Genomic DNA, 1,146,050 nt, shown 5'->3' on the forward strand with positions numbered 1-1,146,050 from the left:
CCCTTATAATAAAATATTTTTGGTAGGTTAAGACCTCAGGGTATGCCAAGGGATAATGTAGCGTAAGGGGTGGGATATCTTAGTTGCAAGTGTAACCAACTACCTAGCAGTAACTATGGGAAGAATATGCAAATCTGACTTCCATGATGTAATTAGGAAATCAGTGCCTCAGGCATGCACACCAATACAGGGCACTCACTGAGAATGTGCAAGTCTATCTTCCATGATGTAATTAGGAAGACAGAACCTCAGTCAAGCAAACCAATAGAGGGGGCTCCCTTTAACATCATGCCAACCTTCTCAGAGGCCTTTGTTTGCAATGATGTTGGGATTTTACCAGGTAGTCTCTCAGCCAAGGACAGCTGTTTCGATGTTATTGCATCTCGTCAGCTTGGCGCTGACCTGGTAGAGGTGAGAGGATTAGACAGGGTTGGGGGGATATTGTCACTCCATAGGGAGAAACCACCATTTAGGTGTGTGGAGTCTTATTAAGCCATGAGTGCTCCACTGTGCAAAGGAACATGGGAAGAATATGCAAATCTGACTTCCATGATGTAATTAGGAAGTCAGTGCCTCAGGCATGCACACCAACAGAGACTACCTGGTAAAATCCCAACATCATGGCAAACAGTGGTGTAACTACCACCATACCCCTGCCACAGGCCCGGGACATCAGGGGCCCGCTGACAGCTGCTACCGCTGCTATCATTATTGTCGGAGGTCTTTTCGGACCCCCGAGTATAATGATCAGGGCCCCCTGTTGGTGGAATACTTTCCACCAACAGGGGGCCCCGAAGCTGCAGCAATGCTGACACACAGGAGCTGCAGGTCTGGCTCCTCTCAGCGCTTCAGGATGCTCCCCTCTCCCCCCCCTCCCTTTCTTTGCCTGTCCTCTGCCCACCAATGAGAGGGCTGAGGAGAGCCCAGGAGGCGGGGCTTATCCCTGCCGAGCTCCTGCCGTCCTGCACTCAAGAGGAGAAGAAGAAGAAGCTGCTCCAGGAAAATGAAACTAAAGAAAGAAAACAGGTACACAGGTACATACTGGGGTTACTATACTTATTAATATCAGGTACACAGGTACATACTGGGGTTACTATACTTATTAATATCAGGTACACAGGTACATACTGGGGTTACTATACTTATTACTATCAGGTACACACTGGGGTTACTATACTTATTAATATCAGGTACACAGGTACATACTGGGGTTACTATACTTATTAATATCAGGCATTTGGGGTGATTACTTTTGTTTTAGTAACTCCATGTGCCTCATATTAATAGCAGTTAACCCTATCATGTCCCTTACATTAACCCCTGTGTGCCTCACCATAAGAGTTACTGATATGTGAGACATATGGGAGTAATAGTAATGAAAATGCTTTATTATTACCTCCATGTCTCTCACATATCAGTAACTCTTATGTGAGGTACACAGGGGTTAATGTGAGGGACATGATGGGGTTAACTGCTATTAATATGAGGCACATGGAGTTACTAAATTGTAATGCACATGAACATGACCAGATTTTTTATCCACAATTGTCCTGGTATAGCGGTCAGCGGGTGACGTGACAGTATTTAGTCCTGTAGGGGCCACTATGGGACATAATACTGTGTGCAGTGGCCACTATTGGGTATAATACTGTATACAGGGGCCACTATGGGACATAATACTGTGGGCAGGGGCCACTATGGGGCATAATACTGTGTGCAGGGGCCACTATGGGGCATAATACTGTGTGCAGGGGCTACTATGGGATATAATACTGTGTGCAGGGGCCACTATGGGGCATAATACTGTGTGCAGGGGCCACTATGGGGCATAATACTGTGTGCAGGGGCCACTATAGGTCATAATAGAGCGCGCAGGAATGCATAGGAGGGACTCGGTCGAGATCTTCGGTGTCGGGGGGGCCCCATGTCAAAAGTTCGCCACGGGGCCCCGCCATTCCTAGTTACGCCACTGATTGCAAACAAAGGCCTCTGAGAAGATCGGCATGATGTTAAAGGTTCTAAGGCTATTGCTGGACACCTCCTGCTTGGACTGAAGAAGACACCCACCCGGTGTCGAAACTCGTAGCTGTTTTAAGCTGTTGTTCATGCCCTTGGAGCAATAAAACAGAACCAATTCATCTAAACCTTGCACATCGTTATTTTTATTTTCAAGTTTATTTTCAAGTTTATTACGGAATTTGCTGCCATTAGCGCTCCGTCAGTTCCTGGTTTTTCTATATATCCTTTCCATATTGTATCACCACCCACTGTATGGGACGGTGTCCAGGTAAGAGCTGCGATTGGCCTGGTGGGCTCCTGACTGGAGTCTACTATTACCACCAGATGGGCGCCAGGTCACCATTTTTGAACTTCTCTCAACATCTCTGATGCAGCAGAGCTGAGTGTGCAGCAGGGTTCAGTGCACACTCAGCTCTGCTACATCTCCGGTGTAGCAGAGCTCAGCGCACGGCCAGCTCTGCTTCATCTTTTGTGTAGCAGAGCTGGATGTGCGCTGAGCTCGATCTCCGGTGTAGTTGAGCTGAGTGCACGGCCAGCTCTGCTTCATCTCCGGTGTAGCAATGCTGGCCGTGCACTCAGCTTGGCTGCATCTCCGAAGTAGCCGGGCTGAGCGCATGGCCAGCTCTGCTTCATCTCTGGTGTAGCAGTGCTGGCCATGCGCTCAGCTCGGCTGCATCTCCAGTGTAGAATAAGGCATAAGAATGCATTGACCAGCGTTGATTGGCCGAATGCCAGAGTACAGCATTCGGCCAATCAACGCTGGTTCTGCCTGAGGAGGCGGAGTCTAATATCGGTGCACAGCAGTCTCCATTCTGGTTCGATCTGAGACTCCGCCTCCTCACACATGAGCCTCCAGTAGAACCAGCGTTCATTGGCGGAATGCTGTACTCTGTATGGCATTCGGCCAATCAATGCTGGTCAATGAATTCCTATGGGAAAAAGTCAGCTCCCGCATATCGCAAGCTGACAGGGATCCCGACATAATACAGTGACTTGGGCATGTTAGATGCCCCCAGGCATGCTTTCCCTGCTGTCCCAATTTCATTCCAGGGTGTTGGCATCATTTGCTGAGGTGTCATAGTGAACTTGGTGGCTTGGTGAGTCGAAGTGTGGCTTCCCCTGAAACGAGCATTTTTTCCCAATAGACTATAATGGGTTCGATATTCGTTTGAATAGTCGAATATTGAGGGGCTATTCGAAACGGATATCGAATATTTTACTGTTCGCTCATCTCTATAAGAGATACCACTTTGACATAGGTTTGGTTTCATGCTGTGATACCAACTGGAGAATTATAGTTAGGTGTAGAACTATTAAACAGTGACACGACCTAAATGATTTGTGCTCTGCCTGCCACCATATTGGATTTTCAATGAAACAACTGAAATACAATTGAAATGTATACTTTCAGTTTAAACACTAGTGACCCAGTGCCACTGGAAGACATGCATGCCCATGCCATCACAGGGGTTCCCCATGTTTTACAGAGGATGTGGTATGCTTTGGATCATGCACCCGTTCCAAGCCTTCTTCATATTTTGTTCTTCCCATGATTTTGGTATAGTTTGCTCTTAGTTTTTCTCTCCAGAATAAGCTGTTCTAGAATTGGTCTGGCTTCTTTATATGTTTTTTTTTTTTTTTTTTTTTTGGCAAAGTCTGATCTGGCCCTTTTATTTTTGAGACTAATTAATGGTTTTCACCTTGTAGTGAGCCCTCTGTATTTGCTCTCATAGTCTTCGCATTATGGTAGGCTTACAGTCCAATGAAAAAGTTTGGGCACCCCTATTAATCTTAATCATTTTTAGTTCTAAATTTGTATCCTTCCCCTGAACAACTATGCTGAACAATCTTTGTTTTCAGATCATTTGAGAGTTGTTTTGAGTAGCCCATGATGCCACTCTTCAGAGGAGATTCAAATAGGAGAACAACTTGCAATTGGCCACCTTAAATACCTTTTCAGATGATTAGATACATCTGGCTATGAAGTTCAAAGCTCAGTGAGGTTACAAAACCAATTTTGTGCTTCAGTAAGTCAATAAAAAGTAGTTAGGAGTATTCAAATCAATAAAATGATAAGGGTACCAAAATTTTTGCAACGGTCAAATTTCGGTTTAATGCATATTGCACATTTTCTGTTAGTACAATAAACTTCATTTCAATCCATAAATATTACTGTGTCCATCAGTTATTAGATATATCAAACTGAAATGGCTGCTGCAAACACCAAAATATTTAGAACTAAAAATGATTAAGATTAATAGGGGTGCCCAAACTTTTTCATAGGACTGTATATACTGATACATCGACTTCCTGGAGAGTTTTCTTTATGGGTGGATGTTGGAAGGGCTTTTTGTTCACAATGGAAAGGATTCTGTGATCATACACCGCTGTTATCTTCCATGGATGTCTCGGCCTTTTTGAGTTTCCGAGCACACCAGTGTGCACTTTTTTTTTTACCAGAATGTACCACTTCTAACATATCTACTATGTCTCTGGTGGATTTCTTCTTTTTTTCAGTCTAATGATGGAGCTACAAATTAAACAAAATGAAAAAAGTGCAAAAACTGTGTGTCCCCTATAGTACTAATACCAAAAACAAAAAAGAAAAAAAGGAACTAAACCTTGACATTTAATAAATAAGATAGGATAAAATGTAGCAAATGTGTGAATGCAAACTAAACACATGAGACCAAAGTAGTGATGGATACAACTGAACAGGTAAGTACCCTTGTCTAATAGAGAACGTGCAGTGGTTAAAACAGAGCCTATACAAAACCTCCTGGATACTTAAACCTGAAAATATATCCCCATCACTACAATCTCACAAACAGGATATACCGCATAGTATCAGCATCCTAAAGATAGCTTCTGATTGTAACACCTTGTCCCTACTGATAAAACTACCTAGTAGGGGAGCTAACATAAAGTTGCATATGGGATCAGTATTAGTCCTATACCTGGCCCAGGTAGCAGCCAGTGTTAGTTAGGAAATATCACATATGCCAGCTACTGGTACTGTCTTACTCAGTCTCCTTCAGTAAGTGTTATCAGTCTCCCTCAACAAGTAATATCAGATGGTTAATATCGCAACTGTTTATGATAATAATTATGACTGATAACTCGCCAGTTGCTTGACATAACTGGGTAAAGACAGAACCAGCACTACCTGCCTCGCCTAACACCAGCCATAAACTGCCGATTTAAATACCTGTCTACTCTGAATCTCTGACAGTAGCATATGCTTTTGACATTTACTGTATAACTGATAGCTTAGAGCTCGTTCACATCTGCGCCCGATCTCCATCTGTCGGGTTTCCGTCTTCTGCAGACAGAAGACGGAAACCTTACAGACAGTGTTCGGCTGTGAGCGCCGGGGAGTGTTTTGTGCTCTCTGTGGCGAAACCTTTTTTTTTTTTAACCGGACACAAAGTCCTGTATGTCCGACTTTGTGTCTGGTTAAAAAAAAAAAAACGGTTTCGCCGCGGAGAGCACAAAACGCTCCCCGGCGCTCATGGCCGGACAGTTTCCAAACCCATTCAAATGAATGGGTTTGAAAACTGACTGCAGGTTTCCGTCTCCTGCCCAGTTTTTGGCAGGAAACGGAAACCTGCATAACGGAGATCCGGGGCGCAGATGTGAACCCAGCTTTACTTGGGATTGTAACAAAAAAAAAAAGGAGAGAACCCTCTGTCACCAAATCACATAATGCATACCGTAGTGCTGGAAATGATAAGTGCATCCCTAAGACGTGGGATCAGTAACACTGCTGGATATAATCCATAAGGGAATTATCTTGTAGGATGTCAGAAGAAAGCAAGACTGTGAGATAACTAAATTTAGAAATGGGGGAATAAACCATATTGATGTGGATAAGGTTGTCGCAAACTATTTGAATAGTTACTTTTGTTCAATATTTTCTGAAGAAATCTTTCAGATTTATAACTTGCATGAGGATGGTATTACTGCTATTCGAGAGGGCTCAACCTCAGTTATTTTGGAGGCCGATGTTATGGGTGGACTGGCACATTTGAAGTCAAACAAGTGAAGGGGCAAGATGGCATCCACCCCAGAGTCCTTAAAGAACTTTGTGGCTCCTCTAACTGATCCCTCCTAACTATGTCACAAAAGTATTGGCCAAAAGTGGTGCCATGGATATCGCGTACCTGGATTTTAGCAAAGGCTTTGCTGCAGTGCCATATAAAAATAATATACAGGTTATTGAAGATCTGGATAATTCAGTGCAAATAGATTTCAGAATATTGTTGGTAACGATGTGTATTCTGAGAACAAAAAAGTTACAAGTGGTGTATCTCAGGAGTCTCTCTGATTCTTTTTATATTTTACTTTAATATGTACCTGATTTCTGATGGCACAAAAGTATCTAATAGGATTGATACACCAGGCTGGATTATTAACATGAAAAAAGATCTACATTTACTAGATGAATGGTCCAAACAATGGAAACTGCTCAATGTTTCCAAATGTAAGATAATGCACTTGGGGAGAAGAAATCCTCTACTTCAGCATTGTATTGGCATATAGCCAAGAATTGGAGCAAACTTCACTTTATCTTACAAGGAAGTGACACGAGAAGATAAATTGTTGAAACTTTTTAAAACCGTCCACTTCTTCCATAGCCCATACCTTTTTATTTTTTTACTCACATAACATATGAGGACTTCATTTTTACAAGAAAATTCAATAAATGTATCAATTTTTCTGTAAATATATCAATTTTATTAATAAAAATGAAAAGAGAGAAGAAATGTAAGAGTTTATTACAGAGCAATTCATGACATGGCAGAGGTGTGGATCTTTGCAGATTATCTGTGATGTTTTAATGATATCATCCAGTGATATCAGGTCCTCACAGTGTCACAAAGCCTAGTGTGATGCCACTGCCATGTTGCCATGCTACAAGCCTATTGTAATGTCGCCAGCCTCTGCTCTTAAATTCAGTGCTCTATCTGAACTGCTTTGTGGGTTTTGTAGGAGAGAGAAAGAGGAGAGGAGAGAGTCTTGCTGAGGTACGAACTTCATTATTGCTGCTGGGCAGATTATCTGCAAATCAATAAACACCATAAACATCAACCTGCTCAATCCCAGGACTCTGGGAAGAAAAGTGGAAGATGGAACCTGTTTGGGCGCTGTAAGTCCAGAATTGAGGAATGTTCAACTGGGTCATCTAATTCTATCCCTGGCTCATCTTTTAAGGTTGCTTAAATCCCAGCAAAGACATTGATGTACGTCTGGAAACCGAAGAACAGAAGAAAGGTGGTCCCACTGAACACTACTCCTGAAAAAGGGAAAGATGTACTGACCAAAGATTCACCAACAGGATTGAAACAAATTATGGTGGATGGGAAGAACCTGCCCGTCTCAGTCAGGATGGGCAGGGTACAACTTCCAAAGAGGAGAGACCTAGAGATCACCTCACTTCACTGGAAAAAGCGAACTTCCCATCTTGTCACCTATAGAAACATCAATACCTAAAGAAGAGCCCTGCATCTCTAAGGGAGTGTTCATACTACCGTCGGTGTCCGACAGCTAGTTTTCAATGCTAATGACCGCGCAGTATCTTGTAGGTACATGTAGGTTTTTGCTGTTCGCTTGAAAAATCTGACATCTTTGTGAACGGACAGTTAAGGACACCCACAGACAGTAAAAGAACGCACCCGATGTCCATTTAAATCAATGCAAAATGTAACAGACACAGCTAGTGTCCGATGCTAATGTCCGCGCAAGATTTTGCGTGGACATTAGCATCGGACACTAGCTGTCAGACACCGACAGTAGTGTGAACGCTCCCTAAGCCGCTACCACAGATTAGAAGATGCCTCACTGTCATCAAAGAGGCTAAACCTTGTAACAAACTGGCAAGAGACTGAACGCTTAGAAGTGAAGAGCATCAGACTAGTGAGAACATCAGCATCAATCTATATTACCTTTTATTAGGATCTGAGGTCATAGATATCATATTAACCTTTTCGCTGCCAAGGGTCTCTGGAAATTTTGCACCTCCAGTAGCCAGAGCAATTTTCACAGTTTTGAGATGGACAAATCAAACCTAAATTTCAACATTAAAAAATCATCCAACCCCCCCCATACCTATATATTTTCTTAAAGTAGACACCTGCAGCATTGTCTCAATGCCACTTGGTACTGTATACGAACAGGCACCTTCATGCAATTTTGATTTAAATTGAATGTTTTATGAAAAAATGCAAATAAATGTGTATTAGTTGCAAAAAACGGAAATCAAACAAAAAATTAAATGAACCAAACCTCCTAAAAATAAGAGTTCAACATGTGCAGAGTTCATACATATCACTATGGCCTACACCCACATGCACAAGTCTTTAGAAAATCACCAGAACTGGAAGGAGGAAAAATCTGCTTTGAAGCTGGAAATGTTAAAAAAGTATCATCCTATAAAATATAGGGATTACACACGGTGAAAAGTAAGTGAACCCCTGAACCCTATACATTTTTTGAAAGTAGACAACCTGAAGATTACAAACGTCTCAATGGGTCATCAATAGCCACATCCACCTTCATGCAACTTTGTGACAAATACAAATAATTTTTTGAAAAATGCACTAAAACACATATTTGCACCTAAAACTCATGTTCAATCTCACGTTCATACACAAAATACATTTAAAATAATAGCTTAAGGTGTAGACAATATATATACTATATTTACCGTAGACATCAACTACAACAAGAGCTCAGACTCCAAAAAATACTAATATAGAAGAACAAAAATTCAAATTTGCCACTAAAATGCGGCTCAAGCAATCCCTTTTTGCAAACAAAATGTACTTTCTAAAAAAAACTGCAATATGTGAGGAGTTCATACATACCACACATGTATATATTTACAGGGGCGGGTGTTAATGAAACGCCAAAATCGCAGAAATGCGCCATCCCATTTTGTGTATGCAAATTAAATAGGACTTTACATAAAAATATTATTTTCCATCCCCCTACAAAAATTTTAGCAACCTATACGTTCATCTCTAGTGATAATCGTTATTACTATTATTTTAATGTGTAACGAGCATCGCAAGAGGCGTATTTCACTGTAGAAAGCTCAGGAATGGACAGGACAGGAATTGGGTGAAATGTTAACTTTATTCACGACTTTGTGTATGTGTTGTGTAAGTGTTTGTGTGCGACTTTTTGGTGCCCACCCCCAGTGCTGAGAGAGAACTCATTTGCATACCGACAAGAACTGGGATTCCTACAGAACGGCGGCGCGGAGAAGACAACGAAAAGTAGGAGAAGAATAGCCTTTCTTAAGGCTATTCTGATGTGTTACTCATAAAAAAAGGGTTTCTATGATAGGATCCCTTTAAACATTTTTGCAAATATAAGCAGTTTAAAATTCTCCAGTGTTTTAGAGATTTTCTCTATCTATCTTAGTGGTGATAGTCTGTTGTCTTGATCGGTTGCCATTGGATAAGACCACAAATGCAGAAACTATATATGATTGGGAACCCAGCTATGATTTTCTTATTGTAGGTGGGTTATCAGGCATGGACAATACATGTATCAGAAGATATCCCAGCTATAATAAGGAAATCATGGCTGATTTTCTGACCTTAGAAAGGTCCTGCATACATGGTCGTATCCACTGGCAATCGATCAAGACATCAACTTGTGATTACAAAATATTTAGAGAAAATCTTTAAGACTCTGCAAAACGTTTAATAACTTATATTTGTAAAAATGTTTAACTTTTATTATCTACAAATTTAAAAATGGTAATGTACATGGGAATACCCCTTTAAGCCAATGAAGGGCAGAATATCAGGAAACCACGTCTGTAACTGAATCTTCCTTCCTACTCCTACGGGGCAATTCCCTTAGTTGCCCCAGGTTCCAGGTTTGGTGGTGATGGCACAGCAGGAAGAAAGAGTCGTTTATCCAAGTACTGTATATATCAGGAAGGCCAAAGGTAACAAAGAATACAGGAAAGTGAAACAGATGGTGCAGGACCATGGCACTCCTTGTCTGCTGAACCTGTAGACACAAGGGGAAAGCACAGGTATAAGTGGGGTTATGTTGCTGTAACACCTATATGAATGATGCAAGACTGTCCTTTTATGCAGTGTAAGGTGGAAGAGATCTGGAAGTAACTGCTGCATTTTCTCTTGGAGTGAGGCCTCAATAGACTTGTACCATAGAAGTAAATGGGCAAAAAAGACATAGATCCAAGGATACTCCAAGACAATATCAAAAATACACTGCCAATACTGTTTGTTTAGCTCTATGTAAACTAGAATTGGACGTTTTTGCTGTGGGGCCATTTTTTGTAGGACCTCCCAATCACCACTGTGTTGGGCTAAATATGTTTTTTGATTGCACTCTTTTAAAAAATGTGCGTTAAGTCCCCTGAAGAGTGGTGTAAATACACCATGAAATGCGTAGGGCTGGTAGGGATCAACTTTTTGATTGAGGGTCCAGATTGGGACTGCTATTGTTAGGGCAGGAGTAATTGTGGGTTATTGAGGGACAGTACCCTAGGGCGAGCTCAGGGACTGTCTAGGACCCCTTACTCTGCATACCATCACATCCATAGTACTATGATTTGGGTAAGATCTGAACAATTTTTACCGTATAAGAACTTTATGTGAACCACAACTATCTGCTTATTTTGCTATTAGTTGACTAACCCTCAAATTGTCTATTTACTTGCTTATCTGGCAATGTCCTATATGTTTGTCTGTCTTGTTTTTAGGGGTTTAAAATAAACGCTATGTTTTAGAATTTATGCATCAGTGCTTTCATATGACCTCACTAGACTTGCACAAGCCAGCCGCTTTCGGCAAGTAGTGGTGGACGCCGCATAAGAAATCATATGGGTGTTTGGGGTCAGCTTGTCTGGGTTCAAGGGATCACATGAAAACAAATGCATGAATTTTATTGCACTTAATAAGGTATAAATGAGCAGCTTTCAAGGGATGCACATAAGAGATGTCTAAAAGAATTGTGGGAAAATGGAGCAAACTCTATTATCTAAATCCCATTTTACAGACTCCACTTAATACCTTGTACTGTGACAAATCTATGGAAAAATCAATCAGTTCTAGTATGATGGATTCCAGTGTTCCAGATCACACGGCAGTCCATGATACAATACATAAGACATCCCGCTTTGTGCTCAGCTGCTTGCATTAGATATGAGATGTACTTCTCACTACATTTTGTAGAAGCAATCATTCATTTCCTCTAGCTCTGAACAAGTGCGCTGGGTGAAGAGAGCTTGTCTTCAGGAGTCTTACTAATGTCATTTTTTATATCGTCTAGCAAGAGATATCATAAGCCAGAAAAAGGATTCAATTTTCTCTGCCTTCTGATGGAACCGCCACATTCTGAATTGATTCAATTTGTTACAGGGTCTGCTTGAAGAATTGGCAGTTCCTTACCCATTGGATAATGTTAATACTATACCTGGTGCCACCATATCATCACCCATGACATGATCAGCTGCTGGATGTGATGCTCTTCTACAATAGGTGAGACTATAACAACTCCCCTATTGATTCATTATGAGTAGAGATGGGCGAGCTGATTTATTTCGAGATGGGTTCAAACTGAATATTCCAAACAAAACTGAATAACTGGTGATTTGTCTTGGACAAACTAAAACAACTGCTGTCACATGTTTTGCGGTAAATTATTATACTCTGGGGTTCCTTCGGATACCAGTATAATAATGGGAGGCCCAGTGGAGGTGAAAAAAAAAAAATTATACCAATGTCCAGCTCTCTCTTGGTGATGTCATGCACCCAGAGTCACTGCTGAGACCTGTGATTGGCCCACATCGGTACATGGGCGCGCCCAGCATCATGGCGTTAGACACCAAAGTATAATTATTTCACTTCCTAATGTAGCTGTACTTGTTCAACCTGAAACGAATCAGGTACATGAGCCAACCAAAAGCAAAACAAATCTTGGGAGGTTCATGAACAGAATGCAGCAGCCACTAGTGCCGGTGTAATAAAACAGTTATACTCCCTGGGAACAACCACACATAACTGTAATGGCTGCTACTAGTGGTTGTCACATGACATCTGTTGCAGTGATCCACCCCTGTATAGGATGTTGCTTTTGATATAATATTGCCTGTACCTGGAACTTCTGAGACTCGAGACCAAATAATTACATTTTTTGCAGTGCTGGCACCCAATACCGGAGCCTGAAACAAATGGGAATGTTTAGCAAATCTTAGTTTGCTTTCATGATCAGAATCAAAGGTAAGCAACCAGCGACTTCCCAGCTGTTGTGAAGTTGTATGACCACGGGCGCTTTCCCAGTCTCACACTCACAGCTGCAAAACCACAGGTTGCCTATCTGTGCTTTTCTGGCATGCATATTATAGTAAATTCTCCCATTCTGATCATATTATATTTCATAGCAGACTTATCCTAAGATTTAAGGCAGCACCCCACGTACCCATTAACCCCTCCAGCCTTCACGCTTAGGCACCGCAGCCTTTACAAAATACATCACTTTTCATTTCCAGTTCACATAACCATATGAAGGCTTATTTCTGCCAGGTGAGTTGAGATTTCGAAGAGAACCATTTAATATTTCATATAGTGAATTGTGAAAGGGTAAAAAAAATGGGGGAGTTGTGTGGCCTGACTTGGTGATGTGATAATGCAAATTACTCAGCCCCGCTGAATTCCTTACCGAGTTTTGACTTTTAGGAAATTGTGTGGGTTATCTTACAAGAAGCTGGGTAACAAGGCTCAAGTCTAATTTTCCCTTCCTTTGGCCCACTAATGGTATCATATAACTTAGTGTAAAACTCTTCTCCAATTTAGCCAACAATTTCCTTTAAAATAAAATTTGCTTTCCGTTCCCATATTCTGAAACTAACTTTTTATATTTTGGTCTACCAAGTTGTGTAAAGCCTCATTTTTGTGAAAAGAGCTGTAGTTTTTATTAATACCATTTAGGGCTCGTTCACATCTGCGCCCGGTCTCCGTTCATGCGTTTAAAAAAAACGGCGTTTTGCGGCAGAGAGCATAAAACGCTCACCGGCGCTCACGGCCGGACCCGGTCTGACAGCTTTCCGTCTTCTGCATGCAGAACGGACTCCGGGCGCTAGTGTGAACCTAGCATTAGGGTACAGCATGTATAACTTTTTTTATCAAAAAAATTGCATAAAAAGTTTTTTTTGCATTGTGTGTTTTTGTCATGGTGTTCACAGTGTGGTATAATTTATATTTTAGTCAGACATTTTCAGACATGGTGATATCTAGTATGTACCTTTTGTGCGTTACAGTATATTGTGCAGAGATTAGAATTTAATTATGTGTTGCCTGAGGCAAGAGTAACAGATGCACAAAGATGGCGGCCTGGGGCTTCACTGTACAGTTTAGACTCTAGACTAATATGATATACCTGCACTAATGCATTGTACTCCATTCTCAGGAGTAAGATTCATGCTGCTAGTGTATCCCATAAAGTACTGCCTAAACTGGCTACAATTGTAACAAACCTGCAGCTGTAAGAAGCATTATATTGGTATGGGTGGTTAACTTCTGGATATAAGAAATGGCATGTATTTATTAATAGAAGACAGAATTCTGATATCAAAAAGAGTGCAAGCACAAGTTCTCTGCCACATTTATGTTTCACTCTAGACAGTCTTTATGTCTTGTCTGGACTTGGGGCTTACCATAAAAGGGGCTTGGACTATTGGTAAAAAGGGCATGGCTTAATATGTGACATCAAGCACAAGTTGTCCTTATAAATCAACAAGATGGAGGACAACACCCTCACTCATGAACATAAATGAGTGACAGACACACGTCTGTGTGGTCGTTGTCGTGGGTGGTGGTGGTCATCCATGGGGGAATCCATGGGGTATCTATGGCAGGTTTGCCTGCTATCTCTCTCTGTCATACTGGACAAGATGTCGTGACCATCCCAGAGTCCATCAACCAGATTATCAAGCATGAACCAAGCTGTAACTACAAGATATCCAGATGAAGAAACCTACCTATGAGCTTCTCCGATGATGTAAGCTAATGAGACATTGACTGATATTTCTGTTATTCTGGAAGTTTTCCCATAGAAGTGAATGGAAGCGGCCAGCACGCAGACTTTGCCGGCAGCCGGTTGCTTTTTGCCCTCTTCAATGACGTCACTACTGAGGCCCGAAGACAACATGGAGTTGCACCAATGCCCAGGAGGTAACTAACACTGGTTTTTATGATCGCTCACCTCTCCTGGGCCTCCGATCATTATACTCTGGGGTCTAAAGAGACCCATAAGTAATGATAGCAGTATTTGTTTGGGTTCGTCCCAACAAATACTCTTATTGTGAGGTCACGGCCTTATTTACCAATCTCTGCTCCTTCTCACATTCTACCCTCCAGAAAACATTGTGCATTCCATATCATATAGCTGGGACTCACGGGGTGTCCTAGAGCAGTGGTCCTCAACCTTTTTTGCACCAGGGACCAGCTTCAAGCAAGACCATTTTTTCATGGCCTGGCAGGGTGGGGTGGGGCAGAGGCAAGGCTTTGTTCAGATGGGGCAGGGTTATAGGTTGGATCCACTGGGATGCTTTGTGGGTCAGGCAGGCGTGACCCGAGCATCTGAGTGTACAGGGTGAATCACTAGACACTGAGGCTAGATACTTTGCGCTAGACCACATTACTATAGTAACGTGTAAACTATCGGGTAGCATGGTGTCCTTAGCAGCTACAGGACACCACTCTACCTGATAGTTTATACATTACCATAGCAACGTGGCCTAGCGCGAAGTATCCTGCTAAGACCAGCAAAAAACCCTCAACAGTCCGGTCATGGTCCGGGGACCAGTGGTTGAGAACCCCTGCCCTAGAGGACGGAAGGGGAAATAGAAGTCTGATAAACGGCTGCGCGCTTCGGGACTGCAACACGTCCCTTCTACTTGGCATGCCAAGTAGAAGGGACGTGTTGCAGTCCCGAAGCGCGCAACCGTTTATCATACTACTATATCTGCATGTCTCTTGGATGAACCTGTGATGGTATTTTAAATGAATCAATAAAGCTGGAATTTTAAGAATTTCGCCTGCTGGTTGCTGGATTTTCTTCAGTCTGGAATTGGTTGGCTTTTTGGGGACACCTCCATCCTCTATCCGTGCAACACAGGACAAAAACTAGTTATCATAGCAGGGTGAGCTGGAAATTTACATACTACTACTGGGAAATAGAAGTGGTGGATTACTCCAGCAGGTAACGGCCTATTTAAAAAAAAATCTGTAGGGGTACAGGGCCCCCTAGGGTCGCAGGCCCCACTGTAGTTGCAACCTTCCCTATGTCAGCTACTGTTTCCCCTGTAATGGGAGATTATACATGTAGCCCCAGTTACAGGAAGAATGCAGTCTCCTGTCCATAACTGCAGAGCTGATCTGGGTCCTTTAGGACCCAGCAGCTCTTTCAGTCTCTGGTCCCTGGTGGATCACATGACCGCCAGTTCAGAGAGGAGCCGCATCGTAGTGGCTCCCATACTGCATACACAGCGCTCGATGAGGGCTGTCTATTCAGTGATCGGGAAGACATGGATAACAATAAACTGTCCCTGCCTTCTCTAGAGGAGCTCCAGCTGTAGCAACAGCTGGCTTCCCAGTACTGAAATCGTGAAGCAGCATAACACTGCAAGAATGTACGGGAATATCCTTGCACGGTTAAGAGTGAAACACCTGGACATAAATGTGTGGTCCGGAACTGGTTAACTTGCTTTACAGATAATGAAAAGCCCTGCAACTTTCTAATATATGTTTGATGTGGCTTTCTGGCCATTTTAAGGTCTCTGCTGACTTTCAGGGCATTGAACCATTATTGTGTCCTGAGGATGAAAGCTCTTCCTTATCTACACAGCTTGTTAGAAGATAGATATTCCCGTGCACTGATAGCAAGCAGAGATACTAGAAATATAGTAGATTTAATATTGAAAAGGCAGTATAACTGGCATACATCAACATGTTTAGTCCATTGCATTTCCGACTTGCCTAGTACTCAGAGCTACTTTTCCTCCCAGACATCTGACATATCATCTGTCATAAGGGGCAGCCGGGACCTTCCTGGACATAAAAAGCAGCCGCTAGATCAGCTAATTAGTACTGAGAGGACTCTGCATATTTCATGAAACTACCACGTGAAATCCTCACTCCCTTCCATCATGGTGTAGAGATGAAGGTTCACAAAGCTTCAGTGAGCCAGAAGGACAACTGACATTTACTTACCTGTGAGACCTGACGGCAGGAAAAGAATGATGGAATATGGAAAGTAGATGGATCCTGAGAGAAGCCTGGCAGACAATGCGCCATAACAAATAGAGTCTAGGTCAGGTTTTGACCAAAATAAAAAAAATAAAAATACTTGTTGAAATACCTCTTAACAGCAAAATAATCACAAATTGAAAAAGTTATAGTCTCATATATACTATACTAGCTGGTACCCGCGACTTCGTCTGCAGTGATTGTAGAAGTGGGTATATACAGGCGCGGGAAAGGTTTTTGTACTGTGTATAAAGTATGGGGTATAAAATGTAACTTTGTATCTTGTTTTTGCTGTAATTCTGAGAATACGTGAGACTTTTGTGTTGAACGTAATTTGTAGTTCAGCTGCTATACGGTGTTCTGAGAAACTGAACATAGTGTCTTTGGGACAGAGGTATTTCAGGTTAATATACTTCGATATACGACATTGTATGATTTGTTATTTTGTGCCAGTACATGTAAGTTTTGGGCACAGGATACTCTTGAGCAAGCAACATAAAGTCTGGCCCTGTGCATGACAGTTTAGTAACTCCATGTGCCTCTTATTAATAGCAATTAACCTCATAATGTCCCTCACATTAACCCCTGTGTAAGAGTTACTGATAGAGATGAGCGAGTACTGTTCGGATCAGCCGATCCGAACAGCAAGCTCGCATAGAAATGAATGGACGTAGCCGGCACGCGGGGGGTTAAGCGCGCCGGCTACGTCCAAGCGGAAGTACCCGGTGCATCCATTCATTTCTATGGAGCGTGCTGTTCGGATCGGCTGATCCGAACAGTACTCGCTCATCTCTAGTTACTGATATGTGAGAGACTTGGAGGTAATAATTAAGTATCTTCATTATTGAGGTCTTTTATTAGTACCTCCATATGTCTCACATATTAGTAACCTTTATATGGGGCACACAGGGGTTAATATGAGGGACATGATGGGGTTTATTCCTATTAATGTGAGGCACATGGAGTTACTAGCAGGGCACTGAAGAGACTCGGACTTCATTTGCAGGTCCTGTGCTGCTGGCATGCCAGTGAAATATGGCAGGAGTGCCACAGGGGTTGCTGACCTCTGCTGTAGAGGGTAATATGAATTTTGTGGCTTGCTATGGTCCAAAGTGTGTGAGATTGCAGAGATAGTGATGTGAGTTTGGGTTTTGTGGGGGTCCTGGGAAAAACGTATGTGCACTATTGTGACGAAAAGTAGCCTATTGCGCAATCGAGTGTAATGACTATGTTTGTGGAAAATTTCAGCCAAATCGGTAGAGCGGTTTTTGTGTGATTGACCGCCAAACATCCGAACATCCAAAGTCACAAACCCACAAACTCACAAACATTTCACATTTATAATATTAATAGGATATATACTATTCAGCAAAGTCCTGAAACCACCTCTTATTTTTGGCCTTACTTGTACTTTTTATTTTTTTAAAAAATGAAGTTCTCTTGTCACTATTACTGTTGTGTGTGGCAAGGTAGGAAAAGGGACAAGAGAGCAGCAATGATGAAGGGTCACTGCTAATGATGAGGTCTCAGGATAGAGAGCAGTTCTAATGAGGAGGTCTTAGGTTAGAGAGCAGTGCTAGTGATGAGGTCTCAGGATAGAGAACAGAGCTAATGATAGAGAGCAGTGTTAGTGATGTGGTCTCAGGATAGACAGCGGAACTAATGATGAGGTCTCGGGATTGAAAGCAGTGCTAGTGATGAGGTCTCAGGATAGACAGCAGTGCTAGTATTGAGGTCTCAGGACAGAGAACAGAGCTAATGATTAAAGGGGCTCCATCATTGGGAAAAGTCATTTTTAACTAATCACATCCTTACACAGCCTTTAGAAAGTCTATTCCACACCTACCTTTAGTATGTAAATTGACTCAGTGGTTTCTGAATAAGTCTGTTTTTATTCATATGCTAATGAGCTTCCAGCCAGCACAGGAAATTCCCATCAGCCCTCGTCTCTGCTATTATCTCCTATGTGTGTGCAAACAGGAAGCTGAGTCATCATCAGCAGCAGCCTGTGGTGTATACACCCATAGGAAAGAATTGCACAGAGGGTGCACGATGAGAATTACAGGGTGCACCAAGAGGCTAATTAGCATATGAATAAAAACAGTCTCATTTAAAAACCACTAAGGTAATTTACATACAAAAGGTACATGTGGAATAGTCTTTCTAAAGGCTATGCACGGATGTGAGTAGTTAAAAATGACTTTTTCCGATGATAGAGCTCCTTTAAGTTATAATGATAGAGAGCAGTGCTAGTGATGAGGTATGGGAATAGAGAGCAAAGCCAGTGATAAGGTATCAGAATAGAGAACAGTGCTAATGATGAGGTCTCAGAATAGAGAGCAGTGCTAGTGATGAGGTCTCAGGAGAGAGAGCGGAGCTAATGATGAGGTATCAGAATAGAGAGCAATGCTAATGATAAGGTCTCAGGATAGAGAGCAGAGCTAGTGATGAGGTATGAGAATAGAGAGCAAAGCTAGTGATAAGGTCTCAGAATAGAGAGCAGTACTAATGATGAGGTCTCAGGATAGAGAGCAGTGCTAATGATGAGGTCTCAGAATAGAGAGCAGTGCTAGTGATGAGGTCTCAGAATAGAGAGCAGTGCTAATGATGAGGTCTCAGAATAGAGAGCAGTGCTAGTGATGAGGTCTCAGGATAGAGAGCAGTGCTAGTGATGAGGTCTCAGAATAGAGAGCAGTGCTAATGATGAGGTCTCAGAATAGAGAGCAGTGCTAATGATGAGGTCTCAGAATAGAGAGCAGTGCTAGTGATGAGGTCTCAGGATAGAGAGCAGTGCTAGTGATGAGGTCTCAGGATAGAGAACAGAGCTAATGATTGAGATATAATGATAGAGAGCCGTGATAATAATGAGGTCTCAGGATAGAGAGCAGTGCTAGTGATGAGGTCTCAGGATAGAGAACAGAGCTAATGATTGAGATATAATAATAGAGAGCTGTGCTAATGATGAGGTCTCAGAATAGAGAGCAGTGCTAATGATGAAGTCTCAGGATAGAGAGCAGTGCTAATGATGAAGTCTCAGGATAGAGAGCAGTGCTAATGATGAAGTCTCAGGATAGAGAGCAGTGCTAATGATGAGGTCTCAGAATAGAGAGCAGTGCTAATGATGAGGTCTCGGGATAGAGAGCAGTGCTAATGATGAAGTCTCAGGATAGAGAGCTGTGCTAATGATGAGGTCTCAGGATAGAGAGCAGTGCTAATGATGAGGTCTCAGGATAAAGAGCAGTGCTAATGATGAGGTCTCAGGATAGAGAGCAGTGCTAATGATGAGGTCTCAGGATAGAGAGCAGTGCTAATGATGAGGTCTCAGAATAGAGAGCAGTGCTAATGATGAAGTCTCAGGATAGAGAGCAGTGTTAATGATGAGGTCTCAGGATAGAGAACAGAGCTAATGATTGAGATATAATAATAGAGAGCTGTGCTAATGATGAGGTCTCAGAATACAGAGCAGTGCTAATGATGAAGTCTCAGGATAGAGAGCAGTGCTAATGATGAAGTCTCAGGATAGAGAGCAGTGCTAATGATGAAGTCTCAGGATAGAGAGCAGTGCTAATGATGAGGTCTCAGAATAGAGAGCAGTGCTAATGATGAGGTCTCAGGATAGAGAGCAGTGCTAATGATGAGGTCTCAGAATAGAGAGCAGTGCTAATGAAGTCTCAAGATAGAGAGCAGTGCTAATGATGAGGTCTCAGAATAGAGAGCAGTGCTAATGATGAAGTCTCAGGATAGAGAGCAGTGCTAATGATGAGGTCTCAGGATAGAGAGCAGTGCTAATGATGAGGTCTCAGGATAGAGAGCAGTGCTAATGATGAGGTCTCAGGATAGAGAGCAGTGCTAATGATGAGGTCTCAGGATAGAGAGCAGTGCTAATGATGAGGTCTCAGGATAGAGAGCAGTGCTAATGATGAGGTCTCAGGATAGAGAGCAGTGCTAATGATGAGGTCTCAGGATAGAGAGCAGTGCTAATGATGAGGTCTCAGGATAGAGAGCAGTGCTAATGATGAGGTCTCAGGATAGAGAGCAGTGCTAATGATGAGGTCTCAGGATAGAGAGCAGTGCTAATGATGAGGTCTCAGGATAGAGAGCAGTGCTAATGATGAGGTCTCAGGATAGAGAGCAGTGCTAATGATGAGGTCTCAGGATAGAGAGCAGTGCTAATGATGAGGTCTCAGGATAGAGAGCAGTGCTAATGATGAGGTCTCAGTGTAGTTCTAATGATGAGGCAACTGTATACATTGTAGTTCTAATAATGAGGTACAAGGATGCAGTATAGTTCTCACTGCTCTGCCTCCAGTGTCTGCCTGTGTCCTCCTGTCACATCGCATGTATGCGATGTAAGGAGGATACAGGAGGACACCGGAGGCAGATCAGGCCACGCAGACATCCGGAGTGGTGCTCTCCAATAAATAAAGTGAAGGGTGCTGTCTCCATGGCCTGGCCCGATATAGTCAATTGCGCTGCTCCGCATCACTTCGTCAGTCAGGTCACCATAGAAACGTGACCTGACGCAACCCAAATTACAGTGGGCAAAGCCACTGCTACAGTTTGCTGCCTTCCTGGATCCCAGACCCTACCTGTGACCCCTGAAGTAAGCACTATAATCTCTTTCTAGAGTATAAATAACACCTCAGGGGACGTACACACTTGTGCTCGGTGTCCTATGTGTGCATTCCGCCGGGTTTTCATCTTAAGCCCTGTCGAAACTGGACAGGGGACGGAAACCCGGTGGTCAGCTTTAATACCCATTTAAGTGAATGGGTTTGTAGAAGTGACCGCCGGTGTCCGTCTGTGGCAACTGTTTTTTTTAGCCGGACACAAAGTCAGACATGCAGGACTTTGTGTCCGATTAAAAAAATTGGTTTCCCCATGGACAGGCCACAGGCGGACACTGGCGGTCACCTTTACAAACCCATTCAATTAAATGGGTATTAAAGCTGACTGTCGGGTTTCCGTCCCCTGTCCAGTTTCACCAGGGCTGAAGACAGAAACCCGGCAGAATGCACACATAGGACACCGAGCACAAGTGTGAAGACCCCTTGAGATTGAAAATTGAGTGTCCCTCTTCACCCCACTGACGCAGAAAGTTAATCCACTTAAAATAGTATTTATCCTCTGAAATCCGCAGCCCCCATATAGAATATAATGAGGTCCGCCGGTTTTCTGCCCAAAAAGAGCAAAAAAATACGGTGAAAGAGAATTCCTGCTTGCAGGCTAAAAAGAAGGGGGTCATATACCGTGTGGGGAGCCAGAACAAGGGAATCATATACCGTGTGGTGGGCCAGGAAAAGGGTGTCATATACCATGTACGGGGCCAGAAAAAAGGGGGGGTCATTTATTGTGGGACGCGGGCAGATAAAGGGGGTCTTATTGGGTTGTGGGCCAAAAAAAAGGGGAGTTATTTATTGTGGGGGCAGAAAAAGGGTTGTTTTTGATCTGGCAATGGGAGGGGGAGTATCCAAGTTAGGGGAGCTATGATGTGGATGGGATGCCTTTCTATAGTTCACCTTAGGCAGGAGAGATGCTAGGTTCACACCTGCCTGCCAGTCCTGCTTAGTAGCTGTCTTGTCCCAGGCCTGTAGTGCGCATACACAGTAAGTAAGCGGACATTTTCTTGTGGCCGGCAGGCATGCACAGTAGGCTCTACCTGAGGCCTAGAAGTTTGAACCCAGCTCCGGAAGAAGACACGTGAAGAGCCCATTCCTGAAGAAGTTGGAGGCGGCACTGGAGAGTTCTCTCGCAGCATTGGGATGCCCCCAGTGCTGTTTGAGCGCTAAGGACCACCCCCAGTGCTGCGAAAGAACTCATTTGCATACAGACGGAAAGCAGGATTTCTACCGAACGGTGGCACGGAGGAGACATCTAAAGGTAGGAGAAGAATAGCTTTTCTTAAGGCTATTCCTACGTGTGATTGAGAAAAAATGTGATTTTAATGGTAGAATCCCTTTCAAACTAAATTTCGGCACTCCAGTGGTCTGAGGGACAGTGAACTGACCCCGTGTAAAGTTTGAGGACCCCTGCTCTAGGCTATGCCCTGTACACAGATCATCTGCACACCAACTGAAGAAACTTAGTAAGGTTTGCTCCTCACTATGTCTCAGCAACATCTCACTTTTAGGCTTCCTCCACAAAAACATGTGCCTTGTCATTGTGCTACCTGTGTAGTTAATGGCTAGAACACTGACCCATTATTTTCCTATGGCCTTATACACATGTCCATGTTTTATCACTGATCCATGTAGGGGCAAAACTTGGGAAAGGTCTTATTCCTGTCTAATTTTACATTGTCCAACATTTATCAGTATTAAACCTTCCAAATTGTACTCCGTAAATTTGGAGTAAATAACGGCAATGCAGACTCCAGCGAAACTGACTTTAAGAATTTCACTTGTGATATATATTTTTCCCCCACAGTAGATTAGAAACTAATAATGCTTAATGTAGATAAAACAACAGTCCACACGCTCGCCTGCAACAGTGCACATTCAAAATATTCAGTAGTAAAGTATTAACCCCTTGGGAACACAGGGTAAAAGTACCTTAAGGACCAGGCCTCATTTTTCAAAACTTACATGTGTCACTTTATATGGCAATATCTTTAAGGTGCTTTAACTTACACACGTGATTTTGCGATGACAAATTGTACTTCATGTTAGTGATAAACCTTGATCAATATTTTGTATTTATTTATTTATTTATTTAAAAAAAAACTAGGAAATTTGATGGAAATCTGGAAAATCACAATTTTAGGATAAGGTAGGGTTCACACTACCATTGGTGTCTGCTTAGAAGGTGTCCAGTTAAAAAAAAAAAAACAAACACCTATCATAATGGACACAAACGGACATTACCTGATGGCTATCAGTTACTGTCCATTATATGTCCGTTGCCCATAGACCTCAATGTTAAGAAAAAATGGACACTTACTGTCCGTTTTTTCAAACGGACAGAAAAGTCCTGCATGTAGGATTTTTTTGTCCGTTTGAAAAAACGGACAGGGGTGTAAATGGACACTAAAGGACAAAAACAGACACTAAAGGACACAAGATAAAATCCCATTGAAATGAATGGAAATTGCAAACGTAACAGCTAGTGTCCATTGGTAAAATCTTGTATGGACACTACCCACAGACACTGCTGAGTGGACACCAATAGTAGTGTGAATGCCCCCTAAAAGTGCCAAGCCTTGCGCCAGTACTAATGATGAGGTAGTAGAGCACTAGCATTGAGAGTGATAATAATACCTCCTATGAGTGTGGTATTGATACTGAGGTGACACCACATTATTTATGTGGAGGTGTAAGGACACAGCGCACAGCTGAAGCTCACAGGCTTGTCACAATGTCTCTGTATGGGCTGATAAATTCTCGCTCCATCACATCCTGGGATTCGTGCTTTTCATCACTAGTAAGCCGAGCCCCTGTGAGCTGCTGTCAGGCGGCCATGGAGAGCTTTCCAGGCTGCAATTGAACTGAGTCCAAACCTGTAATCTGATGGGAAATTGATTGCTGTTAAGAGGATGGGGACAGAAACGTGACAAGTGTCAGCGATATGTTCAACAACAGACACCATGCAGTGCCAACCCTAGATCCAGTTATATATTCATCCATCTCACAACTTGTTATATGCTAGAAACTCACAGTAGTCACATGTTTATTTATTACAGGCTCGGCCTGGTTTCTGACAGCCCTGCTTAGCGATCTTTCCCTGGGAAATTACAGTCTTCACTGACCATATGTGGGTACAACATCGCCTGTCTTGCAAATATACTGTACACACAGAGTACGGATGTATCAGGCTGACTTTTCCACTGTACTTTCCTTGCAGCACTGTTTGTCATCTGTGATAGCGGCAGATAATCCATCATGATGGTGTAGTGCATTGTGCCAAAAGATAGACTTTTTTGCTTTACCATGTTGCAAACAAAGCTCTGAACTTTCAAAGGATTTATCTGTTTTATCTTCTTTAACCATTATTACTTTAAAACGAGGTTCTGCAATTTCTAAAACACTTTGGGTGAAGATATATCACAAGTGAAATTTTTAAAGTCAGTTACGCTGGAGTCTGCATTGCCGTTATTTACACTAAATTTACCGAGTACAATTGGGAATGTGTTGCTAATACTGTCTAAATGTTAGATAATGTAAAAGACTTAAGTAAGACATTTTTAAAATGCGTCCAATTTATCAAGTGACGAAATCTGTTGCATTACTAAACTGCCCAGTCTACCTTTACACTTCCTCTAAGTTGGCTTAGTTTAAGCCAGACAATTGCACCAAATTTTCGGACTTTTCTCAATAAATCCCCCTTAGTGGTTGATAAATTTGGCGCTACTTTAATTCTAACACTTCTGTCTTGAGATGTTTCTGCACTTTCTATGCCTCCCATCTACTGGAGTAAGATAACATTTGTGACTTTTTAAAAAGTTGCATTTGATAAATCTAGCTTGACAAAGTAAGTTCAAGTGGAGGAATTTGGAGCTGATTTTAAGGCAGTTTCCCCCTCAAACTCAGTTCCACATTACAGCCACATTACAGCTGGATCAAAAAGTAGCGTCCTGTTTGATCCTCCCATGGATTCCATGGATTATTCAGCCATAGGATCGTGCCAGTTAGCTTCATTGTATCTGAGGCTCATCAGCAAGCAAAGCCACATCGGAAAGCGGAAGCATAAATATGAAAGACTAGCTGGTACCCGCGACTTCGTCTGCGGTGATTGTAGAAGTGGGTATATACAGGCGCGGGTAAGGTTTTTGTAGTGTGTATAAGGTATGGGATATGAAATGTAACTGTGTATCTTGTTTTTGCTGTAATTCTGAGAATACGTGAGACTTTTGTGTTGAAGCTAATTTGTATTTGAGCTGCTATACGGTGTTCTGAGAAACTTTACATAGTGTCTTTGGGACAGAGGTATTTGAAGTTAATATACCTCGTTATACGACATTGTATGCTTTGTTATTTTCTGCCAGTAGTGTGTTGACATTTTTTTGTTTGTAAAAGTTGCCATATTCTGACAGCAGTCACTTTTTTATTTGTCTGTGTTGGCGGATGTCTTTTTTTGCGGGGCCGGGTGTAGTTTTTAGTTGTTGCATTTTTGGGAAATGCTATTGGTTTGATCACTTTTGATTGATATTTGTATGATAATGAAAATAGTGAAAAAACAGCGGTTTTGGACTTTTCAGTATGTTTGCCGCTACGGCGTTAAGCGTCCAGGCAAAATATTTGTATAGCTTTGTAGAGCGGGCGATTTCGGACACAGGGATACCTAACATGTATGTGTTTCACAGTATTTAACTACTTTTATATGTGTTCTAGGGAAAGGGGGGGATTTGAATTTGTAATACTTTTTATTTTTCATTTTATTTTTTTTTCCTTTTTTTTGTGTTTGTTTTTGCATTTATTAGACTGCCTAGGGGTATTGACATGGGTGGGCGGTGTCGCGGATCGTCAGCGTGGTGGGGGGCGGCAAACATGGCTGCTCCGGAGCGTTAAAGAGAGCCTCCTGGAGTATCGTTAAGGTGAGGGGCAAAGTGGTAATGTATATGTATATGTGATTGTGTGGGGTTAGGGGCTAGACTATAGAGGGCAATATGAATTTTGGGGCTTGCTATGGTCCAAAGTGTGTGAGATTGCAGAGATGGTGGTGTGAGTTTGGGTTTTGTGGGGGTCCTGGCACAAACATATGTGCGCTATTGTGACGAAAAGTAGCCTATTGCGCAATCGGGTGTATTAACTATGTTTGTGGAAACTTTCAGCCAAATCGGTCGAGCGGGTTTTGCGTGATTGAGGAACAAACATCCAAACACACAAACCCACAAACTCACAAACTAGGATGTCACAAATTTTTTCAATAAATGAGTGCATACCACAAATCTGCGATGCAGGACCTTAGCTTTAAAATCTGTGGTCGCATATGTAAGACTGGTGTGGCTGAATACGTCACCAATCTTGCACATGTCACCACGGAGGCTAGTAATTAGTTGAAGCGGTCATGGGTTCCTCACCACTATCAGTCCAGCCAGGACCCGCTGCAAAGGGAATGAAGAACAAGACATCGGAGACCAGCACCAGGGGTAGTGAGTACCCTTCTGCTTTTACTTTACATCTCCCTAGAAAGCCCCATAAATTCAGACTGATACGTTTTACTTGCTCTAATACACTTTGCCATGCTAATTTTTAAAACCAGTGTCAGGAGGGGACCAAGAAGAGAGGTAAATTATACAGGGAAATTTTTAGGCCTCCTGCACACAACCGTACTGTTTTTTGCTGTCCGCAAAAAAACATGTCAGTATGACATCTGCAAACATGGATCCACAAAAAGACTCTATGATGATCCCCTACACTTGTCTGTGCCGCAAATACAGACATATATAGGAGATGCTTTATAATTTGTGGTCCTTGGATACGGCATGGATACGCGACCACAATAAATGTGGTTGCTTGTCTAGCCCCATACGAATGCATGTGTACAAACTTTTATCCGCAATCGTAAATCTGCCTTTGCAATTCAAAGGTATGGTTGTGTGAAGGAGGCCTTACTCCTCATTTTTAGAATCCCCTCCTAGCTTTTGCTTCATTAAACTGGTGGCAGATGAATGGGAACATTAAACTGGGGACAGATGGACATTAAACAGGATTGGCAGATGGAGGGTGATATTGTTGAGGGAGAACCCCCGTCAGAATACGGGTCACTTACAGTGGTCAGTCACCTGCTCCAAATTAATCATGCATGTGCACGCTGACAAAGATAAACACTGACATTGATGCAGTTTTAATCTCAGTCCATGCAATGAGCGTGATGCCTGTTCACACAGAACTGAGGTTTATTGAGGAAGTTACAGTTTTTATACAGGAATGCAAGAAAGATAAGAAAAAGGCAGGCTGTAAGCATATACGTCTTGTATCTGAATACACTGGCGATCAGTCATTGGCTGTTAAATTTCAACATCTCTTAGCTTTCGAGTTCCCAGGAAATGATACTGTCTTTCTTGTAAACCACATGACGATCATGTGCGTCAGCATCTGGGTGCGGTACTGGATACAGGCGCCATCTTAATGTATAAACGTTGCACAAAGAAAAATATAATTTCTTAAGCAGTATAAAGCATGTATAAAAATAAGAATGGACATGGTCTACCTTCACATTCCCCCCTAAATTATATTTTTCTTTCCCTGAAATTTCTACACAGTGTTATCGGGAATGTGAGTACAACATTCTTCACCAATCATGGAGCAGACTCCACCTCTTTCTGCTGTGATCATATCTATAGCTAGTCAGTTTTGGAGAGAGGAGGAGGGTGTGGTAGAGTTTTTCATGCAGAAGTCAGAGCCAAATATGCCTAGTTTGACTCCAGATGTTTCATTGGCAATAAAACAGGTATAGTTACCAGCATGTATATACACATGACCTTAATAGTCCCCCCTTGAAACAGCTCCAGACAAAGGGAATGCAGGGTGGGATGTCTGTCCCTATCTCTCACTACCGGACTGTAAGGAAATACCCTTCAGATCTTATAAAAAGCATATACATTGACTATTGTCAGACCTATAAACAATATGAATATAATAACTATAGAAACATAACAGGAATATAAGTTCAGATGGATCCAACAGTCTTCAAATTTTCTCTTCTCAAGGTCCATATCCTCTAACAGTTTATTGTCCCATTTATTTTTAAGAACATCATCAAGTGGGCAAAGGTTTAAGGTTTTCCTTGTACTCTCACAGCTGTACTGGCGATCAACAGGAACCGGAAGTGACCATTGAATCTCATACATCTCCTTATCACCATCCAATCCTTGGGTTTTAGTTTATAAGTTCCTTCCACTGACTTAGAATCTGGAGGGAAAAAGGGAAAAACTCGAGAATATACATTAATCATATGTCTTTGATGATTCGTCACATAGTCAGTCAGCACAACATATCACATCTGGAACATTTATAAAAAATACAATCCAAAGACAGGGCTAAATATCAATTTTCCTCTTTTCAACTTAGTGTGAAACACACCGTATACTTATGAACAATAGATTCAGGTAACCAATAATGACACGCGTAGACACGTCTGCCCCAGAACTAGTGGACTTTGTACACGGACTGTTTGTGATGGTTTTTCCTCACCAGATATGCCCCAAGCCATCCTGAAGGGAGACAACAACACACAAGCACGTACTCATACCGTCTCACTGTATATACTCAACCTGCAATCTCTGGAACAGGTACAAGGGCTTCAGGCCTGGCTCTCCGGCCTAGCACATGCCATGCAGGCTCACATATATATCTGACTATAGTGATGCTAAATCCTGCAGCTGCCCATCCTCCGCTTACCAGGTCACACATGGCTACTACTAAACAGTGCACTTAATAATAATAATCTGCTTATGCCATCAGTGGGAACAATGTTCTCAGTACATACTCTCTTACCACCAGACACCAGGACTTGTACATCCTCTTTCCAAGTCTCCTTTCCTCCTGGACCATCTTCGGTGCATCAGTGTCATAAAACCTGAAAAGAGAGCTAAAAGGTTTGGGTCTTACCAGTAAAACATGTCCCCTAGGCTTCCGCAGCTGGGCTAATGGCAGTGTCTGCCCACATGCTACCTCTACTTTCTTTCGTATCAGCCTTGGTGTGTGCCATGACTTCTGACTATACCACCCTATGAGCAGCTGCAGGGTCTCCATCACAAAAAAAGTCCTTGCCCTCCAGATCGGACCATAATTCTACTATATCCAACACCTACCCTCAGACATTGTACCATGTTCAAGCGATGGCTTCAAGTTCAGCTGAGACCCGTGGAGTCCCATAATAGGTCTCCTTACGCTTGGTTTACCTCATATACGGTGACTGTGGCATATCTGATGCAGGATTCACCATCTTTCCCAAATATAAGACCATCTATAATAGAGCTCAATCAAAAAAGTTATCAACAGATTCATATCAGCAAAGTTTTCTTAAGTTATCTTATGCTTCTTCACCCCCCCCCCCCTTTGAAGATATTGATAACATCACGGTTCGGTTGTGTCAATGCCCAAACAACCATATACTGAATGCTGCATGCACCTCTATGGGAATGGGGTAGGAAAACTCTCCCTGGCGCTACTGGCTGACTAGGCCCTGCCTGCGGGTCTTGGTCAGCTGTTCCCAAGCTAAGCTTGGCCCCGACAACTTCTGACTCTCTAAACACGAAGACCTAACAGACAGGTGGGGTGAGAGCTGAAAGAGGCTAGGGACTGGGATACTAAAGATGGTCACCCCTAATGAAAGAATAGGTGCAGCTGCCAACGGTAACAACTAGGATGGGGCGTGCAGGAAAACAAACAACAATTTCCCAAACAACTCAGATCCTGACAGTTAACCAGTTAAAAAGAACTTTTAGTGCAGAGTGGAAAGGCTACATTAGGAGACCTAAACACGACACACTTCAACAAGACTCATTCCCATCTTTACTTCCAATGTGAGATTTAATCAGTGTCTTCTTGTGCAAGCAGCTACACATCCCACACATGACTGTGCTGTCTTTCCCCCCTGGAAAAAAAAACAAAAAACAAAAAACAAACAAACAAAAACAAAACAAAAACCTTCTAATGCAGCAAGCAAATGTGACTTGTCAGAAAAATGAACTTTAACACAATCTTAATGTTACGTGGACTGGACCCTTTTTTTTTTTTTTTTTTTTTTTTTTTCCAAAAGTACTTCATGTTCTGTGAGAGAGATACATGTCTGACAGGGTGCAGGAGTCTCTGCAAGGTCAAAGCTAGACAATACAAGAAGAGCCAGTACTATCTTATCATGCTGCAGCTCACATAGCTGCTCATCCCACTCATAGCTGCGGCTGGGTATCCCCCCCTGTATCTCATAGCTGTGTCTTGTGTAGGACTACAGACTTCAGCAATCTCTCTTAAAGAAACAGAAACACATTTGTACAATCTCATAATATCAATACAATAAGGTTAGGCACATATTCAGAACATATATAGAACATATATATATATATATATATATATATATATATATATATATCAGCAGAGAAAGCAGAAACATTAACTGAGGGATCAAATCAATCTCCTGGTCACACAACAAAATCATACACACAGAATACTATACAACAGGTATGAGAGTGACTTCTAATTCTTTTTTTTTTTTTTTTTTTTTTTTTTTTTTTAGACACAAAGGAATTTTTCTCTCTCTTTCCTTTTTCCTAAAACCAAAACATCATTACAAAGATAATCTGTTCTACGTCTTTTTTTTTATCAACATACACATACACGTTTTCAAATTCGGACACCTTACTGAGTTTCTAAGTTTCAATAACAGTTTTCCTACAATGGGGGACGATCCTGGTTTCAATCAGCTTACATCAACCTACGTTCACTTTCTTGCGCAATCTTTCCACTTGCTTCACCCTAAAATCTGATACCCATCCTATTATGTGCATATTGTCACATCACTTTATGGTTCAACATTCCAAGTTCCATCTCTTTGACATCCTAAACTTAGGCAACATACTTAAACCTCCTGTTTCATGCCACTTTCTGGCACCTCTTCATTACATCAACATTTTTCAACCATTCATTTCATGATTCACATAATCTAACACATTGTGACCGCTCATTGACTAAAATACATGTTTAACACAATTTCACACTATATTCCGGATTATTGGATGGACGTCTCAAAATTCCAGATTATCAGAATTTACCTAGAATTTTACTTTTAAGATCAAAATGTTGCTAACAACACAGTCCTAACAAGAAAAACCTTCTACCGTACCCCTCTTATTGCACTATATGTTTTTCCAACTATCTTAAGGGGTTGGGTACGGCTTTAAAGAAGGCAACACCAAATGCTTTACTAAGACAATTCTATGTGGGATCAGTGACTACATAAAAAGAGAACGGAAGCTAGTGTGATATTGTGCACACTTCTGTATGATACAAATTATAAAGATTAATATACAAAGATTAAAATACGGCACAGACCAGATGAGTTACCTTTCCTCATAACCGTGATCTGAGTCAGCTCAGGAAAAGGATTTTGGTCTCTTATGGTAAATTTTTAGACAAGAAGAAGACACGTTAGAATAATTAGCATAACGGGATATAAAATTCCAACATAGGTTTCAACACAAAACTATGGGATAAGACACAAAGAAGAAGTTTCATCTCATTATTTCCCACTCCCATAAATAAAACATAAACACATAGATATATAACCAAACAAGTAAAAATCAGAATATTCTCTGTAATACATAGATGATACCACAAATTCAATCCCTGTATGCCGTGAACCTTTGCACAAAGATTTTAACTTGGGGTAAAACCCCAACTTGTAGGTTGGCGAGGCGACAGAGGGTGAGTGGCCGTCTCCCCCTCCGTGACCTCCCATACCCACGCTGTGAAGATTCAAAACTTTTCACTATCACCTTTTTGCTCTTTTGTGGATACAACAGTTTGAAAGACAATACCAGACAAACAATAATTCAAAACATAACCATTACATCATATGCTTGAATATCCCTATATACACATTGTCATTATACGTTACTCAGGTTAACCCTTTTTTTTTTTTTTTTTTTTACTAAATCACTCCTTTGGATATAATACATAGACTGTGGACTGTGGTGCTGGCACAAAGCCAAGTTTCATCTTCTCTGCGCGTCCTCCAGCATCTGGCAGTCTATGAGATAAAACGACCTTGAAGCTCTTGGCAGTCAATTGAAATGCTTTGATTGCCCTTTACAGAAATAAAATAGGAATAAAACTCAAACAGCAGTTAATATACTGACACCAAAATTACACATCAATATTTTTGCGCAATTTTTTTATTTTCATACCAAACCTCACTCTAGTAATTACCACAAGTGTTCAGAATCTCATAAAGTATACTTGATGTTAAGGGAAATTTCCTTCCTTCCCAATTTTCCTTTTCTTTACTAGATCCCAACCAAAGTTTTGAACGTATAATCCTCTAAACATCATAATAGTGGTATACAGTGAGGTCTTTTATAGCTGAACTGGGCATAGACACTCGGAAAGGGGGCTACCGGGGGTTTGACCTTCCGGGCTTGAGGGTTTGTGATAGGAACTGGATGTGGCTATCACTGGAATCACCGGATAAAGGGGGCGTGATCTGAGGGACGGTGGGGGCCGGAGATGTTGGTCTGGGTGTACTAACATGGCTGCCATTGGGAACAGCCATAACCTCACTTCCGCCATCCCTGGGCGTTGGTCCGGAAGATGAGACAACAGGGGCATGGGCGGGGAGATCCACAGGCTACACAGACATCTTGCAAATCAGGATTCAGCTGCCTACAGACGTCACAGATCCACCCATCTCCACTACTCTCGGCGCCATTTTAGGGCAGTGGCGCGCAAGCAATTATACTCGGCATATTCTTTTTATCATTAAGTTTCAGATAACCAAACAAAGAAACAAAGGTTCAGCATTTTCATATCCCTCACGTTCTAGAGTCCTTGCGACCCTGTATTGAGCTTGGGCAGCTTCCAGCAAACCTTTATCTTCTAACACTCCCCGTGACTCTTCTAACATTTTTCTCCACATACTAGGTTGCAATCGGTCCGTAGGAGGCACCTCAGCCAGTTTATACATTCTCAAAGCTTCTTTCACGTATTTCTTGCCCTCCCTGATTCGAACTAAATCAACGGCAGTCTGTGCTCCGTCAGGCAGAACATGTTCCCTCTTGAACAACCGCAACATTCTTACGGTCCCAATATTGCTTATCTGCGTGCGCACGGCAGATATGTGACCCCACAACCACCAACAAAAGTCACCTTTACCGGTCTCAGACTCTTGCTGACAGGTCCTCCGCTGACCAAAGGTTGCGGTCACTGGGCAATATCAGATAGGAAAGAATAAGCAGAAGCAATCCACCAGCTGACAGCCTTATGCTAGGGATCAATAAATAAGTAAATTACAGCACCCGTCCTCTTTACTGACGGCCCATGCCCAGACCAAATGCTGCAATCGTCCAAAAGGTCACATGCACTACTCTACATCAAAGAGGGCAAGAAATTCACTTCCTGGAATCTGCAGCACCACAGGTGACTGAACACTCGGTGATATATATATATACCAGTGAGGAAAAACAAGTTCAGACTACGGCTCTAGGACCCACCTATCTGTATCACTCAGACCGGACAATCGATCCAACTGGATCACCTGTCAGCCAGACAACGACACACCGACAGTCACAGGCAAATGACACATATTCATATGAATATGCATACACTTACCATGACTCTAATGAGGGTGATCAGGCCTCGGGTCGGTGAGACGTCGTCCGGCATCCAGGGTCCTGCGCGGGTCGGTCATCCGCGGTGGTCCCATGGCCGTGGTCCCGGGTTTCGGCACCACTTGTTGAGGGAGAACCCCCGTCAGAATACGGGTCACTTACAGTGGTCAGTCACCTGCTCCAAATTAATCATGCATGTGCACGCTGACAAAGATAAACACTGACATTGATGCAGTTTTAATCTCAGTCCATGCAATGAGCGTGATGCCTGTTCACACAGAACTGAGGTTTATTGAGGAAGTTACAGTTTTTATACAGGAATGCAAGAAAGATAAGAAAAAGGCAGGCTGTAAGCATATACGTCTTGTATCCGAATACACTGGCGATCAGTCATTGGCTGTTAAATTTCAACATCTCTTAGCTTTCGAGTTCCCAGGAAATGATACTGTCTTTCTTGTAAACCACATGACGATCATGTGCGTCAGCATCTGGGTGCGGTACTGGATACAGGCGCCATCTTAATGTATAAACGTTGCACAAAGAAAAATATAATTTCTTAAGCAGTATAAAGCATGTATAAAAATAAGAATGGACATGGTCTACCTTCACAATATTAAACTGGGGGAAACTTGATTTTAAACTAGGGGCAAATAGAAGGAGACATTAAACTAGAGTAGCTGGAGGGGGACATGTCTGCCTCTAGTTGCCCCCAATTTCATGTCCCCCTCTGTTTGTCCCTAGGTTAAACTGGGGCATGAGGAGAGGGACTTCATACTGTGAGGAAATTGGAGGGGAACATTATAGTGTGGGAGCATATAATGTTAGGGTAACTGTAGGAGCATGATACTATGTGGGGGCACAAAGGAAAATGGATGAAAATGGGTGGAGTCAATGTAGATGTGGGTGGAGCTAAATATGCCGTACCACACATTTTGTCCCTATTTTTGTCCTCTGAAAGTTGGGCGGTATGTGTCTAGTACAAGCACATGCCTATGACTAAGAAAAACAGTGATACCTAGGGTAGTTTAATGAAATGCCCTTCAGAGTGTTTTAACGTAGGGGGGCACATGGTGTCACTGCCCCCCAGGAATTATGAGTTTTAAATTAATATTATTAATGATTCACATTGATGGTTTATTTGGTTTAGTCTGATTTGAGTTCTCCCCTATTCTCTGAGGTACGCTATGAAGTGGTGCTTATCAAGGAGGTCAAGCTAGGTCAGCTGTGCCCAGCATGAGCAGGTTCTAGAGATTTCCAGATGTTCTGCCTGGCAACAGGCCATCAGCTGATTGGATGCCAGATGTTCTGCCCAGTAACCGGATCATCAGCTGATTGGACAGATGTTTACAAAGGTGGGAAATTCGGTCATAAAAAGCCGGCTCAGCTGTGAGAGACGCGGCAGTCCTGAAGAAAACATCTAGATATAGCCAGCGATGGAAGCCCTTCTCAAGCAGCTAATAGAGAAGGCAGAAGTGGCCGGCGGAGAAGAATGGTTGAAGCGGTGCCTATCACAGCCGGTAAACAGCGGAGGAGAAGAGAGCAGCGCAGCTGAGTTCCCTACCTTGGCGGTACCCGGAAGCAGTGGAACCGACCATCTGGAGCATCCGGCAGCTGAAGCATCACTGCTGGCGAAGAGAAGCAGAAAGACCCGCCCGGCATATACTCCGCCCCCCTGACGCCAGGCGGAGACAGAGCGCAGGAGACGCTGGCAGCTCGCAGCGAGGAGAGAGGCGGTCCAGGCCGGGGCATCGCTCTGACGATCCACACAGTGTCGCCGGCAGGAGGGAAGATCCGGAAGAAGCGCCGTGGAGAGGAAGCAACGGGAGACCGCAGCGGAAGAGCGCGCTGGGAGAAGGTGAGAGGGAATTGCGGGGCCCACATCGGCAGCTTACTTGCCCGCATCCCCCTGGGTACCCTTATCAGGGCGCTCATGTGTCGGCATGTGGGCGGAGCTATAACCTTGGGGCGCAGCAGCCTACTGGCCCCTTTCAGCTGCCGGATGTGGAGGCACCTGCCCCCTTGGTGCCTCTCTCGCCTACTCAAGAAGAGGGTGTCAGAATATTGGATGAAGAGGACGCTTGCTGTTCTGGTATGCCGACAACTCAGCTTTCCTCTGGCACTGCCCAGCAGGCATCATCTACGGGTGAGAACATCCATGTTTCGTTTGTCTTCTTAACTTAATTATTGCGTTTAGTTAATGACTTTGCTGGTGCTCCTAAAGCACAGAACGTGTCTGGGGCATGGGTCCTCCCTGCACAATCAGTTCTAATTCTTGTAATGTTAAAAGTGTTACTCCTGTCATTGAGAAAGATGTAGGTGTATCCGAGACCTCCGTGAAGGAAGCAATGACTTGCGAACTCTCTCCATTAGGCTTTCACTTGACAATGTCAGTGAAAGAAAAAATTTGGAATTTGTGGATTTGCTCTCATTGCTCCCTTCTGCAAAGGATACTTTATTGCGTAGTGAGAAAAAAGATGTTAAAGGCGATGATGAAAGGAAAAGGTCAGTGCCTAGGTCATTTCATAATTGGATTCAGGCTTTCTGTATCTATTCTGCTGTGTTAGGTGAAAGACATCCCCAGTTATGTTCGGGCCTTTTCCAACATTTAGATATTATCCTTGAGGCATACAAGAATTTTGGCAGGATGGCCTGGTTCACATACGACGAGCTATTCCGTCATAAAATTGCAGTGTACCCCTCACTTAAGTGGGGAGAAAAAGATGTAGGATTGTGGCTGAATCTTATGCTGCCACAAAGATCTACTCCAACTAGGCAACAGGTCCCGTCTCAAGGTACTTTGAGAAAAGGAGTCTGTTTTGCCTTTAATGAAGCCAACTGTAAGTGGCTTCAGCACTGTAGGTATAGGCACGAGTGCTCCTTTTGCGGGGGCGCCCACCCTATGTCACGGTGCTTTAAAAGGAACTCTCAGTCAGGCCAGCAGCAGCCCAGCACTAAAGAACAGGTGGCAAAGAGCATCGACGCCGGTGATATGGCAAAACATGCTGCACTGGTTAAGTCATTATCCAAACAGAGCGATGGCTAACTTGTTGCTGAACGGTTTTAGGTATGGTTTTGAGGTTCCCACTTTCCTAGGCCCGGGCTGCTATGGGCAGAAAATTTGAAATCGGTTTATCAATATAGAGAGGTAGTTGCTGAAAAAATTGGGAAAGAATTAGTAGCAGGTAGAGTTGCGGGTCCTTTTGTTGATCCCCCTTTTGTTGATTTTAGGATTTCACCATTAGGAATTGTTCCAAAAAAGGAGCAGGGAGAGTTTCGCTTAATTCATCACCTCTCTTATCCCAAACAGTATTCTTTAAATGATGAACTGAGTAAGGAAAAATGTACAGTGGTTTACGCATCATTTGAGGATGCATTATCGATTTTGAGGAGTTGTGGCCAAGGTGCCTTATTGGCAAAAGCTGATATAAAAGTGGCTTTTCGGTTATCACCAGTACATCCGTCAGGTTATAACTCACTGGGTTTCCAATTTGATGGAAATTATTATTTTGACATGTGCCTCCCTATAGGCTTTAGCAAGTCATGTAAATATTTTGAAGCCTTTTCTAAGTTCTTACAGTGGGTTGTTGAGAGTGAAGTTGGCGTTGGTAAATGTTTACATTATTTAGATGATTTTCTGTTTGTTAGTTCTGCTGGTTCTTCTGCATGTATGTTATTGTTAAATAAGTTTATGGGTATTTGTATATATTTTGGAGTACCGGTAGCTGAAGAAAAAACTGTTTATCCCTGTTCTTTAGAGATGAGCGAGTACTGTTCGGATCAGCCGATCCGAACAGCATGCTCCATAGAAATGAATGGATGCACCTGGTACTTCCGCGTGCCGGCTACGTCCATTCATTTCTATGCGAGCGTGCTGTTCGGATCGGCTGATCCGAACAGTACTCGCTCATCTCTACTGTTCTTCATTGGAGTTCTTAGGCATTATAATAGATTCTGAAAGAATGGAATTTCGGTTACCTGTTAAAGGATCACTAAAATGAGAGTATTAATAATCAATATGCTGGCTAGAGAGAAAGTCACTTTAAAAGAGATGCAGTCCCTGCTTGGCTTACTAAATTTTGCAGGCAGAGTGATTCCCATGGGGAGGGTCTTCTCAAAGCGCCTATATATGGCGACTAGCGGGTTAATTTCCCCATTCTCCCATATTCGTTTATCTAGAAGTTTGAAAGAAGACTTGGCATTATGGTTAGAGTTCTTGAGTAAGTTTAACAGCGCCAATTGTTGGCAGCACGAATTTGTAACTGCGGATGCTTTATAGTTATTCACGGATTCAGCGGGCAGCGTGGGTTATGGCGCTTTCTGGAATGGTTATTGGTCTGCTGAAAAATGGAAGGATTCCTGGGTAGTATTGGACTCTTTGTTGTGCTCTTTTTTGTACATTTATCTGTGTGTTACTCGCATCATATATTTTGTATAACTTTTTAATGTGATACTATTAAAGTTTGTATATTCCTATTACGAGTTTTGGTCTATTTTTGACCTCACTATTTTGAGTGTCTGTATACCTATTTCTTTGTTTTTTCTGTATTTCTGAACTAGTAGCGGAAAACAGCTGATGTACAGCTTTTTCATGACACTTTAATCATTCGCATTCGCAGCTCTAAAACGGACCAGCTAGCGAAGGGTTGTTTCATTCACTTGTTTGCTCTACCAGATAGTTTTATTTGCCCAATTGGGAACGTGGCGCAATGGTTTAAAATCAGACCACAAGTGTCAGGTAATTTTCTATTGCATGCTGATTTAAAACCGTTAACGAAATACCAATTTAATTCTGTTCTTAAGAAATGTTTATGTGAGCTGAACCTGCAAGATCTTAAGATTTCCTCCCATTCATTTAGAATTGGTACTGCCACTAAGGCAGCTTGTCTAGGTTTGGATGAGGCAATAATAAAAAGGATAGGAAGATGGGAGTCTAAGCGTTTCAAAGTGTATATAAGACCTGACCTGTTGCCTGTTTAATTAATTCTGCTTTATTTCTAGGTGGCCAATTAGTGATCTGGGTTATTGGCCATTCTTTCGTATACTGGGCCCAGAAGAGGGCTATTAGCAGAAGTTATGGTGACAATTTATCTTTTAATAAAAGTACTGTTACTGGTTTTTGGAAAGGTATAAGGGGTATGCTATGGAAATCATTAATTACAGAAGTTCAGAATCTTTCATTTTTGTGGCCTTGCCCTCAGATCCTCATTATCCATCTGGGTGGTAACGACTTAGGCAACATAAAAACATTGGATTTAATGGCCGCGGTCAAGAGAGATTTAGCAATGTTGAAATGTCTTTTTCCTGACACTGTCTTGATTTTTTCAGAAATCATTCCTAGGCTCACCTGGAATGAAGGTGTTAACTCATTTGTGAACAAAATCAGGAAGCGATTTAATAAGGCCATGGCAAAATTCTTGCCCTGCCTGGGTGGTTTTACTTACGTCATGTTGATTTGGAGGGCTTTGTTTCTGGCCTTTTTTAGAAAGGACGGCGTTCATTTCTCTGACGTAGGGAATGACATTTTCAATGTTGGGTTGCAAAACATGATTGAAAGAGGCTGTCGGTGTTTTTATGGGGGGGGGGGAGCCTTGACTAATTGGTCAAGGCTTATGGGGTTTTAGTTTGAATGGTCAAACTTTTGGTTACATGTTTTACAGTTGGTTTATTTGATTAATTGATTGATTAATTATTTAATGGTTATTTGTTCCTAACTATTTCATGGATTATTTGATTACCTATTTATTTAATTATTTATTTGCAATTATTATTTAACCCCGAAAATAAAACATCGCGGCCTATTTTATTCCACTAAACAGTTGTCATGTCTTTATTTATTTTTGGTAAGTTTTTAATTAAGTATGGTTATGAGTGGTATATTTTTGTGTTCCTGTGGGTCATGTGACACCATGGTACTGACTTGTGGTGAGTGTGTATGAGAAAGCTGAACACTAGTGCAACAGCATCTAGCATATTCAGCACAGGGTAGACTGAACCTTGAGATGGTGATTTTAAATGTGCCTGGTGTTTCCCATCTGATTCCCTTGGAGGTTCTGGGACACCTTCATTGCACTTGAATTGCATATATTGTCTACCAACTATCTGCTGCTTTGGATGTTCCCTGCAATGCACTGTGGCCAGATTGACATTGAGTTTCTTAGTGACCACCTCCACTTAGGGTAGAATTCTGGGACCCTTAGCTTAGTAAATCTATCCCAATGTTCTTTATACATCGAACACACTTGTAAATAGAAAACCCTTCATATTAATGTAACACTTTACAGCAGCATTTACTCACCTTTACATCAGACAGCAGAGGGTTCCTGTGGAAAAATAGTATGTGCCCCAGCCCTCCCCCAATGCCTACAAAGCCACATGAAGCTGTAAATTCATTCGTCTCACATATGACAAGTACATAAATAATTGATAAGTAACAGGACAGAGGTTGATATGAACACCCCCTGGGCGCCTGTAAAGCGGGACATGTAATATGTCTACTTCTGTCAGGTATCTACTTCCACATGTGATTTCAGCCTGTGATGTGATAAGATAAATATGACCCTTGCTTCAAAGCAGAACACATTGTAGGAAAGTGAGCCGCCCTGATGCGTGCTACCACTAATGAAACGTGTCGCTCTCATCTTCTTCATTGTGGGATGCCTTGTTCTACAGCACATACTGTTGCTTGGGTTTAAGATATAGACCTATAAGTATAGCAAAGCAGATTTTATCATTTAACTCTTTAAGGCTAAGGCCCCACATAGCAAGCCGCAACCAGAAAGTGCTGCGTCAGAAACGCATCACGTTTTTTCCCATGGCACTGTTCACAGTAAGCCCGCACAGTTTTCCTCAATGGAGTTTCTACTTTAATTATACCTATACGGAAAACAGCAGTGTTTTCATAGACATAATCGGCATGCTGCAATTTACAAAAACACAATGCGGATATTTTCTGCAATGTGTGGGATTAGCCAGAATCCTACCCACTTTGTAGATACTGTAAAATGTTCTTTGCAAAATCATGGGACATGAGGCCCCGGCCTAAGACTGTATAGTTTGTACAGTTTCTTTGTTATAAATTTCAGGGATTTTTTTTCACTAATGACCTATCCCCAGGATAGGCCATCAGTGTCTGATTGGTGAGGGTTTGACACTCAAGCCCCGCACTGATGAACTATTCCGGCTGTCTCTAAACTCAAGGAGCAACACAGGCGACGGTGCCAGAAGAAGAAGCTACTGATCTTTTTATAGCAGCTGTAATATAGTAGTATGGCAGATGAGGTTAGATAATGACACAAGCCCATCAACTCCGACCTATAAATTTAACAAATTTATCCAGTGAAAAGCAAAAGTCAACAAACACATGAGACTGACGCCAATTGCCACATCAGAGGAAAAAATGCCTTCCTAATTCCAAATATGGTAATTGGCCATAATCCCTGGATCAACAACCTAGCCCAAAAATTACTAGCTCACATAACCTATGGTATTAGTACTTTCAAGAAAGTCTTCCAGGCCCCTGTTGAACCCGCATAAGTTATTAGTCATCACCACATCATGTTCTTGTGAGATCCATAGGGAGCGTTCACACTACTGACGGTGTACGACAGCTAGTGTCCGCTGCTAATGTCTGTTCAAAAACTTGAGCGGACATTAGCAGCGGACACTAGCTGTGTCCGTGACATTTTGCATTCATTTAATTGGACATCGGTTGCGTTCTTTTACTGTCCGTGTCTATCCTTAACTGTCTGTTCCCAAAGATGTCCGACTTTTCAAGCGGACAGCAAAAACCTATATGTCGGGTTTTGCTGTCCGCTTGAAAAGTCGGACATCTTTGGGAACGGACAGTTAAGGACAGACACGGAGTGTAAAAAAACGCACCCGATGTCCATTTAAATGAATGCAAAATGTCACAGACACAGCTAGTGTCCGCTGCTAATGTCCACACAAGATTATGAACGGACATTAGCAGCAGACACTAGCTGTCGGACACCGACCGTAGTGTGAATGCTCCCTTAGTCTCAACACTTATGACTATTGAAAAGCCTTTTTTCCTCTAGACGTAGCCCACTTTCACAGTTATAAGCTTGGTTTAAAGTGATCATTGGAAAGAACTCTGTACTATCCATTCATATATTTTTACATTGTTATTAGGTGGCCCCTAAACTCTCTTTTTTCCTTCCTGAACAACCCCAAGTTTGATAACCTATCTTTATATATTCCCTACATTACTTTGCTCATCCTCCTCCACCCGCTTCAGTTCTGTTATATTCTTCCCATATACAGGTGTCCAGAATTGCGCATAGTATTCTATATGTGATCTGACCAGTGATTTGTATAAAGACATAACGATTAGAGATGAGCGAACAGTGAAATATTCGAGATTCGATATTCGTTTCGTTAGAGCCTCAATATTCGACTACTCGATCGAATATCGAATCCCATTATAGTCTATGGGAAAAAATGCTCGTTTCAGGGGAAACCACTATTCGATTAAAGGAGAGTCGCCAAGTCCACGAATAGCAGGAGGAGAGTGTTTAGGAGGAGTGCTGTGCAGTTAAAGCACACGGACCCTATTATAGTCTATGGAGTCCGTGCGCTTTAACTGCACAGCGCTTGCAGTTGCGCTGATAAAAAGTAAGGTCCCTCGTAACCACAAGCTGCCAACTCTCCCAACTAGCAAAGATGAGCAAATCAACGTTGGTTCTGCAGCAGGCTCGTCCTTGCTAGTCAGGAGAGCAGGCAGCTTGCTGTTACGAGGGAGCTGAATTTTTCTCATAGGAATTAATTGACCAGCGTTGATTGGCCAGTGTACAGCATTCGGCCAATCAACGTTGGTTCTGCCAGAGGCTCGTCTGTGAGGAGGCGGAGTCTAAAATCGGACCACAATGGAGACTGCTGTGGTCCGATCTTAGACTCCGCCTCCTCACAGACGAGCCTCCGGCAGAACCAGCGTTGATTGGCCGAATGCTGTACACTGGCCAATCAACGCTGGTCAATTCATTCCTATGAGAAAATGTCAGCTCCCTTGTAACAGCAAGCTGCCTGCTCCTAGCAAGGACGAGCCTGCTGCAGAACCAGCGTTGATTGGCCGAATGCTATACACTGTATAGCATTCGGCCAATCAACGCTGGTTCTGAATCGAATATTTACTGCAAATAGCTAGTAGTATTCGATAGAGTACGAATATTTCAAATACCGTAGTATTCGATCAAATACCTACTCGATCAAATACTACTCGCTCATCTCTAATAATGATATCCTTGTTATGAGCATTTGATCCTCTCGCCATGATTTTATTTGCTTTGGCAGCAGCCGCCTGGCACTAATTGTTAAAACTAAGTTTACTGTCCACCAATATCGCAAAGTCTTCTTCAGCATTATTTTTACCCAGTGTGTATTACAGTACTGTTAGAGTTGTCATTTACCTTAAATCAAAACAGCAATAGCCAAATCAAACAGATAACTCCTTCCTGCTGTCAAGACATGTTAATCAATCTACATAAAATAACTTCTAAACCACTTCTGATCAACATACAGTACATGCAACCACATTCCACAATAATATACAATGGTACCAACTATGTTACAGACAAACAGAGGACATAAAAGAATAAAAGAGACAGACAGAAAAGAAGATATACATCCGAGTATACAATCCACCTGGGGTGCATGCCTTGTAATCCCTCCAATGAACTGATAGGAGCAGTACTCTCTACCAAAGGAAAGCACAGTGGGGCATTGCCCTCACTTACCTAGGATATATGCATTCCCCTGACAGAAAAGCACCCCCCCAACATCCAGTCCACAAAAGGGTTAATTGGCATGCCCGCATTCTCCACCAAGTTGTTAGAGTTGTCATTTACCTTACCCCAGGACCGACCAGGTAGACCATATAATCAGATATTAAAGACAGACACACATGAGTTAGATTTCTGTGCGTCCGGACAGAGCTCTGCAAAGTTCCACCCAGAGTCAGTTTATTTTATAGTAAGTATTATCATTGAGAATTAACCAATACAAAAGTGTATCAGAAATTAACCAATCAGATTAGATCAAAATTCCACCAATACAGTTATTGTCAACAATCCTAAATTGTCCAATCATGTACTGACAATTACAAGAAATCCTAAAATAGTAATACATGTGACTGGTCAGGCGTCATGCATAACCTGGCCAAAAATACATTCTTTTAATATGACACTGAGGAAATTTGAGGGAATTCCACCAAGTATGGTTTCTATCATTCCTCTGCTTATTGTACTGAAAATGATAAACGTTGACAGTTCTTTCCTGATTTCCGAGAAACCCAAAAAATACAAATAACATCTGGTATTCTGTTGTTCACAATCTGGCTAACTAACCAGCATAAAGGTTCAGATGTGGGTTAGAAATGGATACTACAGACAAAATGGCTGCTGTGTGTACCAATAAGAATACACATCAATTGAACTACTCTAACAACTCCCCTCTTTTTATCATTTTCATACAAGGCCCATACTCCCTAACTACCTCCCTTTCTCTTATGGATAGCAAAACAGAACCACCCTACATACTCAAAGTGTGTGAATACTAATTCCACAGATTGAGGGATGCTAGCATCCATCCGGATGGTCCCACCACCTCTATCCTTCTAACTTGAATCAGATTTGATCCACAGGACCTTGTGTAAGAAAAGGACAAAAAGATACAGAACAGAGAGAGCATTCTCCTTTACTGCTGCCCTAACTGTAATAATGAGTATGCTATATAACTATATAAGGTATAAGATAAACAACATATATGTCCATATGGCGGAAAAGTTTCTTCTTAGCAGGCTGTGGCTGTTTCGAACTTTGTCCCACAATATATTCAGTCGGACAGGTCTTCTAGAGCCTCTTTTCCGCAATACGTACATGTACATTTTCGGATCATCAATATCATCATGGAATGGACGTTGGAGTCTTGTACAAAAGTTGGTCCAATCTTAACTTTATCTGAAAAACAATTAGACTTTAGTGCTCTATTTTAAATCATCAAGTCAAGTCTAAGCACAATCTACAATATAAATATCCTCCTTGTCCCCTGAACCAATTAACTGGATTTAACCAGAATAGCTATACTGGATGACTGTCTCTAAACTCTTCCTTCAATCTCCTTGTTTCTAGTAAATTATGGGCAACCCTGAGCCTACCTTGGGCATCAATGTAACGACAACAAGCTGGGCCCACAATCTGACATAAGTCTTCTTGAGCTGTAGTCAATTAATCTAATATCATAACATGCTGACTAGTGTCTAGAACTAACAGCTTTATATACCAAATACTAGTATTAGTGGATTACTTCATCTGCCTGTCATCATACGTTACAGATGTTCTGACCTAAAACATAAACAAACTGTAACACTTACATTTCTCCACCCTAAAGCTTATATGGCACTTTTCTGCCCAGGCTTCAAGATTCCTTTAATTCCACTGTAATATTTGACTATCGCCCTCTGTGTTGACAACTTTACAATACTTCTCCTCTAGCTGCCTAAACCCAACTACTGAACTTGCAAAACTACCAAACCCATTATTGCTACATATGGCAAACTTAAGTTAGGCACATCCGGCCATTTCGGTTCTGTAACATGCAATTTACCTAATGTTCTCTACGGAAACTGTATGGCTGCCTCTGATAAAATTACTTATGTAACACCCTGTAAATTCTGACTGGCCATATCTGGGAAACTCAGTTTAGAAAATAAAACTATCACAGCCTTGTTAACTCCAGCACATTTAACTCTGCTATATCTAAAACACATCCATCAACATCAGTCAAATGTATTTCTGCTTCATCTGACAATCCCGGCACTGCTGCACCCAACAAATCCAGATCTGTTCTGTCTAGCTAAGCGGGCTTGTGTCTACTCATCTCTAATTGCAGGGAAAAAATCATCCAGCACAATTGTGTATATGACAATACATGAGAAACAAAATAGCCGCCAGACTGCAGAGAAATGTCTCCACATTATGGCGGCATGGCGTTCCACCATTGTCATTCAGTCATCTATGCGTTAAAATATGACATAGTTTATCGCTTTCTATCAAGAGATTTTGTAAGTGAAATTATGGGGTTCAGAGAATGTTAGTGATACATCATAAGAGCGAGGGAATTTAGGATCCTCAGTGCAGAGGAATGAATGTGGATTGATTACATCCCAGCCCCCATTTACCTGTCAGAATGAAATAGCGCAATGATTTCACAGCCAGTTACATAGAGGAACTTTCTATGATTCCTCAGGGACTCCCCCTCCCCTACTGAGTACATCATCCTCTTCACAGCATATTGTAAAATAGAAAGTTATAGCGATTAATGAAATGCTCACATATAGACAGATATAGTTATTTAATATGAATGTAGTCCAAAATCTAATAGTCCAGAAAATGTAATGGTGTAGCACTTGGTTGTAATCTCTGTGCTAACTCATTTCTTAATGAGGAAAATTAGCGCATCCGAATGTACATGTACGTAATATGGTGATCACTTGGACTCAGAAGCAGAGCCTGTGGGATCATCGAACTAGCCGAGGACAGCCAGGCTCCCACTGCAACAGCTGGAACAGAAAAGGTGTGTTCACACAGTTTTTTGCAGGAAGATTTTGACGTGAAATCCGCCTGCAAAAATGTCTCCCATTCATTTCAATGGGAGTCCCTCGCTTTTTTTTACCCGCTAGCGATTTTTTTTCAGCTAGCAGGACAAAGAAGAGATATGCCCTATCTTCCCACAGATTCCGCAGCTGAGTCAGCTGTAGCGTTCGTGGCTTGAGACTCCCTCCTGATTATGCCCATCACTCATTCCGGCCTAATCAGGAGCGGGATGCATCGGCATCCTGTTGCGGTTAGCAGCACAGAGAAGTCACACGGCGGAAAAGGTTTCCATCATGTGAACATTACCTAATAATGTCAATCCCAGTTGTTTGACCCTTAAGATACCGTGGTCAACACCAGCCTGGCATCTTATGTTTCTGTCTGTGACACTGACAGTTCCTTTGGCCTCCAATTATACCAATGAAAATTTCTGAAACTTTCTGCCTCTATTATATCTATATGTAAAACGTCAGCATTTCCGTAGGTATAACTGACATGCAGCGATTTGCAAAACAGCTTGCATTTTTTAAATCGCAGCATTTTCGCTGGCAGTTTTGCGACATGGGGCCCTAACCTTATGCGGGATGGGGGGGCGAGGTTGAGGAAGGATGTTCTGAAGAAGTTTCACTTTTTCTCTGTTTTCATGGTTTATCTGTTTGCCTATAATGTGCACGAGGCCTTAGCTAAATACGTCAGCAGCAAATGGCCAAATAAGGTCTTCTAGCAGTCCACGGGTGACAGAGCTCCTACATGTGGGTCTTGTTCACTGACTTTCACACACCGACTGAGAATTTAGCAGTCTAGATTAAGTGTTGCATGAACTGCACTTAACTCACTTTCTTCATTATAACAGAAAATCCATATTTTACCTCCAGACTAGATGCTGTGATTGATTCATACGTCTCTGGTGTAAACTATGTTCTACACAAATCAATCCTCTGGAAAATGAATCCCTCCATTCAGATGCAGTCATCATTTTTGTAAACAAGTACCCAATATTTTTGCTTGAAGTCTGAGGTAGATTTTTGGTGAAGATTTTGGCATGGAAAACACCAAAATCCTTGACAAAATTGCAAAATGTTCCATGTGAATATACCCTTACCTGTGGAAACGGTTGTAACAGTAAAATGTAATCTGATAATCCAGAAATGTTGATAACTCAGAAAGTTCTAATATTTTTGCACTTGTTTCCATCATAGAACTTCAAATACAATGTGAAGTATGAAAAGACCGACACCACAAGACTGAGCAGAGGAAATTCATTATTCATTTTCCACTGTATTCGAGATTCTGTTTTTCCAAGTGAGTTTTATAGACTTTTCTGTTCTTGTTCAATGATAAAGAAAATCAGGCAAATTGGATCTATCAGGCCCCAGTGATGATAGATTAATGGAAATGTACTATGCTTTACCCCTTCCCGCACCATACTATTATGTCAGGCTGAGCGTATAGTTAAAGCTCAGCATTGTTATAGTATGGCACTTTCATGCCGCAGGCGCCGGAGCTATGTCTGTGGCATGACTGGCTGTCTTGGCTTTATTACTCTGACAATGAGTTTGCTGGGTCCGAGGGGTTCCCATGGCAGCCAGCAGGCCTCTTGCATGTCTATCCCCACTGTACATAGTAAATCTATGTGCAATGTATTGCAATAACAATGTATTGCAGTACATTGCACTGGGGATCAGCAGATGCCAGGGTCAAGTCCCATTGTGGGACAGGTAAAAACTATACAAAAAAAAAGCTTAAAATAAAAGTATGAAAAATAAATGAATAATAAAGGGTCCAAAAACCCACCTTATAATTTAAAAAAAACCATATAATTTATAGAAAATAAAGTAAACGACATGTTAGGTATCCCCATGTGTGTATAAGTCTGCCCTATTCAAAAATAGTGTTATTTATCCCATATAGTGAATGCCATAAAAATAAATACTGCAATGTGCAAATTTGGTATTTTGGTCACCTCGTTTCCCCCCCAAAAAATAGCAATATAGAAGTAATCAAAAAGTTATATACCAAACATTGGTATCGATAAAAACTACAACTTGCCCCAGCAAGAAAGAGCCCAAACATATCAGAATACAGTGACCCCAAGAGAATTGTTAATTTTTGAAAAGTGAAACTTTATTTATTAATGGCGGTAAAATCTAGAAAAAAAACTATATAAATACAGTCTTGGCCAAAAGTATTGGCACCCCTGCAATTCTGTCAGATAATACTCGTTTTCTTCCAGAAAATGATTGCAAGCACAAACTCTTTGGTAATATCTTCATTTATTTTGCTTGCAATGAAAAAACACAAAAGAGAATGAAAAAAAAAGTCAAATCATTGATCATTTTACACTAATACATTGATCATTTTCAGCCTAATACTTGGGAGCACAACCTTTAGACAAAATAACTGCGCACAACCGCTTCTGGTAACCATCAATGAGTTTCTTACAATGCTCTGCTGGAATTTTAGACCATTCTTCTTTGGCAAACTGTCCCTGAGATGTGAAGGGGGCCTTCTCCAAACTGCCATTTTGAGATCTTTCCACAGGTGTTCTATGGGATTCAGGTCTGGACTCATTGCTGGCCACTTTAGAAGTCTCCAGTGCTTTCTCTCAAACCATTTTCTAGTGCTTTTTGAAGTGTGTTTTGGGTCATTGTCCTGCTGGAAGACCCATGACCTCTGAGGGAGACCCAGCTTTCTCACACTGGGCCCTACATTATGCTGCAAAATTTGTTGGTAGTCTTCAGACTTCATAATGCCATGCACACAGTCAAGCAGTCCAGTGCCAGAGACAGCAAAGCAACCCCAAAACATCAGGGCACCTCCGCCATGTTTGACTGTAGGGACCGTGTTCTTTTCTTTGAAGGCCTCTATTTTTTCCCTGTAAACTCTATGTTGATGCCTTTTCTCAAAAAGCTCTACTTTTGTCTCATCTGACCAGAGAACATTCTTCCAAAACATTTTTGGCTTTCTCAGGTAAGTTTTGGCAAACTCCATCCTGGCTGTTTTATGTCTCTGGGTAAGAAGTGGGGTCTTCCTGGGTATCCTACTATACAGTCCCTTTTCATTCAGACGCTAACGGATAGTACGGGTTGACACTGTTGTACCCTCGGACTGCAGGGCAGCTTGAACTTGTTTGGAAGTTAGTCGAGGTTCTTTATCCACCATCCACACAATCTTGCGTTGAAATCTCTCGTCAATTTTTCTTTTCCGTCCACATCTAGGGAGGTTAGCCACAGTGCCATGGGCTTTAAACTTCTTGATGACACTGCGCACGGTGGACACAGGAACATTCAGGTCTTTGGAGATGGACTTGTAGCCTTGAGATTGCTCATGCTTCTCAAGTCCTCAGACAGTTCTTTGGTCTTCTTTCTTTTCTCCATGCTCAATGTGGTACACACAAGGACACAGGACAGAGGTTGAGTCAACTTTAATCCATTTCATCTGGCTGCAAGTGTGATTTAGTTATTGCCACCACCTGTTAGGTGCCTCAAGTAAGTAACAGGTGCTGTTAATTACACAAATTAGAGAAGCATCACATGATTTTTCAAACAGTCCCAATACTTTTGTCCACCCCCTTTTTTATGTTTGCTGTGGAATTATATCCAACTTGGCTTTTTGACAATTCTTTTTGTGGTTTTCCATTGAAGACAAATTAAATGAAGATACTAATACCAAAGAATTTGTGACTGCAATCATTTTCTGGAAGAAAATGAGTATTATCTGACAGAATTGCAGGGGTGCCAATACTTTTGGCCAACACTGTATCTATAGATGTTGCAGCAATAGCCGTCTCTACAAGCCTGAACTCTGGGGGGCCCCAAAGATCACTCTGTCACATATAACGTACCACTATTCTAAATGGCACAGTGTAGGAATGGGGCCCAAAATTTTGCACTGGGGCCCATGAGCTTCAAATTACGCCTCTGGGTGCACCTCATATGAACAAGGATAGTGTTACTGCAAAGTATTTTGATTATGGACAACTGATCTGTAACTGATGAGTAGCAGCAGATGAGCAGATTCATACAGAAGCAGCGATGGCAGGTTAGACAGTATGTCTTAGTTAAAAGGTACTTATCATTTTGAAACATTGCTGACATGTAGTAGTGACATATTAGAAGTTTTTATTGCTGTGGACGCCGAAGTTGAGACTCCCACCGATCACTGAAATGAAAGGTTAGACATGTTCTGTTGAGCACTGTGCCCATTTGTTTCTGATTAAACCTACTTTGTTGTCTCCAGTCAGTGGTGTGAACACTGCACAGGCTTATAGAAAGTCATTGGGAGAGATTTATCATAAGGGGAATTGTTAATGTCAGTTTTGTGCGAGTCTGCATTGCACACTTTGTGCCAGATTTATGAACTGATAAATCTGATACATTTTGGCATATCTATAAAGTCAAACACTTCTGTCCTGAGATTTTACTCCACCAAATTTGCGCCTCTGTAATAAGTCACAGTTCATAAATCTGGAGTACAGAGTGCTAGACAGGTTGTCCGCATTGACTTTTTAAAAGTGCCGTGAGTGGTGTAAAAGGCAAAATGTCTAAAATTTTTGTGCAAATGAGTTCAAAAAGTCTCGAATCTCTACTTTGCAACTTTTTTACCCTAGAATTTTGAGTTTAATAAATTCCACCCACTGAGTCCGTACACGCCTAACTTCACTTTCCAAGTACAGCCAAGCAGACCTGATCATAAACAGCTCAGTACTCAGCTACACTGAATAGTAGGAGACTCAGCACTGGGTCATTATCACAAAATAAAACTTTTTTGAAATGAATGTTGTACCTTTCCATCTATAGGTGTCCCAGACCCTACCTATCCGACTCCCACAATCCTTTTTTGTCCATCTGCAGTTAATCTTCTGCAGGTTCCTATGGGGCTTTGGCTGCAGTACACTCAAATTGATATTATGCATATGTGATGGTGGCCTCCCAGACTTTAAACTGTATTGTACCACCACAGTCTTGTTGAGACTGTTTGATTGGCTCTATAGGCAATAAGCAATGAGTGGCCATTGAGGTGGACTGTCTGGGACTCCGATGTCCGTAGAGCATCAGGTCCCCTGAGTCCTCTTTTTCACAACTCACTAAGCCCCTCTGCACACCGGTGTCTGATGTGGTTTGCTTGAGCTGGTATGCGACTGCATTAGGTTATCAAGAGTTTGATCCCCTGCCGACTGCGATAGATCCTTCCTATTGGCCCACAAACTATTCCTTGTAGTGCTCATTAGAAGAACTGTTGACCCGTTATCTAGATGTCCTCCACAACATTTACGTTGTGCGTTTGAGAGAGGGACCCTCCTGTATATTTGGTGGAACTTTGCAGCAATTAAATCCTTTTGGGGCACTCTTGTCCCTTCTCACCCGTAAGATATCTGTGAAAAAATTTTTCCAGTGACACTTGTTTACGGCTGCCATATTGGTTATTCCTAGACACTGGTGGAGTAAAAGCACCCCTACTCTGCTTGAATTGCCCATGTACATAAAATGAAAGCCCGAGTGGTGAGGATTCTCCTGACTCATCCAAAGTGGAGACGCTCTGGAAGTCATTGATCCTGTTTCAGGAATCCTATTGTGAGGGTAAACCATGTCCACTCTTATTTTTATACATTCTTTATACTGCTTGAGAAATTATATTTTACTATGAAGTTGTTAATGCCTTATATAATCTAAGATGGCGCCTGTATTCGGGACTGTGAGAACAAAAGAAATATTATGAAGTTATCATGAGGGGGGATGTGTTATGACCATGAAGAGACTTCACGAGGTGAACATGAGCCCATCATGCACTCCAGGGACCAATCTGAGACTGACAACGCACCCGGATACAAGACACATATGCTTACAGCCTGCCTACTACCTTATCTCTTGCATTCCTGTATAAGAACTGTAACTTCCTCAATAAACCTCAGTGGCGTGTGAATACCCACAGCGTCTAGTTGCATGGTCTGAGATTGAAACTGAACATTGTGTCAGAATCTTTCTTAGTGAGCGCGCTCATGCATGACTGATTTGGAGCAGGTGACTGACCACTAGAAGTGACCCGTACATTAGCGGAAGTCACGACCCCGTCACTATGAGTAAGCAAATCTCTTATTTTGAGAGGTTACTGGGTGAGGTCTCCAGGACTCTGTATAGGCAAGCAACACTTTTCTCTCCACATGTTTCGTGCGGAAACCACACGGACCCCATTATAGTCTATGGGGTCTGTGGGTTTTTTTTTAAGGTAACCGCTTTTTAATTCGTATAGGTTTCCATTCAGGGGGTCCCCAAGTTGACTCCCGAACATAAACCTGAACGCAGATGTGAATCCTGGCCTCAGAATCACCAGCTCATTATATTACACCATACTGCCTAAGGGTGCATTCACACGGAGTAAAATGGAGTGTAATTTGGAGTGTAATTTTTACACATGTAAAAAATTTACACGTGTATTTTGGAGTGTTTTTTTTACACGTGGCGTTTCAGTAGCGTTTTTTGGAGCATTTACACGTGTAAGGGTGCATTCACACTGAGTAAACGCTAGCTTATTTTGTAGAGTAAAATTACACTTGTAAATTTTGCTATCCCATTGACTTCAATGATATTTTTTTACAAGTGTAAAAATACGCCTGTAAAAAATACGCCTGTAAAAATACGCCTGTAAAATGTCATTGAAGTCAATGGGATAGCAAAATTTACAAGTGTAATTTTACTCTACAAAATAAGCTAGTGTTTACTCAGTGTGAATGCACCCTAAAAAAACAGCTTCAGTAAACGCTCCAAAAAACACTCCGTAAACGCTACTGAAACGCCACGTGTAAAAAAAACACTCCAAAATACACGTGTAAATTTTTTACACGTGTAAAAATTACACTCCAAATTACACTCCATTTTACTCCGTGTGAATGCACCCTTTAGGGCTAGTTCACACGTAGGCAAAGGGGCGGATTTTGACAGCGGATTTCGCTTCAAAATCCGCCCCTTTACAATGGTGATCTATGTAGACCACCGGGCTCTTTTTTTCCGCTAGCGGCGGGCTGCCGCTAGCGGAGAAAAGAAACGACATGTTTCCGCCCCCGGCAGCTCCCTCCTATGTCGGCTCATTCATTTGAGCCGACAGCGGAGGGGAAAGCCGCGACCGCGATAGTCGCGGCAGGCGGGTTTTGACAAGAGAGAGACGCGGCTCACCGTGTCTCTCTCGGTGTCAAAACCCGCGCGGGCAGTTCACGTGTGAACTGACCCTTTTACTAACTGTTCAATAGTAAGAGCCTACATACAACAGAAGCTTAGCTGACGCTGTCCAGCTTCCTTGGTGCTGAAACCAAGAACCACTTTACTTGCTTTGGCAATGCCAAATATCTATTCGGACGTGCCAATAAAGCTTATTTGATTTGATTTGATTTGAACCTATGAAGAAACAATTGCAGCAAACTTCCAGCTGTGAGAGTATTAGACTTAGATGGGTTTTCAGACTCAAGGTGTGAACTAAAATATTCTACATTCAGTAATAGCAAGCAGTGGATGGATCTGATCAGAGCAGTCCCTAAGTATACTTTTTGTGTCAGTAATGAATCATTGTCACTACTACTTTATAGCGGTCACAGTCAAAGGGTTTTTTAAACATTGACAATGGAGTTACAAAGTTATTGAAACTTTTCACTCAGCCGTAAGATCTAACTTGTCAAGTCACACTGACCTCATAAGAAGGGACATGAAAAGGAAGCAGGCTTCTCCAACAATGACAGGCAGGCACAGATCATTACATTTTATATTCTGTCTACTGTACAGTATAGCAGCATTAGTATGGGTGGTGGATTCCTGCAGGTGCTGTCTGTCATAATGAAGGACATTGTTTAATTAAAATCCTATAGTCGTGAAATTTCAGTCTTGCAACAAAGAAGGGTAAGGAGCAGAGGACAATGGAGCCCACATCATGAAATTTCATATAAGCAGCAGGCAGACCCAGGACCCTCCTCATAGGACATACACAAAGGACCTCATTGGTATTATTAAAATGTTAATTTCTCTGAAGTTATATTCTTGTATGTAGGCACAGTATTATAGCAGTTATATATATTTTTAGGAATAATATTATAGAACCTACATTCTTTTTCATAACTGGCAGTATAATGGCAGGTACAGTCCTATGAAAAAGTTTGGGCACCCCTATTAATCTTAATCATTTTTTGTTCTAAATATTTTGGTGTTTGCAACAGCCATTTCAGTTTGATATATCTAATAACTGATGGACACAGTAATATTTCAGGATTGAAATGAGGTTTATTGTACTAACAGAAAATGTGCAATATGCATTAAACCAAAATTTGACCGATGCAAAAGTATGGGCACCCTTATCATTTTATTGATTTGAATTCCCCTAACTACTTTTTACTGACTTACTGAAGCACAAAATTGGTTTTGTAACCTCAGTGAGCTTTGAACTTCATAGCCAGATGTATCCAATCATAAGAAAAGGTATTTAAGGTGGCCAATTGCAAGTTGATCTCCTATTTGAATCTCCTCTGAAGAGCGGCATCATGGGCTACTCAAAACAACTCTCAAATGATCTGAAAACAAAGATTGTTCAACATAGTTGTTCAGGGGAAGGATACAAAAAGTTGTCTCAGAGATTTAACCTGTCAGTTTCCACTGTGAGGAACATAGTAAGGAAATGGAAGACCACAGGGACAGTTCTTGTTAAGCCCAGAAGTGGCAGGCCAAGAAAAATATCAGAAAGGCAGAGAAGAAGAATGGTGAGAACAGTCAAGGACAATCCACAGACCACCTCCAAAGAGCTGCAGCATCATCTTGCTGCAGATGGTGTCACTGTGCATCGGTCAACTATACAGCGCACTTTGCACAAATAGAAGCTGTATGGGAGAGTGATGAGAAAGAAGCCGTTTCTGCACGTACGCCACAAATAGAGTTGCCTGAGGTATGAAAAAGCACATTTGGACAAGGCAGCTTCATTTTGGAAACAAAAATTGAGTTGTTTGGTTATAAAAAAAGGCGTTATGCATGGCGTCCAAAAAGAAACAGCATTCCAAGAAAAACACATGCTACCCACTGTAAAATTTGGTGGAGGTTCCATCATGCTTTGGGGCTGTGTGGCCAATGCCGGCACCGGGAATCTTGTTAAAGTTGAGAGTCGCATGGATTCCACTCAGTATCAGCAGATTCTTGAGAATAATGTTCAAGAATCAGTGACGAAGTTGAAGTTACGCCGGGGATGGATATTTCAGCAAGACAATGATCCAAAACACCAACTCCAAAACAACTCAGGCATTCATGCAGAGGAACAATTACAATGTTCTGGAATGGCCATCCCAGTCCCCAGACCTGAATATCATTGAACATCTGTGGGATGATTTGAAGCGGGCTGTCCATGCTCGGCGACCATCAAACTTAACTGAACTTGAATTGTTTGTCCAAAATACCTTTATCCAGGATCCAGGAACTGATTAAAAGCTACAGGAAGCGACTAGAGGCTGTTATCTTTGCAAAAGGAGGATCTACTAAATATTAATGTCACTTTTCTGTTGAGGTGCCCATACTTTTGCACCGGTCAAATTTTGGTTTAATGCATATTGCACATTTTCTGTTAGTACAATAAACCTCATTTCAATCCTGAAATATTACTGTGTCCATCAGTTATTAGATATATCAAACTGAAATGGCTGCTGCAAACACCAAAATATTTAGAACTAAAAATGATTAAGATTAATAGGGGTGCCCAAACTTTTTCATAGGACTGTATATTGTTCTCCATAGGGGCAGTATTATAGTATTTACATTCTTATTGATAAGGGGCAGCATTACAGTTTTTATAAGATAAGATAAGATATTCCTTTAATAGTCCCACAATGGGGAAATTTCAGTGATACAGTTTCATAGATGGTACAGTAGTATATAACAAGAGAGAAACACATACAAGCTCATGGCAGATAGAGAAATCCTAGGAATCATAGCAACTAAAAAAGAAAGAGACACAGACACACTGCAGGATCATTTAGTTCTCTGTGCGGATTGATGTTAATAATAATAATAATAATAATAATACAGCCGACTGTGGTTGTAGGACACGAGGAGGGGTCACAGTATGTGGATATAACAAGCAGAAATTTTTGCAGAGGTGGGGGACATAGTCAGCTATCATGATACATGTGGCAGTTCCTTATATTCCTTATATTCTTGTATACGTAGTAGGAAGCAGCATTAAAATTGTTATTTTATTGTACAGATTGGAAAGTGTTATAGTTCTCCATAGGGGAAGTATTATAGTAATTATAATGTTCTCAACAGTAGTATTCATTTATATAGCAGTATTATAGTAGTTACATTCTTGTGCATAAGGACTGTATTATATTAGCTATATTTTTGCACATTCAGGCAGTATTATACTAGTTATATCCTTGTACATGGGTTCAGTATTATAAGTAGTGATATAATTGTACACTCAAAGGAAGAAGATATATATCAGATTATTTTATAGTAGTTATATTGGTTTACCTAAGGAGCAGTATTAAAAGAGTTTACCTAGAACATAATTAAATTTAACTTTACATACAATTAAAGGTTAAAATTTTTTGCAAAACTAAACTTTTTACAGAGTTTTAGAAATCTTAGTGGTTACAATCTTCTGCGTGGCTACCAATGGATACAAACATGGATGCAGGAATTTTCTTTTTTTTTTAATGTATATTGTGAGACCTATATAGGGATCACAATGTACATTTTTTTTTTCCTATCAGTATGTCTTTGTAGAATGGGAGGAAATCCACGCAAACATGGGGAGAACATACAAACTCCTTACAGATATTGTTCCTGGTGGGATTCAAACCCAGGACTCCAGTGCTGCAAGGCTTCAGTGCTAACCACTGAGCCACCATGTTGCGCCAGTAGAATTTTCTATGATCTAGGACTTGTCAGAACCCCAGCTATGTTTTGCTTTTTGTGGACAGGTTATCAGGCAGGGACCTTGCATTAATGAGAAGATAAAAATGATGTATGTTTGAAAAGATATTTAATTTTCAATGGTGAAGAATTATAGTAGCTATATTCTTGTACTTAAGGGCCACTATTATAATAGTTATATTTAGGTCTACAGGGATTGTACAGACATTTAATTATGATATATATTCTTGACACCTCATGCAAAGAATATTGCACGGCAGGGGGCAATAATGAGCACAAGGGAAATATTATTCGAAGGTGAAGTGAATATAAAATTTATTCTCCATCCTGAGACATGCTGGAATATACAGAAAAAGGATTGGAGGTTTTACATCTCTAATTCACCCCAAAGGGCTTGGGAAATTTACCAAATATTTTAAACAATTCTTACAATGCAAGACACCCCACCTTCTGTTTATTCAAGACAAACTCTTTAATAACACAGCTTTTAAGAGTGTGTGCTTGCTCCCTCCTATAAAAAGTGCCCCCATCCTTAGAATGGAGAGTAACAAATACAGATGATAAAAAATTATCCACCTCGGCCTATAGGCCAACTACCACAAAAAGACAGAATAATCTCTCAAAAAATATATAAATTTATTGAAAATTACATAAAAATTAACAATATATTCAGAAGCAATGGTGCAACCAGCAATAGATGCAATGAACATACATACTAGTAGGTTTCCATGGTATACTCAATAAATAGTCAATGCAATGCTCCATGATATAACATTTTAAGAAAGTGAATGTCACTGGCTATATAAGAATAAATATAAGAACTTGGAATTACCAAAAGCATACTAGGTTACAAGGCCAATGATTTAACACTTAGTGTTGTAAGAGCAACATTGCAGACATGAGAAGATAGCATATGAACTACTAGGACATTACCTTTATGTATTTCATGCACCGATACGCGCCCCGACGCGCGTTTCACCACACAAGTGGCTTCGTCAGGGGGAGATAGCTATCTCCCCCTGACGAAGCCACTTGTGTGGTGAAACGCGCGTCGGGGCGCGTATCGGTGCATGAAATACATAAAGGTAATGTCCTAGTAGTTCATATGCTATCTTCTCATGTCTGCAATGTTGCTCTTACAACACTAAGTGTTAAATCATTGGCCTTGTAACCTAGTATGCTTTTGGTAATTCCAAGTTCTTATATTTATTCTTATATAGCCAGTGACATTCACTTTCTTAAAATGTTATATCATGGAGCATTGCATTGACTATTTATTGAGTATACCATGGAAACCTACTAGTATGTATGTTCATTGCATCTATTGCTGGTTGCACCATTGCTTCTGAATATATTGTTAATTTTTATGTAATTTTCAATAAATTTATATATTTTTTGAGAGATTATTCTGTCTTTTTGTGGTAGTTGGCCTATAGGCCGAGGTGGATAGTTCTTATAAATACTACCTAGATTTGCCCTATATTTTTTGTCTGACAGATGATAAAAAATGTATCTGGCTGGCAAGCTAAAGTAATAAAGCTGGGAGTATAGATGACATATCCACAGAACGTAATGAGAGTACATGGCAGGACTCGTAAGAAAGTTCATCATCTTATTGTGAAATGGCTGTTTTACTGGGAGGATCTGTACTCTGGGGAGCAATAAAAGTATAAATCAGAGCGAGTGAATGAGAGCCTTGGTTCATCTTGTACTGTATAACGCCATGCATAATGACTGCTAAATTCAATGTACATGTCTGCACCAGGAAAGCGACCACAACCTTCACAGTTTGTTTTCTCGGCCCAATTATAACCGGGAGAAACTATGGAAAAAAAACTTTATTACTTGACATTGTCAAATGATTTCTATATAACCGAGGTCAGAAGAAAACAAACAAAGTCTCCAGGTAGACTTCTCACTTCTAGGAGAGGAATCATTAAAAATACATCACTGCTGAGGGGCTCTGCTTCCTATGCTTATGCCATGTAACTGGTAGTAAGGGATTGTATTTCACATTGTTAGTGTAGAGTCAAGATTTCTTCAAAGAGCAACGTCCCCCTCCCCATAAAACATCTCTAATAAAGATTATTAGTAGATACCATGCAGCTCTTTAGAATTTTATTCAGCATGCTACTAATCTTTGTAAGTCCAAAAGGCCTCCTATTCTTTTTTATGCAGAGATCTCCTATGAAGCCTTGACAAGGAAACAAGGTAAAAAAAAGTATTTCTTTGCTCACTGGGTGGTCTTCTGTGATTACTGAATAGATAGAATTATTGCAGCAATAATATAATATTTGCATATTCTATTATAAAAAAAAAAAGAATAACTACAATAATATTGCCCCCTAAGCGTGAAAATATAATTACTATAAAACGCCATTATGGAAAAGAATAAAATCACTATAATACTGCCCATTATGCACCAGCATATATCTACTGTACTTAACTCTATGTGCAAGAATAGAAGTACTAATACGAGAATACAGAGCAATTAATTAATTCTAGTAAGGGCGGGTTCACATCTGCACCCGGTCTCCGCTTTTAGGTTTCCGAATTCTGCCCAAGAAACTAGGCAGGAGACGGAAACCGGCAGTCGCTTTTCAAACCCATTCATTTGAGTGGGTTTGCAAAGTGTCCACCCGTGAGCTTTTTGTGGTCTCCATGGTGAAACCGTTTTTTTTTTTTAGCCGGACTCAAAGTTGGATATGCAGGACTTTGTTTCTGGTTAAAAAAAACGGTTTCACCATGGAGACCACAAAACTCTCACACGCGCTCACGGGCGGACACTGTCTGCCGGGTTTCCATCTCCTGTCAGCAGAAGATGGAAACCTAAAAGCGGAGACCAGGGCACAGATGTGAACCTGCCCTGAATAGGTTTTCTAAAAGTCATCAATATCAGATCAGTGGAGTCTGAAACCAGGACTTTGCCTTGCCAGCATAAAATAATTAATGTCAAATATGTGTCATATACTGTATATTACACTGAGGCTAAGTTGTGTTGACAAAGACAATGGTTTTGTTTTTTCTTTATTATTAATAATCAAATTTATATTTTAATCAGATATCATAAGATGTACAGTATATTTCCATGTGGGCTTCCTTCCTCAACACAAGCTATGATGGCAGTTTTTTCTTAAAGTTTATCAGTAGGGTGGCAGAATCCAACCATTATATCCACTGGCAGGTTACTGAATATTTCTTTTTCGTTTTTAGTTTTATCAAAAAACAAGAGAATTGTGAATCTACCATTAGCTTATAAAAAGAAATCAAAATTTTACTTTAAACAAAATCACGCAGCCCTATATTACCTGTTAATATACACTTCATATAAAAATGAACACATACTTCAATAGAAAACAAAAATTGTTGGATAAATACAAAAAGTTTAGCTTGCTGCAGACACCAAAAATATTTAAAGAAAGGCTGACCAATCTGAAATTTTTCTCTAAAGACCAGCTGATCAATAATGTATAAGCCCTGTAATGCTGCAGAGCAGCTGCCCCAATGAAACTAAGAGGAACCTCTGTTGTTCATAAAACCATGAACAGGAATACAACTACTACACAACGGGCTCATATGTACAAGAACAGAATAGAATAATGTCCTTATGCACAAGAATATAACTACTAGAATACTGCCTGCCATGCACAAGAATATAATTAGAAGCATACAGCCTTGTATGTACAAGAATATAACTAGTAGAAGACTGCCCTATATGTACATGAAAATAACTAGTAGAATATTTTCCCCTAAGTACAGGAATATAACTAACATAATACTGCCCCCTATGTATAAGAATATAACTACTACACTACTGCCTCCTATGTACATGAATATAACTAGTAGAATACTGCCCCTATGTACATAAATATAGTGACCATAATATTGCCTCCTATGTACATGAATATAACTAGTAGAAGACTTCCCTCTATGTACAAGAAAATAACTGCTGTAATAGAATATTGCACCCTATATACAGGAATATAACTAGTAGAAGACTGCCTCCTATATATAGGAATATAACTACTGGAATACTGCCCTTATATACAAGAATATACTAGAATATTGCCCTCTATTTACAAGAATATAACCAGTAGAATACTGCTCTTATGTACTTACAAGAATATAACTACTAGAATACTGCCTGCTATGTACAAGAAAATAACTAGTAGAATATTTCCCCCCTAAGTACAGTAATATAACTAGCATAATACTGCCCCCTATGTATAAGAATATAACTACTACACTACTGCCTCCAATGTACAAGAATATAACTAGTAGAATGCTGCCCCCTATATATAGTAATATAACTACTGGAATACTGCCCCTATATACAAGAATATACTAGAATATTGCCCTCTATTTACAAGAATATAACCAGTAGAATACTGCTCTTATGTACTTACAAGAATATAACTACTAGACTACTGCCTTCAATGCAGAATGATATCACTAATTGAATATTGTCTCCTATGTACAAGAATATACTATAGAATTGACCCTATGTACAACAATAATAGCTAGTACAATGCTGTCCCCTATGTACAAAAATATAAATACTATTATACTGCCCCCTATGTACAATATATATATACAATACACCATGTATAATGCTGCTCTCTATATGCAAGAATATATTTACTGTAATTCTGTCTCCTATATGCAAGAAAATGACTACTATTATACTCACCCCTAACTACCGTAACCATACTTGGAAACTCTCCCAAACCTCCAGGAGGCTTCTGACAATAGAGGCGCCCTCCTGTACTCCTGGTAGAGTGGCCAAGTCTCCGGGGCCTGGTGGAATTCTCTCACATCCACAAGATAACTATATAGTGCCAAATAGCAGGTTTGTTTGAAATTCATTGCATGAATCATGAATCCAAACTACATCACCTTCCCAGAGGTTCCAGGTCATTCACTCCACTATCTGCACACAGAAGCAGCAGTCTAGATGTGTAGTTACTATAAAGAGAATAGAACAGAATGTATCTGACTGAATAGATGGCGGCTTGTGAGAATCTCCTGTTTCATACACCAGCTGGTGGATGGACCTGCACAGTGTGAACGGCATCCGGTGCTGGTCCTGAACATGTTGTATCACAGAGCTATGTGGGGTGGAAATACAATTGTCCAACTGCTTCAAGCTGTTTAGCCAAAAAATCTGGTTATTTGACTATAATTTAGCAATATTTTTATAACAGATTATCCATTTTGGCCACCAAAGCTCTGATGTGTATGGCCAGCCTAATGTTACTAGATGCCTGACAATAGAATTCCTAATCTGCTTACATGAAGCAGGCCCAGGTCCAAAGACAAATTTACCTATTAGGAGGTTTGATAACAACAACCATTGAATTTTTTTCATTTCTTTTAGGTGGGAGCTCTTTCATAGACAGCCTAATACAGTCACTACAACCAGACTTTGTTTTCCAGAGAGGCTATATACAGAATTGCTGTAAACCACCGGGACCAGCTGAGATTTTGTAGCCACAGTGTAGGAGTTTTACAATGCAGCAGATTAAAGCTATGGAAAACCTTCCCTAACACACTTTGCAGCTGACTGGTTAATTTGCCACTACATAAGACCATATGTAATATGACCATGAACTGACACATTACATCTCCATTCTTCCCATTTCATACATGTTTGCTTACTGTTATCTTTAAAGAGGTTTCCTTGTCTTGGTCATGTGGAAATATATAATTCTTCGGCCTGAGAGAAGAGATGAAGGTAGACATGACCTGACAATAAAAGGTTGTACTGAAGGCTGGGAAATTACCTTGTCAGTGAGACAGCACTTCAGACTGTCATTCTCAAGAAATGTAAACACGGCTGAAAAGAGAACCCATCACCATGCACTTTATGAGAGCCTGGCACCTCCTAGCTATATCTGTAGAGGTAGCAGTGGTAACCTGCGCCGCTACTCCAGATATTCATCAGTGAAGGCTTTATAACCTGGTTGGAGAAACCGTACACAATTCTCTAACCTATGAACCTCCCAGCATCCTATGGACTGCATTCAGTGACCGCTGCAGGTCCTGTATTTTGTACAACATCACCACCTTTGCCCATAGGTCTTGTCTGGTATTGCAACTCTTCCTCATTCACTGTCATTTAAGGTGACTTTTATAGAATAAGCTGCATGTATGCAATAAGCCATTATATGACTAGATTGAATTTTTCTCCAGCTTTCCTCTCTGCAGGCTCTATCTCTAATTATCATTTTTCTCTGAGCTGGTGAATGGAGACTAACTACTATGCTGTCTCCCATACACAGCAGGAGAAAGAGACCCTGCACCTCTGCCTGAGCTCATCCTCAAAATCTGCCATAGCACCAGGCAATCAACGACAGCAATATATGTAGGTATGTATCTACTCAAGGTGAGGGACAGAAATGGACTATACTCCATGAAGCATGTGGAACATGGAGACAATAGTCCAAGTTACATACAGTCCTATGAAAAAGTTTGGGCACCCCTATTAATCTTAATCATTTTTAGTTCTAAATATTTTGGTATTTGCAACAGCCATTTCAGTTTGATATATCTAATAACTGATGGACACAGTAATATTTCAGGATTGAAATGAGGTTTATTGTACTAACAGAAAATGTGCAATATGCATTAAACCAAAATTTGACCGGTACAAAAGTATGGGCACCTCAACAGAAAAGTGACATTAATATTTAGTAGATCCTCCTTTTGCAAAGATAACATCCTCTAGTCGCTTCCTGTAGCTTTTAATCAGTTCCTGGATCCTGGATAAAGGTATTTTGGACAAACAATTCAAGTTCAGTTAAGTTAGATGGTCGCCGAGCATGGACAGCCCGCTTCAAATCATCCCACAGATGTTCAATGATATTCAGGTCTGGGGACTGGGATGGCCATTCCAGAACATTGTAATTGTTCCTCTGCATGAATGCCTGAGTTGATTTGGAGCAGTGTTTTGGATCATTGTCTTGCTGAAATATCCATCCCCGGCGTAACTTCAACTTCGTCACTGATTCTTGAACATTATTCTCAAGAATCTGCTGATACTGAGTGGAATCCATGCGACCCTCAACTTTAACAAGATTCCGGGTGCCGGCATTGGCTACACAGCCCCAAAGCATGATGGAACCTCCACCAAATTTTACAGTGGGTAGCAAGTGTTTTTCTTGGAATGCTGTTTCTTTTTGGACGCCATGCATAACGCCTTTTTTTATAACCAAACAACTCAATCTTTGTTTCCAAAATGAAGTTGGCTTCTCCAAATGTGCTTTTGCATACCTCAGGCAACTCTATTTGTGGCGTACGTGCAGAAACGGCTTCTTTCTCATCACTCTCCCATACAGCTTCTCCTTGTGCAAAGTGCGCTGTATTGCTGACTGATGCACAGTGACACCATCTGCAGCAAGATGACGCTGCAGCTCTTTGGAGGTGGTCTGTGGATTGTCCTTGACTGTTCTCACCATTCTTCTTCTCTGCCTTTCTGATATTTTTCTTGGCCTGCCACTTCTGGGCTTAACAAGAACTGTCCCTGTGGTCTTCCATTTCCTTACTATGTTCCTCACAGTGGAAACTGACAGGTTAAATCTCTGAGACAACGTTTTGTATCCTTCCCCTGAACAACTATGTTGAACAATCTTTGTTTTCAGATCATTTGAGAGCGGGCTGTCCATGTTCGGCCACCATCAAACTTAACTGAACTTGAATTGTTTTGTAGAAAGAAATGGTCCAAAATACCTTCATCCAGGATCCAGGAACTGATTAAAAGCTACAGGAAGCGACTAGAGGCTGTTATCTTTGCAAAAGGAGGATGTACTAAATATTAATGTCACTTTTCTGTAGAGGTGCCCATAGTTTTGCACCGGTCAAATTTTGGTTTAATGCATATTGCACATTTTCTGTTAGTACAATAAACCTCATTTCAATCCTGAAATATTACTGTGTCCATCAGTTATTAGATATATCAAACTGAAATGGCTGTTGCAAACACCAAAATATTTAGAACTAAAAATGATTAAGATTAATAGGGGTGCCCAAACTTTTTCATAGGACTGTACCTCTTCATCTTTCTGCAATTTTCTTCAAAATAAAACAAAGGTAGAATTTTTGAAAATTTGGCACAAAAGGGGCATACATGGTTGTGTAGGTGTTCCTGGTCAGATTGCGGAAGGACTTAAATGTTCAGTGATTGGGGATTTTAAAATAGAAAAGTATGATGTTATGAAGGTTATAGAAAAGGGAATGGACCCCCAGAAAATGACCTATGTTATTATCTATATTTAAAATTTCTATAAATCCTACAGTTCTTAATCGAGCCACTAATCTAAATAATATGCTGGTAATTCCTGTTTGCTGTGGAATATTTTACAGCAACTATTTGATATTTAACTATTATGTATATGTAGATGAGACAGAATCCATCAGTCACAATAGGTGATTTCACAGCTTATCTGCTCCCTTCTCTACACAATGACCACTGCATAGGCCACAAGCATGCCTAGAAAACTCTCCCATAGAAATAAATAGGTTCTGATTCAGACCACTTCAGACTCAGTCAGAAGGGCGTTCCTGACATTCTAACTGGGAATGCCCATCCAGTCTGTCCGTAGCTCTCTACTGTCAGAAAGGGCGTTCCTTACCACCCAGCCATGACGCTAAGCGGAGAGGAATGTCCCCAGTACTAGTCTATGGACAAGTACTGTCAGGAGGGGGAGGGCGTTCCTCCCTGCTCAGCATCATGGCTGGGTGGTAAGGAATGCCCCCTCACAGTATAGCGCTACATACTGTCAGGAGGGGCGTTCCCAGTTTGACTGACAGGAACTCCCTTCTGACAGTGAAGAGCTACGGTAAATGGCTCCGATAACTATTCAGCAGGGGCATATAATGGGAAAGCTGATTACAGGGCACTGTCGGCTTTCTAGCGGTATATAAAGGTCCTCTTTAAGTAAGACAAATACAAGATTTATCAGTTGCAGAATTAGAGGAGAACGGATGTCATAAGAGGATCCAAATAGGACCCCTTGATGGTGGTTCATTTTTACCATGCCATCGACAGTACCGTTTGGTTGATACTCCAATATATCTCTTGGTCCTTAGGTGGATTTCCTTTTCCTCTAATGTGGAGGTTCACACAAAGAAATGTAACTAAAGAGGCTGCAGTGGGGGAGTTGAGTCAAAACACCAGTTTTATGAATGGTACATGGTAGATGGAGAGATCCTGTAACTCAATCTTCAAGTTTCGATTCTACAAATACCCCATGGAGAAGAAGTAAAGGGCAACTTGATTTGGTCACCTTTCCTTCAAGCAGCCCTTTGGCAGCTTTGTGACCCTCTAACTTCCTAATCCTTTGACTAATAAATGCCTGACTATAGCTCAGCCCAATATTGCTGTTCCTTGAAGGAACAATACAGTACGCAAGACGGGGAGCTAATTCCAGACTTAATGAACAGCAGGGTGATGTATATCTGCCAAGGAGTGGAGTGAACCTTCTATAAGAGCCTGGCTGTCTGCTGCCTCATTATAACAAATCAAATATTATCTGCAAAATCAAAGGGTAATTGTTATGTTAATAAGCCTCCACCGGGGCATGGGGGCTGTGGTATAATAGCTTGTGCTTTATGGGGTCTAATGCAAGAACAGAATATTCTTTAGAAATAAACTGTACATAATATATAATTAAAGATTGTATTGTACTAATTGTATTACATATACAATAAACTATACATACAAATAATATATCATTTAAGATTGCATTGTATTAATTGTTATATAGTTCAACACTAAAATGATGGGATGGAAAGGATGGGGCTATAATATATATATATATATATATATATATATATATATATATATATATATATATATATTAGTAAAGCCTATTATTGTGATATGAACAGAAATTGTCTGTTTGTAAAGACAGTCCTATTTTAACAGAAGCGCACCCTCTCCTGACCATACCAGGGAAAATGGGGTTAAAATACTTTTTTTTTCCCTTCCAAAGCTGATTTCCAGCTGATTGTGTCTGATATTTATAACTGAGCTCCTCTCTCTCTGTCGGAGAGGCTGTGCAGTGTGTGAATTGTGTGTGAGGCTCTTTGGCTGGGGGTGGATAGGAGGGAGGCATGGAGGAGGTGCGGTCCAGCACTGGAGATATTGGGAGGTGGTGTCTCTTCATTACTGAAGTGAGGTAGAGATTCAGGTTGTGAAGGAAACAGATGGGTTCAGACAGATAATAACTAGGCACTCAGACACAGTCACTGGGGGAAGTCATGCAGTTCTGCATATTGTAAAGTTGAATTGCATGGACTATGAGGAGACAGATGCCTATGGATATTACATTTCCTTCTTTTCACATTGGTCCCTGGCAGTCACCTTCTTCCACAGAGAAATGCCCAATCTACTGACCGCACCACTGGATACTATGCTGTCAACCTAGAGCTGGCTGTGGTGCTGAAATGGCCAGCACCCAGCAGACCTGGCATGTAAATGACTCCTGGAGAAGCAATGGAGGTACTGTAGCCTTACCAGGCAACTTTGCCTTCACCTGGACAGTGGTTTTGGCTGTGCTTATGGGAATCTTGATTGTGACTACCGTGTTGGGCAATGCATTGGTCATGTTGGCTTTTGTGGTGGACTCCAGTCTTAGGACACAAAATAACTACTTCCTCCTCAACCTGGCCATCTCTGACTTTCTAGTAGGTAAAGTATTCATCATCTTCTTCTGGGTAAGGCTGGCATAGATGGGGGTAATTGGGTAATGCCATCTGCTACTATATCAGTGGATATCCAGTGCAAGCCCATGCACAGCATACAAGTCTAAGGCAAGATATAAGAGTTTTGTAAGACCTACTGGATCCAGATATCAGCATTATATATACATGCAAGTTGCTCATCTCTTATACCAGGCAGTGTACGCTCTGTCAGAGCCAGTAATAGGATTTGTCTGTTGCTTCTTACAGGAGCTCTGTGCATCCCTCTCTATGTACCCTACGTGCTGACTGGAAGATGGAGCTTTGGCAGAAGTGTCTGCAAACTGTGGCTGGTACTTGACTACTTGCTGTGCACCTCATCAGTGTTCAATATCGTGCTTATTAGCTATGACAGGTTCATTTCAGTGACCAGAGCTGTGAGTACATCCCTATTACTAGGGCTGAATGGGTTAATATTAAATGTGCATGCGTCTTCTGATGCAAATATAGATATTTTAATGCAAATAACACTACAGGGACAAATAACGTACAATGCTTCATGTATAGCTAATGTGAAAGGCATTTATTTGTAGTGACAGACATTGCCTGAAATTACCTCCTTTACTATAAGAATGTAGCTTATCTATAAGAAAGGGTAAAATAGAGATGCATAGATTATTTTTGTTATTTTGGTGAACCTATTCAATTTCATATGGTTAAGTATAGAAAATATGTAGGAACACTCCAGATTATAGAGGAGATCATATTCCCATAGAGATTGAATGACTTGAAAATTAATTTTCCACCAACCTGTACTCCGGTATATGTAAAGAATACACTTTACATATCAATAGCATGAAGAAAAATCTCCTGAGAAAAAAATTCACATAAGCAGCTAAGAGCAATAACATGTTGAATATTCAGAGAGCATCAGTCTGAAGAGACACCATGCAAGGATCAACGTTTCCAGGCATAGTCACCTGGATGGACTCAGAATTGGTCACCAGGTTAAAAGATTAGAAAAGTGGCTTCCAATGCAACACTGCCATACTGTCCAAAGGCTTTGACTAGTATTGCAGCTCATCTCCATTCACATGGCTGCAATTCCATACAACTCCTGGTGATAAATGTGGTGCTGTAGAATGCAGATTCATTTTTCTAGCCTCAAATCACATAGTTTATACCAACTATACAATCACATAAATGGGATTGGACAAACAAACTGAGTGCAAATATTTGATTAAAATAATGTTTATTATAAAAGTCATATAGCACTAACATGTTCTACAGTCACATATTCAATGCTATTGAACATTGAAACATTATATTGAAACATTGCCACTTTCACCATAAGTCTATGACTGGTGTTTGCTTAAAGGGAGTCTGTCAGAAGCAAAATTGGTATCAGACTAATGACAGTACCTTGTAAGGTGTCTTCTACAATTTCCAAAGATGCCTTTCTTATTCTGCATTGCAGCTCCATTTTCATTCATCAGCTAATTTCCAGAAAAGGGCTCTAGGGGCGTGTCCTCTCCTGCAAGGGCTTCACTAACTGCTCTAGATAACCGCCTATAACAGTCCAGGCTCCTCCCCCATTGCTTGAGTGTCACTTTGTCACACTTTGTCTGCAGTTATTGGTGGTCGAGTGTAGATTGAAGCCCCAGCAGGACAAGAAACGCCCCTAAGCTATTTCAACTAATTTACATAAAAATAAAATATTGATTCTTCAATGCAGAATAAGAAAGACATCTTTGGAAACTGTAGAAGTAGCACTACATGGTACTGTCATTATTTTAATAATGATTTTCTTGCTGACAGACTCCCTTTAAGGTGGTCTGACCTGCAATACCAGATGCAGCACATGGTCAATGTATGGCATTGTTTCTAACATTTTTGATTCCCTTTAAGTGCCAAAAACAGTGTTTTATGTTGTTGAAAATCTGGGGAGTTTTACCTTCGAGTATGTTAAGATTATTGAAAAAATACAACAGCCTACATAATATAGAAGAAAATCAACTCAGCAATGAAATATAAATTTTCTGTGCTGATCACTATAAGGTTGCCCCCCCACGGTTTACACCTCTAGGCAGCTCCCTATGTCCTCCTGCGAAGGAGACCCCTACACAGTAGGTAAAACAACACGCGCAGGTTTATGTACACTGATCTCAAATTCTGCAGTATAATGTACTCTTCACACAGTGAGTAGAGGGACCTATCGGGGGAAGAAATCTACATTTGCAAAGGACATTGCCCTTGGATACCAGACAATTTCATTTTTTTGCTTTTTAACTAGTCTCAGAGTAAAGAAATGCTGCAGATCAGGGGTCCCTGTATCATCTGCTCATTATTTGCATGATATCTGCTTGCTATCAGTAAACAGGAACATTTTGGTTTACAAACAAAAGCTATAGACCCATATAAACCTAATACTTCTCACATAAAGGTTTATTATAATTGTGTACAGTCTGAGAACTTAACACATCAGCAGCACAAATCTCTTTTCTGTTCTGATAGCCTGGTACAATGTATAGTGCAGGTAACACGTATCAGCTTGGAGACTACACAGGCTAACCAGTGAGGCTAACCAGCGAGGAAATGAATGCTGTTTCAATATGAACTGTGATGTATCCACTTTATTAGTGACCGTGTCAGAAGTTATAGCAGCAGTCATTAAAGAAGCATTTTGTCCTCCCATTTGAAAAATAGTCTTATAGACTGATTTTATGGCAGCATTACTGTGAAGTTATATGCTTGCCTTCTTTATTGTAAATTTATGTGCTCTCCTCCTCTGATGCACACAGAGGAGGAGAGCACATAGGAGGTCAGACTATCAACGCAGGTCTATATGAGTCAGGTTGAGGCTTCAATAGACTTGCATTGTGAGTTTCAGCTCTTGTTCATATAGAAAACACTATGTGCTTCATTTGAGCAGAAAGGTCAGTGCTTTGGAGGGGAACACATAACTTCACAATATTGCTGTCAGTAGCATTAACACATGGTTTTCATAAACACATGGTAACACATGGTTTTCAGTCAGTCACAGTCTGACTGTGCCTAAGAAGCAATGAGAAAACTCATCAAAAAATTGTGACAATAAATAACAAAGTTAATTAAAATTAATTAAATTAAAAGTTACATAACATTTCATTATGATTAATGAAATCGAGTCACAAATCAATGTACCTAGAATCCTACTAAGTTTGTGTGTTTGGATGTTTGTGGGTTTGGATGTTTGTTCTTCAATCATGCAAAAACAGCTGAACGGATTTGCCTGAAATTTTCCACATACATAGATAGGAACCCCAATTGAAACATAGGCTACTTTTTATCCCGGTAAATGACATCCCTACACGACTGCTATGAAGGAATTTAGGTTCACACAACACTAAAGGACCTGTGATGATGTCATCACAGGTCCTTGAGCCATTCTCCGATAGGATCAGTCTATATGGTGGGTGGAGCTACACACTAATTTGTGGGCGGAACTATATTGGATGAAGCTGCACAGTGTGAAAGCTGAAGAAAATAGAGTCTCATGGATGATCAGGAGACTACAGAACATGCAGGCTGTGTCTGGGCAAAAAGAGTATATCGGGTGTAGAGTTTCAGTGAGTACGATGGGGAATGTGTTGTTCTGCCTCTGATGGGGGAGGGGGGAGAACTGTGTCAAAGTTCAGCAGCAATCGTTCAGCCGTTTGTAACACAGAAGCTGCTCAGACACTCTCACACAAGACAACCCCTGTAATCCAACTTGCCAGATGTAGCAGAGCTGAGGCAGCGCTGTAGCACAGCTTGCTCTTCTCTCCATAGGGATTTACATACAGCTGCGTCTGCTGCACATATGCACAGATGGAGCCGAGCCGAGCTGCGGATGCAGGCGGATCATCGCCAACCACATTTCACTAAATATAAATGGCTCATTGCCAAAAACAACCCGCAGACAAAGTCGAGGGCAGAAGCTAGTGAAAAATAAAACAAGCTTGTGCATCAAGTCCAACCTATAACCCTACAGGCTGATGCCAAGTGCCCTATGTCAGGGGCAACAGTCTTTCCTGACTTCAAGTACAATAACCAGTATAAAACCCTGGACCATATTCTGCAAAGATTGAAGTACTAGCTATAACAGAGCCTGACATATCACTATATAAAACTCAGTTGGGAATTTGATCTTTATATGCAGCAGTTCATTCTCCATATAAAATCAGATTCCCCAATGTGTTTTTCACTAGTGATACCTCTAATTCATAGTACAATAGATACAGCCATTTGAAGTGACCGTCCCCCTTTGGTAAATGCTTCAGCTCTACATGCTGCATTGAGTAGGAGAGTACAGACAGTGTCCGCCTGGAAATGCTTAGTTAAAGCTTGCAGCTTGTTTTCTATTAAAAGGAAGTTTGATAGGTTAATAAAGTATATTGCAAAAATGTTCACCACATCCTCTCTAGCACAATAGCAAAAAATTTAATTAAATGGAGTTACACTTTAAGTACGTAAACATATATTTTATTTCTTTGACCAAAATATAACCTTACATTTGCCAAGTCTCTGCCCAAGCCTCCAGCTTCCCTAGATCCCCCTGTAATATTCTACTATCCTCCTCATGTTTGATTACCTTTCAAAGTTTAGTATCATCCACAAATATGCACACCCTGCTTGGAAAACCTCTACCAGGTCATTAAGAAAGATATTAAACAGGAGAGGACCTAATACTGACCCCTGTGGCACCCCACTGGTGACTGTGACCCAGTCTGAATATTTACTATTAACAAGTACCCTCTGTTTCCTATCAGTGAGCCAGTTGCTAACCCAAATGCATATGTTTTCCCCCAGTCCCAACAATCTCATTTTGCATACCAACCGTTTCTGTGGAACAGTATCAAAAGCATTTGAAAAGTCCAGGTACACCACGTCCACTGCATTACCCATGTCCAGCCTTGAACTGACCTCCTCATAGAAGCTGATCAGATTAGTCTGACAGGACCGATTCCTCATAAACCCATGCTGATTGGGTGTTATAAGATTATTTACATTGAGATACTCCAGTATAACATCTCTTATTAGAAAACCTTCAAATGTTTTACCCAACGTTGAGACTTACTGGCCTGTAGTTTCCAGGATCTGGACCTGGTCATTACAGAAGCCATAAATATTTTAGATACGGGTCTGTCTATCACTCTGTATTAGTTCCTCAGAACACAGGGGTACTTGTACCTGGCGATTGTAAATAGTCTTACTTTAAAAAAAAAAAAAAAATCAATTTGTACGGCTCTTACGGAGGCCTATATATCTCCATGGTAGTGAATCATAAACAAGACCTATGTAACCTAATAATGCAGTCATACTCTATTCCGTTTCTTTCCTTCTATACAGTTGGAAGATTAAAACAATGTAGAAGATAGATGGAATGATGGATCACAACTAGAGATGAGCGAGTAGTATTCGAAACTCCCATTTCGAATAACACGCACCCATAGAAATGAATGGAAGCGCCCGGCACACAGACTTTGCCAGTGTCGGGCCGCTTAACCCCCTGCGTGACGGCTGCGTCCATTCATTCCTATGGGAGCGTGCTATTCAAAACGGGAGTTTCGAATAGTACTCGCTCATCTCTAATCTAGCTTGTAGTCTGTAGTCTGTTACTGTGGCAACACATAATTATGTATAGGAACTGTGGACACATAATTATAGGGGATTTCCAATAAAGACAGCATGGAAATATACAGAATTTTAGATGCATCAGAACTATTAAATAATTGGTTGTAAGGCGAACATTCACTTTAAGCTTTATTTAGGCAAGACTGGTAACTTCATTGAAATGCATTTGTTATAAACCAGAGTATCTTTAACTATTGCTACCACCTGTAGGTAGGGCCTTGTGGGCAGCCATTATGTATTAAAATATGTAATGGACTAATCCCAATCTGAGACATTGTCTATTAAATAGACTCTATGGAGAATGGGGTTGTGAGAATGGGGTTGTTTCAGGGTTACAAGGCAGTAGTATAGCAGGTTATCCTTAATACAGTCCTATGAAAAAGTTTGGGCACCCCTAGTAATCTTAAACATTTTTAGTTCTAAATATTTTGGTGTTTGCAACAGCCATTTCAGTTTGATATATCTAATAACTGATGGACACAGTAATATTTCAGGATTGAAATGAGGTTTATTGTACTAACAGAAAATGCGCAATATGCATTAAACCAAAATTTGACCGGTGCAAAAATATGGGCACCTCAACAGAAAAGTGACATTAATATTTAGTACATCCTCCTTTTGCAAAGATAACAGCCTCTAGTCGCTTCCTGTAGCTTTTAATCAGTTCCTGGATCCTGGATGAAGGTATTTTGGACCATTTCTTTCTACAAAACAATTCAAGTTCAGTTAAGTTTGATGGTCGCCGAACATGGACAGCCCGCTCTCAAATGATCTGAAAACAAAGATTGTTTAACATAGTTGTTCAGGGGAAGGATACAAAACATTGTCTCAGAGATTTAACCTGTCAGTTTCCACTGTGAGGAACATAGTAAGGAAATGGAAGACCACAGGGACAGTTCTTGTTAAGCCCAGAAGTGGCAGGCCAAGAAAAATATCAGAAAGGCAGAGAAGAAGAATGGTGAGAACAGTCAAGGACAATCCACAGACCACCTCCAAAGAGCTGCAGCATCATCTTGCTGCAGATGGTGTCACTGTGCATCAGTCAGCAATACAGCGCACTTTGCACAAGGAGAAGCTGTATGGGAGAGTGATGAGAAAGAAGCCGTTTCTGCACGTACGCCACAAATAGAGTTGCCTGAGGTATGCAAAAGCACATTTGGAGAAGCCAACTTCATTTTGGAAACAAAGATTGAGTTGTTTGGTTATAAAAAAAAGGCGTTATGCATGGCGTCCAAAAAGAAACAGCATTCCAAGAAAAACACTTGCTACCCACTGTAAAATTTGGTGGAGGTTCCATCATGCTTTGGGGCTGTGTGGCCAATGCCGGCACCGGGAATCTTGTTAAAGTTGAGGGTCTCATGGATTCCACTCAGTATCAGCAGATTCTTGAGAATAATGTTCAAGAATCAGTGACGAAGTTGAAGTTACGCCGGGGATGGATATTTCAGCAAGACAATGATCCAAAACACTGCTCCAAATCAACTCAGGCATTCATGCAGAGGAACAATTACAATGTTCTGGAATGGCCATCCCAGTCCCCAGACCTGAATATCATTGAACATCTGTGGGATGATTTGAAGCGGGCTGTCCATGCTCGGCGACCATCTAACTTAACTGAACTTGAATTGTTTGTCCAAAATACCTTTATCCAGGATCCAGGAACTGATTAAAAGCTACAGGAAGCGACTAGAGGCTGTTATCTTTGCAAAAGGAGGATCTACTAAATATTAATGTCACTTTTCTGTTGAGGTGCCCATACTTTTGGATCGGTCAAATTTTGGTTTAATGCATATTGCAAATTTTCTGTTAGTACAATAAACCTCATTTCAATCCTGAAATATTACTGTGTCCATCAGTTATTAGATATATCAAACTGAAATGGCTGTTGCAAATACCAAAATATTTAGAACTAAAAATGATTAAGATTAATAGGGGTGCCCAAACTTTTTCATAGGACTGTATATCAGAATTGTTATCGGATTTCTGCATATAAAATGAAATGCTCAGCAAGGGAAGAAAACCAGAATGATTACCTACAAACCTCTTTATCTTAGAAATGCTGCCATACAAAAAGTACTGAAGGTGTACAGTGACTGGCACTACATTGGCACTACTCACACTTCTGGCAGAATCAGTCACCCTCCACTTTTAGGGCTCATTCACAGGATTCCATGGGTGTGTGCTAGTTTTGGATTAATGGTCAGAACACGGCCCCATAGACTTTAATGGATCTATTCATACGACCATTATTTTAACGGACCATGTCAGCGATCTTAGCAAGAATAGTTATTTTACAACAAGATTTTATAGATTCCTCAATTAGATTCAAGTCTATGGGGGATCTTTAAAAACAGATCACTCGGCCGTGAAAGAAGAAGTACTATTTTCACGGACGAGTGCTCATCGCTGCAGTGTGAATGTAACCTTATAGAAAATGTTTACTCCCATGGCAACTGCTAATTGATTGACATGTAATGCTGCCCTTTTCTCTGAAGAAATTGTACAGCAGCTGTTATTTGTTTATACAGTATGGCGCCTCTGCTGTTGCAGCCCATAATTCATACTTCACTTACTGCCGAACATTAGAAGGCTAAGGCTATTCACAGAAACACTCTGCCCCTATTATATGGAAAATACCTGCATTTTTGTAGATATAGCTGACATGCTGGAAGTGTAGCATTTCCATTGCAGATTTTTTTTTGCAATGTTTGGATGTGATTAGCTAGAATTTTCTCTACTCTAAATTATAAGGAGTATTCAGAGTCCTCTTGGAGTTGCATGACCTGTATAAAGTACTCTGTCTGCAGCCTTTTGCTTTTACATGGTCAAGGAACTCTACAATCCCTACTAGTTAAGAGTCCTTTGGCAATAAGTAGATGACAAAGGCTCCCCCTAGTGGGAATCTCAGAGATTAATTAATATCTGTGGGAAATCCTAGCAGTAAGTGTTATTTCCTTGTAGCACCAGCATAGACGGAAATAAGCATTAGACAGAGCTGTGACATAAGCTTAGACCTGATAATCACTAACTCAATAAATGAAGGTGCATAAAGGGGGCAGTCGCTCATCTATCATGTTAGCTGAATCCAAACGGTTAACCTCATTTCACGAACAGGGTTCAGTCCATGTGCTGTTCTCCTCTTTCTAATGAACTGTTTCTTGGCTTTATCTGTTTGTAGGAAAGCTCGGTATAATCCACCATGGCAGCCATCATAGTTGATACAGGGGATGTTTTCCTAACCTTTCTGAGCCAATCACATGTTCTCTAGTTACAGCTTCCTCTTCCTTCTTTCATCATGCTATTTCACTGCAATACTGCATGAATGCTGCAGCTGCATCTCCCTCCTCCCATTCATCTAGGTTTTGGGGGGGTGTAAGAAAGTTTTAGAATATTTGCATACATCTAACATGTAAGGAAAGGTTTCTTTGGAGTTAATAGAGTAATAGTGTATTATATTATGTTTATTTTTGGATCCTGGCTGATACTTCATCCTTTCTGTTTAGGTTAGCTACAGGGCTCAGCAGACTAACAGCAAGCATGCAGTGTTGAAGATGACCATGGTCTGGCTCCTGGCCTTCCTACTGTATGGACCAGCCATCATCACATGGGAATACATTGCAGGAAAAACCATTATTCCTGAAGGAGAATGCTTTGCTGAATTCTTCTACAACTGGTACTTCCTAATCACTGCCTCCACCATTGAGTTCTTCACACCTTTCATAAGTGTGACTTTCTTCAATGTCTGTATCTACCTAAATATTCAGAAGAGGACCAGAGCCAGGTTAGACCTCATGCAAGAGGCTCACAGCCAAACCACCACTGACAATCCAAGGGTTATGGCCAAAACTATCAGGTCTAACTCTCTAAAATGTTGGAAATCTGCCCATAAGGGGTTGAAAGCTGGAGACGTCAGCCAAACCACCTTCAAGGCAACTGAGGCTGAGATCTTGGATAGGGTCAAAGGTGTCAAGAGAGCCTCTCTAAATGGGAGTTCACTGACTGTTCTTGAAAAATCCAGAAGTACCAGAAGAAGTTTTACAGAGTCTGGTTCTACTCCATCCCTAGAGAAACGTATGCGGATGGTTTCTCAAGGAATTGCCCAACGCTTTCGGTTATCAAGAGACAAAAAAATTGCTAAGTCTTTGGCTGTAATTGTCTGTGTATTTGGATTATGCTGGGCTCCTTACACATTACTCATGATAATAAGGGCAGCCTGCAGGGGGCACTGTATACCAGAGTATTGGTATGAAGCATCTTTTTGGCTGCTGTGGGTAAACTCAGCTGTGAATCCCATTTTATATCCCTTGTGTCATTACAGCTTTAAGAGGGCATTTCGGAAAATTTTGTGTCCTCAAAAGTTGAAAATCAAGCCGAGTAGCAAATTCCACCATTGTTGGAAGTGAGTACACTCAGGATAAAAGTAAGTTGGTTCCTATATGAAAGAAGAGAAGAAGAAAGTATGTGAAGAAGAAAAATTATGACAGCACAGTTCTTAAAGGAAGTTGGTCCTAGTAGACTGCATGGGGTTGAGAAGTCTATTAAAGATTCTAAAGGACAATCAAAAGAAAAGGGATTGAACTAGAGATGAGCGAACAGTGAAATATTCGAGATTCTATGTTCGTTTCCAGTAAAGCCTCAATATTCGACTACTCGATCGAATATCGAATCCCATGATGGTCTATGGGAAAAAATGCTCGTTTCAGGGGAAACCACTATTCGACTAAAGGAGAGTCACCAAGTCCACGAGTAGCAGGAGGAGAGTGTTTAGGAGGAGCGCTGTGCAGTTAAAGCGCACGGACCCCATTATAGTCTATGGGGTCCGTGCGCTTTAACTGCACAGCGCTTGCAGTTGCGCTGATAAAAAGTAAGCTCCCTTGTAACATCAAGCTGCCAGCTCTCCTGACTAGCAAGGACGAGCCTGCGGCAAATCAACGCTGATTCTGCAGCAGGTTCGCCCTTGCTAGTCAGGAGAGCTGGCAGCTTGCTGTTATAAGGGAGTTGACTTTTTCTCATAGGAATGAATTGACCAGCGTTGATTGGCCAGTGTACAGCATTTGGCCAATCAACGCTGGTCCTGCCGGAGGCTCGTCTGTGAGGAGGCGGAGTCTAAAATCGGACCGCAATGGAGACAGCTGAGGACCGATCTTAGACTCCACCTCCTCACAGACGAGCCTCTGGCAGGACCAGCGTTGATTGGCCGAATGCTGTACACTGGCCAATCAATGCTGGTCAATTCATTCCTATGAGAAAAGTAAGCTCGCTCGTACCAGCAAGTTGCCAGCTCTCCTGACTAGCAAAGACGAGCCTGCTGCAGAACCAGCTTTGATTTGCCGAATGCTTATCCACTGTATAGCATTCGGCCAATCAACGCTGGCTCTGAATCGATTATTTACTGCGAATAGCAGCAGTAGTATTCGATCGAGTACGAATATTTTGAATACCGTAGTATTCGATCGAATACTACTCCCTCATCTCTAGATTGAACCCATTACATGCAATGAGATGGTTTAAGGGAAAGCCACTTAACACTTAGTCCTTGTGAGGAACCACCCATTTCACAACTGCTTCATGTAATCAGTTATTTCTAGTACAAAGACATTATGGCTGGAGAGACGTACATTATGGATATAATACTAGTGTTTTGCTCTATTATTTTATAACTACTTACCTATAATGCATCAACATATTCTGCAGAGCTGTACAGAGAATGCCCCCATGCCCCCCAGGTACTTGCCCCCATGGTGTTCACAATTTAAGTTGCGGATACTCACACTGACCAATTCCACAGGCGGTCTCTACTTCTGGAGCATAGCAGGAGACTGTAGTAAGTATATGCAAAATCTATGCTACTGGTTGCATTCAATCCCTTAAAACCACAAAGCCAATGTGTAACCTACCATAGGGTTTATGCAAAGAAGAAAAATAGGCCTACCTTACAATTTACTATGGAGCTCTGTTTTCCTCCACAGGGTCCTCTGTCCCCATTCTTACCAACCGAGCCACAAGACCACAGCTAGGAGGACCTGAATGGAGTGGCTGCGGTGCATTTGCATTGCAGCTGTGTATGACTGCAGAGAATAGTGTCTGGCTATCTTTGGCAATGCCATAATTTGTCAAGGCGGCAGCAGGAAGCATGCTTGAAAGGAGCTCCATTCATCTTCTCCTAGCCAAACACAGGTTTGCATGTATTCAGAAATGGAGGACACAGGACCCTTGCACTGACAATAGCATAGGCAATAACATGTTATAATTGGATTACCCCTTTAAAAGATAACATGCTTTCAGTCTGAAGCCACCACTAAAGGGAACTTACAAAACAATGTGCCATTATTGAGTGTATGTATAAAGCGTACGCAGTTGGCTCCTAATCTCCCTCCAGTGGTGGCTACAGGCAGTCAGATTGTTATATTTTACATCTGTATTTTGTGAAGAGAACAGGGCTACAAGGTTTGGATCTTGCTTTTCTGGAATGCAGGATAATGATGACATGACCGAGCACTATCAAGAGGTTCCCTATAGAACTTAGTTATTCCCAACATTAAAGGGGTTGTCCCAAGATAGACGGCAAGTTTGTGATCAGTAGAGGCCTGACTACTGGAACCGCCACTGATTATGAGAACAGGGGTACAATGGACCCTCCATTTGAATGGAGTTATGGTTGAATGGAGTGGCAATGCACTTGCTGAACCTATTGACAGGTGGTAAGTTGTAATCTTTGGGCAAGACTGGTTGAATCTTGTACTGCACAGAGATGTGAATTGAAGTTCTTGGGCCCCAGTGCAAAGTCTGTAATGGAGCCCCAGCCTACCATATGCCATTTAGAATACTGTTATATTTTATGTGACAGAGGGACCTGTAGTGTGCCGTCAGGGTTCAGGGTCCTGTAGCGACTACTACTGCTGAACACCCTATAGCTACGCCCCTAGTAATCTAATGCATATGCTGCAAAGACACAAATACCACTTACGATTTTACAGCATTCTCTACTACACAAACCCTATCAGGTCATGGATATTTTACCTAGCTGCTTCCTGTAGTATCTTTTAGTACTACAACAAAAAGCTCTGACAACTCTGACCATGTTGTCCTGTGTATTAAAAGATGTAAATGTCATAGCCGTTTTCCCTGCACGTGGCAAAACACAACCCAGACAACGATTACTTTTAAAAAAAAAAATGCCATCTGGATGTGAAGTGTTGTGTTTCTGTGCTTAATGTCTGAACCAATAAAGGATATTTTCTTATGCTAAAAGTGACTGCTACACCCTCTGAAGTTTCCTATCAGTGTTCAACCCAGACTGGGAGAAATGAGCAGATTGCCAAAACCTTGATATAAAAGGGCCAGCGGGACTGACCTTTAGATATGCAAATTCCAGGTATGCAGACGAGTCTTCTAATTAAATAAAAGGCCAGTAATTGCATTAGGTTTTCATTGCCATAGAGAATATTTGCCAGAGATCCCAGATGTTTAAAAGATTCAAAATTACCCATCGTCTAACATGCTGATGGCCGAAAAATGTGGCTATGGGAGAAAGTTTAAGGTACTTCTAAACTGGTCATACAGTCCTATGAAAAAGTTTGGGCACCCCTATTAATCTTAATCATTTTTTGTTCTAAATATTTTGGTGTTTGCAACAGCCATTTCAGTTTGATATATCTAATAACTGATGGACACAGTAATATTTCAGGATTGAAATGAGGTTTATTGTACTAACAGAAAATGTGCAATATGCATTAAACCAAAATTTGACCGGTGCAAAAGTATGGGCACCCTTATCATTTTATTGATTTGAATTCCCCTAACTACTTTTTACTGACTTACTGAAGCACAAAATTGGTTTTGTAACCTCAGTGAGCTTTGAACTTCATAGCCAGATGTATCCAATCATAAGAAAAGGTATTTAAGGTGGCCAATTGCAAGTTGATCTCCTATTTGAATCTCCTCTGAAGAGTGGCATCATGGGCTACTCAAAACAACTCTCAAATGATCTGAAAACAAAGATTGTTCAACATAGTTGTTCAGGGGAAGGATACAAAAAGTTGTCTCAGAGATTTAACCTGTCAGTTTTCACTGTGAGGAACATAGTAAGGAAATGGAAGACCACAGGGACAGTTCTTGTTAAGCCCAGAAGTGGCAGGCCAAGAAAAATATCAGAAAGGCAGAGAAGAAGAATGGTGAGAACAGTCAAGGACAATCCACAGACCACCTCCAAAGAGCTGCAGCATCATCTTGCTGCAGATGGTGTCACTGTGCATCGGTCAACTATACAGCGCACTTTGCACAAGGAGAAGCTGTATGGGAGAGTGATGAGAAAGAAGCCGTTTCTGCACGTACGCCACAAATAGAGTTGCCTGAGGTATGAAAAAGCACATTTGGACAAGGCAGCTTCATTTTGGAAACAAAAATTGAGTTGTTTGGTTATAAAAAAAGGCGTTATGCATGGCGTCCAAAAAGAAACAGCATTCCAAGAAAAACACATGCTACCCACTGTAAAATTTGGTGGAGGTTCCATCATGCTTTGGGGCTGTGTGGCCAATGCCGGCATCGGGAATCTTGTTAAAGTTGAGAGTCGCATGGATTCCACTCAGTATCAGCAGATTCTTGAGAATAATGTTCAAGAATCAGTGACGAAGTTGAAGTTACGCCGGGGATGGATATTTCAGCAAGACAATGATCCAAAACACCGCTCCAAATCCTCAGGCATTCATGCAGAGGAACAATTACAATGTTCTGGAATGGCCATCCCAGTCCCCAGACCTGAATATCATTGAACATCTGTGGGATGATTTGAAGCGGGCTGTCCATGCTCGGCGACCATCTAACTTAACTGAACTTGAATTGTTTGTCCAAAATACCTTTATCCAGGATCCAGGAACTGATTAAAAGCTACAGGAAGCGACTAGAGGCTGTTATCTTTGCAAAAGGAGGATCTACTAAATATTAATGTCACTTTTCTGTTGAAGTGCCCATACTTTTGCACCGGTCAAATTTTGGTTTAATGCATATTGCACATTTTCTGTTAGTACAATAAACCTCATTTCAATCCTGAAATATTACTGTGTCCATCAGTTATTAGATATATCAAACTGAAATGGCTGTTATAAACACCAAAATATTTAGAACTAAAAATGATTAAGATTAATAGGGGTGCCCAAACTTTTTCATAGGACTGTATATATCAACAGGATCTTCCATGAGTCCCCTGCCACTTTCTCTAAAAGAGTGAAATGGAGAAAACATGTCTATTGGCATATAAATATAATCTGCACAGAAAGTGGGGTAAGTGTGTAAACACGCTGGGAGAGATTTACAAAGACTGGCAGTATTAACGCCAGTCTTTATAGCCCCTCAGCTGATGGAGCCTCATGTATGACAAAGTACTGGTCTCCCCATAAATGAGGCACATCCTCCTCTGGGCTGTGCGCCTGGTGGGAAATGTACGCCAGCTCAGCTCCTGCATCATTAATGCCAGATTTCTGGAGCAAACGATGATAAATTTGCTGCACGTCGTCTTTTCAGGAAAGTGGCAAAGGCGGAACAGAGTTAAACAAAAAGGTCACAATTGGTTTTGGTTTTTATGCCTTGTACACCAGAAAATGCAATACAAGGCATAATAAATCTGGACCTATATGTATTCTTTGCTAAATCTGAATTATGCTCCAGGGCTACACTTAGAATTTTGAACATGGAGACAGTGGGACAGGACTACTAAGGCTAGGTTCACATTTTCACTCACATAGTCCGTTGTTCTAAAAGGTAGTAAGATGGACAATGGACCGAAAAAGTCCAAAGTTACAGATGCACATTTTGTCTGCATCTGTCATTGATTTCAATGTTAAAGGGATTTTATCATTAAAATGCTCTTTTTTTTGTCCCTAACACGTAGGAATGGCCTTAGGAAAGAGTATTCTTCTCCTACCTTTAGATGTCTTCTCCTTGTCGCCATTCGGTAGAAATACCGTTTTTCGCTGGTATGCAAATGAGTTCTCTCGCAGAACTGGGGGCGATCCCCAGCGCTCAAACAGCACTGGGGGCGTCCCCAATGCTGCGAGAGACCTCTCCAGCGCCGCCTCTATTTTCGCCTGGAATGGCCTCTCCCTGCATCTTCTTCTGGCGCTGGCTTCAAACTGCTGGCCATGCGCAGTCAGCTCTGCTGTTGGGTACAGGCAGTGCCGACTGCGCATGCCCGCGGCCATTTTCTTGTAGCCACTTACCCCAGCTTACTGTGTAAGAGGCGTCACTGGAGAGTTCTCTGGCAGCATTGGGGACGTGCCCAGTGATGTTTGAGCACTAGGACCGCCCCCAGTGGTATTTCTATCAAACGGTGGCGAGGAGAAAACATCTGAAGGTAGAAGGATAGCCTTTCTGGAGGCTATTCCTACGTGCTAGGGGGAAAAAATGCATTTTAATGATTGACTTCCTTTAAAAACAAGACATTTTAACATGAAAGTCAATGATGTCTTGCATGTACAACAGTTTTTTGGCACAAACTACACCAAAATTCTGGTGCATTTTCAATAGTAAATCTGCCCAACTGTGCACATTACCTCTCCTGCAATAAGCCTCAGTTACATCTTATCTTGTCTTATCTTGTCTTGTCCTCCAGAGCTGCACTCGATCTTCTAACTGTTGGGGCAGATTTATTATACATTTCCCAATAGTTTCTCTAATAAATTGTATAGTAGTCAAACCAAAATTTGTGCCATTTGGTGCATTTGCATCCCCCTATGTCACTTACCTGAAAAATTCTCCTGCCTGGGCAAGGCTTCAAAATTTACATCAGAAGTTGGTGTAAATTTTAACAAATTTTTAATGATTTAGGTGCATCTTACTCCCACACTGCAAAGGCTGGTCTTAAGAAATCTCCCTCATTCCCTCATTAAGTACATACCATACGTTACTTATTTGTATAGCAGCTACTGGGATCGATGTCCAGGGGCGTAAATACTAGAGTAGCAGCATTTTGGTTTTTTGGGGGGGTTTTTAATAGCCCATTACCGGCTGGAGTAATTCCTGGCTCCAGGCAGGCTTTAGGCCTACTTGTGTGATGTGCATGATGTCACATGACCGGGGCCTACATCCTTATGTGTTATGACGCAGGCCCCAAGTCATGTGACGTCCAGTACGTCATCGAAGTTGGCCGACATCAGGGAGTGTAGCAGAGCCAGGGATAGGTAAGTAAGGGCTCGTTCACATCTGCGCCCGGTCTCCGTTCATGCAGGTTTCCGTTTCCTGCACAAAACTGAGCAGGAGACGGAAACCTGCAGGACTCTTTCATACCCATTCATTTGAATGGGTTTGAAAGATGTCCGGCCGTGAGCGCTGGTGAGCATTTTATGCTCTCCGCCGCGAAACCGTTTTTTTAAAATCGGACACACAGTCGGACATGCAGTACTCTGTGTCCAGTTTAAAAAAAACGGTTTCGTGGCACAGCACATAATACGCTCACCCGCGCACACAGCCGGACCCGGTCTGACAGCTTTCCGCCTTCTGCATGCAGAAGACGGAAAGCACAGAACAGACTCCGGGCGCAAGTGTGAACCTAGCGTAACAGTGTTTGTTCATGTTTGTAATTTCCTCCTCCCTTCCCGGGTCCACAATGAGTCATAATATAATACTGTGTGTGTAGGGGCCACTATAGGGCATCATACTGTGTGTGCAGGGGCTACTATGGGGCATCATACTGTGTGTGTAGGGGCCACTATAGGGCATCATACTGTGTGTACAGGGACCATTATGGGGCATCATACTGTGAGCTCAGGGGCCACTATGAGGCATCATACCATGTGCAGGGGCCACTATGGGGCATAATAGTGCGTGCAGGAATGGGGGGGGGGTCGGTTGGGGTCTTCAGCGTCGTTCAGGGGGGCCCTGACATTCCTAGTTACGCCACTGTCAAAATCAACATACATTTCACTACTAATCTTGTCCTGATCCTGTATTATGCAGCCTCTGCTGGTATTATCTTTCAGAGGTGCACTTGCTATACTATACTGGAAGCAGTCAGCAAGTTTGTCGTCACATACATTATTAACAATACATTTTCATTTTTCCTACTTCAGATAACAGTACAATGCCTGGTGTCAAGGCAACACTTCCCAGAGAACAAATCATCAGAATAACCTCTGTTCTGAGCAAGCAGGGAATGCCAGGATCAGCTTTGAAGTCTGTGATATAGTGAGTACAGCTCTGTAGTATAATACATGCTGTAACTCAAGTAACTTGCTTTGAGCTCTGTTCACATTTGCTTCAGAGGCTCAGCTCTGGGCATCCATTGCTGATTCTGTTCTCCTTGAAGGGCAGTATAGACTATCATTCAGCACCATTCTTTATTTTGAAGTGAATATCTGAAACCTTCCTGAAAGGTAAAGAACCTACAACAGAACTTGACATTTTTTCCTCTTTTCATGATTAAGAATTTTGGTTTCCAAAGCAGTGCGTTATGGAATATCATTCTTTTCCCAATGTGTGTACACTATTATTCACTGTATGTGCTGGAACAACTCCCAGAGTATAGGTTTAATGGATCCATAGGCTTGTACTAAACTGACAGAAGGCAAAAAGGCAAAAAAAAACAAAAAACCTGTTCTTTTGACCTTTGTCAGTATTCAATGGACTTAATATTTTTCTACTGTGTTATTCCATACAGTGGTGTCCAATAAAATTGTAAACACTATACTACTTTTAGCTGTGACACCTATGGGTGATGGAAAGCACTTAGTAGCTTCCATTCAATTTGTAGGTAACAGGTTTCCATCAGGACATTAGAACAGTTAGAATTCAGCAGACTATGCATTATAGGGAGTCTGTCAGCTCAAAAGTGGATATAAAGATAAAAATTTAGGGGCATGTAATCTGCAGTCTGGGAATTAGGGGCATGTAATTCTGCAGTCTGGGAATTAGGGGCAGGTAATCTGCAGTCTGGGAATTAGGGGCATGCAATCTGCAGTCTGGGCTTCATTCAGCGCTGCAGATTACAAACCCTAATTTCCTCCCAGGTATGCCCACCACTGGATGAAAGACAGCTCTGTCTCCTCTTGGCTTTCCATAGTGTTTGGCAAGCATAGTGCAGCCCAATGACATCACAGTACACCCAGAAGCGCTGCACTATGTACTGTGCAATACCAAACACTTTCAGAAATCCAAGAGATTAGAGAGAGCTGTCCTACATCCAGTGGTGAGCAGACCTCAAAGGAATTTAGGGACAGTAATCTGAAGTGCAAACTGCGTGCCCTGAAGCATTTTAATACATATTCATAAAACTCTGAATATCCCTGCAACGGAGCGGCGTTATGAAATAAGAAAGGCAGTTGGGACAACCTTATGACATTCCTACAAGGTACTGCGCTTATCTTTACAGTCAGTTCATATATTTCTCTGTTATAGACTGATTCTGAAGGGTTAAATTATATCTACTTCATAAATGTCTGGAGATGTTATCATTTAATTTGGTTTCCACATTATAAACAATACATTATCCTTACAGTATGTCATAAAGACATCTGACATTACACTGGATGTAATAATCCCTTTCAATATGTTCTCATTATCATATATATTAAATCCTTGAAAAAAATTCATTGTCGAAAATTTATAGGAACACTGAAGAAACAAAATTCCCAAGTTCTTTTTTTAATGAAGGGATTAAAGTGTACCTATCAATAAATAAAAAAAAACACTAACTCCAGTAAACCAAACAATAAAATACAGGAAAGAGGAGATGGATGCAGCTGCAGATTCTCCATCAGTGTGTGCTGCTGCATGCTGTGAGAGGGGAAGGGGAGGAGGAGCAGCAAACCCATACAACTGACTCCGAGCAGAGAGGTTACATCACACAGGAAGAGCCTGTCCACCCACAAGCATGGGAGGAAAAAAAAAAGTACATTTACAGAAATTATCAGAAGGAAAGAAAAAACAAACAAACTGTTAGGGAATAGCAGACGATAATTCCCCAGAAGCTGCTGGTGAACCCTGGAGGGAGGGGCACAAGGGACAGTGAGCCCTAAGCTGAAGCCCCCCACTTTCCCTTCCTATTGCCAGACCCTATCCTAGGTAATAGGCGACAACCACGAAGACAGTCCCTCCCTGAATACGTGAAACACAAAACGCAGACAAGACGAACAACAACAAAGGGAGGTCCGCTAGCCAGGGTTCGGTAACAGGAGAGCGATGCAGTGCCAAATCAGAGTCCAAAAGAATAATCAGTAGGGAAGCAGAGGTCAAGGATTAGAATGCAAGTAAATAAACAGCAAGAGATACCAGAAGCAAGAGGCAATAACCGGCACCAGTGTGACTGTGAGCCAAGACTAAATAGGGGAGGAAGAACCCGCCCTGAACCTGATAGGAAGGAAGGCTGTCAATCACAGGCAAGACAAAATCAAACCACTGAATGGACAGAGGGAACCAGGGCAGAAGACGGGTGTGGTTCAAATCCAATTACAGAACTAGAGCCGTGTTCACACAGTGCAACTAAAAACTCTAAGCAGATTATCAAACTGAACACGCCTCCTGCGCCACAGCACGTGAGCAGAGAGTGGCGCAGAGGCCCGAACAGGCAGAGATGTTACACAAACATATGCAGACAAGATTTCAGGTTGAATTACAACTTATGGCCAACTGATATTTGTTACAATAGCACTAATGGGTAAAGGGGTTTTCCCACCTCAGTGTCTCAGCACTCTGCCTGCAGTGTCTTCTGTTCACTTCCTGTACTTCTCTTCCCCCTCCTCCTTCTAGCTGAACAGGACACAGAGCACTTATGCAGATCAGATAATATGCAGATGCTTTCAATCCATTAACCTTTATGGGGAAGAAGGGCTTACTTTTGATATGTCATAAAGCAAATTATGGCCTATTTTGTGTTTATATTGCAAGTGTTTAGAATGGAAATAACCTTTTAATTTACCGTGTATGGATAGGTAAAGTCATTCACAGACAGTGAGGAGATGCAGAGAAGTGCCCTTATGGCTGCTTTCACACGGAGTAAACACTCCACTTATTCTGACACGTAAACACTTGTCAGAGTGTGTGATGTAAAACAGAATCCCATTGAGTTCAATGGGTTCGGTCTTACGTGCGCTACCCATTAAACTCAATGGGAGCCTTTTTTACCTATTGCTTTCAATGTGATATGAGCGTATCATATTCTGATTCTGTTTTACATTGTGCACTCTGACAAGTGTTTACATTTCAGAATGAGCGGAGTGTTTACTCTGTGTGAAAGTAGCCTTAGGCCAGGGCCCCACAGGACGTAAATGCCGCAATTTTCCCATGGAGGAAACGCTGCGGGAAAAATCGTGGCGTTTTACAGTGCAAGCAAAGGGGATGGGATTAATGGGAATCCCATGCCCACTTTGCGGAAAAAAACGCAGTGCGGACACGCTGCGGCTTTGCAAATCGCAGCATGTCAATTATATCTACAGAAACGCTGGTGGCTTTCCCGTAGATATAATGTTAAGAGAAAGTCCGCAGAGGAAGACTCCATGAACTTTCTCTTCAAAGCGCTGCGGAAAGAACTGCAATGCGATCATGCAGCGGTTCTTTCCGCAGCGCTTTAGCCCTGCGATTATGGCCCGTGGGGCCTTAGCCTTATGGGGTTTTTTCTCAGATGTCAAAAATATGCCGATTGGTAAATTCTGACCCCTGTGTGTGTTGGGGATGGGCGCCTGTATGACAGCTACTAACTCCCTTATTCCACTTTGAGACCCAGTCAGAAAATCGCATTAGAAATGTCATATCCATGTATACTGTACATGCCACAAAAGCCTCATTAATTGCTGACATAATATTATTTCATACAGATTGCCCAAACACACTCACATACCAGGATGTAAATTTTCCCACAATTTAATAAAGCCCCAGTGCAGCGGAAGACCGCGAATCCGATATACTCCCCCCTTCCTTCCCCTTTGTATAATGATGTTAGTTCAGGCTTGGCAGGTGACAGTATAAGGGATACGTGTAAGATAAAGAGATGAAAGACAGCTGATAGAAGCGAGCATGGATCCCGATCAATTTCACATAGACACGCTGGAACAATTGGGCACAGAAGCCTATTCATGTAATTGCTAATGAGAAAGGACATTGGCAGTAATAAACGTAGGAGAATAGCATCGGACTGAAGGGGCACATATGCCCTGATCGATGGTCTGTGCTGGCCTTCAACCTACCAAAAAAAAGCTCTATGTGGCAGTCTCTGGAGACAGTATTAATTTAACAAAGTTGATGGAAACTGCTGCTGCTGCATGGTGACATCCTCCCTAATGAAAGACACATACAAGAAGGAACCAGACAGCTCCACCGAGGCATCTAACAGACCTAACTGCACACACCGCCATAATAACTAGGAAAATATTACACTTCTGAAACTAACATATGTTGGATTTCAGTTTTCTGCTACATATAAGTTTTTATTTTTTTTGCTTGTGACATTAAATAGAATCTTTCTTACATTTGGAACTGATAAAACAAACTGAATGAGTTGCATAACCCAGTACAGTGCCTTGCAAAAGTATTCACATCCCTTGAACTTTTCCATATTTTGTCACCTTACGTCCTCAAACTTAAATGTATTTTATTGAGATTTTAAGTGACAGGCCAACACAAAGTAGCAGATAATTGTGAAGTGGAACGGAAATAATATGTGGTTTTCAAAACTTTAATCAAATAAAAACCTGAAAAGTGTGATGTGCAAAAGTATTCAGCCCCCCCATATCAATACTTTGTAGAGCCACCTTTCACTGCAATTACAACTGCAAGTCTTTTGGGGTATGTCTCACCCAGCTTTGTACATCTAGAGACTGAGATTATTATTATTGTTTATTTATATAGCACCATTAATTCCAATGTGTTGTACATTATTATATTAATTCCATGGTGCTTTACATACAGTACACAAAATATATAAACAAATATAATACTAATAATTACCAACTGGCACAGTGGGATAGAGGGCCCTGCCCGCAAGGACTTAGGCCCCGTTCACACGGGGCAAGAGGGGGCGGATTTTGGCATGTAATCCACGTCATAATCCGCCCCCTCACAATGGTGGTCTGTGTAGACCTCTAGCGTTCTTTTTTCCGCTAGCAGCATGTTGCCATTAACGGAAAAAAGAAACGAGCCGTTCTTTCTTCAGGCGGAATCCGCGGCAGCACGCTCCAGACTAGGCCCATTCATTTGGGCCTAATCCAGAGCAGAAAGCCGTGACGGGATATGTACACGCAGAATTGCGTGTGAACTAAGCCTTACACTCTATGAGGGAAGAGGGATAGAGACAGAAGGAGAGGGGAGAGACTGTTCAGATAGTGATGTGGTGACAGAAGTGTTATTGGAGGTTGTAGGCCTTCCTGAATAGGTGAGTCTTCAGGGCCTTCTTGAAGCCTGTGATTGTGGGGATCTGTCTTATGTGTCTTCGTAATGAGTTCCAGAGTATGGGGGATGCACAGTAGAAATCTTGGAGACGGTTGTGTGAGGAGCGGATGAGAGCAGAGCGGAGTAGGAGGTCTTTGGAGGATCAGAGGTTACGTGTGGGCAGGTAGTGGGAGATTAGGTCAGAGTCCAGGGCCGCACCTCTAATGAGGCGACGTGAGGCGGCCGCTTCAGGGCGGCAGTTTGGGAGGGGCGGCAGCCATGGGACTTTTTTTTTTTACCTAAACAGTATTAAAATTAAAAGGACCTTTGATGATGTCAGTGATGATGTCATCAAAAGTCCTGTTGCAATTCGACATCGATCCAGGGTCGGCGTTAGGAGGAGAGGCGGGGCAAACATCCTCAGGGGCCCCATACTTTCTCTTCCATCAGGATTACATCGGCAGCAGATAAATCACTGCCATTTGCAGGGGCTGCCCATCGCTATTTGTAAAAGTTTCCCTGCACACATGAGCTTGCTGTGCCGCCCCTCCCCCTCAGCATCGGAGTGTGAGAGGAGAAGTCTATTGCGATGTCACAGCCAGGCAGAGCTGCACAGGAGTTTCCTCCATGTCCTGTGCACACAGGTAAGTATATGTTCTTGGGTAAAATATGTGTATATGTGTTTACATTATGTGTCTTATATACTGTGTGAGTCCTGTATGTGTGTAGATAGGCGTGTGTGTATGTTGTATATGACTGTATGTGTGTGAGTAGATGGGTATATGTGTAAGTATGTACAACTATGTATCTCCTATCTATCTATCTCCCATCTATCTAGTAGAAAAAAATGCAGAAGCAGCACAGCATACAAACCGGGTGCAAAGCCAAACTGGAAGGTGGCTAATCTTCAACTTTATATAGAAAATGGGAAAAATGGCAGCACTCCAATATTTAGAAAAATATTCTTCTAAATATTGGAGTGCTGCCATTTTTTCCATTTTCTGTCTATCTATCTATCTATCTATATCATTTTATATATCATTTACATATCAGTTTTACTGGTATGTTTAAAAAAAAAAAAAAAAGAGTAGCAGCGTCCCACTGCAACCACTATTATGCCCCACAGCGGCTATGGAGCATAATAGAGTTGGGTGGGCAACTGTGGGGCATAATAGAGGTTTCAGGGGGCCACTGTGGGACATAATATAAATATATATATATATATATATATATATATATATATATATATATATATAAACGCACACCTTCCCCTGCTACATGATGCGGTCTTCAGCCCAGAGGGAGGGGGGGGGGCGTCTTTTGATTGACCGCCTCAGGCAGCAGAGGGGCTAGGTTCACCGCTGGGTCAGAGATATATGGAGGGGACAGGCTGTGGATGGCTTTGCATGTCAGCATATGTATTTTGAACTCTATTCATTGGGCAATGGAGCCTTTTAAGGGATTGGCAGAGGGGAGCGGCCAATAAAGAACAGGGGGCGAGGTGTATTAAGCGAACAGCACAGTTTAAGGCAGACTTTAGGGGGGCGAGGGTAATAGCTGGGAGGCCATGGAGAAGGGTGTTACAGTAATCTAAGCAGATTATGAGAGCATGGACTAGCATCTTTGCAGTTTCTATGATCTAGAAAGAAGTCTTTATTCTACTAAATTATTAGCTCAATTATCTGAAGAAAAAATATAATACTACTACAATGATAAATATTACGTTTATTTCCACATAATAGTCTGAAAATTATCTGTTTATACCACAACAATAACAACCGTGCCATCTAGAGGAGAGGGTCACATATTACAAAAAAAACAACTTACTTATCAGCTCTATTGCCCTCCTAAACTGGACTACTCTGGGGATTATGTTTAGGTCCTGTTCGCATAAAGTTTATAACTTACATTCAGTATGGAAGATTATGTAGATAATCTGTTTTCCCTTAGCCCAAACAGCAGCACAAGATGGGGTATTCCTGCCCCTGTGTACTGTTAGGACAGGTGGAACTTTTAATAAACTAACTAGTTACCCTCCCATAAAAGGTCCAGGAGACCTCCCCCTCTCTGTGTTAGTCTCCAAGTACCATACCGACTATAATAATTTATCCTTTAACAAGAAAGGGAGGGAGCTTTGTGCTGCTGTTTGGGCTAAGGGAAAACAGATTATCTACATAATCTTCCATTCCCCCTACGCCCAAACAGCAGCACAAGATGGGGATTTAACAAGTAATACCCCTTCTAGGGAGGGCGATCCTGACAAGCAGAGGTCAGGATAGAATAACCAAAAGATTTTGCCTTGGAAACATGCCAGTCTAACCTATAGTGTCTGGCGAACGTCAAGTGGGAAGACCAAGATGCAGCCGCACAGATTTGGTCTACTGAGAGGGACTGCCTCTCTGCCCATGATGCAGCCACCGACCTGGTAGCGTGGGCTCGCAAAAATTCCGGAACCTGCAGCCCTTGTGTCTGCAAAGCCACTGAGATGGCTTCTCTGATCCACCTTGACAGAGTAGGTTTGGACGCCTTAACCCCTCTGTTGTGACCAAAAAAATTGATGAGCAGGTTTTCTGACTTACGGAATGGGCCTGTTCGGTCCAGGTATATTTGCAATGTTCGCACAAGATCCAGACTGTGCATCTTCTCCTCCCACTCCGAGGAAGGAGAGGGGAAAAAGGTGGGCAAGGTTATAGTCTGGTTTATATTTTCCACTGACGGAACCTTGGGCAGAAAACCTTGAACAAACCTAAGCTGGACTCTGTCTGGAAAAAAGACTGTGTATGGCTCTGATGCCGCCAAGGCCTGGAGCTCACCCACTCGCTTGGCAGATGTGATTGCCAGCAAAAAGGTCACCTTCCAAGAGAGGTACTTGAAGTCCACTTCAGCTAAAGGTTCAAATGGAGGGCCACATAGCCCTTGCAGGACCGCAGCTAAGTCCCATTGGGGAGCCGGGGGCCGAACCGGGGGTCGGAGCCTGGAGGCCCCTTTCTGGAATTGCCTTATAAGAGGATTCTGAGACAGTCTAGTCCCCAATAGAGCGGATAACGCCGAGACATGTACTCTCAAGGTGGCTGGGGACAATCCCTTGTCCAACCCTTCTTGTAAAAACTCCAGGACTGATTCGATAGATGTTGTATCGCACTGCCTCCTGGCTCCCCAATCGTTAAATACTTGGGCGATCCTCTGGTAACTACGATTGGTTGAGTCCGCTCTAGAGTGGGCCAGTGTTCTTAAAACGGCCTGGGACAATCCTCTGTCTCCACGTACGGTGCGGTCAACCTCCAGGCAGTGAGGTTGAACCTGTCCAGATCCTGGCAGAGCTGACTGTTTAGAGTTACCAGGTTTTGGACACACGGAAGCCTCCAGTAGGTCCCTCGACTCATTAACATGAGGTGGGTAAACCATGCCCTTTTCGGCCAGAATGGCATGATGACAATGGCCGATGTCTGGTCCTGCCTGAGTTTTGCCAACACCCTGGGAATCATTGGAATGGGAGGAAAAACGTATACTAGTTTGAAGCTCCAGGGTATTGACAGGGCATCGATCGCCAAGGGATTGCCGTCCCGGTACAGGGAGCAAAACCGTCCCACCTTGGCGTTGTGTTGGGTGGCCATCAGATCCACCTCGGGGAGACCCCATATTCTGGTAAGCTGTTGGAAAATTTCCGGGGACAGGGACCATTCGGCTGTTGTCACTAGTCCCCTGCTTAGTTGATCTGCCAGGACGTTGAGGTGGCCTTTGATATGTACCGCTGACAGCCGGGACAAATTCTTCTCCGCCCATGAAAATATCAGGTCGGTCACCCGCATCAAGGAGGGGGACCTGGTGCCCCCTTGTTTGTTGATATATTGGACGGCTGTAGAATTGTCTGTTCTTACTCTGACAGCCTTCCCTTGGAGATGGGGAGTCAGAGTCTGTAGTGCCAGAAAAACTGCCGTAAGTTCTCGCCAATTGGAGGAGCGAGTTCTCTCCTGTGGGTTCCATGTTCCCCGTATTAGGGTCTCCCCCAGATGCGCTCCCCAGCCTGTTAGGGAGGCATCTGTGGTCAACAGGGTCCAGGAGGTCTGGACCGTGGACCTCCCGTCTTTGAGTTGGGACCACCATTGTAGTGATCGACGGGCACTGATGGAAAGCTGGATAGGCTTCTGAAGTCCCATGGGACTGTGGTTCCATACTCTCAGGATCTCGAGTTGTAACGGGCGCATATGCCATAGAGCCCAGGGAACTGCCTCGATGGTCGCGGACATGAGACCTAGGACCTTCATCGCTGTCCTGATTGTAACCTTCCTGGTTCGGGATAGGTAGTGAACCGCTCGACCAATCTTCTCCTTTCGAGGAGAGGGCAGGGAGATCGTCATACTGAGAGAATCCAGGTTGAACCCTAGGAATTGAATCCGGGTAGATGGAACCACTACTGACTTTTGCCAGTTTACTAGCCAGCCCAGTTCGCTTATGAATGCCACTGTGATGCTCAACTGCGTGGCGAGGAGCTCCCTTCGTAAATATTTTCTGTGTGGAGGATAGATAGGAATATGGAGGTATGCGTCCCTCAAATCCAAGGTGACGAATAGATCTCCTGGCTGCAGGAAAGGGAGAACCGACCTTATGGTCTCCATCCGGAACCGGACCTTGCGGATAAATTGATTTACATACCTTAGGTCGATAATCATGCGCCACCCTCCGGTTGATTTTGGCACTAGAAACACGGGTGAGTAGACGCCTTGCCCTTGTTCGTTTAGGGGGACGGGTTCCAATGCAGCCTTGTCGATATACTCCAGCACAGATCTTTGCAGATGAAGTTGTTTGGTGCCCTGAAGAGGGCGGGTCCTCCTGCATCTGTCTGGAGGAAGGGAAAGGAAGTTTATTTTGTAGCCTTCCCGTATAAGTTGGAGAACCCAAGGATCCTGGATATGATGGTGCCAGGCGGTTAAATGTAAGGAGAGACGACCCCCCACCTTGGCCCTGCAGGCAAGGGGGTCGTGACTGTCAGAAGGTGGATTTTTTCTCACCACCACGGGAGGAACCTCGACCGCCTCTTGGGCCCGAGGGGCGCCTACGGAACTGGCCTCTAGACATGCCTCTGGAGGGGGCGTAGCCCCGAAAGGATCGTTGCCTGGATCCTGTGGACTGGGGCAGGTTCTTACCCTTAGAATCGGCCAGACCCTCCATTATCCGGTCGAGTTCGGTGCCAAATAGCCTGCCGGGCTCGAATGGCAAGGCGCATAAATTAAACTTGGAGGCATTATCTGCCCTCCAGGGCTTAAGCCAGAGGGGGCGCCTTGCGGCGGTGGACAATGCCATGGATCTTGCGGCCAGCTTGACCTGGTAGAAGGCCGCCTCCGAGAGATAGTCAGACATGAGGGAAATATTTGTCATGGCCGACAGCAAGTCGTCCCGATGGACCCCGGAGTCAATATCTCTCTCCAGCTTAGAGATGTCTGACCGCAGTTTAGCGACCACCTCGCTAGCCGCAATGCCCACTGAGGCCTGTGCTGAGGAAGAGGCGTATACACGCCTCAGGGACCCCTCCGCCCTGCGATCCATCACATCTTGGAGGTTAGAGCCATCCTCCGCTGGTACTACCGTGCGCTTTGACAGTTTGGAGACGGCTATGTCAACCTTGGGCGGAGGGCCCCAGGAGCTGGATTGTGCCTCGGATAGGGGAAAAAGAGACCTAAAGCGTCTAGACGCAATGAATGGGCGTTCAGGGAACCGCCATTCAGCCTCCAGCCTTTTTACCAAGTCTGGGTCCGCCCTGAAGGCTCTGAGAGAGGTAGATGGAGCCTCCTCAGCCGCCTCCTCCAACTCCTTAGCCCGAACCACTCTTAGCAGTTTGGGCATCCTATCCACCGAGAATACCGGTTTAGATGGGTCCAGGTTGTCCTCTCCCGAGGATACCTCGTCCAAGATCTGGAGACCCTCCATCGGTGGGAGAGAAGGAGGCGAATCCAGCCGTGGTCTCTTGGCCAATTGAGAGATTGAGAATTTCATCTCTTTCATCGACTCCTCGACGAATTCCCTTACCCAACCGACCACGTCACGGACAGAAGTGTCTTCTGAGGGGGGACCCCGACACCCGCGACAACATTGATAGGCGTAGCCATCAGGCAAGGGGACTTCGCATTTGGCGCAGGCAAGGTGGCGACGCTTACTGGAAGCCTTCCTTTTAGGGTTATCCGCCACTGAAGAGGAGGATGACATCTAAGGAAAAACATATTACTCATTATTTCCCTTACCTTTGCAGCCTCTACCCTGAGGGCCCACCAGGGGGCATACATCACCTTTTGAAAGGAATTTCAGAGCACCTGTAAAGTCAGGAAATTTCTTCTACCTTCTGGTTGCCCAGGGAGAGTAGGAACCTGCAAGCTAAGCAGACAGGCAACCTACTCTGGGCAGACCAGGAAGAAATAGGGAGAAACGGGGGCGGGGCGAACCTTAGCTCCGCCCCCTTCCAGCGCCTCGGCTAGAGCCAGGCTTGGGGGCACCATTTTATTCCTAGCCTAAGCTGGCTAGGAGGATGGAGCGGAGGGGGACACTATCCCCTTAAATCCAGTTCAAAGCGGGGTGGGAGCGCTGCTCAAGCGCTCCCAAAGTCCGGCCGAGCGGGGACGACGGTCCGCGCATGCGCGAACCGGATTCCCGCGCATGCGCGGGAAGAGAGGAAGTCCGCGGAGCACCGCAAGTAGTGCCCGCGGCGAAACAAGGAACTGCATCTACAGTTCCTCCCCGGCAGCCGGACGAGTGGCGCCGCAGCGCCGAGAACAGATACGCTGCCTCACCATCTCCCCCCCCCCCGCAGTAGCACGAGATGGGGCCGCGCCAGACCGGAGAAGGGAGGAGGCGCCGTGAGGAAGGCAAAGAAAGCCCCAAACCCCCGGTAAGACCCTGACAGCAGCAGCACAGATGGGGGGAGGGGGGGGGGGCTAGAAAAGGGAGATTTCCTCCACAAAAAGAAAGAATGTGTGGGAGAGGAGGAGACCTCTCCCTCCACCTGTCCTGGTAACAGGACAGAAAAAAACACAGGGAGGGGGAGGTCTCCTGGACCTTTTATGGGAGGGTAACTAGTTAGTTTATTAAAAGTTCCACCTGTCCTAACAGTACACAGGGGCAGGAATACCCCATCTTGTGCTGCTGTTTGGGCGTAGGGGGAATGATATACTTTTCTTTTCTAACAAGGAAGCCAATGATAACGTGTGCTTGTTGACAAGGTGTGTGTACATGTGTGGTGACACCAACTGTCTCAAGACTTCTGAATCGAGAGAATCCACCCAATTCACGTAGTCAAAGATGTGCAAATAATTTGGCCATTAAACCCAAAAGAATGCTGAAAGCAAGAAACTCAGACACAGGTTATTTTCGTATTGTTTTTCATAGGAAAACAATACAAATACATGCTTTTAATGGGTTGTACAGAGTTGTAATAGTAAAACAAGGATGCAGTTTCCCATTATCAGCATGCTGTGTCTGACACTGCAGCTCAGCTCCACTAAAATCAATAGGGCTGAGCTGCAATAAAACCTACAAATCCTGTAGTTCTGTTTTATATGTTCATATATAATCCCAAGAAATACTCATAATATAAGGCTAGGCAGGAAATGGATGCGATATAACATCACCCCACTAATGACAGGGAGCTGTCTACCGCCAGAACAAGCTCCAATGAGAGACCACTGCACATGGGTCAGGCCCCCTCTGAGGTCCCGTCTTGCATTTGTGACTTCTACTTGGCCCTGTGGCTCTTAATTATGATGAATGTTTCTTGAAATGAACTTAATTCCAAATGCTGACAAATACAATTTGCGCCATTTAACTGTTTGGTACAGATGCCGGGGGAGGCAAGGGAAGGCTCACGATTAATTCATCAGTCTCAATTGAGACATTTTACTGTCTGGGAGAGTTAATTACTTAGAAATATTGGAACGAGAGGTGTTAACCCTGTGTGTGCTAAAAGATTGAAGATCCATCTCCAATATGAGAAATGTGTTATTTACTTTGGGAAACATTGTAATACAATTGGCTCATAAACCAGTAAAATGGATGAAATGGTAATCCTGGCATGTGGCTGTATAATTTCCATGCACCAAAACAGTACGTAATGTAACGCAGCATTTACAATTGATTGGCAACGTACGTACATTTTATGGTGGTCCTGAGCAGGGCCCTCTTCTTTTTTCATTTTCATTGTTGACATTTTCATTTTTTTCAATTTTCATAGACCCCCAATTGACAGCAGAACATGTGTACATCCAGCTCCCTCATTCTAGGGGTCAGGTCCTGTTTAATGATTGTTGGGATCAACCTTTGTGATCTCTCTCTCCCCTCCTTTATTAGTATTGAGCTATATGTTCTTTATCGTACAGCATGAGAAAAATTTTATAGACTAAAATGGTGTAAAGTCTGGGACTTCCTTGATGGGCAACTACATCTTAGGCCACCAATATGAGATTGTATTTCATTTATAGATGAATGTATAAAAACTGGATGTGTCGTCCATTACTATTTTTCTTCTAAAATAGTGGTGTACTATATTCCTGTCCCCTTAATTTTTTAATTTTTTTTGCTTTGCTCTGGTTATCAGCACATTCATATGCCCATGCATTTTACTTAACAGGAGACTGCATAAGGATCCACCTATGAGCTTTAAGTTCAGACTTTTTGAGATCTGTTCACAAAGTGCAGTACTGCACAGTAGCTGTCATTGTTGTGGTGGCGTGTTTGTACCCGTCCCTGACAAAAGTTCTGTTGCTTAGATTCATCTATTGGCTTAAAAAATGACTCATATGAAAGTTGAAACCCTCCCAAATGTGTTTTTTATAAAAAAAAAAAAAAAAAAAAAATTGGCTTCACTGGCAAAATATTGATCATTTAATGAACACAGAAAGATCAGATTTTGGCAAGACAAAAGTTTTGTTGCCTTGTCATGTGATGCCCCCAATCCTAATTTACAGCCTCACCTGTGCTCACTAATTGATCGGTTAATTAGTGGGTGTGTATAAAAAGAACTCCAGCACCCCAGACCTTCACTTGAACTGCAACTTCACCTCTGACAACATGCCAAAAATCAACCCTGCGACCAAAGCCTTGAGTATCAAAAGGCTGAAGACCAGGTCCACTGCAGAGGTGGCTGCACCTTTAATGTGTCTCAGCGTCAAGTACAAAGGGTTATAAAAAGATTTGACCAGACTGGAGATGTTTTTGACAAGCCCAGGTCCGGCAGACCCCACAAGACAACTGCTCAGAAGGAACGATTGTTGGTTAGAAAATCAAATCCAGCCCCTCTTCCACTGAAACAGAGCTCCAACAGGCCTGATCACCTGAAGTCCCTGTGTCAACTAGAACAGTTTGTAGGATTCTGCCTCGAAATGGCCTCCATGGTCGAATCAGTGCCCAGAAGCCAGCACTAAACAAAAGGAAATTAAAGACCCACAGCCTACTAAATGGATGGACAATGGAAAAGTGTCAGAAGGTGGATTTCCCAGATGAATCTTCAGTTGAATTACACCACAGCCGCCTCAAATACTGCAGGAGACCTACTGGAGCCCGTATGGATCCAAGATACACCCAGAAAACAGTTAAGTTTGGTGGTGGAAAGCTCATGGTCTGGGGTTACATTCAGTATGGGAGTGTGCGAAACATCGGCAAGGTGGAAGGCAATATCAATAGCCTAAAATATCAAGAAGTATTAGCTTCCTCTTACATTCCCAATCATAAAAGGGGTCAAATTTTGCAGCAGGATGGTGCTCCATCTCATACATCCATCTCTACATTAAAGTTCCTCAAGGCAAAGAAGATGAAGGTGCTCTAGCACTGGCCAGCCCAGTCACCAGACATGAACATCATTGAGCACGTTTGGGGTAGAATGAAAGAGGAAACGTGGTAGACAAAACCAAAGAGTCTAGATGAACTCTGGGAGGCATGTTAGACGGCATTCTGTGCTATTCCTGATGACTTCAATAAATTGCATGAATCATTGTCTAAACACATGGATGCCGTCCTTCAAGCTCATGGAAGTCACACAAAATATTACATGTGGCTCTAATAGCACCACAACTTCATTCACCAATGTTAGGAAACATATCTTTGTATTTGAACTGAATTATTGGTTTGATTTTCACATTACTTTATGTGAGTGACAAAACTTTTGTCTTGCCAAAATCTGACCTTTCTGTGTTCATTAAGTGATCGATATTTCAGCAGTGAAGCCAATTTACTTTCTTAACAAAATAAACATTTGGGAGGGTTTCAGTTTTCATATGAGTCATTTCTAAAACCAATGGATGAATTTAAAGTCAAGTTATAAGCTTTGGATTCCACAACATGGGTAAGCGACAGAACTTTTGTCAGGGACTGGAGAGTGGTGGGGCCCAGAGCCTGGGGGCTTAGGCTGGCATTAGGGGTGCTGTAAAGCTGCTGGGTCCTCTGTGGGTGCAGAGCTGCAGTGGTGGTTTGGGTTGCCAAGAAGTGCCACAAGCAACAGAATAGGGACCCACTACACAGAGGTAGCGGTGATGTGGCTAGTGGGCTTACGCACCTTGCTCAAAATGTGTACTCAGAATATTGATAATTTTTTTTGCAGATTTTGCTGAAAAGCATAAATCAATATATAATGCCAGGATTCTACATATTTTTTTTCTAAAACGTTGTCATAGATCACAAGTTACAAGGCATAGGCTTGACCGGATGTCTATAGGGTATGAATGGGGTAGGAGGGTAAAATGACTGTAACAGACTGACAGGGAGAATTGAATAAGGGAAGGTGAGGAGCCTACAGATGACAATGCAGAAAAGCAGCAGAACACAGGAACAGCAGCAACAGTCAGTGTATTTCCTTACAGGGTTATTATTGTGACACAAGAATTGTTGGACACGTCTGCCACTTAAAATCTTGCTACAAAAATTGTGGGAAGTGACAAGACAGCGTCATTACATACCCCTGCTGCACCCAGGTAACTATGTAGAGATTTAGAGATTTTACAGCTGAAAAAACAAGAATATCCATAAAACCATAATATTATGTGTCCTAAATTACCTTCAGGAAAACCTCCACCATTCAGATAGATGCTGTAATCTGCACTACAACAGGGAAAGGGACATACGAGTTATACATTTATATTGCTAGTATCGCCACCTAGTGGTTTATATAGGGTTTTTTTTTCCCCATTTGAATTTTTCCTTGCTCCACAGCTCCAAGTAGATCATTTAGCTATTGTGCACAAATATATAAGGTATTAGGTACAAGTTACAGGAATTCTGTAATACGGTAATACACAGGACTAAAGAAACAAACATCCAATACCACTCAGTAAATGTGGGGTGGAGCTGGTACAAAACAGACATCCATTCTGGACGCATTTTTTTTTAAAAAAATGCCTCACCTATAACCATGAAAAAGGTGAAATCCTGCTGAATGGAAGTTCATGAACAGGATTCCATATAGAGCTCTGGTTGCTATTTTTCTATCAGTCTTCCACCTAGCAACAAGGTATAGACCAGAGTTTCTCAAACTTATTTTGTCTACTGCCCACTTTGAGAATGAATTATTTTCTAGCGCCCCCTAAGGGCTAGTTCAAACGGGGCTAGGGACCACGTATTTTGGTCCTGATTTTGACGTGGGAAGCCGTCAGAATAGGACCAAAATGTGCCTGCCACGACTGTCACGGCTTCTGACAGTCGCGGCTTCCCGCTCCGGAGTAGGCCCAAATGAATAGGCCTAGTCCAGAGGGTGCTGTCATGAGGCAGACGCTGCGGAATCCGCCTGAAGAAAGGGCAGCTCACTTCTTTTTTTTTTTTTTTTTTTTGTTTCTACTCACGAAAAAAGGACGCTACCGTTTACATAGACCTCTATTGCCCCGTGTGAACGAGCCCTAAAATTTTTAACTTTACCACATCTTAAAAATCATAATCATTACTTTAATTTAATTATAGTGGCCATACAAGTCTTATTCTGTTCCTGAGATCAAACTTACATTTTAAATGAGACTGTTCTAATGAGACCAATAAAACACAGCTTTATAAATAAGATATAGAAAAACGTTTATTCAAATTAAAATAAACATTTCAATTTAAATTTTAAAACTAATCTAATGTGAAGGGTGAATCTGATGAGTTTTAACAAGTTTCTTAATATCAGTCTCGAATTTACTCAAAAACAGCCGTAAGTCACCGCATTCGGTAAAATGCAAATGATTTATCGTTTTAGTTAGCAGCATTGACACAGCACTAAATCCCTTTACAGCTCCCCTGTAGGCCTCCAGCGCCCACAAGAGGGCGTCATCGCCCACTTTGAGAAAGAATGTTATGGACAGTTTACTGCAAGACCCTTCTACGGACTACTGTTTTACCTTTATTTATAGGACTACTTGAAAATATTAGTGCACACCTGTAAATTTGTGCTGATTTTCCCCATTTTGCGTTAAATATTCTATACAAAATCAAGTCCTTTTTGTCTTTGTTGTTTTTTGTAGCCATGGTGTACCCCACATTTGTTCCTATATAAATCACAAGGTTCCCTCTGTAGCATTTCTTCACCAGCCCAGGTAAGGTTTAGCTCTCTTTCCTTCTGGTCGGTGTCCATCATACAGCTCTCGAAGATAAAGTATAAGCTCTTCAGCATTCTCCCCAGTCAAGGCTGACACAGCAATAATTCTCCCTTTTACCTTCTTCCCCAGACACTCCAGGGTCTTTCTGGCATTAGGAAGGTCCAATTTGTTTGCGACAATAACATGGGGACGAAGTGGAAGGCTTTCGTCAAACTGATTCAGTTCATACTCTAAAGAATTCAGCTGGGTCCACGGCTCTGGGTGTGTCAGGTCCAGCACATACATCAAAATCCGACACCTCTCAATGTGCCTGAGAAAAGAGAGGCCCAAACCCCGGTTCTGATGGGCTCCTTCTATAATGCCTGGAACGTCAGCCACTGAGATGCCAAGAAAAAAGAAGAGTTACTTGGGAAGGAGACATTTTTTTTCCCTAGACTTTAACAGCCATACCGCTTAAGATTATATATTTATGTTCAAAGAATGGGAAACTTTGACCATTACATCCACAAAAAAGCAAATAAAACTTTACAGCACCACCAAGCAATTAGGATTGCAAAAGGACAGTGCTGAATGTACTTGTGTAATGAGAGCTACTGTGTCTCCTTGTGGAGACTGCTTTTGGAGGTCTCTTTACAGGTGTATGAAGACTTAAAAGTCATTCATGCTCCTCTAGGAATTCAGGATATGCAAATACATTTTCTTGACTAAAGAAGAATAAGTGTAAGAACCCCAAAACAGCAGGAATATTGGTACAAATTATAGAAGCGTATTACTTGTTTAACCGAATTGATTACAATAAGTGCACAGAGTAAGTCGTATATCTGGCGCCACATATCTGTGGCGGGAAACAACAGATATTGGGACAGCACTAAAACAAGTCTAATGTACATGGTCAGCTGAACTTTCAAGAACCTTAAGTAATTCTGGTCTAGGGATGTGACCCTGTATTACCATATGAAAGGTGTTGTAACAGATAAGCAGAGCTTACCAGAAACTTTTCATTTTATTTTACTTTCAAGGGAAGCTTGATATGAAACCATATCATACCTTTAGGATAGATGCACCATTTCCTTGGAAAGGTCAAGTTTAGAAATATGCAAATGAGAGTCAAGTGCAACAAAAGCACGAAAGAGCCTCAGGTTTTCAAAAACCCTTGGCTCGCCCCATTGCACTTGAGCCTCATTTGCACATTTCCAAAAAAAGCTTTTTGAAAGAGATGGTATAACTAAAGACATACTGAGGGAATATAGAGACAGTGATTGACAATGTCTAAAAAGTGCTGCGGACCATGATTGTGCTATATAAGTAAGCAAGATAAAGAAAAGAACTACTGGACTAATTAAAGATATGATGGTTTTGTGGCTGTGTGTCCGGGCCAAATAGAAGAGCTGCAACTTATGGAGCAGTCCTATATGTGTCCTATACCTTTCCTATATGTGTCTGCATTTGCAGCCCTATCAATTCATTTTTAATGTAAAGATTGGTGATCAGTTAATGTAATTTTATTGGTATCTATTTTAATTTTCGAAATTTTCCAGTTGCTGCTGCATTTTCCCCCCTAGGCTTATACTCGAGTCGATAAGTTTTCCCAATTTTTTGTGGTAAAATTAGGGGCCTCGGCTTATATTCAGGTCGGCTTATACTTGAATATATACAGGGTATATTTAAATTTTTGAAAAATCTTGCAGTTCCAACTGTAGCTGCCGAGTCTAAACATCCTCCTGTTTTTTGGCATAGATACCATATAATATGTCCCGAGAAGACTCTACTTACTTCTATGGGACAGAATTCAAAGCATGCTTTGTGGCCTGTGTAGAAAAGGGAGTACACTGTAAAATCAGCTATTGCAGTTGGTGGATTCTGTGTCTTATCTACATATATATGGTAACTGTGATCAGGCTACTAGTGGCAATTGTGAATACTGCATGAATTTTAGGATTGTTTTTTTTTTTCTTTTTTTAGAAATACGATAATGACTTTAAAAAAAAATACATTCTCAAAATATATATTTAACATAAAGCTGAATATGAAAAAAATACATATATACAATATATATATATATATATATATATATATATATATATATATATATATATATATGTTATTTTTTTGGTTACACATTCCCTTTAAGACCATTACCATGAAAGAAAATTTTGCCAGGGTAACTCACCAGCTAACTGTTCATAATCTTGATAATGAATCACCCCAACGTGAGGATTGAGGGTGGTGAAGGGATAAGCAGCAACAGCAGGACGTGCGTTTGTAAGAAGGCGTAACAAAGATGACTTGCCAGCATTAGGAAATCCCACCTGGAAAACAGGAATATGGGTAAATTTTAACTTTACTTCTAACTATAATAAATAACCTGTCCCATGGAAAATAACTATTCTGTCTGCAAGCGGTACATTATAGAGCAGAAAGTGCTGTGAAAATTGATTTATAGGTTTGTAGGAAAACATTTGGTATAACCTGTCATTTATTCAATGAAATCTTTGCTCTATGTTTAGAAGTCAAGAGGGTGGTCCTATCAGTAACTGACTGTCCTCTATGAATATGCAAGATAGCTGTCTATCACTGCTACAAGGGAAATACAGTCCTGTTCCAATAACCGAAACAAATCCCTATCCACAGGTTCTAAGTGTTTGATCAGACCGGGTCCAACCGCTGGTGCTCCCATCAGCCACAAATACAGGATCACCTGTCACCCTGTTTGAATGGACCAGTGGCTGCAGATTCTTATCAATTACATACTGATCTCATACTGATAGACAAGCGACTAGAGAGATGTTCCCATAATCAAAATTTAAGAGAACTTTTCACCACTTCTACAAACCACAGCTATTTACATCTTTCAAGGGGCTCCGTTTCACTGATTCCAGCACCGCTGGATTTTTTTCTCATTCCTCCACCATTCCTGAGCAATAAGTGCAATTTGTTTTGGTGCCTGGTATGCCATTTAGACTCTGTACAGTCTGGTGGGTGGTGTCAGGTAGGAGAAGGCAAGAGAGTGTGATCACAGCTACCAATCAGAGATGGCCAGTGTCAGAGCTCTGAATCACACCCCTTGTCTGCTTCTTCCTGAGACCGCCCACCTGACAATACAGAGCCTAACTAGCATTTCAGGAATCAAAACCAACAGCACTTATTCCTCAAGATCAATGGAGCTACAGAAAAAAACATTCCAACAGTGCGAGAATCAGTGGCGCAGAGTCTATTAAAGGATAAAAAGTACAATTTGCACAAAGTTGTTAAGTAGCACAACAGGTAAAACCAATACTGTAAAGATAGATCCAAGTATCTAGAGATGCACCAAATTTATCATATAATGAATGAATCGCTGTGACATATTTTTAGATTGATTCCTTTGGTTAACAAAAGATTAGACAATATATATTGGTAAATGTATTAGGGCTGTGCAAAATCAAAATCACAATTTATTGAACATTTTACTTCATTTACAACTAATGAATGATTATTTTGGGACACCTCCCTCTTTATATGCAACACCCCACATTTATATGGCAGGATTGAGACATGGCCTGGATGTAACTGAGACATTCAATGCGAACAAGTTCACATCAATTACTTAAGCTGACTATCTTAGTGGCCGACCCTAAAATGTCTTCATCTATGTGCAGACAAAAACTCTCTGAAAAATTACACACAGAGAAGGCATATGTGGTATTAACACTCACCATGCCAACATGAGCCATAGTCTTCAGTTCTAGGTGTAGGCACCGCTCTTCTCCTGGATCACCCGGGGTGGCCAACACTGGAGCTCGGTTCTCATTGCTGAGAAAGAACCGGTTTCCTTTTCCTCCAACACCCCCATAGGCAGCAACAAATTCCTCCCCTGGTGTGGAGAGGTCAGCAATTATTACCCCATTCTCCTTTACGAGCGTTCCAACGGGCACCTGACAAATGTACAGAAGACATATTACTAGGTTTAATCAAGAGTTTATTGCGTAAAGAACAATGAAGATAACAAAAGCTGCACAGTAAAGAAATACATTGTTATTCTTTCTGCTAATTTGTATCAGTATATAGTGCATGTCAGCTCCTCACAAAGCAATAACTCATCTCAATGACCTACATACTAATAGCTATCAATTCACATTCAGGTAAATACAGACACCAGTGTGTGGTCAGGGGAACATGGTCCTTGTGATGGCTGCATTTCCTAGACCAGGGGTAGGGAACCTTTGGCTCTCCAGCTGCTGTGAAACTACATTTCCCATCATGCTCCATTCACTTCAATGGGAGTTCCAAGAACAGCAGAGCAAGTATGCATGCTGGGAATTGTAGTTTTGCAACAGCTGGAGAGCCGTACGTTCCCTACCCCTGTCCTAGACTGACCACACAGCTCTGCTAAAAATCACTGCTTGATAGTGATCTATGGGAAGAATATGCAAATCTGTCTCACAAGATGTAAACAGGGAGACAGTGCCTCTGTTTGCTGCCCTCTATAGCAAGCAACCCTGAACAACATGCCCGACTTCCCAGAAGCCTTTGCTGCATGATGTGAGGTTACAACCAAATCAGTTTCTCAGCTACGGACGGCACCGTTTCTGTCTCTTTGGACGTCATCAGCGCAGCCTAGAGAGAATTGATTTGGTTTAAGTGAGAGGCTGTGAGACCAGATTGTGGGGATAACGTCACTCCTTAGGGAGAGACCACCTTCTCAGGTGTGTGGAGACTTATACAGCCATAGTTGCTCCACTGCAAGGGAACATGGGAAGAATATGCAAATCTGTCTCCCAAGATGCTATAAGTCTCCACACACCTGAGAAGGTGGTCTCTCCCTAAGGAGTGACGTTATCCCCACACCTATCACACCTCAGACCTTTTTGAAAATCCATTTTTTGCCCAGAAAACCCCTTTAATATATTTTCTTGGGAGAAGAGGTATATAAATGATAAAGATATGAAAATTATATATCTACATTTATATCTAATTTACATATTTAACTACACATCTTATAGAAAAAAAAGCAGCACTCCAGCAGATATCAGCTAAGTGAACTTTTTATTGCATGCAAAATGTGTGACGTTTTGGTTCACTAGGACCCTTTATCAAGTTTGATTGAATGAATGAACTAAAGATTCGACTTTGCTGATACTGCTGAATTGCTGCTCATTTTTCTACTATTACTGGAGGGTTGCCAGTTGGACCTTGTGATGGCACCCTCTTTTGACGAAAACTGTGCTGCTTTCGACTTTTTTCTTTTACACATACATCTGTTTATTAGATCTGTTGCCTACATTTAACTACTTTCTGTTGCTCACCTTAACATACAGAATTTCACCGCCTTTTCCATAACAATTCTTGCTACGACCAGGCTCGCCTTGAAACCCTTGGTACACCGCAGCAATGGAGGAGAGAGACTTCACACAATTATCCACTATAAGCAAAACAGAAGATAATCTAGAAATGCCATTCCCAGCTTTTCGGCTGTTGCCCATAACAACACTGAATAAATATGCAATGATGAGAGTGATCATTCCTCTAAGGCTAAGTTCACATCTGCTGTTCAGGTTGTCCAGCAGATCCGAATGATGGAGAGACAAAAGCAGATGTGAATCTAGCCTTATAATGCAGTAGGTTTCCAGAGAGGGATCAGATAAAAGGGAGTCAAACATGGCTGCAGAACCAAAACACACAGGGTTTGTTTGTAGTTGAGAAAAAATGTGTAAACACATACAGTCCACAGCTCACCAACAATAAAGAGAGGCAGTGTATACCTTGAGTGCACGAAAAAATACACCGCCGGCTGGGGCAAATAATGTCCAAAACAAACAACAAAATTTTCAGCACAGAAGGTGTTAAAATAAAACTTATGGCATTGCCATGAGTAAGGGACGGACGTCCTGAAACGCGTAGGCCTGTCTGCTTTGTTTACACATGCACATTGATATATGGAATTGACTACGTGAGTTTTTTTCTTTTTTGACTCCTACATCAGGTACCCATTTTTTCATGCTCTCTTAAATAAAAGTTAAGTTTTATTTTAACACCTTCTGTGCTGAAAATTTCGTTGTTTGCTTTGTTTGTAGTCAGTTACCATGGAGACACATAGGTCTGCATAGTATAACTGCATGCATTTTTCTTTACTTTTTTGTTTAAAACACATAAGTGCACTAAAAAAAAAAAAAAAAGAACAATGGTTGCAAAAAATTCACAACGTATTTGCGGTCACGAGTTATCTCTGTTGGTATAACCCACAATTCTGATTGTCCATTACCTTTAAATATCACATGCCCTCCATTTCCACCATCACCTCCATCTGGCCCTCCAAACTCCTTCCTTGGCTCGCTATGGAAGCAGGAGGCTCCATCTCCTCCAGTTCCTCCCACCACTCGGACTTTCCGATGATCGACAAAATAACGGGTCTGGGATGTAATGAGAAATCAAACAATTTCCTACATAAACTACAAAATAGTGTGTGTATAAATATATATGGTTTTGAAGTTAGTTTGACAACTTACCAGTTTCTTCTCAGACACATCTCTCTTGCCCTTGGCTAAATTCCGGGGCTTAGCACATAGGTGAGATCCAGTAGAGACAAGGCGGAGATGTAACAAATGAAGGGGTGAAAACAAGCCTTGAGAAGATATAGTTTGGGAAGTAATAGCTCTGCAAAGATGGAGGCAGGACAGAGACTGCACCATCTGCATGGCTACCTGCAATACAATGCAAAGGGAAATTGTTAGATTTTGGGTTTACCTGTTTTGAATATAACCTTCGAAAAAGGTCGTCAAGGCAAAAATAGACAACCCATTTAAGTTTTAAATCGAACAGAGGCAGTGGGAAAAAAAATTAAAAAAAAGGTCATACTCCCCTTTTCCCAAAGCTCCAATGCATCCCAGTCTGGTCTTCTTGGTCCAATGATGACATGTGGTGGAAGTCCCTACCACACATGACCACTGTGGTCAGTTAGCGGTCTCAGCAAAGGGCTTGCAATGTCACTACCTGTGACATCACGAGTCTCTTCCTGAGATTTGCTGAAGCCACTGTTTGGTCTCAACAGTCAAGTGACTGCTGTCTCCATGTGTCTCAATCAGCGGCAGGGATCCATGACGTCATAGCCCGTGAGCAGTTTTACTTTGAGAAGCCACTAGAGCAGAAGGACCGAAATGCACTGGGTGTACACCATGTGAAATAGGAGACTCTTTCATATGACACTAACGTTGCAGTATTATCTAAATTATTTCCAGAGATCTCACTGGTTGAAAACACAGTCAGGATTAAGATATTTATATGAAGCTGTATAATATATATGTCATATAAAAATATGGGAGCCTTCACACGATGTAACGCTGCGCTCATTCTGATCATAAAAACACGTTCAGAACGGGTGTGTAAAACACAGCTCCCATTGACTTGAATGGGAGCCGGCATACATGCGCTCCCCATTGAAATCAATGGGAGGCTTTTTTCCCTATAGCTTTCAATGTATTACGCGCGTATCACATTGAAAGCAATGGGGGGGGGGGGGAGCCTCCCATTGATTTCAATAGGGAGCGCACATATGCTGGCTCCCATTCAAGTCAATGGGAGCTGCTTTTTACGCACTAAGGGCTCGTTCACATCTGCGCCCGGCACTCCGTTCCGCAGGTTTCCGTTTCCTGCATAAAACAGAGAAGGATACAGAAACCTGCAGGAGTCTCTCACCCATTCATTTGAATGGGTGAGAAAGCTGTCCGGCCATGAGCGGCAGTGAGTGTTTTACGCTCTCCGCCGCGAAACCGGGTTTTTTAATCCGGACACAGAGTCGGACATGCAGTACTCTGTGTCCGGATTAAAAAATCCGGTTTCGCGGCGGAGAGCATAAAACGTTCACCGCCGCTCACGGCCGGACCCGGTCTGTGCTTTCCGTCTTCTTGCAAGTAGAAGACGGAAAGCACAGAACGGAAAGAAGAACGCTGGTGTGAACCATATGGGGATCACAATGTACTTTTGGCTATAAAGCCTTTGTCAGCCTCTGTTGATCACAAGTGATATACAACATGATGTGAGTACAATTGTGACATAATCAAGATAAGACATTCATAACATATCTGGATATACATTATACAAAATTCTGTGATATTCAAAACATTTTTGGTATATAAAGTATTAAATACATATTGATACATTAGAACTTTACATCAGTGTTTTATAACCCAGATTTAAATTGTCATGATATAAGCTATCCTGGAGAGACTGTCATGGTAGCTATATGGACATACCGATATAAATGTATAGCACATGTCCATATTGCATACTGAGGGAAAATCATTCGGTAATTGTTATAAAATCGGTAATCCATAAATAGTCGTTAGACAATTCCAAGGAGACTTCCCTATGCTTATAGAGAAAATATAATCCTTTGCAATAAATTCCAGAATAATAATAAATAATAATAATACATTTTATTTATATAGCGCCTACATACTCCGCAGAATACAATGTCCTATGTTATGGATGTTACGTCCTGATGTGCAGGATACCATGACCGTGCTGTAGGTTCCTCTGGTTACATTCCGCAAACAGGTGTATAGGAAATAGAAGTAAAACATCAACTGGTGCAATTCCAATCTTTTAAGGGAAGTAATATTTATTTGTTGTTAATAGCACCCGACATGTTAGACATGTTAGAGTATTTCCATAACAGGTCCTGGCTAGATCATTTCAGCACACTCAGAATTCCCATAAGAAAAACCTCCTATTGCCTCCCTTATATGTGTTGTAATGCAGATTCTCTAGAAAGCTAAATCTGACCTTGTCAGGATCTCATATCCACATCAATGACTAGCAGCGTGTATAGGATGTGTGTTATAAGAAGTTCCCATCCGAAGGCAAATGGTATCTGAGGGGTTCCTTAGGAGATCAGTGGTGTCCAGGATATGCCGGGTAGTAGTGACTTACAGTAAGAACCTCACCACATGTATAAATGGTCGTGACTAGAATGGAGTTGCTCCTGGTAGGTATGATGTCACCGGAAGGGGCGTGGCCTCTCAGAGGAGGGCGGTGTTTCGGCCATCACTGCTCGGTGCTGTATAGAGGAAGCCGGAGCCGAGCACATGGAGCTGGAGAACAGGAAGCAGAGAGGATTGTAGCGTGGTAATGGAGGCTGGAAGGGGAGAGAGAGGTTTGTTTTACATGGGACTGCATGTTGGATGAGGCTGAGGGGAGAGAGTGATGTAGTTACATAGGCCTGCATGTTGGGTGAGGCTGAGGGGAGAGAGTGATGTAGTTACATAGGCCTGCATGTTCAATGAGGCTGAGGGGAGAGAGTGATGTAGTTACATGGGACAGCATGTTGGGTGAGGCTGAGGGGAGAGAGTGATGCAGTTACATGGGACTGCATGTTGGATGAGGCTGAGAGGAGAGAGTGATGTAGTTACATGGGACTGCACATTGGATGAGGCTGAGGGGAGCGAGTGATGCAGTTACATGGGACTGCATGTTGGATGAGGCTGAGGGGAGAGAGTGATGTAGTTACATGGGACTGCACATTGGATGAGGCTGAGGGGAGCGAGTGATGTTGTTACATAGGGCTGCATGTTGGATGAGGCTGAGGGGAGAGAGTGATGTAGTTACATGGGACTGCATGTTGGATGAGGCTGAGGGGAGCGAGTGATGCAGTTACATGGGACTGCATGTTGGATGAGGCTGAGGGGAGCGAGTGATGTTGTTACATAGGGCTGCATGTTGGATGAGGCTGAGGGGAGAGAGTAATGCAGTTACATGGGACTGTATGTTGGATGAGGCTGAGGGGAGAGAGTAATGTAGTTACATGGGACTGCATGTTGGATGAGGCTGAGGGGAGCGAGTGATGCAGTTACATGGGACTGCATGTTGGATGAGGCTGAGGGGAGCGAGTGATGTTGTTACATAGGGCTGCATGTTGGATGAGGCTGAGGGGAGAGAGTAATGCAGTTACATGGGACTGTATGTTGGATGAGGCTGAGAGGAGAGAGTAATGTAGTTACATGGGACTGCATGTTGGATGAGGGAAGGAGTAATGTAGTTACATGGGACTGCACATTGGATGAGGCTGAGGGGAGCGAGTGATGTTGTTACATAGGGCTGCATGTTGGATGAGGCTGAGGGGAGAGAGTGATGTAGTTACATGGGACTGTATGTTGGATGAGGCTGAGGGAGGAGTGATGTAGTTACATGGGACTGTATGTTGGATGAGGCTGAGGGGAGAGAGTGATGTAGTTACATGGGACTGTATGTTGGATGAGGCTGAGGGAGGAGTGATGTAGTTACATGGGACTGTATGTTGGATGAGGCTGAGGGGAGAGAGTGATGTAGTTACATGGGACTGTATGTTGGCTGAGGGGAGAGAGTGATGTAGTTACATGGGACTGTATGTTGGATGAGGCTGAGGGGAGAGAGTAATGTAGTTACATGGGACTGTATGTTGGCTGAGGGGAGAGAGTGATGTAGTTACATGGGACTGCATGTTGGGTGAAGCTGAGGGAAGGCGTGATGTAGTTACATGGGACTGCACGTTAAATGAGGCTGAAAAGAGAGTGATGTTTTACATCGGACTGTATCCTGGAGGGTCTGGGGGATTGGATTGATGTTTAGGGTGGTATAGGAGTCTGTTGGCATGGAGGGAGACAGGGTCCTTTGGGTGTTCCTGGCATTTAAGGGGGCGCAGGAGATCTTTGGGGGTACTGCTGGCATCTATGCTCAGCAGTGCCCCCCCCGCCACAGTATTATAGTATTACATGCCCAGCAGTGTCCTCCCCCCCAAACAGGATTATATGCCCATCAGCAGTGGCGTCACTACCGGGGTAGCTACCCCTGCCTTTTTTTTCTTTTTTTAATAGGCTGTTACCGGCAGCGGCCGGGATCGGTAAGTGACACCGCGGGGCCCCCAAGCACTATTATTATACTAGGTTTTTTTTTAATACTACTATTATACTATTTTCAGAGCCCCAAGTATAATGATCGGAGGCCCCGGAAAGGTAAGAGAACATAATAAACATCACACAACTAGGCCCGGGTCATGTGACGTCCGTACGTCATTAAAGGTGGCCGACGCCACTGAAGACTGCAGCGGAGCGGGAGATAGGTAAGTTACAGTGTTTTTTATGTTTGTATCACCCTTGGTCTCCGTTTATTATACTCTGGGGTCTGAAAAGACACCAGAGTATAATAATTGTTCATGGGTGGTCATTATGGGACATAATACTGTGTGCAGGGGCCACTATGGAACATAATACTGTGTGCAGGGGCCGCTATGGGGCATAATACTGTGTGCAGGGGCCGCTATGGGGCATAATACTGTGTGCAGGGGCCGCTATGGGACATAATACTGTGTGCAGGGGCCGCTATGGGACATAATACTGTGTGCAGGGGCCGCTATGGGGCATAATACTGTGTGCAGGGGCCGCTATGGGGCATAATACTGTGTGCAGGGGCCGCTATGGGGCATAATACTGTGTGCAGGGGCCGCTATGGGGCATAATACTGTGTGCAGGGGCCGCTATGGGGCATAATACTGTGTGCAGGGGCCGCTATGGGGCATAATACTGTGTGCAGGGGCCGCTATGGGGCATAATACTGTGTGCAGGGGCCGCTATGGGACATAATACTGTGTGCAGGGGCCGCTATGGGACATAATACTGTGTGCAGGGGCCGCTATGGGACATAATACTGTGTGCAGGGGCCACTATGGGACATAATACTGTGTGCAGGGGCCGCTATGGGGCATAATACTGTGTGCAGGGGCCACTATGGGGCATAATAGCGCGTGCAGGAATGCGGCGGGAGGTCTTCGGTGTCGGTCAGGAAAGGGGGGGGCATGTCAAAAGTTCGCCATGGGGCCCCGCCATTCCTAGGTACGCCACTGTCCAGCAGTGTCCCCCACCCCCAAACAGTATTACATGCCCAGCGGTGCCCCCCCCCCCCCCCCCCCCCCCCCCACAGTATTATATGCCCCGAAGTTCCCACCCCCACAGTATTACATGCCACACGGTGGCTCAGTGGTTAGCACTGCAGCCTTGCAGCGCTGGAGTCCTGGTGTTCAAATCCTGCCAAGGGCAAAAAAAACATCTGCAAGGAGTTTGTATGTTCTCCCCGTGTTTGCATGGATTTCCTCCCATATTCCAAAGCCATACTGATAGGCAAAAAAAATGTACATTGTGCGCTCTATGTGGGTATATCTCTATGTGGGGCTCACAATCTACATAGAAAAAAAGAAAAAGGGCCTGGCAACATGCCGGTGCCCCTTTTCATTTACAATATATATAGTGGTCGGGGAACCAGGCTTTCCTCGACCGCTGTCATAGTGGTACTGGACCCCGGCTATCTCTAGCTGGTCACTATAGTTACGCCCCTGGCAGGGGGTCTTTGAGGTACTGCTGGCATCTAAGGGGGACAGGGGGTCTTTGGGGTACGGCTTGCATCTGAAGGGGGAGTAAACATCCCTGGGGTGCTGCTTGCATGTAATGGTGGGCAGGGGACTTGCTGCATGCGTTTGTATGGGATCCCAGGGGTATTGAATTTGTGTGTTGGGTTCCTGGGGCACTGCTTGTGTGTGAGAGGGAGTTCTGGAGGTGGTCCCAGGGTGCTGCCACCTGTGTCCTTGTTTGGAGGTCCCTGGGATGCTACCTGTGTGTGTGAGGGGGTGCTGGTGGTGGCCCCTTGGGTACTTCCACCTGTGGGCATGTGGCGGAGGTTCCGAGGTACTGCTTTGTAGTGTTTAGGTCACTTGGGTGATGCCTTCATGTAAATGGGGGATTCCTGCAATGCTGCCTGTATGTGGGCGGGGGTTGTTGATGGGCTCTGAGATGCTACCACCTGTGTGCATGTGGGGATGCTACCTGTGTGTTGGAGGGGTCCGGCATCTGAGGTGCTGTCACCTATGTGTTAGGGTGCTTCTGCTGTATGCTGAGGGGGATGGGGGCTTCAGTCCCTGGGGGGGCTACCATCTGTATCCTGAGAGGGGCGCAGGGGCTGCCATCTGTATGCTAGGGGGATCCAGGACCTGGGGGCTGCCTCCTGTGTGCTGTTGTGATCTGGACCCTGGGGGGCTGCTGCTTGTGTGCTGGGTGATCCAGGCACTGGGGGGCTACCACTTGTGTATTGGGGGGAGGGTCCGGTCCATGGGCGGCTGCTGCCTGTATGCTAGGAGAGGGTGGTGGTCCGGTCCTTGGGGGGCTGCCACCTGTATGCTGGGGGAGGGAGGTGGTCCGGTCCTTGGGGGGGCTGCCACCTGTATGCTGGGGGCCTGCATCTGTGTGCTAGGATCTCCGGTACTTGGGAGACTGCTGTCTGTGAGCTGTTGTGATCTGGACCCTGGGGGGCTGCCTGTATGATACGGGTTCCAGTCCCTAGGGGCTGCCGTCTGTGCCTTGGGAAGGGGGATTCCTTAGAGGTTGCTGTCTGGTGTGGGGTGCTATCTTCATGTAAGTGTGGGGTGCTGCCTGTGTGTGAGGGGAGGCTGTGGGTGTCCCTGGGCAGGCTGCCACCTGTGTGCATGGGGTCAGGTCCCTGGTGGGTTGTCATCTGTGTGTTGGTGGAGGGGGTTCCTGGGGATTGCCGCTTTTCTAGTGTGTGTGGAGTCCCTGGGGTGTTTCTGCATGTGTGAAGTAGGTGGTTGGGGAAGGGGGCTGCTTGGGTGTAAGCAGAGTAAATCACGTATCTCTGGTTACATAGCGCAGGGACGCTGAAGTTATCACATACAGTAGTGCCCCTGTGTTATATATTCTCCCTCCTCCTGCATTATACATAGAATGGCCCCCACATCCTACTGTCCCAGCCTTTATATCCAGGGTGTGAGCTGTATGCATAAACATTCTGCACTGCTCAGTCTCCGCGGTGTATAAAGATGACCTTTCATCACTTGGGGCACATGCGGTTTTATACAGTGTGCTGAATTCAGCGCACCGTCGGCTTTCACGTTCTGTGCCCCGGTGAAGAGCTATCAGTGCCGGTACCGTAGCTCTTCATAGTCAGAAGGGCGTTTCTGATACTCTGTCAGGGACGCCCTTCCTCACAGCAGCGTCTATAGCGCTGTACTGTGCGAGCGGGAAGGAACGCCTCCTCCCTCTCCTAATAGTACTCGTCCATAGACTAGTACTGGGGGGGGGCGTTCCTCCCCGCTCTCACAGTACAGCACTCTAGGCACTGATGTGAGGGGAGGCTGTGGGCGTCCCTGGGCAGGCTGCCACCTGTCTGCATGGGGTCAGATCCCTGATGGGTTGTCATCTATGTGATGGTGGAGAAGGTTCCTGGGGATAATACTCGTCCATAGACTAGTAGTGGGGGGGGCGTTCCTGCTCGCTTTCGCAGTCCAGCGCTATAGGCGCTGATGGGAGGAAGGGCGTTCCTGACTGTCATAAACTCCCTTCTGACAGTGAAGAGCTACGGTACCGGCACTGATAGCTCTTCACCTGTGACACAGAACGGGAAAGCCGATAGAGCGCTAAATTCAGCACACTGTCGGCTTTCTAGTGGTGTATTACACCGCATGTGCCCCAGGAGGTGAAAGGTCCTCTTTAAACAACGTACAGCCTGGCGCACATGTGATCCTGTCTATACTCTAGTAACCCCATCACATGAGACGACAGTGGCTGGTTTATTCCATGACAGCAGGTAATACTAGACCAGGACAGGTAAGTGGGTGGAAGGGGGGGGGGGGGGGGGAGGTTGATAGACTACGTTGGTAACTAGTGGAGGTGGCTTTTTGTTTGTTTGTTTTTTGTTTTTTTTTTTAAATGGATGAGGATTGTGCGGATGGTTTTATTTCAATAAAATATATATTTTTTTAAAATGTATGTTTGTTTTATTAATATTACTGTAGGTGGAGCTTATAAGATATAGGTCCTATACTGACTAACCTATAGAGAATATACCCAGACCATGTACCTACCTGCAGCAACTCCATTCTAGCCAATTCTGTAGTGAGACAGCTAGAATGGAGTTGCTGTAAGGAGGACCTACCTATAGCAACTACAGAATATACCGAGACCATGGACCTACCTATAGTAACTACAGAATATATCCAGACCATGAACCTACCTGCAGCAACTACAGAATATACCCAGACCATGTACCTACCTGCAGCAACTCCATTCTAGTCAGTTCTGTAGTGAGACAGCTAGAAGGGAGTTGCTGTAAGGAGGACCTACCTATAGCAACTACAGAATATACCCAGACCATGGACCTACCTATAGCGACTACAGAATACCCTGAGACCATGAACCTACCTGCAGCAACTCCATTCTAGTCAGTTCTGTAGTGAGACAGCTAGAATGGAGTTGCTGTAAGGAGGACCTACCTAAAACAACTACAGAATATACCCAGACCATGAACCTACCTGCAGCAATTCCATTCTGGTCAGTTCTGTAGTGAGACAACTAGAAGGGAGTTGCTGTAGGGAGGACCTACCTATAATAACTACAGAATACCCTGAGACCATGAACCTACCGGCAGCAACTCCATTCTAGCCAGTTCTGTAGTGAGACAGCTAGAATGGAGTTGCTGTAAGGAGGACCTACCTATAGCAACTACAGAATATACTGAGACCATGAACCTCCCTGCAGCAACTCCATTCTAGTCAGTTCTGTAGTGAGACAGCTAGAATGGAGTTGCTGTAAGGAGGACCTACCTATAGCAACTACAGAATATACTGAGACCATGAACCTCCCTGCAGCAACTCCATTCTAGCCAGTTCTGTAGTGAGACAGCTAGAATGGAGTTGCTGTAAGGAGGACCTAACTATAGCAACTACAGAATATACTGAGACCATGAACCTACCTGCAGCAACTCCATTCTGGTCAGTTCTGTAGTGAGACAGCTAGAAGGGAGTTGCTGTAGGGAGGACCTACCTATAGCAACTACAGAATATACTGAGACCATGAACCTACCAGCAGCAACTCCATTCTAGTCAGCTCTGTAGTGAGACAGCTAGAATGGAGTTGCTGTAGGGAGGACCTACCTATAGCAACTACAGAATATACTGAGACCATGAACCTACCAGCAGCAACTCCATTCTAGCCAGTTCTGTAGTGAGACAGCTAGAATGGAGTTGCTGTAAGGAGGACCTACCTATAGCAACTACAGAATATACTGAGACCATGAACCTACCTGCAGCAACTCCATTCTAACCAGTTCTGTAGTGAGACAGCTAGAATGGAGTTGCTGTAGGGAGGACCTACCTATAGTAACTACAGAATATATCCAGACCATGAACCTACCTGCAGCAACTCCATTCTAGTCAGTTCTGTAGTGAGACAGCTAGAATGGAGTTGCTGTAAGGAGGACCTACCTATAGCAACTAGAGAATATACTGAGACCATCATGAACCTACCTGCAGTAACTATATACTGATAAATCAGGCGCACAGCGATACGTCAGAATTTAGCTCTATATCAGTTATTAATTGCCATATATTTCCATCATCACTTACAACAAGAAAGTGACGCAAGTTATAATAAAACACGTAAGGCTGCGGCGTCAACGCCCTGTTCAGACCATATGGCAAATATATATTTGTAAACTATATATGTAATATATATATAGGTATATCTATCTATATATATGTAATTATATATATACATATATATAAATATATATATACATATATATAAATATATATATACATATATATAAATATATATATACATATAAATATATATATACATATAAATATATATATATACATATAAATATATATATATATACATATAAATATATACATATAAATATATATATATATATATACACATATATATACATACATATATATATACATATATATACATACATATATATACATATGAGTGTCATATGTATATATGTCCAGGAATGTGATTTCCTATATTCTTATTGATATTATATACATATACAATGTCTGTCTTAGCCAGTTATGGCTCCTTCCTATAGACACTCCATTCTAGCCAATTCTGTAGTGAAGTGACTAGATTGGAGTTTCTGGCGGCAGCTCCTCTAAGCAACTCCATTCTAGTCACTTCAGTACTGAACAGTCTACATTGGAGTTGATTCTAGCAGGTCCCTGCCTCCAGCAACTCCAATCTAGTCACCTCACTAGTGAATTGTCTAGATTGGAGTTGCTCCTGGTAGGTCCTACCTACAGCAACTCCATTCTAGCCCGTTCACTAGTGAGGTGACTAGATTGGAGTTGCTGGAGGGAGGACCTACCTGGAGCAACTCCATTCTAGACGAAACCATGTATAAATAGCATGCTGATAAGTGTGTATATAAGGTGCTTCCTGCTCCACTCAGGACGGAAGTGCATCATTGGAAGGGCGGAAGTGGATCCTCGGCCATTAGAAAGACTGGCAAAACAAAGCCCGCTGCGTTCTTAAGGAATACAGAATCAATGGAGATGCATCATGGGAAGGGCGGAAGTGGAACCTCGGCCATGCGAAAGACTGGCAAAACACAGCCAGCAATGTTTCCATCTTGTCGCTAATGGGACAAGATGGAAAAAGAAATCCTCGTTTTAGATATTCATACCAATGACTATTTATTGGGTGGGATGTAGTATATAAAGAAGGGATCAGTAATAATAGAATAGGGAATAATAAGCTGTGAAGAGCAGGTAAAAAGGGAGATCTAGAAAATGGAATGGATGATAACATTGGGAAGAATGTGTGTCAGGAGAATAATGAAAGAGAATGTTGTATGAGTGATGGATAGGACAGGGATGTCATGAGGGATTGGATAAAGCGTAAAACTACAGGATATTCTAAGGGGGCAGGGAGCGATATATGGGGAAAGCAAACTAAATAACTAAATAATAAGTAAATAGAATGATAGGAACTAACTCAAAGGGGATGATGTGGCATGGGGACAGAGAAGATTAGGCAGGAAAGGGGGGGACTGGTACCTGTAATGTGATGATTACGAAGAGTGGTCATGTCTCTAAAGCAAAAATTCAAGGTTACAGAGCAGATCTAAAGGAAACTGTACAGTTCATATACTCAGGTATTGTTATACTTAGGGTATGTTCACACAGCGTTTTTTTGCAGGCAGATTTTGACGCAGAATCTGTCTCTAGCAACATGCCCTTTCTTCACGCGGATTCCGCAGCTGAGTCAGCCACCGCGTCCGCGGCTCGAGACTACCTCCTGATTAGGCCCTTTCATCCGGCCCTAATCAGGACCAGGATGCTGCAACTAAATGCCGATGCACTGCTTTCTGTCGCAGCTATCCGTGTGAAAAAACCACACAGTGGAAACCTTTTCCACTGTGTGAACTTACCCTTAGGCCTCTGTAGTTTACGGATTCAATGTGCTTCACAGTTTTTAAACAACTGTATACAATTGCCACCCCTACATAGTTTGGTACTGATTCCAGTGCTTGGAAACTGAGTTGTGAGACCCTGTGGTTATATCTGACGAAATGAGGAAAGGTTAGTAGCGTTTTCTTGCACTGTATGTTTGACGTGTCAGGGCTCGTTCACATCTGCGCCCAGGTGTCCGTTCTGCAGGTTTCCGTTTCCTGCATAAAACAGAGCAGGAGATGGAAACCTGCAGGAGTCTCTCACCCATTCATTTGAATGGGTGAAAAAGCTGTCCGGCCATGAGCGACAGTGAGCGTTTTGCGCTCTCCGCCGCGAAACCGGGTTTTTTAATCCGGACACAGAGTCGTACATGCAGTACTCTGTGTCCGGATTAAAAAATCCGGTTTCGCGGCGGAGAGCATAAAACGCTCACCGTCGCTCATGGCCGGACCCGGTCTGTGTTTTCCGTCTTCTGGCATGCAGAAGACGGAAAGCACAGAACGGAGTGCTGAACGCAGGTGTGAACCTAGCATCACTTTATGCAGTCTCGCACACATTGGGTGGACACTTAATGAGATACAAAGCATAATTGCTATTGCACTGCCGCCTTTTTTTCTTACATGCACCCACTGTAATAAAAGGTTGCCATACGGTCAGCCTGAGCCCTTGTGCTCTCTGTGCCTTCCATCTAAGCCAGCTCAGGATGCTACCAACCTCTCTCCAGTGGATCCTTCCCAGCCTGAGCAGTTTCCCTTACTTGGGGCATAGGTGGCCTTGCCAGACTTAACCAATCTGTGGTGGAATCTTTGGAACGGCTGCCTTATCAGAATACCTCTCTGAAAATTACTCTGGCTACCAGATGTGCAAACACTGGCAGCCAAAGAATTAAGCAAGGGTAAGAGCTTGCTGTTATGCTAAGCTGCCCCAGAACACTCCCCCAATGCACTACTACCTCATTTGCATAGGAATAAAAAGTTTTTTTTTTGTCAAAATTGACTATTCTACAAACAATTTATAGTACTGTGTTCACGGCTCTGAGCACTAAGGTGCTGACTGCGCATGCCTACCAGCCACAAGAAAATGGCCGCTTACAATACTGTGTAAGGAGCCATTTTCTTGTGGGCAGCAGGCATGCGCAGTTGGCTTTGCCCTAGTCCTAGAACAGGGATAGGGAACCTTCGGCTCTCCAGCTGCTGTGAAACTACAACTCCCATCATGCTCCATTCACTTTCATGGGAGTTCCAAGAACAGCAGAGCAAGTATGCATGCTGGGAGTTGTAGTTTTGCAACAGCTGGAGAGCCATACGTTCCCTACCCCTGGCCTAGAAGTTTGAAGCCACCACCAGAAGAAGACCCGTTCCTGAAGAATATGGAGGCAGCACTGGAGAGTTCTCTCGCATCATTGGGGATGCCCCCAGTGCTGCAAGAGAACTCATTTGCATATTAAAAAACGGGATTTTAACCGAACGGCAGCCAGGAGAAGACATCTAAAGGCTATTCCTACGTGATAGGCAGAAAAAAAATTGAGTTTTAATGATAGATCCTAGACAACTTTGAACGAGTTGTCTAGGATTTATTTTTTATGCCCTATTCTAAGCCTAGGCCATAAATATCTGATCATTGGGAGCTGGGATGCAGTAATGCCATCTAGCCACTATAAAGTATAAGTATACATATACTTCTGAGTCCGCACACTATATAGTATAGAGATTGAATGCAGCCACAAACACCTGCCTCCCCTCAAACGGAAACCCGAACGCAGGTGTGAACCTAGCGTTAGCGGATTCCAGCTAATGCTTTATCAGAAACCTACACACAGGACACACTGCAGTGTTTATTTGAAATATTTTTTTTTATATTCTTCATAAAAAGCAAACTTCAGAACATCAGGACAATTTTTCAAACCATACAGTTACAGAAAAAAAAAAAAAAATTACATTTACAATCTGACCACCCCTCTTAGAGCCACGGCTATACTACAAATGCAAAAAGTTATAACAAATGCAAACAACACTAGATTGATGCACAAAAGGCAATGGAAAAAAGAAGATGCTTGGTCATTGTCCCTTTAACAGCAGTGGTTAACTGTTACCAGTGAAGTAAATACTTGTAAGCAATAAAGAGATATTACGTGCCAAATCAATGTGATCAAAAGAAGTGAGTGAGCCGCTCACACACTAGTGGTTCATAATAGGGCAGAGAGAAGTGTCAATTATAGAGGCACAGTACTGCTTGGCCACTTAATGTGTTTTGAGTTTATACACAAAAATATTTTTACCCTTATTTAAGTGGTTGCTGTTTTATTTTTAAAAAAAATACCTTTCTTTTAATGCATATCAATAAAGGTTGTTTTCTTTTAATACGTCTATTGGTGAGCGGCTCACTCACTTCTTTTGGTTACCAGTGAAGTAAGCTTCAATAACTAGGTGGACTTGCCATTCAGGAAGCTGCCAAAACTTGATTGCCAAATTAAAAGTGAGTTGTAATAGTGACTGTCAAATACATTTTTCTATAAATTAAACAATGCTTTTTCTCCCCCCTCAAAAAAAATGTCACCACCCTCTATAGGTTCTTTGTGGTATTGCAGTTCAACTAACTTCAATATTGGCCATCTGCAATCCCACATGTAGCCTAGTGGGGCTATTTCAGGATGAAAGCTGCCATGTTTTTCTAATTCTAACAATCCTTTTCACAGCATATTTTATTACATAATGCTCTTTAACAATGATTGGGGCCACTTGATGGCTGTCAAGTAGAGTTTAGTATCATATAGTCCATTAGTAAGACTTTCCATATAATGAGGTGTAAATGAGAAGCCAAACTAAGGAGTGGATTGAGCAGAAGGTAGAAGATTAAGAACGTTTTATATATTCCTTTCCCACTCCTTTTGTTACCACTCTTGGCTTTGGCTCCAAAAAACAGCAAAATCTGCAACAAAAAAGCTGCATTTATGCAATGTGGGGCCTAAAGGAACACTTGTAAAAATGAGATAATGCAGCAGATTTACTAATGAAAATGCGCCCACATTCTGGCACATAATCTGTGAAAAAAATGGCTATACATTTTTTTTGTTTTTGTTTTAACCCGAGGCTGCTTTTTTGTTACAGAATGTGTAGCAGTTTTTGAGCCAAAGCCAGAAGTAGGTTGAGCAGTAGGTAGTAGTCATCAATAAAAATGTTTTTTTAAAAAAAGCGCATTCTTTATATTTATAATTTCTTTAGTAGCCACTCCTAGGTTTGGCTCAAAAATTGCAAAATCTGCAACGAAAAAAAAGCAACTTTTCCAAACAATGGGGCCTTCGCTTTAGGCTGGAGCCCCATGTGACGTAAATCCCATGACAAAAACCATTGTGTTTTTGGGGGCAACATGGTGGCTCAGTGGTTAGCACTGCAGCCTTGTAGCGCTGGAGTCCTGGGTTCCAATCCCGCCAGGAACAACATCTGCAAGGAGTTTGTTTGTTCTCCCCGTGTTTGTGTGGATTTCCTCCCATTCTACAAAGACATACTGATATGGAAAAAAGAAAACTAGGGATACGGGGCAAACTTTGCAGTCACCAATAGGGACGTCACTCGTTTTATCTAGATTTGTTGTGGTAGTTCTCAATTACATATCACCAAGTGGGTGGCAGCCTTGCATCGCACCTGTTGTACCAGTTGTAAAGCAATAAACATGGTTTGAGAGTTTACAATCTGATACAAGCCCACTGGTCCACCAGTGCCACCCCATATAATAGGCTCCATGCTGGGCACTAACAAGCATTTCTAAAATAACATTAGATTTAAAGGGGTAACAGGTAAGAGTGAGTGAGTGGAGAATGAGGGGGTCCTAGTACTTAGTAAATGGTCTGATTCACTTTATTCTGTGGTCAGACACTCTTATTCAGAAGTACCATTTGTTCCAGAAGTACCTTGTTGCGTAAGCATTTGACATATCCGGAGATATCTGAAGATTGAATATCCCCTAGATAGTTCTTATAGCATTCATCTGTTCTTGAACACCATAGCTATCTATAGAAACAATTAAATAAGGTTGGGGCAGTGTATTCATACATTACACAAATTCATACTGAAATAAAGTTGCGGCCTGTATTTTACTCCAGAGCCACATTCACAATGGGGGTTGTCATTGAAAACAGCAAGAGCAGTTATTTTATCCTGCACAAGACATCTGTACAATGTGTAGAGAAAACATGATATTTCTCAGAGTGCACCTGGCCATTGTAAGTGTGCAAAACACTGAACAAGCATGGAGCACCACCAGATTTTAACCTTGAAGCCTGCAGAATTGTGAGTGAAGCTTTAAAGTATAATACAAGCTGTACCTAGGATCAGTATGAGCAATATAATGTAGATGCATCATGACTCCACCAGCAGAACACAGTGCAGCTCTGGAGTACATCACAGGCTGCAAGTGACCGTGGCCTACCATGCCTGATGAAGAGACCTAAGGGTCCATTCACACGGTTGAAAATGGTGAGGAATTTCAGTGCTGAAAAAAAAAAAAAAAAAAAAAAAATAGCCTCCCATTGACTTCAATGGGATCCTTTTTCTACTAGAGGAACCCATTGAAGTCAATGGGAGGCTTTGCTTTCAGCGCTAAAATTCCACACCAAATTCCTCACCATTTTCCTCCGTGTGAATAGACCCTTGAGTAGTCTCCAAAGCTTACTATTTGTCATCGTCTTTCAGTTAGCCATTAAGGAGGTATCAACTACTGAAGACTCTCAATCTTTATTTTTTCACATGTACAGGCTAATATGGTACAAGGATATTTTTTTCCTTAAACATCAGTACAGGATAAATAATGTAATGTACGTACACAGTGGGGCAGATTTACTAAGCTAAATACACTAATTTATCACCATAAGTTGTGCCAAAAAAACATTGCTACATATTGTACACCACATTTGTTATGTGTTTTAGGCCAGGAAAAAATCGCGACGTCTTACAGTCACAGCAAAGTGCTTGGGATTCTAATGAATTCCAGGCTCATTTTGGGGTAAAAACCATGCTGCAGACTCGCGGCAATTTTCAAAACCGGTGTGGTTTTGGATATTGCAGCATGTCAAATCATACCTATCTATCCATAGATGTAATTGAAACAGAAAGTCCACAGAGGAAACCTCTGCTAACTTTCTGTCTAAAGCTCTGCAGGAAGAACCGCAATGCATTGCTGCGGGACGCCACGTGGGGCCTTAGATACCTTTTTTTTCACTTAGCTGTACAAGAGGGCAGGTTTAGCAAATATGGGATTTGGTTTGCAACAAGAAAGTCTACCAACTTCCCCCAGGCCTATTAAAGTGGTTGTCTCATTTAACTTACTTTCTCCATGCATTCATCCAAGCTGGACCTAAGGCCAGGTTCAGATGGGGTTTTTTGCTCTGGAATTTGATGCGGAGACCACTTCAGATTCCAGACCAAAAAATGGTTAGCCATGACTGGATGCCGGTGCAGTGCACAGACCTCCAGTCACGGCACTCTGCTCCGGATTAGGCCCAAATGAATGGGCCTAGTCAGGAGGGAGTGTCTTCAGGCGGATTATGCATCAAAATCCTGACCAAAAAACCCTGTCTGAACTCAGCCTTAAAACCTTAGGGGTTTTTTGGTACGGAATTTGATGCAGAGGCCGCCTCAAATTCTGGACCAAGAAACCGCTAGCTGCGATTAGATGCCGGTGCATGCCACTCTGGATTAGGCCCAAATGAATGAGCCTAGTAGGGAGGGAGTGTCTTCAGGTGGATGTCCGAGGCTGAATCGGCTGCAGAATCCGACTGAAGAAAGAGCGTCGCTTCCTTCTTCCACAAGCGGGAACAAACCGCTTGTGGAAAAAAGAAATGACTGGCTCCCACTGAATTCAATGCGATGTGTTTTTTGGGTCAGGATTTGGTCAGGGAACAAACCGCTCAGAGAAAAAAAGAAATGACAGACTTTTTTTGGTCAGGATTTTCCGCATCAAAATTCTGACTAAAAAAACCCCATCTGAACTCAGCCTTAGGGTTCTGTGCCAGTTCCAACCACGAGTTATGTGATTGAACCCCGACCTGCATCCCCCAAGTTGCTCTGCCTCTGGTCTCCTCTCCAATTTTCCTAGTCACCATACTTATGCTGTGGGGGCTGAAAGACTATAGTAGTCAGCCCCAGTAGCAGCCACATTGATAAAACTGGCACATTTTAAGACTGTCTACAAATTAGGTTGAGTAAATCTGCCCCAGTGATTCTATTAGAAAACTAGATAGTGCAGCTCTGGAGTAAAATACAGTGTGTAACTCAGGTAGTTGTATTGTATTTACATAGTGACAACACTTTATGTAGATTATTTATATACGTAAAAATGCGTTTATATGGGGGTTTTCTGTCACCCACCCAAATGTTCCTTAACTGATAAATACTCAGTAAAAAGAGCACATTCATTGAATTAAATATAAAATAAACAACAAATTTTTATATAAAAGCTAATATGTATTGCTGCTGCTCCTTTACTGGCCTGTCTGCTGCAACACTACATTTGTTTTCCACAAAAGCCAAAACATACAACATACATACTGTACAGTTCTTAAAGCAATGCTAAATAATATACAAAGGAAAAAGTATCCTGCTTCTTCAAAAGTGCTCCTTTGAAATATACTCCAAACATTAAATATACACACAGTCATCGGAGTTATTACTCATATAAATACAGACATAACTTCAAGATCAGCATGGAGGCATTGGATTACACCCGATTCTTGCCTCAGAAAGCAATTAAAAAAAAAAAAATACAATCTAGCATGTCGCCCGTCAGGTTAACCCACAAGAAAAACCATTGGGACAATAATTGCCACCAGCTTCTTCAATCCAGTGCCAGAGAGTGGGCACGATGGTCACTAGTCCCTAGGACTGAACCTCAAATAAATTAGTAAGTAGTATTTTTTACAGATGAAATGATCTAAAGCTTACAGGTGATGCTATATCGATCTTCCAGCCTGGTACTAGAGAGAGGGCAAGATGGCTGCTGCTCCATGGCACTGGAGTGAGGGCTTACTACAATACAGACAGGTTTGGAAATGCTTTAGTGACCTCACAATATTCCCTCCATATCACAGTATAGGTACCACTGCAGTAGCTGTACAGTGTGAGGACCCTTTAAACAGCTTCATATATCTTATCTTCCTGGACAGGTTTTTCAGGAATAAAATATTAAAGGGGTATTCCACTCTCCAGGATTCTATATATACTGCTAGCTTATGTAAATTCAATAGTTTTCCTAAATACTTTGCTTTAGTTCGGCTAATTGTAGTTTGGGGATAAAGGCTTGGACAGTGTAGGTTATCTCTATGTGTAAACACAAAGATAACACTGCAAGAACAATGTCTGGAAGCATGTGAGTGTTTTCTACAAACCTGTGTAATGTCATATACATTTACTGTGCATATTTGATCAGCATTAGTATAGATTTCTAGTAATCATCATAATAAATAATCTGAGATACTTCATTGTGTCCTGTCCATCAGTCAAAGCCACCCACCAGCTTGTGGAAGAATACAGGGAGCGAGAAGTAGAGAGCAGGCAAAGCTGCTCAGATAGGGAGAAGGAAAAACCCTTTTAGGCTAAAGCCCCATGTTGCGAAAACGCAGCTTTTTTTTGTTGCAGATTTTGTTGCATTTTATGGAGCCAAAGCCAAGAGTGGAATGAGCAGAAGGCAGAAGTATAATAATTAGCTTTGGCTCAAGAAAAAGAAGCAAAATTTGTACAAAAAAAAAAACAAACAAAAAAAACTGTTACCGTAACGTGGGGCCTTAGCCTAAAGTCCCATGAGGAGGAAACAGTTTTTTGTTGTTGCAGATTTTGTTGTGGTTTTTTGAGGCAAAGCCATTAGTGGATTGAGTAAAAGGTAGAACTATAAGAGCTTCCTATAGATTTATTTTTCTATTTGTAGCCAGTCTTGGCTTTGGCTATAAAAACCCACAACAAAATCTGCAACAAAAAAAAGCTACATTTTCCACAACATAGGGCCTTAGCCTTAGGCGCCAGGTTGCAGAAACATGAAAGAATGGCCACAAAAGGAATGGGAAATATATAGGAAGGACTTCTACTTCTACGTTTTTCTCAATCCACTCCTGGTTATGGCTTCAAAAAATACGACAAAATCTGCAACAACAAAAAAAAGGGGCATTTTTGCCACTTGTGACCTTTGCCTAAAAGGATTTTTTTCAGGCTTTAGCTTAATGGATAGATATTTTGAATTGGTAATCAATTGAAAATTGTCAGGTCTGACAACGAATAGGTCATCAATTTATAAGAGACTGGAATACCCCTTTAATGGTTGATCAGTGTTTACTCATTGGGGCTCTAACCATCAGGATTCCTGCTGATCATCAAAAAAATGGGCCCCAGCACAGAAATAGTTAAGGCAGCTTTACAGTGTGAGCCTCAGAAAACAGCTCCATATACCTCAGCTTCCTAGATCTCTGCAAGTATTGTGGAGTTTATGGGAACAGAGATCTCTGGAATCGAAACATTGATGGCCATCAATGGTCAATAAGTGGGTGTGCGACCTTTGGGCCTACCGCTGATCAGCAGAGTAACACCCCTTCCTTGCTAACAAAGACACAGTGCCATACATACAATTGTGGCTTTTCCTGGTACTTCAGTTCAATTGAGTGCACTGATGAGTCGCTGTGTCCGTGTTCCTTCATTCTGCGGATCAGCAGGGGCTCAGGGGTTGGAACTGACCAATCTAACTTAGCCTGAACTGTTGGAAATGATCCTAACTATTAAAAGGCATGCAGGGGCACATCACAGATGCAGAATGGATGGGTTGTCACAAAACATCTTCCTTGGTGTTTTATCCTTTCCTTAGAAAGAGTATTGGTGGCTCTATCACAGATCTTCCATCTTGGAATCAGTAGCTATAGCAGGCAACTCAGTCGGGTATCATACAAAGTTCTCCCAACATGTATTTATTGCTGGTAGTTTCCATACTGACCCTATGGGAAAAGAAATATAAAATACAACAGTTATTTCCATGAGTCTAGAAGAAGGAAAAGGAGAAAAACTGGCCAAGCAAAGCTTGTGTAAGAGCAAACACCTCAAAGTAGCACTGGGGGGGGGGGGTAGTGGGTGCTGCAAACAATCTAAAAATTCGATGGTTTATCCAATGGACTAGAAATCTTATGTTCAAGTCATAACTTACATAACTGTTATGGACAATAACATAATACAAGGTTACAATGGGCAGGCAAATCACTAGGATAAATCAATTAAAAAGAGACAGAGAAAAGGGAAAGTTGAAAAACTGGAGGAGGACAACCTTCATTGTTGTAGGCTCATGTAACCCCAGACTGACACTGGTCAGATCAGTTTAGTCATTGGCTAGGATAGCACCACCCCGATCGCTGTTCCCTTCAGTGTGCCACTGAGTATCTCTCAGCCTAAGTCCACCCCAAATTAAACATACATAAGATTACAACATAAACCACAGAACTTCTAAGCATACAATCATTTTTGTAAAGAAAACCGTCCCACTCCAAATATGATGCAAATAGAACTCACAATTTTATTGTAGCAACAATGGACAATTCATATGTATGCTTCATCCAAGTATCAAGGATGAAGGGTCGTATTGCACAGCATACTGTATATACTGAATGTGCACAAGACCTTCTTTCACATTTCCAGATGTGACTTGACAAAAGTTCAAATGGGACCCAAACATTGTGTTTAATAGATACTTGAATGAAGTATGCTTATGGATTGGTCATTATTACTATAATAATATTGAGATTTTCTATTTTCACCATATTAAGGGTATGTTCACACGGCGGTATTTGCATTCCACGTGTGAACATTACGTGCGGCTAGCCGCGACGGGATGCCAGTGCATTCTGCTTAGTGTTCCTTTTAAGAGTGGTGCTTTTTAAAGGAAACAAAGAGTTGTAGTTAGTGGCAGTGGTGAAAAGTCCTCTTTAAATGTCCCTTCAGTAGTCCTATGCTGTAAAATGGGGTACAGAATGAGTTCACAGTGTCAATGACAAGACAATGAGTATGAGATATTGGAGGGAAGGGGGTGACGACATATTTGTATAGATGTGTATACTACCTGTTCGTAGCCATAGGGCCTTTGTTGTGGGGCAGAAGACGCGGACTGTGCCCGATAGCTGGAGTAGGTTTGGCTCTGGCCTTGCTGGTAAGTTGAATACTGTGAGGACGAGCCCTGTGCTGGAACTGAAATGAATGACAAATTCCAATTTCAGCATCTTTGTTGGTAGTTGTAGTTTCCCAACAGCTTGGTTATTTTGTTTTGTGACACGGATCAGATTTGAAGCCCCGTCTTACCATATCCCTGTTGTTGCTGTCCTGGATAGTTCTGTTGATTGGAGTACTGCTGTTGCTGAGTGTATGCCTGTTGCTGACCTGTTCCTTGCTGATACCCACTCTGCTGTTGGCTGTACTGGGCATTTCCGGCTAAATAGTAAATAAATGAACAAACAAATAGGTGAATGGTGGACAAAGTGAATTACAATTACAGAAAAAGACCTGCATTTGTGACCCTGTCCCCTTAAACAGGGTCAGCACTACAGGGGAGTGCAGAGTTATCAATCACTATTAGGTCCTGGAGGGGGCCCAAAGGGGCCAAAATCCTCTCTACAATATAAGACGACACCAGTGCTATAGATAGCACATGGGGCCTTATTACAGATTTCCAAAGGGGCACAGGAGGTTTAAGTTACTCCTCTACCTCCACAGCTTGTCCATTCTTTTCCCCAGCTGTCCCTTCTCACCTGACTAAAATATTTAACCTCTCAGTCTCCTGGTCTCTTTCCTTGCTCCTTAAACATGCTGTCATGAAGCCACAAATAAAAGCTGACCTGGCCTGTGCTAATAATACCAAGCAGTCTCTAATCTCCATTTCTTCTCCAGACTTGGAACGCTTGGCCTGCTTTTGCCCAATTTGCTATGTCTCTCTATTGGAACTCCTTACTGTCTGACTTCCACATTCTATAGCCTACTGAACCTACTCTTACAGAAGTGTTCAATGATCTCCTGACAGCTAAATTTAATGGCAACTACTCACTACTTATTCTCTTGGATCTCTCTGCAGGTTTTGACACTGTAGGCCACCAACTCCTCCTCAGTATGCTTCATCTACTGGCTACAATGACAATCTTGGTCCTCTTATCTCTCTGACCGTTCATTTGGTTTATAAATTACCGGCTCTACCTCTTCTTCCATTCCCCTTGCTGTCGGCTCCTCAGGACTCAGTTGTGGGTTTCTAGCTCTTCTTTCTCTACACAGATAGTATTGGCTAAACCATCAGCAGATTTGGCTTTCAGTGCCATCTCTACATTGAGGACACCCAACGCACTACTACAAAATACCTGTAATGGTTTGTCTGTAACATCAAGTCTTCTCTCTATCTGAAACTTAAAGGGGTTGGCCATTTTCAGATCAATATTGGAGAAACAAATATTATTGTTTGCATAATAAAAAGATTTTTCCAATACACTTTCTGTATCAATTCCTCAGTTTTCTAGATCTCTGCTTGCTGTCATTCATTCTGTTACTTCTAGTGGATAAAACTCTGACCATGAATATGTGACAAATAATCCATGGTCATGTGACGGACATACAGGTGCACAAATTATTACCAAGCAGATGTCTGATTAGTGTGCTGTGACTTGATCATGGACTGTAAATCACATGACCATGGTCAGTAATTTATCCACCAGAAGTATGAATGGCAGCAAGCAGAGATCTAGAAAACCATGAGAAATTGCTACAGAAAGAATATTGGAAAATTGTACAACTTACTCTTATAAAAACAATAACATTTGTCTCTCAATATTGGTCTGAACGTGGCCAACCCCTTTAATCTCTCAAAGTGTGAATTTATTGTGTTTCCACCATCTACTAACATACCTAAACCTGGTACTTTCATTTCCATCCATGGCCTTAACTCAGATGCAGAATACCTACTGTCTTGGTGTTAATTTTGGATCCCTTGCACACGAGTCACCTGCACCTCAAAAACATTTCCAGATTCTGTCCACTTCTTTTCACAGAAACAACAAATAACCTTATTGTCGCTCTTACTCATTCTCATCTTGATTACCGTAAATCCCTACTAATCGGTTGGTCTAACACTTACTAAACTCATTCCTCTCCCATGTATCCTAAATGAATCAGCCAGACTCATCTTTCAGTACAGTTGCTACACTGATGCCTTCAGTCTGTGCCACTCACTACATTGGTTGTCTGTCCACTACACAATACAATTTAACCTTCTCATTCTCATCCACAAAGCTCTTCATAGCGTATATAGGTTACCTCCATTCTTCCAGCGATCTAATACTAACATGCTACATGATCTGAATCTTCCATTACCATCATCAAAACTTCTCTAGTTGTTCCAGTTCTCTGGAATGGGCTACCTTAACATTTCTGCTTAACTTGAATAGTTTCAAATGTGCCCTAAAAACATAATCTAAATTTTCTACACTTACTGTCTCTGAACTAACGCTTCTGTTTACTACTCCCTTCTACATTATTCCTCAGACCCTGATGCCTTTATCTAACAGTAATCCTGCATGCCAATGCACAGTATATGTACATATACAGATACTAGCTGGTGACAAAGTCATTCAGTTTTATTTGTGTTACCCAGATGGCTGGATCATTGTAAAAGCACATAGAAACATATTAAGCCCTCTCTTCTATATGAATCATTGTCTAATTTTGTCTGTGCAAGTTTTTAAAGTGCTGCTGAATATGTTTATTAAATGCATGTATGCTTTTTTCCTGACCTCCTTCATAGTAGTGCTGTGAGGAATCATCAAATGTCCGGTCATAGCTCTGTTCACCATAAGAGGACTGTTGGTATGAGTAGTCACCATGTCCTAAATTAGAGAACAACAGTAAATGGTTGTACAGCGCCCTCTATTTTATATAAAGAACACATCATCTTAAAGTGCAAATCTGTTCCTGAAGAATAAGACATTTTACATTTCTAGTAAACATATATAGAAGAGTTAAATGTGTTACATTGGCTAGCCAGGATTACAAAAGCATGGCTGCTATCGTACAGAAACAGCAGAGGGTGGTCCATGGTTTGTGTCAGGTATTGCAGCTTGGATACAACAAAGTGAATAGGGTTGCCATATCAGATTCAACACATGGACAGTTGTGTCACAGCCATGTTTTAACCTGTGTAACCCCTTTAAAGGGGTAATGAACCAATAAGACATAAAAAGCAGAATTATATACACCAAGACTAGTGCTGCAAGGCTACTTCAGCCATAACAATAGCAAGGTTAATCCCTTATGATACGCTGTGATCATCACCGCTAATGAAAGTGGATGTGGTGTGGTTGCACTACAACTTCATTTCAGACAAAATGACATGTCCTGACTATGAAATACATAAGAAAAGTTGGGAATAGATATTTCCTAATGTGGCATTATACTGTGTGGGGAGCAGTAAGGAGCAATATACTGTAAGTGGGGGCAGTAAGTATTATAATACTGTTTGTGGGGGCATTGAGAAGCATTATACTGAGGGGGGGGGCACCCAAACAATATTATGACGCCCCATTATCGTACCGCCTCATGTTATGCTCCTCTGTCGCCCCCCCCCAGTATATTTCCCCATTAGTGCCCCCACACATAATTAACATTACCAGCGGCCAGAAGGAACGTTCATCTCCCACCTGGCTCTCCTCAAGGCCTGACCCCTTACACTATGAAACAGCAGGGATCGGCAATTGTCCCTGCTGCGTGCACAACAAGGGATCAGGTGCAAGGGATCAGGACTTGGATGGTGACAGCAGGCGGGAGATTAAGGTTTCTCCTGGCCGTAGTCTGCCAGTGGAGTATCCCTACTGTATCATGTCGTTGCAGGAATAAAAGGTAAATATTGAATTCAACAGAATTTTGCGGCCTGGACTGTATATAATGTATTTTAGGGTGGGGAGAACTATTACCTTTGGGGGTCACCAGTATTTATGTGGTGGGACAAATAGGACAATATTACGTATGAGCGGGGACTGTTACCTGTAGAAAGGAGATAATTAGGACACCATTACCTATCTGTATTAACAATATGTTAACATCAGCCTCATGGTTGCCTTCAACAGCTATAATTGTAACTACACCTAACTACCTTTATATAGTCACCAAATTACTAATGGACCTTTGAAGACAACCATAAGGCTGATTTGGCCCTTGGCGAAAATGAGTTTCACTCCCCTGCTGTAAACAAAGTAGCCTTTATTAAGATAAACTCTTGATACCAGAAATCAACGTAGAAAGATGTGACACGTACCATCTGTGTAATACTGCTGGCTCATAGACTCAGAAGAACTCTGACTGTGTGCATACTGCTCGCTGTAGTACTCCTCTTGACCCAGATATTGCTGAGCAGAACCTTGACAAAGGGCATAAAGAAAAAAACACCTCAAAATTGGTTTGCAAAACAATGATATATATGGTGATATGGCATGGCATGTACAGTGAACCATGCCAATTCAATTCACCTCACCTTGTTGAGATGATCTGTATGGTCCCAAAGGCCTCTGACCCATCATGCTGCTTCCTTGGTTACTCTGGCTCATAATGGAGATTGAGGACTGTCCTTGGTAATGCTGACCTCCTCCTTGTGCTGTGGTGTAATGAGAGCTGGCAGCTTGCTGATGCATCATGGACACTGTTATACACAATAAAACAAAGTGAAAGAAGATAACATATAGTATGACAAAGTCATATATATATATATATATATATATATATATATATATATATATATATATATATATATATATATATATATATTATATGCATGCAGTGGCATAACAAAAGTCTTGTGGGCCCTGATGCAATCTTTTGTCTGGGGCCCCCTGCCTCAACCCTACAGCGAATTCTTGATAGTGATGGTTATGGGACCTAAGGAGTTTAATCAACCTCAGTGTGGTTAGGGGAATCTGTGGGTCTCCTTGGTTTATGGGCAAGATGGGAGCTGCTATCTCAATACTGATGCCAGTGGTTCCCTAAGGCTACTGGGCCCGTGTACGACTGCACCCTCTGCATCCCCTCAAGTTATGCCGTATGAACAAGGGCGTATCGATAGGAGTTGTCCTGATAGGGCACTACTTTAATCTAATGGGAATGCGTTAATGTTTTGACTAAAAACACTAGTCCAGTCATTACAGTAATACCAAATGTCTGTATTGAGAAAAAAAGGTCTCTAAATGAAGATTATATATATATATATATATATATATATATATATATATATATATATATATATATATATACATACATATACATACACATATATACACACACACACACACACACACACACACAGGCGGGTCCTAATAGAACTACACTAATCAAGTTGGCCATTGTTAGCCAATGGTTAATAACATTCATCCCCTGTCTACAGGATAGTGGATAATCATCTGACTGCTGGGGATCCAACCTCTGGGATGACCAGTGATCGCAAGAACAGGGGCCTGAAAGTTTCCCTGAAATCTCCAAGTGAATGGAGCAGTTGTATGCTTGGACATAGCTTCATTTTATGCATATGGGACTTCCGGAGATTGCTGTCCTGGCAGTCCAATAAGTGAATGGAGCAGAGACCATACATGTACACCATCGCTTCATTCGCATGTAGCATTCATGGGAAATATCGAGCCTCTGTTTTTGAGAGCACCAAGGGCTGACCTCTGAGACTCGTGTGGAAAGTGAATAAAGGTCTATATGGGAAAGCGGATTTGTCATAAAGTAGACTATTAGGCCACCATTCCACTTACCTGGGTTTGTAGGCATGTTCATATTAGCCCTTGACACATAGTTGCCTATGGTGCTTTGACTTTGCATTGGCATATTCTGAGAGCTGGGCACAGCATGACTATACCCAGGTGCTGTGCCATGAGAGCTGACTGCCATGCTCAAACTAGTGGTAGGCAAGGTGGTCTGTCCAGACTGCTGCATGGTCACATGGTTAGGGCCTATTCGAAAGAGAAAGGAAGGAGAAATAAATAATGTAGCCAAAAAGTAACAAAGAGTTAAGAGCATGCATACGCACTCCTTCAATAATTCTGCTAAACACATCTGGACAGTCATTAATCTATACAAGAATACATGAATGTGCTCATGACCCCTTCCAGGCGGCCATCAGATAACGCCATCAGATAGGGCCTCTCACCCCCTTAACAGTTGCATCAGTCTCTTGCTACACAATTGAAATATACCAGAGAGAGGCCTCACCATTACTGATCTGGCTCTGCATGAGGGAGGAGGGTGGTATGCTGGCACCCAGCGCGTCACTCAGATTGCCCTGGGAGTGAAGGCTCTGACTAGGGCCTGTTTGGCTCATCCCTCCTGGGCCCAGATTCATGCTTTGTGTCGGCGGCTGCAAAGAAAACTATGTCATTTCATAGGCAAATTCTACAGGCTGAAGAGAGGCGACACAAACGCAAAGGATTAGAGATACAGAAATGGCCCTGTTTATGCAAATAATTTTGGGCTGATTTATTAATAGTTGTGCTTCATGCCCCGGTCTTAATCCATTTGTATTCTGGCAGGAGATGTGCCAGAATTGAAATAAGTTTTCTGGTGTAATTTATAGTAAATTTGTTGGGTCGTCCCCCCCCCCATTTTTAAGATCTCTGCTTGCTGTCAGTGACCTCGGGCGCATGCACAGTGAAGCCATCAGACTCAGCTCTAGGCAAGTATAAATGACAAGTAGGTTTAGGATCCCAAATCAATGTGACAGGTCAGTGAATGGAAACATCATGAACACTGAATCCCCATGCAGATCTTCAAGGGAACCAGTCAGGACAATTTAGGACTAAACCACTCACAGGTCTTTACGGACTAGGGGTTTATACTTACCCAGTGGCCGTACTCCAGGACCTCGGGTGCATGCACAGTGAAGCCATCAGACTCATCTCTAGGTAAGTATAAAAGACCAGTGGGTGGTTTAGGATCCCAAATCAATGTGACAGGTTCCCTTTAAATGTACAAACATTTGTTCCCTACAAATGTAACAAACCCAACCCACAGCTGTGAGAAGCTTTAGGTCTTAACAGTGTTTTCATCTCCTGAGTGCACACAGAATCTTTCTATTTGATGACATCTAATCGAAATCTTGAAAATGGTCACAAGATAAAACATGAAGCATATTAGAAAGTTGCTGAATGTTTCATTATACGATGACTTTGCAAACTTTATTTGCATAGAGGTGGAAAAGCCCTTTTAAGACCGGACGCCTGCATGCAAATCAAACTGCAGGCCAGTCATAACAGCAAAACCAATAATCTGCAAAAAGCTAAATTCAATGATTAGACTAATAAATAAATGGAGCTTTAGGCAATAATACATAGACTTCATTATGTGAGCTTGGCCTTATGCTGGCCTAAGATGGCCCAATGCTATGGCTCAATATGATGACTAGGTCTATAATCGTCCTGTGCGGGGAAGGGACTAGAGACATGGAGGGAAATCTCTCTGCAATAAACTGAGGGATGATGCTGAACATTCTTGGAACAACTATACTTACCGCAGGGAGCAACGATTGCATATTCTGATTGGAATCAGCTATAGTTGCCAGATAGACCAGATTTCTGTGCAGGATCTGCTGGTATCTGCAAGAAATAGCAGGAGAGATGACATACAGCATTATGCAGAACGCTAAATGAGCATAATCCTACATTAAACATAGCAGAACATGTTCCAGCAATGGGAAAAACAATTTTCTGTCCCAAACTCCATCTCAGTGGAAACTTCTATTCCTTCAAGAATATGTCCATTGACCAGAGTTACATGTCAATATCACTCACCACCCTGGTAGAAGCACACTTTGTTCTCTGGACTGGCACTGCCATTTACTGACCAGCAGTCATCACATCCCAGGCACAAAAAAAATGGCATCTTTTTACAGATGAATGCAATGCAATGTTAGGGTACTGAGATGGTGTCAAATATCCTTAAGTTTACACACTGAAGCTTAAATCACAAGATACAATGTATAACCAGCTTGCAATGTTTGACAAACAACTGCAGACACTCTATAACAGTGACAACCACAGTGTCCCATAATACTGACAAAAACAGAGCCTCCATATTAATGAGATCAACAGGGCCCATAATATTATGAGGTCCCATAATAGTTACAGCCACCGAGCCCTCATAACAGTCTCGGCTACAGTGTCTCCAAATCAAAGACTGCCACTGATCCTCCATAATGGTTACAGAAAATGATACCCTATAACAGCAACAGCTAATGAGGAAGACAAAGACCCATCAAAGTGACAGCCACAAGTGTCCTCATAATAGTGACATCCAACGCGCCCCATAGCAGTAATAGAAACAGCATAGTTATAAGTAACAGCTTATTAGCTACCTATATATGGTTTTAACCTTAGTGCCAACCACAATGCCTCACAAGTAATCTTGTACAAACTCCTATAGCCACTAAGTTCTGTGTATAAGATTGCTTGTGCCAGGAACATAAAATCCAAATTTGGGGAATCTTTTCATGTATTTATTTTTATTTTGCTGTACTCACTGCGTGCATTCTGCTGTCTTCCCCTTGCTTTGATAATCCATAATACACTGTATCAGATGATGGTTCTCATCTAGCATCTATAAAAAAAAAATATCACAAAATAATTATTTGTAATTGTTCTTCATAGATATGACCACTCTTTCACTGCAGTAACCAATCAGATTTCCCCTTATAGGGAGTTTGTCAGCAGTAAATTGGCTATAAACCTAATCCCAGTACCTTGTAGAGGCGTTTCTACAGTTTCCAAATAGGTCTTTGTTATTCAGCTTTTGAGTCCAATTTTCATATACATTTGTCATGCAAATGAGGGTTATTGTGCTTTGGGATTGTGCCTTAGCCTGTCTGGGGTATGGTTTCAGCTTTAAATTGCCAAAGTATTCCCCCCTCCATTAAATAAGTGAGGCATAAGGTAAGATAAGGTTTAGAACCAAGTTACCGCCATCAAGCTCCTTTTACAGAGGTCCACCCTGGATTGTAAGTATGACCACCGCCAAGCTGTTCTCTCCATTCTCTGTAGTCAGTGCAGCTTTGCAGTGAACATCTCATTTATGTCTGATAGGCCAAACTGGCACATCAACTGGGCAAACACATTAGATGCATGTGCCTGCTGACAATTAAATGCCTATTGGAGCAGACCAATTCATCCATGACATTTGGGCTGAAGACATATATTAAAATTGTGTATTCAGCTCTAAATGCAAAAAAAAAAAAAAAAAATTCACATCCATATATTCTAATTCATAGAGATGTCACTCATCATTTACCATCCTTCTAAGGGTATTTTCACATGTATGAATTTGGAGCTGAATTTGAAGCAGATTCTGCCTCAAAATCAGCTCCAAATTCCAGCTGAAAATAGTCTCCATTCATTTCAATGGGAGGCAAATGCTGATTTTTACCTTCAGCTAGCAGAAACAAATTAAGCATCATGTTTTATTTTCGGGTGGATTACACTTAACTCCCATTGAAGTGAATGGGAGGCCGAATATTTCAGCTTGGTTGGTGTGGAATTTGCAAATTCAAACTAATTTGATATGGAATTCAAGTGTAAAAATTCAGTTTAAAATTCCTTGAAGAAAAATGAATCTGTGTGAACACACCCTTAGGATCAAGGATTGGCAATATTGAGATGAGCATTAGAAAATTGACATAGTATCAGTTTATGACCTAACCAAATCTGGTTGGTTGCTACAGGCAATGCTATTTTGTTCCTGGCAACTCCACACCTCACCACCATTCATGCAGCTACATGGCAAGCATTCTGTGGCAGTCAACCAATAGTGACTAGAGAAACATCATGGATTAAGCTCTGGTTACAGATATAGCTAGATAAGATCAATAATCACAGCTTGTCCAGACTTAGCAGCAGATTGTTTCTGTATTTTCAACAGGTGATTTCAGGCATATACATCCTTTACCAATGTATAAGCAGATACCAGTGGTGCAAATACTGAGTCTTCCCAACTGTTGTGAAACTACAACCCCCAGCATACTGTTTTCAATGAATGTTGGGAGTTGTAGCTTTACTATTACTGTAGGGACCTGTGTTGCAGAATACTGTAACAAAATGACAGTTTTATAGGAAATAATATTTTGCATTGAATTGAGTAAATGATTGCAATAGTTTACTAAAACATAATACATCTGAACCTTCATGGTGTATCATTTCAGAATCTGTACTACAGATACAGCCACCTAATTCATCCCCAATGCAAATAATACATCCAATGCAGGTAGCAACACATTATAATAGAATTATGCATCAAATGGTTACATGGCAGTAAGAGCAAGAGGAAACCTTAAGGAGCTGATAGACAATGGTGATTTATAGGCTCCTCTTCACACCCCTCCTCCCTAATCCAGAGATAAGAATGAAGGCACTCAAGGATGCATCTTGCTCATTCTATCATCATGGAGGCAAATGACATCTTAGAGGACAGCAGATTAGCACCATAGCACCACCTGCAAATCCCAACATTCCCTTGCAAATCTGGCTGAAATAAATAAATAGAAATCCCATAGAAATATACACACATTGCATCTGTCAATCATTTTGTGAGCTGGCACTCATACATCTCTCCCATGTTCTTAATACTATGCATGACACATGAGGAATTTATCTCCCTCCCCCTCCTTAGAATAAAACTGGTGCCATCAGACACCCCCCTTGCAGAGCATTTACCTTCTGTATAGTTTGCTGGGTGACCTCTCCTTTCCCTCTCGGTCTGGCTGAAGCAAAGGCCACAGACATGATTCCCCACTGTGCCACCGTGTGTGTCTGATCCTGGGTGACAGCAGTATAAATTATTACAGATATTCTTAATATCTGCACCCTATTACTAGCCAGAGGATTCTTATTCTATGCAGCAGACAGGGGGGCCGAGCACCAATGGAGCGACCCGTTTTTACTTGTATAAAATGTATACAGTCATTTCTTGCTCTCCTCCATAGTTTGGCCACTAACACGGCTACTAAAATAACAAATTTGATATTAGTGTATACAGCGCCTAGGTATGGGTAAGATTTGGTTTCAACTCCCCCTTAGAAAAAATGGTACATTCCACAAGCCGGGTTTCCTGTCTAAAGCACCGGGTAGCTTAGGTTCCCGGGGGTGGAGTTTAGCTACGCTGTTTACGTAGCGTACAGTAGCGGAATGACTCTACTCTTACGTTAGGCAGGGAGGCTAAGTACGCTTCTTGAATAGGAGGTGGATGAGTGCGCTGTTTTCAGGAGGTTTCAGTTTGTGAGCAGTCAGACCCCGTTGTGAACATGAGCTACGACCGGGCCATCACAGTTTTCTCCCCAGATGGGCACCTTTTCCAGGTGGAATATGCCCAGGAGGCCGTGAAGAAAGGATCAACCGCGGTAAGAAGTGGCCGTCACCTCAGCTAGGCAGTAACGTGGATTGTAGTGGGGGTAGGGGGCGATCTTCGGGTTACTTATGGGGAGAGAGGGGCTAGATGGCTGTATACTGCTCAAGTAATTCCTAATCTTAGGAATTTGGGGATCCCTTGTTATAAACTGACAGGAGAGGGGGCTCTAGGTTCATTTGGGTAGACCCCCTACAATTGGCTAGGCTTGTGTTACAATGGGGTGAGTGGTAAATGGTTCCATTTCTAATGAGTACCTATGACCTCTAGGGCCCCTGCAGCCTCCTAATACAGTCCTGTCCTGCTCAGTAGTGCCCGGGCCCTCCACTCTATAAGGAAATGCAGCTAAGGCCCATTTAAAGGGATTTTCCAGTCCAAAATGGAGTTTGTATAATACTGACCAATCCACAGGATAGGTCATTAGTACGTTATCCGTGGGGGTCTGAGACCCGGACCCCGCACAGATCAGCTACTCTGGTAACTCCAGGCACTGGTGCTGTGGTTGGGGAGCACATATAGACAGCTCCTACCGTGTTTCTCCGAAAATGAGACAGGGTCTTATTTTTCAGGCACCGAATTTTGTAAAATGGTTAAGGTTAGTAACCCTAACTTACTTTCCTAATTCATGGTGCAGGCTCAGCGGGTCATAAACTTACTGGCACGCTCTCTTCTTGAGTAGCATTGTGCCCTCTCTATCTCCGCTCCTTTATGGTCTCCTTTAAGCTAAGAGGGAGGGGCTGTAGTGGAGTGGTTGCATCTGTGGGAGCCAGCAAGGGTGACACCTGTCTGGTCACAGGGGTAGCCAAGCCCACAGCATAGAAGCTGCTGGGAGACAGGACTCTGAAGGGGAGAGTGGATTTTGCCCCGACATGGTCGGAGGTAGCGGGGCACTTATCCGGGCGATTGAGAGCTACGGTATGCCTATTGTCCTTCTCTCTGTGATGTCACATGACATAATCTAGCACTGATTGTAACTAGGGATTATATTTCAGTCTTACTTCAATAACCCTGCAAAAATTAAGCTATGGTTTATTTTCAGGGAAGGGATTATTTTCGGAGAAACAGGGTATTTGAGTAATTGGTTGAATAGGAGCTGCCTGCTCTTGGTGGACACTATATTCGCTTTTGGTCGCCAGATCAGCCCCCCACGATCACGTATTGATGACCTATCCTGTGAATAGGTTATCAGTTTGAATAATCAATTTAGGGCCAGGAAACCCCTTTAAATGAATAAGGCCATCTGCAGTTACCTGCATAGGTGGATGACCAAAGCGAAGGATCCACAACACTTGTGTTCTTTCATCCTCAAGATCAGCAAGGATTGCAGAGGTTGAACTGGAAGCAGTCATAAAATAGTGATGTATCATAGTAACATGCTATCACTTTACCCCTTTAAAGGGAACCTGTCATCAGGTTCATGCTGCTCAAACAATTTAGACATGATTGGGGCAGGTTTTCAGTATCTGGACATTTTTCCAAGAATATTTCCTTTGTTGAAAATAGGATTTTAAATAAAATTATCTAATAATGAACATTTATTTACCTAAACCCCCCATAAGCATTATAAATCCACCTTTGGGGCTGTTGAGTTAAATGTGACTTCTTGTTCCACCTGTATTAGGTTGGAGTGCGTGGTAAGGAGATTGTGGTCCTTGGTGTGGAGAAGAAATCTGTAGCCAAACTTCAGGATGAGAGGACAGTGCGAAAAATCTGTGCGCTGGATGACAACGTCTTCATGGCTTTTGCTGGTAAATTTGTGTTGATGGGAATGGTACTTCTTTTTTGCAGCTGTAATGCCGACCCTGAGGCTCAGACTCCACATCGACACTAGTTTCACATACGTGGTTAATTTGATACACTACACAATTGTGCACTATCCCAGTGCGGCATACAGTCTTGACTTGTAAGTGTCGCCAGGTTTCCAATTATTCCCTGTCACACACATCCCCACAGTATAGAATAAGTGTGGTCATAGCAGTCCATAATTTTAATTGCATTTTATGAAAAGAGAAACCTTAATCTGAAACGTGGCCATATGAAAAGCATCTGAAATGGCTCCAGATTTTAGGGAGGATTTTGCATTATTTGAAACGGTTTTGCAGAATTAGAAAAACATTGGTACTTTCTTACAAAGAATGGTGATGCACTTGCCCACAGGTTGTGTGCTGTATTGAAACTCAGCCCCATTTCACTTTCATGATTCTGAGCTGCAGTATTACACTTAAGCTCTATTCAGATTACAATTTTTATATCTGTTTAATAGATACAAAAAAGGACGCAAACAGATGGCCATCCATTTACATAGTTATCAAGGTTTAAAAAAAAAAAATGTAGAGAGAGAGATATAGATTTTTTTTTTTTTTTTTTTGACGTACATAAAAACGTAGTTCTGAATAAAGCCTTACGCTGTGGACAGGTGAGGCACTGTTTTCTCAAGAAAGTGACCATGGTTTTCTCATCCTGTACAACACAGTTATTAAACTAAAGAACTTGGAAGTTTAGCTGGATAACAAAACCCCTTTGTCTTTCACAGGACTCACGGCTGATGCTCGGATTGTAATAAATCGTGCCCGTGTGGAGTGTCAAAGCCACAGACTGACAGTAGAGGACCCAGTGACTGTTGAGTACATCACACGATACATTGCCAGCCTGAAGCAGGTAAGGAGCCAGCCGCAATTTTTTTTTAAACTCTTTTTATTGAAAAAGTGTACAACAGATTACACAACAGGAATACATAATGTAGAAGAAATGACAAAAGGAACATAATCTGGAAATGGTCATAAACCTAAAAAGATCTTGGCAAAAATATATCAAGGAACCAAAACAATTCTGCATAGTCCATGCTAGTAATAGATAACAAGCAAAAGTCATCCAGTAGAAAGTCCAGGCTCGAAAGCTTAAAAAAGGTATCGACCTCAATCCAACCTGCAGAGGGCGAGAGCATAAAACAGGAGAAACACATACAAATATATACTCCGCTCCAAATATAGCACAACTAAGGCCTGGGGTTACCCTCCTGGCATCTAAGCAATGAATGCACTGAGGGCAGAGTGAAAAGATGGGACTGTATACAGGGTTGGGGGAGAGTCACACCAAATTTTTGAGGGCAACCCCTGCCGTTATATACTATTTTATTATATGGGATAGTGGAATTTACCAGCTTCCTCCACATTGATAGGGAGGGGGGTTGGGGAGACCTCCATCGCTAAACAATAACCTTTCTAGCTAGGAAAAGGGACTACCGCAAAAAGATGCGAGATTGGTGTGATCACATCTCCTCATCCAGAATAGCAAACAAACATATTTCAGGTGAGAGTGGAATTGGGGCGTTTAGGAGGCCTGATAACAGGTTGAGCCAGCCACAATTTATCAAAGCCAACCAATCATAGTGCAGTATTCATTATTCCAGAGCAGATTAATACATGTAAACTGAGCTCTGATTGGTTGATCAATAAGGCTTAATATTACCCACAGCAAACATGACAACTGTGTTTTAAGGCAGTTTTGATGAAATAGACTTATTGTTGGCAGACCTTTTGTAAATCCTTAAATAATACATTCCTATAGTTTACAGCAGCTCTCATATAGAAGTAGCCAGACTTTTAGAAAATTTAGTTTATACAGTGTGAATGAGATCTAAGTGTTTGCGTATATGCCCCATAGCTTTAAGTTTTTTTCTTTTTTATCTCATAAACCTTCAGTCTTCACAGGTTGTCATGTACTTGCCTTATATACCTAGGGCACAATGCAACTTAGTACATTTGTTTTCTCCAGCGCTACACTCAGAGCAATGGCCGCCGGCCTTTTGGAATATCTGCCCTTATTGTGGGATTTGACTTTGATGGAACTCCTCGTCTCTACCAGACAGATCCTTCAGGGACTTACCATGCTTGGAAAGTAAGTGTACCAAACCATTCCTTGTGGGGGAGGTTGTAATTTAGGTAAACAGCAAAGACTTCACTATATTCTAATCTATTACTCAATAGGCCAATGCTATCGGCAGAGGAGCCAAGTCTGTCCGTGAGTTCCTGGAGAAGCACTACACTGATGAAGCCATTGAGACAGATGATTTGACCATTAAGCTGGTCATTAAAGCTCTGCTTGAAGTGAGTACCAGGTCTATGGTTTTCAGCAGGTGTTTAGGCTGCATTATACCCGGGGCTTCTGTCATTGTTATTTACTTCTTTAGGCTAAGCTCCCAAGTAGCAAATCGCAGCAAAAAAATGCGGCGGAAACATGATGCGTTTTTTTGTCCTCTGTTTTTCATTGCATTTATGCAGTTCTCTCCTCTTCAGGCTTTCTCTGCTATTATAATTATATGGAAAGTGCCAGCGTTTCCACAGGTATAATTGACATACTGCAATTTTCAAAAACGCAGCTTTTCTGCTTCAGATTTTTTTTTTTTTTTTTTTTTTTTTTTTTGCAATGTGTTGATGGGATTAGCAAGAATCCCATCCACTTTGCAGGTACTATAAAGTACAGCGTGTTTTGCCAAGCCCAAAATACTTAGTTTTTGCAATGTGAGGCCCCAGCCTTACACGGCGTCCTGTTCTGATTTGTCACAACACAAAAATGAGTAAATATGGTTCTAACCCTTGATTACCTGCACAATCCTGCTTTGTTAGCAAAGAATTATGCACGCTGTTATTTAGGCATTCTTGTGATGAACTCAAAAGTAGATTACAATTTACCAAAGCAAATCAAGAGGAAATCCCCTTTCAATTGTGTCACAGGGGTATCCTATGATATAATCAGTATCATATGCAAATATCCCAGGGTCCATTGAAGGAGTCTAAGTGTCTGTTTCTGATTATTGTTGTAATGGCATACTTGGGTGCAATCTGAATACTGGTACATTGGCTAATATGTAAATATGAAATATCATGAACAATTAATAACAAAGCCCAATCCAGAATTTAAAAAAATATCAATAAAATGAAATCCAGACCTTTTGCACCCACTAACCTTAAATTAAATACAGGAAAGTTAGTTGTGGTGAATGTGCAGAGAGACGACTATTGTGTACGTGTGACCACCATACTGCATTACTGCTGGTGGATATTAGCAGCAACTGAATATTTAAACCTGCTTTTTAACTTGATTATTGTCCCCTGTTTTTGTTGCTCTTGGAAGGTGGGAAGATGACTTTTTCTTTTTTTTTTTTTTTCTTTTTTTTTTTTTAAATATTTCTGTCAGTGTCACCAAGGGCAGAAGAGACCATATTTCCTAATGGTAGCATTTAATATTACATACTATGTACTGGAAATAATTCAGAGGTTTAATTGAGAAAAATTGCAGTAGGATCTTGTTACAGGTTTGTTTTTACAGTGTCTACTCTGTGGTAAATATTACACTTTACCTTTATGCCGTTTCAGACCGATATTAAGAGACAAATGTTATTCTTTGTAAAATGAAAATTTCTACAATTTTCAGATATACTTTCTGTATCAATTCCTTCTAATTTCTACATCTCTGCTGTCATTCATTCTGCTTACTCTCAGTGGATAAAAATCAGTCCATGGTCATGTGATCCACAGTCCATGGTCATGTGATGTACAGTCCATGGTCATGTGATAAGCACACAGGTGCACAGCTCGTTACCAGGCAGATGTCTGATTACTGTGCTATGACTATAATGAGCAGTGCACCTGTGTGCTCATCACATGACCAGGGACTGATTTTTATCCACTGGAAGTAAGCAAGATAAGAGACAGCAAGCAGAGATTGGAACATTGTAGAGGTGTTTTGTTTTGTTTGGTTTTTTTGTTTTAATTATATAAACAATAACATTTTTCTGAAACTGGACAATCTGTTTAAAGCCTTAGGAGGCTTCAACCTGCGATCATTAGAATAATTATATACCTATGACAAGCCCGGGAGCACTCAGTAGGCTTCTGACTGCCATAGTAACAAGACTTCTATGACAGAGACAAAAAAAAGAAGTCATTAAGGATAAATATTGGCTTGCTGCTCAAGGGGTTAAGACTCCACAAAAGTAGTTGCCTATGTTTCACTAATATTTTATCTTTTTCCTTCTACAGGTTGTTCAGTCTGGAGGTATAAATATAGAATTGGCCGTCATGAGGAGAGACCAACCTCTAAAGGTATGTGAGGTTACCACTTGAAAGCTGTAGAAAGAAATCCTGGCACTTTTTCTTTATTTTCTAGTGTTGCGTATATATATTGCCATAATAATGGCATCCACCATTACAAGCAATTATTCTAGAGCAGAATAATCTCCCTAATCTCTGATTAGAATTAGATGCATGTAAGATCAGATGTGCATTTGTACAGTGTGGCCCAACTAGAGATATATATATATATATATATATATATATATATATATATATATATATATATATATATATATATATATATATATATACACTAGAGGGAGGACCCGGCTTCGCACGGGTATATTACATTTTATGTTTGTGTAGTGGCCCCATAAGAATTGTCCAATTTTGCACTGGTGTATTATGTATGTGGTTTGTGTGTATGTACATAAGCGTCATGTGATTATGTGTATCTCATTTTGGATGTCCACGAAAAACCTGTGATCAGTTGTTATGGATACCTGGAGTAAAGCTGTATCTAATCCTTCCCCGTGTAGTACTGTGTTTAGATGCAAGTGTCTAATTCTTGTTGGTGTGGTACTTTGTGCAGATGCACATATCTAATCCTCCCCATGTGATATTGTGTGAAGAGGCGCGTATCTAATCCTCCAGTAAGTGAAACTGTGTGCAGACGCGCGTATCTAATGACTCTGGCGTGTGGTACTGTGTGCAGATGCGCGTATCTAATCCTCCCCCATGTGGAACTGTGTGCTGAGACGCGTATCTAATTCTCTGGCATGTGGTACTGTATGCAGAGGCCTGTATCTAATCCTCCCCTGTGTGGTATTGTGTGAAGAGGCGCGTATCTAATCCTCCCCCGTGTGATACTGTGTGCTGAGACGCGTATCTAATTCTCTGGCTTGTGGTACTGTGTGCAGAGGCATGTATCTAATCCTCCAAAGTGTGATACTGTGTGCACACACGTATCTAATCCTCCCCTGTGTGGTACTGTTTGAAGAGTCGCGTATCTAATCCTACTGCATGTGGTACTGTGTGCAGACGCGTGTATCTAATTCTATGGCGTGTACAACTGTGTGCAGTCGCGCGTATCTAATCCTCTGGAGTGTGGAACTGTGTGTAGACGTGTGTATCTAATCCTACGGCATGTGGTACTCTGTGCAGACGTGTGTATCTAATCCTATGGTGTGTACAACTGTGTGCAGACGCGCATATCTAATCCTCTGGAGTGTGGAACTGTGTGTAGACGCGCGTATCTAATTCTACGGCATGTGGTACTGTGTGCAGACGCGCGTATCTAATCCTCCTCCATGTGGTACTGTGTGTAGACGCGCGTATCTAATCCTACGGCATGTGGTACTGTGTGCAGACGCGTGTATCTAATCCTATGGCGTGTACAACTGTGTGAAGACACGTGTATCTAATCCTCCCCTGTGTGGTATTATGTGAAGAGGTGCGTATCTAATCCTACAGTGTGTGGAACTGTGTGTAGAAGCATGTATCCAATCCCCCGGCATGTGGTACTCTGTGCAGACGTGCGTATATAATCCTATGGCATGTGGTACTGTGTGTAGATGAGCGTATCTAATCCTCCCCCGTGTGATACTGTGTGCTGAGACGCGTATCTAATTCTCTGGCTTGTGGTACTGTGTGCAGAGGCATGTATCTAATCCTCCAAAGTGTGGTACTGTGTGCACACACACATATCTAATCCTCCCCTGTGTGGTATTGTGTGAAGAGGCGCGTATCTAATCCTTTGGCGTGTGGAACTGTGTGTAGACGCGCATATCTAATCCTACTGCATGTGGTACTGTGTGAAGACGCGTGTATCTAATCCTATGGCGTGTACAACTGTGTGAAGACACATGTATCTAATCCTCCCCTGTGTGGTATTGTGTGAAGAGGTGCGTATCTAATCCTACAGCGTGTGGAACTGTGTGTAGACGCATGTATCCAATCCCCCAGCATGTGGTACTGTGTGCAGACGCATGTATCCAATCCCCCAGCATGTGGTACTGTGTGCAGACGCGCGTATATAATCCTATGGCATGTGGTACTGTGTGTAGACGCACGTATCTAATCCTCCCCCATGTGGTACTGTGTGCTGAGACGCGTATCTAATTCTCTGGCTTGTGGTACTGTGTGCAGAGGCATGTATCTCATCCCCCAAAGTGTGGTACTGTGTGCACACACACGTATCTAATCTTTCCCTGTGTGGTATTGTGTGAAGAGGCACGTATCTAATCCTACTGCATGTGGTACTGTGTGAAGACGCGTGTATCTAATCCTATGGCGTGTACAACTGTGTGCAGACGCGCGTATCTAATCCTCTGGAGTGTGGAACTGTGTGAAGACGCGTGTATCTAATCCTATGGCGTGTACAAATGTGTGCAGACGCGCGTATCTAATCCTCTGGAGTGTGGAACTGTGTGAAGACGCGTGTATCTAATCCTATGGCGTGTACAAATGTGTGCAGACGCGCGTATCTAATCCTCTGGAGTGTGGAACTGTGTGTAGACGCCTGTATCTAATCCTTCGGTATGTGGAACCGTGTGCAGAAGCGCGTATTTAATTCTCTGGTTTGTGGGACTGTGCAGACCCGTGTATCTAATCCTCTGGTGTGTGATACTGTGTGCTGATCTGTGTATCTAATCCTCTGATGCGTGTATCTCAGTTTGGATATCAGTGTTGTATTGTGCATGTGGAGTGACCGTGTGTATTGCAGTTGGAATATGAGTGAAAGTCTTGCAGGTTTGTATTGGCTAAGGGGGGGGGGGGGGCATTGTGTTGGGAAAGCTGTATCTCAGCAACGGTACTTCCGAGCGAGTTGGAGTCTCGTCTTAAACCTTCCCGGATACCTGAAGTATCTCTGTACCAAATTTGGTGAAGATCGGTCCAGTCGTTTGGTTCGCATTAGAGCACAGACAGACAGACAGAAATTCATTTTTATAATATAGGGAGATAAATATAAAAAAAATTTTTTATCTATGTATTGGGTAAAACACGTGGCTTAAGCTACAAGTTTAAATGATCCTCGAGCTGTTGATGCTCAAATCTACCAGTCGTTGTACAACATTTAATAAACTTGGAACAAATTACAGCGACCCAGCTTTCCCCCATTCAACTTTTTCTGCTCTGTAGGCTTCTACTTAGGCTTTCTACCTAAGTGTTGCAGCTCATCTATTAATTTTAATGTATTTGTTCACACACTCTTTTCTTTCTCAGGCGACTTGGACCATGGGTCCGTTAAAAATGGGCGTGGATGCATCACGCCAATGCAAGTCTATGGGTTTGAGGGGAAAAAACAAAAAACATATAGTATCCATTTTATATGGAGCTAAAGACTTTGCAGACAGAAATAATTTTTTGGGGAAAAAATCCATTTTTCACAGGTGTGAAAAGTGATCAAGCAAGGAGCCTGTGCTTTCCAATATTAGCACAGATAACACACCTCCCCAAAATGCAGACCTGTTAAAGGGATTCTACCATTAAAAACTTTTTTTTGGCGTTGACACGTCGGAATAGCCTTAAGAGAGGCTATTCTTCTCCTACCTTTAGATATCTTCTTCGCCCCACCGTTCGGTTAAAATTCCGTTTTGTGTCGGTATGCAAATGAGTTCTCTCACAGCACTGGGGGCGGGCCCCAGCACTCAAACAACACTGGGTTTGTCCTCAGTGCTGCGAGAGAACTCTCCAGCGCCACTTTCATCTTCTGCAGGAATGCCCTCTTCATGCAGCTTCTTCCGACACAGGCGGTAAAACTTGTAGCCCTTGGGCAGAGCCGACTGTGCATGCCCGCAGCCACAAGAAAAATGGCCGCTTACACAGTAAGTAAGCGGCCATTTTCTTGTGGCCTGAGTTCTCTCGCAGCATTGGGCCCGTCCCCAGTGCTGCGATAGAGCTCATTTGCATACCGGCGGAAAATGTAGTTTTCAACTAAAGTTGCAAGTGTGTAGTGTGATGTCAGTAGCAGATGCACCTGCAGGAAAAAGTCAGCTTGTTTGTTCATCAGGTTTCACAGGTAGTTTCCCATGAGGCAAGCCCAGGTTTCAATCTTTATTGAAAATTGCCAAGGTTGTAATCTACAGACAAATTTGCAGCAATAATTGTCATCATACATATGTTCTGCAGTGCAATTTTTTTGTTTACTTGTAGTGTATGGGTGGAATGTGCAGGTGAACCCTAATTATTATACTCTGGGGTCTGAGGGGACCCCAGAGTATAATCATAGCACCAGCTCTGGGGGGGGGGGGGTGAAGGGAATGCTCTTGGGAGCATATAATGCTGTGTTGGGGACATTGTGGAGTGGCACTTAACAGTATCATTCCCTGTTCACAAAGTGGAATCTGGCACTGATTATGCAGCGGATTTTGCACCTAAATCAGCAGCAGATTCCTCTCTCATTATGTCTATTGAAACTAATTAATATAAAGTTGTTGTTTTTTTTTGTTTTTTTTTCTACTGCAGTGTGCATGAGTTACTCCAAAAAAATGCCCACTGAGGCTCTTTCACCCAAGGGCCCACACAAACCTGGAGCCGGCCCTGCATGTGAATGTGTGGTTAACTTTTTTTTTTTTTTTGTCTTGGCAGATCCTGAGCCCTGAAGAGATAGAAAGATATGTTGCAGAGATTGAAAAGGAGAAGGAAGAGAATGAGAAGAAGAAACAGAAGAAAACATAATACTCTTCTAGACCATATGGTGTAAATCAGTCTGATAATAAATGTTTTTCTTTTTTAAATTTCTTTAAGGGCTCAGTGTTAGTTTTATGTTTTTGTATATCACACACTGCAGGATCATCAACTTTCTCAACCCCTGTCTAGTACAATAACTGCCATCTGAGGGTCCATTCACATGGAGGAAAATGGTGTGGAATTTCAGCGCTGAAAAAAGAAGCCTCCCATTGACTTCATTGGGTTCATAGCAGAAAAAGGAGCCCATTGAAGTCAATAAACAGATTTTGTATCAGCACTGAAATTCCACACCAAATTCCTCACCATTTTCCTCCATGTGAATGGACCCTAAGACCAGGGGTCTTCAAACTGCAGCCCGCGGGCCACATGCGGCACGCCAAGCACTTCTGTCCGGCCTGCCGACAATGCCGGCAGGCGTGCATTTATAATGAAGCTACTGGGGAGATCAGGCCATGGAGCGCACTTCACCTATTGGAGGACACCGCTCCTGATTAGAGATGAGCGAGTACTGTTCGGATCAGCCGATCCGAACAGCACGCTCGCATAGAAATGAATGGACGTAGCCGGCACGCGGGGGGTTAAGCAGCCGGCCGACGTCAAAGCGGAAGTACCAGGTGCTTCCATTCATTTCTATGGAGCGTGCTGTTCGGATCAGCTGATCCGAACAGTACTCGCTCATCTCAACTCCTGATGTCTGTGCGACCTGCTGCTTCCAGTGTCCGCCTGTGTCCTCCTGCCACATCGCTTGTGTGCGATGTAAGGAGGATACAGGAGGCACCGCTCCTTATGTCTGCGTGGCCTGATCTGCCTCCGGTATCCTCCTTACATCGCATACATGCGATGTGACAGGCGGACATCGGAGGCAAAGCAGGTCGCACAGACATTGGGAGTGGTGCCTCCTGTATCCTCCTTACATCACATACAAGCGATGTGGCAGGAGGACACAGGCGGACACCGGAGGCAGCGCAGGTCGCACAGACATCAGGAGCGGTTCCCTCCAATAGGTAAAGTGAAGTGCGCTATCTCCATGGCCTGGCCCAATATAGTCAACTGTGCCCCTCCGTCACTTCGTCAGTAAGGTCACCCTAGCAACGTGACCTGACCTGACACAGCCCAAATTACAGTAAGCAAAGCCACTACCATACTACAGTTTGCTGTGCCGCTCAGCAGTGGTCTCCCTGGTCAGGTTTAGTGCCTGCTGCCTTCCTGGACGGACCCTACCTACCTGTGCCCCCTGAAGTAAGCAGTATAATATCTTACTGTAGGAGAAATAACACCTCAGAGGGCGTTCACACTTGTGCTCGGTGTCTGGTGTATAGCATTCCGTCGGGTTTCCATCTTCAGTCGCAGCTAAACTGGACAGGGGACGGAAACCCGGCAGTCACCTTTAAAGCCCATTCAATTGAATGGGTTTGTAAAGGTGACCACTAGTATCCGCCTGTGGCCTGTTTGCGGGGAAACTGTTTTTTTTTTGTTGTTTTTTTTTTAAGTCGGACATAAAGTCCTGCATGTCTGATTTTGTGTCCGGCTGAAAAATCAGTTTCCCCGCAGACAGGACACAGGCGGACACTGGTGGTCACCTTTACAAACCCATTCAATTGAATACATACACCAGACACTGAGCACAAGTGTGAACGCCCCCTGAGATTGAAAATGGAGTGTCCACCTCCACCCCACAGTTGCATTCATCTCCATTTTTTCTCAATAACATATAGGAATAGCCTTAAGAAAGACATCTAAAGGTAGGAGAAGAATAGTCTTTAAGTGTTATCGAGAAAAAATGTGATATTTATTGGTAGAATCCCTTTAAACTATATATCGGCTCTCCAATGGTCCGAGGGACAGTGAACTGGACCACTGTTTAAAAAGTTTGAGGACCCCTGCCTAAGACCATCCAAAGTCTTGCATAGCAGGCCTGCAGGGGAAAAAAAAAAAAGCGTGAAAAACAATGGCAACGCGTTGGGGTTTTTTTCCTAACATTTTTCACAGAAACTCCACTGATGTTTCTTCTGTGGACTTTCTACTTCCATTCTACCTACAGGGAATCCCCCAGCAGTTTCGTAGCTATAGCTGACATGCTATGATTGCCAAAAAAATGCATATTTACCTGCAGTGTGTGGATGAAATTTGCTAGAATCACATCCACTTTGCAGTGACTGTATAATACCATTGTTTTTTTCTGTGGCAGCCAAACTGCATCATTTATGCCATGTGGGGTCCTGACCTGAAAGTGGCTTTCCTGAATTATAATACTCATGAACTATGCTTATAATTAAATAAGAAATATAAATAATCACTCAGTATATCATTATTTCTGGATGACTAAGAAAGTAAAGTACTGTAGAGAGAACAAATCTCGGTTTATTTTTATAAATTACGGGCGCTAAATAACGCAGCGTATACGCTTGTAGCTCCCATTGAAATCAATGGGATCTTTTTGAGCGCGCAAAATGCTGACACGCGTATACGTGCCAGCTTGCGCTCCATTTTACATCGTGTGAACGCACCCTTTGCGATTCTGCCTAAATTCCTTGAAAAACTATTTTGAGACAGCTTGCCAGTGGTCAGTTTAATAACCCATTCATTTCAATGGGTTTTTAAAGCAAACCACCGATGTCTAAATTTGGGTCAAGCCTGGCTCGTGACAAAGCGGTTCACTTATCTCTACTAAAGAGTAAGGCTGCCTTCACACGATGTAAACGCGATCTGATTTTGTCAAAATATTCACGTGTATTTTGACAAAAACAACTTGCGTTTGCATTGTGTGAAGACAGCCTTAGGGTGCATTCACACGGAGTAAAATGGAGTGTAATTTGGAGCGTATATGGAGCGTTTACGGAGCATTTACGTAAACGCTCCAAATTACACTCCATTTTACTCCGTGTGAATGCAGCCTTAGACTGCGGTGAGATTTGTCTCCTATAGCCAATGACTATTTTTGAATTTTGGCTGCAAACTAAAAAGCCAAATCTTAAGAGGCCAATTTTACTTTTAGGCAATTTTTTTCTTTTAATATCGCACCAAATATGAACCAACACATTTTTTTCCCCAATAGGTTCTTGTTAAACTTGCCATCCATTTTTATTTTTCAGCATGCACTTCCTCATATGGTGCAGAATCCAGTGTCCAGTCAGAGTATTAAGGTTTTGGGACACCTTTTTTTTTTCTTATGTTAACACCTTTGTAGTCTCACAAGATAACCACAGTTTGGGAAATACCTCCATCCCCTTATCCAGTTCTACCACCAGTGGCAGTATGGGTGAATAGTCAAAATGGAGCTGATTGGGCACAACTCATAACATTACTTACCAGAACGTTTGCAACGTCATCCTTCATGTATACTGTGCTGGAGTAGGTTGCTCCTCTACTGCGCTGTGTGCTCATAGCCAGCATAGATTTCAGGCATCACATAAACACCAGTAAACTGGCAAAAATGACCACAAATCTGGCCCTGCCCATATCACAACCCCTTTTAGGAAAGTGGGGAAGGCAGCCTAAAATATTGTCACAAGAGGCATTTTGAAGGGTGCAAACCATTTGTACGTCACACTTGTGGCATAAAGTTGCAAACATCAACAAATGTACCCCATTGACTAGATGTTGTAATTAAACCCTTAAAGACCAAGCCCATTTTCATTTTTGGGTATCCGATTTTCCTCCCCACCTTCCAAGAGCTATAATTTCTGTATTTTCTGCAAACAACAAATGGATATTGTTTTGCAGAACAAATTGTACTTTCTAATGGCACCATTCAATATGCTATGCAATGTACTGGGAAGCTGGAAAAAAAACTGAATGAGGTGGAATTGGGGGAAAAAAGAAAAAAAAAAGCACTTGTGCCAGTTTCTTATGGGTTTGATTTTTACAGCATTCACTATGTGATAAAAACAACATTACCTATATTCTGTGGGTCAGTACGATCACAAATACCAAAATTATAAAGTATTTTTAATACCAATTAAAAACTTTGCAGGAAAAATTTTGTTTTCCTAAATTCTGATACCTGTAAGGTTTTCCCATTTACATGTACAGAGCTAAGTAAGGCTTAATTTTTTGCGGGATAAGGTATAGTTTTTATTGAAACCATTTTGAGGAATGTGACTTTTTTTTTTATCATCTTGCCTTCTTAAAAAAAACCAAACACACCTGTTGTCTAGATTGAACTGACTCAGAGCTGACTCACTCCCACCTCCCTCTCTCACTCTTAGGGCTAGTTCACATGGGGGCATAGAGGCGGATTTTGCCTCCATACAATGGTGGTCAATGGAGACCACTAGCGTTCTTTTTTCCGCTATTGGCATGTTGCCGATGTTGATCTGGGAGACAGATTTGCATATTCCTCCCATGAACCCTTACAGTAAAGCGACTGTGGCTGTATAAGTCTCCACACACCTAATAGGTGATCTCTTCTAATGGAGTGACATTATCCCCATAAGATGTAAATAGGGAGACAGTGCCTCTGTTATGCTGCCCTCTATAGGAAGCACCCTGAACATCATGCCCGACTTTCCCAGAAGCCTTTACTGCATAATGTGGGATTTTTACCAAGTCAGTTTCTCAGCTACGGACGGCTGTTTAGGTCTGGTTGGACCTCGTCAGCGCAGCGTAGAGTTATATCTCTATGATTGGCAGAAAAGTCTGTGTCTCTTACATTACACGCACAAACAGTTTTGGACTGAAGGACCTAGGGCCCACCAGTCCTGTGTGCAGACATAGTATACGGGGCTTCCAGCAGGAATTTTGAGCCCCACACAGAATGATACTGCACATGGTATATAATAAGCTTTACAGTGGCCTCAACACAGCATAATATGGATTGCACATGTGCTACATTACGGCACTTCCTCTTTTGACACCCCCCTCCTTCCCAGCCCTATTACGCTTACCTTTTCTTCCTTGCAGCTCTGGACCCAGTACACCAACAGATGTCACAAAGAGGAGGAGCCAGCCACTCTCTACATTGCACATATGTAAGTAGCAGGCACACGCAATGAAGAGGTGGCCTTCCAGTTATGACATCCACAGGAGGAACATGAACAGTGGCTTACAAAAGTATTCATACCCCTTGAACTTTTTCACATTTTGTCACCTTACAACCACAAACTTAAATGTATTTTATTGAGATTTTAAGTGCTAACGAACACAAAGTAACAGATAACTGCTGAAAATTTGGAAAACCATGTATTTTCCTTTCACATCACAAACCTTTTGCAGTGAAAGGTAGCTCTGCAATTACAGCTGCAAGTCTTTTGGGTTATGTCTATACCAGTTTTGCGCTTTTAGAGACTGAGGTTTTTGCCCGTTTTTCTTTGCAAAATAGCTCAATCTCAGCCAGATTGGATGGAGAGCGTCTGCGAACAGCAATTTGCAGGTCTTACCACAGATGCTCAATGGGATTTAGGTCTGGACTTAGAATGGCCCAGTCAAACACATGAATATTCTTTGATGTAAACCATTCCACTGTAGCTCTGGCTGTATGTTTAGGGTCATTGTCTTGCTGTTTTCTTCCCAGATTGCCCTGTATTTAGCTCCATCCATCTTCCCGTCACCTCTGACCAGCCTCCCTGTCCCTGCTGATGAAAAGCATCCCACAGCAAGATGCTGCCACCAACATGTTTCGCAGTAGGGATGGTGTGTTCAGTGTGATGAGCAGTGTTACTTTTCTGCCACACTTTGTGCTTTGCATTTAGGTCAAGAAGTTACTTTGGGCCTGTCTGTCCAGAGCAACTTCTTCCACTTTTGCAGTGTCCACTATATGGCTTGTGGCAAACTGCACTGGTCTTTCTTTCAACAATTGTTTTCTTCTGGTCACTTTTCCATAAAGGCCAGATTTGTGGAGTAAATTACTTATAGTTGTCCTGTGGACAGATTCTCTCACCTGAGCTGTGGATTTCTGCAGCTCCTCTAGAATGACCATGGGCTCTTGGTGGCTTCTCTGACCAGTGCTCTCCTTGCTCGATCTGTCAGTTTAGCCAGTTAGCCATGTCTGGTAAGTTTGCAGTTGTAGAATACTTTTTCCATTTTTGGGATGATGGATTAAACAGTGCTTCTTGGCATGCTCAAAGTTTGGGATACACTAGGGGCAGCACGGTGACCCAGTGGTTAGCCTTGCAGCGCTGGAGTCCTGGGTTTGAATCCCACCATGAACATCTACAAGGAGTTTGTATGTTCTCCCTGTGTTTGCGTGGATTTCCTCCCATTCTACAAAGACATACAAATAAATAAAAATAATGTACATTGTGATCCCTATATGGGGCTCACAATCTACATAAAAAAAAAAAGTTTGGGATATGCTTTTATAACCTAACCTTGCTTTAACCCCATCCTGACATTTGCCGTAATAGTATGGCGCTGCCGGGAAGGACTTCCCGCAAACCGCCGTAGTACTACGGCGGCTGCATGGTGCGCACATAGAACCTGTGTGCACACCATGCCCTGCGAGTGTCAGCCGTATGTTACGGCTGACAATGCCTTGTAACACCTGCGGTCGGAACTGAGTCCGATCGTGGGTGTTAACCCCTGAGATGGCGGTGGTAAACATGACCGCTGGCATCTCAGGGGTTTCAATATATAATGGTGCCGACCGGCACCCCCCGCGACAGTTTTGGGGGGTGCCGGTGTTGGTAATGGGCAGCCTGGGGTCTGATCAGTGACCACGGGTCTGCCCCATCACTTCCCCCTCCACGTACCTGGTTGATCCTGCCAAAATGGAAGCTGTCAGCCCCGTGCGTCTACACAGGCTGACAGCTTCCTATACACTGCAATACACAGATCACTGCTTCAATCCCCCATGGGGACAGAAAAAAAAAAAAAAAAAAGTTATAAAAAAAGTTTAAAATAAATTAGAAATAAATAAAGCCCCAAAAATCCTATTTTCCCATATAAAATGTTTTATTATGTAAAATAAAGAAAAATAGAAAAAAACATTACATATTTGGTATCACCGCATCCGTAATAACCCGAACAATAAAATTAAAACATTATTTAACCCGAACGGCGAATGTCATAAAAAAAATCGTAGGAAACCACACAAAATAATTATTATTCACCACCTTTGCCTTACAAAATGTTCAATAAAAAGTAATCAAATGGTCAGATGAAAACCAAAATGGTGCCAATAAAAAGAAGAGGTCTTCCCGCAAAAAATAAGCCCTCAACCAGCTGTCTACCAAAAAATATGAAAAAAAACAAAAAAACTTTAAGTCTTCAGTAGGTGATACCTTTTTTTAATGGCTAACTCATAATTTTCATAACCACTGGCTAAAACGGTACCAAAACAAACATTTTCCTTTTACCAAAAAATAAAAATGTTATGCCTTTCAGAAGATGGCGATGAAAAAATACATTTTTTCCCCTTAATTGAATTTTATTCTGCACAAATAGCAACGCATTAAAAAATAATATAAATGAGGTATCGCTGTAACCGTACCAACTCGCAGAATAAAGGTAACATGTTACTTATGCTGTACACTGCACGGGAAAAAAAAAATGCTAAAAAGCAATGGCAGAATTGATGTTTTCTTTTACATCCCACCCAGAAAGAGTTAATAAAATGTAGTCAATAAGTTACAGGCACCCCAAAATGGTGGCATTGAAAAGTACATCCAATACCGCAAACACCAAGCCCTCATATGGCCACATTGCCAGAAAATAAAAATCTAGCTTGTACAATGTGAAGACAAAAACCCCAAAAGTCACCAAATCATTAGAACATAAGTGGCTGCGACTAGAAGGAAATGTGTAAGCGGTGCGAACGTTTTCAGGGGACACCCCATATTTAGAGCTTATGAGAGAGAATACACCAGCGCTGATCCCCCAGAATGCCCCTCTTCCCCGTCCGCGTCATAGGAGCTGGTGGGAAAATAGAATGGGATTTGGTGTACCCAATTTACTTTGCACAGCTTACATATTCGCTTCAGGGTTACTAATGCTCACTACATGACTTGATAAATTCTTTGAGGGGTGCAGTTTTCAAAACGGGGTCACTTTCTAGAGGTTTCCACTGTTTTGACACCTCAAGGACTTTGTAAATGCGACATGGTGCCTGAAACTGATCACAGCCAGATCTGCCCTCTAAAAGCTCCTTGGCGCACCTTCCCTTCTACGTCCCGCTAAGCGTCCATATATTAGTTTACACCCACAAGTGGGGTACTATGGTAGTCCGGAGAACTTGCCTAACAAATTGTGGGATGTGTTTTCTCCTTTAACCCCTTGTGAATGTGCAAATTCTAGGGCTTAAAAATTAGTAAAATAAAATCAAATGTGTAAATTTCACCTCCATTTTGTATTAATTCCTGTTAAGCACTTATAGGGTTAAAATACTAGGTGTATGTTTTGGTTTATTTAAGGGGTGCAGTTTTGAAAATGGGGTGATTTATGGGGGGATTTATTACAAGGGTCTTTCAAAACCCCTTCATAACTGGATTAGTCCCTTAAAAAAATGGGTTTTAGACATTTCTTGAAAATTTTGAATATTGTTGTTTCACTTGTAAATCTTATAATGTTCGTAAAAAATAAAAGGGTGACTAAAGTTTGATGCCGACATAAAGCAGAGATCTGGGACATGAGATTTATGATATACTTTTGGCGGTCTGACTATCTGAATGCAATGCACATCATTTCAAACTTTATAAAATGCATATTTTTCAAAATTTCCACCAAATTTCCTATTTTTTCATAATTAAACAAAACAACCAAAATTTACTACTAACATGAAGTACAATGTGTTACAAAAAAAAAAAAAAAAAAAAATCTCAAAATCACTTTGGTAAGTTGAAGCATTCCAAAGTTTTTGCCACAAAGTGACACGTCAGTTTTGAAAGATTGAGCTGTCAGGAAGTCAAAACGTGCCATAGGCAGGAAGGGGTTAAACTTCGCCACAAATTTATCACTGACCTGTCTAGTGAGTTCCTTGGTCTCCATGATTGTGTTTGTTCACTAGTGTTCTCTAACAAACCTGAGGCCTTCACAGAACAGCTGTATTTATACTGACACTAAAGTACACACAACTGGCCTATTAACTAAGTGACTTCTGAGGGAAATTGATTGGACTGGATTTTATTTAGCGATTTGAGTACAGGGGGATGAACACTTTTGCACACCACACTTCAGATATTTGATAAAATTTTGAAAACATGTATATTTTTTCTTCCTCCATTTCACACTTATCTTCTACTTTGTGTTGGTCTATCACTTAAAATCTCAATAAGGGGGCATTCACACTACCGTCAGTGTCCGACAGGAGGTGTCCACTGCTAGTGTCCGCTCAAAATCTGTCACTGACATTAGGAGCGGACACTAGCTGTGTCTGTGACACCTGTCATTTATTGCAATGGGCATCGGGTGCGTGACAGATTCTGAGCGGACACTACCTGTCGGACACCGACGGTAGTGTGAACGCTCCCTTACATATTTTAATTTTGTGGTTGGAATGTGACAAAGTTGAAGGGGTATGAATACGATATGAATTTTGTAAGGAACTGTATGCATAGGGGGCTGGGGCAGGCTTCTTTCCCCTGATGTTCCAGGGTGCAGATATCAATTGGACCAAGACCCCGGAATGTATGCAGAAAGGCAAAAAAAAAAAAAAAAAAAAGTAGGTAATGTGATCCACATATTACAGAAAGCTAAGAATTGTAAACAATTTAGAAAGTTGGAGGGAGGTGCTTGTTTAAATTATTCACTTATCCTGGACAACCCCTTTAACAGTTTAGGTATTCCCCATCTCAAAAATGCATATAGATAGGGGGCAATTTGAGGGTTTTTTTCACTTATTTTCAGAATCCCTAAGGGGAGCTGATTGCCCATATAATACTGCAAGCAAGCCACTGACCTCTATTACACTTTGCATTTGGCAGAGAAATAGAGCTATAGTAATAGTCCTGGAAGGCTTCAATAGGCCCCCAGCTGGCATGGCAACTGATCGCCAAAGTCTGATGACCTTCTGGAGGGAAACATTTTGAGTGCCACTTCAAGACATCACATGATCTGTGTTTATCACCACATGGCCCAAGCTGCAACAATAAGCGCAGCAACAGAATAAATGCACAACACTGTCCTTGGCAAATTTCAGAGCTCACAGATTGCCAGGGGAACATCAGGTCAGTCTTATGTATGACCTATGCCAAGGACAATGCTTGGAAATTCCTATTTAAGTGGCACACCATTTACACAGCTTAAACAATTGGCAAGCAGTGCAAACAAGGTTAGGCCATTTTAATATCAACCATTTTGTCAAGCAAAGCAGAAACCCAAAAAGTTACATTAGTCAATGTGGCCAACAGCATCAGCCGATATGGTCAAGGCTTTTCCATTGAGTCCTGTAACAGAACAGGCGCACGTGAATCAGCCTTACATTTTAGAACTAAACTAGTGTTTAAAAAGTGTAACTAAACTTAGACAAGTTTTTTTTCTGCAGATTTCTGTAATTTGCTAATATACTTTAACAAATGTCTCCTTTGTGAAATTCTGCATGTTTTTCTTGCTTCTCAATTGAGTTAGTCACTGCTTTTCAATGTGTATGGTGTATGTGCTTGTGTAAGATTGATAAAGTGTGACCTCTAAGGTTGTTCACAATAGCATGATTGCTTGTAACAGCCATGACTGATCAGTGTTCAATGTTTTCAGTCTTCACAAGCCAATGGCTCTTCTAAACACCTGCCACTATTCACTACTCGGCCAAGCATCTATGAGTTTTTAATGGCCAGCAGAGTTACCCTCTGCCACTGGTGGCTTATGTATGACAAGGATCAGGTCCCTTTACCTGAAATCTGTGAAAATAGGCAAGTCCCATTGAAAACATCTGGTTTGGTCAACATCTCTCATATGTATAGAACTGCCTGTGTTGTCCGGGGAGTATTTTGATGGACACCACCTGAATCTGATCAGGGGCAGCCTATGGGTGCATTCACAACAGAGGAACATGGTGAGGAATGGGAGGCCTTTTTTAATGCTGAAATTCCACACCAAATTCCTCACCATTTTCCTCCGTGTGAATGCAACCTTTGGCTCCCTGGGTCTGTGCACTGCCCTCCCCCCCTTCCTTCATCTAATCACCTGTGCTATGGGAATAGCTTTACTATAGTTAAGATCAGGGAGGGGGCACAGAGCAATCCAGTGAGCTGAACACTACATCCAATCACATGACCTGCATCATGATGTTGCCAAAACCCCCAGATCCAGGCAAGTGGATAAATACTTCCTGGACAACCCTTTAACAGTTCAACCAATAATGGTCTATTTTAATCCAGAGGCCAAATAAATACAACAGAAGTCAAATGGTTGTAGATTTATTGGTAGATTACAATTCAAATCACATCCCCATGGGCTACTGGTTTTCAGCACCAGGATTCTACAAAAATAAAGACACTTTCTTAAATTAAATTTCTTATATAACTTAAAAATGGTCATTTGCAGAACGTTTAACAATACCGGGTTAAGTGCATCAATGTCAAAAAGAAAAGAAAAAGATTGATCTCATGCAAACTGTCATCTTGTGGTATTTTATCGCTAGAGTAGCTCTGAAGTCATGCTGTGTTTTGGCAGAACTTAGCAGAAGAGTTGCATGACCTGCGACTACAACCCCAAACCAGATCTCCATATGGAAGAGGTTTTGTATTTTAGGGCTGCAGGGCCAGTATACCTGATTAAACAGTGACGGCAGTTGGCTAGCAGTCGTGGCCAGCATTACAAGAACATCGGTCATTTATGCACACGCATAGCCTTCCTACCCGGCTAACATTGTGAGAACAGAGCAAAGTGCTTTGACAAAAAAAAAAAAAAACAAATAAAGAGTGAGGGGGTGAAGTTGTACCCATCACCTAGAAATGAAACTGCTTTGGTACACAGTTGAATACTCAAGTTATGTCCCAACATAAACACGTAAGGGGGTGGGTGAGCAGATCACTCATCTGAGCATGAAAAAGGCATTAAAACCCCCTCACTAAAAGGGAAGTCAGCGGCAAAAATACACATTAAAAGTACAGAACAAAAAAAGTCTCCCGTCTGAGGTCCAAAACATAACTGCTCACCTTAGCTGAAGTACCACATATCCCCTTATAAGATAAAGCACTGCAATGTCTCCTATACACACACACTTCTGTGCCAAGTCCAATCTGTAGCCTAAACAAACCAGTGTTACATGGATGAAAGCAATGCAGGGTCATATCCTGCCCAGTGCAGGGTTACAGAGATGCTACAACGCGTTTTGAGGGGAGGGGGCAGAACTTATGGAAGACTAGTCCAATTAAGGGACACGCAAACCCCTTTTTGTCCATCTTATGACAGAAGTCTTCACACTCTCCCAGTGCCAGCCCTCTGCATTGTCTGATTTCTTCGTGGAGCAGAACCACCCCTTCCTCCTCTGAATCCACCACGAAAGCTGCGGCCTCGGCGGAATCTTCCAGAGACTCCGAAAGTTTCTGTGTTCAGCTTTTTTTCCTCTGCCCACGTGGTACGTCTGCAGACAAGGCAAGTAGTCAGGTTTTTAATGGAGATGCATTTTACACACTAGAAACAACACATTTCTTGATATATTATGGGACCTAGCACCAATTTTGAGGTACATTTAATACTTCAGAATTGCACTCACTATTTTGCTGTTGAGTCACATGCATACTGCCCAAATGGACTAGAATTCTGGTGCCAAAAGACTGGTATATGTGGGGGCAGGGCTTACTATTTAACACTACAGGCAATTTAATACCAGCACATAATGTACTAGTCAATCTGGCACTTCTGCAAACACTGCACAAAACAGTTCAGCCTCTTAATTATGAGCCACCACAGGAGGGCGTGTGCACCAAAAATGAAATCTATGCCAGTCAGGAGCTGTCATATCTGGCATAATGCAAGTTTTCAGGCTTGAGTTAAAGTCAGATAGGTGAATGCATCTCTGCTGCAGTGTACCTTCATCTGCCCAGTATCTCACAAGGTGACATTGAGTCTTTGGTGCAAATATGGCCTTGCACCACATCTGCCAGTTTCCTGCCATAGATGAAGTGATAAATTGCTCCCCTGTGTACATATTACTTGTGTTACAATCTGTAATATGCTAATACTGCACTTTGAACTAGTATTGAGTGCCTGGAAATTTCAGATCTTAAGGCTACAGAATTCAGTGTCAGCACAGCTTTTTGATTTGTATTGTGGTCTGTCTCTCCACATACTATGGTAGTCATCTTAGAGGAAAACATGCAGAACAGGAGCTCAGGCTACTAGAGGTTTGTCTCAATTTGCTGGTTGACATAACCATGCAAAAGCTTAAGAGTGCTGCCCTTCTTTATAGTTCAGGGTGTGGACGACTATTAAGTGACTAATTGTGTTGCTTTATTTAAGAGTCTTATCCATATCTGCGTTTTCATTGTTAATATGGCATGCCATCCACTTTTTCAAAGACAGACTAGAAATAGGAGTAAATTGAGAACAAGATTTTAGCTCCATCAATAGCCGTCATCTGAGACTTCTGCATCTACCTGGATTTCATCTCTGAAGAAATATTATCGAAAAAAGACTTAGTGCGGTCATAGTATATATTAGGTCCCAGGGGATCTTCCTCTGGATTCCCATCACTATTCTGGGTTTCCACTCCAGAGTCTCCCTTCTCCTCACCGTCCTTCTCAGGCTTGTCATCTGCAATGGAGAAGCAATTGTGTAATCCAGCATGGCAGCATTATCAGAAGACCCCATATATAGCCGGTCACTACCTTTAAAGTTCAGCTTATCCTTGAATTCTTTATCCAGTTCTTCCCGGTTAAATTGAGCGTTTGCGCTCTCAAAATCAAAATCCCCATCAAATTTTATAGCATTTTCTTTGACTGTGGTTGGCCGGTTCTGTCCACGGGAGCGATTCCTGGCCCTTCTGTTCCCTGTACAATCACAGTAGGTTAGAGTAGTTAATGTAGAGCCCATAGTTCCTTTAAAAAGTTTGTAGGACTCAGAGAAAAGGAAGGGAGTTTAATAGAAGGCATTTACAATATATCTTATCAAGATCCACTTGCTGTCTGTAAAACACCCTGCTTTTCAAAAGCTGAAAACTGTCCCAAATTTGTTCAATTTTCAACACAGTTGTAGTTTGTTACACTATATTAGTGTAACGTAGCAAATTATTTCCTGTCTGGACAGGAATATTTTCAACTTCCAAATACGAGTAGGTATACTTTTCACTGAAAGCAAGCAGAGGTCTTGAAAAAGGGGCAATGAAACAGTATAATGGAGTGTATTATGTAATGGTTAAGTGTTTATATAGACTAGACTTCCCTCCCTTTAAGGATGTTAAGGGGAGATCCTGGTCAGGTACCCTGTCCTATGAGCTCGTCTTCCTTTTTGGCAGACTTGGCCAAGCAATGAACTATATGGTTGCCCACCTGTCTGAATTGGTGCAATATCATACTACATTCACCCTATAGGTGGCTGGCCTTAGCTTCCCTTGGGAATATCTGCTGAAGACCCAGGGAATATCGTTTAGGTCTCTGCACCCATGATCACCCCAAGTAAAGTTACCACCACACCCCATAATTTTACCTGACCTCCGTCTCTGGGGTCGTCTATTCTCATCATTGACCATATTCTGTGTCGGTGCAGCCTGAGGTGATACTGAAAGAAATCAAAAGTAGACTGAAGGGGTTCTACATAAATGACAAACCGGGTTATACAGTGCAGATGGCACTGCCTAGTATGAATACTAAGACTCCCTACAGAAAGACAATGGAAAACTACGTTTTAAGGGGGCTTGCCTTATTCATTTATACAAAGTGATCAGATTCAGAGATGCCACATCAGAGTGCCCCAAAATTGACCATTTACCACTTATTGGTGCAGGCTGGCTTGATGTCTGGGCCTGTCTGTTCCCCCGCTGGCTCACAGGTGGTCCCTTTGCTGGTTGCAGCTTCTTTTGAGCCATAGTCTCTATTGGTCCAGTCTGGACAGCTTGCTCTACCATTGGACTTTTCCTAACTGGGATCGATGGGAAACCAGCTGTGGGTAGGAAAGTGAAGATTTCAGTCAAAATTTGCAAAGAGCTGGCATAGGAAACCCTATCAGTAATCTCAGTATCTCTTTAGGAAGGTTTTAACAGAGGAAGTTGAGCTGCCCGCAATAGAAGTGCCATTTTAGGACAATTCTTACCAATGAAGATCGTTGGCTAAGATGAGAAGTCAACCAGTCAAGTGCTGAAGCTTTTCTGTTGGCTATTTACCTACTTAAAGGGATGGTCCTGGATTAGAGATTACTTTTCAGAGACCATGTCACACCTAGCCATGGGTTGTGAGTTAATGCCGCTCACCTCTACTGAAGTGAAACTGGCCAGTATTTCAGCCACACCACACAACCTTGACAATTGTGGCACACTTTCAAAAAGCATCAATTCTATTATCTTGTACAACCTCTCCAAAATATAAGGATTTCATGGTCTTCAGGCTTTGCCATAGACGCCACAATTCCTGGGTTACATCTGTATAACTAGGCGCCTGCGCCATCCACCATTACAGCTTTACCGCCTATGAAATTGAGTGTTTGAAGCTACTTGAAAGATCATTGACTGGTAGACATTGAGGGAATTGTGGTTTAGCTCCACTTGCAGGCAGCCAAGGCTTGCTCTCACATTAATATTGTTAGTCTAAACAGGTTAGTAACTAAACTTTAGCAAGACAGTAGACAGCCCATTGGTACAGCAAGTTTCTATAGGCGCTTGTATGAGTTCATACAACTGTCCTCATCACTACCGCCCGACTACTGAAAACAAGAGCTGGATATTGCAAACAGCACAGAACAAAAAGCAACAGATGCACCAAATCATAAAAAGAACACACTGTCGCAGGGATTAGTGTTCAAGGGGCCTTAATCGGAGCCTGTCACAAGGGGATTGCTACCCAAACTAGAACCAGTACCTGACCATTCATATATTCATGTCTCCTGTGGTGCCCTTCACATGCTTACTAAAAAAAACATTTACTGCGCATGTCATATGCAAGTGACATTTAAAGTCATTGATGTGAAGCTGCTGAGCAGTCATGTCAAAAGCCATCCTTAGATTTCAGGCAGACATTCAGCATTCTGATCAATCTGATTGACCAGCTCCTCCATTCAAGACTGGTGTGCAACACCTTAACTCCGAGATTGGTGACCAACTTGTCTTAAACGTAACCCCCCAAATTTGTGTGGATAAGGAATAACTTGTGGCTGGAGGGGTACAGGGAGTATATACAGATTGGCCAATTAGCTGGTTTGGTGATCACGTTTACAGATTTTCAGCCACACGAAAATTCAGCAGAGCCGACTAAGCAAACCAAGACCTTCCAACTGAATGGTCAGGTACCGGCATGTACTGGTAATATCCTTGTAACTTGTAATGAGTCTCACATGAAAATAGTGAAGTCAAAATTCAGCTGTCTTCAGCCACCACTAAGGGATTACAATGTACACAGATTTAGACTCTTCCATGTGGCAAAAAATCATGTAATTTTAATTCACCAATGACCTAAAGTTAAGGAGCAGGATGCACTCGGGCAGCAGCCTTTAGGGAAGCTTGGAGACAATCTGCCATGTTTAATTGTAAGATTTAAGAACCAGAGTGGGTTAGGGGTAGTTTTATGGCCAGCATTACACTTCCATTCACATTCAGTTTTTACTTTCCATCACAGGAATACATATACCTATAAACCTATTGACAGAACGCTTCAACATAACTCCTACAGAATTCCAAGGTATAGAAAAACCTATATTGCATAATATATGCTAGGTTTTCATATACAGGGAGGGAAGTTGGCACATACCAGCCTGGCACAAAAAAAAAAAAAATAAAAAAAAAAAATGATGAAGCCAGAGGCCATATGAACAAGTTAGTGCACCAGTAGACTTCACGTGGACCAATCAAACATGGTGTAAAGAAAATTCAAAGAGCAATTGGCTCTCCCAAAGAAGTGCTCTAGATCTCAGACATTAAGATATAAGGGGAAATTCATTGGCTAACTGAAGAAAAAACATACAATGCCTGGCTATCCAAATACAATACATAAAGGACAGATCTGTAATCCACAATGAGCAAAACTACTATAGAAGCCAGTGCAATTCATAATGGTCATTAACCCTTTGGTAAACTGCTAATATATTTAAAGAAGAATCGCCTTGCTCTGTAATTTAGGCATTTGACAAGCCAAGCAAGGTTTATGGGATCAAGGATACTTTAAACTATTAATCAGGAAAAAAAAAAAAAAAAAAAAAAAAAAAAAGTAGGTTTACTCTTAACCATTTATCGCATTTGAGGCATATGGACTTGCTGCAAAAAAAAAAAAAAAAAAAAAAAAGCAACAGAATGGACAGTTATGTGACTTCCAAAACGTTAAGCGCACAGATACATCCAGTTATTGTACAAACCATGCTCACTTTTCCTCCAGTAAGTACTACATGCCAGATTTCACAATGTAATGCAGATGCCAGCTGTTAAATTGCAGCAGCTCTCTGCTCTAGCTAACAAAGGTTTTATGGTTGACCCCACTACTATTACATGCATATGCCACTAAAGGACATTTAGTGTTAAATCTGATGAATACATTAAAGGGGTTAAACAGCTTCAACAGGAAACAATAGAATCTGCTGTAAAGTGTGACACTCCATACAAATGGCAATAACTAAACTGAGTACATACCAGAGTACTCCATAAATTGTTAAAATTGTTTCCTTGCAGAAATATGCTTGTAAACTCCTGTTCAAAACAGACAGATTTGTACATGCCTACTAGAATACAGTACAGCTTCTGATGCATCCTCAGTGAAAAAAGCAGTGATTATATTTAGATTGGAAACAAGTTTTTTTTTGCTTGGAAGAGTCCGGCATACACAGCAGCATATCTAAGACAATACTCATGCAGACTCCAGTCGGTGAGAAGCCATTTTATAAATGCAACCATTCCATGGTGGTGAAACAAACAAAAAAATCTACTATCCCCTGACAGCAGTGTGGAGTGGAGGTGCTAATCTAATGGCTTTATTCCTCACTTCTTGAAGTCTGTATAAGAATGGGGCTTCCGTTCATGGCCAACCTAAATGCCATCTCTACTTTCACTGAGTATACAACAGAAGTTGTACTGTATTCTACGTAGAATATATGACATCCTCACTAACATGCACAGACCTATACATTTTGAACACCTGGGAGTAGAAAATTGTTTCCTCACAAAAATATTGGAATTAATGCAAAGTTACTCAAATACATATACAGTTTACTTATTGCCATCTGAATTGATGGTACAACTACTCAAGTGTGAGTTCTGGCCAACATTGATCAGATCAACCCATAGCTTTACACAATAGTTCTTCCCAGCCCATATGGATATGCCTCAATGTCATGCACTGGACAATTGTGGCATTACATCCTTCTATCTTAGCCCATTGCTTTGCAGTCTGCAGACTTGTCCAGTATGAAGAGAGCAATGGTTTGACAATGACAAAAACAGTGTTAGTTGTTGACGGAACAAAATCTACTATTCTATCCATCCACAAGACCACTAAGACAATAGCATGCGAACAATACGCAACACATGCAGCCATGTTACCCTTGGAGAGGTGTGGGGGCTCTGCCAGTAAGTCAGGATCCGTTGCCACAGGCTGTGGAGATGGGGAGGATGAGGAGCTGGATGCTGCGGCTGATGCCGAAGGGCTTACCAGCTTCTCTGCATGGACAGTGCAACATGTTATGAACAGGTCACCATTACTGCAAGCTGCAGATCAGTTTCAAATTCAACTTCACCCAAAACAAAGATATCCTTTAGTAGGTTAGTGTCATCATTGTTAATTCCTGAAAATCTCTTATATTGCATTAGACAACATGCTGATTTAACTTATTCCTTCCCATAAATGAAACATGAATCTGAAGATATCTTCTATTTGCTGTATAGCTGACTCATCTATTGTCATCAGCCAACTTGGACTGGGGAAAGGCTTACTATAGAGTACATGACTAGGAAAGGAAAAGTGACTGTAGTCATTAGCAGAATCAGGTTTTTTGGAATCCATAAGATCAAACATGTGAACAGCCCCTCTTACTAGTAAATCGTGTTCCATAGAACTCCAATAGCACTGGGAAATTTGCTTCTTCCCTAGGGACAGGAAACAAAAACCTTCCTCCATAACTGTCCAGTTAGTCACAAACAAGGAAAGCTGCTCAAGTAATAAAATTAAAAAAAAAAATGCCATGGATACTTTCAACTAAGATCAGCATTTAGAGATCATCCACATTGTAGTTCTTAAAGGATTGACCAGTATCAGAAATACTGAGACTAATGTTATTTGCAGAATGAGAAGTTGTACAATTTTACACTACTTTCTGTATCTAAAAATCAGTCTATGGTCATGTGATGCACACAGCTCGTTATAGTCACAGCCCACTTATCACATCCGTCTAACGAGCTGAGCATGCATCACATGACCATGGACGAAGTCACATGACTGATTTTTTCCCACCGGGAGTAAGCAGAATCACAGCAAACAGATCTAGAAAACTGATGGAGATATAGAAAGTATATTGGAAGTGTAAAACATTTGCCTCCTTATATTGGTCTGAAACTGGAAATTCCTTTAAAGCGCAGGTTGCAGCTCTACAAATCTGCTCAAGCTATACAAATATATTGTTGTCACTGGAGGATGACACTGCCCTTGTAAAGTAGAGAAGTAGCATTTAGCCCACTGGAAGAAGCCATTTAGCCTTTTACAGAAGGAACCAAGAAGAAAGTTAACTTGCTGTCCCAAGCTTTGTTTTTTTCTCCATCAAGCTGGACACATCCTCAAAACTCTGGAAAGAACAGATGCAGGGTCCAAAATCAAGGGAGAAAAATTATTTCTGCGATGAAGTGTTCACAAAGATGATAACTACCTTCTGGTGGCAATGAAACTTAAACCGCTTCCAGAAAAGAGCTGAAGTCTCAGGATAACTCCGTGTTTGCGTAGGTTTCCTCCAGGTACTCTGGTTTTCTCCCACACTCCATATGACAAAAAAATGTAGATTGAGAGGCCTACATGGGACAGTGATTAATATCTGCAAAATGCTGCAGAATATGATGGCGCTATACACTCACCGGCCACTTTATTAGGTACACCTGTCCAACTGCTTGTTAACACTTAATTTCTAATCAGCCAATCACATGGCGGCAGCTCAATGCATTTAGGCATGTAGACATGGTCAAGACAATCTCCTCCAGTTCAAACCGAGCATCAGTATGGGGAAGAAAGGTGATTTGAGTGCCTTTGAACGTGGCATGGTTGTTGGTGCCAGAAGGGCTGGTCTGAGTATTTCAGAAACTGCTGATCTACTGGGATTTTCACACACAACCATCTCCAGGGTTTACAGAGAATGGTCCGAAAAAGAAAAAACATCCAGTGAGCGGCAGTTCTGTGGGCGGAAATGCGTTGTTGATGCCAGAGGCCAGAGGAGAATGGCCAGACTGGTTCGAGCTGATAGAAAGGCAACAGTGACTCAAATAGCCACCCGTTACAACCAAGGTAGCCAGAAGAGCATCTCTGAACGCACAGTACGTCGAACTTTGAGGCAGATGGGCTACAGCAGCAGAAGACCACACCGGGTGCCACTCCTTTCAGCTAAGAACAGGAAACTGAGGCTACAATTTGCACAAGCTCATCGAAATTGGACAATTGAAGATTGGAAAAACGTTGCCTGGTCTGATGAGTCTCGATTTCTGCTGCGACATTCGGATGGTAGGGTCAGAATTTGGCGTCAACATGAAAGCATGGATCCATCCTGCCTTGTATCAACGGTTCAGGCTGGTGGTGGTGGTGTCATGGTGTGGGGAATATTTTCTTGGCACTCTTTGGGCCCCTTGGTACCAATTGAGCATCGTTACAACGCCAAAGCCTACCTGAGTATTGTTGCTGACCATGTCCATCCCTTTATGACCACAATGTACCCAACATCTGATGGCTACTTTCAGCAGGATAATGCGCCATGTCATAAAGCTGGAATCATCTCAGACTGGTTTCTTGAACATGACAATGAGTTCACTGTACTCCAATGGCCTCCAGTCACCAGATCTCAATCCAATAGAGCATCTTTGGGATGTGGTGGAACGGGAGATTCGCATCATGGATGTGCAGCCGACAAATCTGCCGCAACTGTGTGATGCCATCATGTCAATATGGACCAAAATCTCTGAGGAATGCTTCCAGCACCTTGTTGAATCTATGCCATGAAGAATTGAGGCAGTTCTGAAGGCAAAAGGGGGTCCAACCCGTTACTAGCTTGGTGTACCTAATAAAGTGGCCGGTGAGTGTATAAGTAAACAGAATAAAATGAATCCAAAGTTAGCAAATAGGGTAGTCTGCAGAAGGCTTGAAGCTCCCAACTCTTGTCATAACCATGAGGAATGTCGCTTTAAGAGGACTTGTCACCAAGTACAACATGGTGAATTACATCAAGATTACTACTCTTCTATAAAAAAAAAAAAAAAAAAAAAAATTGGAGTCTCTTTATGGGCCATAAGCTTTGAACATCTTGATTGAGTTAAAAGTTGTATTGTAAGTTAGTGCTTATTGTCCAAGAGGGTGGTTACCGTTTTTTTTGTTTTTTTTAAAATCAGAAAAAAGTGTTGTCACTTAGAGAATCAGCACCAATTTACATATAACCTTGAACAGGTGGATGGACCTAAAAAAGACAAGTAGTTTCAGACTGCAGCAAAAAAGTCCACATGAGAAATTCTGGGATGAAAACCGCAGTCCGAACCCTTCTTGGAGAAAGTTAGAAAGGAATTTGAAATTCACAAGTTGATCTTTGAGGTTACTTGTTCCCAACTGTGAAGGAGACTATCACTGTATCAGAGGCATTCGATTTCTTAGCTGTTAGTATGAAGCTGCTGAATCTTCAGATGGAGAACCAGTTACTCTCTTGAAGACACCTGGGACAAGTGAAAGGATCCATGCTTGAGCAATGAACAAGAGGAAACCAAGATTTCCTTGAACGGTAGGGAGCAATCACAATAAGAGGCTTTGTCCTCCTGTATTTTCACCTGCACCCTTGAGATCAGGGCAGACTGAGGAGAAGCATACTGGAGACCAAACCTGAGAGAAGGTGTCCACTTCTACTGGACTGTCAAGGTTCACCACGTAAGCTTTTGTAGTCTCGGTTTGCACATGAGGTAAACAGATCTAGAACTGAGTGTCCCCTCTTGTGTATTTGGAGAAGCTCAGCTTGGCCAGGATTTGAACATGATCTGCACAATTGTGGTAATCAGTCATCTAAATGAGCAGACATATTGTGCAGAGCTGTGAAGACCTGGAAGAGCAGTAGTAACGGTAGACACTGAAAATTGAGCCTGTAATGACCCCTACATTGCTCCCCAACATCATAGAGCATGCCTTAGTCTTAGGCTACTTGAAAGACATCAAGATACAGAGTAGTATAAAATCCATTTGTTGTGTTGCATGTGAAACAGATCCTGCACTTCTATCCAGTCAGGAAGGACAGTACTAAGTTTACAGTTCTTGCACAGAGACATCAGGCCTAGAGCTGTTCTCTGCATGTAGATTCACTGGAAAAGGAGTAAGAAAAACATTTATATCCTGGATCTTCCAGCAGGATCTAGTCCATGCATCCCACAGGGATAGGAAACTGGAGGAGGGGGTTTATAATTTGTGTTCCATGCCCTTTTGTATCCCTAGGGAAGTGGGAGAATCTCCCATCAGTGCTATTATGGAGGTGCTAGGAGAAAAATAAATACATAAAATGGTAGTACGACCCCTTTAAATACTAGCGATTTTATCTGCAGTTTTTCAGTACACTTTTTGAAAACTAAACCTCCCTGTATCAAAACTAGCCACATAACAGTTAGGCTGCATTTTATACTGCAGGCAGTCACATGTGGCCAGAGCCACATCCACTTATATGAGAAGGCAGACCATGTGAATAGGATTTGGAAGTTAATACCACATCCCTCAAAGCTATGTGGCCATTAAAAGGAGTTTGTCTAGAAAGTTTCCAGAAGGGGAAGTGAAACAGTATACAAGCAGCATTTACCGATTTGCCCACTACTCAGTCCTCCACTGTGTCTTTACTTGGCTGCTGCAGTGAAGTAGCCATATATCCTATGTCACTGGCCTCAGTGGTATACAGAACAAGACAGACTGGTTAGTGTCAGCAGTTGTCACGTGGGGGGCATTGCCATGTTACCACAACACAAACAAGAACCAGAGCAATGAAGCACCAGGGGAACCAAAGTTTCTATTTTCCCCCTATTTTACATTTTATTGCCCGACCCCAAAACCCTTTAAAAGGGAGTTTACCACTTCTAGAATTGCGTCTAAACCACTTACTTGCTGTCATGGCAGGTTTGTAGCAACTTATTCCATATACAAGTGAACTGCTTGGTGTACTTGGGGCCACAACTGCGGGAGGACTGGTTTTCATTGTGGTCACCACCTAGTGCCACCCCAGAAGTAAAAGACTGGTATGTCCTATAGGCAGCAATTTGCAGCAACCAGTAAATGTGACCTGCCCTGAAAACACCAAACAGCTCATTTCTATATGAGAAAGCTGGAATCTCAGCAGACAGACTGCACTGACAAGAGTATGTTCAAAATGCCCCTAACAAGTGCACGTAAGTGGGTTAGAAGTGGTTTTGGTGGTCATAGGCTCCTTTAGCGGCTGAACAATATTGTTAGTAAAACCACAGTATGGCTGGCAAAATCATGACGCCATCACCATTTGTAAATGATGCCTACAGCATGTTCCTGCATTCCACCTGCAAGTCCCTGACCTTGACTTATGAGATGGCCATGTATGGTCCAAAAACAGTCCCCATGAAGGGAGACATCCTCCTGACAACTGTGGCCCATCTGGACTCACAGCAACAATGATTTATGAGGCTGCAGGTTTCCAAAATACCATGTCTGCACTCTAAGCATAATTTAAGCAAGAGGACAGCAGCCCCACAGTAGTTCAGGATCTCACAGCACTATAAGGGCTCGTTCACATGGGGCAAGAGGGGGCAGATTTTGGCACTGAAAGCACGTTAGAATCCGCCCCCTCACAATAGAGGTCTATGCAGACTGCTAGCTTCCTTTTTTCTGTGAGCAGTATGTTCCCGCTCACTGAAAAAAAAAAGTGAGCTGCCCTTTCTTCAGGCAGATCCCGTGGCTTTCAGCCACAGCGTCCACCTCATGGCAGCACCCTCCGGACTAGGTCTATTCATTTGGGACTACTCTGGACCGGGAAGCTGCGACTGTCGTGGCAGGTGCATTTTGGTCCTATTCTGACATGGCTTACCGCGTCTCAAAATCAGGACCAAAATAAGCCATCCAATGCCCCATGTGAACTAGCCCTAAAGTTACTCAAGCCTTTCTGAAAACTGCACCATGAAGGGACCCTGGCGCTGAGGCTACACCTGCACTTTTTGAAGCACTACACGATTTTACTATTAACAGTTGCAGTGCACACGACAGCATATGACTCAATGCGTTACTTTGGCCTGTAGTTGCAGCTCAATCATGAACAATTATTGATACAAAAAAGTGGTCTGGAGTAGCCAAGGCTTATACATGAATGCAGGCAGTTTAAATAGAAACGATGAAACTATTGACCAGAATTTTAGGACCATGACACACTTTAGCAGGTATTCAACTTCTGAATCTCCCAAACTAAGTGACATAGCATGCCAAAAGACCGAATCTCTAAGTTACAGCTCCTAAGCTCTCCTGCAGAGACACTTAGCTAATTCTGTCCCAGCGGAAAAGAGCAGAAACTAGTAATTCTGAGAGCTGGCCCCTCAGTTGGTGCATTGTTCAGTTACAGAAAAATCCAGCAATAAACCAAACTACATACCTAGACCCAAGGAGGCAGCATACTGCTGGTTGAGAAGAGAGGAGGCTGCTAGCTGGCCATATGACGGCATGCCTCGAAACGGGCTGTAAGGCACAGAAGGCTGGTAGGATGAGGAAGAGGCAGAGCCCAGGGATGACTACAAAGGAGATTAAGGAAAAAGTAATGTCATTGTACATACCGTAAAAATCCATTATGAGAATAATATCCATATGGAAATGTGAGGATAAAGGAGTCTTCCAGCATAAAAGGCGCTTTTAAACTGCAGATCATGTTGAAGAGGCATGTTCACTAAAGTGCAATCTTGCTGCCAAAGGGAATATTTTATTCCATAAGCCAGTGAGCTCTTTGGGTCACCAAGGGTGTAGTGATTTAGGAAGCCATGACAGGCTCTAAGAGGACCTGTCTGTTCAGGAGAGACATTGGTAGAAGCCATATATGAAGACAGCTGCCCTTAAAGGGGCTCTATCAGCAAAATCATGCTGATCGAGCCCCACATATGCATGCATAGCCTTTAAAAAGGCTATTCAGGCACCGTAAATGTTAAATTAAACTACCCCCCAGTTTTAAAATAACTTAAAAAAGAATGTTCTCTACTTACGGAACGTGCACCCTGGGCGGGCATTCAGGGTGCGCAGTCTTCTTCCCCACCTCTTCTTCCTCTGACGTCTTCGGGTCCCGTCCTCCTCCGGCGCTTGCTCGCGGACACTGATAAAAAAAAATAGCCCGGGCGCATGCGCAGTAGTCGTAGTAGAAGCCGCGTGCTACTGCGCATGCGCCCGGGCTATTTTTTTTTTATCAGTGTCCGCGAGCAAGCGCTGGAGGAGGACGGGACCCGAAGACGTCAGAGGAAGAAGAGGCGTGGAAGAAGATGAAGACACGCCCTGAATGCCCGCCCAGGGTGCACGTTCCGTAAGTAGAGCACATTCTTTTTTAAGTTATTATTTTAAAACTGGGAGGTAGTTTAATTTAACATTTACGGTGCCTGAATAGCCTTTTTAAAGGCTATGCACGCATATGTGGGGCTCTATCAGCATGATTTTGCTGATAGAGCCCCTTTAATATCATTTGCATCTGGAAAGTTTCTCAGTAACAGAGAACATGACCTTTTGTCTCAAACTAATGTTACTAACCTGATCTACACAACTTTTATGCTGTTTTGACAGTGGTTGACATCCCATAAGCAAACACCAGTTGTGGAAGACCCAAAGTTTGCCACCACTTCCTACAGCTAGAATACCCCTTTATGTGTAAAATAAACACTCTGCAACTTTCTTAAAGGGCTATTCCCCACATCCAACCATATTTAATTTTGTAGATAGAAGTTCTACATTTCATAAATACATATATTAACTTTGCAGAGTTAGCCATCTTAGTGGTGACATTCACTGTCATGATAAGTTGCCAGTGGACACAACCATGAATACTGGAACTTTCTATGTTTGGTACTTGTCCAACTTTTCCTTATTGTGATCAGGTTATCAGGCATTGACTACATACATGTGAAGATAAACAGACCACAATAAGGAAATCATGACAGTTTCTGACAACCAAACCATTGAAAGTTCCTACATTCATGGAAGTATCCATTGGCAACTGATCAAGAAAAAAGATTCACATTCAAGATAACTTGAGAATAAGTAAAACTCCATACATATTACTTATACTGTACTTTCAAAAAAGGTTTAACTTAATGGTGTACAAATTAAACATTTTATGCTCATGAGAAAATCCTTCTAGCATATAAGTGATGAAAAAAATGCAGCAAAGAGATATTTGAGTTAAGGGTTTTTGTTTGTTTGTTTTTTTACACACCAAGAACACAAGGATATTCTTTTACCTTTGTTTCTGATCCACGTTGTTGTTCCTGAGAAATTTCTTCTTATTTCTTCCATATGTAAATGAGTTCTCAGACAGCATAGGGGGCATCCCCTGTGCTATTCGAAAACTCTCCAGCAATACCTCCACCTTTACTGGCCACCTCTTCATCCAAAAGCACTGACTGCACATATCTGTTGGCCATTTTCCTGTGGCCTCTTACACAAGCACCAGTTCAGCCACAGGAAAATGGCCAAATATGCGCAGTCAGCACTTTTGGATGAAGATGCGGCATCGCTGGAGAGTTTTCAGACAGCACAGGGGACAACCCCCTGTGCTGTCTGAAAACTCATTTACATATGGAAGAAATAAGAAGTTTCTGAGGAACGGCAGCAAGGATCAGAAAAAGGTAAAAGAATAGGATTTCTTAAAAGCTATTCTGACATGTTAAAAAAAAGGATTCTAATGATGGTATCCCTTAAAATCGCAAAGTCAGAGCACCACTTTTAGACCCATTTACAAAGTACAAACCACGTGCAAAGGACCTGAGCCTTATGTATAAATTGGTCATACAAATACCCAGCTAAGATCTCTGCTTGTCATCAGTGACTGAAAACTGGTAAGGTTTAACAGATAACAGACAATACCAGATGGTCATCCATTGACAACATTAAAAAGAAATCCATTGCTGTCCCTTTTTGCACAGACAAGTTGGTATTACATATGTGCCCTTCAAATGAAAACAGACGCAATGGAACCTGTTCCCCTTTTTTAATTTTTTTAAACACTGCAGTCTATGTAAAGAGATGACCATCTTTTGCGTACTTTATTGCATCCATTAAACAGATGTAACAACGTGATCTAAATAGAGCTTAAGGCTGCTGACGTTTGTATCTCTGTAGGTAAAAGGCTAAAGCTCAGTTTAGGACATTTCACCATTCCAAAGACTGGAAACGATTTGACCAGTTGGGACTAAAGGTGCAGCAGTCCACCAGCATTCACTGCGCATAAGCAGAGATCTTAAAAATAAAGTTTATACAAAAAGTTTCAGTATTTTATGTTCTATAATATCCATTTAGATTAAGTTAGCCTTTAATAAAAGGTATCAACTACTGAAGACTTCTCCAAAATTTTTCTCATTTTTATTTCACTCCCATTTACAATAATTGAAACTGATATTACAAGAGCACTTTCCAGATTGTCTTATACGACACCTGTTAAACATGTTTCTAATCGTAACCCCCAACCCACCACCACAATAGAAGTGGAGAGCATGTGTACTCTGAAAGATCACAATGGCATTACGACTTTGCAGTTCTTCTAATTGGTTATCACTGGGGATTCTGGGCCAAGTTACGTAAATGAAAACTAAATCTAGCAAAGGCATTTTAAACAGCTTCTCTCACCCGCTGCACGTTTTATAACACATGAGCCGGGAGGAGCAGAAATTAACCATTTCAATGCCCACCACCTAAACGTCAGATCCATGTTCTGTCATGTCTAGAGCTGCATGCATGTAACCAGCTTTCCACTAGTGGCCCAGAAATGCTCTGCTGTTGAGTACTGAGGGATAGAGCCCTTCCTGAATGCAATGGATGAGCTCTACATCATACACTACAAAGCTTTCCAATTTTGAAATGACCAAATGTATAAAGGAGAAGGGTACACAAGATGCTGCAGAAAGGATCTAGAAAGTTTTTTATGGAAAATCTAGTGTGGCCACATTTAGAGCAGTAGAACAAATCCACCAGAATGTGCTTTATGTGACTAGACCTGGCTAACCAGTAGACAAGATGCTCCCCATCATAACTGCTCATTGGGCATCCCTCAGTCTCCCTACTGGCATGTTCTATATTGACCAAGTTACCCAGAAAACTTCTATTTATCACTTATGAGTCTCTGCATGTGAGTAGCAGTTATAGGATGGTCTTTCCACAGAATTATTATCACTCCCTTACTCTAAAGAACATTGTTGCAGAGTTACAATGTAGAGTAGGGAGAATGGATTGCCACAGTTTGCATATCTCTAGAAAGGAAGTGGAATCCGGCTCCAATACACATGTTGCCGCTAGGTTCACACATGCTCTCTGGGTCCGGAAAATTGGAAAGTCAATCCACTTAAAAAGCAGTTACCTGCAGAAACTCATGAACCTCAGACTATAATGGGTCAGCCAGGTTTCTCACCATATTTTTCAGGCAGAAAGGTTCCTTCACATTTTTCAATGGGGGATAGAATACCCAAATAGAAAGCAAGTGCTGGTGTGAATCCAGTGTTAGCTGATCTTAGCTGCATCTTTTTGGGACAGAACCCAAGAGCTAGCACTTCCTACAATAGTCTTTCAACTAGAATGATCCACTGCAGCTCAAGTCCCATTAGTGTTGCCATACCTGGACAATGGCTGGATCTTGGGGTAAAGCATGTTGGGCTTTTGGAGGTTCACACACCGTAATGTCTTTGATGTCACTACCCCTGAATATTATATACTCATACACCTCTTCACGGGGAGGCGCAGGGCGGTCAGTTGGACGGTCTTCAGTCCCAAAGGATCGCACTGTAAACACCATTAGGAGGGGGAAAAAAAAATAGTTATTACAGCAAGAACAGACTGTGGCTATATCCCTGTTTTGTCAATATGCAAGTGAGATTTGGAACAACGAGGAAGTTAAGGGTTAATTTTCATAATGACAAAAATAGCAAAGCATCTATTCATGAGGGGGAGACACCATATGAAGCAGGTAACTATGCCATCTATCTGCAGGGCTAGGTGACATGATGGTCTTTGGTAATAGACTTGTTCCATCATAGACAGAACCGTTAATTTAAGAGTCCCAGATGAGCTAGTTGTATGTCCATCTCCTATGACGTCACTCATTCCTCTGCAGTGCAAACAAGGAAAAGAAATGTACTATTACATGATGTTATTTGGGGAGGGGAATCCCTGTGTCAGCCTCCCCACATTAGTACATATGCATAGGGAAGGTCTTGATGGGGCAACCATTTAACCACAATATCACCATCAGGGTTCCATGATTAAGTAATTTGGCCGAAACCAAGTACAATTAAAAGAACTATAGTGGCAAGCTTCAATGACTTTCCAGCCACCTATAAGTATCTGCTGTTTGATCTCAGCAATATGAATTCCAGACTTAAGACATTGCACAGGAATCCTTATGCTGGAGATGCTCCTGACTGCAAGGAGAAACAACGTGGTCAGGGGGGGGGGGGGGAACAGCTGAGATTGGTCAAGAAAGTCTCCAACCCTAACAAAAGCATTAGGCCCCCATCCCCCACCCCTGATATCTAAGTGACAATAGGGAAAGGAAACATTGTGGTAAACAGCAGACAGGGCTACATTTAGGAATGGGAAGTGAACTGCTTACAGAGTGGCAAGACCTACATCATGTCTGGAAAACAGCAAGTCATCTCCTATAAATACAGTCACCCACTAAAATGGACCTGCCCCAACTAACTTGCATACACAGACATCAAAGAGCCAGTCACATATACTCTGGCTTACTAAGGGGGGGCAATACAAATTGTCACCGACATCTGGGACCCCTCCCCCACTGTGACCTAGGTAAACACAAAGCTGCCAGTTCTAAGAAGCCCTAGGGCCCCATGCACACCACACTACTGTACTGCAGACATTACAACCATGGCCGCCTTGTCACCAGTAAGGAGAACCAATAGGAGAGTCAGGCACCCCAATTCATGGACCCGAACCCTCAATACAGAGTAGGAACCAAAACATGGAGTACTACAGCAGCCCCGACCACTCCCATCGCCCCCTGAGGGTTGTCGGCGCTCCTCTACTGCCCCCTAGCGTGCACAGTTTGCTGAGGGTTTTCTGCCCTGCATTACGTCAGCTGTTTCCAAGATGCCATGCAACCCCAATGAAGGGCAACCTGCAGGGTGCGCTATGACGCATTTTAGGAGAATGCAGCCCCCGCACCCCTTCCTGACCGCCAGGCCCGGTGCTCCCTCTTTTTACCTTTGGCTAGGGCCACAGTAGAGTTCTCGGTGTCGATGGTGTAGAGGATCCCCTCATAGCGGATTTGAGCCTTGGAAATGAGGCTGATTTTGCTGCCGATGTACGGAGTTCCTGAACTCATCCTACCGGCTTCTATGCAACTCCTTTCGGGTCCGCACCTTTTCACCTGAGGAACCCCCCTGGACTGCCAGGCGCCGCCCACAGCCTCCCTTTATATACCACACATTCGGCCCCTCCCATTTACTCGCCAGGGGTGGGGTCTAGTCTTGTTTCTTACTGCGCACTCTTGTGCGTGCTTTTCCAGGCGGGTGACGTAGAGCGCTGGGATTGGCTGGCTGAGGCAGAATTTGCGTTAGACCTGGCAACTAATGACGATGGGAGACGGCTTCTGCTGCTCCACAGTGACGACGGCTGCGGGGGGCGGTAGCCATGTTGTAGGTGGGATTAGGTTATGCGATGGGGGATGCTTAGATGAACGCTACTGTCAGCTGTGTAGGGTTCATATACACTGCCTGCTGTCTGAGCTCAATGGTATTTCAGCCTCTTCTGTATAGTCCATAGGTTTATCACTAATATAGTGGAGGAGCTCCCTTAAAGAGGTTTTCCCGTCCCAGATCGTCTATAGAATAGCTCATCAGTATGTGGTCTGTGGTGCCTGCCACCTGGATCTGTTGCTGCAGCAGCCCCTGGGTGCAGGAATCTGCTAGTGTATGGTCTGGCATGCTGCACCGCTCCTACCCAAGTACTAAGGGCAGCAGTGCGGTGCAAGGACCCTCTTCAGAACCCCTTTAGGCGCAGGCCCCACATGGCATAAAGCGGCGTCTTACAGCCACAGCCAAGTGGGGATTCTAGCAAATCCCATCCCCACTTTGCGCTGCATTTTCCAAAACCGTCGCAGTGTTGGAAATTGCAGCATGTCAATTATACTTATAGAACCGCTGCCGGTTTTCCTATAGATATACTTGAAGCAGAGGAAAATGCTGCACCTTTTGCTGTGGGCTGCCACGTGGGGCTTTAACCTTAAAGGGATTCTCTGGGCAATAAAAAAAATATTTTTAAAAAAGGTCTGTTAGTGCTATTAATGGGTTAATAAGTGCACTCAAATATCTTTAGCAGTGTTTTGAGTGATTTCTGGCTTTCTCTGTGAACTCATGGTGCCCTCTGCATTTGTTTACATGGGTAGCTTCCTGCTATCTTAGCAGGAAGGGGGGGAATTAATGGAGTAAATTACAAATTAGGCTGGGGGGAGGGGAATTAGTTTAGTGGTAACATTTTAATTTATCCCGGACAACCCCTTTAACCTCTTCCTTCTGCAGGACATTATTTACTTTTCATCTTCAATTTTTCCTTTTTGTTCCAAAATCCTTCTATATTTCCATTCATAAAATTATGAGGGCTTGTTTTCTGTGTTACAGCTATTTACCTTCTATTGACACCATGTAATATTCCATATGATGTACTGGAAAGACAGAAAAAAATAGTAAAGGGGGTGGAATTGGTGGATCTTTCACATGACCAAGTCCTGTCTGTGGAAAATGGTCCATGTGTGGACTGTATTATTATTTTACTGGAGAAAAACGGCGTGCTTGCAGAACTTTTTCCGTTGTTCACAAAAAAAGGAGTGTGGTGCCTTAGTCTAGTGTTCCCACAGCACTTTTCACAGAAAGCACGCAGAGCTTTCCTCTGTGGACTTTCTGCTTCCTTTATACCTATTGGGGAACCGTCAGCATTTCTGTAGGTATAATTCACATGCTGCAATTTCTGAAACGGCCATGGTTTTGGAAATCGCAGCATGTCCACTGCATGTATTTTTCCGAAATGTGTGGATGGGATTTCCTAGACACTTCAGTTTGCAGGGTCTGTAAAACGCTGCATTTTTTCCTACGTTTTCCATATTAATCAATTTAATGTTTATTAATTACGTATAATGAACTGGACTGAAACGTTGCAATATGAGATAATGAAACTCCTCCACTGTTTTTCACTTTAAAAAAAATTGGTGTATTGCCTGCTTTTTTTGTAGTATTTGTGTAAAGATATTTCTAATTCCTTTGGGCTGGCACCTTTCTTTTATCTGGCGCAGTCTTTTTTTCCTTTTAGCATCATAGTCAGTTATCATATAGTGAACTCCCGATCACTACAGTAATGAACTGATAGCGTTATGTCAGTCCATTACTGTAGCGATTGGGCTGTTCGGGAGCTCACTGTATGATCACTGACTATGATACAGTGACTCCTATGCTCATGGCCGAGTTTAGTCCAGGTTTCCTCTGCAGACTTTCTGCTTTCATTATATCTATAGGGAAACCGCCTACATTTCTGTAGGTGTAATTGACATCTTGTGATTTCCAAAATGGCAAAATGCGTATTTTTCCACAATGCCTGGATGGGATTCGCTAGGCACTCCACTTTGCTATTTTGTTTTCCATGTTTTAGGCCCTCAAAATTTTTGGGAAGTGGGTACATGCTTTTCTTTGTATGAATACAGATGCCACTCACCCCCACATGGACCCTCTTTGGTTACCTACCCACTTGGGACCCACCTGGTCCTCCTCAGACCAAATGCCTATTTTATTATATGACAGCTGCCCTAAGCAAGGAGCTGGGTAAGTGCAGACAGAAGGGGTAGAAACGGCTCCAATAAAAAGAAGGTAACTTCTGTTTCTGTGCTTCTAAGCTAAGTTTCTAAGTTGATGATGAAAGGAAGTCAGTCTCAGAAATGGCAGCCCTAGCGGCTACTGCTCTCCCTAACACAAGGGAGTACAGTTCAACCAGTGGTCGGGGGAATAGTAGTGCAGTTAGGCCTTGGCAGTGGTTATAGGGGATTCTATAATCAGGAAGACAAATCATTTTTCGCCAAGACTGCCGCAATGGTTGTGTGGTAGAATTAATGGATAAATTATTGGGAGGGTCTGCAGAAGACCAAACTGTTGTAGCCCATGTGGGTGCCAATGACATAATGTGTGGTAGGTGGCAGGTCCTTAATAATAACTTTAGAGAATTAGACTCCCAGCTGAAGGGAAGGTTCTCCAAGCTGGTTTTCTTTGAACTCCTTTTTGTGCCCTGTGCTTAGGGAGTTAAATACATGGTTTAAAGGGGTTATCCCATCTCAAGGATCCTATCTAGAGATGAGTGAGTACAGTTCGAAACTGCCGTTTCGAATAGCACTCTCCCATAGGAATGAATGGACGCAGCCTGTGCTGGTGTCCAGCCGCTTAACCCCTTATCCACAATTTGCTACTGCAGATTAGAGTGGGTTAACTACTGATGAGTTTTTGGCATTGCGCTTCTCATGTTGATCCTTCACCATGTTGCCTGCCTGCAAAAAATGTCTGTACTAACCTTATGGGCAAAAAAACCCAGCACTGTAAAAAAGTGTGAATTCTTTGTAAAATGATATGTAGTTTTCCGTTCAGTACATGACCATGCTGCACACTGCTGGTATATTTATGGGCAGCCTGACAAAACAAAAATAAAACTAACACAGCCAAAAACAAATGTAATTGTATGTTTTTAATCCAAGACAATGCTACAAACACCTGGGCACCGATGCCATCTGCCTGCACATCTCTCACATGCTGTTTATACTCCTGCTTTCTCCTATTGGCAGGTTTTGATGTCGAGTTATTATGCCATTGGGTTTATGGTGTTCACTGTTGAATATATTATAATTATAGTTGATCGACAGTCAGGCCCCATGTTGCAGAAATGTAGCATTTTTTGTTGCAGAGTTTGCTGTGATTTTTTTAGCCAAAGTCAGGGGTGGCTTGAAAAGGAATGGAAAATATAAAGGAAACACTTAGACATTTCCTTTCCGTTAAATCCACTAACTTTAGTTAAAAAATGCTGCAAAATCTGCAACAAAAAATGCTGCTTTCCCACAACATGGGCTTTAAAGTTGTTTCCTGGATTAGAAAAAGAAAATCAACTTTTTTTTTTCCAGAAACAGCACCTCACCTATTCCTAGGCTGTGACTGGTGTTGCTGTGTTCAAGTGGGAGGAGCAGAAGTTCAAAACCAAATGTAACCTATATGGCGCTATTTCTGAAATAAAACAAAATGTTTGTTTTTGTACCGTGTTAGCCAGTGGTTATGAAATATAAAAAAACAAAAAACTTGTAAGGCTGGGAAGCCATATAATAAGTGTGTTGTTGGTGTTGATGATTCACCTGCTCCAGCGTTTTGGCAGTTGTCAAGCAGGCCTGCCGGTGAACTTGTTCTTTGCACCGTGCCTGTGATTGTTCTGGCATCTCAGCAGCTTGCTGGGACGCCATATAATGAGTGTGTTATTGGCGTTGATGATCCCCCTCAGCTCCGCTTGCAGAGAACTCTGTTGACTTCTGGCTACCTTCATAGCTATTGCTGTTTTATAATTTTGCAACAAATTAGATTTTCTTTTTCCCAGCATGTTTAAAATGAGCAAACTGCCAATTTGGATTAAAGGGGTTTTCACATACATTGTGTCAGCACTCTGCCTGGAGCAAATCAGATAATATACAAATGGACTGAGTGTTAGCTGTGTGTTTACACAGAGAGATAACAGCCCTGGCTTTATCAGAACCTGAGATAAGCTGCTGCAAGAGCTGCTTAATATAGTATCTTAACATAAATACATAACAGTCGTGAAGCCATGTCATTTACCGGGATAAAAAGCCTATGTGTTAATCGAGGTTACAAACTATCTATGTGCCAAATTTTATCCAAATCCGTTCAGCCGTTTTTGCGTGATTGAGTAACAATTGAGTAACATACAAACACACAAACTTTCACATTTATAATATTAGTAGGATACTATATTAAACCGCTCTTGCCAGCAGCTAATTGCAGCTTGCTGATAAAACTAGGTCTGCTATTTCTCTATGTAAACACACAGATAACCCTGAGTCCATTGTGAATATTATTTACAATTTTTACATATTATCTGATCTGCTCCAGGCAGTGCTGACACACTGGATGGGAAAATCCCTTTAATACAAATTGTCAGCTTGCTAATTTTAAACATACTGGGAAAAAGAAAATCTAGTTTGTCTCAAAATTCTAAAACAACGAGATCTATGAAGGTAGCCAGAAGTCAACAGAGTTCTTCTCAAGCGGAGTTGAAGAGGATTGAGCAACCTAGACGTCAAGCGGTTCTTAGAGCAGCTGAAACGCTGGAGCAGGTGAATCATCGACGCTAACAACACACTCATATGGCTTCCCAGCGAGCTGCTGAGATGCCGGAAAAATCCCAGGCATGGTGCGAGGAACAAGTTCAGAGGCAGGACAGCATGAGAGTAGCTGAAAAGCCAAAGCAGGCGAACCATCAACGGCAGCAAATTGCTGAATATATGGCAGATCATCAATACCTACAACATGTGGGCAGAGGCGCGTGTGTGTGTGTGTGTGTGTATACATATATATATATATATATATATATATATATATACACACACACACACACACAAACAATATACAGGGTGGCCATAATATAACCTCAGGAGTTTGGAGTCGTGTGCAGGCTGACCCAATGGACAGAATTGCCTGAAAATTTGTATGTGTGCTAATCAAGGCATGGGGAAATGGACGGCATGAAAAAAAAAATTATACAAAAACTCCCCACCAGGGGATTATGTGGCGCTGTACAGTGAACGTGTGGCGCAAAACCCATCTGTCAATACTTGGGGATGTCCCATTTGGACCACCGACTAGCATGACTGTTCAACGTGGCCACCATCATGCATGGTGAGCATGGTCATCCTATGCAGAACGTGCTCGACGCTTGCGTGTAACGTCTCTGGTGAGATGCTGCACACTTCCAACGTGATGCGGTCTTTAAGGTCAGGCAGGGTTTTGACATTCCCCCGATAAACACACTCCTTCAAGTGTCCCCACAACCAGAAATCACAAGGAGTGAGATCCGGAGAGCGCGGTGGCCTCTGTAGGGAATGAGCGGCTCAAAATCCTGTCATTGGGAAAATGTGCACGAAGAGCGTTTTTCACAGGATTTGTGAAGTGATGAGGGGCTCCATCCTGCTTGAAGGTGATCGTCTGCAGACACTGCCGCTGTTGGAGTTGGGGAACGACCACTGTTTCCAGTATTGTACGGTACCTCACTGCTGTGACGGAACAGGTGGCAACCCCAGTTGGGCCCAAATCTTCGAAAAAGAACAGTCCGATCATGAACGATGAGGTGAACCCGCACCAAACGGTCACCTTGGGTGAATGCAGCAGAACCCCTCTCAAGCGCACGCGGGTTTTCGGTGGCCCATATGCGACCGTTCTGTGTGTTGACCGTTCCATTCAGGTAAAAATGAGCTTCATCACTCCACAGGATATTCCATGGCCAATTGGTATCCACTTCCACTCTGGCTAGAAACATTAAAGCAAATGTCATGTGGGTGTCATTGTCACGAGGAAGCAGTTGGTGATGATTTTTAGGTCTTTTGTTTTTTTTTTCCGTCCATTTCCCCATGCCTTGATTAGCACACATACATATTTTCAGGCAATTCCGTCCATTGGGTCAGCCTGCACATGACTCCAAACACCTGAGGTTATATTATGGCCACCCTGTAATACTCCACAGCAGCCCACACACAGTATAATATACTGCACGGTGGCCCCTGTACAGTTTAATATATTCCATGGTGACTTCTGCATGGTATAATATGCTCCACAGTGGCTCCTGCACAATATAATATTAGCATCTGTCCGCGAATCGGTAATATTTAGGCATGTGCTGTTGGCTTGGATCCACCGTGCACCGCCATGTCCACCCCTGCGTGCCCCCGCCACATATGCTCCTCGCCTGGCCTCTCTATGTACCAGCTGCTCCCCGTGCTCATGCCGCTTCCCTCCCCGGCACCCCCGAGCCCTCTCTGTCCACCATGGCCCTGCCCCCCCCCTCCCCCATTCCATCCGTGGTGCCCCTGTCCCCGTCCCACTCCCAGGGGCCCCCGGGTCCACCGCCCCTTCCCGTGTCCCCCACCAGACCGGCAACCCCCGCACCCTGAACCCCTCTCTCTTCTCAAAGTCTCCTAACTCACCTGCCGTCAACCCCTCTCGCCAAATGACACGGCGGAGTGAGCACAGCTTGCAACTTGACACTGTGTGGGACCGCAGACATTGGCGACATCCTCGACGGACATGCAGAGTCCATAGGCTGCAGCCGCTGCGGAACAGCAGGCCGAACCGGCATTCCAGACAGCGGTGCAGGCGACCCCCTGTCTAGTTGCAGCAGAGCACTGCCGTCCCGTGGTGAGCCCACACAGGCGGGACAGCTTATGCACTTCTCACTGCCCCAGGGTACGGCCGATTGTTTCGGACGCTCCGGACCTCTCAGAGACGCCATGTTCTATGGCATGCTGGCTGGCCAATAGCTCGGCCCACAGAGAAGCATCAGCCAACAAAGGCTGAAAGGGTTGGGATGACGTCATCCCAGGTCCTACAGTGTCCCAGTTCCTGCAGCGAATTCAAAAGTGAAAATCACTGGTCACGGGAGTGACGGGAATACCATGTAGCTTATCTTTCAATGTGCGCAATTTCAATGAAATCCGTTCGCCCGTTTAGGTGTCATTGAGGAACAAACATCCAAACACACAAATATCCAAACACACAAACATCCAAACACACAAACTTTCACATTTATAATATTAGTAGGATGTTCCACGGTTGCCCCTGCACTGTATAGTATGTTCCATGGTGGCCTCTGCACAGTGTAATATGGATTGCGCATGAACAGTACATATTATCCTAGTGCCGACCAGCAGATTAAAATAAACGCCACATGAACAGCTTGAAGGACTCCGTAACAATTAAGCCTGTAAGAAATTCACACAAATGCACTTTTTCTTTTAATCCACCCCATTCTGAATTTTTTTTCCAGATTCCCAGTACATTCTACAGAATAATAAATGGTAGCATCATGAAGAAAAATTTCTCCCACAAACAGTAAAATCTCATATAGCTCTGACAATGGAAAAATAAAAAGGGAGTCAAAAACCAAAAGTGACAATCGAAAAATGGCCGCTGGAAGGGGTTAAATAAGGCATAGTTTTTTTTTGTTTTTTTTTTTTAATAGGACAAGATATTGTTTTTTTGTTTTTTTTTTATAATTTAAGACATGTTGGAGAATGGCCAATCTTTTTATCACATTTTAATCAATTTGAATTGTATATTTTTTTTTCTCTTTTTTTTTCAAATTTAAATTTTTATTGAGCTCCCGTCCTCTGTTGTGAGCCTCCAGCTCATGCTGGTTTGAAGGTGTCAACCTTGTTTGATTATTGTGCGCCTTGTTCATGTTTCTGAGGTTTAGGCTAAGTTCACACTGAGTTTTTTGGTCAGGGTTTTGGCATTGACAAAACCAGACCAGAAAACACGTGAGGAGTTTCCTGAGGGGTTTTTTGCCATTAGCAGAGTTTACTGAAGCGTTTTTGTGAGGCGTTTTTCGAAGCGTTTCCTGATCCGTTTCCTCTTGGGATGTGGTCATGAATGATATTTTTAAAAACCACCTAGCGTTTCCTGATCAGGTTTTTCCAAATACGCTTCAGGTTCCGCTTCAAGTTTTTGACCAAAAAACGTGAGCAGGAAAAATTGGCTCACAGTGACTTGCATTGAAGCCGTGAGCCGGAAAATGCTCAGGCTTAAAAAAAAGAATGAACATCTCGCTTCTTTTTTGCCGCTAGCAGAAAAAAACGCTGGCGGAAAAGACTCAGAAGCGTTTTGTATACTTTGAATGGTGAGGCGTTTTTTGGTTCAGGGTTTGGAGGCGGATTTCTGCCAAAACCATGACCAAAAAACTCTGTGTGAACTTAGCCTTACACTCCTCTATGTGCTTTGACTCATTGTTTTCCTTCCCAGTTATATATATATAAAAAAATTCAATATAAACTGATTACCGTATATACTCGAGTATAAGCCGACCAGAATATAAGCCAAGGCCCCTAATTTTACCACAAAAAACTGGGAAAACTTATTGACTCGAGTATAAGCCTAGGGGGGAAATGCAGCAGCTACTGAAAAATTCAGCTTATACTAGAGTATATATATAAACATAAATTTTTATTGAGAAAATATTTTGGACATTAGGAAAAGGAGAAAACAAGGAGCAAAAACAATCATGTACCAACGTTATATAGATATGTGGTGTAGCTACAGAGTGCAACAGCGGATACATCCCGCACTGTAACATAAGTGTTTATACATGTTATAGATGAAGGGGGTGAATATGCAATACAGTATGCCGACCGAAAAGAAGCAGACAAGCCTGGCTGTCAAGGCAACTGATCACTGGCCCCGGATCTCATTCCAGATGTTGTCAATCTCTAGAAAATGGTTGATGCCCATGTGCCTCCTCAAAAATAGCAACTTGATCAGCTTTGATCAAGATTAGAGATGAGCGAGTACTATTCGAAACGGCCGTTTCGAATAGCACACACCCATAGGAATGAATGGAAGCGTCCGGCACACAGACTTTGCCGTCGGCCGGCCACTTAACCCCCTGCGTGCCAGCTGCATCCATTCATTCCTATGGGTGCATGCTATTTGAAACAGAAGTTTCGAATAGTACTCGCTCATCTTTAATCAAGATGTCAGGTATATGCTATATAATACAAATCTGGAGGCTATGGCAGCTGCTCAGGAGTATTTAAATACCCAACATCCATCAGGAAGAGGTTAATTTCTATTCATAGATCTGTTTCGTATGTTTTGTACTTTCTAATGGCATCATTGAAAAGGTTATGTTATATAGTGTACTGACAGTACGCTTCTGTAGACTTGTGCTGTAAGGCACTGTTCCTACCACCCAGTGATCACGCTAAGCTGTGAGGTCAGCCACTCGGACAGTGTACTGAAATCTGTAGCCAAAATTAATGGCACTGATTTCCAGTGGCGTAACATGTGAATGGGAAGCGCTCACGAGTACGGCTCCGAATGAGCCGAGTGAGCCGTACACCCGAGCGCTTTCCATCCACTACAATGGGAGCGCTCGTAGAGAAAAAAGCAGCCCATTCATTTCAATGGGAAGCGCTCGTATGCCGGCTCCCATTGAAATGAATGGGAACTGCTTTTTACGCGCTGATTCTGAACGTGTTTTAACGTTCAGAATCAGTCAGCGTATCCGTAGTGTGAATGCACCCTAATAAAGATCAGTGGGAGCCCAACACCTGGAACCCTTGCTGATCAATTCTTTGTAGTTACTGTGGTGCTTTTGTTAGCGCCATGACTCCCTCTCTACTCACATTGCACAGAATCAGTTTTATAATCACCAAACAATGTTATTACAGCCTGTGATAGTAGTGCACAGCTGCTATAAAACAGATTGCGTGAGATATGAATAGTGAAGGGGCCCCACACAGTATTAAATGCTCCACTGTGGCTTCCACACAGTATTTATGCCTAGCAGTGTGTCCCCCCACAGTATGGGGAGAACAAATCCCACCCCATGTATGAGACCTTGATGGGACTTGGCAGCACTGTAAGTGACCGTCTGCTTCACCCCAAGTGTGAGAAGGAGTGCTATCGCAGGTCCTTCCGTCAATCCGCGACCAGGCTATATAATCTACATCAGACCAAGCGAAGATCACTCCGCACAGAGAACTAATGATTATGACTATGAAGTCTTCCTTCCTTCTTTTTCTGTTCCTTAGCTGCTATGGACTCCGAGTATATCTTCTCTTCTCAGCATATGTGTGTCTACGTCTGTAATATATTACTGTGTATTATCCTGTATCTGTATTACTATGCTGATGTAACATACTGAAATTTCCCCACTGTGGGACTAGTAAAGGATTATCTTATCTTAAGGCCTGTAATTGGTCTTCAGTGGTTACGTGGGGGCACACTGATGTCTTTACGCTGCTGCGCCCCATATCACCGCTGGGGCCTAATCACAGGCCTCAGTCACATAATAGAAGAGAGCACCAGAGAGGACGCTGAGCCCAGGAGAGGTGAGTATAAGTGTTTATTATTCTGTCACCTCCCCTGAGCTAGCATCTATTGAAAAGGGGCCCGGTGAACACAAACGCTTTGCAACTGCTGATTTCTCTGGAACTGGAGCAGATACTGCCAAAACCGAACGTGTGCTGAATTCAGTCACTTTTATGATGGTATATAACATTTCTTAGGATGCGGGCACACTAGCTTCATCCCCCATTCCACTTAAAATATGCAGAGATTCTGGGAAGAAGTCCCGGCAGACCCCACAGGTAACCACTTTTAAGTGGATAGAGTTTCCGTTTTTCGGGTCCATAAGCATGTTCCTTAGTGTGAACCAAGTCCGCTGTAGAGGGCTGGTGGCAGCATCTAGCAAACCTAGGCAGATGCTGGGGCCCAGTGTGAGAAGCACAGATGACACCAACAAGTAGCAAAACACCCTTTCGGGACAATGCAATGTTACAATGTGGGTAAAAATGGGATGAAAAAAACAAGGCAGTCAGATATAAAATGTGTACCTTTATTTTATGCAAATGAATAAAACAAACCATATCTGTTATATATTCCTTTAGAGAGAAATGACGCTATACATCAGGGGCAGTTAGAGATGACATTGCCAATGCTGAAAGATAATGAGCCGCTTGTTTACCAACAATAATCAGCTTCCATTTACATGCTTGAAAGATTCACAATAACATTTGTTTATGAGCTTTACTGCCAACTTTTGCAGCTGGCACGGAGCCTGTAAAAATGGACCAAGACGTCCACTGCATCGGGTTTTTTTTTCTTTCACGGGAAAAAAAAAATGTAAAATTGTGTTTTTAGAGGACATAAAATTAATCAGCCCAATACCTTATTCATACATCAGTGTTTAGTTCAGAATTTTGCATCTGTGTTTGAAAGCCGAAACCAGGTGTGGAGACCACACGAGGTATAATGAAAATATTGCTCCCAGTTCTGGCTTGCAAACACTGACACATGAATAAGGCCTGGAGGGAGATACTCACATGAGCAGCATAATAGAGCACTTACCTTATGTAGTAGGACCTTTCATCCCCTCCACCAACTCCAGCTTTTTGCATCTTTCATTAGGCACCTCTCCACTGAGTCCAGTTGTAGACTGTCAGGTGGGCGGTCCTGGGTTAAACCATTCGGTCTGAGACTGCCAACCTAATTAGCATATTAAGTAAAATATGAAATGTAGAACAAACTGTTCAGGGATAGTGGGAGTTAGAGAAAAACTACACAAGGAATCAGAGGAGCGACGCATATTGATGGATTGAAACAGTTTGGTGGTTGTGGTGAGAGGTTTCCTTTAAACCTTTTCAGGTGATATTTCAGGTGATATACATGGCTATTCCGTCCCTGTACCCTACACCCTTAAAAGGTACAGTGTACATACATTAATATGACATGTGTATTTTACACTACATTGTAGCTATCCTCCTCTCGGTGGCCATTTGTTTGTGAGTGGTAGGTAGATGAAGTGTGGTGATCTGATTGAAAATGCTCTATCAGGTTGTCGATAATCGAATTTGCAAACTCTCGTCTCTGGTCACTTATCTAAGTCTCCAAACAGTCAAGGCGGCAAATAACAGAGTACAAAAACATTCTCACTGTCTTGGCACTCTTATCTGGAACAACTATTGCTTCAATTCACTTGGAGAAATGATCACCAGAAATTGGGTTGTCATGACAGGCCTTCAGGATATTTGGCAGTTGGCTTTTAGTGAGACCTCTTCTTCCCCTTGGATTCATGTCCCCCCATCTCTGCCCTCAGTTTCATGTCACCCTTCCATCTGCTCCAAGTTTCATGTCCCCCCCTCCATCTCTGCCCCCAGTTTCATGTCCCCCCATCTCTGCCCCCAGTTTCATGTCCCCCCCATCTCTGCCCACAGCTTCATGTCCCCCCCTCCATCTCTGCCCACAGTTTCATGTCCCCATATCTGCCCCCAGTTTCATGTCACCTTTCAATCTGCCCCAGTTTCATGTCCCCCCTCCATCTCTGCCCACAGTTTCATGTCCCCCTCCATCTCTGCCCACAGTTTCATGTCCCCATATGTGCCCACAGTTTCATGTCCCCCCCATTTCTGCCCCCAGTTTCATGCCGTTCTCCCCCCCTTTATCTGCCCCCAGTTTCATGGGCCCCCTTCATTATGTTCTACCTCAATGTTTAACACACAAAAAACACTTATACTCACCCTTCCAACGCTCCCCCACTGCTCTTTCCGCAGTCTCACTCACAGAGTTGTAGGCGCGATGTGACGTCATCACATTGCGCCAACACATCCACTAGCTGGAGTGCAGTGGTAAAGCAGGAGCTGAGCTGTGACAGCTTCTGCTTTACTCTGGATGCAGATGAGTTGAAACCGGGACATACCTCCCGCCGACTGGTACTGTGGGACAGGACACCGAATCTGTGAATGTCCCGCGGAATCCGGGACGCTTGGGAGGTATGGGACAGTCTGTGGTCCAACGTGACGTTGGTGGATGGAGCGAGACATGATGTCCCAGATGTGCTCAATCGGATTCAGGTCTGGGGAACGGGTGGGACAGTCCATAACTTCAATGCCTTCATCTTGCAGGAACTGCTGACACACTCCAGCCACATGAGGTCTGGCATTGTCCAGCATTAGGAGGAACCCAGGGCCAACCGCACCAGCATATGGTCTCACAAGGGGTCTGATGATCTCATCTCAATACCTAATGGCAGTCAGGCTACCTCTGGCGAGCACATAGAGGGCTGTGTGGCCCTCCAAAGAAATGCCACCCCACACCATTACTGACCCACTGCCAAACCGGTTATGCTGATGTTGCAAGCAGCAGATCGCTCTCCACAGCGTCTCCAGACTCTGTCACGTGCTCAGTGTGAACCTGCTTTCATCTGTGATGAGCACAGGGCGCCAGTGGTGAAGGTGCCAATCCTGGTGTTCTGTGGCAAATGCCCAGCATCCTGCACAGTGTTGGGCTGTGAGCACAACCACCATCTGTGGAACGTCGGGCTCATACACATGCACATTTGTAGCCTGCAGGGCTCTGGCACTGCTCTTCCTGTTCCTCCTTGCACAAAGGCGGAGGTAGCGGTCTTGCTGCAGGGTTGTTGCCCTCCTACGGCCCCCTCCACACCTCCTGGTGTACTGGCCTGTCTCCTGGTAGCGCCTCCAGCCTCTGGACACTATGCTGACAGACACAGCAAACCTTCTTGCCACAGCTTGCATTGATGTGCCATCTTGGATGAGCTGCACTACCTGAGCCACTTGTGTGGGTTGTAGAGTCTGTCTCCTGCTACCACCAGAGTGAAAGTGACCAAAACATCAGCCAGAAAGCATTGGTACTGAGATGTGGTCTGTGGTCCTCACCTGCAGACCCCTCCTTTATTGAATGTCTCCATAATTGCCAATAATTTCCATCTTTTGTCTATTCCATTTGCACAACAGCAGATGAGAGCGATTATCAGTCAGTGCTGCTTGGAGTTATATTGTGTTGCTTCAGTGTGTATATATATATATATATATATATATATATATATATATATATATATATATATTCTCTGCTCCTCCAATTGTTCTTCACCATATTCTATTTATCTGTTGTCACCGTATCCCGCAGGTCACATGATCAGGTTTGTTCCGCCCCCTTCCTGCCTCTTAGTTTAATATTTTCATTATGTGATATATTTATTATCCATTATTTATTGATCCTCAGATATTGGATTTTATTCCCCGAGTATCTGCCCCATGTCCATAGTATTGTAAGCAGCCATTTTCTCGTGGCCGGCGGGCATGCGCAGTCGGCTTGCCCTCGGCCTAGAAGTTAGAAAACACTGCCGGAAGAAGACGCGGTGAAGACCTCGTTCCAGACAAAGATGGAGGCGGCGCTGGAGAGTTCACTCGCAGCATTGGGGCCACCCCCAGTGCTGTTTGAGCACTGGGGCCCGCCCCCAATGCTGCGAAAGAACCCATTTACATACCGACAAAAAACAGGATTTTAGACGAACGGCGGCGTGGAGAAGACAATGAAAGGTAGGAGACGAATAGCCTTTCTTAAGGCTATTCCGTTGTGTTAGTTAAAAAAAAAAAAGGGTTTAAAGTGCACCCAAATACCTTTAGCAGTGTTTTGAGTGATTTCTGGGTTTCTCTGGGAGCACCTAGCATCTTCTTCATTTGTTTTCAAGGTGTAGCTTCCTGCTGCCTTTGAAGATGCAATGTATTATGGTAGTTGTAGGCTCTCAAACTATCCTCCTCTCACTCATCCCTTTCTAACATCCGCTCTCTCTCCCTACATTCCCGACTAACTCAGCCCACCCTCCTTCCACATTATACTTACCTGTCTTCTTCCTGTCCAGACTTCCTTCTGCAGGGAACAGCTGCTCCTCCTCTTTGATTCTGCCAGTGCCTGTGCAGCAGTCCCTGCACTGTGCTGTAGCCTTAACGTCATCACTACTGCTCATTCAGGCTCCCACGCTTGCACAATAGAGATGGAGTGTTGGCTACAGTGCAAAAACGAGACTCTGGCTCTTTAGCATATGCGCAAGCAGACGTCATAGAAGGAAAAGCCGGTCCCCACAGGATGAAGTCAAGAAAGGTAAGTATGATGGGGTGAAGGGGGCGTAGTAGTGACATTCCATTTCCAGAAACAGAGAAATCCAGTGTGATTGTCACTGGATAATCTGAAAATGCCCCACGAATATGGGTAGAAAGTAGGTGGGAAGAGGGTGTTTAGATTAGTGTAGTGATTTCTATTTATCCTCAACAACCCCTTTTAATGAACCTTCGGTTGCTATGATATGTGAAAATACCAATACTTCCATGTCTCTGAAAAATGTTGTAACAGGTAGCTCTATCATTTTGTTTTCTATTGCTTGACAAGAGTTCATTCTAGCTCTAAGCATCTAACCTGTTCAACCTACACAGAGATCCTAGGGTAGTTGACATGTACCAGACTGTTGGGGTCCTTCAGACTTGCATGGAGTGACAGTATTCAGATGGCAGTTGCTGGACCCTGCTCTTATGATCAGTCCGGGACCCAGTGGTAGAACCCTTAGCAATTAGAGAAGGGTGAACCTCTCAAAATTAATTTTATCTTTGTGCGAGTGGCTTAGGTCCATTTAGATTCATTTCTGGCCAAACAAGTTTGGTAGAAACCAAAACTTAAATTGTCTAAATACATCGTGTATAACACAGACAAGGCTCCTAGGATCATATGTATCTGATTTTCAGACAACGGTCTTCAACCTTTTTTGCAAAAAGGACCACCTTCTTTCAAGACAATTTTTCTGTGGCCCAGTAGGGGTGGTGCTGGTTTGAGATGGGGTTGAGGCAGGGTTTGGATTGCAGCACCACTCCACAGGTAATAAAGGCCCACTCCCCCACATAAATAATGCTATTACCTGTGGGAGGCATTATTATTGCAATCATACCTCCCAACCGTCCTGGATTCTGCGGGACAGTGCCGGATTGTGGGTTGTGCCCCGCAGTCCCGGTCGGCGGCAGGTTTGTCCCAGATTCAACTCATCTGCGTCTGGAGGAATTTTTTCCCACAACATGGGACCATTGGCATCTTCCTTATGGGGTTTTTTCGCCTTCCCCTGGATCAACTCTGTCGGGGTTATAGGTTGTATTTGCTGGTCCTGTCTTCTTCCACCTTGCTCTATGTAACTGTGTATAATATAGACACACTACCCGTATTACTTTCTCAGTGGCTGGCAACTCTTGGGTAACTGGTCACTAAAAAATCTTGGTCATTTTTGTCACTGTATTATTGTGATAATTGAGGGGTTATCACTTTAACCCCTTAGTGACCAGCCTGTTTTGGACCTTAATGACCAAGCCAAATTTTGGAAATTTGCCCTGTGTGACTTTATTTTGAAAATTTTGAAAATTTTTCAATGTTTTCCATTTTTAGTTGCGATATCTCACATATACACAATAATACAGGGCAAAAAAGTTAGTAGTTATATATTTCCAAATGTTCCTTTTGTGTTTCAAGCATATTTGAAATAATTTTAACATATTTGAGTAACTTAGACAATTTACAAGTTTATCAAGTTTATAAGCAAATTTTGGAAATTTTGAGTTTGTCATTTTTTCCTGTACCAAGCTATGTTTGCAGACAGGAATAGGTGGCATAATGACAGAAACTCCCATTAAATGACCCAATTTGTAAAACTAGACCCCTTCAGGTATTCTTTGAGGGGTATAGTGAGCATTTTGATCAAACAAATATTGTTTTGCAAGAATTATTACAAATGATGAAAAAAATTACATTTTCATTTTCTTCAAATATATGTCACTAGCTGGTACCCGCGACTTCGTCTGCGGTGATTGTAGAAGTGGGTATATACAGGCGCGGGTAAGGTTTTTGTACTGTGTATAAGGGATGGGATATAAAATGTAACTGTGTATCTTGTTTTTGCTGTAATTCTGAGAGCACATGAGACTTTTGTGTTGAATGTAATTTGTATTTCAGCCGCTATACGGTGTTGGTATAAACTGTACATAGTGACTTTGGGACAGAGGTATTTCAGGTTAATATACTTCGATATACGACGTTGTATGATTTGTTATTTTGCGCCAGTACATGTAAGTTTTGGGCACAGGATACTCTTGAGCAAGCCACATAAAGTCTGGCCCTGTGCATGACAGTTTAGTAACTCCATGTGCCTCTTATTAATAGCAATTAACCCCATCATGTCCCTCACATTAACCCCTGTGTAAGAGTTACTGATAGAGATGAGCGAGTACTGTTGGGATCAGCCGATCCGAACAGCACGCTCGCATAGAAATGAATGGACGTAGCCGGCACGCGGGGGGTTAAGCGCGCTGGCTACGTCCAAGCGGAAGTACCAGGTGCATCCATTCATTTCTATGGAGCGTGCTGTTCGGATCGGCTGATCCCAACAGTACTCGCTCATCTCTAGTTGCTGATATGTGAGAGACTTGGAGGTAATAATTAAGTATCTTCATTACTGAGGTCTTTTATTAGTACCTCCATATGTCTCACATATTAGTAATCTTTATATGGGGCACACAGGGGTTAATATGAGGGACATGATGGATTTTATTCCTATTAATGTGAGGCACATGGAGTTACTAACACTAAACTAATAACCCCAAATGCCTGACATTAATGAGAATAGGAACTAAAGGAAGGGAGCTGTGTGTTTCTTACTTTCAGTTTGCTAGCAGCTGCGGCAGGAGCTATCACTATAGCAGGCAGGCAGAGACTTGAGCGATTAAGCTCCACCCCCTGGGTTTCCTGCTCCCCTCTCAAAGGGGAGTGTCCTTATGCCTCAGCTCTAGCAGAGCACAGACTTCCTGTGCTGCTGGCGTGCCAGTGAAATATGGCAGGAGTGCCACTCTTGGCACGTGTGCCAGGGATTGCTGACCTCTGCTGTAGGGGGTAATATGAATTTTGTGGCTTGCTATGGTCCAAAGTGTGTGAGATTGCAGAGATAGTGATGTGAGTTTGGGTTTTGTGGGGGTCCTGGGAAAAACGTATGTGCGCTATTGTGACGAAAAGTAGCCTATTGCGCAATTGAGTGTAGGGACTATGTTTGTGGAAAATTTCAGCCAAATCGGGGTCCAAAGTGTGTGAGATTGCAGAGATGGTGATGTGAGTTTGGATTTTGTGGGGGTCCTGAGAAAAACGTATGTGCGCTATTGTGACAAAAAGTAGCCTATTGCGCAATCGAGTGTAGTGACTATGTTTGTGGAAAATTTCAGCCAAATCGGTGGAGCGGTTTTTGCGTGATTGACCGCCAAACATCCGAACATCCAAAGTCACAAACTCACAAACATTTCACATTTATAATATTAATAGGATTTTAAAGCCAGTTTTTTTCCACACAACACATCAAAAAGAAGAAACACACCCCAAAATATATCACCCCACTTCTCCCGTGTTAAAAATGTTCACTTTGTGGCCTTAGTCCTATGTACGCACATACAGGAGGGCCCAAGAGGTAGGGAGGGCCAATTCGATTTCAAAACACAAATTTTGCTTGCAGATATTTTAGGCCCATTGCACATTCAAACAAGATTTGAGTTACCAAAGCAATTGAAAACCCCCATAAATGACCCCATTTTATAAACTAGACCCCTTAGGGTATTCATTGAGGGGTATAGAGAGTACTTTGACCCCATAAGTTTTGAGAAAATTTGCGTCAAACAAAAAAAATTTCATATTTTTTACACAAGTGTCATTTTTTTTTTTTTTTTGCACATAACACATGAAAATGAAGAAAAACACTCCAAAGTAGATTACTCCATTTCTCCCGTGGTCAAAAATGTACACTTTGTGGCCTTAATCCCATGTATGGACGCACAGTAGGGCCCAAAAAGAAGGGAGCACCAACTGGATTTCAAGACACAATTTTTACTTCTAAATGATCAGGCCCATTGCTCATTTAAACAAGATTTGAGTTACCAAAATAATTGAAAACCCCAATAAATTACCCCATTTTATAAACTAGACCCCTTAAGGTATTCATTGAGGGGTATAGTGAGCATTTTGACACCATAGGTTTTAAAAGAATTTGCGTCAAACAAAAAATTCTCATATTTTTTACACAAAAGAGTAATTTTAAAGGCAGTTTTTTTGCACATAACACATGAAAATGAAGAAAAACACCCCAAAATAGATGACCCCATTTCTCCTGTGTTCAAAAATGTACACTTTGTGGCCTTAATCCTATGTATGGACGCACAGCAGGGCCCAAAAAGATGGGAGCACCAACTGGATTTCAAGACACAAATTTTGCTTGCAGATATTTTAGGCCCATTGCACATTCAAACAAGATTTGAGTTACCAAAACAATTGAAAACCCCCATAAATGACCCCATTTTATAAACTAGACCCCTTAAGGTATTCATTGAGGGGTATAGTTAACATTTTGACCCTATAGCCGTTTCACAGATTTTACTAATTTAGGGATGTGTAGGTTAAAAATTACTAAAATGTCCCTTTATCCCCAAAGTTTTCATTTTCATAAGGGGTTAAAGGAGAGAAAGCCCCCCACAGTTTGTTACACAATTTCTCCTGAACACGGCAATACCCCATATGTGGCCATAATCTGCTGTATGGGGACATGGTGGGGGTCAGAATGGGCAGAGCACTATTTGGCTTTTGGAGGGCAGATGTGACTGGAATAGTTTTCAGGTGCCATGTCGTATTTGCAGAGCCCCTAAAGTACCAATACAATGGAAACCCCTCAAATGTATCAAGGGGTATTATCATTTTGAGCCTAAAAATGCTTCCCAAAAATTAATGTACAAAATGAAAATTGAAATTTTTAAAGAAATCTGCCATTTCGGTGCCCAATAAGTTGCCCCCACTTTGTGTTGTCAGAGACCTGCACTCCTAAAACTATTAAGGGGCCATCACGAGGGGCAAAAAATTATATATGTGGGTGTAAACTGCTGCTTGGGCACACAGCAGGGCGCAGAAGGGAAGGAGCACTGCGCTTTTTAGCTATTGGGGTACAGAGTTAGAGGGACTTTCGGGGCGCCATGTTGTTTTTGCAGAGCCCTGGAGTTGACAGTAAACTGGAATTCGCCAAGAAGAGACCCCATTTTGTAGGGGAAATTTTAGGGTCTCGGCAAATATGACATGGTGTCCAAACACCAACAATCTAAATCTGCACTCCAAAAGCACATAGCGCTCCTCCACATCTGCGCCCTGCTGTGTACCCAAATGGTGGTGTATGCCCACATGTATGACACTGGTGTACCCTGGATAACGTACTTAATGCCAGATGTGGGTAGAATCGGCTGTTTGAGCACAGCCGAGCACAGAAGAGAAGGAGCGCTATTTTGGTTTTTGGAGCACAGTTTGGTTTTTGGACGTCATGCCACTTTTGCAAAGCCCCTGAATTGCCAATAAAGTGGAATCTGCAGACATGTCAACCCATTTTGGACACTAGCCCACTGATGGGATTTATCAAGTGGCGTAACGAGCATTTTTAACCCTTGAGTGTTGCATTTATTTGGTTTCCAGAAATGAAATTGCGGCTGATAATGAGAAGTTAAAAATGAAGTTTTCCAGAGATTCGCCATTTCAGTATCTGATATGTTCCCGGGCACAACAGCTTTTAGATCGTTCATCTCTGATACAAGTCGGGCACAACATATTAGGCACGGAAATGATGGATTCCTGGAAAAATGGTCATTTTCACCTTTCACAATCAGCTGCGTATTCATTTATGGATAATAAGTTATAGCAACACTTGGGGGTTAAAAATGCTGTCTGTACCCCTGGAGAAATCCTTCAGGGGTGTAGTTTCCAAAATAAGGTCACATATCAGGGGATCCCACTTTACTGGCGCTTCAGCTCTGCAAATGTGTCATGGCATCCAAAAACCAAACCATCTGTGCTCCAAAAACCCAATGACCCTTCTTCCCTTCTGTGTTCGGCTGTGCCCTAATATCAGTTTATACCCACATATGACATTACGTACGTTATCCCGGGTACACCAGTGTCATACATGTGTCATACATGGGGCATAATCTTCAGTTGGGGTACACAGCAGGGAGCAGAATGGAAGGAGCGCTATGCGGCTTTTAGAGTACAGATTCAGATGTTTGGTAACCAGACGCTATGCCATGTTTTGCCTATAACGTACCAGAAAACTGGATTCCCCAAAGGAGTGACCCCATTTTGAAAACTGCACCCTTCAAAGAATGTATCAGGGGGTGTAGTGAGTATTAGTATCCCAGACGTGACTGCACAGCGGATGGTGAAGAGGGAATATGTAAGCGGTGTGGAGGACATTGCAGACACCAAATTCCCTACTATGTCCCATGATTGGGGGAGTTACTCTGGGGGTCACTTCTGGTGTCTTTTCCCTCATAAGCTGTAAATCTGGGGTGTCCCTTGATATCCGCTCGCACCGCTTATATATTCTCTTCCTGCCGCAGCCAGTTGTGTTCTAATGATTTGGCGATTTTGGGGTTGTTTGTCTTCACATTGCTAGATGTTATATTTTCTTTATTTTTCTGGTGACGTGGCCATATAAGGGCTTGTTGTTTGCGGGATGAGATTCATTTTGTAATGACACCATTTTTGGGTGCCTACAACTTATTGAATACATTTTATTAACTCTTTTTTGCTGGATTTTTTAAAGTAAAATCAATTCTGGCATTGCATTCTACCAAATATGTATTGTTTTTATTCACTTTTAGGTTTTTTTTTAATATAATTCATTTTCTATAGAAAAAAGGGAATTTTGGGAAGTTTATTCATTTTTATCAGACACTTTATTTATTTTTCACTTTCTATTTTTTACTTTTACAGTTTTTACTTTAGGACACTTGGATTAGTGATGCTTTGATAAAAGCATCACTAATTCTCTATTAGACGCTGCAGGACACAGCTGTCAGTGTCTTGCAGCGTCTGGAGGAAGTCAGACGCAGGGGCTGCCTGCGTCTGACTTCCTCTTAATCCGGGCAGGATCAACCAGGTATTGGGGGTCTCTTGGAGCTTGGGGTCACTGGCCAGACCCCAGGCTCCATGTTAGAGACATCTGCACCCCCCGATCTCGCCGCGGGAGGTGCCGATTTGGCTGGCACCGTCACGGAACCGCTTCAGTTCCGTGATCATGTTTGATCACGGAACTGAAGGGGTTAAAAAACCCCGATCGGAGACCCCTCCGATGGGGGGTTATGGAGCAAGGTCTTAGCTGTAAGATACAGCTAAGACTTGCTCCAATTACGTCGGCACTGACAGGGAATCCTTCCCTGACTGCCCGACGTAATTTTACTATAGGGCAGTCAGGAAGGACCTGCAAGTGCCGACGTAATTTTACTATGGGCCGGTCGTTAAGGGGTTAATACCTTGATAAGAATGACTCCCCCCCACATATATTCTTTAATATCCTTTAGTAAATGCTATTGTGATCATGTTGGTTTATAGAGAACCCTTCAGGGTTCCCTTCATGTCTTGCTGTCTTGAGAAGATCCGGGTAAGAATGTTGCTGTATTGAATGTTCTGCTCACAGTATGTCTATAATGCATAAGTTCTACCCTATGTCTGAAGATTGTTGGATTTCTTAAATGCTACATTAATCTCCTGCAGTTTCTGCATCACCACTAAGGGCTTGTTCACATCTGCGCCCAGTCTCCGTTCTGCAGGTTTCCGTTTCCTGCACAAAACAGAGGCAGGAGACGGAAACCTGCAGGACTCTTTCATACCCATTCATTTGAATGGGTTTGAAAGATGTCCGGCCATGAGCGGCAGTGAGCGTTTTATGCTCTCCGCCGCGAAACCGTTTTTTTTAAACCGTACACAAAGTCGGACATGCAGTACTCTGTGTCCGATTTAAAAAAAAACGGTTTCGCGGCGGAGAGCATAAAACGCTCACCGCCGCACCCGATCTGACAGGTTTCCGTCTTCTGCCTGCAGAACGGACTGCCGAACGCTAGTGTGAACCTAGCGTAAAATGGTTTTATAAGTGTCATATTTTCCACTTTTGTAGATGTGAAAGCTGAATCTACTACTAGAAGAATGTCAAATAACCCCACCTTACCATCATGCCACAAGATCGTAGGTAAGTTCCATTTGGCCTTTTTTTGTGTATTTTGCAGCTGTTGGGAGCAAGGATCAATATACAGTAAAGCTGGTGCCTAAGGGCTAGTTCACACGTGGGCAAAGGGGAGGTTTTTGACAGCGGAATTCGCTTCAAAAACCTCTCCTTTAACATGGTGGTCTATGTAGACCACTAGCTTTTTTTTTCCTCCTAGCGTTTTCCGCCTGAAGAAGCGACATGACCTTTCTTCAGGCGGAAAACGCCTGAAGAATTGCATAGAAGTGAATGGGAGGCGAAAACCGCGCGGTAAAAAACCGCGCGGTTTTTTGCACACAAAACCGCATGGTTTTTTGCAAAAAAACGCGCGGTTTTCGCCTGCAGTTTCTATAGCACATATAGGAAAAAAAAAACCTAGCGAAAACCGCTAGCGAAAACCGCGTCAAAAACCTCGTCAAAAACCGCGTGGAATGCAAAAAACAGCGTCAAAAAAACTCCTCGAGGTTTTTTACCTCGCACAAATAAGCTAGGCGGTTTTCACGTGTGAACTGACCCTAAAGCTGCTCTCCTCATTGGTACCTCGGAGGCCTATGGTTCATAAGTATCTCATTATGAATTCAAGTCTTCATGTGGTGATGGAGGGGGTGGTGGAAGGCATTAGTGGTAGATTACTATGTGCTTTTTAAGTTTTGCCTGTTTCCTTGAGAACTGACCTCTAATATATCTTTATATGACTTTTCTACTACTACTGTATACTACTGCTTGTATACTATTGTATAGTTAGTTGTTAGAAAGATAATGCGTTGCAGAGTGATGAAGGGGCAAGCGGATGTAGACTAGGTGTGGATAGCTGTCATGACTTGTCTAGTCCTACATCCGGCTAACATTGAGGGAACATGTAACAAGCTGCGTGGGATCTGTGATTCCCCCACTATGATGTTGTATGATCTGAGCAGTGTAGGTGCTCCCTACCAAGTGGAGATTGTGGGTAAGAGTTGGAGTCCAACTCAGGAGTTCCCTGAGGACGATGGCAGTGACTTCTGTGATATGCAGGAACAGGCAGCACATGTTTTTTTTTTAATACTTGTTGGGCACTGTGCTACAAGTGGTGATTTGCTTGTACTATAGAGCACTCGTGCTACATGCATGGTGGTAACACTTCTGGCCGGAGTGTATTCCTATGCTAGTCCACATCTCAGTGATATCACCACGAATGGTGGGCTGGAGATCATGTGCTGTTTGGTCCTGCACCTTACAGAAATCACTGCTTTTGTTCTTAGGAGTTGGAATTCCAGTTTTGTGCCAGATCTTTACCTGAGGGGTCTTGTCCGGTGCCTGCTATGTTTAGATTGTGCGATGTTGCATTGCGTCAGTGTTCTTGTAAGATCAGGCAGGTTATTGATGGGTGTCCATATGTGGTTTGCATTTGTGAGTCTCTCCAAAGCTCAATGGCACCTTGTCCTAGTCTGTAGTTCCCAAAACTGCCTTTTCCATTGTTGCGTCAGAGATGAGTGCTCATAAACCCCTCCTTATGAATCTGAGCCTTCGTGTAGTAATGGAGAGGGTGGTGGAGGGTATGGATAGACTACTATATTTAGTACATCTACTTGTAGCATCAACTTTTAGCGTGGGTCTATTTAACGGGATGAAGGCAAAACCTCTGTTGGTAATCAAAACTCTTCATACAATACAGGCAGTTTGCTGTGGAATTAATGATAAGGGGTGTGGTGAACCGAGTCATGGGTAACTGCCTAAGGTCCAAAAGGCTTTCTGGCAACCGGTATCAGAAGCTGGCCAGTGTAGCTGTGTTATTTTCTGCGGTGCTGTGTGGTGTGAGTGGCGTAGCTGCTTTGGTGAACCCCTTAAGTGGATGTCCTGTCTGGATAAGGCCTGGAGTCTCAACTCGCGGAGCTCCCTGAGGTAGGGACTACCGGAGTATATACTGTACATTTATAGTCTTGAGTCACTACTGGAGTATATACATTTATATTTTGTCTTAAGTGACTACTTGTAGTAATGTCACTTCTGGTCAGTATATACAACCCCATATGGTCTGTGGGATATAATACTACTGGCATATACATATATGTACCTGTGAGCTTATCTTCGCTATAAAGGGGAACTGGTCAGGGACTACATAACATCCTCGTAACTCAGAGACACCATTTCTTCCGAACTCTTTCTTTTTCTTTTTCATTGAGCCCAGACCACTGTAACAACTTTGAAAACCAAAATAAATAACCCAAAAATAACAATATCAGTCTCCAAACCAATAAAGCATATACCAAAAACAACTAGAGACACTAAATTAAAAATGTATGAACAATTTTATTAATAAATATACCAAATTTAAAACAATACACAGACAATACACAAAAAGGGGAGACAAGCAGGGGAAAATCCCCCAGTATATGGTGGTACAATACCGTAACCCTCCAACGGGTGGAAACCGAGACCCTTCCCCCAATGAATATAATATAACAGGATAGGAAAAATATCTGATGAAAAATATATATGTGGTCAAAAAAGGTATAAATCGATTATCTATCACTAAATAGCCTATGGTGAAATAATTTTAATGCAATGACCTAACAGACCATGATATAAATATAACCATGGTCACATAATTATCAAAGAGTATAAGGTGTTCCAAATGGGATCACACATACATACCCATAGATACAGACATGATTCCTATAGTCCAAATGAAACAATAAAAGAGGAGGGGGACGCTCAGTACATCACCGGTGGGACAATCTGAAACGCCTTTTTTGTGTATTGTATTGTCTGTGTATTGTTTTAAATTTGGTATATTTATTAATAAAATTGTTCATACATTTTTAACACTGTAACAACTTTTCCAGATAACTGCAAGATTTGTTTCCCAAAAAATTATTTCTCTCACCTCTCCACTCTATATAGCAGGAGTAGGCAACTTTAGGCACTCCAGCTGTTGTAAAACTACAACTCCCAGCATGCATACTTGCTCTGCTGTAATTGGAACTTCCATGGAAGTGAATGGAGCATGTTGTGAGTTGTGGTTTCATAACAGCTGGAGTGCCGAAGGTTGCTCACCCCTGCTATATAGCAACATGAAGCAACCATAGTGGAGGATCAGAGCAGTATTCAAGAGCAGATCCAGGTGTGCTTGATGCGGTGTTCGTTTTGTCTGGGATATTCACTGTTCAGGGAGGACATAGTAAGGACCTGATATTAGCAAGAAAGAGACAGAAGAGAATAAATAGCGCTCCTCAGCCTTTGCCATTATTACTTGACTTTGTATATACTGGTAATGCAGGTTTTATAATCCACAGTCAAGGATGATGCAGATTGTGACAATATATGGAAGTATAAAGACTGATGTGATGAAATGCCCCCAAGGTGGATATGACTTTCTTCCTGTTCTGCTGGTACTCGACCTGATCTGCTGATATTCCCTTTTCCAGTGGACCACATGGAAACATTGTCCACCCCAGATATGTACGAACCGCTAGTGGAGTTGGAGGCTGGTCTATGCAGAGTCCCTATACCTCCCCGTGTACTACTGCTGAATGCTGAATACTACTGCTGCATCAGCCTGACAGATTAAAGCACCTTCCCTGGATACCCCTGGAGTTTACAGCAATGGCGCAAATACCGGGGTAGCCGCAGTAGCGACTGCCACAGGGGCCCAGGCGTAACCCCAGTAGGTAATAGGCCCTATTTACTTACCGATCCCTGCTCCTACTCACTGCCTTCTGCGGAAGTGGATGTTGCTGTGATAAGGAGCAGGGATCGGTAAGTGAGTCTGGGGCCTGCGAACCCCAACAAACACTTATATCATTCTAGTTTTTTTCAGATCCTGAAGTATAATGATTGGAGGCTCAGGGAAGGGAAGGGAACATAAATACTATACAAAGAAGTGTGATGGCTTTTGGTGGATAAATGGTGGGATAGGGTCCCAATCCGTAATCAATATATCAAATGATCCCACCAGGAGGCAATAAATTTCTTAGTATTATTGCGTTTTTATTCACACGGTTTCTACAATGCTGGGTGAGATTTCAAAATAAACGTTTTCGGCCTGACCGGCCTTCATCAGACTCTACAAAACAAGTATAATGTACAAAACAAATTTGAAAAAAGTGAGTATCACACCATAGCATGTGTTTTATACATTAGGAGTGGGTGGAAAATACAGACTATACAAAATATACAATGTCATCACTGTTGCATTACACTGGAAACATAATAAATGTAACAAGACGATATCAACAGAAATAATCCTGGATAGTGCAAGCTGGTCATCATGAAAATACACAAGATAAGATGCGTCGTTCTCATCGTGTAGGTCCTTGGTCACTTGTGAGCGAATATGAAACATAGAATAATGTTGAAAGGTAATATCACCGTCACACTGAAAGTATATGTGATGATTACACAATCCTCTAAGCACCCCTATAAGATGTAAGTGGAGTAAAGAAAAGTGATTAGAGATAAATGTATAGTAGAACATACCGTTTCTGGTTTCAGCAAGGTTAAAGATAAGGGGATACCCACAGACGGGTATGTAGTCCTGTGGGTGAATGCATAAGAGCAGAGTGAGAAAGTGGCTTACCCCTTGTCACTGTCTGAAGTGTTAACTTTAGCTGTTGTTAACAAGATGCTGGTATCATCACAGTAGTGGTGTGGGGGTGCTATGGACAAAGACCGCAAGATTGTACTATGAGTAATGGAAGGACTATATATGGTTACAAACTACATACAGCGTAAAGTAAAGTGTAGCTTACCCCTTATAATGGTCTAAAGAGCTTGATGTCTGTGGTTCATGAACCAGAATACTGGTGTCAAAATTGAATAAAGGATCTGAATGCTGCAGATACAGGAAGTATGGTAATTAGGGCCAGAACTTATTAATGTGTATAAAAGGTGAAACAGCAAAGAATGTTACCTGGGTTGCTTGCCTCACAGTAACTGGCTAAAGCATTAGTGGTGCAGTGTGCCCTGTGGAAGAAAGATCACTGTGACACTGGTGCCATGCATTCTAACTGAATTGCCACTGAATGAGCACAATTCTATGGTGGTGGGGGTACCCCAAGAGTCTCCTTACCTGTGGAGACCGCGTTCGATGTGTCCTCTTTCATTGGTGGTGTGGCAGGGACTGCGAGAGGCTCGCGCTTTATCGCGCGCTGAGCCGGTCTCGCTATGACGTCACGACGCGCATGCGACATGGCGTTGAGCCCGGCGTGCATCCCTTCATTGCGGAAGGGAATGCAGCGCACGGGGAGATGCGGAGGTCACGTGGGCCGGCTTTCCCATGTGACCGCTGTTGCCAAGGAGACCCAGGACGCCCTGCCTGCTGCTAGCAGGCGTGTGTAGGCATTGAATCAGTACGGGCTTGAGCGCAGCTGTATCGGTCCTACGGTGTGTATACATGCATGTGAGATGTATGTAAATATCTATTGAGATAAATTCTGGGGGACCATCTGTATATGGAAAAGAAATGTGTATACCAAAGTAAAACCTGGGGGACAGAGATTGGGGAAAGAGAAAAGGAAAAAAGCATGATGTATAGATGTATGAATGTGTATAAAGATATAAAAGGGGTACACAAGTTTAGGGATTAGTAATAAACAGTAGAAACAAAAAGAAGGCAAAAATATTGGAATGGAAAAAAATACAAATATTAAAAATATTAAAGCAAAGATATTAATGGAAGATATGTTGTGAGCGAAAGGTCAGGTGAAGATGATACAGGAAATACAACAGATAGATAGTGCTGGGAAAAGAGAAAAGAAGGATGGGAAATTGGAACCCAGTGTTGCTCAAGGGATCAATGCCCGAAGTTGGCGGACCAAGGATACCTTTGTCACGATGTCACAAATTCTGAGTTAATAGACATCTAACGGCGGTTCTGAAAGAAATGAAAACCACATTAGTAATTCAGGTCCAGTATTATAGGAAAGCGGAAATGTCATATTCCCTATTCAATCCCAGAGGTTCCATGGTCTGGAGTGTATAGATCCAGTATGCTTCCCTTCGTTTTAGAAGGCACACTCTGTCGCCCCCTCTTCTTGGGGCCTCGACCTGTTCCAGCACCTGGAATCTTAGTTGCGCAATGTTGTGGCCCTGATCCATAAAGTGGGCTGGTATTGGTAAATGTGACAGTTGGCATCGAATATTCGATTTGTGTTGGCGTATGCGGTCTCGCACACACTGGGTGGTCTCCCCAACGTATGCGAGACCGCACGGGCACTTGATCAAGTAGACCACATATGTCGATTCACAGGTAAAATAACCTGGTGATGGAAAAACCCAACCTGACAGTGGATGGTAGATTTTATCACCCTTGAGAATATTCGAGCATTGAAAGCAGCCCAGGCACGGGAAAGTGCCCTTCCTGGGTGTATCAAAAGGAAAATGTTTGTTTTGGTACCATGTTAGCCAGTGGTTATAAAATATAAAAAACAAAAAAAACTTTGTAAGTCTTCAGTAGGTGATACCTTTTTTAATGGCTAACTCATAGTGATGACAGAATATGACGTTTCAAAGCTTCCTCTGAGCTTCTTCTTCAGATATAACTAAAAACACTTTCTAGAGGCTGCATATTTATGTACAACAGGACACATAGGGATAGGATTACAGGAGGGAGGGGGGAAGAGGCTTATTACTATATACTTATAACAACAAACAATCAATTGCCAGATCCCCAGTTCTTATCTTAATGGCTGTCTTAATGATGTGTATAAAAAGACATAAACCCACGTGAGATGTTCATCCCATTGTCCAACATCTGGAATAGGGTCATGGCCTTGTACTCATAAATCAGTCGCTGTTTCCTTGATTTAAAGTTCCCTTTTAAGATCAAGATTTTCATGTCATTGATGATGCTGTGGTCTTCCTGGCAAAAATGATTTGGCACGGGAAGATCAGTTCTCTGTTGTTTGATTGTATGGCAATGTGAATTAATTCTCATTCTGAGTTTCTGACCAGTCTCTCCAACATACAGATTTTCAGTGGAACATTTGGTGCAAATGATCAAATATACCACATTAGGTGTGTTACAGGTGAACGTACCTGGGATTTTATATTCCCTGTTAGAGTTTGGTATCTCTATCTTGTCAGTGGTCAGTATGTGCGGGCAGGTCTTGCACCTCTTCTGTCCACATGGGAATGTTCCTTTGTTAGTTGGAGGTGACAGTGAGCTGCTAATAATCATATTCCTGAGGTTTGGTGGCTGTCTGTAGCATAGGAGAGGGGGGTCAGAAAATATGGATTTTAGACGGTTGTCTTTTTGCAGTAGTGGATGTAATTTGCGTGTGATTCCTCTCAGCGTCTCCAGGTGGGGGTTGTATGTGACAACCAGGGGCACCCGATTGTTCTCCTGTTTGGTATTGTATTTTAATAACTCAGATCTTGGTATCCTGGTGGCTCTGGTGATTTGGTTATCAACTGTTCTTGGATGGTAACCCTGCCTCAAGAATGTGTTTTTGAGGCCCCCAAGGTGTTCGTCCCTATCTGCAGGGTTTGAACATATGCGATGGTATCTGATGGCCTGGCTGTATACAATGGAGTTCTTTATGTGTTTAGGATGAAAGCTATCCCATCTTAGGTACGTAGGGCGGTCAATTGGTTTCCGATACAGCGATGTCTCAATTTTGTTGTCATGTATCTTGATGACTGCATCCAGGAAGTTTATTTCGGAGAAGGACTGATTGAGCGTCAGGTTGATGGTGGGATGGAACTGGTTGAACTGTTCATGGAAGGTTTTCAGCTGTTCCTCAGACCAGGTCCAAATGATTAGGATATCATCAATGAAGCGATAGTAGGTCCGAGGCCTAATGGTGCAGGTGGATAGGAAGTCACTCTCAAGCTTGGCCATGAAGAGATTAGCGTACTGTGGCGCCATTTTGCTCCCCATTGCGGTGCCGGTCCGTTGTAAATAGATGCAGTTACCAAAGGAGAAGTAATTGTGAGTGAGGATGAATTTTGTCAGTTTCACCACCGATTCAGCGTTCATACCTCGCTTTTCCATGAAAAACTGGCAGGCGTTTATACCGTCCTGGTGTGGAATGTTGGAGTACAGGGATTCTACATCCATGGTGGCCAGGATGATTCCATCTGGAAGGGGACCTATAGTGGATAGTTTGTTTAATAGGTCTGTAGTATCCTGTAGGTAGCTGGCTGTATCCTTCACTAAAGGTTTGAGGATACCCTCCACCCATCCAGAGATTTGTTCAGTGAGAGTCCCAACACATGAGATGATCGGTCTCCCTGGGTTCCCAGGTTTGTGCAGTTTTGGAAGCATATAAAAAGTCCCTGTCCTTGGACTTGCTGGTATGAGGCTGCTTAGGCTTATTGCTCCATCAGATAGGCCGGAGATCACCTTTTTCAGTTTTTTGGAGTACTCCACTGTGGGGTCTGAATCCAACTTGGAGTAGTAGTGTGTGTCATTCAGTTGTCTGTGTGCCTCCTGTATGTAGTCGGATGTGTTCATCATGCCTATAGCGCCACCCTTGTCCGCTGGTTTAATGATGATGTCGTTATTATTTCTCAGAGATTTTATGGCCCTTCTTTCCTGGGCACTGATGTTAGATGGCAGTGCTTTATTTGTATCCAGTATAGTGGATTTGACCATGTGTCTGAAACAGTCTATGTAATTATCCAAATCAAAATTTCGTCCAGTTGGAGGTGTCCAATCAGATGTCTCCTTTTTTGCTAAGATTGGAATCTCTGAAGGGGTAGTTGAGTCTCCTCTGTGTCATCTGTGTCATGAAAATATTCTCTCAGGCGCAGTCTCCTGAAAAAATCCTCCATGTCGCTGCACAGTTCAATTTTATCCATGGTTTTAGAAGGACAAAATGAGAGTCCCCTGGAGAGTACCCCAAATTCTGCTTTGGTGGGTTCATAGGTGGAGAGATTGATAACACAGTTCTGTGTTTCCAAATCCACGTGTGAGTGGTCCCGGTTGTTGTTAGATATATATTTTGCTTTGTGTGTATTCTTGTAGAATCCTGCAGCAAGTCTCAGTCTGTGGAGTTTCTTTCGCTTATTGAGGATCAGAGATTTCTGCAGTTTATCATAGTATTGTAGTAATGTTATCCTGGAGCTCTCCTCGATATTGTTCCATTTTGTTTTAATCTCCATTTGGATTTTACTCTTGATGCTGTAGAAGTGATGTATGAGGTGATTCCGCAGTCTCTCTGAAGTTCTATAACACAAGTTTTGTGCATAGTGAGTATTGTATGTAGATGCGATGGGGTTTGTGAGCCTGAGTCCTTTAGTGTTTTTAGTTATATCTGAAGAAGCTCAGAGGAAGCTTCGAAATGTCATATTCTGTCATCACTATGAGTTAGCCATTAAAAAAGGTATCACCTACTGAAGACTTGCAAAGTTTTTTTTGTTTTTTATATTTTATAACCACTGGCTAACACGGTACCAAAACAAACATTTTCCTTTTACCAAATGGAGGATACCAGAATCTACCGGAAATTTAAGGACCTGAAAACACTTCTGAAGAAACGGGCACAGCTGGACAGCGATATCTTTTTCCTATCTAATTGCAGAAAAGAGAAATTAATTCCTAAAGGACTCAGGCTCACAAACCCCATCGCATCTACATACAATACTCACTATGCACAAAACTTGTGTTATAGAACTTCAGAGAGACTGCGGAATCACCTCATACATCACTTCTACAGCATCAAGAGTAAAATCCAAATGGAGATTAAAACAAAATGGAACAATATCGAGGAGAGCTCCAGGATAACATTACTACAATACTATGATAAACTGCAGAAATCTCTGATCCTCAATAAGCGAAAGAAACTCCACAGACTGAGACTTGCTGCAGGATTCTACAAGAATACACACAAAGCAAAATATATATCTAACAACAACCGGGACCACTCACACGTGGATTTGGAAACACAGAACTGTGTTATCAATCTCTCCACCTATGAACCCACCAAAGCAGAATTTGGGGTACTCTCCAGGGGACTCTCATTTTGTCCTTCTAAAACCATGGATAAAATTGAACTGTGCAGCGACATGGAGGATTTTTTCAGGAGACTGCGCCTGAGAGAATATTTTCATGACACAGATGACACAGAGGAGACTCAACCTACCCCTTCAGAGATTCCAATCTTAGCAAAAAAGGAGACATCTGATTGGACACCTCCAACTGGACGAAATTTTGATTTGGATAATTACATAGACTGTTTCAGACACATGGTCAAATCCACTATACTGGATACAAATAAAGCACTGCCATCTAACATCAGTGCCCAGGAAAGAAGGGCCATAAAATCTCTGAGAAATAATAACGACATCATCATTAAACCAGCGGACAAGGGTGGCGCTATAGGCATGATGAACACATCCGACTACATACAGGAGGCACACAGACAACTGAATGACACACACTACTACTCCAAGTTGGATTCAGACCCCACAGTGGAGTACTCTAAAAAACTGAAAAAGGTGATCTCCGGCCTATCTGATGGAGCAATAAGCCTAAGCAGCCTCATACCAGCAAGTCCAAGGACAGGGACTTTTTATATGCTTCCAAAACTGCACAAACCTGGGAACCCAGGGAGACCGATCATCTCATGTGTTGGGACTCTCACTGAACAAATCTCTGGATGGGTGGAGGGTATCCTCAAACCTTTAGTGAAGGATACAGCCAGCTACCTACAGGATACTACAGACCTATTAAACAAACTATCCACTATAGGTCCCCTTCCAGATGGAACCATCCTGGCCACCATGGATGTAGAATCCCTGTACTCCAACATTCCACACCAGGACGGTATAAATGCCTGCCAGTTTTTCATGGAAAAGCGAGGTATGAACGCTGAATCGGTGGTGAAACTGACAAAATTCATCCTCACTCACAATTACTTCTCCTTTGGTGACTGCATCTATTTACAACGGACCGGCACCGCAATGGGGAGCAAAATGGCGCCACAGTACGCTAATCTCTTCATGGCCAAGCTTGAGAGTGACTTCCTATCCACCTGCACCATTAGGCCTCGGGCCTACTATCGCTTCATTGATGATATCCTAATCATTTGGACCGGGTCTGAGGAACAGCTGAAAACCTTCCATGAACAGTTCAACCAGTTCCATCCCACCATCAACCTGACGCTCAATCACTCCTTCTCCGAAATAAACTTCCTGGATGCAGTCATCAAGATACATGACAACAAAATTGAGACATCGCTGTATCGGAAACCAATTGACCGCCCTACGTACCTAAGATGGGATAGCTTTCATCCTAAACACATAAAGAACTCCATTGTCTACAGCCAGGCCATCAGATACCATCGCATATGTTCAAACCCTGCAGATAGGGACGAACACCTTGGGGGCCTCAAAAACACATTCTTGAGGCAGGGTTACCATCCAAGAACAGTTGATAACCAAATCACCAGAGCCACCAGGATACCAAGATCTGAGTTATTAAAATACAATACCAAACAGGAGAACAATCGCGTGCCCCTGGTTGTCACATACAACCGCCACCTGGAGACGCTGAGAGGAATCACACGCAAATTACATTCACTACTGCAAAAAGACAACCGTCTAAAATCTATATTTTCTGACCCCCCTCTCCTATGCTACAGACAGCCACCAAACCTCAGGAATATGATTATTAGCAGCTCACTGTCACCTCCAACTAACAAAGGAACATTCCCATGTGGACAGAAGAGGTGCAAGACCTGCCCGCACATACTGACCACTGACAAGATAGAGATACCAAACTCTAACAGGGAATATAAAATCCCAGGTACGTTCACCTGTAACACACCTAATGTGGTGTATTTGATCATTTGCACCAAATGTTCCACTGAAAATCTGTATGTTGGAGAGACTGGTCAGAAACTCAGAATGAGAATTAATTCACATCGCCATACAATCAAACAACAGAGAACTGATCTTCCCGTGCCAAATCATTTTTGCCAGGAAGACCACAGCATCATCAATGACATGAAAATCTTGATCTTAAAAGGGAACTTTAAATCAAGGAAACAGCGACTGATTTATGAGTACAAGGCCATGACCCTATTCCAGACGTTGGACAATGGGATGAACATCTCACGTGGGTTTATGTCTTTTTATACACATCATTAAGACAGCCATTAAGATAAGAACTGGGGATCTGGCAATTGATTGTTTGTTGTTATAAGTATATAGTAATAAGCCTCTTCCCCCCTCCCTCCTGTAATCCTCCCCCTGTGTCCAGTTATAAATATGCAGCCTCTAGAAAGTGTTTTTAGTTATATCTGAAGAAGAAGCTCAGAGGAAGCTTCGAAACGTCATATTCTGTCATCACTATGAGTTAGCCATTAAAAAAGGTATCACCTACTGAAGACTTGCAAAGTTTTTTTTGTTTTTTATGGGTGTATCAAGGAATGTCTGTCTAGGTATTCTCAGGTTGGAACCGAGGTCAGCTTTCACTATCGTGTCCCGTATGTTCCTAGGACGCTTATAACATGGCATGAATCAATTTTGGAATTCCTCTACGTTAGGGAACGATCTTTTAAGTGTACCCCAGTGTTTACGAATGATGCAGTGTATTTTATAGTTGAAGGGATGATAGGTATGAATGAAAGGTATACGTTTTGACCTAACTCTATTGGTTGTTTGTGTGGTGTTTGGTCGAGATTCCTGTAGGATGGAATCTGGATATCCCCTCTCTCTAAATTTAGAGCGCATCTCCTCCAATCTAGAGGAGCGTTTTATGGGGTCCTCAACTATACATTCCACCCTTGTGAATTGGGACTTAGGGAGGGACTTTTTAGTTGCCATTGGATGGAAACTTGAAAAATGAAGAAGATTGTTTCTGTCAGTCCTCTTCACGAATAGATCAGTGGATAGGTTTCCTGCTTCGTCCTTGTTAACCAGTGTATCCAGAAAGCTGATAGACTCACTGCTATTTGTTAGTGTGAATTGAAGCTCTGGCCAAATGCTATTCAGGTAGTCCCTAAACGTTAGTAGTGTTTCTAATCCCCCTGTCCATAGACAGAATATGTCGTCTATGAATCTCTTCCATAATAGACAATGTGTTTGGAAGTGGGGGAACGGATAAACCCAAGTCTCCTCAAAGTCCGCCATGTACGCGTTGGCATATGGGGGGGGCCACATTGGACCCCATAGCGGTCCCTTGCCTCTGTTTATAGAAAGTATCTTGGAAGAGAAAATAATTCTCTTCCAATACAATCCTGAGGAGATCCACTGTCAGTGATATGACCTGTGGACTGAGGTTGGATTTCTCAAGCAACTTTCTTGTAGCCTGAATCCCCTTGTTGTGTGTAATGGAAGTGTATAGACTCACCACATCAAAAGTTACTAAGATGGTATCGATAGGTACTGTACTGTTTGTACGTATGAAGTTGAGGAACATAGACGTATCCAGTAAAAAAGAAGTTGTGTTTTTCGTGAAAGGAGTGATTATTTTTTCTAGAAAGATGGCTAATGGCGAAAGTATTGAGTCGGTTGAGGCTACTATTGGTCTGCCGGGGGTTTTTTGTAGTCTTTTGTGGATTTTAGGGAGGGTGTAGAAGACGGGTGTAACTGGTGTTGTATTGGTAAGGAACTGCATAGTGTCGTCATCTATCGTCCCCAACTGTCTATGGAGCTGCAGGGTCTCCTGTATTCTTTCCCTGATGGCAGATATAGGGTTCTGTCTAAGGGGCTCATAGACCTCCCGATTATTGAGTTGCCCCATGATCTCCTCTACATAGTCAACCCTGTCCATTATGACTGTCGCACCCCCTTTGTCAGCTGGCTTTATAATTAAAGATCTGTCCTCAGTGACTGATCTTAGAATTTGTCTCTGTTCATGGGTTAGGTTAGAGGCACATGAGAGTCTGTTACCCTCCACTTCCCTTCGTAGGGAGTTAACATCCCTTTGGATCAGATTGATCGTGGCCTCCACTGCCGGGATGTTCTTAGGGGGTTGGAAGGTGCTCTTATTCCTTAAGCCAAGTGACTTGGATGTAATAAACTCCGAGTTTCTAATGGTATTGGCCACAGTATTACTGGGTTGAGATGAAAAATAGGCTTTCAGGCGTATTGATCTAAAGAACCTCTGAAGGTCTAGATCGGTTTGAAACAGGTTGAACTTGTATGAGGGGCAAAATGATAGGCCCTTCTGTAACAAATCAATAAACATAGGGTCAAGGGTTTTAGAGCTTATATTAATCACTAGTGATTCTTGTCCTACCTGTGATCTAGTGGGAATGGTGACTCTGCCCCTGTTGTCACGAGTCGTATCACGTGGTCTTGTGTTGCCCCTCCTCCCAGGGTTGGTAGATGTTGGACCCCGTTCCCAGGAAAATGATCTCGTTGAATCAGAGTCCGAGGTCGTCGGTGATATTGATCTAGGGTGGTTGGGGGGACCTTCTCTTCGGAAGCCGTCCTGCCACTTGTATACCCTGCTGTTATTGTAGTCATCAAAGTCATGTTGGAATTTTTTCCTTTTTTGTGCTTCTACCTCCGTGCGATGTTCAGACAGAGTGGTCCGGAGGGTCTCTTTAGTGGTCTCGAACTCCATCTTTGAGCATGTGCTCCTAAGTTGTTGTTCCATGGCCTCAATCTGTGACTTTAGTGAATTAATCGCCTTTTGGAGAAAAGAAATCGTTAGTAGCATTAAATCGTATGAACATTTGTTAAGTATCATCTCGAATTGCTGCGTATATGAGTTATCATCCCTGAAAATTGTAGGGAAAGTGGTCATTCGTAATCCTCTCGGTATACGTTGGACCTTGACATATTCTGCCAGGGTGGCACAATGTAATTCCAGGTTAATGAGTTCCTTGAGTCCTTTTCCAGGTCTCTCTGTCGTAATTCTGCCGGTGCCGTCGCCAGGAAATCCCTGGATATCGTTACTTGAGCCAATGAAGGGATGCACGCCGGGCTCAACGTCATGACGCATGCGCGTCGTGACGTCATAGCGAGACCGGCTCAGCGCGCGATAAAGCGCGAGCCTCTCGCAGTCCCTGCCACACCACCAATGAAAGAGGACACATCGAACGCGGTCTCCACAGGTAAGGAGACTCTTGGGGTACCCCCACCACCATAGAATTGTGCTCATTCAGTGGCAATTCAGTTAGAATGCATGGCACCAGTGTCACAGTGATCTTTCTTCCACAGGGCACACTGCACCACCAATGCTTTAGCCAGTTACTGTGAGGCAAGCAATCCAGGTAACATTCTTTGCTGTTTCACCTTTTATACACATTAATAAGTTCTGGCCCTAATTACCATACTTCCTGTATCTGCAGCATTCAGATCCTTTATTCAATTTTGACACCAGTATTCTGATTCATGAACCACAGACATCAAGCTCTTTAGACCATTAAAAGGGGTAAGCTACACTTTACTTTACGCTGTATGTAGTTTGTAACCATATATAGTCCTTCCATTACTCATAGTACAATCTTGCGGTCTTTGTCCATAGCACCCCCACACCACTACTGTGATGATACCAGCATCTTGTTAACAACAGCTAAAGTTAACACTTCAGACAGTGACAAGGGGTAAGCCACTTTCTCACTCTGCTCTAATAGCTTTCTAACGACCTTACAATTCTAAACATTATGCATTCATCCACAGGACTACATACCCGTCTGTGGGTATCCCCTTATCTTTAACCTTGCTGAAACCAGAAACGGTATGTTCTACTATACATTTATCTCTAATCACTTTTCTTTACTCCACTTACATCTTATAGGGGTGCTTAGAGGATTGTGTAATCATCACATATACTTTCAGTGTGACGGTGATATTACCTTTCAACATTATTCTATGTTTCATATTCGCTCACAAGTGACCAAGGACCTACACGATGAGAACGACGCATCTTATCTTGTGTATTTTCATGATGACCAGCTTGCACTATCCAGGATTATTTCTGTTGATATCGTCTTGTTACATTTATTATGTTTCCAGTGTAATGCAACAGTGATGACATTGTATATTTTGTATAGTCTGTATTTTCCACCCACTCCTAATGTATAAAACACATGCTATGGTGTGATACTCACTTTTTTCAATTTTGTTTTGTGCATTATACTTGTTTTGTAGAGTCTGATGAAGGCCGGTCAGGCCGAAAACGTTTATTTTGAAATCTCACCCAGCATTGTAGAAACCGTGTGAATAAAAACGCAATAATACTAAGAAATTTATTGCCTCCTGGTGGGATCATTGGAACATAAATACTGTTACTTACCTCTCCTGTGCTCTGATAGTCTGCGGGCCTGTTTTGTGACGTTCCAGGCGTCATGCAGGCCAGGCCTGCATCATTATGTGTGACCGTGTTAGTGCGTGCAGGAGTGTGGTTTGTGCGGCGTGGGGGGCCCTCATGTCAAATGATCGCCTTGAGGCTACCCACATAAATGAAATGAGACCCAAATACCAGACCCAAGAATTCAGACACCACACCAGAGAGCTAAATAAATTCAGACCAGAACTTAAAGAGGTACAGACCCTAGAATTTCTGGAGATCCTGGATCAGACCCTAGAATTACTTCAGGCCCTGGACCAGACCATAGAATTACTCCAGACTCTGCACAAAAACTTTTAATAAATTCAGACCTCTCACTGGATGTAAAAGAAGTACAAATCCCAGATCACATCCTACAAGAAGTACAGATCTTAAAGCAGACCGACAAAAAGTAAGGACCCCAGAGTAGACCTTCAAGAAGTACAGACCCCAGAGTAGACCCTAGAATTAATTCAAACCTCACACCAGAACAGTAATGAGGTCAGACCTAGAAGAAACACTGACCCCAAACCAGACAACTTAAATTTAGACGATGGAACAGACTGAGAAAAATCTTTCAGACCCCAGACCAGATAAAGAAAATGGATTCTGACTCCACCACCCTTATCCTTTGGCTTCTTTTCAGCTTCCCTGTAGACAGGATGCAAATGCTGACTGGGTCAGGCCCTGAGCGCTCTGTCCTAACCCTGGATATAATCAGGACTTACTGTGGTGGTGAATAGGACATTATCAGCTGTACATTATTGGATTACTCAAACGGATGATTATAACTATATGGCACTTTATTTTAATCATTGTTGCAGTAGTAAAAATTTCTTTAGGTGTCTGGAAGCCGTCAGCAAGTAGGATCTCAGGGCTCTTCCTATGGCTTGTGTATGGGTTTCCCTCATACATGGACATCCAGCAGGTCTTTTTGTGATATTATTATTATCTCACATTGAGCTGTATCACCAGCTCATAAAAAGCAAACAAGCGATTAATTAGAAGCGCGGTATTAAAGTGTAATAGGAGTCCAGATCCGCAGCTTTTAGATGATAATGAGCGGCCTGACACTCTGACAACGGTAATTACAATTATTACACCAATTACTCTGTATGAGAATCACAATGGCTTCTCACAGATGATCCCTGTATATAGCCTCTTGCTGGAAAACAGCAGATAGGACCATCATAAATGTGGATATTGTGCGTAGCCTCTCAATTTCTAGGAAATTGAGAGGAAGTCTCTAGGAAGTCTTGAGATTACAGCAGCCTCTGCAGTGTGAGCTGGGTGTGATCACAGGATAACATAAAATATAAGTGGGAAGAAAAGAGCCAGGAATGATAAAAGTAATGGACTTTTCACTGGGATGTAGCTAAACTATAATCTCTATTTGTGGTTATACAAGGAATGGTTATTTGAGACCTGTATGTCGGTTTTATTTGGGTGCTGTTAAGTGGGATTATATGACACTGTCATTTGTGTGTTGTTTAGCAGTAGATAAGAATTGCATAGTCCTGCTACAGTATATGGATCCTAAACGATACTATTACAGTATACAGTGCCTACAAGTAGTATTCAACCCCCTGCAGATTTAGCAGGTTTACACATTCGGAATTAACTTGGCATTGTGACATTTGGACTGTAGATCAGCCTGGAAGTGTGAAATGCTCTGCAGCAAAAAAGAATGTTATTTCTTTGTTTAATTTTTTTTTAAATTGTGAAAAGTTTATTCAGAGGGTCATTTATTATTCAACCCCTCAAACCACCAGAATTCTGTTTGGTTCCCCTAAAGTATTAAGAAGTAGTTCAGGCACAAAGAACAATGAGCTTCACATGTTTGGATGAATTATCTCTTTTTCCAGCCTTTTCTGACTATTTAAGACCCTCCCCAAATTTGTGAACAGTACTCATACATGGTCAACATGGGAAAGACAAAGGAGCATTCCAAGGCCATCAGAGACAAGATCGTGGAGGGTCACAAGGCTGGCAAGGGGTACAAAACCCTTTCCAAGGAGTTGGGCCTACCTGTCTCCACTGTTGGGAGCATCATCCGGAAGTGGAAGGCTTATGGAACTACTGTTAGCCTTCCACGGCCTGGACAGCCTTTGAAAGTTTCCTCCCGTGCCGAGGCCAGGCTTGTCCGAAGAGTCAAGGCTAACCCAAGGACAAGAAGGAAGGAGCTCCGGGAAGATCTCATGGCAGTGGGGACATTGGTTTCAGTCAATACCATAAGTAACGTACTCCACCGCAATGGTCTCCGTTCCAGACGAGCCCGTAAGGTACTTTTACTTTCAAAGCGTCATGTCAAGGCTCGTCTACAGTTTGCTCATGATCACTTGGAGGACTCTGAGACAGACTGGTTCAAGGTTCTCTGGTCTGATGAGACCAAGATCGAGATCTTTGGTGCCAACCACACACGTGACGTTTGGAGACTGGATGGCACTGCATACGACCCCAAGAATACCATCCCTACAGTCAAGCATGGTGGTGGCAGCATCATGCTGTGGGGCTGCTTCTCAGCCAAGGGGCCTGGCCATCTGGTCCGCATCCATGGGAAGATGGATAGCACGGCCTACCTGGAGATTTTGGCCAAGAACCTCCGCTCCTCCATCAAGGATCTTAAGATGGATCATCATTTCATCTTCCAATAAGACAACGACCCAAAGCACACAGCCAAGAAAACCAAGGCCTGGTTCAAGAGGGAAAAAAATCAAGGTGTTGCAGTGGCCTAGTCAGTCTCCTGACCTTAACCCAATTGAAAACTTGTGGAAGGAGCTCAAGATTAAAGTCCACATGAGACACCCAAAGAACCTAGATAACTTGGAGAAAAACTGCATGGAGGAGTGGGCCAAGATAACTCCAGAGACGTGTGCCGGCCTGATCAGGTCTTATAAAAGACGATTATTAGCTGTAATTGCAAACAAGGATTATTCCACAAAATATTAAACCTAGGGGTTGAATAATAATTGACCCACACTTTTATGTTTAAAATTTATTAAAATTTAACTGAGCAACATAACTTTTTGGTTTGTAAGATTTATGCATCTGTTAATAAATCCTGCTCTTGTTTGAAGTTTGAAGGCTCTAACTTATTTGCATCTTATCAAACCTGCTAAATCTGCAGGGGGTTGAATACTACTTGTAGGCACTGTATGGGCCCTGTATGAAACTGTACAGTATGTGAGACCCTGTATGGCACTGTACGGTATGTGGTGCCCTGCATGGCACTGTATGGCATACCTCTAAATTTTGCCATATTATGCAGGAAAGTCCCAGATTGTGGGTCATATCCCACTGGAGGTATGTCCCGGATTCAACTCATCTGCATCAATACGAACCCTTACCAGCCAGACCAATAGGGAGCCACCAGAGCGGTAAAGGATTTCAAGAACATCCTGCACACCACAGCAGAACTAGCAGGCAGAAAACAGACCAAACCCATAAGACACACAAACAAACAGTCCCACAAATGGTTCGACAGCGACTACAGAGCATTATGCCACTCCCTAAGGATAGCCTCCAACTAGAGATGAGCGAGTATATTCGATTTAATACCTTCCCTGCATAGTTATTGTTGGAAAAAAAAGCGCCAGGGAAGGTGGGAGGGGAATCGAATATTTCCCACGTGGTATTCGACCAAGTACACCAATAACTATGGAGGGGGGTATTTGATTCAATACTACTATTCGATTGAATACTATTTGCTCATCTCTGTCTCCAACCAAAAACACAGAGACCCCAACAACAAGGAGGTGAGGGAAGCCTATGATAATCTGTGCAAGCGATACAAAGGCATCTTCACAGAGAAGAAACAGAGGTATCTCTCCCACAAAATGGAGCAACTGGAGGACTCCCTCCAGGACAGCTCATTCTGGGAGACCTGGCACCACATGGGCACAAAGCCCAAGAAAAACTCCCTCCACATCCAAAATGGCAATATCTGGCTCAACTACTTCAGAGGTCTCTACAAAAACATCCCAGAAGAAGACCTAACCCCAGAACAGCAATAGATAATCACCAAACCCTCTGGACTCACCAATCACCATATAAGTCATACAAGAAAGAATCGCCCTGCTGAAAAGCAGAAAAGCCAGTGGTCCCGGTGACATCCTACCAGAGATGATCAAGCACAGCCCCCCAGCAATACATGTGGCACTGGCAAAATTATTCAACACAGGACACTTCCTCCAAGTCTGGAACAAAGGCCTCATAACTCCCATCTACAAGAATGGAGACCAATACGACCCCAACAACTATAGAGGGATCTGCGTCAGCAGCACGCTGGGGAAACTGTTCAACAGCATCATCAATAACAGAATCCTCACCTTCCTCATACAACACAAGGCCCTCAGCAAGAGCCAAGCAGGGTTCATGCCAAACCACCGCACCATGGACCATAACTACACCCTACATAGCCTCATCAAGACGCACGTGCACAACACCAGAAGAGGCAAGATATTCACCTGCTTCGTGGACTTTAAGAAAGCGTTTGACTCAGCGTGGCACCCAGGCCTGCTCCTGCAACTTCTAGAGAGAAAACCAGCAGCTACAACTACCTGGGGCTAGAACTCAACCAATCAGGAAGTGTATAAATCAAGTGTATAAATTTCCTTCCACAATGGGCCATGCTTCAGGCCCATTGTGGAAGGAAATTTATACACTTGAGAAAGGGCTTCCTAGCCAGAAACGCATTGTGTATCTGTTCATAATAAAGAAGTTTTTCATCCATTACCACGGGCGAGCGCTGTGTGTCTTTGGCCGAATCCTGTGAGGAGGCTGGTCCGCTATTTCTTGCCTACCACAACCCAGACATCTATGAGGTCCTACAAAGGGAATCTGCCCAGTTCCAGTCCCAAGGCAGAGTGCTGATCTGTGGCGACCTAAACGCCAGGACTGGCACAGAGAAAGACTTCCTGTCCTCTGATGGAAACCTGCACATCCCAGTAGGCGAGGTCCACGACCTGGAGTCTGCACAGACAAGAAGAAATAGCTATGACATAGTCGTCAACAAGAGCGGGAGACAGCTGCTGAACCTGTGCCGGAGTCTGGGGCTGTACATGAACGGGCGTACCAGAGGGGACTCTCAAGGGCGCTTAACACTAAACTCCCACGTGGGCAACAGCGTGGTGGACTATGTCATCACAGACGCAGACCCAGCAGACATAGATGCTCTCATAGTCATCCCTGAGACACACCTGTCAGACCACAACCAGATCCTGCTGTACATGAGATCCACTGACAAGCCACTCACAAAGCAGCCCCACCAGATTGGTCTCTACAACCTGCCACCATCCTTTAAATGGGCCAGTCACCGGGCCACCAAATACACCAACGCGGCTAACCGACCCGAAATCAAGGAACTGCTCACAAACTTCTATATGAGCTCCTACCGGCCAGACCAACAAGGGGTCACCCGAGCAGTGAAGGACTTCAATAACATCTTGTACACAACAGCAGAACTAGCAGGCCTGAAACAGACAAAGCCCAAGAGACCTACTAACAAACAGTCTCACAAATGGTTTGACAGCAACTGCAAGGCTCTACGCCGTTCTCTAAGGGCAGTTTCCAACCAGAAGCACAGAGACCCCAACAACAGAGAGACGAGGGAAGCCTACAACAATCTATGCAAGCAATACAAAGGCATCTTCAGAGAGAAGAAACAGAGGTACCTCTCCCACAAAATAGAGCAACTAGAGGACTCCCTCCAGGACAGCTCATTCTTGGAGACCTGGCACCACATGGGCACAAAGCCCAAGAAAAACTCCCTCCACATCCAAAATGGCAATATCTAGCTCAACTACTTCAGAGATCTCTACAAAAACATCCCAGAAGAAGACCTAACCCCAGAACAGCAATAGATAATCACCAAACTGAGGGATATGCAGAAAGTCATCAAAGACTTCCAGAACCCTCTGGACTCGCCAATCACCATAAAAGATATACAGGAAAGAATTGACCTGCTGAAAGGCAAAAAGGCCTGCGGCCCAGACGGCGTCCTACCAGAGATGATCAAATACAGCCCTCCAGCAATACACGCGGCACTGGCAAAACTATTCACCCTTGTCCTCAACACCGGACACTTCCCCCAAGACTGGAACAAAGGCCTCATAACCCCCATGCTATTAATATTATAAATGTGAAAGTTTGTGAGTTTGTGGGTTTGTGTTTGGATGTTTGCATGTTCGGATGTTTGTTCCTCAATCACGGAAAAACCGCTCCACCGATTTGGCTGAAATTTTCCACAAACATAGTCACTACACCCGATTAAACAATAGGCTACTTTTCGTCACAATAGCGCACATACGTTTGTGCCAGGACCCCCACAAAACCCAAACTCACACCACCATCTCTGCAATCTCACACACTTTGGACCATAGCAAGCCACAAAATTCATATTGCCCTCTACAGCCTCGCCCCTAACCCCACACAATCACATATACTTTACCACTTTGCCCCTCACCTTAACGATACTCCAGGAGGCTGTCTTTAACGCTCCGGAGCAGCCATGTTTGCCGACCCCCACCGCTCTGACAATCCGCGACACCGCCCACCCATGTCAATACCCCTAGGCGGTCTAATAAATGCAAAAAAAAAAGTTTAAAAAAAGTAAAAAAATATTAAAAAAATAAATAAAAAAGATAAAAATTCAAATCACCCCCCTTTCCCTAGAACACATATAAAAGTAGTTAAAAACTGTGAAACACATACATGTTAGGTATCCCCACGTCCGAAATCGCCCGCTCTACAAAGCTATACAAATATTTTTCCTGTTCGGTAAACGCCGTAGCGGGAAAAATGGTCAAAAGTGCCAAACCGCCATTTTTTCACTGTTTTGATTCTGATAAAAATTTGCATAAAAAGTGATCAAAGCAATAACATTTCCCGAAAATGGTAGAAATACAAAGTACACCCAGTCCCGCAAAAAAAGACACCCTATACATCCCCGTACACGCACGTATAAAAAAGTTACGGCTGTCGGAATATGGCAACTTTTCAAAAAATAATTTTTTAACAGTTTGGATTTTTTTTAAGGGGTCAAAATGTAAATAAAACCTTATAAATTTGGTATCCCCAGCATCGTAATGAAACACAGAATACAGGGGACATGTCATATTGGCTGCACAGTGAACGCCATAAAACCAAAGCCCGTAAGAAAGTCGCAGAAATGCATTTTTTCTTCAAATCCACCCCATTCAGAATTTTTTCCCTGCTTCCCAGTACATTATATAGAATAATTAATGGTGGCATCATGAAGAAAAATTTGTCCCAGGAAAAATTAAGACCTCATATGGCTCTGGGAGCGGAGAAATACAAAAGTTATGGGGTTTAGAAGGAGGGGAGTCAAAAACGAAAATAAAAAAATGCCATCGGCGGGAAAGGGTTAACTTCAAATACTTCTGTCCCAAAGTCACTATGTAAAGTTTCTCATAACACCGTATAGGAGCTCAAATACAAATGAACTTCAACACAAAAGTCTCACGTATTCTCTGAATTATAGCAAAAACAAGATACAAACTTACATTTCATATCCCATACCTTATACACAGGACAAAAACCTTACCCACGCCTGTATATACCCACTTCTACAATCACCGCAGACGAAGTCGCGGGTACCAGCTAGTCTACAATAATGGGGACCAATACGACCCCAACAACTACAGAGGGATCTGCGTCAGCAGCACGCTGGGGAAACTGTTCAACAGCATAATCAATAACAGAATCCTCACCTTCCTCACACAACACGGGGTCCTCAGCAAGAGCCAAGCAGGGTTCATGCCAAACCACTGCACCACGGACCATATCTACACCCTGCACAGCCTTATCAAGACGCATGTGCACAACACCAGAAGAGGCAAGATATTCGCCTGCTTCGTGGACTTTAAGAAGGCGTTTGATTCAGTATGGCACCCAGGCCTGCTCCTGAAACTCCTAGAGAGTGGAATAGGAGGAAGAACGTATGATGTCATCAAGAGCTCCTACACCGGAAACCAGTGCAGTATGAAGGTGAATGGGAAAAGAACAGCATACTTCCAACAGGCCCGAGGGGTCAGACAAGGCTGTAGCCTGAGCCCAACGCTCTTCAACATCCACATCAATGAACTGGCTACAGCCCTGGAGGCTTCACCAACCCCAGGCCTCACCCTGAACAATCGGGAGGTGAAGTTCCTGCTATACGCTGACGACCTCCTACTCCTGTCCCCCACCGAGAAAGACCTCCAAGAAAACGTGTCAGTGCTGGAAAAATTCAGCACCACATGGGCCCTACCCATCAACCAGAAGAAGACCAAAGTCATGGAATTTCAGAAGAAGGGCCACAACAAAGCCCCCACTCCACAGTTCACACTGAACGGCTCAAATAAAAGGAGTCATTGAGAGAGACAAAGAGCGGTACATTGAGGAATGGAGAAGCGCAATAAATAACTCCAAGAAACTCACCGTGTACCAGTCATTGCAAAGAGACTACACCATGGCCACCTACCTGGAGAGAATATGCCACCCCAAACACAGATAGACCCTGAGCCTGTACAGACTGAGCGCCCACAACCTGGAGATGGAGACGGGGTGACACAGGCAGACGTACAAGCCACGGGAGAACAGACTGTGCCAGCACTGTGACCAGGGGGCCCTAGAAGACGAGGCCCATTTCCTGCTACACTGCACCAAATACTCAGCTGTGAGGGCCGTCTACTACCAAAGACTCTCTGCCCACATCTCAGACTTCATATCTGCAGACGAGAAGAGGAAACTCTACATCCTACTGGGAGAAGAAGAGGCCACTGTGGAGATCGCTGCCCAATACGTGTCCAGCTGTCACCAAACAAGAGGAAGATGAGACTCCACGGACTGTTATACCCCAAATCACCTGCCCCACCCCACCCCACCTCTCCATATAGCAGTCACCAACTAAGAGGAAGATGAGACTCCACGGACTGTTATACCCCAAATCAGCCCCCCCCCCCCATACTCTCCCCCTCGACTCCAACTCCCCCCCCCCCCTCCACTTTACTAGCTTTGTCAATGGCAAATATCCATTCGGACGTGCCAATAAAGCCTATTTGATTTGATTTGATACTGTGCAGGAGTAGAAATACTGTGCAGTACCCATATATACAGTACTGGAGAAGTGATACTGTGCAGTGTCCATATAGACAGTACAGGAGAAGTGATAACGTGCAGTGCCCATATACACAGTACAGGAGAAGTGATACTGTGCAGTGCCCATATATACAGTACAGGAGAAGTGATACTGTGCAGTGTCCATATATACAGTACAGGAGAAGTGATACTGTGCAGTGCCCATATATACAGTACAGGAGAAGTGATACTGTGCAGTGTCCATATATATGGTACAGAAGAAGTGATACTGTGCAGTGTCCATATATACAGTACAGGAGAAGTGATACTGTGCAGTGCCCATATATACAGTACAGGAGAAGTGATACTGTGCAGTGTCCATATATACAGTACAGGAGAAGTGATACTGTGCAGTGTCCATATATACAGTACAGGAGAAGTGATACTGTGCAGTGTCCATATATACAGTACAGGAGAAGTGATACTGTGCAGTGTCCATATATACGTTACAGGAGAAGTGATACTGTGCAGTGTCCATATATACAGTACAGGAGAAGTGATACTGTGCAGTGTCCATATATACAGTACAGGAGAAGTGATACTGTGCAGTGTCCATATATACAGTACAGGAGACGTGATACTGTGCAGTGTCCATATATACAGTACAGGAGAAGTGATACTGTGCAGTGTCCATATATACGTTACAGGAGAAGTGATACTGTGCAGTGTCCATATATAGAGTACAGGAGAAGTGATACTGTGCAGTGTCCATATATACGGTACAGAAGAAGTGATACTGTGCAGTGCCCATATATACAGTACAAGAGAAGTGATACTGTGCAGTGTCCATATATACAGTACAGGAGAAGTGATACTGTGCAGTGTCCATATATACAGTACAGGAGAAGTGATACTGTGCAGTGTCCATATATACAGTACAGGAGAAGTGATACTGTGCAGTGTCCATATATACAGTACAGGAGAAGTGATACTGTGCAGTGTCCAAATCCTGGACAACCCTTTTAAGAATAATAACCCGTAAAGTTCACAGTATAATGTCTCATAGTGGCCTGCATACAGTATATATGTTCACATAACATAATTTACAATATTGGCCCCTCCACACAGTATAATGTCTGACAGTGGCCTCAATACAGTATAATGTTCCATGGCAGCCCCTCCACATAACATAATATCCAATACTTTACCCTCCTCACAGTATGATGTCCCATAGTAGCCCCTCCCACAGTATAATATCCCATAGTGGCTCCTCCACACAATGCAATGACCCTAGTGGCACCTATGGTGTTCATTAAACATTTTTCCTAAGAATCGGGTTCAGGTTTATGCCGGCGTGACCGCTGAGGCCCAATCCTTTAAATAATTTGTTAATACCCTGCCATATGTCTTATGGAAAATGGTGAAAATTATTCTGGTAGCTTAAACAATAAGAAAGGGCCAATAAACCGCCACGTGCAGGGAAATGCTAGAAAAGTGTTTGGCCATTAAAGGGTTAACTTTACATCACTGGGCAGCAGCCAATGGGATCGCAGGACATGAATTTGAAAAAAAAACAACTGTCAGTTGTCCTCAGTATATTACAGGACAACGCCGAGTGAAGACGCCGGTAAGATCTGACATCTCATCATCTGATAGGACTGACTCTAAATTATTTCCCTTGAGGCCTCATTCACATTATCAGGATTTCAGCACTTTATAATACTGGACATGAGAAGTCAAATCTTCCAAAATGACAGTTGCAGCCACCACTAGGGGGAGCTAGATCTAATGTATTTCTATAGGTCCCTTTCTCTTTCCAATGAACAGTTTTGGATTTAGTGAGCTCCCCTAGTGGATGGTGCAGTACACTACAATGTTAATACTTAGTGCTTGTCTGGGGGCCACTGGGGAGCCGGATACTATGTGGGGGTCAGTAAGGGAGCATGGTGATGGTAAAAGAAGAATTTTGATATGTGCTGTGTGGGGATGGTTGGGTGGGAAACATAGGGCAGTGTAGCTTTGAGGATTTGTTCACATGGTGCAGTTTTACAACTGAAATAAACAACTTATAATGTATAAATTCAAGGACTGTTGTAATAGCTTCATAAAAATGATTGTCTTTTGGTAAAATAGTATTTGGTAGGGGTGCCCAAAGAGATGTTTTTTGTTCCAGGGGTGCCCCAAGTCTAAGAAGGTAGGAAAACACTGGTTTAGACATTGAACAGATACAACAGTTTGCAGTACACTGCTATGCTCCCCCTAGTGGTGGCTGCAAGTAACTAGAGTTTATAGTTTTATTCTGTGGCATTTCAGGGGATTTGGACCTCTGTGTGGGATAAACTGTCTGACTGCTATAAAGCTATATTGAAAAATTAAAGATGTAACACCCCCTTGGACAGTATATCAGTGTGTATATCACAGGGGGCAAAATCTGGATGTACACCCACTATTAGTACATGGGAAAGCTGAAGTGTTTGAGTCTTTATCACATCTGTGAATCTGTTTTTGGGTTTACAGATTTTGCAACGAATTCTACAGTTATGGACCGCAGATCTATGGAGGTCAGTGTCTTTATTATATCCTGATCCCTTGTCCTATAGGTCTCTGCTCTGTCCCTGATAAGTGACACTTACTGTATTCTCTTCTCCATAGCACATCTACCGCCGCCAGGAGAACCAGTATGGACTGACACCCTTCTTAAGTGAGTATTTTTAGCCCCATAATCTCATTGATGAAACAGAATTTTTTGTTAATTTATATGCTTTTTATGCCCATCCTATACTCCAGCATCTGTTAATCTAGCACTTAGTAGGTTACATTAATGAGGGATTGATGGTAGTAACATAAAGGTTAGTGTATATCTTATGACTGATCCCATTATCTGTTTGTTTTCTCTCTTCAGCTCATCCCAGCATCGTGGACGAAAGAAATCTTCAACTCCTCATCTACTCCGTCAAGTTCCTGCCATCACCTCTCTTCAAGATGGAGGTTAGTGATCATTCTGCCTACTATGTCATCATTAGATTCACACATGTCCTTACTATAGATGTATAAAAGTTGTTTAAACGGTTAAGGACCGCTGGCCGTAAAGTGATCCTGGTCTCTAAAGACCGGCCTATTGTAAAAATACGGCCGGTCTTCAGAGACCTCCTTGGCTGGGGGAGGGGTGCGGGGAGGACAGGGGTTAGGTGTTACTAACACCTAACCCCTTCCTCAATAACGTCCAGTCGGAACTGAGTCTGACTGGACGTTTTAACCCTTTCGATCGCGCCGTGAAACATCACGGCGCAATCGAAAGGCATCCGCCGACAATTTAATCAGATCGGCACCCCCCGCGGCGAGACCGGGGGGTGCCGATATCAGTGAAAGGTAGCCTGGGGTCTGGCCAGTGACCCCAGGCTGGTCGGAGCCCCCACATACCTGGTGATCCTGCCAGGACCTTCGGATGTCAGGCTGTGCGTCTGCACAGCCTGACATCCTGCTACGGAATGCCATGTGGGACACCTGCAGGCTGTGTCTCACATTGCATTCTATATCAGCAAAGTATTGCTGATTGAAGTGTCCTAAATGGACTCATGAAAAAGTAAAAAAAAATGAAAAATAAAAATAAAATGAAGTGTATGAAAAAAATTAATAAAGTTATAAAGCCCAAAAATCCCTTTTTCTCTATAGAAAATGAATTATATAAAAAAAGAACTAAAAAGTAATAAAAACAATGCATATTTGGTATTTTCGCATCCGTAACAATCAGTACAATAAAACTGAAATAATATTTAATGTACACGGCGAACGTCGGGAAAAAAAAACGGAAAAAACTCGCCGGAAGTAATGATTTTTCGCCATCTCACCATACAAAATATGCTATAAAAAGTGATCAAAAAGTCATATGCACCCGACAACAGTACTAATAAAAAGCGCAGGTTGTCCCGCAAAAAATAAGCCCTCAACCAACACTGTTAATCGAAAAATAAAAATGTTACGCCTCTTAGAAGATGGCGATGCAAAAAACATTGATTTATGTCCCCAAATGTGTTTTTCCTCTGCAGAATTAGTAACACATAAAAAAATACTATAAATGAGGTATCGCCGTAACCGTACCGACCCGCTGAATAAAGGCCACATGTTACTTATACTGTACGCTGCATGGTATAAAATTAAGGGTGAATTCACACTGAGTAAACGCTAGCTTATTCTGAACGTAAAACACGTTCAGAATAAGCGGCGTCTAAAGCAGCTCCATTCATTTCTATGGGAGCGGGGATACGAGCGCTCCCCATAGAAATGAATGGTCTGCTTCTTTCACTCCGTGCAGTCCCATTGAAGTGAATGGGGAGTGCCGGCGTGTACGCTCCGGCATGAGCAGAGCTTGCCGTATACGCCGGCACTCCCCATTCACTTCAATGGGACTGCACGGAGTGAAAGAAGCAGCCCATTCATTTCTATGGCGAGCGCTCGTATCCCCGCTCCCATAGAAATGAATGGAGCTGCTTTAGACGCCGCTTATTCTGAACGTGTTTTACGTTCAGAATAAGCTAGCGTTTACTCAGTGTGAATTCACCCTTAAAAAAGTAAAACTCAATGCCAGGATTGATTTTTTTTTTTAAATCCAGCAAAAAAGGGTTAATAAAATGTATTCAATAAGATGTAGACACCCCAAAACGGTGTCATTATGAAATGCATGTCATCCCGCAAACAACAAGCCCTTATATGGCCGCGTCACCAGAAAAATAAAGAAAATATAGCATCTAACAATGTGAAGACAAAAGTCCGCAAAAATCGCCAAATCGTTAGAATACAACTGGCTGCAGCAGGAAGGGAATATATAAGCTGTGCGAGCGAATATCAGGGGACTCCCCAGATTTACAGCTTATGAGGGAACAGACACCAGAAGTGACCCCCTAAGTGACCCCAGAGTGACTCCCCCAATCATAGGAGTTACTGGAATATAGTAGGGAATTTGGTGTTTGCAATGTCCTCCGCACAGCTTATATATTCCCTCTTCGCCATCCGCTGTGCAGTCACGTCTGGGATACTAATACTTACTACGCCCCCTGATAAATTCTTTGAGGGGTGCAGTTTTCAAAATGGGGTCACTCCTGGTACCCCATGGAATCCACTTTTCTGGTACCTTACAGGCTCTACAAACATGACATGGCGTCCAGATACCAAACATATGAATCTGTACTCCAAAAGCCGCATAGCGCTCCTTCCCTTCTGCGCCCTGCTGTGCACCCAAACTGCAGTTTATGCCACATGTATGACACTGGTGTACCCAGGATAACGGACATAATGTCATATGTGGGTATAAACTGATATTAGGGCACAGCCGGACACAGAAGGGAAGAAGGGTTATTGGGTTTTTGGAGCACAGACGGTTTGGTTTTTGGATGCCATGACACTTTTGCAGAGCTGAAACGCCAGTAAAGTGGAATCCCCTGATATGAGACATTATTTTGGAATCTACACCCCTGAAGGATTTATCCAGGGGTCCAGAGAGCATTTTTAACCCCCAAGTGTTGCTATAACTTATTATCCATAAATGAATATGAAGCTGATTGTGAGAGGTGAAAATGACCATTTTTCCAGGAATACGTCCTTTCAGTGCGTAATATGTTGTGCCCGCCTTGTATCAGAAATGAACACTCTGAAAGCTGTTGTGCCCAGGATACTCGCTTAACAGTTTTTGGAGTGTCTCTGCTGACATAAGTCGGGCACAACATGTTGCACACTGAAATGGCAAATCTCTGTAAAATTTTCATTTTTAACTTCTCTATCAGTTGCGATTTCATTTCTGGAAACTAAATAAATGCAACACTCAAGGGTTAAAAATTCTCGCTACACCACTTGATAAATCCCATCAGTGGGCTAGTGTCCAAAATGGGGTGACGTCTGAAGATTCTATTTTATTGACAATTCAGGGGCTTTGCAAAAGTGGCATGACGTCCAAAAACCAAACTGTGCTCCAAAAACCAAAATAGCGCTCCTTCCCTTCTGTCCCCGGCTGTGCCCAAACAGTCAATTCTACCCACATATGGCAGTACGTTATCCGGGGTACACCAGTGTCATACATGTGGGCATACACTGCTATTTGGGTACCCAGCAGGGCGCAGATGTGAAGGAGCAATATGTGCTTTTGGAGTGCAGATTTAGATTCTTCGTTTTTGGACACCATGTCACATTTGCAGAGACCCTAAAATTGCCCCTACAAAATGGGGTCACTTCTTGGTGAATTCCAGTTTACTGGCACCTCCAGGGCTCTGCAAAAACAACATGGCGCCTAGAAAGTCCCTCTAAATCTGTACCCCAAAAGCTAAAACGCACAGTGCTCCTTCCCTTCTGAGCCGTGCTGTGTACCCAAGCAGCAGTTTACACCCACATATATAATTTTTTGACCCCCGGGATGGCCCACTTAATAGTTTTAGGAGTGCAGGTCTCTGACAACACAAAGTGGGTGCAATGTATTGAGCACCGAAATGGCATATTAATTTCAATTTCAATTTTCATTTTGTGCATTAATTTTTGGGAAACATTTTAGGCTCAAAATGATAATACCCCTTGATACATTCCTTGACAGGTGTAGTTTCTAAAATGGGGTCACTTTTGAGAGGTTTCCATTGTATTGATACTTTAGGGGCTCAGCAAATACGACATGGCACCTGAAAACTATTCCAGCAACATCTGCCCTCCAAAATCCAAATAGCGCTCTTTCCATTCTGAGCCCCAACATGTACCCATACAGCAGATTTTGGCCACATATGGGGTATTGCCGTGTTCAGAAGAAATTGTGTAACAAACTGTGGGGGGCTTTTAATTCTTAAACTTTTTGCAAAATTAAAACTATGGCGCTAAATGGACGATTTATTGGGAAAAAAAGTAATTTTTCATTTTCATGTCCCAATGTTAATAAAATCTGTGAAACACCTGTGAGGCCAAAATACTCACTCTACCCCTAGATAAATTCTATGAGGGGTGTAGTTTCCAAAATGGGGTCACTTTTAGGGGGTTTCCACTGTATTGGTACCTTAGGGGCTCTGCAAATGCGACATGGGACCTGAAAAATATTCCAGCAAAATCTGCCCTTCAAAAGCCAAATAGAGCTCTTTCCATTCTGCGCCCCGCCATGTTCCCATACAGCAGATTATGACCACATATGGGGCATTTCTGTGTTCAGGAGAAATTGTGTAACAGACTTTAGGGAGCTTTTTCTCCTTTATCCTCTTGTGACAATGAAAAATTTGGGGCTAAATTGACAGTTTATTGGAAAAAAAGTAATTTTTCATTTTCATGGCCCAATGTTAATAAAATCTGTGAAACAGCTGTAGGGTCAAAATGCTCACTCTACCCTTTGATATGTTCTGTGGGGGGTGTAGTTTCGCAAATGGGGTCACTTTTAGGGGGTTTCCACTATATTGGTACTCTAGGGGCTCTGCTAATGCGACATGGCACCTAAAATAATTCCAGCAAAATCTGCCATCCAAAAGCAAAATAGCGCTCCTTCCATTCTGAGCCCCGCCATATACCCATACAGCATACTATGGCCACATATGGGGTATTTCCGTGTTCAGGAGAAATTGTTTATCAAACTGTGGGGGGCTTTTACTCCTTTAACCCCTTGTGAAAATGAAAACTTTGGAGATAAAGTGACATTTTAGTAATTTTTCATTTACACATCCCAATGTTAGTAAAATCTGTGAAACAACTGTAGGGTCAAAATGCTGACTATACCCCTTGATGAATTCTGTGAGGGGTGTGGATTCTAAAATGGGGTCACTTTTGGGGGGTTTCCATTGTTTTGGTACTCTAGGGTCTCTGCAAATGAGACATGGTGCCTGAAAATTATTCCAGCAAAATCTGCTGTTCAAACACCCAGTGTTGCTCCTTCCCTTCCATGCACTGCCTTGTGCCCAAAAATCAGTTTACACTCACATGTGGGGTATTTCTGTGCATGGGAGAAATTGCACAATACACTGTCAGATGCATTTTCTCCTTTAACCCTTTTTGAATGTGTTAATTTTAGGTCTAAATGAATGTATTAGTGAAAAAAAAATGAAATGTCTAAATTTCACTGCCATATTATTTTTATTCTTATGAAATGCTTAAAGGGTTAACAAACATCCCAAATGCTGTTTTGAATAATTTGAGGGGTGCAGTTTTGAAAATGGGGTGATTTATGGGGGTTTCTATTATATAGGCCTTTATAATTACTTTCAGAACTGAAGTGGTCCCTAAAAAATTGGTTTGGGGAATTTTCTTGTAAATCTGAAAAATCGCTGTTACACTTGTACGCCTTGTGACGTCCAAAATAAATTAAAAGACAATCAAAAGATGATGCCAATATAAAGCAGAGATATGGGAGATAATATTTATTTATGTATTTGGATGGTATGACTATCTGCCTGAAAAGCAGAGAATTTCACATTTTGAAAATTGCTATTTTTTTTCAAATTTCCATAAAATTTCCTAGTTTTTTTTTATAAATAAATACAAAAATATTGATTAGTGTTTACCACTAACATGAAGTATAATGTGTTACAAAAAAAAAACAATCTCAGAATCACTTGTGTAAGTTAAAGCGTCTCAAAGTTAATGCCATTTAAAGTGACACATGTCAGTTTTGAAAAAAGAGGCCTGGTCTTTAACATACTTTTGGGCCTGGTCCTTAACCGGTTAAGAAAGTCTCAATAGACAATTGACTGATTCCTTATTTTTTAGCGACTCATGCCAACCAACCCTGAAGCTCAGAAGAAATACCTGCCCTCTCCACTGCATGAGGAAGAAGCTGAGAATTGCCAAGAGGAGAAGAAAGAGACAAAGAAGATACGAGAAGAGACACTAAGGTTTTAGAGGAAGAGGAAGAAGAAGACCATTCGGAAGAAGCCCAGTAAAGATGAAGAGATGAAGAGGAAGAAGAAAAGGGAAGATGAAGAGACAAAGAAACCTCAAGGCCAGAGTCAGAAAAGAAGATCAGCGACTTACCAGTATTCCCACCTCCATTACATCTACAGGATGCTCGGAGGAAAGAAGAACATCATGTGCAACATTCTCCTCCATCCCTGGCGCAGGTAAAGTATTGGAGCTCCGAGCTGTAAGAACATCAGCAGCATCTATAATAATATTAATAATAATTATATTAATAGTCATAGAATAGTAATAATAGTATTCTAATAATAATCTTCAAAAATTAGTAATAGTATTATAATATTCTTCAAAAATAGTAAAAAAAAATATAATCTCATTATTAAGACTAATTAGCTATAATAAGTAATAAACTGTAATAGGATTCAGCAGGTTTGATCCGGGGTCCTCGGACTGATCGCCTTTTCCTGGGGTCAAGAAGGAATTTTCCCCCTGTGACACGAATTGGCCGAAAGTGTCCAGGGGTTTTCGCCTTCTTCTGGATCAACAGCTTTAGTGATAGGGATCTAGTTATAGAAATGTATCAATATAGTTATTAGTAATAATTAAAATACATATTTTTTTATAATAATCTACATAATAAATAATAATAATATTAATAATAGCAGTAATTAGGTTAATAGGTAATATATTTAGCATATTCTTAATAGATTTCAGCAGGTTTGATCCAGGGTCCTCGGACTGATCGCCTTTTCCCGGGGTCAAGAAGGAATTTTCCCCCTGTGACACGAATTGGCTGAATGTGTCCAGGGGTTTTCGCCTTCTTCTGGATCAACAGCTATAGGGATAGGGATCTAGTTTAGAGTTATATCAGATTTATCAAATAAATACTAGTAATAACAAAATAATAGTAGTAAATTTATACATGAGATAATAATAATAGAATAATAAAATTATTCATAGTAATAATATTTCAATAATAATAATAATAATAATAATAATAATATAGAATAAGCATAGAAATATTATATCAGTGTTTAGTATAATTAATTATAGTAATACATTATAATAGCAATCAGCAAGTTTGATCCAGAGTCCTCGGACTGATCGCCTTTTCCCGGGGTCAAGAAGGAATTTTCCCCCTGTGACACGAATTGGCCGAATGTGTCCAGGGGTTTTCGCCTTCTTCTGGATCAATAGCTTTAGGGATAGGGATCTAGTTATAGTTATAGCAATGTATCAATATAATTATTAGTAATAATTAAAATACATAATAATAATAATAATTACATAGAGCTTCATAATATTAGTAGTAGCAGTTAATAATAGCAATAATTAGGTTAATAGGTAGTATATTTAGCATAATCTTAATAGACTTCAGTAGGTTTGATCCGGGGTCCTCGGACTGATCGCCTTTTCCCGGGGTCAAGAAGGAATTTTCCCCCTGTGACACGAATTGGCTGAATGTGTCCAGGGGTTTTCGCCTTCTTCTGGATCAACAGCTATAGGAATAGGGATCTAGTTTAGTGACATAGTAAAATTAGGAATAGGGATATAGGTAAAAGTTATTTCCTAAATTAATTGTTAGAAATAAATAATTACTAGAGATGAGCGAACAGTGTTCTATCGAACACATGTTCGATCGGATATCAGGGTGTTCGCCATGTTCGAATCGAATAGAACACCGCGTGGTAAAGTGCGCCAAAATTCGATTCCCCTCCCACCTTCCCTGGCGCCTTTTTGCACCTGGGACAGGAACTACGACACTGGGGGCATTGAAAAAAATTGGAAAAAGTCATTGGCTGCCGAAATCAGGTGACCTCCATTTTAGACGAATAGTGGATTTCAAATCCGGGTCATATGAGAATGTGAACTTTGTGACTATGAGACAGGGATAGCTGTACAGGCAGGGATAGCTAGGGATAACCCTTATTTAGGGGGGAATGTTATTAAAAATAACTTTTTGGGGCTCTATCGGGTGTGTAATTGTGATTTTTGTGAGATAAACTTTTTCCCATAGGGATGCATTGGCCAGCGCTGATTGGCCGAATTCCGTACTCTGGCCAATCAGTGCTGGCCAATGCATTCTATTAGCTTGATGAAGCAGAGTGTGCACAAGGGTTCAAGCGCACCCTCGGCTCTGATGTAGCAGAGCTGAGGCTGCACAAGGGTTCAAGCGCACCCTCGGCTCTGATGTAGGAGAGCCGAGGGTGCACTTGAACCCTTGTGCACCCTCGGCTCTGCTACACCAGAGCCGAGGGTGCGCTTGAACCCTTGTGCACACTCTGCTTCATCAAGCTAATAGAATGCATTGGCCAGCGCTGATTGGCCAATGCATTCTATTAGCCCGATGAAGTAGAGCTGAATGTGTGTGCTAAGCACACACATTCAGCTCTACTTCATCGGGCTAATAGAATGCATTGGCCAGCGCTGATTGGCCAGAGTACGGAATTCGGCCAATCAGCGCTGGCTCTGCTGGAGGAGGCGGAGTCTAAGATCGCTCCACACCAGTCTCCATTCAGGTCCGACCTTAGACTCCGCCTCCTCCAGCAGAGCCAGCGCTGATTGGCCGAATTCCGTACTCTGGCCAATCAGCACTGGCTAATGCATTGTATTGGCGTGATGAAGCAGTGCTGAATGTGTGTGCTTAGCACACACATTCAGCTCTACTTCATCGGGCTAATAGAATGCATTGGCCAGCGCTGATTGGCCAGAGTACGGAATTCGGCCAATCAGCGCTGGCTCTGCTGGAGGAGGCGGAGTCTAAGATCGCTCCACACCAGTCTCCATTCAGGTCCGACCTTAGACTCTGCCTCCTCCAGCAGAGCCAGCGCTGATTGGCCGAATTCCGTACTCTGGCCAATCAGCACTGGCTAATGCATTGTATTGGCGTGATGAAGCAGTGCTGAATGTGTGTGCTTAACACACACATTCAGCTCTACTTCATCGGGCTAATAGAATGCATTGGCCAATTAGCGCTGGCCAATGCATTCTATTAGCGTGAACTGAGTTTGCACAGGGGTTCTAGTGCACCCTCGGCTCTGCTACATCAGATTGCTACATCTGATGTAGCAGTGCCGAGTGTGCATCAGATGTGTAGTTGAGCAAAACTGACTCAGCACTGCTAAGTCTCTGCATTCGCATAGGAATGCATTGGCCAGCCTTCGGCCAATCAGCGCTGGCTCTGCCGGAGGAGGCGGAGTCTAAGGTCGGACCTGAATGGAGACTGGTGTGGAGCGATCTTAGACTCCGCCTCCTCCAGCAGAGCCAGCACTGATTGGTCGAGTTCCGTACTCTGGCCAATCAGCACTGGCCAATGCATTTCTATGGGGAAAAGTTAGCTTGCGAAAATCGCAAACTGACAGGGATTTCCATGAAATAAAGTGACTTTTATGCCCCCAGACATGCTTCCCCTGCTGTCCCAGTGTCATTCCAGGGTGTTGGTATCATTTCCTGGGGTGTCATAGTGGACTTGGTGACCCTCCAGACACGAATTTGGGTTTCCCCCTTAACGAGTATATGTTCCCCATAGACTATAATGGGGTTCGAAACCCATTCGAACACTCGAACAGTGAGCGGCTGTTCGAATCGAATTTCGAACCTCGAACATTTTAGTGTTCGCTCATCTCTAATAATTACTTATTATAACTATGCCTCGTCTCCTTTATTTCTCTAGTAACAACAATTTGACATTCAGATATCCACATATATGTAATAATCCTCATTTTCGCAGTCTCTAGGGGCAGCATATTATGGGGGCAAGTCCTTATAATTTATGGGTCTGCTGTATATATGAGAGGCTCGCTCCTCCCCACCCTCCTGCAGTGATGGATGGGATGTTCTGTATGTAGATATACGGTCGCCAGCCATCAATCACCCCTAAGAGGGGCAGGAAAGCAGAGAAGGGAGTGTTCTCCTCATGTATATAACAGACTCATAAACTAGTAGTACTCATTCATCGCGTCTATCCATTGACCACCACAATATTTTTGTGACATTTTGGCTAATAGGAGATTGGACTTGTCCCCATACTGTGCTGTATAAGGCAGCCCTAGACCCGCTCTCAAGTTCCTAATAAACCCCTTTAGTCCACAATTCTGCGCTCACTTCATCATATATGTTTGTAGCGGCCAGAGCTGTGTTCTTCTGATCCAAAGCGTTGAACTCTGAACTCAGCCGTCTCCATCAATCCCATAGACAATGACTGGAGCTGCAGGACACCAGCTGGACCGCATCCGAAATTCACAACCCACTCTATAGGTTCAGTACCCCTGTTGTAATGATTCTTGGGGTCCCTGCCATAATGTGTGTCTGGAGTGTTCAGAGCGGAACATAGCCTGGATTAAAATTCATATGTACATTATATGGCGGTTTTATATGGAATATGCATATGGCTTAAAATGGAAAAAAGATTTAGGGGGAACTCTGGAGTAATAGCCGATTACCCCCCTGCTACCTCACAACCCCCCACCAGGGCCATGCGCATTCCTGAACACAGTATTATTCCCCATAGTGGCCCCTGCACACAAATTCACAACCCACTCTAGAGGTTCAGTACCCCTGTTGTAATGATTCTTGGGGTCCCTGCCACAATGTTTTGTTTTTTTTTATATGTAGATTGTGAGCCCCATATAGGGATCACAATGTACTTTTTTTTTTTTTAACCTATCAGTATATCTTTGTAGAATGGGAGGAAATCCATGCAAACACGGGGAGAACATACAAACTCCTTGCAGATGTTGTTTCTGGCGGGATTCCTGCCATAATGTGTGCCTGGAGTGTTCAGAGCGTAATATAGCCTGGATTAAAATTCTTATGGACATTATATGGCGGTTTTATCAGGGCACTATATAAGGAATATGCATAGTGCTTAAAGTGGAAAAAAAATTAAGGGGAACTTTGGAATAATGGTCACTTACCCCCTGCTACCGCACAACCTCCCCACCCGGGCCATGCGCATTCCTGAACACAGTGTTATGCCCCATAGTGGCCCCTCCATAAAGTATTATGCCCCTGCACAAAGCATTATGCTGCATAATACTTTGTGCAGGGGCCACTATGGGGCATAACGCTAATGTATGCATCTAATGTGTATGGGCTGCTGTAGATAAACCAGAGGCAGTTTTACAGCAGCCCATACACATTAGATGCCTTACATTAGCGTTATGCTCCATAGTGGCCCCTGCACAAAGTATCACAAATTTATGCCCCATTGTGGACACCCATGAACAATTATTATACTCTGGGGTCTTTTCAGACCCCATCGGAGACCCAGGGAGGATACAAACAAAATGTTACTTACCTTTCCCTGGCTCCGGCGCACTCCACGCAGATCATGTCGGCCATTTTCAATGTAGTATGGCAGGACTCCGGACGTCACGTGAGCAGGGGCTTGCGTCACGATGCATAAGGACGCAAGCCCCAGCCCATTATCCATATCCCCATCCAAATATTCAATGTCATCCACAATTTAGACTACAATACTGCATGCAGTGTCCACATATACAGTACAGGAGTAGAGATACTGTGCAGTGCCCATATATACAGTACAGGAGAAGTGACGTTGTGTAGTGTCCATATATACAGTCAGTGGTGTAACTAGGAATGGCGGGGCCCCATGGTGAACTTTTTACATGCCCTCCCCCCCCTTCCCGACCGACGCTGAAGACCCCAACTGACTCCCCAGCATTCCTATGCGCTCTATTATGCTTCATAGTGGCCCCTGCACACAGTATTATGCCCCATAGTGGCCCCTGCACATAGTATTATGCCCCATAGTGGCCCCTGCATACAGTATTATGTCCCATAGTGGCCCCTGCACACAGTATTATGTCCCATAGTGGCCCCTGCACACAGTATTATGTCCCATAGTGGCCCCTGCACACAGTATTATACCCCATAGTGGCCCCTGCACACAGTATTATCCCCCATAGTGGCCCCTGCATAGAGTATTATGCCCCACTGTGGACACCCATGAACAATTACTATACTCTGGGGTCCTTTCAGACCCCAGAGTATACTAATCGGAGACCGAGGGGGGATACCAACAGAAAAAAAACACTGTTACTTACCTATCCCTGGCTCGCTTCACTCCTCGGTGGTGTCGGCCATCTTCAATGACATTTGGGATGTCACATGACCTGGGACATCACTGAAGTCAGCCCGAGGCCTTTCTGGATCCCAGAGAGGTAAGTAACAGTGTTTTTATGTTTTCTTACCTCTCTAGAGCCTCTGATCATTATACTAGGGGGTCTGACTCCATGTATAATAATAGTGTTTGTGGGGCCCGCAGCGTCACTTACTGATCCCGACCCTTGCCACCCTGGATCAGTAAGTAAATAGGGCCCGTTACCGGCTGGAGTTACTCCAGCCGGTAACGGCCTATTAGGAAAAAAAACAAAAAACGCAGCGGTAGCGGCTGTCGCCTGGCCCCCTAATGTCCCGGGCCCTGTGGCAGCTGCTACCCCAGTAGTTACGCCTCTGAGACATTGCTTTCCAACCAGGCTTCAACAGAATTTAAAATAAATAAATAAATAAAACTCATGAAACAGGCCTGGACAGAAATGATGGTTCCCTTAACTTAATATTTTGTTGCACAACCTTTTGAGGCAATCACTGCAACCAAACGATTCCTGTAACTGTCAATGAGACTTTTGCACCTCTCATCAGGTATTTTGGCCCACTCCTCATGAGCAAACTGCTCCAGTTGTCTCGAGTTTGAAGGGTACCTTTTCCAGATGGTATGTTATAGGTCCTTCTAAAGATGCTCAATAGGATTTAGGTTAGGGCTCATAGAAGGCCACTTCTGAATGGTCCAATGTTTTACTCTTACTCATTCTTGGGTGTTTTTGTGTCTTTTGAGTCATTGTCCTGTTGCAAGACCCATGACCTGCAACTGAGACCAAGCTTTCTGACACTGGGCAGCACATTTCTCTCTAGAATCCCTTGATAGTCTTGAGATTTCATTGTACCCTGCACAGATTCAAGACACCCTATACCAGATGCAGCAAAGCAGCCCGAGAACATGACAGAGCCTCCTCCTCCTCACAGTAGGGACAGTGTTCTTTTCAAGATGTGCTTAATTTTTTCCATCTGTGAACATAGAGCCTTGCCAAAAAGTTTGATTTTTGTCTCATCTGTCCATAGGACATTCTACCAGAAGCTTTGTGGCTTGTCAACATGTAGTTTACTTAAGCCCCTATTTAAAATATGCATTTCACACAATTGGTTGGTGCATTTCTGAGATTTTGCCATTTCTTTAACACCTGCACCTGTAAATATATATTGTATATATATCAGATGTATGAATTCCACACATCTTCCAGTTATTTGGAAAGTAAATTCTGTTTGTAGATAGGGATTGTTTGAACTTGCATTTTAGTGGCAAATTAGAGTTTTTGTGCAACTTTTGCTTGTTAGGCCTGGTTCACATCTACATTCAGTATTCCGTTTGAGGAGTCTGCTTTGGGGAATCCTTCTGACTCCAACTCTGGTAATTAGTATATAACTCTGGATAAACTTGCTTTTATCAAAAATCCAAAACCCATAACCTGTAATATTTTTCTGTTGAAGAAAGGCATCCAGGCCCTTTTTTAACTTGCACAATGAATTCACCATCACCACTTCCCATGACAATAAGTTTCATAGCCTTACTGTTCTTAAAGTAAAGTAACCCCGTCTATGATAAATATATTTTGAATGGTGCTATGGACATGAAATTCTCACCAGATGTCGGTAACAACCCATCCAAACAACACAGGCAAAGAAATCAAACCACATAATGTGCATCAATTAAGTTATGTGAAATAATGAGAAATGACACAGGGAAAAATATGAACACATGAAGAAAGAGGTGCAAAAAGCCATGGAAAGTCCTTACACCAGCTAAGATCTATTATTAATTAGAAAGACATTGAATAATAATAGTAAGAAGAATAGTGAAAAATAATATCAGCTGGTTCAACCGATGGCCTATCTAAATGTGTCTCCATACTAAGGTGCCACTCAAGAAACATCTCAAAATAGGTCAAATCAGTAAGCTGTCGCAAGGGCTTTGCAACCTTATTATTGTAAAACAACCTGATGGTATTGGTTAGGGGGCATTCACACTTGCACCCCTGTCCAACTGCCATGTTTCCGCCCTAATCCCCAGTGAAACTGCATAGGGGGTGATTTGCCGGCAGTCAGTTTTAAAACCCATTCATTTGAATGGGTTTTTAAAGCAAACCGCCGATGTCCATATGCAGCCCCTCTACCTGGAAACGTTTTTTTTTTTTTTTTTTTTGCACAGACACCAAGTCGGACTTGCCAGACTTTCTGTCCGTCCAAAAAAAACGTATTCCAGGTGGAAAGGCTGGGGATTAGGACGGAAACCCCTGGGTGCACAGCAGGCGCTAGTGTGAACGCTGCATTGCAGAAAATAAAAAAGTAAACCACTAAAGAATCCAGTGAGCACTGTTGGTGCCATAATCTGGGAGTGGAAAGAACATCATTTCACCATAAAGCGGACACGACCAGGTGCACCCTACAAACAGACAGGGGGATGAAAAAGTTGTAGAGTTGTCCAAGAGCCAAGAACCAGCTGTGGAGAGCTCCAGAAAGACCTGCAATCAGCAGGTACAATTGTTTCAAAGAACAACCTCCATGGCCTGTATGCACGCTCACCACGCAAGACTCCACTGCTGAACAAAAAGCATATTCAAGCGTGTTTAAAGTTTGCTCAACAACATTTAGACAAGCCCATGAAATACTGAAATATATATAGTATAACCTCCTGACGAAGCCATTCATTGGCAAAACGCACTACGGGCGTGAGCACCATTCAGCTTCTGAGTTGTTTTGTTGAATTGGGCCCCCTGGTTATTCTACAAATGGCACTGAGTATGTATTACATTTATTGGCATGGTTGCATTGAGTTCCTTTGACTATTCTCTTTTATTGGCATGCTCGTGTCGATCAGTAGTATTTGGTACTTCAGTTGCTAGCTTAACATTTAATACTGAGTCCTCATATGTACTTTCCCATGGTAGATTTTAGGTATTTCACCTTCAGTTAGCTATTATGCAGCGCCTTATGGGATTTATACAATATTCAATTGCAAGACTGCAAATTTTGAGATTTTCCTTTTTTCTGTTTTGCTTATTCTGTACAATTACTATTAATACTCTAAGTATAATTATTCGTTTGTGGGTTGTAACCTCACATTAATTATAACTGTATGATATTTAAGCTATATACATGTATTTTATATTAATAAATTGCTATAAGATTTGTTTGATATATGGGTTGTTCTCAGAGTTTTTTCAGGTATAAATACTGAAATATAAATCAAAACCAACCAACTTCTACCCACAAATGAGAAAACTGGTCTCCAAGGGCCAATATGAATATATAAACAACAGGGACCAAAATTATATAAAAATGACAAAAATATTTATTAAATATCAAATAAATAAAAAAACATACAAGACATTGGAGGACAACAGAGGAGGGTCCGCTAAGATGACTGGCGGACAAATACTGCAACCCTCCCACTAATGACTAGCTGGAGATAGCCCCTGGACATATAGGGTATACATATTCACATGAATAATTATAAATAGAGATAATATAATATATACACTGTCCCAATAAAGTACAACATCTAAGTGGTGACGTACATATGACTAGCAAAGTAATAGCCGACCAGAATAGTGGCTAGTTAATCCATAAGTATCTATAAGGGTGCATTCACACTGAGTAAACGCTAGCTTATTCTGAACGTAAAACACGTTCAGAATAAGCGGCGTCTAAAGCAGCTCCATTCATTTCTATGGGAGCGGGGATACGAGCGCTCCCCATAGAAATGAATGGGCTGCTTCTTTCACTTCGTGCAGTCCCATTGAAGTGAATGGGGAGTGCCGGCGTATACGGCAAGCTCTGCTCATGCCGGAGCGTACACGCCGGCACTCCCCATTCACTTCAATGGGACTGCACGGAGTGAAAGAAGCAGCCCATTCATTTCTATGGGGAGCGCTCGTATCCCCGCTCCCATAGAAATGAATGGAGCTGCTTTAGACGCCGCTTATTCTGAACGTGTTTTACGTTCAGAATAAGCTAGCGTTTACTCAGTGTGAATTCACCCTAAGGGACACAAATAGTCAAATAGTATATGAAATCAAGTCGAAGTCAGCACTTAGTACATACCAATAGACATTCTGACAGTGTCAGTACACCACTCAGGGGGTAAACACCAGGCCGCCACCAGTGGGATAAAAAACCAGATGGCCGACAAGCGTTTCACCTTAACGTGGCTTCATCAGGAGCCTCCCATTGATTTCAATGTGTTACACGCACTAAACGGAACCCATTGAAGTCAAAGGGATTCTGTTTTGCAGCGTTGATTCTTACATGAGTTATCATGCCAGAATCAGAAGCGTGTTACATTGTGTGTATGCCCCCTTAGGATACCAATTAGATAGGACTTCTTAAGACTGCGCATTTTAATTACAAAGGAACAATACACAAAGGTCCCATCTCCCAACTACGCTCATGAATGAAAAAACAAAACCCTTATACCTATAGGAAAAGTCCTCCATAGACACATTACTCATGAAACGGTATAAAACACTGACAACTATGGGGTAACAGAGTAGCAATGTTTTGAACTTTTGACTTTCAGGTATCCATATCTCACCATCCTCTACAGTTTCGAACATGAGACTACCATCACGTTATAGACAATCATCTTGGCTATCTCATACATAAAATTGACTTGCAACTATGTAGCATATGATTAGTTATACATGTTCTTGTCATCTTGAAATCTTCTTCATGGCTGATCATATAGGTATAATTGAAGCAGAAAGTCCATAGATGAAAACTCTGCATACTTTCCGTGAAAAGCGCTGCGGGAAAAAACGCAATGAGTTTCTGCCATGGTTTTTCCTGAAGTGCTTTTTTTCTGCGGCCAGCTAAGTGGTATCTTAGCCTTAATATAGAATTTACCTTATTTCTAGTCATGTCCCCAGTCATTGTATTTTCCTGTGTAAAAACGATAGCGAAAACAGCACTTAATAGATTAGACTTTTCTTCATCCTCCTCCACCATTACTCCAGATTATTTTTTAAGAGGAGCCACCATCTCAGTTTTAAGTTTCTTGTTATTTATAGAACTGAAGAATATTTTGGGTTCAAAGCCACTTTTCGTGGCTTTGAACCTCTCTGTTTCAGTCTTGCCCACCTTAAGGGAGCCTTCACATGGAGTAGACGCGCGTGTATTTTTGCAAAATACACGTGTAAAAATACGCCTGTAAAAATATGCCTGTAAAAATACGCCTGTAAAATGTCATTGAAGTCAATGGGAGTCTTATTTTTACACATGTAATTTTACACAAATACACGTGCGTTTACTCCGTGTGAAGGCTCTCTTTATCTGTTTTTCACACATCTTATATTCCTCCTTATAATTCTTTAACACTTCATCACTTCCCTCCTGTTGTAATAGTTTAAATAGAGTCTATCATTAGAAAACACATTTTAAACTAATGGTTACTGGTAACCTGTTGGAGGAAAAGGAAAAAGCAATACTTCAAACAAAAATAAAGCTTAGCCACTAGAAGCATAACTATACCAAAAACAAAATCCTATCCTTATTAATATTATCCTACTAATCCTCCTATATCCTAGCCTGTCCTACTTGTATGTTTGTGTGCCAATCACGCAAAAACGGCTGAATGGATTTGAATGAAATTTGGCACATAGATAGACTGTAACCTCGATTAACATATAGGATACTTTTTATCCCTGTAAATGACATGGCTTCATGACTGTTATGAATTTTTGTTCACATACTATATTACACTGCTCTTATCTCACCTTCTGAGAAAGCCAGGGCTGTTATCTCTGTGTGTAAACACACTAACCCTCAGTGTGCATACACATTTGCATATTATCAGCTCAAGTGTACACAAAGTCACATGGGCAAACACCTTTAATCCAAATTGGCAGTTTGCCAATTTTCAACATGCCTAGAAAAAGAGAATCTAATTTCTTGCAAACAACGACAACTATGAAGGAAGTCAGAAGTCAACAGAGTTCTCCTCAAGAGCAGCTGAGGAGGATCATCAACGCCAACAACAAATGCATGATATGGCGTTGCAGCGAGCTGCTGAGATGCCAGAACAATCACGGCACAGCGTGAGGAACGCGTTCAGCGGCATGCCAGCTTGACAGCTGCAGAAACGCTGGAGCAGGCTTATCATCAACACCAACAACACACTCATTATATGACGTTCCAGCGAGGTGCTGAGATGCCGGAACAATCACAAGCACAGTGTAAAGAAACAAGCTCAGTGCCAGGCCAGCTTGAGAGCTGCCAAAACGCAGGAGCATGTGGATCATCAATGCCAACAACACGCTCATTATATGGCGTCCCAGCAAGATGCTGGAACAATCACAGGCACGGTGTGAAGAACAAGGTCAGCAGCAGGACAGCTTGCGAGCTGCCAAAATGCCACTGCAGGCAAACCATCGACGGCAGCAATTTACTGAATATAGGTGGATCATCAACGGCAACAACCCGCAGACGAAGTCGCGGGCAGAAGCTAGTAAATACTAAAAGCAAACACATGCCAAAAATATAAATACATTTATTAATATTGCAAAAAGATATAAAAATTGATCAAGGTGACAGTAAACAACAGTACAACATTGAAGACAATAGCCAAATATGTACCCCACATCTCTCCCCCCACACAGTACACCCAAGCACCCTACATCGCTCCCCCAACTTGTACACCCAAGCACCCCAAATCTCCCCCTCACACAGTACACCCTGCACCTCACATCTCTCTCCCCACAGTATACCCAAGCACTACACATCTCTGTCCCCACACACTACACTTAAGCACCCCACATCCCTGCCCCCACACAGTAAACCCAAGCCACCCCATATTCCTGCTCCCACACAGTACACCCAAGCACCCCACGTCTGCCCCCACACAGTACACATAAGCACCCCACACAGTACATCCAGCACCCCATAACCAAAACATTTCAGGGGCATATCGGGATAAGCGGTAAGCCATCCGGGACGGCGGGACAGCAGTCTAAAATTGGGACTGTCCCACAGTATCTGGGATGGTTGGGAGCTATGGCGTCGCTATGACACCAACACTATTATTATTTAACCAGTGTCACGCAGATAAGGAAGGACTGCCCTTCTATTGTCTGAACCTGGCCACCTTCTAGGCCTCTTTCAGCTCTAAGTGCAGCTGCACTTGATCCTGACTTCAGTGGCCACTGCCTGGAGTTGAGGAGGTAAACTCTCTAGTCCAGGGGTCAGGATCCCTTAAGTGAAGCACACAGGTTTTATATGAGGGACATGATGGTGCTAACTGCTATTAATGAGGCACATGGAGTTGGTAGATTGTAATGCACATGACTTTATATCCACAATTGTTCCTATTGAACTATTAGGCTAAGTTCACACGGCAGATTTTGGTCCGGAATTTGAGGTGGGATGGCACCTCAGATTCCGGACCAAAAAACGGCTAGCCGTGACTGGATGCCGGTGCCATGTATACAGAGCAACAGCATACAGTTGCGGAATTCCGCTCCGGATTAGGCCCACATTGATGGGGATAGTACGGAAGGAGTGATGCGCCTTGGAAAATAGGGCACGTTGTTGCCTTTTTCCGCGAGCGGAACAAACAAGCTCGTGGAAAAAACAAAATGCCCAGCTCCCATTGAATTCAATGGGAGGTGGTATTTTAATCTGGAATTTGACGTGGAATCCGCGCCAAATTTCAGACCAAAATCCGCCATGTGAACTTAGCCTTATATTTCAATGGGCCTATACACACAGCCGTCGTTTTTGAAGCTGTGTGTCTGGGCCAAATTGAAGAGCCTCAAACTATGAAACAAATCAATCAATCAATCAATCAAAGAAACTTTATTGGCACGTCCGAAAAGATATTTGGCATTACCAAAGCAAGTAAAGTGGGGGGAAGGATGGTGGGTATAGGGGGGCGGGGCAGGTGATTTGCGGTATAATAGTCTTTGTGGTCACATCTTCCCCTCAGTTGGTGGCAGGTGGACACATATTGGGCAGCGATTTCCACAGTCGACTTCTCTTCTCCCAGTAGGATGTAGAGTTTCCTCTCCTCTTCTGCAGATGTGAAGTCTGGGATGTTGGCGGAGAGAGTATTTGGTAGTAGACCACCCTCACCGCTGAGTATTTGGTGCAGTGTAGCAGGAAATGGGCCTCGTGGGCCCCCTGGTCACAATGTCGGCACAGTCTGTTCTCCCGTGGCTTGTACATCGACCTGTGTCACTCCATCTCCAGGCGCTTAGTCTGTACAGGCTCAGGGTCTGTCTGTGTTTGGGGTGGCGTATTCTCTCCAGGTAGGTGGCCATGGTGTAGTCCCTTTGCAGTGACTGGTACACGGTGAGTTTCTTGGAGTTATTTATTGCGCTTCTCCATTCCTCAATGTACCGCTCTTTGTTGCTTTCAATGGCCCCTTTTATTTGAGCCTTGTTCAAGGCATGTTGGGGGGTTTTGGCAGGCGGCTGATGCTTGTTTGGGGGGCGTCAGGTTTGCTCAGGTCTCGGTGGCGGTAAGAGGCGGGGATGCTGCCCTGTATGTGTGTCCAGAATAATAGTGGCCTCTTCTGCATGGTGAGCCCTAGGGGGAGCCTGCCTAGCTCTGCCCGGCATCCCATGTTGGAGGTGCTGCGATGGACATGGAGGAGGTACTTACAGAACTCTAGATGGAAGGTCTCTGTTGGGCTGGAATCTTATATCTATCTGCATTAGCGACCCTGCCAATTCATTTTTAATGTATATGTCAGTGAAAACCACATCCATGCCATTTGCGTGCCGGAGGCCTAAGGGGAACAGTACTGTCCGTAAGGACTCTTAGCAGTATAGTACAGTACACTACTGTCCTGTACTGTAATTGATATGGGACAGTATGTCACTGGGAGGCAGGGACTCCTAAGCATAGATAACTATACTGCTAGGAGTCCGGTTCCCAGCACGAAGATCAAGCCAGTAAATCTGGCTGACAAAAGGAATGTGTTTCAAGGGTGAAACGCAGTCATGTGCTGCTCTCCTAAGACTGAGGATCTTTTTTGTAGAAACGCAACTTTTTTATTGCAGGTTTTGCTGCGGTTTTTTGGAGCCAAAGCCAATGGCTATAAAAGGAATGGGAAATATCTAGGAAGCTTTGTATTAGTCTCCCTTCCACTCAATCCACTCCTGGCTTTAACTCTGAAAAATGCAGCAAAATCTGCAAAAAAAAAAAAAAAAAACTGAATTTTGAAACATGGGACCTCAGCCTTAGGCCGGGGCCCCACAGGACGTAAACGCCGCGATTTGCCTGCAGCGGAGACGCTGCGGGTAAAATCGGGGCGTTTTACAGTGCAAGCAAAGGGGATGGGATTCATGTGAATCCCATGCCCACTTTGTGGAAAAAAACGCAGCGTGGACACGCTGAGATTTGCAAAGCCGTTGCGGCTTTGCAAATCGCAGCCTGTCAATTACATCTACGGAAACGCCGGTGGTTTTCCCGTAGATAGAATGTTAAGAGAAAGTCCGCAAAGGAAAACTCTGTGAACTTTCTCTTAAAGCGCTGCGGAAAGAACCGCAATGGGTTCACGCAGCGGTTCTTTCCGCAGCGCTTTAGAGCTGCAATTACAGCCCGTGGGGCCTTAGGGTGTTTCTTTTGGGGGGGGGGGGGTGTGTGTGTGACACACTGTGTACTAGATGCAGCTATAGCCAAATTCAGATCCTGGGCACCAGTGTCATCACTTTGGTGTAAGTGAAATACCCATTAATTCCTGTCTGTGGTTTTGCTGTTACTGCACTGCCAGGAATTAAATGTGGCTGAAATTAATCCGCGTTTCACTTACACAAAAGTGAAAGTACCGGCGGTTGGGGACTATATGCAGCATCCAGGTTCAAAGTGTGTCACTGCTCTACAAGTGTTATCTCTCTGCTCCCAGTCACATGCATTTACCATAATTGTGGGTTACACATGTACTTACATTGCTTCTAATGGAAAAATACGGGTGTATTAAGGCAAATAGCAGAAACCGCATGTGGCTGGGAGCGCAGTATGACAGCACCCATATGGTATGGTTTATGGTATTTGACTTTAGTGTAGGTGTCATCAGCCTTAAAACTATTGACCAACACTCTGAAGACCTCATTTTTTAATTTTTTTTAGGGAAAAACAGCACTCCCCACCCCCACTATGGCATTTACCGTATGGGAAAAATGTTTTTATAGATTTGTAGACCGGCTGTTTTCAGAAAAAGGGATACCTAATGTGTATGTGTTTCACAGTATTTAAAGAGGACCTTTCATGTCCTCGGGGCACATGCAGTGTAATACACCACTGGAAAGCCGACAGTGCGCTGAATTCATATTCTGATAGTCAGGAACGCCTCACAGTAGCGTCTATTGCGCTGTAGTGTAAGAGGGGGTGTTCCTTAACGCACAACCAGGACGCTGAGCGGTGAGGAACGCCTCCCCTACTCCTGATAGTACTTGTCCATAGACGAGGACTGAGGGGCATTCCTCACCGCTCAGCGTCCTGGCTGGGCAGTAAGGAACGCCCACTCTCACAGTACCTAGTATCTATCTATCATTTTTTTTTGCATTAGACCCCCCCCCCAGCTCTTCTATTGCAGCCTGCAATAGAAATTAATGTTATGCTGTTATGGTAACAGGACACCTGCCCCATAGCTTGCTCAGATGCTGGTGATCCCAACAAAATGGCGCTTCAGTCAGCTTTGACTGAGGCGCCAGAGCGGTTTATGCCTACAAATCAGTGCAGGCCTTAGTACCGGGTCTCTGCTGTATAAAACACCTAACTAGTACGGTGGATGTTGGGATCGGGTTAACTATATTGTAATCACCTAAAATGATCCTGTGTGACTATATGATCTTTGTACAGTGAGTGGTGTATAATGCCTTAACACAGTCATTCGCTTGATACTAGTCCTTTATTTTCACACATACAAAGACCCTACAGCCCTGGCATTATAGATATACTTGTAGTCATATTCAGGGGTCTCTGGTCAGCGTCATCCACAAATGATACGCGGTCCCACACCTTCTCACCGTGTTTCACCTATTACTAGGCTTCCTGAATATGACTGCAGGTACATCACTCTTTCTCTAATTGATGTATTCCATCTCGTGGGTGTATGTCTATTATATGAGATCTGTGTACCCTGCTCCTATTTCTTTGATTTTCACATACATGGAGGTTATCCATTTGCATGCATCCTCTTTTGCTGTTGTGACCTTATATGGGCTTGGTTCACTATTTTAGATACTCACATTATTTGCTACCCACTTTCTGTACTATTATATATCCACATATTTTATGTGGTATATATGGAATTGCATATTTCATATGATTGATGTACAATAATTACTCTGTTCTACTCCCCTATCTTATGCCTCAGTGTATTCTTTTTGGTGTCTTTCATCTGCCCTGCTGCTATCCGTTTATTATTGTTATTTAATAAAAATTCTTTGGATTATTTTTACTATTAAGACTGTGTTATTGCCTGTTTTTTAGCCTTGTTTGCGGTTTCCTGGTACTTTGTTATGTATTTATGGCTACAGCCTTGACTTTGAGGAGTTTTTTTTTTCCGTTTGTTGCCTTTATAGATGACAATATCAGATTTATTACAGGAATGGGAAATTGAGTAAATGAATCAAACGTTTATTCAAGTTTACAGAATTCTGTGCACTATCTGGACTGTATTTTTCACGTGCAGGAATTCTTGCTACAAGCTAGTGTCTGTCTGGACTTTATCCTTAAAGTGGTATAATCATATCTACACTCACCGGCCACTTTATTAGGTACACCATGCTAGTAACGGGTTGGACCCCCTTTTGCCTTCAGAACTGCCTCAGTTCTTCGTGGCATAGATTCAACAAGGTGCTGGAAGCATTCCTCAGAGATTTTGGTCCATATTGACATGATGGCATCACACAGTTGCCGCAGATTTGTCGGCTGCACATCCATGATGCGAATCTCCCGTTCCACCACATCCCAAAGATGCTCTATTGGATTGAGATCTGGTGACTGTGGAGGCCATTGGAGTACAGTGAACTCATTGTCATGTTCAAGAAACCAGTCTGAGATGATTCCAGCTTTATGACATGGCGCATTATCCTGCTGAAAGTAGCCATCAGATGTTGGGTACATTGTGGTCATAAAGGGATGGACATGGTCAGCAACAATACTCAGGTAGGCTTTGGCGTTACAACGATGCTCAATTGGTACCAAGGGGCCCAAAGAGTGCCAAGAAAATATTCCCCACACCATGACACCACCACCACCAGCCTGAACCGTTGATACAAGGCAGGATGGATCCATGCTTTCATGTTGTTGACGCCAAATTCTGACCCTACCATCCGAATGTCGCAGCAGAAATCGAGACTCATCAGACCAGGCAACGTTTTTCCAATCTTCAATTGTCCAATTTCGATGAGCTTGTGCAAATTGTAGCCTCAGTTTCCTGTTCTTAGCTGAAAGGAGTGGCACCCGGTGTGGTCTTCTGCTGCTGTAGCCCATCTGCCTCAAAGTTCGACGTACTGTGCGTTCAGAGATGCTCTTCTGGCTACCTTGGTTGTAACGGGTGGCTATTTGAGTCACTGTTGCCTTTCTATCAGCTCGAACCAGTCTGGCCATTCTCCTCTGACCTCTGGCATCAACAACGCATTTCCGCCCACAGAACTGCCGCTCACTGGATGTTTTTTCTTTTTCGGACCATTCTCTGTAAACCCTAGAGATGGTTGTGCGTGAAAATCCCAGTAGATCAGCAGTTTCTGAAATACTCAGACCAGCCCTTCTGGCACCAACAACCATGCCACGTTCAAAGGCACTCAAATCACCTTTCTTCCCCATACTGATGCTCGGTTTGAACTGCAGGAGATTGTCTTGACCATGTCTACATGCCTAAATGCACTGAGTTGCCGCCATGTGATTGGCTGATTAGAAATGAAGTGTTAACGAGCAGTTGGACAGGTGTACCTAATAAAGTGGCCGGTGAGTGTATATTTGTAGATAATTAGAAGTTAAGTATTTTGCAAACATAAGTAGTTAAAAACTCTGCAGTTTTAAAGATTTTCTCTAACTTTCTTAGGCCTGGCTCACATCCGCGTTGGTAATCTGTTCAGGGGAACAAACGGAATACCAAATGCATTGGCAAGTGGTGTGCAGTGAAAGCACACGGACCCCATAGACTATAATGGGGTCCGTGTGCTTTCCACACAAGTCACGTGGACAGGAAAGTAGATTGTGAACTACTTTTCTGTCCGCATGTTTTGTGTGGGAAGCACACAGATCCCATTGTAGTCTATCGGGTCTGTGTGCTTTCACTGCTTGCCAATACGTTTGGTAGCTGGTTTGGGGGAGTCCCCAGGCAGACTCCCCCGAACAGATTACTGACACAGTTGTGAACCAGGCCTTAGTGGTGAGAGTCTGTCTTGATCAGTTGTCAATGGATACGACCACAAATGCAGAACCTTTCTAAGGTCTGGGACTTGTCAGGAAACCAGCCAGAATTTTCTTATTGTATCCGGGTTATCAGGCAGGGACACTACATGTATCAGAAGATATCCCTGCTATAATAAGGAAATCATGGCTGATTTTCTGACTTTAGAAAAGTCGTATCCAATCGATCAAGACAAGACTGCGATCACAAGATATTTAGAGAAAATCTTTAAAGCTTTGGCAAATGTTTCAATGCTTATATTTGCAAAGATGTTTAACTTAATTATCTACATTTTTTTAAATTATGTTTGTGGGAATACACGATTAAAAACAGGTTTTTTTTTATTGGAATGTGTTTTAATAGTTCTTGTAAAGCACCTGTTCCTGGCACATACATGAGAACCGCACACAGGCCACCTCTGTTATACAACTTACCAATTCTCACTCACTGACAACAAGCAGTGATATGGAGACTGGTAAAGATCAGACAGCTGCAAAACTTTTCTTTCTATGCCAGGCGCAAGTGGCGGTGATGGTGCCAGGCGTGACAGAGTGGGCACAGTACAGGAGGCCATTAGCAATGTGTATTGTCGGCGACAGTCAGAGGGGAGGGGCCTAGGTGCAGACCCTCCACCCCCAGAAATGCACGGCGCTTAATGTAAGCGGCCCCCAGCACCTGTATATGGGGCGAGTCAGGGCGCTATTACCTCATGTACCCGGAAACGCTCCATGACGGCTCCCCGAGCCCAAACTCCCCCTCCCGCCCCCGGTGTCCCGCGTCCTGCACATACCGCCTCCCTATCTCCGCCCCCGGAGGCTGGGTGTGTATGACAAGAGAGCGGGCTTCTATCTCCAGTCTACAGCGCTGTCAACCGGGGGTACTAGCAGCCTGCAGCCGGCGGCAGGTGTAACGCCCTTCAGTCGGGCGCTCACCCGCAGCCATTTTGAATTAGCACAGACAAAGAGACGAGCCCCCCCTCCCCCTGAGCTCTAGAAGGCGCTCTCAGTCCCATATTCTTGCCTCTAAACCCATCTCCGCTCTCAACTAAGTCCACCAGGTCCGCTGCTGGGTAATGTGACCGATGCCACCTCGGGAGCTCCGCTCCATTCCCTCCTGGAACACCAAATACCGCTCGCAGCCATTTGCCCACGCTTTATATAGGGCGGCGCCGGCCAATGGAGACGCTCATTTGGTGTGACGTGTTCGGCCTGCCGCGCAGGCGCAGAGCGCCGTTGCCCTCCTGGAGTTGAGCGGCGGAGTAAAGATGGCGGCTGGTTCGGATCTGCTGGATGATTTCTTCAACACGGACGTGGACGAGAAAGTGGTCAGTGATCTGGTGGGCTCATTGGAGTCCCAGTTGGCAGCCGCAGCCCACCACCACCATCACCACCACCACCCACAGCAGCCGCATCCGGGCCCCCCCGAGGTCCGCAGCCAGGCCCTAGCCAACCATGTTGCCAGCCCTGGGGTAGGGGCAGCAGCCAGTGCCGGGGTCCAGCCAGAAACGAAGATAGGAATCTCCCCAGAGATGCCCAAGACTGGTGAGCCAGGGGAGCAGCGTGGTGGAAGGCTTCCGGACACCTGGATGTGTATGGGGGTGATGTGGGCACACAGGGGGTGACTACGACATGCCTGCTGTCAGTGGTGGGGTGGAAACTCCTGCTGTGGCCTCGTGTCTGATCTGCCTCTTTATTTTGGGTGTTTGGTTGATCATTAGGGTGTGAATGAAGTACATGGGGTGTATGGTAGTCACCAGGTTTGCACAGAGTCAACATGGGGGTGATCTGAGGATTTTGGGGTTCCTCATTGAGTGCGGAAGCAACAAATGCACAAAATAAGGTCGGGGCTACACAGCTGTGGCTGCTACTATGTCGGCACAATAGGTGATCTGATACGTTTATGCAACTTTCCTTTTCTTCTGATAATAGGCAACAGAAATATCATGATGGCCATAATTATGTGGCAAGTAAATAACTTCTGTTGGGTTACAGTCACCAGTGACTTTTGGTGCTTTCATTACCAGGTCACCCAGTTTGTGGGTACCTGCTTCTTATCAGAGCCCCACAAAAGTTGCTGTCTAGGCTCCAGGTTTTCTTGGTGTCCCAGTAGATTGTCTTGATCAGGTAAGGCTGTTAGAGGGGTTAAGGCTGTAATCTTCTTGGTGGAGATGTTAAACTGTGATTGCCTGCCCCTTATGTAGCTTACAGATGGTACAGACTGTCTGGTACTAGAAGATCATGTCTTGTAGTTTATTCCTCTGTGGGTTTATTGTATCACGTTTTTCTTCTGTCCTGTAGGAGCTGCTGGACCTGGAGTTCAAGGAAGCGTCATCAACAACAGCCGACCACAGACTGTGGCCCAGCAGCCAGACGGTGTCCAGTCTACTGGATCTGAAACCCCAGGACCGCTGAGTCAGGCCAAAGCTGGGGTCCTTGGCACCATTGCAACTACTCTACCCAACCACGGCTCAGGGAACGGCAAGACTGCGGCCCTGCAGACCATGAACGGGAGTAATGTGGTAATAAATTCTCATGGACCTGGCGGGCACACAACCGCATTTCAGGGGAATAGTAACCCTACACCGGGTGTTAACTTGGTGAACAATGGCCCCGCTGCTGTCACCAAGGGTGGTGTAAACGCAGGGGCCAACACGGTGATTCAGACTTCGTATCTTGCAACAAGTAATGTTTCAGCTTCTGTCATCTCCTCTTCTTCTACATCGACTGCTGGGGCAGCTGCACAGCCTGCAGGCATGGCAGGTGTACCCACTACTGTAGCGCTGGTTAGACCTCTCGTGCATCAGGGAGTGCCAGCCACCCAGAATGGAAGCAATACTGTGATCAATTCCCCTTTGCCGGCTCCTGGCGGGGTTCCTTTGCAAATCAACAACCAGCCCAGCCCGGCCCCTAGCCAGGTGATCAAGTCCGAGTCCCCCAAAACCATTATTCAGACTCCTCAGCAGAGCCAACCTAACCCTGGAAACATGGTTATTGGACAGACTATGCAAGCAGGGCATCCGGGCCCTGGAGGGGCAGCTCCTGCACCTGGCACTCCTGCGGCAATGGGCAAAGCGACAGTCAGCACTGTGCCTCAAAGCTTGCCAAGGACTCCTACAGCAGTATCAGCTGGTGGCATCAGGGCAACTATTGCACCTCCTATGTTGGCGCCACGGGTACCGCAGCCTCCAAACCCAACCAACATCCAAAACTTTCAGCTACCCCCAGGTAAGAGACCTCTGTGTATTTTGTTTTGAGTCTTGCCGCCTGGCAGAAGTTTCCTATGTCCTTGTCGTCCTCTCCCCTCCAAGTTGTGTTGCTGCTGCTGCTGCATGTGATGCTGTGTCTGGGACCAATCACTCTGTCAGCTTGACAGAGCCGCAGCACATCCCTCTCTGTGCAGATTGGTACGGGGATCGGAGCTGTGAGAGTTCATAGATGGCTTGTCGGCTGCTAAACATTAGTGTAATGTACAGTGGGTTACCTACTGTGCCCTTGCTCGTCCTACATCCCTGTGTGCCCCCCCCCCATCTCTCTGTTTTGTGCAATAGGCTAACGGGGGTGCAGTGAGGGGTCTAACCTTTGGAAGCTTGTGTTTCTCATGCATCCTTCTCTTTGGTTAACCCTTTCCTCCTGTGAATGAGATAGCTTGATACATGATTTATTTGGAATATTAATGCTACAAGTGGTGGCTGAATCTGCTTCTGTAGAGTAAGACTAATAAAGCTACAGATTTCAAATGTCTATTGGTTGCCAAGAACGTTACTTAAACTTGCCCGTTGTAGTGCTAAATACCTAACCTCTGGATAGAGACTTGTGGCACAGCTTTTGATACAATATTTGTTATCCCCACAAGTTATCTACATTATTCTGTATTGTAGGATACAGTTGTTAGATTTGTTTCATTACAGTATTGTATATTTGGGTACTGACTATCTCCTCAATTGGTATTATGTACATACATGCTAAACGTATCAAAATTAGATGTGTAGTTTTCTACTGTATGTATAATGTGTATGTGATGTATGAATGTATATACTGTATGTATTTCTACTCTACTGTATATATAATTTCATCACCACTGTCTAAACCTCCAAACCTCTGGTTGCTGTATGGGGTTGGCATAGTTATGTATAGGAGGTGTGCAGTTTCAGAAATTAAGTTTTATTTTTAATTAGTTTTAATCATTTATTTTATTATTTGTACAATTTTCCAATAACTTTCTGTATTGATTCTTTGTGACTTTCTAGATCTCTGCTTGCTGTCTTTCTTTGTTTACTTCCAGTGGATAAAAATCTGTCCATGGTCCTATGATGGATGCAGAGGTGCACAGCTTGTTACAATACAGAACTCTGAGTACTGTACTGAGACAGAAACAAGCTGTGCACCTGTGTGTCCATCACATGACCCCTGATCGTCCATCACATGACCAGGGACTGATTTTTATCCACTGGAAGTAAACAAATGATGACCACAAGCAGAAAACTACAAGGAATTGATACAGAAAGTAAAGTTGGAAAATGGTAACACTTTTCATTATACAAACAATCAGTTCTATTTTCTGAAATTGGACAACTCCTTTAACTCCAGAGATTGTAGCCACGATTCTGCCAAGCAGGTTTGTTACAGTCAGTCTAGGCAATCCTCCTTGCTGACAGTTTGCGGCAATGTATCAATGCAGGTAACTCCCAATTACCTGTGTGGATTCCAGAGTGTTGAGCTCACAGATGACTGCCTGGACTGGAAGTAACTGTTGTGAATATGGCTGTGAGAAGCAATAAGGCAGGGCTCTAAGCCTAGGCATGTAAACAAGGATGTGACAATTCACTGACAGCAAGTGGAGGACTTTAAGTTGAGAATTTGATATACAGATTGGGGAATGCAGCAGGATTGTGGTGTTTTGTGTGTATAGTTTCATATAGTGATGCTTTCATATTTCAACCAAGAACTCCATAAACTTTACTCTGTGACCAAATTTTCATCAGTCAATGGAATAACAACTTTCAGCCCAAAATGTGTGACTTGTGTAAGATGTAGAGCCTTCTAAAATATTTCGGAAAATGATGGATCAATCTTATGTGAGCTAGCCAACTTACATTTCCAGACTAATACTATTCACATACACTGCAACAAACTATGAAGACATGAAAGATATGTATTATATTACGAGAGACTTGTCTAGATTTTTTGAGGCTGGAAGAAGGTTTTTGGTCAGGTTTTCAGGTTCTATATGTAAACAAGTGTGTTTCCATTCACTGACTTCCAGCATAGAGCTTGAAGCATGGGAGATGGCTATTGTAAGTCAAAATAAATTCGAAAGCTGCAAATCTTATGACACCATGAGAGACGGCGTGTAGTTCCAGTGTAGATACATGTCCATGTTCTTGCACGTTAGATACATGCGTGTAGATACATGTTCATGTTCTTACATGTTAAACAGCGTGGTTAGGTGTTTTAGGGTGCTTGCTGCTCTACACCTCCTTGTACATTTCTCAACCACAAGGAGGAATTTTAGCTATATGCCTATGTTCACATCTGTGTTGTGGGTCATGTAAGATGCCTCTGTTTATAGTCAGTGGGGATCATTGGCTTCAGTTGTTTCAGTGATTCCCCACTATCACCTCTCACAATGAGCACTTCAATCGTTTTGTGCAGTTGGAGCCCTCAGGGGCCCATTTCAGCACTTTTCCTTTGCACGGTTAAATGGAAAGATTACCTTCTATGACACCACTAATATCCTGGTGAAAACCAAACTGTAGATGCACTTAAAAGCTCCATATACCCATGTATGAAATAGAAAGCATATCGATTCTCGATGGGTGCTATATTACGGCTTTGTGCAACACTAAGCCATATGGCCATGAGTATGAGGTGTAATTGTCCAAATGTTTGGTTCTGTGTGCTGTTGTGATAAGAAGCTCTAGAAATTCGGCAGTCTGGTCTCGTAGCTGATAAGAACCATAATAGAAAGTGCTGCTGTTCTCCACTTGAACTGTTTAAGGCTGGATAAACACTAGCATTGGGGTCTCCGTTGCAGAATCCACCTAAAAACCGCTGCAAGGAGGACTTTTCTTTCCGCTAGCTTCAGTATAAAACTCTTGAGGACTCCATTATAGTCTATGGGGTATGCAGAATTCATCATGTACCCACTTATTAAGCAGACAAGGTCTCCATTCTTCGGTTCCACCTGCTGACCCAAAGGACGGAAACCTGAGCACTACTGTGAACCTAGTGTAAGGAAAAAAAAATTCTAAAGATCCTTAATTTCCAGCCCTCCTTATATATGTGGCTTGTTACACACCTACGACACAGCAGTGATATGTATTTAGCATGCCAACTCCTGCCCACTGCAGCTTCCTTTTGCCCAGGTGATCCAGTCAGGATTAGCGGCGGACATGGTGATGGTCTAGTCACACCTGCACAATACCACTAGAAAGTCGCAGTGCTCACAGCCTCTTCACTATTCTCTCTTCACGTAGCGGGGAAGGTAAGCTATATTCTCTCCACACACCTACAGATATCGCTAGTCTTTGTACTGTGTTGTATATTCAGCTCTGCTACATTTCTTCTGCATGTAAGATGGTATAGTATTAAGTCTGTTGACTCTCCTGTGTTTTTTACTTCAGTGACTAATGTCCGGTCTGTTAGTTATAAGCTATACTGTTTACATTGAGAGCCAGTTATTCTGGCAGTGCATGTGTAGCTTGCTGTAAACTTTGGAGATCACAGGATACTAATAAATATACCTGCAAGCTGCGGCGTATCAGCTGGGAGTTATAGTACGTTGTTACAGGTTGGAGATCACAAGGTAAACTTCATTTATGTCTGCGGGCGAGTGCTGTTTATTTAGTTTAAAGATGGATTCTGTCCAATCTTAAGACCATATAGTAAGCACCGAGCAGTATTGTGTGAATAAAGCCCTGGCTGTCCTAATAGGGCTGTGATGTGAAGTACAATATATTATTACTATGAGATAGAATATAACAGGATATGAAGTCAAAGCAGATGTTACTATATAACCACTGTATGTCACTGTGCGAGCTCACACTACTAACCTTACGTACTCCTAAAGGACCAGGCACTGACATTTTCATTTGTGGGGATACTGAGTAATCCGACCCCCATACCTCCTCCCCAATAACACCTGCATATGTTATACACTTTTATATATTTATATACACAATATTTCAGATGTCCTCTATAACTGGAGCATCAATGAAAGTCCCAGTTACAGGTGAATATGGCCTCCTGTAGTGATACTTATCACTGGCAGAGTCGATCTGGGACTTTGAAGACCCACAAGTCTTGCCATGCCACGTGGGGGGCATCAAACAATTACATAGGTCCAGTAGAGACAGCAACATTGCTTATGCCTCTCTTCAGTGTACTCAGAGCACTATGCAAGCTGCAATTGGGTGTAGTAACATTTGTAGTTAATAATGACATTTTCTATGGGATTTGTATGGAAGGACTATTATAGTATTGCACTTTGCAGTATAATTGTTTTCCTATATAACTAGACTTTGCTTATAACGGAACAACCACATTGGCTGGCAGAGAACTCGTGGCTGCTCATACCCATACATTATGTGACGGAGCTGCTGCTACCTTCTTTCCAGCAGCAGGGTGGCAGATGATTTAATGAAAGGAGATGTCTGACTAGACGGCCCCTTATCAGGAGGTTCTTAAGTAATCCATAGCATTATTATAAAAATCAAAGACTCTTGCCAAAATAAGCAGATCCACCACTGCACTGTGTGAACAAGGTTTAAAGGCCTTTTTTTTTCACTTTCCTATTATCAGGACAGTTTTTGGGAACAAATGTTCATGGCAATGCTTGACCTCAGTAGTTGGCCTGCTTAAAGCATTTGTACAGTTTCAGCAAATAAATGTTATTTAGTTTAAAAAACAAACAAACTACAATTTCTCAAAATATTTTCAGGTTTTTTTGTTCTTTTCTGATTTTCACGATTTTCTAGATCAGTGCTTGCTGTCATTCTTCTGGTAGGTAAAAATCCGTCTTCTGGTCATCTGATGTACAGTCCATGGTCATGTGGTGAACACACAGGTGCACAGCTCGTTACAAGACAGATTCATTACTGTGCTGTGATGAGCCGTGCACCTGTTTGTCCATCACATGACCATAGACTGATTGAGCTCTATATCCTCTGCCCTGCCTGAAGCCAGCGGCGGGGGGACGGAGGAGCGGAATAGCATCACTCCTCCCGCTGCTGGCTTCAGGCAGGGCAGAGGATCGTAGCGATGTCTCAGGCCCCGGCGTCTATCCCTCCCCGGCATCCGCCTCTCTATTACGGCGGGTGCCAGGCCAGGCACATTCAGACTATAAGACGCACCCTTCTTTTCCCCAAAAATTTTGGGGAAAAAAAGTGCGTCTTATAGTCCGAAAAGTACGGTATATATATATATATATATATATATATATATATATATACCGTACTTTTCGGACTATAAGACGCACTTTTTTTCCCCAAAATTTTTGGGGAAAAGAAGGGTGCGTCTTATAGTCTGAATGTGCCTGGCCTGGCACCCGCCGTAATAGAGAGGCGGATGCCGGGGAGGGATAGACGCCGGGGCCTGAGACATCGCTACGATCCTCTGCCCTGCCTGAAGCCAGCAGCGGGAGGAGTGATGCTATTCCGCTCCTCCGTCCCCCCGCCGCTGGCTTCAGGCAGGGCAGAGGATCGTAGCGATGTCTCAGGCCCCGGCGTCTATCCCTCCCCGGCATCCGCCTCTCTAGTACAGCGGATGCCGGGTCTGCAGTCTGTCAGCGGCCTCTTCTCCCCCGGGGCCGGTCCCCACCGGCCCCGTACCTGTAAAGTTGCAGGCCGGCTCCTGCGCGGCGATATCGCAGGAGCCGACCTGTTCGGGTGACAGCCGGGAGCCTAATGAGGCTCCCGGGCCTGTCACTGCTATATTAGTATTGCGGCTGGTCTCTATGACCAGCCGTAATACTAATACACAGAATGTCCCATAGACGGCAATACACTTGTATTGCCGTCTATGGGACTTGCAATCAAGTGACCGCAGGTTCAAGCCCCCGGGGGGGAATAAAATAGTAAAAAAAAAAACTTTAAAAATATGAAAAATAAAAGTTCTAAATCACCTCCTGTCCCTAGAATATATATATAAAAGTAGAAAATCATATGTCATAAACCACCGGGTTTTTTTTCAATACGAGGTGATCTAAGCAATAGATATTCCCCAAAATGGTATAACTAAAAAGTACTTCTGGCCCCACAAAAAAACCCACTCTATGCATCCCCGTACAGCTGCAGGGTCACCTGTCAATGTGGCCTTGCAGCTGTTGCAAAACTACAACTCCCATTATATTAAATATTTTACCATTTTTTGCTTCAAATTTTTTTTTCCCTATTTTCCTCCTCTAAAACCTAGGTGCGTCTTATAGTCCGAAAAATACGGTATATATATATTTTTTTTTAATTCACCAGATGTATGACCACAAAGAATAACAGCAAGCAGAGATGTAGAAAACCGCAAGGAATTGATGCAGAAAGCGTGTTGTAAAAACTCTTTATTATTCAAAAGATAACGTTTATTTTCTGAAACTGGACAATCCATTTAAATATCTTTGTCAGCTGACAATCCATCTTTTATGCAGTATTAAAGATGCAAGATTATTAGTGTAATCCGTATCAAATAGACCAATTTGTACCTTGTGTTGTGGTCATTTAATGGATAGATCATCAATATCTTAATCTGGAAAACTCCTTTTGGCCAAGGCCCAATGCAGTGAATTAGTGCAAAAAAAAAAAAAAAACTCTGAGGAAAAGACTGCGGCTAAAAAGAAAAAGGCCCCGTGTTTAGTTCCGCAGAGTTGTTTTTTTTTTTTGTTTTTTTTTTTACAGAAAATCTGCTTTTCCTCAGAGGACGCTATGCTTCTATTATACCTATACGGAAAATGCAGCATTTCCATAGGTATAATTGTCATTTTTTGATGTGCGCCCCCCCCCCCCAAAGGAAAAAAAAGAAAAAAAGTGAGCATTGTTTGTACTTCGTATTTTTTTTCGGCAATTTGTGGATGGGATTAGCCAGAATCATATCCATTTAGCAGGTAATATAAAATGCAGAACTTTTGCAATGTGAGGTTCCATCCTTAGGCCAAGGCTACATGTTGTAGATTTTGGTGCATTTTTTGAGCCAGATTCGGGAGTGGATTTAACAGAGGGGAAGCGTCTAAGTGTTTCCTTTATATTCCCATTCCTTTTCAGCAAAATTTGCAACAAAAAAGTGTTTCCATGGTAAACCACAGTTTTTTTGTTTTTTTTTAAAAACTGTAGAATAATTGCACTTTTATTTTAATCTGGTGTTATTTAATAGCGTTTTTGCTGCGTTCCCCCCTCCCCCGCTTATCAAATATGTGGGGAAAATGCTCTCATTTCCACAGGTAAAATTGACATGCTGTGTTTTTGTGGCTTTGCCTCATAAAGATGCAGCAAAATCTGCAACAGAAAAAAAATCTGCTTTTTAGCAATGGGCCTTAGCCTTAGATCCCTTACAGATAGCACACTGACCCATTCTTTTGTATGGGCCCATACACGACTGTGAATTTCATGGTCCCGTGTGCGGGCCAACAGTCCGGGCTGTAAAATATAGAACAGGTCCTATTCATTTAATGAAAGGAGCTGTGGAGACGCACGTGCTTTTAATTCACGGCCGGACAGTTGCAACCAGCTTTAGGGTGCTTTCACATGTAGGAAGTTGGTGCTGATTCTGGCGCGGACCCTGTGTCAGAATCAGCGCTGAAAACAAAGTCTCTCATTCACTTCAATGAGTTCCGTTTTCTGCGTGGAACCCATTGAAATCAATGGGAAAAAATCCTCCCATTGATTTCAATGGGTTCCGTCCGGAAAACAGAATGGAAGACTTTGTTTTCAGTGCTTATTCTGACTCGTAGTCCGCACCAGAATCCGCACCAACTTACTCCGTGTGAAAGCACCCTTAGGCTGAGGCCACGTATTGTGAAAATGTAGAATTTTTGGTTACTGTATTTACAGTTCAAGTAAAGTGAATCAGATTTTAACCACACATTGCTGAAGGAAGAAAACACTGTGTAAAATGAAATTGCAGCGTTTTCTGCATAGAATTACATGGGGGAGGCGCATATATATATATATATATATATATATATATATACACATATACACACACACACAAACATATATATGTATGTATATGCTTTTGGTGTCTTGCTGTTTTTTATTGCAAATTTTTGGCTGAAAGTCTGGAGTAAGTGACCCCTGCCTAGGGCCTCATGCGCACCGCAGTATTATGAATCCATAATACATTGCCCATAGTTTGCTATGAGATCAAACTGTACCTTCATGGGCCTCCGATTTTATACAGAGGCATCTAGAGAACTGTGCAGTGAAGCATTGCTTAGCATATTACATTGTTGGTAGGAGAGAATTTTGTATTTCATCACACAATGTACATTTTAGATTTGATTAAAAAAAATCTTATAATAGTGTACTTAAAGGGGCATTTTAGTATACAAGTATGTAATGAAATTTCCTGATGTTATACTAGACCAAAATGTGTTGTGTATAGCTCCCTTCCTAAGATTACGACCTGTTTGCTCAGTTGCAGGCGTAGTAGTAAGACATCAGGTAGGGGGGTCATGTATGTGGAGGTTGGGGAGTGTGCCATGAGCATCTTTTAGTATGAATTGTAATCCTGACTGTAGACTAAAGTGGAAATTGTGCCAATACTTAAGTAGTCTTGGAAGACCCAACGCAATGTGGAATAAATCAACCAATGTCAATGCTCAAAGGGTTATCTGATAAAGTCCATGTAGTAAATGAGTAGACTCTGTGGACTGTTTTATCTATAGTGTTATCATGTCAACCATTAGCTGAATAATGATTAGACAGTGTTGACGTCCAGCACAAGGGGTTAAAGTATGCCCTTGTTCACACCCCACCAACTTGCTGTATACCTTTTATTTTTTGGATAATCCATAGTTGAAACCTTGATTTCTGCCTTGGATTGACCAGCAGATCCATGTGTCTCTTAGCATGCATGACCTAGGATTGGGTGACTGTTAGATTTTTTGGGAATCCTCAGCATAGGAACATGACCAATGTGACCTATAATGTCAGGAGATGATGTCCTTTAATATAAGCGCTCTGGAGATGATACACTGTCTTATATAGTAAATCAATACTACATATTAATAATAATATGAGGAGTCTCTAGGTCACTAATTTTCTCCAGCCCGACTTTGACTCCTTCATAAATGGATGTCAATAATCTGGTTTGCTGGACTCCTCCAAGTGAGGATTGACTTCTGATTGTTGTAATATACTGTATAAGGTATGCCGCAGGGTCTTCATTCTGCTTAGTTGATTTCCTTCTGGCTTTATGCCATCAAATGCATGTTGGGAAAATTAGTTGAATAATCCACATTGATACAATTCCCTGTGTGGTTTGTCCATTAATGACTTGGTGTCATTATTTTTCCCCATACAAGGTGGCATTACGTTGCCCTAAGAAGCCATCTATTGGCGCAACCATACATCACTGTATCAGTCTATTCTGTATTCAATGACCCTGTGTAATAGGATGGCTGTATACAAATGAAGAGTGAACACACCGGTGGTGAGATATGGAAACCTCAGAGTGAGTAAGGGACACCAAGTATATTCCACTGGCTGCCTCGCCGCCTTTTCCCTGTTTTGCATGTGAAATATATCTCTTGGATTTTTATGAAAAACTCTGGTGACATGTCAACCTTCGCTGTCCACACTGTATCAAATTGCTAGATCTTTCCACATAGGAATCCTACATTTTATATACTGCACGCAATGCATGCTGGAATTATATGGTGAGTCTGTGAGACACGTGATTTCATCCAGGCCCCCCATTAAAGACATGTACATCGAAGTTCACCAGATGTCATATCACACGTCTGTGCCCAGTTCATTGTCATTTATAGAGGAAGGAGGATGGCATGGGGTGCAAAAATGAATGTATCTACATTCACATGCAAGTATCATTGTAACCAGATGATGCTATTGTCAACATGGTGGGTGAGCTCTGGTACACTCACTGTCAAAAAAAAAAATCTATATACCATATATACTCGAGTATAAGCCGAACCAAATATAAGCCAAGGCCCCTAATTTTACCACAAAAAAACCTGGGAAAACTTATTGACTCGAGTATAAGTCGAGGGGGGGAATGCAGCAGCTACTGGAAAATTTCAAAAATTTAAAATGCTGGAGTTTTTGGGTGCAGTAGATGCTGGGGAAGGGGAGGGGGTGCTTTGGTTGTCTGTCTGCCCCTTCCCTGAGCTTGAGGACTGTCCCCCTCCCCCCCCTGGCTGGATATAGGGTATCTGCAGTGCTCCTATTAACCCCCTTCCCGACGGAACAGGAGCACTGCAGATCCCCTATATTCAGTAGACCGGGCACTTTCAGACATAGGGATACCTAATGTGTATGTGTTTCACAGTCATTTTCTACTTTTATATGTACTCTAGGGAAAGGAGGGATTTAAAACTTTTATTTATTTTTTAATTTTTTAAAGCTTCTTTATTGTATTTTTTTTTTCTACTATTTTATGGGAAATTCTATACATTGATATTGCGGCTGGTCATAGACACCCCCCCTCCTAAAAAGAAAAAATTAAAAAAAATTAAAAAGGTTTGTTTTTTTTGCTGACTCGAGTATAAGCCGAGGGGGGCTTTTTCAGCACAAAAACTGTGCTGAAAAATTCGGCTAATACTCAAGTATATACGGTAGCTTGGTTTTGCATGTGTTATCTCTTCAAGAGGACCTTTCATCAGATCGGGCACATGCAGTTTTATATACTGCTGGAAAGCTGACAGTGCGCTGAATTCAGCGCACTATCGGCTTTCCCGATCTGTGCCCGGTGTAAAGCGCTATCGGTCCCAGTACCGTAGCGTCCCTGGCTAACTGTTAGAAACGCCCTTCTGACACTAAAGCGCTATGGTACCGGGACCAATAGCGCTTTATCTGGGACACAGATCGGGAAAGCCGACAGTGCGCTGAATTCAGTGCACTGTCAGCTTTCCAGCAGTATATAAAGCTGCATGTGCCCGATCTGATGAAAGGTCCTCTTTAAAGGGGTTGGCCACTTTCAGACCAATATTGACAAACAAATGTGCAATAAAAAGATGAACAATTTTCCAATATACTTTCTGTATCAATTCCTTACAGTTTTCTAGATTTTGGCTTGCTATCAATCATTCTGTTACTTCTAATAGATAAAACTCTGACCATGGTCATGTGATGAGTACACAGGTGTATAGCTCGTTACCAGGCAGATGTCTGTTTATTGTGCTGTGACTGTAATGAGCGGCACCTGTGTGCTCATCACATGACCATGGACTGTAAATCACATGACCATGGTCAGAGTTTTATCCATTAGAAGTAACAGAATGAATGACAGCAAGCAGAGATCTAGAAAACTGTGAGGAATTGATACAGAAAGTATATTGGAAAATTGTATATCTTTTTATTGTACATTTGTTTGTCAATATTGGTCTGAAAGTGGCCAACCCCTTTAAGGACAGGGCAGTTGAGTCGAAAGGCCAAACCACTGGTTCAAACTCCCCTATAGACTCGAATTCCTGCTGTTACTCTGATTCCTTCATAAATGGCTGACAGAAGCAGAAAAAAAATCTAATTATATACCTATAAAAGGAAATCTACAATAAACTTTCCATTTTATTAATTCTATAATAATACAAGTATAATCTAATTAAAAATCTATGATCCCTCTCCACCCAAAACTAATCCCAACTCTACATCGTTGTCTCCACCGGCCTGCTTATGGGGGGTGTTTTGCATTCTGGTGCACTTCAGAGCTATATATAACTAGAGGATGTATTTATTGGCTTCATAGTTATGTATATAAATGTGCAGTAGAACAAAACTACCAATTTCCTAATCCATTGTAATTTAGAGCACAGAATGTTAAAGGGAGCGCCTAGATTCCAGTGCTGACTCCCATGCGGCTCCTGACCGTACCACTAGGTGCTCATGTCACGTTACACTCACGTACAAAGCTGCAGATTTTCATTGTAGACAAAACTGCTGTGGAAATTTTTCATGTAACTCAATAGGGAAATAAATGCAGTCAGACATGGTGTTTAATTCTGTGGGGATTTTTTCTGCTGTGTACTTTATGCATGCTGCAGATATTGGATGTGTCATTTCTTCATAGACTACTCTGACTTCTTCTAGGGTTCTTTCCTAAAGGCTTGTATATGTACCATTAGTAAAAATGGCTAACTTGGGATGTCTGGTAGAGTTGGCTCGTGTTGCTTTTGTTTATCATCTTGAGCAGATTTGCCTTTTCTATCCTTTTCTTTGGCTACATTAATTTTTCATCAAATTTCTCTCTTCTGTCTAAATGACTATCATTGTGTGGCTTCTGTCTCTCACCAGTTTCAGAAACTCTGCTTGCTGTTAGTGAATGAGGGAATCTTGACATACAGATCTTCTTTCTACTCACAAAGGTCCAGGGCTTATAAATATGATGGTTGTCTGTAGGATTGCATCTGGACACATTTTACACCTTTATGCCAGTGTGCTAACTGGAAGCTGTAAATGAACATCACAGGCAGAGCGGGCGACACATGGTTTCATTCTTGTGCTCCCCATGTACCGGCTGTGCTTCCACGGCCCCTTTCATTCAAGAAACATTAGTTGCAGAAACCTGGCTGCAAAAATGAACAGGAATAGGACCTGTTCCATATTTTGGTGCCCCAGACCGTCTTGCCTGCACACGGGACTGTGTAATTCATGGTCGTGTGTATAGGCCCTGTGGTAGAAGCAGTGGTGTGGACCCAAAGAGTCAAGACGGGGGCACAAGATATGCAGCAAAAACTGGTTTATTTAAAAAACAGCAAACATAAATAAATAAACTGTTAACTAGCCCTTAAAGGTGTTGCCCACTTTCAGACCAATATTGAGAGGCAAATGTTATTGTTTGTATAATAAAAAGATATAAAATTTTGCAATATACTTTCTGTATAAATTCCTCAGTTTTCTAGATCTCTGCTTGTTGTCATTCACTCTGTTACTTCTAGTGAATAAAACTCTGACTATTGTCATGTGATATACAGTCTATGGTCATGTGATGAGGACACAGGTGCACAGCTCGTTACCAAGCAGATGTCTAATTATTGTGCTGTGACTATAACGAGCGGCACCTCTGTACTCATCACATGACCATGGTTCGAGTTTTATCCACTAAAAGAAACTGGCAGCAAGCAGAGATCTAGAGAACCATGAGGAATTGATACAGAAAGTATATTGGAAAATTATATAACTTATTATACAAACAATGACAATGTCTCTCAATATTGGTCTGAAAGTGGGCAACCCCTTTAACTTCAGGCAAATAAAAACCTGCACGGCTGAGCACTAACTAAACAGAAATTATCTGTACATGTGGCTTACTACCAACCACACGACCAAATCAAAATAGCACAGGGACTTTCAGCAGGCTCTGTGTGTCAGGACAGACCCAGGCACTTCTTCTCCTCTCAGGATCTGCCATGAGCTGCAGCCTCTGCAGTCTTTTATGGGTCAGCAAGGAGCTCAGGATCTACACCTGGGCTGAGGACTACTCCAGATTCGCCCTGGACCACACATATGTCATGAATCTGGGAAACCTATACTGTCACTCCAGCACTCTGCCTGCCACTTTCTCACAGCCCATAAAAATGAATGGGTCAGTGTGCTATCTGGGAAAAACACAGCTCACTGATGTCTGCAAGGGGCTTTAGTCTTATTCATGGGCAGCAAGCAAGAATCTGCTGAGGAAAACCACTTTTAGATGTCAGATATAGAGTTTATAGCTAATTGTATCTGTCATCATTTAACCTGGAAAGTACTGGAGTATCCATTGTAGTGGAGAATTACAGAAGATATCGGCCAGGTTTACTATTACTTAGACTGTGTGCACTGCCATTTACCAAAGACTGATGCTGGATGATAAATTTGGGGTATCTTTTGACTATAGTCTTTAGGTTTACACCATGTTTTAGTTAACTTACGTTGAACTAGAATTTTATGGCACGGTTTTGGTGCATTTAAGTAATGTCCCCTCTTCCTGTTAAGTCAAGCAGACATGTTTGGTAAGTTGGAAACCTCTTGGCTCAAACTAGATGCGCCAAAGATCAGCATCATTGTCTAGTTGCAACTTACGTGCAAAATTGGGGCTGTGGTACCTATCAGATTTTCTGTTTTAGTTTTGCTTTAGAGTCAAAGCAGTCTTTGGATGGGGTTCCTGTACAACTCCTATTGCTTGAATAGAAGCAGTGCCGTCCACTAGCAGCATCTGGGCCCCGCACGCTACTAGAAGATCTAATCTGTGCACGACAGATCATATTGTTGTCCAATGACCATTCAGGTTTATTTCCTTAAACTGCTGGCATTGGGTTCTGTGGACAGCAAGGTCAGCTATACACAAGCCTGGTTAAAGGGATGTGCCAAGAGTTAAAACACACATTACTCTCCTTATAAATGCCCTGTAGTTCCCGGATGGGATTTGTTCACATGCAGTATGTGCTGATGCTGTAACCAAACAGGAGTTTTAGGATTTTTATTTTTTCCCCCTAAACTAAAACTTTCAGTCCCCCCCCCCCCCCTTTTTTTTTTTTTTTTTTGTAATATTCACCCATCTGTGTCTCCAGAATGCAGCGCACCACTTCAGACAGACTTTTTAGGGTAAGAGCCCAGATTTACAGGTGCTGACCTCCTTGCTTGCCCCAGGCAGGCTTCAGCAGATGTGTAGGGTGTACATTGTGTCTACAATTTTTTGGTCTTAGTTATACATGGCAGTGATCTAGTATCACCTGGTGACATGACTGTAAATCCAGGTCTGCGTTTAACTTCTTGGGTACATGTCAGACAAATCTGGAGCCCTGTAATAAATCCTATTAATATTATAAATGTGAAAGTTTGTGGGTTTGTGTGTTTGTATGTTTGCATGTTCGGATGTTTGTTCCTCAATCACGGAAAAACCGCTCCACCGATTTGGCTGAAATTTTCCACAAACATAGTCACTACACCCGATTAAACAATAGGCTACTTTTCGTCACAATAGCGCACATACGTTTGTGCCAGGACCCCCACAAAACCCAAACTCACACCACCATCTTTGCAATCTCACACACTTTGGACCATAGCAAGCCACAAAATTCATATTGCCCTCTACAGCCTCGCCCCTAACCCCACACAATCACATATACTTTACCACTTTGCCCCTCACCTTAACGATACTCCAGGAGGCTGTCTTTAACGCTCCGGAGCAGCCATGTTTGCCGACCCCCACCGCTCTGACAATCCGCGACACCGCCCACCCATGTCAATACCCCTAGGCGGTCTAATAAATGCAAAAAAAAGTTTAAAAAAAGTAAAAAAAAAATATAAAAAAAATAAAAAGGATAAAAATTCAAATCACCCCCCTTTCCCTAGAACACATATAAAAGTAGTTAAAAATTGTGAAACACATACTTGTTAGGTATCCCCACGTCCGAAATCGCCCGCTCTACAAAGCTATACAAATATTTTTCCTGTTCGGTAAACGCCGTAGCGGGAAAAATGGTCAAAAGTGCCAAACCGCCATTTTTTCACTGTTTTGATTCTGATAAAAATTTGCATAAAAAGTGATCAAAGCAATAACATTTCCCGAAAATGGTAGAAATACAAAGTACACCCGGTCCCGCAAAAAAAGACGCCCTATACATCCCCGTACACGCACGTATAAAAAAGTTACGGCTGTCGGAATATGGCAACTTTTCAAAAAATAAATTTTTAACAGTTTTGGATTTTTTTTAAGGGGTCAAAATGTAAATAAAACCTTATAAATTTGGTATCCCCAGCATCGTAATGAAACACAGAATACAGGGGACATGTCATATTGGCTGCACAGTGAACGCCATAAAACCAAAGCCCGTAAGAAAGTCGCAGAAATGCATTTTTTCTTCAAATCCACCCCATTCAGAATTTTTTCCCTGCTTCCCAGTACATTATATAGAATAAATAATGGCGGCATCATGAAGAAAAATTTGTCCCAGGAAAAATTAAGACCTCATATGGCTCTGGGAGCGGAGAAATAAAAAAGTTATGGGGCTTAGAAGGAGGGGAGTCAAAAACGAAAATCAAAAAATGCCATCGGCGGGAAAGGGTTAACTTCAAATACTTCTGTCCCAAAGTCACTATGTAAAGTTTCTCACAACACCGTATAGCAGCTCTAATACAAATTACATCCAACACAAAAGTCTCACATATTCTCTGAATTACAGCAACAACAAGATACACAGTTACATTTCATATCCCATACCTTATACACCGTACGAAAACCCTACCCGCGCCTGTATATACCCACTTCTACAATCACCGCAGACGAAGTCGCGGGTACCAGCTAGTAAAATATATTATCATGTGACTGCATTTCTGTACTTGGCTTGTTCTTTACACAGGAGATCTACAAAAAGTGTTGTACACCCTCCTCGCCATCCCTCAGCAGGCTGAGCTGCATTAAAGATGGCTGCTCTTGTGCACGGCATCCTTTGCTTGGTGACAGAATGAGAGCAGTCTAGGTGGGAATATTGCATGCTCGACGCAGGGAGCCAGTCTGAGGATTCACATTGCCATGGTGATCAGTGTAGTGCTGGTTCGGGCAGTTACATATAATGTATAGGTGTGTAAAATGATGTCATACTACTAGGCAGTAAGTTTGGAGAATGCATTGCTTTAAATGCTTTCAGAAAGTTGTAACACTTTGCATTGTAGCTGTAGAGAGTTGTGTCTCTATTTTATCAGTATATGGAGCCGCTTTGGGCTGAATTCAGTGAAGACTTTTATTAATACTATTGTTTGTAGTAAAAATGCATATATGGAGTATTTACTTTGATAAATGCCTCCATGTTTGTGAATCCAGGCTTCAGGGAACCCAGAAAGTGAAGTTTTGAAAGTGTCCTCCATATTGTGTAGTGATTTTATTACATTATGGCGGGGATAAACTATATGACTTTTTTTTTGTAGCTTTACATATTGATTTAAATGTTCGAGCCACAGCTGCAGTTGGGAGGAATGCGTTGTGCGTTGTGCAGCTGTCACATAGTACTTAATGGGAACCTGTCACCATGAAAATCCTGCAAAATCTGCAGGCAGATTGGTTTATAGTTTTATAGCAAAATATTCAGTATAACTTGTCATTTATCCATTTATTTTTCTGCTTGGGAGGCTAGCGACTGACCGCTGTCTCTGCATACACAAAGGGGGGTGGCTGTTAGTACCACCCACCGGACTCCATTACAGTGAATTTGGGAATATCTTCACAAAGTAGTGGTATTCAAGGATTCAAGGATAACCATACACTTTAGAAGTTTGTTTTCCAAGAGATAAGTGGTGCCAGTTGTGTGCTATAGCCTCTGATCCCCATTGAAATAAACATGCACACTGAGCCAATGTAGCTTATATGAGCAATACAGTACTTGTCCAAAAGCTTTTGGACATCTTTCCTTTAAAACCACTTGTTATTACAGTAGAACCTGATAGACCACTGATAATAAGCCTTTTTACTGATGAAGATTTGAGGGTCCACAAGATCTAGCCTGTCCAACAACCCTGTGGATCTTGGGGCACGTTCAATGCTTTACCTGCATGGTAAGGTATGAATGTGCAGCTATAAATGACCAGCCTGCCGTTGTATTGTCTCACTTTCTTGATTCACATGTATACTATGGAATAAAAGCTTCCAACAAAAGCAGTCTATATATTGTCCCTTCTAGTGGCGATATACACTAAGATGTCCTCTGCACATTGTTTGTTTTTCTGATACCTATATTTAAGATAAGCCGTGTCAGAGCTGCCCTCCTCTAGAACAGTAGACATGCATGTTCCATGTTAATATGAGAAAATTGGGGATGAGAACTGCTAGCGGGTAGACCATGGAAAAATGTGAGGCTTTGCATTGAGTAATGCTGTTTGGCTATAGGGCTAGTGTTAAGCCTAGGGTGACTTGTGGACTATTGTGAACAAGGGTAAGATGGGCTCTGCTTAGCTGCCCCCAGGACTTGCCTGCCTTCATGGTTAACCCGCTAGAAGCCTATTAGACTGGTCGGAGGAAACTTGGCTTGTATGTGACTGAGTAGTAAATACTGTAGTAAGCAGCCGGCCCCGGACTCCGGAACAGATGAATGGAACGGCAGACAGTGAATGTCCTCAGCTCAACCCTGCAGACTAAGTGCCGGGTAAATACAATATTCTCCAGGACTGTGACAGGATCAAATCATTAGCCGGCATCTCTATCCAAAACACAAAGCGCCTCTCGCCGTATATACTAGTGATTGTCAGATAGAATGACAATACTAATAGCCATGGACCGGCTAGAACTGTATTAGAAAAGAGCCACATTTCCACCCTTTCTGCAGCAAATTACAGGCATTGCTGAGGAAACCGTGCGGGCGCTCTGAGATCTGTCTTTTGTTCTCTCTTGTAGGTTATACTGTAATAACAAACAGCCTGTCATATCATCCTAAACCTATGAAAGGGGGTGAGCTCATCAGCCCATCTCGCACCTTCTGCAGTTTGTACCCCATCCGTCATGGGTTCGGTGGTCCCCAAAATACCTATGTGAGTGGTGCAGTGACATGCCTCACTTCTGTGGGATTGCTGGAGATGGCCCCTTCAGATTCTCAGTAGTGAATAGGTCCGTGGTCACACTTGCATTCCATCATTCTAATGACACATGAGGCTCTGCTCTCCCGTTCTTGAGATCACTACAGTTCCCAGTTGTTGGATCCCTATTGAGCCCTTACAGGATAGGGGATATCTGTTGTGTGGGAAACCTCCGGTACGTACTGTAAAATCTATCTACCATTGTATCTGCTGTATAATACCGTCACATCACTTGGAATACCTCACTGCAAGAAATCCTAGAAACACTGGATAGTAGATGGCTTCATAAATGTCACTCGCTATGATGAACGTTCTGGTATATTTCACAAGGAGACATGCATCATTTTTCTTATTTACACTCCTTTGGTCTGCCTTGTAGCCGCTGCCCTCCATGGGGAGGTTTAGTCTCAGATTAATGTCTCTCCTGGTGCGGGAAGGAACTTGTAGGAAGTATTCATTAAGCTGTGATGTGTATCTCTTCTGTGTCATGTAACAATTGCTTTATATAAGGAAATGGCCTTTTACTGTCCGGGACCTATCTCAAGTATAAATAACAAATGTAATAATGAGGTAGTATAGCTATATGCCATATAGTACAAACATAACATAGCTGTGTATAAAAAAACCTGCTCCTTTAGGACGACTCTTCTGGGTAGACTTGTATACAGTCCAGTGATATCCTGCATGGGAAGACCTTTGGCTTTTCTTCATATGTGCAAAGAGAAGTATTTTATTACACAAGTACTGGTCAAGTTTTGTGACAAGGGACAATATTAAGATTTGTGATTTACCAAGCCTGTATTAATGGGGAGGAAGGGGGGTGTTCTGTGTATGTTTTACTTTTTAATAATCCAGGTGCCCTTCATATTCCGATCATTCACAGTTGGCAGAATGGCTATAATGGCACACATTTAACATTTTCTCGGTTAGAGTGTCTGGTTCCGAATATAATTTTTCTTTCTTTATTTCCAGGGATGGTCCTTGTTCGGAGTGAGAATGGTCAGTTGTTAATGATCCCCCAGCAGGCTCTGGCTCAGATGCAGGCTCAGGTTCAAGCACAGGCCCAGTCACAAGCCCAGAATGCAATGGCCCCTCGTCCAGCTACTCCTACCAGTGCCCCGCCGGTGCAGATCTCTACAGTGCAGGTATGTTCAGGAGCAGAACCTCATCTCCTCATCAGGCTATGGAGTGCAGTGTTATCCTAGTGCAGGCCAATGTAAAGTCTAGTACGATTCACACCTTGCTCAACTTATGGGATGACTGTATAAGTAGGAGTGTGGCAAAGCTGAGTAATATAAACCTAGTGTGTGTTACCCAGCTTTCCCAATACTCTCATTAAATAGCTGGCTGAACTTCATAAAAAATTCAACTTGCTCATTACACATAAACAATGTTCCTTCAAGGATATTCCACTGCCACCATCTTGTTTCAGAGCACATTACACTAGGTCTACACAGGAACCAGAACAACAGAGAATCAGACAGCTGTAATAGCGACTACACACGGAGCCTGGCTATACTGGGGTCCGTCAAATGTTGATTTCCAAAAATAGTTGGAAATCATCTGTGGGAGACTTTATCATCTGCCGATTTCAGGCGAACGTTGCGATATGAAAGTAACTTTTCACTGATAAACAACATGCCTTTTGTTCTGTATGTCACTTTTGGGGATCTGAAGAAAAACAACTTTGAAGTCTTGTGCAGATGAAGCAGTTGGCGCACTGGGGGCTGGTCTCCATCCCTGGGAGCATTGCTCTCACCACTTGGACCCCTACCATCTCCTGCCTGTGCCACCCTGTGAAAGTTGATCCTCCCATAACCAGTGCTATAACATTACCTGTTCTATCTGAGGCAGGAAAAGCAGTGCTGCTTTTTCTCCAAATCTGCAAAAGTGATTTACACCCATGATAAAATTATTACAATTCAGATATGTCTTTTGTAGTCTGACCCTGTATTTACTCTCTTCTTTGTGTCCCTACATATATTTGTGATCTCCAGCTGTGTGACCTGTAGTTTAGCTTCAGCTGAAAGGGTGTTATTGTACATCTTCAAGTGCTATTACATATCTGCGTTTCTACTCATAGTAATGCAAACTGTTTTTTTTTTTGAACCACACAAATGTTTTGCATTTTTGACTAAAACCAGCATGTGTAATAGCACCCTTACATCTATAAATCCCACCACCATGTAATTTCATTTAATTTTCATTCATGGGTGCCAGTTGGACAGAATATGACTGCCAAGATGGCTTAGGGACATATGTGATCTGTCATCTTTCGATGACACATCCACAGCAAGTGACAATCTTTGCTTCAATATACTTTACTGATTTACAGTCTCCTGGAGCACCTCTCCTGGCAAGGCAGGTAACACCAACTACCATCATCAAGCAAGTGTCTCAGACACCAACCACCGTGCAGCCCACCACCACACTACAGCGGCCCCCTGTCGTACAGGTAAGTCTTCTTCACACCTCTAACAGTGTTTTCCGATTCATGTAAGTTTCACACCTTGCATATGGGTCACGCTTTGCTCATTCATGTGTCTGTAGATCCTGGGAACAGTATTTTGATGTCATCTCTTTTTGGATCTCTACTGTCTTCTCTGGCGTCATTCTAAAATGTGATACATTGGGGCAGATTTATTATTGGTTTTACATAAAAAAATATCTGGTGTAAGAGTTCCCAACACTAGGTATATGACTTTTAAAGACCAGTTACCACAGTAATTGTCACAACTGGTGTTTTTGCCCCTCCTGTGCCACTTTCATGACACAAAAGTGATGTGGGAGTTGTGCTACATTTAAGGTAATTGATGCCAGTTTACTGGTGCAAATTCTCACTGAAATCTTAGCCAGGGACAAGTGCAAGACCTGATGGCGATGCTGCTGCTGCCTGTTCACTGCCTGTTTTATAAAGATTGGCAATCAGTTCTCCAGTCTTCATAAATATTCCCCTTTAACTCCAGTGTTGGTTATGCAAAGATTCTTCTTTTTTTCTTGTATTTCTTGCATTGTCTTGGCCAGGTTTAGACTGTACATCTTTATACTAGCAACAGAAATGCAGCCAAAGCCATAAGTGGGTCCAGTAAGATGAATCATAAATCCTTCCTTTTATAGTTCCCATTTCTTTTGAATCCACTCCTTGCTAAAAAGCTATATCAAAGCAGCACTGGTGTACCACCCTTTACCTGAGGCCACATGTTGCAAAAAAGCTGTGCTTTTTGTTGCAGATTTTGAGCCAAAAACAGAAGTATATTTGCAGAAGATAGAAGTATAAGTGCTTCATTTACATTCTTGGCTTTGACTTACAAAAAAAAATTGCATTAAAAATCTGCAATAAAAAAAAAACACCACTTTTCTGTGACACAGAGCCTCAATCACCCCCCCCCCCCCCCCACACACACACACACCCTTCCATGGGCCGCCTTTTTCAATTACTTGATAGTTTTTAACACCCAGAATTAACACTTGTGTGTTTTTTTGGTTTTTTTTGTTTGGTTGGGAGTTTTTTTTGTGTCTGGTATTGGTGTTGGTTTGGTGTGGTGGTGGTTGGGGTGGTGGCAGAATTAACACTTTCATCCCAGATGACATCACAATACTGTTGGCCATATTTGCAGCTGTTTTTATCTATTGATCATCTTCCCCTGATTTCTTTTTGTCGCAACAACCATCTTCTGGCATGGATTGCTCTGCATGATCATCCAGTGACATAAATCATTTAAAATTCAATGTGATGCTTCTTTTATCATTCTAGAAATATAAATGGGGTTAATTCCTTAGCAAATGAAATCAGATTGTGTTGTGTGTCTGCCACCTAGTGGTCTCCATGTGCCCGTGCAAATTCATAGAATTCACTGACATCTTTAATGTTGCTGATAGCTGCCATACTTAGGGGGAGAATACTGAGCTGCATTAAGTATACAGTTTGCTACTTATTTTGATATTTTGGGGTGTAGGTGTATGATGTAATATACACAGTAACAGCAGAAGTTATATACTGTAATATTGGCAGTGCGACCATTAGGGCCAGTACCAGCCAGTTTTGTCATACAGAGCTGGTGCTATAGTTTAATGCCATCACTGCCTGTTTTAGCACTTCTTAAGAAATCTTTTTTTGTAACTGGTTTTTGTGTGTGACTGGCTGAGTGGCGACATTATGCCTATTTGCCAGTTATAATGTGCATGTTGTTTCTTCTGCACAGAATCAGATAGTACTCGGCAGCACGGCACAAACTGCCACTTTGGGGACAGCAACGGCCGTACAGACTGGAACTCCTCAGAGACCGGTGCAAGGAGCTGCTACCCCTACGACAGCCACCACGGTACAAAGCCCAATGCCATAACCCAGCTAAGCCTCCATTAATTGTAGATCTGCACCATCTGAAATGATGGCGCTCTGTATAGGATCCCAGTTTGCTTTAAGGGTTTAAGAAAACATCTTAATTGTAAATTTCAGTCTATTGCACTGGTGAAGAGCACAGACTGTACGCCCATATTATGCTTCATTTATATACTTGCAGCTGACTGGGATGTTCATTTTTCTGTAGGGTCCAGACATGTGGTACAACTTTTGGTAGAAAATATTTTTCTGAATTGCCAAGGCCTGGACAATGTCCATGTACCATCAAGCCAACTTTCTAATAGCATTTTACAATAACGTATTGCAGTTTGTGATGCGTTGAGGATGTGTGCCCATGATTTGCAGGAAACTTGCCAAAAGTATTAGTAAAAGGCTTTGCATTTTATACATTTGGCATTATTTAAATAAAAATGATGGCTTAAAGTTACTAACCAAAAACTTGAGGCTGCACCGCTGAGGAATCTTGTTGACAACATGACTCCATATCATCTGTCCCATCAGTGTAGGATGTAAACATTGGTGTAGATGGCAATTGGAATCCAGACAAGTCCTACATGACATTACACCATCTGACTATAGGGGGCGCATTGTCAACAGAAAAGCAGTAATGCAGCCTTAGGTTTTGGGACTGTGAATTGAAGTGATTGTTTATAAATCTATAAGAACTGATCTCAGAATAATTGTACACCAATGGTACACTTATCTACTGCTAGGACTTTGCAGCTGTGTTCCAGATTACAGGATTGTTATAGAAAACTGGTGCACTACTGAACCATCTCAGCCATTCTGTGGTTAAAAAATATTACAGTTGAACCATTTATAATAAAGTATTTAAGCAAAGTTTTAGGTGGAAGTGATATAAGGGTAAGATCAATTAAAATAAAAAAGAGCATTTCCACAGTGTCCTGCAGATTTTGGCTGCAATATCCTTTCTGACCACAAGATGACAGCATACAGTTCCTATAGAATAGGCTTCCCACATTACAATGAATCTTGATCATCCTGTTTATGGCCTAATGTGTTCCTTGATAGGGCCCTGTAATAAGCTGCCCCAAGGATAGACAATACACTGGTTGCTAAAGTACAGTCAAAGTACTAACAGTGTCCCACTAATAAGAAACAGGAGGTTGATTATAGGGTTAAAAGGAATTAGAGAATGGGACGCATTGGGACTAATGGAAGATTTGTCACTATAACCTAACAGGGTTAAAGCATTGTGACTATCAGAAACGATGCATCTCACTTTCACTAAATTCTAATTCCCCGCTGGCCTTGAGTCTAAGGGTTGCTCATGATATAAAACTACAATAAAGGCGACTGATAATGATGGTAGCCATACACAAAAGGACTCCTTGATGGTATGTCAAGACACCAGAAATACTGAGTCCGACTTAACGATTCTTTTTCCCCTATAATCAATGTCCTGTTTATTAGTGGTATACTGTTAATACTTTGGATCAGTCTGATTGAGATATACATACATACTTACATACATACATACATATATACATACGCGCACGCTGTACTATATATTCCAGTAGTCATTTATAGTATAAATATCACAGTATACTATGGTATAAATACTGTAAATGACTACTTGCACAATGTGTGAACACAGACACAAACTGGTTAAACTAGCATTGGTTTTGCAGAGCATGGAGTTGCTAAAAGGGGAAATGTGAACAATAGATATTACATTGCAGAATGATGGTTACATAAAGAGAATTTCCTTTTGTATGGAAGTTTTCCTGCTTGTGATTTGGAAGCTTTAAAGGAAACCTATCAACATGAAATTTCTAGTCTCATCATGTTATAAAGCAGGAGGAACTGAGAAGATTTCTAGGTTTGTGGGAAAAGTTTGATTTAATACGGTTTTCTTTCTAGGCTTTGGAGTCTACTGGGTGGTCCTTATAAGTAAGTGACAGCCGTGTTCCTATGAGTGTCCCTGAGTAGGATCATCCACTAGATTCCTAAGCCCAGAATGGGCTGAAAATATAAATCCATACATTTCTTACCTTTTCCCATTAAATTACACATTAATCTTTTAAGCTCCTCCTGTTCTGTAAGGTGCTGGCAGACCAGATTTATATTCTTTTGCTCTTCTTGCAACCTTTAGCAAGACTGTGTTGAAAATATAACTTGTATTTGATGGTCATGGGATTATAGGCTGGAGGCTTGATTATTAGTTGTATACATTGTGTGTAGTATTCATTTACATCTCTTTCTTTCCACAGGAAACAATGGAAAATGTGAAGAAATGTAAGAATTTTTTATCTACGTTAATTAAGCTGGCTTCATCGGGTAAACAGTCCACTGAGACGGCAGCTAATGTAAAAGAGCTTGTGCAAAATCTGCTGGTAAGTGGTCTGATTCTGTCATCCTCGTACTGATCCGCCACGTTATGCGATCGCCAATAACCTTTACTTTATAGTCACATTCTGGGTAATACAGTTTTAACATAATAGGTGTAGCTGCACTTTTTAGATGACTACTTTTAGGCTGGTTTTGATCTGATGCAATATATACACACACACACACACACACACACACACACACACACACACATATATATATATATATATATATATATATATATATATATATATATATATATATATATATATATTTTTTTAAGCTTTGATAACTTTTTTTTAAGGCTTCTTTCACACACTTTTGTTGGGGAAACTTGTGAAGCCCTCCACTTTAGAATTCTGTCATCAAAAACAGCGTTTTATACAACTTCTTGGGCTTATTTGCACAAAAACTTTGCAATATTATAGATTTTTACAACCACTTTTCCTTCTGACTGAATTAAACCTATCTTGATATTTTGGGACACAGTCGGTGTTGTAAATGCTATGCAATTCCATTTGCTGTATTTTAAAGGGGATGGCCACTTTATAACTAACAGTCTGTAATCTGTAGCCCAAAGATAAATAATAAACTTACTCATAGGCATTCCTTTTCAACTCTGCTTCTGGCTCTTTATTTTTGAGGCCACGCCCCCAGCTGACCTGGCTCTGCCGGCTCTCTGACACTCCTCCTCTGACCACTGAGCTTGTGACATGGAGGGGCATGTGTCACAGCTTGACCATGTCACGTGTCTGCCTGCTCTGCTCTCCGCCTATCACTACTCAGCAAGGGCCTTCTGACGTCACATGACATTCTCTAGCCTTGTTACTGGATAGGTGTGTCTATGCTGCAGGAAGGTCCTTGAACATGTAGAAAAGTTGTATTCCCTGCAGTGGAAGAACATGAAGAAAAGTGAGGTGCCTGTTGTACTGTGGGGATGTGAAAGATTTGGGGTGTAGTGTGGGTGAGAGATGTAGGGTGCATGGTGTACTTTGGGGGGGGAGGACAAATTTGGGGGATAGATCTGGGGTGCATTGTGTAGTGGGGCTGAGAGATGTAGCTGCATGGTGTACTGTGGGGGGGGAGAGATCTCAGGTGCATGGTCTACTATGGGGTAAGAGTTGTAGGGTGCATGTTGCATTGTGGGGGTGAAGGATATGGGGTGAACTGTGGGGGGAAAAAGATCTAGGGTGCATTGCGCAGTGGGGGTGAGAGATGTATGGTGTAGTGGAGGAAGAGATGTGGGGTGCATGGTGTACTTTGGGGGGAGGAAAAAAATCTGGTGGATAGATCTGGGGTGCATTGTGTAGTGTGGGTGAGAGATGTAGGGTGCATGATTTACTGTAGGGAGGGAGATCTGGAGTATATTGTGTAGTGTGGGTGAGAGTTGTAGGGTCCATGGTGTACTTTGGGGGGGGGTGGACAAATCTGGTGGATAGATCTGGGCTGCATTGTGTAGTGGGGCTGAGAGATGTAGGTGCATGGTGTACTGTTTTGGAAATTGTAACATTTCCGCTACGGATATTTTTCTGCAATACCTGCATGGGATTCACTATCCACTTTGCAGGGAGCACGTTGGGCTTTGTCCATAAAAGACACATGGAGAGCTATGGGTGCTTTGAGTTTTGGAGTGCTTATTAACATTATGGGAGTGCACTACAGAGATATAGAATGCTTGTTTGGGGGTTCACAGGAAATATATGACTATTGTTGAAGTAATTGCTAGCAGTGCGGGGGTAGACTTACAGGGGCTATCTGCAACAAGTTAACCCCTCCCCTGTGGGTATCTTGCAAGGGGTCATAAGAATTTGACCTTTTCTCTGGAATTTGGACTGGCGAGGACCTGGTCCTTTTGGAGTAAGGAGGCGTTCACACTACTGTTGGTGACAGTCAGCAGTGTCCGTGGACTAGCTGAACTGTCAGAAGTCCATTAAAATCTCCATTAATTTCAATGGGATTTAATCTTGTGTCCATTAGAGTCCGTTTCCACTCATGCCCGTTTTTTTCCAGCGGACAAAAAAAGTCTTACATGCAAGACTTTTCTGTCCGTTAGAAAAAAATAGGCAACAAGTGTCTGTTTTGTATTTTGTTTTTTGTTTTTTTTACATTGAAGTCTATAGGAAACTGACATATAATGGACAGTAACTGATAGCCATCAGTTACTGTCCGTTTTTTGTCCCTTATGATAGGTGTCCGTTGTTTTGGGTTTTTTTAACGGACACTTTCATAATGGACTCCAATGGTAATGTGAACCTTTCCTAAGGGTTTTAGCCATTTCACTTTCATGACTACTAGGGGGCAAAAAGGTCCTGACCAGTAATGGGAAATAGATCACACTGAGGAGGCTATTTACTTTAAGTGATAAGGACCAGGTGCTTATGAAGTATAGAATTTACTTACAACCCTATTGTAATCGATTGTGTCTGTTGGCATTTTATTGATTAGTCCATTTGAATTTGGCACTAAAGAAGGTGTTTTGGCACTCCAGTCAAATTGGACAAATCATAGTGGCCCTCAACGGCTATTAGTTGTGCAGGACCCCCTAGGATTCAGCCCTGTGTTGTGACAGTGACGGCTATTGTGAGCGACACATTCTGCTAGCTAGATGTCCTGAGGTGAATGAAGCTGTGTGATTACGTCCTATGTGTGGGCAGCGCTGTGATGTGCATCAGCTCCAGCACTGGAATGCAGGCCAGGAGTTTCACTTTCAGTTTGTTGAAGTCCCACCCACACAAGCTGTCTGAGCTTCACTGCAAAATCTCATTTTAATGGGGAACAGATAAAATAAATTTTATTTTTACAGCACATTTTTCCTATAACCATCTTTCTGAGTTGACTGGGGCACTGATTTTTTTCAGCTTAATGGTGGCCAACCCCTTTACGTGGTTAGTATAGATCCAGATGATGAATAGTGTAAACAGCAGACAAGGCTTTGGGTAGGGTATGCATGAACTGCATAGATGGGGATTCTAGTCAAACCTTCATGTGTCTTCTGTGATCTTAATATGAATGATATTCAAACCTGTTCTGTTCTCACAGGATGGGAAAATCGAAGCTGAGGATTTCACTAGTAGATTATACAGAGAACTAAATTCTTCACCTCAACCTTACCTTGTGCCTTTTCTGAAGGTGAGCCTTTTGAGTTGTAGTAACAGAAGGTCTAAGCATAATAAAAATGATATGATATCTATATATCTATATAATCTTTTTTTGTGTTTAAACAGAGGAGCCTCCCTGCCTTGCGCCAGCTGACGCCGGACTCAGCAGCCTTCATTCAACAGAGTCAGCAGCAACAGCCCACCACGCAGGCCACCACCGCCCTCACTGCAGTGATGTTAAACAGCTCTGTGCAACGCACAGCCAGCAAGACCACTGCCACCGTCACAAACACGTTACAGCAGCCAGTCATCAGCCTTGCACAAACTGCACAGGCCAAACCTGGACAACCCACCCCACTGGTACATAAGCAATGTATTACACAGTAGAGTTCACGCTGATGGTAGACCACCCCTGCACCTTTGTTGCTGCAGAATGACTCCCGCATGGTAGGCTCGTGGGAGTTGTCCTGTTGTCCAGCAGCCTTTGGAAGGTTCCCAGTCTTGTTAGAAATTGTAGCTATTGAAACTTGCCTTAGCAGACCTCAATAACTATGTAGCGAATACCTACAGTTGTATTGTAGTCTGAGATAAGCTATGTAAAGATTTCAAGTTGAAGCCCCCGGGGGGCCTAATAAAACAGAAAAACTAAAGTTTAAAAAAAAAAAAAAATCAAACACTTAGCTGAACTGCTGTGTTTTTTCACCATTTTGACTTTGATAAAAACTTGAATAAAAGGTGATCAATAGGGCTTTATAGGATATATTACAAGGTTTCTTTTATGCACCTGAATCAGTCATTTATGGAAAGTTGTATATAACTGGAGGTACACTTTAAGATTTTAGTAACTAGTAATCCCATTGTAAATGTAAGAAAAGTTTAAGAGCTTAGCAATGAGAAAAGGCCAGGAAGCACAAAGTAGCACAATCTTCAGTTTCTACTCCTAAAAGTTGTTTGCTTTAGGTATGATACCAGGTGCTTTTTCAGATGGAGATCTTTGACATTCTCATTTTTCTTCCTTTTAGGTAATCCAGCAGGCACATAAAGCAGGAACAGTGGTACGCCCCCCACAGGTCACATTGACCCAGACGCCAATGGTAGCACTTAGACCACCTCAAAGCCGGTTAATGGTCACTACTCAACAACAAATACAGTTAAACCAGCTGCAGACAGGTGAGTGTAGACCACGCACACAAGTGGTTGTGGGATTTTTATGCTACAGAAAAGACTGCAGCATTTGAAATCCCACCTACCGTTTTGTGCCAATGTAGACTGGACTTATTGCACTGCTGTGTAGCTAATGTAATGGACTTTTGTGTTTTTTCTTCCTCTTAACAGTCCCAGTAGTGAAACCAACCATTGTAACCGGAAACAAAACCTTTCCCACAACTTCAGCGCAGGCTGCCGCAGCACAGAAAAATAAATTAAAAGAACCGGGGGGAGGGTCATTCAGGTGAGCAGGACCTAAAATGGCAGCTACTAATTACCCCTCCCATTTTCCCTGAGACAACAGTTTTTGTTAACCGTTTTTAATGTTCCTTCCACAGAGATGATGATGATATTAATGACGTAGCATCAATGGCTGGCGTGAACCTGTCAGAGGAGAGCGCAAGGATATTGGCCACAAATTCTGACTTGGTGGGCACGTTAACGCGATCCTGTAAAGACGAAACCTTCCTCTTACCTGCATTACTACAACGAAGGATACTGGAGATCGGTAAATCAAATTCTATGGAATTTCATGGTGCTTGCAAAGGTTAAATTAGTTGGCATTCAGATTAACACTGGTTGTGTTTGTACACATGATTTTGGCAATGGGTATCTGCTACTACCCAGAGCCCAGGTTGTGAGTGCATGGTAAGGGACCTGGTTATCCAATTGGAGGAGAGTACAGAGGGTTTGCAAAATGGGCTGCTTTCTTCCAAAGGAAAAGCTGTGCAGTCCAGGGGTCATGTCATGGGTACTTTCATTGAGCTGCAGTACCGTACATAATCTTTGGATAGGTGTGGCCTTGTTTTCAGACTAAAGCTAGCATGTTCTTCTGACCCTGTACCACTACTAGAAGTATTGTTTTAAAACCTATGACCGGTATCCATGAGAGCTGCTTTGCACCATTGCATTAAAAGATGTTTCATAATTTTGCCGGTTTGTTTTCCTCTAGGTAAAAAACACGGCATTACAGAAATTCACCCAGACGTGGTCGGCTATGTTTCTCATGCTACACAACAGCGACTTCAGAACATTGTAGAGAAAATATCAGAAACTGCTCAGCAGAAGAACATCTCTCACAAGGTGAATTGGCTAAAACAAGAGCTACTTCTGCTCCACAGGCAGGGCTTTATAATACACCAATAGGCTGCTCTCCAGACCTGGAAACGACAAAGTGAATTAGGGAGGGGCAGTCATGTAAAATGCAGCAAAAACTACTTCTATGAAAGATTTATGCAAAACTATCGGGCAGGTTTATTAAACGGTCTAAAAGAAAGTGATTGTTGTCCAAAGCAACCAATCACAGCGCAAAAAGAAAAATGAAAGCTGCCCTGTGGATATTATGGACAATGGAGAGACCCTTTTTATTCTATAATGTTTATTGAATATACCCCAATTGGGTTATCCTTTATTTAGTGTGCACAGCGTATAGCTTACCACACTGAGCCTTAGCACATTACTAGTGTTGCACAAGGTCCATAGGTGGCCAAAATACAGCTTAAAGGGATTGTCCTGTTACCGACACTTATTCCGTCTTGTGGATAGGAGATAAATGTCCGGTCACTGGGTCCCCAGGATTATGAGGGAATGAAAGTCTCCCTTTGTACTCCCATGTGAATAGAGCATGGAAGCTCTGTTCATGCAAGCACACTAGTTCTCCACTCACATTGAGGTTTTGGAGAACTTTTGGTCCTCCATCCCCTGATCACTGATCGGCTGACAATCTCATGTGTATGACTGGCCTAAACAGACCATGAAGAAGCCAGGTGCGCTGTATTTTGGGGGTGCAGTGTTTGGCACTGGTTGGCTTGACCCTATAAGTAGTGCTGTGGCTGCCAGGTTTGTATTCTTACTGGTCAAGCAGTACATTCTCTTTGCCCACTGTAATTCAGTAGGGGGCCAGCGCTGAAAAAAAATCCTTATGGAAGTGCATGCAATATATGAAATTTGTCATTAAATAAAAGATGACATTATCGTGTAGTTACTATATGACCCTAACATGGGGACAGTGCTGTGAGCGCCACTATCTACAACAAGCTGGGGGATGTACTTTACTTCAGTAGGTCTAGGGATAAACCCGAAAAGACCATTCTACAATGGCTTTTGAAGTCTGCAAAGGCTGATTTCAAAAGGGGTTACGGTAGGACATGTATTGGGAAAATTGTCTGTGTCTTGAGTGTACGCTGCTAGTATAAGCCACAGCGAGTGAAAGGACCTATAGAGTGCATACACGTCTTTACTCAAAAAAAGTCTCCAAAAACAGCTTAAAAATGGCAAAAAGTTCTAAGATTGATTTCAAAAGGAGTCAACTAGACTCTTTATTCAGCTCCATGTTTGTTTTCTTCCAGTAACTAAAAATGCTCCAAATCCCATTGAAATCATTGGAATACCTCAAAAACTGTTCAATGCTTCAAAATACATAGCTACTTTGTGACTCTCTTTTCTAGCTTGACAAAAGAAGCAATGTGAACCCACCCATACCCATATGGTGTATACTATGGTTTGCTGGTACTGATGTTGTGCTTGTTGTGTTTTTTTCTTTTTATGCAACATAACTGCAGGATGATGACCGGTACGAGCAGTCAAGTGATGTTCGGACGCAACTAAAGTTCTTTGAGCAGCTCGACCAAATAGAGAAGCAGAGGAAGGATGAACAGGAACGGGAAATTCTAATGCGAGCAGCAAAGGTCAGTGTACCATGCGATATAGAGCATAAAGGTGGAGTGTGTGTGTGTGTGTGTGTAAGTGTAAATGTGCTGTGGTCTAGAAATTATATACTGTAAACCCAACAAGCTCTTATCCTTTACCATGAGGATGGTTGATTCAGTGGAATCAGAAATGATAAATGCCAGTATTTTATTCTTGGACTCAGTGAAATCACAATTTGATCTTTTTCGTCTCAGTCTCGATCACGGCAGGAAGATCCTGAACAGTTACGACTAAAACAGAAAGCTAAGGAGGTATGTCAAGTATATTATAAAACATTCAGGTTGTGGGTTTTGTTTTTTGTTTTTTTCTGATAAAAGTAAAAATCTCATGTCTTTTTCTTCCTTTCTAGATGCAACAGCAGGAACTGGCACAAATGAGGCAGAGGGATGCAAATTTAACAGCGTTAGCAGCTATTGGTCCTCGAAAAAAGAGGAAAGTGGAATCACCGGGTCCTGGTTCAGGGTCAGAGGTAAGTGCTTTTAGGGACTGTAGAATCTCTTATTGAAACCATTCTCCAGAAAAAAACATGATTATGATGTGTTAAAGGTGTTGCCTACCAGCTACCTACCTAATAGATTTCCACGCTTCCTATCAGTGGAGGGGTCATTCCATGTCTGGCGGACCTAATCGATATAGATATATATATATATATATATATATATATATATATATATATATATATATATATATATATATATATATATATATGTGTATGTATGTATGTATGTATGTATATATATATATATATACACTCACCAGCCACTTTATTAGGTACACCTGTCCAACTGCTCATTAACACTTAATTTCTAATCAGCCAATCACATGGCGCAACTCAGTGCATTTAGGCATGTAGACATGGTCAAGACAATCTCCTGCAGTTCAAACCGAGCATCAGTATGGGGAAGAAAGGTGATTTGAGTGCCTTTGAACGTGGCATGGTTGTTGGTGCCAGAAGGGCTGGTCTGAGTATTTCAGAAACTGCTGATCTACTGGGATTTTCACGCACAACCATCTCTAGGGTTTACAGAGAATGGTCCGAAAAAGAAAAAACATCCAGTGAGCGGCAGTTCTGTGGGCAGAAATGCGTTGTTGATGCCAGAGGTCAGAGGAGAATGGCCAGACTGGTTCGAGCTGATAGAAAGGCAACAGTGACTCAAATAGCCACCCGTTACAACCAAGGTAGCCAGAAGAGCATCTCTGAACGCACAGTACGTCGAACTTTGAGGCAGATGGGCTACAGCAGCAGAAGACCACACCGGGTGCCACTCCTTTCAGCTAAGAACAGGAAACTGAGGCTACAATTTGCACAAGCTCATCGAAATTGGACAATTGAAGATTGGAAAAACGTTGCCTGGTCTGATGAGTCTCGATTTCTGCTGCGACATTCGGATGGTAGGGTCAGAATTTGGCGTCAACAACATGAAAGCATGGATCCATCCTGCCTTGTATCAACGGTTCAGGCTGGTGGTGGTGGTGTCATGATGTGGGGAATATTTTCTTGGCACTCTTTGGGCCCCTTGGTACCAATTGAGCATCGTTGCAACGCCAAAGCCTACCTGAGTATTGTTGCTGACCATGTCCATCCCTTTATGACCACAATGTACCCAACATCTGATGGCTACTTTCAGCAGGATAATGCGCCATGTCATAAAGCTGGAATCATCTCAGACTGGTTTCTTGAACATGACAATGAGTTCACTGTACTCCAATGGCCTCCACAGTCACCAGATCTCAATCCAATAGAGCATCTTTGGGATGTGGTGGAACGGGAGATTCGCATCATGGATGTGCAGCCGACAAATCTGCGGCAACTGTGTGATGCCATCATGTCAATATGGACCAAAATCTCTGAGGAATGCTTCCAGCACCTTGTTGTATCTATGCCACGAAGAATTGAGGCAGTTCTGAAGGCAAAAGGGGGTCCAACCCGTTACTAGCATGGTGTACCTAATAAAGTGGCCGGTGAGTGTATATATATATATATATATATATATATATATATATATATATATATATATATATATATATATATATATATATATATATATACACACATACTGTAGAAACATCCATTTATTTGAATGTTCACATGAGCTATCATTCACCCAGACGGAATACCTACGCAAATGTGAACGAGGCCTTACTGGTCAGGGCCCTGCTGTTTAAACCTTAAGTACTATCATGGTGTCTATCATAATGATATGTGTATGATAGACTCCATGATAGTACTTAAGGGTTAAGAAAAAAAACAAAAAATATGCAACGCTGGAGCCCATTCATTCTCAAATTAATTGTTCTGAGTGGTTGGACTTCCATTCATCACATATCTTATGAATATCCCACCATTGACTAAGAGTGGATAAAATCAGTTTGTGATGCCACTATTCTAACCAGGCCTTGTCCTCTTTTCTCCGCAGGCATCGAGCACAAGTACAACGCCCACCAGCAGTTCCGGGGCAGGTGGCAGCAGACAGTTTACAAGACAAAGGATAACACGAGTCAATCTCAGGGACCTCATATTTTGTTTGGAAAACGAGCGAGAGACAAGCCATTCACTATTGCTATATAAAGCATTCCTTAAGTGAAAACAAACAGAGAAAAAAAACTAAACAAAAATGGAAAAGATCAAGGTATTTTTGTTTTGTTTTTGCAGAGACTCCCCCCCCCCCTTCTGCTGGGACTATTTTATATTTGGCAATTTATTTTGCGCCCCACCTCCCATCTTGTTTGACATGTTAATCATCAGACCGACTAAATCCTTCCAGTTTTTTTTGTTTGTTTTTTAAAAAAAACAACAACAACAAAAAACCCTCCAATTTCTTCAATGGCACAGAGAGATGTAAGATGTGAAAATTCTTGGACGGACAACCCTACGTGGAGGAAAGCTGCCTTCTGCAAAACAAGCCATATAAGGAAGACCTGTTCCTTTTAATGAACGGATTCAAGTTTTTAAACATTTTTTTAAATTCGCCATTTCACACATGGATTTCTGCTTCTACCCTCAACTTACCCAATCTTTGCAGGTAATTTAAAAATTATGCATTAGTCCTTTTTTTTTTTTGCAGATGGCAGAGTCCCCCTTTACTACCCCATCGCTTCCTTACTTTTAATATTTATTGGTTTTATCTGCTTGGACACCTGCCGTGGGATGCACAGACCAGAATCCTCTCCTCGCCTCTGAAATTAACCATCTACAGTTTTTTTTATTTCTTTTTTTTTTTTTTTTTTTTTTTTGTGTGTGTATTTCATTATCCTATTGTTTAAAACAACCTCCATTTTTAAATAATTTTCCACAATAAAACTTTAAGAAGTGTTTTTTTTATCTGTAGGAAAAAAAATTAAACTTTGAAAAAAAAAAAAAACAATGCAATGCTGTTTTTGCTTTTTGTTTGTAAAAAAAAAAATAATGAAAAAAAAAAATAAAAACAAAAATGAATAAATGTACCCTGTGGGCAGTTGCAAAGATTATATGACAAAGGAAGGTAACATTTTATGACATAAATATATAAATATATATATTTTACTTGCACTGTTTTAATTTTTTTTTTTTTTAAGTTCTCATTTATGTTGAGCGTTTCACCCTGCCTGTACCTGAGGCGTCTGTGCTTAGTGCACGGGAAGGGTTAAATTAATAATAATTTTTTTTTAATTATTATTTCTAGCTCTGTGACACACGTGGTGAAGTCTTTACATGGCTTGCTGTATTTTTTGAGTAGTTTCTGTAGATAATTTCTGGCACATGATGGGGGTGGGGTAATATAACACAAATTCTCCCATTCTACTACAAATTACTATGTAAAAACCATAATTATTTTGTTAATAACAGTATGCAAGCTTTGGAGACAAGCTTTCGGTCGCCATGGCAATAGCCCCGTCTTTGTACCTATTTTTTTATTGCGGAAAAAATATACTAATTGGTTCTTTATATTTTCAGAGGTTACTGTATTAAACTGTTGATTGGTAATACTTTTATGAGTGTAAATAGTCTGGCTTTGTGTGTGTCCCTTATTACAGAAATCTCTGCCTTGTTCACAGAACTCTGATCAGTATTTGTATCTGACCGCTGTTACATCACGTCATCGTCTCTCTCCCCGCCTGCCGATCTTGTCTTTCCATTTTGTTTTCTTGTACATTTTGCACAGTTACTTGTTCATATGTAAATATATTACTTTCAAAATGAAGTTTTTAATTGCTATTGTTTTATATAGGATTGAAAGAAAATTAACTCCTTTATTAAAAACGAATTTATCTGTACCTAGTCTCTGTGTATTGGTTATTACATCATGTAGTATTGCTGACATATTGTGTATGAAAACGCGTGCAAAGAAACAATCGATTCCTCACAACTACCATATTCTTGTAGTAGTTTGTAATTGACTATAGGTTGCTATGATAACCCCATTTTAGCCATTTATATGATCACATTATACAATTCAATGCTCAAGATGTTAATGGAGCAAAATGAAACAAAGGACCAGGTCCACTTTTAGTCAGCCTTCACTTTAGATTGACCCAATTCAGGCTCCCATCTAAGTATATATTTGTTGGAAGCATGGAATCCATCTTTGGTTAGGTAAGAGTAAAGTGCTGAATCCCTAAGTTGCGAATATTAGGCTGTCTACTGATGGTTGTTTGTACATAAATCTATGAAAGACTGTCCCATTCAGCCGACCATCAACTAAAGTTAGTCACAATCAAAATCTGTTGTGTTGGATTTTTTTCTGCGATCTGTCTGAGGTAATCTGTTGTGTGTGGGCTCCACCGACAGTAGTACAAACACAGGGTACAGGTCTAACACATCTACAAGGTATCTGTCATTTCCTGTTTTCAGCACTTCATTAGCATAGAACCACCTAGAGGGAGTCTATCACCTTCCTTAACGCCTTCATGTTACCACCATAGTATTGTAGGTGCTGTGACATGATTACATGTCATACCTTCAATATGGTTCACAGTCCCATGGATGCCAAAAAAAACACATTTTCTTCATTATGCAAATTAAAGGGGTTGTCCCATCTCAAGGGATCCTATCTATACTTGTAGCTTATGTAAATTGAAGACTTTTCCTAAATATATTGCTTTAGAAATGCTGCTTTGTCTGCCTGATATGTGAATTTATTCCTTCCATTGTTTATGCAGCGTTGCTATAACAACGGACCTGGGAGATAGGACAAGTGATGTCACTCACTGTTCTTGCAGGCAGGACAATCAGCTCAGCTAATTGCAGTTTGCTGATAAGTCTGTTATCTCTCTATGTAAATACACAGATAACACTGAGTCAGTTCTGTACAAGCATCTGCATATTATCTGATCTGCATAAGTATTGTGATACTACTTCAGCATGAGGGAGGGGGAGAAATACAGGAAGTGAGAAGAGACTGTAGGCAGATTGCTGAAACAGTGAGATTGGAAAACTCCTTTAAGTGCTCAGAGCACAGGGAGTGTTCCTAATGATCTACAAGCACAGCTTTTTTTTAAATTGAAAATATGCCCCTGTATGCTTTGTTCCACCCCCTGGTAGATGAGCATTATGCCACAAGTGCTGGAGATGTGCGAGATTTAACCGAAAAGACAATGACATCACAGCAGTGGGACAATCATTCCCCACTAGCCATGGTGGAAACTGTATAGGAACATACAGCTCATATGTATGTATGCATTGTGGGGTTCATGGAACATACTGTGCATGTGCGAGACTTCACAGAACAGATGATGTATTCATATCTCCTTTGGAAGTTTTGTAGTTGTTCATGTGTTTGGAACACTTGGCCGTACGAACAACAAACCACAGTTCACTCCAGATGAGCGATGGCAGTCTCTGAAGTGCATTGTAGTTAGCAGGCAGGACTTTTACATTTTACGTACTTTAAAAAATCTGATATTACTAGGCCGATGTTTGGTGGCTACTCAGACAATGTTGTGCTGATGCCTAGCTTTATGTAAATAAAGCAGAATACATGTCTGATATAAGATTTTTCACCATTTTCAAGATCACTGTCTATAGTCAGTTTAGACCAGCAAACTAGTGTATACTGTATGTTGTACCGCATGTATTAAAGTTTCCCATGCCTGGTTGAACTTGAAACACAGCCCATTGGTAGGTAGGGCGCTTTCACACCTACACTAGTTGTCCAGTTTATGCAATTTGGCCGGTTTCCGTCTTCCGCCCCGCAAAACTGGACAGGAGACGGAAACCCCGCAGTCAGTTTTCAACTCCATTCACTGGAATGGGTTTGCAGAGGCTCATGTGCGTCTTTTGCCTGTCCGCGGGGAAAGTTTTTTTTTTTTTTTTTTTTTTTTGTTAACCGGACACCTAAGTCCTGCATGTCCGACTTTGTGTCCGGCTAAAAAAAAACGGGTTCCCCGCGGACAGGCAGAAGACGCGCATGAGCCTCTGCAAACCCATTCAAGTTTGAAAAGTGACCGCGGGATTTCAATCTCCTGTCCAGTTTCGCCGCAGTAACTGGCTGCATTGCACAAACTGGACAACGAGCGCAGGTGTGAAAGCGCCCTAAGATGCTGCTTGTGGAAGACACTGGTCGTATTTTTTGTTATCCTCTTACACTAGTTTCACACCTGCATTCAAGTTTCTGCTTGTGGGGTTCGCTTAGGGACCCTACAAACGGAAACCTAATTTGCTTAAAAAAAAGCATTTACCCACGAATCAAGCGGACCCCATAGATTATAATACTTGTAGGACTTTCTCTCTGCATTTTTAAAGGGAATGGGGAATGGAATAACTCAGCAGAGATCAGGCGCAGGTATGAACCTAGCTTTATGCTTCATTCACACATTTTTTTTTTATACGTGTTTTGCCATATTTTTTGTTTCGCTATAACACTCACAAATTGGGGAAGATTTATTATCATGTCTAAAAGAAAAACTGAATTGCCAATAGCAGCCAATCACAGCACAGCTTTCATTTTGAATTTTGCCTTTGTGATTTTTCTAACAAATGGCACCACACAGTTTGTTACACAATTTCTCCTGAATATGGCAATACCGCACATGTGGATGCACACTGCTGTTTAGATGGGGAAGGGAAATATTTTCAGGCGCCATGACAAATTTGCCGAGCCCCCGAGGTCCCGGAACGGTGGAACTTCTCAATAAATACCCCATTTTCAAAACTAAACGCCTGAAGGAATTATCAAGGGGTACAGAGATCATTGTGACCCTGCAACCCTATTAACCCGGGCTGTGAAAATGAAATATTACGTCTGTAATAGAACTTCTCTTTAAGGGGATTCTACCATTAAAACCCTTTTTTTTGTGGATAAGACGTCGGAATAGCCTTTAGAAAGGCTATTCGTCCCTTACCTTTAGATGTGGTCTGCGCTGCGCCGTTCCTTAGAAATACCGGTTTCTCTTGCAGCGATGGGGGCGGTCCCCAGCGCTCAAAAAAGCGATGGGGGCATACCCACCTCTGCCAGAGAAGTGTCTCCAAGCGCCACCTCCTTCGTCCGCCGCGTCATCTTCAATGTCTTCTTCCGGCGCAGGCTCGCCTTGCATAACCTTTAGAAAGGCTATTCCACACCTACCTTTTGTATGTAAATTACCTCAGTAGTTTTTGAATAAGTCTGTTTTTGTTCATATGCTAATCAGTCTTCTCTATGCACTCTGGAAGTGTCTCTGTGCACTGTCTGCTATTTTCTATGTGTATGAAAGCAGAGAGATGAGTCATCAGCAGCAGCCTATCTGCTCTCATACACATAGAGAATAGCAGACTGTGCTCACAGACACTTCCGGATGCACAGAGGAGGCTAATTAGCATATGAATAAAAATGGTCTTATTCAAAAACTACTGAGGCAATTTACATACTAAAGGTAGGTGTGGAATAGCCTTTCTAAAGACTATGCAAGTATGTGCTTAGCTAAAAATTACTTTTCCCAAAGAGGGACTTTCATGTACGCTGACACTAGAAACTTGACAATGTGCTGATCTCCCTCCCCCCCATAGTACCAGACTATGGAGAAAGAAAGATTATGAATGATAATCTGTTTTCCCTTAGCCCAAACAGCAGCACAACTGGGGTATTCCTGCCCCTATGAGCTGTTAGGACAGGTGGAATTTTTAATTACCTAACAGCTTTTGACCCCTATAAGAGGCCGGAAGACCTGCTCCTCCCTTGTGTTAGTAACAAGTATGATCTACAGAGCAATTCATAAAGGTGACACACACATATACATCACATATTGTACAATAGCACCTCCTAGGGAGGGAGCCTTGTGCTGCTGTATGGGCTAAGGGAAAACAGATTATCATTCATAATCTTTCTTTCCCCCTACGCCCAACAGCAGCACAACTGGGGATTTAGCAAGTATTATCTCCCCTAGGGCGGGACCTCCTGGCAGGCTGATGCCAAGACGGAGTGCCCAAATGCTGTAGCATCGGCCGTACGCCAGTCCAATCTGTAGTGTTTGGCAAAAGTCAGCTGTGAGCTCCAAGAGGCTGCAGCACATATCTGGTCTAGAGAGAGGAACCGTGTCTCTGCCCATGATGTCGCCACTGATCGGGTGGCATGGGCTCGTAGGAAATCTGGAACAGGAAGATTCTGAGCCCGTAGGGAACAGCTGATAGCTTCTCTGATCCATCTAGACAGGGTTATCTTTGATGCTTTAGAGCCTCTATTGTGGCTAAACACATTAACCAGAAGATTCTCTGATCTTCGGAACGGTGCTGTACGGTCCAGGTAGATACGTAGTGCTCTTACCAGATCCAGTGTGTGTAGCTTCTCCTCCTGCTCAGTGGCAGGGGAGGGAAAGAAACCCGGTAGGGTGATCACTTGATTGGTGTTCTAAAGTGTGGGTACCTTCGGCAAGAATCCTGGGACGAACCTTAGCTGTACTCTGTCAGGAAAGAAAGTTATGAAAGGTTCGGAGGCTGCTAGAGCCTGCAATTCGCCAACCCTCTTGGCGGAGGTTATTGCCAACAGAAAGGTCATTTTAAATGACAGGTACTTCCAGTCCACTTCAGATAATGGTTCGAAGGGGGGCGCACAGAGCCCTTGTAGAACTGCGGCCAGGTCCCACCTTGGGACAGGGGGCCGTACCTGGGGGCGGAGCCTGGCAGCCCCCCTAAGGAACTGTTTGACAAGAGGATCTTGTGATAACCGTGTCTCCAGAAGAGCAGATAGAGCTGACACTTGAACCTTGAGGGTGGCAGGTGCTAGTCCTCTTTCCAGACCGTTCTGTAAGAACTCCAGGACTGCATCTTTCAGGATCGCGGTGGCTGCCTGTACACCAATCTCGGAATATCCGGGCGATCCTCTGGTAGCTCTGATTAGTTGCCTCTGCTCTTGAGTGGGCTAAGGTACTTAGCACTCCCTGGGACAATCCTCTGTCTGCGCGTATGGCGCGGTTAACCTCCAGGCAGTGAGGTTGAATTTGTCTAGGCCCAGGCAAGGCCGACAGTTCAGTGACACCAGGTTCCTGACTGGTGGAAGCCTCCAGTAGTTCCCCCGAGTCATAAGGATAAGGTCGGTGAACCATGCCCTTTTTGGCCAGAACGGCATGATCACTATTGCCGAAGTCTGGTCCTGCCTGAGTTTCGCCAATACCTTCGGTATCATCGGGATGGGAGGGAACACGTATGCCAGTTCGAACCTCCATGGTATTGATAGGGCATCGCATCCACAGCCAAAGGGTTGTCTTCCCGGTACAGGGAGCAAAACCTTTGTACTTTGGCATTGTGTTGGGTGGCCATCAGATCCACCTCGGGGAGACCCCACCTCCTGGTCAGGTAGTGGAAGATGTCCTGATTCAGGGACCATTCGCCTGCGGTCGGCCGGCCTCTGCTGAGTTGATCCGCTAGGATGTTCAGGCGGCCCTGGATATGTACCGCGGCCAGCTGGGAGAGGTTTCGTTCTGCCCAGGAGAAGATCAGGTTTGTGACTTGCATGAGCGAGGGGGACCTGGTTCCTCCCTGCTTGTTGATATAGTGGACTGTCGTCAGATTGTCTGATCTTACTTTGACCGCTTTCCCTCGTGGAAGTGGTGCAAATGACAGAAGGGCTCGATGAACTGCGGTAAGCTCGCGCCAGTTGGATGAGTGCGTCCTCTCCCGCTGATTGCATGTACCTTGAACCGGGGTCTCCCCAGATGAGCTCCCCAGCCTGTGAGGGAGGCATCTGTAGTCAACAGGGTCCAGGCGGGCTGGACCGAGGACTTCCCATTTCGCAGATGGGTCCACCAGGGCAAGGCTTGCCGGGTGCTGATGGTTAACTGGATTGGCTTCTGTAAACCTGAAGGACCGTGATTCCAGACTCTCAAGATCTCGTTCTGTAGAGGGCGCATATGCCATAGGGCCCAAGGAACTGCATCAAGGGCAGCGGACATCAATCCAAGGACCTTCATAGCCGTCCTGATGGTGACCTTACGTGTGGAAGACAAATGATGTGCTGCCCGAGCAATTTTCCTTTTGCGAGGAGAGGGTAGAGAGACCGTCATGTTGAGAGAGTCTAGAATAAGTCCCAGGAACTGAACTCGTGTTGATGGCACCATCACTGACTTCTGCCAGTTTACCAGCCACCCCAGCTTGTCTAGTAGAGCTACGACGGTCTGCACCTGCGTGGTAAGAACCTCCTTTGAATGAGCCTTCAGAAGCCAGTCGTCCAGGTACGGGACTATGAATATGCCTTGAAGGCGCAGGGCGGCAGCGACCGGAGCTATAACCTTTGTGAAAGTGTGGGGGGCGGAGGATATGCCGAACGGGAGGGCTGCGAACTGGAAGTGCGCCTCTTTCCCTTGTATGTCTACGGCAATCCTTAGGAACTTTCGGTGTGCCAGAAAGATGGGTACGTGGAGGTAGGCGTCCTTCAGGTCCAGAGTGACGAAGTGATCTCTAGGATGCATGAAAGGTAGTACTGACCTCATGGTTTCCATGCGAAACCGCAGCCTGCGGATGAAGTGATTCAGATACCTGAGATCGATGATCATACGCCACTCGCCTGATGGCTTGGGGACCAAGAAGACTGGAGAGTAGACGCCTGTGCCTTGCTCTGCGCGAGGAACCACCTCTAGCGCGGCCTTGTCCACGTATTCCTGAATCAATCTCTCCAGATGAAGTTGTTTGGGGCCCTGAAGAGGGCGGGTTCTTATCTTCTCTGGCGGCTGGGAAACAAAATTAATTTTATAGCCTTCCTGGATCGTCTGGATGACCCAGGGGTCCCGAATATTCTGCCGCCAGGCTACCACATAGTGGGAAAGATGACCGCCCACCCCAGGGGAGGGGGGGGGGGGGGTAGGGAGGGGGGGTGTACTGAGAGGGAATTAGAAGGGGGCATTCTTACGGCCACGAGATGAGCCCCAACCTCTTCCTCTCCCGGATCGCCGCTGGCCTCTGGTGCCTCTCCGGGTGCCTCTTCCTCGAAAGGAGGTACTCTGACCTTCAAGGGGCTGTGGCAGGTTCTTGCCCTTGGAGTCGGCCCAGCCTTCCATGATGTGGTCGAGCTCCCTTCCGAACAGCCGTCCGGGCTCAAAGGGGAGACCACAGAGGCTATTTTTGGAAGTAAGGTCAGCCTTCCAGGGCTTCAGCCATAGGGGTCGGCGAGCCACAGTAGACAGTGCCATGGATCTAGCCGCCAGACGGGTCTGAAAATGGGTAGCTTCTGTCAGGTGATCCACCAACAGCGTGATGTCGGACTCTGCCGCGAGGAGATCATCACGATCCACGCCGGAATCGATGTCCCTGGCCAGGGATGACAGTTCTGCGCGTAAGCCAGTTGCTACCTCATTCGCGACCATGCCCAAAGAGGCCTGGGCAGAGGCGGATGAATAAACACGCCTCAAAGATCCTTCGACTCGGCGATCCATGGGGTCCCTGAGGCCCGAGCCATCCTCTGATGGAAGGATGGAGCGCCTTGATAACTTGGCCACGGCGACGTCCACCTTTGGTGGAGGACCCCACGCCTTTAGTTGACTTTCAGAGACGGGAAAAAGTGCCTTGAAGCGTGTGGATGGCGCAAAGGATCTCTCCGGGTGCCTCCATTCGCCCTCCATCAGGCGGAGCATCTCCAAAGAGGGCCTGAAGGTACGAGACCTACGGCTAGAGCCTTCCCCGCCTTCCCGGTCTCTGATTCTTAGGGTCTTGAATACTCTGGACATCTTGTCCAGGGGAAAAATCTCCTTCTCCTCCTTCGTACTAGAAGATGACTCCACATCCCTGAGGCGCAGCTTTTCCAGAGGCGGCAGGGACAATTCACAATCCAGCCGTGGCCTCTTGGCCAGGGAGACGGCTTCCATCCTTTTCATGGAGTCCTGGACGTACCCCTTCACCCAGGAAACCATCTCTCGCATGGGAGTTGTTTCAACAGAGGGGGCCCTGCACCCCTGACAGAACCGATATTGGGAGTCATCAGGCAGCGGCACTCTACAGGAAGCGCACGCCAGATGCTTCCTTTTGGAAGCAGCCTTCCTTCTAGGAGGAACAATGGAGGAAGAAGAAGACATTCTGAGGAGGAAGAAAAGGATACACTAACTACTTACTGCCCCCAAGGATGCAACTCCCCAACACCACCAACAAGGGAGGAGCAGGTCTTCCGGCCTCTTATAGGGGTCAAAAGCTGTTAGGTAATTAAAAATTCCAATTTAAATTTTAATTTCAAGGAATATGGTGTGCATTTTCCTCCATATTTTTCTACTTACCAGGAACTTGGGGTCCTGGTCTGGTATCCCCCTTCGGTTTCCTATCACCTTGGGGGGAAGACAGTTTTTTTTAGTCCGTTCCCCCCCAAGACGATAGGGGGAACGGACTAACGGGGAGGTTGCTAAGCTATGCTCCTCCCCTGATTTCTTGGCGCCCTATTTAAACTTGGATGGTGCCTTTGGTCAGTGCTTGCTCATTCATCTCATGACCAAGCTCCTGACCTTTTGATTTGCTTGTGTGTTCTTTGGACCCTTGGCAGGTGTCCTGTTGTTTCAGGCTTAACCTTCTTCTATCTTTTATCTAGATGTCGTCATCCTCCTCTGTTACTCAGGAGATTCCTAGGAGGAAAGCTACCTCCAAGCGCAGGCATCTAGCCTGCAGGGATTGCGATACCCCTCTGCCAGATGGTTATGAGTACCAGCGTTGCCATGGGTGTCGTGGCCCTCCCACTGAAGACACTTCTGTGCGTGACGTGGTAGGATGGTTCAAGGAATTTGTGGTCGAGTCCATGAGACAGGTTAAAGACTCCATCTCTCAGTTGGTTAAAAGACCTCGCCTTGAGTCCCGCCATCAGTCTCTTCCTCCATTAGAAGATCTTCAGATTATGGATGAGGTCTCCTCTATAGAGGAGACGGAAGTGTCGGGTAAGCTTCTCTTTCCCATTGATATGATGCCAAAATTATTGAAGGCGGTTCGGGCCGCGTATCACGATGCCAACTTCACAGATGCAGGCCGTTCCAGAGGTGTCAGGACCTTCAGGGTCAGCATGGATGTTGCAAGAGGAATAGAGGCTAAGTGGCGGTGTCTGGGAGAGCTTTTAATGTCTCCAGAAGGTTCAGGGCTCTCTTTCCTTTAGCTGAGTCCCAGTTTAGTGTTTGGGGTCATCCCCCATGTGTTGATATGGCAGTGGCCAAGTTATCAAAACGCACCGTGGTACTTCCTTCCTCATGGCCATTACTGAAGAATGAAGCCTGGTAAAAGGAAGGCTGAGGGTAAGTTCACACTGAGTTTTTTTGGGTCGGAACCTTAGGTGGCCTAGCTAGAGCCGGACAGGCTTAGGTTTTTTTTTGTTTGTTTTTGCTTGCTCAGTGTTTTTTTGTGTGAATAAAACACAACTGGATTTTAAACCCACTGCCTATCTGAACTGTGTCATTGCTGTTCCCCAACCGTGTGAGCTGGACCCCCTTACAGGGGATTTCTACTATGAAGGATTTTATAATTCCTTTCAGAACTGAAGTGGCCACTAAAAAATTAGTTTGGGGAATTTTCTTGCAAATCTGGAAAATCACTGTTAGGGCTAGTTCACACGTGAGTATAAGGGGAGGTTTTTGACAGCGGAATTCGCGTCCAAAACCTCCCCTTATAATGGTGGTCTATGGAGACCGCCGGGCTTCTGTTCTCCGCTAGCGGCGAGCTGCTGCTAGCGGAGAAAAGAAAGGACATGTCCTTTCTTCAGGCGGAAGCCGCGCTGTCTCAGTCGCGCGGCTTCCGCCCCCCGCAGCTCCCTCCTATGTCGGCTCATTCATTTGAGCCGACAGCAGAGGGTTAAGCCGCGACAGCGATTGTCGCGGCGGGCGGGTTTTGACAAGAGAGAGACGCGGCTCGCCGCGTCTCTCTCTGTGTCAAAACCCGCGCGGGCAGTTCACGTGTGAACTAGCCCTTAGGGCCCCTTCACACGGAGTATACGCTCACTGATTCTGAACGTGTAACACGTTCCGAATCAGCGGCGTTAAAACAGATCCCATTGCTTTCTATGGGAGCTGACATACGTGCGCTCCCCATAGAAATGAATGGGCTGCTTTTTTCCCTATTGCTTTCAATGTGATATGCGCGTGTCACGTTGAATGCAATAGGGAAAAAAAGCAGCCCATTCATTTCTTTTTTTTTTTTAAACTGTAATTTTTATTGAAAATTTTTTGAAATATACAAAACATCAATGCGTACAGAGCACAAAAAGAGGCCTGGTCCTTGATGTACTTATGGGCTGTGTCCTTAATGGGTTCAGACAGAGTATCCTGAAGCTGTCAAACAAAAGTATGTAATACTTTAGGTAATTTAAAACTAGAGATCTCTTGGTAGCGGAAAGGAAGGGGGAAGGGGTCTTATCTCAGGGTTTCCCCTTCTCTCTTTTCTCCGCTCACCTCCAATTGATGGTTTTCTACCAGAGTCCTCTATTTCATCCACATGTAAGACCTGTTGCAGAGGTGTAGCTTATGAGGGAGGGGTTTGGGGGGTGGCCCCAGGCTCACTGAGAACATGGGGCCCACTAACCATAAATTATGTACTGCTCAGTGTTTCGAAGCTGAGCTGGTTCCTTACTCGGCTGCTACCTGAGTAGGCCTTATTAGGGGTAGTTCACACGGGGCAAGTTGGCAGTGGATTTTGATGCGGAATCTATCCACAGGTTAGGTCATCAGTATCAGATCAGGTCTGGTGCCAAAACTGAACCCGCACTTTTTGACTGATGTGGGCCCCGAAAGGAGCTCTTTTCTTAGTCAAGTGGTCACACGGTTGCATTTCCAGGCGCCACCACTACAGTGTATGAATCCATGCGTCCCAACTTTCATAGGACAGAAAGGTGGACAGTACGTGTGGCGTGCCATGGAAAATTTAGCTCCATCCATTTCTATGTTGACTCTGCCTACTCTGATCCATTTTTCTATGTGTTCCCACACAGTATAGTGCTCCTACGATCACCCCTTATATGCCCCCTCATTATGATGTTCATCTCCTATTACCCCACAGTATGAATTCCCTCTCCTGGTACCCCGGTTTAAATTGGAGGAAACTAGAGGGGAACATTAAAATGGGGCATCTGGAGGGTGACATTAAGTTGTGGGGGTGGTTGGATGGGGACATTAAATTGAGGGTTACTGGAAGGGGACATTAAACTGGGGGCAACTAGAGAGAGGATATTAAACCGTGGGGGTAACTGGAGGGTGAAATTAAACTGGTAACTAGAGGCAGACATGTCCTCCTCCACCTACCTCCATGGTTTAACAGCTACCCTCCACAGTTTAATGTCCCCCTCCAGTTGCCCCCTGTTTAGTATCCTCTTCCAACTTGCCCCCAGTTTGATGTCGTGCTCTATCTCCCCCCTTCATCTGTTCCCAGTTTAATGCCCAACTCCATCTGCCCCAGTATAATGTCCCCCTTCATCTGCCCTAGTTTAATGTCCCCCTCCATCTGCCTCCAGTTTAATGTCCCCTCTTCATCTGCCTCCAGTTTAATGTCCCCTCTTCATCTGCCCCAGTTTAGTGTCCCTTTTTCATCTGCCCCCAGTTTAATGTCCCTCCCTCCATCTTCACCCAGTTTAGTGTCAACTTTTTTCATCTGCCCCAAGTTTATTCCCCCCCCCCTCCATTTGCCCCCACAGTTTATCGTAATGAAACACTTATACTTACCTGCTGCTCTGTTTGTTTTCTGCCTCTCCGGACTGTTGAGGGAGGTACAGGTGCGATGTGAGTCACGTCATTACATTACGTCTACAGCTCCCAGGGAAAGTGCATACAATCAATCAATCAAAAGAGCTTTATTGGCATGTCCGAATATACATTTGGCATTGCGTATGGGGGTGGATGGGTGATTAGGAGGGGGGGGAGGTTGGGTTGGGATATATGGGGGGTGGATGAGTGATTAGAGGGGGCAATAGTAGGGTATAAAAGTCCATGAGGTTTCACCTTTCCCCTCAGTTGGTGGCAGGTGGACACTTAGTGGGTGGCAATCTCCACAGTTAACTCCTCTTCTCCCAGTAGGATGAAGAGTTTTCTCTTCTCATCTACAGAGGTGAAATCCGGGATGTGGGCATCCTGGATTCTCTGCCTCATGATTATTTGCCTCCCCTGGACTCAGATGGAGAGTATGAGGTCTCCTGGATTGTTGACTCATAATTTTTGAGGGGAACCCTTCAGTATTTGGTGGCTTGGAGGGGGTATAGTGTGGAGGATAATTCCTGGGTTCGAGCCTCTGGGGTGTCTACGCCTAGGTTAATGGTTGCCTTCCACCGAAGGTATCCAGACAGGGCTCATCCTGGGAATCCGGGGGATTCCCATTGAAGGGGGGAGTACTACCTTGATTTGAACCGGGGTCTTGTGGTTTTCCTGGGTGATTCTCTGCCTTGTGACTATTTGCCTGTTTGTGTTTGGTCTCTGTCTTTCTGTTGCATGGGCTTCTTGATTGTCTGCTGAGTTTGGAGGTCCCAGGTGTGATCATTTGCATTATCCATGCCAGGCTCTATTTAAGGCGGACTGTCTGTTCACTTCTGGCCAGTTTTCATTGTTACCAACTAGGATTCTTGGCTCAGTAGGAGGAGTATTTTGTGAAAGTTGTTTGGTCTCAGAAGTTAATCTGGAAGTAGTGTGAGTCTGTTCTGTGTGAGAGTCTGTTTAACCCTCAACATTTCTTGGTCAACCCCTGTCCTGCATTTTCTGGGTGCCTGACACGGTTTTGGTGTTAGTGAGTTTTTGTTTAAGGGCTTCAGGTTTATTTTACCCCTGTCCAGTGATACCCTTTCCTCACTACTCCACTGTTCCTCTCCTCAATCTCCTGTTGTGTGTTTATGAAGTGAATGGGAGCGTGTCATGGTTGTATCAATACAACAAAAAAGAGGGGTACGGGGAAATAGGAAAAACACAGCCCACTCACTCTGTTCAGATGAAGGAGATGTCCATAGACTTGGTAAGGTGTGGTGTCCACAAACAACTGCGGATGCCCGGATCCAAAAACTCCAACGGTACGAGTGCTTGAACCAGTGCATACGAAATCCAGCACCAAACGCGTTGTTTATTTTTCTTAAAACTTAGCCTTTAATTTCAGTGGTTAAAAACCATACATCATGGAAAACGTTACAATTCTTGCTATCACATCAGGAGATGATAACTGACGCGTTTCGAGGACTTATGATCCTCTTAGTCGTAGCTACGACTAAGAGGATCATGGTTGTATCAATGCCCGAGCAACAGTATCCTGAATGCTGTTGCACCTCTATGGATCCTCTACTCCACTGTTCCTCTCCTAAATCTCCTGTTGTGTGTTTATGGTTGTGCTGCGTGTTTGTTTTCTAGCATGTCCCTTCCTAGTTGTTACTGTTTGCAGCTGCACCTATTCTTTCATTAGGGGGTGACCGCCTTTAGCATCCCAGTCCCTAGCCTCTTTCAGCTCTCTCCCCACCTGTCTTCGCGTTTAGAGAGCAGAAGTTGTTGGAACCAAGCTTAGCTTGGGTAGAGCTGACTGACACCCTTGGGTAGGGCCTAGTCAGCCGTTGTAGCTCCAGGGAAAGTTTTCCTACCCCTGTTCCATAGAGGTGCAAGCAGCATTCAGGATACTGTTGCTCGGGCATTGACACAACCGTGACACACTCCCATTCACTTCAATAGGAACAAAGCTCCTTTCAGGGGCTACATCAGTCCAAAAGTGGGGTTCAGTTTTGGGACCTGACCTATCTGATATTGATGAAGGATGACCTGTACTGTGGATTCTATCAAATATCATCAGATCTGGATGTCCCCTTTAATGTACAATGGATAAAGTATTTAACCTCTTCCTGCTCCGTGGATTACATGTAAGGTGCAGAGTGGGTCTTTAAAGGGATTGTGCCATTATACATGTTTATCCTCCTATCCACAGGAAAAGTGTCAGATTGCAGTGGGCCTGACCGCTTGTACCCCAGTGATCAGGAGAAGGGGGAACAGAAAGTCCCCCTGAATCTTCCCTGTGAACACAGTTGTTGGGCCGGAAATTCCATTCACCTCTATGGGGCTGCTAGGGACTACAATCCTGGAAAGCCTCATAGAAGTGAATGGAGTGACAGGCATGCAAGTGTCTCAGATTCATATATTACATTTTTTTTGAATAATACATTCATTTTGCCCTAATGTTATTATTATTGCGACGTGAATCTGAAAAAAAGACTCTTTTCTCAATACAATGTCACATTTTCATTTTACAAGGGGTTAAAGGAGAAAGTGAACTCCACAATTTTATATGCAATTTGGAGTATGGAAATACCCCACGTGTAGATAAAAACTACTGTTAGGTCACACTACAGTGCATAGAATGCAGGGAGCACTAATAGGCTTTAGGAGGGCAGAATCATTTTCAGGTGCCATGCCGCATTTGTAAAGCCCCTAAGGTACCAGTGTAATGGAGAGTACCAAGAAGTGATCTCATGTTGGAAACTTCGCCCCTCAAGAAGTTGTCAAGGGGTATAGTGATAATTTTGATTCTAGTTATGCTTTCCAAAAAGAAATGGATGGCGCTAAATGCAAATTGAAACGTTCCTAGATATATTCTATTTCTGTGGCAAATACGTCATGTCCAACTTGTGACAGACTGTTTCCTGACTTGTCACCCTAATCTTTAGCTTGGAAATATGACAGGGCTCAGAAGTGAATGAGCATCATGCCCATTTGAGGTGTAATTTGGTTATTTACACTGCATTGCTGGGCAATGACAGAGGCTCTGAATTAAATTTTAAAAATTAACCTTCAAAATGTGACCCCTGTTTTAGAAATTACAGCCCTTATGGAATTTATCAACAGGCATAGTGAGAATTTTGAGACCAAGAGTGTTTCCCGAAAATGAATGTGCAAAGTGAAAATCTAAATTTATAAAGAAAAATGGCATTTCAGTGCCCATTATGTCTATATTTTGTGTCAACAGAGACAAACACTCCTAGAATTTTAGGCGTGTTATCCTAATTCCAAAAAATTTGTATATGTGGATGTAAACTGCTATGATCTCCAATTGGGGATCAGGTACTTTAACCGCTTACGAACGCTATCTGTCATTGAGGAATAGAAACAGGACATTCACGTGCTCCAGCAGGATGTCGCCCATGATAGGACACCTAAACTGATCACATGCATGCATTGCCTTGCAATATGGAAATATGGATTTTAAATGGTTGTCTTTTTGCAAGACCTAAGGTGGGACAGTTTTCATCCCAAACACATAAAGAGCTCCATTGTCTACAACCAAGTTATCAGATACCATTGCATATGTTCAGACCCTGTGGATAGGGACAAACACCTTGGCAGCCTCAAAAACACATTCTTGAGGCAAGGTTATCATCCAAGAACAGTCGAAGACCAAATTACCAGAGCCACCAGAATACAAAAATTGGATTTATTGAAATACAATACCAAACAGGAAAACAATCGGGTACCCCTGGTCATCACGTACAACCCACACCTGGAGATGCTAAGAGGAATTGCATGCAAACTACATCCACTATTGCAAAAAGACAACCATCTAAAATCCATATTTCCAGACCTCCCTCTCCTGTGCTATAGACAACCACCAAATCTCAAGCATATGGTTATTAACAGCTCACTGTCACCTCCAACTAACACAACAGAAACGTTTCCCTGCAGACAGAAAAGGTGCAAAACCTGCCCTCACATACTGACCACCGACAAGGCAAAGATCCTCTAATGAGGACTACAAGATCCCAGGTACCTTCACTTGCACCACATCTAATGTGATGTATTTAATAATATGCACCAAATGCTCCACTGGGGGCCTGTATGTAGGCGAAACTGGTCAGAAACTTAGAATGTGGATGAATTCACACCGCCACACGATTACAGAGCAGAGAATGGACCGCACCGTTCCAGAACACTTTTGCAATCAAGATCATAATATCATCAATGACATGAAAATTTTGGTTTTAAGGGGAAACTTCAAATCCAAAAAGTATATGAATATAAGACGATGACTTTGACACACTCCAGGGTGGCTTGAATCTGTCACATGGGTTTATATCCTTCTACAGGAACAGGCCCTCACATCACTAATCAAAGCAGCCATAAAGCCACTCATTAAATTGATAAGGACCTTGTGAACTGATGATTTGTTTACTTGTGTGTACCAATTACCATCTACTCTTCCACTAAACATTCTATTCCTATGTGTCTCTTTTTGCATAAATATGCATCCTTCAGAAATTGTGTTTAAACTATGCCTGAGGAAGAGGCCTAGAGCGTCCAAAGCGTGTAATCTCTCATCATTTTAGTTAGCCATTAAAAAAACTTCAACTACTGAAGACTCTCAATTTTTTATATTTCTTATGCACTGGCTAACACGGTACAAAGAATCAAATTTTTTTAAAAATAGTTTTGAATTTTAAACCTTTCGTTTAAACTTGTACTGTGGTCCTACCAGGGAACCTGGACCAGTGATTGTGGAATTATTTACAACCCTTTACATGCTGCTCAGACTGTGGATGTCAGATGTATGTCACAGCTGTCATCTGTCCTCCATGACACCTTCTCAGCTCCACTGATAAACTGAGTTGGGCACAAAGCAAAGGGTTGTAGGAGTTCTGTTCCAAAGGTGGTGGTCTCCACCGTCGTGACCTACATACAGTATATAGAAGAAACCATGTTCCTGCCGAAGCTTTACCAGACAATCAGGTGGATTAAACAGCTCTAATTCAGGTAAGTGAAAGTTCTACAAGCACGGATGGTAAATAACAGCTGACCCCCTGAAAGACTTGAGAACATGAGAAAAACCAAAACAAATATACTAACAAGGAAGTAAAATAATATGGAGTTGAAGGTGAGGGGTCCGCTTTCCGTGTATCCACGGAAAAGAGGGGTTTTACATTTACACACATGGTAAGTTACTGAGGGAGGGTCAGTCTTTTCTGTTCTTAGCTCTATCCTTGTTTTATATATTGCACCATATAACATGTTGTCCAAAACAATTGTACAATTACTGTGTTATCAGGCCCGCCAAAGGGAAACGATTAGGGTTGAGCCGATCTTGAGATTTCAGGATTGTTTTTAAAATCGATTTCCGATCATTTTACATTCGAACCCGATCCCGATCCCAATTCCGATCCTAATGCAAGTCAATGGGATTTTTTCAATAATCGAAGATCGGATTTTAAAAACGATCCTATTCACTACACAGCATGGAGTCTAAAAATTGAACGCTTTAATTTTTAGACTCCACGCTGTGTAGTGATTAAAAAATCCCCTGGCTACTTAAGTCCCCCCTGCTGTCCACTTACCTGCACAGAAGCACTGAACCTGCCGCTCCACGCTGCTCTTGCTCCTCTTCTTTCTACTTCGCATGTCTGCAGAGCACCATATGTACCCCTGCCTCTCAGGCTAGTGTTACTGATGCTGGGAGTAGGCAGAGCTTGTTTTGGCTTAGGGCAGGGAAACGTGAGTGCATCACTCACGTCTCCCCTCCCAGTACCTGCCCACACTCTCCTAAGCCACAAGCCGCCTTCTTCCTAGGTCTGTAACACTAACCTGGGAGCTAGGGGCGCGCACGGACCGAGAACAATGGTGAGGAACAGCGGATCTGTGCAGGTAAGTGGACTATTCTGTTTCTAGTGGACTATACTATTTTGTTTCCTCTCTACTGTGCTGTATACTGGACTCTGCTACATCTTCTTCACGGGTTATCTTCAACCACTAATACAAAACACTTTCACAGCCTGGCTGACTGGTATCAAAACTAATGTAATTTAAAATGTAACTTTTATTTTTGCCACATAGGCTAAAAACGTCCACAAACAATATACATATACAACACCCGTGTAGGTTACAATTGCTGATTAGGATAGATAATTCCCTCCCTCAGCAAATGTATAGCTCTATATATGTGTTAGGGCAGGTTAGAGATGGAAACACTAACATGACAATATACACTCACCGGCCACTTTATTAGGTACACCTCTCCAACTGCTCGTTAACACTTAATTTCTAATCAGCCAATCACATGGCGGCAACTCAGTGCATTTAGGCATGTAGACATGGTCAAGACAATCTCCTGCAGTTCAAACCGAGCATCAGTATGGGGAAGAAAGGTGATTTGAGTGCCTTTGAACGTGGCATGGTTGTTGGTGCCAGAAGGGCTGGTCTGAGTATTTCAGAAACTGCTGATCTACTGGGATTTTCACGCACAACCATCTCTAGGGTTTACAGAGAATGGTCCGAAAAAGAAAAAACATCCAGTGAGCGGCAGTTCTGTGGGCGGAAATGCGTTGTTGATGCCAGAGGTCAGAGGAGAATGGCCAGACTGGTTCGAGCTGATAGAAAGGCAACAGTGACTCAAATAGCCACCCGTTACAACCAAGGTAGCCAGAAGAGCATCTCTGAACGCACAGTACGTCGAACTTTGAGGCAGATGGGCTACAGCAGCAGAAGACCACACCGGGTGCCACTCCTTTCAGCTAAGAACAGGAAACTGAGGCTACAATTTGCACAAGCTCATCGAAATTGGACAATTGAAGATTGGAAAAACGTTGCCTGGTCTGATGAGTCTCGATTTCTGCTGCAACATTCGGATGGTAGGGTCAGAATTTGGCATCAACAACATGAAAGCATGGATCCATCCTGCCTTGTATCAACGGTTCAGGCTGGTGGTGGTGGTGTCATGGTGTGGGGAATATTTTCTTGGCACTCTTTGGGCCCCTTGGTACCAATCGAGCATCGTTGCAACGCCAAAGCCTACCTGAGTATTGTTGCTGACCATGTCCATCCCTTTATGACCACAATGTACCCAACATCTGATGGCTACTTTCAGCAGGATAATACGCCATGTCATAAAGCTGGAATCATCTCAGACTGGTTTCTTGAACATGACAATGAGTTCACTGTACTCCAATGGCCTCCACAGTCACCAGATCTCAATCCAATAGAGCATCTTTGGGATGTGGTGGAACGGGAGATTCGCATCATGGATGTGCAGCCGACAAATCTGCGGCAACTGTGTGATGCCATCATGTCAATATGGACCAAAATCTCTGAGGAATGCTTCCAGCACCTTGTTGAATCTATGCCACGAAGAATTGAGGCAGTTCTGAAGGCAAAAGGGGGTCCAACCGTTACTAGCATGGTGTACCTATTAAAGTGGCCGGTGAGTGTATGTCATAAATCATAATTCTCTCTCTAATCAGCAATTGTAACCTACACGGGTGTTGTATATGTATATTGTTTGTGGATGTTTTTAGCCTAAGTGGCAAAAATAAAAGTTACATTTTAAATTACATTAGTTTTGATACCAGTCAGCCAGGCTGTGACAGTACTCTGCTACATCTGCATTACTTTACATTGACTTGTCTATCTAGTCTTCTGCTTCGTCCTTGAAGTAGAAGAGTAGATGGACAAGTCAATGTACAGTAATGCAGATGTAGTAGAGTCCAGTATACAGCACAGCAGAGAAGAAACAGAAGAGAAGATACTACCTACTCTTCTGTTTTCCCCCTGCTATGCCGTAGGAATGAATGGACGCAGCCGGCGCGCAGGAGATTAAGCCGCCAGACGCCAGCACAAGCTGTGTGCCGGCTGCATCCATTCATTCCTATGAGAGCATGCTATTCGAAACGGCAGTTTCGTATAGTACTCGCTCATCTCTAGTAGCTAACATTGTTAGCTTTTCCCACAATGCTTGGCCAGGGAAATAACCTCTGACCTCGTTCCTGCCTAAAAAGATTGGGTTTGGAATTCCGATCGTGATCGTAAAATTTACTCGATCGCCGATTGGAATCCGATCTTTTCTGATCCCGATCGCTCAACCCTAGAAACGATGCTTGAACTGATATTTTTAATGCAGGATTATTATTTTTCCACAAGATGGTGCTGTAGGCTCAGGAACAAAAAAGAGTTTGAGTAAAATTTCACAGAACAGCAACCTTTACTTTATAGCAATTTTGGCTGTATGTAAAGAATAAAAATGTACGCATTTGGCTGCGTCACAACACCTACACAGAAATATTCCTAAATATAGTATGAACAGTGCCCTAAGGCAAACAAAATACTTATGCAGTTACAGTTAGGATTGCCATGCATAGCCCAGAAAACACAGCTGGACCCTGTAAATACTGTATAAATATAGATTTAGTTTTGGTAGACAATAGTCAGACAATACAACTTCCATAGGCCTCAGCAGAAGACAGACTACACTTTGATGCAACGCAGCTTGGGGGGAACTCTTTTGCAGGTAAGGTCCTTAACCATGTTTTAAGGATTGTTCACAGAATGGAACATCACCGGAAAATCCGAAAAAGTGCCTGGGGCGGTCACATGATCTAGGTAAATATAGATTTTTGGCAACCTAAGTAATTTAGAAGGTAGGCGAGGAGAGGGGGGCTGTTTAGCTCAGATTAGAAAGAACAATTGGGGCACTCTGGCACAGATACATTTGGGGCCACTATGAGGCACCATAACAGGGAGAACTTACTTGTGAAGGAATTGTGGCAGGCAAAGTCACCTTTAGAAGATCACTTTTACTGTTTCTGTATTCTACTTTGCAAAATTAATTTTGGAAGTACTAGTCTGAGGAGCACTATTGTCCTGATTATTTTTAGGATACTTAGAGTGGCCATTACTGTTACCCTATTTGCTGGGCACAATTATATTTCAGGACACCATGAATGCCATTAATGCTGTACAAGGAGCTATTTCTGTTTTGCCATACCCAACTTTCAAAGGACAGAAAGGGGGACAGAATGTGCAGATTGCTATGTGTGTTGCATCAAATTTAGTTCCACCAGCTTCTCATCTATTTTTCTTTGTGCCCCCACACAGTATAATGCTACTACAGTCACCCTAACATTATATGCCCCTCCAATGCCCCACAGTATTAAGTTCCTCTCCTGGTGTCTGAGTTTAAACTTGGGGAAACTAGAGAGGGACATTAAACAGGGGTACCTGGAGGGTGACATTAAACTAGGGCACTGTAGGGTGACATTAAACCATGGGTGTAGCTGAAGGGTGACATTAAATTGGGGGCAACTAGAGGTAGACATATTCCCCTCCAGCTATTCTCATGGTTAAATGTCCTCCTCCAGTTTCCCCCCAGTTTAATGTCCATTTCCAGTTGCCCACAATTTAAAGTCCCTGTCCAGCAATGCCCTTCTTTATCTGGCCCCAGTTTCATATCCCCTCTTCATTTGCCACTAGTTTAACGTTTCTCCTCCATCTTCCCTGTTTTATGTACCCCTTCATCTGCCCTCAGTTTTATGTCCCTCCATCTGCCACCAGTTTAATTTTCCCCCCTTCATCTGCCACCAGTTTAATGTTTCTCTTCAATTTGCCCCCAAAGTTTAACATAAACACTGATACTCACCTCTCCTTGCTCCCCTGCTGAACAGTCTGCAGTCTCTTCTCCTATAGTGTTCAGGGAACTGTAGGTGCGATGTGAGTGACATCATCTCATCACTATGGGACATTATACCATGTGGAGGGGCCGCTATGGGACAATATTCTGTAGAGTGGTAGAGTGTAGAGAGTGGTGTGTTTGTGCAGAAAAAATGCAGACGGGGCAACATGGTGGCTCAGTGGTTAGCACTGCAGCCTTACAGCGCTGGGGTCCTGGGTTTGAATCCAGACAAGGACAACCTCTGCAAGGATTTTGTATGTTTTCCCTGTTTTTGCATGCATGGTGGTTCAGTGGTTAGCACTGCAAGGGTTCTGGGTTTGAATCCAGACAAGGACATCTGCAAGGAGTTTGCATGTTCTCCCTGTGTTTGCATGCATTTCCTCCCATACGCCAAAGACATACTGATAGTGAAATAAAATGTACATTGTGAGCCCTATATGGGTTCCACAATCTACATAAAAAAAGAAAAAAAATGCAGACAGTTTTCCAATAACCATGCATGCATTTTTGGGGAAAAAAGACACTAAGTGAACGCAGATTTACAGTGAAGTGACAGTATCCGTGGCCTAGGACTGGATGCAACTGTAGCTGCATCCAGGTACATAGTATGTCACTACCCTAAGGGTGCTGCCATACAATGCTCCTGGATGCAAATAGGGGGCTACACGTGTACTTTTATTGCTTCTAATGGGAAATTACAGTAAACGTGTTTCAGGAAATAACAGTAAACACATCTGTCCAGAAGCATCTTGTGGCAGCAATTCTGCGTTATGGTTTGTGGTATATGACCTTAGTATAGGGGTTAATGTATCTCTACGCACTGAGCTGATCTTAGACTGATGGTGGATGGTATTACCACTAAAGAGCTAGGTTCTTGGGAGCAGCAGTTCTACTCACTACCCCAAATGAGAGGAAGCGCAAAACAAAGAATACAACCAATGGGATTACACTTGGAACAAATTTAGATCCAAACTAAGAATCTGCGCTGAACCTGTATGTTTAATTTCAATGCTTTATTATAGACACTAGCATGACTAATAGACACATATTCGAGCATTGTAAGCCTGCCCATTTCTGGACCACAGGTCCAACATTGCTCTATACCTTTTATCACTTGAAAAAGAGGGCAGTAACCCCGAAACGCTGTGAATTAGCGTCGTGTGAATGATATAGTGTTTATAATAAAGCTTTGAAATTAGACATACAGGTTCAGCGCAGTTTCTTAGTTTGGATCTACATTTGTTCCAAGTGTAATCCCATTGGTTGTATTCTTAGTATAGGGGTTGTCAGCTTTACAATTATTGCGCGACAAGTACCACATCTTTAATTTTTTTTTTTTTTTTAAACTTGCCTACCCCTGCTCTATACTTTTCAGTTTTCAGTCTCTCCATCTAAAAACCTCTAGCAGATTTAGTATCATACTCCTATGTAAGCAAAATAAACGTAGCAGAAGGGTTTTAAATGGTTGTCTAGGAATTTATTTTATGGTCAATGTCCAGTCCCTGTACTATACAGCGTAAAATATACAATATTTGGTGAAATCCTTGCTCACTTGTAGAGAGGCCTTAAGAGAGAGGACTCAGCTTCTAAAAAAAAAATGTGGAGATTTATTAAAGACTTCAAGGATGAATCGTTACAGGGAAAACTTCCATAATGACAGAAATATCAGTCAATGTCTCATTAGCTTACATCATCAGAGAAGCTCATACTTAGGTTTCTTCATCTGGATATCTTGTAGTTCCAGCTTGGTTCATGCTTGTTCATCTGGTTGATGGATTCTGGGATGGACGCAACATCTTGTCCAGGGCGACAGAGAGGAGAGATAGCCGGCAGAACCCCCATTGATTCCCCATCGTTGACCCCGACGTGTGTCTGTCACTCATTTATGTCCATCAGAGAGGGTGTTGACCATCATCATAAAGTTCTTTCATTCTATATTATGAAAACTCTAAAATGGTGTACCCTAACCACACCTATGTACCATAAGATAGAAGAGTGTTGTCAGCAGACTAAAATTAACCCTATATGTCATGAATATTGTATTATCATAATATTTAACATACGAAATGCCTTTAGTTTTTTTTTCCATGGCTGTGATCTGCTTTTTTTTCTACAAAATTAAACAACTCAAGGAACATCCTCAGTGACTGGTGATTTCATAATTTTTGCCAGTGTTGTATACTGTATTTGGAGGGCATACTGTGGCTAGCTATATATATATGGCATACCGTGGCTAGCTATATATAGAGGACACAATGTGGAGCAGTTTTTATTTAGAAACACTGCTTGGAGCAATTTGTATTTAGGGAGCACTGCTTGCAATAATTTTTAAGAAGGCACATTTTGGAATATAGCATTCAGGTATAGTGACAGTCATTTTGGGACCCAAATTTCTCACTTGAAAAGTGTTGAAGAATTAGCTTTTATAAAAAAAAACAACAAAACATAAAAAACCCACAAAATATCCTGTGGTGGATGAGAAGATATAAAATCTTTTTTTTTTTTTTTTTTTTTATAACAACACTGTGTCACCAACAGTGGGCTAAATGGAATGTGATGATGGACCAGGCTGCAAGACAGTCATGCTAGCCATGGCAACATGTGTGCCAGTGCAGCAGGGCATAATATGATGGAAGAGGCCACAAGATATGTCTGTCTGAGTCATGGCAGTGGTGGTACTGGTAGCTAGTAAGGAGTAGCGTCAGTACCAGTATAGTAAATAGCCAAGAAATAGCGGACCAGCCTCCTCAAAGGATTCGACCAAAGACACACAGCGCTTGCCCGTGGTAATGGATGATAAAAAATTTTCCGGCTAGAGCTCCAGTATCAGGCACTGATAGGCAGCATCAGAAAGTCAGATTGTGGTGTCACGGCTCTGCAGTCTGGACCTGTTTCTAAGTGTTTGCCGTATCCATTGGAAATTGTTGTAAAGGAATATTTTATCTTCATCCATTGTGTTTTAACCTACCAGTGGGCTTTTGTTGGTGAAGAGGAAGAAAGCAGCATGTGACTTGTGATGAGAGTGTATATCTTATTGAGTGTATTCCATAGATATACTTGTGGTCAGGGGCGTAACTACCGTGGTCAGTAGTTACGCCCCTCGGTGGGTAGCGTCGGTGGGTAGCGGCTGCCACAGGGCCCAGGACATTAGAGCCCTGGCGACACCCACTACTGCTGCCTTTTTTTTTTTCTTAATAGATCGTTACTGACTGGAGTTACTCCAAGCCGGTAATGGACCCTATTTACTTACTGATCCTGGCAGGGGCCGGGACAAGTGTAAGTGACACTGTGGGCCTCACAAACACTATTATTATATTCGGAGGTCTTTTCAGACCCCCGAGTATAGTGATTGGAAGCCTGGGAGGGGTAAGGGAACATAAAAAATAGTGTTACTTACTTCTCCGGGCAGGCTTCGGGCCTAGTTGTGTGAAGTTCCGGGTCATGTGACATCCCAGACGTCATTGAAGATTGCCGACACCACCGAGGAGTGCAGCGGAGCTGGAGATAGGTAAGTGATTTTTATGTTGGTTCCCCCCCTGGTCTCCGATTATTATACTCTGGGGCCTGAAGAGACCTCAGAGTATAATAATTGTTCATGGCTTTTCACAATGGGGCAAAATACTGTGTATAGGGGCCGCTATGGGGCGTAATGGTGTGTGCAGGTGCCACTATGGAGCATAATTGTGTGTGTGCAGGGGCCACTATGGGGCATAATACTGTGTGCAGGGGCCACTATGGGGCATAATACTGTGTACAGGGGCCACTATGGGGCATAATACTTGGTGTAGGGGCCACTATGGGGCATGATAGAGCGTGAAGGAAAGTTGGAGGGGGGGGGGGCAGTCTTCGGGGTGGGGAGCCATGTTATAAGTTCGCCACGGGGCCTTGCCATTCCTAGTTACGCCACTGTTTGGGGTCTTACCTCTACACTAGTAGAAGCATATAAACATTTGGCCTTCTATTTCTCCATTGTTGGATATGGGTGGGCATGTAACTAAAAGCTGATAGATTTGGGGTTTACTTGAAAAGAAATGGCATATATTTGAAGTTTACCACCAATCCTAACATAGGCTTGGTACATTTTTTGGATATTATGCTGGGTGAGGTTGTTAGTAAATCTGCCTCATTGTGTTATATGCGGTACAGGGCTTGTAGTGGAGGTATTTGATGCTACTATTCAGAGAATTCCAAGGACCAGCACTAGGTATAACACTGTGGGGGGGACAAGGCGAGAAGTTATGAATTCTACTCCAATTTATTTGGCTTTAAAAACAGTAATTCTTGCGCAAACCTGCTTTTGCATAATGATTTGTAACTTTTTACTAATTTACATCATCTACACCATTTAGGTTTTTGGGACAAATTCAACATGGTATCAGCAACACTGGGTGTGCACCTAAAGGTCAAGATCCAAAGGATAATCCATTTGGCATATGGATAGTTTGACCCTCACTCTAGCGTCCAAGGGATCAAGACTGGTATATGAAATGTTGCTAGATAGAAAGTCCTTATTCCGTGGAAACATTCCAATGTCTTTCTAGGTTTACAAAACAAATTAAGCACAAAAAAACAACAAAGGAAGGAAAAACAACTTGTCCAGCCAATACAAGGCCTTTGCAGCAACACACTTGTGACACGCGTGGTAATGGCTGCGTGGTGGTCGAGCAGAGGCTGTGTAATTACTTCTGGAAGGAAACGATAATTACACTTAATAGTAGCTCATTTGATGAACTAAACAGCAAAGCATGTAATTGGTCAGAGGGACCCAGACAGGAGTAAGTAGTAATACTAACCCCTTTTAGCTACATGAATTACACATAATTAAACAAAACTCGTTTGTACTCTGGTAATTACAAAGGATTAGACAGTCATTATATTGCACTTAGGAGCACTTTCTGGAGAGACAAGGAGTTTTTAATCCCGTACAGATAATCAGACATCCCGCTGACTTATTAACCCTTTTTCTTTTTTTTGGGAGGCTCACCTGAGGAACAACAGTCAGGTAACAAGGGCCTGCTACCTGCTTATTTTCCACGATCATTCAATAATGGCTGACATGGAGCCTTTCATTATAACCATTTACAATTATATTGGTAATAGGAAACAAAAATGCTTATTAACCCTTTTAGGACACAAAAAGTTCTTGTTTTTTTCAACGTCCCCTTTTAAGAATCCTAACATTTTCATTTTTACATTAACATAGCTGTAAGCTAGTTGTATTTTCTAATGGAACCATTCAATGTACCATATAATGTGTAAGATGTGTGGATATACACCTTGAAAAGTTAATCTCTTACACAGGGAAGGGCTAAACCCCTGTTCCGACTGCACCTGGAAGGAGAGTAAGAGCGCAGTACTAGTAAGTTTGTGCACCTTAAGCTTAAGGCCCCCTGCCGCAAATCACTGCAAAAAATCGCTGCAGAAAAGACTGTGGCAGAAACAAATAGAATTTTTTTCCACAGCAGTTTTCACAGAAAGTCAGCAGTTTTTCTCTTTGGGCTTTCTGCTTCCGTTATACCTATATGGAACCCACCAGCGTTGCCATAAGTATAATTTACATGGTGGGATTTCCAAAAACATGACGATTTTGGACATTGCAACATTTCCGCTATGGGTATTTTAAAGCAATGTGTGAATGGGATTTGCTAGAATCCCAGGGACTATGCAGGTTCTGTAAAATGCAAATAGCCCCAAGTAGTGACCCGTGCCAAAAAGCACTGAAAGAAAAACCATGGTGGAAATGCATTGTGTTTTTTTTTCTGCAGCCCTTTTCACAGATGGCATCAGTAGACAGATCCATGTATCCACACTAACATTTGAGTGTGCCCTCCATGACCTTCCCCATTGGAAATGTCACCTTGTCATTGTTGAAGATTGTCTAGGCAAAATTTTTATATTTTAAATAGGCCGGAGAGGTGAAATAAATAAAAAAAAAAATCATACCTGTCCCCAGTGCTCTGGAGTCCTCAAAGTGCGGTCCAGCCATTCAGCTGGGCAGTCTTTTCGAAGTGAAACTGCTCGCTGGCTTTGACGTCCTGGATCCCTTCCACTGAAACTGCTGAGGCCAATCAGCGGCCTCATGGAGAGACCCTGGAATGTCACAAGTAGGTTCGTCATGTGCCCTTCGCTGAGGCCACGTGTTACATGTGACAATAACTTTCACCAGAATAGACAATGGACTGGGAGGACCAGAGCAGCGGAAAGGTGGTATGATTTTTTTTTTTCCAACTGTCCGACCTATTTAAAATATAAAAATTTTGCCTGGACAATCCCTTTAAGATTCATCGGGCAACCTTGTATAGTTCATAAAGTGAGCCCTTAATGCTCCTTATTTTAGTTATGCCTCTTAATGTTGCTAAAGTTCCTTCCTTAAATTTACAATGCCCCTAATTGTCCTCTTATATGTACTACCCCCATTAAAATGCTCAAAGTGTGTAAAAAAACCAACCAAACAAAAGAGTTATCATACTCGCCTACCGCCGATACTCCGAGGAGAATCCTCAGCTGCTGCTCACCCCTGGTGCAGGACAGTGACATCATCGCACAGACGTCTGTACCAAGGCACAGAAGTCTTAGGGCAGCTCGTAGTAGAGCAGGAAGTGAGAGACTTCCTCCTCTTCTATGAATTTAATCTGCACCAGTGTCATGCAGACGCCGATGCAGTTGATGTATAACTAGTGTTACGGCAGCTCTGAGGTGGCTTTGGTTGCAGTATGGCTTTGGCATCACTGTTGAGGCCAATGCCTGGTGAGTGAGATGAGGTAAGGAGGCCACTAGCATACTGCTTCAGAGTCTCATTTTCTTCTTGCAACCTGGTGATTAATGTCTTCTGCAGTGTTGCATGCGTGGACACTTCCCCATAGATTTCCTCCAACACCACCAATATCTTTTCAGTCAGGCTCCTGTGTAACATACCAGTTTTCCTCAGCTCCCCTTTCAACATTACACAGCTGGGTGGAAGATTGTAATCCATTCCTCCAGTCTTCTGACACTAACATCGGTAAATAAACTGTCCTTGAGAGCTTCATGGCATGGATTTCCATGGCAGAGCAGCTGTATGCAAGACTTAGGCCCCGTTCCCATGGAGTAACGCGCTGCTCATTCTGACACATAAACACATGTCAGAGCAAGGCGCTTCAAAACAGATCCCATTGACTTCAATGGGTGCCGTCTTACACGTGCTACACATTGAAATCAATGGGGTAAAAAGCCTCCCATTGATTTCAATGTGTAGCGTGCTTAAGCCAGCACCCATTGAAGTCAATGGGATCTCTTTTGAAGAGCCTCACTCTGACACGTGTTTACGTGACAGGATGAGCGGCGCGTTACTCTGTGGGAACGGGGCCTTAAATATGACCTTCCAATCTTCATAGATGTGTGGTAATATATACTGCTTTCCCTATATGCACCATGGTGCTGGAGATATGTGTGCTGTTAATTTCAGCACTGATATCTCTCCACTGTCAGAAAGAGGGGCCTTACAGCTCAGCATCATTGCTGGGCTGAGGAAGGCTCCCTCATCAGTATTACGCGAGCATGCGCAGTACACTCTGTATTCCATAGAACTACAGGAGCATACTGCGCATGCTCGTGTAAGCGGCCACACGAAAATGGCCACCGGCATGTGCACTCGGCTCTGCCTGCGGCCCGATGGCAGAGCCGACTGCCCAGGCGTACAAATGTGACCCCCCCCCCCAGTTCTCTTGCAGCATTGGGGACGCCCCCAGTGCTGATTGAGCATTGGGCCCTGCTCCCAGTGCTGTGAGAGAAACCATTTGCATACCAACGAAAAACTGATTTTTAACCGAACCGGGCGAAGAAGACATCTAAAGGTAGGAGAAGAATAACCTTTGTTAAGGCTATTCTGGCGTGTCAACTAGAAAAAAAGTTTTAAATGGTAGAATCCCTTTAAACCTAAAACTATACACTTCTGTTAGTTTTCCTGGATTTCATTTCAAATCCAATGTGGTGACATACAGAGCAAAATCATGGAGATTGTGTCATTGTCCAAATATTTCTGGACCTAACTGTTGGAAATCTAATGGATGAGTCTGGGTATGGAGATTGCTTTGGGGAAGGCTTTTTTCTGTTCCAATTGGACTATGCCTCATTGTACCAAGCAAAGTCCACAAAGGAATGGTTGGATAGATTTGGTTTGGAAGAACTCTACTGGCCCTCTTGTTTATCATCAGTGTCTGACCTCACAAAGGTTTCTCTCAATGAACGGGTTAAATTCTCACAGACTTATTCCAACTCCTTGTAGAAAGCCTTTTCAGTAAAGTGGGAGCTTTGGGGGTTGGGGGGGGGGGGCAACCCCATATTAATACCTATGGATTTAAAATGGGTAATCATAAAAGTTCCAGTAGGTGTAATGTGTAGGTGTTGAAATCCTTTTGTCCACTTAGTACTATAGAGTTTGCTCTGTTTCTACCGTTCACATAACTATCTGATCTTCCAGCATCAGTTTGTCTCACAGCATGAAAATATCCAGAAATAAAAAGCTTAACTTCTGTCATGGGAACTCTGCTGCTGTCACTTTCATGTAGACATTTTGCTGCCATTTGTACAGGTATTGTGAGGAAGCTATGTCTGATATTTATTGTAAGGGTGGCTAAAATTTATAATGGGTTCAGGGGTAAAATGCTCTGCTATAATCCATGTGTGCTTCGTTCACATCCTTCAGTCTCTTAGCAATTTCTCAGTTTTGGCAGAGGTAATGTTTGGCTTCCAGTCTTAGTGTATCATTTAGATTTTGCCTAACCAGATCCTGGCACACAAGTGACCTGTTGACTGTCATAGTGATGTGTAGCATCTGGTGGTATCTTCTTGGAGCTCCATGCTTGCATCCTATGTGTATGTACATGAGTGATAGAGGCATAAAGAAGATTATAGTGAGGTTTACTGCCCAACCATTCATGTCCTGATGAATAAATTAAACAGACAGATTCCCGCTTGCCTTGGCCTGCAAAATCTCTGGCTTGTTTGGTTTGTTGTAAGGCCTCGTTACCATGGAGTAAAGCGTCGCTCATTCTGACACGTAAACACGTGTCAAAGTGAGCGCTTCAAAACAGAATCTCATTGACTTCAATGGGTTCCGTTTTACGCGCGCTACACATTAAAATCAATGGGAGAATTTTTAACCCATTGATCTCAATACGCGCATTAAACAGAACCCATTGAAGTCAATGAGATTCTGTTTTGAAGCACTCATTCTGACACGTGTTTACGCGTTACTCCGTGGGAACGGGGCCTAAGATCTTTTTTGGTATGTTTTTAGATTGGCTTTGTGTGCCAATTTACATTGGACACCAGGTGGTAATATTTATAGTTGCATTGAGCAGCACAATTGAGATGGGAAATACAAGAATCAATTTTGGCAAAATTTAAACACAGTATTAACCCATTGAAGGGGGTTTGTCTGTGAATTTCGGAAATTTGACTAAGAGCAGGAAGTAGTAGTACTGAACATAACACAATAAATAGACCTGTACCAATGACTGCTGCAGTGGCTTCAGTGGTCATGTGTCATACATCAAACATCACCTCTGGGAACAGTGACTGACTGCCCCAGTCTCTTGAATGGTGTATGTGATGCCATCATTGCGTGACTGGCTAGAAGTGATTTCCCTGGAGCAGCAGTGGAGTGTAACTGGTAATGAGTAATGTATTTTTAAATTATGCCATTTACTGCTCTTAGACAAATTTCTGAAAATCCCAGACAACTGCTTGAAAACGACCCATCGGTATACAATAAAAATTTTATTGTCTGGTGCCCACCATTTTCTTAATCTTTCTGGTGCAGTTTCTTCAATTCCTACACCCTCTTCATTTCTGTAACTGCAGATGAATAGCTCTTCCTTTTGAAGAGTTCTTTGATTTGGCTAAAATCTCTGGTCATGTTTCAAGGATCTCTAAGGCCGGAGCCCCACGTGTCGGAAAGACAGCAATTTGCCCATGGCGGAAACGCCACGAGAAAAATATCAACATTATGCAGTAATACTAAGGCCCGACGGGACAATATGCAGTGGTAAGGTACAGCGGGAAAAATATGCGGGGGGGAGGGGAATTCATCACAGTTCTTCCCACAGCACTTTGGCATGCAGCGGCATGCTATTCCATTCGGTTTGCGTCTAGTTGGACCATCATTTATTTTTCAACAAGACGATGACCCCAAACACACCTCCAGGCTGTGTAAGGGCTATTTGACCAAGAAGGAGAGTGATGGGGTGCTACGCCAGATGACCTGGCCTCCACAGTCACCAGACCTGAACCCAATCGAGATGGCTTGGGGTGAGCTGGACCGCAGAGTGAAGGCAAAAGAGCCAACGAGTGCTAAGCATTAGAGATGAGCGAACAGTAAAATGTCCGAGGTTCGATATTCGTTTTGAGTAGCCCCTCAATATTCGACTACTCGAATCGAATATCGAACCCTATTATAGTCTATGGGGGGAAAATGCTCATTTCAGGGGTAGGCAACGTTTGATCAAATTATACTTACCAAGTCCACGAGTGAGGGTCGGGCTGGATCCTCCGTGCAGTCTTCTCCTTGCAGCGTCCCCGCGGCGTCTTCCGGCTCTTCATTCACTCTGCCAGGCATCGGGCCTGGGCAGAGCCGACTGAGCATGCCCGCACTACAAGCGGACATGTGCAGTCGGCTCTGCCCAGGCCCGATGCCTGGCAGAGTGAATGAAGAGCCGGAAGACGCCGCGGGGACGCTGCACGGAGAAGACTTCTAAAGGTAGGAGAAGAACCAGCGTTGATTGACCGACTGTATAGCACTCGGCCAATCAATGCTGGTTCTGCATCGAACTTTTACATTCGAACAGCGAGTGGTACTCGATCGAGTACGAGTATTTCGAATACCGTAGTATTCGATCGAATACCTACTCGATCGAGTACTACTCGCTCATCTCTACTAAGCATCTCTGGGAACTCCTTCAAGCCTGTTGGAAGACCATTTCCGGTAACTACCTCTTGAAGCTCATCAAGAGAATGCCAAGAGTGTGCAAAGCAGTAATCAGAGCAAAAGGTGGCTACTTTGAAGAACCTAGAATATAAGACATATTTTCAGTTGTTTCACACTTTTTTGTTAAGTATATAATTCCACATGTGGTAATTCATAGTTTTGATGCCTTCAGTGTGAATCATGAAAATACAGAAAACTCTTTGAATGAGAAGGTGTGTCCAAACTTTTGGTCTGTACTATATATATATATATATATATATATATATATATATATATATATATATATATATATATCATTGCTGATAATAAGGTGATTTTCATGGAAAAGCAATTGGCTTGGACATTTAAGGCTTTGCTGAACCCCAGTACAGAAATTTACATCTTGTCATCCTCTTCTAGTGAACAATGACTACTCCAGCAAGGCTCCTGTGTAAACAGAATCATCTCGTCAATCCTTTCCTAAAGTACAGTGACCACATATGTGACATTTTCAAAGTAAGTTTTATTGAACATATATTTAAGAGAAATGAAATTTTTTTTTTGAGTTTGATTTTCTCATGGCTGTCGGTGCAAATGTCCCCGGGATGATGAAAATCTGGAGTCTTGAGAAGTTCTTGTCGCAGCTAGAGAATTTAGAGAGATATGGAAGTTTAATGTATAAGGTAATAACGTGTATGCAGTCATTACAGTTGAACACTGCATGAGAAAATTATATATCATCCAGTTCATTATGTAATTGTTATTTTTCACACGTGTATCGCCACACAGAACAAACATATTTGGTTAGAGAAGCTTTGCTGTAATGCAGGTATCTTCAGGGAACATATTATCTGACATCTTGGCAGTCCTTCCAGAGCTAGTCCTGCCAACCCTGTACTTCATTCAGTACATACAATATATGACCGCAGTCACCTGCATGGATTACAACTGTATGCTGTGTAACCAGTCACTGTCTCATTCATGTCTGTCATAGAACAGGTACATTTTTGTCCATTTTTCTACTCTTTTGATCACTCGAAAGCAGGAGTGAGCCTAGCCTCTCAGCTGCCTGAGGTGAACTATAGAAAGATGCCCCCCCCACCCCCGTGCATCACCACATTAAATGACCCCTTTTATTGCCTCCCACTTATGGCACCCCTTCCATATGACTGCCCATCCATGCTCCTGAGCAAGCTGGCTTCGCTGCTGTCTTAATGGTGCACTTTAGCTGACGTTGAAGAGTACCAAGACGCTAGATGTAGTGTCCTGGTGTCCTTGAGCATCATGACGTAAATGCAGTGCCACCTTGAGATGGCAGCAGAGATGAACTGCACAGGAGCGTAGGTAAAAAGTATCGTCCAAAACTTTTTGTAATAATACAATTGTAAAAGTAGTGGCCAATAGGAAGAAGAAATACTGTCTCCCAGTTTATTCTATGAGGCACCGTCTGAGGCCATTGCCTCAGGTCATCTCATGGAAGGTGTGCCCTTACCTGACAGACCAGAAGAATAGAGAACAACACATAGATGTGAATGTAGCATAATGAAATAGCCCAACTTACAAGTTAGACTGACCCCTGCCGTTAAGTGTTGAAACTACAGATCCTTGTATGACAATGGTAAGGGTATACTGGGAGGTTTAGCTCCACAAACAAGCATGGTATGATACAATCCATCAACTCACTGCAGACCATACAAATGAGTTTTGTACTGGTGGGATGCAGTTAAAGGGATTCTATTATAGATGAGCGAATATACTCGATCGAATACCTCCGATGCATAGCTCCTGGCGCCAGGGAAGGTGGGAGGGGCAGTAAAAATTCAATGCCCCGGGAGTGTTTATGCACCGGGAGCTATGCGGCGGAGGTATTTGATAGAGTATATTCGCTCATCTCTAGATTCTATCATTTGGAAGACTCATTTTTAACTAAGCATATATTTGCATAGCCTTTAGAAAGGCTATTCCACACATACCTTTTCTATGTTAATCACCCCAGTCGTCTTTGAATGAGCCCGCTTTTATTCATATGCTAATTAGCCAGCAACGAGCACCAGAAGTCTCAGTGAGCACTGTCTGCTGTGTGTGAGAGCAGGGAGGCTGCTGCTTATGACTCATCATCATCAGCAACAGCAGGAACATTATGTCTGTCACAGGGATATTTGGTGCAAATGAGGGGCCTGTGCTTTTTGAACAGCCCAGGTCCCATGATACCCTTAATCTGCCACTGATTAGGACCTTAGAATTTCTATTAATACTTTAACCTCAACTACTATTTACTTTTATGCAGACATTATGGATACCACAGCATACCTGATCTCCCTTGAGAGGTCATTTTTGAGTAAATTGGTGCAGGCACTCCTTTAATTGAAGGCAAATGTTGTTGAGGTTCCTGAGATTTTAAATTAAATTTGAGGACTCCTGTAAGAGAATAATCAGAAGTGTAAATATAAAACTAAACCTTACACATTAATTTAGACTTACTCATATACCAGAAAAGGATAACCATATAAAAATATTGCAAAATTTGGTCAATTTTCTTCAAGTGTTATGTTTCCTTACTGGAGAGTCATTATAGGCACTTCTTGGGGCAGGGGCCCAGTACCCATGCCCCCAGCCTTTGGTGCCACAGCCTCTTCCACAGAATCTCTTGGCTATATGTTGCTGGACAACTGATATTTTTGCCATTAAACTGTTAATTTTCTCCTTTTAAAAAGTTGAAAACTGTGTGTAATAAATCTTTCCCCTCCAGGTCCCCAGAGGGTAAGGGTTATAGATTTATGACGCACTGTCTGCCACCCATCAAAGGTAATCCAAAAGTAGATCAGAGAAGTTTATCAATCCTTAGTGTGGTGATGGTGACTTTAAGGCCCCGTTGGCTTCTGTGGCAAGTTGCAGCTGTGACCACTGCGACACTCATAGTTATGCCAATTGCATAAGCTAAAATACACAGTCCAGTCATATAAATGTGACCACCGCCTACTTTTGACGTCAACGTTAAATAACCAATCACAGAAGGCACGTGTCATCAGCCATCTGGGTGCACTCATCATTGTGGAAGGCACAATGGATCAACACAAGTATGCATCTATCCTTGGGGACCATGTTCACCCCTACATAAAAATTGTTTTTCCTCAGGATGATGGCATCTACCTGCAGGACAATGTGACGTGTCATAAAGCTCACAGTGTATGTGCGTGGTTGGAGGAGCACCAGGATGAGTTTACCATACTCCCTTGGCCAGCAAATTCCCCAGACTTGAACCCAATCGAGAATCTGTGGGACCACCTCGATCGGGTTGTTCGCGCCATGGATGCTCAACCACGTAACCTAGCGCAGCTGGCCATGGTACTGGAGTCGGCATGGCTCAACATCCCAGTGAACATAAACACAACATCCCCTCTCTTTCTGCAAGTCTCGCAGTGGTCCGTTCTGGATTCTGACAGGACTGTGCAGTAGGATCTAAGAAACCCATAATACTCCCCAAGCCCTCATACCTTCTCTCTCTATCCTTTCACCCCTTTACTATCCTCATAAACCCGAGATAATACCACTACACTGTGTTGGCATTTATGTAACTGGCAGATGCTCTGTTATTATGTATGTGATAACAAATACTGTTTATAGAGGGCTAGCACTATTGGGGGGCTGGCAGTACTGTTAATAGAGGGTAGTTGGGTAATGCACTCAGTGTCTTTTATGTAGATGCAATCTGTATGCTGTATAGGAACAACTGTTATTTGCACAGTATGACAGCTGCATTTATGTGTACTATATGGTAGTATAGCAGCATTTGAAAGTTTGGCAGTCGGCAAACTTGTAAAATTGTTTTGTTTCTTCAGTAGAGACATAAATCCATTCAATTAGATGACAAACTATAGATGTATAGAAATAGATATGTAGACATAAAGAGTAAATGATAAAATATAGTCATAATACAATATGTAGGGTTAAAGATAGGATGGGATAGGACAGCATTTTCCACGGCTTACTTGTACATATAGAGAGACAATGAATGGGTAGCAGATACTCTCTTACCATTTTTAGATTTTTTTGTCGGTAAGTGGTGATCTTTACTGCCCTGATAGTTGCGCCCATCCTGGTCTAATACTGATACTTTGTCCTGTAATGGGAAGGTGGAATGGAGAAAAATATAAGGTCACATACACACTACTACATAGAGTACAATGCAAACTCCAGTGCAATGAAGATTTTTAACCCTAGTTCACATATTGTCATTCACACAAGATAGTTCACACAATGTAGAGTAGATTTTAGGATTTTGTGTGAATTTTCAGAAGTCCAGCATGGGGAAAAAGTGAAAGATTTTGCCCTTGTCATTGCAAGATTTGCTGCAAAAAAACACCCTGTGTCAATATAACCTAATGGTATAAAAGTAAGACATAAGTAAGATAATAATTATATCTTAGCTTATATTCCCACAAATCGCACTATATAGGATTGTGCACCCTGATGTTTAAGACTCTGACAAGAGGATTCATAGAAGCACTGCATTATAGAGATTGGAGAGGCTGCCAAATGACAACTGGACTATGAAGAATAAATAAGGACTGATGCTGAAACATTATATAGACTGTTCCCTGTCGTCCTCAACAGCGGCACAATGTGGGGTATTTCTGCCCCTGTGTGCTGGTAGGACAGGCGGATATTTAATTAGCCAATCAAATGCGTGGCAGGCCCTATAAGAGGGCACAAGAACCTCCCCTCTGCGTGTTTTTTTCTGTCCTGTGTGGACAGAGGACAGGTGGGAGGACTTGTGTCCTCTTTGAGAAGCTCAGCAGGATCACTCACCTCCTGAGCGGTTGTTTTCTTCTTGTCACCTTCTGTGCCCTGCGGGGAGAAGGTGCTTGTTAGCCATGTGTGGCTACCCCCCTCTATCCCCCCTGCCCCCCCTCTCCTCCGCTTCCCCTGCTCCTTGTGACTTACCTGACATTTTGGTGAGAGTCCGGGGACTCCGCATGCCGCCTCTGGTGGCCGCACGGACTGCCGGCGGGTGGAACCACACTGTTGTGTATCCTGTTCCCCGCCGGCCGCTGTAAGCGCGCACTTCCGGTTTCGCCGGAAGTATCATAGCGCCATGGCAACGGCCTGGCGCTGGCGGCCGCTCACTCAGGGAAGATTCAGGCCTTATTAAAGGCCGGAAAAGATGGGGAGATGTGGGGGTAAGTGCCCGTGTTAAGGGCCTCTTGGTGGGGGGGAATGTATATCTTTGCAGACCCCTGATTACAGGGTTAGTTGTCTGGGCAGGTTGCCTCACCTGCTTTGATTGTGGCTCCGCCCACTTCCAGCCGGCCAGAATTAAGAGGCTGGCTGGCCTGGTGTCAGAGACCTTCCTGCAGTATCTGCTGAAGGCGTGCGATTGTGGTGTTCATTGATCTTGAACTCTTTTCCAGTTTGCAAACTTTATTGGGAACCGGCTGTGATGGCCGAGTGGTTAAGGTTTTGGACTCGAAATCCAATGGGGTCTCCCCGCACAGGTTCAGATCCTGTTCACAGCGCCAGCCCGGCTAGCTCAGTCGGTAGAGCATGAGACTCTTAATCTCAAGGTCGTGGGTTCGAGTCGCACGTTGGGCGCCAAGTCACCTCTCTGTCCGGTCTACAGGACCTGGTAAGATTTACCCTTTTTTTAAAAGCTGGTATGATGTCATGGTGACAGTGTTGCATGGTCTATTATCTCTCTCTGTAGGATATGTCATCCTCTACTACCCCTCCTGGGGATGGTAGGAGGAAAACCTCTTCCAAGAGGAAACATCTTTCCTGCTTCGATTGCGACACACCGCTCCCTGATGGTAGGTAGCGGCTTGAAAGGTTGTGCCCTGCGGGGTACTACTGGTCCTATAACTTGCCTATTTTCAGGCTATGAGTGGGCCCGTTGTCGCGGGTGCAGAGGTCCTCCACCTGTGGAGCCCTCTCCCAGAGATATGATGGCATGGGTCAAGGAGATGGTGAGTTTGGGCATCGCTTGGGTAAATAGTTTTTCCCTTGCTTGTACTCTCCTTTTTGTTTTGCAGGATGATTCCCTCAAAGGGATCCATTGCACCTTGTCTCAGCTCACCAGGAGACCATGCTCTGAGCTCCGTTCCTCGTCTCTCCCCCCCCCCCTTGTAACACCTGCGGGTGGCAGAGGATGATTCCTCCGAGGACGACTCAGTTATTCCAGCAGAACTGCGTTCCATTATGAACAAACGGGCAGGCTGCTGAAGTCCATCCGGTCTACAGTGGGCTGAGATGTTGACGGGGAAGCCTCCACGTCTGCCTCTGGGGGACATATTGCCTTCCATGCGGACGCCACGCTGACCGACCTTATGGTGCAGCAGTGGAAACAGCCAGAGAAAGGACATTCGCTTTCCAGGATCTTCAAGTGGGATTCCTGGGGGCCTCCCCCGAAGGTGGATTTGGCCGTAGCAAAGCTGTCCCGCAGAACCCTGGTGCCCTTGGAAGATGGTTCAAATCTTCAGGACCCTCTGGATCGTAGGGCGGACTCCGTTCTGAAGAAGGTCTACTCAGCTTCCTCCGCGCAAGCCTCTGTGGCCATAGCCTCCTCTATGGTTGGTGACTTTTTCCGCAACCGCTTAGCCGCCTTGGAGCGGGATATAGACTTGGGCGTAGACAGAGATGAGATTCTGGCCTCTATGAAAAGAGTTCATAGGGCTGCAGATTATTTGGCGGAATCCTCCTGCCATCAATTTAAAATCTCCGCCAAATCTATGGCGTTGTCTACTGCGGCCCGTAGACCCCTTTGGCTAAAGCCTTGGCGGGCAGATTTTGCGTCTAAAGCAGCACTCTGTGCTCTCCCCTTTGAGCCGGGAAGGGTGTCTGGCCAAAGCTTAGACGCCATTATGGAGGGATTAGCTGAAGGTAGGGGAAGGTCCCTACCTCAAGCATCCAGGGGCAGACGTGCTCCCTCTAGAGGCAGAGGTTCTTCCTCTAATTATAGACGCCCTTCCCAACAACGGCGTTTTAGATATCGCCCTAGGGGAGCTGGTCGTGGCGCTTCCAAGGAGGACACCAAGAGGAAGCCTGAGTTTTGACGTGGGGCAGCTCCCTGTGGCCCCCCTTCCTGGGAGGACGTCTTTCCTCCTTTTCCAGAGCATGGTTCACCCATATCCAAGACCCATGGGTGTTGAAGATCATACAACACGGGTATCACATCGACTTTCATCTTCCACCTCCAGATCGGTTCGTTTCCACCCAAACTCTTCCACCTTCTCAGCAGGCCAGTCTAGAAGCCTTGGTTGCCGAATATGTTACCAAGGGCGCCCTGGAGAAGGTACCAGCCTCAGACCTCGGTCTGGGAGTCTACTCCCCCGTCTTTCTGGTCCCCAAGTTCACCGGGGGCTGGAGGATGATAATAGATCTGAGGTACCTCAATCGGTTTATCAGGAAGAGGTCATTTCGAATGGAAACCGTGGATTCCGTGGCTGTGTTTCTTCAGCCAGGAGAGGTGATGGTTACCCTCGATTTGAGGGACGCCTATCTACATGTCCCCATTGCTCATTTCCACAGGAAGTTCCTCAGGATTGCCGTCGCTATAGCCGGCCACAGGGAGCACTATCAATTCACAGCTCTGCCATTCGGCATCACATCCGCCCCACTGGTATTCACCAAGGTGATTTCTCCGGTCGCCGCGGCCCTCAGACTTCAGGGTCTTTTCATCGTCCCTTATCTAGACGACTGGCTACTGAAAGCTCAGTCTCCTGCTGCCCTCCTCCAGCAGCTCAACCTTGCCATCAACTTCCTACAGGAGTTAGGATTATCAATTGGGAGAAGTCCGAAATCGTTCCATCCACCTGAAGAAAATTCCTCGGATTTATAGTGGATTCAGAAGCGATGCAGATCTTCCTCTCCAGTCCAAGGAAGGAAAGAATCCAAGCCAGTGCACGATTCCTATTGCGCACTCGGCAGGTAACCATCCGGACCGCCATGAGAGTCCTGGGCCTGATGTCATCCTCGGCCAGGGCGGTGCCTTGGACTTTATGGCATTTGCGTCCCCTGCAGATGGAAGTGTTGAGAACCTGGAACAGGTCTCCACGGGGATTGCACAAGAAGATCTGCCTTTCTCCCGCTACCCGTCTTTCCCTCAGATGGTGGATACACCTGAAAGACGGAAGGTCCACGGTCCCGACAGTGTGGACCCTGTTGACAACAGATGCATCCCAGTGGGGATGGGGAGCCCATTGTCAAGACAAAACTGTACAAGGACGATGGAGATGTCCGGAGCTGGGGTCATCCAATCTCAAGGAACTCAGAGCAGTGTACCTGGCCCTAGTACACTTTGCCCCAGAATTGAAAGGCAAGTCTGTCAAAAACCGGTCAGACAATATGACGGTGGTAGTCTATATAAACAAACAAGGGGGCACCAGGTCACCAACCTTGCTGAGAGAGACGAATCTCATATTTGCCTAGGCGGAGAAGAATCTGGTCCAGTTATCCGCTGTTCACATAAAGGGCTCCCTGAACATAGTAGCGGATCAGCTGAGTCAGGGTATTACCGTATCAGGAGAATGGTCTCTCAATCCAGACGTATTTCAACAGATCGTCCAGAGATGGGGTCTCCCGGAGGTCGATCTTATGGCTACCTGACTCAACGCCAAGGTGGGGACCTTCTGCTCTCTGTACCAGGAGGACAATCCCTTGGCGGTGGATGCCCTGTCCATCCCATGGAGGTTCAGGCTGTTTTACATATTCCCTCCAATTCCAATCATACCGAAGGTATTGATAAAAATAAGACAGGACCAAGCCTCGGGAATAGCCATAATCCCGTTCTGGCCAAAAAGGGCTTGGTTTGCTCAGCTTATACAAATGAGTCAGGGCATATATTGGAGGCTTCCCCCACTCCCAGACCTGGTAACCCAAGGAGAGCTGAGATGCCAGGATCTGAGGAGACTCAACCTGACAGCCTGGAGGTTGACCAGTCCCTATTGAGAAATAGAGGACTGTCACAAGCCGTCTTGAAGACCCTATCCAGCGCCAGAGCAGATTCGACTAACAGGAACTACCGTCGAATAGGTAACATCTTTAATGCGTGGTGTCTGCAGCATCAAGTGGACTCCACCGATCCCCCTACGGAGGCGATCCTGGACTTCCTTCAAGACGGACTAGACAGAGGTCTTGCTGCGGCCACACTCAAGGTACACGTAGCGGCCCTGTCCGCCTATCTGGGGAGGCGTTTGTCTCAGGATCCTTTAGTGAGCACCTTTATTAAAGGGGCAACTAGGCTGAGACCGGTGGTAAACACCCCTGTCCACCAATGGGACCTTATTCCGGTCCTGAACGCCCTATGTGGCCAGCCATTTGAACCTCTGGAAGAGGTCTCCCTCAAGTCGCTAACCGGCAAAATGGCGCTGCTATTGGCAGTCACACCTGCCAAACGCGTTAGTGAACTACAAGCTTTGTCCGCTGAGGAGCCATATACCACCTTTTTCTCTGACCATGTACAGCTTAGGTTCCTCCCTGGGTTTCGTCCCAAGGTGCCATCTGCTGTAAACAGGAACCAACTGATTTCCCTTCCAGTATTTTTTCCGTTCCCTTCTTCTGCTGAAGAAGAAAGATGGCACAAGCTGGATGTGGTTAGATGCCTGCAGATCTACTTGCAGCGCACTCGCCCCTTTAGGTGGACTGAAAACCTGTTGGTCAGCTACACGGGGAAAAACAAGGGCGCCAAAGCCGCCAAAGCTACAATATCCCGGTGGGTTACCGAGACTATTAGAGTCGCCTATACCGCCCAAGGGCTGTCGGCTCCATCTTTCCTTCATGCCCATTCAACCAGGGCAGTGTCCACTTCACGGGCAGAAAGAAGTGCTTTGTCTGTGGACCAAATATATGCAGCTGCCTCTTGGGCATCTGAATCCACCTTCATTTGGCATTACCGCCTGAAGGACCAAGTGGCAGATTCCACTGCCTTTGCCCAGACCAGTTTAAGTTCGGTCATGGGTTTGTCCCACCCATCTTGGGGACCTGCTTGCTATATCCCCACATTGTGCCGCTGTTGAGGACGACAGGGAACGAGTGATTATGAAGATAATCTTGTTTCCCTTAGTCCTAACAGCGGCACAAGATTTCCCACCCTGGGAATCATATCTTATGTATAAAACTGTATATAAATGTAATGGAGGTACTTTTGTATTTACACGCAGAGGGGAGGTTCTTGTGCCCTCTTATAGGGCCTGCCACGCATTTGATTGGCTAATTAAATATCCGCCTGTCCTACCAGCACACAGGGGCAGAAATACCCCACATTGTGCCGCTGTTAGGACTAAGGGAAACAAGATTATCTTCATAATCACTCGTTAGCTCACTATAACATAAGTGCAATAGGCACCACTATGTTACCAGGTATTTGCCACAGAAGATACTGAAAGTTTTTACCAACTGGGAATTGTATAGATTACCATGACACTATATGCTAGCAATGGAGGATGTTTAGGGATTGGGTACAGTGTTCACCACTGTCTTCCAGAAGTATATTTCATACTATGATGAGGCATCAGGTACTGGGTATATCATTGAAGGACACCAAAAATCCCTAACATGGCCTTATAATAAAACTTTTGGACCAATTATTAGTTACTAATATTTAGACAATGCAAAATTAGACAGGCAGTCTGAAAATACAGCACATATATCACAATGGTTGATGCTGGATGATAAATCTGGTGTATCTTTAGACTGTGTAGTCTAAGACTAAAGTCACAGAGGTGAAAGAGATGCAAAATGGCCATCAGTGTATGGAGGGATCTGTATAAATGGCCAAAAATCGGATAAGACCTATATTTTGACAGTCTGTGACAATGGGCCATTAAAATAATGGTCATATGAACCCCCCCCCCCACTCGCTGACATTGAAATCACCAGACATTACAAGGCTATTATTCACTGTCGTGTGAATGTAGCCTGAGGCCCAGTCTTTGGCACATCGTGGCCCGTATAAGCTGTGCTCCTTTTTTCTGAGAATGTACACCCGCATATATAGCAAATTAAACATTTTCAGCCCAAACTAGATGTGCTAAGATGTGGCACATTGCTCACTAGGTAGGTCACATTTATGCCAGTGTCGCCAGGGTTGTAAGCACAATAGTAAATCTGGGCCTTTATATTGTGGCGTTCATGGCAATTACATCAATGATTTCACAGTTGGGTATTACTTTCCGCCTTATGAACATAGTGTGTCACAGTTTGTACAGCTTTCTACCCTTTAAGACTAAGGCCCCAAGTTGAGGAAACACAGCTTTTTTGTTGTTGTGGAAATGCAGTGTTTTCCCCATACACCTACAGTATATGGAAGAGGTAAAAAGTATTTTTGCTGTATTTTTTCTGCTGCAATTCTGCTGCTCTTTTGTTCTGCAGCATTTTTTTGTCACAATTTGTTATGTGGGATCTTAGCCTAATACAGGTAATAAATGTGGTCTTATTCATGTTTTCTCTCATTTTTTTCATTGAAAAGTTTGTTTCCCACCAGGGTCTCCATACTATTGTGTAGTCCGCAAATTTCGGGATATCAGCCAATTTCCTCCACCTCTTGTTGGTGACGAATCTCCTCCCCCACTAAGTGGTTTTTGTTGTCCTTCATTTTTCCTCATCAGACTTTGTCTTGTTTCCGCCTTCCTAGTGTTTTTCCCCCTTAGTGTAACAGTCCTTCCTCATCTCTCACTCCCTAGGACTTGGCTTTGGTTAACATTGCCTCGCTCATTGCTAGAGGGCTTAATGTTCGTCAGAAGAGGAACCAGATTATATACCAGATGCATAAGGGTCGCTCACATGTTCTCTTTTTACAGGAGAATCCAGGGAACAGCCTGCACCAGATATCCGCAATCGACATTACCCTTCCTGGTACCACAGTGTCAACCCAACCGCGAAATCTAAGGAAGTATCTATTGCTCTGCACAGATCTCTCCAGCACAAGGTACTGAACATGTTACTTGATATAGAAGCCGGTATGTCTTCCTGATACTGTGTGTTGGCATGGTGATTACTATTGCGGGATGCTACCTTCCTAATCAGCAGCAGATGGCCTACTCTACAACCTTATTACGTAAGCTAGGGGACTTTAGTGAAGGGGTCATGAATGATCCTTGCCCCCCCCCCCCCCCATCTAGTAGAGTGTGCAACTCCGCTTCTAATTGTGTTCCAGAGGGCTGATGCCATGACCATTCTTCCTTTTTCCTTGCCCTGTGATGTCACCTGCCCCCAGGCTTGGACTCCATATTGACCTTTGTGTTTTACCTTGCTATAATGTTGACTGCATGCTCGATATGATATGATCAACACTGTGTTTTTCCTGTCCTATGGCCCAATTTATTTCCCCTTTTCTTATTAGATGTTCTCTGTTACTTTTGTTGATTTTTTGAAAAACCATTAAAAAACTGAATAAACATACATTTGGTGTAAAGCATGGACAACAGTTTTTAGTGCAAATCCTGTCCCATCTGTGTATTGTACTGTATCCATAGAATCTGCAGAGGAGTCTAATTACAGCTCTGTATATAATATTATGGAAAGAATACAAACATACTGTGGTATCTGAGCTAAAAAAGCAGATAACACTATGGAACAGGAATAAGTTACATCAAAGCATAAGAGTGACAATTACAGGTTTGTCACTCTTGACTCTCACAATGTCTCCCCTGCTATATGTAGTATTCTTCTTCTTACCTTGAAGCCAGCCATAGTGGTATCTTTTTGCATGGAACTATATGGTGTATTGAATTTTATGTAAATTGTCTTTTGCTTAGGTCTTCCATAGTAATCCAGCGCTGGTAAATTATCACTAATGAAAATAAAGATAAGATCAGCCAGGTCCTCCCACTTCATGCAAGCTTACAATAAAAGCACTGACACCTAATACCCTACTTTATAACATGAGTGTCTAATTCAAAATAGGGATGCAAGTCAAGCCGCAATTGGTCAGATGCTCATATAGGGATCCACGCTGCGCACAATTTTATATATCAACTCAGTGCACCAAGGTTATTAAATTGGTGTGATCATCAAAGAAAGCAATCCAAACAGTCTGTGTAATGTTTTGGTCATCACAACGTGACCTTCTTTAGGACAGGGCCCCACAAATCAAGCATGTCAATTATACCTACGGAAACACTGGTGGTTTCCCTACAGGTCTTATGGAAGCAGCGACTTTCTGTGAAAAGGTTATGCAGACTGATGGATCAATAAGCACACAGATTTAATAACAAATGCCTTAGACTGCAGAGCTGATATGTAAAATTATAACATGAGTGGTCAGGTCACCAAATTGCTGCAGGTGACCCAGTTGCATTTGACCTCCTTCATCCCACTGTTAGAAACCTTATTACTTATACAAGAAAAATTTCAGCAATGACAAATTTTCCAGCCTGCCAATCTGACTCTAAACCCCAATATCTTATACTCACAGACTTTGGATGGAGTTGTAGTTTTTAGAGAACTTCCCCAGGGTCACACAATGGGCTTGCACAACATGACTGATGGTTTTCCTTGAGGCCTTATCTGAGCCTCCAAAGTGCAGTTGTACTCTTGCAATCTCCTGGCACAACTGGGCATGCATTCTGCGCAGGTGGTTGATGCTCATTTCTAGCTGGGAGGCCTCACATCTTGCCTGGTAAATTCTTGACTTTAATCTATTGATATAATAACATTTGAGTGGGATAACATCTTAGTTTAACTGCAATAAATGTAAAAGCTATGGCCATTGTCATATTAGATTATGTAAATATTAACATTTACATTGTTGTCCGTCCTTAAACAAGATGATGTGTCTGCCAGTGCTCTTAGGGTGAAATGGGCACAAATCACACATTTTCTGTGTTCTAGCGATTTTCTCACTGATAGAACACTCAAATCATTATTAAATATCCATGCTACATGAATGTCTCCATATTTAATGTCTGAGTGTCATCAGTTTTTCATTATTTTTCATTGAGCCCATGGACTTCATTGGGCCAAGTCTTAAGTGAAAAACAGACAAAAATGAAGTCTGCGGCATGAAGTATAAAAAACAGAAAGACACTCCTTTCAACTGATCCCCTCTGGAAAGGGAAAAATAGTCTGGTAGCTGGCTGTTCAGACTAGAAGCAAATAGGTCCATGCTAGGACCTAAAGGGCTAGTGGCAATATCAATGGGCTTACAAGGCTTGACTGAATCACATGAGCAAAAAAACATCTACAAAGCAGAAACACCAGCACAGGGTTATCAACTACAAGGCTTCTACAGACTAGGTAGCATCAGAGCAAACAACAAAAAAACCTCCTTTAATTTTTTTCAAATTTGAATTTGGAACCAAAAAACGTAAGCCTCAGCAAGCTCCAACACTTTCACCCACGCGGCTGCAACATTTAGTTGCTGTTCCATGTTCCGGGAGAGTAGGAGAACTGGTCCCAGCCCACTGAGGGAACCTCTCCCAAAGTGTACATACAAACCTTCCGATCTCTCCAACGGGAAAATAAGTCCAAGGCAGCCACAATCCCCAGACTTAAGCCACAGCCATCAACAGGGCCATCATTGCTGCCCGGGGTGCCTGCTCCCTGTACAGCCCTCCTAGGTCACTAGGGAGAGTTCAGGTTGTATGAAGACGCTGTGCACCAGCAGGATGGCTTCCATTCCTGAAAGGACAGAAACAACTGAAGAGGTTGGTGTTTTTACCAACTTCCAGTTGTTTCTTATTCCTGGGATTGTAGAAATCCTTCTACAGGTGCCGTTGTTAAGGTGTGGGGGAATTGAACAGAACAGTGACACAGGTACACAGGTCTTAAACATATGGTATAGCCAAGTTACAACTTCCAACACGCATAGACAGTCAAAACTGTGGCGTTGCATGTGTACGTCCCCAAGAACAGACCCCCAACAAGACACCTTAAGAAGTTCAAAAAAATCCTTCAAAAAAATAAGTCCTCATATGGCTCTCTGAGTGGTCAAATTACAAACGTTATGGCAGGCAGTAAAAAAAGAAAACAAAAAGGCTGTAGTGGGAGAGGGTTAGAAGGATTATCTGGAAAAAGACAATAGGTTTTTGCAATCAAAACACTTTTCTAATATACTGTCATTAGAAAATTCAACATCTTCATGACTTTTCCAGCCCTTCTTAACCTCTCTCTTAAGAAATGCTTTCCTTCCCTTTTGTGGGATACTGATATCTCTCAGCACTTCTTATAAAATGTCTCTAAACTATTTCAGGCAATTTGGTAATATGTATTTGCTTGGCTTTGAATCCAGGACCTCTAGTATGCATGTTAGCGGCATGGCGAGGTGAACCACATGCTCTCCTATTAGGGAAGGGAGGAATTTCTCAGCCTAAAAGTCTCAAAAGCAATGTTCTGTATAGACACAAACACTAGTATATAGAACTATATCTCTGTATGCCAGTACCTTAGACTTGTAAAAAGAAAAAGTACTTTGTGCCTGTAAGGAAAGACTTTGCTGTTGAGGCTTTTATGCTGAGAAAATCCTCTCTTCACTAAGAGGGGAGCATGTTGCTCGCCTCAATACATGGTTGCATTGCGCACTAGTGGTCCTTGGTTCACGACCCAATTATAATTGTAAACATCTCAAGAGCCGTGTGAGAACATGGAGCTGAAGTTAAAACCACATAGACTATTTTATAACCTGTGTGTTGCGGTTGTGGCAGTCGCTGTGCATCGGAAAACCCAGTAGAGTAGGGACCCACTATAAAGAGGTTGCCGTGAAGTGGCTAGTGGGCTTATACACCTTGATCAATATGTATACTAAGAACCTCATGTTCAGTATTGTAGAATTTGCTGAGAAGCACTAGATCAATTTATAAGACTGGGATGTGCGGGCCATGTCTTTTTCTCCTTTTGCATGTGTATTTTATAACCTGCCTCACCCACCTGCGACTCTGCTGACGAACGTTGTTGAGCTCAAACACAGTGTGTGGCCGGTTGGAATGATGTGCTTGTATCCCAGGAATCTTTGGGATAGTTAATATCTCCCTGACAGAAGAAAAAAAACAATTTTTAAAATATCCACATTCAAGTTATGTATATTCTCATTCTAAAAATGAAATATAGAAAAACACAAAACTTACGGGGCAGGTGCCATCAAATTCACGGGTCGGTTACAGGAGATGCATTGAAATCTTGTCAATAGCTGCCTGGATGAAAAAGAAAGATGTATATATAACCATTTAACCCTATAATATTGAAGTTTTAACACTATAATGTTTATACTTCAAAAATATTAAAGGATTGTCCATTATTAGGAAAAAAGTCAGCTCAAGTTGGGACTGTGTTTCTAGATTTACAAGGTTCACAATGCTAGATTTAGAATAAAGCCCAGGTCCCAAACCCAGACTGAAATATATAACTTCACACCGATGGCTGCAAAGGTTGGAAATTCTGGATAGAAGACCCAAAAAGGCTTGGGAAAGCTCTTTTATGGCTAAGGCCCCATGGGAAAAACTGCAGCAGGAGTGCATTGCGGTTCTTCCCGCAGCGCTTTAAACAGAGAGTTTGCAGAGTTTTCATCCGCGGACCTTCTGTTACAAGCTGCCGGCATTTCCGTAGATATAATTAACATGCTGCGGGACCGCTTAGACTTCTGGGTTGGGTCACAATTGCAACCATTCAGACTCCTATAGTTAAACCTGTGTACGCTGTGCGGGAAAAATAGTGGCGTTTTACAGTACTTGCAAAGTGGATGGGATTCATGTGAATCCCATGCCACTTTGCGGATAAAATTGCAGCGCTGACACACTGTGATTTCCAAAACCGTTGCCATTTTGAAAATCGCAGCATGTCAATTATATCTACGGAAACACCGGTGGCTTCCCGGAGATATAATTGTAACAGAAAGTCCACTGAGTAAAACCCCGTGAACTTTCTGTTCAAAGCGCTGAGGGAAGAACTGCGATGCGTTCTCGTCGCGGTTGTTCCCGCAGCGCTTTAGCGCGGTGTTTGTGGCCCGTGGAGCCTTAGCCTTAGGCCCCACATTGCAGAAACACAGCTATTTTTTGTTGCATATTCTGTTGTCGTTTTTTGGGCCAAAGTCAAGATTGGCTACAAAAGGAATGGGAACTCTTATACTTTTCCCTTCTGCTCAATCGACTTCTGGCTTCAGCTCAAAAAAACGCAGAAAAATCTGCAACAAAAAAAGCTGCATTTCTGCAATATGGGGCTTTATCCTAAGTGTAGCAATGGTAAAATCCATGGTGAATCTGCGGCAAAATCTGCATATAACATGATGATTTTACTGTGGATTCACTGAGAATTTGCAGACTTACGTTTCCACATATATGACAATTACTTACTTGCGAATACCAGCAGCCTCATCAGTCTCATACTGCAGAGGACGTTCCTGTAGCTGTCGGTGAAGATCGTTCCAGCGATCTTCCAAGATGTTCTTCATTGAATGAATTTCAATACGGTCTAGCTGTAGTGTTACATCATAAAAAAACGAAGGAGGGTATAGAATGTATTACACGGTACTGAACTAATCCACATAGCAAAGATGTCAAGGAAATGTGTAAAGGGCCATTCACATGATGGAATCTGGTGCTGATTTGAAGGGGAATCTATCCTCAAAATCAGTGGCAGAATCCGTCCAGATTCATAGCAGGACACTGAAATGATAAGCATATTGCTTGATCTGGATTCTCTCTTCAATCTCCTTGATTACGGTACAATGAACATGCTGCATTTTTGTAAATGCTGTGTTTTCCACAGTGTTCTTTTCCTCAATATTTTCCTCCACAGTTTCCTCAGTGTGGTGCTTTAGACTAAGGGTAAGTTCACACAGGGTTTTTTGGACCGAACGGTTCCAGTCTAGAAAACAGGTAGCTGCGACTGAATGCCGATGCAATGCGCCGTCATCAAGTTGCGCACTCCGCTCCGGATTAGGCCTAATGAATGGGCCTAGTCGGGAGGAGGGAGTGTCTTCAGGCCGAATCGCAAGGTGAATCGGCCTGAAAAATGAGCATCTTGCTTCTTCTGGCTCCCGGAAAAAACACCTGACCGACTCCCATTGATTTCAATGGAAGCCGTCTTTTTGGTCAGGATTTTGAGGCGAATACGTCCTCAAAATCCTGACCAAAAAAAGCCCTTGTGAACTTACCCTTAAGGTGCATTCACACTACGTATACTAAAGCTTATTCTGAACGTCAAACACGTTCAGAATAAGCGGCGTATAAAGCAGCTCCATTCATTTCTATAGGAGCGGGGATACGAGCGCTCCCCATAGAAATGAATGGGCTGCTTCTTTCACCACGAGCAGTCCCATTGAAGTGAATGGGAAGTGCCGGCGTATATAGCGGCTCGGCATGAGCAGAGCTTACCGTACACGCCGGCACTTCCCATTCACTTCAATGGGACTGTTCGTGGTGAAAGAAGCAGCCCATTCATTTCTATGGGGAGCGCTCGTATGCCGGCTCCCATAGAAATGAATGGAGCTGCTTTATACGCCGCTTATTCTGAACGTGTTTGACGTTCAGAATAAGCTTCAGTATACGTAGTGTGAATGCACCCTTCCTAGCAGATTTTGTACAATAGGTGAGCAGGCTTACCTAAAAGATGCAAAACCATGCACCAAAAATGCACCAAATTTTGTCACATTTTTTGTAGGGAATGAAGACAATTTTTAGCCAGCTTATAGGTGGTGTAAATTTATTCTAGGCCTTCTAACGATGACAGATTTATCACCCAGCATGTAATGTCCATTGTGATAAATATGCAGAGAGGTGAACTCAGGAGAGCCCTTCACAGGGTGATTTGTGAATTCTATATTTAACCAGGAGAGAATAAATGTATTTGACCACGTATAATAATATTGGATCCCCCATCTATTTATACTAAGTTTAATTATTTAATTTTAATAATTGTATTTTTTGTTAGGTGTGATATGGGTTTGGAACGCAGGATCACACCTCATGGTGATGTGTATAAGGCGGGCACACTACTGTTTGAGCTGCAGTCTCCATTTTTGTCAATGGGAGATTTTTCTTTTATCAAACGTCAGTAGTAAGCATACAGTGGTGAAGTTGTTTAGAGAAAAGACACCCATAAAGCTCAAAAAGCAGAGTGACTGCCTTCCTTACATTATCATTATCACCTATTGAAAAAAATAAATGAACTAAAACTTTAAATAAATGGGACACCTCTCATAAGTATTGACTTATATTCTCATAAGTGTGTACTGTAACGTCACAGTGCTGCGAATACTAATGAGCCAGCGGCCAGGTGAAAGTGAATGCTGATCAGGGGGACAGGGTGAAGGGTCTAAAAACCAGAAGACTCCTTGATATGTCAACTTTGGTGCATTTTAAAACTGTTTTTTGAAAGTTTTCAATACCCAAACACCCTAGTGTTACTATTTTAACAAGTCAGAATTTGATGCCAATTTTGAGATGAATTCCTCCTCAAAATCAGATTCTGCCATGAATAAACCACTCAATGTTTTCAATGGGAGGCAGAAATCGAAGCAGAATAACTTCATTAAAAAATGCATCCTGCTTATCTTGCTGTGGATTCTATAGCTTATGAGCCACAGAATCCACATTATGAGACACTTAGCTGATGAGCCTCATTCATCAAGTGCTAATCAGCGAGCGAAGGTCGTGGCCAGCCAGAAGCCAGAGAGGTGGAACATGAAGAGGAACTGATGTGCAAATACCATCCACATGCTGCATAAAAGACCTTCAGCACTCAGTGACTTGCAGCATGTCAGTCGTGTCCTTAAAAGGCAAGTGTGCGTATAGTTTCAGTTTAGGAAAACAGAAAGTTCTTTAATGCCTAACATCTAAGGAGGCGTTCACGCTACAGTTGGATTCCATCAGCAGTGTCCGTGGCTATTGTCCATATAAGATTTTAGCAACGGACACTAGCTGGTCCGTCTGAAATTTCCATTAATTTCAGTGGGGTTTTATCTTGTGTCTGTTAGTGTCCGCTTACATCCATGTCCGTTTTTTCAGGCGGACAAAAAAAATCCTACCTGCAAATATCCATTATTTTTTTAACATTGAAGTCTATGGGGAATGGACTTCTAACGAACAGTAACTGATAGCCATCAGTTACTGTCCATTTGTGTCCTTTATGATGTGTCTGTTTTTTCTTTCTAAATGGCCAACTTCTGAACGGAATCCAGCGGTAGTGTCAACCCTACCTAACACTACATGCTACATCCATACTATCTGTATACAGGTGTCGCTCTGTATATTAGAAAGCTTTATACCAATACCTCTCTCTCTCCGTATCAATGTTATAAGTGTTAATGGTGAATGAGGACAGTGTTGGACTAAATCTAATATTTACATAAATCTACTCACTTTATTTTGCATCTCCACATTGATTTTCTTTATTAGCCCCTGCCAGTCTCTCTCCTGGGCATTCACTTTGCCAATCAGATCTTGTATCATTCTGTTTAGGTGTTCTGTTGTAGCATCAAAATATATGCGACTTGCATTTCTTTCCATCGCAATCTTGTCTGCTTTCTGTCCATATAAAAGTGAAATGTTATAGATTATTACACACAGGTAGAAGAGAAGGATTGCATCCTCTAAATCGCTGTGACATTAAGATTCGAAGCACTGAAGAAATGGATTTTTTGTGGCCATGTTGTGTTGGCTTTGGGCAGCATCAGGGATTTTCAAATCTTGTTTTTCAACCTAAGGCTATGTTCACATTGGTGCTCTGGCGTCCAACAGAAAAAAAAGATTGCAGAATGTTTAAATGACTCTTGGAGCACAAAAATATCCCATTGACTGTAATGCTAATATTGTCTGTTGTGCGTCCCTTCAAGTGTCCGGTCCGTCTGTAGCCGCCCACCAGCCCCCTAGGAGGTGCAAGCCTTATCAATAGTGGTGAAAGACAACAAAGTCATCGGAGAGGAAGTCAGTGGAAGGTGTATTGAGAAAGACTGGCTTGGAAAGCCTTGCAAAAAGGGAGAACTGCAAAAGGAATGCTCACATGTAGAGACTATACTAAGAGAAAGTGGGAGTAATGTGTGCAGTCATCAAGATGTGTGGACAAACCCTAAATTAGAAGGCTGTAGTGGTCCATAGAGGGTTCTATGCAGAAAAGTATGCATGTATGTGGTAAGGAGGAATAGCTAACAACCAAAAGACATCTTTAGCCAACAGCTATAGAAGTATATAGCCTTGCTTTCTGGTGCATTGGGGGAGGATTATTCCTGTACTGAAATACTCTAGATAATGGGACTTGTATAGTATCAGGGGTAACAGCAATTTTAGTCTTACCAGATCAATTTCCAGCCCAATCATCTCTTTGTCTGCTTTCCTGCTCTCCAGTTTGTCCACTGCTTGATACAGGAACTGTATAAAGAACCAGAGAGGAAAAAGAGATGACTATTAGATACAGAGATGAGAATAAATTAAAAATGTCTATAATAATAAACGACTAAGCATAGTATATCATATTTTTCTCACATCAATGTGTTGCTGTTTTTGGTTATGGTCCTGAATTAGAGATTTGGTGGTTTTGTTCAGCTGCTCACATTCCTCCTGGAGCTGTACCATGGTGCTCTTGATGTAACCAATTACTTCTGTGCCCTAGAAATGGAAAGTGAAGTGTTAAAAGGGACATGAAAAACACAAAAGCAGAGGGCACCTTGCAACTTTGGTGTTCAAACATCTGACAAAAGTGTACAGCAAGTTTGTTATGCGGTGGGAGGTGCAAGGTCTCACTAACTACTTGGAACACAAAATCATTCCACGTGGACTACGCAATACAGTTCAACCCATCACATGAGTAAAATTGACCCAATTGTGTCCTCTTTGGGAGAAGGAGATAATAGAATCCTCCCTGCGCTTAAACTCCCTACTATTGGATGAGGAGAAAGAGAACCTCAATAAATTTTCGGTTTCCATAAAAGAAACAATCGATAAAATCAAGCTCTTTTCAAATGAAACTGACTTCTCTAAAAAAAAAGAGAGAGAACTACAGACAAATATAGAAAGATATGTGAGCTTCATTAAATAAAGGAAGCATTTTCAATGTCAGCGTGATCTGCAGGAGTCTACGAAAAACCGAGCATATCAGGGCCTGAATAAATCTCCCAGTGATTTATCATCATCTGAGTACGACACTTCAGACACTGAAAGATCCACTGTTCAGAAGGATAACGCCAGGAGGTTGAGAAGTAGAAATCTATCTGTCAATTCTAGGGATAGAGGTAGCCATGAGAGGGGAGGAGGCAGTGAAACTAACCCGAATCGTAATCAGGGTAAAACAGCAACAGGTTGTTTCATCCCAAGGAAAGGGGGCGCTATGCCAAGGGGGACAGGGTTCCAAGTCAAATGTTTGCTATTGGGCCCATTCTTTGCTAGTTACACCCCTGAGGATGTAGTGTGTGTTACATCTTGTACTTGCCCCCTCAATTATAGGCGAAACTAAGAGAGAATTTTCTATTCTAGACCACATTGGATATATCACACCCAGGGAGGACAGACCTATTACCACACATGTCGGGGGCTGCCTTGGCAGTGATCCATCCTCTATTTGGTTCCAGGACATTGAACCGATCCATAAATCACATCACCGGGTGATTGGGATCGCGTCAAAAAAGAAGCCCATAGGATATTTTGGTTGGACTCTGCAACCACGAATGAAAACATTGCTCAAGTTCACCAAATGATGCTAGAGAACTGTCGAATGAAGGTTAGAGAGATAGCAGAAACTCTCTAGCACCATTTGGTGAACTTGAGCAATGTTTTCGTTCGTGTTTGCAGTTTTTGGCTGTCCCGAACTTTCATCGTCAACCAAGCTGGTCCGGCCACGTTTAAATTCAGCTGCCCAAAATTTGATGGTGGTACATGATGGTGCAGAGTCCCCGTACACAGCGTCCAACTCGTCTTTAATTTGCAAAGGTGTATTGCCTTTCAAAAACAAATATCTAATGACAGCCCAATATTCGATTTTGTCTATTTTCACTAAATCACTCACATCGAAACACTACAATGACTGTTAAAGAAAAGACACTGGTGCAAAATGGCTGAAATTTTTGTGAGTACATTCCAACGCATGTGCAAACACATTCACTAACTTTGGTTGACAAGTGTTGCCATCTACATGTGGAGATCAGAAACTTTTCAGACTACCCTCGTATACATGTGTGATTGACTTCAATAGGAGCAGCTCGCTTCTTTTTTCCGCTAGCTAGTAGCAGAAAAAAGAAGCCTATTGCCCTATCTTGATGCGGATTCCGTGGATGAATCAGCCACAGCGCCCGTGGCGCGAGGCTCTGGCCTATTCATTTGGGCCTACTCTGGAGCGGAATGCCGCGATGGGATGCCAGTGCACTGCGGCTAGCTGTGACGGAATGTGTACACGCGGTTTTCATGTAACTCTGTGTGAACTAGCCCTTAGAGAACCCTTTTCTATACAACTTTTTATGGAAAAATTAGTATACGGGATCGGACCATATTTCTCTCTCTAAGGGGCCTGTCCTGCATCATACAAATAAACTATTATTTTTAATGGGCACTGTGATTGCTATTTTGTCCTTTGGAGGCGCTGTAGGAAATTTAAATATTTCCAGGTTTCATTACAGATTGCAGCTAATTGTTGGGAGTCTCAGCAGAGGGACACTTTGTCATTCATTTATTGTCAAGGAACTTTTCTAATAAAGTAGGGATAGTCCAAAGCAGAAAACCTCTTGAGTAAAAGCATTCTGTGTACTGCGCATATCAGCAGGGGACCCACCTATTTTGTCCAAATCCTGTAATGAATATAACCCCTTTAACCATTTAGTTACCTTAATGCAGTGATCAGATGCCTTCCTGCCTTCTTGGACATCTTTACCGACTGCCCCACCATTTGTATAATCTGTCACCAGTTTCTGCAGCTGTTCATATTGGCTGACTAGTTTGCTGACTTTCTTCCCTATATCAATGGTACAGGCTGGACAAGGGAGATGTTCCTCAGATGCTGTGGTGGTGACAGGAGATTGTGGCAGCTCAGTACTAGTAGCCTGTGCTGGCAGATCAGTCTCTGCAGTGACAGTCGATGCTGGTTTGCAGCTGTCAGATTGTTCAGGAATACTCATGGCTAGAAGGGTGGATGAGGAAGACGCCATAGTTGTTAATATCCCACGAAGTTTGTCTAACTGTGGAAGAAAAAGCAGATAAATAGTTTAATAATATAACAGCAAAGTCTTCCTGCTCTACTATTCACTATTAAATAAAATCTGAAATCTGTTTACAAATATGGCACACGCTGTTCTTAAAGGGGTCTACCACCAATAAAATCACTTCTAAGCACGTATGTGCCTCTATGGGGACTCTTGGCAGCAGACTTGCTCAAGCTTTACTCTGTATACAAATCTGTATCCATGCAGTCATGTTAGAAAGAACCAACCAGTGACTCCTATAACGCAACCAAACATTCCTGGACTTGACTGTAGTGTACAAAATAGATTTTCTCATATAAGACGTCACATTGCTCCACAACAGTGTCTAACTAGAGTTAATACACATCGAAGGCTGACGTCTATGGCTGACAATCTCACTACAGCAGCCTGCTTCCTGGACCAATGTTGCCTGGACAGGACCAACACTTGGAGGGACCTCCAAACTCCCAAAAAGAAGGAAGCATTCCACATATGTAGTGAGTTCTTCTCTCTGCTTAACTTTAAAATGTCCCACCACAACCAGTGATGGGTCTACCATGAGACATGCCAAATTTCTTCCCATTGTACAACACCTAGTTGCAACATAAGTTCCACCTCTCCATTACATTCTTTGCATTACACTAGCAATAGATAGCACTTCCAAACATTTACAATGATCACCCATCAGTCAGTAAAAAGAACACTGCACCAAATATACTTTGCTAAACAGGAGCTGATAACCATTCTTGGGTAGGAACACAGTGAATGGCCTGAACCACCACGTATGGTTGCCAACTGGAAAGACTGGCCTTCACCCCTGCACAATGCCATACCATGGTGATACCAGTTATCTTGGGAGTAACACTGCACTTTGGTACAAAAAAGTTATGTTTACTATGCAACTATTCCCCCGTAGAACAGCATATGAGAAGTGTATAAGTGATATTGGTAATGGAAGCCCCTTTAAGTTTGCAATTACTGTTAGAGTCTTCACAAAGATTAGAAAAGGTGGTTTGTATTGAGTTTTTGTCTAAAATACAGATGTCCTCAGAATGTTTCCCATAGTTATATAAATGTTGATGAACTGCCTATGAGAATGCTGACAATATAGTTCTCAAATCTGACGACAGGACTCCGATTACAAACAGAAAGCTTCTGCTTATGAAGGAGAAATTCACTTACCCAGGTCTTGAAGAAATGTTACCTTTATTGGAGTCCACAACACAACATTTTTGGGGGTGTAAGATCCCCTTTTCCAAGTGTACAGTTGGGTTACAGATGCCAAGATACCTATCCCATACCTATCCTTAAATACACACTGGGTTAAAATTATGCCTCCCAGTGGTAGGGAGTGTTGCACAGGTTCATACTACCCAATAACAAAGAGGATGGACCAACCATTGCCAAGTTATTCTTGGGGCACCCTAACATTGACATAGTCAGCTTCTATACTATCTGAGCTCTTAATTGGGTTGTTTCATGCCCAACAAGTGGTAACATCATTAGCTTGCAACATTTTATCATGTTATATTCAATATCTAAAATATTATGAAGCTTTATCAGTTTCATGTCTCACTGTAGTATTCTATTTGTACTAATATACACTTTGGTGCTCATTTGCTGAAATTGTCTAACCTGATCCTGTAGTTGTAGCGATTTATCAGCCACTGACTGCTCCATGATGGCTTTTTCCTGCTTCTGTTTATCATGCAGTTCCTTCAACTCTTTTTCAATGTCTTGTATGGCAGCACTTGGAGATAAAAAAAATAGTCATTTTACAGGAAACCATCAGCATGTGCCTTTCTTTACATGGGTTATCCCACTATAGCAACTTATCACCTATCCACAGGAGGGTTCTAAGATGGGGCACCCAATAATCACAAGAATAGCGTTCTTGTGTATCCTGTTTGACTGGGGCAACCCAAGTGTGATGGCACTGCATTCAATCTGTATGGGAATGACAGAGGTAGTCATGTACATCTGTGGTTATCTCTGTAGTTCTCATAGACTCATCACGTATCACATATACACAACCATTGCACCATTCAAACAAGGTACAAGGGTTCTTTTAAATAAAGTAGGCCTTTCTTTGCCATTCTAACTCTAGTCCCCTTTGCATCCAGTCTCCTCACCTACCTGAGGTACCCTAACTGCTGATGGATCTTACTAGAGTCCTCCAACCTCTGGTCCACATGCTGTGTTACTATTGGGTCCTTTGCTCTCTGCAGTTGCACCAGCTGAGAAAAACAAATGAATCAACCATTAAACAGATTGATTGAATGTAGGGGGAGGGGTGCACTCTGTATCTTCACTACAACTTGCTCTGGTTCTGCATTGCATTTTTTGGCCATTTGCAGTAATATCTCATATCAGCCAAGCCAGAGGTGCTCCAAAAGGAACAACCTTCTATAGACAGCTGTTGTAGGTATCCTGCGTCTCCTCAGTTCAAAGAAGATTGCTAGTTGGGTCACTCAAAGTTGTGTCAATGGCATAGCATCCGGCAGTGACAGATTATAATATAAGTGGTTAGGGTGGCTGTCCAGGGCATGTGTTACATAACCCTATGAAGGAATATGCACTCCAGCTCGGGTTCCATAATGCAGGAGCCATTGAAGGACCTTAAGGGTGTTATTCAAGGAGTGTGCCAACCAACACTTACTTCTAAGGTTCATTATGTACCAAACCTAGGGGTTCCTGACTAGTCCGACACTGATTCAGGTAGATTGCAACCAGAACCTGGCCCCTCAACTCACTCCAGCTCCTCCCTCCTCTCCCATGTTCAAAGGTAATTGTAACCTGTACTATGGGAACTGGCAGAATATGGTAAAGTCAGCCATAATACAGGCCACTACCTGTGAACATGGGAAAAGAGTGAGGAGCCACTCAGGAGCTGGGTGCTCATTCCAATTATGTGACCCATGGTTGGAACCAGGCCAAACTTTGGAAGAAGAAGCGACTACCTGGAAAACCCTGTCTATTTGTGTGTATGTCTGTGTGCATGCATATATCAGCTTTTCCCCATTACCCATTGAGGCCTATTTTCTGCCCGTTATGTGTATGCACAGCAGGGATGGTGGAGGGAGCGGCAATCCAGTGTGTCACACATGTACATTTTGGTAGATGTGATCTCACAGGAAGGGGCAGAGCTTCCTGGAAGTGCAGGAAAGTATAAATAAGAAGCAAAAATGTGCTTTCAGCCTGTCATCTAGTGATGCGAATTTTGTCTTTTCTCCAAATGGCTCCCTATTTAATGTTTCCTCCTGAGCTCTGTAGACAGCTAGTATCAGGTGAAAGAGGTCGGATATCTGTTTAGGGGTGTGATTAACTGTCTAGATGGTGGGGTTAGTGGGTTCTACAGCAATATATGCGTATTGTAAAGGGTTAAAATTACAATTACTGATGATTCTTCCATTTCAATTCTGACTCTTACAATATCTTAGTACCTACATGCAGCTTCTGGAAAGCTCTATACATTAAGAGAAAGGGCTGGATGGAACACTATAAAATATTGGGAATGTACTGTGCCAGTCAGCCCATTGCCCAAATATCTTCTTCGTTCTCATCATCTGTGATTTGCCTGTATGCCTTGGGATGTCAGCTACATTCAGTACACCCCAGGCTTGTAAATTTGCTTATATTTTTCTTGTAGCTTCATTGTACTTGTTGTGTCTTTCTAGTAAGTCACTTACATCAATGGTGTGTGGCATTCTTAATTCTCTGTGTCTCTAGGCTCTCGTCCAAGAGCAGACTCCCATTGTTCAGCTGACATTGTCAGTTCAAAGGAAGGTGGCTAGCACTATAGCCTTGCAGTGCTGAAGTCCCAGGTGTGAGCCCAACCAAGGACAAGGAGTTTGTATGTTCTCCTCGTGTTTGTGTGGGTTTCCTTTGGGTACTCTGGTTTCCTTCCACACTCCAAAGACATACTGATAAGGAATGTACATTGTGAGCCCTATATGGGACAATGACTGACAACAACTGTAAAGTGCTGCGGAATATGTTGGCGCTATACAAGTAAGCAGAATAAATAAATATGGGACTGTGTATTAGAGGAGGTAACTCTGGGCACCTTTGTTACTTGGAGAAAACAGCTAATATGTATCAACATACCTTTAAAAAGATACATAATCAAAATCTCTATATTGCATTAAAAACTAAAAACAGAGCTATACTAGTATGACAAATTATGCAAGAAAAGTTATGTTTCATTAAAGAGGACCTTTCATCAGATTGGGCACAGGCAGTTCTATAAACTGCTGGAAAGCCAACAATGTGCTGAATTCAGTGCACTGTCGGCTTTCCCGATCTGTGCCCCGGGTAAAGAACTAGCGGTGCCGATACCGTAGATCTTTACAGTCAGAAGGGCATTCCTGACACTCTGTCAGGAACATCCTTCTCCACAGCAGAGCCTATCGCGCTGTACAGTGTGAGCGGGGAGGAACGCTCACACTCGTCTATGGGCGAGCACCGTGAGCAGAGGGAGGGGGCGTTCCTCCCCACTCACACAGTACATCGTGATAGGCACTGCTGTGGAGAAGGACATTCCTGACAGAAACACCCTTCTGACTGTAAAGAGCTACGGTACCAGCACCGATAGCTCTTTACCCAGGGCACAGATTGGTTCAGCACACTGTCGGCTAGAACTGCCTGTGCCCAAAGCCAAGAAAGGTCCTCTTTAATTGGTGGTATGGAGTTGCAAATTGAGTTAGTCTTAAAGGGGGTTTGAAGACCCAAATGGATTCTTTATACTGATGATGGATCCACTGGGGCCAGAAGCTGTTGCAGAAGATTGGGGAGCTCCTATTGAAGTACCAGGAACAGAGCAGAATTCCTAATCAGGTGCCAGGGAAATGCAGCAGCTTTTGGCCCCTGGAGACTTCTGGAATAGGCGTAAAATGAGGTTCTTGTGCCCCTAACAGGCCCCTGTACTATATTGCATTGGTTATAGTAATGGTCTCTCCATACTGAGAAGAAACACCCTATGGGCCCACTAACGCTCCTGGGGCCAGGTACGATTGCACCCTCCTCAAGTTCCGCCCCTTTCCTGTGTGAAATCTAGGTGCTGGACCTCTACAGATCAGATACTGATAACTTATATGGTGGATAGGTCATCTGTATAAAAAATCCAATTGGGGCAATAAAGCCCCACGTTGCGAGCGGCAGCTAAAAAGTGCAGAGGAAAAGCATTGCATTTTTTACCACATAGTTTTTCACAGAAAATCTGCAGAGTTTTTTTCTGCAGATTTTCTGCTCCAGTTATATTAATACGGAAAACACCAGCGTTTCTGTAGGTACAAATTGACGTGCTGTGATTTACAAACACACAGCATGTCTGCTGCAGGTACTGTAAAACGCTGTGGTTTTTGCTGCAACATTTACGCCACAGCCACATAGCAACATTTATGCTATTTGTGGCTTCTGCCTAAGGGAGTATTCTAAGCCAAAATACCTCGCACATGCAACCGACAGTTATAGCCTGATTATACTGTATAATCATGTGGCCAGTCTCTTCTTATATTGTAGAGTCCATTAGGCCCGTTAATGATTGCTACCACTGCACCCCCTTAGCTACACCTCTGTTAACAAGTCATAATCCTTTGTGTGCTTGCCTAAGAATTACTCCAATGGCTTACTCAAAATTCACACTACTGTATGTCTAACATGTACACCCAAATTATCTCACCTTTTCTCTATCATCTCTCAGGTCTTGCATCTCTTTATTTAGGCAGGTTAGTTTCTCTTGCATTTCAGGTACTGTCTGAGTAAGGGCATCTAAAAAGAAGATGGCTGTCAGTGGTATAAATAAGTGGGGTATGCATACAGAAGCATTACTGAGAATGGAGGAAAATCAGTGAAGCCCTATAAGAGCTGGCAACATATCACAGTTTTGTAACAATGCCTTCCATACCATTCTCATCTATCACCATAGATAACTATATAACTTGGTATATTAAACTAATATACAGTATATGCTTAGCATAGCATTACCTGTGTTTCTCTGCAAAAGTCCAAGTTCAGTGCGGTCAGCCTTGTCTCTCTCCAGTGCATCCACTCTTGTATAAAGTATTGAATGGTCCATAGACATGGCTCCAGTTGGATGAGCAGTGGTCACTTCAGGTGACCCTGGAACAACAGCAGCATCTGTGCTTGTCACACAAAGGTTAATTCCAGTATTCTGAGGTATGGAGGCTTCTGGGTAAGTTAGGTCCATTTCATGCTGTTGTCCTAACACCTCTATCTTAGTGTCCTCCAATGTACTTGCTGTTATACCATCCTGAGTAACCAGTGGAGTATCCACAGGGTGAGCAGAGTCTTCAGCCTGACTAGACCCTTGAATCTGAGGCAGCATAGTTTGAGTGGTCAATATTGGTCCATCAGAAATTGAGATCTCAGTAACTTGCAGTGTCGTTTGAGAAGTGGTCAGTATTGGTCCATCAGAAATTGAGATCTCAGTAACTTGTGAAGGTCCAGACATAGGACTGTCATTGTCACTAGGTTCCAAACAATAGGAAGTCTGGGCATCCTGGTGTCAGAGGAAAATTACATAAGTTACTATAAGATGATCCCTGCATCCCTTGCCTTTTCTTCATACATATATAGTACAAAAATAATGAACATATTGGCTATGACAAAACGCAATAATACAGCATACTGTATATAGCAGTCCCTGGTGTATTCTCAAATATTGAGATAATGGGGGTCCGTGCATTGTTCAGTTCTCTCCATTGTATAATGTCACTACTCCCATAAACCGCACCGACTTTAGCTGCATGCATCACTTCCTCTACCTCCCTACCCCTATCTGGAGTGCCACACTGGTGTCAGGAGAACCCCATTCTGACAGTATATTGGGGTCTTAAAGATGGTCACACAGTACTCCATTAGTATTTACGTACCCCTACACCGTTCCACGTGCCTCACCTTTACCTGCCATAGAATAATCATGTGAGCAGCCACCAGACATGGACAAGCATGTCTGTGACCATATGGTTGGGGCCTACGTGGTACCTGGGTCGCTAGTTGTGCACCCCTACGTTATAGGATGGGAATACCTTAATGTCTTGGTTATTGCATACACCTCAGTGCTCAAAATAGGCAAGACATTTAATTCTTGACTGAACAAAAAGTATTTTACTCTAACTTTAGTAACTCCATTGGCCTAATTCTTATAGTAGATGAGGGTCTCAGTGAATTGTCAAACATCTAATATATGTGTATGTGCAGTCTCAATCACTGACAAATTGTTTGCTTCTGTTTTTACACTATATAAAATCATGAAACCTTAGGTAAACGAACATGATATTCTGCAATAAAACCTATCACAGTGAACAGTGGTCACTTCTTATCCAAAATGGTTACCTGAGTTGTTTGGTGTCTTCCCAAAGTCTCAAAGAAAATTTCCGACTTGTCTTCTAGATTCTTCTACAGTAAATTACAAAGAAGAAAGAAATACTTTAACACATAATAAAGTGATGTCTTAAGTCAAATGTTTGTAAAAGGTGAGGGCTCCTTGATAAGTGCTTTACATGACATGAACTGTGCAGGACTGACTGATAGGACGTTAGCATAAAACCTTTCAGTATCTTCACAACCATTATAGTTCCATTACATATAAAATGACACATTAAGGACATCTTCAATATACTTCAGTTTAAACAATACCAACTATTCTGTTTCTAATAACCCCTGTACAGTGTTCGTAGGGGCACCATTATAGATTTTGCACTGGGTCTAGGAGTCCAAAGTTACGCCTCTGCCTCTGTACTAATGTGTAGTGGCACCATGGCATTGGGTAGAAGCCTTTTCATAAAGGCCACTTTCTCAGGTATCTCTCAAGGAAACTTGGACAAGTTTCCCACCCTCACAAGAATTAAAGTAGAACAAGGCGGAATATATAACTCTTCTACAAACTTTATAGTATGTTGGCAAACTAGATGTGTTTCACCTATCTACTGTACCTACCAGTTGAATCTTCAAGAGTTCCATTTCTTTTTTTAAGTTTTCAATATCTTTTTCTGTTTCCATCTTTAGTGCCACCTGGCTCAGGTTCTCCTAGGTACAGATATCAGAATAAATTCAAACAAGAACCACTAGGAAATACCAACCTAAACAATAATCATGTGGCATCTAAGGGTACTCTTTATTTCAGCATAACAACCCCCGAAACTGCATCAAGGGGGTGACAATAGGGCGGGGGCCTACCGAAGGCCTCCGTGTCACCCTCATAAGTAAACATAGAAGACTCTAATAAAGACAATGTACAACGCAGAGGAAACAGACCATTGTGCCCTCCAATTTTTGGGGCCTTCTGCAGGGCCCACTGGAGGATCCACTGGGACTGGTGGGCAGCCCCACAATGCCAAAGAATGATTTCCACCTAACTCTCACTTACCAATTTTGCTGGTTCGGTAACTTTCTGTATCTGGTCTTGTACCTCACGATGTGATTTTTTCAGGGTGTTGATCTCCAGCATGAGATCCTGCAGTACTGTCATAGCCTAAAATTAGAAGATGGAGCATCAGGATGTGGGTAAAATAGTAACAAATATGTAGAAATCTATGTTTATGAAGGGAAAAAGGAATAATATGAATATATAATCGGTGTGGAGTAGTGGCATAAGTACCACCGCATTGGCTGCTACGTAGCCTGTGGCCACCGATGAGGCCACTATGGCATATACTACTGAGTGCAGGGGCCACTGTGGGATATAATTCTCTATGGAGGCTGCTATGGAACATTATACTGTGTGGAGGGGCCACTATATGACAATATACTGTGGACAGGGGCTGCTATGGGATATTATACTTTTAGGAGGGGCCACTATGGGACTTTGTTCTGTGTGGAGGCCACTTTGGGACATTATGGTGTGTTTAAATGCAGCCTTTTACTATGTGGGCACCCAGTCTTTGCTTGTTACATCCCAGGGGTGGAGCACTTGGAAATATAAGCAAAAGAGAAAACTTAACAGTACATGTAGAATTTTATTTTACATTTAAAAGCAAAAATAAATGAACAGTCTGACATAAAATCAAAAAATTAGCTGAGGTTTTTCTCTACCTCTCCACTCCTATCTGGAGTGCCAAATTGGGGTCAGGAGAACCCCATTCTGCCAGTATATTGGGGTCTTAAATATGGCCACACAGTACTCCATTAGTATTTACCTACCCCTACACTGTTCCATGTGCCTCATCTTTACCTGCCATAGAAAAATCATGCGAGAAGTCACCAGACATAGACAAGCATGTCTGTGACCATATGGTTGGGGCCTACGTGGTATCTGGGTCACTGGTTGTGCACCCCTACTTTATAGGATGGGAATACCTTAATGTCTTGGTTATTGCATACACCTCAATGCTCAAAATAGACAAGACATTTAAAGAGGACCTTTCATGATTTGGGGCTCAGGCAGTTATATATATATATCGCTGGAAAGCTGACAGTGCGCTGAATTTAGCGCACTGTCGGCTTTCACGATCTGTGCCCCAGGTGAAGAGCTATCGGTGCCGGTACCGTGTGAGCAGGGAGGAACGCCTCCTCCCTCTTCTCACAGTACTCATCCATAGACCAGTATTATCAAGAGGGGAGGAGGTGTTCCTCCCCGCTCACACTGTACAGCGCGATAGGCGCTGCTGTGAAGAAGGACGTTCCTGACAAACTGTCAGAAATGCCCTTCTGACTGTGAAGAGCTACGGTACCGGCACCAATACCTCTTCACCTGGGGCACAGATCATGAAAGCCGACAGTGCACTGAATTCAACGCACTGTCGGCTTTTCAGCAGTATATAAAACTGCCTGTGCCCCAACTCATGAAAGGTCCTCTTTAATTTTTGACTGAATAAAAAGTATTTTACTCTCACTTTAGTAACTCCATTGGCCAATTTCTTATAATAGATGAGGATCTCAGTAAATTGTCAAACATCTAATATATGTGTATGTGCAGTCTCAATCACTGACAAATTGCTTCTGTTTTTACAATATATAAAATCATGAAACCTTAGGTAAATGAACATGATATTCTACAATAAAACCTATCACAGCAGCAGTGGTCACTTCTCATCCAGAATGGCTACCTGAGTTTCTTGGTGTCTTCCCAAAGTCTCACAGAAAATTTCCAACTTGTCTTCTAGACTCTTCTACAGTAAATTACAAAGAAGAAAGAGATGCTTTAACACATAAGAAGTGATGTCCTAAGTCAAACCACATCACCCTCACATTTTGTATATGAAATGTAACGTATGTAAACTCCATTAGACTACAAGACACATCCAAACCGAATGAGCTGGATGCAGTAGAGTCCCTCCGGAGGGCCTGAGCTTACATCGCCACATCACCCGGCATGTGATGGAGCGGTGAGGAGGGGAGCGGGGTCTGGAGAGCAAGGGAGCGGAGGCTGAGTTCCGGGCCTGCTAGCAGAAGTACCGTAAGTACTTCTGCAGTTTGAAATTCCAGCGACCACCCACCTTGACTCGAGTATAAGCCGAGGCAGACTTTTTCAGCACAAAAACTGAGCTGAAAAACTCAGCTTATACTCAAGGCAGTTTGTTAATATTGTCGCAGCTATGGATGAAATGTTTGTAAAAGGTCAGGACTCCTTGATAAGTGCTTTACATGACATGAACTGTGCAGGACTGACTGATAGGACGTTAGCATAAAACCTTTCAGTATCTTCACAACCATTATAGTTCCATTGCATATAAAATAACACATTAAGCAAATTTGTAATATATTGCAATTTAAACAATGCCTACTATTCTGTTTCTAATAACCCCTGTATAGTATATGTAGGGCTCCATTACAGATTTTTCACTGGGTCCAGGGGTCCGAAGTTACGCCTATGCCCCTGTACTAATGTGTAGTGGCACCAGGGCATTGGGTAAAAGCCTTTTCACAAAGGCCAATTTCTCAGGTATCACTCAAGGAAACTTTGGATGAGTTTTCCACCCTCACAAGAATTATAGTAGAACAAGGAGGAATATATAACTCCACTACAAACTTTATAGTATGTTGGCAAACTAGATGTATTTCACCTATCTATTGTACCTACCAGTTGAGTCTTCAAGAGCTCCATTTCTTTTTTTAAGTTTTCAATATCTTTTTCTGTTTCCATCTTTAGTGCCACCTGGCTCAGGTTCTCCTAGGTACAAATGCCAGAATAAATTCCAACAAGAACCACTAGGAAATACCAACCTAAACAGTAATCATGTGGCATCTAAGGGTACTCTTTATTTCAGCATAACAACCCCCGATACTGCATCAAGGGGGTGCCAATTGGGCGGGGGCCTACCGAAGACCTCCATGTCACCTTCATAAGTAAACATAGAAGACTCTAATAAAGACAATGTACAACCCAGAGGAAACAGACCATTGTGCCCTTCAATTCTTGGTGCCTTCTGCAGGGCCCACTGGAGGATCCTCTGGGACTGGTGGGCAGCCCCACAATGCCAAAGAATGATTTCCACCTAACTCTCACTTACCAATTTTGCTGATTCGGTAACTTTCTGTATCTGGTCTTGTACCTCATGATGTGACTTTTTCAAGGTGTTGACCTCCAGCATGAGATCCTGCAGTACTGTCATAGCCTAAAATTAGAAAATGGAACATCAGGATGATGGTAAAATAGTAACAAATATATAGATAAATATAGCTTTATGAAGGGAAAAAGGAATAATATATGTATATAATCGGGGTGCAGTAGTGGCATAAGTACCACCATAGCAGTCGTATTAAGTGCTACAGGGCCTATGGCCATCATTGAGGCCACTATGGGACATACTACTATGTGCAGGGGTCACTATGGTACATAATATTGTGTGGAGGGGCCACTGTAGTACATAATACTCTATGGGGGCTGCTATGGAACATTATACTGTGTGCAGGGGCCACCATGGGACAAAATAATGTGTGAAGGGGCCACTATGGGACACAATACTGTGTGGAGGGGCCACTATGGAACATTGTACTGTGTGGCGGGTCTGCTATATGGCATTTTACTGTGTGGCGGGTCCGCTATATGCCATTATACTGTGTGGAGGATCTGCTGTGGGACATTATACTGTTAGGAGGGGCCACTATGGGACATTGGTCTGTGTGGAGGCCACTTTGGGACATTATGGTGTGTGTAAATGTGGCATTATACTGTGTAGGGACCCCCTCTTTGCTACTTACGCCCAGCGGTGGAGCACTTAGAAATATAATCAAGAGAAAAAAATTTAACAATATCCTTAGAATTTTATTTTAGATTAAGAAGCAAAAATAAATGAACAGTCTGACATACAATAAAAAAAATGAGCTGAAGTTTCTCTCTACCTCTCTACTCCCATCTGGAGTGCCACACTGGTGTCAGGAGAACCCCATTCTGTCAGAATATTAGGGTCTTAAAGATGGCCACACAGTACTCCATTATTATTTACCTACCCCTACACTGTTCCACGTGCCTCACCTTTACCTGCCATAGAATAATCATGTGAGCCGCCACTAGACAAGCATGTCTGTGACCATATGGTTGGGGCCTACGTGGTACCTGGGCTGCTGGTGTGCACCCCTACTCTATAGGATGGGAATACCTTGATGTCTTGGTTATTGCATACATCTCAGTGCTCAAAATAGGCAAGACATTTAATTCTTGACTTAACAAAAAGTATTTTACTCTAACTTTAGTAACTCCATTGGCCTATTTCTTATAATAGATGAGGATCTCAGTGAATTGTCAAACATCTACATTTACAATATATAAAATCATGAAACGTTAGGTAAATGAACATGATATTCTGCAATAAAACCTATCACAGTGAACAGTGGTCATTTCTCATCCAGAATGGCTACCTGAGTTTCTTGGTGTCTTCCCAAAGTCTCACAGACAATTTCCAACTTGTCTTCTAGATTCTTCTACAGTAAATTAAAAAGAAGAAAGAAATGCTTAACACATACAAAGTGATTACCTACGTTAAATATTTGTAAAAGGTCAGGACTCCTTGATAAGTGCTTTACATGACATGAACTGTGCAGGACTGACTGATAGGACCTTAGCATAAAACCTTTCAGTATCTTCACAACCATTATATTTCCATTACGTATAAAATGACACATTAAGCAAATTTGTAATATACTGTAAAATTAAACAATACCTACTATTCTGTTTCTAATAACCCCTGTACAGTGTACGTAGGGGCTCCATTACAGATTTTGCTCTGTTCACACGGAGTTACGTGCAGCGTGATGTGGCACGTGTACGACGCGTGACCCTTTGCGTGCCATACACGCTCCCATTCATTTCAATGGGAGCGGGGATCGTATGCGCCGCGCTAGTTTGCGGCCGTGAATAAATGCACGGCCGCAAACTAGCGCGGCGCATACGATCCCCGCTCCCATTGAAATCAATGGGAGCGTGTACGGCCCGCAAAGGGTCCCGCGGCTTCTACGTGCCACATCACGCGGCACGTAACTCCGTGTGAACTCCCCCTTAGGAGTCCAAAGTTACGCCTCTGCCTCTGTACTAATGTGTAGTGGCACCATGGCATTGGGTTGAAGCCTTTTCACAAAGGCCAGTTTCTCAGGTATCTCTCAAGGAAACTTGGACTAGTTTCCAACCTTCACAAGAATTACAGTAGAACAATGGGGAATATATAACTCCATTACAAACTTTATAGTATGTTGGCAAACTAGATGTATTTAACCTATCTACTGTACCTACCAGTTGGGTCTTCAAGAGTTCCATTTCTTTTTTTAAGTTTTCAACATCTTTTTCTGTTTCAATCTTTAGTGCCACCTGGCTCAGGTTCTCCTAGGTACAAATACCAGAATAAATTCAAACTGAACACACTTACCTACGGCCAAGAACCACTAGGAAATGCCTAAACAATAATCATGGTGGCATCTAAGGGTTTTCTTTGTTTCATATCAGCATGACAACATGACGGGGTGCCAATGGGGAGGCCTACTGAAGGCCTTCATGTCACCCTCACAGGTAAACATAGAAGTCTCTAAGGGCGGTTCTAGCGCCCAATCTCCGTTTTCAGGATTCCGTCTTCTGTCTGCAGAACCTGGCAGACCTGGCAGACTGTGTCTGGCCGTGAGTGCCTGTGAACGTTTTGTACTCTCTGTGGCGAAAACATTTTTTTTTAACTGGACACAAAGTCCTGCATGTCCGACTCTGTGTCTGTTAAAAAAAACTGTTTTGCCGCAGAGAGCACAAAACGCTCGCAGGCGCTCACGGCAGGACACTTTCCAAACCCATTCATTTGAATGGGTTTGCAAAATGCCTGCCGCTTTCCGTCTCCTGGCCAGTCTTGGGCAGGAAACGGAAACCTGCATAATGGAGGCCTGGGTGCAGATGTGAACCCGCCCTAACAAAGACAATGTACAACCCAGAGGAAACAGACCATAGTACCCTTCAATTCTTGGGGTCTTCTGCAGGGTCCACTGTAGGATCCTCTGGGACTGTTGGGCCAGTCCCACAATGCCAAAGAATGATTTCCACCTAACTCTCACTTACCAAACCTGCTATCTCAGTAACTTTCTGTATCTGGTCTTGTACCTCACGATGTGATTTTTTCAGGTTGGTGACCTCCAGCATGAGATCCTGCAGCACTGTCATAGCCTAAAATTAGAAGATGGAACATCAGGATGATGGTAAAATAGTAATAAATATATAGATAAATCTATAAGTAATAATATAAGTATAGAATCGGTGTGGAGTAGTGGTGTAAGTACCACCATAGAAGCCGCATTGTCTGCTACAGGAACTGTGGCCACCGTTGGGGTCACTATGGCATATACTACTGTGTGGAGGGGCCACTGTGGGACATAATACTCTATGAAGACTTCTATGGAACATTATAATGTGTTCAGCGGCCACTATGGGACTCAATACTGTGTGGAGGGGCCACTATGGGACACAATACTCTGTTGAGGGGCCACTATGGGGCACAATACAGTGTGGAGGGGCCACTATGGGACACAATACAGTGTGGAGGGGCCACTATGGGACACAATACTGTGTGGAGGGGCCACTATGGGACACAATACTGTGTGGAGGGGCCACTATGGGACACAATACTGTGTGGAGGGGCCACTATGGGACACAATACTCTGTTGAGGGGCCACTATGGGACACAATACTCTGTTGAGGGGCCACTATGGGGCACAATACAGTGTGGAGGGGCCACTATGGGACACAATACTGTGTGGAGGGGCCACTATGGGACACACTACTGTGTGGAGGGGCCACTATGGGACACAATACTGTGTGGAGGGGCCGCTATGGGACACAATACTATGTGGAGGGGCCACTATGTGACACAATACTGTGTGGAGGGGCCACAATACTGTGTGGAGGGGCCACTATGGGACACAATACTGTGTGGAGGGGCCACTATGGGACACAATACTCTGTTGAGGGGCCACTATGGGGCACAATACAGTGTGGAGGGGCCACTATGGGACACACTACTGTGTGGAGGGGCCACTATGGGACACAATACTGTGTGGAGGGGCCGCTATGGGACACAATACTATGTGGAGGGGCCACTATGGGACACAATACTGTGTGAAGGGGCCACTATGGGACACAATACTGTGTGGAGGGGCCACTATGGGACACAGTACTGTGTGGTGGATCTGCTATATGCCATTATACTGTGTGGAGGGGCCACAATATGACATTATACTGTGGACAGGGGCTGATATGGGACACTATACTATTAGGAGGGGCCGCTATGGGACACTGTTCTGTGTGGAGCCACTTTAGGACATTATGGTGTGTGTAAATGCGGCATTATACTGTGTGGGGACCCAGTCTTTGCTAGTTACTCCCCAGGGGTGCAGCACTTGGAAATATGCACAGAAGAGCAAATTTAACAGTACCCTTAGAATTTTATTTTATATGTAAATGCAAAAATAAATGAACAATCTCTCATAAAATTAAAAAAATTCAGCTGTATTTCTGTATGATGATAATTGAAAAGTACTGTATGTTCTTCTATTTGACCCAATGAACACGCTGAATAAATCATTTTATGGAAAGGGGAGGGCAGACAGGACATGCATCTATGTCTTCAGTGTCAAAGGGGCACCAACAAACCGTTCTGCCTTGACCAGAATATTTAGATACAGGGCCTGGGCAGTAAACTGAATCTGTGGCCTGGGTGAAGGAAACCCTAGTTATGACCATGGGCTCAGGTTATCCGCAGCGGTCATACAGATTTTCCTCTTCTAGTAACAATACTTTAGTAGTTCATTGCAGGATCAGTAAAGGAAAGTTCACACACAAACATTTCTGACTATAATTAGAGTTTTCCCATTAATTTACTATGGATTGTATCACTTCAAGCACAGCACAAACAGATCTAGCTGACTAAATCCTGCAAAACATGAGTGACATTTGGGTGATTATAGTGATAGAGGGCCCTGGTGAATCTGTGGACATGGCATATAGTGGTCTGTATGGTCATCTACCACCTTCATACAGAACCTGAACAGGGAGATGATAGTGGCTGTGCATTACCTTACAGACTCCTTCTTCATTCACCTCTAGTCTTCTTTTCAGCTTCATTGTCTGCCACATGTCTTCCACAGCATTGCTGCCGCCCTGCTGTTCAGATTTGCTCCTTTCAATAAGATCTGATCCGGAGGGCAGTGTGTTCAGTGCCTCCAGCTGCTTCTCTATGTGCAGAATCCTGTGCTCCATCCTGGCTACTTGCCCCTTCTCATCCGCTTTCACCAGGATACTTGCTGATGGTAAATACCGTGTGGTACCTCCTGGGAGCTCAGTGCTAACATCCTCAATATGGAAGTGCTTGAGGATGGCATGAAGGAGAGCATGCATAGCAGTGAAATTCACTGCCCCAATTTCTGGTGACCCAATGGCCAAATTGGCCAAATCATATAGACGGATGCCCTCCATGCCCAATAGTTTTACCACTGTTACCAATATCCACCAATCTGTGTGAGCTCTGACTGGTCAGAATATCATAACATGACAGTTATACGTGATGTCACTCAGAATGACTGCACTGTTGCTAGACAACCGCGCACATGCAGAAGAGCCCGCCCACTAGTGACAGTTGACCCCAGTCTATGAGAGAAGAGAAAGCATCTCCTTTTATATCTAATTTGCTACAGTATATACTCTTGTACATGTTTATACACCAAATATATATGTGATATGTATTATGTGTCTGATTGTGTGTTATTACAGATGTATGGCATGAGATTTTATCAGTTAGGAAGGCAAAATATGCAAAATGTATTGTTGTTTATTTATTTATTTTACTTTGATATAAAGAATATATTCCATAAATAAATTATATATGTTGTGAGAAGGTGACAGGCAGAGTGCTGGAGTCCCGGTATATCTCCACCAGGTTGTGGTCCAGGGCAGGTCTGAAGTAGGCCTCAGCCCAGGGGCTCGTACCTGGGCCATAAAATACTCCAGTCTCCACTTCAGGGCATATCCTGGGAGTGAGTGGAGGTGCCTGGGGCTGTCCGGAAACAAACAACCAAATTCCGCCGTGTGAACTTCCGTGCGGCTAGCCGCGACAGGATGCGAATACGGTGCACCAGCATTCAGTCATGGCATTCTACTCCTGATTAGGCCCGAATGAATGGGCCTAAACAGGAGCGTGTCTCGAGCCGTGGGCGTCGAGGCTGACTAAGCTGTGGAATCTGCGGCAAAATAGGACATGTTGCTTCTTTTTTTCACTACTAGCTAGCAGAAGAAAAAAGCGAGCGGCTCCCATTGAAGTCAATGGGAGCCATTTTTGCAGGCGGATTTTGATGTGGAATCCATGTCAAAATCCGCCTGCAAATAACTCCATATGAACATACTCTAATAATTAGAGCTTGGACGAGCAGACGTTTTGTTATGTCTTTTTCCTGAATTGAAGGCTGTATTTTATTTTGCTTATTTTTGTACCTGAAGTGAATATTTATTTATTTTGCTGTTTTTTTCTAAATAAACCTGTTTGCACCACATTTTGTGTCCCTGTTTCTGGCTGGTTGGGTCCGCACCATTGCTGCTACTGAGCTACCTTCCCCACATATGGTGCTTTGGATATGAACATCCCAATTTTAACAGTCGTAAAGAGACATACACCCATTTTTTTTCCTCTCCTATGTCCTGGGGGAAATCTGCATGAGAGATTGAAAAGAAGACCACCAGCATGGAGGACTTTGATAAGCAGTTTTGGCAGGTCATCCTAAAACAGGAGCAATCCCAGGCAAAGCAGCAGGAGATGAATTTGCTGCTTATGGAGAAGCTCACACTGCTGAGCCAGGCCTTGGTCGACCAGAGGACGGCAGGAGAGTGTACTGGTGCAAGAGAGATCCAGAGCATACAGACCGCTGCTTGAACTGCCGTGCAGATTTCCCTGCAAATGAGCTTTTGGGCTTTTGAGCGAGTGGTTGAGTGAGAGAAACTGCTGAGCTATCAGTGGGCCGATTTATTGGCACCTTTTCTGACAGGGGAACCTCACAAGGCCTACTTTGACCTGTGTGAACAGGAGGCTAAGGTCTACACCCAAACTGCAAGGTGAGATCTTGACACTAGATATGAGCGAACAGTAAAATGTTCGAGATTCGATATTCGTTTCGAATAGCCACTCAATATTCGACTATTCGATCGAATATCGAACCCCATTATAGTCTATGGGGGAAAATGCTTTGCTACAGGGGATCCTACCATTCGACTCAGGAGAGTCACCAAGTCCACTATCACACCCCAGGAAATGATGCCAACACCCTGGAAAGCAACTGGGACAGCAGGTGAAGCATGTCTGGGGGCATCAAGTACCTTTATTATGTCGGGAGCCCTGTCAGCTTGTGATATGCCGGAGCTGACTTTTTCGCATAGGAATGCATTGACCAGCGTTGATTGGCCAGTCTACAGGATTCGGCCAATCAATGCTGGTTCTGCCTGAGGAGGCGGAGTCTAAAATCAATCCACAGCAATTTTCATTCTGGTCCGATTTTAGACTCCGTCTCCTCCAGCTGAACCAGCGTTGATTGGCTGTAGACTGGCCAATCAACGCTGGTCAATGCATTTCTACAGCGAGATATAGCAGAGCTGGCCGTGCGGTTAGCCCGCCTACACAGATGAAAGAGCTCTGCACTACACCCAACCATCCCTCCAGCTACTCCTCCTGTACTAACACGACTAGCTCAGGTTGGCTATTCCTTAGTACTACTAACACGCTCAGCTCGGCTATTCCGTAGTGTAATAGCCCAGCTGAGCATGTTAGTAGTACTAAGGAATAGAGAAGCTGAGCGTGTTAGTCTGCTGCATATCTGCCAGCTCTCCTACACACTCAGCTTGCTATTCCTTAGTACTACTAACACGCTCAGCTCGGCTATTCCTTACTGTAATACCCAGCTGAGTGTGTTAGTAGGTACAAACCCCCCCAACCAACCCCAAACCCCCCAGTGTCCACTTACCTGCAGCTCCCTGTTCTTCGTCCACTTCGGTCCATGGTCCAGGTTTCAGAGCGCCCTGCCCCCCTCTCCCCGACTAGTATTATAGAGAAGGCGGGGCTTAGGAGAGTGTGGGCGGGGAGTCTCCCCACCCAGAACCCGGCCACACTCTCCTAAGCCCCACCTTCTCTATAATACTAGTCGGGGAGAGGGGGGCAGGGCGCTCTGAAATCCAGACCATGGACCAAAGTGGACCAAGAACAGGGTGCTGCAGGTAAGCGGACATCGGGGGTGTTTGGGGTTGGGGGGGTACACTAAGGAATAGGCGAGCTGAGCGTGTTAGTAGTACTAAGGAATAGCCAAGCTGAGCTCGTCGTGTTAGTACAGAAGGAGTAGCTGGAGGGATGGTTGGGTGTAGTGCAGAGCTCTTTCATCTCCGGTGTCTGGAGTAGCCAGGCTAACCGCACAGGCTCTGCTATATCTCGTATAGAAATGCATTGACCAGCGTTGATTGGCCAGTGTACGGGCATTCGGCCAATCAACGCTGGTCAATGCATTCCTAAGGGAAAAAGTCAGCTCGCGCATATCGCAAGCTGACAGGGATCCCGACAAGATAGAGTCCCAAAGAGCTAGGTGAGTGACATTCCCCTCTAAATAAAGGTTATCCCTAGCTAACCCTGCCTATAGATCTGTCCCTGTCTCACATTCATATAGTTCACAGTCCCAAATTAGTTGAATGGTAAATCCACCATTCGTCTAAATTGGAGGTTATTTGTTTCCGGCAGCCAATTCCTTTTTCCGATTTTTTTTCACTGCCTACGTTGTCGTAGTTCCTGTCCTACCTTCCCTGCGCAGTTATTGGTGCAAAAAACACACCAGGGAAGGTGGGAGGGGAATCGAATTTTTAGTGAGTTTGCCACCTGGTGTTCGATTGGAATCGAACACCTCGAACGGCCTGATACTCGATCGAATATCAATTCGATCGAACGCCGTTCGCTCATCTCTACTTGACATGTCTTGAGGTGAACATGCATGTATGTGCTGGGAGAGTGCAACACTGGACTTTCTCTAAGAATTTCCCACCCTGATTCCAGATGCATGATTTAGTGTATTTGGTGAAGAAATGGCTTCAGTCTCAGGAGTAAACTTCGGAACATATGGTGGATAGATTGGTACTGGATAAGTACACCAGATTGCTTCCACTACAGATTCGGCGCTGTGTTGGACACGCAGGATCTACAACGGCTGACCAGCTAGTATGTTTGGTGGAGTGGTACCGAGCCACTGAGGAGCTACTGCAGTCGTCTCTCAGACTGTTAACCCCAAGACAAGTAAGATTGTACCAACCAGGGCCAGCTCCAGATTTGTATGGGCCCTTGGGCGACAGAGCAAATTAAGCTCTGCCCACTTTTATGCTCACTACGCCCATTCTCATTCATTTTTCATGTGCTCCCACACAGTATAATCCTCCTACAGTCACCCATCAATTATATGCCCCCCTCCATCTCTCCCCCGTTTCATATACACCCTTCCTCTGCCCCAGTTTCATGTCCCCCCTCCATCTCTGTCCCCAGTTTCATGCCGTTCTTCCCCTTTCACCTGCCCCAGTCTCATGCCGTTCTCCCCCTTCATCTGCCCCAGTGTCATGCCGTTCTCCCCCCTTCATCTGCCCCAGTGTCATGCCGTTCTCCCCTCCCCCCTTCATCTGCCCCAGTGTCATGCTATTCTCCCCCCACTTGCTGAAATTGGGACAGGCAAGTGCTGGGGCGGGCAAGTGCCAGGGGGCCCCAGAGGCTCTGTGGGCCCCGGCACTTGCTCGACTATGCCGTGCGCTGACACCGGCCCTGGTACCAACCACTGTGGGGGTGAGGAAGGTTGTGATGGGAGGACGCTCAGAGGGGGAATAGGCAGCAGGGACTTCAATCTCTAAATCCAGGTCTCAAAATGGAGACCCATATTGCCTCAAATGTTGGCGGTGCCATGAACTGGGTAATGCTGCTGCCCACTGTCCCCTGACAACTGAGCTCATAGACTGTGGAAGTTCTAGGCGGGTATCCCTGTTTACTCAACCCACTTGTTCAGCAGAAACTGCAACTGAACCACAAATGTGCCCTGTGACTGTGGCAGGGTGTGCTGTACTGGCACTTCTGGACTCTGGGAGTCGGGTAACCCTGGTACGTCCATGATCTGGTCGACCCTGCACTGTACAGTGCACAAACTATTGGGGTCTTGTGCATACATGGTGAAACTATAGAGTATTCTATTGCAGAGGTCATCATAAAAATGAACGCTGGCCCCAGTGGGCGTCGTTAAGTCCCTGTTCTATAGTGGGATCATAAGGAGGGATTTTACTCTGTTTTGGGATATTTGGAAAAAGCTGAGGCTACCATGTCCTAAAAATGTTAATATTGGTGATGTCTTGCCTAAGGTTAACCCTGAGCCCTTTGATCCTGACAGGGAAACACCAATTGTAGGGGTGACCCAAGATGGTAACAATTTTCCCCTGTCTGTATAAGCTGGTGATGCTGAAGATCAGGAGGGAGTTCCTGAGATGCCTGAGCTCGAGGACTCCCATGACAATTTTGGGACCGCGCTAATTAGAGATCCTAATCTGGCTCATGCCAGGGACAATGTAAAGGTGGTAAATGGTGAACTCCAGTATCCAGGGGCTGACAAAGAATTCCCCTATATGTCAGTGAACCAGGATCTACTGTATAGGGTAAACCAAATACGAGGATAAATTGTTGAACAATTGGTGGTGTCCCGGCCCTATCAAAGGGTATTGTTAGATTTGGCACATAATCATATGTTAGGAGGACAGCTGGGCTACGAAAAGACCAAAGAGCACATTCTGCAACGTTTCTATTGGCCACTTCAGTAGTCTCTTGGTACCCCTACCCATTATACACTCACCGGCCACTTTATTAGGTACACCTGTCCAACTGCTCGTTAACACTTAATTTCTAATCAGCCAATCACATGGCGGCAACTCAGTGCATTTAGGCATGTAGACATGGTCAAGACAATCTCCTGCAGTTCAAACCGAGCATCAGTATGGGGAAGAAAGGTGATTTGAGTGCCTTTGAACGTGGCATGGTTGTTGGTGCCAGAAGGGCTGGTCTGAGTATTTCAGAAACTGCTGATCTACTGGGATTTTCACGCACAACCATTTCTAGGGTTTACAGAGAATGGTCCGAAAAAGAAAAAACATCCAGTGAGCGGCAGTTCTGTGGGCGGAAATGCGTTGTTGATGCCAGAGGTCAGAGGAGAATGGCCAGACTGGTTCGAGCTGATAGAAAGGCAACAGTGACTCAAATAGCAACCCATTACAACCAAGGTAGCCAGAAGAGCATCTCTGAACGCACAGTACGTCGAACTTTGAGGCAGATGGGCTACAGCAGCAGAAGACCACACCGGGTGCCACTCCTTTCAGCTAAGAACAGGAAACTGAGGCTACAATTTGCACAAGCTCATCGAAATTGGACAATTGAAGATTGGAAAAACGTTGCCTGGTCTGATGAGTCTCGATTTCTGCTGCGACATTCGCATGGTAGGGTCAGAATTTGGCGTCAACAACATGAAAGCATGGATCCATCCTGCCTTGTATCAACGGTTCAGGATGGTGGTGGTGGTGTCATGGTGTGGGGAATATTTTCTTGGCACTCTTTGGGCCCCTTGGTACCAATTGAGCATCGTTGCAACGCCAAAGCCTACCTGAGTATTGTTGCTGACCATGTCCATCCCTTTATGACCACAATGTACCCAACATCTGATGGCTACTTTCAGCAGGATAATGCGCCATGTCATAAAGCTGGAATCATCTCAGACTGGTTTCTTGAACATGACAATGAGTTCACTGTACTCCAATGGCCTCCACAGTCACCAGATCTCAATCCAATAGAGCATCTTTGGGATGTGGTGGAACGGGAGATTCGCATCATGGATGTGCAGCCGACAAATCTGCGGCAACTGTGTGATGCCATCATGTCAATATGGACCAAAATCTCTGAGGAATGCTTCCAGCACCTTGTTGAATCTATGCCACGAAGAATTGAGGCAGTTCTGGAGGCAAAAGGGGGTCCAACCCGTTACTAGAATGGTGTACCTAATAAAGTGGCCGGTGAGTGTAGAAGTACCATTTGAAAAAGTGGCCATGGACTTCTTAGGTGCTGTTGTAAAGTCTGCTAATGGTCATCAGTATCTACTAGTGGTGTTAGGTTATACTATACAATACCCTGAGGCCGTACCTTTTAGATATACTTTGGCTAAGTTAATTGCCAAGGAGCTCTTCTATACGTTCTCTCGGACAGGTATGCCCAAGGAGATCCTGACTGACCAAAGGACTTCTTTTATGTCCAAGGTAATGAAAGAAATGTGTAAGCTCCTGAAAATTAAATACCTGCGAAACTCTCTGTATCACCCCCAGACAGATGGCCTAGTGGAGAGGTTAAAAAAAAACGCTTAAGGGCATGTTAAAGAGGTTGGTTAGCAAAGACGGCAAAGATTAGGATTGGCTACTGCCCTTTTTAATATTTGCAATCTGGGGGGTACCCCAGTGTTCCACAGGTTGTTTTTCCATTTGAATTGGTATATGGTAGACACCCATGTGGTCTCGTAGACATAGCTAAGGAAATCTGGGAACAAGAGCAAACTCCTTAGCGGAGTGGAATTGGACATATTACCCTGATGCAGGACAGAGTTGTAGCGGTAATGCCTATTGTGAAGGAACATATAGAGCAGGCCCAAATGGCTTAGAACTGTGTGTATAACAGAACGGCTAAACTTAGGATGTTTTATCCAGGTGATCAGGTGTTGGTTTTGGTTCCCACAGTAGAAAGTAAATTTCTGGCCAAATGGCAAGGCCCATATGAAATTCTTGAAAGAGTGGGAGAAGTGAACTATAAGGTATACCAGCCGGGAAAGAGGAAGCCCAAAGAACTATACCATATAAATTTGCTAAAACTCTAGGACAAGGAAACGTTGACGTCAGTAGGTAGCCCTAGCATGGTTACTAACAAAAGGGTAAATACTCCCGGTAAGGCTTCACCCGAGATGCAAATATCAGAGTCCCTATCTAAGGAACAGAAACAGGAGACAGGGGGACCACACGGTGGCTCAGTGGTTAGCACTGCAGCCTTGCAGCGCTGGAGTCCTGGTGTTTAAATCACACTCAAGGGCAAAAAAAAACAAACATTTGCAAGGAGTTTGTATGTTCTCCCCGTGTTTGCATGGATTTCCATCCCATATTCCAAAAAGACATACTGATAGGGAAAAAAACCCCGTATATTGTGAGCTCTATGTGGGGCTCACAATCTACAAACAGGAGACAAAACAATTGGCATATACAAATAATGTGTTTTCTGAGTTGCCTGGATGCACTAAAAATAGTGACCTTGTACAGCTGCTGTGTTCTGATCAGACGTACCAGTAGGTCCTGTCAAAACAAGGCAACCACTTTCCGGAAGTATAAAGTCTATGGGCGGTCCAGAAGTGGTTAACCAACCTGAAAATTTTGTCAATATGTTGCTAATAAAAGACTGTGCCTCAGTCTTAAAGAAGTTGTCCAGACTAGAGTCCATTCACACAGAGGAAATCGGTGAGGAATTTGGTGTGGAATTTTAGCGCTGAAAAATTTTCAGCGTGGAAAATTCAACACCAAATAAAGCGCCATTTTCCTCCGTGTGAATGGACCCTAGTGCTCGAGAAGTTGAATAAAAATAAAAAATACCACACTCACCTGTTCCCAGGGCCGGCTCCAGGTTTTTATGGGCCCTTCGGCGACAGAGACTCAGTGGGGCCCCTTGTGGAGCAAAAAACCCTTTCTTGTAGGAGGTGGGAGTCGGGACACTGCGTGCTGCTGCGGCCGGACGAAGCAACTGACGTCACGCAGGAGCACGGCGTCATCTGCGCAGCCAGCCGGCGAAGACGCTCCGGAGTGATGAATGAGTCCGCACCTGCATTCTGTGCTGGAACAGGCAACATACCTCCCAACTTTCAAGGAACAGAAAGAGGGACAAAATGTGCGGTGCGCTATGTCACCAGTTTAATGTCCCTCTTAAACTCCCCTAGTTAATGTCCCCACCCCCTCCATTTGCCACCAGTTCAATAACACTCCTTCATCTGCTACCAGTTTAATGGTCCCCCCTCCGTCTGCCCCCAGTTTCATGTCCCCTGTATGTCTGCTCCCAGTTTTATGTCCCCCCTTTATCAGTCTCTAGTGTAATGTGCCCCCTTCATTTGTCCCTAGTTTCATGTCATCCCTCAATTTGCAGCCCCTCTCACACAATACACCATGCACCCCATATCTCTGCCCCCTCACACCATACACCCTGCACCCCACATCTTTGCACCTCTCACAAAGTACACCCTGCACCCCACATCTCTGCACCTCTCACACAGTACACCCTGCACCCCACATCTCTGCACCTCTCACACAGTATACCCTGCACCCCACATCTCTGCACCTCTCACATAGTACACCCTGCACCCCACATCTCTGCCCCCTCACACAGTACACCCTGCACCCCACATCTCTGCACCTCTCACATAGTACACCCTGCACCCCATATCTCTGCCCCCTCACACCATACACCCCACATCTTTGCACCTCTCACACAGTACACCCTGCACCCCACATCTCTGCACCTCTCACACAGTACACCCTGCACCCCACATCTCTGCACCTCTCACATAGTACACCCTGCACCCCACATCTCTGCCCCCTCACACAGTACACCCTGCACCCCACATCTCTGCACCTCTCACATAGTACACCCTGCACCCCACATCTCTGCCCCCTCACACAGTACACCCTGCACCCCACATCTCTGCACCTCTCACATAGTACCCCCTGCACCCCACATCTCTGCACCTCTCACATAGTACCCCCTGCACCCCACATCTCTGCCCCCTCACACCATACACCCTGCACCCCACATCTCTGCACCTCTCACATAGTACACCCTGCACCCCACATCTCTGCACCTCTCACATAGTACACCCTGCACCCCACATCTCTGCACCTCTCACATAGTACCCCCTGCACCCCACATCTCTGCACCTCTCACATAGTACCCCCTGCACCCCACATCTCTGCCCCCTCACACCATACACCCTGCACCCCACATCTCTGCACCTCTCACATAGTACACCCTGCACCCCACATCTCTGCACCTCTCACATAGTACCCCCTGCACCCCACATCTCTGCCCCCTCACACCATACACCCTGCACCCCACATCTCTGCACCTCTCACACAATACACCAGGCACTTGACGTTTCTTCTTTTTCCTCCACTGAAATCTCTTCTTCATGTGAAGGATCGTGTTACAAACATAGACACGCCCCCTACCTGTCATGTGATGTCTGATGTAATCAGCAGGTCCTTGCAGGAGTGTAGTATAAACTTTTACCCGGGGATAACAGCCGGATGGTGATCTCATAAAGTTTATTCATGAAGACACGTATCAGTGGCATAGCGGGACATGCAGTAAGCCATCTGGGACAGTCCCGGTATCATACTGCTGTCGGGACTCTTGGGAGCTATGCAGACATGTGCTAGGCGGGCAAGTGCCGGGGGGCCCCCAGAGGCTCTGTGGGCCCCGGCACTTGCCCGACTATGCCGTGTGCTGACGCCGGCCCTGCCTGTTCCCAATGCTCCGATCTCCTCCCAGCACAGTCCGGTCCTCTATTTGTCTTTTGGCTGTGACATCACGTGACTTCTGAGCTCAATCAGTGGCCTAAGGAAGGGACCCAGGGATATCCCGCAACCTTTGCTGAGGCTGCTGATTGAATTCAGCAGTCGCATGCTGCGGGGACTTGCGCTGAAAGAAAACAACAGACTTCCAAGACCAGGAGGACACCAAAGCACCAGGGAAAAGGTGAATGTGTTGTTTGTTTGTTTTGTTTTTTTTAAATAATTTCATCTTCACCGGCCTAATTAAAAAAATAAATTTTTTCCTGGACAACCCCTTTAAAGGGGTTATCCACATTCTAATATTGATATACCACCAATATTTAACTTGCAGGGGACCAGGGGGGAGGTAAGTGATGTAGCCAGGTTCTCCTAAGTTTTACAATGCACTTTTAACAATTGGATCACAAAACCAGGGAAAAGTGGCACCACTGACCCAGTGCTGCTACTAGTAGAGTAGAAAGCCACAGGCTTCCTGCTCTACCACTCACAGACTTGTAGGCCATATTGTAGGCCTACAAGTTAAGCCCCAATACTTACCTGACTGCTCTCCAACGCACATCAGTGCACCCAGAGCAAGAAGGAAAAGGAACGGAAAGCAGACAGGTAAGTAAAGACCCACTACTGCTATAGGGGGACCAATGAAGGGGCTACTATATGGCTCATACAGTGTCCCTTCACTATTCCCCCACCATATAGTAGCCACTTCACCTGCCCCCTACCCCCATACAGTGGCCCCTTCACTGGTTCCCTATACTGTATGGGATACATTGATGGGGCCATTACATTGTGTATGGTGGGAGGCAATAATGGAGGCTAATATTAACATTAAAAGAGCTGTGCAGGATAACATTTTTTTCTTTTTTTTTAATTAGACTTGGAGACATGAAAAAAAACCAAAAAACTCTCCAGTCCCCAGTGTTTCCCAGAGCAATCCAGTCCTCCATGTGACTTCCAGCAGAACTGTAGGACTGGACTGCACTAGGAGGATAAATGAGTATGTTTTTTTAGTTTGTTTTGCTTTTTTACCTTCCCTGGACTAACTATAAAAATAAATAAATATGTAATAATAATAATAATAATAATGATTATGCTGCACAACCTCTTTAAAGTGTGGGGCTTTGGGGGGGGGGGGGTGTATTAAAGGAGTTGTCCAGGCATCATTTTTTTATGGTCTACCCTCAGGTTAGGCCATAAATATCGGATCAGAAGGGGGCAGACATCCAAACCCCAGACCAATCAGCTGTACAGAGTCACTTCCAGTACCAGTCCTGTACACAATATGGGGCCGGAAGCATAAAGCTCTGTCCACTGTATATCAGCCGGCACCTTCACTTCAACTCAGTATATATTGAAGTCAATGGAAGCTGAGATGTAGTGAAGGTGCCAGGCATTTATACAGCGGATGGAGCTTTCTGCTTCTGGCACAATATTGTGTACAAAATGGGCACCGGAAATGGTTCTTTACAGCTGTGTCAGCCCCCTACCGATCAGGTATTTATGGCCTATCCTGAGGACAGGCCAGAAAAAAAAATTAAGCCTGGACAACCCCTTTAATATGCCCCACCCAATTTAATATCTCCCCACAGGATGTTACCCCTCATCAGTACCCCCACACAATATGATGGCCCATCACTGTTCTCCATACAGTATGGGGGACCAGCGAAGAGGCCACTGTATGAGGGGATCAGTAAAGTGGCCATAAAAAAAAATGGGTTGACTAGAAATTGGAGTGTCCCCTGTGGCAGCCAGGGAGGTGTTTAATAAAAACAAACAAACAAAAACACCATACTCACCTGTCCCCGCCTGTGTATGTTTGGTCTCATGTCGACGCTTCATTTCTGGAAATCCTGTACCTAATTGGTCTCAGCGGTCACAAAAGGTGCAGGACTCACAGCAAGAAGATGCCAGCATGGGACTGAATGGACACTGCTGGTGGACAATGGAGTGCAGGGAACAGGTGAATATGCTTTTTTTTAATTTTTTTTATTTTACTCCTCCCACTCACCACATGGGTTTCTCCCATTTCTGGACAACCTCATTAAAGGATTTATCCATCTTTCTAATATTGATGGCCTGGATCAACACTGTAGGGGGTTGTAGGGTTATAGATTGGACTTCATGGACTGATGTCTTCATTCAACCCCATCTACTATGTAACTATGTACTTGGTGTTGTCAACCGCTTGAAGATCGATGCACATTTCCCATATACCTGCAATGGGATCTCAATGTAGAACATCATTTTCACCAGAAAATCCGATCTGTAAGGCTTATTATGATGATCTTGGTATCATTGTAAAGATGAGATTCTCAATTTTAAAATGAATCCAAGGTCATCTTCATAGCCCTGCAATTGTCCTCACAGTTTGATGTCCCTCTCCTACCACACAAAAATAATAAAAAAACACTAATACTCACCTCTCCTTGCTCCCCTGCTGTCTCAGTCAAGAGTCTTCAGGGAGCTTCAGGTGCTATGTAAGTGATGTCATCACATTGTGCCTGCAGCTTCCATTTTTTTTATTTTAGAAAAGGAGTGAGATGATGAGCAGTTGTGCATGTATTCCACGCTCTGCACACAAGAAGGCTATTTATTGTGGCCATAACCAATGCCCATATCTCTTCCGCAAAAAAGTCTTGCAACTTGCAACTAGGGTTGGGTGATTTTTGTCTAAAAATAAAATCTCAATTTAATACAAGCTTATGGGTGAGTCTTGATTTTCAAGCTAACATTGATTTGACGATTCTGATGAAAATCAGAATCACAATTCTTTGAAATGGGGAATTATTGGAATTAATTCCAGTAATTGCATATACCTATTCACAACATATACATACAAACTTGAATAACGTTTACCAAATCTTTCGTATGCACCTGCTTTTGGTACCTTTTACATGCTACTGTAATAAGGATTATCACTGGAGAGTAATGTCTACTACGCTCATTGTTAAAAAAAAACAAATCACAACATACCACCTAAGAGTTGTTGGAACTGAATGAAACTTTCTATGTCTGAATGTAGTGATGATATATGTAAGTGATGACAATATTACAGCAAACGGAACGTTTATTGGGGAAAATTGTACAAGTGAAAGAACATTCTAATACCCTGTTGGGCCACCTCCAGCCTAGATACAAAATGAGAGACGGTTGGACATGGAGGCAAGCACGTTTCATATGGTATCCTGCTACACATTTGCCAATAGTTGCTGCTGCTGGGCCTGTAGATCCTGCACTCTAGTAGGTTGCCAAAGCTAGGGTCCCAGCTGGTCCCATAAATGCTCAATTGGTGATAAATCTGTGGACAGGGCAAGTCTAGGACGTGTAGCAATCTGGAGGAGAAATTTCTGGAAATCGTTTGCTTTGTGTGGACAAGTATTATCCTGCTGAAAAAAAAGATAGCTGAAAGCCCTGCTATGAGATACAACATATGTGACCACAGGATGTCTTGTTAATGTCCCTTCTATCACTACTGGAGGAGACCTACGGTTTTATGTGATGGCTCCCTCACTATTCACATCAGTAGTTGGGCAGTGGGTCACTCCTCAGCAAAGGTAAGATTCAAGCACTTACCACAAGGCCTCCGTACTCAAACGCGACCGCCTATGGATCCCAAACAAAAAACGGATTCTTCATGATAAACTGCAAACAAAATTAATGGTGGATAGCTGTCAATGGCAGGACACATAATGAGCTCTGTGACACCCATTCTTTCATCTGAGCGCCTTGAAAAGTAATGGGAAGAGACAGGTATGTAATGTAGGTGGACAAGGAAACTGTGGTAGTTGTTTGTGCTTCTTGGCAGATCAAATATTCCACTGCACTCTTGGTCTTTCTGGAGCCTTTTTGGTCCCAACAGCTAGGTCATAACAGTCTAGGTGGCAGACAATTCTCTGAAATGACCATCCTACTTCTATCAGTCTATCACCTTTTTTGCACTAGACTGCTACCACACGTGGTACTACACAGTACACAGAGCCAAAAGCAGATAACCCTGTAAATTGTATAGTGGCTTAACTGTGCTTTTACAGCACAGCTCTCATTTACTTGAATGGAAAGAAAGGCACAGTAAAGCTCCACAGCAATTATACAATGTATGGAACCATCTTCTTCTGGCTCCATACTCTGTATAGTACCTGGTGCAGCAGCAGTCCCAAACAGCTCATCAGTACGTTGGCCAGGTGTTGGGCTCCACCGATTAGATACTGATGGCCAATTCTAATGATAACTTACACTTAAAGAAGCACTTTGTTCCTTCCCTTTAGCCATCATCTGGTTATCTGTCACTTTCCAGGCTTTTTTCATGTATACTGCACTTATATACTCTGCATGATATTTCTCTTGGCTCTGCTATCAATCTCATGATGCATTAGCAAAGCATTGTATGGACAGCTTGGGGTTGTTCAGTATTAAGTTTTTTATGGTTTATCCTTATGAGAATAGGGTGACCCCTTTAAGAATGTGGTATTGCTGTGGGGCAATGACATTACCCTTCTCTCTATGTTATTCTAAAGAATCTAAGAGACTATAAGTATACAGTTAGGGAACCTGAACCGTGAGCTTCTCCATTATAGCTTTGTGACAGGAGTTGCCTGCTTGTCAGTAGTTTCTGCTCTCACAATGGAGAGTCTGTGTGGAACAGTCCGTCAGCCCAAGTATTAACCCCTGTGTATGTTATCAGGTCAGATATTCAGAAAGAAATAACTAGATAAGGTATTACTGGAAATATTATATATTGGGAGAATAGGTACATAATGAAAAAAATCGTCTAGAAATCCCTGGCAGTCAAAGGGTTAAGAGAGGCATATGAAATAGCAGTCTCAGTAAACTTCCTCCATTGTTCCCAAATATTGGCTTCATGAGAGAGTGCCATTACCAAAAATACATACCTCCCAACTTTTGAAGAACCGAAAGAGGGACAAAATGTGTGGCGCGCGTAGCCCGCACACAGTATAATCCTCCTACAGTCACCCGTAAATTATATGTCCCCCCTCTATCTCTCCCCCAGTTTCATATACCTCCTTCATCTGCCCCCAGATTCATGTCCCCCCATCTCTGCCCCCAGATTCATGTCCCCCCCATCTCTGCCCCCAGATTCATGTCCCTCCATCTCTGCCCCCAGATTCATGTCCCCTCCATCTCTGCCCCCAGATTCATGTCCCCTCCATCTCTGCCCCCAGATTCATGTCCTCTCCATCTCTGCCCCCAGATTCATGTCCTCTCCATCTCTGCCCCCAGTTTCATGTCCCCACATCTCTGCCCCCAGTGTCATGCCGTCCTCTCCATCTCTGCCCCCAGTGTCATGCCGTCCTCTCCATCTCTGCCCCCAGTGTCATGCCGTCCTCTCCATCTCTGCCCCCAGTGTCATGCCGTCCTCTCCATCTCTGCCCCCAGTGTCATGCCGTCCTCTCCTTCATCTGCCCCCAGTTTCACATTCCACCTCCACATTAAACTTACCATCTCCTCCGCTCCCTCGCCGCTCTCTGCGTGCCTCTGGACGCAGGTCTGAGTTGAAATCGGGACATACCTCCCTCCAACCTGGACCGCGGGACATATCACCCAAATCGTAAATGTCCCGCGGAAATCGGGACGGTTGGGAGGTATGAAAATATGTTTTAATGACTGTCAAAATCAATGGGAGACATTTACTAATGTGGCAACTCCAGTTTTCTGGCACAATTTTGGCATACAGCCATTTGTGTGAAAAAATGCACCAAAAAAGTACGTTTATGCGTCCATTTTCCCATCAGACCAATGCAGATTTTAGTTCACACTGTGCGCAGGTCTTAATAAATTCTACCCAATGACTGTTTACTGAGATTTTAGCTAAGCCATTTGGAGTAAACGCTTTATAGACTTCATATAGTCTGGGATCCATGTATCTCTAACATATTAAGTTAACTGGGCTAACCCTTAAAGGGTGCTTTCACATGCTGCAGATTTTGATGCAGAAATTGTAGTAGCACATGGATTTCTGCAAGCCTCAAATTTCTATCAAGGAACCTTTAACATTGTAGAAAATTCTGCTGTCCAAAACCATCTGAATAGGGTTATTTCTGAGGCCAGCACATCAACGTCTGTAAGCTGGATGGTCAATCCCTCAAACCACATGATAAACATAAGGAATAGGCAATGCCATTCACTGATGCACCACTGCTCCTTCACAGGGGTGAACCTGCCTTTTTCACCGCCTGAGGCGGACGACAGAAAGCCCCCGGGGAAGAGGGGTAGGAGCGGAGGGGTCGGGGCGGAGAGAAGGGGTGGGCAGAGAGAAGGGGGCGTGGAGGAGCTGCGTTAGCAGGCAGAGAGCAGGCATGGAGAGGACCTGCTCTCTGCCTGAGCATGAGGGGAAGCTCCAGCGGCCTCCCCAATCCACCGCTCGGTGACGTTAAGCCAGTCCAGGACAGCTTGTCCTGGACTGGCTTAGGTAAGCAAAAATGCCGCCCTCCCCGGGGCCTGGCATAGCACCGCCTGAAGTGGCCGCTTCAGGTCGCCTCATGGGAGGTGCAGCGCTGCTCCTTCACTACAGTACATGGCCCAGTGACTTCCATACTATGTGTGGATGTCATACTAGTGACATCCAACTATGGCGGTTCCTAATACTCCGGCCTAGCCAATACACGTGAACAAGCTGACTGGGGATGAACTACAGAACAAAGTCTGTATTGCTGCCCAACTGACCTGTTGTTCTGCTTAAACAGGTCCCAGGAGATGGACTTCACCAATCATACAATGGTCCTTCATAGTCTAGGATAAAATGTAGCTACACATCTTGTGACTGAACTGACTACACGGCATTCAGTGACGATACTTAAAGGGCTTGTCTCATGAAGATATTCCCTGTCCATGTGTCCAGCTAGAGGGGGGTCACTGAACTAAAATAAAGAGCTGCTTTATGAATTTGAGCTGTTCTTGTATTGCATGGACAGCAATTCATCAGCACAGCCATCTTGTAATACTATATTTCTCCTGCAATGTCTGCTACAGAGGAAATAGCTGTCTGGTTGTGGCTACTGTTGGCAAATACAGCGGTTTCCGAGGGTACCAGGCTGCCACAGTCTGAATATGGTTGACTATAACGTTAAAACCCCAGGATTGTCAGTTCACCTCAGGATTGTGGCATGCCTGGGCACATCAGTCACATACATATATACATAAATACATTCAGGCCTTTGTCTTACTCTAGTCTTGTCAGGTATTGAACCTCCAACAAAGGTATGTTTATTTAGTCAGTGAAACTAGTGCCAAACCTAAAAGAATACGTAACAAGTAGAAGAACAAGGTGGAACAAAAACACATCCACATGGGAGCATCTGGGATGTTTATTTCACTTGTTTATTTTTTTTAAATTCTTTTTATTTCTTTTTTCTTTTTTTTCTTACACCAGAGCAAGATGGCATGGATCCAATTCAGCATAAACACACAATTAACCAGAGTCATTTAAGAAATTGTAATATTAGGCAAACACACAGACACATGTACGGGTTTATGGTCCTCTTCACCCCTTTTTTTCTTAATTTTTTAAAGTTTTCTTTCAGTACAAAAAAAACCTACAAACAACAATATATAAAAAAGTTTTGTGCTGTTGACAGTTTTTACAAAAGAATTTTTTTCGGACAGATTTTGTCATACTCTGTTATTAGACTTTTGCCATGGTAGTGTGCCTGGCTTGCACTTATGGGCAGAAGCGCATATTTTATTTGGGGACCGCAAAACATTACATGCGGGGTGGGGTTAAATAGGGTGAAGGCGGGGGTGAACATTGTCAAATCAAAATCATGCAGGGAGGCATTAGCTAAAATGATGTCAGCCAGAGTGGAGTTGACGCTCACCTCTTCTAGCCATAAAGGCAATTAAACTAACCTATGCAATGGCTGAACATTCGCTAGCGCTGTCTGCTAGCACAGATAAGAAAATTCCCAGGTTCCTCGGAATAGATTTGGAAACCATACATGGGTTTAAAAGGCTGATTAGTGGGGTCCTGGATCACGCACCCAAAATACAACAAGCAGCTTTTGCTTAGCAGTGCACATATATATTTACACATGTATAAATTATATACATATGGTGCAGTGATCAGTGTTAGAGGCCTTGTCTCTCTGGAGTGACATACTTGTGTGACAGGTCATGGCTAACATGGTGACATCACTCTGTGGCAGTGAAGGGGGTAACTAAATACCATTATTATGCAGCTTGGGGTGTATGTGCAGTAACATATATTCGTACACTTTATACATAGCCAGTCTGCCTTTTTACCTGTTTCTGTATTGTAAATTTAGTATATTAAGGTCAAGGCATTTACATTGAATGAACTGAATCCTGCAAATTGCTTTAATGTTATGTTTCCTTTGGAAATGCAATTTATCAGGAGATGGCTAAACTGATGTAAATATATATATATATATATATATATATATATATATATGATATTCAGAGAACACAAACTTCCATTTTAAGACTAAATATTTCCTCCCAGTATCCAATCTTCCCATGATTGCATAGTACACTGAGAACCCAGCTGACCTGTCGGAGAAGGTTATTTAGTTATTTCTCTGTTCTCCTGGTTCTGGCCATGAACTGGGTTTCTCAGGAAGTCCACTCATAAAGCATGTCAGCCTTGATATTACATAATTGTTATACAGAAAAACAAGATCACCAAGTTGTTGTCTACAATATAGGTCACATGCAGAACGTCACATACTCCTTCAGCAATGCTTCAACTACTCTTTTCTACTCTCATTCTGAAACACTTGAAGCACATTGACAGTCTGATGGATGATACAAAGTGTGGAGTAATCTTAAGACCCTGTGTGTCCTTGCAGCTGAAGCAAGCTTAGAAATTGGTGAGAAAAAATGGAGTGGGTGATAAGATGTCAGGATGTAACACAAAGCACAAGCTGTAATCCAATAAGGCACTGCCCTTGGTGATTTCATTGTCGTAATGTAAAGTCTATAGAACATATATAACTTTGTCTAGATAGGGTTGCCCATAATATGTTACAATAGCTTAGAGTGTCTCTGCTAAAGTATATCATAATTCATTTATCTTTACTATCTGATCTTTTCTCATTATTTTTGCGTGAAGTCATTCACTGTAGACATATGTCTGTCTGAATGGATGAATGAACGATTGAAAAGAATAAGTAGCCCTCCATACCTCTTCTCTACCCTTAGTGGCAAGTTCATGGAGTAAGACAGACCGATTCCTAGGGACAGGCGACCAGACATGACTCAAGGTGGTATGAGATTACAAAAATAGGGTCTCTTCTAGTAATGGGTTGTGTCTAATATTCCCCTGTATTCAAGTGAAGGAGGCTACACTTCAATAACAGGTATAACCTATGGATATGAGGACCAGTTTCTGGGAGAAAAGCATTTTCTAATCTTCTACAATTCTGTCAATAATTCCTTTTTTAATATAAAAATAGGCATAGAATCTGTATAGCTCGCTTTCCCTTTTACCCCTTGTACCTTGTACTGTCTGAGCCATCTTTACCTGTGCTGTTAGCTCATGAAAGCTTTATTCTAGATACAACGTTCTCTTCTTTCTTTGTTATAATAATTTTCCACACATATAATTGTCTTATCTTTAACATTATACGCATGTTTATTATATACATTTTACTGTGCTTACTGTTGTATGACATTTATTTTTGTCATTAATGGAGTCCTTTGGGAATTGGGTACAAAATCTAAAAAAAAATTATTAGGGTACTTTTCCTAATAGGTTCCTGCATAACCTTAGTAAGATACAAGAACACATTTTGCCAATAGGGGTATGATTGTAAAAAAAAAAAAAAAAAAGGCCACCAGTGCTTTCCTCTGTGTAAAACCTCTTCTAGAAGTGGACTGCAGGACAGAGTTGGGTAAAAACTTAGGCCGGGTTCACATGGGATTTTTTGGTCCGGAGGTCGACTCATGCACTGGTCTAAAATACGGGTAGCTGTGACTGGATGCCGGTGCAGTGCACTGGTACCTAGTCGCACACTCCGCTCCAGAATTAGGCGCCAAATGAATAGGCCTAGTCGGGTGGAGGGAGTGTCTTCAGGCGGAGGCGAGGCGACTCCACCTGAAGAACGTGTATGTCCGTTCTTTTTTCCGGGAGCTGGAAAAACCAAACTGCTCCCAGAAATAAGAACTGACCGTCTTTTTGGTCAGGATTTTGAGGCGGATACCCTGTGTGAACTCAGCCTTAGTATGATCCTCTCTCTTCAGACTACGTAGCCAGATGGGATTCCTGAAGTGTACTGCTTGGTAATACATGTAGCTCTGTCTCATTCACTTGACAATAATATGCATGTATCTAGACAATGAAATCTAGACAATGAAATCATGAAATAAGAAAAATTTAGTTGAAAAAGTGGAAAATTGGACTTTTGTATTTGGTTTCTATGCATAGTTTTACTTGACTTTACTTTTCTGTAGAGTATGTGACTATTTGTAGTTGTAAGAGATATGTACATGTGCACTGGGTAAATGTATGACGTGAAATTGGTGTATTAAATATGGGGCAAATGTTTACAATGTTACAGGCGTCTTAGTCTTTCAGGGTAAAATTAGAGGGAATTATATATCATAGAGAGATATATTATTAATTTAGGGACAGGTTTACTTAACCATGATAGTACAGTAAGGATTCTTAGGTGAACCGGGACAAACACAGATATCATAGGGCCCCATAGCAAAATGCAGTCAGAACCCCCTCCCCCCCGGCCACAATGGCTTTTATAAAGTCTAAAAAAACATACTCTGCATCACTGGATGCTTTATTAATATGGCGCTCATTCTTAATAACATGAGGCCAATTTATTAAGACTAATTGAAATTTACAAGAGCTAGCGGCTAGCATAGGTTTTAGCCATTCAGTCATTATTTCTACTAGTAAGTTTTTTGGGGTGCAAACCCCCGCTCTCTCCCTTTCTGCTATTAAAAATATTGACAAGTGTGTCACAAATTTCTACATTTGTTCGAATCAACCACCATATTCTTCAATGCCATAAACATATACATTGATAAATATTCTTTATATAGCTTATTCAGTTACAGCGATAAAACTTGCTGCCTGCAACCACCACTAGGAGGCGCTCTCTGCATAGGAATTAATACAGCTGCCACTAAACCCCATGGTAGCTGTAAAAAAAAAAAAAAAAAAAAAAAAAAACTCCTTACACTGTGCTTCCCCTAGTGGCAGCTGTAGGAAAATGCAGTGAATTAGTCTCTGGAAGCAGGAAATCTGTGTTGGGCTTCCTATTCCCTCAGACTCCATAACAGCAGCATGGTCTCCCTATGTGGTAGACACGCCACTATAGGTAAAGATATTAAGATGATAGGGCAGATTTCTGAAGGCTAGCATTATCTGATGCACTGGCAGAAGGTGCGCTTGGCTGTGTGTCTGCACATTTGTAGCTGGCACAGATTTCAGGAATTATTTATGCCAGCAAACTGGTATAAGTGATTCCAAATCTGACGGTGTCTGTGACCCGCCCAAGCTACACCCCTCAACATGCCCTCCTCCGGGAAGGTGGTGTTTGTGGCACAAAACAGAAAAAAATGCTAATTTTTGCACAAAAACCTGATTTGCACAAAAAAATTGTAACTTTCTCATATCTTGTAAGCCAGAATATATCTGCCCCTGTGAATACATACAAAATACATTTACATCATGATTCAGGAAGGAGTGAAGTTTTTATATTCAGGTACTTGTGCTCATTGTTGGCCTATGCTAAGCAATGTTCTTTGTATTGTTGGCCTTTAACACTGGGTGGGGGTAGGTAACAACTACTCATATTTGTGATTCGGGGAAAGGGGTGTCACTCTACAGTTTATTCAACTACTGAGTTGACAAACTATAAATAGGTGATATTCTACACCAAAATATGCAAAGACTACATTAGGAGAATTTTCAATTTTTAACCATTTTCAAGATCTCTGATTGCTCACATCCATTCACATTACTAATGTCTGCCATACACTTGGGAGCTCACAACTACATTACAAAGTGGTTATAGTAGTTTTCCCAACCTTTTCAGACTCAGGTCACCCCTAGAGAAAAAAAAAATATTTTGTTAGGGCACCCCTACCAAATAATTTTTATCAAAAGGTCAAAAAGATTCTAAGAACGGAGATAATATTGCATGAAAGCATGCGGTCATCTTCCCAACCAGAGTGTCATGTCCCCCTGGCAGATTTCTAAGGTATCCTGTTGGGAATCACTGGGTTATAGCGAGAACAACAAAGAGAAAACTTAAAGGAGCAGCCAAGCCTTTGGTTTCCAAACAACAATATGGCCAAACATGCAGAATGGAGAGTAGGCATCAGCTGTCATCGCAACGCTCATTGCACATTAGCTTCAATCCTTACTACCTTGTTTTATCCAGGATCGTGGAGAGGTAAGTAACAGTGTTTTTTTTTTATGTTTCTTACCTCTCCCGGTTTGCCAATCATTATACTCGGGGGTCCGAAAAGACCCCCGAGTATAATGATAGCAGCGGTAGCGGGTAGCCCTAATGTCCCGGGCCCTGTGGCAGCTGCCTCTGCTGCTATGGCGGTAGTTACGCCACTGTCTGTGGGGGTTTGACAGCTCTGCAGGTCGGCTTTTACGAAACAATGTGGCTCCTGGTATGCTTTATGTGCCAGGACCTGCGCTGCTCACTCGCTGTACAAACCGTAGTTGAGGTTTTTGGTACTGAAGCGCTGCTCCATTGAAGTGTATGGAGCAATACTACAGTACCCATCACATCTTGCAACATACACCTTTATATGTTACTTTTAGGTCAGAAGTGAGCACCTGCATTTAAAAAACAAAAAATATATCAACACAGTCTCTACATAATATTGCACACCCTCTGCAGCTCGGTCTCATGTTCACTGTATTTCTATGGTCACCGATCACCTGATGGGCACCTGTCATACCTGTGCTTAATTTTGGGATAACTAATGGAGCCTTAGCTAAAAAAAAAAAATCAAAGGAGGCCCATCACTCTGAGAATTAACAACCTAGGTGTTGTCTACATATGGTGGCATAATGTGTAATGTTCATGGACAGCTATCGCAACGTGACTGAGTGTCAATGATATCACCAGTTCCTAAGGAATAGACAGAGACCTACTTTTCCAGAAACAGTTCCCCTTTTGTCCAATAGCTCCATCTTGTGTTGCAGCCTTTCACCTGACTAGCAGTAACCTGCAATGCCTGGTACAACCTAGGTACGAGGGTGGCGTTGTTTCTGGAAAAGAAGTCTGTCTTTTTGTCTAATCTCAGACAACCCCTTAAGCCATATATGCAAGGTTCTGGTGTAATGTGATATATGAGAGCCACAGCTTCTCCTGATCTTGTGTTATCAGACGTGATAGGTGAAGCTCCTTACACACAATGAAGAACATCATTTAAATAATACATGAGAAATCTGCATTCTTAACCCCTTCACTGCCAGAGAAACCAGTGGAGGTACTAACAGCAAAGCTCTACAAATCCCCAGTTCACCAGCATAACCTTCTCAAAGCCAGGATGGACTCCTACAGCAGCGTCTGGCTAACAATCTGTTCTGGCACCGGTCAGTCCCTCTTCCCTCCGCCGAATTCTCCTGAGACTTATATCACCTCACATAATGTACCGAAAAGGCACTTTTCAAAAAACATATTTTTTTTTTCAATATTTTTTTTTCTTTTTTTTTGATCATTTTGTTTTCTTTTGTAAAAACAGTGTTTTCTTAAAAAAAGTTTTATTTTTCAAGTTAAGACGATAGAGTGGCGTATCACTCAAGTCTTCAGGAAACCTCCCTGCTCACCTATGTACCTATGTACAGATGTGTATGTGTGAGGGTGTCTATGAGATCATAAATACATATATAGAGATCTATATATATCTATATCTTATATACACACGCACACAGAAAAGAAAGGGCGGGAAGCAGCAATAATGGAACGCAGACATGCCGGATTCCTAGTAGGTTCACAAAAAATGTGACGGAAATGCTTCATTCCAGTTAGGGAACCACTTCTTTCCAGCTGACAAGAAGCCCTGAATGGGGGGGATTTTTGTTACGCCAGCAGGGAAGGAGTAGCCATTGTTTGTCCTTTTCATATTTCAGATCTCACCAAGGTGTTAGAATATAATATATTATCGCATAGCGGCTATAGTTATCTCGCATGTCGATGTGTCCTAACCACGCAGCAGTCTCAGTCCTGATCACACTTCCATGAATCTTCCTATGTTAAACTAGAACTCCGAAATGACTGCCAGCTTTCCAACATGTTGTATCTATCGTATAACATAGCGTTAATGAAATCCTTTTTACCTGGTGCGGAGTGAAATATAAAAATGAAGATAAAAGGTATTTTTGCTTTAGACATTTGCCAAGCAGAACTGGAATGAAGCCGAGAAAGAAAGTTTGCCTAATTTAGCACTAAAAAGAACGCAGTCAGGAAGGGGGTATGAGTCGGGAGTTTAATAATAAAAAATGAAAGCTGCCACTGTACAACTGAGGAGGTTATGTTCTGATAAGATGCAGATGTCCCGTCAATCCTCCTCGCCACCACCGTACAAATCGGCCAGTTTTTTGAAACGAGGGCCCCAGTCATTCAAGTACTCAAAGTCCTGATCCTCAGAGCTAGAGGAATTGAGAGAACTAACAGAGCCGGCGGTGGAACCACTGCCTTCATAGTCGAAAACCAGGAGAGAGTCATAAGGTGGCGCTGTAGGATCATTGTCTGCTGCTCGCAGTCCCTGTGAGGGAAGAGAGAATGGAAAACGTTAGACGCTGGAGAGGACGAGGCAGATCAGTGATGTCAATGCTGAGACATAGGACATTGTCTCACACACTGAACATTTTCTACTTGCGTTCTAAACCAATGTCCTGATCTGTGGGCTCGCAGGAGGGAGTGAAAGATGAGTGCTCAGAAAAAGGGCTTCAGTAGCCAGACTTTCCAGCCTTTTTCCACAGAAATATGTTACCTGAATCTGAATTTGTAAGTTTTATGTGTCACATCTGCCCTTCCTTGACAGGGTGACTGACACAAGAGCAAGGACATCATGCATGTGCCATACATTTCCGCAAGGCAATGGATCAAATTATTGTAATTGACAGTGATTTTTTAGGAAGTCCAAGGCTAAGGCCCCATGTAGTGAGACACAGCAAAATAAAAAACGTGGAAAAGACGGCAGCAGATTAGCATTGTGTTTTTTCCGCAGTGTTTTTCATTGCAAATGCAGACTTTCTGCCCTTATTGTACCTATACAGAAAACACCAACATTTCCATAGGTATAATTGACATGCTGTGATTTTTTAAAAAAATTCATGCTTTTCTGCTGCATTTTTTTTTCTGCAATGTGTGGATGGGATAAGCCAGAATCCCATCCATTTTGCAGGTACGGTAATTTTTTGCAGCAGTGTTTCCACCATGGCTAAAATGCTGCATTTTGCAATGTGGTGCCCCAGCCTAAAGCGATTTAATCCATTTTGTGAAGCATCAAGGGTGAAAATGTAGCAGCCACACCAGGTCCTGGTGCCTGAGGAAACCCAAGGCCCCACAGAAGATACCACTACTATAAATAGTATATGCACTGGGGCCTAAAAACTTTGCCTCTGCTGAAAGGTCAGTTGACTCTTAAGCTAAGGCCTCACGAAGCATAAACGCAGCGATATGCCCGTGGCGGAAACACTGCAGTAAAAATCTCGGCGTTTTACAGTCAGGGCCAAATGGATGGGATTCTAGTGAATTCCATGCCCACTGTGCGGTAAAAACCATGCTGCAGACATGCCGTGCTTTTGAAAATTGCAGCATGTTAATTACATCTACGGAAATGCAAGTGGTTTTCCCATAGGTATAATGATGACAAAAAGTCCGCAGAGGAAACTTCTGTGAACTTTCTGACTAAAGCGCTGCAGGAAGAATCGCGATGCGTTGCCGCCGCGTTTTTTTCTGCAGCGCTTTTTTTCTGCAGGACACCCCGTAGAGCCTTAGCCTTAAAGGGGTTATCCTGGAATGGTTGATTTCTTCCGAGGATAGCACCGCAACTGTCCATGAGTTGTGTCTGGTATTGCAGCTAAATTCCATTAAAGTGCATGGGTCTGAGTTGCAATACTAGATACATTTGGATGAGAGTGGCACTGTTGGAAGAAAGCAGCTGTATTTTCAAATCCTGGACTAAGTTTTATTCCATCACCTTTATTCCATAAGCAGCTACAAGAAGAAATGATGTGGCTAGGCATATTTGCAGGGCAATTGTTCTCTTCAGTTCTCCCCCTGCTCGATAATACCCAGCATAGCCACTGTAAGTCATGTTTGCCTTCCAGTTAGTACAAGATACTGTGACTTTGTAATTAATTCCTTAACACTGAAATCTTGAGGCTCCTTGTTAGGTGGAGGATGTGATTTAATATGAGCCATTGCTTATAGAGGATGAACCTTGGATTAGTGGTCATTTAATTAGGATGCTGATTGTAAGATTGTCAGGCAGTAAAAAACCCAACACCCAGCCCCAGATTCCGTCATTTGCAGACTCGGCGAAGCTGTGTGGGCCTGAAGAGCAAAACACTGACAGATAAAAAGCCAGAACAATATGTTATTCTAATTAAAACATGGCTGCATTTAATATTCCTGACTTCTGCCAACTGTCTCCGAGGAAATAAAATCTCGATTTGATTAGAAAATAGGAAAGCACTTTCTTTAATAAAAGAGACCGTGCTCACAATGGAACATACAGACTCCTATATTACTGATTACAAATACTATGGTTTACTGAGCTCTTTGTGTCTAGAATTACAGGTCTATCCTTTTCGAAATGCTTATTGTATGGACTAGACCAAATAAATAGGTTTTTATGTTCAATTCTACATGACTTCAAATATGACTCAGATGTCACATTATAACTAAACAAGCAAGACTTAGTACATGACCGTGGTGCAACACAGCCATGATACACCCAAGGGATGGTTGCTTCATGGATCTCTCATACATTACAATGTATGGGGGGGATCAGTGAAAATGTACAAAGATTGAGCATGACCTAAATTATGACCACCAAAATATTGGTAATATGAATAGCCCCCATTCACAGACATTGAAGTTAGTGTGGCCACGAGACGACTGCTAAAAAAAATGACCATTAAATGGCCGATTCTTTATTGTTGTGTGAATACAGGGTAAGGCCCCTTGCAGACGACTGTGTCTATTTTGCGGTCCGCAAAATGCTGTTCAGTGTTCAGTTTTTGCGGACTATGTGTCATCAGTATGTCTTTGCAGATAGCACGCAGAAATAGCACACAGTCCTCTGCAAGGGGCCTTACTCTGCCAAATTGTCAGATTTCCCAAGCTAAAATACTGCCCTACATTTTATTTATTATGTGTTTTACGCTAAGGCCCCATGTTGTGAAAATGTTGCTTTTTTGTTGTAAATTTTGTTGCAGTTTTTGAGCCAAACACTGCTAATAAAGGGCTTAGCAGAAACGGGGCAGGCTTAAATGGCAACAGTGCAAGCCATAACTGGGCCAAAATTCTGGCAATAGTTTCTATCACAATCTAAGCCATCTGATCAGTGGCATGAACTTAAACTAAACAGTCTAAGGGTAAGTTCACACGGGGTTTTTTGGTCCGGAACATAAGGCGGAGGCCATCTCAGGTTCCGGACCAAAAAACGGGTAGCCGCAACTGAATGCCATTGCACTGCACTGGCATCCAGTCGCGCACTCCGCTCCGGATTAGGCCCAATGAATGGGCCTTGTCGGGAGGAGGGAGTGTCTTCAGGTGTAATCGCGAGGCGAATCGGCCTGAAGAATGAGCATGTTGCTTCTTTTTTTCCGGGACTGACCGGCTCCCATTGATTTCAATGGGAGCCGTCTTTTTGGTGAGGATTTTGAGGTGGATACAACCTCAAAATCCTCACCAAAAAACCCCATGTGAACTTACCCTAAGGCTAAGGCTACATGTAGTAAAATGCAGCTAAAAAAAACTCTGTGTAAAAAACGCTATGTTTCTAAAATGTGGGTCTTTAGCAGAGGCGCCACTTTGTGAACATGCAGAATTTTGGCCGCGGCAGAGTACCTGCAAAGTGGATGGGATTCTGGCTAATCCCATTCTTAGTTTGCAAAAAAAAATCCACAGCAGAACAGCTCTGCTTTCAAAAAAACTTGTGTTTTTGAAAATCGCAGTATGAATGTATACCTAAGGAAATGCTGGTGTTTTCTGTATAGGTATAATAGGGGAGAGAAGTTCGCAGAGGAAAACTGATTTCGAGGAAAACTCTTTTCCTCCATCTTGCTACGTGTGGCCGCTGCCTAAAGGTACATTTAAAGATTATCTCATTAACAGTGTATAATAATTGGACAGGATTAGTAAATCTACCCCAGCACAAGGTTTAAAGCGGTATTCTGGCCATTTAAAATTTATGGTGTATCCATAGGATGTATTATAAATATTTTATAGATGGGATATGTATCATAACCCCCAATCGACTATTCAATATGACTTGCAGCAGGCAGAAATCGGGGAAAGCAGGCTGGGCATGGGTGTTGTTCTCTTCACTCAAATTATAAACAGTTAAGCTCAATGACTATATGTGAAATATGTGACTGACATGATGTATTTAGTATATTGGCTTGTGGCTATTATATATGCTTATTAGGGAGCCGTCGAGTTTACGCTCCGCTCATTCTGAACGTAAACTCGTTCAGAGTGAGCGGTGTAAAAAACAGATCCCATTGACTTCAATGGGTGCCGGCATACGCGCGCTCCCCATTGAAATCAATGGGAGGCTTTTTTACCTATTGCTTTCAATGTGATACGCGCATATCACATTGCTAGCAATAGGTAAAAAAGCCTCCCATTGATTTCAATGGGTAGCGCGCGTATCACATTGAAAGCAATAGGTAAAAAAGACTCCCATTGATTTCAATGGGTAGCGTGCGTATGCCTGCACTCATTCAAGTCAATGGGATCCGTTTTTTACGCCTCTCACTCTGAACGATTTTTACGCTTAGAATGAGCGAGTGTAAACTCTGTGTAAAGTCACCTTATATTGTATATTTGAATGACTTTTGTAGCAGTGTGTAAAATAAATAAACATGGGACATTCATATAAAAAGAAGAATCTGCCATCATGACGTCCCCACTCTTCACAATAAATAAGAAATTCCTCTTACTGGGCCACATCATTTTCTTAATAGTTACCTCAGTGATAAAATCTCCAATATCCCCTGGGTGTGGAATGACAGGTCTTATTGGATATTGTGGCTCAGCACCTACAGGCCTCTCGTCCACCCGTCTGACGCCCGCCACTTTGTTCAAAACGTGATCGAGTGTCTCTGGCTGCTGCAGCTGACTCAAGTCATAGTCCTGGTGGGAAAACAGAAGATGTTGGTCCTGTATGGTGGAAAGCATCAGTTTTCAAAGTGCCATATCGCATAAAGATTACAGTCTCTCCCTATATCTGAAAGATCTGGTGATCTGGAAACGCAAAGCAGTGGAAACTGAAATGTTACTCTCACTATCATTCTTAGGCTGGGTTCATACGGGGTATTTTGGACCAGAATTTGAAGTCGAATCCGCCTTAAAATCCTGATAAAAAATTCAATGAATTCAATGGGTGCCGGTCAGTTCTTTTTTCCAGTAGCCGTTTGAGCGACATGCTAATTCTTCAGGCGGATTCACCTCACGAATCCGCCTGAAGACACTCCCTCCTCCCGGCTAGGCCCATTCATTTGATCGGAGTGCCGCGACTGGATGTCGGTGCACTACCTCGGTATCCAGTCGCAACTACCCGTATTTTGGACTGGAACCTGAGGCGGCCTTTGTGTCAATTTCCAGTCCAAAATACCCACTCTGAACGCAGCCTCACATTACTAAATGACTACGTACTTCTCTGTTTAATTCCTTCTTACTGGGTTGTCATCCTATTAATATTATAAATGTGAAAGTTTGTGAGTTTGGATGTTTGTGGGTTTGTGTGTTTGGATGTTTGGATGTTTGTTCCTCAATCACGCAAAACCCGCTCGACCGATTTGGCTGAAATTTTCCACAAACATCGTCACTACACTCGATTGCGCAATAGGCTACTTTTCGTCACAATAGCGCACATACGTTTGTGCCAGGACCCCCACAAAACCCAAACTCACACCACCATCTCTGCAATCTCACACACTTTGGACCATAGCAAGCCACAAAATTCCTATTGCCCTCTACAGCCTCGCCCCTAACCCCACACAATCTCATATACATAGACTTTACCACTTTGCCCCTCCCCTTAACGATACTCCAGGAGGCGCTCTTTAACGCTCCGGAGCAGCCATGTTTGCCGACCCCCACCGCTCTGACAATCCGCGACACCGCCCACCCATGTCAATACCCCATGTGGTCTAATAAATGCAAAAAAAAAGGTAAAAAAAAAGTAAAAAAAATATAAAAACAAATAAAAAGGATTAAAAATTCAAATCACCTCCCTTTCCCTAGAACACATATAAAAGTAGTTAAAAACTGTGAAACACATACATGTTAGGTATCCCCGCGTCCGAAATCGCCCGCTCTACAAAGCTATATAAATATTTTTCCTGTTCGGTAAACGCCGTAGCGGGAAAAATGGTCAAAAGTGCCAAACCGCTGTTTTTTCACTCTTTTGATTCTGATAAAAATTTGAATAAAAAGTGATCAAAGCAATAACATTTCCCGAAAATGGTAGAAATACAAAGTACACCCGGTCCCGCAAAAAAAGACGCCCTATACATCCCCGTACACGCACGTATAAAAAAGTTACGGCTGTCGGAATATGACGACTTTTCAAAAAAAAATGTTTTAACACAGTTTTGGATTTTTTTAAGGGGTCAAAATGTAAATAAAACCATATAAATTTGGTATCCCCGGAATCGTAACGAAACACAGAATACAGGGGACTTGTCATTTTGGTTGCACAGTGAACGCCGTAAAACCAAAGCCCCTAAGAAAGTCGCAGAAATGCATTTTTTTGTCAAATCCACCCCATTCAGAATTTTTTTTCCTGCTTCCCAGTACATTATAGAGAATAATTAATGGCGGCATCATGAAGAAAAAATTGTCCCAAGAAAAATTAAGACCTCATATGGCTCTGGGAGCGGAGAAATAAAAAAGTTATGGGGTTTAGAAGGAGGGGAGTCAAAAATGAAAAACCAAAATCAAAAAATGCCATCGACGGGAAGGGGTTAACTTCAAATACCTCTGTCCCAAAGTCACTGTGTAAAGTTTCTCACAACACCATATATATAGAGCAGCTCAAATACAAAGTAACTGCAACACAAAAGTCTCACGTATTCTCTGAATTACAGCAAAAACAAGATACAAACTTACATTTCATATCCCATCCCTTATACACAGTACGAAAACCTTACCCGCGCCTGTATATACCCACTTCTACAATCACCGCAGACGAAGTCGCGGGTACCAGCTAGTTGTATATAAAGAGAGTCTTTCAAAAGGAAACTTAATATGAAAACAGCCTCACAGAACATTATACAGAGCATCATCATACTATTACATCGTTCACAAGGTGCACCATTTCTTTTAAAAGGCAGTTTCTAAAATTATGCAAATGAGCCATTGGGACGAAGATCAAGTGCAATCAGGTGTGCAATGGCTCATAGCCTCAGGTTTGAAAACCTGAAGCTTTCATGCCCCATTACACTTTAGGCTAACGCATTGTGGTTTTTCCCGCAGCGCTTTTCACATAAAGTCCGCAAGGTATAATTGACATGCTGCGGTTCACTGCTCATATTTTTCTGTAAGGTGTTGATGGGATTTGCGAGAATCCCACCCACCTTGCAGTGACTGTAAATATCTGCAGTGGACATGATGCAATTTTAAAAAACGACTTTCTGTGAAAAGCGCTATAGGAAAAAACACACATGCCTCCAGGGGGCCACACGGTGGCTCAATGGTTAGCACTGCAGCCTTGCAGCGCTGGAGTCCTTGGTTTGAATCCCGCCAAGGGCAAAAAAAACATCTGCAAGGCATGTGTATGTTCTCCCTGTGTTTGCATGGATTTCCATCCCATACTCCAAAAACATACTGATAGGATGTGGGGCTCACAATCTACATAAAAAAAACAATGCGCATGCCTCTTCACCATGGTTTTTCCTGCAGTGAATTTTGGCTGTAGTTCGCATGTTGCAGAAACGCAGCTTTTTTTGTTGCAGATTGTGTTGAGTTTTTTTGAGCCAAAGCCAGGATTGAATTGAGAAGAAGGTAGAAGTAGAATCATTCTTGGCTTTGGCCCAAAAAACCACAGGAAAATCCACAAAAAAAAACGTGTTTTCACAAGGTGGGGCCTAAGGCGGAGACCCCAAGTGGCGTACAACACTGCAGAAAAAATTGTGGCATTTTACAGTCAGTGCAAGGTGGATGGGATTATAGTGAATCCGATGCCCACTTTGCAGTAAAAACCGCAGTGCAGACATGCGATGATTTCCAAAAACGATGCGGTTTTGGAAATCACAGCATGTAAATTATACGGAATTATGCGGAGATCTCTGCAAACTTTCTGTTTAAAGTGATGCAGGAAGAACCGCGATGCTTTGCCACTGCGGTTTTTCGTGCAGCGCATTTTTGTTGCAGGACGCCACATGGGGCCTTAAACTTAGGCTAAAGCCTCACGGGCCGTAATTGCAGCCCTAAAGCTCTTTACGCAGTGCTTTTAAGAGAAAGTTCACATAGTTTTCCTCTGCGGACTTCCTCTTAAAATTATATCTATGGGAAAGCTGCCGGCATTTCCTTAGATATAATTGACATGCTGCAATTTGCAAAGCCGCAATGGCTTTGCAAATCGCAGCGTGTCCGCACTGCGTTTTTTTCCAAAAAGTGGGCATGGGATTCGTATGAATCCCATCCCCTTTGCTTGCACTGTAAAACGCTGTGATTTTTCCCATAGCGTCTCCACTGCGGGCAAATCGCGGCGTTTACGTCCCGTGGGGCTCCGGCCTCAAAGAGGAAAAAAAAAGTTGCATATTTTTGCACAAAAACCTGACTTTCACAACTTTTCATGCCTTGTATGCCAGAAAACTGGTGAATAAGATACACTAAATGTTTCCCACTGTTTCAAGAATGGTGTCCAATCTAAATTCCTTATCAAAATATCTTTGGAGTTGGGGAGGACATCAAAATTACAAGAGGAAACTCATGCAAACACAAATAAAATACACATTCCATGCAGATGTCATCTTTGGTCAGATTCAGACTCAGGACCTCAGTGCTGCAAGGCCACTGTATTACCCAAAGAACATTAATCACTTTTCTGTACGGGTCCATGTGGGCAATACCTGGTCCTCCTCGCCACCTCCCTCTTCATCATACTTCAGAATGTTGTCTCTGACATCATCCTCCGGATCAATCAGCAGCTGCTTTGTATGTCGTTCCTTTTCTCTGCGCTTCATCCACATGACAAACAGCAGGACCATTGCTGAAAGGATAATGACAATTGGTTCCATTACCTTCCCCATTCTGAATTACACCATGCTGGTCAGAGAGGTCACACTTTAGAGAAAAGAGCATAAGGTCTTCCACTGTCTGCTGCTACATTTGCTTATAATGTTGCAAATTTAGGCACATGTCATTTTGTACAAAAATTTGTATTCTGGTGTGCTGCTCCTTAGCATGGTAGAGCATGGCCCCCTATGGTCAGACATATTCAATATAATTTAGGCCTGGCACTGGCATAGATTTGAATTTCTGCTGCATGGACTGGCAAAAGATGCCAAAAGATTTTTTACGAATGCTACACAGCAGCAAGGGAATGGGGGCTATTCACATGAACATTATCTGGATGGTCCATTGTAATGGACTGTCAAAATATAGGTCATGTCCTATTTTTGTCTGTTTTCACAAACCCCTCTGTACACTCAAATGTATGGCGGAGCTGTGAAAGTGGGTGCCCCTCGGATGTAAGACAGCTGTGAAAAATCAAATCATTCATATTTGGTCAGATGAATATAGCCTTAGTAAATTCCTCCATCTGTGTATACACATTACATTACCTAGCTTCTCACAAAAAGTGCGGATTGTGCAGTTAATCTCCTCTATTCTCCCACGTCCTCTGTGTCACCTCGACAGTATCAATGCAAAATCCACCTCACAAAGAATAAATCTAAATTTCTAGTCACAGGTAGCAGTTGAGGTGCAATAGAAAGCCACGTATAAAAAATTGTATGCAGTGTTACCATGGTTCTGTGATATGATAATTACCTGTGCAGATTTTAAGGTTCGATAAAACCAGGTTTGTTTCATAACGGGAGGGAAAGTATAAATGGTAGGAGATAATCCACCCTCTTTTTTTAAATCTAATCTTTGTTTTGGCTTTAAAAGCTGCACATAAAAGCCTGAGCATGTAAATGGAGCTTTACATGTAAAACATATAAAATAAATGGGGCAGGTGTATTAAGACTGGTGTTTCATATGCCAGTCTTAATAAAGGACTTAATTCAAACAACTTGAGACACAAAACGTAAAAAATATATACTTTTATTAATAAATATCACACAAAACAATACATAAAAAGACAGGGGAGACACATAGGGAAAAAGATAAATTTCCCCATTAAATAGCAGAGGAGTACCATAACCCTCCCACCGGTAACAAACCGAGTATGACCCCAGATATTTAAAATGATACAAAGATACAGGAAAAAGTCACAAGAAGAGGAATGTAATCCCCAGTTTAAGCTGAATGCCTAGTATTACACACCAAACTTAGGTAAGAGGACTTGAATGCAAATGTCCTCAAATCATAATAATATGACTAATATAGATAGAAGGTGGTAAACAAGTAAGGAAGTGTCCCAAATACGGTCACCTTAATACATACCCGTCTAGGCGTTTCTTATGGTCCTACCGGTCTCAGACTGAGTCCCCCCTGTTGTTTTCTTCATTGCTATATTTGTGATCACAGGAAATATGTCTGCACCTACGGGTATGTATTAAGGTGACCCTATTTGGGACACTTCCTTACTTGTTTACCACCTTCTATCTATATTAGTCATATTATTATGGTTTGAGGACATTTGCATTCAAGTCCTCTTACCTAGGTTTGGTGTGTAATACTAGGCATTCAGCTTAAACTGGGGATTATATTCCTCTTCTTGTGACTTTTTCCTGTATCTTTGTATCATCTTTAATATCTGGGGTCATACTCGGTTTGTTACCGGTGGGAGGGTTATGGTACTCCTCTGCTATTTAATGGGGAAATTTATCTTTTTCCCTATGTGTCTCCCCTGTCTTTTTCATGTATTGTTTTGTGTGATATTTATTAATAAAAGTATATATTTTTTACGTTTTGTGTCTCAAGTTGTTTGAATTATATTCTTATATTTGTTTTGAGACCAGTTTTTTTGTATTTTGTTGGGTTTTTGTTTTTGTTTTTCATTAATAAAGGACTTGACTGGTGCAAGGTGCATGCTTCAGCCGCTATATAAATCAGGTGCATGTCCATGCACCAGAATGAAAGTTTTAGACTGAGGCCCATGTCTTGCATAAAAAAAAGCACTGCGGGAAAAACTGCAGGGGCAACGCATCGTGGTTTTTCCCGCAGCGCTTTTCACAGAGTCCTGATTTAGCCATGGAGTCCGTGGCTGGAGACTCCCTGCTGATTAGTCCCATTCATCTGTAGTGGACAGTAGTGGAAAGCTTTGATGAATGCCAATACTTTGCATTTGCATACCATTGTGCGAAGCCATGGGCTGGAAATTTCCTCTTCATTTTCAATTGCATAAATGGCCCTTTATAGGCTAAGGCTCCACGTTGCAGAAATGCAGCTTTTTTTGTTGCAGATTTGCTGCTTTTTTTTGAGTCGAAGCCAAGAATGGCTACAAAAGGAATTGGAAATATATAGGAAGTTCTTCTACTTCTTCCTTCTGCTCAATCCACGCCTGGCTTTGGCTCAAATACCCACAGCAAAATCTGTAACAAAGAAATCTGCGTTTCCACAATGTGTGGCCTGAGCCTTAGTCAGTCAACAACAGGCATAGAATTCCTATATAACCCACACCAGAAATGAGTATGAGTTATATTAGAATATTGTAGACTGACTCACTCTATTCTAATTCTGCTCCAATTGGCCACATTTGTGACAAGTGGTGAGCGAGGCATAGAACGACAAAATGATAAAGATCCACCACACTATGACCCATGTAAGCCAGAAAACTGGTTGATATGTCAGAAAATAGGTTAATAAAGCCCCCCAATGTGTTTCATCTGTTAATGCGTGCCCATTTACAGCACAGCATAACCACAGACAGTTTAAGGGTCCATTCACACGAAGGAAAATGGTGAGGAATTTGGTGTGGAATTTCAGCGTTGAAAAAAAAGCCTCCCATTGACTTCATTGGGTTCCTTTTTCTGCTAGCAAAAGCTAGCTAGTAAAAAAGAGGTTTTTAATTTAATGACCTTTAGTTTTTAGATGAAATACTGGGCGTTGCTGCACTTAAAAAAAAAAAAAAAAAAAAAAAAAAAAAAGCATACAGTTTTTAATAAGAAAAAAACCCCCTACATGTGAACTCTACCTGAGGCTGGGTTCACACAGGGTTTTTGGGACCGGATTTTGACATGGAATCTGCCTCAGAATCTGTCTCAAAAAACTGCCTCCCATTGACTTCAATGAGAGCCGTCCTTTATTGCCACGGATTCCGTGACGAGACACTCCCTCCCGACTAGGCCCATTCATTTGGGCCTAATCCAGAAAGGCAAAAGGAGTTTTTTGGGCCGGATTCAGAGGCGGCTTCCCGCTTCAAAATACGGTCCAAAAAATCCCGTTTAAATTCACCTTTAAAGAAAGGGCCAGAGCTGAAGAATTTAGCATAGGCCCGCATGACAGGGATTTTTCAGGTCATGCTTTACAAGTAAAGTGTTGTACATCAGGGGTTAATATCCCATGATGAAGGGTACCTCTGCATGTCTTTGTTTATCACGATAATAAAGTTATTAATGTTTAAGGTGGAGTACAAGGCAGTACCAGGTTTTGTCCTCTCCCGTGTCGGCGCGTTGCGGCTGGGAGATTGCGGACGGGCTGCCCGTTTACTATGCTGACCCTGCTCGACCTTCCTCTAATAAAGTGTTGTTGTTCATGATATGTGTAATTAATCAATAAATTGGCTGTTGTGGCCGCTCTTATCCCATCGTACTTTGGTGTGTGCGTCCAGTTTATTTCCATTGGGTGGGATGTGTTTTACATGTTAATTCAATTCCAGTAACTTAATGACATGGGAATATCCCGGTCAAGTAAAATACACAGGATTCACCAGACAGCTGGTAGCAGATGCAGAAGAGTGAAGTCCATGCTTTCACGGATGACACCCCACCCTGCTTATTTGTGGGTGATGTGCTGTCCTTGGTTGATCTGCTTTTCACATCTGTGAAAAGCAAATCAACTTTTTTTCCTATCATTTTCTATACCTTGTATGTCTCTCGGTTCATAAAAAATGGACGACATATAGATGGCATATGATTTTTATTCACAGATTCATAGACTTTCACTAGTGTGATGCATCCATGATGAAACACTGATGTCTAGAAAAAAATTGACATGAATAGGTATGTATGGTGTCTGTGAAAAATGCAGATGCCTTTTGTATGTGATATGTGGATGTGTGACTAAGGCCTAAGTGATCACCCCAATTTCTCCATGTGTACGTGTGAATAAGGCCTACCTTGTGTAAACCTGAAAATTAGTACCCCAACAGGTACTTCATCTACTGTAACAGTCTGAATAGACATCAGTAGAATTCTGGTAGTAAAGGGCCGACATTGGAAGTGATTGTGTCTGATCATAAAACTATTTGTATAAAACAAATATAAATCCCTAAAGCAGAAAAATGACTGAATCAGTAAAAGCTTTCAAAAGAGCGGAACATCAGCTGATAATGAAAGGAGCGCTCTCTATTACCCTTCAAACAGAATTAACTTCATATGATCCTCGGCTGCTGCATTCAAACAAACATGAAAGTTAAACATATGCAGAAGTAACACAATGCAGGCGCGGTGATTGTTCTCGCTTGCACTCCATGCTAATGATCCCCCTTGATTGTGGTCACCTTGCTCCCAGGGCTGAGTGATTGGAATAATTTTGGGTGTAAACAGCAGCATGGTGACATTGTGAGCCCTAGCAAGGACACATGAGCTTATAGGGCACATATGTGCAGAAGTATAGCTGTGTGCCACACGTTTAGATTTATGGGATCTAAGTGTCTCATGTTATTGGGAAATAGTGTAGAGCAGAATATATGGATTCCTAAATGTAAGAATTGTCACCATTTAACAGCCAGTTCTGTATGGCTGCATACTGTAGGTCAAAGACAAATGGAAACAGGGCTTACGCTAGGTTCACACTAGCACTGATATCTCCGTCTTTTGGGTCATATGGAGACCCAAATGACCGAGAGTCCCTCCGCTAAAAAAATCAGGTTACCCGCTGGAGTATAATAGGGTCAGTTTAGAGAAAAGTCCTCCGTGGAATGGGAGCTGTCCTCTGCTTCTACCTTACTAGCACCTTCCCTTATGATGCCCATGTGCCCTAATATGCAGCACTGATACATTGTACATGCATTGATATCACAAACTTCACAAATCTTACCTTACCTTACCCAGAAAGCTCTTAGGTTTCCACCAAGATTCAGAGATTGATGGGTCCAACAGTAACCATCAGGAGGAAGAAAAGAGCCGGGCTTACCCAGGATGTCCATTATAAGTTGATCAGTTTATTGTGCAATTGTATCCAATTAATAAAGCAGTACCTATCACTTCAAAACACATTGTATTGGTGGGCAGCAATGAACATCAGCTTATATTGGACTACCTGGGTAAGTGCAGCTCTCGCTTCTTCCTCTTGATGAGTACTGATGACCCATGAGTCTTTGATCACCAGTTGTCACCATTGACCCCCCCCCACTTTAGCGTTGGAGATCCTGCAGCTTGAACCCATAACTACATGCTCTCACATTTGTTGTGACTTTTCACAACAATATCAGGTGAGATGACATCTATATTCCTACAGTGGTCTGCTCACTCTCCATTTCTTCTCCTCTCTATGGAGTTACATACACACGTGCCGCTTGGTGCCGTTTTTGTTTTTTCATTTTAGCATCTAGAAGATGTAATTTAGCTTAGAGCTTTCAAGGTGTTACAAGAGTATTCACAGGTCTATGATCTTACTAATATTCTGGTCATTCTATGATCCCGACATCTCAGAATGTTCATTTCATAGGGATGTTACTTCGTCAAGTCACCCCAGAAGAGAATAAAGTCTTACTATAACTAGAGCATATTGTTATTCATACACAGTGTTAGGGATTTTCACTTACATAGTAAGATAATGATGCAGATGAGGATGGCAATAATCGCTCCTGTGCCCAGTCTGGTTGCTGCCACTGCTCCAATAGTTGTACAGTCTCCATTTTCATCACAGGGACAGACCTTCACCCTAATGATGGATGTGTTGTACAAGGGAGGGTTCCCCGAGTCGGTCACAATGACAGGGACTTCATACACTCCTGATTCCAAATAACCAATCTGTAGACTGAGGCGTGCGTAGTTACCTGAAATGACCACAGGGTGGTAGCAGGACAACACAAAAGACAGTATAAGTGAAATTCTTGTACGTAGTTTGATCTTAAGGTTTCTTAAGATGTTCCAGTTGAAGTGCAGTTAAAAAAAAAAGTATCTGAAAAACACATTTACTATTTGTCGATGCTATAATTTATTAAAATTATAGCCTTACAGCATCTACAGCATCTACTTTTTTATTTTTTTTGATATTCAATATAGCATCTGTTCAGGATGCAAAAATGGAAATGGCAATAGAAAGAAAATGCAAGTCTTGAACGTGATTTGTGTGTATATATGTGTGTATATGGTCATGTTGTGGCTGGAATAGATTTTTGGCAACACATCTTGGTTTTCTTGGATTCTCCTCTAAATAATAAGAAAGTTGGTGCCTGTAATGGAGTCAGTCACTATGACTGTTTTCATCATCACACAATGTCTTGTGTTTTGTAATGTAGTAATTGTAAAACATAGGTAAAACATGTCAAATAAATGTTTTTCACCTACAAGGCTGGGTTCTAAATCTGGCGATAGTGCCGTCTCTGTTGGGGCTGCTGCTGCTGTCACTTAAAGGGGTTGTCCACTTTCAGACCAATATTGAGAGACAATTGTTATGGTTTGTATATTAAAAAGTTGTACCATTTTCCAATATACTTTCTGTATCAATTCCTCACAGTTTTCTAGATTTCGGCTTGCTGTCATTCATTCTGTTTACTCCCAGTGGATAAAAGTCTGACCATGGTCATGTGATTTACGGTCCATGGTCATGTGATGAGCACACAGGTGCACAGCTCGTTATAGTCACAGCACAGTAATCAGACATCTGCCTGGTAATCAGCTGTGCACCTGTGTCCTCATCACATGACCACGGATCGCAAATCACATGACCATGGACCGTAAATCACATGACCATGGACTGTAAATCACATGACCATGGTTAGAGTTTTATCCATTAGAAGTAACAGAATGAATGACAGCAAGCAGAGATCTAGAAAACTGTAAGGAATTGATACAGAAAGTATATTGGAAAATTGTATATCTTTTATTGTATAAACAATAACATTTGTTTCTCAATATTGGTCTGAAAGTGGGCAACCCCTTTAAGTGCTGAAATGGTACAAACAGTTTTGCTGTTACTCTGATACCAGTAAGGAGAACTAGCTTGGGATTAACTGGTGTTTAACTTACTTTAGTAAAAGCATTGGTGACCCCAGCATTGAATGTGGCTATGGCTGCATGTAGAACGCCATGAGCAGCTCCATTACAGGAGACTTTAATGCTAGGTGTCCCCTCCATGTAGATGCTTTGCAGATAATGCCTTTGCTAACCTCTATAACTCACCATTTATCCTGGTAATGGTCCAATTCCTCCTTATTGTGGAAGGAAGTGTTGGAAGCTCAAAAACAAATGGGTCTCCACTGGGTTTGCGATCAACGTCTGTAGCTGTGATGTTTATACCATTAGAATTGAGCCTTTCACAAATCTGGGCTTCTTTAGGGAGCAGCTCCGGAGCGTTGTCATTAATATCAATGAGTTGTATCTGCAATGTACCAGTACCGCTAGCTGGTGGGACTCCTATTAACAGTACAAAACACAAGCTTTATTTTTGCAGCCTGACTCATTCACAATATGAATGAAGTATTGTAGTTTTCTTGAGATATTGATGTGGAACTACCTCTTAATTAACAATCATTATATGTATTACACATTCAACAAAAAAAAGATTAAAAAAAACAAACAACTGTATTGCAAACATTTTAAACTAAAACTAAAGGGGTCCTTAGGATGAGTTCACTCAAATTCCTCCTCCAAAAAACACCTCACCATAGGACTGTATGGTGAGGCATTTTTTGGAGGAGGAATTTGAGTCAGTTTCCTGACCAAATTCCTGACCAAAAAACTGTGTGAATGCAGCCTTAGAGTTTCATAAAATGTTGCTTCATCAGAATACAAACAGTAAGGACAATGTGCAACCTATATACCCCATCCCCAATGGGGCATCAGTAGGAGAGTATATGATGGATGTCTCTTCTAAGAGATCTTTTCCTACTTAAAGAAGCATCTATTGCATAGCGCATGGGCAAGATGGCCTTGAATACCTCCTTTGCAGATTTTCATTATGTGCAGGGAGAAACAATCTGGATGGGTACATACTACACAGTCCAGTCATATTAATGTGACCATCGCCTACTTTTGACGTCAATATTAAATAAATAATCACAGAAGGAGTGTGTCATCAGCCATCTGGGTGCACTCGTCATTGTGGAAGGCACGATGGATCAACACAAGTATGCATCTATCCTTGCGGACCACGTTCACCCCTACATGCATATTGTTTTTCCTCAGGATGATGGCATCTACCAGCAGGACAATGCGACATGTCATAAAGCTCGCATTGTACGTGCATGGTTTGAGGAGCACCAGGATGAATTTACCGTACTCCCTTGGCCAGCAAATTCCCTGGACTTGAACCCAATCGAGAATCTTTGGGACCATCTCAATCGGGTTGTTCGTGCCATGGATGCTCAACCACAAAACCTAGCGCAGCTGGCCACAGCACTGGAGTCAGCATGGCTCAACATTCCAGTGAACATCACCACAACATCCCCTCTCTTTCTGCACTTCTTGCAGCGGTCTGCTCTGCGAAAGGTGGTTATTCTGGATTTTGACAGGTGGTCACATTAATGTGAGTGGACTGTGTAGAAAATAACACCCAGTAAGGGTTAAAGGTGTATGACACTTCTTTAAAGAATCTGACTTCATAGTCACAAGGATGACATATAAAGTGACCATATTCTGGATATTACCACCGTCACCCATACCTTGTCACCGCATTTTACTAGCAGTCACATCTGCAATTCCTATACCTATGCACTTTGGTCATTTTGGTCATTGGAAAACCTTTGAATAGCCATGTTGGTAAGTATTACGATCTAATACTGAGACCTATCAATTCTGTACTAGGGACATATTCAATATAATGTTCTGTCAGTCAAATATGGACAATGCAACCCATTTGGAATAGACAGCAGAAAAGATGCAAAAAACTCACCATTGTCAGTGGCCAGGAATTTAGCCTCATAGATATCATCTTTAACAAAGGGGGATTCACGATCTAAGATGGCAGTGGTAAAGACCTGTCCGTTTGTGGTATTGATAGTGAGCCAGTTTGCAGGATCATGCAGTTTGGTGTATCTGAAGAGAACATAAAATAAAGCACAATAAAGAAGACTATACAGATTACTTCTCCAGTCGGCAGGTCTACTGTCTTAAGTTTGAAAGGCTCCACTTAAACAACTTTGGCTGCCAGTTCTAAGTCGTGCATTCTGCCGCTGTGTGCCTAGGGAAAGACATTGGTCAATGCAAAGTGGTTTTTCTCCAGCTACAATTGAATCTGAGCATGGTTGGATGGTGCCCAAGATTTTATATTGAGATGGAGCCAGCCCGAGCGGCTCAGCTTTTAAAACTTCAGACAGTTTCACTATCGCAGTCTCCCAAACTCATTAAAACAAGTCGTGGTTACAGATGGAACCAATTTTCTTTTCGGATTGACCTGAACAGGTACACTTAAATCCTAAGATTCAGCATAAACAGGCTCTGGAGCTATGTGCAGTGTTCATTACCTGCCGTAGAGGCTAACAATGGAAACACTACAGCATTTTATCCATGTTTTCTACAATTACGTTACCTGATTCTCCTAGTATATTATACAGTGTATCATCTGCTTCTCGACGGGGTGTGACACTACTGTGCAGATGGACTGTCACCATACCAAGTAGATGCCATTAGGGCCATAGAAGTGAAGACTTCCTCCTTTCTGTTCTATTTTCTACCATGTTAAATATCCTCCCACTGCATTGTCGCCATGCATTGGTTAAATATATCAGTAGTGTCACAGGACGCACGCCAAAGAGTTAGGATCATTCACAATAATCTTTATCTTTCACCTCAGTAACGTCATGTAAGGCCAGGATCACACAGTACTTGTAGGCTAAGTGCCCACGTAGCGAGCTGCAGCTAAAAAGCACTGCAGGAAATGCTGCGACGGAAATGCGGCCTTTCTGCTTCCATTATACCAATATTGAAAACGCCAGCATTTCCATAGGTATAATTGACATACTGCGATTTACTAAACTGCGGTGGCTTTTGAAATTGGTGCAGATATTTTAGGACTGTGTGGATGGGTTTACCCAGAGTCCCATCCCTTTGCAGGTAATGTAAACACTATTGTGTGGAGAAGACCTAAAACTCAGGAAAAGTATAAAGGAAATCAATTGTATAGAGCCTACAGACATAACATCAAAATGTATTTTTGTTAAAGTGTACTTTCAGATGAAATTTTTCAGGGTAACCTGTGATATGTGCATACATAAGAAAATACATTATTTCCGGCCACTTTATGACTTTATCCTTCTCTCTTTCTCTAATTCTGTTCTCCCTGTGGTAGTGTTTGGAGACTAGATCCTATAATGTCTCCCATATATTGCACATACCGTACATCTCATCTGATCCCCTTGTGACCTGTCACCAATCTGGACTTCCTAATAGATTTAACAAAGTGAACAGCTTAGGGGGAATGGGGAAGACAAAAAAGTATTTTTTATACTTTATATTACAAAATTTCTTGTGTTCATTTGTGCTATCACGTTATACAAAGTTTGTGACGTACAATAACCAGTTAAGTGTAGGGATAACCTATGTAATTGAGAAAAGTGAATGGTTTTAACAAATGAAAATAATGTAAACTGAGTGTCCATTATGGCGGTGGAGCTTGGCATGTGAATGAGCCAGTAGTGTAAGGTAAGTGGCTGATGAATTTCATATAAGAATTGTTCACCTTAGGGTTGGGTGACTGGGTCAAAAAAAATATCTTGTTTTCAAGGTTTTGAACAATTTTAATCTCAATTTTCTTGTTTCTTTTGCCAAAAGACTAGTGAACCGGTGTCAGGTGAAGGAGTCTGATATATTTTATATGGTTGGTAGGATAAATATATATATATATATATATATATATATATATATATATATATAGTGGAAGATAACCTGGCCTACTGGGAGTAGATGTGGGCACTAGGTGGAGGTCCAGTTGTGTAGCTGTGCTGATCTATCAGAGGCCAGTATAGTCCAGTGGGCCTAGAGGCAGCTTGCTATTGTCATTGCAGTAGAGCTCTGGTTATTGTCAGGACTGAAAGATGAACTGCAGTGTATAGCAGGGCAGCAGTAATGTTACGCTCGCGGCCACAAAAAAATGACTGTGGGCATGTGCAGTCAGTTCTGCCCGATGGCAGAGCTGACTGCACATGCGTAGAAATTTGACCCCCAGTGCTGGAAGAAGACACAGAGAGAAGCCGTTCCAGACGAAGATGGAATTGGCTCTGAAGATTTCTCTCGCAGCATTGGGGACGCCCCCAGTGCTGTTTGAGCGCTGAGGACTGCCCCCAGTGCTGCAAGAGAACTCATTTGCATACTGAAGAAAACCGGGATTTCTACCAAACGGCAGCGCAGAGAAGACATCTAAAGGTAGGAGAAGAATAGCCTTTTTAAAGCTATTCCTATGTGTTAGGAACAAAAAAATGTCATTTTAATGATAGAATCCCTTTAATGATTTTGTAAAAGATACTGAATTATGAGGCACAAAAATGCAGCCTTACAGTAGTACACATTGTAGTAGTTCACGCGTAAAAGGACGGTGTGTAAGCTGCTGACTATACTGATAAAGGAAATATTGGATTGTCTTCCAGCCGAAATTGTTATGTGTCATTGCAGCAGAGGTAATGACAGTGACAGCAACAGAAAGAAAAGCAGAATAGGCCCAATGATGTATTCAGCTTAGGTGCTTACGCCTCATGCACACCTTCAAGTTTAATGGAGCTGTAATACTTTGTCCATAGATTTATATGGGGCCCTGCTATACTTCTCTAAGCCTTTGATGCCTTACATATATCTACAGTAGACAGATCCTCTATTATAGAGCTACATTAGGACCTCTGCATAGTCCTTGTTCCTCTGTGCAGCCTTATGCACGTCTCTGCCCTAGGTATTCTAAAATTTAGGATGAAGACCAGTGAACAGCATTGATCTCTCAATTTCTGATATAGTGAATTATTAATGATGACGACAGTGACTATGGTAGTGTGGACTTTCTTTGGTACGGGCTAAATCGTGCCATACACTTGCTGCGTTGCTTTACTCCCATAAGCTGCATAAAGTTAGGAATTTCCTTTTCAAGAAAACAATTTCCAGCTGTCAGTTTCACAAAAAAAACCCCCAAACATACGATAAGCAAAGGGGCAAGTGCGGTATTTCAAACCTAAAAAAAAAATAAAAAAATAAAATAACCACAAAGAGAACGAAACACCTTGTGACAGTTTCGGCGATACAACCTGGAACAAATAAGAAGAAATTGCCTCGTTAACTGGGAATGTCTTTCTAAAGGCTTCATTATATGTCCAGAAGCGATAGGAAGGAGCCTCCATGAGTCAATATAATCATTTTCTTTGTCAGCCGGCCAGGCCCCCGAGTGAAGTGTCTGAACCACGTAATGATTATAAAAATGTCACAAGTGAAGTGTGGGTAATTGGGCTCACACCAGCTGGACTCTGCTTTCTCTCGCAGTCATAATACCAGAAAGAAAAAAGGGAAAGTTATCACAAAACTGCATTCTGGGATAGCATCAACTCTCCCCTTGTGTCTTCCTGCAGTTGACCCTCTTTTATCTCTATCACCCCCTGGAGACTGGATTACAGCAGCGGGGGTTAGAAGAAGCTTGCTGATCACGTCTGTACCCTGACACAATTTAACAACATTCTGAAATCTACGACACCAGCCTGATGGGCTGCTCCAACTTGTCGTTGCAGCAGAAAGGTCGTCACTTTGAAGACTCAGAGGATGTCATTAGAACAAAGAGACACTGGGACAATGTCCGCTAATAAATGTAATAATGTGCAGGCCGAATTCCCTGCAACCTCACTACAATCGTTCAGGTGAGTTGTCGCAGCTAAAGAATTCCTTTGAGGAACTGGGATCTGATAAGTAAATTTCTTCGTTGAGCTAAGGCGAGTTTTGTTACATAATATATTGTACGTGTTACAGTTTAATTGTCACTTTGCTTTTTCTTTTAAGCTTGTAGGTGTAAATGTGTTTTTCAACTTTACATTTACAAAAAGTTCTCTTTGTTGTAAATGTAAAGTTTCTCCGCGACTTTTACACTGACAGCTGTGATCGCGGTCTGCACAACTCTCTTATCTTAAGTTTGTAAGTAAGTTTAGGAGACAGAAGGTTGTTGGATTGTTTTTTTTTTTCATCAGAGCTGAGAACTGTATAAAGGCGGATACAGAGAGATATAGACATGTAGCCTGCAGCATGGAGAACTCTACTTGTACATAAGAATGAGTCGAATTCTGCTAGTATAATGTAGACTGAATTCGGATTTTCCATAAGGAGCTAGTTTTCTATACAAGAGTTTACAAAACTCCCTAATATACTATAATACATAAATGTTGAAAAACACATCCTCTAGACAAAAAAACACATCCTTTACACATATTTTAAAAAACGGAAATGACAGTTACAATTTAATATATGGTTGATGCTAACAAGTTCCGATCACACTGCTATGGGGTGATTTTTAGGGTAAGTTCATACAGAGTTTTTTGGTCCAGAACCTGAGGCGGCCTCCGCTGGGTAGCCGCGACTGAAAGCCGATGCACTGCACCGGCATCCAGCCGTGCATTACGCTCCGCTCCTGATTAGGCCCAATGAATGGGCCTAGTTCGGAGGAGGGCGTGTCTTCAGGCCGAATCGCAAGGTGACTTGACTTGAAGAATGAGCACCTCGCTTCTTGACCTGAGCGGCTCCCATTGATTTCAATGGGAGCCATCTTTCTGGTCAGGATTTTGAGGTGGATACAGCCTCAAAATCCTGACCAAAAAATACATGTGAACTTACCCTTAGCATTCTAAGGGAGCCTGCACACTGAGTTTACGCTTGCTCATTCTGAACGTAAAACTCGTTCAGAGTGAACGGCCTAAAAAACAGATCCCATTGACTTGAATGGGTGCCAGCATTCGCACGCTCCCCATTGAAAGCAATGGGAGGCTTTTTTACCTATTGCTTTTAATGTGATACGCGCGTATCACATTGAAAGCAATAGTTAAAAAAGCCTTCCATTGATTTCAATGGGTAGCTGTTTTTATGCCGCTCACTCTGAACGAATTTACGTTCAGAATGAGCGGAGCGTAAACGCCGTGTGCAGCCTCCCTTACTATTTCCTTACAGTACACATCAGCTGCTGCAGAGTTTTTTTTTCAAAAACTAAGAGCATCATGTCAGGTTGGCGTTCTCCACACATAAGGTACACCAGCAGTTGATGTGTATATTAGGCTAAGGCCTCCAAGTTGTGTAAACACAATTTTTTGGCTGCTGCTGATACACAGTTTTCGTTTTCCAGAACACATGCTTTTTGGAAAAACACATGCTAATTTTAGCCGAAGAATTGCAAGTAGTTTCTCTACATATTTTATATGGGCAGAAAGAGCTCAAAGAAAATGTCAGCAAAACCTCAATGGGCTACATTTATTAAGCTACTTGCACCTTTTTATGGTGTAAATTGCGCCTTTCTGAAGCGCCTTTTTCTGCGCTACGCTTAATTTCTGAAGCATTTGCATCTTTTTTTTCCACACTGTTAGGCTCCATTCCTATGGAGTAACGAACCGCTCATTCTGACACGTAAACACTTGTCAGAGTGAGCACTGTAAAACAGAATCCCATTGACTTCATGCGTAAGACGGCACCCATTGAAGTCAATGGGATTCTGTTTTACAGCGCTCACTCTGATACGTGTTTACATGTCAGAATGAGCGGTGCGTTACTCCGTGGGAACAGAACCTAATGCTGCTCTTGCAACTTTTACTATTTTGTGAGAAAAAGGGCATGGCCTAAACGAAGATCCTTTTCACGCTGTATTTATGACTTCTGACTTTTTTAAAAAGGCGCAAAAAAAGGCACACCTCCTTATTAAATATTGTGCATGTGATCGTTAGTTTAGATGTGCCTTTTTAGGCCATGTGCACTGTTCCCCTTTTTTGGTCAGAAAGGCGCAAAAAAGTTGCAAATGCACTCCAGGCCATGGGCAGTGCAAAAGAGGCCGTCAGGTTAGAATGCAATAGAAAAGCATGACAATAAAACTAGTTTAAAAAAGGGAAAAATGTGGCTAAAAAAGGAGTAGATGATAAATAACCCCCCAATGTGTTTTCACTGTGTTTTCTTCTGCTGCAGTTTGTAGTTGTGTTTCTCTACGTGGGGCCTTGGCCTTAGGCCAGTTGCAGACGACCGTAGCCGTATTCAGTGTGCTATCCGTTTATTTCATGGATAGCACACTGACCCATTCATTTTTATGACCATGAATTACACAGTCCCGTGTGAGGGTCGACAGTCTGGGCCACAAAATATAGAACAGGTCCTATTCCTGTCTTTTTTTTTTTTAATGCAGATTGTGAACCCCATATGAGATCACAATGTACATTTTTTTTCCTATCAGTATGTCTTTGTAGAATGGGAGGAAATCCACGCAAACACAGGGAGAACATACAAACTCCTTGTAGGTGTTGTTGATTTGAACCCAGGATTACAACGCTGCAAGGCTAACCACTGAGCCACCGTGTTGCCCCTATTCCGGTCTTATTTTGCGGCCCAAGCTTCTGTGGCTCCTATATATTTCATGAAAGGGGCTGTGGAAGCATGGCCAGTGCATGGACAGCACAGGGGGAACATCCGCTTGTCTCCCGTGCGCCGCCCATTCCTTTAATTCATGGCCGGCCAGCAGAAGTTGTCTGTTGTATACTTACCCACCACCACATTTCTTACTACAATGTTCTCAAAATTGTGCTACACTAAGTCAATGACTCACTATTTAGGGCCGGAGTTGGGACAGGGAGGGGGGTTGGGCACTTTGGAATTGCCCAGGGTCTCCATCTTCAGAGGAAATACAAACCAGCAGACATTGGCATGGTGCCTCAGATCGTGGCATTCAGCATTTTATTATTTTCTAGAAGTTGGCCTGAAGTCAGAGAAGCAGATTTATTAAAACCGTCTAAAAGAAAAACGGTCTTAGTTGCCCATAGCAACCAATCATCACAGCTTTCATATTGGATTCTGCTCCTGAGAAATGAGAGCTGTGCGGTGATTGGTTGCTATGGGCAACTAAGCCAGTTTTTCTTTTAGACAGCTTAATAAATCGGAGCCAGAGCCTTCTCTCAGCTCAACGGCAGCAGTGTAATAGCTTATCCCAGAAGACAACGAAATCCAATAAAGAGCCATTGAAAAGTGTTTCATCAATGACTTTTCATTGGTTTGAGTGGTCTTCAGTGATAAGCTATCACACTGCTGCAATATAGCCACCTGCAGAAGTTTGGGGATCTCTGTCTGTATATAGGACATAGTATCCTGCAGAATTTCTAGATTTCCTATGTGTAAAGCTCTAGATCACAGACGAGCTCCCAAGGCTTTGAGCTCCATGTAGATTAGGAGGCCATTTACATGATGTTTCATTATCTCTTTAATGGATCAATTTTACAGAAACCAGTGGCCAACTGTTTATATATAGTCAATGTTAAACAAAAAATAATCGGTTTTTAAGACAGAAAAGTAGGATATACCATACTTTTGTGTCCTATAAAAAACCCCTCACAGAAACAGATTTGCATCTGTAAATCCAGGTCTGTTAACTGGATGCTCAAAACGTGAACCATGAACATGTGAACAGCCTCTAAGATGCAGTTACTTAGCTCTGTACCGCTGAATATTTCTAGGTCACCCACCTCAGAGCTTGCTGTAGTGAGCGGTCTGGATCCACTGCAGAGAATGTAGTCAGCAGTCTGCCCGCAGGCTCCCCCTCCAGCTGTCTGATGGGGTCATTTCTGTTGGGGAAGTAGGGTGGTTCATTGACATCCATAATGGAAATGGTCACTGCAGAGGTGGACTGTAGGGACATCTGGATTCCGCTGGCCAGAGGTGCTTGATTTGTCACCATGACATTTAGTAAAAAGGCCTTGTTCATTTCATAATCCACTGGCTGAAAAGGAAGAGACATGAGATACTAGTAGGCAGGGTTGTATGTAACTTATAAGAAAAGGGATGTGCTCTTTAGAAAGGGAGTACCATTAAAAGTTCTGAGTGTGCTTTAATACAGTCTATGACTCTGTTCACACTGTCATTATGTAGGTGTGAAGAGAATCTATTGCAATTAGTGACTAGATTTCGATTTTACAATTTACATAAATGTGCAGTCCTGGTACCAATGGCCTGAGGGCTAGAGATGAGCGAGTAGTATTCGATCGAATACCTCGCTGCCATAGATATGCGTGTAAGCGGCCGAATACCAAGGGGTTAAGCGCATCGAATATTTGATGCGTTTAACCCCTTAGTGTTCAGCCGCTTACATGCATACCTATGGCGGCGAGGTATTCGATCGAATACTACTCGCTCATCTCTACTGAGGGCCTGTAGTCTGGGGGAATGCTTATCAGCTCTAGTAAGACAATATAGTCCACATTCAATATGTCCACCTGCATAAACTCAGCTGCTATGTGACCTCTAGATTCCTGGGGAACTTTTAATGTCATACTCGGATTAGATGCAGCTTTGATGGTGTTTAGTGCATTTCTTATATTTTTCCAGACCATTTCAGTTAAACTAGGAGAACTCTAGAGTCTGTTATTCAGGCGCTCCATATTATGGGAGTAGCTGGAATAGTAGAATCCTATAGAGCGGCTTTTCACATGAGTGTTTTTCCCACTCCCCAGATGCTTCAGACAGGGTTGAAATAGCTGCCTGGCTCGTCTGCTGTTCATTTGACAGCAGCCGCCAATGAATTACAGTAGAAATTCAGCACAGTATAAAAAGCAGGTATGAGGAAGAAATTACATCACAGCATCATTTAATGAACATAAGCCATCTCTATACAGATTGAACAGTGCACAATGCAAACAGCATAGGCCACATTGACACACAAGGTCTCATTGACTAGAAGCATCTTTCTAATGACTCCTCTAGATGCTGGTAATAGGATTCCCAATACAGTACACAGTCCTCCCTGAAAGCTATCAATAAATCTTCATTTATTTCCAAGGGAGCTCAATGTGCACAAATATATAAATAAATACATAGGAAACATGAACCAATTCAGCGGCGGCCGAATGTTCTCTAGTAGATACACAATAACTCTTCTTAATCGTAACACGCTGACTAGTATATTGTATGGGGAGGGGGATAAGGGGACTTAGGTTCTGCTCATATCTGCTATGGACAGGTCCCAGCTGAAAAAGTCCAGACCAGCAAATGCCCAATAACAGTAGGCATAACCAACATATATTCTTGTAAACATAAGCAGCACCCATCCTCACCTTCACCACGGTGACAATACCCTCATTGGTAACTGGGTCTGTCTTCACAGTGAAGTGACCCGACGGATCGCCACTGATGATCTTATATATAGCATTCCAATTGGGAGTGTATGGTTGGTCTCGATCCACCACCGTTAGGTTGGCCACAACTACATCAATTCTGTTCTCCGGCACCTCACCAGTGAACTGTATGTAAAAAAAGAAATCATCAAGAATACTCTATACATTAAATATTATAAGTATAAGCATAAGTAGTTCTCAGTCTGCAACATAAAAAGGTAACTTTTGCAAGTTGGGGCCTTAGTCTTGATTTGTCTGACCGATAAAGCTGGAAGGATTTAATTGTGAGATGCCATCTAGTTATACATAATGCTTTTGCCATGGTAGTCCAGTAGCCCTGCACATGTAAAAGTGGCTTGCATTATTGTATATATTATCGCAATTTTTTTATATTATTTACAAATATGGTTGTTCATAAGAGAATCTAAAACAAATTTTAAAAACCAACATGGAGCTCAGAGACAGCCTGGAATAAAGCGGGCTTTGTCCTTCTGCTTACAGTGATATGATACCATCCTAACAAGTTATGTGCTATAGAGGTCAGATGTAAATAGGAAGCACTTGATATTACAAAAAAAAGAAGCTTGACTTTGGAAAGTTGAAAGCCAGCTGAGTGATTGCAGAATTGAATCCAGCTCTGACAGCACAAAAATCTTTAATCGGTTCCTTGCTCCTCTCGTACACTGAAATCCCTGATACCATCACCTTGTTAGGAAGACAAATTGGGAATTTATCCAGAATTGGATCTGCCATGCTCCCCTGTGACTGATGTAGCCAGCGTCAGACTGACCTTTAACATCTGTTGTGCTTCACAATACCTGATCGTATCACGAAGGAGCCGCGAGCGATAAGAAAAGAGGAGAACTCGTTACGTTCTGCCCGGGGTGTGTGATTACTCTCTCTGCTCTCTACTCCACTCTCAACATTTCCTGCGGCACAGCAAGAGTGGATTAGCAGTATAAGCACTGCAAAGCTCAACATCCTAAATCTATCTGTAGGAGGAGTCCAGGATGAAAAACTGAGTGCAAACTCTTTGGGCTAAGGTCCCTCATATCGGGCTGCTGCGAAAAAGCGCTGCAAGAAAAAACTCAGAAAATCAAAAAGTCTGCAGAGTTTTTCCTCTGCGGACTTTCTGCTTCATTTGTATCAAGTATACCTGACATGCTGCAATTTCCAAAATCCTGACGTTTTTGTAGCAATCCATATTTTTATGCAGTGTGTGGATGGGATTCGTTTTGCATGGACTGTAAAATGCTGCAGTTTTTGCTATGGCGTTTCCGCCGTGGCCAATCTGCAATTTTTAGGCCCGGCTTTAGGCTAAAGCTCAGCTTTGCTGGAAAGCTGCTTTTTTGTTGCAGATATACTGTGTTTTTTCAGCCGCAGCTTGGAGTGAATGTAACAGAAGGGAGAAGTATAAGAACTTCCTATGTACTTCTCATTCTTATTGACTTTGGCTCAAAAAAACAAAGCAAAATCTGCAACTGAAAAGGAGATTGCTGCAATGAGGGGCCTTAGACTTACAGTCCCAGCAAAACAATCCCCACATTGCAGAAATGGTGTGGAAAATACTATAAAAATGTTAATGTTAATTATACCTGAGAAAACACTACATCTTCCCCATAGACCTATATAAGGGAGCCTTCACACGGAGTAAACGCTCCGCTCATTCTGAACGTAAACTTGTTCAGAGTGAGCGGCGTTAAAACAGATCCCATTGATTTCTATGGGTGCCGGCATACGCGCGCTACCCATTGAAATCAATGGGAGGCTTTTTTACCTATTGCTTTCAATGTGATATTAACTGTTTTTGGCCAGTAAAATAGTTCACCACTCTGCATTTTAGCGGTCCTAACTTTTTCAGATAACATAGCTGTGCAAGAACTGTTTTTATTTTTCAATTAGTTTTTAATGTTTTATTTAGCATTGAATGCTAAATTAATCATAATCATTGTATTTTATACTTTAAAAAAAGTATCTTTTGATATCATTCTTTTAAGTACAGGCTCCCTCTAGTGGTGGTTGCTGGCAGCATTTTGATTCTATAAGATTTTTTCCCTAGATTGCAACTTGTCAAGCAAGGACTTAGCACCTATACATAGGATAGGTACTAAGTGTTTGCGTGGTAGGGGTCCGACTGTTGGGATGACCAATGATCATGAGAACATTGGTCATGTGCCCCTGTTTAAATGATGCAGCAGTCTGCATGTGTTGTGCCACACATTATTATTATTATTTATTTATATAGCACCATGTTATATTCAGCAATTTCTGGCAATCCCATGTACAGTACGTGGAATAAAGCAGCAATGGGTGCGCTTGTCTGTCTCTATTCAACAGGGAACATGACACGCACATTCTGTCCTAGTGGTTGTTTTCCCTCTCATTGGATAATATACTTATCACAAATGCATACATACATTACACTGCCTGTTTTGTTTCTTGGAGATTTTCCTAAGATTGCAACTTAGGTGTAGCATGATGGAGTTAAACAGGAGCTTTCTATAACAACCAAAGTACTTTATCCATCTGTACATGTCAGTACTTTACTATATATGTCCTGAATGATCCTACTTCTGAGTGAGGGAGATGGTCATGGAGCAGATTCTCCTCTACTTTCTGTAAGAAGGGCTCCACCCACCAGCTCAGAGAGAAATGCATGCTACAGATAGAGACTCCCAAAGACAAATGTGCTAACAAATGCAGAATACAAGTCATATAATGGCCAGAAATAGTGTTATTCCCCATGTAACACACTGTACTATATATTTATACAAAGTTTGATTAAAAGTCAGGAACACTTTAAAGCATGGGTGTCAAACACAAGGCCCGCAGGCCAAATCCAGCCCGCCACCTTGTGTTATCTGGCCTGACACTTGGGACTCAGGTAATGTTGCAACAATAAAGATGGCAGCCACTATCTCACACACACACACACACACACACACACACACTGAATTTTACCCCCAAATCTTTCAACTTCCCTAATGAAGACTACAACCCCCAGCAGCTGCAGATCCTCTACATCTGTTGAGAGTTGTAGCTTCACCCCCGGCCAATCAGTGTATTGTTGTGCTGGTGTCTGCTCTAAGGTGCCGCTAAGGAAGGGGGGCAGCGTTCACACTTGCTCCCCTGTCCACCCTATGGCTTTCCCTCCTAATTCCGGGAGAAAGTGCATAGGGACGGGTTGCCAGAGTTCATTTTAAAAACCCATTCATTTGAATGGGTTTTTTAAGCAAACCGCTGGTGTCCGTAGTTTTCCTATTTGCCCTCAAAGGGCTGATTGTAACAGTAGTAATGTACAATTGTAACTACTCCTTAATAGCTCGCTTAACTGTTAGGGGGCATTCACACAGAGTATTTTGGTGCGTATTCTGACACGGAATCCTCACGGAAAAAAACCCATTGACTTCAATGGGTTCCGTTTTCTGCGCGGAACCCATTGAAATCAATGGGAGGCTTTCTTTCCTATTGGATGCTGGCGTGAATTCCGCGTCAGAATCAGCGCACAAAAACTCCGTGTGAATATCCCTTTATGGAGAAGTTACTTTTATACACATCTAAAATAATCTTGCCCATTCAAGGTACCCCGTGAGGTTGAAGTGGACCCCAGTGAAAATGAGTTTGACACCCCTGCTTTAAAGGGTTAATCTGACCCATTTTCAAATACAGAGTTAATAGCTGGAAATACCAGAACTATCTATATCAGAAAGGAGAGGATCTTGCACATATTAAATTCCTGTACACCCCCTCTTTAAATGTCTGCCAGTTGGAGTTCTCCTTTAAACACAAAAATGAATCCCTGAATAATAAAGATTTTTTTATTTTACTTACATAACGCTGACAATTCTGCAGCACTTTACAGATATTGTCAACTGGAACCATAAATAACCTCAAATGACGGAAATATTTTCAGGTATATTGTGTAATTGTAATTCACTGAAGTATCAGTATGTATAAAGAAGAAATGTCAAATCAATAAGCAGACACTAATAAAGCCACAGCAGCAATGGAATCGATCCAGTTATAACTACAAGTGCAACTTCAGCATTTCACCATCCTGGCTACTAATTAGCAATAGAAAGATTGTGTTAATTAAACATCATCAATGTTCGGCACTATCACCCTCATCATCTGGATGACAGCTGTTGATGTGTGATGGGTGAAGTCAAGAGATCAGAAACTTGCACTTTTGAAATTTCCAGAATGCAATGATCTCTTTATGAAGTTGATTTACTTTAAAGAGCTCTTCTTAAAACTGCTCAGATCCCCTCAGTGAATTCACATCACATGATCATTCATGATCACATAGCCGATCATTGGCCAAAGAGGTGACCTACCACAGTGAATGACTGGCTGAGGGGGCAGGGGGATAGGTGAGAGGAATTTAACTTATTTTATGTTTTAACCTGTTTTGGGCTTGTTTAAAAAATAAAAAAATTCCTAGCTGCAAACTTTTGATGCCGATGTATCCATTGTTGTTCCTAGCAGCAAGTGCTTTATGTCCATAGAAGCAGGTTGAGTTGTGTTTCGATGAACCTTCATGGCCTACTGTTGTGTCAGAGCCTGGACCTACAATACTGGTCCTCTGGTGGCCCACTCCTATCCTGTACAAGTGTAAAAAACCTTTCAATTAGACATTAAGATCAGAACAGACGATGTCTGAGAACCAGGATTAGTTTTATGGGACATATTGCCAAACTACTTTCTTTTAACATCTTTTTACTCTTTTCCCCTATGTATTACTGTATATATCTAACCTACAACTGGGAGTATCTGCAGTTGTATTACTATTGGTTACTTTTAAAGTAGAAAATGTTCATTTCAGTCAGATCATCCATTTCTTATGCAGCTCAAGTTTATGCCCTCACATCTAGTTAGACACAGTACATATTTGTCATCTCTTGACTGTAATGTCTGCATATGGGAATGACTACAGAGTGTAACGCCAAGGATTGCCAGGGTGTTGTGTGGCTCCTACTTAGTGACTTGCTGGGTCCTTGCCATGTATATCAGCTAAGTCCTGTCAGCCAGTAATTAATAAGGAAATATAGGAAACAGATTGAAAGTCGCTGACGGAATATACCTTGTAGGAAAGAGAATTTCTATCCAAAAACCTCTAAATCTGTTGCTGTACTCATGTGAACTTCTTGGTTTTACTTGACAGCAAATGTTTTTTATAGTTGCTTTTATATATTACATTGTCTACATATAATATTTGAGATATGTATGTTTTACTGGTGTGAAATTAGGGCGATAAGTAATGATTATGTCACTTAAGCCACAAATGTTGGTTTCTGGTAGGTTTGGTCCATCATATTCCAGGTTACATTCACTTTAAAGACCCATGCCGCCCACACTTTCTATACAATATCTGATAACTGTACACATGTAACTCACCATTTTGGAGGTGAATTCAGGCGGATTGTCATTGACATCTGCAACAGTTATTATAGCAGTGGCGGTGTTTGATAGTCCGTGGTTTAAATTTCCTTCCATGTCTGTGGCTTGAATAACAACGGTGTACTGTTGGACTTTCTGTAGGAACAAATGCAGGAATATAGGTTATAGACAATATAGATATAAATCATGAGACAAATGACCATAGTTACATAGTTACATAGTAGATGAGGTTGGATACAGAAATTAGTCCATCAAGTCCAACCTATAACCCTACAATCCCTACAGTGTTGATCCAGGGGAAGGCAAAAATTCTTTTAATAGTAATAGTTACACAACATGACTCCAGTCCTATTTATTCATTCGATTTCTGTATAGTTGGCTGCAGCTTTCTTGGGTGACACCAGCAGATCTCTGGGGATTCTTAAAGTCAGCCCTAAGGTGATCAGTTATTGTTATGATTTATTTATATGGCGACCTTAATTCCATAGTGCAGTACATTGTGAAGGGTTTACATACATAGTACAACAAATAGATGACTAACCTGATACAAGTAGGAAAGAAGACCCTACCTGCAGGCAACCTATAGGGCAGCGGTTCTCAACCTGTGGGTCGCGACCCCGGCGGGGGTCGAACGACCAAAACACAGGGGTCGACTAAAGCCATCGGAAAATACATATTTCCGATGGCTTTAGCCGCTGAGAAGCCGCGCTACTGTCTGCAGCAGGGTAGATCCTAGTGGGCTGAAGGACCTGTGATGACGTCATGATCATGTGATCGGACTCTGGTGTGGGCGGAGCTATCCAGGACAGTGCCGAGTTACACAGGAAGAGAAGGCTGCAGTGAATGGAGACTGGAAGGTAAGATGGAGGGAGGAGACAGCAAGTGTAAGCAAGAGGGGGGAGGGGGTTCAGGCTGTGTGTGAGCATGATAGGGGGGTTCAGGCTGTGTGTGAGCAAGATGGGGGTTGGTTCAGGCTGTGTGTGAGTATGATAGAGGGGTTCAGGCTGTGTGTGAGCAAGATAGGGGGTGTTTCAGGCTGTGTGTGAGCATGATAGGGGGGTGCAGGCTGTGTGTAAGCATGATAGAGGGGTTCAGCAGATTTAGTGGAAGAGAGCTTTTGTGATTAATCACTATGTTTAAATTATGTTTGATTTGTAGCAATGAGAATAGATAATGCATATCAGGTATTTACATTCCGAATCATAACTGTAGCAAAATTAAGGCCTGTTCACACAGAGGGGGCAGATTAGGCCGCGAAATCCACGTCATAATCCGCCCCCTCACAATGGCGGTCTATTTAGACTGCCAGGCTTGTTTTTTGCGTGAGCAACATGCTGCCGCTCATGGAAAAAGAAAGCAGGCTGCCCTTTCTTCATGCGGATTCTGCGGCTCGGTGAGCCACGGTGTCCGCCTGGCAGCAGCAACCTCCAGAGTCGGCCCCTTAATTTGAGCCGACTCCGGGGGGGGGGGGGGAAGAAGCCGCGACAGTCGTGGCAAGCGTGTTTTGACCCGAGAGTGACGCGGCTCTCCACGTCACTCTCAGTGCCTGAATCCGCTATCAATCCGCTATACCGCCCCCTGTGTGAACTAGCCCTTACAGTTATGAAGTAGCCAACAACATTTTTTTTTGGTTTGGGGTCATGGCAACATGAGGAACTGTATTGCGGGGTCACGGCATTAGAAAGGTTGAGAACCACTGCTATAGGGGAATGGATGTGGCAATAGGTAAGGATAATAATTGCTCATATGGTAGCATGGTGGCAGTAGGGTTGCTGCTTGTTGCATGCTATTCTAAAGAGGTGGGTCTTATGATTGTGTTTCAAGGTTTTCATTACAGGGAATAGTCTTATGATTGTGAGTTCCAGAGTATAGGGGATGCACGTGAGAAACGCGTGGATGTGACTGTGTTTAAAGCAAATTATATCGCAAAGTGAGAATCAGCATTTACATGTGCGCTGACAGCAGGAGATTAGGTCAGAGACATAAAAAGTGGACAGCTTGTATGTCATAGTTGGAATAGTTGGGCTGTGGGTAGCCAGGAATTGGTAGAGGGGAGAGACAGATGACTACCATGGGGAAATGTGGATCAACCAGGCAGCGGAGTTACAGATCAATAGGAGGGGAGCAACAGTTAGCTTGTAAGCCAGAAAGAAGGCTGTTCAGTAGTCCAGACTGAAAATGGACTAGAAATTTTGTACACTCCAGGGTGATGAATGGGTGGGCTCTAAATTGAACACATATTGCCTGCTAGATGAGGACCCTCACTTATTGAGAGACCACAACCCCCTTTCCGCCAGGCGAGGCAGCTGTTAGTTCCAGGTGGAGTATGAATGTTGTTATAATGAAAAAGTAAATTATTACCTTAGTACATAAAATCTTTTTATATATTTATGTGTCCTATATTGGCCACCATGATCATTAGCTTTATAAAACTGCTGGAAATAAAATATGTGCGGAAAATGATGACACAGATTATTTTAGTTTGCTATCATACTGAAAAAGCGCGTACAACGTTACATATAGATCTATCTGTTCATTTCGATATGTTTTGCAGCTGCACAACATCTGTTCAAAGAAGTAATGAGTGTTTCAGCCTTAACATGAAGTATGGGACCCGGGAAGAGTAGTTTTTAATCACCAGTACATCCATATCATTGGTATAATTGTCCAGTGAAGACATACATCATTCTCTGTAGAATTCCTTCAATAATGTAATTAAGGATTAGATTGGAAAGTCAGTGTGGATGGATATTTATGCTGGAGCAGTCTGAGGAAACCGACAGAAGACTCTAAATAATTAGTCTGCACTTGGATTACCAAGAGAAGGAATCTCCAGGGCCCCGAATTAGCCTCTAATAGTGCTTATTGTAGGATTGCACTCTCAGCAAATGAATTCTGAATTGCTGTTTACTGAAGGGAGAGATTTGGGACATGCTGATGACATTAGAAAGTTAAGATGTTTCAAATGCCAAAACTGGTGTCTCTCGGGGGAGGTCTTAGCCCCTTGACTGCCAGCAAGAACATTGCATTTTATAATCAGTGTGCAGCATGCATGTATTAGGAATCCTCTAGGAAGGAAGAGCTAGCAATCGCTGACCCAGTCCTTCACTATCCTCCAGTTCCTCCAGATACAGAAGACTGATCACATGTAACATGCAGCGTCACCTCTGTATAAGTTGCATCATCTAACTAAAGTGTCTGAATTTTCATCAGTCCTGCATTTCTGAAATTGAGAAGCAGCTATAACTAAATCTCATTACACATGCATGTTACTAATCCATTTTCTAGGACGCTACACAAACTCTGCTGTTGTAATTGTACGTTTTATATTGTGGATAGACATGTGTAGACACCTACTGCATACAGTGGGCATATATAATTTCCTAATAGATGTAGCGGTTTGAGATGTAGCCTGCCCTACTACAACCAGATGGGTTGACAATGGATCAGTCTACAAGAATGCATGTAATAGTGCAAGCAGCTGACACACAAAAATGTTGTTGCATATCTCTTCCGCTAACAAAAGGGCTATACAGGAAAAACTATACCCTTACTTTGCTTGTGCTCTCAGCCAAGGGTTTACCAGGAACCATGAGATCACGTGAGAGTACCTGACAGTTTGAATTGGAGAGAAGAATTGTGCAAACTACTGCCTGATGTGAAGACCAATGCCACCTGAAGTTACAATGCAGTTGTACTCAGATGGCTGTATTGTGTCTTCAGTTTAGCTTCTGTATTTACAGCTGCAAATCCTGTCCCAAGAGGTGGGTAAGTCGCAGCCTCAAAGGGATTTATGGTGCTGTACGTTGGGGGTCATTAGATCTGTATTTGGATGGATATATAGCTTTAATAAAGATGCTAAAATGTGGATGTGGATGTGTAAATGTGGTTTTAGTTTTGAGACCAGGCAAATCTAGTAATCGGTCTAGACTCTAGAGTATGAAGTACGATACTGGAGAAGACATTCAGCTTTGGGCCACTTTCACAGTCACAATAGATGATGCCACAGCTTATCTACTCTCTTCCCTACTCTTTCCCTACTCTCTTCTGAGCTGCCTTTGGCCATGACTATACTGTAAAGCATATCACTAAATGTTAGCAGAGCAGAGAAGTTCAGGCAAGATGGAGGCCTCCATAATCTTGTGCAGAAAGTAGAATAAAAAGTAAAGAATAAAAACTGATTAGACAGTGATATATTTCAATATTGATTCTTAATAAATGCAGTTTTGCTACGGGTGAAATATATAAAACTGTTCTATCCTGGGGCCCAATGTGGCGTAACTGCTGCAGTTTGCCCATGGTGGAAACGCTGCAGAGAAAAAGTGACATTTTACAATCACAGCAAAGTGGATGGGATTTTAGCAAATTCCACCCCCACTTTGCGATAAAATATGCACAGCGGAAAGGCTACGGTTTCCAAAACCATTGCGGTTTTTATACCTATGGAAATACCAGCGATTTTTCCATAGGTGTAACTGAGGCAGAAAGTCCGCAGAGGAAAACTCTGCAAACTTTCTGTGCAAAGTGCTGCGGGAAGAACAGTGATATGATGCCGCCACTGTTTTTCCAGCAGTGCTTTTTCGTGTGGGTTCTTAGCCTTACATGCAAACTGCAATACAACCGAATGTGATTTTTGTTATACAGTTTCAACTACAACTCAATGGCAATGCCTGAATACACCCTTCTATGTTTATTTAATATTCACCATTGCCCAGATATGCTCTTTCTCCAGAACTACGACAGCTGAGTAAATTGTAGTATTGTCGTTCACAGATGGCGCATACTGAATTGTGCAGTGAATATGGAAAATTATCTGTGCCAATATGGATCAGCAAAATGCTCTGCTTGCCCCAAAATCTATGTTTCCATACATCAGTAAAATAGAGAGAATCTCACATTATCCTCTGCACCCCTTTTCTTAAGAGGAATTTACGTGTGACAAGCCATTAGAGGACAAGGCATCTTCAACCTGTGTTGTGACACCTCATGAAATGCTAACCTATATCAGAAAAGATTTAGGGAAACTGCAGGAAAAAATCCATAGCTGGGCAGAATCCAGTTTAAATCAATGTTCCTAATCCGAGCTGACTTTGCTTGGTTGTCTGCATGGATGAACTGTGAGTGAACTGCGTGATGCTTCCGTGCATAGAAGAGAGAGTTCAGTCTGAGTGTCTGAGTGTCTGAGGACGGAGGCGGCAAACAACTCATTGGCGCTAGACTGTTCTTTCACATCACTGTGTGCACTTAGTAACCTTACTACTATGAAGATTATACAATATAAAGCTAAACATGTAGAATAGAACTGAAGCATTGCTTAATCACATCAAGCTTTTTTGATAGGAAAACCTGCTAAATGATAATGTATCATATCACAGAGCATATTTTACGGTAGATTGACCTTGGCATACCTATTCTCTCTGGGGCTACACTATAGTTAAAGGGATTCTATCATTAGAATCCCTTTTTGACTTACCACCACATCGGAGTAGCCTTAAGAAAGGCTATTTTTCTCCTACCTTTATATTTCTGCTGCACGCCACCATTCCGTTTTCGCCATATGCAAATGAGTCATCAGACAGCACAGGGAGTAATCCCGTTTGCTCAAACAGCACAGGGAGTGTCCCCTGTGCTACCTGAAGACTATCCAGCAATGCCCTCCATTTTCTTCTCAAGACCACCTTTTCGCTGCACCTTCATCCGAAAACGCTGACTGCGTATGTCCATCAGCCATTTTCCAAGGCCGAACGGATGCTCATGTAAGAGGCCACAGGAAAATAGCCAACGGACATGCGCAGTCGGCGCTTTGGGATGAAGATGCGGCGAAGAGGCGGTCTCAAGAAGAAGCTGGATGGGCGTCGCTGGAGAGTCTTCAGGGGACCACCCCCTGTGCTGTCTTGAGATTCATTTGCATACAGTGAAAACTGGGAATATCAACGGAACGGCGGCGCAGAGCAGAATTATAAAGATAGGGGAAGAATAGCCTTTCAGAAGGCTATTCTGATGTGGTAGTAAGTCAAAAAGGGAATCTAATGATATAATCCCTTTAAGACCTTCTTATTTTTGGAGACATGCATACCAAAGACTAACCCCAAGCAATGTTATTTATATGGGAGCAAACACTAGGTCCAGATGAATCACAGTTTTTAGTAGATTTACAACTTGAGTTTTATAAGTCCCGATATTAATGGGCTTCAGGATAGGTCACGAATATCGGATCGTGTGGGACCTACACCTGACATCTGAACCAATCAGCTATTAGAGCAGATGGTTCAGAATACTGTATACTGACCATACTGCAGTGAAAGAGAGCTGAGCAGCAAAAGTGCAGCACATTCACTGTACAGTGTATGGACTCTTCTATATCTGGCTCTTTCAGTGTTTGGTGGGGTTACAATTAGAGATGAGCGAACAGTAAAATGTTCGAGGTTCGATATTCGTTTCGAGTAGCCCCTCAATATTCGACTACTCGAATCGAATATCGAACACTATTATAGTCTATGGGGGAAAATGCTCGTTTCAGGGGTAGGCAACATTCGATCAAATTATACTTACCAAGTCCACGAGTGAGGGTCGGGCTGGATCCTCCGAGAAGTCTTCTCCTTGCAGCGTCCCCGCGGCATCTTCCGGGTCTGAATTCACTCTACCAGGCATCGGGCCTGAGCAGAGCCGACTGCGCATGCCCGCACTACAAGCGGACATGCGCAGTTGGCTCTGCCCAGGCCCGATGCCTGGCAGAGTGAATTTAGAGCCGGAAGACGCCGCGGGGAAGCTGTACGGAGAAGACTTCTAAAGGTAGGAGAAGAACCAGCGTTGATTGGCCGACTGTATAGCAATGGCCAATCAATACTGGTTCTGCATCGAACTTTTACATTCGAATAGCGAGTGGTACTCGATCGAGTACGAGTATTTCGAATACTGTAGTATTCGATCGAATACCTACTCGATCGAGTACTACTCGATCGTACTAGTTACAATGTGTTGATTCCCCATCAATCCAATGTTAATAACCTTTCCCTTGTTAGAGACAAATTCTTCCATCTTTGTATTTTGTCAGCTATCTTGTAACCTTTCACATATAAACTGTATAAGTATGTCTGTTTACAGTCCAAGAGGCACCTCTGGGTGATAAGGAGTGTGGAATGTTAATGAATGACTTATGAATCCTTATCTCTCTGTTTTGCTTAAGGACCTCATCTTTTGAAGATGTATGGTGGAGGTCACTTTAGTACCAGCATGTCATCTTATCTCTCTTGCCATGATATATGCATCTAGACTTTGTTTCATGAGAAAGTCCATCCCAGTTTGGAAAGTAATAATGAGATTCAGATTACATGAGGCCTCAGCCAATAGTCATCCACCAGGTTTATGTTATAACTTTACAACCAATCATGTTATGCCAACCATGTTATGTTATTAGAATAGTTCAACCTGTGTATTGTTTTCAAACTACCTTTTTGCACCATTAAATTAGAACTCACTTGATACACCATCAGCTGTGTGTGTGTGACTTCTTCAGGCCTGATAATGGGTGTGATTTCTTCAGGCCTGATATTTAATTAGGAACTCTGCAACATACTCTATTATGAGGACCCCTTGATGTCCCTAACTCCCCTTTATCAATAAACAGTAAATTTCAACAATCTGTTAAAGAAAAATGGTAGTTATCAAAATCTAATCTTGGATCAGCCCTTTAATAGCACCACGGATTTGCGTGTAAGGATATATCCGCTGCAGCAGAAAATCCACAGTATATATGCCCCAAAATCTACAGCAGCAAAAACCACACCACATCATGTGGTCTTTGTAACTTTTGTGGATTGTTGCTGTGGATTTCATCCTACTCCTTGCAAAGGGTGTCATCCACAGTGAAAATCCACCTCATAAATTGACATATCAGAGATGTAAAATCTGTACAGATGGTCCTTTTACGCTGCACATTTTACCATAGTGTGTGGATTAAATTTGTTTATATCGCATCCGCTTTGCTGCTACTGTAAACACTGCAGATTTTCCGCCAGCAATCTTGTGGTAGATCTACAGCGTATATGTCCAGTGTGGATATTATAAAACCATATGGCTATTATAGAAAGCAATTAAGTGACAATCCATTTCTAATAATGTCATAAAACTGCAGTGACTTGCGGTTTGAAATCGCGGTGTGTGTTGGTGTCTAAAAGATGAGACTACACGGTGCATGTGAATGTACACAGCCAAATCGTGTACCTGTGTTGGCAAATGGCCAACTGAATTACCAGTAAAATGTTGTGGTCATTTGCTACTCCATATAGGTGTGTTGTCAGTGTGCATAGTATGGCTTCAACCTAATTCAAGGCTTCTGTACAGGAGTGCACGTCCACATCATAACCTCTGATGATATTGTTACACACAGCCATATATTCAATAAGGACTAGATCACACATGGTGAAACAATTGGATAGCGGTACTCAGATAACAACTGGGCATGCAGAACTAACTGGGCAGACAATGGCGGCATTGTGCCATCTTATTGCTAAATGACATTTAAAGATGAAGGGAAGGCGTTCATTATACATCAAGCAAATACTAATGCGTTTTCACACTTCAAGGTTCTTAATCTTAAAACTTAAATCTCAAAGTCCCTTTGAATGTGAAACACATTAGAATGTTCACCTGATCCATGAACCTATTATCTGTAACCAATCTCTGAATTGTTACCTGTCTCTCCATTGACTTTAAATGATTATGTTCTATGTGAATACAATCTGTACTAGGCAACAGCTACCAATGCCTGTCAAGCCGTGCTGGATCTTGTAGTTCCCTAGGTGTAAAATAATGTGTGTGTGTCCCCTAGTCTAGTTCCAGATGCAATTCACAGCACAGAGGAAGTGCTCACTCTTCACCACCGATGTCTACAGAAAATTCTATCTAGCACGACAGCTTTCATAAAGGATGTATCTGTTCAGCTTCATTGCGGTTAACAGAAAAGGGTAAATATAGTTTGATGCACACGTAATGTTTCCAATTTCCACTTATTTACTTGACGTGCCATCTGAGCCCACGAAAGGTTACACCAGCAGATAATTGTATGCGGTTCCAATCAAACTAAATACCCGCTCTGCAGCTACGAAAACAAAGACGTGTCTTCGTGGTGTTCACAGCATGAGCACTGCCACCCAAATCAGAATTTGATGAATAAATTAATTAAAGCAGATAATGGTCGATAATGATTTTCATTAGCAGGAGAAGCGAGTCCTAGTCCTCTGTACCTTTGTGATGATTAGGATCAGACACACAGCTTGCCACTGCTGAATACAAGTGTCATCCATGGGAGGTTGGGGGCAAAAAAAAAATCAGCAACGTGAAAACTTCACAACAATATCTTATTGCCTTTGTAATAATGGGAGGAAGCGTCCAGACAAGAAGCTGAGAGACCTGGATAATATGGTGTCGGCTGGTCCAGTCATTGTCCTGTACATAGACTGATGAGGTTGAAGAGGTGCTTGTACTCTAATAAGTGTCGGACTCTTTCCTCTCACTCTCTATGATAATTCATTATACCAGATCACAGTCTGCGCTGAACCTATCACCTTCCCGTGCAAATGTCCATCTCTCTTGGGCTTCTCAACACCTTTAATGTCAGTGGAAGACAAATCTGTAAGACTACCATCTCTTTTGGGGATTCTCTCTTTTATATGCAAAAGACCAAGCTGCTGTTTGAAAGAAGAGATCAATGTGTTGAACAGAACAGTGCCATTCTCTTAGGGTGAGAGAGGACATTGGTGGGGACAATTATAGGGGGATCACTACATCCTAATGGGTTGTTCTGATGCTACGGTGTTGGGGTAGCTTTATGGTATGATCACCCATGCCAATTGTGCTGCATATTTTACATCCATCTGCAGGTTGAAAATCAGCAGCATAGTACAGTAGGTGGAAACAGTGACAATGAACTGTGGTGCAGACAGTGAAATCCACAGCAAAATTTGGATTTGTAGTGGATTTTGCCATGGATTTGAGCAAAATCTGGGCCAGAACTTATGTTGTAGAACATTTGTCCATGTGAACATACTCTAAATGGGGGGCGGGGGAATGGGGGTGGGGGTGGAACTACCACCATAGAACTGTCGTCATCATGCTGATTAGTTGTGTAAGGCTGGGGTCTGGAGTCTGTGTTTCACCTCCCTCTTCCTCCCAAGCAGTCAACTAAGAGGGCCCGAGCCATTACATTGGTTGAACACCCAGCAATCTGACACAACCCCTTAAATACAATTCTAATGTCCACAGTTTCCCCTCTCCCCCCCTCTCCCCCATCTCCCACCTGACACTAATGGATAAGAGGAATAAAACATGTTTTATGATACATTATGGCACATACTGATTAGAGGAATGGCATAGTGCCACTGGTGCCAAGCTGGTTTTCCACTTTCTGCACAGTGCCATTCTAGCTGTCAGATTTATTGTCACAGCATATTTGACCATTTGGCTTCTAGAAAACTAACCAGTCTTTTCAGTGGGTCAACTGAATTATGCTTTACAAAATAACCGATCCCATGACAATGACGTCCCACCCGGACCACCTGTAATGAGCTATTATTGCAGGAAGAGGTGTCTAGTGGGTCTTGAATGGAAAATCAGCTAGTGGGTCCTAAAGGGATAATGATGCTAGAATAGGGTGTACAGATTACTGCTTGTGCTATTTTAACACTTTTGTCATCACAAATTTAGATGTAGAATCTGTTTAGATAATTGTTCTCAGCTAGATCACTGCCTGCAAATGGAATAGTTTCCATAGAAATATGCATATTAATATGTTGCCTATATGCATTTCTGTTACTCTGCCCCCCTGCTATATTAAATACTATGGTGACTGAAAACTGGCTTTTTTTAACTACTCTTTTTATAATGAACTTGTATCTGATACCACGTCAAGAACATTGGACAGATGCTTTTGGGAAGATAAGAAGAGAAAGCGCTGACTCGGGTAACACTACTGGTATACAAAATAAAGGTCAACCTAAATCCACAGTATACTGTATATACTCAAATTCTTAGGCTGTGTTTACAAGCCAACACATTTATGTTATGTGAGCACTGTAGGTGCTGTGCTTCTTCATGCCTCCCCTCTGGAATCCATATTTGGGCTGGTAGCAACAGAAAGCTGGGTAAAGCTGGTGTGCCACAGTCATTTTGTGGTGTGTTTTTTTTCACCACCATAAGTGGACAAGCACAAGAACATTATGTATGACATCAGCCTTATAATACTACATATGGATCAAAATTTTATAGAGGACAAATAGTTTTCAGGAAATGTTGAAATATATGCAGGGTCTTCCTGGCTAGTCTGGTCTATGACTGTATAAGCCTTCATGCATGATGTACTGTCAGGTTTTCAAATCCAATTATGGATGAAGCATATTTCACAATAATTTACAGACATGTCTGTACAGGCTGTGAGGAGAATCAGCCCTCCACACATTGTGTGAAGGGAAAATAGGATGGCCCCGTACACTCACTGAAATAAGCAAGACAGAATGGATTGTATCTAGGGACAGACTTACTTAGTAACAAAGGAGTGAACAGTAAATTAACTAGACACCTAGTGACAGAAACTTTAGAGAGGTTTTCCAAGCCATATTTTTAATTAAAGTACATTACATGTTTGTCCAGAACCACATGCTCTATGAAATGTGACTAAACTGTCTGAAAAGTTAGTGACCATTTAAGTAACATTCTGCTTTCAGGTTTCTGTCACACTTAGGCCCCATGCACACAAATGTGAAACATGAATATTTAATGGATTTGTTTTTAAGATCAATTAGTAGAACATTGAGAGGCAATGGAGACATGTAGATGGCTGTTTTTCATTGAGTGGACTATTAAGAAATGACATGTCTTATTTTTGTCTGTTTCACAGACAGATAGACCTATATAATCAATGGATAAAAATGGTAGGGTCAAAAAGATCATCAATTTTTTTAACTGACAGAAAACTGATGAAAAATAATTGACATACTTATAAAAAATATATCAAAAACTGACAGTTTTATCCATTTTTAATGTCCGTTTTTTTCACTGTCATGTGCATGTAGTCTTAGCTTTAGTCCTGGCATTTTATTGTTTGCAAAAATCCATACATAATAAACAATGCTGGTATCGCTAGTGTCTTTTTTTTCCCTAGTTGTTTTTAATTTTGGTGTTTTTTGGTCATATAATTGATCTTTACTTTTCTTTTGAGACTTTATATCCCAGCGGATCCCACATTGTGAAAAGAAGAAAGAAGCAAGAATATGTATGTAAGACAATTCATAATTTACTATTGCATAACTCACCATGGCATTTTTCCAGCAACAAAATGCTGTACAAAAAGACTCCAAAAATGTAAAAACCTTATACAGTAAGTTAGCCTCCAGTGTAAGGCTATATTCAGACTATTGAGGTGCAAAACGGCAGTGAAAAGCATCTATTTTTAATGGCTGACTTGCACCTGAGGGGCACTCGAAATTTGGGGAAAAGCTGCAAGACACATATGTTTTTGAAAGACACCGCATGATAATTTTAGTTGTGTTTTTCCTATATATTTGATAAGGGAATATAAATGGAGGGAATAACACAGTAAAAACTCAATGAAAGATGCTATGAAAATAAAACAACAGATTTTTGCTGTGTTTTTCCTCCCGCAGCATTTTTTAGCTGCACCACGTAGGGCTTTAGCCTTAGGCAGGGTTAACATGGTGATTTTTTTGCTGACGACCTGCGCACGGTTTTTAATTACAGTAATGAGTAGCTCATGTTACTTTACATCTCACCTGTTTGATAGCAGCCAATACACCAGAGGTTCTCTATTTACTTGTGTTGTTAGTATACAGATGAGATGTATAGTAAATGTGCTAATCATTACTGTAATTAAAAAAACACATACACTTCTTCAGCAAAAAAAGCACCATATAAACCCAGCCTCAGGTATTGAACACCAGTCTCCCTATTCCCATGTCACAGCTCTTCTGCTAGTGTAGGGTGTATAGGTGTAGGGCAACTCCCACGCTACTTCACTTATATGCCAGTGGCGCAGTTATTGTCGCAAATGGGGTTTAAAGGTCACAATCCTGAGCTTGGCGACTTTTTTACATCAGGAATCTGGCGTAAATATAATAATAAATATGCTCCAATGACTGCAAGATTTTCTAACTGTAGTTATGACTATTATATGTCGCTGGGAATTTTATCTGTAAGGTAATGGCCACCAAATTAAAAAGCCTAATGTGCTACTCAGATGAAATGCATAGTAAAATGTGCTACTCATTACTGCAATTAGAAAGGCATTGCAGTTATTGGGGGTCATTATCATCTGACCCTTTTTTGACATATTTCGCAGGTGCACCTTCTTTTAAGGTAGTTTTACTGTGGTGTCTATTTATCATGTCGGCACATCTGCTTGTTAAATGCTGTGAATGTGATAGTTAGTTTAGATGCGCCTTTGTAATCTATGTGCACTTTGCCCCTTTTTTGCTAAAAATTGCATAGCTGCCCCTTTTTAATAGTGTCTGACCTGACGGGCTATTTTACACTGCCCATGTACTGGAGTGCAGTCAGTTGCCCTCCCCATAAATGGAGCATGAAAAGGATTTCTATTTAGGCAATACTTCCTTTTTTCGATAAAAAAGCAGAAGTGGCGAGGGCAGCTAACATCTGGAAAAAGAGGTGCAATTGCTTCATGAATGAAATGCAGGGCAGAAAAAGACATAATGATTTTGTTTTCTAAACTACCTTCCTCTTCTGATGGGGCAGTTTAGTTCCTTATGTTGATGGTGGGCTCAGTCATCTACACCACCAACAATGGGATCAGCTACAATGTCAATAAGATTTTGACCAGCTTTATGAGGAGCAGACCCTCCTCTTATCGATGTGTATGAGAGACATCATAGCAGCTGGTCTCCCTCCACCCACTCTGGGGTAATCTTCAGGGACAAATGCCATTATTTATTTTATTTATTTATTATGCTTACTTATATAGTGCCATCATATTCCGCAGCACTTTACAGATATTGTCAGTCACTGTCCCATATAGGGCTCACAATCTACATTCCCTATCAGTATGTCTTTGAGAGAGAGAGCATGTAAATAAGTAAAGGTGGTGAGAAATGCAACGTACAAGTCATATACTGGTCAGACATAGTCTTATCCCTCATGTACACACACAATGGTTTCTTTCAGTCACTTAAAGAGGACCTTTCATGGTCCAGGACACAGGCAGTTCTATATACTGCTGGAAAGCTGACAGTGCGCTGAATTCAGCGCACTGTCGGCTTTCCCGATCTGTGCCCCAGGTAAAGTGCTATCGGACCCGGTACCGTAGCTCTTCACAGTCAGAAGGGCGTTCCTGACAGTCAGTCAGGGACGCCCTTCTGCCCAGCAGCGCCTATTGTGCTGTACAGTGTGTGCGGGGAGGAACGCCCCCTCCCTCTGCTCACAGTGCTCGTCCATAGACGAGTATTATCAGGAGGGGAGGGGGTGTTCCTCCCCGCTCACACTGTGCAGCGCGATAGGCGCTGCTGGGCAGAAGGGCGTCCCTGGCTAACTGTCAGAAATGCCCTTCTGACTGTAAAGAGATACGGTCCCGGGACAGATAGCGCTTTACCCGGGGCACAGATCAGGAAAGCCGACAGTGCGCTGAATTCAGCGCACTGTCAGCTTTCCAGCAGTATATAAAACTGCCTGTGCCCAATCTGATGAAAGGTCCTCTTTAAAACAACAGATACATTTTAATGGTTGTCCCTTTAACAATATAATATTCTTCATCATCCTGAGCCCAGTCTCTATAATGGCAGCCACATGTACTTACTCATTCCCAACTCAAGTATAAACCTGGAGGAACACACTAAGTATAGCTTTTTTTCCATCTTCCAGAGTGTCTCATTTATCTCCTGCCAATTAGTCCATAAATAACCCAATTAGTAAAGAACTTGAGATGAATAAGGCTGGGAGTGAGGACATCCAGGTCTACCAGAAGAGAGGCGCTGAAGACCTACACCACTAATTTAAGAGTCTCCTGACATTTGTAATTAAATACAAATGCTACATTTACATAGCTCTCCATAATTAACAATTATATAACAAGGTTGTTTTTCAGATTTTTTTTTTTTTTTTTTTAATTATTATTGTTTTTTCCTCCTCTTTTCTACTCATCACAGAAAAGGGACTGACAGAATTATACAACATTGAGGCATATGTAAACCTGTCTGTACCCTGGTGTCTGACAGATGCTAGTCACTTTTCTTCCATGTTTTGCTTCATCTGGTCACGTCTGAAGCTTTTCCACTGGAATATGTTTGGCCACTAGGAGCACTGTTATACAGCAAAAACATTAGGAACATAACCGCTGGCATTGCTCATATAAGTGTACGTAGCCTTGAAGCTGGCGGAGGGGGCACCTCATATATGACTCTCCTCTGGGTTGTGTGCATGGGGGGAGGGGGATGTATGCCATCTTGTAGCTAGCATTTATTTCCCCCATCATTTGTAAAAGTAGCGAAGGCAAACAATGTTTTGTGCAAAAAAAGCACACCTTTTTATGCCTTTTATACATTAGAAAACTGCTTTTGTAAAATCAAGCGCTCATAGGGTGATAATGTATTATGCTTTGGAGAGAATACCTATACCTATACAATGTATTTGTGGCTACTCTTTTTTTAACCAGAGGTTACAGACAAAATGCATCCATTGATGTCACTCATGAATGGTTGCAGCCATGTGTAATGATCACCAGATCCATGGCCCTTGCATACTGGTAATAGAAATAGAAACAGCTGGGATATATCCCAAAACATGGCTGAATTCGCTAAACCTAACATGGTGTATACCACGTAATGATGTTAACTGATTCCAATATGTTGAAAATCTTGGATTATTAGAAGTCTCAAAGAGAATGCATTTTGGGGTGAGTATATCCTTTGTCACTGTGTCATTCCGAATTAGAGTGTGTCAGAGATGCGCTCTTGAGTCCTCTCCAAACTCTTACTCGATATTATGACATAAATATAAAGCAAATGTTGGGAAGAGGTTGAAAGAGAATATCTCCATGTAAAACCGATACACTCTTTTATGCCTAGTGCAAAGGTTATGGAGACAGCAGGACACAGACATTGTCTATTCAGTGTTCTTTCTTTGCATCAAGATGGAGAATGAAACATTGTATTATATATATCTGTATTCACCTGTGGTTTATATTGTATTATATATCACCCTGGAAGATGATGGAGTTATAGATATATATAAATAACAGCAAGCTGAATATGCCTTTTCTATAAGCTTTGCATAAAATGCTACCTATGGGGAAGTTGGAAGCAACACAGAGGAAGGTGATAATATTTCTGGAATCCAAGAACAGAATTTTATATATGATGTATCATTTAATCAGGAAATGGTAATTTGTTGTGATGCGTCATTTAATCAGAAAATGTAAATTCCCAGTATCTGTGCCTATGAATTATGCAAGAATACAGAAAATTTGGCAAAATAAAGGTGATAAATGTTGAAAGGTTTTAACAGAAATCTACTGCACTGCTGCTGGCAATCTGATGTAGAGAAAAGCTGATGGTTACAGATATGTAATATGTATTGGATCATTTTCGTCTGTAAATAAAAACAGTCTAATATTTTGACTCATTTGTTCGATTTGGTTCTCTTTATCTACTTTTAGTACTTGAGTGAAAATCTGATGTAATGTTAGGTCAAATCTATGCAGAAATACAGGGAATTCCATAGGGCTCACAAACTGTCAAGCACCACTGTCTATGGATCCTGGTATGACATAGGCCATAGGCCATGGACTCTTTTCTGACAACTTTGTGTTTCATGGCCAATGCATAAGGAATGCAGATCTAAACTTGTGCACAGTCCTTTTATTCTTAGGATCTTAGGATCGGTGGGGGTCCCAGAAGCTGGACTCCCACTGATCATGAAACGGCATATCCTTGGATACACCATAACTTAAAAGGAGAAGAATATTAATAGAAAGAATAAGAATGTCTGCTCATAGATTAAAATTCTCCTCTTTGTGTATCCAGCTACTATTCAGATCTCCAGTTACTCTGTGGGTAAAGACTACAAGCCTTGTAGTCTGATCTTGATGTCTTCCTTCCATCTTTCTCCTACTTCTGGCTCACATCCATTTCTGTGCATCTCAAGAACTGGAGGAGAGATGGAAGGGAGTATGGCTGCAGGATCAGTATACACAGGTTTTTTTGAAGTCTGTAACCAGAGAGAAATACATGTTTACATAGGAACTGTACACACAAAACAGATAAAATATGTGATTTGTAACCAAGACTATTCCATTGTTGTGTAGATGCTGTCCAACAATAGAAACTAGGCTGCAAAGGGTACAGAGGCTTTGAGCTGTCAGCTTCAGCACCTCGGTCAGTTCCATCTATAATCCTAGGACATAGTTTGCTATAATAACAGTAAATAAAAATACAGAATATAAAAGCTAAATAAAAATAAAGCTATTGAGACATATACATAAGCAGATAAACAAGGAAAAGCAAGCTTTCTGTGACCTTGCTATGTTGCAGGATGACTTTGGGGAGCACGAAATGACCAGCAGGTAGGTGTCGTGAGTGGCAGGCTGTCTCTGAACAAAAAAAGGTACCATTCTGATCAATAAGGTAGATGCTTACTTCCCAAAGCAGAGAACCGTTTATCAGCTGGGGGTACAGACAATAATAGACATTCTATCTCACACGCACCACGTTCCCAGCTGAATGAGCATGACTCTTTGTTCAAAGTGACAGTTTGCAATTCTCTCTGCTCTAACAGGCCCCTTTTCCTTTGCAGTCTCCTGTGCATGATGTAATTTGGAGATTGGGATGTGCAAACCAGCGTCCCATTGGTCTTTCCTCCCGCTGTCATCTTGCTGAAGTCTTTGACAAGAGCGCTCTTCTCATTCTCCTGACAGTGCTACATACAATGATCTGATCAGAGAGACATCCTGGAGGAAAGTGTAATTCTGTTCTAGAGCTCTTCATATTTGTAATGTATCACACGCAATAATCTGCCTTATTACTGTACTAATATGCACTTATTGATCTCTAATGAAACAATTATCAGAGGACAATATATTTCTTTGCCCAATGGTGCAGTAAAACTATTTATTGTTCATGTCCATTTCTTCTGCTATATGTTCAGGACTTGGTTACAGCTGTGTGTGCACTAGGTTCTTAAAATATGCATCAGAACATAAGATGAAATATACAAACCAGGGGGAAAGATCTTCCAATGGGAAAATAAAAACAAAACAATATATGGTATAAAATGGCAACTGGACTACTGCTTTTTATCAGTTGCACGAGTCATAAGGCAGTTATCCTATAGAGGTATAAACTATAGGAGGTAAAGAGGTTATCCAGCCTTTAAAATTGATGGCCTATTCTTATCATAGGCCATCGGTGTGACATCAGTGGTGGACTGGCTCTTGACCCTTCTACTGATCAACTATTTGAAGGGGTTGTGACTCCAATATGTGTTGTTCATCCTCTGCATTGCTTACATCAGGATGGAGGCTAGTTTCTATTCGTTTCTATTTCTAAAATTATGATAGAATTGCGTGTGCGTGTAGGGGGGGGGGGGGTTCACATGGACCATGCAAAAACTTTAAAGGGGCTCTATCAGCAAAATCATGCTGATAGAGACCCACATATGCGTGAATAGCCTTTAAAAAGGCTATTCGGGCACCGTAAATGTTATATTAAACTACCCCCCCCCCATTTTAAAATAAACCCTAAAACAGAATGTGATCTACTTACCCATCGTGCACGGGGGGGGGGGGGGGGGGGGGGCATTCAGGGTCCACCGTCTTCTTCATCCACGCCTCCTCTTCCTGCGATGTTCTCGGGTCCCATCTTCCTCCAGCGCTCGCGAACTGACATTGCTAAAGAAAAATGGCCTGGGCGCATGCGCAGTAGCTGTAGTAGAGGCAGCATGCTACTGCACATGCGCCCAGGCCATTTTTTTTTAGCAATGTCAGTTCGCAAGCGCCGGAGGAAGACGGGACCGGAGGACATCGCAGGAAGAGGAGGCGTGGATGAAGAAGACGGCGGACCCTGAATGCCCGCCCCCCATGCACGATGGGTAAGTAGATCACATTCTGTTTTAGGGTTTTATTTAAAAATGGGGGGGTAGTTTAATATAACATTTACAGTGCCTGAATAGCCTTTTTAAAGGCTATTCACGCATATGTGGGGCTCTATCAGCATGATTTTGCTGATAGAGCCCCTTTAATAAAAGCTAACCAAAACATTACATGTACTCAAAAAGGTTCCAACTAAATTTACAGCTTGACTTGTAAAGAAAATTCTTTTAGGAGGACTCCGCAGACTTTCTGTGAAAAATTTCACAAACAGAGATTACTCTGGCACACCAAAATGATAAAAATTAACTTAGTCTCCACATGGCGGAAATGGCGCAATTTTTTTACAGTCACAACAAGTGAATCCCATCCCACTTTTCGGCAAAATACATAGTGCGGACATACGGTGATTTCCAAAACTGTTGCAGTTTTGGAAATGTCAGCATGTCAATTATATCTACGGAAATGCCAGCAGTTTCCCTATAGATAGAATTGAACCAGAAAGTTTGCAGAGGAAACCTCTGTGAACTTTCTTTGCAAAGCGCCGTGGAAAGAACCGCAATGCGTTGCCACTGCAGCTTTTCTCGTAGCGCTGTTTTTGCCGCAGGATGCTATGTGGGGCCTTAGCCTTATTGTGATTTAATTATTCCACTGACATTGGGGCTTATTTAGCGAAAAATAGCAGAATTAAAAAGCAAGGATGTTGCCATAATGCATAATGGATGGAGTGACCTGATTGGTTGGTTGTCTGTATTCTTCAATGGATGACAGGTACAAGTACAGACAATGCTCATACTGAGAGAATCAGCGCTCTTATTGTGTGCCTAATGTCCACATTCTCTGTCCAACAATCCTTTTAAAATGATATCATTAACCCACATAGTTAACCCCTTACAAGCACATAATGCGAATTGTTAAACGTGAGAGTTTCATGTTCAGCGACCAATTATATCAGTAAAAAACAGAGATTTGCTTTTGTTTCTGCCTTTTTTTAATTTATGATTTTGTTGACGCCAATTGTCGCTGAGGTGGCAGCGGTTGGATTTGCACTTGGCTTGGATTTATCAAACCCGGCCCACTGCACACATTCCCTCCAGATTTGCCACACGGCTTATAAGCTAATGAGCTTTGCATACATTACACAGGTAATTTGTAAATGCTGATTACTAGCGAGCATGGGTAAGGGATCTGGGTAGATTTCTGGGGAGATGGAAAGAAGAATTAAAAAGAGGAAAATCCTAATGCACAAGATACAGAGGATATCACTTGTATCACGCTCCAGGAAAAATATTTCTTTTCTATTCATTTATGCAATGTGGAAGGAAGATCAACATTATCTGGGCTCAGAGGCAGGGATTTCACTGGAGATCATTTCAGCAGACATTAAACACAGCACTATAGATAAAGCTTCATTGTTCTCTTTGGTTTTATGACAGTTCTTGCATCTCATCACAAAAGGCAGGTCTGTCAGTAAGCATCAACACTACGGGCACAATCTCCACTAAGTTATGAGAATGAGACTCATCAAAAGACACTTAAAGGGGTATTCTAGTAAAATCAACTTATAGCAGCCCCTTCCTCATGGCTTGAGGAAGGGGCTTGATGCCCTGAAACGCGTAGCTTCGATGTGATCTGAGACGAACCACAAGTTAAATTGTACCTTTTTTATTTTTATGTGAATAAAAGTTATACTTTACATATACATTGCTATTGGTGGATTTTGACAGACGCTGGACACTTTTTACTCCTTGTTTCAATTAATTGAGATTTAGGTCATAATTGTCCAGCCCTACATTGACTGGATGCTGCAGCTGCATATCAAGATAACATAACATTGCTGGAACTGGGTAAACAGACCAAGAAGTTTAATTTTATACCTGTGTCAGTTGTTTGTGAACACAAACTTAAAAATTGGGAAAATTCCTGAAAGGCTAAGGCCTCACGTAACAGGCCACAGCGAAAAAGCTAGCAGTCACTGTAAAACTGTGGCGTTTGTGCAATATGGGGCCCCAATTTAAACATTTAAAGAAACAAACCTGTACAGAATTTTTGCCCTACAAATGTGGTACATTACAAGATTCTTCTCAACCAGTCAGCAGATCTAAAATGGAATTTGTGTGGCCCTGTGTGATTCCTGAATAGTATCACTATTTCTTTCAACATTAACAGGAAATTGTTGATATTATCCAATATATAGACTCCTGTATGTGCAATAAATCTACTTACTTCTCGATCCAGACCCGCAGCTACTGTATTAATGGCTCCAGTTTCGCTGTGAATCACAAACATGTCCTGGGATGGGCTTTGTGGAGTCTGCGTCATGATACGATACATTACTATTCCATTTGATGTGTTGATATCATCTGCATCATGTGCTGTCACTGTCATTACATAGGTACCTAGGGGGTAAGGAGATAAAGATTGTGCAAATCAATAGGGTAATAATGGAAGAGATAAGTCATTGTGTAATTCAGACATGCTTCATTGCCATATATTACATGTATCAATTCTTCACTGTTTAACACCTCTGCTTGTGGTCCGTGAAAGTGAACCTTCTTTGTTTACCTACAGAGGATGGAAAGCTGTCCTGGACATATAATGCTCACAAAGGAACATATTCCCCAACTTTGAACGTGTTGAAAGAGGGTACTTGGTTCTGCACATCATGAGCCTGTATGTAGGTTCAGTTCAGAGAAACCTGGTGCCATGGCTTGTGAATTGGTGGTGCCTTTATGGGCCATGAAAGAGAAGTGGGTGCAACTTATGTATTGGCCTTAGACTAGTACTAATAGAGAGTCTGACTTGATAGCGAAGAGTTGGAGCAGGATCTTCAGGAAGAAGATTACAGAAATTGCTTCTGAAGCACTTGAAAGGACTCCTGCTGTATTAGTAGTGTAAGCCGATGGCTGGTTAATGGAGGTGTACATCTCACTCAGACTACTCAGGTGGGTGAGATGAGAAAACTCCCGAAGGAATGTTTTGGTAAATGCTCAGTATTGGACTGGATTTTTAGGAATGACAGGTAGGTTGGTAGTGGGACTTGTCATTCCACCCCCCTCCAGTCCACACTTTGGGGATGTTCCGGCAGCGACTCAGCTGTTGAGAGTCTCCTCGTCAAGGAAGCTTAAGAAGCCAGCTCCAGCAGCAACACTTTGGCAAAGCTTGGCTGGAGTGCCAAACAGAGAGGTAGTTTTTTGGAGCTGTGTCCTGAATTATTCAACTGGCTTTTTGATTTCTGTTATTCTAGGTGAGGTAACCTATTCTATGTTCAGTTAGAGCCTAGCCGGGCAGGGATTTATTTTTGTATTGTTTCCTCTTGTTGCTGCACTACCTTTTTTGAGTGATAATAAAACTTTACTTTTGTTTTGGACTAAAGAAACGACTTATGTGTCTATGCCACCCCACCTAGCAACCCCAGACCCTGACAGAAGTTAAATGCTTTGCTGTTAATATTGACTACCTTACATGCTTATATTCTCTGAATTGGATGCCTTAACATAAAACGTCAGTAGTGAATGACAATGTTGTTACACAGTTGGGCTAGTGGCAGCTGAGAAGTAAGAATGCTAGCCCTAGGGTCACCACTGATAGCCAATCACAGGCCTCAGCAATGACCCCTGGTGTATAACATTGGAGGAGACACTAGAAGGGGATGCAAATATCCAGGCCTGAAGACCAGATCTGGGGAAAGAAGAAAAGGTTCACCCATCACTTGTGAGAGTTAGGTCTTAGTGACCATAAAGTTTAGTCTTGAGGACTGTAGAGTTGTGTATAAAAGTTAACTGTTATGAACAGGTAATTCTATCTTTCTGTAGTGTAGAATAATGATTGTCAGGGACAATTGTTAATGGTGGGGGTATGTAAGATCATAGGGGCCACCACCTTTGAAAAAATGGCCTTTGGTTACTGACTACTCTATGTCCTTGCCCAAGATTGGTTTGTGCAATTGTTTTGTACATTTAGTACTTCATGCATCTTATTGTACATTTCATGACATACATTTTTCTGAATATAATGATGACTTATTGCCCTATATGATACATCTACCTTGGTCTGGAATTTTCTGGAAAGATAGTCGTACAATCTCTCACTAAACAGGGGACATGTTATGCCCATTGACTGTGCAGGAGGACGTGTCTCTTTGGTGTTACTTGACTTACAGTTTATGTATGCTACGGCTTGATGCCTTGTAATCCCTTCAGGCAGTTAGACTCATATAAAAGAAAGGGTTTCTGTGCCTTCGGGTTTCTGTTGGGACCTCCGTTGCTAATGGTCTGACTTTTCATCCTTCTAGTACAATTCTGAAGTTCAGAAGGTTGATGTTGGCGAATGAGCATGAGAATGTTGTGAGTGTTGACCGTAAACTCCTATAACCACTGGGAAATCGCTGTATGTGCCAAGGGACTGTTATTCTACTGATGTTGATCCTGAATGTTTATTCTCATTTTAATGTGGCTGTGTGACTAGAGTGTATTTCGTGGCAGCGACCTCAGTACAGTGTATAAGTATAAAGTCCAGCTGCCCTGTCCTCAGATAGGTCATAGAAGGAAGAGGTAATAGCCAAAAATGGACTAACTCTCAGTTGGTATAATTGGAGTGGGCTAAAGGCCCCTACACTGTAAGGGTAAGTTCACACAGGTGTTTTTTAGTCTGGAACCTGAGGCAGAGGCCGCCTCTGGTTCCGGACCAAAAAACGAGTAGCCACGACTGAATGCCGGTGCACTGCCGCCTCAGGTTCCGATCCAAAAACAGAGTAGCCGCGACTGAAAGCCGGTGCACTGCACCGGCATCCAGCCACGCATTCTACTCCGGATTAGGCCCAATGAATGGGCCTAGTCCGGAGGAGGGTCCGACTCGGCCTGAAGAATGAGCACCTCGCTTCTTTTTTCCGGTAGCCGGAAGAAACAGCTCCCGGAAAAAAGACCTGAGCAGCTCCCATTGATTTCAATGGGAGCCGTCTTTTTGGTCAGGGTTTTGAGGAGGATATGGCCTCAAAACCCTGACCAAAAAACGCTGTGTGAACTTACCCGAATAGTGGCTGAAATCTGTACTGTCAAATTAAATTCAAGATGGTTGGCAGTTACCCAAGCATCTGTTTGATCATCACATGTCTAGCCAGATTGTAATCCTCTGGAAATAAGCAATGAAGGTTTATTAATGGACAGCAAGAAAAAGGAATGGATCAACTTTGGGATTGTGCTGATTTAGTGTCTCGCAATGAATAACCCTGCTCTTGTATAAATGGGACTACAAGCCCATGTGTTATATACACACCTATACGCATGTACACATTCTAGCTGTTCTCCATAATAATCACGTAATAAGTGACTTCCTCTCAGCCTGGGAGAGATTTGCCTAGCCTCACACTTACACAGCCCCTGGAAGTCCGGTCATGTAATCACAGATCAACATTAAATCCTTCTCTCGGGGTGAGACGGTTCAACACCTCTTCATTAATTGTATTAAGAGTGAAGGAGCAAATGAAGGGACTCAGGATGCCAGCACTTGATACAAGCCTCAGCGTGTTTGCCACTGTGCGCTTTAAAGGATTAATTTCACAAGCCTCAAATTACAGCTTCATTTCAAAACGAACTCAGCCCCATAATTGGCTTTCTGTTCAAATCACCAAGGCTAAAGATTTAAATTCTTCATATGCAGATGACTTTCAAGTATCAGGCCCCATCTGTGCCGCGCTCGCTGGCATTCATCTCCCGGGGGAGAGTCAAGTCAAGCAGAAAGAGCTGGTCCTGGAACACAGGCACAGCCGGGCACACTGTCAGTCACAGGGCCCAGGAACCTGACATATGACTCAGGCTACAGCTATCTTATCCAGGCTAGTGCTTGCTGGGGCTTGTAGTCCTACTACATCTATCAGACTGAAAATGCTGAGCAGTAAAATTAATTTACAACTTGATAATCGATACAAATAATCCCTGCTAAAACTTGTCTTCTTAGATTTGTAATGCAAATATTTGTTTCTTGGGTAGAAGAAAACCAAGTAGTGCTGGGAATTGTCCACTGGAGGCAGAAATAGTGTAAGGTTATACAATATTACACTGTAAACTATAGGAAGCATATACAGTATATATTTTTTAAATGGACATCCTGTTTTACTCATGTAGGTTCACTGGCCCTGGCTAGTCACAGAAGAAGGAAAGATCCACATGACATGAGAATGCTCAATCTAAAATCTAAATTGTAAGGAAGGCTTTTTATTAAGTGCTAAGGCTATGGTGTTATATGAAGTTACTTCAAGCTAGTGGAAGAGCATGTAGGACTGCAGAGTTTGCAGTGGCTAATGGGAATCTCTCAATAATCATATTATATAAAGGTAATTCAGAGAGGGAGATGTCATTATGATGGTTGGATACCAGTATCCTATGGGATGGTATATGACATACAGTAATTGGTGCTGGAAGGGCCAATATTTGCACCAGGCAGAGAAGCCTAAAGTTGTGGCTCTTGATTCCATAGACACTTAGACAAGTACTAACACATATACTATTCCAACATTGTAACACCCAGCCTTGTTGTCACCACAGTTGTCTAATAGTGGCAGTGCTTTATGCAGGGTAAGGCAGAATGTTAGCTGAAGCTGAAGCATCTATACTTTCTATCTGAAACAATGGCAGTCAGGTGCAACAGGCAAATATCTGCCCCTTCCCTATATCTATCATACATCTAGACCCCAGCAATAAACCGTAATCTTGGAAAAAAAACATTAACCCAATGTTTGATTCCCTGCAGCACCTCCACACGGCAAAATAAGTATTACACTCTTTTACTTGATTTTCTTTTCAAGATGACATTACTGCTGGAGACATACACAGTATTTGATGCAGGTTGGCTGCAATATTGATGGTTCCAGCTGAAGAGAGGTTGGCTGAATACTGTTATACTTGGCGTGACCGTGCAGTGAGGCGTTCAGGGCTACAGGTGCACTTTAAGGCAAGGAGCAGCGTCAAGCCCAGGAAATGTTAAACCCCAGCGTAAAGCTTTAATTGTTACATATTTATTCACTCAGAGTCCTTGCAGAGAGCGGAGCCATAGAAACGATTCATTAATTAATCAATTCATTAGCTCAGAAGCTGACACTTGAGTCGCTTGCAGCCGGCTTCTGAATGAAATTCTGCGTCTGTGTCTGAGCCCGGCTCCTGAGTCGCACCATGTGACACGCAGCTCTGCTGATTAAGGCAGCCTGGTCAGTCAGGGGAATAGTGATATCAACTGTGAGCCGGCTCCTTAAAACCAGCAATATTCCCACAGAGATTGGCTTCAAAGCTCCTGAACATTATTCATTGCAGTGAGGAAAATCGCAGACTCTTATTAAGCACTTTGAAGCAACTATATACATTCAGGGCTGCAGAGAAGCGTAAGGGGGACACGCACACTAAACACCATACAATTCCTGAGAGACTCCCATCATTGTCTCGTACAAACATCTGATAATGATTATTTCCATTACTATTATATGGAGCAGTGTTGTCTAATGATGTATCAGCAGAAAAAGTTGTATGAGAAAGCAGAGCGGCGCCTGTGCACTCATTACAATAGCAGCATTGTTCATGTGCATACAGAAGGCCTGCTCTAAATATGCTACTATTACAGATGGCTGAAGTGTGAAGCACAAGACGCAAACACCTCACTGCCCACCGCAGTGACACCACCAGCAGCCTAGAAGGTGACACTTCATTTTGTTTTCCCACATGAGAGGTGCAGAGACACTGTATGATGCCTAGGTAAGTCTCCTGTACAGACCTTAGGGTTCATACACAATATAGAGTGCACAACCTGAGTGTGTTCCAATCCAGGAGCTCGATGTTCTGTTCTGAAATTTGTAGAGCAGTCCAATAAAATACTGGAAAGGACCAGACCATAGCTATTTTAGTAAATGTGTGTATTCTTCATGATATCAGAATTCTGGAATATCTTTTTCATCAGTCTGCATTGTACTGTAGCTCCGTTGCTCTTCCTAGAAGCCTATTATTATTATTGTTTATTTATGTAACACCATTAATTCCATGGTGCTTTACATTTGGGGGTTACATACAATACACAAATTATACAGGTAGAAATAATACTAATAATGACCGACTGGCACGGTGGGGTAGAGGGCCCTGCCCGCGAGAGCTTACAATATAAACATTGGATTTTGCAAGTTTGTCAGTGTACCCCTGCACATTGTATAATCTGACACTGTACAATAACTGCTGCCATTATTAGGCCGTCTATGGCAGGATGTCAACAACTTTCAGCCCATCAGTTGTTGTGACACTACAACCCCAAACATGTACATTTGCTAAGCTTTTCACAGAACTCCCATAGGAATGAATGGAACATGTAGGGATTTGTAGTTTCACAGCAGCTGAAATGCCCAAAAATTGCTGATCCCTTGAGGCAAATCCCCCCGAAAGGAATGGTAATGTCCAGTTGTCAATTTATTCAGATATTTTGTAGATGGAATAATAAAAGATTCAAACATCATGGAATAGATGCTCCAGGATTGTGGTTTCATAGGGAATACAAGTATCTACTGAAAAAAGACACTTCAGGAGATGTGTCGCTTTAAGAGTCCATCCACACGGAGTAAACGAGTGCACAAGTTTTTTGGTGCGTTTTTTACATGTGTAAAAAATGTCACTGAAGTCAATGGGATGGCATGCTGCAATTTCCAAAACCGCGTCGGTTCAGGAAATCATGGCGTGTCCGCACTGCGGTTTCTGCCACAAATTTGGCATGGGATTCGCTTGAATCCCATCCACTTTGCTTGTACTGTAAAACGTCACGATTTTTACTGCGGTGTTTCCGCTGTAGGAAAATCATGGCTTCCGGCCCGTGGGGCCCTGGCCTAAAGTGAACCTGTCTCCAGGTTTAGAATTCCTAAGCCAGTAACATGGTTTTATATTGCTGGGGTTTAAGGTCCCAAACCTGGTAATCTCATTCCCATTTGTGCTTCCGTTTAGTATTGTAACAACTCTAATACAAGGTGAGTCTGTGACTGTGACCAGTCTGATGGCTCCTAACATATATACATGTCCCCTGATGAAGCTGAGGACAGCACACCTTGCTTTACTGCACATGCTGTGCATAAGGACATACTAATATGTTAGAGGTTCCAACCTAGTGGCAGGTTACTTTTAGGATGGAACTGTGCTCAATAATGCCAAGTGGACCTGACAATATGTTACATTCACAAGGTATTCACATATTAACTATTAATACTACCTTATTTAACACCCATGTGACAAGAGAACTTAGTGCTTTGAATGTCATACCTGGCTTTGAAGCTTCATCCACTGAGCCGTTGAACACTGGGCTGGCGAATTCTGGTCTGTTATCATTCATATCGATGACATAGATTGACAAATCAATAGGGTTCTCCACCTTATTCCCATTCATATCTACAGCATGAGCCCTGAGCTGGAAGAAAGAAGAGCATTGCTGGTTATATATTGTTTGTACATGTATTATATTACAGGCATTGGTCAAAATTTTCTGTAACAATCCTGGCTAATTTGGCTTTTCCCAGGCCCAGAAATGCTGTTCCCAGATCTTATATTTTTATTATACTCTTTTATACAATTCTGGATACGATGCAGAGTGGATGAGCCAATGAAGGCACAACTTAGGGATGTCGGAAGAGACTGGTAACCATACCAATGTAGTGTGTTGCTTTTTTGGTAGGCTCTGGAGTTAATCCACAGATATACTAAATTGTATCCTCCGATCATAAAAGGAATAATGTCAGTGGGGGATGAGTGTAGTAACTTGGAAGTAGTGCACAGTAAGTGAGCATAAGGAGATAGACCATGTGATAGGGGCAAAGAGGAGGGAGTTATTTCTAGATATGGCCCCTGCAGAATAAAACATATGACGCCCTATGATGCATCCCGCAGATGATCCTATAGTTAATAAAGTAATAGTCCAGAGTGCAGCACACAGAGCACATAGGCCATTCAGTGGCAGATCGATGCATTGATATGGACATCTGACTGCACTTCTACAGCCAAGTTGGACAAACTTTTGCTGCTTACTGTAGCTCAGAGGGTCGGTGGTCCCATCACATTTACAAACACATGTGATGATGATCCTTCTGATTTAGAGAGGATTATTAGGACACAGAGTCATTCTGAGCACATAATCACTACAACACACAGCACATTCAGCTGCAATATTATGGCAAGTACAGCCAGCCATCTGCTGTCATACTGCCAAGTATCAGGCGTCCAGTTGCCATTCTGTCTATCAAAATGATTGTTAATAGCCTAGTAATTATTAATTCATTATATTATTATTGGCTTGTCCATATTCAACAGATCCACTACAGCGCATAACATTTGTATACAGTAGGCTGTTATTGAAATAGTCCAAAATCCTAAGAGCCTGTTCTCTCTGGCACAGACCTGCAAGTTCATCTGAAATCTTAGAAGACAGAATGGGCTAATTCTGAGCCTTTAGTTGCTTTTCTTTTTGATTTGGGACGTCTTCTTTACATACTTTATATTAATTCCTATAACTCTTAGATTCAAAGCTCCCAATATATTGGAAAATGCCAACCCCTTACCATGTTTGTTCTGAGTTAGGGTCCCTTTAAGGAAAATCTTTACCCACACTAACAAATCCTACTTTTATTTTGCTGGATGTAGATTGTCTTTTACAAATCAATCCAGCTGGCAGTTGTTACACCATGGAGGTGCGAGTGGCGGGCTCCTCACCAGATGTGATGATTGTGTGGGTTCACTGATCTGACACTGAAATGATGCTGTCATATTATGCAGAGCTCTCGCTGGGGATTTACTACAGAGTGTTATGTGAACGAGGAGGAATAAACCAGATAACGTTAACTCTTATGTTAACCAAATCTTTATATAGTTTGGTTTTACTTTCCTTTAACATTAGATATCAGAACCATATGTAAAGAGAAGATGCTTATGCAAATGAAACTCTTTGAGGTGTAAGACTTCTTAATTCCATCGCAGTCTTGTCCAATCACAAGCAAATATATAAAGAGACTATATATTAATAATATTAACAAATAATTTGTTAAAGGGCAGAATGGGTTAAAAATATACTGTAAACATTTCAGCATTATCGGCCTCACTGTACCCCCACCGCTGCCGTCCAGATGCTTATGTGGTGTCTACTTCCTTGTCCTATCCCAGCTCGCATATAATGGCAGGAAATGCCCACTCATTGGCTGAGATGGGTCACCACTGTGTCCCCTGATTGGCTGAGTGGGCATGTTCTGCTATTTCCTCTGTGTTTGGCTAAGGGTCCATTAACACTGAGTTTTTTGGCGAGGATTTTGGTGAGGAAAATATCTGATTGAGGAATTAGGAAATGTTTTTTGAAGCAGTTTTTGAAAGCTTTATTGAGGCTTTTTTATTTATTTTTTTTCCCTCCAGAACAGTGTATATGGACCCTGAAAAAACCGCTAGCGGTTTTTACACACGTTTTTTGCCAATTCTGCAGCATGGACTTTCCACCTCTCATTGACTGCATTGGTTTTTGCAGGTGGAATCTGCCTGAAAGAAGCTTTTTTTTTCCGCTAGCAGAAAAATTCAGCGAATGGAAAAGTAAAGCAAGCGGAACCCATAAAACTCTATGGTGAGGTGTTTTTTTCCCATGTGGATTCTGACGCGGATTCAGCGTAAAAATCAGCACCGAAATACTCTGTGTCAATGGACCCTAAGTAGAAACCAATGTGGAATTGATCAGCTACAAAACAGTAACAGTGCGGGATTCGTAAGGTGAGTAATGCTTTTTTAATTTACTATAACCCATCCTGTCTCTTTTATGAAACATTTATTGCTACCAAAATACAACCCTAGGAGTTGGAACCAAAGACTCAATCACTTGGGTCTGTCTTATTTGTCACATGGACTTGTGGGTCCACAACTTCCCAGTTTAAAAGATGCTACTGCTGTTGCATTGTATCCAATATAAAGAATGTATCAAACAGTTACTTATAGTCATCATAGTCACCAAAATGGAAATTTCAGTAGTGATACAAAAAAAAGAGAGTTGGCTCCATAGTAAAGATCAAAAGGGATCACACATTGTGGTGCCAAGTTTTGTCACTTACGGTTGTTTGCCCCCCAAGTACCTTGTTTGTTAACAGTAGAATCCTAACACTGGTTATTGCCACACAGTAGCAGAGGGAATAGGACCAAGACTGTACTGTGATGTGTTTATAACAAGGTGTCTCACTGCATGAATCCAAAGAAATCAGCAGTGGGCGGCCTTAGCTGTAAATGTAAAATTTCCCTGCAGTGCCATCAAAGGTAAAATGAAATATTACATAGTACTGATTGACATTAATGGCCTGTTTATGTAAAGCATGGATGCTGGCTTAAAGACTACCTTGCATCACCTCCCTCAAGTCCAGCTAATAGCTGCTGATCCACTGATTTTGGCACAGTTGAATTTTTTTGTCTAACCCCCAGCGTTCCTGAGCAATCAGTGCTGTTAGTTGTGGCGCCTGATATGCTGTTTAGCCTCTATACTGTCAGGAGGGCGGTGTCAGGCAGGAGCAGACAAGGGGTGTGATTCTGAGCTCTGACACTGGCTGCCTCTGATTGGAGCTCTGAGTCACACCCCCTGCCTGACATTGCCCTTCTGACATTACAGAGTTTAACTAGTCCACCAGTAAGGTTCATGCAGAAGAAAACCGAGAGCTCATAGGGTGATAACGTTATAAATATTTCATCAGTTACTCATTCACTATATGGATGGGTACTTACCTATAATAAAAGGTTTGTCAGGCAAAATAAATCTAATGATGTCTGATATAGATGGTTTTGTGCCAAGCGAATGTCCCACTTGGCACGCTGCCCATCTGTCCAGGTGGTGAAATAATCAAAGAAAACGGGAAGACTTTCCACTAAGGCTGTGGCGCATACCCAAGGTGGCAGAAAGCCAGTCCAATAAAAATAGATTTTGGATGTAATAGATAATCTTGGTTTATCGAGTCAACTCTATAGTAACGTGTTTCCCGTTACACAGACCCCTATCAAACAAACGGAGGACATATACTGGACACATAGGTAGGTATGTGTCCTTTGTTTGATAAAGGGGTCTGTGTACTCCAAAATGGGTTACTATGGAAATGACTCAATAAACCAAGATTATCTAATTATTATCTATTGTTATGTGAGTACCTTGTGCCTTTGTGGTATGCGCCATGGTGTATACTGGAAAATATTCCTGTTTTCTTCAAGAGCTTAAATAGCACATCAGGCACCAAACCTAACTGCACTTGTTGTTTCGAAATGGTGGTGGCTAGAGGAACCAGTGGAGCGGTGCCTATTAACAGATGGGATTAACTTGAATTGGTGGAGGTGGTCCTCTTTAACTGCTTCCCGCCGATGGCACTTTTTGACTTCCTGACCAAGCTCGATTTTTCAAAACTGACATGTGTCACTTTATGTGGCAATAACTTTGGAACGCTTTAACTTACCAAAGTGATTTTGTTTTTTCGTAACACATTGTACTTCATGTTAGTGGTAAATTTTGGTTGATATGTTTTGTGTTTAATTATGAAAAAATTGGAAATTTGGTGGAAATTTTGAAAATATGCATTTTATAAAGTTTGAAATGATGTGCATTGCATACAGATAGTCAGACCGCCAAAATTATATCATAAATCTCATGTCCCAGATCTCTGCTTTATGTCGGCATCAAACTTTAGGCGCCCTTTTAATTTTTACGGACATTATAAGATTTACAAGTGAATCAACAATATTCAAAATTTTCAAGAAATTTCCAAAACCCATTTTTTTAAGGGACTAATCCAGTTATGAAGGGGTTTTGAAAGACCCTTGTATTAAAATCCCCCATAAATCACCCCATTTTCAAAACTGCACCCCTTAAATAAGCCAAAACAACATATACCTAGTAATTTAACCCTATAAGTGCTTAACAGGAATTAATACAAAATGGAGGTGAAATTTTCAAATTTGAATTTATTTTACTAATATTTTCATTTAGCCCTAGAATTTGCACATTCACAAGGGGTTAAAGGAGACAACGCGTCCCACAATTTGTTAGGCAAGTTCTCCCGACTACCATAGTACCCCACTTGTGGGTGTAAACTAATATATGGACGCACAGCGAGACGCAGGAGGGAAGGCGCGCCAAAGAGCTTTTAGAGGGCAGATCTGGCTGTGATCAGTTTCAGGAACCATGTCGCATTTACAAAGCCCTTGAGGAGTCAAAACAGTGGAAACCTCTAGAAAGTGACCCCATTTTGAAAACCGCACCCCTCAAAGAATTTATCAAGTGATGTAGTGAGCATTAGTAACCCCGAAGTGAATGTGTAAGCTGTGCGGAGTAAATTGGGTACACCAAATCCCATTCTATTTTCCCACCAGCTCCTATGATGCGGACGGGGAAGAGGGGCATTCTGGGGGATCAGCGCTGCTGTATTATCTGTCATAAGCTCTAAATATGGGGTGTCCCCTGAAAACGCTCGCACCGCTTACACATTTCCTTCTAGTCGCAGCCACTTATGTCCTTATGATTTGGCGACTTTTGGGTTTTTTGTCTTAACATTGTACAAGGTAGATTTTTATTTTTATTTTCTGGCAATGTGGCCATATGAGGGCTTGGTGTTTGCGGTATTAGATGTACTTCTCAATGCCACCATTTTGGGCCCTGTAACTTATTGACTACATTTTATTAACTCTTTCTGGGTGGGATGTAAAAGGAAATGTTAGGGAATAGCCAGATGATATTTCCCCAGAAGCTGCTGGTGAACCCTGGAGGGAGGGGCACAAGGGACAGTGAGCCCTAAACTGAAGCCCCCCGCTTGCCCTTCCTATTGCCAGACCCTATCCTAGGTAATAGGCGACAACCACGAAGACAATCCCTCCCTGAATACGTGAAACACAAAACGCAGACAAGACGTACAACAACAAAGGGAGGTCAGGTAGCCAGGGTTCGGTAACAAGAGAGCGATGCAGTGCCAAATCGGAGTCAAGAGAATAGTCAGTAGGAAAGCCAGAGGTCAAGGTTTAGCATACAAGTAAATAACAGCAAGAGATACCAGAAAGCAAGGGCAATAACCGGCACCAGTGTGACTGTGAGCCAAGACTAAATAGGGAAGGAAGAACCCGCCCAGAACCTGATAGGAAGGAAAGCTGTCAATCACAGGCAAGACAGATTAACCACTTAATGAACAGAGGCAACCTTGGCAGAAGACGGGTGTGGTGCAAATCCAATTAAGGACTAGAGCCGTGTTCACACAGTGCAACTAAAAACCTTAAGCAGATTATCAAACTGCACACGCCTCCGGCGCCGCAGCATGCGAGCAGAGGGTGGCGCAGAGGCCCGAACAGGCAGAGATGTTACAGGAAACTTCAATTCTGGCATTACTTTTTAGCATTTATTTTTTTTCCCGTGCAGCGTACAGCATAAGTAACATGTTACCTTTATTCTGCGGGTTGGTACGGTTACGGCGATACCTCATTTATATGATTTTTTAATGCGTTGCTATTTGTGCAGAATAGAATTCAATTCAGGGAAAAAAATCAATTATTTTTGCATCGCCATCTTCTGAAAGGCATAACGTTTTTATTTTTCGCTAGACAGAGCTGGTTGAGGGCTTATTTTTTGCGGGAAGACCTCTTCTTTTTATTGGTACCATTTTGGTTTTCATCTGACCATTTGATTACTTTTTATTGAACATTTTGTAAGGGAAAGGTGGTGAATAATCATTATTTTGTGCGGTTTTCTACGGGGGTTTTTTACGACATTCGCCGTTCGGGTTAAATAATGTTTTAATTTTATTGTTCAGGTTATTACGGACACGGCAATACCAAATATGTAATGTTTTTTTCTATTTTTCTTTATTTTACATAATAAAACATTTTATATGGGGAAAATGGGATTTTTGGGGCTTTATTTATTTCTATTTTATTTTAAACTTATTTAAACTTTTTTATTTTTACTTTTGTCCAACTTTTTTTTTCTGTCTCCATGGGGGATTGAAGCAGTGATCGGCTGATCACTGCTTCAATAGAGGTACGCTGCAATACACGTGTTACACGTGTATTGCATTGTATAGGAAGCTGTCAGCCTGTGTAGACGCACAGGCTGACAGCTTCATTTACGGCAGGATCAGCCAGGTACGAGGACGGGGTAAGTGAAGGGGCAGACCCGGGGTCACTGATCAGACCCCGGGCTGCCCCCTACGAACACCGGCACCCCCCGAAACCGGCGCGGGGGGTGCCGATCGCCACCATTTTAGAACGGAACCCTGGAGGTGCCGGCGGTCATGTTGATCGCCGGCATATCAGGGGTTAACACCCGCGATCGGACCCGGTTCCGACCGCGGGTGTTACGGGGCAATGTCAGCCGTGTATTACGGCTGACACCCGCTGTGCATGGTGCGCACACAGTTTCTGTGTGCGCACCATGCATCCGCAGTAATAGTACGGCGGTTTGCGGGAAGCCCTTCCCTGCAGCGCCGTACTATTACGGCGAATGTCGGGAAGGGGTTAAGACATAAACCCTTTAAAAAGTTGCAGTTTGGAAGATGGGGGATTCATACATATCAGTTATTTGTTAAAAAAATGAATTATTTTCTTGCCATTGCTTGAGTGTATCCTCTTAGTAGACGTACAGCAAAGCCAAAGTGTTAGCGGGGGATGGATTAAAGCTTTTAATGCACAAAATGTCCTAATGAGCTTTGAAGTACATAGATCAGAACGCACCACCTGTAAGCCAGATTTTATTTATAGGTGTTTTATGGATATAACAACACTCTGACTTTATAACATAATGGAAAAGCGTATGGAGCAGGATATGCATGCCAAAACAGTGATGCAAGGAGGAAAAAAATCTGTTAGTATTTTTAGTATTATGCTATATCACTATTTGTGTTTATTCTCTGCAGACAAGCACAGAACAGGGAGTTGGAGAAACATATGTTCTGCTGACTGAAATTGATTGACAGCCTCCTAAAGATGGCGCATTCCTCACCTCTGGCTGCGAGACAGATGTTGTAGTACATCGTCCTTGCATCAAGAAGACAGATAACGAAAAATTAAGGAGCAATTGAAAGTCATTACCGCAATGCAGAGACAGGCAGTTGTTATGGAGGGTAATCCAGAGAACAGGGGAAGCTTGTCTGTATTTGTCAAGAGGAATGGAGGCCAGCTCCATGTACAAGCCTGTCAATGCCTCTTCTGGATGTAACCCATTAATCCTGCTCTGATTTATTGGAATGCATAGGGAGAAGAACAAGGTTCTGTTGCTCTTTGGGTAAATACAGATATGATACATTTTGAAAGTCTTCAGACCCTTTTTCAGATTTTGTTATCCTGAAATAACTAAAATATAAAAAAAACTAAGAATTTTTGCAATCAATGTGCATTCTTTACCCGGTAATGGGAATATGATTTTTTTTTTTTTTTACTTTTTTGTAAATGTAGTAAAAAGGAATAACTAAAATTTTGCATGTACTTTTAAGTATTCAGACCCTTTGCTATGTCACTTGAAATTTAGCTCTGGGAACTTCTTATTTCTCTTGATCATCTTTGAGATGTTTCTACACATTGATTGGAGTCCACCTATGGTAAACTCAGGTGATTGCACATCATTTGTAAAGAAAGGTGTCTATGTAAGATCTCACAACTGACAATGCATAACAGACCAAAAACCAACCCACAAAGAGGTAAGAACTACCTGTAGAGCTCAGGTACAGAATTGTGAGGAGGCACAGAACTGGGGAACGGTACAAAAATTTTCTGTTGCAAGAAAAATTCTTAAGAGCACAGTGGATTTCATAATTCTTAAACGGAAGAAGTTTGTAACAAGTCAGACTCTTCCTAGTAACAGCTGCTCCACCAAACTAAGTGCTTTCGTATGGGAGGTCACCAAGAACCCAAATGATCACTCTGATCTTGTGTGCAGATGGGAGAAACTTCCAGAAGGTCAACCATCACTGCAACAAGACATTACTCTCTAGTAAAAGACACACTGAAGCCAGCCTAGACTTTGCAAAGAATACCTTCTCAAATAAGAAGTCCCTGTAAACCCCTTTAATGAAAACCTGATTTAGGTTGGTAGGGACATCACACTGGGCTGAAGGTTCACTTTCCAACAAGACACTGACCATAAGCCTAAAGCCAAGACAACACTGTAATGGCTTATGGACAACTCTGTGAATGTCCATGTCCAATCAGACATCTCTGGAGAAACCTGAAAATGGCTGTCCCCATCCAATCGGACACAGCTTGAAGGGATCTGCAGAGAGGAATGGCAGAATATCCCAAAACTCTAGTGTGCAAATCTTGTGACATCATACCCAAGAAGACTGGAGGGGGTGATCGCTACCAAAGGTGCTTCAACTAAGAATTAAGTAGAGGGTCTGAATACTTATGACAATGCAATGTTTAGTTTTTCCTTTTCAATAAATTAACCTGAAGTTCCTGGATCCCAATGCTAAGTCTGTAATGGAAATGGAGTCAATTACCTTGTGCCTTTTAGTATAGTGTTATATTTTATGTGACATTGGCCCTTTTAGTGGCCCTCAGGGTCCAGGGCCCGGTAGTGACGGCTACCACCACACCCCCTAGCTATACCCCTGGATCGATCTATCGATTACTGCTCACCAGTTTTCTGACACTAAAGAACTCTACGACAAAAATAAAGCGTTTCCCTTTCATATTGACCTTTAACCAGTCAGAAAACTAAGAAAGAGTACATTAGAGCTTTTTCCTTTAGAATATAGACTGAAGTAAAGTCAGTGTCCCAGACACAGACAGTCAGAAAATCTGACAGGATTTCCATCTTCATTTCTACATTTTTAATGAGGATGATGAATGTTTGGTGCTTCTGGAGCCATTATAAAAGCATTGAACATATATATCAAATTTTGACAGACCTCAAGTTTTGTTTGCAAGGAAAGAACATTTCTGTGCATTTAAATTGGTTGCTAGCTAAGATCATGTGGAAAGGACTCAAAGAAATGAAGGTCTGTAACTGTAACACAGCTATGCAATGTGTTGAATATAAACCAGATATAAAGATCCCGTATACGTAATGCCTGGTTCACAACTGCATTTGGTAATCCGTTAGGGGAGTCCCCATGTGGAATACCAAATGGATTGGCAAATGGAGAGTTTATGAGAGCACACAGACCCCATAGACTATAATGGGGTCCGGGTGCTTTCCACGCAGTTTCTACTTCGTGATCTACTTTGATGTCTGCATGCCTCGTGCGGGGAGCGCGCGGAAAGCACACGGGCCCCATTATAGTCTATGGGGTCCGTTTGCTTTCACTGCTGACCGCTTGTTAATTCGTTCGGATTACCAAACTCAGATGTGAACCAGGCATAAGAGAAGAGGTAGCCAAACCACACAATTTTGGCAGGATTGGCCACCTATCTTGTGTATGGGAACCTCCTGGCTCTTTCCCAATGATGGCTGTGAAAGGAAGTATAGGGCACATTGAATGTGAATGCCTAACTTGCTGTCAGTGAGGTCTGGCGGCAGCTTTGTCCTCTCTCTTCAGTGGTAGCACGTGCATCTTTGGTGAAATCAAGTGTACACGTCTATGGGGACCAGGAAGAACAGCTGTCTGCTATATGACCATTTACCCTTTGGATAGGTGATAAAAGTGAGCCTTGCAATATATCTCGATGATTGATCAGCAATAGCCCTGTAAGCCTGCACTGAGCGTCGGAAAACCCTTCTTATTGCCGCCATCAGCTGCTGCTCCTGAGCGCAGGGTCGGTTTCTTCAGCTTCTACCATCCCTGCTCCTAATTGTGTAATGGTACAATGTAATTCCAATGATTTGTGTATAAGATGTGCCCGGCCGCAATTCTGCAGACAGAAGCCTGGTTGATTCTTGTCCAAGCACAAACACTACAGCTGCAGATTGCAAATGAAAAACTATTGTTTGTGAATGAGGTAATTTCTGAGCTGGCTGCTCTGTTCTAAGAGGCAGAGTATTTATCTTTCCCTCAGGGTGCGCTTATCACACAATTCCCAGGCTTTGTAATGGGCCTCTGTAGCGTCAGCGACGTTATGAATATTCCTTGCAATCATCTTTGGAACGTGTTAATGGCTGGTCGTCTGTGAGAGCATCACATGCACAGCTCAGTCTCACACATCCCCCAGAATACAGTGAAATCCAGGGTCGTATTTGCAGCTGATGCTGCCATCAGCATCGATTGCGGTAATTGGTAATCTGTACTGCATAGGATTATGGCTGTATCTAACACCTCTACCCTCACATAAACCTATAAATCAATAATTCCGAATTAATTGCAATCCAGTATATGAAACTTTCCGGACATAGAAGTGGCAGCAGATAGACACCCATGTGTATGTCCAAGTCATCATGGATATGATATCACAGGTCACTGCAGTCAACATCAAGGTTGCATTGCATCTGTTTAAAGATGTGTGTCATACAATGCAGAAGATGGCAATTTCGCTATGTGCATAAAGTTATGTGCTTATAGCTCAACATTGTCTCTAACGTTGACACTTGTGACATTGGTGCACTGGTGGGAAACCTGTTGTAAGCAGGGATATCATAGTCCATATTCAGCAGAGTACCCCAGATAGATGACTGAAGAAGGCAAAAATATGCAAATTATTCTCCAGGATATAATTAGGAGAAGAGTACCTCTGTATGCTGCCCTCTAGAGGGCAGCCCCCTTATCATCATGCATGACTCAGTTAATAAGCCTACTAACATGATGTGGAGTTTATTGCCAAATTAGTATTTCTATTCCAAAAGGAACAGATTCCCAAGGCAAGTCAGAAATGAAGAAGGCAAGTCAGAAATGGCATCACATAGCATATCCCTGCAGTGATAGGATATACTGTATGCCCTCTCAACTAGCTGCTGGTCAGTTACGATCACACATTTTTTTGTGAAGCTTCCATTTTTACTATGCAATAAGATATTACCTGTTTGAATACCTGTAAATGTATATGAAGTAATTCACATAAAGCATGACTTGTCATAATGGATTCCACACTGTTTATACTCACATGATACGAAGATCTCTCCTCTCTGTCCAGCGGTCTTGTCACATACATACGACCAGAGATGGGATCTATGTTAAAGATTTCCATGGGTGGCTGATCAGCACCGACACCAGTAATGCTGTAGCGAATCATACTCTCTCTGTCCTTGTCCGAGCGAATCTGAAATAGATGCATATAATAAGTTATATATGGCCAGAGAAATTATCAATTCTTAGATCACCTTATTTTTATATCATTAAAGCAGATGAATTTGGGATTTAATGTGGTTAATCATTCTATTGTGGTGTTTTACAATAGGGACTATGACGGCCTTGTTGAGCTGACATCATGTATTTGTCCGCACCAAGGAAAAGTTTGTATTCTTTCCAATATTCATATGTGCCAGTCTCCTATAATCTACTAATATAAAAAGGTCTATGAACTTTACATGCCATTGATCCATGTGGACTAGGCATACTAATAGCAAACCGATAACCACAATGGTGTCAATATAGTAAGATTGGTGTTTCATTAACTAGTCTGATGGAGTAATGTTCACCAAATTTATTAAGAGATGTACAGTTCGTAGTAAATCTGGCACATGTATGGCTCAACTTTGTGCTAAACACTGAAATGTATGTCGCCTTGAGGCTGGTGAAGATTTTATTAGTGTTATAGTGCACATTATAACAAGTTTGTGGGGCGCTGTGACCCTGCTGCCTGTGCAAAGTAGTCCAAAAAGTTATGACACACTTTTGAGATCTTTTAACATATGTTGTACAACAGATATTCCCCCGGTGGATTTGTAATAGTGATTAGAATCAGAAGCAGGCGATATACAACAGGGAGGGCAGAGTTCATGTTGTAATATAAAGGTTCGTAGGTTAGAGATATTACCCATAGAAATAATACCTGCATAGCAGTCCATCCAGCTGGGCACGCTACAATACCCTTTCCTACACTGCAAGTAGACATTGGTGACATTTATGCTAGTTTGTGAATGGGTTTGTCTTCCTACACAAATCACTGCTTCATTATTATAGTGCATATATATCCCATACCATGTGACATTGTCCTATGTACCAGTTTAACTTATTATTGGCCTGGTGTCAGATCCAAAAATCATTTCATGTAGCAGTAAGAGCAACAGTTTGTTTTCTTATGTGTGACAGTGAGACGACGGAAAATAATTACAATTAAATATATATATATATATATATATATATATATATATATATATGAAGGTCACTTTGTGAGATGTAGATTCCATCTGCCTTCATTTTCTAGACATTTCCTGAAAGCTAATGAGCACATCCATCGGTTAATCACGAGGCGTCATCTGCCTCTCTTTCATAATAGTCTTGTTCTCTTGTGATCCTTGCTATCATTTCTAAGCTCTCTCATCGATTCCTAGTGGACCTCTCGCTCTCAGACCTCAAGGTCACAGCTCGCAGGGAACCATCTGTCTCAAGAATGGACAGACTCAGCAAGCATGGGTCATTATTGGAGAAGAAAGATAATTGAACCCATAATGCAAAGAACACATGTGTGACAACCTTAAATAACGGTGCAGTTCCAGTGTTATCTCTTCACTGGAACATAGATTAATGAAGGTTTCTCATTAAAACCGTATAAAAGTTCCATACCTGGTGCAACGGGTAATAAGAACATTAGTCATTGGCTTACCAGACATGTCCCCATTAGAGATGCCTATATATGGCAGGCATTGGTCTTCTACACATTAAGACTGTCTTACAGTCAAAAGATAAAGGTTTTATATGGCAGAGAGCCCCCGAAGCTTATCTGATTTTCTAGTGACCTTGGATCGGCGGCTTGTCTTTGGCACTTTACAGCTTTTATAATACAAAGTATTTCTGCATGTAACAGTCCCTGAACTTCTGCAAAGCAGAAAAAGTTCCTCGGGAGGCTAATTATTTATGGTGGAAGTCGACAAGTTGTGTTATGTCAAGTTACTGTAAAGTCACTGGCCTATGTAAGAAGAATGCCAGCTGAATATCCATGTGCATCTGAAAAACAAGCAGGCTTTTCCAGGCTTTGATACTTATGACCTATCTTTCAATATTATCAATAATAAGTCAGTATTTGAGTGTGATGCCAAGCTTATTCAATTCATATGAATTAGCCAAATTGCACAAGACTACGAGCTAGCCACCTGTGCATGGGTGGTGCATGGCCTGTGCATGGATGGCACATGGTTGTTCAATGAATGGGAGCCACAGAAGCACATTCGTAAAATCGGACAAGAATAGGACCTGCTCCATATTTTGCAGCCCAGACTGTCAGTCTGAACACGGGACCGTGTTATTCAGGGTCATTTACACAGGTCCACAGAAATGAATGGGTCAATGTGCTGTCTGGGAAAAACCTGGATAGCACACGGTCATCTTAAGACTGAGCTGCAGTAACTGAGCAAGGCCACTAAACGATGTTTTGAGTTGTAGCCACAGCCATTCAATCTGCTGATCAGTGGGGTGTCACGACTTAGACCCTATAGATCTGATATTGATAACCTTTCCTACAGTCCAAAAAACCTGTTTAAGTTAATTTAATACTAAATGGGGCAAAAAGGTTATGCTATTGTTCAAAAATAGAGCCAAGCTGTCCATGGACTGTATCTTATATTGTACAACCCTTGTAATTACTTTTCATTCACGCTGTACCTGGGAGTCTCCAGTGGCACATGAACATTTTTTCCTTCATGAATTCTATTAAAATTCTGTAAAGAAAAAAAAAATGTTGCAAGCCTCTTCATGCCATTTTATGGGCTATTGCCCTCTAGAAGCACTCATGGCTGCACAATTTTTTTTATTTGTATTATGGTCTTTTGTGGAGGTCATGTGCTGTTATAGGGCATTCGTGTAGATCATATTGGTATTGTACTCTATCTCCCCACAATAACCAGTCACAATTCAGCTGTCACCTTCCTAACACAGAAACAAATGAAAACTGACATTTGTCAATTTTTCCTTTTGATAGTTTTGATAAATGATGTCCATTTTGCTTTCTTGTCTCCTGTCCGCAGCTGATACACAGCATTGTTAGGGCCCCTTCACACGGCGTAAGCGCTCGGCTCATTCCGAACCGTACAAGCGAGCGCTTCTAAACACTTCCCATTCACTTCAATGGGAGCGCGCATAAAGGCCGCTTTACGAGCGCTCCCATTGAAGTGAATGGGAAGTGTTTAGAAGCGCCTGCGTGTACGGCTCGGAATGAGCCGAGCGCTTACGCAGTGTGAAGGGGCCCTTACAGTGGCTATTGTAGTAATCTGTTGATGAGGCCTACAATATGCAGTAGGAACAGAATGTACTAGGCCTCATGTACAGTGTTTCTCACTGATAATGCATTTCCATGGGATTATGTATATCGACACATCAAATAGCGGCATATAACGCGCGTTGAGTCTGCTTAAAAAATAAAAAAAAAACAGCATTCTTCAATGGATGTTGTATTCGGAACGGAGTTCTATAAAAGCACTTAAGATATCTCTTTACGGGGAAATGGAAACTGAACCTCACCCAGCACTAAGCACCTGTAATGCCGTGCGTAACACCGTTCTCTGTTGAGCAGTCTTACATGTGTAAGATCTTAGCAATATATCCTCTAATCTTATACCTCTATCCATCAACAGAATACATGGTAACCACATGGTAGATAACAGGGAGTTTTCCTGTTTCCTAGTATCTTCTACAGCAAAGCTCCAAGGTGAAGTTGTACGTTAAGTAGTCTTGCTGACATCTTGCAGGTTCTCAGCCTCCTCTTCCTGCTCTGGCAGCTGTACGCACTGTACAAACTCTAGCTCATTATATTTTGCCACTGTATTAAAATAGTGGCGTTCCCTGGCATTTCTAAGCTGGCATAGTCTGTGACAAGGAAGCCCATTCTACAGCACGCACTTGTGAAAATGACACATCACAGAGCAAGAGAATATAAGGAAATGAACATTTAACCGTTTGATGTAGCAGCTGCGCCTTTTTCGGTTTTGTATGATGTTAAAAAAGCACAAATCAAGGATTTGCAGCTTCAAAACAGCAGGAACTTATTTAAATAGGTTTCATTTAGTTTTAATGTGAATTCATTTTATATTAATAATTCCTAATTAAAATGGATGAAAGAAGTTTCTCTTCTGCGCTCACGTTGTTCAAAGTCCTGTTTGGAATAAGAGAAGTTTAGAGATGAGTAAGGACTGCCTGGTGGGTTCAGAACAAGGAACCTGTCACATATCAATGGTGACATCTGCCAACAAAGGAGGTTATTACTGCTTAAGCTGACCATGTACATCATGTATTTCATCCTGACAATCCTTTAGTAATGGGATCTGCTTTTGACACACATAGAAAGGGATAGGCCCTATATCAAAGATCAAAATTTCATAATTACAGTACCAGGTCTTACCACCAAGAATAGATTGGCCTAGTGTATAATTACCCCTTCCCAATTCTTTCCCCTTTCCATTTCCAATTTCCCATTTGAAAGCAATAAGGACCAACCAGGAGTGGTCTTAGTCTAAGGGCAATATGGTCCGCATCCATTGTATAGTCAATCTGCCAACAATCTAAGGCTGTGCTCACATCTGCAGAGAGAAAAGTCCTGCACGGAATGGGGTCTGCCGGTTTCCATGCGTAACTGCTGTTTTCGCAGTCACGTTTTCCTAGCATAACCTCTATAGACTGACTTTAAAGGGTTTGTCTCAAAGACAATCCCTCTATCTATTGACCAAAAAACTTTCTTTAGCTGACACCTATTCCACTCAGCTTCCCCATACACAGTGCTTCCTCCTGCCTCGACAAACTTCTATGGGAAACATGTAAACCCATCCCTCATCTGATAATTCATCTCATCTCTCAAGATCAGATTTTGTAGTGAATCCAGAGTGAATGTCAGTCTAGAAGACAGGCTGCAGTTGGAAAAGAGCCGTATAAGTGGAGAAAGGTATTTTCTCTAATATGAATTCTACAAAGATCCAATATAATAATGCTCCATTGGCATTACATTCTGTGGTATAAAAATCACTTTTAATGGCCTTCTATAGGCCATAGACAGAAAATATGTTTTCCAGGTTGTGGATTCGCCAAGGTTGTGGTTGTCTATTGCATTGATTTAACAAGTGTATAGACCTCAAGAACTTGTTTCGCAAACATTTGTGGTGGGGACTTTGTGTTTGGTTTTTATGTGATTTGAAAGTTCTCTCATATTGTTCCCAAAATTGATTCTTGAAGTATGAGATACTGCATCGCTTTGGTGTGTAGAAGACTGCATGTATTGTGCAGTCACATAAATATTCATTGGGCAGCTGCTGAATAGCTGACCACTAATCCTTATTTATGAAGTGAGACCAGGAATAGACTGCAGGGAGTCTGGATTGTCTGTGAAGTAGCAGAGAAATGCTGCTTACATAGAGTTCAGAACTGTGTCACTGTATTGGTGGCTGACAGCCATGTGACAGGGGAGAGCTGGCCGAATAAGTCTAGCCGGCACGCACAAGTAAATAGCAGATGCTGCTGTCAGAATGACTACATTCTAATGTTACAAAATTACATTAAAAATCCGCCTCCTCTATTCCTTGAATGTGCCTGAGGAGTTTCTGCAGCAGGACCACAGTACCAAATAGCACTCAGGCTATATATACCTATACAGTACTTCAGTACATACAGGTTTTAATAAAGCAACTTTGCAAATAGTATTATTTGAAAATCAGCTACTTTCATGTATACAGCTCCTATACATAAGTATGTGTCTCCATGGTTACTGACTACCAAAACCCTGTATAGTCTAAAATAATAAAAATTGTGTATCCATGAAAACACCTACAGAAGGTCTCCATAGGTGCCGTATAAACCAATGTATGGATGCATTCACATGGAGTTTTGTGGCACTGTTTTTGTCTTAATAACTCTGAAAAACAGACTCCCATTGAGTTCAATGGGTTCTGTCTTCCGTGTGGACCACATTGAAATCAATGGGTAAAAAAAATGGCTAATTTGCTCTTTCGGCCACCCTGCAACATTTGACAGCTATGATGAAAAATCTTCTAACTTTACAAGATCTGAAGTGGTGCATAGTTTGGTGAAGAATTCTGGGTTCATTTACTGTAGGTGCAGAGTCTGACATTTCCCATAGTAAGCACATACAGGGTGTCTAATGTTAATGTTATTCTTCTCTAGCAGGAAACACACGAGTGCTATTTCATCTCCCTAGATGGTACCCCACTGCCAAACCATGAATATACTTTGTACAGGGCTTATTCTCTGCAATGAATGCCCAAATATTCAGCTTTACAGCTGTCTGAGCACAGGTCTCCCAGGAACCTGCCTGTGACCCTGGCATCCATATCCATGAACCTTGTCAATGTAGTCTGTACTGTCAGTCTGCACAGTGTATATACATTGCTCTCTATACAGAGTATCAAATAAATGTAACAAAGCCGACATACAGTAGCAGGAAAACAACGCGGAGTACTGTAATGTCCGTACTCTACAAATAAAATTGTACCACTACCCTTTACATTATTGCGCCAAGGATATGTCATGGATACAATCAATAGTAATGTGTTTAGAGCTCTCCTTACTGCTACATAATGGAATTTACTATCTATATAGACTATGACCTAATACATTACTTCGTAAGTTGAAAATACTAATGTAGAAATAACTAATGAACAGTCCTTATTTTAGTGCATGGTTGGGTTTGAACTCTATTCACATTTACCTTTAGAGTCTCAGTCGGGGTTTCCATCATATTGTCATGCATGTCTTACCATCAAAACTTGATAGGCATCACTAAGCACATTGTGGGCTTTTAAGATCATTACAGGGGTCGTGCCACTAAACATATTTATTCTCTATCCATTGTCTATTACCCCGCTATGAACTCGGCTATGAAAAAAGCAGCTGAACCCCAAGGTGGATGGAAATGCAGGCTCTCTCACATACATTTCAAGGGGGCAATAGTGAAAGTTGAGTCTCCTAGTGAAATGAATAGGAGCGTGGGCATGTCTCCTTTCACCAATTTCTCACAGTTTTGAAGATCTCTGCTTGCTGTCATTCAATAGGACCCTTTATTGCTTCTGTTTAAGTGAAAACAATCTATCCTGGAGATCTGATGATTAAAGACATATAATTTAGCAATCCATAGCGAAATCCATAGGTGCAGACAATTGTAAAATAATTGTAACACTTGCCCAGTTCTGCAACAATCTCTGTATTCTGGACTCCAGCAATGAAAGGGTGCTGAAAGCCAGGATACAGAGACTGGTGGGGTACTCAGCAAGTGTTATGCTTGTTTAACATCTGCGTTGGTATTCCGTCCAGGGGAGTCCACATGGGGACACCTCGAAGGGAATACCAAGCACATGGACCCCATAGATTATAATGGGGTCCGTGTGCTTGCTGCGTGCTGCGCGACGAATCATGCGGACAGGAAAGTGGATTGTGAACAACTTTCCTCTCCACATGATCCCTGCAGAGATCTGGCGGCAAGCACACGGACCCCATTACAGTCTATGGGGTCCGTGTGCTTTCACTAGCACACCGCTTGCAGTTGTGTTCGGTATTCCGTTCGGGGGGTCCTCATGTGGACTTCTCCGGATGGAATACCAAGGCAGATGTGAACGAGGCCTTATCGTAGGAGCAGTATGTGTGAAACTACCTGGAACACACGTCGCACCTGTGCAATTATGACGTGTCCAGGACATCAGAAGAGATTCATTTTAGCCATTCCACTTTTTCCAGACACTTTTCTACAGGATTTTGCTAAGTAAATCTTTTCTAATCCTAATACTCCAAAGTACTTCCATCACCGATTAATTATCATTTGTACAACTGCTTGCTGGAAGTCCCTGGCCCCCATGCTGAGGTCACATATGACACAAAACACCATAAGGACTAGCACATGCCTGTACTACCAGTGCACTATGAGAAGTAACATTCATTTATTAAACGTAACTAAGTGTCAGAGCATGGAGGAAAGAAAACAGGACACCCCCCGAACCAGTGGCTCTAGAGGAGGAGAAGTGACAGAACAGCAGTAGGTCAGCGCAATTAAAAAGATTAATTAATTACTTCTATTTTTCATCATTTCAAAAAGAATTGCCCCGAGGGAGGCCTCAGCGGTGGAAATTGACACCTTGAAAAATGTAAGCTATATAATGAATTTCCTTAATTGCACTCATTTGATTGCACTCGGGAAAGCGTACACCGATTCATTCTCGCATCAAAAAGCGGCTGCCTCTCACCTCATGTAACATGTGGAATGCATGCAGAATTACCATTCACTGCAAGAATTTCAAGGGTTTATACATTAGGCTACAGCTGCACCGCATACAAACTTTACCATGACTAATGGTCGCAGCACAATTCCAATTGTTCTCTCGTGACCTTGCAACTACCTCCAAATTTCTAAGGGTTGGTTTACACTATTGTATGTATTCCGTCCGGGGAGAGTTTGCATGGAGACCCCTCTGGATGGAATATAATCGCAATTGCAAGCACTGTGCTGTCAAAGTACACGGACCCCATAGACTATAACGGGGTCCGTGTGCTTGCCGCACACTACCTGCACGGATCAAGCATATGGACCCCATTATAGTCCATGGGGTCCGTGCACTTTGACAGCACAGTGCTTGCAATTGCGGGGGGGTCTCCATGCGGACTCTCCCCGAATGGAATACATACGCTAATGTGAACCAACCCTGACATGGTCAGGACTGCTTGGAATCAGGACACTGACACCTGAAGGCTCTTATGTTCATGCTCATGTAGAGTTTGGTCATTTCAGCCAACAGTCATTTAATAAAATAGCTGTAAATGACAGCAAGATGGCTGACGGCAGACTTCAGTGTGCCAAAAAAATCTGTCATGTTGGAAATTTTCAGCTATGGGCTGGGCAAAAATACAGTGTATATACAGTGTAAATAGTGTATGTACAAATGAGTTCATTATTTGCCGGTTTAAAGGGAACTCCAACATATTTTTAGTGCACACACAGCTAATGGGAAGTTAATGGGATTCTGTTTTACAGTGGTCACTCTGACACGTGTTTACGTGTCTGAATGAGTGGAGTGTTACTCCGCGTGAATGCACCCTTATATGATAGTTTACTTTTTACTTATCCATCATGGAGTATTTGCTAGTAACACTGGTTATCTCAATGAAAACTAAAGGAATAGACCTAGAATCCAAGCTAGTAAAATAATATACTTATCCCCAAGAATCCAACTCCTCTGGGTTTCTGACAGACATCAGATAGATGACAGATCCCATAGAAGTTTATAGGAATGGCTCCGAACAGTTACTCATGAGTGCCAGACACTGTTATAAAGCCTTCATCATCTTGCACTTCATTATCCATTTCTTTCTTAATCTGTAAAAAACAAAAAAACTTTGCAAGTCTTCAGTAGGTGATACCTTTTTTAATGGCTAACTCATAATGATGACAGAATATGACGTTTCGAAGCTTCCTCATATTCTGTCATCATTATGAGTTAGCCATTAAAAAAGGTATCACCTACTGAAGACTTGCAAAGTTTTTTTGTTTTTTATATTTTATAACCACTGGCTAACACGGTACCAAAACAAACATTTTCCTTTTTCTTAATCTGTGCAAGTAAAAGCTCTCATGATATCAGCACCAGTGGGAGAAACAGGGAGACACACAGGGCAGTTATAATGGAAGGGGCAGTTTCCGCTATTCTATTAAAGCCATTTTCTTTATTTATAACGTACCACTATATCTACATTGCCATTTTCCTTCCAGAACAGTTACTTGACAAGACACAAAGCTGTTCACTACTTAGTGTTAAAGAAGCAATGAAATATATTTGAATGTCATAATAATAAACCATAAATGACAAATTTCTCAGTGTTTCTGATGATACTGTGTAGATAGATAAATTCCCAACATCCTGACTCATCTCAGTACATACACGTGGCACACAAATATGTTGGCTGCTTAGCACAGCAAACCTCCATGACGAGAACGTGTGACTGGTGTGGCACAAGATGACTGGATGATTTGCATTGTACTCGACCAATGAAAAATTTTCATTATCAAGGAATGGTCTTCTCAGGCGATAAGAGTATGTAAACTAACATGAGACAGAAAGCCATGGGGTCTAGTAACATTACAATGTTTCAGGGCACAGATAATCATCTGCAGAAGAACAAGGTCTCAAGGCCAGCTTGTGTACATCATAGGGCAGAGTCTGCAGTGTTCTGGTGTATGAGTAGCTTCTGTTCTGAAGCAAATGGGTTTTTCTATCTGTAAATTTTAAAGGGAGTCAGTCAGCAGTAAATTGGTTCTAAATATAATCCCAGTAATGTATAGAGGTTTCTACACTTTCTCTATATATGAAACTTTGTATGACTCTACTGCTTTGGAGCCCTCTTTTTATAATAAATGATGGGAAAAGTTCATTGAAGGGAATTTAGAGCTGACACCAAAGCCCAGGCAAATCTGAATAACAGACACATTTGGAAACTGTAGAATCGCCTCTACAAGATACCAAGATTAGGTTTATAGTCAATTTACTGCTGACAGACTCCCTTTAATATCTGCAGATGTATTATTTCCGGTCCTCCACCTGTGCAGATTTTCTTGCACCTCCATCTGTGACATTTCTTCATTCTGTTTGTGGATTCCTCATCGTCACTCTGAGCATGTAATTTCTACTCTGTCATCTGTGCAGGAACAATCAATTCTTCCTACTCTGTCCCTCCTCTGTGCAGAAGTGCCCTCATTTGCTCTCTGCAGGTATTGTATGATCTATTTCCTTGGGTATAGATGTGAACCTTCTTCCTCCCTTCTATGTACAGGTGCAATCCCTTCCATTTCTCCCTTTGCTATACAGATGTAATATTTCCTGTGTATGAGTGTTCCCCACCATAGATAAGGTAACTTGTTTGATCACTACTCCTAGCTCTGTGATTTCCACCCCTGCCCTTGTCCATTCCTTCCCAGGCGATGTGACCACTCCTCCTCCAATTGCCCAATTGTATGTTCCTGCAGTTTTAATGAAATATTCCAAAGCTTGCTTTCCTATTTGCAGAAATCCTGCCAGCTGCAGAGACTTGCTCATCACAAGCTGAAATGACTTGCATTCACAACACCTTTTGTCTGTTCAAATAGGCAATTACCTCCAAATTAAAGGCTCCTTTAATGGAAAAATAGAAAAAGATCGCAGCCCAAATTGTTCTAAAGACAAGAAGCCACGGTGATTGAGTGTCGAGGCTTCTTTATTTCTATATATATATACTATTTTCCACAACCTGTTATCAGAAAGGGGCTAATTCATACCCAGATTTCCAAAATAAAAATCACTGAGTCCACCAAGCACAGAGAGGTAACAAATAGAGATGAGCGAACGGCGTTCGATCAAATTGGTATTCGATCGAATATCAGGCTGCTCGAGATATTCGATTCCAATCGAATACCACGCGGCAAACGCACTAAAAATTCGTATCCCCTCCCACCTTCTCTGGCTCTTTTTTGCACCAATAACTGTGCAGGGGAGGTGGGACAGGAACTACGACAACGTAGGCATCGAAAAAAAATCGGAAAAAGTAATTGGCTGGCTAAATCAGGTGACCTTTACTTTATATGAAGAGTGGATTTCAGATTTGGTTCATATGAGATTGCTACACCGCTATATCTCAGGTATAGCAGAGTTGACACAGCACTGCTACATCTCAGGTGTAGCAGAGTTCAGCGCACGGCCAGCTCTGCTTTATCTCAGGTGTAGCAGAGCTCAGTGCACAGCCAGTTCTGCTGCATCTCAGGTGTAGCAGAGTTCAGCGCACGGCCAGCACTGCTGCATCTCAGGTGTAGCAGTGTTCAGTGCATGGCCAGCTCTGCTGCATCTCAGGTGTAGCAGAGTTCAGCGCATGGCCAGCTCTGCTGCATCTCAGGTGTAGCAGAGTTCGCGCACAGCCAGTTCTGCTGCATCTCAGGTATAGCAGAGTTCAGCGCACGGCCACCTCTGCTGCATCTCAGGTGTAGCAGAGTTCAGCGCATGGCCAGCTCTGCTGCATATCAGGTGTAGCAGAGTTCAGCACACGGCCAGCTCTGCTGCATCTCAGGTGTAGCAGAGTTCAGCGCACGGCCAGCTCTGCTGCATCTCAGGTATAGCAGAACTCAGCACACAGCTCTGCTACACCTGAGATGTAGCAGAGTTGTGTCAACTCTGCTATACCTGAGATCAGACCACAATGGAGACTGCTGTGGACCAATCTCAGACTCCACCTCCTCACAGATGAGCCTCCGGCAGAACCAGCGTTGATTGGCCGAATGCTGTACTCTGTATGGCATTCGGCCAATCAACGTTGGTCAATGCATTCCTATGGGGAAAAAGTCAGTTCTCGCATTAATAGTGGCGTGCTAAACTAAATCTCTGCTGGTCAAAGGCTCAACTCACCCGAAGGGCCTAACATTCTGCTGGTGCAATGCTCAACTCAATTAAAGGTGCAATGTTTAGATGGCTTCTTTCCAAACCGAGGGTGATTCCTTTCGGTAAGATTTGATGGCTGTTTCCAGCCCTGATTATCCTGGTTGATCTTGTTCAGTAATGAGGCCAGCTCAGTATGAGGATCTTCTACGTTAGGTTGTCCATGCCCACTAATATGCATGAAGACTCAATCACAGTAAATGCTCTTATTTTTCTCCAGTTCAATCTCTGAATGAACCGCTCTGAAAGATGGGCTAGGCACTGCTGCAATGGCAATCACTGGCTTTTCCTGTTCTGGTTCCAAAGAATCTTGTGTCTTACTTGAAGAAGAGACAATCTTAGTCTGACTGCTGGTTGCTTGTGCTGCAGCATTTGGAGTTGGGTCTGTCAGCCTTGTGATGAATTCCACACACACACACACACACACACACACACACACACACACACACACACACACACAATGACAGTTAAGGGTAGGTACTGTTGGATTTCCCATTGCCTATTCCATCTGTGCTTGTTAAGGTTTCATTACCGTAACATTTTGGTTTCAGTCCATACAATTGGGGAGGAAAGAAGGTTTCCAGGTATTTTTCCACTATCCCTAGAGGTTTTTTTAAGTGTGGAAAGTATGTAGTTGATAGGCTGTGATAGTGGGGTAATACAGTGACTTGGGCATGTTAGATGCCCCCAGGCATGCTTCCCCTGCTGTCCCAGTTGCATTCCAGAGGTGTTGTCATCATTTGCTGAGGTGTCATAGTGGACTTGGTGACCCTCCTGAGTCGAAGAGTGTTTTCCCCTGAAAAGAGCATTTTTCCCCCATAGACTATAATGGGATTCGATATTCGTTCGAATAGTCGAATATTGAGGGGCTATTCAAAATGAATATTGAATATTTCACTGTTCGCTCATCTCTAATTGTGGGTAATAACACACGGCTCCTAGTGGTCAGTCCTAGGCATGGTACAGGTAATTTACTAGATAATGTCTCATGTATTACATACACGTCAGTGACCTATATATGTCCGCGACTTATTATGTAGATTAGTGTAAGCTACCCACTAACCTATCCTGACACATGACAATAGATGGCCCAGCAATTACTCCCACTGCTGGAGTGCTGGCCTTATACATACATAATAAATATACTGTACTTGTGTCTACATCCAGTTCACATCTGATAGGAGTTTGTTGAAGAAGCAGCATATGGTGCTTGAGCATTCCGCCAGAACAACTTGTCTTGCTAGTCTTCATGTGGGAAGCTGCAGGAGACGTCAGTGATGTGTGTGAAGTTAGAGATCTTGCGGTTTGAGCCTGACTGTCTGGGATTTTGTCTGCTGCTTCTCTCCTTTTCAGCAGCCCTCTGTAATCTCCCTGAATCCTGGCTGTCAGCATGAGCCGGGAGGGGGCACTTGCTTTTCACCCAGTACTTGCAGGAAAAGGGGTTAACGGCAGCGCTGTATCTCTTGGCGATCACCCTGGGCCAGATGCATCTGCAATGTATTCTTTATAGCACAGATAATTATAAAGGCGTAAGCTCAGTCTTCAAGAAGAGAAATGCTGAAATAACAAGTTGCTCGGTGGTTAGCGCTGTTCCCTGGCAGCACTGGGATCGTGGGTTCAAATCTGACCAGAGGCAGCATCTGCATGGCATTTATATGTTCTCTCTGTGTTACTCGTATCCTCCCACACTCAAAAACTAAGCTTCCTATAACATTTACTCTGTTGTGTTCTGATTATGGAGATAAATATATGAATCGTATTAAATATAGGAATGCTATGTACTTGTTGTTTCAGATGATTCTTTCAGAATGCGCTGTCATATACAGTAGGTGAACATGAGGAATAACTATTCTAACAATTGTATGATTTTATAAGGCATCTTCACCAGATGGTAGGTTTTCCCTAAGGTACTGAATTACCTGCTGAAATTTTGATTACACTCTGCTCATAGATAGGAGAAGATCCTTCTCTCCTATCCCACTGTAGTGCACACTCAGAGGCAGCAGCAGCATGGAGCCCATTATTCAGCAGTAATTAGCAGTATAGCTGTGAACCCAGTATGGCCATGAAGTCTCTGTGTCTGTTCCTCTGTCTCCCTCCACCTGCATAAGTTCTCCCCCCTTTTACCTAGACGTCAATGGTAAATAAGTAACCTAAGCCCTAAGGGCCCGTTCACACAGGCACAGAGGGGGCAGATTATGGTGCAGAATCCACGTCATAATCCACTCCCTCACAATGGTGGTCTATGGAGACCGCTAGCGTTCTTTTTTCCACTAGCGGAAACATGCGATCTGCCCTTTCTTCATGCAGATTACGCCTCGCAGCAGCACGCTCCAGACTAGGCCCAATCAATTGGGCCTACGCCGGACCGGAGTGCCACGACTGTCAGAAATCGCGGCAGGCTGATTTTGGCCATATTCTGATGCGGGAAGCCAAAATCCGCCCGTATGCCCCCTGTGTGAACTAAGCCTAAGAGAGATAATTGTCTATCTTATCTCCCCAGAAAGATTCTAATAGTGAAATGAAGGGAAATGATCTGTTCATGGGGTAGGTGCGGAATAAATAAAGTAATAGGCATTTTCTCTTAAAAGAAATACTAAAAGGTTTCTTCTAGTCAATCATACTATATATTTGTTGAAACAACATTGTCTATTAAAGCTATATAAACTATGAGATATGAAGAAAGTAATACATGTTACTACTGATCAAGATCATGAGACACACGCCATCAGCTCGCCGCAAATAAGGATAACCTTTCTGCAATTCTAACAAGATACAAATATACAGAAATAGAAATAATATATAATAATATAATAATAATAATAATTAATAATAATAATACAAATATAGTTTTACTGGGGGAGTTCGAATCATTATTAAAGGGATTTTCCCATTTAACAAGTTATTTCCTATCCATAGGATTAGTCTGCTTTATTTATTTCAATTGGACCACAGCACATAGCTAAGTACTTCCTCTATCGCTGGTGGTACCATTGAAATGAAATTACTCAGAACAGGAATCAAAACGCCCCACGTGACTAATTGGGGTAGTGGTTGGAGCTTATTCTCTATCTTATGAAGTTATTAAGATGGGAAACCCTGAAAAATTACATGGAGCTTGAGCACCATACTGTATATAACCCTTAAAACCCTAGGACAAACACTTGCAATACCCTAAATCATTGTTGACCTATTAGTCTAAGAGGCCTATAACGAAACCTATGAAATGATAAGACATATACTGTCCAGTCTATAATGGAGAAACATAATGTTTATGGCCATAAGGGGTGCAGAGGTAACAGTCATACCTTGTGCAAATGCTCTTTTGCCCCATAAGAGGAAGGGTCCTATTAAACAGTAGAATAAATGATGAGCGATTAAAAAGCATTGCATATGTTATTTGTTCCTATGGTTATTGCAAGTAGTTGTAAATAAACTTTTCCAGCATAGGAGGAATAACCTATAAACATCATTCAAGCCCAAACTCACATTAGACTAATCCAATCTTCCTGTGCAAGTAGAGTCTGAGGACGGAGGCTCGGTGCTCATTTCTATAACACATGTCCAATTTCTACTGGTTGACAGCTACACAAACCCTTAAATGTTTTTCCAAATGAGCAAATTTTCTGCCTAAAAAAACAACTAAAAAATGACAACACCAGATGCCGTTAACACAACATTTGGTGAACAGGCGAAACAGCTTCCTTCTGTAAATAAATCGCACAACCCACGTAGTATCAAATCCCAGATCTAGAAAATCGCTCATCAGCAAAGTGAGCTGACAGGACGATTAAACACGGGGGCAGATGCGAGAGGCGTCTTTAAAACATTAAATGCAGTAATAAAATGAAAGAGAGATGTGCAAGCACATCCTGTTGTTCCAGACAGCCGGAGGAGAGCGACTTATCTGCACGCCATCCAATCAACTCCAAGCTAAGCAGGAAATTAAATGCACAGACACCCAACAGGAGTTAATACAAAAAAATTGGATTTGCAGCAGTTATCTGTGGCCAGTACTGAGCAGGCTACTGAGTGTTGGGGAGATGTACAATTAGCAAGCCCAATGCTGGACAGCAACCATGGTGTCATTATTTCACTAGCGGCTCCTGCGCCTGGATCATTGACAGCAGCTTTTTTTTCACTTAAGTAAAGGGTGAAGCTTTTTTGTTCTTAAATTGGGATAAATATATCATTAACATATCTAGAAGTGGAGCCCGCTGAATAATTGTCTGGTCAAGCTATCTGCATAAAGGCCTTGTCATTGCTATGGGATTGTGCAGTAATCAGCGTCGATTCCCAATTCTGAAACTGGCATAAGAGGATCTGCAAATGCATCTGGTAATAAAGCCCAAGTACCACTACAGATCTCAATGGTAGGGTACTGAGTGGACGACAAAGTTATCATGGATGTTTTCTGCCGCGAAATTGTTGACAGCTTGTGACTTTCTATTTTTTTTATTGTTTATTTACGGTATATAGCACCATTAATCCCATGGTGCTTTACATTTGGGGGTTTACATACAATACACAAAATATACAGGTAGGTATAATACTAACAATGACGAACTGGCACAGTGGGGTAGAGGGTCCTGCCCGTGAGAGCTCACAATCTATAACTTGGTTGCCACTTTTGAAAAAATGGGCAGAACAGGTCAGAATCATGGTAGTCTCGGGAAGAGATGCCTAGGCCGGACAGATCTATAGATTGCACCAGAAAATTGGCATGAGTTATTGATGCAATCTACTTCAGTCCCTGACTAGTATAGATGTCCATTCTGGCACTGATGTGTCAGAAATATTAAGAGGCTGATGTGCTGGTCTTAATAAATCTCCCCCGCTGGATGTCACCTTTGCTAAGAAGGTCTCGGTCTATTCTGGGATATGTTGGAGTGAGTTCTGCGAAGGAGCTCTCTCTCTGGTGAATGTTGGTTACTGATTTTAAAGGGGTTGTCCCACAAAAAATATTGTTTCTATTTAAATTCAAGTCATAATTTGAAACACATTTCACACATTCTAGGGAAAGCCTTAGAATAGCACTCACGGCAGTTTCTGTTAAAAACTTTTGCTATATCCACACACATGGTCACACATGCTCAGTCTTGATTTCTTCTCCGCTGCACTGAATTTGTACATGGATCACTAGTGGTGAATGGTGAATGGCCGCCTCTGAAGCTGCAGCGTCTTCTCTGTCTGTCAGAGTCTGGTATGACTTCTCTGTCTGTCACCCTGATATCACTAGCTTAGCATCTCTTCTGGCAAACAGAGAAGACACTGCAGTTTCAGAGGCAGCCTGCATACCACATAAGGGATCCATCTGCATGTATGGTGGAATAAAGCAAGGCTGAACATGCCTGTCCACCTCACACAGTAAAGGCTATTCATACAGGCAGCAGATGGTGCTATTCTAACATTTTTCTTGGAATATCTGGGAATATAAGCAATTGTGTGAATACAAAAAATGTTTATATTCACAGCTCTCTGTTGCTACTAGTCATACATATGTGTCAGCTGAACACGACCAGTCTCCATGTGTATGAATGAAATAAAAAAAAAGTTTCCATTCAAGCAGAGATCTTAAAATGACGAGGAATAAAAATACATTGGGTAGATTTATGAAGACTGGAGTACTGTCTGAATAAGGCTCAGATTGGTATCCTCATAAGTCAGACGCACATTCCTGCGCAGAATAGAATCTAAACCAGTGAGAGCGTAATTTTCCACTATAATTCTTGAGTTACAATGACTATGTCTCGGCCCGCCGCAGCTTCGCACAATGTGGTGAGCCAAGTGTAGAAGGTGGGTTGTAAAGGACACATGTGCGGCACAATATCATCCCTCTACTACGGTATAACACTGGAGTAGAGGGATTGATAAATTCCCGACAATATATGTTCTAACCTTGCATTATGGTGTGAACTTGTCCATCTACTTCATCATAGAAACGTTAGCGATGATATTTCCTATATCCACATAAAGTGAACTTGTCTGACTGTGTGAGGAGCGTACAGGTGAACCTTTAATTGACATGACACAGCAATGAAAAGGTTAGTAACCTCATCCTGCTATTTGCACGTATGGCATTCAGCTATCGGGTGAATGACAGGTAGACACATCAAACAACACACTGCCCACACAACCCCTGGCTGCCTACCCCAGCACTAAATGAAATCTCCAGATATCAAATTAATGAGGGAAATCTAAAATATTAATATATTCTAATTGAATGTTCTCCAGCAAATTATCTAGGCATTCTACAGCGAGTCTCCGAGAACTGCCCTGCTGCATTAATACATAGATGAGGAGGTGGGGGAGGGGATCCGCCGGAGGGAGCGGCTGCAGCAGAGAAGGCAGTGAAATTGTCCCTGACACTAGAATAAAATAATCCCTATAAGTATGACCAAGATGAAGAGAGGGAAGTGAAAAGGAAATAGTCGATCTTAGCAATAAAAGTTTCCACATTTCCTCTGACTGATTTAATCGCATGGCATTAGACAGCTGGGACGCTAAATGACTGATTTCTTCCAGTCCTCCAGGCACCGGCAAGGACAGTATATATATTCCCCCAAGGCAGGATTCAGTATCAATACAATATGTATAATTACTGGGAAGGCCTCAATGCAGCGGGAAACCGAGTCAGAAATTATGCTGTGACTGCAGTTTACATTGTGCACCACAGAGCCGGGATTAGAAATGTCATGCACAGCCTTACAGAAGAGAACGGGTGAGGGGAATTGTATTCTGGAAGGATGGTATTACATTGTGGGTAATGGAGGCTCACTGCACAAGGGTTAATTCTTGTACGTGTGATCGCAACCTGAAGTCGTCAGCTTCTAAACATGCAGAGTTAGAAGACAGGGTGCTAATATAATTCACACCTATGTATGTAAATATCTCTGGAGCTTCTCAGTGCTGCTGGAAATATGTGGTGATGATGTGAGATGATTCTGGACATCCTGTCAGTCATCTTGTTTAAGAAACTACAGTCTATCTGATATGGCTGATAACAGAGAACTATGGTGTCCAGGCAAATCCACAGCACAGGTACATGCAATGATCATAGACGTTTGGTGTAAATTGGCAAGCCGACTAACTTTGGCATGATAAACTGCAATGTAACCCACTATACATGGGATATGATGCTAATAGGCTCCTATTGTATATATAAAAAAAACACATTTATTATATACCTTGTAATGGTATAGTGCAGTCGACTATGCTGTTGTAGACTACACAAGCACTGGCCCAACAAATAAGATGACGTCGGTTTTGTGTATAACTCATGCCGGAAAACTGTTGTGGGTTAAAATACGTATGTTGGGGTGAGACGTCCTTGCCCATCCCGCTCTCCGTCCCGCTCAGACCACATTGACGGAAAGTGGCGAGCAAGGCACTAAATGGGCAAAGAGTTGCATATTTGGAGTAAGGAAGGACTCTTTTTTGCTCCAAAGCTGTAAGACCTTATCATACATCTATGCCAGAAAACTGGAGTAGATGTGTTTATTAATTCCCCCAATTTCTTTTTCCTATAATATGGCATGGTAGGTTAGGCTGCAGGAGAATCCAGCCATCTTTCAGCGGTGGATTCCTTTATACTGCAGCTTTTTGCACTGCTTGTGTCCTTATTTGAGATCTGATATTTTAGCTGTACTTCTATTTAACACCCAGCAGTCAGCTACTGGCCATGTCAGACCCTCCCGCCTACCCTCTTTGTGTCAGTTGCTGGAATCTAGGTTTAAGATTAGGTGTTCGGGAATAGACATATTTTCTTGTCTTCTTTCCTCCCTTTCCAGACCATTAAAGAGCAGTCCGTGAACTGATTATATCTCAGCTCACACAGAGCTCTTCTTCCTGACCTCACCATGGGAGGCCACATGTGGGTCAAAGACCTGATGGGGTTGGTGACAAATAAGCCGGGTCCAAGAAAACATCAGAGTTAAGACGCTGCAGGTGGTTACCATAGCTGGCTGCTTAATATGTTCCGTTAGCAATAGGGGCTCCATACACTAACAGGTAGGCAGTGCCAGTAGGGTAACGTGCAGTGATTTGCAGCTCATCTCTGAGACTCTGTCATGGTCTTGTTGTTAAGAAAAAAGTGCAGGTAGATAATGACAGAAAATAAGGGATCTAGCACGGCCCATTCTGGATTATTAAAGTGCTCATTGCATGTAATGAACACAGTCACTCACGCAATGTCTAGGGTGTGATTCTGTCAAATCCTGTCCACTTATCATCCCTTCACTGATCGAGCATGAAAACCACTAACTGTTTCCTTGTGTTGCTTCTATTAACATGCTCTTCGATGCATCTGCCTGTGTATTTTACTTAGTTAACTACAGAACTTTTTCCTCCACCCCATAGAAATAATGCTTTGAACCCGTCTGGAGTGAGTCTGACTGTTTCTCCCCTGTCTTTGGGGCTCTAATAGTGACATAAACTCATAAATTATATCAACAAAGAGACAAGATGTTGACTGGTGTATTTAATAAGTAACTTATGCTATGTTATGTATGGTAGAACCCCTCATAGCTAGTAAGATATGGAAACTTAAATATGTTATCATTAATGTGCAGACACTGCCACACTATTCAGTATCCATTGGTTTGTAGCACTGGGGTCTTGGGTTTGAATGTGATCAGGTGCACATATGTATGGGTTCTTTTAACACATCGAGTGACTACCCTCTGTGACACTAAGATAGTTTGGTTCCAGACTACTCCTGAGAACATTGACTAAGTGATCCTCTGGCTTCCACTCCCATACAGGGATCTGGACTTTGTTGCAGGGAACCATCAGATGATTACCTCCTTGTTTTAGTGACAGCTGATCAGGCAGGTCAATCCTACAATCAGATCAGGGCAGGCTGAGTTTGTGCATACAGTAATTCAGGCAATAGGTCCAGGCAGGCGGCATAGGTCAGTGCACTAATCACGCAGAAGTCAGGACAGACAAGATCAGAGTCACTGTTACCAAGTGATAATGCACTAGGTGTAGCGCGGTGCTTTCTCTTTTTGTTTTTCTAAAGATCAGAGTCAGGTAACTGGTAATGGTTAAATACAGGTAGTCATAAAAAAAAAAATAAAATCTATACAACTGTGTATGATTTACGGCTCGTTCACATCAGCGTTGTGAACTCCGTACTTGAGGTTTCCGTTTCCTGCCTAAAACAGAGGCAGGATACGGAAACCTGCAGGAGTCTCTCTCACCCATTCATTTGAATGGGTGAGAGAGATGTCCGGCCGTGAGCGGCGGTGAGCGTTTTAGGCCCTCCGCCGCGAAACCGGGTTTTATAATCCGGACACAGAGTCGGACATGCAGTACTCTGTGTCCGGATAAAAAAATCCGGTTTCGCGGCGGAGAGCCTAAAACGCTCACCGCCGCTCACGGCCGGACCCGGTCTGTGCTTTCCGTCTTCTGGCATGCAGAAGACGCAAACCACAGAACGGACAGGAGAACGCTAGTGTGAACCTAGCATTAGTAAGCTAGGAACCAAATTTGCTACCCAAGAAGCACAGTGGATTGATTGAGGATAGTAAAGATGTTGTATGTGCTGGATCTTTAAGGGTAAGTTCAGATGGGGTTTTTTGGTTTGGAACTTGAGGCGGAGGCCGCCTCAGGTTCCGATCCAAAAACCGGGTAGCCCCGACTGAAAGCCGGTGCACAGCAACGGCATCCAGCCGCGTGCTCCGCTCCGGATTAGGCCCAATGAATGGGCCTAGTCCGGAGGAGGGAGTGTCTTCAGGCTGAATCGCAAGGCGACTCAGCCGGAAGAATGAGCATCTCACTTCTTTTTTCTGGGAGCCGGCTCCTGGAAAAAAAGACCTGAGCGTCTCTCATTGATTTCAATGGCAGCCGTATTTTTGGTCAGAATTTTGAGGTGGATACAGCCTCAAAATCCTGACCAAAAAACTCAGTGTGAATTTACCCTAATAGTGTGAGTATTCTGTTAGCCTTGACCACTGGGAGGCATTAGATGCTGGCGGTCACAGTCAGTTCTGTATATAAGGCTCAAGTCTTCTCTTCCACTCTAAAACTTCCTTAAGAAAGGCTATATTCACATCTGTGTTCTGAGCACTGAATACTTTCTGTACTATGTTGTCCATTAAAATGCTGGTCTCCATGACAAAGGCCCGACAGACCCCATTATAGTCATTGACACATCACGGGGTCTGACTGGTGTGACACTGATCAACTGAATGAGGTGGCGGCTGCACTTTTTTTTTGTAGACCATTAACTATAATATGACAGCCATTCAGCTTATGCCCCCTTCTGCTAGTGATCAATGTTTTGTGATAATGTGCTATGAATGTAACAGCCAGGGTAGCAGAAACAGCAGCTGCTATGGGGCACAACAACTAACGGGCTCCATTGTCACTGAGACGCAGGGTGCTCTTTGTCATAACTATGTATGATGGAAGAGGATGTGTAAAAACCAATGCACTTGCATTACTTTTTCCGGACATCATACTACCTGTATGTGACATCATTACTTTCTTTATATGCTTTATGTACTATGATGTCACAGTGTACATAGTGATCTTTGTGTGTGTGTGTATGTGAATTATCCCTGTGCTGTGATGTCATAGTTATGTCCCTGTAGTGTGACATCACTGTGTTTATTATCACTGCACTATGATATCAGTATGTACTGTAAAATTACTATGTGCAATATCCTTGTGTGTAAAGGGAACCAAAATAATTGTACAGTTGTCAAGTTCTGTACTTGCTGCTTAAGTTGGTCATGGTATAGTGGGGACTCATTATAATTTTAGCTGTCTGGCCCTGTGGTTAATTGTTACACCCCTTAATGTAATAGTCATGTTATATTATGGCGTAGAATACATCTACAGAATTTTAGTACAAGAGGAAACTATAGAGGATTAGTCAATGGAAATTGTTCTAACAACTGTGTTTCGCTGATATACTGCAGGCACTATGAGCTCATAAAAGTAACTTACGCAATACCTGTAGCACATACAGCAGAGATCTCTAGTCTCTAACTGTAACTATCCAGCCTAAAATATTCCACTTTAAAGGTTGGGTAGGTATTAAAACAACAAATATACTATGTGTTGCTATGTTCATTTATTGCCACTAGAGGGTGCAATATTACATCTTCCTAGGACAAAGCACAAACCTTTTCCTGGGAGTTGAGCAGAAAAGCATCTTTTAGCCGCTGTCGGCAATTTACCATAGTAGTACAGACCGCCATACACTTAAGCTGTATCTACTGACATTGGGAGAGTCAGGTACATAATAAAGCACTTTCTTGCTGACAGTCCAGCAAAAATATTTTTTTTCCATCACTACATGCACCTGAATGCCTATCACACTCAGCACTTCATCTATGTATACTGCATGGATTTACCTGTAGTTCACTATTCTTTCTGTCTCTAATCAGATACCATCCTGATTTTCAGAATTCTCTATCTCTGCTAGCAATGCCAAGGTGCCTCAGCACAGCATAACATAGACAATTAGAGACTGTACCATCTCTGCCTGCTGGGGGACAGGGCTACTACCATTCTATCTCCTGAGCCTGTGTGTTAGAGATCATGCAGTTATTATTATTATTATTATTATTATTATTATTATTGTTGTTGTTGATTTATATATAACCATTAATTCCATGGTGCTTTACATTTGGGGTTTCATCTTACAGGGCGCCTGGTGCATGAGGTGTTGACCTTCTCTGAGACAACAGACATATGTCATTTTCAAGGGGTTTCTGAGAGATCTCATAATCCAGCTGAAGATTCCATGAATTTTCAGATAGAAATCAATAACTAAATAATGTAATCCTAGCTGAACTGGGGAATTGGTACATAATGAAAGAACAAGCTACTGGAGTGTTTGGTCAGTTTCCAGATAGTTTTTTATATTTTATCTTCATTAGAGAGGACCTTTTACCACCTCCATCAAGTCCAGCTCTTGGCATTATTTTATAGGTGCGGCTCTTCTGATTCCAGCACAGTTGGATTTATCTTCCTCTATTTTTTCTTTAGCCCTCACCATTCCCAAGCGAATAAGTGCTGTTAGTACCTGATATGCTCTTTAGACTCTGTACGGTCACATAGACAGTGTCCTGCAGGAGGAACCAAGAGGAAGTGATCCTGAGCTCTGACACTGTCCACTACTGATTGTATCTTTGTAACGACACCCCCTAATCACACCCCCTATACTGCCTACCTGACAGTGTAGAGCCTAAGTAGCATATCAGATGCCAAAACTAACAGCTTTAATTGCTCAGAAAACCTGAGAGCTAGAGAAAAAGTTCCAACTGCACTGGAATCAATGGAGCAGCAACTATTAGCAGATGCTAAGAAATGGAGTTGGTGAAGGTGGTGAAAGGTCCCCTTTAATAGATACATTTATAAATATGACTAGTATACTTTAATAAATATGTGAACCTAAACTACAGTCTGATTGTTCTTACTTATACTATTACATTGGAACAAACTCTGAGGAGGCAGATTTGTGCTTATGCTACTTATCATATCTCATAAAACTGCCTTTATTGTAACATTGAAACAAACCCTCAGCGTTATGAGCAGTACTAGGACTGTCTTTTCTCTCAATAGGAAAAAACAATATCCACATTCACTGACAGCAAACTGAGATGTTTAAAATGGCATCAAAACTGGAACATTGGAAGGTTTCCAGAGACTGAATATCCCCTGACGTTTCTAAGCACTTTGATGGAAGTGTATCTTTGTAACGACAAATGAAGTTAGAATACTTTTTACTGATAACTGTGAACAAGATTGGAAAACTTATGCACATCTGGTTGTAACCAATGTAAAACTCTTTCAGTACAATATGGCAGGAATATACTTGCCATCTTCTAGTTTAGGGACATTTCTTGATTGGGATTTGTCCTAATTTTGTCATTTACATAGGTAATTGTGGACTCTATTACACGGCGGAGTATATTCCTGGTTTGTGTTCTGCTGCATTGAGACATGTAATGATCCAGTATTTGCTGGGAGTTTGGTGACACTTACTCGCACCAGCTGTTCAGGAAATGGCCCCCTCGAATTCTCTGGTACATTGACTGGAGGAATCACCCAGTCTCTCTTCTGTCTTCTCAGACCATTAGCATCACGATGTTGTCGCCATGGTAACAGAGTACCACTCTGGGTTGGAGGATGCTCGGATGGACGGTCCCGGTTGCCTCGCTGCTGCTGATGGGACTGTGGAGTTCATGTACATTTAGGGAGAGAGAAATAAGAAAGGAAATATATAGAATTAGAGCTGAGATAAGGAGATAACTATAACAAATAGATGTATCACCTCTTCTTTATCAAACTTATAAAAAACAACCACAGAAGAGAAGTACAATCAGAATGAGCCCCCCAATATGGGCCACAACATGCGCACAATTGCTGGATCACTTTGGACTGTTCTTTCTTGTTAGAAGGGTCCCCTGGCAATAAGTTGATCTCAGGGTGAACTCCCAGTAATCTACAGGGGAACCCAGCAACAATTGTTTAATATTTCTGGAGTGCCACCACATGGGAGAAGACGCATTACACAGTTCTCACTGAATTCAATGAGCTGTTCCTTTATTGCACAGATGCGCTGGGTCCTCCAGAGAGAGATACTCTGCATAGCCGCTCTCTGCTCCAGCTAATTAATGGAGGTCCCAAATGAGGGACCCCGCTCTATTATTTCACAATGCTCTAATAGGGTATTTGAAAATGGGATTTCTAAACCTGACAACTCTTTTAATCATTTCTTAGAGAACCCATCATGATCCTTATATCCCTAGGCTGTAGGAGACAATTAACTAACAGTCCGTCTGTGCTTTCCTGCTCTTCCAAGAGAAAGAACCCCGAGCAAAAACCAAAATGGGACCCAGGCATAGTAAACCTCTCAACCTCCTCTATTCCTCAGGCAAATCCTTGACAAGCTCTCCATACTAACCCTGCAGTGTAGTAATGCTGACATCCATATTCTCTGTTTGTACATGCAGAGTGCAGTGGCAGTGGTACAGAGAGCAACCGACTATGGAAACATTGTTCCTCCAGTTGCTGAATTTACATTAGGAATACAAAGCTTTGTGCCTCATGGTTATCAGTAGGGTCTGTCTTTAAGACTAGCACCCCCCTGTGCATCACGCTTATCCGATCACATGCGGTCATAGATGACCGGAGAGGTCACTGCCACTCACAAATGTAGCATACGTCTCTGTGTGATGCGTGGAAATCCTGCTCATGCCTAGATAACGCCTCATGCAACGTTCAAGCTGAAACACATAGCTTGGCTTTTTTGTAAAACGTCATGGATGCAGCTTCCTAAATTCTTGAACAACAGTATGCTGGAAACATACATTTCCATTACTGACAGCCCCACTGCTAAGTTGCCCCAAGCTCTTTATGGATTGTTAAAGTTGTAGTATATACAGCATTCAGTCTACTGGATATAAAACATGCCACATGAAGCTTTGCATCTTTTGCTCACAAGCCTAGAGCAAGAATGTAGCCATTAACAGTGGAAGCTGCTGATGCTGAAATTCAGTCATCCTATAATACAGACACCATGGATATCCTGGAAATATACATTTATTGAGTACCATTGTCCTTTGGAATGTTTGAAGATCTGCAATACATCCTCAACATATGTGTTGCTCATGAGTTTTGTCATAGAGTGGTCAGAGGAATATGGGTGACAAGTCTTGTTTGAGATGTAATAGCAGTTACAGAGCTTTCCTGGAAACAATGATGGCTTAGGCCGGGGCCCAACGTGGCATAAATGCTGCAGAAAAAAATGCAACGTTTTAAAGTCACTATGTAGAGGATGGGATTCTAGCAAATCCCATCCCCACAATGTGGTAAAATATGCGTAGCGGACATGCTGCGATTTCATAAACTGTTGCAATTTTGGAACTCGCAGCATGCCAATTATTATACCTATGGAAACGCATACGATTATAAGTATAATTGAACTGCATTGTGTTGCTGCAGTGGTTTTTCCCGCAGCGCTTTTGCTGTGGGACACTATGTGGGACCTTATCCTTAGGCTAAGGCCCCCACAGGACGATACGCAGCGCTAAAGCGATTCTTCCCGCAGCGCTTTGAACAGAAAGTTCACAGAGTTTTCCTCCGTGGACTTTCTGTTACCATTATATCTACAGGAAAGCCGCTGGCGTTTCCATAGATATAATTGACATGCTGTGATTTCCAAAAATATGCCCGTTACGTAAATCGTATTTTGTCTGTGCTGCGGTTTGAAACGCAAAGTTTGCATAGGATTCGCTGAATCCCATTCACTTTACAGATATGGTAAAACGTTGCAATTTTTTCCGTAGTGTTTCCGCTGTGGGCAACTCGCGGCGTTTCCGACCCGTGGGGCCTTGGCCTTAATAGACCTGCCAGTTTTGACGCTCGTCCGATACACAAGTGGAAGCAGATGGCTATGTGCCCTGTGTAGTGGCCAGGTGCTGGTCCTAATGGGAGCTGAGCTGCATATCAGTACCCAGTCATTGGAAACAAAAATAAAGCCCTATGTATTACCAAAAAAACCCGTAAAAATTATTTAAATGACCAAATGAAATAAACACATTATCGCTTACAAAACCAGCATGTACTGAAAAAGCGTGAACTGGCTAAATTCACCTCCTCTTAATCTGGTTACTAAAGAGAATGCACTTTAGATGAATATTAATAGAAATGAGCGAGTACTGTTCGGATCAGCCGATCCGAACAGCACGCACGCATTGAAATAAATGGACGTAGCCGGCACGTGGGGGGTTAAGCGGCCGGCCGGCGTCAAAGCGGAAGTACCAGGTGCTTTCATTCATTTCAATGCGTGAATGCTGTTCGGATCGGCTGATCCGAACAGTACTCACTCATCTCTAATTAATATTATTATTGCAAATTCAGATGGTGAAAAAATCCTGACTAATTGGAATATTTAACACGTAAGATCATGATGGGAGTTGTAGTTTTGCAACAACTGGGGAGCTACAAACTGCAAACCGCTAGCTGTTTATCGTTGTATCTGGGCATGAAGGATGCCCACAGCTTAACATCATTTCCAGGACTAACATGCTTTTAGGTATACTTCCTTCTCTTACTTGTCTGAAGGGTTAACCGCAGAGACGCAGAGAAGAAGCGTCTCTCCTTTTCAAGATTTCAACTTGTCAATAACAAACAAAAAGCCGCCGCACAATTGTATCTGCCATTGTTCCTAGCATATAATTTGGTGTTTCTTTATTAAACAAAAAAAAAGAGAGAGAGAGAAAAAAATATAAGAAAAGAAAATCATTTAAGGTAAAAAAAGAGTCCCCCCCCCCCCCTTGTCTATAGATAGAGCCGGAATAAACCATTACTGTCCTGAGCCGGGGGCGGGAGCCTTTTCTTAAAAGAGCTAAAAAGTTACACAATCTGTTTTCTTCAGATGGCAATCAGTCCTCGATTCTGGAACAAACCTCTCCCGGACGCAGCCCCGTGACTTGTTTTATTTCTTCATTGATTTTCTTTTTGAGCAGGGCTCCATGACACAGGCGCCACTTTATTGTTGTTTACGCCATTGACAGAGCTTGTAAAGTAACTACTAGCCATTGCTCTATAACAAAGCCCCTACCAAAATAAATCGTGTGTGAAATAAGTTTAGGAGGTTGTCTGGACCCTTCTATCACAAAAAAACAAAAATAATCTTTCGAGTTGGCGTTTCTCTAATTGAATCTCTTTGGAGAAGGATATGGTCTGGCCGTCTCCTAGGTAACGAGAGATGCTCCATCCTATACATAAGCATCACTCACAGTCAGGGTCAGCAGTGCTCATGTATAACAGGCTCCTATGACTAGCTTACTATTTTGGTGGGGCTGGACGTGATCACATTTTAGAGTGTGTGGGCGATATGATATAACCTACAGAGGGGCCTGGCTGTGATGTTACAAGGCTCCATTCACACTGTATTCTGCAGTGTTTTCCCAAAGTTTCTGTAGAGTGGATCACCCAGCAGGAACCTGGGACGTATTCATTAAATGGATGCCAGTGAGTGGCATCTATAAACCAGTGTAGAAGCAAGACTGCCCGTAGAAACCAATCACAATGCAGCATTCAATTTTCAATGAGACAAGTACACAATGAAATCTGCATTGTGTTTGGTTATATATGAAGTGAAGGAGCTGCGTCTTACCACTATCTGTGGCTTCTATGGAGGTGCAAGATCTTGCTTCCGGACCGGAGAGGAAATCAGCTGATGAAGATGAATGAAAAGAGATGATCTGCGGACACTCCTCGAGCCTTAAAACATTCGTAGCTTTATTCCATATAAGTTAAAAAATAGTATACACAAGGTGTCCAAAGGAAAATACACACAGTGCGTTAAAAGAAGACGCTTACGCGTTTCGGGGTTGCCCCCTTAATCATAGCATGTTCACTTTACAAAATCTTCGGACTTATAAATATAGTACACAGGTGTGATGCTTAATTGCCCTGTCACATGACAAAGTGTGATATATCGGAGTACAATAAAGTTATAATATTCAAACCATAGAGCTTTTACAGAGTGTTTATATTAAACTGCAACGCAAGTTTGTCTGATAATAAATAAAACCTCGTTATGACCACAAAAAGAGTGTCATAATTTTCTACTTATTTATAAAAGATTTATTTATTTCTATTTTTATATATTCAGATTTTAGACACTGTAGTCAATCATTTTATTTACAACTACAGTAGTCTTAATAGAATTAAAAAATTATTTAAATTTGAGTTACTTAGTAACATTCTTACAGTGTGTTATAACCATATTAGTCTATACAATCCAACGTCAAACTAGTGATGTGTCACCATATAAAGTAACAACATTCAAAAAATAGGACATTGTTCAGACCACCATTGTGTTTGGTTGCTCAGAGTAACACTGGGCTCATTCACATCTGCGCCCGTTCATACAGGTTTCCGTTTCCTGCACAAAATAGAGCAAGAGACGGAAACCTGCAGGACTCTTTCAAACCCATTCATTCGAATGGGTTTGAAAGGTGTCCAGCCGTGAGCGCCGGTGAGTGTTTTATGCTCTCCGCCGCGAAACCAGTTTTTTTTAAACCAGACACAGAGTCGGACATGCAGTACTCTGTGTCCGGTTTAAAAAAACGGTTTTGAGGCGGACAGCATAAAACGCTCACTGGCGCTCACGGCTGGACAACTTTCAAACCCATTCAAATTAATGGGTTTGAAAGAGTCCTGCAGGTTTCCGTCTCTTGCTCTATTTTGTGCAGGAAACGGAAACCTGTATGTCACGGCTGGACCCGGTCTGAGAGCTTTCCGTCTTCTGGCATGCAGAAGACGCAAAGCTCAGAACAGAGTCTGGGCGCTAGTGTGAACCCAGCATCAGTCAGTTTTGCTTTTGCACCACTTTAATAAATCTGCCCCAATAACCTCCTGCTAGGAACTATTTTGTATGGTTTGATATGCCAGCCTTTTGGCCCCTATTGATGATACGCTTGCTGGGCAAAATGGCAATAGCAATGGCATGAATTATTAGGACATTATTAGTGAATGCTAAGAGGTTCATGGATTAGTTCTGGGACCTTAATCCATCTTATGAGCCAAAGGAAACACAGGCCATTAGGGTCCATTCACACTGAGTTTTTTGGCGCTGATTTTGACGCTGAATCCACGTCAGAATCCACGTGGAAAAAAAGCCTTTCCATTGACTTCAATGGGTTCCTTCAAGCGGAAAAAGGAGCTCATTAAAGTCAAAATCAGCGCCAAAAAGCTCAGTGTCAATGGACCCTAAAGCCACCTTTCTGAATGAGAATCTGGTTAGGCTCAACCAAACATGGTAGAAAAAAACGGCGGAAAAGCTGCGTTTGAAAAAATGCATACATTTTTGAAGAACCTCACATGTTAATTTTAGCCACAGAATCATGTTTTTCTTATATATTTAATAGTGGAAGAAAAAAAACATGAAAAACACAGCAAAAATGCTGGAAAAAAAATAGTAATGTGTTTTCGATACATAGGGCCTTAGCGTCAAGCTTCCATGTAACAAAATAAACAACTTTGCTGTGTGTAGACCTGTGTATCGCCATGATACATATGCTAAATCAGTGTAAGATGATCCAAATGATTTACTTGGGATTGTATTGAATCTTATTGCAAATTGGGTGGCAAGGAGCATCACTGTGCAAGGAATAAGTCTCGCCTATTTTAGTGATATGCCATAACCTTATAACAGAAATACCCCATTAAAACAGGAAACAGATGAATGATGCATTAGTCTGCCATGTCTTATTCTGAACATCTATGGGCTGCTGGAATAAAATGAATCACAGGTTACATGACCTTCCGAGTCTGAACAGTGCTATATTTACAAGATATTCTTTCGCAAGGCTGGGGAGCTATTATTAATGTCTTTTCAGGAAGTCTCAGCTTTGAATGTTGGTTATGTTTTTTAATGCAGTTGTTAGAAATTTTCAATTTAATAATATAAAGTATATACATATAATAAAATATTTAACAGTACAATCCTGAGTAGCAATGGGAACTGACAGGTGCTAGATTCTGAGACATTATAGATTAATAGAGTATCATAAAATATCGATAACATTCACATGTAATATCTGTGATCTGTGAGTATAGGCAAAAAGAACATATTAATACAGAATCTGCTATCACAGTTTATTAGTTGGTGCTCTGAGTTTTCATGGAGTTTTCCTCCGCGGACTTTCTGTTACCATTATATCTACGGGGAAGCCGCCGGCAATTCTGTAGATATACTTGACATGCTGCAATTTCCAAAACCGCACTGGCTTTGGAAATCGCAGCGTGTCAGCACTGCAGTTTTAATCGCAAAGTGGGCATGGGATTTGCATGAATCCCACCCACTTTGCCTGTACTGCACAACACCAAAAATTTTCCCGCGGTGTTTCCACCTTGGGCAAATCGCGGCTTTCCGGCCCGTGGGGCCCCCAGCCTAAAAAAGTTTTTCCCCAGGATCGAAGCTAGAATGAAGGGGCTGGACACTCTTTGACTTTCCACACATTTCACCAATTCCATCCAGACCCCGCGCAGGTACTATAACTCGACTCATATGCTGCCACTTGCCAAATGGAAAAACCTCTTTAATGCTAAGGCCTCACGTATCAGGCTGCAGTAAACAAGTACTGTGGGTAAAACCACGACAGCAACACACTGCTGGCGTCTCCATAAGGTGTAACTGACATTTTCCGATTTCCAAAACTAGAATCCACTAGAATCCCATCCACCTTGCTGTGACTGTAAAACACTGTATTTTATTCTGCTTTTCTACTCACGCCATGTGGGGCCCTGGCCTAAGGCTAAACTCCAATACTGCGAAAACACAGTGTTTTAGCCGCTACAGAAACGCCTCAGCGTAAAACAGTACCTGTAAAGTGAATGAGAATGAGGCTAATCCCATTCACACATTGTAGAAAAAAATCCGCAGCGGAAAAGCTGCATTGTCAAAAACGCCTGTGTATGAAAATCACAGCGTATCAATTATGCTTGCGGAAACGCTGGTGTTGTCCCTATAGGATAAGCAAAGAAAATCTGCAAATAAAAACGGAACAAAAACATATTTTCACCATTACAATATTATGTATCTCCCAGCCAGAGGAGATGAGCAGATTGATACACAATTTTATGGAAAATGATTTCATTTAATGTAACTTGATAAATTATTGGTGGTAGAAAAACTGCCAGCCACGCGACAGAAGTGCAAAGGAAAACTGGCTTCATTTTTGATAAACACCAATTTGCGCCAACAATTGTACCAGTTTTGCAGTTTTTCTGCTGCTTATAGGAGGGTAGAGATTTGGTGTGGATAGGATAATAGTCTATTATCATTTACACTAGAAACAGGAGTATATTATAGCTGAAATGTGGCACAAACCCAAGATATGGTCTCTTAATAACTGTGGCACATCTGATGCCAGCACAGCAAATTACTGACATACTACATGCCAGTGTCATTACATCCGCCCCCCTGAAAGAAGAGGGATTTCTATCACTAAGTTACAAGTTATATGGAAACTTTTCCAACAACAACTGTGTATCTGTCTGCTCAACTTCTCCTGCCCAACTTCTGATAACATAGTGCTGGATGGATAGAATTTTCATGGTGAATGGTCAATGGTTTCCTATAACCTAAAATCTTTACTGTCCATTTGTGGAGTTCAGTGGTAACATCTGTGTTCTTCATGTTATAGCACTTCTACCTTCACTGACAGAAAGACACATACAATACATCTAAAACAGGTGACATGTAGCTTCTTCTTCTACTTTCAGAGATCGGTGCAGAGAATGACTGTCACCTAGATGCTACATATTATGAATTAGTAAAGTGTTACTGTCAACTTATCAACACAGTGCTTTATATATATTCTACTTTATCTGTGTATTGAATGGGTGCACAGGAAAATGCAACATCCAGGATGAGACTAGCCCCCTGCCCTCCATCCCCTGCACAAGCAATGCACAGGTCAGTACACTCATTGTACTCTACTACACCCCAGCTAGCTCAAGCATCCATATTATAACACTGGTGCATTTTTAGCAAACTATTTAATTTATTACTATATAGAAACATATGGTATCATAGATAACATCTATGCAGAGGCAAGCTGACTAATAGTAGTGTAGAGTCTGCTTTGGGGCCCACTGCCTATATTCCCTTGTCCACCCTCCAGCCTCACTACTTACTTGCCCATATGTATCTCTGCTATATTATGGAACTCGCTGAGCCGGACATATTTCCTGTCCTGGTACTTTCTAATACATCATGTGTCATGATAGGAATGTAGGGGTGCTACAATAGGGAATACGTATCAGATTGCTGAGGGTCCTCTTCACTGTAAAAGAGGAAAATGGGGATCCAAAAATCCCTGTAAAGTTTCCCAGCAATCTGACACAACTTTAATAAAATTCTTAAGTCCAGTAGCTGTAAGGGATGCAGAGATAGCAGGTTCTATCAGGCCCTGGAAACTGAAGGGACCCCAAAGGTCCCACATCTATCACGTACCACATTTAAATTATGCGTCTGCATGTAATTGTACATTAGACCCATAGAATGTACTTTACTGGTGGGCCATAAGTACCCTAGGGTGACAATGACAAGATCTATATAATAACCTTTATTCTCTAATCCTCTCTAGTCTTGACTTCACTTTTCTGATGCACTAATAATTAACTTTACATGTTCATCCTAAAACCGATTAAATGCAATTAATAAAATAAGAGGATAGTTTTGAGGGATGAGATTTCAGGTGACTGGTGAAGTTAGACACAATTAGACTAAGACTCCCCAGCGCCCACACATAGAAAGGAGTCTAATCCTATGTGGACCCTGTGGTGCTGGTACAGGTATTTAGGAAGAAGACATCTTAAGTATGGTAATCTGAATTGTGAGCTGATTCTCAGGGCAGGAAGGGTTGTCAGTGGTTTCCTATTTAGGTTGAATCTAGTTAGGTGGATATGAAAAGTTGGGGCAATAGTTTTGAGTGGTCAGAGCTTTCCATTCCAATTGAGTTGCAGAGCATAGTGTCTGACTTGCGGGAGGAAGGGAAGATTGTGGCCCCCAGCTTTCTCCACACGGGCATAATTAATGTCAGCTCGGAACAGGCAGATCTTGCTCTCGGTGTCTGAGAAATAGCGGCTGGCAGGTGGCTGGATCTTGTCCTGCTCACTTGTCACTGGTGATGAGACGGGTTCCTCTGCTTCCCAGTCAAACAGTGATATTAAGCATGACAGTTGTGCGCTGTGCCACATACTGGAAGGGCTTTGGCTTAACTCTGCATTGGAAAACACTTGTACTTTATCAGCTGAGATAGGTGGGAAATTTTCTATTCCCTCATTCTCATACGTGTCTTATTTTATGACTTGGTCTTTTAACTACATATTAGTTGTACAGAGGAAATGGTAATTGCAAACCGCATCCAAGAAAACTTCCAGATTCTTATGCTGAGTGGTGGTACAAGATGTTCTGGCACCCGGGGCAGAGATGTGCTAGAGCTGCTCTCCTCAGCATGTGAACAGATTAACAGTAAGGCTCAGCTCATAACTTACACGGATCTGTAAATATAGCACTAAGGTTAAGAAAAGGTTTTCCAAAAAACAAACTCCTGCGTGACTCACAATACAGGGAGCAATATGGAATCGTACCGCAGACTACTCGGATCAATGGGGGGAAAATGCGGTCTGATATACTGCATCACATAGAAGCTACTAATTTTTGTAAGGACTATGCATAAAAAAGACTTCTGTATACTTCCAAATTTATAAATTCAGTGGTCCTATTAAAATACATTACCAATGTATTCAGGATCAGAATGATACGCATCTGAAATGCAATTATTTGCATGACACCTAAAGAACTCCTTGCACATAAAAGAAAGTTAATAAAAGTTGTCCGTGCCTGCTGATTTGGGTAGTCAGTCAACTGTCTAATATGTATGAGAGTCTTCCTGGTAGAAAATGTCCATGGGCAGAAGGATCGGCCATATTGAATTTTAATATACCCAATAGTATGTTCCCCAAGGAGATCTGGCAGCTGCTTACTCTCTTTATTAAAACACATCCACCCTGGTCCTAACCAAATGTACATGTACATGAAGTGGGGTGGGGGTGGGGGGTGGGGGGTGGGAAAGGGGTCAGGAACACATATATGCCATGTTTCTACAAAAATAAGCCTTACCCCAAAATAAGCCCTAGGTTGATTTTGCAGTGTTTTGGAAGTAGGATTGAAATATAATCTGTACTCCAAAAAAAAGCCCTAGTTACAGTCAGCGCCTCCTGCACTAGGTTATGTCACATGACGTCACTGACATCACAGAGATGGAAAATAGACGTACCATAGCTCTCAACTGTCCTGGACAAGTGCTCGGCAGGGCAAAATTCACTCACCCATACCCAAGTCCCGCCACTTCCTGCGTTCCACTTTCCGGACGCTACTATGCTGTGGACCTGACTTCCTATGTGACGGTATGTAGGGAGGAATAGCTGTTGGCCAAGCTAGCATATGGCTGACAGATACTGAAGGTGTTTAGACACCTAAAGACACTTCTTTTCTTCTTGTTGAAGGAAGTGACAACACACTGGGGTTGACATTATACGTTTTATATTTAAAGGCAAATTCCTCCCTGATGATATAACATCCTGTTTCAGATATTGGCACCTGAATTATTTTTACTTTTATCAATAACAGCAAATACTTGACAACTGGCACTCAGTTAACCAGTTATGTTCTTGTGTGTCTTATGTATCTCAAGTTAGATGCAAATTCTCTTACATATACTATACCCATACATATTCCTTAAAGGGCAGCCAAATAAATGATTCCTCATGGTTTTTTAAACCACTGGATAAATGGACTTGATCCAAAAATATGCTCAAGTGTAGTTGTCACTTCCCTTCCCCCACTCCTCTTAACAGTAGATAACAAACCCTGTTGGTCCGCAGTGGTGGACAATCCTGATGCATGATGGCAGGACATACTCGCTTTCTATACAATGAGCGGCATAGAAATTATGACTGAATTTGCCTTCTACATGTGTCAATACTCTCATAGATTTCACCTGCAAACCACACATTGCGTATAGTATCCCAGCACACCGGATGAGCTGTCACACGCATTAATGGCAGTGACAGTGATGGCGCTATTTGTTACATGCACACTAACCTGTGTAATGACGATTAACTGCAAATCCGTTCTTTTCCTGGATAATTAACGGGTTGGAAGCAATGTTAATGATCTGTTTGTGGAAGTTTACTAGCCAGGTAAAGTAGCTGGTTGGGTGCCAGCCATTACAAAAGCTCCTCTTGAATAACTGTTTATCGGGTCACTCACGTAGTGCTAATGATCTGCAAATCGGTAATTATTGTTTAATGGACTCTCTGCAAGGTCACTGTTTATACACACGGAAGGTCTGCTGATCATTCACAGTGCATGTCAGTGAATCACACAATCTCTCTGGGAACTGGAAACAGCTCTACAGCTACGGACACAAAAGAGATAAATAAAAGATTTCATGGAGAAAATGAAACCCCTGAGACGCTGCTTATTTTCTTTTCATATCCACATTTCTGGATAATCTGGAAGAGGAATGATGGGGGAAGGGAATATTTGGCATATTGGAAAGCTGTATGACTGCTCATCTTGCATCACAACCACAGTCTCGCTACTTAGGAATGGAATAGGGGCAAATACATGCTAGAATTGTATCTATGGCTTATAGGATATGCCTCATATTTCATTTTAATTGTATAAGTTAAAGGTGTTAGGCTATGTTCACACTACCATTGTAAATATCTGTTGCCAGCATCCATCATATGATATTGGGTATTAGCTGTAGCAGAGTAATGGGCACAAATGGAACATCCTCTATTGGTGTCCATTTCTATTCACTCTGTCTTCCATCATGTTTGGTTAGTTTTGTAATAAAAGAAAAATTCCTGCACGCACAACTTTACTTCCATCAGAAGAGTAAAAGCCATTACAGAAGAAAGTTTCCATCATGTTATTTTACATTTGGCCATCCGACAGAGGAGGCTCCATCTGCATCTGCCATTAAATGTCTGTTGCTCTCCTCCTGAGACAGAAGAGAGGAAAGGAAAATTGCCGCGGGCATGCGCAGTTGGCTCTACCCGAGGCCCAACAGCAGAGCCGACTACGCATGCCTAGAAGTTTGAAGCCAGCGTCGGAAGAAGATGCGCAGAAAGGCCGTTCCAAGCGAAGATAGAGACGGAGATTTCTCTTGCAGCATTGGGGACACCCCCAGTGCTGTTTGAGTGCTGGAGACAGTCCCCAGTGCTGCGAGAGAACTCATTTGCATACAGAAGAAAACCGAGATTTCTACCGAACAGCGGCGCGGAGAAGACATCTAAAGGTAGGAGAAGAATAGCCTTTCTTAAGGCTATTGCTACGTTTTAAGGACAAAAAATGGCATTTTAATGATTGAATCCCTTTAAACCTTGTCGCTCTTGCCAATGCAGCCAGACTTGGCCTGATAAAAATTACTTTAATCAATATGTAACAAACCATTTGGCTCTATACAGTGACTGCAACTTCCCAATAAATAAATAGTAATTTAGTAATTATCATTGACAGCTTTTTCAAGGATGGACACTACAGATAAGACAAGTGTAGTCATCATGTATTTGTAACAATGGTAAACAGCTTAGTGTCCATGCCAGCACCATGTAATAAACAGCTCTCCATCAGATAAGGCCGCTGCAGCCAGTCGAGCCCTTATTTTCTGGGAAACGTGCCTAGCAAATTGGCTGATCAAAGTTTCAGACGATGTAGACCTGCAGTACATATGCTGCGTTGGGATGACATGTGCCCAATTTTGCTCACACATCCTTCGATTTTCATATTGGTAAAGCAATACTTACAAACATCTGCAAACATTAAGCATTGAGGTGCGTAGCTTTGTGCTTCGCTGACACAAGTGGATTAAGTAGACAAGAGCATTTAGTTTTAGTGTTGAAATGGAAAATGTAATTTTGCAGGACGGGATTATTGAAATAGACTGACAAGATGAGTTTGCATCTTCTGATGCTGAGTGATTGGATTAAGGTTTCCCTGACTAAATGTAACATCTGAGCCCTCCTAAATACTTTATATTGCATTAATACCTTTATTTGCAAGAATAATAATACCATACAAATATTACACATTGATCCAAAAAGATTTCGTAACATTACATGAACAATTTAAAGGTGAAGTGTAAAGATAAGATTAGTTGTGTCATTTTTCCTCCAGTGCCAGTTGTTCCCATTTGTCCTTCAATCAGCTGAAATTCTTCGAGACGGGTATGTGTGAGCAATATTCATATCCGTGACTCTTCATACGAGGGAATGTCTGTGTGCCCTCCACTTGCCCTTGAGGATGCTCAGTGTCCTCTTGGACAGCACTAGTCAGCCTGGGGCTATTCACTTACTCCTGCCAGCACACTGTTCAGCTATTGTTGCTCTGTGATCCATCAAATTAGCTTGGTCCGGGGCACAATCCCATTCTGTGAAGGTCTCACTCATGTCTCATAAAGCAATTAGCAGGTAATAGCCTCAAATAAAGCAACAACGACCATTTCCGAACCATGAAGCACCGGGTCAGCGGCATGTCTTTTTTGTATTGCTTAGCCAACAAAATGAGCCAGTATGAAATGACACTGCATATCACCGCTTGCTTAGGCTGACAGTGCCAAGGCTGCCCAGCTGGCATGCACTCTTGCATCTCACCAAACTGTCTTCCTCCCTTGCCCAGGCGTCAGGAACACCTGTAAGTGATTAGTCAGCTAGACGTGGGGATCAGGGTGGCACATCTTTCTTTAAAAATAAAACATAATAATAGAAGGTTGGTGACAATGAATGACAAAGGCAGATGTCAGTGAATATGGATGGCCTGAACCATTCTCATTTCCTTCACTGATAAATTAAGGGTTTTACTCTTTCCAGGAATTGGACAAACCATGGAAGATGACACAGTTATTTTGGCAGAGGTCAATTTTAAAGGGTTGTCCAGGAAATGGGCAAACTATGGAGGAGGCTGGTGGAGGTAGAACATAAAAAAAAAAATCATAATCATTTGTCCTTAGTGCTCCATTGTCCCACATTGTGGTGCTGATGGTACAGCGCTGGACTGAACATACAACACTGGAGCCCCAGGGACAGGTGAGTATCTTTATTTTTTAATCTTACACCTCCCCCAGCCTCCTCCATGGTTTGTCCAATTCCAGTTCAATTCCTTCTGCCAAGCAACTATGTCATCCAGAAGGAAAATGATCTGCGAATAAGAGCGCCTCTCCTGTCCATGGGCTGCATCTGGTATTTTAACATTCATTTGAATGGGGCATAACTGCAATAAGAGACAAGGTCCATGGACAAGAAGACCATTTGCAGCAACTTTACATCGCCTTGAAAGGGTTCCTATTGTTGACGTTCTGATCCCCTGCCAGCAGGTGGCAAGTATAGCGACAGATAAGCCATTACTTTTGCAGAGGCAGTAGTATGACTCCTAAAGATGGTGTCATGCAAGAGCTTTGTACCATTGTCCTGGTAACAATACTGCCCAATGTGCCAGCTATGTTCTCCACTGTCAGATTTAAGCTTCATACAAGAGTGGAATAGGTGGACAACATTGTACATACCTTACCTTGGATTATGTACTATCTTTGGAAATGTATTTTCACCTGTTTTTTTTCCATGTATTTATTCCTCTATGTAGATATTTTATATTTTACAACCAATTATATATCAAAACACATTTTCCTGTAAAATGCATCTTATGTAGCTACATGCAATTGTTCAATTCCTCTACAACAAAAAATAAACCACACTGTAATAACAGAGGAAGTTGCAGGGGGTGACCATTAAAGTCATCTCAAAGAGGATACACAGCTCAGCCGTATAGAGCCTGGAAGTGTATATTTTAATGTCATTAAAATACCTGCTGCAAATAATTGCTACAAATGTATCCAACTCTTTTCATCTGCGAGGCCTTCTTAACTAAAGCATCACAGCAGAAGAGATGACAGATTCCCCTTAATTATATGTATTTATTCCACAGAATGACTGTGCTCACATTTACAAGATATATTCACACAAAACAAATATTTCTTAAAGCTTCCATATTCATATCCCTTATACCTGAGAAACCTGACAGTCACCATCTAAAACGGATGATGTCATATTGTACGCTATCACTATAACCTGTTCTGTACTCTGACATCAGCTATTCTTCTATAATATCCCTACATGCTGCATTGTAGTATCACCTCTATTACCTAATCTATGACATCATAAACTCCTGTGTAATGTCCTCTTTTGCTACAACTTGCTCTGTGATGTCATACACTGCTGTGTAGCATCTCCTCTCACTATGGACTGCCCTGGCATTATATACTGTTGTCACTATTACCTGTTATGTGATATCATATCCCCTCTCATTGTTACCTGCTCTATGACATCATATACCACTGTGTGATGTCCTCTGTCACCATTGCTAGTTCTGTGATATTGTATACCGCGCTCTGTTATATCCTCTCTCAAGCTAGGTTCATATCTGCACCCAGTCTACATTTGAGGTTTCCATCCCCGAATCCGCTTAAATAAGCAGGATTTTTGCATTTTTCCAATTTTTTTCAGCGTAATCTGGGTGAAAACTCAATGGACCCCATTGTAGTCTGCTTTTTTAAGCGGATTGGGTTTCCATTTGTGGGGTTCCCAAGCAGTCCCCTCTTACGTAAACCCAAACACAGGTGTGAACCTAGGGTCACTATTACCTACTGTGTGACATTATAAACTGCTGCATCATAATACATTTAATAATAATACATTTTATTTATATAGCGCCAACATACTCCGCAGCGCTGTACAATTTATAGGGTTCAGATACAGACATACATAACAAAGAACGTCATTTCACACAATGGGACTGAGGGCCCTGCTCAAAAGAGCTTACAATCTATGAGGTAGAGAGGGTGACACAAGAGGTAGCAGGGGCGGCATTGCTTATACAGTGTTCAGACAATTTTGTGCATTAGGAATTGTGATAGGCCTGTCTGAAAAGATGCGTCTTTAGTTTGCGTTTTCATCATTTTCTCAGTCACTATTACCTGCCCTGTAATATCACATACTTCAATATATTATCCCCTCTGTTACATGATCCGTATCATCATACACTGTACCAGAAAACCACACAAACTTGTCAGTTTCTGAAATACTGGCCCAGCTACTCTAGAAGAGATGACCATGTTGGACGTCACTCAGATTGAACCATAGAAAACTAGCTCACTGGATTTTATGTCGCACTCCTGGGTTACAAGTCTAATTTACATACAGGAATATTCCAATTGTGAAAGTGGCCATTCAGTGTATATAACAGTTATAGGGTGCGTTCACACGATGTAACGTGCCACGTTATCTGGCACGTATACGGCGTGTGAGAGTTTGCGCAACTTATACGCTCCCATTGATTTCAATGGGAGTTAGGATCGTATACGCCGCGTTATTTTGTGGCCGTGATTTTGCGGCGCAAAGTAACGCGGCGTATATGATCCTAACTCCCATTGAAATCAATGGGAGCGTATACGGCGTGTGAGAGTTTGCGCGCTGTATACGCTCCCATTGATTTCAATGGGAGTTAGGATCGTATACGCCGCGTTACTTTGCGCCGCAAAATCACGGCCACAAAATAACGCGGCGTATACGATCCTAACTCCCATTGAAATCAATAGGAGCGTATACGTCGCGCAAACTCTCACACGCCGTATACGTGCCAGATCACGCGGCATGTTACATCGTGTGAACGCACCCTTAGTCTTAGCTAAGGCTCTACATGGTGGGCAGGGGAAAAAAATGCGGTGGTAACACATCATGGTCTTTCCTGTAGCGCTTTTCACATAAAGTCAACAGAGGTTTCCTGAAACTGCCTGCATTTCCGTAGGTATAATTGACATGCTGTGATTTCCAAAACTGCAATGGTTTTGGAAAACACAGTGTATTCTCAGCGCATATTTTGTCTCAGGGTGTGGAAGGGATTTGCTAAAATCCCATCCAACTTGCAGTGACTGTAAAACGTTGCGGTGGAGCCCCAGAAGACGTATCACAGTCCCATGAATGCATTCTTATCACTAGCTGACCTATTACCCCTTCCCCCATTGAACTTAAAAGACTCTCAAATACTCTGTTCTCTCCAAATTGTTTCCTTTGAGTCTTAAAAGTTTCAGCTTGTAAGAACATTTTAAATTTTCAAGGGAGGGCTCTACCCTGGTGAAGGTCAGTATGTGAAAATCTGGACAGTAAAGACAAACCTGCCTCACTGAAATATTATAAAAAAGAAAATCAAATATAGTTGGACTTGTGCCCCCAAGATGTCTAGATGTACCAAAGACACAATTCTCTTCTGCCTTTGCCTCAGCCTAAGTCTTGGATAGAATAAAATGAGTTGTGGATCTTACATTGGTATTTGCTGTTCTTCTTGTACTTTGCTGTTACTTCAGGTCTGACCCCTAATGGGTTTTACTTGTCTGCGTAAAATGTAAATTAAGGCCGGTCCTTGGTTTCAGGGGAAAAAATAATTGATGTCTAAACTCCAGACCCAGTTCTAATTATCAGGGGATAAACAAATCCAAAGCAAAGTTTAGAACATGCCGAGATTTTTATCACAGCGCAGAAAGAGAAAATGTTGTTAAACAGAAGCAATAAAATAATGTCAGCCAATTTAATGAGGAGGACCCCCTGGCTGCGCAAGGTTTATTCAGCCTCAAAGCAATGACTGTGGTCAGCAATTCGCTAGAAGGAGCCGGGATAATTAACTCTTTTCTGTGTCTACTTCTCTATGCACAGTAGATGTGCCAATGCAAGTGAACCAGTGTGCAACAGGGTGGCGGCCGCCATAGGTGATTCAATATTCTGGCTATCATTGTGTTAGGACATAGTATAAAGCCTGATGGAATTCCTGGGGCCATGGTGATGGAATTGGATATTCACCTTTTGTGCGCTAAATACATTTAAAGGTAATCTGTCACATGGTTCAATCCGTCGGCAGCATGTTATAGAGCAAAAGGAACAGAACAGATTGATGTATAGATCTGTGGTCTGTGTCACTTCACTGCTGAAATTTCTGTTCTTTCTATCCTGAGAAGTCAAGGAGGTGGTCCTATCATTGCCTGATTGACTGTCATCTCTCTGTGCACAGTCGTAGAGGAGAGGCTGTCAGTCACTGTTATGATCGTCTTCTTGCCTTCTCAACAGCAAAAGAGCAGAGCTTTCCATGGACAGGTTTATACTGCTCTGTTGGACAGCATTTTTCATGTGTCAGGTTCTCTGACAGTTTTGCCAATATAAAGTATAATAGACATAGTTAATGAAGAAAAGGAAGTGCATCTGTAAAGGGATGTTTTTTGTTCCTCATTCCTTTTAGAAAAGAAACTGGTCATTACACTTTGCTGCCTTTTTTGTCAATGGCAATGTTGTGCCACCTATGAAAAACAGAAGGTACATGAACCCGATCTGAGCTAACTTACCACATTGTCTTCACTATGGCCAACAAAGCCTTGTTTCAAAGAATTGCGAAAGACATGTATAAATGGCAACCCAAGGTTTATGGTTGGAACGTCCAGGCCAAGTATGGATCCATTTATAGACTGTTCTGGATGAGCTGTCAACTGGAATTTCTTAGGCTTCCCAAAAGAGGTGGTTCTGATGTCCTCCCTTCATCACAATACCACATATACATGTGTACAGTCAGTCATTGTAATCTTTGGTGTTATCACCGTTCAAGTCAGGAATAAAGTCTAATAATTTATTTGTGACTTACCCCTAATAGATAGACCTTAATGGCAAGTGATGACTCTAAAGTCATCTCTAACCAGAGTTGTAGCCCTATAGTTATAGCCCTATCGGAGGATCCTCTGGTGGGGTGGTCCTTGGACATGTATCATTAGCTCCATAGCACAAATATAACAACCGTCCTTTGCTGTGTGCACCCTCTGCTGAACAATAGACTTGGCATCCTACGAGTCTAAATAACCTGGTGGCAGTAAAGGTTTGTGCTGCTGTTCAGGATACATATAGCTCTGGGTTAAATAATCGCTTAAGAAACAAATAATGTCCTTTGTCTCGCAGGTGTCAATCCTGATCTGCGCCGCTACGGAGAATAATTACATTGTGTCTTTAAACAATACTGCTAAGCAAAGTGCTTTCTCAGACCTCATCAGTGCACCTTTGAAAAATGGTTTTGTGTCGTGCCTGCCAGCGTCATGTATATTTAAACTAGTTAATGAGGGTTCTGTCGGCGGCGATGCTCCCCGGTTTCCATAGCAGCGCAGCGAGGACATCACATGTGAATCAACTATAAGGGAATAAACACTAAACACATTCTCTGGCGTACAAATTGCACATAAAATCTCACTTCAGTACATTTGCACAGATTTGTGCACTACTGATATGGTGGGGCCAAATAGTGAAGCCCATTGACTTTTGCCCTTAGTGCCATTAATATTTGAGTACTGTATATCCATGCTATTGTCATCAGCTCATGGGAACCATGGACCCATTTCTTACATGGAGTTAAACAGCCACTTAGTAGAAATGGACCTAACATAACTCAAAGCCAATGGGGCAAGACTATTTTTTTTGGCCCAGAATCCATTAAAACTAATTATGTATTTGACTCTTGGTAGGAAACTGATATACCTAACCCTATGCAGTTCTTGAAATATATAAAAAATCCAGCAATGTTATCTTTTAATTAGTCATATAAAATTCCATAAAAGATTACATCAACAAGGATCCATGAAGTGAAACAACAAAAATCACTTACGTGTTTCAGGACATCCATTCCAAGCCCCTTACTCATAGCTGGCTAGTTATGCCGCTAGCTATGCAGTTCTTACCCTTTCTGGGCTTAACCCAGAAATAATCATCACACAGAAGTACAAATCTCGCTGCATCATATTGGAGGATCAGTTAGGACTAGAGATGAGCGAACACTGTTCGGATCAGCCTTTCCGAACAGTATGCTCCCATAGAAATGAATGGAAGCACCTGGCACGGCGACCGGCCGCCGGCAAAGTGTACGTGCCAGGTGCTTCCATTCATTTTTATGGGAGCGTGCTGTTCGGAACGGCTGATCCGAACAGTGTTCGCTCATCTCTAGTTAGGAACCTCTGCCCCCGGTTTTGTCAAAAATTCGGAACAAAATAGTCCAGTATAATGCCCAAAATGTACAACAAAATGCTGGACCCCTAATGATGGACCCACATTGCAGTCAATGGGGTTTGACAGGCAATGGATCCAGGGCTTCTGTAATAGTTTTGCACCCATAACAAAGCAGAACAACAGAACTGCTAGTGCAGATGCAAACAAAGCCTAGGACATATTTCTGGAGATATTGTAATGAGCGAAAGCAGGGAAACATTACACTGGATGAGATACTCTATAGCGTGAGGACGGTCAGGCAGTGACTGTACACTGTAGATTAATATGAATGCATCGGTTTTTCAATACACTCTCTATTTTTTCTATTAATGATAACACGGAAACAGACTGAAGAACATTATAAAATGGTTGCATTTGGTGCATTAGTCATTCAGTCCATCAACCACTGAGCCTAATGTTAAAGAAAGAGCGGATTTGACAGCAGACTGATAATGCAGTGCAGCATGCTGTGTTTTTCATTGGGTGAAATGTGGATCTTGATGGGTAAAATTTATATTGTTGGCATCTATTAAACAGTCAGGTCTTTTCATTCCATGCCAAGAAAACAAAGAAAAATGAGGAAATACTTTGGAACTTAGTAAAGCTGTAAGATGTAAGTGATTATTGACTTTAAGGAAGATACTGTATACCAATCCATATGTAATGGCTTCCCTAAAGCCGTGATTATAGATAGGTAGAATTTTATCATTTTATGTGAAGCAGAAAATTATACCTTGTATTACAGTTTTAGCCATTTAAAGGGTGTGTATAAACTTGTAAGGGCTCATTCACATCTGTGTTGTAGGGTCCTTATTGCAGGTTTCCGTTTCCTGCATAAAACAGATGCAGGAGACGGAAGCCTGCAGGAGACTTTCTCACCCATTCATTCACCCATCATGCACTACTCTGTGTCCGGATAAAAAATCCGGTTTCGCGGCGGAGAGCCTAAAACGCTCACCGCCGCGCACGGCCGGACCCGGTCTATGGTTTCCGTCTTCTGCCATGCAGAAGACGGAAACCATAGTACGGAGACCCTGAACGCAGGTGTGAACCCAGCGTAACCTATTTACAACAAATATAGAATGAAAGGGGCACTTTAAAGGGGTTGCCCGGAATGTTTTATGGCCTATTCTATCCCATTTATAATGGTCAAAGGCTTGGTTCACACAGGACTTTTCTCTCCACATTTTCCCGCATTTTTCAGGTGGAAACCCGGCAGACTCCATTATAGTCTATAAGGTCCGTGGATTTTCGCAGGTAATCGCTTTTTAATTAGGTTAGCTTTCAGTTTTTTGGGTCCCCATGCAGAAATCCAACTGCTATTGTGAACCTAGTGAAAGATAGATGTCAAAGGGAGTGTTCACTCTACTGCCGCAGTCCACCAAGGCGTTTCCGTCCTAAACCCCAGGGAAACTGGACAGGGGACAGCTTCCCGGTGGTCAGCTTTAAAACCTATTCATTTAAATGGGTTTTAAAGGTGACCACCAGCATCCCTATGCTGCCTCTCCACCTGGAAACCGGTTCTTTTGCATGGACACAAAGTTGTACATATAGGTTTCTAGGCGGAGAGGCTGCATACAGATGCCGATGGTCACCTTTAAAAACCCATCTAAATGAATGGTTTTTAAAGCTAACTGCTGACAAGCTGCCCCTATCTAGTTTCCCGGGGTTTAGGACAGAAACCCCTGTGTGGACAGCGGCAGTAGTGTGAACGCTTCTTTAATACAAGCAAAGAACGTAAAGCAATTAGATAAGCAGGAGAGTCTATGTCCAGCCTTAATAATACCCTGATTTTTTACTGAAGATGCAGCAGAAGCTACACTGTATTCTCCTGGATGTGCATGACTAACAGAGCTTCAGTAGAATAACATGCAGATTCCTAGACTGAACAGGAGGGGGTGCTATTACAAAGCCACAACTGTGATATTTCTGCGAGAATTTTTTTTTTTTTTTTTAATGGCAATACTTTAGGCATATTCAGTTTGCTTATTGCCATTTGTATTGATGGTATGCCCCCTTTAAGCTAGTTTGACAGCTGGCCCCAGTCAGTGTGCAGTTTGTTCTTGCCATGTCTTCAACATTCGCTGAATCTGCACGGCACAGAGGGGGTTGTGTGACCTTTATCTGGCTCTCCATATCCAGAAACACAGGCTTTGATTAACAGGCCATTAAATAAAATTACTGCTCCCTTTACAGAAACAATACAATTACACAACGGAGCAATTGTGTAATTAAATCAGCAAATCGAGGTAAAATACTGTACATTCCTCTTAGTTTAGTGCGTTATGAGCGTACAGGATGTGCCAGATGTAGCTGGAGAATTAAGGAGCGATAGATTGCTACTTTATTAAATGTCAGTAAACACAATCAGCCTCATACATCCTCCTCTCCGGTCTTCACCAGGAAATATTTCCTGCTATTAGAACACAGTGCGCCGCACGTCATCCTATACTATTTATACATGGATCATTCCCAACACAAAAAACACTGGTCGCTGACCATAGTGTTACACAGATCTATCAACACAAGTGTGGAACTATAACTCATGCCCTGGTCCCTGCTACAGCCAAAGGATCGCATTAAAGTCATATATTTCTCCATAGACACTTGCGCTGTAGGAAATATTGGCTTTTGCTCAAATTTAGGATTATTTGATAACAGACAAATAGAGTGGAGAGGTTGTAGACGCACTGGGGCCTGGTGAATGAAGAGTCTCTCTTTTTCATAAGGTGGCTACCACAGTTTCCAAATTTGGGTTTTTTATATTAACAAGAAAAACACACACACACACACACACACACACACACACACACATCGTAAAGAGGCTTTCATGTTACTCTAACATATTATACTCCCTATATATTACTTGTTACCTTTCAGTTTTGGCTGGCATTTGTAAGTTGAAAATGCCAAGTTGTGTAGGTTGAAATAGCTTGATATGGAACTTCCTGTCATTAGGGTGAAGCATATTAGAGGGGTTTTCCCATCTCTGCCATGCTGTATGCAGTGTCTGCTTCTCACTTCCTGTATTTCTCTCCCTCCCCCTCCCTCCTGCTGAACAGGACACACAACACTTCGGCAGGTCAGATAATCTGCAAATTCTTGCACAGAACGGACTCCGTGTTATCTGTGTGTTTACTTAGAGAGATAACAGACAGGACATTATCAGCAAAGTGCAATTAACTGAAGGATTGCCCTGCCGGCAGTGAGTAAGTGACGTCACTTGTCCTATCTCCCAGGCCCGTGGTTATAGCAACACAGTGTAAACATTGGGAGGAATAAGGTCACATAGCAGGCAAACAAAGCAGAATTTCTAAAGCAATATATTTAGGAAAATGGCTTCAATTTACATAAACTACCAGTATAGATAGGATCCTTGAGATGGGACAACCCCTTTAAGTCAGTAACAGAGTTACATATGTCAGGCTCACCTGAATGTAATACCTTTTTTTTCCCCATGAAAAGTCATGCCTCCATGGCCGAGTTATTTATTCCACAATATGCAAATGATCAGTCTGAAGCACTGACGGTAGCTCCATTGCTCCAAATATCTACTCTCCACACTGCACTTATAAACACCCCCACTCATCAGGGTCAAGGATCTAGACTGAAATCTCGCCTAGCCCTGTGTTCTCTGATCACATTAACATATTGGATCCGTGCACGGTATAGCAGTTTAGAGCAATTGAACTGACCTTGGTTAACCACACTGCTCATTTATACATTGTGAAATAAAGTAATGTCTCGGCAACGGATGCACACATTTTCATGGAGAAAAGCTGTTGCATTCAGGTGAGTCTGACCTATCTGTCTTGCTTGTTTAATGTGCTTCACACAGACTCCCATTAAGTGTTTTAATATGTTTAACCTCGGTGACAGACTCCTTTCAACCCAATATCCCAACCCAATCAATTTCCCAATATCTACTGTTATAGTATGGCAGAGGTCCGGTATTTAAATATGTCACCGAGTCTCGACTGTATTATACAGGGTAGACCCAACAACAATGCCCACAATCACAGTCATTAACCCACCTGAAGCCTTGGTCAAAGCTGACCAAGGCACTATTTTGGAGTGGATCGCCGGTCCCTGGAACAAGATCCAGGTTCGGCGATCCATTGCCATGACAGCCAGGAGCCTATTGAAGGCTCCCAGGCTTGTTTGGCATATATTTGCATTACATTACTCTATTCAGTCTGTAATAGAAGTACCCTTATTTTACAATGCATTGCAATACATTGTATTAGTGATCAGAACACCCAATGTTTAAGACCCCTAGGGGGTCTAAAAATTACAGTAACAAAACTTAAATAAAAATTCTAATCATCCCTTTTCCCTATAATACATATATAAATAAAGTGAAAAAGATTAGGTATCCATAATATCCTTGATCTATAATCTAAAAATATTTTTCCCACATGGTGAACATCATAGTTGTAAAAAAAAAAAAAAAAAAAATCAAAAGAGCCGAATTTCTGTTTTGTTACAGTTTTGCCTCCCTTAAAAATTTGATAAAAAGTGATCAAAGCACACAGAAATAGAAAAAAAAAAATTAGGGGAATAAGGCCTTTTTAATGACTTGTTTGCAAAAAAATAAAATAAAAATAAATAAAACAATATAAATTTGGTATCACCATAATCTTAAGCCCTCGTATGGCTCTGCAGCAACCATATTTCATTTTTCGATTTTCCCTGTTTACTCCCCTCCTTCCAACAGCCATAACTTTTTAGTTTTCCACTCACAGAGCTATATTAGGCCATTTAATATTCCATACTTTTTACTGGAAAAAAATTAAGGATAGGGTGGAATTAGAGGAAAACTGCATGTACGACACTTTCTTATGGGTTTCGTTTTTACGGTGTTCACTGTGCAGCCATGTTACATGTATTCTGCAGGTTGTTACAATGACGGCAATACCTAATATATATAACTTTTGTTACAACTTTGATACTTTTGTTTTGACACCTTAGCACTGTACTATTATGGCGGATGTCGGGTGTTTAAAAATGCTATAGCCTCCGGGTCTCCGCTGTATTATTAAGGAAATAACCACCTCTTTGGGGACTGCCTTTACAACAGAGCTTTTGAAGATGGAGCATTTGCTACCCCACACAACCACTCTGTTAGGACTGTGTATAGGAACACTGTGGAGATCAATGGAACCCGCACAGTCATAACCCCCTGAATGTTAATGCAGTGGCGATGTGGGGACGGGCTGCTAGACTTGACTTCAGGATTTTCAAACATCTGTAAAGGAAAGTTACTAAACGCGGAGATTTCCTTTCATTTCCAATGTGGCCCTAATTAAAAGGAATGAAAGCTTCACATCCTGAGCTGTCTTTGAAATGAGACATGCATGAATTGTGACTGATAGGAATCAGAAAGCGTCTTTCTCATAGTCTTAGTATTCTCTGCACTATCTCTGCATGGATCTGTAATATAAAAGTTTTACATAACTCTTTGGCTGAAGGCAGATAACTTAAATTATATACATCCATAGAATGAATTATGTACTAGTAGGATAAATGATGAATAAAAATCGCTACTTTCTTCTACAATGTACTAAAGTGAAGATAATATGGCTGAAAATGGTGCTACAAACAACATGCAAAATCTGGTCTTGTTAATGACAATTCAGCACGGTTAAAGAAACAATCCGAGGAGAATAAATGCACTGAAGCAAAGCATGGCCCAAAGGAGTGCTGCATCCCTGCACCATGCAATAGGTGGAAAACAGTGAATCAGATTTGCCTGGGCTGTTCATTTACATCCATTTTCCACTTCGTGGTACCAGATCAGAGATCACATTACCTCACCTTCACTTTTGTTGTTTTTCAGTGTAAGTAAAAGTACTGCAAAGTACCTGACATAGAGTACTGTCTAGTACCTGCTTTATACCTGCTATATACCATGTGAGCCAAAGTGTTGATTGTTTGTCACATAAGACAACCAGCAACATAAAGCAGGTGAAAAACCTAAACCAAGTCAAGATGAGATGAATCAAACCTAGTTAATCCAATACTATACTGCGGAAAGTGGCCTGATTCACATTTCCGTCGGTAATCCGTTCGGGGGAATCCGCATGTGGACCCCCAGAGCGGACTACCGAACACATTGACAAGCGGTGTGCAGTGAAAGCACTCGGACCTGACAGACTATAATGGGGTCCGTGTGCTTTCCGCATGGTCTCCGCACAAATCATGTGGACAGGAAAGTAGATTGTGAACTACTTTTCTGTCCGCATATTCCATGTGGAGACCATGCGGAAAGCACATTGACCCCATTATAGTCTTTTTACTATGTGGGGCCACATCCTAAAGGTCTTGTTTCTGGGACTTCTGGGATACAAATGGCCTAATCTTAGGATAAGCCATCAACTTCAGATTGGTGGGGGAATTTAATCGGAGTGATGGGTGTTTTATCATCTCATTTTTTAAACATATACAACTCTGTGAACTTTTTACTAACTGTCCCGTTTTAACAAATATGACAGAACAGTAATACAATATACAGCCACTCTGAATAAGCCAAATTTTCATCTTTTAACACTCTGTGTAACATACCAAAAACTTGTCTGATGCTTTGACTTTCGAATCGTCACATATCATGAATTGTGGTGTGAAATCCAAATTGCAATCTTATAGACTCTTCAGTGATGCATACATTGAGGAACTATGGATTTACTATCTTTGTGCAACTTAGTACAGTTCTATGGGATAGAGCATCAACATTAGAATTCCTTAGTATCTGAGCCTTCTGTGTGTAGTATTTTATATTCTATATCCATCCTTCACTGCCTGTTGCTATAGGGAAAGGATTATGGTTAAAGTTTTTTAGACAGACATTCTGATAACTGCATAATTAAAGGAATTTTACAAGATAATAATATTAACCATCTATAGAGAGGCCAACTGGGGGTCTAACTCTTGGCATCCCCACCAAACCCTAGTAGTAACTGTTTTGGGAGTTGCAGTTTAATGGCACTCATTTAACACAATGTAACTAGAAGTGTGCAGATTCATGCAGATTCTTTGTCTTTTTTAGAATGCAAATAGCAAGACAGATTTATTAAAACTGGCGTTTTGTTGTAATGGAAATCTATGCTAGTCAAGAACTGGCATAAACTTCCTGTATACCTCATGCCAGAAATAATAAATATGTTGGTCCGAGGTGTCCCTACCTTGGCGCACCCTGCTCCGTCCACAATCATGGAAAGTGCCAAGAGAGGTGCAGAGCGGAGGATGTGCTGCATCTTTAGCCTATGAACGGGACTTGCGCTGAAGATGCACCACATTATCACCTATCTAAGCGCTCATGGGAAGATAAATTCTTCTTTTCCTGCTTTCTAAGGAGGCAGGTTCTCCATTGTTTGACAAATATCACCACTGCTTTCCACCCATTGAAATACCAAGCATGAAATTGCAGCTCCATCTCCCTCCTCCCTGTATTCTAATTACATTCCTTACATTATAGAGATATTTTGATGACTTTGTAGGAATTAAAATGGGAACTACAGGCTATAAGAAGATGTTCTTCAGTGTTTCTTATATCAAAATATATTTCTGATGTCTACAAAATGAATGATAGACTTAAACATGTGAATCATTTTTCCTTTTACCAATGCTATATTTAGCTTTATATACCGCATACATGGCTCTCATAGGCAACCATTTACTAAATTTTGAAGAAGGAGGAAGAGCGTATCATGAATGAAGATGAAGTAGGGGGGATCTGTTCTCGACAAGATGGATCCGAGATGCCTCTGGGGATATAATGTACTCCTGTGGGGAACATTCAGCCTCATCTGCATATTCTAATTGAAATGCTTTCAGGTTTACCGCAAGAATGAACAACGCAGGCAAAGTTTCTGCTGATTCAAAGGCAAAAGTGTGTGCAGTGGGCAAAGTTTACTCGGCAAGAGGAGGTGTGCAGAATATCCCCAGGCCGCACTAAATGGAAAGCGCTCAGCCATGTAACACTGATGAATACACAATCAAAACCTAACCCAGTTTACAATTTGGCTTTCAATGTCTCTGTGAGTTTCTCACTTTCATTTCTAAAAACGCGTGAAGGGAGATATTTTTTCCAGTGAGTAAAAACACTGTCAGCATTAGTTGTGGTGTAGATGCTTATAGTCCATAGAAACGTGATCTTTGTAACAAATCTATGATACATGAATGGTCTCAGTATGTGTGTAAAATGCTGTGAAGGATGTCACTACCTTGTGCTTTCTGATGACAATGGTATGTCATTACAATGTGCTATCCTTCAAGGAATTGACATTTATGCTAGATCTTCCAAAAATAACTACTGCTTCTCTGCTTCATTGTTCTTTTAGCCACACTGCGATCACAACAAAACTTGCAGTAAAAGTCACAATGGTACAAGCAACTTTTTATTAAATTTACACTTTTTAATTGTAAGAAATCAGGAAAATGATCTACACCATAGGGGACTTAGCCAGGAATTTTTAATTTAACCTGGACAACCCTGTTAATGCTTCCCATAACTAAAATACTTGCCACTGAAATACAGTCAATTGGTTCTAAAGGAGCACAAATGCTCCCAAAAGCATGTTGCAACCAAAGGCCAATACCCTGCAAAGACGAGCAATGTCTGTGGATGGGGGACGTTTCCTTATGAAAATGTTTTTGGTCTGGCTTATAGCCATAGATTTATTGTAAGGTCTGTTAATGAGTAAGGCACTTATAGGGTAGTAACTCCCAATAGGTGACAGCAGACAAACATCCTTCGTCCTAGAAGAAGATACTTTGTATACCTTTTCCTTAGGGAACATTGCCCGTTCTATAAAACTTCCTATGCTGACTTGAAAGTCGCTGCAAGGAGGAACACTATTCTCTGACCCACCTAAGTGGTCTCAAAACTTGTACCCTTTACTACATTGATGATCCTGAAATGCGTTGTTTACTTACATCCTTAGTCTTGCCAATAGATTGAACATTGGCTTATAGGGTAGCTACCCCAGTAGTTGGCAATAAAGAAACAGTTTACCTTTCTCCTGGAGTAGAACTACTGTGACCGATGAGCGTAACATGGTCTGTAACTAAGATCCAAATAAAATGAATGGTGAATATAAAAGAAATGATCCATTACTATTCCATATATAACCACTGTGCTAAATAAACATGGTAAGAAATGACATGATGGGTATTTGGAAATAGATTTCTACCCCTTAGATAATGTGATACATTCAGTACTTCAACTCCTACATTTCTGAATGATCCCAACACTAACCCTGCTACATTCTTGACAGGAAACAGATCATCATCCTAAAAGCAGAAGTTTTGTAGTTGAACGTGGCAGAGTCCTGATGTGTCATTCGCACATAATAGACCCGGAGAAGTGATTCATTGTTACATAAACAGAGAACAGTAACAGCTGATGTATCACATTGCTTTATAATGTATTTTACATGCTGGGCTGTAATTACAGCTACCATTTACCTATCTACTGCTTGACAATAAATCTCAAATTAGTGATTTTGCATGTTACCTAAACACTTTCATCTATATTTTATGTATAGGAGGAAAATTGCAAAAAACACATTAAAGTTGAAAAAATTAGAATGATTTTTAGTTTTAAAAATAGAACTTTATTTGATGTAGATATCAAAAGAAATATGTATGTGTGGGGTGGAAGATTAGGAAGCAATTTTTGGGAAGCATTTTATTCAAGCTACAAACCCTGTCAATCTGCAAGGAACCTTAGAAAGTCCATTGGGAACATATTTAATTCACGGAGATACTCTTCAATCCTTTGGGACCCCCATTCATTTGTAGTATATTCATACTGAGAGTTCTTGCATCTTCTGGAAACTCTATCCCTTGAATCTGTAGGGAACCCTTCAAACCAGAATGGAACCCGTTTAATCAAGTGAAAGTCCCTGCAAATCCCCATTAGAACCATTTTGATCGTCACGGACAGCAAGTTATGGAGCGAGTGTACCCAAAAAAAACAAAAAAAAAAATTTGCTTGAATTTAGTCTCTCCCAAGGCAGTAGTATAAGCAAGACTTAATGCTCTCCCTTTAACCCCTGTATGGTAATCTGGACTTCACTGGGGGAAAATTACCAGGCTGCTAACAGACAATACATGAAGCAGCATTAAGCAAAACCATCAGAGTAAGTTCACACAAGGTTTTTTGGACCAGAACCTGAGGCGAAGGCCGCCTCAGGTTCTGGACCAATAAACGGGTAGCTGCGACTCCTCAGCTCCGGATTAGGCCCAATGAATGGACCTTGTTGGGAGGAGGGAATGTCTTCAGGCCGAATCGCAAGGCGAAACAGCCTGAACAATGAGTATCTTGCTTCTTTTTCCAAGAGCCAGAACAAGCCGACTCCCGGAAAAAAGAACTGACCGGCTCCCATTGATTTCAATGGAAGCCGTCTTTTTGGTTAGGATTTTAAGGTGGATATGGCCTCAAAATCCTGACAAAAAAAAGGGGTGTGAACTTACCGTCAGATAGAACCTAACTACTCAGGAACCTGTGAGGGGAATGGGTAAACCTAAATAGCCAAGAAGTCTTAGGGAACATTAAGGATGGGGCCCCACGTGGTGTAAATGAATCTGATCCACACCTTGTGAAAAAATAGATGCTGTGGACACAATGGGAAATATATAGGAAATCCTTATACTTCTCTTCTACTTCTAGCTTTTGCTCAATCCACTCCTGGCTTTGTCTCAAAAAACTCCAACAAAACCTGCAAAATAAAAAAGCTGTGTTTCCGCAATGTGGGGCATTAGCCTAAAGGTTGGAACACTTCACAGTAAGGCTGTGTTCACATAGTGCAGTTCTGCAGAAAAAAATCTTTTTATCAGAAAACCAAATACATAGTTTTTTTGTTAAATGTATAGGGTTTTTGAAACCCACTCATGCTTTTTAAAGCATTCAGTTTTCCTTGTAGGATGCTAATGATAAAACATTCACATCTTTCACACGTTGCTCATCTCCTGTGCATTTCCCTAATGCTGCCAGCCCATTAGTATCCATAAAACAATCTGACCACTCACAGAAGAATTTCTGTCTGATAGAGACAAAATAGAAGCTAGAAAAAAAAAAATACAAAAAAAAAAAATGCATTTTTCTACCTTTCTGCTTCTACTGCCTCTAATCACTACTGTGAATCAGATGCTGGCTTGTCTGGTGATCAGGATAAGCCCTCTTATGCTCCTGTCTGCTCTGGCAGTCACTAAAGTTAAGATAAATGCTGCTTTCATCATTGATGACATCACACATGGTGGGTGTGGCTCAAGTCATGTGCACAATGAACGGTACACAATCAGGACCAGTAAAGAAGTGATTGTAACAGAGATTGTGTTGGTCACACATTTGTGCAAATGGGTAGGAAATTTTTATTTGGTCTCAATCAGGAAAACGTATCTCAGCACATTTTTTGTCTACCTGTTAAAAAAAAAATCTTAGAAAACCCCTTTAAGAGATGTGCGCTGGCCTTTTAAGAGAACATGAAGGCCGACATATGCACCCTATGAGTGCAGCAGAAACAGGCAAAGTGTGTACCCAGTATGTGTGTGCACATGGGGGCATGCTGGCACTCTGAGCTGTCAGGGGCGAGGAAGAGGGGACTAGAGTGGAAGAAGTAAGTGCAGTGGCAGCCATAAACCATCAGTGTTACATTGATCTGCTGTAAATTCCTTCAATCAGGCTGTAAATCTTGAAGTGAAGGCCACAGCTCTAGTCTCCAAGCAGACGGATCTTCTGACTTGCGTGAAGAGGGCTTATACAAAGGGAATATGTAAACCAGACAAACCCTGTAATAATACCACAAAGGAATATTTCCTGTCTACAATAATATTTGGTGAAATCCTTCACTATCCACTTTATCATAAACAAGCACTATATATTCAGAGGCTAGATTTCTCTATAAGATCTGCTTGCGGGATCTCCTTTACTTTAATAAAACAACTGCTTAGTATTCAGAAAAAATTGTCATTTCTCAATTAAAATGAAGTTTGTGAGATTTGCAAACATGAATATAATTGTGCCCGGAGGGTAAAGTCACCTCCACACTTAAATAAAGAAAAAGGTATCGGAATAATTAGAAGATGAGCTGGTAAAACAGGAAAGCTTAACACAATTACAGTCATCATTATGACACATCACTCTACTCATGGAATAGAAAATATTACAATTTCCACGCAGCCGACTGCAGGTATTATTGCACATAGTCTTGTTTGTGGATTTGGAAAGAGACATTTGAAACATACATGACAGACAGGCTGACAGATTTATCTATTTGTCTAAAGGCACAGGAGGTCCATGACAACGATGAGGAAGTGTCTGTTGTGAGGATGGGGAGCAGTCTGGGGGGAGGGGGCATATGGGTGATAGAGGGGGGCCAGGCTGAGCAATCTGCCTGAAAAGGAAAGGTAAATGGGGAGCAACCTGCATCAATGAAAAGGGAACCACTCTGTTATAGTCTTTTCAAGCCTAGTGTAGACTTGTCTAATTTAAAGTGTAACTAAACTCACAGACTACGTTTCCAGCACTATTTCTCATTAAAAATACTTTATGCTTTATTAACAAATTTTGGCTCCTTTATGTGAAATCCTGCATCTCCTTGCTTCTGTATTGAGAGCTTTTCCCTGCTTCTCACAGTGTACTGCATATGGGTTTGCGTAAAATGATGAGTAAATGAGGGCAGGGTCACTTCAAGCAGGTAAACCTCAGGCATTATAAAGGTTAATCCTGTTCTTTCATATGACACTAAGACTACAGTGCTATCTATATTATTTCCAGAGATGTCTCTGGTTGAAAATACAGTCAGGATTAGGATATGTATATACAGCTGCATATAAATATCCCAATCCCGAATGTTTACAAGCAGTGATATCTCTAGAAATAATACAGGTAGAACCTTAGTCACATATGCAAGGAGAGAATCTGCTCTGTCATATGACACAGAAAGCATGTTGCTATGTTTTATAACGTTTCATAATACCGGTTTGATGTGACCCTCCCCATCTCTCATTTTACATAAGCATTTACACCATACACAGTGAAAAGCAGGATCTAGCTCTCAATACAGAACAAGGGAAAGGATAAAAAGACGTAGGGTTTCACTAGGAATTCACTCTGCCTAGGCATCCGGCCTAGGCAGAGCCGACTGCGCATGCGCATGCGCAGTCGGCTCTGCCTAGGCCCCGATGCCTAGGCAGAGTGAATTCCAGCCGGAAGACGCCGCGGGGACGCTGCGCGGAGAAGACTTCTAAAAGTAAGAGAAGAACCAACGTTGATTGGCAGAATGTAAAGCATTCTGCCAATCAACGCTGGTTCTGCATCGAACCTTAAACTTTGAACAGCTAGTAGTGTTCAAGCGAGTACGAGTATTTCGAATACCGTAGTATTCGATCGAACACCTACTCAATCGAACACTACTCACACTGTGTTGGGAGAAGACTTCAAGGAGAATCCAGCCCGACCGTCACTTGTGAACTAGATAAGTATAATTTTATCGAATTTTGCGTACCCTGAAATGAGCATTTCCCCCCACAGACTATAATGGGGTTCGAAATCCGTTCGAACAGTCGAACAGTGAGCAGCTGTTTGAATCGGATTTCGAACCTCGGACATTTTAGTGTTCGCTCATCTCTATTAATAAAGTATATTACAAAATGACACAAATACTGTCAGAAAATCTAGAGGGGAACATTTTGATGTTGGCCAAATAGGGAATATACTTTAAAATGATATATTTACAAAAGCATTATGTTATGTAGGACACAACTTTATGTCATAATTTTATATTAGGAACCCTGAAAGCAATATCTGTATGGAGCTATTTACAGATAGGCATTTTAGTAGAACCACAGTGTGAATGGTGCTATATAATCTACAAGGCTCTCAGGAGCACTGTATGTTTTTCACTATTATACTGGGGAACTATAATTCTAGCTGTATATTTCTGCAGTACAGTATTTGCCAGACACTAAATCTCTCATATCTATATCATATCTATAAAATCTATTTATCATTATTATGAGTAATCTTTCAGTAGTAGAGTGCCTGGGAGATGTTGAACAGTACAGCAGATTATTATTAGGTGATATCCATGATAAGATGGTTTTATTTGGTCATTGTATGGTGGTGTTGCTAAAGGGGTTGTCCACTTTCAGTCCAATTTTAAAAAACAAATGTTATTGTTTGCATAATGAAAAGTTGTACAATTTTCTAATATATTCTCTATATCAATTCATCTCAATTTTCTAGATCTCTGCTTGCTGTCATTCATTCTGCTTACTCCTAGTGGAAAAAATCAGTCCATGGTCATGTGATGGACAAACAGGTGCACAGCTCCTTATACTCACAGCATAGTAACCAGACATCTTTCTGGCAATGAGTATTGTATGTATCTAGCAATGTATTACTGAGGGCGGGTTCACACCTGTGCCAGGTCTCTGCTTCAGCCTATCCAGCGGGTTTCTGTCTTCTGCCCTGAGAAACTGGACAGGAGATGGAAACCCGGCAGTCAGTTTTCCAACCCAATCACTTGAATAGGTTTGCAAAGTGACCGCCCATGTGCATCTTCTGCCTCTCAGCGGCGAAACCTTTTTTTTTAACCGGACACAAAGTCGGACAAGCAGGACTTTGTGTCTGGTTAAAAAAAACGGTATTGCCGTGGAGACCACAAAACGCTCATGGGCAGTCACTTTGCAAACCCATTCAAGTGATTGGGTTGGAAAACTGACTGCCGGGTTTCCGTCCCCTGTCCAGTTTCTCGGGGCAGAAGACGGAAACCTGCTGGATTGGCTGAAGTGGAGATTGGGTGCAGGTGTGAACCCGCACTGTGTTGTTATGGAATGTTGGTGTTATCCTGTCATGGTATAATAGTAATACTTAGTTACTACATTTATTATACACAGATTCCATTATGTCTTGTGTTTCCCCAAAAAGCACATGGAGAATGCAGTGCACAATATTGGATGCCTTCCCATCTGCGCTTTCTGGTCATGGTGACCTGTACCTCCATCATATACACTGCCCTGTCCTGCAGTCAAGGCACAGCCCAAACAGGCTAACGTGAAAAATAAACCATATGGATATTGTAAATAAAACAATAGGGTGTAGAACAATGTTGTATCCTTAAATATTCATTTCATATCTGTTTATCGCATATATGTATATCATAATTATATCTATATCTCATATTTATATTGTTCTCATATATCTACACATCTACCTCCCATATCTATAGCTAATACCTATTTATCATTAATATTTATGGGGAATATTGAGCATCACAAGAGACACTTTATTAGAGGTAACAATATGGTGGCACTACTAAAGGGGGCAGTGGGAGTCAGGGTTTGTAAAGAGGGTAGGGATGTGCTGGGACACCAACAAAGTCTGCAGAGACAAGATTTTGATGGAAATTGTCATTCCAGCAGTCCAGGGCAGGTAGAGAACATGGTGCAAGTGAACAAGTCCAATTTCCAAATTCTGGTAAGGCATAGTGTTCGGTATTTCCCAATAAAGCACTTGAGTCTTCAGAAACGTGGTCCACAATACTGTACATCAGGACCTAGCTGGTAATGCCAAGTGTAACGTAACATTTACATATACAAAAAAAGATAGCAGCGCAATGTAAAGAGCAGTTGGGCAGTATTTGTACTGTCATTTACCAATGGTACACCCAGTTTGTCAAGTTTTTACTCCATGCTCATTACTGCTATGTAATTTATGGGGCTTATTACGGCTGTAATGTTCAGCTTAAATATTGCACTTTGGGTGAATACGACACATTTTTTTAAATTTTTCATTGAACTCTGACGTAATGTTTGCTTGCTGTTTTCTATCTATACCTACATATATTTACCACCTAAACGTATTACTTGTTTCACATATTGCCATAGTTTATCACAGTACCTGGTGCCGACTGTGGTTGAGTGGCTTGTCTTCTACTAGTAGACGGATAGCAGCTTCCCATTTTTCTGGAGTTTGGTGGTCCCAGGCTGCAACTACAAATACTGCTTGTTTGGAGGGGATCTGAACCTTTCGGGCTGTATACACCTCTCCATCTGTTCCGACTTTGAAATCTGGATTACTGGTCTCATACCAGATTCCCTGTGTTCTTGTATTACACACGTTAAATTTTACTGCAAAAAAGGGAAAGATCAGTGATTACTGCAAGTGGCACATAAATTTTCCAGAGAATTCATACTTCATAATAATATTTTACACCAATATTATAAACTGCACAAGGCAGACAGAAACCATTTTACAATCTCAACAATGCAAATAAACCTCTCAGAATGGTATAAACTACTGTGGGGCAACATGGTAGCTCAGTGGTTAGCACTGCAGCCTTGCAGCACTAGAGGCTATGATTAAGGTTTTTAACTGAAACGCGTCAGCCATGCTGTGGCTCGACTGTATACATGCTGGATTTTATGGAATAATTGAATAAAAGCTAAGTTTTACAATTTTTTCTGGCTGGATTCCGAAACTTGTTTTATGGATTTGCAGCACTAGAGTCCTGGGTTTCAATGCCGCCAGGAACAACATCTGTAAGGAGTTTGTATGTTTTCCCCGTGTTTGCGTGGATTTCCTCCCATTCTATAAAAACATACTGATAGGAAAAAATGTACATTGTGATCCCTATATGGGGTTCACAATCTATATAAGAACGTTATATCTCCCGCAGATTCCTGACATATGTATGGTCCAGGGCAGATCTTGAATAAGCTGCAGCTCAGGTGTGGGGTCATAGGCTCCTTACTGGGCCAGATCCTGCACTTCAGGGCGGATCCTGGGAGGAAAGGAAATGCCTGGGTCATGTCTTGAAACCTGACCTGGCTGGTAAGCCACATGTACAGTTTGTATTATCTGTTTAGTTAGTGCTCAGACGAGCAGGTTTTGTTTTGCCAGAAGTTAACGCTGTATTTTTTTTTTCTTATCCTGTGCCTGACGTAAAGGTTTATTTATTTTTACTGTTACTGTTACTTTAAATAAATTGTTTTTTGCTGCAAGATTTGTGTCCCTGTCTCTGACTGGTTGGGTCCGCACCACTGTTCTACCAAACTACCTTCATATATATATATATATATATATATATATATATATATATGAGAGGCATCACTGTCATATAAATATATAATCACAGTATGTCCAAGAATCAGGTGACGGGTGAAAAACACTGGGAATGACATGAGAAGTGACAGATTACCTCCAAATGTGTCTGTAATGCTCAGTAATTGCTGGCTGCTTTATATTATAACAATTAAGTTCTCACACATAATATTCTAAATAAATATGGACATTGGCAATACTGCATAATGTCCTGTGTCTGCGCTCTGCAATTGTCTGGATTCAGTCCTGTCATAGTGGTGCAATGTTCTGCAGTCTAATCCTTGACAAGCTGAACTAGCATCCAGAATTCTGTAATTAGCTTGTGGAAGAGGTAACATCTTTTAGGGTGGGGGAACGGAGGGCCAGGGATGAATATTTATTAGACCCACATTAGGATACTATCTGCATGTGCGGATGAAAGCGTCAGCAAATGCAGCACTAAATCACCCACCAGTGAGAACAAGTGACATCTCCCTCTGCAGAAAGCAATGGAGAAAGTTACCCAGCATTTAGGAAAACAGGGGAATGGAAGCAATTATGTTAGGAGGATTCATCTCTCAGCAATTGCTCTGTCAAGACGTGTATGATTTAATTACTATTTATTCAGAGGAAAGCCAACCAAAAAGCAGACTCCTTTCTCAATGCACCTCTCATCCTCTATTCACTCCACAATCACCTATATTTCTGGTTAGCTTTGTAATATACAGCTCCCCAGGCATCTTTCCCCAGGTCTGTACCATTTTCACCTCTGCAATTAAACTGTCATCTCCCGAAGGGGAGATGGAGGCTGCCTGCACATTGCAGCTGTGGCCTGATACCAATACCACCCACTGAAAACATTAAAGAGACACCGCCATACCAGTGCTGAACGCCTGTCATATTTGTTTTCAAATGATGTATATGAATGGTCAAAGGCATGATGTGAATTTTTAGACCTCTAGTGTAAAGAATGATCAAGTATAAGAGCTATAAAAATTACAGGGATCGTATTATATTAGACAAAAAGAAAGCACCGCTCTTATCTGTATTACAGCTCAGTCACAAAAAGTTGAATACTGTAATACCACACATAGCCTAAAGACAAAAGTGGTGCTGTTCTACAAATATCACCTCTCACTCTGGAGAACCTTCAGCACCCCAATGGGAGAGGCCAGAAGGCTGGGAGTAGTATTACTTGTAATGGTCACACTGGCTAGGAACTCGACCAAATCCTCCAGCTCTCCTCTGGGCTGGTGCAGTGCTGAGTATCCTGAAGAGTACCAGTTGGTGGTGGCAGCATTTCCCCCAGGTCATGTCCTAGCTATGTCAGCCTTCCTGAACCCAATGGAGGATGGAGTGTCTGTGATGGTCATATAGGAATAGCACTCATGAGAAAAGATGATTGCAGAAACAGGGTAACTCACAATCATTATTTAAGATGGCAGAAGGGAAACAGTATCCAAATTCTCAATGCCGAATGCTTATGGCGTTACTACTGGGTACACCTTTTTTTACAGTCCACATCTCTCACTTGGAATAGCATGCAATACTCTCTCACATAGTCTGTATAGGTTCCAACAGTGGGGTGTAAATTAGCAGGATTGTCCTGTCTGTCCTGAGGCACAGGCAGGGTTGTAGTTTTGAGGCCAATGTAACACTTATCTGAATTCTTATTGGCCACATTTCTCTCTGTATCACAAACTGTACATGGATTATTCCCATCTCCTGACTGCAGACTGATATGGGAATAGCCTATCTTCTCTAGGCTAGCTCAGTATTTCCTCAGTAGATCCTTTCACTTTACAGGACAGTGGCAGGGCCCTATAGTTGCAGGGCCCCTCGAGGCGAATCACCCTAGAGAATGAGCTCTTTTTTTCCAGGAGCCAGAACAAACGGCTCCCAGAAAAAAGACCTGACCAGCTCCCATTGATTTCAATGGGAACCGTCTTTTTGGTCAGGATTTTGAGGCGAATTCAGCCTGTGTGAAATCAGCCTTATTCTTTATTGTACTTCTGTGCTGGACACAAATACTGGATGACCAAATGGCAGTTTAAAGAATTTTCACTGTATGTTATAATTGTATTGCTTTTTAAGTGGCATTTTTTCACACTACGCATTTCATTACATATAACCTGAAATTTCTGAAATTTCCCCAAGGTGGGACTATTAAAGGATTATCTTATCTTAACCCCATCCCATGAACAGTTTTATGTACTTTAGGAATACTGTATGTATCACAGAGAAAAATAGTTTAGTTATTGACCTGGAAAATATGAGTTATCCAGGGGCAACAAAATCATTCCTGATCATATCAAAGAAATGACTAAAAGAGAAAGCGCGCCATGTATTAAGTAAGTCTGATGAGACGGCACCGCAAAGTCACCTGGAGGTGAAACGCCACCATGTAACTTTGTGTTTAGTCCGTGTCCAATCCTATGAAGCCTTTTTGTTTACATAGAATAAAATTACTTGATTCACGGTATCATTGTCCTTGAAATACACAGACATCTGTATCGATGCCTTAGAGGGAGTCTTGCCTACTGATCTAATATATTTTTCAAATATATTCCATTCCTTCCTTCTTTTATCTGCGCTCTCCAAACCTCCCTCATTGTAAATTCTGGGAAACGTGGAACCATTAAAATAAACAGTTTCAGCATGTAACACCTTGTCAAATCTCTTCAGATAAACGGCTCTGAGACGGATTTAAATTGCACCAAATCCCAGGTGAAATTTGCATTTGGCTCCGAGCCCTGCGGTAATTAGCGCGCCACATAAATAGCCACACCCCACATCTACATCTTATTTTAGGAGCGTACGCTAGGAAAAAGGTTTTCATATTATAAGTAAACAGGTTCTGGAAGGTGCGGAGTGTGCTGGCGGACTGGTGAAGAGTAGACAAGTAGCTGCGAGGGCCTCATTAGTCCGCTATTGGGCTTAAACCCTTAACCTCTTCAGTTTTAATTACCTGTAAAAATTGCTTTTCAGCAAACAAACACATGCGGAAAGAGACAACAAGAGCTTCACGTAGCCTGCTGACAGGTGCGAAATGAAAGGAGAAAACCTTCTTGGAACCTGGTCATAGGGTATAAGAAAGTAAATTAAAGAAGCCTTCATGTGAAGGGAAAAGGGAGAACACCTTATAAAGTATGAAAATGGAGGTGATACCATCAACGAGAATATTTCTGAGAGAAACCACTCTTTGACCCAGGGATTTGTATTCTTATGAGCTTTCATGTGAATGTATGAATATGCCGAACATAAGTGCAAGGTCAAGATGCATGTAAAGCCATTGGTACCATTCTTTGTGTACAGTAATTGCGTAGAAGTGTGTTCCCTAGTGTATAGAAGGCATGGATAATACGCTTATATAATAAACATGACTGGAACATTCCTGGTTATAACTTGGATGAAATTTCGTGATGAACAAGCACTTTAGCCAGCTAATAACGGACCATCATCATCTGGAAATTTTCTTCTTAAAGTTGGACCTACATGAACAATCTTTACTCAAAAATGTTTCCAGAAAGATCATTCAGCAGTAAACATTGAAAAACTGGACAGGTCAGTATAAACTAAAATATGTATTAGGCTAAGGCCTCAAGTGGCATCCCTCAGAAAAAAAGTGCTGTGGGAAAAACCGCGGTGGCAACGCATCGCGGTTCTTCCCGCAATGCTTTAGACAGAAACTTCGCAGAGGTTTCCTCTGCAGACTTTCTGTTACAATTATACCTATGGGTAAACCGCCGACCTTTCCGTGGGTTTAATTGACATGCTGCGATTTCCAAAACCACACCAGTTTTGGAAATCGCATCATGTCCACAGCACGGTTTTTACTGCAAAGTGAGCATGGGATTCACTTGAATTCCATCCACTTTACCCTAAGGCACATGGGCACCCTCCCGAACGGACTACTGAACGCATTGGCAAGCGGTGTGCAGTGGAAGCACACGGAGCCCATAGACTATAATGGCGTCTGCTTTCTTCCCACATGGTCTCCGCACGAGTCATGCAGACAGGAAACTAGATCATGAAGCACACGGACCCCATTATAGTCTATGGGGATCCATGTGCTTTCACTGCTCACCGCTTGCCAAAGCGTTCAGTACTCCCTTCAGTGGGGTCCCCATGTGGACTCCCTGAACAGATTACCGACGTGAATGAGGCCTGACTGTAAAACGCCGCAAATTTTCCCATGTTGAGCCTTAGGGTATGTTTTTTGCAGGCTGATTTTCAGGCAGAATCTGCCTAAAAAACACCTCCCATTCATTTCAATGAGAATTAGTAGCAGTTTTTTCCTATAGCTGATTTTTTCAGCTAGAGGACAAAAAAACCAACACAATCTATCTACAGGAGGATTCCGCCTTGAAAAACCCATTGACATACATCAAAAAAAGTTTCCTAATTCCTGAAGCAGATTTCTTCAGCTTGTAAAAAAACTCTGTGTGAATATACCCTTAGGCTAAGGCCCCACTGGCCGAAACTGCTGTGCTAAAGCGCTGCGGAAACAACCGCGGCGTGATCGCATTGCGGTTCTTCCTGCAGTGCTTTGAACAGAAAGTTCACAGAGTTTTCCTCAGCGGACTTTCTGTTACAATTATATCTATGGGAAAGCCACCGGCATTTCCGTAGATATAATTGACATGCTGTGATTTTCAAAACCGCAACGGTTATAGAAGTTGCTGTGTGTCCACACTGCAATTTTTCCCCCATGGGCATGGGATACACTTTGCAAGTACTGTAAAATGCCACGATTTTTACTGCGGCATTTCCATCCAGCCAGTGGGGCCCCGGCCTTAGACAGTTCTTCCAAAGTCATACAAAAATCTAATCCATGTGCCAGTCTCCTCATTCGGTGATATGGAAGGATCCTTCAATCCCTACTACTATGTCTGAAGCTCCCTTGGTCCTCCAGTGTTTTACAAATCATGAACTAATGTGGCCTTCTGTAGGATCCATTGTCAATATAGTGCTACATCTTCCCCACTTGCAGATGGATCCTACACCTTTGGAGGTCGAAGTTCATATATTACAATGGAACATACGTTATTATGGACAAATGGATTTGTGAGTGAGTAATGACTTCTCCTGAACCAATATGTTATTAGTCTCATATGCATATCACAGAAGACAAACTACAAGCTTTCAAGGCCAGTGCACCTCTACTCCATAGTAGATGCTCGGTGCTGAGAGCTCTCATTGCTCCTAGACTATGCTGCAGCACACAGTGCTTATAAATAAGATAATAAAGTGGAAAATGTACTTTTGTGGCGAGAGCAATTGCATTTTTAATAACTAGTTATTTTTAACCATGAAATACAGGCGCATTAAAGAAGCTCTCATCCTGGAACATAAATATCACAGAAGCTGCCGAATAATCCCAACTGCTACGTGAATTAGCAGGCAAAATATTTACCTCAACCGTCTATTTGCTCATGAGACGAGATGTGTTACTGGGGCCTTCTGGTCAAACGAAATGTTTTGGAGGGAGCTAATTAACTTCTCGGACGGAGCGCCCGTCAGCTAGCGCTGAGCGGTGATAAATTTCACCCCGCATACCAAATGCCATAAAATTTTGATGGCATTTTACTTTGCGTGTAAAATTAAACCTCCTGAAAAGGTCAGAAAATGTGCAGGGTCCCTGCGATTAACTGAAAGGAACAAATGGGAAGAGATGGCGACAATTGAGGAGCGGAAGGGGTCTTGGGAGGAGGGGGGCCAGAACTGAAACACGGCGCAATTGAGCTATTCTAATCTTCAGTAGGGACTTGAGACATAATTCTATAGCTGGGGAGAGATGTCAGGATAAAATATTAACTCTTCATTTCCTAAAGAGGTCGCAGAAAGGAAAATCGAGTCCCCTTTAGTTAGTTATTTACGAGCTTGCAGCGACAGATCCCCAAATCAAGACGTTACCATGTAAAACAGCAACCAATTTACTGCAAATTGCTTCTGCAACAGGGGAATAATTTCCAAATGGACCCATTATGGACATTTACATAAAATTAAAATTCGTAAAAATGAGCAGCATGTTGAGATCTCGGATTATCAACAGCATGAGAGAGGCATTGTGGGTAATAAGTGATAGGCTTTTGTTGTGTGTTGACAGCCTCTTGTTGTGTCTGTTCAGTATGAAAACGAGCTACTGGCTGTGCACCAATAAGACGAAGAACAACACAAGGAAAACGTGATCGCTCTATGCTGTTCCACATAATAACACTCATTATATTGTATTGTACAGTTGTTGCTAAAAAGGTGGATATTAAACTTATTCATTTACCAAAGTGGAGTTAATACTCAAGGAAAAAGACTCTCTGAAGCTGAGGCCACATGTTGCGGAAAACAGCAGAAAAAAAACAAAACGCAAGGCTTTAGACTAAGGCTGGGGTCCCACAGCCCAGAAACACTGCAATTTGGCCGTGGCGGAAACACCACGGTAAAAATCGTGGCATTTTACAGTACTTGTAAAGTGGATGGGATTCGTGCGAATCCTATGCCCACTTTGCAGAAAATATTGCAGCGCGGACAGGCTGTGATTTCCAAAACCGGCGTGGTTTTGAAAATCGCAGTAAGTCAATTATATCTACGGAAACGCCGGCGGCTTTCCCATAGATATAATTGTAACAGAAAGTCCGTGGAGGAAAACTCAGTGACCTTTCTGTTCAAAGCTCTGCAGGAAGAATCGCAATGCGTTCAAGCCGCGGTTGTTCCCGCAGCGCTTTAGCGTGGCGATTCCGGCCCGTGGGGCTTTAGCCTGAGGCCCCACATTGCGGAAACAATAGCATTTTTTCTGCTGCAGAAAAAAAAATGCTGCATTTTACAGTATTAGCATACTGAATGAGATTCTAGATAATCCCATCCACACATTGCAGGAAAAGAAATCGCTGCCCAGCACGTCAATTTTCCCTATAGATTTAATAGGGGAAGAAAAGCAGTAATAACAAAGCAAGCGTTTTTCCTGTGTATGTTCTGCTGCATTTTTTTCCGCAATATTTCTTAGCTGTGTTTTGTCACATGTTGCTTAACCTGAGCATTAAAGTGTATTAAGATTTTAGGAAACAAAGTTTACTCAGTCTACAATGAAAAGTCATAGAAATTTGCAATACACTTTCTATATTGAGGCCTTATAATTTTGAAATGTTTTCCTTACTGCCATTCAATGGAAACCTTCAGTGGATGTAAATTTGTCCAGATCCAGTGATGGGAACAAAGATGGATGGCTTGTTATAATATGTGTATCTAAGCTCTCATATCCAGGCCAGATTTTTAATAATGGTAAGCATTATTACTATGTGGAGGCACAGAGGTGGGCATTACCATGTGACGCATGTTGTGGTCACTTGGGATGTGGGGTGTAAAGGATGGCACTATTACTGTATGGTGCATTATTACCATATGCAGGACAACTAATTTTTTGGGCATGATATATGACACTATAGGAACCATAAAGAAGGGATATCTATCGCTGCACATTGGTAGTAACAGTATGGCGATATTATTAAAGGAGCTTAATGCGCTATTTATGGTCTTTCCTTAGGATAGGCCATAAATCACTTGATCAGTGAGGACCGACAGCTGACCTCCACCAACCCCTCCACAAACAGTTTCATGTGCCTGTTCTATACGGTATACAGGGCCATATAAAACAAACAGTATACAGGGCCAGAAACAGAGAGCTCCATCTCCTGTATAGTACATTGAAGTCAGTGGGCAGTGAAGTGAAGGTGCCTATTAGTTATAAATGAGTCTATTATTTAAAAGGGGGAACTATTTATAAGGGAAAAGTATTACTGAAAAAGGAGGACTATTATTTATAGTGAGGGCCAATTACTGGGAAGGGGCACTATTTATAAGCAGGGATCATTATTTATAAGGGGGGATTAAAAAAAAAAAATATATATATATATATATATATATATATATATATATATATATATATATTGTGGTAAAGTGTACGGTAAGGTGGTGGAGGGAGTGTATATCTCTCCTGGTTTCCTCAGCCAGGCGAGATAAAGGAAAGACAGAGCAATCATATTCTAGCAGAACATAGTCTGCTGGAACTCTTGTTCCGTATTATGGGCTGGCTTTTCTGGACTTGAGGGCAGGTTGGTAGTGGGAGCCTTCCAGTCCACACCCTTACTCCACCACGGGTTTTGCCCTGAGTCCGGGGCATTCACAGATGAGGCTTCCTTAGGGCTATTTACTGGGGAAGGAAGCTCAGTTAGGCGCCTGGTACACAGATGGAGAGTGTGAGCAAAACACTCCTGAGACAAGCAGGTATTGTGTGGAGGTGGACCTGCTCATATGGTGACTCAACCTGCTCTAGGTCAGAGAGGTAACCTGCTGTTTAGGTAGAGCCGGACAAGGCTTAGGTTTTCTTTGTTGTTTTGTTACTTTGCTGGCACCGTGTTTTATGCCGAAAACCCAAATAAAACACTGGACTTGTTTATCGTACTACCTGTCTGCATGGTGTCATTGCCGTTCCCAACCGGGTGAGCTGAACCCCTTACAATATATATATATATATATATATATATATTAATGCCCCCTTTTAAAATAATAGTCCCTGCTTATAAATAATGACCACCTTAAAAATATTACTGATAAGGGGGCAGTTAGCTGTGAACTAGTATTTATGAGGGGGACTACTATTTATAAGTACAGGGGCATGGCCACTTATATTGTATGGGGCCACTAAGAAGGAATTATACTATGTGGAGGCCATTATAATTTGGGTGGGTCACGTATGTCTAAATGGTGGTGATGCGGTTGGGGGACACTATGAAATCTTTGCACTGGGCCCACCAATGCATTAAAATGGTCCTGAATGGAGCAACAGAGCACATGTATCAATACTGCTCCATTCAACATGGTGTGTTCAGAACCCACATTCTAGTGATAGGTGGGGGTCTCACCAGTGGAGTCCCCATTAATCATACATTTGGATAGGTGTATTTTGGGGGGGTATAAGCCATTCAAATCTTATTTATCGTTTATCTATGGATACAATGAGACTCTAGAGGCTTAGCCCTCTCCCCATGTGACATTTGTAATACTGGAGTCTTATGTGGCAAAGGAGCTTTAGTCTCTCACAGGCAACAAGACCTAAAATATATCTATCTGCACATAACTACCTCTAATAGGGTAACCTTGGATTTTGCAATCTTTTCAGATCTAACTTTAGGGGAGATATTTTTTTCCATTTAAAGGAAATAGGATTTAGCTGTTTTAGTTATTTTTCTCCTTTTTACAAATAATGATAATTTTCAAAATTCCATGTTATTTTCCTCGGTACATTACTCTGTACAAGTTATCTTGCAAATCCACCATCTAAGTATTCAATGGTACCCTGTAGCTCCAATGTCTGCCTTTTCCTCAGCTAATCTCCCCCCTGCCACCTTGTGGTATAGCTGGACCTGTGTTTCTATACAAGCGACATATCACACAGTGAACTGCAGAACTGCAAACAAGTATATAGTCTGATAACTGGAAAGTCTATGAGATCAGGCTAAAATGTACCAATGTTCTCCACTGCTGCATAGAAGGGTTAAGATCCCCCATCTCGCCTAATAGGCAGCTCCCAGTTCACAAGGCACGGTCTGCCGGAAGGCATTACTAATTGCAGAACCTCAACGTTCCTCTCCCGCCTTCAAACTGCTCCGAGCCAAAACTGCTCCCGACAAATGGCATACGTATAATTAAGAGGAAACGTTCAGACTCTTCGTTAAGCTTTCAGAAATGATTTGCCAGAAATCAACATTTTGTGGGATCATGCAAGCAAAAAGGGGGCAGAAGAGGTTTCATGGGGAGTGTCTGCTGAGGAAACGTGCTTAAAGACAAGCAGAAAGAGAGAAACAAGGGCTAATGAGAAAAAGAGGCAGCGTGATGGAGGATATTAATTACAGGACAAACTATAATCAGCCAGATCCATATTGACTTCCACTCTCCAGAAATCAGAGCACCGAACTACGACCCCTAGCTTCTGCTTCCTTGATCCTGCACTGAATGCTGTTTTCATGTGTATACTCTATTCCTTCTTTGTCTGCCAATTTTGACATCAACAGGCTTATTGAACAAGGCTACAGAACAGCAAAATGCAAAAATAATCTCTTCTCACTTAGAGAAGATACAGCAGTTTACAAGATACTCGGATCGAAAATACGTCTATAAAATTGTAGAAATAAACAATTGTCTTTGGTTATATTTTCTAAATGTAGTTTTTGCATCTTAACAGACAATGTCCAAATATTTAAAGTGGAAATGTCACATTTCCTATCTGAGAGCAGCATATGATGGATGGGGAGTCACTGAGCTCTTCAGCACAGAATATAGCTTTTGGTGATGTGCTAGGGGATAGTTTACAGTAACTTGAATACCCATACAAGGGCGGACCCTTGTAGGAGAGACTGTAATGGATTTAACATCATCCCCTCCCTTATGTGAGACATGTCTTGGCCCCCTGAGCAGCTTCCAGTGACAGCATAGACAGTTCCCCCTTATTGTTGTAATGTTGTCTTTAATTGTGACGTCACACTTGTGTAGATATGTACCTTTTATTTATATAATGTATTGCTGGCGTGTCCTATTTCCACTTTTTACCTTACAAGCCAAGGTAGCAGCAGGGATGGTTAAGGGAACAAGCAGTTTCTAGAATATATGAGTGTGAGTGCAGTGGCCACATCCAGCCACTAGATGGTGATGTTGAATTACTCTAATAGGAAACTGTGCTGCTCTTTGGCAAAGTCCCAGTCCATGTGATTGGATCTTCAAAGGGGCCAAGACAATTGTTAAACATGGGAGTGGTTTCTTCATGTGAGTTGTTAGTGAGTGGTGCAGTAGTATTAGGGTCACCACGCACACCCTTGATTGTAGTGTGTAAAGCGAGAAGGCCAAAGAACCAGCTGTAGGATTCCATGGCCCATAAACAGCTAGGAGAGGCCCAAGGGATAAGCAGTGCCAGGTCCATTAGTCAGTTGTGAGACCTGAGCTGCGGCTGTGTGGCAGCAAAGGGCCAAAACCAGACCAGTGAGTCAGATTATTGTCAGTGAGGCCCAACAGGATGGGGTAACTAATAGGAACTGGAGGTGGAACAATACAGAGGTCCAAAAGCTTATATATATTTATATTATTATGGGCACCGAAGGGAAGGCCGCTGAGCTCCACCTAAATCTAGAGAGCCACTAGTCTTGCTGTCTTACAATATGGCTGCTTACCTATACTGTATATATGATTGGATGAAACCGAATTGTGCGTTTGATGAAATGGCAACTATAGTAAAAAAAATCTTGGTATCCACCATGTTTTCTAGGCCTCCTCCTTCCATCATTGTGACAAATGAACCTGTATTGCCAGTGGTGTAACTAAAGGCTCAAGGGCTCTGGTGCAAAAGTCCATCTTGGGCCCCCTAGAGCAGTGATTTTCAACTAGTGTGCCGTGACACATGGTCGGGTGTGCCGCGGGGAAAGTTCCCCAGACGCATGCCAAGATTGGCACGGGAGACCTATTTTGCTGGCACAGCAGCCAGTGCCCGTGTAAATGTAGACGGAGCGTCCCTTCACTGCTCTGCTAGCTAGAGCTGAGGTGTAGGACACGCCCCCTTCTCTCCCTGCCCACCAATCAGAGGTGAGCCTCTCACTGCACAGGATAAGGGCTCCCTGGACCTGCTGCTACATGTGAGGAGGAGCTCCTGCCGTCTGCAGCCCTGAATAGGAGAGGAGGAGAGGAAGCTGAACAAAGTGAAAGTAAAAGAAAACACCAGGTTAGTAACTATTCTCATTAATGTCAGGCATTTGGGGTTATTACTTTAGTTTTAGTAACTCCATGTGCCTCACATTAATAGCAATTAACCCCATCATGTCCCTCATATTAACTCCTGTGTGGCTCACATAAGAGTTAATAACATGTGTGACATATGGGGGTACTATATAATGAAGATATTTACTTAATTATCACCTCCATATGTCTCACATATCAGTATCCCTTATGTAAAGCACACAGGGGGTTAATGTGAGGGACATGATGGGGTTCACTGCTATTAATATGAGGCATATTGAGTTGTAACCTGCAATGCACATGACCAGACTTTTTATACACAACTGTGGATAAGAGTACAGACCTATACATTTCTAAGGACCCATATATACAGCCATTCTTTTTGTGGCTGTGTATCTGGGCCAAATTGAAGAGCTGACAATTATAGAGCAGGTCCTATATCTGTCCTATACCTACCCTATATCTGTCCTATATATACCCTATATCTGTCCTATACCTACCCTATATCTGTCCTATACATACCCTATATCTGTCTGCATTTGTGGCCCTGTTAATTAATTTTTAATGTTTATATCAGTGAAAACCACATGCGTGCCACTTGTATGCAGAAGGCGTAAGGCTGAGGCCCCACGTTGCATAAACGCAGCGTTTTTGTTGCAGATTTTGCGGCAGTTTATTTCAACCAAAGAATCAACCATTTAGAATCTATATTATTAACTATATGTATAATATGTACTGTTTTAGTGTCATTTTGTGCCATTTTGGTTGGTGGTGTGCCCCGGGATTTTTTAAGTGTAAAAAGTGTGCCGCGGCTCAAAAAAGGTTGAAAATCACTGCCCTAGAGCATTTATTTCTCCTTTCGTACTCCCCCCAGAATCTGGCCTTCACTATATTTTGACCATTTGCTCCTTTTGGCGCGAAAAGGTATTTTTTTTTCCCTTTTGTCAGTAGAAGTAATTTTACAATGCACTTATGGACCCTGTAGCAGGTAGGATCACTGTGAACCCTTTAGGTAATGCCAAATTACAGCCTCTGCACCCCCTTAAGTTACACTTGTTTGCTGCACTTGATCCTTCATAATCAGCACCACAACCGACATGAATAAATTGCAAGGCAATGGTTATACTAGTGTTCAAGGCCAATTTCAGGTTTCCAGTTGTTAAGTGTTCCTCTCTCTCTAGAGGGTTAATAAGGCAGTCCCTGGTGTTTACTTTGTGTAAAGTCCTAAATCCTTGATGTGCAGTCAGTGCATAGGTCTACCTGGACATTTTTGCCTTTTACATGGCATGTCTCGCACTGTTTTTTATGTGGTAAAAGGACCATCTGGGTCCCTTATGGTCCAGGCACAGCCTAAAGTACACCCTATAGTTATGCTCCTGAAGAAGTGGTAGTCTGGTCCCTGATACTCAGTGGAATAGTGATCAATTATACACAGCTTATTTATAAGTTTTTTCTCTGTTATGCACCAACTTTTGATGATAGATTGTAATTTAAGGGGTACAAAGCACATTTGAACAAAGTACTGTACAATGAAGGTCAAGAGCACGGCCATTGGTATTTTAAGCTTCTATTGGCTTTTACCAGAAAATAACTGCTGATTATATTTCTATAACTACTGATTATATAACTACTGATTAACCTAAGTACTCTGACATGAGGTGTAAGATATACAATTTGATTTTTAGAACAATCCCGAAAGCCCTGATAATTGTGAGTAAAACAGATGAAAAGAGAAATTTTTACACTTTGAGTTTTTAGAAATCTGGTCCTGGAAGGAGTAAAGGTTAAAGGTGTCTGATGCATTCAGAATAATTAGCCAGAACAGACCAGCTATACAGATGAAAACCAGCCCTCCGTCCCTGCACTGCGTCCTATTAAATACGGCACTCCTGGTAAAGTCGGGCACATTGTTAATAATTTTCTTTAATTTATAATGACCTGCTCTCCTGATTTACTTCTGACGCTGCCAGTGTTGGTCGGGCGATGGTTGTACCTCTGCTCACCTGATAATTAGCAAGTAATAAAGCATGTTATTAAAAAGTAATAAGTCGTTCTGACAAACACACAAGAGTATTTCATTCAGCTTGGCCCATTACACAATAATGAGTTACGGTATGTTAGTTCACAAAACCTATAGGCAAACATATACCTAGTACACTCAAGTCATACACCCAATTGGCAGGAATTATGATGGTTTGGCACTTATCAGAGCTTTCCAGTAATCTAGAGTGTGCAAATGACTAGACACAACCATGACAATGCCCATTAGTTACAAAAGTTACCTTGTCTTAAAGGGGTTTTCTTCAGTCAACTGCTATGACACTCGACAGTCGCCCTTCCATCATATCACTTTGTTTACGGTTTCCTATGACTATAAGGCCAAGGGCCTCTGTAGAATGCCAAGTGGAAATGACAAGTGACAAGGTGGGCCTTCTACTAGAGATGATAGTGAATCACAATAGATTCCCCAGCAATGACTTTATGATAGTTTCCATTGGACTAATGGGATATTTTTTCCAGATTTAATTGCGACTTTGATGCAGTTCCTCCAATTTGTTTACATTCTGTATCCAACTGGTTAGGGGTACACTCCAGGCAATACTTGTGTACTGTGCCGTGCCTAAGAGCTACATGACATTGAGAAGCAATAATAAAAATAGTGTTCAAAAATGTACATAATGGTACTTCCCAATATCTTGCATGAAACAGGCCTATAAGTTGCTTGGACTTACACAAATCTGCTCCAGAATGAGCATTTCTGTGCCATTTGTGGATGTTCCTGGACAGACTTGAGAGTAGGGCTTGAATTTTGTACAATTTGGCAGAGAACTTGAATTTTTTTTGTGCAAAGCTGTGGAATTGTCACAATATAACATTAATACAGTCTACTAGTAGGATTGCTATAGCTGTGGTAGAAGTTGTAGTGGTACCCCAACCTGATGGGACTGTGCCAACCTTACTGTGACATAAGATGACAGACATTTATGGAATATTAGGGTTGGGGGGACCGATTTTGCACCAGGACCTCTGAACCCACACAGCACCAATGTGGCCTACTTTTCATAGACATCTTTAGGTGATAGAGACAAGAAAATTGCCTTAGTCTAGGGAAAAGCAGTCATTTATCAATGTCACACTTCTGAATTAATACTCCCTACTTGGAGTATAAAAAAAAATGAAGTCTATTATTATTATGGATTTAATTACTTTTTTTTGGGCTCAATTAATCCACCGTTTAAAATATGTATTAAAATGCTGAGCTTCGGTGAATATATGACATGTTCCACAATAACGTGTAACTAAAGTCGTATTAATTTTTCATAACCGCCCCAATTATTTTTATCCCCACAAAACTATGAAAAGTCCCTGCTTTATAGTTGAGAAATCCCACATTTTTCTATTTTTTCTCTCATGCTGCTTCGAGTTTGATGGCGATAATGCTGATTTTGCAGCTGGGAGCTGAATAATAAAAATATCTCCCTCCAGTGACTAGAATTAAAATTAATTATTTATAATGCACCGACAATTTCCCTGGCTCTGTACAATGCACAACGCCATAGAATAGTTCAGCCCTGCGTGTGCGGCAGAGTCATTAGTGGGAATTCTGGGTAATGTTTTGTGACCTGCCCTCGTATATTATATGGCACTTTAAACGGATACATGGCCAGTTTATGGGGTAGTAAAGGAAAAACACAAAATCGTTAACTGTATAAATTTGCTAAAGTCTAAATTATATAGTATTGAATATGGCTTTCTTTTATAAGTGTGTTATTAATTATACATACTGTATTAGTCAATTATTCTAGGATCCAGGTGACATACAAGAGGTGCTATTGTATAACAAAGGTCCCATATGGGGGGGCCCATGTAGCAGTCTATGCGAGAAAGGGGGGAAGTCATTGCTTTGTACAATATGCACACTGATTTGGGAAGGCTTTATACTCCATGGCCACAAACAGTGACTGTAATAGTTACCTCTGACCTGAAGCAGAAATCTCTACTTGTCACTTGTGAACCCGCACAGCTCTGTGTGTTAAAGGAACAATAGCAGTATCACTAACATTAGGCAATCGTTTAACAACAAAACCCACAATAACCAGACAAAACAACAAACAGAAAATACCTATTAAAATAACCTAGTATGAGCCTCACTGCTATTATTGCATGGTGGCAAATTGAAAGTGCCTTTTCTTGATTATAACTTAAGCTCACTTAGTGCATTTACCGTGTCTGCTATCTGGGGAACAAGGAGGCGTTAATATTCCCTCTAATGCTATATAATTCTGCCAGCTTTATGTTCTGTAAAATGCATATACAAAAACAGGAAGTTATAAATGTGGGGAACAAGCGGCTCCATTATTATGACAATGATGGCGGCTGTCAGCTTGCACAGCAGGGGCCCCTATGTACAGCGCAGAACACGGCTCGCACTCTGAATAGAGGGAGGGGCGGGAGATGCTGGGAATGACTGACATATGTATAAAAGTGTCCCCACGACAGCCGCGCTCTCTGTGACAGCTGTAATTCTGGTGCTCTCTGGTCGAAAACGAGATAATGGAAATTATTGTTGTTCTTCCTGGTTTTTAATTGTCTCTTAATTACATGTTTTTTTCCCCATTTATAAACAAGGCTCTGTGTTAGTGTGATTGTTTAAAGAGTTTCTGTCATCTCCATACACACGCCTACACTGCCTACTCCATAGCCTAACACATTTATATGCTACCCAGAATCCAAAGCTGCAGTGAAAATGGTATACTATGTGATACTGTAGGGAGCCAAAAGAACGCAATGAACATAGTCAGACAACCACAGCAGGGAGCGTGTGGCCATTAGGTTCCCTCCTCTCTGCTACCCGGTTCACCTCTGCTTATATGGAGGTGGTCATAGTTGCAGGCTGCAGGAGTACTCGTGAGAACCCATGAGGAAACCAGAGATTGTAAGCCTCTCTGCTCCTGCCAGGAAGCATTTGTAAGCCTCTTGGTGCCTTTTGGTCAGAGGTCTGGGGAGAGTTGAGAACTTATTCTCTTTGGAGATGGGCTTTGCAATAGACGCAACCCGTACATGTTTTTTTTTCAGTGGTACTCCCTCTTTTTTGTGCACTGGGTGTAATGTTGGCACGGTTTTAGGGCCTTCAAGAAATATTTGTTCTTTGGTATCTAGAAGACATGAGGAGTTAGCCGTTACTTACCAATCAGCTCCCTTAGCTAGTTTGGACCTGTTAGTGGATGGATAGCCAGCTGTAAGACAGTGCAGACATGTTTGAAAGGACACTTTTAGCTCTCTAGGTTAGTTAGTGGTAGTTGGGTCAGAACAGACTGTCCCACATCATTGGACCCCATAGCTCATTGAAGAAATCTCCTTTTGCTAAACATCTCCATGGTCATATCACTGAGGAATCCTGGTATTCATGACCGCAATGTGTCCTGCATTACCCCACTAGTGGCTGACAAAGAGGACTGAGTCCCAGGGGTTGCCTCATATTAACCACAGCTGAAAGAGACAGAAGTAGAGTTACGTGCAGACACCACTTCTGTCGGTGTTTGTAGAATACCCAAAAGTGTGGATACTGGTAACTTAAAGAGATTTGAGAACCTCTTCACTTGCCTTTGAGTCTAATTTGCATCCACCATCATGGAATCCTAAAAGACCACCACTTAGGAGATCCACCACAGTGAGTGCCCTGGGGGACAGCTGTACCATCTTCACACAAGTACCTCAACCTCAACACTGTATTACCCCAAAGCCTGTAAGAGGAATTGTGCCAAAGCCACTATAAGAACAACAACAAGAACTACAATATCCAATATGACACCAGAAGCAAGTTTCTATGTTTTATAATGCCTAAGATGTTGGAAGTGACCCCCCCCCCATTTCTCATTTGCCCTACTATGCACTGTAGCTCAGTCCCTATATACTGATAGAAGTCTTTTTTCTCTCAACAGAGAAGCACAAAAAAGAATAAAGAAATGCAGGATTTCACATAAACAAGACAAAATTTGTTAATCAAGTTTATTACAAAATTAATCAAGCACACAAATACTATACACTTTAAGATGCGACAATGTTCAGAAGAAATGAGCCAGCTATCAGCTGCTGTAAACCTAGGCTAGACAGTCTATAGATGCAGCAACAGTCATTGTGAATTTGGCACATTTTTAGACCATGTAAGCTAAATTAGCATTGTCTAGAAATAAGACGAGATTAGTAAATATGCCCTTGTGCCTAGCGCCGAACCTGAGAGGGTGGTACAGGACAAAGCTGTGTGGTTTGTTCTTTGGTGTTCTCTGCATTGAATGTCTGTGTCATGTACTAAAAATGATAAAAGCATATATGTTTTGTGTTTAGTTAAAGAAGTTCTCTGTCAATTGTTTACATTCTTCAGCCATCTGCAATGAACTACTTATAGTCTGTAGCAGGGGTGCCCAATACGTTGATTGCGATCTACCGGTCGCTCGCAAAGGACGTATGGGTCGATCACGGGATGCAGCCAGGGATCCCCGGTGTCTGCTTGTTCACAGTGCAGGCTGAGAGTCGACTTTCAGCCTGCGCTGTGAACAAGCACTCCGGACACTTGCAGGCCGGGCAGCAGCAGTTCCAGGGGATGACGCGCTCCCTGCTCTTAGGGATGGAGGGAGCCGGGGTGCTGCTTGTTCACAGCACAGGCTGGGAGTCATCTCCGGACAGTGGCAGGCGGGGCCACAGAACACCGCTGTCTCCTGCTCTCATGCTCTGCCCGACCCAGCCCACATGCCCGGTCCCACCCACAGACATGCCCTGCCCCACCCACAGGTCCACCCCGGGCCCGCCCACAAGAAGTAGATGTTTTGCCTTGGTCAGTTTATAAAGTAGCTTACATGCTGAAAAAGTGTGAGCACCCCTGGTCTATAGTATTGTTACTTCACCTACTGGGTACTGCTTCTTGTATTACAGCCACCATTCAGGTGCCCTTTCAAGTCACTGCTCAGGAGTCTGCTTGCTGATTCATAAAACCACTATTGTATGGGCCAGAAGTCCTTTTCTCTATGAGAGCCTCCATATATAGTAGCGGTAGTTTGACAAACTCTTACTCTATACATCTGACCCCTCAAGAAAGGTCTGAGAGAGTAGAGCAGAGAGGCTGCAGAAGGTGCAGTTACCTCCGCTGTCTGCTTTCATAGGGGTCCTATAGAGGCTCCTGATAATAGTTAAAGGGCCCTAGCAGGACCATAGCAATATGAGTTACAGAAGTAAGGATTACACCTAGGCCTTTGTGCTTCAACGGATATGGGGGACCCTGTTAACTTTTGTGATAAGGCCCGGGAGCTTAAAATTTCACCTAAAATTTCTGTCTAAAAATAAACTGCAAGGAAATATAGTACCCAGTACGGATGAATGATGTCAAGCAATTACCCATAATCCTAATAGAAGCAATGCAAGGTGGCCATGTGATAAGAGCCTCCACATTCTGAATGTATAGAGTCCATAAATATGCTAATATAAATATGTGATTTCCATCAGCTATTTACACCAACATATTACATAGGTTGTCCATGTATAGGAATACTGATCCCCTTCCCTTTATGCACATCCTCTCCCATCGGTTGGTAATACGGGATGGACATTTGTGTTTTTTCAGCTGTACTATGACTATGACCTCCTGTGCCAGATTCAGTCCTACCATTTGCAAACAAGGACAGAGATATATTTCCAAAAGTCAGTGTTATCACACCCTATTTGAGAATGAGTCACTGTAATGTATAATAAGTGGTGATAATCAGATTGCAGATGGTTCTCAGTATCGACGTGCCGCACTGTGAAAAGCAGGACTTGCTATTTAGGGAAATAGGGCATGATTAATAAAGGAGAAATTTTACTTTATTCAATAATCCAGTATGTGGTCATGCAAAAGTGTTCTCCTTACAAAGCTGCTGCATTCTTACGGTATACATTGCACTGTAAAGCACTGTTGAGAGTGTTATTGTGATTGACATGCGATACTGCTCAATAGTGTACTGTATTTGTAATAATACACAACAGCAGGTAATATAATGGGATATTGTTAGCCAAGCCATTGTTGGCAAATACTGACTTAAAGTAAATGTAAAAGTCAATGATCTTTCTAGATACTTAGTACTTTACCTTGAACAATTCTCATAGTCTCTTGTATCCTACATGTAATAGGGTCAGAATTGGAGAACAGTAGCACTTTACTTAAAAAGAGGTAACCAGCTAGCAGGTTACAGTGTACTCAATAAGACAACAACTATGGTGGTTACAGAACAGTCTTACAGGAGGTGCAGTAAGAGCTAGCTGGAACTTCTAACACTTTACTGACACCTGCAACACTTGACTGACATCTGCAACACTGTGGACACTTTGTGACACAATGCTGATATTTGCTTCTTTATGATCACCATAGTGCAGAACAATCTCTATCAGAGCAGATCAGTGTTTTGTCATTTGTTCAGTATCTATATAATCTGGTCTCAGTCCCTCTACCTAGGTCAGTGATTCCCAACTGGGGGGCTGCGGCAATCTGGAGAAGAAATGGCTGCATGCCTCCTTTAATTACATTTGCATCCTTAGGATGCCAATGTAGCTGTATGGAAGATGTAGCAGGAAGGCTTTAGCTTCATGCTCGATGGTTCAGACATCAGCTAGCATTGCCTGCTACATTTACAGTATCTGCAGAGGAGGTGGATCTCAGAGATCTGGTGACCAAGGATCTGTAAGTGGTGCTTTTTTATTTACACAGCACAACTACAGTGTGGAGCCACTGGGGGGCATTATTAGTTGTCAGAGGGCCACTGGGGAATATTGCTACTTGTCTGGGGGCCACTGGGGGGACATTATTATTAGCTGTTATAGGAGCCACTAGGGGGACATTATTACTTGTTATTACTTTAGTTGTCTGAGGGCCACTAGGGAGCATGTACTACGTGTCGGGCCACTGGGGAGCATAGTACTATGTGGGGGTCATTAAGGGAGCTTGGTGAAGGTAAAAGGTGAATTTTTGTATGTGCTGGGTGGAAAGTATAGGATGGTGTAGACTTGAGGATGCATTCACAAGGTGCAGTTGTGATGTAGTTACAATTGCATCAAAACTGCAACGGAAAAATGCATGCAGTTTTGCTGTAGTTTAAAAAAAAACCACACATCCAAACTGTACAACTTGAAAGTTATCTGGAGCCATAGTTAGCTAGTGTGCACGGGGACTAATGTTGTGTTCAAATGTGCCATACATTACACTTTGGCTGCAATGGCAGGTATGTATTATGTGACAGACACACAACATACAGTACACTCTGTAACATAAATTTTATGATCCATGATGGAATTGACTGCTGTTATTTGATAACATCACATCCGTTTATGTGTTATATGGGTAAGGAGAGACATTGTGGCATCCTTGTGAGGCTGAATCCTGCTGCCTGCAGCAGCCAATCACAGCATGAATCTGCCGGTACCATTGAGATGTTATCTTCAACTCGTGCGTCATTTGCAACTGGGGATTGGGCTGGAACATGTTGATGTTCCCTAAATTGCAAAGCAGGACTCTTGTTTTCGTCCTGACCAGTAGGAAACAGCAACAAACATATTCCAGTATCACAATTATATACCTCAAACATAACAGGTATTTGCAAACTTTGTAATTAGATTTTCATGAGCACGGTCAGAAATTCCCCCAGTGAACAGGACGAAAGTTTCTTGCTGTCCCTGTGACGCGGACAGAGAGACATCGGAGCTATGTAATTACAAAGTGTTGTTTTACCCCACTGGTTAATTGCTACATTGCTAAATCAATGCCGGCCATGACTTTCATTTGCAGCAAAATAATTAATTGCAACAAGGAGATGTTTGGAGACGTGAAGCGGTGACACCCGTACTGATATGCATTCACAAAGGATTTGCTGTTGATACAGGAAAAGGCACGTCTGTAATTAAGAAAACCTTAAATTTGGAAGTAACCCTTTGTGGTTCTTGGCTTAATTAAAATTCATATAAAGAGTGCATGCGCTATTCCTCTATTGCTACTATAATACAAAAAAAAGCCAAGACACAACAATGCAGAAATAAACACTGTGAGGTAAGTCACCATTATTGAACAAAACATTAGCAAACTTGGCTGCTCCTGCTACCCAGAGACATATTTACCTTCATAAGGCTGAATTCACACAAGGTTTTTTGGACCGGATTTTGATGTGGAATGCGCCTCAAAAAACCGTCTCCCATTGTCTTCAATTAGAGCCATTCACCTCCTTTTTCCGCAAGCGGCTTCTTCCCACTCGCAGAAAAAAGAAGCGAGCTGCCCTTTCTTGTCGCGGATGTTCGTGGTGCGACACTCCCCTCCCAACTAGGCCCATTCATTTGGGCCTAATCCGGAGCAGTCGCTTATTGCAGCAGGAGGCGTTTTTTGGTCGGGATTCTGAGGCGGCTTCCTGCGTCAAAACCCAGTCCAAAAAACCCTGTGTAAATTCAGCCTTAGGTGGGTTACATCTGCCCCAACTAGACCTTTTATATATACTCTTGCATAATTTATAATAAGCCTTATACAAGGCAGAGGGACTATTTAAACTTTATGACTTTATTACTATTTGCTACTTTATACTACTGTCCCTTACACAGAAACCTTACACATGTGCCCCTTATGCAATAAAATATCTAAGGTATCACTACGAGTTACCAATATACTCTTGAAACCACCCAAATGGGGTCACAATTACCCCCTTTATATTTTTTCACCCTAAAATCCCTGTACTTGTTGCTGTTTTGCGTATCGGATAAAGCTGTGAGCTGTGTGAAACTGTTATATAAAGGGTTAACGCATAAAATCATAGCCTGGTTAATGGACAGACCTTTTCTGCATTAATTTCCATTAAAATCTAGATACATCATTGTGATGGCAGCAAGAACAATCCTCGTACAGGACTGATGGGCTTCCAGGCACCATAAAGAAAGATATATGGCCATTTGCTCGACACCTGCCTTGTTACTGGACATATTACGACTGCCCAATTTTTGGCATTTTTCAAAATTGGTCTTCTGTGTAGTGAAATTCAGTATGAGGATATCCGGACCTGGAATGGTGCCTGAAGCACCTTAACTATTTCAGGCAGTGAATAGTCTAATATATCCAGGGTGAATTATGTGCTTGGAAAGGTCAGCATTAGTGTGTTGCATTCTGACCTGTCAAGAACCCTATAATTGATTCAATGACTCAGAATGGTGTAAAATAATTTAAGACAAAATTAATTATCAATCCCGTTGCTTTGGTTCTGATTCTTCCCTCACTCATTTCTTTTTGCTGCTTCCCCTTAACACTTAGGAGATCACTGGCCTCAGAGGTCACCAGCTCAGCCATGTTCTGTGCATCCTGCTGGTCACCTGCATTGTTGAGTGAGTAGAGAATGGGAGCAGTAGTCCTCTGTCATGGTTAGGTTCACAGTGGCAGAACCTCTCACACTCCACATATCTGGGACAGTGATCTCTGTGTGGATTTTGGTGGTAGTAGTAGTGCCTCAGGACACTTCCTGAGTCGTTGTCTCTTCCTTTCTGGTGGTTGGTGTGCACTTCATAGTGAGGTCCACCATAAAGGAAACCACTAGAGAGTGGGTGACATCGCCAATAACTTATGGTTCTTTACTGCAGTTCAACAAGGGACTGCAAACTTCTCGAACAGTGTGAAAAGTTTTAGAGATGGTTCACCTGGGTAAGCTGGTTCTAGTTCTTGGACTGCATATGTCTCTCTGTTACGTCTCTCTGTTACATCTCTCAGTGTGCTTTGTCTTCCTATGTTCCACAAAAATTACCTACAGTGTCCAAGCTACAGGGTCCAGTTCACACTACAGTTGCTATGCCCAGCCAGAAGCTTCATAAACCTAATTGCAACAAGGAGGTCCAGTGAAAAGTCTGCTCAAAGTCTTGTCATCTGTACATAAAATCTGAGTAGGGATTGGTTCAAGCTCTTTCCATGTAATACTGTGACCTATTGCATCTTCTAGAGTGAGGGGTGGTCTTTGTAGCCACAAACAAATCAATTTGGGTTCTGAATGTGGATTTTGTCCAGAACTCTATTATATGATGTCATGACATCATCCAGAAGAGGACCTAGAGAAAGTGCCGGATGCTGTGAGGAGCCCCAGAAGAGGGGAGGAGACAGTGAGCATAACGGTTTGTTACCCTCTTGTCCAGCATCAGTGTTTGACCTCACAATGGCTCTTCTGGATGAATAGGCAAAAATTCCCAGACACCCTCCAACATTTTGTAGAAAGCCCTCCTAGAACATTGGATCAAAGTTAACTTTTGTCCATATAGTATATATTTGTGGAGATGTTAGTAGGACCCGACTTCAAGAAAACCTCTTGGCCGTGGTGAGTTGGTTATATCAGGCTGTACAAGTCATCACCGGCATTTCCAGTCTGACTCTCACTGAGTTTCCCATATTTCTCACCGCTAAAATAACCAAGACACTTAATTCACAAACGTCAAATGCCAATGTATTAACATTTTACTCATTCAATGTTTGCCTTCCTTCTATTAGAGATACAATTACCTTTTCCTCCAGGTTAACTGATGTGTGTGTTTTGTTCTTGCATAATACAGCCATTGCCCTCCTTTCTCTATCTTCCCCTGCAGCATGGAATGACTCCGAATGCAGCATGTTACTCTTCTCGCTATCACTGAGAGCTGGTATCTCTCCAGGACAGAGAGTCACAAATCTAAATGGGTGACATGTAGCATTACAAGTGGAATGTCTACACAACCACAGGGTGCAGCTCAGGACAATAGGCATCTTATCTGGCGTCCATTAAACAAATTGCACTTTGCTATCTGTCGTCCTCAGACTTCAGCATCTTTGTGTCACCCCGGCAACTTATCCCTGGCCCAATCGCATGGCTACAGCGGCAGGACTGTACTGGGACAACAAAATCCTTCTTTTTGTTCAACAAAAAGAAAAAATGCAGAATGTGTGTGTAAAAGACTCCCAGTGAATAGAGAAATCTGCTAATTTCTATCCTCCATCACTAATGCATGTAGTCTTTTATAAGTACAAAGCTCCTTGGCTACTAAGACGTCTTCTAAAACCCATTCATTTTTGTCTGTATGTATGGAATGTAATTGCCTTGCTTATTCTCTAGTTTTCTGGCTGTGTTTCCAAAGATTCAGGTTTGCATAAATAAAAGGCAAAAAAAAACAACAACTTTCTTCAGCAAAAATAAAGGTTTCGAGGCAGCCAGTACGTGCTGATACAGGAGCATCCCCTTAGGCACTTGGAAAAAGAGACATTTGAGGAAAGCAGGGGTTTTTCTTGCCCACTCCTATAGGATTCAACAAAGCAGCGAGCACATTACACCTGAAGTGACCAGATGGACATTTAAATTCATGCCGCAGACAGAAAATGCAAAGCGAGCATCTACGCCACAGTCAGTGCGCACAGAATGACTTCTCTGTAATGCACAATTATTAGGTAGAAGAAGTCGCACTAACCTCTGTATGTAGAACAAATGCTGAGATATAGCGTGTAAAAAAAGCACTAAGCGTTCTAAGACATTGTGCATTGACATCTATCTACCTTGTGTGTATGGAGCTCATGACAGGTAGTGCAATGTTCAGATGTTCTGGAGGAGAGAAGGGAACTTATGGACACAAACCTATAGGGGAAGGTTTGTGTAATTCCACATTCTCATGGTTGTACTATGGCTTCATACTAGTTTTTGATTATGACATTCAAAGAACTTTATGGGCCCATGCTGTATGTTGTAAGACTGATTTTGTATGTGTGTGACTATATACCATCAGAACCATGTATCGTAGAATAGACAAAGGTACAAAGGGTCCCAAAGGCTCTGTTCTATGGAGTCCTAGTGACTCTGTGTCCCATTTCATAGCACTCCATGCAACAGCACAATAGGATATGCCATTCGAGCCATGGGTAGAAGAATGTACAAAGGCGCACACAGTCTCTAGAGCTCCATACCATGCAGTCATAGTCACTCTGTGTGCTACCTCATGATGCTCCATGTGTCAGTACCAATGGATATGCCACATATTTGTCAGAAAACAATAGGAAATACCATTATATTACTCTAAATAAAACTGGTCCCATGTCTTTGGGTAGAATTTCACATCTTGGTAAAACTCAGATGGAATATGTTCATGTGCATAAGTTCTTGATCTAGAAAGTTAGTAGGCATATGCGAATCCAGGTTTGTTTCTTTTTTTTTTGAGATTTTTATTGAGATCACAAGGGCATATGCCAAATGGAACACAATCTGGCCAGAAGTAACATATATGATTTACTAGCTTTTACCCGCGACTTCGTCTGCGGTGATTTGAGAATTGGGCGGACACAGACGTGTGAAACTGTAAAAGTGCTTTAAAAAGTTTGGTGGGCTAGCAAATGTGATGTGATGTGATGTATTGTGTATGTCGTGATCCAGACAGTGTGATGTGTTGTATTGTGTATGTCGTGATCCAGACAATGTGATGTGTTATATTGTGTATGTCGTGATCCAGACAATGTGATGTGTTGTATTGTGTATGTCGTGATCCAGACAATGTGATGTGTTGTATTGTGTATGTCGTGATCCAGACAATGTGATGTGTTGTATTGTGTATGTCGTGATCCAGACAATGTGATGTGTTGTATTGTGTATGTAGTGATCCAGACAATGTGATGTGTTGTATTGTGTATGTCGTGATCCAGACAATGTGATGTGTTGTATTGTGTATGTCGTGATCCAGACAATGTGATGTGTTGTATTGTGTATGTCGTGATCCAGATAATGTGATGTGTTGTATTGTGTATGTCGTGATCCAGACAGTGTGATGTGTTGTATTGTGTATGTAGTGATCCAGACAATGTGATGTGTTGTATTGTGTATGTCGTGATCCAGACAATGTGATGTGTTGTATTGTGTATGTAGTGATCCAGACAATGTGATGTGTTGTATAGTGGAAAGCTATATGTAAATGTGAGTGAGTAGAGTGAGGGCTACTCCTGAGGTGACAGTAAGGAGTGTGCAGGCAGGTTGAGGCAGGAAATGCCAGGCAGTGTGTGTGAGTCTATGGCTGGGGCTAGGAGTCCTGCTTTTGTGAGTCTCCTGCTAGGAAGCCATGTTGTTTAGTGGCACCAAAAGTAGCCTGTGACTCAATCCTAAGGGAAAACTATGTTTGTGGAAAATTGCACGCAAATCCGTCCAGGCGTTTTAGCGTGATTGAGGAACAAACATCCAAACTCACAAACATCCAAACATCCAAACACACAAACTTTCACACTTATAATATTAGTAGGATCAAATGAGAAAAAATTGGGTATTAAACATCTGAGATAATATACTATATTAGAAAATAGTTGTGCAATGAAGCTACTCTCGTCATATAAGAATCGTAAGGATTAGATGTGTCAGAAAATGGGCAAATGTCTTGCCTAGATGCCACCAAGTACAGCTAGTGATATACCATAGTGTATAGCATGTTCTTTGGTATCTGGAACGTTTCCATTATGTGCCATATGTGTGCTTTGTTCTACAGGGGGCAGGGAATGTTTGTATTTATTCCTTGTATACATTAAGGAGTATAATACAGGCAGTCAAGCATATCCCTGGTCAAAGCGATTTGCCACTCATGATCCTACGATCTATCCTGCTGGCACAGGCTCTGTTGGTGCTAGGATCTGAGACTGACAGTGAAATATTTCTTTCTTACAAATCCTGGGCATATGGCATCAAGCAGGGTGTGAAAGATAAATTTTGTTCGGAAAGGTGCCGATAAAAGCGTCCAAGTTTCTATTTTTTTATTCACCCGCCTGTGTAGAAAGCTTGCAGCTGCTGTGATTTGGATATGAGCGCTTTTAACCTGTCTTTTGCTGGATTTAAATTGTAAATGCATTTCTAGCATGCTGAGAGCAAAGAAATGTGCTATTTATTAGGGTGAGAAGTGAGTGACAGAAGCTTATTAACCCCCTGGCAATTCTGCTTTCAGACAGCAGTGATGACAACCACAAGATATATTATATAGTTCTGGAAATGGATATATGGAAATTTACTGTCACAGGATCTGCTTTTTGCAAACCACATGTTGATTATTTTAAAATTAACCAGTTACATGCTTAGAATCAACCTGACCCTCTCCCCAATTTTGGAAATGGGGAAAGCTTGGAATGGGATGATGGGCTAGGTGCAGGAAATGCATCAAATTCAAGACATAGGTATATGTTTTTTTTTTTACTGGTACACAAAATGAACCATGCATAGGGCCTAGGGTTCGATCAAACCCCAGTTAAGAACCACTGATCTAGAGTCTAGATTCTAGACAGTATATTTCTTTGCAACTACAGAAACATCCTAAAGAGACTGCTACAGTGCATGTCAGGGACACAAAGAGGAAACTCTGCTTTGGAGTCACTATAATGAGATAATAGGGAAATGGATTTTGAGCAATTCCTCAATAGGATTACCTCTGTAGGTTTGCCAAGACAACAAATTCTCAGTGAGGACATTTAAAGTTAGTGCCCAGTGGCTCCTTGTTAGGCCGGCTTCACACAGGCATATTCAGCCTGTGAAGTACAGAACATATGTTGGCTCTATTTCCCAGGCCAAACACTGAACTAGACTTCCAATATCATAGTCATTCTACTCGCAGGACTACTGTTGCCACATTGAAAACATAATTCCAATATTAGGACTATGATGCTGGGCCTTTGGAGCTCTGCTTAGTGTTCGGTCCAGGAAATAGGGCCGACATACAGTCTGTATTCCATGTGAAGACGGCTTATGCTCCCAGCTGCAGAGCCCACAGGATTCTTATTGAAGTCACTTCTTTTAAATTAAGAAAGAGTTATGATGCAGTTAAAGTTGCCCCAAAAGTTGCAAATATTAAAAATTAGAGATGAGCGAGTAGTATTCCATCGAATACCTCCCTGCCATAAGTACTCGTGTAAGCGGTCGAACACCAAGGGTTTAAACGCAAATTTTCGATGCGCTAAACCCCTTGCGGGCTGAGACAGCCGTGGTGTCTGCGGCGCAAGACTCCCTCCTGATTAGGCCCATTCATTCGGGCCTAATCAGGAGCAGAATGCTGCGACTGAATACCGGTGCATTGCATCAGCATCCCGTTGGGACTAGCCGTGCGGAGAGTTCACATGGCGGAACTTGGTTTTCGCTTTGTGAACATACCCTTAGACTCCACCCATTGCGTATTCCATACCATAAGACAAACATTCTTTAAATGGAAGTACATCCATCTAGTTGCAGATTTTTTATCTGCATAGAATCAATACACTTGAGCATATATTAGAGATGACACTTTCTACAGCGTCTCCACAGAGAAGTAGTGAGTTTTCTCACCTTCTCGGTGTTTTGCCAGTCTTATTACTTCTTCCTGTAATCACCACATTGCAGTTGCTTAGATTGGAAATCCTGACAGCAGGTATTACACCGAAATGCAGCTGTATATTTACACAAACAAGTAATAAAAACACTAACAGCCATGAAAATGCTGGAGGACAGGATTATAATGTAAAACAGAGGTCGACAATCAGGTTTGATAGCAATGAGAACATAATCTGTAGCTATTTGGAAATAGGATTATGCTGACGTTCACAAGAGCCAGAACTATGGATATAAAATATCAAAAGGAATCCAAAACTAAATGGCATATAATACAAATGTTGTCAGGTTCACTAAAAGAGACAAACGCCTCAAAATGAATTCACATGAACATCAGGTGATTTCATGCCAAGTATTTTCTTTATATATACGAAAAACCTCATCGAAAGGGAACCTGTCATGTTAAACATGAGTCTAATCTGTTATGTTTCCAGGGGGAACAGTTTTGGGAAGTCCTTTTCGTGCACGAAGGTCCATATAAGCATGGTTGCGAGAGTTTGGTGTGGAAGGACTTGACAGGCCTGCATAGAGCCCTGATCTCAACTCGATCTAACACCTTTCGGATAAACTAGAATGGCGATTTCTAAGCAGACTATCAGTGTTTGATCTTTTGACCAGCACGTTGTATAGCAGGGCTGAGTGTCTGGTACCCTAATGGTACATTCACATCTGAGTTTGAGGCTGCATTCAGAGCCTCAGGCACAGAGTCCTTCTAAAATTGTGGACAAAAAGTCAAGCTACCACCTCTTTGTGGTCCGGCGATATGACAGCAAAAAAAAAAAAAATTAATGAAAGAAGGACCCCACTACAGTCAATAGGGTCACTCAGGATCCATTGCTGTCTGCCACTAGACAAATCTGTATTAATATTTAGTCCTATGACGGAACAGAAGAATGGAAGAAGAAAACTGACACAATTGTGAAAGCAGCCTAAATTAATTTATTGATGCATAATTATATTCATCCATTTATATTCTAAATTTGATATAGATTGTAGTGACACCTACTGGTCAACAAAGGGGAAAAACAGACTAAATATATTTGAAAGCCAGCTGCCAATACAGTCCATGTAAATGTTTCAGGAGATTATATAAGTGAGATTAATACAATTACAGGGCAGGGATTTTAATGTTGTCTCCTTCGTGAAATGGCTGATAACAGACAACAATAAATTGCATTCAGATAATATATGCAAGGTTTAGTAGGTTTCATGTCCCTCTAATGGGAGCACTATGGCATAAAATAAAAATGAACCATATTACATTATTAATTGATTTTTGCACAATGCCGAAAGTTACAGCTCTGACAGCCATCATCCTATAACTTCATCACTACAGCAGAAAACACTCAGCCGCACAAATATTTTATAGTTCAAAAAGTCTACCAAGATTTGCAACATTTCAACTGGGGCAAAACAGGGAGACGTATAAGAAGATCAAACTAAAGATAGATATTATCTGTATATTTGGTCTTTCCAATGGCTTAAAGAAATGAAAACTTGTAGAAAACATTGCGATCCTTCTGTCAGTATGAGGATGTAGCTTATAGCTCAGAAAGCAGATGCAGTGGAGGCTGAACAAAATATCAGAGATGCAGAAATCCCAGCAGGGGATCGGACTGTCACAAGATTCAGTAATAGTCTGTAAATCTACAGGAGTTATGGAGGAATTTGCATCATTATTAAAAGCTGTGAGAGTAAGGCGAGAAAGGCAACAGAGACACTGAAAGTCTTCGAAATAAACGTCCAGGCATTGCTTTTATAATAAATCATATGCAAGGCCATGTGAGTGCTATACGATGTCCCAGATCAATAGCAACAGAATAATTTGCCTTGTTAATCAGACACATTGGTATCAGTGCACACCAGGAGACACACTGTGGCAGATATCTAGCAGAAGTCAAATTTATCCGAACTAAATTTCTATGCCTGTATTAATAAATCTCAACCCATGTTTTAACAACCAAATTTAATGAGAACTCTATCCAAAAAATCCAAGTTTAGTTTCGAGAATATCATGTGGCATAGAGTGGTTCTGCTTCACACCCTTCCCAACCACACAACTCCTGTCTGTGACAAGATGCCTGATGGCCAGTGGTGGTATACTAAGCAGCCGAAACAAGAGCTGAACATCCTTTGCTCCACAGCTGAGTGATCAACAGATACTACTGATACCATGGGACTAGAAACCACTCTTATTAAGTGACTATATTCGGCATTAGTTGGACATTTTATGATGTGCACTGTGTAGAGATGCTGTTCCTGGAGGCCTACAGAAATTTATTTTTGCCTTGCTACTAAGATTTAATCTTGCTATATGTCTTAATGCATGGACTGTCACATGACCAGAACAGCAGAAGTTCGTATATTTGCCATAGAAGTTACCCATGTCATTGCTACTGGGACTTGCAAAACGAAGCCATCTACATGACACTTTAGCATTTGCAGCTGCTTGATCCCAATTTGGGGGCTTGCACTGTCATGCTGATCATGCTTCACAGATCTTGCAGGAAAGGCGACTCTAGAATACATCAAGAATGTCAACATCTAGAGCCTGCTTGTTAGAAATGCACTTTAACATGAATGGATGTGATTTTTATATATTAAGTGCTTTGTAGTAATAATACATAACATAAATTGCTAATGCATATTCTCTGGCCAAGCCATCAGGCAATGACCTAGTGGTTTCTAGGTCATATATACTCAATAGTCTATATCTTACAATGTAAATGTTTTCTATGAACAATATATAAAAAAAAAAAGAAATCCCCTGACCACCAGTCCACCTAATGTTGGCACAGCCTCCTCCGTAAATAAAAGTGTTGTCCATGACCTAGAAAAGTTGGACACTGATGATATTTCCACAGGATAGGTATAAAGTATCAGATCAGTCAGTGTCCAACACTCAATCCCCGCTCCAATCACCTGCTGTGGCCATCGGAAGCCTTATACAAGTTATACGCCTGGGAGCAGCTCTGCTTCATTTCATGTGAATAGGAGAGCTGCAGTTCCTGGTGCCACCATTGCAGTGTAGAGCGCTCCATACACAACTTACAGTATCTGTCCACCTGAATAGGAGCAGAGCTACTTCTGACCGTATACCTCGGTTTCTAGCAGCCAAAAAAGCTGATTGACACAGGGTCCGAGTGTTGCACCTCTACTAATTTGATACTGATGATCTATCCTGACATATAATGAAAAAATTCAATTGCTCATTAAATATAATTTTCTTACTATTAAGTCTTGTTGTTGCTGGGTTGCACCCACTGTTCAAATCATTGCATGGCAAAAAGTATTGTGGTCAGTGGTGACTACTGAGTACTCTAACTCCTTTGGGGAACAGTATTAGCATATACTACAGTTGAACAGTTCCTCTAGTGGTGAGTATTAGTTATACACTCATGTTACTATTAAGACCATGGCCACATTAATTATGAATACTGTGACCAGGTACAATAGGACTAACGGAAAGTGCAGATTATCTTGCCGGAGGTTTTTTAAGGGCAGCATGTTTTAACTTGCCAGGGCCCACCTAAGGCATCTGCTTTCATTATTCTGTCCTTGAGTGGAGGCATCTATGGCCCAATCCTCCTCAGCCTGCTTACAATTAGCATATTCATAAATAAGAAATCAGAACGACTTCCACTTAAATCAAATAGCAATTAATATTTTAATATTTATTATTAATTTACCAGCACAAGCCTGATGATTTTTTTTTTTTACAAAGTTCTAGTGTGCCATACAAGCACACCTACCTGCCAAATAAGATAATTTCTTGTTTATAACCTGGGACAGGTGAGCCTAGAAACCCTAATGTAGTCCATGTAGGAGAAGGTATAGGTGTGACCTTCAGTTAGTCCCCTTTGTATGTTCGCCTGCTCAGATCTCTGTAGTGAGTGCTGGGAAGTAATAGGAAGCTGAACACAATAAGCAGATTGTTCTTCAAGCATTCTACCACACTAGACCAGCAGGCATTCTGCATAGAACACCAGTGTAGCTGACATTTACCCCTTACTGCCCTAGACCACCAGGGATGCCTATGATTTCAGGGATGTTGGTTTTCACTTAGTGTATTCATTGGCTACACTACAATAGACCACCAGGGATGCTTACAAAAACTACTTCAAGGACCTAGAACAATGGGATTTTTGTATAATCCTTTCAGATGTTTTGATCCCAGGTACATAAGATAATAAAAAGCATTTTCTTGAAGCCATTCGCTTGAGATCACTTTCCTTTTCAGAGTCACCAGTATTTTTTATGTTAAATGTGGCACCTCTAAATACAATTAAATGGTTGTCCCGTTGGTACATACACTGTCTACCAATAAGTATTTGGACACCTGTGGTAGAATAGAAAATAACATTTATTCCTATTCAATAGTTGGTAGATCCTCCATGAGCGGCAATTACAGCCTCAACCCTCTGGGACATGCTTTCCACAAGTCCTTGTATGACGGCTAGTAGTATTTTATTCCATTTGGCTTGGAGAAGACAAGTAAGTTCTTGCTGCCGATTTTGAACGGCTGCAGTTTCGGGGGTCTGCCAACTCGGCGCACATTCTGACAATCACTGTTCACCGTCCACTTCGTAATCACATAGGCCACTATCAATTTTGGGTAATTTAGTTCAGTGCTATGTTCCTTAAGGATTGACCATTTCTGTGGTACCCCACAATTACACATTTCTGTGGTACCCCAGCAGTGTACACTGCTGCCAGTACATACTTATACAGCTACAAGTCCAGAAGGCAATAGACAGACAAAAGGCAAGGAACCTACCACAGGCTGGACATCTATTTCATCCAGCATATGCAGGGTGTACAAATTTGGAGCTGGAGATATTTGATATATATACATTGCACATTTTTACCATTACTTTTAATAGCCGCAACGGTGAAGTAGTTTCAGCTTACTGACGCTCTAATGTACCTCTAAGAACGACCAACTCGTTGAAACAGTCCATTAGCGCAGGGATAATTTATAAACAAGTAAATTAATGATCCTTGGGGGGTCCTGAACACAAATGACATTTTAATATGAGGATTAAGCACCAGGATTATCATTGCTATATGAGAATCAAAAGAATTTCAGATTCTGTTATATAAATACATGATAAGCATTTACCCGATAGACCCAAATGTTAGTTTAATTTTACAGAAGTTACCTTATGTATTATATCCCTTTAAGCCATATATACAAATATAGGAACAAAGTTATGCTTGGGTCACATCTGCGTTGGTATTCTGTCCGGAGGTGTCCACATGGGGACCCCTCCGAATGGAATATGAAATGCAATTACAAGAGCTGTGTAGTGAAAGCACCCAGACCCCATAGACTATAATGGGTTCCGCGTGGTTGCCGCGCACTTCCCACACGAATCATGCGGACAGGAAAAGTAGATTGTGAACTACTTTCCTGTCTGCATGATCCCTGCGGAGATCTGGCGGCAAGCACACAGACCCCATTATAGTCTATGGGGTCCGTGTGCTTTCACTGACACGTTGCTTGCAGTTGCGTTCAGTATTCCGTTCAGGGGGGTCCTCATGTGGACTCCCCCGGATGGAATGCCAAAGCAGATGTGAACCAAGCATAAGGGTTAATAGAAAGAACTATGACACATTCAGGATTAAGGATAAATTTTGTATGGAAAATTCCACAATAAAATTAAAATGGAGTTCCTCTTCTGACAGCTTATCCTCACAGCGTATAGTATATCAGTGGGAGCATTGGGAAAAGAATGGGTTATTATTACATTGTTTTATGTAAGGGGACGTTGACACTGCTGTCATTCAAGTCTGTTATAAGATCTAAGAAACAGACTGAACCGCAGACAGAATGACTGATAAAAATGTGCACAAACAAACAAAATGGAAGAAAGTTTTTTTTCTTGTTTTTCACATTACAATGAATGGAGGTGGATACAGCTGGAGGGTACTTCATCTGCTCAGTCATTCTCAGGCATTTTAGTCTGTTGTTCTGATCCTATGGTATATCAGAACAATAGAATGGCAACCATCTAAGCTTGTATGTAATTAGCACTCATTTGTTACTGTCGCTTTAAGACTTTTGTATACAGTGTATATGCTGCAAGTGACTTAGGCTGAGTTCACACAGAGTTTTTTGGTCAGGAATTTGGTCAGGAATCCACCTTAGGCTGAGATCACATGGTATTTTGGTAAGGATGTTGAGGCCAAATCCGCCTCAAAATCCTGACCAAAAAGATGGCTCCCATTGAAATCAAAGGGAGCCAGTCAGTTCTTTTTTCCGAACCCTGAAGCGACATACTCATTCTTCAGGCGGCCCATTCATTTGTGCTTAATCCAGTCGTGGCTACCTGTATTTTGGAAAGGAACCTGAGGCGGCCTCTGCGTCAGATTCCGGTCTAAAATACCCTGTGTGAATCTGGCCTTAAAATCAGAACTCTATTGGGAGGCTTTTTTTGGAGGCTGATATTGAGGCGGATTCCTGACCAATTTCCTGACCAAAAAACTCAGTGTGAACTCACCTTTAAGGGCTAATTCACACGGGGCACGGTATGGTGTATTTTGGTCCTGATTCTGACGCGGGAAGCCGCGTCAGAATAGGACCAAAATGCACCTGCCACGACTGTCGCGGCTTCCGACAGTTGCGGCTTCCGGCTCCGGAGTAGGCTCAAATGAATGGGCCTAGTGTTGCCGTGAGGTGGATGCCGGAGCTGAATCAGCCGCAGAATCCGCCTGAAAAAAGGGCAGCTCCCTTCTTTTTTTTCCGTGAGCGGTATCTTCCTGTTCACGGAAAAGAGGAAGCTAGAGGTCTACATAGACCTCCATTGTGAGGGGGTGGATTCTGAGGTGGATTCGGCGTCAGAATCTTCCCCCTTTCAAAGTCCCCTCCTGCTAAGGTTAAGTAACCTTATCACTCCACCTACCATCTCTTACATGACCTGATAACCCCCTTTTGTCCCATACTTTCTCCTCATCCTATTTCAGTCATTTACCCCCTTATCTACCTCTTTGGGTTTGTTCCATGGGTCTCTCTGTTCTTACTTATGTTAATTCCAACAATAACACGTGTGCACATTTCACAGCAAGAAAAGATCATATAAATCAATTTAAACATAAAGCTGGAAAAAGCTGAAAACACAGGACAGCGTTCCAGAAATGCTGCCTGCACCCCCGACCGTACAACTAATGCAGACTGTGTGGTTTGTGATTAGCGTAAGTAAAGGCAGAAAACAAGCAGCATTAATTACACATTACATTGTACATAACCAGGCATTGCTAGTGTAAAGAAGCAGTCACTACTAAGTATAAGCTCACAGCTCCTGTTCTAATGAACTCTAATTATACCATACAATGCGTAACTGCCAATTTTGGAAATAATTAGACAAGACTCGTTAGTAGTGTTTATAAAGAGACTCGCTGTCAAAGCGTGACTATTGTAAACAGACTGAGCGAGAATGGGAGACAGACAGAAGCAGACCTTGCCAAGGAAAGCATTAGATTCTTCTGCATTTCATACATCTATGCTGAGACTTGGTAGTCATTGTCAAATACACTTTCATTATTTCTGTTTACGAGGGACAGGCATTTTTTAACTTATATGGTTTTCTCAATATTAATTCAATGTGACATTAAAACTGTCCGTTGCTGTCATGCATCCGAGCAGTGGACATTAACAACAACAGAGTGACGGATGCAGACACAGACCTGGTGTGTGTTCTCATTCATGCTAATGTAAAAACATTACAGAATCTTTCTTCCATCATGTTTGTTTAATTTTGTAGACAATATCCTGCAGGTAGGACTTTTTCTTCCATCAGAACGGTAACAAACAAGACGGGAGAAAGCTTCCATCATTTTTTTTACATTAGAGTGACTGTAGACAGACGGTGCTCCATCTGCATCAGCCACTATTCCATTTAATGTCCTATGATGGATGAAAGCAATGAATGTTAAAAACTGTAGTGTGAACTTACCCTGAACTGTCTGAACTTACGTATATAAAGTCTTTTGGCTGATGTATAAATGAGAATGTATACATGAAGGGCATTCCTTTAAAATATATACATAATGCAGATCTTTCACCGCTTTCAATTCACTGCATAATGTGTGAGCATCCTATATATTCAGAGAACAGTTAGTTGAAGCTGAGAGAAGTGTAAGGGTCCATTCACACCAAGGATAATGGTGAGGAATTTGGTGTGGAATTTCAGCGCTGAAAAAAAAAGCCTCCCATTGACTTCAATGGGTTTCTTTTTCTGCTAGCAGAAGTCAATGGGAGTATTTTTTTCAGTGCTGAAACTCCACACCAAATTCCTCCGTGTGAATGGACCCTAAGACACTTTATGCCACCCACACTATTTGTGTCTATGGAGAGAGCTTTCAAGCCGAGTGAGACGCCTCCTCTAAAACGGTACGGTGGTTTAGAGTAAGGTTTGTATGTAGAGAAATCCCTTTCAGAGCTTTTTTAATTTTTTTTTTTTTTTAATGTAGATTGTGAGCTCCATATAGGGCTCACAATGTAAATTTTTCCCCTATCAGTATGTCTTTGGCATATGGGAGGAAATCCACGGAAACAAATACAAACTCCTTGCAGATGTTGTCCTTGGCAGGATTTGAACCCAGGACTCCAATGCTGCAAGACTTCACTGCTAACAACTGAGCCACCATGTTGCCCACACCATGAATCTTCTAATGGATTCCTTTGTACAATATGAACAAACTGAATACTTTTTACCTCTTATCATTTTACCTCTCTGCCTCTCAACATACAATGATACAGAAAACCTGATCCAGTAGTGTTATTGCACGGGATAAATGACTAGTTACTAAAACAGATATGTTACCTTTGACATGAAACATTATAGATTTGCAGATAAAATTTGAGTTTTAGTCCTAAAAGTACATGTATAGAATAGATATGCACTTTTATACACAAATAAATAAAGATATATAAATATCTTTACTGTAGTGTAACAGCCGGGCTTCATCTGTGCTAGAGCATCTAATTAAAATTTAAAAATTCACAGAAAATTCCCCACATGCATACCGGCAGGAACATGCTCTGTGAACCCTATTCCCAGCATTGGGAGCGCACACCAGCAGCTCGCTCTCTGCTCATGACTGCTGCTTTACAGACTGTGACTGACAGTAGCTTGTTTAACCTTTGCAAACCGAATTAGCCCAGTGTTCACATTACAAAGAGAGAGGTTGATGATAAATCTGATCGGCTGTGGGCCCCTGAGGAGCAGGAGAGGCGGCCGCTTCTGCTGTTCAGGGTTCACTTGGCAGTCTATGGGGATGAATACATATGAGGTGTAAAATCTTGGAAAGTTGCAGTATCTTATATGTATCATGTATCCCACAACCAATGTATTCTTACTACACTACCACATAGGTGCAGAGAAGATGTCATCATCAGAGATTGGAATGAGTAATAGGCCAAGTATCATAAAAGATATTATAAAACTTATTAAAAGACTACAGACATAGCAATAAAAGTAATAGGACTGACTTTATGTCTATAAAAATTTGGAACCAATTAGTTTTGTAATATATCTGTTTGTCAATCAGAGCTTTTAAGTGACAGTAATGTTATTTAGGGCACAAACCTTTCATATGGCCTTTCATTAAGTTGTTGGTGCACCAGTGGCGTGGCTGCACCTCCTTGTGCACTGGTTTTTACCTCCTCACACCAGGCACTGAATCATTATAGCTCAGGGGTCAATGCAGAGAGGAGAAGAATTGGGTGCACCAGAAGGTACAAATACACCCCTGGTGCTCCAATGGCCTAATTTGCATATATAATAAAGTAGTTTTTCAAAAAAATTACAGATCATTGATCCACATGAAAGAAATGTGTGGAAATCTATTAAATCATAGAGACGCCAAACCAAATTTTCACAAAGTTTTGGGTTTGACCCAAGCCCAAAGCTTTGGGGAGGTCTGTCACCTGCAAAATGAAAGTGAACGGATTATATTATGGGGTCTCTTCAGACCTTAGTGTATAAGGAGTTGAGGCCCAGGGGAGATGTGGAAGCATAATAAATGGTTATGCACACCTTCCCTCATCTCTCCTAGGCAACTTCACAGTATCTGGCATGCTCTCTTCTTGAGTGATGCCATGCTCCCTGGGGTCACCGCTAAGGTCTGAACACAGGAGAGGTGAGTATAACTGTTTATTATGTTTCTACACCTCCATTGGGCCATTACGTATTATATTATACAGTATAATCATTTCACTACAGGTTTGTGACATACATATTAGACACAAAAGGAAACTTTGGGCTGAACCATCCAAACCTGAAATTAAGTGAATCTTCAGAGGTTCTCCCATCTCTAATACCTCACCCTATACAGATAAATGTGGTGGTAGACTCCCTTTAATTTTCCATATGGTAATACTGCAGGGTGCTTTCTGTTATGTTCTTGTGAAGATTACAGGTATTAGCTTGGGTCACTGCCACTTTTTCTTGAGGAAATCTTTGTAACAAGTTGGGTTTTTCAATAGTGAACAACCCCATAAGGAAACATTGTGAATGCAATGGAAGAGACATCAATGTCTTTAAAATCTTGTCCTACAAGTCAGAGTTGGAATTCATCAATGTCTAACTACTAGGGCAGTGAACATTAAGGTGCCTTTCTATGGTTCACCTCTTACATTATCGCCCCTCTTCTTGTGGTTATACATGTTTTCTGAAACTGGAAGATAATGGAAATGATATAGCTGTTTCTGGTCATGGTTTGATAGCTTGGAGGTCATGGCTTACTGACAACTTCAAATCAGTCAATATTCAATAGGTAAAAATAGTAAGAGTTGATTTAAAGGAATGGCCTAGGTTTTCCAGGCCATCTGGTTTAAGAAAAGAAAGACTATAAAAGAATAATAGAAAGAATAGGTAGAAAAGTCAAACTTTTTGCAGCTAATGAATCCTCCATTTCCCTGAATAGCCTGAGGAAGTTAGTGAGACACTGCTGAAAACTCGCAACTAATGTCCTTCATTACTCTAATAAACGTATCAGTGCAGCACAGCCGATGAGTTTTACTATTAACAAATTGTATTTTACATAGAGAGAGGGTTATATCTGAAATAATTATGTTACTGCCATCGGCATAGCCATATTACTCCTTGTCCCACAGGATCCCTCCCAATCATAAATGCAGATCATCACCGGGTTCTAGATGAGGAAGCGTACCCAAAATAAAATAACCACAACTATTCTGAACCTGCGTCATCTATATGAATCCATAGATGGTGGTCCATATGGCAAAAACAGGGATACTTTGACTGAATACTTTGCTTTCTATAGACTGTTAATGCAATGTAGACAATCGCCATCTTCTATTCAATACAGTTGATTGGAATGTTAATAACCTTAAGTAGAATAAAGCTAATTTCTGTATTTCTATTCATATTATAAGACAAAGCCATCTATCCAACTGTGTTAATTGGTTTAGGAATATCATGACCATTTGCAAATCGACTTTATCATATCTTAACCCCTTCCCGCCGATGGCATTTTTTGATTTTCGTTTTTCGTTTTTGACTCCCCTCCTTCTAAACCCCATAACTTTTTTATTTCTCCGCTCCCAGAGTCATATGAGGTCTTAATTTTTGCGGGACAATTTTTTCTTCATGATGCCACCATTAATTATTCTATATAATGTACTGGAAAGCAGGAAAAAAATTCAGAATGGGGTGGATTTGAAGAAAAAATGCATTTCTGCGACTTTCTTACGGGCTTTGGTTTTACGGCGTTCACTGTGCAGCCAAAATGACATGTCCCCTATATTCTGTGTTTCGGTACGGTTCCAGGGATACCAAATTTATATGGTTTTATTTACATTTTGACCCCTAAAAAAATTTCCAAAACAGTGTTAAATTTTTTTTTTCTAAAAGTCGCCATATTCCGACGGCCGTAACTTTTTTATACATAGGTGTACGGGGATGTATAGGGCGTCTTTTTTTGCGGGGCAGGGTGTACTTTTTAGTTCTACCATTTTCGGGAAATGTTATTGCTTTGATCACTTTTTATTCAAATTTTTATCAGAATTAAAACAGTGAAAAAACGGCGGTTTGGCACTTTTGACTATTTTTCCTGCTACGGCGTTTACCGAACAGGAAAAATATTTTTATAGATTTGTAGAGCGGGCGATTTCGGACGCGGGGATACCTAACATGTATATGTTTCACAGTTTTTAACTACTTTTATATTTGTTCTAGGGAAAGGGGGGTGATTTGAACTTTTAATACTTTTTATATTTTTTTATATTTTTTTTACTTTTTTTTTTAATTTTTTTTTTACATTTATTAGACCCCCTAGGGGTGTTGAACCCCAGGGGGTCTGATCACTAATGCAATGCATTACAATGCTAATGCATTGCAATGCATTGCAAAAAAGCATCATCTCTTTTGCAGGCTGTATACACCAGCCTGCAAAAGAGAGAATTTGCAGACCGGCTGGGAGCCTTTAACAAGGCTCCCGGCTGTCACTGCAACATGACGTCGGCCCTGGAGCATGCTCCAGGAGCCGGCGATCCTTGCCAAAATGGCGGCGCCCATGCGCCGCCGGGAAAATGGCGCCTCCGGCGCCTTTGACAGCAGCGCCGGAGGGGTTAATGCCTCCGATCGGTCCGGGGACCGATCGGAGGCATTAGAGCCGGTTGTCTACTGCTTAAGACAGACCCGACACGCGCCGTACTATTACGGTGCATGTCGGGAAGGGGTTAAAGACAGCAGTCACCTCTTTGCTGTACAGTAGATTTATTAGTTTTTAAGTGAATTTTTCAGTTTAATATGCTGCCCTGTATAAGCGGAGGATGCTACAGCTAATTTTTAGTGCATATAAAAAATGCAACAAATATGCCATTCAACTATTAGCAGTGCTCAAAGAATACATCGGTCTCATAGGTAGAGTCTGGAGCACTAAGCTCACCTCTTACCACCATCCACTTATACACAAATGGTGTATCCAAACAGGTATTGTGGGCACCAGGTGAGCATGAAGCATGCTACCATGGGGGTGGGATACAGTGATAGGAAAACAGAAAAACAGGACCAATTCTGATCACCCTGCAAATTTTTATTCATGAGGGTGTCACTTATTGTTAGTGAGCGGTAGTAATCTAACACTCCCAACTCCCTTGGATTTAGGCTCCGTTCCCACTGAGTAACACACTGCTCATTCTGACACGTAAACACATGTCAGAGTGAGGCACTTCAAAACAGATCCCATTGATTTCAATGGGTGCTAGCTTACGCGAGCTACCCATTGAACTCAATGGGAGGCTTTTTTACCTATTAACGTATCACATTGAAAGCAATGGGTAAAAAATCCTCCCATTGTGTTCAATGGTTAGCGCGCGTAAGACCCAACCCATTGAAGTCAATGGGATCTGTTTTCAAGCGCCTCACTCTGACACGTGTTTATGTGTCAGAATGAGTGGCGTGTTACTCCGTGGGAACTGAGCCTTAAAGGACAAAAATTAAGAAAGCATGGGGGATAGGCTCACTGCACAAGTACCTTACACATATCCAGAAGAACTTTGTCAATTACATGCATAGATAATATTGGCAGCTATTATAACAGAGCGATCATACATCATACAGGATACTGCCCAACCAATGCCACTTTTTATGCAAATGTACATAAGCGCTTGTGTAAAAGCAATGATGTTGGTATTTCTGAGTACAGGCGCACAGTGCTAGGTATTTATTACTTTTAGGCTTTACATTGTGTAAGAGATTTAGAAGCTGCTTTGGAATTCATCATTTTTCAATGTACAAAAACCACCAAGCACAAACCATTTAGTACTTGTGTCCTTAATTTAAGTCTCGGAGCGGACCACCTCTGCAATTTACCGATATTACTTACAAACGCTGAACCAAGGAACCAGCGTGTGCAGTAAGTGAAAATGAATTGTTCGGTTTTTGACATCTGATCTTTCATTTTCCTCGCTTCTAATTTCCTTTGTTCAAGGTAATAAGAGAACAGTCCATCCCGCTGCTTCTGTTTGATACTAGCATTTAAAAGATTAGTCACAATTACAGATTGCCGCTTTCTTACATTTTTTTTCTTTCTTTTTTTTTTGAGAAAAAAATAAAAGCTGTCTCTTGATTACAACTCCACAGGTAAAACAATCCAACATCTGGGGAGACGAGTACATAAAATAAGGATCAGAAGTTTACTGTACACACGTCTAATGGAATTCTCTCTCTTTCTCTGAACATGGCACAACAAAGACTCCTTGATATAAGTTTGCAATCTGTTCTGTTCTGAGACGGAAATGAAAAAATGCAATACCAAATTATAGGAATGTTAGGGATCTCTATAGTAACAGCATTTTTTATTTAGGTATTGGTTTCTTCCTCTGGGATCACCACAAGATATGCAGAGTTAAAGGGGTTTTCCATTCCTTCCAATGTTTTCCATACTGATGACTCATCCATAGGATTGGTCATCAGTATTTGACTGGTGAAACCTCACATAGAGACTTAGCACTTATCATCCTCTGTGTATCAGAAGTTATAAAGATGAATGGAGCTTTGTTCCTGCTCAATTAATAGACGCAGAATCCCCTTACTTGAATAGAAGTAGAGCTGCCATTGGCTCCGTCCATCTCTAAAGCTTCTGGTGCCCAAAGGCAGCTACATTGGATGATTGGTACAGCGTCGGGGTGTCAGACTGCCATCAATCAGATAGTGTTGACCTATCCTGTAGATAGGTCATCAGTAGAGATGAGCGAACAGTGTTCTATCGAACTCATGTTCGATCGGATATTAGGCTGTTCGACATGTTCGAATCGAATCGAATCGAACACCGCGTGGTAAAGTGCGCCATTACTCGATTCCCCTCCCACCTTCCCTGGCGCCTTTTTTGCTCCAATAACAGCGCAGGGTAGGTGGGACAGGAACTACGACGTTGAGAAAAGTAGGCAAAACCCATTGGCTGCCGAAAACATGTGACCTCTAATTTAAAAGAACAGCGCCGCCCAGGTTCGCGTCATTCTGAGCTTGCAATTCACCGAGGACGGAGGTTTCCGTCCAGCTAGCTAGGGCTTAGATTCTGGGTAGGCAGGGACAGGCTAGGATAGGAAGGAGAAGACAACCACAACAGCTCTTGTAAGAGCTAAATTCCAGGGAGAAGCTTGTCAGTGTAACGTGGCACTGACGGGCTCAATCGCCGCAACCCAGCTTTCCCAGGATCCTGAATGGAATACACTGTCAGTGTATTCCCGTATACCCGATATATACCCCCGATACCCGTTCCAACGGTGTGCCCCCCCACCTTCACCCCAGAAATACCCTGCAAGTCCCCTAGCAATAGAATTGGGGCTATATACACCCACAATTTTTACTACTGGTATACAGTGCCATTGTCTGACTGGGAATTCAAAGAATATATTGGGGTTATAAATACCCTCATTTCTTGCTACTGCCATATAGTGCCAGTTTCTGACTGGTAATTCAAAGAATATATTGGGGTTACGTGCACCCACAATTTTTACTACTGGTATACAGTGCCATTGTCTGACTGGGAATTCAAAGAATATATTGGGAATACAAATACCCTCATTTCTTGCTACTGCCATATAGTGCCAGTTTCTGACTGGTAATTCAAAGAATATATTGGGGTTACGTGCACCCACAATTTTTACTACTGGTATACAGTGCCATTGTCTGACTGGGAATTCAAAGAATATATTGGGGTTATAAATACCCTCATTTCTTGCTACTGCCATATAGTGCCAGTTTCTGACTGGTAATTCAAAGAATATATTGGGGTTACGTGCACCCACAATTTTTACTACTGGTATACAGTGCCATTGTCTGACTGGGAATTCAAAGAATATATTGGGGTTACGTGCACCCACAATTTTTACTACTGGTATACAGTGCCATTGTCTGACTGGGAATTCAAAGAATATATTGGGAATACAAATACCCTCATTTCTTGCTACTGCCATATAGTGCCAGTTTCTGACTGGTAATTCAAAGAATATATTGGGGTTACGTGCACCCACAATTTTTACTACTGGTATACAGTGCCATTGTCTGACTGGGAATTCAAAGAATATATTGGGAATACAAATACCCTCATTTCTTGCTACTGCCATATAGTGCCAGTGTCTGACTGGGAATTCAAAGAATATATTGGGGTTACGTGCACCCACAATTTTTACTACTGGTATACAGTGCCATTGTCTGACTGGGAATTCAAAGAATATATTGGGGTTATAAATACCCTCATTTCTTGCTACTGCCATATAGTGCCAGTTTCTGACTGGCAATTCAAAGAATATATTGGGGTTACGTGCACCCACAATTTTTACTACTGGTATACAGTGCCATTGTCTGACTGGGAATTCAAAGAATATATTGGGAATACAAATACCCTCATTTCTTGCTACTGCCATATAGTGCCAGTTTCTGACTGGTAATTCAAAGAATATATTGGGGTTACGTGCACCCACAATTTTTACTACTGGTATACAGTGCCAATTTCTAACTAGGAATTCAAAATGCGCAAGGCTCCCGGAAAGGGACGTGGACGAGGCCGTGGGCGAGGTCGGGGGAATGGTTCTGGGGAGCAAGGTAGCAGTGAAGCCACAGGGCGTCCCGTGCCTACTCCTGTGGGGCAGCAAGCATTGCGCCACTCCACAGTGCCAGGGTTGCTTGCCACATTAACTAAACTGCAGGGTACAAACCTTAGTAGGCCCGAGAACCAGGAACAGGTCTTGCAATGGCTGTCAGAGAACGCTTACAGCACATTGTCCAGCAGCCAGTCAGACTCTGCCTCCTCTCCTCCTATTACCCAACAGTCTTGTCTTCCTTCCTCCCAAAATTCCGAAGCTTTACAGAACAATAACCCAAACTGTCCCTGCTCCCCAGAGCTGTTCTCCGCTCCTTTCATTGTCCCTCAACCTGCCTCTCCACGTCACGATTCCACGAACCTAACAGAGGAGCATCTGTGTCCAGATGCTCAAACACTAGAGTCTCCTCCATCTCCGTTCGATTTGGTGGTGGATGACCAGCAACCCACCCTCATCGACGATGATGTGACGCAGTTGCCGTCAGGGCATCCAGTTGACCGGCGCATTGTGCGGGAGGAGGAGATGAGACAGGAGTTGGAAGAGGAAGTGGTGGATGATGAGGACACTGACCCGACCTGGACAGGGGGGATGTCAAGCGGGGAAAGTAGTGTGGATGTTGAGGCAGGTGCAGCACCAAAAAGGGTAGCTAGAGGCAGAGGCAGAGGTCAGCAGCTTAGGCGAAGCCAGGCCACACCCGGAATCTCCCAAGATGTTCCAGTTCGTACCCAGCCCCGAAAAACTCCCACCTCGAGGGCACGTTTCTCGAAGGTGTGGAGTTTTTTCAAGGAATGCGCCGAGGACAGATATAGTGTTGTCTGCACAATTTGCCTCTCGAAATTGATTAGGGGCTCTGAGAAGAGCAACCTGTCCACCACTTCAATGCGCCGTCATTTGGAATCCAAGCACTGGAATCAGTGGCAGGCAGCAACGGCAGGACAAAGGCCGCCTGCCGTTCACGCCACTGCCACTGCCTCTGCCACTGCCACTGCTGACTGTGCTGGCGATGCACTCCAGAGGACGAGCCAGGACACCACTTCATCTGCCTCCGCCACTTTGTTGACTTCTACCTCATCCTCCCCTGGTCCTGTCTTATCTCCTTCTCCTGCACCATCAAAGGCACCATCAGGCGCTTCTTTACAACAACCCACCATCTCTCAGACATTGGAGCGGCGGCAGAAATACACTGCTAACCACCCACACGCGCAAGCCTTGAACGCCAACATCGCTAAACTGCTGGCCCAGGAGATGTTGGCGTTCCGGCTTGTTGAAACTCCCGCCTTCCTGGACCTGATGGCAACTGCGGCACCTCGCTATGCCGTCCCTAGCCGTCACTACTTCTCCCGGTGTGCCGTCCCCGCCTTGCACCAGCACGTGTCACTCAACATCAGGCGGGCCCTTAGTTCCGCGCTTTGCACAAAGGTCCACTTGACCACCGACGCGTGGACAAGTGCATGCGGACAGGGACGCTACATTTCACTGACGGCACACTGGGTGAATGTAGTTGAGGCTGGGACTGCTTCCCAAACTGGCCCGGTGTACCTCGTCTCCCCGCCTAACATTCCTGGCAGGGACACGAGAAGAACACCCCCCTCCTCCTCCTCCTCTACCGCCTCCTCCTCCGCCACCGCCTCCTCCTCCGCCACCGCCTCCTCCTCCGCTGTTAGATTGACCCCAGCTACGAGTTGGAAACGTTGCAGCACTGGCGTTGGTAGACGTCAGCAGGCTGTGCTGAAGCTGATCAGCTTGGGGGACAGACAGCACACTGCCTCCGAGGTGAGGGATGCCCTCCTCGATGAGACGGCAATATGGTTTGAGCCGCTGCACCTGGGCCCAGGCATGGTCGTTTGTGATAACGGCCGGAACCTGGTAGCAGCTCTGGAGCTTGCCGGACTCCAACATGTTCCATGCCTGGCCCACGTCTTCAACCTAGTGGTGCAACGTTTCCTAAAGAGCTACCCCAATGTTCCAGAGCTACTGGTGAAAGTGCGGCGCATGTGCGCCCACTTTCGCAAGTCGACAGTAGCCGCTGCTAGCTTAAAATCTCTCCAGCAACGCCTGCATGTGCCACAACACCGGCTTTTGTGCGACGTCCCCACACGCTGGAACTCAACGTTTCAGATGTTGAATAGAGTGGTTGAGCAGCAGAGACCTTTGATGGAATACCAGCTACAAAACCCTAGGGTGCCACAAAGTCAGCTGCCTCAGTTTCACATCCATGAGTGGCCATGGATGAGAGACCTTTGTGACATCCTACGGGTCTTTAAGGAGTCCACAAGGAGGGTGAGCTCTGAGGATGCGATGGTGAGCCTTACAATCCCGCTCTTGTGTGTTCTGAGAGAATCCCTGATTGACATCAGGGATAACTCAGATCACACAGAGGAGTTAGGGATAGCATCCGATCCGTCACAGCTGGAGAGTAGGTCCACACATCTGTCCGCTTCACTGCGTTTAATGGAGGAGGAGGAGGAGGAGGAGGAAGAAGAGTTGTCCGATGATGTGATGGTGATACAGGAGGCTTCCGGGCAACTTCGAATCGTCCCATTGTTGCAGCGCGGATGGGTAGACATGGAGGATGAGGAGGAAATGGAGATTGAACTTTCCGGTGGGGCCAGAGGAGTCATGCCAACTAACACTGTGGCAGACATGGCTGAGTTCATGTTGGGGTGCTTTACAACCGACAAGCGTATTGTCAAAATCATGGAGGACAACCAGTACTGGATCTTTGCTATCCTTGACCCCCGGTATAAAAACAACATCTCGTCTTTTATTCCGGTAGAGGGGAGGGCCAATCGCATCAATGCTTGCCACAGGCAATTGGTGCAGAATATGATGGAGATGTTTCCAGCATGTGACGTTGGCGGCAGGGAGGGCAGTTCCTCCAGTAGGCAACCAAGTTCTCACCGGTCCACACAAACGAGGGGCACACTGTCTAAGGTCTGGGACACCTTGATGGCACCCCCTCGCCAAAGTGCCGCCACGGAGGGTCCTAGTGTCACCAGGCGTGAGAAGTATAGGCGCATGTTGCGGGAATACCTTTCCGACCACAGCCCTGTCCTCTCCGACCCCTCTGCGCCCTACACGTATTGGGTGTCGAAGTTGGACCTGTGGCTTGAACTTGCCCTATATGCCTTGGAGGTGCTGTCCTGTCCTGCCGCCAGCGTCCTATCTGAGAGGGTGTTCAGTGCAGCCGGTGGCATCATCACTGACAAGCGCACCCGTCTGTCAGCTGAGAGTGCCGACCGGCTCACTTTGATAAAAATGAACCACCACTGGGTAGAGCCGTCATTTTTGTGCCCACCTGTGTAAAGCACCCCAACATGAAACTCCATGTCTGTACTCAACCTCTCCAATTCCTCCGCATCCTCATACTCATCCACCATAAGCGTTGCACAATTCTGCTAATACTAGGCTCCCTCCACCCTGATTTCCCCCAACTCTGCTGGTTAGAGGCTCCCTCCACCCTGATTTCCACCAACTCTGCTGGTTAGAGGCTCCCTCCACCATGAATTTGCCCAAACTGGGCTGTTTAGAGGCTCCCTCCACCATGAATTGGTCCAAACTGGGGTTTTTAGAGGCTCCCTCCACCATGAATTGGTCCAAACTGGGCTGTTTAGCGGCTCCCTCCACCATTAATTGGTCCAAACTGGGCTGGTTAGAGGCTCCCTCCACCATGAATTTGCCCAAACTGGGATGTTTAGAGGCTCCCTCCACCATGAATTTGCCCAAACTGGGCTGGTTAGAGGCTCCCTCCACCATGAATTGGTCCAAACTGGGGTTTTTAGAGGCTCCCTCCACCATGAATTGGTCCAAACTTGGCTGTTTAGAGGCTCCCTCCACCATTAATTGGTCCAAACTGGGCTGGTTAGAGGCTCCCTCCACCATGAATTGGTCCAAACTGGGTTTTTTAGAGGCTCCCTCCACCATGAATTTGCCCAAACTGGGCTGTTTAGAGGCTCCCTCCACCATGAATTGGTCCAAACTGGGCTGGTTAGAGGCTCCCTCCACCATGAATTTCCCAAAACTTGGCTGTTTAGAGGCTCCCTCCACCATTAATTGGTCCAAACTGGGCTGGTTAGAGGCTCCCTCCACCATGAATTTGCCCAAACTGGGCTGTTTAGAGGCTCCCTCCACCATGAATTGGTCCAAACTGGGCTGGTTAGAGGCTCCCTCCACCATGAATTTGCCCAAACTGGGCTGTTTAGAGGCTCCCTCCACCATGAATTGGTCCAAACTGGGTTTTTTAGAGGCTCCCTCCACCATGAATTGGTCCAAACTGGGCTGGTTAGAGGCTCCCTCCACCATGAATTTGCCCAAACTGTGCTGGTTAGAGGCTCCCTCCACCATGAATTGGTCCAAACTGGGCTGGTTAGAGGCTCCCTCCACCATGAATTTCCCAAAACTTGGCTGTTTAGAGGCTCCCTCCACCATTAATTGGTCCAAACTGGGCTGGTTAGAGGCTCCCTCCACCATGAATTTGCCCAAACTGGGCTGTTTAGAGGCTCCCTCCACCATGAATTTGCCCAAACTGGGCTGTTTAGAGGCTCCCTCCACCATGAATTGGTCCAAACTGGGTTTTTTAGAGGCTCCCTCCACCATGAATTGGTCCAAACTTGGCTGTTTAGAGGCTCCCTCCACCATGAATTGGTCCAAACTGGGCTGTTTAGAGGCTCCCTCCACCATGAATTTTCCCAAACTGGGCTGTTTAGAGGCTCCCTCCACCATGAATTGGTCCAAACTGGGTTTTTTTAGAGGCTCCCTCCACCATGAATTGGTCCAAACTGGGCTGTTTAGAGGCTCCCTCCACCATGAATTTGCCCAAACTGGGCTGGTTAGAGGCTCCCTCCACCATGAATTGGTCCAAACTGGGCTGGTTAGAGGCTCCCTCCACCATGAATTGGTCCAAACTGGGTTTTTTAGAGGCTCCCTCCACCATGAATTTGCCCAAACTGGGCTGGTTAGAGGCTCCCTCCACCATGAATTGGTCCAAACTGGGCTGGTTAGAGGCTCCCTCCACCATGAATTGGTCCAAACTGGGCTGGTTAGAGGCTCCCTCCACCATGAATTGGTCCAAACTGGATTTTTTAGAGGCTCCCTCCACCATGAATTTGCCCAAACTGGGCTGGTTAGAGGCTCCCTCCACCATGAATTGGTCCAAACTGGGGTTTTTAGAGGCTCCCTCCACCATGAATTGGTCCAAACTGGGCTGTTTAGCGGCTCCCTCCACCATTAATTGGTCCAAACTGGGCTGGTTAGAGGCTCCCTCCACCATGAATTTGCCCAAACTGGGCTGGTTAGAGGCTCCCTCCACCATGAATTTGCCCAAACTGGGCTGGTTAGAGGCTCCCTCCACCATGAATTGGTCCAAACTGGGGTTTTTAGAGGCTCCCTCCACCATGAATTGGTCCAAACTTGGCTGTTTAGAGGCTCCCTCCACCATTAATTGGTCCAAACTGGGCTGGTTAGAGGCTCCCTCCACCATGAATTTGCCCAAACTGGGCTGTTTAGAGGCTCCCTCCACCATGAATTTGCCCAAACTGGGCTGGTTAGAGGCTCCCTCCACCATGAATTGGTCCAAACTGGGGTTTTTAGAGGCTCCCTCCACCATGAATTGGTCCAAACTTGGCTGTTTAGAGGCTCCGTCCACCATTAATTGGTCCAAACTGGGCTGGTTAGAGGCTCCCTCCACCATGAATTTGCCCAAACTGGGCTGTTTAGAGGCTCCCTCCACCATGAATTTGCCCAAACTGGGCTGTTTAGAGGCTCCCTCCACCATGAATTTGCCCAAACTGGGCTGGTTAGAGGCTCCCTCCACCATGAATTGGTCCAAACTGGGCTGGTTAGAGGCTCCCTCCACCATGAATTTCCCAAAACTTGGCTGTTTAGAGGCTCCCTCCACCATTAATTGGTCCAAACTGGGCTGGTTAGAGGCTCCCTCCACCATGAATTTGCCCAAACTGGGCTGTTTAGAGGCTCCCTCCACCATGAATTTGCCCAAACTGGGCTGGTTAGAGGCTCCCTCCACCATGAATTGGTCCAAACTGGGTTTTTTAGAGGCTCCCTCCACCATGAATTTGCCCAAACTGGGCTGGTTAGAGGCTCCCTCCACCATGAATTGGTCCAAACTGGGTTTTTTAGAGGCTCCCTCCACCATGAATTTGCCCAAACTGGGGTGTTTAGAGGCTCCCTCCACCATGAATTTGCCCAAACTCTGCTGGTTAGAGGCTCAATCCACCCTGATTTTCAAAACAAATGTTGGTGCCAACCTCAACTTACTACAAGTGCCAAATTCACTGCTGGTGACAAGCTCTCCTCACTGCAAGTGCCAAATACACATGTTTCAAGGTGTTTTCCTACTGTCAGAGAGGTGGTATTGAGTGTGTAAAGTGTGTAGTTGTTAGGCTGTGATGTTGGGGTAATAGAGGGTCTTTGGTGTGTTAGATGCCCCCAGACATGCTTCCCCTGCTGTCCCAGTGTCATTCCAGAGGTGTTGGCATCATTTCCTGGGGTGTCATAGTGGACTTGGTGACCCTCCAGACACGGATTTGGGTTTCCCCCTTAACGAGTATCTGTTCCCCATAGACTATAATGGGGTTCGAAACCCATTCGAACACACGAACATTGAGCGGCTGTTCGAATCGAATTTCGAACCTCGAACATTTTAGTGTTCGCTCATCTCTAGTCATCAGTATGAAAATGCTGGGGGGAAACCCCCTATAAAAGAAACTCTAAACATAGAAAACACACTAAAATAAGAAAATATTCCAGATCTTCCTCCTTCTAATTCTTCCTTTCCTTCCGGCCCATTCTGTTATATATTAAAATGAAAACTGAGAAATATAGCTAATATAACTAATTATATAATATAATATTCGGTAACATAGCTACTGTAGGACCTTAGCCATATCTATCTACTCCTCACAATTCTTTGTAGTGCTATAAGACAAATTAGTGGAGCAGGAGCCCTTCTATGTCTGTAGTAAGACCTACAATAGTTCAGCCGTGCCCCTTATAATAAGACCAACCCCTTCTAGCCAGCCACCAGCGCAATATAGAAATGAATGGCAAGAAATTGGCCTTTGTGTTCACTGTAGACTGTGTCAAGATAATGACAAAAGTGCTGCAGACTAATATACAGTGAAGGCAACTATATTTCTTGTTTACTGCTATCATTTATTTATAAATTTAGTGTTCCTCTAAAGTCTGATATAAAAATTCACGGATCCTATGGGGGCAATATTACAATAGTTAATGCTGACCACCAGCAAAAGGTCTTGAAAAGTGATGACTGTCTTCCTCGTATAGATAAACGTCCACAGCAGTTGTCAGTTCATGTTACCTTTCTCATGGCAGCTCAAAATAAGTCAATTACTCAGTAGGGTATACATGAACACAGAGGAAAGCTCTTACCATGTAATTTACTATCAATGTTAAAGGGATTTTCCACTTTAGAAAATCCTTTTTTGTTAGAAACATCTCCTGGCGATAAACTGTACCTAGGGTGTCCTGCTGCTGGAACACCAAGTGATGAGCTGTTCATAGAGTAACCTGGCAGCAAATGTTCAGCAACACCGTAGAAGAATGAAAGCATTACTTGGTGTCTATCGAAACAATGGCTTGTAAGAGTGATCCATAGGTATACTAGATCATCCAGAGAGTGAGAGAGATACATTAGGGGGCGTTCACACTACCGGCGCTGTCTGCCTCAGGGTTTCCATCCTAAACCCTGGGGAAACTGGACAGGGGATGACTTGCCAGCCATCTCCATATGAGAGCCTCTTCGCCTGGAAACTGTTTTTTTTTTTTTTTTTTTTTTTTGCATGGACACAAAGTCCTGCATATACGATTTTGTGTTTGCAAAAAAAAAATAAATGGTTTCCAGGTAGACAGGTTGCATATGGACCCCGGTGGTTTACTTTAAAAACCCATTAAAATGAATGTCCAATTTCCCCAGGGTTTAGGACAAAAACCCCAGGACGGACAGTGACAGTAGTGTGAACGCCCCCTAAGTCCTGCACCATCCAGTGAGGAACTGCCTGTTGTTTATAGACCTGCTGTTTGCTTATCAGTATCATAGTGGTTGACTTCACTCTTACTTTTCATTTAACACACTACCACAATATGCAGCTCACTATAGAGAGTTGCATCCTTTTACATCAGCCTCTGTCCCAGTGGATCTTACCATCTAATTTACCAATTACAGGTATGAAAACACTAGGATGAATTTATTTAGAAGCCAATTATCATAGTGGTATTTTCTTAAAATGCAGGCTGACATATGGTAGTGTAATTAAAATACAGTGTAACTTCATTTTGTTCATCACTGTAGGGTGGCATTGTCTATTAATAGGATTGTAAGTGGTGTAATAGCACTACAGTCTAAGCTAGCTATCTAAAATCTCATTATATATTTTTATATCAAATATCCAGCTATATTAATAAAAAAGCATCCATCCATCCATCCATCTATCCATATATTATTAAATATCTATCTATCTATCTATCTATCTATCTATCTATCTATCTATCTATCCATCTTTATATTAAATATCCAGATACAGTCGACTCTCGACATAACGTATCGGTATATAACGTGTATCGGCTATAATGTATTTTTTCTCAGGTCCCGACTAATCTACATGTATTTTTATCCCATTATAATGTAATACGGTTTGCATATAACGTAGCTCTTTTTCGGAGCCCCGCAGCCAATTGCATGCACTTTTCGACGCATATAACGTAGTACGTGTCTATTCTCATCGATCAGGTTGAAATCATACGAGAGTTGGAAGGCAACTCTAGCTTCAGACAGACAGATCCCGCAAATCGCAATTCCGTTTCCGAAACAATCGTGCCAAAATATTCCGATGTTTTCGATTTGTTTCAAAAGGTGAAGACTTTCATTAGCGCTTTCGATGTCGGTGAACATATCATTAATCAGGTAGCAAACGTCGAGAGTGTGCTGTACGGGTTGTGCACGAAAGCTGTGCAAAAACAAACCCATATTGAGGACTTCTTCTGTCCTAAAAAGTGAATGATACGGACACACCTTGTACATATACAGTAAATAAATGTAAATATTTTTAATTTGGCTTTTAAAACGTGTCTAATGAATTTCCCCTGACATTCTGCGTTCTGCGCATGACGTACGCGCACGTACGTACTGTATTTTATAGGGCTGAAAAAGGTGCTATCGTGAATAATGTATTCGGTGTCCTGCACCATGAAATACGTTATATACGTTTAACGTATTCGCCTTATAATTCTTATTCTTATGGTAGAGTTGGAAGGGACCTCAAGGGCCTGCGAGTGCAGGTTTTCCTAAATCATCCCAGCTATATGTTTATCCAGATTCCGCTTGAAGATTTCCATTGATGGAGCGCCCACCACCTCCCGTGGCAGCCTATTCCACTCTCTCACTACCCTCACTGTCAGAAAGTTTTTCCTAATGTCTAATCTGTATCTCTTTCCCTTTAGTTTCATCCCATTGCTTCTTGTACTTCCTTGTGCTAATGAGAATAGGGTCGATCCCTCTGCACTGTGACTACCTTTCAGATATTTGTAGACTGCTATTAAATCTCCCCTCAGCCTTCTCTTCTGCAAACTAAACAATCCCAGTTCTTTTAGCCGCTCCTCATAGGACATGGTTTGCAGACCTTCCACCATTTTGGTTGCTCTTCTCTGGACTTGCTCCAATATATCGATGTCTTTCTTGAATTGAGGCGCCCAGAACTGTACACAGTATTCCAGGTGTGGTCTGACCAGGGAAGAGTAGAGCGGAATAATGACCTCTCTTGATCTAGATTCAATGCTTGTCTTAATACATCCCAGAATTTTATTAGCCTTTTTTGCAGCAGCACCGCACTGTTGGCTCATGTTGAATTTGTGATCTACTATTATGCCCAAGTCCTTTTCCCCTATGCTATCACTTAGTTCTATTCCTCCCATACTATATATGTTTTTTACATTTCTGTTACCCAGATGTAGAACTTTGCATTTGTCCCTGTTAAATACCATTTTGTTCGCCTCAGCCCATTGTTCCAGTGTGTCTAAGTCCTTTTGAATACACTCTCTCTCCTCTCTAGTGTTGGCTATTCCTCCTATCTTCGTATCATCTGCAAATTTTATGAGTTCCCCAATAATTCCATCGTCCAGATCATTTATAAAGATATTAAAAAGTACTGGGCCCAGAACAGAGCCCTGCGGCACCCCGCTTTTGACTTTCTTCCAGTTCGATGTGTAGCCATTTAGTATTACTCGTTGTGCCCGATCATTAAGCCAGTTGTGAATCCACCTAACTGATTTTTTGTCAAAGCCATACTTAATCATTTTTTCAATAAGAAGGTTATGTGATACTTTATCAAATGCCTTACTGAAGTCAAGATATACTATGTCCACGGCATTCCCTTGGTCCAACCATTCAGTGATTTTGTTGTAGAAGGAAATCAGGTTACTCTGACAAGATTTATTGGTCATAAAGCCGTGCTGGCTCTGGTTAATTAATGCCTTCCCATCCAGGTACTGAAGTAAATGTTCCTTGACAATTTGCTCAAAGATTTTTCCTGCTATCGAGGTCAGACTTACCGGCCTGTAATTTCCTGGATCGTCCCTTTTCCCCTTTTTGTAGATGGGGACAACATTTGCCCTTTTCCAATCTAAAGGGACCACTCCTGTTTCCCATGACTTACCGAAGATTATAGCAAGGGGTTCTGTTATTTCCTCTGCTATCTCTTTCAGGACTCTAGGGTGTAAATCATCTGGTCCTGGGGACTTGGTTTCCTGTAATTTGGCTAAGTGCTCTCTTACCAGACCTTCGCTTATAGTCAGCTTGGAGTCCTCCTTCCCCTCATCTCCATCACCATTAATGTCGATATTTCCATTAGTTTCTTGGGAGAAGACGGATACAAAATATGAATTTAGTAGCTCCACCTGCTGTTCCACCATGTTAACTGTTTCTCCTTTGTCATTCTTCAGGACTCCAATGGTCTCCTTCACTTTTCTTTTGCTTTTAACATATCCCCAAAATCCTTTTACCTTACTCTTTGCCTCTTTGGCAATTTATTTTCCCGGTCCCGACGATACATTATAGCGAGAGTTGATTGTATATTATTAAATATCTATCTATCTATCTATCTATCTATCTATCTATCTATCCATATATTATTATCTATCTATCTATCTCACTGAGTGATGCTAACATAATTCGGAGGCAGTAGCACTATGGCGCCTGAGTGTCCTAGAGTATATATTTAATAGTTTTTTCTACAGTGCCACAAAGATGTGACAAAAGTAAAAATCCAATTAATGCAAGAAGGATATGTAAGTCTTACTTTTTTCTATTACCACTGCAAGGAGGCTTACTTGCATTTACATAACTTGCATTATCTCTGTCCTTACAAAGTCATAAGCAAAATTCACTTATAGCTGTAAATCCAAAAGATTTACAATCCATTAAAATATAATTATTCAGAGGTTTTTTTTTTAAATATCAAGAAAACGGACTATACAAACAGAATGGCAGGGTGAAAAAATAAGAGCCCTCTGAAATGGTATCACTGTCCATGTGACCGATCGTTCTCATTATAAACTCTCATATTATGTTCCACATTCCAGTAATGAGGGATAGGACTTGATTTATGACCCACCAAAGAGTAGAATTAAACTTATTTCCATATTCCTTCAGGCTCCTGAGAAATATGGAAAAAGTGAGATTTAATTAACCATAAAGGTCAATTTTCAATAAATAAATCCTCACATAGGTCACAGCATGGCACAAAGATGTGTCACCCACCCATATATTACAATGCTGGAACTACTGCATATATATTATACTGCAGACATTAAGAGTAAACTGCGCCGTTCCATAATCTCTATGTTATTTCAACGGTTATTACAGTAAATTACACGGGTGATCTCAGGTTTGTAATTACATGGATTTGGGCAGTCATAGCCTTAACCCGCTCTTAGATTGGAAGCTGGGACTCAAAGAACATGCTACTCACAGCTCCTCGAAAATCATATTATCTCAGCTGTCCGTTTGTGCGAAGGGTTGAAAGTTACCCAGCTTTCCAATGACCTTAAATGGCACAATTTTGGTCTCTACTGTGTCTTACCTTCCTGTTTTTTGTGCCCGTGAAACCTGTGTTTAATTTCTTACTGGCACTCTTGCTTTCACTGTCCATCATCCAAAGCATCTCTGAGTGAAGATGGGCTATCCTGGTTGCCTGGTACTACAGCAACTGCTATTCTTGGTACCCAGGTAGTTATAACCACAACTACCCTCACAATTGTTAGTAGACTTTGACTTATACTCATTAACATTGATGGACTAAACTATATTACGTTGGTGTTCGGATCTTCACAAAGGGAACAACTTAACGCATACAAGAAGGGGGTGGGTACTGAAAAAGGGTTCATGGAAAAGGTCGCTCAGGTTGTTTAGGTTATGCCTGAAATAAGATCACCACAGTCCTAAATAACCGCAAAAAGGAGGTCCTAATACTTATATTTTTTTTCATGACATATATTCACAAATTCTTTTGTTGTAAGTATTGCAGCACATATAGACACTGTATAGGGGATCCTGAGTAAAACATAAATGTTGTAAATTGTCAGATTTTTGGAACTAAAAGCCTTAGCTTTAAGATAAGATAATCATTTAATTCGGTGTGTTATGGCAGCATAGATTTTACAACACTAATACAAGAAATACAACATACAAAAAGCTCAGAATAAAAGATAAAAAGATAGTTGGAGTCGTAACAAAAAAAATAATGAAAAAACTTCAGGATCATTTAGTTATCTGTGCAGAGTGATCTTCTCTTAGCCTGGTGGTAATTATACAGCATGACAGTGGTTGGGAGGAAGGGTCTTTGATAGCGCTCCTTCTCACTTTTGGGGTGAAGCAGTCGGTCACTGACAGTACCCCCAAGTGCTATCACGGTCTCATACATGGGATGGGAGTTATTCTCCAGCATGGAGCTCACCATGGACAGTATCCTTCTGTCACCCACCACCTACAGTGCCATCCTGACTCCATGGAGCTTTCAACATTCTATATTTCACCAAAGTAACTGTGAGTCTCTGAGGGTTACTCTCTACCAAATTTTTTTCTGCATATATGGACTCACTAGGGTACAATAATCAATTTGGAAGAGGATGCTTGTTACTACCATTTGCCAACCTCCCCATAACTTTGATTGAGCAACATAGTGAATGTATGATACCTACACTCTAACCAGGGTATGGTCCCAGTCCCAACAGGGCAATAACAGTTAAAGTGCACACAAAGCCGAGTAACACCTCTTTAAGAAAAGCACAGGCTTTCACTTAGATTGCAATTTAACATCAACATCACTATGACAATTTTACAAGGTTACAAACAGTAATTCTTTCATGCTTGGTTCCAGAGTCTCTGGTTCCTATTTCTGGAAGATCACTCACTTTGGGCATCTTCTAATAGGGCTCTTTGTATCTTTTCACAACATTCACAAACCAATCTCCTTTGTTTTGCTGATGTGATCAGTCGTCTCTTCCCTTCTCCTGACTCCTCCTAAATGGATCCCATTGCACCCCCCTCCTGACTAAGGGATGGAAGCCCACTGAACACAAAACCAAATAAAGTAAAAGATTTAATTAAACATTAAAATGCAAACAAGACCAACATGGGCTAGCCTCCAATAACCCCAGATCACCCACATGGTCTGCCTCCATGTTATACATGTACACACTTGGTTATCAAATCCAGATACTACAATTGTTATGTGATGGATTGTTGGTATTTTTCGGGCTAAAGTTTAGCCTGATCTCAAATGTACTGCCCGAAAAAATACCAACAATCCATCACATAACAATTGTAGTATCTGGATTTGATACATGAAAAGACTACAACACAATGATACATTTGGCTTTAGTCTACAATTGGTTGAACAAAAGCAAATTTACTCTAGCAAACAAAACTTACAATAAATCTGTGTATTGGCCTGAGACTCGGTGACATCCTCAATATAATCAAACTGCTTCTACAAATGTGTGGGAAGAGGCTCCCAGAAAACAGTCTGGCATGGTGTGCCAGTAATCTGATATACTAGGTATGTATCATGTGGGTGGACACATCATTTGCCAGATGGTTTATTGCTATGATAATATTGGGGCAACTGCAAAGCAAAATGTTTTTTCGCATTGTCTAGAGGGAAGAAGCGTGATTCTGTTTGTGACAATGGCCTCTGTCTTCTTACTATTCATACATAGACACGCTCAAAGAATCAGATCTAGTTTTCCAAAGGTGAAAATTACCATAGGGAAGATGGACGAAGTGTTTTATTCTTGCAGATCAATAAGAACTTGTGATTAACCTTGGATCTTCTCCTTCTATCCATCCTCATCAGGTCATCGATATCCCAAAGGTAGATGGTGAATTCAGCTCTGTTTATCAAAATGTCCAACTGTCCTCTGCGCTTTTAGGAGATCTCAGCCCCTTTTATTCAGCTGCAACTACCTTTCAGTAATCTTATATTCTCATTTAAAGCCTATCTTTCACATATTGTCTACAGCGGCACAATGAAAGGTGTCCCCTGACAGCCAGCAATGGCCTCATATACTGACAAAATTCAGCTGTTCGTCAAAGCTTATGGGTTGGCTGCATCCCATATATTAATGGGTGGTTAAATCTGTGCAGCTATCTTGTCTCTAAAAAAACAAACACGTGGGGAATGAACTCAATGGTGATGGAAATTAGATAACAACACCACCGTGTTACCCTGTTCCAAGTGCTTAGAGATTTGGTGGTATTAACCATTACCAGAAGAGTGCCTCATTTCAGTTTTTCTGGTACCCCCTTAAAAGTCATACAAATCTGCATTATTACATTGCTGTGGACGATGACTCTTTACCAAAGGAAATGTTGAGGCCTTCAGAAGTAAATAGAACATAGAGCCTTACTTTACATCTGAAACAGATGCTGAATTACCAAACAACCATAGAAATACTGCAGCTACAGAGAATACTCCTATAATGTAAAGTAATGCACTTTGGGCGACGTAATAAAATGTATGACTATGTACTAAATAGTAAATTACTGGGTAAGACTGACAATGAAAAAGACTTAGGGATTTTAGTGGACAGCAAGCTTACCTTTAATGACCAGTGCCAGGCAGCTGCTGCCAAGGCAAATAAAATTATGGGATGCATCAAAAGAGGTCTAGATTCTCATGACAAGGACATAGTTATGCCTCTATACAAATCACTGGTACAGCCACACTTAGAATATTGTGCACAATTTTGGTCCCCGATATACAAGAAAGACATAAGTGAACTTGAAAAAGTGCAAAGACGGGCAACCAAAATGATTAGGGGAATGGGTGGACTGGAGTACAACGATAGATTAACAAATTTAGGGTTATTCAGTTTAGAGAAAAGACGTCTACGGGGAGATCTAATAACAATGAACAAATACATGAAGGGACAATACAAAGAACTTTCTAAGGATATTTTTACTCCTAGGCCAGTGACAGTGACAAGAGGACATCCTCTACGTCTAGAGGAGAGAAGGTTTCACCAGAAACATAGAAGGGGATTCTTCACAGTAAGAACAGCGAGGCTATGGAACTCTCTGCCCCAGGAAGTGGTGATGGTGGGTTCATTAAACAAGTTCAAAGTGGGCCTGGATGCCTTTTTTGAAGAGAAAAACATAATGGGTTATGGTCTCTAGATTTTAAGGACACATTGATCCAGGGTTTTATACTGACTGCCAGATTTGGAGTCGGGAAGGAATTTTTTTCCCCTGAAATAGGGCAATTGGCATGAGCCTCATGGGGTTTTTTGCCTTCCCTTGGATCAACACTGTAGGGGATTGTAGGGTTATAGGTTGGACTTGATGGACTAATGTCTTTATCCAACGTCATCTACTATGTAACTATGTAACTATGTAATACAGCCCTGTGTTGAGCACTATATGGTAGCACCTGTATCTGTAGGGAATCTTTGTGCTCTGCCGTGCACATGAGGCCTTACGGTGGGAAAACCAAAAATCCCATACAAGTTCAATCTCCCTGTATTTGACTCTTTGAAACATTTATATTTTCCTTTCATTTTTCATGCAGAAGTGAAATTTGACATTGCAGTCTTTTCGTTCCCTCTCATGAATGATTTCAGACATTTAATCCTTTCACTTTCCTCCTGAAATATGTCGTGAGTTTAGCTGAATTTATCACTTTAATTGCCGCTAAGAGTCAGCGGACATCAGCACCATCTTAGCAGACAATATAAGGCCTGGTGAATGGGAATAATGTTGAGCTCCCCCGAAAAGGCATGTAGCCAAATATGTGATCTGGAAGTCTGTCTTTACCATGACCTTTCCTGGCCTGATTATTCCTAATATGAGCCATTTTATAGCTGTAAGCTTAGTATATAGTAGCTGAGTTTTTGGAAATTGACTAAATATATTCTCACCGCAGACCTCTCTTCAGCTTAATGTGCTGTTTTCTTAAACCTTGGCACAGTCACAGTGACTTTTATTAACATGTATGGAAGATTTTCTGTTCACCAATCCCCAGAAAATAAGCTTTTCCGCTCTGTAATAGGGAAAGGGACTGAGTGCGGCCTCAATATTCACCACCGCAAATTAAAACTGTTAAACAACCTCGGTGTCTGTTGCAGATACGGATCTTCTGCAAGGTGATATTGACTCATGTAGCCAGTTAAAACTAATTTGTTTTGGCGTCCTATTTTTCTACACCATATAATTGGCTTATGTGCCTCTGCTCGGACAAGTCCCATTATTTTTACTAAGAGACAATTACCCTGAGTGTTTTGCTTTGAACAACATGAAAAAAGAAAGGCCTCAGACTCAGTGACTGTCCAAACAGCCCAAAAGCTTTAAAGTCTGAACATTGCAATTCTCCTTGTAGGATAAAAGATTTACAAAGACATGAGTATATGAGCTGATGTGTTACTGCCATAAAATACAGATGGACTTAGCTGGAGGGGGTTAATTAGGCCGTTGGAAGGTGACAAAAATTAGAGAGGTAAGTGGGGGTAGAGTGAGGGGTACATAAGGAAAGAGCGGGACTTTGGCATCAGTCAGGACAAGGTGCCCACAACATTTAGGGAGGGTTCACATGCACATGGTGTAACGTGCCGCGTGATGTGGCACGTCTACGCCGCGGGACCCTTTGCGTGCCGTACACGCTCCCATTAATTTCAATGGGAGCAGGGATCGTATGCGCCGCGCTAGTTTGCGGCCGTGATTTTGCGGCAAAGTACCTGCAAAGTGGATGGGATTCAAGGCTAATCCCATCCACACATTGCATAAAAATCTCCGCAGCGGACATACTGAGAATTCAAAAATGTTATGATTTTGTAAATTACTGGTTATCAATTATACCTACGGAAATGCTGGCGTTTTCCATATTGGAAGGCCGGACTAAAAGACAATGCTTTAAAAGGGAGGCCTGCATGACAAGGATGTCAGGAAGAGGATAGGAGAGGGACAGAAGGGGGTTGGAAGGTTATGTAAAGTGGAGGGGGGAATGGGGGTATTGAAACATGGGGGGTACATAAGGAAAGAGTGGGATAAGGTTCCAACAGCATTAACAGCTTTTTACAGTACCTGCAAAGTGGATGGGATTCTTATCCCATTCCATAATGCAGAACAAAAACCTGTAGTGGAAAAGCTGCTTTTTCAAAAACTATATAAGTATAATAGGGGCAGAAAACTGTGGAAAAAAATGTTGTGCTACATGGGGCCTTAGCCTTTCAGCACTTTCTTTCAACTGTCAGCACCTTTTACAAAGCAAGATGACACATACTGACTGAATATCTGTAAGGCTGAGGCCCCACGTTGCAGAAATACTGCTATTTTTTGTTGCAGATTTAGCTGCGGTTTTTTGAGCCAAAGCCAGGAGTGGATTGAGCATAAACTAGAAATATAAGAACTTCCTATATATTTTCCATTCCATCTGTTGCCATTCTTGATTTTGGAAAAAAAAAAAAAAAAACCACAACAAAAAAGCAACATGGGGACTCAGCATTTTAAGGTGATCCGTTGTGATTTTTTGGTTCTACAGTCCATCAGTGGAAACCCAGACTAAGCCAATGATCGTGGTAGATAGAGAAGGATGTTGTCCACAATGGCACCTTTTAAAGTAAATCATGAATTAAAAGTTGTTCAAACAACTTCTGTCTGAGATGAGAGAGGGGCAGTAACTATCCAAACTATGAATCTGAAGTATAGCTTAAAAACTCTGGACTCTTATGCAAAAGCTAACTGGTCTCATAACTTGATGGCTTGTGCACTATATCACATTATATTATCCAGATATATTATACAAATTAAAATTATTACTGATATTCGCCTATACTAAAGGGATCTAAATCCATAGGACCCAGTTGTAATTGTTAGAGATGAGCGAACACTAAAATGTTCGGGGTTCGAAATCCAATTCGAACAGCCGCACACTGATCGACTGTTCGAACGGGTTTCGAACCCCATTATAGTCTATGGGGGGGGGGGGAATGCTTGTTTCAGGGGTACGCAACATTCGATCAAATTCTACTTACCAAGTCCATGAGTGAGGGTCGGGCTGGATTCTTCTCCCTGTGCAGCGTCCCCGCGTCCTCTTCCGGCCTTGAATTCACGCTTCTAGGCGGACATGCGCGACTAGCGGACATGCGCAGTCGGCTCTGCCCAGGCCCGATGCCTGGCAGAGTGAATTCAGAGCCGGAAGAGGACGCGGGGACGCTGCACAGGAAGAAGACTTCTAAAGGTAAGAGAAGAACCAGCGTTGATTGGCAATGTATAGCATTCTGCCAATCAACGCTGGTTCTGCATTGAATCTTAACTTCGAACAGCTAGTAGTATTCGATCGAATACGAGTATTTCGAATACCGTAGTATTCGATCGAACACCTACTCGATTGAGTACTACTCGCTCATCTCTAGTAATTGTACCTTTGCACTCCATGCGTCTTGTATGAATGTACAATATATGTACAGAATATACAGTATATATAGGAGAAAGGGAAATTATGTCCCTACAGACAGAGGCCATTATCTACAGCACAAAGTAATATATTGGTGCTATATAAATGACAGATAAATAATAAACAGCAAAAAATATTATATGTATAAACTGCCTTCTAATAAAGTACTGATCTGCGATTATCCGGAATTTTATAGTAAGTGGTCATTGTTATCTGTGCCACAGACTTTTAGAAACTTTTTATACAATTATCTGTTCAGGTTCTTTATCAGAAATTATGGACAAGACATTTAATGTTCTCAGTGAAAAATCAATTTTTGCTTATTCTACTTTTTTATCCCCTATTTGGACATCAATTAAACTGTCGGGGGTTTAAAATGTCCACGGAGCGCGGTCAATAATTCTGACTTCTCTTCCAATGAGTGTTGTATACTGTTTCATCTGTTATTAACCCCTCACCTGCTTACCGGGCCTCCCATCGCAGTAATCTTTTCAGCTCTGTATTATTAATTAAGAATTGATCAATGTCCGAAGATGAGTGTAAGGAATAGAAGTCTGTGTTCATTTCCTCTATCCAAAAATGTGAGGATGCCATATGATGATCAGACTCAGAATGGTGTATTGTAGTCACTACTGGTGCTGCCCATTGTCCATCAGCGAATACATTGTATAAAAGGGGAGGGTCAAACAATCCCTGCTTTGCAGTGCACCCTTTGACTTGATTGACAGGTTCAGCTTCTTCGCATTCTTGGTACAGGTACTGGATTGTGTAGGTCAAACTGAGCACTTGTAACGCAATGGGCAATTGTGGCTAAAAAGTAGATTTTCTTTTAAAGCCCTGGTTGCCATTAATAAAAGAAGGATTGCTATGGTGTTTCATACTTCTTTTTGGCAATGTAATAAGGTTAAAGCGGCAATAGCTCTGACATCCATTGAAATGTAACTTTTTTTTGTCTGCTCAGTCAGTGTTCCTTCATTTCACAATATATCTTTACAGGAGAGTAGAGATGAGCGAACAGTAAAATGTTCGAGATTCGATATTCGTTTCGAGTAGCCCCTCAATGTTTGACTACTCGAATTGAATATCGAACCCTATTATAGTCTATGGGGGGAAAATGCTCGTTTCAGGGGTAGGCAACATTCGATCAAATTATACTTACCAAGTCCACGAGTGAGGGTCGGGCTGGATCCTCCGAGAAGTCTTCTCTTTGCAGCGTCCTCACGGCATCTTCCGGCTCTGAATTCACTCTGCCAGGCATCGGGTCTGGGCAGAGCCGACTGCGCATGCCCGCCCTACAAGCGCAGTCGGCTCTGCCCAGGCCCGATGTCTGGCAGAGTGAATTCAGAGCTGGAAGACGCCGCGCGGAAGCTGCACGGAGAAGACTTCTAAAGGTAGGAGAAGAACCAGCATTGATTGGCCGACTGTATAGTATTCGGCCAGTCAATGCTGGTTCTGCATCGAACTTTTACATTCGAATAGCGAGTGGTACTCGATCGAGTATGAGTATTTCGAATACCGTAGTATTCGATCGAATACCTACTAGATTGAGTACTACTCGCTCATCTCTACAGGAGAGCTGTTTTCCTGATACAACTATATCTGGTTGGTGTCAGCCACCACTACGAGGTCTCACTGTACATATATGTGGATTTATAGGACTCACATTGAACTCAATAATAAATCTGCTTAAGGCTAAGGCTCCACGTAGCGGGCCACAGCAAAAAAGCGCTTTGGGAAAAACCGCGGTGGCAACACATCATGGTTCTTCCCACAATGCTTTCCACAGAAAGTCTGCAGAGGTTTTCTGTTTCAATTATAGATAAACCCCAGCATTTCCATAGCTATATTTGACATGCTGCAATTTCTAAAACCGCGACGGTTCGCTGTGCATATTTTTCCGAAACCTTTGTATGGGATTTGCTAAAATCCCATCCACATTACAGTGACTATAAAACACAGTGGTTTTCTATGCGGGGTTCGTGACGTGGCCAAACTGCAGCATTTAAGCCACATGGGGACCCGGCCTAAGGCTCAGGCCATATGTGGTGAAATGCAGCTAACAACAAATGCGTGGCATTTGAAATTGCTTGTCAGTCTTTTTTCTGCAATGTATGAATGAGATAAAAGAAATCTCGGTCACTTTAGTACTGTAAAATGTCGAATTTTTTTCTGTTGCGTTTCCACATCATTGGGCTTAGACAGTTAAATTTAATAATTTAACCTTATGTCTTTACAGGGCATTTGAATCAATGTATATAAAATTGAAAAAAATTAAAGGAAAGCTTTGACATAAAATATAATGGAACAAAGGTAGACATTCCTTTTCAACTGGCCACGGACATATAGGAAAACTTCCAAATTTCTGCGCCGATCCACTGTCTTCATGAACAGTGCTCTTGTGATCCATGCAATCTCCTACAGTATGCTCACTTCATGTACTGTACTCACTGCTGTCATCCTAAAGAGAGATTAGCTTTGTACCCCTTCAAATAAGTACAATATGTCTCTGCCACGATGGAGCAGCTATGCTGAGGAGACAGAAAGCACTGACAAGGTTAATGTCTGATCTAAACCGGAGACAAAGATTATGGATAAAACACCAAAAGAGCAGAGGGCATTTATAAGATGAAATATGCTTCTTCTCACCTTGGCTTACGGCCTTTCCTATATATAGTTTTGATAATACTTGGCTTAAACATAAATCCAGCATTATCACCTGACTTCCAGCAGACCACTTTTGAGCAAAATACTTAAATAAGTTAGCGGATCGAGAGTTTTGCTCGGGGTAAGCGGGAGATAAGGATGAGGAGGATGTGAATTATGCTCTCAGTTCTCTGCATGGTGCAGTCAATCAGTAACACCAGAGATTCAGGACATCGGTAAAATGTCCAGGCAGGGAACACACATACCTGGAGATATAAATTTCAACAAAACAATGACACTTGGTAACTGCGCTGTTATTTTTTTCACTGCTTCTCCAGAGATAAATCTTCCATCTGTCTGCACACACCTCTATGTAACTGCAGCTCAGGGACGCCAGTAGTGAATCAGAAGTAACACAGGCAGAGGGCACTTCTAAAGGCTTCATGTACACTAACCTACTTACACAACCTCTTGTCTTCAGTGCTATGGCGCCAAAACTGTAACCGTGGGCTCTACTGTTCCTCAATATGATTCTGTCATATTAGTAGCCCTGTAATACAGAGCAATATCCAGCACTATACAGCGGCACACTAAGTGTTGATCATAGGCAATTTGGGTGTCTCTATAGAGCCATCTGCATATGGCTCTGATATACATGAAACCATCAATAGGCTCTTGGCTATCATAGCGACAGTTTGCAGTGGCGATTTGGTTCAATATAGTAGCACCCATGTACCAGCACTAAGTTGTCTCCGTTACAATTTACTGAGACATATGAAATGTTAGCAGCCATAACTGGTATAGTACAGGTGGTACCCACTGAGAATAGAAGGGGCTCAGCTGCTGACATCATGACGTACTATTATGGCATATGTCAAGAAGGGGTTAATACACTATGGCATATCTCTACATCCCTAAGGTATTTCTGTACTTTACTATGGTTTGTCTCTACATTAATTTATTACACAGTTATTACAACCTCATTTCACTTTATTTAGAAATACTGAATCTTAAAGGGGACCAGTCTCTGGATGTGGGTTCCTTAAACCAACAGCATGTCCTTATGGTGTCGGGGTTTATGACTCCAAACTTGTTGACCTCAGTCCCATCTGTGGCAGTCTTTAGTTGAAACCTTTTTGTGCTGGAGATGAGCCATGACTCTTCTCCATCAATTCCTGGCACATGCACAGGAGAGTGTATATTCTGCATCACCGCACATTTACCCTGCATACACTGAAGTCTTATGATCATAGAGGACTGCAGACTGATACACTGTGACAACCCTATCCACTCTGAGCAGGACTAGACTGAGAGAGAGTTTCAGCTTCTGCATATAAACATGTATAGAAAAAACGTATAGATTTACTGGCAGCAAGCAGTGATTTTAGAAACACTAAGGATACAGTCTAGATTTTCCAAAATGCTATTTGAAAATTTGGTGAACTTTCAGGCTGAGGCGCCATGTTGTGGAAACACAGCTTTTTATTGAGTTTTTTTTTAAAGTCAAAGTCAAGAGTGTCTACAAAAGGAATGGGAAATATATAGGTAGTACTCAAGCTTCTACTTTCTTCTCAATCCACTCCTGGCTTTGGCTCAAAAAATTGCAACAATATCTGCAATAAATAAAAAAATACGTGGGGCTTAAACTGTAAAAAAAGTGGCAAAATATTGGTGCTTTTTTGAAACCCAGTTTTGCATATTATGCCCCTTCCCATTAACAAACCCTGCCCACTTGTTACAAATGGTGCAGAAAATGTTAGAAAGTGTTAAAACACCTTTTCTTGCACTAATTACATTTTCAGCCACTGCGTTTAGATGAAAAGATATGTATGAAGACATCATACGGCGGCATAAGGGACTCTTTCTGCCACCATAATAATCCAGGCACACATTGGGACTGTGGCCTTACTCTAGGATTGAAAGCAGAATTTGACTTAGTGCACTTGATGCTTCCACAGGCTGTTAAACACTGTTACAGTTCAATGACTAATAGCATTCAATCTACACACACATGTACTAATCTGTAAAAGCATGTGGTTATTTCACGCTTCAAACTCATTTTATCACACCTCAAAACAGAAGATGGATTGATAAAAAGAGAATCTGGGATCACGGAGCTTGTATATAACACCTAATAGGCAACATGCTAATTAACTATCCTATAAAACCTCCAAAAATCCACATTTCCTGATCTAGGATTTTGCACTTGTCAGGTCTTCCAGACTTGTCCAAAGTGAAATTTAATTAACACTTTCTTTAAATCAGAGATTTCGGCTTTTTTGTTCATACAAACCATTTATCCGAAATATTATTATTATTATTCATGCACAATGATTGAAATTGAGGTTGCTCTGTGGAGCATGGAGCCGCTAGGGCAGATTGTATAAGAAAGAGCGCAACATTCACCTGATCATAATGCAGGACAAAATTACCTTCATCCATCCAGAACATGGCCCCAGTTCAGCTAACATCTGATGCATTCTGGTTAATGGCTATAAAACGTGGATAATATAATATTTTATGGGTGAGCTGAGTTTGGGTCACATCACCCCGCACACGTGACTGCATGGTAACTTGGCATAGGTTAAAGGTGTTTTATGGTCATGTGATTAATTTACACCTAGAAACCAAAGTATGTTGGAAGAAATTGCACCAAATTTATTAGGAGTTGAAGGTCTCTTAATTTTGGTGCATCTTAGGCTGTCCTAAAGTAAGAACATGAAATCTAGCAGGCATAACTTTACTCTAAAATTGGTGCCTTATTCTGATTTTAAAAATGACTAAATTTGTTGTGTCCCTGTGGAACACTTGGTCACAACCTCACTTGTTTGCACTTTTGTAATGTTGTCTTGTGTGAGTTTGCACTTTAAGGCTAAGGCCCCACGTTGCGGAAACACTGCTTTTTTTTGTTGCAGATTTTGATAAGTTTTTGGAACCAAAGCCAACAATGGCTACAAAAAGAATAGGAAATAAATAGGAAGTACTTGTACTTCTACCTTCTGCTCAATTCACTCCTGCCTTTGGCTCATAAAACTACAGCAAAATATGAAACAAAAAAAAAATCAGCATTTTTGCATTGTGGGGCCTCAGCCTCATTTACATGCTGTTGCTGTATGAGCATAGTTGTAACTTTAAGGGTAAGTTCACACGGAGTAAAATGGAGTGTATTTTGGAGTGTAATTTTACACGTGTAAAAAATTTAGGCGTGTATTTTGGAGTGTTTTTTTACATGTGGCGTTTACGGAGCGTTTTTTGGAGTGTTTACAGAAGCGTGTTTTTCTACACGCGTAAACGCTCCCGAAAACGCTCCTTAAACGCCACATGTAAAAAAAACGCTCCAAAATACGCGCGGAAAATTTTTTACATGTGTAAAATTACACTCCAAAATACACTCCATTTTACTCCGTGTGAACTTACCCTAACTGTACATTTAACCACCATTTATGCTGCAGAATCTCTCCTCACTGCATGAGCCTTGAGGAGTCCTGGAGTGTTGGTAGACCCAAGTATAGCCTCCGTGAGCCCAATCATAAGTGACTACTACTCCCATCTTTCTTTTTTTTTCTTTTAAATGCAGATTGTGAGCCCACATAGAGTAATTTTTAAACCACCAGATTTGTTCAAAAGAAAGCAAAAGTGACACATGTACTGTCAGCTCATAATGGACTTCGGGCAGCCTATAACCCCTGAGATCAATCTAAGCAGCCCTATGGTTGAATTATGTTGCCTGTTCAATTATTCCACCATTTGTAACCATGATGACAACTTCCACCCTACTAGATTTCCATTTATGAATGGGTCAGGTCAAGCTCTGAGATGTTAATGTGGCAAGTGTGATATTGATGAGTCTATAATAGTGAAGAAGTGATGGATTGTTTTCCAACCAAAAAGAATTTAACAAAAGGGAACGCGAGACGGATCTTCAGCCAATCAATGACATCTTGATTGATGTGTCAAATTGTCTACAAATGAAATTGGATTCAGTTGCAGTTTGCAACTTTATTAAAAGCCTAGGCTCATTTCATAGATAACAGATAATCAACATAAAATAAGTGTAAATCTATTGCCTTTCTTTTATCCAATTCACACCATGCAGCAGCTGCAGACGGCTTCTATGACCCTAGTACTAGCTACGGTCTCTAGTACCAGCCACTTGCACAAGGCTGCCACAATACGGCTTGCAGTAAGTTGGAGGTTAATTTGTAATTTCCTTTTTCTGTGCCAGTTTGCATAGGGCAGCAATTCCCAATTGGGGTGACGCAACACCTAAGGGCCCCTTCAGACGGTGGATACGCTGTCTGATTTTGAACGTGTAGACGTTCCGAATCAGCAGCGTTTAAAGCCGGTCCCATTGCTTTCTATGGGAGCCGGCATACGTGCGCTCTTCATAGAAATGAATGGGCTGCTTTTTCCCATTCATTTCTATGGGGAGCGCGCATATGCCGGCTCCCATAGAAAGCAATGGGACCGGCTTTAAACGCTGCTGATTCGGAACGTCTACACGTTCAAAATCAGACAGCGTATCCTCCGTCTGAAGGGGCCCTAAGGGTGCCTTGGAAACCAGGTTGGGAAGATGACTGCATGCCTTCATTCAACATTATTTGCATCCTTAGGATGTTTTTTGTCTTTTGGTAAACATTATATGCTAGGGGTGCCCTAATGATTTTTTTTCCAGGAGTGCCTTGAGTCTGAAAAGGCTGGCAAACACTGGCATAGCTTATTGTGATATTATACACTCACCGGCCACTTTATTAGGTACACCTGTCCAACTGCTCGTTAACACTTAATTTCTAATTAGCCAATCACATGGCGGCAACTCAGTGCATTTAGGCATGTAGACATGGTCAAGACAATCTCCTGCAGTTCAAACCGAGCATCAGTATGGGGAAGAAAGGTGATTTGAGTGCCTTTGAACGTGGCATGGTTGTTGGTGCCAGAAGGGCTGGTCTGAGTATTTCAGAAACTGCTGATCTACTGGGATTTTCACGCACAACCATCTCTAGGGTTTACAGAGAATGGTCCGAAAAAGAAAAAACATCCAGTGAGCGGCAGTTCTGTGGGCGGAAATGCGTTGTTGATGCCAGAGGTCAGAGGAGAATGGCCAGACTGGTTCGAGCTGATAGAAAGACAACAGTGACTCAAATAGCCACCCATTACAACCAAGGTAGCCAGAAGAGCATCTCTGAACGCACAGTACGTCCAACTTTGAGGCAGATGGGCTACAGCAGCAGAAGACCACACCGGGTGCCACTCCTTTCAGCTAAGAACAGGAAACTGAGGCTACAATTTGCACAAGCTCATCGAAATTGGACAATTGAAGATTGGAAAAACGTTGCCTGGTCTGATGAGTCTCGATTTCTGCTGCGACATTCGGATGGTAGGGTCAGAATTTGGCGTCAACAACATGAAAGCATGGATCCATCCTGCCTTGTATCAACGGTTCAGGCTGGTGGTGGTGGTGTCATGGTGTGGGGGAATATTTTCTTGGCACTCTTTGGGCCCCTTGGTACCAATTGAGCATCGTTGTAACACCAAAGCCTACCTGAGTATTGTTGCTGACCATGTCCATCCCTTTATGACCACAATGTACCCAACATCTGATGGCTAATTTCAGCAGGATAATGCGCCATGTCATAAAGCTGGAATCATCTCAGACTGGTTTCTTGAACATGACAATGAGTTCACTGTACTCCAATGGCCTCCACAGTCACCAGATCTCAATCCAATAGAGCATCTTTGGGATGTGGTGGAACGGGAGATTCGCATCATGGATGTGCAGCCGACAAATCTGCGGCAACTGTGTGATGCCATCATGTCAATATGGAGCAAAATCTCTGAGGAATGCTTCCAGCACCTTGTTGAATCTATGCCACGAAGAATTGAGGCAGTTCTGAAGGCAAAAGGGGGTCCAACCCGTTACTAGCACGGTGTACCTAATAAAGTGGCCGGTGAGTGTAGATCTCTATTGCCAGTTCAGAAATGCCATGTCCCAGTACAGAAAGGCCCTCAAGTGTATAGAGTCTTTACAGCAGTACAATACTTCTTAATGGTTCTGAATTATGGAGTCATAGCCATCTTGGGGTAAATTTATTATGGTGGCTACACCTGAATTCTGGCAGAAATGAAATGAGGCTTTAGATGTGACAATATGTGCCCCAAATGTTCCAAAATTCTGGCACAAAACTCTTGCCAAAAGTAATTTAACTTATAGGTAGTATAAACTAGATGGTACCCCATAGTATAGTTATCATTCGGCATCAGTCCCTGTTATAAATCTAGTGTATTACCAGACTGGCTGTCTACAGTTTACTTTGTCTAACCATGTGTATTTCTTTGCTTATAGAAGTTAACACAAAATGGCCTCTAATGGAGTTTTTTTTTTTTTTTAAAGATAATGTATGAATGATGTGAAAACCTTGGTGTTCTTCCATATCAAAGGCATATTGAAGTACAGTACAGCCCCAAAGATATTACATCCAACATTCTGCATCCTTACCATGCACACCTATAATTCAGCTGTAAATGAAGTTGGTAATCCCATCATGTAATGTCATTAGGATATGCCATCACTCTAGTGGGGGTCCGACCTCTGAGATACTTGATCCCAGACACCCAGCTATGCAGGAAACTGCAGTCAGACACATCACATAAGTAAAGCTTTGCCGCAATTCAAGATGGCTGCGAGCACAGTGTGCCGAGAATGACAAGGCAGTACTTTAGCACTAACCCTCTAACAATGATAGGGGTCCTGGTGGTCAGATTCCCACAAATCTATGTAATACGCTATAATTTTATGAGATGAGGATGCCTCTTTAAAGAAAAAGAGGACAACGATTTTAGCCATTGCTATAAGACAAGGATCTTATCATTAAATGTCTGCAGCACTTTTTTATTATTATTGTCCTGGAGTCAGTATGGAAAACCAGTTAAACATGTAAGGATCCAACTGGTCACGATTCACGGCCTCTGATTTGAGATTCTCAGGCCAATACTCCAAACATTGAAACGGACTCAGTCATTTATTGTTTCACAACATAACATCTTGTCCAGATTACTGAATGTGATTTTCATGAGTAAAGAATGAACTGGCCGTCCACCGATGCCAAAGGAACTCCCAGCTGTTTGCAGCTAATCACCAGGCAGCATTACATTAGGCCAGCTGCTGCCATGGTTTGCGGTCTTTCTGCCAGTTGGAGTCTGCCAAGGACTGCCGTCTTTCAGAAAGGGATGGAGGGAGCGTGACAGATGCTCCCATCAAGAACTTTGCTACCCTGACTGGCAGGCGATTTTCTGGGCACCAAAACTTGTCCAAAACAATCACTATTATTGCTACACTCACACACAGATGGAACTTTAAATCTGAGCGCATTAAAGCACACATTAAGGCAAAACTTTTGTGAGCCTAATGAACTACAGCCACAGCCTTGGTTAGGAAAGAAATGGATATCATAATCTTTCACATGAGACCAAAGTTACTTGGCGTAAGCTGTAAAAATGGAAACAATGCAAAGATAAAAACAATGGAGATCCTCAAGAAAATGAGGAAAAGAGGGCAAGGATCTGGCGGAAAGTGGCACTCACTACAAAAACCAACATGAATAAATGATTATGTACAACCCTTGCTACAATATAGTCAGCTATAGGTAACCTAGTAAGGAATATCCTAAAATTGCTCCTTAAATTCATTTTCTGGGAACAAAAAGGTTCAAAGAGTAGAGGATGTTTATCCTTGTCTCTTGTTAGGTCACTCACCTTTACTACTATGGCTAAGTGCTAGGTATCTGTGACTTGTTAGAAAGTATATCTGGAATAACCATATACTACATCTGCTAGATGACTATTCTAGACTACAAATGGCTAATGTCAAGTTTGTTTCCTTCTTCTATATAAAGAATATTAGGTAACTCTGTGCATGAGGCCTAGGATCTATATCTGTGCTATCCTGGCAGTCTTCCGTGTCAATGGGTGTTGTTTAATAACCACAAGTGGCTGTCCTTCCAGTGCCCTGAATGGTTGCCTTCTCATTTATTCCAGATTATGGACAGAGTTTTGCAAACAAATTCTACACAGTAGTGTTGCAGTATATCTTACTCAGGAACAATGATTAATATTAACCCCTTCCCGACATGCGCCGTAATAGTACGGCGCGTGTCGGGTCTGTAACTATGGCGACCGCCCGGGAGCCGGGCGGCCGCCATAGCCGCCGGGTGTCTACTGCTTTAAGCAGTAGACAACCGGCTCTAATGCCTCCGATCGGTCCCCGGACCGATCGGAGGCATTAACCCCTCCGGCGCTGCTGTCAAAGGCGCCGGAGGCGCCATCTTCCCGGCGGCGCATGGGCGCCGCCATTTTGGCAGGGATCGCCGGCTCCTGGAGCATGCTCCAGGGCCGACCCCCCGTTGCCATGACAGCCGGGAGCCTTGTTAAGGGCTCCCAGCCAGTCTGCAAATTCTCTCTTTTGCAGGCTGGTCTATGCAGCCTGCAAAAGAGATGATGATTATTTGCAATGCATTGCAATGCATTAGCATTGTAATGCATTGCATTAGTGATCAGACCCCCTGGGGTTCAACACCCCTAGGGGGTCTAATAAATGCAAAAAAAAAATAAAAAAAAAGTAAAAAAAAATATAAAAAAATATAAAAAGTATTAAAAGTTCAAATCACCCCCCTTTCCCTAGAACAAATATAAAAGTAGTTAAAAACTGTGAAACATATACATGTTAGGTATCCCCGCGTCCGAAATCGCCTGCTCTACAAATCTATAAAAATATTTTTCCTGTTCGGTAAACGCCGTAGCAGGAAAAATAGTCAAAAGTGCCAAACTGCCGTTTTTATACTGTTTTAATTCTGATAAAAATTTTAATAAAAGTGATCAAAGCAATAACATTTCCCGAAAATGGTAGAACTAAAAAGTACACCCGGCCCCGCAAAAAAAGACGCCCTATGCATCCCCGTACACCTATGTATAAAAAAGTTACGGCCGTCGGAATATGGCGACTTTTAGAAAAAAAAAATTTTAACACCGTTTTGGAATTTTTTTTAGGGGTCAAAATGTAAATAAAACCATATAAATTTGGTATCCCTGGAACCGTACCGAAACACAGAATACAGGGGACATGTCATTTTGGCTGCACAGTGAACGCCGTAAAACCAAAGCCCGTAAGAAAGTCACAGAAATGCATTTTTTCTTCAAATCCACCCCATTCTGAATTTTTTTCCTGCTTCCCAGTACATTATATAGAATAATTAATGGTGGCATCATGAAGAAAAAATTGTCCCGCAAAAATTAAGACCTCATATGACTCTGGGAGCAGAGAAATAAAAAAGTTATGGGGTTTAGAAGGAGGGGAGTCAAAAACAAAAAACGAAAATCAAAAAATGCCATCGGCGGGAAGGGGTTAACATTTACTGCCTCCATTTCATACAAAGTAACCCCTCTCTTATCTGTGACTTGTGCCAGGTATTGCTCCTCACTGTCATTTGTCATTCATTTGATTCTGCAATTGCGGACACGGCCCATGGGCAACAGCGTTTCCGTTTTTTCTTATTCCAGGGAGACCTTTCATATTCATCTATAGCTAATACAGGAAGAGGGTACTTGGGGTGATTTACTACATTGGGGGTCATATTATTCAGCTCAGAAATTGATCTCTGCAGATGACCAATAATGGTTTTACTTTTCATTAAAAGAAGTGATAGAAGAAGATTAAAAATGGATTAACGGTGTGGTATAATATAGTAAGGATATCTCACTACTTCGAGACACCAGATGGCAATGATGGTGATGAATTAAGAACACAGCCTATGCTTGACATTTATTTAAATGAATGTAGTAATTTGCTGCGTGTGCATATATGCCATAGAAGCAAGTAATGGTGTGACTAAAGGCCTAACTATGAAATGTATTATATAAGATGACACAGATGGTTAAGAGAACTGAGCGAACAATAAAGACCAGTTAAAGTGGTAAGGTGGGTCTATTATCCTACAGAAACTAATTTATATGTCATATTAATCCAGTCCTTTACGGCCTGCTCTTCTTATTTGAGATGAAATACTTAAAATACTTGTCTTATTAAAGCATACCCTGTCCCTTTTAGGGCATATGGACTTTATATAGGGGGCACGCTGATAACATTCCTTGACTCTCACTCTTTGGGTCACCCGTGTGATACGTTCATCTGGATGGCTGACATACTGTAGCCAGTGAACGGATAATTATTAGTTCAGCTATTTGCTGCGATCAGCTGACCATCAGCGTCGCTCTCCAGTTAAAGGGGCGATCTGTGGTTAAACGACTCTTATCTCTCTGTATATTGAGTATGATCTTTACATTAGGAATTTAGAGATAATGATACATTGCCCTTGTCTGACTGCTTATACATGAAACATAATGGGGTTAACCGTTTACAAAAATTATCCCAAAAACAACAGGCAATAAAATTTATATAAGTAACTAAAATTCACAGGTAGGTCATATGACTGATGAGTCAGAGTCTTTCCAAGGGCAAACAATAGGATTTTAAAAGTAACTTTGCGGTTGAATAGATAAAGATGTGCGTCATACAATATTGGTATAGAATAAGTAAACTAAAGTTTGGGTAAACAGAAGTTACTTATTTCATTAAGTGACATTAAAACTTTTTAAAGTGTGAAAAAGGGAACTATGTATGCATTTAATGCAATGGAAAAAAAGAAGTACTTAAAAGAAAACAATCAGAAAGTGACAGGAAAATTGATCCCAGTGCCGATTTACTGTCATTTTAGGAGGTCAGGTTGTTGCATCTGTGTTCCATCTAGTAAAGAGATGAATCTACAAGTAAAGAAGAGGCTGTGTACACATACAGACACACTGCAGACACCAGTGATTCCAGGACTGCTTTGTACACATACAGACACACTGCAGACACCAGTGATTCCAGGATTTCTGTGTACACATACAGATATACTACAGACACCAGTGATTCCAGGACTGCTGTGTACACATACAGACACACTGCAGACATCAGTGATTCCAGGACCACTGTGTACACATACATACACACTGCAGACACCAGTGATTCCAGGACTGCTGTGTACACTTACAGATACACTACAGACACCAGTGATTCCAGGACTGCTGTATACACACACAGATATACTGCAGACACCAGTGATTCCAGGACTGCTGTATACACACACAGATATACTGCAGACACCAGTGATTCCAGGACTGCTGTGTACACATACAGACACACTACAGACACCAGTGATTCCAGGACTGCTGTGTACACATACAGACAAACTGCAGACATCAGTGATTCCAGGACCGCTGTGTACACATACAGACACACTGCAGACACCAGTGATTCCAGGACTTCTGTGTACACTTACAGATATACTACAGGCACCAGTGATTCCAGGACTGCTTTGTACACATACAGATACTGCAGACACCAATGATTCCAGGACTGCTGTGTACACATACAGATATACTGCAGACACCAGTGATTCCCGGACTGCTGTATACACACACAGATATACTGCAGACACTAGTGATTCCAGGACTGCTGTATACACACACAGATATACTGCAGACACCAGTGATTCCAGGACTGCTGTGTTCACATACAGATACTGCAGACAACTGTGATTTCAGGACTGCTGTGTACACATACAGATATACTACAGACACCAGTGATTCCAGGACTGCTGTGTACAAATACAGACACACTACAGACACCAGTGATTCCAGGACTGCTGTGTACACATACAGATATACTGCAGACACCAGGGATTCCAGGACTGCTGTGTACACATACAGATACTGCAGACAGCTGTGTTTTCAGGACTGCTGTGTACACATACAGATACTGCAGACAACTGTGATTTCAGGACTGCTGTGTACACATACAGATATACTACAGACACCAGTGATTCCAGGACTGCTGTGTACAAATACAGACACACTACAGACACCAGTGATTCCAGGACTGCTGTGTACACATACAGATATACTGCAGACACCAGGGATTCCAGGACTGCTGTGTACACATGCAGATACTGCAGACAACAGTGATTCCAGGACTGCTTTGTACACATACAGATATACTGCAGACACCAGTGATTCCAGGACTGCTGTGTACACATACAGATACTGCAGACAACTGTGTTTTCAGGACTGCTGTGTACACATGCAGATACTGCAGACAACAGTGATTCCAGGACTGCTTTGTACACATACAGATATACTGCAGACACCAGTGATTCCAGGACTGCTGTGTTCACATACAGATACTGCAGACAACTGTGATTTCAGGACTGCTGTGTACACATACATATATACTACAGACACCAGTGATTTCAGGACTGCTGTGTACACATACAGATATACTACAGACACCAGTGATTCCAGGACTGCTTTGTACACATACAGATACTGCAGACACCAGTGATTCCAGGACTGCTATGTACACATACAGATACTGCAGACACCAGTGATTCCAGGGCTCCTGGTCTAGTATCAGGGATTTCGGCACCATGGACAGCTCCCATGTAACCTGCACTGATTCTCTTTCTATTACTTTACCATTATGTGGTTGTAATAAATTGCTTGTATGAAATAATAGTTGCAGTGATACAAGTCTGCTGATATGTTCTATTACATACTCATAGCATAGCATATACTCTGACTGATAGAAATGGACATCCAGATCACTTAAGAGGGGCTGTCCATTTGGTCACTGTGTAAAATACTGTATGTAAATAGTATACAGTCATCTCATTTCATATTCATCTTTCACATGTCAGCTAAAGCCATTCACTATCCCAGCAATCTCATGTCCATGTACAGCATGTGAATGTTAAGGCCAGTAGTCATGTAAGCAATGAAAGTGACATCATCTTTACAAGAGAGATGGTACTGGAACAGCAGCACAATGGTTAGTATAGGCTATTTCTTCATTTTACCGAGTTTCTTTGGAGAATTTTTGATAAATCTCAGACAACCTCTTTATGCTTCCCAGTTGGTCCTGCAACAAAAGAAGGGAGTCCCACTCTGCTATAACCACCATCAATAGTGATTATGTTCATAGTCATCATGGCCATTATCTGTCCAGTGGGTCTTTATTACCCATTATTTTATTGGTGTATATTTCACTATATATTGACTCCACAATTATCTCTGAGACACCATTATTGATGTTGGGTACCCTTGGCTACTATGCCTGTTCTCCTGGTAATAACTATCAGGAAGAATACAGTACTTAATATGACTGGAACTTACTATTGAACATGGTTTGATGATGATATTGATCTGAATGCAGACATCTCATTATTATATTACTAGTACTGTGCATCATTTGCTAAGTACCGGAAGGCTCTCCAACTAACAATTATAGTAAGTGGTATGGTCCCCAATATGTTTGTTGCAAGAAGAAAAAATAAATAGGGTATTAATAGATCTTTGTTACATTGAACACAAACTGTGGAAGTGTCTACTGTGGCTGGGAATTGTAACTTCTTCACAGTTAGGTAGCCACAAGATTTTTGCCATAGAGAAATGCAAGAAACCTTGATATTGTGCTGAATATGTATTCAAAGTTGGCACTTGTCTTTATTGAGCTGTGGGACTTAGCAAACAATATAACATAAAAGAGATGGCTCTAAGGTGGCTATTTTAGTGACAAGGTCAGCTAAGGACATACAAAAAAAACAGTGTAACACTAAATATAACTGTGCTGAGGAATAAATCGGAGCTAGTTATCTGTTGCGATGCGGCAGCCGCAGCCTTGAGAAGGCAGAGAATAAGTGAACAGGTGAGTCTAATTAGAGCTGGAAACAGCCAGTAATTAGGGCTGAGGAGTACAAGGCGTCCCCGGGACCATAATGTGCAGCACTTATACAGAAATGATGCATCATGCCCACCGTGACAACACAGAACGCTCAACCCGACTCAATATGCAAGCATCTGCAAAATATTACATGGAACATTTCTACTAAGCAGTTATGTGTCAAAGATTGTTTCAAGTGTCAAAACACAATGGAACATGAAAATGAACCTATTGCTTCTCTGTTACTTCATACACCTAAGCATAAGTTCACACGGGATTTTGGACCAGAACCTGTGGTGGAGGCCGTCTCAGGTTCCGGTACAAAATATGGGTAGCTGCGATGGGATGCCGGTGCAGTGCATCCAGTCGCGCACTCTGCTCTGGATTAGGCCCAAATGAATGGGCCTGGTTGGGAGGGAGTATCTTCAGGGAGATGTCGTGAGGCGAATCTGCCTGAAAGAATGAGCAGGAACAACTGGCTCCCGGAAAAAAGAATTGACCTGCTCCCATTGATTTCAATGGGAGCTGTCTTTTTGGTCAGGATTTTGAGGCCCCGTGTGAACTTACCGTTATAGGTCCACGCAAGTGCAGGGTATCTCTGCAACTATTCTATGTCAGTTTATGCCTTTGTAGACTGAGACTCCCTCCTAATGCTCTTAGGTGGAGCAGGGAAGTGTTTAGGTCTACCAATGTAAGGAGTCACTGCTGTGTCTGAATAAAAGCTGTATTAGGGTTAGTTTTCATGGATGCCGTGACTGACTCAGCTATGGAATCCACCCAAAGATAGGACATGTCGCTTTTTTTTCCCGCTAGCTGAAAAAAAAATCGCTAGTGGCAAAAAACTGCTAGTGACTTCTATTGAAATGAATGGGAGGCAGTTTTTCAGGCGGATTTTGAGATGGATTCACAAGAACAGGAGTGTTTTGCTCCCCATTTTGAATGGAGCATCAGATCAGAAATGCCGGCCTCTATTCCATTCATTTCAATGGCAATTGCTAGAGATAGCCAAGGATTGTACTTTGGCTATGTCTGGCAGTTTTCTTGGAAGTGATTGGGGCGGCAGCATGCATTTCCAACCTATTGCTTCATTCAGATTGGGGGGGCAAAACTTTCCAGTTCTTGTGATTGTAGGGGTTCCCAGTGGTTGGACCCACAATGTTTAGAAAGTTACTCCTTATCTTGTGGATAGCAGGGAATTTGTAGTGTCCAGAACACCCCTTAGGGGCCACTCACATGGAGGAAAATGGTGAGGAATTTGGTGTGGAATTAGACTCCCTTAGAGTAAAATGGAGAAAGTTTCACATATGTGCATTCATCTTTCTTCCCCCTTGGGGTCACAGTAATCAATTAATATGTTAAACAAGGGGTGGTAGATGCTGTTTTCCTAATAGGAGGTCAAAATAAATATAGATACATAATTAAAGAGGTTGTAGAAAAACATCTTTGCTTTTTGCCAAATCAGTGATACTCCTTACCATGGATTGTGATTGGTATTGCAGTATACAAATATTGCCGAACAGCAATACTACACAAAGCCATGAACAGTAGTGGAGCTGTTTCTGGAATAAAAACATTTCTTTGTGTCTATCCTAGCCAACTTTAATAATGATACTGTATATTAATATTGTTCAGTGTCTTTAACAGTCAGTTTTATTTTTAGCAACATATATGCCACATTTCAGAAAAACCTAAAAACCCTGTGGTACACAAAGAAAGGTTGACAAGGTCAGACTGTGTACAATGTATGCAATGTGCTTTCATTTCCTAACAAGGAACACAGATTTATTTCAGTACTATCATATAAGCAATTTTACAGATTCAGATCACCAATGTAGTTTTATGAATTCTACATCTTTAAAACCATCCCCAGCGTCTTGCAATGTTCTGCAAATAAATCTGTTTATTAGTTTCTTACAATTTCTCAAGTATGACAAGTGTTTACGTTGATTTCCCTTACCTGCTACATTCCAGCAGATCTATTGCTATGCTTCATCACCTCTGGCAGCCAATGTACAAAGAATGTATGCTGATAGCTGGTTGCCAGGGTCACCAAGACATAGCAACAGAGCTGTCCAGGAATCTGCACAAAAAAATGATATCATCAACAAAACAATGCAATGATCATTTGGAAAACCTGGAGGAAGATAAACCTCAATCCCTCTTTGGGTCTTAGATGTTCAGTAATGTGATATTTCCATCCACCTGTCTTGTATTATATTTTTCCTTTTCAGATTTTTACAAGACTTAGCCTCACCAGCTATGCTGACTGTGCTGAAATACCATAGAACCTCAGTGTAATATATGTTTGGTGGATCCAAGTGTAATGTTTGTACAGGAAGATTCAGAAAGGATCAGGTGGCCTATAGTTTAAGTAATATCAGCGGTAAATGGCCAATGAATGAAAACCAAAGCAACAATGGCTTATTGCCCATAGAAAATAATCACAGTACCACTTTCATTTTTCAAGAGCCAGTTGTGAAATGTGCGTACATAGTGTGACATGAGATGGCGAAATTCATGTAAGAAAAGGCCTTTGGAATGAGGCATTTGTGACTGTGCAGATGAACCATGAGCAGAAACTGGGTGAAGCAATTCAAAACCACTGGATGTTTAGGTTATGGGAAGAGTCCAGGCCACCCAAAAACTCCAGAAGAGACAATGAATGGGATTTGAGCCATGTACAAGCATATTGTGACTTTTATAGAACTAATGCCATCACAAACCACAGTATCATCTGAAAACAACTACATTATAAGACACACAGATTACGTCATTTGAAGCCAGGCAAAAAACCAAAGCACAGTGACTTTTCCATTAACTATCAGGACCAATTGGAAGAGGACTAATATACTGGCAGCTTGATGTTCAATGATGAGGCTACCTTTCATCTCAGTGGGAAAGTCAATTGCCAAAATGTTAGAAATTGTGAAAAAACATGTACTTTTATGCAGCCAATGAGGGACTCACTGAAAGTAAACGTGTTCTGTGTAATAAGCCGGCATAAAGTCTTTGGTCTCTTCTTTTTTTGTTGAGGATATTGTCACTCACCACTCCTACCTGGACATGCTAAAGGAATAAATTATGCCATAGATAGAGGAAGATCTACCAAACTTAGTCTATTAGCAGGATGGTGCTCTTCCACGTTTCCATGCAGATATCCACTGATAACGAAATGAAACTGTATGGGAACCCTGGATCACCCATGCTGGAAACATTGCTTCATCAATGGTGAACAGGCCTCCACAATCACCAGATATCACCAGAGCAATGCTTGCGACTTCTTTCCATGGAGCTCCATCTATGACACAATGTATCTTTACTCAACCTGATTCTGAACAACCTCAGACAGTGCATCACTGAAACAGAATCTGGACAGGACTACAACCTAGAGAGCCATTGTATCACCAATGGAAATCACATTTGCTGTGTATAGAAAAGACAATGGATGGATAGTGTAATGTAGGCAGGAGATATGGAGATATATACAGGACCTGCATCTTATAGAAATGTGGATATGCTGAAAATGTGGAAATACCCCCATACATGAACAGATAAGTCCAGCAAACAATAACTTCTGTTAGCGGAAGCTCCCTGCTCTGGATCAGGTCCTAAGATGATCCACCTCTATGAAATCCAAATGACTTTCAGTTGTATTTAAGTAATTTTATATTGATATCCTATCCTAAAGATAGATAATCAATATGGGATTGGTAGCTGTGGTGCTTGGGTACGTGCTATGGACTCTTCACTGTATCCCAGGCACAGTGCTGAACACAACATGGTGGCTGAGCTGTAGAAAGTTCTAGTGATTGATGCACGTGACATCAGAAAAGCTTTGCCGCAGCCCCTTGAATTCTTGGTTGGATCATCACTGATCTCATATTGATGATCTATACTAAGGAGAGAAGTCCCAGAATACCCCTGTAATAAAGGTATATGGACAGAGGCTTATCTTTGTGTGACAACCCCTTCAAACTTTGTCATCCTCAAACTGTTCAGGTTAAAGTCTTTCAAACGAATATATAAAAGTTTCCCTCTAGTAGTCATAGTGCTGTTAAAATTCTAGTAGGGAGAGAATCAAAAATTTACACTGACAATGAAATGATTTCATTTTTTTATGTATTATTTATTTTGCTAGGATCACCTTTCAAGCCATGGAAGATTTATCCCACTTGTCAGTTTCTGGTGATATATTATATATTGTCAGAGCTCTTTTTTGCCTCGCAGGCTCATTACTCCATTGGTTTAAAAAAAATAAATAAAAATTGTCAAGCTGTAGGAAGTGAACAGCTCCTCCAACAGATCGCTTTCATTTTCAGACTTTAATTGTTTGTCCAAGACACTTGGCTAATTATAAATTATGCATGTTTTAATAATGTAAACTGTAAGTCGGCAAAAAAGAAAAAAAAAAGCAGAAAGAGAAAAACAAAGGAAAACAGATGAGCGTTAATGGTTCTGAAAAATCTCATCAGTCCTGCATATTGTGTGGCTGTTTTAATTACATTTTTGGAGGTACGTCTGTCTGCTGGAATGGCAGTTACCCTAGTGCTTGTACATGAAGAGCCTTGTGTGCTGGTTACATTGCATTCCATTTACATGGGCTGGATCATAACTTTCATCATGCCTTATCCTTATTTTTTCACACTTTTTCTGCTCAGGGGAGAGTCAGAAGACCTCCATACACCTAGCTGAATGATCTAGCCAAAATCATTAGCTTTGCTCAACCATCCCCTTGCATTTTTAGGCTAAGGCTCTGCATAGGGGGTCGCAATAAAAAGCACTGTGGGAGAAACCTCGGCAGCGACGTATTGCGGTTTTTCCCACAGGTTTCTGCTTCCACTATAGGGAAACCACTGGTGTTTCCATAGGTATAATTGACATGCTGCAATTTCCAAAAGTAAATCACAGCATTTCCGTTGTGCATATTTTCCCGCAATGTGTGGATGAGATTTGTCTTTAAAAAATAGAAGTAGTCCTGGTCAAGGTTGCTCTTTAAAGGGGTTGATATTTAATAGGGGCTGCTACACTAAATCTAGCACAGCTGGAATTTTTTCTCTAGCTCTCACCATTCCTGAACAATCAGTGTAGTTAGTTTTGGTATGTTATATGCTGCCTTTCTACTGTCAGGTGGTTGGAGTCAGGCAGAAGTGGGCAGGGGGCATGAGGCAAAGCTCTAATCTAAAGCAGGCAGTGTCAGAGTTCAGAATGACACTCTTTGGGTGCATGCACACTGAGTAACGCCGGGCGTGTATGAGAGCCGTACACGCCGGCATTACAGCAGACTGCCGAACACTTCCCATTCACTTCAATGGGAGCGCTCGTAACAGCGGCGTTTACGAGCGCTCCCATTGAAGTGAATGGGAAGTGTTCGGCAGCCCTGCTGTAACGCCGGCGTGTACGGCTCTCATACACGCCCGGCGTTACATAGTGTGCATGCACCCTTTGCCTGTTCCTGCCTGATACCACCCACTACAGACACTACAGAGTCTAAATAGTATACTTGGCAGAGATGGACTTGAGTAGTGAAAGGTCCTCTTCAAGACACAGATTGACAAAACTTGCATTGCATCATATAAAAAGGGCCCCTGTTAATTACACCCAACTGACATAAGTCCTAGCCCATATGTAATGTCTAGGATATACGCAGAGCAGTAACAGAACAAATAAAAACCACTCTCTTTGTCTAGTTGGTAAACATTTTAAAGTACCTGTATAGCAAAGTGGCATTCACTGGCACTGGAAGGAATGTGATATTCACACATCTTCGACACCTTTCCATTTTCAGACTTGAATGTCCTTTTGATCTGCAATCGGGGATCCAAATTTGTGAATAAAAGTGCGGACACATGTATTTTTTCTGGCCGTGTGCCGTGCAATATCCAAGGTACACAAATTATGATGAGTTCAGCAATCCAGGAGGAATCCAGTAATAAGATAAAACTTAACTTTTAATATTAATGCTTGAAAAAGCAAGGTTGTATGCAAACAACCATAATCAAAAGTCAGTCCATGGGTTAAGCTGAAGCATTTTGGAATAGAATATCATTAAGGAACTGAAAGGTTCCAAAATGCGTTAGTTTAACCCATGGACTCTTTTTTGATTATGGTTTTTGCATACAACTTTGTTTTTATCATGCATTAATATTAAAAGTTAAGTTTGAACTTATTACTGGATTCCTCCTGGATTGCTGGACCTATCTTGCCTTTTTTCGATGTAACATTGTCCCAAGCCGAGGGGGTCAGGATCCGTGCACTGGAGATTATCCTGGAATCATTGGAGACTGCCATATTGATGTGAGTTGGGCTGTGTTCACACTTTTTCTTTCTACGCAAATTATGAAGAATGTCCTATTTTTGTTCACATTTGCAGCACAGACAAGTGTAGGAGATGATACAAGTCTTTTTGTGGACCTGTGTGTGTGGATAGATACATTACATTATTGGATATTCTGTCCAGGCATGAAATGGTCCACAATAAAGCAGGTGGTTCAACAGCATATGGGCCATAGAGCCAGAGAAGGCCCCAACACAGTACACTTACTGTACTCCATACAGATAGCATGGTACAGTATTTCAGCCATTCTAGGCATCCATTTAGTAAACCTAATGTGAAATACACTAACAAGTATATTATTGTATAGTAGCTTTCAGTGGCTGAGAACTAGGCAGGAAGTTACTATGACAGCACGATTTTAGAAATTTGTGAAAGGTAATATATGCAAGTGGTTGTACAATATGTCTCCAGAATGAATTTTACTGCTATGTCTAGGCTCCTCAGTCTGACACTGCTTCTGTCCTATACCAAATGATGTCAATGGATCTCTACAAGAGCACATAGATATATGGGTGTCATTGACCTTATTCACATCTCAATGTTTTGGCCAAGGTTTTGCATTAGTATTTATAAGCCAAAATAAAAAAAAAATGGGAAGAAAATAGAGAACAGAAGCAACTCTATCCATTTACCTTATTTTTGTGTGGTTTCCACTACTGGATTTGACTGACAAACACTGATACAAAACAATTACATCTGAATAAGGGCTAAAAATAAAATTCAACTATAATATCATAAAGTGAGCAGAATAGGAGGAATGTCGAGTGTCTTCATGCACAGATACCTGATGTATTCTCCATATTTCTATCTGTACGATGACCTGCATCTCACCCCACGGTTTAAGCCTTGGACAGTGTATGACTGTGCTGCTCAGACACAGGGCATCTTTGTCTGGTAATCTATGCAAATGTATATAGGAAACCACACGTCACATCCATTAACACCATCTCGTTCCCTTTAACCCTTTGTCCAATGTAACCACACCAGAGATTATAGAGAAATCAGAAAGCACTCAATGAATAAAATCACATCTATTATGAATAACATTTTTGTAGAATTACCTCCCATTGATGACTGTTGACTCTTAAAGGGATACATAAGTGTTCAGTTCTTTTATATGCTATTCTAATTTGAGGCCATGGGCTTTATAAATAGCTACCACTCCCACAAAAATGTGCTAAGCACCTCCTTAGACCTCCTACCCACACCAGTGCTATCCTTCTCCGACGGACTACAATAAAAGATTGAAACAACATACCATATACAGTATGTTTTAGAAGGCAGAACTGTGCAACAAACAAACTAGGGAGTATTGGGGTTTAAAAACAAAACACAGCATGGTCAAACGTAGGCCTAAAATGGCATGATATTATAGCAAGATACAAGGAGAAAATCATAAAAATGCCCATTTCCCAACACTGCATGTGCCAACAGCAGAAACACTGCAAGACACCAATCGGAAACGCTCCTCCTGTGTTTTAGTACATACTTGTATTCCCCATGAAATAATAATGTTTCAGCATTTTTTTTTAGATCTTTACTTATTGTGAGATTCCTCATAAAAATGCATGAATAAATTAATAACTGGGCATCACCCTCACCATTTTGGCTGATGATCGTCCATGAAAATATTGCAAATGTTTGTTCGGCTGAAAATATCACTGTTTGGCATGTTCAGCGCTTTTGGCCAATCTTCAGCCACTTTGCTTAGACTCGCTGCACTGAATGGGCAGTTTAGTAGTTAGTTAAACCTAAATGAACGCCAACCAATCATGATTTTGGCCAGGGCCCCATGTGGTGTAAATGTCGTGGCAAAAAAACGTGTCGCTTTACAGCCTCTGCAAATTAGATGGGATTTTAGTGAATCCCATCTATATATTGCAGAAAAATAGGTGCAGCAGAAATACTGTGATTTCCGATTATTATTATCACTATAGATATAATTGAAGCAGAACGGTTTCCTCTGCTGACTTTCTGTGAAAAGTACTGCAGTACTGATTTATGATTTTATGCTTTTTCGCTGCGACCCTCAATGTGGGGCCTTAGCCTTAGGGTCCATTCACATGGCAGAAAATGGTGAGGAATTTGGTATGGAATTTCAGCGCTGAAAAAAAAGCCTCCTATTGACTTCAATGGGTTCCTTTTTCTGCTAGTCTCCCATTGACTTCAATGGATTCCTTTTTCTGCTAGTCTCCCATTGACTTCAATGGGCTCCTTTTTCTGCTAGTCTCCCATTGACTTCAATGGGTTCCTTTTTCTGCTAGCTTAAAGTCAATGGAAGGCTTTTTTTTTTCAGCACTGAAGTTCCACACCAAATTCCTCACCATTTTCCTCCGTGTGAATGGAGCCTAAAAGGTACTCCACCAACAATGTATATCCCCAAACAAAAATACTGGAGCTTTTATTGTAAATAATAAGATATATTTTTGTATTAAGTTGGATAAAATATCACATATATTTAATGAAAAGAAAAACACCCCATACATACAAGGATGAATAAACTAGATCGACACCTCAACAGACACCACCATACAGATAAAAATTACTTAGAATACATTAGGTCACATACAGATTTACCCTTTGCTTCTACTAAAGTCACTGCAATATATAAATATCCCAATCTGAATCCCTATCAGATGTACAAGGACAGTAAGGCTTTATTCGCATTTACGCATTTCACATATGTATGGCATCCATATTGTTTGCATTCATTTCATGTGATCAAAGACATACAAAATCTAGAAAATGAAAAGGTGATCTGATTCTCCTATACACTAAAAATAAAAACATTTCTTGTAGCCCCCATATTCTGACACTGTAACTTTTTATATTTCTATATATGGGGTTGTGTAAGGCATCTCTTTGTGGAACCACTTGTACATTTTACCGTTTTGGTTAATGTCTGATGCTTTTTATTCAATTTTTTTCTTTAAAGTGAAATGCAGAATAAAGGCAATGCAACAGATCACCATATGGGGAAAAAACTTTTATATGTTTTTAGTTCTGGCATTTTTGGATGCAGGGATACCTAATTTGTTTATGTTTATTTATGTAATATATATTTATTTATTTATTTTTTTACTTTTTGACAGCCCCATTGAAATAAGAAAATGTGGTTGACATTCACCAAATGTATACAGGCACTTAGATTTTTTTTTAAACACTTAAAAAAATAAAATCAAAGATCAATTACAGAACAGTGCTGCTACAGGAGCGGTGTCTGCTGTATGGCTTCTGGGTTATTATACAGATGTGACCTGGGGTTAGCTACAGGAGTAAGAAAATACTCCATTTCTGGCAGCTTAACCCCTCTATAGCGATCACAGCATCGGGGTGGTTAGCGGGTTCTCACAGTGAGATAGAGGGTTTATAGTGGGGCAGCACGGTGGCTCAGTGGTTAGCACTGCAGCCTTGCAGCACTGGAGTCCTAGGTTCAAATCCCGCCAAGGATAACATCTGCAAGGAGTTTGTATGTTCTCCCCGTGTTTGCGTGGGTTTCCTCTGCGTACTCCGGTTTCCTCCCACACACCAAAGACATACTGATAGGGAATGTAGATTATGAGCCCTATATGGGACAGTGACTGACAATATATATCTGTAAAGCACTGCGGAATATGATGGCGCTATATAAGTAAGCATAATAAATAAGGAATCACCCTGTTACACATAGGAAGCCTATATACCATATACTACAATATGCAAATTCATGTCAACATAAAAGTAAATAAGTTATGAATTTTGCAAGACAGAGGTGTAAAATATGAATAAAGTCACCAAGCTGTAATGACCAAACCACCCTGCAAAGGGTTAAAGGAAGGACATGTATGGGGATATTTATTTATAGGAGGCATCAGGCTTGATTATCCATTGCTACTTGTCACTTGTAGTGTGTACAGCTTTATCTATATTGTATAGTACAGAGGCCCACATTTCTGCAGGGTCACAACATGACATATATGTGTGCAAGGTTCCCAGCTGAGGATGAATAAATGCAGTGACAAAAAAGCCCTTACGCTGCTTATACCCCTGTTCTCTAAACAGCTTGATGCGCTTGTAATGAAATATTAACAGCTAATGCTGCACTTGTTATCTTGTAACATCAAGACTCACATTGCTCCAAGCATGTCTAACAAGCAAATTGGGGCTGGTGCAGATAACATGTATTAAAAGGAACGGAGTAATCAAAAATAAAGACGGGTCATGTATGGTGCAGCATCGAGATCACAAGGAACAACTTTGTAGTTTCAAGCAAACATTAGACTTTAATGGATGTTTACAGTGTTTCTCAGTTCTTCATTCTGACCATTCATCATCAATGTATACACTGTGTATGAAGAAAGGGCAGAACTGCACTAGTACATGTAGTGGAAAAAAGCCATTATAGGAACCGGAAGCTGAAAAACCTACCAACACGAAAAACAGTTTCTAATGCCACGACCCATTAATACAGTACCTCATGTTGTGGTGACCCCCCCCCCCCCCAACCATAAATGCTTTTCATTGCTACTCATAACTGTAGTGTAGTGTAATGTAAATATCTGATATACAAGATCCTATAGTACATCCTATAGTAGCCCCCTTATATATAATGGTCTCATAATATAATAGTGCTCTTTATATATAATAATTCCTCACTTATAATAGCGCGCTTTATATAAAACAGTTCCTCCATTAAACATAATAGCCCCCTTATATATGTCTCTCCCTTATATATAATTGTTCTTCCTTGTAATAGCCCACTTATTATATATAAGGGGGGGGGTAGTAAATATAAGTGGGCTATTTATATAAGGGGAAACAATTATACACATCAGACATGGCCACAAGTAATTGGTTTTAGAAGACTAGAACATGCAGTGTCCTGGGGCACCATGCATTGCCACATGTAGTGTCTAAGACTCCATGATACAGAACTATGAAGAATCAATGTCACCATGCCAGCTGTGAGCACAGACACTGTTGTACCTGACTCCTGACATTTCGACAATTGATAAAATCTCTGTAGGTGTTTGTGATGTTGTTATAAGTATGTTCTGTATGTTCTGTTCTTACTTATTCTGCTTTGTCTGCCTAGCAACAGTGAGGTAGTAATGGAGGAGGAGCTGAGCTTATGGGGAGGAGTTGTTAGACAGGGAGCCATGATGGAGCATGGAATAAAGTGTTCTGATCTACAAGAGTAACCATCTCATAGTGGACTTATTCCAGAAGACCTGCATCCTCACTACAACACTACAATTGGCGACAAGGATTAAGAATCATCAGCTAAAGGTATTTCACTGCTACAGAAACTGTTTACAAGACTGCAATCCTAGCACCAGCCATGGCCTGCTTACCTTCCTTTGCTGTATTTGATGTGCACCAGCCCCAAGCAAACTTAGCAGCATGCTGGAATAAATGGCTGAAACGCTTTGAGATATTCCTGCAAGCAATGAACATTACTGATAATGCAAGAAAGAAAGCCATGTTATTACACTATGCAGGGGAGCAAGTCTATGATATCTTCACAACTCTGCCCAATACAGGGGAGGACAGTGACTATGAGCTAAGCAAAGCAGCATTAACTAAGCATTTCTCTCCATACATAAATGCAGCTTTTGAAATTTTCAAGTTTAGACAGTCAAAACAGTCAGCAACAGAAACCATTGATGAATATCATGTCCGCTTAAGACAACTTGCAGCTTACTGTGAATTTGCAGATATAGACAAGGAAATTCTGATGCAAATCATACAAGGTTGTGTGTCCTCTAAGTTAAGGAGACAAGCACTCAGAGATCCCACCATGACTTTAGCAAAGCTACTGGACATTGCACGTATTCATGATGCAGCAGAGAATCAAGCTAAACTTATAGAGAACACAGACTATATACCAGAGCAGCCATCTTCTGTAGCAAAGCTCACTCAGAAGCCACATGTGCCTCACACACAGGCTGCAGCCTGCTACAACTGTGGAGGTCCTTATCCTCATCAGAAACCATGCCCAGCAAAGGGAGTAACTTGTCATAACTGTGGGAAACAAAATCACTTTGCAAAAGTCTGCAGATCAAAATCACAATCTTCTCTCTCTGCTAAACAAGCCTTGCCACAGAAAGTTCATGCAGTGCAGTCAGTGTCCCCTGCTGATGAGCCCAGCAGCACCTACTTATTCTCAGTGACTGAGGGGTCTCGCAATGTGCATGCAATGTCTAATCCCAAACAAGTCATCTTAATACATGGCAATCCGGTGGAGACACTGGTAGATACAGGGGCGTCTGTCAATGTTATTAGTCATGCCACTTATAACCAGCTAAAGAACAAACCTGCTTTGCAATGTACTAACCTGAAGATATATCCTTATGGTTCAGCTACTGCATTACCCCTATGTGGCAAATTTCAGGCATTACTAACGGCGGAAGGGAAATCCATCACGGACACTTTCTATGTAGTGGAGTGTTCTGCAGACACTCTTCTCAGCTGCAATAGTGCGGTATCTCTGGGCCTAGTGAAACTGGCAAACAGTGTAACACACTCTTCTGTCCAAACTATTATGCAGAAATATCCTCAACTCTTTCAAGGCATAGGAAAGCTGAAAGACTTTCAAGTGAAATTACACATTGACCAGTCAGTACAGCCGTCAGTTCAACCTCACAGGCGCATCCCATTCCATGTCCGCAAGCTGGTGGAGAAAGAGCTACAAGACCTGGAGACAGATGATGTTATTGAACGTGTCGAGGGCCCAACTCCCTGGGTCTCACCAATTGTTGTTGCGCCTAAACCTAAGCAGCCTGGTAAAATCAGGTTATGTGTGGATATGCGACATGCCAATCGAGCCATTCAAAGAGAAAGGCACATTACGCCTACCATTGATGACATTCTCACAGATCTAAATGGTGCAAAAGTATTCTCAAAAATTGATCTAAAATCTGGTTATCATCAGCTTGAATTGCATCCAGACTCCAGATATATCACAACTTTTAGCACTCATGTCGGTCTAAGAAGGTTCAAGAGGCTGAATTTTGGCATTTCATCGGCTGCAGAAATCTTTCAGAATGTTATCAGGCAGGTTCTTTCAGGAATACCTGGAGTCCTCAATGTTAGTGATGACATCCTTATCTTTGGCACAACCCAAGAGGAACATGACAATCACCTAGAACAAGTTTTTCAGAGACTGCAAACCTGCAATTTAACTGTTAATCCATCAAAATGCGAGTTCAACCAGACGTCATTGAACTTTTTTGGCTACATTTTTTCTGAAAATGGTGTTTCTGCAGACCCTGAGAAAGTAGCTGCCATAACCTCTGCTAGCCAGCCACAAAATGTCTCAGATGTTCGAAGTTTTCTTGGTCTGGTCACATACTGTGGACGATTCATACCTGATCTGGCTACTGTTTCTGAACCCCTACGACAGCTCACTAAAAAGGATACTCCTTGGTCATGGACAGTTGAACATCAATCAGCATTTGATACACTAAAGTCCAGTCTGACTAGTGACACAGTCATGGCCTATTTTGACCCACTAAAATCTACTGAGCTCATTGTGGATGCCAGTCCTGTAGGCCTTGGTGCAATTTTAACTCAGGTGTCCAAAACTGGCAGTATCTCCACAGTCTCCTATGCGAGCAAGGCTTTGACAGAAACGGAACAGCGCTATTCTCAAACCGAGAGGGAAGCTCTCGCAGTTGTATGGGGATGCCTTCATTTTCATCTTTACCTCTTTGGTCGTCCATTCACAGTGGTCAGTGATCATAAACCACTCATTCCAATATTCAATAAACATTCATCAAAGCCACCCCCACGACTTGAACGCTGGCTACTCCACTTGCAGAACTATCGCTTTCACTTGAGATATGAGGCAGGAGCTGGGAACCCTGCAGACTATTTTTCAAGACACCCTTCACCACAGTCTACCAAAGATGACTTGCCTGCCACTGTCTTAGCTGAGGAGCATGTAAACTTCATTGTTACACACTCTGTGCCAAGAGCAATGACCCTCGAAGAAATTAAACATGCGGTGGATTCTGATCCCCAACTTCAGTTGGTAATTGACACTGTTCGGTCTAAGAACTGGAACTCTTTTCTAGCTGAGACTCGTCTTCAACCGCAGGGCCAAACAGCATATTTGCAGGCCTTCTTTAATGCAAGACACTCTCTTTCTGTATCTGACTCAAACATACTACTACGTGACAACCGCCTGGTCATTCCTCAGAAACTTCAGAGTAGAGTGATCGATCTGGCCCATGAGGCCCATCAAGGTATAGTTAAAACAAAGCAGTTACTTAGGGAGAAAGTATGGTTTCCCGGACTAGATAAACAAGTGGAAGCACTTATTGCCACATGTATACCTTGCCAAGCAACTACGGTGGACCATAGCCGAGCACCAGTACAAATGTCACCTCTGCCAGACAATCCATGGACTGCTGTGAGTGTTGATTTCTGCACTCTGCCAGATCATTCCTATTTACTGGTTGTCATAGATGATTTTTCTAGGTTTCCAGTCATTGAACCCGTTTCCACCACCTCTGCAAGAGCTGTCATACCAAAACTGGACAAAATCTTTTCTGCATATGGCATACCTGAAACAGTGAAGACTGACAATGGGCCACCTTTCAATAGTGCAGATTTTCAGTCTTTTGCAACTTATCTTGGTTTTAACCACAGGAAAATAACTCCTTACTGGCCTCAAGCCAATGGTGAAGTGGAGCGCTTCATGCAATCAATCAACAAAACTCTTTGGATTGCTACCATGGAACACAAGGATTTGCAGCAAGAATTGTACAGATTCCTTAGACAGTACAGAGCCACCCCACACTCTACTACAGGAACTCCGCCAGCGACTGCGCTTTTCGGCAGGCCTTTGCGCATTAAGCTTCCAAACATCCCAGTAGTTCACGTCCAGACTCCATTGGTCCTCAATGATTCCCTTGCCAAAGGCAGGATGAAAAGATATGCAGATAAGAGAAGTTGTCGCTTCAAACAGCTGGATGTGGGAGACTGGGTCCTTGTTAAAAGGCTGAGACCCAGTGACAAGTTATCATCCCCTTATCATCCAGAACCCTTTCAAGTCACACACGTCAAAGGTACCATGGTTACTGCTCAACGCCAGGGTCATCAAGTGACACGAAATGTCTCCCATTTTAAAAAGCTTCATGACTACAACCCAGGAGCAAGTGCAGAGGAGACAGATGATGAGGAAATTTCACCAGGTACAACTGGTTCAGCAACACCAACAAGAGATACCTCCGAAAATTCACAGACTGTTTCTGATAACGAGATGTCTCAACGCTACCCGACAAGGATGAGTCGAAGGCCACCAACGCACCTCAGGGACTATGTTCTGCAGTAAAATTTTCTTTTCAGTTCGGACCTTTTATTTATTGTTCATTTATAATGTTTGCATTTTATTTTATTTTTTTTTTATAAGAAGGGGAGAGATGTGATGTTGTTATAAGTATGTTCTGTATGTTCTGTTCTTACTTATTCTGCTTTGTCTGCCTAGCAACAGTGAGGTAGTAATGGAGGAGGAGCTGAGCTTATGGGGAGGAGTTGTTAGACAGGGAGCCATGATGGAGCATGGAATAAAGTGTTCTGATCTACAAGAGTAACCATCTCATAGTGGACTTATTCCAGAAGACCTGCATCCTCACTACAACACTACAGTGTTTACATATCATTTCTATTACAGTTATCTGCAATCCTTCTTTTTAGTTCCTTTTAATTTGCGCATAATTAATAGCAAATGTCACAACAAAAAAATATTGAGTGCAGCATGTAGGTGGCATCTGCAGGTACTTAAGAATCTTAATATGTAAATACAGACTAATAATATCCTAAACTTGGTACAGTGCAAATGAATGAATGCACAAGTTACAGGTTTAGCCTGGTTAGACTTTTTGTCTTTGTTACTTTCTAGCTGTTTTGCCTAAGAAATAAGGCAATAAGAAATAAGAATCCCATTTTGGAGATAGGTCTTACCTGCACTTACCACCTATCTGTGTGCTAACCTGCTGTGTCTCTTAGCCCTCTTGCACACGACTGAGTTTTATTTGCTTGGATACTGAATAAAAGTGAATAAAAATCAGCCCATGGTCGGATGATATGCAGAATATGCAGACAGCAAACATCTAGACATCTAGAAAATCATGAGGAATGGATACAGAAAGTATATTGGAAAATCATCAAACTTTTCATTATATAAACCATAACATTTGTCTCACTATATTTAATCTGAAAATGGACAACCCCTTTAAGAACAGTGGTTGCCACCTATTAAGCTGCACATTGCCAGCTTCCTATCATTGGGTCATGTGGACACCTGTAACGTAACAATTCTTTGGCTGCAATGGAAGAAATTCCCTAATAAAAAACATGAAATACAAAACCTTAGACTGAATGTGGATGGAGCAGAATGATTTTGTCGATGTAGTAAAGAAGAGTTAGTTCCTTGGCACAACTCATGGCAGCACAATGTTGAGTCATCTATGGTTTTCTGTAGGACTGCTTTCTCAAAGCCCAGTGAGTCATTATCAGGACTAAAATATGAAATAAAATATTCAGCTCTGCTACATCTGCAGCTAGATTTATTTTTTCAGTAAATTAGAATAGAAATAGTATAAGATGTAGAGCACTGCTCGTATTATAAATAGGATATCAGTTGGGGGAGTCAGAATAAAGACTATCCAGGGAAATGGCGAACATTATACATTACATTTCCAACCACTATAAATCCAACATTTGTATGACAAGAGCCTAAATGTGATCATGTCACATCTGTGCATTACTCAGCCGCGCTGTATCATTAGGAGATTAAGACTTACTCCATAGCCCGCAATGGTGCTGAAACTCTGAAGAGCGGCATTAAATATTTAAAGCTCTGGTCCCAGCGTGATCCAGTTACTCATTGCTGGGATAATTTGTGGGAAGATCCACAGAGACAGAGGAAAAAACAGAGGAAAGGCCCAACTGAGAAATGTTCTTCCACAAGCGTGCATGAAGCCATTTATTGCAGAAACTGCTAAAAGATGATAATCAATCTCCGGCGGACCACCTCGTGTGTGGTAAATGAGAGAATAATAATAATAATAAAGGGGTTATCCGCTCTGGACAGCCCCTCCCATGACGGCGGTTAGCCAGGGAGGGGTGGGCAAACCCCCTTAGGGGACCTCTCAGTTTATCGGCAATACCAGGTCACTGACTTACAATAAGGTTATACCACTAATTTTCAGGTTTATTAGTGTAACTAAATAGAAGAGATTTATCCAAACTATTGAAAAGTAAAGCTGAAGGAGCCTCCCATAGCAGCCAGATATTGCCTCGCATTGGTAGCAAATCAAGACAGTCAAATGATAAAGAATCAAGGGGCCACACGGTGGCTCAGTGGTTAGCACTGCAGCCTTGCAGTGCTGGGGTCCTGGTGTTCAAATCCCGCCAAGGGCAAAAAAAATCATCTGCAAGGAGTTTGTATGTTCTCCCCGTGTTTGCATGGATTTCCATCCCATATTCCAAAGACATACTGATAGGGAAAAATGTACATTGTGAGCTCTATGTGGGGCTCACAATCTACATTAAAAAAAAATAAAAAAAAAAAATAAAGAAGCAAAGGATAAAGGGAACAAAAATGTTATTTTTTATTAAAGAGGCAGTGTGCTAAAAAGGCAATGACAGATAACATCTCGGGAGCCATATGTAGGGACTAAATGGTCCAAGACTTTAATGGGTGCCGTACTATAGCTATATGCAGAACCTGTGTACATGAGGCTTACTATCAATAACCTACAGACAACAGACATCAATCTGTCTCTCTCAGTTTCCAGGGCTGGGCTTTCATTGATGAAGTGAGGCAATATGAAGAGCCATTATGCCTACCATTTCTCAGTGTGCCCCATGGTGCACATCTTTTGTCTGATGCGAGCAACTTTCCGAATGCTGCCAACGACTGCACCTGGCAATAAACGAAACAATCTAATACGTCCAAATGAGACATCAAGCTCTTAAATGTCACTAAACAATGCCAAAAGTGGTCAAAATTGGTTGTTTGAAGTCCACAGTGTATGGCAAGTGTAACACATTCAATAGCTTCCCATTTTGGATGTTCTCTAGTGTCTGAATCATCCTAAAGTTGCTCTGGTTTAGCAATACAACATCTGGACTTGTCATACACACTTGGAGAACTAGAAAGCATGGCTCTATAGGGAAGATCAAGAAGATCCCAATATCAGCCCTATCAAAAGCATAACTCCTCATACATGCAAATAGATCAACATCTTGGAGGCAGAAAAAATGTTTACAGTATTTTCTTAAGAAATCCAATCATTCTATAGTGGAGTTACAAATGTCAAGATTCCAGCTGTTGTACTCAGACAGTGTTGATATAGAGCCTTGATGCAAATTAACAACTCGAGGAAATATTTTCCTTCACATCACGTTGGCCTCATAACACGTGCATATGGTTCTTCCTGAGATGTGCGCCGCTGCCTCTACTTTCTTCAGAGGAACAGTATGAAGTACAGCATTAAGCTATATTAACACTATAGTGAATAATGGTTGCATCAAATTCAATGTCTGTGAATGGGGGCCATTCACACGACCATTATTTTGATGGTCAACTTTGTCTGGACTGCTGAGAACTCCTGTAATAACAGATTCTGATGTTCTACCTTACCTTTCCTCAGGACATGATTTAACCATGATGTCTATGATATTTATTCAGGTTGAATGCGACCCTCTATCTGGGAATCATCCCATCATCTCCAACACTACCTGACCTATTGGTATACTTCCAACACTGAGGGATTCGGAGATTATTGTGGTCATTCCAATTGAAAATATCTAGAGATGAGCAAACACTATTCAAAACTCCCGTTTCGAATAGTACGCACCCATAGGAATGAATGGAAGCGGTCATTCGTTCCTATGGGTGCGTGCTATTCGAAATGGGAATTTCAAATAGTGTTCACTCATCTCTAAAAATATCCATTCCAGGAGTACGGTCCTTCTGTATATTTTACCGTCGGAGCTTTACCATATTTATTCAGGATTCCGTTTCCCCTCCCTGGTTTGTGACTGATGTATATTGTCTTGTTATGTTCTTTTTCTTTTTGAAAAAACAAAAAATAAAGTGAAAAAAATACTATATATTTACCTACTGTGAAAATTGCCCTGGCTGCAAAAGTGTAATAACATGCGACACAGGGAGTTACTAAAGCCCTGTTTGCCCTGTACATGAATATTGATAACTCACCCCAGACGTGTTTCTTATCTGTGAAATATCATGAGATTAATAATAATTTACTGGAATAAAGAATGAGATTTCAGAAAATTTCCTTTAGAACATTTCATTTTGAAGCAGGATCTTCACATGTCTGTTTCCTGCTTGACAGAATTTGCACATAGAATTCTTTCTGTCGTCTTACATGAATTCTCCTCGGCGTCTTCATTTGATAGTAGACAGAGAGTTGGTTGATCTTCATTGGGTGTGACAAAAAGTCAAAAAAATTTGGAAAAAAAAATATCCTGTTAAACTCTGATCAGGGGAGGAATGTGCAAATTATTATCCCCAATGCAAACAAAGATCTGCTGCAGACTGAAGAAAGGAGCGCCGGTAGATATGTACATAGCAAGAGATCCAACTTAAAATATCAAACCAGTTTGTTTCACTAAAGAACTTTATAGTCCAATAAATGCCAGACATCAAATGCTAAACAGTTCACACATGTTCTTTGCTCGCTGGGCACTGCAAGTCTTGTTTCATTACTATAACCCTTGGATAAAAACCATGTCTTTAATTCAATACACAGGATTGCTAAACAAAGGGACATCAAATATTGTCACTGTCTTTTATGTCTGGGACCAAAGCATGATGGGTAGAAAACAGCAGAGGGAGACATGTATTTGCATAGGCTGGTATTTCATGAAGATAATACATTAACTCTGTCACTCTGTGAAAAATATATCCGCTGACAGCTAGAAAAGACACCGCTGCAATGAATCTATCAGGGAAATATATATTTTGTGTTATGTACCATTAAACATATGACAGAGCAGCACGTTCCTGTATCAGTTTTATGAGTTTTACTGGTTTGAATTGTCAATTTTTTATATTGGTGTATTTTCTGCTTACATTTTGTTTGTGGCAACAAATCACGTAAGACATTGAAACCTACGTACATGATGGAGCTTCTACAGGTATATTATCACATAAGGCTTCAGTGACTGGTGCAATGCAAAATTTCCAAAAGACATTCTTGGGGAGAAAAGGAAGTTGCACCTTGTTATGGGGAGAACGGACATGATGTATATGATGCTACTATAGGCAAATTGCTTCAAATCTTAAATACTAAAAAGTCCACTACAAAAGTTACAGAGTAAGAAAACAGGAGAGAGGAAAATCTTTGAGGCTAAGGTCCCACGTAGGGACCAACAGCAAAAAAAGTGCTGCAGGAAAAACACAGGGATATAGGGAAACCTACAGAGAAACTGTAAATGTCTCTATAAGTGTAATTGACATGCTGCGATTTTGTAAAACATAACGGTTTTGAATATCACAGCGTCTGTTGTACATATTTTCCCATAACGTGTGGATGTAAAATGCTGCATTTTTTTTCTGCTGAGCTTAACAACACCTCTTTTGACCAGCACTCACCACTAGGGGAACTCCACCACTTACTGAATGAGGATCCATTCACACTGAGTAACGCTGGCATTTTTTGTGCTTATTTTGGCACGTAGCGCCGCATAAACGCGGCGTTTACGCGGCGCTACGTGCCAAAATAAGCACAAAAAACGCCAGCGTTACTCAGTGTGAATGGAGCCTAAAGTTGTATTATTTCATTCAGTATATCAGCAGTATGCAGCAAGCAATGTGTACAATCTTTATCCATGTGCATGCTGGCATCCACTCCAAACACGGACTGTAAGTGTGTTAGTGGTTGCTTTATTAGTATTTTACATCTGTGATGTTTTTATCACATACTGTATGGGCCTGTGTTCACCCTGCACAGATCCATGCTTCATCTGGTATGAGGTAAGCATGGCCTTTTCAGTGATAAGTATGCAGCAAACTCCTAAGCCTCCTCTTGTGGGCAGACAAGCAGATAAAATCTTATCATTTAAATGAGTTTTCAAGAGACTTTAAAGGGGTATTCCCAGCTCACATACTCACCAGTCTTCACTCCTGTAAAATCTTCTTTCTTCCTGGTTTCTTGCATCACTTGGTGGGTGGGGTTTCATGTGCAACCTGCCATTTAGCTCCGCCCCCAAATTAGCATGTAGCTCCGCCCACCCATATTGGACTATGAAGTACAGGCAGCAGCAACTCCATTCTGTGTTCCATACAGAGACTGCCTGTCTCTGCCATAATGAACACAATTGAATTAGCTAGCCTGATAACTGGGAGAACAGAAGAAATGAAAGCAGCTCCTCTCCTCTATCTGCTAACAGGAAGCTAGGTCAGATGGTGTAGACACAGGAATAGCTAGATACACAGGCTCGCTCCCGTGCACTTAGCCCCTCCTCCCTCCCCACTGAGAGCAGCAGATACATCACTTGACTTTTGAGCAGATAAGTCAAGGGCTGTGTCAACAATGAATTGAATAAAGTAAGATAGTGGACAAACAAAGCAGTTTTGCTGAAGCAATGTATTTAGGAAAAGTCTTACATCCACATTAACAAGCAGTATAGATAGGATCCTTGTGATGGGACAACCTGTTGTTTCAGTGGAGGTCTAAATACCCCTTGAATTCCAATAATCAAACACAGCTACAACATAATGTATATAGATCTTTGTTTCTGAAAAGCTCAATTCCCTTCAGTTATCCAACTGTATTCTATAGATATTCCATTTGTGTTTATTGTGCTATTACTCCTTTAAAGGGGTTAGCCAATAAATTAAGTAACACTGGTTACGCTTTGTTACTTATAAACTGGTGCCCTGAAATCCCAAAATTTGCCTTTGCAGAGAGCTGCTGGGGAGGCTATTTGAGGTTTGCTACAGGTCATACATAGGTGGGCTCTGTCATCCCCTCAGGTACACAGGAACCACTATAACTTATTTATTTCACCCACTATACATGAAGTCATATAGAAGTTTGAGTTAACTGGCAGTAACATCTATATACTGGGCATCCCTTCCTGTTAAAATGAATGTTTAATGAATGTATCAGCATGATGCCAGCCCCACCTCCTTATACTGAGTCTTATCAACTTTCCTCACCAAGGTTAAAGAAGTGGGGAGAGGTGAGAAAAGTCTGCAGAACAATTGATAAATTCTTCCCCTATGTCTATAAAGGGGACCTAGAGCTCTCTATCAGAAAAACAGAACTCTGACCGCTGTAAAGATAAACCCTTTAGACCCTTAGATTAAAAAAAAAGCACAATTGTATTCAAGTTCTTAGAGTTTCTTTAAAATGATGGCAAAAGTTTGCCTGTGAAAAGTTGCTTTATAGTGGGTCATGTCCTTTAATGAACCAACGAGTTCATCTGACCCAATATGAGCAGACATCTTTCAAGAAATGTCAACTTCGTTCTTAATATTAATAGTTCTTTTTATGTAATAGAAGAAAATGTAAAATGGAGTAAGGTATCTACACTTTTTACAAGAACTGGTTCTTGTGAAGCATGCTTGACTAAATGAGGATGTTAATGGGTTATATATCTTCTATCTTGCACAACTTTTATTAATTCTATAAAATGGGGGCCAGAATGCGAAGAAGTTCATTTTTCAGTGATAGTCAAAAATACAATTTGTGCTACCAAGTTGCTGTTAATCTTATTTTTATAGATTTCTCGACAAAGGAATTGGGGTAGGGGACTGTAATAACTAACGTTTGTCAGTGGATCACTCCAGTTCTTCTGTGTGTCTAATTTTAGCCAAACTAATCACCTCTGTGCAAGTGACTAACTTATCTAATTACAGGCCCGGGAGCAAAGTGAGCGAGATGGGGAGCCTCAGCTTTCCAGAGATTGAACGACAAACCTCATATGAGCAAGTGGCATCCAGCGTCTCTGTAGAGATGCAGAGAAAGGGCATTGTGGGAAGAGATAACCTGATTACACAATACTTATAAAACCACGTTGTCGTATTGCCTGGGAATGTCACTCTCATGCACGCTGGTGATGTTACAAAAGCATCTATATGAATCCATAAAGCCAGTCATGGAGTAATAGCCTAAGGCCGTTATGTACACCCAAGAAGATTTTCTATTTCTTGGAACTCAAACAACTGACCCAGGCTGCAGATAATATCAGTGACTCTTATAAAAATCCAGTCATTTATGTTGTGAAAATAGCTGCTACTTAGCAATTGGGGGTTAACTAATGCTTAGGCATTATGTATACATCCTTATAACAGGAGCCGTATTGGTGCATATGGGGCCTTTCCACATTGTATATCTCTGTTTATATATGGAAACTTTATCCATACATCAGAAATCACATGCTCTATTATGATAATGCTTTTCACAAGAAGTTCCTGGGAGCATATATATTATTGCTCTATGCCAGTTTTGTGGCATAAAAAAGTTGCAGACCTCAGGTTTGTGACTTTTTGAGGGTCACTTGTAACAAAAATTGATTTCAGTGGAAACCTTGTAGAGGCATTTTCTGATCTTCATTAGAGATGGGTGAATCAATTTGTAACAAGCCAGGTTTGCTAAAATAACTATTATACCCTGGGGTCTCTTCAGACCCCAGTGTAAAGTGGGAAAAATAGGTATTTGATACACTGGCGATTTTGCAAGTTTTCCCACCTACAAAGAATGGAAAGGCATGTAATTTTTATTGTAGGTACACTTCAACTGTGAGAGACAGAATCTAAAAAAATACCCAGAAAATCAAATATTTAAATAGCATTTCATTGCGTGAAATAAGTATTTGATCACCTACCAAGCAGCAAGAATTCTGTCTCTGACGGACCTGTTAGTTTTTCTTTAAGAAGCCCTCCTACTCTGTACTCGTTACCTGTCCACAGACTCAATCAATCACAGTCCGACCTCTCCACCATGGCCAAGGCTAAAAAGCTGTCTAAGGACACCAGGGACAAAATTGTAGACTTGCACAAGGCTGGGATGGGCTACAGGATTATAGGCAAGCAGCTTGGTGAGAAGGCAACAATTGTTGGCGCAATTATTAGAAAATGGAAGAAACACAAGATGACTGTCAATCTTCCTGGGTCTGGGGCTTCATGAAAGATCTCTGCATGTGGGGTAAGGATGATTCTGAGAAAGGTCAGTAATCAGCGCTGAACTACACGGGAGGGCCTGGTCTATGGCCTGAAGAGAGTTGGCACCACAGTCTCCAAGATTACCGTTAGTAACACACTACACCATAATTGATTAACCCCTTAAGGACCAGGCCATTTTTTGGTTTCGCATTTTCGTTTTTCCCTCCTCACATTTCAAGAGCCATAACTTTTTCATTTTTCAGTTCACAGAGTCACATGATGGCTTATTGTTTGCGGGACAAATTGTACTTTGTAATGGCATCATTCAATATGCTGTGCAATGTACTGGGAAGCTGGAAAAAAATTCAGAATGAGGTGCAATTGGAGAAAAAATGCATTTGCGCCATTTTCTTATGGGTTTAATTTTTACAGCGTTCACTGTTTGGTACAAATGACATGTTACCTGTGTTCTACGTGTCAGTACGAACGCGGTGATACCAAATTTATATAGTATTTGAAATGTTTTGATACTTTTAAAAAAATGATAAACTTTGCAAAATAGAAAAAAATTTTTGTGTCATCATGTTCTAACACCTGTAACTTTTTCATATTTCCATGTATGGAGCTGGTTGTGGTGTCTTTTTATGCGGGACAAGATGACGTTTCTATTGATACCATTTGGGGAAAGATCTGATGGTTTGATCACTTTTTATTCAATTTTTTATAGGAGGCAAAGTGTTGAAAAAAACGCTTTTTGGCTGTTTTTATTTTTTTTGCCGCTACGCCGTTCGCAGTACGGGATAAATGTTTTAATATTCTAATAGTTCGGGCATTTTGGAGCGCGGGGATACCTAATATGTTTATGTTTAATGTTCTTTAATTACTTTTATAGCTAATCTAGGGAAAGGGGGGTGATTTGAACTTTTATATTTTTTTTATTTTTTTAATACTTTTAAAAACTTTTTTTTTTCTTCTGTTACATTTATGATCAGACCCCTTAGGTACCTTGAAACCTAGGGGGTCTGATCGCTCATACTATTCACTGCAATACTACAGTACTGCAGTGAATAGCAGAATCCCAGCACTTCTATTAGACGATGCCTCTGGCATCGTCTAATAGATCTCGGGCAGAGACAAGCCTGGAAGCCTTCAATAGGCTTCCGGCTGTCATAGCAACCGATCACCGCCCTCATGTGACGTTCAGGAGGGCGGCGATCGGGGAAACATGGCGGCGCCCATGCCGCCTGCGCTGTTTACACGCTGCGGTCGCGTTTGACCGCAGTGTGTAAAGGGTTAACAGCAGCGATCGGCTCGGGCACCGACCGCTGCTGTTATTGGCAGGTCCTGGCTGTATTATACAGCCGGCATCTGCCGTGTATGGAGCGAGCTCAGCGTGTGAGCTCGCTCTATACATCCCCATGCGACCCATGACGTACAGTTACGTCAAGGGTCGCTAAGGGGTTAAAAACCTGCAGGGCATACAAGGTCCCCTGGCTCAACCCCAACAACACCGTCCCAACTGTGAAGCATGGGGGTAGAAACATCATACTTTGGCAGTGCTTTTCTGCAAAGGGGACAGGACAACTGCACCATATTGAAGGGAGGATGGATGGGGCCATGTATCACAATATTTTTGCCAACAACCACCTTCCCTCAGTAAGAGCATTGAAGATGGGTTGTCTTGTTCCAGCATGACAATGACCTGAAACACACAGCCAGGGCAACTAAGTAGTGGCTGCCTAAGAAGCATGTCCTGGAGTGGCCTGGCCAGTCCCCAGAACTAAACCAATTCTTTGGAGGGAGCTGAAACTCAATGTAGTCCAGCAACAGCCCAAAACCTGAAAGAGAAGAGAAAAGATCTGTATGGAGGAGTGGGCAAAATCCTTGCTTCAGTGTATGCAAATTTGGTCAAGAACTACAGGAAACATCTCAATTGTAATTGCAAACAAAGGTTTCTGTACCAAGTATTAAGTTCTGTTTTTCTATTGTATCAAATACTTATTTCATACAATAAAATGCAAATTAATTATTAAAAAATTGTACAGTTTGATTTTGTGCATTTTTTTACACTCTGTCTCTCACAGTTGAAGTGTACCTATGATAAAATTACAGACCTCTCCAATCTTTGTAGGCGGGAAAACTTGCAAAATCGCCAGTGTATCAAATAGTTATTTTCCCCACTATATAATAATCGGAGGCCCAGCAGAGGTGCAGAGAAATAATAATGACTCATGCTCGCCTTCTTTAACCTCTTTTGAGCTTCCTCGCAGCTCCTACAAACCTTGGAAGTCACCTGAGACTACTGTGATTTTCACGGAGACTGGAAGATGCCTAGCAAAGAACACTGGACACTGTGAGGAAGCCCAGAAAAGTTAATTTTGAGGCTGTATCCACCTCAAAATCCTGACCAAAAGGACGCTTCCCTTTGAAATCAATGGGAGCTGATCAGTTCTTTTTTCCGGGAGCCGGTTTGTTCCGACTCCCGGAAAAAGAAGCGGGATGCTCATTCTTTCAGGCAGATTCGCCTCGCAACATCTGCCTGAAGACACTCCCTCCCGACTAGCCCCATTCATTTGGCCCTAATCTGGAGCAGAGTGCGTGACTAGATGCCAGTGCAGTGCACTGGCATCCAGTCGCAGTGATCCGTATTTTTGGACCAGAACCTGAGGCAGCCTCCACGTCAGGTTCCGGTCCAAAAAACCCAGTGTGAACTTACCCTAAGGGTAATTTTCCCCTGATCCTGATGCTATACAACATCTATGTGCCACCATATAGTCACATGCCCAAGTTTAGACTTTCTGACCATAAACACATTACATTTAATTGCATTAAAAATGGCTAACCATTACAATAATCTATTACAAGCACAGGGTACAAGGCCTCACGTTCCAGCAGCTGGCGAACATCCCAATCCTCGCTCACCAGTGGTGCACAATGGTCATAGGATTTCCAGGGTAAATCCGCTGTTTTACTTGCAATAGTACATGGCCAGTTGCTATCATAGGTGGGCAAGGCTCCGGAAACACTATTTGCCACAATGTTTGTTCATACCCGCAATAAGCAATAATCACAATGGTTTTCCTGTCAAAGACCTGACTGTTTTATGGATATGTCCAGTCTATGTCTGGTAAGCCAGAGGTTGAATACAGGATGCTGTGAAAAGATAGCCTTTATCATGGTGACAGTCTCCCCAGTGGGGAGAAATTCCATTTTGATGTAGCAGGACTGAACCTGTACCTGTAGAAAAGCAGTTTCATCAGCAGTACAGCAGAGTTGAACCAGGGGTATAGCACAGCTGAGATTGTAATACTGTAGATCTGAGTCTGCATTAGTGAGTCAGTCACACAGCAGAGACATCAGCAAGGTCCGTCCAGGAGTAAAGCAAACTGGCCTGTAGGCAAAGCAGAAAAGTACGCAACACAGCAGACTGGTCCAGCAGACATACAAGGCGGTGAATGCTATCTGAGGCGGGGTTCTGTGGAAACCTGACACTCAGTAGAGCATATAGCGACTAGAAGAAGATGAGGCAGGACAGTGCTGGTCTGGAACAGGTCAGTAACACATTTCCATTAAGGACAGGTATAAACTTTGTCGCACTATTATTTGATTCTAACTCTGGAGCTAAACTTACAGTCCAAATGAATGCACTGAGTGGTCTGCAATCCTGTGGTTACAGGTGTCACTAAATAGTGGAAAAATCAATTAGTAGCACTACAAAAAGTCGTAGTGTAGCCTTGTCCTAAATGGAGTGATTACGTATAAGGGAATTGCTGTTTATGGAGCTTACTAATCTAGAAGTGTTTTTAAAGAGTATATAGTTGTATATACATAAGTGCACTGAATGTACTCTAAACCAATGGTCACCAACATGAAAACACCTGGTGTGAATTGCCTATTGTTGTTTCCAAGTAATGTCAGACATTGTTTCTACCATAATTATGAAGTTCTGACATAGACGTTGTACTAGACGAAGTTGGCTACATGTATCACAAGCAGTATACTAGACTCGCCATAGAGTTTGTGGTACATCTAACAGTCCTGGGAATCCTAAAGCTAAAATCTGTTGTGTTATTGTAAGGACTGTTGCTTGTCAGTATGAAACCATCTAGTGTGAAAGGGGGAAGATCAGATCTACTGAAGGACTTGAAGTCCAAGGGCCCCAGTCCAAAATCTGTAATGCTCCTTAGAATAATGTGGGGTCATCTTAGGGTCCAGGTCCAGTGCGACTGCTACCTCCTCACCCCTATAGCTACACCCCTGTGAAAGACTTGAAAATAAATGTGCTTGCACTACCTTTTTTTGTCTTTGACATTTCTAAAAGTGGCCACCTGTTCACAGCCAAGCCTCCATAATGTATAACAGTGTGAATATACAGTAGATTACATAATGGAGTGCTTTGTGCTGTTTGTATCTCGTATTCTCAGTAGAGACCATATTTACTGTAAGGAGATAGAGCACTAGTAAGTGAGTCAATTATGCTGACAGGTTATTGACACATATTTCTGTATTACCGTAAATGCAGACGTCGTCTTATAAAGAAAACATGGTTGTTCACTGAATCCCTATCATAGTGGTATGGCTCATTAAGCAAAGACAAGGCATCAGCCTAGGCTCGCGACGTCTGCTTAATTCCGACCCTTTATAGTCTATTCCAGACACAATATCATTTCCATATTAATCACCAGCATCCTGTGAAGAGTGAGTGTACAAGTGAACATTGCAATATTTACATGGCGTCAACAGATATGGATATGATAGCGTGGACAAAAGGGCAGTTGCACCATTCGGGAGTGTCCATCACACCACCCTCACCTTATAACATCTTCTATAAGCTTTCTCTTTGGCAGGTCATCTGAATTTCATGTTAAAGTGGTTGTCCAGGCAAAAATGGACAACTCCTTTATCTTTTAAATCAGCTGGGGTCAGTGAAAAAAAATTGTTAAAATTTCGTACTCACCTGTCCCAATGCTTCGGTGTCCTCTGAGCATGTTCCGGTCCTTCTGCATAGTGGGTCTCTTCTGGTGTTCCGCTGAAGCCTGTGACAAGATGTGTCTCTTCCCGAGGCCTGCTGAGGCCGCTGATTGCTGAGGTCACGTGACCGCTGAGGTCAATCAGCGGCTTCGGAAGAGACCCATGAGAAGATGCCAGAGAAAAGAATTGGGACGCCAGAGCATTAGACTCAGGTGAGTATGCATTTTTAAAAATTTTTTCACTACCCCCAGCTGATTTAAAAGTTAAAGGGGTTGCCCAATTTTGCCTGGACATCCCCTTTAATTTGATTACGTTTTCAAGTGAAAGCGTCCCCGTAAATGTTTTGTCCAGGGCTCTTGAGCAGCCTTGATCTGGCCTTGTATATGTATTACAGTTTTGTAAGAGTTAAAGATGAAGGCATATAACTCTGGAAGATGATATAAAGACTTGACTGAAAAACATACAAAAATTAAATAAAAAAAAAACTTTCTAAGATGTCTTGTATTTCAAGTTACACATAAGTGAACTCAATAACAAGCCAAGTTGTGCCGTTCTGTATGACGGAGCGCAGCAAAGTTTTCATGGGCCTCTGAAAGTCGCTCCAGAGCATTAAGTTTTAAAATGAGCCTTGTGTTAAGAGGATAGTTGTACTCTGTTATCTGTGCAGGACAGATGTTAGTCGTGGCACCCAGGAATGGTAGACTTAGCAAGCATTGCCCTCTCTCTGCCCTCCGCCAAAAGACATGGCATTCTTAAAGTGAAACATCTGCGGCCCCACTCCACAATTCATCGCATTTTTTTATCCTACTTTTTTCTATAAAGAGGGGACAGACCCGCCAAAGTTCAATCTTTTCCGCCAAATGCGCTCTCTGCGAGTTTAGCCGGCGAAATTAATCCACGCTGAACAATTCTACAGAGTACAATAATAACAAGCTGGTTACACAGACCGGAGATGTGTATAGAATTTAAATGAGCCTCAGTCCCCGATCCGTCTCTTGAAATCTCCACAATATGGAAAGAACTGTCTGCCTCTGACATCCGGCTGCAAGAGAGAAAAATCAATGACAGAACGGCCTCTCTGTTCCACTAGGCCTTGTGTATGCGGTGACAGGCAGTCTGCACTCTCATATGACAGGGTACGCTCACATCACGTGTCCCCCCCCCCCCCCCTCTTCGCACTGTTCAGGGGACAACAAGGGACGGCTTCTCTGATACTTGATGTCATGTTTTGGGAAGAAAATGTCTGCCACACAAAATCAATTTTGTCAAATGATGTTTCCCAGGTCATGTTTTCATTTTCAAGTCTCAAAGTTTCTTTTTTTGCCTTTGAATTTTTTGTTTCATTGGTTTCAATACTTTTATGTGAGAACAAAGTCAGTACACAGCAAACTACAGAATACAGAACTTTATAAAGTAATGAAAATCTGAGCTTTGTTATCGATTCTGTCTTCTGCCACTAATAATATACTAGGTCCTGGAGATGTTGTCCTTGTTAAAGGAGACATCTTATTTTACATAAGTAAAACTTAAAAGGGTTGTCCAACTCTAATTTATAAAAAAAAACAAAAAAAAACGTATGTTTGATAGTACTGTTGATTGTGCCAATAATATCAAAAATGTTTCCCTTTTTCTGGTCTGGTTTCCAGTGGCAACTTCTATATATGGCTTCCACAGTTGAAGTCAGCAGTGATGTCCTTTTTGTGCAAGGTAACCACTGAAGACAGTCACAGGTTTCTGCAGTGGCCTCTTCAAAAACAGCACATGTCTGCATTGACATGCCATTTGTGAAGAGGTCACTGCAGAGGCCTGTAATTGGCCACCGCATTCACCTAGTATGGTGAGGTCAGCTAGGGGACAAAAGTTGCAGATGGAAACTAAGGACCAGGGAAAGCCTTATCAGTGACACAATTATATGATTTATAATTGGAAGCAAGCAGGACATGACATAAAACAGTGAGCTAACCTGTGACATCACCACCGTCAGCTCCAGCACCACTACTCAGATGGTCCTGCCGTTGTTGCATCAATGGTGGGTAACCCCTTTAAATACTGTGAACATTACACATAAAGTGGTAGGCTACTTTGAATCTTACTCTTGGATATCATATGACCTTATGTGATCACTTGGTGCTTTAGGGGGCATTCACACGGAGTAACGCCAGGCGTGTATCACAGCTGTACACGCCGGCGTTATGGCAGACTGCTGAACACTTCCCATTCACTTCAATGGGAGCGCTCGTAACAGCGGCGTTTACGAGCGTTCCCATTGAAGTGAATGGGAAGTGTTCGGCAGTGTGCCGTAACACCGGCGTGTACAGCTGTGATACACTCCCGGCGTTTCTCCGTGTGAATGCCCCCTTATTGTGCTATAAAGGCTTTATATTGGCACAGATAGTCCCAACAGCTCTGTACTATGGAGCCTTTAAGGGGTTGTCCAAGACTCCCAGTTAATGACTGATCCTTAGGCCAATAAGATCAGTAAAGGTCCAACTCCCAGACCCAGCATTTATTGACTGTTTTTAAAACTGTATATGGGGTCACAAGCTGAGGGCTCCTTATATAGTGCCATCCATAGACTTCTGTAGGTGAAATAATATGGCTCTGAGCAATAATGTCTAAAAGACCTACAGAATGTCAAATATGTTGGATTCTATTAGAATAAGGATACAGTGCCGTTTTCATTGCAGCTGTGAAAAAGACATCTACCTGCAACTACACGTAGACATGTGGACCTCCAGGGGCTTAGTTGGGAGGGCAAATGGTAGGGAATGAGCTTGACACCAAAGTTTGGTACCGACAACTGATTATGCCCTGGCCAAAGTATTTATTCATAGGGCTAGCGCAGCAAACTGAATCTTCCTCCTGGATGTAGAGAGGTCAAGCTCCCAGACTTATAGTCTATTTAATATCTATGTAAGTGCACAAGTGGGAAACAAAGCTAACTAGGTTTATGCAGCAAATTATATCTTTTAATTTTCCCTTTTTTTTAGTTTCTCTAAATCGCGCTAGAAAATCACATTTTTAAATTGCTATGGAGCAGAACAAATTGTTAATATGTATTTATCAATTAGCTGCTTGGATAAAGATAATTATGTCTCACGCCAAGGGTGAAATGAGGTAGTCGTGCGGCTCCCTTTAAGATGAGGATAGGCGGAAGGTAAGGAAATGTAGGCTATATATGGAATGCTACTTTCAAGTGATAAATCATTTTTCTTCGCTTTTTTGATACAGACAGCTTACTAATGGAAAATGATAGATTAAAGGAACACTAAAACTACAAGATGCTTTACTTGAAAGTGATAAAAACAACATTGACAAGAATATATAGAACACAGGTTCTGGAATTTGTATTTATTGAAGGCCGTTTCCTGCAACCGTGAAGAGCTTATAGAGAAAAGCAGCCTATTAATGTTAGCATTTTATCACCTAAACAAGGATAGACAAGGTCTGAATTATTCTGCACTGGGTTATGAATGATAAGGCCATGTCTGCATATATACATGTATTTGAAAAAGTTTTATTTGCCCCTTAGCACTGACCCAGGATATCAAACGCTCTTTTATTTTAGTCCGAAAACAGTTGTGGTTATACTTTTAATGACCATCTTAAACTTAGCGGCTACCGTCTGACTTAAATTCAGCATTAACAGACTGGGTTTTGTGCCGAGGTGGATGAGGGTAAGCGTACAGAAAATGAGACATAGAAAAAAACAGGAAATAATGATCAAAAACAACTTCCAATTATAAAAACTGTAAAAAAAAAAAAAAGTTCCTCAAACATTATTCTATGCTTTCTTTATGGCATACCTCTTTTCATAAACACTATTACAACAGAACCAATACAATTTAAACTTGCACATGGCAGAGACATATAGAAGCACAACAGGGCTTCAAAGACTGCTGTATTATGTCCCCATGCAACTAGGAGCTCTCATGCTTAAGTGTGTTTTATGGTGCTGTATTTTTTGTCCTCTTGCCTTTAACTCCTTATAGGAGTTGTCCCATCTCAAGGATCCTATCTATACTGGTAGCTTATGTAAATTGAAGACTTTTCCTAAATATATTGCTTTAGAAATTCTGCTTTGTTTGCCTGCTGTGTGACCTTATTCCTCCCATTGTTTACACTGCATTGGTATAACCATGGACCTGTGATATAGGACAAGTGACGTCACTTACTCAGTGCCGACAGGACAACACTTCAATTAATTGCAGGTTGCTGTTAAAGCCCAGTCTATTATCACTCTATGTAAACATACAGATAACACTGCATCCCTTCTGTACATGAATCTGCAGGTTATCTGACCTGCAGAGGTGTTGTGAGACTTCTCCATCCCGTTTAGCAAGAGGAAGGGGGAGGGAGGAGAAATACAGGAAGTGAGAAGAAAAGACTTTAATCAGACTGCTGAAACACTGAGATGGGAAAACCCCTTTAAGTCCAGGACCTATTTATGCCTTAACAAGTATGTATTATTATTTAATAATTTTTAAATGTTTCTGTCAACACCTGTAAATGAACGCCTGTTTTTGGTGGAATGAGTTGTAGTTTCAGCAGCACCATTGTGATGTGCATATAACATTGGTTAATTTTAACTGTTTATGAACCGCCGATTGTGGAGCATATGCAACGTTTACTTTATTCTGTGGGATGGTACGATTACAGCTATATTTAATACTTATAGTTTTTTTTTATTGTTTTACTAGTTTTGCTCAAAATTACATAACATATTAACGTAACATAAATTTGTAATGACATATTCTAAACATTTATAGAACTGTGTAAGAGCTTGTTTCTTTTGAGTTGATGTTTCCATTGGTAACATTTTGGGATACATTTATTTTTTTGAAGTTTTATTCTTTTTGTCGAAAGCTGGGATAAGAAAAAAAATGCAATTTTGCTCTACGTGATGAGCTACATGCCTGGGGAAGATGAGGTATGCGCCATTTTGTTATGCGATTCCTCTCCTCCCTGTTTTTTGTCAAGGGCTACACTTATGTGGCTAATACTGTGAGGACATGAGTTTTCCCATTTTTATAGCAAAAGAAAGCAAAATAACATCAATGTTTCAACCTGTATGTGTCTGGTCACTTTGGCTGCCTCTAAGGATGTGCCACCACCACAGAACACAGTAATCCCATAGGGATTACATATAACCCAATACTGGAAATGAAAGTTACTGACAGATTACAGAGCTATATTCCCCAGTCACTTATAATAACCCAATATCTAATCCTCTAAAGCAAATAAATATAACAATGAGATCTGCTAACATTTAAAGCATCCAAGGAGTATTAATGGGAAAATGAAACAGATGTGTCTATTGTCACTTGTCCAATGAAAGCATTATTTAAGTGAAGGCTCAGATTCATCATGCTATCATCACGATTAGACAGTGAGAATGGACTGAAAGATGATGATGGCTCAGCACAAAACTTCATCTGATCAATATATTAGTATAGAGTTAATGCCTCTTACATGTTGTCAACACAAACTCTCTGTGTTCCTCCCATCCTCTCTGGATTGCTATTCCCTAGTCCTCTGGGACCTCGGAGACTTGCGTTTGAGATGCAGGGAAAACAGCTTCTTAAGTAAACAGTTCTAAGAGCTGTGTGTTTTCTGTACAATCCATTATTCATGCTGCACTGCACTTCCAGTGTGATGACTTCAGACTCCAAATCACATTAAAAACTAGAACTAAAAGAAAGAAATGGAGTGAAATGAGTCCTGAATGAAGACGTTGGAAGTTCTCAAGTGCCAAATTCCAGCATCTGGAAGGCTCTGGGAGTTTTTTTGTGGCGTATATCTACTAGGGCCATTTTACCTAGGGGTTTTGCATATGTCAATACGACAGTGTTGCAGAGTGCCTATGATTTAACTCTATATTCTCAGCAGAGTGGCAGATGAGCTCAGACATGGTGGACCCCTGATGTGCAGGAGATCAGTTTCTGCCTCTCTTCTTTTATTTGTCAGTCTCACTTGTCCTTGTCATTCAGACTGACATGCTCACACTAACGCATCTCAATCCTTCCCCTTAAAACACGTTTCAGTGACATGTACCCCTCGCTCAGGACTGTCTGTATTTGTGTCATTCTCCATTCATGTCGATAAAGTGCCATCCCTTTAAATCTCTGACATTTTGATTTTCTGCAACTTCTGAAAGCCCAGACTTCACTTATAAGCAGTTCCAAGCCTCTAGATTTTGTCCTTTATTCCATGTCTATTATTTCATGAAACGGAATACTGTTTATATATATGGACAGATGAGAGAATTATTATAGCAACAAAGAGTGCATGTATCATCTAGTCAACAAAGTGGCGCCAAACATGTTAAGGCCTTTTCTAATGTTATATTTTATGACTCCACTTAGGCGCTCCCTATTTCTAGATACTTTTCAAAACTGTATGGGGGTGGACGTAAATAACTAAAAACTCCATAATAATACCTACATTACTATTACTACTACTACTGATCCATTTTACCAGCTTCCATGTCAATGTCCTTCACTGTGTGACGCCACTTCAGGCCATATACAGCTTTCTTTCATCGTTGTGACCATTACCAATTTCTGTGATGATGAGACAGTTACATTTCAGTGGTCATGGTGTTTTTTGTTGCTTTATACCAGCCATTAAATGGTGTTATTGGTGTATGGATGCTAGGGTATCTTTAGCAAGACATAAACACTTTGCTTCTTACTGCTTGTATACAGAAGGACTTATAGAGAAAGATCCAGTGCTATGAATGCTGGCTTATGGTGTAGGCACTTGAAGAGTCTCATTCATTTTTAAATATAAGTGGTTACTACAGACAGAACTTCAGAAAACAGCTGAATGGTAAAAATGAATGAAATCACTATGTCTTTCCTATTATTTATCCTTGAATGTGCAGACACTCATCTATTCACACTATCTCCCGACTTGTATGTCCATCCATTTACTCTGGAAACAATCATGCATAACATATTATTTGGCTGAGTCTAGTGCAGTATGATAGTTATGACTAATGTTGCAGCAGTATATTATTGTGACCATATTGCATTCATGATACAGTATCACCTCTGCACTGCCCAAGTCTGTCTGTATTTAACCAACAGGGGAGTTTATAGCGTATACTTTGTATAGTAAATAGCAAGCAGTTAGCTCCAGTGCTCCCTCTATTGGTGACTACGCACAGCTAAAATGTTATGACTGTACCCTATGGCTAATTGAAAGGAAGCTGGGGATTTGGAGCTCTACATTACAACAGGAATCTGGGGATTTGGAGCTCTACATTACTAAAATGGGGCTCCAACTCCTATAAAGTTATGTTATAAAGTTAGCACAAGGATTTGGAACCTAAAAAAAATGACATGCTGTGTAATGGTGGACACTCACTTGAACCCAGCACCAAAGGTATGTGATAAATATCAGATTATAAAATATTCTGGATTATCAAGTGGTCACAGAGTAGTATGTTAAACACACTAAAGATAAGGCTAAGACTCAAGCCAACAATCAGGAGTTTCTAATTGGTTTTTTGTATTCCATATACTGTGCTGTAAGTGAGTGCCAGATTAGAATGTCTGGATTATTGAATAATGGATTAGAGGAATTTCACATTACTTTTACTATACAAATAAAACCAAATAAACACAAATTTGAGATAAGTTAAGAGTGGACACATCTGTGTATGTATATATAAAAAAGATTTAGGTCCACAATGACTACTGCTTTCCCCTGTAAGAATTTAGGCTTCCTCTGGGATAGAAATCACTGAACATCGGCCTTCTGCCACAATTTACTATCATATTGGTGTCCTCCAGACAGAACATCATTAATTTACTTTATCTCTTTTGTGCATGAATTTCAACTTCTGAGCCCTTAATATGCTCATTTCAAGACATTAAGGCAATCCAGCTATCTAATTGGTTTAATGCTCCAGGGCTCTTTATGTTTGTGAATAGACAGGGAGGTTTAATGGACTCTATTGCAAGCTATTCATTTAAAGGGATCACAGAGATATTTATTTTCCTTGTTGGTGTTTTATAGTCTCCTTTATATGGACAAGTGACCTGTATTAATATAATTATATTGTAGAACGATCGTAAACCCTAATTATTTCAGCCTCTCTTTCCCTGATAGGGCCGGAGATTGGTGTGAGGTCAATGCAGATGCTGCGTCTCCATATTACAAATCCTATTTCCAATGCCTTACTTGCTATTAACACGTCTAAGTGAAAATAAAAGGAGGTTCTAATGTTCTGTGAGAATACAAATTGCTGTCTATCTGACCGGCTCATGGAGGAAAGCTTAAAACATTTTGGATGTTCCGAGCAAGTAGCCTGTGGCGGATCTAAAGAAATGTAGAGAAATCTTATGCATTCATTTTTTTCTAAAAACAAACATTTAGGCCTTGTGCTCTGCTGTGAGGAGATATTTAGTCCCTGTGGCACATTACTATGGAGCAGTAGGTGCTCAATGTGCTATTGTACGGTACCCCTTCAGTTCTGTATTACAATCAATTCCCAAGTAGCAGGCTTCAAAAATTCCTGCCACCGCCCATTCATCTGAATAGGATTTCTAGAAAAACATGTGCACAAGGGTTCCAAAATAAATCAACAGATTTTCAGCTGCAAAAATTTCAGCAACAATGGGGTAATTCTCCCCACAAGAAATCAGTCACAAAATTCCCATGGAAGAATAGGTGTCACATTATGGCTTTATAAAGTTTGAAGGTTTTACAGAGCTGCAATGCAGACTTGTACAAAATGTTTTACATGTCACCATCATGCTCTTCTTTAATCGAGGGATGTGGTTAATTAACATACATGTACATGGCAGTGAATGTGGAGGTGCAACTGCAACTCACAGACAGGCTCCCAATGGGATTGGGGATACCAATGGGTTGCTATGTCAACCAGGGGCCATTTTCTGTTGACATAGCCCTTCTAGCCCTGTTTCAGTTCAGGAATTACATTGCAGTGAAAATGTACCAGCCTCCAGTGGTAAAGTACCCTAAAGCTAACACTGTAATGTCCCAAAGTGGCAGACAGCATACTCCAGATACAGTATAATGTCCCTTGACCCTTCTACATAGTATTAGGTCACATACTAGCCCCTCCACACAGTATAATGTCCCATAGTGGCCCTTCAGACAGTATAATCTTTCATAGTAGCCCCTCCACACAGTATAATGTCCCATAGTGGTCCTCCCACATGGTATAATGTGCCATAGTAGCCCATTCAGACAGTATAATCTGATATAGCAGCCCCTCCACACAGTATAATGTCCCATAGTGGCCCTTACACACTGTATAATATCCCATAGTGGCCCCTGCACACAGTATAATATTCCATAGCAACCCCTCCACACAGAATTATGTCCCATTGTGGCTCCTAGGGTGTCTGTTGCAAAAATTGCTAAAATTTGGGGTTCAGTAAATATTATTATACTCTGGGGTCTTTTTGTCCCTCTGCTGTCCTCATCCCTTTTCATTTATGTCACTACAGATGTTAAAAAACAGCATGGAGTTGTGATGATGCCCAGGAGAGGGGAGTAACACTGTTTTTTTAAGTTCGCGCACCTCACCTGGGGTCCGATCATTATACTCTGGGGTCTGAAATTCAAAAGTTTAGTTAGCCACATTGATTTTCTGATTTTACTTTTTTTTCTTTCTCCACTTTCCAAAAGCTATAACTTTTTACATTTTCTGTTCATATAGTCATATGAGTGCCTATTTTTTTGCGATACAAATTGTACTTCAAATCATTTAATTTTCTATACCCTGTGTTGGGAAGCTGGAAAAAAAATGGAGCAGAATTGGATAAAAAAATGCAATTGCACAATTTTCTTACTGATCACTAGTTGGGAAGAAGTGGTTACAGAGCTGAGCATATCTTAGCATATCTAAGTATCCAACATATTTAGATTTTTCTGCACAATTGTAAATCCAAAAGCATTCTTCCCAAAATTGCCATCGTGTTTCAAGATTTGTCTAAAATCTACTTCTTTTCAAGGAAAAGTCTAGTAAAAATAAGACAAGAGACACAGATAAGACCCAACCACAAGAATTTCCTCCATAACTTGCTCTGTAGCGTAAATGTCGTAAAGCAATGTACACAAAATAATAACAGATGAAAAACGTGATGTATTTCAATTCTAAAAAAATGGTTCTAAAAAATAAATAAAAATATGTCTTGCCCCCAAAACATAAAATCGCTCATATTGTATAGTAGAAAGCGAGAAGTTTATTTTATCAGTCAAAAACATTTGGGACACAAGTAGAGACTGAATCTCTGACAGAAGTATGGTGAAATACCTCTCATAAGAGCCGGAGTTTCATTATTCATTCATTGGCTCTATTCAACTGTACAGAGACATGATGTTGTCCTGAAAACAAGCTCTTAGTAAGGGAAATATGGATTTGGGGTGATTTACCTTTAAATCCATGGAACATATTATTAATTCACATAAAAGAGAAGGCAGATTCCAGTCTGCTCCCCAACAAAACACCTGGACAAGGGAGATGAAATGAAGCTACGTACAGATATTTCAGTATCCCATTTATATCATTTTGCGCAGACAATGGGCATATCTATGGGTCAGCATCTTGTTAAAGTCTGGGGTGATAAACCTTTGACTTCCCCGCCTCGTCCTGTCCTTCTCAGCACGGCTACATGAAGGCTGCTGCGGCTGGTGTATGATTGACAGCTGTGTGTACACAAATCAACACAGCAATAACCACAGGGCCTTCTGTGATCTCGCCGTGAGCCAAGTAAACAACGTTAGTATTGAACAGGAGGGTAAATGTTTGAATATAGTCCACTTCTGACACCAATTGATTTGTTCCTAACTGACTCTTCATTAAATATGAAGGATACGATACATATTGATAGCTTCCATTCATGTTATGCTGAAAACAACACCTGAGCCTTCTGTCAAATTGCCTTCTGAACATAACATGTAAAACTAGTAGAAAACCTGGAATTATAATTAGAAAATTAACTTTATATGGAGAATGTCAGTGGGTTGGCTAGAGCTGGTACAAGGGCCTTACAGTAATATCCTACATAGACAAAACTTACATAGAGAAAACAAGTTTGTCAGTTGCAGCGCCCTCAGGTCTTGTACACTGAATGTTAAGCACTGCATACATTACTTTTGGAAGGCAATGCATGTCTAGTGCTTTAGTATTTGAGCAACATTCACAAAATTACATAGACAGGGCTGATGCCGGCACCCAGAAAACCTATGTAAGTGCCAAGACCCAAAATCTCTGGAGCCTCACACTTAGCATCTAATTGGTAATGGCCCAGAAGTGAGTGGTGAGTACAGATAATTATTATTACTAAAATATTAAATATTATTAATATTAAATATTATTACTCACCAACTCTTAGCTCCCAGGACCCCTCACTCATTCCCTGCTCTGGTGTGTGTAGATGCAGGAGCAGAGAGTAATTATAAAATCTGTACTCACCGCTTGTTCTCTATGGAGGCATCATACATGGGCCAGTATACTGAGTGGAATCATAATAAGGGTGCTATTATACTGTGTGGCGTTATAAAGAGACTATTAAGCTGTGTGAGTTATTATAAGAGCGCCATTATACTGTTTGGGGGCATAATACTGTGTTGGAACTTAATAAGGGGGCTATTATATTGCAGCAGGGGCATAATAAGAGGGCCATTACACTATGTGGAGGTATAAGGAGGACATCCCAAGGACACTAATGGGGTATTATATGATGTGTGGCTGGAAAATAAGTAGTGCTGTCTAGCTTTTTCTTTTGAATATTTTATAATGTATCATACATTATAAAATATGTGCACTGAACACAGTGTCGATAATATAATGTAAACTCACCATCCGCTAACCCACTGCCAAATACAGTAGCAAAACTGTAGATAAGATTTTTACAAATCTTATCCTCATGCTAAGAACACTTTGATTTTAAACTTACAGCATGTTACTGCAGCTGCAGGTCTCACACACGCAAGCAAAGGTTGAAAGATATGGAAGACCTACAGTGATTCCAGCAGGCGTGCCTCAGCCAAAGGCAACACACTGCGGCCACATGAGTAGCGCCCCCAAGGGACCACACAAGCTACGTGCTGGCCCGGTCCATAGAAAAACTTTACCATAAATGGGCCTGGAAAAGTAACTGATTCCTCCAAATTCTACACTACACTAATAATACCAGTTGCATTATGAACACAAGAAAGTCGTGAAGTGTGATTGTCATAGCAGAATGCTGTGGGTGGATGTGTAAATGTAGTCACACCAATCCCAAATGGCTATAACAGATCGTCTGATCAAACTTTATGGTTACAGGATTTATTTGCAGTACTTCAATAAAACATAAAATATATTCCATTCTATGAACTAATCCTTTGTCTTTGAATCTCTCCATAATGAGCATGTTTTCTATCAGAATATACAGCAGTAAATATAGCACTACTAATAGTTTCCAATCATTCTATCTATGTAAAGGAAAGGCCGTGAGCGCCGGTGAGCGTTTTGTGCCCTCCGTGGGGAAACCATTTTTTTTTTAACCAGACACAGAGTCGAACATGCAGGACTTTGTGTCCGGGTTAAAAAAAAATTGTTTTGCCTCGGAGAGCATCAAACGCTCACTGGCGGTCATGGCCAGAGACTGTCTGACAGGTTTTCGTCTTCTGCCGATAGAAGACGGAAACCTGATACGGAGACCCGAACGCTGGTGTGAACCCAGCGTAAGTGTAATATTTTTGTCTCTTTTGTTTTACATGGATGTCTTTATCAACTTTAAAGATTTGTATGAAAAATCTGGTGTAGTTTTAGACCAAATTTATGCAGAAACCTAGAAAATTCACATATTTTGAAGTGCTATTGTACATCATAGTACTGTGCTACAATACAATGAAACATAACACACAGCACTACATGAAAATTGACTATTGGGCTATAGCATAGACTCCGTGTCCTTGAGAATGTCCTCATACCATTTTCCTCTTTTCCTATTTCACTCCTTTTTTGCCTATTAGTTTCTATTCGCTTCCATTTCCCTGCTCCTATAATCAAAAAAGGAAATAAAAATTCAAACTGACAAAAAAAGCACATACCTATAACATTACACCTATAATAACATAAAAATTCACAGTGAAGGATTCTGGGTGAATTTGTGTAAGTAGTTGTAGGGCGCAGTAGTTTATAAAAGCAGCTTAAATAGCTTTTCTATAACCAATGAATATGCCGCACTGTAAAAAAACATAATAATTTTAGCTTTGCAAGCAAATTGCACGGTGAATAAACCGCTGCCTGTCAAGCATTCTTGATCTACAGCTATGTTTAGCATGAAGGCTGCTATCACGGTGATAAATATTCACAAGATAAACTGTTATTGACAAGTCAAACATGGGATCTCAGACAGAACACTACATTTCTAAGAACCTTTTAATCAGAAAAATGTCTGCCTACCAGAGACTTCATGAAATGAGCCAGGCCACCTAAGGCAGCGGGACGTCAAGTAACCACAATTCTACCGGAATAAAGCGCTGACATTTTCATTCTTAGATGTGTTCAGCATAGTTTTTGAACTGCAAAATCTACATGGTAATGCGGGATGCTGGGGACACTTGCTGACATTACAAATGGGCATTTTTCCATTGTTTTATGTACTTATACTTAAATCAGAGAAGCCTCCATGACTAACCAGCCCTGTAAGCTTCAGATAGAAGCAGTTCTATGTTTAAGTGGTCTACTGAAAGGCTGCGGATCTGCATGCTATACAGAAGGGTAAACAACACATATGGACTGACTTGGGCTGGGGAAATTGGGCCGTGCTAGGGATTGGATAAGGAAGACGAAAATGCTCTATTCAAAAGCAGGTTGGATTGCCTTAAAGGAAGTAGATATGTCCATTAGAGTGAGTTCACATGGAGGAACTTGCCACGGATTTGGGGGCAGATTCTGCCCCGATTCCACCTCCCCAAAGATCACAGCAGGAAGCTACAAAACTAAGAGACCTGCTTCATCCTGCTGATTCAGTCCATTCATCTGGGCCTAATAAGTAGAAGCAAGTCATGACTGAGACTGAATTGCTCTACATCAGCATCCTATCATGGGTCGCCCATGGCCAGAAAACGGCGGTGGAAAATGAAGAGGAATTCCTTCCATGTGAACTTACCCTTAAAGGCTATCCTCTTTAAACACAGAAAATGAATTAAGGGCATTAGCAAATTGAGTAGGGTGGGATTTTCATAACTATACAATGTACGATATATATCTTCACATCAATCATCTCAATATGCATTAAAGGCAAGACAAGCAGCATAGCGAAAGGCATTTAAGGTTTGTGGCATACTTAGGGGACACATGGATCTAGTAAATACTATATGTAGACTAAAGCTCATGGGGATCGAATATAGGTCAGGAATTGGCCATCACCCCTGAACTACAGGAAAACATATGCTACCAAAGTCACATTACAATGAGGCCATGTGTGTGAAACATAGCTAACACATAGAGTAAAGCACAATCCCAAAATTGTTTGTGTTTTTCGCTACTTTACCACTGCGATTTGCATTTTTTGCCCCTCCCATGCAGTATTTTTACAGGTAAAATTGACATTCCACATTTCTCAAAAAAGCACGTTTTTGAAGATGCAGCATTTTCCTCAGTGTTTTTTCCGCAGTATCGGGAAGAGATTAATTAAAATCTCATTCACTTTGTTGGAACTGTATATCACAGCATTATTTTAAGCTTCCACAGCATATGCTAAGCTTCCAAGTATGGCTGCAGCCTTAATTTGAGCATAAACCTAAGATCAGTGTTGCCATACATCAGTTCTCTACTACAAGGGCGAACCTGCTATAACGTTAGACAAGCTACTATGGTATGTTTCCCCGCAAGAAGACAACAATATTCCTGCACCTATGTAGCCCCGCTGATCATCTGGTCCCATAGTGGTTGCTCTTTACGCTCACTTTGGCCTTGCATATATGTAACAACACATCATGTTAGATGCAAAATTATGGTATGTAATATTCCTGGATAGGCCATGTCAGTATACAAAAAGGCAACTTGGGCTAAGTTCACATCTGTGGGAGGACCATAGCAATGCACAGACGAACTGCTTAAGGAGCGGTTACATACGGAGACGACCAACCTCATTGAGTATAATAGGGTCCATCGGTTGTCGGGTTTTTAAACTGAAAGTGGTAAGCAAAAAATACTTTTTCGTCTGCTGAATTTAGCCAAATACTGTGATGGAGTCTCCTATGGAGATTTTGATGCAAATGTGAATGTAGCCTAAGCTATTGATCCCTGGACACTAAATTTATGAACAGTTATGAACAGTCTTCTTCAGTTCAGATGTAAGCCAATGGCACGCTATTGTAGTATTACTTTTGTTAGGGTACAGTAACTACAGAAGAAAACTGCTGTCCTACATTGTGTAGAACTGACAAACAACAGGCGCAAAGTGAAATATTGGCAAACCAATGCAGGTATGACTAATAGCATGAATAATTCATCCACAATAGCCACAGTCGTCATTATGGGTCCACGGATGCATTTTATGCTGTTAATGATTAAATGAATAATTAATTAAAAATAACCACTGTGGTTAATAGGCAGGCCATGTGTGCAGACTATGGTGTGACTTATAACAATGTCGATAGCAGCCGGAAACTAATTGGCCGGAGTTTAGTCCCGCTGACTCTCATGTGTTCATTTTGGCACTGGCTTCAGGACTCGATCAATCAATTGCCCATGAGGCAGGCGACCCCTAGGGCAGCAGCAATTAACAGAACTCCAGCATGCTGTAGAGGACGAATTAAGGGGAGAGATCTTGCCTGGTTTTATTTACTAGGGTGGAACAGTGGAGAGAAATGTCACAGTGCATTCACTTAAGTCCTAAACCTGGCCGGAATATAGAATAATCCATCCTGTGTACAAGGAAACCTTTCTAGGAAAAGTGAGAAGATAGATGACTAGTCTACAAGATGATCTTTTATTACCAATTGTACAGGGGGCCCAAAACATACTGCTGTTCTATAAGAGATCAGAACCCTAAATGACATGTTAGGGGGTGTTCACACCTCCGTCAGTGTCCGACAGGTAGTGTCCGCTGCTAATGTCCGTTCAAAATCTTGTGCGGACATTAGCAGCAGACACTATCTGTGTCCGTGACATTTTTCATTCATTTAAATGGAGATCGGGTGCATTGTTTTACACTCCGTGCCTGTCCTTAAGTGTCCGTTCCTAAAGATGTCCGACTTTTCAAGAAACCTACATGTCGAGTTTTTTTGTCCGCTTGAAAAGTCGGACATCTTTAGGAACGGACACTTAAGGACAGGCACGGAGTGTAAAACAATGCACCCGATCTCCATTTAAATGAATGAAAAATGTCACGGACACAGCTAGTGTCCACTGCTAATGTCCGTGCAAGATTTTGAATGGACATTAGCAGCGGACACTACCTGTCGGACACTGACGGTAGTATGAACGCTCCTTAAGTGGGTGACTTTTATACATTTTACATTAAGGTCACAGAGCATGAATTTTAACTCTATCATGAAGTATTATGTACATACTGTCTCCATTGAGCATTCAGTATCAGGTCATGAGTTACAGTATTAGTTTATGAAAATGATGAATTTCTAAGTGTTTCTATTCAGATGGGAACGAAGTAACACATTTTTTTCTATTCTTAGAACACAGTGTTAAAATTTCCTGTACATGTGATTTAAGCCTGTGTGAAATAACTGATACGACTGCGTTCACACGGCTGTAATAATATATTGAAATCATGCGGTTGTTTGAAATGGAATTACACAGGAACATTTCAGTTCACCAAAATAAATAGGGCCAAGAAATGTGAAATAGTCAAAGTCATTGTATCAGCTATAGATATTTGTGGTGTGCCTCTCATATGAGAGAATAACAGCATAACACCTCCATATTGAAAATCTAAGCTAAAGTCTCACTTTACATGGGCCCCCAAAAGGTGTCAGGTCTTCCTCTATCTATAGTATATTAGGAGCAAAATCTGCCTGCCCAGCAGGGGGCAGTATAATAGAAAGGACAAGCCAGGCTTCTTCCAAAGATCAGCTAATACAAGGAAACGCAGTGAGCAGTGGCAAGGAAAGACAAGAACTGAAAACTTTTGGATTCCTTTATGTCATGAGTGAGTTTACACCTGCAAATTGCTGCGCTGTTTTTCCTCCATGCACAAGATCACATCCAGCCTCTAAAGAGACGACTGTCACAACACTTGTGAAGCCTTTACTCCAGTTCAGAGCTCTGACAAGATAAACGTGAACTATTCGTTCCTTAAAGCTGCGTCAGATAAAGGAATACTATTAGCATGTACATTAGCTGCAAAATAAGACAGCGCCGATCCATCCAGAACCTGCACACTGAGGGAAAGAAGTTTCAGTCTGGAGAAGCCATTTGGGGAAAAGTAGAAATAATGACCAAATGATGCGCGGCAGAATGAGCAGACTGTGCGGTATACACCGAGCCGAGGTCTCAGTCACAGGCTGCGATATCCTATGTAGCTGACAGGGGAGACTGCTTAGAAGACTTAAGCATTGTCATATTAAGCCAGGGAATTCTTCTCTGTACTTCACTAAGGTCTAAGCAAGATATTGTATTGGGTCCTCATTGTCTGTTCCTTCGTGAAGAACTGAGTTTTGAAGTGGGCAGGATAAGAAGTTCTTGTAGAGAGTAAAATCCCTAACAGCAGCACAGAGGAGTTCAAGAACTCATGCCTGTCCACTGCATGATTATCCTAGTGAAGGTAGGGCAGCCTGTGAAAGGTTGCCAATACAAGGAAAGCATTGACAAGTAGGAGGTCATATACCTGAGAGCTACAGAGCAGAAGGAGCATAGTCTCACCCAACAGCACAGAGTATTTCAGGAGAGGTGTGCACTAGTCCACTCATATTCTCATGTTAGTGAGGACAGGGCTGCATGTGACAGGGGCAGTATAATTCAGAAGGGGAATGGAGACTTAGCTGACAGGTACATAATAACAGGGCTGAGGTAAACTGCAAACTCCAACACCTCTATTTTACCTCACTTCACTCCACTAACTCTGACTCCACTGCTCTGTGTAATGGGAGGAGCAGGACTAATATTTGTAAGGACACTATTCAATGGGCCAGAGTCATGATATGTGAAGAGGAATTTAGAACAGAGAGGACATTTTTTGAGAACATGTGACAAGGACAGTGACCTGATATGCAGACAAAACATCATATGCAGATGTGACAAAAAAGCGTCTGCTGCCATCTTGTTTCTGCTCGAGTGTTTCCTCAGACAAAGCATTACACAGCATAACAGTCAATATCCCTGTTGTATTACACAAGTGGGTCCTTGACCAAACTATTAAATATTGCAATCCAAAACCACAACAATTTAAGAGTATTATTTAACATACAATGACATTATTTGTGTGCCTTTTATGTGAACACCTGTCCTTCTCAATACCAGCTCTCAGGAAAAGTTGTATGTTAGAAGATTTTAGAATGTATTATGAGCTCCTGAATATACAGCTGCTGGTGGCTGAGAGAATTGTATGCTTAAGGATTGGGGGCTTGTACAATTCCACATGACTGCAAAAGCGGCTCTGTGCTCAGTAATAAAAATCCCACATCGCACCTCTAGATGAGTTAAAACTTAGGCCCGGTTCACATTTACATTTGGTATTCTGTTCGGGGAGTCCGCTGCAAGCTGCAGTTTTCTCTCTGCATGTTCTGTGAGGAAACTGAGCGGAAACCACATGGACCCCATTACAGTCTATGGGGTTCGTGTTGGTTTCTTAGCTAACCGCCTTTTTATACATATAAGTTTATGTTCAGGGGGGTCCCAAGTGGATTCCCCGAATGGAATACCGAACCCAGATGTGAACCGAGCCAAAGTTTTAACTCATCTAATGTTGCGATGTTTCAATTGCCACCATGCTTGAGAACAGCTCTGGTCGGTGCTGAAATATCGCAACAAATAAAAACTTTTGTTGTTTTTTACTGTATACAGTGCTGCCACTTTTCTTTTTATTGGACTGTACATAGGACCATTTGGTTGAGATCCTTTGTGACAAGCACTCATCTGAAACCTGTAGATATGATGTCTTTATAACATAATTTTGTAGTCTTATACTTCATTCCTGTATTTTCTGTGCAGACAATGCATTAGGGTATGTGTGCTTTATGGGGTATACTGAATACTGGAAGGGTTACTGGTCAGACCTGGCTATAGAAAGTTTCTGAGAATAGATGGAACACAGCCCCTCACATAGAGACCAGGGGATGGCAGTGAATAGTGTTGCTATCCTATCTAGGTGTCTAGTAATGCAATACATTAGTCAGATTCCTTCAAAGTCCCTGTCCTCTGCTGAGGCTCCAGTCTACACAGCAAAGCTTTAAGAAATGGAAACATTATTCCATTATCTGAACTGCAGCGGCAAGTGTGAAAACTGAAATATATATTTAATATATTGCACAAATTAAATTGTTGAGATTCCCATTGAAGTAAATTCCCCTTTAGCTAGAAAACCATGATTTACATGTTTTTTATGTATTGAATTTTATATTCTGCCAGTGGCTTGTTGCTAAGAAATTTAGCTTAAAATAATGGGCAACAAATCTCAGACAGCTGAACAGTTATCATCTGTTATACAGTATAGTGTTCCGGACTCAGTTTAAGAGTAGTGGTAGCCGATCAAACTAAGAAAGAGTTAAAATAAAAATACTAAAAGTTTGCTCTCTCAGCTTTCCCATCATGCTCTAGGCTTGAAGCCATAATTCTCCAACGCTTTATTGGTTTACTGGCAATGCGGCTGACAGCGTCCCTCCAGTAATTAGCACTAGACTTCAATCTAATGCTCTTTCAAGGAGCTTACGTACAGCTGACATTCAGCAGCAAATCACACGAACCCCCAATGCTTGAGACTGTAATGGGGATTTTAGGCGTAATGTTTGCTCTCGTCTCTCATTGCACTGTCTCCAATAATCAACTTTGATGTTCTTGGCACAAACAATATAAATAAAGCAATGTCATTCGTCGCCACACTTCAAAATGTTAAAGTGCACATGGAGGGAGCCAAGGAGCGGCAACAGATGGGGAGATGCATATTGCAAAGAGCCACTTAGCAATAGAACATATGCAGCACATGGGAGAGTTGGCATCAAGTCTTTGGAGATAAGATCCCCCCCTCCATACTACCTCCCAGCCCTCCAGGGAGGATGACAGCAAGTGCCAGCATAATGGAAAAGCAGCAGTGATGCCAGTGGGAAGTCGGGCAACAATATGGAGAAAAATGTCACCTCAACTGCCATCTCTTGCTGGTGACCAAGATTCATAGAGAATTCAACAGAATTCCTTTTCTTTTGCTCAGCATTTGCCATTCTGCTTGTTTATTAGCTAAAGCTATATAAGTACATTTTCACTAAACACTATGGACAGGGAATGTAGAAAATGTAGTTTGGCTGAGACTTTATGCTCATCTATGACAAGACGTTACCTAGATAAAACCTAAGGAGTTAAAAATTCATCCTTAAGGCTAAGGCCAAGTTGTAGAAATGCAGTGGTTGTTTTTGATCTAATGCAGGAACGCAGCACAAATAAACTATGTATTGTACTGTACCAGCAAAGTGAGTGAGATTTCATTTAATCTCATTCACATATTGCAAAAAAAAAGAAGAAAAACAAAGCATTTTAATTTTAGCTGTGAATTGCAAGTATTATCGCTATATCATAGAAACAGTGCCATGGGTTCTGGCACTGCTGTATTTCCTTTTAATTGACTAGGACTGAGCTGATATAATAGGCAAGGACAATGGACAATGGTCGTCTTAAAACAAAACAGACCATTTAGAGTAAGTTCACACAGAGTTTTTTGGCCAGGGTTTTAAGGTCGTTTCCACCTCAAAACCCTGAAAAAAAATATGGCCCCCATTGAAATCAATGGGAGCCGCTCAGGTCTTTTTTTCGGAAGAAACGGCTCCCAGAAAAAAGAAGCGAGGTGCTCATTCTTCAGGCCGAATCGCGAAGCTGAAGACACTCCCTCCTCTGGACTAGGCCCATTCATTGGGCCTAATCGGGAGCAGAGTGTGTGGCTGGATGCCGGTGTAGTGCATCGGTTTTCAGTCGTGGCTACCCGGTGTTTGGATCGGAACCTGAGGCGGCCTCCGCCTCAGGTTCCAATCCAAAAAACCCTGTGTGAACTTACCCTTATAGTCTTGGACAAAATCTTTAAAAGGGGTGTCCTATATTGCTTCTCTACCTGAGGAATCAGTGGTGCTCAGAGGAAAGCTACAAGTCAGCGGCCACTGCAGGAGGCTCGAGGTATTACATGCTAATCAAGTAACATATTCACACTATGCAGCATTCCATCAACATAGGCAAGAATGTCTCTTCCATCACTTTAGATATAACAGATTTGATTGGTAATCACTCTATGACAGTGAATTGGAGGAAACTCTGTACACTTTAATCTACAAACTGTTTTCAGGAATCATATTCTTATCAATCTGCCAAAGTCTGGTAAAGATTTGCTTTTTCTGCACTAGAAAGCAATTGTGAATATGACAAAACACTTCCGAAGGCCAACGTTAACGTCTTGGAAATGGCCTTCGGGGCTTTAATCTCCAAGTAAATTCCAAGACGCGCAGCTACACAAGGTTCGTCACTAACTTCTAAATCTCCCAGTGAGTGTCTCAAAGCTTATCTGAAGCATTAACAGCCTGGTCTTCTCACACATGAGTGGTTATTAAAAGGAATATTATTATTTTCTAATGGATACGGTGAATAGATATCATCTGTATAGCATAATTACATCTTTAGTTATTATGAGATTTCCAAAACCAAGCACAATAAAAATGAATAACCTAGTGTACAATTATATAGTGCCCGCAGTCACCATAGTTATATTGTTTCCTTTTCTTTATAACAGGGAAGTTAAAAAGATATATCAATATCTCTGATATATTAAAAATGCCATTAAAAGAGGATCCAATATAATTGTTTTCCCCACTGTTTTTCCCTCATGTATTTCAGCGATGTGAGATATTAAAGTACAGATTAAATTAAAGGGAAATACCACTGAGGATAAATAGTCAAAACTGCATATTCCTATGTAGGCAAAGACCCTAATGCAATGGAGGTCTCACGGCACCCCTGCCGCAGTCTATATACCCCAGACTTGAAGATTAAAAAGACAATGAAGATTTATCATGGGGGTATTTTTGAAGTCTGGTTTGCAGGAGTTTGCATTACATTTGATCCAGATTTATCTAGTACCATATATTTTGTGCATCTGTAAGTCTAACACTTCTGTCTTGAGACAGTACTCCACTTTCTATGCCATCCACTCTACTTGCACAATTTTTGTAAAATCATAAAATGTACATCAATTTAACTGGCTTTTCAAAACAATAGTGTGTCACATAAGACTGTAAACAGGTTGCAAAACTTTGCAAAACACTGTCTTGAGACTTCTGGGGTGCAGGGTGTGATAAATTCCCCTTTAATGTGTTTACTAGAGATGAGCAAACAGTAAAATGTTTCGAGGTTCGATATTCGTTTCGAGTAGCCCCTCAATATTCGACTACTCGAATCGAATATCGAACCCTATTATAGTCTATGGGGGGAAAATGCTCGTTTCAGGGGTAGGCAACGTTCGATCAAATTATATTTACCAAGCCCACGAGTGAGGGTCGGGCTGGATCCTCCGAGCAGTCCCCGCGGCATCTTCTGGCTCTGAATTCACTCTGCCAGGCATCGGGCCTGGGCAGAACCGACTGTACATGCCCGCACTACAAGAGGCCATGCCCAGTCGGCTCTGCCCAGGCCCGATGCCTGGCAGAATGAATGAAGACCCGGAAGACGCCGCGGGGGCGCTGCACGGAGAAGACTTCTAAAGGTAGGAGAAGAACCAGCATTGATTGGCCGACTGTATAGCATTTGGCCTATCAATGCTGGTTCTGCATCGAACTTTTACATTCGGATAGTGAGTGGTACTCGATCGAGTACGAGTATTTTGAATACCGTAGAATTCGATCGAATACCTACTCGATCGAGTACTACTCGCTCATCTCTAGTGTTTACCTGTCATAGGGCACCCCTCTTCCTGGAGGACCTAGCACATCAGTGCATTACATCAACAACTTATTGATCTTGATAAACAAAAAAGAAGCAAAAATAAAAACTGTGGCACCACTTCAGGTAAACTGATCACTTACTTCTAGACTTGTACACAGCTTGTAGCGATCCAAGTCACATGATGAGTAATTGACTGTCTAATACAGATGTAGCGATTATCTATAATTCTGGCATAAGCTCACATTTGGTTTTTACAATTTTACAATTTTTCTACACTGTCATCAGTAAAAGAGACCAGATTGTACTGGAAAAAAACTATTATCTGTAAAAGAAATGAATATAATGGATGTTTAACAAAAATTCTAGCTTTACAATTTAAAAGCCTACCCCTGTACTTTTATAGTATCTGCCACCTCCTACACTACATTTCCCTGGTAAGATAGCGCACTATTAAAAAACATGAGTTTAGGGGTCATGGGGTGATAGTGTTTCTTTTTACATAAGTGAATTACAATTCATATAGACACTGCAGTAAAAGGTATATTATTTATTGTACAATGATCTACTGACTGCTATCAGTATTGTATCACTAATGATGTTACCTATGATGTGACAAGTACAATTCAATAAATAATAATGGGTAGAGATGAGCGAGTAGTGAAATATTTGAGATTCGATATTCGTTTCGAGTAGAGCCTCAATATTCGACTACTCGATTGAATATCGAATCCCATTATAGTCTATGGGAAAAAATGATTGTTTCAGGGAAAACCACTATTCAACTAAAGAAGAGTCTCCAAGTCCACGAGTAGCAGGAGGAGAGTGTTTAGGAGGAGCGCTGTGCAGTTAAAGCGCACGGACCCCATTATAGTGTATGGGGTATGTGTGCTTTAACTGCACAGCGCTTTCAGTTGCACTGATATTCCGTTCCGGGGGGTCCTCTTGCGGACTCCTTCCGGATGGGAGGCAAGCGCTAATGTGAACTGGCCCTTACTCGTCCTGCAGAGCCAGCATTGATTGGCCGAATGCTATACACTGTATAGCATTCAGCAAATCAACACTGGTTCTGCAGTAGGCTCGTCTTTGCTAGTTGGGAGAGCTGGCAGCTTGCATTTCTGCGGGAGCTGACTTTTTCTCATAGGAATGCATTGACCAGCGTTGATTGGCCGAATGCTATACAGTGTACAGAATTTGGCCAATCAACACAGGTTCTGCCGGAGGCTCTTCTGTGAGGAGCCAGAGTCTAAGATCGGACCACAGCAGTCTCCATTGTGGTCTGATCTTAGACTCCGCCTCGTCACAGACGAGCCTCCTGCAGAAACAGCGTTGATTGGCCAAATGCTGTACACTGTATAGCATTCGACCAATCAATGCTGGTCAATGCATTCCTATGAGAAAAAGTCAGCTCCCGCAGAAATGCAAGCTGCCAGCTCTCCCGACTAGCAAAGACGAGCCTACTGCAGAACCAGTGTTGATTTGCTGAATGCTATACACTGTATAGCATTCAGACAATCAATGTTGGTTCTGAATCAAATCTTTACTGCGAATAGCGATAGTATTCAATCGAATACGAGTATTTTGAACACCGTAGTATTCTATTGAATACCTACTCGATCAAATACTACTCGCTCATCTCTAATAATGGGATAACATTCTATAGGATTCTCTCTTAAATTCACATGTCTCATATGGTGAAGAAACAAGTAAAAAATGGAAAATGTGAACATCTTAAATCCATACATGTTATTCTTGTTATATCTGTGAATAACCTCTACACTATAAATATATCCTCCTCTGTCTGCATAGGACACTATTAATATAACATCTCTTACACAATATATTCATATGACCTATTAGGTAATACAGATGTCATCCATAACTGTTCTCTATGAGCCACAGTAAAGGGACACCACAATCTAAAAAATCCATGGCCATATATTTGTATGGTCACATGTAACACTCCATTTCCTCAGTAATGGCTGCTGCAGTAGAAATGTACAGTCCAGCCCAACAAAATCAGCTGTTTGCTGCGGCTCTTGGGAGCTAGGTGCCTTTCTTCATGAGACAATCCCTTTAAGCACGGTAACATACAGCTATAATAAGCCTAATATAGGCTTTATTGCCTTTTTAACGAAAATATATTTGAAGAACATGGGAAAAATAAAACAATTTATCAGCTTGGTCCCTATGTGCAAGTCTAAAAGAAAACTTTATAAGGTGAAAATGTTACAATACATCATAAATCCAGCGGCGCATTTCCCCATCCAATAGTTCCTTCTAAACACAATTAGTTCCTCTGATTACCTGCAGCCACTCTGCATAATGGCAAGGGCAATTTTACATGAGATTGACCGGCTCTGGGTGCTAGGAGACTATACGGATAATTTGGCTGTCTTGCCGTACCTTGCCTCCTATCAGCATTCCAATCAGTGGCTGATGGGTTTTCATCTCCCTACCGGATTTCACCAGGACACCCCTGGGATATAGAGAAGTACTGACTGTCGACGGAGTTGTGAGGAGCAGATGGATGTTGATCTGCAATTAGAGCGGGTGTCTGTGACTGGTTAATGTGACTGCCAAGCTAGAGTGTCCCCAGGCTTTCAGTACAATGGTAAGAGAATTATCTAGGACTGAGAACTGCACAAGCAAAGCAAGCATGGCTGGGACAAACAGCTTACAATCAGATTTATATGCCAATCACTCAAATGTACCCCTGAGATCCTATATACCTCTTATATACCTATCACTGCAACTACTATAACGCACCAAGGACAGTAAGAGACAAGACTGGATCTGCCATAACATCCACTGTAATGCACTTAAAGAACATGTATATGCAAATATCTCTGCAATGTGGAGCACGCAATAAAAAATGTAATACAATAACTACATGCTATCCCGGTTTTTCTCCAACTGTCAGTGACCAGATTTAGTGTATAATCCATCTTGCCATCTTGAAATTGATCCAAATACTTAAGTAATCCAGCAGTGAAAAGACTATCTTCACTATAATCTATTATGGGTAAAAAATATGCAAATCTATTCTCCTGGATGGAATTAGGAGAACAGAGTGCACTCTGTACACCACCCTATAGAGAGCAGCATCCTTAACATCATGAACGACTCAGTTATAAAGTCTTTTAATCATGAAGTGGATTTAATTGCCAAATCAGTATTTCTGTCCCAAAAGGAACAGATTCCCAGCTATGGACAGCGCTGTTTCGGCCTATTGGGCCATCCTCAGCATAGCGTAGGGATACTGATTTGGCAGAGTGAGAGACTATAGACCAGGGTTAGGGGACACTCGTCCACCTCAGGGAGAGTGTGTGCCTACATAGGCAGTACGGAGACTTACAAGTCATTCCTGCTCCGCTAGGGATTATGGGTAAAAAATATGCAAATCTATTCTCCTGAATGGAATTAGGAGAACAGAGTGCACTCTGTACACCACCCTATAGAGGGCAGCATCCTATGTGGGGTGGTGTACAGAGTGCACTCTGTTCTCTCTGCATATCTGACTCTGTGTCCGGATTTAAAAAAACGGTTTCGCGGCGGAGAGCATAAAACGCTCACCGCCGCTCACGGCCGGACAGCTTTCTCACCCATTCAAATGAAAGAGTCCTGCAGGTTTCCGTCTCCTGCCTCTGTTTTATGCAGGAAACGGAAACCTGCAGAATGGAGACCGGGCGCAGATGTGAACGAGCCCTAAAAAGTACAGTCATGTGCATTATAGCTTAGTAACTCCTTGTGCCTCATATTAATAGCAGTTAACCCCATCATGTCCTTCACATTAACCCCCTGTGTTCCTCACATAAGAGTTACTGATATGTGAGAGACATGGAGGTAATAATGAAGTATCTTCATGATTAGTACCCCATATATCTCACACATCAGTAACCCTTATGGTGAAGTACACAGGGGGTTAATATGAGGGACATGATGGGGTTAACTGCAATTAATATGAGGCACATGTAGTTACTAAAACTAAATGAATAACTCCAAATGCCTGACATTACTAGGCATAGTAAGTGTAACCCCCCTCCCCCCTCCAGCCTGTACCTGTGTGTGTTCCTTCTTTACTTTCAGTTTGCTGAAGCTTCCTCTTCTCCCTCTCACGTGTGCAGGATGGCAGGGATCTTCTGTAGAGCGATAAGCTCCGCCTCCTGGTCTCTCCTCACCCTCTCATTGGTTGACAGAGGGCAGCCAGAGAAGGGGGTGAGGAGGAGCTTCCTGACAGCACTGAGTGGAGCTTCCCCTGTCCATAGCTGCAGGTCCCTGCGCTGGCTACTCTACTCTGTTAGCCGCTGCTGCAGTGCTGGGGCCCTCGGCAATTGCCCTGCCGACCGACCCAACCTGCATTTTGTTAGGTGCGGGCACTGCCGCGGGGCCCCGGGCGGTTGCCCGGCTCGCCCGGCCCTGGATCCGCCCCTGCGAAACAGCGCTGTCCATAGCTGGGAATCTGTTCCTTTTGGGACAGAAATACTGATTTGGCAATTAAATCCACATCATGATTAAAAGACTTTATAACTGAGTCGTTCATGATGTTAAGGATGCTGCCCTCTATAGGGTGGTGTACAGAGTGCACTCTGTTCTCCTAATTCCATCCAGGAGAATAGATTTGCATATTTTTTACCCATAATCCCTAGCGGAGCAGGAATGACTTGTAAGTCTCCGTACTGCCTATGTAGGCACACACTCTCCCTGATGTGGACGAGTGTCCCCTAACTATAATCTATTATACAGAGGTGGCAGTATAGCAGTCTGTTCAATGACATTACTGGTACTGGGTTTGGGAGTTCAGACACAAGTCCATCTGATCCATTTCAGAAAAGTGGTAGTTTTTCATCCTCAGGGATAGGCCACAGCAATCCCTGCTGCTGCTATTTTACATTAATATGCATATTGTGGTTCTTGGACAAGCGACCAATGTGTGCAACAGTGATTTTCTAGGTTCCATCCAATGTAGGTAAGCCTGTACCTACACAAGGGTATGCTATGAATTTAAGAAGGAATCATTGTCAATAGCATCATTTGTGGATTATTCTAAGGCATACAATAGTGTATTGCTTAGTAATACACATTACAACAATAAAGTTCCAGAGGTACCAGATCTTCTCTCGTAATGTTGCTTGCGCTGCCATCTTTACTTAGTCTATTACACTTTTCCATTTGGATCAAAATTCTAGAGTAAAAGACATTCACCGTAATCTTATCCTGTAGGCCACCTTTTTATCTAGGACCTATTTCAATACTAAGGTAATCATAGTCCATTTCTCCAGCTATTCCCCTATCCTGTTGGTTTCATTATCACTTAATATTCAGATGTATATTGCTAGTGCTCAGTTCATTAGAGATATGCAGAATACAATAGACTCTTATAGTTGGTACTATGTTTAATACCATCCAAGTAAATTAGAAGTGGCATGTAGACTAGTGGTGCAGTTATATAATGTGCAAAGGTCTTCTCCACAGGATATAATTAGGCTTATCGCTTTACCTTTGACTGACTGTGTCCTATGCTAACAATACTGCTGTCCAGAGTGCTAAACCACAAGTTACATTGAAGAGGATATCCACTCTCTACAATTGATGGCCTAGGATAGGCCATCACTATAACATAAGCTGGAGTCTGACAACTGTATCCCTCGCAGATCTCTGGTGCTGATGCAGTGCAGCTCTCGTCTCAGGCAGGCAATGTGTAGATACAATAGACATATTCATTAGTTTACTAGTTAATCTATTATGTACTTATATATATTGCACCAACATATTCACTGTGCTTTACAGATATTGCCAGCACTCACTACCTCACTCACTGCTACTTGTTCATAGGTATTTATATACTTTTGTTGACGTAACTAGTAAGGGCAAGTAGTGTAGGAGAGTAGAGTTCCTTTAAAACTGGGCCAGAGATACTGAGGTGTAACACAATAAAATAGCCTATACTTACCTGATAAATCACTCCAGCTTCAATATTCCAATGCTTCTCGATTTTCTGCATTTATTTAGCTGCCTGTGATGACATCCTCAACTATATGAGTGACAGTAGTTACATGTATCAAGGAGGATGTTATCACTGCAGCCAAGTATACAAAAAAAGGCACAGAGCACCAGAACAGGGACACTGGGGCAGAGGGCAGATGAACAGGTTGGTATACAGATGTGTCCTTTTTCAGTCTTGCCTTTGGCTGGACATACCCAGATATGTTTGTCATAAGCAGATTTTCAATACAAAATGATTTTGTTTTCTTGTGCCTCAAAACTATGTGTCTATGTGTGGTCACCCAGGGGTTGGACTGTGAGTTTCAACCTATCAAGGACTATGCTATCATGTCCCAATATTTTATGGAATGGATTCCATAACAAATTGTAGTCCTTAAAGGTAACCTGTCCCATGGAAAATGCTAATTAATCTGTAAGTGCAATATGAAGTCAGTGGAGCCGAGCAGATTCATATAGAATTTTGTGTGAAAAGATTCAGTCTTACCATTGAAACCTCTGCTCCTTCTATGCTGAGAAGTCAAGGGGGCGGTCCTATCAGGATGAATAACAAGTAATACTAAAATCCTTTCACACAAAAACTATGTATGAACCAGCTCAGCTCCTCCTGTTTTATAACCTAATACCTATAGGTTGAACAGTATTTTTCATGTGACAGGTTCTGTTAAAAATATATACTGATCTAATTTAAAGGGGTTGTGCCACAATGGACTTTCCCTTATCCGGAGTATAGGGGATAAATGTTCCATCGCTGGGGGCATGATCTCTCAGTTGTCCCAGTGATTAGGAGCCAGGGGTTCCAAAAGTCCCCCTAAGGCCTTCTTGTAAATGGTGCACGAGTGCCCTTACATGAATGGTGCTTGACTTCTACATAGCTGCATGTGATGACGGAGATTACAGTCCTGTTAGCCCCATAGCAGTGAATGGAGCACTGGTCATACAGGTGCACTGGCGCTCCATTCACAATGGGGACTCTTGCTGTCTTGTCCTCCTGGTCAATGGGGGACTGTGCAATCGGACCCCCAGCCATCAGACACTTTTCTCCTTTCCTATGGATAGGGATTAAGCGTCTATAATGGCGCAATCCTTTAACAGTGGACACATTTGTAGGTCGCTTTGCTATTTTACATTAACATTCGTATTGAGGTTACTGGACAAGTGTCCAACATGTGCAATAGTGATTTTCTAGGTTCCATCCAATGTAGGTAAGTCTGTACCTACAAAAGGGTATGTTCCGAGTTTAAGAAGGAATTATTGTCAACAGCATCATTTGTGGATTATTCTAAGGCATACAATATTATATTATATAATATTACAACAATAAAGTTCCTTCATCACAACCATTCACGTTTCATTGTTTCCAGTGCAGTTTATAAAAATATAAGTTATCCTGTGATTTTTTTCAATGCGCACTGGGTACCCCTATTATAATAAGTCACAAGAGGATATAGATGGACAGACATCTCACACTGCTGTATTGCTGAGGCTGCTATATCAGACCCCAGCGAGAACTGAATGTGACCCTTTGATCTGTATGCGGTCCATTGCTTGACAATTGCATGGATTTTTCAAGCAGAAAATATCAGTCTTACAAATAGTCTTGGTTCTTCTTGTAGTCCAAGTAAACATTTCATTATTGGTTATTTCTTGCACCCTTCATCCTCTGAATAGTTTTGCTTGCTTGTCATTATTTCAGGTGACACATCGGTAATATATTAAAAATACATTTACAGAATCAACTATGTGTTCAATGAGTAAGTTGCTTATAGCTCTCAGTAAAAAAGCTTTTGCTACATAGTGGAAAGAAGAATGGGGATCTGCATTATTTCAATGTCTTGAAGCCTTTTGGTACATATTACAGTCTCCAGGTAACAATTAAAGTATGTAGGTACAAGCAAAACTGCAACTTAATGCATAAGTTATGCCCCGATCTGCATATAATTCAAAGAAAGTGACTGCTCAGCAAAAAAAAAAAAAAGTGCATGAACACAGGAAACAAGTTGTGTAACAAAAAAAATTGTGTTCTCTGGTTCCGTGCCAGCTAGTATTCTTTCACAAATGAACCCTATTATTAACAAGAATATAGAAAGGCTCATTTATAACAAGATGGATGCAAAATGTTAATATATAGTAGCACTGGAGTCTGCGTGTCCATTTAGTAATACTAGAGGAAATGCTGGGTATAAAAGGAAGACTTTCTTCTGCTTTCAGTCGCAATACAATTTGAGAAGATTGTCTGCATTACATGTTCCTTTGTGTTTTTGAAGTTTCTCTTATATAGTCAAAAGCAAATAAAAATAGAACTTAGGACAAATCAGTTCCTGTTTGTATTATTTCTATTCTCCTGTTTAGTGGCGGGCATACAGCTACAGTGACCTGTGCAGCTGTACAGGGGCCCAGCAGGTCAGGGGCCCATATCACCTTAACAGCGGTTTTCTATTGTGCACTAGATTATGGGTGACAATTGAGGGCAGACAATTAATGGTAGATTGTTAAAGAGTCAATGGGGGTTGTTCTGTATTGAGATTTAGCAAAACAAGGGGCTCATAACTTAACAGAAGGACCCTTTGCACTCTATGTTTTCTTTTTTTTCTGTTGCTGATATAGCAATTTAAAGCAATTTAAAGGTGGAGGAAAGTGTGAAAAGATGTTCCAGATCATGTACTGCTGTAATATAATTGACTCCTGGTATTCACCCTTTAAACCATGTATGGGGATCTGGGCTTCACTGTGGGGACATTACTAGGTCACTACCTCTGTAAGTGCCATCAGCAGCAAAAGGATGTACACAGCTACATGGAGAAGCAGGGTCTGTACATAAAAAACAGGGTAACCAGGAGACAGCACCTACTAAGAGTAATAGCATGACGGAAGATTGCTGCCATTACATGGACCCATAGATTATCTGTGTGGCTCAATATGGAGTATCTTAAGTCACTGCATTCTTCCATAGATACAATGCTGCGAAGAATAGATCCATCTATGACAACTCCTAATCCATAATCCGTACAAAATCAGAGGCACGATATGAACCCATGCTAAATATTAGCACTGGGGAACCATACAGATGTATCCACCTTTAACCTAATCGGAATATGGTTAAGGACTCCAATTTCTCAGAAAGCCAATTCAATATAACATTGTGACATGCTAGGAAGACCCTCAGATAGCTGCACAATCTTGTGAAATCATTGTGTCTTGAAAAGCTAGTTATCTCGTGACATTCACATCTGGGTATTTGTAGCCAAATATAAAGGTAAGGGTGGATACATCTATAAATAATATCTATACATAGTATGGTCACGTGACTGAACTGACTATTAATCATAATCTGCCCAATCCTCTTCATTGGCAGGGATACGTTTTTGGCACCGGACATACATAGTCGTTTAGTTCTGAAGACTTCTGAGAAAGTGAGCAGATGCTGTCAAAATAGCTTTCTTCACTGTAAGTTCAGAGAATGCTAAGTAATAATAGGAAGCTATGAGAGTTGAATGCATACAGAACAATTCCCTGATGTCCAATCTGAAGCCAGAGGCTACGTGTAGCCCTCAAGTACTTTAGCAGCCTCCCCGGCAACTGAAAGAGTGACAGCATATTTAAACTGGGCTACAGGCTATGGTGCCCATTACTGCCGCAGCTTATTCTACGCCGACACATTGCAAAATGATATTTTAAATACGCTGAAAACAGAAGTTCCGGGTAAAATATTGTTGTCTGTATTAAAACTTTTCCAAGAATAAAAGTTTGATTTGTTATGTGAACATAGGCTTTTGGGAATTAATACTGCTTTTCTATGTTCAAGGTTGGTGAGAACTTGTGTGAATTGATAAAAAACCTCTTGCTTACTGTTTGTAGGAAAGTTTTGACTCTAATTACACGAGCTTTGTGTTGTGGCTCTATTGAAATGTAAAGTAACAAGGTCTTGCTGTGAATAAACCACAATATACCATGCTATTGCGCACCCACAACCCTTTTACATTACATATAATAAAAAAAAAACAACACGGAAATCTCAGGCTGTGGCTTTTGAACATTTAGATAAGTCAGAGAGTAGCAGCTGCTAGAACAAAAAGGAGGCAATATTGGTTATATACTATGTAAAGCACTTCAATATAATACAGCAAATAAACGTAGGCTGAGATTGGTTTTCATTAGTTCCCAGGTACAATAAGTCATTGATACCAAACCTAGCATTTTGTAATATCTAACACAATCCCAGTATACTGTACTTGCTATTGAGTGATGTGTCCTGTACATGATATACCTGAAGGCTTTTCTCATGCAGACCTGTTAAACTAACTTGTAATATCTAGAATAGACTTAATAAACATTGTGAAGATTTAATAACAAAACGTATTCTGGTGTAACATGCTGTGTGTCATATTTAACAAGAATTTTAGACATTTTTTAGAATTTTCCAATTTGGACGAAAAGGGGTGCAGTTTATGTGGAAAGAGGTTTAGGGTGTGCTTCCAAATCTGCGAAATATCTGCCAATAAGCTTTTCTGTAGGAAATTTTCAGGACAGAATGTGTACACAGTAATAACAAGAGCTTACTAGCCCACTGCCAGAAATATCTCTAATATGTAAGCTAATGCAATCCAAACACAACAGTGATCCGGCAATTCATTATAAGTCTATCATATTAATAGTAAAGCCATTAATATATATATATATATATATATATATATATATATATATATATATATATATATATACTGTATAAATACATTACAGTGGAAATACATCCCATTTTTTTTCCCACAGCATTTTTCCTTGCATCTTTGCTGCATTTTTGTCTGCATTTTTTTGTCCGTTGTTAAATCTATATGGAAAATAAGACCATTTCTGCAGGTAAAATTGCAATTTTTTCCAATAAAACATTCGCTTTGCTGGCACTGTAAAACACAAACCAAACAAATGTTATTGTACCCAATTAACTCCGTTGTACTGATGTGAATATGTCCTGTATCATGTACATCTATACCTTGTCTCCATAAATGCAACATTAAAAAAAATGAGGGTAGATTCTCTAAAAATGTGCCAGATTTGTCATCTCTCATCAGCCACTATTATAAAACTGTCTAGTCTAGGTTCACTCTGTGTAACTATTAGACAGAATGTGTAAATCTGCTCAATCTAAAGTAAAACACACTGTGCCCTGGAGGGAAAGATCTAAAATAGGCCCAACATATTGGGAATTGTTGTAGTGGCATCTATAACACCCCCAAATCCGCCAACTCAAGAATGATATACCAGTGAAGCTAACGTTCACTTAAAACTATGTGTTAAATACACATTTTCATGGATTTTGTTTTGTCATGATATTAAACTGTCAAGTTAAAGTTTGCTGTATCAGTATAATGCAGTGTGCTATGGATGTTCAGAAAGAATCCAGTCCTACAACAACGTATAGTGAGAGCTCAGCTGATATGCAGCACTATCTTGTTAATGCAACATCAAGAAGAAAATCGAGCCTAGAGCCCTCTCACTCATGTGGTGAGTGGAATGACCTGAAACATTGCCTCAGTGATGTGATCTCATTGCACGGAAACACTGCTGTACTGTGAAGACTGGCTCCATATGTACAGGCATCATTAGAAGGCTAGTAAACCCGTAAATACATCTACATATATTTAATGACGCACAAAATGTCATAGGAGTATCCAGTCAACTAAATATTCAAAGACCCTGGATACACACCAGAGAAGAGCGAACGGTTCAGATATTTGTTTTCAGAGGAGATAATGCTTATGATGTTATATAATCTACTAGGGACAAAAAATAAAACTTCCATGTTATTCAAGCTTATGGGCAATTCCTGAGTTTAATCTCGATGTTCTCCGCTGGGAAACCGTTTTTTTTTGGCTGGGCACAAAGTCGGACATGCAGGCACGGCGGGCAGACGCGGGGGAAGTGTGAACACCCCCTTACTTACTTTACTATACTGATATACTGTACAGTACTGGACTACAAGGAACTGTCCGTGGTGCTAAAAAAAACAGCAAGAAGATGAATGTGCTTTTCCCATCAAAACTTTACATGTTATAATATGCAGGGGATGAAAGGCTGGTGTATGATGTCAGGAGCCAAGATGGAATATCACTGTATCCTACACCCCTCCAGACTATGTGCTAGGCAGAACACAGTGTCTGGCTATGATGTTCTTTTAAGCAAGGACACAAACAGAGATATATGCACATCAAGCATCGTAATGCACTGAATATAACACTTAAATACAATGGTTGGGTAGCTGGTGCACATATGGACTATATAACCCAAGGATATACTTCAGAAATAATCGGATAAAAATAAACATCACCATATGTGACAAAGAAAAATGCCATAAATCAGAAGGCTTAAAACTTTTGTGCATTGTAGTAAGATAGGAAATAATAACCAAATCTGAAGCCCCTGAAAGATATCCTGCAATATGGAGAGCAATGTACTTTGGTGGTATGCGACACGGAGAGAAGATGAGGTAAGACAGGGTTCACATGTTGCATTTGGGATGTGGTTGAGATTCAGCTGTGCTGTGGCCAATACCACGCAGACATGTAAATCAGTGTGGTTTTCCAATTGTCAGCAGCTTACAGCAGTTTACTGTTAATGGCACGTGGTTTTGCAGCTAAACAGCAGCTTACCGCACAGCCATTAACAGTAAAACTGCTGGCAGCTAAAATCAATCTGAAGATTGCGCCAACCTGGTTTCTACATGTCACCGTCATCCCAGCCATATCATCAAAGGTAAAATGTAACTAGCTGAGAGAAGGACAATAACATGGGAGCACACTATATTATACACATTATATTACACACACTACACATATACACTGGTTAAGTGACATTGTTCTTTGTCCTTTTTACTACATTGCAAACGTTGGCCATCTTCATACCTGTTATGAATGTCAAATAACAAAAATGTATCACAAACATCCCCCTTTCCATCACTGGTAAGAGAACGGGTTGGCATAACCCTAATGCTAATGTATTTTTGAAAGAGAAATCTGAACAAGTATTCATTGATGTAGTGGACAAAGGGACGGACAGACTGCAAAATATGGATATGTGGGGACCGCCTGCAAAAGTCTGCATTGCCATTATGTGTAATGAGGTCCATGCCACTATGGGCAAGGGAAGACTCTAGCTACTTTTACATTGCCATAATGGTTAATGAGACCCATACCTTGCTAATATAGGGATACATGGTCACTGCACACTTCTAAAGTGCCACAATGGGCAGTGGGATACAGACATTGACGTTGTGGACTATGGTGAAGCCCTGCATAGTTTTATATTGCTATTTTGAGCACTGGTGCGAACTTACTTTGGGCACCATAACAGCTACACAAGCTAAGGATTTTATTGTTACTCCAATGTACGTTCATAACTTTGGCATCACCAGTTGATAGGATTGACATGACAGATCTGTATACGGAATTATCTGTAGGTGTTCTGATTGGTATTACAATAATTACAGGAATGTCTGACAATCTTTGATGTGTAGTATAAGCCGGAATATAACCCGAAGCCATGAATTCTGATCATGTTATATATCCTGCTGCATGGTGCTCTGCTGACTTCTAATCATGATGTTAAAGATTGAAACATCTGAGACTGAATTTTCAGGTAACCTGACTTTTACATTACTATCCAGGTTTCTTAGCAAAGCACTGGGAAATGTATATTGGCCCCCTGTTGTTTTATTTCACACTCATATATAGTTAGAAGATTCGACTGAGATCTTCTGTGCTATACTAAGGTGTTACGTCCAGCTGAGACCCCATAGATGGGTGGGTGGATTTCATTTATAAGTAGGCAATTGACAGAAAAAGGGTGTCTTAGTGCAAAATGCTGCGGAGATGCCACTTTGTTCTATCACACCCGGGCACATAAGTGTCATTTAGAGTGCAGAGGCCCATAGCAAATGCTTCTTCCATTTAAATAACCTTGGGTAATGGACACCTAATGCTGCTATGTTTATTGATCTTTGTGGCACTGAACTGATTCCTGGGGATTTTGTCACAAGGCGTCGTTCCTCTAGGAATTCTCTGAAGCTGTGATTCATCTGCCTCTTTTTGTCTTGTTTAATGATTTCATGCAGGGAATCTGCAGAGCCTTCAAAAGCAGGAGACTATTGTATAAGGCCCTGTGCGAATGCCTCACGTACAGATATATCTCCAGTCATATGCCCTGTTCTGCAGCTCTCCTTCAGCTCGATATTTCAGACAGGGTAACTTATCATATTCAAGGCTTGGCAGCCAGCGGGGAGTAAATCAGCTTCCCAGATCACATCCCATACACGTAATAACTTTTCTTTTCTCAGTCATAGCACAGCGAAAATGTTCAATTAGCTGTAAAAGGCTCCAATCAAAGAGGGGTGAGCTTGGCTGGACCGTGCTCGTGCTTAACCACTTCCCTGCCAGGCAGCAGGCAGCACTGTATCAGCAGCAGGGCTCTGGACAGAGCTGATAACAGTGGAGAGGACAGTTTCTAATTTCAGAGAACAAGAGTGTGAAATGCGATGGGAGGAAGAGACACTAGAATGTAACAGTAGGGGAAGGCAGATATGGGCAGGTAATCAAGACTGGGAAGGCAAGATTACTGTGTCAGTCACGCCTTCCCACAAAAAAATGGAACCTTCATTCAGGGGATGTGTCAGAGCTTTTGTGTGCAGATCCTGAGACATGCCAAATTCACAAAAGCCGTGTCAGGCACCTGATGCAACTGTCAATCCCCTAAGTCTCCAGACAATGGAGAATGACATTCAAACACAGGCCGAGCAAATTCTCCAGCCTTCCCGACATAGTCTAAGCAATCACCCCCTATCTGTAGCAAAATGTTGCTTTAAGAAAAAAATTGCAATAACAAGGACTATTGGAAAACTATTTATAACACTGTACTGTAGTCGTGTTTACCCTAGTCATGCCGATATCTGGATGGTGAACATATATAAGGGATACAGCAGGTGTCACATGAGCTGGCTCATAGAGTAGGCCTGAGCCCTAATAGTGGATATGGACAGCGATAGTTTTAATGAGGTAAACACAGGCATTATTAGGTGGTCCGTTCCCACAATTGCCCTCCTTAAAAGCGAAGTCCCATTAAAATGATCAGGTGATATGTCAAAGATCCATCAAAGTAGATGCCAATTGGTAAACTAAGTGATCCTGTACCGCCACAGGTTTCTAGAACGTCTGAAGAATACTCAGACACCTTTGGCACCACTCAAAGAATTCTGTTACTTGAAATCTGACATTGTTCCAAGCACAGATCCATACATGGATTAGATAAGATTAGAGTAACAGAAATCTTAGAGTAGTGCCAACTGAGATTAAGTTTTTTTTCCTTCTCCGGCTCACCACTGTAGGGGATTGTAGGGTTGTAGGTTGGATTTGATGGACTGATGTCTTTATCCAACCTCATCTACTATGTAACTATATAACTATGTAACATCACTTATCTTCTAGAAATCAGTAATGGTCCAAGGTCATAGACATCAATATGACAAATCATAAAATACTTTTGATTGGCTCTCTCCTTGAACATGTGACAACTCTTTACATTGGGTTCTCACTAGTGTCTGCTGTCCTGGTCATTAGTCAAACAGGTGGACTGCTAAAATAGTGGCTACATACGGATTGATCATAATGGTGTCTGTCTGGTGTCCATTGATCTTAAACTGAAAATGGCAAATTAAAAAGCCGTGCGTACAGGACTTCTTCGTCTGCCGAATACAGGTAGACACTGCAATGGAGTCTCCTACAGAGATTCTGATGCCAATGTGAACGTAGCCTTTGTCTTCAGCTTATTTACTGGCAGTATGTATATAATCATTTAACCAATATACAATTTAGTGTCCAGGATATGGGAGACTAACCAAATGATCATGGATTGTACCTAACCATAGACACAATACATAGCTTTCCATTATATAATACATAAGAATGGTTATCATTTTAGAATGATCTGCTTTTTGTGCTAACACAGCTGAACCCCAAGGTAAAAAATAGTAACTGTAAAAAGCTACTGTAGAAGGAATCACTCAATGGGTCAGTCAAATAAATTTCCTTTCACAAGAAAATGGAGGAAGATCTGGGGCACCAAGCTGTGATTAGTCTTGTCCTCAAGGAATGTCTGAATAGATGCCAATGTACAACTATGCAGCATGTTCCTCTTGGGATAAAGGCGGCTTTGTGTATTAAGGACATTCTCACATAACTGCACACACTGTGATCTCTTACTGACCCTATTACAACAGCCTTCCTCTATGTAACCCTGACGTGGTCACACGCTGGCTACCACAGCTTTCTACTGTAGTCAGGTGCCTTACTGGGAAGATAAGCGCTGCTGCTGGGTAATTATTGCAAGCAAAATCCCTCCATTGTCTGCATTTAAAACCCAATTAATCAGTGCCGACTCTGGCGCATCCCGCAGGACAGTGTCAGGAGCGCGGTGCCACACAGTCAGGCTTTTTATATGCTAATGTACACGACCAGTGACGAGTGAGAACGGCAATATACAAGCCAACGTATGCACCAGCATTACAAAAACCACAAACTCTCTCTCCAGAATTTGTGTAAGAATACATGGAATGCAACAAAATGTGAACATACTGTACTGATGCCATCATTTACTAGGCCTGCTACTGTTCTAAGGTCATGACAAATGAAAAAAATTTTTTTCCTACATTTGGCAAACTCAGCTCTGCTACATCTACTGCAAGTGAAGTTACTCTCAAGAATAATTTGTTCTCTATGGAAGCCATGTACCCGCCTATTAGCTGCATCCTGACTTTTATATATTAATTTCTGCTTAAAATGAATGATAAATTCCCCCACTGAGTAGAAGCTGCAATACCATACAAAGTCTTTTCAATAATCTCATAAGACCTTATTCACATGAGCAATATTTACAGGATTTTTTTTACTCTCTGTAGTACCTCTAGAAACCTTCTTTTTTTTTTTATGTGTTCCTACTGTGCGGTCCTATGAAATCTTGGACTATACATTGTGTCTTACTCTGATCTGGGAAAGTGGATAACAATACGGCATGCTCTACTTTTTTTGTTTTTCTAAGGCTGAGGTACGTATGGCTCCATTGGATGCACTGGGTCCGTGTGCAGTCCGGCCACCATACTACAGTACAACCAACTAGATTTAATAAAACTAGGATAGGCAGGCTAAAGACAGGTTCACATCTGCACCCTGGTCTCCGCTTTTAGGTTTCTGTCTTCTGCCGACAGGAGACGGAAACCCGGCAGACAGTGTCCTCCCGCGAGCGCCTGTGAGCATTTTGTGCTCTCCGTGGCGAAACCGTTTTTTTTCAACTGGACACACAGTCCTGCATGTCCGACTTTATGTCCGGTTAAAAAAAAAATGGTTTCACCGCGGAGACCACAAAACGCTCACGGGTGCTCACGAGCAGACACTTTGCAATCCCATTCAAATGAATGGGTTTGAAACGTGACTGCCAGCTTCCATCTCCTGTCCAGTTTCTCGGGCAGAAGAAAGAAACCTAAAAGCGGAGACCAGGGCGCAGGTCTGAACCCGCCCTAAAATGCATCACTTCCACTTCCATGAACTCTATATGAATGTGATAAATGGCAAGTCATATATTTTGGGTTTCACAAGTAGTTGTCTATAGAGGTGCATAAGAAGCGGACTGAACTGAGCTCTGGTACCCAAACCTGTACAAAGATCCCACTATCACATAAGAAGATGGCAATCCTATGAGTGACAGATGGGGTATAGTTACAGTTTTTGCACTGGGCTGCAGTAGCCTCTAGTTGCACTCCCCCCCCTCCCCCTGAGAGCCCTCAGTACGGATATATGGATATGTCATGTTTACGTGCTGTGTACTGAATGGCGGCACTCTTCTATCCCTGCCATATGACTAGTGTGTGGCCACAAAGATTGCTCTTAATATACTTAGCATTACTGTACAAGTTCCCAGTTACATTTCTTATGAATTTTTAGCAGAGAGAGTGAGAATGAGAGATTTAGCACAGAAATGTGTCTCCATCGAGTATTGTTTAAATGAATATTTAAAAAGGTCAGAGTACACGATGGATATTGCTTGTAAAATTGCAGCATGATTTAAAATGCAGTCTTTCATACTGAGATTTATGTGACTTTGGTTGTATTTTTGCTCCCTCTTGCTGGATGTTCAGCGGTATTTGACCCACCCCTAAATTTTATACCTTATTCTGCACAGTTCAGTCCCTATAAATCAAAGGCAGTGAACTGAGAACTGATCTCACTTTTAAAGTATATCTACGATGTGACGATGTCAGGCTACCTCCTGGACTGTAACTCTGACTTTCTAGTCAGGCTGGGTGATAAAAAGTTTTCTTTGGCACAAAAACGGTCATTTGGCTCCTTGTACTGGCTGGGACATTTGCTATAAAACAGTTACTCTTCATCATGGAGATATTGTAAGTCTTATTTAATAAGGCATTTGACTTGAGATGAGGAATGAAATGTCAGGGTAAAGGGTTTCCTTTGCAGATTATAAAGTTCACATTTTTGTAAGTAGACGCTGAATATATTTGGTTTTTCATGTGGTATGTGAATGCCATTTTGGGGTTATCAATGGGCATTGGGCTGTATCTTGCTTTTATAAGTGGTGAACCTGCTCTGGGGGTTCCCTTCTTCACAAGTGATGTAACATTAGCAAACTAGGGAAGGGAGAACACTGTCCCCTACAAGGGTGAGGAGTAAGTGAGGTTGGATGAAGACATCAGTCCATCAAGTCCAACCTATAATGCTACAATCCCCTGCAGTGTTGATCCAGGGGAAGGCAAAAAATCCCCATGAGGCTCATGCCAATTGCCCCATTTTATAGGGGTGTTCTGGAGGTCCCAGTGACATTTGGCCTTTTACCCTACTTATATTCTGGACCTACCTTCACTTCTTTCTAAATTCCTGTTTTGTTTGGCTGTCTCTAGGGAAAAGGGAGTAGTGATGGCTCCTAAGTGGTTTCATCTGTCAGCTCTCATTAATAACCAATAGATGAATTAGCCGGAGAAGTTGGGGTGTCCCGGCGGTTTATTAGAGATGATAACATTTAATCGGTTAATGAGTATGCTGTGAAATGATCAATTAACAGGGAAATTAATTTGATTAGACAGATCATAAACAATTAAGGGGATGATGAAGAGCCTTTGCTATGCATGTCACATCAAGTCAAACCAGGGGTCTCCATTGCTGCCCCTGCCAACTTGTCAGTGTATCAAGGACAGGTAGCAGGAGGAGGACTGTTTTCTTGCATTCAGTATGTGTGCACATTCCCTTCTAAATTCTGTCATTTGTGATTCCTGATTATGGATTTATGACATGGAAATAACAGGGATGTTATATGTCACCAGTAGTCTGTATATGTCAACTGTGGACAGCGCGACCAGATTTCTAATTAGTACATATCAAGTATACCATCTAAGGTGCATCAAGATTCATCTGAAGACAATGGAAGATAAAAAGAAAATTGTAGCGTTGGTATCGTAAGCAGTAATAAAAAAAAAAAACATAATTCCATATACTCAGAAATACGATGGCACTAACCTTCTGACTTTGAAGTCAGAAGGTTCTTAAACTGAATAAACAGTTGTGAAGTGCAACTAAAGCTGGAATCCCCTCTGAGCAGCTTGTAATAAAGTTATAAAATGTGTTATGTTCCTTGGTATTGATTGGGTAACTGCCCTGCAAAACATGAACATGCCTTAAAGTCAATGTTCACTCTCTGATGCAATATAAAATTTTAGGTTCTACATTCTGGTTTGATTAATGTTTCAGGGCTCCAAATCGCATGCACTGGCACAAACCTAAATGATAATATTCTTGCTGCCTGCAGCCACCACTAGAGGGAGTCTAAGACTGCAGGCAGCAGAAAGGTTGTAATTTAACTATGTCTATGGAGGGGATTTGTATCACAAAAATAAAGCTTCAACTTCTACAAAAATGTATCAACTCAGAATGTTGAATCTATTTCAATGGGCCGAAAAATTAAAATGATGATCATAGGTCGACATTCACTTTACAGGCACTAACTGTATAGGCAGTGTTCAAAGTACTGCCAAATGTATGCGGGTCCAGATTCGTAACAGATGCTTCCACATTTCAAGGCTCTTTAATGATCATGTTAAATTGCATTATAATTTCCACATTGGAACTATTGGATAATAAACTACAGGGTTGAGAGAAGTTGGAATTTCACTGCCCTTGGCCTGCAGGACACCGGTCCTGATATGCAGACATATTCTGCTACTCCTGATTTTTGCTGGCCTGTATGTCCTTCCCATTTACACTTAGGATCATATTGTGTTGAACATGGCCTCCAATAATACTGCATCATTGTGACCCAGACCTATTATTATCATGTCAGCTTCTATGCATGCAATGTTCTCAGATTTTGCAGTGATAATTCCTGGTTGTAATAATGATTGTGTTCCTTTAAGAAACATGTTCCTTTGGAGTGATAGAAGCTATAAAGGAAAATTATTAGGGAACTGTTGGGTCGCATAATGATCCCGCCTAAAGCTACCGTATATCTTACACATGGCCTCTGTGCCTCCATCTACACAGGTCATGTTGCTCTTATGTCCTGGAGTATTGATCTGTATTTTTACCTGCTGGTCACCTGCCCTTAACCCACGGCTTGCTCTGACAGTCAGAAAACCTGTTTGATGGCTTCAGGACTGAAGGCATTGCTGAAGAACGCTGCGGGAACCATATACGGTATATAACACCAGCAGGATTTTTCTTACCCATCCTTTCTCTTAGGCCTTTGGCATCTCTTTGCTGGCTGATAAATCTATGAAGAAAGGTTATATACATATTGGGCAATGTCTGAAAGGAGTGATCGGGCCAAATGGTTATATTTTACTGCATTAAACACACATATTGTACTTTTCTTTTAAATACGTACCTAATAAATCCTGGAAACTGACATACATATAGAGCAATCCAGATTCCAGATGGAACAAAAAGAGAAAGACAGGATAAAGATATAGGATCTCACTTATGTTAAGAACCATTTATTAAGACTGGCATACTGAAAACTGCAATCCAATACTGAGTGAGTTACGTGATGGCCATGTTCCTAAATGCGAAATAAAATAGCATCTGTATCCTTTGTCCAGGACTATATGGTGTTATGTTAAACCCCATTGAGACTGCTGGCTAACTGCATTATAAATTGTCCCAGAGGGGGTCCCAGATGTCATAAAGAGCTAAGAACCCCAAAAACGTTCATAACCCATTTATTTTATAGTGCATACAAATAAAAGAAGTTTAGTCTTTAGACAAAACAGACTGTCACAAATGGAACATTTGTAAAGAGAACAATTCCAATAGTTCTGTCTATATAACCTTAATAGCAACCAATCACAGTGTAGATTTTATTGTGTATCTTGCACTTGTATAAGGAATATGGAATACTGTGATTGGTCGCTAGTATATCCGTTAGACAGTGAATAATGGCCATGTCATGTCTGTTTATTAATAGACGTTACATGGCAGCATTACATTCAGTTCAAGTGAATGGAGTCTTTTAACATGACCATTGTGTTGACAGTCCATTGTAATGGACCATCAAAATATACGTCATGTCCTGTTTTTGTCCATTTTCACAGACCCCTCCATAGACTCAAATGTATGGGGGATCTATAAAAATGGATACCCCTCGGTTGCAAATAAAAATTCTCCATCAACTGTTACCTGGAAATAGGGATGGTTTACAGGTATTGAAACTTTTCCTTTAAAGCCATTATTAAAAAGGGTTATCTGATTTAGAAAACACATTTGTAGCATACAGTAATTTTGTTTTGCATGCAATTCATCAGTGCTGTAGCCCCTTTATTCTCATCACTGGGGTTCCAAAGGTTGATCCTATACTTATACTAAATATGGCATATGCTAATGATAATCACTTTATAATATGAGAATATCCCAGTAAGAGCCATCATCCATTAGCCAGGGTAGAGGGCAGACCCAAATAATGTCTATCTCACTTGGGAGGACCCGGATACGCCATTGATTTAAATGAAAATAGTTATAACTCTTCATTTCCCTATGGTGGCGCTGCAGGAGAAATGAGCATTTGCTACCAAGTTCAAAGAATACATAAGATAATCTCAGTGATCTTCCATTTACTATATTACCAAGAAGATATCTTAAATTGCTGTAATTGGATGAATTCTGATTGCAAATTGACGCATACTGTAAGTGTTCTGTTGGAGTAAAGAATATTATATCATTATTATATTACTACTTAAAAAAGGTGGGGGTTACACAGGAGCTCACACATTCACATTTCTTCACCATGTCTGACAGGTGAAGACATCCTATTTCCGAATAACAAACATTTCTGCAGTGAATACTATGTATTTCTTTCAGTATACTATCCCTTTAAGTAAAAGTAACGCAATGCAGGCTGACGAAGCTTTGATGAAGTCATAAAGTATATGTAGGTAACTTAATGAGCATCGACGTTAGAAGACATAGAGCTTCAGAGAGGGGTAAAAGATCTTCCTGGCGTTGACTCAAAGTCTTCTCTCCCGTGTGGGAATGTTCTGTCTGACACATGTGCCGCAGTGTTCTGCATAGTGTCACAGATACTGCACAATGAGGATGCTGGGAAATTATAACAATGTAGGACAACGCAGGAGCAGAACTTGAACCTCTGGGACAGGATAACAAGCCAAAATGACTTCCTGCTTGGCTAGAGATTAACACAGTAAAAGTCAATCAGCACCTCGGCTGCCTGACACAAACCCAAATTAGAAAGGACATCTGAGGTTCCAGCAATCACTTCAGTACTGAATACACAAGGGCTTGTCTTGTGACTGGAAAGAAGAAGAAGAAATGGTCTTCACTGGTTACATTATTCGATTCTTGAGCGCAAATAACAAATAAGTGTAAGGGTCAATGACTCCGGTTGAGCTCAAACCAAAGGAATGTTCCGATATGGCCAAGCTAACATTAAGAAAAGACTATTCAGATGAAATGGATCAAATACAAAACCAAAATGATTACAGAATATTAAAAATATCAGAGGAATGTTTGAGGCACATATAAATAATATGGTCTGTGTAGCCTGCATCACAGATACAATGGTGGTAGCGACTTTGCACCATATATTTTACAAGAATACACCAAGAGCTAAAATTCCCCTTGGTTTCTTTTCCAGCACATGCCTTGACCTTAGATAACAAAAATAGCAATCTGCATTCTGCAGACTTTCGTGCATTGTACTGGAAGGTTACCTAATGTCCTTTTTGCCCTGACAGCACATAAGCACGCAGCTACAGTACCTCACTTAAACTGGCCATACAAATTAGATGTTTCTTGGCCAAATGCTCAGATTTCATCTGGTTCATTCAATTGGTTAATGTGCATTAGGGGTCTCCTCCCTCATCGACAGTTTTGGGGGAGATAAGAATTGGTCACTGACATTTCAATTGCCTGATGCCAGATGTATCCGATAGGAGTTTTCTCCTCTCTCCATGTTCAGTACAAGACATGTACAGTACGTCTTGGCCAAAGCAATGAGATTGATCGAGAAGGTTGGGAGTTGATTGAGAAAGCTGTCAGATTAATGTAACCAGGCTTAGACCTATATAATGGAGTGATGTGATATTGGCTACAGTTTTAACAAATGGTTAGTTATTAGTAGGGTCACTTGACAATAATGATGAGCATGTTCAGGGGCAGAGATACCAATGGTACAAGCCGTGGAGATGAACTGGAGCCCAGAAGGTCAGAAAGCCCTTTCACCTCAACAGCCACTCTTTACCATCAATTAGATTACAGTCAATACCTAAAGTTAATGAATTTCAGGGTTTACAATTACTGCTGGATTGTTAGATAGCTGTGATGGGGGGGGGGGGGGCTCTACTCTGAGATATTAGAAAACAAGGGGCCATATAACTGGTCATGCACAGAGGCCCTCAGCTGTCTGTGGCCACCCCTCAAAATGTCTCACCTCTGATTCAATTTGCCTTCGGCACCACTACAGGGAGGATACAGTATTACACAGTTCTTATTGAAATCAATGGTCTGTCTGTGGATACACAAACATATCGGATCGTCCAATGGGAATGAGCTCAGAGTAATAGATGCGCCTCTTGACCAAGGGACTCCATCATTTAATGCACAATTCCCTAACAGACTATTCAATAATAATAAGCTATTTGATTTTATTCCTATATTTAAGTAAATTTAAATATCACATTATCGAGGCTACTTCAGAATAAGCTTCTGACACCTTGAAACCCCTAAACTCATTAACTTTAACTTTCTCTGCATAATCCATAATTGTTCTTATTGTTCTTAGAACGAGATGATCTTTTTTCACTTGGGTTTCCTTCCATTTAAATTTCCCCTCCCTGCTAGGCTGATCTGACATCAGGTACGACTATAAAATATATGTCTGGGACATGAAGTGTTATTTGCCTTCCTGCCACACACTTCCCCAAAAATACAGGGAAAAAAATAAGTATTTTCTACTAATGAGGGCTTCAGGGCCGGCTGTCAAGAATAACCTGTACAGTAAGCGATGCAGAGACTGACAGCTCTTTGAAAGCCGCAGCATTTTTCCATAAAAAATTCATACCCAGCAACCAAAGCAAAAGCGTATGTACTCTCTGGGCGCAAGATTGGTTCTGCTTCCCGAGATGAGTAATTGGGCTAAAAACTCGTCAATGGCTAATGTTGCAGTTTCTAAGGTGAGGATTCATTTGAATTTCACAGGCAGCCGGAGAGGCTCCTGCTGCCTTTTGGAATACAGACGGTATTTAGTTAACAAACAGCTGCTTCTGTCTAAACACAAGAGGGAAAGTCGGATGAAAGCCGTGAAATAGTAATATTTTTTTAGCAGGCAAAAAAAAATCTACACATGAAGACCAGAGTCGATAGAACCATGTTTGAGGACAGCATGGGAGAACTAAACCGTCTCATAAATATTCCAGTTCCTCATTTTATGTCTGTACTTTCTTAGGAAATTATTGCACAGACATTTAAGAAAGCTATTCAAAGCAAAAAAAAGAAAAAAAAAACATGTTCTACTGAATGGTGGATGTATCGCAGTAAAATGTCAGGAAACTATTTTTGACAGCGCTGCTTCATTAACCAAACTTTTAAAAATGAAGCTAAAAGAAGAAAACGGAGATAGTTGGATGGAGAGCGAAAAGGCCGGGATAAGAAGTACAAGTACACTAAGCGAGCGTTCAATGCACATGTACTCATACAAGCAGATTGGCAAAATCCAGTTTTCTTAGATTTTCCCAGGGGTAGACCAAAAACTTTTAAACAGTTGAACAACTCGGAAATACATACCAATATAGTGAGAATCTAGTTAGATACTGATAATCTGCTTGGACCTACATGGGCTCTTTTTCAAGGAAATGTTGCATCTACTGGATTATCTAATAGTATAAAGTGAGGGCCGTAGCTAAAAGAAGTGGGCGCAGGCCCGGCATGACTAGGATTGCCGAGTCCTGCAGGTGCCCAGCTCTGCAGCACTGCAAGGTTTAACCCCTTGTTAGTGCTGTTTACAGTTCATGGCCCGGTCTACGGGTGGTGACCAGGCCATGACCCTTTATAAACGAGTAATAATGGGTGTTTTGCTAAGCAGTATTCTGACTTATTGTCTGCTCCCGAGTCGGCGCGCTGCGGCTGGGAGCTGTTATCCTACTGCTTCCCTTTTGGTTGGCCCCGCCAGACCTCCCATTTGTAAAGTTGTTTTATTTACTTGTTTATCATTTGTCTAAATAAATTGGCTGTTTTGGCCGTTCTAATCCATCTGAATCTTGTGTCTGTTTGAGATATTTCATTATAAGTAACTATCTCCTCTTGCCAGAAAAGGGGTGTGGGGTTTATAATTTGTTTATCTAGAAGGACGTAGGAATATCCCAATCATGATACTAAGCATAATGCCCCTTACAATGTACTTTGGCTGGCCTGATATCAGGTATCCTGGTGACAGACTCCCTTTAAATTGAAAACCCGAGTACAGTAATTTTAACAGACCGGTTGCAGCACCTTAAGGGTATGTTCAAATGATGCAGTTGTGTTGCGTTTTTTGCTGCATGGTTATGAATTGTATGGCAATAATATGCTGTTTCATTGATATTGAATAACGGAAACCTTATCCGCAAGACTGTAAGGGGGTCCGTGGGTTTCAGCCTGAAATCGTCAGGGAACGCTAACATGATTGCAGCCTTACTTTGAGTCATCATTATACAACACAATTTTGGTGCATTTTTGGCGCTTGGTGATGCATGTAAGGCATGCCCCCTTTTTCTGAGAAGCCACACCCACATGTCTAGCAAGCCCAAACTAGATGCGCCAAAAATGTGCCAAGTTTACACCAGTGTCTAGTTGAACTACAATACTAAATCTGAGCCTATGTTCTATGCTCTGCCATGTTTGGAGACTTTGCTGGGTGTTCTTTTCCTTTTGACACCCCTGAAAGACAATGGAGTATACCAAGGCGGAGGGAAGGACCAGCCTTGCGGAGGACAGGCGGGAAATCAGCGCTCACCAATTTTGATAAATGGAAGTCAACTTTATTAGGCACCACGCGTTCCGGGCAAACAGCCCTTTTTCAAGTGCAATAATGATCTCTCCAATGCAGATAAGAAAATATTATGTGAAGTCATTTTCTCCAAAGTTCTGCTTTTTTTTCACACAAGTCTTTATCTTCACGTAGACTTGAAAGTGGGAGTCAAATTGTTATCTCATTTGGATGTAGCCTGGACTCCTGTCTCAGGGCTGTAGCTGATGGCTCACTCTCTTTCCCTCAGAGGTTGCAGTAGGCTCAGTGTATGGTCTTGCTTGCACAGCTGCAACCTCTGAGGGAAAGAGAGTGAGCCATCAGCTACAGCCCTGAGACAGGAGTCCAGGCTACATCCAAATGAGATAACAATTTGACTCCCACTTTCAAGTCTACGTGAAGATAAAGACTTGTGTGAAAAAAAAGCAGAACTTTGGAGAAAATGCCTTCACATAATATTTTCTTATCTGCATTGGAGAGATCATTATTGCACTTGAAAAAGGGCTGTTTGCCTGGAACGCGTGGTGCCTAATAAAGTTGACTTCCATTTATCAAAATTGGTGAGCGCTGATTTCCCGCCTGTCCTCCGCAAGGCTGGTCCTTCCCTCCACCTCAGTTTGACGTCCTTGTGACTGCCATCAGCAGCTGCCTTCCAGTTTTCCACTGGTTCTTGTCTATTGAGTTTATTGGTTGTTGTGCTCGAAACAACCAAACCAGGTGAGCGGACACCTGATTGTCTTTATTTATTTATTCATTAACATACCAAGGGTATCACACAAAGAACGGCTCGGTGCCGGGAACCTTGTTTTTTTCTCAATGGAGTATACCAGTCATCATGTGGCAAGATGAATCTGGTTCAGCAACATTGCTTATGTTCTAAAGATTAAACTATGACAGCAGTGTGAACAAAGGCTTATATTGTTTCATTTTCATAAATCTTGAAATGTTATTTATCATCTCTCCAGAAAACTACAGGGATGAGCCGTCCCCAGATGTTCTATAGGGATACTAACTTAGAATCAGCAGCTGAAGTACAGAACACAATAAAGTAGGGCGATTCCTAAATATAAATGACACATGCTCCTACAACTGAAGGGGGAAACGTTTCAATTGATGCAAATAAATTACCTTTTACAGAGTGAAATAAAAGCTAATACTAGGGAGATAGTCCTGTGCATTCTAGATTTATGCTAAATAGCGCTGTCTCATGTAGGATGAACACTTTAATGTCATATTAAAAGCTTGCTGAAATGAAGGTTTAATGAACAGTGAATATAGCGATGGATACGAGTTTACTGTGTGGGTGAGAGGCAAGGACGGCTGCTTTATCTTTAACCTGATTAGTAATAAATTACTGATAACACAGGGGCATGTAGGATGTGAGGGATATGACCATTGTCTCTATGTGGGAGGCTGAACACCTTCTTACTGCTGTCAACTGCCTTTCTGCACAATCCAAACTTGATTTTTTCCTCTATGTGCATCTACTACATCAGGCATGGTCCTGGGTCATCCCTCAGCAGCAAGTTCATTAGTATATTGATAAGTAGCGGATTCCTCTGCCAGAGAGCTGCCCATAACACTAGTACCATTTTAATGAATGTGGCGTGCCCTATAATGGTGTGTGGTTAGTTTACTATGGGTGATCCTGCCAATAGACTTTCTTTAGGTTTAATGAAGGTAATACTATTGACTGCCTTCAAAGTATCTCCAGTTGGATCGTACAGTGGTGCTTGAAAGCTTGTGGACCCATTTTTTATATTTCTTCATAAAGTTGACTTAAATTACATGACATTTTTACAAAATTCCTAAAAGATAACCAAATCAAAGAAACCAGACAAAATATTTGACTTGGCCCTTTATTTATAGAATACAATGGTGAAAATGTGAACTTAGAGTGAGGTGTTTTCTATCAATGGCATGAAAATCAGGTATGAGAGGGACGACCTGTTTTACTTAAAGAACAGGGATCTATCAAAGTCTGTACTTCACAGGGGCAATACGGTGGCTCAGTGGTTAGCACTGCACCTTCGCAGCGCTGGAGTCTTGGGTTTAAATCTTGCCAGGAACAACATCTGCAAAGAGTTTGTATGTTCTCATCCACTTTGCAGGTACTGTAATACACTGTGTTTTTTATATGAAATGTGGGCCCTGGCTTATACATTTTGGACCTCATTAATCCACAATCAGACAGACCTGAGGAGATTTATGTGCCAAAATTCTGGCATATTGTTGACCAAAAATTGTCAAAAACATGCTATGGACCAAATCTATCAAGTGTTTTTGACACTTTTTTAAACACTGTGTGCACCAAAATTGCGTCAAGAATTTGTAATTCATCTAATAAGCGGTGGAATGTTAGACTAGACAGTCTAAAAATATGTCTGATATATCGAAAAGCAACACTGTGACATTATTGATGGAACAAAGAATTCTGAGATTCTCAAGGAGAATGTCAGTACATTTGTCCATAAGCAGAATCTCAAGAGAATGTGAGTCATACAGCAAGACAAGAACCGTAAGCTCACAAGATGTTCTACTAAAGAATGGCTAAAGTAGAATAAAAAAGTTTTACTATAGCCAAGTCAAAGCTGTGACCTTATTCCAATAGAAATGTTGCGGATGGTCCTGAGGAAAGCAGTTCATGGGAGAAAACCCACCAACATAATAGAGCTGAAGCTGGTTTGTACAGAGGTATGGGCTAAAATATCTCAAAGCTAATGGGCAGGAGTGATCAAAAATTACTGGAAATGTTTTGTACAAAGGGTCACACCAGATACTGAAAGCAAAGGTTCAGATACTTTTGTCACTCACAGATATGTGATATTAGATAATTTTCTTTTATAAATAAATTACTACTTGATATCATTCTCTTTAGCTAATGATATAGCTTTTGGTCAAATTTATTTAGAAATATACAAAATTTTGAAGGGTTGTATGGGTTAAAAATTTGCATGACAGGTCAATGAATGCGGTAGATGTGGATGGGATTTGTTTAAAGAGGACCTTTTGTTGCCTCCACCAGCTCCAACTCTTTGCATCCTTCAATAGGTCCAGCACCAGTGGATTTTTTTGTCTACTCCCTATCCTTCCTGAGCAGTTAGTAGGTGGGCGGTCCTGGGTTGGAGCAAACTGACATGGACCACTCGCCTGTTGGAAGAGAGCCTAATTAGCATATTGAGTTCTGAAACTAAAGAAATGATTGCTCAGGAATGCCGGGGGCTAAAGAAAAATTCTATCCATGCTGGAAGGAGCAGTGACTATTGAAGTAAGAAGAGCTGGAGCTGGAGGAGGTGATGAAAGGTCCTTTATAAATCTCATTGTGCTGCTTGTGTAATATTTGCTAGATTTTCCTTTTCCAATTCCACAGCAGATAATTCACAGTGTATGCATCCGATGTGGATTTTCCACTGGCATATTTATGATATCGCTAGCGCTGTAATATAGGATATAAGATCAGTATCTATATCACGGAAGATAAGCTGACCTGAGTTCACACTGTGGTCACAATGGCCATAGTTTGCTCTCTACAAAGATGGGGAGATTAACCACGAGCTGCATGGCATTTCAATAGCTTATTTTAAATACTAGAGAAAAAGGTATTTTGAAGACATAGCAGTTTAAAAAAAATAGGTCATTACATACGAGTTGCTTTCCAGCAAAAAGTCAAATCCAATTATGTCCCATTTACTAGTAATTGCTTGTAATGATTTTTTTTTCTCTCTGTGGTGACAGAGAACGGAAGCTCAGTGACCTGTGGCAAGCTGGGGCTGAACCTTGGCTTGCAATCAAATCAATTGTTTCAGATATGTTTGCACAGATATTCCAGGAGGTAGGGGTCCTCACCTGTGCTCAGACAAGATTAGGTATACGTGAGGTGAGTCCCATAGTGGAGTACGACATGATGGTGAATGCTTTTATAGTCGTTTTATGAAGAGTCAGCACAAAGATCAGTGCAGACCCGAATATAACTAGTCGCTATTTATATAATGTCTAGGATTGGATAGACAAGACAAAAAACAGTGCCACACTCATCCAAAGGTTGTGTTTGGTATTGCAGCACTGTAAGACTAAAGTGCAGGTGGCTGAGCTATAATATCACACACAATCCTAGGATAAGTGTGGTGCTGAGTCAGGAAGAAAGCAGCCATGTTTCTTGAAATTCTTTGCTACCCTTTAAAGAGGACCGCTCTCCTGATATGTCTGTTTATATAAATGCATACATTTACAATTCTCCTTGCCAACAGACAAGGTGTTTATATAATTTTGGAAGGCAGGCCATACAGAGACCCTCGGTCAGAGGGGTGAGTTTAAGAGTTCCCCCCTCTTAATGTCACTTTGCTGATTAGTCCTTTGAACTCCAATTGGGAAGGTGTTTATTAGAGGAGAGCTTTTAGTCTAATGCAGTCTTGATACTTCTTGGGAGTGAGCAGAGTGTTAGAAGCAGAAGTCTTGCAGCCCACTTCGCTTTTCAACCTCCCAACCTCTAAAGAGGGATCCACAATTAGGATCAATCTCCCCGGGCACCTCTTGTGCTTTGTTGCTAATAACCCCTTTCATCTTTCACATAGTAAAGAGCATCCAGTGTCCTTAATAAGCTGGAAACAGGCAGCCGTCTCTCCCTTCTCTCGCTTCTTACACGGCTCCTCTTGAAAGGGGACTTTAGCGTCTTTAATGAATCTTCTGTGGTATATATTAAGCAATCAGAAGATTACAAAACACGCTTGTCTCTCCTATTTAGTCCATTTATCTCCATCTTACGTCCTACTTTCTGTCTCTTGAAAGACAGGCGGTGGCAGATCTGGGTCACCCTGCGAGCTGCTCTGTGATAATGTCTTTTAATGGACTCTGTTTTACTTAACCTTTCATAGTAGAGCGCCGCGGACACAATCAAGGCTATTACATGAATTGGGCTCTAAAAAATCATGACAGGTCGGTCAATTTAATTGATCTGGCCTCCCTCTGCCCCTAAAGACCTTCCACAGGCTATAGAATGGGGCAGAGTGATATGGAGCGAATGGACGCCATGCTGGCTTTACATATGCAGCAGTATAATTACATCCAGCAGGAACAGTCTTGGGAGAATTAGATTTTTTTTACTCAGTCATACGGTCTACTGGTTTTCCATAGTAAGTCTATCAATTTTCTAGTGAAATCACAAAGAATATATCCATTACAGAAACCACTAGCAATGGATGACATTACAAAGGGCAGGAATTAGTGAACTATTAATAACAATAAAATTACAGGAACATAAAATATACTTTGCCATACATTATTGAAATTAGGATTCATGAAGTGGTGGTTCATCAATTCAATATTTTTCTAAGAGTACCGCTTTAAAGTCATTCGGTCTAGGCGACTCATAGTATTGGCTGTGTGGGAATTTCCTATGTATTGAGACAGGACAGAAAAGTAGAAACCAGCAGATTTAAGGCTGCGGCTTCACGTTGTTAAAATGCCACAGCAAAGTGGATGGGATGCTGGCTAATCCCATCTTGAAGGACTCCTTTGGTTATTGGGTTCCAATTTTCTGATCTATCCAGAGTTAGGTTGAGGCCCCATGTTACGGAAGTGAATCCTATCCCCACTTTGCATTAAAAAATGCGTTGCAGACACGTGGGGATTTCCAAAACCGTTGCAGTTGTGGAAATTGCAGCATGTCAATTATATCTACGGAAATATTGGCAGTTTCCCTATAAATATAATCGAAGCAGAAAGTCTGCAGAGGAAACCTCTGCTAACTTTCTGTCCAAAGCGCTGCGGGAAGAACTGTGATGCATTGCCACCGTGTTTTTTCCCATAGCGCTTATTTGCTTTGGGGCTCCACATGGGGCCCTAAATCAATTTTTCTCACTGATCATCTATCCACAGGATAGATCATAAGTATGTGATATGTGGGGGTACGACACCTTGACCCTGCACAGATCATATGCTGCAGCTGCTTCTGGGAGTCAGGAGGTGCTAGTGGACAGGTAGCGGGTGCAGAACCGCTTCTTTCATGTAATAGGACTTAACACTTCTTCGGAAACTACCACTATACAGTGATGAGGCTGCTGCACCGCTCCAATTATTTGAATAGGAGCAGTGCTGCACGCTCTGCCCGTCCAGTCATAGGCTTCTGCAACAACTCATCTATGTGGGGTCCAAGACCCCCATAGGTCACACACTGATGATGACCTATCCTGTGAATAGTTTCCATCTATATGAATAATCAATTTGGAACCAGAAAAACCCTTTAAGAGATAAATCCTCAAAATAGTTTGGAGATATTCAGATTTTACAATAAGTAAGCATTCAAGTAAAATAAAACTTGAGCCTTTGTGGAATTCATGACCGCTGGTTTTATATACCATATATTAGTCTATATATCACTACAGGCAGTAAGGAAGACAGTTCTTAAGTATCTATTAGTCCTTCCCCACACAGAGACCTGATACAGACCTGGTAGAGATGGAATGACACATTGTGACCAGTGAATACACAGAAGGACCATAATGTACAGAAAGTTAATGGGTTTCTAAATGTATAATTAGAATGAATGTATTTGGGGAATTGTATATCTCTGCGCTAAGTGATTGCTAAGAGGATTAGGAGTATATAAACATTGATGCTTGAAGCTCAGGTGTCCTTAGCCACAGCTGAAGGAAAAACACATGGGCTGGTAGCAAATTGTGGAGGAAATGGATATATTTTGGATACGTTTGCTGCCAAGTCTTATGCCTCATATAGTTTTGTTCTAAAATATCTATAAAGTAATATGAAGACAAAAAAGAAAGATCTGATATTTTGAAAAGTAAAGTCTTTATAAGCATGTGCACTAACTAAAAATCTACAGTATAACCATATTTATGTAAATTCAAGTATTGCTTTTTTGGTCTAATATCTTAGACATCATAATCGGTATGGATTCTAATATTTTCCATACAATACTATACTTTCCAAAAATGTATGATCTTGGGGGCTGAACTGCTGAGACCCCCACTAATCATTAGAATGGGTCCCCAGTTCTCGGTGCGGAGTGATCTCCGCTTAGCCTGATGTAGATTATGTAGTCTGACTGCGGTTGGGTGGAAGGACCTCCAATAGCACTCTTCCTCACACTTGGGGTTAAGCAGTCGGTCACTGACAGTGCTGCCCAGTGCTGTCACGGTCTCATACAGGGGATGGGAGTTGTTCTCCAGCATGGAGCTCACCATGGACAGTATCCTTCTGTCACCCACCACCTGTACTGGGTCCAGGGGGCTCCCCAGGACAGAGCTGATCTTTCTAACCAGGCTGTCAAGTCTATTTCTATCCCTGGCTGGTATGCTACACCCCCAGCAGGTCACTCCAATATGCACAACCACTGTCCTATTCATTTTTATAGTATTAGCAGAGAGCTGTCTGTATTCTACTAATTCCATCAGGTAGACACACAGATAAGGATTAATATCTGAAGTTAATTGTAATCATTCATTCATTCATTCTATAGCATACATTGAATCTATATAAAAGGATGTGATTGAACAATTCACTTACAGCAAAGATCCTAAATACACCAAATGCAACCTATAGAGGTAGTGGCATTGGGGTGTCATGCTATACACAGTTAGTGGAGGATACATAAGGAGATGGTAGAATGTCACCTCTGTGTAACATACTTTGTGACTACATACTGTACCACAGAAGGTTGTACATTCAAAGTGCAGTGTCAAACTGAGGTTCCTTGTGACCCTAGAGGAAATAACGTAACCATAAAGGACATGTGTATGTCTACACTTTGTCACATTGTAATCTTCGTCATTATGGTACACACATCACATATTACCAATAAAGTGTTATAGGTTTATAAAGACCCTAGTGGCAAGTGGTTGCCGTCAGAATCAGTGCCAAATGGGGTTGTCTCCTGCTAGTCTTTTGGCCCATTACTTCCTGTCAGTGCTCCGGTGGGCCGCTGTGACCCTGTCGGAGTATGTTGTTAGATAAAGCATCAAGGACTCTAGGACAGCTCTAACCTCTACCAGACCTTGTCTCATTTTCTGCTCTCTAATGTTCTCATGAATAATTTGGGAACTAGATTTTATACGTGAAGGAGAGATATTTGATTTTCTTGTTAAGTTTGGCCATCCCGGTAGACAAGTGTCAGCACTGAAGAAAGAGCCATTTTCGCTTGGCTGCAGGCATCTTATCAGCTGCAATGAAGATACATTCCACATACTCATCATATCACAAATTCAGAGATGAGAGGTGAATAGCACCTTCCAGTCCACTGCCCCAAGGTCATGTGTTGTGTGGTGTTCACGTAGCAATGCAGGAATCCCCCTGAGTGCTTAGTGCATAACAATTAATGCAAGCGGCTGGAAGGATTTCTGTACCGGGAGCTGAGTACTGGAGCACTATATATAACTATATATATATACATATGAGATTAGGGTGTGATGCCTTCCTGCTTGCCTTCTATAGTGCTATTTTCTTATTACTGTGATGATTTGGGCACTGTGGTATGCAAATATTTTGCTAAACCTAATCCTTTCCTGTATTATGGATGCTAAAAACACAACTCATGCATCATTCAGCTAGCAATTTGGTAGCTATCTGAGCCAGTGGCTAGCCCTCGAGCCACGTCTTGTAATACAGCAAGCTGAAAGAGCGCAGTGCATTCTGGTCCAGTGAGAGCTCCTGCCATCAAACTAATGAATGGCCATATTAACAGAACAGGGATTAAAAGTCACAGGCCTACAGTTGCCAGTGTTAGACGGACAGCTAATAGGAATGACAGCAAGTAGTATTGTTTGGCAGTATAATGCAGGTAGCACTGTCTGTCATGTCTTCAGAGTACATCATTAACACATACAAGCCCAGATTTTGTTCAGGCTATACTAATATTAGTTGATTTTGTGTCCGCATCAGGTCTGATTTTTTTTTTTTTTACCATTTAAATATAGGTATTTCTTACAGAGAAGGAACATCCGCGACAACAGAAACACAACCATAGAGAAAAATCTGTGCTAAGCTGAATTTATATAATGTTTCCGCCATACATTTATAATGTATGCCAGGAAAGCACATCAGAGTTTTTCTATGGATAAATCACTGGCAGAGGAAACAGCTATTGCCTTTGTTGTAGGCAGGATGACTAAAAAGAGCAAGGAAATTAGTTTTTAGGGGGATGAGTTGCCAGCAAGAAGACACTGGACAGGGTGCCCGACTCGCCCAGCCACCATTAGATCACAAGCTGGAAAACTGTAAGGTGACAGTGGGAAGACGGGCAATACGTTATGGGGCAGCAGAGAAGCCTTGCAGGCTCTTGACTGGTGGTGGGAGCTTTATTGATGGATCCAGGATCGAGTGGACTTCTCCGTCTAAGGACAGTCGTGGTGAAGAGAGCTGCATATTTATACAGTGGGATATGCTGCAACCTATTGTCAACCATTGGGAGTTATCCTCAGATATAACTCTGACAAAGTGGCTCCAAAGGTGTTTGAGATCTCCTTCACACATATTATCCAATACCATTTGTTTCCTGTAGTGTTTATACGTTTTGGTGGCAATTTTTACTTTGTAACATATAAAACATGCATGTTCCTGGTGTTTTTCAAGTCTTATAGAGAAATCTATAGGAGAAATGCCAGAATAACTGATACCCAGAGCATCCTGTGTTTTAAGAAAATGCCACAAACCCAAATGTTTGTTATATAGAGCGTTTTATAATCCACCATAAACTTTAAAGTATCATTTGGCAACAGAATTTTAGAGCTAAAAAAAATATTGCAACGCTGCAAATCGCTGTGTGAATCAGATATCATCATGAGGTAGGGAACGCATGCCAGCTATTACAGAGTACGGCTATTGTTACAATTCAAGTCATTTTAAGTGAATGTAAAATAGGCAGAAAAAGCTCTGCTTATTCATTTTATGATACGCCATGCTCCAAGTTCCCTAAATGATAAAAGCAATAAATGATACAATTCTGTCTGCCTCTACCTACCACTAGATGGCGTTTAGGAGCCTACCGTATACAATTTATATATATGTATATAGTATATATGTATATAAAGATTAAGACTCCTGTTTTAAAAATGCTCAAAATTTCTTAGAACCAATACATTTTTGACATTAAATAAATTTTGGATTATGTACTTGTTTTTATTAAATTATTTTAGAATTTTAATAACAAGCTGACAACAGTGCAAAATGGAAGGGGGAGAGGCTTGGAAGAAGGAAGGGAGGCGAGGGGAGTAGGACCCTAACTTATCTTAAAAGACAATCCAGCCAGTGAAGGTCAGGTAACAAATTGCCCAAGAGTGGTTCAGAAATGAGTTGTTCCTGAGAATGTTGAAAGAGTAGTATTGCATTACTGCATGGTTGGTAAGTCCATGTTTTTGTTGGCTAGAGGGCTGATCTTAGGAAGGCCTGATGGGTTGATGGCCTGATCTTAGGAAGGAAAAGGGTGGAAAACGGGAGGACTAATAAGGGTTCGGTTGGGAAACGAGGTTGGGTAGACCCAGAACACCTCAGTTCTCATGAGGAAGCAAGATCAAATAGAGGGGAATCTCTATCTATCTATCTATCTATCTATCTATCTATCTATCTATCTATCTATCCATCTATCTATACTATTGGAGCATCATCAGCTAACATCTGTTTAAGAAACCAGACAATGGAAAACAGTCCTGAATTCTAATTTTAATGTGGACAAGCAAAATGTGGATGATGGTTTGTCAGGTGGTGATAAGGCCACGCACCCCTGACTCCTTCTGCAGGGAGGCATTCATCCATTCCATGCGTAATATAAAAATGAATTTTCCTAACAGGACATCTGGGCCCAGCCATGTTTTGTAAAATAGTTTTACGGCTGGCTGCAGAAAATGAGTCATTTAACTGGATGGGGAACAGAGGAAGTAATGTAAGGTAAGTGACCAGAAAGGACCCAACTGGAATCAACTGTTTTGTATGTGAGCAGAGAGTAGAACTGTGTTCCAAAATAACTGGGTGACCCCACATGATCATAGGCAGTGATACATGTCAGCTCTGCATTTAGAGAAAATTAAAGCCGATACTTCCATGTGTGAACCTTACATTAGTAAGCCAATATTTGGTTATGGGATTCTGGCTGGGCAATGAGCCAATGGCGGAAGTTGTCATCTCTGTCCTCCACCATCAAATTTTGTAAAAGACTTTATTAACAAATCTTGACTCATTTCTGTAAAATCCTGTACTTCTTTTCCTTCTTTTTAGTGACGGATAGGTGGGAGAGCCCCTAATGTAGAGAAGTTGAGTTTGGGGGGGAATCACCTGAAATAGTTACATCTTGAGCATTATCCAAAGTTGGTTGAAAGTTTAGTTATGCTTTAAATGTATGACAGTATGATGCTAAATAGTGTATTTAACAGTCTGTATCAGACTATGTGATGTATCATAGACGAAATAGACTTAAAATCTATTCAATGCTCATGACAAATTCAGAGAATCTGTAAAAGAGAATTGATTTTTTTTTCCTTTTAATGTATCACAAACAAGTCTGAACAAGTAAGTAATACAACTCCTACGTACAGTATATCTACATATCTATGTACAAATACAAAATTGATACAATCCAGTCCATTTAATCCTCTATTCTTTAATCAGATGTTATACTCCTGAGGCCATGTTTCCACAGCTGATAGTTATTGCTACTTTGGCGTGAATTCCCTGCCAAAATCTTTGTGAAAATGTCTGCATTCCACATCCCATTGGTTTCAGTGGGAATCCATGCTCTTGAGGAGGTTTCTGAGGCTATATATAAAAAAAAATATCCATTTGAACACTCCCTAAGTGTAATGTGGGGTTCACACTTGTGCCGCTGTCCGCCCTTTGTGATTACGCCTAAATTCCCAGGATAAATTGCTGGTGGTCAGTTTTAAATCCCATTCATTTCAATGGGTTATTGAAGAAAACCACCGGTGTTTGTATGCAGCCTCTTCGCCATGAAACCTTTTTTTTTTTTTGCACAGGCACAAAGTCTTGCATGTTCGACTTTGTGTCCGTGCAAAAAAAAAAACGGTTTCATGTCGGAGAGGCTGCATACGGACACTGGTGATCTGCTTCAGAAATCCATTGCAATGGATGGGGTTTTAAATTGGCCACCAAAACGCCATCCCTATCCAGATTTTTAGGGATGTAGGTGGAATCACAAAGCATGGACAGCGGCGCAAGTGTGAATGCCACATAAGGCCCCATGGGCCTCAACAAAAAAGTACTGTGTGAAAAAAAAACAACAGCGGAGGCACAGTGTGGTTTCACAGAAAGTCTGCAGAGGTTTCCTCTTTGGACTTTTTGTTAAAATTATCCCTATACGGCTACAGTGTAGGTATAACTGACATGCTGCGACTTCCAAAACCGCAACAGTCCACTGTACATATTTTCCCACAACTTGAGATTCTGCAATTCACAATTAGGCCAGGGCCTCATGTAACGTAAACGCTAATCCCTGTGGCTAAATCCATACACACATTGCAGAAAAAAAACGACAGCAGAAATGATACGATTTTAAAACGCTCACATTTTTGTAAATCGCTGCATGTCAGTTTTAACTATGGAAATGTTGGCAGTTTGTCTATGGGTATAATAGAAGCAGAAAGTCCAAAGGGAAAAACTGCAATGCGTTTCCACCGTGGTTTTTCCAGCAGTGCCTTTTGGCTATGTCTCGGTGCATGGGGTCTTAGGCTTAAAAGTCTTTCCTAGACCAGGGAATACAGCAATTCAAGAAACTTTGGAAAAAATGGCAAAAAAGTGGAATATGAACCAATAAAGCATGTTGTGATCTGCAAGAAAGAGGCATCTGTGACCACAGCCCACAGACCCTCTTGGAATTGGTCTTTAAACATCTCTTGATCTTGTTTAGTTTGATATATTATTTAGCTGAACAGAATCCCAGAAAGTGATGCGCGAGCAGTAGAAACAGGTATGACAGACGTATCAAAAGGATTCTCTGACCAGCAGAGCGCAATTCTCATAATACCACGTGCTGCTGGATCTTTCTGACAGGTAGACTGCATATTCCCAAAGAACAAAAGGTCTGATTTAATAGGGGTCTCACTTACACAGAAAACACAAAGCCCCTTATTTTGCACAGACAGAAATCAGGCTGCTCCTTTCAATGTCTCTGGTAACAAAGAGATTAAGGAGTTAGAAGGCGAGACAACCATTCAGGCAGTGGGCACTTGTCAAATTTTGTGGACCTGTTTAGAAGACCTGCAACAAGCCTGACAGCTGGCAGAAGGAAGTGTCAAAAGACGGGGTTAAGCTTAACGCATGATGGTTGAGCATGGAGAATAAAGAAAGGAAAAGACATCATTGCAAGCATCTGACAACTGCAAATTCCTGCAAGATCCTATTCCATCATTAGACAACCTGAGGCTCTACGGCTGGACCCATATGCTGTTATGCTGTACATGCTGGGACTATCAATTTAGCAAGAAAAACATATCTGTATTTGTTAATTTCAGGTACAGCAAAGCTTTACCCAGAACTGCCGCCTGTACTGTGAGACACACTGGAGCACCTGCTGGTACAAATGCATTGAAGCAGGGAAATAAATATTACTTTGGAACTGTAAGTTGTCTGATATTAGAGAAAAAAAGAGTCTTCTTTATTCAGAAATAGCGTTGCTTCTGTTCATAGCTAGTATTGCAGCTTATTCAAATTCATGTGACTATGAGCTGTATGAGCAGATATAACCTATACACAAGGATGAGCTTTAACATGACACAATAATATGTATTTTTTCTTCTATCAAGGTACGTACAGAGACATTATAGGATCCCATAATGAAATGCAGTAAGACCCCCTCCACATGACGTTTCCGTTAAGTCAAGGTACTGACACAGACTGTCACTGCCGGCACGTAGGATATATCTTCTATATAGGTAGTTCAATTACAGAAAATCACAGAATTATATTTCCTACAAATAAATGAAGGTATATAGCTCAGCAATACTACCCTGTTCAATGTCCACTATATATAAATAAAATATAATTAGCCCTACTTAAATATATGTATATCATGGCCATATCAAATACACAATAAGCCTTTTGGTTAAAGGCACTGTTGAATCGAGTAATCAATTGATAATACTCATGGATCTGTCCTGCAGATATGTACACCTTTAGTCACATAATATCACTGATATCACATAAAGGCTGATGTTATCTATTCTTTGGGATCACAGAAGACAGTCATATCCTCAGCCCTGTAGGCATTAATACATTGCTTAATCTCCCCTATACAGCTCTGAGAGAGGAAACTGGCTGCCTGCAGCCACCCCTAGGGGGAGCTCAGTGCACAGGAATACATACAGTGAACTTATTTAGCACCACGCTCCCCTTGTGGCAAATGCATTGCATGGTTTGATGTTGGGAATCAGAAGTTCAGGACAGCTATCTATCTATCTATCTATCTATCTATCTATCTATCTATCTATCTATCGATCCATTCATCTATCTATATTATGCTATTTTTTTTAAACAACTGTATGAATTATGAAATGAATTGTTATGTCACTGTGGGATTATATAAACCTTGTATGGATACAATATAGTTGTTTGACAGTTGTTTTTATCACAAAATCTGTTACCTGAATTGAGTTTAAAAATTATGTGCAGACTGATGCTTGAGTCATGTGCTACTACCTTCTTCCTTCCATTTCTTCCCCTGAACGGGTAGTATATGACTGTCACAAGGTTTGTTTGTAGTCTGTAACCATGGAGATACATAAGTGTGCATAGAAGAAGTAGAAGATTTTACATCAAGGCTTTTAACGTTCTATGAAAAGAACCAGAAGGGATCGTATCCTTTCAAGAAACTGTACAAGTTGTTGGATTCTCATTCAGTACTCTGCAGTAAATGATGATAAAATTATCTTTGTTAGTTTTTATCTTTCAGGACAACATTAGCCCCAGTTAGTATATTACGATGCACATCCAACAGTACTATAAGCCTTACCACTTGGCCTACAGCGACCCCTTACTAACTGGGCTAATTGGTATACATCAAGGGCATGCTGGAAACTCCAGTCCACAAATGACTTGCCCTACAGAAGACAGAGTTTTCTTAATGCCAATTTGTTTAAATTTGACTCCGTTCTCTTGCGACTGCTGCGCCTTCACATCCTGATCTCCTCACATTAGGTTAATGTATCGCAGAGAAGCGCTGGATACAAAAAAGGTAGCTTTCTTTATGCCGCTGCCTGCACGCTCTGTCAACTATAGATTACAAATGACACATTATCAGTGCGATAAATCAGACACAATCACCCCCAATATGCCAAGTGTCACCATCGTTCACGAGGAGCGGCAACAGAGAACAGACATGAAAATGTGAAAATCATTTAAGTAATGGAAATAGCCCTGGGTTACAGATCTTGAGCAAAATATTAAAATGTAACACAATGTGCAATCAGAAGAGGAGCACCTTCGAGAGAAACGCGCTAGAGCTCCTGCCTTGTTGTTTCATCTGCTCCTCTCACCATTAAATCAGACACTTGTTCTAAATCAAGCCTTCTGGGAGAAGTGATGAGAATAGCGTGTGTGAACAGGAAAAGTGGAGCATGTGTTTGCAAAGTAAAACTATTCAGAGATCAAGGGAAGTGTCAGGGCTTATAGCCATCAGGAAAGTATCAATGTAATTATGTCTGTAGCATCAATTGAGGTCATTATTCTAATGCATACAACTCAAGGACTGCAATTACAATCTGTATTTCTAGTAGGATTGTGTGAGAGCTATACAATAAGAGTGCAGGCATCTTGCCTGGGCTACCAGTACACGTCTCTGTATAATGTACACTATTGCTGATGCAGCTAGTCTGTACACAGGGAATATCTGGCTCTACTCATAAATCAAGGCTTGCGCAGAAACAACTTACTTTTATAGTGTTGTCTATATCCGCGCATCCTGCCGCAGTAAATTGTAATTTGTGTTAAACTTCCAAGAACCTGGACATATACTGCAAGAGTTTGCGTGTTTCTGGTTATACAACTATATTTCCTGAAAACATATGATGCTATAAAATGACTGGTCAGCCTTTGACATTAGTGTTCCTCTATTGCAGTCCAATGGACAGTTCTGACTCATTTGGTGAATATAGTTAATATATCCTAATAGTGACTGGGGCTTTGTTCCCCTGATACAAAGCTCCAAATCCCCTGCATGGACACAGAGTTAACCAATAAAATTCTGGTTGTCTGTAGTCTGCAGTATATACAGTGTGCATTAAATGAAGTTCTGAATAAGGCCGTGGAAATCGTGCTTAGCTATATTTGGAGCTCCTATAGAAATGTAACCAGCCACCAGTCCATTCACAGTGGCCAGGTACGAGACAGAACAAATGGTCGGGGATCCCCCATTCTGAAAATGAGGTCCTATACATGGATATCCAGTACAAATCATGTTTATCACTTATACCTGGAAAGCTCAAACATGTCTATGTTTTTCAGTTTTCAGATGGAGGTAGTAAAATACTAAATTGAAGGTATGGAATTACATAGTACATTATTCCATATCACAACATCCAGTAAATAAAAACATACATTTAATGGATGCCTATAGGTGCTTTGTGTTTATGGCTCACAATCAGAATTTCTGGTATTAATCCTTAGTGTTCCTTGTAGTGAAAGAAATAGACATACAGAGGCGGAACTTGAAGGTCCTTGGCCCCAGCACAAAATTGTAATGAGACCCCTGCATATCATGTGCTATAATGCTGGTGTCTTCTTGTTTTGCAGAGAGGCCTCAGGTTGCAGGGTCCTGTAGCCATTGCTACCTCTGCACCCCCTACTTTTCAATGCAAGCTATGGAAACCTGAGGTCTTGGGAGTGAAGCTGCATCGACAGTGTGTTTCTCATTACACATGCTCATCCCATAGAGTTGTCTCTAAGGATGAGCCATATTCGCTGAACTCCAAGTATACTGCTCATATAGAACTTATATAGAGAGAGACCTGCAAACTAAACCTATTGATCAATGCATGCAGCTGGTGTGTAGAGGAATCAGTAATAGGGGGAAGGTATACTATAATCTGTAAATTACTGTTATCCACCTAGTTCTGCTTGGCTGTGGGAACATGTATGTGTATTACATGTACTGTATATATATTACAAGCTTAAAGTTACATGTACTACTCTATTCCTGTTATGGTTCAGTGTCAGCATTTTCTTTTAAGCCTCACATTCTTAAGAAAATGGAGAAAATCTTTCCAGCTGGGAATAAGTAGGAAGGAAAAGCAACATGGGGCTTGTTGAAATCTATTCATGTAGACGAGGTCTTGCTCCTAAAGTGCACTTGGTGCTAGGGCCCTCTCTTTGCATTTAGTCTATGTGAAAGCTTATACACTGTGACAGCTCTAAATCAAGCTCACACTTTGGAGTAATCTGGGGCGACAGTCACTTGTAGCAGGGCCTCGATTCTGCGATTGGCAGCATTGACGGGATTGTCTTGCTGCACTGAGGGCACGACTTATGTCACACAAAGAGTGCCAGCAGCTAAAAGAACGCCAGTCAATCCGTCTGACTGTTCTAGCTAAGCCACAGCAGAAAGGAGGGATTAAAGGCCCCCCTCCTCACCTCTGTACATGGCTCCAGGGTCACGATAGAAGTGTGAATCTCTTAACCAACACATTGCCACTATCCTCCAACATCAAATAAACCTGTATATTGATAATATATTCTGATCCAGAGCGGAATGCATCCTAAGTCGATTCAGACCTTTGCTAAACGCGGTTGCATATCCTGCTCTTACATCTACATGTCACTGCCCTCCATTTGTGAAGAACACCATCAATCTCCATCATGAGAGTAGTCTGTGTTCAACAGAAGGTATGCACAGAGGTTAAAGTCATTTGGAAGGGAAGGGTGGTGTGATCCGACATGGAAGAAGTTTAATGCAATGAATCAATTGTTACCTGGAGTCTGTCAAAAGAAGCAAGTATCAACGCCGCAGATAGATAGGTTAGGGCCACCTGTATCAAAGGGCCTCTATTGACGAGATATCACTGCTTTTGTTATAGGCTTATTAGATCTTTGGAGCAATGAGGGTGTTGTTGTTACTCCAAAGAGAAAATTGCAAAAAATAAGGTATCGATAGATGTAAAAGAGTATGACTGCCAAAATGATACAGAGATAGCTTGTAATCTGAAGGCTTGGACATACGTAATGATATGTCTGCATAGAAAATGTTTGCAGAAAACTATAGGAGATATTTTTTTCGTAAAGACAGTTACTTTACGTAAATCACTTTTATGGATGCATCTGAGAAATAAAACAAATTGGTGGTAAAGTAGGACCCGTATATCCAAGGTGCTTACAGGAGCAAAGTTGAAGAAATTTGGCAAAATCTTATTCACATACTGCATAAAGATCCTGCAGTTCACATTATAAGTGCGCAGTTTGTCAATTAGGGCTGGAGCTACACAGGGTTGTGGCTGTGACTCCAGGGGTGCCACCAAAGATTGCCGTGTAACCTTGTGTGAATGGGGTCATATTGCGACCTTGATGTTTCAGCAACTGAGTCACAAACTAAGTGATTACCTACATTGCGTCACAGTCAATGAATCCGAGGGCTTCAGGGTTGCAATTCCACCACATGTATTTGTGGTAGTGCGGGTGTCCCAGGGTGACACAGCTATCTTTGGTTGTGCAACAGGAATCGCAGCCAATATCGATGTCTCGCTCCAGTCTAACACTGCAAATTCTCACTGCATTTGTCTTTCTTTGCCATTAAATCCATGAAAAAATAGCATTTAATATTTTGGTACTACAGATTTCCAGAATATATTAAGTATATAATATAATAAAGTACTATATAACATTTTCTTTGATCAGAAATCCATTGTATATTTGCCCCATGGAAACCTTGTAAACAGAATTTGAGGACATTTGGAGAGTTTTATGAAACATTCAGGTTTCCGTCCAAGTGCATTGCTTTTCTCTCCGTATTTTTATCCCTTATCGGGCGGAAACCAGCCGGAGTCCATTATAGTCTATGGGCTCTGTGGGTTTCTGCGGGTAACCGCTTTCTTAAGCAGATTAGGCTTCCGTTTGGGAGATCCCCATACGGACACTCCCCATGTAGTAAGCCGCAGCAAAAAATGCAAAAGTTTTTTTCTGCAGTGTTTTTCACAGGAAGTCCCTAGAGTTCTCCTCTGTGGACTTCCTGCCCTTATTATACTAATACAGAATACACCAGCATTTCTTTAGGTATAACTGATGTTGCGATTTTGAGAAATGTGAGTGGTTTTAAAAATGCAGATCTTCCGCAGCAGATTTTCTTCTGCAATGTGCAGATGGGATTAACCGGAATCCCATCCACTTTGCAGGTACTGTAAAATGTAGCGTTTTGTGAAAACCAAAATGCTGCGGCCAAAAAAACTGCATTTTCATGGGGCCCCGGCCTAAACCAATACTTAAGTTTCCAACAGCAAACATTCACAGTACAGCTTTCATTCCATATTCTGCTGACAAGTGTAAAAGTAAGTCGTGTTGTCATTGTTTGCTATGGGTAATAAAGACAGGGTTTTTTTAGACAATTTTCATAAGTCTGCCCCATTTTATGTGTTTTTTGTTGTTTGATGAAGCTTTATTTTCAGTTATTTTCACCATTAGATTAAGGAATTTTATTTTCAGCAATTCTACTATAGTATTGATTGACGTAATTGCTTTCTCTATGACCCAGTTAACACCACGGAGGAAAATCAAACTCTCTGTGGCTTCTGCAAGCACCTATTATCAGCAGCCTATAGTAAGTGAATGGAGCTAGACATATCAGCACAAAGTGGAAGCTGAGGTGCAGCTCCATTGCCCATAATATACATAGAAATAACACACACAAACAGGATTAAGACATCATGGTGGCATATGTTTCATAGACTCAATATGTTAAATGGACCCATAGGACCCCATTGGCCTCTGTTCTGCATTATTCATTCTGTTTCTATAACTATATGGAATAGCACAACAGACTGTACAATTTTTCATGGATCTCTGTGGGTGACAGATGCCAGTGTATGGTATCTGCCACAGCCATCCATTTAATGTTCGTGCCAGGAGCTTTAAACATGCAGGAGGGATGCAACGTGAAAAGACTCTTCTATACAGTGTTTTGTAACGGGGGTCCTGCAAAACATTTTTCCTTTGCATTTGCTTTAAAAATAACGTAACAACTTACTGGTCCGGATTGTAAGGTTGGATATAAACGCAAACATCCAGGCAAAAATATTTGCAAGCATAAAATTGCCAGTGAGGAGGAGAATCTTACATAAATTATTAATTTTACATACTTTTTCCTTAATTTCTTGAGGGTATGGTAAGCACATTAAATGTACTAAGTGCTTACAACTCCCTAGATATATGTGCAGGGAGGGGGTTACCATGTATTTGAAATGATATTCAGAATTTCCCCATCATTTACATCTCCTGCCAGCTCATTACAGCTTTAAGCGGAGACACCATAAGCTCTTTGGCACCAGAAGCAACAATATGCCAGCACGGAGTTGGCGGGAGCACTCTCGGGAAATGAATAAGTGCCAGAAACTCCCTTGCTGTTTAGGAGCTATCGCCCCTATTTAGGGTACCAATCTCTCTCGTCTTATATAGCACTGTGTGGGCTGGAGATAGGATAGGTGTTATAATAACAGAAGGGAGAACCAGGATGCAATGTAAGATGGTCCGAGATGTTATAGGATTTGTAAACCTGTACTGACTCATATGTAGGGCCATACAGCCAGTTAATAGGATTTGTTCAGTTCATGGCAAGGGCCCCCAAGTATCCTGAGACCAGAAGAGCAGGGATGGATGATTTTTATATATGATTTTATATGATGTTTTATATTGAAATGGCCCAATCCTTTGTATTAGTTCCTGATGTAATCCATACACATCATTAGGACTTCAATAGGATATATCTCTGAAATAAATGCAATATATTTCCATTACCTCTTTTATGTGCCTGGAATAGAAGAAATTCCCAATTTGTCCGAAGATAAAATAGTATCACTATTCTCCCACATCACTATACATTAATTGTAACATAACTTTTATTAAACAGCCCAGATTAAAAATGGCTTCCTTATGTCACAGTGAATTACTCTGTGTATGTGAGTGCCAGTCCCAATCTTAGGACCATATTATCTCTCAACTGTGCTATAGCAACGGTGATGTGAATGGAAGTATATGTGGTATGCTCCATTCATATCTTATTCATCTCATAGAAAATATGACATACTCCATCCTGCCTCTGCAGTATATACAGGCAATGGTGCTGCCAAGTACTGGATAAGCAATAACATGACCTTCTATTGATGTTAATGGAGAAATTCAGATAGTTAATCCAATCTAGAGACTTATAATGCTGTACTCCTACCATGTGACATGACAGAGGACTGGCGGTCAGTCAGTGAAAATATGTCTACATCATAGTCGCATGCGCCAATTTGAGATGCAAACACCAAACTTAAGATGCAATTGTTACAGAAACCAGAAGTTCCTACAGTGCATGCTCTGTTATTGGCCACCATGGAGGGAATTTATCAGCGCATCTATGCCAGTTTTTGCTTACAACTTTCCGCAAATGGGAAAAATGGGAGTTTTCTGGTTTGAGTTCAAAGGAATTCGATGCCAGTTCCTGACTGGTGTAGATTTCCATTCTGGTGTATGGATGGCAACTTGATTTATAAAGAGGCTGGAGTCTAATTTAGACGCATCTTATACCAGTCGAGGACTTTATGAAGACTGGCATAAGAAATGCCAGTCTTAATAAATCTGCCCCATTGTGTATATAACTGTGTAGGAAAAGGGTATCACTATTATTTCTTAAGGCAATTTGGGAATTAGCAGTAAACAATATCCCACCACATTCTGGGGTTGATACTGACCAGGTATAGAGAGAGCTCCCTGGAAGAAGAAAGTTCACACATTTTCAGAAATCCAAGAATCACTTACCTATAAAGACAAAACAGAAATACACAAATAAATTAGTATTAAAGGGAAATAAAAATAACATGAAATACATGCCATAGCTTTTTTATGTACTATAGATCCTGTCAAAATATTCTGTAACATTGTGCACCATATAAACGCATTTTACCCTAATCCTTGTCCCCTTGCTGGCCTCAAAATCAGACTTGTCTAATGCATGCTTTCCTTTACAGATCAAGCTTTCTGTCTTAGGATAGCCATACAGTGGGTGAGATTTATCAATGGCATTCTCACCAAATTCATCAGCAGTTAGTATGATGAATGAAACACTCGCTCACTGGACACCAAGGACACTTGTCCCTTCCTTATGTCACTGTCTGACTGACTTACATTTATGCTGATGTTTAACATAATATAAATTTGCCACATTTCTTTTCATTGCCCTTTTTTTTCATTGATTTGGACCACACCACATACTTCACTTTCTCAAGTACAATTTCTGCCCCAATGTGCTAACCACTGAGCCATTTTATATAGATATGCAAATGAAACTCTAGTGCAATGAAAGTGTAACAAACTTCAGGTTTTCAAACCTCAACACAGAGCCCTTGAAGGTTCTTACATGCCCCATTGCACTTGATCCTAATTTGCATATTTGTAAAAACTGTTGTGGGCTGAATTCCCAGGATCATGCTTGTTCTCAGTGCTGTTATCTCCTGTTCTTAGGTCTGGGTTAATAAGGTTAGAGAATTGCAGTTTGCTGATATAGGCTTGCTCAGTGCCTGTTATCTCTGTATGTAAACACAGAGATATGTGTTGAGATTACTACAAACTTACTGTTCATCCTGGCAGCATGTAATTTTTTTTCTCCAAACCAGTATAATGTAATGTACATTTACTGTGCATAGTTGATCCAAATTTATATTACATTTCTAGTAATCATAATATATATTATATATATTTTTTCATGAAAAAGTGAATGTCTATATTTGCTACGGAACTTCATAGTGTCTTGTCCATCAAACAGTCAAAGCCCACCCATCAGCTTGTTGAAGAAAATAGGAAGTTATTAGACTAGATAGCAGACAAGTTGGTGAAAGAGGGAGAAGGGAACGCCCCTTTAAAGTTTCAGCACACTGCTCCTTTAAGTCATATACCTTATAACTAGAGATGAGCGAACAGTGTTCTATCGAACACATGTTCGATCGGATATCAGGGTGTTCGCCATGTTCGAATCGAATCGAACACCGCGTGGTAAAGTGCGCCAAAATTCGATTCCCCTCCCACCTTCCCTGGCGCCTTTTTTGCACCAATAACAGCGCAGGGGAGGTGGGACAGGAACTACGACACCGGGGGCATTGAAAAAAATTGGAAAAAGTCATTGGCTGCCGAAATCAGGTGACCTCCATTTTAGACGAATAGTGGATTTCAAATCCGGGTCATATGAGAATGTGAACTTTGTGACTATGAGACAGGGATAGCTGTACAGGCAGGGATAGCTAGGGATAACCTTTATTTAGGGGGGAATGTTATTAAAAATAACTTTTTGGGGCTCTATCGTGTGTGTAATTGTGATTTTTGTGAGATAAACTTTTTCCCATAGGGATGCATTGGCCAGCGCTGATTGGCCAGAGTACGGAACTCGACCAATCAGCGCTGGCTCTGCTGGAGGAGGCGGAGTCTAAGAGCGCTCCACACCAGTCTCCATTCAGGTCCGACCTTAGACTCCGCCTCCTCCAGCAGAGCCAGCGCTGATTGGCCGAATTCCGTACTCTGGCCAATCAGCACTGGCTAATGCATTGTATTGGCGTGATGAAGCAGTGCTGAATGTGTGTGCTTAGCACACACATTCAGCTCTACTTCATCGGGCTAATAGAATGCATTGGCCAATCAGCGCTGGCCAATGCATTCTATTAGCTTGATGAAGCAGAGTGTGCACAAGGGTTCAAGCGCACCCTCGGCTCTGATGTAGCAGAGCCGAGGGTGCGCTTGAACCCTTGTGCAGCCTCGGCTCTGCTACATCAGAGCCGAGGGTGTGCTTGAACCCTTGTGCACACTCTGCTTCATCAAGCTAATAGAATGCATTGGCCAGCGCTGATTGGCCAATGCATTCTATTAGCCCGATGAAGTAGAGCTGAATGTGTGTGCTAAGCACACACATTCAGCTCTACTTCATCGGGCTAATAGAATGCATTGGCCAGCGCTGATTGGCCAGAGTACGGAACTCGACCAATCAGCGCTGGCTCTGCTGGAGGAGGCGGAGTCTAAGATCGCTCCACACCAGTCTCCATTCAGGTCCGACCTTAGACTCCGCCTCCTCCAGCAGAGCCAGCGCTGATTGGCCGAATTCCGTACTCTGGCCAATCAGCACTGGCTAATGCATTGTATTGTCGTGATGAAGCAGTGCTGAATGTGTGTGCTTAGCACACACATTCAGCTCTACTTCATCGGGCTAATAGAATGCATTGGCCAATCAGCGCTGGCCAATGCATTCTATTAGCGTGAACTGAGTTTGCACAGGGGTTCTAGTGCACCCTCGGCTCTGCTACATCAGATTGCTACATCTGATGTAGCAGTGCCGAGTGTGCATCAGATGTGTAGTTGAGCAAAACTGACTCAGCACTGCTAAGTCTCTGCATTCGTATAGGAATGCATTGGCCAGCCTTCGGCCAATCAGCGCTGGCTCTGCCGGAGGAGGCGGAGTCTAAGGTCGGACCTGAATGGAGACTGGTGTGGAGCGATCTTAGACTCCGCCTCCTCCAGCAGAGCCAGCGCTGATTGGTCGAGTTCCGTACTCTGGCCAATCAGCGCTGGCCAATGCATTCTATTAGCCCGATGAAGTAGAGCTGAATGTGTGTGCTTAGCACACACATTCAGCTCTACTTCATCGGGCTAATAGAATGCATTGGCCAATCAGCGCTGGCCAATGCATTCTATTAGCGTGAACTGAGTTTGCACAGGGGTTCTAGTGCACCCTCGGCTCTGCTACATCAGATTGCTACATCTGATGTAGCAGTGCCGAGTGTGCATCAGATGTGTAGTTGAGCAAAACTGACTCAGCACTGCTAAGTCTCTGCATTCGTATAGGAATGCATTGGCCAGCCTTCGGCCAATCAGCGCTGGCTCTGCCGGAGGAGGCGGAGTCTAAGGTCGGACCTGAATGGAGACTGGTGTGGAGCGATCTTAGACTCCGCCTCCTCCAGCAGAGCCAGCGCTGATTGGTCGAGTTCCGTACTCTGGCCAATCAGCGCTGGCCAATGCATTCTATTAGCCCGATGAAGTAGAGCTGAATGTGTGTGCTTAGCACACACATTCAGCTCTACTTCATCGGGCTAATAGAATGCATTGGCCAATCAGCGCTGGCCAATGCATTCTATTAGCGTGAACTGAGTTTGCACAGGGGTTCTAGTGCACCCTCGGCTCTGCTACATCAGATTGCTACATCTGATGTAGCAGTGCCGAGTGTGCATCAGATGTGTAGTTGAGCAAAACTGACTCAGCACTGCTAAGTCTCTGCATTCGTATAGGAATGCATTGGCCAGCCTTCGGCCAATCAGCGCTGGCTCTGCCGGAGGAGGCGGAGTCTAAGGTCGGACCTGAATGGAGACTGGTGTGGAGCGATCTTAGACTCCGCCTCCTCCAGCAGAGCCAGCGCTGATTGGTCGAGTTCCGTACTCTGGCCAATCAGCACTGGCCAATGCATTTCTATGGGGAAAAGTTAGCTTGCGAAAATCGCAAACTGACAGGGATTTCCATGAAATAAAGTGACTTTTATGCCCCCAAACATGCTTCCCCTGCTGTCCCAGTGTCATTCCAGGGTGTTGGTATCATTTCCTGGGGTGTCATAGTGGACTTGGTGACCCTCCAGACACGAATTTGGGTTTCCCCCTTAACGAGTTTATGTTCCCCATAGACTATAATGGGGTTCGAAACCCATTCGAACACTCGAACAGTGAGCGGCTGTTCGAATCGAATTTCGAACCTCGAACATTTTAGTGTTCGCTCATCTCTACTTATAACTATAAAGCCATGGAGTAAGCGTATTCACAATAAATAAAATGTGTCTATAACAATTAAAACTACATTCTGTTGCTTGTTAATCTTCATTTCATCAGAGGTTTGCCAGAATAGTAAAGATAATTGACGTACTCCTAAATATACCTTAATTTTAAGCCTGCTGTTTCTACTTTTTTCAATGAAAGCTTAAAATGAAAAAAAAAAATTATATACAAAGTAACAGGTGTGAGACGGCTGGTAAATCTGTTGATGAAAACACAATTCCACTACATCAGGCAGCGGAAGGATGGATTCAATGTGCAATGTTCTAATATTCCAAGATATCTTAAAGGGTGTTCGTCACCAGACATAACCATGGGAGAGTCTAAAGTGCTATGGCACCCTTTGAATGGTATCCCAAATTCATGTTCATTGCTCTGTCTCAAAGAGGACTTTGTATGGTTATACCTCTTTGCATTCACAATTCTGCAGACTGCATTCATAAAATCTTCAAAGATTCCTTGACTTCACAATATACATAACCAGTCTTAAACCTTTATACCATGGGCTTAACAACAACTATATTTCAGATGGAGGAAAAAACGAGTTTGTCTAGGGGAGAAGCTATTGACTGGTTACATTAACAACCTGCATAAATGTCAATTCAGTCTGGATACAATATAGTCTGTAACTCATAATTAGTACAAGATAAGTATTATACATATGTATGTATGTGTACAGTGAGTCTACCAGGAAAAAGAGTGCAGCTCTAGAACATATCACAGTATGTATGTGTTAGGATTGGGTCCCGCAGGGTCCACTCTCAGCGCACAGCGCCACCTGCGGGTCAATCTAACCCTCGCCCTCGGCCTCATGTAGTGAGGTGTCTGGAGTGTAAGTACAGATTTCGGCCCACTGAACATGCTCAGGCCTATTGGAGTCGCTCACAGGCTAAGTGCCACTTCTTGCCTACTGAGCATGAGCAGTGAGGTCATGGCCACCGCCCTGTTGGGTGGGGACTCCCCTTTAAAAAGTGTGAGCCGACGCCTGCCCGGCGCTCACACTTTGAATCAAATTACTGAAGGTTGTGCATGACAGTAGTACAGGGAAAGGCTCCAGTTTCCAGGCAGGTGTTCAGACTAGGCCTGTAGTTAGTACCCAGTAAGTCCTGAACTGTCAGCTCTATACCAGGGTTAGGAGCAGTAGACCCTGTTCCAGCCCATATAGTTGCAGCAGGCTTGGGCTCTCATTTAGCCTCTTTACTGTCCAAACTTCCTATACTCTCCTGGCTGTTGCAGGAGAATGTTTAGTTGCTGACCTGGGGTGAGTTAACCCTTGGCAGCCTTGTTTGCTGGTTCAGCTGTACTGAGCACCTGTCCAGTGAAGTTAACTGGCAGGGCTTTCCTGCAGCCTGTACACACTTAGTACTGCGTCTCGTGTCTGCCAGTGTAGTTAACTGGTAGGGCATTATTCAGACACTCAGCCGCCCATCATTGGGCCTGTGGACCTCGCTGCAGTGCCTTGCAGACTAGAGGTTCTGTTGTTTAAAAATATTATTTTTTAATTAATACACAAAACCGTAACAGTATGCATGTACACAGTGACACAGATTTATGAAGACCAGCATTTTACATGACAGTCATGAGTAAACATAGGCAATATTTACTAAGTTTATGCCTAGTAGACTAAATTATAGTGGCCACATCCTTCCCACTAAGCCTCACAGATTCATTTTTGCCAGGAAATCATGTACAATATATGATAAATGTGCCGCAGTGACACCACCATCAGAATAGAGAATGTAGCAGTGGCGTAACTAGGAATTGTGGGGCCCCATGGCAATCTTTTGACATGAGCCCTCCCCCCCAAAGACCCTGACCAAGTACCCCCCCACATTCCTGCACACAGTATTATGCCCCATAGTGGCCCCTGCACACAGTATTATTCCCCACAGTGGCTCCTGCACACAGTATTATTCCCCACAGTGGCTCCTGCACACAGTATTATTCCCCACAGTGGCCCCTGCACACAGTATTATTCCCCATAGTGGCCCCTGCACACAGTATTGTGCCCCATTGTGGACCACCCATGAACAATTATACTCTATAATAATCGGAGACCCAGGGGAGGATACAAACATAAAAAACACTGTTACTTACCTTTCCTGCGGTCTGGCACACTCCCCGCAGATGACGGCCATCTTCAATGATGGAAGAGACGTCATGTGAGCCGGGGCTTGCGTCATGACACATAAGGACGCAGGCCTCAACCCATGTGACATCCGTGGCACCAAGTAGGCCTGAAAGCCTGTTGGAGCCAGGAGAGGTAAGTAACAGTATTTTTTTATGTTCCCTCATCTCTCCTAGCCCTCCGATCATTATACTTGGGAGTCTAAAACCCCCCGAATATAATGATAATGTTTGTGAGGTTCGTGGCCCCACGGCCTTATTTACCAGTCCTGGCTCCTGTTCACAGTTGCCTCTACAGAAGAAGCAGCGCTGGTGGCCATGAGCAAGAGCCAGGATCAGTAAGTACATAGGGAGTTACTCCAGCAGGTAACGTAATATTAAAAAAATCCGCAGTGGTAGCGCCTGCCACCGGATCAGGATCAGTGCAGGATAAGTAATATAATGTATGTACACAGTATGTATACGTCACTAGCAAAACAGTGAGCGCAATTTTAGATCATATAATTTTATGTAAATTATGCTTTAAAAAATGTAGAAAGGAGAATATACTTTTCCGTTACAGCATTACAAGTTCATTGAAGTGTAAGACGCTGTGCTACTCAAGATCAGTCAAGGCATACACTCAAGATCAGTCAAGGCGTACAGTATTTTTTAAATTGCTCAACATTTTTAAGTAGATTCAAGGACTGTTTAGAAGAGAGATCTTCAGCCAGTGGCACTCCAGCTGTTGCAGAACTCCCAGTATGTTGTGGTAGCTTACAGCTTAGGAACTGTAGTAACAGTTGGAGGGCAACAGGTTCGAGACTTTGTTTGCAAGGGACCCAAGGCACAATGTTGTGTGACTGCGTGTAATTATTGCTCCCTGTTACTCACTCCTGACCTCCTGAAAACATCTATTACAGGGACAGCGAGCCGGCTATTTGAATTGTTCCTTTTTTTAGCTGAATGCTGCAGTGGCGGCACATCAGGGATATGAGGAATGGGCAGCAGCTAATACAGAAGGTCACAATAATGGAACAATGAGATTAGCCACTGTGCTGACATGGTATGACTCGCCATCACATGGCTATTAAAGTTAATTATTAGTGTCTGCTAGGTAAATATACATTAGTAGACATTGGGTTTTAAAAGCTTTTAGAGAGAATCTATCATTTCTGGAAAATCAGATTTTTTTTTGTACAGCATAATTTCGCAACACTGGGTCCTATGAAGAAGGTCTGACTAAGATTAAAATTACAGGGAAGATGTTATGGTTTTTTTTCCAGGGGTGACAGAGTTGCTTAAGACCTGCACCATACTGTACCCTCCATGTTACCTTTAGTAGATAAGTTTTTTGTGAAACTGATATAAACCTGTAAAACAGAACATTAGTACCTTGTCATTCACAAAGTAAATGGCTAAAAAATAAAATATGGTTGTGACTGCTGGTATAACTTATAGCGCATCTACTCTTAGAACACTTATGATAACAGGAAGGGGTATGAAGGTCCAGAACAGGTAAGGGGGGAAGGATGTGAGGGTATACGGCTGAAGACAGAAAGGGTTCCAGTTATCAAGATAAAGAGTACATAGGGCATCTCTCTCCGAATCCCGATGGGTCTTTAGTGTAAAACATCCCGATGGGTCTTTAGTAGAAAACATTAAAACAGTCCAAAAAGATCGTATTGGGAATTATAGTGAAAGGTAACATATATATTGAGGATACGCAGACCTCAATATCCCCCCCTTTCCTTTCTGCGCCACCAATCCCATCTGAGCATTGCTTTGTGTAGTTTTAGATTTTGATAGGAGGTTGTTGTTGGTTCTCCAAGTACCTTGTAGTGTATTGAAAACATATGTCATTTAAGTCTGAGTCTTCAAGACTTTAATAAGGTTCCCAAACAGAGAGGGCTTTTACCCTCATCTCCTCCTGTAGATCCGTATCTATCCATTCCATTTGGAAAACGTATATAAGAGTTTCGGAAGAGGTACAGAAGAGGTATGAATTTTTAAGAGTGAGCTGATATATATATATATATATATATATATATATATATATATATATATATATATACACTAGCTTCTGCCCGTGACTTCGTCTGCGGGTTGTTGTTGGCGGTGAGGTGCTAAGAATTAGCCAAATGTGGTTGGCGGTGATCTGCCTGCATCCACGGCTCTGCTACATCTGTGCATATGCACAGCAGCCCCAGCTGTGTGCACATCCGTATGGAGAGCAGAGCAAGCAGTGATACCGCGCTGCCTCAGCTCAGCTACATCGGGCAATTTCAATCACAGGGATTGTCTTCTCTGAGTGTCATAGCCGTGTCTGTGTTAGACACGGCTGAATGGCTGCTGGTGAAATTTGAGACATTTCGCCCTTCTCTTCCTCCAGCACAGTCTGAAGACCACATGCCCCCGTGTTACACACAAACTAGTAGTGCGCCTCAGCTCTGCTACATCTGCGAATTTGTGTGAGAGTGTCTGAGCAGCTTCTGTGTTAGACACAGCTGAACGGATGTTGCTGAAATGTACAATAGTTCTCCCCCCTCCCCTATCCGAGGCAGAACAACAGATTCCCCGTCCTACTTACTGAAACTCTACAGCCAATATTCTCCTCTTGGCCACACACAGCCTGTATGTTCTTTAGTGTCCTGATCGTGTATGAGAGTCCATTTTCTTCAGCTCTCAGACTGTCTGGCTCCCTCCTGTTTAGCTCCACCCCCAAATTTGTGTGTAGGTCCACCCACCAGATAGCATGATCCTATGGGACGGCTGAAGGGCCTGTGATGACGTCATCAGAGGTTCTCAAACGTAGCGTGCGTGTAAATTTGTGCTTAACGATCATGTAGTGACGTCATTTTCCGGGCTAAAAAGTAGCCTATATTTTAATCGGGGTTCCTATCTATGTATGTGGCAAGTTTCAGCCAAATCCGTTCAGCCATTTTTGCATGATTGAGTAACAAACATCCAAACTTGTTCCATAACAAATATAAAGGTTAATTCAAATATACTGTATGTAGCTTTGTAGAGTTTTGTGGTTATACATTTCTGTAAAAGATCTCTGACTCTGTGGCAGTGTTATGGCTCCACAGATGTAAAGAAAATGGCTGATGTAACTTATTTTCTTATAGGACTCAACTACAATAAGTAGGAACCATGTCTTTCTCTGGCTGACCCAGGAGGAAACACAACACAAAGAGATACAAAATAGGTTTACAGTCAGTACAACCAAATGTTGATGTTTCTAGGTTTTTACAATATTCAATGTTGTCCAGTAAATTAAAAGGTAAATCCAGCGAAACCCCCTTTTCCCCATCACTGCGCTCCCATCTGATTGTCTATCTCACTTTACACTTCCTCTATGTTTATTGCACTCATTTCCCTTCACTTTACTTTCATGTCTGCTCTGATCAGACTCCGCCATAACTTTCATATTTCTCTTGCTCTGTGCTCAGCCATCAATTCCATGGTGCTTTAGCAATGTGATTATCCTCTCTATATTCTTCTAAAAAGAAACCTAAGAGATCACCAGAGATCGCCAGAGAGCCCCTATAATATCTTCTAATGTGATAGGAGTTTGTTCCTGTGTGGAACAGTCCATGCAGTTTCATCATACAGGAAATGAGATTGTGACTTTTGGTGAGAACAGAAAGGCATGTAATTCTCAGCAGGTCAAAATGAGATCACATTACCCCACCGAAGGAGAGGATCCCATGAATTCTCAGATAGAAAGCAGTAGCTAAAATAACACGAGCTGAATTCTATAAATTTGTAGGAATAGGTATACAATAAGAAAAAAATTGTCATTTTAAAGGTAGTTTGTCACCAAAATCCAGCATATCAATCACCCAACAGATAGGTTAAGGTCACCAGAATCAAATAGTGCCTACGTTGCTGAGATTTCTTTGTTTGCCAAAATATACATGAGTTCTCTGGAGGGATTAGGGTGTTGCTATGGCTCCAAGGAGGCAAGCGACAACACCCTTGCTGCTCCAAAGAGATAATTTGCATATTGATAAAAATGGCAATATCTCAACAACATGGGCCCTGATTCACAAAGGGAAACACTGTTTGATTCTAGTGACTGTAACCTATCTGTAGGGCTGGTTTGGTTTGCTTACTTCTGGTGACAGACTCCCTTTAAGCGTTGTAGACACACTATAAAGATCTCTGACTAGTAGCTCACAATAGTTGACTTAGTAGGCACGCATGGTGATGACAAACTGCGCTATAAGAGGTCACTTGGGAACGATTGGTGGTGAGGCCTAATCACTTATAGCATTCATGATTGTCAGTCCAGGTTAGCAATAGCATAATGAGGTTCTAGGAGCAAAGCCAAAAATTTACAAAGAGAAGTAAAGTAGGAATGTTACTGAGGGACAAGACCAGGGTCAGAGCCACACAAAGCAGATCCAGGAGACAGAACAGAGGCAAGGCAGTGAGCACAAGCAACACCATGGCAAAAGAAATAGGTCAATGTCAGAAATAGCAGACATGAGGGACGAACACCAGGAACAAAGTAAAACCATCTCAGGGTCTGGGCCACGTCCAACACAATGGAAACAATGGTCCAGCAGGCTCAAAAAAGAATGGAACCAGTAACAGAGAAGTAGGGACATAGACAGGGGACAGAAGACAGGACACAAGTGTTACCAAGACAGCCTGGTGGAAAAGGTTCATGTGTTCAAAAAGGAGAGGACAACCTTCTAAGAAATCTTACATAAATAACAGAGAACTTTTATCATGAAGGGTTCACTTTGTTAATATTGGTTTCTTATCATGAAATCAAGCCAATCTATATCTGAGATACCTATGGCTACAAGGTAACCACTTCTATATAATACACGTCATAATACTATGACGTGATGCATTCACCTATGAATCTCACGCTAATAAAACAACCCTTTTATTCTCCTGGGTCTCACATCGAAAACAATCTTGTGGGATTATTCACATTTCTCCAGACAGAAGCAATTTCCGGCTGGGTGTTTGTTGTGATTCTTTTGTTCCTCATTTATCTGCAATTTTTGCTTTGTAGCTACTGCCAAGTGTGGAATGATTTGCATGAAAAGAAAATGAGGATGTAGAAGGAGCCCCAACCACGGCTCGCATCTGATTATGGCGTTGAAAGAAACATGAAATGCCGGCAGGTTGATAGAGGTTAAGAGGAGCAGGAACCATATTAACTTCTTCAATGCCAGGCATGGGACCCATTGGATGTCTTATTCAGAGACACACAGTTTTCAGAAGAATTAACATATTTAGTCTTATTTTGTAACAATTATTGGAGAGGCAAATCTTAGGATGGTCCTAGTTACTAGAACTCAAGGTGCTAAATAAGACAACCTGGATTTCTTGGCCTTAGTACCATTTTGTCTGCTTTAGAATGAGGACAATGGACAGATATAATTTTCACATACATAATGATTTTTGCCAACAATTTGGTTATTTGGTTTCGTAGAGGTACAAGCAATAATTTGGAATCTCTATGTCACATACTAATGGATAATAACCAGACTGGAGTGGTCAAATAAATGTTATCTTTGTTTCCGTATAATGTGGATAGAATTTGTGAACTACACTACTGACAAGCAAGCTCCGATAGCAAGTCACTCTATTTGTCTACATTTTTTGCTATGGTATGTGACATGATGTCATGCACACATAGGACACTATTCTTATCACAGTATAGTGGTAATACATTGCGGTGATCCTACTAATATTATAAATTGAAAGTTTGTGTGTTTGGATGTTTGTTCCTCAATCACGCAAAAACGGCTGAACAAATTTGAATGAAATTTGGCACATAGACAGATTGTAACTTCAATTAACACATAGGCTACTTTTTATCCCAGTAAATGACATGGCTTCGCGACTATTATGAATTTATGTTCATATACTATATTACACTGCTCTTATCTTAGCTTCTGAGAAAGCCAGGGCTGTTATCTATCTGTGTAAACACACGCTGACCCTCAGTGGTATGTGTTCCTGCATTTGCATATTATCTAATCTGCTTCAGGCACTGCTGACACACTTGATGGGAAAACACCTGTAATTCATTTAGGTAGTTTGCCAATTTTCAACATGACCGGAAAAAGAAAATAAAATTTTTCGCAAACAATGAGAGCAATGAAGGTAGTCAGAAGTTAACTGAGTTCTCCTCAAGCGGAGCTGAGCGGGATCATCAGCGCCAACAACACACTCATTATATGGTGCCCCAGCGAGCTGCTGAGATGCCGGAACAATCACAGGCACATTGTGAGGAACAAAGTCAGCAGCAGGACAGCTTACAAGCTGCCAAAATGCCAGAGCAGGCAAGCCATTGATGTCAGCAATTTGTAGAATATAGGCGGATCATCAACGCCAAAAACCCACAGACGAAGTCAACGATCACGGGCACAGCTCGAGGAATGAGTTCAGCGGCAGGCCAGCTTGACAGCTGCCGAAACACCGCAGCAGGCGGATCATCAACACCAACAACATGCTCATTATATGGCATCCCAGCGAGCTGCTGAGATGTCGGAACAATCACAGGCACAGTGTGAGGAACAAGGTCAGCAGCAGGGCAGCTTACAAGCTGCCAAAATGCCGGAGCAGGCAAGCCATCGATGGCAGCATTTTGTAGAATATAGGCGGATCATCAGCGCCAAAAACCCACATACGAAGTCAAGGGCAGAAGCTAGTATTTAATAAGATCCATGGCACCATACCCCTCTTTATCTCTTATAATTACCCCAAATGTTCTGTTTTATAGCCCATAAGAGCAAGTTGAAATTTCTAGCCCTAATAAATTTTTTTAATAGGCTCCCAATTCTAATTTATAGTACTAGTCTACATGTATAGCACAGAGACCTACAGGGCATGAATTTATTGGATAGCAAAGACTTCACTTTCTTGAAATACCACAAATGATATTTTTTTAATTACCATCAATAAGTATTCACACTCCCATTTTTTCCAGAATAAGACCTTAGATGCTTCTTCCCTCATTCCTGCTTGTGTCACATTTGTATATTTTAATCTTTTAATGACATTGCTATTTGCATACATATAAAACACTTTCCGGTAGAAAGTACATCCAGATGGTTCAAAAGCCATCCCATTGAAAGCAATGGCTGACTCTTAATCTTTGGCACTTGCAAAGATACACAAAATTATGATGTTCTGTCCTGGTGAAAAGACTCTGCAGCCACCTGCTAAACCAACAATGCCCCCTAGATTGAGCCTCCAGATGTGAAGATTGGGATAAGCAGTGCAGCACATTTAGAGACAGCAGCAGGTATGGCGGTATAACTAGAGTAAGTAAAATACTTCCTGATAGTCCGTTATCTCGCAATGAAGATATAAATGACATTTACATTCTTATCATGTATTAGTATGTTCTTAAAGGGATTGTTAAGGAGGTTAGACAAAAGAGTCTAGTTTCAGTTTTATTTGAGAAACAATACCACCCCTGTCTACTGGTTGTGACTGGCATTGCATCATTTACGACAATATGGTGCAGCCGCACTGCCATGTACAGCTGCTACATAGAGAAGAATGGGATGATTTGTGAGGAAAGTGAAGCCTATGTATTATAATAGTATTCACTATGGTTTGGGCATAAATCTGTAGGCATATGGGTGCAGATTTCTTAATGGTGTCTTAAGTATAGACAGATGCACCATATATATCATAGTGGCTCATGCTGGATAATATATTGTGCACATCTCTTGGTTGGCTTGCTTTGTACAACTTTGCTGCTGTGATATCTTTTAAGCCACCCCCCTTGCCACTCGGCCCTACATTCTTGTCTAACAAGGCATGTTACGTGTTTTAAACATCTAAAAAATATGGCATACAACTGCTCTGCTTGGTAGAATTCTGGTCAGTTTGATTAGAAAATCTGCCCCATATTTGTGGAAACCCCACTTTTCAAAACAGTTGCAACCTAAAAAATACACGTGTGTAGAGGAAGCAAAATTTCGGAGGTCGTGCGCTTCTTTTATACTAGACCATAGTGGATCTCCAGTTTTCCTCAGCACATGGAGATACTTCACTAACCCCAATCTGGGATGGGAATTTCAATCTAACTTGAGTTCAGACCATTCTGGTGCTTCATACAAATGCACACATTACATTGATATCTATGTAAGTTTTTTCTCATTATTTTTTGTATCGGGTGATTTCTTTTTTATGGATATTTATGGAAAATTTTAAGTTATATTTTACCTAACAAGGCTTTATTATGCCGAAATTTTATTATACTATTTTAACTTGAGTTCAAATGACGGTCGTTCTGGACTGGAAGCCCGGCAGTCAGGTAGACAAAAGCCGTTAGTAATGGATAATTGTGAATGGAACCTATAACTCCAAAGAAATAGCCAGGACATGCACTTCTCACCATCCAAAGAATTGGAATGCCAATGGGTAGGATAACTTTGGATTTATTAAGGATTACACGTTTCACGGTTCAACACATTCAGAAAAACGTACCCTTACGTCAGATCTATATAAATATTAAAATAAAAAAAAAACATGCATACAATTTTCTTAAACAAGACATAATTAACAAATATATACAGGATGTCATATCCATGACCTTGGGATGATCAAGATCAACAATTACAATGAATAAATATGTCTAGGAATGTACATATTATAAAAACGCCTAAAGCATATATAGTCAATGTTGGCTATGTGCAGATATGAAAATATCCTGTAATAGATTGTATTGATCTATACAACAGTATTTGCGTATTTCATAGTTACATAGCAGATGAGGTTGGATGAAGATATCAGTCTATCAAGTCCAACCTATAACCCTACAATCCTTACAGCATTGATCCAGAGGAACGCAAAAAAAAAAAACCCAATGAGGATTATGCCAATTGCCCCATTTCAGGGGAAAAATTCCTTCCTTACTCCAATCTGGTAGTCAGTATAAAAACCCTGGATCAATGTGTCCTTAAAATCTAGAATCTTCAAGAAAGGCATCCAGGCCCTCTTTGAACTTGCTCAATGAATCCGCCATCACCACTTCCTGGGACATAGAGTTGCATAGCCTCACTGATCTTACTGTAAAATAGATATAGTCAAACAATAGTTGGTTTTATTTTGACATTCCTTCTATTTAGGAACAAACATATGACATTTTTTATTTGACATTAAGTAATTAACTTTTGTTAAACCCCAAAACGCATAATCGTCAATAAATCTGGAGTTACCCTACCCATTATCATTCCTATTCTTTGATTGGTGAAGAGCGCATATCCTGGATATCTCTTTGGAGCTATAGGTTCCATTCACAATAACCTACAAGATACAGCCGCATTTAACTTCCACTTGTATTCCAGTCAGTCTCACAGTGCTTCTAAGAATAGGTTTGTCAGAATAGGTGGACACAGACAGAGCTACTAGGTATTAAGTGCTTTTTTCCTATAATTTGCCCTGCAGGTTTGTAACACCATGGCTCCTATTACACTCTGGATGAAGGCAGCAGAGAGCACTATATAATAACTATACACAAATATCTCCATGAATCAACAACCACCTTTCCATAGTTTGAAGACTGTGGCTTGGTGGATTGAGATTTCCTTGTTTAGATCAAGCCATGAAGAACATCGACAGACTAATCCTGGTGCTGTTCCCTACATCTGTTATGCCAACATTTCAGCTGGCAGCCTTTAATTATGGAATATTTTATCAGTGCTGAATGCTAGCCGTACAACGGGCAGCTTTGAAGCTCGATACCCGAGTCCCTGTTTGTCACTGGAAAGCTGTTTGAAGCTGGAGGGAGCTTAAAACACACAAAGGATCTCCCTCTGAAAACCAGAAAGCACACAAAGAACAAGCAGTTCTCTTGCGTTGGGCTGTTTTGATATTGTGTTAGTCTCAGCAAGTTCAGTGCCAACAATCGTTGCTCTTCACAGATCATCAGACAATCCCCAGAAGAAAAGTTCAAACTTGTATCTCGTTTCCTTCTGTTTATCGATGTGTAAAGCGGTAACATTTCATTAAGATAAAGAGTTAGAAGACCTCGCCGCACACACTTGGAAAATGAAGAACAAAATGACAGGGAGAGACAAGCACAGATAACAAATTTGTGTGACATTAAGTTCACGTTTTTAAAAAGTTGCCAAATAAGGTCTTTGAAACAATGTCGACTTCAACTTTTCCAGTAACCTTTTTGTAGAATGAAAGGAGAATTAAATGATGAATCTTGCGAGCTGTCTATAGACAACAATGGAATGGCACAGATATAGAATAAAGGACTGCGTGGAAATGTATTTGGAACTGCTCAGAAATTAAAGAGGTTCTCAGTCTTAATTTAAAGGGGTTGTGTGTGATCAACAAAAAGGGGCAACAATGGGAAATTATTGCACTTATGGCGCATTGCTTCTTCATTTATTTCCCAGCATAACCCAATATTTGTTGGCCATGTGGTAGAAATGGTGGAAATCAGATTAATAAGCAGAATACCATGAGTGTGACTGCTGCCAAGCTGCTATCCCATTTTCAGATAAACAGCTAGTGCACAGGCATAACTAAACACTCCTGGGCCCCAATGCAAAATCTGTAACAGGGCCTCCACTTCCCATGTGCTATGCATAATACTGGTGTCTTACTATGCTGTACTGCTACTTCTTCACCCCTTATAGCTATACCCCTGAGATAGAGTCATCTGGGACAGACAGCTTTCTATAGACATTGCCTTTCTTTAATAAGGTTGTCAGGCACGGACCCACAGCAACTAGTCTGTGTCAGATTACCTATTGTAGGTTTTAAGATCAAGATCCCATTGGCACGCGGCAGGACAACAAGGCTTGACAGCGCTTGCACCCCTCTCTGTATCTGTGGGCATTATTAACATTTTTTTGCACATTTGCTGCTTATAGGGGTTCACCAAAAATTTGTATAGACAGGATGAAGGGAAGCAACCAGACATTATACATTTTTTACTCATGTCTAGTATGCGCTGGTCTTGAACAGTACCACGCATTTCTCGGCTTCATCCCTCTTTTTACCAGCCTATGTAATGGAGTAGCAGGGTGAAACATTACACTAGTATCACACATGTAACTATCTCAGCATCTCACTGAAACAGAAGGTGGTCTGATACAGACAGACAGAAGCAGAATCTTCTCAATAAGTGCAGTGTTGTCATAGAAACAAAAAGGAATTAAAGGGATTAAAATGAAATAAACAAAAAAGGTAAGTATAACAAAGCTGCCCAATGCCGTAATACCTTGGCAGGTGGGTGCCAGTGGCATAGTAATATAGGGTGCAGGTATAGCTATTGCCCGATAATGTGTCTCTGTGACACAAAAGAAGACAAGTGTATTACATAACACATGTGGTAGGTAGGGGCCTATGTGCAGTGGGGCTAGTTCAGGGACTTTAACTGACGCCTGTGCTAGGTACCATTCTGGGGGTTGTAGGTAAAACCATAGCCCAGGAGCCAAGATTGCTCACGGCACAATGGGTAAAAAGTATAAAAGCCCAAGGTTGCTGACAATTATTGATACAATAATGCATGGAGCAATAAATCAATCATGAAGAGCCAGGTTTGATGTATGCATGAAGGCTATGTCTTTTCATAGGTAGCCTATTGTTTCCATCAGGCGTCATGTGCATGTTAGCTAGAATAATATACACATATACATGAAACACACATTTTACATTGAAGTGTTTTGTCTGGTTGGTGCCATTATTCCATCAATAAATGCTTCGAACCTTGGTTTTTCCATTACGTATCTGGAGGAATCTAGCACTGGTCTCTGTTATGGATGGATGAAAGAACAGCCAAAATGCTGCTCATCTGCACTAAAAAGAGACCACTGCCCAAATTTAGGTGCCCCAAGTGTGCTCTGGTTTCATAAATTGTGAATGGTGAACGTATATCTTAAATTAGAAACCAAGACAGTGCTTAGGAATATCAGAAAAGATTCTAAACACCCAATTCCTTCATCCAGCTACAACATCCAGTGCAAGGATTGTTCTTGTGGCTGCCATGTAACTTCCTATAGCGATAGAGATGACAACAATTTGTATCAAGCCGATTTTTCAGGAAACAGAAAGCAGTGGGGAACTTTTATGCACTTCATTTATATGGTCAAGGAAACATGGCATCCGCAGGGCATCAACATGAGTAGAAATATTACACCGTCGGAGAAATATACCTGGAAGGGAACAGTCTTTTCTTAAAGGAAAACTCCCAGTTTGAAAACTTTACCTTATCACATTACATGGCTTAATAGGACATATAAAAGTGGGTTATATTAGTGCTACAACCCATTGAGGAGAATTACAGACTCACAAGTATACTATACACTGTCATATGGTACCTCCCAGTCATGCCATACAAATGTATAATATGCAGCCTATAGGCTATACACCCTGTACTTTGGAACCATAAAATGAAAAAGTGCATATGACCTAAATGTATAAGAATTTTTTGTGTTTCTTTTTTTAAAGACCCTTTATAATCCTGCAGCACATTGCTTAATGAAATGCCCTGGACTAAGGTTCACTCAATGAGAAGTCCCACGCCAACTGTTTAATATATTGTCTTAGTAATGCACAAGATGACACCTCTTACACTGTGGTTGGAGGGATCAATACGATCTATATATGAAAGCCTGTATCCAAGGAGAGATATTGTCCTATCTGTCGCTGAAGATAACCATTTTATTTTTTATGCTAAAGATTTTGCATTAATCTAATGTGCAGAAGTCAACATATAGAAGGGGGTTATTATAAAACAGATCCAGTGTCACACAGCAAAATTGCTGGCAAACATACACATCATGGGTCAAGTGGTTGGCAAACATACACATCATGGGTCAAGTGGCTGCAAAAATATACATCATGGGTCATAACAGCTGTTCTTGACTCTGCAAAATGGCCATGAAAAACGTCCTTTTTTTAACCCCTTAAGGACCAGGCCATTTTTTGGTTTCGCATTTTCGTTTTTCCCTCCTCACATTTCAAGAGCCATAACTTTTTCATTTTTCAGTTCACAGAGTCACATGATAGCTTATTGTTTGCGGGACAAATTGTACTTTGTAATGGCACCATTCAATATGCTGTGCAATGTACTGGGAAGCTGGAAAAAAATTCAGAATGAGGCGCAATTGGAGAAAAAATGCATTTGCGCCATTTTCTTATGGGTTTAATTTTTACAGCATTCACTGTTTGGTACAAATGACATGTTACCTGTGTTCTACGTGTCAGTACGAACGCGGTGATACAAAATTTATATAGTATTTGAAATTTTTTGATACTTTTAAAAAAATGATAAACTTTGCAAAATAGAAAAAAAAATTTGTGTCATCATGTTCTAACACCTGTAACTTTTTCAAATTTCCATGTATGGAGCTGGTTGTGGTGTATTTTTATGCGGGACAAGATGACGTTTCTATTGATACCATTTGGGGAAAGATCCGATGGTTTGATCACTTTTTATTCAATTTTTTATAGGAGGCAAAGTGTTGAAAAAAACGCTTTTTGGCTGTTTTTATTTTTTTTGCCGCTACGCCGTTCGCAGTACGGGATAAATGTTTTAATATTCTAATAGTTCGGGCATTTTGGAGCGCAGGGATACCTAATATGTTTATGTTTAATGTTCTTTAATTACTTTTATAGCTGATCTAGGGAAAGGGGGGTGATTTGAACTTTTATATTTTTTTTTATTTTTTTAATACTTTTAAAAACTTTTTTTTTTCTTCTGTTACATTTATGATCAGACCCCTTAGGTACCTTGAAACCTAGGGAGTCTGATCGCTCATACTATTCACTGCAATACTACAGTATTGCAGTGAATAGGAAAATCGCAGCACTTCTATTAGACGATGCCTCGGCCATCGTCTAATAGATCTCATGCAGAGACAAGCCTGGAAGCCTTCAATAGGCTTCCGGCTGTCATAGCAACCGATCACCGCCCTCTTGTGACGTTCAGGAGGGCGGCGATCGGCAAAACATGGCGGCGCCCATGCCGCCGGCGCCGTTTACACACTGCGGTCACGTTTGACCGCAGTGTGTAAAGGGTTAACAGCAGCGATCGGCTCGGGCACCGACCGCTGCTGTTAGTGGCAGGTCCTGGCTGTATGATACAGCCGGCATCTGCCGTGTATGGAGCGAGCTCAGCGTGTGAGCTCGCTCCATACATCCCCATGCGACCCATGACGTACAGTTACGTCAAGGGTCACTAAGGGGTTAAGGGTGAAAATGGATAATAAAAGGAAATAATCTACACTCACCGGCCACTTTATTAGGTACACCATGCTAGTAACGGGTTGGACCCCCTTTTGCCTTCAGAACTGCCTCAATTCTTCGTGGCATAGATTAATTCCTCAGAGATTTTGGTCCATATTGACATGATGGCATCACACAGTTGCCGCAGATTTGTCGGCTGCACATCCATGATGCGAATCTCCCGTTCCACCACATCCCAAAGATGCTCTATTGGATTGAGATCTGGTGACTGTGGAGGCCATTGGAGTACAGTGAACTCATTGTCATGTTCAAGAAACCAGTCTGAGATGATTCCAGCTTTATGACATGGCGCATTATCCTGCTGAAAGTAGCCATCAGATGTTGGGTACATTGTGGTCATAAAGGGATGGACATGGTCAGCAACAATACTCAGGCAGGCTTTGGTGTTGCAACGATGCTCAATTGGTACCAAGGGGCCCAAAGAGTGCCAAGAAAATATTCCCCACACCATGACACCACCACCACCAGCCTGAACCGTTGATACAAGGCAGGATGGATCCATGCTTTCATGTTGTTGACGCCAAATTCTGACCCTACCATCCGAATGTCGCAGCAGAAATCGAGACTCATCAGACCAGGCAACGTTTTTCCAATCTTCAATTGTCCAATTTCGATGAGCTTGTGCAAATTGTAGCCTCAGTTTCCTGTTCTTAGCTGAAAGGAGTGGCACCCGGTGTGGTCTTCTGCTGCTGTAGCCCATCTGCCTCAAAGTTCGACGTACTGTGCGTTCAGAGATGCTCTTCTGGCTACCTTGGTTGTAACGGGTGGCTATTTGAGTCACTGTTGCCTTTCTATCAGCTCGAACCAGTCTGGCCATTCTCCTCTAACCTCTGGCATCAACAACGCATTTCCGCCCACAGAACTGCCGCTCACTGGATGTTTTTTCTTTTTCAGACCATTTTCTGTAAACCCTAGAGATGGTTGTGCGTGAAAATCCCAGTAGATCAGCAGTTTCTGAAATACTCAGACCAGCCCTTCTGGCACCAACAACCATGCCACGTTCAAAGGCACTCAAATCACCTTTCTTCCCCATACTGATGCTCGGTTTGAACTGCAGGAGATTGTCTTGACCATGTCTACATGCCTAAATGCACTGAGTTGCCGCCATGTGATTGGCTGATTAGAAATTAAGTGTTAACGAGCAGTTGGACAGGTGTACCTAATAAAGTGGCCGGTGAGTGTATATTTTGATGGTCCAATACAACAGACCATCAAAATAACAGTAATGTGAATAGCGTCATTCACTTGCATTGCATTTAATGCTGCCATATGACATCCTTTATAGTTCTGCTATGTCAGATGAGACAAACACAAAAGTCACATCTGATTGGTATCTTATCTAGACCTGTGGCTGAATTGTGAAACGCACATGGATCTTTGAAGGTATCATGGTATCAGGTAGTCCAAGATGTGTGATGAATCTAGGTCACTATACAGAAGCAGATCCCTACTAATATGCCATTTACTTTTAAGCAGAAGAAATAAAAAAAACCCCTTACATTATATTAGATTGGGAAGGAGCTGATTTTATGTGAGTGACACAGTGAGAAATGTGAAGCAACAATCCTCTAATGATGGGTTTACTTTGTCACATAGACTGAAATACTCACACAGCTCTTTTGGGAATTGGAATGGCAGACATGACACCGATCAAGCCCTTCAATGTAATTGATCTGAAAATATGAAAGTTTATGCCACACCTATTATTTATCTCAGGAACAGCAATATACACTGTAGCACCTCGGCGAGGCTTTAATGTCTACCCAGTCTAGGCTAGAACTGGACAAAATACATCTGAAGGCAAAATCACCTGGTTCCATGATCAGGATATAGACAGGACGACCAAAGGTTTAGCAATATACTATATACTTTGTACAATTTATGTACATGATACTAAAAATAAATGACTCAATCTATCTGAAGTCAAGTGAATGGGTTTGAAAATGACCGCTGGGTTTCTGTCCCCTGTCCAGTTTCTCGGGACAGAAGACGGAAACCGTCCAGATTGGCTAAACTGGAGACCGGGCGCAGATGTGAACCTGCCCTTAGAAGCAAGATTTACACCATACAGCATTTACGACATAGGGTTAGATGCCATATATATAGTCACTGAAGGTCTCCCACTGTGGATTCCCTCTGGAATATCCTGATACTCACCTGATATACACTGCATTTCTAAAATACACCTTTAATAGGTGCTAATATGACACTTGACTGAAAGCATATCTGGAGAAAATAGAGCAATCAGGTACATAAGACGGAAGGGAATAGTGACAGGCAGATGTCTGGGACACGAAACCTCACATAGCATACATAAATACAGTCACTTTTTTTTCTTTAGTAACTGCACGCAATAACTCCGTAAACCACTCACCGACATCAAAGAGTGTCAAATACCTTGACTTACTGTTGACAGGTGATGTTTTGCACAAATGTCTCTCTTTGGGTCAATTAACTATATACAGTCATGTAGGTTGTAAGATACCATTCCCGCGGACTACAGATAAGATGATATGGTTTCTCTATAAGAAATAGCCACAAATGTCTGCTTTCCTGATCTCAGTGGTGCTTATTATAATGCCTGCCGCTTTATAGGTCAACAGAGCCTTCCAAATGGATGAGACTCATAACCAGTGGCGTAACTAGGAGTGGCGGGGCCCTGTGGAAAACTTTTGAGTATTATCCCCCATAGTGGCCCCTGCACACAGTATTATGCCCCATAGTGGCCCCTGCACACAGTATTATCCCCCATAGTGGCCCCTGCACACAGTATTATCCCCCATAGTGGCCCCTGCACACAGTATTATCCCCCATAGTGGCCCCTGCACACAGTATTATCCCCCATAGTGGCCCCTGCACACAGTATTATGTCCCTTAGTGGCCCCTGCACACAGTATTATCTCCTATAGTGGCCCCTCCACACAGTATTATCCCCAATAGTGGCCCCTGCACACAGTATTATCCCAAATAGTGGCCCTGCACACAGTATTATCCCAAATAGTGGCCCCTGCATACAGCATTATCCCCCATAGTGGCCCCTGCACACAGTATTATCTCCCACTGTGGACACCCATAAACAATTATTATACTCTGGGGTCTTTTCAGACCCAATAGTATAATAATCGGAGACCCAGAGGAATAAAAACATAAAAAACTACTGTTACTTACCTGTCCCCCGACTACTACGCAGGCCGGGTTCATGTGACGTCAGACGACTAGGAAGGAGTCCTGGCAGGATCATGGAGAGGTAAGTAACAGTGTTTTTTTTTTGTTTCTTACCTCTCCCAGTCCGCCAATCATTATATTTGGGGGTCCGAAAAGACCCCCGAGTATAATGATAGCAGTGGTAGTGGCTGTCGCCCGGGCCCCTAATGTCCCGGGCCCTGTGGCAGCTGCCTCTGCTGCTATGCGGTAGTTACGCCACTGCTCATAACAACACTTTTTGCGCATTTCGCTTTTTTCACAGAAAGGGTGCATTCACACTGAGTAAACGCTAGCTTATTTTGTAGAGTAAAATTACACTTGTAAATTTTGCTATCCCATTGACTTCAATGATATTTTTTTACAAGTGTAAAAATACGCCTGTAAAAAATACGCCTGTAAAAATACGCCTGTAAAATGTCATTGAAGTCAATGGGATAGCAAAATTTACAAGTGTAATTTTACTCTACAAAATAAGCTAGCGTTTACTCAGTGTGAATGCACCCAAAGTCTGTAGAGTTTTCCTCTGCGGACTTTCCTCCTCTATTCCATAGGTATAACTAACATGCTGTGATTTTGAAGATGCAGCTTTTCTGCTGCAGATTTTTTTCTGTAATGTGTGGATTGGATTAGCCAGAACCCCATCCTCTTTGCAGATGAAGTAATGTGCAGCAATTTATACCGTGGCGGTTCCAAACGCTGCATTTTCACAGTGTGGGGCCCCAGCTTTAAGGGAAAAGAATATTCATTCCTTGATGCAAAACTTGCTTTTGAAGGTGGCTCACTTTAGATCACTACTGGTTTTCTGTAAAACCAAGTGACATTGACTGGGGTTGGACCGAACAAGTGAGTATGTTTTTTGTTATGTCTTACCTTCTCCGGCCTCCTGTCCTGGACAACCTATTTAAGGCATGCACCAAATACACTAGCTAATTTTTTTATACCATGGTATCTGCTAGTGAACCCCAGTACTAAGAAAAAGTCCATTAGTGACTAAGTCTTCCTGTGTCATACATTAAGGATATAACACAGAGGGCATCAACATGAATAATGGGACTAAACTATGCAATGTGCTGCATGGCAAGGTTTGGCACTTCAAGAAATTCTAGATGCGTCATTTGTATCATTCCAGCTTAGCTACATCTATACATGTGATGCCCTTTTATTATAGACAGTTGTGTTGTGTGATCACCAATTTGACTACTAGTCAAGACTGTGCTCTCCTATGGAGTCAGTCAGTAAGTCTCAACCAACCGCATGTATGACTTTATATTAACTTCAGGATTACATAAGCATCTATCAAACCCCTCCTAATAGCTCTCAGACATCTTCCCACCAAGCTTCATGCCTCATATCCTTCACGTATAAAGTGCCGCAGAACATATAAAGTCGGCCAATAATTAGCAGAGTTATAAAACTCCACTGACTCATGATGTCTTTCTATACTGTCTGTGAGTACTGTGTGCAGAATATCATGTGTATTTTCTATGAGATACAGCTTTACACCCTTCACCTCTGCCTTCATGTAGTAGCTGACACAAAGAAACCTATTATAAGCAGAAGGCAGAAGATAAAAGCTGAAGCTGCAACATATAAGAAAATACAGAGACTCTGCAGTGGGACTAAAGTTCTAAGCAACTTTTAGATAAGACTCACAGCAAAGAAAATGCAGTGTGGGGAAACTCTCTCAACCCCCCGCCATGTCTAAAGAGCCAGAGCCATAATAAGAAATGTAGACTGCACAGTTTTCACTATAAGAAAAACCATCTCAGTGGGCAATGGGAACCAAGATGTTGAACAATCCATGAAGAGCACATCAACTTAAATGGAGTTGTCAGGTCCAAAATGCCTCCTCAGCTAATAATTGTGCTGTACAGGGGCCAGAAACATAGCTTTATGACCACAGACTGATGAAGCAATGCAGAGAAAATCATCTTCAACACACCCAGCTTTCCCAGGAGTCTCTTGATTTTCAGGCCCTCAGCCAATCAATGTTCACTTTCACCCAACTCATTAGTATTCGCTGCACTGTGATGTCACCTCAGTGCAGTGAATAGTAATGAGGAGGTTGCCGGAGGATCCCCCATCTATTTAAAGTTTTATTCTCTTCATTTTTTCATTAGGTTTTGAGCCCAGGATCACACCTAACAATCTTGTATGCAAGATTGTCTATCTATTGCTTGAGCCACTGCCTCCATTATTCTAGGAGAGTAATAAGAGGCGTCTTACTAAACTTCTGTAGTATTTTCCCCCTGCTGAATGTACTGGTATATAGGAAAATATTTCTAGAAGCCAGTACATTGTGTGTGTATGTATATATATATATATATATATATATATATATATATATATATATATATATATATATTATATATATTTTATTTAAGCACACCAAGTACTGTGATAGAGACAATGTTATATGTTATAGAGACAGGCTAACAGAGAAGTTGATGTAGTGGTGCCTGTTTTCCCCATTTTCCTACAGGCACAGTCAAACTGAAAATGTAATTCACAGATTTGTTTGGTCTGTAGTTAAATATGGCAAGTCAGGCCCTAACAGTGTGCATTTGCCAGTTGATTTACATATCATAAAAAAAGTAATTTCTTTCAGCATTGTTTCACTGGTTTGTGGCCATCAGGTTCTTCCTGTCATTTCTGATAAAAACTGTTTCTTCTGTTATGCAAATTACGATCACGGGGCACCGGACGCGTTCTCCCTGTGCTCCGAGCACCCTTCACGTCATTACCTTCTGCCACTCATTAGCTAATTGTGTTCACTTCCCTATTCCTCTTCTCTGGATCTTCTGCCTTCCACAGGCATCAGAGGCAACACTATATGGATATCAAATCTCACGCATGGACAATCAGCTCTGCCACTTTGGGTTCTGGCAGGGCTGACTGTGCATGCCTGGGCCACCATTTTGCCGTGGTCTTCTACACAAGTGTACTGCACCTGCTCGTACTTATCTGGAAAACTAGGCATACTGAGCATACCGATGCCTGCGAAAGGCAGAGGATCTGGAGAAGTAGAAGAGGGGAGTGAACACAATCTGCTAAGGGGTAGTGGAAGGTTATGATGCAGGGGTGCTTGGAGCACAGGGGGACTGTCCCAGTGCTCCGTGTTCATAATTTTCATAACAGAAGAAATGGATTTTGTCAGAAATGGCGGGAGAAGACAAGAATGGAAGGTAAGAGTGGAATAGCATTTTTAAAGGCTATACCAATGTGTCATTAGTTAAATAGGTGTTTTTCCAATGATAGACTCCCTTTAACTTCCAGTATGTGCAAGTTTCAGTAAATGCTTAATTTAAAGCCAGAGATGTCTGGATGAATGATTCCATTTTCCCTGACCCTTCAGATTATACAAATTGTAGGCAAATTTAGGAAGTCCTTGAAAAGAGCAGTCGGAGTATAAAGTTTCTTTTTATTTGGTGCTGCTGATTAGGAAACACAGCTAAACTGTCTTATTGTGCCAGAAATAGAATTTGCAACTATAGCGTTCAGCTTGTTGCATGAAGATGTAAAAATATTTCACGTAACTATGCAATTAACAGAAAGTGTGACATGGGATTAAGCTTTAGCAATCTATCCGCAAACACAAGTGTTATGTGTAACATAACCCATACACATTTAACTCTTTACGCCACACTAACAAAAAATTCAGGCATGGCCAATGAAGATTTAGAACATGACGGTCATACATCAGGTATTTTATACAATATACAAAGTTCGAGGATTGCATGTTATGGTTAAAATTTCTACTTTCAGCAACTTTTGTAATTTGCAAGTGGGATACAACTGCTAAGAATAAAAAATATATATCTCTAAATAGAAAATGTATAAAGATCCTGATCTACAGCTTTGTAATATTAGGTTATAGCAAATATTTTTATATATACGGGTTAACTGACTTATTTATGTATTTCTCTTGTTTATTTAGTGCCAACATATTCCAATGGGGTTTATATACATAAATCTAAATTCCCTATCATTATGTCTTTGGACTGTGGGAGGAAATCCATGCAAACTCCATACAGATTTGAACCCAGAACCCCAACACTACAGGGTAACACTGCTAACCAAAGAGCTACCATATACCTTTCTTATTTTGGGCCAATATTACCATATGTACTGACATACTGAGCATAGGTCTTTGTATAGGCTCTTTAGACATGGCTCTATTATGTTCGCATGGATTGCTAGGCATTGATAAAAACAGTAACAGATGGTAACAGTGCAATAGTAGAAAACAGGCTGTTTGCACCCCAACAGCTTGCTGAGAACAAGCAACGACACTGCTCTTATGATGGCCTAGAAAATCTCACAACTTTTTGCTATGTAACTACTTATAAGTGTTTGTCCGTTGCTGGCCCTATACGGTCATACAATGCATAAATAACCATAATTTTGTACTGAAAACAAAGCCACATGTTGGCCAAATGGTATAGTTTTCCTTAACTATACACTGCAAAAATAATAAACAAGTTGTCGTGCCATACACTGTAAATAGTATACTTATGGCGCTCAAATAATTCCTACAGTTCTCAGGTCATACATAAAGTAGTCTAATAACGCTGCCATAAAATTGCTATATGGATGATATTAACATTTATGATGGCCACAAGTGCGAAGTGACAGATAATCTATGGCAATCCCTTCAGTGGGGAAAGCCTTACAGATATATTTATATCTCGTCTGCTTCAATAATATACTATGAAGATAATACAGAGATGCTGCATTATTGCTCCAGTTTTCAGACAATATTTGCAGACTTGCAATGCAGTGCACCAAATACCACGGGATCAGAAGTCATTAGAGATGAGCGAGTACTACTAGCTGTTCGAAGTTAAGATTCGATGCAGAACCAGCGTTGATTGGCAGAATACTATACATTGCCAATCAACGCTGGTTCTTCTCTTACCTTTCTCCCTGCGCAGCATCCTGCATCCTCTTCTGGCTCTGAATTCACTCTGCCAGGCATCGGGCCTGGGCAGAGCCGACTGCGCATGTCCGCTTGTAGTGCGGGCATACGCAGTCGGCTCTGCCCAGGCCCGATGCATAGCAGAGTGAATTCAAGGCCGGAAGAGGATGCGGGGACGCTGCGCAGGGAGAAGAATCCAGCCCGACCCTCACTCATGGACTTGGTAAGTAGAATTTGATCGAATGTTGCGTACCCCTGAAACGAGCATTTCCCCCCATAGACTATAATGGGGTTGGAAACCCGTTCGAACAATCGAACAGTGTGCGGCTGTTCGAATCGGATTTCAAACCCCGAACATTTTAGTGTTCGCTCATCTCTAGAAGTCATATTACTTTTAAGAAGTAACTGATCCTTTTAAATAAAGAAGCTTGGCACATGACTAGTGGCTGTCAATGGCTGTAGCTTTGCATTTCACTTTACTTTGGTACTGATGAGAAACCTGCCTTAAACATGGCGCTTTCCTAGGTGAATCAGCAGGTGATTTGTTATATTAAATGGCTCGCAGAGCAGGTAGGAGACATCAGAGACAATGTTATCGCTCAGCAGATGTTTAAATACCACCAGTGCTTACAATGCACCCTCAGCAGATATCGACACAAAAGTGCTACGCTGGGCAGCTTCACCCTGCGGCTGGAATGAAATCCTCTGAGATGTCATCTTGTTATCATTGTAACAAGTGTCTAATTAACACTGGGGACTGTCAGCGTGAGCGCGCCACGTACACCTTACTCTTCTAAAAATTCTCATATGTCCAGGGGGCAAATCGCAAGTGACTCTCATGTTTAGACGAAAATGAAAATATCAGCTTCTTCCTTATAACATTAGTTCAAGTCAGAAGAAAAGGTGTTTAAAAAAACAGCACCTGATGGATAACAGTAAAAGTCAAAAATGGCCATATGTACAAGAACTTGCCTGCAAGATCAAATATTCCAAAGGTTAACGTGTCAAGTAAGTGATTAAGGACACTATTCACATGTCAGTGTTTAGCATCAGTGTTTGTAAGCCACATAGGATATGAATAATAATGGAAAGGCATGCACCTCTTCTATGTTCTTCACCTGCTCCTGGTTTTGACTTACAAACACAGATACAAAACAGTGCGGGTGAAAAGTCACACTCATTTTCTCAAATAAAAAGACTACCCAGAAGAGATGAGCGAATATATTTGATCGAATACCTTCGTTGCATAGTTCCCGGCGCCAGGGAAGGTGGGAGGGGCAGTAAAAAATTTGAATCCCCGGAAATGTTTTTGCAATGGAAGCTGTGCGACGGAGGTATTCAATTGAGTATATTCGCTCATCTCTACTACCCAGCAGGGAGGAGAAATCATAGGGTCCCATAGATAGAGGCCTGCAGCCTTCAATAAGGGAACTACTGTAACTGCATGTGGGTTTATACCACTGAAAACAATGGAAGATGTAAATATTTGTGTACCTTAGACCTACCCCTAATAGCGTGACAAGACTGTGTACCAAGAACCAGTTGCAGACCAGACCTCCACCCACTTTGAGCCCCATAGCAGCAACACAGCCAACTCTCTGATGAAGACACCACTAGCATGATCATTGGTTGGCATTGTTGTAGTCTGTCTCTCTGGTGAAGGTGCCACTAGCATGAATAGTAGTTGGCATTGTTGCAGTCGGTTTCGCTGGAGAAGATGCCACTGGTATGGGTAGTGGTTGGCATTGTTGCAGTCGGTCTCTCTGGAGAAGATGCCACTGGCATGGGCAGTGGTTGGCACTGTTGTAGTCTGTCTCTCTGGTGAAGACTTCACTAGCATGGACAGTGGTTGGCATTGTTGTAATCTGTCTCTCTGGTGCAGTTGCCACTAGCATGGATAGTAGCTGGCATTGTTGCATTCAGTCTCTCTAGGGAAGATGCCACTGGCATGGGTAGTGGTTGGAATTGTTGCAGTCGGTCTCTCTGGAGAAGATGCCACTAGCATGGGCAATGGTTGGCACTGTTGTAGTCTGTCTCTCTGGTGAATATGTCACTAGCATGGGCAGTGGTTGGCATTGTTGTAATCTGACTCTCTGGTGAAGACGCCACTAGCATGGGTCATAGCTGGTATTGTTGTAGTCTGTCTCTCTGGTGAAGACCCCACTAGCATGATCAGTGGTTGGCATTGTTGTAGTCTGTCTCTTTGGTGAAGACATCAATAGCATGGGCAGTGTCTGGCATTGTTGTAATCTCTCTCTCTGGTGAAGACGCCACTATTATGGGCAGTGGTTGGCATTGTTGTAGTCTGTCTCTCTGGTGAAGACGCCACTAGCATGGGCAGTGTTTGGCATTTTTGTAGTCTTTCTCTCTGGTGAAGACACCATTCGCATGTTGTAATCTGTCTCTCTGGTAAAGATGCCACTAACATGAGCAGTGGTTGGCATTGTTGTAGTCTTTCTCTCTGGCGAAGATGCCACTGGCATGAACAGTAATTGGCATTGCTGTCTTCCAAAACCTTAGCCCTGGATTTTAACTAGAGTAATATCAGCAAGGAGTCTGAACGTTTCTTCTAGTTTTCTCTCATAGTTCATTGTGATTCTGGCCCTAGAGCTTTCATGTCTGACTTAGGGAGACTAAAGCAGCTTATGAGCTGCCTTGGGGACAGGGATCTAATTGAGCTCCCCATCTTCCTGGTCCTGTGTCCTAATTAACATTGTGTTTCTGTACAAATTAATTAGCAAAATCCTGGTCAGAGTATCCATACACACACATATAGGCGCTGGCCTGTATGTCCACATAATGAGTAGATAGGGGAGGTGCGGCTATGTATGCATATAATAAGAATACAATTATAATGTTGGAAGGCAATAATGGAAGTTTTCAGCTTACTTACCTACTGACACGATGGAACAATGAGCTTGGTTTATTCCTAATTTTGGATGCTATGTTTGAGAGGATTTGAAGTGTTTCTTTTTTTTTTTCTTTTTGTACCTGGAGATAAACACCAATTGTCCCATTAATTCTGCCCATTTAATTTTCCGCTTCGAGGGCTGCATTTATTCCTGTCCCACAGTCTGGTTCCAGGCGAGCTCGGATTCCACAGAATTGTCCTAACAGCTGGTGCTATAACCTTTCAAAAGGTAGCGACTAGCCCTTAACTGTGACCGGTCTGATATGTTACAGGAATCTGGGTTTAACCTTTTTACCACTGTCTTCATTTTTCTACATAGTTACAAAGCTCTTGAATTCTCAGAACTCACATGAAACCGGGAGTGCACATCTGTTTCAGCTGCACATAGGAATACAATGCAGAAACATGGCGGAACATTCTATACTAAGAGGATAACAATCTTTTCTTCAACTTGAACATGGTGACTTTTACCAATTCTTCAAGATCACTACTCTTAGGCCTTAGTCACATGACATAAACACTGGACATTTTAAAAACCATGAAAGTTTATGAGTGTATTCACATGTCTGGTTTTTTTTTGTTTTTTTTTATCAAACAGTGAAACCAGTTTGTCAAAAAAAATAAAAAATAACCATTAACCCCTTAAGAACCAGGCCATTTTTTGGTTTCGCATTTTCGTTTTTCCCTCCTCACATTTCAAGAGCCATAACTTTTTCATTTTTCAGTTCACAGAGTCACATGATGGCTTATTGTTTGCGGGACAAATTGTACTTTGTAATGGCACCATTCAATATGCTGTGCAATGTACTGTGAAGCTGGAAAAAAATTCAGAATGAGGTGCAATTGGAGAAAAAATGCATTTGCGCCATTTTCTTATGGGTTTAATTTTTACAGCGTTCACTGTTTGGTACAAATGACATGTTAACTGTGTTCTACGTGTCAGTACGAACGCGGTGATACCAAATTTATATAGTATTTGAAATGTTTTGATACTTTTAAAAAAATGATAAACTTTGCAAAATAGAAAAAAAAATGTGTCATAATGTTCTAACACCTGTAACTTTTTCATATTTCCATGTATGGAGCTGGTTGTGGTGTCTTTTTATGTTTAATGTTCTTTAATTACTTTTATAGCTAATCTAGGGAAAGGGGGGTGATTTGAACTTTTATATTTTTTTAATTTTTTTAATACTTTTAAAAACTTTTTCTTTTCTTCTGTTACATTTATGATCAGACCCCTTAGGTACCTTGAAACCTAGGGGGTCTGATCGCTCATACTATTCACTGCAATACTACAGTATTGCAGTGAATAGGAAAATCGCAGGACTTCTATTAGACGATGCCTCTGGCATCGTCTAATAGATCTCATGCAGAGACAAGCCTGGAAGCCTTCAATAGGCTTCCGGCTGTCATAGCAACCGATCACCGCCCTCATGTGACGTTCAGGAGGGCGGCGATCGGCGAAACATGGCGGCACCCATGCCGCCGGCGCCGTTTACACACTGCGGTCACGTTTGACCGCAGTGTGTAAAGGGTTAACAGCAGCGATCGGCTCGGGCACCGACCGCTGCTGTTATTGGCAGGTCCTGGCTGTATGATACAGCCGGCATCTGCCGTGTATGGAGCGAGCTCAGCGTGTGAGCTCGCTCCATACATCCCCATGCGACCCATGACGTACAGTTACGTCAAGGGTCACTAAGGGGTTAAATGTCCTACATTCATCAGCTTTGACAGTTTAAAAAACCCTGAATTCATGAATACATGAATACACCTATACACGTTGAGGGTTTTTTTAATGGCTGTACAAAAAATGGACGTCACCCTTTGAAGAAGGAGGTTTAGAAGTAATGAGTCTGTCTGGGATTACATGAAGAGACAGAAGGATTTGAGCAAGCCTACAACCATATAAGATCTGTTGTTAGTTCTCCAAGATGTCTGGAACAACCTCCACACTAAGCTTCTTCAAAAATGGTGGAAAAGTGTACCTAGAAGAATTGATGCTCTTTAGAAGGCAAAGGATGGTCACACCAAATAGTACTTTGATTCAGGGTAGGGTCACGTTGCCATTATTGATGCCTATTGCGCTCATCCCTCATAGAATAAGAGCAATGCACTTTAATGGTGTTAGGCTGCATTCACACAGAGTAACGCCAGGCGTCATTTGTGTGTAATTTGTGTGTCTTTTACGGCCGTCATAAAACGTTTACATAGAGTTCTATAGGAAAAGACGTCCGTAATTTACTGCCGTCATTTACGGCCGTCATTACAATGACGGCCGTAAATGACTGCCGTCTTTTCCTATAGAACTCTATGTAAACGTTTTATGACGGCCGTAAAAGACACACAAATGACGCCTGGCGTTACTCTGTGTGAATGCAGCCTTAGAGTGACTGATATAGTGATGGAGCCCTGCTAAATATATTCTATGGAAGATCGCCATCTTGTACATATTTCAGTTTCTGAATCGGTAACTTTAGTGAAATACGTTTAGCTCTGGCTTCCACCTTATGGGATCTCTAATATTATCCATATCCTCAGTCACTGATGATACTGGACAGAGTTTAGGGAATGGCTGTTAGCAGGCATACTCATACCTCCCAACGTTTGAAGAACCGAAAGAGGGACAAAATGTAGCCCCACCCACTTTTGTGTGGACTCCGCCCACTCGTTAATTTTTCATGTGCCCGCACACAGTATAATCCTCCTACAGTCACCTGTAAATTATATGTCCCCCCTCTAGCTCTCCCCCAGTTTCATATACACCCTTCATCTGCCCCCAGTTTCATTTACCTCTTCCATCTCTGCCCCCAAATTCATGTCCCTCCATCTCTGCCCCCAGATTCATGTCCCCTCCATCTCTGCCCCCAGATTCATGTCCCACATCTCTGCCCCCAGATTCATGTCCCTCCATCTCTGCCCCCAGATTCATGTCCCTCCATCTCTGCCCCCAGATTCATGTCCCTCCATCTCTGCCCCCAGATTCATGTCCCCTCCATCTCTGCCCCCAGATTCATGTCCCTCCATCTCTGCCCCCAGATTCATGTCCTCTCCATCTCTGCCCCCAGATTCCTGTCCCCCATCTCTGCCCCCAGATTCATGTCCCTCCATCTCTGCCCCCAGATTCATGTCCTCTCCATCTCTGCCCCCAGATTCATGTCCCCACATCTCTGCCCCCAGATTCTTCTCCCACATCTCTGCCCCCAGATTCATGTCCCTCCATCTCTGCCCCCAGATTCATGTCCCACATCTCTGCCCCCAGATTCATGTCCCACATCTCTGCCCCCAGATTCATGTCCCTCCATCTCTGCCCCCAAATTCATGTCCTCTCCATCTCTGCCCTCAGATTCATGTCCTCTCCATCTCTGCCCTCAGATTCATGTCCCCTCCATCTCTGCCCCCAGATTCATGTCCCTCCATCTCTGCCCCCAGTTTCATTTACCTCTTCCATCTCTGCCCCCAGATTCATGTCCCTCCATCTCTGTCCCCAGATTCATGTCCCACATCTCTGCCCCCAGATTCATGTCCCACATCTCTGCCCCCAGATTCATGTCCCTCCATCTCTGCCCCCAAATTCATGTCCTCTCCATCTCTGCCCTCAGATTCATGTCCTCTCCATCTCTGCCCCCAGATTCATGTCCCCTCCATCTCTGCCCCCAGATTCATGTCCCTCCATCTCTGCCCCCAGATTCATGTCCTCTCCATCTCTGCCCCCAGATTCCTGTCCCCCATCTCTGCCCCCAGATTCATGTCCCTCCATCTCTGCCCCCAGATTCATGTCCTCTCCATCTCTGCCCCCAGATTCATGTCCCCACATCTCTGCCCCCAGATTCTTCTCCCACATCTCTGCCCCCAGATTCATGTCCCTCCATCTCTGCCCCCAGATTCATGTCCCACATCTCTGCCCCCAGATTCATGTCCCACATCTCTGCCCCCAGATTCATGTCCCTCCATCTCTGCCCCCAAATTCATGTCCTCTCCATCTCTGCCCTCAGATTCATGTCCTCTCCATCTCTGCCCTCAGATTCATGTCCTCTCCATCTCTGCCCCCAGATTCATGTCCCCCATCTCTGCCCTCAGATTCATGTCCTCTCCATCTCTGCCCCCAGATTCATGTCCCCCATCTCTGCCCCGAGTGTCATGCCGTCCTCTCCTTCATCTGCCCCCAGATTCACGTTCCACCTCCACATTAAACTTACCTTCTCCTCCGCTCCCTCGCCGCTCTCTGCCCGCCTCTCTCGCTGACACATGCAGCTGAAGGAAGGAGCTGACACAGGTCAGCTCCTCGCTTCGCCGCTGCCCGCCTCTCTCCCTGACACATGCGGCTGAAGCTGCTCGCGTGCTCGCTTCGCCGCTGCGTCTCTCTCTCTCGCTGACACATGCGGCTGAAGCGAGGAGCTGACCTGTGTCAGCTCCTCGATTCGCCGCTGCCGCCGGCTCCTGGCGTGTACATCGCGTCTACAAGCCAGGATCCGGCGGCAGCAGTGAAGCGAGGAGCTGACACAGGTCAGCTCCTCGCTTCAGCCGCATGTGTCAGCGAGAGAGAGCCGCAGCGGCGAAGCGAGCACACGAGCAGCTTCAGCCACGTGTGTCAGGGAGAGAGGCCGACAGCGGCGAAGCGAGGAGCTGACCTGTGTCAGCTCCTTCCTTCAGCCGCATGTGTGTTCAACTCAGATCTGCGTCCTCTGGACGCAGATCTGAGTTGAAATCGGGACATACCTCCCTCCAACCGGGACCGCGAGACATGTCACCCAAATCGGGACTGTCCCGCGGAAATCGGGACGGTTGGGAGGTATGCATACTATATGTGTATGTAGAGGATATTCTCAACCCAAATACACACTTGTACTCCTGTTATACCATAATATCACATCTTTGTAATCTCACCACTATGTGTAATGGCTGTCTCCATATACATGATAGTTAGACTATAAATACCGTACACTACCTCTCGTAATAACCAGGAAAGTAGATGAATTAAGAGATACTGGGTGACCCAGTGCCGCACGCTACGTGGTTCTCTACTGCTTGCTGGCCCATAGATCATAATGACAGCTGCGTTTGCAGTAAGCATTTTCCAGAAACAGTCAATACTTCTGAATATTGCATAGTCAATGCTATGGGATTTCATTTTTCTGCTTTCAGGCTGCGTCTTGCAAGGTTTCTTAATTAGTAACTGACTTTTCCCCAAAAAATAAATAAGGAAAAAAAATCTGCAAAATACACTCTAGCTGGAAAGTAGATATTTATAATGTATGAATCAGAAAAAAATAGAAAGATTTTTAATGAAAGCTCCTCACAACTGGGTTACTGGTTGCTTCAGATGCAGCTTAGTGGATTTTACAGAATATAAACATGATAATGAAATTTTACAATACACATATTGCTTTCTTCACTCTCCTTTTACTGATTCCGAAACGGCTGTAATAATGTAAGCGTTGTACTTGCTCTGGGGTTGCCATGGCAGCTCCGACACATTTATGTGCATGGACTTCCTGTCATGTGACATTTATAAGAGCTGAACAACAAAATAACAAATAACAAAATTTATTGCTACAGTAGAATAGGAGAAGAGACAAAAGAGATGCATGTTAGAAAGAACGACAAGACGTATCTTAGAAAGTGAAAAACAACCAACTGAAAGGATTATGAGTCCCATATATTCTAAAGTGCACAACCCCTTTAAGTGCAGCCAGTAATTGTCTCTTGCTTCGGTGATATTACTACTTCATAGTAGATTCTAATCTTAGAAAATGTCTTGCATCCCAATATTACAAAGTACAAACAGCGATGGTACGAGCCATGGTTAAAATAATCTGCAGATGAAATTTATGCTGAGGATCTTATTCTTTGCAATGTAAAGATCTATGACCAGAGCTTGAAGGCACCAATGCAAAATCTGTAATGGGACTAGAAATTGGCGAACCATAGCATCACAAGATGGATTTGACCGATATATTCCAAATTTTTCTTTTTTTTTTTTTTTTTTACTAAACCAAATACTTTGTGATTTATCTTGGGCAACTAAGATGGCCACTCCGACACACATAGCCCGGTGAAAATACAAAGAGACACATGTCTGTGATATTGGCTGGCTTCTGGCATCACCTGACCTCGCCGCCAATAATAAGTGATAGCAGGAGACCTTACATTGATGATGTTACTGACAGAACATAATATTTTTATCAGAGGAAGACTGTGCCATTTTGGGATGTTTTCAAGCTGATAGAAACAATACATGAGCCAAAACAATAGCTCCATTTTCTACTGGAAAACAATAGCAACGGTGCAATAGAATTACAGAATAATAGGAGGAGAAGTGGAAAGAAGTTTAGTTAGATTTCATCAATTACCGGTAAAGATAGTGAGATAAATCATACGAGTGGTGGGAGGAATAATACATTGCTTTCACCAACAAAGTGAAAAATCTTTTGTTAAGAGTCTTGTTGGGCAAAAGTTTTTTGCTAAAAACATTTAAAGTGCAAAAACACTGAAGCAGCCATGATAGAAAAATTTCTGTTAAGTATCTTTTTTTTTTTAATTAACCAATACAATTACCATTGTAACGGCAATAACACTCCCGCAGCCTATGGTAGTCAGAAAATCTCCGTTTGTTAAGGCTCTTTTTTTTTTTTTTTTTAACCAATACATACAACCTACCTTTGTGATGTCAAAAACACTGACACAGCCTGTGCTAACATGAAAAATTTCTCTTTGTGGCTTTTACAACCTTTTCAACTTTCACTTGGACATAACTTTGGCTGCGTCTACCTTAAGGAGCTAGCAAAAGAGTGACTAGATGAAAGGCTAGGAGGCCTGACAATGTCTTACATTAAGTTTTAAGTCAATTTAAGGGGATCCAATCATTGGATTCCCTTTTTTCTACCTAATACGTAGGAATAGCCTGAAGAAAGGCTTTTTTTCTCCTCCGAATGCGCATGCCTAGAAGGTGAAGCCAGCGCCAGAAGAAGACACAGGGAGAGGCCGTTCTAGAGGAAGATAGAGGCAGCGCTGGAGATTTCTCTTGCAGCATTGGGGACACCCCCAGTACTGTTTGAGTGCTGAGGACCGCCCCCCAAGTGCTGCAAGAGAACTCATTTGCATACAGAAGAAAACTGGGATTTCTACCGAACGGTGGTGTGGAGAACACATCTAAAGGTAGAAGAATAGCCTTTTGTTAAGGCTATTCCTACATGTTAGGGACAAAAAAGGAAACCATTGTTTGGATCCTTTTAAGTTCTGGTGTGTAATGAACTTATTTAGCCCCAAACAAACCTTTGGACCGAACCACCTAAACCCAAAACAAAATGAGAGATTCGCCCATGACTGAATGGGACCCTTACTTATCTTGTGCCATCTTTTGACATATGATATGGGGCCATCTCAGCCACATACCATATAAGACACATACCATTTTCTTACTAATTAGATGAAGTGACCCAGAAAGACTCTGGAGCTTTGTAATGATGTCATGCTGGGAGTTGCAGTTTTGCCACAGCTGGTTAGAGGCCACTGCATTGGACACTGTGACAAGCCATGTGCCTCATACCTCAATGACCTCACCGAGCTGGTACAGACTTCCCAATGCTGTCTAAATGGCAAAATTCATTGAGATATTAAAAAAAACTAAAGAATCTGGAGCAGCATCAAGGACAAATATGTCGCTCTTGGGTACATTAGGGTGTAACATTTCTTTTTCTGCAGCAGTAAAACTGTATTGATGAATTGCGGAGCGCGCCTGTGACTTCAAACGCTTGTTCTTCATTACGCTTTTGTAAAAGTCATTTGAAAGAGAAATCCAATTTTGCCTCTTTGCAGCATGCTAGCAGGCGCCTGGCATTACAGGGTTGGCACACCTGGTATTGATCACCTTGTCACTGTATATATATGGCTTCTTTATTCTGGCCCGTGAAGTGAAGAACAGTAAAGGGATCTATTCTTCAGTACACAACAGTTTTCAAATGCCAGGCAGACCCATGTGTAACAGCTTCATACTAAGAGCTTCAGTGATGCTTTGTGTTAAGAGCATAAAAGCCACCGTATCTTACCAGTAAATTGGGATCAATACACTCTAAGACTTCTTCCTCTTGTGTAAGGCTCTGTAAAGCGAGTCTCTGTCTTACTCATTCCTGAGGAGGAATAATTATGTTCCTTTTACATTTTTTTTCACCCAAGTAAACAAATTGGGATCTCTCGTAACAGTGTGAGCAGAACGGCATGTTCAGCCTGCAACATTTTCTTTTAGAACATGCCTTCTCATCTCAGCATGGCAAAAAAAAGAAAAAATTGAAAAGAAAAAAAACATTAGGAAAGCTCTTGTTAAGACAAACAGCACAATAGCTCAAAAAATGTTCCTAAATGTCTGCACCAACCACTGGTCTCTTCACAGAACCAAGCTCTATTGTCTCTGCCAGTTTCACATGACAGAACATTGGCACCCATATTGTGTATATAAGCGTATGGTTTTTGCATTGCTTCTAGGGCATAATATCTATGTAATACGGGAACTTTGAATGCACCATATAACCATACATGAAGTGCCTATGACTTGATAGTGTGGAGCCATAGAGACCATGCACACAGGGGCGAACCTGCCTTTTTCGCCGCCCGAGGCGGACGACAGAAAGCCTTCCCCCCCAGGAGGGGGCGGGGTGGAGCGAAGGGGGTGGGGTGGAGGGGCGTTAGCAGGCAGAGAGCAGGCACGGAGAGAACCTGCTCTCTGCCTGAGCGTGAGGGGAGGCCGCTGGAGCAGCGCTGCTCCAGCAGCCTCCCCAATCCACCGCTCGGTGACGCTAAGCCAGTCCAGGACAGCTTGTCCTGGACTGGCTTAGGCAAGCAAAAATGCCGCCCTCCCCAGGGCCCTTGCATAGCGCCGCCTGAAACGGTCGCTTCAGGTCGCCTCATGGGAGGTGCGGTGCTGCATGCACATGGCTCTGCTGTGCACATGAGATCTAATCTGCACAAAATGTTTAGTACTCCAATCCCTAGACTGTCCACAAAGCCCAAAAGCATATAGAGAAAACAATTCTAACACCTTTTTATTTAGTGGGGATAGGCAACAAAAAAAGTAATAGCTGCATATGTCATTGAATAAAAAAAATAGTATTCATCTCTTTGCTCCTTGGCAATACAGCAATAATTCTCTGACAGTCGCAGACACGATGTGACAGTAGTATGGCAATAGACCACTGTGGCCATTGACTGACAGCTAAAGTGCACTGAAAGCTACGTGATAAGGGATTGGCTAATTACATAGAACATAGAAGGATTTACAGAATACATCCTGCATAATGAAATAAGTACAGTGGCATCATTGTTGGAGGAACCTCTGTTGCAGATGTGAGCATGGCTGTATTAAATAAAACACACACACATTATATATATATATATATATATATATATATATATATATATATATATATATATATATATATTGTGCTCTGGGACCTCAAAGTATTAAAAAAAAAACCATCATGTATAGGAGCAACTGGGAAAAAGTAGACTTGTATGTTATTATTGTATGTCTTGCAGCTACTCTATAACACCCCATCTGCTGTACACACAAGTGGAAAAGCACCACAATAAAAATGAAGATTGAATCTAGAGATCCCTGTCTTTTCTGGCCATGGAGCCCAGTCCCTTCTCTTCTCATTAGTGCAGTTCACGTTGGCAATAAATAGTCATTAGCGTTTGTGGACATAACAGACGCAGTGATATTACAAGGGAGATGACATATGGATATCTGCACTTGCAGGATAAATGTGCCGGCTCTACAATTAATCCGCACCTTTTAGCTCAAAATGGATGATGAGAAATTAGCTCAACCTTTGACTTTCAGGGAAATGTTTCATCATATAGACTGAACCTCGTGTTCCCATCTTTTTCCCGTTAAATATTCTTTATGTCAACTTTATATTTGTGATTGGATCTTGATAAACTTTTGAAATGGGTCTGACAGTAAGGCCTCCTGCATATCTCATGGTCTAGTACATACTTGTAATACAGCGCCCATACCCTGTTACAGGGTCATATTTCGTGTCTCTGAAACGTGGCAAGCTCTAGAACTGAGGTATTCTGTAAGTTCTTCTTGCTGAAAAATGTGCCAGAATAACTTGCCATTTACTCACTTAAAGGGATCCGGTCACATGGTAAATGTAGTCCAATCTGCAGGCACCATGTTATAGAGCAGGTGGAGGTGAACAGATTGATATATAGTTTTATAAGGTAAGTTCTAGCACAACTTTTCATTTATTCAGTTTCAACTCTGCTTTTTCTGTGTTAAGAAGTCAAGGGGGCGGTCCAACACTGTGACTGACAGTTATCTTTGTATGCACATGTATACAGGGGAGGCTGCTAGGCTGTACATAGGTTCCCTTTAAATGTCGCTTGTTTTTGGCTTAGGAGTCCAGTCCAGTGGGCAGTGCTGTCAGTGACTGACATCTATGTCCGTGTTACAGTAGGAATTAAATGGAGACAAATTGTACTGATACCTTTCTAATAAAACTATACATCAACTTGGTCACCCTCCTGCTCTGTAACATGCTGTCTCTAAATCTTCTTCTTATTCACTTTTCTCATCAGAAGACTTGGCTGTTCACCTTGGAACAAAATACTAAACCACAAATCAATGTTCAGGCCAAACAGCTTGACCTCATAAAGCCATTAATAAGGGTGTAAATAGAGCAGTTACAGAGGCAGCCTGCCCACAATGATGTCACTACTAGGACAATACACTCTATGGGATTACAAAAGGTCCCAGCCCAAATGGAGAATCACAGCTAGTTTACATATAATATTCCGGGGCCGTATCTTTGGAAAGGATGGATGGATTTTAAAAATAAAAATAAAAAACTGATCAGGGGAAGAGCAAGAATCAAATGATGTATGGTTCTCTACTTGGTGACATGTCCTCTTTGAGGCTAGGGCCCCACGTTGAGGAAAAGCAGCTTTTTTTGGTGCAGATTTTGTTGCTGTTTTTTTGAGCCAAAGCCAGGAGTGGATTAAGCAGAAAGTAGAAGTATAATTATATTTCCCACTCCCTTTGTAGACACTATTGGGTTTGGCTCAAAAAGCCGTGGCAAAATCTGCATCAGAAAAAAAAGCTGCTTTTCCACAACATGGGGCTTTATCCTCAAATGGATTTTTCAGGCTAAAAATACTGATGACTTATCTTAAAGTCACTAGCATCAGATCTGTATGGGTCTTAGAGCTCTGTTCTCTGTAGAGTGATGGAACTAAGGCACTGCAGCTTATCTCCCAGGATTTGCAATACCTGGTGTAGCCACTACATAGAAAACAGAGCTGTCTGCTTTCTGCTCTATTCTCTGCGTATCAGCTTCTGAGAACAGATGATCCAGAAGGGTGTTAAACCCCCACCAATTTAGTATTGATGACCTGTCTGTAGGATAGGTCATCAACATTTTTAGCCCTGAAAACCCCTTTAACTATGCACTGGACATACAGGACTAGGCCACTTCATGGACTTCAAATGCAGTAAATGACGAATTCTACATATAGTTCCTCTTTATTATGGATTAAAGTGATTGTCCATTTTCTGTTGATTCAAACATCTATGGTTAATGTCTAATATAGCTTCATAGGGGTCAGAACAAGCTCCAATAAAAGTTTCAAAGGCCATAGATGACATATATAACTACATTACTATATAGAGAAAGAGTCAGCTGAGCCTGAGTGTTAGTTTTTACTGTATTTCTGGCATTCTGTGTCATTTGTGAACCAGGATGAAAGGTCTTGTCCATATACAGTTCTGTGATATAGTGCACAGACTTCTTGGAGGATGGATTGGATTGCTTTGCAATCTATCTGGGTCAGCTGTAATATCTCTTTCATTCTAAAACATATATGGTAGGTTTTCTAATATATACAATTAGATACAAATCCCTATATGTGTTAGGTATGACAGTGTGGCATACAATGTATGGCAATCATAGGACCTAATACTAGACTGTGAATCCAGTGCAGAGATTCAGCCTAGTGTTCATCCAGAAGCGCAAAGGTTAAGCTATTTTAATATCAACATTAAGGAAAGAAGTATTTTTTCCCCCGTTTAATGGCGACACTAAATTGCACACTTAGCATGCATGGCACACCCCTTCTGTCATTTGTTTTAACTCTGTTGCTTGATAATTATCCCCCGGTGGAACACACACATTGTGCAAGGAATCAAAAGCTAATAACTAGCTATTAACTGGGACATCAAAGACATGTGAGAATAGTCACTTAGAAAATGATTTTTCATGATTTTACTGGAGGACACTTGGGATGGTAGAATCTATCTGAATATGAATGGAAGTCGCTGACTGGCAGCTGGTTCTGTTGTAGTCAGTTCAGCCGCTCTCTGCTGGATGTGCAGTCACAATCGCTTTCTGCATACAGGCTGATGAAATCCAGCACAATGCATATTATGCAGGCAGCATTTTTCTCCAAACAATTTCAGTAGCAATGAATGGAGAGCGTGAGATGTATATTTACTGTAATCAACGTCAGCGCTCGAGATTTCCATCAGGGTGGACGAAACAGTTAGCATCGGAGAGCTGTGACAATTATTTTAATGTGCTTGACAAGGCTGGACTAACCACAAGACATCATAGGCAGGAAAGCAATTTTAAACCCATCATATCCTTACTGGCGACGTACATGATTATACTTGCTCATATTTGTAGCATAAAGAGCCCCTCGACACAGGCCATTATTACAGGACACGGACGTAATTTTAAGTTAGATAGAATACAATGTGCTACAAGCATAGGGTAATTGAAGACCTTATGGGCCTCTGGGCTGGGACTAGTGTTGTCAACATCGGTTAAGGTAGAGATGAATTCTCTCCACTGAAAGAATTAAAACTCGCTCTGCAAAACTTGGACAGAGAACAAAAAGGGGGCGCTTCATCATAAAACAAGGGACTAGTTATAGTGAAATGACACTCGCCTAGAGGTGTTGTACCAAGTACAACACCAATATGCACGTGATAACTGAATCAGTGGCGTAACTAGGAATGGCGGGGCCCCGTGGCGAACTTTTGACATGCCCCCCCCCCGACCGACGCTGAAGACCTCGACCAACTGACCCCTACCACCGCCGCCACCCCCCCGCGCATTTCTGCACACACTATATTGGCCCCTGCACACAGTATTGTGTCCCCATAGTGGCCCCTGCACACAGTATTATGTCCCCATAGTGGCCCCTGCACACAGTATTATGTCCCATAGTGGCCCCTGCACACAGTATTATGTCCCATAGTGGCCCCTGCACACAGTATTATGCCCCATAGTGGCCTCAGTACACAGTATTATGTCCCTATAGTGGCCCCTGCACACAGTATTATGTCCCTATAGTGGACACCCATGAACAATTATTATACTCTGGGGTCTTTTCAGACCCCAGAGTATAATAATCGGAGACCCAAGGGGGGGATACAAACATAAAAAACTCTCTTACTTACCTTTCTCCCGACTCCCCTCCTCTCCGTCGGCCATTTTCCGGGACGTCATGTGACAGGGCCCTGTGTCGCGGGTCATATGACGTCACGCAAGTAGGCCGAAGCCTGCGCGGAGCCTGGAGAGGTAAGTAACAGTGTTTTTTATGTTTTTTACCTCTCCGGGCCTCCGATCGTTATAATCGGGGGTCCGAAAAGACCCCCGAGTATAACAGTGCTTGTGGGGCCCGCGGTGTCACTTACCGATCCCGACCCCTGCCAGGATCGGTAAGTATATGGGGCCCGTTACCGGCTGGAGTAATTCCAGCCGGTAACGGCCTATTAAAAAAAAAAAAAAACGCAGCGGTAGCGGCTGTCACCGGGCCCCCTAATGTTACGCCACTGAACTGAATGCCACCGCCGGATCTCCCAACTGAAAAGCCTCCATATGTATCTATAGCCACTAGATATATTGGTGTAGACAGACCATACTGGACCAGGGTCAACGTAAGTAGGCTTATTGAAGAACCTGTTTCGGATCACAAAATTGTCTCTTTTTCCAGCCAAACCAATCCAACAAAACCTCACATACTAATGAGTAGTCTTGGTAGTAGTCTTTACCATATGAGTACAGTTGGATATTGTTGGATATTTTTGACTTGTGAAAGTATCAGTTCTAAGGCCCTCTGTGATGTCAATATGCATATTTACCTTGCCCATGCTCCAGTCAAGGATCATTTTGTATGTATATCCGGAGACACTGGAAGAATCATGTTTCACTGCTACATGCATTGGAAGGGAGTGGTTTTCTTTGGCCACCATGTTCTTAGACGTGAACAGTTGGGAGATGGGGAAGTTACTTCATATTTGCCCAAGAGTGTACAGTTTCCTCAATCTAAAGGAAAACTTCTGAATACATGTTTTTCTTAATAGGTCGGCTGTCTTTTTCTGCTCCAAATCTCCTGCATATAATAAATGATATACAGTAAATTGATATTCTGTTTGCTTACATCCACAACTAGGGAAAGTTTGCTAGATAATATTTATTCAGAGAACTCAATAGTAAACCAGTATGCAGTAAGCTCATAAACTCCCTCTAGTGGTGGTTGTAGGTAGCCAAAATGTTATAATTTAAAAGGAGTATTTCCATATCAGACATTTATAGCATATTCACAGAATATGCCATAAATGACCAATATATGTAGTCCCCACTTTTTGAACCTGCCCACTAGAAAGAAGATAAGTGTGACTCTCTCCTTCTGGGAGAATTTTGAAAATACTTGAACCCACTTACTTGGTTGTTTCAAGATGCAGGTTCCAGAGGTATACATGTTATAAGTGTCTATGGTAGGAAATCCTGCTTAAGTCTATGTGTCTAAAAGGTAAAGTTTATGTCTATATGTATAAAATTCTTAGTATGTAGATAAAAATAATCTCCAAATGTTATAAGGATATACTGTGCTGTGACACCAGTTTAAAAGGACAGATTGGTCCTAAAAGGGCAAGATGCTAAAAGGTAGACACGTTAAATTACCTACAATTCTAGATATGTGGGGAACACTCAGGAAGCTATTTGGATGCGTGACCAATCGTCTTTATAGGGATATTCTTGATTTTTTATATTGATGGCCTTTCTTGAGGAAAGGTCATTAATATCAGATTGGTGGAGGTCCAACACCTGGCATAAAAATTGTCAGCACTGAAATGTAGACACAACACTACATTTTGGTTTGTGTACGCCACCCATATGCACAAGGCTCAGTTTAGGCTCAATTTTTTTCAGATGCCCAGGTCAGAGAGAGGAGGCTGTTTGTGATGTGTGCTAGGCATAATATGGCTGAAATACACCTTTAATTCACAAGAGGCTTAAACCTTTAAAGAGGTATTTCATTTTACTGTAGGACCCTTCTAAAAGAGCTCACCATGTCACTGGCAGATGGGCTTAAATACAGTTTGATCAAAATGGAAACCAAGAACTCAATTTTTATGTACTTTATTATAGCGTAGAAATTTTCAGTAATGCTCCTGATGCTAGTAGAGTGCTGTTAAAGGGGCCACAGCATTCTAAGTAATTTCTCAATGACTGATGTCACATCTGTCAGTAATGTAAACCTTCCACAGCTCAGTCCCATTCAACAGCTTCTACACCATATATATGATGTGGTGCCTGGTTATACAGGAAAGAGGCTGCAGGCTAGTCTCCTGGCTCCATATATCAGCTGCCGGATGTTGGATCCCTATTGATCTGGTATTGATATAAGAATATGTCATTAATATAATTCAGAGAAGTTTACCGCTACTCAAAATATAAAAAAAGTGTTATTTTGTTACTTATATTTTAATATACATAATATGTTTTTATTGTGTGTATAAGTGCTGTTACAACATGGTAATTTCCCTGCAAGAGATCAATATGTCTGCACTGTATCATATAGTACTGCAATAGATACTATGCCCCTATATAGTGAGTAGTATTCGATACAAATGCGACTACCATGGGTTAATTCTGTAACATTCAATTCAAGTAGTTTGATTTTATTTCCTTAACATTCCCAGCTCAATCCACGGAGGCGGAAAAGGCCCTGCTTAATGGTGTGTCAAATGTGAGAAGCTTAATTAAAAATCTTCAGCCATGTCACACAGAAGCGAGCGTGAAATAATTGTAATCACAGAAAATTGTGTTCTGTCCATACTGAAGAGCTTACAATTACATTTCATAAAGTGGACGGAAAAATCTGAATAGCTTCCACAGGCCCCAATGCCCTGTAATTGGCATGTGGTATCTTTCTATCAGCAAAGTCATTGTATTCTGGTGAAAGGCTGACGGCAGGTAACAGCTGATTCAGTGGATTGGCCAATATGAAAGTGAAATATTGCATTCAGAGGATGGATTAATCTTTTCCCCTAAATTGTTAATCTGCCTACATCACACGCTGTGTAATCTAATGACCTGGCCGTGTCCCGAAATTAAAGGGTAAGCACTGGGCGTTTTATCCTTGCTTTAAACCAATAAATCTGCTCAGCGCGCCTCTCACTCCATATCACAGAGAACTTTCTTCAGTATACTTTTTAGAAGTGCAACATTGTCCTCCTACGTCCAATACAAATCAATGTTCAGTACGACCCAGGGGTGCTGGATATCATTGGTTACCATGGAGCAATGCTATAAGCAGACAAAACAGAGGAGCTATTAAGTTACTGTGCGTAAATTATGGGTTTATTGACAGATCCTCTCTGCAGGGCATATTCTCAGCATGTCCTCACATAAGTGCTGATTAATCAGTGATCTCAACATTTTCGGAGGTGCATATGCAGGGAGCGTGCCGTGCCGGCCATTCTACGAGAGCTGATAACTGGATGGCTACATTCTACTTGTCATAGATAAAACATCTGCACTGTGAATATTACAACAAACAGTCTAATGAATCCAATAAGTATAAAATAATAATAATAATAATAATAATAATAATAATAATAATAATAATAATAATAATAATAATAATAATATAATAAGTATCTGAAAAACATGGAAGATGGAAGGTTTTAAATTAGCTATTTATCATAGCTTTGCAACACAAAAAAAATTTGGGGTGGCTTATAGCAGCCAATCGGATATCAGTATTAATTTCTGAACCTTCTACATATAAAGCTGCACTTTGGCTGCTGTGTGCAGTAACTTTTTCTATCATGGTCATCTGCACAAAGCTACCATGTGAGCCAAATACTAATAGGCAAGTGTAATGTCCTACATCATTGATCCAGGTACCTTCAGGCATGTAGCAATTGTTTGACATCAGTTATATACTCAATGCTTAATGTACTGATCAAATAATCCATGACATATTTAAGCAGCAGAAAACATACATACAATTGGGCAGATTTATTAACAGTGTCGTAAAGGCTTCATATATGGTGTCCTGTCAGTTTTTCTGCTGCTAATAATCACATTATGACTGATAAACATTTTACATTTGTCTTTTTAGGTTGTGAGTATCCTTATCCATTTTAAATGGTTTGGTTACATGTAATTTTGCCAGGAGTAACTGTAGAATAGCAAACAAATAACTGAGAAAAGTCTAAAGGACCATAAGGCAGGAGCTTTAGGAACACCAAACTGCAAATACAATGCGACTACATACAGGCATGACTCAGAAATCTCTGAGCACAGTTAGTAAAACTGCCTCAGAAGTAGATATAAGTACGTAAAAGACTTTTCCTACATTGTAAGATCTGAGATTTGCTAAATATTCAGCCCTTTGCACAGTTGGCAGACATGTTGTGAGGAGAATCAACCTCTTCCCTCTCCCATCATTATGAAACCCTCTTGTATATATGGATAGGAAACTTACCTAACAACAGGGAGTAAATTGCAAATTATCTAGAAGGGAATACACCTAGTGACAGGCAAAAAACAGCAACATTTTTAAAGAGGACCTTTCATGTCCTCATTGATGTGTGGTATTATATACCACACATCATTGAATGTTTAGTGCACTGTCGGCTTTCTAGTGGTATATAATACCGCACATCGATCAAGAACGTGAAAGGTCCTCTTTAATTAAAGTGCATTACATTTTGGTCTAGAATGACATGCTCTATTAAATGAAAAGCTGCCTGAAAAGTTAGGAACCATTTAAAGTTAGATGATTAGGTGATAAATTTATCACATCTTTGTCTTTTAGGCACTTTTGCATCGCTAGTTTTACATCACCCTTTGGATAGCTATTTGGAACATATTGAGCAATACAGTTTTCTACAAATCCATGCGAGTTTTCCACTAAGCAAACCAAAAACCTAATGTCTTGTAATATAAATGTCAATATGGAGACTGTTCATGTAAACAAGTCCTACATAAATCAACAATCTACTCCATAAATGTCCATTACGAAATATACATAATTAGAACAGAGAAGAAGAAAGAAATAGAAAATACATAAAAAATCCACAACAGAGTGGAACGGAAACAAGACAGCTGCACCAATATCATCAATATCTAAATCAGAAAAGCAATCTAAGTAATCCAATACAGGTAGGAGTGTAGCCTCAGAAAAATATCAACGTGAAAATACATCCAAGGGGCTCTGATTTTCACAGATCCTCCATAGATTTAACGTTATTGAGCTACCTGTGAAAATGGATAAAAATAGGACATTTTTTGATGTTAAAACATGTGAAAAGCCCCATTCACTTGAATGGATGTTAATGCAGCAGAGAGCAACGTTTGTGTGAATACAGGCTAAGATTGTAAACTCTTCAACTGTGACTTATATCTCTATACAGTGATGATAAATCACCGCTATATTCATCAAAATAATCATGTTACAGGCTGATGGGTATTTTGAGGCAAAGATAATCCCTTAACTGCAGGCTACTTTTTTCATGCCTAAACTAGAATCTTAAAATGATGTTCCATGCTGCGCGAAAGATGCAGATTAAATCATGACTGCATTATAGATATGGAGAGTTTCCGTCCTCTAGCATGGTCGTTGTGTACCTCTACTACTGGATAAAAGACAAAAAAATCCCTGAAATGCTTTAAAAGTAAGGTGGATGATCTGTGAAGTTTCTCCTCAACACTGAAATTGTAACACCAAGAAGGAAAAGTCTTCGGAAAATCACAGGATCGATAGACATGTTAATAGCATGCAAATGATAAACAAAACTGGAAACACATTAATAACTTCACATACCAGTTAGGCTATTATTCGTCGTTTGAGAGGTGTTATGCCACGCTGAATGCACTTGGGCACACAAATCATCAAGATTGGCTACTGACAACTCTCTTTGCAATTTCCGGCCAATGATGACCCACCTTTTATAGAACCCCACTGACTGATAGAAGAAGCCTGGGATTTTGCTGATCACCCCTCTACCCCTAGCATTGGCATGTAATACAACTATAACATCTTGCAGGGTTGAGTTTTTGGTTTTCCCACTTGGCCAGTTGCTGTCCTTCCTATAGTTCCCACCCCTTGTTATATTATATACCTCCCGACCTCTGGTTGCCTCTTCCTCTTGCTGCTAGCCAGAGCTCACGTTCCCACCCTCCCTCCCCTTTTCATTGATCTTAGGTGTTATTCATGGTATTTCTAATACCGCTGTCTTTTTCAGTTCCCTTTCAATTCCAAGTCACAGCTGGCGGATGTTCATGTGTCATCTGGAAGTTTACCTGGGAAGGCGGACTTGTCGGATGGGAGTCCAGCTGGGCATAGTGTATCCTGGTTAATGTGTTGTAATAAAGAAAACCACAGTATCCTACAGTTATCTCTGTCATGTTCACAATGAAGCTGTGACGGACCTTCACCCAACAATTTGGTGTTTTTCCTATGTATTCACATGGATATATCTGTTGCAGTGCATCAGATATTATTCATTGGGTTGGGTTTTAGGAGGTTTTTTTTCCTGACGTCAGTCATATCAGGATGCAACTTGGCTATTATGAAATATGCATTGTATAGTCATATTTTTGCCCCCAAAAAGGGTCTGATCACAGGGTTTCCTCCTGTCTGGACCCCCTGCATTCGGCTGTAATCTACAGGAGAACCAGGAAACCACCATAAGAGAGATAAAACATTACAAGATACTATAACACCTTCTTTCAAGTTTGCCTAAAAGATATTTACTAAGCCACATTTCTAGGGCTAAATCTACAGTATCTGTATATAGTAGACAGTAGGCTGCGGCGAGGAATTAGACGGTGCTAATTAGTTGTCTGCAAAACCCGTCAGGATCTATTTCTAAAAAATATTTATATGTCGCTAGAGAGGGCCGAACGAACAGAGAAGCTGAAATCAAACACAAAGATATCCATATAATTCACCAGAAGAATGCACTCTTATTATGGCTTATTACTCTCATACTTAAGGGCTATATAATTGACATATTTCTAATTGACATAGGCAACACTTTATATCTTATCTCATTCACATTTACTTCTATTTCCTAGAAGACTGCCAGATACTTAATGATAGGTAATGATTTGTGAATGAGTCCGCCCACTGTTGTCAGCGCCTACTTGATAAGCATATAAATATGTAAATGTCACATTACAAGCTCAAGGATAATTGCTGTGTTACTACTAAGAAATTAAGAAAATTCTTGTAATTCCTAGTATTCTCAAGAAGTGTAGAGAGCTTCCACTGCTTCGTCTTCCAAACAATTGAGCGGCAGAACGTACAGGAGTGACATTCATAGGATAAGAGAACAATGGGCTAACATCTATTACATTGTTTATACCTACATGCAATATACCGCACTCTATATGGATAATACACACTACATATACTATAGGCCTATTATTATTAAAAATAATATAATTATTATTCCACAGCACTGTGAATACAATGAAGCAGACCTATCAGTGGGTTGTAAGTGAAGAACTAATAAAAGACAGCCTTGAAAACTGTTGTAGGTGACATATGCCATATCAAACAGTTGTGTCAATGTTGAGGCCCGTTAACAACCTACATTTGTTTTTTTTTTATTAAAAAAAAAGCAGGGCCAGGTTGTGGCCTATTAGACAGATTAGTGTGTACTGTGAAGGCATGCTGGGTTTTTTTAATTTTTTTATTTTTTTAATGTATCATGTGAGCCCTATATAGAGCTCACAATCTTCATTTTTCCCTATCAGTATGTCTTTGGAGATTGGGAGGAAATCCACGCAAACATGGGGAGAACATACAAACTCCTTGCAGATGTTGTCCTTGGCCTCTCTCATGTCTGTATTCCCCTAGGAATCTAGTTTTTTTTTTGCAAACTTTTAAAGGGGAAAAACCCACATAGAAACCTTGAAATCCATGTCTAAATGTTGTACTCTATTTTATTATACAGAGCTTCTTATAGTCTTCATGGGCATAGTGTTATACAATAAAATTATGTCTGCCTGCAACCACCACTAGAGGGAGCTTAAGAGGTTATTGCATAATAAAAAATTAAATATGTTATGTGGATGAAAATATCTAGAAAAGGCTCAGAACGGTGTAAAAAAAAGAAATCATATATACTTCATTGAACCCTGTAGATGCCATTCCTACACATCCCAGGTCTTCCATCAGTCTCTACTTCCTGGTTCCCTTTAACCCATAGGAAATTACCATTTTGGGAAGGCAATCACTACTGACTGAGGTCACAGGTAAGGCAACTGATTGATTGAACTGCCAAGAGGGACCAGGTAGTAGAGACAAAGGAGGCACCAGAGGTTCCTCTTTATATAAATATTATTTATCATCTAGGCAACTCCTTTAAATTTACTTCTAAAACTGTAGCGATAGACATCTTAGTTACCCAAAGAGGCGACCGTAGCAATACATTTACAATTTAACCCTTTAACCCCATGCTTGTAGAGGGGACTTGACATTCTGTGCTCTGGCTACTCTGAAGGTATGAGATGAATCAGCACAGACCGGTGGACGTCCACTACATGGTGTTAAAAGCTGGACATTTCATTTAAGTTAGTTCATAAATTTTGCTGAGAGATAAAATGTAGCTGTGTTTAACACACCGATCTACGGTGCCAGCAACAATAAAGCAAATACAATTTTTCAAGAGTAGTTTCCTTTTAATGATAAGGTTGACAAGCCATGGACCGGATTGAATATTTGTTGTCCTGGCATCAAGCCCCCTTTCCCTAAGTGTAGAATGTCAACCTTTGCATTGATGTTGTTATTTGTTCTATATTTTAAGAAGGAATAGAAAGAGACATTTATCAGCTAAGTGAGTGTTATTACGTTTATCAAAGTAGGAGCAGCATCTAAATTTATACATGAGAAAAATCCCGTAACTACATTTAACCATCACAAAGAAGCATCATTATATCGAAGGATGAGATTGTATGCACAAAAGAAAGACAATTAAATTCTGGAGAGTGTTACATTGATAAGAAAGATGGCACCTCGTCTCCTGGATCATCTGTAATAATGCACTTACTGTCTAACACTTCCATTTTAGAAATAGCCCAAAGAACCAACATAAAATACCATGAATGAAAACATAGGCAGCACAACGGTAACTTGGTAATGCCAACCATTAGTAAAAACGTTAAAGATGGTTTTGTGATTTATAAAGGCTTTCTTGAGATATGTAAAAATTGTAGCTGGGCAGGGACTGGGATATGATAGTAACAACATAACAAAAACCTGTACTCACCATTGTAGAGGGATAACCTGTGGCTATGATACCGAGCTCCACTCCTTCTTCTCAGGGAGTGACATTATGTCCACTGGTCACAAGGCAATGCTGAAGCTTAAGCTCCTTGCCACAAGGTCAGGGTGTTATCCAGGTTTTTCCTAGATAGTACATTGAACCATTAATTTCTGTGAGCCCGTTCACATGACTATGAATTACATTGTTTTGTGTTTGGGCCAAAAGTCCAGGCCACAAAATATGGAACAGGTCCTAATCCTGTCCAATTTGCTTCGTGGCTGCGGCTGCAAGAGGCGGTGTTGGGATGGGAGAACGAACAATTTGAGCCTTTACGGAAGGTTATAATAGGCGTGGACAATTATTGTTAATATGGTGGTGTTAAACTAAAGAAAGCTCTGGCCAACCCCATTTAATCCAAGTCAAGGCCAAGTCATGGTTTTTGTTTTCATCAAGGCTAAGAGAGGTTTTTCCACCCAAAGTTCTTGAGATGTTTTAGCTTACATGCAGTCTTCTTTGTCAGATGAAACTGGTGCTCAATAAGGGAGTGTTCACAGTTGCGCCCCCATCAGTCTGCTATGTTTCCATCATAGTCCCCAATGAAACTGGACAGGGGACGGCTTGCCAGTGGTCAGTTTTAAAACCTATTCATTTGAATGGGTTTTTAAAGCAAACCACCGGTGTCTGTATGCAGCCTCTCCACGGGAAAGCAGTTTTTTTTTTTTTGCATGGAGACAAAGTTAGACATGCAGGACTTTATGTCTGTCCAAAAAACACAGTTTCCAGTCAAAGAGGCTGCATATGGATACCAGCAGTTTCAAATGAATGGATTTTTAAACTGATCGCCAGCAAGCCGTCCCCTGTCCAGTTTCACAGAGGATTAGGATAGAAACACGGCGAACTGACACAAGTGTGAACGCCCCCTAAAATCTTTGTCCTGTATGTGCCACTTATATAGCCTTTGTTATTCTCCTTCCTATTGCTTCTACATACAGTCCATGAGAATCATTTTAACTAAACCTTATTACCTTTATTTGCATCTGACCATCACATTCTTTGCCCCGTAAGGCCATCTTTACATGATAGTAACACAAGTAAAACAATGAGATTGACTGTGTATATTCACATTTGTTTATCTGACAGACCATTTTATAGGGCCATCAAAAAACAAACTTGCTCTGTCTTTGTCTGTTTTGACAGATGCCACCATTGGCGTAACTAGGAATGGCAGGGCCCTGTGGCGAACTTTTGACATGCTGCCCCCCCCCGACCGACACCAAAGACCTTGACCGACCCCCTCCTACGCATTCCTGTGTGCTCTATTATGCCCCATAGTGGCCCCTGCACACAGTATTATGTCCCTTAGTGGCCCCTGCACACACTATTATGTCCCTCAGTGGCCCCTACATACAGTATTATGCCCCATAGTGGCCCCTGCACACAGTATTATGTCCCTTAGTGGCCCCTGCACACAGTATTATGTTCCTCAGTGGCCCCTGCACACAGTATTATGTCCCTCAGTGGCCCCTACACACAGTATTATCCCCCATAGTGGCCCCTGCACACAGTATTATGCCCCACTGCGGACACCCATAAACAATTATTATACTCTGGGGTCTTTTCAGTCCCCAGAGTATAATAATCGGAGACCCAGGGGGAAAAAAACCTAAAAAAAACACTGTTACTCATCTATCTCCCGACTCTGCTGCAGTCCTCCGCTGTCAGCCTCCGCTGTATTCCATCTTCAATGACGTCAGACGTCACATGACCCGGGATGCAAGCCAGGGTCATGAGACGTCAGACAACTAGGCCTGAAGTCCGCCTGGATCGTGGAGAGGTAAGTAACAGTGTTTTTTATGTTTCTTAACTCTCCTGGGCCTCCGATCATTATACTTGGGGGTCTGAAAGTGTTTGTGGGGTCCGTGGTGTCACTTACTGATCCCGGCCATGCCAGGATCGGTAAGTAAATAGGGCCTGTTACCGGCTGCAGTAACTCCAGCCGGTAATGGCCTATTAAGAAAAAAAAAACAAAAATGCAGCGGTAGCAGCTATCACCGGGCCCCTAATGTCCCGGGCCCTGTGGCAGCTGTCCCTGCTGCTACGGCGGTAGTTACGCCACTGGATACCACATTCTGTCATGTGATTCAGTATGTGAACCAGTCCAGTCAGAAGTGAAGACTATGGAGATGCCAGGAATGCAAGGTGTGATATGGAATCAGATCATTTTACTTCACATCAACTTATTTCCAGGGCTGTTACAAGAGGGTGATCTAGTCTCTCTATACTGTCTTAGTACCTTAGTCATGTTTTTGATGGTCAATGGAAAAATGTTTAAAGGGGTCCATTAATGAATAAACATAACACAATAATGGGAAGTTCAATTCCATGTGTTTTTTTCCCCCCTAGACACCATGATAGAATATGGTGTCATAAGGAGGCCTGATATGGTGTAATACAAATAAGATGTGACTCTATAATACAAAACTATAGAACTTTGTGTATTGCTTCCATATGTATGAAGCCCAAAGTTTATAAATAATATCTATTGTTTCTGTTCACATTTGTCCAAAACCTCTCTAAACAGCAAGTTCTTACATCCAAGGCTAAGTCCTCATCTTTATCTGATTCTATTAAAAATTATGGATGAAAAAGTCCTGTGCGCAGCCCATTATGCTCAATGGGATATTTTGAGCTTTGTCTCCGTTGTGTTAAACATCTGGAGATTCTGTTATTTGGATTCTGTTATCGGAGTAGAACAATGGAAGCCAGAACGCCAATGTAAACGTACCCTTAGATGAACACCACCTTTTTCTCTCTCATCTGTCGGCGAGCAGAAACTGCTGGAGTTTTTTAATAAAACAATTAGAGGCAAAATCAGTAACATGGCTATTATTATTCTCTGCACTGATTATGTAAATGATCACTAATGAGCAATTATAAAGTCATCTGTCCTCTACCAATCCGGGCTTTCATTAAACTCTACTGGAATCAGCACTATTTCTTCACATTGCAAAGCTGTGATCTATTGTTACATTATTACAAATGATTTATCTTCTCATATAGAAGAGTATTAACTATGGCACAAATTTAAAAATTTAGATGTCGATCACTTATTGCTACGTTATGTCCTTTTATAGTTCCTCTTCTACTTTCTGATGACTTACTATTAGCAAAGGCCATCCATGTTTGATCAGTACAAGACCAACCCCCAACAATGAAACAATGAAGCTCTATAGTATCCAAGCAAAAAGTTACCAAACGTACTGTATCTCTGTTGCCTGTCACATACTATAGATTTTTGCAAAGTTTGCAAACGTCACTATAAATGGTGGTCTATATTCTATTAAAGTGATTAACAGGGATATACTCTCTTCCTAATCCCTTCTTATTAGCAGTTCCCCCTAAAAATGACTGACAAGGTGATTGACTCCCCAATTCTGAGAGTTCCAACAATCAGAGGACAAATCTAACAGCAAATGTTCTATTCCTCACAGCGCCACCACAGGAGAAATTACAAATGACACAGTTCCTCAGTGGGCAGTCTATGTAACACATGGGTGTGCTGGAAGAGAAAGACGTGGTAGCCACTCTAATAACTTGGCAGCTATTCTGTATGAGTGACTTTTTTAGCCCAGAAAACCATTTTTACAGCCCATTAGATAGTAGCATGTATAAATAATATACAATATGTAAAGTGCTGCAGGCCAACACAAGCTGCCATGCATCTGCCAGGTGAACGTTAAGATGGAGCGGTGGTGTCAGATCACCAAGGTAATATCATGGTATTCTTCTTCAAGATGAATTGAACCCCATGTTACATGTGATGGTAGCTTCCATGGTCACTACATTGGAACCATTACAATAATTCAATTTCTTGGCCATTATCCCTGGTGGGAAGTTTGGGGGTTTACATACGGTACACAAAATATACAAAAAACCCCATAATACTAACAATAACCGACTGGCACAGTGGGATAGAGGGCCCTGCCCGCAAGGGCTTACTATCTATGAGGGAAGAGGGATAGAGACATAAAGTGAGGGAGGAGACTGCTCAGATGGCAGTGCAGTGATAATGTTATTGGAGGTTGTAGGTCTTCCTGAATAGCTGAGTCTTCAGGGCCTTCTTGAAGCCTGTGATTGTGGGGGTCAGTATTATGTGTCATGGTAAGGAGTTCCAGAGTATGGGGGATGCATGGGAGAAATCGTGGAGACAGTTGTGTGAGGAGCGGATGAGAGCAGAGCGGAGTAGGAGGTCATTGGAGGATCTGAGGTTACGTGTGGGCAGGTAGCGGGAGATTAGTTCAGAGATATATAGAGGGGACAGGTTATGAATGACTTTGTATGTTAGCGTTAGTATTTTGAACTCTATTCGCTGGGCAATGGGTAGCCAGTGAAGGCATTGGCAGAGGGGAGCGACCAAGAATGGAGGGAGAGATGCACTAAGCGAGGTGTATTATGCTACTTGTCCCTTATATATTTTGTTACCACCTCTCTGACTGAGCCCGCTACCAACTACCTAATCATCTATTGAGGACTATCCTGGGAACTGCGGCCTGGGTATTCATCTGATAACATACATGCCCCCTTTAAGGGTTTTTAGGAACTGTTCTTAGCGCTTGTGGTCAAGCATCTTCTATTAATTTTAAGTCTGTCTTGGTGATGCTTCTTTACGGTACAAATCTGTGTTTCTGACCAGAAGCCAGCCACCTGTATATCATATGCAGCCAGGGACCTGCATCTAGTTAACCTCTGTGACTAGTGTTTGATCATTTTCAGCTTCTTTCTCTGCATTACTGATGTTACAGCTGGACCAATATTAGAAATATCTTCTGTAAGTTTTAACTAGAAGTTCAAAAAAAATTATGTAAAATTTTTCTTTACACAAAAACCAAATGCAGCAGCAAGACATATTTCCTTGTCCGAGAATTTCAGGCAATTACTGTGTTTCTAGGAGAGGAAAAGGGAGGAGGGAGGCTATGGGCAAACTTTAAAAAGTGGATTTGTAAGTGTGGGAGCATTCGCATACAGTCAGTCTGCTATTTGTTATCAGTGGAAATATTTCATGGAAACCAAGCAATCATTAGTAATGCAAGGCCAGAAGACACCAGAAGAAAGGAAGAGCTCTGCTGGAGCAAGATCGCCATGTACTCATTATAACAAGGAAAAGATCAGAGATTCAAAGGTAGGAGTTATTTCCTTGCCGCTAATGACTCCTCTCACAAGCAATCAACAACCCAGGTGTCACTCACATACACACAGTGTGCGCCCTCTGGGCTGATAATTGGGACCGGGGTGATAGGTCATGCAAGGTGACCCAAGTCAGGTGCACTCGACCAATTTGTCAATGTTAACAATGGATTTTATGGAGAAATACGGAATATGGACACACTAAGCGTGTACCATTGAACAGATATTAATAGGCACTGGACACGGCAACATTTATATAAATTATATTCAAATGATAATAATAATATCTATGATCTCATGTTAAAGATATGTCAGCTCTCCTTGACATGTTGATTTTAGCACATAATTGTATTCCCCAATTCTGGAACATTTTCTCTTATACTTCTGCATTTCACTGTTTCTATTTTATTTTTCCAATTTAAGAATAAATTGACAACTCGGTGTTAACAGTTGGGTGTGTGTACCATCAAAGTCTGACACTGATCACTCAGCGCTGATAGACCCAGATCTTGAAAGAGCACACACAACTATAACTACATTCTGCCTCTAAGTAGTCACTGGGCAATAAAGCATCAGAAAGAACGAGAAGAAAGACCATGCAATGACCTGCACCGATTAGGGTGAAACAAACATACATAACATGGCGCAAGTATGTCATATCAGTATCCAGGCTACACCAAACTCTACTAACTCTGTGCTTCACCACCATTGCACCACCTTTCAAATGCAGCAAGGTCCAGCTGTTTAAAAGAAAACTGAAAAACTAACTGGAGATTGAGGTGCGGTAAAGTAAAAGAAACAATACTCATTTACCCCCAGTCTTCAGTTCAATTGAAGTGTCCCCCGTTTACTCTGATCCTTCAGCTCCTCAGACTACCTGTGCCAGAAGAGAAGCGGCTCGGGTGAGCAGTAAAGTCACCAACACGCTACATTTGACAACTAAGGCCAGTGACTGAACGCAATGGACTAACACATCAGTCCGAGGACCAGAGGGAAGAGGGGACTATCAACTCAAACCAAGGACTGGGAGTAGCTAAATAACATTTCTTTTTTTATTTTACATCACCCTTAGTCAGTTTTTAGTTATTCCTGAAAAACCCCTTTAGGTTAAGGCCACACGGGTCATATCCACAGCACTAAAGCGCTGCGGGAAGAACCGCTGCATGAACGCATTGCGGTTCTTTCCACAGCACTTTTAAGAAAAAGTTCACAGAGTTTTCCTCTGTGGACTTTCTCTTAACATTATATCTACGGGAAAGCCGCCGGCGTTTCCGTAGATATAATTGACATGCTGCGATCTTTTCCGCAAAGTGGGGATGGGATGCACATGAACCCCATCCATTTTGCCTGCACTGTACAACGCCATGATTTTTCCCACAGCGTCTCCGCTGCGGGCAAATCGCAGCGTTTCCAGCCCATGGTGCCCTGGCTTTAGGCTGAGGACACACATTGCGGAAACGCTGATTTTTTGTTGCAGCTTTTGCTGCGTTTTTTTTTTGAGCCAAAGTCAAGAATTGCTACAAAAGGAATGGGAAATGCATAGGAAGCTCTTATACTTCTTCCTTCTGCTCAATCCACTCCTGGCTTTGACTCAAAAAAATGAAACAAAAATTGCAATAAAAAAGCTGCATTTCCGCAACGTGGAACTTTAGCCTTAGGCTGAGACCCCACATTGCAGAAACGCAGGTTTTTCTTCTTGCAGATTTTGCTGTGATTTGTAAGCCAAAGTCAAGAATGGCTATAAAAGAAATAGGAAATATATAAGAATTATTCATATACTTATCTGCAACAAAAAAAGCCACGCTTGCACAACGTGGGGCCTTAGCCTAAGGTTTGTGTTGGTACCATTTGCATAGAGTCCTGTGTGGTTCCCTTTCACAGTACAGCAGGGAAATTGCACTGGACTTTGCTGTGTTCCCACCTCTTGTGTAGTATAGATTTTCCGGGACCTCTCATAAGTGGAAAACTAAAAACACAGGATTTTCAACAAAGCATTGTATTGCCTGGAGCAGGGTTTTTATATGCTTCAGAGGGATTGTGCAGGATTACAAATGTGGCTACTGTTGTCTAGATATACTACCACACCTGTTTTTATGTTGTTGTCTGGCTAGACCTATATTCAGGTGTATGACATATTTTTGATATACTGTATATGCCCTTTAAGTATCCTATACAATATATAACTGCTCGCCGCTGGAATAATAATTAAAATAGAAAAAGACATTTCAGAAAGAAAGCTACACTGCATAGAACTAGAACATGTCACCACATTGATGTGCCGGTGTCTCTCTGCTATGTTGTACAAGAATAAGTTATTTCGTCGTCTGGCACCTGTTTCGCACACAGCTCACCAGGGACATGAGTGTGGCTGTCCTCTAGCTGGTAACGTGTAAATAGATTTTGCAGTGGACCTTGTTCAATCACAATCACAAGCTTCAGTTTCCCATCTCTGTCTCACGGGCTTGGAGTATTAACGGGTCGTTGGGCAGGTTAAGTGAACAACCTCACAAACATAGAAATAACACAATATACCAAATGCTCAATCTTTAGCTGCAGCTTGTGTTTGGAACAGAATCTAATCGTGGCCAGAACCTCCCCCTCATTGCCCTGCTACCTGCAGGCTCCTGTATCATTAGATTTTGGAAGCGGCTATGACCCTTTCATTACCGTTATGGCTTGAGTGATGCCAAATCTAATTATTTCAATGTCTTCCAAAAGCATAGTCTTGTCATTTAATGGTGCATTAAATATGCATTGTAATTGTTGGAGATGTATTTATGGAGGACTGTTTCTCTGCACTGCACCATAAATAATAGAGGAATGCATAGAAGCATGTCCTAATCATCTTGTAATATACTTTTTAATGTTGGAAACACAAGGAGGACTTGTAGCACCAGATTCCTCTGCTCACTGGCCAGATTGCATGGCTTCAGTCTGGAATATGTTAAGATAACATATTCAACAAGGAGTTCCTCCCCGCTCCACAGTACAGCGCGATAGGCGCTGCTGGGCAGAAGGGCATCCCTGGCTAACTGTCAGAAACGCCCTTCTGACACTAAAGCGCTACGGTCCCGGGACCGATAGCGCTTTACACCGGGCACGGATCGGGAAAGCCGACAGTGGACTGAATTCAGCGCACTGTCAGCTTTCCAAATCACTGTAGGAGTAAATAAAATATAACTTTTAATAATCTTTCTTAAAAATGGCCTCAATTTATTTAATGTTTTTTAAATATTTTCTTAAAAAAACTGTACTATGACCTCATTGATAAAGGGTAACCAATAATTGTTAAGTCAATCCCTGTCTGGTACAGCCATTAACAGTTTCATTCCCTGATAGTGTGCCAAGAGCTAATCTGGTATGCCCCAGTACACCTATATATCCCTGGAACTCTAGATTAGAGATGAGCGAACAGTGTTCTATCGAACTCATGTTCGATCGGATATTAGGCTGTTCGGCATGTTCGAATCGAATCGAACACCGCGTGGTAAAGTGCGCCATTACTCGATTCCCCTGGGACAGGAACTACGACACCGGTGACGTTGAAAAAAGTAGGCAAAACCCATTGGCTGCCGAAAACATGTGACCTCTAATTTAAAAGAACAGCGACGCCCAGCTTCGCGTCATTCTGAGCTTGCAATTCACCGGGGACGGAGGTTTCCGTCCAGTTAGCTAGGGGTTAGATTCTGGGTAGGCAGGGACAGGCTAGGATAGGAAGGAGAAGACAACCAACAGCTCTTATAAGAGCTAAATTCCAGGGAGAAGCTTGTCAGTGTAACGTGGCACTGACGGGCTCAATCGCCGCAACCCAGCTTTCCGCGGATCCTGAATGGAATACACTGACAGTGTATTCCCGTATACCCGATATATACCCCCGATACCCGTTCCAACGGTGTGCCCCCCCACCTTCACCCCAGAAATACCCTGCAAGTCCCCTAGCAATAGAATTGGGGCTATATACACCCACTATTTTTGCTACTGCCATATAGTGCCATTGTCTCACTGGGAATTCAAAGAATATATTGGGCTTACATATAACTTCAATTCCAGGGAGAAGCTTGTCAGTGTAACGTGGCACTGACGGGCTCAATCGCTGCAACCCAGCTTTCCCAGGATCCTGAATGGAACACACTGACAGTGTATTCCCGTATACCCCATATATACACCCCAAATCCCCATTCCAACGGTGTGCCCCCCCACCTTCACCTCAGAAATACCCTGCAAGTCCCCTAGCAATAGAATTGGGGCTATATACACCCACTATTTTTGCTACTGGTATATAGTGCCATTGTCTGACTGGGAATTCAAAGAATATATTGGGGTTACGTGCACCCACAATTTTTGCTACTGGTATATAGTGCCATTGTCTCACTGGGAATTCAAAGAATATATTGGGGTTACGTGCACCCACAATTTTTGCTACTGGTATATAGTGCCATTGTCTGACTGGGAATTCAAAGAATATATTGGGGTTACAAATACCCTCATTTCTTGCTACTGCCATATAGTGCCAGTTTCTGACTGGTAATTCAAAGAATATATTGGGGTTATAAATACCCTCATTTCTTGCTACTGGTATATAGTGCCATTGTCTGACTGGGAATTCAAAGAATATATTGGGGTTACAAATACCCTCATTTCTTGCTACTGCCATATAGTGTCAGTTTCTGACTGGTAATTCAAAGAATATATTGGGGTTACATGCACCCACAATTTTTGCTACTGGTATATAGTGCCAATTTCTAACTGGGAATTCAAAATGCGCAAGGCTCCCGGAAAGGGACGTGGACGAGGCCGTGGGCGACGTCGGGGGAATGGTTCTGGGGAGCAAGGTAGCAGTGAAGCCACAGGGCGTCCCGTGCCTACTCCTGTGGGGCAGCAAGCATTGCGCCACTCCACAGTGCCAGGGTTGCTTGCCACATTAACTAAACTGCAGGGTACAAACCTTAGTAGGCCCGAGAACCAGGAACAGGTCTTGCAATGGCTGTCAGAGAACGCTTACAGCACATTGTCCAGCAGCCAGTCAGACTCTGCCTCCTCTCCTCCTATTACCCAACAGTCTTGTCCTCCTTCCTCCCAAAATTCCCAAGCTTCACAGAACAATAACCCCAACTGTCCCTGCTCCCCAGAGCTGTTCTCCGCTCCTTTCATTGTCCCTCAACCTGCCTCTCCACGTCACGATTCCACGAACCTAACAGAGGAGCATCTGTGTCCAGATGCTCAAACACTAGAGTCTCCTCCATCTCCGTTCGATTTGGTGGTGGATGACCAGCAACCCACCCTCATCGACGATGATGTGACGCAGTTGCCGTCAGGGCATCCAGTTGACCGGCGCATTGTGCGGGAGGAGGAGATGAGACAGGAGTTGGAAGAGGAAGTGGTGGATGATGAGGACACTGACCCGACCTGGACAGGGGGGATGTCAAGCGGGGAAAGTAGTGTGGATGTTGAGGCAGGTGCAGCACCAAAAAGGGTAGCTAGAGGCAGAGGCAGCTTAGGCGAAGCCAGGCCACACCCGGAATCTCCCAAGATGTTCCAGTTCGTACCCAGCCCCGAAAAACTCCCACCTCGAGGGCACGTTTCTCGAAGGTGTGGAGTTTTTTCAAGGAATGCGCCGAGGACAGATATAGTGTTGTCTGCACAATTTGCCTCTCGAAATTGATTAGGGGCTCTGAGAAGAGCAACCTGTCCACCACTTCAATGCGCCGTCATTTGGAATCCAAGCACTGGAATCAGTGGCAGGCAGCAACGGCAGGACAAAGGCCGCCTGCCGTTCACACCACTGCCACTGCCTCTGCCACTGCCTCTGTCTCTGCCACTGCCACTGCTGACTGTGCTGGCGATGCACTCCAGAGGACGAGCCAGGACACCACTGCATCTGCCTCCGCCACTTTGTTGACTTCTCCCTCATCCTCCCCTGTTCCTGTCTTATCTCCTTCTCCTGCACCATCAAAGGCACCATCAGGCGCTTCTTTACAACAACCCACCATCTCTCAGACATTGGAGCGGCGGCAGAAATACACTGCTAACCACCCACACGCGCAAGCCTTGAACGCCAACATCGCTAAACTGCTGGCCCAGGAGATGTTGGCGTTCCGGCTTGTTGAAACTCCCGCCTTCCTGGACCTGATGGCAACTGCAGCACCTCGCTATGCCGTCCCTAGCCGTCACTACTTCTCCCGGTGTGCCGTCCCCGCCTTGCACCAGCACGTGTCACTCAACATCAGGCGGGCCCTTAGTTCCGCGCTTTGCACAAAGGTCCACTTGACCACCGACGCGTGGACAAGTGCATGCGGACAGGGACGCTACATTTCACTGACGGCACACTGGGTGAATGTAGTTGAGGCTGGGACTGCTTCCCAAACTGGCCCGGTGTACCTCGTCTCCCCGCCTAACATTCCTGGCAGGGACACGAGAAGAACACCCCCCTCCTCCTCCTCCTCTACCGCCTCCTCCTCTGCCACCGCCTCCTCCTCCGCCACCGCCTCCTCCTCCGCTGTTAGATTGACCCCAGCTACGAGTTGGAAACGTTGCAGCACTGGCGTTGGTAGACATCAGCAGGCTGTGCTGAAGCTGATCAGCTTGGGGGACAGACAGCACACTGCCTCCGAGGTGAGGGATGCCCTCCTCGATGAGATGGCAATATGGTTTGAGCCGCTGCACCTGGGCCCAGGCATGGTCGTTTGTGATAACGTCCGGAACCTGGTAGCAGCTCTGGAGCTTGCCGGACTCCAACATGTTCCATGCCTGGCCCACGTCTTCAACCTAGTGGTGCAACGTTTCCTAAAGAGCTACCCCAATGTTCCAGAGCTACTGGTGAAAGTGCGGCGCATGTGCGCCCACTTTCGCAAGTTGACAGTAGCCGCTGCTAGCTTAAAATCTCTCCAGCAACGCCTGCATGTGCCACAACACCGGCTTTTGTGCGACGTCCCCACACGCTGGAACTCAACGTTTCAGATGTTGAATAGAGTGGTTGAGCAGCAGAGACCTTTGATGGAATACCAGCTACAAAACCCTAGGGTGCCACAAAGTCAGCTGCCTCAGTTTCACATCCATGAGTGGCCATGGATGAGAGACCTTTGTGACATCCTACGGGTCTTTGAGGAGTCCACAAGGAGGGTGAGCTCTGAGGATGCGATGGTGAGCCTTACAATCCCGCTCTTGTGTGTTCTGAGAGAATCCCTGATTGACATCAGGGATAACTCAGATCACACAGAGGAGTTAGGGATAGCATCCGATCCGTCACAGCTGGAGAGTAGGTCCACACATCTGTCCGCTTCACTGCGTTTAATGGAGGAGGAGGAGGAGGAGGAGGAGGAGGAAGAAGAGTTGTCCGATGATGTGATGGTGATACAGGAGGCTTCCGGGCAACTTCGAATCGTCCCATTGTTGCAGCGCGGATGGATAGACATGGAGGATGAGGAGGAAATGGAGATTGAACTTTCCGGTGGGGCCAGAGGAGTCATGCCAACTAACACTGTGGCAGACATGGCTGAGTTCATGTTGGGGTGCTTTACAACCGACAAGCGTATTGTCAAAATCATGGAGGACAACCAGTACTGGATCTTTGCTATCCTTGACCCCCGGTATAAAAACAACATCTCGTCTTTTATTCCGGTAGAGGGGAGGGCCAATCGCATCAATGCTTGCCACAGGCAATTGGTGCAGAATATGATGGAGATGTTTCCAGCATGTGACGTTGGCGGCAGGGAGGGCAGTTCCTCCAGTAGGCAACCAAGTTCTCACCGGTCCACACAAACGAGGGGCACACTGTCTAAGGTCTGGGACACCTTGATGGCACCCCCTCGCCAAAGTGCCTCCACGGAGGGTCCTAGTGTCACCAGGCGTGAGAAGTATAGGCGCATGTTGCGGGAATACCTTTCCGACCACAGCCCTGTCCTCTCCGACCCCTCTGCGCCCTACACGTATTGGGTGTCGAAGTTGGACCTGTGGCTTGAACTTGCCCTATATGCCTTGGAGGTGCTGTCCTGTCCTGCCGCCAGCGTCCTATCTGAGAGGGTGTTCAGTGCAGCCGGTGGCATCATCACTGACAAGCGCACCCGTCTGTCAGCTGAGAGTGCCGACCGGCTCACTTTGATAAAAATGAACCACCACTGGATAGAGCCTTCATTTTTGTGCCCACCTGTGTAAAGCACCCCAACATGAAACTCCATGTCTGTACTCAACCTCTCCAATTCCTCCGCATCCTCATACTCATCCACCATAAGCGTTGCACAATTCTGCTAATACTAGGCTCTCTCCACCCTGATTTCTCCCAACTCTGCTGGTTAGAGGCTCCCTCCACCCTGATTTCCACCAACTCTGCTGTTTAGAGGCTCCCTCCACCATGAATTGGTCCAAACTGGGGTTTTTAGAGGCTCCCTCCACCATGAATTGGTCCAAACTGGGCTGTTTAGAGGCTCTCTCCACCATGAATTGGTCCAAACTGGGGTTTTTAGAGGTTCCCTCCACCATGAATTGGTCCAAACTGGGCTGGTTAGAGGTCCCTCCACCATGAATTTGCCCAAACTGGGCTGTTTAGAGGCTCCCTCCACCATGAATTTGCCCAAACTGGGCTGTTTAGAGGCTCCCTCCACCATGAATTGGTCCAAACTGGGGTTTTTAGAGGCTCCCTCCACCATGAATTGGTCCTAACTGGGCTGTTTAGAGGCTCCCTCCACCATGAATTGGTCCAAACTGGGGTTTTTAGAGGCTCCCTCCACCATGAATTGGTCCAAACTGGGCTGGTTAGAGGCTCCCTCCACCAGGAATTGGTCCAAACTGGGCTGGTTAGAGGCTCCCTCCACCATGAATTTGCCCAAACTGGGCTGTTTAGAGGCTCCCTCCACCATGAATTGGTCCAAACTGGGGTTTTTAGAGGCTCCCTCCACCATGAATTGGTCCAAACTGGGCTGTTTATAGGCTCCCTCCACCATGAATTGGTCCAAACTGGGGTTTTTAGAGGCTCCCTCCACCATGAATTGGTCCAAACTGGGCTGGTTAGAGGCTCCCTCCACCATGAATTTGCCCAAACTGGGGTTTTTAGAGGCTCCCTCCACCATGAATTGGTCCAAACTGGGGTTTTTAGAGGCTCCCTCCACCATGAATTTGCCCAAACTGGGCTGTTTAGAGGCTCCCTCCACCATGAATTGGTCCAAACTGGGGTTTTTAGAGGCTCCCTCCACCATGAATTGGTCCAAACTGGGCTGTTTAGAGGCTCCCTCCACCATGAATTGGTCCAAACTGGGGTTTTTAGAGGCTCCCTCCACCATGAATTGGTCCAAACTGGGGTTTTTAGAGGCTCCCTCCACCATGAATTTGCCCAAACTGGGCTGTTTAGAGGCTCCCTCCACCATGAATTTGCCCAAACTGAGCTGTTTAGAGGCTCCCTCCACCATGAATTGGTCCAAACTGGGGTTTTTAGAGGCTCCCTCCATCATGAATTGGTCCAAACTGGGGTTTTTAGAGGCTCCCTCCACCATGAATTTGCCCAAACTGGGGTTTTTAGAGGCTCCCTCCACCATGAATTGGTCCAAACTGGGGTTTTTAGAGGCTCCCTCCACCATGAATTTGCCCAAACTGGGCTGTTTAGAGGCTCCCTCCACCATGAATTTGCCCAAACTGGGCTGTTTAGAGGCTCCCTCCACCATGAATTGGTCCAAACTGGGGTTTTTAGAGGCTCCCTCCACCATGAATTGGTCCAAACTGGGGGTTTTTAGAGGCTCCCTCCACCATGAATTTGCCCAAACTGGGCTGTTTAGAGGCTCCCTCCATCATGAATTGGTCCAAACTGGGGTTTTTAGAGGCTCCCTCCACCATGAATTGGTCCAAACTGGGGTTTTTAGAGGCTCCCTCCACCATGAATTGGTCCAAACTGGGGTTTTTAGAGGCTCCCTCCACCATGAATTTGCCCAAACTCTGCTGGTTAGAGGCTCAATCCACCCTGATTTTCAAAACAAATGTTGGTGCCAACCTCAACTTACTACAAGGGCCAAATTCACTGCTGGTGACAAGCTCTCCTCACTGCAAGTGCCAAATACACATGTTTCAAGGTGTTTTCCTACTGTCAGAGAGGTGGTATTGAGTGTGTAAAGTGTGTAGTTGTTAGGCTGTGATGTTGGGGTAATAGAGGGTCTTTGGTGTGTTAGATGCCCCCAGACATGCTTCCCCTGCTGTCCCAGTGTCATTCCAGAGGTGTTGGCATCATTTCCTGTGGTGTCATAGTGGACTTGGTGACCCTCCAGACACGGATTTGGGTTTCCCCCTTAACGAGTATCTGTTCCCCATAGACTATAATGGGGTTCGAAACCCGTTCGAACACACGAACATTGAGCGGCTGTTCGAATCGAATTTCGAACCTCGAACATTTTAGTGTTCGCTCATCTCTACTCTAGATGAAATCAGGTGCGAGGAAATCTAGATACAAATCCCTAGTGGTTCCACATAGGCTGTGAGTAAGGCCAGAGGGAGGTCCTGGAGGTGAAAGCTCTGTGAGCAGTCTCTGTTACTGACAAATTAACCCCCATATATGATAATGACAACAGGAGCTATATTGAAACGGAGGATATTCAATACAGTACAGTCTCATGTTCTCACAAGCTGTATTCCACTCAACTACACCTCACACAATGCCCTACTGATCTCAAGTATGCTCCAATTGCCTATGTTAACATTGTTGCCACTTAGGGTATAGTTACATTAGCCCTATTAGTCTCTATTCATGGGCTACGTATCCTACCTGGATAAATACAATATATGGTCCCTGATGTATCCACCACCTATTGTATAAGTTTTCCCTCACACTTCCCTCAACGCGTTTCGCTAGGGGTCTAGCCTAGCTCATCAGGAGGATGATAATGCAGGAGATGATAATATTTGCAGTTAAAACTGCATTTCCCGCGCCCTTGATGGTAGGACACGGTATCAATATGTCTGTCAGCTTTCCAGCAGTATATAAAACTGCATGTGCCCGATCTGATGAAAGGTCCTCTTTAAGGTGCAAAGTTCTGGCTTGAAAATACACCAAAATTTGGGGGTAGAGTTACCCCTAGACACATCTGTGTTTGCATGGGGACCCCCCAACGGACTACCGAACACATTTGCAAGCGGTGTGCAGTGAAAGCACACGGACCTCATAGATTGTGAACTACTTTCCTGCGGAGATCTGGCGGCAAGCACACGGACCCCATTATAGTCTATGGGGATCCGTGTGCTTTCACTGCTCTCACTGCTTGCAAATGCATTTGGTAGTCTGTTTGGGGGGGGGGGGGGCATGCGGACTCCCCCGAACAGAATACAAATGCAGATGTGAACAAGGGGTTAGACTAGACAGCCTAAAGATGCTCCAGATTTATCATCATAAAACGGATGCTTTTAAAACTCTGTAGGAAACCTCTGCGGACTTCGTGTGAAAAACTGCAAAATGTTTCCGTAGCAGTTTTTCCGCAGTGCTTTTTTGCTGTGGCCTGCTACGTGGGTCCTTAGGGAGCCTGCACACGGAGTTTACGCTCGCTTATTCTGAGCCTGCACCCATTCAAGTTAATGGGATCTGTTTTTTACGCCGCTCAGAACGACTTTTACGTTCAGAATGACCGAGCGTAAACTCCGTGTGCAGGCTCCCTTAGCCTTAAGATCTCTTCATGGCGTGGAACACATGGTCTTCAAGGATTCTCTCCTGATCAGTTTGGTGGCAATGGCAATAACTGGAATGATGATGAAAAGGAGACTTTGTTTTCTGTATGGAATTTATGCACCTCCCACATGTCACAGATCGGAGCTAGGTCTTTTACAGATCTCAGCAACACCTGCTACTTCCTCAAGGTGCAAAACCTTACACCTTGTCCTGCTTGACGTGGCAATTTCAATGCTAAGTGTATTTTATGTGTTTTACTTTTTTTTTTTTTTTTACTTTGTAAGTTAATTAAAAATTTGGAGATCTATGCCTTCTTTATATAAGTAGCTGTTTACAGACTGGAGTAGAAACTGTTACAAAACACCAGAGAATTTGCGTAGGTGATTACATTGATTTCATTGCAATTTTGGTGAGCTGTGCGCAGCTGGGGCCCTACTTTATCATGGCACCACTCTGGAAGCCTTCGTCTTTGAGCCAACCCAAGCCAAAATTACAATGGATGAATAGAGGGAAATAATGTGCATTTCATTTGCAATAAAAGTTATATTTACTCTGCTTGATTAGGTGCACTATAAAAAGGTAGGAGCTAATCAAAGGGTGCTTGATTATTCCCAGCCCCGCATTATACAGCGTACAAAAGGCAATGGGTGGCCATGGAAGCTTACAGCAGCCTTTGTCTGATGGGCTGAGAATGTCACTTGAAAACCATCTACTATATCTACACATGCCTGATTTCACGTTCTAAAACGGGATGTGGATTTTAACATGTGGACCTAAACTACACAGAATTGTAATCACATTGTTCTGATTTTAAGTATAGGTAGATTTAATACCTCCCTATTATGATGCATACTGTAAAAAATATTTTTGATGATCGTAATTCATACCCACATGTAAAATATATGTTCTATCAGAAGGTAAAATATAGAAATCATGTGTCATTCTTGAAGAGAACTGGACGCTGCCTATGCCTCTGCATGTGTCAGTATGTGCATCCTCCATATGTGTCTGCCAAGCATTTCTAGCAGTAGTGTAGGAGTGTCTTATGCTACGTTCACACTAGCGTTCGTGGTTTGTTCTTTGGGTCCGCTTGGAAAGGAAACCCAATCCGCGTAAAAAACAGTTACCTGCGAAAACCCGTGAACCCCATAGACTATAATTGGGTCAATTATAATTGCCCTCCTTCCCCACAAAGTCATTATAGACCTTTAACCGGTACTGTAATATTACTTTGTATTTCTTTTTTGCTGATTTCCCTATCAATCTCATATTGATGGCCTATCCTAGATAGGTCATCATTATTAGAGATGAGCGAACACTGTTTCCACTGTCCGCTTCCATTCATTTCTATGGGAGCGTGCTGTGAGCGTGCTGTTCGGAACGGCTGTTCCGAACAGTGTTCGCTCATCTCTAATCATTATCACTTGCTTTGAAATCATGTTAAAGGCTAAGGCCGGGTTCACACGGGGTTTTTTGGTCCGGAACCTGAGGCAGCCTCAGGTTCCAGACCAAAAAACGGGTAGCCACGACTGAATGCCAATGTACTGCACCAGCATCCAGTTGCGCACTCCACTCCGGATTAGGCCCAATGAATGGGCCTAGGTGGGAGGAGGGAGTGTCTTCAGGCCAAATCGCGAGGTGACGCGACCTGAAGAATGAGCACCTCGTTTTTTTTACTGGGAGGCAGAAGAAACAACTCCTGGAAAAAACTCCTGAGCTGCTCCCATTGATTTCAATGGGAGCCGTCTTTTTGGTGAGGATTTTGAGGCAGATACGGCATCAAAATCCTGACCAAAAAACTCTGTGTGAACTTACCCTTAGGCTCCGTTCCCACAGAGTAACGCGCTATGCATTCAGACACGTATACACGTGTCAGAGTGTGAGCGCTCAAAACAGATCCCATTCACTTCCATGTGTGCCGGCTTACGGGCGCTACACATTGAAATCAATGGGAGGCTTTTTAACCCATTGATTTCAATGTGTAGCGCGCATGAGCCGGCATGCATTGAGGTGAATGGGATCTGTTTTGAGCGCTCACACTCTGACACGTATATACGTGTCTGAATGCGTGGCACGTTACTCCTTGGGAACGGAGCCTTAGGGTGAATTCACACTGAGTAAACGCTAGCTTATTCTGAACGTAAAACACGTTCAGAATAAGCGGCGTCTAAAGCAGCTCCATTCATTTCTATGGGAGCGGGGATACGAGCGCTCCCCATAGAAATGAATGGGCTGCTTCTTTCACTCCGTGCAGTCCCATTGAAGTGAATGGGGAGTGCCGGCGTATACGGCAAGCTCTGCTCATGCCGGAGCGTACACGCCGGCACTCCCCATTCACTTCAATGGGACTGCACGGAGTGAAAGAAGCAGCCCATTCATTTCTATGGGGAGCGCTCGTATCCCCGCTCCCATAGAAATGAATGGAGCTGCTTTAGACGCCGCTTATTCTGAACGTGTTTTACGTTCAGAATAAGCTAGCGTTTACTCAGTGTGAATGCACCCTTAGGCTCCACAATAAACTGCTGCAGGAAAAACTGCGGAAACACATCACTATTTTTTTTTTTTACAAAAAGCACTTTTCACAAAAAGTCTGCAGAGTTTTCCTGTGCAAATTTTCTCCTTCAATTATACCTATACTTAAATTGCCGGTGTTTCCATAGATATAATTGACATGACAGTTCCAAAAATCACAGCAGTTCTGGAAATCAGTATTTCCACTACAGGTGTAGGTTCTACAATCCCATCCACTTTACAGTTTTTTGCCTCAGCATTTCCGCCATGCCCAAACCTTGGTGTTTACCCCACATGGAGCCCCAGCCTAATACCTTCTCATGCACTGAAACACAAGAAATTTAAGTCATGACTGTCAGAAGGAAAAGCCTAATAGAACCAATTGTGAATAGTGTGAAAAACCATGTTTTTTGCTCATCATAATACCAAATTACTGTCTAATAGACTTTTATAGTTAGAATAGTCAATCTGAAGTTGAGCCAAGACTAGACATACCAAATAAGGGTGCATTCACATATGTACGGCACTGCAGAGCACACAAGCCGGAGGGAAACTGATGCCAGAATGTATCCCATAGTTTTCTATGGGATCGGTTCTGGCAAAAGAGGCATCAGTTCTGGCGCTGTACGAATTTGTGCTTCAGCTGGATGGAAAAACATTACCTGTAGCATTTTTCCATCTGGCTCCCTTGAAGTTCATACAGCACTGAATGTCGCCGAGTGCTGCCTGAAGATGGATGCGACAGCCTGAACTGCCTCCTGCACAGTCCATCTTTTAACTGTAGTGAGGTCAGCAATTGCTGGCTTCACTACTGTTCCCTAAGCAGGGGCTGTCTGCTGTCTGGACCCCTACCTCCTGGCACTTGCATGATGACACTGGACAGGAGAAACTTCTATCTCTTACCCACTGTCCCCAAGCCCTGATACCTTGCGCTGGTGTCTAGAATGGAGCTGCTCCATGTAAGTACAATGTGACAGGAAGAGACGGAGCTTCTCTGAAGAGGGGGCAGGGATTCATATTTCAGTTCTGTGCACCATGTAGGTAATGGGAGCAGAGCCTACGAGGATGGTGAACAGAGAGTGGTAGTACGTACTATAAGTGTGGGACTGAATGATGGAAGGTGGAGAGGAGTGGTGTGCTTACATTGGACTGCATGACGGAAGGCGCAATGGAGAGAAGAGTGATGTTTTACATGACACTGCATGATGGAAGGATAAAAGGGGGGAGGAGTGATGCTTTTAGACTGAGGCCCATTTTGCTGGAAAACTTTTTTGTTGCAGATTTTGCTGTAGTTTTTTCAGCCACAGCCAAGAATGGCTACAAATGGAATGTGAAATATCTCGGAAGCATTTTATAATTCTCCCTTCTGCTCAATCCACTCCAACAGCAAAATCTGCAATAAAAAAGCTGTGTTTCCGCAGTGTGAGGTCTCAGCTGTATATGATACTGCATGATAGAAGTTGTAGTGGGGAGATGACTGGGTTTTTTTTTTGGGGGGGGGGGGTTTTGGGGACAGTATATTGGAGGTGGTTGAAGGGAGGGGAATGATGAATTTACACGGTACTGTATCATGGAGGATGTTAGGAAGGTAATTGTATGGAGGACCTACTTACAGTAACTACAGAAAGACCATGAACCTACCGGCAGTAAGGGAGCCTTCACATGCAGTAAACGCTCCGCTCATTCTGAACGTAAACTCGTTCAGAGTGAGCGGCGTTAAAACAGATCCCATTGATTTCTACGGGTGCCGGCATACGCGTGCTCCCCATTGAAATCAATGGGAGGCTTTTTTACCTATTGCTTTCAATGTGATACGCGCAAAACCCAACTGGAAACCCATACGGCTCCCTAACTGGTAAGTCCTCCATGTTAGTCTGTTCACTAGTGGAGGACCTACCAGGAGCAACTGATTCTAGATGGAACCCTAGCGGAAACAGGGATTGGTAATTGGCTGCCTTAACACTAGAGGGCTCTTATGCAGGCAGCGGGGATGACTGCTGATCCCAGCCGCTTAGTGTAATATATCAGGGCTTGGGGGCAGCGGGCAGGAGATGAATGTTCCTCCCAGCCATTGTTAATGTTAATTATGTGGGGGCACTAATGAGGAATTATACTGTGCGGGAAAATCTATAATGATACTGTGAGGAGATACAGTAATGGGGCATTATACTGTGTGGGCACTATTAGCGCCCCCCCCACATACACTAAATATAATACAACTGATACATTTTCGCATCAGTTTTGGCATCAGTTGTAATGACTAGGGGACAAAAAAGCTGATACTGATGTAAGTGATATATGTGAACCTAATCTAACACATTTTTTGTAACACAGCAAACTAATAATCACATATAGGCTTCATTAAGTGAAACTACATAATCATATTTACTCACACCCCAGAATGTTAGAAAACTAGTGTGACTCTTTGAAACCTGGTATATGTTTTCACATTACACCTTGTGGTGAGAGATCAGAAGTTTGCAGCTGAATATGTGCTATTCCTCCTGCTGTCATGTATTCCACACATTTTATGCAAAAAAAAAAAAAAAATCACACATGCTAAGACAGTCAGCTGCCCATCAGGAGGATCCCCCACCTTGAGTGCAAGGGTATTAGCTGATAGGGTAGGTGTATACAGTACAAATTCAGAGAAATCCTATGTTCATTCTTGTCATGGTACCTGGCATGAAGCGTATGGGTGTCAGAATATGGTGACTCAAAGATTTTTTTTATTTTTTATTTAAAGGTTTGGATTTTTGTAAAGGTATTAAAACAAATGAAACAAATATTAATGTGGATCGTATCAACCCACAGACTATACCGCAACTTGTTATATAAAAAAAACATGTTATTTTGGTTGCAAAGTAAACAGAGTAAAAACAAAACTCAAGAAAATGGAGGAAGTGCAGTTTTTTTTCAAATTCTACCCCATTCTGAGAGGTTTTCCACTTTCCCAGTACATCATACAGTATATAAAATATAGTGCCATTACAAAATACAATTTGCCTTGCAAAAATTAAGCCATTAAGAATGGAAAAAAATAAAGAAGCTATGGGGAATAAAACAATAAATTGGAAATTCAAAAATAGTGGGTGGGAGCTAGAAAGGATCAGTCATCGGTGTGATACCATTGCCATTGTCAAATGTTGGTCCAACTGATAAAACCCTGTTGTCAATTTATTCATATATTTCTCGAAAGAATAACAAAATAACAGCAGAATATCGAGCACCTCCAAAGACCCCTAACTATATACTTTAAGAAAACATAAGAAGACACTTTGGGGTGGAATTTATTAAGACTGACATTCTGTACACCACTCTTACCCCTCGTTCACATCTGCGTTGGTATTCAGTCCGGGCGGGTCCGCATGGGGACCCCCCAAATGGAATACCAAACGCAATTGCAAGCACTGTGCAGTAACAGCACACGGCCTCCATAGGCTATAATGGGTTCCGCGTGCTTGCCGTGCGCTGCCCACACAAATTATGCGGACAGGAAAGTAGATTGTGAACTACTTTCCTGTCCGCATGTTCTGTGCAGAGATCTGGCGACAAGCACACAGACCCCATTATAGTCTATGGGGATCCGTGTGCTTTTACTGCACAGTGCTTCCAATTGTGTTTGGTATTCCGTTCGGAGGTCTGAATTATTAAGAGGCTTGGGCCTCTTCAACTGCACTCCTGTCAGGACGTGGCATATATTTCCTATATAACTCATACCAGTTTTCTGGCATAAGATCATTTTTAATTGACGAAGATTTTCCAAGTTTACAATAAACACAAGTACATTACCCAACATCCCCTGCTCCTTTCAGGCATACATTATAGTAAATTCGTCAAGCTAAACCATCCCTGTTCCAGTCTGGCTTGGTCTCTACCCTAATCCTCCCACTTTTGGAGAAAGTGGTGAGTGGGGTGCAAAAAAGGAATGTGCCACATCTTTGGCCCTAAATATACTCTACAACCATACTAATCTGCTACCAGTTTTCTAGCATAGAGCGAAATAGTAAATTCCTAACCCCCCACCCCCCCACCCCAGTGTGAGAAAAATAAGCCAACAAAAAGTCATCTTAAGAGCAATGAGCAGATATATTGTAATCTGTATTCTAGGTTCCAGTTTATACTATCAAAATAAACGCTTTCACTGCATCATTAAACTGTGCCATAAAATATTATAGATTCACCGGATGCCTAGAAATGAGAGCTAGTTACATGTTTTACTTGGGCCGATGCAGCATTACAAACAGACGCTGATATCTGCACCTCCAGCCCCACAGCACACATACCTCGTACAATACTATGTATCTATGAATGACAGAAATCTTCATTAGCAAGAATTTAACTATTTGTGCCTCTATCATTATTGCAGATTTGACATCAAATCACACAAAACCACCCAAATGGTGATGTCATGAATTCAGCATGGAAATCCATAATAAGAGTATGCGATCCTTATTGATTTAACAAGATATGTTGCGCAAATTATATTTCGTCTTCTTTCCTGTCACTTTCCTCAGACGGTCGGTCCCACGGGACCTGGTAAAGAAAGGAATGCGCCAATTTATTTCTAATATTGAAAAGAGGTTAGAAAAACTGCAAGTGAAAAAAATAAAGACAACTAGGAATCACTATAGCAAATAATGGGGTGAAGCATCCTGTACTAGAGAAAATGATCAGAGGGTATATAATAATGGTCACTGTGATGAAATATGTATATATTGGATGGGGTTATATGCTTTAATGGTTGTGTCGCAGTGAAGTTTGCTTCGATGTGTCAGTGTAGCCTATGTAATATGTGCAGTGGGGTTAAGCCGATCTTAAGATTTCAGGATTGATTTTAAAATCCGATTTCGAATCATTTTCCATCCGATACTGATCGCGATCATTGATCGGAATCCAATCTTTTCCAATCCCGATCGCTCAACCCTAGTTACTTTATGTTTATGGAGTACGGTTGAGCCGATCTTGAGATTTCAGGATCATTTTTAAAATCTGATTTCCGATCATTTTCCATCCAATCCTGATAGTGAAATTTACTCGATCACCGATCGGAATCCGATCTTTTCCGATCCTGATCCCTCAACCCTATTGTACAGTAGTTATAATGCACAATCCAGAAAGCTTAGAGACAGAACTGGTCCTTGGTGTTAATTCAATTAGTGGTTATCTAATTAGCAAGCCGGGGTTACTGACCATCGCAGACATTGGGGCAACAGACCAGACTTATTCAAAGGTCTATATTTTGATCCTAGAAAAAATTATGACAGTATAGGTTGGGGTTACAGAAAGTGATTATATATCTGGGAGTAAGACTCCCGATAATGTTTTTTCCACTGCATTCAGGTCAAGACCCCATTGATATGGTTTTGCTCCCAATTCAAAGTGAATATATAATAAAGTTCTGACATTTCATTCCAAAATGTTGACAGATTGATGGTGACAAAAGGATTATTTTTTAATTATGTCTGGGGAACAAATTTTTTTTTAAGGGTTTTTGGTCTAAAAATACGGATGATCAATATAAGATTTATGGCATCTAAAACCCAGAACCACCATTTACCAGCTTTTCTCAGCATCTCATACACAGAGAATGGAACAGGAAGCAGACAGCTCTGTTCTCAGTGTAGTGGACATACCAGGTTAATGCAAATCCACTCCCATATACCCAACGTTAAAAATAGTTTATCTTATTTATTAGTTGTCTTATTTAGGACTGCCCATCTGTTAGTCCTCCAAGAACTCCACATATTCTGTTTTATGAGTTAAGATAAACCTGTTAGTAGATTTATGCTCCCTGTATGCAAAAAGGAAGAGACATGTCAGTTAGTGGGGTGACTATCCCATGTGCCCCAGAACAATCTTTGGATTGGGCTATCTATTTCCCAAACATTATACCTAGTGCTGTAGCTATTGCTGGCTTGATGGAGATGAGTGTTGCCGTTACACCGTGGGCTCCACTACCTCTAAAGACTCCCTGCAATGCCTTTTACCACAGTCATTACACCCCTAATGTCACTCAAACTGAGCTGGGCAGGTAAGAAGTGGTGGGAAGCCACCTCGCAGACACTTCACCTTCTGCCTTGCTTTTCATAAAATAATGCAGTGTCTCGAAGTTAAAAGTAGTTCCTTGTAATGTGGGAGCCTGTTGGAGTTGTGCCTGTGGTTAGTGCAGCATGAATCTCCTGCCAGCGTCCCTTTGGTCCATAGAACCATCTCCGAGTGCTAACGTGTGGTTGGCTTTAGGTAGAGGTTCATACAAGACGTCTCTAATGGATGTCTATGTTAGCGGGTGAATCGGTGACGGTTACATTTGATTAATCAGGCAGGCAGTGACCTGCAGTTTTAGCAGATTGCCAAGCTCAGCAGTACAAACTCCTCACCAAGACACTTTCATGGCTTAACATAGTGATAAAGCCTCCAGTTCTGACAGGTCCCCCTCCGTCTCTTTAAACAAATATTTCACACTTCCAGTGAAGGTAATAAAGTAATGGCATCATTTCAAGAGCCTCAGTATCCGGAAAAGAAAAAAAGAAACAATTCAGTGAAATGATGATGGGTCAATCTAGATAGAAAAGGAAAAACCTTATTTCTATCTATTGTTCGTTTCGCTGTGCAGAGAATCAAGAGAATGCAGGAAAATGTAGAACTGTTGGCTCAGTCAAGTACGATGAACTGAAGCTGTAATTGAAGGGGAGAATATTTAATGTTAGACAAAGCTTTAAAGGAAATCTCTACTTCTCTACCGCAGGTTTTAGTCCAACATTTTCAGGTAATTAATTCCCAAATATATCTTTATACTGTCAGAACGCTCAATCCTCTATATGGTTATAGGGAATCTATCAGCAATGTTCACTCCCCACAATGCAGACAGAACTATTGTATATACACACCTATATGCATAGTCATTCTTCTTACATTAAGAAAAATTCCATTTTTCAATGCACCTAGCGCCAAGGTTATTAGGGCCTCTCTTCATGTACTGAACGTTCCCCAGCCCCTGCCCTCTACTGGTGAGTGACAGCTCAAGCATCCAAACAGAAGACTGCTAGACCCATCCATCAGAGGCTAAAGAGCCTGGGGCACTGCACGCAAAGAGAAATACTTCTGGGCACTTGGGATCCCTATGCCAGAAGCGTTTGGATTTCTCGGTCATACAGGAAACATGATCATGGATATAAATACTTTTATACTGATCTCCCCATTGTCCATTACCCACACCATTCTTGTACTATATTAAAGCAACTGCAATGTAAATTGCAAATGTAGGGAGATCTTCTTTTCAATACAATATGCTATTAAAATAAAATGGGTCTGACCGCAAAATAAGAACAATTTGCCCATTAGTGGCTGGTGAAAATATAGAAGAAGGAAGGACAGCAAAACTGTTTAAAAACTGCTTATTCAGCCAGCAGCATAAATGTGGTTCTTCAATCCCTAAGGATCTTTATCTAGCAAATAACAAGTGTATAGTATTACTGAATAAATACACACACACACATATATATATATATATATATATATATATATATCCACCCTCCACGATACAGTAAGCCCCACTCTGTCTTGTAACAAGCCATGCACCTGAGTGCCACCATCTTATAACTATGTACTGTTTTTTATCCAATGAAAGAAAACAAGGAACAATCAGAGTTGAAAAGGTGCAAAACCCCTTTAGCCATTATATTAGCACCAGGACACAAATGGATTTCACATACACACGTGGACAAAATTGTTAGCACCCCTAATTTAATGAAAGAAAAACTCACAATGGTCATAAAAATAACTTGAATCTGACAAAAGTAATAATAAATAAAAATTGTTGACAAGCCACAAAGCTTCTGGTAGAATGTCCTATGGACAGATGAGACAAAAATCGAACTTTTTGGCAAGGCACATCAGCTCTATGTTCACAGACAGAAAAATTAAGCATATCTTGAAAAGAACACTGTCCCAACTGTGAAACATGAGGAGGCTCTGTTATGTTCTGGGGCTGCTTTGCTGCATCTGGTACAGGTTGTCTTGAATCTGTGCAGGGTGCAATGGAAGCTCAAGACAATCAAGGGATTCTAGAGAGAAATGTGCTGCCCAGTGTCAGAAACCTTGGTCTCAGTCGCAGGTCATCGGTCTTACAACAGGATAATGACCCAAAACACACAGCTAAAACCACCCAAGAATGGCTAAGAGGAAAACATTGGACTATTCTGAAGTGGCCTTCTATGAACCCTGACCTAAATCCTATTGAGCATCTTTGGAAGGAGCTGAAACATGCGTCTGGAAAAGGCCCCCTTCAAACCCGAGACAACTGGAGCAGCTTGCTCAGGAGAAGTGGGCCAAAATACCTGTTGAGAGCTGCAAAAGTCTCATTGACAGTTACAGGAATCGTGTGATTGCAGCGATTGTCTCAAAAGGTTGTGCAACAAAATATTAAGTTAAGGGAACCATCATTTCTGTCCAGGCTTTAAATTTAAAAAAAATTCTGTTGAACCATGGTTGGAAAGCAATGTCTGACATTCATTTGTTAATTTTCAGAGAATTTTTTATTTCTTATTACTTTTGTCAGATTTAAGTTATTTCTGTGACCATTGTGGATTTTTTTCATTAAATGAGAGGTACCAACAATTTTGTCCATGTGTGTATATGGTGATCCATCACTCAACATACAAGCCAGCAATAATTTTCGTTATGAGAAAGTTATGGTCACAATTAGTAGGCATCAGAAACTTTTGGCTCAAAAAACCACAGCAAAATTTGCAACAAAAAAAGCTGCGTTTCCACAACGTGGAGCCTTAGCCTAAGGCTGAAGCCCGATGTTGCAAAACACAGTTTTTTTGTCGTTGCAGCTTTTGATGTTTTTTTTTGAGCCAAAGCCAGGAGTGGTAGAAAAGGAATGGAAGATATAAAGGAACTTTTTATACTTATCCCTTCTGCTTAATCCACTCCTGGCTTTTGCTCAGAAAAACCAGAACAAAATCTGCAATAAAAAAAGCTGCCTTTCCGCAACGTGGGGCCTCAGCCTTAAAGTCTACCTCTTTCAGAAGACCATCCCTTTATCCAAACCAAATTTCTATTGACAGCTTTTCAATTCCATCATACAGTCCTATGAAAAAGTTTGGGCACCCCTATTAATCTTAATCATTTTTAGTTCTAAATATTTTGGTGTTTGCAACAGCCATTTCAGTTTGATATATCTAATAACTGATGGACACAGTAATATTTCAGGATTGAAATGAGGTTTATTGTACTAACAGAAAATGTGCAATATGCATTAAACCAAAATTTGACCGGTGCAAAAGTATGGGCACCTCAACAGAAAAGTGACATTAATATTTAGTACATCCTCCTTTTGCAAAGATAACAGCCTCTAGTCGCTTCCTGTAGCTTTTAATCAGTTCCTGGATCCTGGATAAAGGTATTTTGGACAAACAATTCAAGTTCAGTTAAGTTAGATGGTCGCCGAGCATGGACAGCCCACTTCAAATCATCCCACAGATGTTCAATGATATTCAGGTCTGGGGACTGGGATGGCCATTCCAGAACATTGTAATTGTTCCTCTGCATGAATGCCTGAGGATTTGGAGCGGTGTTTTGGATCATTGTCTTGCTGAAATATCCATCCCCGGCGTAACTTCAACTTCGTCACTGATTCTTGAACATTATTCTCAAGAATCTGCTGATACTGAGTGGAATCCATGCGACTCTCAACTTTAACAAGATTCCCGATGCCGGCATTGGCCACACAGCCCCAAAGCATGATGGAACCTCCACCAAATTTTACAGTGGGTAGTAATTGTTTTTCTTGGAATGCTGTTTCTTTTTGGACGCCATGCATAACGCCTTTTTTTTATAACCAAACAACTCAATTTTTGTTTCCAAAATGAAGCTGCCTTGTCCAAATGTGCTTTTGCATATCTCAGGCAACTCTATTTGTGGCGTACGTGCAGAAACGGCTTCTTTCTCATCACTCTCCCATACAGCTTCTATTTGTGCAAAGTGCGCTGTATAGTTGACCGATGCACAGTGACACCATCTGCAGCAAGATGATACTGCAGCTCTTTGGAGGTGTCTGTGGATTGTCCTTGACTGTTCTCACCATTCTTCTTCTCTGCCTTTCTGATATTTTTCTTGGCCTGCCACTTCTGGGCTTAACAAGAACTGTCCCTGTGGTCTTCCATTTCCTTACTATGTTCCTCACAGTGGAAACTGACAGGTTAAATCTCTGAGACAACTTTTTGTATCCTTCCCCTGAACAACTATGTTGAACAATCTTTGTTTTCAGATCATTTGAGAGTTGTTTTGAGTAGCCCATGATGCCACTCTTCAGAGGAGATTCAAATAGTAGAACAACTTGCAATTGGCCACCTTAAATACCTTTTCTCATGATTGGATACACCTGGCTATGAAGTTCAAAGCTCACTGAGGTTACAAAACCAATTTTGTGTTTCAGTAAGTCAGTAAAAAGTAGTTAGGAGTATTCAAATCAATAAAATGATAAGGGTGCCCATACTTTTGCACCGGTCAAATTTTGGTTTAATGCATATTGCGCATTTTCTGTTAGTACAATAAACCTCATTTCAATCCTGAAATATTACTGTGTCCATCAGTTATTAGATATATCAAACTGAAATGGCTGTTGCAAACACCAAAATATTTAGAACTAAAAATGATTAAGATTAATAGGGGTGCCCAAACTTTTTCATAGGACTGTATATTATCCACATATATACTGGCCCATCATTTTTTAAAACACTAGACCACTCCAAGTCCATTCTTAATGCGACTTTGAGCGATCTTCTTAAAGACTTTTCACTGTATACTGCTATAAATAATGGAATTTGGCAATGGTGATGTCAATGGTTGCCAAAGGACTTATCTCATATCATAAAATTCCCCAAAATATTATTATGGCACCAATAAATATTGTACAGAGGTTGTCATAAATTGTCCTAAACTGAATTGCTCTATATATTGTATTATCAGCCTTGCATGCTGCTGGTATTTGTAGTTCCATTACAGCTGTCGAGCTAAAACCTTCCTCTCTGTGCTTCACATGTGTCTTTGGGAATTATGTCATCACTCATAGTATAATAGGAAGGAGTATTATTCTAGCTTCCCTTTTCTGACTGTGCACAGTCTTGCTGCGCCTCTTATACGGTTCTGTAATTTGTTGAGGAACCTAGGCATTTAGTTTCCTGTAGTCTGTATGAGATTAAATGTTTTAAAAAAAAAAAGAAAAAAAGATGATTCTATTATGAATCTCTCGAGCACATTGCCATAAAACCAACCAATTCCATGAGCCAGCACAAGACACCAGAAATATTCCTTCTAAGGCAAAGTGGGTCCCATTGATTTATTGTCTACCTTCAAGGAGAACAATTCGAAAGCCATAAAGATAAAGTTTAGCTGGGGAAAAAAAGCTGACTGGCTTCTTTTAAAAGTATTACTACAAGGAAGCAGATTTCCATAAATTCTAATTGAAATTCCATAAAACGCAACATTGAATGTCCGACTTCAATCTGCATGGGATCGATTTTCCTAAGCCATGCCTGAGACTCAGCAAACACGCTGATTTATTAAGAAAAACATGCAAGGAGTAGGCTGGGGAGAGAATTCAGGCTAAACTCAATACTACAGAGCTCAGGGTGCATAAAGTAAGTGCTTGTGGACAAGTTGTGACCCCGGAGAGGAAAGTCTAACAGAATAAAATCACGGCGATGCATTATTTATATGAGCTGATATAAAGATGCTAAAGGCTATGCACCAATCCTATAGAAATAAAACTGTCATCATATCTTTCAATGTACCTGTTGCTCTCCGCAGACAAGCCTGGTTTTTAGAGGGAAATATTTTAGAAGAAATCAGACTAGAGCTGAACAGCCATTTGTTACAAGAATCCCTGCTTTCCCGATCTGTGCCCCGGGTAAAGCACTATCGGTCCCGGTACCGTAGCGCTTTACAGTCAGAAGGGCGTTTCTGACAGTCAGTCAGGAACGTTCTTCTCCACAGCAGCGCCTATCGCGATGTACTGTGTGAGTGGAGAGGAACGCCCCCACCCTCTGCTCACAGTGCTCGTCCATAGACGAGTATTATCAGGAGGAGAGGGGGCGTTCCTCCCCGCTCACACTGTACAGCGCGATAGGTGCTGCTGTGGAGAAGGACGTTCCTGACTGACTGTCAAAAACGCCCTTCTGACTGTAAAGCGCTACGGTACCAGGACCAATTGCGCTTTACCCGGGCCACAGATAGGGAAAGCCGACAGTGCGCTGAATTCAGCGCACTGTCGGCTTTCCAGCAGTATATAGACCTGCCTGTGCCCAATCTGATGAAAGGTCCTCTTTAAGTCTACTATCCCTCAATCCCTATAGGCACTAGATTATTGCCCCCTATCTGTGGCAAAACTACAGAACCAAGTAGGATGGGATTTGTATGTTTGCAACAGCTGGTGTCACAGGTTAAAGTCTTCAGATCTGGAATTAGGCCATGAGTGAGCAGGCTTCAACAAAACTATATATTGTAAAATTAGTAAAATTTTACTTGTTTCACTGTTGTGGTTGAATAAAAAATGCCTTTTACTGTCTGGACAAAGAATTAAAGGGGCATCATTTTGACTGCCCCCTCATCAATTGAAGCTAGCCTAGCTATTGGCTCATTGCCATAAGCCCTGCTTTAAAAACCCTAGGTATCAGCTATTATTTTTAGTAGAGATTCTTTTTTTTTTATGTAGATTGTTAGCCCATATAGGGCTCCCAATCTACATTTTCCCCTATCAGTATGTCTTTGGAGTGTGGGAGGAAACTCCTGAAAACACAGGGAGAACATACAAACTCCTTGCAGATGTTTTCCTTGTCAGGATTTGTACCCAGTACTCCAATGCTGCAAGGCTACAGTACTAACCACTGAGCCACTTCTGCTAGCCATATTTTTCTCCTCTGGGAAATGCTGGCCATTTCAATGACTATTCATGGAATATATGGACGGCCATGTGGGAGATTTTCTTTTTGTAAACTTTTCGTTTAGATTTCCTAGGAGACACAGTTAGTCATTGCAATGGGCCATTATCAAATGATTCAGATGTTTTTTTTTATAAAACTAGGGCTGGGCGATTAATCAAAAAACAACCAATTTTGATCACCCACCAGGATATCCGATGAGATTTTCTTCATATTGGTTATTTCAGTTCACTTATTACAATATTTGTGAGGTTCCATCTGCAGTTTAATACGGAACAAAAACTGCTATTATATTGTGGGATGTTCAGATTACACAGTATAATAGGTGGGGGTCCAGTTATTCACCTCTAATGTGCTCTATCAGGTACAGCTGAAGCCTATGACTGAGCCTCACTGATCATGTGTCACACAGTATCATGGCACTTGTGTCTATGTACCACAATGCCACGTGATGTCAGTCAGAAGACCTGAAGACAGTAGGGAGTTGCAACGGTGCCCAGGAAAGGTGAGTAACACTGTTTGTTATGTTTGATCACCTCCCATGGACCTCCACTTATTAAATTCAGTGTTTCAGTCAGCAGGATATATTTTTTTTTAAAAAAACTAAATAATCCTGCGGAGCCCACTGGGCTCTGAACTGCAGAGTGCACTGATGTGAACAAGGCCCAACAGTTAACCCCACTGCCGGGCTACAACACAAACTAGGTGCTTCACTGTTAGCTACACAGGGAATCTGCCACTGCAGAACAAAGCAGCCGCTAAAATGAATACTAAAGTCTTAGTGGTTACTTCACCACTAGACAACAGAACTACCAATGACCGGGTGCTCCCTGTAGCTTCCTGGGCCCCAACCATTACAGTTATCTGCTGTAGTAGGACCACAGGTCTCAGACTAGCTAAGGCAGGAGTTCCTTGGGCAATTACTAGGGACAATTCTAACTAAAGCCCAACCTAGCTAAGGCAGCTTACTGCCAAACTAATGTTTGCACTTACATGCTCAATTCAGATTTTTGTCCAAATCAGATCAACCAGCCCAGGTGCTTCAGGTGCCAATAGGCTGACACCAGTGTCAGTCAGCAGACCAACCACGGCTATCGGCTGCAAGGGGATTAACCCCATTCATGCTGGACTGAACAGAACCAGTGGAACAGGCTGCGACCCTAATACCATGGCCACACCTGTCGCACAGTCCTAACACTCAGTTATATTATATTCAATCTGAACCAAACCACTTAGTGAACCTCACGAGATGAATAGTGTACTGTAAAAGGGGTATGGTTTAATAGGGGTGTGATATAAATACTTTCCATCTAATCCTATTGAAATGCCCGATTAATCGCAATTTTGATTTAGGTCAAAATTGCCGACCCCTAGCAGAAACCTAGAAGAGCACTGAGTACAAGTAAGGCATAACTTCATGTTCTTTTCTCGTCTCCGTCGGCACTGTTCATAGATCTGTATAAAACGCACATAAGTGGGGAATCTTTATGCTATGAACAGACCAATTACAGGGGCTAATGCCATAAATACACCTTGTCCTACGAGTTTCATTTGTAACTATAGTGACTGCCTATACAGTACATGGTTTATGTGTTGCAGTAAACAAAATAGCAAAAACTGCCAGAAAGCATTGAACCTCCATCATGCCGAAAGTCTCTGAAGGTCACATGAGCCGACGATATCTGCGTTGTGTTCAGGTTGGAATCATTGGAACCATTTTGTTGAAAGCTTTCTGCATTCTTGAGAGGAAAAAGCTGATGTCAGAAGCCTGACGCTCCCAAAGAGATGAGTGCTTTGTGCCTCCTAGAACAACATTTAAAAGTAGTAAGATTTCAGCATGGTCTGATTCTATTTAAGACTTCAATAATTGATGGAGAAAGCTTTGCTCAGAACATGAGGGGATGGATTTTTTTTTATTTTTTTTGCTGCTGACAATTTCAGTGGAGAGGTTTTTTTTGTGAAGCTCGGAGATATTGCAGGTCTTGATAAATGTCTTGTTAAGCACATCGATGGCCTTAGCTGCTTGACGCTTACAGGCAGTTTGCCCCACAGCCTGCTGAGAGTCACCACGGGAGCCTTGGCAGGCAACAACTTACTGATGGAGGCAATGTTCCTCTTCACTCCTCTGCTCTTATTCTTGAAAAAGTACAAAAACCCCTGTAGTCGATTGTCAATCATTCCCATAAAGTATAGTGATTAGCAGCTGGAGGTCTCCGCTCAACCTACTTCAGCCTGTTGGGTAGGAATCCTCCGACTATGGTTGCATTTCTATTCAGTATTTAAAGACGAAAATATTTGCTCTTTATAGGCATGAACTGTGTGGCTAGCCACGGCCTGGCTCTATAATATGCATTTTATTCAAGATCTTCATTTTGCACACCATTTTAAACACCGCAATTGGAAACCAAGTTTAAGCCTAGAATTGTATTAAAGAGAATATATTGCCAATGTTCTTATTAGAACTAGAGAAGAAATATATTATTTTTTCCTAATCTGTTTTTATTTTCTAATGGTAGATGTTTTATTCAATTTTCTGTACGTGATTATGGGAGCTGCCATCTTGCCTGACCTTCTCTTCTGTTCTCTTAACATCAGTTAGTTCTTTGCTTTAAAGCATTGTCAAGGCATATGCAGCAATAGTCTGGAGCCAAATACTTGCAATCTCTGAAAGAGGGTTTTTAAGAATGCCATGTAGGGGAGAGGACTATTGTCAGTAGGTAATGCAATAATGGGTCAGTGGTGTTATCTATAGAACTGTTATCTTCTACTGAGATCCTGTATGCCTTGTCTGTGATGTAAATGCGGTGACTGATGCAACGAAAAACGCCTACCGAATTGGCATGTGTTAGTCTATTATTCGACTTAGTGGTCAAAGAAAATTGCAGGAGTGCTCGCTGAGATTTCTGGAGTGCACATTGGAGGCTAATTAGCATATGAATAAAAATGGGCTCATTCAAAAGGTAGTTGTGGAATAGCCTTTCTAAATGCTATGATAGAACCACTTTAATTGCACTTTGCTGATAAAGCCATGTCTGGTATCTCTCTATGTAAACACACAGATAACACTGAGTCCTTATGTACAAGAATCTGTAGATTATCTGACCTGTTTGCCCAGTTCAGCAGGAGGGAGAAAAATAGTGAAAGGGAGAAGCAGATACTGCAGGCAAAGCTGAAATAGTGAAATGGGAAACCCCTTTGACTACAAGCCTTTCCCTCACCCCAGGGCAAAGATTTATTTTGGTGGGCTAGTTATGAATCTAATAACCCTCACCAAGATGGTGCAGGTTTGGTTGTTGGTGCTCACCCAGGCGGTCAGCATTGAGTAAGCATGTTCTCTTTACAAATAAGCCTAGGACTACAGGAAGGGTTGACTTCAGGGCTGTGGATTTGGAACCAGAGTTGGACATAAATATTCTCCAGCTAACATCTTTAGGATGTTGGTGACGGTATATAGCTACAACTAAGTACAGCCCTATAGGGAATAGCTTCCTACTAGCAGGACTACATCTATTTTATGGGAAAAATATATATTGTATATACAGTATATAACTATATATACACACAGACTTCTTGGTATTGATGAGATTCCAATAAGCGTACTACATGACACACAATCAATATACGTCTGACTATTATCTCCCAGTAATTGCTGGGCTATGAGAACAGGAAGCGTTATGTATTATGTTCACATAGTTAATCCTCTCTGGCAGTACATAATTCTCTCCGTTTCATTTAAGCACACATATTTTATAAACACAGTAAATCTCATTTGAGGACTCCAATGAATCACCCAGCGGACACAGAATGAAACATCAACAGAAAATGCAAAGCTCCCATTCCTGTAATGTATTCCTAGGCTGAACATGGGACCTGTGGGTAACGAATCCGATGCTTACAGTATTGAACCAATGACATCCTGCTCCCAAATTCTTATTGCCATTCCTCATTCTGCTTTTGCACATGCTCTATTTTACCAATTATAGTACCACTATTTACATATCTACATGTGTGTCTGAAGATAATGTTCTCTTATTATGTAGGTTCTTTCTGCAGGTAAACAGCATTTAGATACGGATTGTTCAGAATGGATATCCATTCCGAGAGACTAGAGGTGCACTTTGCCATACGAATGACCTGTCCTGTGACCACAGGCTGCTATAATGTAGAAAGCATACAGTTACTGCTGCTATGGGCAGCATAAAGCTTTTCCATTGTGGAGGTATACGGCACTTAATAACAATAGAGACTTGTCTTCTGTTATATAGTTAATTACTGGGAAAAGAGACCTTGACCTGTATGTACATCATGTCGTATCTGCAATCCTGCACTGCAGAATCTTTCAGATGAGGTCCTGCTCTCATCTCTCTCAATGAGGCTTTCTCTTCGGATTCGTCATTTTTCTGCCAGTAGTGAAAGAAAAAAAAATAATGCACTCTAACAAGGCTGCAGAATAAGGGACTGTGTTGGCAGAAGAGGATTAAAATTGTATGCAGGCTCCCAAATAAGATGCAATTTGCAGGTAATTTGTGAGTCATTCTCTTTAAGGGTAGTCCATCTCAGTATATTCACAATGTATCCAGAACACAAAGCACAGGAATCAGTAGATTTCTACAAGGAGAGGAAAGCCAAATCTGCTGACATCTGTATATACAACGGGCTATACAATAGGATTAGGTGTAGACTTCCAGATACTGCTCAACTACAAGGCCCAGCATAGATAAAAAGGTTGCTTAGAACTCTAGTGCTGTGCCTTAGGGTTATTTTTCCCATTTTAACCTTTAACAAAAAAATAAGACTCCAGACAATCTCTATTCATTCTAGATATATTAACATCATACAGAGAGGTTTTCTGCTCTGGAGCTCCATCCATAAGCCAGAGTAGCTTTCACTTCAAAGCAATCCTGCATTAAGTCTGTCCTCTGATTTTAATGGTCACTATAGACATATCTTGAAGTCTTACAGAAGCATTTAGGCCAGAGCTCCAAGACAATTCTGGCCTTGATTCCAGTAGTGTAACCAAAGATCACTGTGTCACCAATGTAAGCAAATGGCGTTGCACTGCTACCCCAAGTGTGACTTTTAGTTTGCAAAATGATTGAGAATTGCTGGTTCTTTTTGCAAACAGAACTCACAGTTGCAGTCCCCTAAAGGTTCACTTATGGTAGTGAAGGAGTCGCAAAACGATACACTTCTATGGTCACGCAATAGGAGTTGCGGCTAAAGCTGCAGTGTAGCCCTACCCATTTAATACTTTACTTTACACCATTGATAGAAATCACATAGTAGTCTTGCTTGGTGATAACAAATGGTTTCAAGATTTTGAGCGTCTATGCCCTATGTGATCAACTCATATTTGGAGGAATTGCTATAAAAAGAGTATATGTTTTTAACTTTCTGGCTGTTACAGCCCTCAATGCACGTGGGTGTTATCTTTTAATGGCTTTCGGGCTGAAGGTCAGAAAACATGTTTTTGACTTTGTGTGTCTGGAGAAGCATTGTCCATGAGAACTATGATTATGCAGCGCATTTCACTGACTGTTCTCGCTCATACTGTACCAGTCTTCTAAAATGCCATAATGGCACTTGGCAATCAGGGACTCTGCTTTGCCAGTGTAAGGATTTTGGCAGCAAAACTAAATTCCATCTTACTGCAACCCACAACTCACATCAACTCAGGAGGGGATTTAACGTTGAAGGCGTATATGCATTTTAGGTATGAGATTAACACATAAATAAATCACCTCTTAGGCTAAGATTGTAACATTGCATTGGAAAGACTTGGTGGGGTTCCTGGCTTCACAAAATATTTCATGAGAAACAAGTATACAACCCAGGAACAAAAAAAAAAAATAGAATTGTAAAACAAGAAAACAGTTTGGGAGAATTAAAGTTCAAGGAGAACCCCCAACTAATATGTGGTATGTAACAGAACATATTACCCAGAATACTGGTATGTTGCCAATAGAAGTCAATACAGGACTAGTGTAATATAAAGTGATATTTCATATTAAAATAAGAGAAATTCATAATTTAGTAATTTTTTTGACATGTGGTGTCATGTTAGATAGTCAAATTTATGGAGGGTCCAGGAATTTGAGAAAAAAGTTGTTTGGTCATTGGTTGAAAACTTCTGTACAGCAGAAACAAGACATTACATAAATGAAATGGATTGTCTGGGTAAATAGGTTGTCCATGGAAAGAGAAAGTTTTTGCTGCCACTCTCGACTAAAAGAAAAGGGCCTTGAGTGAGGGACCTATTAATGTACTTTCATATGCACAGCCTACATGATGCGATTTCCAAAACTGTTGTGGTGTTGGAAATTGCAGCACCTACGGAAATGCCAGCGGTTTCCTAATATGTATAAAGTAAGCAGAAAGTCTGCAGAGATTTCCTTTGTAGACTTTCTGTGAAAAATGCTGTGCAAAAACCACAATGCGAGGGGCCACACGGTGGCTCAGTGGTTAGCGCTGGAGTCCTGGTGTTCAAATCCCACCACGAGCGAAAAACCATCTGCAAGGAGTTTGTATGTTCTCCCCGTGTTTGCATGGATTTCCATCCCATATTCCAAAAAGACATACTGATAGGGAAAAAATGTACATTGTGAGCTCTATGTAGGGCTCACAATCTACATTTACAAAAAAAAAAAACCAAAAAAAAAACCCAATGTGTCCCACTACATGGGGCCTTAGCCTAAAAGAGGTGAAATGTTGACAAATCTTAAAAATGTTGGTCTAGTGTAAGGTGCCGCTTTAGTGGCCTTTGCATATCAAGTATATAAATGTATCTTCATATAGACAAATTACATATTTTAGGATCCTATGTACAAAATATACATAGAACACTGCCCATTCTCCAAAGAGCATCTGTACAACAACCATAGGATATGACAGAGGATGAGAGGAGCCCAAGAGGTGAACTTATCTCCTGTGATCTACAGTTATTAACATATGACCTGAATTTCTAATGGGACGATATTAGTTCATTACCATGCAATTATAATAATCCCGAAGATAAATTTCCATTTAATTATTGTGAAATGTAATTAGGTAATCTTCAGAGACAGATTATATAATCCTGGGTTTAAAGAAAGGAAAAATGTCTTCTGAATTGATGGATATGTGTTCTCAACAGTTACTGGCTGCGTTTCCATAAATGCTAATATAATATATAAATGTCAGTCTGTCTTCATGAAGAACTGCCCATACTTCTGTCCTGTAGCCAGCTTTATACTGCACATTTTTTAACGTATTATACAGTTTAATACCCTCTGATGGGCAATGCTAAAGTTATACAGAATATGACATGGCTATTGAAATACTAGGATCAGTTATGCTACCCATGTGTGCTATTCATGAGCAATAATACTATATATATCATAGACGCCACCTCTGGCGCTGATATGGGACACACTGAATAGGGGTCAACGGTTCATGGGTTAAATCTGCACAGCACGTGCACAGGCACTAATATTCTAGCAAAGTATCAAAGAAGGACTCAGCATGAGGAATACACATCAGCTTTTTCTTCTAAAATGAATGGTGATATAAAAACTATTTGGCCCTGCATAATAGGATTAGTGTTGGCTTAGTATTGGGATGGATAAGAGGCCATTTTATTCTGTGCTCACCTACTGCAGATTTATTCCCAGATATATAGACCTTCTTGGTTCACAGAGGGTCCCCCACACTCACAAGCATAGATGATGTTTACCATATTGCCATGGGCCCTGGCATCTACCCAAGTTTGCCTGGCATGGATGCCAACCATCTCTGTACATTTCAGCATTTGTATTCACCTTTACGCTCAAACCATTTAATGAAAATTATTCTTCCATCCTTCAAGCTCATGATCAAATGAAAATAATGTGGGACAAGGGGGAATAATGTTTGCTATAAAATGCTTTAATGTTCAGCACAGAGAGCAGAAATGTGCAATCCACACATCACAAAAACTACCCACTCTTTATTACAGTATCTAACCATTTCTGATCCTATAAAATAACACTCTATTGAGGCTATTTATCACCTAATCATTTATTACGATCACTATGAAACACACTATAAACTGACAATTCATCAGACGTACATGTAAAATTTGCTGGCTAAAAAAACCACAGTAAAATGGGATTTGCCATTACTGCGTAATCATAAAGACAGTCAGGATTTTGGTTTTCACAGTTTTACATTTGTCATCATTCTCTGCAGTTTCTATATCTTTTTTATATGATAACAGAGGTGATGCAGCCTCTGGCACCATACACACCAAGCCTATAGAACACAGCAATATCTTGGGGGCTTTCATCTTTGTGAATACAGACTAAAGAGAGTCTACCAACACTAACATTGCCTCCAAACCACTTATATGCTGTTTTTGGAGTTACTAGTGACATAGTAAACATTTTTTTTGTGCCTAAGTGCCATCTTGCTGGAAATCACAGTCGATCTGTTCACTACATTCATGCTTCACTGCACCAGTTTTTGCCTGCGGTCATTGCCTAGTATTGCCACCTAACTTAAAGATCAAATGGTCCAAATTGGTTTGATGTTTCCAATTTGCCTATGAATAAAACAGCTCAAAGAAATTAAATAGATAAATAAGGTCATACTCACTTCACCTATCCACTCAGCTACAATTCCTTCGTTGGCCTCTGTCACCGGAAGCGGATTGAGGACCTGTTGTGCTCCCAATCCAATTTAGCTTGGTGCCAACTCTAAGGGAGGGCTCACACGGTGTAACGTGCTGCGTGATGTGGCACGTCTACGCCGCGGGAGCTTTTGCAGGCCGTACACGCTCCCATTTATTTCAATGGGAGCGGGAATCGTATGCGCCGCGCTATTTTGCGGCCGTGATTTTGCACACAAACACAGGGAGAACACACAAACTCAGATGTTGTTCCTGGCAAGATTCAAACCCAGGACTCCAGTGCTGCAAGGCTTCAGTAGTATCCACTGAGCCACAATGTTGGCCCACCAACCAAGTTTTTTTTGTTACTGATGACCTCTCCTCAGAATAAGTCCTCAATAAAAGATCAACGTGGGTGTGACACCCAGGACCCATGCTGTCCAGCTGTTTGAAGCAACTGAGGCACTCATGCTGCCCAGATGCATCCATTAGACAATAAAAAGTACTGGAAACTTCTTTAAAGACTAGGTCAATACTGTAAATCCCTTATAAGATTGGCCTAGAGGCTAGATAAATCTAAGCCAACCCCCCAATTTTGGAAGGATTGAATGATAATCTTAGGGCTCGTTCACATCTGTGCCTGGGGTCTCTATTATGCTGGTTTCCGTTTCCTGCACAAAACAGGGCAGGAGACGGAAACCTGCAGGCATTTTTCAAACCCATTCATTTGAATGGGTTTGGAAAGTGTCATCCGTGTGCGCCGGTGAGCGTTTTGTTCTCTCCGCAGCAAAACTGTTTTTTTTTTTTTAACTGGACACAAAGTCGGACATGCAGGACTTTGTGTCCGGTTAAAAAAAACGTTTAGCTGTGGAGAGCCAAAACGCTCACCGGCACTCACATCCGGACATGGTCTGACAGGTTTCTGTCTTCTGTCTGCAGAAGACGGAAACCTGAGAACGGAGACCGAGGCGCAGGTGTGAACCCAGCGTTATATGTACGAGGCAGCCTGACAGGAAGGATCGCGCACGGTGAATTTTAACATGCCCGATCTTTTGTCTTCCAAACATTACGTACAGGAGGAACAGAAAAATCATTCGTGAAACCTTTAGTCATGGCTGGTGACGGTGATGGAAAACGCTAGTAAACTTGAAGGCAGGCTCCATACAGAAAGCAATCCTTATATTCCCACAAATATAAAGTAACACCCGCGTTTCTATCTATATTATTGTACTTACTCTGTATAACTATTCATACAGTATGTGAGAGTTTTTCCTAGCATTCCTTATAAGATGACACATTAAGAAAAATAATAGCTGCGGTATCTGTCTGGAAATGAGATGGACTAGTAATAACCTACAGGCAGGTTAGAAAGTCAATATATGAAATACTCATAGTTTGTGCTACTGACAAATAATAAAATTTGAAAATCTTCCGCTTTGCGAGGAAATGTAACAATTTCAGCAGATACATAGGCAGTAAATTATGTATTGATTTATCATACAAATGTAACATTAGGGGAACGATTATCTCGGGACCAGTGTACTGTATTAGTCTTCTGTAGAATATAATATCATTCCGCCTCTAATAAGGGAATACACGGGTCGGGCCACAGCTTGACCTTAAAATATGCACGTTAAATGAGAGGAAAAAAATATATGAAGAAGCCACAAATAGGCAGAGCAGCCAGTAATGAAATATTTACTTCAATCCTACAGCTCACTGCCCTTTGTACAAGATATCACTTCATTATTGCAGCTGCACATAGCGAAATTAATCAAAATGTTGTCTAACTCGGAATGAAACGCGCAGAGAAACAGAGGATCTGACAACAGATGAAATGTTTTAACCTCCGAGTGGATGGAAGAGAATTGGGAGATGCTGCAGTGCTTAGCAAGACAGACAACATATGATTCCTTCAGACAAAGCTCCCCAAACCAGAGACCATGACAGAGTTAAAGCAGTGCTATAGAAGATGTATACAGCACAGGGTGATAGTAGATGAAAACACAATGCCGTAATATGAAAAGCAGAAAGCCATAGATGGGAACAAAGAGAGCTCTACAGAAAACATGCAGCTTTTATAGCATAAATCATCATACAGATCCCCCCCAAAAAGATTGGAAACATCAAAGGAAGCTAAAGAAGTCGTGAAGGGTAAGGATATTGTCCTACAGAACTGGAGAAAGTAAGCAAGCAATGGGCTTGAGCTTGAAAGTCCAGTTTATCCAACTCCCTTGATAAAGATGCAAAGTGTTACAGAGGTGATATAAAGCCAACCATTGTAAGAAAGGCCACATCAACTTAGCAGAGGTCTATATTAAGAAGCAGTATACAGTAAGGATCTTTAATAGTCAATACTTAGAATTTTCAGGCTTTAAAGGGGTTTCCAATCCTCAACACAGGTCATCAATATCAGATAGGTGGGAGTCCAAAACTCCCACCATCTAGCTGCTGTAGACACCAGATCTGTACAGTGTACAGATGCACCTAGTTGTGTATACTGTGTAGTGACTGTGATAAATTATTGTTTACCCAGGCATGACCAATATATAGTATGGAGCTCCTTCCTTCCAACTACATCTGATGGCTGTAGCAGCAGATCTTTGAGGGTATCCGGTTTTGACTCCCCCACCCCACCTATTTGATATTGATGAGCTAACCTAAGATTAGTCATCAATATCTACTCTTAGAAAACCTTTAACAAAGATTCAGATTTTAAGACTATGAAATCATGATTGAGGCTAGATAGTACTATACATTATAAGACAGCTGTGTTCCATCTAGTATTACTTGTATGTCAGGGTATGCCTGTTGACTTTCTATGTGGGCGTCCATTTATTACCACCATCTTTACGTCTGATACAATCAAACCTACAAATAAAAGAGCTGAAAACCAGCACAGTACAAACTATAGCACATTGAATGTAATGGTATATAACATGTCCCGTGATCGAGGACATGAAGAGTCCTCTTTAAGCTGGGTACCCATTAAACCTACAACCGACAAGCCCCATGACTTTAAGAGATAGTGTAACTGCCATTTGTAACGGTAGCACCAAACTGAGTGCTTGCACTGTAACCATCAAACATTGTGCTCCCTAACAAGGTGACGTATAGGGGTAGAGGGATCAGGAAATTCTGCCTCCCCACCCCCCAACATCCTAAAGACATACTGATAGGGCATTTAGATTGTAAGCTCTATAGACTGCAAAGGGCTGCAGGATATGCTGGCACTATACAAGTAAGAGAAAAATAATAATAACAGAAATAATGTTGCAGAATATAAAGATCAGATTTAATTGCTATATAGGCTAACATCATGGAAATATATGCAAAAGAAATTCAGGATAACAAATAAATAACCTTGTCATTTATAATAGGCAAAAATATTTATTTCACAAAAGGCCATTATGATGCTGCGAAAACAATTTATCTAACTTTACTTTCAATTCACTGCTGCCTCTAGTGTTTAACAGAACACATTACAGCTTATTCTCAACCCTTCATCTCAGCCCTTGCTTCAGCGAGAACCATGAATATTCCTTCCATTCATGTTCCACATTTCAATTTGGATAAGGAGCGGTTTTTCAGAGAGCTCATTATTTTAAAAACTGCTCCCGTTCCACCCCTGAAAAGGTCAGATCTTACTCCCTCCAAACAGATGGCATTCAGCGTGGTTATGAGAGCCATGGGAGAGATAATTGCAGGTAATACCAATGTGCAGTTGCTGTTTTGTTAGTGTTTGGTTAGTAACTGTGTTTAAACGGTTTTGCGGTAACCCTTTCAGATGCCAGGGGGGCTGTCAAACACTCCGACAAGCTTTTAAGGCTCCCGTGCCTAAGCGATAATGTGCATGTATACCGGTGAAGAAAATAGTAAAATAACAAACTCTGCACCCCTGACTGAGAACGTACAAAAGTATTAGTTTAACTACACCATCAATGCTCTGACACAGCCCATATACAGGCAGGCATTATACCCAAGCACTTTGGCCATGTGCCAGCAGAACCCCACGCAGAGCAATGATACACAGGGCATTAGCCATAGAAGATGAGGCTCTCCCCAGTCACATTGTTCAAGAGCGGAGCTGGAGAGCTATTCATTATACACAGGAAACCATCCTCCATCCCATTCCTTCTGACAAACATGATAGTGACCGGGCAGGTGCACATAATATAGGCTCCCCAAGCTTCCTTCCCGAGAAGATAATACTAGCTCCAATCATGTCACTGGAGTCGGGAGGATTGCTGATGGCAGCAGCTCTACACAAGCTGTTTGATATTCAGGGATAACAATTATTAGGCTCCATTCACATCATGCTTTTTTCCATCCATTGTGCATATCCGTTTAACAGATGCAAAAACCAGATGCAATAGGATAGTCGTCCATTTACATAGACATCAAGGGTAAAAAAAAAATCAACAAAAAACGTAGTATACCATGCTTTTGTGTTTGTCCCCAAAAAAAAACAGATCAATTTTTTTTAACGGATGCAAAAAATAAAGTCTGAATAAAGTCTTACTGTTTTAATATGGCAGTGCTTAAAGGGTCCTCTAGCTTCTGCCCAACCGAAGTGTCTAGATATTCCTGCTGTATTTAGGCCTATTGTTGTATACATCTCCGGTATACATGTTATCGTGAAACAATATCTACACATTTATATGACTAATACTATGGATGTTATGTAAGTAGTCCAATGACAATCACATTGTTGGTGCCCAGCGAAGCCTTAAAGGGACCCACTAGTTATAATTATCTTCTATTAAGCCACAGAGATGTCAGAAGCTTGCATTGTGGGGATCAGTAATATTTCAGCTCCAAGTTATTGTTGACAGAACTGAAATCTTCTGACAAGTCTATATGGCATGTCAAGGGATTGTTAAAACTGAGGTCACTTTAAGATGTCAAAAGACATTGGCGTATTCTTTGCAGAGTCGGCAGCTTTGGGGTAGGACTTGCTAACAATCAGTGTCTATGAAGGCTGTTAGACAACTCTGGGTATCTGGTCTCCAGGGAAAAACATGTGGTCAGCAGGACATTCCTTAGATTGTTCCTCTTGTTATCCCATGAGATACATATCTGTCACTCACTGACCCTCCTTGTTGACCTCCTCTGTTTATGACTGAGCAAAGGATTGAACATGGACATGGCAGTATTATAGCTCCATGCTGGAGTTTTCTAGTCAAAAACAGAGATCATATCTAGTTCTGTAAGATCAGGAAACTCTTTCCCAAGGAAAACTTTCTGATGTCTCTGGACAGGGTACAATCCTAACCTTTAGCAAATATACAGTATATGCAAAGATCTATAACATGGCATTACGCATGAGCTCGTATTGGAGGATTAGAAATTATTGGTGAAGACGGGGTGTTCATAGAGATTAGGGGGGCTCCTAGTAACATGCATCAGTAGCCATTTTGGACAGTAGTACTTGTTCTTGTTTGCCTCCTTTTCCTTATTGTATTCTTTGGGTTAAGTCTTTACATCCTGTTTGCTAATGTTATATGATATGTAGAGCTGAATGGCGAGAATGTGTGGATACCATTAAACCATGGGGGACATACCAAATACACAACCTGTGCAGCTGTACAGGGACGTTAAAGGTCCTACAGTATATAGTTCTTGATGTCAGGTCCTGGGTAAGCTACTGTAACATCACAAATGGTTTACAGTGAGGTCGATGGATTTCCCATCTCAACTATTTATCCTCCTAACTTGCAGATCGGGGGTCTGACCAGTGGGAACCTTACCAATCAAGACAAACATTTTTTTTTGTACTCCATTCTGAATGGAGTGTGGATAGATAGATATTTCCAAAAGCATTTTCTGGGGCCCAAGCAAAGTTATATATATATATATGGACAAACTAATACTGCTCCTATATACAAACATTATAATGCCCCCTCAGTAGTCCCTAGCCGATCCGAACAGCACGCTCGCATAGAAATGAATGGACGTAGCCGGCACGCGGGGGGTTAAGCGGCCGGCGTCAAAGCGGAAGTACCAGGTGTATCCATTCATTTCTATGGAGCGTGCTGTTCGGATTGGCTGATCCGAACAGTACTCGCTCATCTCTAGTCATTTACATTTGCCTGTGAAAGAGGTGGGGACTCACCTTTCTGTCCACTGTTTCATACTGAATGGGGGACAAAACGTCCTCGTGCAGTGATTGATGGGGCAAGTTATTCCCTCTCCCATGGATGGGAAAACCCTTTAAAGCATCTGTGATATCACAACTGTGTTTCTGATAAGTGAGCTACTGTGACATCACAAGTGTGTATCCATCAGGTTTGCCAATGTAACAACACAAGTGAGTTTCCGCAAGGCATTTTGATATAACATAACAAATGTGTTTCTGTCTGGTACTCTGCTGTGACATCACATGCTATAGGTTGGTTGAATCAGTCAGAAGAGGTTGCAACTAGGGTTGAGCCAATCTTGAAATTTCAGGATCGTTTTTAAGATCCAATTTCCGATCATTTTCCATTCGAACCCGATCCCGACCCCAATTCCGATCCCAATGCAAGTCAATGGGATTTTTTAATAATCGAAGATCGGATTTTAAAAACGATCCTATTCACTGCACAGCATGTTGTCCAAAAATTGTTTAAATTTTTGGACTCCACGCTGTGTAGTGATTAAACAAAAATCCTCCCTGGTGTCCGCTTACCTGCACAGATCCACTGCCGCTCCCAGTTCTTCTTGGTCCGGTCCTGGTCTCTCCTTCACAGGCCTTCAGAGCGCCGCCACCTCCCTAGGCTAGTGTTAGAGATGATGGGAGTGCATCACTCACGTCTCCCCTCCCAGTACCCGTCCACACTCTCCTAAGCCAGAAGCCCCGCCTTCTCCCAGCATCTCTATAATACTAGTCTAGGGAGGCCGGGGGATGCAGAGTGCTCTGAAGGCATGTGAAGGAGAGAGGACCGGACCAGGAGAGGGCAGCACTTCTGTGCAGGTAAGTTGAGCAAAGTTCACGTGTAGATAGATACTACTATTGTCTAGTAGATAGACAAATCAATGTACAGTAGTATCTATCTACTCGCAAACTTGCCTCATCATCCTCACAGCAGCGCAGCACACAGTGATTTACCGCAGCCTGCCACTCTTCTGCTTCGTCCCTGTTTTACTGTATATTCAGCTGAGTATACGGTAAAACAGGGACTAAGCAGAACAGTGGCAGGCTGCGATAAATCACTGTGTGCTGCTGTGAGGACAACGAGAAATGAATGGACGCAGCCGGCACACAGGGGCTTAAGTGGCCGGCCGCTTCCATTCATTCCTATGGGTGCTAAGCTTTTCCCACAATGATTGGCCAATAGCCAAGCATTGTGGGAAATAACTTCCGATCTCGAACCCGCCCGAAAAGATCGGGATCGGAATTCCGATCGCGATCGAGAAATTTACTCTATCGTCGATCGGAATCTGAACATTTCTGATCCTGATCGCTCAACCCTAGTTATGATAGAACGACCAGGGTCAACCCAACCAGAAAAAAGGCATTTGGAAATGAAGTAGCTTATATACAGTTCCGCCCAGGGCCCCTTTGTTGTTGGTGCCCCCCTTGCATTAAAACAGGGATTTAGCTAAAGTGACATGGGTCTTTTATATTGTCTTTTATATTGTCTGCTCTATGATCTGTATCTGCTTGACTGAAGATCAATAAAATATTAGCAGTTAGATGTATTAGTAGTGAATAACTCCTAATAAAACTATTACTACAGCTATGTTCAGTGAAATGTGACCAGTGAAATAGCGATGATCAATGACTAACCTACTGTAGCACTAAAAATATTACTAGTGAGTAGAGATGAGCGAACAGTAAAATATTCGATGTTCGATATTCGTTTTGAATAGCCTCTCAATATTTGAATATTCAAACCAATATCGAATCCCATTATAGTCTATGGGGAAAAAATGCTTCGTTTCAGGGGATCCCACTCTTCGACTCAGGAGAGTCACCAAGTCCACTATGACACCCCAGGAAATGATGCCAACACCCTGGAAAGCAACTGGGACAGCAGAGGAAGCATGCCTGGGGGCATCTAACATGCCCAAGTCACTGTATTACGTTGGGATCCCTGTCAGCTTGCGATATGCGGGAGCTAACTTTTTCCCATAGGAATGCATTGACCAGCGTTGATTGGCCGAATGCCATACAGAGTATAGCATTTGGCCAATCAACGCTGGTTTTGCCGGAGGCTCGTCTGTGAGGAGGCAGAGTCTAAGATTGGACCAGAATGGAGACTGCTGTGGACCGATCTTAGACTCCGCCTCCTCCGGCAGAACCAGCGTTGATTGGCCGAATTCTGTGCTCTGTATGGCATTCGGCCAATCAACACTGGTCAATGCATTCCTATGCCGAGATGCAGCAGTACTGGCCGTACGCTCAGCCCTTCTACACTGGAGATGCAGCCGAGCTGAGCGCATGGCCAGCACTACTACACCAGAGATGTGAAATCTGCCTCACACTCAGCTCTGCTGCATCAGAGATGCGCTGAACCCTGCTGCACACTCAGCCCTGCTGCATCACTGGTGTAGATGAGCTGAGCACACGGCCAGCACTGCTACATCTCGGCATAGGAATGCATTGACCAGCGTTGATTGGCCGAACGCCATACAGGGTACAGCATTCAGTCAATCACTGCTGGTTCTGCCGGAGGAGGAGGAGTCTAAGATTGGTCCACAGCAGTCTCCATTCTGGTCTGATATTAGACTCCGCCTCCTCACAGATGAGCCTCTGGCAGAACCAGCGTTGATTGGCCGAATGCTGTACTCTGTATGGCATTTGGCCAATCAACGCTGGTCAATGCATTCCTATGAGAAAAAGTCAGCTCGCACATATCGCAAGCTGACAGGGATCCCAAAGAGCTGTGTAAGTAACATTCCCACCTAAATAAAGGTAATTCCTAGCTAACCCTGCCTGTACATCTATTCCTGTCTAGTTCACAGTCTCAAATTAACCGAATGTTAAATCCACCATTTGTATAAAGTGGAGGTCACCTGATTTATCCAGCCAATTACTTTTTCTGATTTTTTTCTATGCCTCTCTTGTCGTAGTTCCTGTCCCACCTCCGCTGCACAGTTATTGGTGCAAAAAAAGAGCCAGAGAAGGTGGGAAGGGATACAAATTTTTAGTGCGTCTGCCTCATGGTATTCGATTGGAATCAAATACCTTGAATGGCCTGATATTCGATCGAATATCTATTCGATCGAACAGTGTTCACTCATCTCTATTAGTAAGCATTACAGCATTTAGGGTTGACACATAAAGATACCGTCATGACTTGTGGCAGTCCACCATTACTGCAGTAACACAATGTGACCAGTAATATAGTGATGAGCAATGACTAACCTACTGTAACACTAGTAGTATTACTACATGATAGAAGTACCGTCATGACTTGTGGCAGTCCACCATTACTGCACAATGTGACAGTGTTATAGTCAGACAGGCAAGTGACCAACTAATAAGTATTCTGGTTAGTGAAAGACTACTGCTCCAGTTATCCTACTAGTCAACTGACTAACACTGGAAATATGATACTTATTAAGGGAGATGGGATTGCACATTTATCAGAGATTTCCGAGTCTTACGTTTGTATCTTGTACCACATTTCTAATCCTCTCATACTCTGCAGACAACGTCTAATTCATCATACAGACAATGGAAGATCTGGATTTGTGATAACTGGATGTTGGATGGTGACCTGACCTTGATAAACTCTGCAATATATGAAGCTTACAAACATCCAACAGGACAGTGATTGTAAGATATAAACACAATAGGAGGTCATGTTCAGCTATAGTCAGGAATGGAGAATATTGCTCTAGTCAGAAGCCCAGTCTCAAAGGGGTGGTCAGAATTCTTGTTTGTTGGAATTGGCTTTTGCTGATATCCTGATCACAGGGGGATCCTGCTTTTAGGATCCCTAGTGAGCTGCTATAGTCTATGGAGAGTATTTAATTCTCTGCAACACCCCCACAGGAGAAGAAGAGTATTACACACTGCCCACTGATATCAATGGACTCCTTTATAAAGCGCAAATGTGCTGGGTCCTCCAGAGGAACAAAGTGGTGAACTTATTAGTCCTGTCTAATCGTTAGAAGGGTTACTCCTATGTTACTCACCATGTGTATTTAATGGGATCCTATCACCCAGACACAATTTTTTTCTAGGTACCAGGTCGGAATAGCCTTAAGAAAGGCTATTCGTATCCTACCTTTCGTTCACTTCTCTGTGCCGCCGTTCGCCTACAATCCCGGATCTTCTTGGTATGCAAATTAGCTCTCTCGCAGCACTGGAGGCGTCCCCTATGCTGCGAGAGAACTCTCTCCAGCGCTGCCTCCATCTTCATCAGCAGCGTCATCTTCAGCCTCTTCTTCCGGCAGTGGGTTGTAACTTCTAGGCCTCAGGCCTTGAGCAGAGCAGACTGCGCATGCCCACAGGCCCCAAGAAAATGGTTTACTATACTTCTACTTCTACAATACCTAGAAATTACAAGCCACCGCTGGGAGAAGAGGCTGAAGATGACGCTGCTGATGAAGATGGAGGCGGCGCTGGAGAGAGTTCTCTCGCAGCACTGGGGATACCCCCAGTGTTGTTTGAGCTCTGGGGCCCTCCCCCAGTGCTGCGAGAGAGCTAATTAGCATACCGAGAAGAACCGGGATTGTAGGCGAACGGCGGCACGGAGAAGACGACGAAAGGCAGGAGACTAATAGCCTTTCTTAAGGCTATTCTGACGTGGTACCTAGAAAAAAATGTGTCTGGGTGATAGGATCCCTTTAAGGTCTTCATACCTCACAATAGAATAGAAAGGACAGATCACAGTGAACAAATTATACAAAATATGTATATAAATTGTATGCTAGCATTGTTTAACTTGACTTTCAATAGGGAGATAACTTACTGTGCCATGATAACCTCAGAAGATGACAAAAGTCATTGCATTGAAAACCCACTGAAAGGGTAGAGTTAGGAGCACAGTATTGTTAGTACATTATGAGTCCTATTAACCTTTGCTAGATCTGTATATCCAGCCAGATAAATAGTACAGGCTACATCCCCCCTCCACCTTTAGCAGTAACACATGAATATACACACTGTCATTTACTCTTAATTTTGTGAATTTCCACAGTGTATATATCTCTTGGACCAAGACCTTACAAACACAATTGAGAGAATTGAATGGAGTGTATGTACAAGTCAATATTCAATAGGAAACTTGTTATAAGCCCTTTACGGTGTTGACCTTGAATCCTTAAAGCCCAGGTACTCGATGTATCAATAAGTACAGTCTCTGCAAACTGCTTCATCAGCTCATGCCGAGCGTAGTAATGCAGACATGGTTTAGTCACAGAGCTCCATCACTGTCATAACTAATAGGATAATCCAACATTATAAATCTAATTTGTATTAGATTTAGCAGAGTCCACTTGTTGCCGGTACACCATGTATCATGTTCCCATTTAATCTCTAATTTCTTTAGTTGTATCATGGTGAATAAAGGCCTGGATTCTGAGCTTCACGCCGTCTTAGTCCCTGGGCACGTTCATGTGTTAATGTTGTAAATTGTGCCGCCAGACAATCCTTGCCAGAACACAGAGCCACGAGAACAAGATCCTGGACAGAGACATGAAATCTAATTTCATCTCCAATAAATGAGGCTTATAGGGATGCGCCTTAGACTAGAAATTGACCCCATAAGAACAAACACTGTGGGTATAAAGATATACAAGTTCCCAAAATTCTGAACAAATGAACTTGCTCTTATCATTACTAAGTAGTTAAGCGATATTCACACTATAGTGAATAACAGCCGTGTGACATCCATTTTTTAATGGACCTCACTCAGCAGCATTAAAGGGATTCTACCATTAAAATCAAATTTTTTTGTTGATCACATGTAGGAATAGCCTTAAAGGGATTCTACCATTATAATGCATTTTTTTTCTCATTGACACATAGGAATAGCCTTTTTCTTATTCTTCACCTACCTTTAGATGTCTTCTCTTTGCTGCCGTTTGGTATAAATCTCGGTTTTCATCGGTATGCAAATGAGTTCTCTCGCAGCAATGCCTCCATCTTCTTCAGGAATGTTCTCTTCACATGTCTTCTTCCAGCGCTGGCGGGCAAACTTCTAGGCCTCGGGCGGAGCTGACTGCGCATGCCCACAGGCCACAAGAAAATGGCCACTTACTTACTATGTGAGCGGTCATCTTTCTTGTGGCCGCAGGCATGCGCAGTCGGCTCTGCCTGAGGCCTACAAGTTTGACCCCAGTCCCGGAAGAAGACGCGTGAAGAGGCTGCTCATGAAAAAGATGCTGTTTGCACGCTGTGGACCGCCCCCAGTGCTACGAGAGAACTCATTTGCATACCGACAAAAACCGGGATTTATACCGAACGGCGGTGCAGAGAAAACATCTAAAGGTAGGAAAAGAATAGCCTTTCTTATGGCTATTCCTACGTGTAATCGACAAAAAATTAGATTTTAACGGTAGAATCTCTTTAAGTACAATGCAAGTCAATGGGGGCTATTCACTTCTGTGTTATTTTGATGGTCCTTTGAAACTAGCTCAATTGGATTCAATGGGATGTTTTTATCTTATACCAAGATGCAATATTATTGTACTGTCCCTACATAATATATTGTACGTTGAGAGATCTCTATATGCCAGTACAATGTATGCTTAAAATAGCTGTATAAATAGATTTTCTAAGCATACAATGTACTGGCATATAGAGATATTTCTCTATGTATCATATATGCAGGCCAAAGAAGAGCTTAGTATTTGAAAAAAAACATATTTAATGGAAAAAAAAGATGGAAATAAGGCTTTAGCAAAGTCTTATTAATAAATGATGTTACACACACACACACACACATATATATATATATATATATATATATATATATATATATACACTCACCGGCCACTTTATTAGGTACACCATGCTAGTAACGGGTTGGACCCCCTTTTGCCTTCAGAACTGCCTCAATTCTTCGTGGCATAGATTCAACAAGGTGCTGGAAGCATTCCTCAGAGATTTTGGTCCATATTGACATGATGGCATCACACAGTTGCCGCAGATTTGTCGGCTGCACATCCATGATGCAAATTTCCCGTTCCACCACATCCCAAAGATGCTCTATTGGATTGAGATCTGGTGACTGTGGAGGCCATTGGAGTACAGTGAACTTATTGTCATGTTCAAGAAACCAGTCTGAGATGATTCCAGCTTTATGACATGGCGCATTATCCTGCTGAAAGTAGCCATCAGATGTTGGGTACATTGTGGTCATAAAGGGGTGGACATGGTCAGCAGCAATACTCAGGTAGGCTTTGGCGTTGCAACGATGCTCAATTGGTACCAAGGGGCCCAAAGAGTGCCAAGAAAATATTCCCCACACCATGACACCACCACCACCAGCCTGAACCGTTGATACAAGGCAGTATGGATCCATGCTTTTGTGTTGTTGACGCCAAATTCTGACCCTACCATCCGAATGTTGCAGCAGAAATCGAGACTCATCAGACCAGGCAACGTTTTTCCATTCTTCAATTGTCCAATTTCGATGAGCTTGTGCAAATTGTAGGCTCAGTTTCCTGTTCTTAGCTGAAAGGAGTGGCACCCGGTGTGGTCTTCTGCTGCTGTAGCCCATCTGCCTCAAAGTTCGACCTACTGTGCGTTCAGAGATGCTCTTCTGGCTACCTTGGTTGTAACGGGTGGCTATTTGAGTCACTGTTGCCTTTCTATCAGCTCGAACCAGTCTGGCCATTCTCCTCTGACCTCTGGCATCAACAACGCATTTCCGCCCACAGAACTGCCGCTCACTGGATGTTTTTCCTTTTTCGGACCATTCTCTGTAAACCCTAGAGATGGTTGTGCGTGAAAATCCCAGTAGATCAGCAGTTTCTGAAATACTCAGACCAGCCCTTCTGGCACCAACAACCATGCCACGTTCAAAGGCACTCAAATCACCTTTCTTCCCCATACTGATGCTCGGTTTGAACTGCAGGAGATTGTCTTGACTATGTCTACATGCCTAAATGCACTGAGTTGCCACCATGTGATTGGCTGATTAGAAATTAAGTGTTAATGAGCAGTTGGACAGGTGTACCTAATAAAGTGGCCGGTGAGTGTTATATATATATATATATATATATATATATATATATATATATATATATATATATATTTTTAGTAGCACCAAAATATTTAAAATGATCACTAAATGGTACAAACAAAAATGGTGCAATTGTTTATTTTAATGAATCACTAACTATCAGGGGTCTTGCATTATTATATGGGGTCTGGATATACCGGTATGTACGTATACCCTTTTATAAAAGCTACACCCCTTAACCACCTCTTCCACATTTTCTGCAGCTTGCCATTTGTGAATCACCTTGAGCTTCCAGGTTGACGTCTCTGCTTCATACACACAAATGTATAGGGGATCCCTGAAAATGGATGCCTCTCAGGTGCAAGACGGGTGTGAAAAATAGACGTTTTCACTGCCGTGTCGCACCTTAGTCATGTGAATGTAGTCTTCATTTATGTAAATAATGTTTCATCAAACGTCACACTTGCATGTCGGAAACCTGACAATGGCACAAAGATGGGCAACGTCTAATACACAGACACTATTTATATCCGCTTACAGAAAAGGTTGTATTAATCCCAGTAGAGAAGTGAATCCTTGGAACATGATCAGTATGGCACTGGCTGAACCTACTGGTCAGATACCCTATTAATGAATTATCCCTCCATTCAGGGCCCATATACACAGATGTGTCCTACCTTTCCTTTTGGCTATATATGCACGGATATGTTTGCCACGCTTAGTGATATTCTATCTATCCTTTACATGTCTATGTGTGGCCATCCCAGGGCTGTGTTGTGAATCGCAGTCTCTTAAGCATCTTGTTAGTGTGCGGCAATATTGTCATTGAATTAGTTTCATGAGAAATTGGAGATGGACATATCTGTAGTAGCCAGTGAGGACAGTGGGCGCAAGAGTCTCTTAGTCTGAAGGATCTGGCACCGCTGCACATTACAGGGGCAGCCCAGGGATTTCATCAAGCAATGCTTCATTTCTCCTATAGTAGCCCATGGATTTAATCAAACAATGCTTCACTTCTCTTATAGTGGATCTGAACGCTTGCTGAACGCTATATTCTATCTGATCGCTGTGGATCAGTTTATCTTTGGGGGACCTGTCCAATAAACAGAGAATGGGGGGGCATTTATTAACAGCACATATAAAGGGCCGCATGCATTCTTACGACAAGTCATGTTCGGTGAATGTTGCTTGTGATGGTCATATCCTACTACTATAAGAACAGTCTTTGCTTCATCTCATTCAGAGGTGAGTAGGGAGGGACACAAGGCTTGCAATGACACTTGTTGTGTAATATTATCCTTGCAGATTCGGGGCAGACTGAACCTGGCCTTCTGACTATTATTTAATACCGACATATGATGTAGCTGATGACATTTCAGTAAAACAGCTGAGTGCAAGTGTCTTTTTTTCCTCCTTCTAAAATGAAAGTGTGATATCAAGCAAGTGGTGAAAACAGTCCGAGAGTCTTTGAAAATGTCAAATTTAACAGCAGGAAAAAATGTCTTTTAACTGAAAAGATGAGAACTCGAGGGAGCTAAATTAACAGCGCAGCACAACATTTCACCAAGTAATAGAACCATATTTCCCCTTTTATAGAGCATAGCTCACGGCAATATTTAATCTCTCTGGTTTAATGAACTTTTAAAGGGAGTCAATAAATATTCAAGGCTATGACAAGTCCAGCACACATTTAACTATCTGATGGTCTATGGGCTTTCTCTCTTCTACTGGAAAAAAAGAGGTGCATACACAAATACAGAACAGATGTAACACTGCAAAGAGCGTTGACAAGGAGATAGGAACCACCAGGCGAGGATATGGTGCCATTCTGGGCTTCCTTTGGCTCAGCTGATGTGAAGATTCTAGATATTCAGAAAGCATTCATATTCACTTGTGATTCATTGTATATTTTACCGTTATTGTTGTATATATAGGATATATCATCAGTAAGGGCTAATATTTTACTTGTGAATCACCTAATACATAATAATTTCTAGAGGTAAGTGGTTTCGGTCAACTGCAAATGAGGATTGCCTTTTGCTCGAAATCCGAAGCCCCATAGTGCATCAGGGGCTTGGCTCAACAGAAGATCTTTTGCTAGCTTTATAGACCAGTCCAAGCCGAATCCTGAACATTTCATTTGTTTTTCTCCCCAGAAACAGCCCTCTCCTGTCCATAGGCTTTACCTGGTAATAAAGCATTCAGAGAAGGAATATTTGAGCAGAGCTGCAATACCAGATATATCCATGGAAAAGAGTGGCGCTTATTTACTCATCCCCTGTCCATAGGATAAGTGAGACATTTCTGATTGCTGGGACCACAGCTAGTTCCCCTGACTGCTCCATGTGAATAGGACAGCAATGTGCTTGTATGGCCATCAATCCATTCACTTTTATGGAGCTACCTCTGTATCCTATTCTGTGGAACCTTTAATGAAGAACAAATCATTTGTAGCCTTCTTTTACTTGTACCAAGCAGTCTACTTAGGATTAAGGGACTTTTTACAAGGACAGACAAATAGCCTGTAACAAGTGATGATCCATGTCATAGCAAGTCAATGGGAATTTGTTTACTCACATTTCTATTTTGCCGTTGTCATATACTCATACACATAGAATATCAGCATAGACTGTGGCTGAATAGTGGTGATAAAAGAGATTCTGATGAATTTTAATTTGCTTTTACCTCTTACATACTGTACATTATAATGAGCCAGCCTGAGGTACACGGCATTACAATTCCAAGTGTACTCTCTTGTCCCAAGAGTCAGTGAGTGAGGGGCGACTCCTCTTGCTTGAGGGGACTTGTGTAATTAATTTTAATTTCATGTTTAATTAAAACAATGATACTTCTGATAGAATTACTTATGCACGCACCTCCTTGCTGGTAACTTTATCATTAATATTGCCTAGTGCCTTAAGAAGTATAGCTTTTATCTCCAGAACCCATCACAATACAATGCAGGAAAGTAACCCAAATAATGAATGTGAATCTCAGCCACATTACAAGTTACCGTGAACGTCATTAACCACCTAACTGCCGGGAGGATGGCAGTATAGTTTAATCCAATGTAATACTCTACGTGTATACAGCAATGAGTATATTTTCATGACTCATAAGAGAAGAATTACCCAATGCTAAGTACATTTAGTCCTGCTTGTTGTTAAAAGAATGACATGGTGACTGTATTTATCCTGTAGGCAGTGTACTGTATGCATGTGTCTGGAGAGGCACAGATGGGACACTATATGTCAGCCTCTATATGTTTAGGGATTTTCTATATGGTTAATGAACTGGTTTACCACTAGGGTTCTGTAGTCATTGGACAGATCCAAATGGTCACCAATGTAAACCATTGACTTCAATGGGGTTCCCATAATATTTTAGTGCAAGAGCAGTACTGTATATTACACATGTCATCAAAAATGATAGGCCCATAACCCACCAATACAAGACGCAACATGGTAGTAAAGTAGGAAACAGCCAATATCTATTTAAAGATTTAAAATACCATTTAAAGATAGCCCCCCCCCCCTTCTCAGACTATGTACTATCATCCCGATGTGTAAAGCCAGAGGCTGACACTCAGATTTCTGCCATGAATTCGCTGTGGATGTGCTGCTGTGTAGAAGATCCACATTTTACCTACAGAAAATGCAAAAAAAAAAATCCATCTAGAACTTTTCCATTACATGTGAACGGAGTTAAAGAAACCCCATTCATATACATGGGATGAGGTGGGGCAACACAGTGGCTCAGTGGTTAGCCTTGCAGCACTGGAGTCCTGGGTTCAAATCCTGCCAGGAACAATGTCTGCAAGGAGTTTGTATGTTCTCCCCATGTTTGTTTGGATTTCCTCCCATTCTACAAAAAAACCCACACACTGATAGGAGAAAAAAAAAAGTACATTGTGATCCCTATAGGAGGCTCACAATCTGCAAAAAAAAATAAAAAAAAAATACATGGGATGAGGGTCGTCAGGTGGATTTAATACAGATTCTCAGATCCAACACATATGAATGGGGCCTGAAAAACCATTGTTTTCTTGATATGCATACATACACAACTGAAAAGAAGTCCTATAGCAACAAATAAAAATGGTGCCCCTTTGTGGTACTGACTTATGTTAACACACCGCTTCTCCAACCCTGGAATAAGAGTCCCTAGTACCTGCCTACCCACATGGGAGGATTGAAGGTCTTGTAATTGCATATTAAGACCGATCAGGGGCAATGGAACCCTCTGGCCCTGCCATAATGAATTGTCAGGCTGTTCTTGCTCCTTTCACTTGTTGGAGACAAAGGAGCCATGGTGGGTGTTCAACAGGGGGCCCTGTGCAGGAACTATATATGGGTCTCTTGCCTCAAACCCACAAAGAATTGAGAGTTATGAAACACATTAGCCCAGTCTCTGACATACAATCTAATAGACAGTGGGAACAATGGTCACGCTAATATACTGGACCCCTATGTACATTTGGTATGTTTACTACTGGTGTTCAGTATATCCACTCATGTACTATAGTGTTATATAGAAAATGTCACTCTTTCTCTGTCCCTGCAGCCTCTATAGACTATACACATCTGACCAAGGGGGAAGGGCACAGAAGTCGTTTCTGTTCTGTTTAGCTGTGAAAGTCACACCATGATAAATGCCAGTGCATCACCATCCTTATAAAGGAAAACAAGAAGGACCGGTGTGTAATTCTCTGCTGTCATATTCGCTTCCTCTCATGTTCAAACCCCACTGCTGGAATAGAAAATGATGAATGTATTTGTATATGTGCTCCACTTAATAACCCAGTGAACAAGCTTTCTGAGTTATTGTGGTATCCTAACGGCTCTATTCTCTCCATCCACTGCAATTTACAATCTTATATTTTCATCCCAACTGTGCGTTTTAATGCATTTTGCCAGCGCTTTGCAACACGGGATTTCACTAAATAACGTGATTAGAAAGCGAAGCAGGGGAGAGACTTGCAATCAAAATGCTATTTTGGTTATTTTCCTACCTAATTGGCTTCCCTGTTTTTGTTTTAGCAAGCAAATGTTTGAGTTTGGGAAAAAGCTGAATCGTTCTAAGCGAGACGTCTTATTATACGGACTCTGGCAGAAGCGGCAGCAGCATCTCTGTCTGACGTGATAGGACTGCAGCCTCCATCCACATTGTATATTAAAGGAAATTTTTACAAGGGAGATATGAAATCTACCGTTAAAACCTGTTGGTTAATCAGACGCCGGTATACAGTTGTACACTGGCGCCGCCGCCGCCTCTGGCATCGCATTAAAAAACACAAAATGAAGCTGATTAAAGGTGAATCTCTCAATACCTATTCTGTAGCAAGGTAAAGATTCTATTACTCTTTATAAATAGGATTTAATCACGTATTTAAAATAGTTCGGAGGAAAAAAATTACATATGCAGCCCTAGGGGATGAGATTATCTCTCCTGCGGAAGAAGAAGAAAAAAGAAAGGAGGTACGCAGAAGGCAATCAGGGGGCTTTATGATCCACAGAAAACGTTTACCTAAACAAATGCATCCATTCATTCGGGCAGACCGCTATTATTGCAAGATATTGCAGCTATGTGTATAGGCCAGACTGTACGTCAGCTGAGTACAGGGCAACGACGCCTTCCTGCACCAATGTGAGATGATAAAATGTTTTTTTTTTCCCAATTATTGAAAAGATGTCGCTTGTAGTAGGCCAATTATTTCTGCACTAGCCATCTGAGAGTCGACAGCAATCCACAAACGCCGGCCATTCTCCCCTCCTACGTGTGCTTCCTGCGATAGCTTTCTCTAGGTTAATTACCAGAGAGCTGTATCTGTTTTTATCTGGGGATGCAGCCAAGTTTAAGGGTTTAAAGCCCAAATGTGTGTCCAGGCAATTTGCGCGGCGGTTTGCAGGGCCACAACAATTACAGGACCATGTCTACTAAGTAATGCAGTAAACTGTCAGGTGCATGACAATGCTGCAGAGAATTTACAAGAGATTCCAAGAGGATTTTATAGAGGAAAGTGAATAAAGCAAGTGTTCACATGTGGCATTATATTAGGAGACTGATCACAAGAGTTTAGCAAATAACCAGGGGTTCCTACAGCAAGCGTTACACAGGGCCCCCCTTTAGTCTAACGCTACACACTGGTCACAAATGTAGAACTGCCCATCACAACTACTGATAGCAGGTTTGGATCTCGGCCGACTGATGTTACCTGAAGGTCACAACATGAACACATTCATTGTTATTAACTGCAATGTACGGTACCAGCACAACACTGTAATCTGATGTTGTGCGGCCTTAAGTCACTGTATAGCCATAGCCTTAGAGAGCTGGTAAGTGAATGCTCAGCAGGGAGGGATTAGACATATGCGATTATATAGAGATGACTGTAGTATAGTGTAAGATTAATATATGTATATGACATTACTATGGAACATTATCCTATGTAACCTCTATGGGCACTAAAATGTGGCCTCTCAATATGACACTACTGTGCAAGCAAAACCTTGCAAGTGGAACTTCTGTGCATTTTCATTTATTCAGCTCAATTATTCATGCCTGCATTGATTGATCGATCAATTGATTGATTGATCGATTAGTTTTGGGTGCTTTTATACTGCCAACTTATTCCACAATGTGTTCCATAATACATTGGGGTTATTTTTTATTGACTTTTTTTTCTCAGTTGCACCTGTTTTTTTCAGACTAGTTTTACTGTGGGTGTAGTTTGAGCCTTCTTTTTTTCTTTTTTTTTTTTAATATGATGGCCAACTGTGGCATTTTAATGTGTGTTGGGCCACTGGGGGGATCTTAATGTAAGATGGGCCACTGGGGTGACATTCTAATGTGTGAAGGGCCACTGAGACATAGGACTAATTTATTTATAGGACAAACTAGGCCCTAAGCCTAGAAACTAGAAGAATGAAATTTATAAGTACACTTCCATCACATATCCACCCTACATGACAATGGATTGATGTTCTGGAATAGTGGGCTTATGTATACAAAACGCTCCAACTATGTGTCCAGAGTGACTCTTTTATGGCACTGACATTGCTTAATAAGTACAGAGGCAATGATTCCATCTGTTTGAGGCTCCTATGAATTCAGCATTTTAGCAGAGATGGGTGGACCTCTCAAGTTTCGCTTCGTGTTTGGGTTTGGCGGCTTGAGTCGCTGATTTACTTCGGGTTGCACAAGTCTGGTATGAACTACACCTTAAATTGGCTTAAACAGTGTAGAACAAGGCCAATACAGCCAAAGTACTGTGAAAGTGACATTATTATACTCTGGGGTCTCTAGGAGGTTTTCTAAGTACACATCAAGGTTATGTCGAGGAGGTTTAGAAAAAATTCCATGTAATTAAAGGTGTTGTACCACATTTTAAGCTAATGACTTATCCTCAGGATAAGCGAGAAGTGTCTGATCGATAGGGGATTACGTAAATTGGAGATCCTGCATCCTTCCATTTATAAGGAGTAGAGATGAGCGAACAGTAAAATGTTCCAGGTTCGATATTCGTTTCGAGTAGCCCCTCAATATTCGAATACTCAAACCGAATATCGAATCCTATTATAGTCTATGGGGGGAAAATGCTCGTTTCAGGGGTAGGCAACTTTCGATCAAATTATACTTACCAAGTCCATGAGTGAGGGTCGGGCTGGATCCTCCGTGCAGTCTTCTCCGTGCAGCGTCCCCGCGGTGTCTTCCGGCATTTCATTAACTTTGCCAGGCATAGTTTCTGGGCAGAGCTGACTGCGCATGCCCGCACTACAAGCGGACATGAGCAGTCGGCTCTGCCCAGGCCCGCTGCCTGGCAGAGTAAATGAAGAGCTGGAAGACGCCGTGGGGAAGCTGCACGGAGAAGACTTCTAAAGGTAGGAGAAGAACCAGCATTGATTGGCCGACTGCATCGAACTTTTACATTTGAACAGCGAGTGGTACTTGATCGAGTACGAGTATCTCGAATACCGTAGTATTCGATCGAATACCTACTTGATCGAGTACTACTCGCTCATCTCTAATAAGGAGCAGTGGTCACACTGCTGCTTCGTTCATCTGCAGGGCACTGCCAAAGAGAAGCCGAGACAAGCACTTAACTATCTTCCACAGTCCCATAGAGATGAACAGAGTGACAATGTGCATGTTTGACTGCTGCTCCATTCATACAGATGGACATGAGACTTTCATGGTTACTGTGGGTCCTGGTAGTTGCCCCTTTCCCCACAAGTCCGACACTTACCAGATGATCACTTTAAAGCCTGGTGCAACCCCATTACACTATTCGGTGCATAGAAAGATTTTCTCGAAACAGAAGTTTTTTACTTGCTGCAATTCTTTGTTAATAAGAAATGACACAATTAATATTAAATATCTGCATTTCTATTTCAATTACAGCCCCTCTGCCATCATTATAAGATCACAGTACAGCTCGGCATTCAAGATGCCGCAGCTACGTTCTATTCTCGTCTGAATACATTTGTTTTACAAGTGACTTATGTCGCCAAGGACATAAAGTTGAAATGAGATACAACAAGAGTTATATTGATGCTGATGTTTCATCTAACAGCTTCCTGAATTATTTACAAATAAATCATCAGTGTTTGCAGCTTTAAGAGAGGTGGGAGACACAGCACTGGATGAAATTATGGATGGCGGCTTTTAATAACTGCGCCATTACAACCATCAGGAAGATCTTGTCAGCAGTCAGCATTATGAGAACATTTTGGACTGCTGAGGCCACAGAACCAGGGTAATATAAATCGTTCTTTGGTGTACGGAGATGAACATCAAACAGGGGCTGAGGTTTTACAAGCAAAAAGGGAGCGGAGTGGTAATATAATCCTGCTTGTCTATGTTTATAAACACTGTAAAATCAATCAAGCGTCATTATATTCCATCATTATATACCATTTACTGTATGCACTGGAATAGATTACAAGTGCAACAGGAAAAAATCTTCTAGTAAGAGGTTCCCCATATATTCAGCGTTGTAAGTGCGGGGGCAGACCTGATAAGATGTGCAATAAAACTAGGAAATATTCCTTAGTGTATATTCTGTTTCATACAGTTACTATATGTTGCGGCACATTATAATGCTGTCTATTAAAATTCAAGTAGGAAGAGAGGCGGCTTCTTCCTTCCTTATAATAAGCAAGTGTCAACTTATAGATGATTCATGGGGGGTCTTACAGAGCAGTCAACAAGTCTAGGGGGAAGGGGGGCATAATGCCTTGCTTGTCCCCGCATTAAGCACCTTTGATCTACCATCAGGGCATCTTTTTAAGGTGGAAAGAAATTGTGGTTCCCTAATTTAGGAATATTTTCAGGGATGTCAAATGACTGCGAGCTCTATAGGAACAGTTTCATTTACGCTTATAGGGGTGGGTTCACATCTGTGCCCAGTCTCCGGTTTAGCCAATCCGGCCGGTTTCCGTCTTCTGCCCTGCGAAACTAGACAAGAGACGGAAACCCGACGGTCAGTTTTCAAATCCATTCACTTGAATGGGTTTGCAAAGTGACCGCCCATGTGCGTCTTCTGCCTGTCCACAGGAAAACTGTTTTTTTTCAGCCAGACACATTAATACATCGGACATACAGGACTTTGTGTTTGGTTTAAAAAAACAAAAAACAGTTTCCTCGCAGAACACACTCGGGTGGTCACCTTCGCAAACCCAATCAAGTGAATGGGTTTGAAAACTGACTGCCGGGTTCCGTCTCCTGTCCAGTTTCACGGGGAAGAAGACGGAAACTGGCCGGATTTGCTAAACCGTAAACCGGGCACAGATGTGAACCCGCCCTAACTCAAAAACTGAGAAATGGAAGGATTATGTCACATTAACTGACAGAAAGACCTGAGAAAATGAACACAGATCCACAAGTGCTTACATGGATAGCAATGGTGTCTAGTCACAGGACCTAATGCCTGAATCACAAACAGCAAAGCTTACAGAAGAAAGACAATACAAACATACATTGTATATAGGGATGAGAGAACAGGCACAAGGCGAAAGACCAAAATTAGAAATAAGTCTTTTATTTTCAGAAATAATCTCATTAAAGTGAATGTAATACCAAACACAGCCACTGACAAAAGTGGTGCTGTTTCTGGAGAAAAATAAACTCTTTTTTTCCTCCTAATTTCAGATAACTTTTGATCATGTATGGGTGTTTAGGGATTACATATACAGACATTCCCCAATGTATCTCTATTATCGGAACCGCTTCTTTCATGAACAGGAATAATATAACAGGGATACCAGATGGATTAATATTTCTACTATCTTTGCTGCAGCCCACCATAGACACCATAATGAAACAATTCAATAAATATTATCTACTATGGAGAATGAAAGCTTTTACTTGCAGTCGTCCGCCTTTTCAGTGCTCATTCTCCATTCAATCCACATCAACATGGTATGTGACAGCGAGGAGCAGAATCCCCACCCAGCTGTTTTCCTGTAAACACTTAGATCCTCAATCTTCCAATCTATTAAGGATACTGAATTCTTTACGGTAATTAGTCTATTTCTAGGACTGCTGGGATATTCTTACATGTGTTAACCCACAACATACCAGCGTATTCACCGCAGGAAACATGCTAAGGTTTCCTCTGTAACATTGTTCCCGGCTGTGAATACAAGACATGGAGTGCAGGCATGAAGCTAGAGCAGAATATCTTTATCAGAGCACAAGTCGCTGCGCCGTACTTGCCAAGTTGGGTGGGATGAACCATGGGCAAGTATGATTAATGCTGAAGCAGTGTCCACTCAGGCGGTGATGCAGTAATAAAGGTATTAATTTAGCAGCAAACATTAAAATATGTACAGTAAGATGGATTTGAGAACAGTGCAGTGTGGAATAACCCTAACGCGGGGCATTAAACTCATTTATTACAATAAATAAATAGTGTAATGAGATTGGAAACATCTAGAAGGCGCCCAGTAAGCCGCTGATGAATTGACCTGTGTGTGATCACTATCAATGAATATAAATTATGAGCCCGCCAGACTTTTATAACATTCGGCTCTCATATGGTGACTTTGTAGGCTGATATTAAACTAATATTTACAGGGAAAGAGGAAAAACACAGGCTATGATTTGTAGTGTTCATTCCATATGATTAGTCAAAAGAATACCTAATAGAATACTAGAAGGAACATTGTAACTTGCAGTTTATGCTGCGGTGATGTAATCTATCCCTGTAATGGAAACTACGTAGAAACATTGGGGGGAATTTATTAACACTGGCGATTCTTACACTGTTATTAATTGATTCCCCGATAGGCACAAGATGCACCAAAATTATTAACAGGCTCGGCCCTCTTAATAATTGTAGTACATGTAGATGTGCCTGATCCTGGCTGGATTACATTAGAATTAATGTCAGTTTTCTGCCGTGAGTTATACTAACTCTGGTGGATTGAGGCTGTCCTGCCATAGACGACCTAGGATCCTGCCCTGCTCTGCACACTGTTTAAACCAGTGGAGAGCCACAGTGCACACAGTGGCACTAGTTGAGGCACATTTTTGGCCACTTTCAAGGCACATCTATTTTGACAAGTGTTTTGTATGCCTATCTTTATAATCCGTACACCATTGGAGGATACACCTCCTCATATATAAGGTGCATGCTTCAGTGGTCCATGCCACGCCCTAGTGGTAATAGGGTGTAAAAACGCCACTTGAGACAATTTTTTTCATAAGTGACATTTAAAAAGTATCATCAAAGAAGGCAAGAGGCGCGCTGGTCCAAACCTTAAACGCTTTATTGGTACACAACGCATTTTGGGAACTCATTCTGCAACCCTAAGAGGGCGGGTCTACTGCCCTTTTCAGGGTCCACCATGTGTTTGATGTTGTATATATATACATGCCATGTTCCTATTGTTTGTGATATACACATTTGAGAAAGGAACCTGTTCTTAAAACGTGTCATGTGCCAATAACGCTTTTCACATTTGGACCAGTGCATCTTCTTTTCTTCTACCTCTTGATGTTCCTGACACATGATCCTGTTCATTGCGTTCCGGAGGTCAGCTGCTGCTGCTGGGGTCCGCTTATAGGAGTTACTTGTACATACCTACATAGTAGTTGTGAACTATCTGTCACAACCCAACAAGGTGAGCCGTCAATAACCTATTTCATTTTCCTCACCGTGTGTTACAGTACCACGCTATTAGCGCTTGGCGCTGTGTTGTTTTCTTTTTCTGAGGTTTCCGCTTTTTTTTACAACACAAAAATAGTATAGAACATTAATAAATGTGGCCCATTGTGAATAACTAAATGCAATTTAACAGAAACAAATGAGTAATGAATACCTCCTGATTTACATATGACATAAAGACATGTTAGAATAATGAACTGGTTGGAGTGCTGGGCTCAATGTAAAATATAACAAAAAGCCTATAAAAATCCATTTATTATACAGGTGACTTCTTATGTGACAGATGGACCTTTAAGCCTCCTCAGGTAACATGCTGGGTGCGACTGCCACCTTTGTATGACCTTATGAAATGTGGACAAACCAGAAGTGTCAGAATTAAAGGGTAGCATGGGGCCACACGGTGGCTCAGTGGTTAGCACTGCAGCCTTGCCGTGCTGGAGTCCTGGTGTTCAAATCCCTCCAAGGGCATAAAACCATCTGCAAGGAGTTTGTATGTTCTCCCCATGTTTGTGTGGAATTTCCATCCCATATTTCAAAGACATACTGATAGGGAAAAATGTCTATTGTGAGCCCTATGTGGGGCTCACAATCTACATTAAAAAAAAAAAAAAAAAAGAATTAAAGGGTAGCGACAATGAGAGCCAATGTCCAAAATGATCAAGTAAATTTGGGAAGGGTCTCAACTATCTCTTTGCAGGGAATGTGACGGTCTCTGAAGAGTTTAATGAAAGGTCACTGGACTGTTCTGTACCGGATTGTGAAGGAAACATGGTTTTTCTGCAGTGCCACAACCTTTCACATATTGTCTGTTAGAAAGTATATATGTCTTTTCATTTGTGCAACTAACAAAGGTGAAAACACAAAATCTGCAGCTGAATCAGACAGTGAAGTAGCAATAAGGGTTGTAAATGCAAATCTTGCAACCAGCACCCAACTTATTGGGGCCAAATCATCTATTTGAGGGCTCATGTAAGAAAGCAGGATTAGAAGAAGAGTAAATAACCAATCACTACATCACAGGAGTAAAAAGTACCTGCAGGGACCTTATGGCAAAACCTGGAATGGACCCCCATTTCACTATAACCACCAAAGGTAGCGAGCGGTCAGTAAGGTCTTTACCCCGTTTCTTGTGTCCCTTTGTCTCTTCATTGACCTCTCCAATCTATTACTCACAGTCTCTTGTCCTCTGTATTCCCTCTTTTGCTTCTAGTCCTTCACCCCCAATTATCATTAATATCACGAAACCTCTGTGGGTTTCTTTTATGGTGAAGATTGGACCCCTAATCTGTTTGGGTTATCTATGCCAGTTACCATTGCCCCACACCAATGGTAACCAATCTTTGGCTTTGTAGCTGGGCCACAGGTAGACGGGTCATGTTGGTCCATAGCCGTAGAGTCACAGGATGAAGACTGGAGAAAGATATTTTATTAACAACCTGTGACCATATTCTCTGCTTCACTGGAGTTATACACTGTAATGGGTTGATCCCATGACACCCTGACTTGGTACTGGTAATGGGAACATCACATACAATATACTGCTGTAAATCTATGCTAATATTTTGCACTGCCATAATGATCAAGGTAGTAACTGTTTCCTTGCCATGCAGTATCGTGCGCTGGATACATCGCAGGGGGTTAATTTCTTTGCCGTTACATTTGGACGCCGCACAGTCTAAAACAATCTGTCAGCTGTTGCCAAACTCACAAAGAAAGAAAAATGATTTGCAACGCCTCAACTCTGTAAATGGGGCTGTTTGCGGTACATATGTGCGTATAAATATTTATTGCGCCCAAAGCTACCTAATGAATTTTAAAATGGATGAATATGCTGACAATTTGGCACTTTAATATATTTTTTAAGAAGCTGCTTTGTGACATGGAAGGAGGAAAAAAAAAAAGGGAATTATTGGCTAAACGGAGATAATGTGAAGGGCTGTGTTTCATTTTCTGCAGACTGATATGCTACGTGTAAGATGACTTTCAGTCGAGGGATGGGATGCAAACCTTCTGAGGCCTGTGGCACAGACGCTGTGACTCAAGATTCTGTTCCATTAAGATTTCAGCTTAAATAAAAGCCTTTGAAAGTCACAACATGAATATGTGCCTTTACTAAAATCATGGGAAGTCTTAGTTTAACATCTGTGTCCCCTTAAGCATCGTGATCCATAGGTTTATGGCATGTTTGGCCGGCCCCTTAACAGTAGTGCCTAAACTAGGTAACAATACAGAAAATAAAAATAAACAGAATAACAATATTACCGCATATTAAAATGTGTGCTTAGAGGGATTTTCTGTGATTTTTCCATTCCTTTTATCCAGATTAGCAGAGAAATTGGCTCTCTTCCTAGACAAGCAAGCCACATTTATCCATTGTACTCATCGGCACAGAGGCCCTCTGCTGGGGACTATGTGTACTACAGGAATCACGCCAATCCAAATGAGTAGTTTATTCTCGGACAATACAATCTTGTCCGTCTATGAGTCTCAGGCTACACATTGACTCCCACTAAGCTTCAATAGAAAAAACAATCAATGAAAACTAAAAATGCTGCAAAGCAAAAATGCAGCATTCATCTCATGTGACAGGCGCATTCCTGTGGTACCATCTATAGTAAATATTATCCATCATATGCCGAAATAATGTATAACCACATCAAAATGCCCCCTAGAATAACAAAGAGAATAAATAACAATAAAACAAATTGATAGCTACATTTGTTTCGGTGCATTTTCTTGGCGCCCAGTGACACACTAAATTTGACATGTGACAATTCCACTTTGTTCAAGCCTAAGTCTCATTGCTCCTGTGTGACTACTGCCGAAACGTATTTACGAGCAAAGTGACAAAACCTTCCAATGCATAGTTTACACCCAAAGGACATGAAAGCAAAAACAAGCAAATAATGACACAACATAGGAATTGCCAATGATTGTGGTTATGTTTCAGCTCAGGCAGGTCATTCCTTTTGTGTCCAGTAGGCAATGTCTATGCTGTGGGAGTTATTATAGTCTAGTGAGGAGAGAACAAGGTACAATTCACACTACTTTATTATCAAGCACTGACATTCCCGTACTATTCATTTTCATCTGCATCAGTGTCCACTTTACTTAGATACTGATGAAGGAGAGAAAAATGATCACAATGCCTCTGGTGACATATGTCTACACTTATAATACTGATCGGAGTGGCTTTAAATGATAAACTCCATGTTTCTTGCATAAACTATACTGACTGCCTTCAGTGACCACTAGAGGGAGCTGAGGAGCTTACTCTATACTAGTTATACATTGAGCTGAATATTAAACCAGTATGCAGTAAGCTACCTGAGCGATGGCTTCAGGCAGACAGACTATTATTATATAACTATGTCTATCCATAACAAGCAAAAATTTTAATTGAAAGTAAGACAGTCGTGTGACAGTCATTAACAAAATGACCTTCACACAGCCGCTTTACGACATTTACATGAATGCAAACTAAGGGCTCGTTCACACGGTGTAACGTACCGCGTGATGTGGCACGTGTACGCCGCGGGACCCTTTGCGTGCCGTACACGCTCCCATTGATTTCAATGGGAGCGGGGATCGTATGCGCCGCGCTAGTTTGCGGCCGTGAATAAATGCACAGAAGTCTCCATTGTGGTCCGATTTTAGACTCTGCCTCCTCACAGACGAGCCTCCGGCAGAAGCAGCATTGATTGGCTGAATGCTGTATACTGGCCAATCAACGCTGGTCAATTCATTCCTATGAGAAAAAGTCTGCTCCCTCGTAACAACAATCTGCCAGCTCTCCTGACTAGCAAAGATGACCCTGCTGCAGAACCAGCGTTGATTTGCCGCAGGCTCGTCTTTGCTAGTTGGGAGAGCAGGCAGCTTGCGGTTACGAGGGAGCTTACTTTTTATCAGTGCAACTGCATGCGCTGTGCAGTTAAACTATAATGGGGTCCGTGCGCTTTAACTGCACACCCTCCTCCTGCTACTGGACTTGGTGACTCTCCTTTAGTCGAATAGTGGTTTCCCCTGAAATGAGCATTTTTTCCCATAGACTATAATGGGATTCGATATTCGATTGAGTAGTCGAATATTGAGGCTCTACTCGAAACGAATCTCGAATCTCGAATATCTCACTGTTCGCTCATCTCTAAATATTATGGCTTTTTTTTTCTTATAAGAAAAAACACCAAGGAAAAAAAGTAAAAATTGTGAAGGAAGCTTGGTATACATACAGTATAGTATTATATTTAATATATATAATTGACAGAAAAAATAAAGGCAATGCTGATCGGTGCCAGTCAATGGAGTACAAACAAATCTTTGGAAAGTTGCTTTGTAAGACCATAAATAAGAAGTCAGTGAAATGCTTCCCTGGACAGGACGGAAGGTCAGATGAATAAGCACTCGCAGTAAAGCACCTTGTGTTTATTACCAGGACACTTTACCACTGAGAGAGCTTTAGAATAGAAAGAAGCAGTTTCCAGCTCTAAGTGCTCTGAACACTGGTTATTTACATCTAACACACCGTGCTATTCTAGCTACAGGTATCTGTCAATTAATCACACATCACCCTACGGATTCTACCATTCGTAATTGGAAAACAGAGGGAGCCAGCCGCGTATTAACTGCAGGTGACATGGGTAAAGTGGCAATTTGTACTCACTCCAAGAGCACGGGAAGAAAGGGAAAAAATAAACAAACATTTAAAGTGCCTTTCAAAGGGGATTTCGTTTCTCTCATTCATTAAATATCTCTGGATGGGGCATCAAGACAAATAAATATGGTGGTGGTGGTGGGGGGGGTTATGCTGTCACATGTCACACTGATATGCAAGACTCACTGTTGTAGCGGCATAAAGGGCTTGGCTTGTTAACCAGCAATAAGCGCTCATCAGGACACACTTTGTGCCAATAATTACATGCACAATCCTTTCTCTTAGGGCGATGTACATGGATGAGAGTAGAGTCACATCCAGACCCTGGGCCGACTGTGATTTCACTTCTCCACAATGAATTTTATCTGGAAAAAGGAACCCATTGAAGTCAATGGGAGGCTTTTTTTCCATGAGGATTCTGACGCGGATTCAGCATCAAAATCAGCACCAAAAAACTCAGTGTGAATGGACCCTATGGCTAAGGCCCCATGGGACGTCTCGCAGCAAAAAAGCACTGCACGAAAAAACGTGGTGGCAACACATCGCGGTTCGTCCCGCAGTGCTTTAGACAGACAGTTTGCAGAGTTTTCCTCCGCGGACGTTCTCTTACAATTATACCTATGGGTAAACCACTGGCGTTTCTGTAGATATAACTGACATGCTGCGATTTCCAAAAGTGCGTCCACATCGCGGTTTTTACTACAAAGTGGGCATGGGATTCACATTGTCCTTACTGTAAAATGCCATGATTTTCCACAAGGCGTTTCTGCCATGGACAAATCGCGCCATTTCCGTCCAGTGGGGCCCCACCTAAAAGTGTAGTGTAAACCCAGCCTCAGACAGAAATGAGACACCAGGGACAGGAGCTGCTATGGCCACATCCCAGGTACATAGTTCATTAGGAGGTTCATATTTATTAGTAAGACTTGTGTATTGTATGCCATTCTTAATAAAGGGTGCAGGGCACAAGTGGTTTATGAAGAGGCTACAGTCTCTAAGTCACTCGCATGCCCCAGCACCACAATGGGAATCTACATCATGTAGGAACTACCGAAGATTTTCATTATGAAGCAAGTTATAATGAAATGTTGGGCAATGGAGTCTCAGTTCCAGCCTTCCCCGAACCATCCACATTCACACAATATGGCGAGCAAGGAGCAGAACAGGGGCTATGGCACACACTTGGCAGGGAATGGTTTCCCTACCAAAACTCTTGTGCTCTTGGTTCAAAATGTGGCCAGCTCTCACTTACTTTACATTAACAGTCTGGAAAATCCTGATGCATTATGGCCTTGTGCAGGAGGCCTATCTGAGATTAATATACCAGTCTTGGGGCCACACGATGTACCTGGATGTGGCTATAGCAGTCCCCAGGTCACTGATCTTTTCACTTGTATATTATTACTAGTCACACAGCAAAACCGCATGAGATACAGCTGAAATGAATTGACGTTCCACTTACAAAAAAGTGACAGTTAGGGTTGAGCCAATCTTGAGATTTCAGGATCGATTTTAAAATCCGATTTCCGATCATTTTCCATCCGATTGCGATCATGAAATTTGCTTGATCGCCGATCGGGATCCGATCTTTTCCGATCCTGATTGCTGAACCCTATTAATGATATATACATGAATAGGGTTGAGCTGATCTTGAGAAAACCTCTGACCTCGACCCCGCCAGAAAAGATCGGGATCAGAATTCCGATCGCGATCGTGAAATTTACTTGATCACTGATCGGAATCCAATCTTTTCCGATCCCGATCGCTCAACGCTAGTGACAGTATTGGCTATAGCAACATCCAGTACATCGTGTGCAGTAACCCCTAATGAATTCCCCCAAATGATATCACTTTGTCTGTGCACAGGTCTGAAAAATCTTCCCAACAGTCAGACTGGTTGCAATGACTTGCGGGCTGGTAGAGACAGTCGGTAATCTTCACACTTGAACACATTCCAGATGATGTCCTCTGCGGTATCGCGGTAGCTTTCACCTGCACGTTGCTAAACTCCTTCCATATTTATATAAATTCCATTTCCTACTGTAAAGTTCCCGGCCCTGCTTTATATCTAATTTTGCTGCTGTCAAGAGATTTGACTAGAAAAATTAAACAAAGTGGGTCTGCCAAGGCTAACAAGGTAATAATTAATAGAGAAATTAGAGTCATTCTCTTTTAACTATTTCTATTCAGCATCTTTCTTTCCCCGCTGCTGGAGCAAGATGTTCATTGTATAGCAATTATGTCTAACAGCGCCATCAGGTACATGTACAAACATAGCAGGGCCGAGCTTGTTTCTACACACCTGCAATGGACTCAGCTCCTCATAATATTATAATGGTGATCATTTTCGTCTGTTCCAATGTAGTGGTAACTGCATGTGATCAATACCCTACCTACATGATTGCAAGATTATAAAGGTATATACAGCTGAATATACAGATGTTTACCTATATAATTTTTACATCATTGGCACTCTCCTTTTGTAATCTATACCTGGTTCTGGTTTCAAAACTGCATCACAAAAAATTGTATAAGAGCAGCTTCATGGTCATATTAGGCTTCCATCCCATTGGTTATGGACCAATAACCTGCAAAACCATGCAACTAGTAATAAGGAAAAGCCACCAATCATTGCTTTCACTTAAACCTGCGTCACATAGGCAGGGATGTCTCCTGTATTTCCTAGACCAAACATTGAGGCGGGCCCTGGGGCCCCATCATTATATCATCTATGATGCTAGGGGTCCCTGCCTCACCATGGCTCTACTGACCTGTACAGAAAGTGTGATTACAATATAGGACAACCCTTGGAGAGGCAGGACTCCTAACATCATTGGTGGCCTTGATGCTGGGAGTCTAGGTCCAGGCAGGTGTAGCTATAGGGGTTACAGGATTTGCAACAGGGCCCTGAAGTCTGAGGGGACCAAAAGGTCCCTCAGCTAAATAAAGAATAAGAAGCCACTTCCCGATTTTGCATTGGGACCCAGAAGTTACAAGATGCACCGATGGGTCCATTAAACAGATAGGACATCCAGTCTGTACTCTGCAGACCAAACTCCTGAGGGGTGAATGAAATCTCATTCAATTTGTTGGTACTGTAAAGAGCAGGGTTTAATTCCGCTATATTTCTACACAAGCCAAAAACGTTGCATTTTCATAACTAGGGCCTTAGTCTTAAAACACACAACAGCCAAGGTTCAGCCACAATGCGAATGAACGCTGAACCACAAATCCGTAGCATTTCCAGATGGCTGTCCTGTGTCCATGTGTTGTATTTTGAAGGCTATAATAGGATTTGTTATCATTTGAAGACCACATATTGGCTTGCTGCTCATTCACACTGTGGCCACACCTTGGTCGCTCCGGCTGTGGCTTCTTCATGTGCTTATAACACATTACAGGGATGTTCCAGAACACAATGGAAGCACAGACATTCCCCATATATAGGATACATTTGCATTTGTTTATTCAGAAATATTTGGAAAGACAATAGATGGCAGAATTGGCGCTTTTATAATCAGGTTTAATACTCTCTGTGTTGCCAGGAAATGGAAGGTCAGATAAGATGGTTTCCCTAAGGACAAGTTTTTCGTCAGGTCTTATTACTTTAAAATGCCAAATAACAGATTGCTGACATGTCCAGTAACATCAATAGAAATGACATTATTTTTATCTCCTGCAACATGTACCTATTACATTTCCACACATCAGCAGCAAGACTGGAGCAAATCTCCGCACCCTCGCAATGAGGAACAATGTATTGGGCAGAGAGCCCATTGTAAGTTACCTGGAGCAAAACAAAACCAAATAAAATCCTGAACCTTTATGGTTGCCAAATTTCTGTTATGTCTATGTTCTAAAGTTTTGTGACTGGCAGATTGCTCGATTTTATGATATGACTGCAATGTTCTATTACTTCTACAGTATATTTTGTATACTCACGGTGTTCACCAGTTTAGGCCGTGGCCCCACATCGTGCTATACTGCACAACATAGTGGATGGAGCTGACTCTGTATATGTGCAGAAGTTGGTTGATCAGTGGGGGTGCAGGGTATTGGACCCCACCAACCTCATTGATGATCTTACCTAAGGATGGCCCATCAAAATGAAGTGTTGGACAACCACTTTAATATTGCATATGGTAGCCAACAACGTCTGTTAAAAATGGGATCTGTCTGCTTGCACAATTTTGGCTATGGTTGGCTGGAACCCCATATACAGTATATAGTATGAAAAATGAATTTGGCTGATGATTCGGCACTTTCCTAAAATACCAAGAAGTCAGTTCTTCTCCCAATATGGATTACCTAATCATCTAGTTCATTTGGCGTCTCCAGGAATAAGCATATGTGCTCTTAGCCTACATATACTGATACATTACTTAACTCATTACAGGAACTCATTTTGTCTAGGGTAGTATCACTGTGGTAAGTTTTAATAGCAGAGTCAGGAGGTACCAAACATGGATGGGGCTTAATATTGTCCAATTCAGCCCAGGCTGACCAGCAGCCTGACAGGACTATTGGGGTACTGAATGTAGTCACAGTATCTGCAGATGATTGTGGAGCAGCCAAGGAAAGAGTGTTTTTACTGTTCCATGATCATCTTATACAGCAGCCACCTTACTTTACTGCAGTGATACTTCTGTAGTGTCCCAGTACACTCCTTCTTGCCATTATAATAGTCGTATGCTATGTAATGTCATGTCTCTCACAATGTACTAATACTGAGTATCACTATCTATCTGTATTTCCTGTGTGCTTACATTGTGTTTATTGCCATGTACTATTCTGCTGCCACCTATGTTTCACTCTATGTATGTGCATGTGATGTAGGATCCCAATCACTTCATACACAGCACGAGCAGAACTTTCTAGCAAGCTGTGGGTGGAGACTTTAGCCCCGCCTTCCTCTTAGAAGGGGAAAGGAAAGCAGAGCAGCCATGTTGTGGAGAGTGTAGTGTGTGAGGTAACAGCACCTGCTGCTACTCCAACTCCAGAGAGGATTTTCAGATTCCTCCTGCCAAGCCTAGGAGCTACATGGTGAATCTGACAGCCCATGTAAGATACAGAGTCTCCTAGGACCATTCACCAGTCCATACAGAGGGGATAACAGCCATACTGCCTCCAAGAAGGAGAGAACCTGACAGAAAGGAGCAGCTAGAAAGGAGCCTTTCTGCATTGCTGGACCTAAAGAAGGCCTCCGGTCAAGTCCAGTGCTCCGTGGTTTCCAGGCCACGTGTATTAGGTCTGCGTCCGGCTATCGGATACCGCAGCCCAGTAACCGTGAGTAACTACATATACCCCAAATTAGTCACCCGCCGGGAGCCAACCGGTGAAGATCCCTCTTCTGTAGCTATAACCTGGACTGTGTCTCCTCAATACTCTAAACAACCAAATTTGAGGAAAGTTGTGTCAGCATCAGCCATTACCTGTCAGCTTACAAGGGAATCCTGCATCACATGCACCAGCTGTATTGTACATGAGACTGTATCACTGTGAGGTATTGCTGCACTTTATCAGAGTCCTCAGTAAAGAAACTTTTGGTTAAAGAGGACCTTTCACCACTTTTGGGCACAGGCAGTTCTATATACTGCCAGAAAGCTGACAGTGCGCTGAATTCAGCGCACTGTCGGCTTTCCCGATCTGTGCCCGGTGTGAAGAGCTTACGGTCCGGTACCGTAGCTCTTCTATGGTCAGAAGGGCGTTTCTGACCATTAGCCAGGAACGTCCTTCTGCCTCGCGGCGCCAATCGCGCTGTACTGTGAGAGCCGGGAGGAACGCCCCCTCCCTCTGCTCACACAGCTTGTCCGTAGACAAGTATTATCAGGAGGGGGAGTTCCTCCCGGCTCCACAGTACAGCGCGATTGGCGCCGCGAGGCAGAAGGACGTTCCTGGCTAATGGTCAGAAACGCCCTTCTGACTGTAAAGCGCTACGGTACCGGGACCGATAGCGCTTTACACCGGGCACGGATCGGGAAAGCCGACAGTGCGCTGAATTCAGCGCACTGTCAGCTTTCTGGCAGTATATAACACTGCCTGTGCCCAGATATGGTGAAAGGTCCTCTTTAACAAAGGACTGTGTCTTTTGCTATCCTTCTTTTGAAAATTGACTTGCTGTGTGTCCTATGAGAGGTGCCCCACAGTCAGGACCACCACTACAGCTACCGTGACCATTACAACATCTCATCTATCAGAGGGACTACTACCCCCATTAGGTCCTACTATAACACCTGCATCCCTTGGGATACCACACTTCCTAACAGACAAAAAAAGGTATAGCATAGCCCCGCTTGCTGGCATCTGCTTTCTGCCCACTACACTGTTCTCTGGGTGGTGGATGCTGAGCTTCAGTCCTTCACCTGACTTCAGCAGCTAATGGCTGCTGGGGCTGTGGAGCAGGCCAACAAAATCTGAATTCAGCAGTAAATGGAAGCTGGTGCTGGGGAGTAGGCTACCACCATCTGAATTCAACAGTAAATGGCTGCTGGGGCTGTGGAGTAGGCTACCACCATCTGAATTCAATAGTACATGGCTTCTGGTGCTGGGAAGTAGGCTACCACCATCTGAATTCAACAGTAAATGGCTGCTGGGGCTGTGGAGTAGGCTACCACCATCTGAATTCAATAGTACATGGCTTCTGGTGCTGGGAAGTAGGCTACCACCATCTGAATTCGGCAGTAAATGGAAGCCGGGCTGTGGAGTAGGCTACCACCATCTGAATTCAATAGTACATGGCTTCTGGTGCTGGGAAGTAGGCTACCACCATCTGAATTCGGCAGTAAATGGAAGCCGGGCTGTGGAGTAGGCTACCACCACCAGACTGCCACCTGCCTTCAGCAGCCAAGAACCATTGGGAATCTGCAGCAGGCAGGGCAGGAAATGCCAGGTATAGAGAGAAAATAAAAGCTTGGCATTATTGTAGCTTCCTTCATCACTAGTCACAGAAGGCGATTCATTACATTTCTGAATTACTTCATTAGCATATTAGCATGCACCCCAGAATCCACTTAAAAAATTTGTAGACGAATAAAGTTCTGAATGCAGGAATAGAAGCTGAGTGGACCTCATTATAGATAATGGTATTTTTTGGTCTCTACTATTAGTGTACTGAATTGTGAAACAAGTCTTACGTTACGGAAGGAATTTAACAAATACCTATACAGACAAATGGTGTAAAACTGTCACAAATCCATGATCCTATTCATGTAATGAAAGGGGCCGCAGAAGCTCAGCCGATGCATGGGCGGCACACAGGTGACATCCGTGTGACCCCCATGCACCGCCCGTGCCTTTAATTCACAACTAGCTAGAAGCACACAGTCGTGTGCAACCGGCCTACAGAAGTATATTTGGGAAATGTTCTTAAAATTCCTGTTATAGGAACCAGAGAGAAGCACAACTTGATCAGAACGAAAGCGACATCCACAGGACACAATGCAGTTCTGAAAAAAGGTCTCATCATTTGAATGGGATTATAATAAATTTTAATCACTAAAATGTTTTACCCTCCAGTGTGACAACAGTGACAATTGTCGCCTCTCTTTGCAGGACAAATCTTACAGGCTGTATTCCAGATTTTCATGTGGTTTGTGAATGAATATTTTTCCGCCACCGATACACAAGGCACATTGGAAGGTTATTGTTCAATCAATTATTTCCATTTACAGAGACTGGATTTTATTGCTGCAGGATCAAGACCAATGTTAAGAACTTGTCTGTGGAATTCAGCGTGTTAAGTGGGACAAAACGGGGTGCAATTTGCTTTTCTCTACTCCCCCCACCGTTTCATCCATTGATTGTCTGTAATTTGAAAAACAGAGCAGAAAATCCTGCAGGGCAGGTATCAGGTTGATGTAATAAACGAGATTAGCAGCTCTTTTTTACTTGGTTGCCTTTGCTGTCTTGTGCTAATATATTTTATTGCCGATATCTCGGAAAAGCAGAGCGAAAAACACAGGAACCAGAGCCAATCATGGCTGGATTGCACAGCGGAAAATTGAGTTATAAGCCCACAGCACAAAACCCTGATTATAACCCTAAGCAACTATTGTCAGGGTTTCATTCAGAGCTGATCCACACACACTGAACGCAGGGCAATTAGGAGGTATGAGCACTGTAGGGGAAAGATGAGGGGGTCTTGTGCTGACATTTTTTCAATATTGCAATATGGCTTTAAGGCAATAGAACCACAAGTGTGTCTCTCTCAAATCCAAAGCAATCATGGATCAACCAGAAGAAAAGACCAAAGAGCCCTGTGCACTCGCACCACAGGGATATTTACCTGTCCATTGTCACAGTGATTTTGTTTTCTTTCCAATTTACTTTTATTTTATGGTGTAAAAAGCAGCAATAATAACAACAGAAAGCAATTAAAGTAAAAATTCCTTTAGTCTCGCAGACCAGCATGTGCCTAACACTACTGTCCCAGCAAGACATCTACGTGCCAGGCAGAAAATATATACACATATATAGATAGACTGTAACTAAATATGCCCCATACCGGGACAATGTCAGGCTGAAGTCACACCCAGTATTTTTTTAATCTTATATTCTTTAAAAAAAAAAAAAAAAAAAAAACAGGAAAATGCCTTAATTGCTTAGCATTTTTATTAAATTTGTATTTCAGGTATTTCTTGATCTGACTGTTTTTGTGCATTGTTTTCTTTTCTACAATAAAATCTGTAGGAAAACACATAAAAACTCCAAGCCCAGAGTATGCTGCACTTTGAAAAAAACGCCAAAGATGAAGAAAAAAAAAAAGCTGAAAAATAAAATAATATGCAAAATTTATAATGCTATTCATTGATTCTTACTAGAGATGAGCGAACAGTAAAATGTCCGAGGTTCGATATTCGTTTCGAGTAGCCCCTCAATATTCGACTACTCGAATTGAATATCGAACCCTATTATAGTCTATGGGGGGAAAAATGCTCGTTTCAGGGGTAGGCAACGTTTGATCAAATTATACTTACCAAGTCCACGAGTGAGGGTCGGGCTGGATCCTCCGTGCAGTCTTCTCCTTGCAGCGTCCCCGCAGCGTCTTCGGCATCGGGCCTGGGCAGAGTCGACCGCGCATGCCTGCACTACAAGCAGACATGCGCAGTCGGCTCTGCCCAGGCCCGATGCCTGGTAGAGTGAATGAAGAGCAGGAAGAGCCGGAAGACGCCGCGGGGAAGCTGCAGGGAGAAGACTTCTAAAGGTAGGAGAAGAACCAGCATTGATTGGCCGACTGTATAGCATTCGGCCAATCAATGCTGGTTCTGCATCGAACTTTTACATTCGAACAACGAGTGGTACTCGATCGAGTACGAGTATTTTGAATACCGTAGTATTCGATCGAATACCTACTCGATCGAGTACTACTCACTCATCTCTAATTCTTACTGAATAACCTGTACTATCTGGCCACAGCATTTTTACCAGTGTTTTTCACACTAACAAAATACGATTGAAAGCATAGCGAAAACACCAAGAAAATCTGTAGTGTGAAACCTCCCCGAGGCTGGAGGCGTACACATGGAGTTTTTGTTGCTTTTTTTGCGTTCCAGATTTTGTTGTCTTATTTTGAGCCAAGTCCAGAAGTGGATTCAGCTGGAAGTAGAAGTCCTTTTTGTATATTTCCCATTCTTTCTGATCCAATGATGGTGACAGTAAGGGGCCAACACCAATGAAATTTGCTTCTTAAAAAGTAAATAAAAAAAAAATTTAGGCTAAGGCCCCAAGTTGCGGTAACGTAGTGGTTTTGTTGCAGATTGTGTTACTTTTTTTTAAGCAAAGTCAGAAATGGTTTGAAAAGGAATGGAAAATAGAAAAGAAGCTCTTAGACATTTCCTTTCTGTTAAATCCACTCCTAATTTTGGCCCAAAAAACTGCTGCAAAATCTACAACAAAAAAACTATGTTTTATCCACATGAGGTCTCAGCCGAAGGGGCTTTATAGACTGAGAGGAGCTAAAATCTGTCCAGTGCTTTCAGTGTACAGAGGGGCGAGCTTTTGTGTGGTGCAGGGAAGCTAAGGCCTTTGGGTTAAAATAAACACTTCTATCTCGGGCATTATAAAACCTAGGACGGTTCTTCTGGTGCCATATGAAAGATTCTCTTCCATGACACCAAGATCACTAAGAACTTCCACAGAAATCACTAGTCGAAACCCCAGTTGATACTGACGGTATATGCAGCTGATCTCAATTCTGCGTTTTTAAATTGTGATTCCTCTATAGAGTTCTACAGTAAGGCTTCGTTCACATCTCTGTAAGAGACTCCGTGGCAGATTCCGCTGACAATCGGCAAAGAGCAAAGTCCTGCACGGAGGATTTTTCTCTCTGTCAGTTTCACTATAAAACATTATCATTACAGTTTATGGGGTCTGCAGGTAACTGCTGTTTTAGAAGGTGGGCTCTCCATCGTTCAGGTCCCATGACAGACACGAACAACTAAAAGCACGGTGCAAGTGTGAACCTAGCCTTACAATAGTGTTCTTTGTGTCATATGAAAGCTGAGAATCTCATCTTTTCTATAAAAGAAGCATTGTTTTATGTATTACAATACCCACTAAATATCTGTATGAAATTACTCCCATTCCTCATCTTCCTTGCATTTTTCATATGCAAAGCCTTTTTCCTCTTGTTTGCATATCAATAAAATGGTGATTTACATGAACATAGGACTATAAAGCTGAATAACAGAGGCATATTTGGAAACCTCTACAAGGTAGTGTTATTAGTTTTATAACAAATTTAGTGCCTTTAAGCTGTTAAAGTCTAGAATGTATTACAAAATACAATACAGACAAAAATTTTAACAGGTTATTCTTCATTGCGTTAACATTTTCAAGTATTTTCGCTACATACGGTACGTTTTTAGTACTCTAAAAAAGGTTTCAAAAATTTGCTTCAGGAAAAGCCAAACCCCACAGAACTATGTGAGATAGAGAAGACTAAGCCATGGGTTATTTACAGGTAACTCATCCTGGCACATGCCCTACCTTGGGATTTGCCCAGCCAAATTGAGCTGTTCATTTCTTTAATAAAGTAGAAACGATGTTGAATGGCATCTTTACATCATTCCCCCTGGACTTGCAGATTGATACCTACATGGGCAGGGACTGTAACCCTGAGGCTTATGTCCAATTCCATAGAACAAGCCTCTCGTAACTACACAAGACCAGTGTATGAGGATTTGTGTTTACATTTCCTGTCCTAGGTAGAACAGCTCAATTGTTTCACATGGTGCTGAAACGTCTACCAGTAAACACTTTTTAGGAAGAAATAATAAAATATGTTAAATATTTATTCCAAAGATCTGAATGAATAGCCCAGTGCTTAGAATTTCCCCACACCACACAATTGCCCCCCACTCGGAGCCTGGCACACTATTAATTACAGCAACTTTTCACTAGGCTTTGATTTTTTTCATGTTTTTACTAAAAAGAAAGAGACATCCACAAAAGTTTTTGTTATTTTTATTTTATGTACGACAGACGGAGAGCAAAGTGAATAGAAAAGCAGCTGTAATTGCTTGACGGCAATGTGTCTTTCAAGGTTTTTGGCAAAATTGTGCTCAGTGCTGTGTTCTTTGACATTTGGAAATAAAAGGAGAGATTTCTCTTTTGTAACTTACATTACGATATAAATATAGATATATATCCTTTACCAACATTGACATTTTGCAATGGTTGAAAATGCTTCCGATGATGATTATAGTGTGTCATTTTAAGGGGCAATAACCAGACACAAGGTGTTAGGCTCTTTTCAGATGACATATGGACAAAAATGTGCTTCCATGAGGCACCTGTTTTAGGCTAAAGCCCCACGTAGCAGGATGCAGCAAAATTGCGCTATGGTAAAAACCGCAGCAGTAACTCATTACAGTTTTTCCGCAAAGCTCCTAGGCTATATGAGCCCTTGTAAATGACTTCTCAGCTGTTGACAAGTGCAGATACTATTGTGCACCAGTAGCTCCAGGATTGTCAAAGTGATACCAAAACTGGTTACTAGGATTAAAGCATTATAGCTGAGTTCACAAGGTTTTTTTTGGGGCCGTATAGTGTCGTGGAACCTGCCTCAGAATCCGGATCCAAAAAATGTCTCCCATTGACTCCAATGGGAGCCGTGCACTTCTTTTTTCCACTAGCGTTTTTTTGCGCAAAAAAGAAGCGAGATGCCCTATCTTGATGCGGATTCCGTTGTCCGCGGCGCGACACTCCCTCCCGACTAGGTCCATGCATTTGGGCCTAATCCAGAGCGGAATGCCGCGACTGGATGCCTGTGCACTGCACTGGCATCCAGTCGCATCTAGCCATTTTTTTTTACCAGATTCTGAGGCGGCCTCCGCATCAATATCCACTCCAAAAAACCCCGTGTGAACTCATCTTATGAGCGCTCTTGTCTATTCAGTTTTGCTTAGTTGGTCATGGCAGGATTTAGTTTACCCTGATGTCTTCTACTAATAAAACCTCTAGAAAATACAACTAGTTCACTAGGACAAACAGCGATATGTCATTGACCGCACTTCTACATTATGTATAGCAGATGAACAATGGCTTACATAAAAAGAAACACTCACACAATAAAGTACAGTACTTCACATTTATGTCTTTAAGGTCTGTCCACATGAAACCTTGAAGGCAACCGTCATAAAAAAAACTTTTTTAGTGACAATATAATTCTGTATAAACTATAATCCTCTGGGTTCCGCCTGACACTAGTCATTGCTCTTGCCTTTCTCTATTACAACTATAGATGGACACAAAACAGGGCTAAACAGAGTTCTTTGTCATTTCTATACAAGCGTAACAGCAAGTCATACTCCTTACACCGCCAAGTCACGGTCAGGCCCTTGTCGCTTGCCTCAGGAAAGAGACATTTAAACCATGGTCATTTTACTTCCCATGACTCAGGGACATAAATATGGATGGTCCTTGTACAGATTTGTAAAACTGGTAAGAGACCTTTCCTTACTGTATAAAACGTAACAATGCAAACAGATATCTAAAATTAGACGTGTGGTTTTTGTTGGTTGACGGCCTCAGAAGTGAGGCTTTTTCCCCCGTGAACATAACCATATTTAAATGGAAAATTAAAAGGAAAACATTTTTGCAAATATAAGTAATTAAAATTTTTGCAAATTTTTGCAAATTTTTCTTTAACAATCTTAGTGGTGGCATCTTTTGTATTGATCAGTTGCCAATGAGTAAGACCATGAAGGCAGGAACTTATATGGTCTAGCACTTGCCAGAAACCCAGCCATGATTTCCTTGTTTTACTGCACATTTCACTTTAAAGCTAATGATTATTACAGTGAAACTCTCTGAGGCTAAGGCCTCACAATGCGTTTCTCTCTGTGTTTTTATGTCCCTTATTAAACCTATAGGTAAAACGTGACCGTTTTTACAGGTAAAATTGACATGCTGCGTTGTTTAAAAATCATGGCATCACGGCATTGTCCACACCACGGTTTTTACCTCAAAGTGGGCATGGGATTTGCTAGAATCCCATCCACTTTACCCTTACTATAAATCGCCACGATTTTTCCTGCGGCATTTCCCCCATGGCCAAATCATGGTGTTTCCATCCCATGGGGCCCCAGCCTTAGGCTGAGACCCACATTGCGGAAATGCAGCATTTTTTATTGTATTTTTTTGAGCCAAAGCCAGGAGTGGATTGAGAATAAGGTAGAAGTATGAGAACTTCCTAGATATTTCCCATTCCTTTTATAGTCATTCTTGGCTATTCTTGAATGTGCAACAAAAAAATCTGTGTTTCCGCAATGTGGGGACTCAACTTTAAAGAGGACTTTTCATCATATCCGGGCACAGGCAGTTCTATATACTGCCAGAAAGCTGACAGTGCGCTGAATTCAGCGCACTGTCGGCTTTCCCGATCTGTGCCCGGTGTGAAGAGCTTACGGCCCGGTACCGTAGCTCTTCTATGGTCAGAAGGGCGTTTCTGACCATTAGCCAGGAACGTCCTTCTGCCTCGTGGCGCCAATCGCGCTGTGCTGTGGAGCCGGGAGGAACGCCCCCTCCCTCTGCTCACACAGCTCGTCCATAGACGAGCATTATCAGGAGAGGGAGGGGGCGTTCCTCCCCGCACCACTGTACAGCGCGATTGGCGCCGCGAGGCAGAAGGACGTTCCTGGCTAATGGTCAGAAACGCCCTTCTGACTGTAAAGCGCTACGGTACCGGGACCGATAGCGCTTTACACCGGGCACGGATCGGGAAAGCCGACAGTGCGCTGAATTCAGCGCACTGTCAGCTTTCTGGCAGTATATAACACTGCATGTGCCCAGATATGGTGAAAGGTCCTCTTTAAAGACTTTTTAGATATGAATTGGTGCATTAAATATAACAAACTTTGTAATATATCTTATTAAAAAAGGGCTTTGCCCTCTATTCATCAGGCTGAATTTTTTATAACATAGAAGTTTATGGAGAGGGAAGGCTGCTGAAAAAGGCTGTATACTTCAGCTGCTAAACTTACTAACTAATATAGCTATTTTGACTCTACTATACCTGGCAAAATAATGTTCTACCAGAACGAGGTAATAAATCAATAGCATCCTCCTTCATTCTCCATAGACTTCTATGTATGATATTACAATGTTTTCTATGTGCACTTCAATTATTTATTTTAAAGCTTTTTTTTTTATATAATTGAAGGTACACATTAAGCTTTTAAATAATGCAGTCAATACTGATCACTGGGCAGTGTCTGTCACCAAATTAAAGGGTGTCAATAGGTTGCAATAGCACCACAGGGCCTAAATATGACCTGTCTCTGCCATATAGAGAAAGCCTTTATTTTTGCTAAATAATATGAAAAAAACTATCAATAATTGTTATCACGACATCTACAAGACTGATGAAGACAGAGGCCTGTACATTTGCATTCACTCCAATGTAAAAAAAAACATGAGGAACGCTTTCTTCCGTTGTTTGTTTACCTTACCATGGAAGAAAAAGTCCTGTAGTCATTTGATCATCTGCACTATTCAATACTGTATGGTGACAAGCAAGCAACTCTAGACAGGCAGCGATTTACAACACAATCACCAGGTGGCCAAACGCAGACACAGGGAAGACATCTCCTGGCAGAATATGGCAAAATCATGTTTTATTTGTTTAAAAACTGGTCATTTGGCAACACGCAGAATATGTGGAGCCATGAAGAAGGGGCATATCTGCACATACTAACCAACATTTCAATCCCATGCATGACTTCACTTAATAGATGATGTTGTATATATACATTTATTAAGTTTGAAATAAAAATTGGTTGCGAAAGCGGATGCTAGATCAAAAACAGAGAAGACATAAAAGATCTTTAACTCTTATGAGACAATCCTTTACAAAGGCACCTGTTGCGTAATTATCTAAACAGTCCAAGATCAGGAAGAAGATCAAAAAAAAAAGATGCTTGAAAGAGAACGATAGGAGGAAATCTACGTCTGCAACGACAAAAGATATCCAGATTTGAGGATAAAGCAGCAGAAAAGCTTTGACACCTCAGAGAAGCAGTCTCACAACTCTCTCCCCCTCCCATACTTGTTCTAGTTTAAGGAATTCATTTATGAAGACAAAATTAAAATTCTGATTTACAAAGTTTATTTATGACTAGAAAGACATAAGACACTAACAACATGGAAACACACAGAAGGTAACACATTGTTCTATCAAAGTCTGGGTGCTCCTAATAACTGCACGGGAAGTAATACAGTAATGGATATATACAATCTAGTCAACACCCTACTTTTATCAGTCTAGTAGGCTTAAAGCGCTTGTCACTTATCGACTAGATAAGCAATGAATGCTACAACTAACCAGTCCCCCTTCCATTCAGCTACAAGACTGAAACTAGACAGAGCTTGAATGGCGTGGTGACATTCACTTAAATAGTCCATGTAAAATTATATTTCTCCTGTAGCTCCCACCTATATCTTCCCCTGACAAAATCTGTGACCCATCACCACTTCAGTGTTTGAATGACCCATTGCTAAGAACACGAAGTCTCATTTTCAGTCATTAAAACCTCTGAGCGATCCCAAAAGGGCTCGATCCCTTTTATTCTAATCATTGGTGATTCAAGATGGCAGACTTCACTACATATATCAGTTTTTCTGGATCACTCCTTTAGCCTAAGGCCTCATGTAGCGAAAGCAGCTAAAAAATGGTGCAGAAAAAAAACGCGGTGGAAACAAATTGCGTTTTTTTCCGTATTGTTTTTAATAACATTTTTGCTGAGTTTTTCTCAGTGTATTTTCTTGTCTTATTAAACCTATACAGAAAATGCCAGTCTTTCTGGTCGTATAACAGACATGCTACAATATTCAAAAACGCAGCTGTTTTTTAAAATCGCAGCTTTTTCGCAGCAGATTTTTGTCTACAATGTGTGGATGAGATTAGGCAGAGTCGCAAATGCTGCCTCTTTTGCAATGGTGTTTCCACAGCTGCAGGAAGCACAGTAAGATGGTTGTAAATGGCCACAAGAAAATGGGCGTGGGTATATGCAGTTGGCTCTGCCCGAGGCCCAATGGCAGAGCCGACTGCGCATGCCTAGAAGTTTGAAACCCAAGACGGAAGAAGACGTGGAGAGAGGTGTACCAGACAAAGATGGACGCATCACTGGAGACTTCTCTTGTGGCATTGGGGACGCCCCCCAGTGCTGTTTGAGCGCTGGGGACCGCCCTCAGTGCTGTGAGAGAACTCATTTACATACCAACAAAAACCGGGATTTCTACTGAACAGCAGTGCAGAGAAGAAATCTAAAGGTAGGAGAAGAATAGCTTTTCTTAAGGCTATTCTTACTAGAGATGAGCGAACACTAAAATGTTCGAGGTTCGAAATTCGATTCGAACAGCCGCTCACTGTTCGAGTGTTCGAATGGGTTTCGAACCCCATTATAGTCTATGGGGAACATAAACTCGTTAAGGGGGAAACCCAAATTCGTGTCTGGAGGGTCACCAAGTCCACTATGACACCCCAGGAAATGATACCAACACCCTGGAATGACACTGGGACAGCAGGGGAAGCATGTCTGGGGGCATAAAAGTCACTTTATTTCATGGAAATCCCTGTCAGTTTGCGATTTTCGCAAGCTAACTTTTCCCCATAGAAATGCATTGGCCAGTGCTGATTGGCCAGAGTACGGAACTCGACCAATCAGCGCTGGCTCTGCTGGAGGAGGCGGAGTCTAAGATAGCTCCACACCAGTCTCCATTCAGGTCCGACCTTAGACTCCGCCTCCTCCGGCAGAGCCAGCGCTGATTGGCCGAAGGCTGGCCAATGCATTCCTATGCGAATGCAGACTTAGCAGTGCTGAGTCAGTTTTGCTCAACTACACATCTGATGCACACTCGGCACTGCTACATCAGATGTAGCAATCTGATGTAGCAGAGCCGAGGGTGCACTAGAACCCCTGTGCAAACTCAGTTCACGCTAATAGAATGCATTGGCCAGCGCTGATTGGCCAATGCATTCTATTAGCCCGATGAAGTAGAGCTGAATGTGTGTGCTAAGCACACACATTCAGCACTGCTTCATCAAGCCAATACAATGCATTAGCCAGTGCTGATTGGCCAGAGTACGGAATTCGGCCAATCAGCGCTGGCTCTGCTGGAGGAGGCGGAGTCTAAGATCGCTCCACACCAGTCTCCATTCAGGTCCGACCTTAGACTCCGCCTCCTCCGGCAGAGCCAGCGCTGATTGGCCGAAGGCTGGCCAATGCATTCCTATGCGAATGCAGACTTAGCAGTGCTGAGTCAGTTTTGCTCAACTACACATCTGATGCACACTCGGCACTGCTACATCAGATGTAGCAATCTGATGTAGCAGAGCCGAGGGTGCACTAGAACCCCTGTGCAAACTCAGTTCACGCTAATAGAATGCATTGGCCAGCGCTGATTGGCCAATGCATTCTATTAGCCCGATGAAGTAGAGCTGAATGTGTGTGCTAAGCACACACATTCAGCACTGCTTCATCAAGCCAATACAATGCATTAGCCAGTGCTGATTGGCCAGAGTACGGAATTCGGCCAATCAGCGCTGGCTCTGCTGGAGGAGGCGGAGTCTAAGGTCGGACCTGAATGGAGACTGGTGTGGAGCGATCTTAGACTCCGCCTCCTCCAGCAGAGCCAGCGCTGATTGGCCGAATTCCGTACTCTGGCCAATCAGCACTGGCTAATGCATTGTATTGGCGTGATGAAGCAGTGCTGAATGTGTGTGCTTAGCACACACATTCAGCTCTACTTCATCGGGCTAATAGAATGCATTGGCCAGCGCTGATTGGCCAGAGTACGGAACTCGACCAATCAGCGCTGGCTCTGCTGGAGGAGGCGGAGTCTAAGATCGCTCCACACCAGTCTCCATTCAGGTCCGACCTTAGACTCCGCCTCCTCCAGCAGAGCCAGCGCTGATTGGCCGAATTCCGTACTCTGGCCAATCAGCACTGGCTAATGCATTGTATTGGCGTGATGAAGCAGTGCTGAATGTGTGTGCTTAGCACACACATTCAGCTCTACTTCATCGGGCTAATAGAATGCATTGGCCAATCAGCGCTGGCCAATGCATTCTATTAGCGTGAACTGAGTTTGCACAGGGGTTCTAGTGCACCCTCGGCTCTGCTACATCAGATTGCTACATCTGATGTAGCAGTGCCGAGTGTGCATCAGATGTGTAGTTGAGCAAAACTGACTCAGCACTGCTAAGTCTCTGCATTCGCATAGGAATGCATTGGCCAGCCTTCGGCCAATCAGCGCTGGCTCTGCCGGAGGAGGCGGAGTCTAAGGTCGGACCTGAATGGAGACTGGTGTGGAGCGATCTTAGACTCCGCCTCCTCCAGCAGAGCCAGCGCTGATTGGTCGAGTTCCGTACTCTGGCCAATCAGCGCTGGCCAATGCATTCTATTAGCCCGATGAAGTAGAGCTGAATGTGTGTGCTTAGCACACACATTCAGCTCTACTTCATCAGGCTAATAGAATACATTGGCCAATCAGCGCTGGCCAATGCATTCTATTAGCTTGATGAAGCAGAGTGTGCACAAGGGTTCAAGCGCACCCTCGGCTCTGATGTAGCAGAGCCGAGGCTGCACAAGGGTTCAAGTGCACCCTCGGCTCTCCTACATCAGAGCCGAGGGTGCGCTTGAACCCTTGTGCAGCCTCGGCTCTGCTACATCAGAGCCGAGGGTGCGCTTGAACCCTTGTGCACACTCTGCTTCATCAAGCTAATAGAATGCATTGGCCAGCACTGATTGGCCAGAGTACGGAATTCGGCCAATCAGCGCTGGCCAATGCATCCCTATGGGAAAAAGTTTATCTCACAAAAATCACAATTACACACCCGATAGAGCCCCAAAAAGTTATTTTTAATAACATTCCCCCCTAAATAAAGGTTATCCCTAGCTATCCCTGCCTGTACAGCTATCCCTGTCTCATAGTCACAAAGTTCACATTCTCATATGACCCGGATTTGAAATCCACTATTCGTCTAAAATGGAGGTCACCTGATTTCGGCAGCCAATGACTTTTTCCAATTTTTTTCAATGCCCCCAGTGTCGTAGTTCCTGTCCCACCTCCCCTGCGCTGTTATTGGTGCAAAAAAGGCGCCAGGGAAGGTGGGAGGGGAATCGAATTTTGGCGCACTTTACCACGTGGTGTTCGATTCGATTCGAACATGGCGAACACCCTGATATCCGATCGAACATGTGTTCGATAGAACACTGTTCGCTCATCTCTAATTCTTACGTATTAGGGAGAAAAAATAGGATTCCAATGATTGGATCCCTTTAATATGACCCCGCTATCACTCTCATCATCAGGAATAATCACTTTTAGGCAGGTAGAAGTAGAGTATAACCCTATAGACCTCTTAGGGCACACAGGTTCCTAATATGGCCCTGTAGTAAATGCTAGTGCAGCTCTCCTTACACTCCCATGGAAGAAGATTAGGAAGCCATGAAGATCACATACCATGTTTTATCATATAGGGTCAAGGCTACTAAAGTATTGGAGTGTATGTAAATAAGAGAAGACAAATGTATAAACAGGTCACTGCCCTCCAAAACAAGAGCGACACAAGGCTCTGCCCATGATCTTTATCTGCCACTGGAAACCTATCCCATTTTCACCTCAAGGAACATCACCTGCAGCTCTATCCTCACATCACATGAGTGGACAGGTCACAGTCTGCGACAAGATCTATACACCTCATTTCTTAAATAGTTTGTGCTTTTGAGGAACCTGCTCCTTCCACAATTTCATCATGTGATCTATTACTTGTCTCTATTTTATTTCCTACATTATAACAATGGACACCCAGCCCTATGCTTACAATGGACACCCAGCCCTATGCTTACAATGGACACCCAGCCCTACGCTTACAATGGACACCCAGCCCTATGCTTACAATGGACACCCAGCCCTACGCTTACAATGGACACCCAGCCCTATGCTTACAATGGACACCCAGCCCTATGCTTACAATGGACACCCAGCCCTATGCTTACAATGGACACCCAGCCCTATGCTTACAATGGACACCCAGCCCTATGCTTACAATGGACACCCAGCCCTATGCTTACAATGGACACCCAGCCCTATGCTTACAATGGACACCCAGCCCTATGCTTACAATGGACACCCAGCCCTACGCTTACAATGGACACCCAGCCCTATGCTTACAATGGACACCCAGCCCTACCCTTACTAATATAATCCATCCATAGGACAGGTCATTTCCTTCCAGAAAAAGATACACTCCACTCCTAAAATCCTCTGTGCTGCTCCGCAAGTGAAAAGATTTGACTCAAAACTCTTCTAGTCATGTCTATATAAAATCCATCCATATAGTGAATTACATTCATGATTGCAATAAGGTCCTAGCCTGCCCATAAAGACCACCCAGATATAGCGCACTTGATAGGATCTCATTTTACATAAGCGATACACAGAGAGCCAATATCCTTCCTTTGATTCACTGCTCTGTAATCAGAGTCCCAGCAGAATCCTTGTCTTGTCACGTCTTGCCGTATCAATTATTCTTCCCATTAAACTACTTGCATTTTGCTCCTTGAGAAATAAGATTCGCAACTGTGGAAATTTGGGAAAAACGTGAAGTGGCGTAATTCTGTTCTATAGGGGAGAGACGGATGGGGCGGAATAGGACATTTCTGTAGCCCAAACTGCAGGGAATAAATTTCTTGTGTTTAAGAAAAGCGTCTCCTAGCAGCAATCGCTCAATATAACAGTGTTCAAGATGACAAGCTATGTGGACATAAAAGACATAAGCTCAGCTACAAACTAATATTACATGCACTAATTCAAGCAAGAGGAGGCAGTGTATGAATCCAGCAAGATTTGTCAAATCCATCTTGTGAAGCAACATCTCAGCTTCTGCAGGAAACAGACGTTTTTGGGTTGTTTTTTTTTTTTTTTTTTACAAGGCTGATTTTTTTTTTTTCATGCCGGGTGCCATGCTAACATTCTGGGAAGTATTCAGATTGAATGCATATACACTTCATAGAGATATTAAAACATATGTTTCATGAAGCTGGCTCGTATGTCCAATGAACTCCTAATTTGCTGAAATTGCAAACGGGATTAATTGAATTTTCTGCTGTTTTCTGGCCGATAAATCATTCAATTCCTCACCGAAATCCCAGAAGGTTCATTTCTGAGGATCTCTAGCTGGCACAGTGTGCCGCGGAAGATCATAATGGATACAGTGACAGGAAAAAGAAAGGAAATGGTAAGCAGTTTAATTTTTAGTGAATGGAGTCTGTTGGTTTTTTTTTCTGCCCCACAAACCATTCCGCTGGGACGTCTAGTCTGGATCCATCAGGAAAATTGACATGTGTGATACAATCTGTCACTGTATCCCTTCGTATCTTATCTCAAGGGATTTTATAACATTGCTGCGATAGAAACTCTTTATTATCTGTGTAAAGTCTCTAGAATTATTATACAACTAGCTGGTACCCGCGACTTCGTCTGCGATGATTGTAGCAGTGGGTATATACAGGCGTGGGTAAGGTTTTCGTACTGTGTATAAGGTATGGGATATGAAATGTAAGTTTGTATCAGAGAATACGTGAGACTTTTGTGTTGAAGTTCATTTGTATTTGAGCTGCTATATATACGGTGTTGTGAGAAACTTTACATAGTGACTTTGGGACAGAAGTATTTGAAGTTAACCCTTTCCCGTCAATGGCATTTTTTGATTTTCGTTTTTGACTCCCCTCCTTCTAAACCCCATAACTTTTTTATTTCTCCGCTCCCAGAGCCATATGAGATCTTAATTTTTGCGGGACAAATTTTTCTTCATGATGCCACCATTAATTATTCTCTATAATGTACTGGGAAGCAGGGAAAAAATTCAAAATGGGGTGGATTTCAAGAAAAAATGCATTTCTGCGACTTTCTTACGGGCTTTGGTTTTACAGCGTTCACTGTGCAACCAAAATGACATGTCCCCTGTATTCTGTGTTTCATTACAATGCTGGGGATACCAAATTTATATGGTTTTAGTTACATTTTGACCCCTTAAAAACAAATCCAAAACTGTTAAAAAAAATTTTTTTTGAAAAGTCGCCATATTCCGACAGCCGTAACTATTTTATACGTGCATGTACGGGGATGTATATGGCGTCTTTTTTGCGGGACTGGGTGTACTTTGTAGTTCTACCATTTTCGGGAAATGTTATTGCTTTGATCACTTTTTATTCAAATTTTTATCAGAATCAAAACAGTGAAAAAACGGCGGTTTGGCACTTTTGACCATTTTTCCCGCTACGGCGTTTACCGAACAGGAAAAATATTTGTATAGCTTTGTAGAGCGGGCGGTTTTGGACGCGGGGATACCTAACATGTATGTGTTTCGAAGGTTTTTAACTACTTTTATATGTGTTCTAGGGAAAGGGGGGTGATTTGAATTTTTAATCCTTTTTTTTTGTTTTTAATATTTTTTTTAAACTTTTTTTTTTGCATTTATTAGACCGCATAGGGGTATTGACATGGGTGGGCTGTGTCGCGGATTGTCAGAGCGGTGGGGGTTGGCAAACATGGCTGCTCCGGAGCGTTAAAGAGAGCCTCCTGGAGTATCGTTAAGGTGAGGGGCAAAGTGGTAAAGTATATGTATATGTGATTGTGTGGGGTTAGGGGCGAGGCTGCAGAGGGCAATATGAATTTTGTGGCTTGCTATGGTCCAAAGTGTGTGAGATTGCAGAGATGGTGGTGTGAGTTTGGGGTTTGTGGGGGTCCTGGGAAAAACGTATGTGCGCTATTGTGACAAAAAGTAGCCTATTGCGCAATGGGGTTTATTAACTATGTTTGTGGAAAATTTCAGCCAAATCTGTGGAGCGGGTTTTGCGTGATTGACTAACAAACATCCGAACACACAAACCCACAAACATCCAAACTCACAAACTTTCACATTAATAATATTAATAGGATTTCTAAACTTACTCAAAAACATAAAGAGTTAACATAGGCATAAGTGAAAAGGGGGGCACATTTTTGGCTCTAGTTGTCCATTGTAGTATAATAGATGAATGTAGTATAATAGTTGAATAATTCCAATAGTCTAGTTGGAAAGAGATCCGTTACAAGTTTTTAGAACATCTTAGGTTGAAATGGCTTTCATGCCCCCACTTTGGAAGACCACGCATAATTGATTGGTAACGAGAGATGGCAGGCGATAATTGATCTTCAAAACCTCAGCTTCCGGGCCCTAAAGTGCATTGTAGCCACTGATCGGATACTTGTATAACACAATCTTGTTATGCTAGGTTCACACTAGTGTAGTCTCTCCATTGTTCAGATCCATCAGGGGACCTGAACAATGGAGAGGCATACTGCTGAATCAGCAGTAACACATGGAGACTGATGGACCCAACACACCGCATAGGGTCTGTTTGGTGTCCATTGTTATAAAACAGGTCTTTTTCCTCTGCCAGTTTTGTCATATTTAACATATGATTTTTTTATGCAGATTCTTGTCATGTAACTGCCTTGTTACTGTTTTGCTCCTGGGGGTGGAAAAATCTTTTTCTTCTTGTATACTACAAATTACAACTTTTTCTCAAATTCCCTAATAGCTCAGTGTGTTATTAGGTTTATTCCCAAGTGAAAGGTCTCTGGTTCAAATCAAGGATCAACCATGAACAAAATTTCCAAAGAAAAGCAAAACAATCTCATTCAGCTCAGTGGCCAAGAAAATTGCCAAACTGCATTATGTGACTGCCATGACAGTTGGAAGATAATGAAATGACATCTGTCCATCCATTCAAAGGCAAAGAGGTGGATGTCAAGGCAAAATATTGGAGTCAACAAGTAGGTTCATCACAAAGTCTATCGGTTCTGGCACGACAAACACAGCAGGGGAGGCTCGTATAATTCATAATAGTGGGATCACAGACGTCCATGCAAGCACCGCGTGACATGCATTAAACAAGTCTGGAATGGTGGCCTGAGAAAAGGTTAAGAAGACTTGACTTCAATATCATCATAAGAAGCTTCAGCTTGAGTTTGCAAAAAAGTATGAAAAGTGGATAGTAGAAGATTGGAAACGGGTGATTTGGAGCAATGAGATGAAAGCCAATAGACAGGGCTCTGATGGGTGCAAATAAGTCTGGAAAAAAACAAGAGAAAAGGGGGCTAATGGATTGAGAAATTGAAGGAACTGTCAAGCCTGATGATATGGGGTTGTTTCACAGCCAAAGGAGTTGGATACTTGACCAGGATCGATGATGGTCTCAATGCTACAAGTATACTACATGACGAGTTATGGTTCAATGACAATGAAGTGGAGGTGTTGGATTAATCCTCAAATCTCAACCAATCTTGTGCAGAAGAAAGCTATGTAAAGCGAGGATTGTACATGTATCAATAGCAAGAAAATATCCATTTTCTGCAGTGAGTGTGGTCCTCCAAAGCCCCCAAGTGGTTGAGGTCTCAAGACAATTATTGCAGCCCTCTGTGAAGTAGGAGGGTTTGTTTGACAGCGGATTTAACGCCATTTAGGTGATATCTACTAGACATAAAGTTCCCTTTTGCACCCATCTTTACAAATTCAGTATTAATCTAAAATGACATTTCTTGGATTAGATCTGTTTTTAATGATTTATCCATGCAGGGACAAAGCCAACTGACAAAGTACATCAGGACTTCAACTAGATAGTATGAAATGTAGTAAAATTCATTTGCGGCAGTAGTATAAATGCCGGTGTGCCTAGTGCATTGGGCATGAATGTGAAGACTTGGTGCATATAGAGAGAGACATGTTATAATATGGACATGGCAGAAATCAGTCTGCTGCTGCTTTAGCAGGATGTAAATGTGAAAGAATAAGAATTGCTTCAAAATCCCATCTACTGTCCTATTACAAGTTCATTGTTCAGATTTTACTTTGCAGCTGCCTTCAATCCCATTTATGTCACTGTCATTATTATTACGAGGGGATGTGTCCTGACCTAGTAACCACCTGAAATCATTTCCTGGGAACACTTTGTTGCCTTCAACCATGTAGCACTGTTCTCGTCGTCATAAAATGGTTACTGAGTTTTATTATAAAATACATTTTACATAATCCCTTTTTTGAAAGGCAGGGTGCCATGAATTGATAGGAGGAAATGAATCTAATTCACAAAAAAGGGATTTTCAATGGCCAAATATCTAAAACCTGGAATTGTGCCTGGTGAAAATGGATGACATTGGGGCACCTACTTTAATGCAACGTTTGTACTGTATATATAGTTATTTTTACTGTATGGGTATTGCAGTAGAAGTAAATTTATGCAATTCAACAAGTAGAGTTGAATTATGGTTACTTGGGGCCAACAGAGGAAATGATACTGAGGACCCAACCTCTATCTATAGAGAACGTGTGAACATCCATGTTTAACTGCATTGCAATCTTTATTATTGTACACACTGGATTACCCATCCCCATCAATAAGGTCTAGTATGGTATTTGTTAAAGGCTAAAAAATGTATGAGCTATCCTAAGGAGAGGTCATCAATTTCAGATCTATAGAGGCCTGACATCCAACATTCCCATAAATCATCTGTTTTCAGCAGTGATTATACAGAGAATGCAGCAGGAGATAGACATAACTTCTCTCTGTGTAGTGACCAGACTAGGGTATTGCAGATCAGGTCCTATTCACTTAAATGGGAGCAAAACTGCAGTAACTCAGTTCTACCACTACACAGAGAACAGAGCTGTCTGCTTCCTGCTCCATTTTCTGCATATCAGTTGCTGAAAGTAGCGGATTGGCAGGAGTACTAGGTGTTTAATTGACACCAATCTGATATTGATGTCCTATTCTTATAATAATTAATTAATAATTAATAATTTTAGCCTGGAAAACCCCTTTAATCTTCCCATAAGAAACAATTGCTAAGTGATTAGCTTCAACATCACCTATAGATGGAGTTTTTTCTGTTGGAATACAGGAGCTTATTATGGTGTCAGGGCTTGGGGTCCTGGGGGATTTTCTAGAATTATATAGGACTACTCGAACCTAATGTGATTAAAGTGGTTCTTGTAGTCCACATTTCTAAACCATAAAACAGTCTGGGATTTCAGGCTTAAAAACGTAGGTTTCCTATAGGTGAGGCTATGCATATATATATATATATATATATATATATATATATATATATATATATATATATATACACTCTCTTCTCTCTATATACAGTAGTGTGTAAAGGCAGCTGTATAAGGCAGGTGTGAAAAAATGCTGCAAAGTAAGAATGCTTTCAAAAACACTTAGCACATTACCATATACAGTACAAATATATATAATTCCGTTTTCTAAGGCTAACCACTGAGATTGCATTTTGTGTATTGTCAGCTTTATTGACGCTGACACCAAATCAGAACCAGACTTCTAACCTGTCTCTACAGACATCGAGGCAGCAGGGTGTGCTTGACACTCTGAGCTCTGAAGCCTTCAGACTAGTGAGTGCAGCTCTGGAGTATAAAACAGGATGCATCTCAGGATGTGTACAGGACATATAATACCTTGCATTTCCAAATTTATTCAACCTTTTATTCATCTTAATTCTATATAGAAACTGTGAAATGGTGTTCAATGGTGGACACCCATTAATGGGGTTCTCTGGAAATTATTCAAATTGTAAAATAAAAATCATGCCAATCTTGCCGTGATAGAAGCCTGCATGCCCTTTATAAGAAACAGGAGCTTGTCTTGCTTGTAGGAATATAATTGTGAAAAAAGTGCTGTTCTCTATGTGAAACCCTACTAAGATTGGTTCCCTACTGCTAAAGGGGCAGGGTTTACTAGATTTCTCATCTGTTCAGGCTGTGTAGCAGTCAGGCGGGATTTCTGGAGCACTTACTATGGCTGCTGTATCAGTAGATGACTATGGAGCAGCACTACCTCTCTTCTCAGCTGCCCCATATGCATCTGCAGAGACTCAGACAGCTGAGAATCACAGCAAGATCTTTCCCTCCCTTAATAACACTCCCAGCCACAATGATGTCCATCCGAGCATTCTTCCCCTCCTCCCAATCAATAGGAAAATTTTGCCCCTAAACATCCCTCTATTGCACTCTTTCTAAGCAGCTTTTCGCCAAGATGAAGCAAAATTCTACAAACAAATTCTAGCTCTGTGCTCACTAGAGATGAGCGAACAGTAAAATGTCCGAAGTTCGATATTTGTTTCGAGTAGCCCCTCAATATTCGACTACTCGAATCGAATATCGAACCCTATTATAGTCTATGGGGGGAAAATGCTCGTTTCAGGGGTAGGCAACGTTCGATCAAATTATACTTACCAAGTCCACGAGTGAGGGTCGGACTGGATCCTCCGTGCAGTCTTCTCCTTGCAGCGTCCCCGCGGCGTCTTACGGCTCTTCATTCACTCTGCCAGGCATCAAGCCTGGGCAGAGCCGACTGCGCATGCCCGCACTACAAGCGGACATGCGCAGTCGGCTCTGCCCAGGCCCGATGCCTGGCAGAGTGAATGAAGAGTCGGAAGATGCCGCGGGGAAGCTGCACGGAGAAGACTTCTAAAGGTAGGATAAGAACCAGCATTGATTGGCCAACTGTATAGCATTCAGCCAATCAATGCTGGTTCTGCATTGAACTTTTACATTTGAACAGCGGTGGTACTCGATCGAATACGAGTATTTCGAATACCATAGTATTCAATCGAATACCTACTCGATCGAGTACTACTCGCTCATCTCTAGTGCTCACGGCTCTGAGTACTACAAGATACTAGGGCTAGTTTAATGAAGTTTTTGGTGATGACAGACTCCCTTTAGGCCCTAACCCTTCAACCTCCAGCACCAGGGAACCTGTCCTAGGTTTACACAGGTATAACCATAGTGGTCATTTTGTTTTTTACAATTGTACCATTATAGGACAAATGAGCTTGTGCGTCTTATTACAGGTATCAGGACAAGTCCTGTTATTTTATGCACAATTCCGAGAGAACAACACAATGAATATAAACTGACTAAGTGCCATTGGCATTGCCCGATTTCCTTGGCATTACTTACAATACAAGGACTGGTGGTTTGCTGTTCCATTCTCCTGGAGGATGTTCCCACTAACAGTGCTGAATACAGATTCCTTGCTAAACATATATTGGTTTCTTACGTGCTAGTTTAATAGGGTAAGTGAGGATAGCAGTGGTAGATGTTTTGTTTCCCTGACACAGTTTTAATACACTGTAAGGTAATGTATTGTTTCCCATTGCTTTCTTTCAGAAGAAAGGTATCCGGTGCAATAACTCTTTGTACTAGATGGGTAAATGCTGATCTCCTTTATGTCATCTTATAAAGCATGTTATGAATAAGGGATAAAACCTGAATTTTGTTAAGTCCCTTTTTCAAAGCAACGTCTCAATGGTTTATTAACAGGTTAAAGGCAGAACGAGTGAGCCGGCAAAAGTGGCTTGAAGCGGAATCAATGGATATCTTCTAGGCGTATTTTACCCTCTTCATATAATACTTTCTAACCCCTCAAAGACAAGCAGATCTGTGGAAGATGGTGGCAATGATTTTCTACTCAGATTCTCCAGTCTGCCCAGATCCCTTAAGAAATATACAGAAAGATCAGCAGCAAATTCACAATATTAAGAGAGCGTGCAACTATCCAGCTCATTACTTTAATGTCCAGCTCTTCTCAACAAAGAGAATTTCAGACATTTTTGCCTTTGCCAAAAACATTTAATTTAAAATTGTTGTAAGAATGTTATTGGTTTACATAAAACTCATGTATGGCATACTAGTCAGACTGGATGGATTTTGACTACCTTAGCATGCAGACATCTAAACTTAGGCCTCTTCAAGGGGTTGTCCAACAGGAAAGAACTTTGTAAAAAACTAATCTCCTATTGGCATCTCCAGTGTCTCTAGATGGAATAAGGAAGTAAAGACCAGTGTCATAATGAAAATGAAGCATGATAATTGAAGTACTGCTTCTCTTATATTTTTAACACATTGTGTGCCTATTTTTTTTTTTTTAATTGTCCTCTCTTTTAAACACAGTGAAGTTCCTCTAAGAATCCCCTAATGTGCTTCTAAAGAGGAGCTTTCACCACCTTGACCAACTTCATTCTGTATCCCTCAATAGGTTAGCACTAGGGTTGAGCTGATCTTGAGATTTCAGGATCATTTTTAAAATCCGATCTTCCATCATTTTCCAGCTGATCCCAATTGTGAAATTTGCTCGATCGCCGATTGGGATCTGATCTTTCCCGATTGCTCAACCCTAGTTAGCACTCCACTGATTCCAATGCAGCAGGAATTTCTTCTCTAGCCCTTACTGTTCCTGATCATACTAATCTTGCCATCCATTTAGGCACTCCTAATATGTATATATCTAAATATATATAGAGATATATACTCCAGTCTAGGACTGCCCATTTGACAGCAGAGAACCCAATAAGTACCAGTGGAGTGGCTCCTATTGTAAGATGCAAAGAGCAGGATTTAGTAGGGGTGATGAGTAGGGTTGAGCGATTGTGTTCGGAAAACATCGGATTCTGATTGGCGATCGAGAAAATTTCACAATCGCCATCGGAATTCCGAACACGATCTTTTTATGTGGGATCGAGATCGGTGATTTTCCCACAATCCATTGCTTAGCCTTCACACTGAGTATACGCTGTATATTCAGTGTGAAGGCTCCGCTGCAGTTCAATAGGAATGAATGGAAGCAGCCGACACACAGCCTTAACCCCCTGCGCGCCGGCTGCCTCCATTCATTCGAATGGAAGGCTAAACTAAATCTCTAGCAGCTACTTACCTCTAGAGATGGCTGCTCCAGTGCCCTCCTTCTTCTTGCCTCGCTGCCCTGCCTCCCAGGTTAGTGTTTAAAGTGCTAGGTAGGCAGGGCTTGTGGCTTAGAGTGTGGGCGGGTACAGAGCGGGGAGACGTGACATCTCCCCTCCCAGTACCCGCCTACACTCTCCTAACCCGCCCACACTCTCCTAACCTGGCAGGGAGGGGGCAGCGAAGGAAGAAAAGCAGCGTGGAGCAGCAGCGAGGCGAAGAATCAAGGCACGGGGCACAGGACCAGCCATCTTTGGAGGTAAGTGGACACCAGGGGGTAGGATTGCTTTTAAAATCCGATCTCCGATTTAAAAAAAAATCCCATTGACTTGCATTGGATCGGAATTGGGATCGAGATCGGGTTCGAATGAAAAATGATCGGAAATCCGATTTTAAAGTCGATCATGAAAAGTCAAGATCGGCTCAACCCTAGTGATGAGAGGTCCTCATTTTGGGCCATGTTGCTTTTGAGCCAAACTGCACCTTAACCTAGCAAGACAAACCAGGTCAACCTTTATTTCTTCTATTGATTTGAGCACATTTCAGGCAGTTTTTGTATAACATTTTCAATTTCTTCCATGTGTAACGTAAACCTGACAATATCCAATAAATTTGTACCAGTTGAAGATCTAACATGTATGGGGACACCTCGTTGGTCTTCCCAACAGCAGATGTTCGCTTGGGAGATACCAGATGTCACTTGCAGAGCTGTATGGAAGAAGGTTAGTCTCTTCTTTCAATTGTGGGAGATCCAAGTGTGTTTGTTCATAGAGAAGACTAACCATTACAAGCAATAGTGTAATAGCTTAATTTGTGTACTGTATGTAACCCCCAAATGTAAAGCACCATGGAATTAATGGTGCTATATAAATAAACAATAAAAATATTATTAATAATAATAATAATAATAATAATAATAATAATAATAATAGCTTAAATATGTATGATGACCTTGGCTACTCCCTTCTATAGGTAGCACCCATTCCTTTGTACGATTTATCTACCAGTATCAAAGGGTAAAAATCATAAATACGCAAAAAGAACACTAACTATCTATAATACAAAATGGATTTCATTTAGTCCTCTTCATGTTTCTTGGTAACAGTGGGAATAAAGTGTCAGCTCGATCATTTATCCAACAGTCTGTGAGCGATTGTAATGTCCAGAATTGAGAAAGGTACCAGCTTTATATATGCACCTTGTGCTGTGGGCTTTTCTGAGTGGCAGAATGAAAAGAAATTGTCTTCTCTTCGCTAAAAGCACAAGTGTAATCAGGTTTGGCGCCCAGCTGTGAGTCTCTGTGTATGCCTGGCACAGACGGCAATTTAGGAGAGCATTACATTATTCCAGTGGATTTCCAGCTTAAAAATTAAAAAATACATTCTTTAAATTTCTTATGTTTGCATATGCAAAGAAAACACAAGGACCTCTTGTCTGGCATTTATTTCTGGCATTCTCTTCTTTTGGAAACACATGTGCCAGAGATGGACCATAATGACTTTAAGATTATTATTGTGGTTGTCATGTTTTCAGATGTTCATTATTTTGCTGGTCAAAGTAAATACTAAAATTGAAAGGGCAGATTGAAGCCATAGGATGGTAATAAAAGCAATAAAATCGACAGTGCCGCAGATTTGTATTATGTGGTCCTCCATATTAGCATTTATTTGCCTATTGCTTTGCATCTGTAATGGGATTATTCGAAGAAGTTGAGATTCAGTATCTCAATCCAATCATACTTTATATTTTTCTATTTAAAATGTACTATTTGTTATTTTATATGTAATTTTTCCATCCATTAAGAAAAGTACTGAGAAGTTATCCCTGCATGTTATTGTAAGAGGACAGTCACAGCTAAAGAGCTTCCCATATTAGAACTTTCCTAACATACTGGAGCACATCTACTCTGGTGTACATGCATCACACCACATTCATTAATGAAACATGCCCATATAGGAAATTTTTGGCCTCTCCTTTTGAGCACTATGTGTAAGGCAATGTTATCATGAAGTTATGTGCTTCCCTCTGGAGCACTGACCTTCCATTTGCTTTTCTTAGGCACTGAGAGTTAGGCTTCATGTGCATTGTTAGTGTGCTAGCCGTGTTTTTCACGGCTAGCACACTGACCAATTATTTTATTATCGCCCCATACACATGCCCATGTATTATCATTGTGAGTCCAGGGCAAAACCAGGGTAAGTCTTATACCTACTTGTTTTGCAGCTCACTAAAGAATTGAATGAGTCCATGGGGCATGGGCGGCAAACAAACATCACGCATGTGCCATCCGTCTATGGACCTGATATATGCACAGAGTCATGGGCATATAGCTTAAGGTCTAACTCTCTATTGAAACACTAATAGACTTGAATTATATTTTAGTCTAGTGTATTTATATATGTTTAAAACACCTCACCAGTGGGTTCAAATGTGTCAGTGCACAGTGCCGCAACATTTAGATGGAAATATTGGTCTATACATTTAGGTTACAGTTTCTAAAGATGCACCAAATTTATCGGTACAGCCAGTGTGATAAATGTGGCCCATCTAGTTCTAAGCTATGTAAATAAAACATTATTAATACATCTTATTTTGTACCATTGTTTTAAGGGGTTGCAAACTGAGCTACTACCCAGAACCCCTTTTTCTAAAGGGCTCCAAGAGGTAAGACTGGAGTGCTTCTGATCAGTTGAGAAAGTCAGTATAATTTAGCCATGTAAACTCATATGATTTTGGCAATGAAAGGACTTATTGTGTGGCCATGGGATAAAAGTGTTATTGTGCTATACATATCTATATAAAGAGCGCATATGCATTTGGATGAGGACTTGAGGCGAAACACACATATACTGCACAAGCCAAAAACATTTGTATGTCCTGTGCAGGGTGCCAGTCAGTTGCTTTAAAAGCTATTGTATGACATGGGGCACAGGTAGTAGAAGTGTGCATGCGCAGGCTGGTTTTTTAGCATTAAAAAATAGTGTAAAATGTAACACTCATATTCTAAAAATTTCTACATATTTCAAAATTCAAGTACTGGCTTTTTGATGTATACTCGGTCTAAAATGTTACAAAATAAAGTAAGTTTCTCATCAGCAACCTGTTAGCCTAGGATCATACTACATATGTAATACAACTTCCTCTGTATTGCCATGAAGAAACACCGCATGTACATGACTGTCACTGAATCTGGCACAGCTCACCTTGCCCTGCTACGGTAGGTCTGTAAATAGTGCTGAAAATATGTTGCCCTTCCATTGTCTGTGGACACTACACATTATTACCGCAGGGTACGGCCAGCGCAATTACATTGTGAAAAGAGCAGATTACTGCCAAAGACAGGTGGTTAAAGACTTTTACTATCTAATGATGTCATCAGGACTGAGCTTCAGTGTCAGCACAGCATGAACATACATGATATGTCTGGTCTACAAATACCCTGATAGCAGGGAAGGAACAAGGTGGATGGAAGATTGTCTGCGGGACTTGTCATGTATTGTTCTGTGCTACATTGTCAATACTGACCATTTATTTTGCAGCCAGGACATACTTTAGGTACATAACCAATGGCTTAGGGATGCAAATACAGCTACATTTTCCCAGCAAGCGATGAGTGTCTTATTATAAAGCACTCTTCTCATATAGGGCTATAAAAGCTGATTTCAAAGACCCGAATAGGGAAGAGGGACCCCATGCATTACATAGAAAGCCCACTGGTTTCAATGGGAACTATGTAACACCTGATTTTTCCTACCAAGACACTACAGTAAAAGTAAGCTCTTGTCGCTATGTTTGCCTATACGATACAGTTGATTGCAAGTGATGGCTTTATCAATGGATACCTTCAACAATATGGGACTTTGACCTCTGTATAAGCTATGCAATACTTATAAGGAAGCATTGCACTATTTTAAGTTAAACTTGGCTGACTTGTATTTCTAATAAAGATTTTACGGCATATTATATCTTAGTACATAGAATTGTTTGGCTTTGTTGCGGTGGTAGATTGATCTTCAGTGTATTGAAAACATTAGAAGAAATGTTCCTAGCAAGGCTCTTTCAGTTGGAGTGGATAAAACCATTGTAAGGAACTTCTAATGTAAGTAAATTACTGCTCACACAAAGACGTAGCAAATAAAATAATAAGAAAAGTCTTTGCTTCTCAGGATGAAACTGTTTCAAAGTCACATCAGTTGCCTCAGTACGGTGTGTGAAACAAGGCTAGCTTGCCGGATGCACATATTTCAAGCAGATTTATGCGCATGAAACTATCAAAATAAAGGGAGAAAAAAATAGCACAGAAAAGAAGCTGAGGAAGTTGCAGATGCAGCAAAACACAAGGCACTAGAGGCTAAACCCAGGGGTGCGAGTTATTAATAGCTGCAGAGAAGGAGATGAATGTGTTCTGGAGCCACAAATAGCCACACGTGAGCTGTTAGCCACATTGTGTAATTAACATATGTGATGAATAGTCCTCTGCCTTGACAAGCCCTTGCATGGCTCAACTCTGCACATTGTAACCCATTCTGAAAACCAGTAGAAATCCTTCTTACCGTACAGGGTTTGTTACAATTGTTGTAAATTAATGGCGATAAATAAACGTGACACGAATATGGATAGCGCGACGCAGTGACATATGTCAAGTGACAAAAAGTCGCACAGTTACGAAACAAAAATGTCAATGCATCTCTGTGGTGTCGCAACGGGACATTTGACACCATGTCATTGTGACATGACAGGCTTCGAAAATCTAACTTTTTATTTTTATTTTTTTTTACCATAGACTTTAATGGAAGTTGTATACAGCAGTTGTGACTTGCATGCAGCATGAATACAACTTGGCAGTATCTACATCAAAATCAAGTCTTTTTCTCATGCAACATATATCAGCATACAGCCCTAGCCAAAATAACTTAGCAGCTTAAGGCCTCATTCAGACTGCAGTGTTATGAGCATCAATATTACTGGGGCCAATGCTGTTTGGACAATAACATGTGTGGGGGCAATATGGGGGGATTTTTTATTGTGTGGTTCCACTGCTGGTGAGGACATTAAACTATATGAGGCTTCTACCGAGGGGAAATTAATGTGAGGTGAAAATAAACTGTATGGGACCAATGGTGGGGGACATTAACTGTACAGGCCATTGCTGGGGAACCGTAAACTGTATGTGGGCACTGCTAGGGGACGTTAAATTGTACAAGGCCACTCCTGAGGTTATTTAACAATAAATCTATATTGTTTATAACTTGCTATCTTTTTCTATGTGTGACCTATTTTTCTGGTCGAGTTTGGTACCCCTGATCTTAATAATACTATTGAATAAATCAGTATACAGTTAGCTCCCCATAGTGGTGGTTGAATGCAGACAGAATTATATCACTTATTAAGTGCCCTGTACAAATATAATATGAGATTAATCAGGGCAATATTTTTAACAAAACAAAAAATCTAATAAGGCTCTCTACATTTTGAGTTTGCTATGGGGAAAATTTTCATGTATATTCCAGGTTCAGCAAAATATCAGCACACTGGACAATGTAAATCCTCCTGGCAATGGCCTGCTAAACAACCAATAAGAAGAGGGACTTTTCTAGTTCTAGCAAAGAAAAAAAAACACCAATACATAAAAAAAACTTTTTGACATTTCTCTGTACAATTATCCAGTGTTATGTGGAAAGTGAACCTATACGCTAAATAAGTAATAAGGAAGTGATAAGTAAGTATGAACAATTAGGATATAGTTTTACTTCAGTAGCATAAAGTCTTTGATGTATATTAATGTAGATGAAAGATTTGCTCGCTCATTATACCCCTGAAATAATCCCTAATAAGTTTTGTTATGTGGTTAGTTTTTCAGCCTTTCGCAGAATTAGCTCTATTTTATTCATGTCTCCTTGCAGATTCTAGACCATTAGCAAGTGTCTGCCATTTATACCAGTGGATGAACGGCTTGACAATTATCATGGAGACAGATTAGCTAGATCACAATGAAGGCCTCTAGCATTCTAGATATATATAGTTTTAATGGATACTTCTATGAAAGGTGTGTTCCATAGTGTTATACAGGGGTACAACGCAGTGGCTCCAGCCAAGGACAACATCTATCTGCAAGGAGTTTGTATGTTCTCCTCATGTTTGTGTGGGTTTCTTCTCTGAATTCCTTTCACACTCCAAAGACATATTGAGAAGGAATTTGGATTGTGAGTCCTACTCGAGACAGGGATTGACAATGCCTGTAAAATGCTGCTGAATATAAGTAGGTAAAATAAAATAAATATAGGGGTGCACACAAAGTTGGACTGACTCACAAGAGTACCAGTGGATCCTCCGGTCGGTTCAGCTTTTAGATCCCTAAGGTCCAGCAGAAGACTAAGTCATTCAGGGCTATTTGGTTACAAATAGTATAAGTTATTAGCTCTTATTGATGGACATGTACAGGTACTTTATACATGGAGGGTGAGCCAAATTATTGCTACTATTTAGCCAAGGTACCATAGTTTGACATTGAGCACATCTAGCCTTTCTGTGGACAGATGAAATGGTCTACACAGTAAGGGGATCCAACTCTGCTTCTATGCTGGTCTTGAGTGGACCGAGACATAGTTAAAGTCCTACGGACTCATATCATCACCATACCATCATTTAAGGTAAAATAATAACTATATGCATCATGTATACAATCGTGTATGCGTTAGACCAATCACCTTAGCCTTTTTTAAAACCTCTAGTGAAAATAAGTTAACCTCAAACAATATAGTTACTTAAGTCAATTGTGAAAAATGGCCCACAACTACATGTGAGAGTGTGCACCTAAAATTGTACCTATTTTGGCCAGAATTCAGATGCAGCCTCCATAGTGAATTCCCAAATTTTAACATTTTAATCCATGGTAGTTGGTCCAAAATGGTCTAAAACTAGATGTGATATACCATCTAGGTTCATACCGCCTATTTGCTGGCTTAGTTTCATCCAAAAATGTTTTGTCTATGTTTTTCCAAATCTGGCACATTTTATCACAATTAAACAAAGCCATGCCACTTTTCAGTGATGACATGCCCCCTTTGGAAAAATTCAGTCTAAAAGTAGTTGTGGCACGTTTTCTCCAAAGTGGAGTTGCAACCACAATATTAAAGCTACCCCATAGACTTCATAGTGAAGGATTCCTTGAGCAATCTCAAATGGGTTGTGTATTCTCCTTTCTGGCTCATAGGAAGACCCTTAAATGCCCAAATAAAACATATGGAAAGGGCTTGTCAAGATGACACATCAAATTTTTAAAGAGGTATGCCAGGACTTTAATATTGATGACCTATCCATTGGACTCCCCAGCACTGGTAGGAAATACAGTCTACCTGAAATAGTACAACTCTGTACACTCTCTAGCATCGCTATGAGTAAGGAGCTCAGGCTCTGAAACGCGTAAGCGGTTCAGTATGTCTGATCGTCATTGTTAGTCCGGTATGTCTACATGAATTTTTTTGAATAACGCTGAATTTGTTTTTTGTTCGATGTCTGTGTTGGGTTTTTTATGAGACCAAATGTTCCTATTCATTAAAAGCTAAGTTTTATCTGGATCTATCGTTGTGCTGGATATATCTTTTTTCTCATGCATTATGTCTTTTGCCTAAACCCAGTAGGCTATATCCATGCATAACCAGTTTCATGTATATACATTTTTACTGGAGCATCGAGCCGTGAATCATTGTGACATTGAGGAAATACAGTCTACCTGAAATAGTACAACTCTGTACACTCTCTAGCATTGGGGATGGGCTAATAAATGGTGGGGCAGGAGTAGGACCACCACCTATCTGATAACGTGTTCCTATCCTAAGGATTGGTCCTCACTTTTAAAGTCTTGGATTATCTACCTTGAAGAAACTCTTAAGTGAATGAAGCCTATATGGCAGCACTGAAATCCCACAAAGTCCAAAACTATAGCCGTAGGCGCTCTGTTTGTTAGCATATGGTGCCCCCACAGGGCGGTGTCTTAGTAAATGCAAGGGAACAATATTTTTCCTCTCAGATGGCATATAAAACAACCTTTACATAAATTCTATGGTATAAGGAAGTCTGTGTGTACACAACAGATATTTTGTTATGCCCAATGCAGCATTTAAAGGGGAAGACCATGACACTCTCTATTGGGTATTATGTGCCACATTCCGTGCTTTTAGACATTTGCAATAAGATAACACATAGTCTCAGTGTTGCCCAGTGTACTTTTAACCAAACCTTTGTCACACAAGCCACGGAGAGTGATCTCAATGAAACCATTTACAGCATAGGTGCCCTAATCTTTTGGCATCTTGTGTACTGTAACAAATTCAAAACTCACAAGAAAGCAATGAGTGGCAGTAATCCATAATCCTCATACAAAGTAAATCCCAGCTGTCAATGTGTCTCTTCTGACTGCTGACTTTGCATTTTTTAAATGTTTTATAAAGCTGGAAGTAAAGGATTATATGTCACTAACTATACATGTTCCCTACCAGAATGAAACATGGAGCCAAAATGGGGAAAAAAAAGAAAAAAGACCGAGGAACGGCACCGTAGCATCTCGTTATGTGGATTTATCTGGAAATCCTTCAGCTCAAGGACCTGAAGTGTTAAAACCTCAGAGCTTTCCGTCTCAAACACCGTTGCGAGTCGTCCATCCTCTCATCACAGCTGCAGAGACGTTCTGAGCTTAAGCCTGTCATAAGAAGTCAGACAAAATAAAGGAGCATCTCTGGCTTAATGTGTAAACGCTGTTCTGTTGCCTTCTCCTTCTGGCAGCATAATGAGGCCACTGTACGAGCTCAAAGCCAGGAAAACGGCATCCATGGGAAAATCAGTGTTCAGAAAGAAGCCAGGAATCTGCCATTTTTGCTCATTATCTGAGCACATTTCCAGACATCACCAGGCTAGTCCTGAGCACAGATCAAAACCCACAGACAGGGGGATGTGACCCTGTGATCTGGATTGTTCTTTGGGCTGTTATAAACCCAATTATGTAATGAGTCATAAGAAATACATGGAACTTGGTGCTCTCTGAACAGCGCTCCACATAAACCCAGATCTCAGAGTAAGAAAAATCCGATTTGGAAGGTTTTCTTTTTTGAGACAGCAAAATAAATGCACCCGTACCACAGGATATAGTAGAATGTCTGCATATATTTTACTACTTGTAAAGAGTATATAGATAAGATCTACGTGCTCCAACAACACTCAGTACAAGAGATAGTTCAGACCATACTAGAGCCTGCAATACTACTTGTGACCACTAAGTGTTTACCCCTAGAACATACAGTATTTGTGAAGAATAGATCTCTTCCTATACTTGCTCTATAGTACCTCCTAGAAGCTACATTAAACACCTCTTACCTAGCCAAGCAAAAATCCTGCTCTGTACTGACAAGGGATATGAATCCCAAAATAGTTGTGTCTGCGTCCTGTTTTTCTTTCTCCCACCTGATAAAGGTTGTAGAGAGACTGGTCCTGACACACCTACGCCCCCTAGTGAGCTCCGCTCTGGACCCCCTCCAGTTTGCTTATCGGCCGGGCATCGGCCATCATCCACCTTCTTCACAGAGCTCTCTCTCACCTGGAGAAACACTGTGGGAATAATGTTCTTTGATTTCTCCAGTGCGTTCAATACCATTCAGCCAGGGCTACTGAGGGAGAAGCTGAACCTTGGTGGAGTGGACCATCACCTGTCCTACTGGATCCTAGACTACCTGACAAACCGCTCTCAGTATGTGAGAGCCCAGGACTGTGTGTCTGACACTGTGATCTGTAGTACGGGGGCACCACAAGGTACAGTTCTTGCCCCATTTCTCTTCACACTTTAGGACTGCTGACTTTAGGCACAACTCATCCAGCTTTTACTTACAGAAGTACTCCGATGACTCTGCTATAGTAGGCCTCATTACTGACACTCTGCTCTACAGAATAAATACTTAGTTACTTCGCACAGAAAAGTGTGTCGTTCCATTTAATTCCTCATTACTGATAGTGACGATAGGGAATACAGAGACTTAAACCGGGATTTTGTTGAATGGTGCCAGCAGAACCAGCTCAGGATTAATGCTGGGAAGACCAAGGAGATGGTGGCGGACTTTAGCAAACGGAGAAGTGCTCCGACCCCGGTGGAGTTCCAAGGAACATGCATTGAGATAGTCAGGACTTATGAGTATCTGGGTGTGCTTCTCAATAATAAACTAGGCTGGGCTGATCACCTGGAGGCGCTGCACAGAAAGGGCCACAGCAGACTCTACCTGCTCAGGAGGCTGAGGAGCTTCGGAGTCCAGGGGACACTTCTTAGGGCCTTTTTCAACTCTGTGGTTGCTTCTGTCATCTTTTTCGGTGTGGCCTGCTGGGGGAGCAGTATATCAACCAGGGACATAAATAGACTTGACAGGCTGATCAGAAGGGCCAGCTCTGTCCTGGGGAGCCCCTTGGACCCAGTTCAGGTGGTGGGTGACAGAAGGATACTGTCTGTGGTGACCTCCATGCGGGAGAACAAATCCCACCCCATCTATGAGACCTTGAAGGCACTTAGCAGCACTGTAAGTGACCGTCTGCTTCACCCCAAGTGTGAGAAGGAGCGCCATGGCAGGCCTTTCCTTCCAACCGCGACCAGGCTGTATAATCTACATCAGACCAAGCGAAGATCACTCTGCACAGAAAACTAATGATTATGACTATGAAGTCTTTCTTCTTCTGTTCCTTAGCTGCTATGGACTCCTAGTATAGCTTCTCTTCTCAGCTTATGTGTGTCTACGTCTATAATATATTACTGTGTATTATCCTGTACCTGTATTACTTTGCTGCTGTAACATACTGAAATTTCCCCACTGTGGGACTATTAAAGGATTTCCTTTTATAATAAGTCCTTAATCTGGATAATATCCTTAGATATGTTGCAAGGTTGTTTAAAGGCTTGGACATTGAATACAGTGTAGCAAGTTTCCAGTGGCGTAACTAAAGTCTTGTAGGCCCCGATGCAAACCTTTGTCCGGGGGCCCCCTACCCCTTCCTAACATCATATTCTTGACAGTGACTGTTAGGGGTGCTGCAGCAGTAATGCAGATATTTGAAAGGGATGCAACTTCAACATCTACAACTGTAGTTACCAAGAATATGGAGAGTGAGCAGCGCTAGTGGTGTAGAAAACGGCTGATCTGCAGGGTCCTAATTGTCTAAATGATGTAAGAGATCAGTGGGGTCCAACACCCGGGACTCCTGCTGATCAACTGTTTGAAACTACTGTGGTGCTTTTGCAAGTGCCGTGACTCCTTCACCATTTACATTGCACAGGATCTGTTTCATGATATCCAAGAGGTGATGTTACAGCTTATAATAATAGTGCAGGTTCCTATATAATACAATAGTGAAAGGGATCCAGATAGTATACTCACTGGTTATGGACTGGGAATGGATGTCTATCCAGGATTATCACAAGCTGGTATTACTGGCCTGCTCTGAGACTATTCCAGAATGGACAGTCCAGAGGACTAAAAACGAGGATTAATAACACCACCTCCACCCGCCCCCAATACTCCTTATTGTATTAAAGAGGACCTTTCACGTCCTCAGGCACATGCGGTGTAATACACTGCTAGAAAGCAGACAGTGCGCTGAATTTCCCGTTATGTGCCCCAGGTGAAGAGCTACCAGTGCCATTACCGTAGCTCTTCAGTGTCAGAGGGCGTTTCTGACAGTCTGTGAGGAACTAATATAAAGTTATAAATAGGTTGCAGACAAAGCTTCTGCATATTCTTTATTTTTACTCTTCAGACACTGCACTAGTTCTTTGCATGTAGTATGACAATTAAGAATACAAGTGACACATTATTATTAATTACAGAACGGTATGATACATATGGCATTTATTTGGAGTTTGCATCTGCAATTCTGGGAACCCAGCCTGTACTTTCCTCTCAAGTAGAGCATTTCATTAGTAATGAATTGGAGAGAATACACAAGTACAGATCCACATGAGCAGGTACCATAAATACTTTCCCAATACGTTCAGGTGGGGTCCATCTCGGCACCTGGCCTGCAACAGCGGTCCGCAACATTTGGCTCACAAACTACAACTCTCATCATGGCTGCAGTCATTTACAATACCTAGAGAGCCAGAGGTTGGAGACTAGTATATTTCACAGACATCTATAAAAGACAAATGATTTTAGCAATATTTTTATGCCATGCTATCATACATACTTCATGGTGTGAGTGGGTGTTGGATGAAAGGGCATTGTTAGGAAGACATTTCTGTAATATATAATGTTAACCTTTTTTCTTCCTTTTAGATTAAATAGGCTCTTAAGTTCTCTCTAGCAACACTCTAAGTAGAACCAGGAAGAATCCATCCAGTATACACTGTGTATTGCCAGTATGTATTGGTGTGGGTAGGGATGTGGAGTCAATGTCAGAATCAGTGTGGAAACCATTTTTGGGTAGAGTCAGAGTTGCAAAAATTTTACTGAGTAGTTGCCAAAAGGGAAGCAGGTCAAGTCAAATGGCTGTATCTCTAGTTTTATACCTAGAATAGTGATTGTGGTGTCATATGAAGTCTGGAGTTCACAGCTTTCATTTGCTACCAAGATGGCACAATGCTGTAGCTGCAGTGCATTGCTCTAGAGCTAATGGTCAGACAGTGTAAACGTCTTAAAATGCACCAGATTTATCACAGTGACTGATGCTGAATGATAAATCTGCTGCATCTTTAGACTGTCTTACCTATGTGTATACCACCTATTATTTGGCTTGTTGTGAGCAAGAATTTAATTTAATATGGACCGTTATGTTTGATCATTGGCGGCCTTACAGTTGGGTCCTCTAGGATTCAGGAGGATGAGGAACCAAAAGTCCACCTAAAGCCTTCTTGTGAATAGAGCGCCAGTGCGATTGCATGATCATCACTTGGTCATTCCATCCATGGTCATTTTACTTCCATGGTGTCATTGCCGGTGATTACAGTCCCAGTAGCCCCTTAGCAGTGAATGGAGCGCTGGTCACGCTAGCAAGAATCAGCCACAGCTACCACAATAAATTCCTTCCAATGTCTCTATCTCAAGGTTGAATAAAGCCAGAGCACCGCAGGAAGTGTTGACTTGAAGATAGAAGAATATTATAGCTGCAGTGCATTGCCCTAGAACCTCCTAGAAGAGGGACTGAATAGACCCATAAAAAGTTTGAGTCTGAGTCAGGATTAACTTAGTACATAAATCCTATAATTTTACCACCTAAACAAAACAATTGTGGGCCCGCACTCTTTTTGGTATGAAGCCTGTAAACTTACGGCAGCTTTTCTGTAAAGAGTGGATACATCTGGCTCAGTAAGATTATTTGCCAGCAGAATTTAAAGCAAGCATGAGCCGAGGAGAAAACATCTCTCATGCATTTGTTCACACTTTGCAGTAAGATAAATCCTATTCGGCTTGGCAAGGGAACATTTTCGAAGAGGCTTCTTCTTTCAAGTGGCTGGAATACTCTGTGCAAGAGTCTTCGGCGTCTTCATTAACTTGCATATGATAATATTCCTTATCTTGCAAACTGTAAAGTGGACTAAAAACAGTCAGATTGCTTGTCTTGTATTATTATTCTTCGTCTTATGATAAAGCACTTTCTATTCTCTGCAGGAAGTGGCAACTCTTGCCATGCAGACCCCGTCACCCAAAGATGCAGTCCCTGGGAGCCTGCCCAGTTAAGAAGTCCTGCATTAATTATACTCTGAACTTGCCAAAGTAATTAAGCCCCCACAGATTAGAAAGGGAAAACTAAAACTCGATGGGGCCCCCCTCTGTTCTCAAAGGCTAGAAGAAGACTCTGATGGTTCCCGTTTTGGCTGCGGGAAAATTAAAAAAAAAAAAACTAAGAAAGACGTTTGGACACATATTTCTAAAAAATGTGTCCTTAAAATGCAAAGAGCATGCTTGTAATCTGAAGACAGAATAAAATGAGAGCAGAAGATGGATTTAATAGCCACTTCCAAAGAGCCGATTGTTTGTTTAATCATTACAGCCGTTTGGACAAATTCATTTCCTCTCCAGGTACTTTGAGGCATGTGACACCCAATCATTTCTTCGCGTAAGAAGTCAATTTGCACTAAAACTCCAGCCATTTGCCATGCTTCCCTAAGTATGCCCAAGCAAAGCTGAAACTGCACACTTATAGCGAAAATAACTGCATCTTTTGAATATGGAAAAAATAAACTAATAGCCTACACAAAAGTAGTAGACCATCATTGTGAGCATAAACTGCATCTTACAGGAACAAGACGCAGAGCGAACCATAAAAAGAGAAAACATTTAACGGTCAATTGTTGCTGTGCCAGTGGTAGACTGAACAAGTGCAGGTGCAATAGGGACAAGGTGTGCTCCTCCAATGTGTATCTACAGTATATGGTTGTATGTGTCTGCCACTGACTCCTACTAGAAACAGAATCCACAAACTATTTGGCATCGGTTTACGGTTTTGTATTCAGTTGTTTTGTATAACATAGTTATATACGTCTTCTCAATGCAGTTCAAGCAAAGATATACTGACAGTGGCGTAAGGGGGAGATAGCCGGGGGCCCCAGACCACTATGATAACAGTCATAGCCTGGTTCCCTAAACAGTGCTCTTCCATCACGTGACTGAGGCCTGTGATTAGGACCCAGCCGTCACATGGGGTGCAGTGGCATAATGACATCATTGCGCCCCCATGTGACCACTAAAGACTAATCACAGGCCTCAGCAGGGCCGTCTGAAGATGGCCGAAGATGCTGAAGACAGCTTGACTGAGACAGGATGCCCAGGAAAGGTGAGGCAAGGTGAGTATCAGTGTTTGTTATTTTTATTCGCCTTCCCTGGGCCTCCAAATATTATACTCTGGGGTCTGAGGATACCTCAGAGCATAATAATAGCACTGTAGTGGAGGGGGCTGTTGGGATTGCATATAATACTGTGTGGGGACCACTGCTAAGCATATAATACTATGTGGGAGCCTCTGCTGGGCATATAATACTGTATGGGGGTCACTGTTGGGCATATAATACTGTGTGGGAGCCACTCTGGAGCATATAATATTGTATGGGGGGCACTGTGGAGTGTATAATACTGTGTGGGGGCCACTGTGGAGCATATAATACTGTGTGTGGGCCACTGTGGAGTGTATAATACTGTGTGGGAGCCACTGTGCAGTATATAATATTGTGTGGGGGCCACTGTGGAGCATATAATACTGTGTGTGGGCCACTGTGGAGTGTATAATACTGTGTGGGAGCCACTGTGCAGTATATAATATTGTGTGGGGGCCACTGTGGAGCATATAATACTATATGGGGTCCACTGTAGAGTGTATAATGCTGTGAGGGCTATTATTACAGGCTGTAACAACATTGTTTGGTGATTATAAAACTGATGCTGTGCAATGCAAATAGGAAAGGCACTTGAAATGTAATGTTTTTTTAACCACCAGAAACTGAGGAAGCAGAGTAATGTAGGAGTGCTCTGTGAGGAAGAACCCTTTTGAAATCAATAAGATCAATGTATAAACTGCAATAGAAATATTTGGACATTTTGTCAAGTGTCTCTGTGTTCCAGGGACAAAGGTTCATCTTTCTGCCCCAGTCCCATATCTACATATGCCAACCAAGGAAAAGTGGGTGGATGATGAATCTGCTTTGGCTGAAGTAAAGTAATAACTGGCATCTCTGCTTCGGCCACAGTTAAGTAGATGGCCGGCACTTAGCATAGGGGCACATACTCCATTACCCCACTCCCAAACTAAGTCCCCCACTTTAGGTAACTGCAATGTGGTAACTAATAAAGGTCATAAATGTGCCACCTTGAAGGAACTTCCATCTCAATGTCTGTGTTGTACCTAGAAGGTGAAAGCTCCCTTTCCAGGTAAACCTCATCGTCCCATCTGTCTCAGTGACAGATTAGTACACAATCGGACAAATGTGCTCCAGCTACAGAACTATATACCTGGCTAAATATAACAAATGGCTAGGTTAGCTGCAGGTTGTCAACAGATAAATTATAATGCTGACATAACATTTTGTGCTCTCTAGTAACGATCTGTATTTCTGCCAGGCTGCGGAGGAATGAAGGGAATGCTTATGGTCAGTAGGTTACCTTGTAGTGTTTATGTCACAGTATTGTTTGAGATATAAAAATAAAAAAAAATTAGCAAAACGCCAACATTGATATTTATAGAATTTAACCATAAAAGAAAAACACAGTTCTCAGTGATTCATCCGTAGCAAATAAATTATTACTCCGCACTCCATTATTCATACTCGATGCTCTCTGTGCATAATTCGGACTCTGCCGGTATAAACATTGAGACTGAAGAAGTTTAAGTTACTGTGACATTACTGGCTCTGACCCAGGTAGTGTATCAGAGCAAGTGTGCCATATTATAATTTACCATGTGTCTGCTATGTAATAGATAGAGTCATCTATTGCACAATGGGACAGTCTAAGCCAACCGCCATACAGCTGTAGAAACCATGTTCATTATAATTTTTCAAGGGGTATTCTGGGACTTTTATATTGATGGTCTATCCTTGGGACACTGTCGCAGTTTTGGAAATTGCAGCACGTCAATAATACCTATGGAAACGCCGGCAATTTTTTGATGCGGTCCGCTTTGTTGGGCCTTAGTGTTAATGCAGATTACTGGGCTACCAGTGTACTTGTAGTCGAAACCACAGTAAGTACATTAGCCACAATTAGAAGCAGTCTGCATGTGACTAATACCCCCCGGGAGCACTGTGTAAGGCACCCAAATAATGTCTGAATCAGAGCCTTCCAGGGTGTTCGATCTCTGAAGGGCAGGCCCAATATCATACCTCCTAACTTTCCCAGATTCTGCGGAACAGTCCCGGATTTTGGGTCGTGTCCTGTGGTCCTGGTTGGTGGGAGTTATGTCCCAGATTCAACTCATCTGCATCCGGAGAGGACGCAGATGAGTTGCATACAGTAGTGAAGCAAGAGAGGTCAGCCCCTGCCTCACCACTGTGCCCCTGTGTGCTCCAGCTTTAGGAGCTGTAGGTGTGATGTGATGATGTCACTCGCATCGCTCCTGCAACTCCCTCGACACTGCGGGACAGAGACCTGAGACAGAGCAGCAGGGGAGTGAGGAGAGATGATTATCAGTGTTTTTTTTATGTTAAACGTTGGCAGATGAAGAGGGTCATTAAACGGTGGTGGCAGATGGAGGGGGGCGGGAAATATAGTGTGGAGGCATATGAGCAGAACATTAAACTGGGGGGGGGGATATGAGGGGAAATTAAACTGCAGGGCAGATAGAGGAGGACATTAAACTTTGGGGACAGATAAAGGGGGCAGCTTAATGTCCCCTTCTAGTTGCCCCCAGGTTAAACTGGGACATTAAACTGTGAGTGCATCAGGAGAGAGACATTATACTGTGGGGTTAATTTTAGGAGAACATTATAATGTGGGGCATATAATATTAGGGTTGTTGTGTGGGGAGCACAAAGAGAAATGGATCTGAATGGGCGGAGTTAATTTATAAGTGGGTGGAGCCAAATTTGTTATGGCACACTATGTGCACCACGTATTTTGTCCCTCTTTCTGCCCTTTGAAAGTTGGGAGGTATGCCAACCTAGTCATTTTCTAGCTTGGAAACTCATTTCCAGGTATCTTTAAGAAAATATTTTTACATGTCACAATTATTACCTAACATATTAGTGACCTAATTTCATTCTCTCATAAAAGCAAGCTTAGGAATCAATTTCTATAACCACATCTTTAAAATATGGATACTTTGTTACAGAGACAACACCTAGTAAACACTACTTTGGACAAGAATATAAGTATTCTAATACTGCCCCCATATAGAAGAAAACTACTATAATACTGCTCCCCCCAACCCCCATATAACTGCTGTAATGCTGCACATATGTACACAAATATAATTTACTAAAATGAAAGCGGTGAACAGCTCCATCTACAGTTGAGGATTGGAACTGCATCATTTCAAAGGGCCTGGGGATACCCCCATGTAGTCCTGGTTCCTGACTTTCTCTAGAACATGGGGGTTCTTGTTTTCCGGCATTCTCTTATCCTTAAACTCTCCCCAAGTTATTACAATCAGAGCCAATCAGCTTAAATCTCCAAGAACAGATAAACGTGTTTGCTTCCAGAGATAGCACAGCACATGTCTACAGGTTGTGGGTGGTATTGCAGTTCAGTCCTGCTAGCTTCAATAATCCTGAAATGCAATACTACATACAACCCATGGACAGATGTGGTGCTGTTATTGCTCCTTATTGTGTTACACTGATACGTGAACTTGTACAGTAAGATACAAAACAACATTGCGGATGTCAATCTTTCAATACTAAAGCCGAGGGGGCACATTTGTATTGAAACAGATATATATTTTTGGTGCACTTCAACATTGTAAATGCTTTGTCCTTATCCACATAGAATATGCACTTAGCAATGAGCGCCTACCTCCATATAGTGTTTGAAGCACTTATCAATAAGGAGGCCAGTTCCATTATACCCACCATTCTATAATGGACTGGTGATGTTCAGACATGGTGTCAATTTTGAGCATCTGACCAATCTACCACAAAATCCACGTCTTGCATGCAGATTTGAGATTTTCAGGCTTCTTGCAGATTTCACCCCAGGGGATGTAGTCGGCATCTATGTCTGCATAATATGTTAACTTTGCGTAAGACTGTAAACTGAGTAAAATGACAATGGGTGTATTTCCCCTTGCACAACAGTCTATAATATGCCCTACGCCTGTCCCTAATTGTAGGATTACTACCTAAGAAACTGACAGGCTATTATGAGACATTATTCCAATACCTGAGCTTTTAACTTGCATGCTACAGCCATATTTGTCACCGAATATCCTCATGTTTTTGTGGTTTTTTTACTGAACAAATAGCCTTTTAGTGATCTAATTCTGAAGAACTGCGAGGGATCGAATTTTGCAGCCATATTACAGTTACCTGCAAGTAGTGTAAACCGGTAACAGTGCTGTTTTTTTTTTTTTTTTTTAAATAAACTTTGTTGCATCACAAATGGGCTTTAGTGGCTTCACTGTGTTTTACTCTGGGTACAATGGGTTCTACTCTTCTCTTGGTTCTACTCTGGGTACACTGAGTACTACTCACCACTGGGTTCTACTCTGGATATACTAGGTTCTACTCTGGATATACTAGGTTCTACTCTGGGTACACTAGGTTCTACTCTCCACCGGGTTCTACTCTGGGTACACTGGTTTTTACTCTTTACTGAGTTCTAATCTGGGTACCCTTTGTTCTACTCATCACTGGGTTCTACTCTGGGCACACAGGGTTCTACTCATCACTGGATACTAGTCTGGCTACACTGGGTTCTACTCACCGCTGGGTTCTACTCTGGGTACACTTTCTACTCACCGCTGGGTTCTACTCTGGTTACACTTGGTATTACTCTCCACTGGGTTCTACTCTGGGTACACTGGGTTCTACTTATCACTGGATACTAGTCTGGCTACACTGGGTTCTGCTCACCGCTGGGTTCTATTCTGGGTACACTTTCTACTCATCACTGGGTTCTACTCTGGCTACACTTGGTATTACTCTCTACTGGGTTCTACTTTTCATTGAGTGGTTCTATGTAGGAGTACATCAGCTAACATTGTATCTTTCCTTACAAAATCTCAAGCTAAAGATGTTTGCTGGACCTAAGTATAGCATCCAAATTGTCAAATCCTAGTTCCACAGAGCTATTAATTTTAGCTGCATTTTGGAATGAATATATAGCACAGCTCCTACTCACCACAAGGATGGTAGAAGCTGAAGCAGAGTTTTCCATTTGCACCTATTCATCCCCTTCCTTTTCCTCATCTCGTAGCACAGACTTTAGTACAAGCCACATACTTTTTTCATCCAAGTGAATCAGTGGGTGCTCGGTCACTACAGCACTAAAGCAAAATAATATTATGTTTCCTATGGTGTCCGCAGAGAAGGCTCGCAGCGGGGCCATGAATATTTTGGAGTGATGAATGAAAAATCAGTAGGACTTCTAAATTTCTATTGCATTCAAAAACCAAGCGGGTATTTAGTATAAACAGGGCAGCATGGTTACTTTAACTTCTTCCCCTGCCATATCTTTATGCCTTACCTTTTAGAGTCCCTAGCTTAACCTGCAAGATTATTGTATAAAACAGAAAAGTGAATTCTAATTCTATTGACCTGCTGAAATAAAAAAACCAGGAGTAGACTGAAAAAAAGAAAAATATCATCTGTCACTTACAGCCTCTCATGCTTTATGATCCACTTCTGGTTTTTACTTTAAAAACTGCATCAACAAAATCTGAATGTGTCTGTACTTTGACTTAAGGGTATGTTTGCACAGCAGAACTGGAAGAGGAAATTGAGGCGGACTGCTGAATTTAATACTGTTACGTATATTAAGGCGATGTGACTGAATACGGTTGCCGATGTGGTTTATGTTCTTTTAACAGCATCATCTAAATATACATTAGTACAGAATTTTTTATGCAAAAAATGAAAAACTGCATAATCTTTATTACTATGTATACAGTAAAGAACATGTAAAAACCTACTCATGGGCATGTACCCCAATAAGGGCACATCCTAAAAACAATCATATGAATTAATAAAGTAATGATTGATGTTGTGTGCACTCAATTATAAAGAAGCTGGCTTAGTAGCTTTTATCAAATGCCAAATTATACCTGTACTTCTACATAATACTTCTTCATTGTATCAATAATCCATCTCAGCTCATTAACCAAGGGACTAAAATGACAAAATGGAATTAGTATATGGAGCTGGGGACAGAGATGAATTGTCACTTACTGAATAATCTGCTCATGTAAAGATCTATTGATCCAGTCAGCAGTCCTAGAGTCACAAAGCGATATGTGCTTGTATAGGGATTCATGAAAGCTCCTAGCACCAGCTCCTAGCGCTTAGCGCTCTGCCAGTTCCCGGTTTTTCTGTACATCAGCTTTGGCAGGGATAGGGCCGTAATTTGTGTTCCTGATTTTACTTCTTCTATAATCACTCCACTCCCATACCCTATAGACCCACCTATAAAATATTATATCTAAGAAAAAAAATTACAAATAAAGCCGCCTATTATGGAGTGGGGTTTGTCCACCCAGCAAAGAAGGGTTTGGTACTTGTTCTATAAAGTATTATCCCTGGGCCAATTTCCCTTTTCAACCGGTTGATTTAACTATGGTATCACACTGCAACAACATGCAGTGCATATAGCCATGGATGAGTTTTAGACTATGTTTTGTCTTATGTACCTAATGTCATTGTGCATTTTTATTTGGGACATCCTTGTTTGAGAGGTTGTAGGTTATTTTAGCTATTACTTTACTTACATGCATTGACAGTAGTGTGATACTCATGGTGGTATGAATCCAACAGTTACCAGGATGAGTAAATGTGTAGTACATCTGTGCCGTAGAGGGTGGTGAAGTGATCTCCTTACAATGGTGCTTAAAGTTTGTGTACCTTACAGAACTTTCTATATTTCCATGTATATTTGACCTAATACTATATCAGATTTTCACACAAATCCAAAGACTAGATCGAAAAAATTAAATCAACAAAATTAGTCAAAAATATTAGACTTGTTCAATTACCGTATTACTCGCTCCATAGGAATGAATGTAAGCGGCCGAACACCGAGGGGTTAGGTTCCGGCGTCAGCCGCTTCCATTCATTCCTATGGAGCGAGATATTCGAACTATAGTTTAGAATACTATTCGCACATCTCTATTCGGGACTAGAAAGCAAATAAAAAAGCATTAAAGAGTATGCCAAGGGGTAAGTCTGCATTAAAAAGAGGTACCCTGCAGAAGAGGGGTAGTTTTATATGGTGAGTATATCCCAAACTCTATATTTTAACTGGAAAAGTTGGGGGTCATCTTTTATGCCAAGTCGTCTTATACGCCGGAAAATGCGGTACTTATAGAAGAAAGCTATCTAATATCACATCTGTGAGTGATAAAAGTATGTGAACTTTTGCTTTAACTATCTGGTGTGATCTCCCCCCCTTGCACAACAATAACTGCACTTAAATGTTTCCTGCATCGTATTACATTACCTGCAAAGTGGATGGGATTCTAACTAATCCCATCCACACACTGCAGAAAAAAATCTACAAAAGAAAATTGCAGCATGTCAATTATACCTGTGGAAACGCTGGCATTTTCCATCTAGGTGTAAAAGGAACATGAAGTCCACAGATGAAAAATGAAATCACAATTAAAAACAATGTAGAAAAATGCTATACGTTTCTGCCATGTTTTTTTCTGCACTTTTTTTTTTTTGTTGCGTTTCGCTACATGGGGCCTTATCCTTAGACATGGTTATGTAGCATGTTTTAGTCTCTTTTTTCAGCAACTCTCTTTTGTTCATATCACTATACCCTTCCACATACAGTACAGACCAAAAGTTTGGACACAGCTTCTCATTCAAAGAGTTTTCCGTATTTTCATGACTATGAACATTGTAGATTCACACCGAAGGCATCAAAACTATGAATTAACACATGTGGAATTATATACTAACAAAAAAGTGTGAAACAACTGAAAATATGTCTTATATTCTAGGTCCTTCAAAGTAGCCACCTTTTGCTTTGATTACTGCTTTGCACAATCTTGGCATTCTCTTGATGAGCTTCAAGAGGTGGTCACCTGAAATGGTCTTCCAACAGTCTTGAAGGAGTTCCCAGAGATGCTTAGCACTTGTTGGCCATTTTGTCTTCAGCTCACACCAAACCATCTCGATTGGGTTCAGGTCTGGTGACTGTGGAGGCCAGGTCATCTGGCATAGCACACCATCACTCTCCTTCTTGGTCAAATAGCCCTTACACAGCCTGGAGGTGTTTGGGGTCATTGTCCTGTTGAAAAATAAATGATGGTCCAACTAAACACAAACTGGATGGAATAGCATGCCTCTGCAAGATGCCGTGGTAGCCATGCTGGTTCAGTATGCCTTCAATTTTGAATAAATCCCCAACAGTATCACCAGAAAAGCACCCCCACACCATCACACCTCCTCCTCCATGCCTCACGGTGGGAACCAGGCATGTAGAGTCCATCCCTTCACCTTTTCTGCGTCACACAAAGACACGGTGGTTGGAACCAAAGATCTCAAATTTGGACTCATCAGACCAAAGCACAGATTTCCACTGGTCTTAAGTCCATTCCTTGTGTTCTTTAGCCCAAAAAAGTCTCTTCTGCTTGTTGTCTGTCCTTAGCAGTGGTTTTCTAGCAGCTATTTTACCATGAAGGCCTGCTGCACAAAGTCTCCTCTTAACAGTTGTTATAGAGATGTGTCTGCTGCTAGAACTCTGTGTGGCATTGACCTGGTCTCTAATCTGAGATGCTGTTAACCTGCGATTTCTGAGGCTGGTGACTCGGATGAACTTATCCTCCGCAGCAGAGGTGACTCTTAGTCTTCCTTTCCTGGGGCAGTCCTCATGTGATCCAGTTTCTTTGTAGCGCTTGATGGTTTTTGCAACTGCACTTGGGGATACGTGCAGAGTTTTCCCAATTTTTCGGACTGACTGACCTTCATTTCTTAAAGTAATGATGGCCACTCGTTTTTCTTTACTTAGCTGCTTTTTTCTTGCCATAATACAAATTCTAACAGTCTGCTCAGTAGGACTATCAGCTGTGTATCCACTTGACTTCTGTACAACACAACTTATGGTCCCAACCCCGTTTATAAGGCAAGAAATCCCACTTATTAAAGCTGACAGAGCACACCTGTGAAGTGAAAACCATTTCTGCTGACTACCTCATGAAGCTCATCAAGAGAATGCCAAGAGTGTGCAAAGCAGTAATCAAAGCAAAAGGTGGCTACTTTGAAGAACCTAGAATATAAGACAGATTTTCAGTTGTGTCACACTTTTTTGTTAAGTATATAAATCCACCTGTGTTAATTCATAGTTTTGATGCCTTCAGTGTGAATCTACAATTTTCATAGTCATGAAAATACAGAAAACTCTTTGAATGAGAAGGGGTGTCCAAACTTTTGGTCTGTACTGTATGTGTGATATGAAGACCAGACTTTGATAGAGCGTGGTTCTTAAAAAAAAAAAAAAAAAGAGGGCATGTTACCCACTCACATCGGATTGTTACCTGAATTTTACCTTCAAGTTATCTGCTAAGAGGTTCACATACATTTTTTTTTTTTTTTTTTTTATTAAATGTAGATTGTGAGCCCCACATAGAGCTCACAATGTACATTTTTCCCTATCAGTATGTCTTTTTTTGGAATATGGGATGGAAATCCATGCAAACACGGGGAGAACATACAAACTCCTTGCAGATGGTTTTTTGCCCTTGGCGGGATTTGAACACCAGGACTCCAGCGCTGCAAGGCTGCAGTGCTAACCACTGAGCCACTGTGTGGCCCCGGTTCACATACATTTGTCACTCACAGATATGTCCTATCAGATCATTTTCTTCTATAAATAAATGAGCGTTCACTAATTTTAACTCATTTGTTTGATTGGATTCTCTTAATCTACTTTTAATCTCTTAATCTGGTCAAATTTATGCAGAAATCCAGAAAATTCTGAGGGGTTCATAAACTTTCAAGAACCACCGTATTACTATTCTCCTGCATTTCCTTTAGTTAAGAACATTTTCTAACCTGTTTCTCAGTTTATACGTTGACAAGGAATGTCGAAATTGAGAAAATGATGAGCTCTAATTGGGAAAGCATAACCAGCGAGCCTCACCTCTCGGAGAACGAGTGCTGATTAAATAAGAACTTGATTTGCTCTGCTTCGAGTGAAACAATAGTATTTCAACAACTGCTACTCCGCAGCACTAAATGTAATAAACATAACAGATTCCCTCTGTCGCATAGCTGCAAAAATAATTAAAAGCTACTTAAAGGCCCATAGACAGAACGGCATTGAAATTTATCGTCTGTGAGCCTTACAATTAACCCTTTAAGCAACTAAGGAACGTTAAGCTACAACAGCAGCAATTCCCTGACTCAATTATAATACTTATTTTATTCATACACGAAGCATAGTCATGTGCAATGTGCAGAAGGCTGAATCATGGCACATGGAGGCACCACATTTTAGGGTTATATTTTTGTAACATGGCATTCATAGGGTTCAAAGGTACAGAATGGCCCCAACTCGGAGGTTGTTGTGAGCTATTAAGAAAGCTGCATACAAACTCTTTCATCAACTCTATAAAATCTGTGCTGATGACCTAGCCTCAGGATAGGTCATCAGTATCATAATGGTGGGGGTCCAAAACTGGAGCAATGAAAACATGTTCTGCGGCATGATGATTGATGATTCTCTATCTGGCAGGCTGATAGATGAGTCTAGGTCTGGCGAATGCCAGGGTAACGTTACCTGCCATGACTGCATTGTGCCAACTGTAAAGTGGAGAAGGGATCTTTCTATGAAGTTATTTTTCAGAAATTGACCCAGGCCCCTTAGTTCCAGTGAAAGGAAATCCTAATGTTTCAGCATACCAAGACAATTATATGAGTCCAGCTTTTTCTCTTTCAGCATGTCTGTGTCCCAATGTCTAAAGGAAGGTCCATAAAGACATGGTTTGGTAAGGAAGAACTTGACTGGGCCACAAGGAGCACAGAGAAAGAGCCCACCCTCTTGTCCAACATTAATGCCCGACCTCTTAAAGACTCTTCTGGAAAATGGGTAAAAATGCCAACAGACACACTATAAAACCTGTACAAAGTCTACCCAGAAGAGTGCACACTTGAGTGATACGGCCAATTGGCGGAAGAGCCAATGGAGCATCATCCACATCATCGGCTATTCCACTGACTGGCTGATGCACTCAGATGTGGGCAGAATGGCAACAAAAATTGGAAAAGATGTGAGTGATGTCACTGATTGACCTCAATGGATTTCCGGTGACAATTTTTTATCTTACACCTTTCCTGGTCTTCTATGTGATTTGTCCAATACCTGGAATACTTCTATAGACCTCATCAGAGGTTACAAAAATAACTGGAACATTCCTTTAAAAACCGGGGCAACTACACTCTTAGCACCCCCTATTGTTGTACTCTAACACCCCCAACACATAGGTTATATTGTTAATAATACTACAAAATCCATTGTCCCTTTAGTGGGATGTTTTTTACTTTATGCATTCCTTCTAAACATTTTGTTTATAGCGGCCATGTAAGGCTCTGTCGCACAGTTAATGCAAATGCTAGAGGGCTCCACAGATCACTTTTACACGCACCACTGGGTGCAATAAGGTTTTCTCTGTCCATGGGCTATAAAAATACATGACAAACACTGTCATTATAGAGCAAAAGAAATAACATAGAGATACATAGTACTGCACAGGTACTGGACCTTCTCCAATGCTGGAACCTGTGGCAACGATTACCTATGCAATGTTCTGATACTTCCTCACCAACAGATGACATTTAACTATGATCAGTAAGACATATTGATACTAGGAAACAATAAAAAGCAGCCTTCCAATGGATTATTGTGATGGATTGTTTTATGCATTCTGCCATGAGTTTTCTTTTACGTCTGTACATGTTTGAACTATATATGTTTCTTACTTTTACACCGGACTGTGAACACAGTTGTATCAACAGATTCTAACATGAGATGGGATCAGACACACACATATCCCTGCCTGATAATATAGGCTGCCAAAAAGACAGATGCCAAGCAAATTAAGAAATATACTTTGGCATAAAAACTTACATTATGGGAGCCAAATAATTCATATCACTTAGAAGATGATAAAAATGTAACCGAGTTGAATCAAAATAGAACCATCTGAAGGTGAAATGGATTATGTTCTGCTGACTTTTAGCACTTTCAGTCACTTCTAATCTAATAGCCCGATGCAATAATATCAGTAGATACTATGATCCAATTATAGGGGTTGTCCATATTGGGCAAGTAATTAACACTGGGCAATTTATTAAAAGAAACATTACTTACCCTTTTATTGAAGAGAGTCTATCATTGCCTAAATCGTTTTTTAACTAAGTATACCTTCAGATAGCCTTTGGAAAAAGCTATTTTAGGCTTACGTGTCATTTAAAAAAAAATCTAGTTTTCTTGATATGCAAATTAATCTTCAGGGCATAAAGGAGGTGATATCACTGTGCTCTGAGCACACCTGCGTCACCTGTGAAGAAGCATTTTTAAAGAAGGGGGCACTGTTGAACGGAGTCGGAGGAGTTGAACTCTTGATGACATGGCTGTGCCCGGAGCACAGGAATAACGCCCCCTGTGCTCCGTGTAGGTGATTTGCATATGTAGAAAACCGGATTTGTTGAAAAACGATTGAACGAAAAAAGAGAGGTATGCCTGGAATAGCCTTTATGCTACTTGATAAATCTATTGTATTCCTAGACTGACTAGTATAGCTTTACAACTCCTATTAGTTGGATTATTATATGCCAAAAAATGCACCACCCCTTACCAGTAATCCGCACCCCTTTTATACAAGTCATAAAAGTATGTAAAAGGTGCCTAATACACTTGATAAATATGGCGTACAGCACGTTAGACAATTTGGGTGCATTTTGCTTAATATATCTCCCCCAATACTCTCTTTCAATACTGGTTACAATTGGCTATTTCCTCTTTCCAATTTTATGCTGAGTATATATGAGATAATTTCTCATTTCTTTGTCACTCTGTAAGCAGGAATGACTTGTACTGGCGGTTTCCTAGAGGGTGGAAGGAGCTTACTAGGATCCCCCTGGCCAGTAATAACTACCTGTTCATGGCAGAGACAGATAGTTTAGAGCTAGTGTTAGGGAGCAAAGGTTTAGCTTCTTGCAAAACACCTACAGATGGTTAGTTTAGGTAGTGACAGTTCGGTACAAGAGGCAGTTTCATGTCACCACACCCCAGGCTCACAGAATTAAGACTTGGTAACCCTATGATTTATTAAATAGCTCCATTGCTGACCAGTCTGGAAACTTAATCGTCATGGTAATATTTTTTATGTAAAATCCACTTCCAATGAGCCAAATATGATTAGATTGGACCAAATTGGACATTTTTCCCAGACCTTTGTCAGTGTTGCTGGGGATAGTAGTGTAGTCAGTGTAGAACAGCATCGGAGCACCACGTAGACTGGAAGTGAATCTTAGGTATTCATGGCCAAGATGTGACGCATTTTCCTACTAGTGACTGGAAAAGAGGAATTGGTCACGTAGTGGGATCTCATCACTGTGCCATCTGAGGGCCAGTAAGAGGATTCGGTGCTAAAACACATTGTGACCAGAGAGGCCACTTGGACCTGCTCCCGCCTGCGCCATCTCCACATTAGTTCTGTGCTGCTGCAGGCAAATGGCAAATAGAGAGTGGTAGTCCTCATTAGACATCCCCTTAAAGGTCTGCACTTGTTGTCACTAATGTATGCAATAATCTGTAATTCGGTTCTACACTTTGATAATTATGATATCACCTTATTCTCTTTCAGGATATCAAGAGAATTTGCACAGCTGGGAATGTGAAGAACCATTGTCTCTCCTCTAGATGAAATAAGGAGTTGAAAACCATGTTTGTCTGAAATATTCCCGTTTGAATGGCGCTCCACTGAGAGCGCAGAGCTCCCTTCAGAATCAAAATGGGGAACGTTGGGATATTTTTTCCCCTTCTGCTAAGTTTACTGCATTTAAAGTATATTAACAGCAAATGATCGTATGGACTACCTTTCAATTCCTCTTTGTAATGCTTAAGCGTAGCATGAAATGCTATTACAGTTAATGGCCTCCGCAGTTTGAGAGAAGAATACAAGTCGAATATGCTGAAATGCCACATTTCAGAGCAGGAGAGGGACAGGCTTTTAGACTTGGTTTGCATTAGTGACTTTGAATTATCCACATGGAAAGAAATCTTTGCTAGCTGTAGACGGAATAGAATGCATTAGCATCTAGAGTTCTACATAATTAGAAAAATTAAACATTTCTCGCCAACATCTGTTTGTTCCTTATAACCAGGTGTGGGGCGTTGTACTGCGGCTCAAACCAACACTTACCAATCGTGTTTCATTTCTGACGCTGGACGAGAGTTCTTAAGTACTTAATGCTTTTTATGAAATTGTAAGGTTACTTTTACATTGACAAAGTGACTTAGTGTTGGAAAGGACATGAAACTAGTGTTGACAATGGCTCAGACTTGCACAGAATTGTGATAATTCACCTGCTCTACTATCACAGCTGAATGCAAACCTTGAATGCTGTAGGTTTATAGAGCAATGTTCTACCGCTCTGATGTCTGCCATCATTTTCTGTATTCTGATAAAGGGTAAATCAAGTTTTTATATGGTATATGGGTAAGTAGAACTGAGATAAAAGCCCACACAAGATAGGGCAATTTACATGAAAATGGGGCTCCAAAGCTGAACAACAGGAATATCTGGAAACTGTATAATCACCTCCACAAAGTACTGAAATTAGGTTTATAACCAATTTACTGTAGACAGACAACTCCTCGTTGGCTTATTAGGGTGTGTTCACCGTTGATGTGGGTGTTTGGCCGTTGATTTGGGGGTGGATTTCGCCCCTGAGTCCAGAGTAGATTCCTCCCAGAATCCGCCTCCCATTGATTTCAATTAGAGACAGAGATTGCAGCAGGACGCAGAAAAGAGAAGCGTCCTGCTTGATCTTGCCGCAGATTCTGTGGCAGATACAGTTGTGAGGTCCGCGGGTCCAGACACCTTCCTGATTAGGCCCATTCATCCTGGCCTAATCAGGAGCGGGATGCCGGAACAGAATGCTGATGCATTGCATTGGTATCCTGTCGCGGCTAACCTGCGCGAAAATGTCGGTGGAGGAAAATAAAGAGGAATTTCCTCTTCATTTTCCGCCGTGTGAACATACCCGTTCAGTGGCAGAATCTGCCACTTTTTAAGAGTCAACAAAATTATTCCGTATCTAAACATGTTCAAAAAATATCCAACTTTTTGGAGAAAATAAACAGTAATCTTGTCACAAAAATGTTGGTAGGGCTGAAACCCCACATTGTGGAAACTTTTTTTGTTGCAGATTGTGTTGCGGTTTTTTGAGCCAAAGCCAGGAATGGATTGAAGATGACTGCCGACCATGGTCGCCGTACCTTCAGAGTTGCATTCTGACTCCATTCACTAACATTAGAGAAGGAGCTGCAGGACATAACAGTGATAGTTGTGTGACAGGAATCACATGTAGCTCTATACATATTGGCAGGAATTCATCCATAAATTTCCACTACACACTAATCCACATTAAGTCTGAAGCCCCAAGAATAGCTATGAAATGAATGTAAAATATATAGGCAGTACGTATTCTTCTACCTTGTCTTTTTGGACCCCCGAGTATAATGATTGGCGGCCTGGGAGAGGTAAGAGACATAAAAAACACTGTTACTTTCCTCTCCACGATCCGGGCAGGCTTCGGCCTAGTCGTCTGACGTCTCATGACCCCGGCCTGCCTCCCAGGTCATGTGACAGTCTGACGTAATTGAAGATGGACTACTTCGGAAGCAGACAGCGTAGGAGACGGGAGATAGGTAACAGAGTTTTTTTTATGTTTCTCTCCAGAGTATACCCCAGAGTATAATAATTGTTTATGGGTGTCCACAGTGGGACATAATACTGTGTGCAGGGGCCACTATGGGGGATAATACTGTGTGCAGGGGCCACACTATGGGGGATAATACTGTGTGTAGTAGCCACTATGGGGTATAATACTGTGTGCAGGGGCCACTATGGGGTATTATAGAGGGGGTCAGTCAAGGTCGTCGGTGTTGGTCGGGGGGGCCCCATGTCAAAAGTTCGCCACAGGGCCCCGCCATTCCTAGTTACGCCACTGATCTACTCATAGGTAAAACATTGGTACTCTGATTCCACAGTGACTGCAACCATGTGTTGGTCAGGATTTTTTATTTAAAAGGAAAAAAGAATACACATTTTTTTCTTCTTGCTGCATCAAATGCCAGATCTAGGAGCATAGATCAATATGTAAGACAAATGACAGACAACACCTTTAAGAAATAGCACACAACTACTTTATTTTGGTGTTTCAGCAAAAAATTCTGAATAACAACACATGGCAAAACAAATCTCCAAAGAACAATGAAATCAAGATGGCATTTATATTGTTTTTTAATGCAAAACAAGCCAGGGAAAAAACTTATTGTACAAGAAGCCTATAGTGGTTATGTAAGGTTTAGCTGAGTTGAACTGAACTGGTAGAAGAACTTCTTGTATCATCGGAAGAACACTAATATTGGGCATTTTCCAAATCTCCCCAACATCTGCTGCTGGGGTACAGTCAGGAGGCCATATATATAGTCAGGACATATATAGTCAGCCATACTTGCATAGTTGTCATGCTCGAACTCTACTTTCTTACCGCTGCTCTTCATTCTCATGTAACCACTTATGAATTCATAACACAATAGTTACCATGAATCCATACACGTTGGAATGACATAATACGTCTAGTACCAAAGCTAAAGTAACCTTGTTCTTCTCAGCAATAAAATGTATAAAACCATAAACAAGGTCTCTACTAAATAATGTAAGTTTGTGTACGGCGGTGAGGGGAGTAACAAAACAAGGGCATTACACTAACAGTTTGCACACGTACCTGGATATAGAGTGCTATAATACATCATTCTCATTGCCTTCTTACTTTATTGTATATTGAGCATTGAGCAAATGAAGGATCCACTACATTCGTGTCAATCTATTATTTTATGTTTTCATTGTGAGCCACTGTTTTTCTCATGAGAATGAATGAGAGGTTGTCATATTTCTACCCCTTTTTATTATCCTTTGTAATGTTGTCTAAGTAAAGCTCCCATTTTCCATAAATCCAGTAAACTGTATAAGTGGCAGTAGCAAGGAGCTTTGTTAGGCTAAAAACACATGTTGCAGAATCCTTAACAGTTATCTATTCTGTCAGGAGTCCCTGCAACCAATAACCTGTTTATAAAAACCTTATATTTTTTTTTTTGAACTGTAATTTTTATTGAAAGGATTTTTGTAAAATATAATACAACACAAGAGTTGAAAACATAAAAAACATGAACCTGAAGCAATGCACATGCCGTCAAATAGATTGGTAATGTATACACATCACAAAAACCTGAGAGTGGAAATGAGGGGGTGGGGGAGGAAAGGAAGGGGAAGGAGTCGGAGACCATTCAAAATACAGTATGCATCCCAAGATGACCATAAAGCCTGAAATGCCTCAACAGTATGGTTAAGTGTGGCTGTCAAGTTCTCCATGCTCAAAGTTTCTTATATTTAACTGCACTATTCAATTATGATAGATACACTTTACTCTAACTGAAGTGTTTTATCCAGTACATTGTTTTTCTCTATATCGTTCTATTTGTCAGCTACTGCTGAATATCTCTCCTTAGTGCTCGCCTCTCAGTACTTAGGTTTCTCCATTAGCAGTGGCTGCAATATTGAAGTCAGTCCCTATACCTGGCCACCTCTATTCTCTTCCCTTAACTGTGATGGGTGGCTACTAGATTATTCAATCAGCTTTGTAAAGTGCGTTTAGTTGCTGAGCCCTTGTTCATGGCTTCTGTTATCTGCATGTAGATCTTGAGATAGCAATGTGCAGTATAGAACCAACACAGGCTTGGAGCATGCTGCTGGTCTGACCTGTACCTTACATAGGAGAAGCCTGCCTTGCGTAAACGCAACTTTTTTGTTGCAGATTTTGCTGCAGTTTTTTTGAGCCAAGCCAAGAATGTCAACAAAAGACATGGGAAATATTCGGGAAGTTCTTCTACTTCTATCTTCCACTACTAGATTTGGCTAAAAAAAAAACGCAGCAAAATATGCAACCAAAAAAGCTGCTTTTCCAGCCTAAAAGCTATGGCTGCACACTGTGGACACTTCATGCTGCTGGGATTTTACAGATGGATTCTAGAGGTGGGTTCTAGAGGTGGATTTGCCTATGGCAAAAAGTTCTGCGTAAACATACCCTAAGGATCCATTCACACGGAGGAAAATGGTGAGGAATTTGGTGTGGAATTTCAGCGCTGAAAAAAAAGCCTTCCATTGACTTCAATGGGTTCCTTTTTCTGCTCGCAGAAAAAGGAACAAATTGAAGTCAATGGGAGGCTTTTTTTTTTAAGCTGAATCTGATGCGGATTCCACACCAAATTCAGCACAATTTTCCTCCGTGTGAATGCACCCTAGAGTAAGTACACAAGTTCAGGTTAAGTTGATGCAGTTTTTGAAGCCAAACCCAGGAGTGGACTTGAAAAAGACAAGTACCATCTGTCTTTTAGGCTGGGGCACAATGTGGGATAAACCAAACTTTGGCAGAAACCGCGGCATTTTACTGCAAAGTTCTAGTGAATCCTATCCTCACATTGCAGAAAAATACGTGCCATTGCAGTTTCAGAAATCGCAGCATGCCAATTATACCTACAGAAGCGCTGATGGTTTCCCTTTAGGTATAATGGAAGCAGAAACTCTGCAGGGGAAACCTCTGCGACTTTCTGTGAAAAGCGCTGTAGGAAAAACCACAATATGTTGCTGCCGCATTTTTTCCCACATCGTTTTCTTGTTACGTGAGACCTTAGCCTTATGGATTCTCATCCATTAAGATCCAGACTGATTTTGGCTTCAAAAACTGTATCAACAAAACCTGAACATGTGTCCTTACCCTTGGCCGGGCCGATTATTGGAAGAGTCAGTCCTATGAACGCTTGTTACTGATAATTGGCCTAATTATTGGGCCGTCTAATGGGTCTTTTAGGCTAAATCTCTTCATTTGCTATACTAGGCACAGAGCTGTGGTTACAGTAACAATGCCAGCAGTCTATCCACAGAGTCACACACCTTCCTGGCCTCTAGAGCAGAGTATGAAGGGAGGGGTAAACACAAGGATAATTGGAATTTTATCTGTGACAGAAGCTGAACCCTACTGACGCCGGCTGTGATCAGGGAACCAGTGAATGAATTCAGTGTTTCTCCTGGCACAATCCAATGGACAAAACCAGGAGATCTGCGGCGTGAAAAGATAATTAGTAACTCTGCTGCATTAATTACTCTACTAATATTCCCTATCTTTCCCCAGCCAGCACACCGGTGGGCATTGCTGATGTCAGTCATACACCTGCAATACACTGTGACACATAAATATGCAGCATTTCAATGTAGGAATAGAAGTGATTGCCCTTTTCTTTGCCAAGACTAATCTTACAAAACTGTATGAGCAGAACATTACGTCAGTGCGTCACCTTATTCCGAAAGACAGTAATAAGTACTAGCAAGCAGAGCCTGAAAAATGGTCAGTGCTAGAAATTTTAGATATGTCATAGTTCACTTTAAATTATTCTTGGTATCCATCAAATCATAGCCGAGCATTAGGGAGACATTTATGGAGACATTTTAACAAAATAGATTTTATAGAAACGTATGCCGCTGGAGTTGGTATCAGTCTATGCAAAGGATTGGCAGTATCTGTATTACTCCCCCTGTTGGCGGCATATGGCATTTGATAGGGTCTTTCATAGTACTTGGGTTCAAAAGTATTGTGACAAAATTCTCATATAGTAAGACATTGGACACAAAGTCATGAAAATTAAATGGAAGTGCAGACTATAAGCTTTAGGCTGAGACCCCACATTGTGGAAACGCAGCTTTTTTTGTTGCCGATTTTTTTGCGTTTTTTTGAACCAAAGCCAGGAATGGATTGAGTAGAAGGTAGAAGTATAAGAACTTCTTATATATTTCCCATAAAAAGCTGCGTTTCCACTATGTGGGGCGCAACCTTAGGCTCCATTCACACGGAGTAACGCCAGGCGTTTTTTGTGCTTATTTTGTGCTTATTTTTACGACTGTAAAAAGACGTTTCCATTGAGTTCTATAGTAAAATACGTCCGTAAAAAAACGGACGCAAAAAACGGACGCAAAAAAATGGACGTAAAATTAAGGACGTATTTTTCTATAGAACTCAATAGAAACGTCTTTTTACAGCCGTAAAAATAAGCACAAAATAAGCACAAAAAACGCCTGGCGTTACTCCGTGTGAATGGAGCCTTAAAAGGGGTTGGCCAGGAATTTATGTTTCAGAAGAATGGGTGGGGTGTCTTGTGCCACGGACTCCTCAGTTGAATCAGTAGTGTGTGCTGTGATAAAATAATATAAGGCAGTTTCTATTATTCGGCTTACTTTGAGACAGAATTTGATTATATAATATTGGTGCATTTAAGCAATGTCCCGTTTACTGAGAATCCACACCCACATGTTTAGGAACTAAAAATATTTTAGCCAAAACTAAATACGCCATAATGAATAATGCAAATTGTGGCATGTTGGCATGTGGCATCTAGTGAATCCCATCCACACATTATAGACAAATACCCACAGCGGAAATGCTGCAATTTCAAAAACTGTTGCATTTTTGGAAATCACAGCATGTCAGTTATACCTATGGAAACTCTGGAGTTTTCCATATAGGTATAATTGAAGCAGAAAATTAGAAAACTCTGCAATTCGGGAAAACACACAATGCGTTTCCACCATGGTTTTTTCTGCAGCAGTTTTTGGACTGGCCCTGGACCTTTTAGGGAACAGGCCAGGGACTTCATAGCAGAAGTTCGGTTTTGTATCATTTCAATTAAAAAGAGGAATGGTGTTTTGAAACAATAATATTTGGTAAAATGAGGTAGAGCAAGGTGATTAAAGCATGGGGGTATGTAGGAGAGCTCACCTTCTGCTGTTGGGAAATATGATGAGAGAAACGTCCTACCCACCCTGCCCCTCCAATAAATGTTTTGGTAGTTGAGGTTATTTTGGTCTGTTCGTCCCTCTGCTGGCCTCTGCTTCTTCTTTATTTCAGATGTCAAAGCTACTTGGCAGACTTTATGCATGCAGGTCAACAAGATGGCCTCACCTGCATGCGGTGAGGAGGAACAACGCTCGGGGAAATGGACAACGCTTAATCCGGCATGGAATGTTGTTTATGGTTTAAATGTTAAACGGTTTCAAGACAAGTTAATAAAGGCTGTGGTCAACCCCTCCATTATCCAAAGTCGTGGTGGTGCGGTTATTAGAGGCAGGTGGCGATGGAGATGACTATTTTAGCACCAGCAGTCGGGCTGCAGCCATCTTTGTGGGGCATTAGCCTTAGGGCCCCTTCACACGGAGGATACTGTGGCTGATTCGGAACGTGTAAATGTTCCGAATCAGCAGCGTTTAAAGCAGGTCCCATTGCTTTCTATGGGAGCCGGCATACATGCGCTCCCCATAGAAATGAATGGGCTGCTTTTTCCCACTCATTTCTATGGGGAGCGCGCGTCTGCCGGCTCCCATAGAAAGCAATGGGACCTGCTTTAAAAGCTGCTGATTCAGAATGTTTACACGTTCCGAATCAGCCACAGTATCCTCCGTGTGAAGGGGCCCTTAGACACTTTTTTGCCATGCTTCACAAGGGGTTTGGTTTTTCAGTCAAGGGAGTTGCTTACCAGAATTTTGATATGCTAGACAGTTTATAGATGCACCAGATTTATTATCCAGCTTTAGTCACTGTGATAAATCTGATACATTTTTAGGTTGTCTAAATCATAGACAGTATTAGTAAATCTGCCAATGGATGAATAGTTAACATGCTTATCTAGATAAAGGGTGTAGCTCACTAAGATACGGTATCTACCTAGTCAGATGGTGGAGCCTTGCCTGTGGTGTTTTATGATGTGTCTTCAGAAGTTCCTTGTGTCAGGTGTTACGGCAGACAGATGTTATCTTCATCTCATCAGTGACATTCACGGTGTCTCGGAAGGGGCTCCATCTGCAGCCTCTTTTTCTCCTGCTCCCTATCCACACTTATTATAAAACAGATGTTCCCTGTTCTTAATCACAGACAGATCAAAATGTGTGCAAAGGTGCAGAACGAATCAACATACAAAGGAACAGAAAGTCAGAGACAGTCTATGGGGGACTTGATGAAATGCACAAGGGGTAAGAAAATGTTAGAAAAAAACAAAGCCCCCCCTTTCGATTTTCAGCAATTATCATGAAATGAATAAATATAAGGAACACTTGGGCGTTTATCTATCAGATGCCCATTCTAAATATTTACAGACTCATACCCATATCCATAGAAGCAACGCTCAATTAAAGGTCTCAACCTAGACAATATGCAGCTAAAGATCTTGCACGTAAACTGGATAAGGCATTTGGTCTATTGCACACTGCTCTATAAAATCCAGTTATTAGCAGATAATAAAACAAACTAATCAAGTGCGATATAACCATATAACTGCATCAATATTGGCCGTATAATACAATTTGTCAGCAGAAAGGGCACAATTACTTCCAATGAATGGAAACATTATGGGATCATTTCAAGATACATTAGAGATTATTAGTAAACCGATCCTATCATCTTAAAGGGGTCTGGTAGGATTTTTCCCCAACTTTATGGAAATTAAGCTTAAATAATGAATATGTGTCTATACTATGTCTAGACTATATCTGTCTTGACATGGCCTTCAGGACACAGGACTCAGATGATTCATGCCTATAGAAGTCTATGGAAAGAGCATGACAGCACATCGCGGTTCTTCCCACATAGCTTTAGATAAAGTTTGCAGAGATTTCCTCTGCAGACTTTCTCTTTCAATTACACCTATGGGGAACTGCCGGCATTTCCGTAGGTATAATTGACATGCTGCGATTTTCAAAACTGTGCCGGTTTTGGTAATTGCACTGTGTCCGCATCATGGTTTTTACCGCAAAGTGGACATGGGATTGAGTAGAATCCCATACACTTTGCCTTGACTGTAAAACACAGCAATTTTTCTAGCAGCAGCATTTACGCCCCGTGAGGTCCTGACCTAAGTAGGGAATTGAATACATTTTTGAACTAGTGAGTAATCTGTAACACCTGGCTGCATTTTTTTTTTTTTTTTCCTTTGAATAATAAGGCACAAAAAATTCAGGAAAAATGCCAAAATAGGAAGTGTGCAACCATCTAAATAGCTTCATTGGCTTAGAGAAACACTTTTAGGCTAAGGCCCCATGGGGCGATACCCAACGCTAAAGCTCTGCGGGAAAAACCGCGGGAACACACCACGGTTTCTTTGAACAGAAAGTTCACAGAGTTTTCCTCCACGGATTTTCTGTTACCATTATATCTACGGGGAAGCCACTGGCGTTTCTTAGATATAATTGACATGCTTTTTTTTTCATGCTTTGCGATTTTTGGAAATCGCAGTGTTTCCGTGCTGCGGTTTTAAACGCAAAGTGGGCATGGGATTTGTATGAATCCCATCCACTTTGCAGATACTGTAAAACGCTGTGATTTTTCCTGCGGCGCAAATCGCGGCATTTACAGGCTGTGGGGCCCCGGCCTTAGGCTAAGGTTACTTTAACAAAACGTGCGACGTCCATTTTTGAGATGGACATCGCACAGCAATTTTAATGTCAGTGGATTGGGGCTATTCAAATTGAGAAGCGCTGTGGGAAAAACGGCAATGGGTTTCCACCATGGCTTTTTTGCGGTGGCCTACTACATGGGGTCTTAACCTTCAGTAAGGTATTGTTTAGCTGGGTTTTGCTATATGGGGCATTAGACTTAGGAACAGATTTTTGTTGGGACTGTCACAGTGTGTTTCACAAAAAATTCAAGAAAAGTAGCATCTTTAAACCCAACGAGGATTTCTACAAGCAAGCGATTTATGGTAACATAAAAATGAGAAAGTCCTGACACTTTTACACCCTATCTATCTATCTATCTATCTATCTATCTATCTATCTATCTCCTATCTATCTATCTATCTATCTATCTGTCTCCTATCTGTCTGTCTCCTATCTATCTATCTATCTATCTATCTATCTATCTATCTATCTGTCTAAAATCTATTTATATATCTACTTTATCAGTAAACCGACATGGTCCTATCAATATGCTATAATTCTTTGGTTAGAGCGCACACCTCTGTACATCTAGAATGTCTCGGGACTCATCTTGATCTTCCATAAATCACTTTGGTATTTTATATAAGCCCTCGGAGGTCAAGGATCACCACATTCATAAAATCTACAGAGGAATAAATGGCAAACATTTGTTTTTTCTGAACGCTGCCAGTTTATAAGGAGCTGAGCAAACACCATGGTCACCTTCCCACTATCATTTACAGGATAATGTGGATATCAGCTGTACAGCAGAGAGGTGGGCTGTGCTGGAAGGAGGATTCAGTATCATCAGGGATTACAACTAGGGAGGGCACCGTACATGGTAAATTGTGTTATCTACATCACAGAGGTCACTGCAGCCACAATCTTATGTGTCCCATTTATCAAGGCTGGCGTTTGATACTCCCGTTTATTAAAAGAAGATTGTTGGAGCCAAATTTATTAAAGGGTGCATACCTCGTAATAAATATTTGGAACTACCTGAAGGTCAAAAATTGAAGTCATCTACTGCTATGAAAAAGCTTGAATTTATATTAAAAAGCAATATTAGGCCAGGGGTCCCACATGGTGTAAACTCCGCAGGAAAAACTGCAGTATTTTACAGTCACAGCAAAGTGAATGGGATTCTAGTGACTCCCATCCCCACTTTGTGTTAAAATACGCACTGCGGACATGCAGCAATTTCCAAAATCATTGCAATTTTGGAAATCTCACCATGTCACATACCTATGGGAACACTGGTGGTTTCCTTATAGTTATAACTGAAGCATAAAGTCCACAGAGGAAACCTCGGTAAACTTTATGTCAAAAGTGCTGCAGGAAGAACCACCGCCACGGTTTTACCCGCAGTGCTTTTTTGCTGTGGGACACCAGGTGACGCCTTAGCCTTACGTAGCTTTTAACTTAATAAATTTGTCTTGGAGACCCCTCCCACTCCACAGCAACCACCCCCATTTTCCATTTTCCTGTGTCACTTTCAACTTTTTAAACTGGTGCAAATGCTTTGTAAGGCTGGGTTCACACAGGGGGTTTTCGGTCAAAAACCCGCCTCCCATTGAATTAAATGGGTTTCTTTTTCCACGAGTGGTTTGTTCCCGCTCGTGGAATAGAGAAGCGACATGCCCTTTCTTCAGGCAGATTTCTTTGGCGTGACACTTCAGCATGACACTCCCTCCCGACTAGGCCCATTCATTTGGGCCTAATCCAGAGCGGAATTCCGTGACTGGATGCCGCTGCACTGTATGCACTGCATCGGCATCCAGTCACGGTTAGCCGTTTTTGGACCGGATTCTGAGGTGGCCTCCGCCTCAAAATCTGGTCCAAAAAACCCCGTGGGAACCCAGTCTTAATGTGGGTTGATGTTTTAGGTCTATATCGGTGTTGTGCCCTTGTTACACAAAAACAGAGCTCTGCTATCAAGAGTAAATATTTGGCACAGAATTTTTAACCTATGTAGAATGAAGATAGAGATGAGTGGACGATCACTCTGCGGAGAGCTAATATTGTATATGAGCCAAGACAGGCCAGCACAGTTCAACACATACATAATAACAGAAGGCAAAAATAGTACATGCTCTGAACCCAGCGGCATCCATGTCCTCTGGTACCCATTGAAACAGATGTCTCTAGTAATAAGTATGTTAATTTCTAAAACCCCACTTGCAACTGGTGGGTTAGCTGAAAACCATATCTTGCCATGCATAATTGATCAAGACGTAGGAACAAAAGAAGTATCAGGAAAATTCAGCTCAATATCTGTACACAAGTCTAAACAATACTCTCCAGCTCACACATGATACAATGGATTCGGGCAGGTAACAAGCTCACAGCAGAGAACAATGGCTTTTATTACATAATTATGCCTGGAGAAGAATTCAGAGGAATAAAAGCTGCATTAATTATAGAAAATTACCAATTATGCGGGCAGGTAGTGTCTGTTCTACACAATTATATTTAGCAAGACGGATCAGGGCCTGCTATGGGTATAGCTGTAATGTAGGATGATCAGGCTGGCCTGCTCCAGTGCGCCATGAGGTTTATTCCCCATTATTACACCCACTATTGTAAGGCGTCATTTGTGACTTGGATACAGTCCTTGAGACACTGAAGATTTATGCATCTATTTCTAGAGCTGAAATGACACACTGCACTGCAGAAACCTAAAGTGACCTGGTTTAATATCTAAATAGAAGGATTTGAATTTTCCATGAACGGTTTGGAATAAAAAGGTATACAAAAAAAAGTGCCATTTTGGTGCCAATGATGTAAAATTTTAATTCACTTATCAAGATGAATGGATTAAATGGGAAGGGGGCTTGTCAAGACCAGCATTTAGTAGTTTAGTACATTGGTCTTGATAATCTCTGTGCCGCAGGACAATGTGTCTACAACTTTTCACAAACCAGGTGCATTCCCCAGTGGGGCTGTAAATCTATGCCAGCTCTTAGTATGCACAGATTTCAGGCATCATTTACACCTGTAAATTGGTGTACATGATCAGAAATCCGATGGGGCGGGTGGCACCACCTATGCCAGGAAAGAGTCAAGGGGTGTAAAAGATGAAAGAGTTACAATTTTTTGAATAAAACCTCAGCTTGTAGAAAAATTGCAGCTTTTTCATGTCTTTCACACCGAGAAGCTGGCAGGCTTGAAATATGATACATTTATCTCTATATAGTTACACAATGGTTTTACGTGGCTGTAGTACACCTACATTTTACATATATATATTTTTATAGCCATAGCACCTGCATCCTGAAATGCATTATATATTACACCTTAGTGAAGCCGTCTGAAACACTAAATGCTAGAGGTGCAAGGTATGTTATAACAAACCGCACAAGTAACATAAAAAGAAGAACAGGTAGGTTTAGACTAGACATGCAAAGCATATACCATTCACAATGCTACATCTTTCAATACCAGTGTTCAACAATTCATCCATTAGCAAATTCCTTGTACAATGTAGTCCAGGTCTGACCGGCTGTCAGCTAGCCGACTGCTCACTGTAGCAGAAAATGTCACGTGCTTTATGAATGAGGTCAACTATTGCAGCCATACATCAATGAAAAGAAGTGAATTTGTGGTTTCTACACCTCTTTTTCTGTCCCTCACACATAAGGAAAACTAAAGCAAGGGTACTGTATAGGTCTATAGCAGTGTAAGGACAACGTGTTATGAATCTATGTAACACAGATGCTGATGACATGTAAAAGATCCTAGAGACATTTCAAAGAATACAATGTAGATATGACTGAATTACTGCTAGGTAGGTGAATTATTAGAAATAAAAAGAAGATTAGGTCAAGTCGAGTGCAGATGTTTGTCGGATCTGGATAAGACAGAACCATCAACAGAAAGGAAGTGTGAACATGAAATAGTTAACACCACCGCCGTGTTTAATATATAGGCTAATAGCAATTAACGGGTCTTTCTTTATAAAAATCAAATATCATCAGGGTAACATTGATTAGGTACCTCTAAGAAAGAGGGAAGTGCAATGGCTGTCAGCGGGTACAAGTCATCCTGTCTTATGTAGGGAATTAACATTCAAGCTTTGGAGAAGAAACTGAATGTTTACCCCAGGGTACGGGAAAGTCTAGCTATGTCACTTCTGCCACTTACTGTGTTTAGGAAGAGAAATAATGCATGAAACAGCCCCTGCAACTCCGAGTCCCCGATTGATAATAAAAATCCCTGACACTGAGATTTTAATTGAACAAGATATAGATTAAGGAGCTGCAGCACCAGCTGCCTCTTCTATAGGCTTAAATCACTACTTGTATCATCTTTCTAAATTGTCCTAAAGTAGACACTATCCCTGCAATCTCTACCCTTGTGTGCAGTCATTTATCTACACTAGAAGCTGCCGCCAAGTATACCTGGCAGTCACAGCGCAGGGTAGGCTGTGGGGCTCAATACAATAAATGCCAAGTCTGTACACAGGTACGATCTCACATGTATGTGTCATGGATGGTTTTAGGTATGTTAATTCTGTAATATTTGCAGGTAATGGACTAATACAGTCTAAAGGGAGTGATGACATAGCACCCTATTCCCCAAAGACCAGTGGCAAGGGGGATTTATACAGCGCTTTATCCGTGTGTATTGATAAGCTGCTATATTTATCCCCCATTATCTTCAGACCCAATCCGAGTCTACTCTAAAAAACAAGTAAATAAAATATGATTTTAATAAAAACCGTGATATATATATATATATATATATATAATCCAGTTATAAATCTGATTATACCTTTCCAAATTACTAAAAAAAACTATGACTTTTTATCACGTTATACCTCAGCAGGTTGTCCGTGAGTACACAAAGTGAAGGAGCATCATATGTCAGTACCTGCATAGGAAGTAAAGAGAGCACCTACTTATCATTCCTTTAGAAATGCAGGTACAGATGTGGTAAGACAGAATACTGGTATATCCAGAGCAAACCTTAACATTTTCCTTAAATAACACATCTACAAACAGTAATAGTGGAGAGCCCACATAATCTGACTGTGACCTGGGTTGGCTGCTTGACATTCAAGGATATTATAGCACTGAACACAGATAACCAAATTATATTTTACAGTCTGCTTTGAAGTAAATAGGGACAATTGTGTTAGCTGTACTCTTCTGAATAGAACATTTTATAAAGCCTTCCTTTATTTCTGTGAAAAGTATCTTATGAAGATGGCGGCATCATTGATCAATGATTTTACATGATTTTTACTCTCTAGTATTTTTATTATCCCCACCACTTTAGTACAAGGCTTACTGAGTTATAATGGAAGGTTATATCACTCACCCAACACATCTTTCATTTCTTTTAGCTTTGATACAGGGTCCCAGACTAGTCCTGTGGCCGTCATACTGACAAAGTCTATGAGAGTCTGAATATTCCGGTCATATGAAGAGCCAGAAAACCTTTTTGGAAGCTAAAGAAAGTGAAAGACGCACTGGGTGAGTGATCTATATTCATTTATACTACAACATGCCATGTACTAAAGCTGGCTCAAAGAAAACAGAGAACAATACCGAGCGACCCATAGCGTAAATTTGTTGATGCAAATATATAGATAAGTATAGGGGAAGAGAGGTCCTCACCTGGTTGGGTTGTGGACAGACTACAACTCCTTTGACAAATGTTGGAACCAGTTTTCCAGAGGGTTCCTCTCTGGGTGGATTGCAGAAGATTCCCAACACTCCAAGGTGTAAATTGACAATAACCAAGGACCAAATCCGAACCTTTTCTTGGAAAGTTGTAGGTAATAAGAATTGCGCTTCCACCATGAGTACGGGCGTAACGACTTTATTGGCAAACACACACGTCTGCTGAAGTTGCAAATTTTGCATTGCCTGCTGATGGTTGTCTGTACATTAATCTACAACGGTCTGTCCCATACAGACAACCATCGACTAAAGTTGCTCAGAACCTAAATCTGTTGTGTTGGATTTTTTCTTCCACCTGTCTGCCATGATCTGTTGCGTATGGGCTCCACTGACAGACCTGTGGGTGATTTTTGTATTGTGTTTGTGCTACCAACACCCCACAAAATGTCTGTCATTCCTTTTTTCAGCACTTCATTAGCATCGAATGACTTTCATCTGTTAATTTTCCATGTTTTTTGGGTAGTCATACCCTTGTCGATAGGTTTGTGGTAGTTTGGCCATACAATCGACCACAGTTCATTTCAGATGAGCGATGGCAGCCAAATATCTACTGTGTATGGCCAGCTTTAGTACAAGCACTGTGCACATTAGAGCAGACAAACACTGGTACCTAAAACTGCAAACGCTTTACTTTTTCATTTAAGGTATACAGTACTTTGTTGTACAAGACAAATTGTGAGGTAAGTTTTCCTTTTAGAAAAATAGAGCAATAAGAGAAATCTGTGAAGCAATCCAGATGGAACAGAATTACCAAGCAAAAAAAGCAATAAACAATCACAAAAAACAAATGCCAAATCTTCTGTATTTGAATACAGCTCAGAACAGGCACTATTTCAGTTTCTTCCCGGTATGCACAAGCCGAACCGAAGAAGTTAATTGGAATCGGGAACCTTTTGTACTATCGGCTTCACTGCCCACACACCCTATACCATTTGCATGTGTTTATTTGCTCTGACTCCTACTACAATAAATGCAACCGCACAAACTTTGCCAGCTGTTCCCAACAGCAGTGCGCACCACTACACAGCCATGGCATTGAGCCACCCGGAGCCGTCTGATAGCTGTGTGCCTCCAGCTTGCATTGGTCACAGATGGATCTTCTCCCTCTTTTAGCAGCCAGAAGATGTGTTTGTGTGAAGATTGTCAGGCTGTGGATTTTAGGAATAACATATGATACTTCACTTCTAACATCCCTACTTGTGGTCTCAAGAGCTTACACTTTTTTCAATACTTATGTATCAAATATATCAGGCTAACGTGTTTAGAATTTGCATGCTACTGCTTTTATCTGGATGTGACTCAGATAACTGTCTGTTCCCGCCTAGGCTGCATTCTGTACCTGTTTTTACCTGTTTGAAGGACAAAAAACCCCTACAATTGGATGTTGTTTAGTCCATATCAACAGAGAATCCCCAACTTTTTAGTTAAAACATTTAGGATACTGTTAACAGAGAAATTATAAAACTTAGATCATCACATCTGAGTTCACGCCATTCCGTTGACCCTCTCCGGAATTTTTCAAGCGGTTTCCCACGTCAGAATCCAGACCAAATAACTACATGTGAACTAGCCCTCAAGGCTGATCTTACACGACAGTAATTTAAGTCCGCATATGGTCCGCAATTGTGGGTTCTCAATTGCGGACCATTTGCGGACACATTGTATTCAGTGTGGCCTCTTACGCCACCGGATATTTTATCCGTGGTGTGCCATGCCTTGACCGAGGTCTGCACTGAATACCGCAGGTCCGCAAAGTCATGGACATTACGGCCCTGCACGGAACGGACTGTCCTATAGAACTCTATGGCCTCGTGCAGCTGGACACGGACATCTACAGAATGACTATTTGGACTGAAATTTAGAGTTGCTGATCAGCATCTTGTGGACTGCAAAACCACTACGGTCGTGTAAGACCAGCCTATGAGGCTAAAGAATTCATACTCACTTTCTCACACAATGCAGCAATACAAAGACAGTGGTACAATATTTACACAAAGTTTCACAAAAACAAATGTCTTCTTCTGGACAGCAATTGTATATGTATATGTAGTACAAGTAATATATAACATCTCTGATCAAGTGCCCTGTCCTGTTCATATAGAAGTATGCTGTATAGCCCCTTCTATATGAACCTTGAGAAAGGGGCTTCTGGCAAAGTTTGGTATTTATCTGTTTTATAACACTTTCATGGACATGGACAATAACATACTCACTGAGGTCTAAGGGAAAGTTTTCTAGACATGCTCTATGTAGGGGGAGGGGAGTACATAAGCTGAGGCATCAGCTATTTTCAGTAATAGATACAATGATCAACAGAAGTCTTATCTTCTATTGTAATCTTATTCATCTTGTTTGTGATTTAAAGGGAGTCTATCATTACCTCTAGTGATTTTTAACTCAGCATATATTTGCACAGCCTTTAGAAAGGCTATTCCACACATCCCTTTTGTATGTTAATCCCCTCAGTCGTTTTTGAATTGACCTGTTTTTATTGATATGCTAATTATCCACCTCTGAGCACCGGAAGTTCAGTGAGCACTGTATGAGGAGATTGCAAGGAGGCTGCTGCTGCAGATGAGGAGGATTAACAAACGGCTGGGAGGATTAACAAACAAAAGGGATGTCTGGAATAGCCTTTCTAAAGGCTACGCAAATATATGCTTAGTTAAAAATCACTAGAGCCAATGATAGATTCCCTTTAAATGAAGTGATTGCTGCAAAGAAAAGAGTCAATACTTTCTTTTTTATTTTTATAAAGAACTATGGCACTCGACATATGAAGCTAAAGTGAGACAGGTAATTATTATCCAGCAGGTAACAAACAAACAGAGTCTTCTGTATAAGTAAATACCTATCTCACTTTTGCATGTTATGGCGAGTGTCGTGGTTCTTCATAGTTTAGCATAGTGAAAATTTTCAGGATTTGGGAGTTTTTTTGACTACAGATAGTGAGGTGGAAAATTAAAAATAATACACCAAAAATTTGTAGGAAATATGCTTAACATAAAAACATTGTTTAGAAATCGGTAATTTTCTGGTGGCATGTTCCATTTAAGACCAAACTTACAGACGTATATAGTTAGAGGTATATAGTTGTTTGTTTGTTTTTACTTTTTATTCAACTAGATTAATTTATCAAATGAAAAGAAATGGAAATAAGAACCTTATATCTGATAAAAAGAATATTTAGACACATGCATAACTGGTATCAAATCTACAGATGAAACAAAAATCATAAAGTAAAGGGCTAGCAGCCATCATAGGAAGACAACTGTCAAGGTCATGAATTGGTTAACAAGAGATCTACTGTTATTTCGGGTGCAGGTGCACTAAACACTGGACTTACTTATTCTGCGAGTAAAGGTCTTCTACGATGAGACCTCTTTTTATACACCGTCACCCAATATCAGGTCATAAACCTATCGACATAATATTGTTGCAGCCGCCAGTCCCATTACCAAGCACAAGCTGCTTAGAATTCCAAGGAAGAAATTGGCTCTATGTAATGAATTCCTTCTGCCGGTCTCCATGTCTCTTGTGTATAGATCGTGCCATGAAACAATATCCTAATTCCTAGATATACATAAGCCGTCTGAAGAGGAATGAAACACAGAATTCATCTCTGTTGTTATGCGGACGCCATATCTCTAGGGGAGATGCTGATGATTTGAGACAAATAGTCAATAAAGTTTGTGTTCTTCAATCTGATGCTTGCAAGATACACACGGCTCCTAATTGATATCTCTCTCAGTAATAATGACCACAGACATCACTGGGTATGAGTACGCTCTGCAGATCTCAGCTGGAAGGGAAAACTTGCTGAGGAATCCTATTATCTCCCGCTTTACAGATGAAGATACTAACTTACTAGGCACGTGTCTCACAGGTCACAGACAAGAGAGGCTCTGGACACCAAAATGTGCCAGAATTACATATACACACAGTGCTAGCGTTCATACACCATAATGTGAGCTATTACCCTGACCAGCAGACTAAGCTAATGCAAGCCAATGGAGTGTTACAATTGCTACCACATTTGCAGTCACGGGCTGATACATTGCACTTGCTATTCATGTCACAGGTAGCACCGGGCCCATGGAAAGGCTGGACTGAAGACATATCTGTACAATCCTTCAGCCGGAAGGGAATTCTCAATGCCTCAAGTATTAGACATTATAATATAGGCAAATTGTCATATCATCTTTTTAATACATTCACATGAGAGCAGGAACAAGTCCCCTCAAATCCTATATCCTAAAAACTGACCTTACCAGAAAATACATGCTTTCTATGTAAAAAGAAAACCTTTGTATATGCCCTACTAGTTCATAGGGGGCTTCGTAAAGGGGGTCCCCCACAGGATCCCCTTTCCCAATGATCCATATGACATTGCCGTGCACAAAGCTGTGAAAAAGTAATTCTTTTTACACTTGAGAATAATCTAATAATAGTTTTCATGGATCCCTCATGGACAATTTAGGGAAACAAGAAATCAGCCTGAGATATAACATATAACTATTTTTTTTCTCAGACTGCTCAGGTTAATAGATTTATTAAAGGCTATGGGGCCATGTGCTGGCTGTTAATACAATTATTTATTTAGCTTACTTGTATAGCGCCATCATATTCCAGAGTGCTTTACAGACATTGTCAGTCACCATCACTGTCTTTGGAGTGCGGCAGGAAACCCATACAAATATGGGGAGAACACACAAAGTCCTTGCAGATGTTGTCCTTGGCAAGATTCGAACCCAGGACTCCAGTGCTACAAAGCTGACCACTGAACTACTGTGCTACCCATGGCTAATACATTCATGACCACTTTAAGGCTGAAGCCCCAGTTGCGGAAACACAGCTTTTTTTGTTGCAGTTTTTTGAGCCAAAGCCAAGAATGGCTACAAAAGGAATGGGAAATATATAGGAAGTTCTAACACTTCTCCCTTCTGCTCAATCCACTCCTGACTTTGGCTCAAAAGAAACGCAACAAAATCTGCAACAAAAAAGCTGCGTTTCCGCAACGTGGGGCCATAGCCTAATAGTTCATTTTTGCGCTGCTCAAACTTTTTGGGAAGTGGCCCACTCCCACATAATTTAATTTCCCCTTAACTAGCCCCACATAAGACCCCCTGCCAACAATATTATGGAAAAAAAAGAAAAAGAATACTCACCTCACCCCATTCCCACAGACCTGCAGGCTCTGGCTGTAATGATGTCTGTGACTTGGTGCCCCTTGCTGCCGCAGAGATCATCACCCAAAGACTGAATAATGGAGAACAGAGTTCTATGCTCCATTATTATATTCAACACTATCTGTGTCCTAAGGACACACATAGAGTTGAAATGACTACCTGCCACCCAGTCATCATCCAAAATGCTCAGACCACGCCAACTGAGGGGGCCTCCATTACCATAGGGTTTGCTCCATTTTCCCTATGGTTCAAGCAGCCCTGGGCACACGACGGTTGAATCGTGTTGTGTGAGAGCTGACTATGGTGTATCCAGCTCAGCCATAACATAGGCAGCCATTCACTTGGATCAGTGGCCAATCCTACATTAAATACAACGACTATAATTCCCGTTTGGCAGGTGTCAGGCTGTAGATTTCCGAGATTATAACAGCTGATTGGGTGTTTCCTTAGTTGACTTCAGTTTCAAGGGAACATGTCACATGAAAAATGCTGTTAATTATATCCTTCACCTTCATTGTTCAGTTTAGTTTGGTTCTTAGAAATTTATAATGGCCATGTGAAAATTTGACCACAGACTATGTTTTAAAATGCCATTATGACATGTTATGTCACTCTACCATAATGTAATAAAAACGATTTTTATAAAAACACTCTCCAGTATACAGGCATCATGTCATAGAACAGAATTTGCTGAAACACTGATGTATAGGTTTGTTGGCAAAGCTTCAGTATAGCTTTCAGTCATTTATCCACTGAATCTCTGCACTTTCTATGTTGAGAAGTCAGTGAGGCAATCCTACCGGTGACATACGTCTTTGACTTCACAGCAGAAAACGGAGATTTCACTGGATATTTGGCAGGTAATAATGATGAATATTTATACTATATTATAAATTATATATCAATTTGTTCAGCTCCTGCTCTTCTATAACATGTTGTTTTTGCAGATTAAACAGCATTTTCCATGTGACAGGTTCCTTTAAGGAAAGAGACAACCCTTTATGCACGTTGATATAACCTCAGACATGGAGAAAGTCGAGATATAGGAAAAGCAGCAATCTCTGACCAGAGGAACATTGTATAGGGAAACCATAATAGTGAAAAAGTAAATTTTTTGGCGGGTGGAGAGACTTTTTTGAGTTTAAATATTTTGAAATTCTTTTAACTTTCGCATTATGACCAAGTGACCTCATGTCACTATAACTCGTCTCTGACAATACAGAGCTGAAACACTATCTCCGGCCCTGTTAACTGCACAATAAAACTTTATAACTCTATCTCCACCTACAGTAATCGTCTAATAAAACAATGTGACATTATCTTGCCCTGGAATAACCAAGCAGGAGAACTTTGAGACATCATCTTTTGCCAAGGTAACTCACTGATGGGGCATTATATTATCCTTACTTATGATAACAAGGCGGTAGTACACAATGACTACAGTCTACCAGCAAGGTGTGTAATGGCTTTTTTTCATATTTTTAGCTGTGATTTTTATAAACACATAAATATACCTTAACAAAGCTATATGCAGATACTTAAAGTACAGTGATACTCAGAGAGCCAACATATTCAACAGTGATATATATAGAAATTCACATCAGAATCTGCCTCATATACAGATATATACACAGGCCTTTTTGTATTGAATCCGACAAACACATCAAAACACAGGGACAACCGCAGGCAAAATTCACACACGGTCCCTAAAATCACTAAAGCACCTAAAGAGCCATACGATATTACAGAGGACATAATATCAATGAGTCTGTTCACATAAATACATATAAACTTCAAGAAATCAATGTACATAAATATTATTTTTATAGGATTTTTTCCATTTATTTATGGTGGTGCTTTGCAATCTGCCTGTAAAAAGCCCCTGTATACCTCTGTTTCTTCTGGTTCATATAGCCACCTGTAAGGCTAAAGCCCCACATGGCAAAATGCAGCTAAGTATGCTGCAGAAAAAAAACGCAGTGGAAACACATTTTTGCTGCATTTTAATTCCCTTAATAAATCTGCAAGGAAAACAATCATATTTCTGCAAATAAAACTGAAATACTGCAGGGTTTTTTTTTAAAGTACCTTTTCCACAGTGTTTTTCTCCCCCTACAATGTGTGGGTAGGACTAGCCAGAATCTCAACCACTACGTTTTTTTTCTACTTTGTTTCTACAACCTGGGACCTTAGCCTAAGAGGCACTTAAGTGTATACTGCTCACTATTGCTTTACTGAATTGAATACATAAGTTGTATGAAGTTCCTTAGCACCCCCAAACGGTGGCTGCAGGCACCCACAATGCTATCTCTTCATGGTATTAACCTACTATTAACCGAGGCAAAATAACGGAACTACTTAAAAAAAAAAACTCTCCAGTGTCTAGATATTACTATTACATCTATGTTATGGCAGCACCTGGTTTTGTTTGAATTCCCTCTCAGAATGTCAACACAATGTATCCAGAGTCAATGGTAACTCAGCCCCACTGCCTGGGCCCTCTTGTATACGGGTGATGAGGTGAAGCCTGCTAACGTGAACACAGCCAATAGTCAGTGCACTGGTAACAACTTCTTCTCACTAGACTGGACACTTTAGATGGATGTTCTGAGAGGGTACCAAGAAAACACCATGGGGTGCCATAAGTATTCAACAGCAATATCTACACAGTGGGACATTTTGTTATGACTGCTTTTGGAAAATGGTTATTGTTGCAATGTTATTGCCCCATAAGTGTCATTGGACAACCCAAGAGAAGTGGAGAATGTATGGCTTTGTAGAAAAATAAAGAAAGCTATAGCTATAGGAAGTTAAAGGGGTTTTCCCATCTCAGTGTTTCATCAGTCTGTCTGTAGTCTTTTCATGTCACTTCCTGTATTTCTCCTTTCTCCCTCCCCCCTGTTAAATGGCCAGGGAAATCTCACAGCACTTATACAGGTCAGATAATATGCAGATGCTTGTACATAATGGACTCAGTGTTATCTGTGTGTTTACATAGATTGATTATTTTGGCTTTATCACCAAAACTACATTTAGCTGAACTAATTGTGCTGCCGGTAAGAGCAGTGAGTGACGTCACTTGTCCTACAGTTCCGTGCTTACAGTAATGTAAACAATGGGAGAAATAAGTTCACATAGCAGGCAAACAAAGCAGCATTTCTAAAGCAATATATTTAGAAAAAGTCTTCAATTTACATAAGCTACTAGTAAAGATAGGATCCTTGAGCTGGGACAACACCTTTAAGACTCAGCACAGATTTTTGGATCTATTTAGGTCAAGAGAACATAATTAAGCTCAAGGATAGATTCTTTCAGAATGTATTCACATTTCCATAAGTACTGTAAGTGTGAAATATTTATGGATAGCAATGTGAGCAAAACAGGACTTAGTCCCTTTTTTGGCAAGATTTATAAGATCCTCAATGTAGTCCTTTGTAAATCAATGCATGATATTAAAGTGAATGTGCCAGATAACAAACTCTGCTCTGCTGCATGAGACAACCTCATCTCTTCCACATCTGTTCTTGCACATTTTGAAGTTTCGGTTACAAAGCATTATAACAATAACTCCACCCACACTAACAAGCAACATTGTAACATCAGATGCAACCAGAATAAATGAATAAAATACAATAGCTCCACCTGCATTAGTAGAGAGAGTGGAAGAAAGGATGAATTAACTTCATTCTCACTAGCTGAACGATAATATTCTAACAATAGCTTAAATCAAGATCACTGTGCAAAAAAAAAAACATTGTTACCAGGGCTGGAGGCAACGACTTACAATGCAAAACAACATAGTAAAATTATTTCCAACAGCGGAAAGCAAAAGCCAGACGCTTTAAAATCATTTAGCGCATGTTTGGAAAAGGATTTAATCTAAATAAAATGTAAACATTATATCTGAGACTTTACTTCACAAATGAGTTTAGCTTTCATCTTAAAATGAATAAAAAGAGAGATTTAATACACAAACAAGCCCGGGGGATAGAAAATACTTATTCCGAAAAAAAAACTGCACCGGTAATTACATTAAAACAGTAATATCTCTGACTCTCCCAATTATACAAACCGCCTAATGAATTGTATGATCAATATTTTCAAATCCACTTACAGCTTCTGTAATCCCATAAAATAATTAACTGGGGCGATTCCTCCAACAGGATAGACTGATCTCATACGCCGCACAGGCAGAAAGCCTTTATTTGTAGGATTTAACTGGACCATGCCTTTATTTGTGAGCAGGCCACACATATGTGCCCACTCCAAGAAACTCCAAATCCCACTGCAAAGGGCTCATACACAAAACGCATTGAAGCAAGATTCTGCATCTTAATCATTTGTCTAAACAGAAGCTTAGGATTTAGGCTGTATCTACAAGTAATGGAAAAAAACACATTTTAGAATGCATTGATTTTTTTTATGTCTAGTGACATTTTTTTATTTATTTATTTTTTATTTTGGAGAATTTTATTGTATGACGGACAATATGGAGATATTTCAGGGCAATATCAAACAATAAAATGCAAATGTTCATGCGATCCCAGAGAACAGTACGGCTTCTGCAGAAAACAGACATCACTTAAACTAAACCGATTGAACAGTCATGTGAGTGAAGGGGAACGAAATAGGGCTTCCCAGCATGCTTTGCTCCATAGTCACAATAGTTGGTCAGTTCGAATCACAATAAGATCTGTATTGGGGGGAGGGGATACTGGAGACGTAATATTTATTCTGTGTACAGTACAGCCTCTGCTAAATACATCGGGTTCCCTTGCGGTCGTCTGTACCCCGCCATACTTACGGTTTATAGTTAGCGGCTTCTTTTCACATATCCCTCAATAGACTGAAGTCTATGGGGCATTCATAAAATTGGGTCTCAGTTGGATGTCAAATGTCCATGGATAAATGGACCGTTTCAACCATTGGCAAATTAACGGATGAAAGTCAATACTAATGAAGTGCTGAACATAGGAAATGGCGGACACCTTGTGGATATGTGTTGGTAGTACAAACATCCCTTGCATACATAAATTCCCCACAGCCTAGCCATATACAACTGATCACATAAGACAGGTGGCAGAAAAAAATCCAACATAACAGACTTTGGTTCTGAACAACTTTAGTTGATGGTTGTCCGTATGGGATGAACTGTTGCAGGTTTATGTACGACTAACCAACAGCAGACAGTCCAAAATCTGCCATTTCAGCAGTCTAAAGCCTAATTTGTATGGCCAGTATAAATCCAAATGCCTGTTGAGAAGTTAGTGGTTGTTCATGTGGTTGAGACAGTCAACCATACGACCAGTCAACCACAATTCTTTCAGACGGGTGATGGCAGTCTAATAGCTAATGTGTACGGCCATCTTAAGTCCCCAGGTAGGCAAGCGCATTTAGAAAAAGCTGTAGAAAATAATAATGATAATAATTAGAGATGAGCGAACACTAAAATGTTCGAGGTTCGAAATTCGATTCGAACAGCCGCTCACTGTTCGAGTGTTCGAATGGGTTTCGAACCCCATTATAGTCTATGGGGAACATAAACTCGTTAAGGGGGAAACCCAAATTCGTGTCTGGAGGGTCACCAAGTCCACTATGACACCCCAGGAAATGATACCAACACCCTGGAATGACACTGGGACAGCAGGGGAAGCATGTCTGGGGGCATAAAAGTCACTTTATTTCATGGAAATCCCTGTCAGTTTGCGATTTTCGCAAGCTAACTTTTCCCCATAGAAATGCATTGGCCAGTGCTGATTGGCCAGAGTACGGAACTCGACCAATCAGCGCTGGCTCTGCTGGAGGAGGCGGAGTCTAAGATAGCTCCACACCAGTCTCCATTCAGGTCCGACCTTAGACTCCGCCTCCTCCGGCAGAGCCAGCGCTGATTGGCCGAAGGCTGGCCAATGCATTCCTATGCGAATGCAGACTTAGCAGTGCTGAGTCAGTTTTGCTCAACTACACATCTGATGCACACTCGGCACTGCTACATCAGATGTAGCAATCTGATGTAGCAGAGCCGAGGGTGCACTAGAACCCCTGTGCAAACTCAGTTCACGCTAATAGAATGCATTGGCCAGCGCTGATTGGCCAATGCATTCTATTAGCCCGATGAAGTAGAGCTGAATGTGTGTGCTAAGCACACACATTCAGCACTGCTTCATCAAGCCAATACAATGCATTAGCCAGTGCTGATTGGCCAGAGTACGGAATTCGGCCAATCAGCGCTGGCTCTGCTGGAGGAGGCGGAGTCTAAGATCGCTCCACACCAGTCTCCATTCAGGTCCGACCTTAGACTCCGCCTCCTCCGGCAGAGCCAGCGCTGATTGGCCGAAGGCTGGCCAATGCATTCCTATGCGAATGCAGACTTAGCAGTGCTGAGTCAGTTTTGCTCAACTACACATCTGATGCACACTCGGCACTGCTACATCAGATGTAGCAATCTGATGTAGCAGAGCCGAGGGTGCACTAGAACCCCTGTGCAAACTCAGTTCACGCTAATAGAATGCATTGGCCAGCGCTGATTGGCCAATGCATTCTATTAGCCCGATGAAGTAGAGCTTAATGTGTGTGCTAAGCACACACATTCAGCACTGCTTCATCAAGCCAATACAATGCATTAGCCAGTGCTGATTGGCCAGAGTACGGAATTCGGCCAATCAGCGCTGGCTCTGCTGGAGGAGGCGGAGTCTAAGATCGCTCCACACCAGTCTCCATTCAGGTCCGACCTTAGACTCCGCCTCCTCCGGCAGAGCCAGCGCTGATTGGCCGAAGGCTGGCCAATGCATTCCTATGCGAATGCAGACTTAGCAGTGCTGAGTCAGTTTTGCTCAACTACACATCTGATGCACACTCGGCACTGCTACATCAGATGTAGCAATCTGATGTAGCAGAGCCGAGGGTGCACTAGAACCCCTGTGCAAACTCAGTTCACGCTAATAGAATGCATTGGCCAGCGCTGATTGGCCAATGCATTCTATTAGCCCGATGAAGTAGAGCTTAATGTGTGTGCTAAGCACACACATTCAGCACTGCTTCATCAAGCCAATACAATGCATTAGCCAGTGCTGATTGGCCAGAGTACGGAATTCGGCCAATCAGCGCTGGCTCTGCCGGAGGAGGCGGAGTCTAAGGTCGGACCTGAATGGAGACTGGTGTGGAGCGATCTTAGACTCCGCCTCCTCCAGCAGAGCCAGCGCTGATTGGTCGAGTTCCGTACTCTGGCCAATCAGCGCTGGCCAATGCATTCTATTAGCCCGATGAAGTAGAGCTGAATGTGTGTGCTTAGCACACACATTCAGCTCTACTTCATCAGGCTAATAGAATACATTGGCCAATCAGCGCTGGCCAATGCATTCTATTAGCTTGATGAAGCAGAGTGTGCACAAGGGTTCAAGCGCACCCTCGGCTCTGATGTAGCAGAGCTGAGGGTGCACAAGGGTTCAAGTGCACCCTCGGCTCTCCTACATCAGAGCCGAGGGTGCGCTTGAACCCTTGTGCAGCCTCGGCTCTGCTACATCAGAGCCGAGGGTGCGCTTGAACCCTTGTGCACACTCTGCTTCATCAAGCTAATAGAATGCATTGGCCAGCGCTGATTGGCCAGAGTACGGAATTCGGCCAATCAGCGCTGGCCAATGCATCCCTATGGGAAAAAGTTTATCTCACAAAAATCACAATTACACACCCGATAGAGCCCCAAAAAGTTATTTTTAATAACATTCCCCCCTAAATAAAGGTTATCCCTAGCTATCCCTGCCTGTACAGCTATCCCTGTCTCATAGTCACAAAGTTCACATTCTCATATGACCCGGATTTGAAATCCACTATTCGTCTAAAATGGAGGGCACCTGATTTCGGCAGCCAATGACTTTTTCCAATTTTTTTCAATGCCCCCAGTGTCGTAGTTCCTGTCCCACCTCCCCTGCGCTGTTATTGGTGCAAAAAAGGCGCCAGGGAAGGTGGGAGGGGAATCGAATTTTGGCGCACTTTACCACGTGGTGTTCGATTCGATTCGAACATGGCGAACACCCTGATATCCGATCGAACATGTGTTCGATAGAACACTGTTCGCTCATCTCTAATAATAATAATAATCATAATAATTATTATTATTATTATTATTTATCACTCCCTGCCAATAGGAAAATTAATCAAAATCCTCAAAACAAGAGCCTTGTTCTCTTTTGCAATAGTAGCGCTCATCAAGTATTCCCAGTTTTTTCATTTATTTCTATGGAGGACTTGCACTTACATATCAAATCTGTGTTGTCTCTGCAAGACAGAATACCTCTGTAATAAGCATACCACAACAGATAGATTTCATCTGCTGAGAAATTTGCATTCGATTCCCATGCAACATACGTGCAACATTTTTTTTGCTGTCCTTAGGCACTGGGCATATGGTCATAATGTGCAGGAGATGTGTATTTAGTGCCAAGGATGGAATCCAATCCCATCCGTGGCACCAAACATATATGCGCTGTGTATGCAGTGATTCATAATAAGTCACAAGCCCTTACTGATATACTTTACATACGAATGTCAGGACAGTTGCGTGTACAGTACAATGCAATTTGCAATTTGTAATACTGCAAAAAATCTATGTATATCTGTGGCCATGCACGCAAAAGTTTGGGTTAAGGGTTAAGAGTTTGTGAGGTGGTCTCCATAGCAAATTTTTTACCAGAGCCCCACCTATGCATGTGCATATAATACTGTTGCCTGCTTATAAGATAAAAGGGTCTTTGGGCCCCCTTAGGCACTAGAGCCCATGATGCAGACTATGTGACTACATAGAAGCTAAATGCAAACATGCAGACCCTACACCCCTGCTAGTAATACATGTTTTGTGTATTCAGTTCTTTTTGGTTTACTCTGCTGCCATTTTGTGTCCTGGAAAGTCATAGATAATCACATATTTTAGCCTGCTACGAATTTGCAGACCTCTCCTGGAGAAGTAGCATGCCCCTTGCTGTTAACATTATAGTACTGGGCACAGGCTGTAACATTCATGACTGTTCTTGCCGCAGCTTAAACAGGTAGCGCTGCCAATCACTATGAAGCTTTCAGCTGGGAACGTAATTGCTGGCACTTGGTTATCGAAAGGTAGTCAGGAGGGAAGGAAGGAAAACATGGAGTTTACCAAAAAAAACACAATTAGTTTTTGTTAACAGAAAAAAGTACAAAAATTGATGTTTTTTTCAGTTTTTGGTTTATTTTTACTGTGATTTTTCTTATTTATCAGCTTGGCTAGCCCACACTGAGCTATGTGTGGTGGATCATAGCTGAATGTTGATAAACCAGGTGCTGCAATATTCTCTATAAATGGCCCCCAGGAGACTGTAGTATATAATAATAATGTAATGTGATGGGGAGAAGAAATGCCCAGCATGAGTCCATCACATGCCTTGTTTGTAGAAGACACAATGGGCAGACTCAATGGCAGGAGGAAGAAAAAGGAGAAGGAGCGAGCGATGTGATCTGTATGGGAGGAAGCTGAGCAGAAGAAGTAATGTGCTCCTGAGTGCACACAGGTCCATTAATTAGGTTGTACTTTAGAGCACCGATCCCCTGCAGCTATATACAGCTCACGGGGATTTCAATACTATTGAATGAATAGAGCAATTACAGTAGTAAATCTACTTCTACCAAGTCCAAGGCAAGCTGACACTGCCACACATTTCTACCGTCATGCAAGGGATTGAAATGGAAGGCCTGCAAATTTAACCAATGTGTTACAAGAGAGATGAACAAAAAGAAATCCAACCCTAAGACATGCGTACTAGGAAATATTGATAAACATGATGTGTTGTATACAAGTAATGAGTTGCAGAGAAAATGTATTACTAATTCTATGTTCATCCTGTACTAGAATCCAGATCTAGTCACTGTAATACAGTCTTCTGATTGGAAATCTCCATCATTCCTCATTGACTAAATAAGTGCCAGCACTGGTGTTATGACTTTGGCACTGTACCATAGGAAACACAGTTCCCTGTCATTTTGGGGTTGTCTGTAGTTGAGCTTGTTGACTGTTTCCAATAGCAACTAAGAAACTATCAGAACAGTTACCGAACTCTGCACTATAAGGCTAACGTCCTACTTTATGGAAAAACCAATGTTTTTTGTTGCAGATTGGTTTTGCTATGTTTCTTTGGAGAAAAACCCAGAAGTGGCTACAAAAGAAATGAGAAGTATAAAGAAAGCAATTTGGGGCTTAGGCCTTATACAGGCAAGTACAAGATAAGTAATGCCATGCATTTACAAAGCTACTCAATTGTTATGCAAAATACTGTATATCTACCTATAACCTGTAAAACAGACATTAAATGTGCTTTAGGCTAAGGCCCCACATAGCGAAATACACCAAAAAAAAAAAAAATGCAGCGTAAAAAAACCTCGTCATGGTTTCTTCCAAAGCATTTTTTTTTCCTGCAATGTTCGGATGGGATTAGCCAGAATCTCATTCACTTTACAAGTACTGTAAAATGACGCATTTTTGCAAAGTGGGGCTTTAGCTTGAAAGTAGTTATATAGGATTAGAGTATATTGCTTGTTCGTTTTATAGAAACAGCGCCTTTCTGTGGCCCATGGACTGTGTACAACATTGCCACTAAACATTTAAGACTAAAAGTAACTGTGATGAGGCAGACTGTTTAATGGTGGGATTGACTGTGCAAACAATCCCACCACCAACATACACAACTAAAGGACCAGTCTAGAAGGAAGTGAATCTGCACATATAGGCCAAGGAATGGCTACATTTGGCCAATCATGACAAACATTTTTGGAGAATTGGGAGAGTTAGGAGACCCCCATGCAGATAAGTGGCAGGTCCAGCTGAAAATTTTGATTTGGGTGACTTTTCTGATATGTATATAGGGGGGCCTTTAGTGGTACTCGCCATGAGGAAATAGGGCTCACAGTGCAAAAAGGCTAAGACGATATGGAAACAGAAGCTGAACTTTTAGGCATGGGGTAATGAGATCTGAGCACATAAAAGCGCTGTTTAATATGAAAGAAGTACATCACTAAGTTAATAGCTTTTGTTTCATATACAGATTTAGGAACATTTATCTGTGACCAGAAAATCCTGAAACAGTAAAACAGAAGTATAATGCAGTATATATATGTATACACACATACAATTGCACTTAGCCCCTGTGTACAACTTGAGCGTGTCTCTAAGGTTCTGCGCAAAGATTGCTGGTACCTGAACCTTTTATCTCAACTCTGACACATCAAACCTTTCCCTCTCATCATCCTGCGCCTCTGAAGCCGTCTTCTCGTTTGATACTCCTCAAACCTCAACTCTAACCTCTTAAATAAAAAATCCCGCAATACGTACAACTGAAATGATCCATGGATAGACCTTTGACTCGACGTATATCTGCACTAAAACTAATGCTGAAGAAAAGAAAGAAAGGTGTTCACAAGTTTATTCTTAGACATTTCAATGATTCCTTACCTTTTTTTTTAATCTGGTTTCAGATTAACTCCATGCATCAACTTTGTAGCCTGAACTTCTCCTCACAATTGTGCTTTTTCCTTTGCATATTTTGTCTACAGAATTGTAATATTACTTGCGGTAAACCATACCTGGTATTACTCAAAGGATCATCAAGAGAGTCTTACTCTTGTCAATGGGATATGTTTGGTCTTACAGCTCAGCCCCATTCATATGAAAGAAGATTGACTGCAAAACATGGACCAAAGTGGTGCAATTCCTGAAGGAAAAAAAAATCCCGGGCACCATCCTTTGCATGGCATATGAGTGTCCTCTGTCATTGAACATACTATTAAAAGAGTTGCTCTGCATTTGCCTCTTCCCCTGCATATTGAGGCCATATATCACAGAGAATATTGCAGTTTAGTGGCACAGTCACTGTAGAGAGCATTTTCTACAATGTATGGCTTTGACCTGTATAGTTTTTATGACTGCAATATATACAAGAGGCCATGACTAAGTTCAGAGGTGAAAGTGAATTTTTTTAATAACTCTCTATTGGCATGTCGGCTATAAACAGAAGACTTCTACTAAAATAAAACCCAAACAACCCCTTCCATATAATTCGATAATGCAGTTGCATTCACATAGACCTACTTTATGGAAGTAGGAAATACTGCTGGTAGGTTCCTTACACTATGTTTGCAACCTTTCGGCTTGTAATTTTAGGCAACTAGAGTAGGTTTACCTCCTACAGTTGTGTTTCTAGATCACAGCCTCTACTTTGATTCAGGGGATCCTTAAGTAACGCAAAATGTGTGACAACATAACGGGTAAAAGCAGGACGTTCCCTAATGCTGTATTTTCCGTGCCGCAGCAGACCCTGGATGTTCTAATGAGCTGTAGCATTGACATTTGGATTACAATCCCGTGAAGTAATCCTTTCATTTCTGTATCTGGAAACAACAGCGAGAAAACAGTTTTGCCTGCGCTGCAGCAGCTGCAATTGCAAAATCATTAATTCTCAGAGAATGGGAGGAAGATGTGCATTCTGTTGTGAAGAGACATGAAAAAAACTGGATGTGCAGGCTCCAGGGTATACGGCTCACAATTATATATGTACGTTTAATAGTAAGGTAGACTACTCAGTGCAAAGTCTACTAAAATCCCACAGATGGGACTGTGAAAATTCACTGTAATGATTCAATCTGTTTGTGAATGGAATTTCCATCCTTCTTGGTAAACATATCCATGATTGTATCTGCATACACTGTTGAGTTGCTCTTCAGATATTCAGTTTTCTTTATGTATGGATTCTGTCAGAATATCATTTCCAGAAAAGTGGGCACCACCAACATCATAGAGTTGATACCACGTGTTAAACCAACAATAAGAAAAATCAAAAAGATCAAAGAGAACACATGAAAAGGTGCACACCCAAATAAAGTGTATTAAAAACAATCTGATTTTATTTAATATACACTCATACAAAAAAAGCAAGGGTTAAAAACAATGCAATTATTAGGAGATTCTTTATATTCCAGTGACATCCACATTCTGCACACAAAGTGCAGTGAATTGTGAGATGAGGACAATTACACAGAACTGGTGTCATGGTTCACTTCCATCTGGATTCTGCCGTGGCAAAATAGTGTTGTTCTACCAAATTAGAAAACAAAAACCTGACAAGCCCATTAAAACTATGCGAAAACAAAATGTCATGGATCCTGTAATGTGACCCATGGTGCCAGCGTGAGCACTACCTAAGGTGTTAGCTTATATTAGAAGCAGGGGACTGGGAACAATAGAAGTTTCCCTAAATATTCAACCCCAAGTGTTAGTTTAGGATACAATAAGAATTACGATATAACTTACTGAAAATGGAAACTTTGTGAAAACAACTAAAAAGTAAAAATCACCCAACTAGTCAGAAGTATATATGAAAAGCTATACCTGCCGTCTGGGCGACTGAGGTGACAGTGACGTCACACCATTAGCTTAAAAGACTATTTTGCACCGTCTCTCCCATTGCTGTACAGCAATGTAGTGAAAAACAGGCTTAAATGCTTCCATTTACTCTTTACAGCTTGAAGCCAGATGTCTCTAACTCCGGGGCACCCCCAGGGCAGCGACCTTCTTTCTGTAATGGGAAATTTGTCCTTCATTGAGACTAGTTCTTGTACAGTGTTGTAACTCTTGTAGCGGAAACCATTATACAACCTGTTTTAGTGTTCTCTACATGTTCTGTACTCTAGCTGTATTAAAGCAAATGTATCACATCCAGAAATCTGTTTTTTCAACTGCAAATATTATTTCAGATGGCAATTTCCCTATGACATTGAATGAAAGCTGAGTTCTACGCAACGTTTTCTTCATACTTTCTAGATTTAGAGTGACAATCCGACAATTCCGACCTCAACTCCTATGTTTTCTTATCCAGGAATGTCTTTGATATGGAGTATAATCTCTGAATTAACATGTTTAAAGGGGTTGTCTAGTTTAGAAAACCTAATTTCAAATTCCTTATTAATGAGAGTTAATAGTAGAGGGATATTAATTCATAATTACTACAAGTTTATCAGGATGGAGATCAGCAACAAAGAGGACCCTACACATCCTAATATTACATGGGTAGCCGAATTAAGTCAATGGGAAGTGCTTATGCCTTCATATACGTTGTAGGGACCTGCTGGAGAACTATACTTGCTGTCAAGTATCCCTGCATATTACAGCTGAACACTAGGGGGTATTAGATGGGCACTCTGCTTTCAGTTTATTTTTGAAGGGAACTTCCAATATAAAATTATTGGTCAAAGATCAGGTAGAGGAAAGCAAAAACAGAAAGCAATGGGCTCCTGGTTAGAACTGTAGTATAGTAAGTTAGTCCACAATTCCTCAGTAATTGGGGGACACTTTACTGTTCCTGGTAAGGGTTAAATCTTTGTAGTAACAGCAAAGATAACCTGAAATGGGGGTTGTACCCAGCTGGATAACGGCTGTCCCGAGGACTGTGGCCGCTGTAGTAGTATATGGGTGGAGGCTATGCCTCCCAGCAGCAAAAAACTGGGATTGCACTCCTCCCAACTCAAATAGCAAGTTGTCCAATTGGAAAAAATGATTGGCAAGAGGAAATGGTTCAACGTTTATTGAGATTACGCAATTTCGAGGTATCGTGATGTTTAACAGAAACTCGCACCCCTGCGTCAGACCTCTGTAGTGGTTGTATATAGGCTAAAACGTAATGGACATAGATGCTGGTAGTACTCTATGCTTTAAATGCTGGCTTACATGTAAGCAATCTTTTTTTCCAATTGGACATCTTGTTATTTGAGTTGAGAGGAGCGCAATCCCTAGTTTTTGCTACCTGGCAGCATAGCCTTCACCCATATATTATCAGTCAAAGAGGTCAATAACTTTAGTGCTTATCAGGTGTTTACATAAATCCGGCATAACATACTTATTCTGCCATACTCCCTTGTTGCTTATGTATATCATATCTGGCTACCAAGCTTACAAGAAACAAAACTGGTTGGCGGCTTTGGATTCGATTCAAACCTAAGTAGTATCTTTGTGGAATGTACATGTTCTTCTAATCTACAGTATAGCTTGTTTCCTTCCATTTAGTCTAATGCCTCCCTTTCTCATAGTCCAAAGCCATACTGCTAGGTTAATTAGTTTCTGACTAAATTGGCCCTGTGTGCCCATTGTAAGAAAATAAGCTTGTATGTTCCAGTGGGCTAGTGATGGATGTGCCTGAATAAAGTGTTCTAACTCTGAGCTCTTTCAGTATATGGCATGTTCCCAGTAGATAACTTAAGGTTAAGGGAAACATTGGGGCAGCTTTACCAACAGAGGGATGTGTAAGTCCGGGCCAGCAGGTAACAAGGATCCGCGACTAGGAGACAGACGCACACTGGCAGGTATATAACACAATTTACTTATGGAAAATGGGAAGGAATCAACAAAATAAAACTAAGTTACATATAACAGTATGAGGATAACGCCCCCTATAAACTGGCCCTAGCTGTCCCTGAGATACTTGTACGGTACCGGGTTTATACAGTCTCTCAGCTCTCTGTGGTGCTCCCTCGATGCAGGCCTGTCCAGGAACTCAGCAGACTCTGTCTTGCTTCTGTCTTGGGTGAAGGTCTGAACAAAGTCCAAGGCACAGTCCGGCTTTAGTCTCCAGAACAATCTCCACAACACTGCCGCTTTCTCCAGTCAGTCTCTGCAGTGTTTCAGGCCTTCTACTATGGCCTACAGCAGCAATGGCCTCTCACAGGTCCTCACAGCACACACTCTGGGCCCACACCACGCTGCTCACGTCACTTCCTCTGGACCGCACCATTTACCAAACAGAACAGGGTGATTATTGTCTCACAGTAGTACAGTCCCAGGCTATATTTCTTCACACCAGTAGATGGCAGCAAAACACCAGTGTTAAGACAATAGGGGCTACTACTGACTGCTACAGATGTACTAAGATCTAAATGTACCAGAATGTTAGTTTATAGTGATACTCCAGCATTTGTTATACCTGTATCCATGGCCAGGACCAGTACCCACTGGAACACTGCAAAACTAAAATTGACCTTCCGATACCTTTAATTGTGAAGATGATGTCAACAAAGGTCACTGAAGCTGTACCAAGTGATGCATTACCTGTGGAAGGTAATGGGGCATGGTATCCTGATTAGGAGAGAGGGAGGAACTATGGGCAATATGTAAGAGGGGTGGGCTACAGGATCAGATTATTGGAGAGGCAGGAAGGCATTTTGACAGAAGATGTAAAGTAGAAGAAGACGCCGGGCCAAATGAATCTGAGGTCATGGTGGCTCTCAATAGAGCTACTGGTTACACTGTGGTCAGAAGGTGAAAAAGCAGAATAAGGAAAGACACTAATATATATATATATATATATATATATATATATATACACATATTTGTGTGTGTACATAATACAATGGATTAGAAGAAGAGGGGATCTTGAGATGTCTATAATATATTTTACAATTCTGAAATTTAATCATGCATTGTTTAATCAGATGGCAAGGAGAATTTTATTAAACACAGCCTTTCTTCTCCTGCTGCTAAGGGTAGAGCTCTTCCCCCTAAGCGCATTGTATGTATATTATAAGAGAAAAACAGCTTTACAGCTCATTAGGCGGAATGTAAATGAGTTTCTTAAACATTATCAGCACTTCTCACAAAGAAAAAAACAGTCATAGCACGTTTTGTTGGGCACCCTCAGGTATTAGACTTCTGCGCAGAGATAAGATGGGTAATTTCTGTACTACCAGCAAAGTTCAAGTTGCCTTAAATAAAGTCTGTCGTCACCAGCTCACAAGGAAGAAGACTACTTGATTCAAATGACCCTTTCTTATCTATCAGCAGGGCTGGGTTCTGATGACAGACTTCCTTTAATGATCGACTGCATAAAAAAAGCTCAGTGGCTCAGTGGTTAGCACTGTTGCCTTGCAATGCTGGCATCCTGGATATGAATTTGATCCTGGACAATTGCATGGAGTCTGTATGGAGTCTCCCTATATACACTATGTGATCAAAAGTACCCAGACACCTGGCTGAAAATGACTTACAAGTTCGTGGCGCCCTCCATCGGTAATGGAGGGGGCTTTCACCTCTTGTTGTTTTGCGTGGCACTATCACAGCACAGGCCTACATTGATGTTTTAAACACCTTCTTGCTTCCCACTGTTGAAGAGCAATTCGGGGATGGCGATTGCATCTTTCAACACGATCGAGCACCTGTTCATACTGTACAGCCTGTGGTGGAGTGGTTACACGACAATAACATTTCTGTAATGGACTGGCCCTGATTGAACGTATGCCTGCAAGACTGGAAGCTGTCATCAAGGCTAAGGGTGGGCCAACACCATATTGAATTCTAGCATTACCGATGGAGGGTGCCATGAACTTGTAAGTCATTTTCATCCCGGTGTCTGGATACTTTTGATCACATAGTGTAGGTATTTCCTCCACGTATTCTGTTTTGCGCCAAATATGTGGATGGATTGCAGTGAAGGTCACTGCAAAGATACACCAGGGGGCGCACGCATCAAGCCACAAATCCGATGATAGGGTGAACCACAATTGCTTTATTGATAACGTGTTTCTGAGTTACGCGCAACAAAAAATGCACCTCCTTCCTCAGATACGTTTTTATCTAATATGGCTGACGAACCGTCCATAAACATACACACAAAAAAGTTACTCATCTCTCCTCTAGTCTCTGTTTTCCTGTTTTGCATCAAACAAACCCGGGATGGACAAAAACTGATGTGAGTGATGAAAATCTCCTTCTGTAGAATATGATACAAAACGTATGAATGATCAGATTGGAAGAGGGATCTAAAATCATTGACAAAGTCATAGGGATGGGCATATTTCTTTTGACCAGTGCCATGGTAATGAGACTGCATAGTTCTCATTCTATACTGCAACATAGGTCGATATCCAAAGAAAACACAGGTTCAGCTAACAAGCAAATAAATAGCACTGCCTCCAAGGGTTTTATAAACCCTAATTTTATAAATCGATATATAAGGTTAAAGCCCCATGCCAAACACCACGGAAAAAAAAAAAACTCTGCGTTTTACAGTACATTGAAAGTGAATGAGATTCTGGCTAACCCTATCCATACATTGCAGATAAAAAAGGTGCAAAGAATCTGCTTTTTAAAAACACCAGAATTTTTGAAAATCAGAACATGTCAAATATACCTTTGGAAATACTCGCATTTTCCCTATAGCTTTATCAAGGTCAATAAAAACAACAGAGAAAAACTCAGCAAAAACGCAATAAAAATGTTGCAGAGAAAATGCAATGTATTTCTGATGCATTTTTTTCTGAAGTTTTTTTTTGTTGCATTCCACAACACCTAAGGCAAACTGCATTGGAGACAAGCCCACCTGTTGCAAGATTTAGAGGGTACCTGCTATTATGGTAAATTTGGGCAAAGTAGAGTATTACCACACCTGTGAGTCAGGAAGTCGATGCCTGAGTATGAAGAACAGGACCACACCAGAGATTACAAGAGACTGTCTTGTGGGTATAATATACTGTTCCACCGTGATTGAGAAATTTATAATATGAAGTGTGCAACATTGTAGAAACAAAGAGAGCGCAGTGGTGACCAGACCTTTTAGTGTCAGTGTATTGCTGCCAACCAGAGGTGACCACCCAGAGACAGACTGATCTACTGGGATAAGCTGTTGTGATTGAGGTGGTGTCTAGGAGTAAGTGTCAGCACTGTGTTGCACTTGTTGGTAGGTTACTAGAGTTATTAACAAACTGTTCCAGCCAACCTGTTGCCTCTGTTCTGTAACCACCCAAATTGTTCTGTAATTGCTATGTAAAGTAAAGTTTGTCAGTAATGTCTGTCTCCTTCCACCATTCCTCAATGGGAGCCAGTCCAAAACCAATGGCCAACATGTCCTATTTATTTAGATGGTCACACCACCATCATACCGATTAACCCCTTATATGTCCCAGATGAAGGTGCCATTAATTGGCCCATTTCAGGGCTATCTATAGTAGCCCTTGCCTAAAAATATACTTTCTAAAACACTCTCTGTACGCCACAGTGCAGAAATGTTACAATACACATAAATGGGAAGCAAAAGAACAAGCTTGTGGCGTTTCATTTAATGCACATGAACCTGATTTAAATGATCATCTATTTATTGTGCCCTTTGAGATCAGTCTAAAACCCAGCTGACGGTTTCCAATGAGACAGAACACCATCCACTTTCCTTTACTTTGGATTACGCATCTCCTTCCTGCGTCCTTCCCAAGCTTTTACCAAATTAGAATCCTGAAATAGCTTCTACAATTGTAAAAGACTTTTGCAAAACGAAATGTACTATATTAAAATGCTGAATTCCCAAGTCCCTTTCACAGGACGCTCTATAAATTAAACAATTCCCACACAGTTCCACTAGCCGCCTGTTACCTATTTAAATTCCAGAAAAGATAGATATATCAGTGAGAAATAATAGAAGAAAACTCTTCACTGGCAATACCCCCCAAAAAAGAAAAAACCTACAACCCGAGGGAACCATATTTCCAATTTCCATCTTTACAAATCACAATAATTCCGTTCGCTCTCAGTTCATATATTAAACTTTGATAACCTCGAGTGATGTAGTATCCATTTTAAGAAAACATCACCGGCTCATTTGGTGGGGCTCCAGGCAGTGTGTAATGCAGAGACGCTGTGGATCAATAAAAGGTTATCAGTAAAGCAGTTTGATCCTAGCACAGTTAAACATGAGTCCACTTCTACATCTCTATTCCCTTAGGTCAGAATCATTTTTACACAGCTATCTGACTCTCGGTGGTATAACGATTGCGGGTAAGGCTTCCGTGACGATCATTTCGTGCCCCCACCTGTTTTTACCCCCAGGAAAGAAAAATATTTACCCCCTACATCTTGCGTTTGCAAATCCTTTAAATGCTTAAAATCCCATAGGCACATAGAGGCTATTTATCTAGATTACATCATTTACCCTTCCCGTGCCAGTCTAACCACATCATTAGTATCGGGAACGTTCTTGAATTCTACAGCTTTTACAGAAAATGCAAAATAGATTCATTTATTCACTTATTTATACATTCACATAATTAACTAAATGCAAAATCAATGAATCCATTCATCCAATACATGCTTGATGGGATAAATTAAATTTACTTAGTGCATGACGCCATTAATAAATCTATTAGTTTACCCTGTCCATTTTCCCATTAATAAATTCATTCATTTGACCAATGCAGGTTCCTGTCAGTAAAACCATCACTTGCCCAGTTACTATTAGCAAATTGGTAAAAATAATGTGCTTTTTTTCAATTAATATTCCAATTAATATGTTGATTTCGGGTCCATATTCTCATGAATAAATAATAGTTTGTCCAGCCAGCACAAATGTCTAATCATAAATCAAAGCGTTGAACCAGTGCAGAATGCCATCAATACATTAATGCGTTCATACATAGCATGCATACGGTAGCCATTATTAATTCATCCATCCACATCACACTGCTGCTGAAACTAATTCACTCACCCAAATCATAACACAGTTAATAAACTGATTTGTTCTTCTAGTACATACACCAGACCGTGAAAAGTCTAGGAAGAATACAAGATTCCTCAGCGACTCAATTGGGTCTGGGAGTTAACATAATGTATGCTGGCTTGGTACATCCACTGGCTGGAGTATAAATGGCTTCCATACAATAAAATACTATGGGCTTGGAAACTTTGGTCTTGATGTACATTAGGCCACAGGCACGTGACTATGTTGAATGGTTTAAGAATACAGTACTGAGATCCTTTTACAATACATATGCTTTATCTATAGTGAGAGAACATATAGGGCCTATAAATCAATATGGCTAGTGGTATAGCTATGGGGGTGCAGATGTAGCAATCTATACTGGGGCTTGGAGTTTGAGCCTCTGTACAACCTATGACCAATATTTAAAATAGCAAGGTAGGTGAGGGCCCCATTATATGTTACACCTCTGCCTGGGGGACTGTGCGCAAACCCTTAGGCTGTACAATAACCAGGACTGGACTTGTGACAACCAACAATGCTGCCCATATAACAATACTTTGATGTTCTGATGTTTGAGATTTGATTCTACACCACAATACTATCTAGTGAACATTGTATATGTTTTATTGTACATTAATACTGATTTCCCAATATATTTATGTATATCAAAAAAGGCAGCACTCCACAGGTTGAGAAAATATAATGTAAAAATAGATGGTTATTGGCCCATGTGTACAATGTTCCAGCCCTTCCATAGAGCATTTACAAAGCCTTCAAGCTAAGGAAGAGTTGAAATGTTGCACAGACAGGTGAATGAAGTCTATTTTCCTTTTCAGCCTGTGTAGTGCTGCCATTTTTTGGGATTTTATTGTGGATAGGTCCTTGATTTGGATCTTTGGATGTGCACCCTCTCCTATATGATTTTTCTCTTACATGTGTACATATATAATTTATTTTTTTCGTTTACTATATTCTACAGACATTCTTATCATTGACACCAGTACATGCCCCTTTGGGGACTAAAGTAATAGGAAGAGCATATAAACTCTGTAGTTTTTGTCTTTGGATCAATACATATTCAGGACCCAAGGATTGGATCCCTGAGCCCCAAGTAGAATGATGCAATGGTAGACATACCAGAGTGGCATTATTATGGCAAAAGAAATGTCTTATCTTTGAACATTCAGGACTTTAGTGGAGACCTCTCTATTAGAGGATTCCCTTGTGGGTCTAATAAAATAATGGTTCAACATAGGACCATCCCATTTGGAGATGACTTACCCCTTACCCTTACCATTAGGGATGAGTCCCAAATAACCTATTACAACTTCTATGGACCTGCCTGAACCCTGACATCCAAACATGTTGTGAACTAGACCACTTTATAGGAGTAACTGTAATAAATATATTATCTCCATAATGAACAGAACTGGAAAGATGTAAAGTTACATGGATAGCAAAATACAAAATGATGGCTTAATAGGGTCAATGTGCAAATGAATATAAATATTTGAAATCAGCAACAAATGTTTCTATTGCTAAAATCTATTCATTCCCCATAAGGAAACTTTTTACGGATAATACCAGTCATTTGCTCTGTATGTTACTATGTCATTTCATCAAATGCAAACTATGGCGAATCCCCTCAGCATGTGCAGACAAGCATTCATATTTTAATGAATTTACCCGGCCCATACCCTCATTATCTGTCCGTCCAGTTCATACTCATTAATTATCCATTTGCTTAGTCGATCCTTTCATTAACTCATGAAATTAATGCATTGTGTACACTTTCACAGATTAATCCACTAATTCAACCAGTGTACCCACTGACTAATTAATCCCTTAATTAATCCAGTGGATGTGACCACTCATTAATCCAGTGAGAAATCTCTAGCTCCAGTCAATGCAGTGTATAATGCTATTAATCAACTCATTAGCTCAGTGTGTAATCCTATTAATTAATCTATAAATACATCCAGTGGATAATCTGATTACTTAATCCATGAAAGCACATTCTATAAATCCTATAAATCCATTCTGTGGTGCTCTATAATACCCCACTGAGAGAAACCCTGCTAATTGATCAATCCATTAATCTGCTTCGTTATTTACCAATCTATTGTGTCCTTATACAGTATATGTAACAACGTGAAGAGTCATTATAACCAGCTACGCACTATATTAAACATTATTCATCATACAAAGGGCACTACGCATTAGTTCATTCATATACAATAAATGCTTGATTTCGGAAAGTTTGTCTTCATACTGAAAATCGATAACATAATACAAAACAGGAAAAAAAAATGAAAGGAAATAAATCACCAAAATTGGCATTGCTTTGAAGAAAAGGTTGAAGAAGCATAACTATCCTTTTCTGGAAGGTGAATATATTTGATGGAGGTGATAATGACATCGGTGTAACTACCAGGGTAGCAGACATAGCAGCCGCTATGGGGCCCAACAACTATGGGGGTTCATTTTCACTGAGATATAAGGTACAATAAGTATACCTATGGATGATGGAAGGTGATGTGGAGAACTGAATGTGCTGCCATTACTGTATAATGCCTGCACGTGACATCATTATAACTACTGTATATACTCAAGTATAAGCCGACCCAAATATAAGCCGAGGCCCCTCATTTTACCACAAAAAACTGGGAAAACTTATTGACTCTAGTATAAGCCTAGGGGGGAAATGCAGCAGCTAGTGGAAAATTTCAAAAATTAAAATGGTTGGAGTTTTTGGGTACAGTAGGTGCTGGGAAAGGGGAGGGGGTGTTTTGGTTGTCTGTCCGCCCCTTCTCTGAGCTTGAGGACTGTTTTTAATTCCCCCACTTGGAATTCAGCCTGGCTGAATATAGGGTATCTGCAGTGCTCTTATTAACCCCTTCCTGACGGAACAAGAGCACTGCAGATACCCTATATTCAGTAGACCGGGCACTTTCAGACACAGTGATACCTAATGTGTATGTGTTTCACAGTTATTTTCTACTTTTGTATGTATTCTAGGGAAAGGAGGGATTTAGAACTTTTATTTTTTTTTATTTTTTTTTTAAATCTAAGCCGAGGGGGGCTTTTTCAGCACAAAAACTGGGATGAAAAATTCGGCTTATACTCGAGTATATACGGTACATTCTTTATATGCTGTGATATCACAGTATGTGCCTTATCCCCTTACTGTGACATCACTGTGTTTACTATCCCTGTATATCACTGTGTTTATCATCCCACTATTGAGGCATTACGGTGTACATTATCCTTATAATGTGAGATCAGTGTATATAGTATGCCTGAATAGTGACATCACTGTATATATTATCTTTGTACAGTGACATCACTGTGTAAGTTATCTTGGTGCTGTGACATCACTATACTGTGATATCACTGTGTACATAATCCCCGTCTTGTGACATCATTGCGCTTATTATCCCTGTACCATGTCATTACTGTGTGCATTATCCCAGTGTTTTTGTATCACTGTGCTTATTATCCCTGTACTGTGACATTACTCTGTGCATTATCCTAGTACTGTGATGTCACAGTATACATTTTCAGATGAGTATCCTTTTTATTTTAATTTTACACCTTTTGCAGCCTCCACATGGGTACATACAATTCATGGACAAATTCTTTAAAGTGGTCGTGGTAGATTGGGGCCTCAATACAAGTTTTGACATGGGGCTCTTAGTAACAGAAGCAAAAAATTGAGGTAAAAAATTTTCAGGGCTGTTGTGCAACAATAATGAAAATGTTGTGATTTAAAAATAAAGTTGCGTTTTTGTAAATAGCAGCATGTCAATTATACCTACGGAAACCAAGGCGCTTTCTGTATAGGTATAATAGAGACAGAAAGTCTACAGAGGAAAACTCTGCAGACTGACAGAGTTTTACTTTGGCCACAGTCTATTCCCCAGCGCTTTTTGGCTGTGGCTCGCTATGTGGGGCCTTCGACTAAAAATGGTGCATGAACAAAAACACCAAGGAGAAAAACCGACTCAAAATGCTTCAAAGAATGTATGTAATACTGGCGGAGTTTTTAGACAAAAAAAAATAATAATAGAGAGGGAGAGTTAACATTTGGCACATTTAAAAGAATTAATGGAGCAATAATACAACAGCCAAAATAGTGTCAAATACAGTCAGCCATCAATCTTAGAAAATGTGGGAAATGATGGATAGTGTTAGAGGGAATACAGAGGTAGCAATCGCTGGCTTTACAGTAACATAGCACATTGTCTATAATAATAATGATTCTTACATCTGTGTACATTAGCTGACTGCAGAAAAAAAAACCACTTCATCTATGGCTTTATCTATTTACCATCCACTTGTGGTAGGATGTTGGGGCTGTTGTGAAGCAATAACGTAAGGCAGCTTGGAGTGACAACTGCAAATCTTCCTACCCTGTACTGTTGTCACTGAATCTTCCCTTGGCTTCTTCTGTATGGCTACTTTCACATTGCTAGTAACATGAATACTGCTGCACAGGGCACAGTCAGTAGCTTCACTGCAACCATAGGGTATGCTCATAAGCATTAGGATGTGTGCAAAATAGTGCTCTCTGCCTGTTGGTGGAAGCAGTGACGTAGTTTGTGAAGAAAAAATCCTTAAGGCCGGGGCCCCGCGTGGCAACAACGGCAGCGTTCTAGTGAATCCCATCCACACATTGTGGAAAAATACGTGCAGTGCACATGCAAAACCTTTGCGGTTTTGGAAATCGTAGCATGTCAATTACACCTACAGAAACACTGAAAGTCCGCAAAGTAAACTCTGCAGGGTTTCTGTGTAAAGTGGTGCAGAACAAACTACAATGCGTTGCCGCAGTTTTTCCTGCACCGTGGGGCCGCTACATGGGGCCTTAGTGTAAAACCTTGGTGGGTGGCCAAACACATTAAATGGCGCCATATCTGCACATGTACATGACACCATTCAAACTGCTGAACAGCCTCAAATACCAGAGACTCAACCTTGGACTCAAAGTCTACAGATGATATTTCCACCTGCATGTGAACATATTAGGTCAGGGTCCCATGTAGCGTAAGTGCCGCGGTTTGGCTTGTTTTGTTACAGTTATACATATCAGTTATTACAGTGCAGTTTGCATTATCATCAACAGCACATGCCTGGTTTACATACAATTGGATATACTGCTGACAAATGATGTAATCGGGGTCAAATTTGATTGTTTGGTATTTGGTCACTGAGCATGTTTACATGGGCAGCGATCAGGATTGAATGTTTGTAGGAACCATTCTTTGGGTATTCATTGCCCATGTAAGAAAGACTTCCAGCATCTATACTTTTTCTAGCATCCTGACCCTTGAGATCAATAATCTTTCTAACCACAACTTTATGCCCATGTGATCCAGCTTAAGTGATTGGAAAGCAAGACATCCTGGGGCATGGAAGGAGTACCAGAGCTGCTCCCTGAAAATATTGGTTTCCACAATCAATATGGGAAAAATAGTTTTTATGTTTTATTTAAAGCAAGATAAAGGTGTCATAGGGGAAATATGTTGACCCGTGAACCTCAGCATGCAAGGGTATCTAGAAGGCCGGAAGCCAGTGGGAATACCGGACCCAGAGATACACTCCTTGAGTATGTGATTGAAGGCTAGGTTAGGTGTTGATGGGATCGATTTTGAGGAACGGCTACAGTTTGTCTTCAATAATACATTCCACTCTCTACCAAACCCACCAACCTATGTTATAGCCGTTACCTGAAAAACACTGTATGCAGAATCCGGAGTCTTCCAGAAAAGAGCAACAAGCTACATTCAGCCAACATGAAACATCCTGGATTTCTTAGTTCGTTTAATCATCATTTTACTTAGTATAAAGCCGCCTAAGAGCCTCAAATAATTAATATTCATCTCTGAACTCAACAAGTTATCTTATTAATTTTTAATCTATGTAAGCTTAAATGAGTTTTGCTCATTAGAAAACCTTTCCATTTCCAGCAATTCCTTCCCTGGACAAATTAATATCTATACATTAGTTCTTCATCTATAGGAATATAAATATATATATATTTATTAGAAGGTAATTTGTATTCACTCACATGACGCTCGCCGAATACAAACTGCTATTAATCTATCCGCGACAAGCTGATCAGTGTTAATTCATTCACCAAATGCAAACCTCTAGGAATGAGTGTTATTCAGTAGAGATTCACTAATCCATTCACTGGCAGAACACAGCCATAAATTAATTAATCTAATACAAACCTATTTTATTTATTAACCTTGTGAAAAAAGTAGCAATTTCTGCCACAAACTTGTCTGACTGTATTATATTATACAGCTCGCTTCTAAAGGGCAAAGATTTATTGCAATTGGTTACACAAGGGCGATATAGTCACGACCTCAGTCACTTAGTCAGTCAACCCTTAAAGATAGCACAAGCCGATACAAATGGCTGCTTCCTGGACACAGCTTTATCGGGACATAAAGGTCACAACTTATTCGCAGATTGCAGGTCAAGATTCCTTTGGAAAACTTCTTTTATGTATTTTAGGACATGGGGTCACAATAGAGGGGATTCACTGCAGCCACATATTTGGCTGTTGTGGAAACGCATTGTGTTTGACAATCCTAGTAAAGTGAATGAGATTTTATTTATCCTTATCCTAACATTAGAAGTAATGCTGTGGAAATGCAACATTAATAATATCTTCCCAAAATATAGAATTTCCTCCCATAGACCTAAGGGAGGCTAAAAAGCGAAACATTGAAAAATGAAAGTGTTTTTTTTTTTTTGTTGTGCTTTCTTCTGCTGTTTTTTTTTTTTTTCCCCAGCCTTTTTTTAGCTGCAAATCGCTACATGGGGTCTTCGCCTAAAGATCATCTCCAGCGCATCCATATATTATTTCAATGGTAGATGTGTAATACTTTGTTTTCTCTGTGGTTGTGCTACAGGGAAATTGACCACTTGTCGCTGTGTTTTCTCAAAGTACACTTTAGATTTTTGTAAGCAGTCGAGCAATGAGAGCTTTCATAGACATCAATAGAACACATCCCAAAAAATCTGAAGTCAACAGGTAATGTCTAGCTGATAAAATAGTGATGGATGCTCTTCGCTCCCAACAATTTCATTTTATGTAACACCTCTCTGTTATTAAATGCACTCGGTAGGTGTAAAATGTGATTTTCCTGTGGAGTTGCTGAAACACCCAGAGCACTGAGTGACTTCTACCTTACAGGTTAATTAATTACCCACAATCCCTTGGGCTCAGACACATACCGTACAGTACTGCACATTGTAGCGATTAGGACAACGCTATAACTACTTTGTATCTCGCACGTTCTATCTTCATTTCTCCTGCTGCAGAAGCTTCACAATGAACCGCATGTACACCAGATGACTGCTTATCAAAGTCTGAATGCATTAATCCTATTCCAACACTACACAAATCACTACCAGTCCATAGGGAACTGGCGCTTTACAATTAACTGCACTATTTTGTAAGTTACAGTATAAATAAGTTCTTATTTTATTTAACACGTACCTGTCTTTTTAGGTTACTTTTGCAAATAAACTGAACAAGTAACAAGTGCACATACAGTATAACACTATTTATGGCAATTATATAACTTGTATTTTGCATTATTAACCAGTTTTCTCTGAGCTGAGGGTGGTGGAGACCAGTAGCTATGGTGTTATCTATGCAAAACAGATACAGAAGAGGAGATCCTGTTATCTCTTATCTACAGAAAAAAACATCACAGCATAATATAGAAACTTACAGTACTGAAGAATAGTAAGGGTGAGGCTCGTTTTACGGAAACACACTTTTTGTGTTGCAGATTTGCCTACTTTTTTGAGCCGAAGCCAAGGACAGCTACAAAAGGAATGAGAGATATATAGGAAATACTTATACTTCAACCTTCTACTCAAATCACTCCTGGCTTTGGCAAAAAAATTTTTTAAAAAAAGCAGCAAAGTCTGCAACAAAAAAGCTGTGTTTTCGCAACATGGGACCTCAGCTTAGTAATGAATAAAAAAGCACTAAATAAAACCACATGAAGATTACACCAATTACCCCATAAGAGGAAAAAAATCCTTCCCAATTCCAAATATGGCAATTGGACTAAATCTTCTTCCTATAACCTATAATACACTGTCTACCAATAAGTATTTGGACACCCACGCAAATGAAGATATCTGCGGTGTCATGCCTTCCGCCATTAAATAGGTAACAGCATTGGCATTAGTCGCATGCAAGATGCCACAAAGTGCAGAGTTGTCCGATTTCAAGAAAGGGGTAATTGTGGGGTACCACAGAAATGGTCGATCCTAAAGGGACAGGAGCAAGCGAACCGAATTACCCAAAATCGACAGTGGCTTATGTGATTACGAAGTGGTAGGTGAACAGTGATTGTCGGAGTGTGCCCCGAGTCAGCAGACCCCTGAAACTCGGAGATACTAGAGATTGATGAGTGCTGGCCAGAGAAATTTGGAAGAACCGCACCCAACCAATGGCTGACATACACCAGGAGTTTCAACAGGCATCCGGGAGTATTGTGTCCATCAATACCATCTGTAAGGAAGAATCTGCTGGGTTCTACCAACTATTGAATATGAATACATGTTGTTTTTCTATTCTATCACAGGTGTCCAAATACTTATTGGTAGACAGTGTACTTCCTAGGGAAGGACTAAAGGGGCCAGTGCATAACATTGTGCACCTCCTCCTGTAGGTTTGGCCAGAGTTCTGAGCCCTCTCCATACTCCCCTTATCACAAAAGGACATATAATTATGTTGTTTTCTAGGAAGGGGGTTAATCTATTCTCTGAGCTATTTAAACATCTCTTAGGGCTAGTTTACACAGGGGCAAGGAGGTGGATTTTGGCAGCGGATTTTGCCTCAAAATTCGCCTCCATACAATGGTGGTCTATGGAGACCACTAGCGTTCTCCATAGATCTTTCTTCAGGCGGAAGCAACCTCCGGTGTCAGCCCATTCATTTGAGCCGACTCCGGAGGGGAAAGCTGCAACTGCGATAGTCGTGGCAGGCCGGTTTTGACCCGAGAGTGACGCGGCTTCCCGCGTCACTCTCGGTGCCAAAATCCACCCCACCGGCCCACGTGTGAACGAGCCCTTAAGGTCCATTCACACAGAGGAAAATGGCGCATTATTTGGTGCGGAATTTTCAGCGCTGAAAAAAAAAGTCTTCCATTGATTTTAATGGGTTCTGTTAGCTTTTTTTTTCCACTAGCGGAAGACAAAGCTAGTGGCACCCATTGAAGTCAATGGGAGGCTTTTTTTTCAGCGCTGAAAATTCAGCGCCAAATAAAGCTCCATTTTTCTCCATGTGACTGGACCCTAATATGGGTAAAGGGGAAATGTCAATTTGAAACTTAGGTACTCAGTATCTAGTTAGAACAATTAAGAAATAATACATACTCTTCTTTCCCTAAATAATCTTGGTGATCAGTGTTCAATTCCTCTTTCCAGGTTTCCTAAGGTACAATCACCGTAAGCGTCATCTGCAATTTTCAGTGGGACAAGCACTGAGTAAACGCTATGTACTACCTAAAAATCAAAAAAATAAATATGTGTCTTTGCAATGAAATTTTCAAAGACATAAAAGTACAGACAAAAAAAAAATGAGAGCAGGTCCAGGCCCTTGGTCTGCGCTCCTGTGAATGGGAAGGAGAGGTAATGGCTCTGCCGCTAATCCCTGCAATCAGCAGGTGATATGAACTTGGCTGACAGCTGTGCCTTTAAAACTAACCTTGACGGATGATCCTCAGATCCAAAAATAACGTGTTACCTTTCACAGCTCACAAAAGGCTTTTATCTCCTCTCTCCTGTGATGGACTGATTGGCACAATTGCAAGTTATAAAATGTAATTAATCAGGGCCCAGCTAAGCACAGGGTTTATGGCCTGGGGACCCAGCAGGAAGGAAGAGGCCTTTGAAATGTGACACCGCTTCCATCCTGTGAATCATGAAAATAGCGCAGTTTATTCATTGCATATTAGAGCTTTTTGTAATGTTCGTGAAGCATTTATCAGCCAGCAACAATAGGGTTAAATTCTTTTTTTTTTCCCTGCTATATCCTTAAAAGCCTCAAATGAGTTCAATATTGATGGGATTGAAGTTTTGTCAAACTATGAGATGAGAAGTATGTGAACCCCACCTCCATACTGGCTAGTTTGACCAAATGAACACATATTGTTAACAGGTGCATAATATTCCATAAGCAAACTGCAGCAGAAGGAATAGGAATCTTTGGTGGTTGGCCGTGCAGACTAGAAGGGACTGCCAAGTGCTGAATCATACACTGTGCAAAAATCTACAGTTCTAGAAGTCATTATCCAGATTTCAGGTGGCGGCCTCTGTGGCTTGTGTCACCTACTAGAAGTTCAGACGACTACCAAAGAGTTATCAACATACTGATAATTGAAATTCTGGTAAATGTTTGGCCCAGTATGAGTAAGGCCAGTGACACCGCTTTGGCTGTACATCCCAACACTGTACTTAGATTGTAGAAAATGTATTTCCTATTGACTATTCATTGTTAATGGCCATGAGGCTTTGCTGGGCTTTAACCTGTACAGTAGATAATGAATACAAATAGGGACCAAATAGAGAACAGCGGCGATGTGCATTGCCATATAGATTGTAGTGCTCAGCGGACACATTACAGACCCTGTCACCTATCCGTACCATAAGGGTTGAGCTGCCTTGGGTTATACCAAGGATTTTTGTAGGATTACAGATTGATACTGACCAGTGAGTCACTGCAGCCGCTCACATCGCATACAATTTGATTTATTGTTATGGATTGCAGTTCTAGCTTCATAGTTAAAATCACTTAGCAAGCCACCAAAAACCTGACCACCAATGGCAGGTCAATGACGACACAATCATGCAGGTACAACAGGTATTAACCACAATATCATATGGCCCTTGGACCATGGTAGGTGAGGTTTGTGTGCATCTCCCAAAGTGTAGACCTGGTTTTTAGGTTTTCTACAGGTGCCTCCATATATACTTAGTACAATTTGCTGCTAAGGGAGCTGATGCACTTGTCCATCTTTGTGTCCTTTGACTGTTGGGAAATATTTTTAAGTTGGTGGGTCTTATGAAACCTTTGCAGTGGATCCACTAATGTGTTGTAATAGCCCCACCAATAACATTTAGGAATGAATCTGTGAAAAATGTATCAAACATGGACACTACATGAATAACATATGTGTTCAGTCTGTGTATCTGACCCATAGACGTGAACAGCCAAGACAAGTAGAGAACATAGGAAAAAAAATAGCGCACCAGCATTTTTTTGCTCAATGACCCTTGTGTGAATAACTGCAATGACTGTAATGGCCATTTTTTTCATGGACAGGACTTGGATAGAAAAATAGTTCATGTGAAATACTCCTCGGTGCGAGATACATATTGACTATTTAGTTTATTCTACTTCATATTACAATATAATATAGAAATTCTGCCAAATTAATTTCCACCACAATTCCTCACATCAGTGGCATTGGGTATGGGATCCATTAAGCAGTATGCAATGATTACAATTATTCCAGATGAAGGATATTTCTGCATTTTTAAACATTGTACCCAATATATACTAGACATGTTTAAAAAATCTGAAAAAAATATTCTTTGGAACATTACAATGGTTATTAGATTGACAGTTCTTAGCCCGCTAGGGAAGAAAGTAACACGTCTGCATCTATAATCACCAACAACAGCAAAAATATATTGTTTTTTACTTCTATGATGCTCAGAACACTATGGATAACATATTTTTATACCAGTATTAGGTAGGGTCCTCTGTGTATTCTTGTTAGAACCAACCTCTTCTTCTCAGCTGAATGCCACAAGATCCCTTCTCCTCATTTATCATAAAGAAGTTAATTACTGTGTAGTAAATGGCTCCTCCTGGAGCGCTCTATGTTTTTAGGATGTTAGAGAGCTGACTTAGGAAAATATGATAAACCACAAGGTATATATTCAGAGCGCCAGTGTCTAATCACCTGACCGCTTCGAGACGGGTCCCTTTGTCATTGCTCATCATTAAATAATGCATGTAGCCTAAATACTTCCAACACATCTGAAGCCAAACAATTGTCCTTACATCAATATCCATAGTAATCTCTGTGCAGGTATATACCTATATAGTAAGATGCATGAAATAATACATGCAATGCACTAGAAATAACCAAGCACGTTTTCAGGTTTTTGCAAAGTGTGGCTGGGATTAGCCAGAGTCCCATCCACTTTGCAGGTAATGTAAAACACTGGGGTTCACAACCGCGGCGTTTACACTACATGGACGCCTGGCCTTAGACTAAGGCCCCACATAGCAAATCGCAGCTAAAAACTGCGCTGGAAACGTATTGCGATTTTTCCCACTGCATTTTTTATAGTGTGTTTTTTTCTGAGTTTTTGTCAACGAATGTTCTTCCCTAATTGAACCTCTAGGGAAACCACAAGCATTGCTACTGTTATAACGGACATGCTGCAATTTTTGAAGACACAGTTGTTTTTGAAAACGCAGCTTTTCTGCAGCAGATTTTTTTCTACAATGTGTGTATGGAATTAGAGAGAATCTCCTTTGCTTTGCAGGTAATGTAAAACGCTATTATTTTTTCCATGGCATTTCCAGAGTGGTAAAAACACTGCATTTTCACAATGTGGGGCTTCAAGGTATGTTCACCCAGTGGAAAATTACACTAAGTGAACATACACTGCTGAATTCAGCCTTGGGATGCCCCCAATGGGTGCTGATGCCGATACCCCTGCATCAGCATTCCATCTCAGCTTGAAATGAATGGCTTTAATCAGAAAGGAGTCCGTGGTAAGATCGAACAGGTTGCTGATTTTTTCAGCACTTTCTTCTGATCTCTGCCCCCCATTGTTTTCAGTGGGGCGGAATCTGGCGCAGTTTTTAGGGTGGAATCCAACCCCAAATCCACTGTAAATTCCTATGTGTGAATGTACCCTAAGGGATTAAATGACTGATATATCCTTTGTTAATGAGGACCTTTCATCACCTCCACCAACTCCAACACTTTGCATCTTTCAATGGGCACCATTTTACTGATTCCAGTGCAGTTGGAATTTTTTCTCCAGCCCTGACCATTCCCATGCAATGATTTCTGTTAGTTTCAGCTTTATTATGTTTTCTTCTGTCAGACATTTGCTGGTCCGGGGCTGGAGCACAAAGTCAGAGAATTCTCAACTGACAGAAAGGTATAATCCAGCTGAAATTCACAACAATGATTACTTTGGAATGATGGGGGCTATAGAGAAAAATTTAAACTATGCCAGAATTGTTGAAGCCTCACCTATTGAAGGATGCAAAAAGCTGGAGTTAGCGAGAGAATCTCTTTAATTGTATGACTCACCTACTGTATTGTTAAAACCAAGTTTGTATAGTGAAGAAATATTGAAGCTATTGCCAAAAATATTCTGAAACACTACAGTTTTCACAATGACCATTGATCCCTGACAATACCTCCTAGTATGTAAAGATCACTTTTCATTATGTGCTGTTAATACCGGTAGCAGGATCAGCAAACATCTCATAATCATTAGATCACAATGAAAGGTAACACCTTTCCTATAAAGCGATAGATCACATTACCAATGATAGGCGATGAAGACAACTCGCCTCCTCATTGTCTCACAAAGGAATCCTGTAAGGATTAACTCTTCTTTTTAGGGTCAGGGGACAATCGTACACATCAGGGAGAGTGTTTGCCTACATAGGCAGTACGGAGACTTACAAGTCATTCCTGCTCCGCTAGGGATTCTGGGTAAAAAAATATGCAAATCTATTCTCCAGGATGTAATTAGGAGAGCAGTGCACTCTGTACACCACCCTATAGAGGGCAGCATCCTTAACATCATGAACGACTCAGTTATAAAGTCTTTTTAATCACAATGTGGATTTAATTGCCAAATCAGTATTTCTGTCCCAAAAGGAACAGATTCCCAGCTATGGGCAGCACTGTTTCGGCCTATTGGACCATCCTCAGCATAGCGTAGGAATACTGATTTGGCAGAGTGAGAGACTATAGACCAGGGTCAGGGGACAATTGTACACATCAGGGAGAGTGTTTGCCTACATAGGTAGTACGGAGACTTACAAGTCATTCCTGCTCCGCTAGGGATTCTGGGTAAAAAATATGCAAATCTATTCTCCAGGATGGAATTAGGAGAACAGTGCACTCTGTACACCACCCTATAGAGGGCAGCATACAGCGCTGTCCATAGCTGGGAATCTGTTCCTTTTGGGACAGAAATACTGATTTGGCAATTAAATCCACATTATGATTAAAAAGACTTTATAGCTGAGTCGTTCATGATGTTAAGGATGCTGCCCTCTATAGGGTGGTGTACAGAGTGCACTACTCTCCTAATTCCAACCTCTTCTTTTTTAGTCATACTCCAAATCATATAGACCAATATATTACAAAGCTCAGATGCTATTCCTCTATCCTACGCTACTTTCAGATAAGGCAGTATATAACACCTGACAAGTTTGCTTTAAGCTCTGGTCAGCGTCAATGCACCAATACATCAATATATAACTACACTTTTTTTTTTTATATGTCAGTCTTATCTTTTAAGACCTGTGCAACACAGAAGTAGACTATGTGGAGTAGCCATGCTCTTTGATAGTGTTAAGTTAGATATGAATGTGTGATTAGTCTGCTATACACAAAGCAAGGCCAAGCCCTGAGCCCCACAGGATGTGAATGTGAAGCTCCCACTAAGAGACTAGCTGCCAAACCTCAAGGTTTTGCTTACACAGACACCATGCGCCCGTTCATCAATTCCGTTTCAAGTCTCTTGCTGTCTTGTGTTTGAACTGAGATTTTCTAGTGTATGAAATCTTTCTGCTGAGAGAGCAGTACTTCTGGTTCTTGGAGAAGCCACGTTGAGAAAGGAAAAAGGGATCAGGAGCAAGAGCTGAATTGTTGACAACATGAAAGGGGTCACTCGGTAAAGTGGTTAAAGCAACAGGACTTAATGATGGTATCTGGGAGAATCCTTCTGTGCACAGCGAAGCATGGCCAACTTCACTGACAGAGGGAAAGATAGGAGCAACATCTTGACTCTGTCTCTTGGTTGTAAGAGAAATCTTCTTGACCCTCCAAATAGCTTCCCTATCACCTACAATGTGAGCCCTGCTGTTTTTATCCTATCCAATAATAATATATTATTAATAGGTTGGGAAATGTTAGTGGCTTGTGATACTTCTCCCTACTTGCCACATGTTGGACCTCAAGGCTCCTGTTTTGGCTAGGACTTGTTACCGAATAAGAACCTGGACCCCACAGAGGATCACACATACATCTATGTACTAGATCTACATATGTATTTTGTCCTGCAACCACACAGATGACATTCATTTCAACAAAAACATATTTCCCTTGCAAATGAATTTTCCTTCGCTTAGATTAACATTTTAGTCCATTCTATATGTTCAGAAGTAGAAACATTTTCAATGTACGCATTAGTGAAATTAAAGCCAAAGGACCTTGGACCACAGGAATGTGGTCCAAAAAGCAATCCATTTACAATTGTGACGTTGCGACCCAATGCTCTATATGCGTCTGGATCAGCACAATAATTTTGGCATTGTAAGCGAGGGCAAGGATTATGAATTATTCTGTTTACTGAGACACTGAGTTTGCAGAATAAATTCTTATTGCAATTTCCATCTAACACTTGCAATTCACTTTCCACCACTTCCTACTAACACCGATACAACAGAATGCCTAGATCTAACTCTGATATTTCATTCTGTCAAAATACTTGTCTTAGAAATTAAATAATTTTGGAAACAAGAGAAAAAAACCAATATGTTTGATTAGGGAAAACAAAAGCTTTAACATGTTTCTTAGTTTTTCCCACCATACGTTGTGTAACATCTGGAGTAACATCGAAATTATTTACTTTTAGAAAGTAACACGAAAACAACTGATCATGTGACTACATTAACTTTCCTACCTGCACCAGGTAAACAAATGCTGGAATCTGCATAGTTGTGAAATGGCTCTTATTGAATTAACACATTAGAAATGAAATCACACCGCAGCATTTGGTATCACAGCACTATACAATGGAACACAGGACGAAACCAGTAATGAATTCACAATACTCTGTAATGTCCTATCAATACACATTTATACCATAGTGGCAGGCCATATAGCTGATATAGGGCCTTTGAAGAGATGGGGCCCAGCCTTGGCCACTTCTCATTTGCTACTAGATGGCAAGACTACATAAGACTCCAGAGGAACTGTCTTATTGGAAAATAAGAAGGTGTGGTACAAACATTATCTTCTTTTCATTGCGTGATAACATTTGGCCCCCACCACGACAGGGGGGGCGGGGCAAACTTTTCTATGAGGCCCTTCATCGTCAATTAACCCCAATATCCTTAAAGTCTCCTGTCAGAAATTGTATGTAAAATAAGAACAGAGACACAGAGCGCTCTAAGTGTAGTCTCACTTATGGAAGAAAAATAAGCCTTAAATTGTGGGAAAAACGACCATTATAGTCTCTCACCTGGAAGGGTTGTGATGAAGTCACTACACCTATAACAGTAATTGCAAGATGGATGGGCCAGGTGAGAGTGGCAGCGGTTCCGTCTGTAGACACCGGAGGACCGGGAGAAGCACAAGGCGTTAAATAGGATCAGGGATCCGCTCTCACAGGTCGTATAGGAAAGTAATGGGTCCAGAATTCTCTTGGTTTAGACAAAAGGTTTTTAATAAGGATAAAAACAGTAGGCACAACGCGTTTTGGATTACACAAAATCCTTTTTCAAGTGCAAAAAAATCACGAATCCACATCGGGCGGGATGCATACCAAGAGAATTCTGGATCCATTACTTTCCTATGCGACCTGTGAGTGCGGATCCCTGATCCTATTTACCTCCTTGTCAGAAATTGTAGGATCACATGTACTATACACCCTATAATTTCATATATTTAGTGTTAAATATGGTGCAGTATATGGTACAATCAAGTACGGTGAAACTATAAAACCTAACACCCTTATAAGGATGTAATTTGACTACAGTTTGGGTTGGTCAAAGTGCGGGCCCACCAGATAAACTGATTCTGGGGCCCACCTTCCAACAATAACTAAGAAATAGATCATAGTACTCTTTAAATGTGGACCATTGTTGCATTAGAGCCTGGGCCCACCAAAGGATCCCCTGGTTTTCAGGTGGACCAGTCCGACATTGGGCCTTTACAAATCATACTCTTGTATTAAAGGCGTTCTCTGTGATGACACAAACTCTTTATACGTTGGAAGAAGACCAGGTATTAATTCAGTTGGCTCATCATAGAACATCATTGGTACATCCACTTCTTTATAGAAGAGCTCACACAAGTTAAGACTTTTTATAACATAAAAATAGGTATTTCACACATGGATGTATTAGACTCTCGTACTGTAACTGAAGAGGGTTTCAATCCTCATTAGCTCCAATTTGTGTCACTCAGACGCAGAAGAATAAAGCCTCCGCTGGACTGTGTCATGGGATAAAATAGCTTATCTGCACACAGGCATCCATCAGATTACACAGTTTGTTATATATTGTGCCAAATGCACTAAAACGGACGATATGACACAGCTAGCTACACATAATTCTCTGTGATATACTTGCAGCACCATACCATGAAATACGCTCGTTCCAAGATGGAGCATTGAGGAGACAGGGTGTGGATTTATAAGATTGGCTTCAGTGAAGTGGCTACAATTTAGCATCCTTACTGCAATTCCTGAGCCTTGGCAGAAAACACAAAGAGTAAGGGGACTAACACCACGATGACATTATAAATATGGACTGTGCAGCTATATGACACTGCCATGCATGCCATACACTATGCCATTTCCATAAACAGAGCAAAATCCTAAAAATATAGTGTATATAGGTAAAAATACATGACAAAAAAAAAAAAAGTTCATTTATGAAGTGCTGACATATTACTACAAGAATAATTCTTCTATATTTGTAATGTGAAGCTTAACATTTCCTATGCTTTAACTTATTGTTCATTTTCATTATTATCTTTTCCCAAATAACAAAATCAAATCTCATCAATAATTATAGAAACGATCAGGGAAAAATTAACGGAGTGTGTTATACCTAGTGCAAACCCACAGAGTCTGATGCCTGACACATAGATTGTCCATTTGGTGGTTTTTGAATCCCTATGGGCACCTCCATGGGCCCTGCTCTAGGCATAGATTTATTATTGTGGTTACAACTGGGCACTAGTGTATACGTGGTACATCTTCAGTGCAATGTGGTACATGTTTGGTGCACCTTGGTGCATCTACTTTGGGCTAATGTTACTAGACATGTGCATGTAAATTCTCAGAAAAAGGGGGTATGACTTAAATGTGCCACAATCTACCAAAACCTTGGCAACATTTTTTCGTAAAATTCTGGCTCATAGTAAGCCAACACAAAGGTGATGCAAATTGAGGCTAGACAGTCTAAAGATACGTCATATTTATCATCCAGCATCAATGACTTTGATAAATCTGATAAATTTTCAGACTGCCTATCTGAATTCACACTGTCAGACTATTATAAATCTGGGCCAGTGTGTTATTTTTGCCTGCGGTGGGATGACAATTGCTTCTGAAAGTAAATTTCAACCTCTGAGACCCCTGACAATCACACATTTGTATGGCCATTCATGTAATATTTGGACAGGCTGTACATTAGACTTTTCGGGGTCCTACGTAGAGGATCCACTCTCTATGACATTCTTATAAGGTGTATGCATGGACAGAGGTTGCTCATATGGGGCAAAACCTGTCCCGTTTCCCATGTTAGGCTTAGGCCCCATGCAGAAATTTTTCTCTTTGGACTTTCTTCCTTTAGTATAGCTATACAGAAAACACCCACATTTCTTTGGGTATAATTGACATGCTGTGATTTGCAAAAATGGTAGCGTGTTTAGAATCAAAGCATTTCCACTGCAGATTTTATTTTCTGCAATGTACGGATGGGATTAGCCAGAATCCACTCCACTTTGCAGGTAATGTAAAAAGCAGCATCTTTTGCTGCATTTTTCGCAACGTCGAGCCCTGGCCATAATATTTACCCAGACATTATTACTTCTCACAGACAGACTGACACATCCACAAACTGTGTATAGAAACTGTATAACTGCAATTCACTATTTATCACATACAGACACATAAGCAAAAGCTAATTTCACAGGGGTGATAAAACCTGCTGCTTTGTTTTTGGATCATGGAAAAAACTGGCGTAATGGGATGTACTTAACAAACCATGTCACACCATACACATTCTTGTGTTTACACCATGTGAGAGATACTGACTCACCTCTAGGTAGAATTATTTTTAAATTAATTAAACTAATTAATGGTTATTAGGTCCAAGGGTACACTACAGTCATCCTTAGCTATCCTCGAGAGGGTAAATGCAACCGCCCACTGAAAGCAAGCGCTAAAATCTGGAGCTCTTTATTGTGTGCTGCATCAGTAATTGCCTGCAGCATTGCTCCCTTGGGCAGAAGAGGCCAGACATACTAACCTGTGTAGTAGGGGGTTAAACATGCTATGCACACTGGGAAGTCTCATTTGCTAGACTCTATGGGCATTAGTTTGCCTCAGTTAATTAGAGTGTAATAGATAGATAGATAGATAGATAGATAGATAGATAGATAGATGATAGATAGGTAGATAGAGATATAGATAGATAGATAGATAGATAGATAGATAGATAGATAGATATGATTTCATGACCAAATAAATGTAAAGTCAGTTTACAGTTTAGGTGGAGTGGATAGAAGCTATTGACTCCAAGACAACAGTGCCCCTACTGGTAACATATAAAATTGTCCAATATATGCTACTGAGTGACATTTCATTGACAAACATGATGTCAAATTTTATTACAAGTTGGATATTTTTGGTTACAAGTGGAATCATGTTTTTATTTGATTTTGCTTGTTATATATTTTTTTCTTTCTCCTAATAATAAGACCTCAAGGTTACTGTCTCAGAGAAACCCCTTACAAGCTTCACACATATCATTCACATACATATACTTCCTGCAATAGAGCTGTTTTACTTTGGATGTATTGCTATAAGGCCAAACTTATGAGAAAGGACAGCTGTAATAAAAAGAAAAACTAAGATGATTGCCACCACCAAGATGGCTCACTCAATAGTAGTTCTAAGTACACCATTAAGCTTAGATACCCAAACAGAAAACATGGCCAGACTTAAAGGGGCGGTGCAGCTGCTTGAGTTTAGAATGGTCTGATATAACAAAATTGTCCCATGTCCCCAGTTGGTCAACGTATCCTGTGGTTATCTGACCACTGGAACCGATAACTGCAGCAATGACCATAGTATTGTCCACTGCAGCCAGTGGTTTGTCACAGAAGTCACGTGACTATGTCAAAATGGCATAAAATACATAAATATAGTGCAGCTTTCAAGTTACCTGCTAAGGGGCATCTGACTGGTAAAGTGAGTATTACTTAGTTTGAGATTTCAGACAATTCTAAGCTTTTGGACAAAAAAATCTGAGTGACTGGACAACTCTTTCAATACCGCTAAAACAGAAGCAACTTAGGGTTCGTTATAAGAAATTCTGATGTTTTCGTACATGAGGAAAGGTTTAATGAATGAATAAAGAACTTTGGAGGAAATATTTAAATTTTTGGTAGAAAAATCCAAAAGTAATGCAAGGACCTCAACCAATCATTAGAGCAAATACACCTTTCCAAATAACATGTCTGCCCCTTCAGTGCCCAATGGAGGCACAGAGAAGAATGGGTCCATGAATGTAAATACGCACAGCAAACGGTTTGATATCTTTAAGTCATTAATATATCACAATCCTGGAAGAACCTTTTAACTGAATTGACCTGAGCTGCAAAACTAAATGCAGGCCACTGAAAAGTGGCACAAAAAAGTAGACTTTTATTTTCAGTTTTAGGCAAATGCCTTAACATACCTTAAAACGGATTGAAAACAGAAGATAATATCTTAAAGGGATTCTATCATTGCAGAAATGCATTTGCAAATAAGCATAGATAGATAGATAGATAGATAGATAGATAGATAGATAGATATCCTTTAGAAAGGCTATACTAGGCATACCTTTTTTCTTTATTTCTTTGCAGCCATTTTTGAATAAATTCCTAACTCTTGATATACAAATTGAGCTCAGGGAGCACAGGGGGCGTTACTCCTGTGCTCCGAGCACCGCATAGTCACACCTGAAGAATGCCTCTTGCTCCTTTCTTCTAAGCCCCCTCCTTTGAAAAAGATTCCTCCTACTGATTCTCTTCCCTTCATAACAAGCAGCAAGTGACACTGCTGAGATCAATATCTCGCGCATGCGCTATATGCTTATTCTAGAAGAAAAGGAAAGATGGCCGTTGGCCATCTTCTTGAATGAGCACACAGAGTACGCGTGAGATTTTGATGTCGACAATGTCACTTGCTGCTTGTTATGCAGTAAAGAGGATCAGTAGGAGGGATCTATTTCAATGGAAAGGGCGTAGAAGATAGATAACGCCCCTTGTGCCCCCTGAGGTCGATTAGCTTAAAAAGAATTATGAATTTATTCAAAAATGGCTACAAAGAAAAAAGGTATGCCTAGGATAGCCTTTCTAAAGACTATTGAAATATATGGTTATTTAAAAATGCATTTCTGCAATGATAGAATGCCAATAAACAAATAGCTATCTAAATATTACCACCGAAGTGCAGGCGACATAGAAAGATCGATTAGAAGAAGTGGTAGGAAACGGCAAAATAACAAAGATCTTCCTCTGAAAATCTAATGGCAAAAATAAACGTTTGCAGTTTGACCCGAGACAAGCAGATGATTCTATCAGAGTTATTAAAGTGCAGCAAATCAAAATTAACAAGATAATGTTCTCCGAGAAAGGACGAGCAAGCAGCTAAAAGTCTGTCATAGAAGATTACCGTATCAACAGGCTAGCATATAAATGAAAGACAAATCTCAAGGGAAACCTAACGGAAAGACTTTATTACAATACTATTAGACTTTACTGCAGCCCCCCAGTTCACCCATGTCTTCAAGTCTTTACTCCTACAGAGCAAAAACAACTTACTGGCAATAATTACAATGTCATCTCTCTGAGAATTTTGTCTTGTACATATGACACTTTAATTTTGTTTTAAATCCTTCGAGGTAGAAGCACCGCGCTGAACTGGAACACCAGCCGTGGAGAGAATCTGCAAGTCTGCAATAATCCAAGTGTTCCCACTAAATCATAGATGAACCATATTTCAGAGCTCTGGCCACTAGCTCAGCACCATGGGAAAATTAGTTCTGCATATAGTTCTATGTCACCAAGTTGACAAAGGCCATAGAGATATTCATCCAGGGTATAGGATAAGTAGAAGACATGCTAGGTAGAAAACTATTATATTAAAGATAGATTGACACATAGATAGGCATACAGGTTTCCTATGATATTCTGTAGCACATTGCCCATAGATGTTGCAGTTGGGCCTGTAGATCCTGGAAAACAGAATTGTAGGTTGCCCAGTTGGTCCCATAAATGCTTGATTGGCAAGAATTCTAGCAGCCATGTGATCTACTGGTGGTCTGTCTGAAAACTCTTTACTGTGTGTGTATATGCTCTCACATAATCATTCCCAACATCGCCTAACAGATACAGTAGATCAGAACACTATAGATGGAGGGAAATTGTTAAAAATGACCTTCCTCCAGTCCAATTATGTGCCAATTCTCAAAATCTGTTAACTGGGCAACATGTCTATAAGTATATTGTAGAGACACATATAGCAGTCAACAATCTCTCCCCAAGAGGTACACTACCCAAAAGTAGCCTCTGAGCCTTTCTAAAGAGCAATGAGGAAGCACTTTTATGATCTCTTGTGGTAAGACCTAGTGTCTAATCAGACCACACCTGTAATAATTTACATATCTACTTGAGGCCTGGTTCACATCTGCGTTCGGTATTCCGTTCAGGGAGTCCATTTGGGGACCCTCCTAATAGAATACGGAACGCATTAAGAAGTGGTAAGCAATGAAAGCACCGGACCACACAGACTATAATGGGGTCCGTGTGTTTTCCGCGCAGTGTCCGCACAAATCATGCGGAGAGACTACTTTCCCCTCCACATGATTCATGTGGACACCGCACAGAAAACACATGGACCCCATTATAGTCTATAGAGTCTGCGTGCTTTCATTGCTCACTGCTTTTTAATGCGTTCAGTATTCTGTTCAGGGGGGTCCCCAAACGAAGTCCCTGAATGGAATACCGAACGCAAATGTGAACCAGGCTTCAGACATAATAGCAGGCCGAGTTTTGTAGCAATCCAATATTTCTAGCTAGGTAGATCTTTAGATAGACAGACTGACAGTGAAGATTTAGTAGCTAGTTAGTTAGATATTGCAGATACAGTAGATAGATAGATAGATAGATAGATAGATAGATAGATAGATAGATAGGAGATAGATAGACAGACAGACAGACAGATTTGCCTCACCGATACCAAATAAAACTATAGGATGAATACTGTCTTTGCGCACTCAATGGCTGCATATTACGTGTAGATAATGGGCTTCCATTAACACCTCAGTTCTGCCCTGGAGTCTTGCAGAAAGAAAAATAATGCTAGCAGATTAGTGTATTAAAAAACTGAACTCAGCAAGCAGGTCCTCTGAGAATTAGTCCATTTGCTAAAACATATGTTCAGTCTCTCTCTCGGTAGACAAACAATAAAAAAAACCATCCCATTAATTCTCCAAGCTGATCCTTGCACCATATTCATTGACATCCCACTGTTGCATTTGAGTGTCGCTTACTGATACATGGATGAAGAAAGTAATCATTATGGATTTACATACAACAATCATGTATAACTCTATAAAGTGCACAATATATATCACACATATACAATACATAAGGCCATCCTTCTCATAGCTCATCTGCTTCAATCTGTACCCCTGCAGGTTACTCTACTACAGGAACACTAAACATAGCCCTCACTGCGAAAAGGATTCTTAAATTCTTCTGTATGCGTCTCAGGAACCATTTTCCCCATCTCCTTCACATATTCCTAATTCTGTCTGTAAGGCAACTGGATGCAAAAGGAGTCTTTCCATATTACTCAGTCTGCAATAAGAAACCACTGATATCAAGCTCCACCTCTAAGTAATTCTCTAGGTGAAAGTGGAAAAATAAGAAACCTTAACATCTATGTTCTTGAAAGATTTCTACAAATCTGCTTTTTTTCAGGAGCTGTAAATGTGTGGAGTGACTGTGGAAGCACTTTTGTCTCCTGTCCATTTTTAGGTTTAGTGTTCCTTTAATTAACCCTTGCAGTACATTGTTACATCCCACCTTACCCTCTACATTTTGAAAATATAGTCAAGTATATTCTAGCATTTGCTATTGTGGACCTGGAAGAAGATATAAGATGCTAGTGGATACACAAGATGCTGCCGCAACAGAGAGCATATGGAAGATTTGTAGAAAGCAATGTTCTAACTACTCCCATAAGAAATAGATTTGCCAGCGAAAATAAGACGCACAGTGTGAATCATCCTTATAACAAATTCATTCCATAAATTGTTAAAAATGAAATAAAGTACAGGTAAGTCTCTTAGGGGTGACACGGTGGGAGACAAATGGTTGCTGCTGTTTGTCTTCTGCTTACCTTTTAGTAGTTTCTGTCCCTCTTTGATGCTTGGCGATACGAGGGCTGTGTAACCTTCTTCAGAAAAGCCTGGTGTACAGCTGTGCTGCGTGGTAACATTCCCAGTGTAAGCCTACAAGCAGAGAACCACAACAACGTATTAGTGTTTCTAGCCATATAGGATTTCTAGGAAAATGTTACTGCACTTCAGGTTCATCCATATATAGTTTGTGTATTGCCCTGAGACCTGAGCGAGCGGTAAAAGTTCCTGTGTACGGTCATAATACTGTATTTTGAATAATCTCTGAATATAAATGCATAGAAAATATGAACAGTTGCTGCATCGAGAATTGCATTTACTACTCAAACAAGAAGGTAGGTAGTGGAAAGCTCTGTCTGTGTGTAATGTATGCCCTATACTACATATTTAATATACTGAGAATAATGCCAACCACCAGCTTAGAGGGCATGTATAGATGCTCAGAATTAGAATATATACAACATGTACCTAACAGAACTGACCGTCCCAATATGTTATCTGTATTATCCACCCAGTATTAGTCCATCCATAATAACACCTGTACACAGGCCCTATTAGGGCTTATGGCTGTGGTATAAGTGTCTGTCCCTTTAGATCCCCTTTTACAATCAGCAGTCCTTCTAGTTAAATACACAATATCTTTGGTTCCCAAAGACACAGCTCAATAAGTTATTATAGTATATATAAGAAACCAAGGGATAATGCAAGTTAGAAACCATTTTGTATCCATTTATTCTGCTCAGAGTTCTATAAAAAAGAACAATAATAGATATATTGATGTCATGCTTTGGTGTACATCATCAGTCTCTCATGAGACCATATAATGCCACCTATATGCAATATGCTGTCCTTGGTTTGGGCAGCTTTAGAAGCTATTGGCCAGCAATGACATAAGCAGTGTCACATCATTACTAAACCCTGACACCTGAATCAGAGTCCTATATCAATGCCAGTTGACAGCGGGTTAAGAACCCAAACATTGGTACTCTTATTACTGTTTTCTTGTGGCTCAGTACTTGCCTTTAGCTAAAAGCTGTTAAGGGCCTCGGCCACTCATTATGGCATACTATATAATCATCTATACATACCAAGCGTCTATATATAGAAAGCAGTTGATGTATGTAGTGGTAAAATAAAAAAAAAATCATTGCTACCCTAAATCTAACCTACATGAATCAAAGAGCAAAGACAACCAATATAATCAACCATACAAATATAATACAAACCATATGGTATTAAAGCATATGTCCAGCACAGAGTACAAGGAAGGTGGTGCTGAGCAACCATTCATACTGTACATGAGCAAGCCAACGCTTTAGCACTTTTGTTGGCGAACAAAGCATAAGTGGTACTGTGTGATAGAACAGGGGTACTAAAGAGCAAAACAATGGAGGTGGTAGTGCGATACTACCTATAAATGCAGAATAAATCCTGGTTTCAATGCTTTAGCTGGCAAACAAACACGACAAGTGGTACTGTACACATACAAAGTACAAAAGAGGTACTAATGTGAAAATGAATACCAAACATCATTGAGAATGGAGCGTTTTAGTCAATGCATACTAGTGGCAACCTGTATTACTCTTTATGTGTACTAGTAGCAGCTCTGGGTTTGTAAATGTAGCAGAGCTAAGTTTGTTATATGTCATGGTAAGAGGATTGCCATAGGACTTCATTCTACAAATCACAGGTGTATCAACCGCATCTTCAGCTCTGCTGCATCAGTATATATAAGCAACTGTTCAATGCACAACTAAAATACACAACCGACACACAAGCTATTGTCTACAATATAATGAACCTAGGTTACTGTTAGATGACAAAAATTTCAGGGGCACATATCCAGCAACAGAGAAATAGTCACATACTCTTTGTCTGGTTTTGGAAAGAGGAGAGTTAAATTCATGAGACCTTCTCAGAGAAACATCAGAGATTTGATTTCACCAAATTTCATCTGAAATTTGCGGAGACCTCAAGTATTTGTTCAGAGCCTATCTCCTTGGTAGCGGTTCTCAATCTGCCTTTGGGGATGGAATATGTAGTCGCAGACAGTGAAGAGTATAATGACCCTGATTAGCTCTAACAGCCTCCGCACTCTTATTTAGGGGGAAAAATATATTGCAATACAAAAAAACCTTTCCCTTGTGCTATTATTTAGGGACAAAAAAGTACTGCAATTTAAAAACCGGCAGAGGATAGGCGTGCTGGATGTGTATGCCTGTGTACTTCATAGATATAGAATCAGCTCACTTCAGCTTTATGGATGCCAAGTCGTTCCACACAATAATAATCATAGATCTCGAAAAATCTTCCTGTGCTGAATAGGGCAGATGATCTGTACAAAATCTGCAATGTCTGGAACACGATTTATACGATCAACACTGTAAAAAGCATGGATGCTCTGTGTAGATGTAGCACACCTAAGACTGAAAGCAGACTTTAGCATATTCGAGTGTGGACTTTACATACAACTGTAGGTAATGTGTATCATATACTATGCATACCAGTCACCTGCCACCCCCAGGAGACTATTAAATGCAATATGGGCGTTTGTGTCCTGTATTGTCCTAACTCATTCTCACAATATAATAGTAAATGACAAATTCAGCTATACTACATCTGTATGTGCAAACCCTGAAAAATTAAAGGAATCGCATATCTCCAAGGGATGACATACATGTTATAATAACTTAATATATAAGAAATAAGTATAAAACTATAACTATATTCCTATAGAAGAGGTCTAATATGCATAGGAGCCGGTTAGGATTTGGATTGTATGTCATATTCAGTTATCTTAGTATCAGTGGTCTCCAACATGTGCCATCCCACCTACTGTGGAACTACAACTCACAACTCAAGGCATACTGGGAGCTCTAGAGTAAAAATAAGGGAGAGACACTGATATGTAGGATAAAATAGGTAAAAAATTGAAATAAATTTTGTATTGAGATCTCACATTTGGATCATATTTCACATAAGGCCTCGGTTCAACCTTAGTATAGTAATCTGTCCTGATACACTGAGATTGCTGAGAGGTAGCTGTCCAGTGCTGAAAAAAACTGGATAACAGGTTAGACCTGGCCCAAAGTGTTATGACATAAAAGCAATACCATGCATTATAAGGCAAGCAGAGCTAAGCGTACTTAATTTATTAAACGTCTCCATCACATCATGAAAAGTACATCACAAAGCCGCTAAGTGCAAAAACGCAGAATGCTATAACTACAGCTGTTTATTATTTGCCTAAAAAGCCTCTCTGCATCCGTGTACTGCTATTCAATCCAAACCCGACAGTTTGCATCCCATCATTGTATTGCTAACACCGGGTATTTTGTCAGCTGGTAATAAAATCAGACAGCGCTACTCTATCATAACCCAACAGATATCACCGAACATAAAGGTCTTAAATTGGAAGTGGCTATAAAGTATAGGCTATTGGTATATCGGTCTCTATTGATTAATTACATGTCAATAACCAAAAACCAGAACGCCGTTGGTGCAGATAGACTGCAGGCTGCCGAAGCATTGTGGATGGGTAATAAAAGTGAGGCTTGTATTGCTAGGTGATACACTTTTAGACAGGCTTTATTTTACCCGGGGCAAGGTTGCAGGTTTTTTTTTTTTTAATCTAAATACTCTTTTTTTTGGCACTACCCTCTTCTAACAAAATTGTAACTAAAAAACTTTCCTTTGTGGTAGTAGAATGGTCAAGAAAGATGGTAATATTTGGCTAGATTTAGGTGTGGTCATATGCCAAATAAAACAAGCTTTCCCCTTACAAAAACTGCTTATTTTAAGCAACTCATCTTCCTTACTTGCATATAATCCAAAATATAACTATGACGTGCCAATGTAACCATAAATGTGATAAAAGGGATATATTAACCGTATATTAGCAGTTCACTCAGCCATGCTGGAAGCTATAGTATCACAATAGCTAGTGAGCCACAGGTTGTAGACCAATGCTCGATCCTGATTAATAAATATAATACACTTATTACTATTAAAGCAATGATATTAAGCTTTTTCTTATGATTTTCCTTTTTTCACCTGTCTGTGGCCATACAGCGTGCACAGCAGACTTATTCCACTTCTCACAGTGCAGCAAGCCTATGAGGCTACAGGTTGCCAGAGTTCACACAGATGTCCGGCTTCCTTGACAATAAAGATGTCAATTGTTTTCTATAGAAACAAGGATCGGCTTGGCAATTAAAAAGCCTTGATTTTCTTATTATTTTTGGAATGGCTAGGCTGTCGGCTGTTATCCAGTATCTCTGTAGTACCCACAGCTCAGTCGGCTCAGGTCACTGAACCAGAGAGGAACAGAAAAGAAAAGGATTTCAGCACAGAGCAAAGAGGAGAAGTGTAATTTAAAATTCCAATGAGGAGAAATCTGTGCAGCCTACCGAGAGGGACATCTTGCTTGCAGTGTCTGATACAGAATCCTTCGTGAACTTCACAGTTATCAGTCAAAAAAGTGCAGAATTATATATATAGGGTTTTTTTTTTTTACTTGGGCGCCAAACATCTTTGTGCTTCGGTGACAGGACACAATTGTGTGTGACCACTTCTCATGGCAGTGAAACCAAGGGTTACATTCTTGGCAGGCATCACTGTAGGTCACAGGACATGTGTGCTGTATAGAGAGCGTGGAAGCGCGCTGACACTTTGCAAAGCACAGAAATGTTTGTGTCAGTGGTAACACAGCAGCATCTTTATCACTGCCATCCCATTCAGCCGGCAGAGGAATCTGCAGAGGATTCCAATCCAGGGTTTATTTTTCTGCATTCAGTCTTTGTGAAAGCAGAAAATCTTTAGCACATTTCCCTGCTGCTATTTGCTCACATTGCCCTGCATTCATGCAACTGGTCAATCTATTAACTTCTACAATTTGCTGTGTAGTGATTTCTGTCTTACAACCTGCAAAGATAGATCATGCAGTTGTTTAGCAATCCCCAGATCTTCTCTGCAATGCACTGTCTTCCTATGTACAAAGCATAGTACAGGTGCATAGAAGAAGGGGTTACAAAGGGCTTCTAAAATGTCATGTCTTATTAGTCGTCTTATTTGCCAGTGAAACTATCAACTCATATTGATGATTTATTGTGAAAGCAGGATAATGCAGATGACTTGGTACCTTGAGCTCTCCAGTGGATCTTGTTCTAGCTAAGAGTGGGGATGGGAGAGATGTGCTATGCTGAGTCTGACACCACTACCCACACATATCAGGGCTCAGTATTGATACATCAGTGCCAACATGTTACTAGACTGTATTAATCAGCAGGTGCTCTGTATGCCAGCCAAGGAAAGGTGGCATTACATCTAGGTGGTCATCTCCTTCATCTACAGGTTACAAGTGACATGTTCTTACTACCAGGATGGGAAGTGTTCACATACTTCACTACACAACAGTCCAAGACAGTGAGCGCCCTGTGTGCCCCACTCTGAACTTCTACCTCATGAGACACCCTGTGGTATGTATCATCATGGGGGCGCAGCCCTCAAAGAAGAGGCACATGCCCAGTTTTACCTGTCACTTACACAAGGGATTGCAAAGCCCATGCCAGCTTTGACAAATTAACTCTTTATGCTCAGACGGCATATACACCCAAGTATCATTATAAAGGTATTCATTCAAACTAGTCCTTTCACTTGTACCAGGAACTTAAGAATATCTAATATACTTAACCCTTTGATCACTTGACATATGTAAATGTGAACATTACAGTTAACTATCTCACTTCTTTTGCCAAGTCTAGACAATGGACAGTTCCATTCATCCACCCATCCAACCGTCCATACTAAGATTGATGAAGCGTCCCTAGTTCATGCCAAGTTAACCCTTTACAGTCATGAGCTGCAGGTACGTCCGCCCATATATACTTTACAGCCATCTAGTCCAGCTGTCCAGTTAATTCTTGATAAAGATGCAGAGTTATGTCTTGTCTACATGCACAGGAATTCACCAAGAACTAATTAACCCTTTCTATCTGTTCCCAATCACCACTTGGCATCTGTCAATTTGCAAAGGTACAGATGAATAGTTAACCATTCCAGCCATTCCTGAGTCTTTTCCGTGGACAGGTTTGTTCCTCCGAGCTAAGGTTAATTAACCATCCTCAGTTAACCCTTTCCATTCATGCAGGTGAACTCATTCTATGTATCCATTGAGAAGGATGTGACAAAGATGCCAGGGTGTGAGGAACACATCTAAGAGTAACATTGCAGCACACTCTCCAATACACCAAGGGTGCATGGTAAGAGGAGGATGCCCACTTACCCCCAGTGCCCCTGGCAGAGCCAACAGCAGCAGCAGCAGAACCCCTGGCATCTTGCACCCAGACAGGACTCTTGATCGTTGCAGCCAAGTGTCCAGCTTGCCCCCCAGTATTTGCTGGAATGTCAGTCCTCCTCCAGACCTATACGTCCCGATGCCGGTATGGAGGCTCCGCTGCCCCCGGGCGCTGCCGCTTGCCGCCCCGTCTCTCCCCCGCTCTGAGCTGCAGGTGAACGGGCTGCACCAGCTGAGCGCAGCACTAGCCCCGCCTCCTCCGGCTGACAGACATGCCAGCCACACCCACCACGGCGGGACTGTCAACACAACCACGCCCCCACAGAGTTCGCTGAGTGACAGGAAGGCCGAGCGGTCTGACAGAAAGCCACGCCCCACCAAGTGCTCAGACTGACAGGCCGGCTCCGCCCACTAGAAGAACTGTGAATGACAAAACACGCTCCGATTGCTAGACAGCGTCCCTAATGGAGACTAGTATTACTGCAGTCTGAAAGCAGAAGAGAGGGCGAAGCGGTGAATGTGGAGAGGCTGCACGATCCTATACAGGGGAGTAGTCTGGTGTGAGAGACACGGATTACAGAACTGCGCAGTGTATGAGCAGTGCACAGGGAGAAAGACAAGGCTCACGAGGTGGAGGGTGCACAGAGTAATAATACAGAGTCTGGTGCTCCCACTACAATGCAAGGGTCGGTATGCAACCCTGCATCAGGACTAGCGGCATGGGCACTGAACATGGGGACGTGAGGGAAAGGGAAGGATAGACAGTGAGAAGACGTATACAGTGTATAGGAGAAATGCAATGTATGGCTCAGTGGCTAGGAATATATAGGAAATATACAATGTATGGGTAATATAGAGGAGAAATGCAATGTATGGCCCCAGGGTCAGACTGGGGTACCTAGAGCCCACCAGTGGGATTGTTTCTAGGGGCCCACCCTTCTACCATATGAAATATCTCCTGTCCAGTTTTTGGCATAGTTTAAAGTGCATTTTAGTGCACAATACAGTGTGCAAAACTATTTTAACACAAAGTGGGGATAGGAATTGCTAGAATCTCATCCACTTTACTGTGACTGTAAAACGCTGCTTTTTTTCCACGGTGTTTACCATACCTCCCAAATTTTGAAGAAACGAAAGAGGGACAAAATGTGCGGTGCGCAAATTTAGCCCCGCCCATTTTTGTGTTGACTCCGCCCACTCGTTAATTTTTCATGTGCCCGCACACAGTATAATCCTCCTACAGTCACCCGTAAATTATATGTCCCCCCTCTATCTCTCCCCCAGTTTCATATACACCCTTCATCTGCCCCCAGTTTCATGTCCGTCTTCCATCTCTGCCCCCAGATTCATGTCCCTCCATCTCTGCCCCCAGATTCATGTCCTCTCCATCTCTGCCCCCAGATTCATGTCCTCTCCATCTCTGCCCCCAGATTCATGTCCCCACATCTCTGCCCCCAGATTCATGTCCCCCATCTCTGCCCCTAGATTCATGTCCCCACATCTCTGCCCCCAGTTTCATGTCCACTCCATCTCTGCCCCCAGATTCATGTCCCTCCATCTCTGCCCCTAGATTCATGTCCCCACATCTCTGCCCCCAGTTTCATGTCCACTCCATCTCTGCCCCCAGATTCATGTCCCTCCATCTCTGCCCCTAGATTCATGTCCCCACATCTCTGCCCCCAGTTTCATGTCCACTCCATCTCTGCCCCCAGATTCATGTCCCTCCATCTCTGCCCCCAGATTCATGTCCCCACATCTCTGCCCCCAGTGTCATGCCGTCCTCTCCTTCATCTGCCCCCAGATTCACGTTACACCTCCACATTAAACTTACCTTCTCCTCCGCTCCCTCGCCGCTCTCTGCCCGCCTCTCTCGCTGACACATGCGGCTGAAGGAAGGAGCTGACACAGATCAGCTCCTCGCTTCCCCGCTGCCCGCCTCTCTCCCTGACACATGCGGCTGAAGCGAGGAGCTGACCTGTGTCAGCTCCTCGCTTCGCTGCTGCCGCTGGCTCCTGGCTTGTACATCGCGTCTACAAGCCAGGAGCCGGCGGCAGCAGCGAAGCGAGGAGCTGACACAGGTCAGTTCCTCGCTTCAGCCGCATGTGTCAGCGAGAGAGAAACGCAGCGGCGAAGCGAGCACGCGAGCAGCTTCAGCCGCATATGTGTCAGGGAGAGAAGCGGGCAGCGGCGAAGCGAGGAGCTGATCTGTGTCAGCTCCTTGCTTCAGCCGCGTATGTGTTCAACTCAGATCGGCGTCCTCTGGACGCCGATCTGAGTTGAAATCGGGACATACCTCCCTCCAACCGGGACCGCGGGACATGTCACCCAAATCGTGACTGTCCCGCGGAAATCGGGACGGTTGGGAGGTATGCGTTTACACCAAGCAGGGCCCTGGCCTTAAAGGGGTATTCCCACGTCGCATACTCACCACTCTTCGATGCTGTAAATTCTTCTTTCTTCTGGCTTTGTTGCGTCATTGGTGGGCGGGGTTACATATGCAAAACCAGCAGAGAGAAGTCGTCGCTTCTATGCCGCTGGCCCTGCGTGTGCGCTCCCGATGCATAGGCAACAGACGTACAGCCTTCACAGTGCAATACAGACCCGGCATCCGCTGTAATAGAGAGGCGGATGCCGGAGAGTGTTAGACGCTGGCACAGGTGCCTGCGACATCGCTACATCGATGCTGCTATTCCGCTCTTCCGCCCCCCCTCCCCTCCGGAATAGCGGCATCGCTCCGGCCGCTGCTGGCTTCATGCAGGGCAGGAGCGTAGCGATGTTGCAGGCACCTGTGCCAGCGTCTACACATCCGCCTCTCTATTACAGCGGATGCTGTGTCTGTATTGGCGGCCCCTTCCCCCCGCCCAAAGTGTAAACTACCCCCCCTCCAGGCTCGCTCCCGTGTACTTAGCCCCTCCTCCCTCCCCCCCTGAGAGCAGCAGATACATCACTTGACTTTTGACCAGATAAATCAAGGGCTGTGTCAACAGAAAAATGAATAAAGTGATATAGTGGACAAACAAAGCAGTTTTGCTGAAGCAATGTATTTTGGAAAAGTCTTACATTCACATTAACAAGCAGTATAGATAGGATCCTTGTGACGGGACAACCCCTTTAAGGACAGAGAAATACCTGCCTATGGCTCTTGAACTGTAGGGACACAAATCTCCACTGACCTCCACTACCTGCATCTGAATTCCTTTCATGCTTCTGAATTATTAAGAGGCCAGAGTCACCTATCTACTACTATAGTAGTAGAAACACCACGCAGAGAATAGCATAAAACCTACGGTTCTATTGCAGCCTATGGATTGCATTAAAACGGCGCGTCTATTGCAGCCTATGCTACTAGCCTGCAATCGAGGCGCCGGTATTATGCAATGCATTGCACAACATTGGCGCTTCTACTGCACCCTATGCTACGTCACTTGCAATAGCAGCGCCGGTATTATGCAATGTATTGCATAAAACCGGCGCTTCTATTGCACCCTATGCTACGTAGCCTGCAATTGAAGCGCCAGTATTCTGCAATGCATGGCATAAAACCGGCACTTCTATTGCAGGCTATGCTATGTGGCCTGCAATTGAAGTGCCGGTATTATCCAAAGCATTGCCATTGTAATGCATTGCATTACTAATCATACACCCTGGGCTTCGAGACCACTAGAGAGTGCAATAAATGCACAAACAAAATTTTCAAAAAAATGACCAAAATAACAGCCTAAAAAAAATTGCCACTTTCCCTAGAACACATTAAAAACTCATTACATACTGTGAAAGACATACATCTTAGGTAGGGACTAAGGGCGGTGCAGACAAAGTCACCAGTAATGCTAGTAAAATATATGAGGCTATGGAGGAGGATTTATAAAAAAAAACTTACAACTTCAAGTACTATGGTTACACCTGAGTCAACACAACCACCCTATAGGTACTTTGTTTACCTATACAATTAAGACTATGGTCACCTTGACCCAGCTAGCACGCAATTCATGGATTAGGTTCGAGTCCTGTGCCTGCTACAGGAAGCCTGATGGTTACTACCAGGGCCGCCGTCAGGAATTTTGGGGCCCCATACTGCCTAAGTGTCTGCCCCCCCTCCCCCGCCATTTTAAAACTACCTTATTTTGCGACACACCAATTCTGTATTACATTTCCCTTTATTTAGCAGCATTACAAGGCTTAATCAGATTCTATTTGCAGGTAAAATCTGCTACGTGTGACAGCGCCTATAAAGAGCCAACACCATCTATAAGAGCTCTCCTAATAAATCCTCAGGGCTTATTCACATTGAGTTTTTGGCCTCCCTTGCCGGGATACGTTGGTAACCAGTCAAAATCAGCTGTCAACTTATCCCTGCACGAAGAGCTGGCCATTAAAAAAAAGGGGGGCCTGCAGTTCTCCATGCAGGGATAAGTGGGGAGCTGATTGTGACTGGTTACCAACGTATCCCGGCAAGGGAGGCCAAAAACGCAACGTTAATACTCCTTTAAAGTGAAAGTCCCACCCCCAAACAGGCTGCTAATAGCATAGCAGCCTACATCATTATTATTCTCCAGCTAAAAACTTATATATTATATATTATTGCCCCAGTTCCCTCTCCGCAGTGCCGCACACCCGATGTCCCAACAATCCCCCCCGTCCACCCTCTAACATCTTTCCATTGCCCCCTGTTCCCATACCTCCCAACTTTTGAAGAACCAAAAGAGGGATAAAATGTGCGGCGCGCTTTGCGCACCGTGGGAAATTTAGCCCCACCCACTGTTATGTTGACTCCGCCCACTCATTAATTTTTCATGTGCACGCACACTGTATAATCCTCCTACAGTCACCCGTATTTTAACACAAAGTGGGGATAGGAATTGCTAGAATCTCATCCACTTTACTGTGACTGTAAAACGCTGCTTTTTTTCCACGGTGTTTACCATACCTCCCAAATTTTGAAGAAACGAAAGAGGGACAAAATGTGCGGTGCGCAAATTTAGCCCCGCCCATTTTTGTGTTGACTCCGCCCACTCGTTAATTTTTCATGTGCCCGCACACAGTATAATCCTCCTACAGTCACCCGTAAATTATATGTCCCCCCTCTATCTCTCCCCCAGTTTCATATACACCCTTCATCTGCCCCCAGTTTCATGTCCGTCTTCCATCTCTGCCCCCAGATTCATGTCCCTCCATCTCTGCCCCCAGATCCATGTCCCCTCCATTTCTGCCCCCAGATTCATGTCTCCACATCTCTGCCCCCAGATTCATGTCCCCTCCATCTCTGCCCCCAGATTCATGTCCCCTCCATCTCTGCCCCCAGATTCATGTCCCCTCCATCTCTGCCCCCAGATTCATGTCCCCTCCATCTCTGCCCCCAGATTCATGTCCCCTCCATCTCTGCCCCCAGATTCATGTCCCTCCATCTCTGCCCCCAGTTTCATGTCCCCTCCATTTCTGCCCACAGATTCATGTCCTCACATCTCTGCCCCCAGATTCATGTCCCTCCATCTCTGCCCCCAGTTTCATGTCCCTCCATCTCTGCCCCCAGTTTCATGTCCCCTCCATTTCTGCCCACAGATTCATGTCCTCACATCTCTGCCCCCAGATTCATGTCCTCACATCTCTGCCCCCAGATTCATGTCCCCCATCTCTGCCCCCAGATTCATGTCCCCTCCATCTCTGCCCCCAGATTCATGTCCCCTCCATCTCTGCCCCCAGATTCATGTCCCTCCATCTCTGCCCCCAGTGTCATGCCGTCCTCTCCTTCATCTGCCCCCTGTTTCACGTTCCACATAATCCACATTACACTTACCTTTTCCTCGTTCCCCCGCTGCTCTCTGCGTGCCTCGCTCTCTTACTGGCGCACAGTTGTAGACGCGATGTGACGTCATCACATCGCGTCTACACTGCTGGGTAGCCAGCGGCAGCGGCGAAGTGAGGAGCTGACACAGGTCAGCTCCTCGCTTCAGCGGCTGAAGTGAGCTGACCTGTGTCAGCTCCTCGCTTCGCCGCTGCCGCCTCTCTCGCTGACGCTGACACATATGCGGCTGAAGCGAGGAGCTGACCTGTGTCAGCTCCTCGCTTCGCCGCTGCCGCCTCTCTCGCTGACACATATGCAGCTGAGCCAGCCGCATATGTGTCAGTGAGAGAGGCCGCAGCGGTGAAGCGAGGAGCTGACACAGGTCAGCTCCTCGCTTCAGCCGCATATGTGTCAGCAAGAGAGGCGTGCTGCGGCGAAGCGAGGAGCTGACCTGTGTCAGCTCCTTGCTTCAGCCACGTATGTGTTAAACTTAGATCTGCGTCCTCTGGACGCAGATCTGAGTGGAAACAAACAGGACATACAATGACTGCTGCCGGCGCCAGAGGGCCCCCATTTTTAAATTTGGCCGGGCCCCTGATGCCAGTAGCAGTAGTACTGGCCTATTGGCGGCCCTGGTTACTACACCAACATGGCAATAGCACTCAGTCCCCTCAAACTAGCTATGTGACACTGGAACTCTACACATCAGTTGTCACTTACTAATAGTGATTTAACATCCAGACTTCCATCAACTATCACTGGATCTGGGCAATTAGATACTGCTTCTTAACCCCTTCCTGTCGGTGGCATTTTTCGATATTTGACTCCCCACCTTCCAAACCTCATAAATTTTTGAGGGTTTAATGTTTGCAGGACAAATACTTTTTCATAATGGAACAATATATTATTCTGTACAATATACTGGGAAGCTGCAAAAAATTCTGAATTGGGTGGAATATGACATGTAACCTGTATTCTATGTGTCACTACAATTTCGGAGATGGCATATTTATATAGTTTTATTTCTATTTTAATAGAGATGAGCAAGTAGTGAAATATTCGATATTTGTTTCGAGTAGACCCTCAATATTCAACTATTCAACCGAATATCGAATCCCATTATAGTCTATGGGGAAAAATGCTTCATTTCAGGGGAAACCACAATTCGACTAAGGAGAATCACCAAGTCCACAATGACACCCCAGGAAATGATGCCAACACCTCTGGAATGCAGCTGGGACAGCAGGGGAAGCATGCCTGGGGGCATCTAACACGCCCAAGTCCCAGTATTAACCCACTATCACAGCTTATCAACTAGACACTTTCCACACTCAATAGAACCTCTATGGAAAGTGGAAAAATGCTTGGAAACCTTCTTTCCTCTACATTAATATGGACAGAAACACAAATATAAACCTAAAGAAACATTAGCATGTGCTTATCACAATTCTTGATTTGATAGCTGCGTTGCAGGACGCAGGCTACAACGCTGACGAGGCCCGAGCACCAGAAACAGGTGTTACGAGGGCTAGTGGATAACGCTTCCAGCCGCTTTTCCACCAGCCAGTCAGCCACTACCTCCAGTCGTGTTCATATCCATGAGTCTGCCCCTCCATCCTCCCAACATGCCCAATCTTCCCAGCAGAGTCATCCCACCCTTGCCCCCTCCCAGGAGCTACCATAATAATTTTTGTGTCCTGATGCCCAAACACTGGAGCATCTGCCCAATATACCTGTCCCATACGGGTGTCAAGCAAGGGGTCTACTTGTCATACAGTATAGACTGTACTTCACATACGCTCAAAATAGATACCATGTATACATCAGTTTGTGTGCCCAATATACCTGTCCCGTATGGGTTTGAAGCAAGAGGTACACTTGCCATACAGTATAGACCGTACTTCACATACGCTCAAAATAGATACCATGTATACATCGTTTTGTGCGTTCAATATACCTGACCCATACGGGTCTGAAGCAATGGGTCTACTTGACATCCAGTATATACCATAGTAGGTAAACGCTCAAAATAGATACCGTGTATACTTGCAATACACTACGCTTGTATAAATATTTTTTTGCGCCCAATATACCTGTTCCATACGGGTCTGAAGCAATGGGTCTACTTGCCATACAGTATAGATCGTACTTCACATGCGCTCAGAATACATAACGTGTATACTTACAATATATTACGCTTGTATACATAATTTTTTGCGTCCAATTTACCAGACCCATATGGGTCTGAAGCAAAGAGTCTACTAGCCATACAGTATACACCGCAGTATGTATACGCTGAATATATATACCCTGTATACTTCCAATTCACAATGCTTGTATACATCTTGAAATGCGTAAGTCTAGCTTAAGAAATCCAGCTGGGGAAACGCTACTGCAGATCCAATGCCTACTGGTGAGGGGCAGCCAGCGTTGTGCTCAGCCACAATCCCTGACTTGATGGCAACGTTAAGCAGGGTGCAAGGTACAACGCAGACCAGGCCCGAGCACCAGGAACAGGTGTTACAATGGCTAGCGGATAATGCTTCCAGCTGCATTTGCACCAGCCAGTCAGCCAATACTTAAAGTCGTTTTCCTACCTAAGAGTCTGCCCCTCCTTCCTCCCAACATGCCCAATCTTCCCAGCACAGTCATCCCACCCTTTCCCCCATCCCAGGAGATATTTTCGGGTCCTCTAACTGTCTCTCACTCTGGTCAACCACTTCCCGCATCCCAGGAGCTAACAGACGAATTTCTCTGTCCTGATGCCCAAACATTGGAGCATCCCCCATCTGCCGTTTTGTGGTTGTGGACCCGCAACCAGCATTTCTCTGCCTAAGTGATGATGACGAGACACAGTTGCCATCAGGGTAGGCTGTGGTTATGTGCGGTGTGCAGGAGGAGGAGCATATGAAGGAATTGGAAGAGGAGGTGGTGGATGACGAGGCCACCGACCCGACCTGGACAGGGGTGATGTCTAGCAGGGATAGCAGTGTAGATGTAGAGGCAGGCGAAGCACTAACAAAGGTGGCTAGAGGCAGAGGCATGTCCAGAGGCACAGGACAGCTGCTTCACAGAAACCAGAGCCAGCAAGGCCCACCTGTACTAGCCACTCGCCCATGTTGGCTACCTCCCTCAATGGTGTGTAGATTTTTCAACGTGTGCGCGGAGGACAAACTGAGTGTGTTTTGCACACTGTGCAACTCAAAACTAAATAGGGGCTCTGAGAAAAGCAACCTGACCACCTCAGCCATGCCCCGTCATTTGGAAGGCAAGCACTGGGCTCAGTGGGAGAGAGCTAACGCTGGACAATCGTCATCCGGCGTTGCCGCCAATGACTCTTCCACTGTGTCCCATAACATCAGTCAGGCCCTGTGTTCCGCGCTTTGCTGTGAGGCGCACTTGACCACCGACGCCTGGAAAAGCGCATGCGGTCAGAGATGCTGCATCTCACTCACGGCACACTGGGTGAATGTAATGGAGGCTGGGCCCAGCTCGCAAACTGGGGCGGCCTATCTCCTCTTCCAGCCCAAAATTCATGCCAGGGGTTCTCAGAAAGCCTACTCCTCCGCTGCATCATCGAACCCAGCTGCGAGCTGGAAACGCTGCAGCACTGATGTGTGGAGACGTCAGCAGGTAGTGCTAAAGCTCATCAGCTTGGCCGACAGAAAACACACTGCCCCCGAAGTGAGGGATGCCATCCTAGAGGAGACTGCAATGTGGTTTTCACCGATGCACCTGGGCCCAGGCTTGTTTGTTTGTGATAATGGCTAGAACCTGGTAGCGGCTCTGGAGCTTGCCAGACTCAAACACGGTCCATACCTGGCCCATGTTTTCAACTTGTCGGTGCAAAGGTTTTTAAAAACCTACCCCATTGTGCCTGATATACTGGTGAAAGTGCGGCCATTTTCGTAAGTCTAAATAGCCGCTGCTAGCCTGAAAACATTCAGAGCACACTCCTATCATCTTCTCACTGTTGGATGATGGAGGAAGAGGAGGAGGATGAAGTGGCATTTGATGTTACTGTCCCACACGAGGCTAGTGGGAAAGTTCAGTGCATGCCATTGCTTCAGCGCAGATGGTCTGAAGGGGAGTAGAAAGTGGAGGAAATAGTGAGTAACCCTTCCGGTGGGGGCAGCAAAGTCATGCCAAGTAACACACTGGCACACATGGCTGACTTCATGTTGGGCTGCTTTTCCAGAGACAAAGGCATTGTTCACATCATGGAGAGCAACCAATACTGTATTTTTGCAATCCTCGACCCCCGGTATAAAAATAACCTCTCGTCTTTCATTCTGGTAGGGGAGAGGAACAATCGCATAAATGATGGCCAAAAGCAACTGGTGCAGAATATGATGGAAATGTTTCCATCAAGTCTCGCTGGCAGCAGAGAGGAGATTTCCTCCAAGAGGCCAACAACTGCCATCCAGTCCACAACCACCAGGGGAACACTATCCAAGGTGCGGGACACGTTAATGCATGTTGTGTGAGTACCAGGCCAACCACAGCCCTGTCCTCTCCGATCCCTATGCGCCTTACACGTATTGGGTATCGAAGTTGGCCCTTGGGGTGAGTGGAGGCTTGCCCCAGTTGAGTTTTGGGTGAGTTTAGCAAGGGGTGCCAGTACGCCCAACAGTTAGCCTTTTTGGTGGCATAGAGTGTACACAATGAACCCCAACTGTCACTTCCTGAGCCACTCTTCTACTTGTAACTTCATGATAGAACCTGCGTGTCTATGCTTTCTTTTGAGTTCTAGTTACATTTGAGTGCCTGCATTTTTAATTTATGCCCCATTGTGTTGCTTCAGCCCACAAGCTGAGTTCTTTTTTTTTGTGCCCCTTTGTGCCAATTCAGCCCTGCCACCCCCAGTTGTAATTCTTTCACCCCTATCTTGGAGTTGTGACTTGCTCCAGCAGCGTTTAGAGTGTCAGATCCATTTTGTTGCTTCAGTCCACAAGCAGAGTTCTTTTTTTGTGCCCCTTTGTGCCTTTTCAACCCTGCCACCCTCAGTTGTAATTCTTTCACCCCTATCTTGGAGTTGTGACTTGCTCCAGCAGTGTTTAGAGTGTCAAGCCCATTCTGTTGCTTCAGCCCAGGTATATCCTGAGAAATTTCTGCAGGATGAGCCTATAATCTGATGGTGTTTATAGACTCATCAAGCAGTGTTGCTGTTTTCAGAATATTTCCTGCCTAGCAGAAGCTAAAATTTGACCCTCAGCACAATGTCTCTCCCTAGCTCACCAAACCGCATCTAGCACGAATATGGCTGACACTATTCTTATAAATCCGAGGTCACCTGATTTAGCCAGCCAATGACTTTTTCCTATTTTTCCCCGATGCCTATGTTTTCCTCTTTCCTGTCCCAGCTCCCCTGCACAGTTATTGGTGCAAAAAAAGTGCCAGGGAAGGTGGGAGGGAATACAAATCTGCGTATACTGCGTGGTAGTCAATCAAAATCGAATATGTCTACATTTTAACCCTTTAACAAAGCTCTAAAGCTTTGTAAAAAAAAAAAGAAAAAAAGTCTAAGTTGCCATATTCTGACTACCATAACTTTTTTCTATTTATGTGTACGGAGATGCATAGGGTGTCTTTTTATTTGCGGGGCTGGGTGTACGGTTTAGTTATACCATTTTGAGCAATGACTATTGCTTTGATCACATTTTGTTCTAATTTTTATCAGAAGCAAAACAGTGAATAAACAGTGGTTGGGCCCGGAGTGGACTGTAATACAGTCCATTCCATACAAGTAGATAGAACCTGTTCAGACGTCGGAAAGTAATGCGGAATTTGAGGTGGACATATGCCCTGGATTCCTCTTTATTTTTGGCTCTGGCTTGCAGTGGTGGATGCAGAATATCAGCATTCCATTGTGGATTTCCACCTTTTAGACCCAAATGAATGGGTCTAAAAAGGGGGCAATCTCAAGCTGTGGCTTCTGAATCAGCTGCAGAATCCAAAAAAACTGGGCCCCACAGCAAACTTTAGCTTTGGCCCCAACCGCCCCCACACCGCATAGCGCCCTCTTTTCTGACCCTTACCCACACTGTAATGTCCCACAGTGGCCTTAAGGCAGTATATTGTCCCATAGCATCTCTACACACAGTATAATGTCCCATTATGGCTCCTGCACACAGTATAATGTGTCATAGTGGCCCCTACACACTATATAAGATAAGATAATCCTTTAATAGTCCCACATTGGGGAAATAATGTCCCATATCGGCCCTTGCACACAGTATAATGTCCCATAGCAGCCCCTACATACTATAATATTCCATAGCGGTCCCTTTTCACAATATAATGTCCTATAGCAGCCCTCTCGCACACTTTCTTGTCCCATAGTGGCCCCTCCACACAGTATAATGTCCCATAGCGCCCCTTCCACTCAGTATAATGTCCCATAGTGGCCCCTACAGTTTTTCCTTGCAAATATTGCAAAAATTTAGGATTTTAACTATTATTATAATCTGGAGGTGATGAAACATAAAAAAACAATGTTGGTCACCCCTCATTTATTTGAGAACCCTAAGTATAATGATAGCAGTTTTGGTCCGAACGGCACCGCCAGGTGATTCTCACGGGATTCACCCAACAAATACTCTTGACTTTTATTGATGCCCGCCTTCATTTTCACTTCAGCCCTCCAGGGGACCACGTGCATCCCATATCACCTCGCTGTCAATGATGTCCTAATGCTGTTCAGTGTCATAGATATGATATGGAATGGTCGGGGCCCCATTGAGGGCTGAAGTGGAGTGCCCGGAGCTGGGACAACAAAACAACTCCTTGCCATTTCGCTTGCGCACACCTGATCTTGCTAGTATCTGCTGATCCTATCAGCTATGCCAGCTATGCTGGTCATAGACCAGCCTCAATATCTGTAAGGACAGCTCTTGCAATCTTGCCACACAAGATCCATCCTGCAATGACAAAAGGACGAGGTCAGTGGGGACCGGCCCTGGGGGATAATTTTTTACTTTGGGTGGGCGGGTCCTAGCTTGCAATGCCTGCAATCAGAGTGAGCTCTGACCACGGGCATTAGCTCTGGGTTGCACAGTGGCCACCATCATTAAAGACTTGACATCTGCCATAATAGTACAAAGGATTTCGGTAATAGGTCAAATGATATGTACATAGGAACTCTGATGCGTTTCAGGCAGCCTACCCTTAGTCATTTTCCTGTGTACATGGTTTTAATTGCCTCAAATAAACACTCGGTTTTTATTGGATCAAAGATGTGCTAGACTTTCCTCCTGTTACCAATATATAGGGGATGCAATGTGTGGAACAGTGGAGGACAATATATAGGGAATATACAATTTATGACACATTGGAAAATAGTATATAAAGGATATAAAGGATTACATTGAATAATGTAATGAATAATTGGTAAGTGGAAGAGAATATGTATTGGAGATACAATAGAGCAGTCAAGGAGCATATACAGTCATTGTCATAAGTGTCTGAACGCCTGAAATTTTTCCAGAGAATGAAGTATTTCTCCCAAAAAATGATTCCAGTTAAACATGTTTTGTTACAGTTAGGTGCATACATATTTGGAAAGAGACAACACTTTTCTCATTTTGGTTCTGTATATTACAGCAATGAATTCCGATGCAGTTGAAGTTCAGACTTTCAGCTTTAATTCCGTGGGTTGAACTAAATGAATGCATATAAATGTGATGAACTAAAGCCTATAGATAAACACAATTCCTTCATTTCAGGGGCTCAAAAGTAATTGGACAAATTAAAGAATTGTAAATAAAATGTTATTTCTAATACTTAGTTGAAAAGCTTTTCTTGGCAATGACTACCTGAAGTCTTGACCTCATGGAGATCACCAGACACCACTGAGTTTCCTCCTATTTACTGCTCCGTCAGACCTTTACTACAGTAGTTTTTAGTTGCTGTTTGTTTGCGGCCTTTTTGTCTGAAGTTTAGTCTTTAAGAAGTGAAAAGCTGCTCAGTTGGGTTGAGATCAGGTGACTGACTTGGCCATTCAATATTCCACTTCTTTGCTCTAATAAACTCCTGGGCTGCTTTGCCTTTTGTTTTGGGTCCTTGTTCATCTGTCTTATCAAACACCGACCAATTTGGTTGCATTTGAGTACACAGTATGTCTCTGAATACATAAGACTTCATCCAGCTGCTTCTGTCCTGTGCCACATCATCAGCCCTGCATACCCAAGCCATCACACTGTCTTCACCATGTTTTACAGGTGATGTGGTATCATGATCTGTACCACGCCTTCGCCATACTTTTCTCTTTCCAGCATTCTGGTAGAGATTTATCTTGGTTTCATCTGTCCAAAGAATGTCCTTCCAGAACTGTGCTGGCTTTTTTAGATGTTTTTCAGCAAAGTCCAATCTAGGCTTTTTATCCTTGAGGCTTATGAGTGGCTTGCACCATTCAGTGAACCCTCTGTATTTACTTTATGGTAGATTTGGAGTAGGACCCTCAGTCTCATTGTGTGAATTGACTACTTTTCTATGATGTACCGTATATACTCGAGTATAAGCCGAGTTTTTCAGCACAGTTTTTGTGCTGAAAAAGCAGGGGCAGATCCAGGGCCGGGCGAGCCGGGCAACCGCCCGGGGCCCCGCGCTTAGCGGGGCCCCGCGGCGCGGCCGGGACCTAACAAAATGGTCCCGGTCGGCATGTCCCGATTCCAACTGAGCTCAGTGTTAAAGCAGGAGCTGACAGCTCCTGCTTTAAACGCCTATGTATTCAGCTCATTGGTGCCGATGAGCTGAATACATAGGCGTTTAAAGCAGGAGCTGTCACAGCTCAGCTCCTACTTTAACGCTGAGCTCCGGCATTTGTAACCGCGATGTGATGACGTCATCACATCGCGGCTACAATATGTGTATGAGGGAGAGAGAGGAGAGAGCTGCGGGGGAACGAGGAATGGTGAGTGTGTGTGTGTGAGAACGGCATGACACTGGGGCAGATGGAGGGGGGAGAACAGCATGACACTGGGGCAGATGGAGGGGGGAGAACGGCATGGCACTGGGGCAGATGGAGGGAGAGAGAACAGCTTGACACGGGCAGATGGAGGGGGGAGAACAGCATTACACTGGGGCAGATGGAGGGGGAGAACGGCATGGCACTGGGGCAGATGGAGGGGGAGAGAACGGCATGACACCGGGGCAGATGGAGGGAGAGAGAACAGCATGACACTGGGGCAGATGGAGGGGGGAGAACGGCATGGCACTGGGGCAGATGGAGGGGGAGAACGGCATGGCACTGGGGCAGATGGAGGGGGAGAACGGCATGGCACTGGGGCAGATGGAGGGGGAGAGAACAGCATGACACTGGGGCAGATGGAGGGGGGAGAACGGCATGACACTGGGGCAGATGGAGGGGGAGAACGGCATGACACTGGGGCAGATGGAGGGGGAGAGAACGGCATGACACTGGGGCAGATGGAGGGGGGAGAACGGCATGACACTGGGGCAGATGAAGGGTGGGAGAACAGCATGACACTGGGGCAAATGAAGGGGGAGAGAACAGCATGACACTGGGGCAGATGAAGGGGGGAAAATGGCATGACACTGGGGCAGATGAAGGGGGAGAACGGCATGACACTGGGGCAAATGCGCGCGCCGCACGTTTTGTTCCCTCTTTCTAGTCTTCATCAGTTGGGAAGTACAGGTTAGAAGTGCGAGACCCCCCAGTAAGTAGGGCCCCGCCAAAGTCAATTGCCCAGGGCCCCGCAAACCCTGGATCCGCCACTGTGAAAAAGCCTCCCTCGGCTTATACTCGAGTCAAGGAATATCCCATAAAGTAGTGTGAAAAAAGAAGCTTAAAAAAAAAATATATAATAAAAAATAAAATAAATAAAAGTTCTAACTCACTCCTTTCCCTAGAATACATATAAAAGTAGAAAATTGCTGTGAAACACATACATATTAGGTATCTATGTGTCTGAAAGTGCCCGGTCTACTGAATATAGGGTATCTGCAGTGCTCCTGTTCCGTCGGGAAGGGGTTAATAGGAGCCCCGGCTTATACTCGAGTCAATAAGTTTTCTCAGTTTTTTTGTGGTAAAATTAGGGGCCTCGGCTTATATTCGGGCTGGCTTATACTCAAGTATATACAGTATATTGTTGTCTGTACTTGAACCCTACATTTTGTAAAGTCTAAAGTTCCAATACACACAAAGGCATTAACCCTCTTGAAGCCAACCGAGACACTGCCATTTTGGCATAGATCGCTTCACCCTGGGTCTATTGAAGGCTTACAGGCTTGTTATGATATTACTTCTATTACATTCTGTGCAAAGCAACCTGTAATAGAAGTATAGAGATTTTACAATACATTGCAATCCATTAGAATCGCAACACACTGTATGTAATAGTTATCACACACAGTGGAGTTCAAGACGCATAGGAGAAGAGGACTCTGGAGCATTGTTTAGTTAATGTTAATAAATTTTGGACAAATAGAGAGGCAGATAAATCGTAGGAATTAGAGGAGAAGCTATGCACTATACTGTAGACCAGGGGTCGGCAACCCCTGGCACGCGTGCCAAGACTGGCACGCGAGGCATATTTTGCTGGCACGGCAGCCAGCCTGAGACTTCACACTAAAATTGAGAGAGAGAGAGAGCGTCCTTTCAGTGCTCTGGTAGAGCTGCGGTGTAGGACACGCCCCCTTCTCACACTGCCCACCAATCAGAGGTGAGCCTCTCACTGCACAGGATAAGGGCTCCCTGGACCTGCTGCTACATGTGAGGAGCTTCTGCCGTCTGCAGCCCTGAATAGGAGAGGAAGCAAAGTGAAAGTAAAAACACCAGGTACGTGTGTTACTAATTATTCTTATTAATGTCAGGCATTTGGGGTTATTAATTTAGTTTTAGTAACTCCATGTGCCTCACATTAATAGCAGTTAACCCCATCATGTCCCTCATATTAACCCCTGTTTGGCTCACATAAGGGTTACTGAGGTGTGAGACATATGGGGGTACTAATGAAGATCCTATATAATGAAGATATTCACTTATTACCTCCATATGTCTCACATATCAGTGTCCCTTATGTAAAGCACACAGAGGGTTAATGTGAGGGACATGATGGGGTTAACTGCTATTAATATGAGGCACATTGAGTTGTAACCTGTAATATACATGACCAGACTCTTTATCTACAACTGTGGATAAAAGTACAGACCAATATATTTCAATTGACCCATATATACAGCCATTCTTTTTGTGGCTGTGTATCTGGGCCAAATTGAAGAGCTGAAAACTATTGAGCAGCTCCTATATGTGTCCTATACATCCCCTATATGTGTCCTATACATCCCCTATATCTGTCTACATTTGCAGCCCTGTCAATTCATTTCTAATGTATAGGTCAGTGAAAACCACATCCGTGCCATTTGTACGCAGGAGGCGTAAGGCTGAGGCCCCACATTGCAGAAATGCAGCATTTTTGTTGCAGATTTTGATGTGATTTATTTCAACCAAAGCTAAAAATGGCTACAGAAGGAATGGGAAATATATAGGGAGCTTCTTATACGTTTCCCTTCTGCTCAATCCACTCCTGGTTTAGGCTCAGAAAAACACAGCAAAATATGTAACAAAAAAGCTGTGTTCCAACAACGTGGGGGCCTCAGCCTTAGGCTGCATTCACACGGAGTAAACGCTGGCGTTTTTTGTGTGTTTTTTGCACATAGCGCCGCGTTTACGCCGCGTAGCGTCGCGTTAACGCCGCGTATACGCCGCGTTAACGCCGGGCAATGCCACCGCTAAATAGCGCGGCGTTAACGCGGCGTATACGCGGCGTTAACGCGACGCTACGCGGCGTAAACGCGGCGCTATGTGCAAAAAACACACAAAAAACGCCAGCGTTTACTCCGTGTGAATGCAGCCTTAGGCTAAAGCCCCACGTTGCAGAAACAGCTTTTTTTCGTTGCAGATTTTGCTGGTTTTTTTGAGCCGAAGCCAGGAGTAGATTGAGCAGGAGGGAGACATATAAGAAGCTTCCTATATATTTCCCGTTCCTTTTCTAGCCATTCTTGGCTTTGACGGAAAGAAAAACGCAGCCAAATCTGCAATAAAAAAAGCTGCATTTTTGTAATGTGGGGCCTCAGCCTTAGTGTGATTCTATTGGGTGGTGACACTGTAACTAGATGCAATTAAAGCCAAATCCAGTTCCTGGGCACCAGTGCATTCACTTTGTTGTAAGTGTGACACCCATTAATTCCTGGCTGGGGTTTTGCTGTTACTGCACCGCCAGGAACTAAAAGTGACTGAAATTAATCTGCGTTTCACTTAGGGAGTGTTCACACTACCGTTGGTGTCCGACAGCTAGTGTCCGCTGCTAATGTCTGTTCAAAATCTTGTGTGGACATTAGCAGCGGACACTAGCTGTGTCTGTGACATTTTGCATTGATTTAAATGGACATCGGGTGCATTCGTTTACTGTTCGTGGGTGTCCTTAAGTGTCCGTTCCCAAAGATGTCCGACTTTTCAAGCGAACAGCAAAAACCTACATGTCGGGTTTTGCTGTCCGCTTGAAAAGTCAGACATCTTTGTGAACGGACAGTTAAGGACAGGCACGGACAGTAAAAGAACGCACCCGGTATCTGTTTAAATCAATGCAAAATGTCACGGACACAGCTAGTGTCCGATACTAATATCCACACAAGATTTTGAACGGACATTAGCAGCGGACACTAGCTGTCGGACACCGACGGTAGTGTGAACTCTCCCTTACAGAAAACTGAAGTTACTAACGGCCAAGGACTGGATGGAGCATACAGGTACATTGTGTGTCAGCTCTTTACAGGTATGACCTTACTCTGCCCCCAGTCACATACATTACCACTAATTGTGGGTTACACATGTACTTACATTGCTTCTAATGGAAAAGAACATGTGCATCCAGGCAAATAGTAGTAAGCGCATGTGGCTGGGAGCGCAGTATGACAGCACCCCTGTGTTGCGGTTTGTGCTATATGACTTTAGTGTAGGTGTCGTCAGCTTTACAATTATTGCCCGGCACTCCGAGGACCTCATCTTTGATTTTTTAGTTTAAATCGGCACGCCGAACAGAAAAGGTTGCCTACCCCTGCTGTAGACTGTAGAGTTTACTGTATTACACTGGTCAGGACAACTTTTCAATGTCAACCCTTATTTTGTTAAGGTTTTATTTTGTAATATAGTTTTTTATTCGTCAACACAGTGTTAGATCTTCTATTAGTGTTGCACTGTGATCTGTTACAGTCCATAGAGTGTCATACATTATTTTGACTAGCCAAGTCACCCTTTCAGTGCAAAATCTTATTTTATTTTGTAAGAAAACACAGAAAAATGTATCATACCAAAAATACAATGTGACTGTCGTCAAGTGTATAGTACCGTAATTATTCACTTACCAGATCAACCTTTCAGTGCTAAATTTCATCTTCTTGTTTGTTAAAAAATACATAAAAACTTTCATTGCTACTCTAAAAATCTCTGACGCAGTATCTTTTTATGTTCACTGGCCAGGTCACCACTTCAGTAACCATCTCATGCTTTTTTTTTTTTATAATAGTGGGTTTTTGTTAAAAATATTACAGAAAAACTGCCAGTGTCACAGCAAAAATCCAAACTGACTGTGACTCATAGTGTGTTACTGTGATTTTCACAGAGCAAGTCAGTGTTAAAATATTAAGTATTTTCTGCAATAGTATTTTTTTTTTTATAATATAGAAAAACTGCTATTGTCATTATACAAATCCCAGCTGATGGACACTTTTTTTTAAATAAAAAATAAAATAAAAAATAAACTATACAAATTGACAGAATTGTCATCAATTATTGTTTTATAAGCAGTACAGTAAAATGACTGGGAAAAAACAGAGCAGGGAACATGCTAAATTAAGAGAAGGAGGAAACAGTTGTGCTAATCTAATGCCATTCACTGCTTCAAGAACTAACAATAAGAATGTGGGTAGCAACAGCAACACTACTTCTGGTCTTGGCATTCCTCCCCGCTCCACAGCACAGCGTGATAGGCGCCGCGAGGCAGAAGGACGTCTGGCTAATGGTCAGAAACGCCCTTCTGACCATAGAAGAGCTACGGTACCGAACCGTAAGCTCTTCACACCGGGCCAAGATCGGGAAGGCCGACAGTGCGCTGAACTCAGCGCACTGTCAGCTTTCCAGCAGTATATAGAACTGCCTGTGCCCAGATATGGTGAAAGGTCCTCTTTAAATATGAGGATAATAATTATTCACCCTTTAAACAGCTGGCAGCAGGTAAAGGGAAATGGATGAAAGACACAAGCATTGATATTAGTATATGAGATTTTTATGTGAATAACTGTTAATTGCTGCAGCTGTGCGTAATTTATGGAAATTGGCTAACACCGTTTTAGAAATTAGTTGCTATGGTGGTCACGAATCTCCTTTGTGACACAGAATTGTAAGTACATATCCTTCCTCTAGATGGACCATGTACTTGTATGACTTTCCAGACATTCTCCAGTTAGGAGGGTTCAAAGGGAAGAAAATGCAGCACAGAAACGCTAGAGTTTAATAATCCAGCATTAAAATTATATCCCACTGTCAGTTGAACACCATTCTACTCTGTATATATATATATATATATATATATATATACAGTTAGGGCCAGAAATATTTGGACAGTGACACAATTTTCGCGAGTTGGGCTCTGCATGCCACCACATTGGTTTTGAAATGAAACCTCTACAACAGAATTCAAGTGCAGATTGTAACGTTTAATTTGAAGGGTTGAACAAAAATATCTGATAGAAAATGTAGGAATTGTACACATTTCTTTACAAACACTCCACATTTTAGGAGCTCAAAAGTAATTGGACAAATAAACATAACCCAAACAAAATATTTTTATTTTCAATATTTTGTTGTGAATCCTTTGGAGGCAATCACTGCCTTAAGTCTGGAACCCATGGACATCACCAAACGCTGGGTTTCCTCCTTCTTAATGCTTTGCCAGGCCTTTACAGCCGCAGCCTTCAGGTCTTGCTTGTTTGTGGGTCTTTCCGCCTTAAGTCTGGATTTGAGCAAGTGAAATGCATGCTCAATTGGGTTAAGATCTGGTGATTGACTTGGCCATTGCAGAACGTTCCACTTTTTTGCACTCATGAACTCCTGGGTAGCTTTGGCTGTATGCTTGGGGTCATTGTCCATCTGTACTATGAAGCGCCGTCCGATCAACTTGGCAGCATTTGGCTGAATCTGGGCTGAAAGTATATCCCGGTACACTTCAGAATTCATCCGGCTACTCTTGTCTGCTGTTATGTCATCAATAAACACAAGTGACCCAGTGCCATTGAAAGCCATGCATGCCCATGCCATCACGTTGCCTCCACCATGTTTTACAGAGGATGTGGTGTGCCTTGGATCATGTGCCGTTCCCTTTCTTCTCCAAACTTTTTTCTTCCCATCATTCTGGTACAGGTTGATCTTTGTCTCATCTGTCCATAGAATACTTTTCCAGAACTGAGCTGGCTTCTTGAGGTGTTTTTCAGCAAATTTAACTCTGGCCTGTCTATTTTTGGAATTGATGAATGGTTTGCATCTAGATGTGAACCCTTTGTATTTACTTTCATGGAGTCTTCTCTTTACTGTTGACTTAGAGACAGATACACCTACTTCACTGAGAGTGTTCTGGACTTCAGTTGATGTTGTGAACGGGTTCTTCTTGACCAAAGAAAGTATGCGGCGATCATCCTCCACTGTTGTCATCCGTGGACGCCCAGGCCTTTTTGAGTTCCCAAGCTCACCAGTCAATTCCTTTTTTCTTAGAATGTACCCGACTGTTGATTTCGCTACTCCAAGCATGTCTGCTATCTCTCTGATGGATTTTTTCTTTTTTTTCAGCCTCAGGATGTTCTGCTTCACCTCAATTGAGAGTTCCTTTGACCGCATGTTATCTGGTCACAGCAACAGCTTCCAAATGCAAAACCACACACCTGGAATCAACCCCAGACCTTTTAACTACTTCATTGATTACAGGTTTACGAGGGAGATGCCTTCAGAGTTAATTGCAGCCCTTAGAGTTCATTGTCCAATTACTTTTGGTCCCTTGAAAAAGAGGAGGCTATGCATTACAGAGCTATGATTCCTAAACCCTTTCTCCGATTTGGATGTGGAAACTCTCATATTGCAGCTGGGAGTGTGCACTTTCAGCCCATATTATATATATAATTGTATTTCTGAACATGTTTTAGTAAACAGCTAAAATAACAAAACTTGTGTCACTGTCCAAATATTTCTGGTCCTAACTGTATATATATTTATTAATAAATCTTCATAAAGAAAGACATTTTATAAATATATTACTTATCGTGCACTAATTCACTAATTCTGAGTAACAGTTTGTATTATAATCCAGGACTATCGTTACTATTCTGCTGGTACAGTCACTGTGTATATATATTCTATTACTACTACAATGTTCTAGGGTTAGCAGGGTGGAGATGACACTGGGGAGGAGGCCCAAGATGGAAGTTACTCATTTCTTCTTTTAGGCTAAGTACCCTTGTTACGGAAACGCAGCTTTTTCGTTGCAGATTTGCTACATTGTTTTGAACCAAAGCCCGGAGTGGATTGCGCAAAAGGAAGAAGTATAAGGCTAAGCCCCTACGGGCCGTATCCGCAGCACTAAAGCCCTGCGGGAAGAACTGCTGCGTGAACCCATTGCGGTTCTTTCCGCAGCGTTTTTAAGAGAAAGTTCACAGTTTTCCTCTGCGGACTTTAACTCTTAACATTATAACATAAATCACGGTGTTTCCGGTACATGGGGCCCCAGCCTAAGAGCTTCATATATTCATATACTGTATATTCTCCATTCCTTGCAGCCACACTTGGCATTGGCTCAAAAAAGCTCTGCAAAATCTACACCCAAAAAAGCTGCATTTCTGCAACGTGGGGCCTCAAGAATGCAGACTATTTTGGGCTTTCAGACTTGGAGCAAGGCCACATTTACCTGATGTGAGATGAAGCCATGGTTCTCTGCAGGATGCAGCAATGTGCAAATGGCATGTGATAGGAATAGTGCAGGTGTAGAATAATGTTGATAAAACCACTTACATGCCTACGATCCATAAGGGGGATAAACACTAGTATTTAAAATATACACACAAATAAAGCTTGCATAAGGCTGACGTTCCACATTGCAGAAACACAGCTTCTTTTGTTGAAGATTTTGCTGCACATTTTTGAGCCAAAGTCAAGAATGGCTACAAAAGGAATGGGAAATATATTGGAAGTTCTTATACTTCTCCCTTCTGCTAAGTCCACTCTTGGCTTTCGCTCAAAAAAAAAAAACAACAACAAAATCTGCAACAAAAGAAGCTGCATTTCAGCAACGTGGGGCCTCAACCTCAGGCTGGATTTATACAGCGCTCTTTTTTACTTACAATGTGTCGGAGATAGCTGAGTGCTGTACTTCGGTGCCCCAATTGAAGTGTATATGAGCGGTGTCCACCCCCAGTCACGCCGGAGTTCAGCCTGTCTGTGGTCAGGTTAAAGGTGTATTCCCATAACCCTTGTTCACCAACCTGCAGGCTGTGTGCTGTCTTCACTTCCTGGTTTTCTCGGCACATTGGTGGGCAGGGTTTCACTTGCTCTGCTATCTGCTATGTTTGCAGTAAGTAATGAGGGATTGGTTGTAAATGAATTACCATAGTATGAAGCTGATGTAGAAGCTGATGTAGCAGAGCTGGATTTGAGTCAGTTTGCATTACATACAGAGGTAATGGACTCCCTATCTCAGCCCTTATCAGCCAAATTCAATTAAACCGACTGATAAGTGGAAGAGCAGGAGATAAAAAGTTCAAAAATCTCGGAGCTCTCACCCCCTCCCCCTCCCCTATCTGAGGAGCTCCGTTACTTGTCAGACATACACAACTCAGAGCTGCTTCCAGCACTCAGCCACTCCCTGAGGGACTGAACAGATAAGCCCGTTGTCTGGGGCCTGTGGTCATAGAAACGCATGTAAACAATGAAATGAATAAATTAAGATAGCGGCCAAACAAAGCAGTTTTGATAAAGCAATGTATTTAGAAAAAGTCTTAAATCCACATAAACTAGCAGTATAGATAGGCTCCTTGCTATGGGACAACCCTTTTAAAGGTAGTCTACCACCTCCTCTTACCATATTTATTATATTACAATGCACATTATAGTTATGAAAGTGACGTTTGCAGATGTTGGGAAGGATCAACTCCCACCGCACAGGGTGGAACAAGCAGGAGAAGGTAGCAGTCTGAGGACAATAGCAGTGCTCCCAGGAATGAAGGCTTACCTTCATGCACTAGCTGTATTATTTGCAAAGTTGTTCTTCTCCAAATTTACAAACATGACAAACATAATAAAGGTATGTTGTTTATTACTGTAATGTCTACTGTAACACGGTGATAATAATTAGAGATGAGCGAACACTAAAATGTTCGAGGTTCGAAATTCGATTCGAACAGCCGCTCACTGTTCGAGTGTTCGAATGGGTTTCAAACCCCATTATAGTCTATGGGGAACATAAACTCGTTAAGGGGGAAACCCAAATTCGTGTCTGGAGGGTCACCAAGTCCACTATGACACCCCAGGAAATGATACCAACACCCTGGAATGACACTGGGACAGCAGGGGAAGCATGTCTGGGGGCATAAAAGTCACTTTATTTCATGGAAATCCCTGTCAGTTTGCGATTTTCGCAAGCTAACTTTTCCCCATAGAAATGCATTGGCCAGTGCTGATTGGCCAGAGTACGGAACTCGACCAATCAGCGCTGGCTCTGCTGGAGGAGGCGGAGTCTAAGATCGCTCCACACCAGTCTCCATTCAGGTCCGACCTTAGACTCCGCCTCCTCCGGCAGAGCCAGCGCTGATTGGCCGAAGGCTGGCCAATGCATTCCTATGCGAATGCAGAGACTTAGCAGTGCTGAGTCAGTTTTGCTCAACTACACATCTGATGCACACTCGGCACTGCTACATCAGATGTAGCAATCTGATGTAGCAGAGCCGAGGGTGCACTAGAACCCCTGTGCAAACTCAGTTCACGCTAATAGAATGCATTGGCCAGCGCTGATTGGCCAATGCATTCTATTAGCCCGATGAAGTAGAGCTGAATGTGTGTGCTAAGCACACACATTCAGCACTGCTTCATCACGCCAATACAATGCATTAGCCAGTGCTGATTGGCCAGAGTATGGAATTCGGCCAATCAGCGCTGGCCAATGCATTCTATTAGCCCGATGAAGTAGAGCTGAATGTGTGTGCTAAGCACACACATTCAGCACTGCTTCATCACGCCAATACAATGCATTAGCCAGTGCTGATTGGCCAGAGTACGGAATTCGGCCAATCAGCGCTGGCCAATGCATTCTATTAGCCCGATGAAGTAGAGCTGAATGTGTGTGCTAAGCACACACATTCAGCACTGCTTCATCACGCCAATACAATGCATTAGCCAGTGCTGATTGGCCAGAGTACGGAATTCGGCCAATCAGCGCTGGCCAATGCATTCTATTAGCCCGATGAAGTAGAGCTGAATGTGTGTGCTAAGCACACACATTCAGCACTGCTTCATCACGCCAATACAATGCATTAGCCAGTGCTGATTGGCCAGAGTACGGAATTCGGCCAATCAGCGCTGGCCAATGCATTCTATTAGCCCGATGAAGTAGAGCTGAATGTGTGTGCTAAGCACACACATTCAGCACTGCTTCATCACGCCAATACAATGCATTAGCCAGTGCTGATTGGCCAGAGTACGGAATTCGGCCAATCAGCGCTGGCTCTGCTGGAGGAGGCGGAGTCTAAGGTCGGACCTGAATGGAGACTGGTGTGGAGCGATCTTAGACTCCGCCTCCTCCAGCAGAGCCAGCGCTGAATGGCCGAATTCCGTACTCTGGCCAATCAGCGCTGGCCAATGCATTCTATTAGCCCGATGAAGTAGAGCTGAATGTGTGTGCTAAGCACACACATTCAGCACTGCTTCATCACGCCAATACAATGCATTAGCCAGTGCTGATTGGCCAGAGTACGGAATTCGGCCAATCAGCGCTGGCCAATGCATTCTATTAGCCCGATGAAGCAGAGCTGAATGTGTGTGCTAAGCACACACATTCAGCACTGCTTCATCACGCCAATACAATGCATTAGCCAGTGCTGATTGGCCAGAGTACGGAATTCGGCCAATCAGCGCTGGCCAATGCATTCTATTAGCCCGATGAAGTAGAGCTGAATGTGTGTGCTAAGCACACACATTCAGCACTGCTTCATCACGCCAATACAATGCATTAGCCAGTGCTGATTGGCCAGAGTACGGAATTCGGCCAATCAGCGCTGGCCAATGCATTCTATTAGCCCGATGAAGTAGAGCTGAATGTGTGTGCTAAGCACACACATTCAGCACTGCTTCATCACGCCAATACAATGCATTAGCCAGTGCTGATTGGCCAGAGTACGGAATTCGGCCAATCAGCGCTGGCCAATGCATTCTATTAGCCCGATGAAGTAGAGCTGAATGTGTGTGCTAAGCACACACATTCAGCACTGCTTCATCACGCCAATACAATGCATTAGCCAGTGCTGATTGGCCAGAGTACGGAATTCGGCCAATCAGCGCTGGCTCTGCTGGAGGAGGCGGAGTCTAAGGTCGGACCTGAATGGAGACTGGTGTGGAGCGATCTTAGACTCCGCCTCCTCCAGCAGAGCCAGCGCTGATTGGCCGAATTCCGTACTCTGGCCAATCAGCGCTGGCCAATGCATTCTATTAGCCCGATGAAGTAGAGCTGAATGTGTGTGCTAAGCACACACATTCAGCACTGCTTCATCACGCCAATACAATGCAATAGCCAGTGCTGATTGGCCAGAGTACGGAATTCGGCCAATCAGCGCTGGCCAATGCATTCTATTAGCCCGATGAAGCAGAGCTGAATGTGTGTGCTAAGCACACACATTCAGCACTGCTTCATCACGCCAATACAATGCATTAGCCAGTGCTGATTGGCCAGAGTACGGAATTCGGCCAATCAGCGCTGGCCAATGCATTCTATTAGCCCGATGAAGTAGAGCTGAATGTGTGTGCTAAGCACACACATTCAGCACTGCTTCATCACGCCAATACAATGCATTAGCCAGTGCTGATTGGCCAGAGTACGGAATTCGGCCAATCAGCGCTGGCCAATGCATTCTATTAGCCCGATGAAGTAGAGCTGAATGTGTGTGCTAAGCACACACATTCAGCACTGCTTCATCACGCCAATACAATGTATTAGCCAGTGCTGATTGGCCAGAGTACGGAATTCGGCCAATCAGCGCTGGCTCTGCTGGAGGAGGCGGAGTCTAAGATCGCTCCACACCAGTCTCCATTCAGGTCCGACCTTAGACTCCGCCTCCTCCAGCAGAGCCAGCGCTGATTGGCCGAATTCCGTACTCTGGCCAATCAGCACTGGCTAATGCATTGTATTGGCGTGATGAAGCAGTGCTGAATGTGTGTGCTTAGCACACACATTCAGCTCTACTTCATCGGGCTAATAGAATGCATTGGCCAGCGCTGATTGGCCAGAGTACGGAATTCGGCCAATCAGCGCTGGCTCTGCTGGAGGAGGCGGAGTCTAAGATCGCTCCACACCAGTCTCCATTCAGGTCCGACCTTAGACTCCGCCTCCTCCAGCAGAGCCAGCGCTGATTGGCCAGAGTACGGAATTCGGCCAATCAGCACTGGCTAATGCATTGTATTGGCGTGATGAAGCAGTGCTGAATGTGTGTGCTTAGCACACACATTCAGCTCTACTTCATCGGGCTAATAGAATGCATTGGCCAGCGCTGATTGGCCGAATTCCGTACTCTGGCCAATCAGCACTGGCTAATGCATTGTATTGGCGTGATGAAGCAGTGCTGAATGAGTGTGCTTAGCACACACATTCAGCTCTACTTCATCGGGCTAATAGAATGCATTGGCCAGCGCTGATTGGCCGAATTCCGTACTCTGGCCAATCAGCACTGGCTAATGCATTGTATTGGCGTGATGAAGCAGTGCTGAATGTGTGTGCTTAGCACACACATTCAGCTCTACTTCATCGGGCTAATAGAATGCATTGGCCAGCGCTGATTGGCCGAATTCCGTACTCTGGCCAATCAGCACTGGCTAATGCATTGTATTGGCGTGATGAAGCAGTGCTGAATGAGTGTGCTTAGCACACACATTCAGCTCTACTTCATCGGGCTAATAGAATGCATTGGCCAATCAGCGCTGGCCAATGCATTCTATTAGCGTGAACTGAGTTTGCACAGGGGTTCTAGTGCACCCTCGGCTCTGCTACATCAGATTGCTACATCTGATGTAGCAGTGCCGAGTGTGCATCAGATGTGTAGTTGAGCAAAACTGACTCAGCACTGCTAAGTCTCTGCATTCGCATAGGAATGCATTGGCCAGCCTTCGGCCAATCAGCGCTGGCTCTGCCGGAGGAGGCGGAGTCTAAGGTCGGACCTGAATGGAGACTGGTGTGGAGCGATCTTAGACTCCACCTCCTCCAGCAGAGCCAGCGCTGATTGGTCGAGTTCCGTACTCTGGCCAATCAGCGCTGGCCAATGCATTCTATTAGCCCGATGAAGTAGAGCTGAATGTGTGTGCTTAGCACACACATTCAGCTCTACTTCATCAGGCTAATAGAATACATTGGCCAATCAGCGCTGGCCAATGCATTCTATTAGCTTGATGAAGCAGAGTGTGCACAAGGGTTCAAGCGCACCCTCGGCTCTGATGTAGCAGAGCTGAGGGTGCACAAGGGTTCAAGTGCACCCTCGGCTCTCCTACATCAGAGCCGAGGGTGCGCTTGAACCCTTGTGCACACTCTGCTTCATCAAGCTAATAGAATGCATTGGCCAGCACTGATTGGCCAGAGTACGGAATTCGGCCAATCAGCGCTGGCCAATGCATCCCTATGGGAAAAAGTTTATCTCACAAAAATCACAATTACACACCCGATAGAGCCCCAAAAAGTTATTTTTAATAACATTCCCCCCTAAATAAAGGTTATCCCTAGCTATCCCTGCCTGTACAGCTATCCCTGTCTCATAGTCACAAAGTTCACATTCTCATATGACCCGGATTTGAAATCCACTATTCGTCTAAAATGGAGGTCACCTGATTTCGGCAGCCAATGACTTTTTCCAATTTTTTTCAATGCCCCCGGTGTCGTAGTTCCTGTCCCACCTCCCCTGCGCTGTTATTGGTGCAAAAAAGGCGCCAGGGAAGGTGGGAGGGGAATCGAATTTTGGCGCACTTTACCACGCGGTGTTCGATTCGATTCGAACATAGCGAACACCCTGATATCCGATCGAACATGTGTTCGATAGAACACTGTTCGCTCATCTCTAATAATAATATATTATAATAATAGTAATAATAATGTTTGGGTGAGGTGAATTCCTTAAAATTTTATTTGTTCACTCTGCATTAAAAATTACATGGTAAGTTATTCTTGTGCTTCATTATGACTATGACAATACTATAGTTATATAATTTTTTTCTGTTTTACCACGTTTACTAAATAACTAATATACCCTGAAGGGACCATTTCTTACAACCATAACTTTTTTTTATTTTTTGTTGATGGAACTATGTGAGGGCGCTTGTTTGTAGGGCAGGCTTTACCGGTACCATTGCTTTACTTAATTCATTTTTGTATGGCATTCTCCATATGGAATAAACAACAGTAGATTTTGGTAGTTCAAACTTTCATGCACGCAGTAATACTTGTTATGACTTTTTTGTTTACTTTGTATTTGATATAGGAAAGACTTTATAACATTATCATTATTTATTTATTTTTTAGAAAATTTTCATATACTTTTATTAATGTCCCACAAGGGAACTTAGGACATGGTAATGCCTGTAGAAACGCACTGCCTCTCTCCTTTGATGCACTTCTATTGTCCTAAGTGATCTGAAAGGTAAAAAACAGCAAGTAATGGCTAGGAAATTGCACAACCACACTGAAAGCAGGATATATATATATTGTGGAGAAGGACAGAGTTCTGCCCTTCTGTGACCTCATGAAGAACATAATCTATGGACCCTTGAAGGATGTAACCCATAGAAAGCACATATATAAACAAGTATGTATGTTGTGGAGACAATTGTGAGCTGACAACATTGCACAGACGCAATAAACCATTTATACCTTGGTAGTAGGTCATTTGTTAGTGAAGATAGGTTTATGTCAATAGAAATAACCCTTTAACTGGGTTATCTCTGTTAAGACACATAGATGTCATTAAAAGGGTCATGAAAAATGCTTTGGGACACTTTTTATGAGCCAGGATCGAGGGCAAGCCTTGTGCAATCCTTAAGGAATTGTAGAAGATTTCCAAATTCTAAATGCATAATCCTATGGTAAGTCTGTCTTCTCCAGGGTTGTTCAAAATAGCCCTTATTCTTCTGTACTTACTTTTAAATGGGTCCAATGCTTTCCTCTGACTCTCAATGTATATGAATTTCTTCATTGAAAATGGGGAAGAAGCACATCTCTTTTATCTAGGAGCCTAAAATACCAGTCCATAACAACATGCTGCTGGTTTAGTGTCCCAGATTCTTCTTACCTGATATAACTGAGGATCAGTATGAGAACATTAATGTTAAAGCCGTTTTTACTTTGTATGCATTTGTAGACCCAACCTATCCATGCATTACATGGGGAGCTGCTGCAGTCAGGTGCTGACAGTCAGGACCGCACCTCTAATGAGGCGAGGTGAGGCAGCGGCCACAGGCAGCACTCCGGAGGGGGCGGCACCACGACAATTAGATTTTTTTTTTCTTAACTAGCACAGGAGAGGGGCCACTCTGAAAACCCGGTCCAAAGGGAAATGTGGGAAGACGTCTCCTGTAAATATTACTGCACAAATTATTATTGCATTGTACATTGTATTCACTGTATATGTTACCACTAACACCAAACCCCCTGGTGCCTGAGGCGGACGATCAAAAGATGAACACCCCCCGGTATTAAGTCACGGGAAAGGGGTGGGGGAGGTTGCGTCTTTTGATCATCCGCCTCAGGCAGCAGAGGGGCTAGGTTCACCACTGTTGACAGTGCCTGGTCACCTGTTATCATAGACTCTGGACTATTCTTGTCCTGGTAAGACAATGCATACTGACATACTGAGGATGTCTCTCCTATGGACAAAAGTCTGGAGATTCAGTAGCGTCACCCAATGACTTTGTCCTCTGTTTCTAACCACGTGACTTAATAGACTATATTCAAACCACAAAACTTTTTACATATTTTTATGCAAACAGATTATTTTTTTTTGGTTTATATAGTAAAAGTGGGTTCAGACTCACCCAGTGAGTTATAGTACATGACAGTGTTACCAATGGAAATCTGGCCGTTCCTTTAAAGCATCATTTTTTCTGCAGTTTTGCTGTCTGGCAGTATAAAGTGGAACCAGAATAAATATAATTAAACTTTGTAACTTATTTCATTAAAGGAAAAATACCAAAATGTCAATTATATTTACTGGTGTGACCCCAAGAGGCCACTGCAGGGTGCCTAGGAACATTAGCCATTTCAGCAGAAGCTTGACAACATTCATTTAATCAAATGATACACATTTATATGTATGTATGAATAGAGATAGATAGAGATTAATACTAAACAGTCATATTGTCCTATATATTATCCCTTTAACACTCTGTCACCAAACTATATGTCATAGATTACAATGCTGTAATGTACACTTATGTAATGGTAATGGTGGCTGTGACTGACACAATGTCATTGTCACACTCTTGCTTTATAGCTGGGATTAGAGATAACTTAGTCTCCGTTTCTACATCTGACTGCTACTTCTGGCAGCCTGATCATGGGGCGAATGTGTTTTATATGACAGCTGGGAGTCTTAAGACTATAATAGAAAACTTTATTACCAAGTATGACAGTTACAGATACAAAACTAATTTCCGTACTATAGAAACATCTAAAACCTTATTGTTGCCCTGATTTACTCTAGACTTGACTACTGTAATCCCCTACTAATTGGTTTTCCCCTCACTAAACTTTACACTCTACAATCTATTCTGAATGCAGCAGCCAGGCTCTACTGTTAGTCCAAAGGCTATATGGATGCCTCCATTCTGTTCCCATCACTGCAATGGTTGCGTTTTCACTATAGAATACAAAACTTATCACCTTCATTCACAAAACTCTCCATAGTGCTGCTTCATTGTTCTACAATTGGCCAATGACTAACACCTTCTATTATCAGAACCTTCAAGATGTCTCCTGAGTTGCGCCACTTCTATGGAATGCTCTACCCTGGGTAATCAGATTAACTCCCAATTTCAACAGCTTCAAGACACATCTCTTTAGGTAGGCCTATCACATTGCCTGGTCTAACACTTTTGAAGTTACGCTCCCTAAAACTAATCCTCCTCTGTTTGCAACTCCTACCCACATTATCCCTCAGGACATGGTGCCATTATCTGATTTTAACCCTGTATGCCCATGGACTTTGGATTGGCACTTAAAAGGACAGCCATACAACTTTATTTGTGTATAAGCACTTCTACCTCTTGTATCAACCCCTTCTACTTCGTAGTTTGTAAGCTCCTGTGAGTAGGGTCCTCACTCCTATTGTGCAAATTAACTTATAAAACTGTAATGTCTCATGTTCTGTACATGAACCCTATAATTTGTGACGTGCTACAGAATATGTTGCTGCTATATAAATAAAATGTATTATTATCGTTAGTATTTTTCTATATGTTTATTATAAAAAAAAAAAACTGCTATAGTTTTAAAGCTGAATTTTAGTTCCATGTTTACCAGCTGCATCAAAGTAAACAAAGAGCTGCAGGGATCACTGGAGCGGTGGTGCCTGAGCAACCTAGGTATTAAATGGATGAGCAATTTTTTTCCTTTTTATCTTTTAGAACATTTCTTGTACTTAGAATTGTTTTAAGACTTAGACAACCCATTTATGTCCTGAATGATTGTACAATGTTCAACATAAATAAATACCCTTAAGGACAAAAATTTGTTAAACAAAAACATTGTCAAAAAAATAAAGTTTTAAAAGACAAAACAAATCAAACCAGGGTTGTCTCGGAGCTCCGTTTTACGCGGTCTAGTTCTGCTGCTCCGGTGTTTTCTTCAGGCAGAAGTCTCACCACACGTGACCTTTGAGGCCATTCAATGGTCTCAGTGAAGGACACAGGATGTCCCTACCTGTGATGTCCATAGTCCTTTCCTTAGGCCGCTAATGCCGTTAATTGGCGTCAGCCGTCACATGACCACTGAGGCCAATCAGCATCCTAAGGAAAGGGACCCAGAACATCACAATGTGGCAGGAATTTTTCCAGCAAGAAAACAGGAAAGCAGCAGGGCCTGACGGTGCTGGGAGACACTGGAGAACCGGGGACAGGTGAATGTGGGTTTTTGTTTTTATTCACATTCCCTGACCTAATATAAAATATTATCCTGGACGACCTCTTTAAGGTCAAGGCCACAGGTTACAGAGACAAAGCTAAAAAAAAAAACACTGCGCGAAAACTTCCAGTGGAAACACAGAGGAAATGAAGAAAAAAAACTCAGCATAAATGCTTTCATTACTGCTGGATGATCAGGAGAGGTGAGCCAATGTGAGTATAACTGTGTTCTATTTGACTGGGGAGACCCCAAAGTATAATAGTGTTTCATGGGTGACAAACCCCAAAAGTTTTGGGTTTGAGTACAACCTAAAACTTTTTAAAAATTTGGATCCCATTTGGTTTGCTTATCCCTAGCCGTGGTGGGTGTGAGCATGGCAGCCTCTTCAAACAGCTGATTGGTGGGCTTCATGGGTGTCAGACAACTGATCATAAATTCATGACATAGGGTCCCAGAAAAATCTTTTAATACCAAAATTGGCTGTGTCGTAAAGAGGTTGAAAACACCCAAATATCCATTAGACCTGTTAGTTTAGCATGAACATTATGTCATTGCTCAACTCTACTAGTTCAAGATTTTGTGTTTTAAAATCCTGAGTCAAGTGACCTTAGAAGGTGAAGAAGTGGGAAGTGACACAGTATAAACATTTTGACTTGAGATAACCTGCAATTATAGCTGTATTCTCATGTAGGTCAGGAACTTAAAAAAGATGCATTAACTGTGTTTTTTATCATTGCATTTTAACTGTAGGAGGTTGATTGACCAAAAAAAACAAAAAACTTTTGGAAATGTTAGGATGGGATGATATCATGAGTTGTGGATGCCCTACCACTTCAATTACTGCTTATGGGTGGCTTGCATCTATGTTACCTGTAGCCAAATACTGAACTAGCCATATGTCCATAACTTGCACATGACCATCAGTCCCAGCAACAATCCTTATGTTAGTTAATGCAGACACACTGAAAAGAGAACACACAATCATAATAGCAATATAATGTATCCTGAGGCTCCAGACTCCTAATAATTCTGACACATTGAGGGAATGTTAGAATAGAAGATGCAGTTCAGAACCAAAGTAAGAATCAGTACTATGTGTAGATATACTAATAAAAGTGGTTAACATGGCGCCGTGTGCTAAACACCCCCCGTGCCACACCAACTTCAACCCCATAATAGTGTTCACGAGAACCCCAGATGGTGGCGATGGACTTGGCTGCACTGCAGGACAGAACGGTATGGGTTGGGTAACGCCCAAAACACAGCACACCACAAATCACGGCAAACTAGACACTGAGACTCTTACCAGAAGACGTTTTAGGTTGTGGTGTTGTCCAGGGATCCAGAAGGCTGAAGCAGGTGGTGGCAGAGAGTAAATTGTAGTTGTACGGTCCAGGTCTTCAGCTAGAGGGCAATGCAGTACAGAGGGAAATCCAAGTGGAAAGTCAGGCAGGCCAGTCGGTAACAGAAACGGTAGTGGAGTACAAAGGAGAGTTCAGGGAGCAGAGGCCTAGAGGCAAACCGGGGTCCTTAAAACAAACAGGCAGAATACAGAATTAGGAGGCAGAGGCAACGTTAAAGGTCAAGGCAAAAGAGTCAGGAACAAGTAATCAGATCAGGGATTGCTTACTACCAGGATATGGAGTTCAACTGAATAGCCAGCGGAAGTTAGAGGCCTCCTTAAATAGGCTCCAGCCCACTGCTAGGCCGAAACTGTAAGTCCCCCATACAGATCAGGAGGAGGCTGGCAAACCCTGCACAACGTTGCGGAGGTTCTGGCCTGCCTCCTGAGAGGCGCTTAGCAAGCTCCAGTCCTCCAACTAACAGGGAGGTTTCAAGCTCCAGAATTGAAATATACAGGAACTGGTGTAGAGTTCAGCTATAAATCACGCCAGTTTTCTGAGTATTAGTACATTTGCCAGGCCTGCCTTGATCATAGGATCAAGCTGATGATGGATCAGAGCAGCAGAATTTTTTTGCAGGCGGATTTTGAGATGGAGTCTACCTGAAAAAATGCCTATTCATTTCAATGGGATTCAGTAACAGATTTTTTCCTGTAATGGATTTTTTCAGCTAGCAGAAAAAAAAGCGACATGACCTATATTCAGGCGGATTCTGCCTTGAAAAACCCATTGAAGTTAACACAACGCGTTTTTTGATGAGGTTTTGGATATGGTTTTTGCAAAAACCACTAGCGTTTGTTTAAAGAGAAGTTTCCAGGTCCATACTGTGAGCTGGAGCAAAAAAAACACGTCAAAAACCTCAACAAAAATCTTGACAAAAAAGCGACCAAAAACGTATCATGAAAAAAAAGTCTCATAAAAAAGTTTCCTAATTCCTGAAGCAGATTTTTTCAGCCTCCAAAAACTGTTTGTGAACATACTCTTATTATTTGCTTTAATATTAGCTTTTAGAGCAATGATTTTCTGTTGTGCGTATACTTCACAGTCAATCTGATAACTAGAGCTATTGAATCGAAATAAACTAGTCATAGCTGTGTCCTAATGGAAAAGAATAAGAACACTTATGCACCCTGAAAGATGGTTATAATAATAAACCAATATGACCATGTGTGTATCTGGCTTGGGTCAATGCATATAGAATTCTCTTTAAAAATCCTGGTAGACTTCTTGCAATTCTCTGGTGATCCAGTCCAACACTAAAATTCCCGGATGTCTTTATCCTTGGGACCCCTCCCCATTCATCCTTTCCTGTATGGGAATATTGGAGTGTAGTTAGGATGTAGCATGTGGTGGCAGCGCTGAGCAGAACGGTTTTAATGGCTGTATCACTGCGATCCTACATTTGGTCTATTTTCAGCAGTAGGATAGAGAATTATACACACAGGCTGATAATACTGTTCAGTACACAGACCTAACAGCTGTCCTCCCTGTAGGTTTTGGGATTCATTTATTTATTTATATGTCTAGTTAACAAATCCTTATGTTCCAGTGTTTTGTTGTCCTTTTCTCTTTTCTTTATTCTCAGTTTGGCAGTAGTCAACATTTCGGGTGTTAATTTTTGGAAACTGTGATGGGAAAGCTAAGGAGAAAGACAGGCTCCATTCACATGAACATGAAAAACATCCATCATCTGGAACATGACCATTTTAAAAACAATTGTATGCTAGTGTTCTGACATATGCCAAAAAGGATCTCTTGTAGATTTTTATTTAAGTGCATGGACCTTGGAGTATGTTGTTAATTTATGATAAGGCATGTACCTTATATCAGGAGTAATCTCCATCAGGGCTGGGATTATAAGGAAACAGCGGGCTGGATAAATCCCCATAGCCTACCCCTAGTCCATTTTTGGACAGACCATAAGACTGATCAGTCAAAATATAGGACATTTTCTATTTTTACCTGATTTCATAGATTCAAATCTATGAGGGAGCCATGAAAACGGTTGCCCCACAGATTGGGGCAAATTGACCATGAAAACAGACTCTTTCATCCATTTTTATGGCTAATTTTAATTACGGTCGGCTGAATAAAGTCTTAGGAAAAATCCATTGGTTTGTGTATATAGTGGCATATACAAGAATTTGTCAAAAAGGGATCCATGCTAGAAAACATATACTTGCTCACCACTTTTAGGGAACTTAATAGTACCCCCATAACATTGTCATTACACTTAAGATGGCTTTAGTATCCCACTGGCCACAGAATTAGCTGTAAAGCCAGCACAATGCTACAGAGACCCCAATACAAGTCATACACAGTAACCCTCAAATCATCTCAATTGCTAAATACAATTCACCCATTGTTTACTGTATAGCTCCTCATAAGACACCATCCAGTTACTTCTGCAAGTTTCCGTCACTACGAGGTATCAGGCCATAGCGCAATGTCAAGCAGCGCCAAAGGGGCATTGCAAGTTTCACCTGTTTGGAGAATCATTGCCTTGTCCTCTTTCCAGACAAAAACAGATCAAATACATGTGACTGCTGGGGTCAGTCAATGGTCTCAGTAGGCCTCGGGAAGAAGTAGTGACATTGCAGGCCCTTTACTGATTGGCCTCTGAGGTCAATCACTGGCTTCAGATGAACTCCAGAAGAGACCGGGAGAAGTCACCGGAGCAGAAGAATCGGGACATACGGGAGGACACCGGAGCATGGACAGATGCATATGCGCTTTATAAATTTTTTCAATGCCCCGGCTGATTTAAACATTAGGGTTATCTATTTTTGCCTGGACAACCCCTTTAAACTTGCACAGCTGTTCTCAATAGAAATGAAACCAACCCCAAAAAACTTGGAACTTGGAAGCCCATTGCTGTATGCATCAGTAGCGGTCTGAACTTTTTTTTTCCTTTCTAGTCTGTTATGATGGTCTGACTCCTTTTATTTGCAAGGGCTATTTGCAGTTAATTTCCAGTAACTTTTGCTAGCTGCGAGCTCTGACCTGTTAGGTACCATTATGCTCTGAATAAACTGCTTAACCACAGTCAGCCATAAAATTCTGCAGAAGAATATGATACAACCATAATACCCCTCATTTGATTAATAGAGGCCTACAAAACGGAATAACTCTGCATTGAAAAATCTGAAGAGCAGCACAAAGTTTTTATGGCATTTAAAATTATTTAATCGTAAAATTTCTCCCGTGCTTGTCTGATGTGGTTCCTCATTACTACCCTGAATGTTAATGCGGAGTACTGCCTGCCTCATAAATTAACAGCTTTTCCACTGATGCGTGCTTCTGTCCTGCTGTGGACGACTGTAATTTCAGTTCTTCTCCCATCCATCGGAGAATTAAAACATAATTGCATGAACTTTAAATAAAATGACTCCTTAAGTGATCACCATACAGCAATCTGCTAATGTTAATATAGATTTTGCTTGTTTAGGAAATCCTTGGAGGCCATTAGAGGGTCAGACGATGTATTCGAGAGTGGTAATATCACCAATGTAAATAATCCTTCATAATGGCAAGTACTATGGGGAAAAGACATTGCATGAACCGTCTCTGGTTGGTTGACGAAATGCTGAAAGTCTTTGAGTTGTAGAGAGACTATGAGTTGCATTATATGACTGTGGTTGGAGGTTTGTCTGTCTGGTAGGGATGCAACCGCACCATCACTTGTCTAGAAGAGCCATAGCACTTTATATAAATCTCACTATACGTTGATACAGAGTCAGAGCATCATAATGTTCTTTGTATATGCTGACTTTTATAGGACATTTTGGCCTTCCCAGGTTTTTGCCTGTGTACAAGGTGACCACACATCTAGTTCTGAAACCAATAGGATTCTCTGATGTCATGAAGAATAAACATTTTATTGAAGAAAATTAATGTAAATCACCATGCAAGTTCAAGAGACATAGAAGAATGTAAGGTAATTTATTTATGGTGGCTTTCAAACAACCTTTTGACCTTCCTAGACCTTTGCCTGTGCAGGAGCCACCCACAAAGCCAATCCTCATACTGGCTCCACCACTTTAGGCAGTAGTAACTGTGCTAAAAAGTTGAGAACGACAGTCACCATATAATGCCCTTATCCATCCATATATCTGTAGGAACTTAAACTGAGATTTGCATGAACTTTCATCAACAAAAAAGTTTAATTTGCCGATTTTCAAGACTATTACAGCATATGGATGGCCTACATGCCTCACTATGAAGTGCTAGCTATATACAGAAATTATCCACTCAGAAATCTAGGAAGGTTGGGTTACAAAGGACTGGATAGATGAGAAATATTGGATCAGTGTAGATTCTAGAAGACAGGCTCCACTTTCATCTAACATTTATATACCAAGGTTGCCAGCCCTACCCAATTCCGTATGACCATGGAGTTTCAATGAAGCGGTGGCTGAGCAGATGCTCTGCCACTCCATTAAACCTCTCTAAACTGAGCTTTCATCCATTTTGCTTTGTCACACAACTTCTACATTTCTAGGACTATTTGTTATGCTACCAGGTATTTAATTTGGACTCATTAACCCCTATTTGTTATGCTACCAGGTATTTAATTTGGACTCATTAACCCCTTCCCAATCTACATTGTGCTAGTAAACAGATAGTTTAAAAATAATCCACTTTTAATTTAAAAAATACATAATCTGTACAAATTAAAATAGACATTTTAGATATCCCCATCAAGGCCGTTTTAACACATTAGTGAGACCACCTGAACAAAGGTTTCATAAATGGGCCCCCCCATTACCACCACTTAAAAATACTTGACCTGCACAAGTTATAATGTCCCCTCAATGGCCCCACATAGTATAATGCCTCCTTAGTGGCCCCATTCCATATAATGCCCCTCATAATGTCCCCTTCCAGGTTGTCCCCACAGATTCATGTCCCTCCCACCCTGCTGATTGCTCTCCTCAAATGGCCTCTACACAGTCATGTCCCCATGTTCCCCCTCAGGTTGACCCCAAAGCATCAGGTCCACCCCAGGTTGCCCCCACTGTATCATGTCAAAATAAAAAGATCAACATACATATCAAAAATTGGTACCAACAAAAACTACAACTTACCCCAGAAATAAAGAGACTCCGCCAACAAAGCAGTAAACAAGTTATAGGTCATCTCATCTCGTTCTTAATCCAGAGTAAAAGTAGTGAAAACAAAATGCAAAAAATAATGACAAAATTATAGTTTTTTTACATGGACTCTCAAAAATGTTAATAAAATCTAATCAAAACTTTACCCCAAAATAGTGGCAAATAAAAGTATAACTTGTAACATGCAAAGAATAAGTCCTCATATAGCTATGTTGACAGAAAAGTTATGAATTTTGTAAGGAAGATATTAAAAACAAAAAAAGGTAGCAAACAAAACTAGCCTCCATCCATTAAGGGTTAAAGGGATTCTTCTAAGAGTTAAAGAGGACCTTTCACCACCCCAAGCATGTGCAGTTTTCTGCACCATGACATAGGCGTTGCTGCACAGATGCTGGGACACTTTGAATTTTCTCTCTAGCCCCCTCATTGCAGAGTTCTGAGCCCCGTTATTTCAGGCGCCCTGTATATTAATGAAGCCCTTCACTGTCAGAAGGGCGTTTCTGCCAGTGAAGGGAGCAGCAACGTCATTCTGACACTGTCCAATTAGCAGAGCACAGTATCAAAGCAGCCTCAGCAGCAACTTGCGAGATCATGCACACCTCTCTTCTTAGGACTGCAAAGAAGACCCAGAGGAGCAATCCAGGGAGAGTTATGAAGCGGACGATGGAGAACTTCAGTGACATCTCTACTGGTAGGTATAGAAACCCCTAAGCAATGAGCATAAGTGCCCAGTAGGTCCTGAGGACCTAAGTCTAGCCCCTATACAACGAGCATTATCCCTAGCAAACGAGCATTGACCCCTAATAGCCCCTAGGCAACGAGCAGTAGCCCTTGCAATGAGTATTAAATCCTTTTAGCCCCTAGCAACGAGCGGGTACTTGGGGTGGTGAAAGGTCCTCATTAAATACTGATTAATACTAGAGATGAGCGAACAGTGAAATATTCGACATTCGATATTCTTTTCGAATAGCCCCTCAATATTCCACTATTCGAACGAATATCGAACCCTATTATAGTCTATGGGGAAAAATGCTTTGTTTCAGGGGAGGCCACACTTCGACTCAGGAGAGTCACCAAGTCCACTATGACACCCCAGGAAATGACACCCTGGAATGCAACTGGGACAGCAGGGGAAGCATGCCTGGGGGCATCTAACATGCCCAAGTACCTGTATTATGCCACTATCTCGTCAGGATCCCTGTCAGCTTGCGATATGCGGGAGCTGACTTTTTCCCATAGGAATGCATTGACCAGCGTTGATTGGCCGAATGCCATACAGAGTACAGCATTCGGCCAATCAACACTGGTTCTGCCGGAGGAGGCGGAGTCTATGATCGGCCCACAGCAGTCTCCATTGTGGTCTGATCTCAGATGTAGCAATGTTGAGCGCACAGCTCTGCTACAGCTGAGATGTAGCAGAGCAGGCCATGCGCTGAGCTCTGCTACACCAGAGATGTAGCATAGCTGAGAGTGCGCTGAGCTCTGCTACACCAGAGATGTAGCAGAGCTGAGTGCCGGAGGAGGCGGAGTCTAAGATCGATCCACAGTCCGATCTCAGATGTAGCAGTGTTGAGCGCACAGCTCTGCTACACCTGAGATGTAGCAGAGCTGGCCATGCGCTGATCTCTGCTACTCCCAAGATGTAGCAGAGCTGAGTGTGCGCTGAGCTCTGCTACACCCGAGATGTAGCAGAGCTGAGTGTGCGCTGAGCTCTGCTACACCCGAGATGTAGCAGAGCTGAGTGTGTGCTGAGCTCTGCTACACCAGAAATGTAGCAGAGCTAGCCATGCGCTGAACTCTGCTACACCAGAGATGTAGCAAAGCTGAGTGTGCGCTGAGCTCTGCTACACCAGAAATGTAGCAGATGTATCTCTGGTGTAGCAGAGCTCAGCACACACTCAGCTCTGCTACATCTCTGGTGTAGCAGAGATCAGCACACGGCCAGCTCTGCTACATCTCAGGTGTAGCAAAGCTCAGTGCACACTCAGCTCTGCTACATCTCAGGTGTAGCAGAGCTGTGTGCTCAACACTGCTACATCTGAGATCGGGCTGTGGACCAATCTTAGACTCCGACTCCTCCGGCACTCAGCTCTGCTACATCTGTGGTAGGCATTACATGAACAGACTATTGGACATCTCTGGTGTAGCAGAGCTCAGCGCACACACTCAGCTCTGCCTCCTCCGGCAGAACCAACGTTGATTGGCCGAATGCTGTACTCTGTATGGCATTCGGTCAATTAACGCTGGTCAATGCATTCTTATGGGAAAAAGTCAGCTCCCGCATATCGCAAGCTGACAGGGATCCCGACGGGCTAGAGCCCCAAAGAGCTGTTTGAGTAACATTCCCACCTAAATAAAGGTAATCCCTAGCTAACCCTGCCTGTACAGCTATCCCTGTCTCACAGTCACATAGTTCACAGTCTCATATGACCCGGATCTTAAATCCACTATTCGTATAAATTGGAGGTCACCTGATTTAGCCAGCCAATTACTTTTTCCGTTTTTTTTTTTTTTTTTTATGCCTCCGTTGTCGTAGTTCCTGTCCCACCTCCCTTGCACAGTTATTGTTGCAAAAAAAAGCGCCAGGGAAGGTGGGAGGGGATACAAATTTTTAGTGCGTTTGCCTCGTGGTATCCGATTGTAATCGAATACCTTGAATGGCCTGATATTTGATCGAATATTAATTTGTTCGAACGCCGTTCACTCATTTCTAATAAATACAGATGCGCTGTTTAAAAATAACACATTTGGATGAGATCTGCAACTAAGCATAGCTTCATGCATCATATGGGGGCTGTGATTGTAGCTCAGTCACAATCACTTTATTGGGGCTGTTCTCCAGACAGACCAGGTAATAAATGAACTGGACATCCAAACACACAAACTTTCACATTTATAATATTAGTAGGATGTGATAGAATGACACTGTGACTGGGGACTCATAAAAGGGGAATGTCGGCTTTAGAGACCCTATGAATTACATACCCATTCCCCATGCCCCATTCAGTTTGCCATAATAGAGAGTCAGCACAAATAGTGTCTCTGGCCATGGATGACCTAATACATCTGTTCATTACATGGACAGACTATTGGACATCTGCTTTTAGTAATCTGTTTGGGGAACAGGTTACTGAACTCATTGACTCCCCAAACAGATTACCAAAAGCAGATGTGAACCAGGCTTTAGGATAATATTGACCATTGTAACCAATAGGCTGTCCATGTGAGCCAATGAAAGCACACAGACCCAATAGACTATAATGGGGTCCGTGTGCTTGCATGGAACATGCGGACAGAAAAGTACTTCATGATCTACTTTCCTGTCTGCATGACTTGTGCAGAAATGGGTCAGAAAGCACATGGACCCCATTATAGTCTATGGGGTCTGTTTGCTTTCACTGCTCACTGCTTGCCAATGCATTTGGATTACGGAACGCAGATGTGAATCAGACCTAAGGCAGTTTTTGTGAATTCCTGTGTGTCTGTGGCTATGACTAAGGTGTTTAATAATTTCCAAGGCGGGTATCATGGCATATTGGGAGTTGTAGTTTTGCAAAAGCTACCGTGCCACAGGTTGTTGACCACTGGCGTAGCCGGAGCTGGTATTGGGAGGAGGGCGTCCAGTTACAGGGACTAGGTTGCAGTGACACAGCACGGAAAGAGAACAAGCAGAACTGTACTTACTTACTTTGAGGGATTTGTTGCCTAGTTACAAAAGAAAGAGGTACAGTAACAAAAAGTGATGTCTGCGTACATCATTTGTAGGGTGCATAGGCTGAGCTCGTACTGCATAAAATAACATTTGGCTAAATGCAAAAAAAAAAAAAAAAAAAAAAGAGGTATGGTAAGGTAAAGGCCAAACAGCTTGTAACCATTGCTCCGATGCTTCTTGCAATCTCATCTCCTTCCATGTCATTTAGTTGTTACATAGTAGAAAAATAATGTAATCACAGTCCATTATGTCTTTCCTGCGTCTACAGGGTGAATTTTATTACCACGCTAATGATGCTGTGTCGCAATGAGCCAAATGGTTTTTAAATATCATATCAGGTGCATTTAAAAGGGTCTCCTGCTTCTTTCATGAGCACATCACCACTTCCCCCACATCCATAGCAGGTATGAGGAGGAAGCAGATGCGAAGAGAGAGTGGAGACAAAGCAATGTGTGGGAGAGGAGCTCATTCGAACTACTCCGCACAAATATCGCAGGCATCTTAGCAGGGCTGTTTCCTTAGGGCAAACATTAAACTACTGCTGTAAAGTGCACAGAGACTGCAATTGAGAAAAGAAGGTGGGGTACATTCTGCTCCATGATGGGGAATGCACAGTGGAAAGAAAGACCCAAAGGCAATAGAAAATAATAAAATACTGCGCGTGAAGAACAACAGAGCTGAAACTGACTCCATCTAGTCATTTTTCTTTGCATTTGCCTTATGTAAATCAGAAGTTAGGAATTATATAAATTATCCTAGTTATAGGACATTAGTTATTATGAAAGTGTTTCTATGGTTTCCGTCATTGTGTAAATTCTGTTATTTCTTGAAAGGGATCTACCACCTTTAAAGAGTCTACAATCACCAAAATTGCTTCTAATAAACGTATAGGGCCAGTTATTAACATTGTGAACATAAATGTCTTGTGTCAAATCTCTCTGCTTTTAGATTCAACTTTTTTTTCCATATGCAAATGAGATAGTCAGTGCACTCGGGGTGCGGCCACAGTTGCTGGAGCATTCACTTTATTTTGTATCAAAATCTTCTGAACGATGATCACAGAGGCTGAAAAATTTGTATATATCCACCAACCATCCTGGATTCTGCTGGACAGTCCCGGATTGTGGGTCCTGTCCTGCGGTCCTGGTCGATGGGAGGTATGTCTTGGATTCAATGGTGAAGGAACGGACAGCTCTTGCTTCGCCACTGTTCTTCTCTCTATGGTCCAGTCCCGGGAGCTATAGGTGCTATGCGATGATGTCACTCACATCACACCTGCAGCTCCTTGAATGCTGCAGGAGAAGAGATAGCAGGGGAACGAGGAGAGGTGAGTATCAGTGATTTTATTATGTTAAACTCTGGGGGGCGATAAAGGGGGACATTAAACTGATGTAAGATGAAGGGGGCAATTAAACTGGTGTAAGATGAAGGGGCAATTAAACTGAGGCAGAAGAAGGGGGACATTAAACTGGAGCAAATGGAGAGGGACATTAAAATGATGGCAGATGAAGGGGGGACATTAAAATTGGTACAGATGGAGGGGCTACATTAAACTGAGGACAGATGAAGAGATGAAGGAATGGATATTAAACGGGGGGGGGGGGGGCAGATGGAGAGTGACATTAAACTGGGGGCAACTGGTGGAGAACATTAAACCATGAGCCATGAGGATAGCTGGAGGAAGGCATGTCTGCCTCTAGTTGCCCTCAGTTTAATGTCCCCCTTTATTTGCCCCTAGTTGCACAAGGAGAGGGACTTCATATTGTGGGTCAATTGGAGTGGAACATTATAATGTGGGGCATATAATGTTAGAGTGACTGTAGGAGCATTATACTGTATGGGGGTACAAAATGGGTGAGAATGGGCGGTGTCAATACAGAAGTGGACAGAGCTAAATTTGCTGTGCCACGCATTTTCTCCATCCCAATTGGGGAGTTGAGCATCACTTCTTTAGTTTTCTTTATACTATTCTGATCCTCTATTAAAAATCATTTTACCCTCTGGACAACTCATTTAATGTAACAGTTTCATGAAAGTAGTCTTTGGGCTGGCACTGTTTGTCAGGGGTCAACCTGCTGGCATGGTCACTGGTTATGGAGGATGTGATTTCTAACTATAGACAAGGTTAGGATTATAAAACACACTATATCTCAAGTCTCCTTGAAATAAAACTACTCAAAAGTAATTAAAAACGCCTTGAATTACACCTTTCACTATTTGGTTCTGGGGATATTATCACTCCTTAAGGAGAGATCACCTTCACAGGTGTATGGAGACTTACAAAAGCCTTTTTCCCTCCACTGGGGGAATTACAGGAACAATATGCAAATCTGTTTCCCAAGATGTAAATAGGAAAACAGTGCCTTTGTTTGCTGCCCTCTAGGGGAAGCTCACTTAAACATCATGCCCGACTTTTTCAACAAGCCTTAATGCTATGATGCTAGAGGGCAGCAAGCAGAGGCACTGTTTTCCTATTTACATCTTGGGAAATAGATTTGCATATTTTTCCTGTATTTGATTGGTGGGAGACCAATACTAGTTGCAACTTCCCCCCAGCTGTTTAAAGAGGCTGCAGCGTTGGTTAATAGTTGTGGCCTCTTCACTGAACCCTGAGCACAGCACCATATATTGCACAATTTATTTTAAATATTAATTATTTCAATTGAATGGGACTGACCTGTAAACAGCCACCTGACAAATAAATGGGATGTCACTGGCCTGTGGAAATAGTGCTCATCTTACTGATAGATGCCACTCCTAAGGATAGGTCAGTAATATGTATCTCCTGCAAAGATCCTTTAATTCTGTCTTCATAAATGCTGTGCTCATTGGATCCATCTGTAACCAAGGGCTAACTACTGCCATAGTAGTCACAGCAGCTGCTATGAGGCCTGTGAACTTTTGTTAAATAGGCTATTACCTGCTCGGCATACGGACATAATATGCATCACCCCTGGGAGCCTAAGCAGAGGCGGCCTTGGACAGGAGTGGGGAAAGATGAGTGAAAATTGTATTTTTCCTCCTGGAGTAATCCACTGTATAATGGCCTATGGGGGGCATCATATGTTGTGAGTGCCTATTTCAGGGGCCCGTACTGTATAGGGTCCTGAAACATGGGCCCATTTTACAGCTCCACATATATTAGGGGCTCCTGTTACAGGTCCCCATATGTAAGGGCCACGTTACAGATCATCATACAGTAAGGGCCCTTGTTGCATGTCTGCATGCAGTAATGGCTCATTTTACAGACTTCCATACAGTGTAGGCCTTGGTTCAGGCCCCTATACTATAAAACTGTTACTTGGGCTGATGACAGGGGCCCTTACTGTATGAGGGCCTGTACTATGGACACTTACTGTATGGGGGCCTTTAACTGGGGCCCATTCTGAATGGGAGCATGCAAAATGGACCATTACTGTATGTGGGACCTGCAATAGGGATCCTTAGTGTACGGGGGCCTGTATCATGGGCCGATACACCCTTACTGTATGGGAGCCGGTAATGGGGGACTCTTACTCTATGGGGGCTTGCAACAAGGGCACTTTCTGTATGGGGCCTATAATAGGGATGGTATACTGTATGGGTCCACTAAAGAGGCAATATATTGTATGGTGGCCAATAAATATACTACGTGAAAGGATCAATAAAGGGGGAATTATACCATGTGGGGTGGCAGTAAAGGGGGAATTATACCATGTGGAGGACAGTCAAGGGGGCATTATACTGTGTGGGTAGCAGACAGCCCAAGTGTAAAGCTTGACATGGGGTCCCATCTCCCATCTTTCCTAGTTATGCCCTTGTCTGTAACTACATTATTATGTATAAAGGTATCAGTAGGTGTTTTCACAGTGTTGCCTATGGAGTAACTTTGACCCTTTGTAACATATGTATATCACAGCTGGGCTCCTGAGTTCATTGCCTATTACTATTACCTATTATTACACCAGAAACCTGTTTCCCTTTATGCCTGACAGATACCGAGTAGAGATACAGAGCTGATTTGTGTTCTTTTTAGGGAATGAATTATTTCCTATTAGACGGAGAACCTCCTTATCAGCACATTTCCCAGCTGCAAACATTAATGTTTAGAGGGTTTCTTCCTACTGACAGTATAAAACTAAAACTCAGAAGTCGGCGCTGTCACTTTTCCCGGCTGTTTTTCTCTGTTCGGTTTGCATTTTTTTAAAATGTTATTTCCTAAATGTCAACATTTACTGAGCCCTGAAGTTTTCCTCTGACGTCTCTCCTCTTCCTCCGCTGCAGAATGCAGGTGATCATCAAATATTCATAAATAATTCTCCTGTTCTCAAGATAATACACTAATTATGTCTATTTAAGGTTTATTGCAAATTGCGGATACGGTGCATCTCGACTTTGCTGTTTCTCTGGAAGGTAACAGCCTCAGGCATAAAACAGCTAACAAAAAAATCTAAATGTCACAGTGTTAAGAGAAAGAAAATAGCGATTTAGGAAACATGTCACAGACAAATTCATTTCATTTGAAATATGGTTTGTTTATGTTTTTTTCTTTTCTAATTTACTCAGCTTTAGATTAAGAGCCGTATAGTTATTTACATTTATAGGAATTGTCGACTGTGGAGAACACACCTGACTCCGAAACTAAAGATAGTATTACTTGGGCACATTGAAATAAACAATAATTCACACGATGCCAGAAATCAAAGGGGAGGAAAACAGGGTGTTTTTTTTTCAAGAAATCATACGTTAGGTTTGCACTAGGGTTGAGCCGATCTTGAAATTTCAGGATCGTTTTAAAAATCCGATTTCTGATCATTTTCCATTCGAACCCGATCTCGATCCCAATTCTGATCCTAATGCAAGTCAATGGGATTTTTTTAAAAAAATCAAAGATCGGATTTTAAAAACGAACCTATTCATTACACAGCATGGAGTCCAAAAATTGTTTCAATTTATGGACTCTACACTGTAGTGATTAAAAAAAAATCCCCCCACTACTTAGCCCCCCTGGTGTCCGCTTACCTGAACAGATCAGCTGTCGCTGCCGCTCCCCGTTCTTCTTGGTCCGGTCCTCTCTCATTTACATGCCTTCAGAGCACCGTGCGCACCGCCACCTCCCTAGGCTAGAGTTAGAGATGATGGGAGTAGGCAGGGCTTGTTGTGGCTTAGGAGAGTGTGGGTGGGGAGACGTGAGTGCTTCACTCATGTCTCCCCTCCCAGTACCCACACTCTCCTAAGCCACAATCCTCGCCTTCTCCCAGGTCTTTTTCATAGATCAAAATGTCACGATTTATTCATTTCATTATTTCTGACTCATTAAATAATCTACTTTAGGGACTGACCATGGTAGGAAAGGTGTTGGCAGGATAGGTACAGGAATGGGAGCGAAAAGAATCTATTTTACATTCATCACATGGCCTATTATGGATCATTGCATACGAAATCCAGCACCAAACGCGTTGTTTATTTTTCTTAAAACTTAGCCTTTAATTTCAGTGGTTAAAAACCATACATCATGGAAAACATTACAATTCTTGCTATCACATCAGGAGATGATAACTGACGTGTTTCGAGGACTACGACTAAGAGGATCATAAGTCCTCGAAACGCGTCAGTTATCATCTCCTGATGTGATAGCAAGAATTGTAATGTTTTCCATGATGTATGGTTTTTAACCACTGAAATTAAAGGCTAAGTTTTAAGAAAAATAAACAACGCGTTTGGTGCTGGATTTCGTATGCACTAGTTCAAGCACTCGTACCGTTGGAGTTTTTGGATCCGGGCATCCGCGGTTGTTTGTGGACACCACACCTTACCAAGTCTATGGACATTTCCTTCATCTGAACAGAGTGAGTGGGCTGTGTTTTTCCTATTTCCCCGTACCCCTCTTTTTTGTTCTATTATGGATCATGACACCAATCACTGAGCTGTATTGCCAGTGACAGGGCACACAATAGCTGCAGCAAGCACATGCCGTTTAGGGTATGGCCACCCTGTGCCATTCCGCTGAGTTTTTGTCCTCAGGCCTGAGAAACTGGAGAGGAGACGGCTTCCCATTGTGTCCACCGGCGGTCACCTTTAAAAACTGGGCGCAAGTGAGAATGCCCGCTATGAAGGCACACAGACCCCATAGACTATAATGGGGTTTGTGCATTTTCCATATGGTGTCCACACGAATTATGCACAGAAGAAAATGGTTCATGACTCGTGAGGACAGGGCACGGAAAACATACGGACCCCATTATAGTCTATGGGGTCTGTGTGCTTTCATAAGTTCACCGCTTGTCAATGCGTTCGGTATTCCATTCAGGGAGTTCCCAAGCGGACTCCCCGAATGGAATACCGAAAGCAAATGTGAACCAGACCTAACATGTAAACAGAGACAGATATTTTTTTCATAACAAAACTCGTGTAATAGAAATCATTTTTACAAGAGTCCCATATATGGCATATCTGTCTATAGTGAGTATTTCTACCAGTCACAAATAGACCTTATATTTCCTCGGCAATCTGTTCCTTTACCGATCAGCAGTGAAGCTAGAGAGCAGTTTTATGATAGATCTACTGTATAAGCTTCTGAGTTGGGGGGATGGTAGTTTGGTTATAAGAGTATAAAAGATCCATTAAAGTTCAATGTTCTGGGAGATACTGGCTGACTAGAGACATACATTATTGTGAAGTCAGGAATGTACACTGACATATGCTATGTGTCTGAAAAACTCTTTTAGTGGTTTTGATGCAGATCTCTTCCAGGGCAGACCGTTCACTTGGAGCCACGGGGCACATTGCGAATGCTAATCCAGCTTCCCAGCCCAGCTGTTTTCAGCAAGATTTGTTCAGTTTCTTGTCTTCCTATCCCCTTCTTTCTCATTCTTAAACACCCAGCTCCCATTAAGGGTACTCATTATCCAATATATTGTTATAACATATTGCAGTCATCTCCAGAATTAAGGAGGTTAATGTAACTAAGATGTTTGCCTCATTCAGCTTCACAGGTAACAATGTGCAGAATGAAGAGTCGCAATGAATATTCATTCCAATGTGTTTGTTTAAAACCATGGTATTTGTGTAATTTAAGGGAATGTTATACCTGAAACATTACATACTAAACAAATGGCGAGTGTTATGTAGGGATATTTAGCATATATATTGTTTTATGAATAAAAGACTCATCCGACTAATGTACATTTAAAGAGGCTTTGTTCAAGAGTTATAGCTTGGAAATAAACTATTTTTCTTCCCCTAGTAACCAAACTTATAGTTGTCACTACTAAAACCATTAGAACAACTTTCAGACATAGATACGATGCTGAGACTAATGGAAATGTATAAAATAAAATTCAGAAGTTTCAGAAACACAGGCTGTATTTGGAAGTTCACATATTGAGCATTTGGCTATGTTCACACAGACACTTCTAAGTTGATTTTGAAGTAGATTACACTTCAAAATGAGTTCCAAGTTCGGGGGGCTTTATACGGTACAGGCCAAGTAAAGGGGGCAATTTACTGTGCGGGGGCCAGTAACTTTGGCGCTTTGCTATGTGGGGGCCAGTAAATGGGGCATTATACCTTGTGGGGGCCAATAAATTGAGTGTCATACTGCGTGTGTGTGTGTGTGTGTGTGTGTGTGTGTGGGGGGGGTCAGTAACTTGGGCGCTTTACCATGTGGGGGCCAGTAAATGGGACATTATATTATGTGGGAGCCAGTAAGTGAAGTGTAATACTTTGTGGGCACTGGTAAAGGGGACGTTATTCCATGTGGGGACCAGGAAAGGTGGGGCTATACTGTGTGGGAATTGGAGAGCACCAGTTAAAAGTTGTGGGGGTAGCTGGAGGAGTATATTGAACAGGGGACATTAAATTGTGGGGGCAGGAGGATGGGGACATTAAATTGTGAGGATAGCTGAAGGGGGATATTATACTGTGCATGTACTTGAAGGGACATTATGTTGTATGGGGCCACTAGGGAGGTATTATACTATGTCAGGGTCCCTAAGGGGGTATTATAATTAGTGCAAGTCAGGTATTTTTAAATGGTGGTGATGGGGGGGGGGCTACTTATGAAACATTTGCACTAGGTCCACCAGTGTGTTAAAATGACCCTGGCACCAATCAATATTTTACTCACTTATCACTGCTCATGTGCAGACCCGCCTCCGGTTTGGCTCCAGCCTGCTACTGCATACTATTTTCGAATGTTGAACATTCAATGTTGAAACATAATTTGCAGTGCCCTCTGGAGCCAAAGATGAGGCAGGGCTGGATAGGAGTGGGGATCAGTGATTAAAATATTGCTCATTACTTGCCATAATGCAGCCTCTTGATTCATGCAAATGCATGGGCTACGTTATGGCTAAATCCACCCTTGCCTGTGAGCCAACAGAGGAAAGCAAGCATGGGCAAAATGTGTTGCTTTTTTTTAATAAGAAAAGTCCTTTGTTAGTTATTAATATGCAATGCATAAGCTCCTGCTTTGGTAAGAAATACATTGTTCTATGTTCTATACATATTGAATAAGTACATTTAAATTTTAAAGGTAAAAAGCAATAAAACATTTATAGGCTAGGTCATAGGCACAGAGCTGTAGAAACATTCCCGGCAGTGCTTCTGTCTCTATTATCACCTGACCAGTGGAGTAAATACCAGGGTAGCAGTGGTAGTGGCTGCTACAGAGCCCAGGACCTTAGGAGGCTTCATGGACCCCTTATGTTTTTTGTTTTTTTTAGTAACCCCAGCAGCTTACTGGCCCTATTTACATGTCAATCCCCACTTCTGCTCACGGCCACCTCCGCTTCTAATTTTGCGCCCCTTATCATGCCGTTGGGCCCTCTGGGCAGAAGAGGAAGTGCAGTGGTGATCAGGAGCAGGGATCAATAAGTGAGGCCCATGAACCCAAACAAACATTGCTATCAATACACTCTGGGATCTTTTCAGACCCAAGAGTATAATGATTGGATGCCCAAGGGGGGTGAGAGAACATAAAAATCAGTTTTACTTACCTCTCCTGGGATCCAAATCAAATCAAATCAAAAAAGCTTTATTGGCACGTCCGAATAGATATTTGGCATTGCCAAAGCTAGTAAAGTGTGTGTGTGTGTGTGTGTGGGGGGGGGAGTTGGACTCGGGTGGGTGAGTGGTGGGGGTGGGGTGGATGGTTTGGGGTATAACAGTCCATGGAGTCTCATCTTCCTCTTCGTTGGTGACCGTTATATGGGGAGGTGGGGTGGGGCGGGGCGGTTGGTTTGGGGTATAACAGTCCGTGGAGTCTCATCTTCCTCTTCGTTGGTGACTGCTATATGGGGAGGTGGGGGTGGGGTGGGGTGGGGCGGGTGTTTTGGGATAAATATAACAGTCCGTGGAGTCTCATCTTCCTCTTAGTTGGTGACAGCTGGACACGTATTGGGCAGCGATCTCCACAGTGGCCTCTTCTTCTCCCAGTAGGATGTAGAGTTTCCTCTTCTCGTCTGCAGATATGAAGTCTGGGATGTGGGCAGAGAGTCTTTGGTAGTAGACGGCCCTCACAGCTGAGTATTTGGTGCAGTGTAGCAGGAAGTGGGTCTCGTCTTCTAGGGCCCCCTGGTCACAGTGCTGGCACAGTCTGTTCTCCCGTGGCTTGTACGTCTGCCTGTATCGCCCCGTCTCTATCTCTAGGTTGTGGGCGCTCAGTCTGTACCGGCTCAGGGTCTGTCTGTGCTTGGGGTGGCGTATTCTCTCCAGGTAGGTGGCCAAGGTGTAGTCCCTTTGTAGGGATTGGTACACGGTGAGTTTCTTGGAGTTATTTATTTCATTTCTCCATTCTTCAATGTACCGCTCTCTGTTTGCCTCTGTGGTCGCCTTTATTTTGGCCTTGGTTATCGTCTGTTGGTGTTTTTGGTTTGGTAGTTGGCTGTTGTTTGGTTGGTGAGTGTCTGGTTTGCTCAGGTGGCTTAGCCATGCTTGGTGGTGGTAGGAGTCGGGCTTGCTCCCCTGGATGTGTGCCTGGAAAGTTAGCGCCCTCTTCTGTATGGTGAGCCATAGGGGGAGTCTGCCTAGCTCTGCCCTGCAGGCCATGTTGGTGGTGTTGCGATGGACATGGAGCAGGTATTTGCAGAACTCCAGGTGGAAGTTCTCTGTTGGGCTGGAATCCCACTTTGACTGGTCTGGGTAGGTGGCTGGGCCCCAAACCTCACTGCCATAGAGAAGGATTGGGGAGATGACAGCGTCAAATATCTTCATCCAGACCCTCACCGGTGGTTTGAGGTGGTACAGTTTTCTTCTGATGGCGTAGAAGGTTATGCAGGCTTTTGCTTTGAGGGTTTCTATTGCTGCTTTGAAGCTTCCTGATTGGCTGAGCTCCAGCCCCAGGTAGGTGTAGCTGTTGGTTTTCTCCAGTGTGGAGCCGTTCAGTGTGAATTGTGGGGTGGTGGAGGCTTTATTGTGGCCCTTCTTCTGAGATACCATGACTTTGGTCTTCTTCTGGTTGATGGGTAGGGCCCATGTGGTGCTGAATTTTTCCAGCACTGACAGGCTTTCTTGGAGGTCTTTCTCAGTGGGGGCCAGGAGTAGGAGGTCATCGGCATACAGCAGGAACTTCACCTCTCGATTGTTCAGGGTGAGCCCTGGGGTTGGTGAGGCCTCCAGGGCTGTAGCCAGTTCATTGATATAGATGTTGAAAAGCATTGGGCTCAGGCTACAGCCTTGTCTGACCCCTCGGGCCTGTTGGAAGTATGCTGTCCTTTTCCCATTCACCTTCACACTGCACTGGTTTCCGGTGTAGGAGCTCTTGATGACGTCGTACGTTCTTCCTCCTATTCCACTCTCTAGGAGTTTCAGGAGCAGGCCTGGGTGCCATACTGAATCAAACGCCTTCTTAAAGTCTACGAAGCAGGCGAATATCTTGCCTCTTCTGGTGTTGTGGACGTGCGTCTTGATGAGGCTGTGCAGGGTGTAGATATGGTCTGTGGTGCGGTGGTTTGGCATGAACCCTGCTTGGCTCTTGCTGAGGACCCCATGTTGTGTGAGGAAGGTGAGGATTCTGTTATTGATGATGCTGTTGAACAGTTTCCCCAGCGTGCTGCTGACGCAGATCCCTCTGTAGTTGTTGGGGTCATAATGGTCCCCATTCTTGTAGATGGGGGTTATGAGGCCTTTGTTCCAGTCTTCAGGGAAGTGTCCAGCATTGAGCCCAAGGGTGAATAGCTTTGCCAGTGCCGCGTGTATTGCTGGAGGGCTGTATTTGATCATCTCTGGTAGGATGCCATCAGGGCCACTGGCCTTTTTGCCTTTCAGCAGGACAATTCTTTCCTGTATATCTTTTATGGTGATTGGCGAGTCCAGAGGGTTCTGGAAGTCTTTGATGACTTTCTCCATGTCCCTCAGTTTAGTGATTATCTGTTGCTGTTCTGGAGTTAGGTCTTCTTCTGGGATGTTTTTGTAGAGACCTCTGAAGTAGTTGAGCCAGATATTGCCATTTTGAATGTGGAGAGAGTTTTTCTTGGGCTTTGTGCCCATGTGGTGCCAGGTCTCCCAGAATGAGCTGTCCTGGAGGGAGTCCTCTAGTTGCTCTATTTTGTGGGAGAGGTACCTCTGTTTCTTCTCTCTGAGGGTGCCCTTGTATTACTTGCATAGATTGTTGTAGGCTTCCCTCGACTCTCTGTTGTTGGGGTCTCTGTGTTTTTGGTTGGAGGCTGCCCTTAGAGAACGGCGTAGAGCCTTGCAGTCACTGTCAAACCATTTGTGAGACTGTTTGTTAGTCGGTCTCTTGGGCTTTGTCTGTTTCAGGCCTGCTAGTTCTGCCGTGGTGTACAGGATGTTACTGAAGTCCTTCACTGCTCGGGTGACCCCTTGTTGGTCTGGCTGGTAGGAACTCATATAGAAGTTTGTGAGCAGTTCCTTGATTTCAGGTCGGTTAGCCGCATTGGTGTATTCGGTGGCCCGGTGACTGGCCCATTTAAAGAATGGTGGCAGGTTGTAGAGACCAATCTGGTGGGGCTGCTGTGTGAGTGGCTTGTCAGTGGATCTCATGTACAGCAGGATCTGATTGTGGTCTGACAGGTGTGTCTCAGGGGTGACTATGAGAGCATCTATGTCTGCTGGGTCTGCGTCTGTGATGACATAGTCCACCACGCTGTTTCCCACATGGGAGTTTAGTGTGAAGCGTCCCTGAGTGTCCCCTCTGGTATGCCCGTTCATTATGTACAGTCCCAGACTCCGGCATAGGTTCAGCAGCTGTCTCCCGCTCTTGTTGACGACTATGTCATAGCTATTTCTTCTTCTCTGTGCAGACTCCAGGTGGTGGACCTCGCCTACCGGGATGTGCAGATTTCCATCAGAGGACAGGTAGTCTATCTCTGTTCCAGTCCTGGCGTTTAGGTTGCCGCAGATCAGCACTCTGCCTTGGGACTGGAACTGGGCAGATTCCTTTTGTAGGACCTCATAGATGTCTGGGTTGTGGTAGGTGGACTCAGATGGGGGGATGTATACTGCACAGAGATAGATGTCGTGTTGTCCGTTGAGGATGGAGTTGCTTATTTTTATCCACATGTGGTTGTCACCGCGTTTGATGGCTTTCACGTGTTCTTTGAGCTCCTCCTTGAACCATATTAGTATGCCTCCTGAGTGGCGGCCATGTTTGGTGGTCTTGCTTTTCCGGGCAGCGACAGAGAATTCCTTGTAGCCCATGGGTGTTAGGGATTCATCTTCTGCCCGGGTCCATGTCTCTAGGAGGATTTGGATGTCTATGTTTTTTAGTCTGTCTATAAATTCTGGATCGTTTGGTTTGGATCCAAAGGCTGAGGCATTCAGCCCTTGGATATTCCAGCTACTGATAGTCAGTGGTGTCATCTTTGGTGGGTATACCTTGTAATGAGCTGTCCTGCAGAGGACGGGCTGGGTTCCTGATTGGTGGATATGTTGTGGATCCCAGTCTGGAGCAGTGTGTTGCACAGGGTGCTGATCATGGTTCTTATCTCCTCCATGTCTGTGTTCTGCCTTGTTCTGTATGGCACAGGTGGCTTCCGCCCTGGCTTATAGTAGTCCCCATTTCCAGTTTTTTGGGGGAGACGTTGTGTTTGAGATATTTTCCAGCCAGGCAACCCCCCCATGGGTCTTTGTCTTGTATGTTGAGGGGGGTATGGTGTTTGGGTGTGTCTCTTGGAAGGTGACTTCTCCACAGGTGACTTCTCCACAGGTTTTTGTCTTGTATGGTGTATGGGCCAGGGGTCTCTGTTGAGCACTATGTCTTTAAGTTCTTTGGCCAGGAGGCTGACTCCCTGTTTGTTGAGGTGTTTGTCATCATATAGGTGACGCTTGTCTATGGAGGGGTGTTGTTCCAGGGTGATCCCTGATGTTGATCGGATTTTGGCTGCCAGCTCTGAATTGATATCTCTGATGATGTGTTCAGAGATGTCTCCTCGTGGGAGCAGAGATGACAGGATGATACTACAGTCTGGGAACTGTTGTTGCGCTTTCTCTGCTAGCTGGGTCAGCTGTCCCGCTATCTGTTGGTGCTGGTCCTGGGCCTCAAGGTTTTTTGTCCCTGTGTGTATGATGACGTGGTTGGGTTTGGTGAAATAAGGGTCGTTGATGACAGCGTTTGCTTTTTTGATTGTTAAACAGCGGATTTTGGTGACTCTTTTCCCTGGGAACAGTCTATTTGTGTCCAAGTATTTGCCATTGGAGTCTGTGATCAGGACAATATCTGGACCTGGTGATCTCCTCGTCAAGACTTGTCTGCTGTTCGGTTGGGTTGTTGGGGTTTGTTCTGGTTCTGATCTTGGGATGGAGGGCAGCTCTGGTTCTGATCTTGGGTTGGGGGGTAGCTCTGGTTCTGTTCTTTGGGTGGGGGGCAGCTCTGGTATCTCCTGTGTTGTATTTCCTTCTGCTTTGTTGGGGTCCTGTCTGTTATCTGTCCTTTGTTTCTCACCCCCCTCATTTTCTGACCCTCTCTCTTGGGTGAGGTGTTGTATCTGAGATTTCATGTCTGCTATCACTCTCCACAATTCAGCGTTTTCTTGGCGTAGTTTATGAAAATCACATTCTATTTTCTGCAGGGCTTCACACCTCAGCCTGGTCGGCTCAGCAATGGTTTGCTTATTTGTGTTGTCACTGTGGTTCCTTTTAATTTGTTGTTTGAAGTATGTGAAATCTCTTTCTAGTTCAGATAAGGAGTCTCTGAGGATCTCAAGTGAAAGGTGAGGGGGGTTGTGGCTTGGAGCAGTGGGGGGGATTTGCTGCTGGGGGTTCCTGTGGAGGGGGGTTTGCTGGAGGGATGGCTCCCCTGTGTCAGTCTCTGTGCAGGCAGAGGTGTCTGTCTTCTGTTTGTGGGTTTGTGTCAATCTCTTAATCTTTGGAAAGGCATCTTCAAACTGTTGTAGTTTGACTTCTCTGCCCTGTATTGTAATATTACCAGAATTGTATACAGATATAGTGAGTATCACGTCGCCATCGTTTCGTGGGTCTTCTACTCTAATTCGTCTGCCCGTCCTGTTGATCCCTTCTGAAATTTTCTTATAGTAGGTGGACAGAGTGGTGTGCCAGGCAGATAGATGCTTAGTATAGAATATTAAATTGGTTATTCTCCTGGTCTTTCCACTAAGAGAGTAATCAGCAAACAAGACCTCGGGATGTTGCTTGAGCATGGCATGTTTTATAGCTTTCTGTTGATTGGGGTTTAGGCTGTTAGGATAAACAATCTCCAGGGTGCCTGACCCCCTGCTGTGCAAGAATGCAGTCCTCAGCTCTGTCTGATTAAGGGCTGTAGTGTTGGGGCATTGTTCTAAATTTTGGATATCCATATTGTAGTTTCCCAAACTTCCCGGATTCTTAGTGTGTTCTCAATGTTCTTATTTCTGCTGGAGTCTAGCGGGCTAATCTACTTGGTTTGGGGAGTTAGCCAAGGTGGCCCTACCTTTAGATGATCCGCTCTGGTGTGGGATTGTGTGATCGGATGTGATGCTCCTGTTGCTTACAGCTTACAGCTTACAGCCAAGTCCTGTAGGTAGGATTCTTGTCTTGGATTTTAATGTTCCATTTTGCTCTTGTTTCTTTTTTCCTTAAGATATTTTAAGTCTTCCTTAGTTATATCTTCCATGGAGTCGATATTTTCCAAGTTTCGTCTTACAGGTAGCTCATTACAAGGTATTAGTTGGAGGGAATTCAGGAGCTCATCTCCAGTGCTCCTTCCTCTTCAGTGACTCTCAGTATGTAGATCCAGAATTCTCCAGGTATCTTTGAGCTTATTTTTTCATGGGTGTTCGACTATGGGGCATAATACTGTGTGCAGGGGCCACTGTGGGATATAATACTGTGTGTTGGGGCAACTATGAGGCATAATACTATGTGCATGGGCCACAGTGGGACATAATACTGTGTTCAGGGGCCACTGTGGGACACTATACTGTGTGGACGTCCGCTATGGGAAATTATACTGTTTGGAGGGGCCGCTATGAGACATTACACTGTGCGGAGGAGTCTCTATAGGACATTATACTATCTAGAGGCCACTGGGACAGTATAGTGTGTGTCCTTGAAAGGGGGCACTATGCTGTGCAGGGGTCCCAAGTCAAAAGTTTGGTTGTGGACCCAGTCTATGCTAGTTACACCACTGTACCTGACCAGTGTTGATGTCAAGAGCTGGAAGCCTATTCATCTGCTATTGACCTATACCAATAATATAAAAGTGAAGAAATGACGAATCAGCTCACTGAGACATCAGGGTGCTGCCCACAGAAGTCTTGGGAGAGGGGAGAGACAGACATAAAAAGGGGCAACTGCAGATCTAATGTAGTGAACAGTTACCTTAAACACAGCGTCTCCAGACATGCCGCAAAGAAACATAACAGTGACTTTTCGGGTTTTCGTGTCACCCCAATTGATTTTATTTCCCCATTAAATCCCGATAGATTTGGAGCCCTAAGACGTAGGGAAATCTACTGGATTTATAAATTTGATTGTCTGTCCCCTAAAGGTCTAAATGAGGCTCTAGAAGATATTACTCAGTGACCCCTCAACTTCTTTAGGTCATCTAGTAGTAATAATGTCCTGTATTTAGTTGCCCCTCTAATTAACTGTTATAATGAATCATTATAATTATTATAATGAACTTTTATGTATTTTTCATATTTAAGATTGCTTTCCAATCTCACAATTATGATGAATTTTTATTATTATTATTATTATTACTAGCTGGTACCCGCGACTTCGTCTGCGGTGATTGTAGAAGTGGGTATATACAGGCGCGGGTAAGGTTTTCGTAGTGTGTATAAGGTATGGGATATGAAATGTAACTTTGTATCTTGTTTTTTCTGTAATTCAGAGAATACGTGAGACTTTTGTGTTGAAGTTAATTTGTATTAGAGCTGCTATACGGTGTTGTGAGAAACTTTACATAGTGACTTTGGGCAGGGCCGCCGATAGGCCAGTACTACTGCTACTGGCGTCAGGGGCCCGGCCAAATTTAAAATTGGGGGGGCCCGGGCCCCTGGCGCCGGCAGCAGTCATTGTATGTCCTGCTTGTTTCAACTCAGATCTGCGTCCAGAGGACGCAGATCTGAGTTGAACACATATGCGGCTGAAGTGAGGAGCTGACACAGGTCAGCTCCTCGCTTCGCCGCTGCCCGCCTCTCTCGCTGACACATGCGGCTGAAGCGAGCTGACCTGTGTCAGCTCCTCGCTTCGCCGCTGCCGCCGGCTACCCGGCAGTGTAACTGTGCGCCAGTAAGAGAGAGAGGCGCGCAGAGAGCAGCGGGGGAACGAGGAAAAGGTAAGTGTAATGTGGATTATGTGGAACGTGAAACTGGGGGCAGATGAAGGAGAGGACGGCATGACACTGGGTGCAGAGATGGAGGGACATGAATCTGGGGGCAGAGATGGAGAGGACGGCATGGCACTGGGGGCAGAGATGGGGGGACATGAATCTGTGGGCAGAAATGGAGGGGACATGGATCTGGGAGCAGAGATGGAAGGGACATGAATCTGGGGGCAGAGATGGAGGGGACATGAATCTGGGGGCAGAGATGGGGGGACATGAATCTGGGGGCAGAGATGGAGGGGACATGAATCTGGGGGCAGAGATGGAGGGACATGAATCTGTGGGCAGAAATGGAGGGGACATGAATCTGGGGGCAGAGATGGGGGGACATGAATCTGGGGGCAGAGATGGGGGGACATGAATCTGGGGGCAGAGATGGGGGGACATGAATCTGGGGGCAGAGATGGGGGGACATGAATCTGGGGGCAGAAATGGAGGGCACATGAATCTGGGGGCAGAGATGGAGGGACATGAATCTGTGGGCAGAAATGGAGGGGACATGAATCTTGGGGCAGAGATGGAGGGGACATGAATCTGGGGGCAGAGATGGAGGGGACATGAATCTGGGGGCAGAGATGGGGAGACATGAATCTGAGGAAGAGATGGGGGGACATGAATCTGTGGGCAGAAATGGAGGGGACATGAATCTGGGGGAAGAGATGGGGGGACATGAATCTGGGGGCAGAGATGGGGGGACATGAATCTGGGGGCAGATGAAGGGTGTATATGAAGCTGGGGGAGAGACGGAGGGGGGACATATAATTTACGGGTGACTGTAGGAGGATTATACAGTGTGCGGGCACATGAAAATTAATGAGTGGGCGGAGTCAACATAACAGTGGGTGGGGCTAAATTTCACACGGCGCGCAAAGCGCGCCGCACATTTTATCCCTCTTTTGGTTCTTCAACAGTTGGGAGGTATGGGTACAGGGGGCAATGGAAAGATGTTAGAGGGTGGACGGGGGGGATTGTTGGGACATCGGGTGTGCGGCACTGCGGAGAGGGAACTGGGGCAATAATATATAATATATAAGTTTTTAGCTGGAGAATAATAATGATGTAGGCTATGTTACTAGCATAGCAGCCTGTTTGGGGGTGGGACTTTCACTGTAAAGGAGTGTTCACGTTGCGTTTTTGGCCTCCCTTGCTGGGATACGTTGGTAACCAGTCACAATCAGCTCCCCACTTATCCCTGCACGGAGAACTGCAGGCCCCCCTTTTTTTTAATGGCCAGTTCTTCGTGCAGGGATAAGTTGACAGCTGATTTTGACTGGTTACCAACGTATCCCGGCAAGGGAGGCCAAAAAACGCAATGTGAATAAGCCCTGAGGATTTATTAGGAGGGCTCTTATAGATGGTGCAAATACAATCTGATTAAGACTTGTAATGCTGCTAAATAAAGGGAAATGTAATACATAATTGGTGTGTCGCAAAATAAGGTCGTTTTAAAATGGCGGGGGGGGGGGGGGGGCAGACACTTAGGCTGTATGGGGCCCCAAAATTCCTGATGGTGGCCCTGACTTTGGGACAGAAGTATTTGAAGTTAACCCTTTCCCGCCGATGGCATTTTTTTATTTTTGTTTTTGACTCCCCTCCTTCTAAACCCCATAACTTTTTTATTTCTCCGCTCCCAGAGCCATATGAGGTCTTAATTTTTCCTGGGACAAATTTTTTCTTCATGATGCCACCATTATTTATTCTATATAATGTACTGGGAAGCAGGGAAAAAATTCAGAATGGGGTGGATTTGAAGAAAAAATGCATTTCTGCGACTTTCTTACGGGCTTTGGTTTTACGGCGTTCACTGTGCAACCAAAATGACATGTCCCCTGTATTCTGTGTTTCGTTACGATTCCGGGGATACCAAATTTATATGGTTTTATTTACATTTTGACCCCTTAAAAAAAATCCAAAACTGTGTTAAAAAATTATTTTTTGAAAAGTCGCCATATTCCGACAGCCGTAACTTTTTTATACGTCCGTGTACGGGGATGTATAGGGCGTATTTTTTTGCGGGACCAGGTGTACTTTGTAGTTCTACCATTTTCGGTAAATGTTATTGCTTTGATCACTTTTTATTCACATTTTTATCAGAATCAAAACAGTGAAAAAATGGCGGTTTGGCACTTTTGACCATTTTTCCCGCTATGACGTTTACCGAACAGGAAAAATATTTGTATAGCTTTGTAGAGCGGGCGATTTCGAACGCGGGGATACCTAACATGTATGTGTTTCACAGTTTTTAACTACTTTTATATGTGTTCTAGGGAAAGGGGGGGTGATTTGAATTTTTAATTCTTTTTATTTTTTAATATTTTTTTTACTTTTTTTAAACTTTTTTTTTTGCATTTATTAGACCGCCTAGGGGTATTGACATGGGTGGGTGGTGTCGCGGATTGTCAGAGCGGTGGGGGTCGGCAAACATGGCTGCTCCGGAGCGTTAAAGAGAGCCTCCTGGAGTATCGTTAAGGTGAGGGGCAAAGTGGTAAAGTATATGTATATGTGATTGTGTGGGGTTAGGGGCTAGGCTGTAGAGGGCAATAGGAATTTTGTGGCTTGCTATGGTCCAAAGTGTGTGAGATTGCAAAGATAGTGGTGTGAGTTTGGGTTTTGTGGGGGTCCTGGCACAAACGTATGTGCGCTATTGTGACAAAAAGTAGCCTATTGTTTAATCGGGTGTATTACCTATATTTGTGGAAAATTTCAGCCAAATCGGTGGAGCGGTTTTTCCGTGATTGAGGAACAAACATCCGAACATGCAAATATCCAAACACACAAACCCACAAACTCACAAACTTTCACATTTATAATATTAATAGGATTATTATTATTATTATTATTATTATTATTATTATTATTATTATTATTATTTTACCTATGTAGTTCATGATATATGTAACCCAGGAAGTGTGCATTTTTATATATATATATATATATATATATATATATATATATATATATATATATATATGTTTTTCAAATGTGTTTATTTATTTAACTATTAATTTATATTAATGTATTTATATAATTCTTCATCTATTTGGTTAAACTATTGTGCACTCCTTATCAAATGGGGGTTCTTTCATTATAAGATCTGTATATAGTGGTTGACCCACTCTAGTTGCCACGCAATATGTTGGTCCTTATCATTCCCTGTGCCTGCACCTTTAACTAGAGGCTTGCAGACACATCGTCCTTACTCTCCGCGTACTCGCGGTGCCTAGCTGTATTTATAACTGTGACGGCCGCGGCCGTCAGCAAGCCGCGATCCCTTAGTGCGCATGCATGTACAGTTCGTTCCACGCATGCGCACTCCCACCATCCGGACGCTGGAGCGGCGTGCGGGCAGCTCTTTGGCGCCTGACGTCGATTCCCGCCTTTTAAATTAGCATATGGGCCCTGTTTATACACTGCCAGCACGGGGGGTTTCCAAGTCTTTGGCCCACCGCGGCTAGGTAAGTGTTCCATATCAGCAAAAGCCTTTATATCAGCAAAATGCTATGCTCTTATGCTATTGGTCAGTTTTTTTGGTTTATAAATCTCTTACCTGCCTGGTTGTGCTGCCATACAAATCCCATTGAGTGTTCTAAAGCTAACCTGTATAGTGGGTGGATTGGACATATGATTTTACTAGTTTCTTTGGGATTGAATGGACTTTTTCCAATATATATATCTCTATCTATCTATCTATCTATATATATATTTTCCATTTGTTTATATGTTTATTCTGTTATCTATTTATTTATTTGTATCCCCCATTTTACTTCAGTGACTATAATTATCAATTTTCAATTAAATTGAATAACTATGAAAGAGTTTCTTCATGTTTTAATCTGGAATATTTGTAGGTATTTCTTCCAATGTCACAGCTGGCGCATGGTGGTGAATAGAAGACAAGGGGTGAACACGGGATGGACGGGCTTCCTGCCAGTTGGGGTCGGGTCCACCCCTCCCCGTTGCCAGTTGAGTTAAGAAAAAAGAGTTAAAGAGGACCTTTCACCACCTAGGTTACATGTGGTTTTATATTCCGCTAGAAAGCTGACAGAGTGCTGAATTCAGCACACTATCGGCTTTCATGTTCTGTGCCGGTAGCATAACTCTTCACTGTCAGAAGGGTGTTTATGACAGTCAATCAGGAACGCCCTTCTTCACAGCAGTGTCTATAGCACTGTACTGTGAGAACGCCTCCCTCCTCTCCTGATAGTACTCGTCCATAGACGGGTAACGGGGGGGGGGGATCATTCCTCACGGCTCAGCGTCATCGCACCGTTACAGTATAGAGCTATAGATGCTACTGTGAGGAAGGGCATTCCTGACTGACTGTCAGAAATACCCTTTTGACAGTGAAGAGCTACGGTACCAGTACCAATAGCTCTTCACCCGGGACACAAAACGTGAAAGTCGATTGTGCACTGAATTCAGCGCATTGTTGGCTTTCTAGCGATGTATTACACCGCGTGTGCCCCAGATGGTGTAAGGTCCTCTTTGATAAAGCAGTGACCGACCCTACGCCCAATTAAAAGGCATATTATTGTAGTGTCATTATTTCAATTAAGAAGGGGACGAAGAGGTAAGAGGCTAATTCATCCAGGCAGTCTCTCTGTGTGCTGTATATGGGAGCTAAGCTCAGGGAAAACTGACAATTAGACATGGAGATTGCAGAGGAGAAAACTGGTGTAAAATACAGCATACAAGACAGTTAATGGTTGGGTAGACTCTTATTATTAAACAGACTATTCTGGAAAGTCACCTGAAATACTCTACACTCTTTAAACATAAATTCATAAAGAAGAAGAAAAAAAGATTGTAGATGCAAGAAATTTTGCTTTTAGGAATTTTCTCTTTAAACTGTATAGTAATAAAAGGATAACACAGTACATGGGGAAGGCAGATTAAAGGTTCAGGGAACAGGCGAAACCAGGATAATAGAATCTCCATTACATTTTCTATAAAACATAAAATATGAGACCCAGAGCTCTGTGCGATTTATGAGCATCACTACTCATTGAGGTTAAAGTTGGAAACAATGGTGTTGTTATGGTTTTCAATGTGTCAGTTTTGACAAATATTGCAAATGCCTGATATTTCCTATTTAACACGAGCGGTACATAAAACATTTTCTCTTTACAAAATGTAACCAGTAAAAAGTTAACATTTGCATTACAATGTTCCTTATCTCACTGACACCTAATAAAAAATCAGGAAAACACAAGGGAAAATTCAGTTTCACTGCAGAATCAGTTCATAATATGTGTTATTTATGTCACTAGGCATTGACATCACTCTATGTCTGATGTTGAAGGGCAATCACAACCTTAACTCGCCTCTAAGACTGCAGGAAGCTATAAGATATGGGGGGCTCTTTAGTAGGGGTCTCACATACTGGAGGTCTGTTTGTAATAACCTGGCAATCTGACATGTCATGAAAAAAAGGATGGTGATGGTGAACCATATATAGGGAGGGACCATGCATAACCACTATTTTATTTTGTAAGATTATTGTTATTCATGCTTTTACCATATCAGTTGTGTAGACATTGAGCCACCTATTGAATCACTTTGGTGTAAAGTGTCTGCTTTATAGGAAACATGTTGCCAGGAAATGACCTATTATTTAAATAAAATTTTTATGTTAACCATACTGTATTTTTACATTTTGGGTGAATTTTTGATACATTTTCCATGTTGTTATCTATAATTAAACCCTGGTCACTAAGCTGAGAATAGTTTGGACTTCCGGTCTCCTGGAGATGGGCCACGGTCTGAAACAGACAATGGTCTGAAGCATATCCTGTTGACTTCTATGGAAGAGTTTTCTAGGCATGGTCTGTGACCTGGATAGAAGTCATTGTATAAAGAATAGATAAACTGTAAAATCATCTATTGCGGTGATGGCGAACCTTCTAGAGACTGGGTGCCCATTCTGTAACCCAAAACCCACTAAATTATCGCAAAGTGCCAACATGGTAATTTAAACATAATACTGTGTGGATCCACAACTGCAGATAACTATGGAACCACAAATTACAGTTGTGTGAATGGGGCTTTACAGAGCTTTCAATGATACAAACAACTTTGTACTGAAAGGTAGAAGTTTGCATTTGGTACTGTGGAACAATTAATGTTCACTATTTATATTGCACAGGATCTGTTTTATAGTGACTATGCAATGTTAATACAGCCTGTACTAATATCGTGTCTGCTATAAAACAGATAATGTGTGATATGAATAGTGAAGGGGCCCCCACACAATATTATATGCTACACAGTGGCTCTCACTTAGTACAATCTGCCCCACAGTGGTCCCAAGACTATACAATGTGCTCCACAGTGGCCCCCACACAGTATTATATGCTCGACAGTGGCCCCCATTCAGTATTATATGCTTCACAGTGGCCCTCATGCAGTATTATATGCTTCACAGTGGCCTCCACACAGTATTATATGCTCCTTTTTTGCACCCCCACACAGTATTGTATGCTCCACAGTAGGCCCCCCCCACAGTATTATATGTTCTACAGTAGGCTCCCACACACAGTATTATATGCACCACAATAGGGGTCCCACATAGTATTATATGCACCACAGTAGGCCACCCCCCTCACAGTATCCCACACAGTATTATATGCACCACAGTAGGCTCCCCACACAGTATCCCACACAGTATTATATGCACCACAGTAAGCCCCCACATAGTGTTTTATGCTCCACAATAAGCCCCCACATACAGTATTTTATGCTCCACAGTAGCCCCCCCCACAGTATTTTATGCTGAACAGTAGGGCCCCCGCACAAAGTATTTCATTCTCCACAATAGGGCTCCCCACACACAATATTTTATGCTGCACAGTAGGGCCCCCCAAAGTATTTTATGCTCCACAGTAGGGTCCCCCACACAGTATTTTATGCTCCACAATAGCGCCCCCCACACACAGTATTTTATGCTGTACAGTAGGGCTCTCCCAATCCCCCCACCCACATAATATATTATAATTACCTGAAGTTCCATGAAGAGCAGCCTCACGTTCTCCTTTTTCTGACTGCAAGTACTGATAACCTACATCATTGTCCCTGCATCGGGTCAGAGGTCACACTCTGCCGTCAGTGGACCTACACTGACAGGTTTCTGTAGTATGTGAATTTGCACATACAGCTGAAAGCAGCGATCGCTCACTAACAGGGAACTCTGTACCAGATTGCCTGTTAGTGAGCGATATATTGGCGACGGCGTGCGTGGCAGAAGAGAGGGCTCTGCGTACCCTCTCTGGCACACACGCCATAGGTTCTCTAACACAGCTCAATTGTGACTGGAGGATTCTGTATCTTATCTACATAAATATGACAGCCGTGATCATCAGTGTACTGACAAGTGAAAAGGCTGCTACAAATAAATCTCATACAGAACACAGGAAGTCTCAGCAAGTTATAAGGCTTAGTAGCCAGAGATAGGACAGCAAGATTTTTAAGATTTTTTAAAAATTTTGATAATAACTAAAGATGAGCGAACAGAAAAATATTTGATATTCGTTTGGAATAGCCCCTCAGTATTTGACTATTCGAACGAATATTGAAAAAAAGTTTGTTTCAGGGGAAACCCAAATTCGACTCAGGAGGGTCACCAAGTCCACTATGACACCTCAGCACATGATAACACAACACCTCTGGAATGCAACTGGGACAGCAGGGAAAGCATGTCTGGGATGCCCAAGTCACAGTTTTAACCCACTATCACAGACCATCAACTAGACACTTTCCACACCACAAAAAAAAACCTCTATGAAAGTGGAAAAATATCTGGAAACCTTTCCTCCCCAATTTTATAGACAGAAACCCAAATTTTAATCTAAAGAAACATTAGCATGCGCTCATCACAATCCCTGACTTGATAGCTGCGTTAAGCAGGGTACCACACTGAACAGGACCGAGCACCAGGAACAGGTGTTACAATGGCTAGCGGATAATGCTTACAGTTCCTTATCCACCAGCCAGTCAGCCACTACCTCAAGTCCTCTTCCTTGCCAAGAGTCTGGTACTCCTTCCTCCCAACATGCCCAATCTTCCCAGCACAGTCATCCCACATTTTCCCCCCTCCCAGGAGATGTTTTCAGGTCCTTTAACTGTTCCTCACTCTGTCCAACCACTACACTGATCCCAGGAGCTACCAGACGACTTTGTGTGTCCTGATGCCCAAACACTGGAGCATCCGCCATCTCTGGGTGATTTAGTTGTTGTGGACCAGCAACCCGTCCTCAGTGACGCCAGTGCTGACGCTGCAGTCCAGACCACCAGCCAGGTCGCCTCCAGATCTGCCTCTGACACTTTGGGGAGTTCATCCTCATCCTCCTCTTTTCCTGCCACTGCTCCTTTTGCCTGAACCATCATGCGCCTCTTCCCAGCAACTCCCCATCTCCCAGGCCTTTCATTGCCTGCAGAAGTACAGCACAACCCACCCACATGCCCAAGCCTTCAACGGCCTCATCTTAAAACTGCTAGCCCAGGAGATGCTGCCGTCCCGGCTTGTGGAGACTCGGGCCTTCTGTGACCTGCTGGCAACTGCGGCACCTCGCTATGCCATCCCTAATTCTCCCAGTGTGGCATCCACACCTTGCACCAGCACGTGTCCTGTAATATCAGGCAGGCCCTAAGTTGCACAAAGTTCCACTTGACCACCGATGCGTGGACAAGTGCATGCAGCCAGGGATGGTTCATCTCAATCACGGCACACTGAGTGAATGTAGTTGAGGCTGGGACCGGGTCGCAAACTGTGATGGCCTGCCTTGTCTCCCCCCCAATATTCCTGGCAGGAGTGCTGAAACACCATTCTCCTCCTCCTTCTCCTCTGCCACCATTAAATCGACCCCAGCTACAAGCTGGAAACGCTGCAACATTGGCATGGGGAGACGTCAGCAGGCCGTACTGAAGCTCATCAGCTTGGGGGACAGACAGCACACTGCCTCTGTGGTGAGGGATGCCATCCTGGATGATACGGCAATGTGGTTTTCCCGCTGCACCTGGGCCCAGGCATGTTGGCATATGTGGAAATGGCCGGAACCTGGTAGCAGATCTGGAGCTTGCCAGACTCAAACACGGTCCACACATAGCCCACGTTTTCAACTTGTTGGTGCAAAGGTTCTTTGAAACCTACACCATTGTGCCTGATATACTGGTGAAAGTGCAGCCATTTTCGTAAGTGAGAAGTAGCCTCTGATAGGCAGAAAACATTCAGAACACAGTCCTGTCATTTTCGCACCGTTGCCTGACAGAGGAAGACGAGGGGGATGAAGTGGCATTTCATGTCACTGTCCCACATGAGGCTTGAAGGGAAGTTCAGTGCATCCCATTGCTTCACCACAAATGGTGTGAAGGGGAGTGTAAAATGGAGGAAATGGAGAGTGACCCTTACAGTTGGGGGCAGCGAAGTCATGCCAAGTAACACTCTGGCACACATGGCTGACTTCATGTTGGGTTGCTTTTCAAGAGACAAAGGCATAGAGAGAGCAAACAATACTGGATTTTTGAAATCCTCGACCCAAGGTATAAGAAAAAATCTCGTCCTTCGTTCTGGTAGGGAAGAGGAAAAATTGTATAAATGATTGCCACAAGCAAATGGTGCAGAATATGATGGAAATGAAAAACCCTTGCTGGCGGCAGAGAGGAGATTTCCTCCAAGAGGTTAATAACTGCCAACCGGTCCACAACCACCAGGGGAACACTCTCCAAGGTCTGGGACACGTTAATTCCCCCCCCCCCCCAACTGGCCAAACTACCGCCACTGAGGGGCCTAGTGTCATCAGGAGGGAAAAGTATAGGCGCATGTTGCGTGAGTACCTTGTCAACCACAGCCTTGTCCTCTCCGATCCCTCTTCGCCTTACACACATTGGGTGTAGAAGTTGAACCTGTGGCCGTTGGGGTGAGTGGAGGCTTCCCCCAGCTGAGGTTTGGGTGAGTTTGGCGAGGGGGTGCAAGTTAGCCTTTTTGGTTACATAGTTACATTGTAGATGAAGTTGGATAAAGACATTAGTCCATCAAGTCCAACCTATAACCCTACAATCCCTACAGTGTTGATCCAGGGGAAGTCAAAAAACCTCATGAGGCTTATGCCCATTTCAGGGGAAAAAAATTCTTCCCGACTCCAAATCTGGAAGTCAGTATAAAAACCCTGGCTCAATGTCTCCTTAAAATCATGGTAGCATAGAGTATACACAATGAACCCCAACTGTCACTTGCAGAGCCACTCTTCTACTTGTAACTGCATGATAGCACCTGCGTGTCTATGCTCTCTTGAGTTAGAGACAGATTGGGGTCCCTGCATTTTAAGTTTATGCCCCATTCTTTTGCTTTAGCCCATAAACAGAGATGTTATTTTGTGCCCATTAGTGCCAATTCAGCCGTGTCACCCCCAGGATTAATTATTTTACCCCTCTTTTGGAGTTGTCACTTGCCCCAGCAGCGTATACACTGTCAGGCCCACCATTCAGCTTCAGCCCATAAACAGAGATGCTATTTTATATTTAGCTGTATACCACTTTTATTTAGGAGTGGAATACAATCAGTAAAGCTGAATTCAGTGTATATATACTATACACAGATTTTCGGTATACCACTTAGGTTTTTGGGGGTACACACCGTGGAAAGCTGGATTGAACGTATATAGCTTGTTTGAATTGCTGTGTATCCCACTTAGGTGTTTGGGGGTACACACTGTTAAAAACTGGATTGAGCGCATATAGCCTGACAATTGCTGTATATCCCACTTAGGTTTGGGGGGTACACACCTTTAAAAACTGGATTGAGCGTACATAGTCTGACAATTCCTGTGTCTCCCATTTAGGGTTTGGGGGTACACACTGTGGATAGCTGGATTGAGCGTATATAGGCTGACAATTGCTGTGTATCCCAGTTAGGTTGGGGGGGGCGCCACGGGGGGGACACTTTTAAAAACTGGATTGAGCGTATATATCCTGACAATTGCTGTGTATCCCAGTTAGGTTTTGGGGGTACACACTGTGGATAGCTGGATTGAGCGTATATCGCCTGACAATTGCTGTGTATCCCACTTAGGTTTTGGGGGGGGCACCTTTAAAAACTGGATTGAGCGTATATAGCCTGACAATTGCTGTGTATCCCAGTGAGGTTTTGGGGGTACACACTGTGGATAGCTGAATTAAATGTATATAGCCTGACAATTGCTGTGTATCCCACTTAGGTTTGGGGGGGGGGGGTACACCGTTAAAAACTGGATTGAGCCTATATAGTCTGACAATTGCTGTGTATTCCACAAATTTTTACTGCATTTGCTGCTTGGTATTCAATTGGAATCAAATACCTCGAACAGCCTGATATTCGATTGAATACCAATTCAATCGAACGCCGTTCGCTCATCTCTAATAATAACATTGAAAATTTTTAAAAACAGCTCCAAAAAATCTTTAAAGGTATATTTAGCATAAAACTTAATTTAAAAAAAGGATGTGGCTATTTATAGGTACCGTACCTATAAACAACTGGCTATTTATAGGTACCGTACCTATGAACTATTGGCTATTTTTAGATGCCGTCCATACCTTTAAACTACTAGTTATCTATAGGTAGTACCGTGCCTATAAACTTAAATGAACTGCAGATGTATCATATTTATCCCAGTAAATTTTCACTATATTAAGACATTTATGTTACAATGAATATGGCTAGTCTTCCTCGCATTGTGGACATCCATCCACTCTATAACAATCTTCATGTAGTGTGGAACAACAAGAAAACCAAGTTGTCAATTTTTTAGACTTTTTCCCCACTTCCTCGCATTGCGGACATCCATCCACTCTATAACAATCTTAACTATAACAACTGGCTATTTTTAGGTACCGTCCATACCTTTAAACTACTGGCTATCTATAGGTAGTACCGTGCCTATAAACTTAAAACATTTATGTTACAATGAATATGGCTAGTCTTCCTCGCATTGTGGACATCCATCCACTCTATAACAATCTTCATGTAGTGTGGAACAACAAGAAAACCAAGTTGTCAATTTTTTAGACTTTTTCCCCAAATCAAAGTGGCAAATCAGACATTTCTCCATTTCCTTGCACACACACAGCTCTGCTCTACTGCGCTACTGCCAACCATCCCTCCAGCTACTCCTCCTGTCACACACACAGCTCTGCGCTACTGCCAACCATCCCTCCAGCTACTCCTCCTGTCACACACACAGCTCTGCTCTACTGCTCTACTGCCAACCATCCCTCCAGCTACTCCTCCTGTCACACACACAGCTCTGCTCTACTGCTCTACTGCCAACCATCCCTCCAGCTACTTCTCCTGTCACACACACAGCCCTGCGCTACTGACAACCATCCCTCCAGCTACTCCTCCTGTCACACACATAGCTCTGCACTACTGCCAACCATCCCTCCAGCTACTCCTCCTGTCACACACACAGCTCTGCGCTACTGCCAATCATCCCTCCAGCTACTCCTCCTGTCACACACACAGCTCTGCGCTACTGCCAACCATCCCTCCAGCTACTCCTCCTGTCACACACACAGCTCTGCGCTACTGCCAACCATCCCTCCAGCTACTCCTCCTGTCACACACAGCTCTGCTCTACTGCCAACCATCCCTCCAGCTACTCCTCCTGTCACACACACAGCTCTGCGCTACTGCCAACCATCCCTCCAGCTACTCCTCCTGTCACACACACAGCTCTGCGCTACTGCCAACCATCCCTCCAGCTACTCCTCCTGTCACACACACAGCTTTGTGCCACTGCCAACCATCCCTCCAGCTACGCCTCCTGTCACACACACAGCTCTGCGCTACTGCCAACCATCCCTCCAGCTACTCCTCCTGTCTAAATTGGAGGTCACCTCATTTCGGCAGCCAATGTACTGCCTCCATTGTCGCAGTTCCTGTCCCACCTCCCCTGCGCAGTTATTTGTGCAAAAAACGCGCCAGGGAAGGTGGGAGGGGATACAAATTTTTACTGCGTTTGCGGCCTTGTATTCGATTGTAATCGAATACCTTGAACGGCCTGATATTTGATCGAATATGTATTCGACCGGTGTTCACTCATCTCTAGTAACTATAAATAGCCAGTTGTTTATAGGTACGGTACCTATAAATAGCCACATCCTAAAAAAAAAAAACACATTTCCTTTAAGAGAGTATACAGTCCTATGAAAAAGTTTGGGCACCCCTATTAATCTTAATCATTTTTAGTTCTAAATATTTTGGTATTTGCTACAGCCATTTCAGTTTGATATATCTAATAACTGATGGACACAGTAATATTTCAGGATTAAAATGAGGTTTATTGTACTAACAGAAAATGTGCAATATGCATTAAACCAAAATTTGACCAGTGCAAAAGTATGGGCACCTCAACAGAAAAGTGACATTAATATTTAGTAGATCCTCCTTTTGCAAAGATAACAGCCTCTAGTCGCTTCCTGTAGCTTTTAATCAGTTCCTGGATCCTTGGATAAAGGTATTTTGGACAAACAATTCGCGTTCAGTTCAGTTTGATGGTCGCCGAGCATGGACAGCCCGCTTCAAATCATCCCACAGATGTTCAATGATATTCAGGTCTGGGGACTGGGATGGCCATTCCAGAACATTGTAATTGTTCCTCTGCATGAATGCCTGAGGATTTGGAGCGGTGTTTTGGATCATTGTCTTGCTGAAATATCCATCCCCGGCGTAACTTCAACTTTGTCACTGATTCTTGAACATTATTCTCAAGAATCTGCTGATACTGAGTGGAATCCATGCGACCCTCAACTTTACCAAGATTCCCGATGCCGGCATTGGCTACACAGCCCCAAAGCATGATGGAACCTCCACCAAATTTTACAGTGGATAGCAAGTGTTTTTCTTGGAATGCTGTTTCTTTTTGGACGCCATGCATAACGCCTTTTTGTATGACCAAACAACTCAATCTTTGTTTCCAAAATGAAGTTGGCTTCTCCAAATGTGCTTTTTCATACCTCAGGCAACTCTATTTGTGGCGTACATGCAGAAACGGCTTCTTTCTCATCACTCTCCCATACAGCTTCTCCTTGTGCAAAGTGCGCTGTATAGTTGACCGATGCACAGTGACACCATCTGCAGCAAGATGATGCTGCAGCTCTTTGGAGGTAATCTGTGGATTGTCCTTGACTCTTCTCACCTTCTTCTGCTCTGCCTTTCTGATATTTTTCTTGGCCTGCCACTTCTGGGCTTAACAAGAACTGTCCCTGTGGTCTTCCATTTCCTTACTATGTTCCTCACAGTGGAAACTGACAGGTTAAATCTCTGAGACAACGTTTTGTATCCTTCCCCTGAACAACTATGTTGAACAATCTTTGTTTTCAGATCATTTGAGAGCGGGCTGTCCATGTTCGGCGACCATCAAACTTAACTGAACTTGAATTGTTTTGTAGAAAGAAATGGTCCAAAATACCTTCATCCAGGATCCAGGAACTGATTAAAAGCTACAGGAAGCAACTAGAGGCTGTTATCTTTGCAAAAGGAGGATGTACTAAATATTAATGTCACTTTTCTGTTGAGGTGCCCATATTTTTGCACCGGTCAAATTTTGGTTTAATGCATATTGCACATTTTCTGTTAGTACAATAAACCTCATTTCAATCCTGAAATATTACTGTGTCCATCAGTTATTAGATATATCAAACTGAAATGGCTGCTGCAAACACCAAAATATTTAGAACTAAAAATGATTAAGATTAATAGGGGTGCCCAAACTTTTTCATAGGACTGTATAGTGTTAGGAGTATTACTTGGAATGAATGGATTTAAAGCTTGCCTAATTTTTACAACCTTTAGCACAAGCCATAATAGTGTGTACATGAGGAATTACACTGTTTAAAGCCTTTATATGACTTATATTTTACATTTTGTGCAGTTTTCCCCTATACAGATAGGAGAATACTAGCTGTTATGATGTTTGCCATAGACAGCATATATTACACTTGATTGTACTACTAACTTATGCAAAATTTGTTAAAACTGAAACTAGTGAAGGAAAAAGTCCTATGTACCTTAATAAAACATTGTGCCAGTCTTACTAAAAAGCAAAGGTTTCACCCAACTTTTCTCTTATGTGTATTGAAACCTTGAGGCCGAGGCCCCACGTGGCATAATCGCTGCAGTTTTCCCACAGTGGAAATCCCGCAGAAATAAAACACAGTATTTTACAGTTACAGTAAAGTGTATGGGATTCTAGTGAATCCCTTCCCCACTTTAAGGAAATATATGCGCGGTACACACGTTGAGATTTTCCAAACCATTGCGGCTTTGGAAATCACAGCATGTCCATTATACCTATGGAAACGCTGGTGGTTTCCCGGTAGGGATAATTAAGTAGAAAGTCCGCAGATGAAAGCTCTGCAAACTTTCTGTGAAACACGTTGCTGCCTCGGTTTTCCCCGCAGCGCTTTTTTGCTGCGAAATGCTATGTGGGGCTTTAGCCTTAGAGATTTTCTTCCATCCAGGACTCTCATGTATAGAGATAGTCTTTCTCTTAGGAGGACCTGTAATGAGGCCTTGACATTGTGCATCTTCTCAAGTTAGCTAGCCCAATAACATGGATCACGTAAATGCTTCTTCATGAGATGTAGCTTGAAAGTCACTCGGATACTCAGGTTTTGGGTTTACCTAAACTTCGGACAGTTGTGATTACAAATGATAAACAGCAAAGTCACAACAGTTGCAGCTGTTGGTTCTTGAATGACAGCCTCATAATAACAAAGCCCACAGAGATACCAGTCCTTGTCGTACATGGAAATGCGCGCTACATGAGGTGCCTGCCAAACCCATCCTGCTACTCCAAGCTATTGCATTGCAATGTAAAGCAATTCTGGCTTTTGCTGTGCAATTAAGAAAGTTTGGAGATTTAGAAGAATTTGATTCTTTATAGGGATAGGCTTACAAGTCTTTAGTATCACAATAAGGTATAAGCCAAGGATTGTGGGATGCCATCCTTATTAATAACACTCCTTATAATTTTTCAGCCTATGCCACTCCTGTCTGTCAGACAAAGTACAATAGGAATTACTCAATTTAACACCATTTCAGGTCTAATTGAATTCCATTTGCTAAATCCTGAATAAATACATTACATTGGCGGCTTCGGTCAAACAGAGAGAAATAGCCATCTTTTAATGACTCCCCTGTGGATTTAATGCCTATTCTATCTGTTAGAATAATGATTCCCTACATCACTGGAATATATTTAAGGGATAATAGTTATTTAAACATGCCAAGTCTTTATGGAGCAGATAAGCATTTTTTAATTTGCATTTATGAAATAAGAAAGAAAACCTATGTAACAAGTGAGCAATTTGTCTGTTCCTAAGGACAACGTTAAAGACAGCTAGAGAATTTACAGCTATTATTGGTGCCCCTGGATGTCCAGGTCTGTGAAACGTTTGCCCCTTATGCTCCTGTATAGGGAATGACCAAAACTTCTTCAACATTGCCATCTTTTGGTCCAGACAAAAGAGAAGCTAAATTGTGTCCATCTATGCAATGGCCCTTTTCCTGACCATTCATTGGCCCCTTTTCTAACCTATGGTGGGAATGGTGTGTCAGCAGTACAGGAGTGTATGTAGTAGGGTATCCCAGCCAATGATTCTGTAACTGTTGTCAAACTACAACTCTCATCATGATAGACCACTAACCTATCCAGATGAAAATATTCTAGAACTAGTAGGCCTAGGTCAGCAGGCCTTGGTGTTACAATTCTGATGATACACAACTGGAATCCGAGGGCCGGGATGAGCAGCAGGAAACAACACAATAGAAGGCTTGCTCAGTGGATAGCTGGGGTCAGTACACAGAGGCGGGTAGTCAGACGGAGCCAGGGTCAGTACACAGAGGCGGGTAGTCAGACAGAGCCGAAGTCGATGTACAAGAGGGTAAGCAGTAAGGAGGAGCAATCTGGAGAAAATATACCTCTGAGCTGGAGACTGGAGTTAACACAATACTCAAGCATGGAACTGAATGTGCTCTGGGTTTAAATAGGCCCCAACAGGAAGGAAGATGGCCACAAACAGGAAGCAAGATGGCCGCTGATCTGAGACAATATTGGCCATCTTGTTTAAGGACAAGGTTAGAGAATGGTGGCCTCTAGTGGTGGGAGTAGAAAGTCCTTGAAAACAGTGGCCACTAGTGTAGATATACTTGAAACAGTACTTTAAAGAGGACCTTTCATCAGATCGGGCAGATGCAGTTTTATATACTGTTGGAAAGCTGACAGTGCGCTGAATTCAGCGCACTATCGGCTTTCCCGATCTGTGCCCCAGGTGAAGAGCTTACGGCCCGGTAAAGTAGCGCTTTACAGTCAGAAGGGCGTTTCTGACAGTTAGCCAGGGACGCCCTTCTGCCCAGCAGCGCCTTTCGCACTGTACTGTGGAGCAGGGAGGAACTCCCTCCTCCCACTCCTGATAATACTCGTCTATGGACGAGCTGTGTGAGCAGAGGGAGGGGGCATTCCTCCCTGCTCACACTCTACAGCGTGATAGGCGCTGCTGGGCAGAAGGGCGTCCCTGGCTAAGTGTCAGAAACGCCCTTCTGACACTAAAGCGCTACGGTAACGGGACCGATAGCGCTTTACACCGGGCACAGATCGGGAAAGCCGACAGTGCGCTGAATTCAGCGCACTGTCAGCTTTCCAGCAGTATATAGAACTGCCTGTGCCCAATCTGATGAAAGGTCCTCTTTAATCAGATAATAAACACGGCTACTGACACTTGGTCTTCCAAAGTAAACTTGAGCTTTGTCTTTCCGTTGACCAAAACTAGGGGTAGCGTAGACTCAGTTCTCAGTCTGTTGTATGTGTATGTCAAGAGGTCAGGCTAATCACATTGTTCTGCTGCTGTGCTTTTAGATCATATGAGACGATGTGATCCATACCATCTATATTATAATCAAAAAATATAGCAGTATTTGGCTCACCCTGTAAACTTGTAATGAAGATCTCCTGGAGAGCTCGGTACACAGGTGGACTCCAACCCGTTAACACATGGTACACTTGTCGAGTACTACTCCTCTCCTTAAGGTCATTACTATATATGTTTTGCCATTAAGTAATATGTGGACTATGATTATGTGAGTTACATTGTGTTGGTTCTTTCTCCTGCCCTGTGACACGCCCGTATGCCTACAATATAGTCCTTTTTAACTTTATTGATTTTATATTTAGATTTCAGTAAATTTTAATTGATTTTACTTATTTTACTGTAGCTATTTTTTTTTCTGATGTTTTATTAGGTAGTGTAGGAAATCACCTCCATATGAGACGAATTGCCTCTCACTCTTTGTCATAACACTATGGTGGACTGTACAATAGCAGTGTACTTAGTACAACTTTCATCACTATCCACAGGAAATCAGTATATTTACTTATATGAATCAGCGATACATTAGCAGTTAACAGTTAACATTAACAGTGTCTCTTCTCAATGGAAAATATAAATGTAAACGTGGCACAAGATAACATAACAGTCACTGAGCAATTGTCCTTTGACCTTTCCCATGGGAGATGCAATCTACAGGAAGCCTGTTATAGAGCTGAAGAAGCTCTATATTTTATTAATTTATATCTTTGTTCTTTCCATGCTATGACATCAAGGAGGCAGCCCTAGGAGTGACAGACAGCTATCTGTATATACATAGTAATAGGAGGGAGGCTGTCAGTTAAGAGAGGACTACCTCCTTGACTTGTGAAGCAAAGTTCATTCTTTAACCCCTTCCCGCCAATGGCACTTTTTGACTTCCTGACCAAGCTCAATTTTTCAAAACTGACATGTGTCACTTTATGTGGCAATAACTTTGGAACACTTTAACTTACCAAAGTGATTTTGAGATTGTTTTTTCGTAACACATTATACTTCATGTTAGTGGTAAGTTTTGGTTGATATGTTTTGTGTTTAATTATGAAAAAATAGGAAATTTGGTGGAAATTTTGAAAAATATGCATTTTATGAAGTTTGAAATGATGTGCATTGCATACAGATAGTCAGACCACCAAAATTATATCATAAATCTCATGTCCCACATCTCTGATTTATGTCGGCATCAAACTTTAGTCACCCTTTTATTTTTTACAAGTAGTGAAACAACAATATTCAAAATGTTCAAGACATTTCTAAAACCCATTTTTTAAGGGACTAATCCAGTTATGAAGGGGTTTTGAAAGACCCTTGTATTAAAGCCCCCCATAAATCACATTATTTTCAAAACTGCACCCCTTATATAAGCCAAAACAACATATACCTAGTATTTCAACTCTATAAGTGCTTAACAGGGATTAAGACAAAATGGAGGTGAAATTTACACATTTGATTTTATTTTACTAATATTTTCGTTTAGCCCTAGAATTTGCACATTCACAAGGGGTTGAAGGAGAAAACGCACCCCAAAATTTGTTATGCAAGTTCTCCCGACTACCATAGTACCCCACTTGTGGGTGTAAACTAATATATGGACGCACAGCGAGATGTAGAAGGGAAGGCGCGCCAAGGAGCTTTTAGAGGGCAGATCTGGCTGTGATCAGTTTCAGGAACCATGTCGCATTTACAAAGCCCTTGAGGTGTCAAAACAGTGGAAACCTCTAGAAAGTGACCCCATTTTGAAAACCGCACCCCTCAAAGAATTTATCAAGTGATGTAGTCAGCAATAGTAACCCAGAAGTGAATATGTATGCTGTGCGGAGTAAATTGGGTACACCAAATCCCATTCTATTTTCCCACTAGCTCCTATGACACGGATGGGGAAGAGGGGCATTCTGGGGGATCAGCGCTGGTATATTCTTTCTCATAAGCTCTAAATATGGGGTGTCCCTTGAAAACACTCGCACCGCCTACACATTTCCTTCTAGTCGCAGCCACTTATGTCCTAATGATTTGGCGACTTTTGGGGTTTTTGTCTTCACATTGTACAAGGTAGATTTTTATTTTTATTTTCTGGCAATGTGGCCATATGAGGGCTTGGTGTTTGCGGTATTAGATGTGCTTTCAATGCCACCATTTTGGGGTGCCTGTAACTTATTGACTACATTTTATTAACTCTTTCTGGGTGGGATGTAAAAGAAAACATCAATTCTGGCATTGCTTTTTAGCATTTTTTTCCCCCGTGCAGCGTACAGCATAAGTAACATGTTACCTTTATTCTGCAGGTCGGTACGGTTACGGCGATACCTCATTTATATTATGTTTAATGTGTTGCTATTTGTGCAGAATAAAATTCAATTTAGGGGAAAAAATCAATTATTTTTGCATTGCCATCTTCTGAAAGGCATAACATTTTTATTTTTCAGCAGACAGAGCTGGTAGAGGGCTTATTTTTTGCGAAATGACTTCTGCTTTTTATTGGTACCATTTTGGTTTTCATCTGACTATTTGATTACTTTTTATTAAACATTTTGTAAGGCAAAGGTGGTGAATAATCATTATTTTGTGTGGTTTTCTACGTTTTTTTTATGATGTTCGTCATTCGGGTTAAATAATGTTTTAATTTCATTGTTCAGGTTATTACGGACGTGGTGATACCAAATATGTAATGTTTTTTTCTATTTTTCTTTATTTTACATAATAAAATATTTTATATGGGAAAATGGAATTTTGGGGGCTTTATTTATTTATTTTAAACTTATTTAAACTTTTTTATTTTGACTTTTTTATAACTTTTTTTTTCTGTCCCCATGGGGGATTGAAGAAGTGATCAGCAGATCTCTGCTTAACTAGATGTACGCTGCAATACACGTGTTACATGTGTATTGCAGAGTACAGGAAGCTCTCAGCCGTGTCCTGCTGGAAGACCCATGACCTCTGAGGGAGACCCAGCTTTCTCACACTGGGCCCTACATTATGCTGCAAAATTTGTTGGTAGTCTTCAGACTTCATAATGCCATGCACACGGTCAAGCAGTCCAGTGCCAGAGACAGCAAAGCAACCCCAAAACATCAGGGAACCTCCGCCATGTTTGACTGTAGGGACCGTGTTCTTTTCTTTGAAGGCCTCTTTTTTTTTCCCTGTAAACTCTATGTTGATGCTTTTTCCCAAAAAGCTCTACTTTTGTCTCATCTGACCAGAGAACATTCTTCCAAAACGTTGTTGGCTTTTTCAGGTAAGTTTTGGCAAACTCCAGCCTGGCTTTTTTATGTCTCCGGGTAAGAAGTGGGGTCTTCCTGGGTATCCTACCATACAGTCCCTTTTCATTCAGACGCTGACGGATAGTACAGGTTGACACTGTTGTAGGGCAGCTTGAACTTGTTTGGATGTTACAGTCCTATGAAAAAGTTTGGGCACCCCTATTAACCTTAATCATTTTTAGTTCTAACTATTTTGGTGTTTGCAGCAGCCATTTCAGTTTGATATATCTAATAACTGATGGACACAGTAATATTTCAGGATTGAAATGAGGTTTATTGTACTAACAGAGAATGTGCAATATGCATTAAACCAAAATTTGACCGGTGCAAAAGTATGGGCACCTCAACAGAAAAGTTACATTAATATTTAGTAGATCCTCCTTTTGCAAAGATAACAGCCTCTAGTCGCTTCCTGTCACTTTTAATCAGTTCCTGGATCCTGGATGAAGGGATTTTGGACCATTCCTCTTTACAAAACAATTCAAGTTCAGTTGTTTGATGGTCCTTATCCACCATCTGCACAATCTTGCATTGAAATCTCTCGTCAATTTTTCTTTTCCGTCCACATCTAGGGAGGTTAGCCATAGTGCCATGGGCTTTAAACTTATTGATGACACTGCGCACGGTAGACACAGGAACATTCAGGTCTTTGGAGATGGACTTGTAGCCTTGAGATTGCTCATGCTTCCTCACAATTTTGCTTCTCAAGTCCTCAGACAGTTCTTTGGTCTTCTTTCTTTTCTCCATGCTCAATGTGGTACACACAAGGACACAGGACAGAGGTTGATTCAACTTTAATCCATTTCAACTGGCTGCAAGTGTGAATTAGTTATTGCCACCACCTGTTAGTTGCCTCAGGTAAGTAACAGGTGCTGTTAATTACACATATTAGAGAAGCATCACGTGATTTTTCAAACAGTGCCAATACTTTTGCCCACCCCCTTTTTTATGTTTGGTGTGGAATTATATCCAATTTCGCTTTTTGACAATTCTTTTTGTGGTTTTCCATTGAAGACAAATTAAATGAAGATAATGCTTGCAATCATTTTCTGGAAAAAAAAGAGTATCTGACAGAATTGCAGGGGTGCCAATACTTTTGCCCAACACTGTATACTTCCTCAACTGCTAATTGGACAAGTCCAGGAAACTTTTGAAACTGCAGAAGCTTCCTAGGTTGACACAGTAACCTTAAAGGTATAGTAGCCTAATTTAGAATCCTGACACCTATTAGGCATCTTACTAACAAGTCGCTATGCCAATCTACTTAAGTCCAAATTTGGTGGTTGGCTCTACCACTTTATAGCACCTGTAAAATGTAACTGACACTAAACTTTTGAGCAACTATTTTCTTGTAGTTTTGTGTCATTATAATTTTTGTAATATACTTTATGTTACTTTTGTCTCCTTTCTGTGAAATCCAGCATGTTTACACTCTTTCCCTTGCTTCTCTATTGAGAGCTGTTCCCTGCTTCTCATTGTGTCACTGCAAACGGCTATATCTCAAGCATTATAAAATGTAGAAACTTTAGGTGTCACATGACTTTGCTTTATGCGTCATATGTAGAGATGAGCGAACAGTGTTCTATCGAACACATGTTCGATCGGATATCAGGGTGTTCGCCATGTTCGAATCGAATCGAACACCACGTGGTAAAGTGCGCCAAAATTCGATTCCCCTCCCACCTTCCCTGGCGCCTTTTTTGCACCAATAACAGCGCAGGGGAGGTGGGACAGGAACTACGACACCGGGGGCATTGAAAAAAATTGGAAAAAGTCATTGGCTGCCGAAAACAGGTGACCTCCATTTTAGACGAATAGTGGATTTCAAATCCGGGTCATATGAGAATGTGAACTTTGTGACTATGAAACAGGGATAGCTGTACAGGCAGGGATAGCTAGGGATAACCTTTATTTAGGGGGGAATGTTATTAAAAATAACTTTTTGGGGCTCTATCGGGTGTGTAATTGTGATTTTTGTGAGATAAACTTTTTCCCATAGGGATGCATTGGCCAGCGCTGATTGGCCGAATTCCGTACTCTGGCCAATCAGTGCTGGCCAATGCATTCTATTAGCTTGATGAAGCAGAGTGTGCACAAGGGTTCAAGCGCACCCTCGGCTCTGATGTAGCAGAGCCGAGGCTGCACAAGGGTTCAAGCGCACCCTCGGCTCTGATGTAGGAGAGCCGAGGGTGCACTTGAACCCTTGTGCACCCTCAGCTCTGCTACATCAGAGCCGAGGGTGCGCTTGAACCCTTGTGCACACTCTGCTTCATCAAGCTAATAGAATGCATTGGCCAGCGCTGATTGGCCAATGTATTCTATTAGCCTGATGAAGTAGAGCTGAATGTGTGTGCTAAGCACACACATTCAGCTCTACTTCATCGGGCTAATAGAATGCATTGGCCAGCGCTGATTGGCCAGAGTACGGAACTCGACCAATCAGCGCTGGCTCTGCTGGAGGAGGCGGAGTCTAAGATCGCTCCACACCAGTCTCCATTCAGGTCCGACCTTAGACTCCGCCTCCTCCGGCAGAGCCAGCGCTGATTGGCCGAAGGCTGGCCAATGCATTCCTATGCGAATGCAGAGACTTAGCAGTGCTGAGTCAGTTTTGCTCAACTACACATCTGATGCACACTCGGCACTGCTACATCAGATGTAGCAATCTGATGTAGCAGAGCCGAGGGTGCACTAGAACCCCTGTGCAAACTCAGTTCACGCTAATAGAATGCATTGGCCAGCGCTGATTGGCCAATGCATTCTATTAGCCCGATGAAGTAGAGCTGAATGTGTGTGCTAAGCACACACATTCAGCACTGCTTCATCACGCCAATACAATGCATTAGCCAGTGCTGATTGGCCAGAGTACGGAATTCGGCCAATCAGCGCTGGCCAATGCATTCTATTAGCCCGATGAAGTAGAGCTGAATGTGTGTGCTAAGCACACACATTCAGCACTGCTTCATCACGCCAATACAATGCATTAGCCAGTGCTGATTGGCCAGAGTACGGAATTCGGCCAATCAGCGCTGGCTCTGCTGGAGGAGGCGGAGTCTAAGGTCGGACCTGAATGGAGACTGGTGTGGAGCGATCTTAGACTCCGCCTCCTCCAGCAGAGCCAGTGCTGATTGGTCGAGTTCCGTACTCTGGCCAATCAGCGCTGGCCAATGCATTCTATTAGCCCGATGAAGTAGAGCTGAATGTGTGTGCTTAGCACACACATTCAGCTCTACTTCATCAGGCTAATAGAATACATTGGCCAATCAGCGCTGGCCAATGCATTCTATTAGCTTGATGAAGCAGAGTGTGCACAAGGGTTCAAGCGCACCCTCGGCTCTGATGTAGCAGAGCTGAGGGTGCACAAGGGTTCAAGTGCACCCTCGGCTCTCCTACATCAGAGCCGAGGGTGCGCTTGAACCCTTGTGCAGCCTCGGCTCTGCTACATCAGAGCCGAGGGTGCGCTTGAACCCTTGTGCACACTCTGCTTCATCAAGCTAATAGAATGCATTGGCCAGCACTGATTGGCCAGAGTACGGAATTCGGCCAATCAGCGCTGGCCAATGCATTCTATTAGCCCGATGAAGTAGAGCTGAATGTGTGTGCTAAGCACACACATTCAGCACTGCTTCATCACGGCAATACAATGCATTAGCCAGTGCTGATTGGCCAGAGTACGGAATTCGGCCAATCAGCGCTGGCTCTGCTGGAGGAGGCGGAGTCTAAGATCGCTCCACACCAGTCTCCATTCAGGTCCGACCTTAGACTCCGCCTCCTCCAGCAGAGCCAGCGCTGATTGGCCGAATTCCGTACTCTGGCCAATCAGCACTGGCTAATGCATTGTATTGGCGTGATGAAGCAGTGCTGAATGTATGTGCTTAGCACACACATTCAGCTCTACTTCATCGGGCTAATAGAATGCATTGGCCAGCGCTGATTGGCCGAATTCCGTACTCTGGCCAATCAGCACTGGCTAATGCATTGTATTGGCGTGATGAAGCAGTGCTGAATGAGTGTGCTTAGCACACACATTCAGCTCTACTTCATCGGGCTAATAGAATGCATTGGCCAATCAGCGCTGGCCAATGCATTCTATTAGCGTGAACTGAGTTTGCACAGGGGTTCTAGTGCACCCTCGGCTCTGCTACATCAGATTGCTACATCTGATGTAGCAGTGCCGAGTGTGCATCAGATGTGTAGTTGAGCAAAACTGACTCAGCACTGCTAAGTCTGCATTCGCATAGGAATGCATTGGCCAGCCTTCGGCCAATCAGCGCTGGCTCTGCCGGAGGAGGCGGAGTCTAAGGTCGGACCTGAATGGAGACTGGTGTGGAGCGATCTTAGACTCCGCCTCCTCCAGCAGAGCCAGCGCTGATTGGCCGAATTCCGTACTCTGGCCAATCAGCACTGGCTAATGCATTGTATTGGCGTGATGAAGCAGTGCTGAATGTGTGTGCTTAGCACACACATTCAGCTCTACTTCATCGGGCTAATAGAATGCATTGGCCAGCGCTGATTGGCCAGAGTACGGAATTCGGCCAATCAGCGCTGGCTCTGCTGGAGGAGGCGGAGTCTAAGATCGCTCCACACCAGTCTCCATTCAGGTCCGACCTTAGACTCCGCCTCCTCCAGCAGAGCCAGCGCTGATTGGCCGAATTCCGTACTCTGGCCAATCAGCACTGGCTAATGCATTGTATTGGCATGATGAAGCAGTGCTGAATGTGTGTGCTTAGCACACACATTCAGCTCTACTTCATCGGGCTAATAGAATGCATTGGCCAATCAGCGCTGGCCAATGCATTCTATTAGCGTGAACTGAGTTTGCACAGGGGTTCTAGTGCACCCTCGGCTCTGCTACATCAGATTGCTACATCTGATGTAGCAGTGCCGAGTGTGCATCAGATGTGTAGTTGAGCAAAACTGACTCAGCACTGCTAAGTCTGCATTCGCATAGGAATGCATTGGCCAGCCTTCGGCCAATCAGCGCTGGCTCTGCCGGAGGAGGCGGAGTCTAAGGTCGGACCTGAATGGAGACTGGTGTGGAGCGATCTTAGACTCCGCCTCCTCCAGCAGAGCCAGCGCTGATTGGTCGAGTTCCGTACTCTGGCCAATCAGCACTGGCCAATGCATTTCTATGGGGAAAAGTTAGCTTGCGAAAATCGCAAACTGACAGGGATTTCCATGAAATAAAGTGACTTTTATGCCCCCAGACATGCTTCCCCTGCTGTCCCAGTGTCATTCCAGGGTGTTGGTATCATTTCCTGGGGTGTCATAGTGGACTTGGTGACCCTCCAGACACGAATTTGGGTTTCCCCCTTAACGAGTTTATGTTCCCCATAGACTATAATGGGGTTCGAAACCCATTCGAACACTCGAACAGTGAGCGGCTGTTCGAATCGAATTTCGAACCTCGAACATTTTAGTGTTCGCTCATCTCTAGTCATATGAAAGAGGTGATTCTCCAGAGATATCACTGTTTGAAAAGACAGTTGGGATTGGTTGATTTATATACAGCCGCAATGCAATATCTTATGAAGCAGCTGTAAAGTTTCAATCCCCTACTAGAGATGAGCGAACACTAAAATGTTCGAGGTTCGAAATTCGATTCGAACAGCCGCTCAATGTTCGTGTGTTCGAACGGGTTTCGAACCCCATTATAGTCTATGGGGAACAGATACTCGTTAAGGGGGAAACCCAAATCCGTGTCTCGAGGGTCACCAAGTCCACTATGACACCCCAGGAAATGATGCCAACACCTCTGGAATGACACTGGGACAGCAGGGGAAGCATGTCTGGGGGCATCTAACACACCAAAGACCCTCTATTACCCCAACATCACAGCCTAACAACTACACACTTTACACACTCAATACCACCTCTCTGACAGTAGGAAAACACCTTGAAACATGTGTATTTGGCACTTGCAGTGAGGAGAGCTTGTCACCAGCAGTGAATTTGGCCCTTGTAGTAAGTTGAGGTTGGCACCAACATTTGTTTTGAAAATCAGGGTGGATTGAGCCTCTAACCAGCAGAGTTTGGGCAAATTCATGGTGGAGGGAGCCTCTAAACACCCCAGTTTGGGCAAATTCATGGTGGAGGGAGCCTCTAAAAACTCCAGTTTGGACCAATTCATGGTGGAGGGAGCCTCTAACCAGCCCAGTGTGGGCAAATTCATGGTGGAGGGAGCCTCTAAAAAACCCAGTTTGGACCAATTCATGGTGGAGGGAGCCTCTAACCAGCCCAGTTTGGGCAAATTCATGGTGGAGGGAGCCTCTAACCAGCCCAGTTTGGACCAATTAATGGTGGAGGGAGCCTCTAACCAGCCCAGTTTGGACCAATTAATGGTGGAGGGAGCCTCTAACCACCCCAGTTTGGACCAATTCATGGTGGAGGGAGCCTCTAAAAAACCCAGTTTGGACCAATTCATGGTGGAGGGAGCCTCTAAACAGCCCAGTTTGGGCAAATTCATGGTGGAGGGAGACTCTAAACAGCCCAGTTTGGGCAAATTCATGGTGGAGGGAGCCTCTAACCAGCCCAGTTTGGACCAATTAATGGTGGAGGGAGCCTCTAAACAGCCAAGTTTTGGGAAATTCATGGTGGAGGGAGCCTCTAACCAGCCCAGTTTGGACCAATTCATGGTGGAGGGAGCCTCTAAACAGCCCAGTTTGGGCAAATTCATGGTGGAGGGAGCCTCTAAAAAACCCAGTTTGGACCAATTCATGGTGGAGGGAGCCTCTAACCAGCCCAGTTTGGACCAATTAATGGTGGAGGGAGCCTCTAAACAGCCAAGTTTGGGCAAATTCATGGTGGAGGGAGCCTCTAAACAGCCAAGTTTGGACCAATTCATGGTGGAGGGAGCCTCTAAAAACCCCAGTTTGGACCAATTCATGGTGGAGGGAGCCTCTAACCAGCCCAGTTTGGGCAAATTCATGGTGGAGGGAGCCTCTAAACAGCCCAGTTTGGGCAAATTCATGGTGGAGGGAGCCTCTAACCAGCCCAGTTTGGACCAATTAATGGTGGAGGGAGCCGCTAAACAGCCCAGTTTGGGCAAATTCATGGTGGAGGGAGCCTCTAAACAGCCCAGTTTGGACCAATTCATGGTGGAGGGAGCCTCTAAAAAACCCAGTTTGGACCAATTCATGGTGGAGGGAGCCTCTAAACAGCCCAGTTTGGGCAAATTCATGGTGGAGGGAGCCTCTAACCAGCCCAGTTTGGACCAATTAATGGTGGAGGGAGCCTCTAAACAGCCAAGTTTTGGGAAATTCATGGTGGAGGGAGCCTCTAACCAGCCCAGTTTGGACCAATTAATGGTGGAGGGAGCCTCTAAACAGCCCAGTTTGGACCAATTCATGGTGGAGGGAGCCTCTAAACAGCCCAGTTTGGGCAAATTCATGGTGGAGGGAGCCTCTAAAAAACCCAGTTTGGACCAATTCATGGTGGAGGGAGCCTCTAACCAGCCCAGTTTGGGCAAATTCATGGTGGAGGGAGCCTCTAAACAGCCCAGTTTGGGCAAATTCATGGTGGAGGGAGCCTCTAACCAGCCCAGTTTGGACCAATTAATGGTGGAGGGAGCCGCTAAACAGCCCAGTTTGGGCAAATTCATGGTGGAGGGAGCCTCTAAACAGCCCAGTTTGGGCAAATTCATGGTGGAGGGAGCCTCTAACCAGCCCAGTTTGGACCAATTAATGGTGGAGGGAGCCTCTAAACAGCCAAGTTTGGACCAATTCATGGTGGAGGGAGCCTCTAAAAACCCCAGTTTGGACCAATTCATGGTGGAGGGAGCCTCTAACCAGCCCAGTTTGGACCAATTAATGGTGGAGGGAGCCTCTAACCAGCCCAGTTTGGACCAATTAATGGTGGAGGGAGCCTCTAACCACCCCAGTTTGGACCAATTCATGGTGGAGGGAGCCTCTAAACAGCCAAGTTTGGACCAATTCATGGTGGAGGGAGCCTCTAAAAACCCCAGTTTGGACCAATTCATGGTGGAGGGAGCCTCTAACCAGCCCAGTTTGGGCAAATTCATGGTGGAGGGAGCCTCTAAACAGCCCAGTTTGGGCAAATTCATGGTGGAGGGAGCCTCTAACCAGCCCAGTTTGGACCAATTAATGGTGGAGGGAGCCGCTAAACAGCCCAGTTTGGACCAATTCATGGTGGAGGGAGCCTCTAAAAACCCCAGTTTGGACCAATTCATGGTGGAGGGAGCCTCTAAAAACCCCAGTTTGGACCAATTCATGGTGGAGGGAGCCTCTAACCAGCCCAGTTTGGGCAAATTCATGGTGGAGGGAGCCTCTAAACAGCCCAGTTTGGGCAAATTCATGGTGGAGGGAGCCTCTAACCAGCCCAGTTTGGACCAATTAATGGTGGAGGGAGCCGCTAAACAGCCCAGTTTGGGCAAATTCATGGTGGAGGGAGCCTCTAAACAGCCCAGTTTGGACCAATTCATGGTGGAGGGAGCCTCTAAAAAACCCAGTTTGGACCAATTCATGGTGGAGGGAGCCTCTAAACAGCCCAGTTTGGGCAAATTCATGGTGGAGGGAGCCTCTAACCAGCCCAGTTTGGACCAATTAATGGTGGAGGGAGCCTCTAAACAGCCAAGTTTTGGGAAATTCATGGTGGAGGGACCCTCTAACCAGCCCAGTTTGGACCAATTAATGGTGGAGGGAGCCTCTAAACAGCCCAGTTTGGACCAATTCATGGTGGAGGGAGCCTCTAAACAGCCCAGTTTGGGCAAATTCATGGTGGAGGGAGCCTCTAAAAAACCCAGTTTGGACCAATTCATGGTGGAGGGAGCCTCTAACCAGCCCAGTTTGGGCAAATTCATGGTGGAGGGAGCCTCTAAACAGCCCAGTTTGGGCAAATTCATGGTGGAGGGAGCCTCTAACCAGCCCAGTTTGGACCAATTAATGGTGGAGGGAGCCGCTAAACAGCCCAGTTTGGGCAAATTCATGGTGGAGGGAGCCTCTAAACAGCCCAGTTTGGACCAATTCATGGTGGAGGGAGCCTCTAAAAAACCCAGTTTGGACCAATTCATGGTGGAGGGAGCCTCTAAACAGCCCAGTTTGGGCAAATTCATGGTGGAGGGAGCCTCTAACCAGCAGAGTTGTGGGAAAGCAGGGTGGAGGGAGCCTCTAACCAGCAGAGTTGGTGGAAATCAGGGTGGAGGGAGCCTCTAACCAGCAGAGTTGGGGGAAATCATGTTGGAGGGAGCCTAGTATTAGCAGAATTGTGCAACGCTTATGGTGGATGAGTATGAGGATGCGGAGGAATTGGAGAGGTTGAGTACAGACATGGAGTTTCATGTTGGGGTGCTTTACACAGGTGGGCACAAAAATGAAGGCTCTATCCAGTGGTGGTTCATTTTTATCAAAGTGAGCCGGTCGGCACTCTCAGCTGACAGACGGGTGCGCTTGTCAGTGATGATGTCACCGGCTGCACTGAACACCCTCTCAGATAGGACGCTGGCGGCAGGACAGGACAGCACCTCCAAGGCATATAGGGCAAGTTCAAGCCACAGGTCCAACTTCGACACCCAATACGTGTAGGGCGCAGAGTGGTCGGAGAGGACAGGGCTGTGGTCGGAAAGGTATTCCCGCAACATGCGCCTATACTTCTCACGCCTGGTGACACTAGGACCCTCCGTGGCGGCACTTTGGCGAGGGGGTGCCATCAAGGTGTCCCAGACCTTAGACAGTGTGCCCCTCGTTTGTGTGGACCGGTGAGAACTTGGTTGCCTACTGGAGGAACTGCCCTCCCTGCCGCCAACGTCACATGCTGGAAACATCTCCATCATATTCTGCACCAATTGCCTGTGGCAAGCATTGATGCGATTGGCCCTCCCCTCTACCGGAATAAAAGACGAGATGTTGTTTTTATACCGGGGGTCAAGGATAGCAAAGATCCAGTACTGGTTGTCCTCCATGATTTTGACAATACGCTTGTCGGTTGTAAAGCACCCCAACATGAACTCAGCCATGTCTGCCACAGTGTTAGTTGGCATGACTCCTCTGACCCCACCGGAAAGTTCAATCTCCATTTCCTCCTCATCCTCCATGTCTACCCATCCGCGCTGCAACAATGGGACGATTCGAAGTTGCCCGGAAGCCTCCTGTATCACCATCACATCATCGGACAACTCTTCTTCCTCCTCCTCCTCCTCCTCCTCCTCCATTAAACGCAGTGAAGCGGACAGATGTGTGGACCTACTCTCCAGCTGTGACGGATCGGATGCTATCCCTAACTCCTCTGTGTGATCTGAGTTATCCCTGATGTCAATCAGGGATTCTCTCAGAACACACAAGAGCGGGATTGTAAGGCTCACCATCGCATCCTCAGAGCTCACCCTCCTTGTGGACTCCTCAAAGACCCGTAGGATGTCACTAAGGTCTCTCATCCATGGCCACTCATGGATGTGAAACTGAGGCAGCTGACTTTGTGGCACCCTAGGGTTTTGTAGCTGGTATTCCATCAAAGGTCTCTGCTGCTCAACCACTCTATTCAACATCTGAAACGTTGAGTTCCAGCGTGTGGGGACGTCGCACAAAAGCCGGTGTTGTGGCACATGCAGGCGTTGCTGGAGAGATTTTAAGCTAGCAGCTGCTACTGTCGACTTGCGAAAGTGGGCGCACATGCGCCGCACTTTCACCAGTAGCTCTGGAACATTGGGGTAGCTCTTTAGGAAACGTTGCACCACTAGGTTGAAGACGTGGGCCAGGCATGGAACATGTTGGAGTCCGGCAAGCTCCAGAGCTGCTACCAGGTTCCGGCCGTTATCACAAACGACCATGCCTGGGCCCAGGTGCAGCGGCTCAAACCATATTGCCGTCTCATCGAGGAGGGCATCCCTCACCTCGGAGGCAGTGTGCTGTCTGTCCCCCAAGCTGATCAGCTTCAGCACAGCCTGCTGACGTCTACCAACGCCAGTGCTGCAACGTTTCCAACTCGTAGCTGGGGTCAATCTAACAGCGGAGGAGGAGGCGGTGGCGGAGGAGGAGGCGGTGGCGGAGGAGGAGGCGGTAGAGGAGGAGGAGGAGGGGGGTGTTCTTCTCGTGTCCCTGCCAGGAATGTTAGGCGGGGAGACGAGGTACACCGGGCCAGTTTGGGAAGCAGTCCCAGCCTCAACTACATTCACCCAGTGTGCCGTCAGTGAAATGTAGCGTCCCTGTCCGCATGCACTTGTCCACGCGTCGGTGGTCAAGTGGACCTTTGTGCAAAGCGCAGAACTAAGGGCCCGCCTGATGTTGAGTGACACGTGCTGGTGCAAGGCGGGGACGGCACACCGGGAGAAGTAGTGACGGCTAGGGACGGCATAGCGAGGTGCCGCAGTTGCCATCAGGTCCAGGAAGGCGGGAGTTTCAACAAGTCGGAACGCCAACATCTCCTGGGCCAGCAGTTTAGCGATGTTGGCGTTCAAGGCTTGCGCGTGTGGGTGGTTAGCAGTGTATTTCTGCCGCCGCTCCAATGTCTGAGAGATGGTGGGTTGTTGTAAAGAAACGCCTGATGGTGCCTTTGATGGTGCAGGAGAAGGAGATAAGACAGGACCAGGGGAGGATGAGGTAGAAGTCAACAAAGTGGCGGAGGCAGATGAAGTGGTGTCCTGGCTCGTCCTCTGGAGTGCATCACCAGCACAGTCAGCAGTGGCAGTGGCAGAGGCAGTGGCAGAGGCAGTGGCAGTGGCGTGAACGGCAGGCGGCCTTTGTCCTGCCGTTGCTGCCTGCCACTGATTCCAGTGCTTGGATTCCAAATGACGGCGCATTGAAGTGGTGGACAGGTTGCTCTTCTCAGAGCCCCTAATCAATTTCGAGAGGCAAATTGTGCAGACAACACTATATCTGTCCTCGGCGCATTCCTTGAAAAAACTCCACACCTTCGAGAAACGTGCCCTCGAGGTGGGAGTTTTTCGGGGCTGGGTACGAACTGGAACATCTTGGGAGATTCCGGGTGTGGCCTGGCTTCGCCTAAGCTGCTGACCTCTGCCTCTGCCTCTAGCTACCCTTTTTGGTGCTGCACCTGCCTCAACATCCACACTACTTTCCCCGCTTGACATCCCCCCTGTCCAGGTCGGGTCAGTGTCCTCATCATCCACCACTTCCTCTTCCAACTCCTGTCTCATCTCCTCCTCCCGCACAATGCGCCGGTCAACTGGATGCCCTGACGGCAACTGCGTCACATCATCGTCGATGAGGGTGGGTTGCTGGTCATCCACCACCAAATCGAACGGAGATGGAGGAGACTCTAGTGTTTGAGCATCTGGACACAGATGCTCCTCTGTTAGGTTCGTGGAATCGTGACGTGGAGAGGCAGGTTGAGGGACAATGAAAGGAGCGGAGAACAGCTCTGGGGAGCAGGGACAGTTTGGGTTATTGTTCTGTAAAGCTTCGGAATTTTGGGAGGAAGGAAGACAAGACTGTTGGGTAATAGGAGGAGAGGAGGCAGAGTCTGACTGGCTGCTGGACAATGTGCTGTAAGCATTCTCTGACAGCCATTGCAAGACCTGTTCCTGGTTCTCGGGCCTACTAAGGTTTGTACCCTGCAGTTTAGTTAATGTGGCAAGCAACCCTGGCACTGTGGAGTGGCGCAATGCTTGCTGCCCCACAGGAGTAGGCACGGGACGCCCTGTGGCTTCACTGCTACCTTGCTCCCCAGAACCATTCCCCCGACCTCGCCCACGGCCTCGTCCACGTCCCTTTCCGGGAGCCTTGCGCATTTTGAATTCCTAGTTAGAAATTGGCACTGTATACCAGTAGTAAAAATTGTGGGTGCACGTAACCCCAATATATTCTTTGAATTCCCAGTCAGACACTGGCACTATATGGCAGTAGCAAGAAATGAGGGTATTTGTATTCCCAATATATTCTTTGAATTCCCAGTCAGACAATGGCACTGTATACCAGTAGTAAAAATTGTGGGTGCACGTAACCACAATATATTCTTTGAATTACCAGTCAGACACTGGCACTATATGGCAGTAGCAAGAAATGAGGGTATTTGTATTCCCAATATATTCTTTGAATTCCCAGTCAGACAATGGCACTGTATACCAGTAGTAAAAATTGTGGGTGCACGTAACCCCAATATATTCTTTGAATTACCAGTCAGAAACTGGCACTATATGGCAGTAGCAAGAAATGAGGGTATTTATAACCCCAATATATTCTTTGAATTCCCAGTCAGACAATGGCACTGTATACCAGTAGTAAAAATTGTGGGTGCACGTAACCCCAATATATTCTTTGAATTACCAGTCAGAAACTGGCACTATATGGCAGTAGCAAGAAATGAGGGTATTTGTATTCCCAATATACTCTTTGAATTCCCAGTCAGACAATGGCACTGTATACCAGTAGTAAAAATTGTGGGTGCACGTAACCACAATATATTCTTTGAATTACCAGTCAGAAACTGGCACTATATGGCAGTAGCAAGAAATGAGGGTATTTATAACCCCAATATATTCTTTGAATTCCCAGTCAGACAATGGCACTGTATACCAGTAGTAAAAATTGTGGGTGCACGTAACCCCAATATATTCTTTGAATTCCCAGTCAGACACTGGCACTATATGGCAGTAGCAAGAAATGAGGGTATTTGTATTCCCAATATACTCTTTGAATTCCCAGTCAGACAATGGCACTGTATACCAGTAGTAAAAATTGTGGGTGCACGTAACCACAATATATTCTTTGAATTACCAGTCAGAAACTGGCACTATATGGCAGTAGCAAGAAATGAGGGTATTTATAACCCCAATATATTCTTTGAATTCCCAGTCAGACAATGGCACTGTATACCAGTAGTAAAAATTGTGGGTGCGCGTAACCCCAATATATTCTTTGAATTCCCAGTCAGACACTGGCACTATATGGCAGTAGCAAGAAATGAGGGTATTTGTATTCCCAATATATTCTTTGAATTCCCAGTCAGACAATGGCACTGTATACCAGTAGTAAAAATTGTGGGTGCACGTAACCCCAATATATTCTTTGAATTACCAGTCAGAAACTGGCACTATATGGCAGTAGCAAGAAATGAGGGTATTTATAACCCCAATATATTCTTTGAATTCCCAGTCAGACAATGGCACTGTATACCAGTAGTAAAAATTGTGGGTGCACGTAACCCCAATATATTCTTTGAATTACCAGTCAGAAACTGGCACTATATGGCAGTAGCAAGAAATGAGGGTATTTGTATTCCCAATATACTCTTTGAATTCCCAGTCAGACAATGGCACTGTATACCAGTAGTAAAAATTGTGGGTGCACGTAACCACAATATATTCTTTGAATTACCAGTCAGAAACTGGCACTATATGGCAGTAGCAAGAAATGAGGGTATTTATAACCCCAATATATTCTTTGAATTCCCAGTCAGACAATGGCACTGTATACCAGTAGTAAAAATTGTGGGTGCACGTAACCCCAATATATTCTTTGAATTCCCAGTCAGACACTGGCACTATATGGCAGTAGCAAGAAATGAGGGTATTTGTATTCCCAATATATTCTTTGAATTCCCAGTCAGACAATGGCACTGTATACCAGTAGTAAAAATTGTGGGTGCACGTAACCACAATATATTCTTTGAATTACCAGTCAGAAACTGGCACTATATGGCAGTAGCAAGAAATGAGGGTATTTATAACCCCAATATATTCTTTGAATTCCCAGTCAGACAATGGCACTGTATACCAGTAGTAAAAATTGTGGGTGCACGTAACCCCAATATATTCTTTGAATTCCCAGTCAGACACTGGCACTATATGGCAGTAGCAAGAAATGAGGGTATTTGTATTCCCAATATATTCTTTGAATTCCCAGTCAGACAATGGCACTGTATACCAGTAGTAAAAATTGTGGGTGCACGTAACCCCAATATATTCTTTGAATTCCCAGTCAGACACTGGCACTATATGGCAGTAGCAAGAAATGAGGGTATTTGTATTCCCAATATATTCTTTGAATTCCCAGTCAGACAATGGCACTGTATACCAGTAGTAAAAATTGTGGGTGCACGTAACCACAATATATTCTTTGAATTACCAGTCAGAAACTGGCACTATATGGCAGTAGCAAGAAATGAGGGTATTTATAACCCCAATATATTCTTTGAATTCCCAGTCAGACAATGGCACTGTATACCAGTAGTAAAAATTGTGGGTGCACGTAACCCCAATATATTCTTTGAATTCCCAGTCAGACACTGGCACTATATGGCAGTAGCAAGAAATGAGGGTATTTGTATTCCCAATATATTCTTTGAATTCCCAGTCAGACAATGGCACTGTATACCAGTAGTAAAAATTGTGGGTGCACGTAACCCCAATATATTCTTTGAATTCCCAGTCAGACACTGGCACTATATGGCAGTAGCAAGAAATGAGGGTATTTGTATTCCCAATATATTCTTTGAATTCCCAGTCAGACAATGGCACTGTATACCAGTAGTAAAAATTGTGGGTGCACGTAACCCCAATATATTCTTTGAATTCCCAGTCAGACACTGGCACTATATGGCAGTAGCAAGAAATGAGGGTATTTGTATTCCCAATATATTCTTTGAATTCCCAGTCAGACAATGGCACTGTATACCAGTAGTAAAAATTGTGGGTGCACGTAACCCCAATATATTCTTTGAATTCCCAGTCAGACACTGGCACTATATGGCAGTAGCAAGAAATGAGGGTATTTGTATTCCCAATATATTCTTTGAATTCCCAGTCAGACAATGGCACTGTATACCAGTAGTAAAAATTGTGGGTGCACGTAACCCCAATATATTCTTTGAATTCCCAGTCAGACACTGGCACTATATGGCAGTAGCAAGAAATGAGGGTATTTGTATTCCCAATATATTCTTTGAATTCCCAGTCAGACAATGGCACTGTATACCAGTAGTAAAAATTGTGGGTGCACGTAACCCCAATATATTCTTTGAATTCCCAGTCAGACACTGGCACTATATGGCAGTAGCAAGAAATGAGGGTATTTGTATTCCCAATATATTCTTTGAATTCCCAGTCAGACAATGGCACTGTATACCAGTAGTAAAAATTGTGGGTGCACGTAACCCCAATATATTCTTTGAATTCCCAGTCAGACACTGGCACTATATGGCAGTAGCAAGAAATGAGGGTATTTGTATTCCCAATATATTCTTTGAATTCCCAGTCAGACAATGGCACTGTATACCAGTAGTAAAAATTGTGGGTGCACGTAACCCCAATATATTCTTTGAATTCCCAGTCAGACACTGGCACTATATGGCAGTAGCAAGAAATGAGGGTATTTGTATTCCCAATATATTCTTTGAATTCCCAGTCAGACAATGGCACTGTATACCAGTAGTAAAAATTGTGGGTGCACGTAACCCCAATATATTCTTTGAATTCCCAGTCAGACACTGGCACTATATGGCAGTAGCAAGAAATGAGGGTATTTGTATTCCCAATATATTCTTTGAATTCCCAGTCAGACAATGGCACTGTATACCAGTAGTAAAAATTGTGGGTGCACGTAACCCCAATATATTCTTTGAATTCCCAGTCAGACACTGGCACTATATGGCAGTAGCAAGAAATGAGGGTATTTGTATTCCCAATATATTCTTTGAATTCCCAGTCAGACAATGGCACTGTATACCAGTAGTAAAAATTGTGGGTGCACGTAACCCCAATATATTCTTTGAATTCCCAGTCAGACACTGGCACTATATGGCAGTAGCAAGAAATGAGGGTATTTGTATTCCCAATATATTCTTTGAATTCCCAGTCAGACAATGGCACTGTATACCAGTAGTAAAAATTGTGGGTGCACGTAACCCCAATATATTCTTTGAATTCCCAGTCAGACACTGGCACTATATGGCAGTAGCAAGAAATGAGGGTATTTGTATTCCCAATATATTCTTTGAATTCCCAGTCAGACAATGGCACTGTATACCAGTAGTAAAAATTGTGGGTGCACGTAACCCCAATATATTCTTTGAATTACCAGTCAGACACTGGCACTATATGGCAGTAGCAAGAAATGAGGGTATTTGTATTCCCAATATATTCTTTGAATTCCCAGTCAGACAATGGCACTGTATACCAGTAGTAAAAATTGTGGGTGCACGTAACCCCAATATATTCTTTGAATTCCCAGTCAGACACTGGCACTATATGGCAGTAGCAAGAAATGAGGGTATTTGTATTCCCAATATATTCTTTGAATTCCCAGTCAGACAATGGCACTGTATACCAGTAGTAAAAATTGTGGGTGCACGTAACCCCAATATATTCTTTGAATTCCCAGTCAGACACTGGCACTATATGGCAGTAGCAAGAAATGAGGGTATTTGTATTCCCAATATATTCTTTGAATTCCCAGTCAGACAATGGCACTGTATACCAGTAGTAAAAATTGTGGGTGCACGTAACCCCAATATATTCTTTGAATTCCCAGTCAGACACTGGCACTATATGGCAGTAGCAAGAAATGAGGGTATTTGTATTCCCAATATATTCTTTGAATTCCCAGTCAGACAATGGCACTGTATACCAGTAGTAAAAATTGTGGGTGCACGTAACCCCAATATATTCTTTGAATTCCCAGTCAGACACTGGCACTATATGGCAGTAGCAAGAAATGAGGGTATTTGTATTCCCAATATATTCTTTGAATTCCCAGTCAGACAATGGCACTGTATACCAGTAGTAAAAATTGTGGGTGCACGTAACCCCAATATATTCTTTGAATTACCAGTCAGACACTGGCACTATATGGCAGTAGCAAGAAATGAGGGTATTTGTATTCCCAATATATTCTTTGAATTCCCAGTCAGACAATGGCACTGTATACCAGTAGTAAAAATTGTGGGTGCACGTAACCCCAATATATTCTTTGAATTCCCAGTCAGACACTGGCACTATATGGCAGTAGCAAGAAATGAGGGTATTTGTATTCCCAATATATTCTTTGAATTCCCAGTCAGACAATGGCACTGTATACCAGTAGTAAAAATAGTGGGTGTATATAGCCCCAATTCTATTGCTAGGGGACTTGCAGGGTATTTCTGGGGTGAAGGTGGGGGGGCACACCGTTGGAACGGGTATCGGGGTATATATCGGGTATACGGGAATACACTGACAGTGTATTCCATTCAGGATCCTGGGAAAGCTGGGTTGCGGCGATTGAGCCCGTCAGTGCCACGTTACACTGACAAGCTTCTCCCTGGAATTTAGCTCTTACAAGAGCTGTTGGTTGTCTTCTCCTTCCTATCCTAGCCTGTCCCTGCCTACCCAGAATCTAAGCCCTAGCTAGCTGGACGGAAACCTCCGTCCTCGGTGAATTGCAAGCTCAGAATGACGCGAACCTGGGCGGCGCTGTTCTTTTAAATTAGAGGTCACATGTTTTCGGCAGCCAATGGGTTTTGCCTACTTTTCTCAACGTCACCGGTGTCGTAGTTCCTGTCCCACCTACCCTGCGCTGTTATTGGAGCAAAAAAGGCGCCAGGGAAGGTGGGAGGGGAATCGAGTAATGGCGCACTTTACCACGCGGTGTTCGATTCGATTCGAACATGCCGAACAGCCTAATATCCGATCGAACATGAGTTCGATAGAACACTGTTCGCTCATCTCTATCCCCTACTAGTGGCCCAGCATTGGCCAGTAAGTCAGAGAGGTTGTGAGTAAAGATCTTCATCCCCCTCCCAAAAAAAAAACAAAAAAAAAAAAAACCTCTTGTGCTTTTATTGTCATTTATGAATACTAAAGTCCTCTTTCAAAATCTTACACAACCAGGATTGTGCCAAAGTATACAGAGATGTCAAAGAAAACACAGGGCTGTTTGGGGATGTGCAGAGTTTACCACTTGGCTCTCCTCCTCTCTGACTTTATAAACAAATTTCCATATTTAATATTGCATATTCAAGCAATGACAGGACATAAGAAGGAGATCATTTTAGAACTTTACAAGGTCCTATTGTTGTCTTCATGAATGAATTGCTTCTGACATGGTCCCTTTAATACAGAACTTTCACTTTTTTCAACTAGAAGGGAAATCTGTACAGAACAAGTATTATTGATCATGAATTGCACAGTCATTATTGAAAATCCCCAATAATGACTTAAAGTGAATACATGTCTTTAAGTTCTGTTTTCCGGTAGGTATTCATTAGCCACTTACAGTCATTTTGCACGTATCTATTCTTTATTGGGTTCATCAATATATAAAAATGCTTACAATTACACTGATTTATGACATACTTTTGGCATCTGAATTTTTGGAAAATTTCAGTTGACTTTCCAGAGATTTACTATTGTTACTATTTATATTAAGCATTTATTATTATTATTATTATTATTAATAATTCCTCTATTAGATTTTCCTATTTTATTTATTTTATTTTACATAATGTACATTTTATTCTGAGATGCATTTATTTATTGATTGGAAATGCAAGGAAGAAATGCATTTCTTGCCTATAGCAAGGTCAATACGGTCCTTGGTTATAAACAGCTATAGAGCTTCAGGTTGCTATGAGGACTTTACCAGATTTTTTTTTTTTTGCCAAAAAAACATAAAAGGCCCAAATTTATATTGAATGTCATAACTTAACACCATTTTAAGGAAAGGAAATAGGTTTGTTTGCCCTAGATTTAAGAAAAGGGACTTGTTGATGTGCTTTTTTCTCCACATTTTGTGTTGTAAATCCGAACACAGTCAGCCTTGGTTCACATCTGCGCTCACACTCCATACCGGGATTTCATTCCCCTCTCTGCATGAAAAATGTGGAGAGAAAAGCACTGCAAGAAGTGCTTTTCTTTACACATTTGTTGCCTTTTTCCTTATGTTACAAAAGTAAAATGTTTCCATTAGAGTCAATGGGAAAGGATGTATCCATCACTGTGCTACCAACAATGTCCGTTACTCTCATCTTATGACAAATGAGAGAAACAGTCATTCATATAGCACCACAACCTTTGAGTGTCAGAGTCTCTTTGATATTTCTATCAGTTACAAGATAGCTCTGTTAACTGGACTGCAAAGAACCATATACACAGAAGTGTCCCGTGACCAAGGCATATCTTTTTTAACTGGAATTAAACAATCATATCGTAAAAAGTGTGAGGAAATGATATAGAAAATATACTGGAAATAAGTATTTCTTCTCATTAACTTTTTCCCACCCAGCATTGTCATAATAGGTCGTACTTGCCAACTCTCCTGAAATGTCCAGGAGGCTTCCGCAAAGAAGAGTGACCATCGGGTGTACTGGAAGAAAAAATTGGGAAAATTTCTCAAGCGTAGCATAATGGTCTGATATCAGTTGAGATCTCTTATATATCATATGTGATGTTGGCTCTGTATGTGGCACTCATGTCACGTCTTATGTCCACTTCGCAAAAAGTCATGCAGCAAAAAGGGGTTGTTATATCTCCAAATATGTTATGTAGTAGGCCATGGAACTACATATTTTTCACTTTTCATTGTACTAGTACAGCCTTATGTATATATATTACATAATTGTCGGGCGCAATGGGATTGTTATTGCTGCCAAAGGCTTTACAACTGATTTTTGGCTCCTACGTTTGAAGATCCTTGGTAGAATCCTATCCTACTAATATTATAAATGTGAAAGTTTGCTGTACTCTGTATGGCATTCGGCCAATCAACGCTGGTCAATGAATTCCTATGGGAAAAAGTCAGCTCCCGCATATCACAAGCTGACAGGGATCCTGACGTACTACAGTGACTTGGGCATGTTAGATGTCCCCAGCCATGCTTCCCCTGCTGTCCCAGTTGCATTCCAGGGTGTTGGCATCATTTCCTGGGGTGTCATAGTGGACTTGGTGACCCTCCTGAGTCGAATAGTGGTTTCCCCTAAACAAGTATTTATTCCCCATAGACTATAATGGGGTTCGATGTTCGATCGAACAGTCGAGTATTGAGCGGTTACTCGAATCGAACTTTGAACATTTCACTGTTCGCTCATCTCTAGAAAACACCTTTAATCCAAATTGGCAGTTTCCCAATTTTAAACATGCCCGAAAAAGAAAATCTAATTTATCGCAAAATTCTAAAACAACGAGAGCTATGAAGAAAGCCAGAAGTCAACAGAAGTCAACGCTCAATATATGGCATCCCAGTGAGCTGCTGAGATGCTGGAATAATCACAGGCATGGCGTGAGGAACAAGTTCAGCAGCAGGACAGCTTTAAAGCTGCTGAAACGCCAGAGCAGGCAAACCATCGATGGCAGCAACTTGCTGAATATAGGTGGATCATCAATGCCAAAAACACGCAGACGAAGTCGAGGGCAGAGGCTAGTCTACACTATACTGCAATACAGAACTATTGCAGTATATTGTACAAGCGAATGAAGAAAGTGTGGGGAAGGTTTTAAAAATCTTACAAAAACAAAACATATTAAAAGAACAAACCCAATATCTCCTTAGATGTCAGAACTATTAAAATATTTGGAATTTTTCAAGATTGGCGTTTTAAATTCCAGTCTTGATAATCCCTGTGCAACAAGACAATGCGTATAATTCACAATGAGGTGCAGGACATAAATTGGGCTTATCTGGCAGTCCCAATCACCAACACATTACAGTCCTTATTTACGATATCAGCCCCACCCACAGCACACCTTTGCTGCATCTTCCTTTTGGAAATTGGCAAGATTGCTTTCTAGAGGAAAGGTTTCACTCCCAAAAACTACATAGATGCCCCACAGTGTTATTTATACACTGTTCACTGTGCAGTGAACGCCATAAAAAATACTCAATGACAGAATTGTTGTCTTTTGGTCACATTGCCTCCCATCAAAAACAGAGATAAAAAAGTGATCAATATGTCCTTTGTACTACAAAATGGGGCTAATAAAAACAACAGCTTGCCACATAAAAAAAGGCTTCATACAGCTAAATCTACTAATAATCAAAAACTTTATGGGTTTTTGAATTTGGTGCCCAAAGCAATTTTTTTGTTACAGAGGTTTTATTTTGTAAATGTGTAAACTTTCGTATTGCTGTACTCAGAATCTGCATAATGGCTTTTGTAATTCAGTAATGGAAAAATTAATAAAATTTACATCTTGAAGGCTAAGATAGGCCACTTCATTCAAAGGTTAAAGGGGGTTTCCAAATTTTGTTATTTTTTTCTTACAGTCAAAAAATGTGGTGAAATTAATTTTACTAATTGAGATCAAATAAAAATGTTCTACACTTTTGTAGAAATGTGTGGCCAACACAAACTCTGCTGCAGTCACGTTCTTACTGGTCCTGATCATCTGCTGATCATTGTGCATATGACGTAAGGTGTTAGCCACACCCATGAGCATGATGTCACCATTGATGAAAGCAGCATTTTTTGGTTCACAGGATATATGCTATATAAATACAGTACAGACCAAAAGTTTGGACACACCTTCTCATTCAAAGAGTTTTCTGTATCTTCATGACTATGAAAATTGTAGATTCACACTGAAGGCATCAAAACTATGAATTAACACATGTGGAATTATATACTTAACAAAAAAGTGTAAAACAACTGAAAATATGTCTTATATTCTAGGTTCTTCAAAATAGTCACGTTTTGCTTTGATTACTGCTTTGCACACTCTTGGCATTCTCTTGATGAGCTTCAAGAGGTAGTCATCTGAAATGGTCTTCCAGCAGTCTTGAGGAAGATCCCAGAGATGCTTAGCACTTGTTGGCCCTTTTGCCTTCACTCTGTGGTCCAGCTCACTCTAAACCGTCTCGATTGGGTTCAGGTCTGGTGACTGTAAAGGCCAGGTCATCTGGCGTAGCACCCCATCACTCTCCTCCTTGGTCAAATAGCCCTTACACAGCCTGGAGGTGTGTTTGGGGTCATTGTCCTGTTGAAAAATAAATGATGGTCCAACTAAATGCAAACTGGATGGAATAGCATACCGCTACAAGATGCTGTGGTAGCCATGCTGATTCAGTATGCCTTCAGTTTTCAATAAATCCACAACGGTGTCACCAGTAAAGCCCCCACACACCATCACACCTCCTCCTCCATGCTTCACGGTGGGAATCAGGCATGTAGAGTCCCTCCATTCACCTTTTCTGCATTGCCAACAAAGACACGGTGGTTGGAACCAAAGATCTCAAATTTGGACTCATCAGACCAAAGCACAGATTTCCACTGGTCTAATGTCCATTCCTTGTGTTCTTTAGCCCAAACAAGTCTCTTCTGCTTGTTGCCTGTCCTTAGCAGTGGTTTTCTAGCAGCTATTTTACCATGAAGGCCTGCTGCACAAAGTCTCCTCTTAATAGCTGTTGTAGAGATGTGTCTGCTGTGTGGCATTGACCAATCTAATCTGAGCTGCTGTTAACCTGCGATTTCTGAGGCTGGTGACTCGGATGAACTTATCCTCCACAGCAGAGATGACTCTTAATCTTCCGTTCCTGGGGCGGTCCTCATGTGAGCCAGTTTCTTTGTAGCGCTTGTTGGTTTTTGCACCTGCACTTGGGGACACTTTCAAAGTTTTCCCAATTTCTCGGACTGACTAACCCTCATTTCTTAAAGTAATGATGGCCACTCGTTTTTCTTTACTTAGCTGCTTTTTTCTTGCCATAATATAAATTCTAACAGTCTTTAGACTATCATCTGTGTATCCACCTGACTTCTGCACAACACAACTGATGGTCCCAAACCCATTTATAAGGCAAGAAATCCCACTTATTAAACCTGACAGGGCACACCTGTGAAGTGAAAACCATTTCCGGTGACTAACTCTTGAAGCTCATAAAGAGAATGCCAAGAGTGTGCAAAGCAGTAATTAAAGCAAAAGGTGGCTACTTTGAAGAACCTAGAATATAAGACAGATTTTCAGTTGTTTCACACTTTTTTGTTACGTATATAATTCCACGTGTTAATTCATAGTTTTGATGCCTTCAGTGTGAATCTACAATTTTCCTAGTCATGAAAATACAGAAAACTCTTTAAATGAGAAGGTGTGTCCAAACTTTTGGTCTGTACTGTATATATATATTGTCAGGGTCTGGGGTTGCTAGGTGGGGTGGCATAGACACACAAGTCCAGTTTCTTTAGTCCAAAACAAAGGTAGAATTTATTTTCAATCAAACAGGTAGTGCAGCAACAAAAGGAAACAATACAAAAATAAATACCTGCCCGGCTAGGCTCTAACTAAACATAAAAATAGGTTACCTCACCTAGAATAAAATAAATCAGAAGCCAGTAGAATCGTTCAGGACACAGCTCCAAAAATATGACCTCTTTCTTTGGCTCTCCAGCCAAACTCTGCCCCAAAGTCTGCTGTTGGAGCTGACTTCTTAAGCTCCCTTGACAAGAAGACTCTAAACAGTTGAGTAGCTGCCGGAACATCCCCAAAGTGTGGACTGGAAGGGGGTGGAATGACAGGTCCCCCACCAACCTAACTGCCATTCCTAAAAATCCAGCCCAATACTGAGCATTTGCTAAAATGCTCAGCAGACGAAAGTTGCCTGACTAGCCATCGGCTTACAATATATATATATGCAACTATATAATGTATGTATTTATCTCTGTTTCTCTCTAGATAGATAGATAGATAGATAGATAGATAGATATTTGTAAATATATACACCTACAAAAGTAAGTAAGTAAGTATATCGGGCGTGAATGAAAAACTACTAGGAGGTGCAGTGGGTGGATACTGGGAGGGGCTATCTGGAAAAGCACTGACACTCTCACAACCAAGAATTAGAAACTAGGAAGTATTGCATGAACCTGAAAATATGAGGGATGTTAAAATGGTCCGGACACTCCCAAAGGCCCTCAGTTATGTTTATTTATATTCATACATTTCCTGCCTTTAGTTACATTTTTTTAGTTCCAGAAAATCCCTTTAAATAATGAAAGTGTAATGTTTTTTTAACTGCATTGCAAGGTTTTTTATGACTATTACTGAATATGGCAGGCTAATCCTCCACTGTATATAGCTGTAAGTTATGATAGAAACGGAAGACTATTATTGATATGCAATTTGTCTGAGCAAACCTTGATCTCACAGTATTTACAGGAGTTGTCCAGACACTTCTCCAACCAGACACGTTTAGAAGTTTTTCCATTTTCATCTTGATGGGGCATCCTTACTGATTTGTTCTTTTGTCGCAGTGTGAGATATCATATGTTCTCATACCTATATCTGAACTCTGTATGACTTCTCATAAAGTGTGAGGCTCAGTTACAGCAAGAACAAGACACAGCATCCAAACACAGACGTCCATATTAACTGAGCCTTGTGCTCCGAGGCAGCTCCCAGCGACTAAATGCACCTTGTGGCCTGTTCACATCTGGTGCCTCCCGGAGCCAGGAGCTGGCTTACAGCTTACAGTTTATTTCATTCCCGAGTACAATTTAGTATATGTGCTGCATGAACAACAATCTAAACTATGATATTCCAAGTAATGCAATACTCTAAATATTATAAACATTGATAAAAGGAAATTCTTTCTATTACAGTTCCGTCTAAGGTTTGCACTAGACTTTCTTGCAGTCCTGAACAATAACGCCAGGGTTACACAGTGATTTTGTCTAAGACTCTTGTAGAGCAGCCTAGAATCACTGTGTCGCCCTGCACCTCTTTCTTTAATGTAAGAGAATTAAATTGCATTGCAACACTTAGGATAGTAAAACTGCAACTTCCATCTGCAAAAGAGTTCTACTTGAACTTTACAACAGTCCCTGACTTGCGAAGATTTCATTTCTGGCACATAGGACCTCTCATGCTCCATCTAAATTGTTAAGACAAAACCCAAAAAATGATGGTAAGTTTAGCAACGATAATGTAGGATTGAATGAAAACTAGAGATGAGCGAGTAGTGTTCGATCGAGTAGGTGTTCGATCGAATACTACGGTATTCGAAATACTCGTACTCGATCGAACACTACTAGCTGTTCAAAGTTTAAGGTTCGATGCATAACCAGCGTTGATTGGCAGAATGCTATACATTCTGCCAATCAACGCTGGTTCTTCTCTTATCTTTAGAAGTCTTCTCCGTGCAGCGTCACCGCGGCGTCTTCCGGCTGGAATTCACTCTGCCTAGGCCCGATGCCTAGGCAGAGCCGACTGCGCATGCGCGGGCATGCCCTCGCATGCGCAGTCAGCTCTGCTCAGGCGTCGCACGGGCAGAGCCGACCGCGCATATGCAGTCGGCTCTGCCTAGGCCCCGATGCCTAGGCAGTGTGAATTCCAGCCAGAAGACGCCGCGGGGGTGCTGCGCCGGGAGAAGACTTCAAGGGGAATCCAGCCCGACCGTCACTTGTGGACTTGGTAAGTATAATTTTATCGAATTTTGCGTACCCCTGAAACGAGCATTTCCCCCCATAGACTATAATGGGGTTCGAAATCCGTTCGAACAGCCGAACAGTGTGCGGCTGTTCGAATCGGTTTTCGAACCTCGGACATTTTAGTGTTCGCTCATCTCTAATGAAAACATAACTTTAAAAACCTATGATTCAGCAGCCTCTCTACCACTTACACGTTTTGAGCTTAAAACCCTTACTCATAGTGTAAGTCAAGGCCTTTATGCCCAAAATGTGCAAGTGCTATCAAGGGAACTGAATCATAGTATTAATTCATCATTAAAAGTTATGTTTTCGTTCAATCCTATATATTTGATGCTCGATTCATCTTCATTTGTGGGATTTTGCCATGGTTTTCTAGTCTGGCATCCAAGATCCTTGCACTGTCTCTGTGTGTTCCAACAGGTACAGTAACTACCTACTTAGACTTGATTTCTGGTGAGATATATTTTAATTTGTTTATTTCACTGAATTATTGAGAGCCTGGAGCCATTCCCAGAAGAACACAACATAGAGAAGAGCTTTCAAAGAATTGATGTTGTTATTTCATGGGAAATATAACAATTTTCTGCAAAAGACAATGTGAAAGGTTCTATTCAAACAATAATACAGTATAAGGAGGGGGCAACAACTTCTGGGCCCACTTGTCCTACAATAGAGGGTTATAATAACAGGAAACTCCACCTATGAGGTAGCCTTTGTTTTACGTTGCCAAGTATGGGTGAGGCTTGGATTGTTTGGCCCAAACGATTTTTCTGGGTTTAACAAGTTCGGATAGAACTAGAAGTGAAATTATACTCTGCGATCTCTTCAGAATAGGTGGAAGCACAGGGAAAGTGTAAAAAATATCAATCATACTCACCTTCCCTCTCCATTTCTGGTACTTCTCGCAGAGTCCTTGGCTCTCTTTGGGCTTCTGGTAACATCCCATCTGACCGCTTTGGCCAAATCACAAGTCTCAGCAGTGACCCCAGGGGGATGCTGTCACCAGAAGGCTGGAAGATAACCTTGAGAAAACCAAGAACACTGCAGGAAGGCCCAGAAAATGTGAGGGAAGGTGAGTATAATTTATTATTTCTTATATTTTTATGCCTCCATCTATTAAACTCTGGGGTCTGAAGAGAATAATAAATTTAACTTATGGTTTGTGGGCGACCAACACAAAACCAACTCTTGTTGCCACCGATGTACTCCCACCACCTATATGGCTATATGGTTGCCATCTATGTGTGTATCCCTATTATTTGGCATTCTCTATGCAGACCAGCTCCAGATATACAAGGAGTCTTTGGCTAAATAATCACCATTAACCATTGAGTAAATATGTGCAGAACATACAATATGTTCCAGATAGTCATTCCCATCCCTAATATTTGTGCCAGCCTGGCATCTGTGGGCATCCTGGCATTTATGCTACATAATTAAAAAAAAAAGTATTCGTTACTGCAGCTTCAGCAAATGTTGATGTAGAAGAGCCGGTACGTTACATATGTGAATAAGTAAAGCTTCCCTGGATATCATAGGATTTAATAAGCCCTGCCAGAGCTTCTGTTACACACATGCATCTTAAGATTATAATGATATTTCTGCTATAACACAGCATTATGCCATTTAAGGTAGAACAATGTTTAAGAAACTCAGCAGGAGACTATGTACTACTCATCTGTCTTACGTACCCCCCATACAGTGTAATTCTAAGCTCAGCAATAGCGAGATCAATTTTGTATATCAGCAAAATCTATAGTCGACGCCGTTCTCTCGAGTTTGCTGTGTCACCGTGATTATAAAAGAGATGAAAATGGCAATGATTTTTCAAACAACAATTAAAACAGCCGTAATCTCTGCACGACGCCTTGTTTAACTCATATGGCGGAAGCGGTAATGAATGACGATGCCAGTGCCTCTCTCTCCTGCGGAAAGTTTATATTTTTGCTTCTTTGTTTCAATAACTCGCTGCTTGTCCTCCATCTGACAATGAGATTATGGTAATAATACTTACAAACTTCATTACAAAATTTGTATTAAGTTGAGTTTATCCAGGCAGTTGAGTAATATCCCAACTATTGCATAAAAATGCACTAAAACTGAGTATACAAAGATGAACATTTGTTGGCACAACTCTAACAAAATTGTACGTTGCATTACTACATAGCAGTTGCATACCCATAATAGATGCAGACTAGGAAACTGCTATGGGGCTATGGGGGCTTTTTATTTGTGGCTATCTTTGTAGGCCAACCATATATGATCATCATTGGGATTCAACCTTCCAGGAGACACATAAATCCACAATATGCCAAATGAAGGAGCTATAGCTTTATCTCTATCTGTGGCTTATTAACTGTTTGTCCAGAAACAGCACCATATAAACAGTACAAGTAGTCAGCACATTCTAGTTAGCAGGGCTGATCATGGATGGAGTATGTACCGAGAAGAGAAAACAATACACAGCGCCAAGCGCTAATAGTGTGATACTGTGGTGGAAATGATATTATATAAGCACAAGTAGGAAGGCTCACCTTCTGTGGTTGTGATAATTGCTCACAATCACTATGTAGACATATAATTGGGGGCCTCCAGTGGATGGCGGGACCCCCTCTGGTCAGATGGACTCTAGAAGCAGTAGCCAAACCTCTGTAACGTCAGAACACTGGTAATGGCATCTAAGACATCCAAACGACAAATAAGACGGCAGGGGTGCGCTGGTCCAAGTCAAGTCTTTATTCAAATACACAACGCGTTTCTGGTTGACCACCCTTTTTCAAGTGTGTACTCACATTGAATAAAGAATTGACTTGGACCAGCGCACCTCCTGCTGTTTCCTTTGTCTACCCTTGTAAGGATGGAGTATATCAGTCACAGCCACATTTGTATGACTTTTGTTCTGTCTGAATAAGCACATTTACATTGATAGCCACAGGTCCCATTGTTCTTAATTGTTGGGGTAATGGTCTGACCTCCACAAATAAGGATAGGCCATCAACTGGAAAACCCCTTTATCTGATTACCATGCTTTTAGCAGTAGAATTACTCTGCAAGTGTCAATCACCACTAGACTGAAATATACATCCATTCAAATAGTTGAGAGAACCACAAAATAAAATCAGACCTTTTATAAATAACTAGAGGGAGGACCCGGCTTCGCACGGGTATATTACATTTTATTTTTGTGTAGTGGCCCCATAAGAATTGTCCAATTTTGCACTGGTGTATTTTGTATGTGGTTTGTGTGTATGTCCATAAGCGTCATGTGATTATGTGTATCTCATTTTGAATGTCAGTGAAAAACCTGTGATCAGTTGTTATGGATACCTGGAGTAAAGCTGTATCTAATCCTTCCCCGTGTAGTACTGTGTTTAGATGAAAGTATCCAATCCTTGCTGGTGTGGTACTTTGTGCAGATGCACATATCTAATCCTCCCTGTGTGGTATTGTGTGAAGAGGCACGTATCTAATCCTCCAGTAAGTGAAACTGTGTGCAGACGCGCGTATCTAATGACTCTGGCGTGTGGTACTGTGTGCAGATGCGCATATCTAATACTCTGGCGTGTGGTACTGTGTGCAGAGGCCTGTATCTAATCCTCCCCCATGTGGAACTGTGTGCTGAGACGCGTATCTAATTCTCTGGCATGTGGTACTGTGTGCAGAGGCCTGTATCTAATCCTCCAAAGTGTGGTACTGTGTTCAGATGCACGTATCTAATCCTCCCCTGTGTGGTATTGTGTGAAGAGGCGCGTATCTAATCCTACGGCGTGTGGAACTGTGTGTAGACGCACGTATCTAATCCTACGGCATGTGGTACTGTGTGCAGACACACGTATCTAATCCTACAGCATGTGGTACTGTGTGTAGACGCACGTATCTAATCCTACGGCATGTGGTACTGTGTGCAGACACGTGTATCTAATCCTATGGCGTGTACAACTGTGTGAAGACACGTGTATCTAATCCTCCCCTGTGTGGTATTGTGTGAAGAGGCGTGTATCTAATCCTACGGTGTGTGGAACTGTGTGTAGACGCGCGTATCCAATCCACCGGCATGTGGTACTGTGTGCAGACGCGCATATCTAATCCCCCGGCATGGGGAACTGTGTGCAGACGCTCGTATCTAATCCTATGGCATGTGGTACTGTGTAGACGTGCGTATCTAATCCTCCCCCGTGTGATACTGTGTGCTGAGACGCATATCTAATTCTCTGGCTTGTGGTACTGTGTGCAGAGGCATGTATCTAATCCTCCAAAGTGTGATACTGTGTGCACACACGTATCTAATCCTCCCCTGTGTGGTATTGTGTGAAGAGGCACGTGTCTAATCCTTCGGCATGTGGAACTATGTGTAGATGCACGTATCTAATCCTACTGCATGTGGTACTGTGTGCAGACGCACATATCTAATCCTATGGCGTGTACAACTGTGTGCAGACGCACGTATCTAATCCTCTGGAGTGTGGAACTGTGTGTAGACGCGTGTATCTAATCCTACAGCATGTGGTACTCTGTGCAGACGTGTGAATCTAATCCTATGGCGTGTACAAATGTGTGCAGAAGTGCGTATTTAATCCTCTGGAATGTGGAACTGTGTGTAGACACGCGTATCTAATCCTACGGCATGTGGTACTGTGTGCAGACGCGTGTATCTAATCCTATAGCGTGTACAACTGTGCGAAGACACGTTTATCTAATCCTCCCCTGTGTGGTATTGTGTGAAGAGGCATGTATCTAATCCTACGGCGTGTGGAACTGTGTGTAGACGCACGTATCCAATCCCCCGGCATGTGGTACTGTGTGCAGACGCACGTATCTAATCCTATGGCATGTGGTACTGTGTGTAGACGCGCGTATCTAATCCTCCCCCGTGTGGTACTGTGTGCAGACGCGCGTATCTAATCTTCCCCTGTGTGATACTGTGTGCGGAGACGCGTATCTAATTCTTTGGCTTGTGGTACTGTGTGCAGAGGCATGTATCTAATCCTCCAAAGTGTGGTACTGTGTGCACACACACGTATCTAATCCTCCCCTGTGTGGTATTGTGTGAAGAGGCGCGTATCTAATCCTACGGCATGTGGAACTATGTGTAGACGCGCGTATATAATCCTACTGCATGTGGTACTGTGTGCAGACACCACGTGTATGTAATCCTATGACGTGTACAACTGTGTGCAGACGCGCGTATCTAATCCTCTGGGGTGTGGAACTGTGTGTAGACGCCAGTATCTAATCCTTCGGCATGTGGAACCATGTGCAAACAACGTATCAAATCCTTCAGTGTGTGGAACTGTGTGCAGAAGTGCGTATTTAATCCTCTGGTGTGTGGGACTGTGTTCAGACCCGTGTATCTAATTCTACGGAATGTGGTACTGTGTGTAGACGCGCATATCTAATCCTACTGCATGTGGTACTGTGTGAAGATGCGTGTATCTAATCCTATGGCGTGTACAACTGTGTGAAGACACGTGTATCTAATCCTCCCCTGTGTGGTATTGTGTGAAGAGGTGCGTATCTAATCCTACAGTGTGTGGAACTGTGTGTAGACGCATGTATCCAATCCCCCAGCATGTGGTACTGTGTGCAGACGCGCGTATATAATCCTATGGCATGTGGTACTGTGTGTAGATGCGCGTAGCTAATCCTCCCCCATGTGGTACTGTGTGCTGAGACGCGTATCTAATTCTCTGGCTTGTGGTACTGTGTGCAGAGGCATGTATCTCATCCTCCAAAGTGTGGTACTGTGTGCACACACACGTATCTAATCTTTCCCTGTGTGGTATTGTGTGAAGAGGCGCGTATCTAATCCTTCGGCGTGTGGAACTGTGTGTAGACGCACGTATCTAATCCTACTGCATGTGGTACTGTGTGAAGACGCATGTATCTAATCCTATGGCGTGTACAAATGTGTGCAGACGCGCGTATCTAATCCTCTGGAGTGTGGAACTGTGTGTAGACGCCTGTATCTAATCCTTCGGTATGTGGAACCGTGTGCAGACGCGTGTATCAAATCCTTCAGTGTGTGGAACTGTGTGCAGAAGTGCGTATTTAATTCTCTGGTTTGTGGGACTGTGTGCAGACCCGTGTATCTAATCCTCTGGTGTGTGATACTGTGTGCTGATCTGTGTATCTAATCCTCTGATGCGTGTATCTCAGTTTGGATATCAGTGTTGTATTGTGCATGTGGAGTGACCGTGTGTATTGCAGTTGGAATATGAGTGAAAGTCTTGCAGGTTTGTATTGGCTAAGGGGGGGGGGGCACTGTGTTTGAAATGCTGTATCTCAGCAACGGTACGTCCGAGCGAGTTGGAGTCTCGTCTTAAACCTTCCCGGATATCTGAAGTATCTCTGTACCAAATTTGGTGAAGATCGGTCTAGTCGTTTGGTTCACATTAGAGCACAGACAGACAGACAGACAGACAGAAATTCATTTTTATAATATAGGGAGATAACACAGAACCAAAAGGAAAAAAAACAAAAAGAAGAAAAATTGGCTACTCTAGACAAATATCCAGAATATTTTATTGCATAAAGATCAAAAGTGCAATGCTATATGGGAGTTTAAAATATGAAGGGCATACCACGGGGAAGACCGTAAAAACCCAGATACAGAGTCAAAATTTATTATATGTACAAATTTTTTGTAGAGAGCCGTGGTCAAGTTGAAATATTTTTGTAACCTGAATTTACTTCAATTGTATCTTTGTTTATACATTTAGCTACTCCTAGTGGTAGCTGCATGGAACCATAATTTCATCCTTAGACTCTATCTGAACTTTTGGATGATATTCAGGATAAGGTAACCGTTATATTACTTGCATTCTGTATTCTTAGCAGTTTTCCCCTCTGCAGGCTGTGCCGTTAATTCTGAGTTGTCCCTCAGCTCGAGGGTAAGAGTAGCAGCTGTAATATCTCTTGTACATTGTATATAGAAAAAAGTGGAGTTTCTGCTTTTTAACTATCTCTTTCTCTCTCAGAAGCTGCAGCAGCATATAATATGTTATGGAGAAACGCTGCAGATTATTGATATGACTAAAGAACCTGTGGTGAGATAGAAAACTTACTATTAGCTGAAGCACCATGTATATGCCTGTTTGTTTGTTTCTTTCTTACTAAGCTTCTCCTCCAACTTTTCTCTTCACTTCTGCATAGACTTTTATAGATACATACATACATACATACATAATTACATAGTTACATAGTAGATGAGGTTGGATAAAGACATCAGTCCATCAAGTCCAACCTATAACCCTACAATCCCTACAGTGTTGATCCAGGGGAAGGCAAAAAATACCCATGAGGCTCATGCCAATTGCCCCATTTCAGGGGAAAAATTTTCTTCCCGACTCCAAATTTGGCAGTCAGTATTAAAACCCTGGATCAACGTGTTCTTAAAATCTATAACCTGTTATATTTTTCTCTTCAAGAAAGGCATCCAGGCCCTCTTTGAACTTGTTCAATGAATCCACCATCACCACTTCCTGGGGCAGAGAGTTCCATAGCCTCGCTGTTCTTACTGTGAAGAATCCCCTTCTATGTTTCTGGTGAAACCTTCTCTCCTCCAGACGTACAGGATGTCCTCTTGTCACCATCACTGGCCTAGGAGTAAAAATATCCTTAGAAAGTTCTTTGTATTACCTTCATGTATTTGTACATTGTTATTAGATCTCTCCGTAGACGTCTTTTTTTTAAACTGAATAACCCCAAGTTTGTTAACCTATCGTTGTACTCCAATCCACCCATTCACCTAATAATTTTGGTTGCCCGTCTTTTCACTTTTTCAAGTTCACTTATGTGTTTCTTATATATTGGGGCCCAAAATTGTGCACAATATTCTAAGTGTGGCTGTACCAGTGATTTGTATAGAGGCATAACTATGTCCTTGTCATGAGAATCTAGACCTCTTCTGATGCATCTCATAATTTTATTTGCCTTGGCAGCAGCTGCCTGACACTGTTGTCCACTAAAATCCCTAAGTCTTTTTCATTGGCAGTTTTACCCAGTAATTTACTATTAAGTACATAGTCATACATTTTATTACGTCGACCAAAGTGCATTACTTTACATTTGTCAATATTAAACTTCATTTGCCAAGTCTCCGCCCATGCTTCCAGTTTTCTTAGATCCCTTGTATTATTCTACTATCCTCCTCATTATTGATTACCCTACAAAGATATTAAACAAGAGAGGACCTAATACTGACCCTTGTGGCACCCCACTGGTGACTGTGACCCAGTCTGAATATTTACCATTAACAAAAACCCTCTGTTTCCTATCAATGAGCCAGTTGCTAACCCAAATGCATATGTTTTCCCCCAGTCCCAACATTCTCATTTTGCATACCAACCGTTTATGTGGAACAGTATGAAAAGCCTTTGAGAAGTCCAGGTACACCACGTCCACTGCATTACCCATGTCCAGCCTTGAACTGACCTCCTCATAGAAGCTGATCAGATTAGTCTGACAGGACCGATTCCTCATAAACCCGTGCTGATTTGGTGTTATAAGATTATTTACATTGACATACTCCAGGATAGCATCTCTTAGAAAGCCCTCAAATATCTTAACCACCACAGAAGTTAAACTTACTTGTCTATAGTTTCCAGGTTCACTTTTACACCCATTTGTGAAATTGGCACCACATTTGCTATTCGCCAATCCTGTGGAACAGACCCAGTCATTAATGAATCCTTAAATATTAGATACAAGGGTCTATCTATGACCATGCTTAATTCCCTCAGAACTCGGAGGTGTATTCCATCTGGACCAGGCGACTTCTCTATTTTAGTGTTTTGCAGGCGGCGCCGCACTTCTTCCTGGGTTAAACAGGTGACATTTAATTGAGAGTTAACATTACCCCTAGTCATGTTGCTAGCCAAAGGATTTTCTTGTGTAAACACTGTAGAGAAGAAGGCATTTAATACTTGTGCTTTTTCCTCATCCTCCTCCACCATTACACCCAGATTACTTTTGAGAGTGGCCACATTGTCAGTTTTTATTCTCTTATTGTTTATGTAGTTGAAAAATAATTTCTGATTATTTTACTTTCCTTGGCAATTTTTCTCCCAGCCTCAATCTTTGCCTCCTTTATTTGTCTTTTGCACAATTTACTTTTCTCCTTATAGTTTTTTAATGCTGTGTCGCTACTCTCTTGTTTTAGTACTTTAAATGCTTCCTTTTTATCCCTCATTGCATTCTCTACCGTTTTATTTAGCCATATTGGTTTTCTATGATTACAACCTGATACTTCAGAGTAAGTGAAGAATTGAGGAAGAAAAGACGGGGAAGAAAGGAGCCAAATAAGTGAAGAAGGAAGCATTTTTCCTGATGAGACATATTACAAGATTTCTTATATTTATTCTTACTATTGATATATAAACGTTTTTTGAAAGTTCATATTCATTTAAACTCTCGATTGTGTGAAGCAAAACTTTGGAGCACTAGGTCTGAAATTTACAGTTTCCACACCAAGAAGGTATTTTATAAAGTTATAATAGATATTAAGATGTTACATTTGGCAGAGGGAAGTACAGAGCCCATTCTGTCCTGCTAGGACTTGTATAGGGCTGTTCTCATACTTGGCACTTGTAAGGAATAAGTATAATTGACTACATGTGTTTAATAGAGATGAGCGAGTAGTGAAATATACAAGATTCGATATTCGTTTCGAGTAGAGCCTCAATATTCGACTACTTGATTGAATATTGAATCCCATTGCGGTATATGGGAAAAAATGCTCGTTTCAGGGGAAACCACTATTCGACTAAAGGAGAGTTACCAAGTCCATGAATAGCAGGAGGAGAGTGTTTAGGAGGAGCACTGTGCAGTTAAGGCACACAGACCCCATAGACTATAACGGGTCTGTGCGTTTTAACTGCACAGCGCTTGCAGTTGTGCTGATATTCTGTTCGGGGGGTCTTCCTGCAGACTCCTTCCACATGGGAGGCAAGCGCTAATGTGAACTTACACGTCCTGCAGAAGCAGCATTGATTGGCCGAATGCTATACAATGTATAGCATTCGGCAAATCAACGCTGGTTCTGCAGCAGGCTCTTCTTTGCTAGTCGTGAGAGCTGGCAGCTTGCGGTTATGCAGGAGCTGACTTTTTCTCATAGGAATGCATCTGACCAGCGTTGATTGGCCGAATGCTATACAGTGTACAGCATTCAGCCAATCAATGCTGGTTTTGCCGGAGGCTCGTCTGTGAGGAGGCAGAGTCTGAGATTGGACCACAGCAGTCTCCATTGTGGTCCGATCTTAGACTCCGCCTCGTCACAGACGAGTCTCCGGCAGAAACAGCGTTGAATGGCCGAATGCTGTACACTGTATAGCATTCGGCCAATTAACGCTGGTCATTGCATTCCTATGAGAAAAAGTCAGCTCCCGCATAACCGAAAGTTGCCAGCTCTCCCGACTAGCAAAGAAGAGCCTGCTGCAGAACCAGCATTGATTTGTCGAATGCTACACACTGTATAGCATTTGGCCAATCAATGCTGGTTCTGAATTGAATCTTTACTGCGAATAGCTAGTAGTATTCGAACGAGTACAAGTATTTTGAATACCGTAGTATTTTATCGAATACCTACTTGATCGAATACTACTCGCTCATTTCTAGTGTTTAATGGAGATGAGCGAACAGTAAAATGTTCGAGATTTGATATTCGTTTCGAGTTGTCCCTCAATATTCGACTACTCAAATCGAATATCGAACCCCATTATAGTCTATGGGGGCAAAATGCTCGTTTCAGGGGTGGGCAACATTTGATCAAATTATACTTACCAAGTCCACGAGTGAGGGTCGGGCTGGATCCTCCGAGAAGTCTTCTCCGTGCAGCTTCCCCGCGGCGTCTTCCGACTCTGAATTCACTCTGCCAGGCATCGGGCCTGGGCAGAGCCGACTGCGCATGTCCGCACTACAAGCGGACATGCGCAGTCGGCTCTGCTCAGGTCCGATGCCTGGCAGAGTGAATTCAGAGTCGGAAGACGCCGCGGGGAAGCTGCATGGAGAAGACTTCTAAAGGTAGGAGAAGCATTCTGTATAGCATTCGGCCAATCAATGCTGGTTCTGCATCGAACTTTTACATTCGAATAGCGAGTGGTACTCGATCGAGTACGAGTATTTCGAATACCGTAGTATTCGATTGAATAACTACTCGATCGAGTACTACTCGCTCATCTCTAGTGTTTAATAATGTGTCATTTATTACTCAGTACAAATGGTGACATTTTTGACTGTTTCGGTTTGTTACTGTTCAGACAGAATGTTGTGGAATCCCTTCTTACCACAATTAAAAGGATGTTGCATAATTTCTACTGTTTAGTTCTGCATTCTGGCAGATTTACATATGTCCTTTGGATAAACTCTTAATAATATCCGTAAATGCTGGAGAAAAAAAAGAAGAGATTCATGAAGCTCATTTGTAGCCTATCCCTCCTCCTTTTGGGAGAAACAATGAGGAGTATTATTAGCCATGACAAAAATCAGAAGTTCGTTCCTTGTCTTCTTTGGATGGAAGAGCTCGGCATTACTCATTTGTCACATGACATCAGAAGACATTTGGCAGATACCTGTCTAATGAAGTGTATGAGAAATGCAACACACAGAAGCCTCAGGGTATGGACTGAGATTCTGCCAGGATATTAGAATTTCCTTTCTATCCATCTCCCTACCCCTCTGTCTGTACTTCTATTAATCTGTATAACTGTTTGCCTATTTGTGTACTCATCTGCCTGTCACAAACCATCATTCATCTTATCTTTTTTATAGTTAAAAGATGCAGAAGTGTTACTAGACTATAATGGCCTTCTTTCTGCCAACTAGTGGCGTAACTAGGAATTTCCGGGCCCTGTGGTGAACTTTTGTTGTGGGACCCCCCTCCGACCGACGACAAAGTTGACGGCAGACCGACATTCTCCCCCCTGCACGATTATGACTCATAGTGGCCCCTGCACACAGTATTATGTCCCATAGTGGCCCCTGCACAAAGTATTATGCCCCATAATGGCCCCTGTACACAGTATTATGTTATGCCCCATAATGGCCCCTGTACACAGTATTATGCCCCATAATGGCCCCTGTACATACAGTATGGTGCCCCCAAAGTGGCGCCTGCACACACTTTTATTACCCACTGTGGACACCCATGAACAATTATTATACTCTGGGGTCTTTTCAGACCCCAGAGGATAATAATTGGAGACCCAAGGGAGGATACAAACATAAAAAACATTATTACTATCCCCAGCTCTGCTGCACTCCCCGCTGATATCTTCAATGACATACGGGATGTCACATGATCCCGTCCTGCGTCACGACGTATATGGACGTAGGCCCCGGTCATGTGACGTCAGGGATGTCACACTAGTAGGAACGAAGCCTGCCCAGAAAGGTAAGTAAATGGGGCCCGTTACCAGCTGGAATTACAAAAATGCAGCAATAGCAGCTGTCGCCGGCACCCTTAATGTCCCAGTCCCTGTGTCACTCTCCATCTGCTTGACTTTTTCGATTACAATGAAACAACCAATAAGAGTCAACTAAGTAAAATAAAGAATCCTCCTTGTCTTCAATCATGACCATCCCCAACTAGTACATATAACCTTACATAGTACATAGAAAAGCATTCCAACACCATTTGAAGTTTTTCAATAATTTATCCATGAAATGCTAGCTTCCATAGTCACTGGTCTTACAGTAAAGAACTGTCTCTACTGTTGGTAAAAGCTTTTTTCCTGTATATGCAGAGCAGTGCATGTCACCTTGTCACAACTACTGGACAAAGTGTAAACAAAGCACCACAGTGATCTATATACCAGCTTTTAATGTATTAATATACTGCACATATATCAATATGTATAATAAAAATTCACCCTGAGGCTAAGGCCCCACATGAAGATCCACTGCAAAAAAGCGCTGCAGGAAAAACTGCAGCAGCAATGCATTTCATTTCTTCTCGAAGAACCTGTGGGGAAAGTGCTGGCATTTCCGTAGGTATAAGTGACATGCTGTGATTTCCAAAACTGCGCGTGTTTTGGAAATCACCACGTCTGCAGCACAGTTTTTACTGCAAAGTGAGCATCTGATTCGCTAGAATCCCATCCACTTTGCTCTAAATGTGAAACACCACAATTTTTTCTGTGGCGTTTCCGCCATAGGCAAATCGTGGCTCTCTTTTGAAACTCATGAAGAATTTAGAACAGTGGTTCGAACCCTAGGCCATACGCACGGTTCATTTTGTGTACCAGTAAAAAAACATATACCTACAGTATGTCTTCAATTTGGAAAAAAATCATATTTGATTTATCACTAAAAAAGGGTTTGGTGAATGTGCATATGAAACTGGTGGGTTCGGTACCTCAAACAAGGTTAAGAACCACTTATTTAGAATGAAACAGGTCTTGAGCAACATCTCAGTCAAGTCGAGGAATGTAATAAGAGAGTAGTTGCCATTCCCTTCAAACAGAAGTAGAATATAGGGGATTGGGAATAGGGAAGAATCTCTTCTCTGGTGGTTTGGAAGAAGTGCGGGAGGAGAGTCTGGGCCTGGACATTTCCTTTAGGAAAGCTTTGCGTGACTTCCGTGAGCTCTTTATGGGAGATGGTGGAAATAAGGGTGGTAGCATCTTCAGGTGTAAGTTTAGGGAAGTGAAGAGAGTTCAAGAACTTCTCAGTCACTTCAGTCTTCTGGGAGGAAGGAAGCATGGGATTAGAAATATCCAAGTTGTAGAGGTCTGCAAACCATGTCCTATGAGGAGCGGCTAAAAGAACTGGGACTGTTTAGTTTGCAGAAGAGAAGGCTGAGGGGAGATTTAATAGCAGTCTACAAATATCTGAAAGGTAGTCACAGTGCAGAGGGATCTACCCTATTCTCATTAGCACAAGGAAGTACAAGAAGCAATGGGATGAAACTAAAGGGAAAGAGATACAGATTAGACATTAGGAAAAACTTTCTGACAGTGAGGGTAGTGAGAGAGTGGAATAGGCTGCCACGGGAGGTGGTGGGCGCTCCATCAATGGAAATCTTCAAGCGGAATCTGGATAAACATATAGCTGGGATGATTTAGGAAAACCTGCACTCGCAGGGGGTTGGACCCGATGGCCCTTGTGGTCCCTTCCAACTCTACCATAAGAATAAGAAGAATAAGGTCTGAGTAGCATTAGAGGAAGGCAGAAGTGATTGTAAAGATGGACTGGTGGGAATTTCTAGATTTGTCCTAGATAGAGGAGATGAAACGTTTGGACTTGAATTGTCGAAACATCTTAGACATACGTTTCCCGCTTTTGTCTCCATGAACATAGAGTTGCTGCCTGTAATGGAGGTAGTGCTTAGCTGTCTAAGCATTGATAACATTTTTCAACTCTTCTCTGAGGTTAAACAGATAAAACTGAGCGGCGGAGGCTTTACTACGCTTCCGTTCTATAGATGCTATTTTGGAGAGAAAAAGGTCAATTGCAAGTTGAGATTTTTTCTTGACTTTAGTTGCTAAGGAGATTAAAAGGCCTCTAATGTAGGCTTCCAAAACTGTGGTAGGAGACATGTTGGGAGTGACATTAAGATTGAAGAAATCTTTGAGATGAGAGTTGATAGTGTTTACAATCTCTTCTCCGTCAAATAAGGTTTCTTTCAATTTCCAAGTCCCATCTTTTCAGGAAGTTGTTTCAAGGTAAGGATGGACCATGTAGAAGCAATGCAGGTTTTGAAGGCATTGAGCAGCCATGGGACTTGGTGGTTAGGGGCATTTATAAATATCACTGAAGTAACAAATGTAGGTCTCCAAGATTGGCAAAACAAGATTCACATAAAAACACTGAAAGTAAGAAAAAACGTATATTTTAATAAATTGTGTTAAAAATAGAAATACATTGCACAAACTCTGCTGCACCAGTACATAGGGAATGGGTACAGCTCCCAGCCTCCAGTTTAAGCCCCTATAATTATTTTTTTTTACTGCCCAGTGGCATAGGAATAGTCCACAGTACTTATAACATCTCACAGCACTATATATTGTGATCATGCCATGTTCTGCACTATCTGACAATACATATTTGCATATTTCTCGTAACTAATTGTTGGTTTATTTCAATCTAGTTGTATACTTTTTATTTGCACACACTCAGCCTTATTTGATTATATATCATGGTCTTATCTTTTTTTAACACATCTTACCTGATACCAGTCTGCAGAGTTCTTCCAATTGACACCGGTGTGTAAGCCACAGGCTGGTGTGTTATGAAAATGTATCATCCCAGGTGGACATACCTCAGTTACATTCCCTGTACCTATTTAGTATTGTGGGTCTCTATCAGATTTATAGTGTCGGAGGGTGGTGTACGACATGTTGATGTACGCCTTGGGGCGGTGGTGAGAGAACGCTTCCCATGACGCTGCCCAACCCGGTGCTTGTATTTCCGTACAGGAGGGAAGGTGGTGCTGTAGCTGGGGGCCGCTCCACCTGTATCACCACTCTTATACACAATGCTGTCCTTACCTCTCCAAGAGAGTGGGAGGTTGGTGCAAGAGGCGGCACCCCTGGGGGGATGGCCTCAGCATTCCATTACCAGGGATTGAGTAGAGTGTATCTTACCTTGTAGCGAATTGAATCCACATCCACCTAAGGAGGGACTTGGCCCTGTATAAGGGTCCACACCGCCACACTCTGATTAACTGCCGACGTCAGTGCAGTCATGTGGACATACTATGCTGCTGTTGTGATACAGTGCCTGATTTCATAGTTATAGTAGTTTTTACTGCTTGTTACCCCTGATGAGTAGCTCAAAATGAAACACTTAGGGTCATTTATTTTAGTTTACTCAGCATGAAGTGAATGCCATAGAGTCTGTTCCAGCAATATTGTTCTTTTATAGTCTGTTGGTGTGGCGCAAGGCCAGTAGTCTCAGATTATATTGACTTTTTTTTATTTATTTTGCCGAACCTGCATCATTAGGCTCTTGCACAGCCCCTTTATCTGAATTGATAATTTGATAGGGAGGGTTTATTTGTAGGGACTCCGCTTGTTATACATTCTTAAACTGGAAGCTGGGAGTTATACCCATTCCCTATGTCAGTGGCACAACTAGAAATGGCAGGGCCCCCGCTATCTAGGTAAATGTAGCTTTTTGGTAATCTAATTAATTTAGAAGGTAGGTGGGGGTGGGTAGTTATCCCGGACAACCCCTTTAACAGGTCTCCATTGAAGCTAATCTGCTCTTGGTTGCCATTCCCTCACTGCCATGGAATCCCAGCTCATTTCTGCCCGAGAGCCACCATATACTCGTTCCTCTCCTTGCATTTTCTTAAGACCTGGGATTCGTTGTGCTCAAGCAGGAGAGTGGCTAGAGTTCCTGACCCCCTCTTCTGTTATCCTATGCTACCCCCGGGTTGCTCCACAGACAGATTTCTTTGTTGGTAGAACAGCAATGATGTTAGATTGAGACAGGTTGCTGGGGATCCACCCCTCCCTCTGTTGGCCCAGGTGCGTGCTTCATATCTACACCTTTATTAATCCTTCTTTCCTCCACCATGACTGACCTGGAGTCCACCCTTTTCCATACTGACTTTACTACGCGAGCACTATTGGTTCTTTACAGAATTCTTCTATGGGATGTTTCCCCTGGGTCCCATTTTTATACAAGTCCCTGGGAGTCAGACATTCATACAAGCCTTTTCGTCTGCTAACTGGGATAGGTTGTTCCTGGTCATGCATAAACTCCCATTGCCTTGCAGGGCACAAGAAAAAAAAAATCAAAATTCTGTCTCAGTGTCCTGATCTCCTCCACATAATCTATCCTGCTGTGACTGACCAGGAGAGTGACACTCTCAGGCCCTTCTGGGACACTGTGTTTGCTCTATATACTAAGGTGTATAGCCCTTCTCTCAGTTATTTCTGGCAAGATTTCTGTAGTACAGAAGGGATCTCCTACAGCACCTTTTTATGGATGCCATAACCGTCATTCCCAGGCATTGGCGGAGCTCTAATGTGCCTTCCCCACTTGAGTTTCTACTGTACAGGAGCTTCTCATAATAAGCTTCTCCTTCCAAGTTTGACACAATCTTGTAGCCATGAGTGGTGTTTCAGGAGTCTGTTGAGTTCTCCTCTTTTTTTTAACCTGATTTGGAGTTAATTCATTATTCTTTTTTTCCCGTGCTTCTTAGGAAATTGTCTGGTTGTTCTGCTCTCCCCCTGTTGTCCCCCCCCACCTTTTTTTCTATCTCGTAGAAATCAGGGGTCTCGTGGACCCCTGATTGCTGTTACCACTGTGCGTCCCTTTTGTCTGTTTATTTGTCTCCAATTTTTTGATGATGTTGTTTTCACGGTTCCCTGTACCTGGGCCTTTGGTCCTTATGTTCTTCTCATTAGGTTGTTCATGTCTTGTTTTCCAAAGCGTTGGGCAGTGTGCTCCCCTAGCCTTTTCTACACTAGTGAGGGCAGTACGAAGGCACAATTTGTTTGTTTCCATTGTTCTTGTCTCTTATTGTATTTGAAAAATCTGTAATAAAGATTGATTAAACATAAGTCAGCTGTGAAATCCTTGGGTAGATTGAGCCAAATAAAGCATCTGTTTCTGCCTTCCATTGAAATCCTGGTGGGAAATTGGAGATGATTTTAAGGCAGAGCCATGTGAATCTAGCCTAAGTCTGCACTGAAATGTATTACTGTGAAATGGACTGTTATTGTTATATTTTGCAGTAATCTTCTTTAAGAAACCAATAAGCATACACCACTTCTTATTTGTAGATACTGTGCCTATACAAGCTCCATACAAGTGTGGTGCCATACGTAGGGCTGCCTTTCATGCCCTGTGGTAGTTCTCATGTACTGAACAGTGGATGCATTCTGGTGTACCTGTGATACACGTGTATGGCTCGCAGTGTGAAGGGGCCCAGCGCTCGGCTCAGTCCAAGCCGTACACGTGAGCGCTTCCCATTCACTTCAATTGGAGCACTCGTAGAGTAAAAAGCAGCCCATTCATTTCAATGGGGAGCGCTCGTATGCCGGCTCCCCATTGAAATGAATGGGATCTGCTTTATACGCGCTGATTCTGACCGTGTTTTAATGTTCAGAATCAGGCAGCGTATCAGTAGTGTGAAGGGGCCCTCACAGAGAAATGCATTGTGAGTGGAATTGGGCTCAGCCAAAGAGACTCACTAGAGCTGGAAATCCTTTTACGTCGTAAACTACTGTTCAGTCCTTATGACGTGTCCTAGGATATGGTATTTCTTAGGACTAACAGGACAGAGAAAATCCCTTTACCAGAATTTTCTGTGGATATTTGTAAGTTGTTTGGGACACTTCTTGAAGATTGATGTAACTTGACTTGAAGTGAAAGACCGATGGTCCTGCACACCCTTGTTGTGCGTGTTGCCACGTGGTAGCTTTCTCCAACACCGTAATGCAAGTATTAATACCACGGCATGCACTGTTCAAGGTACAGGAGTAAAACTATTAAATTAGACCAATAGGTTAAGACTGGCTAGATAGAGATTTGTGAAAAAAGTCTGAATAGTCCAAAACGTTGCCTCTCTGTAATCTGTGAATTTCTTTGTCTATTATATTCCATTGGTGGATGATCTAGCAACATGAATTAATATGATGTACTGCAACCAATAAACTTTACTAATTTTGCTACCATACCTTGAACAGTGTGTTCCATTGTAACTTAACTTGATGGCATACTTTGAAGATACTAGGGCTCATAAGGAGAGACTAAGGATGTGCCAAGCCTTAGTGACAGTAACCACCAAGCTTTGCACTCATTTGTGACCAGAGGTGAAACTTGAAGCTCCTGGGTCGCAATGCAAAATCTCTATTGGCGGCCCTCATTACCCTGTGTCAATTAGAATAGTGGTATATTTTATGGGGCAGAGAGACCTTTGCCAAGATAAGTCCCTTGTACTATCTATCACATATTGTGCCCTCTTTTAAAATTTTGCATAATTTATCTCAAATTCACTTCTGCTTGCTATCTTCTTGACTATTGCATCCTATAGTGGGACCCATAGTAGGGTCAGAAGCCATGCACAGAACTGACCCTCTTACATGGTCTTTATGTGTCCTATGGTATATGTGTCCTACTTGATATGTTTGAGAAGAATCTATACAGGCTCAATGCTTAATCTCAGCAAACTTCTTGGTTTGGTTGATCTATTATTTATCCTTCACAGCATCATTCTGCATGTAGGTATTGTTGAATCCATGTCACCTTTGACAATCTGAGCAGCCTACCCATACGTGGTATTATACATGTACCCTTTTTAGTATACAATAATCAACATATCCATGTCTTAATGCTGGCAGATAACACTGTCTTCCTTTATCTATGAAGCATTAATATTTACAATGAGACTATCTTGTACTGAAGGAAAGGTTTCTTTTTCAAACAGAAGTTTCTGGGTCATATTTTACTGGCAGTAAAAGTAAAAAAAATAAATAAAAGAATAAAAAATAAATATATCGCTATATAGGAAGGGGTGGGGGAGGGGTGCAAGAGACGTAACCAGTGAACCGTTCTTAGAAGACCTGAAAGCGAAATGAGTGCATCTCGGAGGTCTAATTTATACCAAGCAACTTTAAACTTTCCACAGATTCTTTAAATAATGAAAAACAACATCGTCAGATCTCTCCAGGAGACAGATTTCATGAACTGTACATGAAAGTCACGCCAGCTCGGAAACTTCTCTTTGCAACATTCCACCTAGCAAAGAAAAAATACAAGTAAGGGAAAAAAAATCTAAAAGATAATGAGAAAGAAAAGCTTGAAGGAAACAAATAACCTCGAGTTCAATTAAATTAATTTTTGATGACATAACTCTGGCTCTATTAAAAACAATCCAAAGCATTACTCTTGTTTCCAAAGACAAAACATTATTCCGTAAAAAGCTCCAGGGGGGAATTTCAAGACTGGAAACATATGAAGCAGGAGCGATATTATGCTAAAATGAGTCAATTACAAATGACAGTAGGAGCACAAAAATTATTACACTGCCTTAACCCTCTCTATGCTTTAAAAGGCCATACTAAGATTCATAAGTGACGTATCTGGTAGCATCTGGGCACATCGGGGGTTACTGTTTTCGATTACAGTCTCACCAGGCTGATTGAATGAAGTAAGGATTCTACAATTAACAGCTAATAGAAGCCATTCAATAATTTAATCACTAGAGTGTTCCAAAAAGGGCTATCTCCACCAACATCATTAGCACAGCAATAGGTCAGGCCGAGCTGCGTTCACATGTTCACTCCGCAAAATCCTTACATGAAATCAAGTTTTATAATTAAGGCACAAAAACCAAAAATATAACCGGACACGATGTTAGATGTGAATTAATGGATGTAGGTTTAAAAATACTTGACTGCTTTCACATAGAAACAGTGCCCCGTCTGTCTACAGGTAGTATATGGGATAACAGCCAAGCTCCTTTGAACATGCAGACAAGTATGGCACTGTTTTTGGAAAAAAAAAATCCAAGTTTTTCTGAATAATCCTTCTCTAACTTCTTTGCAGAGTATATATCAATTGTGTTATTTATAAGATGTGTTAATCTTCATTCTTCCTCCACCAAAAAGATTAGATAGTGTATGACATTTCAGATATGTGTTGAGGCAACTCAATAGTTGTTATGTGTTGAGACTGTATCACAGGGATTTGGAGTATGGTAGTAATTCATTTTAATGGGGTCATTCAAAGCAGTGTATGAAATATGGTAGTGTGAGGAATTTTGTAAAAAGTGTAGCATGCTAGTTATATTGGATTAAGGCCTCTATTTCACATGCCTTAGGGTCCATTCACTCTGAGTAATGTGCCGCATGACATGGCACATATACGGCGTGTGAGATTTTGAGCGCCGTAAAAGCTCCCATTGATTTCAATGGGAGCCTAGATTGTATACACCGCGTTATTTGCGGCCGTGATTTTTCGAGCCTCCACTACGCTGGTTACAACTGCTGAGTTGAAACACACACGTGAAGCATCTGACCCAACAAGAGTTCTCATGTACCACATCACAGCTGTCGAATCAATGGACCCCAATGCCCTGCTATGAACCCATGAAAACAGCATCAAAATACCTGCCAAAAAATCTTTAGCTATCCTCTAACACCCCAATGCCCATATCTGTGCAAATACGCTACCCACAACACCCACTAACCGCAGCACAGCCAAGTTGTCTCTGGCTGTCCCTGGACCATAATCCCAAAAATAGTCTGCCTCCTGGCAGTCACTTCTGCTACAGTATTGGAAAGATGCATGTGCAGATTCTCAAATCTGTCCATAGTGTCAAGTGAACCATGCTGGCGCTCTCTTCTCTCCATGGAAAGCTGTAATGCAAACACAAACCAAAAGGGTTAAGACTAAAGCAGGCACGGACTGCACCTTCTGCCTCCTCTGGCTCTCCAACAAGTCATTCCCATTGCCATATTAATCCCCACTAGACCTCATTAAGTCTGCCATCCCCAAAAAACAATCACTAGCCTTACTGCTTCCCATAGCCAAGCCACATTACACCACAACTATACCATGCTCTATTGATTTCTCTTCTCTACTTTAAGTCTTCCAGGTCCACAGAGAAAAATTCTGCTTCAAGAAAGCATGCTTTAGGGGCAACACGATGGTTCAGTAGTTAGCACTACAGTCTTGCAGTGCTAGAGTCCTAGGTTCAAATCCCACCCGGAACAACATCCGCAAGGAGTTTGTGTGTTTGCCTGTGTTTGTGTGGATTTCCTCCCATTCTACAAAGACATACTAATAGGAAAAAGAATGTACAATGTGATCCCTATATGGGGCTCACAATCTACATTTAAAAAGAAACGGTGCTTTAATTTAACTGCCAGTCTGGGTCTTTATAATTCCCTCCATTTCTCACTTTTATGCTAGCTATTGATTTCACCCTGTGTTTGGCTCCTATCCATGTTGCTTCTTGTTTCAGTCTGCTGTTTGTGTTTCTCTGGCTCTGACCATTGCACTGTCTACCTGAACTTCTCTTTGGATTGCAGTTCTGCTGAACTTACTCTCTCTGGCATTTGACTCTGGCTACGTACCTTGACCTCTCCTTCAGTCACTCGCTCCTGTACTTCACTGATATCTCTGCCACTCTGTCGTCTGGTAAGTTGCTTGTAATTCTGTTCTGTGGCTTCTGCTCATGGTTTATCAATTTGTGGCACATCCCTCTGTGTTAACTCTGGTCTGGGATTCTGCCAAATCCATCTCTACCACTAGGAGCTCTGGCAAAAATGCCCTGAAACTGGCTTTGGTTTATACTGTGTCTGTAGCAGTTTGGTTACGATTTCTCCGCTAGCGATTGTTAAGTTCAGTTCTGCTGCTTCTCTCTATTTTGACTACTCTGATCTGAGCTCCTAACACTTTCTGCAGCTTCTAGACTTTGGTACAAAAAGAAAGAGAACAGCATTAATTAGGGATGATACAAGACCCTATCAAGCTTCCTTCTGCTGGGACTTAAGTCACAAAGAGCCCACATGAAGACTACATGAGACCCCCAGTTGGGCATTACTTGTGTAGAACCATGGGACATCAGAATTTACATTAAACCAATATTCCTACTGTTACTTTTTCCATCTCTAATCGAAGGAAGATTATCTGCATTGTTGATACCTTACCTAGTAGACAGAAAAGAATATCTGTGAGGAATGTTCGGACCATTTTTATATATTCTTCAATTGGAGAAACATTTTGTTCACATTCCAGCAGTGGTTATTGAGCTGTTGTAAATGCGTAAGCATCATATAAACATTTCAAGCAATTTTGCATTTTTCCTGTTTCTTTTCAATATCCCCCATTGCGCTCAAGAGTGTTTGGAATTACAGAGAGCAGAAGACAATGAAGAAGCAGGGAGAGCCGTGCCCACACGCTGTCTTTCTAAATGTATTGTCCACATTACAGCGACTGTCTGATATATCTGTGAGAGCTGCAGAAGCTTTGCGAAAATATTTGCTGCAGGCACCAAAGCTCGTTTCTTCTTCAGTTATTACTATCTCTCTGTTTTTGTGAGGATTTCTTTTCTTTCTGCAGCTGATGCTATTTGAATTCTGGTAAAGATGGAAAAGTTAGGGATAGTTTATATTATATATTAAATTAAAGTAGCCGAGCTTGTATTTATTTCCTATTTCATACAGCACCAAAATCTTCTGCAGTGTTTTATACGTAGAGTACGTAATACCCATTTCAGTTAAAAGAAGTTTATTACCACTTATATGGCATTAGAGATGAGCAAACAGTGTTCGATTGAGTACATGTTCAATCGGATATCAGGCTGTTCGAGATGTTCGATTCCAGTCTAACACCACGTGGCAAACTCACTAAAAATTCGATTCCCCTCCTACCTTCCCTGGCGCATTTTTTGCACCAATAACTACGCAGGGGAGGTGGGACAGGAACTACGACAACGGAGGCATCGAAAAAAAAAATCGGAAAAAGTAATTGGCTGGCTAAATCAGGTGACCTCCAATTTATACGAATGGTGGATTTAACATTCGGTTAATTTGAGAATGTGAACTATGTGACTGTGAGACAGGGATAGATGTACAGGCAGGGTTAGCTAGGGATTACCTTTATTTAGGTGGGAATGTCACTCACCCAGCTCTTTGGGGCTCTATCTGGTCGGGATCCCTGTCAACTTGCAATATGCGTGAGCTGACTTTTTCCCATAGGAATGCATTGACCAGCGTTGATTGGCCGAATGCCATACAGAGGCCAGCGTTCGGCCAATCAACACTGGTTCTGCCGGAGGCTCGTCTGTGAGGAGGCAGAGTCTAAAATCGGACCAGAATGGAGACTGCTGTGGACCGATCTTAGACTCCGCATCCTCCGGCAGAACCAACATTGATTGGCCGAATGCTGTACTCTGTATGGCATTCGGCCAATCAACGCTGGTCAATGCATTCCTATGCTGAGATGTAGCAGTGCTGGCCGTGCGCTCAGCTCGGCTACACCAGTGATGCAGTCGTGCTGAGCGTACGGCCAGCACTGCCACACCGGAGATGTGAACCCTGCTGCACACTCAGCTCTGCTGCATCAGAGATGCGCTGAACCCTGCTGCACACTCAGCTCTGCTGCATCAGAGATTGAGTAGAAGGCAGAATTATAAGAGCTTTCTATATATGTAGCCATTCTTGGCTTTGGCTCAAAAAAAAAAAAACGCAACAAAATCTGCAACAAAAAGAACTGCATTTCTGCAACATGGGGCAACGGAGACGCTGTGGGAAAAATTGCAACATTGTACAGTGCAGGCAAAGTGGATGGGATTTATGCGAATCCCATCCCCACTTTGCGGAAAAGATCACAGTGCGTAAACGCTGCGATTTGCAAAGCCGTTGCGGCTTTGCAAATTGCAGCATGTCAATTATATCTACAGGAAACGCTGGCGGCTTTCCCATAGTTATAATGTTAAGAGAAAGTCCGCAGAGGAAAACTCAGTGAACTTTCTCTTAAAAGAGCTGCGGAAAGTACCGCAATGCGATCACGCAGCGGTTCTTCCCGCAGCGCTTTATCACTGCATTTACGGCCCGTGGGGACTTAGCCTTAATCTGTTTTTTTTTTCAGCTATCTGATGTACCTAAGGAGTGGAACATCTCCCAGAACCCCCATTTTTCCCTGGGGTGCTGCCTAGCATTGCTCCTAGTATAAAGATTATATATTGTGCAGCAATCAGAGGCAAAAAATGGTTCTCAGATTGGTGTGGTCACGCCACAGTGCACCAAACTGCTTATCTGCATATGAATTAAGGCTAAGATCCCACATAGTGAGGGAAATCAAGAGGATTAAAGCAGGCAAAGCCAGAGGACCTGATGGTATAAGCGCAAGAGTTCTTAAATTGTGCAGTGACCAGCTAGGTGGTATTATTACACACATGTACAATATGAGTCTAAAGCTGGGAGTGGTACCTCAACTGTGGAAAACATCTAGTGTGGTACCAGTCCCAAAGAAACCCAACCCGATGGACTACAATGACTACCGACCTGTAGCACTGACATCCCACCTGATGAAGGTCCTAGAGAGACTGGTCCTGACACACCTGCGCCCCCTAGTGAGCTCTGCTCTGGACCCCCTCCAGTTTGCCTATCGGCCGGGCATTGGGGTAGATGACGCCATCATCCACCTTCTTCATAGAGCTCTTTCTCACCTAGAGAAACCCGGGAACACTGTGAGAATAATGTTCTTTGACTTCTCCAGTGCGTTCAATACCATTCAGCCAGGACTACTGAGGGAGAAGCTGAACCTTGGTGGTGTGGACCATCACCTGTCCAACTGGATCTTAGACTACCTGACAAACCGCCCTCAGTATGTGAGAGCCCAGGACTATGTGTCTGACACTGTGATCTGTAGTACGGGGGCACCACAAGGTACAGTTCTTGCCCCATTTCTTTTCACACTGTACACTGCCTACTTTAGGCACAACTCATCCAGCTGTTACTTACAGAAGTACTCCGATGACTCTGCTATAGTAGGCCTTATCACTGATGGCGACAATAGGGAATACAGAGACTTGAACTGGGATTTTGTTGAATGATGCCAGCAGAACCAGCTCAGAATTAATGCTGGGAAGACCAAGGAAATGGTGGTGGACTTTAGTAAACGGAGAGGTGCTCCGAACCCAGTTGAGATCCAAGGGACATGTATTGGGATAGTCAGGACCTATAAGTATCTGAGTGTGCTCCTCAATAATAAACTAACTGGGCTGATCACCTGGAGGCGCTGCACAGAAAGGGCCACAGCAGACTCTACCTGCTCAGGAGGCTGAGGGCCTTCGGAGTCCAGGGGACACTCATTATGGCCTTCTTCAACTCTGTGGTTGCTTCAGCCATTTTTTTCGGTGTGGCCTGCTGGGGGAGCAGTATATCAACCAGGGACAGAAATAGACTTGACAGGCTGATCAGGAGGGCCAGCTCTGTGCTGGGGAGCCCCTTGGACCCAGTACAGGTGGTGGGTGACAGAAGGATACTGTCTGTAGTGACCTCCATGTGGGAGAACAAATCCCACCCCATAGGGGGCCACACGGTGGCTCAGTGGTTAGCACTGCAGCCCTGCAGCGCTGGAGTCCTGGTGTTCAAATCCCGTCAAGGGCATAAAACCATCTGCAAGGAGTCTGTATGTTCTCCCTGTGTTTGCATGGATTTCCATCCCATATTCCAAAGACATACTGATAGGGAACAATGTGCATTGTGAGCTCTATGTGGGGCTCACAATCTACATAAAAAAACAAACAAACAAATCCCTCCCCATGTATGGGACCTTGATAGGACTTGGCAACGCTATAAGTGACCGTCTGCTTCACCCCAAGTGTGAGAAGGAGCGCCATTGCAGGTCCTTCCTTCCAACCGCGACCAGGCTGTATAATCTACATCAGACCAAGTGAAGATAACTCCGCACAGAGAACTAATGATTATGACGATGACCATGAAGTCTTCCTTCTTTCTCTTCCATTTTTTCCTTAGCTGCTATGGACTCCTAGTATATCTTCTCTTCTCAGCATATGTGTGCCTACGTCTGTATTATATTACTGTGTATTATCCTGTACCTGTATTACTATGCTGATGTAACATGCTGAAATTTCCCCAATGTGGGACTATTAAAGGAGTATCTTATCTTAGCTTAAAGACCACAACAGAAACTTCACTGTCTTTCCCCCAGCGCTTTTCACAGAAAGGCTACAGAGTTTATTTTCTGCAGACTTTATATTTCAATCATTCCTATTGGGAAACTACAGGCATTTCCATAAGTATAATTGATATGCTGCAATTTCCAAAAACACCATGGTTTTAGAAATCCCAGCATTTCCACTGCGCATATTTTTTGGGCAATGTGTGGCAGGGAGTCACTATTTGTTTATGCCACATGTGGCCCATGGCCTAAAAGTTGATTTTCTCTGTAGCAAGATGGCACTATGATACAAAACATGGTATGTTCACTATACCACTACCAACCCCTACTAAAGCATAGAAATGTTTTAAATGCAATTTTTTTCCATGGTAGACGTTCTTTATTTGACTAGAAGATTTTATTAATAAGCACAAGCCAGTTCAAAATTTGTAGAAGAGCGCCGTAGCAGAGGACATGCTGGAGAAACTATTGCTTTTACCCCGTCATGTACGTACTTTCCTTGTTTGCCAGCAGCACATAGGGTAATGTACATAGGTGCCACTGGTGAACACTGGTGTCCTATGGGGTCCTATGGGGTTCTTTTCAAGCCATGTAAAGCTGAATAGTTTTGTGGATATGGATTACTTAAAGGGGTTGTCCCACGACGCATACTCGCTAGTCTTCGCTGCAGTAAATTCTTCTGTCTTCCAGCTTTGTGGCGTCATTGGTGGGCGGGGTTACATATGCTGCTGGCCCTGCGTGTGCGCTGCCGATGCACTAGGCATCAGACGTACAGCCTTCACAATTTAATACAGACCTGGCATCCACTGTAATAGAGAGGTGGATGCCGGGGAGTGTAGACGCCAGCACAGGTGAAGCCAGCAGCGGCAGGACCGATGCTGCTATTCCGCTCCTCTGCCCCCCCTCCCCTCCGGAATAGCAGCATCGCTCCTGCCGCTGCTGGCTTCACCTGTGTCGGCGTCTACATTCCCCGGCATCCGCCTCTCTATTACAGCGAATGCCGGGTCTGTATTGGTGGCCCCTTCCCTCCCCCCAAAGTGTAAACTACCCCCCCCCCCTCCAGGCTCGCTCCCGTGCACTTAGCCCCTCCTCCCTCCCCCCTCAGAGCAGCAGATACATCACTTGACTTATGAGCAGATAAGTCAAGGGATGTGTCAAAAAAAAATAAATAAATAAAGTGATATAGTGGACAAACAAAGCAGTTTTGCTGAAGCATTGTATTTAGGAAAAGTCTTACATTCACATTAACAAGCAATATAGATAGGATCCTTGTGATGGGACAACCCCTTTAAGTGTCCCACTTTTTTATCATGACCTTTGGAATGCAATGTGTTTGTTTTTTTAAGTTCCTCTATACATTGTTTATCTATCTATCTATCTATCTATCTATCTATCTATCTCATATCCAGTGGTGTTGCTAGTCTTGCACATGAGTAGCACATTCCCAAGTTTTATTTCCCCAGTGTCTTAGATCTCATGGTATCAGCAGTGTCACATTTAATTGTATACAAATCCTTCCCCTCTACCAATATTCTAGTTATCTTCATTGTCTACAGACAGACACCTTTCTATCTCCAAGGTGGCAGAGGATTCCCCACCATAAAATGTACACTAACCCTTTAAGTGCCCCTCCTGGAGTGATCATGATAGACTGAATTATGTGAGTGATTTACTGAACAACAATACAAAAAGGTTGTTGTCTTGTGAATATTTATACATTTGTGTGGTTATGTCACTGAGCATGGTAATAACTTTAACAGTCTAGTATATATGTTTATATCCGTGTTTTCATCTCTTGCAGGTCCAGCAGCAGACAGACAAGGATATGCTGTGACTGATATTAATGCTGCTGTATCAATCTGTTAAGGTGCAGTAAATGTGTTGGTCAATAGATGGCGCTCTTGCACAACAGAGTTAGCGTAGTCCACTGCTACATAAAGTAGTAAATACAAGTGTCAGCCCCTTTAGTTCAGTGTGGTGCAGGGATAGCTAAACTTAGTGCAGAAAGGCCTGAATTGAGGTCTACAGACCTTGGTGAGTCCAACAACATTGGCCAGACTTAAAGCCTGTGAGACAGCCTGAGGCCTGAGTAACCGATTCAGGCCCAAGTGTAGTATGCAGAGAGTGACAAACTTTTCAAGATTTTTTTTTATGGTTCTGGTGGTTTGATCCAAAGATTTGTTTCAGGTCAAAACAATGTGGTATGAACCAGAGGTTTAATCATCTTAAAACATAGTGTATAACACTGTCAGGGCTCCTAGCAGTCTATCTAGTCAATTTCTAGCTCTCTAAGGCAATAGCAACCAAAGTTATGTCAAATTGAAATTTACATGTATGCTTATGGAAAAATGGATGGTAAGCATTGGATGAAAACTTCTAATTCAACCATACACAGTCCTGCCACTTGCTTTTATGCATTTTAACATTTATAATACTCCCAAAATTATTGTACACACATGACAGTTATATTGCAAAGAGCAATGGTTTTGTACAATAAATTGCCAGTTTTGATGACTTGTAAGTGTTACAGGTTTGTTATTTTGAAGAAATATTAGTGGCTGCTCACCTGGCTGAAAAGTGATGGAGAAGAAATGGCTTTTCAAGGTGGAGAACTCACTGAGTGATATGGACTTGGAGAGGACAGAGGCCACATAGACAAACATGCGCTTGGCACAGGCAATGGTTTCCGTAAAGAAGCAGCAGGCTGGGCATACAGCCTATCTTGATAATATGACAATTTTGCCTCTCTTTCTGAGGCAGGGAAGAATTCTCCCATTTTGGCTTTATAGTGAGGGTCTAAGAGAACTACCATTCAGTATTCATCCCTCTGTTTGATGCTAATAATTCGCTTGTAACTATGTAAGCAGTGGAATATACAGCGCCAGGTTTGCAAGTGTGTGCACAAACCCAGAGGCCTGCCATGGTTAGCCAATATGGTCGTTGTCTTTATCATTATCATCTTGAAAGAAATAAGAGTCAACTTTCTCCACAGGCTCTGCCTGTGAGATATCAAGCCCCCCCCCCCCCCAATCCTTCTTCTCTTCGCCTCTTTGATTCTACACTACGTTCCAAATTATGCAAACATTTTTCTAATTTTTCTCGTTTTTGCTGCATGAGATGGTGCATTGGGAGGCATGAAAATATTTTGCTAAGAAAGGACCATGGAAGAAAATGGTCAGTCAGAAACTTCAGGGACTAAAGGGGGCCTACCAGCACTCTCCCCATGATTCCAGCCCAAAACATGACTCCCCTACTTCCTTTCTGACGTCATAGCTTTGATGGGACAAATTGGCCACCCACCAACAATTCACTACTCCATCCATCTAGACCATCCAGGGTTACACGGCATTCATCAGTAAACAAGACTGTCTTCATGTATTCATGCAAATAAAAACCGCTGCATCTAGCTCCAATGTGGATTTGTATGGTTTGCACAGGACAAGCCCGAGACTGTATAGGGCCAATAATATCCAAATTCGCAAAAAGTGTGTCCAGCAAACCAATGTATATAAAATATAACTTTTACTTCATATTCCAATAAAACAGAAACATCTTACATGTTCCAGGAGCAAGACAAAAAGAAGATACCACAGCTTACGCGTTTCAGGACATGTTGTTTCGTCCCTTACTCATAACATGTTTTATTGGAATATGAAATAAAAGTTATATTTTATATACATTGGCTTGCTGGACACACTTTTTGCGAATTTGTCTTCATGTATGTTCAGGCCCACAGGAGTTTAATCCTATTAATTTGGTAGAAGTCTCCGTCATCATGCCTTTATCTGCACAAACCGACCTGTTCTGTGAATCAGCCATGAATCTCATCACAATACGGTCATCACACTTTTCATTTTTTTGAAATATCTAATGTTTTTATACCTTGTCCAAGGCATTGCCGTATTTGATGCTTTTCGGAAGTAGAGAGATGACTTTTCTTTCCCATATTCCTTGGAACCTTCTCTAACAGATGGCAATATAAAGCAGGTACAGCTTTCCTAGAGAAATAATGCTGGCTAGGTATCCTCTGTTGAGGTTAAGCACATGCTATCAGTTGGTGAATTGCAATGGAATCCACTAAGTGATGTGGCAGTATGGCAGCATCTGCATCGGTAGCAAATTGGTCAGGTTAAAGTTAAGTGAAAGAACCACCAAATGATTGGGTGCATATTGCTGTTTCCTGGAAACATATTCCCTTATAGATGAATGGAGGACTGACAGTGTGGAAGAGCAGGAGGTGGAGAAGTAGAAACAGTTGTTGATAATGATGGCCATGTGCTAGGTGTGGATGTGGCCTACTAACAAGGAAGATCATGTTATTACTCTGACCCACTCTGCTGCCACCCGCATTCTTATTGCTAGTACTTGCATGAGTATTTCTTTTACCTGGGTGCTGACTCAGTATTCACTGCTCTGTGTATAGTCCGTGTCATCAAAAAATATTTAGAGCAATCACTGAAATGTTTATTTAATTAACAAGTAATAATCTGGGGTCTAATATTATTATATGGGATTTGTATATATGTAACTGTGCCATTTTATAAAGGCCAAACCCACTTTTGTTGTGACTTGCCATTACAAATCACCCAGGGCCTGTTTATATTTTGTCTATGACATCAGCATTGTAAGGTCGAATCACAAACGATTTGGAATATTATGGTTGAATCTGACTTGTAATTAATTAGTTTGCCCATCTCTAGTACTGTGCAATTGCTGCCGCACGGCATAATGCAGTCCCAATAGGGAAAGAATGGCAAAGAAGCCTGAGTTTAAAAGAGATGACCAGTAAGCAACCACAGTAAGCAACAGATCCTAGCAAGTACTGAGGGGTCACTGATCTGAATGGGACTTTCAGTTGAGATCACTAGTAGTAATAAGTGAACCTGTTCATAATAATCTGAATTCAATATGAATTTTCAAAAAATTTTTGGTTTGTCCAAACCCATGAATCACTATTACACTTCTTCAGAACAAAAAAGTATGAACATAACGGTCTTACCCACCTCTATTGAGCTCTGTATTAAGACCTCTTCCAGCTTCCTGAATGACTGAGGCCTGATAGGACTTCATTGGTCATGTAGGGCACTCCAATGTCAGTTATCTTCAGCACCTGCCAACACTTCATCTCATTCTATTTTACCGCCTACCTGTCTTTATTGTTATTTATAATATTAGATATTACTTCAAGAATGTCATGTGGCACGACAAGAAAATAGAAGACTGTAGATGATTCTGGGATCCTCATATCTCCCCTGGTATACACAAGTAGTGCTTGTCACTACCTGCCAGCACTTAGACCTTATAAATTATCTGTTTATATAACTTTAATGAATCACGCTTGAGATAGTCAGAGATTGTCAGACGCAAATTAGATGAAGGCCATGTAATTCTCAGACTCATTGCCCTAAGTAGAGGAGGAGTGCAGGATGTCATATCCTTTAAGTGCATTTTGTTGTAGGCATCTCTGCGAGTTGTGTCGCTACTTTGTCTGAAAGGAACAAATAACCTCTATGAGCTCCACCAGGAATGGCTTCTAAACAAGAAAGACATTTTAAGTATTTCTCGGCTGTCCTCTATTGTTTTTACTTTAATATTCACAGGTTCTGAATTATGCACAATATCACTTGGAGGTTACATTGCTCTTGCTTCAAATTCCTCACATGCAGAATGTACTATGTATCAGGGATTTTCTTTTAGTTATTACTTACACAGAAGACACTTGTCCATGACCTAGTAAAGCATTTCTATAGAGCAGCAATATTTTATGTAACAATATTTTATGACTTATTACATGCGGTATTTTCTTTTAATGGAGCATTTAAAGGGATTTTCTAAGACTTCAATATTCATGTTCTTATCCTTAGGCTATTCCATCAATATCAGATGGGGATCTAATTTCTGGCATCCTCAGCAATCAGCTGGCTAAATTGGCTACAACAAGCCCCTGATGGGAATCATGTCCCTTTCATTTTTTAACCAGACACATCTGTACACAGAAATGGGAATCACATTTTTGACAACTGGTCCCTTTTAACACAAAGCCATTCCCCCTTTCAGAGCCCTGCACATTGCTTCCTGTCACCCAGTGTTCCCTATCCCCCAAATATAAATTATGCCCCTATATATACTTAGTACTGGCCATCAACATTCCATGTGTGGGGGTCAGACATCTGGGACCCCTGCAGATCAGCTGTTCCAAGACAACATGGCTACCAGTAATGTTATTATGTGCATTGCTGTAGTACCCAAATCCATGCTACCCATTGTAGGCCAGTAAACAGTCCAACGCCTGGCATGTTAACATTACTGGTCATTGTGATGTCCCAGAACAGCTAATCTGCATGAGTCCTGGCTTTCATATAGGTAATCAATATTAGAAAGGTGGATAACCCCTTCAATATTTCCCCCTAATTTCCCCACAGTGTTAAGCCCCTCAAAGGATACTGGCCTTCGTTACTGCCCCATACAACATAATAACCCCATCAGTGTCCTCATAGAGTATAATTACCACATCATTGCCCCATACAATATAATGGTCCCCATCACTTACCCTATACAATATAATAACCCCCATTACTTCCCTCATGCAATATAATGGATTCCATCACTGCCCAGATACAGTATAATAGCCACATCACTTCCCTTTACAGTCAGGGGCGTAACTACCGTAGAGGCAGCGGAGGCGGCTGCCACAGGGCCCGGGCCATTAGGGGGGCCCAGTGACAGCCGCTACCGCTGTGTTTTTTTTTTTTTAATAGGCCGTTACGGGCCCTATTCACTTGCTGATCCTGGCTGGGCCGGGATCGGCAAGTGACATCGCGGGCCCCACAAATACTATCATTATACTCAGGGGTCTTTGCAGACCTCTGAGTATAATGATCGGCGGACCGGGAGAGGTAAGAAACATAAAAACACTGTTACTTACCTCTCCACGATCCTGCCAGGCCTCCTTCCTGATGTCCTTTCTGACGTCTCTGACGTCACATGAACCCAGCCTGCGTCCCGGGTCATGTGACATCTGACGTCATTGCACAAGGACGGCAGCAGAGGCCGACAGCGTAGGAGCTGGGGGACAGGTAAGTAACAGTAATTTTTTTATGTTTTTATTCCCCCAGGTTTCCGATTATTTTACTCTGGGGTCTGAAAAGTCCCCAGAGTATAATAATTGTTTATGGGTGTCCACAGTGGGACATAATAGTGTGTGCAGGGGCAACTATGGAGGATAATACTGTGTGCAGGGGGCACTATTGGGGATGATACTGTGTGGAGGGGCCAGTAAGGGACATAATACTGTGTGGAGGGGCCACTATGGGGTATAATACTGTGTGCAGGGGCCAGTAAGGGACATAATACTGTGTGACGGGGCCACTATGGAGCATAATACTGTATACAGGGGCCACTATGGGACATAATACTGTGTGCAGGGGCCAGTAAGGGACATAATACTGTGTGAAGGGGCCACTATGGAGCATAATACTGTGTGCAGGGGCTACTATGGGGGATAATACTGTGTGCAGGGGCCACTAATGGACATAATACTGTGTGCAGGGCTTACTAAGGGACATAATAGAGTGCGGAGGAGGGGGTCGGTCAAGGTCTTTGACGTCGGTGTCGGTTGGGGGGGGCATGTCAAAAGTTCGCCATTCCTAGTTACGCCACTGTTTACAGTATAATGGCCCTTATAACTGTCCCATACAGTAAAATGGCCCCCATATAGTGGTCCCCATTATACATACAACTATATAGTATTATAGTAATTAGGCAGGTGAAGAACTGGATTCCCACAGTACTAGCAGAAAAAGGAACGCATTGAAATCAATGTGAGGCTTTTTTTTCAGTGCTGAAACTCCACACCAAATTCCTCACCGTCTTCCTCCATGTGAATGGACCCTAAGGCTAGGGTTACACCTGTACCCGAAATGATTTTTCTTCCTATTACAAAAAAAGCTTAGCGTTGCTATGCAAATTCCATTCCATATTACCGTATTTTACGGACTATAAGGCGCACTGGACTATAAGGCGCATTGCCCATGAGCGCCTTATAGTCCGTCTCGGTTCATATATAAGGTGCACCGGACTATAAGGCGCAGTCCGGTGCGCATTATATCTTATTGAAAGCGGCGGCAGGCAGACTTTGCCAGCGGCCGCTTAACCCCCCGCGTGCCAGCCGCTTCTATTGGAAGCGCTCGGCAGGCGAGGAGGGGCTCTATCAGCAAAATCATGCTGATAGAGCCCAACCGTAAAAGTTATATTAAACTACCCCCCCGTTTTAAAATAAAACCCTGAAACAGAATGTGAAACTTACCGAGCGGTGCAGGGTGGGCGGGCATTCAGGCCTCCTCTTCCTCCGATGTTCCGTCCTCCTCCTCCGGCGCTCGCTAACTGATAATGGCCTGGGCGCAGTGGCGTAACTACCGTGGTAGCAGCACTAGCAGCTGCCACAGGGCCCGGGACATTAGGGGCCCGGTGACAGCCGCTACCGCTGCGTTTTTGTTTTTGTTTTTTTTAATAGGCCGTTACCGGCTGGAGTTACTCCAGCCGCTAACGGGCCTCATATACTTACCGATCCTGGCAGGCTCCGCGCAGGCTTCGGCCTACTTGTGTGACGTCTCAGACGTCACATGATCGGGGCCTGCGTCCTCGTGCGTCGCGACGCAGGCTCCCGGTCACATGACGTCCCTGACGTCATTGAAGATGGCCGCCAGCGGGGAGTCGGGAGACAGGTAAGTTACAGTGGGTTTTTTTTTTATGTTGTTCTTCCCCTGGGTCTCCGATTATTATACTCTGGGGTCTGAAAAGACTCCAGAGTATAATAATTGTTAAGGTGTCCACAACGGGACATAATAGTGAGTGAAGGGGCCACAATGGGACATAATACTGGGTGCAGGGGCCACTGTGGGGCATAATAATGTGTACAGGGGCCACTATGGGACATAATACTGTGTGCAGGGGCCACTGTGGGGCGTAATACTGTGTACAGGGGCCACTATGGGGCGTAATAATGTGTGCAGGGGCCACTATGGGGTGTAATACTGTGTGCAGGGGCCACTATGGGGAGTAATAATGTGTGCAGGGGCCACTATGGGGTGTAATACTGTGTGCAGGGGCCACTATGGGGTGTAATACTGTGTGCAGGGGCCACTATGGGGTGTAATAATGTGTGCAGGGGCCACTATGGGGTGTAATAATGTGTGCAGGGGCCACTATGGGGCGTAATAGTGTGTGCAGGAATGCGGGGAGTAGGGTCGGTCGGGGGGGGGGGGCCCGTGTCAAAGGTTCGCCACAGGGCCCCGCCATTCCCAGTTACGCCACTGCCTGGGCGCATGCGCAGTAGCCGTAGTAGAAGCATTATGATATTGCGCATGCGCCCAGGCCATTATCAGTTCGCGAGCGCCGGAGGAAGTGGTCAGGACATCGGAGGAAGAGGAGGCCTGAATGCCCGCCTGCCCGCCTGCCCTGCACCGCTCGGTAAGTTTCACGTTCTGTTTCAGGGTTCTGTTTCACGCCGGCGTGACAGCAGGGCTGCCGGACACTTCCCATTCATTTCTATAGAAATGAATGGACTGCTTTTTTCCATTCATTTCTATGGGGAGCGCTCGCATGCCGGCTCCCATAGAAATGAATGGGAAGTGTCTGTCCAGTCATTTCTATGGGGAGCGCTCGCATGCCGGCTCCCATAGAAATTAATAGGAAGTGTCCGGCAGCCCTGCTGTAACGCCGGCGTGTACGGCTGTGATACACGCCGGCGTTCCGTAGTGTGAATGCAGCCTTTGCCGCCGCTTCCATCCATATATAAGGCGCACCGGACTATAAGCCGCACTTACGATTTCTGAGGAAATCGTAGGTTTTTATGTGCGCCTTATAGTCCGGAAAATACGGTATACACATTGTCTATGGCTAGTATTACTGCAATAGCAAACTCCTTAGCTTGCCTCTGCAGTCCCTGCTTTCTTTATGTAAGTTTATACAGCTAATAAAACTTAATTTATATTTTATTTCACGTCCCTGCCTACCTGATACATCTCTCTGATAACTCATACTACTACTATCTCCCTTCCACTGTGTCCCTACCTGTTAGATACCGAGAGGGACAAGCTGTAAATGGAGGGAGTAGTGGTGTATTGCTCAGTACAGGCAGGCAGAGTCATGAAATAAAAGATAGATTAGGTTTTATTAGCACGTATAACTGATGTAGAGAGCAGGTAGTGTCTCTGCAGTAATACTAGCCATAGTTAGTGTGTATAGTACTCAATGTATGTACTGTGTAAGAACAGCCTCTAACCATTGCTAAGGAGAGACTATAGAGCTGTTTTTTTTTTTTTTTTAATAAAAGGAATCAAAATCAGTTAATAAAGTATATTAGAAAATATTCCCCATACGCTTCCCTGCACAATAGTAAAACATGCTTGAAAATACAGTTTGATTTACAATATTTTATTTCCACACAGTAGCAACTTACCCCATTGTTCTGGTCGCAACATAGAGCAGACAAGACTGCTCTCCCGCTGCTCCAGTTCAGTGATTTAGGCCTGGTTCACGTCTGTGTTCAGTGTTTTGTTCGGGGAGTCCACTTGGGGACCCCCGAATGGAATACTAAATGCATTGACAAGTGGTGAGCTTATGAAAGCAAACTGACCCCATAGACTATAATAGGGTCTGGGTTTTTTCTGCGCGGTCTCTGCACGAGTCATGTGGGGAGGAAAATAGTTCATGAAGGACACCGCGCAGAAAACACACGGACCACATTAGGGTCCATTTACACAGAGGAAAATGGTGAGGAATTTTGTGTGGAATTTCAGTGCTGAAAAAAAGCCTCCCATTGACTTCAATGTGTTGGTTTTGTCTGCTTGCAGAAGGAGTAAGCCATTGAAGTCAATGGGAGGCTTTTTTTCAGCGCTGAAATTCCACACCAAATTCCTCACCATTTTCCTCTGTGTGCATAGATCCGTATAGTCTATGGGACCTGAGTGCTTTCAGTGCTCACCACTTGTCAATGCATTCGGTATTTCGTTAGGGGGGTCCCCAAGTGGAATCCCCAAATGGAATACTGAATGCAGACGTGATCCAGGCCTCAGTCACTATATGTCTATTGTACTTTTCTATAAACCTGTTTTACATACACGGCATCAAGGAATTAATGGTGCCCTGAGAAAAAAATATCATATTTGTCTGCCAATTATTTATCTTCCCACCAGAATGAATAAAATCTCTTAACCTGTAATAGAAACATCTCGACATTAGTAACTGAATGCTTGGATCAACATGAGGCCAATGTGTTTACTTCCAAAATATATTGATTTTTAATTATTACTCTCATGCAATACTCTAGAGTACAAGTGTACATAGATGGTGCCAAGTGCCAAGTGTGAGCCTGGCATTGGCTTCATCTGTAATCAACTCTTAACTGCGGAAGCGGCCAAAGCCACCATGCTCTATATAGAGATATCCTACCTGTTACTATTATACATTTTATTGTATGGTATTGTAGCTGCTGCCAGATAGTCTTATTATTCATGCTGAGACAACCATGCCAAGATTACCCTTTGCCAGGCCTCTCCTATCAGGAGGCATGATAATATATAGTAGAATAACTGTAGAAATATACACACTCATACACACACAGTTATAAATGCACTCCTTTGTACCAAAAAGCAATTCATTTTGACCATAAATCTCAGGCTCCAGACTGTCCCTATTCATATAAATGGCAAATTTACTGAACAAATGCTAATATTCCAGGAGAGAACTTTTTCCATGGTCTGTTTGATTTAATAACTGTCAGCTTGATGTTGATATTGTTTGACTTTATCAAATCAATAGCTCCGCAGCATTATTGTGTGTGTGTGTTTTTTAAAGAAAATTCTGCCCCAAATGGTCCTTATTTCATTTTGCAAATATCTGCACTTGGAAATATTAACTGTCTAATCAGCTAATGTCTTCTGTGCTTTGCTGGGATCGGAGCTGGTATGCTGCTTCTCAGGGGTAGACATATCATTCTTCTGTACTAAGCTAACTACATAGTGTACACTGCAGTCATTCTGATATATATTGTTTGTATGGAAGAACAGTCATTGTCCGTGTTTTCCTGCAAGGTCATGGAAAACAAATTCTGGCTTCATGTAAATTCTACTTAAAAGGATTGTCTCAGTATCATGTCTTATGACCCATCCACGGGATAGGTAATGAGTTCACCGTTCACTAAGGGTCCCACCAATGGATTTCCCATCAATCATGAGAATAAGAGTATATATACTGTGCTTGAATGGAGCATGAAAAATAAAAAAGTAGAGACACCGAGCTCCTATATAGTGTAGTAATATCAACCAAACGGTGAGGTAAGAAAAGCTGATTAACCTTTTACCTCCTGGCGTTGTGAAGGGTCACAACATCATAGATGCAATACTTTACAGAGTGATGGCAGCAGCTTCTTTCCCTTAGGCTCAGAAGCAGCATGATAGGTGATCAGCAACAAAATCCCTCAAGGTACTGGACCAACGCGTTTTAGGCTCTGGGCCCTTTATCAAGTGCAAATGTAGCTCCTGCTTGTGGCCAAACTCTTTCTATTGCTGGAGGGTTAACCGGAGCTACAATTGCACTTGATAAAGGGCCCAGGGCCCGAAACGCGTTGTACTTAGCATTCAATAAAGGTGTTGGATATTCTGTTAGGACCATCTGGTTTGTGCACACCTCTCTCCCGCTCCTCCTTTACCAATTGGTCCAGCACCTTGAGGGATTTTGTTCTTGAATGGAGCATGTCTGCTCCTGCTCTATTCCAAGTCTTTGGACAGAGACAACCAAGCACAACACTCTGATATCTCCAGAGATATCTCATTTGGAAAAGTCATAAGTGTTGATTCTCGGACAACATCTTCCAACTCTCCTTTTCATTTCAATGGTAGTCAGGGTAATTTTTTGCTCTAGCTGATATTTTCCTCTAGAGGAAAAAAAGAGTCTTCAGGATTTTTTTTTTCAGGCAGATTATGCCTTGCAAAAACCTCTCCAAAAACCTCTACAAAATATCCTTTTTTTTTTCTGCATCCCATTCATTTCAATGGAGCGTACATGGCAGGATCTGCCTTTTTTTCCCTCTAGTAGTAAAATTAGTTAGAGGAAAATAATGGTAAGTTCACACGGGGTTTTTTTGGACCGGATTTTGACGCAGAATCTGCCTGAGAATCTGGCTCCAAAAACCGCCTCCCATTGACTTCAATGGGAGCTGTTCACTTCTTTTTTCCGCTAGCAGTTTCGCAGCAGAATCTGCTGAAGTGTCCATGGTGCGACATTCCCTCCTGACTAAGTCCATTCATTTGGGCCTAATCCAGAATGGAATGCACTGCACCGGCATCCACTGACTCTAATTGAAATGAATGGTAGAGTTGGCAGGTGTCTTTTGAGGCAGATTTTGAGGCAGATTCTGCCTCAAAGACCACCTGAAAGAAACTCTGTGTGAACTAAGTCTTGGCCATACTGAGAAGTCAAGGTGGCCAAAAGAAAGTGCAACGTCTTCAGTGCAGCACTTTAAGGCTCTATTCACACAGAGTAACGCCAGGCGTCATTTGTGTGTAATTTGTGTGTCTTTTACGGCCGTCATAAAACGTTTACATAGAGTTCTATAGGAAAAGACATCTGTAATTTACGGCCGTCATTTATGGCCGTAAATGAGATCTGTGTATTAGGAGGAGGGGGAGGTCAGTGTCCTGAGATCTGTGTATTAGGAGGAGGGGAGAGGACAGTGTCAGTAGATGGATCAGTACTCTACACAGTGTTTGTATTCAGACTTGCCTGCAATTGCTGTTACTAATGACGGTCTAATAGTAGTCAGGGGGCGCTCTGTGTATTGTATTGTACTGAAGGGGAGGGGGGATGTGAGATGCAGAATGGAGAGTGTGTGTGTGTGTGTGTGTGTGTGTGTGTGAGTGTGTATGGATGTGTGGTGTGGAGCAATTGAGGAGCAACAGTAACCTAGGGGCAGAGATGGAGGGGAGGACATGAAAATGGGGGTAGAGATGAGGGGTGCATGAAACTGGGGGCAGATGGAGGGAGGACATGAAACTGGGGGCAGATGGAGGGAGGGCATGAAATGTCATGTGACATCTGTGTGTTATTAAAGATGGCCAACACAACCAAAGACTGCAGCGGAGCCGGAGACAGGTAAGTAACTTTTTTTTTATGTCTGTATCTCCCCTCGGTCTCTGATTATTATACTCTGGGGTCTGAAAATACCCCAGAGTATAATAATTGTTCATGGGTGTTCATTATGGGGCATAATCCCGTGTACAGGGGCCACAATGGGGTGTAATACTGTGTGCAGGGGCCACTGAGGGACATAATAGAGCGCGCAGGAATGCGGCGTGGGAGGGGGGGGGGGGGTCGGTCGGTCGGTCAAGGTCTTCTGTGTCGGTCAGGAAGGGGGGAGCCCATGTCAAAAGTTTGCCACGGGGCCCCGCCATTCCTAGTTACGCCACTGCATTACATCCTCACAACAGCCTGACGCCTGCCACTAACTCTACCCCTAATGACTGACTTTAACCATGCGCTCATAACAGAACCACCCTAGCCCTATTGTATTCTGAGTCTTTGACCATAAACCAACAGTATGTCAGTACAATTTAAATAGCAAGAAATTATAACATCAGCACAAACCCACCATCGTACAGTATGTCAGCCTCAGGTGTAGCATAATACAAATGCTAAATATGACATATAGTTTTCAGTTTCAGTTTATTACAAAGATTTATACACTTTAAAGCGATTGTGCTACATCAGAAAAATATATTGCCTACTTCCAGAAATAGCTTCACATCTGTTCACTGGCAATCTTCACTATTGTTTCATATTAATTAAAACACCAGATACTGAAACATATTTTTATTATATATTGTGATTTTCAAATTTATTTTAAATATCATTTTTTAATATAAATAATGGCAGGAAAAGTTGACAAACTTTCAATAAAACATAAAAATATGTATAATTATTAACTTATTTAAACAATTGATAGTTTTCTGACAATAGGCCGGGGCAGTGGCAAATAAATGCTGCATTTTACATCACCTGCAAAGTGGACAGGATTCTGGTTAATCCCATCCTCACGTTGCAGAGAGAAAAAAAAACGCTTGGGATTTTGAAGGTCGCATCATGTAAACTATACCTGCGGAAATGTTGCTATTTTCTGTATTGGTATAATAGAGCATGAAAGTCTGCAGAGGAAAGCTCTATGGACTTACTGTGAAAAATGCTGTGGAAAAAAAGCAAAATGCATTTCTACGACCATCTCTTTTTTGCAAAGATTCGCTTAATGTGGCCTTGGAGTAAAGTGGCGCTGATTCTGCCACGATAAGTTGTGGCAGAATTAGCGCTGATAAAAAGACTCCCATTGACTTCAATGTGTTCCGCGCAGAAAACAGAACCCATTCAAGTCAATGGGAGTCTTTTTATCAGCGCTGATTCTGCCGCAACTTATCGTGGCAGAATCAGCGCCACTTTACTGTATATGAATGCCCCCTCAGCCTAAGAGACTTAATGGGAATCTATTACACTTGTGTTTGATAAACATGATCTGTTCTATGTCACAGGACATCTGTAAGGTCATACTAACTCCAACGTTATTTACCTTCATTTGGCCAATTTTTTTTAGTACTTTCTATTTACTTTTTCAACTTGGTACACATACATCCATGCTTTTTAAGCAGTTTGGTGGATTTTTGCCAATTGTAATTAAAAATGACATATTGTAATCCTTGAAACAAATAATATAAAGAAAAGTAAATAAAAGTTAGGAAAGGCGCAGGAAACTGGCAAAAGTGTGATACATAGCCCTATTACTAAATAACCTCTTTTGTAACCTCTGTATTATATATTCCTTGGTGTGCATTCAGTCTGTACCATGTTCAAACATTTCTATAGAATTAGCATAAAGTTCCACTATCACACTGAATTGCAAGGTCTCCAAAAACGTAGCAACATTTCTTAAAGAGGTTGTTGTGTTTAGGTTAACCTCAAGGGCATACCACAGATGGCACGACCCTTAACACTTGAGAGAGAGGGTCAATTCATAGTTGTTCCTATCTATGTTGAGAAAGACCTATCCCTATGGCTGCTGTACCATTTTTTAATCATGACAGGGATATCTCTCAGGTGTCTGAATAATAAAATAAAAAGCAGTTTTTGTCTGGGGCCATATATATAAACAGTACAGGTATACCCTGTATGACAAACACATAACTGCATTGTACGTTACCAGCCAACGTCATCCTGCAGGGTGCTGGATTTGATACACAACCATGACATGAATACTGCTCCACGTGGCACACTGATAGCAACTTGGTGAAGGAGGTGTGCAGAGGATGGTAGTAGCAGCCAGTCATGGTTGAGTTACTGGTGGCTCTAGTTTCTATCAGTATCTCTGGTGCACTCTGGTGTTATACTATGGTAAAGCCTCCTGCTGACAACTTTTACTGTAGTTTCGAACTGGCCCTGGACCGTTTAGGGAAAGGGCCATGGGCTGCATGGCAGAAGTTCGGTTTTGCATCATTTAAATTAAAAAGGGGAATGGTGTTTTGACTGTTTCTTTAACAATAATGTTTGGTAAAATGAGAAGGAGCAAGGTGATTTAAACCTGGGGGCACGTAGGTGAGCTCACCTTCTGCTGTTGGGAAGTATGGTGAGAGAAACGTCCCATCCACTCTGTCCCTCCGATAAATGTTTTGGTAGTCAAGGTTATTTCGGTCTGTTCTGACCCTCTGCTGTTTCTTCTTTATTTCAGATGTCACAGCTGCTTGGCAGATTCCATGCCTGCGGGTCAACAAGATGGCCTCACCTGCACACTGCCTCACAGCGTTCGGCAGACGGGGGGAACAACGCTTGGAAAAGTGGACAGCGCTAAATCCGGCATGGAATGGTTTTTTATGGTTTAAATGTTAAACGGTTTCAAGACAAGTTAATAAAAGCTATGGCCTACCCCCACATTATCCAAAGTCGTTGTGCTGCGGTTATTAGAGGGGGTGGAGAAGGTTATCTTGTACAGGCAATCCAGCAAGGCAATTCAATGGTTGGCAAAAAGGGTTGAGCGATCGGGTTCGGAAAAGATCAGATACTGATCGGCGATCGAGCAAATTTCATGATCGGGATCGTCTGGAAAGTGATTGGAAATTGGATTTTGAAATCTCAAGATTGGCTCAACCCGAAAAGTGACTTTTCCCACAGAGAAGCATTGACTAGGGTTGAACGATCGGGTTCGGAAAAGATCGGATCCCAATCAGCAATCAAACAAATTTCATGATTGGGATTGGCTAGAAAATGATCGGAAATCGGATTTTAAAATCGATCCTAAAATCTCAAGATTGGCTCAACCCATTTGGCAAACAATCTTTTACAATATGGAAATAGAGTTATAGGACCTACAAACTCTACAAAAAAAAAAAAAAAGAAAACAAAAGAGGTATCTGATCTTCATTCCCTCCTCTAGTCCTCTGACCTTTTCCACTGTAGCGATGTGGGGAGACTCCTAGTGCTCAGTCCTCTCTTTCAGCCACTATTGGGGAAATACAGGGAATGTTTAATCCATGGATATCAGGTTTCCTTAAAGAGGACCTTTCATCAGATTGGGCACAGGCAGTTCTATATACTGCTGGAAAGCTGACAGTGCGCTGAAATCAGCGCACTGTCGGCTTTCCCGATCTGTGCCCCGGGTAAAGCGCTATCGGTCCTGGTACCATAGCGCTTTACAGTCAGAAGGGCATTTCTGACATTTAGCCAGGGACACCCTTCTGCCCAACAGCGCCTATCAGCGCTTTACAGTGTGAGCGGGGAGGAACGCCTCCTCCCCTCCTGATAATGCTCGTCTATGGACGAGCACTGTGAGCAGAGGGAGGGAGCGTTCCTCACCGCTCCACAGTACAGCGCGATAGGCGCTGCTGGGCAGAAGGACGTTCCTGGCTAAGTGTCACAAACGCCCTTCTGACTGTAAAGCGCTACTGCACCGGGACTGATAGCACTTTACCTGGGGCACAGATTGGGAAAGCCGACAGCTTTCCAGCAGTATATAGAGCTGCCTGTGCCCAATCTGATGAAAGGTCCTCTTTAAAGGGGTTTTCCCCAACTCACTTGTTTCACCAACCTGCATTCTGTGTGCTATGTTCACTTCTTGGTTTTCTCTGTGAATTGGTGGGTGGGGTTTCACTTGCTGTCTCCCAGACAAAGCTCTGCTATCTGCTATGTTTGCAGTCAGTAATGAGGGATGATTGTAAATAAATTGGCACAGTATCATTGGAAGAGGCACAATATGAAGCTGATGTAGCAGAGCTGGATTTGATAGGTGATGAGAATCCCAAATTTACATGCTACAACAACAAGAGTCAGCTTGCAATTAACTCCATTTTAGGTCTGTGTTTATATAAGAGGTAACAACTTCCTGTCTCAGCCCTTATCAGCAAAACTCAATTAGCCCCTGATAACTGGGGGATAAAGAGCTCAGAAATACAAGCTACTGGAACACTCACCTCCCCCTCCCCTCTCTGAGAGCAGGGAGCTATGTCACTTGTCCTGGGCAGGGAGATAAGATCATCCCAGGTCCATGGTTATGTAAACACAGTGTAAACAAAGAAGTAAATAAATTAAGATAATAGCCAAACAAAGCAGTTTTGATGAAGCAATGTATTTAGGAAAAGTCTTAAATCCACATAAGCTAGCAGTATAGATAGGATCCTTGAGATAGGACAACCCCTTTAATGATTACAAACAAGGCTTTTTCTCCAAGTGATATGTCCATTAGCATGGGACTGCCTGTTGTAGCCTAACTACCCTAAAGAGCTGAATGTGCTCTCTCACAGGCTACTGCTCACAATTGCAGATAACTACCAACTAACTGAAACAGGCCCAAATACTGGCTAAAGGATGGGGTTGCCTAGCAATTAAATACAACACTAGATTTAACAGTCTCCTTTTGGGAGACACTGGAGTTCCATTGTGACACTTCCCAGTCTACAGTCTGTATATTTTCTTGCTCTTCAGACTTGCATGTGTAGTTCTCTAGCACCCTTCTCTTCTGTATTGTTATACTGCAGTTAGATTGACAGAAAACGACCATATGTATATTTGTAAGGGCAGGTTCACATCTGCACCTGCTCTTCACATTAGCCAATTCGGCGGATTTCTGTCTTCTGCCCCGAGGAACTGGACAGGGGATGGAAACCCAGCAGTCAGTTTTCAAACCCATTCACTTGAATGGGTTTGCAAAGTGACCGCCTGTGTGCGTCTTCTGCCTCTCCGCGGCGAAACAGTTTTTTTTAGCCGGACACAAAGTCGGAAATGCAAATGGCATTGTGACATAAAAATGGTTGTGACAATATACAAGACCTTTAAAGATAGCTATAATACTTTCCAAGTGCTCCAGGAGGCATATGAGGCATATATGCTAATTGCATACTTTAAAGAGGTTTATTTTTCACAAAAAATAACATTCTATTTCCTATCAGTATAACTCCCAGATCCCGAGAACCAGAATCACATAATTTAGCGGCCTCTTGAGCTTAGCAGCATAACTATAGGTAAATATAATCAATCTCACGTTCCTGTGCTCAATGGAACATGTGTCCTTACCTATCCTCAGGATAATACCTCTGTATTCAGGCTATTACATTTTCATCTTATGGAATTGGACATCCTGTAGAGACATGGCAGAGTGACCAATGTAAATGAGATCTTAGAGGTAGGACGCTAGGGGAAGATAGGGACATGTGATAATGGTGAAGGACTCCTTGATAAGGAACATGCTTAAAAATGGAATATGTCAGGAATTCCCAAGGGATCCCAATGGATTTGACATAAGGTACATTAATGCAATGTAATGGTGGTTTTTATCTTTTCTATATTAGAGAAAAATTAATACTTATGTAATGGCAACATATTCCATAGCAGAGGATACGTGTACAGACAGAATCAGACAAAGTAATAAATTAGTTATTAATTCAATCAATAGGAGTGAGGGCTCTGTTCATAAGAGCTTATAATCTACAAATAATAAGGGAGGACACAAGAGGTTATGTGCTTGATTGTACACTAGATCAGCCATCTATTATAGGGCATGCTAATACAAATTAAAGGGGGAGGTGGGAGCAGGGAGGCTGATGAGTCATCATTATCATCAGCAGCCTCCCTGCTCTCACCTCCCCCTGTGTACACACAGCACACAGTGTTCAGTGAACTTCTGGTGCTCCGAGGTGAATAATTAGCATATCAATAAAAGTGGGCTAATTCAAAAATGGCTGAGAGGATTAACAGATTAAAGGTATGTGTAGAATAACCTTTCTAAAGGCTATGCAAACACATGCTTAGTTAAAAATAAGTTTTCCCTATGATAGAATCCCTTTAAACTGTATGAGCCTATCACCAGCCGCTATGTTTGTAAGTACAAATATGAAGTACCTGGAGTGCAGGATATCCAGGAGATTACTAAAGGGGCTACAGTGATAGCTATCTGTACTAGGGCCTGGATCCTCACAGGGCCCAAAGGTCTCTCTACACCATAAGAGGACATCCACATTATAGACAGCACGTGATAAATAGAAGCGTCATTAGATTTTCTACATTGGGGCCAAAGAGCTTTAAGATACTCCTTTTATTTCACAAATTTGCTTAGTTAGTCACTAGGAATTTTATTACCAAATATGTGATTCGCTATTGGCAGATTAATAAGGTCCATGACTTACGGTTATGGCCGTAAGTATTAGCCCACCACATTTTTTCCAGAAAATGAAGTATTTCTCCCAAAAAATGATTGCAGTGACACATATTTGTTATACACATGTTTATTTCTTTTGTGTGTATTGGAGCAACACAAAATAAATCTGAGAAAAAAGGCAAATTAGGCATAATTTCACACAAAACTCCAAAAATGGGCCGGACAAAATTGTTGGCACAATTTCAAAATTGTGGGCAAATAACATGGTTTCAAGCATGTGATGCTTTTTCAATCTCACCTGTGGCAAGTAAAAGGTGGGGAAATATAAAAATAACACCTGAAACCAGATAAAAAGGAGAGAAGTTGACTCAATCTTTGACATTGTGTGTTTGTGTGTGCCACACTAATCATGGAGAACAGAAGGAGGAGAAGAGAACTATCTGAGGAGATGAGAACCATAATTGTAGAAAAATATCAACAATCTCAAGATTACAAGTCCATCTTCAGAGATGTTGATGTTCCTTTGTCCATGGTGCACAACATAATCAAGAAGTTTACAACCCATGGCACTGTAGCTAATCTCTCCTGGATGAAAGAGAAAAATTGATGAAAGGTTGTGATGCAGGATAGTCCGGATGGTGGATAAGTAGTCCTGATCAAGTTCCAAAGAAATACAAGCTGTCCTGCAGGTTCAGGGGGCATCAGTGTCAGCGCAAACTATCTGTCAAGATTTTAATAAAATAAAACATTACTGCAGGAAACCCAGGAGGACTCCACTGCTGACACAGAGACATAAAAAAGCTAAACTGCAGTTTGCTAAAAGGTATATGAGTCAGCCAAAATCCTTCTAGGAAAATGTCTTGTGGGCAGATGAGACTAAGATAAAGCTTTTTGGTAAAGCACATCATTCTATTGTTTACCGAAAAGCAATGAGGCCAACAAAGAAAAGAACACAATATCAACAGTCAAATATGGTGGAGGTTCAAAGATGTTTTGGGGTTGTTTTGCTGCCTTTGACACTGGGTGCCTTGACTATGGGCAAGGTCTCATGAAATCTGCAGATTACCAAAGGATTTTGTGTCTCACCGTAGGGCCCAGTGTCAGAAAACAGGGTTTGTGTCTTAAGTCATGGGTCCTCCAGCAGAATAGTAACCCTATACATATTTCAAAATCCCAGAAATGGATGGAAACAAAGTTCTGCAGAGTGCTGACGTGGCCAGCAATGAGTCAGGATCTAAATCCCATTGAAACAATCTTAAAATTGCTGCTGGGAGAAGGCGGCCTTCAAATATGAGAGACCTGGAGGAGTTTGCAAAAGATGAGTGCTCCAAAGTTCCAGGTGAGAGGTGTAAGAAGCTTATTGATGGTTATAGGAAGTAATTGATTTCTGTTATTTTTTCCAAAGGGTGTGCAACCAATTATTATATTGAGGGTGCTCGGACCATTTTTTGCATGATATTATATAATTTTTGCCTTTTTCCTCTGTTATTTTATATTGTTCCAATACACACAAAGGAAATAAACATGTGTATAACAAAATATGTAAAATTGCAATAATTTTCTGTGAGAAATACTAATGGGATGCCAACACTTACAGGCATGACTATATGTGCAGGCAATATAGCAAAGACTGGACTCCATAACAAATTGTTGACTTGGGGACCACTTCCCATGGTATAGCACCCCCTTTCCTGCCCCAACACAGTATAACACGCCATTTACATGTCGTATAATGTTCCAAAGTGGCATCTAGACAGTATAATATTCCATAGTGACCCCTTCGCACAGTATAATATGCCATAGTAGCACCTCCAGACAGTATAATGTTTCATAGCAGCTTCTTCACACAGTAAAATGTCCTATATCAACTGTATTATGTCCAATAATGAGCTCTTCACACAGTAATTTGTCCCTTTGTGGCCCCTACGGTGGACGGCAGAACCTGAAATTTTGGGGGTACATCACCCACAAACTATTATTATAAATATGTATATATATATATATTTTTTTTATTTTTTTTTTCTTATTTTAAATGTAGATTGTGAGCCCCACATAGAAGCTCACAATGTACATTTTTCCCTATCAGTATGTCTTTTTAGGAATACAGAATGGAAATCCATGCAAACACGGGGAGAGCAAACAAACTCCTTGCAGATGGTTTTTTGCCCTTGTTGGAATTTGAACATCAGGACCCAGCACTGCAAGGCTACAGTGCTAACCACTGAGCCACCATGTGGCCCCATTATTATCAATATATTATAGAATGATTGGAGGCCCAGAGGAGGTGACAATCATAAAAGAACAGTGGTACTTACCTTTCCTAGGTTCTAGCATGACTCCCTGCTTTTTTCGACCGTCTTTAATGATGTTATAGACATGGATTATGTCAGCATCATTATACATTGCCTAAAGACAGAATGGAGTCACACCAGAGCCCAGGATAGGTGAATAACATTGTTTTCTATGCTCACTCCCCTTTCCTGGGCCTCCAATCATTATACTCTAAGAGAGACTGCAGAGCAGGGGTGAACTACAGAAAGCCGCCCCCCCCCCCCGGGAGGAGGGGGCGAAGCGAAGGGGCGTGGTCAAGCGAAGGGGGTGTGGCCAAGTGAAGGGGGCGGGCTTAGCACCGTTCGCAGGCAGAGAGCAGGCACGGAGATGACCTGCTCTCTGCCTGAGCGTGAGGGGAGGCTGCTGGAGCAGTGCTACTCCAGTGGCCTCCCCAAACCACCGCTCATTGCTAAGCCAGTCCAGGACAGCTTGTCCTGGACTGGCTTAGGTAATCAAAAATGCCGCCCTCCCTGGGGTCCTGACATAGCGCCGCCTGAAGCGCTCACTTCAGGTCGCCTCATGGGAGGTGCGGCGCTGCCGCAGAGTATAACAATAGCAGTATTTGTTATTGTTTGTCTCAACAAATCCTCTTGCTGAGGGCCCGCGGCCTTACTAACCAATCCCTGCTCCTTCTCACGGTCACTTCTATTTGCCTTTCTGCTATCCGGGAGCCCCTTGCATCCCACATCACGTTGCTGGAACCCACAGAGCACCCTGCTGGGCAGAAGCTAAAGTGGAGGCAGCCGTGGACAGTAACAGGAAACAGTAAAGTAATGAAATAGGGCGAGTTACTTGCTGGGATTACTCCAGCAGCTAAAGAGAGAAAAATAAAAATATTAAGCAGCAAAGTGCTATCGTCCCACTAAGGTCGCGGACCTTATAGGACATTATGGTTGCTATAGTGGTACCTACACCACTGACCCCAATACATCCTTTCTGCAGTGGGAGAAGGGGGATGCATCTGCCTCAATCTTTCCATCAGTCACACAAAAAAGGTAAATAATAGAGTTATGGAAGATAGTTTGGAGTGACCTCAACACCCAGATCTTCACAAACTTGGAGAGACCTATAAATCTTTTGTATGTTTCCCACCATGTCTGCACTTTAGCACTCTTATAATTCTGAAACGTATAGCACTGCTCATTCTAATGTTATTCATAAATATAATGTCAGAGCTGCAGTGAGGACTGGCAAACAGTCAGTAAGTAGGCTTAACAGTGCAAGTGCATATGGTCTTTCAGAGCCTTTAGGACAGCTCTCGTGGATGTCTTTCACTGTTATTTAGGTTAGAAAACAGAGAAATGGTTGGAGATTTTTGTTTCAGAAAATGAGATAAACCCTGTGTTCCTGTGTTTGCATCCTGGGGGTTTTCGACAGAGGCCGACATTTCCCGTTGTAATGTGTTCTCCGGCTCAGGCCTCGTATTCCCAGTGTTGCACTCTCAGCAGAGGAGAATTGTATTCGCTATAACTCACTGCAAACTTGCTGATTTTCAAATGCCATTTAGCGAGGTTTGTTCCAGCTTTTCTTTTGCATTAGCACAAGATTGTCACTTGTGAAATATAGCAGCGAGGTTTCGCTTTAACTACAGTCAGTGGGGATTGTATTGACTCCTGCGGGGATGTTTTCAAACGCTAGAAAGGAGGTCTACAGACAAAGACTGACATTTCTCCTGAGCCCCAATCCTGACAGGGGCTGAACGTGGCAATATGCAGAAATCCATTGTGATCGGCACTTGTAGGCTTGAGCCTCTCATAGGCGGCTGATCAAATTCTTCCTGACATACACTGACAGCTTTCACTGTTATGAGGCCTGATAGCTCAAGCATTGCTGACAACACTAAATGAAAACACTATACAAAAGGCTGGGGACACAATTCCCCAGTGACTCATTCTTGATATTCCTTATCCAGCACATCTATAAATTGGCGTCCTGCAAAATATATGCCTTCGCAAGTCTGTCCCTCGAAGGATCCTGAGTACAACATGAGTGGAGAATGTAGTTGTTTTGCTGGATATTTAGATATAGTATGTTATTATAGCCTGTCCCATAGTCCTCCACAAATTTTGGTATTGAGTACTGATGTGTACAACAAACAATTGTATCATACAAACCCTTTTTTTATGAGTAACACGTTGGAATAGCCTTAAGAAAGTCTATTCTTCTTCTACCTTTCGTTGTCTTCTCCGCGCCGCCATTCCGGTATGCAAATGAGTTCTCTCACAGCACTGGGGGCGGACCCCAGCGATCAAAGAGAACTCATTTACATACCAACAAGAACAGGGATTCCTACGGAACGGTGGTGTAGAGAAGACAACGAAAGGTAGGAGAAGAATAGCCTTTTCTTAAGGCTATTCCGACGTGTTACTCATAAAAAAAAGAGTTTGTATGATAGGATCCCTTTAATTCACTAGCATTATACATATAGTGGGGCAAGCAAGTTTTTCTCAAAGGAGTTGTACAGAATTGGAAACAACACTACACCCGTCCATGTCCTCATAGATTGTAAGCTGCTCCTATTGTCTGATATATTAATTATGTTATGTCGGATTTTCCTTGTTTATGTATCCTCTGAAAGTGCTGCAGAAGGCGCCATATAAATAAAATCTGTAGATTTGGGGTTGTCTCTTGTATTCTTCAAAATCTGTGGTCAAGTGTGATGCTAGTTCTGAAATAAGGAAACCATGTTTTTTATAATAGTATGCAACCCTTTTAACCTTAAAAGTTCCAAAGATAACCTAGTGGAATGCAATTGCCTCCCTGGTGATATAGTAAGGCAGGTTCCTCTAGTTCTTGTTCTTTTTAGGTGCTACTTTCTGTCCAATTCTATTGTGACATATGATAAACAGATACTGTAAGGTTCACTATTTGAAGTGTTAGGGTGCATTCACACTACGTTTCCTGAAGCTTATTCTGAACGTAAAACACGTTCAGAATAAGCGGCGTATAAAGCAGCTCCATTCATTTCTATGGGAGCCGGCATACGAGCGCTCCCCATAGAAATAAATGGGCTGCTTCTTTCACTGCGAGCAGTCCCATTGAAGTGAATGGGAAGTGCCGGCGTGTACGGCTCGGCATGAGCAGAGCTTGCCGTATACGCCGGCACTCCCCATTCACTTCAATGGGACTGCTCGTGGTGAAAGAAGCAGCCCATTCATTTACGTTCAGAATAAGCTTCAGGAAACGTAGTGTGAATGCACCCTTAATCTGTATTATGCACAGGGCAGGGCTTCAAGGGGTACTGTATGATAGCAATTCAATTCTCACGACCCTGGACGGGATTTATTGTAATTTTGTACTGTATTTTCCTTCTCTAACTCTAAATGGATTACTAAATACTGTATGATCTACTGACAACCAATAATATGCTAGAGAAAAAAAATACTAAGCTGATATTTCATATCCTTGCAAGATCTCTTGTGGCTAGGGTTGAGCGATCGGGATAGGGCAAGATCGGATCCTGATCGGCAACCGAGCAAATTTCACGATGACGATTGGGATTGGCTGGAAAATAATTGAAAATTGTATTTTAAAAATGATCCTGAAATCTCAAGATCAGCTCAACCCTATTCATGTATATATCATTAAGAGGGTTGAACGATCGGGATTGGGAAAGATCGGATCCCGAACGGCGATCAAGAAAATTTCACAATTGCTGTCGGGATTGGCTAGAAAATGATCGAAAATCAGATTTTAAAAAACCATCCTGAAATCTAAAGATCAGTTTAACCCTACTTGTGGCAAAAAGATCGACCTTCTCCAGGGTTTCAGAGGTTCAAAGCTTGGAACGCAATTGTCTAATAATGCAGACTTGTTTGATAAGGTTTGACTTCCATGGAACACCTATTAAATCCAACAGGGTCATTGATCACTATTATCCCTTCCACTGGGATGTGCGACTTCAGATTTTCCACTTTGTTGTTTGAGAATTTTTTAAAATATATTTTTAATTTATTATAGATAAAGAAGGTAGTGACATACAAAATCCAATGGCAATACAATAATCACTCCCAGAACTTCCCTACTTACAACTCATCAATAGGGCACCTACAGTCATGGCCAAAAGTTTTGAGAATGACACAAATATTATATTTTCACATGATTTGCTGCCCTTTGGTTTTTATGTGTGTTTGTCAGATGTTTTTTATCACATATAGAAATATAATTGCAATCATATTATGAGTAACAAAAGCTTATATTGACAGTTAGAATGAGTTAATGCAGAAAGTCAATATTTGCAGTGTTGACCCTTCTTCTTCAGGACCTCTGCAATTCTCCCTGGCATGCTCTCAATCAACTTCTGGACCAAATCCTGACTGATAGCAGTCCATTCTTGCACAATCAATGCTTGCATTTTGTCAGAATTTGTAGGTTTTTCTTTGTCCACCCGTCTCTTGATGATTGACCACAAGTTCACGTTCACCTCATCTCCTCCGAATAAGCTGTTTTCCAGATGTCCCAAACAATCGAAAAGGGGATTCATCAGAGAAAATGACTTTACCCCAGTCCTCAGCAGTCCACTCCCTGTACCTTTTGCAGAATATCAGTCTGTCCCTGACGTTTTTTCTGGAGAGAAGTGGCTTCTTTGCTGCCCTCCTTGAGACCAGGCCTTGCTCCAAGAGTCTCCGCCTCACAGTGCGTGCAGATGTACTCACACCTGGCTGCCATTCCTGAGCAAGCTCTGCACTGCTGGTAGCTCAATCCCGCAGCTGAAACACTTTTAAGAGACGATCCTGGCGCTTGCTGGTCTTTCTTGGGTGCCCTGGAGCCTTTTTGCCAACAATGGAACCTCTCTCCTTGAAGTTCCTGATGATGCGATAGAGTGTTGACTGAGGTGCAATCTTTCTAGCTGCGATACTCTTCCCTGTTAGGCCATTTTTGTGCAGTGCAATGATGACTGCACGCATTTCTTTAGAGATAACCATGGTTAACAGAAGAGAAACAATGATGCCAAGCACCAGCCTCCTTTTAAAGTGTCCAGTGGTGTCATTCTTACTTAATCATGACAGATTGATCTCCAGCCCTGTCCTCATCAACACCCACACCTGTGTTAATGGAGCAATCACTGAAACGATGTTTGCTGGTCCTTTTAAGGCAGGGCTGCAATGATGTTGAAATGTGTTTTGGGGTATAAAGTTCATTTTCTAGGCAAATATTGACTTTGCAAGTAATTGCTGTTAAGCTGATCACTCTTTATAACATTCTGGAGTATATGCAAATTGCCATTAGAACAACTGAAGCAGTAGACTTTGTAAAAATTAATATTTGTATCATTCTCAAAATTTTTGGCCATGACTGTATAACAGTGGTCAGCAACCTTCAGCACTCCAGCTGCTGTAAAACTACAACCCCCAACACGCTCCACTCACGTCCATGAGAGGTCCAAAAGCAGCAAAGCAAGCATGCATGCTGAGAGTTATAGTTTTATAACAGCTGGAGAGCCGAAGGTTGCCTACCCTTGCTATATACCATGACACTCTCTCTGGTTTCCTACATGTCTGCAATCCCATGGCTTGTCTTTTATGTATGGTATGACAAAGGGTTTAATGGTAATAGTTTTATTTTTCCACTTTTTCTTTGCTTTCAGTGTTGCTGTAATTTTCTTCAGGTTCAGTTCCTCCCAGGGCTCTAGATGTCTAATCTTGTAATTGCTTTTTTTTGTTTTGTTAAGAATGTTAGCTGACTTTTTGCCAAGCTCTGTTTCTTATGCAGTCATACAGGGAGCATTACCTGTTACTACTTAAAGCCGGAGCCCCATGCTATGAAAACACAGCATTTTGGCCATCGTGGAAACTCCCATCCACACATGCTGTGATTTAAAAAACGCTAGTGCTTTCTGTATAGATATAATAGAGTCAGAAAGTCCACAGAATTTTCCTCACTATAGAAAAAACTATACACTATAGAAAAAAACACAATGTGGCCCCGGAGTAGTCATTTCATTTAGCCTAAGGCTAATGTCCCATGTTGTGGAGACGCAGCTCTTTTTGTTGTAGATTTTGCTGCAGTTTTTTGAACCAAAGCCAGAAGTGCATTGAACAGAAGGGAAAAGTATAAGAGCTTCCATTATATTTCCCATTCCTTATGTAGCCATTCAAGAAAATAAAGCAAAAAACCCCCCCAAAAACACTATTGTTTCCCCACCATGCAATGTTGATGTGACATTCTATTCCCAAAAAGGGTATTTTTCTTTTTTGTTTTTTAACACACATCTGTATCACTTTTCAGCTAGGGACACAGCCACAAATTTTTCGGCCAATTTAAGCTGTAGTTCATACTGAACGTATTTTATGCATTTACAGTTAGGCCAGTTTTGTACTGAATTTGTCATATTTTGTGAATAACTACTAGTGCGCCTTGCTTAGTAAACCCCCTTCCCCCCTTGTGGCTCCTGTACTCTGTCTGGGACATTAACCAAGTGTTTGACTTACAGGCTCGTCCCTGTGTGTGGAGAGGGCATTGACTCTTTAAATCAAATAGCGAAGGACATATAGGATAAATGGAAAGTCTTCAGTGAGGAATTGGTCCTGTCCCCAGGGTAATACCAGGCAGGCAGCAATAAGTACACTGAGGGGAATGACGGACTGTAGGAATGAGAAAGGTGGAAATGAAAGGACATAGGACAATGCTGCACAATGGTAGAGAAGCAAAGGCGGCTGACAAGAATTTAGATGGATATAGAATTTTAGAAGAAAAAAAGCAACAAAGGGAAAAAAACAAAAGAACTGAAAAATAAGAGACATCACTGGTAATAGTGAGAGAACAACAGTGTCTTTCTATGGGCAGCCAACACTCTGGTTTCACTGTCTTTTACCAGTCAGTGGGATACGTTGAATACAACCCAATCAAAACACTGGTTACCATTAGAATTGATAAACTTCTCATCATTGTTTAACCTGAAAAGTTCCCAATCCATCCCAAAGTTGGTTGTTTAATAAGTCTTCGTCTGGTATTACTGAATATCATTGTCACTAGAACAGGCAATATAAGTTATCTCCATAGTAGGAGAGAGTCGGTTTTGCAGAGCAAAGAACTATACAATATGACATAGTGATTTTATGCAATGCCCATACAATGCAAAAAACAAAACAATCCTTTAGCTTTTTCTTCATTTGCTCCCAAGGTACAAACTCCTCTGTCCTATTCTCATAGAAATTGGCCAAGAAGCAGGTTTTTTTTGTGTAATTTGTGTCAGATTGATGCTTAACAGGGGGTTATCCAGGATAAACCTATCTTACTCCCCTCCCACCTCCATCCCCCACCTGCCAACCTTGTAAATTACTAACTGTACCAAAAAGCTATATTTGTCTAGATTGCTGGGGCGGTCATGTGACTGCCCCATGCACATTTTCCCATTCTTCAGCGATGTTCCATTTTTTCATTTCTGGAAACAGAGCATCCTCAATACTGTGCATGCCAGCACACTTAAGGGGGTTGTCCCATCACAAGGATCCTATCTATACTGCTTGTTAATGTGAATGTAAGACTTTACTTTACTGGCTTCATGAAGGGCAGGAGCGTAGCGATGTCGTAGACACCTGTGCCGGCGTCTAACCCTTCCCGGCATCCGCCTTTCTATTACAGCGGATGCCGGGTCTCTATTGGCATTGTGAAGGCTGGGGAACTGACTGGTCTCACCAATGCCTAGCTGCATCAGGAGCACGCACGCAGGGCCAGCGGCATAGAAGCGATGTCATCTTGCCGCTGGCTTTGCATATGTAACCCCGCCCACCAATGATGCAACAAAGCAGGAAAAAAGAAGATTTTACAGCAGCGAAGGCTGGTGAGTATGCGACGTGGGAATACCCCTTTAAGGGTGTGCTGGCCATCCAGGACAAGTGAAGTCCCATGCCCAGAAGGTCCTACCACAAAGACAGGTAAGTATGATGGGGTGGGGATGAGTTAGTTAGGAAGGGATAGTAGTGGGCAGGTTAGGAGGGAAACAGGGAGGAGGTGTGAGTGAGAAAGGGAAGGAAGAAGGGAGTGAGAGAGAGAGAGAGAGAGAGAGAGAGAGAGAGAGAGAGAGAGAGAGAGAGAGAGAGAGAGAGATGGGAACTGAGTCAGCTCTGACTGAAGCGCAAGGTATTATGGTAGTTATAGGAAAACAGAACAGGAGCTACGAAGTAAACAAATGCAGAAGATGCCAGCAGATCAAAGAGAAACCCAGAAATCCCCCAAAACATGGCTATAGGTATATGGTTGAACTTATTAACCTATTAATAGAACTAACAGAGCTTTTTTGAAAAATGATTTTTTTTTTTGCCTGTAAAACCCCTTTAATAACTCTCCTCAATAATGACGTGTTTTTTTTTTTTGTTTTTTTTTGAGGATTATTAAATGTAAGTAGTTTGCAGTTAGTTTACCCTATATGTGATCATATCGTCTGTATGGATCTATTTCCTAATCCATAAACACTTCCTAACCTCCTGCACAGACAGAATGCGGGTACTCTTCCTCATCAAAGGGTTATTCCCTTAAATAATGGAGAATTATTGGAAACCAACTTAAAATCTCCCACCAAGCTATTAGGTTCCGAGAGAATATCACTGTTTTGTTTTCCTTAAAAGCCAATTAGCTGCTTTCATCTTCAGTGAGCAGCAGGAGACGTCTTTTGCTTTTAACTTCCGACAAATCTATATGGGTTATGTTACAGCGAACAAGGCCTCATTTGTAATCAGTTATACAATTAATTTCTGCCTTGTGACAGTTTAATTAAGTACATCCCCCATTACCACCACCGGTTTTGGGCGACATGGCGCATCCTGCAGACCATAATCTCATAAGCATATACTGTACACTCACACGGGGTGAAGCTCATAGTTCCTTGCAGACTGAGTCATGTATATATCAGTGCCATGCATATTAATTGGTATGGTGCCTGGCATTACACTTGTGCAGTACACTGACCCATCTCACTAGAGGGCATCAAACCCCAGCATAAAAGCCCACTATTCCTCCTGTGTGAGTGTACTAGGAAAGATGTGTGATGAAATCTGACAGCCAAAGAATTTGTGGCCGCTGTGAATCACATTCATGGCTAATGCTTTCCTTTTTACACATCTCACACTGTACTGATGCTCCTTGTATCATTATACTATAACACAATGATGTCTTCACCAGGCCTTGAGTGTGTTATATATAGATGTACATATTAGTCTATTCCATAGTAGCATTAACATTGAGTCAAAGACTAGTTTCTTTCTTTCGTCCTCAAAAGCATTTTCTTTTCAGATCTTACAACATTACACGTGAGCTCATCATGACTTCAGTAATACAGAGCTAAGTGCAAAGGAAAGGAAGCTGTTTAATAATGCATTATGTAAATTGTTATCGTACAAGAATGCAGTCATTTATTTATCTCCTCTCTATCTATACATTTATCATCTAGCTGGATACATTTATCATCTATCTCCTATCTATCTATCTATCCATTCATTCATGTATCACACTATCTATCTATCTATCTATCTATCTATCTATCTATCTATCTATCTATCTATCTATCTATCTATCTATCCATCAATCCATCACATATCTATCTATCTGTCCATGCACTATCTATCTATCTGTCTATCTATCTATCTATCTATCTATCTATCTATCTATCTATCTATCTATCCAGGGTCGGACTGGGGTGTCTAGGGCCCACCAGTGGAATTGTTTCTAGGGGCCCACCCCCAGGACCCTGCAGATCAGCGGTACCAAAACACGACGTCTAAAGGTAATAACATGTCGGGAGCCATGCTGCTCACCCACTATACCATGTGCACTACCTAAATCTATTGCTACACCTTGTATGGCAAGTGAACAGCATGGCTCCTATAAATGCTACTATTACCTATAGCTGCTCGGTCCTGGAAAAGGCTGATCTGCAGAGGTCCTGGCTGTTGTATCATCGTAGATGTAATATTGATTAGTTCACACGGAGGTACATGAACTCTGCGTGTGAACATTCTGTCGCAGATGCCAGGCATCTCGTCGTGGCATTCCGCTCCGGATTAGACCCAAATGAATGGGCCGGAGCCTCGTGCCGCAGATGCTGAGATTGATTCAGCCGCGGAATCTGCGGCAAGATAGGGCAGCTCGCTTCTTTTTTCCGCTACTAACTAGTGGAAAAAAGAAGCGAGCAGCTCCCATTGAAGTCATTGGGAGTCATTTTTGGCAGCGGATTTTGAGGCAGATTCCACCTCAAAATCCGCTGCCAACTTCCCCGTGTGAAGTAGCCCTTAAAGTGGTTATCCAGGAATTGGAGCAACTCATGTCCCGGATGGGAAGTGTAAAATAAAAAACAAATAAATAAAAAAGCATACTCATCTGTCCCCGTTACTCCGTTGTGCGCTGCCAGTGTCCACTCAGTCTCGTACTGGCGCCTCCTTGCTGGGAGTCCTGCACCTCATGTGATCGCTGAGACTAGTTAGGTAAAGAATTTCCAGAAATGAGACCGTGAGACCGAACAGACACAGGCGGGGGACAACAGGGTGCTGGGGACAGGTGAGTATACTTTTTTATTTTTTTTTATTTTTACACCTCTACTGCATGTATTTTTCTGCAATGTGTGGATGGGATTGCACACACTATATACCTACACACTCAGGCCTGGTTCACATCTGCGTTCAGTAATCCATTTGGGGAGTCCACATGGTGGCCCCCGAACAGACTACTGAACGCATTAGCAAGCGGTGTGCTGTGAAAGCACATGGACCCCATAGATTAAAATGGAGTCCGTGTGCTTTCCGTGCGGTGTCCACACGGAACATGCGGACAGAAAAGTACTTCATGATCTACTTTCCTGTCCACATGTTCCGTACAGAGACCGCGCGGAAATCTAATCTATGGGGGCACACAGTATTTTCCCCTATAATGGCCCCTGCACACAGTATTATGACCCTTAGTGGCTCCTGCACACAGTATTATACCCCATAGTGGCCCCTGCACACAGTATTATCCCCCATAGTGGCCCCTACACACAGTATTATCCCCCATAGTGGCCCCTGCACACAGTATTATCCCCCATAGTGGCCCCTGCACACAGTTTTATCCCCCATAGTGGCCCCTACACACAGTATTATCCCCCATAGTGGCCCCTGCACACAGTTTTATCCCCCATAGTGGCCCCTGCACACAGTATCATCCCCCATAGTGGCCCCTGCACACAGTATTATGCCCCATAGTGGCCCCTGCACACAGTATTATGTCCCTTACTGGCCCCAGCACACAGTATTATGCCTCATAGTGGCCCCTGCACACAGTATTATCCCCCATAGTGGCCCCTGTACACAGTATCATCCCCCATAGTGGCCCCTGCACACAGTATTATACCCCATAGTGGCCCCTGCACACAGTATTAGCCCCCATAGTGGCCCCTGCACACAGTATTAGCCCCCATAGTGGCCCCTGTACACAGTATCATCCCCCATAGTGGCCCCTGCACACAGTATTATGCCCCATAGTGGCCCCTGCACACAGTATTATGTCCCACTGTGGACACCCATAAACAGTTATTATACTCTGGGGTCTTTTCAGACCCCAGAGTATAATAATCGGATACCCGGGGGAATAAAAACATAAAAAATTACTGTTTCTTACCTGTCTCCGGCTCCTACGCGGTCTTCTCCGCTGCCGTCCTTCTGAAATGACGTCAGACGTCACATGACCCGGGACGCAGGCCGGGTTCATGTGACGTCAGAGACGTCAGGAAGGATGCCTGGCAGGATCGTGGAGAGGTAAGTAACACTGTTTGTTATGTTCCCTTACCTCTCCCGATCCGCCGATCATTATACTTGGAGGTCTGCAAAGACCCCCGAGTATAATGATGGTATTTGTGGGACCCGCAGTGTCACTTACCAATCCCAGCCCAGCCAGGATCAGCAAGTGAATAGGGCCCGTAACAGCCTATTAAAAAAAAAAAAAACGCAGCGGTATCGGCTGTCACCAGGCCCCCTAATGGCCCGGGCCCTGTGGCAGCCGCCTCCGCTGCCTCTATGGTAGTTACGCCCCTGATACCATATATGTCATATATATACTTATATGAATGTATGAATACTATATATACTCACATATATACATACATACACTCACCCATAAACATTATTATAGTATACTGTATACATACCTGTATACAGTATACATACCTGTATACAAAGATACAGTACTCACACAATATACAACACACATACAGTACACAAATGTACACATATATACATATTACATAGACAGATTTTACCAAAAGGATATACTTACATTTTCCAGAAGAGCACAGCATTGCATGAGACGGCTCCTGTCTTCCCCAAACGATCCGATGTGAGAGACGACTCACTGTGAGGGGAGGGGGAGGGAAGCAGGAAGTGCAGGCAGCACAGCAGGTCCTCACAGGAGAGCAGCAGGTCAGTGACAGGAGTACGAGCTGCCATTATAGCTGAGGCTGCACATGCTGCCCTCCGATATATACTTTCCCTATATATCGGGAGGACACTATGTGCAGCATCAGCTAATGGAGGCCCCTGTGTTCTGAGGCAAATGCAGATGCATTGGTCAGGTGCTCGATTGGGGGCCCCGACCAATGTATCTGCATTAGTAAAATGAGGATTTAACAGTCGGGGCCTGGGGCCCACCGGGGGATTCACCGGTACACCGGTGGGCCAGTCCGACCCTGTATCTATCTATCTATCTATCTATCCATTCATTCATGTATCACATTATCTATCTATCCATCAATCCATCACATATCTATCTATCTGTCCATCCACTATCTATCTATCTATCTATCTATCTATCTCCTATCTATCCTATCTATCTATCTCCTATCTATCTATCTATCTATCAATCACCTATCTATCTCCTATCTATCCTATCTATCTATCTATCTATCTATCTATCTTCTATCTATCTATCTATCTATCTATCCATCAATCACCTATCTATCTATCTATCTATCCATCTATCCATTCATGTATCACATATCTATCTATCTATCTATCTATCTATCTATCTATCTATCTATTTATCTATATATCCATCAATCCATCACATATCTATCTATATATCTATCCATCAATCCATCACATATCTATCTATATATCTATCCATCAATCCATCACATATCTATCTATCTATCTATCTATCTATCTATTTATCTATCTATCCGTCCATCATCTATCTATCTGTCTATCCATTCATCCATCCATCACACATCAATATATTTATCTATCTATCCATTCATCCATTATCTATCTATCTATCCATCCATCACACATCAATCTATCTATCTATCTATCTATCTATCTATCTATCTATCTATCTATCCTATCCATCACATATCTATCTATCTATCCTATCCATCACATATCTATCTATTTATCTATCCATCCATCCATCACATATCTATCTATCTATCTATCTATCTATCCATCACATATCTATTTATCTATCTATCTATCTATCTATCTATCTATCTATCTATCTATCCATCCATCCATCACACATCAATCTATTTATCTATCTATCTATTCATCCATCACCTATCTATCTATCTATCTATCTATCTATCTATCTATCCGTCCATCATCTATCTATCTGTCTATCCATTCATCTATCCATCACACATCAATCTATTTATCTATCTATCTATCCATTCATCCATTATCTATCTATCTATCTATCTATCTATCTATCTATCTATCCATCCATCACACATCAATCAATCTATTTATCTATCTATCTATCTATCTATCTATCTATCTATCTATCTATCCTATCCATCACATATCTATCTATCTATCTATCTATCTATCTATCTATCTATCTATCTATCTATCTATCTATCTATCTATCTATCCTATCCATCACATATCTATCTATTTATCTATCCATCCATCCATCCATCACATATCTATCTATCTATCTATCTATCTATCTATCTATCTATCCATCCATCCATCACACATCAATCTATTTATCTATCTATTCATCCATCACTTATCTATCTATCTATCTATTTATCTATATATCCATCAATCCATCACATATCTATCTATATATCTATCCATCAATCCATCACATATCTATCTATATATCTATCCATCAATCCATCACATATCTATCTATATATCTATCTATCTATCAATCCATCACATATCTATCTAT

At 42.3% G+C, this 1,146,050-nt stretch overlaps 7 protein-coding genes and 1 non-coding gene across 13 annotated transcripts; 4 read left to right on the forward strand and 4 right to left on the reverse strand.

Annotated features, from left to right (window-relative positions):
• Positions 1-67,282: 67,282 nt before the first annotated feature.
• Positions 67,283-77,863, forward strand: HRH3 (histamine receptor H3). Its single transcript, XM_075278638.1, has 3 exons — positions 67,283-67,766; positions 68,027-68,193; positions 76,915-77,863. The coding sequence occupies exons 1-3, from the start codon at positions 67,523-67,525 to the stop codon at positions 77,812-77,814; spliced, it is 1,311 nt and encodes a 436-aa protein (XP_075134739.1). The 5' UTR covers positions 67,283-67,522; the 3' UTR covers positions 77,815-77,863.
• Positions 77,864-102,857: 24,994 nt separating this feature from the next.
• MTG2 (mitochondrial ribosome associated GTPase 2) lies at positions 102,858-112,251 on the reverse strand. The gene is made up of 7 exons (XM_075277040.1): positions 112,060-112,251; positions 109,785-109,979; positions 109,541-109,688; positions 108,585-108,700; positions 106,995-107,213; positions 105,470-105,608; positions 102,858-103,676 (listed from the first exon to the last, which is right to left on the reverse strand). Exons 2-7 carry the CDS (start codon positions 109,971-109,973, stop codon positions 103,285-103,287), a joined length of 1,203 nt encoding a protein of 400 aa, XP_075133141.1. The 5' UTR covers positions 109,974-109,979; positions 112,060-112,251; the 3' UTR covers positions 102,858-103,284.
• Positions 112,252-129,921: 17,670 nt separating this feature from the next.
• SS18L1 (SS18L1 subunit of BAF chromatin remodeling complex) lies at positions 129,922-142,430 on the reverse strand. Its single transcript, XM_075278639.1, has 11 exons — positions 142,281-142,430; positions 140,099-140,175; positions 139,091-139,175; positions 137,797-137,941; positions 137,340-137,537; positions 136,067-136,231; positions 135,851-135,952; positions 134,334-134,426; positions 131,866-131,994; positions 131,630-131,754; positions 129,922-130,517 (listed from the first exon to the last, which is right to left on the reverse strand). Exons 1-11 carry the CDS (start codon positions 142,347-142,349, stop codon positions 130,491-130,493), a joined length of 1,215 nt encoding a protein of 404 aa, XP_075134740.1. The 5' UTR covers positions 142,350-142,430; the 3' UTR covers positions 129,922-130,490.
• Positions 142,431-142,782: 352 nt separating this feature from the next.
• Positions 142,783-153,785, forward strand: PSMA7 (proteasome 20S subunit alpha 7). Of its 2 annotated transcripts, XM_075277043.1 has the most exons (8): positions 142,783-142,963; positions 144,590-144,716; positions 145,502-145,626; positions 146,743-146,865; positions 146,955-147,074; positions 149,010-149,072; positions 149,635-149,695; positions 153,633-153,785. In XM_075277043.1, exons 1-7 carry the CDS (start codon positions 142,868-142,870, stop codon positions 149,686-149,688), a joined length of 708 nt encoding a protein of 235 aa, XP_075133144.1. In that variant the 5' UTR covers positions 142,783-142,867; the 3' UTR covers positions 149,689-149,695; positions 153,633-153,785. The 2 variants fall into 2 exon arrangements, with proteins under 2 accessions (XP_075133144.1, XP_075133143.1); XM_075277042.1 differs by lacking the exon at positions 149,635-149,695 and having other exon boundaries at positions 142,784-142,963.
• An 11,221-nt stretch (positions 153,786-165,006) lies between these two features.
• Positions 165,007-184,558, reverse strand: LSM14B (LSM family member 14B). Of its 3 annotated transcripts, XM_075277031.1 has the most exons (9): positions 184,358-184,558; positions 182,754-182,917; positions 178,551-178,686; positions 172,282-172,398; positions 168,537-168,707; positions 168,255-168,326; positions 167,438-167,599; positions 167,207-167,363; positions 165,007-166,191 (listed from the first exon to the last, which is right to left on the reverse strand). In XM_075277031.1, the coding sequence occupies exons 1-9, from the start codon at positions 184,476-184,478 to the stop codon at positions 166,026-166,028; spliced, it is 1,266 nt and encodes a 421-aa protein (XP_075133132.1). In that variant the 5' UTR covers positions 184,479-184,558; the 3' UTR covers positions 165,007-166,025. The 3 variants fall into 3 exon arrangements, with proteins under 3 accessions (XP_075133132.1, XP_075133134.1, XP_075133133.1); XM_075277033.1 differs by lacking the exon at positions 172,282-172,398; XM_075277032.1 differs by lacking the exon at positions 168,255-168,326.
• A 77,685-nt stretch (positions 184,559-262,243) lies between these two features.
• On the forward strand, positions 262,244-300,181 carry TAF4 (TATA-box binding protein associated factor 4). Of its 3 annotated transcripts, none has more exons than XM_075276999.1 (16): positions 262,244-263,012; positions 263,769-264,695; positions 284,144-284,316; positions 285,507-285,626; positions 287,374-287,493; positions 289,766-289,888; positions 292,923-293,012; positions 293,108-293,341; positions 294,004-294,151; positions 294,317-294,431; positions 294,526-294,695; positions 295,140-295,270; positions 296,749-296,874; positions 297,091-297,147; positions 297,246-297,365; positions 299,314-300,181. In XM_075276999.1, the coding sequence occupies exons 1-16, from the start codon at positions 262,736-262,738 to the stop codon at positions 299,479-299,481; spliced, it is 3,099 nt and encodes a 1,032-aa protein (XP_075133100.1). In that variant the 5' UTR covers positions 262,244-262,735; the 3' UTR covers positions 299,482-300,181. The 3 variants fall into 3 exon arrangements, with proteins under 3 accessions (XP_075133100.1, XP_075133101.1, XP_075133102.1); XM_075277001.1 differs by having other exon boundaries at positions 262,730-262,795; XM_075277000.1 differs by lacking the exon at positions 287,374-287,493.
• A 38,859-nt stretch (positions 300,182-339,040) lies between these two features.
• On the forward strand, positions 339,041-339,122 carry TRNAS-CGA (transfer RNA serine (anticodon CGA)). The gene has a single exon. It is a non-coding gene; the product is annotated as a tRNA-Ser (tRNA).
• Positions 339,123-398,985: 59,863 nt separating this feature from the next.
• On the reverse strand, positions 398,986-974,840 carry CDH4 (cadherin 4). Its single transcript, XM_075277003.1, has 16 exons — positions 974,637-974,840; positions 968,335-968,446; positions 534,314-534,543; positions 497,740-497,928; positions 472,305-472,460; positions 460,566-460,710; positions 453,517-453,689; positions 432,186-432,323; positions 426,729-426,914; positions 425,145-425,398; positions 417,380-417,522; positions 415,669-415,902; positions 414,087-414,320; positions 408,061-408,200; positions 403,952-404,116; positions 398,986-399,509 (listed from the first exon to the last, which is right to left on the reverse strand). The coding sequence occupies exons 1-16, from the start codon at positions 974,685-974,687 to the stop codon at positions 399,303-399,305; spliced, it is 2,757 nt and encodes a 918-aa protein (XP_075133104.1). The 5' UTR covers positions 974,688-974,840; the 3' UTR covers positions 398,986-399,302.
• Between the last annotated feature and the right edge of the window lie 171,210 nt (positions 974,841-1,146,050).

This window comes from Leptodactylus fuscus, chromosome 6 (assembly GCF_031893055.1).
Source record: "Leptodactylus fuscus isolate aLepFus1 chromosome 6, aLepFus1.hap2, whole genome shotgun sequence".
Classification (NCBI taxonomy): domain Eukaryota; kingdom Metazoa; phylum Chordata; class Amphibia; order Anura; family Leptodactylidae; genus Leptodactylus; species Leptodactylus fuscus.

What these genes read in the sequence shown, in the direction of transcription:
- HRH3 (XM_075278638.1), top strand. Translation starts at nt 67,523, where the DNA reads ATGGCCAGCACCCAGCAGACCTGGCATGTAAATGACTCCTGGAGAAGC. An exon ending in CATCTCTGACTTTCTAGTAG is followed by an intron (nt 67,767 to 68,026) that starts GTAAAGTATTCA and finishes TGCTTCTTACAG; the next exon opens with GAGCTCTGTGCATCCCTCTC. An exon ending in TCATTTCAGTGACCAGAGCT is followed by an intron (nt 68,194 to 76,914) that starts GTGAGTACATCC and finishes CTTTCTGTTTAG; the next exon opens with GTTAGCTACAGGGCTCAGCA.
- MTG2 (XM_075277040.1), bottom strand. Translation starts at nt 109,973, where the DNA reads ATGCAGATGGTGCAGTCTCTGTCCTGCCTCCATCTTTGCAGAGCTATT. An exon ending in AGGGCATGTGATATTTAAAG is followed by an intron (nt 108,701 to 109,540) that starts GTAATGGACAAT and finishes TTTTGCTTATAG; the next exon opens with TGGATAATTGTGTGAAGTCT. An exon ending in CTATGGCTCATGTTGGCATG is followed by an intron (nt 105,609 to 106,994) that starts GTGAGTGTTAAT and finishes CCTGTTTTCCAG; the next exon opens with GTGGGATTTCCTAATGCTGG.
- SS18L1 (XM_075278639.1), bottom strand. Translation starts at nt 142,349, where the DNA reads ATGTCTGTGGCCTTTGCTTCAGCCAGACCGAGAGGGAAAGGAGAGGTC. An exon ending in AAGACAGCAGAATGCACGCA is followed by an intron (nt 139,176 to 140,098) that starts GTGAGTACAGCA and finishes TATTTCTTGCAG; the next exon opens with ATACCAGCAGATCCTGCACA. An exon ending in GCAGAGCCAGATCAGTAATG is followed by an intron (nt 137,538 to 137,796) that starts GTGAGGCCTCTC and finishes TCTTTCGAATAG; the next exon opens with GCCCTAACCATGTGACCATG.
- PSMA7 (XM_075277042.1), top strand. Translation starts at nt 142,868, where the DNA reads ATGAGCTACGACCGGGCCATCACAGTTTTCTCCCCAGATGGGCACCTT. An exon ending in TCATTAAAGCTCTGCTTGAA is followed by an intron (nt 147,075 to 149,009) that starts GTGAGTACCAGG and finishes TTCCTTCTACAG; the next exon opens with GTTGTTCAGTCTGGAGGTAT. An exon ending in GGAGAGACCAACCTCTAAAG is followed by an intron (nt 149,073 to 153,632) that starts GTATGTGAGGTT and finishes TTGTCTTGGCAG; the next exon opens with ATCCTGAGCCCTGAAGAGAT.
- LSM14B (XM_075277031.1), bottom strand. Translation starts at nt 184,478, where the DNA reads ATGAGTTCAGGAACTCCGTACATCGGCAGCAAAATCAGCCTCATTTCC. An exon ending in TGCTGCCTCCTTGGGTCTAG is followed by an intron (nt 172,399 to 178,550) that starts GTATGTAGTTTG and finishes CTGTCCATGCAG; the next exon opens with AGAAGCTGGTAAGCCCTTCG. An exon ending in CCAGCCTGCACCAATAAGTG is followed by an intron (nt 168,327 to 168,536) that starts GTAAATGGTCAA and finishes GATTTCTTTCAG; the next exon opens with TATCACCTCAGGCTGCACCG.
- TAF4 (XM_075276999.1), top strand. Translation starts at nt 262,736, where the DNA reads ATGGCGGCTGGTTCGGATCTGCTGGATGATTTCTTCAACACGGACGTG. An exon ending in AAACTTTCAGCTACCCCCAG is followed by an intron (nt 264,696 to 284,143) that starts GTAAGAGACCTC and finishes CTTTATTTCCAG; the next exon opens with GGATGGTCCTTGTTCGGAGT. An exon ending in TGCAGATCTCTACAGTGCAG is followed by an intron (nt 284,317 to 285,506) that starts GTATGTTCAGGA and finishes ACTGATTTACAG; the next exon opens with TCTCCTGGAGCACCTCTCCT.
- CDH4 (XM_075277003.1), bottom strand. Translation starts at nt 974,687, where the DNA reads ATGCCAGGGGTTCTGCTGCTGCTGCTGTTGGCTCTGCCAGGGGCACTG. An exon ending in CTGCGGGTCTGGATCGAGAA is followed by an intron (nt 432,324 to 453,516) that starts GTAAGTAGATTT and finishes TTGTTCCTACAG; the next exon opens with AAAGTCCAACAGTACACCGT. An exon ending in GAGGTGGCGAGGAGGACCAG is followed by an intron (nt 404,117 to 408,060) that starts GTATTGCCCACA and finishes TTTTCCCACCAG; the next exon opens with GACTATGACTTGAGTCAGCT.